Source organism: Mastacembelus armatus, chromosome 16, assembly GCF_900324485.2.
Source record: "Mastacembelus armatus chromosome 16, fMasArm1.2, whole genome shotgun sequence".
NCBI classification, from domain to species: Eukaryota; Metazoa; Chordata; class Actinopteri; order Synbranchiformes; family Mastacembelidae; genus Mastacembelus; species Mastacembelus armatus.
The window spans coordinates 2,566,412-3,620,000 of record NC_046648.1 but is presented as its reverse complement, the minus strand read 5'-3'; the positions used below and the strand labels follow the sequence as shown (position 1 = coordinate 3,620,000).

The 1,053,589-nt window shown below is 39.2% G+C and overlaps 26 protein-coding genes and 2 long non-coding RNA genes across 56 annotated transcripts; 13 read left to right on the top strand and 15 right to left on the bottom strand.

Annotated features, from left to right (window-relative positions):
* Nucleotides 1–25,064: 25,064 nt before the first annotated feature.
* irx4a (iroquois homeobox 4a) lies at nucleotides 25,065–31,521 on the top strand. 2 transcript variants are annotated; one of them, XM_026293935.1, is made up of 5 exons: nucleotides 25,065–25,197; nucleotides 26,057–26,308; nucleotides 27,226–27,332; nucleotides 29,158–29,468; nucleotides 30,435–31,521. In XM_026293935.1, the coding sequence occupies exons 1-5, from the start codon at nucleotides 25,153–25,155 to the stop codon at nucleotides 31,145–31,147; spliced, it is 1,428 nt and encodes a 475-aa protein (XP_026149720.1). In that variant the 5' UTR covers nucleotides 25,065–25,152; the 3' UTR covers nucleotides 31,148–31,521. The 2 variants fall into 2 exon arrangements, with proteins under 2 accessions (XP_026149720.1, XP_026149721.1); XM_026293936.1 differs by lacking the exon at nucleotides 25,065–25,197 and adding an exon at nucleotides 25,776–25,820.
* Nucleotides 31,522–82,089: 50,568 nt separating this feature from the next.
* Nucleotides 82,090–103,452, top strand: LOC113122357 (lysophosphatidylcholine acyltransferase 1). The gene is made up of 14 exons (XM_026293649.1): nucleotides 82,090–82,572; nucleotides 87,948–88,087; nucleotides 88,630–88,844; nucleotides 92,226–92,338; nucleotides 92,700–92,760; nucleotides 92,980–93,038; nucleotides 94,621–94,655; nucleotides 95,291–95,345; nucleotides 95,487–95,569; nucleotides 95,952–96,077; nucleotides 96,943–97,096; nucleotides 97,491–97,589; nucleotides 99,323–99,464; nucleotides 99,695–103,452. The coding sequence occupies exons 1-14, from the start codon at nucleotides 82,450–82,452 to the stop codon at nucleotides 99,925–99,927; spliced, it is 1,638 nt and encodes a 545-aa protein (XP_026149434.1). The 5' UTR covers nucleotides 82,090–82,449; the 3' UTR covers nucleotides 99,928–103,452.
* Nucleotides 103,453–106,729: 3,277 nt separating this feature from the next.
* slc6a3 (solute carrier family 6 member 3) lies at nucleotides 106,730–119,630 on the top strand. The gene is made up of 16 exons (XM_026293525.1): nucleotides 106,730–106,863; nucleotides 107,627–107,728; nucleotides 108,123–108,327; nucleotides 109,842–109,973; nucleotides 112,280–112,496; nucleotides 113,859–113,997; nucleotides 114,270–114,404; nucleotides 115,367–115,470; nucleotides 115,919–116,043; nucleotides 116,398–116,510; nucleotides 116,831–116,959; nucleotides 117,079–117,178; nucleotides 118,468–118,568; nucleotides 119,033–119,200; nucleotides 119,374–119,445; nucleotides 119,607–119,630. The coding sequence occupies exons 2-16, from the start codon at nucleotides 107,642–107,644 to the stop codon at nucleotides 119,628–119,630; spliced, it is 1,851 nt and encodes a 616-aa protein (XP_026149310.1). The 5' UTR covers nucleotides 106,730–106,863; nucleotides 107,627–107,641.
* A 5,294-nt stretch (nucleotides 119,631–124,924) lies between these two features.
* Nucleotides 124,925–144,858, top strand: LOC113122480 (doublecortin domain-containing protein 2). Its single transcript, XM_026293867.1, has 9 exons — nucleotides 124,925–125,629; nucleotides 126,348–126,402; nucleotides 130,767–130,843; nucleotides 131,065–131,199; nucleotides 131,748–131,897; nucleotides 132,547–132,598; nucleotides 132,940–133,111; nucleotides 142,998–143,065; nucleotides 143,549–144,858. Exons 1-9 carry the CDS (start codon nucleotides 125,343–125,345, stop codon nucleotides 143,873–143,875), a joined length of 1,323 nt encoding a protein of 440 aa, XP_026149652.1. The 5' UTR covers nucleotides 124,925–125,342; the 3' UTR covers nucleotides 143,876–144,858.
* Nucleotides 144,859–149,408: 4,550 nt separating this feature from the next.
* Nucleotides 149,409–154,064, bottom strand: nrsn1 (neurensin 1). The gene is made up of 6 exons (XM_026294132.1): nucleotides 153,982–154,064; nucleotides 150,768–150,883; nucleotides 150,486–150,578; nucleotides 150,191–150,309; nucleotides 149,622–149,809; nucleotides 149,409–149,512 (listed from the first exon to the last, which is right to left on the bottom strand). The coding sequence occupies exons 2-6, from the start codon at nucleotides 150,864–150,866 to the stop codon at nucleotides 149,409–149,411; spliced, it is 603 nt and encodes a 200-aa protein (XP_026149917.1). The 5' UTR covers nucleotides 150,867–150,883; nucleotides 153,982–154,064.
* Nucleotides 154,065–226,695: 72,631 nt separating this feature from the next.
* LOC113122505 (uncharacterized) lies at nucleotides 226,696–236,357 on the bottom strand. Of its 7 annotated transcripts, none has more exons than XM_026293904.1 (20): nucleotides 236,254–236,357; nucleotides 235,824–235,909; nucleotides 235,303–235,585; nucleotides 235,011–235,156; nucleotides 234,588–234,870; nucleotides 232,790–232,935; nucleotides 232,353–232,635; nucleotides 231,921–232,066; nucleotides 231,484–231,766; nucleotides 231,126–231,271; nucleotides 230,677–230,959; nucleotides 230,242–230,387; nucleotides 229,795–230,077; nucleotides 229,440–229,585; nucleotides 228,991–229,273; nucleotides 228,649–228,794; nucleotides 228,245–228,527; nucleotides 227,890–228,035; nucleotides 227,440–227,722; nucleotides 226,696–227,124 (listed from the first exon to the last, which is right to left on the bottom strand). In XM_026293904.1, the coding sequence occupies exons 1-20, from the start codon at nucleotides 236,289–236,291 to the stop codon at nucleotides 226,947–226,949; spliced, it is 4,017 nt and encodes a 1,338-aa protein (XP_026149689.1). In that variant the 5' UTR covers nucleotides 236,292–236,357; the 3' UTR covers nucleotides 226,696–226,946. The 7 variants fall into 7 exon arrangements, with proteins under 7 accessions (XP_026149689.1, XP_026149690.1, XP_026149693.1 ...); XM_026293905.1 differs by having other exon boundaries at nucleotides 235,824–235,919; nucleotides 236,254–236,340; XM_026293908.1 differs by lacking the exons at nucleotides 227,440–227,722; nucleotides 227,890–228,035.
* An 8,765-nt stretch (nucleotides 236,358–245,122) lies between these two features.
* Nucleotides 245,123–258,028, bottom strand: LOC113122506 (uncharacterized). Its single transcript, XM_026293911.2, has 6 exons — nucleotides 257,924–258,028; nucleotides 252,694–252,779; nucleotides 249,038–249,320; nucleotides 247,901–248,046; nucleotides 246,029–246,311; nucleotides 245,123–245,713 (listed from the first exon to the last, which is right to left on the bottom strand). Exons 1-6 carry the CDS (start codon nucleotides 257,959–257,961, stop codon nucleotides 245,536–245,538), a joined length of 1,014 nt encoding a protein of 337 aa, XP_026149696.1. The 5' UTR covers nucleotides 257,962–258,028; the 3' UTR covers nucleotides 245,123–245,535.
* Nucleotides 258,029–308,462: 50,434 nt separating this feature from the next.
* Nucleotides 308,463–325,135, top strand: LOC113122728 (uncharacterized). 5 transcript variants are annotated; one of them, XR_004463261.1, is made up of 8 exons: nucleotides 308,463–308,732; nucleotides 319,838–319,988; nucleotides 320,168–320,262; nucleotides 320,556–320,610; nucleotides 320,982–321,072; nucleotides 321,246–321,283; nucleotides 324,035–324,171; nucleotides 324,772–325,135. It is a non-coding gene; the product is annotated as an uncharacterized LOC113122728 (long non-coding RNA). The 5 variants fall into 5 exon arrangements; XR_004463258.1 differs by having other exon boundaries at nucleotides 308,463–308,797; XR_004463260.1 differs by lacking the exon at nucleotides 308,463–308,732 and adding an exon at nucleotides 318,621–319,604.
* A 1,557-nt stretch (nucleotides 325,136–326,692) lies between these two features.
* cdkal1 (CDK5 regulatory subunit associated protein 1-like 1) lies at nucleotides 326,693–684,532 on the bottom strand. 3 transcript variants are annotated; one of them, XR_003294900.2, is made up of 19 exons: nucleotides 684,394–684,532; nucleotides 683,451–683,602; nucleotides 681,966–682,078; nucleotides 653,154–653,238; nucleotides 629,187–629,283; nucleotides 625,481–625,529; nucleotides 620,695–620,815; nucleotides 607,563–607,666; nucleotides 587,171–587,337; nucleotides 577,918–578,063; nucleotides 560,600–560,780; nucleotides 552,876–552,938; nucleotides 524,096–524,179; nucleotides 520,499–520,663; nucleotides 435,495–435,563; nucleotides 434,339–434,454; nucleotides 371,460–371,604; nucleotides 349,391–349,453; nucleotides 326,693–327,040 (listed from the first exon to the last, which is right to left on the bottom strand). XR_003294900.2 is itself a non-coding variant. In XM_026294297.1 (15 exons), the coding sequence occupies exons 2-15, from the start codon at nucleotides 683,594–683,596 to the stop codon at nucleotides 507,741–507,743; spliced, it is 1,680 nt and encodes a 559-aa protein (XP_026150082.1). In that variant the 5' UTR covers nucleotides 683,597–683,602; nucleotides 684,394–684,532; the 3' UTR covers nucleotides 506,536–507,740. The 3 variants fall into 3 exon arrangements, 1 of the variants encoding a protein (XP_026150082.1); XR_003294899.2 differs by having other exon boundaries at nucleotides 371,468–371,604; XM_026294297.1 differs by lacking the exons at nucleotides 326,693–327,040; nucleotides 349,391–349,453; nucleotides 371,460–371,604; nucleotides 434,339–434,454; nucleotides 435,495–435,563 and adding an exon at nucleotides 506,536–507,899.
* On the bottom strand, nucleotides 426,069–428,717 carry sox4b (SRY-box transcription factor 4b). The gene has a single exon (XM_026294298.1). It carries the CDS (start codon nucleotides 428,152–428,154, stop codon nucleotides 426,889–426,891), a length of 1,266 nt encoding a protein of 421 aa, XP_026150083.1. The 5' UTR covers nucleotides 428,155–428,717; the 3' UTR covers nucleotides 426,069–426,888.
* A 2,932-nt stretch (nucleotides 684,533–687,464) lies between the features above and the next one.
* On the bottom strand, nucleotides 687,465–698,496 carry LOC113122320 (transcription factor E2F3). Of its 2 annotated transcripts, none has more exons than XM_026293576.1 (8): nucleotides 697,982–698,496; nucleotides 695,987–696,107; nucleotides 694,626–694,756; nucleotides 694,342–694,430; nucleotides 693,504–693,662; nucleotides 692,350–692,464; nucleotides 691,457–691,595; nucleotides 687,465–691,278 (listed from the first exon to the last, which is right to left on the bottom strand). In XM_026293576.1, the coding sequence occupies exons 1-8, from the start codon at nucleotides 698,261–698,263 to the stop codon at nucleotides 690,986–690,988; spliced, it is 1,329 nt and encodes a 442-aa protein (XP_026149361.1). In that variant the 5' UTR covers nucleotides 698,264–698,496; the 3' UTR covers nucleotides 687,465–690,985. The 2 variants fall into 2 exon arrangements, with proteins under 2 accessions (XP_026149361.1, XP_026149362.1); XM_026293577.1 differs by lacking the exon at nucleotides 697,982–698,496 and adding an exon at nucleotides 697,627–697,787.
* A 1,919-nt stretch (nucleotides 698,497–700,415) lies between these two features.
* Nucleotides 700,416–713,518, top strand: mboat1 (membrane bound O-acyltransferase domain containing 1). Its single transcript, XM_026293575.1, has 13 exons — nucleotides 700,416–700,629; nucleotides 701,028–701,173; nucleotides 701,473–701,550; nucleotides 703,364–703,459; nucleotides 705,784–705,839; nucleotides 706,028–706,082; nucleotides 707,954–708,146; nucleotides 708,616–708,808; nucleotides 708,938–709,041; nucleotides 709,135–709,199; nucleotides 709,291–709,423; nucleotides 709,758–709,909; nucleotides 710,612–713,518. Exons 1-13 carry the CDS (start codon nucleotides 700,540–700,542, stop codon nucleotides 710,796–710,798), a joined length of 1,548 nt encoding a protein of 515 aa, XP_026149360.1. The 5' UTR covers nucleotides 700,416–700,539; the 3' UTR covers nucleotides 710,799–713,518.
* A 4,290-nt stretch (nucleotides 713,519–717,808) lies between these two features.
* LOC113122762 (transmembrane protein 65-like) lies at nucleotides 717,809–745,035 on the bottom strand. 2 transcript variants are annotated; one of them, XR_003294901.1, is made up of 9 exons: nucleotides 744,830–745,035; nucleotides 744,170–744,480; nucleotides 732,355–732,399; nucleotides 730,640–730,707; nucleotides 729,571–729,625; nucleotides 725,632–725,674; nucleotides 721,953–722,058; nucleotides 718,903–721,381; nucleotides 717,809–717,894 (listed from the first exon to the last, which is right to left on the bottom strand). XR_003294901.1 is itself a non-coding variant. In XM_026294306.1 (8 exons), exons 2-8 carry the CDS (start codon nucleotides 744,444–744,446, stop codon nucleotides 721,232–721,234), a joined length of 744 nt encoding a protein of 247 aa, XP_026150091.1. In that variant the 5' UTR covers nucleotides 744,447–744,480; nucleotides 744,830–745,035; the 3' UTR covers nucleotides 718,209–721,231. The 2 variants fall into 2 exon arrangements, 1 of the variants encoding a protein (XP_026150091.1); XM_026294306.1 differs by lacking the exon at nucleotides 717,809–717,894 and having other exon boundaries at nucleotides 718,209–721,381.
* Nucleotides 745,036–747,967: 2,932 nt separating this feature from the next.
* Nucleotides 747,968–793,633, bottom strand: LOC113122566 (protein MTSS 1-like). 5 transcript variants are annotated; one of them, XM_026293994.1, is made up of 17 exons: nucleotides 793,466–793,633; nucleotides 791,718–791,779; nucleotides 787,136–787,209; nucleotides 764,530–764,614; nucleotides 763,584–763,675; nucleotides 763,259–763,333; nucleotides 762,156–762,167; nucleotides 756,547–756,704; nucleotides 756,134–756,241; nucleotides 755,909–756,006; nucleotides 754,127–754,391; nucleotides 752,615–752,728; nucleotides 752,074–752,316; nucleotides 751,636–751,863; nucleotides 750,635–750,794; nucleotides 750,256–750,537; nucleotides 747,968–749,927 (listed from the first exon to the last, which is right to left on the bottom strand). In XM_026293994.1, exons 1-17 carry the CDS (start codon nucleotides 793,535–793,537, stop codon nucleotides 749,386–749,388), a joined length of 2,670 nt encoding a protein of 889 aa, XP_026149779.1. In that variant the 5' UTR covers nucleotides 793,538–793,633; the 3' UTR covers nucleotides 747,968–749,385. The 5 variants fall into 5 exon arrangements, with proteins under 5 accessions (XP_026149779.1, XP_026149782.1, XP_026149781.1 ...); XM_026293997.1 differs by having other exon boundaries at nucleotides 754,127–754,256; XM_026293996.1 differs by lacking the exon at nucleotides 752,615–752,728.
* Nucleotides 793,634–795,576: 1,943 nt separating this feature from the next.
* Nucleotides 795,577–802,291, bottom strand: mal2 (mal, T cell differentiation protein 2). The gene is made up of 5 exons (XM_026293365.1): nucleotides 802,155–802,291; nucleotides 800,481–800,887; nucleotides 799,695–799,865; nucleotides 797,232–797,432; nucleotides 795,577–796,408 (listed from the first exon to the last, which is right to left on the bottom strand). Exons 2-5 carry the CDS (start codon nucleotides 800,601–800,603, stop codon nucleotides 796,337–796,339), a joined length of 567 nt encoding a protein of 188 aa, XP_026149150.1. The 5' UTR covers nucleotides 800,604–800,887; nucleotides 802,155–802,291; the 3' UTR covers nucleotides 795,577–796,336.
* LOC113122213 (tumor necrosis factor receptor superfamily member 11B) lies at nucleotides 801,318–870,962 on the top strand. 2 transcript variants are annotated; one of them, XM_026293362.2, is made up of 8 exons: nucleotides 801,318–801,515; nucleotides 807,865–807,949; nucleotides 808,545–808,634; nucleotides 861,331–861,558; nucleotides 862,249–862,393; nucleotides 867,652–867,867; nucleotides 869,908–870,132; nucleotides 870,220–870,962. In XM_026293362.2, the coding sequence occupies exons 3-8, from the start codon at nucleotides 808,608–808,610 to the stop codon at nucleotides 870,612–870,614; spliced, it is 1,236 nt and encodes a 411-aa protein (XP_026149147.1). In that variant the 5' UTR covers nucleotides 801,318–801,515; nucleotides 807,865–807,949; nucleotides 808,545–808,607; the 3' UTR covers nucleotides 870,615–870,962. The 2 variants fall into 2 exon arrangements, with proteins under 2 accessions (XP_026149147.1, XP_026149146.1); XM_026293361.2 differs by lacking the exons at nucleotides 801,318–801,515; nucleotides 807,865–807,949; nucleotides 808,545–808,634 and adding an exon at nucleotides 853,541–853,678.
* Nucleotides 803,325–815,521, bottom strand: colec10 (collectin sub-family member 10 (C-type lectin)). Its single transcript, XM_026293366.1, has 7 exons — nucleotides 815,278–815,521; nucleotides 813,078–813,149; nucleotides 808,530–808,601; nucleotides 806,906–806,959; nucleotides 805,792–805,887; nucleotides 804,207–804,418; nucleotides 803,325–803,913 (listed from the first exon to the last, which is right to left on the bottom strand). The coding sequence occupies exons 1-7, from the start codon at nucleotides 815,393–815,395 to the stop codon at nucleotides 803,665–803,667; spliced, it is 873 nt and encodes a 290-aa protein (XP_026149151.1). The 5' UTR covers nucleotides 815,396–815,521; the 3' UTR covers nucleotides 803,325–803,664.
* A 1,942-nt stretch (nucleotides 870,963–872,904) lies between the features above and the next one.
* Nucleotides 872,905–875,153, top strand: LOC113122214 (tumor necrosis factor receptor superfamily member 6B-like). Its single transcript, XM_026293364.2, has 5 exons — nucleotides 872,905–873,021; nucleotides 873,315–873,696; nucleotides 874,053–874,232; nucleotides 874,339–874,420; nucleotides 874,524–875,153. Exons 1-5 carry the CDS (start codon nucleotides 873,004–873,006, stop codon nucleotides 874,711–874,713), a joined length of 852 nt encoding a protein of 283 aa, XP_026149149.1. The 5' UTR covers nucleotides 872,905–873,003; the 3' UTR covers nucleotides 874,714–875,153.
* A 290-nt stretch (nucleotides 875,154–875,443) lies between these two features.
* Nucleotides 875,444–928,980, top strand: LOC113122161 (F-actin-uncapping protein LRRC16A-like). The gene is made up of 38 exons (XM_026293246.1): nucleotides 875,444–875,937; nucleotides 879,464–879,561; nucleotides 894,150–894,200; nucleotides 899,952–900,011; nucleotides 900,701–900,822; nucleotides 901,119–901,216; nucleotides 901,310–901,380; nucleotides 901,656–901,729; nucleotides 901,940–902,015; nucleotides 904,640–904,728; nucleotides 905,219–905,313; nucleotides 905,755–905,841; nucleotides 907,322–907,425; nucleotides 907,679–907,756; nucleotides 908,328–908,404; nucleotides 909,568–909,672; nucleotides 909,969–910,038; nucleotides 911,690–911,771; nucleotides 911,914–912,013; nucleotides 912,289–912,343; nucleotides 914,721–914,893; nucleotides 915,120–915,188; nucleotides 916,453–916,546; nucleotides 916,690–916,788; nucleotides 916,887–917,015; nucleotides 917,202–917,333; nucleotides 917,712–917,887; nucleotides 917,994–918,081; nucleotides 918,262–918,402; nucleotides 920,034–920,100; nucleotides 920,283–920,509; nucleotides 920,722–920,831; nucleotides 921,530–921,793; nucleotides 921,894–922,104; nucleotides 922,920–922,956; nucleotides 923,038–923,295; nucleotides 923,501–923,650; nucleotides 925,030–928,980. The coding sequence occupies exons 1-38, from the start codon at nucleotides 875,898–875,900 to the stop codon at nucleotides 925,194–925,196; spliced, it is 4,224 nt and encodes a 1,407-aa protein (XP_026149031.1). The 5' UTR covers nucleotides 875,444–875,897; the 3' UTR covers nucleotides 925,197–928,980.
* Nucleotides 928,981–929,126: 146 nt separating this feature from the next.
* On the top strand, nucleotides 929,127–939,560 carry LOC113122162 (secretagogin-like). Its single transcript, XM_026293247.2, has 11 exons — nucleotides 929,127–929,322; nucleotides 929,682–929,752; nucleotides 932,337–932,429; nucleotides 935,167–935,256; nucleotides 936,121–936,177; nucleotides 936,485–936,562; nucleotides 936,962–937,017; nucleotides 937,162–937,207; nucleotides 937,340–937,399; nucleotides 938,428–938,496; nucleotides 938,984–939,560. Exons 1-11 carry the CDS (start codon nucleotides 929,253–929,255, stop codon nucleotides 939,110–939,112), a joined length of 819 nt encoding a protein of 272 aa, XP_026149032.1. The 5' UTR covers nucleotides 929,127–929,252; the 3' UTR covers nucleotides 939,113–939,560.
* A 10,970-nt stretch (nucleotides 939,561–950,530) lies between these two features.
* Nucleotides 950,531–954,068, top strand: ccn3 (cellular communication network factor 3). Its single transcript, XM_026293895.1, has 5 exons — nucleotides 950,531–950,656; nucleotides 951,234–951,462; nucleotides 951,608–951,862; nucleotides 952,188–952,417; nucleotides 952,566–954,068. Exons 1-5 carry the CDS (start codon nucleotides 950,606–950,608, stop codon nucleotides 952,857–952,859), a joined length of 1,059 nt encoding a protein of 352 aa, XP_026149680.1. The 5' UTR covers nucleotides 950,531–950,605; the 3' UTR covers nucleotides 952,860–954,068.
* An 841-nt stretch (nucleotides 954,069–954,909) lies between these two features.
* LOC113122814 (E3 ubiquitin-protein ligase TRIM39-like) lies at nucleotides 954,910–958,018 on the bottom strand. Its single transcript, XM_026294394.1, has 2 exons — nucleotides 957,921–958,018; nucleotides 954,910–957,626 (listed from the first exon to the last, which is right to left on the bottom strand). The coding sequence occupies exons 1-2, from the start codon at nucleotides 957,991–957,993 to the stop codon at nucleotides 955,828–955,830; spliced, it is 1,872 nt and encodes a 623-aa protein (XP_026150179.1). The 5' UTR covers nucleotides 957,994–958,018; the 3' UTR covers nucleotides 954,910–955,827.
* A 3,465-nt stretch (nucleotides 958,019–961,483) lies between these two features.
* On the top strand, nucleotides 961,484–990,195 carry sntb1 (syntrophin, basic 1). The gene is made up of 8 exons (XM_026293692.1): nucleotides 961,484–962,399; nucleotides 971,676–971,916; nucleotides 978,524–978,641; nucleotides 978,820–978,909; nucleotides 981,105–981,241; nucleotides 981,414–981,610; nucleotides 985,949–986,178; nucleotides 987,938–990,195. The coding sequence occupies exons 1-8, from the start codon at nucleotides 961,871–961,873 to the stop codon at nucleotides 988,028–988,030; spliced, it is 1,635 nt and encodes a 544-aa protein (XP_026149477.1). The 5' UTR covers nucleotides 961,484–961,870; the 3' UTR covers nucleotides 988,031–990,195.
* LOC113122383 (uncharacterized) lies at nucleotides 987,355–990,037 on the bottom strand. The gene is made up of 2 exons (XR_003294855.2): nucleotides 989,713–990,037; nucleotides 987,355–988,036 (listed from the first exon to the last, which is right to left on the bottom strand). It is a non-coding gene; the product is annotated as an uncharacterized LOC113122383 (long non-coding RNA).
* A 6,367-nt stretch (nucleotides 990,196–996,562) lies between the features above and the next one.
* mtbp (MDM2 binding protein) lies at nucleotides 996,563–1,021,057 on the bottom strand. 2 transcript variants are annotated; one of them, XM_026292932.1, is made up of 23 exons: nucleotides 1,020,217–1,021,057; nucleotides 1,020,038–1,020,121; nucleotides 1,019,889–1,019,962; nucleotides 1,019,574–1,019,722; nucleotides 1,019,152–1,019,210; nucleotides 1,018,279–1,018,423; nucleotides 1,017,722–1,017,836; nucleotides 1,014,737–1,014,850; nucleotides 1,010,251–1,010,345; nucleotides 1,009,846–1,009,912; nucleotides 1,009,575–1,009,692; nucleotides 1,008,989–1,009,171; nucleotides 1,006,680–1,006,793; nucleotides 1,005,349–1,005,507; nucleotides 1,003,003–1,003,096; nucleotides 1,002,730–1,002,888; nucleotides 1,002,042–1,002,137; nucleotides 1,001,626–1,001,889; nucleotides 1,001,272–1,001,414; nucleotides 1,000,291–1,000,391; nucleotides 998,612–998,725; nucleotides 997,557–997,622; nucleotides 996,563–997,469 (listed from the first exon to the last, which is right to left on the bottom strand). In XM_026292932.1, the coding sequence occupies exons 1-23, from the start codon at nucleotides 1,020,281–1,020,283 to the stop codon at nucleotides 997,434–997,436; spliced, it is 2,616 nt and encodes an 871-aa protein (XP_026148717.1). In that variant the 5' UTR covers nucleotides 1,020,284–1,021,057; the 3' UTR covers nucleotides 996,563–997,433. The 2 variants fall into 2 exon arrangements, with proteins under 2 accessions (XP_026148717.1, XP_026148715.1); XM_026292930.1 differs by having other exon boundaries at nucleotides 996,564–997,469; nucleotides 1,001,251–1,001,414.
* Nucleotides 1,021,058–1,021,934: 877 nt separating this feature from the next.
* Nucleotides 1,021,935–1,033,032, bottom strand: zfat (zinc finger and AT hook domain containing). Of its 3 annotated transcripts, none has more exons than XM_026294322.1 (24): nucleotides 1,032,769–1,033,032; nucleotides 1,031,820–1,031,987; nucleotides 1,031,253–1,031,393; nucleotides 1,030,891–1,031,019; nucleotides 1,030,549–1,030,662; nucleotides 1,030,197–1,030,319; nucleotides 1,030,024–1,030,088; nucleotides 1,029,559–1,029,647; nucleotides 1,029,309–1,029,392; nucleotides 1,028,887–1,029,035; nucleotides 1,028,472–1,028,563; nucleotides 1,028,121–1,028,269; nucleotides 1,027,096–1,028,035; nucleotides 1,026,242–1,026,368; nucleotides 1,025,891–1,026,123; nucleotides 1,025,471–1,025,552; nucleotides 1,024,955–1,025,074; nucleotides 1,024,125–1,024,298; nucleotides 1,023,949–1,024,037; nucleotides 1,023,493–1,023,631; nucleotides 1,023,083–1,023,189; nucleotides 1,022,785–1,022,875; nucleotides 1,022,547–1,022,644; nucleotides 1,021,935–1,022,466 (listed from the first exon to the last, which is right to left on the bottom strand). In XM_026294322.1, the coding sequence occupies exons 1-24, from the start codon at nucleotides 1,032,785–1,032,787 to the stop codon at nucleotides 1,022,266–1,022,268; spliced, it is 3,723 nt and encodes a 1,240-aa protein (XP_026150107.1). In that variant the 5' UTR covers nucleotides 1,032,788–1,033,032; the 3' UTR covers nucleotides 1,021,935–1,022,265. The 3 variants fall into 3 exon arrangements, with proteins under 3 accessions (XP_026150107.1, XP_026150108.1, XP_026150109.1); XM_026294323.1 differs by having other exon boundaries at nucleotides 1,021,935–1,022,460; XM_026294324.1 differs by having other exon boundaries at nucleotides 1,021,936–1,022,466; nucleotides 1,031,820–1,031,978.
* A 341-nt stretch (nucleotides 1,033,033–1,033,373) lies between these two features.
* Nucleotides 1,033,374–1,042,132, bottom strand: LOC113122596 (protein tyrosine phosphatase type IVA 3). Of its 6 annotated transcripts, XM_026294049.1 has the most exons (8): nucleotides 1,040,495–1,040,892; nucleotides 1,038,007–1,038,263; nucleotides 1,037,702–1,037,743; nucleotides 1,036,630–1,036,767; nucleotides 1,036,348–1,036,440; nucleotides 1,036,119–1,036,249; nucleotides 1,035,890–1,035,964; nucleotides 1,033,374–1,035,345 (listed from the first exon to the last, which is right to left on the bottom strand). In XM_026294049.1, exons 4-8 carry the CDS (start codon nucleotides 1,036,747–1,036,749, stop codon nucleotides 1,035,228–1,035,230), a joined length of 537 nt encoding a protein of 178 aa, XP_026149834.1. In that variant the 5' UTR covers nucleotides 1,036,750–1,036,767; nucleotides 1,037,702–1,037,743; nucleotides 1,038,007–1,038,263; nucleotides 1,040,495–1,040,892; the 3' UTR covers nucleotides 1,033,374–1,035,227. The 6 variants fall into 6 exon arrangements, with proteins under 6 accessions (XP_026149834.1, XP_033181513.1, XP_026149833.1 ...); XM_033325622.1 differs by lacking the exon at nucleotides 1,040,495–1,040,892 and adding an exon at nucleotides 1,041,993–1,042,132 and having other exon boundaries at nucleotides 1,037,702–1,038,263; XM_026294048.1 differs by lacking the exon at nucleotides 1,037,702–1,037,743 and having other exon boundaries at nucleotides 1,040,495–1,040,888.
* Nucleotides 1,042,133–1,047,689: 5,557 nt separating this feature from the next.
* On the top strand, nucleotides 1,047,690–1,051,208 carry LOC113122372 (protein NDRG1-like). Its single transcript, XM_026293670.1, has 12 exons — nucleotides 1,047,690–1,047,740; nucleotides 1,047,986–1,048,091; nucleotides 1,048,476–1,048,596; nucleotides 1,048,744–1,048,806; nucleotides 1,048,918–1,048,978; nucleotides 1,049,468–1,049,554; nucleotides 1,049,780–1,049,836; nucleotides 1,050,074–1,050,240; nucleotides 1,050,366–1,050,465; nucleotides 1,050,592–1,050,627; nucleotides 1,050,730–1,050,781; nucleotides 1,050,976–1,051,208. Exons 1-12 carry the CDS (start codon nucleotides 1,047,690–1,047,692, stop codon nucleotides 1,051,206–1,051,208), a joined length of 1,134 nt encoding a protein of 377 aa, XP_026149455.1.
* The last annotated feature ends 2,381 nt before the right edge of the window (nucleotides 1,051,209–1,053,589 follow it).

The following is a 1,053,589-nucleotide window of genomic DNA, read 5'->3' as shown; positions in this document are numbered from 1 at the left end:
ATGTTAAGGAGGCTTAAAATTCACTGCTCATAATGGTGAATACATAAGAATCAGTCATGTCTTTACAGAGCAATCCAATAGCCAACTTGCCTTCTCTTATGCTATGATGTTGGTTTACACCTCACTGCCTTTCTTTTTGTCTATTATGTTTATTCCAAACCTCCTTTGGGCGGGACTATATGACTGAAAAGTGGATGAATCCTGGAATAATTCTGGTTTCATAATTTCTGCTCTGGAGTACCAAGTCTTTGAGTTTTATACTGAAGGCCTGCTAATAGAAATGTGTCAGAGAGGGTCATCCAATGACTTCACATTAGTTTAACAGAGTAAATACTAGCACCATGACTGATACGTTTTGACCTCCACTTGCATGTGCTGTTCTTGTTGAACTCAAGATTTCCCACAATGTTGGCTACTACAGATACAGAAAGGTAGAGTTATGCCAAGTTGAGACTGGACATTTTTCTGGTACACAGAGACCAAAAGCAGAAAACAATTTCAGAAGAGGGCACTGGGAACAATTTATGGAATTGCTCAAGTAACAAAAGGATTTGACCCAAAGGATTTGAAATAAATATTTATTTATTTGTTACTTAGCTTGTTTTTCTGACTAAACCTGTATAACTTAATAGAGAAATTGAAAATCACTTAACTTAGCTGTTAATTTTGTATTGAATATGCTGAAAACAGCCTTAGCTGCCATTAGCCTTGGTTAAATTTTCAGCCTGTGTTATGTTGTTTTATATAAGACTTATTTCACTTCACTGCCAATTTCTTTGGAAGTGACACTTTTTTTTTTTTTCCGTGACAGCTACTGAGATTGAAAGAATGTGTGTAGTACTGTGGGCCACTTTGGGGATAAGAACAAATGAGGAGATAATGAAAGAAGTGAGCCTGGGGAGAAAATCAAAACAGAGTCAATGAGTTTGTTCTAATTTATCCTTAGCTCAGCAGTTCTTAGCGCGTGAGCTCGACTTGATTCAACATGAGGATAAATGTCAAAATGCGTGGATTTTTACTGTAATAAGCACAAGTACACACAGAGGCGTGCACATGACGAGAAACATGTATTGCACAGGTAAGCTGGACTGCATGCACACACTGATTTTAAGCTCTTAAATCTTAGTTGCTGACATACCGGAGAACGGTATGATGCTTGAGAGTTGACGATTAAGTGTTTTTCAGAAAAAAATACCTCTTGTGGAAACAAACCTTTTATTCCACATTTATTTTAATAATTTCATTTAGTGTAATAATCTGAGTGTATTGTAAAGCACCAGAAGCTCTACATAATAAATTGCATTGCACTGTGGACTGTATTGTGTACCCAGTTGTATTTCATTGTAATGTATCTTGTTTGGCATTAGACCAAAGTGAGATCTCAATCATTCACACAGAGCAGTTTTATTGTTATTGTTGCTGACATCTACATGTTGACACACTGTCAGCAAGAAAAGAGAGAGAGAGAGAAGTTTGGCAGTTTGGTTGGATATGGGAAAAAAAAAAACTGTGGAGTCGGCTCAGCACAAGGAGCTGGCCAATTATTTCTGAAATGGCAGGGGAGTTTTTGAAATGTGAGAATGTTTCCCCAGATATATACCGTAGACAGCAAGTAAATGACATAAACAAGACTTTCAAGTGATGACTTTTTCCCCCTTCATTTTCCCTTCACACAGACACACAAAAGAACAGAATAGTGTTTCTGATATCAAAATTGCTGTCTCAAAAGCTCTGAGCACCGTGAGTGTGTGCTTACATCTCTGCACGTGTTTCAGTGTTTGTTTGTGTGTACGTATGAACTCCATTCACTTGAAGCAGTGATTCAAAGGTTGGCTTGTGTATCATAAACCTGTGCTGTTTGACATTTGATTAAATAGCATTACTGCCAATCAGCAAAGCAAGATGCTGAGCGGCAGGTCACACAGGTTGTGGATTCTTTCTGTTACTGTTGACAGGCTGCAAATTATAAGCCCATATAAAAAATGTTCTCTCTTTGCAGTTTATGTCCACATTCAACTGGTTATACACGATATAATGTCTTATGAACAACACATTTTTCTTATTCTGAAAGAATTGCATACTTTCCCCCACATAAAAATATTTTGGTGTATAAGAGATAGAAACAGCATTTCTTTGGGTGATGTAGTATTTTGATTATTTGCAAACTGAAATCAAGTCAAGGAAGAATTTTCTTCAAAATATACTCCAATAGCCAACATGCCTTCTCTTATGCTATGATGTTGGTTTACACCTCACTGCCTTTCTTTTTGTCTATTATGTTTATTCCAAACCTCCTTTGGGCGGGACTATATGACTGAAGAGTGGATGAATCCTGGAATAATTCAGGTTTCATAATTTCTGCTCTGGAGTACCAAGTCTTTGAGTTTTATACTGAAGGCCTGCTAATAGAAATGTGTCAGACAGGGTCATCCAATGACTTCACATTAATTAAACAGAGTAAATACTATTCAAATACTAAAGAAATGGCTGCTGGTTCTTGTATTTCAAATACATGGGTCAGACGTGGCCATAGAACAGGCACCGTATAGTTCCTAGAGCACCTCCTTTTTTTACATTCTTCATCACAATAAGGATCTGACTAAACCAATATAACTTGATAGACTGCTCTAAATTATTATGATTATTTTTTTACAGCTGCACCAAAAAATGAGTAGATCCCCAAAATGAATACTAGAATAATAAAAAAAAAATGTAGGATTTCCACCTGAATTTAAAACAATTTTCTGTGAATTTGCAACTGAGTTTTGGGATCAGTTTATAATGACTGACCCATCAAAGGTCGGGTTTAAGAAATACATGAACGTGATTTTGCATGCTTTATCCTATGTCGGGGCAGCAGGGTGGCTTAGTGGTTAGCACTGTTGCCTCACAGCAAGAATGACATGGGTAACCTGTCAGGGGCCTTTCTATGTGGAGTCTGCATGTTCTCCCTGTGCCTGTGTGGCTTTTCTCCAGGTACTCTGGTTTCCTCCCACAGTCCAAAAACATGTATGTCAGGTTGATTGGTGACTCTAAATTGCCCATAGGAGTGAGTGTGAGTGTGTGAGGTTGTTTGTCTCTATGTGGCCCTGTGATGGACTGGGGACCTGTCCAGGGTGTACCCCTGCCTTTCACCCAAAGAGAGCTGGGATAGGCTCCAGCAGATCCCTGTGACCCTAAATAGGAATAAGTGCGTATAGATAATGGATGGATGGAAAGGCCATGTAGATTAGCTATTTCGGTCACTGTGCTGTGAAACACATTCCTCATTCATTTTTATGTGGTATAAAATTTCATGCAAAAACAAAAATCACAGAAAAAACAGCATTGTACAATAGAAAACCTGCATATACACAGATACAACTGAATAGATACATATGAAGAGACTTCCTACCCTGAGGCTACACCGTAGGAATTACCCATGTAAAAATAGTCTCTAAGGCAATATTAAGTACACTAAACCACTGTTAAGACTGTCAGAACATATGGACTAAAGTCAAACCCATTCTGTATAAAGGCTTATTTCTATATTTGACAAGCCAAACATTATTACACAGATTTTCAAATTTTCAAATGATAATTCATCTGATATTTATCAAGGGTTTTTGGTCAGCTGTTTCCGAAATTGAAGATCCTACTTTCCTTTAACTATTGACATTTAGATCAAAACACAAGTATCAAGTATCAGACCAAAAGAAAAAAAATACTACCAGTATTTATTTGTTTTTGAGTCAAGCTTCTTCCACATTAAAAGGTTGACCCATGACCCCTTTCTCCATTAATCAATGTAAAGATGAATAAATAAGTGGAATATGTGGCAGCTGGCCTTCCAACAAGCTGTCTACAACTGTCCAAACCACTTCAGAGTCATTTGCCAAGGGGAGGCCTATAGATCAGCCAAATGGAGTTTGAAACCCAAAGAGTGACCAGGGGATTGGAGAGGAGAAGAGGATGATAGCCTGGCAATCTGCTGCTGGTGTGGGAGGTCTCACTTGGAGAGGGAAGACAGGGGGATAGAGGAGAGGACATGGGGGAGTGCGAGGGGAGAAAGACGAAGGGCACTGAAATGCCTCAGAAGGGCGCTGAAGGGTGGGTAGGAGGTTTAGAATGGGAGAGGAGGGGATGTGTAACAAGTAATCAGACAGAGATACTGGATAATCTGTTGCTGTGGGTGGTCTGAGGACTCCAACAGGCAAAAGAGAGAGACAGGGTGACAGAAAGGGCTTTCAGAAAGAAGCAACATGAGGGGAAGGTTGTAATGTTGAACTGCAAGGTGAGGAATTTGTCGAAGTGAGAGGCTTTAAAAGGTGACTTGTAAAGAGAAATAAATAAAAGTGTTTGACTTGGAAATGGGCTTTGAATCAATCATCTGTCAGGAAGTCGTAACAGAATTTACAGCAGAGTTAGAGCAGTCAGGTTTGCCTGGAGAGGTGATGTGTATGTGACATAAACATTGCGGTAAAATAGATGATTATTTGTACATTATGCTGAATGACAGTGGGTGACATTGCAATTGGGTTGGTTAATGGACAAAAGAATGGCACAGTCAGTGGAGAAAAAACAGATGAAGAGGTAAGGGAGCACTCTTCTTCCATTATTGATTATGATCTGAACCCACCAGAGGCACCAGATGTCAACCAGACAGTTTAAGTTTCCACTGGCCTGTTTAAAGCTGCCAGAGCTAAAGTCCCTCCCCTACCCTCTGTAACTTCCCCTCCTCTTTGCTACAAAACCACAACTGCTGTTTTTGTAATAAACATTTTATTTCAGGGATTTTCCTCTGCAGCGCAGACAGCAGAGGTCAAGATAACATGACTTGCAATCCACAGAACAGGTCAACGTTTCTTTCACTAAATAATCATCTGAATTAATTTCTCAGATTTTACAAAGCTCCCTTTATAATAACATTAAGCATCCACTTTAAAAGGCTGAGTAGGACCCTTAAAAGGCAGGTTGTCCTTTTAATGTCTGGTCACCGCTCTTCCTTTATGTGCTTTTTATTTTGATTTTCTTTCTCTCCCTCTCTTTTCCTGATACATGATTATGAACCAGATCATTTAGGGGGAATGACACTTGGCATACAAACACACTCAGCCCATCATTAGCACAGCAACGAAGGAATAGTGTGTGTGTGTGTGTGCGTGTGTGTGCGTGTGTGTGTGTGTGTGTGAATGTGTGTGTTACTGCACACTTGTGTTTGTGAGCTTTTTATGTACTGCCAACAGTAGCGCAGCATGTCTCCTCTCTGTATTTCTCAGGTAGGACACATCAGGAGTGTCCCAGTGACCTGATCCTGAACAAATGAAATAGTAACGCTCTGGGTGGGAAACAAGAGCTGCCACAGTATTCTATCTGAAGAGAAAATCAATTCAACACCAAAACACAGGTCCCCCCATCCACCACAGTATGTCTCCACTATAGCTGAAAATGGAGTCATTGTCCCAGTATGTGTGTGCTTAATATTGTAGGTGCTGTTCCCTCCATTCTGGCTTAAAATATGACCATACCATATTACCTTTTGTGGGTTTGAATATTAAGAGATAAACTAAATAATTCGTGCAGAGTAACTCTGTATAACCTATACTACACAAAAATAATAGTTGGCTGGCTGTATATACTGTATTTGAGTGTAGTGTAGATTACTGTTTAAATGTTACCTGCTGGTATTCACAAAGTTGTACAGAGGCACACAATCAGTTTTTTTTTTTTAAGTAAATAAATAAATAGAAAATAAAAACAGTTTCTTCGCTATTCAGCACCCACCCAAAATGAGTGTGAACAACCTCACGTTAAAGCTGTAAGTCAGCACTTTAACATTGTGACAGTGTTTCATGTCATAGCCACTGTCAGTGGCAAGATTTGGGAGTGTGTGTGTCTAAATGCTTACAGAGATTCACATACAATCAGAGAACAGAGGAAGTGTATTTTTAAACTTCACCTCCGCTCTCTGTCTCTCTCTTTTTCTCATTCTATTGATTTCCTGACAGAGGAATGAGAGTGGAGCATGCGACCTATTAAAGACCAGTGTCTGGTGTCTTAAAGGTTAACTAATCAACAGTAATGGAAAAGAGTAACCTCACCAAGCATGCACAAACACATTTGCATCATACTTACATTTTCATACAATAATGCTGTGCTTCCCATGTGTGTGCGTGTGTGTGTGTGTGTGTGGTAGCTTTACACTCTTCTGCACTAAAATTAAAACACATTTTTCTCGTGCTTTAATTTCACAAAACCACATGTAAGGACAATGGAAGTGAAAGCAATGTGTGTGTGTGTGTTTGTGTGTGTCCATGTGAATTTGTGGTGCTGTTTATACAAGTGTGCTGCATCGGATGCTTAAGTGGTATTAAATCCCAGTCAGTTTTTCATGGTGCATGTGTGATGTTCAGGCCTGTGTTTAAATGTTGTAGCATTGATAAGGTGTGACTGGACTCAGTCAGCTGTTAAGGTTTTGATGTCGTATTATAGAGTGTTTAGTTCTGCGTTAATGGGCTGCTGCACAGGAGAATGTTACATTTACATCAGTCAGTGTAGGATATATAGGAGGTTTTTTTTAATAATCACTGCATGTTTCTCATAATGTATTGTATTTATTATATTAGATAATTCTGAGACAGTTTTGAGAGTTAATACTGATAAAAGGAAATGCATTTTCTGGACAACTTTGAATAATGCACATGCAACATTTAACACTTGATGTTTCTTACTATAATTCACTGTTTACTGTTACTGCAGGTAATAACTCTGATCTTCCTAAACTTGAGCTCCATATTTTTGGTTACTTTATACTTGTTTGTGTTTCTTAGAATACAAGCCCAGCATAAAGGCCTATCCAGTCATTTTATTTCCTGATTGCAATCGACATAGTTGCAATACTTCAAGAAACCAGGAGGTGGCAGCTCTTATACTGTTTCAAGCTCCTCACCTCCACTGCTGAGGAGGATTACACTAACAGCGAAAAAAAAAAAGAAAAATCATAATAAAACCAAAACCAATATAGCCTAAATAGATTTAATAAAAATACTATTTTGTTATTCAAAACTAAATATATACAAAATATTAAATGTGTCAATCTGTTTTTTACTTAGATTTTTAAAAAATATATGATTTCACCATTGCCATTATTTGATGTTTTTATTTGTTATATATTATATTATATTATAATTTCTCTAATCTCAGGTCAAGTTCATATATTGTGATACAATTTTGAAAGTGACTGACCTGACTTTCAGACCTCTGCTCAAACACCGCCGTCATCATATTTTGAAATGACTCACAGACACATAAAAGAACAATCAGCCATTGTCACGTTATTATACCTGTTTTAGTTACATTATAGGAACTGAGAACCTTCCCACGGGGTGTTTTGTGTCCATTTAGTCCCCGTTTTTATTCTCTGAGAGGTCACACACCCTTGTGGCCAGTTTACATTTCCTCTGTCACAAAAGCAATACACTGCAATTTCCCTGCACGAAATACCCCCTCTGGTCACTACCAACAGAATGACCTTTTCTTTCTGTCTTTTTCTCTCCTTCACTTCTTTCTTTCTTCCTCATGTGATTTCAACACTGACAATCCTTCTTCAAATAAATATACACACATAAGTTTTTTTTTTCTTTATTCCCCCTAATCCCTTTTATCCATACAGGAATGGAGGATAATCCTTCTGAAAGAAACATAGATGCTCTTGAAAACAGAAGCAGAAGATTGTGCATCTAGAAAGCAAAACAGCAGGAATTCATTGTTGACCTGCGCCAGCAGCATGGATGAGCAACAGGAGCTATTCCCACCTGACTTTACCCTCTGCTTTCCACACTTCTCCTCTCCTTCCACCTTTTCAACCCCTTTCCTCTGTCTTCCCCAGGGGGCCTCCTTGCCTTTCCATACCGCCCTATACACACACACACACACACACACACACTTTTTCACTCCCATCTCCCTCTTCTTTTTCTCCTTGGCTCTCCTCCTTACTTCGCTTTACTCTTCCTGTCTCTCTTCTCTGTCCCTCTATAGCCCCCTTGTCTTTCCTACAGCTTTTTGTCACTTTTGCTTTCCTTATTTCTTTTCCCTCTTCAGCGTCTAGTGGCCAGTTCTTTCTTTTCCCTTTCTCCCTATCTGGCCTCTCTCTTTCCTCCTCCACCCTCCATTAGACCCCTCCATCCCACCCTACCCCACCCACCAGGACCCGCTCCTCCGCCCACATCACACACATATGCGCACACAGACACACATACACACAGCGCACTCTTCCCTCTCTTGCCTTCTCTCAAACGAACACAGGGTCTTTCCAGTCCACTGCCTCTCCTGTTCAAATGTAACAATGCTCTGCGTGATTTGATGATGGCCTCAGTTCACCAGCCTCTATGTGTGTGTGTGTGTATGTGTCTGTGCTGTATCAAGACCCCAGCCACTACGGAACTTAATGTTTTCTATACAAACACTGTGAATGTATGGTGTTACAGTAACTGTCTTTCCTAATGATATTATTTTTCATGCTGCTAAATTAATTATTTTTTTTCTCATCTTCTTTTATGTTAATCTTTTTTATACATCCATTTCTTTCGGTGCTCTTTTAGTGATCTGTATCATATACTGTCTTTGATTACTAGTCGTGATGATCTGTTGAAAATGTCCTGTTTCTTTCCTTTATAGTTCATTCAGTTCTAGAAGTCATTTTCTTTCTTTATCTTGCACTTTCTTCAATCACCCTCACTTTATTTTTGTCTCTCAGTATGCCTGGTTTATGTTTGTTTCATGTTTCATCACACTATTAATTGACCTCTTTATGATTCATTTATCTTTCTTTTCAACTTTTCTTTCCTCTAAAATATTAAATAAATCAGCTACAACAAACTCTTTACTTAAGTGTAACTTACATCACAGAGCCAGAAAGTAAACTTTGATAACAACATTGTGTGCGCGCGCTTGAAGGTGTTGGCTCTCCTCTCTATGCAAGCGCAGGCATTAAAGCACATCAGGAGGTGGGGGGATATTGACTCGGCTGTGTCTCTCTCACACTCATGTTTGGTCGGCAGGCAATCTACGAACCGTCAATCACACAGAGGCGACCCAAGTTGGGAACCATCAAGCAGCCTGACTTCTGGTGTCAGTGCTGAGGGGGATCTATTTCAGCGTGACACGCCATCAGTGGCAAATCTAAAGAGGGCTGCATTGTCAGAGCAGGAAAACACATAAGGATACACACATTCCTGAATGAATACCTATATGTGCACACACTTCCATGCACTGTGCACCCACCTGTAAGTTTTATTTGTTTGACATATTTTCTAAAATATTTTATTAAATACTTTTTTACGATGTAACACCCTGACATCGTAGCATTAAATGTTTTAATAACGTAAAATGAATACACTACAATTTATTAATATTATCCAAAAACTAGACTAAATCAAACATCTAATTTTCCTTTTATCTGTTCTCTTAGATTGTTTTTAATGAAACGATAATAAAACATCGATACCCTGCAGGGTTTGTGATCATTTCAAATCGATTGATAGAAAATTACTTTTCCACTGGTAATAAAGCATCACACTTTGCTTAACCTTTGAACTCTTGCCCCTGGCTCTTCAACAGCAGTTAATGGTAAAATCCAATATGACATTCAAAAATATTTAGGCTCTCTTATGGTTTGCATATTATTATTATGTTGCTGTCTTTTTTCATGAGAATGACTGACTATTAATAAAAAATGAAAAAATGCATTTTTAGGTGCTACATATTAGTCCATCTTTATGGATTATTATAGTTGTAAGACTATATTTAACCCCACAGTTTGGAAAAGGAACATATTTGTCTGTATAAACTCTTTACATAGTTTTGAGTTATTAACTACCTTTAACACAAAAGTCTTATATAAATTCTTCAGGCATTAACATAGTCAAGCTCCAATACCAAAGTCATCTGGATATTTAAACGCTGCTTCCAAATTAACTAGCAATATGTCTTGTTAGCATAAAGTATTACTTAAAGTATATTGATCCTAATTTAAATGTACAACTATATGCATATTGATTATCTGAAACCCATTAACACAACGATTAAACGTGCTAAGGCATATCTTGTTGTTAATTATTTCTTAGATAGCAGGATGGAATAGACAGCAAAGTGCTTTCACCTACCAATCACACACTGTGAGAAAAAAGAAGAGATAAATGTATGTTGTTTATGATGCATGATGCAGTGTGTTCTTGGAAAGTCCTTGCAGGTAATTAGTCATTTGTGTTTGGTACGGGGCAATAAACAGAGAGGAAGAGTGGGAGAAAAACATTTAAAATCCCCACTTACTGAAACATAAGCTGCTAAAGAACTGTGGACCACTGTAGTTGAAGTGTCTCCAGTGAGGCACAACTGCCACCAACTGCATGTTTCTCTCTCAAAATGTACCTTTCTTCTTTGCCTTTAAGTCTTTTTCTGTCACCAGCATGAAGGATTAAAAACTATACAGAATTAAGATACTGTAAATATATTGTGAAACATTGTAATAATACAAAACAAAAAAAAAAGCAGGAGGCATGCCGGATACCACAGTAAATGAGCGAGCCTCCATCAGGAGTGAATGTTGACAGAATGAGACATTGTACTTTTGAGCCATGAAATTACAGGCTGGTAAGCCCAAGGCAGTCACCAGGTGTGACTGATGCAATCGGGGCCTGTTTGGACAAATGCAGCAGTGTGCACCAAAATTCCTACTTGTCAGTCATCTCATGGATCTCTAGGATATAACTCATTCCAAGTATCAAAGTTAGATGATCACGTTAATTGATGAACTGCTCTCTTCTTAAACTTTTAATAAAATTATTATGGTCTTGATTTCCTATAGGGCCTCAAAGCAAACTGACAAAAGTTGGTTTGGCCACATAAGTCTAGCTTATTGCTGTTCATATTTAAATTCATTGCAGCTGCAACTTTTGAAGATATTTTTATTTTACTCAATTGATTTTTTTTCTTCAGCTACACAGAGACACACCTGGGCACTTCTAATGACAGCAACTGTAATCCTATTGGGTACACACAGGTTTGGCCTGTATGTAGTTTTATGAGCTTTTACAGCTTTTTATGGCCTCTGTGCTACTGTAACAGTTACAGACGGAAGCTTATAAAGTGAGCTAGTGATAAAATAAATAAAAATAGTAATCCATTGTCCTTACTTTACTTGGGATAATAAAATTGTGAGAAGATATGATTTTCACAAATCAGTTTCCTACTAATTGGAGCTTAAATCCATTCAGCAGATTCCAACATGTTTGAACAGAGGGTGGTCTCTGTGGGAAGGTGTTCTGTACTGTACTGTGGCAATTACAGTGAATCAAAGCTACTGTGTGGGGGCCTTTAAACTTCTCCATCCCAGGCTCCCACACCTGTCCTTAGGGCACCAAGATTTATGTCTCTGTCCTGCTGATGAACCACTGTGGCCTTAACTTACAATACTGTTGTCTGTGTCTGTTTGGTGTGTGCCTGTGATTTTGTGTGTTGAGTGATTATACGGGTATATTTATGCTTGCAGCACTACTGGGGGTCCCAAGTCGGGACAGTTAAAGGTTTGAACTGACTAACACTGAACTCTGTGGTCTTAACAATCTACAACCATCCTCTTTTGGGACATTTTACTCTCTGCATCATGGGAAGCATGGGAAAACAACTAACTAAATTAGTTTGTTTCTAGAGTGAATGCACATACAAAAGTTAACAGTGAGAAACTTTCAAGTCAAATGAGAAAGTTATGTGATGACAGAAATATCTGAAAACTCAAACTGAAAATCATTTTTTACCGAAGAAGAGAAAAACTATGTACACTCCTTCTGATGTTATTCAAATTCATGTAACGTAACAATTATATCAATAAAGGTTCATAATGTGGCACAGAAATAATGAAGTGATGATTAAAATCTACAAGATAAAAAAAAACAAAATTATTGAAATTTGGTGTTAAAATAAAATTGACACAAGCAACATTTGTCTTTCCTGTAGCAGCAGAAATATGTGTTTGTTGTGACTTGGCTATAGCTTGGAAGGGAAAACAGTCACCACTACAGCACATTCTCAACATTTAGAGTAATTTCCTCTGTGGTTCTGTGACACTCTCCTGATGGTCATAATATGCCAACCTCATAAATATCGTTGGCTGTTTAAAGACATTTAAAGTATTTTTGATGTGAGTTAAGTGTCATTGAAAAGTTTCTTTAGCTGCCATTTATTTATACAATACATCCATTTATAAAACTGCTTATCTTGTTTCTTTGAATAAGCTGCACAAACTTTCACACACAATCAACTCTGCAAAGCAAACATTGGAAATTATGTGAAAGTGAATGAAGTTACGCTGCTCATCAAAGCAGAAGGAAGGCACTCTCATGGATCGTGGCCTATCGAGGAATGGAGTTGAGAGGGGAACTATCGAGCTTTAAACTGTAGCTTTTAAAAGGTAAATGGAGTCAAAATGCTTCAACCAATAAATTTGCCCCCTGAGAAAAGGGGGAATGTGTAGCAGGCAGAATAATACATCTGGGCAAGTGGGTAATGAATTGGAAGAGATGTCAAATATGTGCAGTGCTGAGCATGGCCCTTTGAAATGGATGGGGTGTTCTGAGAAAATACAGCTCAGAAACCCTTTGAAACATCTTTGTCCAAGAGAGATGACTGACTTCCTGCTGATCCTGATATTATAACTCATTGTGTCCACTTGATAGGTTCATGTTAAATATGTAGACTCATTTATACCATTAAGAAGCAGGACATGTGTTTGAACTGCCAGGAGTAAGAAGAAAGACTCCAAAGGCTTAAACTGCAGTGTTTTAATCTACTATTGTTCATAGTACTGAATTTGGCCTTGTTGTGTGCTTGTGCTTGTTGTGCTCTTTATAAACTGTCCCATTTCCATTTTGCAATTTAAAGAGGAGAGAACCCGTATCATTTGTATCATTTGGAACTGTTCTATTATGCTGACAATGCCAAGCTCCTGTAAGATTGGCTCATACTTTGGCTAGAGGAAAGTATTTTAAAGCATGTGAGTTGGAGTGCTGTCACTTTAAGGCCTGTGTTCAGTCGAATGATACTTTACAGTGTAAAGTGAAGTAAACTAGTAGTTGAAAACGCTATGAATGCTTAGAATAACGTTGATCATGTTTTGGCATTTTCTTGTGTTTCCTAACTGGTTTGTTCAGGTTTGATAGATTTTTTACATGCACACATGGTGCCTTGTCCTCCAACCATTCTGGAACAGGTTCTATTCTGAGGGTCAGGCCTGCCCTTTGAAGCATGCAGAGGATCTCAGGGGCGCTCCCATCCTCATGTGCAGAGAACTTACAATGATGATTGGTAGACTGCCCCCTATCCACTACGTGGCAGGGAGGTGGTGTGGAGTGTTGTTGAATTTGTGGTTTTGTCTAACATCTGTGAGACACAATGCATCTCTGGTCTAGAATATGATCAAAATGGTAGTAACACTAATGAAATGCCATGCTTTCTTATCCGGCATTTTCATTTTTTTGTATAATTTCTCATTTTCTTGATTAGTGCATGGGTCCAGAAATGGACAGGGATTTCAGCGAAGTGTATTTTTATATCACTATAATGAGGAATCAGCACCATCTCTGTCTTAGTTTCTCATTTGCTTGGCTGCTGAGTGAGAATATCCTAAAATTTCAAGACACGTGCAAGTTTGATGAGCATTTGTAGTAGATGGCATTCTCTCTCAAGGCCCTCTGAACTTATCTCTCATTCAAGTGATGAAATATTTAGCATTACAATAGCAGCCTCTTTAAGGGAAAAGGGTGTCACTTACTTGGATCCATTGTTGTGTTCCAGCACTATTATTGTGTTCTGGATGATAATCAGTGATATTTTAAATATTTGTTGTCCCTGTTATTTTGTTGTCATGATCATTTCTTGCTGTCACCACCGGATGGATTTGAGATGGGCAAAAATCAGCCATACTTTAGTATGCCCTTGGGAAATTTCCATGTCGTGACAAAATAAGTAACGCAGTGATAAAGTGTCCGAGAGGCAAAAGATGCACGGACTCAGTTGCAAGATGTGTAACAATCTTACTCTCAGGTGCAAAGACATAAAGGTTGTCATTGTAATTTTATGACAAAAATTTTGTATTTACACCAGGAATTTTCTTGACAGACTACAATCCAAAACTGACTATGGGAATTAAATTCAGCTTTTATTTCTTTTTCCATTGGAAGTGTTGAAAAATAGATGGAACTGGGGACAGTGCAAGGTGTTGTATTCAATATATGGGCTTTCATGTGATAAATTGAATGTTATTCATATATGAGTGCACACTGTTTTTTGGTTATTCTGGAGAGAAGTTGCTTCTTGCTGCCCAGGGACCCTTTTCCTTTTAACTGAGAAGCAGTTTAGGAGAGGGAGGGGGTGGGTTGGTGAGTGGGTGGGGAATCTCTACAGACCTTGATACAATTACTGTGCCTTCCCCTCTCCTTCCATACCACTTCTGGCCACACTCTAGCCTTGCCGCTGGGAATAGAAAGGCCCAGCTATCTGGCAGAAGATTTGGTCAGTCAGGCATCAAATGCTGGGCCCTCTTCTCACACTCTGTGCTGGGGGTGGGCACGCCAGGGGACCTGCATTGTGCATTTTCACACACTTCTCTCAGAGGAGCCACAGGAATCCTCAGCCTTCAGAAGGAAGGAAAAGTGGGCAGAGAGAGAAAGAGAGAGAGATGGGCAGTAAAACACAGATGGAGGGACAGTGATGGGATGAACCAGGGAGAGAAAAGGGGAGAAGGGAGTAAAACAGTTCCAGAGGCTAAACAAAAAGTATCAAAGGTTCACGCAACTCAAGGAGACAAACATCTCCTCAGACAGTGGAAGGGTTCGGTTCTTTCTGTTTTTCCGTCTGTCCACCCCACCCCACCACCTGCTTTCTCTTACAGGTAGTAAAGGTTTTATTCAGGGGCTTTGGAGAGTTGACCGTTTGTGGTTGCTGTTCTTTTCTCTCGTCTCTCTCCACTCACCCCAACCGGTCGAGGCAGATGGCCCCTCAAACTGACCCCGGTTCTGCTGGAGGTTTTTTCTTCCGTTAAAGGGAGTTTTTCCTCTCCACTGTCACCAAGTGCTGCTCATAAGGGATTTGTTGGCTTTTTTTTGTAAAGTGCTTTGAGATGATTTGTACTGTGATTTGGTGCTATACAAATAAATTGAATTGAATTGAATTGGTTGTGGGACAGTAATGGTTGTGGGCTATAAGGCTCAGAGTCATGGAAGCAGGACAATGTATTTCTATTCATAGTTTCAGGGCACTATACTTGGTCAAAGACTAATGTCACACAAGCATTTTTTTTTTATTTGGTAAAAGAAGATGTAAGTGTAAACCCCCAAGCAAGAAATCTCCATCACCGGCCCAGGAGACCCTCTCATTTCCTTCAACTATCTCCACAGAAAATGTGATTGTTTCTCATATCAGCTTAAACTTTTTTGACATGGAAGGTGAAAGGCCAGCACATATTGTCTGTCTGTGGCTACTGGGGCAAAAAAGAACACAGGAGGTGATGGAGTAGTTTGTGAAGCATATAATATTAGGAAAAAAATCCTTATGTCACATCACTGGCATGCCAAATAGGAAATTATGTTCACATTGCTATTCAGATATCATTTAGTTGCCTCAGAAAACTTATTGCTTTATTATCTTGCTACAGTATTTTTTAAAAATACACAATTAATCATTAGCACAAAAAAATCTGGAAAAGAGAATCAAATTGAAAAACTTACTGACTACCCAGAAGTTCTTTATCTGACAGAAGTCACTGTTTACCTAAAGAATGAAACAATGCAAAACTGCAATTCAGATGTCATCCATCCCAGTATTGTTTTGGTAAGCCAACGTGAAGAAGAATGTTCTTTTATCATTTTTGCAAAACATGTTATACCCTAATGAATAGAGTTAATGATAATGGAATGATGTGGCACCTTGTCTAACCTGCTGAGCATGTTTTAAAGTCTGGGCAGTGCAGGATAAGGAGGTGGTCTGTCTCTTTGTAGGTGAATTAATATAAGACAGATATACTGTATGTTTCAATTTTCCAGTTGTCAGTTATCAAGTAATTCAGTGTCATTATAATTGTGTTGTCACTTATTGCAAACATCAAATATTTTGCAAAAGTTTTTTTTTTTTTTTAAATATATGTTGAGAGAACCTTTCCAGGAACTACAAGAAAAAAAAATACAAAAAACACATTGCATCCAAAATTGACATATTGTTGATTTTCCATCACACCAGATAAATGTCCGCTACTAACTTGCACATCTTTAAAGGGATCATGAAGTCAAACGAAAAACTACTCTTCTAGAAGTGGATAGTGTATGAATATTATTATTGTTGTGCGTCGCTGTGAAAAAGGGAGCGACTTCTCAGCAATCTTTATTGCAGTGTTAAGGCCCAGGTAATGCCTCAGAATAATGCATGATAAAGTAAACATAGGCGCTCCTTTCAAAATATTCAAATGTGATCGGTGGAGTGGAAAATAAAGGAACGTGGATGGGTGGAATGACTTCCCTCTTCTCCACACGCCTTCATAATATTCATACCACTGCTCATTTTCTTTTTTACTTTGTTCTTCAAGTGACCCTGTCACTGGGGAACACACAATTGCATGTTTTAAAGGTACTAATGATTTTACCCATTTGGAACCACAAAACCACAACTTTGTTAACTCGCTAGCAGAAGCATGGGTTAATATGAAGCATGCTTAGCTGTTAGTTTTTTTGTTTTATTTTGTTTCGGCGGTTTTTTACCCACTGTTGACTTTTGCGTATGGAGCCACATCTAAAATTCACCTTGCATTCTGTCTGAACACAAGGATAGCATCTAGCATAGCCTGAAAAAGTCCACCTAAATTCATGAAGACCACAGGTACAGCATTGGCTGTCCAGCTTCACTGCTTGATGAAAGTGATGTGTTCACTAATCCATCATTCATTTGGCTTTTCCCAATTTATTTCTATTCCCATAACTCATAGTGAGAATCATTTGTCAAACAAATCGCTGTGCTTTTATATGAACACTGTGTTTAGGAGACTTAAACCCCAATTGTTGCTTCAAACTGAAAATTAGCCAGTTTAAATTTAAGCCCAGGAGCAGTTTGATTATAAGCACTTGTTATTAGCAGTACTTATAACTTCAGAATAACAATGGACATGGAATGGGAATAAACTGAACAAGTACCAGATAATGAAAATCACTAGACCACAACCATTGCGCTGTTTCAAATTTTGGTGTAGAAGCTCTTTAAATCTACAGTTACTATACATTTAACATTACTACTAACCTATTCAGTGTGTTTTAGTGTGACCTTGTCCTGAGTCTTTGCAGGACTTTCAGGAGAATAGAAACATCAGTAGGAATCTACATACTCTTTACGAATTTTCTTTGCAAATTAAGTTCTTAATTGTTTCCTAAGACTAAAATGTTCTTTTTCCTGAAGTGCCCTGAACCAAACTATTACATGTGGCCCAAATCTCTGACATTTTAAAGCACAATGCAGGCAACAGGATAAAGAAGAAATCTGATTTGAACAGCTGAGAGAGAACAGCCCACTCAGTGAGTATGATCTTAGTGCAGCGATTAAAGTCAGGGAATGCTGCAGACGTGCCTGGTTGAAAAACCATGTCATGCCCATAGCTGCCACAGTTATTCCTACATTACCTGCCTGCTTTTTATGCAGAACTGCAAAAATGAGAGGCACAAAAAGCAACTGCATGTTAAATAGGTATTAAAATTGTATAGTTTTAATACCTTCAGGTAGAGGCAAATATTTAAATGCATCCACCCTGTCTTGTTCTGGTTTTGAGTGATTGAAAGAACTTGTGATTGGGTTTCCACATAGTGCTTCCATCTGCACATGCCAGCCCTTATCTGCCTTGATATTAACATGGCTCTTTCATTAGAAACCCAGCCCATTTTCTGGTTTATGGGTAAAATAAGATGCAGAATGAGACAATATAGTGCATTTGTGTTTCAGTGGATGCATTATGAATAAATAATTGTAAGTGCCTGACTAGGCTGCATCGTCTTCAGGAATATAATCACTGCCCATAACACATTCTCTGCCCCTTAACACAGTTACGCTCAATGTACCAGTTCTATTGTGTAGGTGAATATTGAAAAAGAATCATGACTTTATAATATCCATGTACGCCAGGAAGCAGAAACAAATCTGAAGATAGCACCAGAGGATGAAAACAGGTCATTTCTGGTCACTTTTTCTGTGGTTATTTCTAGACAGAGAGAATGGAGGAAAAGATGGAGAGGACAGAAAAAAAGTGAAATTTAATTTTAAAAAAGCAGCTAGAACAGGACAGGACAGAGCTCAGGTTGTAACCTTGTCTTAACAGGAGAACAGATGTTTGCTTATTGCTTATTTTCAAGGCTGTAATTTAAGGTTGTTGTAACCTTCTCAGATACTTATTCATGACACTTGGGCAGATCATAGTAACCCAATAATATGTTAGATAATCAAAAATAACACTTGCTATTGGCATTTTTTAGTTTATGGGTATATGGCTTGAATTAAATTTTTCATACTTGGTCACTGGTGACATATGAGTAGAAACTGCTTGTTTTAAACTATGTAATAAACATCAAAATTGAAATAAAACAGCACCCCAAGTTTGTAGAACAGTATCTATATCAATATAAAACAAAATGTTTTTTGCAAATTCCATGGTAAAAATGTGAAAATGTATTCAGTAACTGGTGACTACACATGGCTGCAGCTGGGCTGGCTGCAATGGTGGTGGTCGCAGGTGTCGTGGGAGTTGAGGGGAGTCACTGGTCTGGCCAGGGGTCTGTCATGACAGAGAGAGCAACCACCTGGCCTCTGCTTCACACTACGATCAGTGTCTTTCCAGTGTTTGACATGATGGGTCTGCCACTGGTAACACATGCAGGCAGGGACACACACAGGAGAGGACACATTCAGGCAGAAAGGTGATTGACAAGACTTATTGTTTGGCCAGCCAGCGTGTTTGCATTTCCCTAAAAAAGGAAAAAGAAACCTATATGGTAATCAGATACAAAATAATAATACTACTACTAATAATAATAATACCATATAGGATAAACAATTACAACCTATCAGAAATATATGCATGTTATCTTGACTAAGTTTAGTTGCACATACAGGTTTTCCTTTTTTTCCTCAAGTGCACATGTAAAGGAATATTTCCTGAGATTCTCAAATATGAGACACTTTGCATTTGATAATGTATCTTGCATTTGACATTTGTTTCATTATAATCATTCAAAAATTACTTACAATATACAGCAGACTGCTAGATTATTTTCGAAAAGGTTGCAATAAAAGACAGCAGCAGCCTCAGCAAATGTTCCCTAAGATTAGCAAAATGAAAACCGTACCTTGCTGAGCTGAGTTGTCCTCAAAGTAAATCCACTTCCCTTTTAAACTGGCTTGAAAGTAGGCAGGAGTCATATATTCAGAACAAAAGCAAGCCTGACTTGTAAATCGCAGTTATTTTATATAAATGTAGTGTTGCGTATCGGGGGACAACATTGTTAAAGTTCCACATAGTTTCTTAATATGTTATGGCTGTAATTAGAGCCAGTGTTTAGAAATCCTTACCAAGTCAAGACTTGTAGCTTTAGCATATTAAAAAGTGTCTTCCACCAAATGTTGTTCTGAGGGAATAAATCAATGATATCAAAATGATTAAATCAGCTATGCAAATTATTTACAAGCTACGTCAATTTACAGTCTGTTCTGATTCAAACAAATCAAATGTAAGCTCATGAAATAGTTGAGCTTAAAGTAAAATATGCATATGGTTCCAGTCAAATCCACATTAAAAATGGCACCCTTGCTGCATGAGAGGACACTGGTGTAAAAAGGAGAATCACAGGATTATCCACAGAGCAGCAGGTGACGTTAAAATATTGTTTTCAACCATATCCTGGATTGTGTGGATTGTGTAAGGGGCAGACATAGTTACTGAGTCCAAGAACATAACCATTGAACAAAAGGCCGACACCAAGTTTTACAAGATACATTGGGTTCATATTTTTAGGGCTTGGGCATCAGTGCTTCAGTGTTTCAGTCCTGACCAATTGCTAAGGGGACACCTGCAGATAACTAGTTAACTAAGTGCAGCAAAGATGCTCCCACCGTGGTGATCAATTATGGATGAGCTGAGAGAACTTTGACATGTTAAACCTCTTAGAGAGGCCAGAGGTGGAGCAGCAAGAGAAATGGGAGTGAGAACTCCAACCTTCTCTTTTTTAGAGAGAAGGACAGATTCATCTCAGACATATTATAATCGTATTGTTAAAATGTAGACTCTTATTGCGGTGCACCCGTTGGGATAATACATGTCGGATAATGGACATGCTGTCATTGAAAGTGCTAATGCTGCATAGTCAGCATAACATATGTTGAAAAAACAAATCATAATATCCCATTATCCACAGTAAAATTAATTTCTAATTAAATTATTGTCATTACAGTAAATGATGTTTGTTCTGTAGCAATAACAACGCTGTGACTCATTTTTACCCAATATCAATCCAGTAATCCAGTACTCCATATTTGTTCAATATGCATATGTTTCGGTTTCCACATAGTATTTAAATATATACATGGTATGTACTTACTTTATGACAAAAAATGTTACTCCATTGTTCGCTAACCTTTTCTTCCCCTGTCTCTGCTGGTATTATTAATATATTTGGTATATACTCAGTAAGTATCAATGCTCCATTTGTAAACTGGTCTACTGAAAAGCAATTTTAAAGCATACCATCTTAAAAGCAACCTCAGCTGGTTAGGACACATATTGTTAACTAGTGTGCACAATTCACCAACGAAGCACATTTATTACCACTTGGAAGCACCTCAGACATTTTCAGCAACAATAGAAGTCACCATATTTATGCAGAATGCCTGAAGGTGCCCAACCTACAACCCAACTCATGCAAAAACCATTAGGGCTTTAGGCCCTAAAAAAAGGAGAAATGCAGAATAACATTGTGTTGTCCAAGAGGAGAACTAAGAAATACATTGAGAAGATCGTTGGAGATCAATATTCCATTTGGTCTCCAAGACTCTACTAGACAGTAGATAGGCTAATGTTTTGCTGGATAAGCAACCTGTGTATGTGTGCGTAAAAATGCTTGGACATTAATTTCTATGACTGCAGAAAGAAAAAGGCCTGGGAGCTGCTCGGGGCTTCATGTCACACAACAAGCCAGCCTGTGCAGCTGTCTTCAACTATTGAGGTCAGGTTGGGTTTCTTCATTGTAAACTCAAAATACAGCACAAGAGAGTGAACCAAAGACATATGAGCACTGGAGCATTTAGGAAGCAAAGAAATACGACCATCCAGGGCAGAGGTGTTATGATTCCATGCTCTCACAGCTAAATATTTGTTTTAATTACTGGGTCAAAAAAATGACAGATAAAAGATACAAAAAATAGGGTTAACAGCACAGTTTGGATAAGTCAGTACACTGAGTTCTTTCACCTGATGCTAACCCACTCGGGGGAGTTTGTGCATAGCAGGTCAACATCAGCATTACCATTGAACCACACTGATTCAAGCAAGTTTCCTGTGTCAGTGTTCACCCAACCCTCAGCATGGTCCAAAACTCAGCACATTGTTCACAGATTTTGTTTTAAGAACATTAATCTATGAAAATAAACTGTTCATTCGGGCAAGAATTAAAACAAAAACATTGAAAGTGAAATTATAAATGACAGGTAAATAAGCAAAGAAAATTATATTAATATTTTTTACTCTGCAATTCGTCCCTATGGCAAAGAAGAGCCAGCCACTTTAGACAAGAACGACTTTACAGTAAACCTTGTCTTTAACCCTTATTATACAGACTGCAACTACCATTCTGATACCAGGATATGCCTAATATTTATGTGCTAACTTAAGTTATGATGGAATATTAAAGTGTTAACAGATAAGTGTTTCTTCCTTCAGTGTCAAAATCCTCATAATAGGTCCAGCTATTAAAAAGATTATATATTTTAAAATATATTCTGAGATTACCTCAGAATACGTCAGGGTTACAGTTAATACATCAAACAATACTCTGTGGCATAACAGTTATGGCCATTGTTAATAACTGCATTAATTCTCAGAGCACCCTATAAAAATGTTTTTCAATAATATTGACAGAAATATCCATAAACATTTAACATCAACTGTCAAATATTGAGCTTAGCGCATCACTGGCACAGGTGACCTTTGTTCTGTAGCCTGTGCTACTCTGAAATGCTGGGAGGATTTCTCCCTATTCCCTTCACCTCTTTCTCTCTCTCTCTCTCTCTGTCTCTGTTTCATACACACACACACACACACACACACACACGCAAACACACACAGAGGCACTTGTGCACTCACCTTCTCCTGGCTCATTAATCAACGACAGATTATCAGGAAAGTGACACCTTCATGATTACAATGTTTCTGGGGAACTTTTTAATATGAGTTTAGTTGGAAAGGAGATGCAAATTAGCATGCACACTTCAAAGTGCAACAGGGTTATGATTGAGATTGCAGTAGATTAAGTCTCATGACATGAAGCCACAATCTGAAACTTGAAGGCACAACTAAATGAACATAAAATCTCAAGAACAATACAGACATGTCGAAGGTCTTTATGGTTCCATTTATGACTCCAGATTTAAATTGTCGTACCTTGATAATAACTGCCTGATTAGTTAATATCATTTATAAAGAGTAGGTTTGTGTTTCCTGTTGTACATGTTGGATGCTCCTACATTACATCACGGCTGATCACTGTTATCTATCCTAAACTTTATGTACAATCACTTTTAAATCATTCAACTTAGAACTTAGAACTGATAATAACTGGTTGTTGCAATAAACACAGCCCCTTTGTCCTGAACTGGAATAGCACCCTTCTCTTGCTCCACTTAAAATGCAGAACATCCCTGCTTCTCCACATCTGCCCAAGAAAAAAAAAAACAGAAGCTTCTCTTTTAATCTTTAAACGCTAAACAAGCATGAACGCCTGCCGTCGCCTTCATTTTCCGTCTAAAAGCATATACTAGTGTTTCTAAATATTTTATTATAGGCACTGGATAACACTGGGTAACACAGTGGATAATGAAAAGGTATACACCGAGGGGAGAAGGGAGCATGTGGGCAGTATAGTTTAGTAAATGTGTCTATCAGATTTTTTTTTACTGACTGCGGCCTAATTCCTTAAGAGTAGAGGTGCATGCAAAGAGCTGAGTAGTGCGTGTGCGTCAGGTGCGCTCAGACCATCCCCAAAATCAACGTCAAAACTTTCTCTGTCTTCCACTGGGCGTGAGGTTGAAAATACATTTAGTCTCGGCCTGTCATGATACACTGAGTGTTAGATGAAGAAAAGTTGATTTTACAAACGAAACGTCTAAATTAATAGGACCAAACAGAGCTGCGCTTAAGTGTGTGTCTGTGTGTGTGTGAGGGAGAGATGTGAGTCAGTGCACGGTTGAATGGTTCCGGCGGGTTGTTAATGTTAAGGTGGCATTAGAGTTAATGCAAATTAAAAAGCGCTGGCTGATCCCTTTTGACCCCAACCCCCCTGTTCACAGCTTTAATACGGCCATTTGCTTGGAGGTACTAACCCCCTATAATTCAATTTGTCAAAATGAATGAAAGAACAGACACTTTATAGAGCCCCCCCACCCCACCCCACCTTACGTCCAAAAATAAAGCAGAAAAAAGCGAGGTAGAAGTTACTTAACCGAAACAGAAGCAACTTCGTCTTTATAGCTCTTTATTACTTCTTTCATCTGTAAATGAAAGCGAGCAATTATTGCAAGGTGCCGGTATCATATTATTATGTTGGCCCCGGTCCCCTAGATAGTCATCAATCACTCTCAATCGACCTGTCACCGGCGGGCAGAGCTCCAGCTGGAGAGGAGAGAAGAGGAGAGGAGGAGGAGGAGGAGGAGGAGGAGTACATCATCATTAATTTGAGGAGTGACCCCCGGGGCTATCCACATGTCTCAACCCGGGATTCTCCAAGCAAAGTAGTGCGCACCGGTGCTTAGTGCTGTGGCGAACCAGTTTTGGAAGCTTCAGGTTACTGCAGTTTTAGGAGCCCACCTGATCAAAACAAGCGTGATAGATAGATAGATAGATAGATAGATAGATAGATAGATAGATAGATAGATAGATAGATATTGAGCACATGTGTCAAGTTCATGTTGAGAGGTGCAAACTTCCTACATATTATTAAACAATTTTGAAGAGCCACTGGGATTTTGAGCACAGCCTGAAACCAAAGGATGATCTATTTTAAGTGGGTGATTGTTAGTTTAAAGCCAAATACGAATATTTTTAAATGCATTTGTATCTAAGTACATTTTCCCTGTAGCCTGGAGGGATTATTTCTCTGCTCAGGATGAAAATATTTTTTTCCTAATTAGTTTATGATCAGTTATTTCCTCATTTGGTTAGCATCAGTGTGGAGGAATGAGAGACGAGTGCATTTAAACTGATACATGCCTTCGCATATTCAAGTCAATGATTGGCTTAATTGATTGATTGGGACTGCGAATTCATCTCTGCCATATCGTTTTTTTTAAATTCATTGTTCTCTTGATTCCTCTGAAAGATTTTCTTGTTGGATTGTTCCTGTGGTTTTGTCGTCATCCTCAGAAAGAAAATGCATATTAAAGTTACAGTCTGGTCATTTTTAGAGTGGGAAACTTCTGACGTCAGAGTCACCGCCGTTTAAAACAACCTGCCTCTGCTGCTGACGTCTTTTATACTACTTTTTTATAAGGCAAAAATATGTATCTGACAACAAAGTGATTATTCTAGTCAACGATAGCTCATGTTGCCTTAATTCATTTGTTTATTCCCAATAGAGTTTTTTAAAAAAGAAAAAAAGAAGAGTTACGATTTTCTTAATTAATTATTTTTTTTGTTTTTTTCTGTTAAAAGGCGGTTGAGTGGGGGGGCATTTTACAGAAATTAAACATGCTACTCTGCTTCGCCCTATAAGCATCCTAGGAGCCTGTGCTTACCAATCAATTGGTACAGTCAAAACAGAGCCGCAGCCTGCGTTAGAGTGGAGACCTTCAGTCTCGCTTTATTTCTGGATATTGGGGGACCTCTCTACCATGTCATATCCACAGTTTGGATATCCCTATTCGTCTGCTCCACAAGTAAGTTCATGTAACTACATTTGTTGAGTTAATAGGTTGTTCTACTTTTGTTATTGCAGCGATTGATTATCCACCTCTTTAAGCTTGATCCTTTTACGCACAAGAGTCGCGGACGCTTTCACTGTTTTCGGCTATCGGAAAGGTGTTGCGTTACAGCCAGTGATACCTGTGCTCCTGCAGCGATAAAAAAAGGGGGTAAGAAGAGTGTAACGTGAAACCAAAGAGACCCCCGACTTCCCGATCACTGATTTCTGCAAGATAATAGCCGCTCTGTATTGTCAACCATATGTTTCCCTGCGCTGGAACACACATGCCAGCTTGTTCTGTACACGCTGTGTGTGTTTTGCGCCATAACGCAGCTGCTGTTTTGTTTTGGCGTTGTGCCATGACAATAATTTGGGCATTACTTTGGGTATTACTAGGCGATGCTAGGAAAACATGTTGTATCGCTTTGTAACGCATGTGTTTCATTTGGATCAAAGTTAACAGACGGGCCATTTTACGCGCACATTACAACAGCAATATGAGGCGTGATTCATCATCAAATACCAGTCTGTACAAGTCATTCGGTGTTGTAATTTAGATGTTCTGAAAAATGTTGAGAACGAGGGTGAACAACTTGGGTTAGTTCGTAATAACCAAAATCGTTTAAAACTTGCAGTCAGAAAAGAAATAGTTTTGATAACGTAGAATATCTGGAGACTGTCGATTTTCTTTGACATTTAAAAAAATATCAAAGTTATAAACTAACTTTAAATCGAGAGTGCTGACTCTTAGCATCGGCTTTGTTTAAATGCAGCACTACATAAAGTATAAAAATCACTTTAAAATGATGAATTCTCTCTCGGTCTCCACCCAGTTCCTCATGACAACCAACTCTCTGACCACTTGCTGCGAGTCAACCGGCAGATCCATAGCCGACTCCGGAGTGGCGGCGTCCGGGCAGACACCAGTCTACTGCCCCGTGTACGAGAGCCGGCTACTGGCCACAGCGAGGCATGAGCTCAGCTCGGCGGCCGCGCTGGGCGTGTACGGGAGCCCATACACCGGCGGTCAAGGCTATGGGAATTACGTTACATACGGCACGGACGCCTCGGCTTTCTACTCTCTGGTAAGCCCTTCATCTGATCCCTCTTGGCATTGATTAATGGATCCGCAGGGTGCTGAGACTTGAGCCAGCAGCACCTCTCCTCTTTTTTACGCCCTTCAGTGCAAAATACTGAAGCTATTTATTGCATTTCTTCTTAAATTCCCTAAAACCAACTTAAGTAAATTAAAAGATCCTGTATTTGATGTAGTCAAGCGATATCTCAGACAAAAATATGAACATATATAAGCCCACATATATTTGATTTTAATTTCATCATTCCACTGTTACTGAAACAACTTGGCTTGACAACGAATTGATTCAAACAGACTTTGAAGACTCAGTATTTGATAAAAATATAACAAATTATAATAAAAATGTATTAAAATGAAATTTCACACATATTCTAAGAAGATTATATGGGCCTGCAAAGTTCAACAATGTTATTTATTCCAGTTGATTTTATGTGTGAATTGTGATGCTAAGGGTAATTAGAATACCTATTTGCATTCACTAAGAGATCATTTGTTCTACAATAATTAAACCTGCGGATACTGTGCTGCATGTCCTCCTAGAACCATCTCATAAACTTACCTGTCCTGAACTCTCCACTGAGCAAGCCTATTAACTCACTGTCCTATTAGTTTCAATTTGAAAACTTCTATTTTGAAAGTTTTGACATTGCATTTGTGATATATAACCTATGATGTATGTGTCACACATATCCTATGTGTTACTTTGCACATATTACTGTTCCATGTTTCACTTAGCACAAGAGTATTTCTGTCATTCTCTGATTTGCACTACAACCCTCATCAACAGCCAACACAAATAAGTGCTGTGCATATGCTCTTTTTAGCAGCAGGTGAGTCATTTAATAACTCAGAGCTGTTGTCCTATGTGTGCCACTCTTAAACACTTGTTTTCATATATGACTGCAGGGTACATTCGATACAAAAGATGGCACAGCTTCTGCGCATGCGGGAATAACCCAGGCGACAGCGTACTACCCTTATGATCCTACTTTGGGACAGTATCAGTATGACAGGTATGTTTCTGTGACAGTTAACTGTGCTTGATATGTTTTTAACAGTAAGAAGCTTGATTATCAATGCAAGCATCCAAGTGAACTTTAATCCAAGTGGATTTTAGTACAGTGATGCAAAATACATGTGAAAGGTGTCCAGGTGGAAACATCAGAACTTCTAATTTACAAAGCTTTACATGTTTATAGTGACTTTTGAGAGCCATGAGAAGAACAAGAGTCAAATTTGGTTAAAAGGTACTGCATGCTACAGCGTAGGGGGAGTTTTCCAGTATTAAATCAGTCATCCCTGACAGGTCAAGCTCATTCTGATCACGTTTGGCAACAATGGGTGATCACCTTCATCCCATGACACATTTCTTTCCTGATGGGGTGAATTGCTTCAGAAGAGCCATGCCCCCCTACAGCAAGACATAAGGCCTCATCAGTTTTGTGAAGAGCATGCCTGCCATATTGAAAGGTCTTCCCAATAATCAGATGACATCCAAATGAAATGTGTCATATGGTGAAAATATTGGGTGTGAATGATAATTCACCTGATTATGTAAATTGTGATTAGTATGCTCTTTGAGTGGAGTCGACAACTTTATAGAAGCGAGCACTAACAGAACTACATCGCAGGGGATGGAACAGAAAGCATTTCTGATTTTACACTGCAGAACAAAGTGTCATATTGATAAGTCTTTATCAAAATTAGAGTTCACGTAACCCAAGAGCTGACCTCTGTCACCATTCAACCTAAATCCAGATTAATACTATAAAGGAAATACTAGTAATACCACATACAGAAAAGGGTTTATATCTAAAACAAAATATAATCAGTAGCATTCAGATAAACATGCAGACCTACAGCATTACCACTCTGTCTGTGCCTGCCTTTAACCTGTGGGCCCATCATTACACTCAATAAAGCAATTTTACAGTCTGTTTTATCTATGAAGGAACAACATAGAGTAAGGACTATTGCAGCGCTCTTCTCCCTTTGATTCCCTTAGCAGCGCTTGACCTGCACTAAGCTATACGACGCAAGAGAGGCCTCATAAAAGCCTCCTTTTTTTACAGCTCACTGCTTATTGAAAATCAACACTGTGCATTTTAAATGTGAGTTTATGGTTGTTTGTGGCAAAGGAGAGGATGCAAAAGGAGTCATATACTGCACTAAGAATGGTTGTAATAGGTAATACATTGAAAGGATGTGGAAAATTAGAGATGCATACGGTTCAAACACATTTGGCAGTATTGCTGCTAAAACATATTATTTTGTGGAATAATTTGCACATTTCCAAGAGCTCCTTAGAGCAGAACTGCTTTGGGCACTATAGCTTATGTGCTTTGGATTTCTTGACTAGTTTCAAGAAAGTCGTGTGTAACAAAATCACCTCTAACTTTAATTTTGTCAGCCTTGTGAAGTATTTTATATGGTAATAGCATGTCCATTCGGTACACACACAATGAGGTGTAATACATAATGTACAGTATTATACATCTAAAGCTGGGTGGTTTACCTTTTACCTCCTCCCCTATCCTCTATTTCTAAATTATGTCTCTAAACTGACATGGATTTACAGTATTTATTTTTAATACACATATATATACATCTTGACACAATTATTATATAACAATTATAACATTATAACTGTTAGGTTTATGTCAGGCAACAAAGCATATTATGCATAATTTCAAGAAGATCCCAAGAAGCAGATGGCTTTGTCATGGTTGTCAGGAGAGAAACTGCTCGGGCAACACATTGGAAATTGCCATGCAACAAGCATCAAGTATTATATTTACCCTCTCATTATCATTGTGGTTGTGTTCTTCTCATTAACAGATATGGTTCCATGGATGGGGGAACAAGGCGGAAGAACGCTACGCGTGAGACAACAAGTACGCTGAAGGCCTGGCTGCAGGAGCACAGGAAGAACCCATACCCAACTAAAGGCGAGAAGATCATGCTGGCCATCATCACAAAGATGACCCTGACACAGGTCTCCACCTGGTTCGCAAACGCCAGGCGGAGGCTCAAGAAGGAGAACAAGATGACCTGGCCGCCCAGAAACAAGGGCTCGGACGAGAAGAGATATGACGAGGATGAGGATGGCTCTCAGGAGGAGCAGATAAAGAGTGAGAACAACGATGATGGTTAGTGTTTCTTGTTGCTCTGCGAAATTAAAGTAAACCTGTAAAGTTTTATGCATAATAGTTTGGTCATATTTAAAAACAGCACATCAATCGCATTTCTGCTTAAAAAACAATTACATTGTGATACAATTAGTGTCAGTAAGCTGCACTTCTTTTTTTAAATGCAGTCACTCCTCACTTATGCTTTAACAGTGGATTAAATCCACACTGCAGAAGGATAATGATGATTGTAATGATAATGATAATTAGACTAATAATAAAAGCAACAAAGAGGAATATAATGATTGTAATACTGATTATACTGTATAAGTTTCACTAAAATTTAAAATCTACATTATTTTTGATTTGCTTGCACTCTGTGGATGAGGGCAAAAATTAGAACAGGCTCAGGTGTGATCATCAAGTCTGTCATTGGATTTTTATGGCTTCCAGTGTAAGAATTAGATTTTCTAAAGTAGTGCTTCCTAATGATGATTAGGACCAAATGACATGCAATTGGTTTTTCTGTAGCTTTTATATTTATATTTAAACAGTGTTATTATGATTATTGAAAGGTGCTGCACCAGCCTGCCATAATAGACTCCAGTGTACAGGCCTCAGTCAGCTCCACACAGGCCACACTGGAAGGTCAAGCCACAAAACTCAGCTTTGACTTTTGTAAACTTCCATAGCTGATGTGAGTTATAGGTTCGGATTGAATGAACTAACTTGATCTTTTTAGAGTAGAATTAGAGAATAAATTTTAGTGCATCAAGTCGATGTACCTACTTTAAAGTTGAATTTATTCCTGTTGAGACTTTTACTTATTTTGATGATGAGCACAGACTTGAGGTCAAAGCTGCAGTTTAAAAGTGTGATTGCAAGTTCAATGTTTGACTCCAGAGTGACTGCCATTATCTGATTCCTTGCCAAGACTCATGACACCATATATTTCGCTGACACGTTTGCCGGTTCTCTTTTTCCCAGAGACGAGGAGTCGGCCTGATAAGGATCTTCAGTTGAGCGACCTGGACGATTTCGACACGCTGGAGTCTGAGAGCTCGGAGTGTGAGCTGAAGCACCGATACCATATGAACACACACATGTCAACGACGGCCGACTGTCCCACCGAGCACCTCATCAAGGACGCGTCTCTAAAAATCGCCATCCCCGTTTCTCTCGGGGGGGAGCAGGACTTGAGCAAAAGTTGTCTGAAAACGACTCCGGATGACTTCCAGCCGGACAGCAGACAGCAGGCAAAGGCGTGCTATAATCAGCAGCCCCAGCAGCAAGGTCACCAGATATTAGACGGCAAACCTCGGATCTGGTCTTTGGCCCAGACCGCGACGTCCCTGAACCAGACTGAGTACCCATCCTGTATGCTGAGGTGCCAGCCGCCGCCCTCCTCCCTAACCCCGTCCCCCGCCGCTACCTCACCCGTGACCGGTCTGGACAACAGGCAGGACTCCCCGGTCACGACCCTGAGAAACTGGGTGGACGGGGTTTTCCACGACCCCTTGTTCAGGCACAGCACTTTGAGCCAGGCACTGACCAACACCACCGTCTCTTGGACCACGAACACCAAAGGCGCCATTCTGGAGGCTGACAGGAGCGCGGCGGCCTTGCAGCAGCACCAAGACTCCTCCAAAGACAGTGCCATGAGTTTCCCAAAAAGCATCAACAAACTTTTCTGCTCCTAACAAAACCAAAATGACGCTTTCATTGCAGAAAGAGAAACTTTTTGTGGCTGAATTGAAAGTCGGATGAAATAATCCTGTTACGCCCCCCATGTTCTCCCCTGTTATATTTGATTCGTTTTTAAAGCAACGGTAACTATATACTGTTACACTGGCGTTACACAAGTGAAATATCCGGATCCGTTTGGCTTATTTGATTCATCGCACGCACAAAACGTATCGAAATGTATGACTTAAAAAGTTTACATCCTGGGGGGAGGAAAGGCCTTTGGTTTACATGATTTTTAGTTTTATTTTCATTTACTATGCGCATGCAAATGTAATTAAATATTATTTAGGTCTGAGCAGTTGAGTATCACTGTTAAAAGAAAAAAAGAAGTCTCACAAATGCACAGCTCTCCTTGGAAGTGGATGAGAGTGTTTCGGCTTTGTTCACTAAATAAAAGCAGTCGGTTTCTGACGAGCGTTTCTGATGTGGCTGAGAGTTGCTGTCCATGGTGCTTAACTCCAGGCCTCGCTGGTCTCCCTGTCTTTTCTTGCATTTGTTCCATTTAAAACACCTTCTAATGCTCAACAACCGGGACACATGGAGCTGCTGTTAAATAAAGCACTTTCCTCATTCCAATTCATTCTTAACCCATTAAAACAGGCGCGATATAACATCTCCCACCCTCTTCTTTTTCAGAAAACACCCCCTTTCATTTAGTGACAGCGAGAAAATGAGCTCAAGCCTCAAGACAGAACAAAATCAGCATCTAAGATCTGCCTCATTAATTCCCTCTAAACAGGCTGTAATTGGGATGTTCGCAGTCATATTTCATGCCAGGCTATTGATTTCCCCTCTGCTCCCTGATAATATTATCGAAACATCTCAACAGCGTCCATGATGCAGCTGTCAGAAGGGTAAGTTATTCGCCATACGTCCATTAAAGGGTTCAAGACGGAGGCCCTGCGAAATAATTTGAAGTGAGGACTTTGCGTTTTGACACTAACCCCTCAATTTCCTAGAGATGGAGAGGCACCGTAGAGAAAACAGCCTGGCTGCTGATTCCCCCTCTGAAAAGTGAAAGGGCTTTGCGGGAGAGGCGCGCACGTCGGCTGAAAGTGAAAAGGGCAAAGGAACTCGAATTAGTTGTTGTTGTAGATAAAAGGGCAAAAAGCAAAGAGTCAAGGGTACTTGACAGTAATGGCGAAAGTGGAGCTCTCGGGGGACTCGGTGTGTCCTGTGAGAGGGGGGCCAGAGAGGGGTGGGGTGGGGGGGCTTTAGTGATGAATTTTAATGGGAAAAGCACAAACGATTCAGACCCCCCACCCCCTTTGGAAGAAAGTGCTGTGGTGGACAAAAGGGATTTTCTATATATCGGAGTCAGGATATATGTTTTTATTTAGCTCGGATAACCTTGCCTCGCAGCACTTTTAAAGCAAAGTTGACATGACCGCCAAATAAAATAGAGGAAAGACATAAATGTCAGGGGATAGATACCTGACAGGTGTACGTGGGGTTTTCACATTTCTCTTGATGTGGGTCTCTTTATTAGCCTGCGAGTAAAAAATAAAAATAAAAAAATGCGCGTTGATACTGATAGGAAGATTAGACTTAGGCTTAAAGTGAAAAGTGACCCCTAATAGGATAAAATAGCCTCGACATTTAATTAATTTAGCATGAAGACAGATTTTATTAGACCCCGAACCAAGTGGCTTTTTATTTTAAAGAGAGAGAGGCAGTGTGCAGAGGCAGAGAGAGAGACGGAGAGAGAGGAGGGGAGTCAGCTATAACTAAATCATTCAGCTGTGGCAAATTCGAACACACAGAGGGAGCGCGATGGTAAATTAACAGGAGCTTTTTACATAGAGACCAAATAAAACTGTAATCAGCGACGCGTTACTTTTCATTAAGCTGGTTTGACAGCAGCATATTCAGCCACTCCGACACAGGAGCAGGGTCCGGGCTGAAATAAACTGCTCTCAAACCGAGAGTCATAAGATAATTCCTTAAGCTCCATTAACAACTCTTAGCCGCAGGAAATGGGCTCCCCCTGAAAACATCTCCAAATCTAAAAGCTTTATCGACCTAGCAAACCTCAGCTGATGGCTTCTTTTTTTCCACACACACACACACACACACACACACACACACACACACCCCTGCTTCTCTCTCTCACCCACCTCCCTTGCCTTTTTTCCTTTTTTTCAACTTAAGGGACAGAAACGTCCAACTGAGGTAATAGACTTTGACACAACACATTAAATGGGAAATGAGAAAAGGGAGAAGAAAGGGCACTCTTAAACGGCTTTTAAACGTTACCAATTAGAGGTTTAAAACTTGAATAAGATGTAGGCCTTTGGTATATGCCTGACTGATGGGACATTTAACTGAATACCTTTTGCTTTTAGTAAAGGTAACACATAACTGAGAGCAGTATGCCGTCCCCCTCCCATGTGAGGCGGCTTAGTCAAGGCAGATTTATCTCACTTTCTGAAAAAAAAAGTGTTCCCTTGTCCTAATTGTCTCCAGATATGTGTTTTCCCCCTCAGTGGTTGAGACAGTACCCTAAAAGTTATGGAACTTCCTGGTGCTCAGCTTTCCTTGAAACGAGCATCCTGTCACACTCACACTCCCTGTTTGTAGTGGACCCACAAAAGCTGAGTGAAACCCAGAACAATCAGCAGCACGGAGATTCCCCAGAGAGAAAGCGAGAGTCTGGGTCAGGTTAATACCACTGTGACCCTGAGCCATAAATATATTTACACATCATTACACATGAACACACAGACACAGAGACTCACACTCATATGTGTTGTTACACACAGGAGCACTCATCAGGCTTAATTGAATATTTAATCCATTCATTGGTTAACATTAATATGGTTAGAATAGCAGTAATGTGATCAAAGCTTAAATGAGAATATGAAGCATGATCACACACAAACACACACACATACACACACTCAAGAAAAAGGCACAGTTCTCTTATGGCCCCTTTTAAGAATCGATGGAATGGCCTTTTATTCCAATTAAAATGAAGCACATTATTATTAGAAAAAATATATAAATGCACGGCTACAATAAACAAAACAGCCTGTAGGTGTGTACTCATATCATTCGAAAAACATTTTTTTCTGAAGATTAAATTATATCTAAATGTCAGTTGGTGTGAATGCTTGGCATGGCTGATCTTAGCAAATGAATATATTGATATCATTTAGAATAATACACAAAGCAGATAAGTAGAGGCGTGTGTAGAGTCAGGTACCATAGAGGGGCAAGTAGCACACACACAAAAAAGTTGAAATTTAGACACTGTGGAGTAACTCCTATTTTGTTCTGTATGACATCAGTTTTTCTTGACATTAAGCTGAGGTGTATAGTATTTCCCCCACTGCTTTCAAAAATTAAGTGCTTCCTCTTACTCTTCCTCAACTACTTGAAGATATGGCCTGTGTGTGTGTGATCCTGTGTGTATTTGTGGCTGTTCTCAGAGCCATGCTGCCAAAAGGACATGTTGATGATGTGCCTTTAGGCTGCAGGGACTGGCGTCTATCGGCCTCTTGCTGCCATCACGTCCCTGCAGTCATTCTGCAGGTCAAGAGGTTTAAGTCTGTGGGGTGTCACTTTTCACCATCTCTTAGTTTGACTGACTGAACAAATTCACGATAACTGATGTTATAGGTAAAAACGTTCTTTTTTTTAATGATACAGTACAGTTCAAACTAATACAATGCATATCAAAGGCTATATTTCTTATAAAAATAAAGTCTTCTTAACAGCATCTAAAAGCACTCATAAAAGCAGCCAGCTAGATTTAATTTTGTGTTTTGTTAAAGTGGTTAAACACTTACAATGTGACTTACTTGGTTACTTTATGTGCACCAATGGTTGTAAGTGCCCAAAAAGTCCAGAATAGTCATCTCACACCCTCTTGATGTCAGAGTGGAGGTCAAGAGGGTCTAATCACAGGGCATCACAACACACTTCAACTCTGTCAGACAACTTAGACCAAGTTAAGTCCACCACCAGATAACTGAGATTCTATTAGCAGGCATTTGACCTTGTGTCTGTCTGAGTATCTTGAAATCTTGACTTCATTAGATATCTAACATTAAAGCAGGAGTACACTCATTTCAGAGAGTAGCCAGTATCGGAGTAATGTGGTCATACCTCGTTGTTCTTGTTAACATTCTTGCTGCAGAACTATTTGCAATGTTTTCAGGACCTGTTGGCTGATGCAGGTAAATAGGCTGTTGGGGTAGTCCAGATGTGAGGATGCAAAGGCATGTAAAATAGTTTCAGGGTCCCTACAAGTCTGATTTTGGCAACATTTCTTAGGTGGTGAAAACAGGATTGAAGGAGCTTTGTGATGTGGTGCTAAAAAGTTAGTTTGGAGTCAAGAAAAGACACCACTGGTTTGACATATTGAAACAACTGTCCAAGCGATGTCATGTTTTAATATGCACACTTAATAATATTGGATAAAGTACCCACTAACAAGTAATTGAAGATCAGAAACACACTGAACAGTTCCTTGGCAAAAAGCTGTCTCCATATGGTTGAAACAGGAATGCTGAGTCAAATTGTAAAGAGCAACATCTGTAAAATTTAACTAAAATCCATTGTTATGCACACCAGCTGTACTTGAGGAAAATGTTGGTATGGTTACACACAGGAAGGAAAAAAAAAAGAAAATGAGACATAGTTTTTTGGGTTTTTTTTTTATCCACAGTACCACTAAAGCCATGTAGAAGTAATTGCTAAAGGTCAAAAGAGACTGTGTTTTACCAACACATTTGTGTTTATGATTCAGGACGGATCAATACAATATTGTTGTTTTAAAGAACAAAAGCCAGGAGAGACTTAACACTGACCTTTGTTTCCATTTTCCATTGTGTACAGGAGGTTCAAGAAAACATACAAATGAGGCCCTTGGGTTTCTCTAGAAACAAAAACATTCTTACTGTGCTGACTGGGTGTTTCACAGTGGATACTTTTTTATACAATAAAATGTAAAATAGATTTGATGCAGACTTTTATACATTATGTTGGCTATTGTTCTGGAGTCTCCCAAAAAGTGAATAAACCTCAATAAGGGACAGAAATTTAAACTAAAATCTAAACCAATCACAAAGTCAGGGAAACAGGAACCTGAGGTTTCATGAACACACACGTGTCACTGTGCATGTGGGCGTCAAGATTTTAACTGGTATCAGTTTGTATCTTTTTTTGCAGCTAAAGCTTGTCATACAATTTGCCAGCACTGTCTCCTAATTACTACGAACTATTAGAGTGAATATTTTGTAAAAATAAAAAAAGCATAAACATAACTGGGAATTTTGAAATGGCAAAATCATTATTTATTATTTCATTGTTGTGCCAAATGAAATGGGTGTTCAGTGTAAATGTAACCTTTTCATAAACTTGTAGCTGATTTGAAAGAAGTCAGTTATCAATAGTCAACATTAATGTCAATTCTGAAAGTGAAAGTGGCTTGTGTAGCCAAGTATGTTGACCCATACTCGGAATTTGTGCTCTGCATTTAACCCATCCCAAAGTGCACACACACAACAGTGAACACACACCGTGAACACACACCTGGAGCAGTGGGCAGCCATCGCTGCGGTGCCCGGGGAGCAACTGGGGGTCCGGTGCCTTGCTCAAGGGTCTCACCTCAGTTGTGGTATTGAAGGTGGGCAGAGCACTGGCTAGTCCCTCCACCCCAGAGAGGATGTGTTTCTCCCACATCCACAGTGTAAATTGGATTAAAAATAGAAACACTAGAAAAAACATAAAACAATGGAAATATAAGTATTATATGTATTTGTATGTAACGATTTGGTTGACATTTCCTTCAATCAGCAGATTAATTAAATAGAATATTTGTAATTCTACTGTGACAGAAACCAACAAACTCCATCAACCTGATTGACAAAAGTCCCCTGAGAAACACCCAGATTAAGCAGAAATCAACAAAAATCAGTAATCTAAGACCAGCTCCTGTGCTGTGTTCAGAAACACTGTAGATTAAAAGGCAACTGGCTATGGAGGCAGAGAAAGGTGGCTGGAAACAGAATATAGAGGGTTTGTCAGTAAGTCAGTTTTTTTCTGTGAATTAGGTATAAAAGGGTGGAGTCTCGGGGGGAGGAAATAATATGGCTGACTGTGTATTTAAGTTTACTGACTGGTTTCTTGAGGAGAGGAAAGTTGTGTGACTGCGGAACAGGTAGGTAAGTTTAAGATTTGTAATATTTGTATATCAGACTGATTTGTAAACTGAAATGTTTGAATTCTGACTGTTGAATTAAGGGAAATCTGATCATGAGAACTGGGTTGTCAAATGTTTGCTGCATGAGGCAGGCTTGAGGCCTATCCATTTTAAAGTTGTGTTATCCTTATGCTATCCTGTGGTTGCATAAAGACGCTAACATGAGGTTACAGAAGAGGTTTCTCTGTTTGGTTGAGAGTGGATATTAATGGTTTACAAACAGCAGCAAATAAATTAGGATGCGTCATTTGAAGTGTTTGGTGGCTAAGTTAGCATGCAGCTAACAAGGTAGCATGCTGCTTACAAGTGGAGGAGTGTGTTAGGGTGTGGGGTCTAGGACACAGGAACACATTATTGATGGATCTTTATGTGGTAGGCCCAATTGAGAGAAACACCATTACTGAGAGGGTGCCCACCTGATGACCCTGTAGGATTACCTGCTCTCTCACATACACATAGAAACTGTATAGGGGTTGCTAATACAGATATTTTATTTAAAGGGATGACTGTTGATATACTTTTCTGAGATTATTATAATTGGTAATATTTGTAGGATAGTGAGGACAGGGGAGAAATCAATTTAGGATGATGTAGTGGTGCATATGAAATTATTGGATGTGCATCTTATAATAGGTTAGGTTGGAGAATTGTGCTGCATGTTGTGGAGGCCCTTAAGACTTATGACAGTGTGGCCTGATACACCCTCATTTAATCTGCATATGGAGGGACCATAGAAATACATTCTCATTCTTTGGGGGCATCCAATTTTGTATTTGTAACAATCCCAACTGCAGCATACTATCCACTTATAGCACAACACAAAAGAACTCACATCAACCATGGCAAGATTTTTTTAAACAAAACCACAGTTTTGCCCTAACTTTGACCAAAGTGCTTTTTTTTTCTCACCCTTGTACACCTACCCTGAGTACCTCCCTATGAGAAGCATTTATTATGTAAATTCAGAGCTACCTACAGTACTAAAAACGTTGCCATGGAACACAAAACAGGCAGTAGATATACATCCCTATGAAATGTAGGAAATAAACCCAAAATCAGCATGACTAAGTTGGGATGGAACTACATGCTGTGATTAGCAAATAGGTTCTAAGTTCACGTCCCACTCAAGCCAGGACAGTTCTGTGTGGAGTTTGCATGTTCTCCCCATGTCTGTGTGGGTTTTCTTCAGGTACTTCAGCTTCCTCCCACAGCCCAAAGACATGCAGTTTGGGGTTAGGCTAATTGGTGCCTCTAAAATGAAAGTGAGTGTTTGCATCAGTCCTTAGATTGGTAATCTGTCCATGGTGTGCCCTGTGTCAGCTGCGTCCAGTCTGCCCTGTGCTTCTGAATAGCAGGATAAGTAATAATGGATGGATGGAACATTACTAAGTTAATTATACAGAACCACCATGTAAAAGATGGTAATAGTGCAATATGAAATCTGTTGCTATTTAGCCATAACAGACTTTTTAATCTGCATGAATGCTGATTTCATATAGGTGCTATTTACATTTGCTATTTACATTGCCTTTAAAACTAATGTTGCTGGTGCTTGTCTAATAACGTGCATTCATGCAATTTGGTTTGCTCATTGGTGGCATCAGTTTTGTTTTATTCAAAATTAAGTTTGTCAAACTTTCATTGTTTTATCCTAAGACAGTTCAGTATCCTGGGTAGTACCAGGGTACTGTACCTGCACTCCACAATTTATATCCAGTTGGTCTTATTTATGTCCAGTGCCATGTGTTCACACCAAATGACATTTAGGCTGTGTAGTAATTTTTACTGATATGGAAGTGCAGAAGTCACAACCTTGTAAAACTGCAGTTTACATTCAGCACTTTTAGGTACCCTAAGCACAGTCTTACTACACAGTAATACTTTCATTGCCATGTGCAGATGTTATAGAAAGTAGCAATTATGCAAAATGTTGACATTATTTGTACATAAAAAAGAAATAACGTCATTGAAGATTTTGCCAAAACATCCACTATTGTTGGATCTTGTCTGGTGATTTGGGTTGCAGCTTAATGTTCATGATGTTTTTTCCCGGAGTATCTGAAAAATTACTTTTCACATTATAATTCTTTTCATGCTTTAATGTCTAACAATGGGGTGTCTTGTAGGACTGTTTGCCAATTAGTATTTCAGTAAATTATCTGTGGTGTTTTATCTCTCTTATTTGCATGTGAAGCTTTCTCCCTTTTAAGTGCTGCAGTGACCTTTAGAGTCTCATTATAGGGAAAAGTTCCTGCATTGGCACTTCCATTATCTGAAAATGTTGTACTGGTGTCATCTAACTCAATGTAATGCACAAGCCATTGTTTTTTCAGGAATGTTAAGAGTCCCAATAAAGCTCTGAAAGCAAAGTCCTTGCCCATGCTGCCATAAGGCTTAGTTATTTAAGGCAATGCTGTTTTTTTGTTTTTTTGTTTTTTTTAATGCAGTAAACATTTCCCATCTGTCTTTTACCAGCTCAAGCTTTGTTGCATATTTGTTGTGAACATCAAATATCGCCATCAACAGCAGATGTGCATAAAAACTAGTTGTGCTTTAATGTTACAAATACAAAGAGCATGCACCGTATCATCGTAGAGTTTGGAGAAAGCTACGGTTTGATTCAAAACTGGATGTAAGTGTCAAATACAGTGAAAGCTGTTCTGTACTATTATCATGTACAGCTTTGTGGTCATGCATGAAAATTAGCTGTTGCTGTTGTTCTGCCTGCTCTGAAAACATTTAAATTTAATTTAAACACAAAAAACATTTAATTTTGTGGTTCAAATTCAACAATTTCCCCTGGACTTCTTTCCACCAGGAATCAGAATTTTATAAAAGATGCTGTACATCTCAAGGTGGTTTGCAGCAGCGAGAATGATGGCAGAGAGGTTCCAAAATAGCACCTCTAACAAGTCCCGCAGAGAGAGGAGGAGACAACTTTGTAGGCCCACAGCTCCTGGGCTACAACATGTAGCGTGACGACTCAGTAACTCTAACAGGTCGACTTTAGACTATTTGGAGAGTTTTGAGAGACAGCCCGGCCAACTGTGAGGATGTGCGCTGACGGACTAGGTTATTCTCCATCTGCCATGTGTCTCAATCAAACCTAATGTCTGCTTCCCGACTGCTCTATCTTCACCCCTCTCCCCCTTCGTTCTCTCGGCTTCTCTTTTTGTTTGATCTCGCCTCTCCTCAGGTGGAAGAAGGGGGATTCGTTTTCCCTCCAAATTGTGATGAGTCAGCCAAGCGATGTTTTCCATCTTTTTTTTTTTTTTTTTTTTTTTTTTTTTTTTTTATAAAAACTGTTAGACTACCTACAAGCTGTACGTTCTATTGACAATCCAGAGGGAGAGGAGAGAGGGGCAGTGTCTTTGTTCACAGGCTTGTAACTGCACTGGACTGGTTGGGACTGAGTTTACAGCATACACAGGCTTGTCAAGCTAACTGGGACCTGACAATGGATAAAGGCTCTTAGTTTGCCTTTCAAAGTAATATTATTGCAGGCATTCCCAATTTCTGTTTTTGTATCCTGTTTGACAAGTGACATATGTCCACCTCAAAAATAAATAATTTTCTCACTTCCACTTTCTGAGAAAACATACTTGGGGCTTTGGCCTGTAAAGATGTCCTGTCAATATTGGTGGCCCGCCTGGTAGAGCTCGCTGTGTGATTTTGTTGTATAGTGGTAGATGTTAATGTTCAAGGGTCTAGAAATTGCTTTCTGGAAATACAATTTGTTTACTTGCAAAAGAAAAAAACAAATAAAACACTCTTTTGTGATTAACATCTTCATACATCAAATGTAAGTAGAATATGTGGATGCATTAGCTTCAGAAATATACATCTGTGTGGAGTGGTCATAACAGTGATTTGATATTTCTTTGTGGACTGTCTCATTTCATGCAATGTTGTGCACCAGGAAAATAGCTGTTGTACTAATAGTTTGATATCTGCACTACCACATCAGATACAAAACTACAATTTAATAAAATGCACATACATTGTTTTAGGCATTCGATTTAAGATCCACTTTATATTAATTTGTAGTGGCAATTGCTGGTTGTTCAAAGGACTCAACAAGTAAGAATGAGGGGGTGTTTTGTTTTTAAATTAATGTGGGCCATTTGATGAACATACATTTCTCTATTGAGCTGGTTTTGCTTGAATTTAAGTTAGAAAACTTTCCCGGCTTCTGGCTAAGCCCAAGGAAAAGGCTGAAGTAAGGAGGGTTCCATATCACAGCCGCACCAGTCAGTTTCTTCCTGAGTGTGCTTTGGGGTGTTGAGGTTCGACCCTGCATAAGCAGTGTGTGGGACTGGTACAGTGGCTGCGGCTGACTGACCTGGCTGCTCATTAAGGCACTAGCGTGCCCATTTGGCCTGCTGCTGTAATGGGAGCCTGTACTGTGTCAGAAACACTTATTTGCTCCACAGCCATCACAGGACATTAACATTCACGACAGCCAGTCACATGAAGGAGGGCGAGGGGGGTCAGGAGGGTGTCTGAGAGGGTTTGCTCACTGCCACGTCCCAGGCATGCGCGTGCATACACACACACTTACGGCCTTGAGGCAGTTCACATACACACACTGGTAGATCTGCTCTTCATGCATGTACATATGCATAAACATACACATTGCACATTATAGTCACCCTACAAACACATATAAAGGCACACAGCTACAGAATATACAAGCATTTGATCAGTGTGTATGATCACTCGCATGCATGTGCACATACATATGCACTTACACATTTTCATTCTTTTTACACACCCTTTTGGAGATCACACACACATTTCAAAACTCTATGTTCTCTCACACACTCAAGGAAACATGCAATCAGCCCTCTAAGTAAAGGTCACATTTGCAATGCAGGTGACTCAAGCAGAAGGCAGCAGGTAATTGGCTGACGGGATGGGGAGCACTAATACCTCGCGTCTGAAAGATAATGTGATGGATGGGAAATGCTTGGCATTGGGGTAATTAGATGTGTTTGGAGGAGACTAGTCCAGGCCAGGGCCTCCACTTATGGAAAGTGGAAGCAAAGAAGGAGGATTGGGGGGGAGGCAGTCTAAGAGAAAGTGGTAAGTATTAAGGGTCGCACAAGGTCTCCACCAAATTTAAGAGAGGAGCAGACAGAAATGGAGAGAAGAAGACCTGGCTTCACATTATGTTTATTATGATATGATATGTATAATAAGATTATATTGTGGTTTTTGTTAAAACGTGTAAGTGAAACTGAAAAGCAACACAGTAGTAGCTTTGTGGTACAGTTAAATATACTGCAGACTAAAGCATAGTAACTATGTGGCTTCTCTGAGCAAGTTGACACCCTATTATTACAGCAGCTGCAAGAAAACAAAACAATGCATCTGTGTAAGAATGAAGCAGAAAGATAATGGGACAAATCACTTGTTATAGTTTTGTTTTTTGTATATCTGTATACATTTTACATTCATAAAGTTTACTTAGAATGCCATAAACTTAGAAGCTTGAGGAAACAAGGAAGGTTGTTTCATATTATGAAATGGATGTATTACTGTAAAACTGAACATGTCCATGTTAAAAGAAAAATTTACTGTAGCTGAAATTTTCCATGAAAATGGTAGAAAAGCACACAAACAGGAATGAGCAAGGAAAGGAGAGAAAGAACACATGAGAAAGGAGAGAAAAGGTAACTGCAAAGCATTCTAATTGAAGTGGGCCAGCTGTGGTGGGGTGAAACCCTTTAAGACACATACATTATTTACATAGTGTGTGTAGCTGTGTAGACTGGGGTGTGTGTGTGTCTATTCTATCACAGAGCAGCCAAGTGGAAACAAAGACTCAGCCGTTCTCCATATAGACTATCTACACAGCTTGAGAGAGGAGGATCTAAATGAAAATACTGTCACCAACTCTGTACAAAACTAGGACTGTGGAGAAAGGATATACAAGAATTCTGATATTGTAAGTGGAAACTACATCAGTATAGATAGAAGTTAGGTGAGGCTGAGTTTAATATTTGAGAGCAAATAACTCACTATCACTATATTACATGAATGTCAGCCCTAATTCAAAAGCATTGAATACATAAGGTTCCTACAGGTTCAAAATGGTTCATGGTATTTCATGATGTTACTTAATGCAGCTAGATTATTTTAGCTTGTGTTAGTAGCAAAGTGTATAATACTGGCAAATTATAATAAGACATTATACTGATTGTTTTTTAGCAGTGTTGTAAAATGGTGAGATTTACAGATATTTATTCCAGCAACAGAGTAAAATGGTAATATGTAAAATATATACAGACATATACAAATTCATTCATTTTTATCATTTACTTTTCCTATTTAGTTATTTCTTCCTCTCCTCTCCCCTCCTGTTCTCTCCTCACCCAGCAGGTTACAACCGCTGTGTGCAAATAAGATTAGCAGGTTGTATTTTCTCAGGTCTCTGCATTGAAACAGTAAGCCTGGCTGTGTATATAATTAGTGAGAGATTATGTCACGGCCACTGCCAACAAACATGGCCAACCAACATTTTGCTGTGTGTGTATGTGAGTGTGAACTGGCTGTGGTTGTTTTGTAGTGGCCCTCGCCATAATCTCTATGTAATTGTGAGCGCGTCTGTGCATGTGTACACGACCAAAGGACCATGGAAACCGAAGTGCTAACTACATGTATGGATGTACAGTGTTACATTTTATGTGAGTTGTAATTTAACACCTAAAAGGAGTTGTAGAATGACTGATATAAATTCACTGAATGGAACAAATTAAAGGCTTATTAGAGGGTTTCCTTTCCATGATAGGAATGTGTTAATTTGCTTGTCAGTGCTTGCCCTTTGTTACTCCAGGCCTCAAACTCAATCACAGTGTAAACATGCACCCCTGTGAACTTGGCAGATGTTTGTAGCCAGTATCTATCCTCCTGATGGCCCGAGTGTTTGACTTTGACACATTGATATCCTGTTTATTCAGTCTGCATAGGAATAATAACTTCAGCAAATGTGTGTGATATTTCGCAGGATTTATAGGTTTGTAGGTCAGCAATGTTGAAGTGGTATTTCAGCTTTCAAACCATAGCAAGGTTTTAAAAATATTGGGAAAACATAAGTGTTATTTTTGTATTAAAAATACAAATGGAAGACCACAAATGTACAAACAAAAATAATGAAAAATTATAAAACAAAACAGTATGCAGCAGTCATGCATTATTTTTATGATTTCCACTTACCTCTTGTCATTTTTGTTTATCTTCCTTTTATTATGCCAGGGTGCAGAAAGTTGAAAAGGTTAACAGAGTTCACAGACTCTTTTCATTCATTTCTATAGTTTCCGCACATTAACTATTTTCTGTAAATTTAATTTGTTGTTAATTTGTCAGATAAACCAGTAGATAGCAACTAGCAAGGTCCAAATGGACAATTTTTTTAAATTATTTTTTTATTATTTTTTTTAAAGGCTTGCAACTTGTATTTCTTTGTAATAAGTTAAAAAGATGTGAAACTTTCCTTTCCTTTTTAATTCACTTTTTCAACAAATAACCATTCTATAACATCAGCAGCTCCGTCACATTGCAGCTCCATCAGACAATGCCTTTGTCTTCCACTTATATTCCACCTACTTCCAAACACTCCATGTTGCCTGAAAGTTACTAAATAATAGAAGAATTATGGGTATTTTATGCAGCCATTTTTCACGCACAGTTTCACACAAATTTGCGCTCAGAGCGCTTTTCTAACTGACTGAAGAATCTTCATAGTGGTTTGCTGTTGCCTCTCCTAATAGACGCCTCACAGCTCCCTGCTCTCCCCTCTCACAATTAGTTTTCATTGAATGCTATTGATTTTTACCCCCTTTCAATTACATACACAAAAGTCAACCTCATAGATGTTTGTAGTCATTAGGAGCTACTCTTTGTGTCTTCTCCAATACTAATTATGTCTGGCTACTAGTGTTTGTTATCCTCCCCGGATGAAAGAAAAAAAAAATAGAATCACTACATGCACCAGTGGAGATCTGTGGTCCTGTCGCATGTGGGCATATGTGTGTGTGTGGTTGTAAGTGAGTGTCTGAGAGCATGGATATCCTGCCACCGTGAAGCCTATGGAGAATACACCTAATAAAATAAATATGACTTGGATAAAGAAAAAAGTAGAAAGTGTTTGTCCCTGGGCACGTCTCTCTCAGAGTGTGTAATGTATTGTGTTTTCTATGTGGCCTGGCATTTCTCCTGCACCTTTAAAAGAATGTTCCCAGAAATGTCTTTGCTGTATTTAATTCTAAGTAAATCCAGACATTAAATAGCAATTTCCTTTCAACCGAATTTGAGGATTTATACTAAAATCTGTTTCAAAACAGACAAGAAAGAAAATTTTGATGCTACAAAATAGTATTTTTCATAAATAATATATATGAATGCATGATTCAAAGATAAGGGTTTTCAGCATTTGATTATGGGTCTTTGATAAACAACATATTATGCATAAATGTTAACTGTCTCCTTGTCCCTTGCCCATGTAGTGAAAATGTTGCAGATTAGAGTAAAATGTTGCGCAGGTCTTTGTGTTTGAACTAACCTCTGGCCTATATTTACTCATGCTCTCAGCAGAAATGCCATGCATATGTACACAACAGATTTGGCTAGCATCTCTGAGTTGAATCATTATGCCCTTTCCTCTGCATGGCAACAATTCAATAATAGCTCTGACCATAACAGGGAATAGAGATGGATTGTTATATGTCACATAGAAATCTTTCATTTATTCAGTTCATTAAAATCCAACCACTGCACATGGACTCACTTTTGTTGCTGAGTAATCTGTTCTGGTTGGTTTGCATTAAGTTCATGTTTGTTGAACTTTGACATGCAAATTTGTGCCCTTGACCAATGACAGGCCATCTTCACAGCACTCACAACTAAAGGAAAACCAGAATAAAACATGAAGGAAGCTCTCACAGCTTACTTCATTTACGTTAGAAACAAACTGTCTTAAGTTAACCATCTGTCAGTATTAACTGTCCCAGAAAAATGAGTAGCTTCCAGACAGTTATGAAAAATGTACTGCCTCTTTAGCAAACAAGCTAACAGCTTAGCTGATTGCAGGCTTCCTGAGTCAAGAGCTTTTTATTCATATTCTGTAAGTTTGAATTGAATTAAATGACATGCAAGTACAAGAACAAAATGTTAGGGGAAAGTAAACAGGATAGTACAAAGGAAAAATGGAGATATCAGTAGTGCTCCCTATGTCATTAATCTGCAACCACAAATGTTGCAGACTAGTAACTTACCTTCATCGTGCCACTTTCAGGTTTGAGCAGGTGACCAAGGCCTCAGGCTTATTAATAGAATAACGTCTTATATCACAGTATTTCTAAGGCTTATGCAACGTAATAAAAACCGATTATTTTTTACAATATGTCCTACGTTAGAAATTAAATTCAAATTCTCTCCATCCATCTTCTCCCACTTATCTGGGACTGGGTCGCAGGGGCTGTAGCCTAAGCAGGGATGACTTCCTTTTCCTTGGACACTTCCTCCAGCTCTTCCAGGGGGACACCGAGGTGTTCTCAGGCCAGCCGAGAAACATAGTCCCTCCAGCTTGTCCTGGGTCTTCCCCAGGACAAGCCCTGTGGGACATGCCCAGAACACCTCCACAGGGAGGCACCCAGGAGGCATCTGGAACAGATGCCCAAGCCACCTCCGCTGCCTCCTCTCAATGTGGAGGAGCAGCGGCTCTACTCTAAGCTCCTCCTGGGTGACTGAGCTCCTCACCCTTTCTCTAAGGGAGCGTCCAGCCACCCTGCAAAGGAAGCTCATTTCATTTGCTTGTATCCGAGACCTTGTCCTTTCGGTCATGACCCAAAGCTCATGACCATAGGTGAGAGTTGGAACGTAGATTGACCGATAAATAATGAGCTTTGCCTTTCAGCTCAGCTCCTTCTTCACCACAACGGACTGGTACATCGACCACATTGCTGCTGCCAATGCACCAATCCATCTGTCAATCTCATGCTCCGTCCTTCCCTCACTTGTGAACCCAAGATACTTAAACTTCTCCACCTGATGCAGGATCTCTGCCCTGACATGGAGATGGCAAGCCACCTTTTTCCGGTTGAGAACCATGGCCTCGGACTTGGAGGTGCTGATTCTCACTCCAGCTGCTTCGCACTCGGTTGCAAACCGCCCCAGTGCACGCTCAAGGTCCTGGCTCGATGAAGCCAACAGGACAACATCATCTGCAAAAAGCAGAGATGAAATCCTGGGTTCCCCAAACTGGACTCCCGTCGGCTCCTGGCTGCACCTAGAAATTCTATCCATAAAAATAGTGAACAGAACTGGTGACAAAGGGCAGCCCTGCCAAAGTCTGACATGCACTTGGGAACAGGTCTGGCTTACTGCTGGCAATACAAACCACGATCCTGCTCTGGTTGTACAGAGACAGGATAGGCCTTAGCAAACTGTACACATACTCCCGGAGCACCTCCCACAGGATGTCACGAGGTGTGGTCGAATGCCTCCAAGTCCACAAAGTACATGTGAACTGCTTGGACGAACTCCCATGATCACTTGAGCACCCTGAAGAGGGTATAGAGCTGGTCCAGTGTTCCACGACCAGGACAAAAACCGCATTGTTCCTCCTGGATCTGAGGGTCTACCATTGGTCAGATTCTCCTCTCCAGCACCCTGGCATAGACTTTCCCAGAGAGGCTGAGGAGTGTGATCCCTCTATAGTTGGAACACACCCTCTAGTCCCCTTTCTTAAAAAGAGGGACCACCACCCCGGTTTGCCAATCCAGGGGAACTGTCCCTGATCATCACACAATGTTGCAGAGGGGTATCAGCAATGACAGCCCAACAACATCCAGAGACTTGAGATACTCGGGACGGATCTCATCCACCCCCGGTGCCTTGCTATGCTGCTGCTAAACTACCTCAGTAACATCACCTTGGGTGATGGGCGGATCAGCCTCCGACTTCTCAGCCTCTGCTTCTTCTATGGAAGACACGTCGGTGGGGTTGGGAAGATCCTCAAAGTATTCCTTCCACCATCTGATACTATCCCCAGTCGAGGTCAGCAGCTCCCTCCACTGTAAACAAGAATTTCCTCAGGGCCGACCCAAAGTCCTTCTCCGTGGCCTCACCCAGCTGTAACCTCTCTTTATCTGTTTTTGTTGGCTCATGCAGATCTGATGTTCTTAGTTAACATAGATCCTTGCAATATCAGAGAAAAATGAAATTGTATTTATGGAGATTGTGGCTCAAGAAAACATAAAAAGATTTACTTTCTTCTTATCCCATTCTCATGGTGAGGCCTTGCTAAATGTAATTTTTGGTGAAAGCAATGTGACAAACTGAAGAATTAACAAATGGTCAGCTTACTTGCCATGCACAAAGCTTTATTTGTATTGTTTTCCACATACTTTGACTTTATCACTTAGTTATCACCAAAGGTTAGCATTTAGGAAGTTTTCCTTTGAGAGCTCATTAGAATAGCATGTTTGACAGGTGCATAGATGTGAATCAGGTATAGGTCTAATATATCAACTTGAAAAAAAGGATTCATGAAGAAACTCTTATCTGCTGCATCAAAGTCAGAGAAATCCTCTAATTATGATGAGGCTCAGACTGGGTGTCTCACTCTCTCTTTTCCTCCTGCTCCCTTGATCTCTCCGTCATTGACTCTGCCATCTATCACAAAGTGTTCCTTTGATAATTACATGCCAAAATGACTTAAAACTCCCCTGCATGGTGTAAGGCATTACAGCTTGAATGGCATGCCAACTCACCTTAAGGACTTTTTAACAAGGTAAGTCAGGAGTACGCCATGCAGTCACTTACTCTTTTCCTCAGTCATTCAGCAACACCTAATTACACTCTTTCATAATTCTCTGACTCCTTATTTAACTAAACAACTTCACAATGAAAACCCCTGTGGCAGCTTGCCATCCCTCTCTTTTTCCTGGCCTCATATGGCTGTGTGTGTGTTTCACAACATGCAGGGAGAAAGTAAGGTAGAGACAGTCTGCCACTCAGTGAAACAGATAATTAACTGATGTACAGCAGAGTAGGGATTTATTTATTTATTTAAACTAATTCAGCAGGCAAGGAGGACCTAGTCTTTGTGTTTGTCAGGTGATGGAAATGAGACTTCAGGAGAAAGGGGCAGAGACGATATAAAATGTTGATGGGCCAAATGCCAAGCAACAAACTCTCTAGTGAGTTCTTCCCTGACACAGTGTGTTTTGTGTTTGTGTGTGTGTATGTGTGCGTGGACGTGGGCGTGCAAACCCCCAGAACAAGCCAGCAGAGCCTGAACGTTTGGCACTTGCAGTTCATGTGTTAAATGTGGGCATGGTTGTCAGCGTGTATAGAGGTGTGTTGAACTTGCTTAGCATGTCCCATGGACACTTGCACACTTTGTATACTTTTACACAGCATGTCTGGTTTATGGAGGCCTCACATCTAAACACATGCTTGTCTGTCTGGTTAGTTCAGTGTGTCTGTGTATATGCCAGTAGACTGGGCTGGAGGTGTGTGTGTGTGTGTGTGTGTGTGTGTGTGTGTGTGTGTGTGTGTGTGTGTGTGTGTGTGAATTAACTCATTTTAATGTGTTTACTTGTTTTGCTGTTGAACAAAGAAAAAAAATCACATGATAGCATTCTACACAAAAGAATGGAAACATTTTTTTTTCTAAAGAATATGAAAACTAATCGTCTTCTAACTAACCATGTTAGAAATTGTGGCAGGTATCTCCACAGAAGAGTCATCTACAACCTATAGCATAAAACAGGAGCTGCTGTCAAGACATGAATTTCAAATTGTTTTGGATCTTCAAATAGACAGATGCTAATTTTCTAATGGATATGTTGAAAGAACTACATGGCTGAGGTCATACTTCAGGATCACTTATTGGTTAACTTTTAGAAAGATAACGTAAGAAAGCTCACCTCTGGAAAGTGACATATCTTAGCTAAATGAAATGGGTTTGAAATGAATTCCAATAAACACCCAGAATACTGGAGGTCATGTTCCAACATAAACTTTATAATTTTGTGCTCAATTTACTCCCAGATCTTTACCCTTCTTCATAGCTCACTACAGTGGTGCAGTGACGATGAGAAATTTTTTGTGTTGGGTTTCACACCAAGTGGGAGGAAATGTTGGAGATTTAGTTGGATGACTGTCAGACAAAATAGCAGATTTAAGAAGAATATTAGCATGAACATACAGTATTAGCCCAAAATTACTATGCTGAACTAAACATTTTTGTGAGAAATGTGCTGCTTTTTGAACAAGCTACTGAAAGGCCTGCTGAGATGAATATGGTGTTGAATATGGTGTTGTGGTGCTGGTAGTTGTGATTTTGTCATAACTGTAGTTGGATCATTAACTTGATATGTTGACATTTTAAATACTTCTGTTTTTTTTTCTTTTTTTTTTACCTGCGAGTATTTATCTTATAAAAACAATGAATTACTTTTATAGGTCAGTTTTTCAGAGTGATTAAATTGTGCCTTTATTATTTTGAATATTCATTATTTACTGCTGAAGCTCTGTGCATTTATGAACATTCAGAGGGAGGTTCAAAGTTTTCAAGGCCTTTTCCACCATTGCTTTAGGGTAGTTTTTATCCCTGAATACTCACTTAAGTGGTTTTGTGGTTTGAAACAGGTGCAGTATTTTGAAAAGGTTTCTATGTCATCTAAAAACTTTAGTTATTTCCTTTGTAGAACATCAAGGGAGGCTTAAGTGCCTGCAAACTATTTGGGGTTAGTTTGAGGTTACAATTTAAGTGGTTAAACCCCCCCACAATTTAGACACTATTTTATATGTACTTGAGCACATATAAAATAGTGTGCACAAATATACCTCTGTGTACAACACAGTGGCAAGTAAAATAGCCTTTTAGATTGTGCTGTAAATGAACAATACACTAAACATTGCCCTTTGAGCACTAGTGCCACAGCTAACCAAACTAATCTTGAGAGAGTATAAAGAAGAAGCATGTTGAAACTATAATATAAATTAATGACAAAGTAAGTTTCAGTTTAAACTGTGGGTAAATCTGTGGGTAAAGATACTTTAAAGAAAAAAAGGACAAAGGCAGTTTTACATTAAGCCAATAATCTATTTTTTCCTAGTATGTGAAGCAACAGTGTCCTCTATGGTTTAAAGCAGGAACTACAAAATTTATACTATGAAGTTGGACTTGGGTTTCTTTTCCTAACAACAGCAAGTAGTAAGAACAGTAGTCAACAGTCAAAGTGCCAAAATCGGCACACTTTTCTTTGAACATTTACTTTGATTAAATGTTGTGAAAGAATTTATCAATAACATTTGGTTACATCCAATTTTGGTATCAATGTAACAGTGAGAAGGACCAGGACAGATATCTTTGTCAAAATCTTTTCATTAAATAGCTAAAATGAAAAATTTAATTTAATTTATTTTATATGTGTGTGTGTGTGTGTGTGTGTGTGTCTAGAGGGAATCTGCATCACTGTCCTTATCCACCAGTATCTCTGCCTACATGGAATGTGTCTCTTTGTCTGTCAGTCTTGTCTGTCCATCTGTCTGTCGATCATTGTGCATGTGTGTGTATGTGACAGAGACAGAATGGGGAAAAAGAGAGAGAGTGAGTCCGACTGTCAGACTGTCTGTCTGTCACCACTGATACTAGCAGTTTGCTGGAGGGGAAACATCCAGATATTTCTGCTTGACCGTACAGCTGCCCAGTCAGAGACTATCTCTTTTCCTGCTTGGCCCCTCTGCGGACTGCTGTGTGTGTGTGTGTGTGTGTGTGTTTGTGTGTGTGTATAAGTCAGTCCAAGCAAGACAATATGTGGCCAGTTGGACAGTGATTTTGGAATCTGTTTCACCCTCAGGTGACTGTCAAACTGTCAGAAAAGCAGGTTTGTTGCAGCTCGAGATGTACCTCACCATGTTTATATTTGCAGTTATTTTCCCCTTTGAGTGCTAACATCTTGTTGACAACACTGTATACAGAGTGGCTGGACAGGTAAATAAGTCACACAACTCTCCTGATCTGCAAGAGAATTTTAAGAAGCAAGTTTAGTAAGAAAGTCAGATAGCATGAGTTTTTTTTTTTTTTTTCTTTGAACTCTTTGGATGATGTCGACTCTTCCTTTGTACTGTGCTTATCGTAACTTGACCCAGTTTTAATCAGCATTTACTTTTTTCAGTATCCAAAAATGAGAAATGCACAGTTTTAAATAAATGTCATTAAATAAAGAAACCCAGAGTTCAAATGCTAAACAAGCTAAAGTATTTATTGTAGTGATTTCAGTTGAAGTCTGTGCTTTAATCTGGTGGAATATGCTCAGACCGAAGCGCACAGCAGCTGTGTAAGCATTATATCTGAAGCATCCATGTGGTTTATCACTCTACGGATAATAATGAGCCTCTTAGTTTATCGTTGTACACAAGGCAATCTACTCTGCTCATTGTCTCCCCTCCCTGGGTGAGTGCACCCTGCTAATCATTTCCCTGATCCCCCCAGCAACAAGGACAAAGTGAGAAAGGGCCCCTTTCTCACAACACCTGATTACCTATTGTGCAGTCATAACTATACACTAGCTTTCAAAACAGGAAATAATGAATGAACACAACATTTTGTCTTTAAAAAAAAAAGCAACATCAGTCCAAAAATGTCCATTTTTATGATCCAGAATTGTAATGAATAAAAGCATGTGAGATTAGTTTGGGGTTTTGTTCAAGCCTGTTATCAAAGGCGAACAACAATGGTGGCAGGCTTGCATGAAAGAGAAACTTTTTGTATTTTGGTTTTCAAAGCTTTCCCTGAAAGTCACAGGGGGAAACAATCGCCCCGACACATGTCCATTGTTTCTGGGCGGGTATAAATACAAGAGGTCTAATGTGTGTGTTGTTCGCAGTTTCTGGCTCTCAGCACTCATCACTTCCCAGAAGATAGGTGATCAAAAATAGAGACAACAGGATGCCGAAGAGATATCACAGAGAATGTGAGGATTTACATCTGCACTCCTCAAAAAAACCACACGCTCTTACAATGAGCCTGATGGGGCCACATGGACTGAGCAGAACTCTGTGTGTGTGTGTGTGTGTGTGTGTGTGTGTGCGCGCGCGCGCGTGTGTGCGCGTGTGCGTGTGCGTGTGTGCGTGTGTGCGTGTGTGTGTGTGTGTGTACAATGGATTTCTTGCCCCAGTCTGCTGTTATTATTTGTCGTGTGAGAAACACCTATGGGAACCTCAACAATTTCACACAAAGGATCGAATAGCAGAATAATGCTTTCAAAAACCTCTGTCTTGGATGGAAACAAATACATGCGCACAGTTCCAAATAAGTACACATACACAAATTTGCATGAACACACAGCCAGACACAAGCACATGCACATATGCAATCACAGAGCACGGAAGGGATAACAATATTTCCCCCCCTCAGCCAGATTAGACAAGATCAAATTATTTCACTTCTCTCGTGCCAAATTTCTGCTGTTTAATGCCAGCTTTTCAAACAACACAAGGTTTATTGTGGCCAGCACATAATGCAGCAGATTTCAAATTCCTGTCAAATACGGTGTGACAGAATACAGTAGCTCCTCTGGTATTCAGCAGGAGGAGGCCCATGCAGGCCACTTACACTGACTGCAACTAAGCTGTTTATGTCCCCCATTCAGCAGTTACACAGGCCAGCGAGTGTAAACACAACAGTATCTTTTTAATTGTGCTGTTTCAAGCCTCGCTTCTCTGTCGAATTAGAGAGCGGACCACTCTCTGTCTCTCCCCGAGTCAGGCAGATTAGGGGCCTCGCTGTAAGGAAATGCCGGGGTGGCTCAGTTTGGGTTGTCACTGAATCAGCTTAAACTTTGCTCAGTGAGCATGGCGAAGAGCGATAACAACCGGACGCTTGTTTGCAGTGTAGAGATGCTGTGGAAGGGGTGGTTGGGTGAAGGCGTGCTGTGCTTGTGTTTGTGCGTGTGTGTACGTGCAGCAGATTTTTCTGCTTGTTGCCCCACTATTTGTTAGAAAGCCGGAGATAAAGACATACAGAGTGAGTGAAAAGGACTAAGATGGGTACTTTGTGTGTGTACTTGTGTATGGGACACTGTGCGCTGTATACAGTACATTTTGCACAGTGTATTAACATCAAATAAGATGGCTGCTAACAAAATGGGAGTAGCTGACTTGATTAACCAGAGGAACCCACTGAACCCACTGCACACATACATTTATATGTTTACACCACCAACTTGTTGAGCATGTGCTTTGCTCAAATCATCATCAGACATCAGATACCCCACTTTTCTGTTTCATGTCCTAATGTTTCACAGATTCACCAGTGTTTTCTTATTTACCATTTTCTTTACTTGTTTACTTTCTTTACTTGGACATTAGGAAAGCGGAGGGGAACACCTCACCAATCACCAGTGACATAGTTTTAATATGGCACACTTGTTGTAGATTGTCGTGTAAGTGAGGCAGCAGCAGCACTGAGCATAAATAAATGCAAGAGTGAAACTTGATTTCTCTTACTGTACATTTTGAGGCAAAAGTAGGTGTCAGAGGGGGAAATAGAGAGGACATGGTAGTGAGCATTACTATAGCTAGCAGGCTTACCAGCAATTCACTAGTTGAAAATTATACCTTGTTTATTCAAACACTTCTTATAAAACAAGGAGAGAACCAACCAGCATTGTTTGAATTAAAAGTCAATCTCACCATTTTGTCACAGTTCCAACCTGTCCCAGGATTTTTCCCCAGACTCTGCCACCTGTCCCTCAGTGCCCCAGTCCTGGATACTAACCCCACTGTCTCTGTTCTTATTTCCCTCATCACATCATGTGTGAGCATACCTGTTTTCGCTTACATGCTGCCAAAACATCATGTTTCCATGCTGCCATTCCAGTTCCTAGTTGCCTTGTGTAACCCGTGTATAGGTATGTTTCATGTTTGGACTTGTGTGTTATTCTCACTGTCTGATCTTGTTTGCCTGGAAGAGTAGGCCTTGTTTTGTTAAGAATAAACTGTTTGTATTTATTTATAATGCAACTACAGGGGGGCACAATCCAGGGTCTTCATGTGCCGGTACCAAGTCCAGGTAAAGATCAGCTAAAGTGATCAGTGAGACAGGTAGGAGGGTACTTGGTGTGTCATCTGGAAAGAGGAAAGCAGATAAGGAGACTTGGTGGTGGAATGAGGAAGTTCAGGAGTGTGTTAAGAGGAAAAGGTTAGCTAAGAAGAAGTGGGACACAGAGAGGACAGAAGAGAACAGACAGGAGTACAGGGAGATGCAGGGTAAGGTGAAGGTAGATGTGGCAAAGGCCAAACAAAGGGAGTATGAGGATTTGTATTAGGTTGGACTCTAAGGAGGGAGAGGTGGATTTGTACAGGTTGGTGAGGCAGAGAGACAGAGATGGGAAGAATGTGCAGCAGGTTAGGGCGATTAAGGACAGGGATGGAAATGTGTTGACAGGTGCCACAAGTGTGATGGAAAGATGGAAGGAAAACTTTGAAGAGGTGATAAATGAGGAAAGTGTTAGAGAGAACAGAGTAGAAGAGGTGACTGTTGTGGAGCAGGAAGTAGCAAAGATCAGTAAGGATGAAGTGAGGAAGGTGTTGAAGAGGATGAAGAGTGGAAAGGCAGTTGATCCTGACGACATACCTGTGGAGGTATGGAAGTGTTTAGGAGAGGTGGCAGTAGAGTTTTAGACTGGGCTACCTAACAAGAGCTTGGAGAGTGAGAGGATGCCTGAGGAATGGAGGAGAAGTGTACTGGTGCCCATCTTTAACAACAAGGGAGACGAGCAGAGTTGTGGAAACTACAGAGGAATAAAGCTGATGAGTCACACAATGAAGTTATGGGAAACAGTGGTTGAGGCTGGCTGAGGTCAGAAGTGAGCAGCAGTATGGTTTCATGCCAAGAAAGAGAACCACAGATGCAATATTTGCTTTGAGAATGCTGATGGAGAAGTACAGAGAAGGCCAAAAGGAGCTGCATTGTGTCTTTGTAGATTTGGAAAAAGCGTATGACCGGGTGCCGAGAGAGGAGCTGTGGTTTTGTATGAGGAAGTCTGGAGTGGCAGAGAAGTATGTTCGAGTGGTGCAGGACATGTATGAGAGCTGTAAGACAGCGCTGAGGTGTGCTGTAGGGGTGACAGAGGAGTTCAAGGTGGAGGTGGGAATGCACCAAGGATCGTCTTTGAGCCCCTTCTTGTTTTGCTGTGGTGATGGAGAGAGAGGAATGAAGGTTAGCTGCAGTAAAACAGTACATGTGTGTAAATGAGAGGGACTCAAGTAGAACAGTGAGGTTACAGGGAGTAGAGGTGAAGAAGGTGGAGGATTTTAAGTACTTAGGGTCAACAGTCCAGAGCAACAGAGAGTGTGGAAAAGTGGAGGTGGAGGAAAGTGTCAGGTGTGATGTGTGACAATAGAGTGTCAGCAAGAATGAAAGGAAAGGTGGACAAGACAGTGGTGAGACCAGCAATGTTGTCTGGTTTAGAGACAGTGGCACTGAGACAAAGACAGGAGGCAGAGCTGGAGGTAACAGAGCTGAAGATGTTGAGGTTCTCTCTGGGAGTGACGAGGATGGATAGGATCAGGAATGAGGACATCAGAGGGACAGCTCATGTTAGATGTTTTGGAGAAAAAGCCAGGGAAGCCAGATTGAGATGGTTTGGACATGTTCAGAGGAGGGACAGTGAATACATTGGTAAAAGGATGCTGAGGTTAGAGCTGCCAGGAAGGAGGCCTAGAGGAAGACCAAAGAGGAGGTTCTTGGATGTAGTGGAGGAGGACATGAGGATAGTTGGTGTGGGTGAGGAGGATACAGAGGATAGGGTTAAATGGAGGAGGGGGATTGTCTGTGGCGACCCCTGAAGGGAGCAGCCCAAAGGAAAAGAAGAAGAAACTGTTTGTATTTATCTGCCATATTACCTACAATTGCTGATTCCTTATAGAATCACAACTTGCCTTGTGACAAGTAAGAGGTCATTACACAAATTTAACCTAATTCAACTATGTGATGCAGATGTGAAGAAATCATTGCACAACTGGCAGCAAAGTGGCATTAGAAATAAATGAGGGATAAAAATCTGATGTGTCTATGGCCATAGCCTATATTATGGTATGATGCATTTGAATTAGCTATAGCTTCATTTAAATTACTTTGAATGAATTACATTGCAGAGATAACTAAGGAATGTTATTTGGCTAAATCTGTTTTTTAAAAAATCCAAGTTTTCTCAGACTCCGTCTTTATTATGAAAATGAGACATTCCCAAGCCATTATAAACTTCTCCAAGATAGGTTGTGATGCATTTTTTATTGCAACCATGTGCTTTTGTAGAATGATCAGCTGAAGTTAAATTGGTTAAGACATGTAGGTTTTAAAATTTTAAGAACTGTCTTTAAAAGTTGGGGGCAGGGATACAACTCTTGTGGATGAAATGAGGTCTGTACATACTGAAGGAATTAACCTTTTCTGCATTTAAGCGCAGTGGAGAAGAGACAGGAAAGTCTCTGACTGTCACTTCTGGCATTCAGGAAAGAAAAGAGAAGACTTTAAAGAGGAAAGGTAATGAGGGAAGGAAAGGGGAACAGAACAAGGGCAGAAAAGGGATGTGAAAGCTCATGAATGTTGGAATACGTTATACCGTTGGTACTTAACAATACAGCCATGCCTTGGTAAGTTCCCTGACATGAGAGTGTCATGATACATCACAAATGCACAGAGCCATATGTGTGTCCCTGTACTTCTTAATTAAAAAACATTGTGATCTTTAAATCTCCAGTGAGAACATTTCTCGATTGCTGAAATTAGAGCTCTAAACATCATAGGCACCAGCAAACACCATTTCTGGTTAAGCACATGCAGTAAATATTCATTACAGAAGTGAAAACTGCCCTACCCAAGAAAGTGTCAGTGCTTGTGTGTTAGATAGAGAATGTAGAAGTAAAGCTATTTTAATTTTATTTGGTGCTTATTTTAAAATGAGACAAGATATTTTTTTAATTTTGAAGGCCTTTGCTATGGAATTTGGTGCAGAATTTCAGGATGCTATGAACATAAATCAAGGTTTCTTTGCTCACTTTTTAAAATTTTCTTAACATGCTGATGTTAGTTCATTTTGCTCAGTAAATGATGCTATAGACGTATTGCACTACACTGTAAGGAAAAATAAGTTGTTTCTGTGATATGCTGTTTTTTAACTAAAGCAATGATAACCATGTTTTATTATACTTGAGCTCAAAACCAGGTTGAAGGTCAATGTCTGGACCTATAATTGGAACAATTTATCAAAAAACAAATCTAAAAATAAAGTTGTACTCAATGATTAACTCTTCTATTAAATACAAATTGATTTAAGAAGAATTTACATGCATCTCATTTTTGTAGATATTGGAAAGTGCCTTTCATTGCCTTGGTTGTTAAATGCTATTGATATGCTGTTGGTCAGGAAAGATGTTTAAAATACATAAATTCAACAGAAAAATGAATGATATTATATTTTGAAAGGAAAAGATAAAATGAGGCCTGAAAAGCACTGAGGTGATGCCTATTAATCCTCCTCTATACGACAGCAGTGTTGGAAAAGGTAGAATTGTGAAATGACAAGCCCCTAAAAAAAGTGAATGAGCACACTTGAATGATTTCAACTACAGCTCCCCTCAACCATGCCTATGGTTTTGAAAAGGAGGCGAATATGGTGAATTCTGTCTGTAGGCTGACGCAAAGCTGAGTGGACAGGCAGGTAATAGGAGGGCGAGGCAGGAAGAGAGACAGGCATGGAGCAATCATGAAAATGAATGCAAATGGAGGCAAGGGCAGCCATGGGAGGTCCAGAAGGATGGAGAAGTGTGTACTTAAAAAAGAACAGTTCAAAGAGCATAAAGGGCCTAACCTTTATTAATGAACTGGTTTAAAATACTGGACAACTCATAGATAAAACATACAACATACTAGCAGCTCTTCGAACTATGGAAAAGTTCCTTGGGTCTGAAAGTGCCTTTTGCTGCTTTTAGACCTGCATGAGCTCACATCAGCATTTCCAATAGTAGAATTTTGAAACAGTCATTTTATGTCAAATGTGAATTTGCTCCACTGATCAGTTGTAATACTATCATGACTATTTTTGAGGGAGTCATGTCACACCACCAGCAAGTTGTGACCAGGTGTCAAACCTTCGTTGCCTCCCCTTTTTTCTAAGCTTATTGCATTGTTTCATCCTTTCCTCTCTGCATTTCCACTCTTTTCCCTAGTTCCCTTTCTCCCCATCATTCCATCCCCATTTTCCCCTGTCCTTTCCCTTATCTGCCTCCTCTGTCCTCCCCCTCCATTCATCTTCAGCACAGAATAGATGCGGGGTAGAAGCTTTTCTGCTCAGTCGTCCCAGACTGACAAGTACCTTAAAAAATCCTGTCAGTTTCAAAACATGACGCTCCATGACCTGCGCAGCATCTCACTCCCATGCTCCATAAATGAATGGAAATATACATCAAAACCAGGCATGTGTGTGTGTATGTGGGTGTGGATGGGTTGGTTTCCACTGGTACAAATGTGAAAAAGTCAATGATCTGAATGAACATAACTAAAATTATTTTACTGTGTATGTCCCAATTAAAATAATGAAATACTTTGTCCTAACCTTTCCAACCTGCATGTGCAATCGAAACACAGACACAAAAGGCAGCTTTGCATGTGGTTGACTACACAGTTTAGTGACTTTCCAAATAACTTTGAAACTAGAGAGGGTAGAGCTCCTGATCAAGTGTTGGCAAACATGCATACCTAATTCCTCTGTATCTGTTCCTCTCACTTATCTGCACAACAGTTGCTGGCTTTCCTATGGCTTTGAACATCTCAGCTTGTGCTTCTAGATTAATAAAATAGGAAATTAATGAATTTTGGATGAAATCTTCTCAGTTGGGGGCAGGTCGTGCCTCATTAAAGCCTGTATTATTGATCAGATTGAAAACCTCCAGTACCTTTGGAACCAAACTGTTATAACCAGACACCGACCTCCCCCTCCTCCATGAAGAATTCTAATTGCACAGAGGTAATGGATTAATAGCTAATTGAGCATATTTTCAGACAAATCATTGTCACAGCTTGACACTAAAATGAATGTCTTTAATATGCATGGGCCTGTTGCACCCAGTTAGCTTCATCATACTGCAGGCAAGATTAGAAAAGGTCTTCCAAAATCAAAAGGTCTTTAAGTCATACTGTAAGACCCATATTCTTTTTAAAGCTGCTGACTGCAGGGGGCACAAACAGTATTTGGCAAATGTAATTCTATGAAATATGAACTATCAAGAGTTATTTGTAAGCATTTGAAAGGTAGTTGTTTTGATTCTTACTTAAATCCATGGCTTTTTTTGTAAAATGAAAGTATTAGTTTTTAGAGCTTAAATCAAACTCTAACTCTTTAGTGCCAATATCTTAACAGGAATTATTATCCTCAGTGCGACAATTGTGCGTAGTTTTATCTTCGGTGGTTCCATTTTGTTGTTTTCCCTTTGATGACTATATTTTTTTTTCCTCCCAAACAGCCTCACATGAAAAATTTAATGGATGCTAAGTGACTAATGCAATTTCTCAGTCATGTGTTGAGACAATAAAAAATTAACAAAAGAAAAACTTAATTTTGATTGGTGCCTACAGTACTGAAAAACCTGTGTTGTGCCCTTATAAGTAATTCATATCTCAGGCAAATTTTACTCTTCACTAACATGCAAAATAATGTGGCTTCCGTGTTATCTAAATTCTGAAAGACTTTAACTTATGTTCCATCATGTTGTGATTACAATCTGCCCCTGTGCACCTCAGTGCGGCTTTAAATTTTATTTGTTTTTATTTTGAAGTTCCACCAAGTCATCTAATATGCATTTAACCAGAGGTAAACATGCTTCCCAAGCAAGATTTCATTTTGTAACTATTAATTCTTACCTTTCTCCCTGGCATGGCTCATTGTCACACCACTGTAAACACCACTCCTTTTGTTTTGCTGCCTGCTTCATAGATTATCACTACCAGCACTGCATGCTTTAGATTTAACTGTCATTTAGCCTAATGTGGCATCCAGTTTTTCTTGTTTACATGATGTTACCCTGACTACTACCACTGTGGTTATGTTGGTGTCTGTTTGCTAAAGTGATCCAACAAATAGATCTGATGTTCCTGGAATACCTACAGCGCAAGTGAGAGTCAGCATATTTACGAAGAATGGAGCTTCTAATTACCTCATCTAGAAGTGAGTTGCTTTGCAATTAAGGTTAACTGAAGGCTGACAGAGTCATTATTTGAGTTATGGATTACACTGATTATGCTATATTTCATTTCTGGGTATAACACTGGATGTTTGTTGCTGTTTGCACAATTCTGATGTGTTATAAGTATCATAACTTCTTGCGGCTAAGTAAAAGGAACATGACAAATATCTATTTCTTCACTTCATTTACTGAATGCATTGTACATTTTCATGTTACACAATGCAGCTCTTTGCAGTGTGTGCCATAATCTAAACAATCTGCATAGTATTCACAGAAGTTCAAATTCAAGCATTTTATTTATTTATTTATTTAACTTTGTTCATACAGGAACACTGAACAAACCACATATAAATACTGAAATGCAGTCAAAGAACACAGTGAAACGTCATAAAAGCACATAAAACACAAAATCATATACGTTTTCCCTCAGTCCTACCTCCTCCCCAACACTTTCAAGTAAAGTTCTCCCAGTAAACACTGGTGAGTACACACACAGTGACAGGCACACCCTGCTCTCTGCCCCTCATGATCCCCTTGTTATCCCCACATGGCATCTTGCTGAATGAGTGAATCCATCCTGACAACAAATGGGATATAAGACAAAGAATATGTTTCTCTTCACTCACTTGTATTACTAATGGATAGACTGTTGGGTTGCATAGCATAAATACTTTAACCACGTCGCCTCCATTTGTAAGTGTGTGCCCCAAACAGATTCAAACAGGAACATATGAAATATAAATTGGCATTTTATAATGGCCCTTTGTGTGCCAGTGTCTGAGTGTGTTGCATTGCAGTGTTGCTCTGCAGGGACTCTCCAGTGCTTGTAGACAAAGTAAAATGAGGAGGAAGATAGACCAAGCTTTTCTGTGGGGATTTGAGCTTTGATGGCAGACAGCTGTAGCAGGGCAGTTCAGGGAAAATATATTTCATCCAGCAACATTTCTGCCCTAATTAACCCCCAAACCCACACCCACATATACAAATCCCAAATAAACACACATGTACTATTTAAAACCAAAGTTAGATGAATTAAAAAAACATCAACAGTAAGTGTGGCAGTTGTAACGTCTTAAACTTGATGCTAAGAGTTCTACATTGTAATGTCTGTAGGTTCTGTGCAGAAATGTTTAGTTTTTGTTGGTATTGTGTTAGAGAGGTGTAGATTTAAAGACTGTGAGGTTTTGGCATTATCACTTTACATTGCTTAATGTTGCCAGATGTCCCTTTATTTTTGTACCAGCCAGATATCCATCATCATTCATATTAATTTAAAAACTACTTATTTTAAATGTTAAACATTAAAATGAAAGTAAATGCAGATAATTAAAAAGGACACGTCAAATAAAACACTTAAGGGAGGTAGGATGCCAGAGAGCAAAGAAAGCCGGCCAGAGTTGGAAAGCGCTGGTTACTTACCACAGGAGGAAGCTTAGTTAGCTGAGCAAATGCACAGAGCATGTAGACCAGAAGCAACATGGTTTCCTAGAGCTTGTACTACACTCATGTTGGACATCATGTCAACCTAGGGCTGATCCATCACACTCTGCAACACACATACACACTCTAGTTGTGCATCTCAGTCTGCAGATCTGTCATTGTAAAGGCTGTAGAACATCTTGTCTGTCTAACATGCACACAACAGCTAAACTGATGTACTACATCTTAAATCACGGGTCCATCATTGTACTGGGTGAAGAACATCTAGTCTGTCTTGTTACAAACCTAAGACTGCAAATTGAAGCAATTATGACTTCATGGATTTTACGCATACAAGCCACATACACATACATACACACTAAAAAATACTTTGGTCTGATTATATTGACCTAATATATCTCACACACCATTACACAGTAACTTAATTACAGGAACACAAATAGCCAAATGAATACATGCATTTGCACCGACTGGGTGTCTCTGGAAGACCTCACTAGCTATATTCTGATATGCATTTGGAAAAGATTAACTGACCAATCCATCACTTGCTCCTCAGAGATATACAAACATACAGAAAGATAAGAATATGCCGTGCTTGCACATTAACACATGCATAAAAGCTCATTTAGAAGCACTCATAAAGAGCCAGTTTAAGTAAAACTTGTAAAAACTGTCGACATCAAAGTTAAACAAGTGGCATATTTTTAGAGACTTTAACCTTTGGGGATGCAAGATACTTCTCAGTTAATGAAACGCATAGTTCCCAATTTATGTCCTATTACTTTTCAAATAGCCAAGATTCCTCTGCAGTCTAAATACTTTCATCCCCTGATAACCTGCTCATTCCATGACTGATTTTCTTGTGAGATTTATACAGTACAGTCCTAATCCTAACTTTACACCAACTCCCAGGTGGAAAGAGCTGGAAGTTGATAGGTTTACAAAGCTCCTCCAGGGTCCACTTAGGGTGAGAAAACTAAACTGCAGCTCTCAAAGAGTCCAGGTGTGTCTGAACAAGGTCAGTGTTGAAAAGACTCAGACCAGAAAGAGCAAAAGACTACAAATAATAAAGTAAGAGGAGACAGGAGGACATCAGCCAGAAGGAAAGAGACAATTAGGCAGAGAAGATGGATTGAAGAGGAGACAGCAGTCTGCAGTAGCACAGTAGATAAAAATACAGACAGAGACAGACAGTGTCTGTCCTTCCTGCCCAGAGAAGTGCCAGTTCAAATAGCACTGGTAACCTTTGATTCTGAGATAATCTCCTTATCCTCTCCTCTGTGATAAGTGGACATTAGATCTATCTGGATTGAGTTACCACTGCTCTCTGTCTGTCCACCTGATTGTCTGATACACACATACGGTACACATTTCTCACAGGGTGTGCTCATGCACATGAAGTTTGGCCATATACAAGAGATGTATATTACGCACATTGAGAAAACATGTCTCATCATTATTCAATCACATGAAGTTTACAGCGTAGATGGACACACACTTTCTATCTCTCTCTCTCGCTCTCTCTCTCTCGCATGTACACACACGCACACACACACACACACAGGCTGAGAGTCTAGAACACTGACGGGATGAATAGCTTCACATTTAAACACTTAACAGATCAGCTGGCTGTTGTAATGTATCTGAGATTCTTCCTGCCCATCCTACAGCTGCTGTGAGAGATAGACACATACAGAAAATGCTACTACTAATGGATCAAAAAACAAATGGGGCTTTAAAACCACAAGTGGTGTGTCCTGAGGAGATAATTATATGACATATTCTGTGGTGATTTTATCACATGCTATTTTTTATTAGCTCTTGTGAAAATGTATTCTTCAACTGCAGTATTGCAATGCATCATATTATATCCCATATTTTCTCTTTGTCTTGAGTTTGTCAAGGGTGGCTGTCATCATGAACTGCTCAGAAAAAGGGCATCAACTTTATATTATGTGCGCATGTTAAGCTACACTAGTGTTTTGCATTGATACATTTGATCACTTAAAAACTTCCTGTAAAAACACAGAGGTCCTTTGTTATTGGTTGATTTTTTTTTTTATATATATATTTCAGGGGACAATGGAGGCAGATTGTTTTGAAAAGCAATGTCTATATTTTCTAATGTCTGTACAGTGAATAGAAAAGCTACAGCCAGCTGCCAGCTAACTAAGCTCACCACAAAGACCAGAAATGGAGGAAACGGCTCTCTTTAAATGAAATGAAGTGTACCTGCCAGGACCTCAGAACCTCACTAATTGAGGTTTTCTATTTTATTTTTATTTTATATATAAAAACAATATGTTGCTGTTTTATGGGGGTTATATTCCAGACTTACTTACGCTAATCACTACTTAGAGTATTTGCTGGTTACTAGGCAAGTGGTAAATTGATGAGTGCTGACAAGGCTAGCTGTTTCCACTGTCTTCAGTCTTTTTGATGAGCTAAGTTTGCTGGCTTTTGGCAATAACTTCATATTTATCATACTAATTAAATGGGTGCATCAATCCTGTCATATAAGTAAATAGGCATTGTTTCCTGAAATATAAAATGTTCCCTTTAAGCTGACTTATTGCTGTGGCTTTTGACTTTGGAATGACTCATATACTGAGATGAACTTCCATTATATTTTGTGGTAATTGTGTAAAGTTTGTTAAACAGAGTGGAGGAAAAAGATGGCAGTTTCTATTTTTTTCCTTTTCAGACAGAAGAAGACGTATTTTAACTTTATATGCATGATCAGAGAACGGAAATGTTGGGTCACTGAAGCAAATACATTCACGCGGAAAACATAACATATAATGTTGTTTCATCCAGAGTACAGCAAGAAAATGGTCAAAGAAGAAGAAGAGGGAGGAACAGGGCATGAGCGAGGAAAAGAATTAAACCATTAGTCAAATGTTATTAATGACTCGTCCATATTCATGTGCTGGACAATTAACCATTCACAGCTGAATGTAACCGATAGGCACCCAGCTTCCTCTACGGCAAATCGAATGAACTTCGATAACATCAATGGCATCCCTCTTTTTTCCTGCACTCATTCATTCTGCTTTTTTATTGTGCTGTCCACAGCATGCTGGTGTCCCTTTGGTTATCAAATTATCACCAAAATTTGCTCACCCATCTATCAAGGCAGAAAGAAGGAAAGAGGGCAGGAGAGGAGGAGAGAGGGAACAGCCTAATTACTTTAGCCTGTTCCACTGTCAGGTCATTAATATAACCTAGTTATCTTCCAGTGACGCCAAGCCAGGAGCCTCCTTTAGCCATATCTTCCCCTTATCTACTATAAAATATTTGGGAATTTTTGGTCTGAAAATAATTCAAGATTTTTGTCTATGTTGGATATGAAGAAAAAAGGAAAAATATAGTGGTCATACCAGAGATATTCATGGCATAATGGAAAAGCACCACTAAGAGTATGCTTGTGTCTGTATGTTTCCATGTGCATGTCCAGATGTGTGTGTGTGTGTGTGTCTGCGTGTTTGTTCCAACTGGATAAATGTGTTAGAATTACACTGGCCTTGGCTTCATAAACATTGATGGATCTGGGTAACCTGCAAATGCAGATAAGGACTGTGGAAAAATCACTGGGACAGCTTTTTACTTCTTGGCCAATGTATATTTAAAAATGAGTATATATGCTATAGGTTACATATGCATTACTTATTCCTTTGCCCACATACATCAATGACAAGCAGGAAAAAATGAATAGTCAATAAAACCGTGGCAGGGCTGTCCCACAGAGTCCAGCCATGCATATTTTACAGCCACCTCTATCAAATAGAAATAGTTACATGATATTGAGTTCATTTCCTTCAGTGTAACCTCTTGGCCTGTGTGCTTGGGATTGTGGTAGATAGAAAACAGAGTGCAGAATTTGTAAATCAGGTTGGGAACATGGGGTGAGACTGTTTTCTACCTGGTACCATCTGTCTCGCTACAAGCTTGGACCTATTTTTACTTTTTTTTTTGGGCCAGCTGTATCAAATCAGGGAAACTGCTCAGTGGACTTGCAAGCGGCCACAATAGTCAAAGTGATTATTCATGGATATAATGCTGAGTTAAATTTTGCAATTTGTCTTTTGATGTATGTTAACAAAGTAAGATTATTCCAGTACAGCTGTCTGACTGGAGTTTCTAAACCCTGTTGCTATTCAGGTACCACAATGCAACACACAAAATGTGTGTGTATGATGTTCCTAAGCTCTCAGATACAACTCATAATACCCATCCATCATCTTCAGCTCCCCCCACCACTGACAGACCATTTCCAGCTGCTTTGAAACAGTAGCACCCTCAGCTCTGTACAGGTCTCTGATCAAACAAGAACTGCATTCAGCTGAAAATTGAGTCACTGGATAACTGGATATGGATTATGAAAGATCCTCATTCACTCAAAATGTCCTATCCAAATAATTCCAGTGCAACTCAATGCAGCAGAGGAGGGAGAAGGAGTGGGGAGTTCAAACAAAGTGCCAGGTGTCTTCTAATGATCTCTAGTCAAATGAATGAAAATATCTATTCATTCTATTTCAAGTCAAGTCTTTATATGTAGTATTTAGATGGAACAGAGAGTTGCTTTTACTTGACAAAAATGTTTTTTTTTAAGAATGTATGTTTAATTAAAGCAGGTAATTATGTCTTATTTTATTTTGTTGTATATGTTATGACTTCTCAGGCAGCAGGGTGGATTAGTGGTTGGCACTGTTGCCTCACAGCAAGAAGGTTCCTGGTTAGAAACCCATCAGGGGCCTTTCTGTGTGGAGTCTGCATGTTCTCCCTGTGCTTGTGTGGGTTTTCTCCAGGTACTCTGGTTTCCTCCCACAGTCCAAAAACATGTATGTCAGGTTGATTGGTGACTCTAAATTGCCCATAGGAGTGAGTGTGAGTGTGTGAGGTTGTTTGTCTCTATGTGGCCCTGTGATGGACTGGGGACCTGTCCAGGGTGGACCCCTGCCTTTCACCCAAAGAGAGCTGGGATAGGCTCCAGCAGATCCCCGTGACCCTGGTTAGGAATAAGGGGGTATAGATGATGGATGGATGGATATTATGACTACTGTGCTGCACATTGTATTGTGCTGGTATACTTGCCTCTCCAGTGGCTGAGTTTTTGGCCACTTTATAACTGGACTTTCTGCATAGTGTCATGAGTAAACATTGTCTTCAGTTTAAGTAGTTTATAAATTTTGAAAGTGGTCTTTCTGCTTGTGTTAGCCTATTATCTACCTCTTGGTCAAAATGCAACATCACTACATGGCACTGGAAGAAGCAAAAGTTGTTATTGATATTGCAAGTGTCATTGCTAACACATGCATTACAAATAATAAACTGGGTAAATTTAAGTAAAATATATCTTGTATGTTTACATTAAATAATCAGAAGAACACAGAAAGTAATTTATGTACTTACAAATACTGCATTCTTAAGGGAAGCAAAGAAATGTATTTAAGCTGAGGTGGTGTAGTTATTTTTACAATATTTAACACAACAGTAAACCTTAATCATTCCAAGACTGCATAAATTGTATGATGAAAGTATTTTAAAGAATTAATGCTGGTTAAGAAAAAAAAAGCGATCTGACTGGTCAAATTCCAGTACAACCTCCAGGCAGAAACTCCTAACAATTCAAAATCTTTGGGTATGTCAGATTTGTTGAGCTAAACATGCAAAAGCATTTCCCAAGCACTGATGTAAAGAGCAGAGTTTTTTTTCAACAAATGTGTACATAAGGTAATTTCATCAAGAACACTATTAAAAGTTGAGTTACCTTAAAGCACACCAACGACACCACACATTCAAACTCCCCTTGCCTTTTCTGTCCGTCAAAAACTTGGAATGTTTCGGGCATGGAGAAAGAACACACTTTCTAAATAAAGACTGCATATGCTCTTTGTTTATCTTGGACGGCCCTGTAGATAAAGTCAACATCACAGCTGGTGTGCTGAGTTTGATTCAATCACACAGCTTTCATCTAATATCGCCTGACACACACACACACACACACACACACACACACACACACACACACACACACATATACGCGTCACCCACCCTCTGTGATTCAGGGTCAGCCATGCCCATCTCCTCTACTCTGCATTTAGGACTCATGAATAAGTAATGACATCTCTCATCACCTCACAGCACTGACAGTCAGGCCAGGAGCTTTCATCTGCTCCAGCCCATGTTCAATGTTAATGTTTTCTTTCCTTTCTGATCATGTGACAGACAAGCAGCTGACCCGAAACCACCATAAACAGTAGCAACCTGTAAGTGCATGACGAGGAGGAAATGGAAATATCTAGCTAGATTATTTGATTTTCATTTTAAAGTCATTACACAGGTGGGGTTGACACCCAGGTTTTCTAGGTTTTCAAACCTCAGTGGTCAAATTAAAGGGTACACCCACCCCACTGAGGTTTGAAAACCTAGAAATAATATACCTTTATTTATACATACATATATATATATATATATATATATATATATATTTCAGAAATATATATATATATATATATATATATATATTTCTGAAATCTTCTGGGAAAAAAAAATTATCCTATTAGGGATTCATCTCTTTTTATGTAAAAGTGACATATATTTTTGGTATCTTAAATGCGGCCTGTATCTGGAAGTAGAATGAAAAGAGAAAATCATATTCTTAAGTGAGGATTCACAAGAATGTGGTTGCTCTTAGCAAATACAGAGTTCATTCCATAAAACCACGAAGGCAACAACCTGATAACTGTGTTCTTTGACCTCATCAGGACAGTGAAGAGTAAGTTTGTTAAGTCCCAAAAATATAACAAAAATATACTGAAATTATCATATCCACTAATCCAGTGAATATCAAACAGGGGCATGGGGTAATACAGTGTGTGTGCTTTGTAATAACCATGATAAGTCAGTGTTACAGTATTGCAGGAAGCATGCAGTAAAAGTTATAACCCACTGATAGACCTTAATAGCCAGTCATAGTCTATTTACAGCTTTACAGACACAAACTATGAAAAACACATCAAGGTATCATCAATAAACCTATGCAGTTTCTAAATTGGATTGCAGAGGTTAATAAGATAGTTTTCAGTGATTCAGGGATATTTAATCAACCTGTCAGTTTAATTCCAGCTGTATTACTGTCCACAAGTGTTTTTTTATTGCTGTAACTTTCTCATAAGTTAATCACAGAAGTGTGCCCCCTTCAGTACAATAATAGACCAAACCTTGGTATGCCATTCAACATTAGTCACATCATCCACTCATCCATCACTGTAGCTCCAATTAATACAGTTTACATATATTTATGACAGTTGTTCTACTTTGTCACTAGCTGCATTGCTACGTTCCCTGGCACATCAGCACTACCTGAAAGTATTAGCATAAGTATGTACAAGTTAAAAACAAAAAAGAAGAAGAACAACCATGGCTCCATAGTGCTACTAGTGGTCTAAATCTCCACTGGCTATAGTACCACCAACATTTAGTTAGTCAGTAGACCTGAACCAGGTACTGAAGTTGTCGTACATACACAGAAGGCACCCTTACAGGTCTGTTGATTCATCTTAAATGATGTTACACTGGTGATGCATTTTCATTGATGTGTGCAACAGTGAATTATGATTGTGGTTTGGCTGCATGCATCTTATTTGTCATTTTGAAATATGGTGAAAAACAAAACATGATGATGGATTTGCCTTTACGATGAGAGTATAGTTTTTGTAGGTAGTAACTAATAATACCCAACCCAATCCCATCTATTATGCCTCTCTCTTTCTTTCTCTTCCCTTTCATTTATTTGTCCGCCTCTTTTGTCATTGTTGAAGAGAGTGGTTGATGCCCCCCACCCCCACCCCTCACTTTTGCATATTCATTTCATGTTAAATTGATGGATTAAGTTATCCCTGGCTTCAAATCAATCGTGGCTTGCTCTTCCTTATTCCTTTACACTGGACAACAATCCCAGAGAGGCAGAAAGAGAGAGAGAAAGAGAGAGAGACTGGGAGGGAGAGAATGCATTGAGACACCGATAAGGCTCAGTCCCATTATATGTCATTTTAAACAAAGAAGCAAAGCAGCCAGTGGAGACTCCCTATCAGCTATTAAACAGAGATGTAGCATGCAGCCTGAGATTAATGATTAGCATTTTCTCTCCTGGTAGAATAAAGATGCTGGCCTGGACCAGAGATAACCGGAGAGAGTAAAAAGAAATGCTTCCCTTTTTCTCCCCTCTTTTCCTTCTTTTTCTCTTAGCATTATTTTTCTCTCTCTATTTTTGAATCCATAAATATCCATGTCCATAAGTAAGTATTTTCTTTTTCACTTTTCTTTTTAATCCCTCACTTGTTCGTTTTTCCCCATCCCATCACCCTCTCTACTCCCTTCCTTCGCTCCCCTCAATCTTTAGTGAGGCAAATAAATGCACAGGCTGTGTTGCTGTCCTTTTGTCTTGCATCCTTGTGTAATCTGTTAGGAGTGGACAACATGGAATCCCTTATGTCACAGCCGGAGACTTGTAAGTCCTGGCCAGATACAAGACAGAATGACACAGAATGAAAGCGGGGTAAAAGAGGGGATTTAAGTAAGAGTTTGATAGGAGCGTGTAGGGCCATTGTTTTCTTTGCTGCAAGACCAATGTCAACCATTGTGGTAGGACAGTGTGAACAGCATGTACAGGCTGCAAGACAGCTGGGTTTTAGATGTAAAGAAAGGATGCTTCTGCTTGATAATCTGTCTGCTGATGACTGTCATTGAAGGAAGCCACAGTGGAAAAATAACATGTATTCTTCAAAACTACAAACTTGAAAACTACTAGTTTCTTCTAACTAGTTACAAGCCAAACGCACACTGACCTTCATCTCTGTACTTGTTATGATGTGGTGGCGTGGTGATGAAGGAGGAGAGGTAGGACCCAGATGCAGAGCAAAATTCCCCCCAATTCCAGACGGCCACAAACATAGTTCAAAAAGCAAGATCCCCGGTGGACAGCGGATCCTAAACAAGGCTCTGACAGGGCAGAGTCCTGTGAACAAAGTTCGGAGCCGTTCAGGAGGATGGTCCCTCAAGCAGGCATAGGTCCGAGGCCATTCAGGAGGACGGCTTCTCAGGCAGACGAAGGTCCGAGGCAGGCAGACGAAGGTCCGAGGCCGATTGGGAGGACGGCCTCTCAGGCAGACGAAGGTCCGAGGACGATCGGGATGGAATCTTAGGCACTCCATCAAATAACCTGTTGAAAACAAATGACGGTCCAAATGGGAACAAACCAGATGAGATGGCATGTTGCTGCAGAATTTTGTGGTAGCCATGCTGGTTAAATTGTCAACAGTGTCACCAGAAAAAAAAAAATCCCCACACCATCAAGTGTCCCTCTCCATGATTTTGGATAGAAAACCATACATGCCAGTAACATTTGTTTACTTTCTCTCCATCTAAGATGTAGCACTTTGAAACAAAAAGCTCAAATTTGGACTCATTTGACCAAAGTGTGGATTCCCAGTGGTCTAAAGTCCATTCCTTGTGTTTCTTGGGTCACACATTTCTCTTCTCATTATTGGTCTTCCTCATTAGTGAGTTATTGGCAACAATTTGACCGCAAAGGACTGATTCATGCAGCCCCCTCCAAACAGCTTATGTTGATATGCATTTCATCTATGACCTCTCGGAAGTACTGATGGGTTGTGTACTGAGCTTACATTAGTTGACCATCATGAATGGTCTCAAATGCATTCAGAGGACATATTTAGCTTCATTTATAAATTTTTGCTGACTGCATGATTCTATATGTGATATTTTGTAGTTTTGATGTTTTTGATGGAGGAGGTATGTCCAAAACTTTGACTGTCAGTGTAAGTTTGGCTGCTTGTTTTGTAGGTTTGTAATGTCCACACAGCATTCTAGTTTTTGGTGCCTGCTTTGTTATGTATTAAGTTTTTTGCATATTAATTTCCATCCATCCATGCATTCGCCATGTTGCTTAGTTTGTTTCAGAATTGGGGTGGGCTGGAGGCAATCCCAGCTGACGTTGGGAAAGAGGCAGGGTACACCCTGGACAGTCCATCACAAAGCTCACACACAGAGAGAGACAAACAATCACACTCATTTTCACACCTATGGGCAATTTAGAGTCACCAATTAGTCTATTCCCAAGCTGCATCTCATTGGACTGTGGGAGGAAACTGGAGTGCCCAGTGAAAACCCATGTAGGCACAGGGAAAACATGCAAACTCCATGCAGAAAGATCCCAGGTTCAAACTGGATTTCAAACCTGAACCTTCTTGCTGTGAAAGTGTTAAATTCTTCACCACTGTGGTGGCCTAGAATTACATCATTAGTTCATAAAAAGAGCACATTTCTTGAACAATTTTTCTCTTTTTTATCTATTTCTGCAAGATGCCATCAAAAAAACACCCACTCCAGCCAAACTTTGCCAGCAATGTTAAAGTCCTTCTGCTTTCTCAAGCAGTACAAACACTTTATAAATGGGGGAAATCACTTTTACTTACTGACCAGTATCGGAATTAATTTTCTTCCTATCTAAAGTTCAAATGCAAACTTCTACAGTATTTTGGTACTGCAGTTCTAAGGGTTGTTGAACTCTACCAGTTGTCTTACTCAAAAGTCAAGCTTGTGATAAATTGTTACCATTCTACAGTCAAAATAGTTTTTCATGTGAGTCTGCAAACTGGCATAAGCAACCAAACTGTAGATTACATTATACATCATGAAGCAGATAGACATTGTTTTCATTCTGACTGGAAGGGCATCATTTTGTTTGTAACCACATTCACAACTTCTTTTTTTCAGTTCATGTAATAGAATTGTAATTATTGCACATAAATAAAATGCACATTCTATATTAAATATAAATATACACAAACTCATAAGCTCACAGTCGAACCTTTACTTCCAAAGACACATAAAAATAATCATATGCAGACACATATATGCATGTTTGGACAGGTGTAAACTCACATGCTGTACATGCAGTGGTGATACAGATATAGTGCACATAGAGTATCAAGGTTTATGTGCCTGTTCACACAAATTTAGATGTTTACACACATTCAAAGGCATCATAGATGTCTTGGCCCTCCCAGTGGTCTTCCCAAGTGGTTAAAAGAACATCACTAGAGCTCCTCCATTTGCTCACAGATAGTACTGCAACAAAGAAAATCCTGCATGATTTGTTCTATTCTATAGCAACTGAAAACATACACATTTAGGTATATGTTTGCATCTTTGAAATATTAAATGATACATATTTTATGTAACCTTTTTGCATTTTTTTTATTATAAGCAGTTAGGCATGGTCATGCCAGGCCAGAAAAAATGGCCTCAAATTCACAACTTCATTGTATTAATCAGTGTAGTAAGCTAAAAGCAGGTGAAACATGACATTTAACATATTTAGAAACACTGCCAAATAGGTATGATGAAATAACATAGAAAGCTATAAGAGATTATTATATTTAAACTCCAAATTGTTCAAAATTCAGTAATAAAATTAGATCAATTTTTCTTGTATCATATATTACCCTGCATTGATTGAATGTTTGCTGTTTTGTATATGCCATGTCTTTAACTAAAAAAAATAGCTCCAAATGTTATTTTCAGATGATGTAAGCTATTAAATCAAGTAAACTTCATGGAAGGGAGCCAAAATACTTCGAAAGACCAATGAAATTGTATGAGCTAATTGCTTAATATTATAGTGAAGTCCAGTTGTGTAACACTTTTAGCTGTTCTACCCCAAGTCTGAGGATTAGCATTGACAACCTTACAATCTCTGAACACCAGGTTGCCACAACCACCATAAAGATTTAACCCAGAAGCCCTAGAGAAGGTGAGGAAATTATGAAGGAACGAGAGAGTGAAATCAGAATCTCATTGTTTTAATACATTTGTCATCGCCATAGATGGTAAATCACACTAAACAGTATCTGTTGTACAGAGCAGGACATGATTACCAGAGACGTGGAGGGAGAGAAAGAGAAAAAAACAGAGAACATTTGTTGCAGTGTCGAAGGGCATTTCCTGAGAAAAAAAATACCAAGAACATCTGACACAAAAATGTGACATAGCCTTTCACCAAACTGCAAATTAATCCTCCCTTGCCCCCTACGCTTCTTTCTTTGCTGCATATCCTAGTACTTGTTCCTATCAAAAGGGAGTAATATTGTTTTTGTCTACATCTTTTCAATTTTCTTGTACAGTTAAAAAGTTTACAACAATCTTGGGGATCACACATATCATGCCAACATTGAAGTAATGTTGCAGCTGCATGATGGCTAAGCCCTCTAGGACAAAGTGATGTCACATTATTTAAATTCCTAAGAAATGAACTAACATTGTAAACACAACTTACATATGTAACCATACGTATCATCCTGTAACCTCGTTAACACTATGTTTGATATTTATCACCTTTCTTGAAGAGAGTTAGGTTGATTTTATTTAAATATAAAATACACATTTAAAAACTGCATTTTAATTATAAAATCCTTCACTCTGTATTACAGCACCCCAGCAGATAGGCTAGGTCTGCTCTACTGTATATTACTTAATCCAAAACACAAGGGCTAACTGCTCTTTGTTGTCAGTTGCAAATAAGAAATCAAAATAAATATCTGGCAAACAGAAAGCAGAACTGGCACACCATGATGTTGGCAGTGTTGTTCTATACTTCAGAAACCAGAATGATGCTTTTCAAAAGCTCTTGTTCTTAAACAGTATATCCTGACAGTCTGGTGAGCAAAGTTGTTCCAAGTATGGTAGCTATATTTAATGTCATTTTTTCTAAAATAAGGTCTAGGGTCTAAAATGCTTACTTTAATTAGAACTGGAGAAATCAATGATCACAGCCTGAAGGCTCAGTTTTCTCTTCTAAAGCAAAGCCATGGGATTTTCTGTGTGTCGCTCTCTTTACACACATATTTCTCTACACACACAGACCCAGTTCCTAGTGCCTTATCATGGTTTTAGCACTGAGGCAGATCAGTGGTTTCTGTCAGCTAACACTCGACCCTTGATGATAGCACAATGGGATACGTGTATCTGTATTGTGCATGTGTGTGTGTGTGTGTGTGGGTGTGGGTGTGGAAGGGCGGCATGCAAGAGTTTATCAGTTTCCTCTTCCTGCTCTCTATCATCTAGTCACATTCCAAAGCCATGACCTCCCCCTTTAATTCCCAAACAAGCTCATGTCTCCATTTATTGTCTCCCCTCAGTGCTTAAGCCTTTCCCTCTAGGTTTCTACATTTTACTTTACTCCACTTTAAGAAGTTTAAGACCACAACTAAAAGCTTACAAGGAGAAGATCAAATCATGTTGAAAACCACAAATCATCATCATCATCTCAGTCATACATTCAATCAGTGGCCACATTGGTCATGGCCCAGCATTCACTCAAGGTCTCAACATTTTTTCATAAGTTTTAAATGTCAGAATCATCTGCTTTTAAAATGGAGAACGATTATTTTCTCCATCAAAAATTTCCCTTCAGAAGCGGGCATTCAGCACCCCTTACTAAATTCTTTGTAGAGTCAACACACACATACAAACACATGCCTGTATAATCCCTCTTTACATATCCTCCTGGTTAGCATGTCTATGTTTTTGCTTGTGTAAAATTACACTTGTACAGGTGTCCAGCCAGCAATGCAATGCTGAGAGACAGGCATGCAAGAGGACAGCCAAGCACTTGTGTTCACCACAAAGATCTTTCTTGTCTTACAACTGGCTGTCCTGCCCAACATGTGGCTTTGGTTACAAAACCCACTCTTCTAGTAGGAACCCCCTTCATCTCCCTGAGGAACACAGAGGACGATGGAAGGTGCTTTCCAAGATGAGTGGCAAAGTGGCTTCCTTTTTCAAAAAGCCGTGGACATCCGTGGCTCATGGGTTCCTGTGTTAGCTGTGAGATAGTGTGGCACCTGGAGAGCCCAGACAGGAAGAAAGGACAGGAGACAAGAGGAGAGAGATGATAAAAACAGAGAGAAGCTGCTTAGATGCGGTGCCAGAGACGGGGCCGGCAACTCTCTCAGATTTCAAATATCCGTTGTGTGAAATTGTGGTTTCAATTGCTAACAATCTGAATGTCTTCCCAACTGTGTAGATTAGCACTCTCACAAAAGCATGCTGCACAAAGATGACTGCCATGAATTCAAATCGCACCTGTACGCTTTTGACAAATTCCCCTATGTGGGATAAAACTTCAGTATTATACCTTTTTGAGCTTTATATGTAATAAAACAAGGGTTTCTTTCTCCTCAAGCCAAATGTAAAACAGAACATTCAGGTGTTTATATTGCATACAAAGACAAATAACACAAAAGGAAATGTCTTTGTTATAGAAGCTTAGGACAGGGCTAAAACAAAGGGCATTTGTTGATTGACACATCCAGAGAGTCCCCTGCCAATCTTGCACACAATCCATTTCCTCAAGCCAAAGTGTTCTCTTTGTGTGTTGAATATGTTTTGGAACATGCCGACCATTGATTGACATGGGCGCAGGGGCTGGTAAAACATTACTGTGGTGTGAAGCAAACAACGGTCCGTCTGTCACTCTGCTTCAGATGTTTGGCCTGAGGGGGTATTATAGTGGTATAAAACTCTGGATACTCTCTTTCTTGTTCTCATTGTTGGGTCACTCCTTCTCTTTCACTCAGTCCAGCCACTGTAAAATGATTTTATTCACATCACATTTGTCTTTAACTCTCAACCTGCTCATCCCTCTGGTTCTGCTCACAATAGTGATCTGTTGTATGGTTTTCTCTTGTGCTCTGCCTTCGTTTATTTCAGCAAGATACATTCTATTTTCATGTTTCCTTCATGGCCAATTTTCATGAACTGATTTGGCCAAGTGCAAGAAGCTGTTTTGACATAGCCATGTAGCCATCTTTCATGTGTCCACTTACAAGTAGAAGTCTACCAAATGCTCCTTCAACCTCCAACCTTTCCTATTTAGAAGGATAAGCAATGTCTTGTCATGTTTAATGATATTCGCCACAGTAACGTTGACACAACCATGTCAATACAATGATAATTGTCGCCATTTTAGATTTTACAGCATATAGCCCATGTAGATTCTGAATAATTACTATGTACAACAATGATAGTGACATATTTATACTTGTTTAGGAGATTGAAACTTCCTTTTTCTCTCCAAACAGTTGGAAGGCATAGTAGTGACACCCAGTGCAAGTCATCACCTTGCACCTTCCTATTTCCAAATGAAAACAACAGAAAAAATGCTGTATATATAAAATGTCCTGATACTTGTGTATTTCCAAAATGTCATATGGATTGATTCAACACTGGCATTACAATTTTAATCAGTGGTGTAGAACCAGGTGTTAAAACGCATGCAGCAGCCCTCCAGGCCATAAGAAATTGGACAAGGTACCAGGAAATTGTGTCTCCTCCAGAAACAAGTGTTTTGTGATTGTTTATCCCATGTCTTTAAATTGCATTTCTTCCTTTTTAATTTAAGCACCTCAGCTATGGGATTGAACCAGGGAATGAGAGAGGGAAGGGGGTGTTGAATGAATGGGGAAAACCTTTTCCACTATTTTTTCCCTTTTTCTATCCCTCCATCCTCTCCAGTATTAACCCTGTCTGATGTGATTCCTGTCAAATGCAAATGTCATGACCTGATATGGTCAGCCCACAGGGCACTTTGACTACATGCTCCACACCCAAATTAAAAAATGTTGAATGTGTGTGTTCGTGCGTCTGTGCCTGTGAAGTGTTCATGCTGCATGGTTGTGCTTGTGTATGTTTGAGTGACTGGTCTTGACATACTTGCAATTACAAAAACTGCAAGCAAAAACATGCTTGCTGTGAGGACACAGAGAAATGAAGTGTGATAAATAAAGTACAGTTTCCAGAATACAGCACCTTTTGTTCACATTATGCTTGAGTATGTACATGAACCTGTAGTTTAATCAATTAGATTTTAAAATCTGCTGTGCATGTAAAGTTCACTTTATAAACAGTACACTAACAAAGTGCAATAAAATAATGATGATGATTTCTCTACAATTGCATCAACTTTTGTGCCCAAACAGATATGACGAGGATGAGATGAACTATAGCGCTCCAGTATAATGAGCACTACCATACAGAGGCAGTGTTGTGTTCAAAACTGACAGCGTTACTGTAAAATATATGCGTCATAATATTCCCTGAGTTTTATTGACTTCATCTAAACACAGAACTTTTATTCACATTTTGTTTAAACTCACCTACTTTTGAACTTTTAGGGTACTGCAAAACATCTCATACTTTTACATATTTCTCCCAAACTAGTTGCCTTTTACACCACTCAGTAAAGCATTAGTTTGATATAACAGGGAGATTAAGTTATTTTTAAGAAAGACAACCTGATAATATAGAACCAGTCTGACATTAATGTTATATTTCAGCACTATAAATTGTTGCTGGAACATGCACAATGCATAGCTGAATGACAACACATAGACACAGCACCATACACCATGGACATGATAAATTTATTTTCACGGCACAATCAACCCATCCAACCCATATGTACTTAATCTCAAAATTTCAGTATTTCAATATATTGTTACTAATTAGTGTTATTCCTTGAGAGTTTCTGTTTTGACTAAATTATTTAAGTTGTGTTGTTCATAATCAAATATCTCTTATATTACCTTCTTGTTGCTAAAGCTGCAAATAGAGAGGCAGCACCTGCTGTGTTTTTGAACTATAATTAAAAGGATGAAAGTGTCCTCTTAAGCGAATTGTATGGCCCATAAGAACTGGATCCGTAAGTCTGGGTTTGTGTTTGTGTGTATGCACACATACACATTTGTGTATGAGCATGTGATTGATTGAGTAATATCCCCAGTGCTGTTAATCCTAGATACAGTAAATGCATGTATTGTGAGGTTTTCACCACTAGAGGGAAGCATAAAATCAGTTATGAACAGCCTTTACATTGATACTAAGCATAATATAGCAGCAAGTGGCAATGAAGGGTCTAAGCACATCCGGTGCCGCAAGCCCTGATATGTCGCCCTCTAATATTGCACTCTCAACATGGGATGTCTACCAGATGTACAGAACTAATGAGAGTGTGCCAAATTTCACAACCTTTAGACACAGGAAGCACTAAGTTCTAGTTTGCCTAGGTGGCCCTATGTCAATCTGTCCTGTTGTTGCAACATATGATCTTAGTCATTCCCAGAAACCACTGAAGTTTGGTGTTTGTCAAGAAATGTATTTTAAATTTATGGCACATTTCCTGCTTATTTAGTCAAATGTGTAAATTCATCATAACGCTATTTTGTCATATTTCAACAAATTTAAAAAAATGCTCGCAATTTGCAATGTTGCAATGTTGCAACGTTGACATCACGTATAGCTACCAAATTCGACACAAATAATAATCCTTACAGAAACAATAGGGCTTCACACCTCCGTTGCTCGGGCCCTAAATACTGAGTAAGAATAATGAGTGATAAGCTAAATGCACAACTTTTGTGTACTTTTTAATTAATTAATATTCCAGAGGTTTACAACAAAAGTAGTCACAGTTCAGTTTTTGATTTTGCTGTGAAACATACTGGCAAATGTCATTCTCTCACATGTAACTTACTTATTTCTCTACTATTAAGTTAGTGGGTTTAGTCATTATTTCATTAATTAAAAATCCAAAGCTGTAACTTCACCACTCCAAGCAATGTGTCAACAGCGCCCTTCTTTTAAAAAATTGGCCCATATCCATTCAGTTAATCAAGTATTTTTATTTTTAATTTCTGATTTTTTAAAAAAAATATGTTAAACATTTGGACAAAATGCATATTATCATTTCTGACTTTTTAAAAACTCACAGGTTAACAACTTGTAGCGTAAGTATAAAATTTCCCATACAATCACACATATATAATCAATCATTCAAGTGGGCACATGAAACAATCTATGATTAGCTTTGTAATGTCACACCATCACATATATGGCTGTTATGATTCATTTCACCAAGCACTCAAAGTATTAACACCCACTCAGTTACATACAGAAGAAAGAGAACAACACAAGTCTTATGGACTATACAGTATGTTTTCACCTAGCCATCCAATTAAAAACACAGACAGATAGATAGATAGACAGTGGTTTAACTAACCCTACACTAAAAAACATTGGTAGTTGGTAGTTGTATGTAATATACACACTGTAAGAATTATGTCCCCACAACATACTTAATTCAAATACCGCACACAACCCACAATCACGTTTATTATAACTCAGACATAAATAGCAGATACGTTACGCTACAAGTTCTTTAATGCAGCAGCATACAATATTAATATGTAGTCTATTTTCCTCCAGTACTCCATCATACTTACACTTCCATTTTAAACTATAATGTCACATATCTTTCTTAACACAACAATGTGGGGAACTCCAGAAGAGAAGAGTCAAAGTATGGTTAAAAAAAAATTAGATTGTATTGTATATGAATTGTAGTCTTTTCAAACCTTTAGATTTAAGTTTATTAACTCAGAAATTCACAAATGTACAATTCAGCATTTGCCAATTGCAGCAATGATGATTATGGTAAACTTAACAAACAGCATAAATATGTGTGTTTTTATTGTATGTTTTTCCTGTTGTGTCTTTTGAAATGTCCTAACTACCATAACACAGCCCAGCACACAAAAAAATATTAACGTAGTCTAGTTAGAGTTAGATATCTAGTGAAACATGAGTGATTAGCTAGCCTAAAAAATATTTCATACATAAGCTTTACAAACGTTTGTTTTGGGACAATTTAGCTTTTAGTTAGTTAGTACTTGTTGCTTGTATTTTACTCCTGCCCTCGAACAGTAGTAGAAAAGTATTGGAAATGTATGATGCAACTTTGAAAAATACGATGTCCTGGGCAGGTTTTAAACGCACCATTACGTCGTGCCAAACATATCTGTGGTCCGGGCCACAATGACATGGATAAGGATGGCTGTGCGCATGCGCTCTGCCAGAGTAGCGGAGCCGTGAATCCGTTAGCATCCAGAGCTAGCGGACTGGTTGGGGGACACCGTGGGGAGGAAGGCCACCCGCGCACTGTAGTCAGAAAGATATCGGCGACTCCAAATATCCCCGGCTAATCCTTGAGCTAACCATTATCCTCAATGCTGCCCGGGAAAGGAAGATAACGTTAATAACCCCGCACTGCCACCGCAATTAGCTAACGATACCGTTACCGTGCGTGACAAATATAAGGGAAGCGGCGTTTTGCGTCAGGAAATCTTCCTTTAAGGTAGACTCAGATTTCTGTCTTGAATATTAAGCGTACGGCTGCAACCTGGAGTAACTTGTTGAGTCGTAAACATGAGGTTACCGAGTAACAGACAATGCGCGGTGGAAGGAGATGGAAAGAAAATGGACCAAGCTCCTCCGGTCAGAAACCCTTTTGTGCACGTCTTGAAATTCACCCCTCTGGAGAAGGCAAAGGTAATTCCAATGTTTTGTTGGCACATCATTTACTTTGGCACGGATACGCTGACGTGGTGTTTTTAATAGTTAACACTTAGTTTAGTGCCACAAGGTGGGAAGGCTGTCAGCATCATTTAACTTGGTTAGTCAGCTGAGCTGCTGTTAGCTCGTCAGCTAGCAGCAGCTACAGACATGTTGCTCTGTCTGTCTTTTTGGCTCGCTGCTTTGCTCTGATGCCGCTGGGAGTCTTTTAAAAGACGACAGCTCTTAGATGCATGTCACACAAACTATAACACGTAAAAATCAACCCGTGAAATCTCAGTCTGCTAACACTCCACTAAAACGACATGCAATGAAGTGAGCATGGCCGCCTGACCATGGTGGGCCTAGACTGATGCTCTTTAACTGGTGTCACAGCTGTTGGAAACATGAGTTCTGGTAACTAATCTTTTACCAAGGTGTGGTGTTTGTACGGGACTGAACTAGCATTTTTATTTTAAAGTCGGTACCGTTTCCTAGCTTTTTTGTCTTTCTTTCTTTCTTTGTTAGTCCACGCTGCGTCCCACTCAACCAGCAGCCAACACGTGTGGATGTGAAGTGAGAATGGGATGGAAAACTGACAGTCATGTTAATTTTTTCTCCCTCATCTATAACTGTATTTTCCCCTCTTAGCAGTCGCCTGATTGGATCGTACACTGTTGCAGCCCAGCTTTCAGTCACTGCTGCTGAGAATCAGATCTAGCTCCCTGGGTTTAGTGAAAAAGACGTTAACTCTGACTGCTTCAAGCTTGTAGCTGTTTTGAGCTTTGTTGCTTAAAAACTATGAAAAAGTGTAATTGCAAACTGCATCACATGGTAATAAATTAAAAGGGTCCCTAATCTGCATTGCACTCATGACAACTAGAATTGTCTTTTACGTGCAAGTATTGCAGTATGTTGCATTATGCACAGATGATGGTAACCTCTACTCAAGTTGTTTACATTTGAGCAGAATTAAATTTGGGGACTGGTGGACACTTTGTAGTTCACTGCATATGATCTCTTAGAATAGCTTAGATAGGTAACACTGCATGAACAGATGCTGTTTCACTGGAGCACATGTCATTAACATAGCCATTTACTTAAACATTTGACTGTGATATACAATTTGACACACAGAGGTCAAATCCTTGACCTAAGGCCAAGCCTTTTTTCATGTCAAGAAAACGCCATTATTCTTACATTTTTAACCCCACTCTCTTTGTTTTTTTGTTTGTTTTTTTTAGTTTTATACTTTTGTTTGCTTTTATTGTTCGTGAAATAGTGTCAACAGAAGTTGTTAAAGTGCTATGGGAATACATTTCATTAGATTGTTGGTGGAGCTTTGAGCACTAGCTAACACTAATATATACAAATAAATTAATGTTATAGCGTTTTGTGAAAGTCAGTTTGCCTTTTTCTTTGTGAACATTCTAAATTTGAAATATGTGGCTGCCATCTTGCAATTGGATTGGATCAGTATATAGTGTAGTGTTGTCAGTAACAATGTTCAGTCTAATGAGAGACAATTACATGAAAGACGCTGCTCTGGCGTAGCAGATACAAGAGTGTCTTGTTGCTAATTTGGGATTTCCATATTTCTTTCCTCTTGGCTCCTTTGACAAAGGTTGAAGGGAAAAATTGTTGTCAGAAAATAACAAGGAACTTAGTAAAAACAAGGAAGTTAACAAAATTAAGGAAGTTAATAATGGAGTAATAGATTTAGCTTATTCATTTCAAAATCTACTAAAACTTGCAGCACTTTTGATTTTTTAAACAGAGCCAAAGATTTTATTTTTTTTTTAATTACACAGACCTCCATAATTTTTACCTACAGTGCTATTTATTTGTCATTTATTTCTTAACTTTAGATTTTTTTTTCAACATCCATACTTTTTTTTTTTTTTTTAATATGCATGTAAGAAGTCATAGATGCTAGATGCTGAAAATGGGTAAAAACTAAGCATGGAACAAAAAGTGGGCCAGGAAATGTTTCCTAGTTCTGATGTAACTGAGAACAATTGTTTTCAGTTTATTGCACTCGTCTTGCTTTCACATCCACATCAACGTGAGGAAGATACAATCTAAACTGAAACACTGAAGACTAGAGCAAGAGAAGTTTGTAAAAATACAGTGCTAAATGACAGACTGTAACTGGCATGTATCTGAATTGTTTCTCCAGTGTCACAATAACTCAAAAACTTTGTATAGAAGTATTTTATTGGTTTGCAATGCTTCACTGCTCAAATTTGCATTTTGATGAATAAATAAATACTTTCTGGCTATATGATTTCTAAAACCCCACTAAGCAGGGTAATGCATTGTAATAGAAACAAATGGTTTTTGTTGGATTAGTGCAGGGCATGAGAGTATTCCTGGTGTCAGACCATAAAGCTCTTTCCTGTAAGTGCAGGCTAAAGTCCTTCAAGCTAATAGGCTGAAGCTGTAATAAAAACTATCTGCTCTGTAATGAGTCAAATTGGAGTCTTGTTCAGTGTAGGAGTCCTTGCAGTACACCATACATTCAGGTGTAAATAGAAGCATTTTACCTCATTGCTAACATGTAACTTTTAGTTTTTTTTTTTTGTGCAAATATGTTGGTATTTTGACTAAAGCCACATTTGCCACATTTGCCCCAAATCTCAGATTAACTGTGGTCTTGCAGATACTCATTAGTAGGCTCTACTCTAATTCAGTAGATTGACCTTTCAATCCACATAAAGATGTTCTTGCAGTGTTGCCCCTTGCTAACCCATTTAATTGATCTTCAGGGTTGAATGGAATGCTTTATGTGGGAATGCATTCTACAGATTTTGTTGCACAGCTGGCTGTTTCAGCAAATATTCTAGTCCTAAGACAGAAAAAAAAGTTAAGGTGTAAAAGAGCATATGTTAAATTTAAGTCCCAGCTTTGCTTTGATAAACCAAATTTACATCTCTGATTTATTGGGGAAACTCAACAAAGACCTAAATCTATTTGATCCTGCTGAAGCAGCAATAAGTCAGTAGCTTATTCCCACAGCATATAGATCAGTTATTGCTTGACACCCCGACCTTAGGGTTTTCAGTGAGTAAAGCTTAAAAGGTGTCATGGGTATATTACTTTTCAGCATGACATGTACCCTTTTTTTTTACACCAGCACAAACGTAGTGCTAGTTCTGAGCTTGTGCTAGAATTAGTTCAGAGCTGATTCAACCTTCAAATCTTCTAAAAACTGTTTTTCTTTTCCACATGCTAAAGAGCCACCACAGACCCATGTAACTGCATCCCATGTTCTGCAACATCTGCATCTTCTAAGTTTAAATAGTGGAGCAACAATTTTGTTAGAATAGTTGTAAATAGTGCTCTTTCTACTACGTGACACCTGTAACAGTGTGCCAATTAATGAATAAAACCTAATCATGGCAAAATCCATACTCTATAGCAGTATGTATGTGTATATATTTTTTTTAAACCAATATTTTCTGACTCTGCTATATCTCCCCTCTCCCTCTCTGCCCACAAATTATGATGGTTCTCTGCAAAAAATACATTAAAATACTGCTGATCACTTTTACTGCACTAATAATTACTTATTAGTTTTGTCCTTATGCCCCAGTACCACACAGAACTATCTTACTAATGAGTTCATGAAAGCACAATAAATGATGTGCTGCAGCTTCTCACAGGTCATAAAGACGGTTCAATGAGGAAATTGTTCAGGCATCGGGATTGTGAGGCATCAGCATTTTGAAAACTAGACACTCTTACAGAGGTCTCTTCTAGTAGTAAAAATGCTCATACAGAGTCAAAGGTTTTATTCCCCCTGGATTAGTGTGAAACACCTACTGACTGAAACAGATGTTTGTTTTCACACAAGGTCCACCCTCCTATCCTTTTCTTGCATATTTATGGTTAAAGATCCAGACTGGTTTTGACCTTGCAATGTCAGGACAGAGATAATAGATGGATTACATGTGGTTCACAATTGACTGTATTTGTTGCTTTTTAATTGTTGCTGATTGTGCAGTTTTAGGCTGTGATTTTAAAAAGCAAAAAGCCCTTCTTCATCTCATACATTATTTACATTCTATTTACAGTGTAGGTGCAGTGTTGCCAGCTACAATTCCCAAGATGCACCCTTCCAATAGATGTTTATTTTGTTTTCCCATTAACTTTTAAAACTGTGCCAAGCATTATGGCATGGATTTAAAGATGTCCTGTAGTCTGGTGGCAGAATTCACTCTAACTCCTAAATTACCTCTCTTTATTTGTACTCTTGCATTTATTTTTAATTTAGGTGATATTCTCATGCTTTAGTTTTTAATAAATCTTTTCACAAATGCATTATACAGAGGCTTGTAGAACTTCCGGGCAAGGCCCCTTTTTATTATAGGAAAAACCTTTCTGCCTTTCTTTTTGTGCATAGTCATGTATGTAATGTAATAAACAGTGTAAATTCTTACCTGTATGCGTGTGGAAAAGAAAAATTGTCTTACTCTAAGATTGATTGCTTTCCGAGTAGTCCACAAAACATTTTGATCATGTCCAGGGTGTACCCCTGCCTTTCACCCAAAGAGAACTGGGATAGGCTCCAGCAGATCCCCGTGACCCTGAGCCAGCAAAAGCGGGTATAGAAAATGGATGGATGGAGGAATAAGCTGGTATAAATTTTATTTTGCAAGCAAGCCCATCTGATTGATTGAAATATACTATACTGTCTAACAATTACTGTCTCTAAATAAGGCAAGAAGTGCAGATAGACTTCATGTTCCCCAGTAGTGGTTGCTATCAGAACAAAGTGCTGCTGTCAGGGAGTCATAAAAAGCTGTAAAGTAAATAGTCACTGTTGGACCCAAACAACAAAGTGCCAGGTTTTGCCAGGGGCCTGATAGCTGATATTTTTGCCTGGTTTTTGATGAAGGGGTGGGGGTTTGACTTTTGGTAGCAGTATTTCCACTCGTGTTTTTTTTTGTTTTTTTGTTGTTTTTTTATTATTTTATTTTATTGGGACATATTTAGCAACTTGTTTTCAAAAGAGTGACTACACTGAGAACATTTTGGACAGACCTTACTTACTTTCTTTAGAGCCCATGAGGAAATGCAGTATTTACAGCTTAGAACGTCATTTGCTTACTACCCGACACCTAATAAATGAACCAGAACAGAGAAGAATGGAGCTTCCCCTGTGGCAGCTATAATTAAGATAAGTGAGAAATGCACTTGTCATGGCCCTAAAAATTACTTTGGCGGGCAATAGCAGCAGTCTTATTGAGGAACTACTGCAATGACTGAAGTCAAACTGAGACTGTAATTGTATCAAAATGGCTAACAAAACATGCATTGAGTTGGATCTGTTTCTGTAACCCTTTTCTTTTTTTCTTAATCTCTTACAGATTGCATTAATGACAGTCACACTTTTTCCAATCCGTCTCCTCATAGCAGCATTCATGATGCTGCTGGCCTGGCCTTTTGCTTTCCTGGCTTCAGTAGGACGATCCGAGACTGCAGTTGAACCCCAGTGCCTCTGGAGGAAGTGGGTACTTTGTATGCATATGTGTGTCTGGCTGTTTGAACGTGATTTTTGTGTTGCAAGAAGCAAGTTATGTTTAGACACTTGTCTTAGAAAAATTAAAACAGAACATTTGGACTTGACTGTTAACTGCACTATATTGTAGAACTACTGTCCAAGAAACTCCCACATCAGCTACAGGTCTTCTGCTCTTGAACACTTGTCTCAGGTGAAAAACTAAAAATACCATTCAAAGGCTAATGAATAAACAGATATATGTCATATTTCTATAGGAGACTTAGATCTAGATAATACTCATAATCGAAATGTGTGCTTTTAATGGTAAGAGGAATCTAGTCTTTTTTGTTTTTTTAAATTTACTTACTATTTTTTTATTTGACAATAAGTGATGGGTGGTTAAATAGGAAAGAATTATCACAAATTAGTCAAGTGCAGGAAAAAGATGTCGGTGATAGCGACCAAGATAGAGATATGAGTTGAAGTGCTCTTGAGTATGTAAAACCACAATCGGTAACTGTCCCCTTCATATGTTATCTTGGTTCCAGACTGGTGGACGTAATACTGAAGATCATTATGCGGGTCATGTGGTTTGCGGGAGGTTTCCATTGGATAACTGTCAAAGGGCGAAGGGCACTGCCGGCAGAAGCACCCATTCTAACCCTGGCACCTCATTCTTCTTATTTTGATGCCATGCCAGTCACGATGACAATGGCTTCAATTGTCATGAAGGCTGAAAGCAAAGACATACCTCTTTGGGGCAGTAAGTACCTTTTCTTCTATGTATATGACCTGTGTTATGAGAGGGGCAGAAGGTGACGTAATAACCCTAATGTAAAAAAAAAATATATGATCAGTCTGATTACATTACAGTTATTACCCAAACACATTTAGTTATGTCAGTTTCATGACAGATTAACTAAATATTTTACGCACAGTTGAGTTATTTTTTACAGGGCAGATCTTAAGTTTGTATGTCTGTTATGTATATTTATATAAATTATATCTGTTTTATATTATATAGATGTTTAAAAATAGATGTTTTTTTTTTTGTTTGTTTTTTTTTTTTCAGGACTTTTTTTTTTTAATATGACATAAAGCAAAATACAGCTTGGCCGGTGTTTAAAACGGGTAAACAAGGAACTGTGTTAACACAAGTTATGAACTACTGTGTTTTTTTCAGCCTTTGGTGCTGCATATTTCTGATATATTGTGAAACTCATTAAACACTCCATAACATGAGGAAGCTGAAATCAGGTGTTCATCTCTGCATCCCACCGAGCTGCAGCACATTGCACAAAGCTGTGTTACTGTCTGTGCACCATCTAGGGCCTCACACAGAGGTCATATAACATTGCTCATTTGCAGTCAGTACCCAGAGTATTGTAATAGCAGATCCTACTAACTTACTTGAAAGTTCACTTACCTTTCTCCTTGTCTATTTACTTATGGCTTAATTCTCCTACCAGTGGGTCATATAGTAAAAGACTATATTCAAGCCTTCTTTTCTGTCAGACAAGTAGGCAAAGCAAATGTCTGACCAGCAGTTTTGTTACATCCAGAAGGAATAAAACTTGCAGTTACTGCAGCGTCACTTTCTTGTGTTGCAAGTGTGAAAGCATTTTGGACATATTTTCTCATTGGCTTTATTGTCACCAACTTGAAGTCAGCTAAGATGACATGTTCGACAACCTCATAGCAGGGTTAATTTAAGGATTCAAAGGTCACATTATTTTGATATATCTGCGTTCTGTCTGTGCTAAAAGTGTTAAAGGCCCCCCACTAATGTGTCTCTTCAACTTTAGTTTAACTAGTCCTGTAGGCCTTGCAGTACAAACCACTGACCAAAGCCTGGCTAAGCAAGTGGAATCTAGAATAAGCATTAAGACCTGATCAGCTACAGTGACGTGTGTGGAGTGTCTCTCAGGGTACTAGCTAGAGCCATAATCTCTTCCAGACAGCTCACAGTTGCAATCAGTTTCTTCTTCTCATAGCCTCATCCTCTTCTTTCCTTCTTTCCTTCCTTCTGTCCGTACCTTCCTGATCATTTACTTATTTTCTATCTGCTTCTCTTTGAGATTGTTCCAGAAACACAGTTTTTTAAATTGTTACATTTGACGATAAAGCTTAAATATAGTGATAATGAAACTTGTGCCACTTCAGTGACAAAACTTGAACGTGGTCATAGGAAAATGGAAGTTACCCTCACACTTGGGTTAGTCACACTAACCCAAAGCCACACTTTTAAAAAAAAAAAAAAGTATTTATTTTTACTCCTCTGACTTGTCCTGCGATTTATACAGCAAAGTGATTTAAGTGTGTATATTTCCAGTAATTTTATGGAGTAGTCACTAGTGTTAGATGGCAATGTTGACTCAATTGAAGGTAAAGTTTTAGATGAAGCAAATTAAAATATGGTATAATGGGCAGTGGACAATTGATTGTTAGTGTTTTAAAAAATTAGAGTAATAAATCAGGAATTCACAATTATTATTTTATTATTATTAATATTACAATAAATGGTGCAATCTGACTTTTTGAGGCCAATATAATTTGGCTTAGGTGTATGTCAAAATCAGTACTAGAAAGTTAGTGTATTTCTGATATATTAATCAGTTACAATATGGAAAATAATATGACTAAAATCATATTGTTAAGATTTCCTGAACAAATAACACCTTTTTCTTTGACATAGTAAACTCAGTTTAGAAAGGATGATGTTGAGTTACACAGGTCTACAAGGAGAAAGCCTTGGAAATGAAAATAGCTAAATTTGAGCAGAATTGGCTCAAGTGTCCTGAGTATTAATTGGGTCCAGTTTCCAAGATACAGCTTCAGGTCAAAATTGCATCAAAATAATTCAAAATTAGGAGGGGCTGGGCTGTTATTCTCCATAACTTTCCTGCAAAATGTGATATAGCAATGAAAATAGTGCCACGCCAATCATTATAAATTTATCTTTTTATTGATATCAATAATGTGACTTTCCATTCATTTATAGGTATTTCATGTAACATTTTCATTCTTTTTTTTTTTTCATGAAAAACTAGGTTGGTGGGTTGGTCCCATTACTGTGTAGCTTCTACCATACTTTGTCATGATCATCAGACATCCCCCTCCCTTACAGGCAAAATAGACTTGCCTTATAAATCTTAATCGTGAAATATCTTGAAAACTTTAGCCAACTAGCACCTTTATCACCTGTTTTCTAATCATCTTAGCACATTTTATCTCGGAGATCAATAATTTCCCAAAATTTATAGACCAGTGTTATCGTCCAGCATCCCTTATATAAGTTTACATAATCACATTAAACTGATATCAGTCTGTGGATTTAGTCTGCTGATCCTTGACCATTTTTGCTCGGAGGGTGACAGTATGAGTCATCCGCAGTTTCAGTTTGCCTCCATTGTAGCTGGAACTACTTTACTGCTATCCTGCAGTCAGACAGGGAAGACAGACCATTGTTTCATTTGTGATCATGTGAGACTCATGAGTAATGCATCCAGCATTAACAAACATGTAAACCTGTGCACATACACAAGAAGCAACATCTAAATAAGGCATTGCTTGTCCCATATATGATGAGGGTAGGCTGGCTGCTTAGTCCTGCTTTGATTCTGTGTGTAGAATATAATGAGGCCCACAAACCCTGTAATACTGATCAGGTGACCTTGCTGGATACTGCTAAACCTTGCCAGTCAAAGTTTCTGGTGTATAAGAGAGTTTTTATGCAACAGAGTTTTACAGTTGTATGAATATCACATCAATGCAGGGGCATGTTTGAGTAAAACCGCATTTCTTCCACTCTTCCTGTTGTTTGATGTAAAGAGCTTAGTTCTCTTGCTTACTGGCTTTTTCTTTCAAATGTACTGAAGTGTTTGTGCTAATGAATGTAACAGCTTGTTATATAGTTATGATAATAATCTTTATTGTAGATATAGTTACTGTTTGAGGCAATACAGAAATGCCATGTGTTACCAACTGAAGTGAAAAGGTCTCTGGGTTCTTGCAAACCAGTTCTATGCAGAAGTCTCAGTTTCCCCTTCTTATTCAGCTGAAGTCCTGTCATGCAGTAGATAGATGATTGAGAGATGTTTTGCTTGTTACTAGTCAGAAGAAACAACATATCTTTTGTTTCTAGCTTTGATTAAGTACATCAGGCCAGTGTTTGTATCACGGTCAGACCAGGACTCCAGAAAGAAGACTGTGGAAGAAATCAAACGTAGAGCCCACGCTGGAGGGGAATGGCCTCAGGTAAAGTTTGCAGTTATCAAATACATTCAAAACAGCTGCAGATTTTTTTTTATATATATATATATATATATATATATATAATTTATGTGCACAGAAATTAAGCAACAAACACATTCACTCAGTGACTTTGTATGGGAGCTACTGACAAATTCCTTGTGTGCATATTTTTTATGTACCAATTAGTTTTTATGAAACTCAAATGCAACCACCTCAGACAGTATTGTACATTTTATCAGTAAACTCAGGCACTGTCAAAACATTGCTGACCAGGTAAATACCTATTAGACTGTCTAACCTGCTACGTACTATGTAGCCATAATTATTTGCCCAATATGGAATACATTTCTTTCTTTACCCACAGATTATGATTTTTCCAGAGGGAACATGCACCAACAGATCCTGCCTAATCACCTTTAAACCAGGTAGCTCCTCTCCTGACATGTTTTTACCTATCAGCTTTCTTTTATTCTTCCACTTTTGAAGTCATTACAAAAGTAGAAGAATAGTGCCAGCTGTTTACCCATAACATGCACTGATTATTTCATAATCTACTATGACCTTTTTTTTTTCACTTATTGTTTATACAAATGTCAAATTCACGTCTTCTGTCGTTTTTTTTTTTTTTTTTCTAACTCTTGCAGGTGCTTTCATCCCAGCTGTACCAGTCCAGCCTGTGGTGATTCGTTACCCTAACAAACTGGTACGATTGTTTAAGGATAAGTTGGTTACACAATGCAATGGCGCGTTTATTCATAGGAAGACTTGTTTTTGTTTCATGCAGTCACTTAAATAACATAGGTTGTATCTTGAAACTTTGTAACACATGGGGAATAGACTAGGAGTGCCTCCTCACCTGCCTACTTATTAAAAAAGCAACAAACCACATGTTGGTCACACAATGATTTCCCTAGAGATTAATCAGTGGCACAACACCTGTCTGCTGATCCCCAACAACAACCTTCTATACTCTGTTACTTTCATGTAACAGACAGTAGCTTTAGATCTGCTCTCCTTAGCCTTTGCCTGCTGGTGAATTGCCATTAATACAAACTAAATATGAGTAATAGGAGAATGAGGCTGATATCCAGACTGTCTCAACATGTGCATATATATATATATGCACAGTATCACCCATGCAAGAGCCTCAGTGAGCTAATCCCTCATATGATCCTTCCTCTGTCGCAACTATGGCTTGACACTACATAACAGACACCTCCCGTATGTTGATAAAAAATTCTGACAAGCAGGCTCTTAATGTGTTGTCAAGTAGTTGTAATAATTACTAGTAACTGATAAAATAGCATTTTGCAAAAATTGTTCAGCATAGGAGAATCCCAGGGTCAAATTTCCTTTCAGTTTCTTTCAGGCATCCAGCAGAACACTCATCAGAGCAGGTATGCATGAACTAGTGCAGTAAAAGGTGTAAAATGGGATAAGTAAATATTAAAAAACTACAAAAAAGTAGTAGTATTCAACCGTGGCATTACAACTGAGGTTTGAGGACTTAAAGGTTGTTGTTCATAGCCTGCATCTGGTCACCTACAACGCTCCACTGCAGATGTAGGTTTATAGTCTGTTTAAAGACTTTCTAATACAGTAGAGGGAGGCCTGTTATGTAAATGCAGCGTGCTGTGGGACATATGGGATTTGAATCTGTGGATCCATTTTCAAGTGTTTTTATTTATGAATAAAACAATTTACATATGTTTATTCAATTAATTATTCAAATGTACTCCCCAGTGTGCTTCAAAAATATCCCATGGCTATAATTATGTAAAGCCTAAATCATTTGGTAAAGCTTTTTTTTTTTAAGAAAGCATAAGTTAAATTTTCTGCAACTTTTTGCTAGCCAGAAGGCTGGAAGTTCTTGGATGCTCAAGTGAGAGAGAGTTTGCCAAAAGAACTCATGTCTGACTGTGTAGCATAAGTTTTTCAGTTCAGTAGACAGCCGTTAGCAGACCTGAGAAGCGAGTTAAAGCAGTTGGAGTGAAGCGTAAAGAGCAGTTATCTGAGGTCAGCTGCACAAATCAAATGTTCTTGAAAAGGTTTACAAAAATGCCTGTTGTAGATTATAGAAGTCAATAGGTTGATTAAATAACTGTTAATAAGTTGGGAAAAAAAAAGGTTGCCATGTCTTCTGTGAACTTCACTGCTCAGTAATCTGGGGTTTTGTGTGCAAAGAAACTTTCCCACTCGTTTATTGCAAAACGTTAAAACTGTTTTTTTTTTTTTTTTTGTTTGTTTGTTTTTGGCTAATATCTGGCTTTATTTGCTTTATGCAGGACACAATCACATGGACATGGCAAGGGCCTGGAGCGTAAGTACACACATTCTTTATTGAATATTTGTTGATATATTTAGTACTTCTTGGTATTATTTGCCATTAAACTACAGTAATCCTGTTAAACAATGTATGTGTTGTGTATGATTACAAAATTACACTTACTGTCATGTATCATAATAAAACCTGTCATTTGAATATAATCTACAACTCCAGCACAGGCTATTATTTTGTAAATGGACATTGGGGTCTGAGCCAAAATCTCCACAATGAGCTCTCAAATACTGGAAGCATTTTGTTTTTGCAGGAGGAGAAAGAATGTGTTACGTCTCTGTAGTGGCCTCAGCACACTGTGTCCTGTTTAAATTTGGCTTCCATCATTATAAGAACCCTCTGGATGTCGTCTGCTGTCTTTTATATGCTAGAGAGCTGTACACTACTGTACTAAATATCTAACAGACACAGTGTCTAACATGCATGCACAAACTGTAGACCATAACTGACATTCCCTTCCTCAAATTACATAACAAATCTAACAGTAATACCACATCTCTATTAGCAGCTCTCTTAATTGAACTTCACTGCCTTGTGTTCTGCAACTGGCCTCATGGACATGGACCCATATCAAGGCCCCTTGTGTTTATTGTTGTTGATGTCCTGTTATTATCCAGGTTTGAAATCCTGTGGCTGACACTCTGCCAGTTGCATAACGAGTTTGTGATTGAGGTAGGCATGGAAGTATCTCTCCATATCTTCTTTGCTTTCTTTACTGAAATGCTGCACGGTTGAATGGCTGTATAATTTTGTAAATACTTTAACATATCCGTCCTCTTTTGAAATAATACCAATTTTCTCTTCTCTGCAAAGTTCCTTCCTATCTACACCCCCTCAGAAGAGGAGAAAAAGAACCCTGCTCTCTTTGCTATCAATGTTAGACGTGTCATGGCAAAGTAAGTTCAATTTATTGATTTAATTGTATATGGCAGTTTATTCTTTGAATGTACAAAAGCATTTACCGTTGAGGATTATTACTTAATACTACATGTAAATTACAAACATGATGTACACTTTTGTTTTTTGTTTTAAAATTTATCTCAGAAGGGACAAACAGCTGCTTACTACCTCTTACACAAGAGTAGAAAACAAGGGAAAACAGATTTATCTGTACATAGTTAGTATTATAAGGTGGTTACTTTTATTCTCTTGTAAGCATGAGTTCATAAAAGTTACCCTGATATCGGTTACTAGCTTGGCCCTTTAAGCCTTAAGCTACGTTCGAATTGATTTGCACACACTAATGTCCGATCATTGTCTCCACTGTGCTATTTTCAGAGCCCTCGGTGTACCCATCACAGACTATTCATTTGAAGACTGCCAGCTGGCCATGGCAGAAGGCCAACTGAGACTACCAGTCGACACCTGTCTGCTGGAGTTTGCCAAGCTCGTCAGGCGGCTGGGGTGAGTCACTCAAACCTTGCATTGCAGACTACTAAGTGATGGGCATGAGGTAAGACAGGTGGAGAACTCAGCGAACACGGCAGGCACCAAGACTCATTTTCTCACAGTGGTAGTAGCTGAGGTGTCAACAGCTGAGAAGCACAGTTCCTTGAATTCCTTGAGTTCCTTGAACTGTGTAAAGTGCAGTTATGAAACTGTGAAACCAAGGTCATATTTTTTTGGCAAATACAGTGACACATCTATGTACACAACGAATAAGAGTAATAAAATCTGCACCACTTAGGATGTCATTATGATTGTTTTAGCATATAAATGCAATGGCATAGAGCTACACATGGACTGTCCCGACATTCACTTTAATGATTAGTTTTGTCACAGACAGGACAAAGGCTGAAAGTCTTCTCACTAATGGTGTATTCATGCATGTGGATTTAGCCTGTGCCAGGGATAGCTGCTGTTTGTTGTGAATGAGTTCAGACTTTGCAGACCAGCGCCCCCCACAGCTCAACAAATTTTAAAACGCACCCAGCTAAAGTGGAAAGTTGGGGAATGCTCAACTTTATGCAAATAATCCTCTAAAGCAATACAAGTAACATCCAGTCATGAGGACTGATTCCAACAGAAACCAAAGCACAGAGCTGTTTAGTGCTCTACTCCACTACACAAAAGGAATTTTAAACAAAACAGGAAAAACTTATTCATGGTCTCCAGCTTCAGACAACACAATAGTAAACAAGGTGTGCAGCAGGGAATGGATTACAGCACAAAAAGAGTGAAGACACAATGTCTCCGCTGTACTGACTGCAGTTTCCGTGTTTGCATTGTGATCAAATCAACGTAAAATTTCTTCCCTCTGGTGTTCCAGGTTAAAACCGCGGAACACTGAGAAGGTTCTGCAGGAGTTTGGGAACAGAGCCAGGAAGCTAGAGGGACAGAAGCTGGTCCTGGATGACTTTGCTCAGTTCCTTGATGTGCCAGTTTCAGACATGCTGCGAGACATGTTTGCCCTTTTTGATGAGGTAAAAACTGACCAGAGAACCCTGGTAGCTCTGTAGTATTCTTCAGTAGCCACAATTAAATTACCTGCTTCACTCTTTTGCTATGTAATACTTCTCACATTGGGCTGTTTACTGCAATGCAATAATACAGTTAAAATACATACAAACAAATGTCTACATATATGTAACAGGTAATATGTGCTCCAGAGCAGGACACAATAGAACTCTAAGTCATGTATGTATTAAATAATGGATACATTTAGAAAACTTATCACAGCACCTTGAATTTATTTAGGATACATTTGCAGTGTAGCATCTTAAAGAAAGCTTTTCACCTGTAGCTATTCTGTGAAATAAAGTAATCTAGCCCACCTTTTCATCTTTAGTAACGCATTGTTTTCTTTCATTTTTTCAGCATGAAGAGAAGTGCATGGATATCAGAGAATATGTGATTGCCTTATCTGTCGTTTGCAGACCTGCCAAGACTCTGGAAACGATGAAATTGGCCTTTAAGGTATGTTCTGTTTAAAGCTTTACGCTTATCTCACCACCAAGCAAAATGGGGTTTTCTGGGCCTGCTTAGGATCAACATGACATTTTCTGCATTAAAATGTCACATACTTTCTATTGTCTTAGGTGTTGCAGACAGAGGAATGAGCTAGTTCTCGTCCTGTCACTGGTTTGTAACGTTTTGACATGCTTACAGTGTTTTTCCTCACTGCTAATGTTCAGATCTACATTGCATAACACATGAACAGATGCATTTGCAGGGGTATCATTGCAGTCAATCTGTTGTTGTGGTTGCATTAAAATCTAATATTTTTATTAACCTCTATGTTGTCATTTGAATTGTTTTCTAAACTGTTAAAAAATTAATCATCACAGTATAACACTAAGTCAGTTAAACCTCAGGGATATCACTCTGTCCAATTAGGAATCACAAGTGATTGTGCATCAGTTTCTCCTGCTTTGGTGGAAATAAAAGTGATTACAGATGCAATGGAGAAGTGAAAGCAACAGACCCCCAAAAGGGAATGGTTTTGCACATGCTCTGACTGACTGTTCTCAAGTTTTGTGTCTTTTCACTACTGGTGCGATGAGGCAGTACCTGCAGTCCAGTCAGCCCGCACAGGCAGTCCAGTTACTCTAAGATGGCACATCTATATGTGCAGTTGCATGAAGGTTTGCTGTGTGTCTCAGCAGTTAACAGTCCAGCACAATGCAGCTCGATTAGCATTCCCCAGAGAACACCAGAACTGACAGGTCCACTACTGGTAAGCTGTTCTCTTCACAAATTAGAGCCAGTTCATATGAAGTTGATTCCACAGGTGTGAAAAGAGTCTGGAGATCTTGTGTTGAATGATAATGCTGGATGTAACATCACTGAGCATGACCGGTTTGGTGGTTGTCTTCACTGATGGGTCTGGTGAGACACATTCTGGGATGGCCACACAGACCTCCATGTCACAGTCAGCTGTACCCTGACTGCTGTGGAGTACCAGGATGAAATCTTCAGAGCAACTGTGCTCAGACTAGTGCAGTGGGCCCTGGGATCCTCTTGGTGCAGGACAATAACTGGCCTGATGTGGCCAGAGTGTGTAGGCAGTTCCTGGATGACAGGTAGAAATGCCATTGACTGGTCCTCACAGTCCCCTGACCTGAATCCTGCTGAGCACCTATAGAACATGACGTCTTAGTGCATCTGACGCCACCAAGTACCACCAGACTGTCCAGGAGCTCACTGGGCACACTCATCAGGAGCATGTCCAAACATTGGCAGTGCAAAAAGGCACACAGGGTCCATACACCCTTCTGAGTCACATTATAAGTTGCTACGATGAAACTGAAGCAACTTGGATGAGCCTCTTTTTAATTTTTGACTTTGATTTTCAGTGTGATTTGAGTACAGTCCTCCATAGATTGATGATTTTGGTTTTCACTGACCGTCATTTTGTTCTTAAATAACTTTTACATTAAGGATTTTCATCTTGAATGGTTCATTTAAGATCCAGTGTGTAATTTAGGTGAGCCCTTAATTTTTTTTTTTAAGCAATTATTGTATTTGGTGAAGTTCTGTGAAGCTTGTGGCTCACAAACACAATGAGTACACATTCATTATATATAACTGCGTGTGTTGTTTCAGAATAAACAGCATCTACTTTAACCTAACCTCATAACCCTCTCAGCGACTTGCAGGCAAAGTCAAAGGAATGACTTCTGCATTTCTTCCAATTTTATCGTCTTCAGATGTTTGAGGCAGAGGAGGATGGTACTATCACAAAGATGGAGCTGGCAGTTATACTGAAGACAGCCCTAGGAGTGACTCATCTTAGTGTGTCGTGTCTGTTTTCTGCCATCGATGCTGAAGGCACAGGGAAAATCACTTTTGGTAAGAGAACACAATACATTGTCTGTAGTCGCTGTTTCACCTGAACACTTCTTAATTAGATCTTTGTTTTGAGCCTTACTTTATTATTACAGTAGTATAGTAGTAAGTGAAAGTCTTTCCTCACTTTTCTCATGAGGAGCAGTAGGTTCAACAACTAGTCCATAGTCTGGTGGCAATTTTACACCTTTGTTTAATGTTGCCTCTGTCGCCCTCTTGTGGTCTCTCCACAGAGAAGTTCAGAAGCTTTGTGGAGCAGCACCCAGACTTTGCTGAGGAGTACCTGTACACAGAAAACACAGGCCTCCACAGCAGCCCCTGCCATAATCCCCAGACAAAGTCCAGCCTGTCTTCCTTGAACCTGCAAGACACTGCCACTGCCAAAACAGCCAACGGTATCTGCCCCGACTTCAGCCCCAGTGACCATGATGGCACAATAGACGGGCTTCTCAAAAAACATAACTAAAAGGCTTTAAAAGGTAGTGGGAGAAGAACTAACACCTCTCCTGGTGAGAGGATGTTGTGTAAGGTGCGGAGGGTAGTTGAGTTACTTGGGTGAACAGTAAGGGACTATAACAACTACAGAAATGAACAGGTTCATAAATATTTTGAGGTTATTTTCAGCTAGGTAAGTTTATTTTGCTATAAATTCCTTTTTTTATTTTTTCATAGTAAGGATCATCTAAATGCCAAACAATGGCTTTTTCAAATACAGTGCTTGAACAATTGAAAGGCAAGCACTCACTAAAATTCCAGGGGTGACAGTACTGACTGTGTATGTTTATAACAGGAGGAGAACAAGTAAGAACCAAGCCCCAAACAGTAAAGTAACACATTTTTAGTGAAGTCAGTGTTTTTCTTTTTTTTTTTTTTTTTTTTTTTAACTTTAGCAACTGTATTTTCTTTTTAATGGTAGCTGCCTTTTGAATGGAAAGTGCAGAAAACGTGGGCTCATGTTATTTTGAGCAGTATTGAGAATTACTTATCTAATGAAGGAAGGCCTGAGGTTACCAGTGACGACTGTGACCACTTGAAGCATTTTTAGCTTCAGTAGGCACATTTGAGGTGAGATCAGGTCTCTGTACGTTGATGGTCAAAATTGCTATGAGCATAAAACACAAAGTGATATAATTGATTTAGCTCAGGGTTCAGTGATAATGAAAAATTTAACTTGTATGATGTCGTCATTTTTGACACTCACTGAGTTATGTGCATGTTTTATTTAGTCAGTACTCTTCCTCCTACACATTACCTTCGCCAGTTTTGTGTTTTCTTTTTCTTTCAGGTTGGGAATTTCAGGTATCTTTCGTTTTTTTTAATAGTTTAAATTACACAGTGTGGACCAAAAATGCACTAGGTGATTTAATGTCACCTCATGTTTGTATTGTCATTCTCAGTCAGTGGTGAAATGGCTTTAAGGGGAAAAAACAATCACATGTGACCACTAAAAGCACATTTCAGTTTGGTGGCTATGTTGGGCAAAGGCAAGGGCATGCTACTTCTCTTTCAGCATTAAACTGGTATAGAGTCTTAATCATTCCTTTCCTTTTCACAGCTTTTTCCCTTAAACTGTCCCCAGGCTGTTTACTGATGATGGTCTAATTGGCACAAAAATACATGTCCAAGATGCAACTTGTGTTCGTAGGCTGGGTGGAGCTATGCTTTTAAAAGTCACTAAATAAAGGAATATTTAAAGTGACACATTTTATTTTAAATCAGCAAACTAGTGGACCTACTAATTAGTATTGTGTTGCCTTTAAATTGTGAATTTATAACACAGGTATCTTGAGTAATACTGGAAAGTTATGTTAAGACCCTCCCAATTAATTATAATTATCCCCCATGACATTTTGTTAAGTAGTTTTTTTTTTTTTTATGTGTACAATCTGAAATTACAATCAAGTAACAGTTTTTAAAATACTAACTTTTTTTGTCTTGTAGAGTCATTTGCAAACAGTTAATGAATTGTTTCATCGGATAATGTTGCAACTTAAAGGGAACTCCTGCACTGAGCAGTATAAATGGAACACATTAGAAACTGTATAGCCAGTAATACTTGACATCTGTGCATTCGTAGTTTAAGTTAACTCTTTTTCTATAAATTCATCATCTCGGTGAGCATCAGATTCTCACCATGTTACATCACATTCATGCCCTTGCATACTGTACATGCATCCCCATTATGGCTTTCAGTGAAGCAATATTTCACATCTCTTAAGCCTTCTCAAAATGTATGCTTTTGAAGAGTTCTGATATGTATTTTGAATATTCCAAATGCAGGACATTTTGTGAATTTTTGATATACGTATATGAATGATGTTTATTTTCACTGCCATGACAAAGATCTGTGATCTTCTCTCCTCTGCAGATTGTATTGATAGTGAAAAATGAGCCACATTTTTTTCCTATGTATAATACTGCAATTGTTTTTTTTTTTCTGTATCTCTCCTACATAGTGTAGAGTTTATAGTTACATTATTATTCCACTGAGTTGACTGCTCACAAACAAAATGCAGATTTCTTATGGAAGCCAATAGCCTTGAATCTATAGAATTTATATGCTACAAAATGAGAATGTATAGACAATCTTGTCACAATGAAATGCTACACAAAGCATTTTTTTCTGGTGGACATTTTCCTAAGGAATTATAGTTTTCAAAGATTTTTGCCCTGTTTAAACGATTTCTCCATTTACTTTTTTTTATGTTAGCGACATGCAGGTTGAACTAAGCAAAGCGTGAGTGTTTAAGTGTGTCAGGCCTTGAGGTGATAGGTGCCACCACATGATGGGCTCTGTGGCACAAACACTCCAGACTGCATGCACATTAAAACCAACATTTGACATTTTAAATCAGTCTTTTTAGTATTGCCCCTTTACTACCTTGTCCATTTAAATTATATGTATTTGTGCTTGCACTTTAGATTATTTTCTTTGTTTTTAAGGAAATGGCACATTGCCGAAAAGCAAAATAAGTTTGTAGGTTACAGTATTGCAGCTCCGTTTTGTTTATATGAATAGTTTTTGCATTCATATATTTACTACGATATTGGGAGCACAGAGGAACTAAGGGATAACAAAAGAAGCTCTCCCTCATTCCACATTTGTTTTTTTTTGTAGTGTAAGAATCAGTTTGATTATTTTAAACATCTAAAAAACTTTTTACATCTACTTTTCTCCTTTGTCTTAGGATTGTTCATATTTTGTAGCTTGAACATGACTTTGTGTGCTTGTACGACTTGACAACACTGTACACATTTGAATGATCAGTTGTCTGCACCGTGGAATGAATAAGTATTAAATGTACTCCAATGTGATGTGATTTTACCCTGTGTATATGAGGGAAACTATGCTATACTCTTACGAATTACAACTGAGTTCATCACCTGACCCAGAAAGAAATGTATTGATTCACAGTAACCAGTCATGCTTTATTTTTGTTTTGTTTTGTTTTGCAAACCAAGTTTTAAAAGGTGATGCTTCATCAAGAAGTCTGATATGTACATTTATATATATTCAACATTTACAGTCAAAAACTTCCATTAGCGTTGTTTGACAATACTGGGTCCACTTCTTTTGACACTTGTTTCACTTCCCTTTATTTGAGATACCTTTATAGAGTTAAATCTCGTTTTCTACTTGTCATCAATCTGAGAAAATGTGTACCTGCAAGAGAGAAACTTGTATATTTATGCTACTGCTGCCTGTTTATCACAGTTTGTCCAGCAGTGAGCCTAAGACGAAAGACATTAGTACTCTGACAGTGCCATGTTGTCTTTCTGATGGCTTATTGTCTGTGGACCAAGAAACTGAACTCTGTAGCTTTACTTCCTGTCTTTTTCTATACTCAACAGGTTTTATTTTATTAATGCATTTTGATGATGGGGAGTCATTACTGCAAGCTACTTTGAATCTTGTCTGTTCAGGACTGATATGATATAACTTGTTGATGTGACTCTTGTATTGAATTAAAAAAGAAACATTAACACAGTTGTCACTGTCACAGTGGTATTAAGTGATCTGTGTTTGGTTGATTGATGTAAAGCATGGGAGGGAGCTATGCAAGTGTGTTTGAATTGTTTTATTATAATGATCAAGACAATTGTCCCATTCTGCTAAAATTAATTTCATTTAAATCATTGTTTCAGAAAGACTACATATCCATTGGATCTCACTGAATTCGCCTATGGGGATTTGCCTTACTTTTACCTTGTCTACAGTATCCAAATTCTCATCTGATGGGTCACTGTATAAATATCTCCCCCTTGAGGTGACACAGGGAGCAAGCAGGCTTTTTAAATCACATAACTGTTGAACATAAAATCAATTATATTTCATTGAAATATTTTCTTATCTGACAGTACTGCAAATACAAATGCGTGAAAGCTTTATTATCAAGACTGTGGGAGCAGGAATCCATGTCATCAATATTAGCAGATGTGGACATGAATACATTTTAAATGAACCGTCTGTCATATAAGAAGTGGCTCTGGTCAAGTTCGGTTCACCATTGTCAAAGCCTTCCTTTGCTAGACTGTTATCAATTCCATATTGATGTCTATGAATTTATTGTGACATTGTGACTGTGATTGACAGGTTTCTACTGGCAGTATAGTGTTTTGTTTTGTATTCTCTAATTTATATTCAGATGGCTATATTTAATGTCTCTGTCTCCCGTCTCTGCAGGTTGGACTGATCTGCAGACTTTATATTAATTTATAATGTTCCAGGCTTTTAATTGAGCTTGCTTTAGCAGCCTGACTTTAGAAATATGAATGTTGATCTACCTCTTTAATCTAGATTAAAATATCTCACCAACTAGTGTCGGGATGATTTGTCATAAAATTTTGCACAGACGTTCATGAGCCCAGAGACTGGATCCTAGTAATGTTGGTGATCTCCCCTGACCTCTCCTTTGGTGAAGCAGCCAGTCAAAGCTGCTCTGAATGCTGTTACAATGCTACACTAGCACAGCTGTAGACTCTTACTGGGTCAATAGAAACTGTTTATTTGGTGCTTTTGGCATTTAGCTCCACACAAAATACAGACTATTATAGTGAGGACTTGATAATGCAATGTTTACTTTTAATCCAAAAGTTGTTCATTCCTGCAGATCCAATTATACAAGACATGTTGTATTACTGATTGAGACTTCAAGAGTCCCTACTGTGCTCAGCTGGTCAGTGGTAATGATCATGACTTAATGCACAAGGAATTTGTCCTCATTATTCTTTTGTTGTAGTTTCTCATCCTGAAGGAGTTAGTGTGTTTCTACTCTGGTTCTCTCTGGACCTCTTTTCTTCCTTTTTTATCCAGATCCAACAGCAGGTGACAGGGGATATGGTGTATGTCTGAAGCTAGTAGGGAAAGCATTATTTGACATTGCTTTAGCACTTTTTAAGTAACTTGCCAATGCTTCTTGTCTTTGTCCTTCACTTTCCTCTTCTTCCTCTGCTTCACCCACTATCTGCTCTTTCCCCTCCTCCTCCTCACCCTTTTCTCCAGGTCTCAGCTGTTGCATTTATGAAAACAAGACACTCGATTATGTTCGCCTCATCTTTGTCTCAGCTTCATCGGAAACCTCGTACATTTAGCACCTAATGATTCTGATATGAGGTCTGAGGCTTGATGGATGGCTGCACTTTAAAGTTGTATGTGTGTCATGTTGTCATTGAGGATTAGTGGTCAATTGATCATTATGATTGGCTTGGAAACAACAAGCTGTCATCCTGGACATGATAATCATAAATCTGTTCGTGGGGACCGGGCTGATTGTGTTATTTGATGCCCTAGTCCACATTCAGTTGGCTCTGAAATGGGAGAGGTCTGGGTGTCGGGGCTGATTGTGTTTAGGCCCAGCAGACAACACAGGTAATGAGATTTCTGACAGTTGACAGGGTATGTGAGTGGGTTATTGAGGTTTATTTGAGGAGTGGAGCAAAGTGAGGGGCAAGTTGATGTCGCTCCCATTAACAAATAGTATTTAGCAATATTTGAATCAGAATCTTGTAAAAGGTTGTTGACTGACACCTGCTGCCAATCAAATCTGAGCAAACCACACTGTAGTCCCGATGAAGCGAATTTTTTTTTCTAGTATAACAAAAAATGCTCCTTTTTGAGTCATAATAGTTGTATACAGGGAAATGTATACAAATTTTTTTCTCAAGATTTAAACTACTATTTTTTTTCATGTGTTTTCTTGCACCAGGCAGTGATTGTACTAGTTAACTGCCAGCTCAGCAACTGTTTACATACATTGGTGAAGTCACTACAATATAAAACTAAGAAAACCATATAGACACTTCAATCTGCATTATCTAGGACATTAGGGCAATTTGTCCCTTGTTTTTAGACAAATCTTTGTTGTTCAGAGTCTTAAAATGTACTTTTAAGATTTGGAATTTGAATTACAATTTCAGAGAAAAGGTATACCAACAACAATAATTTTTTCCTCAGGCTATATAGGAAAGTAATTTCAAAAAAATGTTAATGGAATCTATACAGTACATAAAAAATTATCTAATGTATTTTTACATTATATCACATTGTCAGCACTTACCACTGTTTATAATGTTAGGAGTATGATTTCACCAATGTTCTTCCATTTTAATATAACTTGATGCAGAAATAATCCAATGAAGCTCACCAATGAAGAACAGATAATACTGCAGGTACTGTATTAAAAATGTATTTGAATATCTAAGCATTTGCCACAGCAGCTTTATCCATCAACCAAGACAATGTTCTTCCATTTTAATATAACTTGATGCAGAAATAATAGAAGTAATAATTTAACTGATATAGTAAGATAAGATTTCATTTCATTCTTTGTGTATATATATATATGTGTGTGTGTATGTATATCTATATATATGTATATGTATATATTTATATATAGTGCCAATTGTGTAAAGCAGGTGAGAAAATATGCAGTAATGGATGATGAATCCATGATGATGAATAGATGAAGCCTGGCTGAAGCGTGAGGGGAGGGAGGAGAGTGACGGAGTTGGGTGTGTGTTTGGGGGTGTTGATTGTCTCTCATATTTCAAGAGTGGTCCAGTGAGCAGATCTCCATACCAGACCAAAGGGTCCTCTGGTCTCTGGTTTGTCTCTGGAGTGAGAGGGCTTTCTACAAATCATCACACATCACCAGTTGTCCTCTCATCCTTTTTCCATCTCTGTCTTCATCTTGCTGTGACTCTGTCTCTTACTGCATTTTCTCCTTTCAGTGTTTAGCAACACTGCTGCAGTCTGGGTCTGAGTTTAACTTGTCAAGGACGGTTTGCTTAAATATGGTCAGCATCAGTTTGCAGTGCACCAAAGAAAATCAGCACAACTGGAATTAAATCGTCCAAACTGACAACTGGAGAAGCTTTCATCTGTCTTCATTTTTTCTCAAAGGTGAGTGTTTTATTTCATAGAATTTGTTTCTCCTTTTGTTATATATTTAAGGAACTATTTTATTTGTACTACAGCATTTGGATGTAAGCTTTGAAATTTTATCATGACAGGAAATTTACTAAATACATTGTTGAATTTGTCAACATTTTTAGCAAGTTGATGAAGCAGGCAATATTTAAGAGATGTGATAGTTTGAGATGCAGTTGTTCATTTTATCCTTATAAGGCCAAAAAAAAAAACATTTTCTGTTGTAGAAATTTTAAAAAAATGTAATTTCTGTGATCATTTAATTTTAATTAAAAAAAATATATAAATTCTAAAACTTTCATTTTTATTAAATGAAAGTTTTAGCTTTTATTCTAAACAGAAATCACAACTAAAATGGGTGAACATGTGGTTTTAGAGGATTATAGATGCAGTGCCAGATCTGTATGCAAAATGGCGATCAACAAGTGTGAAATAAAATGAGCACACCGTGATGGCCTTGTAGAGATGAACCCCCACCCCCTCTTGTTACCCTCAGTCCGAATCACTCTGATGCTTTTCACCACTTTCTATTTAATGGAACCAATCTTAAGCTTTATTACATAATTAATAATTTGTACTTTGTGACACCAGTTAACATTTTTGTAAAACCAATTTTGTTATTGCTTGGATGTTTGAGTGCTTTTATATACTATATACATATTTGCAGCCAATTAGTTTTTTTTTTTATGTTTTCCTTTTTTCCTCTTCAACACTTACCGGTATTTCACTCCCATAGGCTGTGCAGCCCTCCATGCTAACGGAGAGTGTCCCTGGCAGCCTGATGTCATCAGTCGTAGCACCCGAAAAACCCACCTCCAACACCATGGGCCCCAAAGAGGTCAGTGCAGATCTGACGAGCACCAGTAAATTAATGGCAGACTTACACAGACTTAAAGGGCAAAAGAACCATCTTACTTATAAAGCAGAGTATTTACCTTTACATTAGGTTACTTGATAGTGCAGTTAATATAATAAGACTTGGCTGGTGCATAAAGTGAAGGTGATATAAAGTGTTATGTGTGGGAAGTGAGAAAATAACAAAATGAGGGTGAGACTGGTTCACCCTGTGCTCAGTGATTAAATTACATAATACAGTGAGGTTTGTACATGTAAATGCGATCTGTGCGATCTATGTCTGTGATTCATCTCAGGATTTCACATAGATGGTGCATAGTAAATATTAACGCACAAGTTAGAATACTGAAAATAAAACTTGTTCTATACCCCTTCAGGTGGAGCTAATCCTTGTGAAGGAGCAGAATGGGGTTCAGTTTACCTCATCCACTTTAGTGGCTCCAGCTCAGACCAACACCAATGGGGAGGAGGAGAGGGAGACCTGGGGAAAGAAAATTGACTTTCTACTGTCTGTGATCGGGTTCGCTGTGGACCTCGCCAATGTGTGGAGATTCCCCTACCTTTGCTACAAGAATGGAGGAGGTAAGATCAATGAAAATAGCTGGGTGGAGGAAGCTCTTTTTGGCTTGATTATGACGTTTCTCCTAGTCTGAAACAGAGAAATATCAAAAAGGGCATAAAGAAGCAAAGTATGTAGATAAGTAATGTGACAATGTAAGCTCATCCTCTCAGAGATTGTGAAGATAAATATCCATGTCTTTTTTAATTACTTTACAAACACAAAGAGTGGAATTTAACAACTAACACTGTTGTAATGTGCTCTCTGTGATCATAAGAGGTCACTAATATGGACATCATAGTGAGGAGTCATCTATAAAGTATATAACGAGTTTATTCACTCTTACACAAATAAAGGCTGTCTTCCATACTGTGCTGAGAGAGTGCAGGTATAGTGGAGAAAACACTACATAGACATATTGTTCACTCTATACAAAGATCTCATCTGAAGCAGGAATGAAGAAAAACAGAGATACAGTGTTTTATAGTATTGAGGCTATGATGAGATAGATGTTAAATAGAGTTCCAGAAAAATCTGGACATCTGAAGTGATGTAAGATGAAACACCGACAGTGATCAAATCTCAAGGCATTTATTCTTAATGGGCACATACGGGCACCACAGCTACAGTAAATACTTGTATCTAACCAATACATGCACAGAGAGATGAAGATGAAGAGAGTGAATAGTTCTGTGCTTATGGAGAATTTAAATTCTTCAATCACATTTTATTTAGTCCAACTCATGCTGCCTTTTCATTTAGCATTACATGCGTATGTACAGTGTGTGTGCGCATATGTGTATTTTTCTATATGTGTCTCAGATCCTTGTATATACTAGTTGCTGTTTGTGATTTTTTTTTGTTATCCCTTCCCAGAGCTTTAAATGCTTTTATCATCTTGCTTTTATGTAAAACACATTGAATTTCCTCTGTGTATGAAATGCGCTATATAAATAAACTTGTCTTGCCTTGCCTTGCCAGAGATCAAAATAGGGGAAAAACCACCGCAGCTGCTGAGAATAGATTAGCTCCAACAATCACTGCCACTAATTATGGCTGTTTAACATAGAGCTCTCATTATGTTTAAGAGCTGTAAATGATACTGTAGCTGTGGTCAAGCTGAGACCCTGCTTTGTGGACATTATATGTCCCCTAATGCTGCCTGTTGTATTTGGGCTAGCACACAGATTTCCCTCTTTTTGTTCTACATTTTGTTTTCACTAAACCAATGGAGATTCCACTTACACCCATAATTAGTAGTAGAAAGGTAATGAAAGAAATAGTTACTCCTTTCAGTCAGTTGTTAAACATAGCACCGTGTGATTTGCATTTGTTGCAACCCTTTTTTTAAAAATTAAATCATATGTTACTGTTTACTTTTTATGCCTATTATTAAGAAAAAAAAGTCCTGCATAAAATACATAAAAATATTCTTCAGGTAATTTACCAAATTGAATAAATACCAATGTATTATAGTTTATATTTATACGTAAACACAGTCTGCATCCTGTCCTTGTGTGTGTATATGTCTGTGTAGGTGCATTCCTGGTGCCATACTTGTTCTTCATGGTGATAGCAGGCATGCCTCTCTTCTACATGGAGCTGGCTGTGGGACAGTACAACAGAGAGGGGGCGGCAGGGGTCTGGAAGATCTGTCCCATATTTAAAGGTGGGGAATGGCAGGTCATAGGACACATATTACACAATACATATGAACAGTCTCATACCCACATACATAATTTGGGAACTGGATGTGCACATGCACATTCTCACAGCAATGCTTGCACTGCCTGTCTGATAATATACTTCATTTAATATCTGCATATCGTCCTGTCTGCTTTTCTGCCCACATGCCTGTCTGTCCATATGCCAGTCTCTTTTGTATGCTTGTCTCTGTTTTGAGCAGCGACAGGCATTGTTTAGCCCCCCCTCCTTGGAACATCAGGTTGTGTTGGCACTCAGATGGAAAGCAAATGAAAATTGGGCTTTTAGACTCTTGTCCAAATTCTTCTGTCAAACAGTGACAGGGAACTCTGGTTGATGCTGACTATCAGGGTACTTTTTAACACATCAATAAACAAAGATCAGGAATATGCCATCCAAACATAACTAAAACAAAAATTAAGACCAACTCTGAGCAAAGTCATTGGGTGAATATCCATCCATCCATTATCTATACTCTGACTCCTAACCAGGTTCCCGTGGATCAGCTGGAGCCTATCCCAGCTCTCTCTGGGTGAAAGGCAGGGGTCCACCCTGGACAGGTCCCCAGTCCATCACAGGGCCACATAGAGACAAACAACCTCACACACTCACACTCACTCCTATGGGCAATTTAGAGTCACCAATCAACCTGACATACATGTTTTTGGACTGTGGGAGGAAACCAGAGTACCTGGAGAAAACCCACACAAGCACAGGGATGTGATACTCCATGTTGTTGATGTGGTTTTTTTTGTTTGTTTGTTTGTAAGCTGTGACTTGCATTTATCCATCTGTCTTTATATACTATATTATATCTTGCTCTGACATTTGTTTTGTATTCCTTTGAATATGTCAAAAAGTTCCAGTTTTCCTTAAATACATATTAAACATCTCACTATAAATTTAGAGGTTGTCAGAAACATGGCATCAAGTACCGTCATTACCAGTGAACTATTTGTTGCTTCATTTTATAAAACTCATAACGCTGTCCTTTTTTTGATCATTTCCTTTTTGATCTGAAGGTGGTCCACGGGGTGTGTTTCTTTGTGTGCGTGTGTGTGTGTGTGTGAGAGCCTGTCCCTGTGCTTGTGCCTGCTGTGTGTGTGAGCATATGCCGTCTGTCAGGGACCACACTGAGCATGTTGACGTTCTAATCACACGCTTCACTCTCTCTCTGTCTCTCAGCAGGGGGATAACAGTAATTATTCAAATACACACATACACATGCCTATATTGACAATAATTATTCTGATCAACAAGCTGGTTTCCTCTCAGGATCAATGCATTTGAAGGGGAGACGGACACAGACGGGGAGATAGCATTGCCGCATGCAGTGCTAATAAAAGGCACTGCTCCGTGCACAAATATCACATCCACATTACAAAGGAATCAGAAAGGCAGAGTTGTGGCCATGCCTCTTAGCAAAGGTTAACAATTAAATCCAGCCTTAGAGGAGTGGACACCGTTTCATACTTAGAGAAAAGGGTAGATGTGTTGATAATTAGAACATGAAGAGGCAGTCTTTGGAAGTTGTGGGCCATTCTGCAAGCCCACAGGCACATACCATACTGTTCATAATGAGCAGTGTTAATATTGGCACCTGGCTTTGATTTAGTTTTAGTTTACATTGTGTCCCAAAAAAAATGGAACTCATATATCCCACGTTAAGTCAACCATCTAAATTTTCTTCTAGATGTTCACTAAAGAACTACTGTCCTAATGCCAACCCACAGTGTAGCTTCACCCACTGAACACTGTGGTCAGGATTTTAGTCACAATATGAATGAAGCTGCAGATTTACTCTTTACTCTTAGAGCAGCATGACACTGCGTATCACATCTGTAACCGTGGTAACTGTACACAACAAAGATGGCGACAACTGGATCCTCAAACCCTTAAATATTAGAAATGCAGGGACAAAATTAGCCTAAAATGCTGTTTAGCTGTTTTCAACTACTTAAAGGTTCCCAGCTCAGATTTTATTAATAATAATTACTAATTGAGGATCATGACATGAAAGAGGAAATTTTTAAAAATTGCTGCTACATATAATTCATTTTTACATTTTTGTCTAATTTCCCTTTTTTAAGATACTGACTTTGTAATTAAACACACCCATCTGTACCTATAATAATTTAACAATTTGGGGAATTTTATCACTCTTATTTTGTAAAAAGATGACAGATATCAAAGAGAGAAGCCACTCCACCTAAAATGTGTGTCCCTTTCTTGACTGACATACTGTATTGATCATTTGTGTCCCCCAAACAGGTGTCGGCTTTACAGTGATCCTCATTTCTCTGTATGTTGGTTTCTACTATAATGTCATCATCTCCTGGGCTTTGTTCTACCTCTTCTCCTCATTCACCGGCGAGTTGCCCTGGGTTCACTGCAACAACTCCTGGAACAGTCCAAACTGCTCTGACTGGGCTGACAACAGCTCAGTCAGTGACATTTATAAAGCCACCCCTGCTCAGGAATACTTTGAGTAAGTGAACGTCAAAGCTGTGATGTTCTTTTCTTTTGGTAAAAATTTTTTGGCCCCCATGCAAGTATAGAAACTTTGAAATCACTGCTGCTATTTTTCCATCTGCTAAAGCCTTAGTGTTGTGCATTGACAGAACTTTGCCTTTAGTGTAGCTGCAGTTTGGTGCAGTGTAGTAGTAGTGTGTGTGTGTATTTATACATATATATATATATATACACACACACACACACATCCATGTTCTGAAATAACCAGCAGATGTGTTTTTGTTGAAATGGATCCAGAGTTTGGCTGCGTTTAGTTGCTGCAGCCTCCCTCACTCACTTCCTGTGCAGCTGACCAGGTGTCTCCTTTTCCACAAAGTGAGGGGTTGTTCTGTTGTGACACTTGAGGCATTTCATCCACGCTAGTTGAAATGGCAGTGTGCTATTTCCACAGAACCACCTGCAGACAAATTGACCACCTCAGCTGAACACAGGCTGATCTTATTTGGTGTCATCTTTTATCTTTTAGGCTGCCTGAAATTACCTGTATCAAGGTGACAACAATGTTCTGAGTTTTGTTTCTTCATTCTTTCCAGTGACATATTCATCTTTATAGAATGTGATATAGACATGCTGTTTTAAATCTGTTGTCACTGCAGTTTTTCCATCATGTCAGGCTATCATCCTTTTAGAACACCTTATAATTAACTAAACTGCAGCATTTGCAGATGCACCAACATTTTATATGGTGTTGTTCTTGAAAGATTCCCTGGGGCCCCTTGTCACTGATGAATACCAGGTACTTTTCCTGTTTCAAGTCCAGGTATTGATTAAGTTAATTTTATGCCAAACCAGATTCAGAATGAAGGATGATTTACTGTAGACTGAGAGACAGATGGGGAGAAGAATCCTTGTTAATGCAACAAGTAATGCTCCTGTCTCTGTTTCAATTAAGAAGGGTTGATGACCGTGTTCAATACATTAACATTTAGAATATATCTAGCTAACCCTCTTCACCACTGCTATTGGAAGCAGACAGATCTAGTTGGCCTGTAGTCTGGTCTACATTTGTGTAACTCTGGACAGAAAACAGAAGGAAGGTTTGATCGCAAAACAAGCTGAGTGCTGTTTCCTGTCACTCATCGTACGTTGTCACTGACTGTGTGAGGCGCTGTCCTACTAAAGGCAACAAGTAGAGGAATTTTACAAAAACAAGTTCACAGACTGGGCTTTGGAAACAGTATATAAAATGTTCACAATATTCTTGAACTACTTTTTTGGGCTTCTGTCACTGACGTCTTGACATTGAGAATATGCTAAATATGAGAGTAGTTGTGACTCAGGATAGGTCATTGTTAACAAGGATACTGTCTTTCTTTAGACGAGCAGTGCTCCACATTCAGGACAGTAATGGTATCGATGACCTGGGGCGCCCACGTTGGCAGCTGACCTCCTGTCTGGCTGTGGTGATTGTTCTGCTTTACTTCAGTCTCTGGAAGGGAGTCAAGACCTCTGGCAAGGTAGGAAATAGGCAGGTTTCCTAATATGGGAACCAGTTTTGTGTCATTTCTACCTAAGAATATTTCATTTAGTGCTAAGACACTTTAAGTTATTGAATTTCTTTAAAAGATATGTGTGATATTGAAAGACTGCATCTTTAAGTTCATTTTAAATCCAGTAAAAAAAGTTTAAGACTGTCTCTGTCTTTGTGTGTGTGTGTGGCCTTCTTTCCTCTGTGTAAATGTGTGGACATTTTGTGTGTGTGCTTGTGTAATATTTGCGATCCTTTCAGGTTGTGTGGATCACAGCCACAATGCCCTATGTGGTCTTGACTGTGCTGCTGCTCCGTGGAGTCACTCTGCCTGGAGCCATCGATGGCATTAAGGCCTACCTCTCTGTGGACTTCCTGAGACTCTGTGACGCCAAGGTGAGTGTCGACAGCAGAGAGCGGGGGACATCAGTAAGGTGAGAGTGGTGGGGGAACAAAAGAGGGAGAAGTAGAAGCACTGGGTGAAAGCAGAGGCTGAAAAGCACCTGCTGACTGTGATGCATCAGTATTTACAGTGGCAGAAGGGGCGTTTTACAGTAAAAAAAAACAATTGTAGCGCTATGAGTTAACTTTTTCATCTTCTCTTGAAATCATTTTAAAATTTCAAGCAACTGCAACAAAAAGAGGCTGAAAACCCAGTCATTGCTTTGATTTGGAGCACTGCGAAAGAAGCACAAGACAATCCTGATATGTTATTTTCAATGTCATCATGCAGTAAGTGTTTTCCAATTACATGCTGAGGGAAAATAGGTGTCCCATATCAGGCACAAAGGTTTACCACTCCAGTTACAGTTACCTGTCTCCTCTGGAAAATTTGACCCTCTTTTATTTTGATCATCAGGGCAAAATGAAAAAACCTGTTACCACTGTCCATCTATCCTGTAGATCTATTTGTGAAAAGTATTTAATATTATATTAGTTTACAGTTTTTAGAGAGGGATTTCCTCAAGGCACGAAAAACATGAGGAATTGTTGGAGTAACTCATTTCTAATATTTTCCTTCCCTATGAAACCTCCTATTATGTCTTATGACAATCTCTTACTTACCGTAATAGCAGGCATTAAGGAGTTGAATAAGTAAGCATGTCAGTTATGGAGAATGAGAGAGAAAGAAAGAAGGATAGTGAGAGACAGAAAGGTGCATGGGAGCGATTGGAGAATTAGATTAGATAGATGCATGGAGCAGTAATTTGCAAAATTACCCCACCGTATTCACAAGCGTCTTTCATCTGCTGCTGTTGAATGAGTTTCCTGCAATTATCCCTAATAATGGCTTTTTTCCTCTCCTGTGCCTTTTGTTTGCCGCTTCATACAAGTGTGCTTGTTTTGTCGCTCCCCAGGTCTGGATTGAGGCAGCGACACAGATCTGTTTCTCTCTAGGAGTGGGGTTTGGTGTGCTAATCGCCTTTTCTAGCTACAACAAATTCAGCAACAACTGTTACAGGTAATGACAAAACAGAAGGAGGCAGGGAGGAGGGGATTCTCAGGGACAGGTGGGGAACTGCTTCGACACACATGCGCAACATAAGCAAGTGAATTACAATAACCTTTGAAGCTCCTTGAAACAACTATATCTTTGACATCATACTGCACAGCTGACCACCATAACACCAATCAAAAGTGTCGCACTCTTTGAAAATCGACATCCCACTGGAGGCTTTTATCTCCTCTTTTAGTATTTATATTGACTAACACATGCCACCATCAACCATGACAAACGGCTCATTTTTTTAGGAGACCAACAAGAAAAGAGAGCATTTCTATAGCTCACTACTTTTCACTCATCTATTTGTTGTTTTCTGCATTTACTCATTACTGATCATTGACTGTGTGACAGCTGATAACTGACTAATGAACTGTTGTTTTCATCTTGATTGATTTTATTGTTCCAGAGATGCTATCATCACCAGCTCCATCAACTCTTTAACCAGCTTCTTTTCTGGCTTTGTGGTCTTCTCCTTCCTTGGCTACATGTCCCACAAACACAACGTGGCCCTGGACAAAGTTGCCAGAGATGGTAAGGTTTTTGTTTATGTGGTTTCTATATGTCAAATACAGAACATACTCCATGTTGCAGGAAAATATCACATTTCTTTAGCACATTTAAGTCCAATTTCATAGCTTTTGCTATTACTCTCCGTGCATACCAGTATATATCAACAAATTAAACCTGTTGCAGAGCTCTTCTTTAATACAATCTTCTGATTTCTCTCTAACAAAAGGTATGTTAAATCCAACCAACCATGTGGTTTGCTTTGTAACGCTCCCTTCTGGTGGCGACTTTTATAGTTGCTGCCACATTTAATGCTCCAAATGCTAATGTTTGTGTGTTTTCTGCTGTTTTTTCTTGCTCGAATTTCTGGCTCGGTAGGTGCTGGTTTGGTGTTTGTTATTTATCCAGAAGCTATTGCAACATTACCTGGGTCATCGGTATGGGCAGTTATATTCTTCATCATGCTGTTGACACTGGGGATTGACAGTGCTGTGCGTACCACCTATCTACACACACACACACACACACACACACACACACACACACACATAAACACCAAGTGATGTGTTTTCTCCGTATTTTTGGCTCACTTTTTGTCACAGCTTATAATTTTAAGTGCTCTATCTATATTGATGTTTGAGGATCTATTCTAGTTTATGTTTGGTAATGCTAAATGAAAAGGCAGCATGAATTGGATGAAACTTTTTTTTTTTTTTTTTACAGCTTCACTGTACCATACAAACTGGATAACTGCATCTACAGTGACTTACCAGCTTGGCTGACTTTGTGTTTTCTGCTCATTCTGCTGTAGATGGGTGGGATGGAGTCTGTGATCACGGGACTGATTGATGAATTCAAATTTCTCCATAAGCACCGAGAACTATTCACTCTCTTCATCGTCGTCTCCACCTTCCTCATATCCCTCTTCTGTGTTACAAATGTAAGTATGCTACTGGCGTGTCGATTTATTCACGTTACTATTTTTACTGTAACTACATAACAAACCTTATATAATAGAAGAAGTATTAGACATTTATTATCATTTTCCTGTCTCTGCAGGGTGGGATGTATGTGTTTACTCTGTTGGACCACTTTGCGGCAGGAACATCGATTCTCTTTGGAGTGCTTATTGAAGCCATCGGCATCGCTTGGTTTTATGGTAAGGCAGAGGAGAGAAATGAGAATGGAAAACAGACAATTCGTCTTTTCATGGCCAAAAAAGCCAAAGCTACATTAGAGGTGTGATGAGAAATCCGCTGGTATAGGTGTTCTGTGCCTTGATACAACATAGTTCTATTACATGTAAGGATGGTCCACTAGTGGTTTTGGCCTCTCCAGTCTCTAGCCAGGTCTCTGTGCATGTATTGGTTATTTGGCCCATTAAGATTAAAAGCCTTGAGATTTGATCACTGTCGGTGTTTCATCTTACATCACTTCAGATGTCCAGATTTTTCTGGAACTCTATTTAACATCTATCTCATCATAGCCTCAATACTATAAAACACTGTATCTCTGTTTTTCTTCATTCCTGCTTCAGATGAGATCTTTGTATAGAGTGAACAATATGTCTATGTAGTGTTTTCTCCACTATACCTGCACTCTCTCAGCACAGTATGGAAGACAGCCTTTATTTGTGTAAGAGTGAATAAACTCGTTATATACTTTATAGATGACTCCTCACTATGATGCCCATATTAGTGACCTCTTATGATCACAGTGAGCACACAAATACATGATGGACATGTATCTTCACATGTATTTTCACATATGGGACAACCAGCTGAAAACAGGAACAACTGATGTTTCAGAGGCTGTAAAAACCTGAGCCCCATTTTGAAACACCAGCATATCTAAGAAAAAAAATCTAAAGATCAGAGAAAATGGTTGACCTGAGTTTCTGGTCTCATGTGTATTGAACCTGACTGTGGGGAGATTCATAAAGGGCTAAATGCTGACCAGGCCCCAGGCAGTGGGGTCAGCATATTACCCCACTTTGGTGGGTCTCGACCTTGGCAAGCCAGATAAATCAAGCCTACGGCTTTGTTGGGCCTTTTCCCCTTCCTCTTAACTGCTGACAGGATCCCTTGACCCCTGGCCATCATGGTCTTTTGTGTTGGTCCACACTGCATTAGTAGTTTGCTGTGCTGATGCCTGGTCGTCAGTCTGAATATATTCCTCTGCAGTGAGAGATGCCTTACGGGCATAGTCTAACAACAAATGTAGAGCCAGTTAAGGGAGAGAAGTAGCATTGTGATATGACAAAAAAATGGTGCAGTAGCTTATTACAATTGGCCCTGTAGAGAGAGACATTCGTTTTTTTAATTGTATTTTAATAGCCTATTGTGTCATGGGTTTCAGCACAAGCAAATTTTGATTTAAACCTTAAAAACAGCTTGTGCACGCTTTTAACTGTCTTGAAGTAATATAGAGGTTTTCCATGTGTTTCAGGAGTGGATCGTTTCAGTGATGACATTGAAGAGATGATTGGCCAGCGACCAGGCAGGTACTGGAGGCTGTGCTGGAAGTTTGTCAGCCCCTGCTTTCTTCTGGTGAGTCCTACCTTTTGACCACTAACAATATAAAGTTAGATGGACTGAATTCATACGACTTTTACTCTCACTCGCTTCTCGACCGTGTCCAAAGTTTACTCATTTTACTTCAAGCCATTTTTCTACTGACAGCATTCAATGGCAGCAAAGTGTTAAAATCTGCTTCTGGTTTATAATATCATATGTTGAAATAGAATAAATATTTTACACCTTTTAAAATAGATCCAGTATAATTCACCCATTAAACAATCCAGTACCTTGGTGCTTATTCATGGTGACTCTGTCACTCAAGATGTCACAATAGATAAGTTCAAGAAATTCTCTTAAAACTTGAATTTGAGTGGAGAAGAGGATCTGAGGTTTGTATCTCATTTACTGCTCCATAGATTTAATGGCCTAATTTGTTTTCCCTTCAAATAGTTTGTTGTTCAAGTCTTTTTTATTCACAACATTTCCTTATGTAGTTTATGGTGGTGGTGAGTTTTGCCACGTTCAACCCTCCAAACTACGGCTCCTACATGTTTCCTCCATGGGCTAACATGCTGGGGTGGTGTCTGGCCATTTCCTCAATGACCATGGTGCCTCTCTATGCCATCTACAAACTCTGCACGTTGCCTGGAAAGTTTTGCGATGTAAGTCTGATCTATGTGTCCTTGGCCAAATTTTAACTGAAATGAAAGGGAATGGATCATACTAACCTTTAGTCTTTAGTTCATTTTGTCATGATGGAGTCCTTTCATTAAAGATTAAATGAAGTGTTAAGGGCAGGAGCTTTCATTGCGCTTCTCCCTGTCTGTTGAGACAGAGACTGGCTTATGCCATCACCCCAGAGACAGAGCATCATTTGGTAGAAAACGGGGAGGTTCGGCAGTTCACGGTAAGACTTCACTCGATTCTGCTTTGCTGTGATTGTGCACATAAATGGCATGTTTCTATTTGTATTTATCTGATTACTATCCCATTATGATTATTGTGATTTATACACCAGGATAGTGCTGTGCTTTATTTCATGGGCATATTTAAACGTTTTTCCCACAGCTGCATCACTGGTTGGTGGTCTGAGAACTACAGAGAGAGGGGGAGTGAAAGAGTGAGAGAGAGAATGAGAGCATGACCGATGGGTGAATGAATGCATGCACAGCAAAGGTCTGAAGAGCTAAGAAGACGAAAGAAATAGCTTTTAAAATTGATAACAGTGGCGGTGGCAGCAATTTAAAAGTGCCAACAAAAAACCCCATAGAAATTGTAGTAGTGTTCTTTAGTTTCAACAGTGAATGTGTGAAGCTGTGCACTGACCCTGTCCACCACTGTGTTGACACTGGTGCATGAATGAGTCAAACAGGTCATGTAGTGTTTCACCTGCTACTTCCATAAAGACAAAAATCACCCTGAAACTACACCATCTAACTTTTAGCCATTTGATCAGCTTCACTTTGCACTTGTGACAGTGTGAGAAACTTTCTTAGGATTTGTTGAAATGAACAGTCACCAGTGATTGGATGCAAAATGGTTTAATTCACGTTGTGTCTAGTGCCAGAAAATAAAACAGTTTAACTCAAAATTCCACATTATTTTCTTTGAAGTAGGACATACATTAGAATTGTGTTATTGTAGATGAGCTGAAGATGTTGAGGTGCTACACACAATAGTGTACGTGTGAAATGCAGGATCTGGTTTGAAATTAGCATTATTTTGTTTTATTTTACTTCATTTTCAAATATCTAATCATTTTTAAAACAGTAGGTGTGTATTTTTTATTATTTAACAGTGAGGTATGTAAGGGATGGGATGCCACAGGTTTTACTAAACCCATCTTCATATTATAGTTATGTAATTATTAATTTACTTGCTTTACTTCTTAGACTGTTAAAATGTTATGACACTGTCACTAATCCTTCCAGACACTTTTGTTTACATAAAAATAATTTTTTGGAAAGAGCAGGTGTTACTTCAATAGAACAATTCCAGTAAACTAAAAGAATCAATTAAGAGTTACCTGAGCATTCTCACTCAGTTGGTTCCAATGTTTTTCCCCTTAAATGCAAAGGATTCATCAGTCGCAAATCAATAGAATTGATTGTCTGAAAATCAAAGTCACTTGCTCTGACTGTGTCCTTGCTTTTAGTTATTTTGGGTGGCTCAACAAAAGCACAGTCTTACAGTCAGTTGTTGGCTTATTGTAACACTCTAAATGGGCGAATAAAAAAAAGAATCAAACTGTAATTTTGCAGTATAACATTTCTGAGGTGCACAAAATCAGATTTAAATCATTTTAAGCAGGTGGCTGAAGCCAACACAAGTGAACAAACACGCTGAACAAACACTATCAGCCACACTTCTAAAGACTAAAGACACAAATTCATATATTGTTTCCTCACAATATTCTACCAAAGGATTTTTTTCCCTTTTAATCAGTATACCACTTGATTGTACCAGACCAATCGCTCCTTCCCAATATGACAAATCAGTAGCAATGCACTTTCTGTTTTCATTTTTATTTCATTGGATATCTGTTGCATGTTGACTGTCACATTTTCTCCAGAAAGCATATAGCTTTAATTTTACCGTTTAATCTTATTCAGTATTTCAAGACTGTTTCAAAAGCTGCTTTTTACTGAACTGCAAGTAATAGTGTGTAATGTATTACATAAGTACTTTAAGTTCTATCTGTGTAAGTAAATGTAATGTAGAGGGGATGTATTGTATCGTACTGTATATGATATTAAATAACAAGACCAATGGATTATTGTCTTGTTAGTGTGAAGTTGATATAGATTAACCTTAAGGATGTTGAGAACTACTTGGAAAATCCGTATGAACTTTCTTCTCACAAACTTTTCCGAAACCATAAACCCCTTTTCAAACAGGCCAGCAGTGACGTGTTCTTACCTCGTGGTACGTGTAACACTGAAGGGTTAATTATGTCCCAAATTGTATGCCTGTGCTGCTGTACTGTGCCTTGTGGTGTTTCTGACTTCGTTTTGTACTGTCAAATGAGGTAGAATTAATTAAATTGTTACATTTGAAATGCCCCTCCTTGTGTTTCCCCTTTTCTGTTTTCTGATTAAATTAAAATTCTCTATGCCACTTTCCATGTCACCCCCTTATTTCGCTTATTGGCATCATTTAGCTGACATGGCAAAATTTTTGATATTAACAATGTAAATGTTTAATTACATGAATCATGTTGCTCTTTATGGTATATGGTCCCTGCTCTGTATACAAGCACACGCCACTTCCCCCTTTTTTAAATTAGATACTGATTGTCAAACTCTTTCTATTCATATTAGGCCACTGTACTTACACTATCTGAACTCAGTTGTAAAATTCACACTACAGCATTTTTACAATGGGAATATATTGTTGCTATATTATGTATTTTTAGCAGCTGTAGACATGCTGTGTATTAATCTGCTATGATTATAAGTAGCATAAATACAGTGCATCAGTGTGACTAAAAATGAATGAGCCCTTAAAATGTTGTGTTTGGTATAACAACAAGAGACATTTGCTTGGGTTGCCTCAAAGCAGCTCATCATGCAAGTGCTCTGTCTCAACAAAATACCTGTAATTGTTTTTAGTGTCAGCATGACCCTGAATCAGCAGCGTTCATTACAGTAACCAGAGTGTCAAAACGCACCTTCTCAGGATCGATCCACACAGACAAAAAAACCTGATATCCATAGTGGAGATCATTTGGTGGATGATTAATGTCTAAAATGCTTTGCTATATGTTCATATCTGTTGGGATCAGCAGTAATGGCCTGAGCATTACTCTTGACTTAGATGTTTTGCCAGGTTTATAGACTATTGACTAATTGCAAATTCAACAATTTAGGGGCAGTCTAGTCTGCCAGAGTACAGGCAGGTGTCAGTCCTGTATTTATAGACTTGTTCGGTAGTTACCTATTATGGTTCAGTTATTGGACACTTATTTGAGCAGAAGACAGATTTTTTTTGTTGATGAAACGTATGTCTCGTCTTTGTCATTTCCCCATTTTTCACCCCTCTCTAAACAATAAATGTTACACTTTTTGTGACACTGAAGAGGGTTCTTGAAAAATCAAAATGTGTGGGTTTGTCAAGCCACCTTCCACTCCATTTGTTAGCAGTGGTAAAAGGCTATGACAGATGTCTGCTTTATGGTTTTCCCAAATGTTGCCAAGCTAGGACAATTGCAAAACAATTTGAGCCATGCAAGGAGAGAGTTTAAAATGTGCCATTATCACATCCCGTAAACCTCAGCAATTATGTATAATTTTAAGTCTTACCAGTGGTGTTGAGACTGAAGGGGTGCACACAAGGAGAGGTGGAAGGACATAGGATTTTCTTATTTAGAGGCACACCACTTTGATTTGCCATCGTGTCAAAAGGGATGAACACAGTCAACAACCAACCGGTCACTTTAACGGAAACATCTCAGCGTCCTAGCGCTGAAACTGAAACAGCAAATGATTGATGCACTGATCAGTAGACACCGCAGGTCATGACAGACATGTCAGTTGGCGACAGAGATGGATCAGCAAGAGAGACAGGAAATGAACTTTGAGCATGATGAAACCACATTTGATCTGAGTAATCCTGCAACAGAGTAACAGAACAGAATACAACACCTGCACAGGGATGACTTGCACAGCTATTGAGCAGTTTCACTAGTCAAGTTTCACAGCTGTGGGCTATAGAATACAGTGCAGCTTCTCACGGCGTGAGTAGCCTGTTGGTCAGTGGAACAGGTTTACACACACCAGTTTGGATGTACATGGCAACTGAAGGAAGCATGCATGACTTTTTACACCTTTCACTCCGAAGTTTAAATGGAACCAAACAAATTTGCAGCTTTTTTCACACTCAACTTATTTCTCAAATGTGATGATCAAGTGTGATGTGTTAGTTGATGGACACTGCTCTCTACTGGTCAAACACATGAACTGCATGTTACTCCATATATTCATCACAACAGTCCAGAAAAAAAGACAGCTCTGTGGCATCAAATCACAGAAGTGACCTGTTAACAAATTCTAACATGCTTCTTTCTGATTTTTTCACTTTCCCAAAAAATAACATTTGTACCTTTATACAATAACTATTAATAATTTGGAAACACTAAAATCCTGTACCTGTATAGTGCCTGCTGTATACAGAAATTAGATCAGGACAGTAAACACCATAACAGAAGGCTAAACTCCATAAAGATGCAATAAATATAATACTTCTGTTTTATCAACAGTATTTTATGGCCTGTCTGTCAAAATCTAGCAACAGAATACATTTCAGCTGGCCTTCTACTCTTAACGTCTTTATTTTATGTCTTTATTGTTGTGCATATCTTGGCCAGGTCTCCCTTGCAAAAAAGGTTTAAACTCAGTGGACCTGCCTGGTCAAATAAAGGTTAAAAGGTGATTGTTTCATGTCTGTACTAATAGTTTAAGGTAACTATCAGTTTACTGTGGTGTAGTTTTCAGAGCATACAAACAACATGTCAGTGTGTTCATTAAAAAAAGACTGGCCTGCAGCTAAATGGCACCTTCCAGTGGTTTGACGAGGGGATAGCATTTGAACAGTTAGTCGCATTTAGTGTTGGCTTCGCTTTTGCAGAATGTTGTTACTGTTCCTGCTGTCAGAGCTGATGTAGGCGAAATAGCTATATCTGCATTATTATTGTGCGTTTGGCACAAGCCCCAACACGCCCCGGTGGAGCAGCAGCTATCGCTGATTGCTGCTGATGAAGGAGCTCATGACGACAATAAAATCGGTTTTGGTGATGATTAGTCTTCTGCCTCCGTACAGCAGCTGACGGAACCTGGCTGTATATTTTCCACAACTACTTATTGCTTGGCTTCATATAGTAGCTACGGAAACATACATTTACATTCAGGACTTTGGGTGAAAATATCTACACCACCAGTACAGTCGATTAGTCTTTAATCCAGATGTTTGCGTTATGAATTCTCCTGGGTTTTAATTTCCGCATGAAGAAACGTGCCACTTGACATTAATGTGTAAAAGGGCAAAGCTGCACCACAATTAAGAGTCCACAGGACAAACATGTTTTTTGTTCTTCCAGGATGACACAGGCAACACGGGTTTCAATTGGTCTCTTGATGCCCAATTAACTTTCTCATTCGGCTGGTAGAGACTTTTTCCAAAGTCTAAAAAGAGTCTTTCTCACAGAGCTGCTCCTGCTTCGTTGGTTCCGTTTTCGTCACACTGAGAATCTGCTCTGCGTTGAATGAAATTTAGTTTCTCAGCAGTTAATGATTGACTAAGTGTTGATTACGGCTGTGTGAGGTCTCTGGTAATCCGGGGGAGAATAGTCGGCGTGTTCCCATAGATACAGCTAAACAGATGAAGTCCCATGACTCAGAAACTACAGAGACCTGTTTGCCATCATCTGCAGCGTAGGGAAAACTCTGCGCCGTTTCTTTTGTAGCGGGTTGAGGTTCTGCAAAATTTATGGATTGCATGCACTTCCAACGCACCGGATCACAGCACTGATTACATGCATCTAGTATCTTTTTTATTCAGCAGCCGCCTCCCTAATCGGTGAGTTGCCTCTTGACCTGGACGCTTTTCTGTCCTAACTCCAGACTCCGGGCCGCGCTCCCCGCTCCCCGCTCCACTGAACCCTGAACATTTGGCTGCGATGGACCAGCTCTAATGTCATTGACATGGCCTTTAGTACGGTCTTGTCTCGCAATTGGGATCAACCTGTTGTAAGTTTATCATAACAAAGATCACTGTTGTTCGCGCGTCAGCCTGCTTTTACGCATAAAAATGAGTTCGGAGAAGCCAAGTTTTCTGTCACAGCCCGTGGTGAAAAACATCTTCATGTACAGAAACGGTGATCCGTACTACGAGGCCCGCCGCATAGTGATAAATCAAAAGAGAGTGTCCACCTTTGAGACGCTGCTGAGAGAAGTGACCGGCGGGATACAAGCTCCATTTGGAGCGGTGAGAAACATCTACACACCGAGAGGAGGCCACAAGGTGGAATGTTTGGAGAGCCTGCAGAGCGGGGAGCAGTACGTGGCAGCTGGAAGGGAGAGATTCAAAAAGCTGGAGTAAGATTTGCTTTCTAATGTTTTTTTTGCTTTTTTTAATTCTGTATAAACCTGAAAAAATAATCTAAATATGTGCAAATACTGAACATATTAAATAGACCACAGAGGCAGGTTTGTGTTGAAGTCTTTTCTGCTGGGGTCAGTTAATGTTAATGTGACTCAAGAGTTTTGTACTTGTGTTGAGTCAGCATGAGGCAGATCAGTAGTGTAGGGAAGTGTGTACAGCCCTGTAGACCTGTACTGCAGATACTAGGATTTCTGCACTTATTCATGTGAGGCAGTGGTGAAGCGGATGAGTGGGAAGATCATCTGGAGCTGTGAAGTCAATGTACCTGTCACACCAAGCGCTTTGACGTGTATTTTTAATTACCATCTAAATACCGTTAAATATCATCTGCTACTGCATAATACACTTCTGCGCTCTCCCTCCCGTTGTCCCATTTTCTACAAATGTGTGAAAGATCATTTTAAAGGGATGAGAATAATCAGGAGCTCCACACTATTCTGTTTCAAAACTTTATAGTATCAGATATTAGTAGTAAAGACAACAAAAGGTGATGAATGTCTCTTACTATAAATAAATGTCAAAACATTCACATTCCCAAATGTTGAAATATAGTGATATTTATTTGAATATCTGTTCAAAGCAAAGTGCTGTATAAAATTAAATTATCTTTACTGATTGTTTATTATTTGCTTACTTCTCTTTTATCTCTAGCTACCAATTGATTGGCTCGAGAAAGAAGAGGACGTCGCAGACTCTTCCCTGGAAAGTAAGGAAAAAGTCGTATAATTCTATAATTAATAAACCTTCCTTCAGGTTTTCACAAACAAATGTCAGTACAGAAAGGTGAGTACTGTTGTGTTCAGTAAAATGTCTGATCTCAACATAGATGTTTTGCCTGTTCTGTATGTGCAGTAGCTGTGGCTGTGTGGTGCAACATGATGGGCAGGGGTATGATCTGTATTACCTGGTCTCAACTTTATACCATGAATACGTTCAGCTCAAGTATAAATCATCATTCACTAATTGCATTGCTGAGCAAACTACAGTCATTAGCTACCTTACTGTTATTAAGGCATGGCTGCTTATAGCGCTGCCTGGAATTCACAGTCATTAGGATCTTTGGTATCATATGAACACATTCTGCAGAGATGGGTTACATAGTGTTGTCAGTCATCCAAAGTATGGTGCATCCACATGTTTTACTTCACCTGAGGAATATTAGTACCCTGATTCAGTGGGAGTGTATTTTTATGACAGAAATGCAAACAAATCTTGGTAAAATGCTGATAAACACACACACACACACACACTATATTGGAATGTATTCAAAACAGATTTGTTCAAATTATTTTTCTTTGCATCATTTTAGATTTAGTTTTGGAGATTAATGAAACTCTTAAGCAGCTGTGTTTTCAGGGAAGGGTTTCAGTTACAATAGCTGTACTTTATCCAGCTCTTCATCATCCAAAACTGCCTCTAAATGCAAGAATCATGAGGATACAGGAGCATCAGCTCGGCATGTCTGGCCCCACCTACACCGTAAAGGTTTTAGAAAGATCATTTAAGCAAGGTGTAATGTTTAGCATTCACCTCTGTTGGTCTCTGTGAAGAATGACTTTATTGTTGTCTCAAAGGCCATGAATTATTAATTTATGGATCATAATCAGCCCTCCTTTCTATGCATCTTTAATCACCAGCTACAGAGTCACAGCCAAAACAAGGGCAACTTAAAGTCAGGCTCATCTGTTTTCAAAGTGATCTGCAGGTCCTCTTTCCAAAAGAGAGTTAATTTTTATGATAAAATTTATTCTGGATTAGGCACAGGGTATATGTACGAGCAACTAATATACCAAACCATAACATCCATCTATCCATCCATCCATTTTCTATACCTGCTTATTCCTATTTAGGGTCCCAGGGATCAGCTGGAGCCTATCCCAGCTCTCTTTGGGTGAAAGGCAGGGGTCCACCCTGGACAGGTCCCCAGTCAAACCGTAACTTTCACAATGCAAAACGTTTTGCTAAATTTTGGCATGCTACTCAATCAATGATAGCACTGGGTCAGGATACTCTGCACTACAGGTATACAGTGCATGTTTTTTCTTTGTCTTTTATGTTGCCCTTGAAGCCAGAGCCTCAGAAGCAGTGGCTTTGCAGGCCTTCCCTCAAACCACAGTAACATGTTTATTGTAAAAGAAAAGGAACTACTCCCGGTGGCCCTGATTTTGTTCTGTCACTATCAAGCAAGAAGCTTTTTCATTACAGATAAACTCAAGGACTTGTTGCTGCTGCTGTGATTACCTGGCGGGCATAAAAAGGGCCAATTGACTTTACAAGGGCCCTGCTTCCCCCTCGCGACCTCACTTAACTTGCACGATTATGTCGATTAATGATGACAACTCTTTGTGGCTGCAGGAGAAGTCTGGGTTTAATAACAGAAATGACATGGAGCAATATTTGTAGGTCCTTTTCCCTATAGCCACAGAAAAATATAATCAGTATAACTATTTCCTAACACAGTACAGAAATGTCTCCTTTCTCTTTCTCACTGTGTGTATCTGATTTTTGTTTTCTTTCCATGTTTCTGTTTTATATCTTTTTGACTTTTACACAGTGGAACCAAATATCATTGGGAAAAAAAAATCCCAAATTCAAGTTATTCAGACTCTATCATATATATTCCACAACTGAGCTATTCATTGCACCAAACGACAAAAAATAAGCATTTTTGATATAATGAAGCCATGAGTAAAACATTGAAACTTCAGATGTGATTGTTTGGTCTCTGTAATGGGGAGCAGTGGCAGAAATGACTAATGCACAATTTTACATGTGGCATCTCGGGATCCACACTATACAGAAATGATTTAGTGTATAGTAGATCTTCTATCCTTACATTTGTGCCTTGCACCCTGAGAAATCAGATTTGACTAAGCTTTAGCACTACCAGCATAAAGTGATGCTGTTTTTCAGTTGGAAGGTGTGCTAGGACACTAAAATGAACTGTGGGGATGTTTTCTCACTGTATGATAGAAGATCCTGGGTGGGTGAAAAAAAACATCGTCAATAGAAAAACAGATCCAGTAGCTGTAATAGCTCACTAGAGAGTAATCCATGCTTTGCTTTGTATGTTTCTGTTTGTAGACTGGTTACTAGCCATGTGGTTTATAGTAGTCTCCTTGGTTTGTAGTACACATAAAAGACTAATGGGTGAAAAAGAAGTAGTTGTATTCTTTAGCAAGCACTGTTTTGGCAGATTTTGATTATTTCAGTGAGCCATGCATTTTAATTCAGCAATAATGTGAATTAAAATGCATTTTATTGTTTTGTGATTTCCGCTATTTCTATGGATTTAACACTAAGTTCAATACTAAGAATCTTTCTATCATAGGCCCATTGTATGTCAGGATAACAGTACGAGTCCTCTCCATATGTCTTGTTACTGCTATACCCCTGAATGCATTAAGCACTTAAGTTATGAGGCATGATTTGAATTCTACTTCGGGGCTTCACACCTCTGTTACCAGGTTGCACTCACAGAACCCAAAAGACTTTTAATATAGTACTGCCTCCTCCCTTATCTCCTTCTCTCACAGGATCCAAATCCCAGTATTAGAATCACAGTGGGTTAGTAGGTGTTATGGGACAGGACCTGCAGTGCTCACTGTTTGCAACCACAATACCTCAAAGGATTACAGAGCTCATTCTTTTGCTGCCAGAGATGAGAAACAGATTCTTTTAGTGTGTAATAGCCCTTTTCTCTTTGGCTTTGGAGGTAAAAGCATGTGATGTTACACAATCTTATTTTTTTGTATTCTCACAGCAAAAAACAAGTATATATATATATATATATATATATATACATATATATTTCTTTACAATAAACGCATCAGTACTACTATATTACCAAATACTGAAATCCTTTACATACTATAAGTAAAAGTATAAATATCACAGTGTAATAATATCCTTTTATAAGTCTGCATTTCACATTTTACTGAAGTAAAAGTACTAATAGCCACATAGATTTAAAGTACCAAAAGTACTCAATAGCACATTGCACATGAATGTATTTTGTATTATTGGATTATCTTTATTGATGGATTATTGTGTTCATCACTTTAATGTTGCAGCTGGTAAAGGCAGAGCTAATGTAACATCAGGAGGATCAATGTTTTATGATAACACTGTATTTCTTTTATTAAATATCAGATTCCAAAAAAGTAACTAGTAACTAAAGTTATAAAATAAATGGAGTGGAGTAAATGTACAGTATTGTCCTGTGAAATGTAGTCAAAATATGAAGTAGCAAAACATGGAAGTACTACAGAAATATCATAATTGTACTTACGTACATTACTTGAATGAATACAATCATTTCTATCACAGACCAGACGTACTGGCTCTGATTAGAGGATCAGCCTACAGTATTTGAATTTAACATCCCAGATGTGCAGGTTCATTTCCATGTTGGAGGTAGCTTAAATGGTGTTCACATCAGAAAAAAATATCAATACTTACTTAGCATTTGTCTGTAAAGTAAACTTCCATAAGATCTGCTGATCTATTCTTCTGAGACTTCACTGGGAAACTGGAAAATAGTGTCCTTAAATCCCAGCTGGACCTGTTGCCTGCCAATAACATTAGCATTTGACTAAATAAGTGCATAAAGCCAACAAAAGTAGAATGTTATTTTTCCCACTGTGTGAATATTACTAACTCTCAAACACAAGCTGTATACGCAGACATATAGAAAATGTAATACATTTACTGAAATTGTCTCAGCTGGGCCTATAAATTTATAAACTTTGGAAGTTAGATTTGGAAGTTGGAAGTAGCTTGTGATGCTGCATTCGCTTCTTCTTAACGTAGTTTGTTACACATTGGTCTAACATCCTTTCTCTTTAAAACATTTCTTTGGTGTTAACTCATTGTAAATCACTAGTTTAAAACTGGCTTGTATTTGCTAAGAACTTGGTAAGGACCATGTTCAAGCCTAGTAAGGGTACAGCAGTGTACTGTACCTGAGCAGCTATATGTATATGATACTGATATACTATGCTGATATACTGTTTGTGTGTATACTTTGTTTTACAGGTATTTCACTCTTTTTCATTGCTTTTGTTACAGAGTAGACCACCGCCACCGAGCCGACTCACTGTGTCAGCTCGATTTCTGAAACCCATCAAAGAGCCATGTACAATATTGTAAGTTCAGCTCTCCCTGTCTAACACCAACCATTTTACACTGCGATGCCACAGTCAGAGCCTGGTCATTTTGCCAGCACGAGTTCATTTATTTTATATAATCATGTAACTGTCAATACAAATTATAAATTATGAAGTTATGAATGAAGAATACCCCAGTCTACATCAGTATTATTTTGAATGTGTGTCCTGTAACCGTATATCATATTTTCTTTATTTAGCGTGGTAGCAAATGGCGATGTCGTGAACCCCGCAATGAGGTTATTGATCCACCAGAGGATGTTGGGCCAGTTTGAAAGGATTCTTGAGATGGTCACGGAGAGGATGGGTTTGAGAGTCCTGGGAGGTGTCCGATGGTACTGTACCCCTCAATAAAAATATTCACTACGCTGTCTCTACTTATAACAAAATACAATACATAGCACAATACAACACATATTCTTCCAGATGACCTCATGTGATTTTCTCACACATTGCTGCATACATTTGCATATAAATGAAAAAATAAATGAAATTTCTTCCAACTACTTAAAGTTAATTTGTGTTAACATAGACCAGTGGTCTCCAACCCTGGTCCTCGAGTGCTACTGTCCTGCTTACCCACTCACTGCTGATTACCTGGATCAAGTGTGTTCAGCCAATCAGGCTCCAGAGGACCAGTGTTGGAGACCACTGATATAGACTTTTTTAGTCACTTTGCACTTATTATGTAATACACATGTATACCAACACTATATTATGCTTGTTAGTGAATTAACTGACTTAGTAGATTACATGATTACTGTGGGAGGTTACAGTGTTTGTGTGTTCAGTAACAGAAATACATCTTCTTTTGACAACCATAAAAGAAAACCAAGACTGCTAGTACTTTGTGTGTGTTTTTTTTGTTTGTTTTTTTTTTTAGTCTCTACACCTATGAAGGCCAACAGGTGATCAATGGCAGTCAGCTCGAATGCGGTCAGCTTTATGTGGCTGTGGGAAGAGAAAAGTTTAAGAAGCTGTCCTACAGTGACATACTCTTCTCCAAACCAAATGGGTCAAGGAGGGTCAATGGGTAAGCAGCACACACCTTTTCACCTTTTTTCCTTACAATAATATAACAATAATAACCTCAGCTGTCCTGTACTGTCAAAACACTTGAATGTATCTTTTATTATATTATTCTAACTTTTGTCCAACACGCACAGAACAAATTAAATTACAAAATTACAACAAATTAACGTAGTGCAAAGTTGTGCCTTTGTAGCATTGGGATAAATACGTGCTCTACAAGACAGTGAGCTGTGAAAACCTTGAAACTGGTAATTGACACGTGCTTTAAGTGTGAAATTTCACAATTACATCTTGGTAATGGTGTGTCGTCACATATACTGAGTTCATAAACAATTACCGGTAAACTAAATCCAGGAAGGTATCTTTATTATTTATTTATTTTTCATTAAACATAAAGCTGACTGACCAATGATACACGTTTTTAGTGAATTGAAACATACACTAATTAACATAAATTATATATACATGCTGTATAGAATTAAGTTATATAATATATGGCAAATTAAATAATTGCTTATTTAATTTAGATTAAATCAGCTTTTCATTTTCACATGAACTTTCATTATATTAGAGTTTACAAAATTACATGGCTAATTTTAGATGCCTGTGTTCATCTGTATTTACAAAACTAATTTTCTTGTTGTCTACAGAATGAAAGCATTTTCTCTGCCGCCTATCTACAGGTCCAAACAAAATGGAAATGTAAGAATTCCATTTGTATTTTACAAACATTTTTTAGATTATTTAGGTTGAATTTTTGTTTTACAAATGAAAAATCCACTATCCTCATAGTTTACAGCTGATTATATAAACCAGCTGGCAAAGATATGATTTGATCAACATTTTTAACAGATACATGAGCAGAAGTGTTAGTGGTAGAATGGTTAGTTGTTTTAAGCTAGGTCGATAAGTGTTGGCTAGATTAACACAGAAACAAAGCATGCAGTCTTCAGATGGTTCTAACGCAAACTAAGATAACAAACAGCCAGAACTGCTTCCATAGTGTATGCGCCTTCGTTATTGGTCATTTTCACTTCTTACAGAGTAAGTCCACGACTCAGTGCAGTGAGAATGGAGATGGAGACTTCAAGGCTTCTCCTCCAGCCCAAAGTGGCAATAACAAGGAGCACCTGGCCTCCATCGTCAGAGAGATTTCTCAGGCCAGACTCATCTCCTTCAGGAAGAGGAGGAGTGGACAAAGCATGACTGATAATGGTAATGCAGTTTCAGAAGGATCTATATGAAAATTAATGCAACTACAAAAACTACAACTAGATGTATGGTAGTCTTAACCATATCATAGGTTACTAGTAGTTGCCATTTAGTATCCACACAAGGCATTTTTATGCCTGTTTAATCCTAGCAACCATTTTTTTGTTGTCTATGTGCACTATAAGTGTGTGTGTGTGTGTGTGTGTGTGCAAGAGAGCTTGTGGATATTTTTGTGTGTTGTTGTTTATAAATCCATGATGAAGGGAACTGATTGCACATGCTTGTGCAATTCAGAAGATGGGTGCCTAACCTGCAATATATTCCTTCTCGTTTTCATATGCTCTTCATGACAGTGTAACAGTAATGCCATAAATAATTATCATAAATCACAGTATAAACAGGACTTATACAGCATGACTTATACAGTTAGGATTACAAGGTACAAAGACATATGATGTAATGCATGGCCTTTGAAATCTTATGTAACCTGCCGCATGCTTAAATGCCCACATAGTGGCACTGTTGTTCTGCAAAAAATATAGGAAGAAATACTGAAAGTAGGTCTAGTATGATGACATTAACCACTATTACAAGAAACACATTACGTCACCTTCTGGGCTTATGATTAGTCTGTTATAATGTCATGCAGCAACTCTGTATCTTCACTTAAAACTTTACTTTTGTGCTTGCTGGCAGCTGGCACTCATTTGAATATTAAGATGTTCTGTTGCTCTGGGACTCCAACAGATGTTTTCCATGAATGGTTATATTGTGTGTAACTATGTGAGAGGGAATTGAAAACACCTTCTCTCTTTTTTTTTTCGAATTTTGCAGTGGATAGGCTTTAGGTTTTCTGCAGACTGCTGCTGACCTTATTCTAACTCCTACTGCGGTATGAACCACATTACGTCATCTTGTGGCTCATGATAGATGTTGCCTTTTTTTTCCCTCAGGCAGGAGAATTGACAGCAGAAGCCCAAAGGAGCATGGAGAATTGTGTCTGTGGTTCAGGGGAGCTGGCATTTTGCAACAAAAGAGAGGAATGAGGAATGGGTGTGTGGTCTTTGTGTGGATGTGTGCATTTGAAATTTGTAATGTCACACTCAAAATCCTCTGTACATCAGATTGTTTCGCATGTCATTTTATAGGCACAGAAAACCATGTTGCATTGTTGGTCCCCTGTTTGTGACACTGGCCAAAATTAAACAGGCAGCTCGGAAAATAAGACCAGACATTAGAGAATGGCTTACGGAGCATATCACATTCTCATGCATCCCTTTAGTGTTTGACCTATAAAGTCTTGCTAAATGCTGCCAAGTTTACAAGAAACACTACTTTTTGTATATTTGCTTGGCTTAGTTACTGGGTGTAGCATAAGTAATGAAATCTGTGTCTGCCTCTGTCCATGGTGCTGAATAGATGTTCCAAAGCAAATTGATGCTAAAATATTATTTGATTTCTCAAAAACAAAATTAAGTTAAAATCATAACTGTCTGTCAGCTTAACAAACATAAATGAGTTATTAACCCATTAGAATTTCCAGGTTTAGTACTGTGGTCATGTTTGTCCAGTTTAGCTTTTCAGTCGGAACGCAGTGTTCATATCACTTTTTTTACTGATTCACTACAGCACAGAGGTGTTTTTGCTGTTATCTTCCCCTTGAGGAAATCCTGGCTGAGTAAAAGGTAAATACATCCCAGTCTTGTGCCAGAAGGAACACAGCCAAAAAGTTGGCTGACTGGCAGAGGCTGTGGAAAGAACGCAGCATGAAACCCACACTCAGATCTCTGGTGTAGTGGAACACTGGAACGAAAACAAAAGATTATTATAAAGGTGTCATGCCGTTATAAATGTATTTCTTAGAGAATAAAGGGGGAGAAGGAGGTAGAGAAACATACATGTACAAAATTAAAAATTTAAAAAATGAGCAACAGTGAGAAGAAAATCCACAAATTGATGCTGTAACATGAGATTCTCCCTGAGTTCTGTGCTGACTGTTGTGACAGGAAGGTTAGTGTGCGTCTGTGTGCTGTGTCACTAGACAGTCCTTATTATTCACTGTCTATCAGCTGCTGGGGATGCAGCTGATAGACAGCAGTTTCTGTCTGTAAAGCGTCTGACTTTTCTGCTTCATTAGAGTGAACACAGTGGTGAGTGACAGCAAAGATGAGGGGGCAGTGCAACAAGTCATGCCGCAAAGGTCATGAAATGAATTTGAACTCACTATAACAAAGACATTTGCCTTAAAGGACTTAACTAAAACATTGCCTGTTGTGCACTTCACCCAGCCTAGTTATACTTTATGCTAGTGGTTTTAAACTATTTAAACAAACGTTAGCCAGTGATAGTTTTTTCTTTCAAAAACTTTGTTCACTTTTTAACCGGTTAGCTGTTATTGCTAAACTCAAAATAGAAAATATCAGTTTCTCTTTCTCCGTGCCTTTCATCATTCTTTCTCATTGATCTTATCCCTGCTCACCTGTCAGAACATCCTTTCCTCTTCTTGCTGTCTATTATTATTCTTCTCCCTTCTCCCATTTTTCTTCCATTTTACTTCTCTCCACTCTTCTCAGGGGAGCCATTAAGTAGACTGGTCACAAAGGCCCTTTAAAGAAGAGGGAATAAAAGGTTGAGATGATGAAGGGATGAGATCATTATGAGGAAGGGGAAGAGGGAAAAAAATAGCACAGGTGGAATCAAAAAGTAAATGTGGTGAATAGCTTGAGATGGTGCAGAATGAGCATTGAGTGGAAAAAATAGTGCAGAGATGTTGAAGGGTAGACGCGTGGGTTGGGTTTGGATAATTGCCTTTCATTTAGATAATCTCTCCATTTAGAGTCATCAAATCAGAATTTTACTTGCCCCTTCCCCTTGCTGAGGCCAAATTGCTGCTCTGAAAATCAGCAAAAGAACCTTGTAGTTGATGTAGGAAGGACTGACAGACACTATGGTATGGACAGGAGGAGAGAGTAAAGCCAACAGGACTTACTCTGGATTTACTGCAAAGGATTAGAACAACAGTCATACTAGGGGCTGCTGATACTGGCGATATGTTGATTGACTTGCATATGAGTCTTTTTTATTTTCTAAAAGTTATTGAAAGTAAACATACCCATCCTGCTTTTTTATTGAGTCACAAAAAACCCAGAAAATTCATTTATCCAGTGAAGTAAAATTTTGGGTAAACAAAATCACCTCATGCTCTTTTTTCATTGCAGGGCAGTCATAGTGTAAAATACACCACGCAGGTGCCATGTGAGCTACGCAGTAGTAATGATGTAGAGTGATGTAAATCAAACTAGCTCACATATATGGCGTACAGCACTAGCAGTCTGAGACACGGCTATAAAATGGTAATAACAACTGCTTCGAAAAAATCTCCAAGCAGCTATTAAATTTTACAACGGAAAATTATTGTCATGAGGTCTTCCTTCCAACACCGACTGAGCAGTTTCATACTGAAAAGTCACCATCTCGCAGTAAGATACTTTTTTAACATCTGTAAGTCTGAAAGTGAAAAAAACAAACTCAGGTAAATCTGTCGGCACTAGCTTTGAAACATCAAGGGCATCTATGTTCTGAACAGCCTGATGCCTCCTTTCATGAGCGAAGCCTCATGTTTGCATGTATTGTAGCAGGAGGTATTTCAACTTATGCAACATAATGGATCAACACCATGTCAATTCTTATTATTTTCCTTGAAGGGACTTTGATTTGATGTCAAGGATGCTTTAAGTTGAAGTATTTAAAAAAAACAACTATTTAAAATATCAAAGTGGAAACATTCTTGGCATCATTTGCAAACTGAATGTGAAAGAAATGAAGATTGCTGCATATGTGAGCATGTCTGTGTCTGTTGATGTGTGCATTTGCACATGTACAAGTCATCCAGCCAGATCAACCTTCTGCTTGTGGTGTCATAAAATTTGATGCTGCCTTGGGGAATTAGCCCTGTTAGCATATGTATCTATAATGCCTGTCAGAGTGACGCAGGGTTCACAGCAGCCTGGGAAGGCAGGAGACGTGTACACAAAGAGGCTGTGTGTCTTAAATCGTGTGCCTGTGTCAAGAAAGAGCCTAAGCAGTCAAGGATGAAAGATGGCAACATTTAAAGGAAGTTTTTTAAAACCCTTGCCAAATTCTTAGAAAGTGTGGTTTGCGAACATCATGTTTAAAATATTTATGTCTGTGTGTCGTATGTGCCTGTTTTTATGTGCATTCATGCACATGCTCCATCCTTCACTATACCTCCTTCATCTTTTCTCTCCTTTCATCCCCCTATTTTCACTCCAGCCAGAAAAAAAGATTATTTGACCCTTTGATACAGGATTACTGGATTAAAGACCAGGGTAACTGTACTAATCGGCTACATTAATCTGTTACAGCTGTGACATACAACAATACTGGCTGTGACATACAAAGTATGGAGTTAGGGTAATGTGAGACACTTTCCGTGACACAAATTTTCTTAATGTCTGTCAGTTCTAATCTGCCCTGCTTTGCGTGCATTTTAGGACCTTTTTGAGGTTGAGCTGGTAGACACACATCTGAAGTAGCTGTGATAGGAACATCAGCATCTGCAGGGTTTGTATCAGCCTGAGACAGCGAAACAGCTTTGACATATGGAGCAACCTTAGTGACAAGAATAAATATTTGACGGTGTTGGAGCTCACATTGTTAAATGTCGTGCATTACTGTCATTTGCCAGTTTTAGCCCAAAATGCTCAAAGACAACATGAAAATCTGTGGATAAAAAGGATGTAAATCACATACATACAATGCATAATTATTGTACAGAGGGCATCAGAAAACCTGAATTATTAGACAAAAGGGTTACAGTCTATCTGGGTTTTAATGATTGAAAACCCAGCCATATTCAGTGTTACTGGAGTTATTGGTTAGGAAGGGTTTAAAAAATTAGGTTAGAAAATAACAGAATTTTTGAGGAAGTAGTCATTTCTGTCTGTTGAAAGGAAAGAAAAAACCACTTCAATATTTGTTCATATTACACAGATTAGAGAGAAGCCCTTTAAAATAAAACCTTCATAAAACGAAGGTACTGGATGGTAATGTTTCAGGCAACGGTGAGCAAAATAAGAGAGAACAAATCTAAGAATTAATAAAATATTTAACTGAAGTCATGACCTTTATAAATCTTACTCTGTCTGACTGCAACATTGTTAAGCAGAGCTTTCCTGTGATTTAATGCCACAGTATACACGGACACACATAACAGATTTTCTACACCACTTTAAAAGTTCCCCCTTAAAATAATGAATATGAATTTACTCGTTGAGTCTAATGCATCTTTGAAACAGACCTTATTGTAAAGGTTGTTATACATGAGAAATGCTATAATAGATTTCATACTACATGTCTAGCACATACAGAATCTACATCTCTATATCACATTTTTGTGCATTCACAGTTTTTAGGTAACTTGATATTTTGCTCCATTTTAGTTTCTAACATGCTCCATAATTGAAAGCATTTAAAGTCCATAAAGTTTGAGGACTAGAATAGATTTAATAAAATAATAGTCTAAATCAAAGCGAGAGAGACTGACATATTGTGAGTTGTAGCCCCTGCAAGTCAAGCTTTAAAACAGCTGGAACCAAACTCTCCCATAATCCAACTCAGCAGGATGTTTTATTGAATAAGCTTTCTCCAGAGCACTTTACAACCTAAGTACTACCGAAAAAAGCTACACCGAGCACCACTTTAACCCTAAATATAATCACTCTTTTAATCCTATAAAATACATGAAAATATATTGTGCATGCATGACAGTGAGAGAGAACACACTTATTCAATGTATCGGTTGATTTTGTGACGCCACTTTAAACTCAGTACCAACAGACTAGACTGCAGTTGCTGAGTGGTAACATTTCATAATCACCATTCAGGATCACTACCCATGTTATTTTACTGTCCACTATAACTCACCCATGTGCTGAGTGGGGTAAGACAACTGGGTGTTTGCCAGCAATATAGTGTATTGTATGATGATACACAGGAGTCTTGTCTGGAACTATTTAGGTACATTAAGTATTGCATTAAGGCTTGAGTGTTTATTTAATGCTGCAGCGCTACTCCACTGCAAGCAGGACTAGCTCATAGATCCACGTCAACGATTTTTCCATGCTTTGGTTCCTAAGTATGAACACACTGTTATAAAATGGTGATTTGTATTTATTTAGAATTGCAGCCTCAGTCATTTAGGTATTGATTTTTCAGAAGTAGCTTTGAAAGAATAAAGATTTTCCTCCTGTGCAGCCAGAAAAAATAGTATATTGACTATGACATTGAAAGGCTTTCCAGGAACATGTCTACTTGCCAGGCAGATGTCAGAGGTTATGCCTGGTGCATATTGGCTACAAAAGGGAAAGTGGAATTATAACAAATGTTGATGCCATTAGGCTATGGTGATATCAGCTTGATTCTGTTCAGCTTTCCTTTCAAGGAATTCATTGGTAAAACAGCCTGCTATGATTAACCTGCTATAGATGTTAGGTGGTCAATACAACTTTATACAGTAAATACTGACTAGTCATATTTTCCTGATGATTTCTCAGGAGCGGTGCTGTAAATGGATCAAATATAAAAGAAGCAAAGATTTGTTTTACAGTATTTGATGAGGGGTTTTTTTTTCTTGAGAGTTCTTCACTTTTTTTTGAGACTTCTTCACTTCGATCTTCACTAATATAGTTTTCTAGTATGACCTCAAAACTAAAAAAACTGGAATAAATGGTTTGTGCATTAAAAACAGCAGGTTTCTCCTGCACAGTGACTTCATAGCTGTTAAAAGCAACATACATCCTCAATAAAAACCTATTTGTGGTTCCATTTGCAGTGAAAAAAATGTATTCATGCCCTGGTGTGCTACAGATTTCCTGTGGACTCAAGAACTTGATTGCACTGTATGGCTTTTACTCAGAAGTGCTTCCTGGAAGAGTTGGAAAGCTTTTAAACATGATATTAGACCCCACAAGTCTCCGCAAGGCGTGCATACTGTCTCCAACTCTGCAGTGGTGGACAGAACGACACTTATGTAATGCTTATCAACATGATGTTATTTACCACTAGAATTACAGTTTTATCATGAAATGAAACAATGATAAAATATGTCTAGCAGAAGAAAGGCCTTCGTCACATGTTGATTCATTTTGTTTCAAGTTCTACGAACAGGGAGGTTGGCAGTAATCCTGCAACTGATGCAGAAGAAATGAGAACATGTGCATGTTTGCTTACACTCTGCTGGGTGTTAAATAAAACAGAACTGTGTTCTGCAGCAGTTCGTTGTCAGTGTAGTTCAGGTCCATCTGAACACACTAAACCACAGGGAGTTGTTTTTATTAATTAAGCTAATTAATGGAATCCATACATACTTCATGAAATAGTAATTACATCATGTTAGTTGGTGTAAATTGCACAGAGGAATTCGCCTGTGGGTTTGGGGTTACTAGAGGCTCCATTCAATAAAATCACAGCTGAAAGAAATGCAGCATATTGTTACTGTATGTAGCTGAGGTTTGGAGACAGTGATCACAAAAGTCCAGTTTCAGGAGACAGTCCCGGAAAACAAAAAGTCTGTGTGTGTGTGCACGCCTGCGTGTGTGTGTGTGCGTGCGTGGGTGTGTAAGTAAGTAAAGACAGAGAGCTGGAGTTTGCTTGTTGAGAAATGAGATTATAGTTTACTATCTACCAATCACTTCATCTTCAGTTGTTTTTTATCACATTTCTCAGGAACAACCATCATTTATAACTTTACTCCTCATGAGAATGGCAAGGAGGGCCATTTATTTGAGTAATTACACACACTTAAAGTTACATCCTTGCTTTACTTCACACTGATGAATGACTTCTAGCATTATGCTTGATATGTGGGTGCGCTCTGCCTGTGTTTCTGTACTAAGAGTGTATAAAAGTGAATGTGTGTGTATGTGTGTGCACGCATGCATGTGTGTGGGTAGATTTTTGCCTCATTATGAGAGAAAAAAACAGTTTGCTCACATACACACACAGTTGTGCACACAAAACTGTCCAACCACTTGCAATGCCAGATAGATTCAATGAAGATCAAATGGTGTGTGGTGGGGGTGTGGTTCTAGATATTGTATTTCATTTGATTTAGCATTTTCATGAGCTTGTGATTCATCCTCAAATCACATTATGATGTTTAGAGTTTTAAAGGCTCATCCACTGCTTGCTGCTTACACTCTCAGTCGTTTGTCCCTCACCGTTAATGAATGCGGATGATTTCCATAAAATATTCTTAAAGAGTTCTGTTATTATTACCATAACGTTTCATCTCCCACCATAGCTAAACTTCAATCAGTTTTGCATTTGAAATGCATTAAATGTCTCCATAAACTCTTCTAATCTCTGGCCGAGTCATTTTTCTTCTTTAACTGGTATGTGTAGAAAGAGAAACTAATATTAAAGAGATTAATTACAGTGCCCCCCCTCCCCACCCCACACTCTTTTGCCATTTATGTCTGATTGGAAATTTCAGTCTCATCCAGTGTTTCAAAACAAGTGTGCAATTATGTTGTTTATCACAGCATATAGTTGCATTTCTTTTATAGTATTTAGGGTTAATTACTCTACAGCTTTTGATGCACATGCTCACATGTAAATTAAAAAAATAAAGCTTTTAATTTTGCACTCCAGCAAACCAGCCTTGCTGAGCTGATTGCATCAATAGATGTGAGCAGAGTATTATGGAGTTATAGTGTGATGTCGTCTCAGATCCACAGAATCACTTTGCAGTTGTTTAGGCACTTAGTGATCACAGGTGTTTCCTTTGGAAACCAGTGGGAAATGTTTTCTCCCAATAGAAGCCAATCTTGTGGTTTTTAAAGCTCATCATTTTTTTTCTTGTAATTTTGTTCTACCATGCAACAAGCTTCAAGTAGAAGACATTGAATTTTGAGTTCCTACCTAACAACATCACTCCTGCAGACCTGAATCAATCGTTTTAATAGGACCAGGCCATGTTCGTGTATGTTCTGAGTATCTGTATTCACAATATTTAAGACACAGTAGAGCAGCATCAACCTTAATATACCTGTGGTTATTAGGGCGATTCCTCCTGTTGTGGTAGTAATAATGATGATGAATATGATCCAACTATGATCTAACATCACATTTATATTCAGAATCTTTTTCTCATGATCTGGAACTTCCCTGCTGTGCCCCCTTCCTGTTAAATGTTTACTGGCTGTCTTTGGCACACATCCATTGTCCATTTGGGAAGTTGTTTACCTCCCTGAAACAGCGATTCCCTTTTACCACCAGGTGTCACTCTTGTGCTGTATTTGAAGCCTCAAAACACAACAGCTAAATAAAGGTTTCTACAAATCACTTAGTGGAATATGAAGAAAACCTCCCTTATTTATCTAGCTTTTATTATTTTCTGAAATGACGTAATATCCTCTAAATGAGGAATTGAAATTTTAGTCTCTTAACAAATGAGTACATAATATTGTACTACTGTAATATTGTGCAGTAATATGGAACCTTAAAGATTACGTCAGAGAAGGCATCAGCAATGCGAGTGATGTTGTTTCTTCTGAATTAGTCAGCGCATAAACTATACTTGGGGTTGTTTTACATTAAAGCCACACACATAAAAAGTTACTTTGTGTATTGTAAGAAAAAATGTCACCAACTGCGTCAAACTGTTTCCTTTCCATTTTTACTATTCAGGATCCAATATCACACACTGGGAAGGAACACATAGATTTCTATATCTAATAACATCACACGGAAATATGCTTTGAATCAGCTTTCTTTCTCACTTTAAACAACCAGGTACTTGTAAAAGCAGCTATTGCTACTTATTTGTTATGCTCAGATAAACTTACGTTTCTCCTCTATTTCCTAGATGACCCAGAATCAAAGGCTGATAATGACACTGACACCAAAACACCTCGGGACCAGCCAGACGAAGAGGTACAAACATATAGCACTGTATATAGCAGCCGACTGCAGGAACCATCTGTGACATCTTTATAAAGAGATACACAGAGTCTTTGCTGTATCCTCTAATTAAGGCACACAGCAGGTACACGGTATGGGTTTGTTTTGAGTCTTGCATGATACCTAAAATATCTCTTCAACAAATTGATGCTAATAAGCTATGTAAAGAATTAATTTGTTTTTAACTATATATTATATAATACTTTCATTAGTTAATCACTCATTTATTACCCAAGGTTTGCTATAACAAAGGGCATTAGGAATGCCTGTTGTTTCTCCATTAGTTGATGCATATTCATTTACACGCCATAATAAATAGTCTTTGACTCCACTTGATTTTCAAGTGCTAATGACTGTCGCTCTCTTTCTGAAAGGTACAGGTAACAATTATACTGGATGCCCGTTAAATGATTCTCAGCTATAAATTTTTTTGTGTGTGTTATTATTGTGTTACAGAAACCTGCAGATGTAGGACAGGAGGAGGAGGTTGCTGCTGAAAACACCACAGAAGAAGACAGTTCTGGTGGCAATGGCGAGAAGGAGGAAAACCAGGAGGAAAACCAGGAGAAAAATGGTGAAAAAGAAGGAGAAGAACAAAAGGAGGAAAATGATGAGGGGGAAGCAACAGAGGGACCTAAAGAGAGGGAGGAGGAGGAGGTCACAAATGAGGGCAAGGAGGAGGATAAGAGTGAGGAGCAGCAAGACAAAAGTGTGGATGAAGAGAAGCAAAATGATGAGAGTGAAAGCAGTAACCAAAATAATGCAGATACAGGGGGGGAATAGACTGAGACAGAAAATGGTGACGACACAGGACCCAAGACTCAATCATATAACAAGCGTATAGACAAGCAGAGAGAGAAGTGAGTAGAGAAGTTGAATATTGAATCAGTGATTGACATGGAGGGCAAAAAGTCAGCCAGTCTTATAGAAGCTGTTGATAGAGAAAAAGGGGCAGATGGTGAATAGTAGAATCCAGATAAAAACAGGAAAATGTCAAAGTTGTTTATTGAGCAGTGCTGAAAATAGGAAACAATACACTACAGATCAACAGTAATAAAGATGGCAGAGCAAATTCATGGAGGGCAGAGCAAGACTTGACGCTGATATTTTATTAGATGGCCTTAAATAAGCTGAAAATAAAATATTTCCCAATGGCAAGCAAATAATAGAAGCTTTGAATACTAAGTGATGTCAGGTACAAAAACGCCATCAAAGGTTTAGATATGCTCTCAGCAGCTATTCATCAAAACAATACTCTCGTCTGAAAATGTCTGATAAAACAAATAAGTGTATGCAACTACTGTAGTGCTTAATGCAGGAAAATTGAATGATAGTTGCCCCTACACTTTAAATATTTAAATCAATAAATATGTTTATTTTTACTGGGTATGAATGCTTTAGCTGCTTGGTTTTAAAGATGTTGGTATTTTTGTCTGTTTCCCAAAGCAAATGATACAAATGGACGTTTGAGTATAATAAGCTACGTGTAATGCTGTATGTGTCTTAGCTAAATCACATGATAATGAAGATAGGTTTGATGTCTTCTTGGTAAAGCTAATCCCTCATTATCCAGTCACTAAATGAATATTTATATCTGTATGTATCTTTTACAAAAAAAAAAAATTCAACTAGTCACCTTTAGAAGATGCTTTAATGAAACTTTTCTGCCTCTCTTGATTGCTGTCACATCAGTACAAAAAAGACTGATGTGACTGATGTGAATTGATGACATAATAAAAATAAAAGTAATACTGTGGCAGTGCAAATGTAATTGAAATTACCTTAGATAGTGTTATTCAAATTGGATATTCAGGTGTAGGCAATATGGATGAAATAGAAACACTTATGTTAAATGCCTTTTGGTATTTTTTTTTTTGTTTGTTTGTTTGTTTTTCTTTTGAGCTTGATTTAGACAAGACTAGTAAGTTCAGGAGTTAAAAATCGAAAGTAAAGTTGGAGACCTGTCATGACAAACATGTTACAGTATATTGTAGTGGAAAAAAATACTTGGATCGCGTATTTTCAAAGTAGCAATATCACAATGTTAAAATACTCTACTGGACATTAAGGTCCTGCACACATACAATGCTTTTACTCAAGGAAAGGTGAGTGTCATCAGCAAAATGTATTAAAAGTGTCAAAATCAACAGTACATTTTTATATTGCACCATTCACATAGAGCTACTTTTACAGATTTTATATTTATGTTTTACTACATACACGTATTATAGGCTGTTTAAAGTATCTAGTAACTATAACTATAACCTATACATGTCTGAAATGGAGAATAGTTTTAGGTAAAATAAAATTGTCCAGCAAAAATTAAGTCACGATACATGAGATTTAGTTTATTTCAATATTAGAGTAAATGAGATTCAACATTTAGTATATGTAGATACTGTGGTTGTTGATATTGACTAGTTAAGAGATTGTTTCATTAAGGAAAGGCTGATGTGAGTCTTCACCCCCTGTAATCAAAGATTAGCTCCACTCACAGCACAAACACCAAAAGCGATGGTGTCTGTTACTTGGCCAAACAATCCTTACAGCTAAAGCCAAGTATAGATGGTGTTTGGAGAAAAGCAGGACAACATGATTAAACCATTGAAGAATGACATAGCAGACAAAATTTAGGATGGCATTTTACTAACACTTTTCTAATAACATAACGTTTCGTGTTCATTCAATCATTTTTGTTTTCCCGTGCATTATGGTTACATAAAGCCACTCTAGACTGCCTCCCACAGGTAGGAAGCTATAGTGTGAACTATGATCTAATACAGTCTTGGCAATGGCCTCCTTGCCCACTCTTCCTTGCAGCTGTTTAAATTGGGATTCATGCAGTCAGTGTGTTTGTGAGTCACAATCCCACAAGAGGGAGGAAAAGCATGGGTGAGAGAGAGAGTGATGCAGAAGGAGACAGCAAAGAGCAAGAGACAGAAAGGTAGAGGACACAGGGGCAGGTGTGTTTGTGCGTGTGTGTGTGTGTGTGAGGGTGTGTGAGTCATACAGCCTGACTGGTGGAGTTGATGAGCTTTAAGGCTCTATTTCTGGAGTTACCATCAATTCTGGCTCTTATCTCCTCCATTGGCCCCTTTAGGTGTGTGTACATGTGTGTGTGTGTGTGGAGGTGGGTGTGTTAATAAGGCCCTGAATAGCACAGACATCCTTTTGCACTTTTACTATCTAAATGACTCTCTTGACTGATTACACTAAGAGCTTCTACACAGTCTAATGAAGGCTTAGTATGTTGGAACATCACTGACAGTTTGGAGTCTTTTATTAATGAAAGCTAAATCCTGTAATAGCTCATCCTTTATCTGCTTTTCTCTATAAAGTGTTGGTGATACACTTTATCTTTAACATTTTTAAAGATAAAATGTGTTTGTTGCTTTGTATTGATTTTATGTTAGAAAATAAGTTGAAATAGAACCGAAGCACAAGAATGAACTAGCATTCTATTCAGTAGTGATATAATGAGGTTATTATACTGAGGATATACACAGTATAATGTGTATATACTTGTTGTGATAGGGGAAATCAATTTTCTGTTTATTTGCTCTTGATTTAGTGTGTATGTTTTAGTGTATAAATGCAATCGAAACACATTTTGAGCTGCAGATATTTCAGTTTTATTATTGTGTTTTTTGAAAAATAGACATACTGTATATAGACACTGATATATATATATGCTCTTTATCCAATCTAGTCTCCAATAAGTACAGAATACTTTTTGTTTTCTGGGAGAATCCACTGTTACATTTGAAGACAGTTAAAATTAGAATCAGAAACAATGAGATCAAAAGTGCTAGGGCATTTTTCTAATTCAGAGTAAACACTCCCTATTGTGGTTTTGGGATTACAATGCAGAAGTCAACTTTGGTCATTTAAAGGAAAAAGAAATAGAATAAAATTCACAATTCACAGCATGGAACTACAAGTCAGCACATTTATTCACTAATGTTCTGACCACACTGGAAGGTTTCTTTATAGCAGCTTATTTAGCAACTTGGATTGAATTGCAGCTTAACAGTAGGTGAGTAAGTTCATTAAAACTCATTTGTCTTATTCATTATGTTGCTCTTCATAGTTATAGATGTTTGTGTTGAGTCTGAGGTCAAATGACACCACAGAAAAGTAGAAAAAGAAAAGCAAGAAAGAGGAGTGAAGGTTGTGAGAGTGATATTCGAAGGTCAACTTACATGGACATAGTCACCATAGAAACTCATTCATTTATACAGTGTCCAGCATTGGTGCTGCATGGGTTTAAAGAGCACACTTTGTTTGGAAGGACCGCAGCACTGATGCACATTAGGAGCTTGATGGCACATGACGGTTGTTTGTGAGAAATTAATTCAAAATATAAACAAAAAGAATAAAAAACTAGAAATATGACAATTTGAAATGGCCTGGTCACAATATTTATAAATGTATTTATGATAAAAAAAATAAAAAAACTTTAACCAGACATGACCAGTAACAGCTTATTGTGCTTGTAGGTGACAATGTGTGAGCCTGGGTTTGTGCCAGGCTTGTCTAATAATAAAATAATATGATCAAATATGCAGATGTCTGTTTAGGGTCCCGTTCTTGAGGTGGTGCAGCGACCAACGCGAGCATCTACACACTTTCGATGACCTTCCCGTCTGTGCGGCGTTTTGGTGCCAAGAGCATAGCAGGAGCTGCCCAGGTGGGAGGAAGGGCACGCACTGATGGGATGTTCGCTCGAAGAGGCAGTGCACGTTGTAGGTATTTTGGTGGAGAATCTGTCCTGGACTTGGCGCTGAGACGTGTCAGAGCCACGGCTGGTTTTGGTGCAACAGCCGCATGAATTAACACGCGTCTGATTTGTTCCGCGTCAGAGAGCAGTGTCACGCACGACTGTCCACTTTGCTGATCTTTATTAGATTACCTGCAGATGACACCAGCAAGGTACATACAACAAAGTTGCGCAGGTGCTCTTAGAAACGCTTATTATTATGTGCACGAGTATAGAGATTTTGTGTGGGAGCGCATTAAGGCCGATGTTGTATCTGAAGCGTCTGTGCATCCATCCATCCATTAACTATACCCTCGTATTCCTGTTTAGGCTCACAGGGATCTGCCGGAGCTCTGTTAGGGTGAATACACCCCGGACAGTTCTGTCTGTGAATCATCAGAGTGAATTCAATAAGCGCTGTCAAACACGATGGAGCTGACGTGATGTCACTGGAGCGCTGAACGTGCTCTCTCTCCGTGCCCGTGTTATGTAACATGGAAGTCACGTTGTTTGAGCCTCTTTGCTGCCTCTTGCTCCATTTTAACTCGCACCAAGAGGTGAGTGGTATGACTGGATGGATAGATGTGTGTCAGTAGTCATCATGCTTGACCTTCTCACATGGAAAGAAAGTGGCAAATAAATGAAGAGTGAGGGTAATGAAGTCTTTCATAAAATGAATTTACAAAGGCAGAGACTGTTCTGTACTGCATGTTTTGTCTTGTTCAATCTAACGTTCCTCAATCTGTCTGCTCTCAGCTCTTCATCCTGTGTGATGATTTAGTGAAGAAGACAAGGTGAGGGGCCTAACTAGACAGAAGAAAATGTCAGTGCTAAATTTACCCTTAAGGTCTTTTCTGTTCTTTTTGTGTCCAGTTTCTTCTGATGATGCGTGGATGTCTACCAAAGCGTTTGTTCAGACCTCTCTTGTGTTTATATAAACTTTGCTTTGAATACGTTTCTAGAAAGTAAAACATGCATTTGTAATGTGAGCAAGTTGTCAGTGTTTGAATAAGCAGCTGAACATAAACATGTACATACAAACACTGATCAATTCTCCGATGTGCAGTTAGACACTAAGCATTTCTGCTCATTTCTTCCAGTGGGGGCCAATCACCAGTATCTTTCAACAACACAACACATAGCACCCGCTTTCACAAAGCAGGAATCCTCTTGACAGATAAAGGCTATGTTTCAACAGCGATGTTGTTCGGCAGCTCTGTTGTATTGATTTGTTTCTGTGGTTTGTACTAAGGATAGGGCTCAAGACCTGTGTGTTTTGTTAGATTTTTATGACTTTCATACACATGATGTTTAAAGAAAACTCTCTGCTAACTCAACTATATTAATTCTGCTTCATATACCACCTTAAAATCAATCTTTAATGTCAAACATGGCAAAGTAAGATGAAGAACCAATACTATGAGCCATGTAAGCTGACCTTTTCAAAATGAAAATGCACACTGGACATTCAGATGCAAGTGCGCACTCACACACGATCTGTACAACAATCAAGTTTCATACACACGTCTTCACTTTATGCCATCATCTGGACTTCTGTCAGGTCTCTGACTTTGTGGTTGCTGGCTGGATGTTCTGGACTTTGGAAAGTGTGACTGGCACTTTTCTCTCTCCTGGGGTTGGTGCTTTCATTATGGGTGTCCCTGTGGGAGAAGCAGCTGTGTTATTATATATAGGATCTTCATACAAAACAACACAAGTACAGTTATTCCATGTTGGACAATAATATGGCAGAACAGAATAAAATCTTACCAACTGTTGCATGCAGGTCTGCTAACTTTTCCTTAAACTTCTGCTGCAGGTACAGTTCTTCCTTGGAGTAGCTTTTGGCAAAGGCAGACAGCAGGAGACCCACAGCCACGGAGGTTCCTCCCACACAGAACAGCACAGCTCCAGTCAGCTTACAAACATCCAGTGCACGGTTGAAACTGACAGCTTGGCTGTTCAAGACATAGATAATTATTTTAAGGGTAAATGAATAAATCTAAAGTGTGTAACATCTGTTGATGTTAGAAGGTTTAAACTACTTAATAGATATCTAGGATCAGAGCTTTAACTTGTGCTATACAATCTGCAAAAAGATTCTGTGTAGTTTAAGAAATAACAGCGTTTATGGAGAGTGTGATCCAAGACTTCTCTTTAACATGCTGCATTAAACCGCTCTGCTCTATCACGATCATGTCTTGGAGATAATGCATGTAAATAAAGTATTAAAATAGAGTATATAGCTGTGGATAAATCTACTTACGTGGTATAGCAAGGTATGAAGATTAACCATTACATCTGTTTTCTAGCATTAATCTGCTGGATTATTCCTATACCTGTCAACAAATAGTAGATCATCCTCGCCAAATGCTTCGATTCTGGCTGGAGTGGCGTAACCCACCAAAACAACAATGAGGCCGGCAAACAAGATCAGGGTGCCAAACGCGAGACAGACCTTCACAGGGGGGGAAAAAAATAACGTAGGATGAAAAACTATGTTTTGTTCAACACTCAAGTCTTGTTCTGAATGCAGATAATCACTGGCAGCTTTTTGTGATCACAATATGATTATGCAAACAACAGCAGGTGAGATGTTTTGTTTTGTTTGAGAAAAGTAAAGGTTACCCTCACCTTCCAGAGTAAAGAGCTCCACCTGCTAGGCGATCTCTGAATCTGAAAATCTTCATCACGTTCCCAGATAGATGCTGTGCACTCCTCATAAAACTGGATAAGCAATCAGAAAGATTTTTTTACAAGTCGAGTATGAAACTGAAACTCACAAGATCAAGATCCAAAGTTTCAAAAAGAAACAGCCAAGGGATTATGATATTATACTCTGAAAATAAAGGGTTTTTGAACAGGAATATCTATTGGAGGATGCCCTATACTTCTCATTGTATGTGTGTGTTCTACCTGGTGTAGGTAGGAGCGGACCCCATACTGCTGGTAGTTCCTGCTGGCTTGAGCTTTTTCACCATACTCCGATCCACAGATCTCTGCACAAGAAGTCATCCTTCACATCTGTCTACCTGGGTGAGGACACACACACACACACACACACACACACGCACACACACACACACACGCGGTCATACATGAATGAATGCATCACTGCTCACTTGCTTTGCAACACCACGCACACAGTTTGTGAACAAACAGACATTTACACACATGCATATATAAAACATTCATACACACAAGCATGTACCCGCACACACAGTGCTAGTACATTATGTAACATTGTACTGAAGGCATGGGAGCTTCAGTACATTGAGATTAATGATGCATGAGCCTTTGTCTGGTCTTATCAAATAACCTGTGAAATATTACTTCAATTCTACTCTTTAGATTCAGTATTCTGTCAAATACACAGAGTACAGACATGAACAAAATTAACCTTCTTTTCATATTGTGTTTTATGCGGAAAGCACAACGAAGTGTATTGTTGAACTGTACATCGCTATTTTTTTTGTCTTTTAGCTGCTCCCGATTAGTTGCGCTACAGCGGATCCACTGATCCACATGATTTGTTTGGCAGAATTTTCACGCCAGATGCCCTTACTGACGCAATCCCCTCCTGTGGGGCAATTTAGAATTGCCAATCAAACTGATACATATTTCTGGACTGTGGGAGGAAACCAGAGTAAACCCACGCAAGCACAGGGAGAACATGCAAACTCCACACAGAAAGGCCCCTGCTGGGTTGCGAACCAGGAACCTTCTTTCTGTGAAGCCAACAGTGCTAACCACCAAACCACCGTGCTGCCCAGCTCTAAGCTTTCATAGAAGACAGATTACAGTCCTGTATAGGTAACATGCTCTTTGACTTTCCAGCACTCTTAGTGTATCAGGTCCGCCATTTACAATCACAGAACAAATATAACAGTAAAAATGACAATTCATTTGAACTCACAGGCTCTGTAAACATAAAAGTTTCAAATCAATCCATGACTTCAGTTGAACCTCATTTACCCAAATTGCTTTTACTGAGCTAAAATAAATTAATTCATTCTATTTAAAATCCAGAGGCATCACACAGCCCAGCACATCTGTACCAACACAAATAACTTTCAAATTTCTGTCAGCTGGCACTAAATCTCAACTGCTGTTGAGACATCAAGGGAATAGAAGTAGGAAAAAACATTAATCCCAGTGTTGCCAAAACATAATAAAAATGCAAGGCATACATTCCAACAACACAATAAATTACAATAACCACCAATAGTCTTTCCAAAGCAATGTTCTCTGCTCTTATGTCACACGTGACAAATGGACAAGGAAACTGCCCTTGAATCAAAACCAGTAGCTTAGTAGGTTTTGTGGATCATCAGGACAAGTAAGTAAATCAGCTAAACTTAGTGGGTGAGATCACGTTAGAGGAAGTGGTAAAACATTGCTTGTATCCAAAAGCATTTTCTGCTAAACAAATCAGAGAATCTGCAGGTGAGACTTACAATGTTAGGGTACAGTCGTAATGCTATATAAAAGTGTTTAGCGTCACATAGACCATCATTTATCTCCAGGCCTCTTTTCTATTAATGACACAGCTGTGTGTTTTTAAATTGTTGCTTTTGAGGCACCTACATTGATTAATCCATCCAGGATCCAGAAAATCACCATGTCTTGCTTATTTTTGCATGTTTTGGCAGCTAATCTTCCACAATCACATGTATCTTTTGATGCCACTGTCAAGTTAAGTCTGGGAAATTTTATTAATATGTCTCAGAAATCACACATTTGCCACCAAAGGCTTTAAAACCCCATCTTTAGACCCCTGCTTTAGGATTGACTTGTGAGCCCCACAAATTGACATAATTTCAGTCAGAGAACATAACAGAAAACAGATGAGTGAAATGTTGCATTAAGATGAGGACACTCTTCCTTGGTACATCCTTTTAATCATATTACTGCTTAATTTACTTCCTGGAGAATGTCATGAACATCTGGCTCAGCCCAAATGTTGTTAAGCTTTGCTATAGCCATATCTGCATAGATTCAAGAAAGAGGCAGCCAGAGTGTAAAATAACTAAAGTATTACAATATATAAAGTGAAAAAGGCTTGAGTTAGATTAGAATGTGTAATGATAATTCTGTCCTACACATTATGTGGACAAGGACAACACTCAAGCATACAGCCAAAATAAATGGTTAAAAATGGACCTAGAGATAAGGTTTTTAGATAGAATATTGAATAACAGCTGGAAGGCTGTGTATAAGCCATGTCTTAATAATAATACAAGGACAGTGAAACCGGTTACAGGCTAACTTCAGATGACAGACTTCAGCTAAAAGGTGCATTGAATATCTGAGGTGTTATCTCACTCTTGGGAGGTCGTTTCCTTCTTGGCCAGGTTTATCTTGTATTTTGACAGTTTTCCTCTTTCAGAACATCTGTAACTGACATAAAACCATAAACCTTCCTAGTCAGCCGGGTGAATAAATCTTGACCCATCTTGACCTAATTCTAAGTAGATTTAAAACCACTGAAGTCAAAATAAACTGATGCAGCTATTACAATCAATATGTGAATGTTTAAATGTGTAATAGACTCCAATATGTCCTGTCAACCGGGAGCTGGCCGTGATGCTGAACGCCATTATTACCATCCAGCCCTCTTCTCAGCAGGATAACACACAGACGTAATATGTGACGCCAGTCTGAAAACAGACCTCAGCCATTCGTCCTCCCAACCCCCATGAGACGCAAATAGACACAACACGCGTTTCATTTGAACTTAGAAAGGAGGATTTAGCGTTAACGCGTTTTTCACCAAATCACGTCGACTGACCGCCTGGAAAGATGTCACCCTTGAAAACAAATGCTGGTACAGTGGATGAAGTTTGATCTAATTAGATCAAGATACCAACCCCTGATAAACGCTTAAAAACGAACATAACAATTATCAAATGTGGCAAAAAGATGAAGAAACAAAGTTTAAAACAAACATTAGCTCGACATTATTCCCTAAGCCACTTCCAGATGTGCAAGAGGATGTCGGATGGTGCACGGATGACACCGCTGGAAGAATCTTTGCAGAAAACACGAAGCTCTGATATGCGATCAACAATCAAACGTGGCTGCCACAGCGTCGGAAACAGCATATACAAGAGTTTAAATCGTCATTTACCTGTCATTACCAGCCCGGAGAGTGATCACTCGCTGCTGTTCCTTCAGCCGGGTCCCATCACTCTACAGTCACCTCTCTCTCTCTCTCTCTCTCTCTCTCTCTCCCTCTCCCTCTCCCTCCCTCTCTTTCTCTCCCTCTCTCCCTTTATCTATCTCTCTCTCCCTCTAGCTATCTGTCTCTTTTTCCATCGATGATGATTCAGATTTTCACGCTGTGCACTGCGCAAGCGTCATATCCATGACAATATATGATTCAATAGTGAATATAAATAACCAGGCAGGAGGGCTGGAAGCACAAGCTGAACAGAAAAGACATTCATTCAAGACCCAACACTCATAGATGGATTAATGGATGAATGAATTTATGGATGAATAAAAGAGCAGAGACAGATAGATGGATGGATGGAGCAGGCCATGTTTCTATAGGAACAGAGGGCAGACACTCAGTGTTCCTCAGGGGAGCTGGTAATAACAATGTTAGTGGAAAATATGTAAATGCACAGGTAGAAGGAAGGAATATAGTTCCATCATCTTTTATAAACCATTTACAAAGTATGGAAGTGCAGAGATGAACCCTTATGTACATAAACACAAAAACAAATTAGTCACCGAGGTTCATGGAAGGTCATGCATCCAAAATCTACAGCAGGTACACAATAACGCAACAGACACACATAACTCACATATCATTTTATATAAGTCCTGTCACATTCCAGCATGGTCTATTTTTAGCACTGTGACGTTCGATGTTGAAGGTAGTGTTAGTCACCGTGTCAGCACTTCTCTTGAGGAAGGTATGATCTAAAGAGGCGAATCGCGTCACGACTCGACTACCAAATCCCTGTTCGATAAACAGTGAGGAGTCTGCTCTTCGGTCCGAGTTAGTTTCAAAGTTAGTTTCATCTTAACATTGTAAGTGGAACAGCATCAGGCTTTAGGAGCAGCATGTGTTAGTTGAAACTGTCAAGTGGTGTAGATTTTCAGTTGAGAGCCTTATTTACAAGAACACGGTGGAGAAAAAAATGAGTACGGTAGGTTGATGTTAGCACTATTGTGAGAATTCACTTCTCTACACACACAATAATTTAGCAAATCAGTTTAAGATTTGTTTCGCTGAGATCTTTAGGGCAATACTGGTGATAAGGGGAGTCTGTGTTGGAAGGCAAATCAGGAAAGGTTAGGATGCTCTAAACATTAGCTGAAATGGAGGCAATAAAAAGGACCAGAAGGAGAAGGCTGGTGCAGCTATCAGCATGAACATGATGAAGTGATGCTCTTATGTCTCAAAGGGGAGATCGTGTTGCTTTGAGCTTCGGATGGCCATTTCCTTTTACTTGCATCATGACAGGTGCAGCACGGGACAGTAGTTTTTCTTAGACATTTAGGGATCTCTAAATTACAATTAAGTGCTTATTTTATGTATTTCAAAGATGAGTATGAGACAGATTGTTAAGACTTTTTTCTTCTTCTTCTTTTGGGGTGAATTTATTGTGCTGCAGTATAGCTAAACAAATCTCTCTGGTGATTTTCACAGAAAGGTCTCAAGTTGGCAGGTGGACATGCTTGAGGTCACTGAAGATGTTTCCCCTCTCATCTGAGAAGTTTCATCTTCTTCCAGTCCCAGGTATTAACCTCTGAGACTATTTCTTCTCACATCCTCTCATATGAACTCAATCTCGCTTTGTCCCAGTTGTCCTGCATATACTGTATCTAAACCAATGGTTCTTGCAAAACAACTCAGGGTTCTGCTCTCTGCTTCCATGTACAGGTCGGCCATGATAAGCGATGGTTGTGAACCATCAGGACAGCGATGCTTCAACTTGTTGAAGGTATAAGTGACACTTCAGTTAAATTCCTAGGACTCCTCAACAGGCAGTCAGAACCTAAGAAGCTTTTCAGATGAGAGATGAAATGTCCTCAAGACCCTTAAGTAAGTTCAGTTGTCTTGTTTGGGTACACCATAACCTGGAGAACTGAGAATCTATACAGAGATAACCACTGGTGGCAGTTCTAGGAATTACCATACTGTGCATATGAGTTTATTTTCAGATTTTAGTGATCCTCCAGATCTATATGATCAAGTACAAAATAATATTAAACAAATGAAATGATTGGCTGAATGTAATGTAATTCTATCTCTTTCATTTTGTAGTGGTGTTAAATCAGAATAAGCCTGATTGCGACGGGTCTTTAACATCTTTTGATGCTGCCATCTGTTGTTGTTCCTTCAGTTGTTTTATAGCGTATTTTAGACAGCGCAGAAAACCTCTCACAGCATCTAGATTACTAACAAATGCAGATACGATCCATGCCTTTCTGTGTTAACAAAAGTAAAAAAAAAAAAACACACATATACACCCTGCCATATATGTAATAATGTTCTGAGGGAATGTGTTTAAATGGCCTAACATTAAGTCCAAACTTTAACCTAAATTACATACAGTAAAGTATAAAACATGGAAGCATTGCATGTCCCATGTTTAATAATAGATGAGGTCATGTCTATTTATTATTGGTTAAGAAAATAATCTGTACTGTCACATCACAAAATGATTTCTGCATGTGCTGTCACATTGCAGCATATTAATGCATGTTTGTTTGGAAGAAAATGTTCTGTTATCTCTTTCACTCTCTCTGATTTTTTGTTACTCTGTGTACAAGCTGAGCATCTCCGAGCAGAGAGAGGCAGTTTCTATGGCGACGTGGAAAGGTCACCTTCAGGAAGTTCTCTGTGAGCGTGTGCAGAATGCCACTTGGATAATCAGGCTTCCTGTAATGACTGATAACAGACCACAGCTCATTAGAGAAAAGGAGAGATGGGGGGGCGAAAGGCGGGGGGAGGGAGGGGAGAGGGATCCGGGGGGTGGTCGACAGAGATTATTAGTCACAATGCAAAAAAAAAATACAATAGAAAGTTCATACTAATGGTGTACCACACTTGCACACTGTGTGTGAATCTGTTGTGTAAATGGGTTTGGCTCACAGGCTGTTCAGATGCTAATCCCCCATGCAATGCAATTAATGTGAAATGCCATTCAGTGTTTTCACATTCACAAGTGATACAAATCTATATAGCTGATGTAGTAAAGCAGCTAGGCAGACATGAAACTGTGCAATTATCTACTAAGTATTCGCTGCTTCAGGTGGAGGACAACACTGTAGATAACCTGGTAGCTAGTAACATAAGAAAAAAATGACAAACATGTCTGTAATACATATGATATGAAGTTCTTTTGTCCACATATCTCACATCTTCTCATGCCCTCAATATATATTTTTAAAAAAGAACAAGTTCATGTCTGTTTAAATCATAACTTAAAAGAAGCATAGTTTCTATATGCTGTACATCTGTTATAGAAATCTTGTCATCACTACTGTGAAGTGGGATCTGAGTGTTGGGCAAGTTTGGAGCCATTAAATTTCTTGTATTGTTTTTCATCGATTATTGTACAGATTAAGCTTTTAAACTGTGATTTTATCTTTTTTCACTCTCATTCTCAATTTAATACTTCTGTAGATTACCATCCATCCATTAGCTACACTGTCTGATCCTGCAGGGGGTGGCCCTAAGATATATTTACAATTTGTAGTTTTATAGTGCACAGAGTAGTTGTGTTCTCCACTTACTGTATAACTTATAAAAAGTACAAATCACATCATACTAACAGGTTTTCTGGCAAGTATCTTTTTATGTCTCCTCTGATAATCGTGCCTGTTTTTTGAATCTCTTAAAAACACATTTATTTTCAACCACTTTTAATTAATTCATTGTGGCTTCTCAGTTTATTTTATTTAAATTGCAATCAAAGTTATTTTATGTTTTTACAGCACTTTGGCAGACATGTTGTTTTAAAAGTGATGTATAAATAAACTTGACATTGACATTGACACTGACATTGACATTGGATTCACTAGGCACAGTATTATGGTGACGGTGTGAGATTAGTTTATAGCTCACTCAAACAGTTCAACACAGCACATTATTTGCTATTTATGTCCCACTATAACACCAGTACTGCCATTAAATTCCTTCTCACAATGCTGACATCTACTGGACATCAGCATTTCTGCATAAACAGTAAGCATGCTGTCTATGTGGAGTGAGTTCAGTCGCATCTGTATTTCATCCTATCTTTAATTTATAGCTATAGCTGTCGAGTGTGTAATCAAGACATTTGACCTGTTCTGTTGTCTCCACTCTTTGTCAGGCTGTTTTACATGAGTGTGGGCTGTTAACTGAAAATTGTTAGTGTAGCTTTCACAACTCATTTCAGTTTGTCAAACGTCCTGTGCAATAAGCATTAATAGAACCAACTAGACACTAACTGTTGCTAAGGATCAAAGTTTGTGAATAGCTTTTAGAAAAACTTTATCATTTATTTCACACAATTTCTTTCCTTTTACATTATAATTAGAATGAAAGACATGAAAACAATGATGGTAAACTGTTATAAAACGCCATGGTAGCATTACAAAGTTACAATATATGCATCTAAAACTAAATCTGTACTTCAGTTTCATGATTTTTTTCCCCCACTCAAACCAGTAATTAATGATGTCTTGCTGTTGAGTTTCTTGAGTAAGACTAGAAGGTTTATCAAGCTTTGTATCAAGTTTTGGCTCTCTTGCATTACTCTCCCCTCCCCAAGCTGTTATAGTATATGATAGATGAGAGATGAGGACAGCAGATTTATCCATCTCAGTACCTTTAGCCTTGGCGTTGTTGTTCATCCTTCATCTCATTGATTCCTCTGTCATTCTGCCATACCAGAGCTGGAAGCTCACACTTTCCACTTAGCCTAGGCTGTATTTCTTAAACCACTGACTGAAAGGACAAAAAAGTGTTGCTCCCGTGGAAGTGGTCTTTCTTAGTGGGACAAAGCTATCAAATTTATAGCTGTACAGAATTTAAACTGTATTAACATTAATATAATCTCCAAGAACAGCGGTACGTGTGAGGAAAAGAGAATGTCTGTTGTCTCATTTAGAAACCTTTAAGCAATTGAAGGGCTTGGTTTTAAGTTACACAAAAAACAAACAAGTAACTGTTATGCAAATGTTATTGCAATGTAGCACATACGCTGCATCATTAATGATATCCACCTAATAAGACTGTAGCCAAAGGCTATGTGTTTTTCTTGGCCTTCAACAAATCTGTTTATGAGAGCACATTTCTTATGTTGCATGTAATCGTGTATTAACAGACTGAGCAGCCTCAGGGGTGTTGCAGAAAATCAGGTTAGGATGGTAAAGCTACAGATGCTGATTTCAGGACAGATCAGTCACATAAATGTTGGAAGGTAAGCAAAGGGCTGAACTGGCAAGATTTACTTTTAAAGTAGATAAAGTTAAAAGCATTGGCCGTTTAGTTTCCAATACAAATTAAATTTACCTTTTTGTCATTATAAAATTGTCTTCATTCAACTTTATAGTAATATTTATGTTTGAAATGATAACAGGAGTCAATGTGAAAGGCACAAATAATTAAGTTAAGAAAATATATACGAAGAATAATATAAATAATAATTATAATTAATTAATAATAATAATTCTGCATGGATTTGATTATAGCGTTCATGTTAGGGGACATACCAAAGTGTAACAGAGTACACATTTATAAGATGTTGTTGTTAATTACAATTGTGTAAAGAGTTTTAGTCTCCTAATTTCAAATGTTAGGTAGACTGCTAGAAACATAATGAAATTATTCAAAATATGTGTTAATCATAATCATACTTCATTCATAAATAATGGCAAGTGATTTGTTTAAGCTTTATGACAACTCTGCCTACAGGTTCCCCTACACACAACTGACCCCATATTTTAATTGTATCATTTCAAACATTCGCGCTGAATAGTCATCAGTCACCAGTCTATGTGGGTTGATGTATGGGTCTGAGCTGTAATATTCTCTGCTTTGCTTTCCAGACACAACATCACTTATGAGAGACACACTTAACAGCAATTAATCATGCTAGATCACACCTGACAATCTGTCTCTCGCTCTTTCTCTCTGTCTCTCTCATACACACACTTTCCTATTGTGTTTTTCAAGCTGTTTAGGTGAATATTGACAAAAAATAAATATCAGCAAAACAATTACTATTTAGGTTAGTACACTTTTGTACTGGTCAGGCCAATCTGAAGAAGAGTTGGCTCAAGAGTAAAAAGCTTGATGTGATTATAGGTTGGAATTTGGAAGGAGTTTTTTAGAGTTATAACCTGGAGACCTGTCCATCTCTGTCTATAACTAAGAAGGCTTTATTTCCAGAGCACTTATTTTTGGTTCATGATTAACAACATGCTTAACCTGTACATACAACCAAGTGCCTTCATTGTGACCGCTGAATTCCAGAAAGTGCGACTACATTGATTGCATTGTAGAAAAATATAGTGTTCCAGCCTTAGCATAAAAATATCTAAAGTAGTTTCTACACTATAGACACTATGTAATTTTTTGGTAGAAGAATGGTAGTTTATTGAGTGAAACTTGAACCTGAGCTGAACTTGCAACATGCCACCTTGCACCTGCCTCACAGTCGAAAGTGTAAGGTTGAGTCCAGCTGGATTTTAACATAACACCATTTGCAGAAGCTCTCGCAGCTTCTGGTGTTTTTGTATTTTGTTAATTCTATCTGCGATTCTGTTAACTCTCCTCCTCAGCCCCCTCTACAGTGGTTCTGTTCCCCTCTTTTTCTCTGTGTTTCTGAAATTGGTCATTTAAATAAAAAAGCCTCAAATTGGAGGATTAGTCTTGCCTGTTTTTCTCTCCCTGTCTTTCTCTCTCTCTGTTTGTGTGTGAAAAAGGGAGACAGTCACATGGCGATATGGCAGACAATCTCCAAGGGATGTCCTTAAGAACAAAAGCATCTGGAAGAGGCCTCCTTTGCACTCCCTGTTACCGTGGTTACAGGCTTGCAGCTTGTGTGTGTTTGTATAGTATGTGAGTGTGTGATTTATGCACTTACTACCTTGTGGGGTTGTAATATCCTGAAAAAAAAGGTTTTAATATTTGTGATTAAAATGTTACTTTTAATTTAGGAAGTGAGTTTAAGAATTGCAGTTTACATGGTGGTAAAGGTAGCAACTGGTCTGATAAAAATCAGGAATGGAAATGTTAGTCAGTGGACGGCACTCAGAAGTTTAAATGTCTGTCCAAGTGTGTAGTAGTGTTCTGTTCACATGAATATGTCTGTGTACATGTGTACAGACAGGCCGGCTGGCAAACAACCGTCACCACGTGGCAACAGCCAACCACGCTTCACTTCTGGCTGCGCCAAGCTCTCCAATTACAGAAGCCAGCTCTGCCAAAAGGCCTTCTTTCCTCTCAATAGATGGGATGACTGGGCTGCATCCTATGACACACACACTCTCTCTCTTTCCCTTCCTCTCCCTCTCTCTCTCCCTTTCTCTGTTCTCGTGGTGCACCTGCCTCCCTGCTCTCCAGGCCAGCTCAGCTCCTATCAAAGGAGTTGAGCCCTTTTCTTCCAGAAAACTAATCCAACACCTGTCTCCAGGCTTTATTCTGGGAATAGACGACTGTCTGCTGTGTGAGTGTGAATGCATGAGTACAGTGTGTATGAGACAGCATGGATGGCATGTGAATGTGTGCTTTGGAGAGAGGGAGACAGTTTTTGTTTCTGTGAGATCAAGAGCAAAAAAGAAATAGTGTGTATGTGTTTTTTTTTTTTTTGTATGGTGATTTGAGAATGGACATATGGAGACTGCAATACAGACTGGATTCTTTTCAGTGGTAATGGAGTATCAAAAGACATTTTATGAATATATGAGTTTTTTTCAGTGGGGTCAGATTAACATTAACACAAAGAGCTTTCACTGTTTTGTTGAATGATTGTTTTTGGCAGTGAAGATTTATAGTATCTCTCCCAGACACATTATGCAACAAATAATGTTATGCACAAGGCATTTAACAAGCATACAGCACTACATATAAAAAGGAAAGACATTAAATCTTATATTCTATCTTAACATCTCTAGTGAAGGATTTCATTTGTCACATGAGGACCATTTCACTTACCATTCAGGTCAGTGTTTTTTCATGGCTTTTTAGCTCTGGGCCCATTTCTGTCTCACCTTGGTTTGAGCCTCTTTGACTCATGTTACTTCTCATGTCATTTAGGAACTCAACAGTAATGGGCTCACAGAGCCCTAGAAAATATGATGTGGAAATGTGACAGATAGTGTGCATACTGCTTTGTGTACAGAACATGGGTAGTGTTCTGGTCTTGTTGCTCTATTTAGAAACATGGGGAGCCATTGAAATATTTTGCCATTTTTTACAGACTTTAATTTAACAGGACAACTCACATCAGGCCCTCTGAAGATTCGCCTCCAGCAGCAGGGGTCTCTCAAATTGGAAATTGGAGGTAAAATAAATCTAAGATTGCTTCCCTCCCTGTAGAGTCCCAAAAATTGCTCCGGGGGAGACATTAGCGAGGGCTGAGAAAGAGAGTTAGATGGATACAAGGCAGCGGCAAGGAGGAAAAGAGGGAGAGGAGGAGAGGAAGAAAGAAAAATCCAAGAAAGGAAATAAACAGGGAAAGTAAGATATAAATGGAGAGAAATGCAGAGAGAAGGAGGGTGAACCTTTATTCACGATAGCCATCAGGGCCTGAAATAGTAATTTTGCCGAATGTTCTGAAACCTTGGTTCTGTATGTGTGTGTTTGCAGATATGTCGTGGAGTTGGTGTCAGATGGGCATATACATGGGTCTATGTTGTTTTATATTCCTCCAATTGTTACGGGAAAGCAATAACTGGATACTGTGGCATGTCATAGAAACATGGTGCTGAAAATGAAACAAGGTTTATCTGAATCAGACTTCTCAATGTGGTAGCAGCTGATCAGTCATGGTACACATGTGCTTACACTGCACTGTTTTTCTCTGCCTTCTTACATGACAAGTACTGTATAGATTATAATCTAAATGTGTTACTAGGTCAAATCTCAGAGACAGAAAGATGCATGTCCAATTGATTGGCTACAAGAGTGAGAGATAAACTTATAGCCATGTCACATGAAATGACTGTCTGTATGTTGTCAGATCTTAAAGCTAGGATACTGTATGTCTGGAACCCTATAAAGCAAATTTGTTACTCTACCTAACTTGCTCCTTATTGCTTTTTGCCCCTCCCATCCCATCCTATCTTCTAGCTACTAAGTGTCATGGAGGGGGTAGTGTAGCTGACAGAGACCACATCCTGTTCCATTTTCATTTCATTTAACAGACAATATGTGTGTTTTCGTTCCAGGGTCCCATCTTTCGAAGGCTGCATTTGAAGGCTGATTCTGTCACAGTGTGAGATTATTAAGGCCCCTTGTTTTTAAACACTTGTATTGTTATTTATTCGGCTGAGTTGAAGCCCTTTACTTACACCTGTATTAAAAAGCGAACTTGGGACAGATCCACAGATTCAGTTTCTGGTTTCTGTCATATGCTCTTTTCATCACCAGCACACAAAGAATGTCGGGTTATGTTGCACTGCCAAGGATACAACAGATGATTCCTTCATGGAAAGAAGGCTGCATTTGTCAGCTGCATTTGAAGGAGTCTTCGAAATGGGACAGCCTTATGACACAATCAGCCTTCAAATACAGCCTTCAACAGACACGGCCCCTGAATTAAAACACAGCCGTTGATTAAAAAAAAAAAAGCAAATATGCCGGTTGACACAAGTACTGAATCTATGGATCTGGCTGAGCCCAAGTTCACTTTTAAGTCTATGTAATTGGTATCAACTTAGTTGAAGAGCTAACGATGTTTAAAAACAAGGGGCCTTAATAACCTCAAGCCAGCTGTCTGCTCCATTATTAGCAGTAAGTTTTACCAGTATTATTGTCCAACTCTGGTCCACCTGCAGCTGGCAAGGTTGCTTGGTGTATTTCAGCCCATAGCTCAGTCTGTGTAATCTACAGCTGCTACAAATGGTTGTGCCTTTGTAGGCGGCATGCAGCCCTGGAGTTGAGACACAATGTGTAAAATCTTAAAGCAGCCTTAACTGCTGTCAGACTGGCATAGAAATATGTTGTGGGAAAACCTACACTTGAAGTCTGTCTGTCTATGGTCATTAGCATATCTCCCATATCCCGATATGCTAATGACCCTCACCTTAACCAGATACAACCTGGTTTTGGTGAATAGACCTATCTATGTTCTTTACATATGTTGAACATTTATCTGACCAGTCATGTAAAAAGACAGAAATAGACAGAGGACATGCTGAAGTGAGTGGATGAATTAAGCAAACCTACAGAAGTATCAATGAGCTGTTTTAAATGAGTAATTATTGTATGTAATGTAATTTTGTGTAATGCAGTATGGTGGGAACCTGTCAAATCCCAGGGAAGGAAAAATGACAACTGCCTTATAAGTGGATCCCATGATGGCATTCTCTCCTGGTTACTGTGTTTAATCCCTGTGGAGGCTGGGATGCTGATTACTGCATCAATCCTGGGACATCTCACATAAAACCATCAATCCAATATCTGTAAGTGTATCAAGTATCTCGTTCTTTGGAAATATCTAATATTTAATGTTTAATTAAATATAAGTGTGTGAGATGATAAACTGTATTAACCCACTGCAAATTTGCTGACACCATTCATACTCCAAAGACTTATAGATTATTCCTCTGTACTGATTATGCATAGTAATAGCATGTTTTCTGCATTTTCAACTTATTTTATGGGGTATAAGAAGTATTATAACAAGTATTTTACTTTACTATATATTTACAGTCCTTTACTATAAGGATTGAAACATGGTGATCTCATTTACCTTCATATGTGGTTCGCATTCACTTCTTTATTCACTTGAGGATGAGGAACTCTCTCATTCTTATGGCAGAAATACATACAGGTATAGGTTTGTTTTACAGAAATACATATTTTTCTGTATTTAAACATGTCATTTCAGTGAACAACCAGAACTGCTGTTATTCTGGTGTATAGATATATTTTTAAATGAGACAAAAACAACGTATTCACTTTATGTATATGTAGGAAAAAATGAAAATAGCATTCAAAATATTAAGTCCAATCTGCATTGGTAAACTTGTTAAATGGATGGTATATAGCATTTTAATCCATAATATCCATGAATTTTAATGTGGATGCCACTGATAACAATCTCAGAAAAACTCAGAAAATATATTTTTTATATGAAACTAGCTAATCCTAATGTGTCACTGTTGCTGAAGCAACATCTTTGCCTTGATAACATAAAAATGTTCTGAAGAATAAATGACCTTGCCCTCCATCTTTAAGTCTGTATATTTTCATTACATATATTCATACGTTTATATGCATATTTGTCTTATTACTGAGCTCTGATGCTCTCATCCCTCTGTCACATATTAACATGCATCCAAACACATTAATCTTTTCCTCTATAAACTGAACACATTTCTACTCTTTTTTACCTCCTTTCACATACACACACACACACTTGTTTACACTTTGCATTAACACACATACACAGCTGCATTTTGCTGAGTGCCTTAGAGGTAATTTATACTCACTTTTCCATTTCAATGAGATTATAACTGTGTCATTCGGTACAGGCTAAGCAGAGCTGGTGTAACTGGAAGCATGATGAAAAAGGACAACTGAGTCTTTTCTCACTCTCAAACTCACACACACACACACACATGCACAACAGCCAGGCTGTTAAACCCATATCAGCAGAGGCTCACTGGATTAGCATATCTGGGTGAGATAAAGAAGCAGACGATGGTTACTTAACTTTGACTTAATGTCCCCCATCTGCCTTTTTCTATCTCCTGCTCCTGCTGTCAGACTCTCTTTGTGAATCCTTCTTCTGTATAACTGAATAGGGTTTTATTCTCGCCTGTGCTCATTCTGTCTCATTTTATGACTAATTGTCTTAGTGTCCGTATTTCTCTTTTTCCTCCTGCACTTCTTTTACTTTCTCGCATTTCCCTCGTGCACTCCCTCACTGCTTTCAGCAGATGATGATATCAAGGAAAGCACTTTCCTAAGACAATTCATTTCTTATCATACTGCATCTACCATGATGTTTGGGATTATCAATTTGTGCAGTAAACTGGTCTGTCTCTCAGTGCACATCATGGCCAAATCAAGGACATCCACCTCAAAAGTACACCGTCCACCTGCTCACAAAGCAATAGCACAACAAAATACATATATGATATCAACATGTATAGATACAGGGAAAAACAAAGTTTATTCTCTGTGCTGAGGGTGTGTGTACATGAGATAGAGTGCTGTGACATTTTATTTCCACTTTCCAAATTTGGGATTATCCAGATAAGGCTGAGATGGAAAAAATGTTGCATGGTGTCTATACCGCATATCATCATGGTTTAAATGATATTCCTTCCTCCCCTAGTCCCCTTGCATGTGTAAAATAGCAAAAGCTTTTCTTGAGGTTGTACATTTTCTTACTGGTTTATTCTATATACAACTGGCCAGGCTAATTTCATTGTTGTAGAACTAGATTTTTTTAAAAATGCCTATTTGCAATGAAAATTAACTGTACACATTGATAACATCATGTGACACCTCAGTCTATTCCTTATATATTGAAAATGCTATCATCTATTTTTTTTTATTTTCAAAAAATAGCTTTTTATCTGTTTGGAGTATTTCATCTTCCTAAAGACAATATTTATTGAATTTAGCAGTAACTCACTAGTGGACACATTAGAAACATAAGAAAGGATCCAAAGGCTATAAACTTTGTGAATCAAAGTGGTTTATTTATAATGGTTAACTTGTGTATCATTTTGAGATTAGCTTAATCAGATTATGTGGCTTGTATCTTTTTAAGACATGGCTATTTGATAATCTAAGTCAGGGTTGAATTAACCTTCCCTGATTGCCTGATTTGAGCAGGCTTTGTTCTGTAGTAGAGATGGACATTAACAATTACAGATGACAATGAAATCAGCCCACATTACATTCTGCAATTTTTACCTCTTGTACAATCTGAATAACAGTGATTCATGAACATGAATGTTCCATTTGAATCAATTGCAGTTCAAAATGGCACAGCCATACATAATCCTCCGATTGGCCAGGAGTAATGGTTAAGGAACCAATCACACTGAAACCTTTGAATCTCCATTTTGGAGTAAGTTAGTGTTTTCATTTGTCAGAACCTAATGGCACCATTAGGCAGCTCAATGGCATTTTCTGCATAGATTCTGAATAGATTCATAATGTGGCTGTTCATCTCCAAAGGGAACACGTGTACAGGAAACTACACAAACATATACACTGACACACGTACAGTCAATTTGGCTGTATTCTGTATGCATAATAGAAATTTATTCAGTTCACGGTCACCTGTCACTGTAATTGAGATTTGCTTGCTGCCCACCCATACTAGGTCCCTGGGGTAAAATAGTGACTTTGAATGCTTCTGGATACAGTAATTCAAATGGATTGCTACTTATTAGAGGTATATACAGGTATGTTGTGTATATGTATACAAGTACGTGTTTGCATGTACACATTAATGACTGTAGATCCCGCAATTATACAATAATTGCATTTGAAAGCTGCAGAATTAAAGATGCATAGGTACAAATATGATTGCATCAACAGAAATGTACATATAGTATCTGTGCATACACACGCCTATGCACCCACACAGAGAAACAGTAATGACTAGTAATCTCATAATTCAGTCCAATAGCGGCACAGTGACTCAAATATAAATACTATTATGCATATGTATTAAAAAAAATACTTTCATTTGCTGTCACATGCACACATACACTATTAACATGGCAACAATGGAGCAATCAAAAATGATTTACAGTAATTTCACCAATGATGTCCTTTCCAGTGGAGTATAGCAAATGAGAAATGAAAAGCACTGCATTAAGGACTCGTTATGGTGGAAATCACTCTTTAAGACAATTTACAATAACGTTTAACACCAAATAAATATGCTTAAAATGTCGCTCCACCTATCTTACCTACAGTCATTATGCAAGTGAATAGTGGAGCAAACCTGTGCCATGTCTTCTTTTGTTTTAAATTCTCTTACTTCCTTTTTTGGCCCTTGTACTCTTACACCAATAGATACCCATATTTCTTGTCTCTTTCTCCTCCCTTTTATTCCTTTTCATCTCAGTCCTTCTCTCGCCCTTCTCTAATTTACCTCAATGACAGATCCCCCACCTGCCTTAGATAATAAGATACTCCCACTGGCCTGCGAGACTCATTCCCCCAGCATCCATCACTCCTAGAGTCACATTACTGCCCTTTACAAGCACCAGGATGTTTTTCTCCTTAATTGTAGCCATACACTTACCACCTCCTCCCCATACCCCCCTCACAGCAATAATAAATGGTCTTGTCCTCCATTATGCCCATTAGGGAACTCACACTGAGAGTAGCATGCCGCCCACAGTGAGGTGGGCTTGTTTGATGTCGGCTGTTGTACTTTAAGGAGTGAAAGAATGTCCCTGGATTCTTGAAATACATGTTAAGGCATCGCTATATTGACTAGAAAGGTATTGTAAAGACGCTCTCTCATGCTCTGTGTCTCTCTTTCTGGATGTTCTAGACAAAACACACGAAGTAAACAGAAACACCAGGTTGGACAGGAGAAACGCCAAGGAAAGAAGTAGTCTCCAGGGAGACTCAGTCTGAGCAACATTGTGAGTCTACAGCCAAATGTCTGAGACAGCGCGCCAATTTCTAACCAACAATATGACACTACCTAATCTGGCCAGAAGATGGCAGTATGTTCCCATCATATTGCATACACCTTGCCTTATATGATGCTTTACAAAATAAATAAACACAAAAACATTCAACATTAGATGCACAGTAGGGCTTGAATGAATAGGTAGAGGTTGAATGACTGCTTATGTGTTTTAATGTTCTGGCATTTATATTGTGTTGGCAGTCTGATATAGCAAACATTTTAAAATGTCAAAACAATTAACTAATTACAGAAAACCTAATGCTGCTGATGCAACATTTCAGTTTGAGACTGAAGGGCTACTGCATGGGTGTAGTTTTTTTTTTTCTTTTCTATCTCTTTGAATAATTTATTTACTTAAAAACATTAAGTCAACAGACAAAATGTTATTAGAAAAGCTGAGGCCACACAGCAGTGTACATTGGCAATTTAATGTTTTTCTTGCTATGGTCTGTGCAGTAATCACATCCCAAGTGTGGGTAGTTTACAGATTTGATATTATTTTGCGTTTTGCTTACTGCAGTGGCTGAATGAAATTTATGAATGAAGCAACTGAGCAGAGTAGTGTCTTCATTCTCCCACTGGAAGCCAATTCTGTTTTTGTCATGTAGACAACTAGTGATGTCATCCTCCCATGTAAAGAGCCAACAGGTGCTGGCTTTGCATATCATAACACTTGACTTAATGCAAACAATAGGCCTATTGTCTTTTTATTTTTTAATTTGCATCCTAAAATCATATTTGTTGGTATAAATTCGGATTACTAAATTTAGTCAGTGTAACTAAAATGCAAAGGCATATTGTTGTTTAATATTTTATCAGCTGATGAAGATCATACCGTAATGTCCCGCTGGTGCTCCATTTTAGGCGAAGAGGGTTACCCCGCCCATGTCACCCCGCAACCAGCGGCAAACCAGTGCGGCTAAATGGAGCGCTACTTGACCGACGGCGAAATATTGTCAGTGATCTCAGGTTGTTGCTACAAAGTTTAAAAACATTACTGCAAAACACCCTCGGAATAAGGTTAGGGATTTGTGTACCATAGTTAAAAACAGTATATAAACAGCGTCCAAACGCTATAGGAGCGTTGGACCTGCAGGCCCGTCATCTGTACAAACGGTGTTTGTGACGGAGCTGCGGTGTTTTGCAGCCGAGGATACAAACTGCATGTCAAACAATATCAACGGTGAAATCCGCCATATTTAGAAAACTTAAAATCCACGTTCCGACCAAGTGAAGACCTGGACAGGTGAGTTGTTAGCTAGCTAGCTAGCTAGCTTGTGCTAGGAAGTGGCATAATGATGTGTGACGTAAAGTTATTAAGGTAACTTATCCTGCAGTTAATGCCATTTAAAATCATTTCCGCATAAGAAAAGTCCCTATGTGTTTTATCTGAATTATCAGTCAGGCTCTGGAGCAGTTAATGTTGCATTTTTAATTCAAAACAGCAACGTTTTGAGGCGTAATCGTTTTATTTTCTGTTAAAAGGAAGAGGAGTTAATGCGAATGCTTTACGCCGGAAATGCAAAAGTAACAAATTACTGCTTTAATCTAATTTTGCAAGTTAAGTACTCTAATCTATAATGCTCATAACTACCCCAACACTGCTAATAAACATCCATCAGTAACCTTGAGAAACATCATATCTATTAGTCAGAAATGTTTAACTTAGATGCTGACTTGTTTATTGTTTTTTTAATGACCATAGAACTACATTATTTATATTGAATTGCACTCATTCATTAAAATATCACCATATTTGGGCTTGTAAATACCATTGGGACAGAATATATGCTATTGGGCAATTCACCTAAACATAATGTTTGGAAAGCCCAATGGCAATAGAAGTAATAAAACAAAGACTATCAGACTAAATTAAATGAGCTAACATTGTGGCACAATGGGATTTACAGAGCATTCAGTGTGTTAATTTAGCAAATATTATGTTGGTTTCCAATTGTATGTACGGTTAGTAACCAATACACTGAAGCTTTTGCAAGTACACTTGACTCTATTTAAGGTCCAATACACTCTTAGTGTTCTGTCCTTGTCCCTTTTTCTCTTCAACAACACACATACTTTTTATAGATCGATTTTCTCTGTCACACTGAAGCATTTCATCTCTTTTTGGGCAATTTTCTGTCATGTCTGTCGGTATATGTGCCTGATGCCAACAGGCCAATTTACAGATGGTGACACGAAAAAAGGACAAGGAAATCATTATGGACAGATTCATAAATATCGGCTGCTCTGTTTCTTTTAATGGTCAGGAGTCAGAAGTTTAAGGTGTGGGAGTCCTGGAGCTAAAAGACTCAAGGATAGATCAATGTCAGTCGTCAGGGGGAATGAAATCTAGTCTGGTGGAAAAAGGGTGTAAGAAGGAATGAGCTTCAGGCACTGAACAGTCATATCATAGAGTCATCAGGGTGGGCTGTGGTGGTTTCAAATCATGAATTCTTTAATGTACTAAGTCCAAATGGTCCCCTGTGCCACTGCAGTACCTTGCCTGGCAGTCTGAAAATACTTGGACTTGAGCTAGAGCAAATGGAGGGGTGAGTAAAGAGAGGCCATGTGTATGAGGGACAGGGAAAAGAGGAAAAGAGAATGAATAAATGACAGAAAGAGAGAGATGGATACTCTCCTCTTTACAAAAATTACCTTACCTCTACACTTATACAGCTCTCTTGTGACTTGGGGGCCATCATTTGTTCAGTCCTCTTGCCCCTGCATCACTCACACTGATGATGAAGCTCTGGTAGAATGTGGAAGGTAATCTAGTGGCATTTCAAGGAATGGACCTCAGAGGAATACTTTTTTCATCTGAGGTCATTAATCGCAACGTCCAATCACCTTTCTCGTAGATCAATAGCACAGTCCCAAGCTAAAAATGAAGGCATGAAAAGTGATGTTGAAGTATAAAACATGTGGTATATGTTCCCCCTCAGCAAGTTTACAGCTGGCCAGGTCAGTGAGTTGGTGCTGTGTGGCCTTTCAGATCATCACGAAGGCGCTGATATAGAGGTTTGGTTGCTTAGGCTGTGATCAAGGGGTCAAAACTGCTTGCATGTGAACTTTTGATAAGCCTAAATTTATGGTTTAATATTTAGTTTGATTTATACGTGCTCTGGAGGATCAGATTTTACAAAAATATATACCTGAGGAATGTAATGTCATTCTTTAATAAAGGAATCTGCTGCATGGCTGCTGTAGTAAACACAGAATTATAAAAATCAAGATTAAAAACATTGCTCTGGGCAGCATTCCTCAATCAGTACTGTTTAGGAACCTTGATAATTGCCTTTCTGGGTTTCCCAGCTCACTGAATACTGGCCACTAGGTCTCTTAGCTGGTTGGGTGTTCATTAGAAATCCTCATTCAGTAGTTAGAAGGGATATGAATTTTCAGCCAGCCCATTAAAGGCCAAATGTCACCAATTTATCTCTGTGGAAGGCTCATAAAAGAAGTCATGCATGCTATTGATGTTCAGTACCTTTCTATTCCTCATAACGAGCTGCCTGCACAGAACTGTAGTGTGCAGAATCTCTGACTTAAAGTGGATGGATAATTAGCATGCATATTTTATTACAGTTGTGTCTGAATTATTTTTTAATTCATTTTAGTTAGTTGTTTTGTCAGGCTAGGTAAGATATTGTAACAGTTGAGCCTTGTCCAAGTTAAATTCTGGATCATCCTCTACATACTGTAATATTCCAATGTTTACTTTGTTTATTAAGGTCAAATCCTAACAAGAGTGAGATCTACGACTGCGCTAGTGGTCCTGTGAGCAGTGCTTTGAGCTAAATCTATGCTAATGCTAAGCTGATGTTCACCATCTTTTACCTGACACAGTGCAGCTGAGGCTTATGGGATGGCCATTACTTTTGCAAATATTTAGTCATAGAAGTGATTATGGCACTAGATAAAAAGTTTAGGGCAGAGGTTTATCAAAGTCTGGGAGCCATGAATAGGCCCAATTTAAGACATTAATTCCAGTTTATCTTGTGTATGTTTCACTGTGTATGTTAAGAAATTTCACTGGATAACTACAATCTTTAAACTAAATTTAAAAAATCCTGGGATCACTGAAGCCAGTAGGATCAAACATCTGGCAACCATGAATATCTTTCCCTAAAGCCTTAGTCTAAAACCATTAAAAAGTAGGATCAAAACATAGCTTTTCTTTTTGTTTTTGTCTTCCAATCTGCTACAGTAGCATCGAGCATACTGCAACAACATCAACCCAAATACACTTCCTCTCGTGTTCAGCATGAGGGGACAAATAACCCACATCATCAGGCCTCTCAACATACCCACAAGGGGAGAAAAAAAGAAAGGGATTGGGTTATTCCAAAGATGAATGTGCCTCACAGCTTTTGGGCACACAACACAAAACCAGCGAAAGGGAACATCGGCATCATTTGATGAGGCATTCCAAATGTCTCAGGGGGGTGGAATTGCCAAGGGCTAAATGACAAATATATGTTGTTGGTGGTAGAGACTGATTCTGCTGGCTGCCCTGAGGTACTCTGTGGCTGCCAGTACTAGCCATTTCCATTTGTCCTTGAAGATGCTGGCTGAAAATGTTGTCATCTGCCAAGATGGTCTTTTGTGCCTAGTTGTGTATGTACAGTACCTAAATCTAAATCTTATGTCTTGCACATGTGAGTCGTACTTCTTTAGTTCTCTATCTCTGTGGCTGTTTCCCCTGCTGTCTTTACTCCTCCCTGTCTTGTGTGTGTAGTGTAGTTATAAAATGCAGTCTGCAAAAATACACGGAAATATATACAAAGACCACACTATAAACTTTGGGAAAGCCTTCAAGTTAAACAGTTCAGCAAAAATTAAATAAGATTCTTTCAGAACCCTTAGTTTCAAGGTTCACACTTACAAAATGCGTGGAAATGAATAATTCTACGTGAGTAGATTTATGTGGGGCTTTTTTTCTACCTATATGCCTCAATTATTGATGTATATCTCAGAAATCCTTCAGCAAAATGTGGATCATTTATACATCTGCCTTAAGACAAAACAACATTGTAAAAATGTCCATCAGAGACTGCAAGCAAAAGAGATGGAGTTCGAATATTTACAGTCAGTTAATGACATTTCCATTCTGTGCGCTTGTCAGAAATAACAAAGCCCTGCATTTACCCTCTGCATCTGCTTAAGTCTCTTTTCCTCCTCCCTCTGCCCCAAGTGGCTCAGAAATCCTACTTTATAGCAGAGAGGTGTCAGAATTTTAAACAGGCACTGTCTTTATCCCCTGCTTCCCCAAGCTCTTTCCCTTTAATTCTTGGAAGACGAGGCCGTGGTCGCCTTTTAACCCTTACCTGCGCCTCTACTAGAATAATGTTAGCTGCTTTTTCTGTTCTGCAGGAGAGGTGGTGGAGAGAGAAAAGGAAGGTATGAGGGAGAAGACAGTGTTCCAGGCAGAAAAGGGAAAGGGTTAAGATGGTGTGTTTGTGTTGAGATGGGGAGTGTCTGCAAGTGATGGCAAGGAAAAAAAAAGAAAAAGAAAAATGGCAAATACTAGCAGAGGTAGAGATATGAGGCATGGACAGACAGCAAAGGCTGGGGTTATATTATTCTCTGGTGGGACGCTGACTAGCCATTTATCACGCCTCACTGTGAAAAGAAAAGGAGGGAGAAGGATGGTGGAGGGGTTTTTTTTTTTTTCCATCTTCTGTCAGACAAACCTGATGACAAAGCACTATCCACACACCAGGTAACTTCCCCATTGTGAATTTGGAACAACTTTATACAAAGCGAAAATGGCCTACATTTTAGGCAAAAGGATGGTTGAATGAGGGAGAGTAGCCACTTAAATGTCAGTCGTTAAATATCTCTATCTGACAGAAAATTAAGGATATTACCACTATAAAGGTAAATATTACTGTTTACATTTTTATAAAATAGACATTTAGACTTGGCTATACCTAGAAACTGCTTGGCACTAAAATGAATAAATCAGCAGATGTTTCCAAATGAATTGTCTATAAATGATATTCTGCTGTATGAGTAATTGCCTACAATTCACTCCCCTTTGAGTCAATCTCATGTGTGAAGTCAACGCTGTTAATTAGACCTGTTTTTATGTGCAGGGAACCAGCTGAGCCTGCCTCTTTCTCTCTCTCTTTTGCTCTTTTTCTCTTTGTAGCATTTGTACTTAATTACTGAGGGACTGCTGTCTGCACCACTGAGGCATAAGAAAGAGATGTAATGCCATTAGCAAACACAGAAAAGAGGAGAAATTTAATCATTTCTCTTATTCTCATGTCTTAAGAGAGTCAAGTGTTTTAGATATTTTGTAACTAGCTGTGAACTAGCCCTTATCACATATGTTATTAGGATTGGTCATTACATTTACTAGAAATTCTTTGTTTTGATATATATTAATAGTGTATAATTGTTAGGAATAAATTCTAAAAACACTATCACATTTGAACAGATTCAGAAAACTGAAAAAAAGACCCAAATATATAGTGTTTGATGGTTGAAAAAGGTCCATTATGGTTAAGAATAGCTGTGCTTTGATATTAAGTATGATTACGATAAGTTGAAGTAACGTTTTTAATTATAATGTAATGTAAATGGAATGTGGAAAGTTGAGAGATTGTCAGAAGGCACACAATGGCACCTACTGGGTGTTGAAAATTGGATTCACACCACAGCGGTTGGTTCCATTTGTTGTTCAAAGAGCAGTGAGCAATAGTGCAGATATTGAGTGGCAAGATTAAGTACACACACACACACCCACACCCTTCGTGCACTCACAGGCTCCACCATACACACCGAGTAAGAGGTAGTTTTACAGATTTTGACACTTTTGATTGCATCTGACACCACAGACGTCCACAGGACATGTAATGTGGAAATTATCCATTGATTACAGGCTCCTGTCACAGGTTTTTATATGTAGTGAATTGAATCAGCTCCAGCTTTGCTAAGCTCTGCAATACCTGAGGTTGGGAAAGAGAGATTCTAATTTAATGCAGCCACAACAGCTTGAACAGCAAAAGCTAAGGCAATCATGTAGTGAAAGTCATATGTTTGGCTCACTCAGTTCCCAGAGGTCCATGGCAGTAGCATGATTTTGTTGATTAAAGTGATTGAATTGATTTGTAAAAGATCATAGTTTTCCTTATTACATCTATGTAGGTCCAATGTGATTTAACACATTTAAGAACAAAAAATCAGATTGGTCATGTCATTATTATACATTACACAATGCAGTTTAAATCCCTGACTGTGATCTTACTACTACTTTTTGACATACTGTATGTACAAATATGTTATGTACCATTAGCTTTGCACCATTATGGCCTTTCTTTTCTGTGTAAAACCTTCTTTAAAAATTCAACAACTTATGATCAGAGGTTTAAATGCTTTTAGTATCTAACATCCGTGTTACCAGTTATGCATTCTTTAGCTGAGCTCACCTCAGGCTTTTAGACTGACTCTGTTGTTCAAGGTATGAGGCAACGAGCAGGTGGTGAGGATACTTTCAAACCCCAGCTGTAGTCTCAGTGTTGGAGTTTGTCCAATATTAGAAGGTCAGCTCAACGCTAATGCATGTTGTGGGGGTCTCAGGAAACACTCCACCTCTGGACTCTGAACAGTAATTCTGCAGTTAGCTTTCACTGCTCGAGTTGTCAACACAAGAGAAGAAAACATTTGGAGGTGAATGACTTGATACTGCACTTGTTTTGAGGCATGATTGTCAATAATGCTTATAAGTAACCCTGAAATGAATTATGGTTGATCTGTTTTAGCTTCCTATTATTTATTTATTAGCTGGTTTGTCTGTTCAAATGGCTGCTAAACAGACAAGATGTTAACATAGGAACTGTGTCCTAAAAAGGTAATGTTTTGGGCTCCACGTCAGGCGAAGCTAATTGTCAGTGGGTGTTGGAGTCTGCCGCTACTTATGCACCTGTTGGGAATCTTCATAAACAGGATTTGAAAACTAGGCAGAATAAGGACTATCCTAATTTGTTCTCTTGGGATTTCGTAGGTGGTATTTGTAGATGACATAGCACTGCCACCTTTATCTTGCTTCCTTTCTGATCTCAAGTGAGCACTGAGACAGGCCTCAGGTTAGCATGCCTCTGTCTCTGAGGCACAGGTGTCAAACTCCAGTCCTTGAGGGCCTATATCCTGCATGTTTTCTAACTATTCCCCCCCTGCCCACTGTTCATTACCTGGCTCAGGTGTGTTCAGCTAATCAGAAGCTGCAAAAACAGGTATAGTTTGTAAACAAGATGGACAGTGGCGTTTAAGGACTGGAAAGCTCGTCAGTAGATCCTTGTAGAAAAAAAGAAATAAGATCTAAGAGTTGATGTACTTTTGAGTCTTCTGGGTGACTGAGAGTAAAACAGTCTTGGATCAGTGGGACAGTTGTTGTCTATTGGCCATTGCTGTGGTGTTAAGCCTGGATGCAGTATTGACCTGCTTTATGTGCCAACCTCTTATCAACAATGGAATCACAAACTTTGTGTAGTGATTCACAGAAATAAGCACACAGTGCATGCAAGTGATCAAAATGCAGGGTGCCTGGGCTCACCTTCCAGGAGACAGTGAGGGTTCATTCTGGCTCAGATATCCAGGAGCTCATGGTGGAGCCACAGCCTTTTCTCACTGAAAGAGACAAGCCGATATGTCAGATCAGGGATTTGATCAGTATACCTCCTTGATATATTTCAAACCTTTCTAACCTCAAGGAAACCCCAGGGCAGAGCCAGAGTACACAGAAGAGATCACATATGCCAGGTAGCCGGGAGAACCCTCAGCATATCTTGTTAGTAGCTGAGGGACGTATGAGGCTTGAAGAAATATAATCTACTATAATTGGATGGTAGAGTTTCATCCCAAACATCTATTTTTGCTATATTCTTACAGCTGAGGGGTTTGACTGAAGGGCTGGTGCCTGGACTTTAATGTGGTGGGAAAACAAATAGGGACATATAATCTAGCGGCATTGGAATCTCTTTCTGTAGATCAAAAAATGATGCAATGTAAGACTTGTTCATATGCCCGGGGATTTCTTTACTCATCAGCAAACTTACACACATGCATGCACATAGACAATAAGATGAAAATATCTCCAGACCTTAATATGTCCAAACCTCTTGATTGATAGCTTGAACTTGAATAAAGCTATTTCATTTTGAAAGGCATCATGCAAACTACACTGAAAGTATGGTTTTCATTGATTTGGCTCAGAAATTGTTTGAAGCAAATTCCATCATTTACCATGCCCCATGCCTGGCTGCACTTTGCACTTTCACATGTGTGGCAGATTTCCATTCATCAAATGCTAAAAATAATACAACCTGCCACAGGCAACATGAGACCTCATGGATCAAAGTGAATACACCTAAGAGAGACTTCAGAGTATGTATGTTTACATGTAGCACATGGATGATTGAATTAATTCCTAAAAATATATCAAATTAAACACAGGTTGAAGAATATTTATAATCAGTTGTTAAAAATAAGTTCTAAAACATCAGAAGGTGATTAAAAACCTTATCACTGTAACATATTATATAAAAACACCTGCTACTTAATGTGTGCAATGTTATCAAAGATCTTAAAAGTCATATATCACTTGTGCCAGAATAAGGTGACTGTCACACATTTAGTTCTAAAAATCAATTTTAAAAACATGTTAAATGTTATGTCATTATGAAAAAGTAGGTGACAGTTTAATTTAACAGTGTTGCACCAAAGTGCCCTATGTTTATATTAATGCACTTTGAAAAAATTGAGAATTTAGAATTTTTGGTCCAGTCTCATGTTTTGTTTTTTTTTTCCCCTGGTAGTCACTACACTGCAATTGGTGAATGTTGAGGCATTCCTTTTCCTGTTTAGATTGAGGCCCTCCCTTCATCATGCTTTGAATGTGATGCAATCAAGCCTGGGGAAAGATAGAATAAACACATGGCGAAAAACACTTTGCCAATTTTCTCAGTAATGGCTCTGATTCTCCATAGTCATTTTACTCTGCCATCAAAATTAAATAGAGAACATTATTGAGGTAAAACATATGGGCTTTAAACCTGTTACATTTTCATTATGTTACTTGCTCCCTGGCTATCTCTTTTAATTGTATTGTAAAGATGTGCCTGAATTCCATTCTGACTATATTGAATAGTATTCCCAGTGTCAACTCGGTGACCTCTGTATCTTTAGTCAGTAACACTCTCCAGGAAAACAAAATTAGTTAACCTTCACTCTACAGTGTCTTTCTCCAGGTAAAATGTGACATGCTCATATGATGAAGTGGACAGTGGTGAGTGCGTAATGCTGGTGGCTGACTGCTGGTGTTTATGACATTAGCATATGTCGAAACACCTCATTTTTCATTCAGTAGGCATTAGTAAGGGTGACCTTTCACTCCAAACTACTAATGGCTGCTTTGGATTGCATGATAAAGTCTGAATAAATGACTCTGTAAGAGTATTAAATCATAGCCACGTACTATGTGCACGGTAATCCATGTATTATTCTCATAATGCCCACGTGGTGTTCTCTTTAATGTATGGGTTGTGACTGTGATTGTGCGTAATGTGCCATGTCACTAAACACAGAATCTGCTGTGTCATTGAGTTTTTTTCCCATTATTTTGGAATCAGGTTAGTTTGTGGGTGTCCAAAAATGAAGCACATAGGTCACTAATTTGTCCTTGAAAATTTCCCTTCTCTGTGTATGAAGCACGGTGTATTTTTTGCAGTTTGCACTCAGGTGCATAACCGACACTAAAGGTGCACTGAACTGCAGGAAACATTGTCCCATTGTTTACTCTAATGATTGTCTGTCTGTGTGTTTGTGTTTCTACACTTTCATGAATGCACCAGTTGTGTAGAATTTACTCAGTTTTTTAAGGCACAATGAATTCATTCAATTGCATTTCATTTAATCATGCAGTCCATAGAGTGTAGTATATTTTCAAACAACTTGCATGTCTCCACTGTTAGTGTTTTTACTATTGTGTAATAGTAAAAACACTATATATTTATAGAACATGATATAATGTGTTGCTGTGCAGAGTTTAGTGGTATAGTCATGAGGAAGAACACAGCTACTTAAAAAAACAAAGAAAAAAAAAAAAACCCAAAACAACACTGTGTTCACTCAGACCAGCCTATGGCTCTGTGAAGAGCCTCTGCATGTAGCATGGGGTGACGGTAAAAGGGATCCTTAGGAGGGTATCTTAAGGTCATCACCATCCCTTGCAGCTCTCTGAAGCCATAAGTTGATAAATTCAGAGGGGCATTTGCCCTTCAAGCTGTACAATTTTCTAGCGGCCCTGCCTTTGTTAGCCCTGCCCTAATCTAATGCCAACTGTCTGCCTGAGAAGAAAAATGGCAAAATTGTTTGTGAAAAATGAGCGTCAAACCCTTTCTTCCACCCCCAGCCCCTAATCACAAATACGGTCAGCAGTATTTAGTGGGCCGGGGAGAATTTCTTATGTTTGGCCCTCTAAGGAGAAGTAAATGCAAGCAATTACAGATGAAGTGATTTAACATGCCAGCATTCCCTTTCTACATAAGTGGTTCATTGTAAAGAAACGAGAACAAACTGAAGACCTGTAACAGTGCTGCACTTGTGACTGTGGCCATAGAAATACTTTTCGACAATGTCTTTAAATGGAATGTGAGAAAGGAATTTTTTTTATTCCATACAAGAAATCTTGGATGGTATGGAAATAGCTAGTGGAGGAAGTGAACATATGAACAGCTCCACTTTGAGCTGAAGAAAAAAGCCTTCGCAACTGCTTACATTTGCCAACAGACTCCATCTGTTCTCATCTGTGTGTGCTTCAAGATTTCTACTTAAAAAATCAAATTAATGCAATATTTAGCCAAAAGAATCAAATTAAAGTTTGCTTGCTGATGTCATTTTTTTTCTACTTAATGCTATTTCATTTTGCTTGATAGGTGAATGCTTATCTTGTGCATCTACTGTAGGAAGGAATATTGATCATTTGCATGCTGTGTTAAAATTATTATGTTTTTATTATTATAATTTTTTTAACCTCAAGAGTGATGTCTCACAGCATGGCAGTGGCTTTGACTCTTGTCAGCTTTGGACATGCTTCACACAAACTTACATGCACATACAGGGCAGTAAACATATACCAGACACACAATTGCAGACAGACCAACATGCTCACACACACACACACACACCCCCACATCACTACACTATAACCTCCCCCATAACACCCCCATAAGCGCCTCTTCTGCATGCCTCTGCCATAACTAACTGGATTAGTCAGCCGCAATCGATTTGGCACATACTATCAAAACCAAACAGCCAATCTCCTCTCCCCCGGTCCATCTCAGCCCCCTGCTCTTCCTTCCCCTCTTTTCTCACCCTTCATATCGTCCTGTCTTTTGCTCCGTGCATGCTTTCCATTCCCTTTCCTCACTCCATCTGTCCTTTCCTCCTCTTCCTCCATCCCTCTTTTCTTCTTTCTTTTGCACTATCTCTCCACATCCCCATCCCTCATTTCCCTCCATGCCATGCCCTGCCCTTCAGTCCTTCCCTGTTTTGTCCCAACAGAAGCTATCAATCCAAGCAGCCTTGCTCTTCTTTTTAATCCCCTGTTTATTTCTCAATCCCTCCTGTCTTTTCATTTCCTTAATACTTCTGTTACTCCTTCTGCCTCCCCCACACCCTTTTGCTCTACCTGTTTTAGTGTTTTCTTACACCCTTGCATTTTTACTTTCTTTGTCCTCTCGCACTTGCCCTGTTCCCTGTTTCCTACTTTTATAAAAACCTTTCCTATCTTTTTCCAGCCCGTCCTTCATGAGTTCTCTTCCTGATTGCCATCCCTTCATGCCAGAGTGCCACCTCTCCTCTCCTCCTCGCCACACATTCATCCATCCTTTCTTTCACTTCACCAGCCAAATCGCTCTCCAACAGATGCCACAGTCATTCAGTCGATCTCCCAAGTGTATGGCTGTGTGTCTGAATGAGTGTCTGTTGTGTCTGCGTAATTATGCATGTGTGTGCAAGGAAACACGTGCGGACATGTGTGCATGTGTGTGTCTCAGTGGAACAGGCCTGGCCAAGGCTAATTGCTGCCTCCTACCTGGTGGTGACAGGCCTCATCAAGGATGATGAGCTCAGTGTTGGTCTCTCTCTCACTTACTCTATCTCTCGCTCTCCCCTCTTCTGGCAGAAAAATAGATAGACAGCCTACAGTCCCCCATTATGGGTTGTTTTTGGAGAGGAGAGGAAGATGGGAGGATGACGGTGAGGCGAGGAGGGGGGCATAGACAAGGCTTTTCATTTCAGCTTTCTCCTCTTAAGGGGCCAGCATGGGAGCAAAAATTGGGCAGAGTGCTTGAGGGGTTGACGTACACAGGTTGCAACACAAAGGGCCTATTCACCTGCTCTCAAAGAGTGAATGGTCCAAAATGATTGGATGAATGAATAAATTTTGTTTTAGGGTGTTTCAGGGACAAGGTGAGGAGATGGGTTGAGAGGGGCTATATATGCATGTGTGTGTGTGTGTACGTGTGAGAGAGAGGGAGGGAGGGAGAGAGGGAGGGAGAGAGGGAGGGAGGGAGGGAGAGAGGGAGAGAGAGAGAGAGGGAGAGAGGGAGAGAGGGAGAGAGAGAGAGAGAGAGAGAGAGAGAGAGAGAGAGAGAGGGAGAGAGAGAGGCAGAGTATGGCTATGCTAACAACTGCCTTCAGTGGTCCAGAACTGCTTGAATCTTGAATAATGGCATTTGGACTCAACACTACCATAACACACGTTTGCGTGTATGTGTTTGTGTGCACGTGCATGTGCGTGTGAATGCAGGTTTGTACGTATGAAAGTGATGGTAAAGCAGCTAACATTGTATATGTGTGAATGATATGAGCCGAAATTAACTCACTTTTTCACTTCAGTACCTTGTTTGACAACAGCAGTTTTCCTAAACAAGCAAGATAATAAAAAAATTGGAGACCAGCATTAAATGGATGTAATAAAATACCCATAACTTCATGTAGTTTTTTGCAATTTGTCGTTAGTATCTCATCCCAAAATCAAAACCTGAAAAAAATCCCATTTTTAAACATATTTTGGGAATAAGATGTTCAGATCTTTTAAAATGATGGCCATCAAAGCCTGTGGTCCTTAAAGAAGTGGAGATCTCCTGGTGCACAGGAGAGTTTCATCATGATGGATTTTTCTGGAAGCTCTGAATATATCTGTTGTGTGTTGTGCTTTCCCACTTTTTTGCTCCCTCTCTGCTGCTTGTCTGTTGATCTCCTTTTTGTTCAATTTTTCTGTCTTTGCTCCTTCCCGTTTTGCTTTTTTTGCTTTTGCTGTTGAACTAACCAATTTCCTCCCTCTACTCTCTTGCTGTCCCTCTTTGTCAAACTATCTTCCATTTTATTACATATCTCTTGCTTTGTGGGGCTTGTAAAGTATAGGCAGAATTCACAGGGATGGCTATCTTCAAGTATAGGCTCTCCTGCATATTGAGTTATTATCTGCCGTCTTTGAATCACAGGTAATGGGAGATTGAATAGATGTCTATCGAGTAATTTGGTGGAAATCTTTAATTTCTATTCCAAGCTATCTCAGATTGAATAACATTGTTAAATCTGCATATATAGGTGGAGTATAAAAAAAAAAGTGAATGCAGTATATAGTGAGAATACATAGAGCCTGTGGAGCTCTACCACAGTCATGTGGTTAATATTATTCAGAATTCCAGTTTTGTCATGTGTCATTCTTTATTTTAATATTATTATACTATTTTTAGCATGTCAATTTTTAATTTTTTTTGTATATTTCTTTTCAGGAGAAAGTTTGCAATTCAGACCTTTCTCTTCAAGGTCTCAATATTTCTTTCATATATGTTCAAATGTTAGAAAATTACCACGCTGTAATTATTTGTGGTCTCTTTCTCGTTGTTGTTCTATATTTTATCACTGTTTTTAATTGTGTGATTAATACTCCACCAATGGAAGTTAATCATTTCAGACCTAGAAGCACAAGGAGGTAATGTTTATGACCTAATCAAATATATAACTGTGGCTGTAATGAAAATCATAATTTCCCCAGTGCATGATATTAGACAGATGTAGACTTGGAATCGTAATTTGTGTTTTGTGTGTGAATAATGTGACTGCAGCTTTGAAGCTGGCCTGTAGATCATCATATAATTTCAAAGAGACCAGACAGGAATAGTCTATAATATGCAAATATACCAATGTGGTAACACTGAAAAATAACTTGCAGTGTTTTTTATTTAAACCATATTAATATTCTACACAATGATCATTAGTGAGTGATGTGACGCCACATTAGTTTTTACACATTTAATGTTATGGTAGTAACTGTTAAGCAAGTTTCACTAATATTTATTATAAACTGTGGCAGAGCCATGTATTTCTTGTATGTCTAAATTCTTGTTTGGATTAGTTTTGCACAGGGGGAAATTGGTCAAGAAGCTGCAGGTGCTTTTGGCAGTTTGGGTAAAGCAAACAGTTATTTTCCATAATGCTAGAATTAACTGAGATGGATGTCTCAAGCATTTGACTAACACTGACAAAGGCAAATAGCATAATGGTAGATATTGGCCCGATCTGATCCTATATTGATATTGGGTCTGATATTAATGTCATTTGATTATCAGTCATTGGACGGGCAGAGCCGATCCACTTACTGATACGTATTCTAGTCTGCAGCTTGCACTGGACCATGAACATGAGATGTGTCACAGCCACTGTTATACCTGAACAATACAACCAAGTCATCACAGTTAGCAGAACAGTTAGAATACAATACTTCAATAAGGAGTAGTGTGTGGTTTACTTTGGCCTCATGATGTAACCGTAAGCACAATGCCATCAACAAAAATGATAAAATTAAATTTGAAAGTGCTTTTGTATCAGAATCTGTATTGGCAGGTGTGGATTCGAATTTGGTCTGAGCTAACAAAAATGTGGGTTGGATCATCTCTGCAAAATAGTTACCTTCTCATATTCTCAGAACAAAGTGTCCTTGATTTTGGTTTAAGATTAAACACTGTCAGGTTTTAAACATTTAACTAGTGAAATTTTCCAACAACCCACAGTTAAACCTTAGGGATGTCAGTGCCGATAATACTGTATGTACAGTGGTTGAGCATGCACATGTCTGCAGAGGACATGATGTGCGATGGGCACATGATGAATTTTTAAGCCTTTAGGGGTCTTTTTGATTGTCCATGACACATGATTTTCCAGCCTAAACTCTGCAGCTTTCATCTAAAATGCAGCGACATTATTAGATGTGGGTATTGTCTTGTCTATTTCCATGGTCAATAGATCTTTTCATTACCATGATTCAGCAGGGAGCAGGGAAAAGTATAGAGTGGTGCTTTGCAGCTCTACTCCCACAGGAAACAAATCTGCTCCTCTTTGGCTAAAGCTGATTTTTCTGCACAATCTCACACACACACACACACTCACACACACACACACACACACAAAAAATCACAAGCGTATCAGAGGGCGAGGACAGGGAAATATAAATTGGCCCAAATAGGGATTTAAAGTGCAGTCTATTTCTATATGTTTTGCAGAGCTATTTTTATTTTTGATGTGTATAAAGTTTATATTTGAAGACACAACAATGAAACACCTTAATTGGGGTACTGGTCCTCCTCAAATACTACATTATGGAACACTGGTGATAATAAAACTTTCCTTTATACTCTCACAGCAATAACAGAATCAAAAGCGTGCTGCACGTTGCAGACCACAGCAGTATCAAATCTATCAAACCTGATTGATTCTACTATGTCTTCATTTCTAAGGAAAAGCATGTTGGGCCAGTGAGAATGATAGAGGGATTGCAGGTTTAGAAAATTTAATCTTGGATCAAGTCCCAGTGCTGTGGAGATGGGGGGCGGGGGGCATTATGTTTATGGTTTGTGTCTTTGTAGTGCATGCCACTGTAGCTTTTCACATATAGACATGAAATAATGGTCTAAAATAGCCTTGCAAAGGTTATCAGAGGCCTCAGAGATGGACTCACCTTTTTTATTTACTGATGAAACGTGTTTGTGTTTGTATGTGTATTACACATGTGCAAACATGTACTACACAGTATGTGTGTATGAATGAATGAATGTGTATGAATGAATGCTAATGCTATGCATATGCAAACACTCTACTATCAAAAACAAGTCGATGCAATAGTACAGGCATGTAGTGTTTGAAAGAGACTAATCCAATGGAGGCAGTAAAAGTGTCTATAGTTTAGGCAGGATCTTTTATTTCAACTGAGAACTTTCAGACTAAATACTGCTTCCCCTTACCCTCCTACCTACATTTCTGTCTGACAGTGACCAGTAAAACCTAAAGTACAGAAAGCTAGTCTTTTTCAACTCAGCATTATACCATAGGAATCCTGCACTTGCTTTCAAGTCCTCTTCCTCTGTCTGCTCTGTGGGCTCAGCCTGTGTATGTAGTGTCCGGCTGGGGGATGTGATAACTCAGCCTAAGCCCAGTCAAACCAGCTTAATTCTCCCTGTGTCAGAGTAAAGCTTTTTTTGTAGTTTAAAAAAGTCAGAATGTTCGTTTGGCTTCCAGCAGAGAGGTGGGGTATCATCTAAAGGAAGAATCTCTCTCGCTCCCTTTGCTAGTTTTCATTATAAATATGCCATGCTACTGGTCTTGTTCTGTGGTTTGGCTTATTTCTTTGCAGAAGTTGTTTTTAACTCTGTGGTTTCAAACGTTCATACTTTTTTCTTTCTCTCTCTCTCCCTGTCTAGTATCAACTTGCAGACATTAAATAAGGAATAAAACTTTGGCTGGTCCTTACTAGCTGCTCCCAGCCTTATGAATCCTGTCTGCCCATCAAATAATAGTAAAATGAATTCCTATGCATTTGATTTAGTCATGTCAAAAGGGCAATGAAATGAACCTCTGTGACTCCAAATCCCTCTGTCTGGAAATTGGAACTAAATGTAGTTAACATTAACAGGAGCTTTTGTATTGCATCCCAATCCTCTTTTTTGTTCACTTTGCAGTAGTCTGCTTTGTAGAATCGGAGGATGTTTTTTTTTTTTTTGATAGGGTTTGAATCTCTACCCTTTTAAAGCTCTGGCTTTAACCTCATCCACCTTATTATGGGGTGGACTCGGGAGGTTCCAGAGCATAGCTAGTATAAAATCAACTTTATGACATACCTGCATTATATCAAACACATCAGGCAGCTTAACACAGTGTAGTGTTGGTGGGTTGTGGGTGAATGTATTCAAAATCAGAGAAATTGAGATCGCAGGCTCATCCAAGTTGCATCAATTTCATCACAACTCATAATGCGACTCAGAATGGTGTACGGTCCCCTTGTGTCTGCATGCACTCCTGACAACATCTGGGCATGCTCTATATAAGATCCTGGGGGATCTTCTCCCAGCATCTGTGAGCTCATGGGCAGTCTGTGGGGGTACTTAGTGGCATCTGGTGCACCAAAACATAATGTCTTATAGGTATTTGGATTGGATTTAGGTCAGGGGAATGTGAGGACCAGTCAGTGGCATTAAGGTCTTTCGTTATCCAGAAACTGCATACGCACTCCTGCGCCAGGACGAACCTGGGACCCACTGCACCAGTGTAAGGTGTGACAGTTGCTCTGAGAATTTCATCCCAGTGCCTCACAGCAGTCAGGATAGTGTTGGCTACCACATGGAGGTCTGTGCGGCCCTCCAAGAATATGTCTCTTCAGACCATCACTGACCCACCACCAAAACTGGCCATGCTGGATGATGTAGCAGTCAGCATAATGTTCACCACAAAATCTCTAGACTCTCACATCGGTCACATGTGTTCATTGTGAACCTGCTCTCATCTGTGAAGGGAATGGGGCACCCGTGGTGGACCTGCTAATTCTGGTGTTCTCTGATGAATACTAATCGAGTTGCATGGTACTGGCTGTGAGCACAGGTTGTACCAGAGGATGTCTAGCTCTTGAAGTCTGTTTCTGACAGTTAGGTCAGAATCATTCACACCACTAGCCTGCTGGAGGTCATTCTGTATGGCTCTCTGTGTTGCTCCTATACTTGCACAAAGGAGCAGATACTGGTCCTGCTGCTGGGTTGTTGCCTTTCGATGGCTTTGTCCAGCTCTCTCTGTGTAAGGGCCAGAATCCTAGTATCTCTTCCAGGCTCTTGAGACTGTGCTGTAGACTTTCTTGTAATTTCATGTAGGGATTTACCATTTTGGAGTAACTGCCATCTGATTGGACTGCAGGTACTACCTCATCCTACAAGTAGTAAAAAGAATCAGTCAGAAGGGATAAGGAAAGAGCATTTGTCTGTGACCACCACATGCAAAGACATTTCCTTTTGGGGGGTTGTCTTGCTTTCACCTCTCCATTGCACCTATTGTCACTTTCATTTGCACCAAGCAGGAGAAACTGTTCATAAGGATTTACATTTCTTGAATGGACAGAATAATATCCTTGAAGTTTAAGTGACTTGATGTTACACTGTGAAGATTGTTCCCTTCATTTTTTTTAACAATATGTCGAAATTGCATTCCAGTGTTCAGTTAAAGCCAGTATCACATTTTAACATTTGAATGACACAAATCAAATGGGGATCTTTAGAAAGTTGCCATCTTTCTACTAAAAATTCCTGTTTCTTTCGCTGCTGTAGTTCAGCAAGAAATGAAAAGTGAGGAGAAAATTTAAATGTCATAAAAATAAAAAGGCTTACTTAGTAACTTTATTCTACATAGAATACAAGCTATGTGTTTATTCAAAGTCACTATCCTCTGAAGTTAAGGCATGTTTGACAACAGGGCATGTTTCTCTAACCTCAGCATTTGCCATAAAATCACATTTACAACAAAGCGAGCATTGAACACAGACCCTGTCAAATACAGAAGTGATTAGAATGAAAATATCAAGCACTTGTTATTGGACCCCATGTTCATTAGTGTCTAGACTGATTGAATTATCCAAGATGGCATTGTTGTTCCATAATTAGCATATTAGCTCAAAAACCACAGCACTGGAAGGCCAAGCAATCAGATGAATAATTAGCCAACAGTGTGGAGAGTGAGATTTTTGGGGCATGTGCTAATGGTAGCTTAAGATAGTGGTCAAGTCATTTCCATTGCAGTCAATTATTTCCTAGCCTAATTTGGTAAAAACAAAAGTAAGCCATTAAGTAATGACGCACTGTGATTAACAATGCCATCTGTTTGTTTATGTTGTAGAGATGGAAGAAAAAGTTTACTTGAACTTAAACAGTTAATATGCAAATAGAAAATGTTTGAAATATGATACATTTCTATGGTATATTTCATGTTTCACTGGTATACTAATGGGTTTGGTGTTCATACAAAATGTATACCAAGATTTTGATTTAGCTTTGATTTAATTTTAAATGAACCTATAGATTAAATGTCTGTCTTGTCTGTCTGGGAATTGCCATCCCAAAGCCTTGTCGATGAGGCAGATCAAAGACATGGTGTGTGTTTTTTTTTTTTTTTTTCTTCTGTCTATGCACTTTTCTTGATGTGTAAAGCAGACTGAAAGCCATCTTCTCCCCACTGTAAGCCCCCAGTCTGATCATAACTGAAATGCCAATTATTTTCTCATTGCTATGAAGCCTCATCATGAACATCTCACCCACATCCACACTCCTAATGAGGTAGAGTCGTTCAGTGTTGGCTTAAGGACCAGTGAAGATTGCATAGATATAATCACATCTCTGAGAGGCTAATTCCTGTGAGCTAGCCAGGTCGGCACTGTTTTTTTTTTTTTTTTTTTGTAGAGTGCAAAAACAATAAATAGACTTGTAATCTCTGTATTACTGAAGCATTACATTGCAAGCATAGGTACACAAAGCAGTGAGATGTGCATAAGAATCACAAGGGCGAGCTTTATCTAAAAACTGCGTAACATTATCAGTGTAACAAAGCTTTGTTCAGTACACCACAATTTTTATGAAGGCATTCTCCGAATTGCAGAATGCAGTTTTCCAGAGTAGGTCATCTTGCAGTTTGCCTATTTATTAAGCTCACATGAGGGTTCATGCAAATGTGTTACGCTCTCAGGTACAACCAGCATGTATCCCAGTCTCCTGATGATTGTGAGGGATGCATGACGACGCGGATTACTGATTTCACAGCCAAGCCATTTACTTTGCCCAGGGTGGATGAAATCAATAGAGAAGCAGATAGCTTTAAGAGAGGAAGCGAAGCAAGTACCTGCATCTTCTTTTAGACATTTCACATGGTTTCCATACATCCATACAAGTGACAGTATCTATCAGATGTGGTAATACTAACACAAAAACTGTTGTATCAAACTCCATCTTCAATTATTTAAAGTTAGGTTTTGCTGGTAGGAGCAGTGCTATTTTTTTTTTCTTTTAGGTTTTGTATGACTAACTGAGGGTGCCTTATTGTTTCATAATTTGTTTTGTTTAGTTGATTTAGAAAAGTATATATAAGTTTTCTAACCTAAATTCAATGTGATTTTGTGACCCTCTTGGTCTGGCTTTTGTGCTAGTCTTGCTAAATAGTATATCCTCTTCTATGCACTTACTACTTCTATCAGTTTGTGAACAGGCGGGCCCACCAGATGTTCTTACCAACAACATCTATCAGCGGCTTATATGAGGGTTTCAAAGAAGGCAGGATTATAAGAGTAACAATAGAGGCACCACTTGAGTAGTGCACACTGGAGATTACCAATCTTTCAAACACCTTAATGCACAAATATGAATAAGCTGCTAAGTTATTAAACAGGCTATTTGTTGATAATTTAAAATGCCTAGAGATTTGAATCACACCAAACCATATTGTGTGGACAGAATAGCATTCAGACTAGAAATGGCAGGGTGAAATGTATTTGCAAGTCCTTGGAGAAAAGGTTGGCCTTTATTCAGTCAGGATGTTCTTCAAAACCCTTCTTCAAGAACACAGACAGAAAAATTCAATCAATGCACCAATCATAAATATAAACAACAGTGTTCTCCTGAGGTCTTAAATACGCTTCACATCTTCACAATATGCACCAGAAATGCACAGGACGTTTTAAATAATCCCTCTCACACATCAGAAATGTGCACAAGCAGCCAATAGCAACGATGAGGGGTGAGTGTGGACACTTTTTAGCGTGATCCTGGGAGCCAGTGGAAGGACTGATTGATTGCTGGGTATAGGATTACCGATTCCTGTGTTTAGCCTCCCACAGTCCAGCTGGGTTCTGCCATGGCTAGATTTGTAGCTTAAGTCTGAATGCATCATGTATCAACAGCTCCAGTGTATTAAGAGCATCCAAATGACACCTCAGAAATAGATGTGAGTGGGTAAGCATAACACATTCAAGGATGCTTGCACACAGCAGAAAATCATAAGACTGCATATTGACGCTATTGGTAGACACTGATGTATGTGCAGACATACAGCCTGTAAGCAGCTTAAGAAGAAGTATATTGACTAAAGATCCTTTTATACAGGTGCACACACACGCAGTAGGCTCTGTGCCATATGATTAGAGATTTTATTTCACAGACAACTACACATGTGAAAGACAACACTGCAAATGTGTATGGTGGCTCTGGCAAGCAACATTTAATGTGGATTTGATTTATTTCTGACACTAGCTGATAGTCAAATCATTATGGTTTGTTTCAAAATATAAAATAATTGTTTTAAAAGTGACATTAGGGGTTAGCATGTTGAAATTAACATTGATATTTACAGTAAACATATTATGCTTTAGTTTCTAAGTTAAAAGGCATCCCTAAAGATTTGCTTGTAATAGTATTACATTTGCAATGCCTCTAATGCTTTTCCTGGCTACTGTTGTACAAACATCATTTTGGTGTCAAAATGTCATTATATATTTGCCCATGAGAAATGTGTTGGACTTTTTTTTTAAGCACAAATAGTTAAAATAACAATTCATAAGTTACTTTAATGTGTGTTGACAAGTCCAAAGAGAAATCAAAGTAGGACAAAAACACAGTAGGACAAAAGCAGTCAAACATCATTCAGCCACTGTAATTTAAACTGTAAATTTTCTCATGCCATAATGAGTTACAAATTTTTTCATAACACAATGAAGCAGCAAAAGAACACTGATATACCCAGGATGTTTGGCCAGGCCATTTGAGCCCTTTGCCAAATTAGCAGCTCTACAGTGTAGGCCACACAAGACAGCAAGACACTAATAAAACATAGTCCTAATTGTTCTGTTACATTAAGTATAGTCTCCCCAATGTACTTTATTGTCCCTTATTAAATGTTAATTTCAGTCCAAGAAGTTTTCAATAATGCATTTCTCATTAGGGCAAAAACAGCCAGAAAAACAAGAGAGAGAAGAGCAATTAACTTAAAAACACCTCCCCTATAGATTTGAGGCCCATACCAAATGGCTTTAATAAGAGAGAAGAGGAAAAGACCCACCCCCTCCCCAATTTATTAAAAAATAGTATGTCCATTAATGGCTCTGAGACTCATTTGCATAATTTAGCATTTTCTTCCTATTAGCAAGTGTTATTTTCCCCAGTATTTCTTTACACCCCTGGGTTTTAACCAGGGCACAGGCTATAAATCTATGATAACTCTGACATCAATTTGCAGAAACTTCTTAGTGAAAGGACATTTAACTTGGCAGCTGAAAGGGTTGTCTGGCTGTTTACTATCTCTGTTCTTGGAGCAGTGTGTCTGACCTAATTGTTTATATCATCCTAATTTGTTTAAAAGTACCTCATTATTTAAAAAATAACTAAACATAACAAAAGGCCAAAGGAGAAGAGGATGGGCATTTGAAAATAGTATTTAAAGAAATCTATGCCATTTGATTGCTCTTTCCACTGGGTTGCCATCCTTGCAAGTAGCCTCTGTGCATAATAAACTGATGGTCTTTGATCCCTTGGCTATAAAGAATCACAGAGACAGTCATCACACATCATCATCATTGTGACATGCAGCTGCAGAACATGGCATTTCAACATTGTTTGCTAAACAACATGTACAACATATACAACATGTTACATTCTGAACAAGTTTAAGTTGAAAGGTGCTACAAACAAGAAAAATGCATTTTTTACTTTAAAGTTTAATTGCGCCGTAATAAACGTAAAGTATTCTAATGTGAATGTGGCTCTGGTGGAGTTTTAAAGAGATGTTACAATTATTTATTATATTTCTAATTGGCATGCACTTTGGAATGAAGCCCTGCCTTGTAATGGCTTAATGTGCTTCATAATTAAATTATGTAGCCGCAGGTCTACATAAAAAATACTTATAATAAAGCTAAAATGAAATAAAAAATGATTCACAGACACAAGGAACATGACAGCGTTTGACCCGTGTGGTCAAGACATCCGTCCCTACACGATACATGTAACTCATTGTGACATGGTTACTGCTAAAATGATTCTCAGGATAATCAGACTTCGTAGAGTAAAAACTGAGCTTGCATGTAATATTTACAGTGAAGTTGACACAGATTCAGTATGTTCTCAGGTAACAACTAGACACCAGAAATGCAAACAGGCTATTGTCAACTCAGAAATTCATTGCATGAAAAAATGTGTTTTAATATAAAAACAGGCTCTTTACTGTCACAGTAGTTTTAAATAAACCTTCACCAAACTTGAAGTCCCAACCCAAACTGAGTTGGAATTTTGCAGCCTTCTTTATGTAGAGTCAAGATACACCTCTGCCTCTTCTGAAGTCTTCTGTCTTCCTTTTCTGGTTTTCTTTTTACTGTACAGTAATTCTCTGATTATAGTGACATGCTGCAGTAAACCCAATAAGGCTGACCATAGTACTGTAACAGACAAATAATTTAATAATAACCTCTGCCCCTACTCATTTGTTATGACATCATGGTGACACTGAGGCCAGACAATGGACTGACTTCATAGCTTTACATGAATGTTATTTGTGTGCCGGCCTGAAGGGGGCAGACAAGACCTTTGGAAACAGGCTTACTATTAAAGAATAATTTCAGCATTTTTATTTTTTGATGCAAGTGGAAGGTTTCAATTATATCACACTTTTCTCTTCTAACTTAAATAAACGCAAATAAAATCACCAAAAAGAACCCATTTTGATCAGTTTATGTTTGGTACAACCAGCATTGACACTGTGCAGCTACTCAGTCATTATTCTTATGTTTCTCTGTTATTTCTGTGTCTTATAGTCTGTTTCCCTATGCTGCTGCTTTATAAATGACATCACAGTCTTGTTAAAGACTTAATTCTTCCATTTTGTTCCATCGCTCTATCTTTCATAAATAACATCCTGTTCTCCCTTTCTTTAAGTTTATCACACATCTGCACATTGTGATTTAATTGTTTTATTATTAGAATATCTCTGTCCTGTTCTAAATATTGGCTTTTCATGTGAGTCAATACACGCTGCAAATGCTGTCAGTAGCAATGTGCCTTCACCATTATTCTCTTTCTATTCAAGTATTCGGAATATTTCTTTCACGTCTTTGGCTGTAAAGCCCCCACCTCCTTCACCTACTCCTCAAACTCACATGTTTTTTTTTTCTACTTCATTATAATTACTGCTCTGTCATCTTCACATCACCTAATGGATCATATTAACCAATCAAATGTCAAAGAACTATGAGGATGTGTCATGTGACTGCCATCAATGGCCAATAGGCACCTATGGTGGTATAATTGTGGTGATTACGCTCCCTGGTGCATCTTTGTAGACCTGTTAACCTTTTGTCAATGAATGACTCAGTCGCTGTGTGAACATTAGCCTGTGAATGTGTGTCGTTGTAAATGGCATTTTTGCTTGAGCACAGTCATGTGCACTTTGCATTTACTGTTGTGTGTGTGTGTGTCTGTCTGTCTGTCTGCCTGCCACAGTGCTGCATAAACAGTATTTATAATGGCTTCTTCTGTGTGTGTGTTTGTGTGCACTCTGGACAATGACTGTGAGCATCTGTGTGTGGCACAGTGGTGTCTACAGAACCCCTGCTTGGTGTTGCAGAACTCCAGTTTTAATTAAAGTTATACAGAACACAACTTGCATAGAGCTCAGCGTGAGAGCAACCTCAAAAAAGTGATGTGTGTATGTGCTGATCAACACAGTATTTTTGAGGTTGATACTGATTCTGGTTTTTTATCATTTTAAAGGGGACATAAGAAGCAAAACCCACTTTTTAATGTTTCCTGTGCCTATTGATCCTCACAGTCAGCAGACCACCCAGGTTGTTGTTGTTGTTCCCTTAGAGCCACAGGCCCCTGCTCTACTCCCAGCCTCCAAATTTTGGCCCTCCCCAAGAGGACGGGAATGAAGCGGGTTTAGTTTGGGATCTAAATGGGAGCAGGTCGGTATCAGTTTGGGAGTGAGGGGCCACCACTAATTACCCCTTCGTTAAGGCCGGAGGCAACCGACGCCATTTATTTCCCGTTCTACTCAGGGCCTGTTGACAAAGAGAGTACCTGCTCCTGTACTTCAACAGCCCTGCTGGCTCTGTGCCATGGCAGCGAGACCCGATTGCACCAGTCCAACCAGTACACACTAAACCTAAACTTGTACTTGCATTTATATGAACTGATTCATCTCAAATGTAATGAATTGTGTACATCACCTACACTTAATATGAGGAATTAATTCCATACCTCCCATGTTAACTTAAACTGTTGTGAGAGATAATTATCAGCAACATCACAATGAGGCTCATTAACATAAGCCCCCTTAATATGTCTTTCCCCAAGGCCCTGGGACTCCAAAGAAGCAAAGGCTTCATGGCTGAACTTTATTTTTAATAGTAAAAAAAAAACTTCTTTGTATTCAAGCCTACATGCCTCAAAATGAGTCATTGTGGATCTCCTGCTGCAGACAGGTTGAGAGGTGGCCTGTGGCGGATGATTTTTGTGAACTTATTTAGAAGGCAGCATTGTCTTCTTCTTCTTCAAGGGCACTTCTGTTAACATTTGTTTTGTGTAGTTTTTTATGAAACGTCACCATTTTATATAATGGAGTTTCAAATAAAAGACGTTTTATTAATATTCAGGATTTATCTCCCGTCTCTTTCTTTTTAATTGTTATGTATTAGCCGTTATAAATGCAGATACAGATTTCCCATAAATAACTCTTTGTATTGGCACATGAGTTTAGTCTCGAGTGCTGCGTGTGTATAAGTTTATAATCTAAATGCTGTGTCAAAGTATTGCAAAGTTCCTGTACTTGTATAATATATCATAAGCAAATATGCAATATCAGCCATTCTCCAAACTGAAGCATAGCCATGAATGTGTGTCCAGACTCTTAAAAACTGCTTAAAAATAGAAATACTTATAAAGATAAGTATATATATATATTATATATTAGAAAATATATAAGTAAATAATTATGTTCATATTTGCATTGCTAAATGGCACCTTGCTTAAATTTGCATGGGATACTTAAGTCCATCCATATTTATACCCTCTGTTCTGTACTTTGAAGAGTAAACATTGCCAATAATAATATGATTTATGTCTTTTTCAGTGCTCGGACTCGCTTTAATCATCTGGATCGGGGCAGTCCCTCCCAGTCACATTGGATGTTCAGCATGTCACCAGTGATCTCTCTTCAGTTTTTCTCACTGTGGTAAGTCCAGGTTTTTCCTTAAGTTTTGCAAACAGTGGTTATGCCGAGTGTGGCTTTGTCCTGAAGTGATTCCAGTGTTGTGCTGTGATTTATTTATTTATTTATTTATTTTGTCTTCCTGAGGTGGTTTGCTGCTTGTAGAACCTTTTGTTTTTAGTTGGTTTTGTTCATAGTTCATTCCATCCTGTTTCCCAGATTTTCATACTGCTCTTATTTTATGCTGCTACTGCCATGCTTCACTGGATAGATGGTTTTAACCAGGTAATTAGCAGATTTTATCACAGCTTGGTGTTCTGGCCAGAGACTTCAGTTTTTGTTTGATCAGTGATTTTGGTCCTTTTTAAGGGTCAGTTTGAAAGTCTGGCCCAGAGGTGCTGTCATATATGTAGTGATTAAGTGCTGTTGCTACTTGCGTGGAGTCTCTAAACTCTGAAGCTTTGTTAAAATGGCTCTTCTGACCATTGTTGCTTTGAGTTATAGTTTGTTGTCATCCGAACAAAACCATTTTTGCACAGTTACTGAGTGTGCACTTGTCAAAATCACATCCTGTCACATAAAATAATTTGTTACATGCAGAATTTCTGTTATCTGTTCTCAAAACACGTAACGCATCGTAGCATCAAGTATCCAGTTAATTTTGACGCCACCAAACACTAGATTAACACAGTTAGTTCATCATAGTAATAAAATGTTCACATATGTTTGTGCTTATAAATTTACATGTCCCTGGCACAATTTGAGAATTGGCCATTTTGTGGAAAATGTAACTGAACGTGCTGGACACCTTTTTAAAATCACAATGACAACTGCAATTACTAACAGTACTTTCTGACCATTTTTCTTATAAAGCAAAGGGTTCTATGTAATTAATTATGCGTTTGTGAACACAAATGCCTTTCAAACTTAATGCTGGTGAAACAATCCAGTTTTAGTATATAAAAAAAAAAAATCCTTTTGTTTTAATGGAACATTATCATTATATCAAGTAATTCATATTCTGACTATTGGCTGCAAAAAAGTCATAGTGAATGGCTTTATCATAAAAGACTCTAGGCAGTCCACTTTGTAACATATTATATAAGGCTCAAGGAGCATTGTCACAGTGCTTGGGGTACATTATCTCTCTACTGCACTTAAGCTGCATATACTGTGGTGGGGTTTGTACCACTACATCCTAGGGTTGAGAAGTGGGGAGATGATGAGAAGAGAATAAGTCAGGAGAAGTGCAGAGAGACAGAGGATCTGCAACAAGGCCAGGCAGGTTGGGAGCTCCCAGGGAGTGGAGTTAAAAAAGCTGGGTTGGGAAGAGCGGAGAATGTAGCAGCTGTGTGTGTTGCACATGCATGTTTGTGTGTGTGTATGTGTGAAGACCAGAATTTGTATGAGCAGCAAAAGCCGACTACATGCATTAGTGTGTCTAAATGTGTGTTACAGTAGTGTAGTTTCTGAGCTGTGCGTGTGTGTGTGTCTGTGTGTGTCTGTGTGTGTCTGTGCGTGTGTGTGTGTGTGCGTGTGTGTGTGTGTGTGTGTGTGTGTGTGTGTGTGTGTGTGTGTGTGTGTGTGTGTGTGTGTGCGTGGGGCAGCATTTTGATATTCCTATGTCTGTGTCTTCCGGCGCTAAATCGGTTGGGGGTTCAAACCAGACTCATGCTGGGTTCCTCCAAGCGCTCACATTGCTGTTCAGCATTCATTTGTTCCTCTCCTGTCCTCTCCTCCTCTCTGTCCAGTTTTTCATCTTTTACTCTTGCTCCCCTTTTTTGCCATGAGTGTCCCTCTGTTTATGCTTTTTCTCTTCATTTTTCCTGGTCCTTTACTCTGTCCTTCTCTGCTCTCTATCACACTGGTTTCACCACATCCTTCCTTTTCACGTGTGGATGGTGGATGCTCATGAATTTATGGATTTCTGCATGGGGGGGCTCTCTACCAAGGGTGTCCAAAAATGATTTCACGGCCCGCTGTGTGGAATATGGGCTCATGGAGAAACAGGGTGGGAGCTCAAAGCACTAGACAACTGTTTTTGCTCTGGTCCATTCTCTGTCACAGGGGGACTGGTTCACCTGAAATAGAGCATAAAGTGTCCTTTCTTATAGCACGTGTGAGCCAACAGCATTGTTTTCTATTATGGTTTTTCTGTTGCATGCACTAATATTTGTTGTATTGGATCATTTGATTTGATTAGATTGTGTCTGCAGCAAATATATTGTTAATATATCAAACTAATAAAACCGATGCATTAAGGTTAAATTACATTTGAGGGTAAATAAAACTGAACGTAACATGAGGGTTATATACCTACTAAAAAAAAACACCTAAATAAATAATGACAGGCCAAGAAAATTCTTACTTAAAGATACATTCATTTAATTTTTGTCCACTTACGGGCGGCTCAACATGCTGTAAACTCAACATTGACATATCACCTTCATTTAATTGAATTAATATAAAATGTCTATAGCAGCAGCTTTAATTATAAATGTAACCAAGGCATCTATATTTCATGTTAGCAGCAACATGAAACAAATACAGATACAACAGATTTCTTTGGATGCTGTTCTATTTGTTTGTGTTTTTGAGAGCACTCACAACCCAAGACAATCAGCATATTTACCAACATACAGACAGAAAATAGACTTAAAGTATAAAAAGACATGTTAAGTTACAGTTATGCATGTAAACCCAGCTTGCTGTTTTTCAGCCAGTTTAGGAAGCTGCATTGATGAAAACTGAATCATAGTGCATCTGATCCTAGAGCTGAAACATGTCCTGTGTTAGGGTTTAGTGGTAATACCCATTAGACATCACTTTACTGGACCCTCCAGCAACACAGTCATAAAATGCAACATCTTCCTTAGATGCACCTCTTGGAGGTGTTTTTAAAGATGACCAAAGATTATTACATGGATATTTTCACAGGAGGTAAAAAATAATTGAAACAAATTGACTCCATGTTTTCACCCAAGAATTTAATGAACAGAGAAACAGGGTGGAAAAGAGCCTCCAGCAAACTTCCTTACTTTTTATTTATTTATTTTTTTTATTCAGCGGTAAAATGATGGAGTCACTAATGTTGCTACAAACTTGCATTATAGGAACAATTACAGCAAGGCCTATAATCTTTGCAGGTATAGCCGTAACTGTGATGTGTGATGTGATTGTCCTTCAAAATCTAATGACATTAACAGCATGGAAGAACAAGTAATTTGATTTGTTTAATTTTCCAAGCAACAGGGAGTGAGGTCTGGAGGGATGGAGAGAAAGGAGGAGGAGTGGTAAGACCAATATGAACACAAAAGCTAGAAAAAAGGAGTGTAAGCATTGGTGACCAAACATACAGAACAGAGCAGTTACATCATTTGGTATTAACATAAATGTAAAGAGAGGTAGAAATGGGCTACTGAATAAGTCAATCAAACATTGGCACACAGTGAAATATTAGGTCGACATATACTGTTCACTTCTTTTATGCCATTAGGCCAAAATGAAATATGTAGTTACATATAGTTACTCTAGTTCAGTGAAGACAGGCACAGCCATGGAAACACTTAATATTAAAGGGGGACTTGCTTCTGGGGGCTATAGGAAAATCAAGAAGGTGCACATACAATTGTTTGGAGATTTGTTTGATTGTGGGTAGTATATTTTTATATATAATTTTCAGTGCACTATAGCTCATTCATATATTACATGGTATTTTTTTTTTTTTAAATGACATGGTATGAATTTGGTGGTACACAATGACACCAAATGCACAAACTTGGTACTTTGAGCAGTTATTGTATTTCTTGCAAATGAATTGAATTCATCATGTTTTGGCTGTAAGCAAATGAAACTTGGTGATAATGTCCAAGTAATAGAACACATTAACAACATTCGGTTGAGTGTGTATGTATTGTATCTTGCAGCTGTGAAGGTGCACACACATACATACATAAATCTGTACCTCTATTCACTCTCTAATCTCCCTCTCTCTCTCTCTCTTACAATCGGTCTGTCTCATCTTTGAAAACAACAGCTTTTAGGCACAAAGCAAGTTCATAAACAGTAATGGAGATCATATGCAGACAAATGCTTTCCTTCTCCTCTACAGTAACACATATGATGTTACAATATATTGTCCTATGACCATATCGAACAGTGTCATGTATCTCTTCCTTGGACACTGAATAAATGTCCTATGTGTTATGGATAAATTTATGTTGCAAGAATAAAAGATACAATGCAAAAATAACACAAAATCATATGAGGCCAAAATTATAAGATAGAGTCCTGTTCAATTTAACCCTGCTTCAACGGGAATCTTAAAAAAATGTATTTGTAATATAGGATTTGTGTAAATTCACAAATCATGCCTCAGCCAACCTTATTAGGTTATTACCAAATGCAGGTGTTTAATTAGAATTTCCGCTGTTCAGGTTCTGTATAGGCCTGTCTCAAAAATTGCTGAAATGGATATATATGCTAGAATTACAAAATGAAGTAAATTCAGCAGGCAGAAGATACCAGTAGAAATTATGAATATGAATATTGAGAAAAAACTTCACCGGCTATTCCCTCTGGAGCTGCCCTGCTTCAAGCTGTTTGAGCTTGAGGTGACAGTGAACAGTCAATCCCTACTTATTCCTTAATATAAATATACTTACACTCTCACCTAAATATAGAAAGGATCATATGTTTGTCTGTAAAGATTGTAAAACATGTTACATAGACAAAGACTTTGTCTTCTTTGTCAGGTTTTGTCTATATATGTATATGTTAATGTGTATGTATATTTGTCTTGTTTTGTGCTGACTCCTGCTTAAATATTCAGTGTAGCCCAAAGCCTTGGAGAATCCAATGTCTTCTTATGTCTTCAAATACATCATACAGGCAAAATTCCCATCTCCCCCGTATTCTTACACACAGATATGTATATATGAGTTGACTTCTAGCCCTGCACTGCTTCATTAATTCAAGTGCCAACCAAACAAAGGGAATGTCAATTTGAATGTCAGATTAGGACAAGTTTTGGACAAACCACAGACTCAGCATTAATAAACAGAGAACTGGACAGATTGGGCTAAAAGTTAAAGTTGTGTGAGGAGGAAATCTGTGGCGCATACGAGCATAGACTACAATCACAAAACAGAAATGTGCAGCCAATATATATCTACATACAAACACATACATTATTGTCCAGAAATAACAGAATTATATTAGGTATGTACGTGTTTTATGAACATGGTTATACACAAGGAGATTTCAATTCCCTCTAGACAGGAGTGCTTAGAGAAAGCTTTGTGATTTTTAAATTTACAGTGGCGGAAAAAGAAGATTATGTTAAGAGTGTTTCAGCATATTATGTCAAACCTGTAGCACAGTGTAACAGAAAATAAATTATTTGGTTAAAGTTCCTGCATCTTATGTTAACTATCTGGATATACTGTCATTAAAATGTTATATTGTATTCATTTTATTTATTATTTCTAGAAGGCATTTTCATGCCTTCATAAAAAAGGTTTGAAATATCTTCTGGTCATAGGTACAGTATAATCCCAGACTAAAGAACATTAGCTATTCCTTTTAAAAAGGCCTTTGTAGTGTCTTTAGAAAATAGTACCATTCAATTTCTAGGGATAAATCTGCTCTGCTCTCAGAAAGCAAGATTTTTTTATTTTTTTTTTTTCTTATAGGGTCAGCTTTTCATTTCCAAATAGTCTATTATGTCAGCAGTGCATGAATATTGAACAAAGTCTACTATCTTAATTCTGACATTCTGGTTTAATGCATTCAAACATTTAAAAGCTGTCCATGCCAGTCAATTCCTCAGCTCTTCTATTATATCAAAGAATGTCAAAAAGTGACTGAGAATGGGAACGGATCAGTTACAGCTGAATAAGTTCCACCCAGATATACTTTTCTTATATAACATTTCACTCTTGTTTGATAGACACAAATCCGTGTAAAGGATAAATTATCCGTATATATCCCGAGGAGTCAAGAAAAGTTTTCTCTTTTTACATAATCCCACTTTCTATCTGTGAGGCACCAAGAGAGGTTTGCTTTAAATATTCTTTGAGGAAAATGAAAGTGCAAACAGGCAAAATACAGCAATTCAGGAAAAGTAATCCTGTACTCCGTGTATTAGAAATATTGTTTTTAACAAACCTTTAAAATTGAAATGACTTGTCAGGACTGATTTTATTTTAAGTATTTTAAAGACCTTTCCTCTGTTTTGTAAGAACAGTATACTCTGTTATGAAGTTTGGACATGATAAAACAGCCTGCTGCTGTTAGTTAAAAGGGTTTTATTAGGGAGTGTTTCTCCAGCTTGGCCTGAAAGGCAGCAGCGTTGCTGCGTGTTGGTCCACCACTTTGATCCAGACTGAAGGGTGCCAGCAGCGACTAATGCATCCCTTGTCACAGCATTGTGTACAGACATACTTGTTGTCAAACATATGGGTTTGACATGACATTTGGTAAAGATGGCCACGGTGTCCGGAAGATACATTTGAATAACTTTAGTTGTTCTGTCTTTTACCCTAGCCCCACATTCCACCATCAAGATGCTATTTATATTTTTGATTCACACTCTCTGCAACTATTTGATGATTTACTACTGGAATTCTGTACAGACACATCCCACACTGTAGATTTATAACCGCTTTGGTGATCATCCTGCACAACCTGAAGGTCAAATTTTGTTTGATACTTTTTTTTTTTTTTTTTTTTGCAAAAATGTTTGTTGTGCTAATTAGCAAATGTCAACATACATACTAAACTAAGAGAGTGACAATGGTACAACATATTTATTGTCACTGTATATGAACATGCTAATGTTAGCACATAGCTAGTTCCACAGATGCAAAGTTGTTTGTTTAGTATTTTTGGGCCCTGCTTAGTCCTGCTCTACTGCGCCCTGGTGAGCTTATACTAATCATTTTAGTTTTAGCTTAAATATACCAAGTGATAATACAAATGCAGGTCTACATAGTGTAAAGGTCTTAAACGTTCATCCTAATTTGTTTAAAGGAAAGCGTATTATCAGGAATCGGTGGAAAACCTACACCATGAACAACTGACACCTTCAAGTTAGGCATGAAAAAGACTAAAGTACAGTATTTTGGATGCAGAGCTAGATCTGTTTAACAAGGTTATTGACAGTTCTGTCGATACTATGCTTACCCCTCAATATGCAAGATAAATCCATCTCTAGTAACAGTCTAAAAATCTGATATTCAGTACTGGCAAAATGTGAGAACATCCAAGAGAGAAGTACACACATACGGGTCTGAGAGAGATTTGAGGATTTGCTCATAATCCTGATGCACCTCATCATGACCTTATTGGTAAATAGGCCTTTCCAGGACCCTGAGCAAACTCAATAAAACTAGCCTCCAACTCCGAACCTACTGCACTCTGCGAGGTCCCCTGAGGAGTGTCGAGATAGAACGAGAGAGAGAGGGAGCTGGAAACAGACACCAAGAAATAAATGGAGTACCAGATGGGGGGAGGAAAAAGATATTGAGATTGAGGGAGACAGGGAAGGGAGAGAATGAGACAGGAAAGAGAGATCAAAGACAAACAGTGAAGTAGCTGAGACAAGGAGAGAAACATTGAACGAGGGAGAGAGGAACCCAGTGGTGGAAAAGTAATTTGGCGCTGCAGGGAGAAGTTGTGTTCCGTTTCTGCTCTTGGCCTCACCAGCTGTAATGAGGCTCAGATTACAACGAGGCCCTGACCCTGACATGTGCAAAAGGCATTATTGCTCGGGCTGGCAACGCTGGAGACTGCACTTAGAGAATCAGCTCATCATTAAAACATATCGCCCTCAGCCAGAATAATTGAAAATAGGATTATATACTGTAGTTTCTGATGAGTGTTTTTCAGAAAGAAAAGAGAAAGCAAAAGACAGAGGCAAATAGATATGGAGTCTATGAAGATTTAGATGTTAACTTTTTTTTTTTTTTGGAGTGTTTGTAATTTATGCAGATCAGTAGAAAAACAAAACACTGGTCAGTGATGCTGAGGGAAATACAAAAAAGCAATAGACTAATCTGCTTTTATAGTGTATATTATGTATTTTGACAATTTGATAAAAAAATGGTAAATGATTAAATCACTACAACAGGTCAGTCAATCAACAGGTTCTCTGACAGGTGGATGACGATGGAAGATATGTGTGGTGTCCAAATACACGACTGGCAGCACTGACCTGAACAGACACGTATGCTTAAAACCATAGTTCCAAATAAATACTGAATAATACATACAAACACTTAGTATATCACATAATTATATATACATATACACACAAAAATGTAGTTGTACTGCATATACACATACACAAATGCAATACTGACATTGATGTTGACTATTTCAACATAGTATATGTGTCGCGCTTAAAATAGCAAACCAAAGTCCCAGACCCTAATCACTGGCCTCTGAAACTGAAAGGTCATACATCGGCACTAAATTGTGAGAATGTGTCAGCAGCAGCAGGTTCCCACCCTACTGGAATCCAGGCTGTCATTTGGCCCTGTGATTTCAGTGTGCAGTGAACCACCCCAATACTATGCCATCACATCACACTTCACCACTAGCGAGGATTTTCTCTCAAATACTAGACAAAACAAGTTGAATTCTCAAAAATGTGAAATGGAGCTAATGCACAAGGGAAATATAACACGGTTTCAACAAGCACTGTAGCAAGACTTATGTGGAGCAGATGGAATACCAAAAGTACAGTCCTCTTTTTTTCTATATGTGAGTCTTCATGCAAGTCAAATGATACTGTACCCTATATACATACTTTCTTGTAAGGCAGTGAGACTTCGCCTGTTAAATGAAGGGCAGCTACATCCTGGATAGCAGCTCTCCTTTCCTTTCCTAGTACACTCTTCTCCAACTGTTCTTAGCCAACCTCTTGTCATTTCATCCATCCACACTGCATTGTGCCACTTCAGTGAACATCAGGGTGCACTGAGTTGTTTAGTCCCTCTTGTAAATTCCCTTTAGTAAGCAGTGTAGAACGTGGGACGGCTGTCCTGTTGTGCAGTTCCATGTCAGTACCACAGATGTGCTAGTGTAGTGTTTAAAGGTAAATTTACATTTTACAAAAGATAAACAGATTAGATAGATGGATATATAGATGCATAGATGGATAGATCAATAGCAGAAAAAGGGGAACAGATAAGGAAGAAAGGGTGTGAGACAGGAGGAGGGATGAAGCCAGATCAGACAGAACTGGTGAGATTCCCTGGGTTATTCCCTAGTTTAATATCAGGTCTGATTCTAATATATATTTATGAAGCGCTCCTCTGCACACTAAAGTCCTTGTTACTCTAGTAGCAGGTGTTCAGTCGACATAGTATACAGCCTCGGTCTCAGACAAACACACACAGAGGAACACTGGGATGAGGCCTACTTCAGGACACACACAAACCGTTCACGCTTGTTCCTGAAGCAAGCATTTCCTGCCGGTAGCTGGTAAGGTCAAAAAGAACTCTGTCTCATTATAGTCTACAGGTGCTCATAAAGTCCCAGTGCTAATGTATGTGTGTATTGTTGTTATGTGCAGTATAATGTTTTTTGTGTATGTGTTTATGTGTGTTTCAATGGAAATGAACCCTCTGAGTATGGCTAAAGGGCTCTCACCCCCCTCTTACAAGATAGATAGGATCTTAACAAGCATGAGAGAAGGGAAGTGTGAGAGTCTTCGTGTTTGTCCTCTGGCTATAACATTTTTCTGATTTTGACTGCATCAAATCACAGAGGCGCATCCCTTGATTTTTGGACTTGTGGCATGGCCGATGGTGTGAAAGAGAAAGCTCTTTGATCGAATATGTACCAGTATCCTAGCTTACTATGCATCATCATTTCTTTTTCTTAGCAAATGTATAGAACTTGAGCATCACACAGAGAGCAAACCTTTAAAGGATAACACTTTAGTCATTTCAGATGTTTTCATTATTAGGCTTAACAACAAATACCACAGGAGATGAACAAAATAAACTAATTTAATTTATCATGAAGGGATTTATCTCAGCAGCAAATATTGTCTGTGTGGTCAAAGCTCGTAGATGGTAGGTCTGTGCAACATTTCAGTACAAAAACAATTCACTGGGTCTATATAATAAAGAGATACAGTGTACCATTTTTATTATAGTTACATTTGTTGGCGGAGCATGTAACACATTTTGCCACCAAACACAGATTAAGCAACGTTTAAAGTTAATGGGTGACTGTGCAGAAGATACTGTATCTATATTAGCCTAGCATCACCTCCATCAGCATGGATATATGGTTAGAGATATAAGATACTAGATTGAGCTTCATACTTCGTATAAGCAACAAAAGGGATTTTTAATAATTATGTGTATGTGAGTTATATAATATACTGCACATGAGACACCAACTTAGACTTCATTTATACCTATTCTAAACACACAGGTAATGATCTGTCAAAGCATTTTATTGACTATAATTTCACATGGAATTATAACAAAGTAATTGTCGGACAGTTTGCATAGGCATTTTATGAATATACATTGAAATAGATATGTGTAGTTTAATGAAACATCATAGTTTGCTCACCCAACTTTCATCTGATTTCTGATACTGATACAAATAAATCTGTCTAGCTATCAGAAGTACCATTACCTTTTAATATAGCAATGATTTTGAGATACAGGGAAACACATTGTTTAGTGTTTGTTTATTGCGGATCACCATTATTCTTTACCGTGATAAGGACTATTCTTCTGGGGGTCCACACACACCAATCAAACATTACATACAAAGATAGACAGAACAGTACATATCCTATACATACACACATAGACATCTCAACAACACACCATACATAAGTGTAAATATATAATGGTAATAAGAACATACTTACATGCCCCTTATAAACCTCTGAATCTTCTTCTTCTCCTTTGGGCTGCTCCCTTCAGGGGTCTCCACAGCGAATCATCTGCCTCCATTTAACCCTATCCTCTGTATCCTCCTCACCCACACCGACTATCCTCATGTCCTCCTTCACTACATCCAAGAACCTCCTCTTTGGTCTTCCTCTAGGCCTCCTTCCTGGCAGCTCTAACCTCAGCATCCTTTTACCAATGTATTCACTGTCCCTCCTCTGAACATGTCCAAACCATCTCAATCTGGCTTCCCTGGCTTTTTCTCCAAACCATCTAACATGAGCTGTCCCTCTGATGTCCTCATTCCTGATCCTATCCATCCTCGTCACTCCCAGAGAGAACCTCAACATCTTCAGCTCTGCTACCTCCAGCTCTGCCTCCTGTCTTTGTCTCAGTGCCACTGTCTCTAAACCAGACAACATTGCTGGTCTCACCACTGTCTTGTCCACCTTTCCTTTCATTCTTGCTGACACTCTTTTGTCACACATCACACCTGACACTTTCCTCCACCCGTTCCAACCTGCTCACACACGTCTCTTCACTTCTTTTAGTGAAAAGTGAATCTAGTAAGTAATTTAGATTTTTATATCACCACTGTTAACAGATTTCTTTAGCTTCTTTTTCAAGCAGGGTTTATTGCCATGTACAATACAGTTCCCTGGTGTAACATGTGAAGCCTGTTGTGTATGTCACTGGTGGGCTCTGTTCTGGATTAGCTGGAGTTCTGCAAGATCCTGTTTTAATGCACTTGACCAAATAATGGAGCAATGGTCAAGATGTGTAAGGACTAGACATTGCAACACCAATTTCTTGTTGTGGCAGTCAAGAATTGTGAACATATATTTAAGATGGCACTACTCATTTTCATAAATACATTTTTAATGTGAGAAGACTAAGATAGTGTGGCATTAATAGTGACTCCCAACAATTTGATTTCATTTATCTGTTCAATGAAGGTGCTATATAAGGAGGGGATCAGATTTCCAAGCAAATTTAGAAACCAAAACCATACATTTTCTTTTTGAGACATTGACTCTTAACTTGTTTTCTATGGCCTATTCCGAATTCACTTTTAGTTCTTGCTGAAGCAAACAATTTAATGTATCACTGTGCTCTGCAGATACAAATAGAGTTGCATCATCTGTACATTTTAACAGACCTTTGAAATATTTACAAATATACTATAGAGGAGAGGCCCAAGGCAACTCCCTTTATGGAATACCACATGAGAGGGTTTCTATATCAGGAAGTGAACCATTGAAGAGGACACATTGTCTATCACAAAAATAACTCTTCATTGAATACTGGTGCAAACAAAAAGGAGGAAAATGTCCATAATGTGACAAATACTTACTAGACTTAGGCCTATAGCAGATGGTGGAATGCAGCAGGGACAGGATGCAGGACATTTTTACTTTTTTTTAAATTATTACCCAGTGTGCTTTTGAGAATAAAACCAGAATTTTTTTATCAACTATAATATAAAAACGCTTCATGAAGTATTTTAATACTTTATCTGCAAAACTAGTCATTTATTTAATGTTTTCATGTTTTACCTGTTCACACTACAGTACACTGACTCATGGTACTTGAAATTACAGTGTCTCTCCACAAAATGCAGAAGATAAATGTTCCAATGAAGGACATCTCACTTTATATGTGTCTTTCACACTCTGACATTTTGTTTCACACCTATCTCTCTAGAGGTTGAATCATGGCACCTGAACTTCTGCTTTTTAGGTCTAAACGTTTCAACGGTTTCAACAATCCGTTTAAGCCTCTCTGAAACACCTGCTACATATGGAATGACTACATTTTTCCTCTGTGGATCTTGAAGCTCAGCTGTGTCTCTTGATTTCCTGCCTGATGTGGATGCTGCCTTGTTGAAAGTCCACTTAGGGTAGCCACAGGTTTTCAGGGCTGTCTTCAAGTGTGTGTCCTTCTTTCTCTTGGCCTCCATGGAGGTAGGGATGTTGTTTGCTCTGTGGCGTAAAGTCCTAATGTCGCCTAGTTTGTGTTGCAGCGGGTCATGGGAGTCAAATAGGAGGTATTGGTGTTGTTAGATTGACAGGATAAGATTGTTGTCTAATCTTATCCTGGTAAAGGGTTGTTTACGTGTGTCTGTAATCTCCTTGTCTAGGAATGAAAAAAAGTAGGTTATTGTAAGATTACCATATTAACAGCATAAAATTATAGTTTAATGTGAAGTGTGTTTCTTATCTTCTCAGAAAACAGCCTTACTTCTTCAGCATTGGTAAACATGACCACAAACATACAAATAATATCTCGGCTATGAATTGCATAACCCCTGAAGCTGGAGTACTTAAAAAGGGAAATATAAAATATTGAGTGGACTGGATGCCTGTAACAGGAAATGCCTTGTTGCAGTTCCTACCTCACCCGTCTCCAGCAGAGAAATGTTTGTTTCCCAGCCCTGGCCTCAAATTATCTCAATCACAACACAAATTAAATGCAATTAACGGAGTGCTAAAATGCTCCAAATGAACTGATATGGAATTATTTGGAGTCACCTCAACCACATCGCTTTCTTCCTTTCACCCTCTCCTTCTCCGTCTCACTTCCTTCATCCGTGGACCCTCACGATGGGTAAACTTCACACTTAATTAATTAATTCATCACCTAAAAGCTGATTATTGATTTTCAGTAATGGCTTTACAAATCTGTTGAGCACCTAGCGGCAGGGATAATTAAAAAGATTGCGTATTTGCAATAAATCATCTTTAAAAGGGTTAAAAGTTTCACAGGTCATGTGGGCGGTAGGGTACAATAAAAACATGTTGTAATATCCCCCAGTCATTAAGGACAGCAAAGGACAACTTTTACGATTGTTATGATTATTATTTATTAATTTTTTGTTGTAGCAACATCAACCAAAGTCAACTTAATTGACATTATGAAATATAGAGAGAAACAGTTAGAAACCTGAAGTGTTGTGTTGTTAGAGGCCAACTGATTAAGTCAGTGCAAAGTATAAATGACTAAAGCGCACACAAAGTATGAACATGGGAAGATTTGCCAGTATTTATGATAAGCCCTTCTTCACTCTGGTTTATTCTACATTTTTTCCATAAGGATTTTCTCTGTTAAGCCTTTTCTGTAAAATTTGATTCTCAGATGCAGTAAGTGATACCAGGACTGTTAATGAAAAATACATACAGTGCAGAAAATGTATATCAGGGTAGATGGACAATGTGCTGTAGAGCTCCTTTATTTCTTCTTGTCAAGTCCCACCAGTGCATACTGGGAGAACAACAGATAATGGCAGTTCTGGAGCCACACACCTGGAGCTGGTTGAGCTTGTTAGCTGTAGCTGATACCCTCAGTGTGCTGGGAAAGGTGTGTGTGATGAGACAGCTTCACAGGTCACAGAATACGACTGACTGACATTATTTTACCCTTTATCCACACAACATTTGGGGAGTACAGCTATATTAGGGTAAAAAAAAAAAAAAAGGTTAAAAAACATTTATTTATGCATAGCCTTTACGTCCTTTTTTTTGTTGATAATTTCATGTCTTACCCACTCATATATGTAGACGTGATTTTAATTTTGACTATGAGAATGATGGTCATATTGTCAAACTGTAGAAAATCAATACAGTGAAATGTCATTAGCAAACTAAAATGACTGGCTCAAGATCCCATGTGGATTCGTAAAGATGTACTAATGGTTTTAAACGAAGAAAAAGATGAAGCAAGTTATGTGTTAATCTACTGTCATTTTGTCAAATAGTCCCTAGTGTTTGGATGCACTCTTGGCACTTTTGATTCAAATGAAGACAATGGTGTACCACTGAAAAACACTTACGTTCACGCTAAGCTATTACTCCTAGTGTAACACAGGTGAAAATGCTGCCCAGAACAAAGAGCTATACTGCAGACGTCAAAGTGCAGGTAATAAAATCTGCAGCTGATACAAAGTTTGGAGTGAGTGCTGGTATTCAGGCAACCCAAGAGAAAAAGTGGATGCACTGATTCACCAACAAGGTGAATTTGTCATTGAAAACATGTAAATGTATTCAGCCAACACCTTATATCATAGTAATCACAGCCTACATCCTTCTGGGACAAGGCCTGTGATTTAAGGCAGGTGACTGTTTCATAACACTCTAAATTTCTCGTCCTCGCTCTGCCTCCCTCCTCTTCCTCCTGCAGCTCTCTGATCTCTTACTTCCAATCCGGCTTCATCCATTCTTGCTTTCTCTTACACAGTCGTAGCATAGGAGAATATAAATCTGACTAGAGTGCCAGACTGGTACAAGGTTACCATAATTACACAACATCAAATGCAAGAATTAGTGCCCTTTTTCTCATTGCCATGCAAGACTTGTAAGTGTCTGCATTTTCTCGATGTAACGATGCTTTACATCTACACATAGATCACATACCCCCCCCCCCCCCCCCCCCCCCCCCCCCCACACACACACACACACACACACACACACACACTAACATTAAGACATGAACAAGCAAGAAATTTGACAAGGCTGAGGACAAAATCCCACTGCAGAAAAATAGAGATTAGAGCATTTACATGCTTGCACACATACGCCATAGACATTGCACTCAGTTGCCTCAGTTGTGAATCTACATGTGCAGCAGTGATTCTGCATCGTCTGTAATGTTTCTGTTGTCATTATTCTACACTCAGTACCACATAATGACAAAGTGAAGACAGAATTTTAATGTTTGTGAATTCATTAAAAATAAAAAACTGAAGAGAAATTCAGAAAGTCTTGTAGTTAAGTGAGTAGTGAGAGTAGTCAGCAGTCATAGTCATCATAGGCGTTGTAGAGCCTGATGGCAGTTGGGATGAAGGAACTCCTGTATTGTTCAGTCCTGCAGCGGTGGTGAGTCGTCCACTGCAGCTTCTTCTCTGGTCGATCAGGATGTTGTGAGGGGGATGGTCGGTGTATTCCAGGATGGCCTCTCCCTTTTTCTATGTGCATCTCTCCACCACACCCTCCAGCATCATTCCAGTGAATTCCCAGCTCCAGAGATCATGTGTGGAAATAGGAGAAAGTTTCAAAGCAACCATCTGCAGCTGATCAGGGCTTTATGGCAGGGTCGCTACATGGAAGCCTCTCCTTAGTGCAAAACACATGAAAGTTATGTCTGGAGGAAACCAGGCACCCCTCATCAGCTGCCCATCAGAATTGGTTAAGGATTTGCAAAGAAGAATGGCAGAAATGGCAATCTAAGTGTGCAAAGCTTATTGTGCCATAAAAGACTCAAGGCTGTAATTGCTGCCAAAGGAACTTCAACTAATTACTCAACTCAACTAAGAGTAAAGGGCCTGAATACTGAATAAATCTGATATTTGTTTAAAAAATTTACTTATTTCTAAAATTCTCTTTTCACTTTGTGAGTGTAGAATGAGGGGAGAAAATGAATTTAAACAATTACAACATAACAAAACTGAAAAAAGTGAAAGGGTTTCTGAATGCACTCTAGGTACTGACTGAAGTGGATACTGTGTCAGCTTTAATTTAGAACTTTCTGTAAGCCTGACCCTGACCCTGACCCTAACCCTGACCCTGACCGTAACCCTTACACTGGGGAGTTAACAGCAGAAATGTGACATAGACTGCAGTAGTTTAACACAAGCTTTAAATTAGATGAGGTTTTTAAGGGGTTTTTATATCATTGTTAGACTGTCAGTAATCCTCTTATGTATTCATCATATATTAAATAATTTTGTGTTATTCATAGGTGGCATCTAAACAAAATGTAATATGGGTTTTTGAAAACTTGTATGATTTCCCACTTTCCCTGTGTCAAGTCCATCTGTTTATCTGGAGCTGAAGTTGTTTATTAACAGATTTTTTTTTTTTTGCCCAAACTTGAATTTTTTACAATGAGAAGAGAAGAAACAGCATATCCCCTCTTAAAAGGTAAATATTTATTTAATGTTATTAAAATTCTTAAGGGGTGGACCATCTGCTCATTTTTTTGCCAGTTTACTAACTATACTCCCTTTGTCTGGATTTAACTGTTAAAGAGAGGACGATGAGACACCACGCTGTGGGATCCCTCTTATTTTAAGCGTACAGTTTTTCATGTTTTTGAATAGTTAATTTGGTAGCCTTTAGGTTTTTATTACTTTGGTTTCCCTTGGGTGCTGTTTCACTAAGAGAGGGACAGGAGAAAAATGTTTTTAGAATATGCAAATATGCAGTGTCAACACGTATGTGAATGTTTTTAATACAATAAAGGGGAAAATGAGAAGTATGCTAGTATAGAGATGTGCATCATTAGAAAACAAAATTCTGGTCATTGTCTTCTGTTTGTTCCCAGTTTTATCAGGCTCAGTGGTTCATTAAGAACTCAGTGATAGCACGTTTATGCATAGAAAAAAATAAATGTTTGCTGTTTTTAAAACTACAAAGTTGCTTTGATTCTTAGTGGCATGAAAAGCATAAAAACAGCAAATCAGAAGCATCGCTGGTGTGAAGACAGGTTCAGTTATAAGGGTTGATTGTGAAAGACAAGTCCCAGAAACCTCTTAATCAGTTGCAGAATTGTCTATAGACTCAACACACTAGTGTTGAACATTTTTGCTTCTGTACCACAGAATAATGGGGAAGTAATACACACAACAACAACAAAAAAAAAAAACACCACCATTTGTGCGACTACACATGCTGTCCTAAACCCACTCTAAATCCTTTGTGTTATTTGAAGTGGCCCAATCAAAGATCCACTATGTACAGTACAGATGCCATGACAGGCAGAGGCAATCCTACATCTGCTCAAATTCCCTGAGCTGAATTGCCTCAATCACAGATCCACTGTGCAGCCTCAGTGACAGGCGTGCAACCCTACACCTGTGACAGTAATAGAAGCCCCCCCTCTCACCTATCATTCCTGTCAATTACCTCGCCACCGATAGATTGAAAACTGCAAATCTCAGCAGTTTAAGAGCCACCTCGACTTGTGCATTTCTTGAGGTTTTGATGGCACAATCATATGAAAAGCTTGAGGTAGTGGCTTTTGAGGATGGTTCCCTGTAGGGTGTAAGGGCATACAAATGGCTGCTTTTAAGTCCTAACTTAACATAACAAGGTATTGGAGTTACGAAAAAAAAAGCCCTGGGAGAGATTGACTAGTTGAGAAAAGGTATATTAGCAGGGAAAAACCTTGAACTGAAAATGAAATTTTGCAAGGGCAATATTTTTCAAATGGAAGGAGCTATTTATTTTAGAAAATTGGTGTGAACGTGGGCTTGCCACAAGGAACTGATGCCACTGTCTCATTCAAATGACTTTCTTTAGTAAAGAAAGTTTTAAAAGATAGAAAACAGAAGAATGTTTAGTGATAGCGAATACTTTTTTCTCTCAGGACCTCATCCCCAGAATGAATCAATTGTACTACAGTTAAAAACACCAAACAGAAATAATACTTAAATCTTAAAATGTAAAAATGAACAGGGATCCATTGGTTTTATTCACAATACAAGTAAAACTATTTTAACTTTATTATCCTCAAATATAATTTCACTATGGTAGTAAATTAAAATTATTGTAGTTCATTAACACACTTTCTTAAATGAGCACTTTGGAACATACATCAAATATCCCTGCAGGCATGGTAAAATACATCAACTTGTGTATTTGCAAACTATGCTGTATGTATAAACACTTCCCACTCCTATAAATGTTGTTCATAATATATTTATTTATGGCATTGTAAATATCCATGACTTTATTGCCTACAATAAATATATTTGTACTCCACCACTGCAGATGAATGTCCAGAAGGCTAACTTAAACTGGGGAGTCATTACCATGTCAATCACTTTGTTATTGTTTGGTTTGTCCCTATTTACATTTAGTGGTGGGTCTGTGTAGTTAAACCTAATTGACATTGATCCCACAGAAAGAGGTTGGAGCGCTGCCCATAACACAGTTGTTTCCTCGCTGCATGACAGTCAATTACAGCTTTATGAATTGACCTGTGTGGATAGCATCTATCAGCAGAACCCTCCATAACCACCATCACCATGAAGTTTGCTGACGGTTTAAAATCTATGGGTACCTTGCGATGTAACGTCCCTTTTTGTCTTAATAACATTTTCAGTTTAGGAGCTTATTTACAAATCATGAGAGTGAGAAATAAAAAAATGTTATGTACAAGTCTGGCTGGTTAGAGTTATAAATATTTAAAGGAATCCCAAATGGCTCCCATTACCCTGCTAGCTCTGTTCCACCTACCAAATCAATCAGAACTTACCTCAGTAAGTAACCCAGAGTATCTGACAACCATGTGTAACTTTTGTTACCTTTTGTTATTTCTTATTTTGTAAGAATAATTCTAACAATAATAATAATAAAAGTAGTGTCTGGCATCAGGTATGTATCTTTGTCTTGGATCTCACTGACCTTATTTTTCCACCAGCGTTTTCAATAAATGCAGCTTTAGTTCAGATGAGTGTTGCCTAATGATGCTTAAATGTCCAAACTTGACTGCAACTTACACCATCTGCATCACAAAGCTCATCCATCACACACAATGGGAAATCCCATTATCTCATTTATTTTTCAGATATGGAATTCCATCTAGAGCCTTTCGAGGCAGAATGGGTCATTGAACAAGAGTAGGGTTGAAATGAACTCTGATGTAAATATGTGTATCACCTCTGAATATCCCTCACCAAGGGGAAGACTGATGACTGTTTTTCTGCCCAAATGCCACAGTGGGTTAAGACAAAGGGGCTTTATGATCCATGGACATCCTCTGTTACTAATTAACCTTCATACCACACTAATTAATTAGATTCTAGCAAGGTCAACCTTTCTAAATGGGACAGTTAAGTGCCTTCCTCATTCAGCATTAAAGAGGCTAACAATGAACCTACTTAGACATCTTCATATACTGTGCAAAGAAAATGGCAAAATATTTGGAACATTTTACTCAATGAGCAACACCTGATGTTATATAAGTCTGAAGGGAATCTGCTAAGTAGACATTTGTTAATCTGTGTTCCAGTGATTTCTTTAAATAAATATGTAGTTGTTTAAAACTATATATTCACAATAAATCGCTAATAGAGACATAATATACTGTAGCTGTAGACTATGTACATCAATTCATAGGGAACTACAAAGTCTGTAACTTGTCTTGCTTTTAGTGCGATTTGCAAATGAATAACTTCTTACTGATCTGTGAAGAGACAGCCAGAACAATATATAAATGTTTAGACATGCTATCATTTTTTAAAAAAATCATAAAAAACATTTTGTTGTATTTTGAATAAGCAGAAGATGTGACAGTGACCAAGGATGGATAGGGTTGAGAAGTTCACGGACAATAAAAAGAAAAACACCGGGGTCTGTACCGACACAAAGACACTGTGTATAGAACCGAAATATTCAAATGAAGCAAGGTAATAATGTGGTGATGTGAGCATGCTATGGGCCTAAGAATGTTTTAACAACACATTAGAGATTTCACTAATGATAGTGGTAGTTGCAAAGCAGTGAACATTAACAGACATTTTCATTTTCTTTGAAATGCCTAACGGATCTATTACAAAAAAGACATTGTGGATGTGAAGATGTTAGAATCAGGAAATTAAGCTTGCATGAGTACACACACACACACACACACACACACACACACACACACACACACACATTTTCGCTAGCAGGAGTAATGGACCAGTTGGACAGGACAGCTTGCTTATGTTCAGGAAAAACTTGTCAAATAATGACAAGCAAATGCAAGTCCTCAAACACATGCACATACGCATGCAGTCCTTTAAGTACGCATATGTGTAAACATATGTGTGTATAGTATGAGTGTCTTACACATTTGCATACAGCGCACAAATGTGAGCATGCAGACACCAGCAGTGGCGTAGGTATCATTTAAAAGACTATCCCCCCTGTACATTTGAGCCCATATCTGACTAACAGTGTGGAACCAGCCAAATGTGGCAGCCAACTGTTCCCCATCCTCAGGCTATCCCTAGACTTGGCCCGGGTACAGCAAATTGTATCATTGTGTTGTGTGCTTCTGTGTGTGTATTTTGTAGTGGGGCTGCACAGGCAGACATACAGTGGTTGGTTTGTGAGATAAAATAACTTGAATATGATATACCTACCCACTTTTTGTCTGGTTCTAACTTGCCAGGATTTGTGGCTTTTTTTTCCCCCTGTTATATATCCTCAAAAATCTGTGGATTACACAATTAGTTGGACAAAGTAACCCCATTTTAGGAGCACCATGAGGGGTTAGACCCCATAACATCACATAAAGCCACATGAAGCTATTTGCTTGTAAAGATAGTTCTTTACATACCACTGGCATACTAGGAAGTTGTTTTGTTTTTCCTTTTTTTCCTTTTAAATCAGGAAAGATATGCAGATGGAAGTAAAAAGTTGTTTCTCATTTCACTGGGGTCACTTTGAGAACCAAATTCCTCCAGATGGTATTTTACAAATTTTTATTTCTGGAGAGCAATGCAGTTAGATAATATGGGAGATGGGAATATATCTGTGATGTGCCCCTGGGACAAATGAAATGCAGTAAAAAGTGTAAGGTTAAAGAGCCTGCTGAACTCACAGTGACAACTGCAGGTGTTAACATAATGCCCTTCTCAGTGTCTTTTACAGGAATTCTCATTCTGGGAAAACACTTGGTGCCTTACTGAGAGTTAGATGAGATCAATATCAATTTCATCTCTGTGTGTTCAGCCGAGAGACTGGTCCAACAACGTATAAATAAGTCAAATTTTGAGGTTGTTGAAAGGTGTGCTTTTGACCGAGTCCAGCTGTTTCACTCTGATTCCAGTCACTGTGTTAGGGTTTAATAATGTTTTACTGAACTTAAATCATGCATCAAATCCACCTATCAAATCTGAATCCTTTCTAATCCCTGACTGAATATAGTTGTGTCGAACTTTCAATGACAAGTACTGTAACTCAAACTTAAAGATCTGTAAGGATCTCTTATTGGCGAGAAGACAAAAACACTAGTGTCTATAGAGACGAGCTGAAAATGCGGCAAACAGTTGTTATACTTTATTATTGTTCTTATTATTCATTTACTTACCTCAAACTGGAGGTTGGTGGATTTATCAACTATTAAGTTGTTAATATTAAAATACTGTGCAAAAAAAATTACTGAGAAGGGCTCTGGAAATAGATGTGAAGCAGTTGGCTGTTTGTGTCTCTAGAGAAGAGTTGTCCTTCTGTTGAATGCACCCAAGAGTTTCATATTTGTGATTACAGAATTAGCAGTAATATAGAGGTGACATAATTTGCTGCCAGGGGTGTTTTCTACATTGGTCTTTGCTAATTAACAAAAGTAAAGCGAGAAGGAAGTTTGATAGAAGGCTTATTAACAGTAATGCTTAGCAAATGTGGGCATTATGCCAACCAATGCCACCTTGATCGCTAATGTAACTAACTGGTATTAGAACCCAACTTTGCCAGTCTTTAATCTTAATTCAGGCAGAGTTATGAATGGGGCATTTCCCAAAATGTCGGATTGTTCCTTCATCCCACGTTTGGTAATTGTAGATAAGTATTGTCCATTGGCATACTGAAATAATTTTCATGGTCAACAGTAATACAGTAATATGAACTGAATGCACTCTACCCTGTTAACACACAAAATACTGTATAAGAAACCCATGTAGTATAGCATGTCAACAGTAAGTTCACCAAACTACACTCATATAGTCAGGGTTTATTATATAAAGTCTGTAATGCATGTGAGAAACTCAAAGACAGAAACCAGGGGTATCTGTGATTGTTAGAGTTGAAGGGGTAATTAGAGAAGACACCAATGTTATACTCAGTCATCCACCTGGGAAGTCCAGTAACACAATACTTAGACAGACAAGACAAAATGCCACATCGTTAGGTGTAATTTATTGGCGAGTGGTGGTTAGATAATATGGATGCCCTGACTCACACAGGAAACAATGTGTTATCCACTTATGCCATACCATTAGACGAAGCTAACACTGCAAAGGTCTTAGATAAATGATGCACCTGTTTAGTCTATATTGAGTACAAGTTAAAAGCCAATGGCTTGCATGCATTAGAGCTTATCAGAGGCCATAGAAGGAGAGGTGGTTAGTGGGAGATTGGAAGAGAGGATAAAAGTAAATAGTAGAAAAAAACACATGCAATGAAAGAGGAAAGGAAATACCTTTGTGAAAAGATGAAAGAAGAAGAAATGAAAGTCAAAATGGGAAGGGAGTGTGATAGAGTGGGAGAAAGTGAATCATTCAGTAGACAAGGGAGTACACCCAAGTACTCCCAGAAAGCACACTTAATTAATCAGATACATGTACATGGATGCCACAATGCATATATTATTATCACATAGACCATTGTGTTGGGTTCACTATAAATTAATGTCCATTAGAGAACAGGGTTCACAATACAGACATTAAAGAAGCAAAACCAAGGGAGACATTTATCACCCATAATAAGGAGGAGACTTCACAGACAATGTCATTAGCACATATGTAAAGTTTGCTTGTTAACTAGTTGTACTGTTTACTGTAAATTAATGTAACAGTTTCAGTAAAATGAAAGTATATTTAAGTATGCTAAGTATACTAAAATTGAATTAGAATAACAGAATATTTATGCGTGTGAAAATAGTAAACATAAGGGCGAAACCTAACACTTCATTTATTTAACCACATTATAATTTATTCTGATAGGAAAAACATTTATTCAGTATCTAATTTACCATGTAGAAACTGACTGAAGTTCAATGAAGAAACAGACCTCCTTCCATACTATTAAAAAATGACTGATAAGGAAGAGTGACAGTGATACAGCCTCTGTGACAACCTGCTACCATTACAGTACCAAATGACCCTTTGGGCTGTGTTACAACCACCCAGTGTCACCAATTACTAAACAAAGATAAGTTGTAATATCACAAATCTACATTTATATTGTGTGTTGTCAAATGTTAATGTTGCATAGAGGTCATCTGGGCACACTTTGAGTCTGTGTCGGGGCTTTTGATGGATGAAAATATAGCAAACTGCACACTAAATGAATGGTGGAGAGGTGCTAAAGCAAGACAAGAAGGATCATTATTATTAGTCATAAAACAGGATTAAGAACCTAAGATACATGCCTTTGTGCCAAACCTGCTGCTACATGAAAAACACTACTTGAGCTCATTGTTTCCTTTTACTCTACAGACTTACAGGATTGTCCACTTACAGAAGTGTACTGTATTTTCCAGACTATAAGTCTCGCTTTTTTTTTAGTTCTCTGGCTTGTCCTGTGACTTATATAGCAAAGCGACTTATATGTGTTAATCTACTGTCATTTTGTCGAATAGGCACTTGTGCTAGATGCCACTCTAGGCACAACTTAATACAACATAGCGCCGCTGAAACCGTAAAAACATTTATGTTCATACTAATCATTAACTCCTAGTGTAACACAAGTGAAAATGCCACTCAAAAGAAAGAGTTTACTGCAGACTTCACCCTGCAGGTTATGAAGTATGTAGCTGAAACAAAGACTGGAGTGAATGTGGCTTTTCAGGCAACCCGAAAAATCATACTTGAAAAATTTATAGTATATATTAGAGTGCTAACATGTTTAAAATGCGTCCAGTTAGTACACTGCCTCATTGGGGCTGCAGGTGAAGATAACACATTGCACAATTCTTTAATGTTGGAATTAGAGCTGGGCGATAAGGAAAAAAAAAATCTTATCACATTAATTTTTCCATATCAGTCTGTTGATATATATCAATGTAAACCAAAGCACTGAACGGTTCCTTTTTACTTCTAAGTGACATGAAAATATATAAGGCTAATTTTGATATATAATAAACTAAAATCTTTATTGTGAACTGTCAAGAGCCTCGAGTGTTACAGGAGAATACACAAAATTTGGTCAACTCCACATAAATAAGACAAATATTTTTCTTATATCTTGCATCTACAACTAAAATCTTAAAGCTTTCATGTTTTACACAACAGAAACAAAGTTCTTTGGTCACTTCCAAATAAATAAACTAGGATTGTTGTGCAGTAATCCTCACTCTTGTTTTGAGGGACCACCAACACTTGGATGGGTCTGGGATCGTAATGTCTTGCATTTTATGTGTTTTAGAGGAAGGCACTGCATTAGACTTGGTGGTGGAATGAGGAAGTTCAGGAGTGTGCTAAGAGGAAAAGGTTAGCTAAGAAGAAGTGGGACACAGAGAGGACAGAAGAGAACTGACAGGAGTACAGGGAGATGCAGGGTAAGGTGAAGGTAGAGGTGGCAAAGGCCAAACAAAGGGCGTATGAGGGATTTGTATGATAGGTTGGACACTAAAGAGGGAGAGGTAGATTTGTACAGGTTGGCAAGGCAGAGAGACAGAGATGGGATGGATGTGCAGCAGGTTAGGGTGATCAAGGACAGGGATGGAAATGTGTTGACAGGTGCCACAAGTGTGATGGAAAGATGGAAGGAAAACTTTGAAGAGGTGATGAATGAGGAAAATGTTAGAGAGAACAGAGTAGAAGAGGTGACTGTTGTGGAGCAGGAAGTAGCAAAGATCAGTAAGGATGAAGTGAGGAAGGTGTTGAAGAGGATGAAGAGCGGAAAGGCAGTTGGTCCTGACGACATACCTGTGGAGGTATGGAAGTGTTTAGGGGAGGTGGCAGTAGAGTTTTTGACTGGGCTACTTAACAAGATCTTGGAGAGTGAGAGGATGCCTGAGGAATGGAGGAGAAGTGTACTGGTGCCCATCTTTAAGAACAAGGGAGACGTGCAGAGTTGTGGAAACTACAGAGGAATAAAGCTGATGAGGGACAGAGGGACAGCTCATGTTAGATGTTTTGGAGAAACAGCCAGGGAAGCCAGATTGAGATGGTTTAGACATGTTCAGAGGAGGGACAGTGAATACATTGGTAAAAGGATGCTGAGGTTAGAGCTGCCAGGAAGGAGGCCTAGAGGAAGACCAAAGAGGAGGTTCTTGGATGTAGTGAAGGAGGACATGAGGATAGTTGGTGTGGGTGAGGAGGATACAGAGGATAGGGTTAAATGGAGGCAGATGATCCGCTGTGGCGACCCGTGAAGGGAGCAGCCCAAAGGAAAAGAAGAAGAGGAAGGCACTGCATTAGGTGGTAAAAATTAGTGTTACCTGTTTTTAATGAAACCTTGCTCTTACTAATACTGTCATCTTTTGAGTCCTGGGCTGTGTCTGGGTGTTTTCAACATTAATGCTTACACACGAGTTGTCGTCAACATTTTCTGTTCAGTTCATCTTCTTAACTGGCCCCACCCCTGATGTACTGGCTTACACACTTACAGAAGCCCTCACTAACATGTGAGCTGTTGCTGGCTGCTCCTCCACGCTCTGTCTTGTGTGCGTCAACCTAACTGACGTGCTCGAACTCTCTTCCAGCCATGTGATTGGTTCAGTGCGGCGCTATTTTCATTATCACTGGTTGTTTGTGCTTTCTGTCAAAACAATGAGTTGTTAAAGCAAAGTTCTAGTGCGTGGTAACCGTAAACACGTGCTAACCTTGTGCCTTGCTGCTCAGTCTTATATTTCTGCTGTGTGACTGGCTGGAAGAAAAATGGCCAACTCTTATCAAGATCAACCTCAATCTTATCATGATGCAACATAAAATTCAATATTTGGCACAGCCCTAGTTGGAATAGAACAATAAATAATCTGAATTGTTTTGAATTGTGGGTTTTGCCTGTAAACATCTCGGATGGAAGTCAATGAATGAATGAACTTATGTCTGAGACCACTCCCCAGCCTCTCTTATGGTCCTGAAATGACAAATATACAGATGGGCTAATCTTTAGAGTGCACTTGCTATTACACACTGCACAAGCCCACAGGGACAGTCTGAGAGTGAGAGAGAGAGAGAAAAGAGTGGATAATGTGCTGATCTGGATATATTCTTCCTCTTCCTCTTTCTTTATGTGCATGCATGTGTCTGTATCTGTGCACGAGTCTACATGTATGTCTGTGTGCATAAATAGGGAGGTGAGTATGTGCATGTGTGCAGCAGAGGGAAAAGTGAGAAAGAGAATAAATGACTGTAATAAATGGAGATGAACATTCTGAAGCCTTTGCTCTCTTCCTGTGTTGTTCTTCCCCCCCCCCCCCCGACAAATATGTATTGATTTCCATGCATATTTATAATCTGCACTGAACCAGTGGGTCTCAAGTGTTTTCAGAGGTGATCGGTCTGCTTCATGGAGCAGGATCAACAGTATTGAACATAGATAGAATCTCCAATTCCCCCTCTGATGGGGGATTCTAGTTTGTCTAGGCATTGTGTGCACTGGAAGGTTTTGATTTTAGGGGTTTAAGTTGTGGTCAAGCTATTTATTCCATTTTTACAGTTTTCTCTAAATCAAATGTAATATGAATATCTGCATTTAACTGTGATGCACTTTGTGCAGTGAATGCTTTACCATAGTATTTATAAAGATATATTTTCTCATTTCCTCTTTCATTTTCCATTTGTCTTCTTTCTTTATGACATCATATGTGATTATATGGTTTGCATTTGCATTACTTAACTCTTTAATCTGGATTATGGCACTTCAAAGAGCTAGCATCCCCCAAAGACACCCGACATGATTAATTTTTCACTAATTCTGTGATTAATTGAAACTTTACACAATTATGATCTACTTTCTTGCTCTACCTTAAGACATATTCCATTCATTTCTCTTTAAATTGACTTCATAGTTTATTCCCTATCAATATGCTCTTAGAGCATAGAACTCTCAAAGGGGAGGAACAGGATAAAGACAAGAGACAGGTCTCCTAAGTGGCTCTTCATCTGCCTGCTGTCAGGCTTGACCTTGCCTTGATGGCCCTGTGTGTGTGTGTGTGTGTGTGTGTGTGTGTGTGTGTGTGTGTGTGTGTGTGTGTGTGTGTGTGTGTGTGTGGTGAGAGTGTGTGAGAGTGTGTGAGAGAAAAAGAGAGAGTGGGCATGTTTCCTCTGTATATTCGGTGTATGGTGAAAATGTGTTTGAGTTGTTAACCTGTGCGCTTAACAGTGAAAATAGTGAAACTGCCTAAAAAGGTATATTTAAAACTAACATTTGTGCGTGTGGTATCTGACTAAAACAGGAGCTTTAAAGATCATCTTCAATGATTTTATGTTTTGCTTTGTCTTTCCAACATGTGTTTCACTCTATGATGGTTTTGCTTTTTCATATATTTGATGTACTACAAAGTGGACACTACTTGTCCAATTCCAGTTTGTGAACACTGTTTTCAGTTGATCATGCAGATTTATTTTATAGGCAAGCACAAATCAGCTGGCACCCAAAAATATGTAAAGAAGTTACCACAAACGAGAAGATTTGTACATATTAATGAATGAATGAATCAATAAATACAAATTCAAACATCCATAAAAACCTTGCACAAACATGTACAGACATACAGAGAACAAAGATGTACTTTCATGGTGAACAGTCTCACAGTGATTAAATGCTAGGTGGAGCATGAAGAACTACTGGTTACATGGAAGATTTCCCCTGGTGCCTCAACCCCTCACTCACTGAATCAAAACAAAAGAGACAAATGATGGAAGGTCACATTAAAAAATACTATGGAATATGACAGGAAACGATGAGGTAATGGACAGACATAAATCAGTTGAATGAATTAAAGAGTAGCTCTACCTTTCACATTCTTTTTTTCAGTGCTGAACAAGTGCTGAATCCATTTTTAGTCACAAGTCTTTAGTCATTAGTCACAAGTCATGAGTTGGACCAGGTGCAGATGAATCAGCCAGCCCTGCAAACTTGTTGCTGGAAAGTGCAAATTGGCTGTTCAGCGAGACACGGGACTGGGTCAGGTGAAGCTGCAGGAGGAGGCCTGGGTTGCTAATTGTGACTGAAGGGGTTAATTGCGACATGGTGCCGAATCTTCTCCACATCTTCAAATGCTGACTGACTTTTACGAGCTCCTGGAAGTGGGGTCCAAACAGACCCTCTTGACTGACAAGGCCATCCTGCACATCCTGACATCAGGCTAAGCTTCCAGCTTGAAGAGAGTTAGCCAGGATTGTAAGGGTTTTAGCCATGGTGGCTGAATGACTCATGGAACCTGTCAGCTAGCAAAGCTGCTAACGTATCTTTTGGGGATGAAGGAGTGGGTCACCTCCCTGCCCTAAGGACACAGGCGAAGAGTGATGCTCAGCTGTGTAGTGGGACTCTGCAGAACCCAACCATAGTCAGGGCCACCACCCAGTGGTGGGTTAAAAGATGGAGACCAACACCTTTATTTTGGCCGCCTCCATTTTTATATCAGCCATGACTTCACCTTCCATTACCAGCGCCTGGCAGAGGTGGAATTGTTTGAATCCAGAAAGGGGAATTCCTCTTCAGTCTGCCAGCAATTCTCAATAGCAGCGGTAAAAGATTCTACTTGTTGACCAAGCCCATCGCTTTCAGAAGGCACAAGTTGCCCTGGGTGCCAGAATGGTATGCTCTGCCCCAAGACATCTCATGCAACCGAGATGCAGATTGTCACTTCTCGAAGCGATGCGAGTAACACTTGCTCTTCAGATGAAAATACTAGCTTCTAGTTCTACCTAAAGAAATGAGACACAAGGTTGACTCCTGAATCACTGCATATATGGGGGAGATGCGGACTGAGGAACTCAATTTTGATGGGCCTACCCCAGGTGTGTGTGGACAATTTTCTTTTCATGAGGCTAGTGTGAGGATAGGAATGGACCTATAGTGATAGCCCAGAGAGATGCACCAATGAGGCAGAAACTATTAATGATGGAAGCTTGGTATCTGTCTGTTATAAATGTTAAATTAAGTCATAGTAGTTTTTTAGAAACATGATCTAGATGGATATTGGACTGTCAGCCCATTTCTTTTATTCCCACTCTAGATAGAGAGAAGCATACAAATGAGAAGTATTGCTGTCTGTGACATTGCCTGATGGGTGCTGTGTCATATCTGATGGTAGAAATGTCTGATGGTAGAATAGGCCTGAAATAGAGATATTGGTACTCTAATACAGTGGTGAACTGGGCACTGTGCAGACAGACAAAAGAGATATAGAGTTGGAAGTACAGTGGCTATCATCTCTAAAACAAAATGTGATTTCCTGTCTAGAGCCAGTGTTTTGTTTGTTCTTCCTGGGCTACTGTGGAAATATGGCAGCCTCCGATAAAGGCAAAGCACTCCCTGTAGTTTTAATAGACCACTAATGACAACATACTGTATTTATGAATGCTATATTCTATTTATACTAATAGGTTGCTGTATAGGCGACACATTAAATCTTTAAATAAATGCAGAGATCAACATTTTTCAATTTAAAAACATTTCAATTGACTGGAGGGTAAAGCCTTTATTTCAATGTGATGCAATAGGTTATAGACATCGGGTTAAATCAAGCCATTTTCAACAAACATTATTGCATATATTGACTTTTAGGTCTGACTACAGAGTTAATTTTAAGTCAGATTAAAGTCTAAAAGTAATACAGGATTTATTATTTTTTAGTGACTTTATCGTCAGTGTCATCCAGGCATGTATTTCAGCCTGAAAAAAAAAATGCAGACAAAATATGTTCTGAATTGCTGTGTATTGTATATCAGCAGAAACTGTCAAACAGACCGTAATGAATTTTGACAGTCTTACCAATTCTAAACATATTGAAAGAAAATAAGCAGAAACAGGGATAAAGCAGGATTTAAAATTATCAAGATATTAGCATATGACTTTGAGCTAATGTTTCACTTAGCCACAAGGCTCGAACTCAGAGGAATCATCTGATTCTGTCCCAGTAACTTCCACCTCACACAGTGTCAGGTATTCTTGTCTTCCAGGAATCACAATGTTTACATATCGTCCTTCCATTCCATTACACTCAAAGGTTTTGGAGGTTCCAGCTGGGATAGATGAGATCACAGCACATCTGAACACAGAGAAACAAAAGCAAATGTTACATTAATACACCTATGCACAGATCGAGAATAGTTGTAACTGGATATTGATGAGGCCATTGTAGGAAAGAATATGAGCTTGTGTGGAAATTATAGATATTTACTGGACTAATTTTCTATAACTGACCAGTGTTAATATGTAGCACAAGACAATATTTTGACATTGATTATTTTCTTTAAATAATTTAAAAAATATCTTTTAAATAAAGATATCCGGTGGACTAATTTCTTATAAATTACATAATTTCTAATAAATTAACACATAGTGTGATTTAAAGTGCTTTTACGTGGGATTAGAGTTGCCATTGTCATCGAGGGACTTTCCAATGTGGATCTCAGCACCATTGAGCCTTTCATGACAACAGTCTTTTCTGTTGGTGATGGTGACAGTGTTAACAGTGTACGTCTTCTGCAGGTCCAGTCTCCACCATGGATTCTGATAATTTTGTGTGTGAGTGCAGGAATTCTCTCCCCAGTTGCTGGCACGATTTCCATCAATGGCTCTTTCAGGAATGCCAGGCCCAAACAGTGAAGACTGAGTCACTGTTCCTCCCCTGGCAATATTAGTTTCTGGACAAAGTTGTTAAATTTGTTATTAAAGATATTTTGCAGAAGGCACATGAATGTTACATGTCATGATGAAACAAAAGAACCAAAAGCAATATTTCTCTCACTATCTGCTCAAAACAGTGTACTGGACACTTTAAATATCAAATCAGCCATGAGACCACTGTTACCTGATGGTTGACCAGTAACTTCCACCTCACACAGTGTCAGGTATTCTTGTCTTCCAGGAATCACAATGTTTACATATCGTCCTTCTATTCCTTTGCACTCAAAGGTTTTGGAGGTTCCAGCTGGGATAGATGAGATCACAGCACATCTGAAGGGAAAGAAATTAAAATATAGCTATGTTACACTTCAGACACTCAGTAGAACTCACAGTTAGTTGAAATTAGAATAATGGTGATGCTATTATGAGGGAAAGTATTGATTCTTTTAGGAAATTAAGATAACCAATGGACTAATTTCCTGTAGTTGACACACCTACTGTCAAATCTAAAAACATTACATGATTTAAAGTGCTTTTACCTGGGATTAGAGTTGCCATCATCAATGCGTGAGTTTCCGATGCGGATCTCAGCACCATTGAGCCTTTCAGGACAACAGTCTTTTCTGTTGGTGATGGTGACAGTATCAATATTATACGTCTTCTGGAGGTCCAGTCTCCACCATGGATTCCGATCATTTTGTGTGTGAGTGCAGGAATTCTCTACCCAGTTGCTGGCACGATTTCCATCAATGGCCCTTTCAGGAACACCAGGTCCAAACAGTGAAGACTGAGTCACTTTTCCTCCCCTGGCAATATTAGTTTCTGGATGAAGTTGTAAAATTTGTTACTGAAGAAATTTTGCAGTGACTGCATAAGCATAACACATCTTAAATGGACAAAACCCAATGAAGAATTTTTTTTATGTGTACTAGGCTACTGTTACCTGAAAGCTGACCAGTAACTTCCACCTCACACAGTGTCAGGTATTCTTGTCTTCCAGGAATCACAATGTTTACATATCGTCCTTCCATTCCATTGCACACAAAGGTTTTGGAGATCCCAGCTGGGATAGATGAGATCACAGCACATCTGAAGACAAAGAAATAGAAATCGAACACTATTACTCTACAGACACTTTGTAGATCATTGTAAGTTGTAGTTAGGTATGGATCATTGCAGTGACAACACTGATTATTGTCTGAAAAATATATCCAGTCGACTAATTTCTTATAAAGGACATTATTTCAAATAAATTAACATATCATATAAAGTAAAGTGCTTTTACCTGGGATTAGAGTTGCCATCATCATTGAGGGAGTTTCCAATGCGGATCTCAGCACCATTGAGCCTTTCAGGACAACAGTCTTTTCTGTTGGTGATGGTGACAGTATCAATATTATACGTCTTCTGCAGGTCCAGTCTCCACCATGGATTCCGATCATTTACTGTGTGAGTGCAGGAATTCTCTACCCAGTTGCTGGCACGATTTCCATCAATGGCCCTTTCAGGAACACCAGGTCCAAACAGTGAAGACTGAGTCACTTTTCCTCCCCTGGCAATATTAGTTTCTGGATGAAGTTAAAACATTTTTTAAGACATATTTGTGAAAGCACATAATCATTTCATATTGTTATTTGCTAAAACTCACTAAAGAAATTCTTCTGTGAATATCTATTTAAAATCATCTACTCGACACCTTAAATGCTCGACATCATGAATTGAGGCTATTGTTACCTGAAAGCTGACCAGTAACTTCCACCTCACACAGTGTCAGGTATTCTTGTCTTCCAGGAATCACAATGTTTACATATCGTCCTTCCATTCCATTGCACTCAACGGTTTTGGAGATCCCAGCTGGGATAGATGAGATCACAGCACATCTGAAAGCCGAGAAATCAAATTATAACAATGTTACACTCCAGACACTCTTTAGAATCCACTGTTTGTTGTAATTGGGTACTGATAATGCTATTATAAGGGAAATTTTTGATTCTTATCGTAAATTGAGATAAGCAGTGGACTAGTTTCCTGTAACTGACATAGGAATCATTAAAGGATAAACACATTACATGATTTAAAGTGCTTTTACCTGGGATTAGAGTTGCCATTGTCATCGAGGGACTTTCCAATGCGGATCTCAGCACCATTGAGCCTTTCAGGACAACAGTCTTTTCTGTTGGTGATGGTGACAGTATTGACCTTATACGTCTTCTGGAGGTCCAGTCTCCACCATGGATTCTGATCATTTTGAGTGTGAGTGCAGGAATTCTCTACCCAGTTGCTGGCACGATTTCCATCAATGGCTCTTTCAGGGACACCAGGTCCAAACAGTGAAGACTGAGTCACTTTTCCTCCTTTGGCAATATTAGTTTCTGGACAAAGTTATAAAATTTGTTACTGAAGAAACTGTAAGATATAGTCGCATAAGCAATAAATGTCTTCGTTGAAGAAATCTCACTGAACAAATTATGTGATAGCTCAAAATTATATACTGGACACCTTAAGTGATAGAAATCACCCGATGTGCTATTGTTACCTGAAAGCTGACCAGTAACTTCCACCTCACACAGTGTCAGGTATTCTTGTCTTCCAGGAATCACAATGTTTACATATCGTCCTTCCATTCCATTACAAATAAAGGTTTTGGAGATCCCAGCTGGGATAGATGAGATCACAGCACATCTGAACACAGAGAAATAGAAATCAAACACTATTAATCTACAGACACTCTGTAGCTAATAGTAAGGTGTAATTTGCTGTGGATGATGCCATTGCTGCTACATTCCAGTGTAACAATGTTACGCTACAGACACTTTTTAGAAATCGCACTTAGCTGTAGATACTGCCGATTATATTGCTGGGGGCTAAAAATGTTAAATATTTGTCTGAAATAAAGCTATCAGGTCAATTAATTTTGTGTAAATGACATAACGTCTGTTAAATGTTAACATATAATGTAAAGTGCTTTTACCTGGGATTAGAGTTGCCATCATCATTGAGGGAGTTTCCAATGCGGATCTCAGCACCATTGAGCCTTTCAGGACAACAGTCTTTTCGATTGGTGATGGTGACAGTGTTAACAGTGTATATTTTCTGGAGGTCCAGTCTCCACCATGGATTCTGATCATTTACTGTGTGAGTGCAGGAATTCTCTACCCAGTTGCTGGCACGATTTCCATCAATGGCTCTTTCAGGAATGCCATCCCCAAACAGCGAAGACTGAGTGACTCTTCCACCCTTGGCAATATTAGTTTCTGCACAAAATGTAAAAAATTTTTCTTGAAGATATTTTGTGTAAGGCACATAAGCATTACATTTTTAATTTTGTTAAGCCTACTAATTTTTTTTTTCCGAGTATATCTTCAAAATCAACTACTGCACTTCCTAAATGCTACAAATTACCAATTGAATTACTGTTACCTAAAGGCTGACCAGTAACTTCCACCTCACACAGTGTCAGGTATTCTTTTCTTCCAGCAATTACAATGTTTACATATCGTCCTTCCATTCCATTACACTCAAAGGTTTGGGAGTTCCCAGCTGTGATAGTGGAGATAACCGCACATCTGAAGACAAAGAAATCAAAATATAACAATGTTATCTTATAGACATTCTGTGGATCTCACAGGCAGTTGTGCAGTTATTAAATAATGGTGATGCTACTGTAGTTAAAAGTATTGATTCATTTTGGAATTGGAAAGTAAGCTATCTAGTGGTCACTTTCCTGTAACTAATTGGAACTGGTGTTAAGACAAAACATGATTTAAAGTGCTTTTACCTGGGATTAGAGTTGCCATCATCATTGAGGGAGTTTCCAATGCGGATCTCAGCACCATTGAGCCTTTCAGGACAACAGTCTTTTCTGTTGGTGATGGTGACGGTATTGACCTTATACGTCTTCTGGAGGTCCAGTCTCCACCATGGATTTTGTTCCTCTTCTGTGTGAGTGCAGGATTTCTCTCCCCAGTTGCTGGCACGATTTCCATCAATGGCTCTTTCAGGGACACCAGGCCCAAACAGTGAAGACTGAGTCACTTTTCCTCCCCTGGCAATATTAGTTTCTGGATGAAGTTGTAAAATTTGTTACTGAACATATTTTCTGGAAGTGGTATAAGCATGATATTCTGACTGGCAAAACCCATGAAAGAAAATTTTGTTTAAAATCATCTACTGTGGATACATTGACCGATACAAATCATCAGTTGAGACTATTACCTGAAAGTTGACCAGTAACTTCCACCTCACACAGTGTCAGGTATTCTTGTCTTCCAGGAATCACAATGTTTACATATCGTCCTTCCATTCCATTACAAATAAAGGTTTTGGAGATCCCAGCTGGGATAGATGAGATCACAGCACATCTGAAGACAAAGAAATAGAAATCAAACACTATTAATCTACAGACACTCTGTAGCTAATAGTAAGTTGTAATTTGCTATGGATGATGCCATTGCTGCTACATTCCAATGTAACAATGTTACGCTACAGACACTTTTTAGAAATCGCATTTAGTTGTGATACTGCTGATTATATTGCTGGGGGCTAAAAATATTAAATATGTCTGAAATAAAGCTATCAGGTCAATTAATTTTGTGTAAATGACATAACGTCTGTTAAATGTTAACATATAATGTAAAGTGCTTTTACCTGGGATTAGAGTTGCCATCATCATTGAGGGAGTTTCCAATGCGGATCTCAGCACCATTGAGCCTTTCAGGACAACAGTCTTTTCGATTGGTGATGGTGACAGTATCAATATTATACGTCTTCTGGAGGTCCAGTCTCCACCATGGATTCTGATCATTTACTGTGTGAGTGCAGGAATTCTCTACCCAGTTGCTGGCACGATTTCCATCAATGGCCCTTTCAGGGACACCAGGTCCAAACAGTGAAGACTGAGTCACTTTTCCTCCCCTGGCAATATTAGTTTCTGGACAGAGTTATAAAATGTATTACTGAAGATCTATTGCTGAAGCCCCCAATATATGTCTCTTTGACAAAACCCACTAAAGAAATCCTTTCTGTGAGTGTGTGCTCAAAATCATCTACTGGACATTACCACTATTACCAGTTGAGACTGTTACCTGAAAGCTGACCAGTAACTTCCACCTCACACAGTGTCAGGTATTCTTGTCTTCCAGGAATCGCAATGTTTACATATCGTCCTTCCATTCCATTGCACTCAAAGGTTTTGGAGGTTCCAGCTGGGATAGATGAGATCACAGCACATCTGAAGGGAAAGAAATTAAAATATAAAAATGTTCCTCTACAGAAACTGGAGCTTTTGTAGAAGTAGAACTCCAAGTTAGTTGTCATTGGATACAGTCATATGGGAAAATATTGATTCTTGTCAGAAATTACCTATAGGGCTATAGGTAACCTATAGTGTTGCACAGTGTGCTCATACTAGAATGGTATCACTATATCCTGCTGTTAAAAATGGCACAATATCTTGTTTTATAAATATTGGTACTTGAACAACAGTTTTAATAAGGGCTGTATATCCAAAGTTAGCTTGACATTAAGCAGAGACCAGTGCTGTTTGTGTGCAGCACTCTGCTTCACTCTAGGCAGCGTGGGCATGTTTTCTATCTCTCCTGCTTCTCTATGTAAGCTGCAGGCAGCTCTCATGGTTAAAAAAAGGCATGGCAGCAACTTTCCAACCATCTATGGTTAGTAAACAAGACACATGAAGTGAAATGAAATATTATTTCACTTATTTAGCCGACAGTCAGGGCATGGACACTGCAAAGCCCGTCGGTAAAAGACCTTTCAAACCTACACAAACCAAGAGAGCCAACATGTCCAACTTTTCAAAGTACTTTTCCAACAGATGTGTCAGCTTGTACAAGCAATTTAAGGAGTGAGAGAGCAGCAGTCAATGGCATCGTTATACATAATCATTCAGGGCTTCAGCCTTGAATATTTTGAGCTCAACCCTGAACATATTCGGTCATACTAACACTAAGTTAACTAGGTTAACTCTTAAGGCCACATGAAACTCTAGTGTGGTAACACCCATCTGGCCTTGGAGATTTTAAGAAAAAAAATGAAGGTAAATGAAAAAGCCAGTACATTAAACTGTATTGAAAACAAAGTTGATGGCCCAAAGTTGAAACTATTACAGACATAACTTCTGGTTGCAACACAAACCAGTGGGAAAATAATTTGCCAAATGCAAGTTGTCCCCTAAGTTACATACACTGCTGAAAGTCTCACCAGTGAAACTGTTTGCCTCCCTTTGCCAATTATTGTGTGTTGAGGGAAGGAATGACAGACAATTATTTCTTAAACAAAAATAATAAAACGTTAAGCACCATGAAGTACAGGATGTTATCGTGATATTTACATTTACAGTAACAACCAGCTGGAGACTAAATGGACTGCGTGTTTGCATGTAATAAGACTTTTTATTACATTACCTGATATATATGTAGGTTAAACGTCCCGTGGTAGTGATTAGTGAATGTGATAGATATCATTTCCTAAGTCAAATGAAATGTTATCTATCACACCATAAGAGTTTGATGAGGAAATTAAGCTCTAATTTAACTTTTTAGCTGTCATTGTGATTAACATAATTCACTCTTATTTTATTGCCTCTTTTCACATTCTCCACTGAAATAGTCAAAATCTTTGTTTGTTTTGTGTTTATTAAGCTTCATGTTCGGTCATCTATTCTTCCGTGAGTTTTCCTGATGGTTTAGTTTTTTTCATGGTATCATTTCAGTAGTGGTATTGAAATGAATAGGCAGGTATTGGTTTCAAAGTCATAATTTTGACATCAACATAACACTAGTAACCAATGGCCTAATTTCGTTTAACCTGTTATGATGTAACAGCTGTTAAATGTTAACACATTACATGTGTTTAAAGACTTACCTGGCATTAGAGTTGCCATAATCAGTCAGGGAATTTCCAATGTGGATCTCAGCACCATTGAGCCTTTCAGGACAACAGTCTTTTCTGTTGGTGATGGTGACAGTATCAATATTATACGTCTTCTGCAGGTCCAGTCTCCACCATGGATTCCGATCATTTTGTGTGTGAGTGCAGGAATTCTCTACCCAGTTGCTGGCACGATTCCCATCAATAGCTCTTTCAGGGACACCAGGTCCAAACAGTGAAGACTGAGTCACTTTTCCTCCCCTGGCAATATTAGTTTCTGGACAAAGTTATAAAATTTGTTATTGAAGAAAAATTTGTTAATTGAAGAAATTTTCAATAACCCATAAAACATTTGTTGCTCAAAATCATCTACTGGCCATTATTAATGCCATATATAATGAATTGGACCACTGTTACCTGATGGTTGACCAGTAACTTCCACCTCACACAGTGTCAGGTATTCTTGTCTTCCAGGAATCACAATGTTTACATATCGTCCTTCTATTCCTTTGCACTCAAAGGTTTGGGAGGTTCCAGCTGGGATAGATGAGATCACAGCACATCTGAAGGGAAAGAAATTAAAATATAACAATGTTACTATATAGACACTCTGCAGAACTCTCAGTTAGTTGTACATTAATAAAAAGTGATGTAACTGACACAGCTACTGTTAAATGTTTGCACATGGCAAGATTTAAAGTGCTTTTACCTGGGATTAGAGTTGCCATCATCAATGAGTGAGTTTCCAATGCGGATCTCAGCACCATTGAGCCTTTCAGGACAACAGTCTTTTCGGTTGGTGATGGTGACAGTGTTGACCTTATACGTCTTCTGCAGGTCCAGTCTCCACCATGGATTCTGATCATTTACTGTGTGAGTGCAGGAATTCTCTACCCAGTTGCTGGCACGATTTCCATCAATGGCTCTTTCAGGGACACCAGGTCCAAACAGTGAAGACTGAGTCACTTTTCCTCCCCTGGCAATATTAGTTTCTGGATGAAGTTGTAAAATTTGGCATTAAAAAAAGTCGTGAGTATTTTGTACCTACCTATTTTGTAACTACCTATCTTTGTACTACTTTGTACTAAGAGTTACCTTTCTTGGTTTTTTAGGTAGAATTTAAACATGTATATCAGCTGTTTCTCATTATTATTTTCTCATCTGTTACATATTTAAATTGATATTTACATTAAAACAGTTTTCTTGAACCAATTACAAGAATAGTCTCACCAACAGAGCATGTCTTTCCTAGAAGAGCCAAACAGAGTAGGACCACAGCTGGAGACATCGTCCTGTGCTGAAAGTTTGTATTCTTTCTGTGGGACACTGATAAAATGTTACTGAAGTTTAATCCAATAACCTATGCGTATACTTATACACACATATTATGCAGACACTGTTTTAAATAATCCCTTCACTCGTTTTGTTGTTTTTTTGTTAATCCACCAAGAATTAATTCATTAATATTGTGGCATTTTCAAATTACATTATTACCCACATATTTGAAATTGTACACAAATAAAAATATTGTTTTATCAGTATATCGCCCATATAAGATTACTACTGTATCTGCTCATTACCAATATGTAGTTTTTGTGTTAAAAAATTCATATGGTAAAAAATAAAACCAATAGCATGCCGATCATTGCATCTGACCTACCTGCACGCTCTCAAGTTGAAGTGGAGGTCTACTTTCATGCAGAGAACAGTTATTATATACTTTTCAGCAGAGCATGACTGACAGCTGTTTAATTAATGAACATCCTGGACAGGTGAAGTGTTGTTTTAGTACATTTACTTAATTTCAATCCACACCCTCTTCAAATATCAATAGCTTATCTTTTCAGGTCACACCCAAAGTCTTCAAATATTATGTTTCCCTGAAGCTGTGATCAAATACAGTTTAATACAGCTCATTTGCAAGATGTATGAGAAGACAACTGCTACTACTGCTCTGTGGTTGTTTCTTGTATCAATATTTGTGTATATACTTAGTGCTCACTTTTTCTTGTGGTTTTTTGAGGGTTAATGTGGTTTTCTGGTTAAGGTTAGAATTTGGTTCAAGTTAGGTTTAGGGTAAGATTTGAGGCTAGGCATTCAGTTGTGATGGTTAAGAGTACTTAAAGGTGCGTTGTAAATGAGTAAGATAGTAGGAGTGTGAGATAGTGTGTATGTGTTTTGCAGTGTTGTTTGTTAGAGCAGTCATATAAAGTAGTTAAAAAGTAGTGTTGTCAATGACTTACCGCAACTAGTCTGGCCAGCCAGACCCACTCCTTTCTTAGCGAAAGAATGTGGGTCTTGACCCCTGCCATAGGGAGTCTTTTGCTCCGGCCTCAAAAAAGCCAGGTCTATCACAGCCATTTATCTGCAACGTGGCGGGCTTTACGCTCCGGTCGTCCAGTCAGATTTAAACAAGCCTTGCACACACACACACTGACTCGTTGCTGTAGTAATGTAATAGTAACTGTGATGTTTCTTTCTTTTTGCCTTTCAGGAATAATGGACTGTCGCACATTTTATGGGCATAGTAGCAGGCACACATTGAGCATTCTGTCTCATTGGTGCGCAGCCCTCTGGGCTATCGCTATGGGTCATATCCCCTCTTCGCGCCTGCGCACTGAAGAGAAATTTATTTACGCCCATCCGGGGTGGGCCCCCCTCGCCCAAACCCGAGTGTCCGCAGCTCCCATATATAAGGCGGAGGTTCATCATAAGGCAGCCGTGGCTGTTTCACGCACATTTCCCACACAGTGCAGCCCTCACGCTGCGGAGCACATACCGTCTAGTCTGAGCGAGCATGCCAATCAGCACACTCCCTTCACACAGCTGTCTCGTTTGGGCCGTCTGTCAGCTAATCTTTGATTTGACCACAAGAGAGTGCCAACGGATAGAAAACCAGACATCCTTGATATTTCAATGTCCCATCATCCCTTTCGGGCAGGGCTCTCCATGGATTACCTCTGGTCTGCTTCTGGGTGCACTGACAGCGCAGAGTCGTACAACGGCTGTCACAGAGAGAGGCAGAGGGGCTCCACATGACAACTTGCCCTCTCTCTGTGATTTTTATCCACAGTGGCGCAGACTTCGCAAGATGGACTGGTGGATGGACGAGCTCATCCACAGTGGGCATACTCTTCAGTTTTCATGGCCCCCTCCACCATTCAGTGGGGGAAAAGACACTTGCCTCGTCAAGTACCTAAAGAGCTGTCGCACATCTCTGTTGCTAACAGATATACAAGTTGTTCCACCGGTGAATATGGCCTGTGGATTTTATTCCCATTATTTCCTGGTTCCCAAGAAATCAGGAGAGATGAGGCCCGTCCTGGATCTGACACGTCTCAACAAATCAATGCAGGTCCGGAGATTTCACGTTAACGACGTCCCAGCTCCTGCGGTGCTTTCACCAAGGCGACTGGTTCACGTTGATAGGTCTGAAGGACGCATATTTCCATGTCTCCATCATTCCCCAACACAGGGAATTCTTCCGTTTCCATGGGACCATCTACCAGTATTTTCACGAAGTGCGTCGAGACAGCACTGGGCCCCTTCGGAGACCTAAACGACCTGGTTCTGCTGGCCCACTCCCAAGAGGAGTCGTGGCAGCAGACGGCGGAACTAGCGGATCATTTGAGCTCTTTAGGTTTCACCATAAACTGGAAAAAGAGCGTTCCTCAGCCCACTCAGTCCATAGTGTATCTGGGGGTGGAACTGAACTCATTACATATGAGGGCCCGACTCGTAGGAGAGGTCGGCAACCCTTTCCTCCCTACTGCCTCACTTTGGTCCATGCAGACGTGTCAGGGCTCGATCGGTGATGTGCCTTCTGGGGATCAAACTGTTTGATATCCGCTTAGAGAGGGCTCGTGGGCCTCCCCATGTTCCTTCGTGCGTTTCTATTTGCGGGATGTTGCGAGCTAATCCCTCTCTCTCGCAGTCCTGGGAGCCTCCCAGTTGTGATTAGGCTGGCAAGGCCGGGAGGCGTGTTTTGTTTCACTGATGCAGGACAGGCATCCGTCTGTTTTCAGTTTTATATGAAACCAGTGCTTACGCATCCCACCTGGTGCTTGCTTCGCTTCGGGTCATGCGGTTACTTGCATTTCATTTGTTTTTCGAACTCTTCTCCTGGGTGGCTGGGCCCAGTGAGGCGGAGAGCATTTCTGGCTATTGCTTTGACCCATAGCGTACGTATCGTATCCCAAGATTCTGTGAATTGGGCACAGGCCTCTGGGCTGTGGGCCCCACTGGTCCCTTGAGCCATCTGAAGAAAAGACCGGTTAGTTTTCTTTGGGAAGAGCTCGCCCAAACCTGCACCTTATATATGGGAGCTGTGTGGATACTTGGTTCGGACGAGGGGGGCCCACCCCGGGGGTGTAAATGAATTTCTCTTCAATGCGCAGACGCGAAGAGGGGATATGACCCATAGTGATAGCCCAGTGGGCTGCACCCAATTCACAGAATCTTGGGTTACAATACATAACCAACGTTGTTGGTTGATATATGATAATATATTGCATTGTTTTTTAAAAAAAAAAGTTTATAAAAAGTAATGAAAAATATTTGTTAAATAATGAATAAAATGCAAGGAATGTTATTTTAAGAAATTCTACACTGTTTTATATGAACCTGCAGGTAGACTTGCACATAATGCCCCAAATTACCATAAACTGGTATTACTCTACACTGACACATTTGCCAATGCCAGTCCCAAGTCGCAAAGCTTTCTACAACTGGCTTTTACTGTTTACTCCATTAAATCCACAGAAATGGAGATAACACCATGTATTCTCATGTTTTTACAACAAAACCACAATAGTCATTAAAGTGTCTCTACTCTACCACAAGCCTGGGTAGCACTGGACCCACTGTCGCTTGTCTCGTGACATATTATTCGTTTCTCTGATTGGTTTATTCTGCGTCCATTAGCTCCCCCCAAGGAATTCAATCTCAACCTAAAATATTCCAGAATAATTCTTTGTCTAGAATAGAAAACAAGTTGGTCTGGCTGGCTAAGCTATGCCACGACTGAAATGCACTCTTCCAGTGTGATTTGGCGAGTATGGATTGTTGATGACTATCTTTGCTAAAATCATCAGAAATGTGCTGCATCCATGCTTGAGGGGAACAACATTTCATCACTGACACATTATGTGCAGACAACTTTGTTTTATCCAACTTTCATCTGGAAGCTTTTTGTAACAAAATTTGTCATTCAGCACAATGACCCATCCACATCCATGTGCCCTTATTACACACAGCCAGGTAGCCATCCATGGTGCAGTTACAGGAAGAGGTTGGAGTCCAACTGGGTCCTGATTAATCTGCATAATACTAATGCCTTAAAATTTCTAGAATAATTGCATGTGTTGACAGCCCTATAAAAAAGCATTTCTAAAAGTGCCATAGCAACACTATAAGCTTATTAAATGCTCTTCTTTGGCCTCAGTTGAACATCCTTCTTTCCTCACCTCCTTACTCTTTGCCATTCTTCTAACATTGTGCTGGTCACTACATATTTTGATGGATATACAGCAGGATCAGCTATTGTTGATGGAAATAAATATGTTAATCTGGAAACATTTCACTGACCTGTTATTGTTCTGTATCATTATATTTGTGATTTATCCCCATTACATTATGTAAAACGCAATCCAGTCACCTTTTCTACAGAATTTAACTGTCACAGAAGTTTTGTATAAACATAATATCTGGTACCCTCACAGCAGTTTGGGCTCTTCTTGTCAAGCTGTTTTACCTAGAACTATTGGCCTTTGTAAATTATTTTTCATGGGACTGTTGGCCTTGTTCTGTTTATTTTTTTAACGACTTTGTCAACAGCTCTACTTTCTTACACTCAGCTTCTCTCCTCTACTTTATTGTGTGTGAAGCATGGAAGATTCATGGTAGCTAACTGTTTGTGTTGCCAACCTAGTTCAATTCAATTTTAGGAGGAAAGGAAGGATTTAAAAAAGGTGTTAAGGAGAAGTCTCAGTAAAAGAACAGACTCTGCATAGGTTCTCTATGGGAGCACTCTGCTCAATCACTTGTTCTCAGGTTCCCTGTAATGACATCTTCAGTACCAGATTGTCTCCCCATGCTAAAGTACTTGTTTCAGTGTATTGTCCCAGTGAGATGTTCCTAACATGGGGTGTTGAGGGTGTGGATATGTGTGTTGGATTTTCTCTAAGCTTTTTGGATACTGTGTATGTTTCCCCTCTTCTGGTTTAACATGCGACAAAGAAAAGAGGGTAAAGAGACACTGCATTTGCCCATCTGTCATCTCCCATCAGGTCTTTGATGGTCCATGACGATCATGTGCAATTGTGCATGTAGATTGTTTTTTGTGTCTGTGTGTTTAAATAATCTTCAAGTTGTTTGTCTTTCTGTTCTCCCTCCCACAGATCTGAATACCAATGTTTTCTGGTTACACTTGTCCAGGTCAGCATTGCCTTGTGTCTCAGCTGGCTAAAATACTTACACTATTGTATGAATGACATAGCTCTTCCAGGTTTTCTGTAATGCCTTAAAGATAACTTTTTTTTTTTAAAGTGTAAAATCTGTGTATCTACCTTCAGGTAAGAAATTTCTCAGGTAAGATTTGTCATTTCTCATGTTTTGCCATTTGTTCCACTTGTTCAGTACTTTTAGAAAAAGTCGGAACGCCAAATAGTGAGAGAGCAGTCCCACTCCTGAGCATACAGTGGGTACGGAAAGTATTCAGACCCCTTTAAATTTTTCACTCTTTGTGTCATTGCAGCCATTTGCCAAAATCAAAAAAGTTCATTTTATTTCTCATTAATGTACACTCAGCACCCCATCTTGACAGAAAAAAAACAGAAATGTAGAAATGTTTGTAAATTTATTGAAAAAGAAAAACTGAAATATCACATGGTCATAAGTATTCAGACCCTTTGCAGTGACACTCATATTTAACTCACATGCTGTCCATTTCTTCTGATCCTCCTTGAGATGGTTCTGCTCCTTCATTGGAGTCCAGCTGTGTTTAATTAAACTGATTGGACTTGATTAGGAAAGGCACACACCTGCCTATATAAGACCTTACAGCTCACACTGCATGTCAGAGCAAATGAGAATCATGAGGTTGAAGGAACTGCCCAAGGAGCTCAGAGACAGAATTGTGGCAAGGCACAGATCTGGCCAAGGTTACAAAAGAATTTCTGCAGCACTCAAGGTTCCTAAGAGCACAGTGGCCTCCATAATCCTCAAATGGAAAAAGTTTGGGACGCCCAGAACTCTTCCTAGACCTGGCTGTCCAGCCAAACTGAGCAATCGTGGGAGAAGAGCCTTGGTGAGAGAGGTAAAGAAGAACCCAAATATCACTGTGGCTGAGCTCCAGAGATGCAGTAGGGAGATGGGAGAAAGTTCCACAAAGTCAACTATCACTGCAGCCCTCCACCAGTCGGAGCTTTATGGCAGAGTGGCCCAATGGAAGCCTCTCCTCAATGCAAGACACGTGAAAGCCCGCATAGAGTTTGCCAAAAAACACATGAAGGACTCCCAGACTATGAGAAATAAGATTCTCTGGTCTGATGAGACCAAGATTGAACTTGGTGTTAATTTTTAAGCGGTATGTGTGGAGAAAACCAGGCACTGCTCATCACCTGCCCAATACAATCCCTACAGTGAAACATGGTGGTGGGAGCATCATGTTGTGGGGGTGTTTTTCAGCTGCAGGGACAGGACGACTGGTCGCAACTGAAGGAAAGATGAATGCGGCCAAGTACAGAGATTTCCTGGAAGAAAACCTCTTCCAGAGTTCTCAGGACCTCAGACTGGGCTGAAGGTTCACCTTTCAACAGGACAATGACCCTAAGTACACAGCTAAAATAACAAAGGAGTGGCTTCGGAACAACTCTGTGACCGTTCTTGACTGGCCCCGCCAGAGCCCTGACCTAAACCCAATTGAGCATCTCTGGAGAGACCTGAAAATGGCTGTCCACCAACGTTCACCATCCAACCTGACAGAACTGGAGAGGATCTGCAAGGAAAAATGGCAGAGGATCCCCAAATCCAGGTGTGAAAAACTTGTTGCATCATTCCCAAGAAGACTCATGGCTGTACTAGCTCAAAAAGCTATTGTCCCATTACCAAAAAGAACCCGTCCCAGTACCCTTAGTGACTAACATCACATGTCATGAAAGTGTTTGAGAGACTGGTCCTGCAACACCTGAGGTCCCAAGTGTTTGAATTTCTGGACCCCCTGCAGTTTGCATATCAGGAACACATCGGAGTGGAAGATGCCATCATCTTCTTAATGCACAGAGCATACTCCCATCTGGAGAGGCGGGGCAACACTGTGGGAGTCATGTTTTTTGACTTTTCAAGTGCTTTCAACACTATTCAGCCCCACCTGCTAAGTGCAAAGATGCAGGATATGGAAGTTCTCGCAGACATGGTGGAGTGGATCAAAGACTACCTCACTGGGCGGCCACAGTTTGTTCGCTTAGATGGCTGCATATCTGATGTGGTGATGAGTAGCACCGGTGCACCTCAAGGAACTGTACTAGCACCATTCCTGTTTACACTGTACACCTCAGACTTCCGCTACAACTCAGGAACCTGTCACCTCCAAAAGTTCTCTGATGACTCTTCAATCATTGGATGCATCAACAATAATAACGAGGAGGAATACAGACACTTGATAAAAAGCTTTGTTGATTGGTGTAACAACAACTGTCTAAAGCTCAACATCAAGAAAACCAGAGAACTGGTGGTGGACTTTAGGAGGAACAGGAAGACCCCAGTCCCTGTCTCCATCCTTGGAGACGAAGTAGAGATTGTGGACTCCAAATACCTTGGAGTCCACATTAACAACAAACTGGACTAGGCAAACAATACAGATGCACTCTTCATGAAAGGACAGAGCAGACTGTTCTTCCTCAGGAGACTCTGTTCTTTTGGTTTGTGCAACAAGCTACTGAAGATGTTCTATCAGTCTGTAGTAGCGACTGCACTGTTCTTTGCAGTTGTGTGCTGGGGAAGTGGCATCAAGGCTGGTGAGGCCAACAGACTAAATAAGTTAATCAGGAAGGCAAAATCTGTTGTTGGACTGGAACTGGACAGTCTGGAGGCTGTGGCAGAGAGGAGGATGGTGGACAAAATAAACTCCATATTGGACAATCCTGCCCACCCACTTCATGAGGAACTGTGGCGAATGGGAAGTTCATTCAGCCACAGACTAATTCCCCCTAAAGCCAAGACTGAAAGATTCAGGAAGTCTTTTGTGTCCACGGCCATAAGACTCTATAATTCCTCAATATAAACAATAACGCACACACGCGCGCGCACACACACACACACATGCATGTAAGCACACATACATACACACACACGCACACACACATGCAGGTACGCACACACACATACACACACATGCATGTACGCACACACACATACACACACACACAAACCCCCCCAAATAAATAGTTAATTACTGTATTACTTTATTAATTACTTTATGAATTACTATTAATCAATATAATTTAAATAATCTCTAATTTAATAACTGCTGTAACAACTGAATTTCCCCTTAGGGGTTAATAAAGTACTTCTTCAAAAGGGTGCTTCTACACAGGGTCTGAATACTTATGACCATGTGATATTTCAGTTTTTCTTTTTTAATAAATTTGCAAAAATTTCTACATTTCTGTTTTTTTCTGTCAAGATGGGGTGCTGAGTGTACATTAATGAGAAAATAAATCAACTTTTTTGATTTTGGCAAATGGCTGCAATGACACAAAGACTGAAAAATTTAAAGGGGTCTGAATACTTTCCGTACCCACTGTATGGGGGAGATGCGGACTGAGGAACTCAATTTTGATGGGCCTACCCCAGGTGTGTGTGGACAATTTTCTTTTCATGAGGCTAGTGTGAGGATAGGAATGGACCTATAGTGATAGCCCAGAGAGATGCACCAATGAGGCAGAAACTATTAATGATGGAAGCTTGGTATCTGTCTGTTATAAATGTTAAATTAAGTCATAGTAGTTTTTTGAAACATGATCTAGATGGATATTGGACTGTCAGCCCATTTCTTTTATTCCCACTCTAGATAGAGAGAAGCATACAAATGAGAAGTATTGCTGTCTGTGACATTGCCTGATGGGTGCTGTGTCATATCTGATGGTAGAAATGTCTGATGGTAGAATAGGCCTGAAATAGAGATATTGGTACTCTAATACAGTGGTGAACTGGGCACTGTGCAGACAGACAAAAGAGATATAGAGTTGGAAGTACAGTGGCTATCATCTCTAAAACAAAATGTGATTTCCTGTCTAGAGCCAGTGTTTTGTTTGTTCTTCCTGGGCTACTGTGGAAATATGGCAGCCTCCGATAAAGGCAAAGCACTCCCTGTAGTTTTAATAGACCACTAATGACAACATACTGTATTTATGAATGCTATATTCTATTCATACTAATAGGTTGCTGTATAGGCGACACATTAAATCTTTAAATAAATGCTTAAATACTAGAAGCAGAGATCAACATTTTTCAATTTAAAAACATTTCAGTTGACTGGAGGGTAAAGCCTTTATTTCAATGTGATGCAATAGGTTATAGACATCGGGTTAAATCAAGCCATTTTCAACAAACATTATTGCATATATTGACTTTTAGGTCTGACTACAGGGTTAATTTTAAATCAGACTGAAATCTAAAAGTAATACAGGATTTATTATTTTTTTAGTGACTTCGGTGACGTCAGTGTCATCCAGGCATATATTTCAGTAGAAAAAAAAATGCAGACAAAATATGTTCTGAATTGCTGTGTATTGTATATCAGCAGAAACTGTCAAACAGACCGTAATGAATTTTGACAGTCTTACCAATTCTAAACATATTGAAAGAAAATAAGCAGAAACAGGGATAAAGCAGGATTAAAATTAACAAGATATTAGCATATGACTTTGAGCTAATGTTTCACTTAGCCACAAGGCTCGAACTCAGAGGAATCATCTGATTCTGTCCCAGTAACTTCCACCTCACACAGTGTCAGGTATTCTTGTCTTCCAGGAATCACAATGTTTACATATCGTCCTTCCATTCCATTACACTCAAAGGTTTTGGAGGTTCCAGCTGGGATAGATGAGATCACAGCACATCTGAACACAGAGAAACAAAAGCAAATGTTACATTAATACACCATGCAGAGATCGAGAATAGTTGTAACTGGATATTGATGAGGCCATTGTAGGAAAGAATATGAGCTTGTGTGGAAATTATAGATATTTACTGGACTAATTTTCTATAACTGACCAGTGTTAAATATGTAGCACAAGACAATATTTTGACATTGATTATTTTCTTTAAATCATTTTTAAAATGTCTTTTAAATAAAGATATCTAATGGACTAATTTCTTATAAATGACATAATTTCTAATAAATTCACACATAATCTGATTTAAAGTGCTTTTACCTGGGATTAGAGTTGCCATTGTCATTGAGGGACTTTCCAATGTGGATCTCAGCACCATTGAGCCTTTCATGACAACAGTCTTTTCTGTTGGTGATGGTGACAGTATTGACCTTATACGTCTTCTGGAGGTCCAGTCTCCACCATGGATCTTGTTCCTTTTCTGTGTGAGTGCAGGATTTCTCTTCCCAGGTGCTGGCACGATTTCCATCAATAGCTCTTTCAGGGACACCAGGCCCAAACAGTGAAGACTGAGTCACTTTTCCTCCCCTGGCAATATTAGTTTCTGGATGAAGTTGTAAAATGTATTACTGAAGATCTATTGCTGAAGCCCCCAATATACAGTGGGTACGGAAAGTATTCAGACCCCTTTAAATTTTTCACTCTTTGTGTCATTGCAGCCATTTGCCAAAATCAAAAAAGTTCATTTTATTTCTCATTAATGTACACTCAGCACCCCATCTTGACAGAAAAAAACAGAAATGTAGAAATTTCTGCAAATTTATTAAAAAAGAAAAACTGAAATATCACATGGTCATAAGTATTCAGACCCTGTGCTCAGTATTGAGTAGAAGCACCCTTTTGAGCTAGTACAGACATGAGTCTTCTTGGGAATGATGCAACAAGTTTTTCACACCTGGATTTGGGGATCCTCTGCCATTCTTCCTTGCAGATCCTCTCCAGTTCTGTCAGGTTGGATGGTGAACGTTGGTGAACAGCCATTTTCAGGTCTCTCCAGAGATGCTCAATTGGGTTTAGGTCAGGGCTCTGGCTGGGCCAGTCAAGAACGGTCACAGAGTTGTTCCGAAGCCACTCCTTTGTTATTTTAGCTGTGTGCTTAGGGTCATTGTCCTGTTGAATGGTGAACCTTCGGCCCAGTCTGAGGTCCTGAGCACTCTGGAAGAGGTTTTCTTCCAGGATATCTCTGTACTTGGCCGCATTCATCTTTCCTTCAATTGCAACCAGTCGTCCTGCCCCTGCAGCTGAAAAACACCCCCACAACATGATGCTCCCACCACCATGTTTCACTGTAGGGATTGTATTGGGCAGGTGATGAGCAGTGCCTGGTTTTCTCCACACATACCGCTTAGAATTAATGCCAAAAAGTTCAATCTTGGTCTCATCAGACCAGAGAATCTTATTTCTCATAGTCTGGGAGTCCTTCATGTGTTTTTTGGCAAACTCTATGCAGGCTTTCATGTGTCTTGCACTGAGTAGAGGCTTCCGTCAGGCCACTCTACCATAAAGCCCCGACTGGTGGAGGGCTGCAGTGATAGTTGACTTTGTGGAACTTTCTCCCATCTCCCTACTGCATCTCTGGAGCTCAGCCACAGTGATCTTTGGGTTCTTGGGCAGTTCCTTCGACCTCATGATTCTCATTTGCTCTGACATGCACTGTGAGCTGTAAGGTCTTATATAGACAGGTGTGTGCCTTTCCTAATCAAGTCCAATCAGTTTAATTAAACACAGCTGGACTCCAATGAAGGAGCAGAACCATCTCAAGGAGGATCAGAAGAAATGGACAGCATGTGAGTTAAATATGAGTGTCACTGCAAAGGGTCTGAATACTTATGACCATGTGATATTTCAGTTTTTCTTTTGTAATAAATTTGCAAAAATTTCTACATTTCTGTTTTTTTCTGTCAAGATGGGGTGCTGAGTGTACATTAATGAGAAATAAAATGAACTTTTTTGATTTTGGCAAATGGCTGCAATGACACAAAGAGTGAAAAATTGAAAGGGGTCTGAATACTTTCTGTACCCACTGTATGTCTTTATTTGACAAAACCCACTAAAGAAACCCTTTCTGTGAGTGTATGTGAAAAATGATGTACTGGACATGCTAAATGCTACCTATTACTAGTTGACTGTTACCTGAAAGCTGACCAGTAACTTCCACCTCACACAGTGTCAGGTATTCTTGTCTTCCAGGAATCACAATGTTTACATATCGTCCTTCCATTCCATTGCACTCAAAGGTTTTGGAGGTTCCAGCTGGGATAGATGAGATCACAGCACATCTGAAGGGAAAGAAATTAAAATATAACAATGTTCCTCTACAGAAACTGGAGCTTTTGTAGAAGTAGAACTCAAAGTTAGTTGTCATTGGATACTGATAACGCTGATATGGGAAAATATTGATTCTTGCCAGAAATTACCTATAGGGCTATAGGTAACCTAGTAAGAAAAAAAATGAAGGTAAATGAAAAAGCCAGTACATTAAACTGCATTGAAAACAAAGTTGATGGCTCAAAGTTGAAACTATTACAGACATAACTTCTGGTTGCAACACAAACCAGTGGGAAAATAATTTGCCAAATGCAAGTTGTCCCCTAAGTTACATACACTGCTGAAAGTCTCACCAGTGAAACTGTTTGCCTCCCTTTGCCGATTATTGTGTGTTGAGGGAAGGAATGACAGACAATTATTTCTTAAACAAAAATAATAAAACATTAAGCACCATGAAGTACAGGATGTTATCGTGATATTTACATTTACAGTAACAACCAGATGGAGACTAAATGGACTGCGTGTTTGCATGTAATAAGACTTTTTATTACATTACCTGATATATATGTAGGTTAAACGTCCCGTGGTAGTGATTAGTGAATGTGATAGATACCATTTCCTAAGTCAAATGAAATGTTATCTATCACACCATAAGAGTTTGATGAGGAAATTAAGCTCTAATTTAACTTTTTAGCTGTCATTGTGATTAACATAATTCACTCTTATTTTATTGCCTCTTTTCACATTCTCCACTGAAATAGTCAAAATCTTTCTTTGTTTGTTTTGTGTTTATTAAGCTTCATGTTCGGTCATCTATTCTTCTGTGAGTTTTCCTGATAGTTTAGTTTTTTTCACGGTATCATTTCAGTAGTGGTATTGAAATGAATAGGCAGGTATTGGTTTCAAAGTCATAATTTTGACATCAACATAACACTAGTAACCAATGGCCTAATTTCGTTTAACCTGTAATGCAACACATTACATGAGTTTAAAGACTTTTACCTGGGATTAGAGTTGCCATCATCATTGAGGGAGTTTCCAATGTGGATCTCAGCACCATTGAGCCTTTCATGACAACAGTCTTTTCTGTTGGTGATGGTGACAGTATTGACCTTATACATCTTCTGCAGGTCCAGTCTCCACCATGGATTTTGTTCCTTTTCTGTGTGAGTGCAGGATTTCTTTTCCCAGGTGTTGGCACGATTTCCATCAATGGCTCTTTCAGGGACACCAGGTCCAAACAGTGAAGACTGAGTCACTTTTCCTCCCCTGGCAATATTAGTTTCTGCATGAAGTTGTAAAATTTGTTACTAAAAAAAAGTTATGTAATGTATGCAAACCAAGCTTTACATTTCTTGATTTGACCAAACCCACTGTGTAACATGCAGTGAATATTTGGTTTAACCCTGTGGTAACTACCTATCTTTGTACTACTTTGTACTAAGAGTTACCTTTCTTGGTTTTTTAGGTAGAATTTAAACATGTATATCAGCTGTTTCTCATTATTATTTTCTCATCTGTTACATATTTAAATTAAAACTGTTTTCTTGAACCAATTACAAGAATAAAAAAAAAAAAAGCATCCCTCATCTTTGACATTATTCTTAAACACAATCTCGACATCCTGTGCTTAACTGAAACCTGGCAGCAGCCCAACGACTTCACTGAACTTAATCAATCTATTCCTCCTGGTTTCACATATCTCACCCATCCACGCCTCTCGGGACGCGGTGGCGGCCTCGCCATACTGTACAACCTTAAATACAAAATATCCATCCACCCCACTATCACCTTCCAGTCCTTTGAAGCTCTCATAGCACATATTCATGGTCACACACCAACCTTCTTGGCCACTATCTACCGCCCACCAAAACCTAACCCGACCTTCCTGGACGAACTGTCTGACCTCTTAGCTGACCTCATCTCTCTGTCAGCCAACATAATTCTTCTTGGTGATTTTAACATCCCCTTCAACAATCCCAACAACACCACAACAAAAGACTTCATTTCCTGTCTGGACAGCTTTGGGCTCCAACAATACATCACCTCCCCAACACATTCTCTAGGCCACACCCTTGACTTAGTCTGCTGCTCTGGCATCACAGCTCAGTCATGTTCTACCCTCGACACCTTCTTCTCCGACCACAAACTAGTCTGCTTTAACTCCAAACTACCTCTCTTCAAAACCCACCTCTCCCGCACCATCACCTTCCGTAACTTAAAGAACATCGACCTCCCCTCCTTCACTGCTGCTCTCAAAAACCTTTCATGTACTAATTACACACCGTCCCTCTCCAACATGTTATCCAATTTCAACCGTGAGCTACGAAATCTATTCAACACCTTCACCCCACTCAAAACTAGATCTGTATCCTTTACGCACTCTGCTCCATGGTACACACCCAAACTCCGCCTCCTCAAAACCCAAGCCCGTCGCCTTGAACGTCTCTTCAAAAAAACCGGTTCATCCACCCACAAGGACTTATACCTAAACCACATACTGAAGTACAAGCAAACCATTACTCAAACAAAATCTGACTTCTATGCCTCTCTTATTGTATCCGCCTCTGGCTCCACGCGTTCCCTCTTCTCCACTGTGAAAAATTTATTGGGCCCTCCCAATACTCCTCTCTTCCCCTCACTCTCCACCACCTTGTGCAATAACTTCCTGGATTTCTTCTCATCAAAAATTGAAAATATACACCAGCAATTTCCCCCCATCTGTGACACTGCGAACTGCCTCCACTGTACCCTTCCCTGTCTATGAGTATCCTCCCTGCTTTCGAGTTTTATCATTCCATCCACCATGGTTATCTCTTCCCTGATCCTCAAATCCAAACCCTCAACCTGCAAACTTGACCCCCTACCAACCAACCTCGTCAAGCTCTGTCTCCCCTCTCTCCTTCCTCATCTTACCCACATTATTCACACTTCCCTCAGTTCTGGCATCGTACCCCCATCACTCAAGACAGCCATCATCACACCAATTCTAAAAAAACCTGGTCTCGATCCTGCCGACCTTAACAACTTCCGCCCTATCTCCAATCTCCCGTTCCTCTCCAAAATTCTGGAAAAAGTTGTTCACCACCAGGTCCATACCCACCTTTCCGCCAATAGCCTATACGAACACTTTCAATCTGGCTTCCGCCAACTTCACAGCACTGAAACTGCCCTGGTCAAAATCACCAACGACCTCCTAGTAGCCGCAGACTCTGGCCTTGTCTCCATCCTCATCCTCCTTGACCTAACTGCAGCTTTTTGACACCATTTCACACAATATTCTCCTCCAGCGCCTTGCTTCCCTCGGCTCGATCCTCTCATGGTTCACCTCCTACCTCTCTGACCGCACCCAGTCCGTCCATCTCCAGAACCTCCACTCCCAGCCCTCTACTGTCAGTTGTGGTGTGCCTCAGGGCTCTGTCCTGGGGCCCCTCCTCTTTATTATTTATTTCCTTCCTCTCGGAAATATCTTTAGGCAACATAACATCAATTTCCACTGTTATGCAGACGACGCCCAGCTCTACCTCTCTGCTGCTCCATCTTCTACACCCCCCCCCCTTACCTGCTTACATAATATCAAATGCTGGTTCACCCATAACTTTTTGAAACTCAACCCTGACAAAACTGAAATTCTCCTCATGGGCACCAGATCCACCCTTTCTAAAACCAGCACCTTCCCCATTCAAATTGACAACAATACTGTCCTCCCCTCCCCCCAAGTTAAAAGCCTGGGTGTCATCCTAGACGGTACTCTCTCCTTCACTCAGCATATCAATACCACTACCCGGTCGGCCTACTCCCATCTCCGTAACATAAACCGCAACCGTTCCTCACTCACCACCGATAGCACGGCCATACTCATTAATTCCTTTGTCACCTCTCGTTTGGATTACTGTAATTCACTCCTCACTGGTCTACCTCTCAAATCACTTCGCAAACTTCAACTTGTCCAGAACTCTGCTGCCCGAATCATCACCAGAACTCCATCCTCACATCATATCACCCCTGTCCTTAAACAACTTCACTGGCTCCCTGTGTCCTTCCGTATAAACTATAAAATCCTCCTCCTCACCTACAAAGCCCTCCACTCTATTGCCCCACCATACATCACTGAACTACTTCATATCTATTCTCCGCCTCGTACTCTCCGCTCCTCCACTTCCACTCTCCTCTGCACCCCTACAGCGCGCCTGGCCACCATGGGTGCTAGATCCTTCAGCCACACTGCGCCCCGCCTTTGGAACATTCTCCCTCATCGCATCCGGTCGTCTCCGGACTTAGCAACTTTTAAATAATCACTCAAAACATATCTGTTCCGTATAGCGTTTTCCACCTAACTCTCTTAACTTCTCAAAGCAGCCCGTGATATTCTACCACCCTCCGCCTATTTCATATTGTCTCATACTGTTTCATATTTGTTGTTCTGTCATCTGGGTTTCTGTATTTCAATTTACTTTTACTGTACTTCGCCCACTTCCTAGATACTCCACACTTTTGCCTTTACATTCTCGCCCTGTTTATGCATTGTTGTTACTGTTGTTTTAATGCACTCTATGTACTTCATGCTGTATGCTTCCTTTTCTCTGTGTAAGGTGACCTTGAGACTTTGAAAGGCGCCATGAAATAAAATGTATTATTATTATTATTAATAGTCTCACCAACAGAGTATGTCTTTCCTAGAAGAGCCAAACAGAGTAGGACCACAGCTGGAGACATCGTCCTGTGCTGAAAGTTTGTCCTCTTTCTGTGGGACACAGTAACAGTAAAATGTTACTGAAATTTAATGTAATAACCTATGCATATACTTATACACACATATTATGCAGACACTGTTTTAAATAATCCCCTTCCCTAGTTTTGTTGTTTTAAAGATTAGATTAGATTGAAGACACAGGAGAACTCTGCACAGTCTTTTATATTCATATATATATATATATATATATATATATATATATACATATATGCATGTTGAAATTTACCAGTTTGTTTGCTTATAATTCACCTCATCATTACACAAATATATACAGTGGGTACGGAAAGTATTCAGACCCCTTTAAATTTTTCACTCTTTGTGTCATTGCAGCCATTTGCCAAAATCAAAAAAGTTCATTTTATTTCTCATTAATGTACACTCAGCACCCCATCTTGACAGAAAAAAACAGAAATGTAGAAATTTTTGCAAATTTATTGAAAAAGAAAAACTGAAATATCACATGGTCATAAGTATTCAGACCCTTTGCAGTGACACTCATATTTAACTCACATGCTGTCCATTTCTTCTGATCCTCCTTGAGATGGTTCTGCTCCTTCATTGGAGTCCAGCTGTGTTTAATTAACCCTCTGGGGTCTGAGGGGGTTTTTGGGGCCTGGACAAATTTTGACATGTCCTGACATTTGTGCTTTTTTCAGTGTTTTTTAAACATATTAATGTCTAAAGTCTAATAACACTGTAATCAGCACAAAATTGGCTACAATAATATGTGAGCTTCAAGTTTATACATTATTGTGTTTTTGAGAAAAAAGTGTTTATGCATGGCTAGTGAAAAACTACAATTTTTTACTCACTGAAATAAGACCATAAAACACAAACAGAACATTGGTTCACAAGACTTTGGAGACCAGCATGTTGTAGGCTAAAGTGTTTACTTCAATGTCATCTTGTTCACACATTCACAGTAAACAATACACTGATTTAAATTTTCTAAGACACTTTTTGTCCAGAAAGGCCATATGCAAGAGGGTGTGTCTGAGGATGAATAGTCATGTGATTTACCTGAGAACACAAAAGACGCACTGAACGACCAGACAAAGGCGCGCATAATGAGCCTTTCAGTCAATGTAGATGGGACGGATTAGTGCTGTACAATACAACACAATGAGGAGCAAACGATCCTCATTTGAGTTAAAATCAGTGTTTTTACTCTGAGGACAAGCTAAACTATTTGTCTCTGTGAGGAATGTAAGGAGCGCCGCTTCACGTGCGTAACGCGCCATCATCCAAACGGGCCGAAAAAGTGAGTAAATTCTATGATGAAGTTTGATATTTTGTGTCATTTCTCGGGGGCGTGCACATATTTACCTGGTTCACCTGAGATTATTTACATGTGAACAGTGGACAGTGTACAAGGCGGGACCGCATTACCTGTAATGAGGTGAGACAGGAAAAAACGGACTTCTCCTTACGTTCATACGGATTAAATAAAAAGTGATGATTTGTTTTTGACTTGAATTGTTTCACTCAAAAGAAAACATTTCAAGCTTTCTAGCCATATAATTCTTATTTTTATGAGCCAAGTATTCGCTGAGATTCTGGTTGTTTTATTTACGCGTCTGTGAAGAGAAATGGCAGAGACAGAAAAGTCCGAGAGCGCACCCTGTCGGCTTTCTTTATTTAAAAAAACCACAACGTTTTGTTGTTATTATGATGGTATACCACTAAAACTAGACCCTTTACAGATTTGAATGATATACTTCTTTTATCTGTACGATCAGAATTGACGGAGTAATTTAAGTTTGTTTCGGCCTTATCAGAAAAAGATGCGTCAAAACGCGCCGGCGCGTGCGTCGACCCCAGAGGGTTAAACTGATTGGACTTGATTAGGAAAGGCACACACCTGTCTATATAAGACCTTACAGCTCACAGTGCATGTCAGAGCAAATGAGAATCACGAGGTCGAAGGAACTGCCCAAGGAGCTCAGAGACAGAGCTGTGGCAAGGCACAGATCTGGCCAAGGTTACAAAAGAATTTCTGCAGCACTCAAGGTTCCTAAGAGCCCAGTGGCCTCCATAATCCTCCAATGGAAAAAGTTTGGGACGACCAGAACTCTTCCTAGACCTGGCCGTCCAGCCAAACTGAGCGATCGTGGGAGGAGAGCCTTGGTGAGAGAGGTAAAGAAGAACCCAAAGATCACTGTGGCTGAGCTCCAGAGATGCAGTAGGGAGACGGGAGAAAGTTCCTCAAAGTCAACTATCACTGCAGCCCTCCACCAGTCGGGGCTTTATGGCAGAGTGGCCCGATGGAAGCCTCTCCTCAGTGCAAGACACATGAAAGCCTGCATTGAGTTTGCCAAAAAACACATGAAGGACTCCCAGACTGTGAGAAATAAGATTCTCTGGTCTGATGAGACCAAGATTGACCTTTTTGACGTTAATTCTAAGCGGTATGTGTGGAGAAAACCAGGCACTGCTCATCGCCTGTACAATACAATCCCTACAGTGAAACATGGTGGTGGGATCATCATGTTGTGGGGGTGTTTTTCAGCTGCAGGGGCAGGACGACTGGTCGCAATTGAAGGAAAGATGAATGCGGCCAAGTACAGAGATATCCTGGAAGAAAACCTCTTCCAGAGTGCTCAGGACCTCAGACTGGGCTGAAGGTTCACCTTTCAACAGGACAATGACCCTAAGTACACAGCTAAAATAACAAAGGAGTAGCTTCGGAACAACTCTGTGACCGTTATTGACTGGCCCAGCCAGAGCCCTGACCTAAACCCAATTGAGCATCTCTGGAGAGACCTGAAAATGGCTGTCCACCAACGTTCACCATCCAACCTGACAGAACTGGAGAGGATCTGCAAGGAAGAATGGCAGAGGATCCCCAAATCCAGGTGTGAAAAACTTGTTGCATCATTCCCAAGAAGACTCATGGCTGTACTAGCTCAAAAGGGTGCTTCTACTCAATACTGAGCACAGGGTCTGAATACTTATGACCATGTGATATTTCAGTTTTTCTTTTTTAATAAATTTGCAAAAATTTCTACATTTCTGTTTTTTTCTGTCAAGATGGGGTGCTGAGTGTACATTAATGAGAAATAAAATGAACTTTTTTGATTTTGGCAAATGGCTGCAATGACACAAAGAGTGAAAAATTTAAAGGGGTCTGAATACTTTCCGTACCCACTGTATTTTAGTCACTGCCAGTCAGTGTTAATTTTGACAGCAGATTTTAATTCAGTTTTCGTCATTGTCTTTTGACTAAAACAAGTTTCATTAAACATATGGAATATGGGCTTTTCATAAAAGTCCAAAAATTACATATGCATTGTTTATAACTTGCATATGACATTCTTCATTCTTTAACGCAAAAGTGCAACTCCAAAATATGTAAAAGAAAAACTGCTCCACGTGGTTTGTCTTGACATCAAATGTGAAACTGACCCATATGTCTTTTCTGTGTTTTCTCCCAGCTGTTGCCATTTCATTATGGTTTAAGTCACACAGACATGTATGCACGATGATGTTGTGTACTTGCGCATCCTGCGTCGCCAGGTGGATCAGTTACTTTTGAAATGTGCGCGTGCATCTTACGCGTCTTACAAGATTAATTCTGATTGGATATTTTCCAAAAACGTCATTTTTTTCTCGTTTTTATTAGTTAACGAAAATGTCAATATATTTTAATTATAGTTTTCGTCATCACATAATCATCACTTAATTTTTTAGTTATCGTCTCATCAATAAATCCGTCAATAAAAACGTGTCGACGGAAATATTTCGTCAACGAAATTAACACTGCTGCCAGTTTAGTCTAATTTACTTGTATGATTTTTATCTTCCAAATATTTTTCTTCTAAGGATTTTAAGGCTACCTCCTTTTCCTCCTTGGTTGTTTAGGTTTACACCACAAGCTCAGTAGAAAAGGCTGTTAATGGACAGCTGGGTTCACTCACATTTTGATTAAAATACTCTTCAGTGGATTTGGATTGAGATTAGAAACCAAAACAGCAAGTAACACAATTATATTTCTTAAGTCCAATTCAATTATTGATGTACCTACTTAATATACCTGTTTTGTCCCAGAAATTATAATGTATATGCTTTTAGTCCCTGTTTGCACTGTACAGACAACAACTACCAGGAATACTTTAAAAAAATATATCTGAACCATATGATAACCTGGTATTTGAAGTTATGTGGAGTGCCTTTTTTAAATTATGATTTGGCCAGGATTTATAAACATCTAAGAAGGAACCACAGTGAAGATTTCTGTGGCACAAATTTTGCTTCAAAAACGGTTTTAATATAATTTCAGTTTGAAATGTCCATTCACTTACACCTGTATCCTGGAACTTCAATAAGTGTCAAGTCAGACTTATTCTTTCTATTCTCCTTCTCAGTTATTTTTACTGAATACTAGTTCCATTTATGCTTGTCTATTTGTTGTTTTCAGGAGTCAGTGGTCACATTGGAGACAATTTAAATAGGCATGTGCTGACTGAATATAGGAATGCACAAAAAATTATGTTGGATTACAGTTGATGATTTTGAAATATATTTGGTTATTACACAAAGAACAGCAGTTGTCTTCTCTATTTTCCCTGTAAAATATTATTCACACCTATAACAGTTTGTGAAAATACATGAAAATGACACATATCACAGACATAAGATCTTGTTACAAAGTCTTCAGTATATCACCGAAGCACATTTAGATCTGTCTTTAACATAGGAAGACTGAAGAGGGGTTGATTAATTAATTCTCTTTAATACTTACTAGGATGGACTAACTATTTGGTGTAAGCCAAATACAGCAATGATTATTGTACCTTATGAACCATATATCTATGCATTAACATAATTAAATCAATACTTTATCATTGCTTCGAATAGTATCTTTTTGAGTTGCCTGTCAAGCTGTTGCTCATCCCTCTTTTAGTCTGAATTATTTTGTTAATCCACCATGAATTAATATTGTGGCATTTTCAAATTACATTATTACCCACATATTTGAAATTGTACACAAATAAAAACATTATTGTTTTATCAGTATATAGCCCATATAAGATTACTACTGTATCTGCTCGTTACCAATATGTAGTTTATGTGTTAAAAAATTCATATGGTAAAAAATAAAACCAATAGCATGCCGATCATTGCATCTGACCTACCTGCACGCTCTCAAGTTGAAGTGGAGGTCTACTTTCATGCAGAGAACAGTTATTATATACTACAGAGCCACAGACTGATATCTGTTTAATTAATGAACACCCTGGACAGGTGAAGTGTTGTTTTAGTACATTTACTTAATTTCAATCCACACCCTCTTCAAATGTCAATAGCTAAGTGTTTATCTTTTCAGGTCACACCCTGTCTCAAATATTATGTTTCCCTGAAGCTGTGATCAAATGCAGTTTAATACAGCTCATTTACAAGATGTATGAGAAGACAACTGCTACTACTGCTCTGTAGTTGTTTCTTGTGTCAGTGTTTGTGTATATACTTAGTGCTCACTTTTGATTGTGTTTTTTTTTAGGGTTAATGTGGTTTTCTGGTTAAGGTTAGAATTTGGTTCAAGTTAGGTTTAGGGTAAGATTTGAGGCTAGGCATTCAGTTGTGATGGTTAAGAGTACTTAAAGGTGCGTTGTAAATGAGTAAGATAGTAGGAGTGTGAGATAGTGTGTATGTGTTTTGCAGTGTTGTTTGTTAGAGCAGTCATATAAAGTAGTTAAAAAGTAGTGTTGTCAATGACTTACCGCAACTAGTCTGGCCAGCCAGACCCACACCTTTCTTAGCGAAAGAATGTGGGTCTTGACCCCTGCCATAGGGAGTCTTTTGCTCCGGCCTCAAAAAAGCCAGGTCTATCACAGCCATTTATCTGCAACGTGGCGGGCTTTACGCTCCGGTCGTCCAGTCAGATTTAAACAAGCCTTGCACACACACACACTGACTCGTTGCTGTAGTAATGTAATAGTAACTGTGATGTTTCTTTCTTTTTGCCTTTCAGGAATAATGGACTGTCGCACATTTTATGGGCATAGTAGCAGGCACACATTGAGCATTCTGTCTCATTGGTGCGCAGCCCTCGGGGCTATCGCTATGGGTCATATCCCCTCTTCGCGCCTGCGCACTGAAGAGAAATTCATTTACGCCCACCCGGGGTGGGCCCCCCTCGCCCGAACCGAGTGTTCACACGTCCTCAGCTCCCATATATAAGGCGGAGGTTCATCATAAGGCAGCCGTGGCTGTTTCACGCACATTTCCCACACAGTGCAGCCCTCACGCTGCCGAGCACATGCCGTCTAGTCTGAGCGAGCATGCCAATCAGCACACTCCCTAGAAGAAAATAGGGAAAATCTAGAAAATCAGACATCCTCGCTATTTGCATGTCCCATCGTCCCTTTCAGGCAAGGTTCCGATGGATTACCGCTGGTCCACTTCCAGGTGCGTTGACAGCGCAGAGAGCCGTACAGTGCCTGTCACAGAGAGCAGCAGAGGGGCTCCACATGACAGCTTGCCCTCTCTCTGATTTTATCCAGAGTGGCGCAGGCATTGCGAGATGGACTGCTGGATGGACAAGCTCATCCACAGTGGGCGTACTCTTCAGTGTGCATGGCTCCCTCCGCCATTCAGTGGGGGAATAGACAGTCACCTCACCTTGTCGGCGCATACGCAGGCGTTGCTAACAGACATACAAGTCCTGTTATCAAAGGGAGATGTTTCTGTTGTTCCACCGGTGGATGTGGCCTGTGGATTTTATTCCCATTATTTCCTGGTTCCCAAGAAATCGGGAGAGATGAGGCCCGTCCTAGATCTGACGCGTCTCAACAAATCAATGCAGGTCAGGAGATTTCACGTTAATGGCGGCCCAGCTCCTGCGGTGCATTCACTGAGGCGACTGGTTCACGTCAATAGATCTGAAGGACGCATATTTCCATGTCCCCATCATTCCCCAACACAGGGAATTCTTCTGTTTCCAGAGGACCAGCTACCAGTACAACCGCCTGCTGTTCGGGTACTTGTTGGCTCCCCGCACTTTCTCAAAGTGCGTCGAGAAAGCACTGGACCCCTTCGGAAACAGGGAATGAGAGTCCTGCTCTACCTCAATGACCTGCTTCTGCTGGCCCACTCCCAAAAGGAGTCGTGGCAGCAGACGGCGGAACTAGCGGATCATTTGAGCTCATTAGGGTTCACCATAAACTGGAAAAAGAGTGTGCCCCAGCCCACTCTGGTCTGGGGGTGGAACTGAACTCATTACATATGAGGGCCCGACTCTCAAAGAAGAGGTCGGCGACGCTCTCCTCCCTACTGCTTCACTTCGCTCTACACAGACGTGTCAGCTCTCGCCTGACGCGCCTTCTGGGGATCAAACTTTCTAATCTCCGCTTAGAGAGTTTGGGGTTTTCCTCCGGCGTCGTCACCACCATACAAGGGGTGCATGCCCAGTCCACTACAGTGTCCTATGGGGCTAAATGGGCCGCGTTTGAGAGATGGTGCACGGAGAACGCTTCGCATCTTCCCTGCCCAGTGCGTGCTCTGGCATGGTACGTAGAATGGAGCACTTGTTTGTTCACTACAGAGTGTTCGCTGGGCTCCCCTCTCTGCAGAACGTTTGTCTCACTAGCCATGTGAGACCATTGCACAGGCTTACTCCGCGTTGGGCAGGGAGGGCCTCCACCTGTTCCTTCATGCGTTTCTATTCATGGGATGCTGCAAGCTCATCTCTCTTTCATGTTGTCCTGGGAGCAGGAAGTTTTGTATAAACATAATATCTGGTGCCCTCACAGCAGTTTGGGCACTTATTGTCAAGCTGTTTTACCTGGAACTATTTGCCTTTGTAAATTATTTTTCATGGGACTGTTGGCTTTGTTCTGTTTATTTTTTTAACGACTTTGTCAACAGCTCTACTTTATTACACTCAGCTTGTCTCCTCTACTTTATTGTGTGTGTGAAGCATGGAAGACTCATGGTAGCTAACTGTTTGTGTTGATCTGAATACCAATGTTTTCTGGTTACACTTGTCCAGGTCAGCATTGCCTTGTGTCTCAGCTGGCTAAAATACTTACACTATTGTATTGACAGTGGATATAAAAAGTCTACACACCCCTGTTCAAATGCCAGGTTTTCGTGATGTAAAAAATGACAGCAAGATAAATAATTTCACAACTTTTCCACCTTTAATGTGACCTATAACCTGTACAATGTAATTGAAAAACAAACTGAAACCTTTAAAGGGGAAAAATATAAAATGAAAAACTTAAAATAACCTGGTTGCATAAATATGCACACCCTTAATCTAATACTTTGTTGCAGCACCTTTGGCTTTTATTACAGCACTCAGTCTTTTTGGGTAGGAGCCTATCAGCGTGACACATCCATGTCCAAAAAGTTCAACCTTGGTTTCATCAGACCATAACACATTTTCCCACATGCGTTTGGGAGAGTTCAGATGTCTTTTTGCAAAATTAAGCTGGGCTTGGATGTTTTTCTTTGTAAGATAAGGCTTCCGTCTTGCCACCCTACCCCATAGCCCAGACATATGAAGAAGACCGGAGATTGTTGTCACATGTACTACATAGCCAGTACCTGTTGCTGTCGGCCTCTTGGCAGTCTCCCTGACTAGTTTTCTTCTCGTCTTATCATCAACTTTGGACGGACGTCCTGTTCTTGGTAATGTCACTGTTGTGCCATATTTTCTCCACTTGATGATGACGGTCTTCACTGTGTTCCTTGGTATGTTTAATTCCTTGGAAATTCTTTTGTAGCCTTCACCTGACCGATACCTTTGAATAATGAGATCCCGTTGATGCTTTGGAGTCTCTCTGCGGACCATGGCTTTTGCTGGAAGACGTGGCTACAAAAATGTCAGAAAAAGCCTACTAGAACAGCTGAACTTTATTTGGGGTTGATCAGAGGCACTTTAATTGATGACAGGTGTGTGCTGACTCCAGTTTAACATGAGTTTGAATGTAATTGGTTAAATCTGGACACAGCCACATCCCCAGTTATAAAAGGGTGTGCGCACTTATGCAACCACATTATCTCAGTTTATTTTTACTTCACCTCCCTAAAAGATTTCTGTTTGTTTTTCAATTGTGTTGTACAGGTTATAGGTCACATGAAAGGTGGAAAAAGTTGTGAAATTATTTATCTTGATATAATTTTATTACATCACGAAAACCTGGCATTTGAACAGGGGTGTGTAGACTTTTTATATCAATTGTAGCTCTTCCAGGTTTTCTGTAAGGCCTAAAGATAACTTTTTTTTTAAAAAAAGTGTAAAATCTGTGTATCTACCTTCAGGTAAGAAATTTCTCAGGTAAAATTTGTCATTTCTCATGTTTTGCAATTTGTTCCACTTGTTCAGCACTTTTAGAAAATGCCAAATAGTGAGAGAGCAGTCCCACTCCTGAGCATAGTTTCTTCTTGCTCCTCTCTAATAAAAGTGCTGCTGCAAAAATGTGGCAAACTGTAGCAGTGCCTGTTATCTTATCATTAACTAGCACTCTGACCTGCTATTCCAGCTGATGTTAATGTACACAAGAAACTCTGACTGTGAGATTTTTCTGTCAGCAATGACTTCTCCAGAATCTATGTGGCAGGTGTATTTTGTTCCTACTGGTGGCATCTTAAATACAAGCAACCACAAAATAAATGGATGGGGGAAGAGGGGAAAAGGAAAATGAGATAAACTGAAATGAGTATTTTCTACTCGTAAATACAGTACATGCTTCCAGAATGAGGATTTAACAGTTTTTATTTTTTAAGTATTTTTTTACTCACTTTTTCCCCCTTATCATTTTCTGTCATGATGGCTTTGTCTTCCTACCTCTCCTGGTTGTTGTTCCACATACACAACAGCAACAATCTGTCGTTCAAATCCATCCACCATTCCTAACCAGGGTCACAGGGATCAGCTGGAGCCTATCCCAGCTCTCTTTGGGTGAAAGGCAGGGGTCCACCCTGGACAGGTCCCCAGTCCATCACAGGGCCACATAGAGACAAACAACCTCACACACTCACACTCACTCCTATGGGCAATTTAGAGTCACCAATCAACCTGACATACATGTTTTTGGACTGTGGGAGGAAACCAGAGTACCTGGAGAAAACCCACACAAGCACAGGGAGAACATGCAAACTCCACACTGGTTTCAAACTCCTGCGTTTTCAAACTAGGAATCTTCTTGCTGTGAGGTAACAGTGCTAACCATTAATCAACCATGCTCATCCAAATCACCAACCTGAATTCCCCTTTTTTCTTGGTACAGTAACAGATGACAATAACAAGATCATTACTTTGTATTAAGGTTTACAAACAAGGTTTATGGCTTAAAATCATCTTTTATTTTTAAAATGTTTAAATGTAATTTTCATCTCAAACATGTTAAGTGAGTTTAATGAAGGGAGAACATTTACAGATCTAAAAATGTCATTAAAAGAAAGGACTCTCTCCCAGAAGATCAATGTCCAATTCCAGTAAAAGTTACCTTAATGTTTTAATGAGCAATATTTTTCTTTTGTTTTTTTTTTTTTTGTTTTGGCTAAAACTTTTATGGTTTTGTAATCATAACTGTGTGCTGATGACTGTTTCCATGACGATGAAGGTCCATTATGCTTGATGGTGGAAAAGTTCTGTGGAGCGTACCATGACTGTTACCATGACAACGATCTGATAAGCGTGCTGCCAAAAGGTTCTGTAGTTGGTATTTTAAGTTAGGGACACGTGACATATAATTTTATTTAGCCTGGAGAACTTGATTTGTTTCATATTTCTGACTGTCAACCTCATAGGTACAGTGCTGCTGTAGATACTACTTTGACCTTTGTTGAGTAGGTACCTTTGACACTGGGGGTGACTGAGGATCAAAATTGCATTCGGTCTCAGTGGTTTTTCAGAATTGGAAGGACCTACCTCAAATTATAAATTGCTGTGTCATTGTCCCAGTTTCATCTTCATACCAGAATGGAGGTGTGAACATGGCCTAAGGCCTCCATCTTCTTTTACAAACAGTAATAAGTCAGTCCATATTTATTCTTTTCTAAAAACACCCTGGGGACTTGCAATTTCCTGCATGAAGTGGAGCTCTGTTTTTAAATGGCAAGTGCAGGTGCCTCTTGATAAAGACTGTCCAAAGTCTAGTAGCCAACAAAACTCTTTGTTTAACCCTTTGGCTTCCACACTAAGAAATATATTTGCAAAAAAATATTTATTAGTAAAATTGTGTAGCTGCTTGCTGCATTTAGCAACCTCTCAGGTTTTGTTTATCAGATTACCCAATGAGCAAGCAGATATGGAAGTCAACCAGCTGGTACAAAATGAGAAATTAGTGACTTGAGCTAGGCTGTTTACACTGACTGGTTATGTCATTTTAGCGCCAACTACTGGATATAATCACGTTAGTGAGGTGAATGAGGATAAACAGCCAAAGAGAGTTTTAAAGAGTTTTTACTACAGCAATATGGCGGCGAATAAAAGGTCAACCACGCGGTTACAAGTCTTAAGGGTTAAGTTAACATGCACTCTAACTGTTCTGAGCAGCCAAGTGTGCCAAATGCCTCACCAAACATTTTACAACAAAACACAATGTGTGTGCAAAAATAATGTAATTAATTAAATAATTAATGTAGCAATACTTTGAGTATTGCTGCCCTTCTCCCTCACATAGTCATAGTCTATCCTTATTTCTTCCTCCAGTAGTTTTGCTCCATCTTCCATCCTCTGTTCTAGCCTCTTGATACTTTTACTCCTTCCAGTCTGCAATTGTCACCCTTCTGCCACCCCGCCCATCCCTACCCCACACCCACCCATGCCCCTCTTGCCTCAGCTCACAGGAGGGTCAAGTGCACAGTCTCAAAACATGTGGAGGGAATTAATTGGCTCCAGCATCTGGCTCTTTCCACCCGACTGCTTCTGTGTGGCTGTCACCTGGCTCTCCCTCCTTCTTCTCTCTCCCTCTCTTTCTTTTACGCTTTCCTCATCTTTCCCGCCTCATCTCTGTGTTTTCTTTTTCATTTCATCCTCTTTTCCCTATCTGCCTTTTGTATGTCATGGCCCCCTTGTAAGATCAAGCCCTTTGCTGCAGCTGAAGGACTCTCATGTGTTTAATGAGAGAGGATAATGTGTGCTGTTGTTTTTGATGGATATATAAGCAGAGAAACACAAGAGCAACAAATGGATAGAAAATACATTAGAAAAATGCAACAAAGGCAAACAGAAATACCTACAAACATTATTTATATACAAAAAAACCTTAAAGGTTTTATCCCCCGAAAAAAAAACAAACCACCCATTATTCCCAAGAAACCATTCACCCTGACCACAGCAGAGATGTACATTGTTTCTCATTTTCCCTCTTTGGATTTAGTCTTTTAAACAAATACTGAATCCCATTGTATCTGAATCGACACATTTCAAATTTCAAGCTATCAAAAGGTCACATTTTGTAAGCTGGATGGATGATAATGCATCATTTCTCTTTCAGTTTGTCTTTTCACTATCCTTGCACCTATCTATTGACCCACCCATCCTTACACTGTCACAACTGTCACTATTCCGAAACAAAAGGCGAAGGACTGTTTTCCAAGGAGCTGAATACTGATTTAAAATCAGCTCATTCCACTTTCATTTTCTTTTTTATCCCTACCCATCAGTCCATCCATTTGCCCGTCCTCTATCCATCCTCATACCACCTCACGTCCTCACACTTCAAAATTCAGATACATTTAAAAAAAAAAAAACAGCTAATTTTATTTCACTTTTTCTTACCCCAATTACCAGCTCACCCTCCCCTCCTGCCCCCCAACCCCACCCTGCACCCCCTCCTAAGAGGGAAGAATAAATCAGACTGCATATTAACAGTATTCAAAGGGGGGGGGGCATGTGCCTGGCGTACTCCTTGTTTCCATGACAACCGGCTTAGGATCCATAAAGATTTCAGGGGCAAATGGGGCTGAGAGGGTGGGGGTCACCCCAAAAGAGGATAAGCGTAATTACAGGGAGAGAGACAGGCAGTCAGGAAATGGTGAGGTCTGTAAGCAAGTGTCCCAGCCACAGAAATATTGTACACAGTCTGCCTAGTATTTACTGGAAGAAACATATTTTATTCCCATTGTTTTTTCATTGTATAGAACTGTATGTTATTTAATATGTAAACCTAAAAATGCTTTTTCTCAGTAAATAGCAATTGTCCTTTATTGTGGCATAAAAAATATCACTGGGTTCCTACCAATAGAAAGACTTTTAGCATTTATATGGTAGGGCATGGTTCTTGTTTAATCTCACATTAAGAGCATCAAATCTGATCTTGAATTTTCAGTAATGCCATGCTGCATGGTCAGTGCTCCTGATCCGTCCATAGATGTAGTGTAATCAGAAGACAACTGCAGAAAAGAGCCAGGAAGTTTTCTGTCTGGATTTAGCTCATATTCATTCATTCATTCATCTTTTATTCCTCATGCAAACAGACACTAAATTAATTAACTAAATCACATTAACTATAAATACTAAGTGTAATAACATGGGTTTTACAGCTTGTTGCCTGCCATGAGCACTCACCTAAGGTAAAATGCATGTTCAAGTATTTTTAAAACTATATTCTCTATTTTCATAAAACAAGGTGCAGTCCAAATGCCAGACTGCGGGGAAGGCATTATGGTCTTTTTGCAATTTTTGTGACCACAGGCATTGGCACAGGGCACAACCAGGCGCGAGGTGAAGTAGAGATTGTCTGAATTATTACCAGTGGGAATGCGTTACCAACAGCTGGAGTTAGGGTGGGCTTGAGTAATCGGCAGTCAAATCAGTTCCTGTCACCCCCTTTAAAAGTAATTGAGGAAACTGCATGGACAGCCGAACAGGCAGCAGTCTGTCCCATCCCAGCCACGCTGCCCAAGGTGTGTTGAAAGGAACCTGTGGTGAAGAAGGCAAGAGATGTTGTCACTTAGCAGGCGGACACAGGGACCCTGTAATTTATAATGCTTCATACCCATCAGACAAATCGATGCTTATGACTAGTAGGATAAATGCGTACCTGGGAAATGTCTTTCAAGGTATGGAGGCACAAGCTAACACCCCTGATCACCAATGCCTCTGGAAGGTGCAGACACAGACATGTCTGACAGTGAAAAACTCTCTCTATGTACTGTATTGCCGGCTTATCCTTACAAATATGTACTCCATTGCTATGATGAGACAATATTTATTTAGTAAATATTTAAATAATTATATGCTGAATAATGTAGTCCACTAATGTGACTGTGTGATGCACAGTGCAGGCTGTGCAATTAGCAGTATTTATACAGTCTAATGTCCACGTGGCTGTGATGCTCTTGTTCACAAACCATGTCAATTATATTCATGTTAATATAAACATATTGTATTTCTAAATTATGGCATTATGTTTTTAAAGAAAAAGAGAACTGCACTGCATCTGAAATAAGAGGGCATCTGAGCAGGTTTTAATGTCATTTTTGTGCAAAATGACCACCCAAACTGCACTGCACCACCTGATCACTATAAACAGGGTCTAAGCTGTGCCTCTTCTCCCACTCTGGGGCAAACAAGCTCATTTGGTGGCAGGAAAATTGTAAATTGTGTAGGAAAAAAAAAAAGCACCCCTTAAAAATTGCATATAACCTGTATTTGGACTAATACCAGCATTACACCTGCAGGAAAATATAGCCCATTTAATAGTAACTCTAAATGGTAATTGATCTGTAGATATAGGTGTTCCTTATGCTGTTTGATTTTAGTGTTTACATAAGAAAGTAATCCAAGTCCATAGAAATCCTAATAGATGCAGTATATACACAGTCTGTGTAAACAAGGCGGGACCTTTACATTATCATGTTAAAGTGGATTATATAATGGAATAACACAGAATATTACACTTTGGTTTTTTTTATGGGGGGTGGGGGAGATTTAAGTATTATCTTTCTGTATTGTTACACACACAGGAAATGAAAATGTGTGTGTTACCCATAAAATCAAAATGTGTTAATTTCTGTTATAATGGCAGTTCTTCCAGTCTCTCTTCTCTCCTTCTAGCTTACCTGATGAACAGAGCTTTTCATCTTTCCTGCGATTCCACACCTGTCCACCAGTCATCACTGTTGAGTTTTCCATCTCAAATATTTTTTCCTCACTCTGCCTTTCTCTATTTTTTGATGCCCAGCCTTTCCAGTCCCCATGTCCAGCAGCCACTGCCGGCAGTGTGACTGTGTGTGTGAATGGACAAATATTGTAAAATGCTTTGAGTGTGAAGAAAAGCGTATAAGGTCATTTGGAACATCTGTTCTGGAGTGTGAATTCTTACCTAAACATAAGAGTGTCTAGTTTTTAATGACAGGAGTTAATAATATTGATTCAAGAATCATATTTAATGTTGACATTCATACATAAGCTGTCTGCTTAATGATACTTCGTTGTAGGTATTGGGAGGGAGCTACTGTCAACCTGGATTTGTTTGTAATCATAACAGGATACCTAATAACAACACCAGCCTTTGGTGGAATGAAATTTAAAAAAATGTTTTCTGAGTTCTATCCCAAATTGTTAAAAATGTTATTAAAGCCAAACATATAAAAATATTCACACTAAGTGTCAGCCGTAGCTGTCTGCCACCTCAAATGGTGATTTAAACAGTGTGAATGTGTTTAAATGCATCACTTTCTTTTTTGACTTACTTCTAAAGTGATTTTGGTGGATTAAGGCCAAAATTATTTCAACAAATGAGACTAAATGCACAATGTGTCAAGAGTGTGTGTCAAAGGTGTCAAATGTCTAAAGTGAAGAAAATGTTTCAGGTTGTGCCGAATATTTTTGGATCTTAAGTTCTAATCCCAAATGATTATTTATGGCCAAGAAAATACAGACTGGAAAAAACAAAATTGTACTTCACATCGTACCTATATACATTTTCATCAAAGAGCATTTTAACTCAAGTCGCTTTTTCTAAACCCAACAATGGTGTTTTTGTGGTTCATTAAACCATGTGATTTTTGAGTATAATACAAGTACAGTATGCGCTTATGCTTATGATAACAGTGGTCTATGACATGACAACAACCTACTAAGCCTCCTAGTTGTGGATTAGCAACAAATAAGTGATACCACGGCATTGAATGGTGGTTTGTGTTCTCCTTTGATCCCCATTAGATGTTATTAAGCTTGCTAAGGAACTAGGACACCTTCTAACAAATGAACCAAATGATACCGTGTAACATTAACATAAGAAGCCAAAGCCAAGCACTCTTGAGTTCTCAAAGTACAACTTAATCACTATGATTACTACATGGCATGCTTGTAAGTTGTCAATATCTTTACCTTTCTCACATCTGCTGTATCACCCTGACCTCCAGGTTGGAGCTGCTGTCTCAAACCCTAATTCAAAACCAAGTTTAATGGTTGGATGAGCAGACAGATGGATGGGGGGATCGATGGACCGATAAACGAATTGTCAGACAGATGGACGGATGAACAAATGGATGGTTGGGTAAGTGGATGGGTGAATGGATGGATGGATAGGCATTTTTACACATGGCTGTCTGCATTCTTGTCATGTCCAAGGCTGATTTTTCACCCAGCATGGATGTGTGTGTGTGCATGTGTGTGTGTGTGTGTGTGTGTGTGTGTGTACATGCATATATATAGGGATCTACATTTGTTTTTGTGTGTGCATGTGTGTATATGTGTCAAGCAGCTGTGTTCAACAGACAGGTTATCTTGAACGGATGTGCCTCAGATGGCATGATGATATTTATTTGGAGGGGCAGATTTGATTTCTGCTTGGACCCTTTCCGAGGCTCTGTGTTTAATCCTGTGAGATTCTGCAAATATGTGAGACAGCATTGGCTTTTGGCCCAGGCCTGATGTGCCTACAGTACTTAAATCTTATAAAGGCATGTGTTGAGAAGAAATTGTGAAAGCTTTTGTAAAATGTAGAAAAGTTGAGGATTTGTATCAGTGTATAAGGTGCACAAATACTGCTTTTACTAATATACCACACATGGGTGCGTAAAAATTTGTTTTGAGTTTGACTATATGTTTTCTTGTATGTTTGTAAAGTTGAATTGCATAGATAAAAACTAATTCCTAAATCCTTCATATTTCCATCATTTAAAGCCAGAGTTGTATGTGTCTGTGCATGTCTTCATCTGCTTAGATATAAGCTATGAATACAAAGCACCACAGATATATTGTAGCTACCATAATGGCTACATATCAGTAGCAATCTAAGCTGTCCCTGGAGCCTTAAACCGCATAAACAACAGATGGTATAATCCTGTTTGCTTTGATGCATCATTTCATAAACTGTTAATTCATTTATGTTATGTATTTATTACAGTGGCTTATTCATTATGTGCAGTTGATAGGTTACTTTTATCAATACTAATTGCTATAACAGGCTTTTAATTGTATGTTACATTTATTATTATATACAGTTTACTATTATTGTTTATCATTATATGTTTAGATGTTTTAATTCCTTTCCAAATGTTTTGCTGATCTTGTAGATCTACTTTGTCTTTGCTCATTTTCCCCTCACAAGGTTTAAGCTGTAAATAGCAATAACCTTACTGGAGGAAAGAACTGGGAATGAGTCATTAATTATGGAACAATGGTTTGGCGAGTGGCCACTGAGTGCAATCTATGAATTAGGAGCTGGCCAACAGTTCCATTTGCATAATACTGGGGTACTAAATTGCGATTCCAGCGATCTATTGAGAAACAGTTGTGGGGCAAAGCTAATGCATCTAAGTCAAAGGAGGCTTGGCGCACATTCATAATAAATTATCCCTCATCTATGCAATCACTTGAAGAAATGATTGTTCTCTTCTCTCTCATTAGTGTTTCCCCTCTATTTCTCTCCTGTGTTTTCTTCTCACTCCTTTTTATTCCTTCCTTACTTCATTCTCTCCCTGTCCTTATTCATATTTGTATGTGACCCAAAGGCACAAATGCACACCATTATCCAAGTGCACTCCATTGTGTAGTTCCTGAGCCTGACTATTCCTACCTGCCATTTAGGTGAATCTCTGCTCCTGTGCATTTAGTGGGGCAATGACAGGTGATGCATGGTAATGGCAGCAATTACTGATAGATTTTTCTTAGAACATCACACACAAGTAAAAACACATCTACAGTTAGTACGATTGTGCCAAGAGGGGCTTTCAGAAACATTGAATGCAAGGGTTCTATTAGTATCGGAGGAATTTAAAGAATCATCCATCCATTTTATGTCTTTGATGTTTCTGTACACTAAGCCAGCCACTTGGTTGTTGCACTCCTGCCTTCTAGCATCTTACATCCTGCTATTATGTGCTGGATTGTCTCAGGAGCCTCTTTGCACAGCCTGCATCTTGGGTCCTGCCTGGTGTGGTAGACCCCAGACTGTGTTGACCTTGTACTTAGAGCTTGTTCTTGTGCTGCCATGATTAGTGCCTCTGTGCCGTCTTTGTCCAGCTTTGTCCAGCAACTGGCAGGATTTTTCAGTATCAGTCACTTCTATCTGCCAATGGTACATACTGTGCAGGGGATATTTCTTTTCATGATGGTTCTTGCTCTTCCTTTTCCATCTCCTTATGTTTCTGCTGCTTGAGGTATTCACTAAGCACATCATCCCTTGGGACTATTGTCCTAATGTACTCATGGGTGTACGCTGTTTCATCCTGGATAGTGGCTCTGATGCTCACTAGTCCTCAGACTTATCCCTTCTGCTTAGTGTACACTCTCAGGATGCTGGATTTGGTTATTATTCGACCACACTTATCCAATCTGAATGACATCCTAACATTGTTGGTGTAGATGATAGTGGTATAGATCAGTGGGTTGATGTCTCATTCACTCCTGGCATACAGCTTGATGTCATCCATCTAGTGGAGGTGGCTGTTCGTTGCTCCACTCCGTAGTCGGTATCCATAATCACTTTTGGTGATGGTCTTACTGCAAAACAGCTGGGACAGTGCATGTTCTTAGTAGAAGTTGGCCTCTATATTTGTTTTCCACATTTCTATTTAGTTCTTGATGAAGGCTGTTGATGTTGTACAGTTTCTAGGTCTTCCTCATCCACGTGTGAGACGATGTGTTTTAGGCTTGCTGGCAGTCAAGGTGGTGCACAAGTTGGGTCTGTCATGTTTTGAAGTCTTAAGCAACTGCTTTGTCTGCCAGTTGCTGGTGATTAGCTTCTCTGGAGTTACTACCAACTCCTTTCTGGGCCCTGTTCATGTATTGATCCATGTACCTACTCATCTTATCTGCTATAATGCCTGACAGGAGCTTTCTTAGACTGAAGAGGCAGGTTCCTGGGAGGTAGTTGGATAGGGCTGTTCCTTTCTGGGGATCCTTTAGGATTAGGAGTGTTTGACATTTAGTTAACCACTCGTCATGGATTCCAGCCACTAGCAGCTGGTTCATTTGTGCAGCCAGGAGTTTGGTGAGTGAGGTTAGCGTCTTAGCCAGTAGGTGTGGATCATGCTATCCAGTTTTTCATACCTTTTACCAGACTTTTTCTTTGATGTCTGCCACTGTGATGGTTACTGGATCCTGTTCAGGGAGGTTGCTGTGGTGTTTTCCTAGGTTCACCAGCCACTGAGCCTTGTTGTTATGTGAAGCTTCCTTCTACCCTATGTTCTTCTGGTATTGTTCAGTCTTTAGCATTACTGAGTCTTCTTTCAGGTTATTACCCTGCCAGTGAGAGTAAACCTGGCTTGGTGGAGAACATCCCATTAATTTTTTTTCTGCTGATTTCTATTTCTCTGGTCTACTTCTTTGGATGGGTAATCATGGCTGTGAGACATTGCTTGGCAGTCTCCAGAGCCTCAATGCTAGTGGTAAATAGTGAAAACAATGTCTTAGATGACTAGTTAGTATAGGGACTTTTGTGTGGGTTCATGACAAGAGAGGGGTCCACTTGCCTTGACCCATGATGCAGTCTTTCACCCCCACTGTCCTGCCGCGTTGCTCTCGATCTCATTTGACATTCAATGTGAAATAATGCTGAAAAGGGGCACATTTCTTTCATCCTCTGACAAATAATTTTAAGTCAACAGTTTTAAACAGTTTACAGGGAAAAAACAGAATAATTCCTTTGGCAGTGATGCTATGATGACACTACATTTCTAATTCTTGTGGTGCCCAATTGATTAACTAGGATGAACCAGGTCTGGTGGAAAGTCTGGGGAATACCCAGCACTGACATGTAATTTCAAGTGAAGTGGGACTTCACTCTCTTTTTGAGCAATGCTGCTGGCTTCCATAGATACAGGCTGTCTGCTATGAGAAACTGAAGAATACTCAACATCTATTTGATCTGACAGCGATTCTGCATACATAAATATCTTTCTATCATATAAGCACAAAATCACATATGCACATATTCCACATATGCACGCAAACACACACAAACTACTCAGTGTAACATTTATTAGATATCTAGGCTTGCACTAGTAGTAGAGAAGATTGCCCTCATGCTGAGCTGCCACAACAGCAAAAACACTTTCTCTCTATTTGCTGTATTTTACTCCCTCTATCTAGATGTGAGTCTGTTTCAGGATTCTAATGTAATAAACTAACAATGTTATCTACTGTATCTACATATCAAATAAGCAGGTTTATTGAGAACAAGAATTATCTGGTTAGATACTATTGTTTTATCACGCTCCTTATTTGCTTATTTAGTTTTTGTGTCCTGCACATGTGGTTTTAGTAAAAAACTTTGAAAAACATTAATCAAAGTGAACGCTGAGAAAATGGCAAAGTGAATGAATGTGCCAGATCCTCCTATTATAATGGCAACAAGTGCAGGTATTACTGCTCCACTTGGACCTTGTCCAACCACCATTCAAACCACACCTACACACACACACACACACACGCACACACACACACACAGAGCAACTGCCCTTGCAGGTGTTTGGCTGGCTAATAAGCATCCTCTTATTATTCATTTAGAGAGCCGATTAGCCACTGGGATCGTAACAATTATCATCACTAATCAGCTGATAAATATCACAGCATCATAATTCAGGAACCCATGAGCTTTGTTTGTCTTGATGGTGTTTTAAGAGTAAAATATTAATTGTTCATGTATTACCTGCTCTCAACTGTGCAATTAGTTTGTGTCTCTGGCTGTTTACATCTGTGTGGGAAGACTTGAGCATTTTTTTAACTTCTGACAACTTTCTAAATGGTTGAACAGAATGTGAGTGGTGGTGTTCCTCAGTGTAACATGGATTTTACATCACAAATTAAAAATTAGACCTAAACATTACATTATTGAACTTCAGCATCTGTGTAGTCCCTTGGGATTTACCTTTGGTATGTTATTATGAACTAAGTAGGTGAGAGGAGATCAATATCTGGAGACAACCAGTCAATCCTGACTCAATGCCAAAACTCCAGTCTTCTTAAAAGGGTGGATCTGCCCACACATATACCATCTCAACAAGGAAGCAGCGTAGTTCACGATGGAGAAAGCTCAATGTAAATTGGACCAAGAAGGAATAAATCGGCTGTCACCATCACTAAATAATTTTAAGTCCAGCTGTCCTGGACTGGAAATGGATTTCTGTCAACTTGTATTGAGAGCATTTACATGTGAGTATGCCTGTGGTGGTTTTTCATGCCTAGGCTCCAAATGAATAAAAATCCTGACACATCAAAAAACTGGCTGAAGCTCCCAGGTCTTAAAAAAAACCCCTCAACATGGAGCGGGTGTGTTGTCACACAGGAAAAAGCAATTTCAGTCTTTCACGGTACTTTAATAAATCAGATGATGCATTTCTGTGTGCATGCAGGAGTTGATTTATCAGGCAATATAGGTGGTGTTACAAAAAAATCCCCCATTAAGCTTAGGTGTTTGTTATCCTTTGTTCCCCCACCTTGAAAAAGTCTGTTCCTCTTTTCTGGACTGTTGAACAAAACTGTTTCATATGTTGCAACATTCTGATATGTCTTTCTTTATAAAATGGGCTTGATGACACAAATATTCTTAGCAAATGCTTTATTATCATCCTCATTACACATATGACTGTATTGTAGTTTTCACAGCCAAAATCCAAGTGGCTCGTTTTTATTCATTCAACAACATAATCAAGTATTGGACATTTGTCCTCTGCCATTGATTATAGCCCATACCTTCATTATTTTATAATTTAACTACTAATTCAAATTGAAATATTGTACATCAGATTATCTAAACATTATCTTCCTAAGATGATACTGACCACCAAAACTCGTGTTTTGGGGAGTTTATTTGGGTAAACGTATATATTCCTACTGATTCATTTTAATTATACTTAACTGCAATTATTAATGCACTAGTTGATTTTTGTAGACATGGGTGACGTTCGATGGAAGCATTTACTGTAGCTCTTTGGTTTGCATCTACTGCAGAACATTGAACTCACTACAAGCAACAAACCATGTCTACTTTGGGCCCATAATGTTAAAAATACATTATACACAGTCAGTAGTCAGTTAAATCTTTTCCCTGTAGGAAGTCTAAAAATCAGTGACCTTGAGAGAACAGTATTGAGAACATTCAACTTCATTCCATGCCTCCCACTGCTGTTTGACAAGTGCAACCCAATCAGACATGTAGGTTCAGGCTCCATTTTCTCACTCTCTAGTGACTGTAGGGGGGTCATCATGTGTCTGTGTTAGAGAGACAAGTGCAGAGACTGAAAGAGAGAGAGAGAGGAATGTGTTTGTATCATCTTGGGTGAGTATTATGCTTATGGGTGACATTCATTTTCATTAATATGTGTGGGGGATTGTTTGAAAGAAATACTGTGGCGTGTGTGTGTCTGAATGAGTATGTGTGTGTTGGGGGCATCTTTTCACAACTGGCAATAGTGGCATGATGACAGACATGCAAAGGCTTTAGGACCAGAGGACACAAAGACCCCTGACACATCTGCCTTCAGGTGTGTGTGTTAAAGGGAGACACCAGCATTTATGTCTGGTTTCTATTTGTGAGTGTGTGTGAGTGTGTGTGAGTGTGTGTGAGTGTGTGTGAGTGTGTGTGAGTGTGTGTGTGTGAGTGTGTGTGAGTGTGGCCTTATGCATATGGTGTAGTGTCAGCAATAGTAACTAGCACCAGAGGGAGACATTGGGCACCTTTTTTGTCAGACTCTCCTGACTTTTCTGTCCTACATTATTATACTGCAAGATAGAAAGAAAGAAAGAACGAACACAGAAGCTTTGGCGCTTGGACCAATTGTCCTCTAAGTACGATTGGCTGGGGGGTAGGTGATGTCAGCCCCTGACAGGTAATTTGGTCTGAGCTGATCTCCCTGGGGCCAACTTTACACACACAGACTCCCGCATGCAAGCAGTTGTACACACTGTCCCAAACTGGTCCCAAATCCCTTTAGCTACTCTATATTTGAGCATTCTCTTCAAAAGGATTTCAATGAGCGATGTGCAGTAGTGCCAAGTGTTCTTATAACAAAGCAAGAGGTCAAATTCCAAAAAAATGATTCATTTAAAGTTCATTTGAACACATCTCAGTCATTAATGATAAGCTGGAAACAACACACTATTGAAGGGATCTTCCTTTAGCCAGCCCAGTATAATTAATTGACATTGTAATATATTTACTGTTTTGCATTGAAAACACAACCTTCATACACAAATGAAATAATGATATAGACATTAATTTTATATTAACGTTATACTCTGCCTGAACTGAATTACATAATGTGCAGACTTTGGCCACTGCTTACTCTCTATTAACAAAAACAGTTACATGTGATAGTATTAGGGCTTTGCAATAAAAAGCTAACGATATATATTGCGATAGACACATAATATCAAATAAAAAAAATATGTTCAGAAACGTCAGAATCGAGTGAGTTTGTTCATGCAACCAACCTTATTTCACCTGTTTTTTATTCTATGGTTTCTTTAAATTTCTTCCTCAATGCAGTTCAATGAAGTTATCAAATGTATCGAACATATTCTTTATTGATATTGATTATGTGTCTATCGCAATATATCGTTTTATCGCCCAGCCCTACTTAATTTGTTGACCAGAGCAGTTGAAAGGAGGTCTAATGCAGGCTAGATGCAGTGATTGATGTTTGATGAAGGTTTTTATATGTTGGCCAATTATTGTATGTCTTCCAATGCAGGCTCTCACCTTGTCTCTCCAAATTGGCCACACACTCCCTGGTGTGCTGTACATTATTAGAAAGTACAGTGATGGCATGTCAGCTGGCAGGTTTGGTCAGCTGCTGAAGTTTTGAGCTAAATAAGGTAACTCATAATGGCTTTCATTAATGCTGTCTACTATATAAAAACATACTGGATAACTGTTTTTGACAAGACCATAAGTAATGTTGTTCTTCTAAGTGTACTGTATCTTTCCTTACTGCAGCAGAAACGTTTTGTGCGCAAGACATGACACAAAGACTTGCTGCCTTGGCAAACCTTTACCTCTTTTAAGTATGATTTAATTTAAAGTTTAGGACTATGGGTTTCTTTTGTCTGCTGTTATTTCCATGACAACAGTGTTAGACAGTTTTCTGTCCAATGTTTGACTTTCTGTGTTTGTGTCATAGTTTTGTTCAGTGTTTTTGTCAGGTTATATTCCTGCCTTCTCATAAAAAAAGACAGCATCGATATTAATGGTTTATTTAACTGAATATGTGGAGTCTGACATGATGTCCTTCCTACGTACATGGATAAAAATGACTATATTGACTTTAAACCAAGCACGTTGCCATGTCTCAAAGGCCTCTACCCCTGTCCCTTGTACCCCTTCTCAGAACAGTTTCACATCTCTGTCTCATAGCAAACACCATACTGTATATCCCCTGGTGTCTTCTGAATGTGAAAACATGTCACCATGCTGGTTGGCTCAGTCAGTGATGCTCTGGCCTCACTGGACTCACTAACTGCTTAGTTTATGTCTTTCTGTCTACTTCTTCGATAAATTTGGCCTGGGTTGACTATGGCCTGTCTGTCTGCTGCCCAATTATTTTCCCTGAGCCAGGACCCCTGAACTCTCTTCTCCTAGGACAGATGTGTAGCTCCCATGTGTGCTGTAGTTGTGTCACTGAAGGCTGGCCTGATCAGTACTGGTTCAATGAGGCAGGGGCTGTCTGTGTGCTTGTGACTGTTCAAAAGATTTGTATTTGAAGCAGCAATGGCCACTAGAAAGAGTATTGTATGCAGCGAGGCCTACCAACTTCTTCTCTTGGGTTCTGTGAATATTAAAGATACTCCTCAAGCTTACATGAAAAAAATTATTATTTGCTATTTATTTGACAGTTCAGGAAGTTCAAAGAATTGATTTCTAGCACAATTTTGTATTTGTTTCGCATCGAGTTGTCTTTGAGTCGGGGATATGGCCCCTGTGAGCCATGGTAAACTGCAGCTGCTTTGGCACTTCTTTGTCTGTCTCCCAATTATCTTCCCAAGGCCAAGACCCCTAGTCCCTCTGGAGACAAGAAATGGAGGAGTGGTCCTGAGGAGGGTCATGGTCTTTGCAAGATATACTAGCACTAACAAAATAAATGTACACAGAGAAACACACACACATAAATAAGGACACACAGCCTGTCATCATTGCTATCTGAAATATTTTTCAGTCACTCAGCAGGCTTATGTCTGTTTATTGAAAGCCATAATTTCACAGTTGCATACAGGCATGCACAAACACAGGCATAATGCACAGGCATTTACAAATGAATTACTTCAGAAGGGGTTCAAACACAGTTTGGGCTTTGTCGTCGACACTTAAATCCCTCCAAAGACAAGAACATGAGAGGAAATGAACAGTTGGCCTTTCTGCTATGTCAGGGTGTAAGCAAACCTTTGCAGAATAAAGTCAAGATAAATCACTGAACTGGCAATGTGTGAAAAATGCTTCAGTTACAGGTATTTATATTTTAAAACAGCAATACTGACTGCACATTAGTGGATCTAATAAATCGTCTTGGTCACTTTGCAAACTGAGCACAGAACAAATCATGTGACAAATAAGAGTATAACGTGGGCCTACAGTGACATTCAAGGGGCCTACAGGCATATTCATTCAACACGTAGAAACTGTTGATTGATAAATGTTAATGCCACATGAAAGCCCATTTTCAAAATGGTGTATTTTACATACTTAGACAGAAACAGCTATAGTTCCTATCTTTGTATTTAGATTAAATGTGGTTCAATATAATCTCTGAGGGTGTGGGATGAAATTTTGTATTTCTCTTAACTAGACAGCAAAGAATTTCAAAATTCATAGACGGAACGTGTGTACTGTCTATTGTGTGTAGCTTCAACATCCTAAACATGGGAAGAGATGTAATTAAATGAAGCTCAAATGAACTGTACTCTAGGCCCTGTGAGAGAAGGCTATTTTTTCAGTTTGTTAGCATGAGTGCACATTGCATGGATGTAGTCCTTCATCTAAACAATATATTGCACTATATTTATACTCTATTCATATTTGAATTTCCTTATGATTGACATGGCATTTTCTTGCGATAGTTTTACATGTGACAGTGGGGACTTTTTGCATTTTAGCATTTCTGGGTAGTTGTGTTGCAATAATGTCATTACAAAGTCTAGACAAGCAGTATTACATTGCATTGCTTAACATACCTTATTATTCAACCCACCAGTGACTCTGCCTCTTTCTCCATCTCACTTTCTTGCTGTTACTTTCCCTCCACTACTCAACACACATCCTCTGTCCTCCAGTTCCCTTGGTTGCAGCCAGAATTGCCAAACTGAAAAGCTTCGTGGAAACAGAAAGGAAAAAAGATGGCAATAGAGAAAGAGAGTGGGGTAGAGAGAGGCAGTGTTAACAAAAGAATAAATAAAGAAAGAAAGAAAAGGATCCTGGCATGAGAGTACATTGTTTTCACTCTTTGCCATGTTTCCTATTCTCACTTTCCTTACTCCCTCCTCCTCCTCCACTTCCTCCCTTCTCCCTCCGTCTGTCTTGATTTTTTTGGTCTGTGGTGCTCCAGGCAGATCAAAATTCAACTCACTGATGTGTGACTAACGTTAGGACACACAATATGCAGCCACAAACTCTTTGATCATAATTCCATTTAACAGTGAAAATGTACATGGCAAATAGATAATGAGAGGAGCGAGAAGGAGGATGGCGAAGAAAAACAGGGAAATTATTGTGCTTGTTACTTTGTCTTCATGCCCCATCAAGCTTGAGATGGTTGGCTAAATGTCAAGAAGTGAAAGACATGTACTGTTTGAAATTAAGAATTGGTTCCTGAAAGTATGTCCATAGAAAAAGGTGCATGGTTTATTTTTATTTATTTATTCATATTTAGTTCATTTTACAATTTGGCTTTTTTTTTTATCAATAATTGTATATTGAAAATAAAATGTTGCTACCATGACTGGAAAAAATATGGAAATGGAAAAAATATCCTTATACTGAATTGTGTGAAATAAACAACCTTAGGTTGCTTAATGACGCTTTGAGTGCTCTCACAGTCCTTTTCTCAAAAACAACTTCACTTAACCCAGACGAATGGGACTCCTGTTTTAATGGATGACAGATGTCATTCTCTGTGGCAGGCCTGAACTATATATAATCATGTTCTCACAGAACATTCACACAACCAAATCTCAAATGTGCCTGATACGTACTTCAGGCTATAACATGCATTTGAGCTGCTTCTGCAGTGAGTGGTTATATAAGATAGTAGGAAATAAATGATCTGTGAGTTTATGTTTAAAACTTTAATAAACGTATTTGCAGGTTGACAACTTGGCCAATTTCAAAGAAGCACTGGTGTTTGCAAGAGACAGAGCATTAGGCATAGTGAATACAACCTAAAAATGATGGAAGCCTGGAGCTATCTCTTCAAGATCAGGATGATGACCGGTGTGTTCAATTTATTCTCAATCTAGAGGATTCCCTCTAGAGGGAAGAACCCCCTGAAAATGCTGAATGTCTTCAATATGTGGTCTGTGTGCAACAAAAGGAGATGATAACATGCTGTGCACCAGTTCATGGAACTTGTGCCGCTGCATCTGCTTCCCTGAGGGTTGATTTATGCAATAACTCCTGTCCTGCCAATATTCTTAAGAAAAACAGAAGCAGTCTGTCTTTCCGCCATCTCAGGGGTATCAGAAGTTGTCAGGACAAGCTCTGGCTCTTGGTTTGAGCAAATGCCCATGTAGGCAACTGTAATGTACAGTTTGTCAAATACAGATAGCGTTGTTGGCGTTTCTTAACGTGGTAAAAAGTGGCACAGCTCAGGGGTGATTGTAGGATCAGACTTTTAGGGGTGCTCAGCCCCCAAGGAGAATGTGCATTTATACAGGGCCTTATGCCCAGTGGTCTATCTACTGACTAAACCCCGCTCTCTCCTCTTCTCTCCATCACTGTCCACCTTCTCTGTGTTGTCAACCAAACAGCAAACTTAACATCCAATCACAGAATCTTATAAATCTTATAAATTGAACATACAGATTTATATTAGTGTAATAGAATCCTGGGTTGTTATGGGTAATGCAGTCAGGTAGTGTCGTTTTGACCTCACTTTCTCACCTGAATCTGGTTGTTTTCTTTTATTGTAAACATAAAACTGAATTTTCTTTTAACTGTTAATGAGGAATAATAATGACAATGCTTTATAATACTGCCCCATGGTTTGGTACTTTATCTCCACTTAAACTAAAATAATGAAATGCATCAGTTATGTTAGCTCATTACTTGGCAAGTGCAGCTAAAGTTATTTGACAGGTTTCACACCATTGAGCTGTAACTTCCAACTTTCCAAGTAACAGTAATAACTCAGTGTTCACAGTCTGAACAGGCAGCAACTGTATTTGCTTTTCAACTTACTGGTAAAATTTAATCTCTACCATGAAATCCACTGCTACCTCCTTCTTCTCCTACATTACTTGTGTGTGGTGGAACAATGTGTTTGCAAAATCTGACCTTAGTTACTAATAGGACCCAGGATTGTTACTGTATTTTTGAGGGATACTGAGATGAAATGTAGGTGCGCTTGAGCACCACTAAAAAGCGTCTAAAATCACTCCTGGTACAGCTACCTACAAAATCCACCTTGACATTCAGATGTACAGTCACAGCTTCAGCATCAGCATGGACTTCTTACTTTCTGGGCTTTAGTTCAGTAAAGAATATACTCTAGAAAATACTTCGCTGAATGTAGCTGAGATTTACATTTTTCAATGTTTTATAAGATAATTAACTTACTTTACTTTTTTTCTGCATGAAAGCACTCTTCATAATATTATACTGAAAATATATTTTCAGTGTGGCATGGTAGTTAAGTGGTTTGTACTGTCGTTTCACAGCAAGAAGGTTCCTGGTTTGAAACCCATCAGGGGCCTTTCTGTGTGGAGTTTGCATGCTCTCCCTGTGCTTGTGTGGGTTTTCTCCAGGTACTCTGGTTTCCTCCCACAGTCCAAAAACATGTATGTCAGGTTGATTGGTGACTCTAAATTGCCCATAGGAGTGAGTGTGAGTGTGTGAGGTTGTTTGTCTCTATGTGGCCCTGTGATGGACTGGGGACCTGTCCAGGGTGGACCCCTGCCTTTCACCCAAAGAGAGCTGGGATAGGCTCCAGCAGATCCCTGGGACCATAAATAGGAATAAGGGGGTATAGATGATGGATAGATGGATGGATTTTCAATATATCTAGTATAGTCAAAAACTGTAGTTTCAAAACTGCCAAATGCTCCTGAGAACGCAGTGGACTGAAATAAGCATCTGAAAAAGAATGAAGCCGTTTGATTTACTCTAAATGTCATGGATTTTGCTTTATGTTGAAAGAAAAGGGAAAACATGGAGGTGGCAGTAATACTGTCTGTCCTGCATAAACATTTATAGAAAATACTTTTCCTTGACAAGGTGGGCTAGAGGTTGCATCATAGATGATTGTGTGTGCGTCAGCGTGCGTGCGAGCGTGCGTGTGTGAGCGTGTGAGCGTGTGTGTGTGCACAAAGCTGTCGACAGCAGCTCTCTCAGCAGGTGGTCTGTAGCACATGTGAATACTCAAAAAGCTGATGCTTGCTGTCACTGATCATGAACAGCAAGATAAGAGAAATGGAGAAAAACGAAGAAAAAAAAAACACGAAATCTTCACCACAACAATGTTCAAAGAATTTCTCAAAACCTCACAAGTTGCACTGCTCAGGAGTTAAACAGTTTGGAAAGCACTGGGTTCAGGTTAAAAAAATGAATTTATTAATACGGTGATATACCCTCACTACAGAACATGCAGTACAGTTGGCTATCCTGCTGTGAGGAGATTTATGATTGCATACACTATAGCAGGAACTTCTGCTAGTACATATGGTGTGTTACTGAAGTGTGTTCATGAGCTTGGAAAGAGAGATGGATGACAAGAGGGCTGGTTGATGAGCGAGATGTATACTGAGAGCAATAAGAACAGCAAATGTATTTCTGTGCACATCAGAGAATGGCACATAGTGGCAAATGTATAAAACATAACCCTAACCAACCACAAGACAACTATTTAAATACACTTACATTACAGTAGATACACTTCACATTAAAGGTGCAGATAAAAGAAGCCAAGCTCAGATCTAGCTCTGTAAAAGAAAGGTTACCCAGAACTGATGATGAATTTTTAATTCAGTTCTAAGACCACAGCATCTCTTGTACTCCAGTGTCCATTAAGGCATCTCAACCTCTCTGAAGGACTCTTATACCTAAGTGCAAGGGCTTCACAATATTCCACCCACATGGTGCACAGCAGCAATTACAGGTTAAGTAGCCATAGAGGATTCAGTTATATGAAGCTCATCCCCAGTGGGTAGACGTCTGTCTTTGTATTGCCCAGTCCAGAGCCTATGGGATCAGAACAATCCATCATGTCACTGCTGGTACATAAGGTAAACTAATGGTGTGTGTGTGTGTGTGTGTGTTAGAATAAGGAGATGTACTGTAAGATTGAGCCATACACATAAAAACTACTGCTGTAAATCCGTAGCAATTAATGTTATCACACCTTCTTTGTAGTATAGCATCCAAGGCCTTATATAGCTAAGTTCATAACGCTGCCACTGCCAAAGCTCCCTAAACACCTAGTAGTATTATCTAGCCCTCCTGTTGTGTTGTGGTCTAATTTGACCAGTTTCCAAATGTTCTGCCTGAAAGATGTATTTTATTCTTATTGGCAAAAGGCTTCATGATGTCCTTTTATATACAGTAGCTTATATGAACACAGAATGAAATGACCAGCCATACGGACACTATAGTTGAGTAAAATGTATAAAGATTTTTTTTTTTTTAAAGAATGCTTAGTTTTGGTAGCACTGATACTGTTTTCAGAACTCTGTTCTTTGATTAGTAAAATTATTACAGTATGTTTGAACACCACAGAAGTTATTTTGTACCACAATTTAAAAATGTAAAAATACTAAATATTTTTAACCAAATAATCTAAAAATAAAATGTATTTATTTCAAAACCACATGTTCAGCTCTGTGAAGGCTGTAAAACTAATTGTTCTTAATAGAAGTGCAGCACCAGGAATATAAGGCTAAATACTAAAGCCCCTGTAAGCTTTTTAAACAGATGTGGACTCATTATCCCCTCTATTTGAGGAACATGGGAATTTCTCTTTGTTCCAGTGGCTTGAAACATTTCCACTACTTCATCCTCTGGCTTGGTGTGAAGTAGTGTGAAAGGTAAACAGACTTTTTGTAAATGCTGCTGACCTGGCATGGACCATAACTTGAGTGAACTACTTCCACCTTTGCAGTGGTCTGTGTTATAAAAACACTGCTAGTATTCAGGAGAAAGACAGGTGTAGCAAATAAAATGGCTGCTACTGCTTCTCTGTTTTGTAAAGAGTCAAAAAAATAATAGTACCAGACTTCAGAAGAATGAAGCGCATGATTGTCTATTTTTTGCCTACATCAAAACAGTCTTGCAGGAATTATGTTGCTCACTTATATTTGACTTTGTCATATTGACCTCTGATAGGTTAATTGGATTAAAATGGCTAATTGTAGCACACATTTCTAGAATCTAAGGATGATAACAGCTTTTTTAGAACCTAAGGATGGCTAGGTTATGTGTCCTGGGGCATATGCTACTTATTGGAGCACAAATTAGTCACAACATGATGCAAATTAAATCCGAAATGACCATGCAAATTCAAATTTGCATGTATGAATACACGCACACACACAGATGCAGATGGAGTGGTTCATAGCTGGGGGGGGGGGTGCAGAATATAAATTCCTAATTCCAGGGTAAGAAGAAGCCCAGTGTAAAATTATTATGTAAAATGGCACAGGAAACAAATATTCATATTTCAATATGAAAGCGTAATGTTTTGCCTTTACATGTACGTTTATGTGATATTAAATAATATAATGTGCATGTGAAAGAGATAAAATAAAACCATGTGGATTTATGACTTTAATCATTTTTCTAAATACACCCTCCATTGTAAATGCAGAATAATAATCATATAATAAAATATCCACATCCTTACATATTGTGAGAGATGAAAGATGTGATTTAGATCATAAGGGGATAAAGAAAATATGCAACAGTGATAATGGTTAGGCATGATTCTGCTTTTTTACTATATGTAATAACATTTTAGTTTCTTGTATTAGGTGCTGGGTGATTTGGCAGTAAAGCGTTTTTTTCGAGATTACATTGTCTTTTAAGTAAGTCAGTGGTTCTGTATTTTATGCCCAGTAATGCAAGATTAGACGAGATAAACTTTGTTAATCCACAAACGGAAATGGGAGTAGTGTCGTAGCTCAAATAATAACTACTAAGGAAAGTATTAAAAGTAGTCAGCAACAGTCCAGTTTGTTGGTTATTTATCTGCCATTGGCTAAGGTGTTGTAGAGCCTGACATCAGTGGGGATGAAGGATCTTCTGTGTTGTCCATTGCAGCTGTTTCTTTGGTCCATCAGGATGCTGTGAAGGGAATGATCAGGACATTCCAGGATGGCCTCTAACTTTAGTTCTATAATCATTATTATGTAATATATTAGTAGTAGTAGTTATTATGTAATAATAACTTTATGATTTCTGATTTCAATAGGCTGATTTGATTTTCTCTACACTGCTTCCACTCTAACAGTTTGATAAATACACAAAGGACGTGATGCAGTGATCTGCATTTTAGTCTATTTCTAACTCAATTCTCTGACACAATTCTGGTACAAATCTGCTCTATAAGATGTGCTGTGCTAAATATGTTTCATGTTCTTCCAGTGTACACTGAACCGCAGCACACCCAAAATGTAAGTCCAGAGATCAATCTGACTCTGTTGCTATGGAGACCAGAGGAAGCCTTTATGCTAACAGAGAGTGTGCTGATAACTGTTAAAACATTTCATTGAATGGCATCACACAGTGCCCTGCCACAACAGACACGTGTTACAGTGTTTATTGTTACTGGTGAAAAAGAGAGGCACAGCCAGAAATTAATTTTTGAGGCACTAAGGTATTTATTTAATAATAAATATAATTTATAATATTTAATGTAAAAACCGGAAACAAAACACACAGATGTGTATTTAGAACGAAATTCTGTGAAATACAATAATTCAAAGAACAAACACAACTGCAATCTGGTATTGTATTGCAATTTGGTGCTGTTTTAAGGCTTTATTATTACATACAACAGATTAAATACTGTTTGACTAAATGTCATATTATTATTAATAGTAAAATGTTGCATTGTGATGTTTATCTGGAAAAATTAATATTGTAGTTTGACTCCAATTTGACATTTGACAAATTCTCTTAAGGAAAGGGACACAACCCACATTTGTGTGCTGTATCCTACATATATTCACACAAATCTTCTTAAGAAGTCATCTGAAAATAAATTTAGCACTAAGGGGAAGGAGAATGATAACATTTGGCGGTAAGTAAACAAAGGATTTTACATTTCAGACGTTTTACCTCTGGTTAAAAAAATAGAAAAGCCCCTCAGTGGGGAAGATTTTCACATTAAAACAAGAAAATCCTGGATTTTAAAACCTGAGCCAGTCCTAACCAGTTATACTGTGTCTGTTTAATGTAGAGGAATCACAAAAACACACACACACACAAATGCAGGTCAGGTGAACTGAAGGCTGTAAATTGCCTCCAGGTGCATGAATATGTTTCCTTCCTTCTGTGTATTGTGGGATAGCCAGCAGTCTTCCTCTGACCCTGAATAAGTGAATATGGAAAATGTATGAATGAAAAATATAATAACTGGATAAAACATATATGGCTATTAAAATCAAATAGATATGCCGCGGCTCTATAAAAATCCCTTAGGTCTTAGTCAGAATAGAATTTTTACATATTTTGTCTTTCTCAGGCCAAACAAATATTTGATGAATTCAGAAAGAGTCCTTCACTTTTAGCATATAGTACTGTGGTGTGCTTTGGACATGAAATAAAATCAACCAATGTAGTGTTAGGAACACTTCTGCAAAAAGTACAACTAGCTAAGTAATTAAAGATACTCTGTTTCTATTAAAAAATACACTGGTAAAGTTTCATTTCAGTATTCACAAAACCATTGATGGAAGGTAATTAAATACTTAATAACTATACTGTCACACTTTTTCCTGCTACATCATACTTTTTATGTCCAAATGTACTTTTACTACACTACATTTATTTACTTTAGTTACTAGATACTTTTAGGAACCAGATATACAGTACAAACTGCAGTATAATCATTTAATCAACTTTGATCCTCAGTATTAAATTCACAAGCCACCCAGCAGTAACATGACACATCAGCATATATGTCAGTTAACATTGTCTCCACCTTCACCAGCTGCAACATTAAATTGAAGAACACAACAATATAAAATACATTTGTGTGAAATGTGTCACTGGGTACTTCACTTTTGGTACTTCAAGTCTATTTTGAATGCAGACCTTTACTTAGAATATCACACTGTGGTATTTGTACTTTTACTTAAGTAAAGGATCTTGGTACTTCTTCTACCACTGCATCAAACTGTCTTTGATATTTGTTTTCTTTTTTCACTCAAGGTATGAAATGAATCAAAATACTGTATTATCATTTGTCTGTACTGTATGTGTGTGCACATCTTCAGGCTCAATATCAGTAGGCTGCCTTTACCTCTTCCTGACATTTCACAGCATCCTCTCCTGCCTGCCTTCTTTTCCACAGTTTCTAAGTTTCCCTGTGTGCAGTTATCTACCCCACACTTGTCTGTCTCATTGCTTATTTAACTGTAAACTGCCCTAAACAGTTTTCTTCATTGTCTTTTTAAGAGTGGTTACACACACACACACACACACACACACACACACACACACACACACACACACACACACACACACATATATATATATATATATATATATATGTATATATTAGATTCACATATACATATACTGTGTATACACTATCTGTCAAAGGTTTTAAAACACCCGTCTTTCCTGTTTATATTGAAATTTAAGCAGTTTAAGTCCAGTGAATACCCTGAAATTGTACAAGGCTATACAGAAAAATGGTGGAAAAAAAGTTTAGGTTACCAAAAACTGAAAAATGATGTACATTTCAGATCTGTACAAAAAAAGGCCCGTCAACAAAGGGAGACACACAGACCATAATAAGGCTTAAAAATGTAGGTCTTTCCTTTAGAGAAATTGCAAACAAAGCCAAGGTGTCAGTGAGTCCAGTTTTCTACACTGTCAAAAAACACTTGGAAGCTGGCAGACCCAAAGCCACAACAGTGTCCAGACTTAAACCTCGCTGAGGTGGTTTGAGATGAACTGGACAGAAGGGTGAAAGTAAAGTAAGAACTCTCTAAGTAGTATTTGATAACCATTATAGAGAGAAAGCCACAAGTGTGTCCACTATTATAAAGCTGTGATCATCAATTTGAATACGTCAGTTCATGCAGAAAACCTTTCTTTAAAGGAAAGTGGTCAGATGGCATCTTTAGTAACTGCAGTTGACATGATTTTAAAAAGGCAGACTCAGGTTCTGCATGTTAGGTTAGATTTTGTGAGAAAAGGCCAAGGCTTGTTCAGGCTGAGACATTAAACTGTGACATTTCGACAAAAACTAGAGAAATGGAGGTGTTTAAAAAAACTTTTTGACTGGGAGTATAAACAGAGACACACCCAGCTTTAAAAAGAGAAGGGATTTGCTTGTGATTTTGTTTAGGCTGATTTTTGTAGGTTTTGGTTTTAACTAGTTTGGGTAGCCAGATCAGTTTAAGACAACCCTCAGTCTCTATACGGGTATTTAAATTTGAAAACTCTTCTTTTCTTACATTATGTAGTCATTTCTCTCATTGCTCTCCTTCTGTCATTCTTTTTCATACTTCTCCCTCCATATATCCTCGTCTTCTCTCTCATTCTCTGTCTTTTTCTCAGTGCCAGTTCCTAGTGGTTGGTGGTTCCCTCTCTCCAGATGGCCTACTCTGATCATTTATTGATGACAGTAGAACAGAGGAAGGCCTTCCCAGCTGCTGCTGCCTGGCACCCCACTCAGTGGGCACACACACACACATACACACAAATAAACAAAGGGGCATATATTCGCACAATGGCTCACATGCATGCGTGCAGATAATGGAATAGACACCCTTTCACACATATAGACTCACACAGACAATTGTGCTCCCCCTTCGTCTCCTTTTTGCAGTGTCACACATCTCTGTACTGCTCTCTTCTACTGTCAACCGTGATTGTGTTGCACTTTTGCACCCTCTCCCTCCCGCCACTTCTCTCTTCCTGCCTCCAGCTCCCCTTCTTTCACCTCCTGCTGTGATGTTACTGACTCTGTCACACAGGAACAGACAGAAAGAGAGACAGAAGGTGGGAGGGGGAGAGAATGTGAGACTGGTGATTTTAGAGCGTGCAAATGTTGTAACAATTAATGCAGTTTACAAGAAAAACGTCTTTGAGGGGAATAAAACTTGTATATAATATAAAATATCTGTTAAGTAAAACTGTAAGTTGATTATTATTATTTTTAATAAGTCTGATCAAAGAGAGAACAGATACTGTACCTGTCTTTTTTCACTCCTGCTGCTGTGAATTGCTTTGGATAGTGTAGGTAACCCTTACACAAGCTGCCACTTTGTATCAAATCCAGTTGTATCTACTGCACATTTGTGTTAGTCACATATGTTTTCTCTTATAGTTTTAATGTATAATATTTAAAGGGATCTATTGGGAGAAATGGAATATAGTACTCATAAATATGTTGTTAGTGTGCAATCCCTGGAAAATACAAACTGCTGCGTTTTCCTAATCCTAGAATGAGCCTTTTAAATCTACAAAGGGATATGATATCACATAGGGAGTGGGTCTCCTTTAATGGAGGCAGCCATGTTGCTCCACCATGTTTCTACAGTAGCCCATAACAGACAAACCAATCACTGGTTCTAGACAGGGAATCATGTTTTGTTTTAAAGGTGACGGCCACTGTACCCTCCCTTCTGCCTTGAAACATGGGGTTGTGGTGTGACACCAGAGATCAGACACCAGAGATCAGACTTTTGAGGTATCCTAAATCCTACATTCGGTTAGGTTTAGGATACTAAAACACTTTAGTTAATCCAGGTTTGATTAAATGTAGGAAAAGTAAACATATTTTGTTTTGTGCATCGACCGTCTATACTAAAACATAGTTGAATAACATGACCATGAACATACACTGACTATGCTTCAATTGCTTGAGCCACTTTTGTGTTGGAAACCATATCCAGCTCCAGTCCAATCGAGTTGTTGCAACCTAATGTACAATATAAGTGTAAATTCAGGGACATTGGGTTGATGAGCAAAAGAGAAAGCATTTTTCTTCTATGTTTAGTGTAGATGTTTAGCATAGATGTTATTTGTTTACAAAGCCATACATCTCAGAACTCTTCTGTCCCGATTCCACCTAAAGGTCTTATATGATCAGAACCGTTCTTTTTTAAATGTTACAGCATCCCCTTATGTCAACATTTTTAAGAAAACATACATGTTCTTATATTTCATTTTCTTTTATCGTTGATTGCTGAGCTCATAGTGTTTTATTTGTTTTCATGTTATTCTGTTTGTTGTACATTTCTTAAGCACTTTGGTCAGTTCATTCTTTAACCTAAATGTCCAGGCCCTCACTCAGCCACTAACCTGAACTGTCTCCATGTTCCTCGTATCTTATCAGAAACAGAAAGCTAAGCTCTTCTTGAAGTTCTCCTCATCACTCTATATGTATCCTGAGGCCACATCTTATGAAGGACTGTTGAGCTTGTTAAAAAAAGAAAAGAAAAAAAGAAATAGTACATGGGAGACTGAAAAAACAACCCAGTGTGACCAATGTAAACAAAACACAAGATGAGGAAACAAGCAGCAGAGGTCCACAACTCTTGTTACTGTCTATAGGGAGAGAAACTATTTCTGTGTTCTTGAGGAAATGTAATCTGTAGAGATGCATCAACCCTTGCTTTAGTTTATTTATGGATTCCTTCTTTTCATTTTCCATCCATATGTTTTCTATCCCGTTGTCTTTGTCCTCTTTTGTTCATCTCATCTTCTCCCAAGTCAAGACAGTCCAAAAGTTTTCAGGCAGAATGGAAAAGCAGAGTTAGAACACAGTGAAGAGAGTCATATTCTCTGTGGCAAGGCAGTTTTCAAAGCAGGGTTGTTTTAGTTTTAACTTGTGTGAAGGACACATGGCATGCGTGTACTGTATGCTTCTGGTTTCCAGGGCCAGAGAAATTTCTCTTCAGTCCTTTTAGATCCAAAAGTCACTGAGAAACTTACTGACATGATATCCCTGAAGGGGGAACATAGACAGTAGGAAGGTGAGCAGTATTTTTAGATATGTCCAGGTTTTGTTACACAAAGCCCAGTATAAACACATGTCTTTCCTGTGACTGTGTCATAAATAGCTTGAACTGAGTATGCTGCAGCTTTGAAGTTACACATGGGAGACTGCTGTGATATACAGCTGGCTTCACCTAGGGTACCCCGAGAGATGCATAAAAACACACACATACACACATATGAATATGTCCTGTCATACAGCGTGCACACACAACAGTAACCTCTCTATTACCCTAGAGATGCTGTTAGTGGTAACACATACTGTTAGACAACAGGAGGGTCATCTCTGGAGCCATTAAAAACAGAGAAGAGGGAAGACGAGGTGTGTGGAGACTCGCTGATTAGATGACAAACTCAGATTAAAAGTTAAATTAGGGCTGACGACAGCCCTCTACTCCAAGACTCATAACATAAGTCATCATGATTTGCCATTACAGGTTTTGGATGTAGTTTCCCTTTTTACACAGTTTTGAGTTTCTCATAGGAATGTTGGATTTTTAAAGTGGGACAACATGGTGGATTAGTGGTTAGATCTGTTGCCTCACAGCAAGAAGATTCCTGGTTTGAAACCCATCAGGGGCCTTTCTGTGTGCAGTCTGCATGCTCTCCCTGTGCTTGTGTGGGTTTTCTCCAGGTACTCTGGTTTCCTCCCACAGTCCAAAAACATGTATGTCAGGTTGATTGATGACTCTAAATTGCCCATAGGAGTGAGTGTGAGTGTGTGAGGTTGTTTGTCTCTATGTGGCCCTGTGATGGACTGGGGACCTGTCCAGGGTGGACCCCTGCCTTTCACCCAAAGAGAGCTGGGATAGGCTCCAGCTGATCCCTGGGACCATAAATAGGAATAAGGGGGTATAGATGATGGATAGATGGATGGATTTTCAATATATCTAGTATAGTCAAAAACTGTAGTTTCAAAACTGCCAAATGCTCCTGAGAACGCAGTGGACTGAAATAAGCATCTGAAAAAGAATGAAGCAGTTTGATTTACTCTAAATGTCAGGGCAGGTATAGATAAGGGATGGATGGATTTTTAATTTAATGTTTAAATCAAGTAGCCTTACATTCCATTATCATCTATTTTGTAGTTTACATCCCATAAAATTACAATTAAAAGCCATTATTGTATTAAGCACTTGTAAATTTTATTAATGCCTCTGTATCCCATAATATAAAGATTTGCCAATATCAGATTATTGTATGGCAACACTGCACAGTAGTCGACATGCTCCAATCTGTGCAGGCTCATTCACCAAGAATGTGCAAATGCACCTCTAGGTGGCACCGTGATCATGTGTGAAACTGTGTGTCTGTGGTGCAGAGTTTCAACAGAATGTGCATCAATTATCCTTCAATCATAATAGAAAATACAGGCAGGAAGAGTCTTTATTTAAAACTAGTTATGACTCAAGGTTCAAATTTTATTTATTTATTTATAGACTTCCATCACCAAACAAGGACTTCACAGAGAAACTAACTCATCAACTTCTACAATGTCACAGAAAAGACAGTAAAATCTAATAGATAGTTCAAATGGGGAATGAGTCATACACCGTAGAGACATACAGACCAGTTATAGAGATAATCCTCAAGCAAATCAGATTTTGATACAGGTTAATTGCATTAAAAGACTTTTTTTTTCTTTCAGGGTATATCTAAACAGTGAACAGGACAGTAACATTCTGACAAGGTACGATTCTTGCATTAGTTCCCAGAGATTTTGGTCTCAGGAAACATCTGCAAGCCTGTGGAAGAGGTTACAGAGGTGGAGGACAATATGACAACCACACTGTATGTATGTGCATGAGTGTGTGCGCGCGCACACACACACACACACGCACTTCTGCACATACACACACACACACTTCTGCATATTAGGGGTTGAGGACAGGTTGACAGCCATGGCCCCCTGCTGTGGTTTAATCCCTTCACAGGTCACACAGGGGCACATGTGTGCACTTGTGAGTATACATGAAAGAAAGGGCTTGTCTGTGTGTAAGCATGCAAACAACCATACACATGAACATACAGCTCACACACTTATTTTCTACACACTACAGAGCTGAGGAGCACAGAGGCCCCACTGTATGTCTAAAGCCAACTGAACATTCCTTTCTGTCCCATTGGAACATCTGTTGCACAAAGCACCACATCTGGATACTGAAACACCCCTAAACTTACCTGGGTCTATGTGTGGCAGGAAGTGTGTGAGAGGAATGATTCTTCAAGTCATGCAAGTCATGGTCTGGTTAGGTTGAACCAGAGGCCCTGCATTACAGTTTTTACACACCCCGATGTTACCACTCTTTCTCATTCTCCCATATTTTTGGTTCACAATGTTACAGACCTATCATTTTACATTTTCCTTGTGAGAGTATTTCTCTAATTAAATATCTTGCATTTGACTTGCTTCCTTACTTATTAAACTTAAATATTCAGTTGTTTAAAGGCGTTTTGAAAATCATCATTCATAAAGCATGAGAACAAGTTTTACTGATGCTCACACAAAATCTGCATTAATACCACTTAGTCTCCTCTATACTGTATGCAGCTTTGAAATTCATCACTGACACTTGAAAAAGCTATATATCGTAGAGGAATTTTGATGAGAGATGCAGTTTGAAATACAGTATAACTAAAATAAGTAGCATAGAATAATGATATTCTTTTCGTGTTTGTCAGGTCAGATAAAGATAAAAGCATCCAAGGAAGATTGAGTGGGTGAGCCGGAGACATGCAGAGAGATCTGTACAACTGAATGAGTTATAGTGGACTGCTGATAGTCTCTGACCCTACTATTTTTTGCTGCAGGCTTCAGGACTCATAAAGAGCCCTGTAGCCCTTAAGACTATGGACATGATGTCCTGCAGTACATTTGATTAATATCTGTTTGTTGGAACCCTTAAATTTTGACCTTAGACAACTGTTTGGTACAGTTTAATGAAAAGTTTGTTTTCTGAGTGATTTAGCTACATGGCAGGACATAAGTTTTGGAAAACTTATTTGAACACTGCAATCAAAGTCCTGATCCTGATCAAGCTTTTGCTTTTTGGCTCCTAGTTTCTTGAAGAAATACACAAATCTGTTTTTGCACATTTGAAATTAATATAGACCTGCTGTTTAAATATAAGCAATTGTGTGATATGTTGTTTTTATTTATTGTTTTTTCCTAATATGACAGCCATTCCCCCTCCCCAGTGCACACACAGAGCAAGGAGCACTTTATAAAGGTATATGGTTCAGTTTAAAAGTGTTTGCACTCATCTGTGAGTGTTTAGATTCCGTAAAGCAGCAGGGACCTAATAAGTCAGCAAGAGAAGATGGGATATATGAGAAACAGTGCCCCTTTTTTCTTTGGGAAAGTGTTTAAAGGAGTGAATGTTTTCCATGGAAACCTTTGTTTTGTTTTCACATAGAAGAAATGCTCTGCATAGAAACCTTCATTGCTCTTTTCATACTGCAGGACATTTAATGCTCAGTTTTCCCGATTTTAAATTGGGAAAATGCAATGAAACCACAAGGATGGTCTTACATTGCTTCACTATGTTTGAAATTACATTCAAGTCAAAGTGAAGTTTAGCATTAAAGTGTTAAAATATGAAATAGCTTTCTGACATTTGTAGTTCAAGCAGCTAAAAGCTCATCTGTGAGTATTTAACATTAACAAAGCAGCAGGTCTAAATGAGACAGTAAAACAGATTGAGCTCCAAACACATGGCTGATTTCAGTGCTTACCACTTGTCTGGGAGGTCCTTGTTTAAAGCTTTCACAAAGATCATAAGGTGTATTGGTGGTATTGGGGAACATCCAATTAGTTTACCAAGCTCAGACAAAGGCCATGTATATTGCACTGAGCAGCATTATGACCTAGATCACAAGCTTTGCTACTTTTCTGTTTTGTTAAACCTCACACTTATTTTCTTTGTGTAGAACTATCATTAGAATGATATTTTAAGGAAAAGATAATATCTTCCCAAAGATATTCATCTCATTATATTCAAGCAATCTTGTGAAATCACTTCCACCCACTGGCGCACACTGACTTTAAACACTATGGCAGAAAATCTGACATCAGTGCCTGCCAGAGCATGTCATGCTGTCTTGCTTTGACTTAATGTTACAACTTCAAAGTTCATATTTCATAATCTCAATAGAAAATCATCAGAGGCCCATGATTCTTTCCATTTTATGGCAGTTTTAATTTATCTTATTGTGTCACTGCCTGACACGTCTCTTCAGGGAAACCAGTGGCAAGCAGGAATAAAGGCTGGGAAATAAGTAAGAGCACATTGTCAACCAATCCAGGGTAGGTTTTAAAAATAGAGTTTTGATCATTTCACCCATTGATTCTCCTTATAATCATGTCATACTGGATAGGAAAGCAATAAGGTTTCGGTTTGGGGTATTGCAGTGAAAAATGAAGTGTAATCCACAATAAAGGTGAACCTTCATCAAGCCTTTACTTCCCTGTTTAAAATATCAGACAATATAGTGTCTTACTGTATTTAGGAAACTGTAAAAATTTTACATGCAAAACTAATCTTGGCTTTATCTGTAGACAGTGCTGAAAACACTAAGTGTTCTCAAACTGCAGCAAATCTGTGTTATCACAGTTAGACCCAGTTTGATGCAATACTGTTTTATCTCAGTGGTGTAGGAGTTACTAGGGAGGTGCTGCTGATTTTGGGGAAGTGGGCAAACTGGTCTCATTATCCTTGGATGACTTTACACAGCACAAAACATCTAATAACAACAAATTCTAGTATTTGTCAAATGCATTTACAACTTATTAAGTTACATTGTACTCCTGTGGCTGTTTACACAGTACAGTCAGCCATTCACCGGCTATTCAGTCATCAGTCAACAGGTGGAGCTATTCCACATGAGATGTACCATAGACTGTTAACCAAGCGTGACCCACTGTGAGGACTTGAGTGCAGGCTGCTAATGTGAGTTTAGAGTCTGGTCACTTGAAAGATATGTGTCTTGTGTTTCATTGCACCCTTAGATATGGCAGAGTTTTCCATACATTTATTTACAGTTGCAGTTCAGAATAGCACAGAGGCTTAGTGCAGGTGGTGGGGAGGTGTATACAAAGCACTTTTCCACTGAACACACAGTTTGGCGGAGCCAGTTGTTGATGAGGAGCAGAACCTCAGTGGCAGCTATGGTGCAAATACAGTATGAATTATGTCAGATGGGAAGATAGAAGCTGTTCTAACAAAAGAATATGTTGTGCTTTCTCCTTTAGTTCCACTACTGTTCAGAATACAGCAGAGGCTGGCAGAGGATAAAGGAGAAGTAGTAAGAGCAATTTTTCTTCACCAGTGAATAGCAGATTTTCCATGTATGGACTTTTGCTAAAGGCCAAAATTGTGAGAACACACAAATTTCCCCCTAATCTTAACTTCTCAATCAAATTAAAAAGAGATGACAACATTTAAGTTTCTACCTAACCTTAAAAAATATTTTTTGGCACTGTGAAATGTGTTCTTTCCAAACGCAGTTTAATTATTTTCACAGATGTTTGAGTTTGGTCTTGGCCCAAGTTGTCTTCATTGACACAGACACATGGGAAAGGTCATGTGTGTATGTCTGTGTGTACCTATGAAAAACCACAACATGTGCGAATCAGCTCATCAGCTCTTATCTTTATGCATATTTTTTTCTCTCTTCCCAGCCGGTCTGTAAACACTTTTTCATCAGTCTTTGAGCAACAAACTCTTTGAAGGACATTGCCTTTAGGTACATCTGCCTTCAAAGCACTGCTTCTCTTTTTTTTTCTTCTGTCTTTACCGCTTTAATGCTAAGCCTACACATGTGTAGCAGTAGAACAAAAGTACTAATTCCCCACTGTTCAAAGCCCTGTGCAGATACAGATGCAGAGTTGTAAGTGTTTCTGTGTGTGTGTGTGTGTGTGTGTGTGTGTGTGTGTCTCTGTCTAAGTCTTTAAGTTATTCATTTTGGCTACAGCAGGACTATTGAGTCTGAACCAAGATCCTATAAAGAAGTTAGAAATCTTGCTTGGCTGTTCTACTCAGCTGCGGTGGGTGCAATCGCACACATACAGTATACCCTCAGAGATGTGGTGGGAATGCTATCAAAGAGTGAGATGCCTGCAAGGCACAGCAGCCTCAAGTCCAAAATTGATTTACAGACTGAGAGAGAGAGAGAGAGAGAGAGAGAGAGAGAGAGAGAGAGAGAGAGAGAGAGAGAGAGAGAGAGAGAGAGAGAGAGAGAGAGAGAGAGAGAGAGAGAAGTAGAAGAGGAGAAAAAAGGACACCTTAGGTTTAGTGTGTGAAAGCCAGAGAGATGCTGTGAGAGCGCAACAGATTTTAGGATAAATGCAAGTATGCCCAGCTAAACTAAAAACTTGTTAAAATAATATGACCTTTCTTAAATCATAGTCTTCCTTCTTGGGGGTTTTAAGGATTTAAGGATTAAGTCTTGTTGCTCTATCCCTCTTGATGTTTCAGTTGTGTTAATTTCAACCTTGAATTCCAAAACTTAATTTCACAGTTAGGCTTCCCTTATTACAGCATAATCCATTCATGTCTTTATTTATTTAGAGGATGTCATTGCCACAAAATAGCACACAGATCCAAATTAACGCTTAATGTAAAAGATAAATTCACATGTAAAGGTAATTTTTTTTTTTTTTTTTTTTTTTCAACTAAAGACCTAAAAGCAAATGTGGGTTTTTGCAGGTAACAGCAGTGATGTGCTGAGCAGCTTGAGCCCTCATGGGAGACAAATACCTTGAACCTGACTTCCAGGATGAGTGAACACATTACTTGTTTGAGTCAGTGCTCAGTGTTCAGAGTGAAGTAACCAGGCTCACTGGGCCTGATTTAGAACTTATATAAGTGCTGCACAGAGGGACCTCACTTTGTGAACACATAGCATTTTGCACAGCTTCCACCTTCTATCATACAGACTTAGACGGAAAATCTATAAGCTACAGGGCTGTGTAGAGGCTTCTCTTCAGTTCTACTATCTGTCGTTGTTTGATCGGTTCGTTAATAGTTTTTATATATAAGGAATGTGATGTTTTATTATAAAATTAGTGTTTAAACGTCTTACCGAGCTTTAGGTAACTACTGCCATGTTCAACTCTCTTTCCATTGCTTCTGTCTTGCTGATGACATGAACAGTAGTCTGTGCTCCGGGGACAAACTAAATGCCAAAGTGTACTCTACAGCTAGTAAATGTTGACAATAGTAATCAGAGCAGGACAGACAGAATCGGAAAAAGTGTTTAGTCTGAAAAGGGGATATAGTTGACTGTGCTGGTGTTTTTGGAGAAGAAATTAGATTAATGAGCAGAGATCCTGCTGCCTCACATTTCCTGACCTCAGTTGTCTCAGCCTGATGCAAAGTTGAGTGGCTAACTAGAGGGCAATGCCTATATGAGATGATGATTCAATGAGAACATCAAGCAATTAAAACATCTATAATTTAGATTTTGTCAAATCTTCAATTTCCCACTGTCTGAAAAAATGAGACAATACTGGCTCATGTAAACAATTCATAACCATAAAAGACTGACTCAGCTGCATCTCCCAGACAGACACAGAGAGAAAGTATGACTTGCCTGCTAACTCAATCACTGTCTTTCTGGTTTGTTTTCCCTCGGCTTCATGCTCCAGAGATTCCAGCAGGAATGAACAAAAAAATCAAGTCTGACAGGAGACAGCTAAGATAGATTCACCTGTACCCTCTCTCCCCTGTTCTGCGTTTTGCTTTCTAACACACACACACACACACACACACACACACAGACACACACACAAACATGCAATTTGCAGAACAGAATTGGGTATAACTCTATCACAGCATTAGAGGTCAACTTTGTAAAAAACAAGAACAGAAGTTCAAAGGTCACCATGGGCGAGTAGCCTCTAGCCAATCTGATGTTAGTGTGTATGTGTGTGTCTGTGTGTGCATGTATGGATACACACTGTGAGGGACCAGTCTTGAGTTTTCTAACATGGAGTGAGGACATTTCAGCTGGTTCTCACAGGGTTAAGAGGTTAGAATTAGTTTTAGCGGTGAGTGAGTTCTTTCTCCAACAAATTGCTCGCATTGTTTAACACTCTTTTTGGCCAAATCTCAAAAGAACAGGGAATAATAATGTGTGTGTACTTTGCTGGTTCTGCTAATTTCAAGTAGAGGTCATACCCAGGCTTCATTCACTGTGGAAACTACATGCTGTACTTGCATGGGCTTTGTATTGTCGACACATCCTCGTATTTTTTCTTACACTTTTTGTTTTGTACAATATTTGATATTGGGTTATGAAATATGTGTGTCTTTACACATGTTTGTTGTGGAGATAATTACCTTAACATCCACTCTGGAATAAATTTTAATATTGCTGTAAAAGAATTTGATCGCTTGAGTTGTATTTTCGTCAGTTTGTATATCCCTGGCTATGACTTTACGCAAAAGCTGCAGGACTGAATTACAGTACAAAGAAGGAGACCTGACCAGAATAAAAAGAGCACTGCCTTGCTTTAATAAAAGTCCTGATGTTTTTTAAATAAACACACTGTGAAACACAGCTGTATCATCTTCCAATAAAAAGATGTACAGATAAGGCAAAACTATAAAAGGAAGAACAAGATGACGATAGTCACATGTGGAAGACAAAATGTTTTGGCCTTCTGGCCTGACACTGTCTCCTTAAAAACACAAAGAATCATTACTATGGTAGCACATAAGCCAATATTTGTTTTGTTTTTTTTTTTCAATTTCTCACTACACTGATTTCAGAACAACCAGTATCTAAAATAATTTATGATTTCATTATGAGGGTCTTTTCGATGTTTTTTAAGCCTTTTATTCCATATTCTATGTAGTGCTCTTGAAAACACAATCTGGGTTTAAAGTACCACTGAAGCAGTTTGATGTGGCAAGCTAATGACATCAAAATGCAGATTGGGAGCTTTGGCTTTGGCACAAAAACACCTCTCACTTCACTGACAACTGTATGCTGTATGACATACACACACATTCTCGCTCTCACACGCACACACAATCACTCACACACAAATACACACATGCGTTTAAGCTCACTCATACAAACACACAGGCACAACTATAGTAGCAGCCACTCCTCCCAAATGCCCCCCCCCCCCACACACACACACACACACAAATACACACATGCATTTAAGCTCACTCATACAAACACACAAGCACAACTATAGTAGCAGCCACTCCTCCCAAATGCCACACACACACACACACACATACACAGTCCTCTACTCACACAGTTTGCACAGTTAAATCAAACTGATTTGCTACCATTGTGGGAAGAAATTAGCATAACAAGGATGGGATCAAATGAGGTAGTTACAGCTTGAATCATAAATTGCAGACTGAGCAAACGTGTGGCTGCAAATGGATTGTAGTTCACATCAGTATTCATGAAAAGAGAAAAGTAAGTTTCAGAATGGATTGTGGTATTTTTCATTCATTGTCAGTTGTCTGTAAAAACCGTGCATCACATTTTTTGTCTTGTTCTCTAAATGACTAGTAATAATTTTTCCAGCATTTATTTTAATTACATTCTATGACCCAAGGACCAAGCAAAATCTTTAGACAGCATTGTAAAACATATGTGGATATTAGCAGGAAATTTTTCCTTTTTTTTTTTTTTGTTGAATATACAAGATTTGATAGGGCAGTGATGTTATATGGCTGGGTCACTCACTCCTTTTTTAATCTGTATGGGAATATTACCATGAATGCATCAAATCAACTTTACCTATAGCTATACAAATATGCATTAAGTACATAGAAATGGTAGAAATTATTACATATAAATAAATAAATACTTAAAAGGTTACAGTATGCAGAGAACACAGGTTATAATCAGCTACGACGACAACATTTTTCTCATTGTGCAAGCAGCATTAACTTGGCCCTCAGTAAACTCAGCAATGCTATGTGTTGCATTGTTCGAATAGTGTAAGTAGTAGTATTTTCTATTCATGAGGAATCTGTATTTATATTCACATATTAGTACATGATTAGATTAGATCTCAGGGCTGTTTTCTTCTGCTAAACACAGAGACTAACCATGGTGTTCATTTTTAATATACTTATGTCTTTGAATTGATGTCAATAAAACACTTATGATTAAGCGAAACACTGGAATATAAATGGCTTGCATGCTTTGCAGAATAATATCTCTTTAGCTTTACAAGTATGATAATCTTTTTAAATGTGGCTGTAGGCCACTTACTTATTAATTATAACACTGAATAAATGATCCATAGTTATTGTTTGAATTTCAAGAGCTGGTGCAGTTTACATAATGATAATTAAAACAGTTTCTGTGTGTCTCTTTTTTTTTACTGCCACACTTTCTATTCTTTTTCTTTTGAGCTTTCAGTTTTTCACATTAACTTATTACTTATTACTCTTATTCATATTTTCTCTATTGTATAGTGAATACCCTAATTCAGATCATATACTTTAATAATGATAAATAATACAATGGTAATAAGGGCCAGATATGTCTCTGTAGGATGTAGGTACTGTAAGTGATTTTGTGTTCCACCCATACTGTCGTACTATATGTGTGTGATCTAAAGTAGATTTTACCAGGAAGCATGTGACACCACGTTTGTAAAGACTCACTTTTAGTGACCAGTTTTCTGGAAAGGCAGTAACTGAGTTTAAGCAGACAGAAGACAAGTGTCCTGTAAGAGAACAGTTGTCTGAATCTCTCAATGGTGAAGCAAGAGGCACAGAATTCTCTCCAGCTGTGTTGTGATTCACCACACATGCCAAAGTGAAATTCTTGCCTTGCTTTAAAGTGATGTCACTGGTAGCAAATCTTATTTGTAAATAGAAAGTTGCACGATAATAAACACTCACCACTAGTAGACTTGAAAAGGGACTCAAAAGTTTGTTGCTCACCATGAGTCCGGGCAAAAAAAACATCTGTAACCATTGTTAAATCATAATGTAACAGATGGATTAAATTAATTAGTGTTCTGTTAAATGTGTTGCTCATGGTGCGACATTTACACACAATGATCACTCTAAAGTCTGCCTGAGTGTCTTTCAGTGTATTGTTTTGTGACCCACACCTCTACTGTTTCCAGCACCTTATTTCCAGCTTTGCCAATGTATGTCAGCATTGTGCTTGGAAATTGCTGGGTAGCCTACAACTGGGTAAAAGGAAAGAAAATGCAGGTTTAGGAGAATAACATGGCCATTAAGGGAGATGTGGTGTTATAGTATTAAATTATGCATTATCCTAAACAGTTTCTGCCTGCTGTCCCTTGAGATTGCTACCATGCAAACCGCTTAAACACAGAACTGAAGGATGTTAACATGAATACTCCAGAAACATCTTTAAATTGTGAATGGGAGTTTGGATGGGATTTATTACTGATAACTGCTCATCTGTCTCCTGTCAGACAAACCCTGTTTAAAATAGAATTACATGGGATTCTTCAAATATCTAGGACTGCTGGCATTGTAACTCAGCAACTTCAACAGACCTACGCACATGCCTCCTGTAACCGTTGCACAACAGCTACACGACATATAATCAAGAAGAATGGTGCATACACTATGTCAGCCTTCATGCAGTATTTATGAAGTACAATTTTGCTCGGGACTGGAGCGCCAATTTATAAGTAAATATTACTGGGCTAAGTGAAGTGGAACCATGTTAGAATTGTTTTTCTGTCGATGTGTGCGTGTTTTGAGAAAAAAGGTGCAATTGATGATGAGACATACTGACCTTCTTCAGGAAAATGCACATACAAACATATGCACATACACATACATATATGCTCCAGAGGCTCCACTTGGAGTAAAAAAGTTCATGTTGATAACTTGTGCTTTAATATCAGAGGTTTAATGTTGTATTCCTATTTGATATTTTTCTTGCTAAATATTAACCATCCTGGATTTGGAGAGCTTAACCTTCTATATGAATATGAGGTTATTGAAAAATACATTCCAGCTTTCCATCATAACTGATATCAGAGAGAATAAAGATATTAACTAATAAAAAATGGAACCCAAAACACAAACTTTAGTCTTAATCAAAAAAGCCTTTGATACTTATTCTGCTCCATGGCTGATAATGACGTTTCCCTGAATGTAATTAAACCTGAGCCTGTAAGGATAAAAAGTAAGCTTGTTAATACGTTCTGGGATTGATGAAAAAAATAAAGACAAAGAATAAAATACACACAAGTACTGTCTCCCATTTATTGCTTTAGAAATTATATTGATCTAATAACCCTGAGCTGTGAGACCACATAGCAGGTGATCATTATACTAAAAAACACATGGAAAATGAGTGATGGCAGAGGAGAGAAGAGGTAGAAGCAGAAATACAGATGGATTAAGAGGTGAGGAGCAAGGGGAGGAAAAGGTGGAGGGAAGAGAAGTCTGTGCATAAATAGGAAGCAGAAATGCTCTGAGATTAGCAGAGACAATGGAAAGAACAGGCAAGAAAATGAAATCAATACACCACAAGACTCCTTCCCTCTATATATTTCACTCAACTAAGAAACCTCAATGAGGACAAATTGCACTAAAGCCTCTTTGACTTAACCACTATGTGTTTATTAACTTGGTATCAATACCGGACATTACTTTACAAAGCAGACTGTGAAGAAGCATTAATGATAATAAAACACAGAGAAGACTGGCTATAATTTGTATAAATAGCTAATAAATTGCACTTTGCTTAATTAATAGCAGAGTAACAAGTATTTGCGTCCACCTACGTTTTTGCTGTTAGAGCATTTCATTACAAGTAATATTTAATGAGAAAATCCAACTGTTCTTTATTTCATCACCAGTTCCATGATTTAGACCACCCACTTGTTTTACTTTGCAGTGAACACAGAAAAAAACAAAACAATTATTCAATTCAATCTACTAGTTCATGACCTCTGTTTCTAGAACTGCCACACATTAACTCTGGGTTCACAGAGTTCATTCAAATGATAATCCTCACTTCAAACAAACAGTCTGACACTTCCTGCTGGTAGCACCCCGTTACCAGCCTCTTACTTTTCCTCCTCACTCTCATAACCACAGCGTGCATTCAGACGCATATACAGGCGCATATCTCTGTGTGAGCACTGCACAATAGTCAATATCAGCATGCACACTGATATAACATGTTTGTACATCTTAAAGCACACGCTTTTCGGATATGCACATAGGAACTTTGCATTTGTTTCTTTGCAACTAGAGAAGGATAAGGCAAAACAGAGGGTGTTGGGGTTGAGGTAGGGGTTGAAGGGTTGGCGAAGCAATCTCTTTACCGGCTCAGTCTTAACAGTGAGTCACGGTGAAGTCGGCTGGAGAGAGATGGAATATCCTACAGAGCATGGATCGTGGTAATTGCCTCTCTGTCTGTATATGGGATAGAAAGAATGAAAGAGAAAAATTATCTGTGTGTGTGTGTGTGTGTTTGTGTGTTTGTGTGTGTTGCCAATACTACCTCCAGGCTGAACTGATGAGCTCATTATTTCTTCTCCCAGAACCCCCTCCAGTCTCTGCAAACAGCAACACACAACGGAGCCCCCTTGTGAGTGTTTGTGTAATTGTGTGCAGGACTTCGGCTTTTCCCTAGGAGTTCTCCCTCTGAACTATTTATTGTAAAAGTGATAGGGATAAAGAGGGGAAGGAAGAGAGCGAGGAAAGTGAACAAGGAGAAAAGAAAGAGACAATCACTTAGAGATTAAAGCTATTAAGCTGTGTGAGTATGATATAACATTTAACACAGAGAAACTAATCAACATGCCATATTCTATACAGCTATGACTTTTTACTAAGATTGTGATAAAGAGGATCATAAGCTTTGAATGTGTCAAAATGTCCAGAGATACACTCTATACCCTGCTTTTCTTCTGCCCAAAGAAAAGAAAATATATGAATCACATTATAATTAAAAAAAAAAACTATAACTTTAAATGACTTAATATTAATTATTTCGCATGTGTGTGTATCTTTTTATATTTCTGAAGGTCTTTTTTTTTGTACATTCATATGGCAACATACAGACACATAAGCAATGTATAAAAATACAGGGATTTGATAAGATCCCTCTTGATCAGTGGACAGATCCCCAAGTTGTCGCTGGTAGAAGCTCCTTGCCTGAGGCTGATATATGGGGTTAATTCCCAGATGACTGCAGAGTCACTGTATAATTAGCAATTCAACCTTCTTGCTTAGCAAAAATTAGGGATGTGTATATGCACACACACACACAGACACACATGAGGGATCAGATCCCTATCATTTTGATAATTAATGCCAATATAATAAAAGACAGGACATCTAAATTGAAGACTTTGGCAAGACAGACATCATATGGTAAAATTAAGCTGCATGATGCAAAACAGACACATACACACACCCAGCTGTGCTTTCATGTGTCATGTGGTTTGAGTTTGGAAATGGTACTTTGTGTGCGTGCGTGCGTGCGTGCGTGCGTGCGTGCGTGCGTGCGTGCGTGCGTATGTGTGTGTGCTGTGTTCAGTTACTTCAGTTGAGCAGAAAAGAAATTTTAAAAAAAATTTATTACATCTTTGTTTATTTGTGCAAATTTTTTTGTTCTATTTCAGGCATTAATTTTACTTTAATTAGTTTGAGTTTGTTTTTTCTTTATCTTAACGAGTTCAGATCAGGTCAAGTCAGCTGGGCTGTTTTATAATTTTCTTTTTTAGTTGTGTGTGCCAAATGTCAGAATGTAATATTAACAGCATGATAAACCGTACCATGTTAAAATGCAATTAACACCACCAGTCATCTCTCATATCTGAAAATCACATAGAGGTGTGAGAAGGCTGGACGTGTGCTTCATCATGTAAACTGAATATTCTCTGTAATCATATTTAGAATGAACCTATTTACATCTGAGCATCTGTCTCATTCAAATCCCCATCTCTCAGTCACCATTGTTATGGGTCTGCTTTTTCAAATCTTTTGCTACCTTCCACAGGCAGGTCAAAGGTCAGCTGTGGAGGTTTTTTTTTTTTTTTACAACACTTCCCACCTGCATTTGCAGTCTACAGTGAGAATAGCACACAGTTGTCACTATCTGGTTTATATATGTAATAATTTGTGAAACAGGTCCTGCTTCCAAGTAAATTTCCACATTATTGTGAGATGTTTTGTTACAAAGGTTTATTTATTACAGAGTACAAGCATCAGGCAGTCAGCTTATGAATACTATGACTCATCATCTTGAGTCTGGTTCCCTATGGGTTTGTCATTACCTTAAATGTGTCCCTGAAATAAAGAAAATGGGAGAAGGGGGGATTTTACCTCCTCCACATGTGCTACAGGGAGCAAATCAGCATTGAACAGAAGCTGCAGATTTTCATGGAACATTAGGAAAAACTTTATCTCCCCATTCAAAATGTCTTGTGACAGGCAACAACCTCATCAGCACTTTAAACAAGCAAATGGTAAAGTCTGACACAATGGACACTGACATGACATCATTGCTAAACTTTTTTTTGCATGCAATATTACAACTACCAGTCCAAAGGCACAATAATAACATGCAATGTTCTGGTAGAATCATTTATTACTTCGAACAGGGTAAATTGTGCCATAGTACATGTATCTTAGCCATAGATCTGTGCCTTAATAATGATGTGGCGACAATGTCCAGTCCTTGTTTTCCTGGCACTCTAACACCAGACGTCTCTGTATGTGTTTGGCTTCATCAGCAGCTGGAGCTGCAAGCCTCATTTACCAGATTTACATCAGTTATGTTGCACCACAGTTTAACTGCTGAAAGTACAGGAAAATAAAGAGAGATAACATCTGAACTCAAAACAAACCCATAAAAATGTCCTCTAGCAGTGGCTATTACCGTGTTGTATAAGGCTTTGAAACAAAGCCAAAGGTATTAAGTACTATTGCCAGGTCAAAAGTTCCTTGCAAAGCAGTTTTTGCTGAGAGCTACCTTTTCATTTAGGTCTCACGTAAAGTAAGACTAGACAACAAGGAGTTGAGGCACACTAGAAATGTAGGTAAGGGCAGGCAGATGGAGGAATGGAAAGTCCAAGGTGCTTAAGCAACATTTGAAGAAATACAGGTGGATCATGTTTTCAGCTGGACTGGTGAAGTGGAATGAGGTCAAAAATAAAATGGATTACACAGACAATTCTGAATGAGAGGGAGCTGAATTTAGTGCATTTGTGTTAGACTCCTGCCTTGTTACACAACAAAAACTAAACCAAGGACTTCCCTTCAGGACAGGGACAAGACAGTAGAGAGGATAAAGTTCCCAGGTCTGTTGCAGCTGTGCATGACAGCATGGGAAAACTGCAAAAAGAGGACATGGAGGGGGAGAAGGTAGAATGATGCAGGATGAGCCGCGTTGTGGGAAAGTGGAGTTGAGCTGGCTGCGAGTCCAGCCGCTGCTAAAATGACATATGTTGGGGAAGTAAATAAGGATCTGCTTCCCATGACAGGGCAGGTTGGCTCTATTTCACTTTCAGTGCTTTTTCTTGTTTCTAGTTTTTATGCAGAAATTAGGGTGGTGTCTTACAATATTCATGTATAAAAGTTAAAATGTCTCAGGACACATATTTTTAATGTACAAAAACACACATTTTGAGTATTTAATTCAGCCTTCGGTGTTACTTTCTTGAAAGCACATGATCCAACACTGTACTGTAATGTAATTTTATGATGCAAGCTTTATTGACTGGATTTGAACAACACTGAGTTACTAAAAAAGCAGCTCAAAGAAAGCAGCATAATACAATGTTACCCTGAGCTGAAAGAGGGTGAAAGGGGCGGGTGTGGGAGGAGGCAAAAGAGGGAGACAGTGAGCCAGCTTCAACCAGTGGCTGATGTCTTTTGTTAGTTACTGGAGAAAGAGGCTTGTGTTCAGTGAAGTGTCACTCATGATTTTACAGCTCATCATTTAGTAGTTTGAATTATGACATCCCACTTCACACCTCATCAGTGGTTTGACCTGTGAAGAAACTAGCTAGACCGGCTTTCTGTTGAGAAAGAAATATAATGAGAAAAGAGGATCGAAGGACAAGAGGGGAGAGAAGAGGAAAGGAGGCAGTGAAGTGTAGGGCAAGGCAAAAAATGGGATTGGCGAATTGGCGAAGACGAAGACATTCATCGAAAGCAAAGTAACCTGGGATTTTTTTTTTTTTCTTTTTCTTTTTGGCAGAAAGCTGCATTTTCCGCTTAGAAGGTGGGACTGACTATGGGCGTGTGCATGTGTGTGTCTGTGTGTGTCTGTGTGTGGTCACGTGACTGACTGGCATGTATGCAGCCAATTAGAAACAAGGATTCAGGTTCATTGCTAAGTTTACTGGGTCAAATCAGATGTGAGAGGAAGGAGGGAGGGAAACAGGGAGTGTACGCTGGCTTGAGCACGGAGCGTCTGCGAGTACCAGTCACAAATTTTCACTCTTCTTGGCTTTCTCTCAGGCGATAATGCTCTGTTTGCACAACATTTTTATCAGTCGCTTTCAGTTTCCTCCCTCTCGTCTTCATCGTCTTCTCTCTGCGTAACTCTGTGCTTTCACACTGGCTGCTTTTAATAGAGTTTTTCATTAATTAAAAAGGTTCTTTAGATCAAATGAACAGATGGTTTTTGTCATATTAGTCACCAGCTGAAAGCTTTGCTGGTTATGAGTTTAGGTCACGAGATGGTTCAAAGTAAAACACAATCTCTAGCAGTATAGTTGTGTGGATTTAGAGGTTATTAAGAACTTGTGTACTGTATTTGTCATGTCCAAGTCAGAGTCATTTTGTCCACCATTTTTACCTGTTTCCCACCTGTTGATTTTCATCTTCTTTACTTTATCTGTAGGATGTGTAATTACTCCTCCACACGTCATTCTGGTGCACTTTCTTATTCTGATTTCTGTCTCTATTCTTGCATCTTATTTTACTCCTGTGTCCTTTCTCTATGCCCTGTCTTTGGTCCATTGCTCTATGATGTTGGACAGCCAGAAGCGTGTAAGCACCTGTCACCCAACTACCAGTATTTGAAAAGACAGGGAGGAGTTAAAACAGATTGAGTAACAATGGAGGATGAGTCATTTTCTTAATTTTCTTCTTTTTCTTTTCTTTTTTTTTTTGTTTTTACATTTTAGAAATAATACTTTTGGAAGGAATGAATGTGTGCAGGACTGATTTGCAGGATGCATTAGCTGAGACCCTGTTATTTTCTTTTTAGCATGGCTTGTGCAAAATGGAGTCAAAATATGCTGCCAAAGTAGAAAAAGAACAGTAGATGTAACAGACATGTACTGCACATGCACAGGAAAGTGAAGAAATCATAGCAAGTGAGATCAAGAGTGAAAAAATAGGTTATGGAGATACAGAGAAACACAACAAGGAAAATAATAATAGGCTGAGGCAGTGGCAAGAAAAGAATGAAATGTGAAATGGAGGCTTGATTGGGATTGAAAATGAGATGACACAAATGAGACAGAGAGGAAGAGAATTGATATGCTGTTCACTGACAACACAAAGGATGCCACACACATTCTTTCATAAACAATTTAACCACATTTTCCATATAACTCATTCCTAAGTTATTCCTAACCATATGCTTGTCCCATTTACTTCTGATTTCACATGCAAGCAGTGCTGTGGCTATAATTTGAGAATAATTTGTTGCTCTTGTTTCATATGCCTGTATCTTATTGCTATCCATATGGCCGAGCGGTGTGGCATTCAGTTTATATATAGTATGCCACTATTTCCTACATCTCCATCAGATAGCATTCAGCACAATCACACTCGATATTGGACTGGCCAATCTTTCTCTCACAGCACAATGTTTTTTTGATTACCAGCAGAGCCAATATGTGGCACTGTAATTCACTTGCAAATGCAGCATGTATAAGGCAGCATTATGCTTTTATTGGCAACTGAAAACATTTCTAATATAAGGACAGACACGGGGAAGAATAAGGAGGCACTGATGGGTACAGCCTTCAATAATACAATTTTGTGCTCAGCAGCAATAGAAGATTCCCTCCTGTGCAGCACATATACTGCACTGGCCTGTCAAACAGGCTTTTATTATGAGAAAGAGAGGAAGAGAGCATCTGAGACAGCAGGAACAATTACAGTATTATTTGGGGTTTGGTTATTTCCTGGCACCCTGTGTGTGTTTATCGGAACATGCAAGCAAGTGTGCATGGTGAGGTTTGTCCTGTGTCTGCCACATATTCTTCTTGATTCACTTAGATAAACAGGAAACGGGTGTGTTTCCCAAAGCCATAATACACAGGTGACATCTGGAATATTAGATGGACAACAGTGATATTGTTTTTCCATATTTATGTTTTTTTCCATGAACGTTTGCCGTGCATTTTACCTAAGGCTATCTACGCTCGGTTTGGTCCATGTATCCCAATCAGACTCTTTGCAAAGAACCCTTTTTTTAATATGTGAGAGGAAATATGAAAAATCAGTTAAAGTCAGCTTTTGTAGCATGCGTACTTCCATGGTATGTCAAATCTAAGCCGATGATCAGCGTCATACTGATTTTCACTCCACCAGTCATTTCAGCACTAATTGTGTGGTATTTATTTTAACAATGAGTAAACCTTTGTTTCAAAACGCATCATAGAGTTCCTTCTACCTTAACAGAAATATCTGAGTGTAATATAATGTTGCACCTGCCATTGTGGCAAAACTTTTGATTCATTAGGTTTGTTTATTTGTTGGACATTTAAACTTTCTGTATTCAGCCACCTGTTGTTTGGCAGACCTTTCAACAGAAATATGAGCCTCCATCGCTCACAGCTATAGACCTCTTTCTTTTACATGTGCTTGATTTAGGCTAATGGATTGTAATGATCCAATGCTGAAATGAAGCCCAGAATTTTTATAACAGCAGCAGCTGTATTCAAGTATATTTTTCAAGTCCTAATTGGCCTTTAACTTAAATTGAGAAGGAAATTCTAGCCAGACTGGCTTTGGCTGTGAATCAACAAGATTTCTGTCAGGTCCAGCTAGTGAATGATTTTTATTTGCTGCCAACAAGGAAATGTTCCAAGAAGCATATTTTACTGAGTTATCTGGTGCTTTAAATCCAGAAAGAGGTCTTTTCACATCTGTTCATGATCCAGATTTGAGGGTGTTTCATGTTTTACTTTGAAAAATCATTGCGATAGCTCAGTAAACCTACTTCTTGGAACAGACCACAAAGGCACTGCTGAGCAACTGCTGGTCTGTTTGTCACATCTAGCATCTGGTGCTGGGATGACTGTCAGAATTGTGCTTTGCAACCACTGCAGTTACTGAAGGCTAGAAGGCACACATATTCCACCACTTGCAAAGTGAATGCAAAATCTTTGATGAGTCCATACTAACAACAACAGTGGGGTTAATATACTGATCCTAGCGTTAGAGGAATATTCTATGTATCCATGCCATACGCCACTGTCCGCCACTTAGAAAAGAAGTGCTAACAGCTGCACCATATTATGCAATTGTAAACAAAATGGAACTCTGTTTCACTATATCATTGTGTTGACTAGGTAGAGTATTAACAGGGTGCCCTCTACTTTGTGTTAAATATCCTGTGCAGCTCAGTTGCTGACACAGAGCGGTGACGTTAGGAAAAGTCAGTAAAAGTAAATAAGTAAAAAAATTTAAAAAGTAAAAATAAGAAAGTAAGTAAGTAAAAATCACAAACCTTTTCAGACAAATATGCATTTCTTCATATCCATTTCGTTTTAGTTCAAAAGTGAAACAAATGATCACTACATGCAAAACCTCATTCAAAATGTATTTCTTAGACAATACTTTAGCATTGTGCATTGAATATCTGTTTTGGAAAACATGTCTAAATTGTATCTGAACATTTTCAAAAGTATGTACAGTTTATTTTTTATTGTCATATGTGACAAAACATGTTTCTATTTTTATGTATTAACATCCCTATCCAGTCAGGAGTGCGATGGTGTGTTCTGCTGCTTACTCCTGTTATTGCTTACAAACACTTCCCTATTTTCAGTAAAGTAAAACAAAATAATATGCAGTTCTTGATGTAATTAAAGAAAAATGTTTAATTTTATGTTGCCTTTTTACAGAAGCTTATAACTATCATCCAAGGTAAAAAAAAAAACCTGGCACACAGAGTTCATTGCCACAGATGTAAGTCAATGGAAAATCATTTTCTATACCCCAGATGGATTGAGGCTGTGACACGTCGTTTGATGTTTTGACTCCCTACTGTTAATACTTTACTGAGTATGAAATGACACAGTAATTATGAGCTAAACGACTGGCAGCTTTAATTAAAGGTTATATTCAGTCATATGGAGTGAACAATTAAATAACTACTGTCATTTCATATCCAGGATAATTAAAACATCAAGCAATGTGTTGCTGTCCAAATACTTAGAACAGAGAGAATGCACCAAAGAATGAGCTGTGACAGCAAACGACTTTTTCCCTGTGAAATTCAAATGTCATTGATATTCTGAGGTGGTGACATGATGCATCCCAGCAACACCAAGTTTAGGACATACAGAGCCTCAGCCTCAATGTAGGTGTAATTTGATTTGTAATCCCATTATTCCAAAACACTTCACAGCTTTCTATAATCCTACATGATATGAGATGACATGACATTACTTAACATCATGCCATACCAGATCTAATGATTAATGTGTAGAAAGCCACAGCTCCTTACCTTGACACAAATTAGAGGAACATTAATAAAAACAATCAATCATTCAAAGGTTTAATTAAACCGCATCCCACTTTCAAGAATGCAGATTTATATTATTACACTATATTGCATATTGCAACAGCTTTATTGTAATAATGGCAATGTTAAAGTATTTTCATGAGAAAATGGAAGATATATTAATGAGTACTAAAATTACCCTTTATAACTATACTGCTACAATATATAAGTGGTGACATACACTGTGCATACAGTACTGTGTGCTCTAGTATTGGCTTCCAGCTTCTTCTCCACTCTTTCCAAAAGCTATCCTGTCATTACTCACTTTTCACTGGTCTATTTATACTACCATGCTCTAGCAGATTGGAAGCATACATATGTAGAGGGCCAAAGAGAGCTGGAGGAAGCCCAGAAAGAAGGTAATTCTGAGCTCTGTAAAATGAAGAACTCCTATGAGGAGGCTGTAGGTCACTTTAAGAGAATGATGAAGGAGAAAAAGAACATGCAGCATTTAATACATCAGGCATGTTCTACTTGAGGTTAGCACATAACTGGAGACGCAAGTGTTGAGGCTGACCAAATATACCAAACAAATCATCAGCATCAGCCTTGCAGGTGAACAGATTCAGTGCAAGTGGTCAAGAAGCAGTAACGACCTTTGTCTGATCATCCAGCAAACTGCATCAAATGTGTTCACTCACCTTCAATAACCCACAAATTGATTAGGTTAGGTTCTGTTATTTGGATAGCATCTCTGTGCATATCACAGGATCTTTATGAACAGATAAGAGAACGGTGTGTTCATTTCTTTTTCCTTAGTGTGATTTCAAGTCTGACTTAAAAATGGCAACACCCAACAAGTCAAATAAGACACAGTGGAGGTTACACTGTAAACTCAACAACTACAAAAGCAGAAATAACTTCAATAACTAATCTTATTTTGAAAATACAACGAACAGCCGTAAATGATCATATTTGAACTGCATGTATGGAATCATCTTCAATGCATCAGATTTATCTGATTTATTTAATTAGGCTGCAATATTTAAAGTTCCTTGACAAAAATACCCGGGAGCATGAGCAGTACAAGATTCTCCGTGTTCAACTTGAACTGAACATGGAGGTCAACAGTGAGGCTGACATGAAGTTGGCAGGGAATGATAAGGAGATGGAACAAATCAAGAGGAATAGCCAAAGGGTGATCAGCTCTATGCAGAGCACACTGAACTCTGTGGTGAGAAGCAGGAATTATTCTGTTAGGATTGAAAAGATATTAGAGGGAGACATGAATGAGATGAAGATTTAACTGAGCCGAGCCAAGTGCCAGGCTGTAGAGTCCCAGAAACAACTCAGAGATGTCCAAGAACAGTTCAATATGGGCTATGGACTAGTGATTCAGTACAGCTGCAGCCTCTAACAATATAGCTACTTGAGATGGCATACCTTTGGCCTCCAGAACTACTGTGAAAAAACCTTGGAGTCAGTTTTGACTAAGATATGTCCTTCACTTCACACATAAAAACAAATCTGTAGAACTGCCTTCTTTCACTTGCACAACTTTGGCAAAATTAAGAACATCCTGTCTCAAAATGATGCAGAAAAACTACTCCATGTATTTGTTACCTCAAGGCTAGATTACTGTAACTCATTACTATCAGCATGTCCCAGTATCTCCATAAAAAGCCTCCAGTTAATCCAGAATGCTGCAGCCAGAGTCCTGACAGGAACTAGCAGGAAAGATCATATATCTCCCATATTAGCTTCTCTTCATTGGCTCCCTGTAAAATCCAGAATAGAATTTAAAATTCTTCTCCTCACATCAAGCTCCTCTCCTGTGGAACCAGCTCCCAGTCTGGGTTCAGGAGGCAGACACTCTCTGTACTTTTAAGGCTAGACTTAAAACTTTCCTTTTTTTGACATACTTATAGTTAGGGCAAGCTCAGGTGACCCTGAACCATCTCTTAGTTCTGCTGCTATAGGCCTGAACTCCCTGAGGACTCTCCATCGGTGCACTGAGCTCCCCTCTCCTCTCCTCCCCCCTCACATGTGTAGGCCACCATTGAATGTCACTAACTTTGTGCCTTCCCTCTCCTGTTGTTTGTGCTCTCTCTCTGATTCACCTTAATATGTTATCAGGCATTTTGCATTTATACTACTATTTATTCAGCTTTTAACTTGGGAGTAATATGCTGATTGGCACTGATCTTCATAGTGACTTCTTGAAATGGCTCCAGTATAATGTGCATCACAGGGCTGATTCATTTGTGCTGGCTGGTGTGGAGATAATGGCATCCTTGGACTGCAGGAAACTCTTCAACGTCGCATATGTAGAGTTCCATCTTGTGATGCAGTCCTGTTTGGGTCATAACTCTGCCATCCTCGTTTCGATCTGAGTGGCCTTCAGTTTTTCTGAACCCAATATGTCCATATGAAATTATTCTACTGCCTCTTTCACTTCATCCAAGATGGGTTTAGGTTTTGAGGACATCTCTGGCACTTAGATTGATGATAAGTGCCAGACATGCAAGGTGGGTGCATTTACTGATGTATAGCTTTCGTTGGGTTAGTAGCATTGGCAGTTCTACAGCAAACCACTTAATCTTCTTTTTTTTTACTTTTTGCAACACTGAGAAGCTTTTGGCCAGATTTTCTGCTGTGTCCTGCATACCATGTTCAACACTGTAGACACCCTGTCCTTCAATAATGCTGCTTCTCTCTGACAAATGTTGGAACCTGTCTGGGATATTGTCTTACTTGATTGAATGGTTGAAAACTTTGCTGTATTGCTTTAATCTTTCATCTCCTACAATTTTGAATGGGTGGAAGGCAGTGGCAGTCACTTTAAGTTCTTCATCTGTCTTTCCCTGTCTCCATGGGTTTATGGCTGGCGCCGCACAACTGTGCAGAGATATCGTTCTTGCTTTAGGTGATGCACTTCTATGAGAGCTTGGGAGCTGACCAGGCAAGTTGTGTAGGCCTAGTGCTGCTTTCAGAGGTAGATTTCTTAGATTCATGGGTGTCAATGTGAGTGACAATGGAGGACAGACCTTTACCTGATGTGGTTGCGGTTTCAGCAAAAGTACTTGCGTCACCGTTCTCTCGATTGTCATTGTAATGCTGTTTTCTCACCTTGGTCAGATGTACTGGTGGGTTCTATTTGTGAAACGTGTTTGTTTACCCTGCCTTAAATGAAATTATTGATTTGTAAATATTGCACTTAGCTTTGTCATTGATTGTATTGCTAAAATGAATCCAAGTGCCAAACACCACTGTGGTGTAATCTCTGTGCTGCTGACATGCATCCAATTTTAGATGTGTGTGTCTGTCTGTTTCGCTGAGGGTGGAGCTAAGTTGCAGACACGTATGCACATGCAGAGCAGACAGGAGGATGAGGTGTGCTTTTTGGCTACATGATCAGGTGCAAATTATCCACTATAGTTTTACCTTTCACCTCCCCAAGACTGATGATTCTGTTTCATTAGGACAAACAGGTGTTGAGTAAAAAGTGAACACCCAGATTAATATTTCAATAGTGCTGTTAAAATTGCCATTTTATTCACTGTTGCAGTTGCTGTGCACAGTGTATAAAGGAAACAGAGAAATGGTTTTTATGCCAATTTTTTGTCACACTGGGTGTGACCATTGGGCGAAAGCAGCACAATATTCTAATAGCTGTGGAGCTTTTCACGTGGCAACAGTGGGAGTTGGGGCACAGCAGTGGCACAAAACTGCACTGGCTGATTATGGGCTTGACTGTGAATTACATGACTTCAGCTAAGTGGAGTGATTTATGGGATCTTAACTCTACATGCCAAAATTTTAACATTATACTCTGAAAGGGCCACAACACGTACCTGCAACAGCACAGAGGTAGTGATGAAAGTTGCCTTCAGGCTGCGCTGTAGGAGTGAACAACAGATGAAGCATCTATTTCTTATGTACATCAGTGTCAGGTACACACACACACACACACACACACGTACAGTATACAAAAATACTGCCAATGATTTGTACACACCTGCGCGCACACACGCACAGCTCAATAGGTGGTCTGACGGTAGTGGTTTATTGTGCATGAATGCTCCTCAAATTTCACTGTGTTGCATCAGCCAGCCAACTGTATTTTTGCTGAATTAGTTTGCCCTTGTTTCCTAGAACGAACTGCGTAAACGGCACTTAGATCTCACAAGTGAATCATAGCTGTGCAAAATTTCTTTACACAGAGTTTCATTCCCTCTCTTTTGTCTTGATAATATGGTGTAACATAGCATATATTAAGGTGTATTGTAATAAGCATAAGACACCTATATTCAAAACATGAGGAATAAACTGTTTTTATAGATTTAAGCATTTCATCCTGTAGGAGTCTACCTGATATGTGGCTTACCACAGGCTGCATGTTTGCTATTGTTGATAAAAACATTTTCTTCAAAATTAAAACAAAGGGTGACATTTTGCATTGATCAGTCTGCACCAATAACCGTGGGGTGGAGTCTTTTTTGGATTCTTTTGTTTGGTTTCTTGACTTGGTATGATCAATATCTCCCAACAGCTCAAAATAAGGTGATGTTAGGTAACCAGAAATCATAATGTATATGTTACATGTGATAGATTTCTATATCCATCCATCTAAAATAAATGTTCTTCATAAAGTATGCAAAATGTAAATCTGATGTGCATGAGAAGACATAAAATGATATGGTAAAGATGGTCAGAAAACATTTTCTGCAAAAGTAGGATTATGCAAATATGGTGATGAGACTTTTGAACATTGTCACTCTGACACTCGCTTGGTTTGTTTAACTAATGAAATGATGAATCATTTCATTAGTTATTCATTTATTTGTTCATCGTTTTACCCATCTCATCAGTCATTCATTGAATCACATAATGTGATACAAAGACTTTACCATCATACATGAATTATATTTGAGTCACAGTTATGACAAATTTTTTATTGTTCAATTATTGTTCTTCATATCTCACCACAGATTAGACTATTTGGCATCTTTTATTTTATTTGTTTTGTTAGATTTGGTAGTTCAGGGGATAGATAGTGCCTGTTGACAAAGTGGGGCATTTATAGATCTGACTTTTTTAGTTAAGCATAAAATAGATGATGTGGCATAGATTATAGGCTCCCATGCCAACCTGCCAGATCATGAGTGAGCTGTTCAAGTATCCAGGTATAGGCCAGGACTGCAGAATAAATGAAAATGTGACTGACAACTGCAGTATTTTTTACTTTCTGGAGCAGTAAAACAGTCATATCAAAAAAACATAAACCTTTTTCTTTTCCAGTCATGTAGAGACCAGAAATTCAGCTGCTTGTGTGCATACTGAGGTAGATGTATACATGTGCGCACACACACACACACACACATACACATCCACACATGTGCACACACTGCTGTCAGGGCTGCTTTCTTGAGTTAAGTTACTGCGTCCCTTTCATCATGGTAAAGATAATGTGTGCAGGGCATAGTGACAGTTTCACACACACATCCACTGAACCAGGCCCTACCCTGCTGGTATTTTTAGACATTAAAAAAATATTTTTTCAAGAATATGTCTGATAGTTTGGGTGTTGGTGCTCTTGTTTTGTCTTTAATCTCCTCTCACACTGTTTGTTGTATTGAATGCTCTTTCTTCTGCACAGCGCACGGCGCTTTGGTCTAGGTTTGTGCTCTGTTCTACTCAGTGTTATTCTATTGCAGCACAATGCCAGAATTCAACCTCCACCCCTTCATGGATATTTATATCTTTTTCCAACAGAACCTGTCTTTGAGAGAGAGCGATGTTAAGAGTTGGGCTGTTTTTATTTTTTATTTTTTTTAGCTTTCTTGTGTCACTCATGTCTTTTCTGCTGAGCTGTATTAGATTTCTGTGTTGTGTGTTCTATTTTAAGCGGCCTTATGTGTTTTGTTTTACATTCCACCCTGCTTCCCTATTACATGCTCTTCTCTTTAGTGTCCCTGCTGTACCACATTCATCTGTTCTCTTCTGGTCTTCCTGTTATTCATGGCATTTTTAGTATCTCAATATCAGGTGCAGTGAGTGACAGTTATTGGTCTGCTGTCAGTGGCTCGGGCTCAGGCGTTAGCTCTCTTTAGGGCTGATCTCATTTCCTGCACACTTCCTCTGCAGGGTTAACGGCTGGCAGGCTCATACACATCCTGGTTGAGGTACATAGGAGGGAGAAAACAACACAGGAGCTATTGCTGTCGTAGTAGCTAACAAGTAGAAAATGAAATGTGTACAGTGACATTTCAGCACTTAACTGCTTCAGAAGTCTAATTAATTACTAAGATAGGTAACACATGTTTATGCAGCTAAGGTGATAAGAATTCTTCTTTAAGTTTCCTTGAAATGTGTAATTTCTCATCCTTGCTTTTCACTTCTGTGTGTGCCTGGGCCCTAACAAAAAAAGCAAAGCAAAAACAGGGTGTTTATCAATTTTTGCTTGTTGAAATTTATAATTTAACCTTACTAACAAGCATTTTACACAGCTGAGGAGGGAAACCTCTGGTGCAGACTGTATTTTTGGGACCTTTTTATTTTGTTTTTCAGCTTTCAATGAAACACATTGGAGACAAGAGGGACAGAAAGGGGGCAGACCTGCTGGACTCAAATCACCAACATCTCACACACACTGTGCACATCTATATTGCCGCCATAACTACCCAGTCCCTGGTGTAGACTCTTTGAAACTAATTTTGAGGTGGGTTATTTGTGGAGCACTAAAATGGATGCCATTAATCAAATTACTTCTTCCAGAAAGTTGAAAAATAAGAACCACAAAGCCATATTTTGTTTGCACTGTCAAATGACTTAAGAGGCCCCAGCCTAACTTTTCAGCCTGTGTCAGATTATCTTATTGTTGTGTATTTTTCTGCACAGTAAAGTGCCTCTACTGCAGCTGAAGGGACGAAAATGGATGGTGAACAGTAGAAAGATGATGTTCCACCAAGAGAGGAAGCCGTGTACTAGTGGAGGTAATGTTATTCATGCTTTATTTTCAAATTTGAAAAATATAGCTGATTTTTAAATTTGCTGTCTTTATCCCTCTTTTAAGTTACATTATTATTATGTACTGTCAGGCACCAAATATCATCATCATTATAATCCAATTTGGTTCCAGTGTGATTTTTACACCCAGGTTCATGTTCATGGTACAGTTTTCATGGCATTAAATATCTCTGCTGTTAATTAACTGGAGAAAAACTGATGTTCATGTTTTGCTTTGTTTTTTTTCTACTTAAACCTGATGTTGCATTTCATGATCCAGATTTCAGCTTGAGGTAATAAAACCACTGGAACGTTGGACAGAAGTGAAAGCAGAGGTGGGTACTGTTTTAGGTTTTATTCTCAATATATAACAGAATGTCTGACAAAAAATGTCCAGTATTTGACTTTGAGATCCATTTATTTAATACTTTTTAAAATAAGATTTAATGCTGTTCATTTCCAAAGAAGTACCATTCACAGACATTCAAGTAAAATCATTTATTTACCATTTAATGTGTACATGATTATTTTGACTCAATTTTAGTGTTGTGTATAATTCAAACATTTATATTCACTTATGAGGGCTGTTAGAGGAAACCTTAGCTCAGACCTCAGACATTTTTAGGATATATATCATCAGCATGCTATATAATGCAATATACCATTTGCACTATAATGGTATGTCTTTGATTTTCCTGTCTCGCAGACTGACTGGGGGCCCAGAGCAGAGGGAAAGGAAGTGTGATAAACTGTCCATGGAAAACACAGGGGGCCCCTGTCTGACCACTTTAGCTTGGGTTAGTAACCATAGACAAAGATAGAAGGAGGCAGATAGGCGGCCTCAAAACTGATCCCTGCATGGGTGTGATAGGGCTCACCCAGCTCTGGTAATTTGAAGGTTTTACACTGGTGGAAAATATGTCTACATTTTTTATGAAGCAAACCTTTCTTCTTCTTTTGTCTAAAATAGGTTCCTTCAGGTGAACTTGGAATTGTGAAAATAAACATGTAAGTAAAATACAAACTACATTACATTTACATTATATTTTAAAACATTGCAGTTATGGTGCATCAAAAGTCTACATCATCATTGCTACAGCACCCTGCCACACTCAACTCTTTAAGGGTTTTTAGAGCATAAATATGGAAGAGACAGTAATTCTGTCCTTCTCTTCAAGTTGCAGAGGACACTACCATTTATACACTGTGTATGTATTTATAGGTTCATATGTTGAATAATCATTCATATTCTTTGTTTCACATTATACAAATTACAGAAAAATAAAACATTTGTAAATAATTTATTCTGCATGATAAAAGCAAAATGCTGTACATATATTGTCACATGAGAGTATTACAGCCAGGGCATCAGAGCTTAACATAAGTGCATGTCCTTAATGTCTTTGTTCCCCATGACCAATGAACAAGAATTGGCTTTTTTTTAAATCTACCATACACACATATACTAAAACACTTAGTGGTCCTAAATATGCAGTTAATGACTATCTCTAGATTGCAAAGCCTATACACAGTCATATTGCTTTAGATATAAGTAAACAAGACATGACATGACCGTATAATGTAACGTGAAATGTGATGACAGAATTTTTAACCTTTTAAAAAAAAGTTTAAAAAGGGTGAGAATAAGAAACTTAATTTCCAGATTTGCAACAATCTCAGATTCTATTCAGTGTTTTGATAGTTTCAAGCAGTTTTTGATTTTTCTATCTTTTTTTTTTTTTGAGAAATTCAAATTTGCTTTTTGCTGGCCCTGTTGGGAAAACAATCTGACACTGTAGAAGAAAAAAATAAAGAGCTGCAAATATTCTCTCAAAACTGAGAAATAGGAAACATTTGAAAGTAAAATTTGAAGGTCTGAAAAAATGGCACTCTGGATTCCCTGTTTTTTTTCAGAGATTCAACACTGCAGGTTTTAAGTCAGCTCTTTCAGGTCACACTAGTATGAATAAATACAACTGCCCAGTGTCTGTCAATATAGCTGGAAATGAGGTGGGAGTACTACAATTTGTAAACTTGAGCTATAAGACAGACTTGAAGGAAGATATCTTTTAACTATATTAAAGCTTGTTAGGCTAACACTGCCCTTAATTAGCACAGTGGTCAGAATAACGTGGTAGTTGTGTGGTACCAGAATATTTTAGGGTGGCAACAGTTACCTAGTGCTTTCTAACAGTAAAACGATTTATTGCTGTTATGTCTTTTACAGCTCAAAAATCATATACATGTACCTGCTATGTTGATAGAGACACTTTCCATGCACCAGCTTTACAATATCCAGTCCCCCCCAGGTGTTTCAGTGTAGATTTTTTTTTTTTTTTTCCCAGGTTCAGATTTTTCAGACATTTTCAAATGCCAAAAGCCTATTCTCAGTTTTAACCCAAACCATGCTCTATGTATTTAATACTTTTTTAAAAATCCTATTTTCAGTATTATAAATTCTGTCATCAATTTCACTTCACAATATAACACATACAGTACAAAATAAGATCAGTGCATATTACAAGCCGTTTCAACATTTAATGACTACACACATATATACATGCAATGCATATTCAGTAATTCAGTCCAACATTTCAGATAACCATAATGATGTTCTTCCTTCAGCAACTGTGATTTCAGAGCCATCATGTCTGTCATGTTGCCAAGGAAAAGTGGGGTCACTTTTGCCATTTATGTGAATTGGGCTTTGAATTTCAGATATCCAGAACATCATTCTTGGCATTCTGAATATCTGCAATAGAATTCTTACATGGGAAAAACTCCCATTTCAGATATCTACAATCTAATTGTTACTAGTTATAATTTTAATTTCAGATATCTGGTACGAAAAACCATTCCAGATATCCAGAATGTAATTTTTAATACCCCAAATACATTGACTAGAAAAAAAAAAGCCAATATGTAATGTATATCCACTAGTATAAATGTAATTTAAGATATCTACAATTAGAATTATGACAAGAAACCATGCAATTGCAGATACAAATGTGCTGTGGATGGACGGCTTTGGATATCGGAAATTCAAGCCCAATACACATAAACCAACCCCGTCTCCTAAAAATTCCTGTACAACTAAACTGCATTTTCCTTTACGTTTTGTTACGAAACGTAACTTGTCTTTGATTACGTGTATTAGCAACGTATTGAATACGTTCACATTTATCATATGTTTGACACTTATTTTCATTCATTGCGCTGTTTTCAATAGTTTTGCCATTTTAATTGAAAAAGGAGGAACAAGAGATGATCACAGGGCATGTGGAGTTTAGTTTAGTTGTTTATCATTTAATTTTCAGACATTTACGCTCCATGTGGCTAATAACTTGATACAGGAATAATGCCTGTGTACCAACCCGGTCTCATATAATTTCATGATAGTTTAATCTGTTGTTTTGTGCACACAGACACGATTTTTGCACTTTTATCGTGACAGCAAGCATGACTTTTAAACGCATGCATTTCGATTACAATTGTTTTCGTGCCTCCTACACGCATTTTTTACCCATGTCAAAGCATGGGGAATAGGACTGGTCAGCCCAAGAACTGTAGTGTTTTGTCATAACGTTTGGTTTTTGAAAATGATATCATCCACCATGTGGTCAGATTTTCTTCAGTACTCATGTTTCTCTAGTTAAGAAATTTAAAAAAAAACACAATTTGTTCATACGAAATAGCAACAGAACCATGCAAATTGTAATCTATTTAATGTTTTATTTATCAAAAGTATATTTCTCGTAGGTTTTAATGGGTCAGATTTAGAAGGAAGTATGTGGACTACACTACCCAGGAGAGTTGTCATCAGTTACCATGGTGATGAAGCCAGCGTCTGCCACAAACCAACAAAGAGGCCTCATTTCCGCCATATGATTTTCCCAGTAAGTTGGTGGCTAACATTAGACTGCTACATGATTAGCTTAAACGTTTTTCTTTATATGAAATGCATTTCTTTGCATTAGCTGCATGGTTTGCTCAATAGGACACTTATAATCGCCATTACCTGCATAGAACATCTGAAATGTGGCTTGTTGGCAGGCCAGCTAATGTTTAGCATAGGCTAACACTAGCTTTTGATTAATGAGCTAACGTTAAAGCGTTGCCATGACTACATCCCAATGACCTCAGCGTCTATCAGAGGTCACACCATTTCACTGTCACTGAGTCAGGAACAACAATATGACTTTAGCTGCTGCACAGGGTTAAAACTGGGGTTGAGCTAACAGCACATTTAGGTAACAGTATCACAGGAAACAGAAAAGTCAGTGTCTTAAATTGATCTTAACTGCATTCATAATATAATGAGGAGTTATTGATCTGCATGGCTCCACTAAAACCTTTACCATAGAAAGCATACACTGCCCAATGCCATTATTTCTCATACTTTTACAGTTCTTCTGGTCTAGTCACCTGTAATCCACTCTCACCTTCATTAAAAGAGTTAATCTTACTGTACACTGTCATTTCTGTGTCATTTTCAGATGCTGATAAAGAAAACAAGGGACTTTGCTGTCAGTCAAGACACAAACTATCAGAAGTGGAAGAAAGGTTGCAAGTGGCCTCCACCACTACAGGACTGCTTTAGGCCCTGAGGCATCTATAGTCTTACATGTGGAAGAAGAGCAGAGTGGCCTTAGCAGTGCAGACTACACTACAGTCAGAGTCTCTTGAAGAAAACATCTTACCATTTTATATATGTCATATATATAATGTAGTAATTCGCATACAATAGTTATCTTCTTTACCTTTTGTCCCATTCCTGTCAGCCAAAGGACTCTCTCCTAAATAATGTACTAAAAGAAAATATCTAATTCACTCCATTCAGTCTCTTGTTTTTCTTTTCAGAAGCACCTCAGAAACATGTTTTTTTAACAGGTTTCATGAAATTTTGTACCATAATATACATTTAAGTGTCATATTTGTTAGTGTGGACTGTTGATACAATCCAGTGTTACAACATTACATTATTCTTATTTGAGATTTAAAAAAAACATTGAGTTGAATGTATTTTCTTGTAAATTAAAATAAATTATTGCCAAAATGATCATTTTCTTTTTGTTTCTTTGTACCATTTCATATATCATGTTGTGGTGCTTTGCTTGCAAGGTTTGGTGCATAATACAAGCCTGGGGCCTGCTAGGCTAGTTTCTGCTTCTAGATTAGTTTGTTTTGCTGCTGGGCAGAATGTCCAAGCTGATATTTGCTGATTTGTATGCTCTGTGAGCTTCTGGTTAGCTTGCTACTAGCCTAGCCCTACTAGGCAGCAATAGTAATATTGGTAGAAATAGTAATATACTGTAGTAATAGTAATATTTCTAGCAAATAAAAGGTTTATGTTGTGCTAACTTTGTTGCTTTTGGGCAAAATGATGGGGGAACAAAGCAGGCCTGAATCTAACTAGGTTAATGTGCTGCTATTAGCTTAGCTTCCCTGCTGCAGAGCGGGCTGTCCAAGCCAGCAGCAGGAAGTGGTTTTGAAAATGACACAGAAATAACAAGTCATATGGTTGTTCCTGACTCAGTGGGGATTATAAGTGTCCTGTTGAGCAAACCATGCAGCTAATGCAAAGAAATGCATTTCATGTAAAGAAAAACGTTTCAGCTAATCATGTAGCAGTCTAATATTAGCCACCAACTTACCAGGAAAGTCGCTTGGCAGAAAATGAAGCCTTGTCGTTGGTTTGCGGCAGACGCTGGCTTCATCACCATGGTAACTGATGACAACTCTCATGGGTAGTGTAGTCCACATACTTCCTGCTAAATTTGACCCGTCAAAACCTAAAATATAAAATTGAAATATAATTTTGAAGAATAAAATATTTAAAATTTGATTCAACGAAATAGCAACAATAACAGTACAAATCGTAATCGAGAAATTAAACAGAGAAACGCGATTACTGGACACGTAGTAAATATAATCAGAAGACCAACCAAATAATAGGCTGTTAGAATAAGGAAATCAAAACAAATATAACATCTCCTGACCAAACGGTGGATGATATAACGTCTGGTTTTTGAAAATGACGAGAAAACACTACAGCTCTTGGGCTGACCACTCCTGTTGCTGATTGACATGAGGAAAAATGGATGTAGAAGCCACGAAAGACAATTGTAATTGTAATCGAAATGCATGAGTTTAAAAGACATCGTGTCTGTGTGCACGAAACAACAGATTAAACTGTCACAAATGATATGAGACCGGGTTGGTACACAGGCAATATTCCTGTGTCAAGTTATTAGCCACATGGAGCATAAATGTCTTTGGAAATTAAATGATAAACAACTAAACTAACCTCCACATGTTCTGTCATCATCTCTTGTTCCTCCTTTTTCAATTAAAATGGCAAAACTATTGGAAACAGCGCAATGAATGAACGTCAAAGATATGTTGAATGTGAACTATTCAGTTCGTTGCTGGTAAATCAATGACAAATCCTGCTTCATAGCAAAACGTAAATGAGAATAAAGTTTAGCTGTACAGGAACGTCATTTTTAGGAGACAGGGCTGATTTAGACTCCAAAGCCGTTAGATGTTGTCAATGTATTGAAAGTGAAATATTGCAGATAGAGCTGAAGGAGTTGCCTTAAAATGGGGATGACAATTAGAAGTGACAAATGTACAATTCATAATTTACTGTTACAAAAATGAAGAAAAGATGAATTTTCTCACTTCCCTGTTGTGCTGATTTTTCTCTCCATGACGGTTAGCCTCTTCATCTTCATTATTTTCCATTTTCATGTAGGTTTTCATCTGTATTACACACAGACAAAATAAATCATGTAAACATAAAATAGAAAAAATACCAATGACTAACAATCACTTTCAATTAAAATATTTTGCCTGCGATGATCAATATGTTCTACATGATCACCATTGATAACTGTAACCAGTATTAAATAAAATTGCCACAGATGTTGTGTTTATATATTTACTGTATATTTACTCTTTCTCCCCAAGAAGCCAAATTAAATGCAGTGAGGGGTGTTCTTGTTATAAGAGGTCCAAATATAAGCCAGCTATGCCCTGTATAAACCCATACGCAGATGCCATATTTGCCTAGGTTTCAGGGGTGCTCAGCTTTAGTTAGCAAGAATTAAGCTGGTTTTGGTGCAGTGTTCAGTATGCACCACATTTATGCCACTGCTGGGCTAGCTCATATTTCTCTAACTCAGACTGTTCCACATTCAAAGGTGCAAAAGAGACATACACAGTGGGTGGCAGAAAAAGAGATAATTGCATAACACAAGCTCAGTGTTAAATTTCATTGCTCAATATCTCAGTTACATTTTACTTGCAGTCAGCATTTGAATATATAAAAATGAAGATGACTTGACAGTGTCTGAGGCACATTAAGGGTTTAGTTAGACCCCAAACCTCTTGTGGCCTCAAGAAGTTTTGTGCTGGTCTCCATCTGAACAACATGGTTTAAACTGACCAAACAAGCAAACAACACTGTACCATCCATTGTGCCCTGCTCTCTTGCTCCTGAGCTAAACATTTTAACCACAAGGCCAAGTTTGCTTGTAAAGGATCTGAAGCTTAGTACATCTATCTGAGTTCCTGCATGCTGCCTTAACTGTATAAACAAAGCTTAGTGCACATTCTTAGCACACTGCACTTGTGTTCAACAAAAGGCTTTGGCCATTATCTGTAGAGAGAAGTGAAAAAAAGATACTGCTGTTCACTGTTGAAGGAAACATGGCATCTTCACCCAGCCTGTTGTAAAGCATATGCTAAAGCCTGTGTCTGATTTGGAGTGTCTATGTGGAAATTATAAATCAGCACTCTTTTGTACTATATCATTAACAGGAACTGACATATAAATCACTAGTAGTCTATATTATCCCCAGGGGGCATGTGTGCTTTGCATTGCGAGGCTGTCTGTCTCCCAACATGTCAGTCTGGCAGACGTCACATCTGGATCACTGTTATTATGCCAATCATAATATTTAAGAGGGTATGATGATTTAGGCACAATTATAGAATATCCAAAATTGTGTATCAGTATCTGGTCAGGGAGGCTGGATGTCTATGTGTAGTGTATGTCTACATATATGTCTGCTCTCACGTCTGTATGTTTTCAGACATGACAGCAATACATCACACATGTGTGTCTGACTTTCAAATTCCATATAAACTAAACTGGAATAACTAATTTAGAGATATAGTTTCTGCTTTGATACATTAGCTTCCTCCTGGTGTAACAAAGTGACATACAAGAATGGCTCTATAACAGCTGAAATAACTTGTATTTGCAAACAGCTGTCTGGTGAGGATGAGGAATAACTATATAAAAACTAAACTAGTAACTGTGGCTCCAACTGTAAAGAGCCCATGACCAAACTTGTCCCTGAAAGACGATATTTTGGAGAAGTCATCAAATTTAAATAGACAAATATTATGGATTTTGCTTAGAACAGCAATTAGACAAAATTACCCACCAGACTGACATATTTCAGACAGCCAGACACTTCTAACTATATCAGTGTGTGTCATCTAACAGTGAAGTTTTCAGTCATGACTCAACATGATAAATGTGACCACACACACACACGCACACACCCGCACACACACACACACACACACACACACAGCTAAAAAGAGCATTTGTTTCCTAAAATCTATGTTGTACAATTATTGTTGTACATTTGTAAAAAATCCAAGTTAATTGTAATTGCCTTATTGTATCCTAAGCTGCTTCACATATGTCAATGTGACACAGCAATACACCACAGAAAATGTTATAGTCCGAAATATGCGCCCTTGGTCATCTCCATACAGTACTTGTCATGATTATGGTCACGCAAGACCGACAATAGCTTTTAGTTTATAATCAAAACATGAACAAATGGTTTCTTACTAACATGAGTCCAAACGAGAAAAATCAAAAGCAGTCACCAATCAAGCCAGCTCATACAAAGAGGGGAAATGTGTGAAAAGAAACAAAACAGGCATGTCACAGGAGAAAAAGAGAAAAATCTAAACAAATCAAATTACGTCCCCATCCTGCCCCTTCCCCTCACTCACTGTCCTTTGCTGCCTTCTGTTTTCCATTCCCTCACTCTTTCCTTTTCAACTAATTTTGCTGCCTCACTTTCTCTTTACCCCTCTCCCCTCTTTTTCATTCTTTCTGTCAGTCTCTGTCTTTCTTTCTATGAGCAGACAGGCAGAGACAGGGAGATTGTTGTTGTGCTTGCAGTCTGACACTATCAGCTCATAAATCCCTGTCAACAGCTTGTATGTCTCCTCTCCTCTCCATCCTCCCTCCCTCCACGGATGAAGTAGTGGAAGAACCCAATGACCCGCTAGCGAAGCTATGACTGGCACAAACACACATTTAGGAAAACACACACACACACACACACACACACACACACACACACAGGCTGTACAGACACAAGCAAGCAAGATAGATAGATAGATAGATAGATAGATTCTTCCTTCCCTCTCTCTTCCTCCCTGTCTTTCTTTCCCTCAGGTGATCTTTACCAGAAGACAGTCGTCACTGACAACCACTTCCTGTGGTTGGGGGTAAACACCTGGGTAATGAGGCCATGGTGCACAACAAAAAAAAAACACTCCACCAAGGTTCACAACCCTCACTCGTGTGCATGAGGATATTCAATATTCTATACATACAATCGGGTCACACCAACACATGATCGTGCATTCACGCAAGTGCACACAATTCCTGCAAAAAAAGCAAGCACAGACATGCTTACATACTGTATGCTGGCTCAGACTGCTAAACAAGCAGTGAACCAGCCCAACCATGTCAGCCAAGATGCAATACCCAGACTGACTGCAGTGTTAAAAAACATGCTGCAGTAAGTTGAGGTGAGGGGGAACGAACCGAAGTCAAGCTTCCTCTGTTCTTTCACCATCTCTAATGGGTTCTCCACCAAACTTAGAAACATATCGCACTCCAAGTGTCAGTGAGAGTCTGAGCAATTTGCAGTCTGTCGAAAATCCTGACTGACTTCAGTGTAAAGTTTTGCTGTGGTGAAGAGTGAGAGCTACTGCCGTGAATTGTGGAGCTGTCAGTCTGACTGCAGCGTCACTAATGTCACTTCAAGGGGGGGAGTGATCGACAAACCTCATAGCCAGTGTTGGGGTAACACATTACATCTGCTTGTAATGCAGTAATGTAATGTATTATTGTTCCTTTCAGTAATCACATTACAGTTACTAATGCAGAAGCTTGCATTATATAACTTACGTGACATAACTTCCAAATGTGCATAATCATGCATGTGCCTGGGCACAAACCGTCTGACCTACTGTACGTCTCCCACATTTTACACATTACTTGTGCATTATTGGTCAAAAATGTAACAGTAAAGTGCAAACTCTGCCCAGGCCAGAATCATCTGTCCATTGCAAACATGATGTAAAACTTCTTCAAGCACATGCAAAGGGAACATGCAAACACAAAGCTAGTAGCCAAAGACCCTTCGATCCAGAGTGAAGCTCGAGTTGATTGTACCCTGATATGTGGGCATATTCAGGTTTAACATTAAACTGTTAAGTGGCAATTTTATAACAAATCCTGTCATGTGATGTTACACAGTAACATGCAAAAGTAATGTAACAACATGCTTTCTACAGGGAGTAATTAAGTAAAGTAATGCATTCCTTTGTGTAATAAATAATAATTACTTTTTTTGAGTAACCAAACCAATACTGCCTTAATGAGAGTTAATGTATGTTATGTTATGTATGAATGATGTATTTAATGTGTCTCTACGTCTTAAGATAATTCATGAACAAAGTTACACAAAACTGTTCAGAGATCAGCTTATGTTGGCAGCTTCACTTCTCTTCATTTGGGAACTGTTTACTCTGACCTTGGTGTCACGTGAGGACTGTGTAAATAAGACAGCCTTGGATTTGCAGGAAAGTGTTTATTTCTACACTTTTGAAAGAGCCAGGCTTACGTTTTGCTCTTGCTTGTCTTTGAGCTATTACAAGCCAAATACATACTGGATCTATCTACGTAGCAGATGCACCAAAACAAAACTTGTATCAATCTCCTTGTCTGACTGTGGATTTGGACTCTCAATTGCTTCTTCCATTGATCTCTTTTTCATCTTTTTCCTTAATTTGTGGAGTAAATGTTAAGATCAACCTGTTCTCAAAGCACAGTCAAGCACCTAGGCCTTTTTGAAGCAAAAAGGAAATGGGTACTTTACCTAACAACTGCAAACGATATATGTTGATGCCACCCTTCTTGTGTAATTCTTGCTTTCTCCTGCTCCACTGCCTCAAAACACTGTGTGCACATAAGAGTCTCAAGAATGTTCCCTGTCAAATGCACTAAAGTGCAAGTGATTCACTCAAGAAGCATCTCATTGTGTTTTCTCTGGACATTATGGCGCAACCTTGCATCTCATGTGTCACAGGAATGACAGGGAAGTCTATGGTAAATTAACAGCCCTGCCAGTATAGTAAAGCTGGTAAAGCCTTTGAGCTTTTTAAGTTTTGCAAAGGTTCTAATGTGCACGGGCCCTCACACAAAGCTAAGTGTTATACGCTGTGTTCTGCATATACACATATGGCAGTGTCTAGCTCAGCATGTGTATGTATGTGGCCCGCACAGGTCTTTGTGTGCAAAGGAAATAGCTGACAGTGAAAAATGTGACCAATTCTAATTTTAATTGCCACTGAAAAAAATGCCTCAATATTTATGGGTTCTGTTCAGACTAACAGAGTAGAAGGGTTTAAGCATGAAAGCATATTCCTTATCACAATTAAAAATTGCTTTCACGTGACTAAAACCCTTTGAAGTTAGATTAGCAGTAATATTGGAGAGATCAGCCCTAGCTTCGAACAATGGAGACTGAATGGGGAAAGGGAAATTATTTAACAGAGCCAAAGGTAATGCTTACTTTTCTCTTGCTCTCCTTTTCCTTGAATAAGCCTCATGCTAGTTTTTGATAGACTTTTCTTGTGTGTAACGACTATTTTTTTTCTTTCTTTTTTTTCAACATGAAATTACTGCTTTATATGAAAAAATATGCTTGGAGTCCAACCTACAGACCTGATTGAAAGGACCAAGAATAAGAAGGAAAAAAAAGTCATTTGACAACACAGTCTGAGATCCAATTTTTAGCATTTGAAGCCTGGAGAGACAGAAAACGTCTCTGTACGTAAGGCACAGTTGCTGACGAACTAATCACAGTCTAATCATAGTGAGACTTGAAGTGTCTTGATTGTAAGGGTCTGAAACTATATAGTAAATTTGTGTACCAGCTATTTACAAATATAAACATACAGAGAAAGAGACACACCCCACACAAATAAATGTGCACTTGAGTCAAAATTCCCATAATTGTGAGAAATAAAATGCCATTCATCTCGTACTTACATAAGGACATACAAACCCATGGGAAGACACAGAGCTGCAACTGAGAGCTCTGTAATTAGAGAGAAAAACAGACTGAAAGGGAGAGCTTAACCCCAGGCACAGAAAGACAGAGAGATGAGAGGTGACATGGATGAGAAAAATCCACCCATGTTAACCTGATGGAGAAATGAGAGATGAACAAGGAGGCCAAAACAGCAAACAGTGAGCAGCTGCTGAGGATTTACATGCTGTAAATTATTCATGTAATCAGCTGTAGGAGCAAGGAGACACAGAGAGATGGATGCACAGACGAGCACAAAAAATTGGGTCTGTGGTGACAACGAAGGAGGGATGCAAACGGAGAGATGTGGCAAAGACAAACAGGTATTGATTAGTGTAATAGACAGTTAAGAAAGAACATAACAAATTCCCCTCTGACTGTCACACTGCCACACCTGGAAGAAACAGTTTCTATGTTTGCATATGCGTGTTATTCTCTGGTTACATACGCAGCTTCAGGTTTCTGCTTTCAGGTTATGAATTCAATTCAATTCAATTCAATTCAATTTTATTTGTATAGCGCCAAATCACAATACAAATCATCTCAAGGCACTTTACAAAAACTAAAACTAAAAACCCAACAATTCCCTTATGAGCAAGCACTTGGCGACAGTGGAGAGGAAAAAACTCCCTTTAACGGAAGAAAAAAACCTCCAGCAGAACCGGGCTCAGTTTGGGCGGCCATCTGCCTCGACCGGTTGGGGTGAGTGGATAGAGCAGAGAGAAAAGAACAGCAACAATAAACAACAAATAGACACTGCAAGTTGGTGGGGCCAGTAACTGCACATCAGCGATAAACAGCTCCAGGACCAGGGACACCTGCAGAAGGTACAGAGAGAGAGAGAGAGAGAGAGAGGGAGGGAGAGAGCACAAACTAGGGGAGAGAGAGAGCACAAGGTTAGTAACATTCAATGGTGGAATATACATGAGGTCGGAGAGAAGGGGGAGGGGGGGGGCGGGTAGGGTAGGGGAGCTCAGTGCACCAATGGTCCTTGGGCAGTCTAGGCCTATAGCAGCATAACTAACTAAGGGATGGTTCAGGGTTGCCTGAAGCCAGCCCTAACTATATGCTTTGTCAAAGAGGAAGGTTTTAAGTCTAGCCTTAAAAGTACAGAGAGTGTCTGCCTCCTGAACCCAGGCTGAGAGCTGGTTCCACAGGAGAGGAGCTTGATAGCTAAAGGCTCTGCCTCCCATTCTGCTTTTGAGAACTCTGGGAACCACAAGTAGGCCTGCACTCTGAGAGCGAAGTGGTCTATTGGGATAATATGGTACTATGAGGTCTTTAAGGTATGAAGGAGCTTGATTATGAAGGGATTTGTATGTGAGAAGAAGGATTTTAAATTCTATTCTATATTTTACAGGGAGCCAATGAAGAGAAGCCAATATAGGAGAAATATGATCTCTCTTGCTAGTTCCTGTCAGGACTCTGGCTGCGGCATTCTGGATTAATTGGAGGCTTTTTATTAAGATATTAGGACATCCAGATAGTAATGAGTTACAGTAATCTAGCCTTGAGGAAACAAACGCATGGACTAGTTTTTCTGCATCATTTTGAGACAGGATGTTCCTAATTTTGGAAATGTTGCGCAGGTGAAAGAATGCAGTTCTAGAAATTTGTTTTATGTGTGAGTTAAAGGACATGTCCTGGTCAAAAATAACTCCAAGGTTTTTTACAGTAGTGCTGGAGGCCAGGGCTATGCCATCTAGAGTAGCTATAATTTTAGAAAAGTTATTTCTGAGATTTTTAGGCCCAAATATAATGACTTCTGTTTTCTCCGAGTTTAAAAGTAAAAAGTTACTGGTCATCCAAGCCTTTATGTCAGTTAGACAGGCTTGAAGTCTGGTTAACTGGTTTGTGTTAACAGGTTTAATAGATTGATATAACTGAGTGTCATCCGCATAGCAGTGGTAATTAATAGAGTGCTTCCTAATGATATATCCTAAAGGAAGCATGTACAGGGTGAACAGAATCGGTCCTAGCACAGAACCTTGTGGAACTCCATAACTAACTTTTGTTCGTGTGGAAGGTTCATCATGGACATGAACAAACTGGAATCTGTCCGATAAATAGGATTGGAACCACTTTAACGCTGTTCCTCTGATACCAATCACATGCTCCAGTCTCTGTAATAAGATGTTGTGGTCAATGGTGTCGAATGCTGCACTAAGGTCTAGGAGGACAAGTATCGAAACAAGTCCATTATCTGAGGCTAAGAGAAGATCGTTGGTAACTTTCAACAGTGCTGTTTCTGTACTATGATGTGCTCTAAATCCTGATTGGAAATCTTCAAATAGTTCATTCCTGTGTAAGTGGTCTAATAGCTGCTTAGCAACAGCTTTTTCTAGGATTTTAGAAATAAATGGCAGGTTGGATATTGGTCTATAATTAGCCAAGACACCTGGATCAAGACTAGGCTTTTTGAGTAAAGGTTTGATTACTGCAGTCTTAAAGGCCTGTGGTACGTAGCCTGATACTAGAGATAAATTTACCAAGTCCAATAAAGATGAGTTCATTAATGGCAGGGTGCCTTTAAGCAGTCTAGTCGGGATGGGGTCCAAGAGACACGTTGATGATTTCGATGAAGCAACTACTGATGTAAATTCAGAGAGATCTATAGGAGAGAAGCAGTCTAAACATAACTGAGGTCCTACAGATGATTCAAGAGCTACTGTAGTAAAAGATTCATTTATTGCAGGTATAGGAAGCATCTGCTGAATTTTATCTCTAATAGTTGTGATTTTATTTGTAAAGAAACTCATAAATTCATCACTGCTGAGAGCTAAGGGAACACTGGGCTCAACGGAGCTGTGACTTTTTGTCAGCCTGGCTACAGTGCTGAAAAGAAACCTGGGATTGTTCTTATTTTCCTCTATTAGTGATGAATAGTATGCAGTTCTGGCTTTACGGAGAGCTTTTTTATATGTTAGTAGACTGTTTTTCCAGGCTAGAAAAATTTCCTCTAAGTTTGTGGAACGCCACTTCCTTTCCAGCCTTCGTGATGCCTGCTTTAAGGTACGAACATGTAAATTATACCATGGGGCTAGTCTTCTCTGAATCACTAACTTCTTTTTCAGAGGGGCTACAGAATCAAGCGTTTCACGCAGTGAGGTTACAGCGCTGTCAACAACATGATCAATTTGGTAGGGAGTAGGATTAAGGCAGCTGCCCTCCACTATGTTTATACTTGGCATAGATGCAAATAAAGATGGAATCATTTTCTTAAATTTATTAACAGCGTTGTCAGATAAACATCTGCTGTAGTGGAATTTTCTTCCAGACGCTGCATGATCCATCATTTTAAATTCGAAAGTTATTAAAGAATGATCTGACAAAACAGGATTTGGGGGGAAAATTATTAGATGTTCAATTTCGATGCCATAGGTCAGAACAAGATCAAGGGTGTGATTAAAACAGTGGGTGGGTTTATTAACGTTTTGAATGAAACCAATTGAATCTAATATAGAATTAAATGCAATGCTGAGGCTGTTATTTTCAACATCTACATGAATGTTAAAATCTCCCACTATAATGACTTTATCTGATCTAAGCACTAAATCAGACAGGAAGTCAGGGAATTCAGTTAAAAACTCTGAGTAAGGAACAGGTGGACGGTACAAAGTGACAAGTAGAACTGGTTTTTGTGTTTTCCAGTTTGTATGTGAGAGACTAAGAGTGAGGCTCTCAAATGAGTTATAACTGTTCTGAGGATGAAAGTTTAATAATAAGTTTGACTGGAAGATTGCAGCTACTCCTCCACCTCGACCTGTGCTTCGAGGAACATGATAATTTTTATGACTGAGGGGGGTTGATTCATTCAGACTGACATATTCATCCTGCTGTAACCAGGTAACCAGGTTATGAATGATACTTGAAATGCAGGATAAGACAATAGCTTAATATTTTCTCAGAACTAGTTGCCTATTAGTTTTAGACATAATGCCAGGACTGTATTAGTATTCTTAACTATTTGGTCAAAAGTCCACTATTTTTTTACTAAAAATAAAAGAAGTCATTAGCTGTGTTTGCATGCACCTTAATTTTCCACTGGTAATCAAAATAGGTCTAGTCAGAAAAAAAAAGGTGTAACATAACCATCATGTTCAGGATCGATTGGCAAGAATTTTTAATTGGAATAAGAGGGGTGGAGTTAAAGGCTTTTTAAATAATCTATGTCAACACGCTCCAGTCATTTCTCTCTTGTTGAAATAAATTATATTCATGCTACATGTCTGCTACACGTGAGGGTAACATTAGCTGGCCCTGGACAAGTTGCATGGCTGACACATAGAGACAAGCACTCACACTCACATTCACACCTACAAGGAATTTAGAGTCACCAATGAGCCTAACCCTAAACTTCATGTTTCATTCCACAGTCATGGACTGTGAACAAACAACAGAAAGGCATTAGGTTCGACAGGATTTGAACCCAGAACCTCCTTGCTGTGACGAGACAGTACTAGCCACTGCCTCGCCAAGCTGCCCAGACGCTGTATCCTAGGAGGAGCAGTGTCCATGAGCAGACTCAGTGACAGCATTGACCTTAAAACCTCCACCTGTTATCATTGAAACGCTTTGGGTTTTGTAATACGATGCTGCTGTTTCTACCTAATGTGTTTCACACTTGTGATCAAACTACAGTAAGAATATAAGTGGATGTGCTGATAAATGGCACAGCTTCCAATGTTGACTTCTATTAAATCAGCTGGTATACTGCAATTACACAAACCAAAGCAACTGAGTGAAAAAGAAACACTAATATGATATTTACATACTGTAACTTCATACGTTGATTGCAAATAATCCCTACAGAAATCATTTTCAGTATTATCATGGGACCTGGCCTGATGCAGAGTGCCAAACTAGCAAGTAATTAAAAGCAATTACATATAACTACAGCTCACAGGGTTTAAATTTATGGGTTTTATTTTTGGTATTTAGGCTGATTAAATGCATGGCATGAAAATGAAGAGCCCTACTATCAGACATGCTGCAGTATGAGTCTTACTCTTTGTGTTATTTACTTTTCTGTTGATGAAAAATGAAACAAACATTAAAAAATAAGTATGCATAAATACAGAATCAGAAAACAGACAAACTAAAAACATCCTTCTACAGTATCATCTAGTTATTTAGCATCATTTTTAAAATTATATCAACACTTGTATTGGTCTCCTTGTTTTCTTACCGCCCTCCACTAAAAACTGACTGAAATGAACTGACTTCAGCACTTAGTTATACACTCTGACACCCAGGAGCTTTTTGAGAAGATGCTGATCCACAAATTCCCATGGGTTTGGTGGAGTGGACTGGAGCCAGTGGAAACTGCAAACAAACACTGGAGCTGCTGTGTCTGATGCAAGCACAAACAACCTCAAAGCCCTCATTCTCACACATCACATCTGCGTGTGCGATTGTGCATGTGTTCGGATGTACGTGATGCAAAGACAGTGAGAAAGAAATTGTGTGTGCATGTGTGTGTTAGTCTGTGTCTGATTGCAAGGCTAGAAGGCGTTTCAAAGGCATTACAGCATTAGATTTATGAGGGCATTTTCAGTAACACTGGTAATAAAACAAAGATCCCAGCTCCTGTCAAAAGTTCATATTAGGTCTTATTGTGGCAAGAGAGTGTGGGAGGGGGAAAGAGAGAGGGAGAGAAAGGATGGAGGGTGAAAGATGAGGTGAGGCTGGGGGACAAAAGAGACACACTGAGGAAAAAGGGAGCAGAGGAAACAAACAGCAAAGAATTTCAAAATGGGGAAAGAGAAACATCTCATGACAGGCCAAAGGCGAGAAAGACCACAACCAACGATTTAAAGAGCAACTGAGAGGAACGGTTACCAGCTCTCCCCTCCTGTCTCTCCACCCCATGGTTTTAGTGGCCAAGTCCACACCACATTATGGGTCCCTAGGTTTTTTATAATAGCTGGGTGTGTTCTGATCCCGCACTAAAGTCATCGGCAGTTAAATCCCATTCCTAATTAGTGGTGGGAACCAGAATGAAAAAAAAAGGGAATAAGCAAATCGGTAGAAGAACAATTAAACATCACTTAAGGGAAAACAATATTTTCAAACAATATTTCACATCATGGGGTGTGATGGTGCCACACTGGGCACATAACACATATTCATGACGCCCTGGATTTTAACTAATGGCTGAGAATATGTCTCCACATTACATTTCACGCCTCTCGCTCTCATGTTTGGTACCAACTTAATACAGCACAGTTAAAGCTAAAAGTTCCAAGGTAAATATCTAAGCTAAATAAAAACAGATCAGGTTCAGTTAAGGTTATTTCCCATTGCTGACATTTTTGGATTTTGGCATTAACTAGATCTTAACTTTTCTTAACAGTGGCTGAGCTTGTTTTCTCCAAAGATGCCTTGAGAAAGCCTAAAGATTATAAATGTGGACAATTAAACTTTGGGATATGTCTGCAGGAATTTCTAATAAGCACTCATATTATTGCTTTGCTAGCTCAAAGAACAGAATGCTGTGGTGTTTGTGACCACTTCAGACTAAACATACCATTCAAAACACATTGTTTAATGACTGGATAAAGACATTCATCTGAATTACTGTAACAACTAGAAATAGACAGTTTTCAGCTAACAGATGTATGTGGTGAGCAACGCTTTGAAGGTCAAAGTCTAAAAATACAATGTGTGGAAAACATGATATATATTGGAATAATTATATGGTAACATGCAGTACATTATGTGCATTCCTTGATGTCAAATATCATCCCTATTATTTAGGTCCTTGCTCAGATCACACTTCTGAAGTAATTCCTAGTCTGTTCTTACAGTAAATGAAACAGAATCGTATGTACTGGTCTCATGTTAAGAATAAGAAAAATTATAAAGGCTCCAGAGTTAATAAACTGCTCAAAAGATAAAGGAACACTTAATCATCACAGTATAACAACAAGTCAGTTAAACCTCAGGGATATCAGTACATTTAGGAAGCACAAGTGTTTGTGAATCAGTTTTACCTGCTTTGGTGCAAGTGACAGGTGTGATGGAGAGGTGACAGCAAGACAACCCTCCAAAGGGGAGTGGCTTTGGATGTGGTGGTCACAGACAAATGCTCTTACCTCATCTGCCCTGACTGACTGTTCTCAAGTTTTGTGTCTTTTCACTACTGGTGTGATGAGGAAGTACCTGCAGTCCAATCAGCCTGTACAGATAGTCCAGTTACTCTAAGGTGGCACATCTATATGTGCAGTTCCATGAAAGTTTGCTGTGTGTCTCAAGAGCATAGTGGAGATAACAGGAGACTGGCTGATGTTACACCAGGAGAGCTGGACAGGGCAGTGGAAGGGCAACAACCCAGCAGGACCAGTATCTGCTCCTTTGTTCAAGGAGGAGCAGGAGGAATGCTGAGAGAGCCATACAAAATGATCTCTAGAAGACTAGTGGGGTGAACGATTCTGACGAGACTGTCAGAAATAGACTTGGTGAGGGAGGCATGAGGGCTAGACCTCCTCTAGTATGACCTGTACCATGCAGCTCGATTGACAATCGCCAGAGAACACCAGAATTGGCAGGTCTGCCAGTGACACCCCTTTCTCTTCACAGATGAGAGCAGGTTTACACTGAGCAGATATGACAGGCGTGAACGGGTCCGAAGTGAATGTTATGCTGCCTGTAACATCATCAAGCATATCTGGTTTGGTGGTAGGTCACTGATGGCCTGGGGAGGTATATTCATAAGAGGGTCACACAGACCTCTGTGTTGTAGCCGACAGTACCCTGTTGGCTGTGGGGTACCAGGATAAAACTCTTAGAGCAACTGTCAGACCTTATGCTGGCCTCATGTGGCCAGAGTGTGTAGGCAGTTTCTGGAGCCTATCCCAGCTCTCTTTGGGTGAAAGGCAGGGGTACACCCTGAACAGGTCACCAGTCCATCACAGGGCCACATAGAGACAAACAACCACACATTCTCACAGTACCCGGAGAATGGTTCTCACATCCCCCTGACCCCCCTGACCTAAATCCAATAGAGCACCAATAGAACATTATGTCTAGGTGCATCTGTGCCATCAAATACCACCACAAACCCTCCAGGAACTCACTGATGCCCTGATTTACACTGGGGAGGAGATCCCCCCCCCCCGGACGCCATCTGCTGACTCATCAGGAGCATGCCCAGATGTTGTTGGGAGTGCATGCAAGCACGAGGGGGCAAAATGATGAAATGAGAACAGCAGTTGCAATAATTTTACCTACTGTATATGGTCTCTAAGAGAGAGCATGAATAAGAAACAGTGAGCATAAGAGTGAAACAGGAACATATACTGTACACGTGCAAACTGTGTTGATTCAGAAATGTAGTTATGCTAAAAAAGGTCGACATATTTTGCCTGTTGCATTTCACACTGTGACCTTCTAGCCCTTGTAGAGGATGACTTCCACAATTTACAGGGAAATCCATTTGACAGTGTGTCTGTGCTGTATCTTTAATACCCCACTTTCTATGAGTGCTGAGAAGCTACTTTAAGATACAACCCAGACTCAGATATTTCTTTGCCAGTTATTTCCTCATGAGTCTCCCTTTCGTTGAAAACTGCCTTCCTAAATTGGATTAGAACTATTATGGTTTACATCAGCTATTACAAATAGGCGCCCTAAACTCACAGTAAAAAGGCTGCATATGTCAACTTTGAAAAATGTTGGACGTTACAGTAATGAGACAAATGAAAGATCTCATCACTGTTGCAAATCACAAATGCAGTGGTTTCTGGATAAGCACTAGATGGATATTTTCATAGAAAAATGTTGAATTATTGTTTCACGATTCAGCCCCATTCTTTAATCTATAGCATGTGTTTGTCAGTAAACATGTGCAACAGCTGCACATGCTGTAAATCTCACATGACATGTATCATAACACTTAAGCTTGTGAAACTGTTAGTTCAAAGACAGGCCCTAAGATTTGCCACAGTGATCTAGTGATCCATCATTAGTCTGCAGCATACAAACTGCAGTAGGGAATTAATGTTTTTCTCTTTTAACTCATCTAAGCTGCAAACATGCTTTCAGGTTTTTAATGAAAGGGAGGTTTCTGGTTATGGATCCTTGTCTTTTATGTAAACGAATCCCATTAATTGAAAAACCTGAGAAATAGACAAATGTCTTTAAATGTTCTATCCTGTCCTTCTATCTGTCTTACTGCTGCCTCTCCATGTAGTGATTTTCTAGTCAACAAGGTGTTTTCTCAGTCTTACGTTAGAATTCGAATGTGACTGTGATGTCAACACACTGGAATAGACCTCCATCTCTGAAAGGGTGGAAAGGCGGGTTTATAATTGATTGACAGGTGTCGAGTCAGGCCACTGAGTGCGGACTGTTTGCTGAAACCAAGAGAGAAAGGTGAAAGAGGGCGAATATGACTGACTGACTGTACCTACTACGGCGCAATTAGAATAAGATTAATTTGTTGGTTGTCACTTCATTGGATTGTTATTAGCCACGGTGCTCCTCTCTGGAAACCACTTAAATGTGAGCTAATTGATGTAATTGTTCTGAAGATGACAGAACTCCTGTGCCATTACAGAACACAATATGCTTTTTCCTCCGTCGCTTAACAATGAATTAAAGTGTAATTGACAAAATGTTATAATTTGGAGACAGGAGGCAGCAACAAGACAAATGATGAAAGACAGCAGACGGAAGAGAGATGACAAGCAACAGGAAGAAACAACATTGATGTTGTTGTTTATGTGTGCGAGTACATGTTTGAGCAGCATGGCGTTGAGGTCATGGAAACTTAACTGCCTGTGTGTTTCGGCCTGTGGACTAGCCTGGACATGCCTCCACTCTGGCCGGAATGCTTCTTTATCACACACACTTACTATTCACAAACTACACACACTCACATGGTCAGGCCTGGAAATTACAGTGGCTGCAATGACCTTGTGAGGCCACTTATATAAAACAGTTAAAAAGCTTAGAGGATATATAAATGATCCATCCAAAGCACTAACACACATCACATCATATATTCTTGCAGCTCAAGCTCATTGTGTATTTATGATCTTACCAACTCATACATTTAAAATGTTGATACTGCTTTTAATATTTAAATATGTGCTAAATATTTGATTATTTCTGTATAATTAATGCCATACTCACTGCATTATTGTCAAAATACTTGTATATATTTTTAAACCTTCCTATTTTGCCTAACTTGCCTAATGGAACATTTATGCTGTGCAACATACATACCAGCGAAGCGGATCAGGAGGAGTCAGCCTCCAAAACAATCTGTCATGAAGATTAGATGCCATCAGCAGCATTTAGGATCTTGCCTGAGTTTGCAATATCGTTCATTAAAAAGACATCAAATTATGTGACAAAGCGATAAGGAACTGTGTGTTTTTCTGAGATATGATATAAACCAATTAAAAAGGGGTCTTTTCTGACATGATCTCTAAGATGATCAGTCTGATAAGCAGAGGAGTAGAAGTTGTATTGACTTTCATCTACTGCTGAAAGAAGATCTTTTGTAACTTCAAGTAAAGCAGCTTCTGTACTGTATTTACTACAAATCAGGCTCTTTCCAGATTCTGATGATCTGAAGCACAGAGAAACACAACAAAAGTGCCTCAGATGAAGTCCTGAGGAAGGCTTTTTTTTTTTTTTTTTAAATCTGCCATACTGACATAATGTGTATTTTATAAGTTTCTTTTATATACATATAAAAAGGTCTTTTAGTTTACCACTATTTTTATTTATTTTCAGCTTTCTATTCAACTCACTTTTTGTGGCACAGATTAGTAATGGAGAGCTTATAAACCTGCAAGGCACGGAGCCAATTTTGGATCCTTGGAGAACAAAGAAAATAAGAAAGCAAGTTCAGTGCAGTAATACTTTAAGCTCAGTGTGACATGTCTAATTACTGATGACTCTATTCATGTATTTCTACATCCATCCATCCAATAGCTATACCCGCTTATCCTTGAGGCTTTATCCAACTAGACATTGGCTGAGCAGCACTCTGGATAGGTCAGCAGTCTATCACAGGCCTAACTCACAGACACAGACAATCATTGGCGCTTGCACTCACACCTACAGGCAATTTAGTTTCACCAATCAACCTAGCCTGCATGGCTTTGTACTGTGGGAGGAAGAGGAACACTTTCGTGTATAATACCTATGCACATTATTTAATTTACATTAATGGAGGATTACTAAATGTAATTCTGTGCATAGATGCTATAGATGTAAGTACCACATCTGCAGTATCATCTGTAAATATTTGTAATTTTTTGCAGCTAGTTTAATTAACATACCTAGATGTTCTTATAGAATGTGTGTAGTATTTTTTAATTACAGTTGTATACAATTTGCACATGTAACAGAAATGAAACAAATGAAAACAATGGTTTAAAGAGACTAAATTAATGAATACATCCTATTTAGCACTGTTCATGCTCCCACATGATACAATCAACCCACCACCTGGAAAGAATTACAATAAGTTACAGTTCGACATGTCTTTCCTGCAGTGAATAGGAACTAGCTTATTTCTACCTAGGAGACCCTTTCCCAGCAAGGGAAGTGGTTTACCACATGAAGCTAGTGTGACCCAATCTGTTTACACACAGCAATTTCCACAGGTGAAAGAGGATTCGCTGCTGGAATGAATAGAGCAGAGCCTTGTTTGGTCCTCACTGCAAAGTTAAGGAGGTCGCAGGGAATTTAAGTAATTTATTTATCCCGAGGTAAAATTTGTTCAGATACGCGAAACATATTCTTCAACAGTTATTTCAGTGTGGGGATGATACTGTAATATTAGCAAAGGACAGCAATTAAACTGTGTAGTTAATTGTGTAGTTAACGCAGTATGCACACACAGCAGTGTAATAGAATCCAACTGGCTAAAAGTGACATTACAATAACAACATTTCAAGCCGCACCTGGCAAACACAGTTAACAGCACTATCACTTTTTGTTCTGCAAATCAATCTGTCGTGTTAGCACTGTGACTCAGTGGTCCCTTCAAAGCAAAAATGTCATGGTTTGAGCCTGACCAGAGTCAGCTGGAGAATTATTTTTTGAAGTTTGCATTTTTTCCATATGTTTGTGCAGCTTTTAACCAGGTGCTCCAATTTTCCGCAGTTCAAAGACATATCAGGTGAATTGGACTGGAAAGGAACTTCCCTATAGCATGCAAGGCTGGGCTCTAAAAATATTTCAAGTGAATAAATCAGAGTCACATTTTAGTGAAAAATAATCCGTTTTGGCATAAAAGATTTGCCTACTGGCCTTAAATGAACCGATTTCAAACTGCTTTTAAACATTTGCGGTGGCCTCATTGCTTTTCTTGTGGACACGTGGTTACTCTAAGTGTGTTCATTGCGTTCCCTTGTTATAATGTGGAGCTGTTGTTGGCAGGGTGGAGACGCACAAAAGTGTCAGTCTGACCCCATCTAATGGGCCTTACAGCAACACAAATAGAAAGGCAAACACAAGTACAGACACACAGAGCCTTGTCAGCACAATGCCATCCCCCATGCACTTCCAAATAATTTCTGTATTTATTTTTAGAGAGCAATTCTTCACAAAAAAAGTTTTGCAATTTACATGGTCGTCACAAAAAGTGGCATTATTGAAAAGCTTATATCAGATCTGTTTGCTTCAATTTCATCATTTTAGTTTCTATCCCATTTAATCTTACTGTATTCATCTTCACTTCTTTTCCATCAGCTGCTTATTCTACTTCTCTGACCTCCATTCACTCTCGCTATTTCCATCATCTTAAGTTTCTGAGGGTTGTTGTCTTGTTACCTTACTTTCATTACCAGCTGTCACTTTCTCATTACCTCCCAGTCCTACTTCAAGGATACTGAATAGGGTTACTTTATGCTGACTTTCTTTTATCTTTTGCATAACAACTTCCCATCCATCCTTCCTCTTGTAGTTCTGCCTGTCATGAGGTTATCCAGACTTTTTACAACTCTCCCTCTCTATCTTCTCTTCCAATCATTCATACATCCGTCATCATCGCTGATCATCCATCACTCATACAGCCATTCCCCCACCTTTATCATCCGTCTTTAGCACAGCTTGTGTATGGCTGCTTGACACTCTGCCATGCTGTTTACTGACTGTCCTTGCTGTTTTGGGCTGTTCTCCTTCAACTCTTTAGTCTGTCCTATTTATTGTAACTCCTTTCATCTGTTCACATCCATTCATCACTTCACAACAGTTTTGAGCTAGCTAGCTATAAAAATCCCCACTTTCTCATTCTTTTGCTCTAGCTCTCTAACCTTTGCCACAAGTTATAGGTCCTCTTTTCCACCACCTCTTTCATCATCACTTTATTACCCTGATTTTTGTCACACTCTTTTCCTTAGAGAAGTTATTTCAAGTTACCGGAGTTTGTTTATCAAACATTTCTCCTCTTACGCTCCTTCATCCCCTACAGGTTCACACCTCTTTCTCAATCCATGTCTCTACTTCTATGGTACAAAAGTTGTTTCATTTTCAGACTGTATGTAACTCCATCTTTCTAAAATCACATACAGACAAACATTGTGGATGATGCGTATTTATCTCCTCAGATGGAAGGCAGAAAAGAAAATCATAAATATCTGACCACAACAAACCAGACCAGGCACCCCACATGATGGGACTGTGTATGTGTGAGAGGCATGAACCATGAAGTTTGAAGGGACACTGAGAATATGCACATCAACACACATAAACTCCTATAAAAACGTCAATCTCGCACTTGATAAATGATTTTTTTTCTGTTTCATTTATGCAGCGATGCCCTTTCAAAGCCAACTCACACCCGTTGATCTGACTGACCAGCTGTACTTTTTTTTTCTCCGCGAAGTGTAGAATTTCATAGACCCATAGCAAAAATGGAAGAATGGGTGAGAGGTAGTCAGAAGAAACACAGCTAAGGTAATAACCTGATTTCACCTCAGTTGGTTTTGATTTAAGAAAGGAAGAGGGTGTCAGAAAAACAGCCGGCTCTATTCTGTCTCGATTCCATGCCAGATTTTTTTTTTTTAAAGGGAGTAGCAAGAGAGGAATAGAGACATGGAATGAAAGGGTAGACAAACTGAACAATGAGAGAGACAGTGATTCACACCCCATGCCAGTAAAATGAACTGACACAAAGAGACAGAGATAGCATTGAGAAAATGATCACACTGCAGACAGACAGGGAGGGAGAGGGGGGGACGGACGAGTGGGAGGGTACTACCAATGAATGAATTTTTAATCGCACTGAGATCAGCCATACCAGGAACTCAAACAGAATTAAATGCCTTGCCTCCATAAATTAAATTTGTTTTTATAAAAATGCAGCAACAACGATTATCTTTTTTCTACCAGGATGATTCTTAATCAGTCATCAAATATGGCAGTGTACCTGACACCAGATAGCAAGGGAGAGACAAAACAGGCAGGGTTGGACAGACTTATGGGTAAATACAGCTTTGCACACACATATAACTGGTTGATTACCCCAGGTGTCTGCATTCACACATGAGGAACGTTTGAATTTTAAACTCTTCCAAAAACAAGTGTCAGCCCTCACCCATCTGTCACCGCCCTAAAAATAACTCAAGCACAGTTAATGTAAAGCTGCGAGAATGTGCCAATTTAACCCCAATTTTCTACTTAGAGCATCAGTTTCCCCTCAAATGTGTATTTTTTTAGCATAATACATGAGGCGTGCCACTCTCCTTGCCAAAAGCATCTCCATATCAGCACGGATGTCCCAATTTGCCAATTCTGAAGCACCTCCCAATTTAGTGCTTAAAACATGTCATTTTTTTGCAGCTATATTCAAATGTACATCTCAGCATGACAAGGGATATTTTATTCCTAAAAGGCATGGTATTTTACCCCTCATGTTACTTTTCTCTTTTATTTATTTATTTTTTTTGCATTTCTGATCTCATTCCAGGAAAGATATTCTAGATTAGTAACAATGTCCAAGTTTATCATGTTTGCAAGGGAATGGCCAGACAGATGTCAAGATAGAAAATTTCAGTCTACGATTTAATTAATTTTTCTTCTATCTCAAGATAACTTGGTCCACTTTTCTATTGAAGTTGCAGTTTAACTCATCTTTTCTGTCGTAGTGTACTGAAATAGAGGATGCAGATGATGTCATTAAAGTTATGTACAATGGGTACAAAATAGAAAACTGTTTTTAATTATGCTATGCATGAGAGTGGGGTCAGGAATGTTAATACACAGCTTATGGCCAAAACAAAAACGACAGGCACCGATCCAAATTTGACTTCCTCCCCTTGGTTTCCTCCAATAGCAGCGCCTCATTAGTACTGACTAACTTTATACATTGTTAATCAAGGGTAAACCAGTCCATATTCTTCCTTTGTAAAGCCTTTTCTCCCTTGTTTTCTATGGTCCCTGTTTATCAATCACTGCTGCCCCGAAATGTGTGGTAATAGTAGCTTGTATAATAATATAAGCACAGCGTGATGAGAACTGCTTATTCAAAAAGAGCAGAATAAAAGCTGTAAATGGTTCTCTGAGGTGATTGTAAGTGCTTTCTGAGAGGCTGGTAGCCATAAAAAAAAACACAAGTATAGACATAATACAAATAAAGCAATGATGAAATAATTAATAGCAGCCATACAAGTCAGGTGGATGTCAAGAAAATTCTAAAACTGTTAATAATAAATTTACTGATTATTCACGTGTCTACGCAGGTTTTGGATGAACTTAGGTATCCAGAGAATAGAAAATTGTATATTGTAATTCAGCAGTGATTATTTATTTGATAAAAATGAGATTGGAGTGGAGCCAGCACAAAAGCCAAATGTTACAGCTGTTGTCAATTTGTGCCATTGGTGGAATTCTCATAATTCTCCAATCTTTGAATTAGAGACAGAGGGGTAAAATGATCAATGTTCAGATTCCTCTCTGTTGTTTGTGACGGCTGCCAAGTATATATTTTATTTTTAATCTAATAGATTGATTAATGCTCCACCCAGGGATTTCAGTTCTGAAGTTGTGGTTTTAAAGTAAAATGATCAGCGAACACTGCGATTCTAGGGTTTGGTTGTTTGTCATATAGATGAAATCACAATGCACAATTGCAATTCATCAAGCTTTCATCACACTGCTGCAAATTTTCTCTGGGCCAGTCTCTGTTATTTTCCCTGTCATTTTAACCTCATCTCTTCCTTTCTGCCTTTCTCTCACTGTTGTGGCACTGTTTGTATGTATGTGACTGTTCTACTGGTAAAGGCACCATCACTAAAGCTAAATCATAAACACATGCTCACACTTATGATTTCAATAGGTTTGGGAAGAAAAACTACTTATAGGTCATCTTAATCTGTTCACCTATATTGCCATCAAAGAGAAGCAGTGGTATTCTTTCCTACATCTATTTTTATTACCAGGGGCTTTTACAATGACTCAAATTAAAACTCGCATTAATCTGACAGTGTAATCCCTTGCATAGCACGGAGCAGTCTTTTCAGCCTGAGTGTGGATTATAGAACACTGAGGCCCAGTGTTGGTGGTCACTAGTGTATAACACTTCTTAAAGATAATATGCAGCGTGAGTGTGTGTGTGTTTCCCACTGCGCTGGTGGTCAGCACAGAAAGCTGGTGTGTGTGTGCGCACAAGGATGTTAGGGGGTATGTGGTACATGTGGATAATGTGCTTCTTTTGTTCCTTTGTGGTTACCTGGTGAAGGGGAAAATCCTTAAGGGGTGGTCTTCTTGCAATGTGGAGTACAGAAGAGAGGGCCTGTAACAGAGGTAACAGTGAATTAATAAAATAAGCCCTCCAAGTGGAACAGTGTTTCTAAGCAGAGGGCTCAATGGCATGGAGGTGTTGGTTAAAGCAAGAAGACACAGATAAGACATTACTTTTCAAATTAGTTAAGCTCATAAACTGTATAGATGGATGTCATGTCAACACTTTCTGCCACTACGTAAACCACTTTCTGTGCAGGACCATATTGGAACCATGATATTAGACCACCAATCAAAGCTATCAATAAATCTGAAATAACACCCTTTTCTTAAACGTAAAACAAACTTGGATGTGGCAGGATTTACTGTATGACCCATACTGCAGTAAGCCACCAGGGGTGATTGACATATGGTGGCGTCACCTTTGGGGAGCTGTTCATCTCTAAGTAGTCTATTAAAGAATACTGAACATTTTTGATATAATCCTTTGGTGAATCAAATCGATTTCAACATGCATAGTTATGGACAACTTACTTAAAATTTTGTCTCTTTCTTCCTCACGCAGTCACATGGTCATTCAGAGGGGTAACTACCCTAAATAAGCCTCTTATCATCTGATCCTTTTCATTCTAAGAAACAAGTCAAAATTAGGCTTTATTCTTTTTAAAGAGACTCTGCGTTCTCCAGCAATACACCATGTTGCTCGCGGTGCACCCTTTATTTTTATGTACAGCACCTCTAAGTATCTATAACATTTAAATTCAAACTTCTACAGCAAAAGAACAAGCACATGCACCGCTTGACCCCATCTCATTCATTGGGATCATTCATTAAAGATAAACTGGAACTGGTGGATGGAAATGCAGAAACTGAAGCGGCAGGTAATAATAATAAACATTTATTACCCTCTGCTGCTATATGGGGAAATCTATATTGTACTGCTTTCATTCAGTTATGAAAAAATATCAGTCAGAGATGCATGGTTCCATTTAAAGCAATGATGCATAGTGGTGTGTGTGTGTGTGTGTGGGTGTGCATCAATAAAAAGATGCACAGTATGTATATATTCATAGCTGACTTTTATAGTCATGAAAATGAGGCCCACTTGCGACTGCATTTGCAAACAAGCAGATATTATTCTACTTTAATGCCATGTCAATTATGTGTGGTCACAACTTAGCACTACTCATACTTATTATTTAGTCTGTAATGGTCTGTCAAGGTGTTTGCTAAAAGATAATAAAAGGACAAAAATATTGTATTCTTCTTTAGTAAGTGCTCTGAGAAAGTTTAAAAATAAAAATCTTGTTAATTTTCACACTGAGTTCACACCTACTGCTACATCAGTTTATTTAGAAGTGCAATTTATTAAACTAACTTCATGTTACAAGACATCTGTTTCGAAAGATTTTTATCTTAGCATTGTAAAAATGAAGTGACTTCTGGAAAAGTAATATTTTGCTTTTATCGACTTCCAGTTGCTTAGTGAGCTGTTGCAGCCTTACAGATGCTTTGCTAGTAGTGTAGCACCAACATCTTCCCATTAGCTCAGCACTACTTCTGATCCTGGTGTCATTTTCTACGGCAGTCATTTATCCATTTTTGCAGACCTACTGGAATGCTTCCCCGTCCTCCAAACCAAACTACTCTAAGAATATTTTGCTGTATTAATGCAGGACAGATCCTGGTCATGCTATAAAGAAACAAGGGTGGGCATGCACATGTCCGACACAATGCAGAACAAAAATCTCCTAATCCCCTAACTCTTTGCTATTCATTATTATTTCACAGGGCAACTATTCCAAATACATAAGGACCCTACCCTGCTCAGCCTAGTCTGCCAAGCTCCAACTCTGGGTTTGATGTTCTTCCAACATCCAACAGGCTATGATTATTTCATTCCTTTTTAACATAACACATCAATTATTCAACCTTTGCTAAATCAGATTAGATTTTTTTTGATTTAACAAAAATGACTGCGTGTGTATGTGTGCATCCACCCATCTAAGGGGAGACTGAATATAAAATGTCCCAAGAAGACAATACCTCATGCCTTAGATGAGTGATGGATGGTAAGAGGGTGGAGGAGAAGAAAAAAAATGAAAGTACTGTGGAACAAATGAGGGCTGCATTAGCACAGGATGGCAAATGCTCCTTTCCCTCTGCTATAATTTGCCTCCCATCCTTAACACAAACTGTCCACACAAGTGAAACTGTGAAACTAAAATCATGTGTGTGTGTGTCCATATTTGCTAGTGATTTTTCTTGTACTAATTCTGCTGAAGTGTAGCACTGTTGTGACAGCAATAAAAAAAAGATTAGAATAGTACACACTGACAAAAACCCATTACCTCAAGGTTTCGCAATGCAATTAAGTATTTTCAAATATCCATGGGGTAGAACTAGTAAACTTTTACTGTATCAATGTGATGAAGTCCTGAAAGTTCTAAATTAGTCCCTAAAGCATTTCATTGTTAAATTAATTATCTCACAATGAAGTATCTCATTAATTTATACCTGTACAAAAATTATTTCTTTATCCTTTGGCCTAATTTCCTCTCTCATTCCTCCTATCCCCCTCTTTCTCTTGCCATTCCTCTCCTCTTTTTACATCTTCATCTCTGCTAATGAACCCACTCAAACATATGCCAAAGCACAAACAGAAAAAGGAGAAGAAATAGGTACAGTGCTCTGTTTCTTAAAGGATTCATCATGTGAGCTGTTTTCAATAAATAATAAATGCAAACGCTGACTTTTGTCTGCAGACAAGACTTCAGGACATGAATTATGCATTGTTATTCCTGGAAAGGACAATATAGGGACAGGCTGGCAGTGTGTATATAATTGTGTGTACATGCAGTAGATATCTGGTACATAGTTTGAAAACAGCTTTTGAGGCTTATATTCAAGGCACTTGTGGACACAACAATTATAATTTTAAGACATCGTTTTTGTGCAATTACATCTCCAGTGCAAATATAAGTCCTATAGCTCATTTGACTGTATTTAATTGAATTCAAAATTATCAAAAGATGCAGCGTTCAACTGTTTGTCTTATTATTATCAATTATTAGTCTCTTCATTTGTCAGACAATGAAAAGAAAGATTTGTTTTCACTCACCTGCCAGCACAATTGTGTTTACAGTATTTTCCCCATTTAGTCTCCCCTCTCTGCCTTCGCTCCTCTTTTCTGTCCTGCTGTTTTCTTCTCTGCAATCATTGGCACTAGCAAGTCTAAAATATAATATGTGTGTGTATGTGTTTTCTGCTTTTTCTAACTCTGCTGTCAACAGGGAAGGTAAGTGAACATTTTGATTGAAAATCAGGAAAAAGGGAATAATAATAAACAGGAGAAAGGCAGCCATCTACCCACAATAGCAATCATCAGTGATCTCTGCTGTCATTTCATTCCACAGTAAATAATTCATCAAAAAAAACAAAAAAAAAACAAAAACAAAATGGAAACAAATATGCAAATAAAGGGCAGTAACATCAGCCTGCTACCACATGGGAAGAATAGTATTATCATGGCAGGTTATGGCTGTGATGAATCTGAATTTCTCTTGCTTCATCTACCTTGACAGTACTGAAGTCACACATACACAGAGAAAAAAAAAAAACTAGAGGGATTTGAGGGTTTGATTGAGGAGGGAAGGAGGGAAGAAGGGATTAAGGACAAGGGAAATGGAAGGATTCAGGGAGGGGGAAGGAAAGGCACGAAAGAGGGGCAGCCGACATCGGAGGGGAGAAGAAAGAGATTTGGGAGGGGATGGGAGGAAAGGCGGGAGGGAAGCTTTTGAGAGCATATTCGACAGCACTGTGAAAGGTAGCCATCAAGGGCTTTGATGAAAAGTGCAGGCCTTCTAAAGCTGAGGAGTGACAGCATATGATTTGGTCAAAGCATGAAGTCTTTCAAAGGTAGACATTCTCACTCCTATTCATCTCTCTCAGGTTGAATGTAACTTCTGGGCTGAGCTCTTGCAAAAGTCCAAATTGGTTTGACAGATTGAATGCATGTGGTATTGTCCCTGCGAGTTACAGACAGTAGGGTGGCTGGAAATGTAGACATGCTGAAATGAAGGGGGATTACATGTAATGTTTCAACAAACTATATTAGCTCAGCAGCTATGCAGAAACCCACGTTTTTCTAGAAGATGTGATATAAAGTGCATAATTGGGTATGTTCAAATAAAACCTCATTTTCTTTGCCCTTGCTCCCTTAACAGGCAGCCATGGAAAAATGCTTACAAAAAGTATAAAAGGTAAACATTAAATAATTGTTAGAGTTGACACAGCAGTCAAAAATCATGTCTGCTAAAACATTCAGCTGCCATGAAAAGTCACCTTGACTTTTTTTTAGCTAAGAAGCACAGTGGAATAATTTAATATTTTTTACTATTATGAAATCAACTTTTTCCATCCTTCAGGCTGCAAACACATCCCTTATGGATGTATTTCCTACAGTTAGCGACCTCTTAACACATGGTCAGTGCTGTGCCATTAGACACATTATTATTATTAGCAGTTTGGCTTGGTTACAGTGAAATGGACAGTTTTTCTGAGCCAACAGTCATTAAACTAGATGGAAGAGGTTTACTGTCAATAGTACAGGTCTATATTAACAGGCAACAAGCCTGTCAGATGATGCTGGTGTGTCATTTTCATACACACATACACAGACACACACAAAGAAATGACGTCCGAAATAGCCTGCAGTTTAACACCTACGCGCGCACACAGACAAACACACTCATGATAATGCTCTTTACATCTAAAAGCATGCATGTGCACAAAACTGAACATCTGTGAGGTTTCTCTCCTATAATGATCTTTTCCTCTCTCTCTCTCTCACACACACACACACACAAAAACACACACACACACACACACACACACACACACACACACGCATAGATAATAGTGTCTAATTTAGGCCCTCATATCTGTAGAGTTCTCCAGAGGACTAGACCTCATCAGGAATATATTGGTGACCTACATACTACGAATACACAGAGAGAGACACACATCAGCATAACTGCACATGCTTCTGCACTACAACACATATATTTACAATCCTTATTTGTGGGCCCCTGCAATTGTCCTAACTCTCTCCCTCCCCTACTGTATACTGTACACGTCTGTGTCCACCTACTCCGCCAAACACAGAGAAACACACTGTACACAGTAACAGATAAACATTTGCTTTGAAACATATTCCGTTTTGAAAATCAAAAAATGAAGGATGAGAGCGTTAGAAACAATATTCACTGGGTGGAATAGAATAGATCGGAGGCACTTTACAGCTCAATTTGTAAACTGAATGGTTTTAGGGGTAAAATCCAAACCGCATTAATCATTTAAGGTTTTGGGCACTGGTTGTTTCATAAATCTACTATAAAAATTAGACTGAAGTCTACTTATTATTAGAAATTAAATAGTAATAAATTACCACTCCTAACATCACTGTACTTAAAGCATTATCCAGAGTTCATTTGATTTAGTTTCAGTTTATTTGAGGACTCTATAATGCTCGTCATTTTGGATTCCAGTTTTGAACTGTTGTTTTCTGTCAATTCCCACTTTAAGTGGTCACACTTTTCTCAAGGGTAGATCTGCCCATGGTATGATACAGTAACTGCACCATGGAAGGACTGGAATCACTGTATCTGTTACATTATGCATTCTGTTGGCACCAGACAGACCTCCAGTCATCATTCATCATTCATGGGCATCGTCTGTCAGCTTCACAGTCTACTAAATGGCCAAGAGGACCTGACTGAGAGAGAGAAAATGTCAACTAAACATACCAGAAGGCCTGACTCATACAGTTATCAGCACCACAAACACACAGGCAGAGTCAGATAAAGAGTCAGAGACACTGACCAAGGCAGAGACAGAAAGTAAGGTGCAAGATGGCATGAAAGGAAGAGAACACGTGTAAAGCAGATAATTACTACTTTGCTTATATAGTTCCTAATATCTTTTAATGACCTAGTGTTAGTGAAAATAGTCCAGCTACATTCAGTGGCGGGTTAAAGAGAGGTTTAATACCTCTGCTGTAAGATATCTGCCAACGGGTTGAGACAGATGCAGACATTTATGGGAGACTGTCTGCTCAGCACAATGTTTATAAATGGCAAAAGGAACCTGACTCATGCACAGTAGTGGTGGGTGCGTTTGAATGGGAAAGAACTGAGGTTGGACCACAACTGATACAGAAATAGGCATTTGAACCAGCATGGAAACACATTAATTTTCACAATTATGGGTGGTGAGAGGGACGGCTGGTGAAGGGGATAAGACTTATACATAGCAGCCGTTAAGCACTGGAGCTTTTGGAGCTGGTGGTGGATCTCGATGGAGTACTGCTTCAATACATTTACAGTCAAGGCAGCTAGATTCATGAGTGTCAAAAAAAAACAAACAAAAAAATCTACAGAAAAAAGTTATGACTGTAACAAAGAAATAATTTTATAACTATGAGCATCAAATCACGAGCTTGTGCCATATACGCAGCTTCTTCCAGAAATGTTTTGCAAAACTCCTCCTGTTTACATGAACTGGAGCTGGAGACGCCCACAGTTGGCTCCTCCTTCATCCTCATAATGTACCTAGAACACAGTCCTAGTCACTGATTGTGTAATTATATGCTGCCTCGATAAATTAGACACTAATTACAGGCAGATTGTGTGCACAAATTAAATGAAATTTGAGCCCAGCTTTTTTTGTGCAGAAATCTGGCCCATAGAGTCAAAAGACTCTGCTGTAGTTTATTTCATTAATGTCAAAGACTGGTTCAAGGCGATAGAGTTGAAAGCTTGAACTCCATAAGATGATTGAGTATATTAATACCTGAATATTGGAAAGACTGACACAAACAGAACTATAAACTGCCCTCAAAGAAGTTTGTCTTCTAACCACAGGAGTATTAGAAAACCTGACCCAGTAGTTTGGAAGTTGTTGTTCTGATGATACAATATATCTCAGGATAGAGAAAGACAACACCTGCTGCACACAGCTTTCCTGTGTGCATTCCAAAAACAATAAAAAATAAAATGAATTAAAAAGTTAATCTAAAGTTCACAACTCTGTCAGAACATATGAAGCTTCCTTTTCTGTTTAGGAAAGTATGGCAGGACAGTTTGTCTCCAGCTGCCTCCAGGCAAGACAGATAGAAGTCAAATCATCTGTGCCCCTGCACTTACTTGTCTTGCTGCTATTCGCAGTATAGATTCATACTACAAGTAGGTATAGAGGATGGAAGCATGGATGGGAACTTTTCAGTCTCAGGCAGCTTACACTTTTGATCCTGCTGAAGGTAATCCAAGCGCTTAAATTTGTCTTAAAGTTCATGAAGGAAGCAACATGTTTTTGATGCTAATAGTACATTGGACGCCAGTCAGTGGTAACACCTTTTTAGTTTTTTAGTGATTGCACAACTTTGGCTGGGCTATGAAACATGCAAATCCTTTCAAGATATACTATTTTTATTAAACAGCGTTTATGCTATATTTTTCCATTTTCTTTACCTTCTATGAATGCTTAGGCAAGAGTGAGAATATGTCATGTCAGCACGATGGTAATGTGTCTTGATTGCCTGATTTCATTTTCATAAAATGAGATGGAAAGTGAGGGACAGGCAAATTTAAAGGGAAACAGATTGTAAAAGAGACTTGACTTACAAAGCTGGGTATGAAGAGTGGAACAGACAGCATTTTGTAATCATACAGTGAGCATGTGCTACCAAAGAGCTGAGCCACTATGTAAACCAGGGAAAACATTCATGTAGAGCATCGGCTCCTCTCAAACCACTGGAACAATGCATGAATGACCCATATGGTTCATTGGCCACTATGTGAAACACAGCAAATCACCAGCAAACAGGAACACTATGAAAGGTTCAGTGTATTAGACAGACATCAAACCCAGAAAGAAAGGCAAATGTGTGAGAAGCCTGAAAAAGGGACAGCATTTATTGACATGAATAGGAAAAAAAAAATTAATGTTGCCAGAACAACTCAAGAGGAATATGGAGAGTGATGTTGGGGGCTGAAGAGAGAAGATGAATGACGGAAACAGGGGTACATAAGTTGGAAGTTAAGAACGAGAAGAGAGACAGGGATTAGGCAATAAAAAGAAAGATGAGATCAAGAGGCAGCTCTGACATGCTCAGACAGCATATGCTTTCTGTGGGCTTGGGAGCCGCTGAGCTAGCCACACACATGCACAAAGATAAACGCACACACACACACAAATGCACAAATGTTGTGATGTGGTTAGTGCTGACTTTGTCCCTGACTGGGTGTATATATGAGATGGTTAGAGAGGGGCTGTACTGAAGGAAGTTGTGCCAGATCCCCAACACCACACCCCACCATCATAAGGAGAAGGAGACTTACTGGGCTTTGGGCTTCTGTTGTGGTTTCTTTAAATCTCTCCCTCTCTTTTTTCTGTCTCTGACTCTCACTCTATCTCTGTCTTTGCTGTCTGCCTGTTTCTTGGTCCAATGCTCTGTTTCCCTTTGGCTGTTTCTCTGTATTTTCATCTCACCATATCCATCGATCTAACCTCTCCTCCCGAATCCATCCATCTCTTACTTTCTTGGAGGCAATATAGATCCATGGATAACATCTGCAGTGATCCTATTGTAACCTATATGAGCTATATGTAACCATTCAATCAGACAGTGTAAATGTCTCAGCAATCTAAACTCTGACAGGGGACTAGGAATAAGACACCAGAACACACCGGAAGTGTCCCACTGGAATTGTGTATTTTAGAAAAAGCCAAATCTGTGCCACAAATGGTTAAGGAACCTGGGGATTTAGGCATGTGTAGGTCTAAGTGTTGCAACATGATCACAGGAGAAGTTTAGATTATGACTGTAATAAGTATAAGATCCTCCTGCCAGATAAACCGCGCCGGTCTCTGATTGTAAGGTGGTGGGCTTTGGTGAGGTTTAGGTCTTCTGTTGTGGTGACTTTGTACTTTAGTGTTTTGTTGTTTTTTTTTCTGGGATTACCATGACATCCACTCAGCATTTATCCATCACTCAAACCCTCTCTCTCTCTCGCACACCAATCTTTTTTTCCTGCTCCTCTAGAGTATGACTTCAATATCCTTTAATAACTTAAATACGATATGTACAATAACCAGAGCTATATATCGTCCTTTGATTTTCTGCTGCATGTCCTCTGACAGCCTTCCTCCTCCCTTCTCTTTCTTCTTATATTAATCTTATTTTGAGGGAAAAGCAGCGACCTTGTTCTAAGTTAAAATCTACCTCAACTTGCCTAATGTGTCATAAAGGCTGGATCAAAACTCTAGAGGTCTGAGTAATCCCATACTAACATGTACTCACACACATGTGTTCTGCACACATGCATGCAACCCCCCACCCAAACACACACACACAGCATGTATACAGACAGTGCCCTGGGTGCACTTTTACACGCACGAAACCAAACTATGAGATTTTGAGTCTATCTGAACACACAGCACACACACATTTGCACCATCCACCCCCCCCCCCCCCCCCCCCCTTTCTTAACCTGTTAAACCTCAAATACCCACATGCTGCTTCTTGATTCAATTAAAGCACAGTCAAGTCTGGATTGTGACATATACCCCATGGAGGAGGATGGGAGATGTGTGTGTCTGTTTTTTTATGGGAATGAGCAAACTTCATGATCTCCTATGCCATGGCCCTTCCTGCTTTCTGCTGTAATAGATGAATGACCTTTGTCCACATAATAGGTTCTGTGCCCACCAATCTCTGCTGTTCCCTGGCTTTCTTTCTCCCCATTTTCTGTTTTTTTTTTTATTCTTTCTCTCCTTTCCTGTCTGTCTCACATTTTCTTCCCTAATGAGATGGGGACTGTTCACCCTGTGAGGAAAGAGGTCAGTGCCCCAACACACATGTATACATGTATATACACACACACACACACACACACACACACACACAAACAAACATACAGATATAGACCCTGGTCATGCATACACATGCAGATAGGACACATGCAGACATGTACACAACCATGCAAATAAAAGGATGAACCCCTACCACCACAGCCACACACACACTACAGATAAAGACATACACTGACTCAGAACTCCCATCTCTGTTATGCAGATCATCAGTTAGCTGATGGTGGAGCTGATTATGCAGCTACCCTCCGGTAGCCCTCAACTCCCTGGTGGATATCTGCCTTTAAAACCTCAATCTCAAATGTCTTTTAGCATATGAATAGAGAATTATATATTCCTGAACAGTAGGGCTTGCATGCATACAGCTTTTCACAACTTCCTTGTCATGTCATGTTTCGAGTCTTTGAAAAAATAGGCAAATACTAAAAGCAGCTAGAGGTAGTATTTAACTGATCTAACAATCACCAAGATTTTCTGTAATTGCTTTTGCGTTTAGCATCATGTATTCTATAGATTATGTATAAACAAGTGCAAATATAATAAAAAAGCTTATCACATTTCAGTGCTTTACCATACACAATGTTCAGTTGTAGAAGTTCAAAAAAGAAAATGTTAAAATGAGAGAGCATTTTAACACAGGTGAGACATCTCAGCAGTCACTGAACCGTTTGATTCCTGGTTGGCTCAAAGTGCTTTAATCAAGAACACTACATGGCAGCAATGGCAAAGTTACAGGATAACCATTTGAATGCATTTTGATTCATTCAGCAACTGCGGTGGAGTTTTTCATTGCTTATTGCACTGAGAAAACATCTGATTTTCTGCCTCAGACTCTCTGTGGTGACTGTAATATGCACTGCCAAATGCAGTTATGACGGCAAATCAGAGGAAAAAATGGTCTGATGTCACATAGATAAGTGGATAGTTTCAGAATCTGACTTCGACTGCTGCATACCGCAGGCATTTTAAATCTGAACTCATCAGTACAATGTGAATGACTCAGCAGCAACACAGTAACTAACTTCAGATCACTCTACCCTTGAGTGGGTCCCAGAGGGCTAGTTTTATAGATTGGGGCAATGCAGGGGTGAGGTGCAGTGACCCCAACAAAGATTGCATGCTCAGCAAATAAGCAAAGTAATCTGGCTGTGTGTGTTTACATACAGTATGTGTTTCCATAGCTGTGCACAAGTGTGTATACATACACCACATGCTCGTGGTGTGCCTGTGCACATCCAAAAATGGTGGATGTGTGTGTTGCTTGCGTGTTGCCTCCTATAAGGACCTGAGAACGTGGACCCTCTTGCAAATTCATTGATAATGCCATGCGTTGCCACTCTGCATGTTTTAGCTTGGTAATTGAAAGGCCATCTGTGGACTACTGGGGAGGTTTAGTAAAGGGTAATCTAAGACCCTCATTATTTTAGAAAAAGGAAGCTCTCAAAGACTAAAACAAATTACTTTGTGTCCAGTTTAACCTTCAGAAAACCCAATTAAGGTATATTCATGTGGAGTATACAAGCACTTTATTCAGGAGTTTGTGCAAACTTGTATACATGTCCTCAAACAGCAGTAACAAGACAAAGTCAGGTTGACCTGAAGTTCTGCGGAGACAAAACCAGGGACACCTTTGTCAAATAGCCAGTTTTAACTTGGCTAAAAGTTTGGCAAACAGAACATGAAAAAAATCTGCCTTAGTATGTCTGATGTGTCCATAAACATGGAAATGACGAGATCTGCATGTCTCAGCAGTTTCCTGTGTGTGTCCCCTTGGTTCTCCTGTCACTCATCAGGCCTTCCACTCTTTTAGTGTGACTCAATGTCTGAGCAGCAGCGTGTCATGTCTGTCTGCCTCTACATGTATGTGTGTGCTGCCATGTGCCTCCTGTCAGCAGTCCTCCCCACACCATTAGGACCTGTTAAGCTCAAAGGTCATTTCTCCAAAAGTCAAAGGTCACTCTTCCTAAAGTGGAAGGTCACCAGGTTCAAGTCTGGTGTAAGCTGACATTGAACAGAACACAACTGCAACCTTGACAACTTACACATTTGGGAACTTAAAGAACATCCCACATGGACAGCATATACTATATTCAATAAAAAGCCATATCACAGGGGAAACTGTATCAAGGAATGAATGATTTCTCAACAAACCAACACATACACTGCACCGCCTTCTTCTATGAAGCAAAACACACGTCATCAGAATATTTTAAAAGGTGCTGCCATATTGTTGCACATAAAGCTGCTTTAATTAGCTCTCAAACATGTTTTGTAATTATGTAGTACTGTAGTTGTTGAATAAGCTACTTACAGAGACATGTTGTAAGAACAATAAACACCTCAGTATGGGAGAACTGCTGAAGAGATGAATCATTTCTTGTGCCAGCCTGTGGCAAAGAAAAGAAACTTTAAAGGGGAGGAAGTCCGTGTTCACCATGGGATTAAGGATAGAGGCTGTTTGGCTTCCATACACAGATATCCGTTAACATCCGTGAAAAAAAAAGATGTTGGGATGATACTGCCATCACAGCTGCCATGTTTATAATAACAAATTAATAATAAATTTCTTGTTCATTCTTAATACATGCAACAAAAGCAGTATCACCAGAAGACTTAAAGTCTGCTGTGTACAACGGTTACAGCAATGCAACCACAATACTTTCAGGAATTACTGCATATATATCATAATGCTACTGTCCAGTATGCATGGACACACACAAAAACAAAATGTCTAGGTAAAGCTCTGGGTGTTACCACAAAGGAGCAAGCAACTTCCCATTGTATGTGGCTCACTTCCTCTTTTCGTACCATTATGTATTACTTTCATACTTTGATTATTGCTTTGCCCCTATTGAACAGTTCGCGTGTTTTATACATCAGCTGCTTAACTAACAGGTGTTAGCACATTTTTCTATACTGACCTGCTGAAGTTAGTGAAAATGTCTAAACCTCTGAATTTGCGCTAAACCCACAAAAACACAAACCTCTTAAACCACAGTTTGTGTGGGTAGGGGGGTTGTGGGTGTGCATATGTTTGAATGTGTGACCATCTTATCCCCAGTTGAACAGGATGTGGTAGGTCAAAGGAGAGGGTCAAAGGTCAAAGCCTGACTAAATACTTACCAGATACTCTTTCCCAGGACACACAAACACACACATGCACACAAAGTGAAACACACAACTTTACAAGTGTATAGGTTATTATTTTGAGACGTCTGGACTGTATCTTCTCTGTGACCTCCTCAGCGTGAGCACACACCTTCACCTATCAACACTTGAGCGTGCTTTCATTCCCTCCCTGTCTGATACACTCACCCACCTCCCCACACACATAATGTCCTAGCCTGAAATCTTGTCCCACTGACAGGGTATCACACTGACAGGCTATCAGTCAGGAAACACGGGGGAGAAAATGAGTCGAGAACAAGGGAGAGAGGTAGGGTGGCTAGATTTAGCCTGTCAGTCACAGAAGGTCAAGGGTTGCACTGAAAGCACACTGACATGTATGCACACACACATACATGCGTGCATTCACACATACATACCACAGTGTTCATCATAACAAGGTCAACAGTGGAGGGCAGGCAGCTGGCTAGGTTTAGCGAGAGAAAAGAGAGCAGAGAGCTGAGTAGTTTTATCAGCATCTGTCGTTTAAATGGAGTCAGGAAGAAAGTTTAAAGAGGGCACAAGTAAATGTTTACAGCAGAGCAAATGATGCAAGCACTTGTTTAAATTGTTCTGAATTAACTTAAGGTTGGTAGCATGCCTTCATGAATTCATAGGCCCACACAAGGAAATTATTTGATTAGCAAAAAGAAAATGCAATTTAATTGCAAAAAGTAAAAGCTCTTTCTTGTTATTTTGCCATGAGCATTGTACAGCTCAGCCCTCTTTTTCTGGCATCTTTTGTAAACTGAACAGAGGAAGGAAACAAAAACACTCCCTGTGCCAAATCTTCTGCTTTTCTATGTGCATGTGGCACTCATTCTCTGGACTGAAAAATAAACCCCTGTCCACACCCTGATAATTTCTGACTTAATGAGAGACCTGGGCATAAATACATGCACATACTTTAAGACAAATGGGTATGTCTGCACACGTAATCACACAATCTGCACATGTTCACAGACACAAACAATGTCATGCATTCAGACAGGTAAGGTTATACAAACTGGACTCTCACTGACCATATGGCCTACTGGTCAGTTATTTGCACTCACAAGCTTTGGCCAAGGCAAATGAAACCTTTATTATCTCTAACTAGTGCAGAATGTGGCTAAGAGGGGAGAGATCACAGAACTGAGAATGAAGGATTTTGCAGTGGTTTCTGATGGCAAAGAAGTTGGTGATTAATTCTCAGAGAAGCATTAACATCATCCTTCTTTGCATTAAAATATCTTAACTCATATTTAACCCTTCATGATTAAAATTTAGAAACTCAACGAGACACGTAATTTTGCACTACCTTATGTTAGTCTGTGTGCAGCACTATTGACACCGTTTACTTTCATTATCAGTTAAGTGTCATGCGAGTCTCTGTAGGTGGTGCTCATTGTCGTATCAGTGAAGGTAGATAACCCTGGTCATGGTTATCTGCTCACACAAAGATGCCAGAAAAGACATTCCTGATGCTTAATGAGTTAAATATAATATTTGATATCACTGATGAAATGACACATTGTATTTGTTTGGTTTTCCAAACAAGTAGGATTTCATTTTATGCAGTACCACTTTTAAATGCAGGGACCGTACTTGGGGCCCCAAACGCAAAGGACAGACAAGCTTGACTAATATGGTTATTCAATGTAATACAAAAAAGCCAGACAGTGGGCAGGTGACATAAAATGAATGGAGTGGCGCATGTGGTCAACACAGCAGGAACCCCAGTGGTCATTTCACCCATGGAAAAACACAGAAACATAACAATTGATAGCATTACTGATAAAGTGAAAGATGCATGGTTAGCCAGACATGGAGACAAACATTGACATGAACAGATAGGGATGCAGGCAAGGTTACAGACACAGTCTCTCACACTCACACACACACACACGCGCACGCACACACACACACACACACACACACAAACCTGGCAGACAGGCTGACTGGCAGAGTTTGTTTTGCTTGTGGAGATGATCAAACCTAAGTTGGCCTCCTTCATGTGGTGCTGCCTGACTCACAGAATCTACTTTACTCATGCAAAAGTAATGTTTTCCCTCATGATTTTATATGACCATCTACTTGACAGCTCACCTTTGCTCACCAGCGTGTGAAGAACAGGAGAGTAACAAGTTTTATTTTGCTTTAAAAAAATTCAAACAATATATATCATCTGTATATTCGATGCAACGCGGATATAGCATCAAAAGGGGATGAATATTTCATTTGCAAGAACATTTTCCTTTTTTTTTTTATAAGACTATGTCAAATATATTACAAAAACCATTCATTTAAGATGTAATTTCATCTCACATTCAGCACAGGAGAAAGGTGGGACTGTTTTCAGTGCCTCACCTACCTGCACGTCAGTATCTATCAAAACTGAACTTTATCCCGCAGCACAAAATAAGACACATATTGTCCGTATGAATCTTTTGAAACTAAGCGTGAAATTACACTTACTCACTATTTTAGAAGATTTAAAAAATACCCTCCATCCATCCATCATCTATACCCGCTTATTCCTTAATCAGGGTCACGGGGATCTGCTGGAGCCTATTTAAAATATACCTTTAAATGCAAATAATAGTACTAATAAACACCATGCATTAACTTAAGCCTTAAAGTTTTGACACAAGACCTGACAAAGCTGTCCACCTTCCACACCAAAAACCTAAGGAGTAGGAATACTAAGAGTCTTCTTGCCAAAAAAGATCTCATCTGTATTTACATCTGTAAATTTCATTACTCTGCTGGTTTTAATCAATAATATGTTTGTCCAGCGTCAAAGAAGAACATCCATCCAGTATCTATTCCCGCATATTCCTATGTAGGGTCACAGGGATCTGCTGGAGCCTACCCCAGCTCTCTTTGGGGAAAATGGCTCAAATAAGAACATTTAACTTAAAATGGCTAACATGTATGACTATATTCATCCACTGTGTGCGGCTACATCTCTGCAATTGCACCCACCACCAATAACTGCTTTTAACATACTTTTTTTGGCTTGTACTTGTATTAAACATCTACAATTTCTACCAGTGGACCTACATGTGTAAGAGTTTATCCTTAAAGGCTTTTTTTTCTGCATATCTGCTTCCACCCACAATCCAGTTAAGAGGTATTTTCCACATTTCACATACTTGCTGCACAGCTGCTGCACCTATTAAAAAATGATATGAAAAGGAACTACAAACAGATAACTGTAGAGCAACAGAACTGTTATCTCTGCATTCATGATCATCTGAACCACACTATAATAGGGCATTATTACAGTGTTATGTGACAGTCCAATCTGATGGCAATACAAACTCCACCCAACCACACTGAGAGTGGAAAGATTGCATGCAAACCCCTTCTCTCTTGCTAAATCAAGCAAAGGGAAATGATGCATTGCACAATGGCTCCGTTGTATTATTAGCCCCTTAGAGGCAGCTACAATTGTTGGACCAGACTCAACGAAAAAAGAAAAAGAATAAAGTAAGTCTGGGAAAATATCAGCTTCCTGTCTATGACTTCAGGGTTTTGCCTGAGTAAGTGTTTGTCTGTGCCTTTCTGCTTTTCTTGCTGCTTCACTCACTTTCTGACCTTCTTTCTCTCTCTCTCTCTCTCTCTCTCTCTCTCTCTCTCGCTCCCCCTTGCACTCACTCCACAGTTATTTGGCTGGATCCTTGTTTACCCAGATCAAACTTGTCAGCAAAAGTCAAGTGAGTTCAAACAAACACATGCACCCATACTCACGCACACACCAATCAAAATTAGCTGTTGTCAAGGCTTCGCAAAGTATCACTGCTGAAACATCAGCTGAAGCAGTATCTGATTCTCATTCAACACCACAGATTATTACATTTATTTATGCTCACATAAATAAATCATTCAAATCTGTCTGTGAGTGTGTGTTCACACATTGGTGCATGGGAAATGAGGTGGTGAGGGAGTGAGTGAGGCTCAGAAGCACTGATAGTGAAATCAGAAGCAGTATTTCATTTATTATTATTTGTTCTAATGGTCAGATCTGGTTTCCCAAGATTTCTTAGCCTCCAATACTCACTGGGAGCTCTCAGAAATGAGAGAGAGAGAATACCAGAATGACTCCTTCCAAGTTAGCTGGTTGCTAGCCTGTCTGTATGTCCCCAAGGCAGCACACACTCACTGACTAGCCTCAGCTGAACTCTACTCAACTGTAACAGTAGTCTCACTGCTGATGATGTGGAGCTGAGTGAGAGGGGTTTGAGGAGAGCTGAAGAGAGCTAAAACAGGCCAGCGGCAGGAGAGACAGAAACTCCCTTTACATGCGTTTGGCAAAGTCTCCCTCTGCATGAAACTGGTGTAAAGGAATGTAAAAGAACTGATCCAGCTTAAAGAGTCAATATTTAGAAATCAATAAAAAAAAAAAACATATGATAATTAATTTGCAGGAATTTTGCAATTTGGCACCACATAAACAAAAAATGCTTCATACAATGTAAATGTGTTATTAAAATCATGGCAGAATCAGATACATTCAAACTTAGTGATGCAGTAATAACCTGGTCATTTAAACATGGTGATATAAACAATTAATGGAATCATTTGGCATTTTGGGAACTTTGGATATTCACTTTCTTGATGAGAAAACTGTCACTATCATGTCTACATAATAACTGAAGTTACACTAGCTTAGTACAAAGATACAAAAAAAAGAGAAAACCACCTCTTTCCAGTGTTTATACCAAGCACTAAAATAACCAGCTTCTAGCTGTAGCTTCATATCAAACATAAAGATAGACTTTTCATCTACCTCTTGTTAACAAGGCAAATAAGCAGATTTCCCAAAAGGCCAAACTATTTTTTCAAATAGAACTGAAATCTCATTTTAAATTTCCTAAAGTATATTGTGATGACTGGTGTTCCAGTCTTAAGTTACTCATTGTCATTGTCCCCATTGTACTGTATTTTTCTCCTTCTATTATTGAACTTATTTGCAAATGACCTACAATCACCACAAGATATGCACCTTCAGTGAAAGATTTTTCCTACCAAAGCCAATGAAGCACGTTTGAAGTCACAAGTGTAATTTAAAAGCGACAGGGAGTCAAAGAAAGAATGAAGGGTGGTAAGGCAACGACAGAGATATGCATGCAGAAAAGAAACTCAGGCAGAGAGAGAGCTGAAATCCACAGTTGCTGCTACGGGCTTGGGGTAGGGAATGAAAAGAGCGAGGGCAGAGTGACAAAAGGGCAAGGAGAGAGGGAGGAAGGAAAAGGAGGATGGACATGAAAGAGAGGGAAAAAAACAGGGATGGAAAATGAGAGTGGGCGTCCACAAGCCAAAGACATAGTGAGGGAAATGATGGAGTTGACACCAGGGAGCAAAGGTAGAGAGGGGGAGTGATGAGTTTGCAGAAAAGGTTCAGTAAAGGCCTTGGATCCAATCAAAAGACTGTTTTTGATTCTGTTTTTCATTTCATTTAAAATAATGTTTCAACAGTCACTTGCTCACAGCGAAACTCCAACCTTGGTCTTTCAATGGTTACTTGTTTGGAGCAAAACACTTCACTGTGGCCCCAGATGCACTGCATCTGTATGGGGACCCAAGCATTGTGATATTAGCTAACTTATTTCACACTGGCAATCCACAAAGAATTATTCAGACTTTTGGAGATGTGGCTTAGAGCAAGACGCCTGATTTCTCAACAATGCTTGAGATATTGGTGCACAAATGTGACTGAGCAGAACCGGTATTGGTTTCATGAATGAGGTTATTTAGTAAGAGAACCCAGTGAGTAAGTCAGTAAGCCCCTTTACTTCGATGATCAGTGTCATGGTTAAATTTAGCATTACATATTGGTTTGTTAAATTAGATTTGCTTTACATGCACAATGAACACTAAACCTTTTGATCTAACAAAATATTTGTAATGTAATATGAAAGTATTATTTTTAGGATAAAATAATTATCACTATACACTACCCATTCTGTATTATGAAGCGATGAAAACAGGGAACAGTATGTTACATTCTTGTATCTTTATAAAATACATATTCAAACTGTATTGTATGTGTACAACTTTTATAAAAAAAGTAATATATTGATTTTAGGACAGAATTGTGTTTTAAAGTAATACTGTGGGACACTAATGCAAAAGACATATAAAGTATTAGCTGTAACCATCATAAATATATGATGGACTACTTCAACAAATTCTGACTCAAACTTTAGTTTGGTACACACAAACTCTCATAAGGAATAAAATATTGAGTATGATCGATATAGAGAGTACATTACAAAAAAAAAAAAAGAAAAACACCTGAGTTTTACAAACTGTGAAATATCAGTGGTAGCTGAAACACAGAGACCAAACCTTCTCAACAGTAGTTTGGTGTGCCCTTTTCCTTTGAACACATAAACATACACATATTTGTCTTCTCCTGACACAAACAAATGCAGCGTGAAGTTTCTGAAAAACACAAACTTGTAAATACACATGACGTCTCTAATAAACGCATAGTAAAACCTGCATGTGTCAAGCCCTTCACAGACTCATACATAGATGCATGAAGGTTCTCACATGGACACACGTGCAGTGCGGCTGTCTGCCTCCCACATGCAGTGTTTGTGACGCATAGGAAAAGTCATTAGAGCCGCACTTCCTCTCCAAACAAAGAGAAGGAAGAAAAGACAGTCTTACATGAAACACACAGGAAATGTGTGGGTGACTGCCTGTATGTGTGTCAGTTTGTCTATTTGCATGTGCACATACATGCATATGTCTCCTGGTCTAAAGTTCTGCCCCAAGGGCTGGTGACCAAAGGCTTGTAATTGCTGCCTTTGATTGCCCTCCATGAGTACAATACAGTTACAATCACAGCCAATTACAACACACACAGCTAAGGCTTGACAAGATCAGGTGCATAACCTGATCTTCTGGGTTCAGCATTTGCCCAAAGCCTCCTAATTTCAAAAACTGGTTTTTACTGAAGAAGATTGGACAGTTTTCATTTCAAAAATGGGGCACAAACATTGTAAAACAGATAAGCCCATATATGGCTTTAAATGTAGATTTTTGGGTTACACAAGTTTCATTTCTCCCTGTACAAAAGTACAAACAGCAAGAGCTTCTGCTTTTTAATGGAACTTATGGGTCTACTTGTGCAACTAATCACTTGACAGATGGGTGTGTGCTTCTCATGTGTCTTCCTATACAGGAGATATAATTTTGCATAACATCTAAACCAGCACTTCCTTGTATTTCTGTTTATGTGTGGGTGTGTGTTTATCAGCATCCTCAGCCGCCATCAACAATCTGTGGTGTGCATGCCTGTACTTGTGTATGCGTATGTCATCCTCCAAGTTGGCCTAACGTCATTTGAAATATACTATGTGATCCACTGTAGGAATGTGAGAAAATAAGACAGACAAGGACAGAAAAAATACAGAAAAGAAATATGAGCTCAAAGACTCCAGAAGAACAGAGAATGGAAGAGAAGACTGAAGGAAGCAGAGCAGGTGAATCTTAGGTTTTGGACATCTGCTAAAGCTTAAGGAAAGTCAATCACGTCATCACTTCACAGCCAAAGGTTGAAATCTCAACCTGTCTGCACCAGCAGGCACACACAGATGCGTGTGCACATGCAAACGCGCGCGCGCGCACACACACACACACACACACACACACACACACACACACACATACACACTCACACTCACACAATGCCGTTAAGACAACACAAGCAGGTGAAGGGTAGTTTTTCTGACTTCTGTGGCCAAAAGCACTCTCCATCACACACACCCGTGGTTTAATTTGGACACCATATCTCATCTCTCTGCCTACCTCTGCCATGAACATCTGTTACCTCAAGAGGATCCAAACCGCTAATAAACATGCAAACACATGCCCACGTGCATACTCACACATCAATATTATTACTCTTTCTCTCCATCCATCGCTGAAACATCTTGTTCAGTCAAAATAGATAACTAAATTTAGCCCAGGCTCATTGTGTTTTATTTTACTTCTTCATCTTCATCTTGTGTATTCCCTTGCTTTTCAACTGATTCGATGGAACACAACTTTCTGCTAACAACAAACAAGCCTGTCAGGTGCTGTTTTATGGAACATAAACAAGAAAGGCGGTCTGCGCGTGCTCGTTTCACCTCAGAGTATTCTACAGAGCTGGAAATCCCCCTTACAGCTAACAGTAAAACATGCAGGTGTTACTAACTGCACTATGGTAAACACTGTACATTACACCGTTTAAAGGGATGCTGGTGTCAATAAGTTACAATATTGATGTGTTTTTTAATGTTACATGCTGAAACTGATATATACCTTTGGTTAGAGAATATAATGTGGTGTGGTATAATTACAAGAATGTTTATGCAAAGTGTAAACCAATACCACCAAAACAGTACAAAGCTAAAGGCAAGATGTCTAAAATTTGTATATGAAAACAAATAACAACAATAAAGTTTTCTCCTCTTTGCTTCCACTGGTCAACCTTCACACAAATGGTGTGCTAGTACTATTTGGACCTTTTTGAGTACTTATGCATCTGAAATGCCAATGTTTACTGCAAAAAAAACTACTCATACTGTAGCTGTATTCAGTTTTCCTACTTACTTCCTCAGGTCAAATTAACCGTTTTATATTTTCCAGTCTTGTGTACACAGCAGTTCTCCACCTTGCTTTTTATATTTGTTTGTTTACTTTACTTGTAATTTCTTATGTTGGGGCTTGGTGAAAAAAAAGGAATAGAAAAACTGCTCACATTAAGTTTAATGGATGTTGCTTATTATCAGGCATTTCTCTAACACACCGCTAAACTACATGGGCTATATATTCATAGTTTTTGTATTTTTTTTTATGCATTTAATATAACTATCTAATTACATCATAAATGCAGGAAACCCCAGTCACTATGATTTAAAAGGTTATTAGTGTATAGTGCCAGTAAAAAAAAATAATAATAATAAAACATATTAACTTACTGGCTTACCTTGGCAATCTAGTTCCCCTGTACAGTTTCATTGTAGAGGTCTGGAGCCAGTGAGGACTCCCCTAGTGTTAATTAAGCTATCTGTCTTGGAGAGAATTAAGGTCATGATCTCCCAGACCTCACCACTTCCACACTCCCTGAGAAGAAAGGAGAGAAGAAAAGAGACTTAATGAAGGAATAAAAGGCAGAAATGACTTAATGAACCACCTAACGAGGCCCGCGGCCGTTTAATAAAGACTTATTAAAGCTTAATTAAAGCAATAATCCCACCTGTTTGGAGTCATTCAGTGTTGACTTGTGGTTAATTGTATTTTTATGGCAACTGGATAAACAAGGAATCATTGTCATTCCACAGGAAGGAAGATAAGTTCAGCAGCTTTTGTTTCTGTGTGTGCTGCTATAAACTGAGATTCCAAAAATGACTGTGTGAGAGCTTCATGTGACTTTATAACCACACTGAGGCCTTTCAGTCAATATTGGGTCATATTCTGAAGTCTGATTTAACGCTGCCATCCAATTGGAACACTCTCCCACCTTCTCCTGAACATCAAAAAAAGTATATCGAAAGTCAATATCAATAAAAACTGTGCCGTAATCACGTTTGCTCTATGGATGTTGATGTAGAGGAATACTAAATAAGAGAATACAAAATTTCTGCTTTTTAGAGGCTATCAGCTAAAGCTTTGTCATGCCCCATGTGTCAGACATGTTACTTACGGTAACCACATGCAGTCAGATAAATCTTTTTCACTTTTTATAGAGAGACTCCCTAATTTCCACACTAATTACATAACTGCGTGACTATACTATAAGACCTGACTGTAAGATCATGCTTTAGGATATGATACATGACCATTGCTTTATGGGCCTTGGCAAATCACTCAGACGGTTTGTATAACCCTAATGATTCAGCTCCTTTCATCATTGATTCACATACAATACACAATGCCTCCTCTATAGATATCAACGTGACTCTTGTGAGTCAGAGACCAAGCTGCATAGCATCACTTTTCAACAAAGTGTAAGGTATGGAGAGTTCTTAAGACTAAAGATTTTCATTATGTAGATGGCGATTCCATCACCCCTTAGAGGACTAAGTCAACCCATGAGCATCCTGTATCCTACCAATGTGTGGATGTCTACTCTCATTACTATGGTTCGCTACTCTAGCTCAAAATGATTCATTTTATATCAGTGATTCAGATTTGTAATACCCATAGGCCCTTACATGGAATTAGCAATATCCACTGGGTCCAAGAAATAAATGAGTTGCTCATCCTACTTCCTGATCATGTGAGATCCTCAGATGACCCTGCTAAACAATACTATATTGTGAGCCATACAGCATGTTTATAAAATATTGATTCAAATTAGCTAAATAATGAATGTGGCTACCCCTGACTGCATGTGTCTGAATTAGACAAAAAGGCAGCTCATGCAGAGAAAAGAATATAGATGGCAAATACTGCGTTGTCTGTCTTAAGTTGCCAGTTCACAGCTATCTTGATTTTATTAACATTAATTGTATTCTGTTGGTGTTCGGCTGGTGTCTACAAAATAACCAAAGAACAATAAATGCCAAAGAGGACATCCTATCAACTGAAACCTGTATGAAGTTCCTCATCTTACCCGTAGATAGAACATCACAAAAGTGAGCACTTTCTCTGACACATCCAGATAAAAGCTTTGATTCGATCTTTGAATCAGTGTTCAATAGGCTGTATGCTACACTGCATATATACCTCAGGAGACATAGAAGTTTTATATTTTCTGATTAAAATTAATTTGTTCAAAAGTGACTGAAGCAATAAGCATGTGTACACATTCCTTACAGACACACACAACAACACATTAACTGGTGCATATTGTAGAACGAGATATAAGCAACGACATCAACAATCCAGTCAGCTGTCTGTGCACACACACACACTTTGCTGCAGCTGTGTGTGTGTGCATGTACAGGAGGAGTGTGTCTCTGGCATTTGTAACGTTGTTTTTTTTGTTTTTTGTTTTTTTTTCCTGTGGCACATCGTTTACAATACCAATAATACACACACACCTTTGTAGCACTGAGGTCATCATTTGCCAACACACTGTCACTTCCACACTGCTAATCCACCAGAGGAGTTTTACACACACGTATTTAAGTCAGCACTTATCCTGCCAAAAGGGTTTAATTCATTCTGCCTGTAGTACTTTTGGTTTTAGTTTAACATAGCTGAGTCATTCCCTCAAGCACTTATTTCACATAAACCGCCTGCTTCCAAGTTTCATCAATTTACTTCCTAAAATCAGAAACACTTGGAGGGCGGTTATGATTTTTCAACTGCTTTAGTCCTTCTAATTTCTTCAATTTTATATCAGCTTCAGGTTTTATACCGTGCCCCCAACGTCTGGGAACTATGTCATTAAGCCCCAGGGCAGACTGAAGTCACACTCCAGAGGGATATTAATCGATTTTAGATGTAGTTACACTTGGAATTTGGTTGTGTGAGAGCATTACAGAAGGAAGACAAGTGGTCCAGCAAGTCAGCCACTCTACTGAAATCACTTCAATCTCCTCCATTTTTTTCCAGAACACCAAACAGTTCACAATTCGTACTGAAGGGCCAGCAATTTCCATTGTTGTCGTATATTTCCTCTCTTCCAGACATATGTCAGTTTTATGTTAGAGGATCAGGAACAGCAGTTATTGTTCTGTAGCATGAGAATGATGTCAACTTTCCTACGGGACTTTTTCTGTGAAATGTAGACAGCGAAGCAGCTGACAGTTCCTGCAAAGATGCCAACACATCACATCATTTACAAACTAGTTCCCTGCTCTTTAGCTCTGTCAGCTGTACACTGGAGAGTTACAGGAGGAGGAAAAAAGAATGATGTCATCTTTCCAGCAGGGCTATAAATCTCAGAGTTATTATGCTGGACCACTGAGCTCTGGGAGATAATGATGGTGGTGGTGTTGGTGAGGTCAGTGGTGGTGATGATGATGGTGCTGGTCAGTGCAGTGGCGCTCATGCTAGTGATGACAGAGATGATGTAACCGTCCCTGAAGCCTTTCCCCTTTTAGTTTAACAACTTGAACAGTTCACTAATAAAGGAAGAACCAATGATCGTACGACTTCAACCGATTCACATTTTTTACTCTAAGAGCTAATGTTGGGTATCTACACCTGATACTCCTGATGTTCTCATGACTGTGCCTATCAATATCAATATCATTAATGTACCATAGAGTAGAGGGGAAATATGGTTGATTTTAGATTAGTCTTGGTCAGTGTCCATAAGAAAATCTAAGGCTGCTCTCAAAGTGAAAACACAAATTACAGAAACAATACTTAAAAGAGTAAAATATTTAGTAAGTTGATCATATGCTGTAATTATCGTCCACGTGACGTACTGTCATAATAGTGATGAGCTTTTATCTGTCTGCATAACCATTTTTCCTGCCTTTATACCTTCATTTTGTTGTAGTATTGTCTGAATTATACTGCACATTACCCTTAACTGGATTACTGCATCTTCAGAAAACATACAGAATAGACCAATTTTAAGAATACTGAAGTATGTCAAGGAAATTTTTGTACTTCACGACAGTTTATATATAGTTGAAATATGTCTCTTTTTATAAGGTCTTAACAACACAGACTGTGATTTATGGCTCTGTTTTCTGCCTTCATGTGATTTATATGGATGATATTAATATATTTTTTATGATGTTATTTATTCACTAAAGCACTTCGTAAGGATATGGTACCAACTCCTTAAACTGTGAGATGATATATTTAAAAAAAGAAAGAACTTCACCTATAATTATTAGGCTGATCTAGTTTCCAGTATAATGTTTATTTTTTCTGGAAGTCTACATTTCCTTGAGAAGTCTAAACTGTAGGGTCCAGTGCTGAAGAGGCAGTTCATTCTCTACTGCCCTTCTCAGCACTGAGACACTGCACTCACTGTTTCTGTGTTTTTGTCTAAAGCAATTATTTCAACATGCTCAAGTTTTTAATGTGATTGAATTATACTATATCATCATTCTGCTGCTCCAGAGAAAAACTGTAGCCATCATTGTTTCCACTGTTTCTTAATCATACATACATTTCACTTATTTCCAAAGATTCCTTGCTATTTTCCAGTTCCACCCTTGTGTGTAGTTCCAAACTGTAAATTATGTCACTCTGCCAACGGCTTCTTGCTCATTATGACTTAACCAATAATACATGCAGAGGAGCTTTAGCTGGTAAAACATTTCAACAGTAAACAGCTGACTATGCCAGAGTTTTTAAAGGGCAAGCGCATGTAAAATCAATTTAAAGCTAAAAATCTATTTATTTATTCATAATAAAACACATCAATACAGGCCAGAATGTCAGCATCACTTTAGATTACTTGTGTTGCAAGCTGGAAAGATTTTAAAGCTCCTACTGGAATTCAAATTTAACACACAGCCTGATTCAGATATTGGAATTACAGTAATGCCCCTGCTTTGGTGTCTAACCAGTCAAACTACTGACTGTGGTGTAATTTTGCAACTTTCTAAATGGTGCACAAAAAAGACAGAGCTGACACATTTCCACATTTTAGAGAGCATTCACGTTTAACTTTGTTTGTTTTCACTGGTTTCAGTTGTTTTCAATAACCTGCCGTTCTTCCTGCAATTTCCCAGTTACACCCCTGTGTGTGAAAACTATATCTACTTTTACACAAGGCATGATGTCATTCTGCCTGTGGGGTTTTCCCACATTTATGGCTCAGCTGATAACACATGTGGTGGAGAGCTATTAAAACACATGGGTGTGTAGCAGTTTTAAACTCCTAACCCATATCAACCTTCTCTGAGACGCAGAGTGAGGATGGGGTTTGGCAAAAATTGTGATTACATTGGATGAACACAGTTACCCAGCCCATGCTGATGTAGGCAGACTACAGCTGCGCCTCACTCCATAAAACCTCCAAACATCATTTCATACTGTAGCCCCTTGGTATGAAATGAGGTAGTTCTCTTTACCTTGCTGGTTTTTAGACCTACAAGCTCCACTGGAATATATGAGCAAAAGGTCAGTCAGAGTGAAGATATTGAATTCCACATCCTGTGGTGTCTCAGAGCTTTGTAGGTTGTTTTGTATAGGTTGTGGTTACACACTTGATCCACACTGCTGTACAAACCAAGGACTACTTCACCAAAAACTAAATGAAAAGTCATATGCTTTCACTTAGTCGATCTGTGCCATGAGTCAGTGTAGCTAAAGTAAACTCTACATGCACACAGGGATGATTTAGGGATAACATCTGATTCACCAAACAGCTCTTTTGAGGTTGTGCATTACACCAGTAGCCTATTCTTATCTTTTGCCATAACATAGAACTACACGGTGTCTGGTGCGGAGTATTGAATATTTTCTCCTGCTGCTGTAGAAAATGAATAAACACTAATACTGAGTTTAGCTGCGAATGGGAGAGGGAAGGACTCCAGTCCCACTGTGGCACTTACAGGATAAGCTTAGCTGATACAAACCCTTGAGAGGAAGTTAGGCTTGTTTATGAAGGAAATGACATCACTGGGCTTGGATCAGACAATGATCTCATGCTGACAAGATAATGGGTGCAAGAGAGAGAGAGGGAGAGACAGTAAGAGCAGTGTTGAGTTGCAGGAGTCACGGGTACAGATGAGAGGTGAATGAGTGCGCTACGGTTATTTTAAGCTTCAAAGTCAAGTGCTTAATAGATTAACCGGCTGTTAAGCAACACTGGCTGCTTTTCATTTAATAATACTAGATTAATAGTCCAGCTTTTAGTTTATTGGTCTTAAACAGATACTCAATGTAAAACTGTAAGCCAACTTTTCTCACGTAGAAGGAATGCAAGGAATTGTTGCACTAGTTGGCTGTGATCCCCAGTTTAGTCATTTCACACACACACACTGACATGGACAGAAAATAAGTAGTTTCCTCAGCAAACCTGCATTTCCACATTGAATAAATAATGGTGCTAATGCTTTATTAGCACTGGGTGTTACTACTTAACCCGACTGTCAGTTTAGCCTCTGATGCTACTTGAACATAAGCAATGAGGAGATGAAACTATAATCAATTCATGTTTTCAGAGTCTGAAAAAGTTCTGCTGAGGAATTGTAATAAATGTCTATGCAGAATACTTAATTTTCTTGGACAACCTTGACTCCTGAGGGATTTGGATAAACAAAATTTTCTAGTAAGCAAAAATTATTAAAAGATAAGTGACCTATTTCTGTGTCTGTATTGTACAAGTCATTTTTCTTAATGTTGCTGTTCCAAACCTATTCACTCACACAAGGGACCATTATAACTTTCCAAAACAACATTCTGTAGCTTTGCACTTTCTATAAACTGTTCTGTGACGACCTCTAATTGTCCTGGGGATTGGGACGGCATGATTGAAAATAAAAATCTTTCACGCCAAAAAAATGACTGGAGGGGGTTTGGATTCACTGTTGGACCTCCCAAGAGCAGAGCTGGACTAAGCCCAAAAACAAGGCTTGCTGCTGGGTTAAGGATCTTAGTATATGCCCTGGATTATGGAGCAGAAAAGACAGAACATGCCCGGGGACAGTGGTGGAAAACTAATACTGATTTTGGCTAAAGAGGGATACTGGGTTGTGTGAGAGACAGTTATTCAGTGTTTTTAGGATAATGACAGTAGTCAGGGGATAAAAATAATGGATTCAACCAGGGGCAGTTTGCTGTTAGCCAACAGTTAGTTTATAGTGCACTGCAGACAGCTGCTTTCCCTGAATTTATTCCTGAGTGGCAGACTAACCTAATTGGAATTGATCAGCACTGATAAAAGAAAAAAAAAAGGTGTGATATTGTCCATGTTCTCATGGAATAGGTCAGACAGTTTGGAAAAAACAAATTAAAATGTGCTGCACATTAACTCGCATAAATTTAGAAAGTTAAAAAAGCAGGATATGAGGATACAAATTCAAATAATGAACAAAAATCTGACTTCAACTTAATTACACTTCTTACACCTAAGCCAACTGATTTCCACAACTCCTTATTAAAAACCTGCAGCACAGTAGTTTAACATGTTAAATGTGAGGTAAAACAAACCACCCTATTGTGCTGACAGTTGACAAAAGAGACAAAAAAAGGTGACCTATAACCTTTGGGAGGGCACACAGAGTACTCAGACTTCTCAGGCTCAAGCAGGATGTTGTTGTGCACGTACTCGTACAAACCTAGCACCTGAGTCAAAAAATGTAAACACTACAGTAAATGCTACATTCTGTTAACATACATGTAAGATACAGCAATGTGTCACCACCAGATGTTTGACTTACAGCACATGCTCATAACATAAATGTAATTGCACATCATATACTGATGTTCAAAGTATGAGCATAGCTGGATTTTTTTTTCCTGAAAGTTCCACATTTGAAAATAAATGTTTCAGCTGATATGTTTGATTCAAATAGAACATGTTTCCAATGAAAACATAGTCAGACATCCTGGCAGAGATTATATTTCCAGGTCTAATGACAAAGAAGTAGAGGGAGTTCATTTACACAAACAGAATGGTCCCATCTGGACTGATTAACATACTACATTGCTAATGCTAACTTTTAATGGTGTGATCATCTAACACACTCATTTTCACTGAATCCTTAATGAAATTAGCATAATAGAACAACATATTGTCTCTCACTACCCCAGGGGCTAGGTGCCATCCGATTGCATTTTTGTCTTAAGATGCAGTTTGAACAGTTTTGCTCGTACAGCCACACTAAAATATGAAAAAATGCAAAAATGCATCCTCAAACAAGAGTGTGATTTGATTTACTGCCTGTTTTTGCAGGAATTTTACTAGAATTTTCAGTCAGTCAAGCTAGTGAGGCACTGAGGTGATGTCCATAATAAACAGCTGTCATCAATGTACATCTCAGTATATTTCATTGCTTCTGAGTTCTGTTATGATATGTATGCTGTACTAGCAGCAAAATCCACTTTTAACAAATTACAGAATGTTTTTAAATCTTCATCAACCTTTCATCATTTTTGCTCGCCCAAGCATTTTTAAATAAGCTAAGCCAGTCCAATTTTTCTTCTTTAAAAGCAGTGAACTTTCCAGGAAAATGCATGATCTGAGATTTGAAACCTAATCATTGAAATGCATACAGCAGAAGCTGCAGTCTTACTGATCCGCCCCTTTACACACCCACCCGCCTCTTTACACACACCAGAACACTGTCCTCTGCAGAATCTGTCATACTAATAAGATACAGCATCTCTACAGGCAGGAAAGAGGAAAGACAAAATAAAAATGCAAATGCTGGCAACAGCCTTTTAATGTTGCTATAAATCAAGAAAGACCATCAAAGGTAGCTGTAGTCGAATAACGGCCTCTGTTAGCATAGACACATCCTCGTGTATGCACACACACACACACACACACACACACACACACACACACACACACACACACACAGTGATTGCCTGATAGGTATATACACACTTATATATAGAAGTACAACATAAAACATGGTACAGAAAAGAGTTTTGATGAGTGTATGTGGCCCTCAGCCACACAGGCACAGAGGCCTCAGACCTCAGCTGATAATAACTCTGGCTATCAAAGCAGGCTTTCTTTGTAACCTGGAGAAAGAGGCATAGAGAGAGAGAGAGAGAGAGAGAGAGAGAGACAGAGAGGAAAAAAGAGAGTAGAAAACAGGTGGGGAGAGGGTGGAGAGAAGAGGGGGTCTACATATTTCACCTCCATTCACCTGCTGACATGGCCTCTCAAAGAAACCTTTCATTAGACCTTGAGAACAGGCAGCTTAGTCTGTCCAATGCCATCAATTTAGCTGTCATATTACACAGGCTCACTTTCTGCTCTTTCATCTAGGGGATTTTTCATCTCATAATTTTCATACAGGAGGATTGGCAAAAGAGGTGTATGTGGGGAAACCCTCAGAAGCTGAATCATCTAATACATCAGTTAGGTGATTTAAGACCTGCATGGTTAACCTGCACACACCTGAATCCAACCCAGCAGGAAAAGGTCTTAAGGAAGTAAGACCTTGAAAGAGTCTTTTTCAGCTACTCATCCCCTCAGAAAACTTGCCTTTGCACTACTTTACTTTTTACCATCAGACACATTTCATTAATATAGTCTCTACTCTTAGCAAAGCATCTTAAAACACCTGCAACCTTACATTTCTACCATGGCTTAAAATGGGCCATGACCTATATTTTATTCAATCTGGTTGACAAAGAGCTAAACAGTCAAGGTTCATTACAGTTTTGAACAGACCCTTTTTTGAGATTTGGGTGGGGTTAAGCTGAATCTTTTTTGGCTAAGCTGAGCATTGCTGCAGCCATGTGTGGTTCGCATATGGGATCTCAATGGGTCCTTTCAGAAGGTGATAATTTAGTCTGCCAACACCTCTTCTAAATCATTAACTTTAGAAAAAATTAGCCAAACCAGCTTATTTTTCACATAGATATGCAGTGAGAGGAAGACTCAAAGCATACGCACACATAGAGAGAGAAAGAGTCGGATAAATACAAACAGAAAGGGAGTCTCCTAAAGCCCTCACCTTAAAATAGGGCACATCAATAACATTCTGATGTTGATGTATGACTTGAGAGGACTGGCTGGTTTCAGTTTCCACAGATCAAGCCCAAACTGCCCTCCTGTTTCTTGCAAAAGTGTTTTAGGCCACCCACAGATCATATAGAAGACTCTATATACTCTACAGCTAAAGAGTGGTGTCAGCAACTTCTCATCCTACCCTGCTGCCTCTCCCTTTCTCCCTTCTCCCTCACATTCAGCCTGTCTGCATACTGACCTTCAGAGATTTTATTATTTCATTACATGTTCACATTACATGGTAAAAAGTACACAGAAATAACATCATGGCAGAAACCAACTGACATGATCTACAACACAATTTAGACACGCTCTCTTTCTGTTCCCTAAGATAACTTCAGCTTTCTAAGAGCTGCCCCCACCTGTGACCAATTTTAACACAGAATTCTTGTACTTGTAAAGCATAAGCAGCATACGATCAAAATGAGAGAAAAGAACGAGGGGACATCGCACACCCACTGTTTGCACACAAGAGATCATGCACACAAAGTCAATTTACTGTTTATATTCAAACTGAGCAGAACTGACAAGCCAGAAACACCATTAAACTTTGCAGCAGTGCTGTGTTACTGAGCTCCACTTTACACAAAATCAAAGTTCTTTACTCCAACAACTGAACAACTATGTTTACAGTAGCCCGGCTGAAACTGGGAAGCACAGTGACTGTCATGTGATACTGAAAATACTGTCAGCAGTGTATTTATCTGCCAAAGACACATAAACTACTTGGCACTGTAAAAGGATGAGCCAGTAGAAAAGTTTTCACATGACAGCAAATAGCATAGTCATGTAATTTATTTCTTTTCAGACAAACGTGAATAAATTGAGACCTATATAGTCAAAACAATCTGGGTCATGATGGGTCACAGTGAGGCCACAAAGCTACACACTTACAGAAATGTATCCACACACACAAACAGACAAACAAAAACTCTCATACAGGCAAGTATACACATGCAGACAGACAGACACACACAACACACACACACACACACACAGACACGCACACATACACAGTGATTGGCCACCCAGGATGAGAGCGAAAGATGGAAACTTTAACTGTGTTTATAACCTAACTCTGGATTATAGGGTAGGCTGAGAGAGCAAGAAGGAGCACGAGAGAGGGGGATTTCAGTTGCTCAGCTGTAAATAATTAAAGTGCACCCCTCCCCTACCATCTCTCTCTCTCTCTCCCTCCTTCCCACACACAGACACATACACACACACACGCTTATCTCTATTATTTTTATTCTAACTTCCCTAATAGTTGACGATTTTACAGAGAACAAGCACAGCAGGCCTAACTTGTTAAAATGCAAAGTGTTTGCGTCTATGTGGTTACAGAGCTAATTCAGGTAGAAAGGAATGTCGCCCATGGCAGGTTCATAGACTGCTAATAAACATACACAAGGTTTCACATACCTTACTCTCTAAGAAAAAGTTGTAGTGTTTTGCAAATCAACAGGTTCTCCAACCTAAATGACTCAATGCTTGCCCCTACCTTAGAAAACAACCCACATGATGCTTTGAGTGAAGCGCTTACTAAACCTTCATTGTCATAGCAACAGTCCTGATCACATGTACCCTAAGACTGGTCCTGTGGCAAACATACAACTCCATTATGTATATGCCCAAAAACAACTTGGGTAAGTTTACACAAAAACACCATTTTGGTGAGGTTTCAAACAAAATTCATGATTTGGGACAAAATAATAGTAACAAAATAATAGTTACAATAACACGTTGTTAAGGTTGTTAAACATTCATGGATTAAAAACACAATGTTTGATGCAGGACTTGAACATTAGCCCATGTTTTCTGACCCATTCATCCACCCAAGCTTCTCCTAACATGTACTACAGGTTTCTTCATCCTCCTTTGCTCATGTCATAATTACATAATAACCATACTATACTATAATTACTGTTACAACTAGTAGTTGTAATAGTTGTAGTTCATATTTCATTGTCTAGCACAGATGAAATATGGACTATGTTTTCGCAGGATTTCTCAGGTCCCTATGAATATTTTATTATTTGTGTTGCATTATCATATCTCAACCGAACAAAATTTTCTTGTTGCATTTTAAAGACTCCTGCTTAAAGTTTTAAAGAAGACTTTTTTTTAAAAAAAGTATTAATTACTTTGCTAAAAAAATCTCAATACAAATTTACCTGCAATGTTAATGTTCTAGAAAAGTGATGCTCCTAAGTCGAAGACAGGGGGAAGGGTGAGTGACACAAGTGCCAAATCAGAGGTTTGTAACCTTACCCCACAAAATCTGTTTTGGCTGCAAGAAAAATCATTTTGAAAAGTTTGAAAGCCACTGTGTAAAAAAGTCAGCTGCAAACCATTTACTGTGGAGACTACAGACTAGCTGCCAAGTCTTAAACAGCATGTCTTATTGGCAGTGGTAACACACAGCTGAAAGTCTTATAGATGAAAGACTTAAACTGTACAAAGCCTAAGGCTCATAAAAGCATTTATAGTGTGAACAAGGCTGGAAAGATTATTTTTGGAATGTAATCTATTACAGATAACAGATTACCTGCTGAACACGCTAATCAGCAAGACATTTCTTTGGAACTACTTAAGGTCTTGGAAGACAAACAGATACTAGTTTTCCAACCTTTGGCACTGCACCCAAAAATGAACCCAATTTTAGACTTAAATGATTCTCCACATGACAAATACTTATGCTCTCCTTATCCTGGCCCCCAGAGCAGGAGTTATGCAGATGTAGTGCAGTGACTACACTTAAAAAGGAAATGCTAATTGCAAACTGCATTTCTCAAAAATGCTATAATTTGAATGGTACAGACTGCAAAGACATACTATATCAGTTTTTATTAGATGCTCAAAAGAGTTCACAGGAGGATCTCTGTACCTTTTACTAAATGACTAAATTAATAAACAGGTTACATCAATGTTGATTTATCTTTTAAAGTTTCGAATGTGGCTCAGCTTAGCCGCTTGTTTTTGAAGACTTTTCAAATATTTTAAGGCAAAAGCATAACTCAAATCAAACTGACACAAACTACACAGACCCAGTAGTTGCACACGTACACACTATTACTGTTTCCTGAATAGCCTGCCAAGTAATGCAGATCCTGAGCCAAGGATTTGCAATGCTAGGAGTTAAGGGTTGAGTGCATGTCAGATGTGTGGTTCACTTCAATATTAAAATACACACACACACACACGCACACACACACACGCACACACACACACACACACACACACACACACACATCAAATCCCACAATGCATGTCCTTATGACCTCAAAACACCCATCAACACCCATCTGTTTTTCCCTCCTACACTGATTTTAATCATTGTCTTTGTATCCTTTTGCCTCCTACTTCCCCCACCTGTTATCCACTGTCCCTTGGTTCTTCAGTCATCCCCTCACCTCTTTGTCTTTAAATCTCAGTCATCCCTTTTCTATCCACCCATTTTTCATCCTCTTCCTTTTTTTTTTTCCATCTTAACTTATGTACGCTAGTGCTTGGACTGGATATAGGTATGGTAGGATAAAGAGACATAAATTGTGGTAGAAGTATTTATACAACAGAATACAAGCTAGAGTCTGTATGTTGTCAAATGTCACCGAGGGGGATATGCCGACTGCTCACGTCTAGACAGCTGTGCTACAGTAAATGAGTACTGTCAATCAGGTCGCCATCTTCATTGTATTCTCAGAGACAAATGTGAGATACATTTACTTTCCAAAACCATCCAAACTTCACTAAACAGTGCAGACATCTTAACAGACAGTACAGGAAAAACACAGATGTAACTAACACAATATGGGCCTGAAATTGACAGACACACCTAAATTTACTGCAGCAATTATTAAAGTTATTTGAAAAGCCTGTTAAGAAAACAGTCCAATAAAAAAATCGAGCACATGTATTATTACACCTCAAATGGTGTACCATCAGGCAACAAGAAAAAAAAAAAAAACAACTCGATATATCTGTAAACAGCTGAGCCTGAGTGCAGGATCCGATCCATACATCATAGCTCCTTGTTGAACCATTGGAACTCCCTATGCTAAACAGCTTCAGATCAGCTTGCAATTCAAGATGTAGATATATGGATTATTCAGTTCAAAGATGTGTCTGAACCACCTGTACTGAATGACACGAAGACCACAACAAAACGGCATAAATAAAAAGAGCTTTGAAACATGGATAAACATTATCAAAACCCACTAGATTTCCCCACCACACAAATAGAGCTGAAGGTTTGGTGTTTGGTGTGTGTGTGTGTGTGTGTGTGTGTGTGTGTGTGTGTGTGTGTGTGTGTGTGTGTGTGTGTGGACCAGGCAGTTCTTTTAATAAAATTCAGTAAAGCATGGTGCAAAAAACTTGTCAGTTATGTTGAAAGAAGTACTTTAAACACATCTCACTAATACAGAACATTTAATAAGGATCCTTCAATTTCAGTACCACATCAAAAGCAGAGGCCCAGCTCCTGTCACAGAGTTTGCTCAGTATACACAGAGAGGACTGTGCAATGGGCACAGAAAAATACTATTTCCACATGTGTTAATCATTCACTCACTCTGCAGCCCACTTGCTGTGCTGCTCATTAAAGCCTTTACAAATGCATGACAGTATTTCCCAGTGTACCATTTATTCCCGTTGTTTTCCTGCAACAGTCACACAGAAGATGAAAGGATGCAGGGCCAGATGACAGGCTAAAAGAGACACACAGAGGAAGAGTGTGGCATCTTTATCTCTCTTTATCTTGAAAAAGGAAGGGGGATGACCCCAGTGATCAGGGTTGGCAGAGGAAACCCAACTGTGTCAAAACAATGACCTTCCTGAAACCTCTCAAGTCAACCTGGCCAGGTTTCTCCTGCTGCCTGCCCGCTCACTACCTCTCTCAAGCTCCAGTTTTCTCTTATTATCCCCCTCCTTCTCTTTAACCTCTTTTTCCTTGCTTACCATCTCTCCATCATTTTTCATTTAGGTTACAGAACAGACGCCATACCCAATTTACTCTCTGTCAGCCACAACAGTAATGATTACAATCTCAATCTCCTGAATGTCCTCATGCAGGAAACATAGTTTCATTTATAACCTTTAATTTTGCTCTCAGTCGCCATAACCTTTCATTGTGTCCACAACAAAAGGATTGTTATGTTCATGTAGGACTGACAAGGATTTATATTAGCCTTTGTCCTCACAAATAATGGAAACACTTTGCTTTGTCCTTTTATTAAATTTCATACCAACTGATAATAATTTGATTAAAGCATTTTTGATAACCAGGTAACTGACAGTAATGTAATGTGGACTACGGGTAGAGCTTCACTTTGTTTTGGGCTACTTTGGTCACAGAATCATCGAGTTTTTCAGTCTACTGTTAATAACAATAGTTAAACAATGCATAATATTAAACATGGTTATAATCTCAATGCAGTTCTCTGAATAGGAACAGTATTAACAGTAGAAGACCAATCATCAGACCCAAGATGTATCTCGGATTTGTTAACGTAATCCACACTAAAATTCATGTTATTTTGCTTAATAGGTTTGGATCTGCAGGGATGTAACATCTAGTCAGAAGGCCACTAGTTCAAGAACCCATATTTGATGTTTTCTTAAAATATTACTAAACACCACGCTCAATCTTGTGTCTAAGTAGCTTAACTGTGACTTGTTCACATCAAATCTAAAATGACAGTTATATTGAAAATGCCAATACTTCAGTTGCAGTTCCTCTTCTTTTGTATCAGAAAGAATCTAATAGAGTCTCTAATAAGGGTGTATCTTCTCAGTAAAAGGTATTTAAAGTGTGACCAAATGAATCATTACAGCTGTCTGTGACACCTCTCACCATGTCTGGCCAAAACAAAATCTCTTTCTGCACACCCCTTATCTCTACTATAGCTATCCTTATCTCACAAATAGGCTTCTTACAGACACACAATCATTATATACATCTATGGCACCGAGGTGGACAAACACACAAAAAGCACACATATCACACACATTAATGGCACTGAACTTGATCTTTTTACCGCTGTCCATTTGCAGTGAAAGACACAACACATTAAAAAAGGGGAGAGAGACCTTTTATTTACTGATAAAGTAAAAAGCTCGTTTTGTGGTGATCTGTCAAAGCAAGCAAAGGTTCAACAGTGGGTCAGACTACCGGGGGATTTTTTCACTGTTCCCTCTCAAATTACACGGTAGAGGAGAAGAATAGAAGAAGGGGGTAATGCTAGACAGCTAAGGCATAGAGTGTAAGATGTATATTTATAAAGAGAGACTAAAAAATGACAAAGAGAGTAAGGTTTCAAAAAGTTCCTATTTATGAATCTCAGTGTGCAGGTTTTGCTGAAAAATGTACTTTGCCTACATCTTGAGACAATTAGATGACAATAGTAAATGAGGCAGAGGGTTGTAAAAGACTAATTAGTTCTGGTCGGACCAGGGTTCATGGTGAACAAGTACAGTGAGATGGAGAGGCTGAAAAAAGTCAGTGAGGAAGAAAGAGATACCAGGTGGATGGGAGGGCAGTACAACAGATCTAACTGTACAATTCAACCTCTTTCACCATTGCACATTTCTCTCTCTCCACTGCTCTGTCATTCCCCTCTGTCATCCTGTTACTCCCTATTGCCTTGTCCTCTTCACTGGATCTTGTTCTGTTTCCTGCTCTTCCATATACACACACACACACACACACAAGCTACAGAGTCAGTTCAATTACCAACTGAAAATGACCGCAGGCACTGAAAAAGAAGAGAAAAGCATTGTGCAAGAGTGTGTGAGTGTGTGTTGGGGTAATGCGAGAGAAATAAAGGTGATGGGGGGATGGCGTGTGTGTGAGACAGACACATAGTAGAGCAAATGAAAAAGGGAGACAGACGCAGAGGGGACTCCATCGTCCAATGAATGTTGGGGTTAAAAAGTCGAAGACATCATAAACGTCAAAGGCAGACTACAGAGGCCATTCTTTCAATCTATTCCGCCTTCTCTTTTCAAGTACAAGGCTATAGTGTTAGAGTGAAACGTGGCTCGTTTCTATACAGTAAAGATGTGTCTTTTGTATGCATTGAGCAGAAGGGAACAAGTCAAAGAGCAACATTTTTTACACTTCTAAAGGAAATCAGAATTTGAAAAATCCTTTTAATATTCCCCTATGTAATTACAGGGCTTCAAATGGATTGATTCTATGAGCTGTAATGTTTGCCCTTTATTCGTTTCAGCAAGACTGAGCAACTACCTCCCGACCTGTGCACATCACTATGGAACAATCACACCGCTTATTTACGGCAGTTTTAACTGACTGGTGTAGGTTTAAAGTGTACAAACACAGTATACATAGAACCACATTAGCTGTGATGTTAAAATGAACATGCCATCCCAAAAGTTACCCCTTGTGTTGCTTAGCAACTACCACTTCTTTAGCCATTGTTCCAGGACTTTTGAGAGAACAACATTTAAATCTTATTTATTAAAAAGAATATGTATTGTACAGTTTTGTGCTTTTTATTGCACCACACGCTGCCAGAATTCTTTCCATGCAATGAGCCAGATATGATTGTGTTTAACATATTTTAGAGCAGCAAGAGATATTGTTATGGCACACCGAGATAACTTAGATCCAATAACAAATAGAATACTTTAGTCAGTTTTGTTCAAATATGAAATCTAAAACACTGTCAGCATGACAGGACATTCAAAGTAATTAAAAACACACCAAAAAATATGTAATCACATATTTAAAACATTACCACAGGGAATACGCAGAGGAAACCGTTTCTGATTCTACCTATCACCTCTCACCATATAACATCTGACCATAAAAAATAATCTAGAGGGAAATAAAAGATAAGTGTGCCAGAGCACCATAAAAATGAATGCATTTCTCACTGCGCTGGTACTCAGGGAAAATGAGTCAGGGTAAGGAAGTGGCACATTTAGGAGTTACAAACAACTCACACAGAGATCACAGAGATGAAACAGACAAAAGCAGAACAGCAGGGCCAAGAAATCACAGAGCACAACTAGGAAGAAAAAAAAAGAGGTGCAGAGGAAAACAAAGTGAGGAAAAACAATGTGATCCAGCTTAGAATCAGACAAGTGGATAAAAGCTGGATAACAAAATCAGCCAGAATGAGAAGATAACACTGACACTTAGATGAGGATATGCAAATGACAGTCACACAGGGGAGAAATGAAGCGAACGAGAGAAACAAAAATGAAGCAGAAGGAGGAAAGTGAAAGGAATTTTGACAAACTGAGAATGGGGAATGTTTGTTTGTGTATATTTCTTTACTATATCTCCAATCTTTCCTGCACTTTTGGAATATCTGCCAACAGTATCTTTGAAAAACTAAAGTTCTGTTTATTACAGTTCCCTAGTTCGTCAATCATTACTTTTTTATTTGAAAAAGTGATTGCATACAAAACATACGGTGCCATATTTGAGAATACTGAAAATTGTCACAAGACAAAAAGATGACGAGACATAACTAAATATATAAATATATATAATCTACATCTGTATGTAACACTAATATACCTCTGGACACAGTGGTCTTAAAACCAACAAAGATGTAACCTACATTAGGAGGGATCTACATTACATAAAATCTACACAAAAGCTGTTATGAATAGAACTGGGTGGCCCTGTGATGGACTGGTGACCTGTCCAGGGTGGACCCCTGTCTTTCACTCAAAGAGAGCTGGGATAGGCTCCAGCTGATCCCTGTGACCCTGAATAAGAATAAGTGGGAACAGATAATGGATGGATGGATGGGACAGGGAAAGGTAGAAACCAAGCAGGGCAGTGGCTCTCAAGAAACATGGTTTGGCCACCCCTGTTTTAGTCTTGCTACCACAAATGTAATGCACTGCTTCCTGTGTATGGGTGGGAGCTATACTCATACCTTAAGCACAACAAATATAAAAGCTTACATGATATAGCTACATCACCACAAACATGTAGAACATTTCTGTTAATTAAAACAAACACTTCCACTGTCACCTACAACAGACACCGCCCTTGGAAAAAATAAGTAAATTCAGGAATGAAAAGAGGTGAGAGAGAATCTCCCTTGTGAGATTGGGAGACTGTTATTTTCACTGTGATTTGTTCTGTTGTGTTTCTCCAACAGGCTGTAGTGCTGTAGCAGGGGGATAGTCACGCTAGAGCTGCTTTGTATGAATAACATTTCACGTGCAATAATCTGTAGCTTTCTTGTCACAAAATTACACACTCACACACAGATGAGCAACAGAATCAACCATGGCCACAATCACACATTCTGTCTTTGTATACATCTCCTCTCTCTCTCTCTATCGCTCACACTCTCACTCACACACACACACACACACACACACACACACACACACACACAGAGACACATATACAACCCTAAAGCTGGATAGAGCCTATCAAGAGAAGCAGACAGACAGAGCAGCAAACAGAGAAAGATAAATACATTGAAGAATGTGAGTTCACCACAGAAGGTTACCAAATTAAAACCCACTCTTCAAATAATAATTTGTGGCAGTCCCCGTAAGTAAATGTCTGTTTTGTTAGACTCTTGCATTCCTTGCTTTCTTTTCTCTATTTCATGCAGTTTCTGTCAGAAACCCTGTTAAAAGTGACACTTGCAACACTCAAAATGTGAGTTTGATCAACTTCTTTAAACTGAGAGAAGCACAACAGTCACAAGAATAAGACAGAAAAACAGAGCAGTGAGCTGTGAGGTGAGAGGGCGACTGGAAACACAGTGGATGTGTGGGCTGTGTTACAACCTGAAACACACTTTTATTCAGTTCACCTCAAATTGCCAACATGACTGCTTCTGTTTCGCTGAAACTGAGTGTGTGTTCACACCTGTTTGCTTTGATCTGAATCAGACGGCTAAAAAATACAAATACACTGTTGCATTTTCTTTTGGGTCGTTTTGTTCACAGGGGAACAGTCCAAACGTATAAACAAATGTCATGCACGAACCAACTGTTCTCTCATTGGTCAGAAATCTTATTCAGAAGGTGGCGGTAACACACCATACGTTGTTTGCCAAGCACCATATAAATAATAATAATAAGAAGAAGAAGAAGTAGAAGCTGTTTACCTGAGAAAAATAAACATGTAGCAACAGCAGCGTGTGAGACTAGTTTGTTTTCTTCTATTTCTTCTTTTGTTTTGGTTGGCAATCGGGAATCCATTACTGCCCCCTGTGTTGGAGTGGGAACCGCAGTTATGAGTCTGAGCGAGATTGTTGTGTTCACATGTGCCCAGACGAACCGATATTTGGGCTTAAACGCTTTCACGTTTCAGAACAGCTGCCCAGGTGTGAATACACCCTGAGATATATACTGAATTGTGAAGCAAACCCCAGGCTATGACTGTACATCTATCTTCCTCTGTTTACCTATAAGCCCTAACTTAATCCTACTGTTTACAGAACACCGAGCAATTTTTACACACTGATTTAGACAGTAATCTAAAATAGAGCCATGTGCCTAACTAAACTCTACAGTGTTTTTATGCTGTGATAGATCATGTTACGACTAGATTAAAGAAAATAATGTGCTAAAAATATATTTATGTCACATTTTCCTGCAGTTCTTCATTTTGGCAGCTCTACTGAACAGTACTTTGCTTCTCAAAGGGTCTTATAGCAATGCTCATGCTTGAAACTGTCATGAAATGTGTCAGTGTCAAATCCTTAATTATAGCTTACGAGTCAGTCCCTCTTTCAAGTTGTAAAAAGTTATTAGGTCATGTCAAATTTTAGTCTTCTTGGCCCTGTGACAAATGTTGGCAACTGCTTTCCTCTTAAATAATGAAAGATGTAAAAATAAAAATGAATTACCATTTTCTACATCCATTTAAAAACTTCTCCACACACATTTAGTGTTACCTCCTGCGTGTCAGCGTGAGCAGTGACATTTCTCACTTGCTGTTTAATGTATTTGCACATTCCTTCAAGAGCAGAGCAGCCTGTCAACGTGTCACTTCCCTTTATCAGGAGTTTACAGTTTGCACAAAGAATAAATTAACAAATAACAAATGAAAAATCATAATACACAAATACAAATAAATGTTACAGTAGAGCTTTAGCTCAATTAAGAATGAGTCCCAGTCTCTCTCGCTCTGTGAGACAGTTCAACTGTGCAAATTAGTTAGTACATGTGTAAGTGTACAGCAATGATTTTCCTATACTCCACTTAATAATCATGATTGGAAAAAGGTAATTACAAAGTGGGAGACTAGAAATCATGCTGAGACACATAATGTAGTCTTACACCTCTGTGCAAATAAAGACACATGCTACCACTAAGTAGTAATACATGAGCACAAGGGCTTGTCAACCCAAAACAAAGTGACATTTAACTGACACAGACACACTGTGATAACATATTGTCATTCAGACTGTGCTTGGATGATAAAAAGAAACGATATTGAAAGGTATTATAGGGTTCAGAGTGACCAGTGGTTCACAGGACAAAGAGAACGCACACACTCAGAAATGAAAGGATGCTAAAGCTGGGAATGCTGGGGAGTACCGTACAGTGAGTATAATACATTTAGGGATAAATGAGTTAAAAAAGGACCAGGCACAGCAAGTAAACAGATGAAAGAGACTGAACAATGTGATTAGCCCAGAGGAAAACCATTCTTTAGGAGAAATATGGAGCAACAGCTGTGATCAATTTAAAAGAAATTAACCGTAGAATCTGAATCTAACTCAGGATGTGCAGTGCTCATTGCACTTTAAGAATTAAGACTGAGATGTACCCAAGAAGCATGATATTCTATTTATCTCCCCCCGCCTTGACCCCAGAGAGAAAAAAATACAGCAAAACGTCCCTCAAAGGTACCCCCGGAGTAGAGCATAGATGATAAAATGCCCTCCTAGGTGCCTGCACAAAGAAGAAGCTATATCAAAGTTCTGTAATGTCTGTCAGAGTTATGGGTAATTCAGTATGAAGTGTCCTATAAAGTGCCTCTACATAAGACAATCTGGATTGAAGTCCCCTCATGGGTGTCCTTTCAGTGGAAGTGATGGTGCCCTATAAAGAACCGCCCCACACAAGTAAGAAAACATAATAAAGTACCCTTTAAATGAAGAAGATGTAACGCAGAGCTCCATGAGTTGTTGCTGTAATGGGCTGAGCTGGAGGTTCTGTATGGGCATCCTTCAAGTAAGGAAGAAAAAAAAGAGAAAAAAGTGCCATTTAGTGTGCTCCCACATCTAACATGAGCCCAACACTGACCACCAACCAAAATAATGTGTATAATAATGTATGTATCATTCTCATACAGTGGGTACGGAAAGTATTCAGACCCCTTTAAATTTTTCACTCTTTGTGTCATTGCAGCCATTTGCCAAAATCAAAAAAGTTCATTTTATTTCTCATTAATGTACACTCAGCACCCCATCTTGACAGAAAAAAACAGAAATGTAGAAATTTTTGCAAATTTATTAAAAAAGAAAAACTGAAATATCACATGGTCATAAGTATTCAGACCCTGTGCTCAGTATTGAGTAGAAGCACCCTTTTGAGCTAGTACAGCCATGAGTCTTCTTGGGAATGATGCAACAAGTTTTTCACACCTGGATTTGGGGATCCTCTGCCATTCTTCCTTGCAGATCCTCTCCAGTTCTGTCAGGTTGGATGGTGAACGTTGGTGGACAGCCATTTTCAGGTCTCTCCAGAGATGCTCAATTGGGTTTAGGTCAGGGCTCTGGCTGGGCCAGTCAAGAACGGTCACAGAGTTGTTCCGAAGCCACTCCTTTGTTATTTTAGCTGTGTGCTTAGGGTCATTGTCCTGTTGAAAGGTGAACCTTCGGCCCAGTCTGAGGTCCTGAACACTCTGGAAGAGGTTTTCTTCCAGGATATCTCTGTACTTGGCCACATTCATCTTTCCTTCAATTGCAACCAGTCGTCCTGTCCCTGCAGCTGAAAAACACCCCCACAACATGATGCTCCCACCACCATGTTTCACTGTAGGGATTGTATTGGGCAGGTGATGAGCAGTGCCTGGTTTTCTCCACACATACCGCTTAGAATTAACGCCAAAAAGTTCAATCTTGGTCTCATCAGACCAGAGAATCTTATTTCTCATAGTCTGGGAGTCCTTCATGTGTTTTTTGGCAAACTATGCGGGCTTGCATGTGTCTTGCACTGAGGAGAGGCTTCCGTCGGGCCACTCTACCATAAAGCCCCGACTGGTGGAGGGCTGCAGTGATAGTTGACTTTGTGGAACTTTCTCCCATCTCCCTACTGCATCTCTGGAGCTCAGCCACAGTGATATTTGGGTTCTTCTTTACCTCTCTCACCAAGGCTCTTCTCCCACGATTGCTCAGATTGGCTGGACGGCCAGGTCTAGGAAGAGTTCTGGTCGTCCCAAACTTTTTCCATTTGAGGATTATGGAGGCCACTGTGCTCTTAGGAACCTTGAGTGCTGCAGAAATTCTTTTGTAACCTTGGCCAGATCTGAGCCTTGCCACAATTCTGTCTCTGAGCTCCTTGGGCAGTTCCTTCGACCTCATGATTCTCATTTGCTCTGACATGCACTGTGAGCTGTAAGGTCTTATATAGACAGGTGTGTGCCTTTCCTAATCAAGTCCAATCAGTTTAATTAAACACAGCTGGACTCCAATGAAGGAGCAGAACCATCTCAAGGAGGATCAGAAGAAATGGGCAGCATGTGAGTTAAATATGAATGTCACTGCAAAGGGTCTGAATACTTATGACCATGTGATATTTCAGTTTTTCTTTTTTAATAAATTTGCAAAAATTTCTACATTTCTGTTTTTTTCTGTCAAGATGGGGTGCTGAGTGTACATTAATGAGAAATAAAATGAACTTTTTTGATTTTGGCAAATGGCTGCAATGACACAAAGAGCGAAAAATTTAAAGGGGTCTGAATACTTTCCGTACCCACTGTATATGTGGGGAAAGAATTCCTGTGTGAATATTAACATTTTTTATGTACTTGCTTAAATTTGTTTTCTATAGTATTTTAAATGTCTGTTCTGTTTTTGGCCTCTCCACGAGGAATGCATTGTCCCACTATGGGACAACCTGACACATCTTCAGCCTGAGTCTGAGGCTACAGAGAGTACCGTCTCTGTCGAAGATACCCTGTGTGGTACCGGTTCCAAAGACTGCACACCTCAGAGGACCTACTGACTAGGATGACTACAATATGGACCTTTGATTCATACACTACATGGAGCCTGATTCAATACCAAAAAGGATACAACTAAATTTGTAACAACAAGATCCAGTGCAATTCATAGTCATTTCAATATAATTCAGGTAATAATCAGTTTTGCTTCTATTTGCAGAACTATATTTTAAAGTGTGTGTATTCAGGCTTGACAATCAGGCTTAACACTGTTGTTTGAGCAGTAAAACACAAATGTATACATGCAACATGATGTCTATTGTTCTCAGTGATGAACTATGGGTATTCCGACACAGTAAACATTGAAGCTGTGTCCATGTGCTGCTTCTTACGTAATAGCTTGCATTTTTTTCACTGATGTCAATCCAGAGTACTTGTACTTGTACTTATCACCCTTATAGTGGGCACAAACGCTGTAACATTTTGCACAAAATAGACTTTAATAGAATTTTTTAAAAGAATTTGGTTTTGACCAAATGCAACCCTATATCTGACTCTTTACAGCCGTAGTTAAGCCTAAAGAATAATGGAACTGATTTTGTGCTTTGTGTGAATCCAGAGTAACTTAAAAAGTAAAAAAGTGGGAAGAATTCACATCATAATCTATGAGTGAAAATGAAGGCATCATCTGATTGGAACATTAAATGGATTGTGAAACACAGTCAAGTGATTTTTGCTTCATAACCAGGACTGGGCACATACATATTTGTCAATACAGATCATCAAACACGTCAATTAAAACATGCCTAGACCACAACCAAAACACACACACGCACACTATGGTGTCCATAATAACACTATCAGTGTTCTACCGATGTTCTGTTTCACACCTTGTGAAAATCTACCCAATTATCAAGTTGTTCAACCTTATAGTCATGTCAGGTTATACAGTTGTGCTGTGACACTCTTGTAACATGAAGTGTGTGTGTGTGTGTGTGTGTGAGATAATGGAGACAAAATCCTGGTCAACTGGTGTCACGTGTGTGTTTTTATGTGTTTGTGTGCAAGCAGGAACAGAATCCTGGAACCAGATCAAGTGGCAACAAGACAAACTGGATAACCTTGGAGCAAGCATACATGTCCAGACTTGTCTGAACTGATGGGGACATGCTAAAGGTTGTTCAGTAACTTCCTGACAAAATGTACATACTTAAGAAACTAAGAAACTAAATCTTCAGCTGAAATAGTTTAAATGTTCCCAGTATCATTCATCACCACAATGACCTTATTTTAGTCTTTTGGAAGTGATGCCAATATTTGTAACTGGGGTACTGATGAGCGATGAGGTGATGAGGACGTCCAGAATGTTTCCCATGAGCCACATAAAGCCATTCATCCACACATATGGAGCTATTTACATGGAACAGGTGGTGTGGCAGTGAAGACGAAGACACACACACACACACACATACACATACACACGTGCAGTTCTCTGAGTTCATGTATGACACATTTCAGAAAATGATATACCTGATACTCCACCACATATAATAAAATAAAAGAATGAAATAGAGAAGACTGAATAACAGCTAACTTGTCATTTACAGTCCTGTCATTAGTGCAGATTGCACAACACAAAAAGACGTGAGGACCTGTATGACAACCAGATGACCTTGATAGTATCGTACAGCACAGGTGCAGCCGTAAAATAAGATGGAAGACAGTTTCTCACAGATGTTGGTTTGTGACTTATAATTTCTGTCATAACCATAACCGTCATTCAACCCACATAGTCTCATTGCTATGCATGTGCTCACCACATTGTCACAGAGCTTCCCTGTTTTGTATTTTGTTTTGTTGATGCTTTCATTTGTTCATTGCCTGGATATCATTTGGTGAGTCATGGTCCTTCTTTGTCCTGTCACTCCTGAAAAGAAATGAGCAGGCAAAATAGAACGAATGGTTCACACATGTATGTATGGATCAGTGCTTGAATGGATCTTCAGCTTTGCCAGTTCTGTCACTTTTAAAGCATAAATATTCACTTTTACTTCAACTGTTTCTTTCTCACCTTCCACCTTTTCATTTCAACACATTTAAAATCAATACAAATCTAACCAAACATAAAAACAACCATGCCACAAAGGCATATTTCAACAATGTCATTTCCTTCTTATTTATGCCACTCTGAAGCTGCCATGGCCACAGGAATGACAGTCCTTGTTGGGATTCTGTCGCATCAAGCAAGCAGATTTGAATGCTAAACCCATTAGCCAAGCATCACTCACAGTCAGAGCTGGCAATGATAAATAACCCAACCAAAGAAATCTGATTAGGGGAGACGGAGGCAGGGGATCTGAGGGAATGAGTAACAGCATCGTCGCCGTTATCAGGCCTCAGTCAGATTGGAAATCACACACCGAGAAAACATAAAATGTTCATCTGCAGCCGATTGTGTCGGCTGTTTTCCTAAAACATGAGTTGGAACCTAAAATTGGGGCTTTGGTGGCTTGCAATTAAATGTAAGCTGAAATTTGTGTGCATGTTGCTAAGCTCTGACACACCAAAGTCACTGATCTGCACAACAAACAGGCTAGTTAACAGGTATACTTTAACCTGCAAGAAGCCGGGACTTTTGGGGTTGTACTGTTGCATTGAGGGTGAGGCTGCGTTAGAGAGAATCATTCACATTCACCTTGCAGTCGGCCAATACAGGCTGACACTCAAATACACTATTTTTGGACTTCAAATCTGGCTCTGCTTCACCTTTTCCTGGGTGTAAAGCAGTACAACTGGCTGATTTTTAAATGCATTTTAGTCACGTCTGTTTTGAAGTATAATGAAAATAAACAAAATGTCTGCAAAATCTGGTGAACACGGACATCTTTCGTCTGTTTAGTCGCTTATTACCAAATTTACTGCTCACAAGACCCACGCATGCAAATGTGAGTACTGACAGAAGCTTATCTGGTCTGTGATCTAACTGTGCTCTTTGTTGTACCTCTTCTGGTTTTCATAGCAGACAGTCATGCTTTGTTGAATTTATGAGGACTGGCGTCAGGTGTGTTTTGTCTCAGTACACTGCCAAACTCTCACCGGGGACAACAGGTTACCAAAACAAGCCACTTGTGACTTTATCATGTGTTTTTTTGTGTTGTTCATCAGGTCACTGAGAGAATACTGGCTGCAGCATTTTACCTCCTATCCAAACTGGCTCTGAAGTGATCCCTTCCTGATGTGATTCTAACATGGGTATCTTTTAATATACTAGGAACAGTATGAAGCAACAATACTACACACACTGCAAAATGTGAAAGAAAAACCTGACACCTGAGAAGAATGGCCTTGTCTGTCAATCTACAGTTTGAATTGACTTCTTGATCAAAATATCACAAAATGATTTTCCATTTTCTTTTGTTTTACTGCTGTCTGCCTGTTTGTGTTGGGTCTTTTTAGAGCCACATTCCACACTAAAAGCACTTCCACTCTAAAAAGGTCAGCCTGGGCTCAGCATGCAACATTTCAATGAGACGATCGATTTAAACTCCCTAACATGGTCACTCAGGTCAGATGTATACAATCATTATAATAACCTTTTTAAGGTCAAGTTGAATTCATTTTGCTGAATCTCAGTACATAGGAATTAAAGCCATGGCTAAAATAATTCTGTGTAAAGTAGGTGTTATTATCTTTTAATCTTACAGCTGAATTTATCATAACAATTTATGGTTCAAACTACTGTTTTTTCACTTAAAATCAAAGTAAGCAAAGTAGAAACAGCAGTGACCGTACAAAGGACAAACATCATGATACATCATGCAGTTGACTGTATACCATCATTAGCAAGACTTTCCCCTGCAGCCCAGGGCACACAAGTGCACCATAACATCAAACCATCAGTCCTGGTTAATTATTAAGAGCAAACCCAATTTACCCACACTACTTCACTAACAAGCCCATATACCTCCTGTATCGAAGCACATATAGGTTTTATAAGCCTTCCCTGTGACAAACAATTAAAGAAACGCACACATACATCGATTGACCTTTCCAGAGAGTGTTATTAATACATGCAGGTCGTTTTAGTAAAGGTTAACGAGAAGTCAGGCCAGCACCACTCACATGGACTACAAACAAGAACAGTGGAAGCCAAAACATGAAGTGAGTTATAGTACCTTTAAAATACTGTATATTTTTATTTATCTATCACAATCACTGCACAGTAACTGTGCAGACAAGACTTGACCATTTTCTATCATATCTTATATTCTCCACCCAGCGAATGGAGCTGGCTAATATATCACCATGTTGATCTACATGTGGAACCTTGCAGAGCCAAAAGTGGATGTACTAGGATGTTGTTAAAGATTAACTTAAACATCAGGCTGTGAAAAAATTTGTCACTTCAAGTTTCAAACCTCTTTCTTAGCCGCCAGCATTACTGACTGCTGTGGTTTGGGTGCGGTCAGACATATACCTGGTTGCTCCTGTAACCATATCCAACACTAAAATTAGATTGTTAGGGGGCGTTACGTTACTCTTAATAAAACAGAAAAACCACTTGGGTGGTTGGATTAACATACACACTGTCTAACTATGGGTAAACTTAACAGATCCTTAACTATACAGATGTCAGACCAAAATACATACATTCATTATATGGGTTATTTTGACAATGGCAATCCACTAGTAGCTGGATCAGGTCAAAAACACATGGCAAATGCTCTGTGGTTTAATATGAGATTTTTTTTTGAGCATGGACAGCATACCTAGACCCCATTGAACTCCAGAGAAAGAGCAGAACATGTTCAATATTTATGTTTTAAAAATAAGATAAGATAATAAAATTGCATTAACTTTCCAAAGGCAATATTTCCTTTTATGTCAAAAAAGACGGCCAGCACAGAACCTGAAAAGTTAACAACTACAATATGCATCAATTTGAAACAGACAGCACATAAGAAAACCATGTGTGGTTCAACAGAAAATATAAAATATACATAATGAATGATTTAAAGCTGTTTTTTCTTTCTACTATGTCCAGAAAAATGTCAAAGTAATCCAGTACATATATCCCAAATGACTTGATATAGATCTCATCCTCCTTCACACACCATAGAGCTCACATGAAGGGCTCAATGCTTTAATAGCCTTGGAAACTACTTAAAAACACATGGAGTCATGAAAATAAATTTAAGTTGCAAATGACTTAGAATTTTTTTTCTCTCTATCTCTCACCCTCTAACTGGGTCAGTGTGATGATGGTGTCACTGTCTGGACTCAGCAGCAGCATATTTGCATCAGTCACCCCAACTAGACCGTGAAGAGAAGGATTTCCCTGCTCAGCTGTGCCAGTGAGTCAGTGAAATATATCCTCATAAAACCCCGCTGGACTGAAAAGAGAATAAATTGGGTCCATTTAATGGGTTGAACTGCAGATACACTGTAAGTGGAAAGTAACATCTCATGAGAACAGTACTTCACATAACAAAGGCTTTTCCAACTATCCGTGTCCTGCCCACTGCTGATTACCTGGATCAGGTGTGTTCAGCCAATCAGAAGCTGAGGTTGGAAGGGGGGGGGGGACAAAATGAATCAGCAAGTTGGAAAACAAGCCGGACAGTGACCCTTGAAGAACGTGGGTTGGACACCCCTGCTCTACAACTATGTTTACAAGTCTTGTCTGAAGGACAGGTGTAAACATCATAGTGAGAAAAATCACTGGTCATGTTACTAAAATCACTGGGGGTTGGAATACATTTAAATCACTGGTCATGTTTAAAAAAAAAAGAAGAAATATATATGTGTAGCCTTGTTTAATTACTGCAGTATTCTTTGTGTATTATGTAAACCTAAACAAGCAATGACTTACAAAGGAAAAATGATTAAACAGTTTTTACGTAAAATAAGACTACATATTGGGTTTCTAATGTTTATTTTAATTTAATCTATTCCTCAGATAAGATTAAAAAAAAAGGTTGCTTTCCTGACAAATGTTCATAGCAGAGCATCAGGAAAAACATCAACTGTGAAAAGCATCAACACATGTGATGGAATACATTTAATTCTGCTGAGACACCAAGACAGCCCTCTGGTGTGTTTAAAGTTTGGATAAAAACTCAGTGGTGCACCCGAAGCTATGCAACCAAATGAAACCTCTATTTAGGCCTGCTTATCCAAAATTATCAGGCTGTGGTAAACATTTCCATGATATAAGCAGCTTCAGTATGTACTTAAACCTGAAATGTTGGCTGTGATGGCAACTCTAGGGCTTAATTAATTGAACAGGCTTGTTGGGCCATAGCAAAATAACTTTGGATACTATTATAAAACTGTGTTGAGGATGAAAGGTAGTAAAATAAAGTCACAGTGAGATCTGTTGCATGCAGGAAGCCATCTTTGTTTCTTGTCTGACCTTTCTGAAACATTTTGGATAAAATTCACGAGTGTTCATTCTTCTAGTTTGCTTAATAGAACTTTTTTGACCAAACATGATGACTTAAATTTTGAGTTGAACAAACCTTTTTTGATTATATATTATCCATGTGTCATTTCTGCTTTTCTGCAAAGTGTTAACACTGACAGGAAAAAAGGATAAGATAAGCAATGGGTACAAACATTAAGGCAAAGATAAAAGTCACTCTGACTCATCAGCTCACCAACACTCCCTTCCCACCCTCCTTTTTTTCACTCCATCCTCTCTTTCTATCTCTCTGAAGTCTTTGACTATAACTGCCCCCACTTTTGTTTTGTTTTTTTTCACCCAAGAACTAGAGTCAGTTGTGAGTCGGCCGTGATCCTAAGCTCACTCAGTTAAACATTTATCTATAAAAGACTCCTATTGCTACTTTCAACTCTTCATCCATTTGGTACTTCTCTTACTCTTCACTGCTGCAAAGTGTTTGTTGATAAATGCACACTGTGTTTCACTAGTCAGAAGCTTTTGCTTCATCGTTTTTATGTGTATTTTGTTTTTGGGTGGGCAGTGGGGGGGATGCACAAATGTCCACATAATGTACCATTCCACTATATCTGACAGCTTACACCTGACAGATACTTTTCATTGCACAAACCTAAACAGCCTTAGACATGTTAAGTTGGCATGATGTGGACGGTGCAACACACATGATAAATGCATGGATAAACAGTTACTGTATGTGCGTAGGTCTTAACCTCTTTAGGTATTCTAGATTATTATCACACACCTTCAGATGTCTGATTGACCCCAGGTTCATTGTGCAGGAAAACAACAATGGTCTGACCCCTACAGAGCCCTGGTCTGGGCAGTGTGGAGTCAGTCTGAGAGCACATAAAGAGACAGAAGACTCTGGGACAACTTTTGCACAGTGCTGTAAAACAAACAGTGGTGATAATGCACAAAATTACCAACAGTGCACTTACTTACTTACTGTCATTATCAGAACAGCCAGCCACTTACATCCTCAAACTCAAAACTTGGTGTATAGAAAAAACTAGAAATTACTGTGTAGGAACTGCAGTGGTCGCAAATGTGCGCACACACACGTGCACACACACACACACACACACACACACACACACACATACAAACACACAAGCACATTTGATAAGTGCTCCCACTAGCTGTGCAAAAAGGACAGTTCTTCTGCCAAGGCAACATGCTGTTGCCAAATGCTGTGAGAGGCTGTCGTAGAGTCTTCTGCTCACTTAGCACTTCACACACAGTCTGTCGAACTCTGTGTTACTCACTCAGCAAAACTGTTTAGAGTGCTTGTTTTGTGTGACGCTACAAAAAAACACAGGCCTGGATAACCTGGAAGCAAAGTAAAAGAACAGAATATTTGAGGACTAGTTTGTTAAAGCCCAGAGTTTCTCAATGAGCTCAGACTAATTCCAGAAGGATAAAAAACAAATCAGCTCAAAAGGATGCTAGATTAGTGCCGAATGACCACCCAAAGGTATTTCAGCTATTTTATTCTGGCTTGTCCAGTGGACAAAATCTTGATGTTAACCACAAGAGGGCAAGTGATAGTGGCTTTTGGTGCCATTATCTTCTCTATACAACACTGTTAGATTAAAAAAAAGACAAGACACGTGCAGAGAAAACACAGGAGCCACCACATATGCTCAGAAATCAGAAATCATTTACTTCCTTTCTTCCCCTCCTTCCATGTTAATTGTGCTGACACAGTTACACCACTCAACAACTGTCACTCTTGCCAATGCAGTCACATCAAACATCAGTTCTCATGGCATGCACACAAAGAGGCACAAATATTCCCCCCTCTCCCATCACTCTCTCAGATGTGCACACATGTCACACAACAGCCACCATCCATATGAGAGAAGCATCTGAGGTTAGCCAGCAAGATTCAGCTGCTGAGAGATGTTAGTTTGGTGCCTGCAGTACAACTGGCATCATGCACTGCCTTTACATGAATGAGAATCTCATAGAGAGTGAATGCACTAAGAGTAATCTTTAACTTAGTCCAACAATCCAGCCTTTCTCTCTCTTTCATTTATACACAGCCCATAAAACCCCTACCCTTTTCCAAAGTGAATGCCAACACACACACACACACACACACACACGCACACACACACACACAATCTCAGAATACACACAGTTTCACTGAAGGCTATGTCATAGCACCTCAGTTTGCTCAGCAATGTTCTGCCAAAGCCACAGTCAGGTATTTTTTCAGTATTAAGCCTGGTGATAACAGTATGTGTTTGTCTGTACAATCACTATTAACACGGTGTTAAGAGTTTTTACACCAGTAATATTTTTTATCAAATCATACTTCTCTGGGATCCTGCTTATGAATGAACACATGCTGTGACAGATTTAGGGACACTGTAATGTAGAGCTCCATTACAACTGTACAGGTTGTGTGTCCCAGATAAGTGCCGTATTCAGCCCGTTGTATTTTTATGCACTCAAAATAATGACGATCGGAATCTGATAAAGGAAGACCGGTGGCTCCTGCGTCGTAGTTTGAAAACACAACAAAAAAATGTCTAATTAAAGCTGTCTAGTCATGTTGTTTATAAATGTTATAAATACAAAGTCACTTTCAACAAACACAATGAGAAGTGACAGAAAATGCAAATCCCCCTGAGGGCAGCTTAGACTGGAGATTAAGTGCTTATGGGCTTTCATGGAAATTTGTGTGCTGAAAAGTCTAAATATTTTCACCAAAGTGAGCTGCTGTTCCAAGTATTGGGCATCAATCTATCTGCTGTCCTGTTCTTCTATCAGTGACCTATGAACTTGTTCATAAAGACTGGTGTCTAGCACACACAGACACACACATGACTTCAAATATTTACAGCTGTTTCATGTCACTGGGCACACACACACACAGTCTACTGTAAAAAAAAAAAAAAAAAAAATCCTCTTTATTGTGATTATCATGTCAACAACCTACTAAAGAATCTGTATCATAATAATACTTGAAATCCCACAAACTACCCGGCAGTATTAAGGTATTTTCATTCATACCATTTATGCAATTTAACATTACCTCCACTTTTACCACCTGCCTCATTAAAGTGATGTACGGTACAAAATACAAAAATAACTATAATATACATTACTGCATCATGTACCATTCTGTATATTAAATATTTACTTTTGGTACTTCATGTATATTTTGATGCTAATATTTCTGTACTTTCGCTTTAATAACTATTTAAACTCAGGACTCAGGACTAAAGGATCTGAGTGTTGGTAACAGATACTGCTATTCCACATGTGACATGTGTTTACAGTACATGTTATCAACACGTGTTAGTGTTTCAGTCTGTGTGCTTAATGTTACAGTGCACAATTGTTTTCATGTTCTGACATGTCATTACTCTTAGCATCATCCATACACTGATAGCATGAGCATGGCTAAAAAGGCTGAATTATTCAGAAGGAAGATAAACACCCAAATTAATTCTAAATGAGACTAATTTTACTTTACACGGTCACATATAAGGAAACAACTGTTCAGACATTCGGGTTACTGTTTTTTCAATTACATTAGTTCCTAAAAACAACCTTTGCTAGTTTAGCTGCTAGCTTAGATGTGATTAATGCTGTGATAGTCACAGTTTACACCTCTGACCTGCACCAAGGCCATAAAGGACTGAAGCTACAGGGCCCTGAGGCAGTGTACATGTTTGTATATGAATGGGTCAATGAGTTAAAGAGGTGTGTGTATGTATGTCACAGAACCTGTTTTGATGTGCGTTTATACATATGCATACTTTCATATATGTGCACACCTGTGTATATGCAAGTGTGTCTGTGTGTGCAGTCATGCCCTGAGGCTGTAACAGACGGGCTCTAAACCATGTTACCCACACACCCCACTGCCCCGCTTAATAGTGCATGAGATAAGAACATTTGGACTTCAAAATGCCCTACACCCCTGCTCCATGGGAAATTGAGTTTTATGGCTCCCCCGTTAGAGACAATGGCTCCAATGGTTTGGACTGGTAAAAGGGAAATTCCATGTCATCGATTTTAGATGTTATGCGTGGGTCGACTAACCTAATATAAACACAGACACACTCAGAGGATCAACAGTACAGTATATGGGTGAAACTGCCCTTTTCTACACACACACACACACACACACACACACACAGAGAGAGAGGAGCACATCGTCTTTGTGGACACACATGACACACAAAAAAACCAGACGTAAATAAACAGGCACAGTGCACAGATGCACAGACAGACACACTGCACACATGGACATGACCACATGAAAACCAAGGGATGGAAATAAACTGGAAACGACACAAGCAAAGAAAAAACAACCTATATCATAATGAATTCATTAAAATTTTCTTTGTGAAAAATATTAGACCTGCTCTTTCCATATCAATTTATCAGATATAATCTGCCTGGAAGCATATGATAATGTCGAGCCAACATTAGACATGTTGTCTACATGATGAACAGTAATTTTATTCTTAACAGTTGGGCAATTTCTTGTGAGTAGAGCCAGGTTAATGTCAGCAATGTCACTTTGAGCCTTTGCAAATGACATGTTTATTCTATGGACTACATAACACGCATAGTACCCTTCACAACTCTGGAATCCTTCTTCTGAATCCCTGATGTAGTTAGAAAGAGTGGTAACCCAAGGAATGAGTAGGGTAATCCAAACCTCACTCAAACAGTAATAAGTCATCGTCTTCCTACAGGAAGTCAGAAGTAATCTGAGTGTGAAACCTTCTGATGCAGCAAACTCTCACAGAGATCAGATGAACATGTGTGTCTGGAAGGCAGTGAGTCAGGGAGAGTCTGGAGCAGTGCACACCTGCAAAAAGAACATTATGGGAATAGAAAATAATAGCGGCGTACAAAAGAAAGTAAAAAGAAACTGGTTAAAGGCATTTTAAAAAATCCATCACTGATATGAGGACACTTGAGCATATTAATGCTGAAATGGAGTAATTCAGACACCGGGGGTGGAGAGTGGGAGGACGATGCAGACAGTCAGACACAGCCAGAAACATACAGAGGGAGAGAAATAGAAACAGACAGGCAGCTAGCCAAAGAGACAGCCAGAGATCAAGAGAAATTTTGAGGAAGAGAGGAAAAAGACAGACAGGCATCCCAACTGTGACAGGCACAGCACATTGGCACAAGGAAATGTAAAGTGCAAATGCTGAAAGACAGCAATGCACAGCAGCAGGAATGAGAGAGAGAGAGAGAGAAACGGAGACAGCTGAGGGGGAGAGAGTCAAAGTGTAACTAGAGGGAAAAGAAAATGAGAAAAAGTGACAGAGGAGGTAACAGAAGCAGGGTGTGTGACTGAGAGCTTGAGATGATGAGAGAGACATACCCACACATTGATAGAGATTGCAGGACTCAGCAGGGATCCTTACATGCTTGTCTAAGGGCACAGTCCAACAGAAAAAAACTACTCAACATGACAAGGACAACTTGTCTTTCCACCACACTCACTTTAGCTTGTGCTCTGAGACTGTGAAACAGGCTGTAAACCAGCCTGTCAGACCATCACATTACAAGCCATGCACACTATAAAAGATGACTGAAGCAAGCCATCAGCTTTGTTGGATTAACAGAGACTTTACAAGGATGTTACAAAGGAACTGTCGTAACTTCTGCTGAGACTGCATGTCCCACGGTGCACAAAATAATGATGCCAGTTAGTGTGTTTTTTTTTTTTTTCTTCATCACTTGAGGTGTTTTGTGCTTTCACAAGGTCTGACAGGATATTTTTAGATTCTTTTAAGCTCCTGGGACAGATGAGTCAGCATAAAGTGACAGTATATTGTCATTCTAACAAAGATATTCAGTTACTCTCAGACAGGATTAATAGAGACCCTTGTCTTAAAGTCTGGAGTTGCCCTTTCAAGTGAATGCAAATTAGTAGGTAAAGTTTTGAAGAGCAATATTATCATTTGTGGTTGGCATCGCTGCTGTCGTCAAATTTGCATTTCTGTCTAGCATCATACTGTTAGTGTGAAGCTGAGTGAACTGCCGGTGAACTGACGAGGAGTTTGGCTTATTGCGTCCTGCTGTCTACTGTGCCACAGCAGCGTCTCACTGGGTGTTTGTGTGACGAAGAAAATCAGAGAAAAATTAAGTCACAGAGAAAAAAAAAAAAGAGCCAGAGAGGAAGCGAAGGGGGATGAAACAAATTAGACAGAGACAAACAAATATCAAGAACAGGAGTAAAGTGGAACTAGAGAACATTGGAGATACAGAGTAAACACTTTTGCAAGCGTCCTTGTGTCAGTGTGTTTTCATACTGACTGTGTGTCTGAATGGCCGCAGTTCACTGTCAGCAGCTCTAATTACCACACTCAGCTGAGGACATTGGAGAGTTTACTAAGTAGCTGCTACTGCACCCTCTATCTCCATACAAACAACTGCACAGAGACTGACACACACACACACACACACACACACACACACACACACACACAGTTAACACAGAATCAGTGTGCACATTAAACACTTGAACAATCACACACATGCATGCTGTCGAGGATGGAAATGGATTATCTAGGCAACCCAAATGAAAAGTACTCTGGTGCACGGGGATTAACTTTATATGTGCAAGTATATATTCAAATGAATCAGAATTTAATTTCATCCAGCACAAGGCCTGTCAGGTTCCTCTAGGTCTGCTTGAGGTGGTGATGCGTATGCAGGTAACATGGAGTAAAAGTAAATGAGTTACATTAATGCACAATTAAGTTGCATGTGAACATTCTTAATTCTCTCTAGGCCAATTAGGGTGTTTACAGGGGACCACTTTCATTTGGACAGAGAGCAAATTAGTCCTGTTAACAAGTTATTAGTCTGAATGTAACATATTTCCACACAGTGAGCTAGAGATGGTTACACAAGGAATGTCCATTTACAGACATAAATTAGTTTAATTAGTTAATTAACACAACAGTACATAAACATTTATTTGGTATAGTTTCCTTTTTGATGGGTCATTCACTATTGCCCAGTTTTCAAACAAGTCTAACAAGTCAAAAGATTAAAGGGGCATTTGTAAGTCTGTCAAAATGTGCACATTAGCGGACTAATGCGTAGCTGAAAACATGACTGATGCTACATAGCTCATGCTCATTTCTCAGTTGAAGATGAAGCACTGATTTTCCCTGCCGTCATTCTGTACTGAGTGGTTAGTCTAAATAAGAACTGTGGCGTTGTCACCACTGCTACAGGATGTACAATACTGTATGTGTGTGTGTGTGTGTGATGATTTCAGTGCCTACACACACATGCAATACACACACACTGAGTCAGAATCTAATTTCATTCAGCAAGGACATTTAAAAGTACCATAATTTTGACCTTTTGAACTAGCACTGGCAATATAGTACAGAATAGCTTACGGCCGATGCATAATGATGAGATGCAGAATAAAAAGAACAGGGTATGACTTGGCCTCATTCATCCACATTCCCACCAGAGGTTACACACTGACCTATGAAAAGACCTGAAAAGAAATATGTCAGCCTTTATTCTCTACTGAATCTTTTACATTGTCTGTAAAAGCCTTATCTTAAAGTTGAAATTTAGATTTTGTTAATCTTATTAAAATGGGACACACTCACATTATAGATAGATAGACACAGACAGACAGACAGACAGACAGACAGGTAGATATTTTAAATTACTTTCAAATTAAATGTAATCTCCTCCTGTAGCTGTTGTGTTTTATAAGAAACTAGGCTTGTATCCACCATACAGGCAGCATCCAACATGTAATGACTACATTAATGGCAGTGGGGCATTTACTTGGTCTTATTCATTCCATTTCCAGGCACTCAGATTATGCCTCTCACTAGACTGGAAAATTGTGTCAGTGCAGATATTCTTACAGGAAGGCTTTCATAGTCTTAGGCATAATCTGCCTCCAGGAAACTCAAGCTTTTGCACTCGCCATCACATAGCTATAAATGGCATACTAATGTTCCCAGAAATTGATGATCTCTTATACACATTACACAAATGTTAGACAATCACTAAATCACTATCATTTTACAGCATGAAGACATATGTATACAAACATATTCTTACAAAAATTGACTATGACTCGAATAATGTACATTAGTCGAGCCCTAGTTAATGTTTTATTGTATCTGTTCAGCCTCTTAAAGAGTTCATTTGAGTTCAACTACGCACAGTATGTTGAGCTTTCATAATTTACCAAAACAAAGCAGCATGAACATGTAGTTTCCCCCTTGGGAAACATGCAGCAACAAGTCAGATGATGCAGAAAACTTCAGTCAACATTGAGATCTTGGTATGAAAAACACCAATGAGAAATCTCTTTGCTGAATGCAGAGTTGTTTCTCTGCATACACAAAAGAAGAATGGGGTTGTTTCATAGCCATAAAGAAAGACACTGTGACACGTTAAAAGTCTAACATCTCAGCCAGTGTTACAAGACTTAATCATAGCAGATCGAGCTAAGCTCTAAGATATCTCCATTGAAACAGACCTGATTCAAAACTACTCAACCACACTGCACAGTTCTGACAAGGTGTTAGCAAAGAAAGATATGACACAAGATAATATTTTGGATTAGGCCCCACCTGCAGCAAGCACATAGCACACAGCATCACATAAACAATCACAAAGAGATTTTTCTAAGTATTCAAGTCAAGTCACAATGCTTCCTGTTTCATACTGATATGTCACCTAGCTCTAATCTGACAGCTATATCAGAATGAGATTACAGCTCCTCGTAATACTGCCATGAAACCATCTCTAAGCTTTACAGTCATATTATTGTGGAATGGCATTACACTAGTAGGACAGTAGCAAAATGAAATGCCCATTTAATATTTGATTTTATTTGTGATGTTTCCAAGTATACAAGCTGTTGGGAGGAAGGAATTTGCTATTTAATTAAACGAGTAAAGAAAAAATATAACAAATTGTATTTTATCACTTACAAAGGTTTTACTAATGTAAAAAAACTCATGACTTTTTGCATGACAGAAAAATTATTTTAACAGAAAATTGTGAAAGTGAGACAAAGACTAGAGATTTGTTTTGAAATACAAAGAGAAGGTAAAGAGCCCAACTCTGGAAAATTGAACAGCAACACTTTGAGTTAGAATGGAAACATTGCCTATAAATTCTGAAGGCCTGGTTGCTATCCTAGTTCTCCCTTTCTGGCACACTTGACATATAGCCATGTGTGCTGAAACATGTTTGTTCCTGGTACAAAAGGGTTGGAGGGTTAAATGTGTAAGGGGAAGAGCAATGACATAGCCAGGTCATGTACTCCCACATAACTCCCAGAACAGAGGACAGTGCACCCACTTTCCAAGTCACTGACAATTTTACTGCCTATAACATAGTGCCAAAAGCTGGCTTCTGTTCACTCGCTGTAGTCTGGCACTGCCATGGCTCAATTAGCTTGAGACAGATGCCATTTCAGTAAGGCTTTACAAATCAGTACATGACTGAGAATTCTCTCCTTCACTCAGAGACAGCATGGACCTTTTCTGCACCTAGCTACAATCACACACTGGGTCATTGCTATTCGCTTCTGATGATCAAACCGGTGACAGAGGAAGATGTTCAGAGAAACATTACAGATTTCCCCAAAGTCATACACTTAAACAAAAACAGAAATAGGCAATGCAACCAGAACGTGATATGCAGTATAACGCTGCAAGACAGGCAAAATGCTGCTACAAGGACTTAAGTGGGTTAATCTAATTGCAGTTTTGGCAAAAGCACTGATGAAAATCTTTTGCACAGAATGATAATAAGGATCCAGAGTCATCGATGAAAAGTGACTGTAACTGAAGCAGGAGGGTATGAAAGAAAATCTGGCAGAGGTGCTTTCTGGCATCATACACAGATGGAACAGTTAGGTACTGTTTAAAAAAAAAACATATTTGCTTACAACTTTATTAAGAGTGAAGGCACACAATTCTGGCAAAGATAGAAATTACGGGAAAGCAAACAAAGAGAAGAATGGCACCTATAGAATATACAAATTCTTTTAACAGTAAAAAGACTGATTGGAAAAGGATAAGAAAAAACACACTATCCTCCAGTGGCAGGGAATGAAAGGGGCTATATTAGATTTATAATACCAAAATAAGAGCATACAATAAAAGCTTTGATGGAACTAACCACAGTAAAGCACAGTGTAAAAACTAACGAGTACTTGTCAGTACTGCGATCACTTTACTGCACTGCACCTTGAGAATGCAGACTAGTGTTCCTCCTCTAATGACGTGAGTGTGTATGTTGGTGTCTATAAAATCACTCCTTTATAGTTATAATCTATAACTAGTTATAATCTATAACTAGCAGACAATAACAGATTTGTCTGTGACAAAATCCTGGTCTTTACATGTGCCTCTCAGTCTATCTTCATATATGTGTGTGTGTAGTTTGTGACTGTGTTCTCATGTGGATGCTCCTAATGCATGCCTGTCCCTCATGCGTTTTGTGTGTATGTTCGTAGGGAGCAGATTTAGCTTTGATAAAATCCCAGTCTTTAGAAGGATTATCAGTCTGCCCCCAGACAGCAGCATGCTGTGCATTTATGAAGGTAGTTAAGTTGACTGGTAACAGACAGTCTGGCTGAAGCTGTTATTGGAGATTGTGTCCCTACATCTATACCTGTGTCTGGGATGAAGGAGGAGTGGAATGAAATATCTTCAGGGGCAGTTAGACCTGCTGCGGATCACACCATGTGAGCTCTCATCCAGTGAATTTTGATTTAGCACGTACCTTAATGTGTCTTCTAACTAATTTGTCGTGCTATTGTCTGCAGTTTGGTTTTGGCTTCACTAAAATCCCAGAGGGCAACGTGCGGCAGTCGGGGAAAAAAGTATAAGCACACAGTGTAGCACAGAACACAATATATTAACATTTAAATACAAATATCGGAACGCAGTAGAAAGTAACATTACTACGTCCTGTCCTCATTTTCCTCCAGAGAAAAGAAATGGCTATTAAAAATTGCCTCTGTATCATTGCTTTTCCACACTAAAAAAAGCAATAACAGTGTGTTTATGTTTGAGATCATTTGCATCACGTTTTGTAACATTACATGCCGGCAGTTTGTCACTGGATGATTTGGACATTTTGTACTAGGACAAAATCCTTCAAAAGGTCATATGAGCACACACGCATGCTGAATGGTTTTCAGGTCAAAGCAATAAAATAAATCTTTACAGGTATTATTTGCCAAAGCAAATATTGTGTTGTTCTTGAGCTTATAGCTTCAAATGATACTTATCTGTAAAGCCTTTCAGTTATTTATCTTATTGGTTGGAGAGAATAAGGCAGTGGAGGTCAGTGTTTTTTGTAAACTCTGTACATCTGAAATAAAATGACTACTCTGCTCTGCCATGATGAGGGAATTACTATAAACTGAAGAGAGGCAGATATAAAAAACCCATAAAGCCTTCTACCTATCTTACTGTTGTCCTTTTCATCTTTTTTGCTTGTCCCCACTTTCCTCTCTGTTTCACCATACCTCCTGCCCTGCTTTCTTTTTTCCTGCCATTTACTCCCATGTCTCCTTCCCTTGCTTCATCTCCCTATGTTCCCACTCTATCTCTCTCTCCTTTCCTTCAAATGCTCTGCCTCATGCGCAGTCATAAAGAAATAATTTATTCCTGTCCCCTAGTGAGGGTACGTATTAGCATGCCAGCAAAGCACGTTAACTTATCTCACTGCTACAGGCACCGAGTGGTAAAACTAAGCTCTGATAGTTTGCAACAGGATGACCACAGAATGCCTGTAGCTTGGAGAATTAGGCCTGTCGTCACGATTAGTAATGGTGGGCCTAATGTTTTACTGCACTGTCATTTACTGTACTGTAACCACGGTGTAATGTCCTTTATGACTCACTGATATGCACAAAGAGAACATCAACCCAAATTCAGCTGGTAGGGAAAATTAAACAAAATTATTATTGCTGCAGCTTTTCACTATTGCTCATCTTCACCAATTTAATCTCTATTTTTTTTCTCAAGGCACATGGTACAGAACACATACCAAATCTGTTCTGAGCAGCTGTTCCACTTTTGAAGATCTAGCTCAAAATTGTCCATCTGTCAGTGCTTGTATCAGAGCATCAAAAATTACATTTCAGAGTGCAAAAAGAATGTAAGTGATATGAATTCCATAAAGCACAATGTAAACATACACAGTATTAGGTCAGTGGTGTGTCATTTGTAAGTACTGCAAAAAACAGGTTGCATTATAAATACAATTTATTGTCTTATTGTAGTTTTATGAACCAGAAAATATCACAAGTGTACACATAAATGTATCACAATGATTTCTATAAGAGACTGCAAGCTGGAATGCCCATCAGCTACATGCAATGAGTGGTAAAACTAAACCTGATAGCTTCCCTGGGGCTGACCACAGGATGTCTAAGAGAATTAGGCTTATGGTAGTGATTACTTATTCTAGGCCTAATGTTGTATTCTAGTCTAATGCCCTTTGCATAACATCAGGCCAGCCCATGGACATGTTGTGCATAACTGTAATATATCTGAATAAGAATAATGCAGATTTAAACACATACATGCCTGTAGGTGTCAATGATCCTAAGGTATATCACTCTGCTCCAGCACAGTAGTATCCATTATGGTCACCATCAGAGATCACCAGAAACAAAATTAAGTACTTCATATTAGTGTAATGGCAAATACAGATGGGTGGGAGATTATGGTGACACAGATTTAGTAGTGCATATGCTGCAAAGAAAGAGATGGTGTGAAACCATTGCCCATTTTAATGAGCATTCCAGCTTAGAGGGATATGAGACTTCATAAGTGGAAGATGTCACAGATTGCTGTGCTAATGTTGTCCCATGTAACTCAGTGGATTAGGTTTAGAAGCTCACGTCCCACTGGGATGTCTATACAACAGAAAAAGTATGCTCTTATAAAGCATCAACCAAATGGCAAATGTTATAAAAAAAAAACTGCCCTGTACATGATAATAGCATTATAGATAAGCAATGTAATTAAGCTACACACAGTGGAGCATACCGTAACCATGTCCATGCAGTGTCTATTAACAGCTCAGTGCTGGGCCTGTCACAGTGATTGGTTATGCTCAACTTGATGTTTTTGTTTCAGTCACAACTTCATTAACTGGGCACTGGATTGAAACGGCACACTTGTACCATGCAGTATCATAGGTAGGCATGATGGCTGTATTATTCCAAATATTACGAGCAGGACTTAATGTGTAAAGTGTCAGATCTACTTACACATTAAATGAAAGAACCAAAGTTGCAAACTGTTATTATTAAATAATCCACCATGCTTGCAAATAAAATGGAGCAAAAAGTTATGAAATTTAAGATTTGCATGCAAATTTTAGGCCTGTGTGTCGGACGGTAAAGACAATGTGCAGTGCACAGGGTGTGTCTCCCTTGCATCCTCTGTCCCGCCTTAGCATAGATGCATGACTCATCAGCACCCATACTGTACAGATGACCCATATCTGTCCCACCTGTGTGTCACAGTGCTGACTGACCCACATTCCCACTGATCCAGTTATTTCCAGGGTGTGACCTGAGTCTCTTCCACAAGAGCAGGAGGAGGCAGATAAACTTCATTTTTACAGTCTTACAGCTCAACCGCTAACAAGCACATGCTAATTCTTGTCAAACTGACATATATACTATCACTTATTCTCACATGGTTTTCACTCAAAATTGGATGTGTTTTTAGCTGAACAAAGAAAATTGTCCAGAAATGCAATATTCATTCCTTTATAGCTAATCATAAACAGAAATGTAATTTGTATTTACTCCTCAAGTTGTTCCTTGCATTTGTTTGTAATAATAAACAAGTTATTTCTCAGCAGACATGGCACAGCCAAGAGCAACATTTATGCATCCCCGCCTCCTGCTGCAGCAGAGAGCACATGGTGAAAATGTGATGCTGCAGGACCATGTGCGTTGCCATACACAAAGAGGCTGGAGAGGTGGAGCGTGGATGCTGACGAGGACCACTGCATGCTGTCATTGGCTCTCAATGACATCATTGATAAGGAGCCGCAATGAGAGTGAAAAAAACACTGTCTAGTTTTCACACTCAGAGAACAGGGAATAGTGTTCAGGTTAAGCAAGCTGTTTGCACCTCTCATTACTTTTTGTTTTTAACTGCCACAGAATACATAAGCGCCTTCTTAATTTTGAGTAGTCCTCTATCAGGTGCTCTCCACTCAGTTCACTAACGGGTTTGAGGAAACATTTAATTAACCGTAGCCCTCAATACAAGCAACATTACCAAAGACGACATGGCAAGTTATGTAACTTCAATACAGTTGCACATCAAACACTAACATCACAGAAGATCTCAAAGCAAAGGTAGCACAGAAGAACTGATTGTGAACTAAAAGCACAAGGCCAATCAGGCCACACTGGGTGACTCAAGTCAAGCCTGCAGAAACAGAGATTTGGCATATAACCCAATAGAACTGCATGCAATACCTGATCTGATCAATCAAGACGTTTTGTCGTTAATTACAAGATGAAAGTTTATCAAGTAGTGGCATACACCAGTATAGCTATCTGCAATAATTAGGCTAGTGCACATGATGTTTACCCATGTTCATGAGGGACTTTATGTACTTTTTTGACCACGTGTATGTCTAACTGTGTATTTAAGTGCATGGCAAGTGTCAAAAGTTAAGTTAAAGTTGAGGTGCCCACTTACAAACCCCAAGCTATGTCAGAGTTTGTGTATTATTACACTATTTTCTCAGCTATTTTCCAACAATTGCCTTCAATTGGGAGCAATAGTGACTGGCCTTCTATGATAAGATAGATTTAACCTTATCAGTGGATTGCTGTCCTCAAACAGCTGCAAGTTAAAAGGAAATAATTTGACACCAGAGCATAATTAATTTTTTTTCATGAGGCTCAAAATATTTTTTTTAATTACATGTTTTTTGCACATGAATTAACTTTGATTCCACACAAGGTTTGGCAAGTGTGTGGTTATATAGTGTTGTACGGACAACACAGCTACTGCCAAAATTCAAATCATATGGGGAAATAAATGGGATGGTGGTGGTGGTGGTGGTGTGTGTGTGTGTGTGTGTGTGTGTGTGTGTGTGTGTGTATGTAGCAGTCTGGACAAAAACAAGTGACTGAACAAGTGCAACATCCTGCTACAAAGTAATATTACCTACCCATGCCAAGGGCCAAGGAGGATCACAAAAGCAATATCCTGCAATCCCAGAGACTTGGGGCTGCAATATGGCTTGTGGCAAGACATACCTCACTACACATTTTTATAATCCTCAAAGTGTCTTCATGAGTTTTAGATTTCCAAGTGTGCCTGTACCTGGCACTGCTGCCACTGAAGCTTAAGTCCTTATGAGACGAGTCTTCACCTTCTCCAAAGGAAAACTGAACAGTCTCTTAATCCTCCTTTTCACCTTAAAAACCACTTGATCGGCGACTCTTTACATCTCCCATGCAATTTCCACAAATTTTTTACTTCCTTAACCACCCGCAGGAGAAAACGCTTTGCTGGTTAATCTGGTGTTTAAATCCACCTAAAGATACATCCTGAAGAAACCAAGAAAAAAAGATTGAAAGCAGAGTTAGTGCAGCTCCCTTGCTGATTGCTTCAAATTGGTCAAACTTTAGAAAGAAAATAAATCAGACATTATATAATAGGCTAAATGAAACTAACACTCCAAGTACTGTTCAAAAGTTGGGACAGGCTGTAGGGAAGTTTGAAATGAGTTAAAAAGGTTGGGAAAACAAACCTATGCAAAACCAAACATTTTCCAACACGCAAAACTTATTTTGCTTCATATAACTTGTATAAATTGTCTGTTTTGCGTAGTGAAAAGTTTGAGGGCAAGTCCATTGTACAATGGAATGCAGCATATTCAAAGTTGTTTGGCCACACCTTCACATAATAAAGAAAGTTCTTTTTTAAATGATATAAACAACATGTGTTATATTTGAAATATCTAATGAAACTCAAGGGAAAAGTTTCTAATAAACCTCAAGTTATTAAATATTTATCTAGAGATCATCCGGCAGAATTTAATATATTTACAAGAAAAGGATAAATAGACGCTTATTCAAAATTTAGAGGTGATACAACTCCACTTAAAATATTTTGTATCACCTAAAAATAATTTGAAGCATTCAAAAAAGTTGTTTCCCTGTGGAATTACGCTCCTTTCAGTTGGCTTTCTTTGTATGGACTGAGAACAAAGGAGCCTTTACTGTAACAAAGAAGCTGCAGCGACTTATACCTGTTGCTCTGTTTCTAATAAACTATTACAAGTTTCTTAGTGGATCTCGAGAAGAAACAATTTCGTATTCATCTCACTGCATCCTGTTCCTCTAAATATTACAACCTATCCGTGCAACAAGTTTAATTCTGTGCCATCGTTTTGTTTCTTGGAGACTTTACACCTGATTGCATTGTTCTGAATTCCCAACAGTGCACTGGCAACTTCGTAAGACCGCGAATACCACTGACATAAAACTGTAGCACGAGGGAAAAACTATTTACAAACTATTTATGAAGTAATATTTGTTACTTTGTCTGTTTCCAGCGTGCGTAAAAGGTCCTTTCTCCGCAAACTTCTGACAGGCAGCTGCTTTGTCTTGTGCGTCGCAACATCCCCAAGAGACAAAAATACGACAGCAATACAAACTCCATCTCCCCTCCATTAAAGCTCACTGACATTTCATTCTAAGAGTCATATGTTGAGTATTGTTCAGCGTTGGGAAGATGCGTGCCTGAGCATCCCCTCAAGTTCTCTCCTCAAAGCGCCCCGCATCAGACAAAGGAAAAGGGGACCGCTCCTCTCGCTCTCTCTCTCCTCGCTGCCCCTGTTTTGCCTATGTCTCTCTCCCTTTCTCTCCCGCTTTGTGCTCAAGTTTGAGCGCTGACGCACCAACTACAGCGGCAACTTTTAACTAGAAATAAATTCGATAATCGCTCCAGGGGTGCATGAAAAGGTGGTACCCTGCTAGGAAATAACTCACCTGGGGGTGGTTTTCTTTGTGCGTGTCGCCGTGCGTCGTTGAAAAAGTTTGAGAGGGCACATCTAGCTTTGTGTTGTGGAGTCCCCCTTTGTCTACACGTGTGATAGATGGATGGGGCTCCTTTTGGCCGCGCCTAGTTCATTTCGCTCTCCAAAGAGTCCCGCCCTCTCAAAGTCAAACAACTATGCACACAACAATGTAGACGGGCCGAGGATACGTCTGATGGGCATGGTGGTTAATTGTTAATTGTGTAGAATTTGACTTATTTATTTATTTACTCAAACTCACAAACTTACTCCCTATAGCCTATTTAGTTTCCATCCTTGGTCAATTTATTGATGAATTTGTCTGTTATCTATCATTAAATATGTATTTATCTTATTTACATTCACATTTATCATTCAATTGTCATTTGTTTGCTCACTCACACCTCTTTCTTTGCCACCCAACAGCATCTTTGAGAAGCATCTCTCTCTCTTCCTCTCTCTCTCTCTAAATTTAATGGTCACTAAACTTACATTTGTCCCATTTCTTGCATCACACACATTTTTTTTCGCCCCTTTTCTTGTCTTCTGGTGTTTGTGTACACAGACCACAGGCTGGCAGACAGAAACTTTCCTAGAGGTAGTGCCTGGAGACTACTATTGTGTCTGGACAGCAGCAGCACAGAACAAAAGAAGAGACAAAGAAGTAGATCTCCTCCTATTGTAAAGCACAGATAAAGTGAATATAGATAATGACAGGGACATTGACAGTGCTGCAAAAAAGTGAATCCTTATTAACTGAAAAGCATCATTTGGAATCAATGCAGGCCTGTGCAGTTTAGGGGAAAAAAGCTGTTTCATTTGTCTTGCGGATTTGCAGTTTGCACGTAATAACATTGTTTGGTAATAAACACTATTGTTATTTAATTACTTAGCTGTGCTCCCCTCACTGGATTATGTACAACCAAGTTGTTTAAATCCATATGCATGAACAAGGTTGGTATATTTTAGACTTGCATTACTACTCAGGTTTAAGTCTCAGTCCAGTTTATTGTTAACTGCTGCACATTATAAACATAAACATGATTATATCCTATAACTTGGTTAAACCTACGACAATAAGTATGGAGTTTTAGGTTTCTGTAAGAAAAAGAGAGAGAAAATACCTGTCAGTTCTTTATCATCAAGTTATTTTCAAATGCACAAGCTTTTAACTGTGAATTCCAGCTATAAAGTAAAGTAAGTAGGGAAAGTAAGTCCAAATGCTTTTGTAGTTGGAGAGGGCAATAGTAATAGCATGTACTGGGAGAAGAGACCAGCAGAAACAGAGAAGGAGTCATACTATAGCTGTGTAGTTCCTCTGACAGTTGTCTATTGTCCTGATTGTAATTTTTCCAAGTCACCGGTAACAAAGACACAGGAAGCACAACTCTCACCTAAAACAACATAGATCATGAAAAAAATAAGCCAAACAAACAGGAACTTCTCTGTGTTTAGGTTTGTATTAAGTTTCTGTTTATGTAAAAGCAGATACACCAGCAGAGCTGGTCAAGTAGAGACTAGAAAATTAATGATAACAAACACCACCATGATTCTGTCCAGCATTTCTATGCCAGACAGATAGAGAGAAATAATGAAAGGAATGAAGGAATGCTATTGCTCATTGGAAAACCTATGTGAACCAAAAAACAGCAATGTGTAGTATTCATAGAAAGAAACTGAAAAAAATGCATAAAACAGAGCAAAAGGAGAAGCAATCAAACTCAACACACCACCACAACTACACTATCCACCCGCTGGATTGAAGACAGAACAGCTACATATGGGGACAGACAGACAGTGATACAGTCATACCTTTCTCACCCCCCTCTGGCAGAGCTTTTATCCCCCCTGCTGTGGTTTTACTGGGGCACTGACTCCAGCAGTCAGCCGTTCTGCGCCACTCGCTCTACCCTGGCTGCTGCCTGAATATCTCCTGCTGAGGAGTCAGCTGAGCCACACATGAGACTGCACAGTGAACAGGCTACATACAGCTTTAGAGGAGTTTCACACACACACACACACACACACACACACACACACACACACACACACACACACACACACACACACACACACACACACACACACACACACACACACACACACTTCCCAACAGTTAAAGCTGTTGATATATTATCTCCTCACAAGATACGTATTTATCATTGGGATGTTAAAAAGTAAAGTGGTATACACTCATTATTACAAAATGCATACAACTATTAAAAAGAGTTACACACAGACAATTACACCGCCTTAAAATGCATACATCTGCACATCATCGTGCTGCTGCAAGGGCTTAGTTAGTTTGCAGCAGCTTCATAAAATCAGCTATGGATTAATGCACTACTGCACACTCACTGGATTACATTTACACCTGCAACACAGCAGCAGTGTACATAATGACTGAATGTTGACCATACTGTGTTGTGTAGTTTTCTGTATGTTTTGTATCTTGCACATTTTGTCTCCCCTACTCTCATTGCATCAATGGGAATAGAGAACTCATTACCCCAACAGTAATTCCTGTACACTATTTCTATTCAATAATTATAATAGCAAGTGCACATAATATGTGAAGACATAAATAAAATCATTAAACTTGAATGCCAATCTGTTTTAAATATTTGAAATACAAACATAGAGGTTTATTAGATTTTTGTTAGAATAAAGATATATCAGAATTGTGCATCATTAGATTTCCTAAAAATATGACTAGGTAGCTAGATGCAAATGAAAAATAATAAGTGCCCCAGAATAGAGCCTTGTGGAACTTCAGACTGTATTGCTACCCTATAATTACCCTTCCCCATAATAGGAAGAGCTTTGCTCCTACTCGTTACATACAGATGATTAAATTAAATTGGTATGCAAAAGAGTACTCATATACATGGTACTGAAGAGGCATTTGGCTCCATAGTCAAGTGCAGAATGTGTGAGAGATACACCAGATAACAGACTGTTTCAAATGGCTTGATAAATATGTTACACTGAAAACATTTTTTTTAAAAAGTGCATAATTCAGTCCTGCCATCTTAAAACAGATTTGCATCCCAATGCAACATTGCATGTGTAGTGCTATGAACTTAAATAACCAGTGGTGTTTATACCACAAATAATGGCTCCACACAAACAATACACTGTGGCACCATCATGGTAATTTCACACAACAAATTAAGCTACTATGCAACAGAATAAAATAAAGTAGTCTGACAGTATTGTTTCAAGAAATTCACACACAGCAAATACATAATGCATGCTGAATATTCATTGAAGGCATCAAGGATGTCTCATTGTAATATCCACTGTTCTTTTATACAACGGAGTCTGACAGAAGACAATGAGAAAACAATTTTAAAAAGATACATTTTTGCTGTAAGAGGTAGACGTGAAGTCTAGTCTTAATCTTATGCATAGAATTTCAACATTTGCAAATCCCCCCCCCCCCCCCCCTCACGCTCATGCACACGTGCACGCACACACACACACACACAAACACATGCTGTAGACAGACATGCTTGTCAGATATGCTGGAGGGCCCTTGGCTGACTGCTGCTAAACCAGCCCTTCCCCCACAAAAAGGGTCTGGGGGAGGGGGGAAGGAAATCATGACTGTCTGAACACCAGACAGCCAGCTTAAGCACTAGAGGCAAGAATAGACTAGACTACATAAGTGTGTATTGCTTTATTACACTTATCCCTTATTTTGTTTTTACAAAATTAAGGTTCCCCTAGAATGTACACTGTTTTAATGAATGATGTTAATAGGCAAAATTTTATTTTTAACATGAATACATTTTTAGGAGATTAGACTAACCCAACTGGCTACTCAAGAAACATACAATATAATCTCTGTTAGTGAAGGGATTGTGGAAAAATTTATTATCTTAATCACTTTATAACATGGGTTCTCGATACTATGTATAAATGTATTGATACTGGCCCCCTGCTGTGAAGCTTCTTCTGGCCAGCTGTAGATGCACTCGTTAGATTTGTTACTGGATTCCTGACAGTAGATGAGTCATTAAGCAGTGGTCTGTAGTGAGTATTGACTCTCCAGGGGGTGATGAAACAAGGTGTGGAGGCAGTGCATAGCTTTCTTATTAGCAAAACATATTTTTAGCAGCAATTGGTTTGGAAAATATCAAAGAGGAAAGCTCTATCTGCCCATGCAGCCATTATTCAACATGAGCTTTTACAAATATTTATATGAAATCAAAAACTAATAATTTGTTGCGATATCTAATAATACATATCTTCAAACTAAAATATAATTTGAAGTTTAGGTTAATTCCTCACTGAAGGATTACAATTTGTGAATTGTGTTTGCTGCAAATGACAAATATTTGTTGTTTTCATGGTGTAACATGATGGTTTTGCATTATGCATAATGCATTTGACTCTTAACCCTTTCAACCACAAATCAATCTTGCATGGCTATTTCTTCCTGCTGCAGTACAGTATAAAGAATCAAATCTACTGTGGCTTTGTAGACCCAGTTATTGTTGACCCAGGTTAAATTATGTGGCCATAAAATCATCAGTATGCAGTATCCAGGTCATATCAACGCTCCCCTGCTAAGATATATTTTGAATGTGTGATGTAAAGTTAAGCCTTACTGGAGTTTAATATATTAGATATGTCTGACTACATGGTTAAATAACCTTATTGATTTGCTCTGAGTCTGTCGTATATAAATCTGTCTATTACGACACTATCCACAGTGGTGTTGTAAGCGTTCTCACAGTATCAAGACCATCAGAAGTCTATTGAGAGAGGAGTCTGCTATCAAACTCCATCAAAGTCAGACATGCCTTTGTACAGCTGGGAATAAATGGGTGCCTTGTCACAGCTCAGTGACGAGCTTCTCAAATACTTAGTAGCTCTGTGGGTCATTTACACTCAGTGTAGAAGAAATTGTGCAGATACAAACTGTATACTGTATATGTGAATCACAGCTCCATCTTATAAGCAAATAGCTGATAAATGTTTTAATGAGTTAATAGTAATTTACTAAACAAAGTAAATATGATTTTCTTTCACTGTTATTTCACATGCAGTCCACACAATCATTCACATAATTACTGTTTGGGCTTCATTGTGTTGCCACACAATTAGAGCAGATTTCCATGGAGTAGCAATTTATCAGTCCATATTTTTTGATTGTTCAGCGTTTACCAATCCATATAGTAAGATTTGCTGTTGTCATTTCCTATATGCAACTAAATCATGTGTTTCCATACAAAATGGAAAATCTGCTGAATAAAAAGCAAGTGCTTGTGCAATCTTGCTTTACTCTTTTTATATATCTTTATATAAGTATAAGTAATATAAGTAATGGCAAAAGATCAATGACATGCCATTCCATGCATAATGATAGTGGATAATGATAATAAGGGCATGATATTAGCTTTTTCTTCCTTAATTACGGAACCTGATATCCTTTTCCAAATAATATCAGACAGATAAAGTTAAAGTAACAAGAAAAGAGTAGTAGAGTTTCAGTTCCAGCTGATATTTATTTCCTTCCTTGAAAAAGTTCTGTACACAAGTTTATATCAACAATCTGACAGGCAGTGAATGGACACAATTTAGCTGGCATGAGTTTCCCCCACTTCCTCTGGGTCTCAAAAAAAGGGTGGATCCTTTGTTTATGGCATGGAGACAATAAATGATAATTCTACACAGCATATTGCACAGGATGGATGAAAAATAAAGTTAATATATTTAAAAATGTTTATATATCTATATATATATAAAAAAAGAGTCCTGAACTGACCACCTTAAATGTAAGTAAAGATGTGTAAAAGCAGTTCTAGACAGTGCCTGTCCTCGGTAGCAACAACGTACATAAACACACAATCTTTTTGCTTTATAATACAGTCAAATATACAAAGGTTGAGTTCACGTTTTTCCTCATTTTTTCATTTTTTCTGAAAAACACAACAGCTAATAACCTGGATCGGAAATACAAATGCTATTCACCATGCCATAAAGATACTAAAACAATTATTAGCTAATAGTTAGCCGACAAGTAGAAAAGATTATATATTCAAATACAATGAGAAACGCAGTACAAGTAGGTGTTGCGGACCTCAAGTCAGAAATTTGAATATGCTTGATGTTATCATCCTTGTTGTTTGCTTGCTATATTGACAGCCGGTTCAATCCAGTGGTTGACTGGCAAATTTGACATCAATCAATGAAAACATCAAGAAATAAGTAAAGTTTAAAGCTACAATCTCCTCATGTGTTGCCATAGACGAGATGTCTTACAGGAAATGCAAAAACAAGTGGCTGCTTGAGATAGTAATGCTGTAAAACCTACATGGTCCACAGGAGTAGCCTCTGGAAATAATGCATTCCTGTGTCTTTAAGGAGCCTGCAGACTGGCACTGTAAACGTAGAAGGGAGGCTGATACAAAGACTGGTGCTGCTTTCAAGTGCTGTCGGACAAACAGTAGTTACGTCCTTATATTTAAGTGGTTATATAGGCCAAACTCATGGAGGAACTAACAATAATGGATATTCAGAAGAGGTGTTGTCAGTATTTGCTGGTAAAAGTCAAAGATTGCCAAATTAGTGAATTAAAACACCAAATACACACACGATTTGCATTATTTCCTTTGCTTATTCAGTTAAGTAAAAAGTAGGCTGGTACCTTCGATAATTAAAAATCAAACAATAGGCACCACAGTGTTATAATGTCCGTTTTGCTGACAGCCCTTACAAATGCATTTGAACAGGCAATGAAAGTCTTAAGTACGAGCTTAACATGAGCACTTGAAGGCAGCATGAAAACCAGTCTGCCGGGGTATTAAAAATTAGGAAATCCAATACAGCTGTATTAGTAGGCTACACACACCGATTGTTTACTCCCCCATCTTCTATATAGATTTGTACAAAAATACACTGAGAAAATAATCAAACTGTTTCCTCTCTTTAAGTGTCCAAAAAAGTGTGTACATTTAAATATAAAAAGAAATCAAAAGTTGTGTGTTTTAAAAACTCTAGCCCTTCGCCTGAGAAGGAAATGTGACACACACAGACATACAGACAAACAACCGTGGAGGAAAACAACAGGACTAGGTTATGTATACAAGAAATAAAAAAATGATCAAGTCAAAAATGCTTGGCCCAGTATATAAATACAACATCCCATATAAAATGGCATCTGAATACATGTACAAAACAAAGCTCAGAGGATGAAAAAATCAGTGAGGCTATCATCTGAAATTAACATTAAAGAAATTTGGTCCTGAATCGCAAGAGAACACGTGTATAAAGTTCAGCACAGATTTGAAGTTGCGTTTGAATCCTGAAGTTTGAGAAATTACAACAGCTGGTGATTATTTCAATGTCCTTAAAAAGAGAGAGAGAGAGAGAGAGAGAGAGAGAGAGAGAGAGGGCCAGAGAGGAACCGAATCGAGCGCCACCTATCCATTTAAATAATCCTAATACTAGTTTTTAAACTGCTCGACAGTCTCACAGAAAATCTCAGCACAAGATAGGAACAAAGTAGGCTATCATGCGTATCATGTTTTTTTTGCTTTTGAGAAAATATTCGACTTTTTAAAAACATCAACCCACCTCGGTTTCATTAAAAATCCCTCTCGGTGAAACACCACAAGTAAAATGTCGCACGACAGTCCTATTTTTGTACCTTTTAGTGGTGAAGTTCACTTGGCGATTGGTAAAAAGTTGTGAAATGTCCCTTTAAAAAAATCAGCAACAACATTGATTAAGTGAACGGCGGACCGCATGACGTGCAAATCAATCACAGTTAAGTTGATCAGTTCAAAACAGTCCTGGACTGTCTGGGTCTCTCCTCTTGTGTTGCACTCCCTCCACTTTCGTGGTTGTACCAAGTCCCACAGTCCACGCAGTCCACGCATCCAAAGCAAAGCACATACACCAAGTTATTCGCTTTCCAAGGATCTACGCCTCTTTCCTACATGGACGAGAAGGGACGGGGTCTAGTTTCAGTGGGATTTTTCTAGTCCTGTGTAACACAAACAATTACTAGACCCCCCTGTTTCTGTTTGTGGTCGTGTTTATGCTCTCAGGACACAACTGTCGCCTTTTGTTTTGCTTTCGTCTGTTTTTTGTTTAGTTTTTTGTTTAGTTTTGCTCTTGGTTCACTCAGTACGTGAACACCAGGTTGGAGATCGTGGACTCCAGCCAGTCCCCGGAGATCATCTCGCTCACTTCGGGCGTACAGTAGTCGGGGAACTCGAAGTGGGAACCCCCGGAACCGGACTCAAAGTTCAAATCCAAGTCCCTGTCCAGTACCGAGGAGCCAAAGCTCCCCAGCGACATGCTGTCGAAGCTGGGACTCGGATTAATGTCGAGCAAGTCGTCCTCAAACTCTTCGTCCTCCGAGGAAGAGGAGGAGGAGGAGGAGGAGTGGGACGAGGCGCAGGAGTGAGAACCGGAGGGAGTGGGTGAGGAAACCCGTCGGCTGCTGTATGTGTGACCGCCGTGGCGCTCCGACCCGCCCAGGCGGCTGCTGCTGCTGCTGCTGCTGCCGGGGGAGTCGGCGACCTCCTCCCTGCCGCTGCCCGCGTCCTCGTACAGGCTGAGCGGATCGCTGGAGTCCGCGGAGCTGCTCAGCGTCGGACTGGCCGGGACTACGACGGAGGACGTGGGGCTGACGCTCAAGCTGGCCCCGCCGCTCCCGCAGACGTAGACCCGCTTGGGCTTCTTGCCATCCGGTATTTGCTTGGCCGCCGAGGACACAGATTTGGACTTGTAGAGCGAGTTGTGGTGGTGGTCTGACGGGGGCTGCTCAGAGGCAAACGGTGATGCTTTGGTGCTACTGCTGCTGCTCCCGAAAAGTGATTTGTGGGGTTTGCTGCTGCTGGGTGATTTGGGTCCATTCTTCCTCGAGGATGAGGATGACTTGGTGCTGGTGTTGCTCGAGCTACTGCTGAGTTTCTCTCCCTTGTCTCCGCTGCCGCCAGCCTTAGAGGCGCTCGATTTTACCTTCTTTCTGGGCCGGTACTTGTAGTCGGGATAGTCCGCCATGTGCTTGAGCCTGAGCCGCTCCGCCTCTCTGATGAAGGGGATCTTGTCGCTGTCTCTGAGCAGCTTCCACCGCTTCCCCAGCCTCTTGGAGATCTCAGCGTTGTGCATGTCTGGCGACTGCTCCATGATCTTTCTTCTCTCTATCTGTGACCACACCATAAATGCGTTCATGGGTCTCTTGATGTGGCCGCTTGGAGTTTTACACCATGCCGGGTTGTCTCCCAGCTTGTCCCCGGCGGTCGAAGAAGAAGTGGAACCCGGGGAGAGAGGCGACGCGGCCGGGTCCATGTCCATGCACGCCCCGGAGTCGGAGCTCGAGTCCCCGGTGAAAAAGGACAGCGCCTCGGCGGTGCTCTCTGTGTGGCTCATTTTCTGCACCATGCTGCCCAGTTACACACAGAGGGAGAGCGGTGTACTTGCTCTGCCTCTCCCTCTCTGCTTGGTCCTCTGCTTCACTTTAAAGCAAGCTCAGCTATTTCCGCCACCTCTTCACAGTTTGAGCTGATTTAAAAAAACACAAGAAATAATTCACTCCTGAGATGAGAACAGTTCAGTCCAGAGGAGCCTTTAAAAGACCAGGTGTGTGGAAAAAAGTTTCATTTCCAGGTTCTCTAGGTGTGAAAACAGCACGGACAGTATTAGCCCACTCTCCACTGTGCACCCTGTTATCAGTCTCTCTCAGTCTCTTCCTTCTGTGTTATAAAATCTATTCAGCCGTGTAGTGACTGAAGAGTCTGTGCAGCTGTAGCGCAGACTGAATGCCTCACTGTGCGCTCTGGCACTTACAAAGCGCTCCCAAGTACAGTGTGTAAAGTACTTGCGTTTCTCTGCATCAGCTCTGTCCCCTATCCTAGAAACAAAAGCCATGCATGCTGGGGAGGAAAAAAAGAAATCTAAAGCGAGTTACACTGTCCGCCTTCCAGCTGCAGACCTGCAGCCGAGTTTCAAGCAGCCCTCCAGGAGCCGGCCCCTTGCTTCCTTTTATCCCCTCCCAGATACAACGGCGATAAAAATCCACCAATGAGGCGCTGTCGCTACCCTGCCTCTGCACGAAACTCACGCCCCTCGGCGCTGATAGGCTAAAAATGGATCTAATAATAATCATCGGGTGCAATGAGGAGCCTCGTGTCTGACCTCATTCCAGAATACAACAAGAAACTTCTTTTTTTAAAGAGACACTGGCTTATGTTATGCCCCCCCCTACCCCTTTCAACTCTTACCACCAGCCCATGTGTGTGCCATTAACATATAGCTATATGGGAAGCTAAGTGGACTCCAAGCCAAGCTGTGTATGCTCCATGCTCAGGACCCCCCCACTCCATTCCCCCGCTCTCTCTAAGGGGTTGAGGCGGGGTTGGGTAGTCTTTTGTCACATAACACACATCGAACCAACCCGTCTCCAGCACACCAGACAGAGGAAAGAGAGAGAGGGTGCAAAGAAGCAGGCGACTGTGTGTGCAAACTGTATCAACACACACCTTCGCACTCATCTAAAATGACATCAAGTGGAGCATATCGTGTAGAGCAACACGGAACAGGCCGAGTGGCAGAGAAACGCATGGTGCTGCGCCTTTGCGCACTAGATAGTACTTTTTACGCACTGAGGAAAGTGCATATTCCCCACAAAAAAAGATGGGCCTTCAGGTTCCCTTCCCCCCAGTTCAATAATGAGCAGTTTATCTCGCCTTTAAATCAGTAAGGAGGGGGTGTCACAAAAAATGAAAAGTGCTACCAAGAGTAATACAAGCAGTAGGTGAGAGTTACAGTGCGCTGTTGGAGTGTCGCTAGATGGCGTCGCGTAGCCGGAGAGAATTCAGCCCGTCTGTGTTTTAGAGAAGTTAACAGGGTAACAGAGATCAGACTAAGCATCCAGAACAGTTACCGGGGTGAATTACATAATGTCTCCGTGTGATAGGGAGGCAGCCAAGCGATGCTGCAATGCTGATGTGCAGTGTGCGTGTTTTAAGTATGCAGGCCATGACTGTGGTGAGTTAGAACAGGCAGTGGAATAAATGACAATTAAAGCACTTTGGAGTTGGTGAAAATCAGCGAAGTTTGAAATCAGGCACCACAGTAATGAGTTCTGCTTCCAAGTGAGCACGTTCCTGCATGAAAATCCCATCAAAATATGAAATGAAAATGAAAGTAGGTCTGTGTGTGTGTATGTACACGTGTATATAATAGACAGAGCGGTGGTCAGATGTTCAGTATATAAGTGAAAGGAGAGTCAGAGGTGACTTGAATCACCACAGGGAAATTAGTGTGAAAGTAAAGTCACCAGCGTTACTGGATGCATTTCACTGGGTACAATTATTTTCAATATGGCCTCATATCTGCCGGGCATCCAAGTAAAGCAATGCGTAATTGGGCTCCAATTTGTGTGCTCATGGAGCAGAACTGCAATGGAAATAAGAATGTCAACTCATAAACTCATACTGCTTCTCAATGCAATTTTAATAAGGAGCCACTGGAAAATGTTTTAGTATGTATGTTCGTTCTATAGAAGTGAGTATGACTTGATGGAGGAGTTTGCCTTCAGCAATGAGGCAGGCCTACCTTAAATACACTCAGGTTTAAACAAGATGCTGTGGGAATATAGCAAAGGCAGTATGAGCTCAGCACTAACGACCATAGACGCAATGTAAATTCTGCCAATTAAAACCACTAAAGTGCAGTACATCTTGCATAGGTTTTTTCTGTCGTCCAACAAACTGTTAGGAACTCTGTAGCTGGAGTGACAGCTGCTGAGCATTTAAAGTTAACACCTTTTTCAGTACCTTGAGCAGGTGTCGTCTATTCTATTCTTTTCTATTCTATTCTATCCAAAGAGAAATAAGACCTTTCACCTAAATCTGGCTTCATAGTTAACTTGAATACGCATCTTTTTCTTGGCTGCCTACACATCTCTGTCTCTTTTCTCTGTCTCTCCCTCCCTCTCTCTCTCTCCGCCTCTCCCACCCTCTCTTTCTTTCTTGGTGTATACATTAGTATGCCACACACACACAGGCACACACACACATGACCTGAAAGGATAAGTAGTACATTCAAACTTTCCTCTTGCTTTCGCTGTCTCTCCCTTTTACTGCCATTGTTCCAGTGAGGTGCAGCTGCCACGCGAGTGTGAGTGGGTCGCGTGCCAACCCTAATCTCAACAGGTGTTCTTTTGGGTGTCTTTCGCTCACTGCCTCACCCCCCACCCTCTCCCATTACTTACTCTTCACTCTCTCTACACATTCCCCTCTCCCCTGTGTACTTCATTTTACTGATTACTTTTCAGTTTGCATGTACTTTATTAGAATGGCCATAAAGTTTATTAGACCAAAGCATGTTTTACAACCTTTACCGTATCTATATCACAATGTAAGGAAATTAAATGAATAAGAAATCAAAAAGAGGAAGCAGATATTTTAAAGAGGGAGGCCTGTACACTTCCATGTGTTTTTCTACTAGTTTACTTTCAGGCAGTAACATGCTGATGTAGTTGCTGCTTCCATGACAATGTTGGCTTGTTTTCTCATGAAAACATGTGTTTCAGTGTGAGAATGTGTCAGACTCTTTCTAATGGGGTTTTATTTTGGTTAAAAAAAAAAACCTGGTCCATCAGTCTTTATGCAGACTGTAGCGTAGCACTAAGTCTTGCCACTGTCCCTGTCTGTTCTTTATCACAATCTCCCCTCTACTGTCTGTATTCTCTTTACTCACCCATCTCTCATTCCCTCCTCTGTCTCTGCTCTCTGCCTCTTCTTTCCATCTCCCAGCTCCCTCTCTGTTCGTTTTTGCTCAGCTTGTTTTATTGGCATGAATGTTAGATGAACAGTGCTGCCAAAGTACCCCCATCGCTTTTTCTTTTCTCTCCATGTCTCCCTCTCAAGATAAATCTGATCTGAGGTCATCTGTTATTCAGAACACTGACACCATATGGTCAGCCTCCCACTCAGAGTGTATCCAATCAGTTTCATGAAAATTTAAAATCTTCCCATATTAAATATTGATGGAGCTGAATATTGACTGGCTGTCACAAACCCTGCTTAGAGTTTAGCCTGTCAGAACTTTGAATAAGTACTAGTCAATCCATTACAAAGTATGTTGATCTGAACAAGGCACTGTATTAAAAGATAATGCTAAAAATAAAGGGTTGACATGAGCAAAGGTGGAAGTTATGTGATGTACTATAAGTCTGCAATAGGAGGTTACAAGGTTACTAGTCACATACACAAACCTACAAGGTTATTTTGCAAAAGCCTAAGGAAGAATCAAGAGAACCCATGGACCTGGTGTGTATAATCAAATCTTAACAATGCAGCATGCCACTCAAATTAGAGCCTGCATACCTGCTTCCTTCAGTGGCAATGGAAAGATTCCATCAAGACCACTATATATCGTATGGTTTAATATGTACGAGATTGTAGTGAATTAGAGATGCTGGCGAGAGGCAAAGGGCCTTACTCCGCCTTCATGTCATCATTGCCATAATTAGAATTGCAAACAGTGGCTTGTGTATATACAATCAAGGATGTCATTATAAAATTGATAAAAGAGGCTGATATGGTTTTGCAATGTGGATGCAAAAGAAAAAAGAGATAAAAAAAGCAAGTGTACTCTGTGTAGTACATTATTGACCCGATGGCACAGTTCACCAAAACTCCAAAACTGGCCTACATGACAACAGGGTCCACAACACGTGACACTTAACCACTGTACATACAAAGAAGCTCTTTGATTTATGATATTTTTACTGTCATTAAAGTCAATGTTCACGACACAGTGTTTTACAGCCCCATAACAGGCAGATGGCTGGTTACTGTATATATGAAATGTATTTATTCAGTCGTATTTCTAAAGCTTTGTTTGAACAGGTGTTTTCAGGCACAGATACAAAGATGCAGACATAAATACACACACACAAAACACACACACCCACCCACAAACACACGCACACACTCAGCAGTCAAAGTCTTATCTTATCCAGAAAGAGCAGCTGCAAAGTATGACCCTAGCTTAGTTGTTAATGATTGGTAGTGCATTTGGGAGAGTGTGTGTATACTTATTTTACCCCACAATCTCGCCCCCTTCTCAACTGACAAGAGCTCATTATTTGAGGCCTAGCTTTGATTTGAGAAGTTCAGCAAAGTGAATAGGAACATCTGTCACATTTCAAGGTTGTTTCTGTAGGGGAAAGCAAATACAGGCAGGGCTGAACTTCCAAGAGAGTGATTAAGTGCAACATACAGCCATACATTCAGAAGGTAAATGTGTGACAGCCTAATATGACTGTGCTCCGATATTTGCACAGTATCGTGAGATAATATCATGTCATTTGAAATGATTTGCCACATTGACAGACTACAACATGTATGTGGAAAGGCAGAACAAAATTTTAAATTACTGTATTTTTATAACAATATTTAACCAAGTTTCAGTATAAGTGGATCTACAGATTGTTACTTGTTTGGTTCACTAGCTAGTTTTGACTTCCTGCAGCATTGCACCAAAATGTACTTGTTGCACAGCAACACTGTCAGCATCAGGTGTGTGCGTCACTTAGATATGATCTTTATTTTTGTCTCTGTATGAAGAGATGGCTCATGGGTGGAATAACAGCATTCAGCATTTAACAGCTGTGTAAAAAAACATGCCCAGAATCTAAATATTTAAGATATTAAAGTAGTCTGCTAATGTTATCTGAACTTACCTTAACTTTCTCAGATATAGAATATAAAATATAACCTTTTACAAGTTTCTATGTTATAGTTGGTTAGACATATTGTCTTGTATCTTATTCTATGAGAATTATTGATATTGTGCCCAACTGTAATTAGATTTTTAATTACAATATTGTAAAATCTAGTGCACGTCCATCCAACCATCCATTATCTATATACACTTATTCTCATTTAGGATCACAGGGATCTGCTGGAGCCTATCCCAGCTCTCTTCAGGCGAAAGGCAGGGGTACACCCTGGACAGGTCACCAGTCCATCACAGATCTAGTACACAAATTTTTATGCATTTTTATCCTAGAAGAGTGACACCTGACTATATTGGACCTGCTTTAGCAGGGTGTAAAAGCTTAGGCTGCTGAAAAAGGAATTATTTTGTTGCTACGTTAAAAGTACTGCACGACTCATGTCACACATGTATATTAAAGTACTTATGACAATTGGCATCTGACCTTCATGTGAGAAAAAGTCCCACAGTATGAACAACCATCTTTGTCATTGGAACAGGTCGGTTGGTGACTGGTCACCACAAAAACCACTTCAATCTGCCATTGCTAGTGTGGCTTAAATCAAAAGTTAACAAAAGTTGTGCGCCTGAATATGCCTGTATGCATTCACCACAGTTCATCTGCACAATCTTGTGTTTGTAAATGTGTGGGTGGGCACGTGCCAAACGTGCATGTTCGTGTGTGTGAGTTCAGTCAGAGGAGACCAGTTGTCATTGCGCTCTGACAGAAACCAGGTATCAGAGAGACATGGTGTCACTGTGTTACCTCCAACCTTTACTCCTGAGACTGTGTGTGTGTGTGTGTGTGTGTGTGTGTGTGTGTGTGTGTGTGTCATACCTCTATTGAGACTACTTCTGCATGGATGACACACATGGAAGGGTCTCCCAGGAGTGAACCTCAGGTGGTGTGGCAGCAGCACGTGTGATTCACATCTCTCGAGCCCTCAGTCACTCCTATGACCAGTAAGAGCAGTTTGGTAGTTCAGTATGATTGCAGAAATTCTGACAGCCATATTTGCATTTTGGTGATATTCTATATACACAGTCAGCAGGATACAAAAAACTCACAATTACAAGTACATTTATTATAATGAGTGTCAGCGTTACATTGCAATAATTACAATAGTTTAGAAAAACCTCCTAAAATAAGAGGCATATCAAAATTAATTTTAACTTTTAAAATTTTAAAAGCATATATTTAAAAACAGGTAATAAGAATCAGATCAGGAAATAAACAAAACAATTCAATGATGGTTTGGGCAACTCTCCATTGGTTGGACACCGCAAAAATGCAATCTCCAGTGCTAAAGAAATATCTCAGCTGTTAGTCAGAGTTAATCCTCCAAAGAAAATGAAAAGTAAAACAAACAAAAGATTGAAATAAATAATATAATACATGAATAATACATTTACATTTCATTTAAAACTACTTCTTTTTGTATAATTTTATCCAGTGTAATTTCTCATCACACTCCCTTGACCTAGGGTGTCTCCAGCTGGAGGGCCAGCAAAGAGTAGGAAGAAACATTTTGGAAATAGACTCTGCCTGATATCATCTATGAATATTATAGAAAACACAAACTATTCCATAAATAATTATTATAGGAAACACTCTTGATGTAGAGCTATTTAAACTGACTTACTAATTCTGCCTAAAGTGTGCACTGCAAATTGCATCATGGGAGAAAAAGATCAATAAAAGTAAATATTGGATCATAAAACATGGTCAGGACATAAGTAAATCTCATATTAATAACTGTGCTCACCAGTATTGTATTGCACTATTGCAACATTATTATAAATGCCATAAAATATTCTAACATAATCAATGACGTCAGAGGTGTCAATGGGCATTTCGCCTATAGGTGCCAAAATGTCCAGAAATGGCCTTGATGAGGATCGATATGATTTCTATTGTCTGTCTTCCATCGTATTAGAAACATATTGGAAGTAATCTATCCTCCCCCCAGCAAAATGACAAAGCACGTTCTCACCAATTACTGACTGCCATCTCCCTCTTCACACCTGGCAGGGAGTGGATGTGGCTGACAACGTGTATGAGTGTGTGTGACAGAGAGAGAGGAAGGAGGGAGGAGAGACACACTGATGGAGAGAGTCAGTCAGAGAGAAGCCTTTTAAAGAGGCTGTCACTTGTGTTTATGTTTTCTGAATCTTCATCAGGTGAATGACATATCTTCATCTTTGTGATATCACACTGCTGTAGTTAATCTGCTATTGCCTTGCTGTTCTGTTGCTTGTTCCCCAAAGGGCATTTTGTTCTAGCGTAGAATCAACAAGATTCGACTTAAAATATTTTTATTTTAGTTCCCACAACCTGTTAAAATATACCATCTCACCCATGGGATGCTTTGGGCTAGAGGGTACAATTTTAGTGTTGCATTCACTGTATACATAACTGTTCAAACTTTAGGAGCATGATTTATTACTATAAACAATGTAGAAGAAGTAATTTTAGTGACATCATCAGCTAGTATAATGCAACTGGTTCATGCTTGAATGTATGACTACAAATGGTTTTCCATGTAAAAGGTATTAACACAGATCTTCTTTAAAAACAAAAAACAGGCAAGGCAATTAAGTTTGGTACCTTTTTTTTTTTTTTTTTTACATTTCTTCCCTATTTCATCCTCTGTATCTTTGGTTCAGCATCTTGTACCCTCATTGTGTATGGATTAACTTTCAAACGAGACCGGGGTTATGACTCTAATCAACAGGAAGAGCAGAAACCTTTTTGTTTTGGATATATTATTTTTGGGCCTGTGTCTTTGGTGCAGATGAGGTAATGTGTTTTGAGTTTTTGAGATTAAACATATATTAGACCAAATACATTAACCTCAGATAGAACAGAGTTATCATAAGTAATGTTTGTAATCATGGCTGAGCAGAGCACAATATTCAGAACTTCACTTGATAATAAATAGACGGGAAAAGACAATATTGCACACGCTGATTATGATCAGTGATCTCTGGTAAATAAAATGGAAAAGCATGATGGCAGTGATTGTTTCACACTCAGCACTTTAGATGTTACCACAACACTAAACAAGCAGCAAAACCCCCATATTGGATATACAAGTTCAATAACCACCAGATGTTTAGACCAGTGAGGCACCATCAGTCTGTCTGCTTATCTTTTTGCTGTGAGAAAACATATAGATATAGATACAGATATATAGATTGTAGATATTACACTGCACATAAATTTAATATGCATATTCTCTCATAAATAATAATATAAATAGAAAAACCCAAGTTTAAAACACAAACAGTGTGTGGGAGCCTATAAGCGACTTTCCAATTCAAAAGACGTTCTTGTCCATATTTCCAGAATGCATTGATTAAAAGAAACATTACTTTACAGAGGCGTTTTATTCATACAGTAACTTTCTGTTTGGTGATGCTCAAAGTAGCGGAAACCATGACAGCTGTCCATCAGATGTGCTCCCCACCTCAGTGGTCCATCTTTTGACCGCAGAGGACAACCTAAGGGTGATACTCTGATGTAGCAGAACAACAACATTACCAGATGAGGTCTAAGCAGATAAGAAAAAAGGAAAACTGGTTAATGAAAATATGAGCTTACAGAGAAACGGCGTATGAATGAGTTGGCCAATGCTCTCTTTGTCAAAGCTAACAAAGAAAGAAAAGCAGATCACTTTGTTATAGGACCGATTCTGCATTTGATGGAGGAAAATTACTAGATCAGTGATGACTGGAAGGATGACAACAATGGGATTCAAGTAGGTCAAGGTAGGACATACCACCAAACTAGAGGAAGTTAATGAAAAGAGACAGAGATCATGCAGGTCACTAGAGCGAGAGAAGCTCAAACAAAGCTGCATTTCCAGACCTTGGCCCTCCTGAGTTTAATGGAGGAAGTGCTGAATTAGTCTGAGAAACATTGAAAAAGCAAATGTGACAGTCCAGAGGAGACTTCAGAAAGGAGCTGGCAGAGAAGAGGAATTGGGAGAGGAGAGCATAATATCTGGGAAAAGACAAGAGCAAGCTTGAGGAGAAGGGGCTCACAGGAAACAGACAGAAAATATATGTGGGGGGTGAGCAAGAAAGATGAAGAGATCAAATTCCTTTGTTTGGACATAAAGACTTGCTGGATTACTTCTGAACTACTCTTTTGACATGAAATAAAAATAGACAGTTTCTCTTCTTTCATGGCCTCATTTTAAAAAAGAAGAAAAGGAAGATGAGGAAGGGCTTCTGGTCTTGGGGCATTCATAGGAACCGACTCCTAAGATGGAAGAAGTTTGTGTTTACGTGTCACTGACTGGACAGATGGAGACAAAGAAGAAATTGGGCTTCTGAAGCTTTGACAGGGAGCAAAAATGTGTGAAAACAATAATAAAGTAGAGGAAGCTGGTTTTTATTTATTTATTTACTTTGGTCGAGGCTGGGCCACAGTAGGTGAGCCTTCCTAACTGACTTCCTGGCCTAGGCTGCATCTTTTGGACGAGTACAATCACACCACATGCACTCTCAGTTTCACTTCCACACAGTAAGGTGCAAACTGCCAACTGCTACTGCTCAGTATTAAGCCTTTATTGCTGTACTACTCTATAAAGATGATATTTTCAGTTTTTGGACTGTTACATTATTTCTGGTACACTCTCATAACCTTCATTATAGCAAACAAATATAGTACAGGGAGGTGAACAACCTTATATTTACCTAATAATTTTTACTGCCAAATGTGTAATTTAATGTAATATCAGTAATATTAAACTAGTTAGGCTAGTTTAATATTACTGATGGCATCTGGGTTGTATTATAACCACTGACCCACAGTGATACAAACTGCACCCAACTGGCACTGAGTCTTGCTCTGTTACAGCCTGTACTATTACTACCACCTGAAGAGCTGAGCCAAAAAAATGTCATCACTCTTTCCTCAGAGGAGTCGAATCATAATGGAGGAAAGAATTGAGAAGAAAATAACAGACTTGTCTCAATAGGAGACGTGTGATTTCATCCTCTTCCTTTCTGTCTTTCTTCCCATGCTGGGCACTTCAGAATCAAGGGTACTGCACTTTCCTGTTATTTCTTACAGACAAACAGGCAGAAATGGTGGTGTTGCTTATGGAGACTCTTTCTGAGACTACGTGTACTTGAAATATTCTGAGATATCGAGTGTTGCCATTATGTGCTTTTTATGAGGTTATTTTAAAACCCATACGTAATACTTAAGCTATGTGAAATATAAATTCTTCATGGCTACTAAGATAATCTAGCACAACATATAAATGGGGTGCTGTCTGGTTTGGATAAGGGTTGCCCAAGAGTGAATGTTGTTTGCAATCAACAGTCACCAGAAGATTTTGGATAGGGTGGATATGGTAGCACTTATGCCTGCTAGTTTAGTTTCTGCTACTAGCTACTCTCTAGAGAGGGGGGGGGGTTATGGGGTGCTGTCAGTTTAGCTCAATGGAATTGCTGTTGGTATTTTTCCTTAGATAGTATGATAGTGAGGAAAGGACAGACAGCAACTTTGGATGTTAATCCATCAATCCATCCATTTTCTATACCTGCTTATTTCTATTTAGGGTCACACGGATCTGCTGGAGCCTATCCCAGCTCTCTTTGGGTGAAAGGCAGGGGTACACCCTACAGGTCACCAGTCCATCACAGAGGTTGTTACATGTATCCAGGTATTCAAGGCACCAGGACAACTAGTGTGGGTGAGCAGTGACAACACTGACAGTTGTAGCCATGGGGTTTGAGCTGTCTTGCTGGCTCGGAGTATAATTGCCTATAGCAGTGGGTCTTAGCCAACAGGATATGCTGCATTTTGGTAACTGCTATATTTTTCTACAAATGTGTAATCTATGGTCCAACTGTGACCTGTTTCAGCTGAAAAAATACATTGCAATGTGCTGTGGTAGAACTTTATCCATACACAGTTTGTGATGTGCAAACACGCCACAACAAATGTTTATATGCAAGAATAATTAAATGCTTATCAGTTAACACGAATAAAGAAGCAGCTGCTGAAATAATGTAACATCTGCTTCTGAGATACTGTTTAAATACTAAAGGTCAAGATGCACAGTACTATGAACACCTGGTCTTTTACATAGAATAAAAATTTACCCTATTGCAGTCATTCATGAATTTCAGTAAGACAGTGGAAGATAATAAAGATAATAAAGATAAAGATAATAAAGGAGCTGTTAAATCCGATTTCAAAAGGAGGTGTTAAAACTGTAACAGAACGACCGTGTGGTTTGCGTCTATATTTTGTATCACTGTGTGTACATATATGTGTGGTGCACATCTGCGTGGTCTAGGAGCTGATTACTGCTGTGTTATTCACCCACTTATGCACCGACTCACCAACCCACAAACAGCTATTTGTTATAACAAAAGACTGTGGTTGACAGTGATTGATAGGTGATTGATGGCCTCAGCTATTTTCTGTACTACAACACTGCAGCCAGCTACACACACACACACACACACACACACACACACACACACACACACACACACACACACACTTTCTGCCAGTCTGCCACCACAGAGTTAGCAACAGACTGCGTTTTTGCCTCCCTCACTTCTCCAAGCCAGTCGCTCTGCACTGCGGCAAGCAGGGGAAGCAGACACACACTCTCATATATACACTCTTCTCTGCTTCAAGTCCCATATTTTTTGAAAGGGATGAGATGAGGATCAAGCAAAAACTAGACAGCATGGCGATTTTTGCTTTTTGCTTTTGCATTTCATTTTTTTATGGAGAGCTGCTGTAAAATCCAGCCAGCATCTCAGGGATTGTTGTTTTCTTGCCGTGTGCTCAAAGTTGTTTTAAAGAGATTCGGGGTATCGTCATTACTAAAGGAATATGCACAACTACATCTGCCAGCCAAAAAAGAGAGACACAAAAAGTGGAAGAAAGAAACGGAAATCTGGACCTATGTGGTGAATTTTGAAAGCATGCGAAGATGCAGTGTTCCAAGGGTCTTTTTTTGGATGAGAGTGAGGAGGCAGGAGCGATGCCAAAGGTTTCGCCCTGTTCTGCTTTGAAAATACTCTTACAGCAGCTGACTCCTTGGGCTCTGTTACTGCTGGTAAAGCGATGGAAATCTCACACTTCATTCCAGGGTATAGATGAAGCCGGGCCTTGTAATTGTGCAGATTCTGTACTCTCCATATGCAATATAAATCATATCCAGTACAGCAGTATCCAGCCAGGCAAAGTGTTCAGCTACCAACACCGAGCCCGGAGAAATTGCAGCCCCAGCGGAGGAGAAGGAAAGGCAGAGAATGGTGGAATGAATGAACGGAAAGAGAAAGAGAGAGAGAGAGAGTGAGAGTGAGAGAGGCTTCCAGACAGGGTGACCTACATTCAATACCGTCTGGAGTCAAAGACAGTAAAGGAGGAGAGAGAAGAGAGAAAATGGGATGGAGACCGCCACCAGAAAAAGAAAGCAAAATGATGAAGCAAGACTGAGATATGCAGAGAGGCAGAAAACCAAATCTGTTTCTGAGATGACATCCTCCATTTCTTACTCTGTCCATCCTTTCTTCTCCCTTAGTCCCTTCAGTCATGCCCCCTTTGCTCCCTTCCTCTTCTCATCTCAGTCTCAGTCTTCCTGCTTTTCTGCTGTTTTATGTCCAGCTCTTACTGTTAATCAGCCATTGTCTGGAAGTGTCTGTGTGAAAGCAGCTGCTTAATGTATAGTCCCAGTCTGTGGCGCACAAACAGGAAACATTCTGCAGTTTTTGTTCATGTACGTTATCATGTACGCTTCTATAAGCTCTGTTTCTCTTCATCCACATTTGCTTTCTCTCTTTGACTTGCCGCTCTTGTGTTCCTTTCACATCATTCTTTAAACCTCTTTCCTCCTTCTCTACCTACCTCCTCACCCCTCCTTTATCTATCTCCTCCTTCTCCCCCTTTTCCTCAGTCAGCATTTATCTATGTCTGGGTAGCGCTAACAGTATTTGTATGGTGGATTACTCTGGCTAACTGCATGCTGTTATATAGTGTTACTGGTGAAACAAATGGCTCAATAGGTCATCTGTGAACGCAGCTTATTACAACCCAACCATGGTTTGTTAGACAGCCTGTAGCAGCTGTAGTAATTATGATGAGCGCACATGAAAAAGTTAGACATCGAGTAGTACAAAGAGCAACAAAGTTTGCATTAGATCAAGGGAAGGTTTGGGTAAATGAACAGGTAGACAAAAACACAGGACTGTCATATGTGAGTCTGCTGTTTTTTCCCCATTTCCAATGAGTATTGTTCCATTTAGAAATCTTAACTGCACAGTCTTAGCTGTGTGTTTATCATCATAGCTAAACAGGCTACATAGCTATGCGACTGCCTTATGGATGGAAAGCTGTCTGTCTGAAGGCCGGTGGCTCACAAGCTGGTTCTCACAGCTTTTTGAAGCTGAATATACAGTTGGTTAGGTGGTGAATTCAAGTGTGACTGCCTGCCTGGCTCAGCATTTGTCCATCTGGCTGTATTGGTTTTATATGGTGTCCCTCTGCAAGATTTCATACTTGTTGTTTTGACGTAGAGATGCCTTATCTTCCTGCCAGCCTTTTCTACAAATCCACTAACAACATGTGTCTATGCACACAGGCTGAAATATTAAGGATATTTTAGCTCGCTGTAACCATTCTTTCTCCTCCACCTTGTCTCTGTACTATTCACGCTACTGTCTCATGATTTCCTTCTCCCTCTATGCATTCTGTCTTCAATCCCTTCACTCCACTTGTATGCCAGTCCTCAGGGAATCAGTGTTAAGGACATGAGTGGCGATTACAACTGAAGGAAAGGAAATGACATGGGTAATGGAAAAGGACACACAGACACCTGTCAGGAAAAATAAAGGGTGTAGAGAGGGAGGAAATGAATTATTCATGAGACGTAATTATGTTGCTTTCACCTTCTTGAATAAGCTTGATCGGATCCTACATTTCTTCAAACTCTTAAAGAAGAGGAATTTTGGTCTTTGTAGCACCCCTTATTTCTGACTTTTTTAACAGCATTCACAGGGAGAAAAAATGTTCTTTCAAACTGAGATGTTTTTGCTGGTTTAACTTCACAATTTTTTACTTTGCACGGCAGAAATGAATAATGAGCAGGTCTATTTCTGCATGTTCTATTGTAAAAACATGATTGGAGTGACATCAAAATGAAACCGACTGTCATGATGAGCTAAGAGCTTATTTGCTCTTTCCTTTTCCTCGTACACATATATTAATGTTTACTTACACTTACTGTAAGTGACAGAAAGCAATGTAAGACAGTTTCCATAACTTGTCTCAAAATCTCTGATGTCACATCTTTATTTAAGAAATGGCATTTTTAACTTTCTCTGTGAATCTACACTAAATGATGCAACCTTGACAGATACACGCTTGCAGTGACAAGATTGTTTAGACCACTGTGCTCCATCAACACAATGAGGTTAACCTTTACGTAAACATGAATCCAATGAACCAGTAACATTCCCAACCTTTCATAATGCCATTTTCCCTCATCATCTAGCTGGCCCATTATTTGTAAATGGCAATTACACAGCACATCCTGTGCTTTAAGCCACTTACAGTGATTCACAATTGCATATATTTATATTTCTTTCTCTGTTCTTTTCACTTTAATCTTATATCCTGCTGAAGGCTGTTTGTGTTTATCTGTTAAACATGGGAAATGTTGCAGAAAGCCTTGATAATTAAAGTTACTTCAGCACAATCAGTAGATGGGCTTGTTCCCATTGTAAAAAGTACATTGCAGATAATGCCAACTGTCAATTACAGTCCGAGCAGTTGGAGATTCTTGCCTGGACTGTGTAGAAGATGACAAATGCACTCACAGCTTTGCTTTCTTAAAGTAAATAGCATCTATTTGTGGAATGGCATGAGTGAGGTGCTTTAGCACTTTCTTCTTTTTCTTTTTTGTATCCCCACCTTATAGCTGTATATGGTTCCTTGCCATGTAATCTTACATGACATTTTCTCAGTAAAGAGTGGTTGTGACGTTTACCTTGTCTTTATAGCCTTTTCAGAATCTGCTCTATAATTTTACAAAATACATGGCTGTCACTCTTAAAGCTTCATTTTTTTGTTTAGTTTTTCCATTTCTGAAAACTGCCATCATTTAAGGTGTTCATTTGGCTGCAGTGCTTTAGTTAAATATCATTTTTGTATGGATGACACTTTATCTATCTATCCATCCATCATCTATAAATGAAAGTGAAAAAATATCACTGCATTTTTATGTGTCAGGGTAATTTGCTACATTTCTGTTGTAACAGAAACTCTGTAATCACTGGAGAGAGTGTAGACTGTAAATTCGCATTTCATGTAAGACGTTTTATTCTTCAATACAAAAGGTTAAACAAACATTCTGAAAGTCCAGAGAGTTGGTCAATTAGTCTTGGTTTTGTCATCAGTGACAAGATTCTTGTCGTTCTTATTCATTATGTTACCTACTGGCACCCTGGGGAGTTAACTTTGGTACACTGATATTCATAAATCAAATCTGTGGTGAATTGACTGTAGAACATCATACTATTAAAGATACAATTTTCTTCTCTTTTATAAATCACGTCTTTCACATTAAGCTGCATTTCCTCCCTCTGTCTGATACAGCTCTGTTGTCAGTAGGTGGTCAAGTGCTGCATTAAATTATCATCACATTTTTTCCATCTCACTCATCTGCTTATAATATACCAAATATCTGCCTAATTAATTCTTCCTACTCAGATCTGTGGGCTGAAATTGTTTTATTATGTGAAATGTTATACAGTCACAAACCTCTTCACAATAAATAAGAGATATTTAGAATGAAGACAAAGTGGGGAAAAGCCTCTTTGTCAGTTGTTAACACATCTCCTGCTGTCTTCTGATTCTTTCCAGTCATATTTGTGAAAGACCTTCATCTGCTGTGTGAAACTGGGGGACTGTTGTATTAAAATGATGGATTATTACTAGGATGTGGTTGCTTTGGTCCTTAGCTATGAAGTGATGTGTGACATTAACAACTTTGGAACAGAACAGATTATTTTAAAATGCAATGAAAACCAAATTAACTATAAATACCAGTGTCTTCACATTTGATTTACCTCTTTTTTCAGTTACTTTAACAGAGCAAAGGACAGAAATCGTTCTTTTTTTTTGGCTGTTTAGACTTCAGTACAATTTGCCTTCAGTTAACAACCAATACATGCAATGAGTGCCAAATTAGAATCTATCAGGTAAATTGTTGTTGCTGAATAGTGGCAACCAAACATATCCAACTGTAATCTTCTCTCTGTCATTTAATTTAAATGTTTTTTGATGAATACATGAGAAGAACTGTACCGTGTATCTGTAAAAAAGGTAATTAATTAAAACCAATTTCACAACATGTCAACAATGTTTTTGTCCTTCTGATGAAGAGAAACAGTACAAAAGCAACCTGGCAAGATTAAAACAACTCTTTAAAACTGTGTGTATGATGAATGACCATAAAAACTCTAATTATAAATATGCTCAAAGCAAATATGTTCCATTATGAAATTGTTTTCACATGCTGATCTACTCTTTTTTTAAGTCATTGCTGCTATTTCAAACCATTTCAAACGAAATATCGAACACACTTTATGTGAGTACGCTACTAATGCAGAAGCAGCTTTGTATATATTTTTTTAATTATACAGATACATCTAAATGTTTACTAAAGCTCCACTTGGCCATGCATAATTAAAACTGCCACTTGAAAGTTTTGATCTCCTACATGCCAATAGCCCATGTAAACCTCTGTCATTGTGACTGCAGCTGTCTTGCTTTTCCAGTACAGGTGAAAAGCAGGTCTCATGTAACGGACAAGTCAAACCAGCTTTAAACCACTGAGTCAACTCAGCGAGTCGCACACATTATGTTGTGTCAACAGATAATGGGATAACACATTGCACTCAAATGGAAAAAATAAAGAGGCAAACATACAGCTAAGGTTTTTAGTGTAGTGTACACAATATGATCTGTGTGAGACACATAATAGATCTGTTCAGTGAAGTTCAGTTTAACTGATCCAACTGCTGCCTTCCTGTCTACCTTACCATCTGAACTGCATTCTGCTTAGAAAGGGAATGTAGTTAGAGCTCCTCTTTTTTGTTTTGATATTGTTTGGTTAGTTATCTATATATATATTAAATATAAAAAAAATTGTAAAAATAAAATAAAGACTACCACTTACTAAAGCCTTTTATGTGCATACAATACACCAATTAAATCCTTTGTAATTGTCTTGGTCAGGTAGCTTAAAGTTCAACCTCACAGTTTCATAATGCTGACCGCAATGAAGCTGTAAGTGGACAGTACTGGTTACAGAATCTATGTTGTCATCCTTTTCATTACACAATGTAGTGCTGAGCAACTGCAAAAACGCGAGTGTATGTTTTTTTGTGTGTGTGTTTGTGATTGCATGTGTATGCAGATCTGTAAGAATGTCAGTAAGTAACAGTTTGAATCTTTTTATTTATTTATTTATTTTCCCAGGTGATGTGTACGAATATGTTTGCCTGCAAATGTGCCAACTCTGTTTTCTTCTAACATTTCTCAGCATTATAAATATAGCTACACAATGGCATGTTGCTTCCTGGAGTCACTGGCAGAAAGTCAGGACACAAACAACATGCACACATTCAGCACAACATGGCTTAATGATATAAAATCTGACTTAAAGACATACGCCCACAGAGATTAAGCATATGTTCAGGTAAGCATACCCATAGGAAATGCTGCATGTTGACAGGTGAGGTCACATTTACAGCTCCGCATGACTGTGAGTACAAACAGATTAAAAACCACACAAACAGCCTGAAAAACAACATGATCATGTACAGAAGTGTTTGGCAGGTTCATTGAGTTTATCCTCTGTGGTAAGTTGCAGCTTAACGGTGGGTTGTTCTTTCTCACACACAGCAGGGTTTCACCTCTCAAACACACATGCACACAATGAGAGCATCAAGACACACAACAGACACAGAAATTTATGGCCACAGACACACCCACACAAGTACACACCTCTCCCAGACAGTCCCATATGGACTCATTAGGGGCCAGTCTATCACCACCTGTGCTCTGAAAGGCCCAACGGACTGGCTGTGACACTGACAACGGACAGGAGCTGAGCATGGAACACACACAGGAGCAGGCGGCCGTACATGCATATGGATACACAAAAGTGTACACAGCTATAAGATAGATATACACCCCCATTCTTGCAGACATGCAAAGACAGTTAATGGACAGACTGTGCACTACAAAGGGAGCTGGAGATAAACAGTAGAGAGTGACTAGACTTCACAGACTTAACTGTGTGTTTGACAAAGGAAAGGCTGAAATTTGTGTATATATCATCCTAGTAGCACGATTAATTAGAGCTAAGAAAGAAGTAATAATTCAGATTTTTACTACATCTAAATTTATAACATGAAAACTGTTTGTCCTATTCACTTATATTTAGAACGCAGGACCTTTAAATTCTTATGTTACCAGCAGAAGTAATTTAGGTCCTGTCCTTTTCATGACTTTTGCATTGACTTCTGTAGTTTGAATCTTTTAGAATATGCAGTTTGCCATTGACAATTTATGCCTTCAGCCTCTTTGACTTCTGTGTTAGATTATCAAAAGGAAACCCAAGTGAACATAAATAGATTATGCTAATGCACATCAGACAAGACCATGAACCTGCTAGCTGTGGAGTGATTTACATAGTCTAGTTTACTATTTACTATAATCTAAAATGATCATATGTGCTGAGCTAAATGATTGTGACTGCACTTACACACAAACAGACTTAAAGCACATTATCAAAAAACACTACCTGTACTTGTGCGACGTTCTCCAGCACAGCTTAAGAAAAAAAAATACCATTCAGTCAATTTTAGTAGTCAGTTTTATGTCTATTGACCTAAATAATAATAATAATAATAAGGAATTAGCCTCGGTGTGTACAGAGGAGCTGATGGGAACAGAAGAAAAAAGAAGAGTCCTCCCTTTTTGGGTTACTGTCATTATTAGAGGAGTATCAGGCAATCACCTGGGTCAGGGAAATCCTGATTTTCTATATCAAACAAGTAGCTGTGACTGTGTTTGTGTGTGTGTGAATACACCCATTGGCACACTAGGTAGTATCGAAAAGGAATTCCCAGGGTTCCTTTTGATCTACCTGCACTAAGGGGTGTGTATGTGTGAGAGAGGGAGATGGGGTCAGGGGAATTAAGGTGGGTGGTTTGAATGTGACTACTCCCATCAACACGCTATCTAACGTCAAAAGGAATTCCCAGGGTGCCTCTTGATCTACCTGTATTGAGGTGTGCATGTGTGTGTTAAAGAGAGAGCTAGAATGATGATGCTGAGGGAATTAAGGTGGGTAATCTGAACGTGTATGCATGCATGTGAGCACTCTCATCGACATGCTATCAAGCATCTGAAGAAAGTCTCTGGGTGCAGCTGAATCGAGCTGCATTAAGGGCTGTGTGTGAGGAGTGAGAGAGATGAGGTCAGGGGAATTAAGGTGGGTGGGATAAAGGGGCGTGTGTGAGTACAGTCTATCAGAGGAGACAAGCCCTCTGTGGAAACAGATGGTCTTGTTACCATGGTGTGTTGTGTATCAGGATGATTGCTGAGTAATGGTTGAGGTTATAGGGAACTTGGCCCTGTATTGGATTTAGAGAGTTTGTCCACTGTAACAACAATACACTAAATTTGGTAATTGTAGAGTTTTTAGCATGTGAGCATTTGCAAGACATTTTAACATGTCTCATCTCTGTCTCATCCAAAAGAGCTGTTCTAGACCTGTTGTTTCTGTAGTTAAAGCCATACATACTGTATCATATCACACAGCTTCAATTCATTTTCAGTTTCGATTCAGTTTATTTGAGTAGTGCCGCACCACAATACAATTATCTCAAGGCACTTTACATAGAAACCCAACAAAACCCTCACAAACAAGCACTTGGGGACAGTGGAGAGAAAATACTCCCTTTAACAGAAGAAACCTCCTGCAGAACCAGGCTCAGTTTGGCAGCCATCTGCCTCGACCGGTTGGGTTGAGTAGATAGAGGAGAGAGAAAAGAACAGCAACAAGAAAGAATTTTCTCCACCACCCAATCTTCCTTTTAGCCCATTCACCTGTTTGCACACAGTCACACTCACTTATACACTTTATGTGCTTAGATTTCAGCGTTGACTAAAGTTGGTTACACACTAGACGACTTTATGGCCAGTGATCGTGGGGGCATGGCCCAATTTCAAGCTTGGCGCAACCGATTATTTGTTTAAACAATCCTCAAGTGTGTCGTGTCAATACCATTATTTTACTGCTCCTGATCAAGTCTCTCAACATGATCTCAACATGTTTGATATTTACGTTTGCTTTTTAGAGAGGCTTCGATGGAATACTCACAACAACCAGTGCGGGAAATGTCACCAACTGGATGTTGTGTACTTTTACAGCTCACAAACATGGCAGTGCATCACAACATAATCCAAGCTTAACACTGTATTGAAAAAGAAGACAAGTTTGTTGAATTATGGAAACAGCATGAGTGTCTTTTTAATGCAAGACATACTAAAATAGGGCTGACAGAAAAGACGTGGGTCATGTAGTCCAGTTTACTCACGTGTCTGTGGAATTGCCAACATTAAATTGTTACTACAAACGACCGGTGTGTCTGCTGGTCTGGTTGAATCTGCTTTACTCTTTAAATGTCTTCTTGTTGATGTAAATGTTTTGTAATAGTAAATTGTTATAGATATGTAATAAACACAATAGATATGTTAGTATATCTACTGTCTGACACACTCCTCAAGCAAAAAGGATTCTGTCTCATTAGTGCGCAGCCCTCTGGGCTGTCGTTATGGGTCATATCCCCTCTTCGTGCCTGCGCACTGAAGAAAAATTCATTTACACCCCCCTCGCCCGGACCGAGTGTCCACACGTCCGTACAAACTGCTCCCTTAATCCTATATCTAACTCAAATTATTGAGACAGTACATTATCAATATATAGCAAAGTCATTTAAAGAATAACCTGACATGCTTTCACTATCACTCATAATGCCAATGCTGTTTTGCTCCTGCCATTACCAAAAAGAGGCCGTCCCAGTACCCTTAGTGACTTCAGACCAGTAGCGCTAACATCACATGTCAGAAAAATGTTTGAGAGACTGGTCCGGCAACACCTGAGGTCTCAAGTGTTTGAATTTCTGGACCCCCTGCAGTTTGCATATCAGGAACAAATCGGAGTGGAAGATGCCATCATTTTCTTAACGCACAGAGCATACTCCCATCTGGAGAGGCAGGGCAACACTGTGGGAGTCATGTTCTTTGACTTTTCAAGGGCTTTCAACACTATTCAGCCCCACCTGCTAAGTGCAAAGATGCAGGATATGGAAGTTCCCGCAGACATGGTGGAGTGGATCACAGACTACTTCACTGGGCGGCCACAGTTTGTTCGCTTAGATGGCTGCATATCTGATGCGGTGATGACTAGCACCGGTGCACCCCAAGGAACTGTACTGGCATCATTCCTGTTTACACTCTACACCTCAGACTTCTGCTACAACTCAGGAACCTGTCACCTCCAGAAGTTCTCTGATGACTCTTCAATCACTGGATGCATCAATAATGATAACGATAATGAATACAGACACTTGATAAAAAGTTTTGTTGATTGGTGTAACAACTGTCTAAAGCTCAATATCAAGAAAACCAGAGAACTGGTGGTGGACTTTAGGAGGAGCAGGAAGATCTCAGTCCCTGTCTCCATCCTTGGAGACGAAGTCAAGATTGTGGACTCCTACAAATACCTTGTAGTCCACATTAACAACAAACTTTGACAATTTTAGAGTTTTCATTTGATAGTTTTTAGGTAAAAAAACTGTTGATAGATGAGCAGCCTGATGGCTTTGGATGGAAAACTGGGTCACAATATGCTTCTGAAAAATTTCTCTTCCCATGAACCTATGTGGCTGACCAATAATACTGATTAAATCCTGCATCGGTTCGTTTTGTCAGTGTGTTTGATTGTTTTGATTGACAGACACAGGTAATTACTCTACTTGTGGAAACATGTTACAGTGAAATCCAAAACATAAATATGGCAGTATAAATAAATTAATTGATAAATGTGTTGCTATACCAATACACTTATCATTTGCATCTACTAACAATATTTAATAGGATTCAAAACTTTCCTAAGTTTCCATACTAATGTAATTTTTTTTTCTTGTTCTTAAAATATTTCAGATCCATCCCTGATCTCTGCAACCTCTGACAAACTTTGAAAGCCAAATAATAATAATAACAAAGCTAATCATCATCATCATCATCTTTACAGAAACAATAGGGCTTTGCACCTCTGCCCTAAAAAGGTTGCATCTGTCAATAAGGTTTGACCTCAACAATACTACACAACTATTATCAGAACAGTGTGAGCCTTCCACCAAGCTGGTGAGAGTGCTATGTTCTTGATATGTTCTTGCTATGTGTTGTTAATGTCCTGTCAAGATCATGTTCTGCTTTGAGCCATTTCTCTTTTTCCACACATTTAAAGAGTAACACCATCCACACTTCACCGCAGCATGTCACAGCCACACTGCTCCCCTTTGTACTGCCCAGAGTTTTCACTTTCTATCCCTGTCAGCTTAAAACCTTTAAGCATTCACATATACATGGTGTGTTCATTCACACACGCTCAAACACACATACAACTTAATGCCTCTATGTCTTTCTTCCTTCCTCTGTCTCCCCTTGCATCACCCAGTCTTCACAAACTGGCCTTTATCTGTGAACTTTGCAGGACCCTCTCTTGCTAATTCTGCCATGTTCTAAGGAAACTGGCATCAAAATGTAGAGTTTTATTAGACCCTGAGAGCAAAAGGCCTAAAGTAATAGAGAGTAAAGGGAATAAGAGATGGCCATTCATAGCGCAGTTAATGTCAGGCTCTGCAGAATGCCCTGAAAGGCTCTGCCATCTTTCATCAACTTGTCATGGTAAAAGAGACCTCACCATTTTCAGCACAATTAAATTGATTTCACTTGTATGAGATTTTGTCTTAAAGCTGTTCTCATTATTTTTTTTTCTTTGATTCGTTGACTCATTACTTTGATCTAGTTGTTACTTTTAGAGGACTCATCTACTCAAATCTTCTCCTCTCCTAGTGTCTCTTTTCTTTCTCAATACAGAGCCATGTAAAATGTATTAAAATAGTATAGTCAAAAGCAAAAACAGCCACATTTAGCACGGTTGGCTACTTGTCTATACTGAGAAATGTTGATCAGGGTGTCGTGGATTTTTGGGTTGCACCTGTACCAATAAAGTCAACTCTAAACTGAGTGAGTGAACTGGAAGCAATGCAGTTCACACAATGTTTGTATTTTCACACATCAAAATCAATTTACATCCAATACCTTCACACTTGGCTAGCTGGTGCATTTTTTAGGTTTTGCAGTAGCTGTTTTAAATAATCAGCAGGGTTCCACTCAAACTTCGATGATTTTGCTGCAGATGTCTTTCCACCTCAGAGGGCAAAAACATGCATAAGGTTATACATTTCAACAGGAAAAAGCTGTGATCTCTCCTCATCCTTACACACTTTATGCCTCCTTCTCACTATTGTTCCCCCTGAGCTGTTCCTTTCATTGGACCCCCACTAAGAGCGTGAGAGGAAGGGAAGGCTGAGATGGGTGAGAAGGGGGACAAAGAGTGAGATAGATATGAAGGAACGCTACAGAGGCAGGGACAAAGAAAGAGGTTCTTTGACACTCTGCTTCTTCCTGCGTTTTGTTAATTCAATTAAACTGTATTGTGAAGACGTCAAAAACTCACTTTAGTTATAAGCTGTCCAAAAAACATTTTTCTTTCAATTTCAAAAGGAAGTTAAGTGGTAAATACAGATCATACATTTCCCGTGTTATTTTAGAGGCTTTTCTACCACATCTATCGGCATGCTACCTTGGACATTTCAATTATATTCATCATAGAAATCAATCATTTAATAATATTTGCTGCATTTAAATGTTTCACAAGGACTGGAAAGTTGGCCTCTACTATTTTTTATTGAGTCAATTTTTATTGCAAGATATGATAACAAAGCACAAGTCAGTCAATAGACAAGAAGTGGAACAAATTAAAGCGAATTCCTCTTTAAAAAACATTTCGTTTTTCTTCGCCACGATGTATCTGATTCAGCATAATTTCACCTTTTGACCTGCAGCATATTTATCTGACAAAAACAGACTCATCTATGTAAAAAGAGACACATTCGTGTGAAAAGCTCTCTTCATTTTTGATTCCATTTTCATCCACTTTGACACACTGTTTGTTTTGCGGTACTTGTATGTAACCCCTAACATCATGTTGCTCTCCTTGAACTCAAAGTCTTCTTTCAATGGATCCAGTTAAAACGTCCCTTCGCAACATCCATCTATCATCTATCGCTTATCCTTCTGGGGGAGTTGGGTGGTCAGAGCCGATCCTAGCCGACATTTGTTGAGAGGTAGGGAACACTCTGGAGAAATCTACAGGCAATTTAGAGTCACCAGTTAGCCTAACCCCAAACTGCATGTCTTTGGAAAACTAGAGTAGCTGGAAAAAACCAACACAGGCGCAGGGAGAATATGTAAAATCGACACAGAAACGCTTCAAGGTGAACACGAAACCTTTTTGCTGAAAGAGGAATGAAATAAATTAACACACAATTAAACCATGTATCTCAAAGAAAGGACCATTTAATTTTGCTGTGTGGTAACATCCATCAAGAAGTCATTATTTTTGATGCACTGTCATTATTAATTATGTTGCATTTCTATTCATATTTAACATTGAAAATTATATTTTGTTTATTAACCCTTTGTAATTTGTATTCATGATTTGAATGTAAGTGTGCTACAGTCAGAAATGTCATGTGGTCATTTTACATTAGTGTCACCTTTGTTTCAAATAAAAAGATGTTATGGGGATGGATTTTCTGTTCCGGTTTTGGACTTTTGTTTTGGTTAGTTTCCTGTTTCCTCCCGTGTTAATCTTGGGTGGCTTTATGTTCATCAGTTGAGATTAGTTTCACCTATGTTAATTAGTTCTCTGTCCTGAAGGTATTTATACCTCCTGGTTTTCTTTGTTCTTTGTTGGAGCATTAACGTGTGTGTTTATGTTTGTCCGAGGAGAGCTTTTTAGTTTTTGTCTTATGCCCGGCCCGCCGAGTGGCGGAGATGTTCGTTGCCTGTGCCTGGTAAATCCAGGCAAAATAAAGAACTTGTCCTGCATTTGGGTCCTCTCCTCCTCCTCCACCACCACATTGTAACAAAAGAGACTAACAGCTCAAAATGCACTTCATTCTGAAAAGTAAGATTTATATAGATTCTCAACAATTTTATTCTACTAATTATAATTTTAGAAGACATCATTAGTGAATATAGCAATCTGTGGAAAGGCCACTTGATTCTTAAGACACAATACAAACCATACTGTGGTTTGTATTGTGTACATTAGTAACAATTGGATGCTACTCTGATATACAAATGTAGAGTTTTTTCATGAATACTTTGTTTGCAACATCATTCATCAAAAGGACTGAGCAGATGAAGAAAAGCTTTGTCATAATACAAAATACATTATAATAAAATTGTTCGCAGAGGTACGTAACCTGCAGCACCTCACCATGTCACAAATCATTGTTTTTCACACATCTTTCAGTGGTTGCTTGTAAAATGATAGAATGTTCCACTAGATGCGAGAAAGTATAAATGTTAGTTCATTGTTAATAAAACTACAATCTGGAAAGCTTTGCAACTGAAATGGTTTTAATTATTGGTACCAAAAAGGTGCTGTGCACCCCTATGAACAGTTGTATGTACTTTACATGTGTGTAATGTCTTGGTTGCACTGCCAGTGACTCAGCCATTAGGGTCCTGCCTACGCAGACATTCACCTCCAGCCAACACCCTAACACACATTGTTACTTACATTTACACATAACATGCAAATATACACACACACAACATCACATTCAATTTCACACATGTCAGGGGAGACTCCCAACCAGGCAGTCATATTAAACCAGCTCATTATTTATGCAAGGGGAGAGATTGCCAGGCCCCAATTCTCCGAGTAAAATGTTAATATATTCATCAGGAAATTGTAGTCTTTTAATCTGGCCCACCAGAAAAAAACACTTTTCTGCCACTGCAGCTCCATGTCATACCATCTTCTCTCTAAATTTCTCTTTGCTTAGACTCATTTTCCTTCATCTCTCTCCTCCTTTCTCACTCCTCCTTTCTCACTCCATTCTTTCATATCCTAGCTCTCTTTTTTGTGTATTGTGTATAATACTGATTAGATTTAGATTTGATTCCCTTTACTGTACTTTGTATGAAGGTAACTGATAAATGAAAAACTATTAAATTTAGATTAAAAGCATCTCCTGTGTATTTTAGAGGTGATTGCAAACATATGTCATGTTTTTAAGCTGCATGCTTGTTGAAAGAAAGTGGAGAATGAAAGTATAAATAAGGTGGTGTGCTATGATTTATTAATATTATACATTTAAAGAGCACATTACTGTACACATCAAAATCTTTAATCCAAAGTTATACACTGTATATAATAATATTGTATTTTGAGTAATTGGGTGTAATATGCAAGTTAAACAGCCTATTCTAGACAATGTCAAGCCAAATATAGTATATTTAATAACATAAACATACTACTGATAAATAATCTACCACAATCTTTAGTTTCTTTTTCCAATTTCTTTCATTTTATGGTTGGTAGACAAAAATATCTCCACTGCCCATATTTTTATTTAAAAAAAAAAAAAAAAAAGAAAAAAATTCTCTCACCTAAAATGAAGCAGTGCTAGCTAGCTGAAAATTACCTCAGTTGCTATGCAACGGCAGCAGCAGCATCAAAGCCTTGTCATTTCCCAAGACAAACTAATATCCCATAATAACCTCAAATAAGCCCTATACTTGTGTGTGTGTGTGTGTGTGTGTGTGTGAGAGTGAGAGAGAGAGAAAAAGTGAAAGAGTGCGAATGGGAAACAGTGTCCATCTGTCTGTCTGTATGAATATTGTGCTTGTGTGTACATTTGCAAAGCTGTCAGTCTGGACTACCATGAGGCAGTCATTCCAACTAAAAATCAAAATGAATGCAAGTGGGAATTTTAAAAAATGGTGTTATTGGAACAACATGCTGCTGAAGTGTTTTAAATTAGTCTACGGATTCCTCAAAGTGTTAACATTGGTGTATTTATATGAAGATGAAAGTTTCATTGTAGTTAGAAGAAAAGTCATTGTTACTGGAAAATGTTTTCAGAGGTTACCTCTGGGATTTGAAAGTCTTCTAATTCATATTGCTTATTGTTAGAACATAACTACATAACCTTTTTTTTTTAATTTCCAAGTTATATGAGTTTTTTAGCTTCAGTGCTCACAGTGAGGAAAAGAGCAATGCGGGACAGGCAAGAACACCTAAAGCAATCACTAACAACAATAACACTCTGACTTTTGTGTCAACTGATCTGGGAAATGCTAATATATCACTGAGCATGAGACATCCTGACACCAGCAGGGGCAGGCCATCACTATCTGCAGTCCAGTCGCCTCGCTGAGATTTATCACAAAATGTTGAATGCAGTGACAAGTTGTTGCATGTGTGCCATTTTCAGGATGATAGCTGGTACTACTGCCTCCCAATCCACCGGGTGGTGTGGTAAAATGAACTCAGGAATGAAGGTTATTTTAAAGTCCCTTGAGATATTAGAAAACCTGAAAGGGAAATGAAACAATGTCGCCTTTACCCACAACACCACTACATCAGTGCCCTTGAACAAGACATTTAATTGTCCTTGTCAAAGTACAACTAGGTGCAGACTAAGACTAAAACTGTGATTGTAAATGGTATCTCCTAAATGTTTAGAAGTGTGCATGACCTTACCCTGCAGCTACCAAATGCACAAATGTGGACACATTTATTGGAACTGTCACATTCTTCTATAAATGTAATTCACATGCTCGATTTTTACTTCAATTCAACCACTGCGGTCTTTTAGGGTAGTCAGTGGAAGCTGGGGATTCAAGAACATTATGCAATCAAACTCATTCCTCTGCACTGAAAATGACTGGACCGCGATGTCCTGCCTGCACCAAATATATGGGTTTTTACGTGTGAAATCACATTTAAACCCATAACCATGATACATAGGCATATAAACCTGCTCCATCTTCCTTGCAAAAGTAAATGGACCGCAAGTGTGGGTCAAAGAAATGTTAGGGCTTTACAAGAAACCTTGATTCCTTCATGGAGCACGTGTAGCATGTGGGTTAATAGTATTTTTTTCTCTGAGCAGATTTGAAACCAACAAGCTATTTCTTCTGTACCATAGTGCTTCTGGTCTAGCTTCGTTCAAACATCACATTTGACCCTACAAATGTTGCATAGAACACCTGAAAGAGAAAATATTTTATGTTTTGCTTTATCTGCTACTGCATGTTATTAAAACATGCATAATGATTTTATACAGGAAGAAATGCGGTGAAAAGACTATTTGACAGAACCACTTTAAAGGTCAGAGGTTCACCCTCCAATGAAGAACAGAAACATAAGGTACAGGCAAGAGAAAAAAATATATTAAAATAATCACTGAAGTGTTTTGACCTTAACTTAGTCATTTCCTTCATCCGTTATATCACAAGTGCCCTCAAGAGCTAATACAACCGCAAAGCTTTTTTCTTATCTTCTCTAAATGCCACAAGAACTTATACTTTTCAGCATTTATCAGAACTTGCAGAAAAAAAATTGTAGGTTTGGAGTAGTATACACTTCCTTAACCTGTTTTGCAGTATTTTACACTGTATATACATATAGGGAGGCACGGAGGTGTGGTGGTTAGCACTTTTGCCTCACAGCAAGAAAGTTCTGGGTTCAAACCTGGGACCTTTTTATGTGCAGCTTGCATATTGTCCCTGTGCCTGTACAGGTTTTCTCCAGGTATTCTGGCTTCCTCTCAGAGTCCAAAGTACGTGTGCCTGTCTTTATGTTTTTGCCCTGTGATGGACTGGTCGTCTGTCCAGGGTGTACCACGCCTCTCGCTTAGTGTCAGCTGGGATTGGCTCCAGACCACCATGACCACGATTGAAAATGGCCTGCACACACACACTGCAGCCTGCTGGAACCTTTCTGGCAATAGGTAGAAATGTATGGCTGTGTATTGTTATCACAAACTAGCTTGTAACATCCATAAGTCAAATGTATTTTACAAAACAAAAATATATATTCTGTTTTGGGTGCTGCTGCATGAGGTCATACTTAGCTTTCACTTTGGAAATCATTGAAAAATGAATGTTCGTAGCCTTTGAATTTTGAACACAAACTATCTGTAGAGGAGAAAAGAATTGCAATAACACAGCAAGTACAGTGCAGGGCCATCTCCACCACTTGGCCTCCACCTGCCACTTTTAATAAAATCAACTATTTTATTTCTCATCAAGCACACAGCAGCTGGGTTTGGCTTCAACCTCATGTGACTCTCTACAGATTAAATGGTATAGATGATGGATGGATGGATTAAATACACAGCGTAAAACAGATTTTACATCTCAGTACTGAAAATTTAGGACACCAATTTAAATCTTTAAATATCATCATCAGATCAAACCATCTTACTTTGACTCATAGCTACAGGTTTGTGTGTTCTTTCCACACCTGTTCACTTTAATCAATGTTTTCTATTGATACACTCCCAACTTGATTCAATTAGTGTATTATATGTAACTTTATATAAATCTGTGTGCAAGTTCATTGGAGGAAATGGTTTGACAAATTTTAGCTGTTCTAAAAATGTCACCTTGCTATTGAATACCTTAGAATATATAACAAAATCATACTGGAAAATGTCAGCTGCTCATTTGCCAATGCTTTTGATCCAAGTGTTTTCAAAGAGGTGACAACAACATCAAGCCAACGAATGAGTGTACTGTACAGGTAAGGGTCTTTTTCTGTAATTCCTGTTTGAATCAAACTATGTAAAACGCACATCAAAATAAACTTATAACACTTTGGCTGTAAACCTCACAGCAATTTAAGTCCAAGTTGCACTTTTAGTACAAACTTCAGTCTAAACTTTCTTCAAAGAAACAACGTTGGCCCTGACAGCATGTTACAGTATGACCTTCTGTACTTTCCAAATATCAAAAGACTCATTTCAACACCCATTCATTCACTTTCACACATTAATATAACACATTCCCTGGTACAATAGGCCAACATACAAACACACGCAGATGGCAGACGCTGGGACCAATCCAGTGTGCATGTGTGTGTTGTATGTACTGTGTGTGTGTGTGTGTGCGATGGTGGCTGTAGGAGCTTGACAGGCAGTGTGTCTGTGACTGTATGTCCAGTCCAATTCTGTCTGCATGTGCCTGTTTTAGGAGGATTAACAGACAAGCAAGTACATAAAAAGTATATATATAGAGAGTGTGGGACTTTGTGGGTCCGAGTCTGTGTATTTAAACAGTTCTGCATATGCAAACGTGTATTTACATGTTTAAGTGTAAGAACGTCTGTGTGCAAAGGCAGCAACAGATAGAGAAACAGGCTTTACTCACATACTCAGTATTTCTGGCACGCTGATAAAGCTCTTGAAGCCATCAGAGTGAATAATATCCAGCAGACCATGAAGGCCTGCTAAGATTCTCCAGCCAGCCCTCTCTGGTTTGATAAGATTGTGTGAGCCACCACCGCGCACTCAGCCTCAGACTTCAAACAGTTACATATTGCCATGGAAATCATTGGGGTGAGCGCATCAGGGAGATAAATTCATTTCTGATCATACATCAAGCTCAATTTATTTATAGTGCCACCAACTACATGGGCAGGAAGAGAGGATGAAGGAGTGTAGGAGGGACAGTGGAGGTGAAATGAGAGAGGTGGAGAGTGAGATGTATGGAGTAGAGGGATGTAGTTTTACTTAAAGCTCTCAACTCCTCCTCTTCTTTCCAATCCCAATTTTCCTCATGGTCAGACACACTCTCAGCACCTTCTTCATCTTAAGTCACAGCTAAGCATCAAGCATACCCAGAATTCATTGTCACACCACCACCTAAAAGAAATTGGCATTTAATGTGTTTTTTATTCTCATCTAATGTATTAAATCCACCTACTAACACATCTGGTTAAAAACCAAACAAACAAATAACATCAGTATAGAATCCGTTACTGTAAAGTTTCCCACTGCTGACTTTTCACTGCTGTCTATGCAGTTTTACTCTTGTAAGATATGCATGTCTTGCAGGTTGATCGTACCGCTCGACACATTTGGCCTCGCTCTGTCAAGCAGGGGCCTTTTATGGGTGTGTTGCCAGCATGTCACACAGCTGTGTCTCTGTGTGTAGGAGTAAGTCACCTCATCAGGTGGTTTCACCCTCGCTGTGGTGTTCTCACAACACTGTGCACTGACAGATCTGCTAACTTCCTGCCTCTTGGTATTTTTATTCTCACTTTCTCACTGTTTCAGCCTTGTACAGCAATTCACATCCATAAACAAAACAACATCGTTTCTACCACTCCAAGCCTGTCAAGTCACTCAGTTACATGGACACTGTCTTTCACAGTTGTGACACGACCAATAAAAAAGTTGTTTTACCGAACGGAAAGATTTGCACTTTATCTTTCTGTCTAAGCAGCAAACATGTAGGGACATTTTTAGGATCATAATTCTTCTATTTCCAGGCTAACTTCAGAGGTAACCACCATGGGGATAGAGATTCCATGTGTTGTGTTGTGTATATTCTGTAAGTGAGAAGAGGGAGATAATGTAACTTTACCCTGAGTTAAATCCCAGCTTGTTGAAGTGTGTGCTGCTTTAAACTTTATAGTCATCGTGTGTATGTGTAGGAAAGATATATTAAACTGGGACTGAGGGAATAAATATGTGAACTGCAGATGTTTTCCTGGACCTCTGAAAAGCAGAAGAATCTGTTTTTTATGTGCAGCTTTCATTTAATGGTGACAACTGTATTTATATATACTGGAATCAAGATTAGACAACTTGTAATACTTGCATTGCTGTAATCCCTTTTGGGAGAATGAAAGAATACTTTTCTTTAGTGTCACAGTTTACAGTGCTAAGATAAGCATAGAAAAACATATGAGATTAAAATATATATAATAATTATACATAATTCTAATTTTATTATAACAAATAACTATTTAAAGGATTATTTTTGAGAAGCACCTGATATCACAACATATAAGCTTAAGTGACTTCCATCAGTAGTTAAGAAAGAGGTGCAAGAGTTTTGAAACGTTATGAAATTATTTGTGCAAACAGTGTCACAGCTCCTGTCAATCAGATTTGTGTCTTTCCATTATTCTTTTTTGCTGCGGCTTTTACAGTAAAACACAACAGAAGCAATACTAAAAAGATGACAGCCTTGGATGCAACTAGTGTGATAAACCACTGTGTCCATCTGCTCTGCAGTTGCAGAGTTACAGTGAGAGAATGAGCAGACTGTGGATCACACCGACTGCTACCAGGACAGGCAGTGACAGTTAAGTCTGTGCATTACAACTGGAAACTCTCACCTCAGAAATGATTGTGCATTGACCTTTTCAACAGTGGATGTTCTCACAGCACTGCAGGTGACAACAGGCAAGCAGCACACTATATATGCCTATTGAAAGGATTAATAAAGGTTTTATTAAGGCAAGCTACAGTACTATAGTGCTGACAGCAAGTGAAAAGGCATGATCACATGCTGTAAGAAGGAAACTTATTTCAAGTTAACTCTATTTACTTTAATGAGGAACTTGTGTAAACTATTAATGGAGGAATGCAGATAACCTGCACAGTATCAGTGTTGGTTTACAGCTGCTGCCCTGTTTCATTTGAAAGAAAGAGCAGAGACGGATAAATGATGAAACCTACTGATTGGTTGTACAGTTAAATAACAGTATAACATTTCACAAGATTGAATTAATAGTCTGCTGTCTAAATTTAAGTAATGCAATTGTATTTATCTAAGAATTGATATTTCAAAGTATTCAAAATACTGCTCAGAAATCTGTTAGTGACACTGGACACTGCACATTAAAGATCAGATCTCTTGTAGCTCTTAAACCATCTGTTCCTGGCTCCTCTGTCCTTACATGACTCTCCCTGTGCATTGGGACCATGACATAAGGGATATCTTCTTGAATAGAAGGACCATTGTCTTAAACACCCCTGGGACTGACTGCGCTGACTGTAAGCTGAACTGCCCACGTTCACACATGATCAGCTGTTTTTATCTGGTTAACTTTTACTACAAGCTACACAGTTTCAAGAAAGACAAGGGGCGGCCTGCTGCGCTCTTTCCCCCAAAACAGTAATGACTTTTCTGTCTCTCATCACTCCCACTTCAGAATCTGTAGAGAAGAAAGCCAGTTTCAACTGAGAAGACACAACCTGCTGAATATCTGCATCAGGTCACTTGGAGAAACTCTTACAGAAAAGGAGCCATTGGGCCATTAGAAAAAGAGTCCACCTGGTATTTTGGCAGAGTTAGCTTACAAATTGTGTGAATTTTTTCATACTAAACATATGCAAAAAGCAGGAAACCGGCATTTTCATATAAAGTTACCGTGTGTCAAGCAAGTAACACAGAACACCCCCCCCACACACACACCCACACACACACACACACACACACAAGTGGTCTAGGAAACTCAAGCAGGCATCCACCTTGTTGTCTTTTGTTCTCCTACACACACACACATCTATGTTCAGTCTCATGAGTCTGCCTTGGTTTGCTTTACTCAAATAGCATTGGCTCTCAAATTACAAGCTAAGATCAAGACTTTAAATGCTTATATCCAGACAGATGGTACACTGAACTAAAAGGCAATCATCATTTTTAGCCTAATGTCCCTTGACATTTGATTATTGATGAAGTTTTAAGAAATCCAGCCACCGAAAACACAGAAAACAACAAAAAAACTTTGAAAAGATTCTTATAGAGGTGATGACAAAATAAAAAAACAACACAAATAATCAAAACTACAACTGACTTCACAGTCAAACCATTAGTCGTGTTGTTTGTCTCCAGCATTAAAGCAACATATGCCATAAATCGCATACACCCATGTCATGAGTTTGACACATATGACCCTTTTCTTCTCTGGTCTTTCCATCCTGTAAATGCTGTCTATTTAAGGGTGATATATCTACAGATGCGCAACTGAATGAATGTATAAATATTAAACAGAGACGGCAGAGCGGGAGGTGGATGTGGTGAGGGAGGCCTGTGGAGGTTGCTAATCAGTCAGTGTCAGTGGGAGATATGGGGTTTGAGAAGCAGGTAATGAGAGCATGTGATGGCTATTGTAAGTGACGGGAGTGTGGATGAACAAAAAGGCAAAACATAAGTATATGACCACTGTCGGTTCATGTTGGGGGGGGGGGTCACACATGTAGTACACACAGTAACAACAGTGTCTCCTGGTTTGGCTTCTTCATCTTCTGAAATTGAAACTGATTTGCATTTCATCTCAGCAATACCCATATATGCTGCCTTCTCTGCAGAATGCTTTAAATGTTATGGTATCAGCACACAAGCTTAAATTAAACAATCCATAAATTTCATCAGTGTCCATTGCATCTCCTCTTCCTGTATTTCCTTGATTATTTAATCCCTTCGCTTCTTACTTTGGCTGCCTGTTTCAGTTTCTCCATCCTATGCTTCCTGTTGCTTTTCCTCCATGCCCACTTCGTCTCTTTTCTTCACTTGGTTCCTACAATGCACCCCATACTATGCACCCCATACTTCATTCCAGTCTGCACTAACCGTTTGCTGCCTCCTGTTCATTACACTCTTTTCTTCATTTAATTCGAAATCGTCTTTGTCAAACAAAACAAGATGAAGTATTTGTTCATTCATTTCTTCCCTCACTTTCAGTCTTCCAAATCCTTTCCTCCTACTTTTTCTTCCTAGACCCATCTCATTCAGGAGAGATTTGATAAATGAGTTACTGTATAAGGGATGTTGTGGATATGAGATACAGCCTTTAATCATACTGATGTTAACAAGGTTATCTACAGAAAGCAGTGTCCATACATTTCTGTGTTATCTCACACTGTCCTACTTAGTATCCTGATACTGCAAGAAAGCATGTGATTAATATGGGATCTGGCATTCATACAGTACACTAGAGAACCTGATGTTGGAACAAACAGATCAATGTTTGTTTGCATGCATACTGCAGGTTATCCTGCAGAATCAGAGTAAAACAAAATGAGGGAGATGTGAGAAAATTGGAGACAGATGGAGAGAAAAGGCAAAGAAAAGATTTGAAAAATAAGTGTTAAGTTCTATTTTGAGACAATAAAACTTGGGTTAAATGTCAGCTCTTTCCTTTTTGTCTAAAAAATGAAATATAAGGACTCATCATCTTAGATGATTAAACAGTGCAAAATAATAGCTTGATAATGATTAGAACATACAGAAGTTTAACCACGTATGGAGTTCCATTCACTTTTGTTTTGTGAATATTTTTCCATGATTATATAAGAAAAAAGTTCCTACATCTTATAAAACATCATGTGCAAGATTGAACCAAAATCAAAGTACAAACACCGGTAAAGTTTCACAGAGAGGAGAGGAGAGGAGAGGAGAGGAGAGAGGGAGAGGGAGAAGAGAAGAGAAGAGAAGAGAGGAGAGGAGAGGAGAGGAGGGAGAGGAGAGGAGAGGGAGGAGAGGAGAGGAGAGGGAGGAGAAGAGGAGAGGAGAGGAGAGGAGAGGAGAGGGAGGAGAGGAGAGGAGAGGAGAGGAGAGGAGAGGAGAGGAGAGAAGAGAAGAGAAGAGAAGAGAAGAGAAGAGAAGAGAAGAGAAGAAATGAGAAGAGAAGAGAAGAGAAGAGAAGAGGAGAAGAGAAGAGAAGAAATGAGAAAAGAGGAGAGGAGAGGAGAGGAGAGGAGAGGAGAATTTGTCCATAATGAACCTTACATTATTAATAAGAGCATCATTATGGCTGCTTAACAGTGCAGCGCCCATAAAATGGCCCGTGTCATTACTGTCTGAACGCTGACTCCCACGAAAGGATTTAGTACATTGTTAATCATCTTACAGTATAGCTCACACTATCACAGATATTTTTTTATTGCCTAGGGCAGCTTGTGTGTAACTGTAGTGTATCTTCTGTTCTGTCCCTAACCCTTCCAGCAACAGAATTTATGTGAATTCATAACAGTGAATACTGAGAAATCATAATCCATATTTATCCCAGAGAGTATCTTTTACTAACATCAATAACAAGATTAAGATGGAGTTAGGGGGGAAAGCAATTTTCTAATTTATAGATTTGCTTTACATGAGCCTGCAGCTGTAACTGCTAATGTCAGTAAAAGACAGTTGTCTTGTATAAGGCATTATGGTGTAAAGGAAAAATACAAAAAGTGCTTCCTTAATCACCCACTCACTTCTCTCTCTCTATCCCCCTCTCTCTTTTCCTGTATGCCTTCAGAGATGCTCTAGTCACTATAATCCACTGAGCGCTGCTTTAATCACATCTTCGTGGGTCTCCACTTTTTAATTAAAGCCCATGTTTCAGCTCATTTCACTGTGCATATTTAGCGAGCCGGTGGGACGCCGAGGCATTCATCAGATAGATAGTCTGACAGAACAGTATCAGGCTGCTCTAGAGCGCAGATTTTAAAGACATTGATTGGGTTTTGAAACAAGGGCAGATGAAGGTGCACACACAGGCACAAAAAGATTATTGCATATAATCATATAAAATTTATTTCCACACATTTTCCACAATTTTTTTTTTTACATACACAATGCAGTGACTGCAGGAGTAAAAGGCACCTCTGACACTTAGTGAAATAAGCCAATTAAACATTCTCTCCAAATCATATCACTCTGGATAACATAACATGCCACACCACTGTGGATACCTTAACTGTTTTTTCGTCCACGATTTTAAATTGTTTGTTAAGTGTGTTCTAAATAAAATGTTATTACTTTAATTACTACCTGCCTCACCGTATACATCGCACATCTAAATTTCAAATTAAATATGGCCCATATGAATCTTTATTACCCACACACAGCATGTAATATTCACTGAGTAAAGGACAGAAAGATTCACACATGGAATTACATGGGCATGCCACTGCAGGCATACACCTGTACAAACATGACCTCAAGCTGGGCAAATGATTCTTTTTCTAGATGTTTCTTTTCCAGTTTTAGTTTTCTTAGTATTCTTAGTTGATTGTGTCCTTCTCTATTCTTAGTCTATTGCACTTTATACATTATCACCAGTTTTTAGTTTTGTTTAAGGCATATATCCTAGATAAAATTAGTAAATATGCTGCTATACTCAATGGAATTTGATCTGGTTAAATAACAGTTCAAATAAATAATTTTCTTTTCCTTACTTACACCACATATTTTCTATTGCTCTCTTTTTTCCCAGTCACACTTTCATTTTAGTCTCTTTATTGCTCTGTCTCACACACTCCACCCATCAGTGATTATCACCCAGTCTTCCATTAGCTTCACAGCAAGTGGTTTTCCATCTCCCTCAGATTGCTCTTGTTTGTCATCCTAAGCTCTGCCTTCAATCATGTTTGCCCACGCCTTTACAGTACATTGCCCATTTAATTGGATTGAGAAAAGGGTTTGAATATGTAAGAGCAGGAGCTGCATAATAATCAGAAATATTCAAATGAAGGACAGTGCTGCTAATTGACATTTCTGGGTGTGTTGGAAAGGGCAGTGTCGTTTTTTTGTGGAGGGTTAACAGTGTTGATGGCTTTGTAAGAGGTTTCTTACAGAGCAATATGTGTGTACAGAATTTATGCATAGTCTTCAATGGAATCTACTGTGGACCTTGTGTAGTCTTATCTGTATCCCTGTATACCATCGAATAATAAACATATGACTAACTGAAAAACTCTTTTCATTTTTTACATTCGTAAGTGAACACAACTCTGACACATTTTGCTCTATCTTTCAGCACCAAACAGGAAATTGGATCTGTTGTGATCCTATTAACAAATCAACACTACAAAATGCAACCTGAGATGGGATCAGACACCACTGATCTCTGTGAGCGAATCAGGGAAGTGCAGCAGAAACAGAGTTTTTGTATAAAAAAACAGGGATGGGAATGGATAATTGAATAAAAACTGAATATAATAAAACAATAAAGCAATAAAAAGGATATGATAAATCACTTCAATAAAGAAACCAAAAAAATTACTATTTTGGAGTACATTGTACAATTAAATACTTCTGGCAATTAAATGGTTCTGGTAATATGAATATGCTGTGCCCTTTGGCTGAACAATATGGATAAGCAAAATATGCAAAAACTTAAATAACATGTGTTTTAAAGCTGTGAAGAAGAAGAAGAAGAAAAAAAAACTATACATCATTTTTGCCCCATTTGCAGATCGGAGCAATTCAAATTGTTCTGTTGAAGGCTAAATCTTGATTATTGACTATTCTATTGAAGGCTAAATACTGACGTGCCTTACATCAGTGCCTTGTTGGAATGGACGGGTTTAAGGTTGGGTCCATGTAGTCAGAGTTCACACCTTAGTCACAAGAAACGACGCTTTACTGAATAATGAAAGAGAACTGTCACTGTAATCACTGGAGAAGAACTAAATTGTTCCCACGAATTGCCCAAAGGGTAATGGGCTGTAGCAAGTAAAATAGTCCCATTATTGGGTGAGATAGATAGATAGAGATAGATAGATAGAGAGAGAGAGAGACAGAGAGATAGAGAGAGAGATAGACAGACAGAGATAAATAATCATAGTTTATGTATAAAAATTTATGCAGTGTTTTTCCACATTCTTTGATATTGCAGTTGACCGACTGTACCAAAGGTGGTACATTTCTCTCAACTCCACCCATTCACAAATAGCTGACGCCTGAAAATTGAAAGGCGCTGCAATGCTTGGATCCTTCCCTCATTACAGCCTGAAGCTATAATCACCAACTTTTAATGGTGATTATAGCTTCAGGCTGTAATAAGACCATGTGTGTAAACCATAAGGAGAGAAATATACATCTGTATGAAGACTATGCCTATCAGTATAATTGGCAACATTAAAAATACACCAAAGAACAATTTGGTGCATTGTCTTATCCACCGAAAAGGCTCGGTGCACTGTACAAAGGACTTTAGTGATGGAGAAGGGAAAAAGTTTGAGGGAGGAAAGTAGAGAAACAGATAAAGGGAAAACTGTAGTGAGCAGCAGAGATGGCACAGCTCAAACAGTGAGAGAATACGGACCGCATAAAGCAGTGACTTATAACAAAGTGACAGAGTTCAAAGCAAGGCCGAGTCCTCTTGTCTCCTCATTGCTTTTGTCATGCACGCACACACACACACACACGCACACACACACGCACACACACACACACACACACACACACACACACACAACAGCTGACAGAGAAAAGGGTGATTCCATTTCTCTCTTAGATGACATAAAGATCAGTGTTCCATGGCGCGCTCACTGTCGACTCTGATACTTCCCAACATCGCTGCCTCAGGGACAAGAAGACCCTGCTTTTACACACACCCAAACACACACACACACACACACACACAACCCCAAAGAACCCCAAAGAGCATGGTACAAAAGAGTAAAGAGAAAAATCAATGTTTTTCCATAAGTACGTCTGCTGTTATCTACCTCTGTGCATGCACCTGTATGTGAGTGTGCACAGTGTGTGTGTGTTTTCTATGCTTGGTTGCATTAGTGTGTATGAAGCTGCCCTTCTGCCTCATTGGCAAATGCCAGCAAAGACCAATGTGTCAGTACTATGTGCACATGCCAGTCCAGATAAGGAAGAAGGCCAATTACTGCTATAGGGCTTTGGCATTAGACATCTAATTGGCTTTTGGGGAAAAAAAACTATAACATACTAAAAGAACTATTCAAGATTTTAATAATCTCATGAACCTCTTAAGTCCAGAAAGTATCACTTAAATAAAAAGTCTTTCCTGATGTGAATTCAAGTACCCTAAATCATTTATCACATTGAGTGCCCTTAAACAGGCCACTGACTCTCTGCCAGTGTCACTGTTCTGTAGATGAGCTTCATATATGAATACCCTGAAAACATTTTTGCACTATTCTCTTAATGTTGCAACCAGAAAATGTGCTCTGACCAAAGACACTGAGCAGTCACTGCACTGAGAGAGACTGGGGGAAGGCTTGTTGGAGCTGTTATTATAAATCTAAATAAAACCTCCTCTCTATTTATATTCAGACTGAAAAGCTCAACAGGTCTTCATTGACTCCAGTCTGCTTCCAATTTAAACCCTACTTTGAAAGAGATTTGCTTTAATTTTCAAATATTTAAGATCAAATTTCCCCAGAGGGAAATGTGACTGGAACAGTGATTTTATCGTACCACAGGGACACCCAAATGAAAATCTGTTTCCAATGGAGGTTTTTTGTTAGGTTTGATCTCGATGTAAAAGGCCAGACGTTCAATCAAGGGTCACTGCTTTTACTCATGAAAGATGTTTATCCTTAACATGTTTCAATTTGTGCATCAGCTTTAGGCCTGTAAAGGGAATTGATATCATTATGTTTGAAAAGGTTTAGGAGATGCTGTGAGTTTTACGTGATAATTGTACACAAACATCTTTAATGTGCATTACATTGCTGATGTATCTAAGTATGTAAAATTAAAATGGTCTCCATGCCTATACATTTATATATGTGTGTTGTTTGTGTACGTATGCATGCCCATAAATGATGGACAGCAAATAGGATTGGGATCAACAGTGTAGTGAGCTTTGCTGTCCCTCCACGGCTACTTGGTGTCCTATCAGTAAAGGACTAAACATGTAAACATGGATACACAGGAAGATGCATACACACACACATTCCCCAACCCCCCCTCCACACACACACACACACAGGTCCCCCTGGAGCAGGGTACATATAGGTGACATGTTGGCACTGATGAGGGCAGACAGCTCGCCCCCTAAACACAGACAGTCCCAGACAGGATGGCATAGTGCCAGCAACAGCTACAAGGTCTATATATGTGTGTGTGTGTGTGTGTGTGTGTGTGTGTGAGATAGCTCACCCTGCCTCAAGTGTCCTGCTGGGAGTTAGGCTCCATTTTATAAACAAACAGGCAAGAGCAAATAGGAGATCAGAAAACTGGAATGAGAGAGAAACTGAGACAGAAAGAAATAAAGGACGTGAGAAACAAATATGTATTACTGCTGTCAATCTACTGATCCATCTAGCTTTCTTTCCACTCTGTTTCTCTGTTCTACAAAAAGAAAAAGAAAAACAGGATAGATTAGAGATAATGAAGGAAAACCTTTTTTTAAGATTCAATGCCAGGTCAAGTCACAAGTCAAGCACCATCTCCCAACCATATGGTATAACATTGGGAAACAGTCCCACACCTCCATAGGTGTAAATGAGACTGAGGCAGCAAGCAGAGGCTTAGTCCTAACTAAGACAGAGCAAATGAAGGGGAAGAATGACAGTCTGTCTCTTCAAGGCTCTTTTCCCTCATGTATACACCTCAAACAGAGTGACACTCACACTCTCTCACACTCACATACACTCACACGCACACACACTTACATACTGTATGCAAACCACACAGACCCCCCGTTATTCACGGCATTAGCTAGTTATGCTAATGTCTCTCCTCACTAACACTGTTAAGGCATGGAAGAAGATTAGCATAAAGTTGATTTCAAAGCATGCACGCACACACAGGCATCTGTGTTATTTGAAATAATCACTCTTCAGACTCTATGACTAATCAGCATATAGTGTCAGGACTAAACATTAAAAGAAAAGCAGTGTCTGCAATCATGGCATTATGAGCCTAACTTGATCTGCATAACACCGATTTTAAACTAATTTGCAGTTTTCCTGAAGTAAAGATCTAAGATGCTAATGTTGGATTAGAACAAAAATCTACGAACTCCCTGAGAATTAGATACAGTCTACCCCCGGGAAGTCGCAGTTCGGAGTTCGCGGCCTCAGTTGTTCTTGGATTTTTCCTTAGAATCTAACTAATTCAAGGAAACCCCCGCAATTTTGCGGAAACCGCAAATATCCTCTGCAATTTTTTATGGCTTTTTTCGCTGCGATATATACTTTTTCATGCATTTTAAAGCTAAATTATTAAGAACAATATAATTTACTAATTTAGGTCACTAAAGCAATGTAGTCGTGGGGGCAGTCATGGCCTAATGGATAGAGTCGGACTTGTAACCCGAAAATTGCAGGTTCGCGTCTCAGGACTGGCAGGAATTGTCGGTGGGGCGGAGTGAACAGCCAGCACCCTCTCCCCCTTCAATACCACGACTGAGGTGAGACCATTGAGCAAGGCACTGAACCCCCATCTGCTCCCCGGGCGCCGCAGAAATGGCTGCCCACTGCTCCGGGTGTGTGTTCACGGTATGTGTGGACTTGGGTGGGTTAAATGAATTAAGTAGTTCTTTTGAGTTTGAAATTAAATGTAAGTGTTTTGGGAGCATATTTAAGGTTTAAACTATAAAAACAGGCATTTACAGACATTTTTTTTACCACATCCAAAATTTGCGTTTTTCGCAATTCATGGGTGCTCTAGGAACATAACCCCCGCGAATTTCAGGGGTTTACTGTACATTATGCAGTACCTATTAAAGGTAACTATAAACTCAATTGTAGGCATCTTCATTACATGTAACAACTCACAGAAAAAAATAATTATCAATATTATTAACACAAAATTTAGATTCTTTATTAGTTTGTTGCTTGATCATGAACTCAACAAACTATAAATGCAAATTTTGATTGGATTACGTTTTACATGGAGATAGGACATAACCTTTAGCAACCAAAAAGTCTAGTGTTGAAGAATAATGCAGCACACATTGCAAGTTAAAAGCTGGAAAAGGTGACATTACAGCTTATCCTGTACCTAACTCCATTCATTGCCAAATAATCAGCCAAAAATGCAGCTTTACACTGTCAAAAACCATGAAAAGAATCTGGACAACTATTGACATCATTATCAGATGAAACCAACCCCAGTAACTAAACTGCAAACAAGAGATTTTAATAAAATAAAAAATAAAAAATAAATTAAAAAAAACTATGTCTTCGACTCAAATCTACTAGAACACTAGTGTTTTAAAGACAAAGCAGCAAAAGACCTCCAGCAAAAAACAACTGAAAAGAATAATTCGTAAAGAATGGCAGAACATTTCTCCACAGATTTGTGGAAAGCTGGTATTATCAGGATCAAAGTTGTCATCAAAAATAAATGTGGACATACAAAATAGATTTTTTTTTAAAGAAGTCTCAGTGGAGAAGGCTGTACAGACATCTGTTGTAGTTATCACTTATAATATGGAGCTTATAGTTTCATTACTCAAAGATAACTTGAGTAAGATAAGAGAAGATGCAGCTTTATTTTTCCCCACATTGGGGGAAATAGCAGCAATACTTTAAAAGGTAATAAGAAGGAATTTACAAGGTATATACAATAAGAATGTACTCTGGTGTAGTAGAATATGCCAAATGCAAATGGTCACACACAAAGTGCCCACACTGCTTCACCACACTATAATGGTTTCATATCATGATTCACTTAGTTTTTTTTTTCCTCACTGTTTTCACTTTTCTAGCATCTATGGGAAATGACAGATGGATAGAGAGGGATGGAGAGGAGAAAAAGAACCAAGTGGGTTTTTATCTTTATCTTTTCTTTCTTTCTTTTTAGAATCTAAATTAAACTGAAACTCTGAGCTTCCATATGCTGACCTGCGGAGAAATGTGCCATATGCTCAGAAATTCATCAAGCAATACCGTAGGCAAACAATGAATGAGACTTAATATGAAGTAAATTCTGAGAGTGCTGCAAGAAACCTTTTTAGAAATGCTGCAACAGGCAGAGGAGAATTAATGAGTGGGATTGAACATGGCCTTGTGTATATCTGTCAAGGTGAATATGATATATAAAAAAGAGCAGGACCTTTAGATCTGCCACTAGATGAGATATATAATTAAACCAGAAACTATTATTTTTCACTGTAGTCTAGTAGCTCAAAGGTAAGATAAGATTTGGGTCCAATATACATATCTGATACTTCCATTTGTAAAAAAAAACCTGATATCCAGCGCTTACTGTGCGTGTGTGTGAACGCGAGGATTGCTATCATTTGGCTGAATCATTTTCAGGTATGGTGCCATATGTGGGACATACTGTATGCATAATACACTGGAAATAAACTGGAATACTGCTTGAGTCAGTCTTCCAAAATGTATTTTCAATGGAAATACATTTATTTGAATCCAAAAAATATATACACTACCAGTCAAAAGTTTGGACACACTTTCCCATTGAATTCAATGGGAAATGTCATGATGATGTCACTGCCCCAAATTATTTTGCATGTAAATACAACTGTACCTAGATAAATTATTTGTACGTAATAATGTAATGTATTTATGTAATAAACATGAGAAGCAATCCGGAAACCAATCTACCATTCCATTGAAATCATTTAAACAATAATAATTGATATATATTTTTAAACCTGCCAGTATTTTTGAGCTATCATTGACGTCTCTTTTTTTTGCTTGAGCCTGCAGCAAAACACTTCACTGAGAAAAACATTTTAAAAAGACACTGTAATATTCAATGATATACTGTATGCCTCCTTCAGACAAATACAAAAGTGAGAGTTTTCAAAGAGTTTCTACATTTGTGTAAACGCAGAAATTTTATGAAATACATATACTTTGAAAAAAATGTGAAATTCATCAGGGGGGTTTTCAAATCAACTGTAGCGAGTAAGGGGATGCCCCAAAGGCCTCGCCTTGATCGAGAGTGGAGGTATATGCACAGAGTTGGAATTTTGATCCTCCCTCACATACACACAAATACACACATATTCAGACAGATATGAGGTTTCTTCCAACAGATGTGATAGAGGGATCATTGGTGTGCATATGGTAAAAGAGCCCCTGTGCCACACACACACACACACACACACACACTGGCACACACACAAACACGCTGCCTGTCTGCCACGGGTGTCAGTACATCTAAAAGGTCTCAACATAAATGGGATTAATGCAGTCTCTCTCCCATCGGCAATCATTAAGCATTCTGTTTAAAGCGCAAACACACTCAAAATAAACGCACTTTCAATCTCCCCTGCTGCATTAAATTATTAAAGGAAAGAGAAAAAGAGAGAGAAACTGAGATGGGGGTGAGCACTGAGGGGAGGAGGTGCACTGGATAGGAGAGACGGATAAATAAGAAAGCAAAGGGAAAAGGGAGAGCATAAAAGAATTGTTTTAAACATGAAAATCCTAAATGCAAGTATCTGTCACAACTGAGTGATGCCCATGTTTTCTCTCACTCCATCACTCCGTCTGTTTTTCCTCCCATTCCCATTTCTCCTTTCTTTGACCCTTGATCTCTCTCATTCTCTCCTGACAAGTTCCTCCCTCATTCTCCAACTTTCTCCTCCCACCTCCCTCCCAGTTTGAAATCCCTGCTTGCTGCTTGCCATACGTTAATAACTGTTTACTTCCCACTGAGAGCAATTAGGCTAAGAGGTTTTTTCCCCCTCCTTTCATATTTTTGAAGTTTTGAAAACTTGGTGTGTGTAGTTTAAAGTGCATGTTTGGAAGACTTAACTACATGCAGTATGGCTCACTGATGCAAATGCAGGATTTGGTAATTGGTCAAGCTGATAGATATATGGACGAAAAAAAAAAGAAAAGTCTTTGTGATATTCTGAATTAGGCTTCTTCCAGAAATAGTCAAAGGGGTTTGTAATGGTAGTTAAAGAAAAAAGGTGTATTAATCAGATGGGAGATTAATTCTGTTAATGTTTCTCCTTTCCTCTTAAACAGTAAATAAAAAATAGAGGGGGGGGGGGTGATGACTTGCCCACAAGGTCATTTGTCTTTAAATATTTATGAAAATGCATTTTACATGCTTGTATGTTGCACTGAGATATTTCTTTGAAACCAAAAACCTTTGGCTTGTAGAAATGCTGCAAAATGTGTCCAGATACTGAAAAAAATCCATTAAATACCTTGACTATTCAAAGCAGAGCACTATTGACTTTCTTCATGAGGAGCATGGACAATATTGCAGCAAGGTCTTTTGATCAGACTTAGTGAATGCATACAGTTAAACATGAAGTGAGGAATGCAACAAAAGTAATACGAATCTGGTGTCAGATGAAAATTTAATGAAAGGAATGCAATATCAAGTTAATTCCTTTACTGCTATTCAAAAATACAACCACAGCATGTCACTGCAAACAGATGTAACAAATAACTCTAAGGCAATAAATCTGTTCCAGTCACAGGCTACACAGCGTGTGAGATTCAGCCAAAGATGAGATTTTGTTTGTGACTTTTGTCAAGCCAAGTACTGTTTGTTTTTCATTAATATACTTTATAAATCCAGATGCAGGGAGATTACATTTGTTGTATGTGAGAAAGGGATTATGTGTGAATACTCAGGCTTTAATAACAGATTGTTTCTCACCTTTAACAAAGTTGCATTCAGAAATAGAAGTTGATTCATGCCTGAATATGTTTTGTCATCTTTGTGCTATACATATTTATAAGTAGTGTATTGTTTTATTCACCTTTATTCTAGGTGTCCTGCTCAGCACAACTTGTTAATCCCTATAAACCTGAGGTTGATTTTGTACGTGGAATTAAATGCTACTACACATTTATTTCACTGTGGTATTAGTCATAATTAGGACTCACTATTATATGGGTACAAATCAAAGTCAGCAACTTGGGAAAAAAAATGCATTTTAGTAATACCACTGGTACTGGGGGTGGAAACTCTTTGGTTTGACTTTCATATTTACCTTTCTTTACTTCAGAAAGGAACTCTGGAGCTTAATGAACATCTTATTGGCATTTTCAGTTCTTTCTCCTCACAGTGTTACTTGGAGCCAGCTGTTATTATTCCATGACAACCTAATTTACTGCAAAGTGCTGCGATCAGTGACTTCTCCCTGCAACAGGAGGAAATATACAAAAGTTTTGGATGCGTGGGAAGATGAAATCTGGCTCTAAATCAATCTGCTCATCAGTATTTTAAACAATGATGAGCCATAATTGCATGCATTGATTATAATGTTCTAGTCTCTGCATAAAACCTGTCAAGCTGAATTTAAAATGGAATTTTAGAAATTACATATAATGCAATCAGTTTGGACTCTTTTGTGAACTACAACAATACCCACAAGCTTTAAGCCTTAGGATTAGATTTGGCTTTCACATATTGTATCAATGGGCAGCATGGTGGATTAGTGGTTAGAACTGTTGCCTCACAGCAAGAAGGTTCCTGGTTTGAAACCCATCAGGGGCCTTTCTGTGTGGAGTTTGCATGTTCTCCCTGTGCTTGTGTGGGTTTTCTCCAGGTACTCTGGTTTCCTCCCACAGTCCAAAAACATGTATGTCAGGTTGATTGGTGATTCTAAATTGCCCATAGGAGTGAGTGTGAGTGTGTGAGGTTGTTTGTCTCTTTGTTTTTATGCTGCAACATCTTGAACCAACCAAATGATTGATCACACCAGTCTGATCGAAGCCTCCTAAGGCTTAATGAGTTTCAACCAATCAGAACGGCCATGTATTCCCTCTTCAAAAATGGGATAGTTAATCAGATATGATGTCACTGGATAAAAAGGCATCAACATGAGTGTAAAATCATTTGCAGTTTATATTCTGTCTATACTTTGTTGTGAATTAATTCACTGTAGGCTGATGCAACACTTTTCTATAATTTTTCTTGTCTTCCAGTCTCCTCTTTTATTTTTATCCCTCCTGTTCCTGCATCTTTTTCCTTTTCCCCCTTATATTTTCATGCTATCTTGTCCATTTATGCCACCCCACTGCTCCCTGTCTATCTTTTTCCCTTCCTCCTTTCATCAAAGAGAATTAACAAGTAGAAAGTCTGATTAACTTCACATGTAATAGGCAGCTATACTGACATGAGACACATAAAAATAATTCCCACTTTTTTCCAATTAGCTATGACTTTGCTGTAGTTAATTACATTTCTCTTAGTTCAAAAGGCAGATAGAACAAGACATCTGAGTGTAGATATGTACTCCACTTATCTATCCAACAGTGATTTATGAAGCCTCAAGATCAAATAAAAGTAATGTTAAGCAATTTGCTGAGCTACGAATACACGATTTTATTCTGATGTTAAACGTACGTATCTTATTAACAAACGTTCCACCACTTGGGAATCCCAACAGGTAAAAGGAAATTTTATGGAAAAAGTACCGTAAAACCTTTACATGTTGTTCATTATATTCCACATTTAGGTCCCTATAAGTCTTGATGCAGCACAAAAATGTTATCATGTGACATGTCCTTTCAATCTCCTGATCAGAAAGCCCATGAAAGTAATAAAAAAGTTTGAAAAAGTGGAATATATTGAATTAAGAAAGCTGTGTGATCCCTGTCTGCAACAACCTCCAGCTGTTTTTTTTTTTTTGATGAATTATAGTTCAAGGGATGAGACTGTAACATTGCTACTTTCTTCATCTCTATCTCTTCTCCACCTTCTTTTCATTCTTGAATAATGGCACACTGTGAGACTCATCAATAACCTACAGAGCTCCTCTGTGAAAGAGCATGCTCATGAATGTTATCATTACCTCCAATGTATAGCACATCATATATCAGTGGTATCTGTGTGCATACATCTGTGCCTGTGTTTGTAAGAGAAAGGCACTAGAGAGAGACAGAGTCAATGAGCCATGTATATTTTACTGTAAATGTATATATTTCCAGGAGTAAGTCTGGTGAATGTGTAGTTTCCTTTGCTAATGAGAGCGGAGAATCCTACTCCCAGAAGCTCTGGGCTTTCTCACCCTCTTGTCCACATATTTATCATTGCGTCAATGTGACATTTTGCTTCTTAGCGTCTAATACTATTAAATCAGATCAGGACATGGACCAAAAAAGTAAACTCATACTGTGGGTTTGGTTCAATTAGCAGGAATTCTTCTTTAACACATGCTGGAAACAGTACTTCCTCTTTTTATTGGATTCAAAAGGTTTAGACAAGTGAGCATCTCTAGTAAAAGCAGAAAAAGTAATAATATACTATATATCAAAGACATTACAAAAAACAAGTATGCTGGGTTGAATGGTTCAGTCTGAAGGAATTGTTTCAATAAAGGCAGCCTCTCCTTTTTCCTTGGTGTTAGCTACATACAATTCACTGCATCTTAACCATGGCGGACCACAGGATAACACAGTGTTTTGGAAAGTCGATGGCTGATTTTGCTATTTGGGTTTTGAGATATCTTTCACAGTAAAAACATTCAGCTCAGAAAATATTTTCACTGACAAACATCAAACATTAGAATTAATGGTTATAGTGGGAAGTAATACAACAGTTGCCATATATTTTGTGAAGTGTTTCACAATGAAGATCACTGTCAGTTCACTAACAGTAAGAAAAAATCGTAACCTCTGATCCTTGTTGATGTGTCCTTCAGCAAGACATTGAATGCCCTGCCTCTGGGAGGGCACCATTAACTAAATTAAATTTTCATCACCCTGTTAAAACATGTACATGAATGCACATGTCAGAAACATACTTAGAATTACATGGTCATTTAGCATGGCCAGTGAGGACTCTAAATCCTTAAAAAAGAAGAAACTTTAAAATAATATCATTTCCCTTTCATCACGTGCTGCCTTTTGTGAATATTAGAGAATAGAAGCTCCCGGGTTTCACATTATCTGTAGTGGTGGTCGGAGGGGGGTTAGAATCAGAGAGAGCACTTTGAACATATTAATTAATAATCCATGGCTGGGTTGTTAGTGTATGAGGCATTTCAGTGTCTATTACTGTAGATGAGCAGAACCAGAGGGCATGATGGGTGAGGATGAAGGTGACACACAACACTTTTAACTCTAAACATACTAAAGCAAAAATGACAGCATATGTTTTAAATTCAGTGAGAAATTATAGACACTATAGTCAAACTTTTTATCTATGGGTTATGCACATTAGGCTTTTGACCTGAGCACCAATCAGTGTCCAGTTCCTCAATACGTGACCTGAACCTAAACTTTGTAGTCTTTCAATCAATTTTAATTGAATCTAAATGTGATTAAATAAAAGTTTCTATCTGGAACTGAAAAATGCCTCAGCCTTGCACTACCCAAGATGATCACATATCTTGGAAGAAATCATCAAATGTAGCCCATTATCCACACATCAAACAGAAAAACACCTTGAAGCCACCAGCCACTATAGCCAATTTAATTTCCATACACTTATGCTAATTACCTGAAATAATCAAGCTAATTTAGAAAGATGCAAATGCATTTGAGGTTGGGTTCATTAGTAAAGGGCCAGTGCATGTGTGTAAGTGCTGTATTCGTATGAGTATACGGTATATGAGTGTGTGCGCATATATGTGTGTGCGTGTGTGTGAGACAGAGAGAGAGAGAGAGAGGGAGAGGGAGAGGGAGAGAGGGAGAGAGAGAGAGAGAGAGAGAGAGAGGTACGCTTCATATTCAGGGCTGTGATTATATGTGGAGAGCAAAGCTCTGTAGTAAAAAGAGAGAAGAATAAGATTTATTGCAGTATAGCCACGGCACATTCAAACACAGATGCATACACACAGATACACAGCCAGTACATATTCTCAAATACACACACATACTGTCCCTGGTCCCTCAAGGTTAGGCTTCGGTGCCACTGAAGGTTGTAGCAATTAAAAACATCATCCCCCAGTTGTCACAAACATGATGACTTTTATTAGCGCAGCAAAGCAGAATTCCTACAACCTGCATTATGTCACTTTTTATACTCTGGTTCTCTGCTTAAATTCTGTTTCATCATCATTACAAAATTAAATCAAATTAAATTTTTATCTCAGTGAGGTTGTTTTCATTTTTTTGTTGACAGAAAAGACATGAGGTTGTGACAGTGCCACAGCCATTAAATAATTAGATTACACAAATACTCTGTTTATACAATTGCAAAGCATATTGTGTCTTGTCTCTGTTGGAAAGGGAGGAAAATTTAGATTTTCCAAACATTCCCTCTTGCAACAGTAGTGACTTTCATTTCAGTGACATGCCAATGAGTGGATTAAAAAAATAGAAGCTATTTTGGAGAAGAGAAGAATATGTAGCTTGTCTTATTATGCAAATAACTAGTGATATATCAAGAAAACACTTGTCATCTCGAACCTGAAGTGGTCAGTTGCTTTAGAATTGTTGTTTTATTGTAGAGAAGGAGAGAGAGAGAGAGAGTGTGGTACACCCTGTGTGAAGTTTCATGCTCAAAATCATTTTTTTGTTTTGTTTTGTACATGAAATCTTTTATTATGAAATCAAAGAACATTTTAGGTCATGTTTCTCTCTAGAATCTTACAGTTAATTGTAATTATTATGGGTGCGTGTAATAATGCAGTGGGTACAGGGCTATACTAATTCATCTTAACATTCTTAGAGCTCTTCAAATCGTCGCATACGGGGCTTATCTCAGCTATTTCAAAATGACTGACATTTAGTGTTTGAAGTAGATGAGTAGCTAAAATGCCTGAAGGCATCTGTGTCTCTTTCCTCCCACTGGTCTCCTATATGGTCACTAGTTTGCTTGCCGGTAAACAGCAGAAGAAAAGAAGAAATTAGCACAATGTAGCTTCAGAGGCTCCATTTCAGTACAGGCTTCTCTAATGACTGGCGTCTTCACACTCACTTTATGTCAGTCTGAGAGCACAGCTTTTGATGTTCAGAGAGTGTAAAGATGTATTTGTGTGAATGTGTGTACTATTCTGTGGAGTGTGACACCACACCATACATGCATACTATTTACAATATATACAAAGCGCCAGCATGTGCTTAAAGCATGTCTGAAGGGAAAACCAATGTGTTGGTGGGTGAGGATGAGTTTACAAGGCATAGAAAAGCAACACAAATAGAGTTTGAAAAGAGAATGTTGACACTTCAACATCCTGCAACTCGTTCACAGTCTCTGTACTGTTTTTACCCAAAGCAATAACTACAAAAACAAAAGTACAGTAGTTGTGTGTACATGCACTGATGTGTATCTACAGCATGGCACTTAAAGGAATCCATCAGTATCAGATCCCTTCAGCGACTGAAACCAAATCAACAGACACATATATAACTGGAAAGTAATACTAGATTACCTGAAAATGTGTGTTTGCATCGGGGTTTGTTTTCATGTCACGTCGACAAAACAGACTGCACAAAACTATCCATCCATCCATCCATCATGTATACCAGCTTATTCCTAACCTAACCAACCCAACTAATAATTAACTAACAGCATTTTTAAAATCATTAATGGTTTTGCTGTTGAGTTTGTCCTTGACAAATCATCAACTAGAAGCAACATTGGACTCACACCGTGACTTTAAGAGAAATTTGTAGGTTGTGGTTGTAATAGTATTATTGGCAGAATATCATCATCAAAGATACTCTTTGTTAAAAGTATTATTACTGCAAAAGTAATGGTGATTCTGAAGTCATCGCCTCAAGTCTGGAAAAAATAATCAGACTAAAAATCATCCCACTAATGCAACCCATCGTTAAACAATCAAAGCTTGTTAAGCCCCTTGTTTGTTAATCAAGCACTTGCTTGTTAACTGGGAGATGAGATAATAGACCTCTAGTGTGTGTGTGTGTAATTTTGGGGGCTGTCTATCTGCCTGATTGTTTATTGCTTTTAAATTTCAGGCTCTGTCATGAAACCATCTCTAATTGGTTTGTTTGCATTTGCCTGCAGCACTGATGAAGTTTGACTCAGTCAGCAGTTGGTTATGGTTTTTTTGTTTTTGTTTTTTTGTGTGTTTTGTTTTTGGTGGTGTTTTTGTGTGTTCTGTTTGTATCCTGAAAGTCTTCTACAAATGTTTTCTGTGGAATCACAGTGCTTGAAAATGAACACGAACCTGCCACAAGGTGTTTACAGGGAGACAACTCCAGTAATGCTCTTTCACACTTTTTGCTTCATCTCTTGTTTATGCTTCCATTGACAGTTACATGCTAATCTGACTCCCTGCATGTTATTGTGTTGTGGCTTTAAACATGAAGTCCAAATTGCATTGATGAGTCTATCACATCATTGGGTACACTGGCCAATCAGCTTTGATTAAAAATAAACAGACAGTCTTGTATTTAGTGAGGGGATTGAGCGTGCTGCATGTGCACACTATTCCCAAAGTAAAACACATAGATTATCAACCTCCACAACACTCACATCAAAGGTTGAGAAAGCTGCCACTTCATGCTTCAGCCTACATAAGCATAAGTCATAGATCCTAAAACAAGGAAGGGATTAGGGGGAGAAGTGTTTTTACCCTATTATGACTGTTAAGTCCCTTAGAGAAAAATCATGCTGACAAATCCTTGTCAATGAATGCTTGTCAATCAGTCTGGACTTGATTAGCATTATCGAATATGCCATTAAACAGAGAAAGAGAGAGAGATGAAGTGAGGATTTCTATAGTCTTGTTTTTTGAAATCATGTCAACATGAGTCTATGGACAAATATGCTGCCTCTGTTAAGATGCTTTGAGGCCTAGAATGACTGTATGGTTGCATGAGAATGATCTGATGTTGCAGCAGGTAATTCATGGCATACTGGCCTAAAGCTGGCCACAGAGCAATGCCAGATGATAAATAACTTGGATTTAGTCAATGATGTCTGTTCTTGTCAGTAAAGCTTTTTATTCTTTCTCAGGATTTTTTTTTTTTCTGAGAAGCTCTTAGGGGGGAATTGTCATGTTTTTTATCTGTTTGTTTTCCAGGGTGCTTTAAGTTGTTTATTGTGCCAGAGGCTTCAGTCTGTATGTGTGTTTGTGTGTGTGTATATATACTGGTGAGTCTGTGAGAGAAACACCTAAGAATGGATGATGCAAGAAGGAGGTAGAAATTCGACATCTAAGCCTTGATATATCACTGTACCAAGTACAGAAGTATCTTCTGCCAAGCACAGCACAAACTTTAGCAGTGGCCTACTTATCTTTGATCATGAAACGCTACGATTGATTCTCAGCCAAATGTTGACATAAAATAAGTCAAACGTGCAGATGACCTTTCTGAGTCTCCCAAAGCAGAGCAGGGGCAAGGTACAAAAGCTGGCAGGGTATGTGGTGGAAATTATTCCTCCTTGACATTTCAGGGACCTCGGCCCACCGGTTTTTAACATTCCAATCCAGGCACCAAAGAGAAAATGTCACCTTTTTTATTTACTTGAGGGAATACACCAATTAAATGTGACTTTAAAGCCAGGCCATGATAGCTCTTCTCTACCACTGCCACGGTTGCTCACGAGCCAACACAAACACACACACTCTAGGAATGTGTCCTCATCGTATTGGTGACATTTTAAATAATGCTGATACATGACCCAGTTGAGGTAACCTTTCTCACACAGGCAATTTAGAATTAGCCTCTGCAGCTTTCTGAACTAACTGCGCTGATCTGTGGAACCAAGGTGGGACCTCTGTATGTTCGAGGTAACGGTCACTCTCCACCTGTAAGTAGGGCTGAGCACAGTTCTTACCCCTCGAACTTAGCCAGGACAGGAAATACTGTTTTCCAGGCATCATCAAAAGTTTGAAAAAGTCTTGTGAGTATTCTCATCATCACTTTAGAGCATTACCTTAAATATACAAACTCACTGTTCCTTACGAACGGCTAAATATCAAGCAGTTCCCCGACTCCCAGCTAAAACTTGAAAATTAGATAAAAAATTGTACATCTAAGGCCACACAGAGCATAGGTTGGCAACGTAGGTATTCTGTGATCGAGCAGCTTGTGGCCACAACTTTATTACACTGGATGTTCAATTGCAGATTTGCAATATTTGTCCAAATATATAAACCATCTTTTCCATGTGCACCATCCCTGTACAGTCACATTAAGCAGTAATGCATTAGACATACTTTTCAAACCACAACACAACACATGCCTGTTCTTTCCATGAAGCACTTTTGTTCATGTTCGCTATTTTAGAAGTCTTCTACAGTCTAAATAAATCAACTCCACCACATTATCAGTAGGAAAAAATGGTAAATTCTTTTGATGTAGAGTCACATATCTATACTATTATTTGTCCACATCTCCTTTGTGCCATGAGGTAGCTTGGCAGCAAAGATTCAATTAGAAGCTGAAGTGCAGTTATTTGTGATCTCAGCAGAGAAAACAAACCAGACTAAGATGGAAGCCACACAGAGGTGGTTTTGTCTGGATAAAATGGTTCCCCATTACAAAATGAGACTTGTGTTTCTTATAGTACACAACTCAGTCTCTTTTCCAAACAAACAAGAAAAGATCAGTTTGGGTCACACAAAATTATTAATTTGTATTTTTTCGGCAGCAAAACACTGCAGTGATTAATTATAATTAGACATTAGCTCACAGAAGCAATAGCATCCACGGTCATTATCTCAGTGACAATTAAGCACTTTCGGAGCATCCTACACAGTTACAACCCTGCCAAGTTTCCTGTTTCACTGTAGTTTACGTGACTTGGACTGGATTCACTCAGCAGACCCTGTGGAATCGTGACTTGATGTAAAAATGTACAATTTTATGCAAGAAACAGTAGATCAAAAATAACTGATGCAATATATTAAATTGGACAGGAAATGTCCCTGAAGCACAGAAGCTCTTCATCTCTTCCCCCTCCTCCCCTCACTTATAACCACCCCTTTCACTTTAATTAGCACTTTTCAGTATTTCCAGCAATGTTTTTATCAACGTGTAGCTTTGCTTGCTTGACTAAGAGAGAGGAAAAGAAGGTCCTCCGTGGCTGCTAATAGTTCTTATCTCTCCCCTGGACTCTCCTTTAATTGCTCTGCTCTGCCTGCAGGGTCACTATTGCTCTGAACAAGTGTGCCTCTGTTTTTCACTGCTTTTCATGATTATCATTTTGCAAAACAACTGCTTTGAAATCTCTCGAGCAGTGGATCAAATTTGATCACCTACCGCTATATAAATGTATGAGCATTCTTGGCATTAGAGGGCCACAGTATCTTTCATATGGAGGGCTTTCAAGTCTTCAACAAATTTGACATCTCAAACACTTTGAAGTATTTATTTATTTTTTGCTCATTTACTTGCTTTAATCAAGTCAAACTGCCTATTAAGATTTTGACAATCAGTGGTCAGAGAGCATCGTTTAGTTGTACAACTAAGCGAGATTGTGGAAGGTTCCAAAATCCTGTATGTATCTTGCTGGAATAATAGACCTCAGTTCCCCTGGTCCTCCTTTCTAATAGCTTTGCTCTGTCTCTTGGGTTATTATTGCGCAGATCAAGTGCAACTATGTTTTTAGAGCTTTCTTGAATGTCATTTAGTACATAGAGTATAATAGCCCTGATTTCCCCAGCATAACAGCATAGTGAAAGAGGGTGAAGGGGAGCTCTCTCTCTCTCTCTCTCTCTCTCTCTCTCTCTCTCACACACACACAGAGTCAGGGTTAAAAGAATACAGTTAAAGCACACAACAATTTTGCCAAATAAAATTAAATCAGATGTGAAAGATCAAGAATTACAAATTGTTAACTTTTATCCTGATTAAAGCTGTTTATTAAAATGAGCTAAAATATGTGGACATGAGGGGAAAAATGCTGAAATGCAGATACAAAGGACATAAACTGACTGACAAAACCAGACCACCTCCAAATTTAGCTCCAGCAGTACATTTGCCTGTAAACCTATAATTCAGTGTTATGTATTTGGACAAGCGTCGCCTATTGTTTGCTTCCATCTGAATAATGTCAAATCTTGACATTTAAGATAATATCAAGCCTTAATACTGTATAGAAAGGTTGTCATGGTTAAGGCAGAGGTGCCATATTTAAAGCACCTAAAGGAATATTATTTGACAGGGGTTTTTTTTCCAAATGTAAATAAAGATCTTTAAATGCACTGAGGAGGGAGCAAAGAAATAGACTAGAATAAATGTGAACTAATAGCAAATGTACCTTGTAGCTATATGTTACATACTGGATATGTTCATTGGAATATATGTGGTACTGGGATAAATCAACCTGAAGTCTTCAATCACTCCTACTATAAAGAACTAGAGAACAAAGCCTTTCATGATGTTTGCCAATCGGTAGTCAATCACACAAACTCTGTGTAGTCCGCAATCTACCATGCAGGAGTTTTCAAATAAACAAGTGGATCTTCAAATATGGAGAGGCTTAACTCTCACTTCCATTCCCTTGATGTTTTCTAATTCAAATGGTCTCATTAGTGTAGTTCTGAATGCAGATTTTAGTGAGTAAATACTAAAACTTCATACCATCTCCAGAACCAAACATCTGCCTGGCCAGCATGTGCCACTGGATTAAGAGTCATCTGATGCACATTATAGCAGATAAACAACGAAAAAAACATTTGGTATGTTAATTTGGTTTCAACAGTTCCACCCATAAACTGCTTCCTTAAAAGGAGTACCAGGTGCAAGGCGATTTTGTTTATGGAATCAGCTCTCTCTACCACATGTCATCTATTGCCTCTGGAGTTTCCTCTGCATAATGTCAACCCAAGCAGACAAAACACAACAATTATTAAAAAAAGGACTTCAAAGTTAGTCCATGGGTTTACACTTTTTCTGCTAAACAATTTGGGGCATAGAGCAAGTATAAGAACATTTCCTGTAATGAACTTCATTATGTGTTTTTTTTTTTTTTTTGTAATATTTCCAAACCTTTTGTTTTATTATTGCAAATTTGGTTGTTTTTAGGTCCTTTTACAGAGCTCCTGCATCTCTTTTGAAACACAACGTAATGTGTTAATCATACAATCAAAACAAACTATGTCCAAGGTGTGACTGCCAGAAATGCAAAGACCAAGCTGCTTCAGTTTTCAAGTGACAGTGTACCCAAAAGCACCTCTATTACTAACTTGGCTGAATAACAAACCCTGTAACAATACTGTCAAATACAGCACGTCTGTTGCCTATGATTCAACTCAGTAATGTGGTTAGATGATCCAAAAGCACTTTCTACATCCAATTTTTCTGGATAGTGCAGACTGGCCACCCGTGGGCCAGGACACTCAAAGCAAAGGATTCTGTAATGGTTGCATAGCCGTTGAAACAATTTGTTAGGCAACCTTTAAAATAAAGAAGAGAAACTCAATGACAATCACCTTTTTACTCATGTAAACATGCAAACAAAACAGTGTTTACATGTAGACACAAGCCTGTATAGCTTATATACAGTACAGTGCATTCAGAAAGTATTCAGACCCTTTACTCAGTACATCAGTTGAAGCACCTTTAGCAGCAGTTACAGCCTCAAGTCTTTTTGGGTATGATGCAACAAGCTTTGCACACCTGGACTGGGGGATTCCTCCTGGTTTCCTCCAGACATAACGTTTAGATCTTTAGTATCACCATCAAAGGTAACATCAAAATTGAAAAATGTGAAGGGGTCTGAATACTTTCTGAGTGCACTGCATCTGCTGTGCAATAGCAACATGAGCATGTGTGTTTTTATCACACATTCGACTATATTTGGTTTATTTGAATTTCATTTAACTTACACTTAATTTGTAACAACCTAATGTGCTTTACCTTATATGCTACTGCATGTGCAATTTACACTCCCTATTAATCTGCAACTTTCTCTTAATGAGACACAAGCTGTAATACCTTCCCTAAACAATAAACATCATCATACACTTGTTATGACATTATATGGCTGTAATTGGCTGATTGAATGTGGATATTCGTGAATATGTCTGTGTTTGTAGGTGGATTAAAAGTTATCTAAAATAGCTATTTCTCCCAGCAACATTTCTAAATCCTGTTAGGATTTTAATTATTAATCAAATGAATCACGCTGTGAGCTGGCCGTGCCTCCTTCCCTCTAATAAATACAGCAAACAAATAGACTGCACAAGGAGCATCACTATGCAGAGGGACGATGGGAAAGATGACATTACTATACATGTTAAAACAAGTTTTACATACATTATATCAGGGTTCATAAGTGGGACTGGTGTCATTTAACAAAAAAAATACCAAAATGTTTTCATTTTCAGCAAATCTGACAACCAAAATATGCATTTGCAACAAGCAGTGGTTTACTTATCTGAATTTATCCAAACACACACACACATGCACATACTACTCTGATAATGTTATACAAGCAGAGGGATCCCAAAGACAGAATGTCAATACATTAAAATTCAAATTGAATCTGCCAATTAGATTACATCCCCCAGGTCACTCTGCCAGTCATATTGGTTTCCAGGAGGTCAAGGTTCATTCAGCAGAATTCTATCTTGTCAATATATCACACTCTTTGCAGTCAGCATCTTGTAACTGTGTGTGCATGTGTGTGTGTAAGTGTGTGTCCCTAGTAAACTTGCCACTGGCCCAGTTTCGACAACAGATCTGGGTACAATCCAACAGGGAAGAAAGTCCATTAATCACAGCGCAGAACACATGAAAGGATCCATAGGAGAAAGAGCAAGAGGAGCAGAGGGGGATAAGAGTATGTATATTTCTGTGTGTGTGTGTGTGTGAGAGAGAGAGAGAGAGGAGCGATCACATTTCATTAATTTTTTATTAAGTAATAATTTTGTTGGGCATTGATTTTCTTTATGCAGGCAGAGGCAGGCCACAATATGAAGTTAAGGAAATTAATATTTTGCCCATTTTTCAAGCTTATTGAATAGTTTTGGATTTTGTTTGTAAAAATCACAATAGCAAATAAATCAGTGTCTGAAAACCTAGTGGAAAAAACATCTTGAGCTGTATTATTATTATTATTGCTGTGATTCGGTTGGCTAAGGCAATTAGAGATGTTTTAATGCCCTGGCAACACATACACACGCACATAGATCCTGAGTTGAGTGACTTGCCAAATCTCTGGGTAGCAACACGGGCCCTGTGCCTAAAAGTCTGTGTATGTGTGTTTCTGTGTGTGTATGTAAGAAAGAGATTGAGGGAGACTGCAGGCATAATACAGCAGATTTGGAAAAGGGCTTCGTGTACCAAAACAACATTTCAATTACCGTTTTGTTACATCAACCACTAAGGTTTCAATCGCTCCCTCCACCAATGCACATGCACATCCACACGCGCACGTGCACACACACACACACACACACACACACACACACACACACACACACACACACACACACACCACCATTGCCGTGCCATTCTTTCTCTGTTTGTGACACAGCACAGAAAAGGAAAATGTTCAGTATTATGTTCGTGGCAAGAGATAAATGGCACACGGAAGGACAGGATGAATAGAAGCAGAAGTGTAGAGAGAACCTTGACTTCATGGACTTGCAGAGAACTGTTACACCCTGAACTTTCCTAATAAAGTTATTATGTCTGCATAGTAGCTCCATTAAGGAAATATTTTACTGTTGTCAGTTACAGTGAAAATATCCCTGATTTAATAAAAACAGTAAAAGCACAGAGGTTTTGTCTCATTTACATGTCAGAAAATGACAAAACACAACAGAGACCAGTGTTTTGCTGCTACGAAGATGGGAGAAAATAAAATTTGTGTCACGTACACCTAGTTCACCCGAGTTATAGAGACAGGTTAGAGTGTAGCCACCAAATCCTTATAATGTGCACATACTGAAGATTAGACTAGTTTATGTTTTATGAACAAGGGTAGAGGGTAGAAACTCTTACAAAAATCAGAACAATACTCATTTTAAAATAATATTTTACATTTTCTTCCAGAGAGCAGCCATAGTGGCTGCAGCACCGATGTTGTCCAGAACAAGATATATGTATTAGCCACATTCCTGTCAACTTTATTTTATTTTATATTTTTTTGTTTTGTTTCTGTCAAACCCTCATCTTCCTTGCCTGCATGGTGATGAGATCTGAATTTGTTTGTCATTAATATGGGTTGAAGTGACTGTATATGATGTTTCACAGCAGTAGAGCATGATATATAACATGCTTCTAGCTCCTAGCACAGCCTGTTTTTGGGCGCTTGTGTCCAGTTTCTAACACATTCATCAGCTACATTATTAGCTGGTCTTTAGCTGACTCCATCTGTTGACTGTCAACTGATGCAATAGGAGGCAACTGCTAAGAATTAGCTCCCCTACTGTCTATATTTACACACAGCCTGGTCTCTCTGCCTTTCTCCCTCTCTTTGAACACACACGCACATACTTACACACACATACACACAGGAAAAAAAAAACGTTTGAGCTCTGAGGGAACAATTTCAAGATTTCCTGAAAGAACCTGCTACAACATTAAAATAACTTTATCTGTGTTCTAAGCCAGCAGCAGGGAGGTATTTTTAAACCTATATCAGGATGCACTGTAAACATGCTTGCATGTATATGAATATATACATATGTGTGAGTCCTTCTGTTTGCCTATCTCCTTGGAGAGTGATTTAACCGTGCTGTACTATTTATGACACAATTTACAGTTTTTAACCTATTTGCAAAACTGGCAGAGACATTCTCCCTCCTGTCAGCTAATTTATTTCCATCCAAATGACACTAGCAGTCGTGGGTACAATATGGCTTAAAACTGGCACATGGCAAGGGCACACTGGGTTGAAACAAGACAAGCACACACACACACACACACACAAAGGGGGAATGGCAGACGGGACAGGGGTAGCGCATCTGCTCTTTAATTAAAATGGTGAGGAGGGGGGCACAGACAAGGCCTGAATCAGAATGGGCCCCATGTACACATACACACACACATACACACATACACACATACACACAGACCACTGTTGTTGGTCCATAAGGCATACAACTGCCCCCTACTGGGAAAGAAGGAAAGGCAGACAAATTTGAAGAACAGCTGAAAAAAAGATCAGCCACAGAAAAATAAGGATATTCAACATAATAGTGTTAAAAACTAAAGAAAAAACAGAGATGGGCACTAAGTAACATAGAAGGAGACCAAGGTTTTGTTGTCAATATTCACAGTCACGTTACAACTGAAGGATTAAGGTTTTTTTATCCTTGGACCTGGTTATTTTAGACAGACATGCTTCAAAGGCATGTACACTACTGTACATCCTCATATGTTAACCATAGACAGACACTAACAACTATGAGCAACTCTAAATTTCATAATATGGCATGATTCAATAATATCAGTGAATGAATAGTTTTTACATTACAACAGGATGTAATGACAGTGGCCATAACATGCAGGATCTCTTCCACTTATTCGGTTTTTTAATCAAATCTCTTGCTTAGTCTCCATCGTTCTCCATCGATTTGACTGTTTTAAACAAGTGTAGTAGCAGAAACATTCTTCACAATATTGTGCATCACAACAGCATTTAAAGAAAGAATCACAGAAAAATATTAAGTTATTAATTAAATGGAAACTAGTATGAAAATATTGAAGCTAAGTTTATGTGAATTGGTTGTGATGCTATAGAAAATAGTAAAAATGTCCAAGGAAATGACTGAAAAACATTGAAATGATTATACTTCAGAGGATTTTCTGGACCATGTGAGAATGTGGTCATGTTGATGGCTACTGAATGTTTCTTTTCATGCATCAAACTCACAGTCAACATGTATATGGACATGTTTAAAAGCAGCATATGCACTGCATGATGTACTGTATAATATATTTTAAATGGAATTTTTTCAGTCGTTCGTAAAAACTTATTCTGATCCAGAGACTGACTGTTTTGACAGTATATCCATGTATTTGTGGAAATGCATGTTTCCCTGCAGGATTGCGTGCATATGTGCTCTGTGAGTGTGCAGCTGAATCCATAAGGTCTCTCTGGGGAATGTCTCACTGGAAGCGAGTCAAACAGAGTGAGTAGGACCCCATATATCTACCGTGACTAACAGGATTAAACCTGACTGGGTAGGAAGACAGATAAAAAAAAATTTAAAAAATGGATGGCAGAAAAGAGGGAGTGGGGGTGAAGAAATCAAGTTCTCCTCATTTATAAAGAGAATTTAAAAAAGAGAAAAGAAAGAGAAGACAAAGTCACTGGTGGCCAAAGAAGAGGGCAAAAACACAAAGATGAACCAAAGAGTATGCTTGACATGTTTGTGTTTACGCTATGTATTTGTACAGTCTGTATGTATGTATACAGACAGACTGCTTTTTAGCATACTCTTATGAATGTTGTTTCCTACATGGAAGAGTGATACTTCTTCCTTTACCCCTGTGGGGTATGTATTCCACATAACCCCTCCCTAGAGCAATTTAAGAGCAATTTATAAACGCTTTCACACTTTAATGCCCTTACCACTACTGAGCATAGACACACACACACACACACACACACACACACACACACACACGCACGCACGCACGCACGCACGCACGCACACACACACACACACACGCATGCACGCACGCACGCACGCACACACAAGTACTGCAATGAGCATAAAAGCAGAAAGTACAGGTCAGCAAGATTGTACTGTTACTAATCGTACAGCATCTAATATACTTACCAATATTACTCGACTATGGGGGAGACAGAGAGAGAGGAATGGAGGGAGCAAGAGAGGAGAAAGATAGTCTGTTTTTTACAGCATCCCACATGGGGTAAAATATATTTTCTATCAGCCTGTCTCTATAAAGGGTGAGCCTTAGTCAGCTAGGTTTCTAATAACTTCTTCCACTGAAGTCTCGATTAATACAACATTTGGAATATCCCTGAGATGTTATAATACACTATCCTTTTGCTCTAAAGGCTACCTTTCCTAAAAGTGGGATTTCTTTCTGTTGCACAAACTGTAGCTCTAAAAACTGCTGCAACGATTAACGATAAATGATCATATTTGTGTACCAGCACATTTTGTAGTAGCTACTGCATTACAGGTCCCGTGGACTGGAAACTGTTATAGCAGATGGTGAAAATCAAAATAAATGATCAGACAGGACGGCATGATTTCCCAAAGTGCTGCTCACTTGTAAACGTACATCAGGACTGTCAGTGAAAGCCTGCAGTGAAGCTAGCACACTGCACTACTACTAGTACTCAACAAGATTTAAGGGCTTATTTAGCACAAGTTGTCATCACCAATTTTCCAAACTTCCAGACACATTCAGTGACTCCCACAGGAGGAGTCTGTGGCAAAGCGGCTTTTGAAAATCTGTATTGTAGCATAACAGGTAGAAGGAGACAGAACGTCCTTCAACAGGCCATCCCTGATGGTCCCTGATCCCTCTCCAGGTTAGAGTAGAGGGCCTGTTTCAAATCAAGAAGAAAGCTCAAAAAATGTGGCCAACAGTGACTGAGTAGAGCCATGTCAGAGGTGTGACCTAGTCAACCTTGCTCAAGCCCTAAGTCAGTGTAAAGTGCAGAGAGTATGTGAGGGTAGAGGAGCGGCAGCAATTTCCACTCCCGGCTCAAGGCATTCTGTAATCACTCAGCTCCCAGCTGCTCTGGGATTTCTATCTGCTGTTCCCCCACTGCCCATGTAGAGGAAAAAAAACCTGTTCACTCTATAGCAGGGCTTGAAACAGGTTCAGTATGTGTTACCACCATAACAGCAACAAAGTGTGAATGCTGCCCTACGGTTGCACTATAGGCTGCTAGAATGTGTTCTCTGCATTCAGATGTAATGTGAAGTGAAATTTAAAGGTGGAATAAATGTATAAAAAGTCAAGTGGAAATGAGGATTCATCTTAGGGAGCAAAGTCACATCAGCCCAAGTTAAAAATGCTTTAAACTGAGCGAAAAATTTGCTGCTATCCCAGGATGCACACCTGGCTCCACTGCCTTAATGCTGAGAGACAAGACCAAAATAGGTGAATCAGTTTGAGTTTCTGGGAAGTCCAATGTCAGACATGCGCAGACACGCAGAGCAGGACACATTGTTACAGCACGACTGCACTGCCGGCTGCAGAACACACTCCTAGGCTGTTTATGGCTATTGATGCGTTTACGACATCACACACTGCACAAACACACCAAGAGTAACATAAATAAACACTGACAAAAATTCATCCTTCTCTACTACCTACTCTTCTATCAAGTATCCAAGTTAAGTCCTGTTCCAGTTGAATATCCAGTTGAAAGACAATCAAATTATCATAAAATCTGATGTAGGTGAAAGCATGACCAACACTGGAGATTTTTACAAGCAACAACATGGGGCATAGCTATGCTAATAAGCTAAAGGTCACATTAATATTAGGATGCATTTACACACACAAACACACAGGGCACAGCCTTCACCTGCTGCAATGGAACAGCCATGTGGACAGCAGGGATATACAATTTGCACGTTTTTCTGCTCAGCCGTGAATGTGAACCAGAGTGTTGCCATAATAAAAGCAAGTGCACTCAGTTGACTTTCCCCAGATGAGTAATGACTGATAGCCTTTAAATGCTGATGACTGATACTGTGGGACAGATTATATAGCAGTTGTGGCCTACACAATATGCCGTAAGGAATCTGAGAAAGGAGCTGAAAGGTTGAGATACTGTTATAATTGGAATAAATCAAGCTACACACATGGGCTTGAAAACCAAACCTAAAGTGGGCCATAAACCTCCAGGGATGAAAGTACTGCACGACCAGAAATTCGATATTTGAACTTGGACATTAGGTAACACTGCTCGAAGATGTTTGTCTGTTTACCTAAGCAAGAACTCTACAAATGGTTACATGGTCCAAGAAAGAGGAAGACAGAGACAGAAAAAGATTTATTATCGAGAGCAAAGGAGTAGGGCAGAAAGACAGACTAATGCAGACAGTAGACAGCATGAGGGAGAAAGAGACGGGGATTAGGGGTACTTTTCTTTTGCAGCCTCATCACAAACAAATAAGCCGATCATCAAGAGCCAGCTAGGCAATTAATATTCAAGGAATTAGTTTCCTTTTTTAAAAAAAAAAAAAAAAAAAAAGTGAGGGGGGGGTTAGATTCTTTCCCGCTGTTTTCCGCATAAGGATCCATTTTGTGAGCTTAGGCTATAAACAGCTTGAAATCACTTTGACAGCCTGCACTATCTCATGCAGTACACACACACACACACACACACACACACTATATACACACATACCACGGGGATTTTAATTTCAACCTGTGAAATTGTAATTGCCTCTCATGTAAGAGGCAAAGGATTGTGGGAAGGCTAAGTGCAAACACTATCAGTAACAGATCATTCAGTCTGATTTTTTTTAACCTTTGTTACCAATCTATTGATTTATCTTCATTTTTTCTGCTTACTTGTCTGCGTCTATCCGCTTCTTTTCTCCTGTCGCACTCTCACACAACTGTGCTCAGGTCTGTTTGTCTCACAGTGATGAGGCAAGCTGGCGGACCTGACATGAAATTAACTGGAGCTGTCAATGACAGAAGGAGGGCAGCCATGAGAGGCAGAGGGAAAGAAAGAGCAGGGGGGAAGAGGGAGAGAATAAAGAGGAAATGACTGAGGAAGCGAGAAGAGCAGGGGAGAGTGATAAAGGAGAGAAAAATAGACCACAGGGTAAAAGCCCTCATGACACTAAAATGTGATTAAACTATCTTAAGGCTATTTGGATGCCGTTATTAGTTTTCTTCTTTTGTTCATTTTTTATTTCTGGCACCTCTTGCTGCGAGCCTGCCCTGTGAAAGACTTCTCAACTCTGTATGTATGATTGTTGTTTTGCAAAGTGCCTGTTGTTTTGGAACATGTTGGAGAGACTGCATGCTGTGCAAAAAAACAAAACAAAACCAAAACCTTCAAAGCAGCAGACAGGCATGTATACAGTAGCTTGTATTTAAGTCTAATTAGATGTGATAGAGTCATTTTTAACTGTAATGCAACCACAGGGGGGGGGGCACAATCCAGTGTTTACATGTGCCGGTCCCAAGTCCGGGTAAATGCAGGGGGTTGTGTCAAGAAGGGCATCCAAAGCTAAGCCAAATCAAACATGAGAATCACAAATATGACTTCCATACCGGATCGGTCGTGGCCCGGGTTAACAACGACTGCCACTGGTGCTGTTGACCTACAGCGTGCCAGTGGAAATTGGACTACTGTTTGGTCAAAGCAGGAGAGGAGGAAGGCGTGTTCGTAGGCAAAGAGAGAAGAGGAAGGGCAGGACTGTAGGACTTAGAGTAGGGACTTTGAATTAGGGACTTTGTCAGGAAAAACTAGTGAGTTGGCTGATATGATGGAGAAAAAAAATGGTGGATATCTTGTGTGTCCAGGAGACCAGGTGGAAAGGTAGTAAGGCCTACAGATTAGAAGCAGGGTTCAAGCTGTTTTATCATGGTGTGGATGGATAGAGGAATGGAGTAGGAGTTATCCTGAAGGAGGAATTTAAGAATGTTCTGGAGGTGAAGAGAGGGTGATGAGTCTGAAGCTGGAAATTGAAGCTGTGATGTTGAATTTTGTCAGTGGTTATGCCCCACAGGTAGGATGTGAGTTAGAAGAGAAGGAGAAATTCTGGAGGGAGATGGATGAGGTGATTCAGGGTCTCCCTAGTGGTGAGAGAGTGGTGATTGGGGCAGACTTCAACGGACATGTTGGTGAGGGAAACAGAGGTGATGAGGAAGTGATGGGTAAGTTTGGTATGCAGGACAGGAATGTAGAAGGACAGATGGTGGTAGACTTCGCAAAAAGGATGGAAATGGCTGTAGTGAACACATTTTTCCAGAAAATGAGGAGCATAGGGCGACATATAAGAATGGAGGCAGGAGCACACAAGTCGATTACATCTTGTGCAGACGTTACAATCTGAAAGACATCAGTGACTGCAAAGCAGTGGTTGGGGAGAGTGTAGCCAGAAAGCATAGGATGGTGGTGTGTAGGATGACTCTGGTGGTGAGGAAGATGAAGAGGACAAGGGCAGAGCAGAGGACCAAGTGGTGGAAGTTGAAAAAGGAGGAGTGTTGTGTGGCTTTCAGGAAAGAGCTGAAACAGGTTCTGGGAGGTCAGGAGGTTCTTCCAGATGACTGGACAGCTACAGCTAAAGTGATCAGGGAGACAGGTAGAAGGGTACTTGGTGTGTCATCTGGAAAGAGGAAAGCAGATAAGGAGACTTGGTGGTGGAATGAGGAAGTTCAGGAGTGTGCTAAGAGGAAAAGGTTAGCTAAGAAGAAGTGGGACACAGAGAGGACAGAAGAGAACTGACAGGAGTACAGGGAGATGCAGGGTAAGGTGAAGGTAGAGGTGGCAAAGGCCAAACAAAGGGCGCATGAGGATTTGTATGACAGGTTGGACACTAAGGAGGGACAGGTGGATTTGTACAGGTTGGCGAGGCAGAGAGACAGAGATGGGAAGGATGTGCATCAGGTTAGGGCGATCAAGGACAGGGATGGAAATGTGTTGACAGGGGCCACAAGTGTGATGGAAAGATGGAAGAAATACTTTGAAGAGGTGATGAACGAGGAAAATGTTAGAGAGCACAGAGTAGAAGAGGTGACTGTTGTGGAGCAGGGAGTAGCAAAGATCAGTAAGGATGAAGTGAGGAAGGTGTTGAAGAGGATGAAGAGCGGAAAGGCAGTTGGTCCTGACGACATACCTGTGGAGGTATGGAAGTGTTTAGGAGAGGTGGCAGTAGAGTTTTTGACTGGGCTACTTAACAAGATCTTGGAGAGTGAGAGGATGCCTGAGGAATGGAGGAGAAGTGTACTGGTGATGTTTGCAGATGACATTGTCATCTGTAGTGAGAGCAGGTAGAGGAAAATCTAGAGAGGTGGAGGTTTGCTCTGGAAAGGAGAGGAATGAAGGTTAGCCGCAGTAAAACAGTACATGTGTGTAAATGAGAGAGACTCAAGTAGAACGGTGAGGTTACAGGGAGTAGAGGTGAAGAAGGTGGAGGATTTTAAGTACCTAGGGTCAACAGTCCAGAGCAACGGAGAGTGTGGAAAAGAAGTGAAGAGACGTGTGCAAGGAGGTTGGAACGGGTGGAGGAAAGTGTCAGGTGTGATGTGTGACAAAAGAGTGTCAGCAAGAATGAAAGGAAAGGTGAACAAGACAGTGGTGAGACCAGCAATGTTGTCTGGTTTAGAGACAGTGGCACTGAGACAAAGACAGGAGGCAGAGCTGGAGGTAGCAGAGCTGAAGATGTTGAGGTTCTCTCTGGGAGTGACGAGGATGGATAGGATCAGGAATGAGGACATCAGAGGGACAGCTCATGTTAGATGTTTTGGAGAAACAGCCAGGGAAGCCAGATTGAGATGGTTTGGACATGTTCAGAGGAGGGACAGTGAATACATTGGTAAAAGGATGCTGAGGTTAGAGCTGCCAGGAAGTAGGCCTAGAGGAAGACCAAAGAGGAGGTTCTTGGATGTAGTGAAGGAGGACATGAGGATGGTTGGTGTGGGTGAGGAGGATACAGAGGATAGGGTTAAATGGAGGCAGATGATTCGCTGTGGTGACCCCTGAAGGGAGCAGCCAAAAGGAAAAGTAGAATCATTTTTGACTGTAACAGCTCAGATCTCTCTCTCAGACAAACGCACTCTGGCCCTATTTTTAAGGCAGAGCAACAACCAGTGCAAGCACCACCTCCACAGTTTGTTTTCCTGATATTAAAATTCGCTTTGCCTGATTTTTGGTGTGCAAGGTTCACAGGTGGGAGGAAAGGTACAAACAACAAATGGTTTATTCAAATGAAGCAGTGCAAAGAAAGTGGTTGGAAAATTTGTGCTGAGCCACATTTGTGTCTGCTGCACTGTCTTCAAAGCCAATCTGGTGATCAACAAGTGCAAACTGAACACTTGCAATGTAATAAGGCTTGAATAAACAATGTACCAATTTATTTCAACATTCTTGAGCCTGTAGGTGCAGATACAGCAGCATCAAAATGAATGAATGTTTGTTTTTTCAGCAGGCATGTCAGTAAACTGATCCACTGTAATCAAGAAATAAATATGAGAGATTCTTTCAGTATCTGTTTTCCAAAGCTACTTCATTCTATGACGTTTCTCCTTTCAGTTCATCCACTCACTGCAGCACTTTGAGAGCAGGATACATACTGGACAGTATGATGACAATCTGTTGTCTCAGATTCGAGAAATATCAGGGCAGAGCACAGCACCATTGCACACAGTGTTCTGTGATGTGCAAATGAAATCAGGCTGCTACGGAATACCCACTCACACCACAACTATGGCTATTCTGTCTGTTTATGTGGGAGACACTGGATTATACCAATCTGTCAGTCCTGTGAGCCGCTACCTCCTTTCCAATATTCATTTTGGCAAAAGTTGCATTTCATGTTTTACTCCTGAAACACATTATGGCTCTAAGGCTGCAGTGTCACATTTTAAAATGTGACGTGAACATTTATGACATGAGAAGCAGTGAAACAAAAACTGTAATAGTATTGGTTTGATGTGGTCGTGTAAAGGCCTTCATCAACAATTTAGTCTTTATTTTTATCATCACAGCACAAAGTAAATGAACGATAAGGAGATGGGTGACGAGGGTAGCTGCTTCTGGACAGCTGCTATACAACATGCTGCACTACCCGCATCCATCCATCCATTATCTATTCCTGCTTTTTCCTATTTAGGGTCCCAGGGATCAGCTGGAGCCTATCCCAGCTCTCTTTGGGTGAAAGGCAGGGGTACACCCTGGACAGGTCACCAGTCCATCACAGGGCCACATAGAGACACACAACAACACATTCGTGCTGTGAGGCAACAGTGCTAACCACCAGGCCACCATGCATTACTCACAATAAATTACAAACGCCTTCAGAGAGTGACTTTATATCATAATGTCATGGTTATTAGAGAAACCTAGTGTGATTTGCACTCCTGACATTCAACTATGCACACAAGGCAAAGGAGGTCACCAGGAATGAGCAGTCATTGTGCCTGATGTTCAGTGGGGCTGGAAAAAAGACTAGAAAAGAAATTTGTGAAGTTGAGATACATGTTTAGTTCATCTGATCAGTCTTTTAATGTGACAGCTCTCTGCTTGCTCAACTGTGGCCATGTAAATAATAGTATTTTGAAAACATGGAGATACCAGTCCTAGCTGGGTCTATAGACTTCTATATTGAATTCGTGCATTATTAAATACAGTATATTTTGTTACATTGCTTGCTGTATTATATTGCATTTATTATTTATTATTTTAGTTTTTAAATATCTTCTTTCAGAATTTCAACATACATTTTGTATCACAGTAAAGTTTATGTATATTTATTTAATGTTAATACGAAAGGTTAGCGCAGGACAATTTCCTATACATCCTTTTATGAAAGTTTAGTGATCATCCATCCATCTATCCATCCATTCTCTATATCGCTTAGGCTAATTCAGTGCCACGGTGGGCTGGAGCCAGACCTAGCTGACATTGGGTGAGAGGGCAGGGTGTACCCTGAACAGACACCCCGTCACAAGACACACGGAGAAAGACAAACGCTCACACCTTCAGGAAATTTAGAGTGACCAATCAGCCATACCCCACATGCTGGAAAAACCCACACAGGCAACGAGGAGAACACGCAAACTCCACATAGTTCTCAGGATTCGAACCTGGAACCTTGTGGCTGTGTGCTAACTTTAGTAATTATGCTAGTTGAAAATAATAGCTTGGCACAACAGCTGAAAAAAAAAAAATCTTTACACTTGGACAGCTTTGAAAAGCCAGTTCACAGTTTCACTCATTATTGTCTGGCAGCATGACAGAGGAATTTGCTTGACACAGACATTATTTCAAGAAGGCTGAACAATAAAGTGACTGACAGCTCTCGTTCGTTTTACTTAAACATCATGACCTTTTCACACATCTGACTGGACAAACATGCTACTCACTGGACTAAAAATGGTCTTATTTATTCTTTTAACCCAGAAATGTGTGGCTGGTGTATTAGACATCTAAAAGTAAAGGTTTTAGAATAAATGTGAAACAGAACTGGTGTTGCAGAATTATTCCAGAGCCTATTCAAGTCTCTGATTACAATGGTTTATAGAGTGTAAGCAGGTGTGTCACGTCATCAATAAGTGCATGAAGTCAGTCTTGCAAGGACAATAATGTGTTCACCCTAAGTGGTGTGAACACAGTTATCCAAAATATTTATAGTAATATTGTCACATGACGCTAAGACATAATGGTCATTTTCAACACTCAACCTATCTTGTCCTAAAAAGGACCAGTCCATAATGTTAAGACTGTGATGTGAATCAAAATGTACCATGTCTTCAGTTACTGCTGGTTGCCATTAGTCCTGACAAAAAACTGCCAATGGTCTCATTTCTTGTGGCTCTTGTTCTACCTATTGAATGGACTTGTATAGGTGTTTCTCATGTAATAATTCCCTTGACCCTCATACACCACCTCTTCTGCTCTTGCCTCCCTATCACTCATTTATAATTAGCAACCAATAGACTAACCATCATTTACAGTAGCTGCTTAACCTGAGTGAGTGCATGTGTTTTCATCAAACACCAGCTGACAGCTTCCTCTTGAAGTCCAAACAGGACTTTCCATTGATTTCTTCCTTCATTAGAAAGATTTTATGGCAAGGTCATATTGCAACATTGGAGGGTGGTGCAATGACTATCAGGCAACTGAGTCAATGAGTGGTGCCTTTAATTACAAGCAGGTTATGTCAAAGTATTACAGCACATTACAATCCTAAATAAATAAATAAATAGTCCACGCTAGCAGCTCTGCGAGGATGTACGTACCTGTTTAGCAGGTATGGTGTTTATCATTTTCTGTACTAAAGTTCATGTGAATCCATTGTCCAGACAGAACAACTGTCATTACATAAAACGTAAGGGAATAACCAATGTCTATAGGATCCATACTTGGCAGGTATGAATGTCTCTGCAAAACTATGTGACAATCCTTTCAGCAGATGTTGAGAGATCTAAATAAAAACTTTGAGTTGCTGGAGACGCATTAAAAGTCAGGGGAGCACCAAAGTTAGTGGATTTCATTGTGGGGGGAACATAAAATTGAAAACTGTTGGGCCGACTGACTGAGCAACATTTCGATAGAGCCCAACAGCTGGTGCAGCTACTGTAAAACGCTGCCTGTGGTAGAGTTTGCCTTAATATTTCCAGTCAGTTTAATGACTGTGTTGATAGATGAGAGCAATACATGCTGGTTTTCTTTTGCTGCAGACATGCAAAATGTCAGATTCAGTCCACACCACAGTACTTAGTAAAATATTATCATCTTACAAGAATACTCATAGAAAACAAGAACCTGGTCGACCCTTAGAAAATACAATAATTAGCAATCTTCTTTGGGTTGACATTAAACATTAACAATGCAGTTGTGTAAGTGAAAAATGTTTCATGCATGGACAATGCCACAAGAACAGTTCACCATGGCAACAAACCAGCACTTAAGAGTCTCCAGCAAGATACAGTTATTTCCATGACAACGTCATTAAAAGTTTTATGGTTGCCGTCTGAAGTGCAGAACTAATCAAACAGCAGCAAGAAGAAAACAGCCGTGAGACCTCAAGGTGACTTGTCTCTTCTTTTGTAATTCTTGTTTAAATAGATGCAGCACCGAGACAGAACAGCTCAGATGCTTAATTAAGTTAAAATATGCTAAATGTCTTACACAGCAGTGACCAAAGTTTCCCTGCACTTACTTTATTTGACCCATCTTAAAAGTGACTTGTTTATCTACCAACATCTACTGTATTTTGAGTGCGCAAACATCTGAAAAGTAATAATGAAGTTTGAGTAGTTAAGAGTTTAATAAAAAGCTTTTCAGCTCATGGATCCATGAAGCCTAGCTGTTCTGGCATAAACCTTTTTTCGTACAGGAACAAACATGCTACTCACTGGACTAACAATGGTCTTATTTTGGAAGAAAAAAAATTTTAAAAGATTTTACAGTAATTCTCATAATTTCAGATTTACAGTATTTAACCAAAGCACTGTATTTATATTCATTCGGGAACATGGATTGTATTGTTTATTTCATTCTCTGTTACACAAAAAATACACAACAGATACAAATGATATTAGTGCCACTGAAGCAAATATTTTAGCTATGTCTTTAAAACAGTTTTCAACCTAGTAACAGCTTTTAACATCAAGTAATACTGCAGTGTTGCCATGTCTCTACGTGCCTATTAAACAGCTTTCAGGAACAATGCTGTGCTGAGCTAAAATACTGACTTTGGCCCAATGTCCCACTGGTGAACACAAACACCCTGAACTGCTCAAAGTCAAAGATGCATGCACACACACACGCACACGCACACGTACACGCACGCACTCAAAACCACAAGCACATCCAGATGCACAAAGACATACATACTAAAACAGAACTGGCAAACCACCAAGACATTCAACAGAGCCAATCTCTCCCTTGCACAGCAGGCTGTGAATTCCCAGTTTGATTTGCAGCGACAATGGGGTGTGTGTGTGTGTGTGTCTCTGTGTTTTTGTGTGTAGATAAAATACAGCAATCACCAAATGCAGGCACAAGGGCCACCAAACTAAATGACAGGATGAAGCTGGCATGAAGACTCTTTTATACACACACACACACGCACACACACACACACACACACACACAGTGCACATGATTAGGAATGGATCTGCTTGCCAAGGCATCTCCCTCTGTTCCAGAACACACTGAGGTGCTCAGCACAGTGAACTGACCTCAGCCTATGGAAATTGAAAGGCAGGGTGAGATGGGAAAAAAAAGAGATGGATGGGAGGTGTAGGCAGACAGCAACAGAGCATGTTGGTCAGAATTACAAAAATTAATTGGTCCCACCCATGTGGACTTCCATTTGTCCCCAACACTTCCTAGTTACAGGAAATTAGGGGTCTTTGTTTTTTTGGTGAACACTCATATGCACGAACTATTTCATAATTTTCCATGCTTTTGCCTCAATTTAGAGCAGGATATTCTGGCATGTGTACCACTGTGAATTCAATAAGAGTTTAAGTCAGTGTAATAAAAGTGAAAAACATTTCCACTGCGATCGCATTATTTGCTACAAAGCAGCAATAAAATAGCATAGTAGCAATAAAAGCAGATATTCTTCTGACAGGGGACTGGACACTAGTTAATAAAAAATAATGGTTTTTAATGGTGCAGGTTGGTCTGAATGGCAAAGATTACAGCTTTAAAGATGAAAAGAAATAAACAGTAAACAGGTGGGAAAAGGGAAACGTGATACAGTGGAGCAGAGATTCATTTACCAAACAAATTCATAATCACAAAGACATTCTTCCATAAGACATGTGTTTGCTGTCCAGAGCTGAGACAGCATGTTGACCACTGTATGTAAACAATACACACGTTCAGTTCAGTTTTCCTATAATAAGCAAAAAAATAAAACAAAAAACACAGGAGAAGAAGAAGATTTTCTGTTCTTGTTTCTCTGTTTCTTCAAAGTAAAGCGGTGTCAAGGTGACAGCTGCAAATTAGGGCAGTAACACACACACACACACACACACACACACACACACACACACACACACACACACACACACACACACACACACACACACACACACACACACACACACACACACACACACACACACACACACACAGAGCCAGATTATTAATAGACTTTGTTTCAGCCAGGTCTCAGTGGTAAAGCAGCATCAGTCCCTGCAGTTATTCTGTATTTGCCCTCACACTTGGTAGACCTCCTCTCTTCCACCCACAGACTGTACACACATGCCACAGATTTTCATGTTTTATATCAGTGGCTGTCATCAACAGCATCCTGTGACAATTAATGTGCTAGACACTGCTAAAATAAATCTGAGCCTTTTGACTCTGTAAATATTTTAATTGCATCTTCTCTGTAATATCATAAGATGCTGCTGCATCTTTGGTTGACAAGTCGATATGAGTGAAATTTTGTGGGGCTGTATTGGGTGGGTGTGGGGGTGGGGTATTTTTAATGGCATAGTTTTGAAGCTGAATGACAGCATGGTAAATTTACTGAGCTAAATTGGACCTAACCTGACAAACATTTGCATTTTACTGATTGCTTTCCTGAAAAAAGTGATACACCCTGATAACAAACCTCAAAGAAAGGCATCAATGGAAGACCAGAAAATACAAACTTGTTTCTTCCAGATTTCAGGCTCTTGCTTCTTCTCTTTCTTCTCTTTTGCACTTTGGGCTTTTATACATCAAAAATACAACAATCCATGATAAAAGACCCTAAATATAGATTAAATGTTGGGGATTGTAGCGTAATTATTCTTCTCTTCCAGTTTTATTTTAAAAAATGTTTTAAAGTCAAATTTTTTAAGAGTTATTTCTCATATTCAAAGTTCCATTTACCCCACACTCAGCTCTTTATTTAAATAAATGATCTATCATTCTACAATATAAAGCAACCCAGAAAAACACAGAGGCTTCAAAATAATCTCAGTGGTAGATGCAGAGGATAGTGAGGAATTTACTTCGCTAGGCATAAATGAAAAGGTCACAGCCTGAGATGGTGGCTAATGAGAAGCTCTGTCAGCTAATAGCTAGTGTCAAGATTCCCTAGTTAAACTCAACCCAGTTGCTGGCCTATATTCAAGGAATAAGTCTTTAGTGTATATTTGGAAGTGTTTATTTGAACTGAACACGTCTTTTGTGAAGCTGAAGTTTAAATTCAGAGTAACTTGTACTTTCCTAAAGAGCAGAGCCTGAAGGGTAACTAGGAAACCAAAAGCGAAGCTGGTTTTTAAAATGGTTTTGGATGTTGTGTAGTTTTCAACCCTGGTCGTGTACTGTACGTACTGTGGGTCCAGGAGGTCAATATTAAATGAGAACATTGATTTTCACAATAAAATGCTGATTTACCAAACATGCCTCATTCACAGTAATGTGGCAGTGCCCACCAACATGTATCTGTGCAAACCAAAGCATAGTCACTTTTAAACAATTGAATCAATGAAATGAAATCACAGGACAGATAAGAGATGGCACAAGCAAGTGCAATAATTTGAAACCTCACTCCTCTTATGTGCAGAGTCGCTCAGTTTCACTATACAGATGTCAATAAGGAAGATTTCAGAAACCCTTACATTTATTAGAAACAGCTGAAGTGAATAATGATTGTGTTAGTGATGATGTCCCAGACATAAAGGGTGTCACTGCATCCATATTTTATTGGAGAACAATGCAGTGTGACTGACATACACGGGGAGGAAATGTGCTTACAAGGCATCAAACAAACTGTCACAGTGTGCATGACTGCAAAATAATACAGGGCACTGCCGGATGGATATAACAAGCTTCATAGCTACATGTGTCATTTGATCACATAACACAAAGCTGCTGTGTGTATCTATGGTTAGGACATGCATCATTTGATAATATAAAGCTTTGGCACTTGTGTGCCAGTTTGCTCGACTTGCATAATTTGCCCATATACTGGCCCACAAAGGTGCAGCATGCTGTGTGTGTGTGTGTGACATGCATAAGCTAGGTGTACCTGTACATATCTGTGTGCCAACAGAATGTGTGATATGAATCATTTACTTAGCTAATACAAACCTTGTGTGTGTGTAAGTTACAACAGTGGTATATCTGACAACAGGACTTTCTGAATGAGAGACTGATGAATCCCTGTCACTCCTGAACCACACATACACACAGATGCACACATACTGGCTTTCTGCTAAATTAAGCACTGGAGGAACCTGGAGACAATACATCAGACAGCGCGGACCTGTACAGACACACACACCTGACACTGAAACAAGCTCACAAACAAGCTGAAAGACACACGTGACAAACAATATATGCAGTGCATTCACACTCACACAACTAAAAATGCAGACAGGCTGACAGAGACACATGCATCTGTGCAATGCGACACAAACTGGGGTATGCATTATTAACTGTCCGAGATTTCAGAGCACATGTTGGAACTGTCACCAGAGACACTTTGTCACAGATAACTGCACCTCAAAACAGAAAGACGGACAAACAAAGGCTGGCTGTGTGCGTCAGAACTACTAAACACCATACAAAGAGATATTTTCCACAGATTTTCCATAGAACATCCTTCACCAGTAAATTATTAAATAAATCAATCACAGTCATTTCACTCATGGCAAATTCTGCCATTGTCCTTTATTAAACAGATGTGGATAGTTGTAGCAAATGCTAATTAAGAAACAATTGTGTGTCTCAGTAATGACTACACACACCGCATGCAGTCCACATAACAACAGAGTATTATTAGACGATGAGTTCACCTGAATTAGAGAAAGAAGAATACCTCTGAATTAGTTCTTGTAATGCTGCAGTAGTAGTTTTACTTATAGCTGCACAAACTTGAGATATCTACTTCTAAGATTTCTGCTGCCACTGCAATACAAGCATTTGTATCTGAATTTCATTTAGTTTTCACTAAATGTTTTACTGGAGTCGTCGTTCCTCTGAAAACAGATGACAGCATGCTCTGTGAATTATCCAGAGTAACAGTGATGTTGCTGGGGAATTGTTTCAGTGATCTACAAATGAAATTCCATTTACTGTCATCACACTGGGGTGGCAGCAGAAATCCCAGAGGCAGATATCAGCTCCACACTGCTACAGGTAAGTGAGAAAATATGAACCTTTTAAGCTGGCACCAGAGCGCATACATATACAACCAGACCTATCACACTGTGTGTGTGTCATTCTGTAGGACACAATCAGGGAGCACCAATAGCAATAGTAATATCCAATAGTAGCAAATAGCAGTATCCAGCATGATCATCCTCAGACGTTCTGATAAAGGTGATCAATAATCTCCAGACGTATCAAATCATTAAGCTGTGAAACAGCTACACAGAACTAAAAATAGTATGTCATTTACCTTTCTACCAGTCTGGATAGTATCAGGATGTAGTTATGAGTAAACAAGCAAAGCATATATGTAACATTATCCTAAATCAGCCTGCACTTCAATAATAAAACATATACATGAAACAGAACCTGCAATTGTAATAGATTCCAATTAAAAACTCAAATAAACTGGATAGAATTTACACCAAAAATGCACTAAAACTATTAACTATTAGCTATTAGCTAAGGTCTGTGAAGCTTGTTGTTGTCACTAAATAGCACAGAACAAATAAACTAACCTTTGACTGTACAGGTATCACTGACTTCCTGTTTCTCTCTTTAGCTTTATTTAAAATTGAAAACTACAGGGAATCTCGGGACAGAGCATTTTTGTTGTTTATTCAGTCTATTCAGGCCCATTGTTAAGGCTCCTATGATGTCACTGTCCTCTACCTTCCTGTTGACACTGGCTCCATCAATACAGTTTCTCCACAATGAAGGCCAAGACAGCTGCTACCAGTGTGAGTCCGATCCCCAGCTTCTTCAGTACTTCCCTGTCCAGAGTGTAAGAGCCAATCGACACAACGGACGAAGAGGGCCTAGAAGCAGCTTGGATGCCATTGGCAATATGTTCCTGTGGGGGTGGGATGGGGTGGGGGGTGTGGGGTGAGGGATAGGGGAAATAGAAAGGTAGAGCTTTTTGATTCATTTTCATCCTAACACTGTGTTAATGATACTTTACTGACTTCTTGTGTATGTTTGTTGCTGATCTGTAGAGAAACAGGTTTCACCTGCACATACTGAGCTCAGAGTAATTCAGCTGCACGTCAGACATTTCCTGATATCAGGGAGTCGGTTTCCTACTTCATTGGGAAAAGATGAATATCTCAAGAAATAAATATTATTAGAGGTGTTTCAAACAATACACAATTATAGTAAGTTATCACTGAAAAAATTTGGGAAGTTAAAAAGGAGCCTTTTCAATGAATATAGCACAGATCCTCTCTGTCATGTTCACTCTACCTGTGGTTCAATCTACTAGTGCTGTTGCATTTTACAGACAATTTTAGTAACAAGTTTTATTGTTTCTTGTGGCATTAAGTAAATTCATGCATGCGCACACACACACACACACACACACAAATCCCTGTCCTGCTCCCCCTTGTACACTTGTGCTCACAGACGTCACTGTAGCTCATAGCAAAAGTCTTGTACTGTACATGATTCATAATTAGGGAATCATCTTTAGACCAAATCTACTGGCTACGGTCACAAATCAAAGAACAAGGCTTGACAGCAGACTGACCAGTGGCCCAGAGCATCAAATGTCTGTAATCAGAGATTTCTGTTTTGTCTAAATGTTTCAGATCATTAAAAAGACATCTACTACTGAAGGCATGTGACAGTGAAGGATGGGAAAGCGCAATACTGAGAACAGTGGAGCAGGAGAGAAAAGGATTAACTGTCAGCAGGGCAGGAGGAGAAAGAGTTTGTGTTTTGTTCTTAAACAAATAGCTGAAGTTTATTTTTCCACATGGATCAGCCAGGTCATAATTTACTCAGTCATCGGATCTTCATAAAATAGGCATTTTATGTGAGGGGGTATATATTAATACCCTTCATGGATCATTGCTGCTGATAATTACGCACATTTAGATCTAATGATGTCACTTGATATTAGGATCCATTGATAGATCATTGGTCCCCTAATTTAGGACAGCAAATGAGAATTACTAGGCACTATCATTCAATCCAATTACCTCTCACCTTGTGTCTCTCTCCATCTGCTTCGACTCTACAATTCAGTTTCATTTGGAAATAACTGACAACCATTAACACAAATTTCAGTGCTTATTTCAATATTTTATAGAAGAAAGTATTTCTAATGAGAGCAAGGCACTATTATGTCTGTGTAAAGCAGTTAAAGGAGCTTTGTAGTGCTCCAATTATTTCAGGGCGCTGTCTATTGAATCAAGCTGATGTTAAGAAGTTGCACTGTGAGAGAGTCTGGGAAGTTTAGCAAAAGTTCAAGTGTGCACCTCCGGTAAAGTCACCAAAAGTGTCACCAAACTCAAAATGAAATCAAGTATGTAAGCACTGAAAGCACGCTGGCATTTTTCTGTTGTTGATGGTGTTAAAGTAATTCAGTTAGTAACAATGAGCAGACAATAAGCAGACTTGCTTCTCCTTGGCCTCCACTCTCCCTCACTGATCATCATTCTGATTGAGTAAACCTATATTGAGTTTTATTTGAATGTCTACGAGCAGAGACCGGAGCTGTGATTTCAAGCAAATCGAACTGGATGGGAGAACCAACTTTTGTCAATATCTCCGTGTAGAAGGGAAATCAATCTGGATGACCTTGTGGTGGTTTCTATACGTGTCCACCTGCATGACACGTGCTAAAATGCCTTATCACCTTAAAGGTAGATCATGTAAGACAATATCGAGCAAATGATCAGCAGCTTTCTAGAATAACCTTTAATCAAGTTCACTAGGGATAACTGTAAGAGGTTTGACTCTTCTCTCTCTCCACCCACCTCTAGTCCTTTTCTCCAAATAAAGGTTCCAATAAAAAAAATCTTCCCACTTGTCTTTCAATCTCCATTTTTTTCCAGGTTGGCTGCTCAGCCAAATCAGGGATATCTGTAAATCATTACCAGTCTTGTCTATTAGTTTGCTGTCTTATATTTTTCAGTTACTAGGAGAAGAAAAAGAAAAAACAAAAGTCAACAAATTTGCCCTTGTGATCAATTTACACCTACACATCTACTGCACTTTTGACCTAGGAAATGAGACTATGACTGTGACGTACACTGCGTAGAACAAACACCTTGTTTTACGAACAGTAAGGATTCATATGTAATTGACAACCAGAGCACGCCTACATGTGTTGCAGGCACATGGCTGCATAGCATCTGTCCTCCTCCTCTTTGTCCTCCACATTACTTCCTCTCCCTGTCCTGTGATGGTTTTCGAATGCTACCTTGCCACCCACTCTCATCACTATTGTCTTTGAATAGTTTCGTCTGTTACCTCATACAATGGAGGATGGATACTATGACTGGCAACGCCTAAGTGACACATCCATAAGTCACTTAAAGTAACTACGTACAATAGGTTAAGAGGAATCAGTAACTCAGGGTGGCTGACACATTCACATTTTCCTAATGTCAGGATCATCATTTGCCTCCCTGTAATGGTGAAACTGATACACTGTTTTGATGCTTGAAAATCAATACAGGTGCTTTAGATGGTAGCCAAGTCAAGTCCCTCAGGTCACACTGCACCAACTGTCACTGAGCCTCTTAAACTTTGTAATGTGGTTCAAATCACTAGTCCAAATTAATATTATGTGCATATTTTTAACAGGTTCAAACTGTTAGCTCAGTCATTGAAAGATGAATTGATTGGCACTGAGAAAAAGAGATGGAAGGTGATTTTTAGCTTTCATAACTTATAATCAGGAATCAGCAAAGTTGGATGTACACATGAAGAAAAAAAGTTTAGCATCTAAACCATTATATTTCTCGACACAGACACCGGCTCCTCTTTTCTGTCTATTTTTCTTTGCAGGTGTCTTTTAACAACAGGGTGCCAAGAAGAAGAAGAATAGTACAGTCTAAAATCTATTACTAGTGGAGAGGATAAGTGAAAATCCAAGTGCCAGTAGATGCTTGTCAGCACAGTGGGGGAGATGGGAGGAAAGGAGCAGAGAGGGCAGCAATGAAAAACAGAAGAAATGAGAAAAGGAAGGCATGGAAGAAGGAGGACAGGAAAAGATGAGCGATGTGACGTTCAATGATAGTTCACCACCTGCAAGCTAACATGCTGAGTTTGTGCATAGGACTACGAGAAATAGAGAGGTGGCATTTGTGAGTAATGTGTGTGTACACGTGTAGGCCTGTGCTGGCTAATGTCTGTGTCCCTGCTCACAGCAGTAGAACAGAACAAAACAATCCTGAAAATCATCTAACCAGGGGTACAGACTGGCTAGCACAGCACAGCGAGATGCCTTTCCCTCAAGGTCTGGCACTCTCAAACGTGTCTCTGGCACCAATGCCACAGATGAGTCTTTGTTAATAAAAAAACAATGTAAAAATCTCCCTATACAGGAGTGTGTTCACGGAAAGATACACACTTTGACACACCAACCACATCACAAGAGCCAGAAAGCACGATGCACAATGGTCACATTTCTCACATGATCCTCACCAGCTGTCAGTGTCACTTTAGACACACAGAGACCATGCATGTCTGCGTGTGCGTGAATCTGTGTGTAAACAGATACTGTAACAAGCTCCTTAGTCACGGGTGATTTAACAAAGCCACAGTCACGATAACAATGGGCTGCAGCTGTATTTACAACTGGACAAATGGATGGAAACAAAATTAAAACAGCGATTTCAAGTAATATTTGGAAAAAATGTCCTCGGTGGATCTGTTACATGTCTGTAACTTAGAGTAAATTCAGTTTTTTTATATCTTTATTGAAAAATATAAGTTTCAGGTAACAACAAAAAAAAAGAGAACAGAAGTTTAGTGGGGAACTTCAGTCATGTTCTCTTCCTGTCTGTCTGTCATGTGACATCACCTGAATGCTCCCACACAACAATTATCACTTTATATAAACCCAAAGATACACAACATCCCAATCTAAACATAATATCATAGATTCATTTCTTCATGCCACACACATGCAAATGGACTCTCACACACACACACATGCACAAATACACACGATTATGTAAACATGCATCACTGAATATCACAGCAAACAATAGATAAGAAAGAGTCCATCCCAATTTTTATTGGTCATTTTAATAAAATGATGATGTGTAGAGAGGATTTTCTCCTACTGTGCATGAAAATGTGCAAAATTACAGCCATGTCGACAATCGCAATGAACACAAACATGCATCCACTGCAGGCTACAGGCCATTTGAATGGAAAATCAAAATCATCATTTCTAGTAGCGATTACAATTAGAAAAAATAAAGTGAAATATCAGACATATGGGCCGACACGGCGGTTAACACTGTCGGCTCACAGATCTGGATCTGTTTTTACACACAAACACAGACCCATCAGGTTTCCATGCAAACAGATTTATAGTTACAATAACTAAATACACAAGACCACTGCATGCATGTACACGGAGGAGTTTGTGTGTGTGTCAAACGCATGACAGGCACTATTACAAACAGGGAGGACAGATGCTTTCACACACTACAAATAAGTACACAAACACACACAGGTACATAATGTAGGAACACTTGGTGGTTAAAAAAAGAGAGGGTCAGGGTGATACTGAATAGAGAAGGCATAAAAGCCTACTGTACAGTGGGCAAACACACACACTTGTATTTCTGTAGTTGTGAGGACACCCAGACATAATGCACTCCCTAGAACCTAAAGCTAACCATAACAACTACCCTGGAACTAACCCTAACCTAAACATAATTCTAACCCTAACACTAAAACATGGTCTTAAACCTCAAACAGGGGTCTGAAAAAAGTGAAGACCAGGAAAATATCCTCACTTTGATAGAAATGCTCAAAATTTGTACTCATAAAGACAATACAAGTACACGTACACACGTACACACGTACACACACACACACCAGGCAGTGCGTACAAGTAAATGTGGCACTGCAGTGTACCAATTACTCTACACACAGAGAAAAGCTGCCTCCTGTTATCTCCATCGTGTTGTATCTTTGCCTGAGAGCAAAGAACGAAAGAGGCCTGAGGTGGCTGTTTAACAACCGAGAACATATTTCAGATTTAATTTGACATTGTACAATACACCATTACATTAAGCAACTTGCTATTTAAAGCACTTCACTAGCAATCTATGCTGTGGGAGTCATTCCAGGTAATGTGTCTCTGGTGACAAAGTAGCAAGATGTTTTCCTGAGCCTGGGATTAAACAAGGTAGATTACATTTCTCAGGTAGATTCAAACACTGAGTCAGGTTTAATTGAGCAAAAGCAGCCCATTGTTGAGGATACCATTAGCAAGATTAAAGACTGGTGAAAATGTTGAAAAACATGTGAAAGTCAAAGCTTACATGTATATGTGGAGGTTACCATCTATACAGGTGCTCTTCCAAACAGCAGAAAGGGCATTTTATCAGTTAACTGTGTTTTCACATTTTGTATCCAACATCATTCTAATAACAAGAATTAGGTGCTGAGACAGACTTTCCATACACTGCAGCTGGAGCAGTGATGAAACAGCATGTTGATCATAAGAGGATGGTGAAACTCAAAATAAGATACAAAGCCATGGGTGACTCAACTTTGCTCTGAGGAGTTTGTTTACTAGGTCCATGCCGGGAAAAGACTACTTTGATAACATGCAAGAAAAAGCCCAAAAACATGTCCTTAAAAAGATTACTCAATAACTAAACATAATTCATTTTATTTTCCAGTTGTTGGCTAAGAGCTTTGTTATTTACATTTTCCATCTGTGGTTCAAAAACGAAGCTCAGAGCAAGGGGCATTTAAAACCTTCTGACATTTGAAATAAACAAAGCAGAATGAGGCCATGTAATTCCATTTGACATGTTAGGTAAGAATACTGAAAATAGATGTGACTAATATTTTGATGGATTAACATTTATTCCTTTGTTACTGTGACTTTGGTTCTTTAAGTACACACAAAGCACAGGCCATGTAATACAATTTGACATGCTAAATGAAATGCTTAAAATAGCCACGCCAGCTGTTTTGAAGGGAAAACAAATTATTTGTTACCAGAGTAAACAAAGTCATGCACAGGCCAAGCAAAACCTTTTGGTAATTTAAATAAAGTTTAAAAATAGACTTGAGAGGATTAGCTGTATCCTGACTAGTAAAGAAAACCTAATCTTTGATTTGGTGTTTTTTTTTTTGTTTTTTTTTTCTGACAATGCAGATAAAAACACGTGCATAACGCAACATCAAAGCAACAACCCATAACAGTTGCAAGTCAACATGAAGCGGAGCCATTGTTTGAGGTGAAATACAGATTTTTGTTGAAATGTGTCTATTTGTGTGTCTGTGTTTGTGTTGGGCATGTGTGCCTTTTGTCTACATATTGATTGTGTGTGTACAGTCAGTCTTTGATATATCCTGGGGCTAGTAGGTGTCTGCCAGGCACAACGGGGGGAACTGTGCATCAGTGTATGTGAGAGAGAGAGCGAGCAAGACAGTGTGTGTGCAAGCTTTGGTGTTTTGTCTTTTATGCATTTAAGAATTATGATGTTCTCTTGCCACCCATTCATATTTAAAAACACACAGGATGGTAAATCTGATTTAAACAACTTAGAGGGCAAAAGAGCAAGAAGTGAGAAAGAAAATTTGTAAGGAAAATGATAAAACATCACAGAAAGAACCAAATACACAATGAAAGAAACAAAATGATATTAAATAAGTAATGATATAAATAAAAATAAAGTTAGAGTTACAGAGGGATAGTAAGACACCCAGCCTTAGAGAAAAGGAAAAGGAAAGGCCAGCAAATACTCCAATAGAGATTTGTGCGTTCACCTTCATTTTTTGTTATTCTGTCTGTTTGTGGTGATGGAGGGACAATGTTCACTACCCATATTCCTCGCTCTCTCCTTTTTCTTTTCTGTCTTTCATACGAACTGTCAATTTGCTGTCTTGTAGAAGGAGCAGAGTTGCTTTTTTCTCTCTCTCCTATTCTGTTGGTCTCCTTGAGAAAGTATGCTCTGAAAAGAGCTGATTATTGGATGGCACTCAAGCTTCTTTTCTGTCTCCTGATCTCTCCGTCTACCCCACTCTCTTGCTTTCATTCTTGCTTCTTCTTTTGGCCTCTCTCTCTCTCACATAGCCCTCCTCTTCTATCATTTAATTTCATCTGAGGATGAGGACTAGTGAAGATAGGTTTTCTTTTTTTTCCACCATGCTGCTGAGTGCCTTCTCTGCTATTGTGTCCCACTAAAAGACTCATTACCGTCGTTCCCCCCTCTGTAGAAAATACTGGTCCAATGAATGAAGGGCCGACAGATGGAGAGAGACAGATAGATAGGAGGTATTTTTTAAAATGTAACTTTTTTTTTTGCTCATATCAATGACAGCATGAAAAAACAAAACAAGACAAACAAACCAAAAAAAAAAACCCAAATCCACAACAGTCCAGAAAACAGATGAGAACTGCTTCCCTCGCTGTTCAGAAAAGACCATTGTTAATTATATTTGGATTTATAATTAAATGTGGTTTGTGCAGTCCTCTCTACATGGACTTCTCAGTACTCTGAGCCAGGTGAGCTCTCCATGGAGTATTTGTTTTTTTTTGTTTTTTTACCATCAATTGCACATTATTTCCTCCAAAACCATTTCATGTATTTTCAGGACAGTTTTTTAAGTAAACTATTCTCAAAAAAATGATCATCATTAAGGTGAACACCTCCGTAGAGCATATAGCTCACACATGTTCTGTCTGTCAGCCCAGATGTTTCCAGTTACTGAGCATGTGGCTGACAAATCTAACTATCTCCACATCTGTGTCTGTGGAACATCCACTGCACAATCAACAGTAACAATAAGGAGATTCTTCCAGTCTACAGTTGCTCAAGTCCATTAACAAAAACTTAAACAATCCCAGACCATCACTGTGACCCAGTATAGTTTAAACTATGGGTCTGTACACAGGGTCTGCAGAACCAGTGAGAAATCTCTAGATGAACTGGAGACAAAAAGCAACACTCCCGCAGGCCATACAATGAGCCCTGGGCCTCCTTCCTCCTTACATAAGAACAACACACTGTGTGAAAGCCATCTCAGAAAAAACTATTACTATTACTGTTTACACTTTTGGCAGCAGATTTGTTGGAGGGTCCATAAATGAAGCCATAACATAGATGATATCAAATTATTGATCTTTTAAATGTGACCATTTTCGGTCCTTCTTCAACTGTTCCCAAAACATTATCTCAGTTACAAATAGAAGATTTACACACCAGGTTATTTGATCCTTACTTTATTCCAAGTTTTGTAATCCATCATCCAGTAATACTTCCTTACGTTTTCCCCCCATGAATTTCTACTGAGGAATTGATGTTGTACCACATTTTCTAATAATAATAATACTTTTATTTATAAGGCACTTTAAAAACAGCAACAACTGACACAAAGTGCCATACGTCATATCCAACACATGAATCAAGTAAACAAAAAAAAAACAAATTAATAAAATTCAATAAGTAAATAATAACAGTAAAATTATAAAGAAGTCAGTCAGTCACGCTGGTGAAAAGGCTAGAGGATAGAGATAAGTTTTGAGTCGCGTTTTAAACATGGGTAGTGTCGGGACTTGTCGTACGTACAGAGGCAAATTGTTCCACAACCTCGGGGCAGCAACAGACAAATATGAGAAATATAAATATAAAGCTGTTTTTGATAAGAACAATTACATCAACCGTATAGGCAGACATTTTCAAAACTTTCAATACAACCAGAGACATTAAGACTAATACTCAACAGGAGCAGCTGTGTAGGCAGAAAGTAAAACTTTCAGATAGGCACAGCTCTGTCTGCCTCCCCTCTGGACTTTAAAGGAAGCACTTAAACCACCACTCTCAATATCTTGGTATAAAACCTTGATCTTACATATGTGACCAGAGCTCAAACCAAAAGCTGACGTCTGACACAGAAACTGATATTGAACACAGTCAAAAACTTTTTCGTGGTCTACAAAAAGAGTGAGAGAAGAAAAGAAGACACATCTTCCCTGTCAGAAAAAGAAAACAATTTCTCTCTCTCTCTCTAAAACCTTGGTCTTCTTTTATAGTATTAGCACCAGCTTTTAATGAACATGTTATACTGCAAAATGGAATGAGGGGAAGGGCAAGAGAAAGAGAGACAGGGGCGGTGAAAGTCAGGTAAAAAAACAAAAACAGCATGCTACTGTTTCAACAGTTCTTTACTGGGTGACCACAAAAACAAACATGTTTATGCATAGCAGCAAATTATTCTTTTTAAATTCATCTGCCCATCATACTGGTACTGAGGTTCACAAAGGCCTAGAGCACCAAAACCCTAATCTAAGTCAAGACATGCAAATAACCATACATAAAGGACGTTCAAATGCAATCCAGTCGTGTGTAAAATTGGCCTGCCGACCCCAGTGCTTCTGCAGGTTTGAGCACTTTTTCGGACATTTGTAGACCACTCTGAATACAATTTAGAACACATTTCACAGTCATGCTGGGAAAAGGTTTGAAAGATACAAATGATATGTTGTGAATGTTGGACTACAAATGTCTGCACCACCCCAGTGTTGAATGTTAGCATAGATCTAGACACTGTCCAGAGATTATGGGTGGTGCAGAAAGGCTTCAGTGATGCTCCAGAGGTTAATATACTGTTCAACACTGATCCATGTTGTTTGATGAAGGATTTAAAAAGCATATTTGTGTGTTTCTAACTTCACATCTCAATTTTTAGCAATTTATTGCACATAGTGCAGCAGGTTTTGAGTTTTGTTTAACACACTTTAACTCTCGGTGTACTGTTCTTGGTTTGTGGATTGTGGGTCGCATGTCATGTGCACTTCCCCATATTAGATCAATGAAAGTAACACAAACAGCCACTTATGGAAGAAACACTATGTTATTTCACACACCACAATGTGCTAGAGTTGTGTACATCTAAGGACGTTTCACAACCATGCAGCCATACCTATAGGTCCACTTTCAGGTCCATCTATTCACAGCTATCCCAACAGGCTTTTACGTGCCACATTTAACTGTCCCACACACATTCAGCTCAGTATGTGGTGGACTCACACAGAGAGGAAAATAAAAAAGATGCTCTTCAGATATGTATAGGCCAGTCATTAGTGTCAAAGATGCTACAAATAGGTAAAGAAACACACATGTACGTTATGTAGGAACACTCAGTGGATAAAAAAGAAAAGATATTTTTAGATATTCTTTTGCACTTTAAAGAAAACTGATTTGATAGTTCTGTATATGTTAGCGTGGTTCTTCAGCCTTAATAATAATAAAAATACAGGAGCAGAGGAAGTATGACACAGAGCTCTCTGGTGGGCGTAGCTTGCAGACACTGCTCTGTTTCCAAGCCATTAGGTCACTTATCTATAAGCCCTGTGTTTTAGAGCCACTTTACTGTAAATAAGAGCCAATGCATGTCATAAGGTCTATAGGCTATAGATCATACGCAGCATCGCTAGATATAAAATGAACATATGATATTTGCTAATATGCTATGGACAGGAGAGAAAAGCATTCATGTCATACGACTATAGATACAACATACACTGATTTACCAGTCAACATTTGGCAAAATGAAGTGCACGTAATAGTATGAAAACTATAATGTGTGTGTAAATCTATGTGCAAAGGGTGCATGTGATGGAAAAAGTCAAGCCTGTGTATGTTGTGTAATAATGAAGATTGCTGAAGGAGTACGAGTGTAGGGAGAAATGTTAGTGTGATAGGACTGATGCAAGTGTATGTGCTGGATGGACTGCTGAATTTATGGAGCAACTAGTTTTCAAGGTCTAGCCCCCACTTCTAAACTTTTCACTGGAGAGGAATGTATTGCTTGGCTTGCTGTGAAACCTCTCTTTCTTATATTTTATCTTATTCTTTGCCATCCATTTCTTTCTCTCTGCATGCCTTCCTCTTCATCAGTGTCACCCTCTCTCTCTCTCTCATGTCTCTGTCTGTATTTGCCCCCCCCCCCCCTCCATCTGGCAGTAAAGGCTGATGGAGTGTGAAATTAGAAAGTGTATCGTATTCGGCTCTGTGGCTCCATGTTCTGAGCTATAAGCTACAGCTAGTCAAAGTGAAAAATAACATGTAGTGAAACAGATACATTAATACAGTGTGTGTGTGTGTGTGTGTGAGAGAGAGAGTGAATTTATGTAGTTGGAACGAAGACAGAGGACAGTTGAGCCAGCCACAGCATATCTTAAATTACTTATCTTATGCATGATACACTGGTGCTTTTTCACAAACTGCAGAGGTGAGCATGGATTAAAAATGTGAACACGCGTGCACGTACACACGCACACACACACGCACGCACGCACGCACACACACACACACACACACACACACACACACCTTAGTCATTTGCTGACTGCACAAAATTTGAATAGTTTGCTGTAAACACAACTTTTGACGTTTTGATAAGGGAAGAACCCAGAGAGAGCTGGGCAAATACAGGGTAAGTCCACTGATAACCTAAAAAAGGTGAGAATAGGCATTTGCTCGAATACAGGTCCATTTTCCAGACAGCACACGTACACACACTACATGAGCAGTCAATTTAAAGTTGACTGCACTGAATTATCAAGACAAAATGAGTTATTAGTGGTATAAGATTCAAACATAAGGCTCAGCTGATTAAAAAAAACTAAACGCTGACATTTGACAATGTCTACTATACCACTTTTACTAAGTGACTGAGCTTTTGTGCTTCATTTTGATTATGCTAACGCAAACTGAAGGCATTAGCATTTATTTACAACAATATGCGAGAACGTGACAGTCGAAAATGCCAAATTGAAAAATGTAACGATATTAGCCTGGGAAACAAAGTAAACAATGAAAAATTAGGTGTCACACAGAAATGTTACTGCTCATGTTAACTATCAGTGTGACAGGATTTTTTGGGGCGTTTTATATTCAATACAAATACAGATAAACACAATATTTATATTATTTAAAACATTCACTCATGTATAAAACAGAATCTGAATTAAATGTTTTTTAATTTGTAGTTGAATCAAACTGCATTGAATATTCTTTAATCCAATGTATTGTATCTTTAGAAAATGTACTGGATCATGAATGATGTATACATTTACATACAGAATAATATTAACTGAGCTCGACTAAATAAATTTGTAGTATAGTATAAAAAAATACACTAAATGTTTTATGTTTGTGCATTTGAATTACTCAGGATCTTTTGTCTTTTCTACTTACCAACACATATTGATACCTATGTGTAACTTTTTGCTGCACTGACATCAAGTTTATCTACCAGGCCTATTTCATTTCTTTTATTCAGTTCTGTATAGTGTATTTTCTATTTTAGGTTTATGCAATATAATATACATTTCATTAGAATTAACATGAGTTCTGTTGCTAATTCTTGTTAGGTTGCATTTATTTGGATTTATGGCCCTGTATTAGTTATTTGGGAACAAAATGTGCATATACTGTGTGTGTTTGTGTGGGCACTTACCTCAATCAGACCAGACACCTCTCCTTTCTGAAGTGGTGCAGCAATGGAGGGAGTGAACGGTTTACTGTCTTCTACTGGTCGGCCTTTCAGAAAGTGTTTTCCTGCCTCGTAGATGTCCACCTCAATCATCATCCCTTTGAACTCAGCCCTCTTAGGTACCAGCACCTGCAAAACCACGAGTCACTGCCAATTTAAAAATCCTCAAAAAGAACCATTATGAACTACTCAAACATTTCAAAGTAAAGCATGGATAATAGTAACACCCACTGAGTGAAAGTTGTGAAGCTGTGCTGTACAAAAAAAAGGCAATGTGTCATTTAAGGATGTGCATTTTAGTGACCACATGAGCTAAATTCAACAGTTTGATTTCATGTACCTATAAAAGGCAGCTCTTTAGGACTGCCATATCACCAAAAAACCAACTCTGCAGGTTTCCCCACATCTGTCAATTTCTATTTTAGTTAGAAAGAGATAAAAATGTTTTTCCCAATGCCCCCACTTACTCCTATTGAGTTGGTCCCAGTATGCTTATATGAAACACAGACCCTCTCAGTTCCATTTATGGACACCCACAAGGTCAAAAACTACGGCAACAGCTGTGAGAAAAACTAGTGGGATTTGCTTGTCCTGTTATTTCACCATGGCAACTATAAATCTTGGCTGATCACAGCAGGAAGGAAGAAAAAACTAAAATTCATAATTAAGGTTTTGTGTGAGATGGAATTTGTTCATAATGAGTTTTCCCTGTAAATAAAGAGCATATGCAAATGCATTTCCTTTCACAACAAGTTTCAAACTAACCACAAAATCGACAATGACGATGTATTTTCTACAGTTATTTATTTGCGATGTTTTTTAAAGCCCTTGCTTTCAGATTCCATCTCTCTGGTAAACACTACAAAAATGACTGGGGTTGTTATGGTTCCTGCAGCTCGAAACTGCAGTTATAAGAGCTTGTGCAAATGAGTCACTAAAATGTGGATTATCTTAGTAAACATCCCATTATTCTATTAACCAAGTCAAAGAAAAAACAGAAGAACCCTCAATAAGAGTATTCACATTAGGATTTAAAAGGTGATGTCATTCTTCCTGAGAAAACAAACATGAACCTGGCTAAACATTAATGGCAAACTATGTGACACTGCACTGATCATCTCTTCGAAAACATTTTTTTTTTTTTTACACACTGCCATCATTGAATAAAAAATGACAAAGTCGATATCTCATTGATCCCAGGTTATAAACTATCATTTGCTTGCTTTGCCACAGGCAGACCAGAGGCTGGAATCAGCAGCAGAGCAGTAACCTTGTACGTGCTGGGGTTCAACATCTTGCTCAAGTACAACAAGCAGGCTATGTGCTGACTCAGATCATCTGGTGGTCCGTCTAACCATTACAAGGCTCTGCAGGGCTGAGCTACTGACTGGGCAGAGAACAGCATGGGGACCGGTGGAGGGGGTGTTACTGATGGTGGGAATATGCCTGGCTCAGTGTTAATCTGTCAGTCTTTATCCAGCTGGTGGAAAATGAGAAGGGGAGCAGGCTAGACAGACACACAGCTAGTGCCACACCTGCCTAATCAACACACCTGCTGCTCAACACTGACCACTGTGAGGGTGTGAGCGTGTGAAGGTGTGTGTGTAAGTGATGGTCATTTGAGGCCCATTACTGGGTGATTAAATGATGAAAGAGCCTGTCTGATTTCACTGGAAACCCCCCTCCTGCTTTCTTACTCCACTAACAGATCCACACACACACACGAGTGGGTTAGGGGTGCCTGTCATGATAGATATCCATCGATGGTGTAAAAATAAAACTCAGCCATTTGTTCACTCACACCTCTCTCTCTCTACCTGATTGCCTACCTCCCTAAACATGTCTGTCCTCCTCTTTGCTCCCACTACTCTTCTCACTTTTTTCCTGACCCTCGACTTTCCCATTTTTTTCTACCTCAACTCATTGAAACCCCCCCACTCCTTTTTTCTATACAACTTTACGATACAACTACAACAATCAAAAAGCCTGGCATGTTCTAAAGGTATTGAAGCTTTTCTCTTCATGTACCATTAGGTTTTACGTGCGTTTTACATGCAGTTGCGTTATCATACCAAAAAAGATAAGGTTAGGTTCTTCCGATATAATTGGGGAGGTAGAGCTAAAAATTAGGAAGAATGACAGGAGATCCTCAGAAGACCCTGTGTAAAGTGCATACAATTGTATATGTATGTACTTTATGTCTCTTTGTGTTCAGCAGGAGTAAACATGCAGCATATATATATATATATATATATATACATAGGATATCAAGCTGTATCTGTCAGGGGAATGGATTCATGTACATTGTGGTACATAAACTTCATGTTCATTCTCAGGTCAGAGTGTAAGTTAAGACTACATACCAAATACATAATGTCCAACAAAAACAAGGAAGGGAAAATATCAATGAAAGCCAATATGCGGCTCTGCTGAGTGCAGTCAACTGACACACGACATACATGCCTACATATGCACATATGCGCTTGAACAACAAACACATGAACCGAGTGACGCTTGTAACTTAAGTTTATAGCCCTGCAGAATGAGGTGCTAAGGAAGAAGAGTGGAGGGGAGGAGAGGAAAGTGGAGGGGAAGAAAAATTATTACCATCCCCTGCCCTCCCTGCTAATAAAAAGCATAACTTCAAACATGTTTCTTATGATGGTTAAAGCAGAAGGAAATTGATTTATTTGAAGATGTTTTAAAGTGAATTTTTCACAGGTTGAGAGAAGGTCTTTGAAGCTATGTGGATGAGTGTGTGTGCATGTGAACAGCTGTTTGTGTGTGCAGGATGGAATGTGCATGTCTTTAGGGCTGACCTTAATGTTAGTAACAGTTAAAAAAATAAAAAAATAAGAACGCAAAAAGTACTGTCGTTATCAGCAGCCAAATGCTCTTGTGACCACCGCGGGGTGTGTGTGTGTTTGTAAGTATGAGTTGTGAGTGTGTGATATTACAGCTAACCTACTTTAGTCACTACAAGCTTAAGCTTCTGACACCTGCTGTGAGTACTCCTGTGACATGCAAAGCAAAGCTTCTGATCTGATTTGTGAAAAGTGTGAAAATGAAGAAGAGTTGGATTAGCTCCACATACGAAGAAATACTCATCAGACGCAAATGAATTTACAGCTTTTTTACTGTTTTGGATGGTGGACAGTTAAACTATTTAACGATTCACCTATAGCATATTTGTCAAGAAACATTCCTGATATATCTCCATACCCATAGCAATAAGTCTGACTTCACTGAAACATCAGCCAAAAAAAAAAAAAAATCACTTAATGAACTACTTTAGCTGGGCAATTAATTCTGTGTTTCATATTTAAAAAGAAATACATCATTTTTTTAGTCTATTCTCTGTACTTCTGTCTGTTGCTTCAACTTTAGGTGTATGCATGATACCAATATACTGTACATTTTAGTAATATTAGATATATTAGTATATATTTACAGTATAGATATTATTACAACAGTTAGAATTGCACTGACAAGAGAAAAACATGTTCTGTGGTGAAGGTGCACACGTGTCCTTCATTCAGGTATTTTTGACCAACGTCTCACCTGTTCGTAGAACTTGTTGTGGGCCACATAGTACTGCGCATCAAACGACTCCTCGGTCACCAACACGTGTTGCCTCTCCCCTATCTACAGAGAAAGAGAGTGGGAGAGATGGAGGGAAAAAAGTAAGAAAGCATATTTGGTCTGACAACAAATACCAGACAACAAACATAACATTTACCCTTTAATTAATCAAACAGCTTATCATGCAGGATTTGTTATCACGCAAATGTGTTTTTATCTGTTAATGGGACCATCTGTGTGAGTGTGCGCATGTCCTCAGCCATATGCTGACCATAACCTAAGCAGAACAGCAGGATTAAGATCTGTGGATCTCCTTATGATCACTTCATTACTTTATATTTCTGCATGTTTTTGTGGTCGGGCCTTTCTGACTGCATTTGTAACATTGATTTTTGGTTTTAATTCAACAAAAGCAAGCTGCTTCTGTCATACAATATGCTTGTATTCATCAAGATCCCCATTCAATCTAAGTTTTGCTCTTTAATATTTTTTTTTTTCATGTGTTTTCTTAGTGCAGTTCACCATTTAATTACAATCTCAAGGTTTCTGAGCCACTTCAGTTGTAGCACTTTGGCTGGATAGTGAACGCTATTAAACTCAGGTCCATACACAAAAAAAGAATGAATAAAAAGAAGAGAAAAAGTACAAGGTTATACAGGATACAATTCAAATGCTTAAAGAAAATAGTCTATTCAGGACATCAGAAAATCAAATACTACAACAAGGCCTCCCAGTCAAGAAATTTAGTAAGGCCATAATAACAAAAAGTTCTTTTTTTGTTGAAGAATGCTATTGACTCAAAAAAAAAGGAGAAAGGGATAAATTTGTTGAAAGTACTGCAGGGGTCAATAAAATCATCTCAGCCATGACTGAGATGGAAAGGAAGATATCTTTTCTCACTTGTTGCCCATGGACAAATATCTTGACAATCCAAAGTGGATTTAACTGTTCTTTATGGTTGGAGCCACACATTTAATTTTTATGTCGTGAATGCAGAATATCAGTGATTCACAGTAAGTGCGCCCTGAAGGGGTCTCCAGAGTTATCCTCAATAATATACAATGCATCTTGGGTGTGTAAATAGCAGAAAATTATGTGTTTTTAGTCAATACAACTTAATCAATTCAGGAAGTACATACATTTCAATTGAAAACATGAAAAAAAAAAAGTTGTTGTCACGTAAGGAACAGCACAGAAAGTTCAGGTGCAATGTGGGAAACAAAGCTGCAGAGCATACAGCACCTGGGTTTTAAACATATAGTTGAGAATATCAAGAGCAGGATGTCCTGTGGGCTCAATGAACAGTATTTGCATTTTAACTCTTTCAGTGATGAGCCCTGTACGGTGAAAACTGTGCTGACTGATCATTTCCTTAGCAGTATGTCAGACCCGTAGAAGTCATGTCTCCGACACATTGCTCAAGGTGTTTCCATTCTTGCAGACACATATCTTTTGTGCTCTTTTCTTCCCTCCTTCCCATCCTTAGCCCTTTGCTTCCATTCCTCTCCCCTATCTCTGGGCATTCTCTTTGTTGTTCATACCTCTCTTCCTTCCACTACAACTCCCTCTCATCCTTCTCTTCCTTCTTTTTACTGTGTCTGATTTTACTGTGCATGTGATCCAACACCTGCAGCATGCTGACAGACCTAAAACCAGACCAAATAAATCACTCTTTCCTGCAAACAGAGCAATTTTCAGAAAAAAAGGGGTGTAGAAAATATCCTTTGAACATTATTAGTGGATGGTGAACATTTGATTTGGGTTTTTTGTTTGTTCCTTTGGACTAAATGCCTTGAGCTAAAAATCCTGAACACATCAAAAGACCTTCACAGTGTTGTCTGTTGTTGCTATGTCAATGAAAATATGAAGAGCCCATCTGGTAACACATCTTTCTGTTACCCATCAACCATTAGTTCGACCTATGTAAGTATGTAGTATTTTCCTAAAGTTCTACTGCAAACACTCAAAAGAACTGCCTCTGTTATAACGATCATGTATGAACACACTCCAGCACAATGACATATGTCAAATGTAGGGAATCTAGTAAAGGATGTGTGATGTGCACACCTCTGTGCGTCACACCATGAGGTCTGTTTGTGGTTGCAATATGTATGTGTTGGTTTTTGATTGTGTAGCTGCAAATCTGTGTATGTAACAAGCTGCACTTAGATAAGTTATTACTCCGTCTGTTGAAAAACGTCAAAGAATACCAAATAATAAGCACGTGCATGTGTGTGTACATCTTTCCACGGTGAGACGTGTATTCACTGCACCATCCAGAGAATAACATCCCATGATAGCCAGAAGAACCACTGCAGATTTCTGAGATCATGAGTTTAATTGATAATTAATCCATATCATAACAAGTGTAATGAGAGAACTGTGGTTTTGGATCGTAATCAACATTTTTCATCTGCATCACAAATAAAGGCGCAATTCATCTAAACACCACAAATTATCTCGCTGCATCTGTGGCCTTTTTCCATGCAACTGGATTATGTTTCTAACCAGACTGAAAAGCAGCCAGGCTGTTGCCAGGGATTCAACGAAACAAACCACCAATAAAGGCTAAGACTGGGCTGATTATGCACCTGCTGCAATCCATCAAGGTTGACAATACTAGCCTCACCTGAGATGAACTTAGCTTGGCATTCTCATATCTTACTATGAAGACGTGATCAAACACACGTATCCTGCGTCATACTTAAATAGCCTAAAAACCAATCAGCTACAATCAATGGCAACACTATAGGCTCCACCTTTTAGAAGTTAAAAAGATGAACAATTCATTATTTAAAATTTGTAAGCAGATATAAGCACATATTTATCTAGGCTTTTATAAATAAGTGTATAAATCTAGTTTCAATGACAAAAAAGTAAACCTTAGTAATAATAATATAAATCTTCACTGGAAAGATGAGTTTGGTGTCTTTATGTCTGGGGACAACAACATTATTCAGTCAGTTGCTAGGAGTAATTTAGAAATAATCAGTCCTCACAAAGAAAATTACACTGTCCCATCAATGAGGCTGAAAAGACATTAACATTGAATTTGTACATGGTATCCTGACAGTTTTTGTGCATATTGCCTTCACCACATTGTGCCCACCACTAATACGAAGTGGCTTCCAGGCATATGTAACACCAAAGCTGAATTCCACTTTTCCTTCTCACTGGACATTTATGTATCACTGTCTCTCTACACTCTCCTTATTTCCCCATAGTCATTTCTCTTTTTCACAGTTTTGCCATAGTATCATAAACTTGCATTCACCAGTAACACGCACGCACACACGCACACGCACACACACACTACACCCAGGCTTTTGTACCCTCTTGTAGAAAGAGATTTTGTTTTGTTGCTAGACAATCATTGCAGGTAGTGATTTAACAGGGTTAAAGAGAGACGCTCTGAACTTTTAGAGGTTCTCTTTGAATAAGCTGCTTGAAAGAGGCAGAAAAACATGCCTGTTGGTTTGAGTATTTAGTTTTAACCTCAAAGTAAAACTCAAAGTAAAAAAAAGAAAAAGAATCAAACTTTTCAGTGTTTACCACAAAGACCCAATGGATTACAGGTGGCTTTGCTTGTGAGGATGGGGACACATTTAAGATCAACACAGATCAAATGTAAAGTGAACCTTTTGGAATATGGCTACTCTCCCAGGACATGTGTACTCAACTTAGATGACTCCAAACACACAACTCTAAATATCATTTTGATAATGAAATATGCCCAGAGTAACAGCTAATGGGGGTCACTGGAGTCTGTTAGACGTGCCTACCCATCATACCCAAATGTTCACGACAGGCTGTTGGTGCTCTGTAAAAAACAAAATGGCATGCCTGAAGTTTGCCAAAGAGCACTTTGAAATTTTACAATGCCACTGGAAAAACATTGTGCAGACTGATGAAACTGTGTTTAGGTAGCTCTTTGCATGGCTCTGTAACATCGTCCCAACAGTGAACTGTGCTGGAGAAGGCGTCATGATTTGGGTCTGGACATCTTGCCATCAACAAGGATCAACAAGGGAAAAATGAATTCCCCAGTTTACCAAGGGTATGTCCTGGGATGATGTTATGGTGGCTTAAACTAAGCTGAAGTTGGGTGAAGCAACAGGACCCTAAACAAAGAAAATCCAGCTTTTGGAGTGGCCCAGTCCTAAACCAAATAGAGATGCTGTGGAATGGCCTTCAGAGAGCTGTTCACACCAGAAGTTTAAGAATATGACTGCACTGTTCTGGGAGGAGAGCTCACATTAGCAGGTCTGATTTGCAGACCTTGTTTGAGGTTACTGCTGGATTTTCCCCTAGTTATCAAATCCAAGGGTTCACTCACCTTTTTACACTAGCATAGTAAATGATTAATGGGTGTATTCAATAAAGACTAAAGTCAGTATAGGTGCTATTGTAGTAAGCTCTGTTGTCATCTATAGTTGTGATTTAGATTAAATCCAGATGACATTTTATAATCAATTAATGCAGAAATCAGCTAAAATATGTCCTTTTTCTTGCCATTGTGCTGTTTGGAACAACATAGCATTAATCATTTACAAATAAATGGACGTGAGAAGCGTTAAAAGAAAAAATAAACTGAGAAGAGGATAAAGAAAGAGAATATTTTGTCAAAAGCAACTCCATAAACTCTTCAAATGTCAAGATTTGCTCTGAGTAGTTGTCAAATCTGTGCCCTCTATAAAGCCGCCACAGTGTGTTCTCACACAAACACATGCTGAGCTCTGTCTTGTCCAAACTTCACCACTAGTAGTAGATAAAAGCACTTTTCAGAGTCAGTAAACTGTTCATGCACTGCATTGAAGCCTGTTATAAATATCTTTCAGCTCAATACTTTGAGCTTTTCAGAAGTGCATTGATATCAGGTTTACATTCGAATGAGAGTGTGTCGATAAGGCCAGAAAAATGGGCTCAATGGTAAACCCAGAAGGCCCAGCAGTGACGGGGGCTGAGGGAACTAGTCCTACGAAAAGCACCTAAAAGAAGAGAAAGCCTTTAGGAGGAGCCCTCCTAAAGTTAAATACAACCAGTAGACTGACTCACTTTTTAATCTGACTGCTCCAAAGAAGCAAAAGCCACATTTATCACAGAGTCTACAATCTAGATAAAACTGGCTCCGGCAACCTGTGATACCAAATTATTAGTAACGCTTGAATTATCGAGGATCACTTTAAAGTTTAAAGTTAAAAAGTGACCATGATTAAGAACTGTTTGTGAAATGTGGTCAATCTTAAGTATCTGAGATGTTGATTAGACAAGCGTCAATTAAAGTATAATGTACTAATCAGATCGAATATTGCAGTTAATGAATTTAACCTTTGAAGAATGAACCCCAGAGAGTAAATGATAAAAAGTTTGTATGTGCTTTGACCAGACATAGACAAACAGTTGTGGCTGAAAGAACAACAAAATTCATTTTCATTCAAACATCTAAGAGAGTGTGAGAGTGTGAGAGTGTGGGTGTGTGTGTGTGTGGGTGTGTGGGTGGGTGTGTGTGGGTTTTGTAGACAGAGAACGAGAAGACCTGAATGCAAATGAAATCCAAAGTATTGAGGTACATCCACTACCAGTCAAAAGTTTGGACACACTTTCCTATTTAATTCAGTGGGAAAGTGTGTCCAAATGTTTGACTGGTGGTGGATGTACATACATGAGGACATATTGGAAATGAGAGAAAAACAAGAATCTCTCCTCCCACCTCAAACCAAACCTTTAAGAACATACAGTGGGTACGGAAAGTATTCAGACCCCTTTACATTTTTCACTCGTTGTGTCATTGCAGCCATTTTCCAAAATCAAAAAAGTTCATTTTATTTCTCATTAATGTACACTCAGCACCCCATCTTGACAGAAAAAACCAGAAATGTAGAAATTTTTGCAAATTTATTAAAAAAGAAAAACTGAAATATCACATGGTCATAAGTATTCAGACCCTGTGCTCAGTATTGAGTAGAAGCACCCTTTTGAGCTAGTACAGCCATGAGTCTTCTTGGGAATGATGCAACAAGTTTTTCACACCTGGATTTGGGGGTCCTCTGCCATTCTTCCTTGCAGATCCTCTCCAGTTCTGTCAGGTTGGATGGTGAACGTTGGTGGACAGCCATTTTCAGGTCTCTCCAGAGATGCTCAATTGGGTTTAGGTCAGGGCTCTGGCTGGGCCAGTCAAGAACGGTCACAGAGTTGTTCCGAAGCCACTCCTTTGTTATTTTAGCTTTGTGCTTAGGTTCACTGTCCTGTTGAAAGGTGAACCTTCGGCCCAGTCTGAGGTCCTGAGCACTCTGGAAGAGGTTTTCTTCCAGGATATCTCTGTACTTGGCCGCATTCATCTTTCCTTCAATTGCAACCAGTCGTCCTGTCCCTGCAGCTGAAAAACACCCCCACAACATGATGCTCCCACCACCATGTTTCACTGTAGGGATTGTATTGGGCAGGTGATGAGCAGTGCCTGGTTTTCTCCACACATACCGCTTAGAATTAACGCCAAAAAGTTCAATCTTGGTCTCATCAGACCAGAGAATCTTATTTCTCATAGTCTGGGAGTCCTTCATGTGTTTTTTGGCAAACTCTATGCAGGCTTTCATGTGTCTTGCACTGAGGAGAGGCTTCCATCGGGCCACTCTGCCATAAAGCCCCGACTGGTGGAGGGCTGCAGTGATAGTTGACTTTGTGGAACTTTCTCCCATCTCCCTACTGCATCTCTGGAGCTCAGCCACAGTGATCTTTGGGTTCTTCTTTACCTCTCTCACCAAGGCTCTTCTCCCACGATTGCTCAGTTTGGCTGGACGGCCAGGTCTAGGAAGAGTTCTGGGCGTCCCAAACTTTTTCCATTTGAGGATTATGGAGGCCACTGTGCTCTTAGGAACCTTGAGTGCTGCAGAAATTCTTTTGTAACCTTGGCCAGATCTGTGCCTTGCCACAATTCTGTCTCTGAGCTCCTTGGGCGGTTCCTTCGACCTCATGATTCTCATTTGCTCTGACATGCACTGTGAGCTGTAAGGTCTTATATAGACAGGTGTGTGCCTTTCCTAATCAAGTCCAATCAGTTTAATTAAACACAGCTGGACTCCAATGAAGGAGCAGAACCATCTCAAGGAGGATCAGAAGAAATGGACAGCATGTGAGTTAAATATGAGTGTCACTGCAAAGGGTCTGACCATGTGATATTTCAGTTTTTCTTTTTTAATAAATTTGCAAAAATTTCTACATTTCTGGTTTTTTCTGTCAAGATGGGGTGCTGAGTGTACATTAATGAGAAATAAAATGAACTTTTTTGATTTTGGCAAATGGCTGCAATGACACAAAGAGTGAAAAATTTAAAAGGGGTCTGAATACTTTCTGTACCCACTGTATACAAGCAGAAGAATTTATCTTCACCAGTAATTTTCAAGGATTCTAACATTTTGGTAATACAAAATTCATACTTCAACTACCACTTTCCACTTAGCGCTAAAGAACTTGACACAGGAGTCAAGATGATTCTTACGTATAAAAGAAAGAAAAAAAAAAAAGACTTTGTGACCTTTTGAAGTATTTTGAATTTAACATATTGTCCAGCACCTAAAAATCACGACTTTTATGTCTTTTTATTTCTCAAACATTTCTTAGCAAGTATGAACCCTGATGGCATGGAGAAACTGCCATATAGTCAAAGTTCAGAAAAACAATTTTCTTACCAGTTTTCTTCTTCATGAAACCTTGAAGCATTCAGTGAGTAACAACAAACCAGTGACCCAGCCTTAAAAAGTGTGAAATATTAAACTCTCATACCTTAACAGCATTAGGAAGTTGGAAACATAGAGCCTAACAAGCATCTTCCACCTACAAGACGGGCTTCCCAAGAATGAAAAATGGTACTATGCCCAAATCAAACAAACCGCTGTGTTTGGCTTTCATCAAGTCAGACTCACTTACACAGTTGAACACGGGCTTTAAAGAAGTTTCACAGCGTGGAAAAAAGAATGGCAAACATGCAAAGGTTAGCAGAAGTCGTACTACAGAAGCAACGGTTACAGCTTTGTTCAATATAACCAATTCTAAAACATTCTCATGGTACGTGCAAATCTGTTGACAAAAACCTTTAAAGGGAAACTTTAAACAAAATGACAGGACCATTAAAGCCCTTGACTTTTCTCCAACATGTCACATCCATCTATTTTGTTCACTCTGATTTATTAAGATATTTTCTATAAGTCTGTCCAATTGCACTTTATTTGAGTTGTGCTGCTCAAAATACCAAGCATTAGCACATACTGAATGACTTCATTGTAATCACCTTCAGAGGATACTGTTTTCTACACAAACTATGTAAACACACACATCCCTGCCCTGACAAATCCCAATGAGCATGGTGTACACTGCTGTTTGCAAATATTTGCAGTGACAATATGTCGCACTCATACAATCAGTTTAACTTTACGTGCAATAGACAGAGGAACAGTGGATAGATCACAGTGCAGCCACGTAGTAAAGTTATACCATTTTGAAATATATATTATATCGTTGATACGTTAAGGCTGCAACTAAAGGTTCAGCAGAATAATCTTAAGTGAAAGAGAGGAGACAGAAAAGCAGAAAAGTTGCACCACCGAATGATGAGTTGTTACATAAAGCTGATTTATGCATTTCCATTTTTGCAACATGGGCCTGAAGATCATAATGTTCTGTGACAACGTATCCTGCGGCTCCTTAACAAAGCACATCTGCTGCATCTGTGCACACAAAGCATACGATCCACTGAAACCGTTACACAGATAACATGCCGAATCACACACATACACAGCTGATTGCCTCATTAAGTTTAGCTAACCAACAGGAAGACAGCCAGGAAAGCCAGATCTAGATCTAGCTTGACAGAAAAGACAGATAGGTGATTCTTGTATACAAGCAGAAGTGCGTCCGCGTGCGCACACACACACACACACACACACGCACACACACACACACACACACACACACACACACACACACACACACACACACACACACACACACACACACACACACACACACACACACACACACACACACACACACACACACACACACACACACACACACACACACACACACTAGCCTGTAAGCTTTTTAGTACCTCAGGTGCTGAAATGAATCACATCAAAGTAGAGACACTGTAGGCAACAAACAATGAAAACCTCAGAAACATCAGTTACTAAAATACATATCACAGAAACACAATCTCACAAATAAACATACTTAGTCATACCCAAATGCCTTAAAGCAAAGATTAAAATGTATAATAGAGTATTTGGACAGAATAAAACCGACCTCCTCAAGGTCTGTAGGTGGACTATTAGTGGAATAGTCACTTTTTAAATTTTAAATTCTGTTTTAATGCCTTTAATATTTTAAGATCTTTTACATTTATTAAAATACATAAAATATTGACAGGACAAAGTAGTAATACTATTTATTCATGGACCATGAGTGTCCTATCATCCCACAGATGATAGGACCTGCCTGAAGTAAACAGTTAAGAATAATAGCAATAAAGCTTTGTGTATTTCTGCCCCTTCATTACTAGAGAAACTGCAGAGAACACCTTCTGACAGCCCATACAATAAATGCCCTTTGGCCCCATCCAGTTCCTACACCAGGTTTCACACTGATAAGCATTAATCTCATAGTCGTTCCCTCTACCAGGATGGTTAGACAGTAATTGACATCATATCTTACACACCTACAGTGACTACAAATCCTAAAAACATGCCATGCTCCATTATTTATTCACCAACAATGATTAGCCCTGAGACTTATGTGACAGAGCGTGTGTGTGTGTCTGTGTCCATGTGTGTGAGACTGAGGTATGTGTGGACAAAAGAGCTTCCATGTGTCTGAAAATGCTTATGTAGTCAACATCAATCAGAGGTCAGCTATGATTGTCAGGCTGATTGTTTATTATGCCCCTGTGGGCCCCGAGTGTTTAATTCATGTGTGTAAGAGAGAGACCAGATAGAGAACGTGCATGTGGAATGCATACATTTACACATCCCCAACTGCTTTGCTGGTATATTTATGATTATCTCTAGAGGCCGCACCTGTAGACACGGCAAATCATCCATGCATAGGAAGACTTATCTAGCAAATGCATCTGATTGCTAGTCAAGGTTATCCCTCCAGTCCTGTTAGAAAGAGAAATGCATATATGCTTTGAATGGTGGGGGGGGGGGGGGGCATAAACTACAAGGCCATCCCAGCAGCTATGTGGAATACAGCAAGAATCATGTATATACTACTAATGTCTGACTGGGCTGCTAAACCCCAGCTTATAGCCTTTAATGAATATTCAATATCTGCCTCCTTCCTTCATTTTGGCTTTGGGCAATTGTTCAAATCCACATTTTAAAGGTGACAAAAGTGATCGGAAACTTGCTTGGAAATCCAATAAGACCAAGTGAACTGTGTGTGTTGCTGAGAGAAATATAAATGCAGACAGTTACTGGGAAGACAGTGTAGAAAACATGAATATGACAAATTATGATATTATTATGTTTGTCTTTATATAAATGAAAACATGAGAGGGAGATTCATTTAAATATCTTTAAAAAAATAAAAGTCAAAATCCTCATCTGTAGAAGCCAGATTGGCCTCAGCAAGATAAGACTTGAATAAGCAAATGGCTCACAAAGGGGGCAATATTAGCACTTCAATGGTGTTGATTGATTTATGGAAGGGGGAATCAGGTTGAAATGACTCAGAGCACACAGACAGACACACACACACACACACTCTGACATAATGAACATTAATCAAAGGGAGCAGGTAGCAATCAGACTGAGCTTTGAGAAGCTAGCCTGCTAGCTCACAGCTGTGCCATTCATAGAAAGCAGGAGACAAGACAGACAAAAAGCACCAACCTTCAGCATTCACCCAGTAAAGCTCACATGTAGCTGAAACACAAAACCAAGCACCCTGCGAGGAACAGACATGTTATCCAGTGCAGCAGCAGGGCTCACTTCTTTTCTCACTGTCTTTTTTTTGGAGATCTACCACACAGACAAATTAATTAAACAAGGTTCTTGATTCACAGAAGAAATTACAGTCAGTATAAGAAATTCATTGTTGATATTAGTCTCTGTGTGGGATTTTTTAAAAGCAAACAAAAAAATGGAAAATAATCCATTATCCCTTAATACTCTGTCACTCCGTTTGGATTAAAAGGAGTATAAAATTGGTAAAATGGCTGGTGTATGTATTCACTAAATCTAATATCCATTTATCTATTTTCTGCTGCTTATCTGGAGTGTTTAGCTTTTCCTGGGGAACCCTGAGGCACTCCCAAGCCAGATGAGAAATACAGTCTCTCCAGCATACTCTGGGTCTATCCCGGGGCCTACTGCATATTGGACATGCTGGGAAAATCTCCAGCAGAAAAACACCCAGGAGACATCCTGATCAGACACCCAAACCACCTATGAAGGAAACTCAGTTCAGCTGCTTGTATTTGAAATCGTATTTTTTCTGTCACTATTCAAATCTCATGACTATAAGTGAGAGCTGGAACGTAGCTCAACTGGTCAATTGTTAGACAACTGAAAACTTCTTCCAGCTCAGCTCCTTTGTCACCACTATGGTCCAGTATCACACACACACACACACACACACACACACACACACACACACACACACACACACACACATCACCACTGATATTACAGCAATTCGCCTGTCAATCTCATGCTCATGCTCCGTCTGAGTTTATAATTTAAATCAATATTCTACAGTATTTTTTACCTTGAGACAAATATGTGAATGTAAAGAAATCAATGAATAAATGTGAATTTCATCCACAAATGCATGATTTACTGTTCCGAATGTGGACCTAGCTGTAGGTGGTGTGTGGTAGTCGATTGTAGGGGGCACGTTGGCAGGCTGAGCCAGCTTGACTGTGGGCTAATGGCTCATATGCAAATAAGAGGACAATCTAAACGGTTTCCACATAATTTGAATATACAGTCTTCTACCTTTTCCTGCACATTATGAGTGTGACTCTGCATGTGTTGATAAATGTGTGCATGCCTGTGCTGCTCGACTTCATGTGCAATGCCACTGATATTGTATCAGCCTCCGTGAAGAGGTCCATTTTGAACGATTGGTTTTGCATGTAGTATGCTCTGATCTGCTGTCTAAGCAAATGGGGATACAGTGACTAATGTGCTGGTTCCAAACCTAGTGTTTAAATACAGCAAAGGATGTTTGCTGTTTCAAAATGCAGTTAAAAAGAGAATTCTTTACAGTGTACGTGTTTTTCTGTGAATGTGTGTAAATGTATTTATATACAACACATTGAAAAAGTGATTACAGCGTGTGTTTTTTGTTATTTTGTACTTGTGCTGCAGCAGATGCCAGGCCCTGGGGTGGCATATGGCTGTGTAGCAGGACTATCAAATGGCCAGTGCTGTGAGTGTGAGACAAGCCACATGGCTGGGGCTTCAGCGGGATTTGAATCTTCATCCAAAATTAGACCCTCTATATTCATTACCTAAGACAAACACACACACACACACACACACCTTTTTGCCAGGGGCTTCACTAATTAGTATACAGAGGAGATGCTCAAAGCTACTGTACTCAACACAAAACCACAGACACACCTACAAAACACAGTTACACTTACATATACATATGGAGGTAGAAACATAGTCTGTGCATTCACATATTAAAGGCTCGTTGTTGCAGGAGTGTCACCAAATTCTCAATTAAATTTGTTTTAGGTCCATTACTGTTTTAAAAGTGTGTGTGCAGAAGGTCTTGAGCAATGCATATATATGCATAGCTTCATTATCATTGCAAAGGCTGAAAGTACATGATAAGACAAGGTAAGGGGACTGACCTATATGATGACTAAACATGAAGTTTGAAAAAAATGTATCATTATATTTAATAAGATACATTAGATATATAAACAACCTGTGTCATCAATAAAGGCCTGAAGCTAGAGCAGCCACTTAATGACTGAAAACAAACAATCCTATACAATAGAACCAACACATCATTATGAGTTTACTTGCAACACACTGAAACACTGGCCATAGTATGTTAAGACTATAATTAGTGTAAAAGTGAAAAATATATATATATAATACAAACAAAAAGACAATGTTTCTAATTCTCATTAAAACAGTAGAATACAAAAAATATTATATTAGTAAACAGCAACTTGTTTACTATTATAGGAATGTAGCAATGTACATACAGTAGATCCTTAAAACTTGGACCTGTGTGTGACTCTGTATAGTGAATAGCCAAGTGCAGCTGTATGGTAACACTACACAGAAGTGAGCAACAGAAGCAGCAACATGGCTGTGTATTTATATAACTTTAAAGAAATAAGATACACATCCTCAAGAAATAAACCTATTATCTTAGAAAAACCTACATTAGTTTATTCACATTTCATATGTGCTACATCGGATTTAATTGAAGCCCTAAAGCACAAGTTTCACCTGCCACAAAGAACATGTTTCATTTACATTATCACATAAGACAACTGACATTTTACCCCACAGTTAACTATCCCATGTAATTACAACATCTCATCAATTTTCATATGACTAGTACCAGTTGTATACATGGGTACTAATCAGATGACCGACTTACTCTTATTGTCTATGCTGTTGATGCCACAGAGGAGAAACATGCACTGGTTATGTCTTAGCTGTACTTGGCTTTAGAACCTAATGTCACTACATGTGTTGTCTTGAAGAAAAAAAAGCACTCCCCAAACAATGTGATTATAATGCGGCCTTGTGGTGATTTGTATGTTCATTGCCTCAAACTTTAGCAGTCAAAATACAGGAAATGCTCATACACGTAAAACGGCCTAGAATAAAAAGAATAAAAAACAAAAAACACGTACAGTGACTCATGCACAAAACCAAAACATAAGAGTGGCGGAAAAGACAGAGGCAAGAACACACAAAACACACAGATACACACATACCAAGAGCTGTAGGGATACTTCTGACTTAATTTGTTTATGCTAGAGTTCCTGGAAAAGATCGTGCTCAAGGCAGCACATCATTTCTGCATGAGAGGAGATGACAGGAAATGGTCGGTCGGTCGCTCTCTATTTCCATCTCTTCCCTTGTTAATTTTTTATCATTTGTCATTCTCTATCGATGACAGTCTTTTACACAGGTCTGCTGCCATCACGAACCCCCTCAACAAATGAGTCATTAGAGCAAGCTATAAATGGGAACTGAGGTCAAATGCCACAAGAATCACCAAAAGATACAGCTGCTGTTACACAAGCTGAGTCACTACAAGGAGCTACTCTTGACACGGGATTGTGGATTTTAGAAAACCTCTTAAAGCAAGACACAATCTACATACTGTGTATACTGTAAGCTGTGTGTGTTGTATGTGTGTCCTAATAAACACTGTTATGCTGCTTGCTTGATGCCTCTTACTCTAAATTCTTTTCTTTATAGAAATAAATATATAACATGAAATGGAAATGCTCGTCTACTTTAGTCTTTGGATGAAGTTAATTGATAAATAAAAAACATATGTATATATATAATTTATATTAAAAGCTTCTACTGTGTATTTTAATGCCTAAAACTTCTGCACAGTACTGCACATTATGGAAAAAAAATCATTGCATTTCATCACTTGGCAAGACTTCAAATAAGAGAACAAGTTTAAGACCAAGGAGACACGCACGCACGCACGCACACACACACACACACACCCTCACACACACACACACACACACACACACACACACACACACACACAGGTGGCCATCAAGCATTTGATCCTCCCTGCTTTCTTTCAACAGAAGAATCATGTCATCAAGTTGTCTGACAAACCCTCAGGGTCTCTTTACTTTGAAACAGTCTTACAGTCTTATATGACCAAACATACATGTGACTGAGGTACAGAGAGACATGAGAGAAATATACAGTAAGTCCAGATCAAATTTGCTTTAAACGGGTGTGTGGGTCTTCTACGGTTCTGAAAGTAAAAAATTATTAGAAGAAAGAAAGTTTGTGAAATGGCTATTGTAATTAATAAAAACAGACTGCAGGAAAAAGCAGTAGTCCTGGTCTGAATGAGGACAAAACAGAACTAAGGATTCACTTTTTTTAAGCTCTTGTGTATGAGTGAAAAGGCCCACCACAATTATGTCCAGTGGTTGAGCCACAGAGCTTCACAGTACGACTTAACTGACAGCCACTTATTTCCAGCACCTTGTTGTGGTGCAAATTACAGTATGGACTTCAGCATTTATTTAGCACTTAGTAGTTTTCTGACATAATATACAGTGAGGTGAGGTAGCAAATCATGGGAGCAGAGAGGAAAGAGATCCAGCAAAAAGGAGTAAATGTGTTGAAACCTTCAGTCCAAACAGATTATAGTGAATAACTAGATTAAAGTAAGAGATTACAGTATTCATATGATTTGCTGACTAATCTCCAGAGCAATGTGTGTTTCAGTTACCTGCAAATATGATGACCTATAAGCAATACTGTATCAATGCCATGTGTCACAACATGTGAGCTTAAACACCACTTAACACAGTTTGTTCCCTCCATAGTTTTAACCTAACCTGTGCATACATGCCACATTTATACACTGAAATCAAATGTCAATAATTAGATAATTGCCTTTCTATGGTTGTATCAGCTCTAGTAGTGTGCATGAGGACCCACCAAATAAGTGGGTGTGAAGCATATGTTTGATCCTCACATGAGCCTATTCACATTTTTATTTGCCTCTTTGCAGGCATGAAAAACAACCGTGGATGAAAAAAAAAAAAAAAAAAGCTGCTGTAGTCAAAAGAAAGAAAATCCCTCCTTTTTTTTCTTTGCTGTTTAATGGGCTTAACGTCCACTTTTTCACTGGCAAGACTTCAAACAACTATAACTTGCTTCAACTAGTCTAGGCTTTAAGTATGGTTAAGAAGAAAGAAGAAAGATTTTTCAAAAAAGTGACGAAAGGGTGAGACAGCAAGAAATCATATAGATGGTATAAGGTTCTTACAGCGGTCTTTTCTTTCAATCACCCAAAACGTGCAGACGTCTGACGGTGAGAAGAGAAGAAATATAAGGAGATGATGGGACGAGAAATACTGCTAAAGAACAAAAAACCCCCACAGATTTATGTGTTTGAAAGCCTATGAAACAACTGAACAAATCACAGTGGTTTGAAATACTCAGACATGAAGTTACAACTGTTTTATCTATGGTCTGATTTTTAGGTAAACACAATAAATAAATACACCATTCATGTTACAAAGCAGTCCACCAGGAATGGTCAAATAGACAATGCAAAGATCAACCATTCAACCACATTTTGCTGTTTCATCACCACCTCTTTCCTTGATGCGTCATAAGAAGAGCTACATATTGTCATGCAGAGTAAAAGTCTGAACAAGGCCTTAAGAGAAATTTAATTCTTGGAAACTTTTGAATTGAAAAATGTGAATGCACTTTAGATTCACATGCCCATTTGCCAGAGCAAACGATGATGCTCACATTCATACCTGTGGGCAATTTAGATTCACCAATCAAACTTGGTTTGTCTTTAAACTGAAGAAGAAGCCAGAGTACCTGGAGAAAACCCACAGAGAGACGAGGAGAACACACCAGCTCAAACCCAAAACCGTGCTGCCCTTAACCAATGCATCCACAAACTGCACCAGTTTTTTGGTCCATGTTTTGAATTGCCCCTCAGGGACAAAGAAAGTATTTGAAATTAAAATTGACACTTTATATATGTATATATATATATATGTATATATAGTATAACCATAATGTTTGTGGTTAGTGGTCTCAATAACACTTCCCTTGCTACCCAATTAATCCAATTGTCCCCATGAATAAAAAAATCCAGGTGAATGCTCCCACATTGTTGTTCATTGTTGTCCTGTAACTGGTTTGCCTTTCCTGCCTCATCTAACGATGCCTGTTAATTACATCTATTTATTAGCCCAAACACCCAATTAACAGGCCTTCACTACAACAAACAAACACACTAATCTATATGCAACACATTGAGACTAGACTTTGCCAAAGATTATTAAGAAAAATGAAAACAAGGACCATAGATGTGAATAGATGTCAATGCTGTTGAAAAGGGTCTTTGTTTTTTTCTTTTGAGTTTCATAAATATTCAGTTCATTTTCTTTTTCCTGACAATTTTTGTTTTTGTTTTTTTTGCCTCACTCTTCTCTACGTGGAAGCTCTGTGTTTTCATTTATCTTCTAGTTATTCTCTCCTTTATTATCCAAATCTGTAGCTACTATAAAACCACTGCATGTAAAGGAAATCAATGAATCAATAATTAATGGGTGTAGAAGCAAGCACTTAACAATGTACTGAAACAGGAAAAAATGGGTTGGAATATATCTTCTTCACAAATTAAAGTACATTTCCCTCTTAAATTCTGACAAATTACATAACTATGAATCTAGAAACTAACGACTGTTTCAAAAATTATTCATGGAAAATTACTTTTTATGACATGTAGCAAATACAGAATAATCACAACCACGATTTATTCGGGTTTTCTGTCAAACAATAGTCACTAAAGAACAAAATGTTTCAGAACAGAAAATGACATGCAACACCACTGAAGAGGTTAGGGGGGTAATCCTTCCATCTGAAAAAAAGCCTTCAGACCACATCCCCTCAAACATCCAGCAAAGGGCTGAACACAATGACGCCAAATACTCAGAATCTAGAGCAAATTCTACTAACCATTGATGGATAAAAATAAATTCTTTAGATATGTTCCTCAAAGATGTCAAGAGTATGACAACTTGGGAATCATCCCTGTCACACAAACAGACACGGAAGTTAACAAGGCTAAGAAGCACAGTAAACACACTTGCTGTCACAGTTTTTTTTTTACTGGCTTCATTTAAACTCTTAAATTCTTTCTTCCTTACATACACACACAGAGACACAGAGAAGCACACACAGACATAGAGACACAAAGACACAGACAGACAGAGACAGAGACACACACACACACACACACACACACACACACAATGCCTGCAGTCAGTTAATGTATCACTTTCCCCCCCTGCTGTGCCCCAGTTTTTGTAAGTCAGCTATAATGAGAGAAACAGCCCTTACAGTAGTGATCCCACATTTGGGGCTATACACACAGCTCATTTTCAGGACCATGTGTTTCTTTTTGTGTGTGTGTGGGTGTGTGTTCTCTTAAAATGTGTGTCCAGAGAACCTCAGATTCTCCAAACCTTGCACTATGTTTACATGCACACAAGAAGCCAGAATGAAGCATGTGACAGCAGGAAATCAAATAATGTGTCTATATAAAATGGTTTTCTTGGTCATTTGGATGCGTTTTATTTTTGTGTATTTAAAAACATCAGGTTATACATACACAGATTAATGGTTAACTAAAAACATATAAACTAGGATATCATTTAGATTTTAGTGGTTCGGATTCAGAACTGACTTTTTGGTGACATTAAAAACGACATCCAGTATCTGGCACATAATATCAGCAATAAAAACAAAAATGTACTAAAAGTGAAAGTCTTTACTCTTAGATTCATGACACAATGAATATTTGGCATAAATAATCATTTGTTTTTGTGAATATACACACACAACACCAATGTAAACACTATAGGTACTCCTTCTGAGCTGTATGTATGTGTGAGTGGGGGTGGTGAGTTGGTGACTGTTGACTTAACAGATTGAAGGCAGATGTGGAGTGAAAAGTCCAATTGATGTTATTAGCCTCTGGTGGTTTCCCACACCGATAGAGAGAGAGGTGGCTCCACCAAACTCTGTAACTAAACTTTGTTATCTTTGGAAAGATAAGGAACGGTTTAATCTGGGAAAATGACACTTTTCAGGAATGGAGGAAAGAAATTATATCCCAGTGATAAACACGAAGGGTTCAGAATGGTACCTGTAACTGGGACTCATTATAAGGCAATTTTTTTCTTTTAAAACATAACATTGACCCTAATAAATGGAACAACAGAAAAATACCATGTAGCATATTGTACTGTTTGTTTTTTAACTTTTCTGAAGTCTTCGGTTCAGGTACTAATTGCAAAAATAATGGAAATGTTCCTTCGGACAAATGGGTAGTAACCTGTAAACATACATTGCTAAAGATAAAAGGTCTGCAACTACCAAGTAAACTCAATAAGTGCAAGGTTTCCATGGTGTTAACATGTAATTTACAGTGGAAGATAAGCTCCCCACTGCTTGCTAAATGAGCAGCTAAGCTAGCTAACCAAAGAACTGGTGTAATTTGCATTTATGTAGGCAAATGTAATTAATGGTACAGAGACTGGCTGAGTTATTTGTCTCCCTTTACCAAGTGTGTCTGACTGGGAATATGTGGTAATGTGACAAGCTGGGATTTGTATGGTAGGGGTGGATGTAATGGCCAATCTTAAAACACACACATTCACATAGTAACTAACTCATTTCTGTACATGAATTGCTTCCTCTTTGTGTTTGCCTGCATGCTAAATAACTCTGCTTTGGTTTGTGGTGCTCAGTTTGGACTGAACATAGAACAAACAAGATGAAGATGAAATCCCTAAACAGAATGTGAGTTTTGGAAGCAGACAGAAAAGCTAGAATGAAAAAGAAAAGTCCATCCTAGGTTTAAGCCTTTAGCCAGGAAGCATGCATCTGAATTTCCATATAGATTGTAGTGAGTTTTCCTGACACAGACTTCTAACATTTCTAATGGCAGGTTATGTTGAGTAATCATGCACAAACAAACAATTACTTGGGGTGATAAACCTGCATTCATGAATACAGAAAGACACAGTGTATTTTAACACTGATGCATGATCACACACAGTGAGGTCCAGTAATAGATGAAACACTGAAACAACTCAGCCAACACATACATGCACAGACCCATGTACGGACTGCACACATGCAGACATTATAATCAGCTGTAATGATGCTAAGCTGTAATGGTGAGGTCAGCCTCCATTCACTACATGCTCTCATTAGGGATGACCTCCTGTTAATGGCTGAACCAATAGGGGACTATCAGAAATTTACTCTAAAGCAATAATCAGTGTTGGCAGGGTTAAACATGTAGACCCAGTTTTACATTCACATGCATGAAAGAGAAATTCATAGAAACCCCTTTGCATCGATTGGGTTATTATTATAAAAGGCTCATTACATACAAAGGCAGGGAAGGTTTTAATAACCGACTCTGCTGCTTTCTACAAATGTAGTCTAACTGGTAATGAAATGAGAAAAAAGCTTACAGCTTACATAAAAACACTTTTCAGCTCGATACAAGCACAGCTTGCACTTCCATTTCTGAAGAAAAAAAAAAATCTAGAGCTAAATCTCTTCTGGTGCCATATACTTTACTGGTATACTACTGGTCCAGTGTTAACCACAACTAAACAGCCTAATGGTTTTTTAAAGCAAATCATATCTAGCCTATGAAGAGAGCAAACGAACACATCTAATCACATATGGTTTATTTATTTTAACAAACAAATCCACTTAGTTAGCCAACCAGCTGCAGCAGAAAGGGGAGAATGCACACATAAACAGAAATACACATCCTTTTCTAAACATAACTGGGTTAAATGGGAGACCTATTGAGTGAATCAGAAAGCATTCAAACGCCCGTCTAGGAAACCATTTAGTAGCACAAGCCCTCATACTCCTCCCTCATTCATTTCTCTGTCCCTTTTTCTCTGCCTCCTCACACACTCCTTCCCATCACCCCTCCATTCAGATGTCAGTCACATATCATGCAGTTAAAAAGAAGGTAGCCGCAAACCTGTGGTTTCCTCGGGCCCACTGTCGAGTATGTGTGTTTAAGTGTGCATATTAGTGTGTGTACCTGTCTGTGTGTGAGTAACACACAGGCCTGGTGCCTTTAACCCAAAAATGGAAGCAATCAACAAGCAATTACAGCACACACTATGTCACTTTCAGAAAGACAGAGTGTGAGTCAGAGAGGGGCAGTAAGCAGCAGAAAGGAAGAAAAGAGAAAAGAGGAACAGAGATGGCACGAAAGAGCAGATGTTATCAAGGGATTCTATTACAAATAGAGAACAAGTACTACAATAAATCAAGCCAGCAGAGCCATTTAGATTTCTGTGAGAAAACACACTTTTCTGTCCATTGTACAATTCAATTCAGTTTTATTAAACTGCTTAGAAAAATGTTTTCTTGAGCTGGCAAAGCAGCTATGAAACAACAATCTCTTCTTTTCCTTTTTGGCTACACAACCTTGGGACTAAGGCATTCAGCTGCCTATGAAAGATTCAGCTGAGTGCTCCTTAATGCTTTCAGCAGCAGCCTTCATTATTGGTACTAGGTTAAATGGCTGTTTTCTTGTCAGTGTAAAATTATGTTCTAGTTTCTGCTAGTTAGAAAACACCACATAATATAACATAGTTGCCTCTGACATTTGTTTGCCTCTAACAAACACAGCAACTGTGCTCAGGTGGGTTTGTTGCTGTTGAAAGTTTGTTGTGTCATTAATGCACCACAAATAAGTAGCTCATTAATTTAGAAGACTTGGCAACTCTAAAAGCTGTTGCTTCCACGTTTGCCTTTAGCCTACAGGTGTAGAGAGGGATACAACTCCAGAATTTTAAAAGACCACATTTGAAACCAGATCTCATCATGGTCCACATTTTAACCAGTCTCACAGCAGACAGCTGGGGAGATCATGCAAAGTTGAAAGTTGTAGCATATTACAGCTATAGTTCAACATTTAAATTATGCATCACATATTGCTTCACGTTCTTGTGCATTACAAAAGTGACATGTGATATTTGCAAGTGTGATATTGTACTCTACAAATAGTAAAACAGATTAGCAACTTTTGAGGATGGACATGATCAGAAAGCACAACTGATAACAGCCCTTAATAGGCCGAACTTGACAAAAGACAGAAAACATCACACTAGTAAAAGTTCCATGTTTGGTAAGTGTTGCAAACTGTTTGTGCATGTGTCTCTGGAATAAATCCAATGTAGGCATAGAGTGGTGTTGCATAAACAAGAAAAATGAATTCACTGAGAATATTTCAAAGAAAAATGTTGCACCAAACTAACTAAAAAATTCTGGAGGCTCATAAATATTAGGCTTTATAGTATATTAGGCATAGTGTACTGGCTACAGTAACTATTGTCAAGTAACAGAAGAAAATCATGTCTGTAGAATATCAGGCATAATATATATATATATATATATATATAATTGTCTGTCTCCAGTTGCATATATATACAGCTCTGGCTATGTTCAAAAACAAAATAGTGTATGTTTGCAGCATGGGAGATGATGTGAGCCTCAATGATGTGAGTCTCAATGATGTGAGTATTGACTGAAAAACATGAACCAGGCAAAACAATGACTTTGCAAAAATGTAAGGCCATACTATACATACTTCAAATATGCCAATAAACAATTTAAATGCACGCTTCCTGCTTATTGTTATCCATTAGCTGATAAAACAACTTCATAGGCCGAATGACCAGCCAGACAACAACCGATCAATAAATCCATTTACTGACATTACAGTACATTAGCCAATAAAGAAAATGAATCATAGCAAGAATCAATCAATACTTCAATTCAAGTTAGGTCTGAGCAGTAATCAATCAATATACAAATATGGGTAAGTCATCATCAGCGATCAATCAGTTTATGTTTTAGGAATGAGCAATGCAATCATGAGCAAGCTAAATCTGTCAAGGATTCAATAGTAATTATTCAAAAATTATAATCTGAATAAAAATGATAAATGTGAAAGATGACACCAGTAATCAATATGCTTATATTGTAACAAAAGAATAAATGCTCTAATCATCTCAAAAACACCCTCTACTAAATAATCAAAATGTCAATCAATGCAATCATAAGGCAATCTCATATATTCAAATTCAACCACTTAAATAGGAAACTGCTGAAATTTCCAAAGTAAAGTCAATTCAGGAGAAATTCAGTGTCACTTAGATTTCCTCTGAAGCAGAATGCAACACACTGCACCATATACAGACTGTAAGTACAAAAGAAAGGCACATGATCCAAAACATACAGTCCCACCATGGTGGTTCTGCTCTGCTGTGAGTGGTGCGAGTGTTTATCTGTCAGCCCAGTGATGGACTGGAAATCTGTGCAGGGTGTACCCACTTTTACCCAATGATTCTTACCCAACCCCCATGATCCTCTACAGGATAAGTGGTATGGATAATGGCTGGAAGGATGCTTCCTCTATCATAATTAAAGTAGAGATGGCACAGTAGTTGCAGTTATAAGCAAGTAAGTAATGGCAACATAATCAATTGTCTTTGAATGGTAGCAACAAAAGAGTTCAGCTAACAGCACTCAGGACTTCCACTACTTTAAAAGCCAAACATTTAAATAATTTATGACATTTTCATAATTTCTGAAGAGCTGTGCAGAACCTGGAGACAGACAAAAAAATTGTCTTTCACAGAAGAGACAGATGGGAGGAAACAAGTTTAAAGAGCATGGCAAGAAAATAAATCACTATAACCAGTATTTTTGCCTTTGTTTTCCTCCTCCCACTCCCTTCTTCTCTCACACTGAATAGTCAGCTAATTAACAGAATAAGAGAGAAAAAAAAGTGTGGCAAGCAAATGTCAAGTTTAACAAAGGTAGAGGTTAGCTTTTCAAAATAATGCAAAACAGCAGCTTAAAAAATCTCATTCTACAAAATAAAATTAAAAATGCCAAAAGAGAAAAAAAAAGCAGACTGCTAATTGTGCAGTTTAATAAGGTGCAGAAAATATGAAAAAAGATCTATTGAGGGGTGGTGTGTGTGTGTGTGTGTGTGTAAGGGGGGGAGGGTGACTAATTAACATATTTTTCTTTTTCTTCAAGTGATAAATAATTATGTCAACTTCCATGAGGCAAACCGGGAGTTCAGAATAACTGAAGGGGGAAAGTTTACTGAGTGTAATTAATTATTTTCTGCAAATGCCTTCTTTCGCATGTTACTCCTTCATTATCAGCCACCTCTATCCCCCACTTCTCTTTTTCAATCTTTCTTTTTTCTGTCTTGGTCCCTCTCCCTGTGTCTTGTGTGGTTGGGCAGGTGCAACGGGCCATGTTGACAGCTTGTCCCTCCTCTCTTGCCGCCGGGAGAACTGTCACCCCTGTCATTCAGGCCTATGAACACAGCGTGGAGAATCTATGTGTGTGTCTCTGTGTGTGTTCTCAGGAGACTATGACAGTGTGGAGTGAGAGGGGAGAGTGGCTTTGTTAGCTCTAGCAGAAACAGCTAAATGCATGGACTCACACACAACGCTGAGTTTGCTAAGAATGACTTAAGTATGATGGGAGTTTCACAACCTTAACCTCGAAGAGCAAACCCTTCAGGGAGCAAAACTTTTATATCAGATGACAGCGCTATGCCGCAAAGGGAGAAGAGTACGTATCCGTGTGCTGTGGTCACACACTTGTAACCACATACATATTTGCACAGGGGAAAAAAATGTGGCTATTCTGGACAAGAGCAAAACAAGCATGCTGGGAGAAAAGTGTATCACCCCTGACTATCTCATTGATGAATAAAACAGGAATAATTACTTGTAAATTGAACACAGAGAACAGGCACATGCCTGTAGGTGAGAAATGCTTAATGTTTAACAATAGATTTCAGGCTGGTTAGATTGACTTACTCCTACTCAGAAACATGTACATGCAGAATGGTAGAAAACTCTCTGACCCTTACACCCAGTCTTAAGGCCAAAAATAGGGTGATGCTCTGTGCATGTAAAGACCAAGCAAAAAACATGCACAAACCTCTATTCCAAAAAAAAAAAACACAAGGCTCCAACATGCCTCAGTGGTTACACAGTCAAGACCTTAGAGAGTCTTTGTGTGTGCAGTGAGTCTGAGTGCGTGTGTCCAGTGTGGGGCATTGGCCCTAGACAAAGTGCTCTGCCAGCTTTCTGCCCAATGGTCTTTTCATTGCTGATGGATGGACCTTGTTCAGCACCATCTGGCTATAGGATACTTCACATTAATCATCTCAAACACACACACACACATCCACACACACTTCTGTTTCTCAAACAAACACACACACACACACACACACACACACACACACACACACACACACACACACACACACACACACACACACACACACACACACACACACACACACACACACACACACCAGACGAATTGGCTACATAAGAAAACATCTAACTCAGACACAGTAGAATCCTAGTAAATATGGAGTGAAAGAAAAGGAGACACAAATGAAGAAAGTAAAGAAAAACTAATATTCATTCTCATTCTGGGCCAATTTTTTTGTTTGCATTTTAGCTAGTCATTTTCTCCATTTGTGATTCGAAGATTAGGAAACAAGCTTAGCACAAAACCAACAATTAGTTCATTTATTATCATTGTTTCATTTAGTCTGAAGCCTGGAGCTACTGGACAATAAAGCATTTCTAACACACACAGACACTTCTTCACTTCAGACTACTTCTATTTTCATGACAGCACATCATGTATTCATTCACTGGCCCCTTATCATGATCTTACCCATCACAACCAAATGCCAGAAATAGAAGTCCAAACCTAAACGTGATTCTAACCTGACCTAAAATCAAGTCTCAATCCTCAAACAAGGGTGACAGGACAGGCCAAAATGTGTTCACAACATAGGATCCTACTCTGAAATAAACTTAATTAATTAATTCAACTTTTGACTCAAAGCAGCCACCTTTTGCAGATACAGTTTTGCTCACAACTTTAAATACCCCTGAAATACTGGCCATTTTTAAAAGCCTTAAATGATCACACAGAAAACTTTTCTTCAAAAGGAAAGTTGTCAGATAGTATTTTTAGTAATCGCAGTTGTCATGATTTTAAAAAGGCCAACACAGGTTCTGCATGTTCATTTATATTTTGTGTAAAATGGTATTTCTCAAATTGTGCCAGGAAGAGGTATTTAAATTTATGAGCACAATTGTATAGTAGCCGACATTCTCTCTGCAATGGATGTTAAATATTATTGGGACAGTTCTTCCCAACACTAGGTTACTTTACTTTCACCCTTCTGTCCAGTTCGTCTCAAACCACCTCAGCGAGGTTTAAGTCTGGACACTGTTGTGGCTTTGGGTCTGCCAGCTTCCAAGTTGACAGTGTAGAAAACTGGACTCACTGACACCTTGGCTTTGTTTGCAATTTCTCTAAAGGAAAGACCTACATTTTTAAGCCTTATTATGGTCTGTGTGTCTCCCTTTGTTGACGGGCCTTTTCTTGCCGTTATGAGAACAATATATTACTTGCTGCAGAACAAGACTGTCCAAATATTGCTTAAGAGGGTGTAGTAACACAGTCTGTTCCAGCACTACCTTTACACAGACAGAGGGTAATCAACAACAGTTGGGACACCTGTAGGAACCGTTGGCATCAACTTTCAAAGCTTAATTTACTTCCATTGCTGCAGAACAGCTGTGAGTTGTTAACCCAATATAAGACAAGCAACATTATAGGAAAATGCATTTTTATCTAACTGGGATAAATGTGCCTAATATAAACTGACTGACCTCAACATTGTGTATGGACATGGGCAAGGACAGAGAGAACCATGACTGATGAGGTATGAAGCATGCTGTACATTGGAATTATCATTAAATCATAAAATCATATCTCATGGTTTGTGATGCAAGGAGATCTACTTGCAACCTGTGGAAAAGGAACATAGCAGTAAGTTGAGCTGCATGAAAGATTTACAAGAAAATTGCTTGACATGGTATTTATGAGACTATATAGCAGGACAAGATGACGTTTGACAACTTGTTCACAAAATATAGCAAAAATGACAAGGTTACCAGTGAGTAAAGTTTGCTCTTCTGGGGATTAAAACATTGTATGTAATACATATTTCAAAATAGCTAACAACGTTTCTTTGTAGAACGGAAAAAAGAAGAAACGTATTCATTACAACACAATAGGTTTCTGCTGTGAGGCTGGCTCAGGGTAAAGTAAAGGGCCTAGGAAGTGGAAAAACAATACAGTGCCATTGAAGTGGCACACAAAATCTTTTTTTTTTTTTTTTACAATGAAACGCTGCTCTGCTGTTTGCTCTGTACAGAATATATAGCTAACAGAAAATACACATACACACAGATGTGTATTACGTTTTCTTTTTGCTGTAGGTGTCATTTGAGAAATTTATGCTATTTGTGTACTAAGAACTTATGAAATTCATGTCTTAGGTGCCTCTAATGAAGTATCTTTCAATGGGGTTGCGAGTTGTTTGTAATGAGCGACATATTGTAAAACATATTGCAAAACTGGGCTTCAACTAAAGAACTGAACTTTCTGGACCATGTGTAGTAGCATCATTTACAATACTGAGAAATCTAAACTTAAAGGAGTTCAGCATATTTACAAATAAACGACGAGCTAATGAGCACAGAAAGGTGTAAAAGAAATATCTGAGATCAACACAGCAGGCTCAGCTCAGTATGGCACACGGTCAAGACAGTTGGTTTCTCAATTCCTCTAGGAATCTTACTTGAGAAGAAAGCATGTTCACAAATACTAAGTATTTAATTTAGATGCAAATGTGTTAATGTATTACAAAGATATTCGCTACTAACTTTGCTCAATTCCCATCCCTATTTGTGTTAGATGTGTGCCTATGCACTCAATATTATTAGTTTGTCTGTAGGTGTGTGTGTGTGTGTCATAGTGTGTGGGAGGCAAAGATCCGTGGCTGCCACAGTGAAAACGTGATGTCTCTCATACCCTTTTAATTAGTGTGTAACATATAACAACTGCAGCACAGGCACAAACGCCTCTCAAGATATTAACTGCAAAAATAGTTGGGTAAGCTAAAATCTTGTCATCGGCTTCAGTCACATGTTTGACATGTTTGAAACGTAGTCTACAAGAGCAGGCTATCGTGTTTGTTCCTTCTACACTTTTTTGCCATGTCTCTCATCTTGACAGGCGAGAAATTGGCACCTCTGTCATCTTTATCAGAGTCTGAGTGACCATCACTATCGGGGGAAAAAAAAAAAAAAGGGAGTGGGGATTTGGCTGGGTGTACACGTACACAGGAACACGGGCAGATGTTAACATGTATGTTAAATGTAAAACATCCTTTTTCATGGCAGCTGTTGTTACTTTCAGAAGGAAATCTTACTATGTAAGACACATACCACACAGACCTTATGTGGACTTCACGCTGACACATTCATTTGCTGGAGACTCGCCTTAACCTTAACCATAAACACTGCCTGCCTTACTCTAACCCCTACCCTAACCTTAATCCAACCATAAGCTCCTCCTAATTTAAAATCAAGGTGTTTCTTTAAAAATTGAGTGATTTACAAGGTGGGGACCTGGATTTGGTGTCATATATAGACAATACACATTCACATGAGATTTATCTCCGACTTCATAACTGAATCTCAAACACACAATTTAATCAGAACACTTGAGCTGTCCTCAACCTCTACATTGCCGACAAAATCATCCACCTGACGGAGTCAACATCATCAGACTCATAAAGAAAATATTAGCTTTGCAGTCCTACAACTACTTTTGATATCCAGTGAAGGATTGTGGTCTTGAGGTGAATGGGGCTGAACAGTCAGAGCATTCTCCCCATTAAGAAACAGGGAGATAAAATAATTCAGTGTGATGCAAAGAAGAAAAGAGGCAGACAGATACAGAGATTTAAACCAAAGCAGCTATCCTGGGACATACAGTGAGGGATGTCTTACCTTGTGGTCATAAGGATTGTAAGAGTGGAAGAGTTGTGACAGCTCTTTTGTTCTCTGCTTCTTCTGTAGAGAGGAAAAAGATAAAAAAAAAAAAAACATATGGTATAAATATGGATAAAATGCAGCTTTACTAATTAACTTATTTAGTCACTAAGACAGGAGAGTAAAAACACAGTACTTCATTAAATCTATAAAATACAGAATGAACAATGTCCACCAGCTGTGGCAGAAACATCAGATTTGGCCTTAACCTGAAGTAATGAGATGCACTAGGCATGAGACATGGCTGTATGATGTGTGGCACTTGTTAATCAGGTACATGGGGCCAGTACAGCTACAAACAGGACTATTTAAATTACTGATAGGGCCATATCTTTTTAAGGGTGAAGAACATATGGAAATGCCACTGTATCTAAAGAGAGTATGCATTTATTGTTCCTCCCTGTAAGAGGGGTGGATTCGGTGTTCTTAGGCCAGATCTGTACATATAGAGCAAACCTAAAAGTTACTCTACCACACAGTGTAAATTAAAGATGTGTCAAGAAAACAGTAAAATCCAGGGAAGGAAGATGAACTCCCCCCCATGTGTGTGGGTTTTCTCCAGGTACTCTGGTTTCCTCCCACAGTCCAAAAACATGTATGTCAGGTTGATTGGTGACTCTAAATTGCCCATAGGAGTGAGTGTGAGTGTGTGAGGTTGTCTGTCTCTATGTGGCCCTGTGATGGACTGGGGACCTGTCCAGGGTGGACCCCTGCCTTTCACCCAGAGAGAGCTGGGACAGGCTCCAGCTGATCCCTGTGACTCTAAATAAGAATAAGTGGGTATAGATGATGGATGGTCAAATAAAAGTATTTTGGTTGAAGTGTTTAAGGGTCCTGACTGTACTCCTTGCCCTCGGCCCTCTTTACTGAGTCCTATCCTTCCATCACAGCACCTCTAATTGCTCCATTCTTCTCTCTGGTCCTTGTATATCTGTATATAGTCTCACTTTTTTGCTTCCCTGTGCTCTATTTCTACCCGTGTCTTACTCATCACTCAGGTCTTTTGTGATTCCTACAATCCTGTAATCATTGGCCCCATCTGTGTATCACTCTCTCGTTCTTGTTTTCGCCCGATTCCCTCTCACTTTCTCTGCCAAAGTGCTCTCTTGAATTCTTCAAATCCGCTTTTCTCTTGTCTTTGCCTTTCCACATATCCCTCCAAGCACCCTCTCTCCCTTGCACCATGTGTTTTTCTTCAGTGAGGGAAAACTCATACTAATCATTCTGTCTCCAGTCTCTCACCTATCCTAGTCCTTACAAGTCTGCCCTTCCACAATCTCTCTCTCTCTCTCTCTCTCTTTGCCTGGAGCACCTTAGGTAAGAGCAATACTCTCATCATTGCTCCTCAACACTATTAGGTTGTCTGGCATCTCTTCATCACTCTCACCATCACGCCCTGTTCAGTGATGCTCATCGGCGTACGTGTATGTGTGAAACTGTAAGAGAGATGTAACCGCAGGTAAGGATTTCTCAACTCCCAATGAGCTCCCAGAAGAATTTATACAGTTCAAGAGTACACGTACATACACATACCCACGTACAAAAACACACACCACAGACACATGTACCCACATGAGCTCGCACACTGACTCACACAACATGCTGTACGCTGCATATGCACAAAGGTGTGAAAACACGCCACACAAGGTAATTTGAAGGCCGACATAAAAACAGAAAAAAGAGACGGAGAAAGAACGAACTAGATTAAAAAAAGGCTAAAGGAACAGAGGACAAGGGATCGATTCCTAATCTCTGACTTTAACAGCAATTGGTGAAGGGGAATCTTCATTTCATTAGCTAACCCTACAGTCTCATAGTTTTAAAAGACATGTTGCCATTTACATAGAGGTTAGGAGACAGACATTTGTGATAACAAGAGCCTCTGTTCAAATCCCTAGACTAATGTTGGAAAAAGCTGGTTGGTGGAGGGTGAATGAGAAATGTTCTCATTATCTCACAACAGCTGCTATCAGGGTGCCCTTGAGCAAAAACTGCACCCTGTGTTGCACCTATGGAACTGATCAGTAGCCACTGGCAGAAGGCCTGCACTTGGGATTTGTGATGTGTAAACTTTACTAATGTAAAACAAGATGAGGTTAAAATTGAAATGTAAGGGCATCAATGCTCAACAAAGGTGCTCTGCCATAAACATGTTAAAACTTACGGATATAACTGATATAAACCAACCATTTAGAAAAGAACTGAAGACTTGTATATAAATTAGTGCCATCAAATGATTATAACATTTAAAATACTAGGATTTACCTGTAAATGTGTTGAAATAAAGAAATGCATGACAAACTAGTTTAAGGAAACGGATCCAAACAGGCGTCGTGTCATCATATTAAGTAGTGTAGCGTTTGCTGTAACTTACCCTTGTTAACGGGTAACATTATTAAATATTAAAAGTTACCCTTGTTAACTTACAATGATAGATATCCCTCCGCGCCGCGATGACGTCAAGAAGTTGGGGTCAAACCTCATCAAACGATTAATTTACATTAAAAAAATATTAAGGTGTTAAAATATTTAGATTAATCACATGCGTTAACGCATTAATGTTGACAGCCCTATTATAAATCATTACTTTGATGCTCCTACATTTCAGTCGTGTACTAGTTTGAGTTTAGAAAACTAAACAACTAATCAATATTCTTATGTTTCAAACGGTAAAAGTGCTTCATGCTGAAAACAGTAATCTATCATCTCTGGCCATAGTATTAAATGTCAGTAGTTTAGGTTCATGCTGCCTCTCAGCCAGTCCACCGTATTTTACTGTATCTTTAAAACAGACACTTATTATTGTAGAAAACCTGCACATAATGTCTCTGTATACAGGTATGTGTATGTGTGTGTGCGGTCGATCAACTAGAAAAGTTAATCTAGCATGCCGTGGAGGTTGTGTTAATGAGCAATGCACAGACACTGTGTGTGTGTGTGTGTTTGTCTGTGGGCCTGTCACTTCAGTGATGATGAACGATGGTTGTTACAATGACGTCCATCTGTTCTTGCCGCCAGAGAGGGATGCTGTGTCTAACGGGAAGTGACATTACATGGATGTATACACTTGTACTCATAGAGACACTCTCCAAACACATACAGCACCAATGTAGACAGGATCACACAGTCTTGCTTACTTGCTTACACACTTTACAAAAACACTGCTGTTCTACACAAAACTATTGTATGTAAAGTAGGAACATCTGGACAGTACTGACATCCAAGACAATCAATTCTGACAAATCCCAGACAAATCTTTTTTTTTTTTTTGAGAGTGAATGACACTACATGAATAAATGCAATATTAAGACAAGCAAATAATTGTCTTAGGAGGGGCGGCCTTTTATTCACCAGAACTTGTCACCCGAAAATATTAAATAATAAATCTAAAACTTAATTTCTAGTCAAAACGTACGTTTAAGCATCTTTCATGAGTATGGTCTAAGTTTCTCATCAACACAGTTTGTTTAATGTTATTTTTAAATTCATAAAGTACTCCAAAGAGTAATGAGGTTCTCAAATGCTACAAGTAAATATCCATTCTGGACATTGTAGATACTACCATATACATTTATGTTGGTTTTAAAACGGTTCTGTAAGTTTTTTTTTTTTGCCTGATTTTGTTAAAATGCAACATGCTACAACTTTCTTTACTAATGAACTAGACCCTCATAATCAGGTGCAGGCCTAGCTGGCCCCAGACACCAACTTAACCATTAACTCACCCTTAAAACCTGTTTGACTGCTTTACGCCAAGTGTTGTTATCCCTGGCACTAGGTGTGAGTGGCTGCATTTGAGACACAAGAAAGGGAAAACATGCATGTGTTTGTGTGTGCATGTCCATGCTTGTGTTTGAGTGCGAGTGTCCGGACCTAGATAAATGATAGTGAAGTGAGAAGATGGAGCTACTAGTGTCTGGCCAGCTGTTTCACTCTGACAGCTGCTGCACTGGTGCCTCATGGATAATAGAGTTCTTAACCAATTACAACCTGGGGAAATTAAAATCACTATCCCACTAGAACAGCTATTCTCCTTCTCTATTTTTTTTTTCATCTTTTTTTTTTCATCATCCTGTAGCTGCGCATTCTCAACTCGTCCTTACACACGGTACCAACAGACATCACAGCGCACACACAGAAACACACTATGCAACTCCATTTATCAGGGCTAAGTTCTAGTCACCTGGGGGTGATTATAGAGATCCAAGCTAATAGCATCCACATCCCTTTATTCTCAGCATGATCCCTTCCCTTTCTCCATCCCTCCATCCCTGTGGTCTCCTATTCTTTCCATCTGCTTCTGGTCTCCCCTCTATCTTGCATTCTCTCATATATCATTGGTTACAGTAGGTAATACGTTTAGACCTACAGATACCACAAATCACCTGGATCTCATCGCAGCTGGATGCCCACCAGCTCCATGTGTTTCCTCCACTTTGCTCACCAACTCACTGAGATAAAGCTGTCTGTGTATTTTCCTAATCAAATATTTGTTTTTGCCTGGGCTGGGAATCTGAACACTAAAACAAAAATATGTCTCGCTCTTGACATCATCACAATAAAAACCAGTAGCAGGTAAAACCAACTATTGCTACTAATGTTGTTTATGTCTCATTTGTACACGTTCTGAATGTGATGTTGCTGCTTCACCAACCAAGTGGATGCTCAAACAAAAAAGTGTAGAGCAAACACTTGGCAACATAAAGTGGTTTACAGAAAATACTTTACTATCACTTTTACACACTGACACACTTTTATCCAACCTTAGTTTTGTATTTTTAGGATTGAGTTGCATTTTTACAACACAGCTTGATAATAGTGCAGGAAAAAAGAAATGTTTGGTGACTTAATCTTTGTTTACAAGAGACCAGTAATACTAAATTTAGTTAAGAATTTGGGTCTGCTTTAGCCTTTTGGGACCCTCAAAAATCTTTGTTATGTTTCTCCAGTGAGAAACAATGCTTAAGTGAGTAGAGAAAAAAAATAGCTAAAGTCACTGTCTTGCAAAATGAGAATACAAAAAAGATAAAGGTTTTACACTTTTACAAGTGTTGAGTGTTGGACACATTTTAAACAATAATTTCCTTTTTTTTTTTTCATGGCAGTCAGTCAAATTTGTAGCCCCTGCAGGATCCACAATGGGTAAGTCCCTATAACTGTTCATGTCGCCTTATTTCCTCCATCTCTTTGTCCTGCCCTTTTAGGTCTCACTATGTCCCTCTTTCCTTACCTTCCTTCTCTCAGACCTCCTTCTGTCTCTGCTTCCTACTCCATCTAGTTCTCCATTCATCCCTCCTGTGGCTATTCAACACAGTTGTGTTCCAGACAAACCATCTGGTGCACTTTATTAATGACTGACCCTACATGGCATAGACGTCGCCTAGCTGCCACCACTTGCTGGGTGTGTCTGCCTCTGTGTGTCTGTGTGTGTCTGTGTGTGTGTGTGTGTGTGTGTGTGTGTGTGTGTGTGTGTGTGTGTGTGTCAGAAGAGGTGCATGCTGACTGATGATGTGATAAGGTGTGCAGCTTTAACCACCAATGCAGGTGTACTGGTTACATGGATCCTAACATATTATTCACATCTTTTACCATTTTCTTTCAAACAGAAAAATATTTAACTTACTTTTTAACATTTAGATGGCCGGTGACCTGCTATCATAAACGTGGGATGACAATGTGAAAAAGGAAATCTTATTATATCACTGTTAAAGCCATCCCCCTTCAATGCCTGTGCATTTCAGATCATTTGAATTGCACATTATAATGCTTAACTGATAACGTAGTCCACATCTCACTGACAAAAAATACATTACACAGTTTTTCCATACGTTACAATACTTTCTGCTATAAAATAGCCTGATACGGCAATAAAGCTTTCTATAGTAAGCAGTAATATGCCAGAATTGGAGAATCAAAGCGCTGCCTGTGGAATGAAGTCCAGGATAGAAGCATGCTGACATCCAACTGCTGACAATAACAGTCTGATGAGACTGATAGAGGGTAGAAAAAGATAAGAAGAGAAGCAGACATGTGGGTGTTAAGGGATTGATCCCCCTAAGACACACTCAGCTTTTCCACAGAGAGTAATGCCAGGAAGGAGGGGAAAGAGAATGACTTATGAAGATGCTCCACTTGAAAGCGATGTGTCAAAGAAGTGAGGGTGCAAATGCAAAGAGATAAAACATATAGTATAGAGTAGAGCAGGTCAACTCAAGAGGGAAAAAAAGCCTGAAGGCAAATATTTTAAGCACAGGCACGAGTAATATGTGTGCCATGGTTAAGGTTCAAATGGATGAAAGTAATGATGTAAAAAAAAAAAACTATGGATGGATCTACATTGAGTAAAGTCATTTTTCTGCTCTTAATTTAATTTAATTTGACCAGAATATGTATGTAACTTTGTTCCAATCCTCGATCAAACTATACAAAATAAAAGTACATATGAGCATAGTGAGCATAAACTGCAATTAGGCTGCAGGGAATGCAGAGTATCAATGTTCATAAGCAACAATGCTGTTAATTTAAGTTTCACAATCATATTATAGACGACTGCCAAACAATGAGGTAGCTGAGAAACCTATGAAACAAAAGGTCAAGGCAATGCTAGAGCTGCTGATAGTTATGTGTTCAATCTGCATTTCTCTCTCACATACTCTGCCTCGTACACACAACTTTGTTAACAATTATGGCTTCATTAGCCACTAATTGTTTCATTTGGCAACACACTGGGGGAGAGAGGAAGAGAGAGAGTGCGTCCAGGAACTGTGTGGTTATATAGACCATTAGATGTGTTAGTGCCTCATGGCGCACTTACTCTAATGACCTTTAGATTCTAATTCTGAGAAACCCCAGACCTGTCTTCAAGTCAAGGGAAAAATACTTTTTTAACAAATTCTAATGATCTTAGTGGGAAAATCTTGGATGTTTGAGGCAATTCTGATAATCATTGTTGACTGAGACTGCAGATGCAGTACGGGGCTGAATTCTAGACTCTGGCTGGATGGAGAAAGGACAGTCCGAGATTTATTCTAAAACCACTCCAGAATGATCTTAGCTGTTCAGCTGAAAGGTCAACTGTTGGCCCAGTTTGACATCACATAATCAGAGCAGGTTTGTACTCTGTATTTAGCTGAATTCATCCTTCTCTCAACTCTGAAGAGTCTTGCTGTCCCTTCTGCTGAGAAGCATCTACAGACTATGTTGCTGCCATCACAAGTACACTTTGCTGTAGGGGTGGTATTAGCCAGCTGATGAGCAGTGGAGTCCTCCAGACAAAGTGCTTGCTGCTAAAATTGTTCAATTTTGTCTCATCAGACCATGTTTGATACAATCTAATGGTAACCTTTTCCTGACCATTAAATGCTTCCATTAGGACCAATCATTTTCTAATCTCTGCACAGGACTTTTGAAGATCTGTAAGATTGCCCATTGAGTTCTAAGTCACCTCACTGATCAAAGCACTTATTTCCATATTATTTAGTTTGACTGGTTTGGCACCTCCAAGAAGGAACCTGGTGGTCTCAAACTGAGTTGCCGGGTGATGGGCAAAAATGAAGATGCAGTGTGGTCACGTGACTTTCACACACAAGCAGCTTAATTTAGCTCAATTCAGACTCATGACTAGTTGTCACAGTCATGAGTCTGTTAGTCTGTTAGTTGTCCGTCTCCTTCTCTGCACTCACCACATGCGCTGGTACTTGTTCCATTTTGGCAGCAGGTGTACCAGGTCTGGGGTAAAACTGGTTGATGAAGAGACTAGGAAATCTGTAGTCTTTCACTAGTTCTACTGTCTCTTGGAAATCAGCATCCGTCTCACCAGGAAAGCCGCAGATTATGTCCGTAGCTATAGTTACACCTGGGACCCTAAGAGAGACAAAAACAAAACCAACAGAAGTTATTTCCAGATTGTAAAATCAAAACATCTGGTGTTAAAGTGGCCTTGAGAAACATACTGAGAGCCTGCCTAACGCCTAGTGTTGCAAGGAAATGATAAACATGATCCTAGATAAAAATTCATATCAATACAACACCATCTGAGAGAAGAGCCATGAGGCCATCCTACAGTATCGCACACCCAGCTCATTTGTTTTTATCAATGGCTTTTGATTTTGATTGTTTCAGTTGGGTATTCAAAATTCAATCAGGGATCATCATGGAGATTCCACCTTCTGTACTCAGGAGTTACATGTTAAGGAAAAATCAACATGCAGTTTTTTTCCATGAATAATGCTCAACTCCATCTATAACATCAGTTATCTCAAATTAGTAATTAGCTTGTAATGCAATGGCATTTTTCAACAATTGATACATGTCACTGAAAAACACTACCTAAGGAGGATAAAGGCTGCCTCCACGGACTCATTCAGCCAATCAAAACCTGATTAGCAACCTTGGCTGCCAATCGTTAGCTACTGGTTATTGAGCCAATGGCCCATTAATTATAAACAGCAGGGCATGAGAATAGATACACTGACTGATGTTCTATGTATTTTGTTTGCACTGATAACATTTAGACTGGCTTGTAAAAGAACCCTGAGGCTACGTCCTTGTGTATTACAAAACCATAATCTCTAGAGACCACATTTGACATTTTCATTGTAATGTGAGCTGTTTTGACATGTTTAACATACAGTTTTAATGATTATGATTCATCCTAAAGGCAGTTAACATCAAATCTCGTGGCTCACGAGGCTGTTAACTCCTTGAAAAAGGCTAAATTAGCAATATGAGAATTCTGCACATAATTTTGAGCAGCAGAGAGTCATACTTATTTGTGTCAAGCTAGCTTTCCAAATTGCCTGCTTTTGAGGAAGCTATTTGCTAGAGAGGCCTTTTGTTCTCCTTAAAGTCAGACTGGAAATGGAATCCAATATGGAAATAATTGGAAATCATTCCCAATACAAGCGAGCCAAGCCATTGATTACAAGCTTTCTATCAAAGCTCTGGATGCAGTGGAACAGGAGGGACACTGAAGCCTCCTAATGCAATGTGTAACATGCTTTATGGCAAGCAGTCTGCTTCATGAAGCCAAAATGTTATTAGTAGCAGATGACAGAACAGATTTCCTTTGAAAAATCTTTGCATAAAATGGAAAAGGAAGATCATAGTAACTGGGTAAACTATCAATCACCAATAATTTGGGCATGGTCTTTCTCTTCACTCTATTTATCGTTGGCTTAGTGTCACTTTCCTCCTTTCTTTCCCTCACTCACTCAAACACATACTTCACCTTAAGTGCTGCGATTCCTTAACTGTATATGTTCCCTGACCTTATAGCTAAGCACATGGCTTTAGGACTGCTTACTCAACACAAATGCAGTAATGGACTACAAAGTAAGAATAGAAAAAATACTTAAGAAACAGAGACATAAACATACACACCAGTCTGACAAGGACAGCTCAACAGAGACATCAACAAAAATGTGGAAGACATTTTCGCTGCAGTCAACAACATGATGCATCTTTAATTACATTTACATCCTGCATCTGCAACAACATGATAAACTTTGACCTATTGATGAGTTCCAATTGGCTGACGGTCATTAATATTAACCAATGGCCTGCAGGCACAGGCATCCTCGACCTCTCAGAGCCACCTACCACATACCCTATGGAAAAGCAAAGCTTAATAAATTAAAAATCTGCACATGAAATAGCTACATGGCTGAATCATAGAATAAGTCTCCATTTTTCATTAAAATTAACAGCTTGGCTGCCCTCAAGCAGTGGTTTTAAACCCCCTGAGTATTAAACACAAAATACATGATTCTAATCTTGTACTTTGTTAGGTAAACAAAGAACTATTTGCAGCCTATAGGCTACCATAATAATGAATCACTTAAAGTGGATAGGTATAGTATTACAGGGAAAACCAAAGGTTTGACTTAAATGATCTATACTGTACTATCTAAAGCTGTATATTAATGACACTTGGAGAGAAGGTTAATAAATTAGTCATGTGAGTGAATGAATGAAATAAGCAGAACGACCATCTTTCGTATCTCCCCAGAGGTTGTATATATAATTTGCTAGGATCCGTTGGTGGTAGAGGTGGTGAGAATGTATATGCTGTAGCAAGCCTGTGTGCCCTTTTCCTTCTTGCAACAGTAGTATGAAAATTTACACTGCTTCTGGGAAAAAAAAGTACAATTCAGGCCAGGAGAGCAAAGTAACACATGGAGATAGAATACTGACAGAAAATTCAAGGAGAGACTGGTGTGAATTGGCTTTTGTGAATTTCCGAAGGTGGAGGCTGAGAGGGGGGGAAAAAAAAAAAAAACATGTGCACGTACACTGTCATTCTGACACCTCTGTCTCTCTAAGATCTAAGGGTGATGGAGGTGTGATGTGTGATACTAATGAACAAGAACCACACTGATACTCTCCTTGTTAAAATGAGAGGGGAGAAATGTATCTTGTTATTGTTCGCCTTTCAAAAACAGTGTGTGAGAAACAGAGAAATAAAGATACAGGCAGAAAGGGAGAAAAACAAGAGAGATGACAGATGAGGTATCAGCTCAACATGCTTTCAATTAAACCACCACAGGAAAAGGACTATTTTTAACAATTCAAAAGTGAAAAACAGGTTTGTTTGTGTAACTTAGAATTAAATTTTGTCTCAAAGTACTGGACATAATTTTAACATAAGATTTATGTTGTATTTTCTTTTTTCAACTGAACGCATCAGATTTGTGTCCATTTAACTTTGTTTGCATCACATTTGTATCAATTGTTCCGGTCCAATGTAAATTAGAGCTCAAGTTTAAATTGCAACTGTTGAGAAAAATATATGCAAATCCTTGAAAATAAAAATGTTCTAACTTTAAGTAGGCAATTGTTGCATTAAACAGACACATCTATGAAAGCAAATGTAATTTTAAAAATACAAGTGAATTATTTACCAAAAAAAACTCTTAAGTAGAGTTGAGGCAAAAACAGAGTAAGATGAGTCTCTGGTGTGTGGGAAAGAGTTAAACAGAGAGCAGGACAGGATCTCTCAAATGTGATATCTTGTACGTCATGGCCCGAGAAAGTGTTAACATTGATTAGCATTGATAACAACATAACATATATAAAGTAAAGTAGATGCCTAGATGCAGAAAAACAAATAGAAATTGAATTACAGTAATTGGCTCCAGCTCTCTACCACCCTGGAGGTTCCAGGATGAGCAGCAGATAATGTATGCATGGATGGAATTAGTGCATATACGTATGTTGGATATTAAAAAAAAGTATAAAAACCACAAAGCATACTTTGAGATATTACTTCATAAGGTATGTATGGAAAAGTGAGGCTCAGGTAGCAGGTAAATTAAGAATATAAATCAAATTCTCTGATGCACATCACCCTTATTGCACATCAAAAGGCCTCTTTAAATGCATTCTAAAGAAGGTACACCTGTTTAATGCAAAGCAAGGGAATACCTAATGAATATGTTACGTGCAAATGACCAGTTTTTAATCAACAACTAGCGGTCGTGCTAACATGATTAATGCTGCACTTCCTGTATCGGCTTCAGAATTCAAAGGAACCGCAGCCCCTGAAGCTGCTAAATCAAAACCGATAACAGAGCAGGAAAATATATCTGTTTGTGTGTGCCTGTGCTCGTTCCTATCATTGCTCCTCCCTGCCCCATGGAAGCAAAGAGACCGCATCCCTCTAGACAGTAGCTTCAACTATGCACAGCATGCTCCCAGTCTGGACTTCAGCAGCATTTATACAGGGTGAATGGGTTCAAAAGAGACAAAAGTCTCAATTAAATCTCAAGATAGGCACACAGTCAGCTCTCCGTCTGCCTAAATAGGCTGAATTAAGCTTCATAAAGCTCAGCATTGTCTGCTGCACAATTATCAGTTCTAACATGGTCATAGTGTGTGTACATGTTTCCATACACGCACAGCCATTCTATTCAGCATATATTCAAAGGTTGTCCATATGTATGCAAGTGTTTGCCAAACATATGTCTGTGAGGGGCTCCATGAAAAGATGAAGGCAAGACTACTGGGACAGAAGAAATCCAGAAAACAACAGCGAGGAAAAAGGAAACAGATTAGTGTGGCATTGAGGTGTGAAGATGAGGCATGGATAGAAGAAAGACAATCTGGGAAGGTAAATATTTACCTACTCATCTTTCAGAAAGAGAACATGCTACCAATCTGTGCTGCAGTGTGTGCGCTAAGTCTTAAATGGTCATGTGTGGCCCCCCGGGGCCGCTTCAGTGTAGGAGTCAGAGGAAGCGATAACACGCGAAGGCAATGTGCTGTAGGGGGACTTCAACTCCTCAACTTAACTGCTAAATAAAATAACATTAGCATGTAATATCATGGCTTTACTATAATGTGTGCGCGTGTGAGAGAGAACGAAACTCAATTTCTGTAATATCAGTAAAAAATGATTAAATAAGCTCAGTTACCTGCCATTCCGTTATTTGTCATATCCCTCTGTGACTTATAAAACAGCACAATCCAATGGTTTCAGTAGATTTCTTCAAAATGATGCCATTGTGTCATCGGTATCAGGTTTCACTAAAATACTTTTTTTTTTTTTAAAATAATGTTGCTTTACAAACAAGAAACCATCTAAATAAATATTTGGCAAAATAATCTTCACCCTTAATAGCATGTAAAATATTCTTAAAACAAATAAATAAAAACATCTATCACTGTGTTGACTTGTTACTTCATAAAATCCATTTGAGCTGTATAGTACAGACAACAGCACAGTTGCTAAACTTATCCGTAACTTCATTTGCTGTGATTTACCGAGATCAAACCTTTTTTGAAGATGTGATCAAACCCTGAGAAATGTACACAGAGAGCCATCACATGTCATATGCCTAACATTTATCATTACTGCCGTCTGAAATACATTTCATTGAAACTGTCAGTGAAGTTCAATAAACACATCATTGGATTTTGTTATCCAGGTCAGTTTGTTATCTTGAGTTATGTTTGCGTTGCTTTTTTTCCCTCTTCAGTTTGTTCAGAGGTGTGGTTTTCTATCCTAACCTTTTTCTTCACTTTTATCATCTTTATTTTGTGTAGCCGTTTCATCTGATTGCACACAGGCGGAGTGTAAAAAATTATGCACACTGTATTATAGATCTACACAAAACAATTCCTGCCAGAAAGGAGACAAAGACAAGGGGAAGGATAAAGACACTTGTGAGGAGTGTAGGTAATCACCCGGACACTTAAGTGTTTGATTTAGCTGTGGCAGCTGGAGGTAATGGCACTGTCATGTAGCAGCTCAATTTACAGGGACAGAGAGAGAGGGACAGAAAGAAGTCTGCTTGGTTATCACTCACTGTCCTCACCCACTTCCACCATCAAGGATGAAGGAGGGGACTGTCAAAACTGGTTGAGTAGGTGCCAGGTGACTGACCAGATAGTAGGAGGATTTTAGACAGCTGAACAGCCAAACGGTGGTTTCCGCTGTGGCTCTATTGCAAACTTCAAGGGCCGTAAAATGACTTTAGATAACTAAGTGACACACAGCGTGATCTAAAAACGTGATTACATGTGACAGAGTTGAATGGAGGTTAAGTTATTGCGGAGGCCTGTTTGCATGCAGGAGGTTGCTCCTGAAAAGTTTAACAAATTTTTACACTCAAGAGGTTTGATCAAACTGTGAAATTAAAGTTGTGAAAATTGATATGTAGAATAAAAGGTTTATACAAACTGTCTAGAAAAAGAACTATTAATTGAGGTATATGCTTTATGAACGGCACTGTGCACAAACAGGCTCTAAATGAGTAACAGGTTGTCGGAACAGGTTTTCACTGTAGCTGGATGACACAAAATACCTAAAAAGCAGCGATTAACAGACTATGTGAGGTAAGCTGGCAATTGCATTCTGGCATTTTGCTGTAAAGTGAGTCAGTGACAGAAGGATGGAAAAAAAAATATGGCCAAACTTTGTGACTGAGAAATTATTAGTTAAGAGACAGAATGAGACAGGTGATGACTTCAGTTGGCCTGAGATGAGTTGTTAAACTGTCAGAAAGCCTTTCTCAACCTGCATCTCTTTGCTTATCCCTGTCAAGTCCTTGCTTTCTGAGTGTGGAATGAGTTTTTTTGTGAAACCCTTACACCGGCATGTATGGGTAAAGACCATCTGAGAATTATTTTCAATTCTTTTTCAGGCAAAGTCTAATTCTCTGCAACAGGTAAAAAGCTGATATTGAATTTAAGTGCAAATGGGGTGTGTAAATGTGCGTACGCTGTCGGTCTACTAAGTGAACACCAAGTAATTTGTCTCAAAACTTGCAGTGTAAAATAACCTCCATCTTTCTATGTAGCAGGTCATTTGTAAAGATCGAGGTGACTGCAGCGGAATAAATGGAGAGCCAAGTAAATAATGATCCCACTGGAGTCATCAGTAAACTTTATCATTTAATGAAACAGCCTGAACACGGCAGAGCAGAAATCCAGTTCAATTTAACACACAGACACACACACGCACACAAACCACTCACGCACGCACCACACACATGCACGCACCACACACATGCACACTTCATTAGCCTTGGAAAAGGGTAATGAGAACACACAAACACATTTCATTAGTCTGAGGGAGGAGTAATAAGTGCACAGAGACATCACAAATCCATCCACTTACTCAAACATGCAGTTATTTTATACACGCACACACGCGCACACACACACACACACACACACACGTATACATGCCTAAAGAGAGCTGCAGTGCAAAGGCATGACACTAGCAACTTTCTAGCAAGTTGTTAAAAATAGTCCCTTTGCACTTTACTTAAATTTAATCCAGTGTGCACTGACGCACTGGCAATGTGTGATTCATCATCCCATCCCACAGTGCTGACCTGACCTGCACAGATATGGATAACATCAAAGCACAGGATAAATGTTGGACATAAAAGAATCAAATGAATGGTAGGCATGCTTTAACTGTAACCTTGTGTGGGCTCTCTCTAACAAGATGTTCACTGACAGCAAGGCTGAAATGTTAATGACATAACTTGCTAAAACAAGTAAATGCTCATCTTATTACACATCTTCTCTTTTTTGTACAGAGGGAGACCTAAGGTCCTGTTCCAAAATGCTAAAAGAGATGAAAGAATAGGAAGCTAAGTTTGCTTCCAGGTTAGTTGGCTTCCAAGTGAAGTAGATGAAGTACAAACGTTTTCATAGTCTTAAATATTAAAGAAATTAAACTTGGAGATGCAGCAGCAGTAAAATAAGGGTGAATACTCGTATATACTCTTACTGTATATAGAAAAGATGTTGATGCTGAAGTTAGATATTTTCTGTTAGATTATTAGCTGACTAATTATTTATTAATTTTATTATTTATCCATCCATCATCTAGACCCCCTTAGTCCTAACCAGGGTCCCAGGGATCTGCTGGAGCCTATCCCAGCTCTTTTTGGGTGAAAGGCAGGGGTCCACCCTGGACAGGTCCCCAGTCCATCACAGGGCCACATAGAGACAAACAACCTCACACACTCACACTCACTCCTATGGGCAATTTAGAGTCACCAATCAACCTGACATACATGTTTTTGGACTGTGGGAGGAAACCAGAGTACCTGGAGAAAACCCACACAAGCACAGGGAGAACATGCAAACTCCACACAGAAAGGCCCCTGATGGGTTTCAAACCAGGAACCTTCTTGCTGTGAGGCAACAATGCTAACCACTTATCCATTTATTATTTACAAATGATTTAACTAATCATTTACAAATCATTAGGTTAGTCAGTCACCAGAGTGAGGAAGAACCTGTCAGGACGATCAATTTGTGTGTCTTTGATGTGTGATTTCTCCATCATCAGAAAGATAAAAATCATTTGCCAATATGGTGAAACTCGGTTTACTTTTTGTCACTTTTTCATAACCCGAAGGACAATGTTGTATTTAAGACACAATTTCTCAGCAACACAACTGCTACATTTCTGCTTAATTTACTAATCATCAAAAACAAGATTTTTGCAAACACAAAAAGTAACAATAATGAAATATTAAGATAAAGGATCATTTAAAGATACAGCCTTTATTATGTCTCCATTCTTTAGGAATTAACAGCCAAACTGCAGTTTATCTTCCTTGAAACCGTATATGTAAGCACAAAATCAAAGAAACCAGTAAGTTTTACTCTCACTGTCTAACTCCTGAGGTTACGCAACTTGTATGTAACTTCTTTGTGACACTTTAACAGCACTTGAACTTAAATTGGTACCATAGGGATAAGACTGCATTCCTCAAGGTTTAATAGCTTGACACTGCTAAACATTACTTAATCTTCAAGTTTGCTATTTTGGGGGGAAATTTCCCTCCCTGTAGTCAACCGGGAACAGGAAGTTAGAAACACAAAAACAAAAACAATGAAACAGCACAGCTTGCTGTCCGGGACGTTACACATGAGGTTTAAATAACTGTTGCACAAAGTTCAACACAGCGTCACTCACTCAAGCTCACATGAACAGTTTTTGGTCTATCACCTGAGAGCGAAACCGTGTTGTTGAAAATAAGCTCTGAAAGGGAGGATGAGTCAAGCACTGAGCAAGAGAAACATAATATGAGAGAGAGAGAGAGAGAGAGAGAGAGAGAGAGAGAGAGAGAGAGAGAGAGAGAGAGAGAGAGAGAGAGAGAGAGAGAGAGAGAGAGAGAGAGAGAAAGGTGAGTCAGCCAGTGAAACAGGACTGTTCCTAGATGTAGCCATTGTGTGTATGAATGTTCATACACTGGGAGAGTGAAAAACACATGGACTTCTTACTTTACTTATTACTTGCATTTCTATTACGTCTAGGATTGCTTACATTTTCTTATTGTACCGCCATTCTACCTCTACCTTACTTCCAGTCATGCATGCATGTAATATGGGTGTCAGTCTAATCTCACCCTGTGTGTGTGTGTGTGTGTGTGTGTGTGTGTGTGTGTGTGTGTGTGTGTGTGGTACTCACTGCGGCTCCTCTAATCAAACTTAAGAGTAATTCTGGCTGCTTTTACATATGTTTTCTTCTGGATGTATTAATAAGACATCAAAATATTAGTAAAATTTGAAGGAACAAGTGGAATGAAAACTTGAAATGAAATCAGAGACAGACCAATCTGAGAGTGAGTGAGCAACATGAGAACAAACAGTCTGTGTCTTCAGGCAAATCTGATTTCATGCAGTTTCAGTTTGTACTTGACACATTTTGTTGTGTGGGAAAAACGACAACGTACTTTACCAGACGAATGTACAAACAAGAAGGAAAAGGGAAAACCAATATGATTATATCTTTTAAGCAAATACAGAAACAGTTTGGGAAAAGTGCAGTAACTCAAACATAACCTTAGTCCTACAGGAACTCAGATAACATTGAGGCTCATGAGTCAAACCCACATGAAAGAATTTTGTTGATAAAGTTAGGTAGGTGTTTGTATAGGACATTATTGACCAACTTGACTGATCAGCTTGCTGACAGTAAATGCAACAGCTGAGTGAAAAAAAAAACAAAAAAACAACCTTTTGACTTTAAACCACTGTAAATAGAATCAAAAGTATTATGTTCATGCAAATAAAGGAAAAATAATTAGTTGTTCTTCTTTCTTTTCGGGCAGGGTGTGTAAATGGCCAAGGCTGTTTTGACACCTGCTCTTTGTGAACACTGGGAGGCACAGAGCTTCAGTGTTGCTCAGACATGTCAGACAGAGACAGACAGACAGACAGAGACGGACAGAGACAGACAGAGACGGACAGACAGACAGAGACGGACACAGACAGACAGAGACACAAACAGAGACAGACAGAGACAGACAGACAGACAGAGACAGAGAGACAGAGATAGAGACAGACAGACAGACGGACAGGGACGGACAGACGGACGGACAGAGACAGCCAGAGAGACAGACAGACAGACGGACAGAGACAGACACACACCACTTACAAAAGTGTCAATATACTGTTCATCTGCGTTTCTCCCTCGTTTATTACCTTGTTATGCTCAAACACTCATGCCCTTGCATGAATGTGTGTGTGTCTGTTCTAATCTGCCTAAAGAGAGGAAGGACAGGTAATGTGGTCTGAGAGGCCTAATAATGAATTAACACTACATAATCAAGGAAAAGCTAACTCCTGTAATTATAGCAAAGCTGTATGTATCCTGTATGGGAGGAGAAGGATATAAGGTATAATCCAGAGGAAGTATCAATAAGACAAGGATGTGTTAGGAACTGCCATGAGTCACTGTTCATAAGCCATTTCTCTCTCTCCACCTCTATTATACACAGATGAGTGCACACTACAGTTTCAATCTTGTTGTTCAGTTAATGCCTTGTTCTTTGCTAGTTTCCTGTTGAAAATGAGTCCATTTACAGAGTTTATCGACACAGCCAGCCAGAAGGCAGGTTGGCTCCCTCCTGCTTTCGCTCCATCACTTCAACTTCAACTCAGCATCTAAATGAATTTTCTTGCATGGATGTGGATTCACAGCTAGCCCATCTACCATCTTGGCTCTTACATCACTAATGACATTGTGTGTTATGCAAAGGCCCTGGGCAGTCACCATGATGAACTCAGGTTTAACAGGTTTGCAGCAGCAGTGAAACAGACAGACTCAAATTTGGCACAATTCCTCATGAGTTTTACTGTGGACATTACCTGAGGAAAACATGCTTGTGAGAACTTGTGTGCGTCAATAGTGCTGCTGACTGATGATCTTACATGTTTGAGAGAGTCCATGTGCCTGTGACGACTAACCCAGGCTGTTTGTTCTACATGTTCTTATCCTACGTGCGTAGTTAAATAAGGGTTCTGAGTTGAAACCTGAGTCAAAACAGACACAGAAACTCTACCTGCTGAATTACCAGCTGGAAGGAAAGGAGAGGAGAAAGGAAGAGCGAAACGTTGAGAAGTCCCGCTATTGTGGCACGTTATCGCGGCAAACCTGTCGTGCTCACTGCTCTTTTCGCGCTTCTCTTGGACTCACTTATTTCCCTCTCTTTTCGCCCTCATTTATCTTTTCTTTTTTCTCTGTTTTGTTCTTTGAATACTTTCAGAGAGCTGCCACCCCTCCCATCTACTATTCTGGTGAAACATTAGCCCTAGTTGACACCTCCAACCTTCAAACGTATAAGAGTGTGTGTGTGTGTGTGTGTGTGTGTGTGTACACTCACAAAGGTATGTCTATAACAACAAACAGAGCGAGAGACTGTTTCCACACTGTGCAGTCACGCTAGTGATGCATGCATCTTGTTGTAAAGCAGGGAGGTCTGATATAACCCTATCACTGCTCGTGACTAATGGGGATGACTAAGACACACACACACACACACACACACACACACCCTCACACACAAAACACACACACACACACACACACACACAAAACACACACACACACACACACACACACACACACCCGTCTTGGAGCCTTTGGTTTGGACAGAAACAGTGGCTATACTAAAACAAACCAAAATAGTTTATTAACACATTATATCAAAAGTCACAGCGTCACTCTGACGACAGAATGGAGATTACAACACACTACTAACACTTAAATGTGTCCTTAATACAAAGGAGCCTAAGCAATCAACTCCTGATATTTCTGGAGATTAGATAGGAACTTTTTCATTATTTTTACTTTTTCACATGAGTCTGTACAAACTAGTTCTGCTCGAACTGGCAAACTGTGTGTGCGAACACTGAACTATGTTAAGGGAAGCGTAGTTAATAGCCTCTTGTCACAACAAAAAGGTAACCTTACATCCCAGGTGAAGATCTTTGAATGTATATATATATTTAGTGCTGCCATCCCTTACGTAAAGTGCAGCCAACTACCACCTTAAACCACACAACTGAGAAATAACACTGACAGCCAAGTGTAATGGGGCAAGTTATTACCGATTCTCTCTCATTTTCTATGTGGGGAAACAAAAGGCACAGTTCACTTGAACAGGCACTTTCTTCAACAATCTTGGTCACATGTTTTTGCCAAGGACACTCTGGGTTTCCATTGAAAGCACATTAAAATATTTTTCCTACTTTAATGGGTAAAACAATCAAACAATAGAATAGCACAGAAAAATGGTAACCAAATGGATACTGATTGTTGAATTGTAGATTTTCAGAGGTCATGTCATAGGTCAAAGAGTCATTGCACATTGTCAATTGCTGAGATCACATAGAATAATCACGATCTATTCAAAACATCACTTCTGTTGATCAGCAACTATCTAAACTAAACTCCTCTGCTGTTGCAGTTGGAGTTGACCTCATTATACAAACTTAAGGACTACAGGATTTTGAATGATAAAGCTCTGCAGTGGTACACGTTTGGGGCTGGTAGTATTATTATTGTTTTCACTATTGTTTTTTTTTTTTCCACTAAATACCAGAAATGATGGAAATTAGAATTTAAAAATGCATAAACAGAACATGAACAGCTGACAGGCATGTGAGTGAGTCGGTCTCCATGGGAGAAGGACCTTTATGGCCTGAGATTAGTTTTCAGAGGTCAGGAACATGTAACCTCCTAGGAAACCAACCTAGCACCCTCAGGGAAACCACATAAGGTCTGATAACTACTCAACACGCAGGCCTCCCCCCATTATCGATCCCTTTCTGTTAACATGATGGTGTCACAGCCCCCCCCCCTTCTGCCCAACCCAACTTACCCTAAAGTTCAACACTAATACTGCCAGATCCTGCTCCTCTGCACACATACACAACCAACCCCCAACGCACAGGCACATAACTATTCTTTTCCAGGCCTTTCATCTTGGTCCCTTGTGGTTCAAACACACTTAAGCCTTGAGAGCAGTTCAGGGAAAATCAGCCCAGATATTACTGCACATTACGAAACAACTGTGCAAAATCCTCTGACCATGTTCGCTCACACTGTAACAGCCTTATTCCACTGTAACAGGATTTTCTCCACACAGACTGTGCTTCATAATATGATTGTACCTGATAAAAGCAGAAAGAAAAGAGTGAAAAAATAAGGTCACTTTTAAATTAACCATTTTAATGAAATAATTATTCGACTGATTGTTGGAATTATGCATGGCTGAAAACAATTCAGTTATAACAACTTGGAGTAATTAGTTATTATGTAATTCAAAGGAAAGTATATTCAATGTGATTTTATTCTGTGGATAGGGACGACTTTAGCAGAAAAGCAATATGTGCCAAAATGTGCAGTGGGCATTAGGTGAAAGATCTGAAGCACAGAACAGCAGAATTATCCATAGTATTAAAATAAGGTCATAAACTTGGTATGGAAGAATATAAACCTACAATGAAAAACTAGAATGGACTAATAAAACACAAGTAGCTGATTAGCCTTCTACAATCAGATCTCAATATACTCAGAGGGTCGGTAATGTTCAACATGGGATGTGCCCTCAGTTGAAATTAATCCATTGTACCGACAGCATTTTGGTCCAATGTGGTCCAGAGTATGGACACAGCAATCTGCAATTCGCAATGACCTCAATCTCAAGAAACACTGAATTGATTTTCTTCCACCGTTTCATCGACATATGTTTAAATAAGGGTTAGAGAAGCCTTTCTTTACCATCACATTTGATCAGCGTACACCGCTGACACGTGGGCATGTAAGAGACTTTTAAATTTCATACCTGTTTTAAATGTGGAACAAATCAGAGTACTCAAACAAGCTGTCAAATGGTCGTCAGAATGAGAAATGCATTTTCTTTTTCTTCCCTAGTGCAGTGTTTGGTTTCTTTCTAGGTAATTTGCAAATATAATTGCACTTTAAATTGTTTTTTCTTTCCACTGCTGGAAACTGATTTTTCACACTGTAATATTATCCAGCTGTTTGCTTGGAACATTTGTAGCATTTGATATTAAAGTACAACCAGTAATAAACTCCCAGAGATCACCTACTGAAGAGCAGCAGGGGCTCCAGTCTGATTGTACTGAAGGCAGAAATTAATGTATATTCTTTGAACTTTAATGTTTGTTGAGAGCCTTTATGTGACCAAGTGAATTACTTGAAGTGAAGAGACTCATGCTGTCTGTTTGCACAGAAACGTAAAACACTAAACAGGAAAAAATAATTACTTTACACCAAATAGTCACGTGTCCTAAAGAGAGACGCAAAAAAAGGAAAAGCTGCCGTCATCAGCTACCTTAAAAAAAAAATAAAAAAAACACGTGAGAAAGTTGAAGCCTGAAGTTTTGTAACAGAGTTCAAGATCCTGAGACATGAGGGAGGTCTGATGTGTGTCTGTGTGCTGGTTTTCCTCTGATAATGAAGGTCAGAGCCGTTTGACCCCTCATGACCTCTGCGGTGTTGGTGGCACTGCACTGTTTGTAAAGACAAATACATTTGTCTCCTGTTATGTGTGTGGTAGCCCTGACCTCAGCTGCACAAGGTCCCCGTCTCTGTCATTGTGTGAAGTGAACTTTATATATACAATTTCTGAGAAACTACATTGATAGTCACCTGTGAGGCTGATGCACTATCCCTCTTTCTCTCACACGCATTCTCTCACACACACACACGCGCACACACGCGCGCACACACGCGCACACAGGATTAAGCTTGGTGGTCTTGATTAAAACAGAAAAATACTCCATTCTAGTAGGACATTAATGGAAATCATTTCTTTCTCGCTTTCCTATGCTCCAACCTCCTGCTTTCTGTTTTAAAAGAATAAATCTGTGATTCACAGCAAAGGCCTTTTACTATGTTTTGGTCTAACTATGATCAGAGTCACATTATTAACTGTGTCTGTGCAGGCAGAGGTAAAATTCAAATAATTATTAGCAACTATGTTACTACTTTGAAATGAAAGTGAAGGGTGAGGGAAGTGAAATTTCAAATGCAGTTTTCTAGACTGATGAGTGAACCTACAATTTGCATTTTCCTCCATCTCCAACATCTCTTTAAAGCTTCTTAAAAAACATCTCATGACTAGGTGCTATAAAAAGGCTTCCCTCAACAAATAACACTGTTTACGTTTCACACACACTCTTGCACACTCATTCTCTCTCTCTCTCTCACAGACACACTTGCACAAAGTGGGTGTGTTTTTTTGGCTCGCCCCAAAGCCCTGGCTTCCCTCCCAGACCCCAAACTGCACCCCAGTTATTACTGCAGCAGCCAATTGGGTCAGACTACTGAATGTGTACTGGTCTTGATTTCACACAAACAACATCACCCGAGTGCGTCTGTCCATGCGTGTTTAAGTAACAGAAGCCAGTAACTGAGTAACCGCCACATATATACAAAGACTTTCACAAAAAGGTAGGCAGACAGTTTACGTAAACAAGATCTTATGATGAGATACCTTACATGTGGTGACCACGACGTGTTAAGATTTCAGCTGGATCAGTGTCAACTGTGTTTGAATACCTATTGGACATTTTAAAAAAATAAAAATAACCAGAGACCTCTAACGCCAGGCTAGAGAATTGCCTAAAAAGCAATACAGTGCATAACCAAACAAACACGCAAAATTCACAGGGTTTCACTCCTCCACTTAATGGCTTGTGTCAGGTCGGTCGGGTTTCTGCACAGAGCCAGAGGGAAAAATAAAGGTTAGGTGGGAAAGAAGAGATGGAAGAAGTGTGTGGAAAGAGGTGATGTGACAGAAAGAGAAACCTACTATGAGTGTGTCAGAGTGATCCAATAACACATTCTGACTCACATAGTGGCTGATGCACAAATGACATACACAGTACTTGAGACTCCATGTCGTGACTGGTCCTGTGAATTCTGTCAATGTATTTAGATGTACAACCCAGCAAAGGTAGATAGCTGTACAGTGACGTGAATATAAGTCCTGTTCATCTGGATTCATTGTATTTTACACTATAATTTAATTTATAGATTAACTGTTCACATATATGAAGAAGTTTAAGAGAGAACAAAGATATTTATATCCAACATCTATACAAGTGAACCAGCGTTCAGTTAACTCTGCTCTCGGCTGAAAATGGCCAACTCTCACGATCATGCATAATGGAAATGCATGCATGTCCAATATGTACTCTCCTATATCGCAATAAATGATTTCAGACAGAAATGTCTTATTTTTATACAAATCTTTGCATAGCATTATCTACATACCAATGGAATGCACTGACATTATTAATCACAGTCACATTCTATGGTAGATTATCTTTCATAGAGCAAAACATTTAATTTGCAGAGATGAAATCCTATAAAACCTTAACATCTCTGACTGTTTTTGTGTATCACTCACAGATTCAAATATTCAAAAAGTGCCGCAGCCAGGTCTCTTTTGACTTCAGTTTTAACCCCAAGTTTGAAATGTTTAACCTTGTAAAGTAATGAATGAGATGGCAGAGACAGAAGGACAGCAGCAAAGAAAAAAAAAAAAAGAGAGAGGTTTAGTCAAGAACGTATCAGTGTTTTCATTCAAAATCTGTTGGAAAAGAGGCTCAGCTGCAGAAAGCTCACATTTGAAATATAAGATCCAAAAACTGAAAAACATCCAAAACTGAAAACTAATACACCTTTGAAAATCTGAGCTGATAGGATTTTCATATTCATTTCACCTAAGGAGCAAATTTTCAAAATTTAAAAAAAAAAAAAACGAATAAATCAAATAATATTAATCATGTTTGCAATTTAGATCCACATTTAGTAGGTTCCAAGATGTCAGAGAAACATCCAACATAACTGTAGTAATATGAGCTACTTAACCACAAACCTATAAAATTGACAGGCCAGATACATAATTTCCATTGACTGGGCCAAAGATTCAACTACATTAGTGCCATTAGGAAAGTGCAACAGAGAAGGTTTTGGTGAAAGTCTCAAAAGGTGTGATGCACATTTTTAACCCACAATTTGCTCGGGGACTCGGATTGAGGCAAAATGTTCAATAAAAACTTGGTCTTGACCACAACTTGCTAACAAACATGATGAGGCAAAGGGTATATTAAAGATAAAGATATTACACATCTTTCACGAGTGACCCTATTCATGCTGCAAAGTCAAAAATGCAACTTAATGAGTCCAAAGGTCCACATCCCGCCTTACCTGTCTCTGAGGAAATCCACCACTCTTTTGAAATCATCAATGCAATACTCTCTCTTCATGTCCATCAGGACGCTGTCTGAGGCCGACTGAACAGGAACATGAAGGAAGGCATAGACGCGCGGATGATTCAGTATCTTAGCCATCTCCTAAAGAGACACAGAAACATAAAGAGAGAGCGATGGATGGATGAGAAAATGGAAATACAGAGTTATAAATCTGTAATATGTATATTACAGATTTCAGTCTAAAGCCAAACCTAAAGCTGCGTGTTTCAAGTGGAGACTTTCTTGCCACAAAACACATCATATAGAAATGCACAGAAACATATTCAAACTTTCTACTGCTATATTTGATGATTATTAATTTTTATTTTCTTTCCTAATGAAACAACTATTAAACTAGTTAAAATAGTAATTTTCTGTTTACTGGCTAAATTAATAACAAACAATCAGTCTACTCTCTATATTGGACAAAAGGACAAACATTCGTAACAGGTAGAGTCCATTAGTCGTGTACCTGAGGACAGAAATGTAAAGTCTGGCTATAAAGTACATCAACTAAAACATACTAAAAGAAGAAGCAAAATTTCAGAGAGCTCTGCTGAATGATAGCTGCTTGCTTTGAATAAAATGAAGGTTCCATTAACATTCCTGATTCTTTCTGCAGTCTTTTCACTCCAAACCTTCTACAATAGATTACCTTTTTCTTACTCTCTATTTCTGTTTTTTTATGTTGAGCAAATAAAAGAAATCTAGCTCAGAGAATTCAACGTGTACCCATAAGATCCACAGTCCAAAGAGTCAAGGCTGCTCCAGTAGGGGCTCTTTGTGTCTGAAAAGTCAAGAGCTTTTACTGAAGCACGCAGGTCCACATCTTAGATCAAATGGTGAAGGGCAAAAAAGAAAAACATGGGACTTCTATAATTAAATGACTAAGAATTTCTGACCACTGGGCGCCTTTCTATTATCAGTAAAAAAGTGAGGCTCGGCTATAGTACTGTATGTGCTAGTTATAATACCTGTGGTTTCTTGACCAGAGAGCACAGGAAAGGAGGTTTTAAGTAATAGTGCTCTGTTGTTAAAAATCTTTAGCTATGAATTCAAAGAGTAATGGTGCCATGAGATACTCAGACTGCGATGACTGAATTTAGGTAGCTCAGTTATCTGTGTTATTATTATTCAGACAGCTTGTACTGGTTCATTATTTCTACTCCCTGTTTAATTTTCACTTTATGAGTCCTAGGTGGTCTTTTAATTTTGTATTGCTGTATGTATTTTGTAGTGTTGAGACTCCTGATGTGAAATACATATTAAACGTAAACTTGAATTTTGAATAAACCCAGGACATGGTTTGTGATGCAGTGAAGGAACAAGTACTCATCAAACGATATTTAAAAGCCAAATTTATTCTATTTTACTGGGTTTACACACGAGGTTGTTTATGTAAAACACAAAGGTCTCATTTAAACACATACAATTCTTCACTTGATTTTAATTAAGTAAGGACCCAAAGCAGAAAAGTCTCCCGACGGCGCTCAAGGTAAAATTCCCAGTATTATGTGTTACATGGCATAAATATAAGAAATATAGATTAGCAGCTTTTAAAATCAGGATCATCATACGTACAAATGTACCTTCTATCAGTTTTATATCATCAGAAATGTACAGCAATTAGTCAAAACATATGTCTCCAGCAGGACAGAAAGGGATGGTGAAAACAGGATTCGTCAGTAGCAGCACAGGACTTTGATTCATGTCTTTTATGTCTCAGCACTCACCCTTTTATCAGAAACTGTAAGAGTGACATTCTGTGTGTTTAATACACCGCGCTAATTAGGTGAGTTCTTTCTGTTATTTTCTTTAATTCTTACTTTAATTTCCTCTGTAAAAGAACTGGAGAGACCACAGATGTCAGATTTTCTGATGGACCTAATCAGGATGGTATCATTACCATACTAATCACCACAAGAACAAGAAAAAGAAAAAAAGAGAAGGGAGGAAGAGATGATTTAATGATTTTCTACAATAATGTGGTGATTGCAGTCCATCTTCTCAATTAAGAGCTATTGTAGAATGTTCCGTACTTCATACACAGACACAAAGGCAGAACTGCACACACATGCACGTGCATGTGCACGTGCACACGCACACACGCGCAGTTGCAGCACCACAGGGGGTTGACCACTGGAAGCTCCAAATTAGAAGGAAATAATTTGGTTTGAAAATGGAGCTTGATTGGTGACAGAAATCAGTCTGCTACAGTACAAGCGTCTGTGTGTGTTTGAGAGCGAGTGAGCAAAAGAAACACATGAAGGAAAAGCATTTAGGTGTGTTTTAAAGGTAACTGGTTCTTACAACTTACAACTGTGATAATTGCTTATAATTGATAATTGCTCTAATTTTCTCAGTGGAGATTTTTTTATTGAGTATACTTTAAAAATCTGGTTTAAAGCCATCCAGGGATCACAACCATTGAATTGCAATACAATGAAGTTGGAAAAAAAAATGAGGAAACATATTCAGAACACACAGGACGGCATGGGGTATGCAAAGCACAACAAGTTTAATGTTTCTACAGTCTCATTAGATTCACGAAGAATAACTCACAACTGACCACATTCTAGCCCACAGATTGTGTGTGTGCGCTGCAGAACACGGCTATGTGCTGCAGGAGTAAATGGCGTCTCAACAGATGTGATGATAGTTCGAGTAGCAGGGCCCCTCTACTAGGAATTAATCTATAAAGTAAGAAGTTTTCATCCATGCAAGCTATTTATCACTGCCGCTTCCGTCTGTGTGACCCGTCCTCCATTGATTATATACTGTTATCAATAACTCGTTACCAATCACTGTGGGGTTGAGACATTTTAAATGTTTGGTGCCTTTTGACAGTTTTGTGGGTGTACAGTGAAAATCACGCTGTGACGAGGAATTTATAATTTAGCTGTGCCAAATGAGGTAAGGTAACACAGGCCAGTGGTGATCATTTTCATTTTACATTATTCTGTCCATAGCTGTAAAAACTGCTAGTATTAGAGACAAAACTCTACTAAAGCAAAGCAGAGCTGGGGTAAACACTGCTGTTACAACAAATAAGTGTCAAAAGTCTTTCCCTGTGACTATGTTTAAAAATGATTTACTGTAAACATCTTAAATGTGCAATTTCCAAATATCATATTTTAGCAACATTTGACAGTAGTAACAGAAGTACTATATCCGTGGCTTGAAAATCCAAATCCAAAATTCTGCAGCAGATAAATGTGCAGAAAAAAAAAAAAGAATACTATAAGGTTTGAAATAAACAGCTGATGATGTGAAAAAAAAGCAGATTAAATCTCTCACCACTTGTTCAACACACACACAAAAAAAACCCTAGCAATACACTAAATATTGACGAGATAACATATGAGCTGTGCCTTGTACTTGATCTAAATGTGTTTTACCAATAATACTATCCATCCATCTTCTATACCCGCTTTTCCTGTTCAGGGTCACGGGGATCCGCTGGAGCCTATCCCAGCTCTCTCTCGGGTGGAAGGAAGGGGTCCACCCTAGACAGGTCACCAGTCTGTCGCAGGGCCACATATAGACACACAAAGACAGACAACCTCACACACTCACACTCACTCCTACGGGCAATTTTAGAGTCACCAATCAACCTGACATACATGTTTTTGGACTGTGGGAGGAAACCGGAGTACCCGGAGTAAACCCACGCAAGCACAGGGAGAACATGCAAACTCCACACAGAAAGGCCGGGATGCGAACCCACGACCTTCTTGCTGTGAGGCAACAGTGCTAACCACTCAGCCCCAATAATACTAATAATAGCTAAATGAAGCATATTAAAAAAAAAAAAAAAAACAACATATCACTGTGGTGATAATTGATACTATCGTTTTTACAACAACACACTTGCTGACAAGCTATTTACAAAGTTATAGTGACAGTTGCCAGGGAATAACATTTTTAATTCTCCAAGTGTATAATGGTTGATAAAACTTTTGAAGACGCAGCTTCCACTTCACCGCATGTTATGCATCAATACCAATTAGCTCAAAATGAAATGAAATGAAATCTCCCACTGCTAACAAGCTGCTGAAGTTGTGCACTGTCCATATAGGTGTATGGTACATACCTTATCCTATATAATTATGTATTGTCCAGAGTGAGGACACATTGGTCACTGCATTGAAACCACACACCAAAAACACAGCTGGATTCAAGAGTTACAGTCCAGCTCAACTGAATGTACTGAAGGAAAATCCAGAATAAGTAGAATAAGTAGCACCTAGCTGCATCCACACATGCTCACAGATACGCAGTACACAGACACCCACAGATAACAGAGTATTAACGGGGTGCCCCCAAGGGAGTCCGTAGAGAAAATGCCGTCTGTAGAGAAAAAGCCGTTCCCAGGACAATAAGTCAGGTCCCCATATGTGCACACTGGCACACACAATCACACAGTTGGTGGAAACTGTGTTCAGCAGCAGACAGAGAGACCGAGCTCCCTATGGCATTAAACATTTCAGACACTTCAGGCTGCACTTGACTTTCCCTAAAGGGTTTACTGAGCCTGCAGCACCTCACACAGTGCAGATGTATTGCACCGTAAAAGGGGTGTCGTGAAATTTAGTGCATGTCTAGCATGTGAATGTCAGTGTAGACCTGAGTGACCATTCTGCAACTTTCTGTCCTCATTATAAGAACAGCTGAAGTGAGACAGCTGAAGAATATATCCAAACCAAAATGCATGAAACCACTACATGTTCTGCGTCTGTGGATTGCATTAACAAACTGCAGCTAACACAGATTTGTCATTGCCATTAGTGCTGCCTTTAGTAGCCATAAAAATATAGTGATGGCAAAAAGCACAACCACCACTGAAAGGTCTTGTTTCAAATGTGAACACAGCGTTTAAATGTCTATTTTTCAAAAATCATAATACACCACGATACCTCACAAAACATAATTCACTGCTATACATCTGAAAGATTTACAGTGAGAGTTCAAGATGTCAGGTCCCTGAAACAATGTTACATCAGTCTTTTGAAGTGAATAGGTTTCCAAGGTGCTGGTGCTGTATGAGGTTGGGTCCAGTATGAAGGGGCTACGTGGTTATGTTTCTGTGTGTGTATTCATGCGTGAACATGTGTCCTACGTATGAAAAATATTAGCTGATACAAAGGACTGAGTTCAGGTTCAGCGGGGGGGCCGGCATCAATAATCAGCAAGCGGGATACCAACATATTGTTCATCATTCCTGCAGATGTTTGATCTGTGGTGCCAACAGTTTGCTGGCATGTCAGGTTTGTGACCAAAGATTAAACAGACGCCACTTTCCAGGACTGTACAATCCTGCTGCGGAGTACGAGAAACCAGCCTTACCTGAAAGACTGTGGTGTTTGTCCATTGTTTAGTTTGCAGTTTTTTTTTTAATTAAACTAAAATTTGATTTGAGCTGTTAATTGTTCTCTCATCTTTTCTGTTTGTTCTATGTGACCCTGTACAGAAACATCATTTTGGATCCCGTATGTACCACAGGTGTGGAAATGACAATAAAGTAACAATAATGAAAGTTAGATATGTGTAAGATCCTGCTCTGGAATAAATTTTTATGCAACAAATTAAAAAGGAGAGATGCTTGCTGAGTCATTCGAGCAGTGCTATGCAGAGCTAACTGTGGAGAGATTGTGAATGGCAGACCTGACATATCTCTAGTCAAAATGAGATGAGCTCCGAGCAGGATGTTTAATGGACAACTGCCATTTCATTCATCTCAGCCTGACTGATTGCTCTGTACAAGGAGGCTACTTTCACACCTCATTTACGAGTCTGCTGGCACGCTAGATTCAATCACACACACATACACGCACTTGTTTTGGTATCTGCATGCACACGCATGACTTATTTAATCAGAGGACCTACCGCTGCACTTTGGATAGAGACGGATGGATGGACAGATGGACAGACAGCTCAAAAATGCCATATAAAGTGCAGCATTGTTAAAGAAGCATTGGCAGAGACATTTTTATGTGCAGCTACTCAAAAAGAAACCACCAAAGACACGATGCAATCAACGAAAATGTCAGAGACAAGTGGCCCATGAGAGGCCATTGGGCTGTTAACTGCTCCAATCGGCAAATGGTGCTGTGAGGCTGTCTATTTTTTTATTTTACCAGGAAGTCCCTTGAGATTGAATCTCTTTTGTGAGGGACACTGTCCACATCTGTCAGGAAAAACAGGCTGCACATAGGAAGCGATTGGATGTTCTTGTCTGACAGAGAGACAGAGCAGAAGCACCGATATGAGAGAGGTTGTGGCGAGCAGGCGAACTTTTAGGGTGGAGAGGTCACTTGGTCTTTTCAGCTTCAATCATAGCCCTTCAGTGGGATGTTGTTACATAAGCAGTGGTGCTCTTTACAAGAAGACACTGGGATGTAATTTGGCCTTTTCTTAAGATAAAGGATAGATCTACTCCAGAGATTTGGCCTTCATCGTCATCAAGTGGTTTTAATGCTGTGATTAACACTATCACCAAAAGAACTGGAGAAAAGTGACAAAAGAGGAGGTGAAGGAAGAGTAATTAGGAGGAGAAAGAGGCTAAAATTAAAGTAACAAAATTTTAAAAATCATGAAAATAAAGCAGTGAAATGGGAAAAGAAGAAGAAAAAAAAATATTGGGCCACTTAAATCAAAGAGAAAGAAACCTTAAGACTCAAGCAAGGTAAGAAGCTTTTTTGGGGGGGTTCACAATCATTGTAAATATATTGAGGATGTATAAGAAGGACGGTAAGATGCAAAGAGGCTGGCAAGGAAGAGTAAGTAAGGCCAAGTGTGGGACAGGAGCAACAAAAGACAATGATAAGTTAAAGAACACTTATCTTTCTTTATGTAGGTTAATTGACTGAGGAATTAAAGCAAAAAAAGATATAATTCAATTCAATGCATGGACGTTAACAATTAAAGGTCCGGTAGCATATGAAATGATTCTTCACACTCACACACACACACACACACACACACACACACACACACACACACACACACACACACACACACACACACACACACACACACACACACACACACACACACAGCTAGTGTTTCGCCCTAGTATATTTCTAATTATAAGTTAATTGTTATTCCCTATCATTAGGAGGGTGGTTTTTTTAATTGTAATGTAGCCAAGCAGAAAGCCTACCTACACATGTGGGGGACAATTAGCCACCTCCATTAACCCCTGGTTAATTACAACCTCCATTGCTGCTTCCCACAGCACTTTTCCCACTGCTTTTTACCCCTCATCTCTATCCCCGGGCCTTCATCCCCATTTTTTTTTTTTGTTATATTCCTGTCCTAATTTCATTCATCTATGAGCGCTAATCTTATTTGACTGGTCGATTCAATAGTATATCTGTTGCAAACTCAATTTTTTTTTTTTCTTACTAAAAAGTTTTCATTTTACTTTTCTAGGTTACCATTAACCTATTTAAGCCCTCTATGTTTCCCCTTGCGCCATTAAATATTTCTCTCCACTATCCTACCAAATTAACTTTCATATTTCCAAATGAAGGCAGGTAGAATTACAGTGAAATGGCTTTAAATGGGTGTTGACACATAAAACCAAACTCAATCCAATTTAACTTTTTCCTCCTTCATTTATTTTCCTCCTTCAGTTATTAGCTCAAATGGACAAAACCCAAACATGACAACATTTATGTATTAGGCCCATTGGCCATGCCATGGGTTTACAGTTTTTCATCTTTTCTAAATTATCACAACATACTGCACATTGTATGTACATTTGATGCATGTCTACTAACAAATGCTGAACCCATCATCAAAAACTCTGTTCTGCAGCAAATTTCAATTTACTCCAATAGTAAACCAGAGAACTGCATAATCTAATTACAGATTAAAGGTTCACTCTGAATATGCACTGTCTCTGCTGTGTCTATCCCCATATATGAAATATATAACACAGGGTTGGGTTACTGCTGTAGAAAACCTCCAGTACACGGAGAAACAAGTTCATTTAATGCAGAGACAATGTAAAATAGATGTTTAAAAAGGTCAGACAGGTTCCCAGCAGGTACATTTCTATCGCCATGAACTTTACTGCCTTTTGTAGCTACTCATCCTACAGCAGTCATCAATTTAACAGTTCATCTGTTAACGGAGTATAAATATTGTTTTTCTTTTTAATTAAAAGAAAGATTTAGGTTCCTGGAATACCACGGGAATAACAATGTGTTTGACTTTGTAGTAAATCTGGTCATTTGTGAGGTTGGTGTGATGTTACTAAACAGCATTTTCTCTTTCTCGTACGCACCAACATCTAATAAATACACTATTTTCACAGTGAGATAAATGAAGTAACTGTATGGAGAAAACCCCTACACTAATTGCATTGTTCTTAAACAAAAGTGGACACAAAGGGTGAAAAAAATTAACATGTTAATGTTTCTTAGACCTAAATTTGAACAGATGCATGTAATTTTATCCACACAACCTTCTTTCATTCAATTTTCCTTTCCTGTCCAATGTCCATGTTAATTTGATAGATAACATATGCCCTGTTATCTACTGATGGTGTAAAATGGTGATAGCTTGATAATATGTGGTTTCTAAAAAAAACTTTCAGAAACAGCAGGTTAAAATATAAATAAATAAAATAAAAGAATCAAGATATTTTGACAAAGACAGGATGGTAAAAATAGAAAGAATTAAATGACAGAATGCATGTGTGAGACATACAAAACTGGAAAGAGAGAGAGAGAGAGAGTTAAAGAAAGATAGAGAGATATAGAGAGGGGGGCATAACAATGTTCATTGTTCCATTAGGGAAGACAATAATGACTGATAAAATGAGGTTGCTAAAGAGGACACAGTGGTCCTTAATTGACTCATTAGGGAAAGAAGAGAATGAACTGCACTAATGAATGGAGTATGACTGCTGCAGATAAACTGCTTGGTAAGCAAAACAGAAAAGCATTTAGTTTATTAAATCTAGGGAAGGGAATATTATTTGTTCATAGAAAGGGATAGCACAAAAGAGCATAGGGCAAAAACAAAACAGAGAAAGGGAAAACATTCGGTTAGTGTTAGTATTATTATTACGTGTTTTAGTTTTATTCATTAATTATATATTAGTATCTTTGATGGTGCTTCTGAGTGTTGTCTGGGTTAGTTTTGTTCAATGTGTGTGTGTGTGTGTGTGTGTGTGTATTTTGTTATGTTGTGCGTACCTCTAAGTGTTCCAGGATATATGGTGGGTTGGTCATACCCAGCCTCAGCATGGCTCCTTCAGGAATTTCTTCCACCAGTTTCCACAGCAGTGTGGGCAGGTCTGTCCCTATGTCTCTACCGTAAGCTCCTGTGTCTTCACTGGTCAACCATATCTCACACACACCCTCTGAAAAAAAGTTATGCATACATTAAAAAAAAAAAAAAAAAAGGAGGGATACCTTTACATTATATTTCATTTGAACATAAACACTTTTACAAACTAATTCCTGTTTTATAAAAACAGTATAAAAAAACGCATTCAAACATTACACATACGTCATAATAAACATAGACTTCTGCTTTTATTAGAACATTCATTAAACACTAAAATAGCATTATCAAATTATATACTATAAATTGACGTAACCTTTATCGTAACATCATTTTTTGCCACATTGCCAAGGTCAATCTAACAAATCTGCGCTACCAACACAGAAGCTTCTGTCGACTAGCATTTTTTCTTTACCTTTAGGAGCTGTCGCCACCTAAATGCTGCAAGGCTTTAGCTGAGCCTTGCTCTTGGCAGTCACTGACAAGTATTTAAAATACTTGTCTTATAAACATGCATCCCAGGAATGTGAAGGTCAAACTCAGCAAGAGGGGATGATCTACTGACTTCATGCTAAATTAGAGCAATGCTCAATGCTAGAGCTTAATGATCTGTCATGTGGCTCACTGTCTGCTCAGGCTTTGGATTAAGACATATTGTTTCATGCAGACACACAAAAATAAAACTTACAATGCAGAAACCTAATACACACACACACACACACACACACACACACACAAAACCATCATTATCATTAGCTGTGCTGAGACAGACAGAAAGATACATGTGGTCATTCAGAGACTAAAATGGTGTTTGGCTAATTGTACAGTTCATGTATGTGGGTGTGTGTGGGTGTGTGTGTGTGTGTGTGTGTGTATGACACACAAAGAGAGAGGGAAAGAGTAAAACTACGATTAAAGCACGTGCATGCACAGGTCGGACAGAGATGATGACAGTATAAATATCCAGAGTGAACGAGAGTCCAAAGCTTCTCATTGTTTTAAGATGCACTACTGATTTAATGTGCACCATCAAAACATCCATCAATCACATATGATCAGATCTATTGGCTAACACACACACTATATAATCATTTATTCAGGACATTTGCTTCAGTATGTAATTAATAAATTATTTTATTCTGATCCAATACTCAATAATGGCCTAAATCCTTAAATGCAAGTGTCTCTGTTTAATATTTTCCTTATAATTTGTCATATTTTTGAGGTTTTGAGCCCGAAGGAGGTGGTGACCGCAAATTCCCAGGGCACCTAATGGAAGCTTTTTTTTTAGTTCAATTAGTCCAGTCCCTCTGCCAAGGTCTAACCCTCGCCTGCATAATCTGCATCCCAGGAGCGGATCTCTCACTACACCCACCACACCAGCAGCAGCACTTTCTATGACAGAGCTCAGCCTTGGAAAAAGTGACCTCTTAATAAAAGGCCCTGCATCAAACTGGCCTAGGATCTAAATCAGACTCTTCCAAAACAACATTCCTGCAATTCCACTTACATACAGCTGCCAAGATAGAAAGCTTGTATATTGTCTGCTATTAAATAGCTCTTGTGATTCCTGTGTTATGATTTGAACAGGGAAACTTCTGGAAAAGTCTCACTTGTTTACTCAAGGTCATAATCACACGCAGATCTCCAGATAAACTCAATAACCTGCCCAGTAATTTGCCCCCTTTGGCCTGCTTATTAGTCCCTTTTGCATTAGGTGTGCCGCTGGTGTTATTGTTGGCCAGGAACAGAGATGGAGGGAAATGTTGAGCGTACTCTCCCTTCTCTGTCTGCTCTGATACAAACTGCACAGGTGCTTCCTGTGGGTTTGGTGTGTGTTCAGTGGAGAGAGAGAGAGATGTTCAGGTGTGAAATGTGTTATTGTGTCAGACATTTGATATTGCTACAAAACACATTAGTATTTTGGAGAGTGAAATCTGTGAAATTAACAATGAAGAAGTAACTACTTGTACTCACAGTACTGCTGTATTTGTAATGATTTGTTAAAATAAGGTCTTCAAAATTATCACAGTACACCAAATATGAAATTGTGTTATTTTAACAGAAACAAAAATTATGCCATTAGGGCTAAAAAAATCTTATTAAATCTGGCCCTGAGTAAGAACAAGTCAAACAGCTGCTGGTGTGTAGCTGAACTCTAAAACTAAAGGAGAATTTCAAGATACAAATACAATAATACAGATCATGATGTGTTATTGTTACTGTTATTGACCTTTCTCCATGTCATTCTGTGATATAATTTGATGTCTGGGGAGTCATAAACAAGGGTGGGACGCAGGACCCTTTTCCTAACAGCCATTAACATTCACTTAACTTCAGCGTACAACAACAGTATAGGGACGAGTGAACAAAACAGCAGAAGAGTAAGATATTAAAGCTGGAAATAAAAAAAACTGAACAGGACCTGTCTTGTTTTGTATTACAGCCCTCAGTGGTGAGACTATAATCAGGTATGAGGAAAGGGAGAGAGAGCACACATAAGGAAAGGAAACAGCTGTGTGTATGTCTAAACCATGTTTGTCTTTGTCCAAGGATAACAAGATCAGCATGCCTGACAAATACCATACACATATCAATCATCACTCCAGCTTTCTGCCAGCGAGCTGTTTGTTGAGTGTGCATGTGGGTCTGTGTATACCTGTATGGCTACGCAGTGTGAGGACCAATTTGAGTTTCGGGGTTTTAAGGCTAAGTCAGTGTAAGGTGTCAATTAGGGTTATGGTAAGGGGATAGAGAAAGCATTATAGCAATGAGTTTTTTTCTTAGTGTGCCCATGCTGAGACCATGTTACCACCCATTGCTCTTAATTATTTTGTGTTTTATTTTTTTATGTTCACAAGTCAATGAGCAAAAGAATGAAAAGCAATCACAGACTCTAAAGCAAAGACAAATTTGTTTAGTGAGAAAGAAAGAAACAGGTGGATTTGGCTTTTATTTACGCTGTTTGTCAGCATTTGGTATTAAAAGAAAAAGAAAAGCAAAAAGTGACCCTTTCTAGTTTTGTCTCTGAGACAGCTAAAGTCAAACCCCTTTAAATGTAACATTGTCGGTAGTGTGAGTTGCAATCCTATGTTAACCTACAGTCTAAGCCCACCTACAAGGAGCAGCATGTAAAGTCATACTAGCACAAAGTCTAGCAGATCATTAGATGGATAGATAGTTATGTTGGCATTAACCAACACACACACGCACACACACACGCACACACACACACACACACAAGCTAACATTAACAAATAGCAGCATGTCCGGTATGAGACCTTCATCAAAGGCTCGTACCATTTTCTCGGTTTATATTTGACAGCTCTCACTGAAATTCTTACATTTGACTAAACTTTTTAATTACAGGCGTGCAGAAACATTTCCACACATACAGTTACCGACATATCAACATACATTCACACACAAGCTCTCCTTCAATCCTTGTCACACACATATTCTCACACATTTACACACTATAATTCATGCACAAACACACACACACCGACTTTAAGTGCAGTAATTAAGAAGCTTAATTTCAAGCAACAACCCTTGATGAGGTACGTGGGCGTCTTGGCAGGTATCATCATCATGAATTAATCCAACACACACACTTGCATATGCAAATATTATACCTCTAACATATTTACACTACATGCATGCATGTTTGTATACACATATTTCCCATGCATGTATATCTGTGCATGCATATGCATGGCATCAGTGCACACCCACACAAACCTTTAAAAAGCAGTTGTCAGTTTTAATCTATTTTAACATTGTTTTTGAAATGCATGCATCATCTATATACAAATGTGTTTGAGATACAATGTATTGATAAACTAAAATTTCTGTCTCCTTCCAATAACATGCAATGTATTTGGTACTGTCTGTTTATACTGAAACCATTGTGAGGGCATTTTAGTTGGTCCTCACAACTTCAAAGTAAGGGTCATATGTTTAGTTGTGATTGTTGAGATTAGGGTAAGGGGCTAAGGAATGCATTATGTGGTTAGAGTGTTAGTCCAGAGCTACAGGTAGTAGAGGTTAACTCCATGTGCTCTAAAAACCCAAGATATGTTAACCCTGTGACCTCTCCCATCCTGAACTGGACATACACATCTATAAATTGGATGGATTGATAAACGGCTAGTCAAAGTTATTTAGACTAAAATGTATGAACAGGAGGTAACTGTATTCACTGTTAGGTACTAAGTTCGCCTTATTTCCCTATGAACACTTGTAACAGAACAACATCTGAAAAAATTTAAAAAAAAGGAAGCAGAACAGATAATGACCAACAAATGAGAAATAATAAATGTCAGAGATGAGATGTATTTAAAATGGATTTTTTTTTTTTTAAAACAAATGAGACTAATTCTGTTTGCAGTGCAGTGTGTCACTTAACAAGCAATGAACGCAATTAAACAGGAGAGTGAAGTAAAAGATGCAGTTGTCACAATAGGTCAAATTCATCTGTCGATAAATCGTATGTTAATGTAATCCAAAGACATCTGTCACAGAGTTGAAAGAAAACATCCAAGCAAATCATCACATTTGAAAGGGTGTCACCTGCAAATGTTTGACATTTTGATGTGATAAATTATTTACAAGTTGAACTGACTATCAAACTTTTCACCTGCCAATCTGCCAATGAGGCAATTGAAAAGTCTGAAAAAATATGTTATCATAAATTATATCGCCATGTGAAGCAGGAGTGTCTATCAAACAGATTATCCATATTCACGCAAAAGTTGTCCCAATCTGTCTCTATCAAGATAATAAACTTGGTACTGTATGTAGTTAAAAAATAATAGACATAAAATCAATATTTCCAATGTACATATGGAACTACATCTCAAAGAAACGCCCAGCCAGTACAACACCCACAAAAATGTGAAAGAACATAAGACATAAAATAAAAAAATGCTTGAGCACATATATTCTTATAGACACTTAGAATTCACTCACTCAGTGGTGTTATTGATTAGACATAATAAGGTTTATGTCTTTTTTTAATTCAAGGCTGTTGACCTCATTTCTTTACTCCTGTGCATACGTGTGTGTGTGTGTGTGTGTGTGTGTGTGTGTGTGTGTGTGTCTGATATTACTCACACTGTGGGAACCAAAACCTGTTTACATACTGTGGGGACTCCTCATGTGATTATTTGGTTTAAACTAGGGGCTAAGTTAAGGTTTGAGAAAGGATTAGGGTTAAGTAAGTAGTGGTTATGGTTAAGGTTATAGCAGGTCTCCAGGAAATGAACGTAAGTAAATGTCCCCACAATGAATGAAAACATACTTCTCAATGAAATGACTGTAGGTCAATGAAACGCCCCTTCGAGGACTGAAAACAAATTGTTTTTGTGTGCGCGTGCTCGGCTGTGTGCTGGTGCAGGCACTAATTTGATAAATAATAATACGGCCGGTCAGTATTTATGCTAATGTATTCATGACCTACCAGCAGGCATCATGTTTGTGTTTAATTCAGCCACTGTGTGTGTGTGTGTGTGTGTGTGTGTGTGTGTGTGGCTGAGGAACATTTACTGTAACATGCCAAGACAAATTTTAAATATACCCTGCATGTTTCTGTTAATTAAGTTGGGGACTAAAATATATTGTGTGTTTGTGTGTGTTAATTTAGGCAGTGGATCTGTAAACATCATCTTAATATGTAAATATTACAGTTTTTATGTAAACATATGGGTTTTGCATATTAAAGCTTTAGACTAATGACTGTGGTTTGTTTACTAATTTAACAGAGGGACAGATAGGCCATATGCAGGGCCAATCTATTTATTAAAAGATGGGAATACATTTTATGGACTCGCTACCATACCAGTACATATATATATATATATATATATATATATATATATATATAGTTAACATTATATAGCCTTGACACTAATATGCACACAGAGACAAGAGAGATGCACAAAGATCTTCCACACCATCAACCTCTCACAGACACGTGACCTGAGGTGGACATGAAGATAACAAAAATGTGTGTTGATATACAAATCGTTTCTGTGAGTGAGGAAAAAGAACATCCTCTCTCTCCAAGCTGAATGGATGAAGTGGCTTTTTGGACTGTCTGAATGAAGGTATACACATAAACAGTCTTAACCTATTTGACAAAACATGTAAAACACTACACACAGTAAAGATAAGAAAGATGGATTTCTCACGACAGTACAGGCTACTACTGCAGAAATCTGAAAGCTGAAGATCTAAGCAATGCACACACTATGCCAGCTACTGGCAAGGCACTTTACAGCAACACACACACACAGACACACACACACAGGCAGACAGACATGCAATAGGGGTCAGAGGGAATCAGGCATAGGGTTTTCTGCAGTGACAGATGTGGTGGCAGGCCATGCAGTCAGGCAGAAACACTCAATGGCTTCTTTAGCTGAAGACCAGTACTGACATACAGTGTGACTAAAAAGAAATGTGTCAGGACAGTCGCACACAGCCTCCCTCTCTCTTTCTCACACACACACAAACACAAACACGCGCGCACACACACACACCGGCATCATCATTAGCTGTGCCAAGAGAGAGAAAGATGCAAGTGGTCATTTCAGAGAGAGTAAGTACATTGTCTTACATTAATTTTCCTGGAAGGCTGCTCTAGCCTTAACCATAACCCCTTCCTGCCTGACCCTAACCCTGACCTTAACCTTTCCCCAACCTTACCCCTTTTTTGTTTTTTGGTTTTTTTTATTTTTAGCTGTGCCTATGCAAATTCAACTTATGAATTCGTGGTACTACTTCAGTTTATATATAACAAACACATGGCACTTTAACAGTGTAAATTTGCAGCCTCTTTTCCAACATGTATGGACATATATATTGTCCAAATCAAATATTATATTTTCAATTCATCATAATAATCTATTTCCTGCTGCATGTTGACACTGCTCTGTGTCATTCACACAAAATCTGAGATTTTTAACTCCCAAACTGAAAATGAAAAGTGCTTCACATTCAGTTTCGATCATGTAAAAAAATGTTCTCTTCTCCATCATAAAAAACCAAATCTAGGCTGTGGAGTAGCACATGTAGTAACCCTACACCTGCTTAGTTTAGCTGGTACCATTTCCCCACCTACTTGCTTGATTTGCATATGCTGCTTATCAACATGCCATCTGATAACACCACAGACAAAATACACACAATGCAAAAGCATGAACTCATTATTTGAATTGCGTATTGGATGAAGATATTATTGTAATAAAATATTCAAATACCCCAGGACATAAGAAACGAACTAAAACCTTTGTACTATCTTCTAATGCAAAAAAAAACAAACAAAAAAAACAAAAACAAAAAAAAAACAAAAAACTATTAACCACTAACCTACTAACCACAGAACATCATTTTTGGTAATTGTATGGTGGGGTGGCCTTTAAGTTGATGTTTTTGATGGTAAAATAACACAGCACATTATATTCCTGAACTGTTTCTGAAGGACACAAATATTCTAATAAAGTGTCAGCATGGTGTCCAGTTTAGTTGTAGACCCTTTCAAATTGGACAATTTCCCAACAATACATCTTCAATAAAATATGCATTTCAAAATACAAGTGTGTGTGTGTGTGTGTGTGTGTGTGTGTGTGTGTGTGTGTGTGTGTGCGCGCGCGTGCGCAGTTTCTACACGAGTGTGTGTGTGTGTGTGTGTGTGTGTGTGTGTGTGTGTGTGTGTGTGTGTGTGTGTGTGTGTGTGTGTGTGTGTGTGTGTGTGTGCATTAGCCATCTCCCTGTAGCCCCTGCATGTCACCCAACACCGGGGGCTGGTGGCTGTGGCGACGGGTGGTCCACTATGTGAGAACTGGTTCCTGCAGGGGGTGTGAAGAGACTCCCTGATGGTATCAAAATATATAGGGGAGGACAAACACACAGACAAGAACCTTCGCACAAATATTATAATGAGCAGCAGGTTGTTCTCAGAGGATGTGGGGTCTTTTTCTAGATTTAGCATATTATTCTCTGCGTATAAAACAAGAATCGATAGGATGCTTTGAACAGGACAGATACACAATTATAAAGGAATCCATATGGGCGGGAATATATTTTGCTGTATTCTGCTTCAATGTGTAACAAACTGTTCACGCATGTTTTTAGTCTATTGAACTGCAATTCAATAGTGAACTGACAGCCATCCTAACAGGTCTAGATGAAGGTCAAATCCTGAGAAAAGCTTGAAAATAGCCAGATTATAACAGTAATTTGTGAACAAGTTTAAGAAGAGAAGGGCCATAAGACTCTATAATGCCACAATATAAACAATAACACACACACACCACATACACACGCATGCACAAACCCCCAAAATTAATTACTTTATTAATTACTATTAATTAACATAACTGAAACAATATTACATTTAATAACTTTAAATTAGAATAACTGCTGTAACAATTGAATTTCCCCTTGGGGATTAATAAAGTTCTTCTTCTTCTAATTGTTATGCCTATGGCATCTCTCCACTATAGTGCTATTTTACAAGGAAATCCCACTGTCATTCACACATTAGTCTTTGGGTGATACTGAGCACAGTCAAAATAAAAAGCAAATTATTAAGTTGCTAAATCGAAAATATCTCCAAACGATTGCCTTCAATGAAGTTGACCTCTAGATAGTGCACACTGTACACTGTCAAGAGTGCTTGGAATCAGCTGGAATCCTCCAGCCCCAATGAATTTACACAGGAAAAAAAGATTAAATGAAAAGTAGGCCCTGCAGTATAATGTCAGTCCTCTGTTGCAACACATGAGGGGAGATGCACCGAAAGTCAAAGCAGCATTTTAGTACCAGGCCCTGAACCTAAAGAGAAACCTATATACCGTATACTCTAAAGGTGTTTCAGAAATCTTCATGATTCAAGGTTCGCAGCCCCCTGGTCATCATCCATGGCTTCTCTGAACAAATGTGGAGGATGTGTGCAACTTTGGCAACAATTTACCAACTAAAAAGCAATAAAGTGGAAAAGGTCAAAGGAAACGCTATGAGAGAGTTACAGTATATTGACCACTATCATTAATGTGCAGCAACCAAACCAAATTAGTCAATAATAACTGGTTGTGTAAACATCGTTACTACTGAACCACATGGCCAAAGCCGTGGTAAGATGAGTGTCGTGTCCCCAACTTGGCTTTAAAACTATTTGCTTTGTTTTTGACTAGTCCCACAGGCCAGTCTAAGTAATTAGGCAAATGAAATAAATTAATGTGTTAGTGTTTGTTTGTGTATTTTAGTGCCTAAAGCATCCAACAGTGAGGATAAAATATGAGTGAGTATAAAAGCACTACCCCAGCTAAAATCATGGTTAATAAATTATTTCCATATCATAAAACAAATTCATTATAATATGGATTATTTAAAAATAATTACAAATTAGAAATAAGTAAATACAAATGTAAATAACTGTAGGGCAAACATTTTAATGCTGGGTTTCCCCATTTATTCATACAAATGGGAGACAGATGAGCTGCTGATGGTATGTGCCTTAAGGAATGAAGCAAAGTTTAGTATTTTCATAAACGATGTCTTTATTTATCTGTCTGAATTCAGATAAACCAATAGTGACACAGTAGCAGACAGCAAACAGAGGGGCAGGGGAAAACGTAAATGGTGGAGAAGGAACAGTGTAGCTACACAAAGCTTGCAGGAAAGGGACGTGAAATCACATTAGAAATGTTATTAAAAACCCCAAATCAGATTGATGAAACAAAAAAAAAAATAAGTTAGTGAGACGTACACAGAAGAAGGGGCTATGAAAACACAAAGAGTGATGAGAATGTGAGGGAGATGGAATTGATTGAAAATGAGGGAAGATCAAAGAAGGGAAGGACGTAATGACAGAGAAAGAGAGAGCAGACCGAGGAAAGAAGAGACAGGAGGGCAGAGGCGTCATGGGGAGTGAAGTGGGAGTGAAGTGATGAAATGGATTCAGACAGGAAAACAGATAAACACCAGAGCTAAAGTAGGGCAGTTGCATAATGTTTTAGATTGAAAATCAGACTTTTCCTTTCTGTCTTCAACTCTTCTCAAGAGCCTATGCTCATGCAACGTATGTGATGAATGTCACTAGAACTAAAAAAGACTAAAAAAAAAACAAAACACTTCTGGACATAAAGAAATATTTTAACAATGTACAACTGTGGTTTCTTTCTCATTCTGTTCCAATTTTTAGGCTCACTGCTCAGGTTCTGATTAGTCTCCCTCTTTTGAATCCTCTCTCTTGTACAGGTAATGAGTTGTGTTGATCGCAACATTGATGTGAGGTTCAAGTTAATTACAGGTAGAATAACCAACTAATGATGTGTGGGTGTGTGTGTGAGAGATAATGGAAGAGCCAGTACCATTGGAAACTGAGAACAGAGAAAATGAGTTCATCTTTTGCTTGAATGTCAGACCAACTATAAGTCTATATGTACATGTGTTAATAAATGTGTTAAATGTGTTTTGTGTTAACAGTCCATGGTGGGAACATTTCACAGTGACCTAGACTTAGGCCATGAACTAGAAAAGTGGAAAGGGGGTGATTCTGCATGAAGGTTCTGGAAAAACATGTTTGAAAACACATGCTATTGTTTAGCATCTACAATTTCAGTCTACACTAAAAACTTGGCAGTGCAACCTTTAACCCAAACAACAGCAAATTTTAAATTGTTCAGATGACTATCAGTAGGTATGGTGAGCTTCAAACTTCTCTGATTAATATTTTTATATAGTAGAAACTCGAGGTACATCAGCATCCTTCACTTCACTTTTTAATTCAATCGCACTACTTTAATCAGCACCGTTTCCAGATGCAGCAACCAACTGTTAACAACAAGCTCTGCACACCACCAGCACCAGCAATTAACAGCTAACAGAAAAAGTTAGGGACTTGATGGTGAACATATTAGAGCGTTCAGCAGCTGAAGAGTCAAATATTTCCCTAGGGAGTTGGTGGAGACCAAATCTAGAGCTAAAAGGAGAGTAAATATTAAGCTCTGATTCATCAGTGGCTACACAGACACTCCATGTGAATGATAATATTGATTTCATGTGTACTGGGTGTAAAAAAACAAAACAGAAAAAAAACAACTGTACTTGCATATCCCACAAAAAGGATAGTTTTCAATAAATATGTAAATGCTGGCAGTTGGCTTGCAGGGAATGTGGGCAGAAAGGCAGCGCTCACTTGAAAAATGTGTAATTACACACAATACATATAAACTATCTGTAGAGAGGTGCTACAACTACCCTTAGTGATATGTTTATTGCAATGACAAACACACTCAATAAACCATTACACTGTACTGCTGAGCAGCACTTAATTCCCAACAGCTTTTTATCATCTCCCCTTCGCTGATCTAAAGCGGTCTTTCCCACTCAGAAATCCACCACTGGAATATGCCACATGGCAGAAACTTTAATTCCTGCAGGTATCTAAAAGGGTTTTGTTTTGTGGCACTGCCAAAAACCTGAAAGGGTTTAAAGAAGGGACTGTGTAGATTAAACAGCTCAATTAATCTCTCCTTCAGCCTCACAAGCTCTGAGTCTAGACTTCAAAGCAGACACAAACTTGATGACTTGAGCCACTTGTAGTTTTTTTTATTTCTTTTTCTTTACACTAGTGTGTGCGTACACCATGACTCACTGGGGCTTATGAAAACAACCTTCTAGTGAGTACTGCGTTATCTTCACAAAAATATTGGCTGTTTACAAACCAGCAAAGGCTTTCTTATGAAGCACATGAAAAAAAAAACCAAACAAAGATACTGTATTTTCTTTATGTTTGTCACATGCACAGTTAAATTTCACTTAAAAATCACTGAAACTAAATAAGGCCTGGATTAAGGAGTCATTCATTAAGCATGTCAATATCCTTTGTTTTGTGAAGAAGATACAGGGTACCAAACTTTGAAATGTGACAAAGAAGCAGAACTGAACCATAGAAGAGTAAAGGAAATGGAGAAAGAGACAAGAAGAGCTAAAGATAATAACTTTACTAACTCATACTTCATACTTTTTTTTTTTTTAACTGGGCTTGGCCACAAACAGGGTCATGGTGGATTAAAATTGGATTCCCAGTATAAATTTGAAAACTGTATGTTTGAGAGCACAAATTACTTTTAATATTCACCATGTCCACAGACTTCCAAGGAGGAAGTTAGTATGTACTGTAAACAATAAAGCAGTAGTGTGTGTAACGGCTTGTGAAAGGGCTCACAAACACATTCGCAGTGGAGTTTGGGAGGAAGAACTACAAGTCAAATGTGAGTCAGAGGAATTGCAGCAGTTAAACATTTTAACAGACACAAACCTTCTCCTCTGTGTGTGTGTGTCTGTCTGTGTGTAGGACACTGTGTCATACAGACAATAACAAGGCCAATGAGCCAAGCACATGGTCTGGATCTTAATGAGTCTTAATCTAAGTGTCTTACTGCCACCTATTGACTGGTTGTGGAACTGTGACAGGGGAAAAAAAGCTTGGGGGGCACAAACTGAAGAAAACAAATCACAAAGGAAAAGAGAAGTGAAAAAAGGGAAGAAAGATGTTGAAAGGAACAAAATGAAGACTTCATTCACTAAATCTGTCATACACCTTCGTCTGTTGCTTAGAGGACTATTTTGCTGGTCATATGCCTTCATGACATTACCTTCTCCAAATCCATCTGCTGAATTTACTGATTGCATGTATGTGTTGCATTTATTACATACAAACTAGCTACCCTAGGTAAAGAATCACTTCATACAATATTATTAAGATATATATTAAATAACTCTGCTATTACAGATAGAAGTATTATACAGTATAGAATAGTTATAACTGTAAATATACTATCTTGAACAGCATTCAAACTAAATTACATCTTTACACTACAAATCCCTTACATGCTCCTTTCATTGCTTATCTAACATTTTCCATTCTTCTAAGCTTTTTGCATATTTCTAATTATGCAACCTTCTGATGCTCCGTCATAAAAATTAATAGTTCAGTTCCAAGATATTCCCAGTTTTTCAAACAATTCAGCTGAGCTTTAGCTAAATAGCAGCCAACAATGCAGCTTTTTCCACAGCCTGTAATCCCCCCACAATGTCTTCAGAAATTACAGCCTATAGTTACAGTATATATTTAAAGCACATTAGTACTTTAGTATGAACTAGTATTAGTATAAATTCTGCATTTATCACAGGTTTTAAGGTGCTTTGATATCATGGAGGGAGAGAGCATAGATGTGACAAGTTCACAGAGGACAGAGCAGATGGTGTCTGCTGGACTTATACAATAATACACACACACAAACACACTGGTGACATAATAGCAGCATGCCAGGTGTGCAGTTGGTGGCCTGCAGTCTGGCATTGACTGTGAGTTGTGTGTGTGTGCGCTTGTGTGTATCCTGTGCTCTCATTGTGTGAAAAGGGGCCACCTATTCACTAGTTTGTGCTGCCAGCTTGGCACTCAATCACAGGACAAGACGGCACACACACACACACACACACACACACACACACACCAGCACACACACGCACACGCACACACAGGCCACCCTCTGTTGTCTTTTTGTCCAGTCTATGCAGAAAACAAAGATGTAAAACAAGAAGACAGAGGCAGAGAAGCAGATGAAGAGTAACAGTGATTTAGTACAACTTTCAGATTCAAAGAAAAGGTATTTAACACGTTTCAGGAATGGAGACAAAAGTGTCTCAGTGGCTCTTGCCCCCAACAGAGCCAACAGTGAGCTGACACAGACTGAGAAGAAACACACAGACACAATCAAACACACACAATCAGTATCATGGCCACGCATAATGAGTAGTGGTGGAGGTGAGGCTGCAGCTGAGTTGTCAAATCCTAGCCTGGAGACACTGTGTATAGAAAATACTGAGAGTGTGTGAGAGTGTGTGTGTCCATGGTGTTTCTTACAGTGTGGGGGACTCTGCCTCTGCCATTACCTCAAGTAATGGTTATGGACAAAGTTACGGTAACTCTCCAGGAAATTATTGTAAGACAAAGTAAGTCAAACACTGTGTGTGTGTGTGTGTGTGTGTGTGTGTGTACCTGGTATTACTCACATTCTGGGAATCGAAACCTGCTTACACGGTCACATTACAGGGACTTGGCCATGTAAATCAATTACTTTTATGCTGATGATGGTTCACCTGTGCAAAAGCACAACAGTGACCCAAAGCAAAGAGTCAAGGCAATGCAGGGACAAATTCAGAACAAGTCTCTGACTGTCATTAAGCAGCCAGACCTACACCCCAATACAACATCCCCACTGTTCCCATTCAGTTCGATGGAGTTTGAGAGGATCTGTCAGGAAGAATGGGATAAAGTGTCCCAGTCCAGATGTGAAAGAGCATGCAAAGACCCACCAATGAAGCTGCCAAAGGGGATTCTGCAAAGTATGAAATTAATGATATGGAATACATTTGATTACTGACTGTAGACTGAAGGACAAAAAAGACATTTCATAAAAATCAAATCTACAGCATAATAAAGAGCAAAAAGTGAAATGGTATGATCCCTTTCTGAAGCCACCATATGTTTGAACTTTGATGTGTGTACTGTGTATTCCTTACTGAAGTCTGTTCTGAGTTTACAGTCAGTTTATGAAAAACTAATGCTGGAGCCTAAATCATTTCTCAGTGTAGAAAACACATGGAGAAACTTCTGTCTGTGTGAAAAATATCAGCAAGTTATCAGCCTGGAAGAGAGTCAGAAAATCCATTTTTAGCATCTCCATGAGAGCTTTCCCAGAAGATAATAATTCTGCCTCCGTACACACAGGAAATCTGTGTTGCGTGCTCAGCAGTTTTCCACATGGTCTTTCCAATAGAAAGCACTTTGATGATAGTGACTCAACTATGATCAATGTGCTCCTATCAATACTTCAGTGTCTCTGGTCCTCTGCCTATATTGCCATCTCTTAGTAAAAGACACAAATTAAAGGGCACTATTGACATCTGTGACTGCCAAAAGTGCAATTTACACTGGCACAAATGCATCTAGATCAGTATCTATGTGATATTCAATCTGCAGAGCAAATACATGATAATATTAACAGCTACTAAACAGACACACACTCTCATCTGCTGTTTTTGTTGCCTGCATTGCCCTACTCTCAGTAGTACACAGCCTCTCTGCTGTGCTCTGCTGCTGTGATGTCCGATTGCTCCCCAGAGGTTTCATTTACCTTCCTTGTAATCTAATCTAAGGTGTAATTCAAATGTATCTACTAAACGTTAACTTGAACACCCAACCTGGTGGAACCACTGACCCACAGGCTCACTCCTGGCAAACTTTGGCAGCCTCAGCTGTCTATGCGTCCCATTGCTGCAGCAGCAGAGGTAAACAGGAGTTGACACCTGTCACAAACGTTGGTGTCTGCCATCAACCTAGCCCCCATATCTGTCTATCAATAGCTGTCATATGTCATCCAGCTTTAGTCACAAAAACCAAGCAGTGTCATTTCTGCTAATATCCATGTTTCAACAAAAATTCCATCGGTCAAGGAGAAATTTGAGAAAAAAAAGCAGTATATATATAATATAATATAATATATATTAGGTTTATCTGCATTCAACATATGTTATTAAAAAACAGACGTGATATAAAAATTAAAAGTGCATTAAATATTTTACAAGTTGTCTGATAAATGAAGTGAAAACTTCTGATTGTATTTGGAAATACCTCTAGCTTTATGACACATCAGTGGTACTGAGCATCTTCTTGAATTGGCAAATTCACTCCTTTAGCCAGCTAATGCAAACTTGGGAGGGAGGGGCATAGAGAGGTAAGGAGCAGTTGTGGTGTAAGTTTGTTTTAAATCTTACAATGAGATAATGCTAAGTATTTAAACGCAGCTGATGTTTTATGTTGACACTGAAACGTTACATTGCAATTCCAGTGATTTTACTTGAAATATACCTTAACTCATTTTACATAAGGATGAAAAACACCAGCTGTCAGTTCTAGGAAAAAGTGAAGCTGGTTTCACAAGGTTTGTGTGTAAACAGTCACTAAAGCCCAAAAATTTCAGATGAGTTGTGATTGCTAAGACGCACGTAGCACACTAATGTGTGTCATGTGAGAGTGATAGCAGTGTGTCTGTATCTATGAAGCCTCATGTCTCGTCTTTGACAGGACCATTTCAAAAATACCTTACTGAGAGTTTACAATGTCAGGGCGACAGCCACAGATGTGGGTTTGAAGACCACATGACAAAAATAGGGTTATCCCCTTTGTGCACAACCCTGGTAACCTCAGTCTGTCTCACTCACCCCATGTCTCCTTTCACATTTCTCAGGACCAGCCACCCTGTGTACCGGACAGGGTTTTTGTACCGGAAGCCTTTTTAAAAAAGATTTCAAAGCTGCCCTAAATGTGACGAGAGAAAGCAGTCAATTTCTAATATATGGGCAGTTCACAAAATAATTAAACTGTTTTGTGATTTTTTTTTTTTTTTTTTTTTTTTTTAAATTATACTACATGACCCGTCTCCTGTTATGAGGATTTTTACCCAAAAATGTGCGGGGCCCTTTGTTGCTCTAAATGTTACCAACCCGCCCATTGCTATAGGGCGACACCATTGATGGGTAGAGGCCTCACATCACAGAGTAAAGTCCAGCAATTGTACTGACAAGGGGAATGATTTAGTAATGAAGTTCTATGAAGAAAATTTAAAAGAACTCTTGTTTAAGAAGTTTTTATACACAGTTTATGTACAGTCCAAAAAAAAGCTTTGGCTCCTGATCATCATTACTGATTATCTCCTAGACAGAAAAGCAAGAGTAGGAACTGAGAAATGCAAGGAAGAGAAAGTAGGAAGGAAGGAAGGAAGGAGACATGGACTAGAGAAAAGTAAGGAGGAGGAGAACCATGACTGGTTTTCTGGCAGACTGCTGGTACACTGCACTCACATCATATGTACTGCAATCTCCAAAACTGCTCAGCCAGAGGAATATAATTAAATATTTCTCTACTTCTGGTGTTTCACACATTCTATACTTAAGAAAATACACTTATGTGCCCACGCACAGACCAGTCTACACTCAATCAATGTTTCTCAGTATGTCACACACAAAATGGTGCCTATGAACCCAGCCTCCCCTCCATATACACACGCCCACACTAGATGTCATTTCCTATGACATCCCCAGCCTCCATTACCTGAATACATTAAACTTCTCTGATGTTAAAAATTATACATTCATACATTTGAATAATTCAGATTATTTTAAAAGCTTTGCACTCACTCATTCTCTCCTTTTTCCAGATGGAAAGAGAGCCATTTACCTCAAATCGCATTTGAATAAATCCCATAAATCCTTTCAAAGTTCCCTGATATAAACCAATCACATACCCCAATGTAGGCTGACTCCGCAATCAAAATTAGCATTCATATTTGTAGCCTTTTTTTTATTCAAAACACATCAAATAGCAAATCGAACTGCAGGGCCTATTTGTGAGGCTCATTTTGTTAGCGATAAGAAAAAGGTGAGTAATTGAGTGGGGGAGAGAAAAAGGGGCACTGCCATAACGTAATTCCAAACCTAACAAAATATTTGATGGCGTAAACAGCATGCCGCTAGTTCATAAATGTGGTAGATGGTTCTAGCAAAGGGTGTAGACACCCAATTATTTCTGAGATGAAATCAGCTTATCACACTCGCCAGTGGTGGGAGAGAGAGAGAAAGAGAGAGAGAGAAGATGGTTCAAAATTCAGGAAACTAGGTTGGAAAATAGTGTCTTTTCCAATGGGCACTAGGAATTTATGTCTTCGTGTGTGGGAGATAAAGATGGGGAAACAAAGTGTTGTGCACTTGAATGGAGCTAATAAAGAGCAAAAACTGAAGAGAGAGAACAAAATACTCACTAACACAATAGTGTCCACAATATTTCTAACAGTGGACGGAAAATGAAAACAAGTTTTCCATCTGTCTTATTACCCACCTCTGTGTTATTCTGTCTGAACATGATGACAGGCAGTAACCTCCGGCTTCCTCTTTCTCTGTTTTGAAAACAACAACTAACCGCCTGTGACTCTCATGTTTCCTACCTTTTAACAGATTACACACACACACACACACACACACACACACACACACACACACACGCACACGCACACGCACACGCACACACACGAAGCAGCACATTTAAACCATGTGCTGCTTTGTAACAATATTACAAGTTTGACTGAACTTGCTTAAGTACATGTTTTTGCAAATGGGACAGTGTTTTAAAAATGGCTACATTCATGTTATACTACAGTAATACAGGTACAGTAGACTCTTCCTATACTCTGCACTGTTAAAGTTTCACAAAACAAGTGTAAAGGGCAGGTGTATCTTCAACCTGCACGCATGCACATAGACAGACAGACAGACACACCATGGTTCAAGCAGCTGGTGAGTTTGCCCTTGACTGCCCACCCCTGGGCACTGAAGTGGTATGGATGCAGCTGTTTTAAAGAGTTCTGGATGGGACTTTGTAAGCCATGTCCTTGTCAAGGGTATATTTTTGCGTTCCATTACCCCCATATAAACTTAAGCTGTGATCACACCTACAAAAACACTGCTTCAGAAATTCCAGACTCCTTATTCATGCCAGAAACGTGGGTGAATTCAAAATCCTGCTCCAAAATAATTGAAACTGCTGTGCATGTATCTGTTAAGCATGAACACTAGATCTGAGTTAATATTTCAGTTTCCTACTGGTACCAATATCAATACAGTCACATTGCCCCTTGTATGTATTGGACACGGTGCTGAACATGGCTTGAGGGGACCACCATAGTGACAACAAGTCACACAATTCATGACTTTTAGAAGTTTAAAATAATAATAACTGTGTCAGTGCGTTTAAGTGCCAGTGTTAACTCTTTGGATGATGGGAGTCCCCACTGGTTCAAAGGTTTTCTCACAAAACCAAACTTGGAAAAAGAAAAAAAGAGTGAATTTGTTTTCGGCAGCTTCTCACATTGACAAGTCTGAGGTTCAGATGACTGTCAAGTTGTTTAAGTCAGCCATGCATAATCACAGCCCAATTGTTTGTGACAAATAAGGACGATGTAGCTTATTTATCAAATAGCTAATATCAAGAAATGTTATAAAAAAATGAATTTATGTATGTAGCCAAAAGCTTAGCAGCACCACCAAGACCAAGACCTTGGGCAAAATGAGAATGTCCTTGTTATGTAAGTAGCATATTTGTTTCCTTTAGGTTTTATCATTTTAGCATGTAGTAAGATCGTTGAAGCTATAAAATATTATATAAAACTCACATAAAAGAATTTTTTAAACGTTCATGCCTTTGATAACTCTCAGGAATGAGGTCGTTGTACACAAGCTGCGAATGAATCAACTCTTCTATAACGTACATGGTCAGTTTCTCAGGTTGAACCACATTTAAACCATGTGCATGAGCAATGAAATGTTAATAGCATGAGACAATTGATTTTAGGTTGTTACACTCAGAGTATAAAAACTCTGAACACAACATCTGGCATGAATTAGGCTAGGAGGTAACAGTGTGAGGGATAATCTATACTGAGGAAATGATGTCAGGGAATTGCAAAGAAAATGAAAGTGGCTCTATGTATTATTTTCACTCCCTTTACACACAGATATTATTTTAAACAGTAAAAACAACTTTCAAAAATCCAACAGGCTAAATCTTTTTTAGATTTGTGCTATCAGTTTGTTGTCTTGTCCTTGACTGACCCGCCTGGGGCTCTACTTGTGGCATGGCCTGCTGTGCATTGGGGATTCAGGGAGTCTACTCTTAAGGAACAGATGCCAAAGCACAACAGCTGTTCAATCTGGCATCAAACTATAGTCAAATGGCTGGACACGCTATCCAAGAACAAAAACATTTGTTAGTAAAACCTCCCCCAACAGTACATATGCATACCGTACACAAATGTAATCCACTGAAGCCATTCACAGGAACACACTCAAACACAATGATTTGCAAGTGACAAAAGACTTGCAAACGTTACCAACAACAGCAGCAAGAGCCGAAACTCAAGTATTTGCATGTTCAATTTTGCAATAGCAGCACTAACAATTCCACAGCATATAAATCAAGCATAATAAGCACATCAATACAGTATAGTCAGTACGTCTGATGGACATTTAATGACCCTTATTGGCATCTAAGTACCTTTTTTTTTTTGTTGTTTTTTTTGTTTCACTTTGTTGTGCTGGAAACAGCAATCGGCAGCATGGAAAGACAATTATTCCATTAAATAGTGTGAGTTTGAGTGAGAGAGACAATATACTCACCCTGGAAAGACTGTCTGGCTCTCTCCACAAGCTCCTCAATAGGATAGCTGGCCAGGTCTCCTCTGGCATGCTTAGTCTTACAGTAAGTACAGGCATTCAGACACCTACAAAAACAGAAACAGCCATTAAGTCAACTTATTTCTACTCTTAAAAACAAGGATGTAAGCAGTATGCAAACAGCATCATAGCGCTCTGGGGCTGAGATGTCACAGATGAACATTTAAATTGTATTAATAGCCGCGGACACTGAAAATGTTTAGTATTGTATTACATGTTGACACAAAGCAATATGGGCTAAATGTGGAGCAATACACACAATGCTATGGAAAGAAACAATCAAGCCCTGCACACACACTCATTAACTGGGAAAGCTGGGAATCATCTGTCCTGAAAAAGTTTTCCATCTATCTTCAAACTACCTGTGGAGACTGTATCTCAGACATAAGATGAGGAGTGTAAAAGATTAACTAGGGTAGGTTAATTCAAACTACCAGTGAAAGGGAGGAAGTCAGACTATGAAGCTGAACAGTTGAAGTAAGAAACAAAATGCACAGGAAAAGAAACTGCTTGAGGCCCAGATGTACAGTGTGGTATAAATTCTAGTCTTTGTTTAGGTTGAAAGGGCATTTTCTTTAAAAGGTGCCTGTAAAACATTATTGAAGAGAAGGAAGTCCATTATTAAAATCAATGTTTGCATTTACTGCATTAGGGTTTCATTTCTGAGCTCCATTTTGACATAATAGGGTTTAAAAATACGCTCCGTTGTTACCCACTGTTTCTTTTTACTCGTTATTTCAGTTTTGGCTTGAATTTCTGGCAACAGCTCTACTTAAATGCTGTTGTTGTTGGAACTTGCTGCTGGGTGAACACAAGTTAAGCACGGTAATTAATTAAATGTGTATGTTTGTAGGGATCATATTATTGGGAAAGAAAAAAAAAGAAAAAAAAGACCAAGCCATTTTCTCATGGAATAAAATGAATTTTTTCCGCTTTTCAATGTGCGTTCCTCATATCGCACAAAAGAGTGAACTTGGCACTTTTACTTTTAACAACTGGGGACTTTCTGTATAAATCACTTGAGGGTGACTCTAACATCACCACATTAAGAGTTCACTTCCAAATGCATTAACACATGAACTGAGCTGTGACTAACAGAAGACCACAGTCCAGTTACTCATCAAGAAAACAACATAGCCTTCTATTAACACAGCACTACTGATGCTTTTGATACAGAATGAAGATCAAAAGTTAGTTTCTCTTTATTAAATGTGTCAATGAGTTAAAATTGGTTTGCTGTGGAATTTATGCACTCCAGTGCATGGAAAAACATCTTACTAATCATTAACAACCATCAAATGCTGTGATGTGAGTCAGCTTGTATAAAAGTAGAAATCAGACGGTTGTAGATAACAAGCATAAACCCTGTATCTGTGCATGACAGATTCATGGAGGAATAACATGGAGAAATTCCCCTGAAGCTGAAACAGGCCAACAGCACAGACAACAATTGTTGTCGCTGCCAAATTGCAACAATATTTTCCAATGACTACTCCAAGTACAATGTCGATAACAGTGATGGGGCTTGGCTGGGGTCACAAAGTAGTAGAGCAATGTCAGCGAATCCACTACCCACTAAGTGTCAAATTCAGACACTGCAACACATTCATACTATAGCGTAGCAAGGTTTTACCACAGTGCACTGTTGGCTACTGTGCAGATTCATTAGCTCAAGGCTGACGATGGACAGGAGAACGTAGGAAACCTATAGATTGTATCCTGTTTTGTTTTTGTTTGTTTTTTGCTGCATTTATTGGCTATTTATAGTATTAAGTATTTACTGCTCCTGTGTTTTTGTAAGTATCCACACCCTCAATATCTTCATAAAAATTCAGGAACACAACAGAAACATCAAGATTATGAAATAACAGAAAATATAACTATTTATCCATCCATCTCACCCTTGGAGGGTATTGCTTATCCTAGTTGAGTGCTCTAAAGATGGCAGCTAGGTCACAGGACCTAGCTGTGGAGAAAACACAGACAGATGGGGCCCTGCATGCATGCGTACACACATACATACACACACACACACACACACACACCATCACCACCACCACCACCAGGGGGTCCATCCATCTTAATGTGATCAGGCCCAGCTGAGTGGATCACACCAACATTAATCTCAAGAGACAGTCAGTGGCCTGCTTGGGTGCGTGTGTTTCTATTGTACAGTATGTGTGCATCAATTACAGCATGTGTATGTGTGTTCATGTGCCTGAGTCTGAGTGGGCTGCAGCTGAACATTTGTCCAGTATCACAACAACAAATTAGCAGTTTCGACCTCTCCATCAGCTTAAACAGTCTGTGACAACTAGACAGCAGCCTTAGACTAACGGTGACTGAAGAAGAGGAGCAGTGTCACTTTCTCTGACACATGTTCGCTGTGTAATGAAGTTACTATCTGTAGAAGACTTTACATACATACATATACATACATATACACACACACACACACACACACACACACACACACACACACACACACACAATATATAAATATATATTCCACACAGCTAAATGGAAAAAGTAGTAGCGGAAATAACTAAGCTGTTAATGACAAAAACAGCAGCAACAGTCTAGTGATGTAAAGGACAAATACTTTTAGAATTAAAACCAAATATTTTTGCTTCTTATCAGTCCTGCATCCTTTCCCTCCTTTGTTTCTGTCCTCTCTCCCTTCTGTTTCCCCGCAGTTAATTAAACCACAGAGGTAGCTGTTGTATCTGACAACGGTGTAGTTCATCAATGTGCTACAATGGGAGAGGCTACTTCCCTTTAGAGTGTGTGTGTGTGTGTGTGTGTGTGAATGTAAAAGAGAGAGAGGGTATTTGTGGTTGCAGCTTTGAAAAAGTAACAAAGAAAGGAAAGCCCTGAGGTTCCTCTATATATTTGTAAACCTCCCTCAACACACACACACACACACACACACACACACACACACCCACACACACACACACACACACACACACACACACACACACACACACACACACACACACACACACACACACACACACACACACACACACACACACACACACACACACACACACACACACACACACACACAAATACAGAATAGGTCCCCCTGGAGATGCTCCCTTGTGCAGCATCTTAAAGACACAAACTGGGAAGGAGCTCAGCAGAAAAAGGTTTTTCAAATGACAAGCATTTAGGATTTACACATTAATTAAAAAGTTGCATGTGCGTAAGTGGGGGTTTGTATTATGGCAGCTTAAAGTCGCAATTATGAAAACAAAGCCAAAACTACAGAAGAAAGTCTGAGTGTTTTGCAAACTGTGAAGCTTAAAGATTATTCAATGCACTTATTGTTGCAACTGAGAGAAGGGTGGAGCGTGTATATAAGGGGGAGAAAAAGAAAAAAAAAAAAATCAGTCAACAAGGCCTCAAGCCTGTAAATTTACTGTTGTTACTGTTGGTGTCATCTCAAAGTCAAAATGGAGGTTAATGCTTAATGTGGAGAGAGGAACAAAGAATGTGGACACAATGGAGAAAAGACCTATTACAGGATGACTAATTTTTTTTTTTTTTTTTATAGGATGGTTAGCAGCTAAACCAAATTTAGTCTTTCTCATTTTTTAAGCAAAACAATTGCGTGTTCATTCAATACAAACATAAGAAAAGTAAATGAATATCTATTACTGTGTAAGAAACCACAGTAAAATGTTTCTTCTTCTTAATCACATGAAAATGTCAACGGTTATATCAAAATTCTACGCAAGCATGTCAGTGTGACTTACACACAAATTATCTCTCATAACAGTGTTTGTGCATTAGATGTGTGTGTGTGTGTGTGCACACGTCTCCCCTTAATCTGTGAGCAAACCAGGGTGTGTACAAGTGTGTTCGAATGCAGCTGGGGTCCATTCAATTCAGCCTTTGTGCCTGCCCTTCTTGAATTCTGGGAGTCTCGTGCTCCCAGTGCTGCGCAGTGAAACAGCTCTTGTGTTTTTGTGTGAATGTGTTTTAGAAAATATGTCACATGCTGACCTTCAATTTCTGTAACAACTACAGCAGCCTTGCTTGTTGTTTTGACTGGTGAAAGACAGCACGTGGACGTGTGTGAGAGGATGTGCGTGTGTAAAGCCACAACCTTGCATCTCCATAGGAATTGTGAATGTTTTCTCAACTTCTTGTTTTGTCTGTAGATAGACCTCGAGACAGTGTTTGTACTAGATCAGTCAGCCTATTGTTTAATGACAAGCATGGTATGATTTTTGTTTGTTACTGAATCAAGAGACGTACTGATAAAGCCAATCAAACCTGATGTGAAGTTGGGCCTGCAAACATGCCAGTTCACAACTTTGCCAACTGATTATCTCAAGTGTTTTTCTGCCTGCCTTCATGACCACGTTCACGTGCAAGAGACTAATGAAATCACTTTTGGTTTGCCAACTTGTCTGAGCAAAACTAAAAAACTGACAGGAATTTGACAACGCTGGCTAAGTATGACATTTAAGCATCAAACTCACCCAAGGAAGGACTTACATAACATTCACTCTTTCACCACATAGATAACCCCTGAGTATCACGCTCCTGCAGCTGATGATGTGGCCTAGTCAACGAACTGGAGGGTACAGTGAAGACGGCTTCGGTACCAGCTTTGCAAAGCATTGCCACAGAACATACAAATAGGTTTGCTGATCTTTGTAAGTAATTAAGCATTATAGCATTAAGATCATATTATTATTATTATTCTAAGTTAATTTATTTTCCTTACAACTGGAAGAGTATTTATAAAGATGGTTACAATTCTGACACGATTCATTAGAGTCAATGTAAAAAGTAAGCACCACTCCATTAGAGGCTCTGAGTGTTTGTTAAATTTCAATGTGATGGTGTCAACACAACAAAAATGTGTCTGTCCATATGCACACACGTCCAGCACACACACAAAAAAAAAAAAACACATTTCTGTCATGACATCTTCAGACAATAGTCTGTAAAATTATCCGTTGTGTGCGTGTGTGTGTGTGTGTGTGTGTGTGTGTTTGTGCGTGTGTGTGTGTAAACTGTGTTTGCCTGTGACACACTAGGGCTAATTCAGTTACTCAGGGGTTCTGTACTATAATGCCTTGTAATGACACACAATCTCATTTTGTCCAAGGAGACACATCAATCTTTTGGATTTACTGTGGGGAGCACAGTCACTCCTGGTGAGTGAGTGGGGAGTGTGTGTGTGTGTGTGTGTGTGTGTGTGTGTGTGTGTGTGTGTGTGTGTGTGTGTGTCTGAGAGAAAGAGTGAGTTTTGGGCATGTATTTGTGTGTTAAGCAGTGGGAAAGAGGGAAATGGAGTAATATGTTCAGATCAGTGGAGCTGAAAACTACCCATACATTGGTTTGACAAACAGCAGGAAAGGCCACCCTGGTACATAGCTAGAAAAGGTGTGGGTGAGTGAGTAAGAGCGTGTCTGCATAAGGTTGTGTATGTGGTTGGAATGAAATAGAAAATTAGAGTAGGAATTCCATTGTGGCAGTGTGTTTTCGTATGTGTGCTTAACTGCAAAATATTATAAACTATTGTGTATATTGTGCATCCATGCATTCCTGTAATCTTGTGCACATATGTACGTGACCAGAAAACCTTGTGTAAACACCATTCACTGCTCTGTAACTCTACATTTCGGAATTTCAGCACATTTTCCCTCTTTTGTTGCTGCTTCACGAGGCATTTTCACTTCTGCTCCTCAGGGACGACAACACAGGAAAAAAAAAAAGATTAGATCATTGACCAATGATCAAATAAATAAAAACATAGTCATGTAGAGCAGTGTAACATAGCGTGAGTGTTTGCTTTTAAGGTGACGGAGGGATATGGAGAAATTATCTGCAGTGAATATTGCGTGAACCCCCACATTCAGCGGTGACTATTATAGTCCGAACAGGAGTCTGAAGCTGGAGCAGATACGCCTGCTTTAATTGTTAGTGTGCATGAGCGTATGAAAAGACATGACTCTTCGTGTGCTCCTCTCTCTGGAATCTCATACCTAAACTGGCTCCTGATTCTCTTGTTTCTTATTCATTTCCACACTGTAATTCCCAGAGAAATGCAAATTACAAAAGAGCAAACAGGCCTGATTAAATTTGACTTCAACGCAGCTAATGGCTTTCCAACCTTCCCCCTTTTCTCTCTATACTGCAGTCTTTTACTATTACAAGCAGACTATTATCAGAAAAAAATTATCCCTCTATTCTTATAGTGATTGAACATTCTGGAGTGAAATTCTTTAATATAACATGTGTCATCAATGAGCTTTGCTGGTTGTGATGTGCTACTACCATGCACTGAATACGGTCACTCGTGTGCTGAAAAGCATAAAAAAAGTGTCTGTATGATAACGGTCCATGTAGGACATGTGAGTACCAGTTCATGAAATGGAAAGTTACAGCATTTTAACTCTTGCACACTTTGTAGCTCCATAAGCAAAGATTTAAATGCTTTGGTCTCATTATGAGTTGCATAGTATATGTGTGGGTTAAAAAAAGCAAATTAATTGTTTTGCTTAATATTTCGATGACTAATCACGTGTATACATGTGTGTACAAAATAGAAAACCACTGCGCTGTCACTCTCAACCCCCCGTCTCCATTTCAAAGGTTCAGCAAAAGTGGAAAAACATGGTCAGAAAACATGCTGCATGTTCATCACCTCTCCCATTAACCTGTGTGAGCGGGGCACATATTTTCAGCTATCAAAAAGCAAGCAGCTCACTATTCCAGCACTTTCTACAGCAATTTATAATACATCTATAAAATACCTTCTGGACCTGCCATATTACACAGAACAACAAGTAATACAATTGAAATAATAAAATACTATTGTTTCAACCTCTTTTTTTTTTTTTTTTAAGGTAATACGTCTACCCCTGACATGCAGTTTTGAAGCTTATTGCCTTCTCTGTGCGACTGGACGACTGTGACCAAAAACGTTTTTCTTTCACAGCTGGCTAAAGCCATGAATGTTACAATTTGCTCACAATGGTAAACACAAATCTATGTAAAGGTCAGCAGGCAATTGATAAGACCCATTATTCCACTGTGTCTGCCTTCAGAGTGGATGGAGAAGTTGGCAGCCAGTTGCAAATCACAGGAAGCAAGCAGTTATCACACTAGGAACCTGTCAGCTAACACAAACATATTCACAACACACAGCAAACACATGAGCATGTGGCCACTTTTACACTGTTTTGTTAGCTTTGTTGTCATAGTGTGTGTGTATTTTACTATGGTGATTATTAGTGATTGTAGAAATCAAGGGTTTGGCAAAGATAAAGGTCTATGAAAATTAGCCAATAGTGTGTTAAAATAACAGAATAAAAGAGAATATAAGAAAAAGATTATTCTAGCTTGAGTAAACCATTAAAAAAAAAAAAAAAAGAATCTTTAATGGCATTAAGAATCTTTTCAAAAGCCTAGCAATGGCATTATGTGACATTCAACATGGTATAATGTTGAGACTAAATTAGCTTGCCATTAAGAACAAAAATGTTAGTATTAATGTCAAAAAGTAGAAAAAGAGGGAACTCAAATGAAGCAGTGTAGGATAAGATACAGTATGTGCTCCAAGGTTATCTTTTATATACCACGTGTAAGTGAGGCCAATAATTCAAAGTAAAAAAAAAAAAAAGAATTATTAAAAATGATTAAATGTATTAAATCCTATGTTTGCATCTATTCAAGAGATTTCAGCATCTGTATATGTTGCCCTATCATAAGAATAACTCTGTAAGCATATGACCAATGATGTAAAGAAGATGGCTAAGAAATGCATCATCTATAAAGAAGCACAATATTTTCACAGTATCGTATCATGGCTAATAGAAAAATAATCATTTAAATGATATAGATTAAAGAACGATAAATCTAAAACATTTGACCCTAGCATGACCATAGGCGGAAACATAGCTTTCATTAGGGGGTAATATTTACACAGCTTTTTAAAAGTGGTGCAGGACTCCATATTAGAATTAATTTTGCTTCTATTTGTTGCAAGGTATGACCTGCCAGGGTGGCAATCGCAAATCAGGGCAGCAGTCAGCCTGACAGCAATTCTTCACTCGTGTGTGTGTGTGTGTGTGTGTGTATACCTGCCTGGAGGATACGAATGATGAAGCTGGTTATTGGTTTGCGGTTCGAGCAAAGGATCATTAACACCTGACTTTAGCACATCGCAATAACAATGGCAGAGATTATGACTGCCAAAAATGTGATTAAAAAGAGAACCGGGAAGAGACGGATAATGAAATGAAATGAGCTGTAACTGTGGAACAAAGGGCTTTTCTAAAATGCCTGGAATCTAATGGCAAAGGTTGATACAAACAGACACAGCAACAATACTCACACAGGTTTAATGACCCATTCTGACTGAGTGGCTGTAAATTCCTTGTTTATGATGCTGAAGCATCATGATTCAACTTGCTCACAAAAAGCCCTTTTACTGTTGCTGATAATACACACACACACACACAAACACATACATATATATATATATATATATATATATATACACACACACAGAACAAGAAGGGACTGTTAGTGCAGCCTGAAGGCAAAGTGAACACAAAGACACGCACCCGCTTCCCTAATAGTATCAAGCACGCTAAAGCTGGGACACAAAACAGAGCACTAGATAGACATAGTGAAGCCTTTATTCAGTCTGAGGCAGTATGAAAAATGAACTCTGCCCCCAGGCTTCTCTGTTTGCATAAAGACACTATGGAAACAATAATGTAAGAAACAATCCAAAACTAAATGCTGGGAACTGGATCATAAGGCAATTACAGAGCACACACCCAACATCAGCTACTGTAGTTAACATCAAAAGCAAGACTAGCGTGCAGTTCAAAGCTACCATGTCTGATTCAGTCCAATGCTGAAAAACACCAGTGCTGCACATATTACATTGCTCTTTCTTCTTCTCATTCATCAAATCGTCTCCCCTTCACTGCTTTAGCCCTTACACTTCCATTCAATATGTACATAACAATCAGTGAAAAAGCTTTTTATTGTACTGTTGCAAGTGCACTTCACCGAACAGTTTAGAGGTTTAGTAAAGGTACTTCAAAAAAAATGGATAACTTCATAAAAACGATGGCTCTGTTTTTGTCTCACTTTGTCTTAAAGGATAAGGCAGAAGATTAGAAACTAAAAACAACAATGAATTTTGCGTATTCTCTAAAATGTCTGTGAATCCAGAACCTGGTGTAGCTTATTTGTCTCTGCCACAGATGTCCATTGTTGTCCACAAACTTTTAAAAACACACCCACGTGCCCCGCTGCACTGGGTGACATGGTTCCTCTCCGCACACAGAATCACAGTCTTTTTTTTTTTCCCCCAAAAGCAAGATCCAACATTAGTTTTTACAGTCTCTAAAGTAAGAGAGCATCAACTGCACAATCTTTCTTCTGTTTACACTACTCCGCTGGCTTTTCCATAAATATCATTCAGAAGTTGAAGAATGGTGTTATACTTGTATAGCGCTTTTCTACACTCAAGTGCACTCAAAACGCTTTCACACTATTTTCTCTATTCACTCACACATTCATTCACACTCACACGCAGATGAAACTGCCACTGAGGGCAACTTGGGGTTCAGTGTCTTGCCCAAGGACACTTCGACATGTGAATTAGAGAAGCCAGGGATGAAACCCCAAGCCTTTAAGTTCACAGCCGACCTGCCTTATCTCCCGAGTCACAGATATCTTTCACGTATATGTCACAGCGTCTTCAAGTCAACGAATCAAAACTGTAAAGCCAAAAAAACAAAACAATGGTACAGTGAAACTAAACTGTTGACAACTGGTGTTAGAAATAACATTGGTGGAATATTCTGTTTGGAAATTAACCATCACGGAAATAATCAGGGCTGTATCTCATTAAGGTGTTAAGTAAAGATGACTCAGAATAGCTGTGCTAATAGCCCAGGAGAAACCTGATAACATTCCTTTAATACAAAGCCAGAGGGCATGTGAGGACTAGCTGGACTATGCTGAATTTATTTTCTGATGGGGATAAAATTACTTAGTGGAAAAAAGCCAATTAAGTTAATTTCAATTTAATAGGTGCAAATTAGATTAATATGCAACTTAATGAAACTAATATTGTGAATCAATTTGAATGCAGAATTAAATTTTCATAGGTAATCCCAGGTGAAACACTATGCCAGGCTGTTGTGAGGATTCGCACTAATAAGGTAAAGGGGGTGGTGGAGGAGGTAAAAATCACCCTGTGCAGAACAATTTGAAATGAGTAAATGGGTTTTAAGTATGTTAATGCTATGGATAACAATGGTTTACAGAAGTCAGAGTGAGGGTTTTTATGCAGTCAGATGCACCTCTGCGTTTTGATGATAATTTTATCAGAAGGAAAAAAATGGATATGTGTTTTCACCAGTGCCCCAAACTGCACAACTGAAAGTATTATTATTATTATTGGCAGCCTCCCCATGCATTAACACTGCTTATTGTGTTACATACAGAATTCAGCAAAGCCAACCTCTGCTAACACAGTGGTAGGCAAGTGATTTCACCTCTGACAATTCAAAAAAGACGAGAAGAATAACAATAAGAAGAAGAATAAAATTATCCTCAGTCGATACCTAGTCCAATTTCTTCAGAGGATCCTGCGCTGATGGGCAGGTTGTCTTCAGTGAGAGGGTAGCTGCAGTTTTCTGCCTTACAGAGTGAACTGAATACACTGAATGTCAACAAGAACAGCATTGATAATACCCCAAAATGAACATATGGTAGGAAATGCTATCTATAAAAAGTATTAAGATATGTTAATGTGCCTATAAGATGCTGAGACTGAAGACTCTTAAAGGACCTACAGATAACCTGTGGAAGCACTCCACCCTGTAGCATGACATCAACTTGACATCTGGCATCCAAATGCAGGGAAGGAGCGAGAGCATGCTTAAATTAATGCAATCCACATGTTCACACACAATCTGACAACAAGCTGGAGACATTAAAGGTCTCTCTCACACTCACACTCACACACACACGCACACACACAAGAAAATAAAAGATTCAAATGTTCTCTTCTGATGGAGAATCAGTTTGGAGAACAACTGCAACTGACTGTGCTGTGACAAAGATCTCTCTGTTTCATCAGCTGACAAGTGTCAGCAATGATGTCACCATCACCTCACAGGCGTATTATATATAACAGGCACATAAAGGACATATTATCTACTAATTACTCACACACACTGACACACACACGCCACATACACGTGCATGCACTCACACACACACACAAACCACATACACGTGCATACACACACACACACACACACACACACACGTGCATGCACTCACACACTCTCACACACACACACACACACAGACACACACACTAGGAGAACTATGTCAAATTATTAACACTAATGACCAAGTCACACAAACGCAAACATTAAGTTGGATTTTCCATAATATCACTTCATAGTTAGGAGAGATATGTCAACATTCACCACACCCAATCAAACATATTTGTGTAATTCCAGAGTCTCTTAAAAGAGTACCAGTTTAAAGACATGGTATTTATTTAAGCCAGTCTGAACTGACAGGACCAGGACTGACATCTGTACACGCATATCACAGTGCAAAAAACACTCAGATGCAAAAAAAAAAACCTGGCACATGCAAAGGCTACAAGGCTCACAAAAGCACAATGACAGTCCAGCACACAGGCACAAAAGCAAATTTGGTGTCCACCAAAACTAACAGTTTACCAAAAAATCTGAACCAGTTGTTATTAAATTAGTAATGAAGTGTACAGTAGTGTAAGAAGCTTTAGTCTGGACCACTGAGCTCTGCAGACACAGTACAATACTACACAACATTTAGGACACAGTCAACTCTTTAGGAAAACTTTCTTTCAATTGATGCTGGGGATGACTTCAGTTTGAAACAATCATGTTAGACTGCAGGAGCTATGATGGCCTCTATGATTGTTTGATATTTATGTTTTTAAAGGGAAACAGGCAATAACTGTTGCAGTTAGCTCCGAAGATTTGACACAGAAATTCGAATGAAATTTGAAAATGTCCTCAGCTTCTAGCAATGGCTTAAGCTTGTTTTATTGGCCGCTATTTACTAAGCTGAAGGACTCAAAGAAATAAAGAATTATTTATTTCAAACCAATCAAGCCCTTTGTCTTAGGGAACAGTAGTGCTTTGTCTACAAGTTGCTACTTATGCGCTTTGTGTGCAAAGCCATTAATATATAGGCCTTGAAGATGCACCAGAGGATGATTGATCGATTATCATCAGTGGAGACCTAACATTGCAGAATTAGTCTGCCATAATCGTTTTTAACTAGCCCACTGAGAATACATCTCAGGGGTTAGTAAAGATACGCAGATCTATAAACAACATAAAATTAGCCCATAAAAAAAACATGGGTGTATATGTGTAAATGGTCAATCGGATCTACCTTGTCATCTATCCATCCAGAGTACAATACTTATCTACATTTCACTATAGTATCAATTAGCTTTACTGTTAAAATACAACTCAAGTCACACACAACAAAAATTTTCTTAAAATGACCAGTGACTTGACTTAGGCAAAACAAAACAAGTGAAACAGGATATAAAAAAAAAGGCGACAAAGGAAGGAGGTCTGTCTTTGTGTGTCTGTCTGTTTTTCCCCTGCACTCTTGACGGAAGCCAAATGGAAGCTGAGACAATAGTCTAGGAACCAGTTGGGTTTCTATTACATTTATATTTAAAGACCAAATACAACTACAACTGCATGTAAACACACACAAAAAAGACCCACTACACACAGATCTCAAGCAAAGCATGTTAAAGTGATAAAATTAGAAGCACACAGTGGCTCCGTTTAAGTGCTTGTGCAAAGAAAGAGAGAGGGAGAGGTTGGGCACACACACACACACACACACACACACACACACACACACACACACACACACACACACACACACACACACACACACACGCCACAAACTGGAGGAGTGAAATTGAATTCACAGTGAAAGCTGAATATTTTATGAGTTGTGTTGTGTTTGTGCATCTGTGTCCTACCCAGTGTTAATGGAGATGATTTCAATCAGAGGGTTCTTCCTGATCTTGGGCAGGTCCAGTCTAGCTCCTCCGAGCCTCCGGCCTCCATCTTTCTTTTGACCCAACAGACGAACTGAGTGGCCTGAAAAACAATGAACACAAATTCACAATGTACTCGTTTTCAAACTAAAACAGTAGGAGACCTATGTGTGGGTGGATGCACAGATGCAGTATAAGAATGTCCACGTTAAAAAGGAATGTATTAAAGTTAAATATATCAGTTGTTCTACTTAAATTACAAAAAAAAAAAAAAAAAGAATCATCTTCTCAGAATGAGAATATTCCTGATGTTTGTGAGCATACAAATAAAAAAATACAGATAATCAGAATACTGCTTGGATGGTTTGATTCTACAGCAACACTGACTCAAATGCACAATAAATACACACTTTCATGTATATATGTGTGTGTGTGTGTGTGTGTGTATATATATATATATATATATATATACACACACACACACACACACACACACACATATATGGTAGATTTACATGCAACCATTCACCCAAAAAAAACAAAAACAAAAACAATAGAAAATAGAAAACTAGGTTTCAATTCTGCAATATCCACCTACAGACAACCTAATAAAAGCCTTCATTTAACTTCGCTCATTCAATAAATATGTGATCAGGGCAGATGAAATGGCAGCAGAGCATATCATAGCAGACTATGTGGCAAAGAGATGGTCAAAGGAAGGAGAAATTAACATGCCTACAGTATCAATGCAGGCAATGGCATTATAGGCCATGCTCTGACATCAGGTGCACCTAAAGTTTATTATGGACTTAAGTGAATAAGCAGAATGGGAAGTAGGGAAATAAGATATTACAAGATACTCCGTGTAGAAATAAATGATGGGTAAAAAACTCCAAAATAAAAAGGTCTATTTCAGTCAGATCTTTTACCAAATGTACACTGCAACAACTCAAAGTATGACTCAGTGGCCATCAAACTATGTTACCGAAGCAAATGAAAATTCATAGCTGAGTCTAATAGCTAATAGCTAGTGATGTCCAGTCTTTGGTGTGTGGAAATGGGATGCAACGTTTTTTTCCTCTCAAGTGTCTAATAGGCTACCGGCTAGAGGTGGTTGAGATGGAGGCGCTGAGGGATGGAATTGTCTTCCTGTTTTCATCCGCTTTACATGGGCCTCTTGGGATGGTGGGCTCAGGGCGGGAAGCACGGTTATCAATTGGTAGATAAAAATGACAATCTGCCCCAAAGGAGGACAAAAAGCCAATCGGTGAGGCGTGACTGGTTTTAATATCCCAGTACATGCAAGGAAATGAGAAAACTTCCCTCGTGGAAAACAGCTGAGACTTGGAGCACATTTGGCAATCCTTTTTTTCTAGCTAGCTTTCCATGTGTCAGCCACCGCTCATGAAAGAAGTAACGTAGTGACGCCTGTTAGGAAATTTCATATTGTTGACACTGTTCATTTGTTTCTGGTGAGTTCAGCTGGTGGGAAACAGCTACCAATACTTAATGGCATTACACAGACTTGAAAAGTAATTACCAGTAAGGTACTGGACTTCCAGATGTTTTCCAAATTCAGAGGTTGTCCATGCTCATAAAACTTGAAAGGTGCCATTTCATGTATGTTATTTTTTTCCTCTAAACCTACATAGGACCTATGTCAAATGTGAATGGCACCAAGAAATAATCTCACTACCAGCATGGAATCACTCCAGGACTGTACCCAAAGTCAAATTCAATTTCAGGGTCTTGGGGACAATAAATGAAAAACAAGAGATAAAATAGCTACCTTGAGTTGCTGAAAAAAGAAAATGTTGCTGCCCTATTTGTCATCTCAATTGGAGTTTAGATAAGCCAACTGCTGTGATGGGCAACCCAACAGGCACAGAAACACAAATAACCCTATACAACATTTTCTTTCTTGTTACTGACTTGTCCTCCTTCTCTCCGTCTTGTGTGTTTTTTTTTCCCAATCTCTCTTCTCTTTGTTCTTTCCTCTCCTCCATAAATACAAACTAGTATAAATCCTTCCATCCAGTCGTAACAACCCTATTAAAACATGCTGTAGAAAAAGGGAAAAAGGAGAGAGTGAAGGCAAGGATAGATGGATGGATGGTTGGATAACGATAAAAATAAATACATCACGGATGAAAGATGTATAGGACAGCGAGATAGATTGTTGGTTTAGAGAGGTATGGAGCTAAAGGATGACCTGTTGACCTGTGTCTGATGTCTCATAAGTGGTCGGGGTTGTCGTGCTCCCTGCTCTGATTGTAAAGCAGCAGGGCAGGATCGAGGGGGACTGCGGTATATTGGAAGAATGGCAGCCCAATAGGTAGGACAGGAGTAGTGTAATGTTATGTATCCTGAAGATAAAACATGGTAATTAGCGATGTTCAACTGTCTCTAAAAAATATCAGTTCCTTCTCTGCCAAATGTTAGTCGAATAAATTTTGAAGGCAATTCAACACTGTGCCCTAAAGTAAACATTTCAAAAAGTATTTCCTTTAAAAGGGAGCCTTTGTGCTACACAAACACTAGCGCCTCCAGAATTAGCTTTCCTCACTTCCAGATGGAAGGTCAATGAACATTAAAAGACTATGTTTAGAAAACCTGCAGATGACTTAAAATATGTAATTCACTTGTCTGTTGTTACTCTCTTCCTTTCCTCTTCTTTCTGTCTCTTCCTATTGAGCCACACATTAAAACACCGTTTTAACACAGTTTGTTTAAACTGGTGAAATAAGGATCATGAGGTTATAAGAATGCCTTATAGCCTCTCTTCTGTAGCTAAGCAGATACATTAGCCTGTCTAACCTTGTCTGCCCCTCATTTCTATGCCCCGCCCCCTCCCTCACATACACTAAATCTAAACTGTATCTAAAAGCTGAAATGGTCCCATCCATGGCTATCCTCACAGTGAGAAAAGATCAATACTGGAAGGCCAATAAAGAGACAAAGACATCTGAACAGTCCTATGAAAAACATTAATCGGGTATTTATTAATGGTGCATAGATCAGACTTCAGTGGACGTCTGTATTCCAAAAGACTAAAAAACATGAATGATAGATAGATATATATATATATATATATATATATATATATATATATATATATATGTATACTAGCCTGTGTGTGTGCTTCTGCACACACTTTTAATTCCAAATTGTGAACTCCATTGTTTCTGTATTTCAAAAACCCATTTGTTAATTGTTGCATCACTAAATTAAACACACCCTTGAAAATATGTGTATATCATTAAGGAATTTTTATGGATCTGTCAGTTGGCTTGCAAAAGTAGAGCTGTGTTGTTACTTGACCGCAGCAACAGCACTAGCCACAGTATCAGTTATGCTGCACAGTGGCAAGCCACACAAGACTGGGCATTAGCTGTGTTGTGCATAGCTGTATAAATGTTAAAGACTGTCTGCATGCTCAGCAACCCCATCTGAGATAACTATGTGCTAAAACCATGCTCTGGTATTTACAAGAGGTAGTAACTTGAGTTTTATGTTAGATAGGTGCATTATGATTAAAAGCAGTTTTACAGTAGCCAGATATCCTTAATGGAGGAAGAGCTGTCAAGTCCTTTTTGGGCCGAAATCCAAACTGAATACAGTCTAACACCTCAAGAACAGAGCTCATAAAAACATACCAGTACTCTTGTCATGTGGAAAACAGACCTGCAAGTAATTTAGGTGCAGCAAAGAACTGCGTCTATTAGCAGTTCATTGAAGTAAGTATTTTAGTAGCCATTACAAAAGGCAAATCTCCCAGCTTTAAGGTTTATGCCCAGGCCTCCAAGCTGAAATAACAGCTCTCAGTTTATACGAGGTCATAAAGAACTGTAATGATACTGGGGAAATTAGTTTCTATGGAAGGGAGGAGGTGGGAGGAAAATGGGAGGGGAGGAGGGCAGAAGGGATGGAACAGGGCAGTGAAGAGGAGGAAGGAGGAAAAAAGAAGGAAAAAGGATCAAAAGATTCAGAGGAATGAAAAGAAGGAGAAAACGAGAAAAAAATAAAGAAATTAGACATATCATATCATGTGAGTGTGTGTGTGTGTGTGTGTTTGTAGTCGGATGATTTAGGGTGATTTAGCCTCAGTTCAGTTATCCTTCATTAGAGTAAAGCCTGCAGTACAAACCATCCACTCACACACACATGCGCACGCACAGTGTAAACTCAATCTGTTTTTTATTAGAGAACAGCTGGGGGTGTATGACTGCTTGACTGGACACTCTCACACTAAACTCTCTCTGACCTTCATTAAACAGTTAAGTGCAGTGGTTCCCTAACAGTTTAAATGGATGACCTAACCACTGCCATGTGAGTCCGTCTCACTGTCAGTAAGCCTCTCAGACAGAGAAGACGATTTAACAAGCTACTCAGACAGCTAGACAAATAAGACCCGAAAGCAGCACTGATGGCTTGCCGTTTAAAGATGCAACATCAATCTACACCATTAATCTTAGTGAGCGATGTGGTCAAAAACATGTTTTTTGTGCATTTCCTTTAAACCATGAAAAGCAGTAAATTAAGTTGCTCTGCTATTAAATATCTCATTTACCACAAAGAACATACTGTTGTACATCATGCACTTTTCTACAGGTAAATTGAAGATTCCTACTCTGATAGCCAAGCCATCCTTGTCCTTGTATTCTTGTCAAATTGTGCACAAATACAGTATTTCAGTGAAAATCATCCATACAAGCAGCTGATGGTCAAAAATCAGTGTTTGGGTGCATATGTCTGTTTGTTAAAATACCTTTAACAGCTTCATCCACTACCTCCACCACTCGATCAATCTGCTGGACCTGAAATACAAACATACACACAAGTTTATTGATGCTGACAAACCAAGCCCCCACAGTGAAATAACAGCCTGATATAGACGGCTCACAGACATACAAATACCAATCCAAATTTCAACAAGGTGGGCATGTAAATAATAAGGTGTAAGAACATGGACTAGAATAAATATAAGTTTTCTCCAGCCAGGATTAGGTGATACAAATCTCCTACATTTCACTGCAGTACCACATATATTGCAGTGGCTGAATTATATAGATGAGAACCGAGTGGCAGAAATAGCGTTGTAGAGGGAGTGCAGACAGATAAACATACAACAAAACAACAATGGCAGAACCTTACGCTATGTGAAAATAAAATCATGTTCAAAAATCATGAAGCATTAGCTCTTATTCTCATTGCCCGGTAAAGAGAACATCCTGCAGCTCTGCCAAAAGGAAATCAAAACATCACCAGTTCACACAGAAACAATATGCAAGACACCTCTGGCCACAGTTCAATAAGAGCCAAGTTATTAGGAGATAGGCTAGATAATAAATGAGCCTGAATGTTCTACTGAGAACAGCAATGGTTTTACTAATCTGCCATGCTGTACTAAATCTGGAAAAAAGAAGGAGGGAAAGAATGAGAGGAGACAGAAGGATGGAGACAGCGTCCCTTTCACCTGTAGTTCTCTCACTTGTTTGATGCTTAGAAGTATATCCTTTTAATATGTCAAGGCTCATTACCCAGAGTAACCTTTGCTAAGGAAAGTTTCCTTCCAAACATACTTCACACTGTGCTATGCAGCTTACAGTTATATGCATGCTACAAACTGAAAATGAAACCATTTTCTTTGAATGGTCAGACATTCTGGGCTGATTTAGAGCAGTAGCAGGTGTCCTTATTCATATTAAGGGTCAGATATGATTTAACTTTACTTTTCAGTTCTTACAAAATTCACACACACACACTTTCATCAGACCTAGGTTTCCACAGAAAGGCATTTTTCAAAAATGATGACACTATTTTTTTAAAATTCCTTTTGGTTTTATTATATTATAACAACAACAAATAACTAATTTTGCTATTCACATGGGAAATGTTGCCAAAAGGTGCAATTATGTAAGTGCTGTACAGTACATGAATAAGCTACCTGGGAGAAATTGCTCTCCCATGGAAAGAAGCTATTATAAAAGTCAGAGCAAAAAGTCAAGAAGTGCAGCACCCAGTAAGGTGGAGTTAACTGTATATAATTGCAGAGTAATTGGACTATAACATTAACGGAGGCATACATACACTCACACTGTGCCGAGAAGACGAATGTGGGTGTTTCTCCTGTTTAACACATTGCTTACCCACTGTAACCCTCTGATTACCGAGCCAGCAATGCTCCGACGTGTGATGTGTCTCAGATACAGGATATGACATGTCTAGTTCAGACACACAAAACAATGTGAGCTTGCGTGACTGTGTGTTCCTGACATATAATACACTGTTATTTGTATCACAGCAACATCAGACAGACAAAGACAACAGAGATACACATAAAAGCTGACACACACAGGTCGATTAAACTGAATGAATTCAACAGGAAGCACTCTGCCCCTTATCCAGCCGTTAGTGCAACTACTATATACAAATTCACAACTGCTTATTTGCATCTAATTTGCATAACCCACCAACTGTCACTGTCATCATGTTTGTAACTATGAGCACACAATGGCAGTGTGTAGAGTCATGCGTGTTTTTACGTACATGTTTGTGACAGACACTTACTGACATACATAATGCATTCACTAGCCTCTTAGCTCAACAAACCCTGCTAAATGCCAACCCTGACACTAAACTAAACCCACCTCTAACCTCATCTCCTAAAACAACCAGGTTTACCCTCAAACAGCTCTTGAAAGGTGTGTTGGATGGTGCCAGCCAGAAAAAATCATTTTCCCAAAATGTCCCCACTCCTAAAGCCTAATACTCAAACCCTCACAAAGATAGCCATCTAACAAAAACACACACATATGCATGAACAAGCACACACAGTGCGAGCGAGCGAGCGAGCGAGCGAGAGAGAGAGAAAATGCATAATCAACTCTTCTCATGACAATGAAAGGATCTGCAGTGGTAAACTTCCCAGCTGTTTCTGCCTCACCTTGAAGGCTATTACATACAAAAGGCTTGTTTGTCTGAATCCAATTATATTTTAAATACATGCCACCTGATTTGAATGTAATTATGTTACACTGTAACATGCCCACCCAAAGGCAATTACATTATTAACGGTTAAAAGATATTTAATGTACAAATTTGAGTCAGCACCCATAACAAATCTTTTTTTGTAAATTACACTTATAAAACTGCACCACTTTATTAGAAATTGAGGAATTATTTCTCTCTCCTAAACAACGAAAATGTTTCTTAATTTTTGTTAGTCATACAAACATGCCTGCATTCTGCACTACTCAAGGAATTTTTAATTTATTTTAGCCCGATATTTTATTTAGATGATGTTTGTGGATAACCATGAAAAACGAAAAAGAATTTTTCTAAACTAAAGTATTAGACTGAATACGATGCTGCAAGGCCCAGGAGGGAACAGTAGATAGAAAAACACACTAATGAGAAACATTTTTACAAATTTAATAAAAGAACACTCATTTAGATGTTAATTTTGACTAATGGTATTAGCTTCTTTGTGATAACTGAGCTGAAACAGTTTGTCCTTCACTGTACCCACATCTGCAACATGAGGTTTTTAGCGTAGAGTGCGCAATTCAAAATAACCCAAAGCCAAAACACTTTTCTGTGGTACAATAGACAACAGGCCAAAGACCTGAACTTAAAAGGGATTTTTGTTATATCTGTTCATTTCTGTGACTCCCTTGGGATTAGGTGACTTTTCATTTTTGTTGCAAGATCTTTTGTGTTGTCTGCTGGCTCTCTATGTTTTCTCCAACCCTCTCCTCTCTTTTTCACTGTATGAAAACTCCCCCATGTCATCTTTAGAGAAAGGGGAACAGAAAGACCAGTTTGTGCACAGGCCACAGAGGCATGAGGTCTTCACATTCACTTCATCCACACGTCAGCTAGCACAGAGGTCTGATCCGTTAGTACTGAGGTCCAATCTTTCTATGCTGTTGGGAAAACTATTACATGATAAAAAAACATGACGACACAGCTAATTTGATGCCAGTAAACAAGAATGATGATCAACAAGTCACATTCAAGTGCAACAGAATTCAAGGGGACTGAAATTTCTGTCGATGTCATTTGTTTTCCACAAATTTTCTTACCTTATTTTGTTTGGCCTGAGGCTCTGCCTTTTCAACAATGTCAGCTCCCTGTCTCATATTTTTCTTTCTACTTCAATCACATATTCTTGTTTCTTTTCTACTTCCCACTCTGTTCATCTTAGTAGTCTAGGGTTTGTCTCGCAGGGAGGTCTATTGATCCATCAAGCAGCAGGGAGGCCATTATAAAACAGACACAGCAGGCTTGCAGGCAGGTGAATGACAGGTCAAACTGTCTGTATTTCTGTGTACTGTATATATGTGTGGCAGGGTAAGCAAAGGAACACATGCAGATATACAGAATATTCTGTTGCTGTATGAGCACATCCATACACAACTCAGATTATCTCTCTTACAAGTCACAGTAACCACATGCATATGTATTCATACCCCAATGATGCTGAGTCCTTTGAGGTAGTCCATCCGTGGCTGGGCCTGGGGAACACAACCTGCTACTACCACCTTCTTTTGCTGTTCCTGGGCTTTTCTGTACAGGCAAATACAAGAGATTGAGATTGGTAAATAGATACTGTATGCTTTTTCTTGCACCACTGGTTACAAAATCCTAGACAAAAGTGTTTGATTTACCCAAGTGATTAAAATTATGATACAAAACACTATAGGCTGCACAGCACAAGGCTGTTTCAAAGCTTTAGGTCAACCTTAAATTCTAATGAGTCTGAGGAGACAATTCAATTAAGCTACAGTACCTATACCAAAAAAAAAAAAAAAAAAAAGTTTATTTATATATTGATTAATGATTTTAAGGGGAAAAATTCACCTTCGTGAAAGACGCTAAAGTTAAAAATTATACAACACAGGACCAAATTTACTTCAGACATTTTTAAAATGTCAAAATCTAAAAGTATACAAACAGACATTTCTTTGCACTGAGGCAACTACACTGTCTACAGTAATGTATAGGCTGACTGCAAACTAGATCTGAAAGCGAAAAGCGGCTTTCAACCAAAAGTGTGAGAGCTGTCAGAGTGATGCAGACTGAGCTGAGTTCCAGCAGGGCCCCATTAGGATGTCAGGAGGTGGAGGGCCATTTAACCCCTATCTAACGCTGACATATTCAAAACACTATGTTCTGCAACACTAAAGAAAAAAGCCTTCAAAATCAAACTTGCTAGTTTTTGGAGGCCATGACTTCAGTTATACAGCTGTACAATTGTTTAGCTAGCAAATTCCTTTTTCTAAAAACTGAAACCACAAAAATACATACAAAAAGTAAGGAGAGGTTCACTGATAGCACTGATAGAATTTGCTACTATCAGTATTTTTTAAAAAATGAGACAGAAACATTCTGAGTGACGCAGCAGATACGCTGTTATGGTATGACACATGACAAAGGAAAATTATTTGTGAAAGTTTCTTACTACAAGGTGTTGCTATCTCCAGTACATGCTCACATAATGTCCATGAAGAGAATAAAATAATTTTTATTCAAGGTAAATCCCACGACACAAAACTCAGTATGTGTGACTAAGTTAAAAGTTAAGCTTGTTATGTCCTATTTACACAAAGGTATGACAGATTCTTTTCTCAGGCCAGATGCCCATGTTAGCAAAGCATTACCTTATGTGACTCCCTGCTGCATACTACATTACTGTACATGAACCCATGCATGTGCATTTGGAAGTAAAGCATATTGATGAACACATCAAATTAGATTCATAACTGTTTTCCCAACCTCTAATGACCAAAAACACCAAAGCCCAAACTGAAAATGTCTAACACTATGGTGACAAATGGTCAAATATTTATTCATGAACTCTCAAGTACAGCATGAAGTAGTTCACTGGCAGGAGCGTAAGCAGTGGTAAGGTGTTTTACAGTGACTATAGGATTTACTAAGAATTTCATTTTCTAAAAGATTTAAATTAAAAAAGGGCTGTGCAGATGGTAGAAAAGCATAACAAATCACAAGGAGTAAGTGTATGTGTGTGGCTTAGTGTGTATGTAAAACTATGTGAATGTGTATGTCACCTCCAGTTAGTGGCAGTGAGATTTGAGACACTCGGTCTGTCTGACAAAAGCTTTGGAAGAGCTGCCCAGACTCGGCCATGAATCTTTAATGATGAAGCCTCCTGACAGCTGGAGCGAGGAGGGGGGTGGGAGGCATGTAAGTGAGGGAAGAATCGTGGGAGGAGGACAGAGGAGGAGCAAAGAAACTGGATGCAAACTGTCAGTTGTGTTTTAATTCAGACTGTTTGCATTCTTAAGCAAAACAAAGAGAGATGTGATGGAGGTGGAGGGGGTGTGTGAGACAGCAGAGCGAGCAGGGAGAGAGAAAGGTGAAGGTAGAAAAACAATTCAATTCAAAGCCAGCTTACACTGTCACAGGAATGAGGAACGGAGGGAAAGATGAAAGTTACTGACAGCTGAGTGGAGGGATGAAGGCAACACAGATGAAAGCAGATACTGAAATGTTTTTATGACTATTTTAATTACTCTGACTTATTTGTATTATTCAAGATTATTTAAACCCTTACATTATTTTATCTTATATATACATATATATATATCTCATGACCCCATGACATACAAAGCAAGAAGAATGCCTGCTGGATATGATGATATAGATATTGTGATGCCAGTAAATACTTAAAAGGTAGATAGGAGCAAACTTTGAAGACTTGGAAGATCAGACACAGCTGAAGCCAAAAAAAAAAAAAAAAAAAAAAAAAAACAGAAAATTTAGCTGCTTAGAGTAGCTTGTTCTTCTCACACACACACACACACACACACACACACACACACACACACACACACACACACACACACACACACACACAAGGGGTGCGTCTGCATTATTCACACCGTCTCCTGCCAAGATGCACCAAACGTTCCTTTAATGCACTACTTGCTCCCCGCCCACAGACTCCGAGCCATAGCTGACACAGCGAGTAAGCAGACACTGCCTGAGCTGTCGCCCCAGAGCCCCAGAGGGAACAGTCCAATCACATCGCACGCACTTCCAGGATGGGATGAGATGGAATGGGATTATGCGATACAGTTGCCGTGGTGATACTTTTGAGCGCGACTGAGCGCTTGCTGCTAGTGACCCAGACAAGAGCAGATGTCCCCTGAGATCAGAAGATGAGAGGTGTGTGTGCAGGTGTGTCCTCTGGTATTACTCACATTGTGAGGACCAAAACATGTTTACACTCTTTTATTGTGGGGACCTGATGCTGGTCCTCACTATGTAAATCATTAGATTTTAAAATGTTGGCTTATTTTACGGTTAAAGTGAGATTAGGTTTAGGTCGTGCTTAGGGCGAATTTCGGGGATATTTATGTAAATCAATGGTTTCCTAAAAAAAAAAAATAAAAAAAAAAAAAGAGTGCTAGCGTCTCTATGGTTGCATGTACATTTTCTTAGCTTCTTTGGCACCTCGCCTAGCTCCTTGTCAACTTTGCGCTCTCTATCGCCTCAGGACAACACACACGCACCCACACACACAGCCAAAACACCCACATGCCCTGTACATACCGCATTGCTTCCCCTATTGGCACCACTGCTGAAGAAATGTCACATGGTTCATTACTATTCACAGAGAAATAACTACCGCAACCTGAGCTTCCTACACTGTGCACAATCACTAGCTGTCAGACCCGATGCACAGAGCCCAGATTCAGGGCTGTAAATTAACTAACCTCCCTATTTTGGAGAAAGGCTTTAGGCAGACATTAGGCCTGTTAATGCACTAAAACTGGGCTTCCTCACTTTTTCTATAAAGTCTAGAACTGCTTGTTTTGGAACAATGCATCCCTACATCAGGATCACAGTATCCTTTTAACATGAGATGACCATCAATCCACAACCCAAGTATACTATGTGGGACTTCATCATGTGGCTGAAGCAGTAGATAGACTGTAAACAGGCAGAGTGAATCAATAGGTCTAATGAAAAAGCACTAAATAGGTAGGTAGGCTTTCAAGTGGGTCTAACCTTATTTTTACATAGTGTTGCTAAAAAAAAAAAAAAAAAATGCTGATCAGGAGCTACAGTGGGATACACAAAAAAAAAAAATTAAAAAAAATGATGGTACTGTAGTATTGGAGTGGCAATTACTTCAGGTCCATTTTCCAATCTTTCTCATTATCATTAAGTTTTTATTTGCTGACAAAAATTGTAATACATTTCGTCATAGCTCTTGTTTTCAAAGGTTAATTTCATCACAGTTAACAAATTTAACATTGATACTAATGGTCACGCACAGTGATGGTAACAGCATCCAGTAAGTCTATGCATAAATGTATGCCCTCTGCGGGATATATGTATGCTAGGGAGGGCTGTGCTGTACATAAAGGTTGTTAACGGCTGAGTGGACACAGTGAATCAGTCAAATTAGACCAGACTAAACGTCCAACTGAATTGATCAGGTTGATTTCCAGTCGCCCCTTGCTGTAAATATGACATTAAAATAACTCTAGGCACTAAAGTGGACCACAGTGCATGACCTATATAAGGGCTTTTTCACAAAAACCTGAAGTGAAATAGGTTCTCTCTTGTTCCCTTTACATGACTGCAACCAAAAGCCAGTGACATCATAATATGAATGTGCCCAAAATGCTGCGGATGTCAGAAATGTCTATGCTAACATTTATCATATAGCCATTGTATGTGATTTGCTCTTTTCAATGTTTTACTATAGAGAGTGAGCGGTGTTTTATATAAATAATTTGATTTCTTTTTATCCATGTTAATGGAGCCAAGTTAGTCATATAAATGTAACACATATTGATGAAATGGACTTCAATCACAAAGACTAAGCATCAGCTCCAGTAAAAACACCTCATTTGTCCTTTTAAAGTGTCGATACCCGACAAACAGTGGAAGCACAAAGACCTGGATCCTAATGTGGAATCTAATGAAACACATTTTAATGGAGAAACAGCCCAACAGGCTAAGAGCTGTGAACTGCATGTTTGTGTATATATGTGTCCTCTCAATGACTCTTCCTGCTGCTAAACGCCCTCAGCCCTATACAGATTACGACAGGGGAGGGAAGAGGATGAGCTCATTACACACACAGAGCTAGCCATATGCTCCTTACAAACAAGTTGCTTAAAGAATGACATCATAATGGCAAGAGTAGTGCGAAAAGGTTGTGTAACTGAGATGCATACGTACAGTACAATGATCTGTGTCCTGTTTAACACGACCCATGACCCATTCTGTTAGGAAAACGTGGTAAAATACCCCCCGTCTAAACAGAACGTGTAAATATGGACATCTAGATGTTTCTCAGTTCAATTCAATGGAACTTTCTGAGAGTGAGTAAACCACCGATCGATTTTTACTTTCTGTTCTTCTCTTCCCTACCCTCTTGTTTCTTTTCTACGTATTTCCCCTGTCCTTGCTCTTAAGTCTCCTCTCCTCCCTCATCCTCTCGTCTGCACTCCGACAGCTGTTTCTGGCTGAGTTGACAGCGAGCCAGCCAATCAACACATCCTGACCTCTCTGTATTAGCATAAGCAGCAAGGAGCAAGGTTAAGTACCCATCACGTGTCTGTAATTAAGATGTGAGCTGGTGTGTGCATAAGTGTTTGTGTGTTTGTGTGTGAGTGAGTGAGAGAGAGAGAGAGAGAGAGATAGATAGACTAAATGTATTTAATCTTCCACTTCACATATTTTCCTCTCCCACAAACTTCTACTGACAAACTCTGCAGTGCTGGGCTTGGTCACTGTCCCAGTTTCAATTCTGCAATGGCTACTACATTACTCACTTCTGATCTACTGAGGTGACTATAATACATGTTTATTTATTTAATGTTTTATTCATTTTCTGTATTTATTTCCTCGTGTGTCTCTTTCTAACAGTGGCAGCAGAAAATACATCTGCATCTCTGACTGACAGCCCAGCCTGTGGAGAAAACACACATTGTTACTCCAATGGAGAATACAGCCTCTCCTCTGTGAATAAATGTACAGGCAAAGTATACTTAAACAACTGTCAATAAACAGTATGAATAAAACAGCAACTAACTCAGGGCCTATGGGATCTTGCTACCAACAGACGAAGCTGAATGAAAGTTGTTCATGTACTAGACCAGTAGCCTCTAGGACATGGAGGCAGAAATGTCTACAAGTGACTGACAGGAACTGTCAAAACAATATCTTTACAAACAGGGTAAAATTAGAAGGAAAAGAGCAAGTAAGTCATGAGTCTAAAACAGAAAATAGCTGATGCTAGAGGAAATAAGGAAGAAAACATGACAGATGAAGTAAAGGTAAAGGGAGAGTTGGTAAAGGCCTCTATGCCCAGTAAGTCCACTGTAAATTAACCACCATTAACCAAATTTAAGCCCTTTCTAATTTAACTGGTTCTCATTATAACATCCCATCTGTGATGTATGTTACTAATAACTGTCATTTTCATACACCGACAATTGTTTGTTTTCCAGGTGGATGATCAATCTGACTGATGAGAAAAAAATCTAGCTGGAAAACTGTTGTGAAGAGAGTAACAAATTCACAAATTCTGTCCTCAGATTATATTGTTCTTTAAGTTGTTCATGTGTAAGAGACAGAACTAAATAGTCGACATGGATGTTTGGAATACATTCATGTAATTGTTTCCCATTAATATGTATTAATGTACCACAGATGGTTTAAAAGCTAATTTGCATATGAAGAACAACCCAACCTAAGATCTATATATAAGAACATGCAGGAAAAAAAAGCATGCGTCATTCAAAATTTAAACAGGAGGAGGAGTGGAAGATGTCACGAGGTGGGAGAAACAAGGAAGCAAGAACTAGCAATGAATTAAAAGATTAAAACAAAACTGTCAAGAGTACGTTTTCTTCACCAAGTGGGGAAAGGGAGAGAGAGGTTGACAACATGACTCAAAAAGAATTAAAGGGGAGGACAAGAGCATGCAGGCTTTGAAGGAGGATTGTGATTGAGGGATAAGACTGAGATTTGAAAGGTAAAGCTACAGAATCCTCTGGCACACACACTCAACACACACTCAACACACAATCAAGTGCTGTTGTGTTTCAGAGTGAATGAGAGAAAAACTGAAACTGAAGAACAAAAACAAGTGAAAGCCAAAGGGATGTCTAATTCAATCAATACAAGATAACGACATTAAAGAGGTCCATAAAAGTGAGTTGTGGTGAGCGACGTTAAGGACCATATAGATTTGGGCTGCAAGTTACAAAAGCTTGATTATCTTTCTTGAAACCTTGTTTTCAATCTACATTTTAGAAAAGATAACGGCAGAAAGATCACGAATGATCTGGGTCACCACAATTGTATCCATGCCCCCAACCTACACAAAAACACATAATAGCAAAATAATTTCAATTGTTTGCAGTTTTCCACATTTATCACCCATTGTGGTTAATTCAGGCATGCATGTAGCTGCATTTTACAGGATACTGGCAATCTGTTGACCAATCAATACACCTATAACATGGCTAGTTTATGGCTAACTCACGTGACCTTCAACTGTATCAGAGATGCAGCACAACTGTCGACCGGAGCCTAGTAAAGGATAGACAGGAAATGCACCGCTTTTTGATTACAGCCCTAAAAACTGCATCACACACCTGCCTAGTGTTGCGAAATGGACGACATCTCTCTTGTAAAAATGACTTTAATGTGAGATAAATATTGCATCACGGTAAATGAGCTATATTCACTGCTTGAATGGTTGATAATAGAGAAAATGCTAATAAAATGCAGAAGCAATGGCAGAGGCCCACACAAACATTCAAGTACACATGAATTCAGAAGTGCAATAGGGATGAGCACTTGACTGAACCACAGTGAGGGGAACCTTGAAGCTGAATCCTGGTAAGAGTCCCATGAGTCCCATTTCTAATGCAAAGTCCGTCTCCCTATAGAAGAGGCAGCCATTATGGGACAAGGATATGGAAAGCAAGTCCTAAGCTTGAGGGTGTTGCAGAGTCAATTGCTGAGGTAAAATTTTAGGAAGGGAAAACAAACACACACACACACACACACACACATATACATACACACATACAGGGCACTAAATGTTCACTAGCTCCTTTAAGAGGGTTAGTGTTTTTAAAGAACCAATTATTTCCCTAAACAAAATAATCAGAACATGCTTATTAGAAAAAAATTCCAGCAATAAGTCATCTCAAACAAACAAACCACCTAAAGGTGGACATTTGAGTGTTGTCGTTTATGTAATGTAAAACACGGAGACATGTTTAAAACATAAAGGTTCTCTACCTGAAGCAGTGGTAGCTTTGGGTTAGTGTGGCAGCTTTAGTCTCAGAGGTCAGGCCATAGGGCACACACAAACATTTATCATTCAGAGCCACAGTCACTCCCAGTGAGGCCTTTCACCTCTGTGTAAATCAATCTGAAAACACATTTTTCTTCTTGTGCGTATACATGCATGCATTTGTACAGGTGTATGTGTGTATGTTTGTGTGTTCCTGTGTAATTATTTTAATCTAGAAGTGGAAACAGGAGAGCAATCCTGGCTGGGATGACAGGGGGTGAAAGGACATTTGTGGTTGAATGAATCCACAGAACATTAGTCCAAGCATAAACAATCATGATTGGTTTTAAGGTCATAAATTATTACAACCAAGGGGTTCGGAAAGTGGAACAGCACATGCTCAGTGACCTGGAATGCATCAACATTTTTTGCAAATCACCCTTTTTTATTTCCAGATATTTTTGTTTAATGTTTAGCCAAGAGAAAAACAAATTAGACTTCTAACAAGTAGGTACTAACCATGTTTTAGTAACCTCTGATTATTGTTCACACTCACATTGTGAAGGAAAATAAAATGAAAATAGCAATTGGTAGGATTAAGACTACTAGTACATCAGGTTTTCCTTTCTTATTGTAAGATTTCATTGGCATGAACATTAGACACAGATATTTAGTGCTGTGTAAATTAAGCCTTGCAGGAATATGTACAGTTTATTTATCCTTGAATCTAAAGAAAGGAACTGTAGCTCAGGACAAGAGAGGACAAGAATAGAGTCTGGACCGGATGTATTTCACAACTGCACTGTACATAAACCCCCACAGATCCATGCTTTAGCTGCGGTGTAGTGTGGATGGCAGCATTCGTTCTGGTGTGCACTCCCAGCAGGAAACATCAGCACTGACCTGCGATATCATGGCTCAGGCCCAGAGCAGCACCAAATGACAGCAGACCACATTCTTAACTGAGCTGTGCTTTTTTTGTTTGTACGGTTAATTCACTTGCCTCATATATATATATATATATATATACTGTATATATATATATAAATAAAAGAGTTGCTCCACTATGAGCTATTTATGATATGTGGGCATGCATATGAAAGCAGATATGTCAGTACATGTAGTATACATGTATTTGGGAACTAGTCAGATTATAGAAGACTCATTTTAGAGCCACAAAGTGTAAGCATCTATTCAGTCTGTTAATTTCACTGGCTGATGTCTTCTCCCCTGGGCAGCCTGAAGTGGTTCCACGGTGCCTCATCAGTCCCTCTAAAAGGCCTCCTCATTTAACCACAGTGCCTTATTTATTCTAAATAACATTCATTTAAAAGCCCAGGATGCCGCATGCACAAACTGTCTGATTAAATTGCTATCCAGGACCCTCTTTCTCTGTAAAAATTAATTTATGGAATGTTTAAAAAAGGATTTTTTTCCACCACATGCACTCTTCCCGTCTGAGTCGACACCAATTAAAAGGAAGGTTCAAGGCAGGTTCATTACATTAGGAAAGAGAGGAGAAGTGTGTGGGGGGAATTGTTGGAAGAAAAAAAGGCTTTACAGAATGAGTAGGTGATTTTTAAAATACATTTGGCTTGATAGCAGAATGGTGAATATTTTTTCTAGTTGCGGTTGAATAAAGCTGCCTCAGTCTCTTTTGTTGAACCACATTTGTTGCATCTCTCTCCGTCTTTGCTTTTTACACTTTGAATTTCTAAAGATTGTGTTCAATAAAGATCCAGGTTCTGTGTCCTACAACACACACAAAATGTTTTATTGCATCGGCGTACTAAAGTCAGATTAATAGTGCATTTAAATGTGTATCTAAATTGACTACTTACATTTTTTTCAATACAAAAGTGAAGAGCCAAGACCATTTTAAAAGATTTTAAATAGGCTATCTCATCTCAGAAAAATACTTCATACAAGGCAACTGAAGGTTTATATTTAAACTAAAAATCATTCTAAATGTCAAAACCAATTCAACAGTGTATAGCACTAAAAATCAACTTCTCAGCTTCTGAACTGTTGAAAAGCAATTTAAAAAACATTAGCACATTATTGTATCTGTTAATTACATGTTTTAGAGCTATAAGCACAATGGGTTTTATAAACATGGGAGTCAGGGAAGTTGCCATCAGGAAGCTCTGAAGCTTCATAGTGACTTTAAATATTAAAGAAAATCTAAACTAACGCTTGTAACTCATGCCTACATAGCACAGAGAGGCTCTAGTGCGGTACCTTATCTGATGTGAGCACAAAGCCTGGGATATATACAACAATATAACCACAAGTCACTGCTAAACCACATTATTCAGGCAGCCAGTAGCACATATGATCCCCTACAGCAATGTTCCCTCCTTCCATATCTGGCTGTCTGTCTGTTTACAGCACCTCAGAGGTTAAGAACTGCCCCAGGTATACTAAAGTAACCCTTGCCCGCCCCATGCCTTGAAGAGCTTGGTATCTTGTTGTGTATGTTGCTGTGCATCCACCATTTGTACATATAAACCTTCTGTATGGCCATGTTATAAGCCCTGAGCTCATGTCACTAACAATACTTTTCAGTGAAATTGCTTCTTGGCTAATATGCAGAACCCTGTCCATCTGCTGGTTAAGACAAATTATTAATAGGCCCTGGTAAATGAGGTTCAAGATGTTTTAATGACCTAATCTACCAGGCAACATATTATTTTCATATTCATATAGGTCCTTGTTTGGATGTAAGGTGAACCGTCTGCCTCAGTCTCAGATCACACTCTCAAGCCAGTTTTCTTTAATGACCTCTGTATTTGACTGCATTCAATTCTGACCAGTCTCTCTGTCAGAGAGAGAGAAGCCACAACCATGCTTCACTGTAGGGACGGTACCAGCCAGGTGAAGAGCAGTGTCCAGTGTTCACCAGACACGGTGCTAACCGTTCTGCCCAAAAACATTCACTTTCATCAGACAAGCAAATCTTTTTCCTCAAGCTCTGAGTCCTGTAAATGGCATCTGTGCACTGTCATATGTATTTCCACCTGTCCTTCTAGCAGGTACTCACATTTTTGCCAGGGCTATCTTAAACTCGGTTAAAGGAAGCTGCTGGATTCTTGGTCACCTCCCTAATCAAGGTCCTCCTAGATAGATAACTTTAGGAAGAGGTGGTTCCAGACTTTCACCATTTCCTTGCTTCAGAAATTGTTTCATACCTTTGACTATGACACACCATAAATTCATTGCTTTGTGGCTTGGTTTTTGTCCTAATGTGCTGTGTGAACTATGCGACCTTATATGTGCAGCTGTGTGCCTTTCTGAACTATGTTACAGTTTAAAATTAAATGCCCACAGCAAAGTCTGCAAAAAATGAAACGTCTTAATACTTGGTGGAGGCTCAATATAGCAAGCCTGTCTTGTAACACAATCTGAATGTGACATCCATTAAAAGAGACTTGTCACCCTGAAGGAGCATGGAGGATGAGCACTCATTCAGAGGGAGAGAATGTCATCTTTTATAACACTGAACCAGCATAAAGTATCTCAGTAGCTCAGTAATTTCCAGGTCACTGCTTGTTTAGTTGACACCAGCTGAAAAAGCCTCTGGGATTGTTGTCTCAAAAAACAAGACAGCTCAATAGGGAAAATGCTAAAAGCTTACAGGTGCTGTTTTGGAAAACACACACACCTCTTGCTCTCTCCTCTCTTACAGTTCCAGTATTATCAATAAATGATTAAGCATGCAAAAACAGCTTGCTGAGCAGACACTAAAGTCTCTCTCACTCTGTACAGGTCACACCGCATGTGTCTGAGCACCTGGTCAATATGCATAAATGTAATTTGTGAGTTTGTCCAAGTTAGTTGTGTCCATAGTGAATTTGCCTGTTGGTGAAGAGATCCATGACGATCATGTTTCAGTGCCACAGAGTTTGGTTCAGTGTCAAAACCTGTGTGTTCAGCTAAAGATACTTTATGAACACATGGAACATGGCAGCTGGTACGCTAGCCGTCACACACACACACACACACACACACACACGCACACACCTGGCACCTGAGTCATTCACCTCTGAGGCAAACACACACAGAATCAACTTGCATTATGTCCTCCCTTAATCCAAAGAAAAAGTCAAACTAATGCAAAGATGCAGGGAAAGTATCTCTGAAAACATTATTACGGTCAGAGAAAATGAGACACTACAATATTATGGTTTTTGTCTTTCATGCCACTGAGGCAGTTTGATTGAAATGGAGGTGGAGGGACTGGTGGAGCAGCAGGTGTTGGGTGTGTATGTGTGTTAGTCAGTACAGGTGAACAGAGAGGTAAGAGAGCTACTCTCCACATGCCACCTGTCAGATCAGATACATCTCATGCTGACATTTTCATGTACTCAGTAACAATGTCAAACTCAATCCAGTGCATTCACCAGTACAACTAAATATGTTAACTATTATTGTCTAATACACCAAAATATAGTGTTTACTCCACAAGTTTTCTTTATTTCTGTCTTTAAAACAATATAAGAGATAAATTAATCTACCTATTCAAGAAATTAAAGAACTGGAAACTTGAAAATAGCACAAAGCAACAAGTTCTATATAACTCAACTCTGGAAATGTGGCCCTTTTGCATCATAGCTTAAACAAATGATTTATCAGTCATCAAATTTCAGCAGCTCGTAGACTCAGAGCATGTTATTCCAGAGGAGACAGGCTGACACTGCATCCATACAACAATATATTGTTGGCCCAGGGACCTGAACTGTGAAACCAAACACAGAAGAGCAAACAAGAAGACATGGCCTAAGGTGGAAAATTAAGGTGAAAGACGAGACAAAACTAGAGGCAACTGAGTATGTGACTGCAAAAGTGGAGAGAAGATGAGTGAAGGAGAGGATGATAGACAGAGAGAGGTAATGGTGTGACCTTGTGAAAACCTGCCATCACCTGCCGGGAGAAGAATTAACAGCAGGAGATAGCCAGAGCACCTGAAAACACATCAACATTCACCTCCCCTCTCCCCTCAAGCTCCTTCCCTACCTCCTTAACTACTCCCAAATGAGGAATGTGTTACTTGCTCAAAATAACTAAACTCAATTAAAATCGAATAGAAATGACTCTGGTGGGTCTTCGTCTCTCATTAATTGTGAGCAAAACAACCTTACTCGTGTTCCCCCACAATTTATCCATCTTTTTATCTCTGCTTTCTCACTTCTTCCTTTCAGTTGTCCATTGTAATTTATCTTCATTTGTCTCACATTATCCCCTTAACTGTAAATTCAATTTAATGTGCTTCATTATCGCAAAATTTCCGAAGAGTGTTGCCAAGACATCAAGGTTATTGGTTTTGCATTAAATTTATATCACTTTAAGGGTGAATGAAACACAGGGTGTCAAATTTAACAAGATCATCTCAAGAGCAAGTTATGTGTGTCTGTGTAATTGTAAATGGGCAAGAGTATGAAGCATACTTATTTCTGTTTCAGTAGCCTTTAGTAATCAAGGAGGTGTGATGTCAAGTGATGGTTCTGCTTTTGGAACTTTAAAAAAGTTTTTTAAGTTCCTAGGCATTTTATTCTACTGTTTAACACTTCCACAGTGGAGTTATTTTAAATTATAAATGTACCATCTGTTTAGAGTATGATAAAAAGTATTAAAGCAGTACATTTGCTCTTAGACATTTTTAACAACTCGTGCATTTTAACTTCCCTTCGACCTTTCTATACTATTAATAACCTTAACCTCGTAATCATTGCAGTTCTGATCCACATACTGTATCTTACAGTTACATTAGGTGATAATTTTAGGGTTACCCAAAAAATGTTAGTACGCAGAAAAAAAAAAAAAAAAAGAACTACCACTATTTGGGTCAGCAACTGGTTTAACCTGTCACCCTGGGTCCAACACCCACACATGCAGGCATGTTGAAGGTACACAAAGTGAGGTACTGAAAGAAAAAATGTAAATGGTACAAAACTGATCTAACAGTGAGTGAAAGCAGAGACTGAAGCCTCCCTTCAGGATCCAGCTGCTGCTTTACATAACTGCTCTGTGACATGGTGATAGCAATAAGGTGGGGTTTATTTTTAATTTAATTAAACATTTGCTTGTGTGTGTGTGTGTGTATGTATGTGTGTGTATCCATCATTTACTGCCTGTTACAATAAGGGTAAGAGATGAGTTCTGGGCAGCAAGACTGATGACCCTCACCGACAGACCTGCAGTGGCTTATCGTGGGAATTCTTCATATTAAATGAAGCTTTTCATATATTTAACCAGGAGCACCTAAAACCACTACGAACCTAAAACCCACTGATCTTTAAAATATGGCTTAGAAGCATCCAAACACCTCCAAAACACACAAGGTACAAACATACCTGAAATACTACATACAGGAAATGCTAGTTGGCATATGGTCGGCAAAACATATAACATGATAAAAAAAAACAAAAAAACAAAGCACCTCTATACCACTACCAGCAGCTATAGTACACACAACATATCATCTCTGTATACACAGTTGAACCCAGCAAAGACAAAACCCAACCTAAACACATTCTGTATGACTATTAACACAAATGATGACAAATGTACTATACACCAAGTCAATGATCAATGAATCACTGGTCTACACATACACACGTCCAAAGTCATGAACGGAGCCAAGGGATTCATCACTAGCCGAGGAGGAGCATGACCTCCAAATCTCTGACCTCTTCAACATGACCTTTCCAAAGGGTCAGCACAGATTTATCAAACAACGTAATGAGCATTTCACCTATGTTCAGTGTTTTTTTGAGGAAAAACAATCTAATGGCAAAAAAAAAAAAAAAAAAAAAAAAAAGACAGCAGATTGTCAGAGCTTCCTTTGCAGAGCTGCCATAGACATTACACCATATTCCTATGTCAGTGTCTTGCAGTCTTCCACAACTGCTTCACTCTATCCTTAAAAGGTGGCATTTTAACAGCGATGCTGCTTATTAACATTACATAAATCATGGTATTTATTTCATGGAGCATTGCATTACTGTTTAGCGAAGTGTTTTTAAGGAAATCAATAGCAAACAAATAAGCCATGCATCAATTTCACAGAGAAGAGAGAAGTTTCCTATGTTTTGGATTTTTACAAATATATGGAAATAGACACCATTAATGATTGCTCATTAGGCAGAAAAACTCAAACTCCAATCATTAAAAAAAAAAAAAAAAGCCAAACACACAGAAATATATGTTTCTGATGTGCACTGCTTTAACCTTTTTTACTTTCATTGTTCCTCCCCCTAGTTATAAACAGTTGGCCCCCTTTCCAGGTTCATTTTTTTCCATTTCAAGCCCTTATTTAAATCTGCTGAATGAGAATAAGAGATAAGATGGTAGAAAACATATGGACAGACAATTTGGCTCCTTTTTTAATCTGATTGACGGAATTGTGGCATGAGATTTAGGACATCTTTTCACACTTAAAATGACTACAACCTGACATTCCTACTTTTCCTACACATACATTACTTCCTGCTTTTTACTCTTATCTTAGTCACATTTCTGTAAAAGTTGAAATGGCCAACATGATCACCAAGTCCTTCAACATGGATGAGATTATTTAGCCCCTCAACCAATTCAAACGCAATCCCATTACAAAATGCAGAATATAACTTGAGATTCGACTACAGAAACCCAGTTACATGCAACACAGCAGGGTGAAAGGTTCCCCCTTTATCTGCAGTCCAATATTAACTTGGCCTCTTACGGCTTAAATCCACAATCAGGGATCAGCGAAAAGGCTGGAGCCCAGTAGGGTGCCTTAAGAACTCAGCCGCCTGAACGGATGAAAGACAGGAATTGTTTGTGATTGCTGTTAAGAGAGACCTTATAAAGACAGCAACAATGTGACAGCCTGTGATTATGCTGCCATTTATTTAAGGGATCATTCATGCACATACATCCCTAGAGTAACACAGGAAAATAAGGACAGTGGAAAAACATCAATTTGTCTTCCTGTAGGCTTAAGCTTTCTCAGTTTGGTAAGAAAGCTTTAGCTGCTTTGGCGTGCATTTACCAGCTTTAAATGTTAAATAGACTACATTCATTCAACTAAACCTTTGTTGCACATAAAAATATATTATGCAGGATTATGCTAACCTCAGTTATGAATTATCTAGAGTTATGTTAAAACAAATCTTGGGGGAAACATTTTTTGTTTATTTTTCAACTAGATTTATAGGTGGTTAGTCTTATTTGTGAGGAAAAGACAGTAGTAGTGATACAGATGTACAGAAAACAGAAATAACAAGGCAGAAGAGTAAAGGTATGCTTAATCAGTTAATTGTATGTAGCTAATGACTTTAGCTACATACAATTGGGCACACACAAATCCACACACCCTATTTGCTTAGCTGATGTGACAAGTTGCTTGCGAATGAAATTTAGCAGCATGCAGAATACTGTGTATGGAAACATCAAAATGCACATACAAATGCATTATAGGATTGAATGCATCACTAAATATTATAAACCAAAGAAACCTCAAGATGCTCAGCCATTGGTTCAAACCCACAACCTGTCTGAAACAATCACAGCTTCAGATTTTGTATCAGTCCAAAGGTCTGCTGCTCCTCTCATTATCTCCATCAGTGGTTTCCCCTGAGTCCATCTAAAAGCAATTCATGCAATCCCTCAAGGCATATTTAAAAACAGTGGAGTTGGTCAAGCATACCTAATAACATTGACAGAGTCTCTAACTTAGTACTGTTGGATCTGAGTGCTGCTTTTTGACAGTGGGGTCCATGTGATCCTGTTGCAAAGAGGTTAGAGGACTGGACAGGCATATCTGGTACTGTCCTTAAATGGTTTAAGTCCTACCTTGAAGACAGGAAGCACTTTGTTGAAATTGACAACTGTCTCAGAACAAATAGCCTTGACACGTGGGGACCCCAGAGGTCCATCTTGGGACCCCTTCTGTTCAATCTTTACATGTTTCCTTTGGGCCAATTAATACGCAGCAATAATGTGTCCTACCATAATTACGCAGATGACACTCAGATTTACATTTGACTGACAGCAGATGAACATGGACCAGTCAATTCATTGTGTCACTGAACTGAACAGATCACTGTGTGGATGCAAAACAACTATGTCCAAATAAACAGAGACACAGTTGAAGTAATCATCTTTGGGCCACAGAAACAAAGAGAAAGTGTCAGCAGTCACCTCAAGTTGCTTTCTCTAAAATCTAAAAATCAGGTTAGAAATCTATGGGCAATCATGGACTCAGACCTGAATTTCAACAGCCGTATTAAATAAATTACATCATCAGCATTTTACCACCTCAAAAACATCACCAGAGTCAAAGGGATCATGTCTAAACCAGACTTGCAGAGACTCATCCATGCATTTACCTCCAGCAGGTTAGATTACTGTAACAGGCTGTTCACAGGTCTCTCAAAACAAGCTGTAAGGCATCCGCAGTATATTCAGAACACTGCTGCACCACAGTACATATCCAGCATGTTCGTGCCATACGAACCATCTCGATCAATCAGGGGACAGGCCTTCTGCTTGTGCCCAGAATCAGGACTAAACAGGGAGAAGCATCGTTTCAGTTTTATGCAGCTAAAATCTAGAATAGTCTTCCTGATCTGACAATGTTTAGGTCCAAGCTAAAAACGTTTCTTTTCAACTTTGCATATGACAACTGAAAGTGTTTTATCTGCACTCATTCTCCTTAAATTTTAGGTGATTTTTTTTTTTCTATATAAAATCTGTAACTGTTTTTTTATTTAAATTTTTGCCTAGGTACTTTTAACTTGTCTTTTATTTCTGTAAAGCACTTTGAATTACACTGTGTATGAATAGTGTTATACAAATAAACTTGCCTTGCATTTCTATCATTTTCAAATTATTGCCAAAGTTTCAATGGCATGTCCGGACAGAAATGTTACCCAATAACACCGTCTATATTTATGTTCTGCAACTTCTGCCTCAGTGCTGACCAAACCATGTATTTTACTGACTGTGTAGATGAGAGGACATAATACCCGTTTGTTTTAAAGCCAACAGAAACTGATAAAAGTCAAGTCTGTTAAGAACAAGGATTTAGACATTAGCCTTTCATCACATTACATTCATCCCTTCTGATATCTGCTTTGCCAATCACCTTCTCTGATAAACAAGCTTAAAAAAGGTAATACTGTTACCTCACTATCAGCATTCCTCACACAAAATTAGGTCTGACTGTTGTTAGAGTTGACTGTCTTAGGGCTTAAGCTGAGACAGAAGTACCCAAATCTAGCCTGACAGCAAGTAAGTGATTTTAAAAGGGATAAGTTTGTGGGGGCTGGAATATGGGATGCTGACCTGATTATTATATAAATCCTGTAAAAAGGTTTATGTGAGTTAGATCAAGGCTGGAGCTTCCAGTCAGGATCAAACACAGCTCAGCACCGTGGTGAGTCAAGGTAAGTCACCTCAGGCATCTGCATCTTCATCTTCATTAGATGCACCTGAAGCATCTAATGAATCTAACACCTTCAGATACTGTTAAGGGAAAATTATGCAAAACAAGCATTGTTTACTACACTGTTTGAAGGGACTGTAGTTACACACAGTACCTATACAGGTATGCAAGCCCTGTATAGGTCATACACATACTGGCCCAGATGTCACCTTAGGGCATCTCATCTTAGCATCACCAAAACAGAATTAAACAAAATGCTGCTTAATATACACAGAAGTGAAGTTGCTTATCCAGCTCAACTGCTAAACAGACAACTATTTGTGGCAAAGCTAAATAAAACTGTTGGTATATGTATTATAGAATAAAAGAAAACAGCAAATCAAATTCGACCAAAGAAAACCCCCCAAAAAAAAAATCAGAAAGACAAAACGCAGAGTAGAGTACACTCTTAACTACAGTATGTAGAGGAAGACATGTTAATAGCAAGGTCATGTATAGGCCAGCCCTGGCCTTGGTGTGGTTCTCACACAGCCCTGGGCTCACTGAGGTCAACACATCAGGATGCCTGAACTCTATCACTGCCCCTCTTCTCCTCCACTGCCTTTTATCCCTCTGTCTGTCAGTCTGTCTCTATCTTTCCCTGACCAATTTGGTGTCTGTCTGTTCCCCCCAAAATGTAGGCTAATGCCCTGCAGAACTGACAGATTAAATGCCAATCTCTGGGTTGTACCAAAACCAGCCCTAGGCACCAATCTGTGTGTGTGTGTGTGTGTGTGTGTGTGTGTGTGTGTGTGTGTGTGTGTGTGTGTGTGTGAGTCTAGTGAGTTACAAATCCATGCCTGTGTGTATCTGCTGGGCTGGGCGAACAGAGACATAAAACAACTGCCTTTAGTAAACAACTCTAAAGGTCACTGCAGATTTCAAATTGTGTATACCTCACTGTCATGTCCTGACAAAAAGGAAACAATTCTGGCATTAATGTCAGTCACTTCAGTTGCGTCTGTTCTTTTAAAACAACTTGCTGTGAGGGCCAAATAAACAGCTGCATTCAGCTACATTATAAGCACCATAAAAAGAAAATTTCTCACCCTTACATCTCTGAACTCTAGGTTTTAAAATGAGTTTTAATGCTCTTTAACACAGGTTCAAACATGAATGTTGGAGAATAGCTTGTATTGTGTTGTAACAAATGTAGCTGCATCAATTATGATCAAATCATGGACCCTGCATTGAGATGCAGGTCAAATTGTGTGACCTGGAGAGAGACAAACTCCTGATATATGCTTATACATATTTGTTGCCCATATACAACACTGAGCCAACAGTAGACTCTATTGTAGCCTAGGGCCATATTATATATCCTGTGATAAATACACATTATACCCACAGCACACACACTTTGGACTTTTTTGAACAAGAGTTCACATAACTGTGTGTTATGTTTCCCTTTTCAATTAACATCAACGCCTTTTCATTTTTATTGCTGGTTCATGAATATTAAAAAAATACTCAAATTAATGCAAATATATTGTGGGAACTGCTCAACAGAACTCCAAGTTGGGTTCTAATTCATCAAGCACATATTCCCTAGATCATACAAATTATTACAAACAGCCAAGTGCAAACACACACACAATCACAAAAACACTAACACACATACCAAACACACCCACAAACATGGAGCAGTTTAATTAAATGCTGTTGAGCAACTGTTTCTTAAACGTGTTCCATGTTCATTGATTTGAGAGGTCTCTGACACTGAATTACACTATAGATTTCAGCATTTCAAAAACACATGCAAATACCCACCCTAATTGACTGTTTAGCATTTAGAAGCTGCTCTATTAGCAGTTTAGGCAATTCGAGATTTACAAATCTTGCTGACGGAGTGAACAGCAAAACAGAGTATCGCATCAATTTAAAAAAAGCTGGAAGGAATCCCATCTCCCATACATCAACCCACCCTTGCCTGCTGAACCAAATGATACAAAACAGCTTCATTTCAGGATGCAGATGGCAACAGAGAAGTGGTGCAACCACAACACAGAAGAGAATTAAGTTAAAAAATGACTGGCCTTTGACATCATGTAAGTATTTATACATTACATCAGCATAAAACCAATCTTGAATCTGGCCTAGGCGTCCTTGATAAAGGCAAATGTCTAGACTCACTGCAGATTTTACCTAAAGTGATGCAAACCTCCTGTACTTATGCTCACGTAAACAGAATCAGCACAGCACTGGCTTCATAAGGAGTTATGTGCGTGTGTGTGTGTGTGTGTTTTTAGCTGCAGGCCCAGTCTTGTGGTCTTTCAACAACATAACATATATCCTCCATATGCATATCCGTTGGCATTCTCTCACACAGTAATTCCTCCTCCCACCTCTACAAACAGACACACACAGACACAACTCTCTATCCCACACACTTGGCATGGATGCAAACTAAGCCCCAGCTCTCCAGAAGTAATAAACTGTCTTTTCACTGCCTTACCTCAAAACCATGATAGGAGACCGTTGAAAGCTCCTGTGCTTCCATTCTAAACCCCTCAACTCATTTACTAGGACACTGATTGTTACTTCTGTGACCACTGCTTTGTGTGTGTTGTTCATAAGTAATGTCCCACATGCCACAGCCATGGGAACAATTCATTTTACACACTAATGTACAAGTACACAAACACCCTCACTAGTGATATGGGGCAGGATGACAATACAGGCGACAAAATGCTTTCAACAAACACAGGAGCTAAGTGCTGCTAGATTAAATTTTTTAAAAAAGGAGAATGTATAAAACATGCACAGATGTAGAGTTAGAAAACAGATTTTTCCTTTTACAGGAAGTTATGAAAGAGTTCTTGATGTTCCCCCCCTCCCTTACTGGGATCATTTAAAAAAAACGTCCAGCATAAAGGGTGGCCTGGTCAGTCTCCTTTAACATCACCTTTGTGTTTTGACAAAGTGCAGTAGCATGACTACAGAAAAAAAAGTATTCCGAACAACACAGCACAACAGCACATACAGTGCAAGGGTCTCCAACTATCACTCCAAACAAAGGAGTTGAGACACACAAATGTACACATTAGCAGATGAAGGCCATTAGCTGGCACATTAATACCAGCTATTCTTACAGTTTGCATTGTCCAGAAGCATCTCTGCATAGATAAAGCTGCTTTATAGAGGCAGCTGGATCTCACTGTTATTGTGAGCAGAACACTTAAGTAATCTGAAACAGTTACATCTTTCCCAGCTTTCCACAGTTACCAGCAAATTATGGTCTATAACAAGTATAGATACAATGCATCGCATACATTTATCTGTCTTTTTAGCTGGGGGGGGGTTTCACATCAGCCGTTGCATGTCCAACTTGCTCATCAGCCTTATAGTAACTTTTACTATATTGCAAACAAGCAACCTAACCTCAACAATTTTGATTTAAATTTAGTTATTTAAGACAAGTGCTCAAAAATAAACACAACAAAATAAAATGAGACATTTTTAGGACCACCAGACACATGATGCCTCAGAATGTGCAAATGTGTGAGAGAATTATAAGTGCGTGTGTGTGTGGTACCAGGAGATGGTGGCATAACGGCCAGCGTGTGACTGAACACGAGGCAGCTCTTGTGCCTGCCTCCTGTGTTGTTTTTTCCCCTCCGTCGATCACATGAAGAAAAGTCAAAGAAAAACATGAGGGGAAAAAAGAGACTTAAGTGGGCATTTGGATTTTCTCTGATCCTGTACCCCTTCACTTTTGCGTCACCCTCATTCAAATGGTAAAAGGACAAAAAAAAAAAAAAAAAAAACTTTATTCCTCTTGTGTGTGTATCCTTTGCAGTGAATAGAGCATTAATTGCATTAGCATTACAGCCGGATGATTTCCAGTCAAAGAGTAACTCTGGCATCAACAAGCAAGGCATTTTCAAAGTCTTGAAGTGTCTTATTGTTTTGTGCATTACAACTGAAAAATTCTTTGCACAAAATGTGATGTGACAGAGTGAAAGAGAAAGCAGGCGTGGAGTGAAGGCTGAAACAAAAAGACAGGAAGATTGCACAGATCAAGTTGGCCAAGTGAAATTGCTCACCCTTCAAAGTGTAATATTGCCTTATAATAAATGGGCTGCATTCTGGTGATACAGACATCCAAAATGTAAAATGTGACAGATGATAAATTGCATTTAGCCAAAAATGCAAATCACCATCCAACAGTCTACCAACTAAAAAGCCTACAATTTGTCCATTCAAATACGGATATACTTAAACTAGTCCACCTGAGGCAGTATCTCTCCCCTGGGCAAAGCGCCCCAGTGCACGCTGTAGGTCCTGGCTCCATGGAGACAACAGGACAACAACATCTGCAAAAAGCAGAGATGAAATCCTGTGGCCCACAACCTGGACTCCCTCCGGCCCCTGGCTGCGCCTAGAAATTCTGTCCATAAAAATAATGAACAGAACAGGTGACAAAAGGCAGCCCTGCTGGAGTTTGACATGTAGTGGGACCATGTAAGTGGGTTGTACAGAGACCAGACAGACCTTAGCAAAGGTCCCTGGACCACATACTCCTAGAGCACCTCCCACAGGATGTCACAAGGGATGCGGTCGAATGCCTTCCCCAAGTTCACAAAGCACATGTGAACTGTTTGGCCAAACTCCCATGAACCCTCGAGCACCCTGAAGATGGTATAGAGCCAGTCCAGTGTTCTACAACCGGGACAAAAACCGCATTGTTCCTCCTGGATCCAAGGTTCTACCATCGGCTGAGTATGTACAGGTTCCCCATGCAAGCCATGCAATAATTTTTAAATTTGTCAGAGGTCATTTGGGGTATAATGTCATATTGCAATGAAAATCTGAATTTGTGATTACATTCAATATGCAAGCCATTTATATTTGATAAGCAGCGGTAGCCAGTGTAGAGGTCTATTAAATCTATGCAGTTCTCCCAGTGTCCCCTAGAGACAGGCTTAAATGGATTAGCTGGATTTTACACAACAAACAAATATTATTTAAAATTTTACATGAACTGAATTATTTTCCACCTCACATTAGGGTGAAAAATTTTATCTGCTAACAGTTAATGTATCACGTGTCAATATGTTTACATAATCCTCATTAAAGTTGGGATTAATGCTGTTGTCAATGACAAAATCCTGATTTTACAAAAGATAATCACCTGGTGACTTTATCGCTCATATTCCTTCTCACTACCACAAAAGCATACACCTGCCAGGTGTATGTGCCCCTGATGGTGGGAAATTAATCAAAATGCTAAACAGTTTCTAGCTTAATTTCTCTGTTTATGCAAATTTGTGTGTGTTTCTCTGCGAGTGATCAGTGGAACAGCGAGTAGGTGTGCATGCACACACACATTTCTAAATAGAAAAAAGCACTTTTTTGAATATGTCCACAAAGTTTTGAAACAACTGAAGCTATTCCAGGACCTGAGTCACTTAATTCTGTTTACCTCACATTTTAAATCTTTATCTGTCATTGGGTTTGAAAAATGTAATTACTCTGTCAGACTATTTGATGACAACGTTTTTAAAAAGACAACTTTTATATTCTGATTGAATCCATTCACCTCATACAAACAGACATGGAACCTACTCATGAACTTGGCTATTCACGTGATCATGTTCTAGTCTTTTCTAATGGCCACATAATATAATAAAAATGGAGGTAAAATGTGTATTAAGTGTTTTTCAGTACTTGATTGAGTTTCTGAAGTGGTCCTCTGCAGGGCTTTTCACAGTGCAGCTGTTCAGCAACCACAGGTCTGCTTGTGTTGGGTCATCTATTGAAACAGAAACAGAAGTTTATTTTTTCAACAGGCATAATCATAAGAGATGACTGCATAAAGAAAGAAAACCTAGAACTCACGATCAACACACACCACAAAACAAGACATATGGTTCATGATTCAAGAAAGTTAACCTTAAAAAAAAAAAAAAGAAAGAAAGAAATAATCTGACATGCTGATCTGTGGTTTCTTTGTCTGAAACAACTGCATCTACTCAACGTCTCTAAATTGTGAAAAGCATTTGAGTCCTTGAGTGAAACATTTAATATTAACATTCAGTTGTTTTCATTTACTTGAAAAAATAAATAGATAAAATAGAAAATGATACGGCAGTAGAGTAGAGATGCCACCTGTTTATGATATGCTTTTTAAATGAAGCTGTACAGACACCTTAAAATTTATTTATACTGCCTGATGGGAGAGAAACGTAAATGCCATAACGTGTCCTGTCATTTTGCTGTTAGCGTCACTGACAAGGTCAAACAGAGGAATTATATTTTGGGAATAAAAGTTCATCTTTGAACCTGGGAACAGACTCAACTTACTCATTTTTTTGAAGACATCATCTGAGTTGTGTACCATCTTGCATTTATGATTGCCCATTGCAGGCTCTTTCCCTACCTGGATTTTGAATACTGAAAACTATTCAACTCACTGTTATGAGCTAAAGAAGCTTTCTAAGTGTCTCCTTTGCCATCCAGAAATTGGCAGCCATAATAGCTCTGTTGTTCAGATACTCAAACATGAGTAACTTAAACTTTAAAGGTCAATTAAACACATTTAATAACATGCACATGAGCTCACACAGACACACACCGGTGTATTGTATTGCTCCCTTGTAATGGCAGTGTCAGGAAAGCTGACAAACACCAAGACACACGTATTTCATTCAGAATCCACTTCCCAGCTGCAGTCACACACACACACACACACACACACACAGAGTCCTGAATTAGTTAATTTGATAAACACTTAGAGCAGCTTTCACACAGCAGATCCCAGGATGTGGAAAAGAGGGAGATTACAAGCTGTACCACACCCTGCCTTAGGTAAACAGTCCTTCTCAAGCCCTCACTCCCAACAAAACAAAATCACTCCATCTTTGTGAAGACACTCATTAACATAATATAAACTTATTTCACAGACCCTTCTACTAACCTCAACTGTCACAACCTAATCCCAATACTTTACCATAACTTAGCCCTAAAACCAGGTCTTAATCATGAAAAAGACCTTTGAAGTTGTGAGCACAAGTCAAAATTACCTCTCAAAGGTTATATTGGTATTGTGCACATCCAGCTTCTAGACCAAGGACAAACTATAAACATACAACACCATTTATCAAATTAGTCACAAATAAAGTGAGGTCTATTCACTCTCCTCCATATTTTCACTGAACAATCGATATCTTGGGTGCACATTCAGACCTACATGAGAATAGAAAACAAAGACAAAAGATGCATTAGCTTATTGTATCAGACAGTAAAGCTTGATGATGTTTCAACCTCAAAACAGAAGTGCAGCTGCCCGTCTTATAAAAGCACTGAAAATAACATGACTCATACTGGTAAGATGTGAATCATGAGCTCAGTCTGTTTGGGCCTTTGTGTGTTGTAGGGAATTGGAACTGTCCTTTGGGAGAAGATTATAAATGGAAAGGCCAAAAACACAAACACAAACTGAATGTGTGCGTGTGTGTGTGTGTGTGTGTGTGTGTGTATCTGGGAAAGGCAAAAACAGAGAGAGAGAGACAGAATAAGTTCAACTGAGAAAGTGTAGCCATTATGCCTACCTTTATTTGTTTGCCAATGCACACACACGCGCACACACATAGACGCACATATGCTTCTTGTGGGTACAATTTCCTGGAGACTTGCCCTAACTTAACCTTTATCCTTATCCTAAGCCTTACCTCACTATGACCAGAAACCAAATCGTCTCTTAGAAACTGCGTTTTACATAGTGGGGAGCTGAGTCCCCACATGTCACTGTGTAAACCCCACAGTTTAGCAAAAAAAAAAAAAAAAAATACTCACACACACATGCAAAGACACACACAGACACAGAGGACTAGTGGGAGTGGTCTCAGCTGTGTGGTTATTGTCCCAAGGGAGACTTTTCAGACCAACAATAAGCTTTTCATCAATTTAACACACACAGTACAAACATGTCCAATACAGTCCCATCTACAGTGACCACAACGTACCAGTGCATGTTAATTTTATACCTGCCCCTAACCCTAACCCATGACAGAGGCCAAATAGCTCCAGTTCACATGACTTTCAAATCCTTGTTTTTATATTGTTGAAGCAAGGCGGCCATGGATTCTGTCCAAATGCCCACTGTAATGACTAATTTTCTGGTATTTGCAGCTTAAAATCTCTAAGGCCCTTTCAGTCTGGGAAGTGACAACAGCAGCAGCTGTTTTTGATCCTGTATTGGTCTCAGCAGAAACACACTGCAGCAAGAACAACAATCCATCCCTGTCCAGTGGCAAAAGTTGACTCAGACAAAAATAAGAGGATCTGTGCCAGCCTCACATTGGTAGCAACCACATGGTCTTGTTCATTGCTGCTTCTGCTGCAAGCGAGCCAAGGGTCAAAGCCACCACCAGGCTTGGAAATTAACTGTGGAAGCAGCTGCTTCTCAGTTATAAAGGGCTGTTAGAGGCGTAGCCTCATGGGAAAACAGCAGAGCAAATGACAAAGTCAGATGCACAAGCCACTGTGAACAACTCGGAACACTTCAACCTTGGTTTAGGTATGAGAAACGTGGCTTTAATAAGTCTATGTCATCTCAGTTACTGTCATTTCTTTCACTTTAAAACAACATTTTTTTTAGACAGCGGTTCATGACGTTTAGGGTTATATGTACAATATTGAGCTACAGCTGTGACAAGTCCATCTCTGGAGGACTGTGTTTGTTTAAAAAGTCTACAAGTGGTGGGATTGAAGAAAATGAGAGAAATCTGACGCCACAATGGGTCTGAGTATGATGTTTTAGGAACCCTTGACAAAAGACAACACTGACTACATAAGCTATATAAAATGTTCGGGCAAATGGAGTAGAGATCATAAATATTTGAACAGTTACACGTTTCTTTGCTCTTTAGGCTGTGTGTTTAAGTCCAATGTGTTTCAGCACATTGGATTTAAAGCAACACTATGTAACTTTTGCTCACGGTTTCCCTCATCGGGTTGAGAAGCTCAATTACCAAATTAAATTTAAATACTTTCAATTAAATACTGTCGCTGTTAAAGCTTCCCTGTGGGCAGCACAATACTAACCCTCTTTGGTTTCTGCCATGACGTTGGTTTTGAGAATCCTGTGTAAGATGGTTTCGTCTCTATAGTTAGCTGTTGGCTAACTCCACCCAGGCTACGAGTAAAACGTGACGTATGCCATAAAGCAGGTCTCACTCTTCCACTGGCAGCAGATGGGCGGGGCTCAGTGATCCTACCTGAACATGAAAATTGCATAATGCTGTTGTAGCCGATGTGCGGCCGCTCAGGCTGAACCAGTGGTAGATTTCATCCAGTTGTTCTACCACCGAAATAATTCTAGAGACATTATTTTAAAGGTCTACAAAAAGCTACGTAGTGCTGCTTTAAAGAAAAAATAACTGATGCAGCATTAAATCCACATCTTAGCTTTAATTGGAATAAGTTCAGCTTGATAGGGACAGAACTGTGAGAGAATTTTGACACATTATGCCAAGATTTTTTAGAAACAATTGGACACTTAGTAACTAAATGCTTTTTGGCCAGTGTGTTGTTGCATCTTGATTCAGAAATGATTGAGAGTCGTCTTTCAAATTTTGTTGCCATAATGACTGAAATTCAGTCGACTTGCAGGAAAATCATGTAAAATTTAGTTACAAGTAAACCGGTACATTGGACTGCAGATGCTGTATTAGAATAGCCTGGGAAAACATGAAATTTCAGCTTGTTACATTTAACTGTGGTTAACTGCACATATAAGAAAGTTGAGTTGGAAACTTGACTTTGCTGTTTGATTACTCAGTGTATCATTGAGTGAGTAATCAGTTAAACTCTGTAACTGGTCAGAGGAAAACATTAACACAACATCAGAACCTCTATTTTCCTGTGGTTACGATTTTTTTTTTTATCATTCATCACATCTTGCCTTTCTGTGTCCAACTGTAGTCTGGCCCTGAGCAGTTCTGAGCATGTATTTATGGGTGAGGTCGGGTCAGGTTGGGTACAGAATTGATTTAGAAGTAACTGCAGGTAACAGATTTGTTTTCCTACAGCAGGTGAATACAATTTTGTTCTGCTCCAGAGTTTAAAATAAAAGAAAAAAATCTAACATATGTTACGTGTCCACATCATATAAGATTAATAATTGTGTGGTGTTATTGATTAGACAAATGTGCTTCTTTGCACATCAACAACACCATGTTCTTATATGTCTTTTCCACATAGCATAAAAATATTTAGCTTAATTTTTATGTTTAAAAAAAAAAATGTCATAAAAGATTTAAAGGAGCTTTCTCTGGATGATTGCAGCATGTGTCCTTCCTGTTAGATACTGAGTGGTCAAAAAGTGTTGCAAAGAGAGGGAGGATGGACTTGTTATATTGGAACCGAGCGTTGGTTTTCGATTTTAAAGAGGTTTGTGTGTTTCAAATAAAGTCAAAACCTGCACTAGAAAGAAGTGGTCTGAGTAGGTTTTAATACAAATTCAACTTCAGTCCAAAATGAGTACCTGCATTGTGCCACCTAATCATCAGTAACACACTCTAGCCTAGCCTCTTCTCCGCCATAAACCAATATCATCTAAATTGCCACAGAAAATACATTTGCACCTAAGGAAAACTGCATAAAAATGTATTTTGCATAGTGCCTGTAGGAAAACAGATCACTGTACGTTGCATGGAGTGGACTTACTTTTAGTGAATAGGTAACATATGCATTTAGTCGGTTATTCAGTGTGGAAAAGTAGCCCGAGGAAAACCTCAATGACTCAACATTTAAGTGCCCATAAATTTCTATGGCAGAAAAAAAAAAAAAAAAACTCTGCTGTTGGTAAATCTTTGAAAAGTCAAGTTCTCATAAGATTTGCATATGCATAGACGCTCAGCCAATGGCAAAGGAGTGATTTGGTTATTTTTGGGTATCATAGCCATAAGGCAATTGTGATAAGTTGTTAAAACAGAATGTGCACAAAAACTGTTGACTTATCTTTTATCTGATAAAGAAAAAGCCCAAAGGACAAGCAGCCTGTTTTGAGTGTGAACGTAAGGGTGAATATCCAGACATGTCTATGTGAGAGTAAGTGTGTGTGTGTGTGTGTGTGTGTGTGTGTGTGTGTGTGTGTGTGTGTGTGTTAGCCCTATATTAAACTTGCAAACAGTCTGAAGTTCAGGTATGAAGAGTGTGTAAAGAGATGGGTGAGGACACTCCTACATTGAGATCAGAAAACAAAATTAAAATGTTATAATTAAACAAGAAACCACAAAGAACAGTTCCTGAAACACGTATGACACTATCTGAGCCCTGGAATAATTTAATAAGGCTTGCTTTTATTAGATTATTTTTTTTCATTTCTATTTTATTTTATTTTAGTAGTTGCTGGGGAGTATTGAGGGTACCTTTACAGCTACAAATCTCTCTCTGTCACACACATACACACACACACACCAGTACAATAATGACAATTTCACTCAGTCTGCAGGCCATAGATGAAAAGTCTATTTTATATATTATCCAATATCAGAAATATTTTCTAGTTGACCACAGCAGCTGACACCTAAAATAAATTGTTTTAGTGTGTGTGTGTGTTTCTCTGATAAGGAATATAAGGAATTCCACCAATCTCATACAGATGGCCACACTGCACACAAAAACACACAATGAAACCAGCTTCTGCATTTGTGTGTGTGTGTGTGTGTATGAATCCATTTGTATGTGTGTGTGTGCCTTAGCTCATTTTTTTAAAAAAACATCCCCATTGACTGACCCAAATGACTAAATCTAATCCATGCATCCCTGTGTGTGCTTCTGTGCAGGTGTGAGACTGATTATCACACAAATACACAAAATTCACCCCACAACCAAATCATATAGAAGAAGCTGGGATGTTGGAAAGGCAGCACCTGGGGTCAGTGTGTATGCGTATACACATATACAACACATTTCAATCCCAGACTCCCTATGGAAATGAGGAGAAAGGGTTATGGAAGCAGGTGTGTGTACTATAAGTATGGACAGAAAGATGGCCAAAAGCAGAGGAGAGAGAACTGCTGCTGGTGTATATAATACAAAAGAAAGCAAAAGGAATTTCAAAAAAAAAAAAAAAAAAGACAGCTATGGAAAAGGGTCATTGTGTGAGAGAAATAAAAGAAGCAGAGCGTGAAGTGGAGGCAGGTGATAGTCAACACCCAAACAGGGTTTAGGGATGACCACCAATGTGAGCAAAAATGAGTAATAAGTAACAAAGCCAGACCAACAAAATGTGACATTTGATGAAAGAAAAATAAAAGTAGAAAACAGTGAATAGACATGGAGAAGGTGGAAGGACTGGGGGAAAAGAACCTGCAAAGTGAAGTCTCAGTAAGAACCACACTAATCTGAAAACAAACCACTTGTTTCATTAATGTAATCCAGAAAAACATACATTTAATGACTAATATGTTTTTGTACATTTGTCATGTTTGTGTACGTATGTTGGTCTTTAAAATTATATCAATATTTTGTTTAGGAAACACTATCAAAAAATGTATTCCACTCTATTCGCACATTTTCTATGTTGTCAATTTTTACCCACAGGTGTGTGTGTGTGTGTGTGTGTGTGTGTGTGTGTGTGTGTGTGCGTGTGCGTGTGCAGTACCCCACAGAGAAACAGAAATTAGGCTCAGCTGGAGGGTCAGAAAGCAGAGGAACAAACAATAAAAGCAAGAATGGAAATAAGATAATTTCCCCAAACTCCCATGTAGCCACTGTATGCAGATGTGCCAATTCACAAATGAAAACAGTAAACTGTAAATTCAATTCAGCTGTTCACTGTAAACAAACAAACAGCTGCCATTCGTACTTGTGTGAGAAAGACTGAATTTGTCCATTTTCCTAAATGTAGCTGGTTATAACTCTCACATTTCCTCAATGGTTGCAAGTTACTATTGTGCCACATAAAAAAGCCACAGTATAATGCAGTTAAAATATCTACAAGAACCAAATGTGCATAAGAAAACATGATGTAAAGGTCATAAAAGCAACTTAGAGTGCTATTCTTTGCATGTTAACTTCTTTACTACATAATTCCTAACTCTGTAAAGTCAATACTCCAGTAAAATCTTGGTAGTAAGTTTTTAATTTCTTCATAATATCTTTATAATGTTGGGAAGATGTGTGTGAAAACATTTGTAGAAAGGGTTGCAGTCTTGACTCCACACTTATTAAGAAGTGGTATCAGGTGAATATAGCCAAGGACAGGTAATGTACACTGGATTGCCTTTATACCTCGAACAACTGAATTTCTCCTTGTCCATGGTGACCATAGAAGATCAAGTGCTATCGCTTAACAAGAGAAAGTCAAGGTGTAGTAGCTTATATGGACTAAGCCAATGACAGTGGAATGAGGAAACAAAGAAAGGTGGCAAGCAAATCACCACAGCTGGCTGCAAGCAACACAGAATTAGAAGTGACTATTAAATCTGTGGACAAAAATACTGCTTTAATAATAAAAACTCTGTTTAGTTGTAGAGATGCAGCTCAAAAATGAATAAATAAACAAATAAGGAACCTAATTATTTTTATTCCTGGGTCTTACCAGCTCTGGACATTTTCCAGCAACTGCAATATTGGCTGTATATGGCCAGGTTCTCTAAATACCACAGGTAAAAAAAATGCCAGTGGTGAATTCACAGGGTCAGCTGAGGACAGAATGACATTTTCTGGAAGTGAATGAAATAAATTTTCAGAAATGTAACCTGAAAGCAGTAAAACATGGCTTTCAGGGCTGCTTCAAATAACTATATTTTACTGCAGTGTGTGTGTGTGTGAAAATACAAACCATGGGCACAGTGGGAGGTAAGAAGAGATAGGTGTAATTCACAGTGCTGTTAAGCTTCCATCAACACGCACATACCTGATATTTTACCACAACATCCTAAAACCACCATTGCTCTTTTACTCTACTTCCAACCTTTTTCTTCTCTTCTCCTTTTCATTTTCCCCACATTACCTAAACTGTATATTTCCACTCTCCTCCTAACTCATTTTCTACCATATATTACATCGACTCACTTTCTTCTTTCCTCACTCTTTCTTATTTCAGTTGCAATCCCCTTGTCACCACTTTCTATTCTTTCCAATGTTCTCTTTATTTCTAGTCTTCTCCTTTTCCCATTTTTTGCCTTTATCCATTTCTACTGCACCTTGCAAACCCAATATTAACCTGAGACCTTTCCCTCTCTTCATTCTCTCTACTCCATCATAAGATTGCAGCGTTCGCAGCTGATTACAAAGACAATTTTGTCAAGTCTTTTATTTCTACTTAATCTGAAAAGGGACATAGTGCAAATATTGTTCAACAGCTCGCAGGCAAATTTTCTGTAGATGGAGAACACATGGAAGTCAAGGTTTGATTTGAAATCTAACTTCTGAAAGCTGCATACATTTTGAGATGAAGGTGAAAAGTCATTACAAAAGCCCCTTAATTCATTTATTCATTTGTAAGACAGACTGTGGATAATTAATGATTCAACAAGCATTTCCACAATAAACACATATTTCATACAAGTATGATTTTTCTACACTTTCACTTCTTTACTGGAATAAAAAAAAAACAACAGTAAAAATAAGCAACAGGTTAATTTACAAAGCCTTAGAGTAACATTTTCTGTAATTGACACTGTGATCCAAATAATTAAAGACTTGAATGAAATGGTAATCTTGCTTTACATCTCTATGGCGCTCCCATGATGATTACTCTGCAAACAGATTTGTTTTAAATACTTTTTATTTTCGTTCTCACTAATTATAAAGCATCCAGCTTGGGCTTTTCAGGCAGTTCAGGGAAGTTCATTGCAGTCAGATCCTGTATATTTATGGAGCGAAAAAGAGCTCAGGAGGACTCAGGAGATTTCCAAGCTCCATAAACCTTTCATGCAGGCTCCTGAAATTCTCCCTCTGTCTCCATAATAGATATATATCATATATAACCCCATGTTCACTGCTATCAGGGTGGCTAAAGTATCATACTTTCCATTTCAAACGAACCTACTTAACAAGTTTCCAGACTTTCTCTGACATTCCCTCACCAGCGGTGCACACATTGCATAACTTGCCCTCAAAAGAAATACATTTATCTCTCTTTTTTTTATATCTTTGTTCTTTATCAAGAGCAAAGCAAGAAGACGCAATGGTTGTTTGTACTTGCCGTCTTTGCGGTGCATTGGTTCTCACTCGATTTTGGATCAGATTTTCCATACACGTCAACTCTACTCTCTCTGAGTCCATTCAGTGTTTTAAATGTGTGGATTTAACAGACCAAAGAAACAGATCTATGGCGTCTGTGATTCTGGTCTGGCCTTCAGCTATAGCGGATGATATATGAGGGTACTGACAGAGACGTCTGGATGTGTATGTGTACAGTACTTGTAAGTGTGTGTGTAAGAGACAGTGTAGAGGCAGACAGCAGCCCTTGGGGTCAATATGATGCTCCTGGTGCTACACACAGAGTCCACAACATGACCCATTTTCCAGTCCATCCCACACACACACACAAACCCATAAACTCTCACATGCACACATATATACAAACTCACACTCACACACACCTCTCTCATTATTTGTCTTCTCCCCTTTGTTCATTACACCCTCAACCTCAAACACATCATCCTTCCTCCTCTGCTGCCCCATCTCTCACTTTACACACACAAAGAAACACACAGGACATGCTGACCTTGGGATACAGAGCAGTGGTGGTTTGTCGGAGTAAGCATACCGGGGCAAAGGGGTAGCTTTGGGGTGAATGGGTACACTTGACTGAGCTAACAAGCCCTGCCCTTACGGGCTGATTGGCTGACCAGACAGCTGCATGCCAGCCTGAAACATAATGTGGAGGACGAGGTGTTTAATCGCCGGCCTCTGAGCCAGTCACATTACTTGTCTCATATGTTTAAATCACATTAGTGCTAAAGGAAAATAGTTCACCAAAACAGTTGCTTCAAGCAGGTAAATATTATTATCATTAGAAAGTGTAAAATGTTAAATGATTAGCATTAAACTTTTCAATTTAAAGGCCAGATTAAATTTAGTGCAATAAAATAATAAAAAACACTTTGTCTAAGCCATTTCTAACTGTGTTAATCCAACGCTATTACAGTCTTAATGTGTCACATTATACAGTACAGAATAACATCAGGCAAAATGATCAAAAACCAAAAATAGAAAAGATCAGATCTCACTGAAACAGAGCTCAATGTTGAATTACTTTCACAGGAAGAAACAAGAAGAAAAATGTCAACTTTGAAATGTTTTAAGTTAAGTTGTCACATCACAAAATGTATTTCTTCAGTCAATATGTATCGGTGTGAAGGACTGATCCATCCCAGGAAACACACCAATATATGAATAGAAGAACTGACAGCATTTAATGTAAGGAATAAAAATGTGCAATTTCTCTTTTAGAGTTTATTACATCTAACAAAGCCGATATTATGATGGGCACTGATAAACTGGCCCAAATGTAACATCTACAACTACTTGGGGAAAAACATATTCCCAAAGCATGTGAGTGAGAATGTGTGTGGGTAGTGACAAGCTGGGCATGTCTGATTGGGACAACAAGACAGATTCCCAGCTGACATTTCTGTCTAAAAGGTTCCCCCTCCACAGGGAGTGTGTGTCTGTGTGACAGTTTATCTGTACATTTGTGCATATCTGTGTGTAGCTGCACGTTTGCTTCGCTGACGTGGCAAAGAGTGAATGGGCCTTAGAGGACTTACGAGTTTCACCTCCAATCACATTTTACAAGAAACCACTCACACAGGCAAAGAGTCAAATACTAAAAAAGACACAGACACAGACAGACACACACACACACACACACACACACAGACACACACACACACACACACACACACACACAGAGGGACCTTGGGGTTTTGGCGGTTGGTCTATCCGTCTTGCTGTGTGAGCAACCACTCAACCATGGATGATAATGCAATCAACTGTCATTAAGGGGACGCTGACTGTGGCTCCACATGCATGCACATTCACACGCACCCACACCCACAAACACACACACAGTCAGTACAGCTACTCATGCTAAGTGTGGCTAGACATGCACACATACTCAGATTACACTAGCACCTGTCAGTCACAAGAATAAAAACTGCACAGCAAACTATTCATGTTTAGACCTTACGATGTGAGAATCACAAAAAATAAAATTTAATCGGAGCTGATAGTTAACAGCAAAAAAAGGAAACCGTTTTGATGATCGATTTGTTATTAAAGTTAGGGCTGCAACAACTAATCAATGAAAATCTATTAAATAGTTGGCAGTTAATGTATTTATCGATTAGTTTAATATAGTTATGTAGCTTCAGCAGGACACAGTGAGCAGCTGCGGAGACCAAAATCGCAGAAGCTGAGAGTGAAAGTCACATTTTCCATATTTAAACAATTTTTACAATGTTATGTGGATAGTGGTGGTGCCTTGTTCACGTTTTTCGATTATGTGGTCAAAATTACCCCTTAGAAGTGGTTAAATACTACAAAGTTGATTGTAGTGATAGTTGAGATTGTTTTAATGGTGAAAAAGAACAGCTTCAAAACTGACATAAGATGGCCTCCAGTGTCAAGTCACACTATACCTCAGACACCAGAAAACCCCCATGTTAGAGAAACATAAAAAAATTAAAAATAAAAAAAGAGACTAGAATTTGCAAAAATGCATGTTTAAAAGCCAACGTGTTTCTGGGAGGAAGCTCTTTGGACAGATTAAATACTAAGAGATTTCTGTTTACAGCTTCATGTTCACAGAAGAAAATATTAAACTTTCAAAGATCATCAAAAGAACACCATCCCCAGCGTTAAACATAAAGGAGGCTCTGTTATGTTGTGGGGTTGCTTTGCTGTATCTGGTACAGGATGCTTTGACTCTATGCACTGAACAATGAAATCGGAAGATTTTCATGGGATTCTGGAGCAAAACATATTGTCCAGAGTCAGAGAGCTCTGTCCAAATCACAGGCTATGACAGCTCAAAGGACAATAATCCAAAACGCACAGATAAAAGACTAGATGAGAAGAAAACACTGAATCATTCCTGCAGTGACCTGCTTTGAGTCCTGATCTTAATCCAATTGAACTTCTATGGAAACAAATGAAACTCACAGCTGAGAGAAGGCACCGATCAAACCTGAGAGAAACAGAGGTTTGCTTCCACACACTTTGCAGCCAATATGTAGAAGTTTCATCAAGATCTTCAAAAAAAAAAGTGTGATTGCTGTGATAGAAGAGTCTGGTATACATTAGGTTAAGGAAGAATATTGCTGTGCAGGCAACTTTCATTTCTTGTCTTATTTAAAATATGATTGATCATAACACCTAAAGTAACATGACAGAGAATTGTGGATGCCAATTAGTGTTAGTTCTGCACCATTGTAGAGAATATTTCATTTTTTAGGTGGAGTACCAACACTTTTAACCACGTCTGGATCAGCTTAGTTAAGTGGCAAAAATTCACAGGAATGTTTTTTTGTAGAATGTGCATAATAATAATAATCTGAGACAGATATGGCTCTGTGCGTGTGTGTGCGTGTGTGTGCGTGTGTGTGCGTGTGTGTGCGTGTGTGTGCGTGTGTGTGCGTGTGTGTGTGCGTGTGTGTGTGCGTGTGGCGCGTCGCTGTCTGTCAGTGTGCACTAAGGAGCGGGAAGTGAATGCCAAGTTAGGCACAGCAGGGGTCCACCACAGCACTCAAGCTAACAGTTTGACAACATCTTAGAAACATCTATTCCCTCTGGATTTCTGTGCTGTTCTTAACTACTCTGAGTCCATTACTGTTGGAGAGGGAGTCAGGCTGACAGATAGAGGCACAGAGACAGAAAGGAGAAGGATGGAGGACAGAGAGGGATGGAAGGATTCAAGAGAAAGACATACAGAGAGATGGAGGTTGAGCGACAGAAAAGAAAAAAAAAGCAAAGTACTGCAAAGCTGAAGAGAACATAAAGAGATAGAGAGTTGGAGACAGAGGTTGGGTTTGAGGAAATAAAATGAAAGTAGTATCGCAGAAAGAAAATGATAAAAACACAGAGGAAAAGACAAAAAGAACAAAATAATGAGGGTGCACAAAGGAGAGACCTAGCATTAGAAGATTAAGTGAGGGTATCTAAGTGAAAAATAGCAGGAGAGCTCAGCTGAAAGTGGAGCAGGAATGATGAATGCTGTGAGACAAGCCACTTGCTAATTTGGATGGCACAAGTTTGCTTCTACAGGGCAAAAGCCTGGAGACAATCTGTCTCTCTTAGATCTGATCACACAGACACAGTGTGGTGCACCTGAGTCCAGACTAAGACCCTTCTCGAAGACTAAAAATAGTAGAAACAACAACTACTACTGCGCTTTTCCACTGGACCAGTATTTATAACCTGCTAGAAGAAGTCATTATATTGAGTTTTCTGTGTGTGTCTGGGGATGGATTAGGGGGTTGACTGGATAAATAAATACATTTGCACATTAAGTTTGACAGCAATCACAGCTAAAGATGATAAGAGGGCTTACAGTGCACACCTGGGCTGCATATGTAAAAAAAAAAAAGAAAAAAAAATGGAAGAAGAATATTACATCTGGCAGAGGACTTCCTGTGATTTCCTGCGAACGTGTGATTTGGCGAGCTGCGTACATGCAGTGGATGGAAACCAGGCCTAAATAGATTTTTGCCATTACATATCTCACCTTGCATAGACAGGATGATTTGAAGCCTCAGGTTCATTCAGTAATTGGGGCCAATCACTAGTCTGCAGCTCAGACAGAAAACCATTATGATCATCAGCACAGGCATGAAAAGATATTTCACACAGCGAGAGAGGATTATTAGAGTCAAGGGCACAAAAGTCAGTGTGTCTGGGAAAAACAAGGGCCTGGAATGTTACTGACTGACAGAGTAATATACCAGTGGCTTCACTTTCACCACACACACCTCACAGTGAAACATGGCATACGCTTTCATTTTCTAGATGGAGGCTGGTATAATTGGCTTCTCATTATTAACATGATTTGAATTCTGAATTCTGCCTTTAGTCTGTTTGACGACAGAGTAAAGTCAGAACAGACAAACTAAAAGTCACACAGACAGTAACAGACCCTCTGTAAAGTCCATCACTAAGTATAGTTCTTCAGCTATAAAGCAGGAGTATTTTAGCCTGCTACTTGCTCATGTGCCAAGGACTAAATAGAGGAAGCTGACTAACTGTATACAGAGCAGAAGTGTTCAGTAGTGTTAAAAAGCATAATGCTCTGATAATGCCAATCCTGTCATCTCTGTCCCTCATTCAATACTATTTGATGGCATTTTGACAATGATACAACATACTGCAGTTTAAGTGAAGAGTAATACATGACTGCCTAAAAAGAGCATTTGCACAGAAAAAAAAAATATTCCTATGCAATATGAATAATTCAACCCAATAGCCAATAGCTCTGTATTAAATCCTACGTGAGGCCTGAAATGTACAGTATAGCTCTGTCTTGAAGGTGCAGCTCTAACTCTCAAAATTTTACTTTGAATTTGCACTCCTATTTAATTTCTTTATTTTAAACTGCATGTACAAATGAATTGCAGCAGAAGGCATCACAGACAGGACCAGTAACTGATTTACTAGTAAATATGAATAATGTAAAGCGGGTTAAGCAAAATAAGTTATTTGCTCTAAATGCTTTTTTAAAAAAATATATTTTGCACTTATCCAAACAGTATCTGGATTGAAGCTGTCCTGTCCAGTGTTACTGGCAAACAAAACTTTCATCTAAAGTCATCCATATTTACTTATGAGAAAATACTTTATTAATGGGCTTTCCAGACTTAATAATGAGAAAAGAAATTAGCTTATTTTTACGATAAAAAGGATGACAAATCTGGTGTAAATATATTTTTGGGCCCAATTTATTCCTAGAAACTCTCCCAGTGCATGGATAATCACATATGATATTTAAATTATGATGAGTGGTTACTAAAAGTTATTCTTCTTTACTTAAATAAAATCATCCAAGTAATGAAAATGAAAGTGTGATTTTGCAAACTGCGTTCTCATATTCCGTGAGTGTGTGTGTGTGTGTGTGTGTGTGTGTGTGAGTGTCTTTCCACCAACTGTCAAAATCATGCACACCATGGTAACCACAGTCAGTTCCCTATTTCACAACAATAACAGACTAGACAAATATTGACGCACTATTTTCTGGCATTACAAATGTGATTATATTTGCTGTTTGCCCTAGGAGATGGCAGTTTATATTCAATGAGGTGTCTGCCCCTCATTGTGTGATGTGGTGTGTGTGTGTGTGTGTCTACATGTTGAATTTTAAGTTTAAAATAGGCCATGGGAAGAACACACGTCAATTTGCTATGTACACAAAAGAAAGTTTTAGCAGACTGTGGGGGATCCAGAAACGTGTGTCAGTGTGTTTTCTTTCTCCCGCCTGTCACCTGGAAGAGAGACAAAGAAGGAGAGAGAGAAAGGTAAAGAAAAAAGTAAGAGCCACCTGTATGTAGAAGCTCACCTGTCCTCGGGAAGATAAATAAATAAATAACACAATTGAATGTGAGATGAGGCAGATGGAGCTTAAGCTTCAATAAAAGTGGAGGTGGGAGCTGAGAGCGGTTTTGGTCATTGAAGAGGAAAAAGAAAGGCAAGTTCTATTAGTTGTTCTTGCTGCTCAGAGAACTAGTCTAAAGTTCTCATGTTTCCTCCAGCAAACCTGTTCCCATACAGGGGTCAATTATAAAGCTAAACATTTGATAAATTTCTAAACAAACTAGTCTATACCGCAAATGATTATCACGTCAGTTGCTGTGCATAACATGTGTAATGCTCCCCATCATGTGAAAAGCCCCTCTTAAGCTTCTCTGCATTCACTGTGAAAATCCAACTCATTATGTTTATCAGCTGAAGAAAAGACTAGTTTCTGTGTAGTGGTGAGCATTTACCTACGTGACAAGTGTTTGACGGGGAGATAAGGATGTAACGTTAACATCTATGGCATGTGTGAAAGGTACCTGCAGACCACAGACAGTATAAATGAAAAACAAGAAATCAAAAATATCCAATCAAAACACTGAACTTATGAGATTAAGTAACTTATGAGATCACTGTTGTATGCTACAGTCTGTCTATGCAACACTATATGAATTGCAGTACAATGCTAATTAGCCTCAATGATTAATTAGGTCTGTAAAGTCGAAACTCATCTCGTTGAGGAGGCTCTACGTAGAGTGGTTGTCTGCCCTGAAATAGGGAACCTAAAAAACAAAAGGAAGCTTCTCATCAATACTATTGGGAAAGGAAAGATGTGAAATGGGAGGTCTAGACATCTAGGCACACCCTCATGAAACATGCGCACAAACACACACACACACACACACACACACACACACGATTTTATTATCTCTGTGCTGAAGCAGTTGTATTAAGAGCAGGCTGACTCTGATTGCTAGTGCAGCTAATAAGATTTTGCATATTTACGATTCACATGTAAAGCATCCTAATTCGATTAATAGTAATAATTAGACATGCCTCTGCTTTTTTATTTCTGGGTGGAATTGAAACAATTTAGGTCATCTGGCCCCTTATTCCCAGAACCACGCAGAGGGACATGCAAATCAGATGCAAATGCCACAAAAAAGTGAAATCTAGTTATGGTCCCGGGTAATAAATACTGAATTTAGCCTCTTGGCATTCCAAAATCAGCCAGCTGGGGTTCATATGCAAATTGTATGCAAATAGCCCAGACGTAAAGAGCTTTTATTTTTCTGATATAGAGAGCATTTGGGGGGAGGATCCTGGTGGCACAAAACATGTTCTTATGATGTTGAGAGCTTGAAACCATCTCATGTTTCCATCCCCTGACTCTCATACTTTTATATTCCGTCTCCAACTATCACACATACAGAGAGGAATAAAGAGAGGTAAGGAATAAGGGAGAAAAGATGTTGGGAAAACAAACGTTCACCAAGACAGATGGAGAGAGAGAGAGACACAGAAACAGACAAGAAACAGAGAAACACTAAGATTACAAAAAGAAACCAGTAGGACATATGTACTGTGAAAACAGGGAACACACACTTATAATATGCAGCGCTGGCGTGTTTATAATAATGAGGGGGAGAAGCAAGATGCAATAAATTAATGTGTAGGAAAAACACTGTGCACATACAACACATGATAAGATTAGTGGAGCACCTTGTTCAATTGAGGAATGTCTCCTCAAATTATAAGCATCACGGGCAAACACACACTTATACATACATTATGTTATGTCTCCACCTGTCATTCCTGTATATTAGAAATAATCACTGTAATGCTCTTAATTGAAACCCATCGTTGCCCTGAACATATCAGCCGATCTCTCTACCTGCACTGGTACCACATTGAATGAATATTGCAAAGCTTTTAATCACAGCCTCTACCCTCCAGCGCACAGGTTTGTCGCTCATGTGTTTAGACCTGAGCAGCGAAGGAATGTGGACGTTGGTGGGGAGACTGGTAATTACAGAGGATGTTCTAAGAGCCTCCGAGTGCATTTACATATATTTGTTTATCCTAACTCCAATAACCTTGTGTGAGTGGAAGAGCTCTGATTGAAGCACCTGTTACAAATAAAGCAGACACACAGTTATAAGAATATACCACACAGGGACACACTAAACGTTAAAAACATGTACAAGGAATAGAAGTAACTAAAGAAGCAAACACAAAAACTCATATTAATATAAATATTGTGTTAAATATTTGTTGAAGTGCAAAGGTTATTCATACCGTATCACTCCTTCTTCTACTCTAAGAGTAGGATAATATTTCTACCACTTTGAAACTAAACCAAGTCTTGTTAAAAATGCATGTTGTCATTTTTACTGTTGCCAGATTTGAACAAAAAACCAATATTTATTCATCAATCTGCTTTATCGGAAGTTATAACATGCACCTTACTGCATAACCCTAGGAGACGTTAGAAGTAATAAGGCCGTTGAAAAGCTGCATATAGCATCAATTATTGGTGTGTCCATTTTTGCACATGTAAAAGTATCTAAGCACGGGTGGGTGGAGGCCCATCTAATAAATTACTATAAAATAGAACAACTCAAAGTGTTTTCCACTGTAAATAAGTCGTACCTTTATTCATATTTTTTAATAACAGATCTGCCTTTCCCTGGGAAATAAAAAGAAACTGCAAAAACAGAATAAATAAATAATTGGACAAATGTCAGAACAGTTTGCAGTACAAATAACATGCCTAAGAAAGTAGCAAAGACAATGACAGAGAACAGGGTTAGGGGACTTGCACATGCACAAATCACAAATACATTCCCTCTCCCTCTAACAGATTCCACTGAATACACAAGACATCAGAATTATCTTATGTCCTGTCAGTGTCTTTTTATATGCTAATCCAGCTGCTACTCATATCTGAGCCTCTTTAATCAGATATCAGGTCAGAGAAGCTTAATCAATCTGAGACAGTTGTGCTGCTCACGTATTCCATCACAACAGGTAGTAAGACAGCAATTCATTAACATACTTCACACTAAGAGTCTGGCATTGTGTGCATTAATGTAAACTGTAGGACTGAAACTGGAGAAAAGGGTCACTCGGTCACATCGTGACAACATTTCTTTGCATAATACGTAGCCTAATTATTTCCTACTGCTTGCCAGCAGTCAATTCAAACAGTACTGTCACAACAGAGTCCATCTGTTTCTGTTCTGCTCTGTTCATTTGTTACATTAAGCTAATATTAACACTTAAAGCTACAGTTGACTACGCTTCATAGCACATGTCAATCAACCTTTATTTGTATAGCACCATACAACAACCTAAGTTGACCTAAGTGCTTCACAGCATAAAAAACAACTGACTAAAAAAAAAAAATGCATATATACAAGAACAAAAAAAGTAAAATACACCAAATACACAGAAAAGTGGCAGAGTTATGCTATGAGCCAAAAGCAATTCTGAATAAGAATGAGTCTTAAGTTTAAAGTGAAGGCAGAGACACTTTAAACCACCTCAAACTAATGTTACCAGAACCTGATGTGCTGAAGCTGATCTGAAAGTAGAGTTCTCAGTATTTTTAGATTAAACTTTCCAAGTTTTATGACTTATATAACAAAGTATTAAAAAAAGTAAGCAGATAAGAAAAAGAAATACTTTGCAGGTAATATACACTAGTCCCTTTTGATTTGAGTTTGTATTAGTCCGTAATTCACTGTTTATGCACCTTTTATTTATCTATTATATTACTATTATACTATTACTATTATCAAGTGTAACCATTTAGAGGCAAGTAGCTTAGAGTGATACCAACTGATTGTGTATATGTGTGTGTGTGTGTGTGATTTCATGATCCTACAAAGTGACCCACATGTAAGCAGCACCCAGTCACAATTCAAAGGCAATAGGATTAGGGACCCTAACTATTCCTGCCTTAAAATTCCTGTGAGGGAAATATGTATAGTAGAGATGAAGGAAAATGGGACAGATCACAGCTCAGTTTCACCTAATGATTACTCTTGAGGAAAGGAATCACAATCAGACTTGAGAACAAATACCACAATGGGAAACTGTCATGGGAATTGAACATCCTTGATGTTTTTTTCCATATTATTTAGACTAACAGCCAAGTTACTAATTTATAATTGAGTTATAAATAAATGGGTAAACACAAACAATATAACCTGTGCCGGATGTCTAAATACCTATCACCAGATGTGCGGTAGTTAGAGGATAAAAGGTCATTCTTCACTGGCACTTGAGGGATAGAAAGAGCTTCTTCATCGATAGTAGCACTTCATCAGAAAATATAGAGACCACGGCTTGTTCCTCAGAGAAAGAACAAACTGACTTCCCAAAGGATGGTCATATCTCACCATTGTTTACAAACCAACAAGAACCTGAAAAGACAGAACACCAAAAAGAATGGAACCGAGAACAACCATTAGTCTTTCTCCTGTCTCTTCATTTGTTTACTTGCAGTTTCACAACTGATAAAAAAAAAAAAAAAGATAAATGACTGGAGAAGCTGGAAAGGAGCATTATTTGCTGCTTCCCTGTAGAATAAGGATATCTATTGCCTATTCCCTGCAGGAGCCAACAGCCAGCCAGCCCTGTAATCCCAAGAATACTACCCACATTCCACAGGGATTGGGAATACCCGGAAGGGTTATAATGGGAATATCATGGAGAGGATGTGAGTAATGGGGATAAGGAAGGAGTCAGGGAAAAAGGCATGGTGTAAAAGGGGTTGAAGAGATGGAAAGGGACTGAGGAACACTGAGGATAGGAGGTTGTCTAGAGCCAGATTTTTCTCACATCCAAAGTGCAAAGTCAAGCTCATCAAGCAACAAAAGATGGGTGCATCAAGTGAAAACTAGGAAATGGAGAAGAGGGAATGAACAAGAATGAACAAAAAGCAGAACATGAAAAAAATAGGCAACCGGAGCAGAACTGCACACAGAAAATGTTAGTGTGCATCTAATAAATGCTACAGTCTCCCCTGTGATTCCTTACTATGGTCTGGAGGCTGAACAGGAAAAGGAGAACAATAATCAAATTGCACATGCTAAACACACAAACACAATTTTGTGGCATTGAAAAGAATATATATATATATATATATACATATACACACACACACAGTTTACTTCTCATCTCCATATAGTACAAAATTTAATGGCATTGTTTCTTTCACACATTAAAGCTTAATATATCTTATTATTCTGTGCTATAAAAACTTTGAAAAAAATGTTTTTTTAAAATCACACCAATAAGCTGCACACCCATCGTCCACCGACACTCATGCTTGACTAGAGTTCTTCTCAGGACTGTGTGGGTGTTCACAAACGCAGCGTCTACTCAATATCAGCTTCACCAGAGATCTAGTCAGCTTCCTGTTTGTGCTGTGCCTGTAAAGATATATCTTTATATATCTGTGTCAGTATAAATAACCAGGCTCTGATCCACAGGCACAGAGTTGACATATGAGTCAAAATCTACCTAAGAGACACGATGCATTGATGCATTGTTGAATTAGCTCTTTTCACAAAAAAAAAAAAAAAAAAAGACAAGACGAAACCGAATATCATCACACTTAACCATGCTGCTTTTGTTGCACATATGACTTTTGTTTGTTTTTTTTTTAAATTTCCCACACTTCAACTTGTTATTTAACCCAGAAATGTAGTTGCAATGACAGATATGAGGCAAAGCAAACAACGTGCTAACTAGGGTCACAACAAGATAAACTGAGATCTACTCACATGATTTGGCAGCACAAACTGTCCTAATTTCAAAATGTCAGTGTTATACAATTACGTGATTTGTTCAATGGTGCAGTGTCAAGGACTCACTTAGCTTTTCCTCTCATGAAGGACAAAAACTGCAGTATGATGCCTGCTTGTTTGACAGTGGAGCAAAAAGGACCAAAGTAAGATAATCTGTATTCTTTGACATTTGAAAACTCATTGTCACTTCCTTTGTTCTGGAATAATTAGCTTTTCTGTTGTTTTACATGCTGAAAGAGACTTTTTAGTCTTTTTCATTTCTAATTTGCCCTCTCTTCATTTTCCCTGTCAACTTGACTCAACAAGGAAAACAAATGTGATTTCCCTCTTGAGCAGGAACAGAAAACTTTAAAGAAATTAGTAATTAACATGGCATGCCAGGCTGTTGGTGTGGGTGGAGAACGTGTGTGGGTGACATATAAAAACAAAGCAAAAGTAATACATTCAAGGACATGTAGTAACTGACTTTTCAAGGCCTATTTGAAGTTTTTCTTCACGCCTCTCCTCCCTTGGCATTTTTTGTATTGTATTGTAAGATAAACCCTGGTTTCTGTCCGAGTGTCCGTTGTTCACCCATCACTGCCATTACTCGTTGACCACCCGCTGAAATGGAAAGCAGGGGTGACCTGTACCGTGTGTGGATGTTCATGCGAGACCACCTGCTGAAATCAAAGAACTTACAACCTGTGGGTGACGAGAGAAAACGTGTACGAGTTATTGTGTGTTGTGTAAATTCTTTTGTTTTGTGAGGATCAGTTAAAAATTTGGAGAGAAAAAGAGAATACTTGAGTAGGTTAAAAAATATTTAGACATCCTCATGAGTATTTTAATACAAGACTGTGTGTGTGTACTCCTGTCTTTTGTAATAAATTAATTCTACATGTGTCTCTGTCTGATCTCTCCTTTCATACATATAAATGAACCTGCTAGGTGCTAGATTTCCATGTGAGAGCACATATTAGGCAGAGTGGATTTAAAAGCTGCTGATCATTTGAGCAGTCAGTTTCATTTGAATCATCATTTGACACAGTAACCTTGGTCATCAAGCAGAAAAGTCAACTTGACCAGAAGCATCGGCAGGAACCTGCTTGACCACAGAGAAATTATGAATGAGTAGAGGTAACTGTGTGTTGGTCAACCAACTGTTACAGGCCTAATAGCTTTTCCCCAAAAAGGCATGGTGTAGACAAATTCAGCTGGAATTTGTTTGAAGAATTTCTTAACCAATATGACTTCACTTTTTGTGATTTTTATTGTGATACTATTATTTCCCTTTTGCTCTACTCTGAAATCTATTTTTACCTTTTAAGACAGATGTTTTGTTATTTTAGCAACATAGAAATATAAAGGATGACTGTTTAAAGCATATACAGGTAATGTTTAGCCAGTAAAGAGCTCAATGCTTGTCTATTGATTAAACATTAAGTGTGACCACAAGTCATTTTCTGGCTGTTTGTGTTGGAAGATGTGTTGTGCTGGTGTGTGTGGGTGTGGGTGTGTGTGTGTGTGTGTGTGTGTGTGTGTGTGTGCGCCCCAGTATTTGGACAAAACAATGCTTTCTTACACTCTTTCAAGTTCCTGCTTAGAACAATGGCAGACTACCACAAATAAGCTTTAAAAACTTTAAGGTCAAAGAGAAAGTGTTATTCATTTTTAGTATTTTTTTTTCTGTGCTGTTTCTCTCACATTTACATTCCTTAATCCATGGATCAAACACACACGCACACATAAACATGCACATGAAAATGTGTAGTTTATTGATAATCTGGGGTTTTCCACATGGCAGACAGATGGCTCTTCTAATCTTCCAGACATTGCCTTTTGATATCAGATATGATCTGATGATTACTGTGTGTGTGTGTGGTTTCCAAGGATGAATTCAATAAATCCAACCACAGAAGGCCCCTGGTGAATCCTGAATCTATAATTGGATGTGTGCGTGCGTGTTGCTGGCCAGCCTTCATAGCCGTTTTAAGGTTAAGACTTGAGTTTAGGGTTGAGGTTAGACTTGAGTTTAGATTAGGGTTAGGGACAGGCTTTAGTTATGATGGTTAAGGTTAGGACAAGAGGTTAGGGAATGCATTACATTGGACATACAGAAAGACAAATGTAAAATGTCTTTTGAAAAAGGAAAAGGCTAATCCAAAGCTAAGTTTTTACTGGCAGTCTACCTATTCATAGCTGCCCTTAGGGTATTATATTTAATGCAATGATATTATTGTTATTTCTATAAATATATGCATTTTATTTTAGCTGTATATGTATATTTAGATCAGTTAATTTTCTATTTCCATTGCTGACTACCGTTTCCTACTGGCTTTACCTCCTTTAGCATGATTTGTTTCTTTCCTTCCATATTTCCCATCATCTCTTGTTCTTCAAACCTCTCCCACCTCATCTCCGCTTTGTTATTTCTGCATCTATCCATTTATCTACTGCACTTTCCTGCAGATTACTGGGTGTCTGGCTTGTTTTTCCTCATTCACCTTCCTTTTACCAACAAACGCTGCAGCTGATTTAAGCTTCAGGTACATCTGCCTCCGTCAGCTGTATCCTTCATCCGAGCATCCATCTCCCTTCCCCGCTGACTCTTCCTCTCATTTTCCCTCACCATGCCTTTCCCTTCACTTTTCCCCCTTTCGCTCTCTAAGTAATGTGCGACTGACACAGTTGTGAGACAGTGAAAAGACAGAACAAGTACGCAGCGAGTCCCTCTCACATGCATACACACACCGTGCGATACGTCTACTCTTGCAGAATGACGACTGTCGAAAACTGAACTCTCTCTCGCACACTTTCCCCGTAAAAACATCAATTCCCACCATGTCTGCAACGGTGTGTGAATGTGTGTATCTTTAAGTTGGCTGTGCACAATGAATGTGTGTATACACTTGAGGTGGAGTCAGAGAGAACATTGTAAGTTTTCATTGGCCACAATATTGCGGTGTGTAATGTTACGTAGCACACGGTCAGCCAATCAGAAGATCCTCACACACTCCGTTTTATGAATGAGCCAACCAATATGTATGTGAGGTACACACACACACACAGACAGACACACACAGAGTGAGAATACTCTATGGTGATGTAATACAACCACACAAGAGCAGCAAAGCGCTTCAAACACGAACACAGCTTGAGCTGAATTACAACAGTTTAAGTTTAAATATATAAATTGTGTAGTTGGAAATAATGAGGGACCTCTGAATGCAAATGACATAAATTTCATGCCGGTAAAATGACAATAAAGCTAAAATTAAATGTATAAATGTCTTTATTTCTGACTGCAATTTAATATTCATGCAAAATAGAATAATTTACATCAAAATATATTATAGTAGTTAAGTGACAGTCTAAAACCTAAATCCATCTCGCTTTTTTCAAAGCCAGCAATTCATTTAACACCAGTCATAACTTCGTAGCAGTTCATTACCTAAGGCACACTGAAATACACTATGTGACGCCTCCAGCATTTTCTATTTACAGCAATACCTTTAATAACTGCTGATCAGTTAAGTCCTTGTATCATTTTATCAAAACAGCTCACACCCTCTCTCTGGAACACATATCCTCCAACTGTCTGCGTCCAAACCAGGAACTGAGATGCCTGATTTGGCTGACATTGTATACCATGGGGGTAATTTTGCCTAACCGGTATGTAAAGTCATAACTGAAGTGCTGTGTTTGCGGCAGGCTGACAGGGAGGACATGGGTGGGGGGGGCAGCCAAAAACAATCAAAATATCCTGGTGTGACTTTCCATGAAATGTGTGTGTGTGTGTGTGTGTGTGTGTGTGTGTGTGTGTGTGTGTGTGTGTGTGTGTGTGTGTGTGTGTACACTCATATGTGCCTTTCTATGAAGTCAGTATTTGGCACATTTTTCTGCTGCTCAAATGTACTATCATGGGTAAACGGTGCCCTCTTTGGTTGCACATTGGAACAGCAACTCATTACAAGTGCTACAGGCAGTAAAAACCAGTGTTAGAGAAGTGACCAAGCTTAATAATGAGAAATTGTCCTTCTCATCCAAAGTCACCAGTCTTTTCAGCCTAATACCACTTTATTTTCAACCTTAGCATTGGAGCTATTTGATGTCAATACTAGTGTTTACTATGGCTTCAAATTGTTACTATTAATGATCACATAAGGTCGCACGTAGCTTTCAAGAACATAAAGTTACAGTTTTTAAAACTATGAATGAGAATAGAGAACATGTTTTTCAGAAGGATGATGTCATCCTTATATTTCAGAAATGAATTCATTCTTTCACAAAAAGCTGCCCCCAATGAGCCAAGGCTGCCACCTACAGGCCAACGTAAGAACTGCTACTACATCTCACACCAGGTGATGTCATAGCCTAAGAAAGAAAGAAAGAGTTAGAGACAAGGATGAAAAAAGACAGAGGAGGGCAGGGGGTGTGAAAGAGGGAAAACAGGCAGGAAAAAAAAAAGAGCAGGAGGGAGAGAAGGTGATGTCATGTTTTCAGATCACACTGTCAGGCAGTCGAAGCTCTGTCTTTGTCCAAACTCTTTCTTCAGAGTGTGTGCGCGGAATAACACTGCAGATTCGAGTGACAGACACTACAGAGGTATTAAGTCTGACCTGCATATGAAATCAGCATTTTAAACAGTTTTTGTTTCTTTGTTTAGGAGGATGACATAACATTCAGACTCATAAATAATAATTCACGAACCTACTGAAAGTCTTCGTATTCAGTCTGGCCAATACACTAGACACTACATCCTTCAAGAATCCATTTTAGTCCTTGTCATTCCAGACTATTCGACTCTCTCCAGTGCGCTCCCAACAATTTCATGCCATTCTAGACAACTGCCTGCATTCCAGACTATACCATTCAAAACAATCACTGCCCGAGAGGAGTGTAATCTCCCCTGATTCTGGCCATGACAGGCAATTTCTCCTTCCAACAATCTCACAGTAAAAAACAATGAGCAAAAGATACTCAAAGAAGGAGGACAGACACAGAAGGAACAAATACATTTGTACAAAGCAGCGCTGAATGACAAAGAAAGCAAGCTTAAGCTAATTATTTAGCTTACACCATAAAACAATGACCTTTAAAGCACTATTTTGAGATCGAGGTGTGAGAAAGAAAAAGACAAGGCTGAAAAAAAAAATAAAAAATTCTGAAGCTTCAGCTGCACTGCATAGTGCATGGGGTAAAAACATTAAATGAAATGGTAAGACACACACACACATACAAACACAAATGAATACACCAGGTAGAAATAACAATGTCCCTTAAAAAAAAAAACAAAATAAAAAAAAACACACACCCATTTGCAAATGCATGTAGACATGCAAATTATGACTGGCCCATTTTCTTATAAGCCTCATATCTATGTCACCTGTTATTCTGCTTTAGCGTCTTTCTTGCAGGCATACACACACTGTGTTAAATCCTAAAAACTGATAGTCAAAAATGTCCACACATTACACTACTGTGTCATACCGAATCATATTTCTGTCTGTAATGTAAAGTAGGAGTGAGAGCACTGAAGTCTTTCACGCACAGAAAATTCATATCACTAATCAGTGGTTGCTCCACTGAACTGAATTCAGTATCTGTATTTGTATTTTCTGAAGACTTTTGGGAACCTGTGTGGTCAGTATATGAACATCCTTGGAGAAGGGAAAGAAAGGAAAGGAACGCAGAAACAAATAGAAACCAAAGACTAGAAAAATCCAATATCCATTAAAGCATGTTTTAACCCTATTACCTGAGAATATCATCATATCATGTCTAGACGTGCTTTGTCTGTCAGGTCCTGAATGACACAGGACCTTTAGGCACCTATATGAAGAGCTATGTACGGTAATCAGCATGTGAGTGACACACACAACCTGAACAGAACTCAAAGTGGGAACAGAACATAACCTCATCACTATTAACTGGTCCATGCAACACTGACTGAAAGACAGCAGCCACCATTTCATTGAATGAGAAGTCTAAATAGATTCACTGTTAGACAATTAGCACTGCAGAAATCATGTCGTAGTAAAAATATCAAAGTGTAGTTGTACAGGACCTATTATTGAGTCAACAGGGTGAGAGGGAGAGAGGTTATATCTGAAAGGAGTTTAAGGAACAGGAAAAAAAATTATAAAAACAAACAAGGGTGGGAAAGAAAGAGATCAAGGTTGTGTAAACCATTGAAAACCATTGTGTTAATAAGTAAAATGTGCCTAGTGCTGTGTGTGTGTGTGTGTGTGTGTGAGAGAGAGAGGGTACATCTGCATTTTTGAAGTGTGTGATTAATGTCCTAAGGAAGTGGAGACCCCATGGAGAGAGAAGCGCCTGAGGGGTTAATATTAACTCCTTTTGTTTCCCTCCTCAAACACGCATGAACACATGCGCACACACACACACACAGAAAGATCCAGTACAGACACATTGTACAATACAAATACTTAAGCTGCCTATATGTATGTACTATAGCTAAAATCACACATGATCTGGCACAAAAGCTCCTTTTTCCTAATGACCGAGAAGAATCTCACACACACACACACACACACACACACACACACACACACACTGAACTTCTGATAAAAGACCACTGGTAATCTAGTTCATAATATGTCTGGCCTCCATGCAAAACAGATTCAAATCTAAAGATGAAGATAGTCAAATGTTTTTTTTGAAAAATCTGCAATCTGACACTCACCACCTCTCGGCTCTATTACAGCCCAAGGGTGCATCATATTTGTTTCAACAAATGCTGTAACATTGTTACTCCTGCTACTACAGCAACTACTACTAATATGCCTCAATCTATTTACCTATTTAAAATCAGATTCTACTACTTACTTAATTGTACTAAATGTCTACTTGGAGTTCATTTGAGGACTTTTTTCTTAACACACGGACAAACTCCACCCAGTTCATAATTGACTCCAAATGTAGTCCAACAAATCCTCACATTAATCAGATGCTAGATAACTTTGCATGTTTGAGTTTGCTGATGGCAATAAACAGCCTGGGAAGCTCAATTCAAGGCAAAATAAAGTCACCGACTTACTGGTACAGCAAGACTGCCCCCTTGTGTTTAATAATAATAATAATGACAGGTGTATGGGGACTTTATATACTGTATATATAAAAAACATTACACAATTTTACCATTTCAGTCAACAGTCTTAATAGAGACTAAAACAAATCAATGGCCTCTTACCAGTCATCTTGTATCCACTGGCAGCCAACTGTCCAGCCATGTACTCTCCGTCTGAGTTGTTATGACTGCAGCCCCATGTTTTCATCCAGATCTTTTGAGTGCCAGGGATCAAACTAAAATGAAAAAGAATGAAATATATATTTTTAAAAAAACACTATTTCATGTTTGCCATTAAACCTGATCAAAAGATTAACTAAGAATTTCCCAACTTTGACCTCCATGCTCACCACCAACTCTCGTATAACTGTGCTGTGAAAGAAAAAGACAAAAAAGGGGGATTTTTTTTTTTTTTTTTACAGTAGGTTTGATGTAAAATGGGGACCATACTGAATATATATGAGGGTGCCAAGTCATTAGAGGTGTGCTGAGGTTCAATCTGACATAGCATGTAGTTAGACATTGCTCAAAAAAAAGAGCTGAAACCTGTCTCAGCATCATTATTTATGGCTAATGAGGCCCAGTGTAGGCTGTCTGAACATACACTGTTGCCAAAAAACTCAAAAATGGTGCAAAGCACAATTATAAAAATCCAGTTCTGTAGTATTTACTTTAACTAGGTGGATTAAATTGATCTTCTTAGATCTCTCTTACACATGACCATCTTACTTTTATCTACCCAATATATTCTCACATTTTATTCAGCGTTATAATCAATATCAGTCAGAAGAAGTCAGAAGACAGAAGAAGTCTTGTGAAATATTATAGTCTATATCTCTTTTACAAGTATGCTAACCCCTGTGAACAACTGACTAAAAAATACTGACAAAAATGAATTAAAACAATCAAGTATTGTTGAAAGTGTTGTACTGTAAAATTTTTAAATCAAAGGAATGGAGTGTTTAAGCTGCAGCTCAATCGAATAATAAGATGCTGAAAAAAAGCAGAGAGTTTATAAGAGGAACTTTAAAAGACTGCCTTTCTTTTAATCTGGTGTCATGCTTATGAGTACTAAACACAAATAAGAAAGTTTTTACCACTGACTTTTTTCATATAATTCCACGGTGAGTATGAGTGCTAACTTGTGTGATATATCAAATTGCACTGTGGTTTATACTGTGCAGTGATTTCAAAGTACACTCAGCAGCAGGAACATAGGGAATGTTTTCATAATCAAATATAAAGAGTAAAGTGGTTTGAATAATGTTTTTTCTGCTTTCAAGGGAGAAACAGGTTCAGTTTTGGTATAAAAATGTTGGTTGAGATTTTAATTTCTGAACAAGATATTCAATATGACAACATACTATCAAGCCAAATTCCTAAAAAATTGTAATATTCCTAAGTGTTTGTAAAGTGTCTCAATCGTTCTTAGCAGCTGAAATGTTTAAAATTAGCCAGCAGTAATCTGAACTCAACTATTACTAGTTCTCCAAATTCTAAATGACTTACTGGGAATTTGGAATTTACTTACCCGTCACTGACATAAAACAATGTGTGCAAAAGCAATATCACATTCAACTCAACCTCAATATGAAGCTTGTGGCTCACCTGTCAGTGTGGAGTTCCTCATTGCTCAGAAGCTCTTTTTTCTTCCTGGATCTCGGTATGATACTCTTTCTCGCAGACTGTCTCTCATGAAGAGTGGGGTCATCAAAAGACACCATATCCTCAATGTCTTCAATTGCAGATGGCATGATGGTCTAAAAGTCAGACAGAATGCATCATTATTCTTTTTTATTATTTAGTTGAGACCTGTGACTATTACCACTTTCCTTTGCATCAAAACTTTGGGCAGGACCAGTGATTTTCTGAAGGCAACCATGGATGTTGACAAGTTTGGCTAAAAGCTAACAAGATAACAAGCTAACAAATGACACATAATAGAGCCAAAATGAAACCTTTAGTTTCCAAATGCACCTGAATAAAAAATATCTACTTATACCATATATAATTCCGTGTTTGGACAACCAAATCCTTTTGGTAAGGCATGTTAGAGTTGAGCCATTATGTTTTTAAAACGTAAAACTGCAGAAAATACATTATCTTCAGGCTCATTATCACGACTATAGCACCTGTCTAACACCTGGAGTGAGGCTACAGGTAAGTATCAGTTAAAAAAAAAAGGTGGACAGCCAAGTTTAGTAGGTCATGCATCCTGTCTTTATTGTTACACCCTAACTGTTTACAAATAGCACCAAACAAGTGTAAACTGACATTAGCTGTCTTAGCTATGTTTTCATAATATTCAGACGGCGTCAGATCACACTGACAGTCTAAACCCAAACACAGGCCAGGTGACTAAATGATAAACACGTATAGACAACCTAAAGTGTTTATATGTGTATATTTAGCGAGCTACACTTCAATTAATGTTGTTGGCTTACAGAGCCAAACTAACCAGTAGCTTAGCTAACCTCATTAGCTAGCTACTACCCACGTGTCCCTTATTTCGGACAGACAGACCGCTGAAGATACTGTGTATGTGCCTTACCTGGGTCGAAAAACGAGTTTAGTTCAGAGAAATATCAGTTCCAAGTGAAGTAGTTTAGAAACAGGTACGCAACATGTCAGTTACACCATGAAAACACAGTTGTCACAACTCTGCCTGCCATACTAGTGAGAAGCTACGGTAGCTGAAGAGGGACAAACAAGACACGTGTGTCTGTATATAGCCTCGGGGTGGGGGGGGCCAGGGGAATCTTCGTCCAAAACACACGTTCTCTTGTAATATATTTCTAAAATATTTATTATACTCGATAACTATTGAAAAAAGTAGCTGCTTTAATAGAATTTAATAGATTATTTGGGAGATAATGATATATGAGAAAAATATTTAGGCAACAGCAAATACTAAACATCCAACACGTTTTGGGCAGGCTATCTAATTATTTTTTAATTACATTTCAGGTAAAACAAAAATAATTCACTTAATATGATATTTCACTAATAAACCAATCTTAATTGACTCAGACCTGCATCTATATAGAAACACATTGCCAGTGACACTTACTTTGCAAAGATGGCCTGGAAATATAAAAACCTAAAGGGATCACTGTTTTCATTTAACATGCTGTTAGTTCAGTCATGCCACAGTCTTCTAATGACAACTGCAGGCAACTCAGCAGTCACATGGCTCAGCCTCCTGCCTCCTCAGTGCTAATGTTCATGCCTGGCTTTTCTACCGAGAACCTACATACAAAAGAAAGTCCATCATAAAAACACAAACATTAAGGCATGTGAGCAAGTAGGAAATCATGTTAAACACTAAAGCTCTTTAACACATAGACTCATATAGTCACAAGCTGATTGATAGATATAGTGTACAGCATGTTACATCTGCTTTCATATAAGAATAGAAAGCATATTAATTCATAATAGCTTAACATTGTATCAACAATCACTATCTGTTAGCATAAGAGAATGAGTAACTCACTGAAATAAATCAAAGTCAACATGCTTGTAACAGTAATTAATATAACATCTTATGAATGTACAGTGGGTACGGAAAGTATTCAGACCCCTTTAAATTTTTCACTCTTTGTGTCATTGCAGCCATTTGCCAAAATCAAAAAAGTTCATTTTATTTCTCATTAATGTACACTCAGCACCCCATCTTGACAGAAAAAAACAGAAATGTAGAAATTTTTGCAAATTTATTAAAAAAGAAAAACTGAAATATCACATGGTCATAAGTATTCAGACCCTTTGCAGTGACACTCATATTTAACTCACATGCTGTCCATTTCTTCTGATCCTCCTTGAGATGGTTCTGCTCCTTCATTGGAGTCCAGCTGTGTTTAATTAAACTGATTGGACTTGATTAGGAAAGGCACACACCTGTCTATATAAGACCTTACAGCTCACAGTGCATGTCAGAGCAAATGAGAATCATGAGGTCGAAGGAACTGCCCAAGGAGCTCAGAGACAGAATTGTGGCAAGGCACAGATCTGGCCAAGGTTACAAAAGAATTTCTGCAGCACTCAAGGTTCCTAAGAGCACAGTGGCCTCCATAATCCTCAAATGGAAAAAGTTTGGGACGACCAGAACTCTTCCTAGACCTGGCCGTCCAGCCAAACTGAGCAATCGTGGGAGAAGAGCCTTGGTGAGAGAGGTAAAGAAGAACCCAAAGATCACTGTGGCTGAGCTCCAGAGATGCAGTAGGGAGATGGGAGAAAGTTCCACAAAGTCAACTATCACTGCAGCCCTCCACCAGTCGGGGCTTTATGGCAGAGTGGCCCGACGGAAGCCTCTCCTCAGTGCAAGACACATGAAAGCCCGCATAGAGTTTGCCAAAAAACACATGAAGGACTCCCAGACTATGAGAAATAAGATTCTCTGGTCTGATGACACCAAGATTGAACTTTTTGGCATTAATTCTAAGTGGTATGTGTGGAGAAAACCAGGCACTGCTCATCACCTGCCCAATACAATCCCTACAGTGAAACATGGTGGTGGGAGCATCATGTTGTGGGGGTGTTTTTCAGCTGCAGGGACAGGACGACTGGTTGCAATTGAAGGAAAGATGAATGCGGTCAAGTACAGAGATATCCTGGAAGAAAACCTCTTCCAGAGTGCTCAGGACCTCAGACTGGGCCGAAGGTTCACCTTTCAACAGGACAATGACCCTAAGCACACAGCTAAAATAACAAAGGAGTGGCTTCGGAACAACTCTGTGACCGTTCTTGACTGGCCCAGCCAGAGCCCTGACCTAAACCCAATTGAGCTTCTCTGGAGAGACCTGAAAATGGCTGTCCACCAACGTTCACCATCCAACCTGACAGAACTGGAGAGGATCTGCAAGGAAGAATGGCAGAGGATCCCCAAATCCAAGTGTGAAAAACTTGTTGCATCATTCCCAAGAAGACTCATGGCTGTCCTGGCTCAAAAGGGTGCTTCTACTCAATACTGAGCACAGGGTCTGAATACTTATGACCATGTGATATTTCAGTTTTTCTTTTTTAATAAATTTGCAAAAATTTCTACATTTCTGGTTTTTTCTGTCAAGATGGGGTGCTGAGTGTACATTAATGAGAAATAAAATGAACTTTTTTGATTTTGGCAAATGGCTGCAATGACACAAAGAGTGAAAAATTTAAAGGGGTCTGAATACTTTCCGTACCCACTGTAACTCCCTGTTGCTTCTTTGTGGCTTTTTTTTTTTTTTTTGGTTAAAACATCCAAAAAGCAACAGAAAAAACTGTAGTGGAAACCTGGTCTTTACTATTTAGAGTCAGGAACTTCACAAACAAATCAAAACATAAGCATGTTTATTAACATTCGCGCCACCTTTACCAGCTGCAATTGATGACCACAATAACACGTCGATAAATCTGATCCAGTAATAAAAAAGACATTAACATGAGTTATGACAAACGCTTTTACTTTTCGGCTGCTCATGTGTTTGTACTTTCACTTCAAATGAAATTTCGAATGCACTTTTACTTGTAATTGGAGTAGTATCAGACTGTGGTATTTAAACTTTTGATTAAGTAATGCAAGTTCTTCTTTCTATATAAGACGTAATTAAACAGCAATATACAAATAATTCAAAATGCTTTTTTTAAGGATATTGCCTTTATTCAAAGTTTCAATTACAAATATCCAGAGTACAAAAAAAACAAATCCATTTATCCGTCCCAGCAAACAAATAACTGAAATTCCTCATTTAACAAATGTTAAAGAAACATTTATATACTAACAAACATCAAAAACAAATTAGTTTATCTTAAACATTCAACACACCCATACTTTCACCATGTGTTCAAATGGCAAAAAAGGTGATGTGATATTACAGCTTTTTCTGTAAATACACAGGCATCAATATCATAATTTTACAGTCTATTACTTATCAAACAGTTACCTTTCCACCTAACATTACAGAATATTTATGGATCATATTGTATTTGGTAACAGCTTAAGAACAAACCATAGGAAAATAGTAGGACAACCAGAGCGGTTTGAATCTTGGCTATTAACATCACATTTAGCCTAATTACTTTCTGCAAAATCTAATTACACATCAGAATCACACATTAGAAATGAAGGAGTAATAATTTTAGGTCACCACCAAACCAATTTTCAGATTCACTGGCATTAAAATATTCAGCATTGTATTAGAAACCCATGGAAAGGTACAATCTTTCAAAATTTCACATTTCCATCACATAAAAGTGGATAAAATATTCTGACCAGATTCTAGTCGCTTGAAATAGATGGAAGAAAATGCAAATATTTATGTATATGGTCTTCAACTATATTTAGAGAACCAAATAAAAAAAAAAACAAAAAAAAAAAAAAACTTTGCATTTCCATAAATATATTTAAAACACACTTCAGTAAAAGGACAATCAGGTCACTGATCCTGGTTCAGTGGTGAATACAGACAAGTAATGTCTTCTAATAACCAGCAAAGGCCAGAAAACTGAATCAATGCCTGCACGCTGATACTCAAAATTTACGAAATATGTATTACTTCTTGGGTCTAAGAGGTGCTCAGCATTATACACAAAAAGTACTAAATAACTTATGGGAAAGATCCAAAAAGTGAAAAAAAAAAAATATATATATATATATATATATATATATATATATTGCAACACATTTGTCCACTATGAATGTGTACCCCCAAAATTCAGATTTCAGATGCAATAACACGAGAATGGTTTAAGAGCAATAACATACTCGTTATTATATCGGGGTATGAGTGGAATCTCGCACACATAACAAAAGTGCGATGTAATATCCATTATCACATCTAAATAATACAAGCGTAATGTCTATGACAAAAGGGAATTCATGACTCATACACTCTATGGCATTTACCTCTATACCTTATTACTATTGTCAAACATTAAGTGAGAGGTAGCCTACAGTACCTTGTGCACTGAAAAGTTTAGAAAACTGTACATCAATTTACACATGGCAGGCTTACTCTTTAGCAAGCTTGATCTTTGACATGAACTCACACATGCTGCACACACGATTACTCAAGCACACATCAATCCCTTCAGGGAAGAGTTAATAACAGCAGCAACATTACCTGTAGCCACAGGTTTCATTAGTTTAAAAGCTTGGGTTTCAGACAAGATGTTTGCTTTCCATTACTATGAGGGATGAAATTAACAAGAAGCTATTAGAAATGAAAAGCAATAATATGATATATGACAAAAAACAAAAATAACATCCCATCAGTTTTTAGTTCCTCAAGCTTTTCTTGATTAACCACAGAAGATTCAGAGGCCCTAGAGAGCACAACACTAAGGTTTGGTTGCACTGAATTGGCTTAAATAACAGGTCTATCTTTTTTTCAGTATCCTGTTATGGCAGAGAATAAGCCCTTCATTACTGACCTAAGAAACAGCGTACCTGTTACTTAGGTGACTATGATATCATTAGTTATTTCTACAGTATCAAAATCCATTAAAAGTTAACACAACAAACTTAAAATGACCAATACATATCTATCCAGTCAACTACACTGCTTTTAGTAGACTCAAATCAAATTATAATGTTCACAGCACACAATACAACTGGGGAGGCACTGAGGGAAGTTTGGTTATGGAAGCTTCTGCCAATGAAGGTGGAAGAGTCGAGCAGCAAAAAAAGAAAAGCAACAGGAAAGAGAGTTTCAGTCCTAAAATTATCAAGAATCAGTGAGTGCAGAAGTTAAGAGATAATTTTCTAGTTTACACACATGGCCTAACAGGGTAGATGTATACAGTCTCATTTCGCTAAAGCCTACATTAACCAAGAATGATGACTTTTTGGGGCTGTGTCACCAACAATAACAAAATGTCCTGGGTTATGTAAGATCAGACATACCCCCCCCCCCCCAATGCTGAGCATCGTTTTAAACTATAATTGCACTGTAAATATGTACCATGGCTGTAAGAGGTTGCCTACCACTTGATAACAGACTGAAAATGACAGTTAAAAAGGCAGATTTCCTGTTTTCAGTACACACTCCTATTCTCCATTGGCATTGTAGATTAAATTAACTCGTAAGCAATCTCTCATGCAACTCTCAATACATCTATATAGTGCTTAAATGTACAAAATACTCTTTAATGAGTCCAAATAGTGCCAGCGAGAAGACCGGTAACTGCACCCTAGACACCCTAACCTAATTGCAAATTTTTTTAACATTGATGCTATGCACCAAAATTGCCCCATTTTCTTCGTATGTTAATTTCTAAAATCTTATACACTTTAACACAGAAATCACTACTTAGTTAGCAGAGCCTTGAATGACATATCACTGCTGTAATATAATGCAATCTTTAGGAATTCTGGAGACTCTCCTATGCCTCACAACACTTGGCATCAACATATTTTAAACTCAAGGATATGTCTATGGATGGGTTACCTGGACAACTGAAAAGAAAATGCATCTGTGGGAACAAACAGATCAACCGTATCCTTGCTTACTAAAACATTTAAAAACAGGCCTGTCAAATATTTATACTTGCAGCATCCTTTGGGATTTAACAGTAAACAGTTTCCTCTTCCTTGCTCTTCAGCATGCTACTGATAGCATTGGGTGAGTATATCTGTGCAGCTCAGGTGCACAAATTTGAATTCTATACTAAAACCCAATTACTCAGGATGTGTGTTAGTGCCTGGTGGTGGGGGGTGTTTTCCTTCAAGTTTTTTTTTTTGTTTTCTTTTTTGTATATATATATTTTTTTTGGTCTGTGTACAGTGATGTGAGCTTTGCATTATACAGAAATGGATAGCCTTCACCTCCCCATTTATATTTTACTAGACAGCATAGGCTTTCAGATAACCCCCAGTATATTCAGCTACACTGGAGGGCTTACATAGTCTGAGAAAAGGACCAATGGGTAGGTCTTTACACTGACCACCTCTGCCATGTTTGTATGAAATCATTCAAGGCTATTTATCCCTCATATCATTACAGAGCATGGCATTTAGTCCAACTGGGACTGAAAAGGCCTTCAATGTTTCCACTCCATCTATTTTAAACTGACATCTACTAACTACAGTCAGTCGCATGCATCAAAATCCTCACCAATCCTCCATCTCTCCCATGCTTTAAATCTGATTTCTGCATCAGCTAATGCTAGCTGCACAGAAGGTCATCCAGGCAAGATGGCATTTTATCAAAGTCATAGGTGTCAAACAAGTCGCTGATTCCCTGGTCATCCCCCAAACCTAAAAGGTAGTCATCCTGGTCGAGAAGAGGAGGACCGAGGTTTAAGAAAGGCCCAAAGGATGAAGATATCTGGTCTTCTGTCTGCTGGAGAAGGCTGGTGTAAGGTGATGAGATGGGGGAGAGAGTAGTAACAGAGACAGCTGAGGATGAAGAAGGTGGAGCCAGGGATGGGCTGGGAGAAGTGGTTGTGCTGCTGGGATCTGTGAAAGAAAATAGCATAGACTAGTTATCTGTTCAAAGGCAAGAGGCCTGTGTAAACTAAACGAATGGCCATATGTTATATGGTGTTGCACTAAAGACTTTACTTCAAGCCTGATCAGAAACACCTTTCAAAGAAACATTTACATGTGAAACACCTGCGTCTGGTTTGAAACAAACCTTGGAGGACTTTGAGGAAAGGTGAGTTCCCATTGATGTCTGTGTTGTTTTTTACTGGAGTCCTAGGGTCATTCTCTTCATCTGGGCACAGCAGCACGTCTATCGGACCCTTGGTGCTGGACAGATGAATAGACAAACTCTGGAGACCAAAAAAATAAAGAAATAAATCAGTTCAAATCAAAACACTGACAGAACTTGTCTTGCTGAAGTTCTCCCAAGATGTATACTGAAAATGTAGTAGCACCACTACATGTAAAAACCGGTGCAACTGATGCAAAACATCTTGCCAACGAGGCCAAATGGAACCTTTGGACACTGAGCTGTCATCCCAAAATGTCTGGTAAAACACCAGCTCTAGAAACTAACTTCCATGGTGGTGTCTTAGTTCTCTGATGTCAGAAGAAGTGCTGTTCCAGTTTTAACAGATGGCCAGACAGATAGGCAGCAATACTGCAGCACATCACTGAGTCTTTTTTTTTTTTTTTTACATTTTTAAGTTTACACATTGAAAAACTTATGGTGCTGTCATATGTTTTTAATTTAGATGCCAAAATGCTGGCAACATTTAGGGAAATACAATTATTAGCATTTTGCTAGCTTCTCTGCTTAGTAAAAAGCCTGGATGCAGGCTATTGCCTCAATTTATTACAAATCTCATTCATATTCATTCATACATATTCAACACCAACATACCCAAGACAGATAACTAAACTTGAAATGCACAGTGATACTGTCGGTGTAAGAAACAGCGGATATGAATTTCCCCAAATCTCCACCCGTTTATTTATAGGAAAGATGAGCACAGGTTGGGTGACAAGAAAGCAAGTAGCAGAAGTTTCATCAAGGCAGTGGTGACAAATCTGGTCGATGCGTCTTCGTTCATGTACACATACCTCATCAGGGTCTGGAACCTCTAGTTTGGTGTCGGTGGGAGCTTTGACAACGATGACGGTCTGATCTCTGAGATTTCCCAGCTGTTTGATGTCTTGGTATGTTACATAGGCATATGTGAAGAAACACTGGGTTAAAGAAATAACACTACAATGTCATTACAAGTTATTGCTAAGCATTCATGTACAGGGGTTGGACAATGAAACTGAAACGCCTGGTTTTAGACCACAATAATTCATTAGTATGGCCATGGATATTGACCCTGTGGAGCTCCTGACGAACAGTTTTGGTGGAAACAGGAGAGTTGAGGTGCACATTTAATTCTGCAGTGAGTAGGGCAGCTGTGGTTTTATGTTTTTTGGATACAATCCGGGTTAGCACCCGGACATCCCTTTCAGACAGCTTCCTCTTGCCTCCACAGTTACTCCTGTTGGATGTGGTTCGTCCTTCTTGGTGGTATGCTGACATTACCCTGGATACATCACAGAGACTTGCTGTCTTGGTCACAGTTGCGCCAGCGAGACGCGCACCAACAATTTGTCCTCTTTTGAACTCTATGTCACCCATAATGTTGTGTGCGTTGCAATATTTCAAGCAAAACTGTGCTATTACTCTGCTAATTAAACCTTCACACTCTGCTCTTACTGGTGGAATGTGCAATCAATGAAGATTGGCCACCAGGCTGGTCAAATTTAGCCATGAAACCTCAAACACTAAATTGGCCAGTGTTGCAGTTTCATTGTCCAACCCGTGTATATGTGAGCCTGAAACATCCAACCCACTGAAGTGACTGCAGTACCATGAATCTGGGCACACACAGGTGTTGTAAATCAGATGAGCTTTTAAATAATTTTAAAAAAAAGACCAGGTGTTCTCCAAAGATGAGGTTGAAAGAGTAAGGATCTAGTATATTTCTACACCAAGATTGATATTTCTCTGTTCTGGAGCTCACTGTTGAGTCATTACAATCTCTTTGGAGTGAGATGGGAATTACCCTGAGCCTGCAAACAAACAAACACTGGCAATGTTTAACAGGAATTATGAGGACATATCCTAAAAACAGGTGTTTTACATCTCCTAATAACAGAACTTTTAACACTCAAGTAGGACATAAGTTTTAACTTGTGCGTTGACAACATGTCTAACAAAAGGATATTTCTGGTTGGTTGGCAGCTCGCTCATGTGTCTCATATCCAGGCTGCATCTCTGGATTAGTTGCTCAAGCCTCTGCTCCTCTTCTCCCAGCGCAGAAACTTCTGCTGTCAGCCTTTGTCTCTGACTCAGTGCTCCCTCTACCTCCAGCAGACTACAGCCCCTGAAAGTGAATAGAATAAATTAAACCTGATTTTCTGGCTCAGGCTCTTTGCATGCTCCAGTGTTACTATCTCTAACTCATGGTTTCAGATAGTTGGCACAATGGTTTAAAAAGTTTAAAAAAAAAAAAAAAGTCTATGTGTCTAATCTTATATGTACCTTAACTGGTGATGTTTATATATTTACATTTCAATGCTCAGGGGATAGATATCATGTGAGCAATACAGCACAAAGTAAGTAGGCTTAAGGTGTAGGGCGTCCTAGTTTAACAGGTTATGGCCTATTCCTGAAGTATATGTGCTGTCAGTAATTAATGAACAAATGAGGATGCAACTAAATTCGGAGTGTAGCGCAGTCAGGTATCTTTATACTTTGATGTGGCAACAGCTTACATGCAACCACCTGCCTTCCTGTGCTCTACAGGCCAAGGAACACTCTGAACTTATTTAACAGCCAGAACTACTCAACATTTTTGCAACACCAAAGCAAGATTAACCCACATACATTTTTTTGAGATTTTAGAAAGATGCAAACTGCAAAAATACACATGCAGCTAATTTTTTGTGACAGAAATTATGCTACATGTATAGCACTTTGACAAATTTTGCTTCTAGAAATAAAACTGAAAAATATCAAAAAGAGAAAATAAGACGACAGACTCAGAAAGTGAGACCACTTACATCCACTGAATGTTGTTCTTTGATTTCTTCTTGATTAGATGAATGCCTTCTAGTACATTGGTGATGTCATACAACCTCCTTTTTTGTACCTAAAAGTAGAGAAAGCAGGTCGAGTCAGTGGCAGATTTATCCGTGTAAATGTCCACTATACCAGCCGGGGGAAAGAAAAAAAATAATAAATCAATCAATCCTTGGCAACGGTCTTAATGCTCTGAACAGGTACAGTTGTTTAGGATGCCCCCTGTAACTCTTCTTGGCTATTTTCAGTTTGGACGTAAAATTACCTGTAAGGTTTCAGCAGCGAGGTTGAGGTCCAAAACGCCATCTGAAGATTGAGCAAGTAGGTCCACAAACTTCTTTGTTAACAGGCCCAGGGAGGTGTCGTACCGTGTTTTCTCTGGTGGTGATTTGGGTGCTGTGGTGGAGGAGGAAAAACAGCAGGAACGGAGAAAGCAGGATTACACTTCATACCTAATTTTGGCAATCATTGAAATTGAAAGACTTAAAAAGCTTCTGAAACTGCTTTACTTGAGAGCAGGACCACCAAATGAAATGTGGCTTCATCATTAAGGTGGAAGGCTCAACGGGATCACAGGACGCCATGTCGGCACATATTACGCACTACATAGCACAGTCTTAACATATTTATCACAACCACCATGCGATTAATACAACTTGAATTATGTCTATAATATTCAAGTTTGTGCTTTGCCACAAAAATGTTGGACTAAGCTGAATCATTTCACAATGCTGGAAAAAAAAACAGGATCTTTTTCGGTCCGGAAATTATCAGGGGCAAATGACTCAGTCAGTCATAATAAGCTGGGGATGTTTAATTTACATAAAGGGGAACACAAGCTACACTTGAACTTTAGTAATAACCAGCTGGAAACATTTTAAGTAAAGCATCAAGTTAGATATTTACCAGCTGGATTCCAATATCAATAGCTCTTTGTTGATAGCATCGGTTCCTTTCATCAGAGGGTTAGAGTATTTTAGAGAGGAGCACAGGTCACAGCAGTTCCCTGTCTCACCCTGCAAAACATCCTGTGGCTGTAATCATTAATATACCACACTGTTGCAGTGTACTGGCTGGTCACGTACCACGAACACAACTGACTTTGTTTCCTTTTCAATTTCCATTCATTTCCCAATAATGTAATTTGATTAGTGATGGTAGCAATTAGTGTTCTATATTGTGGAAAAATGCTGTTTCTGTAAGAACAAATGTACTTTTTAGAACATGCGTGTCTTCATTGTCTCAGCTGCACAAAACCAATTTCCCAGTCAACGTGCTCTTCGGTGAAATTCATAGTAAGTAGTGGTACACCTGCTGGGAAAAAAGTCCCCAGTGCTAAGGCATAAAGATGAATCTAGATTCATATGAAAAGAAACATTTTTTAATTATTTATTTTTGACACAAACTGTGAAATGAAATGTAGGGCTGGATCACACAGAGTGAGTGTCTCTTTAACCCTTGAGTGTTTACAGCACATCACCTTCCAACTGGGTCAGTTTAATGCGAACTAATTTCTTTGCTAGTAACTGCATGAATCAGCAGCATCTGTTCAACATCGGCTGACCCCGAGTCATTGTGCTATACAACTGTTGAAGGTGAGGTTCATTATCGCCCCCTGTGTCTTACTTCTAGGTGTCTTTAGCCGTGCCCCATTGGCGGGCGCAGCTGCTCCTCTGCCTCTTGGAGTCCTGGCTGGTTCTGACTGGTACTGGTGGTCTGAATCATCGAGCGCCAACCGTCTTTTTGCCTATGAAGAAGAACAACAGAAAACGTGTAACAGCAGATACGGTTGTTCTGGTGTCAGTCATCTTTGAAGCCATCTCAAATGCACTGAAGCGTGACGCTACAAAGAGTGACACTGCAGTGTCTCTAGAAATATGAGTACAACAAATAAGACAATTCGGTGAGTTCAATGGAAAACTGGTTGGAAAAAAAAAAGACAGCACACTTGCTGAGTACACCAGTTGTGGTATTGTTAGGTTCCATTTGAACATCAACGTTGAGAGGGCACCGTTCACACGTTTCCACTTCAGTCTCGACAAATAAAGCAGGTTTTCCGCCCTGAGCACACTGTTATAAAAATCTTTCTAATGTAAAACGTTTTTGTAAAACTTCCAACGTACCAACAAGAAAATTGTTTAATGCAGGTAAGCAGCCATTTGTGAGCTTACTGCATGTTTTATATCCATCGTCCATGCTCACCTTCAGTGTTGCACACTGCCAAATGACAAAGTTCATGTACGTTAATTACTTTTGACTTTGGCCGAAGAGCACGCTTTACTCTGTCTGGCCTCTTAGCTGAAGTATTTAACACCCTGTTTAGGCCCATTTGGCAACGTGCTGAACATCACTGACCCTTTAACACTGCAAATGTTGAACTGCCTAACATAACCTTTTCTGACTGGCATTCTAATCATCATCACCGATATCCATCAGGGTCTCTTCAACCAGGGAACCCCTAAATTTCTGTGTGGATGAGAACCCACCCTGTTTAAGCAACACCTCAGTATCAGAACGCTGGTGTTACTGCGCTTCCCTCTACACCTGTGGTAGGAAACACATCAGGAGGTAAAAAAAAATTAATTTGAATGATAGTTAACCCATCTACAGTGTTTATTCTATCCCATGTCTGTGAAAGAATATGCCCTCTGTTGACAGTCAAAATGTCAGCCATTTTATATCACCAAGCAGCTCCCCTCACCCCATGCCTGGTCATGGCTCCAGCCTGAGATAGAGAGACTGGTTTAGTTCATAAAAGATGAATAGCCAGGAACAAACCAACACCCTTGAATGCCCCTGACCCTATTCTGTGTGGTTTGTGCATGTTGAGAATACAGGAAACGTGCAATCAGCACTAAAGCAGCAAACTCCAGTTTCACTTTGATTGTCATGAAAGGCACAGCAACGTTGCTTTTTATTTACAGAGACAGCGACTTGAAACACTTGTGCAAAATTAATGTCTCGGCCGATGACGACTCATGTTGTCCTGTTAACCAATACAGCTACTAGCCTTGAAAGCTAACACATTGTCAAGCTTCACCCAAGTTGGCTTGCATCTTCAGAGACGCCTGGGAGAAATATCTATTGAGCAGTTTCAAAACTGAAGCGAAGCTTTAGCTGTGCACTTCGCAAGTTTAGCCACTCCTGTCTTATTAGAAAAGGAGAAATAAGACGAGACCGAAGCAGTCCGACAATCACCCCAACCCCCAAATTATAAGACACAGATGGCAGCCACTAGGCCACCGCTAACGTTACTTATCTCTCACCAATATTTCCATCTGGCTGCAAGGTTGAAGCGGACTCAAAAGCACCACGAAGTTAGCATAGCACGATATTAGGTGACATGTCTGCGTTTAAGTGAACGCGAAACTAACTTAAACTCCGTGTTTGCGTCCCTGCAGTCAAACCACTTAACCAACCCAACTGGGTAACCCAGCTAGCGGTAGTTAGTTAGCTAGCCACCTCGCTAGGTTGAGTCGTGGGAATGCCCAGGCTAAGGAGCTAACATTAGCTGCCCGAACAACAAGCTCGGCTAGCCTGTTAGCCAAGCTAACACTTGGTCGTGTTTGTGCCTACTTGCACCGAGACAAACATCCTCAAACGGGCTGTGTGTGTTATTACCGGCGGTCTTCCCAGCGCGGGCCGTTGTCCTACTCCGTTTGCTGCAGCTTGTTGTGGAGTTGTGTAAATGTTGTTTATCTGAGGCTCGGATAAACACACATTTGATGTCTGTGCAACGCTGCAAGGCGGCGGGGTCGTTATTATTTGGATATACGTCGCGTTTGATTGTCCGGGGTTTAAACGATCCGTAAGAGTTGTTAAAATGATGTTATTGTCCAGAGAAGAGCGCCCAACCCCCGCTAAAATCACTTTGTCCGGAGCCGAGGAGATCCCTCTTCTCATCTTGCGTACTCGGGGTAACCCCTTTCTTGTTTCTGTACTTTCAAGCCCGTGTGGCTGCTAATCCTCCGCAATAGTAACAAAAATAATCAGACCGAAGTAAAGATGAGAGTCTAATGCATCGACCTCTGTAAAGTATTTTTTCTTAGGAAAGTGCATTTAGGCAGATGCAACGGATTAAAAAGTAGCGCAACTCTCGTTTCCCCCGTCTAGAAATGGCTTCAGGAAACGGCCTGATGAATGAAGGGATACGGTTTACGCGCTCAAGAGCCCTCCCGCGAAACTCAGATTTCCCGGGAAATTTTCAAACGAAATTTACATGCCAGCAGCTATTGGTCCGTCTGAGACGAGTTTCCACCCATTTTACAACATTATTGACCAATGGCAGCTTAGGGTTTTGTCCGCCACGTGTTCATTGGCAGGTGTAAACAGGCGACGTCATCCGTCACGCCTCGCGTGTTCCCTGACAGGACGCTAAGTGGCGCGAGTGACCTATGGTGCTGAAGAGAGTGAGAAACTGTGCTGTACCCTTCATCTAAAATCCCCTCGACATGTATTTTACACTAGTTTGATGTTATTTGACATATTTATTATTTGAATTCCTCTATAATGAATCAATGCCAAAAAGGTTTGGTCTGTTTTAAAATTCACAAGTGCAGACAGGAATTTTCAGGCACTGACCTAATATTTAGGCCCCTTTTTGTCAGGTTTTACCCTTAATTAACCTTCATATGTCAGAATGACAGGATCATGTTTGTCCTCCAGGTCAATAAGACGACTGCAGGTCAGTGTTGTAACAGCTGGTCAAACCAGGGGATTAGTGGATTTGTTTCTTTTGAGTTTCTTGTGAATGCTTCAAATTTTCAGTATTGATCAACTACATTGCTGGGCATGTGAGCATCAGCAGGATCTTGACAACAAGCATGAACAAACAAGGACAACTCAGCCCTGATGGTCATTGTGTCTAATATAAATTATTATCGCTTTCCAGGACTCGGCCTGAAGTAAGTAACATAGGACAGGGTAACATAGGACCGGCTTGATCATGAAATACAAAAACATCTGTGGGAAGCTGAAAATTAGCCAAAATCATTATATTTACTTTCATAGGTCACTAGTTTTACACTAATTTACATATCGTCATGTATTTGGAGAGAGCTTCATCAGCAAACTGACATGTTTAATTCGTATAGTTTAAATGTCAATGCATCTATCAATCAAGTCTTCTATTCAGTAGCGACAAGTAAGTACTATACTGGAATATTACTATTTTCACATTATACTCCTACTGTTTTATACAGCTACTCAAATAAGAGTTTATAGGGGGAATTTTTTGCATACTCCATTAAATTTATTTGACATGATTTCATCAATTAACAGCACAAATAATAAATAATCTATACTCTCACCAACTGCAACATTGAAATATTGTTTACATATGAATATTCCATATTAACAATACAACATAAACTAACATATACAGTAATGTAATGCTCTAGAAGTGACTATTCTGCATAATGAGTGGTCTACTCTTAACTTTTTATGTAAATTATTGCTTTTTTTAAGTAACATTTTCAACCACTGTGTTTTACACTGTGGCCTTTTACTTTCACTAAACTAAAGGGTTTAAATACTTGTGACATTTTTCTCAGAACTAATAATACTTCTGTTGCAGGCCACATGGTAAAAATCTCAGCATACAGACTGTTAATTATAGTGGTATTATAATATAGACACCTCTGCAGCATCAATTGCCTCTATAACACCGGAAGCAACGTCAAACGCTTTCATACGTCTTTTAAATATTACAATAACATTATGCATTCAAATTAAATACAAAAATATAAAATATAGCGTTCTCTCAGATTACAGGTTACTCGTTTTTTAAAAAATAAAGGCACAATGAACAGTATCACATTTGAAAAAGGTGGATAAAAAATAAAAAGATATTTAAGAAGTATTTGAAACATCTCAAAGCTTTACAAGTCACTGTCCTGACTCCGGCTCTTATTTTGGAAGCGATGACCGGAGAAGTGCTTTATTTTCTTTCTGCCACGGTCCGACTTGACTGATACTGGAGCGGAGCAGCGGGAGGAGGGAAAGCTGGGAGTGTTGTGCCTGATCTATCAAACTCTGGACTGGTTTGACTTGTCACCGGGCCTTTCGGACAAAAAATGTGTTGCAGTCAGTGAGAGCAGTAGGTAGTTGGCTAAAAAAGAAGTAACAAGACCGGAAACACTCAGAAACATTGTGGAGTCGCGATAGAACAACTACGCAGGATGGGCGAGCGGGCTGTCCCGGGTTTTAAAACCACTGGATCCAAGTGGCTGCTGCCTGTCAGTGACTTCATGGGTTTACCTCTGGATCAGGTAGGAACTCTTTCTTTTTTCCGGTGATCAGAACCAAGTCCGTAGGAACTAAGGAGCATCTTCTCTTCTGAGACTCTGTCATGAATAAATGACCTGACAATTAATGTGTGACTTGTTAGAGAACGAAAGAAGAGACACCTATATTGTAGTTTATAATGGTAAAGGTGTACACTAGAGGTTTTGTGTGTGTGTGTGTGTGTGTTAGGTTTAAAAGCTGGATTTTTCCTTAAGGAGTTAATACCAGTGAGGATGATCAGATCATCAAGTGAGGAAAATTCATTCTAACTTCACTATGATTTCACAATAAATCCCTATAGGTGTATTACTAGTTGTTTTTGACATTTAACAAAAAATGAGTAGTGTAAAGTCCTGCTCTAATCCAGCTTTGTCCCACACAGGTGAATTTTTTGGCATGCCAGCTGTTTGCACTGGGAGCTGCATTCTGGTTTCGTCTCTACCTCAGTCCTAATCACACCAGTCCCCTCGTCAGGCATGCTGTGGCCACTCTCGTTGGCTTTTTCTTTCTCATCTTCTGCTTTGGATGGTACTACAGAACTCCATTCATTTTTATTTCTCATAAAACACTACACCCACTCTGCACTGAGCCAAGTACTAATTATCTGTGTTGGGTGAAAATGCATGATAGTAACCAATTAGACCAGCAGATCTCTACTGTCTTTTCAGAGAAATACACATAATTGATGTCCAGTGTGACAGTGCGATCAGCTGCATCACAGACTCATATCAAGACAACAGGGATGCAGGCAGTAAAACCACACAGAAAGGAGGGATAACAGTAACGATGCACATTTTCTGAAAGTGTTTGTCTTTTTTTTTTTACAGGTACTCAGCCCATATCCTGACAGTGGTGGCTGCAAACTACTTGATCATCATCAAAGCGAACATCAACAATGTTCACCAGTAAGTCTTTTTTTATTTCACACCTCAAAGGGTGATCCACAGACCATAGATGTTATACAGATAAAATACTGAATTATAAAATAATGTAGTGTCTAATAGAAATGGAACATGTGATATTTAAGTATACGAAATGTCGATCAGTTTACTTTAGCGCTTATCCGGGTATGTCCAGGTACACCCTGGACAGTTCACCAGGGCTAATGCACACAGAGACAAACACTTATGGGGCAATTTAGAGCCACAGAGTAACCTCAAACTGCATATTTATGGACTGTTGGAGAAAACCAGACCATCCGGCAAAAAGCCACACACTGTGTAAATCTTTGCAGTGTTGTTCTGCCATGTGTATATGTTTAGTACTGTGGATGGTTTGGTATATACAAAAAAAAGTTTTCACATGCATTATTTCCAGACCACATTGACCTGACTGAGTGTCCTCATGGTGACTGGTGGATGGCAAACCAGCTACAACAGCAGCCTATTTATTGGGGCAATTCTACCTTGTGTTGTCTTGTAAAACTTGTCAGACAAGATCAGCCCAGAAACCACTTAGTGTTACACCACAGGTCTGTGTGTGTGTGTGTGTGTGTGTGTGGTGGAGTGGGCAGATGGCTTAGACTACACGCTGACAATGCTAATCACATTTTATTTGCCAGAATATATTTTACACCTCACCCGTTTTGACTTTGTCACTCATCCACCGCACTGTGGCCTGAGCTACAATACTGAAAGCATGAAATTAACATGAAGTATGTCAGGTACTGTAAAAGGAAGCCAGACATGCCAGTCGGGCGAGCCTGTTAGCTAATTAGCACAGCGTTTGTTGTGTGTGTGTGTGTCTGTTGCCTTATATGATAGTGAACAACTTGGTTCAGGTGTGTTATGAATGGATCAACACAAATGAGGTTTAGTTAAGTTGCTATAGAATGATTGTGTAGAAGCTATAACCTGCCAGAGTGAAAGATAATACCACTATTGTTCTGTACATGTGGATGCAAAACACAGTTAAACATACAGGTTAAACATCTATTTGTCAGTGCCACAGGGTGAGACTGGTTAAATGAATTAATTGAGACAGTCTCAGGACTCTGCAGTGCAAACCTACAAATATGAGTAATTATTCTGTAATGTTGTAATGTCAAGACGTATGGCCTCTAAGAATTAGGACTTCTCTGTTTGTCTAACACAGGCCAATCTGAGAGTCTGTATCTCCCTTGTGCTTTATTTACACCAGGCTTTATTTTGACCACAGATGGGTCAGTTAATGTGGTAGGCAACGTCTCGCATGGTGTTTTTTTTTTTTTTTTACCTAACATGACCTAATAGACTCAAGCAGCTGTCCTAAAGGACTAGTTTTCAAACACATAATTTACATGGTAAGAAAACAGAAATCTGTATGGTATTGAGCTAAGCCAAAACTGAGCTAAGCCAAACTCATCTGCATGCACATATGCCAGGAAGGCATTCATGTATTTCTCCCACTCTGAGTGAGTAGGAGAAACAGTCAGATTTCCTTCAAATGAAACTAGGCTTTCAGTCATTCTGGAAGTATGAACAGTGCAGAGTGCTATAAATTCTATAATGCAAATCCATCTGTGAATATCAAAGCCAGAGATGTGACTATAATTTCTACTACTGTAACATAACAGTTGAATCATCATACAAAACATACAGCGTAACAGAAAAAACGTCAGAGTCTAGCTAGACCTTAACAAGTGACCAAGCACTCACGGCCCCATGTGGTTGTATTTGCGGCTAATAGTATGTCTCACCCTTCTGTCTGATCTAGTTTTGTTTACTTCTCCACATACAGATATTCAATGCTGACAGCTATGGGCTATCTGACAGTGTGCCACGTGAGCCGAGCCTTCATCTTTAACTATGGAATACTGTCCACTGACTTCTCTGGGTAAGGAAAAACTGGATCAGGGGGTTGCCTCATCTCTCTTTCTCTCTTGTTGCCACACCTTCTTTTTGACAACTCACTGTATTAGTCATTTCAGTTCTGGTAGGCGGTTTTCATGTTATCAGTTAACATTTCCAAAGTGTGTGGTGCCTGTTTACACTGTGCCCCACGCCATAGCCTTGTGTAAATACATCACCACAGATTAAAATACAGTATCTGGGTTTGTTCGTAGTTGACATTGTCCACCCCAGGTAGGACCAAGCCACCCATTGCCTCCTGGCAACTGTAACTTTGTTGTGTTCAAAACACAAGACTGGACTAAAGGTAAAAAAGGGTGGACTAAAGACTAAAGGAGGAGGTACTACTTTTTACTGTCTTTGCTGAAACATTACATTATTTTCTTTCAGGCTCTTGGGCAGATTAGAAAGTAGTTCTCAAAAAAGAATTTAGGAGAGTAGAAGGGGTTTGCTATAGCAGACAATGGGCAGTGACTCATTGCTTCCTCAAAACTGACACTGATCTGAAGTCAAAACATACAGACATTGCAGCTGCATTCCATAGGTGCTTTCACACTGATGACACAGCTTTCCTTTGATAAAGAGGGTTGTAATTTTGACAGGGCGCTACCAGTACATGTGCTTTTTCTAAGATAATGCCTGAGATCGTACCAGAACTTTTAGTTGAAATGTTTATGCTAAAAAAAAAATAATGTTGTGTGTGTAGCTGTAATTTTAACAGTGACAGTTGATTTGACTGGCTTCTGTATTCAGCAACTTCTTTGCCCAGTTCTTGTGTCACTGAATTATTTGCTGGCAGCCTCACTTGTGCTCCACATGACTTTGGTGTCGAGCAGCCAGGCCTGTGAGTCAGCCTTTGGTTGCATCACATTGAATTTAAGATCCTGTGTCTTTAAGTTCCCAGACTGGACAGATAAATGGCTGAGAATCACAGACATGCGTACTGGAAAATGTGATGAAATAATCAGGTCAAGCAAATGTTGTTTTATTCATTGGTTCCAGGCATAACAACACTTTGTTATGTTATCAGATTTTCTGGTTTTCCACTGTTTTGGTTGTTACCCTGGTTTCTTGTGTTGGGTCCCCTATTCTCTCATTTGACTATGAGCATTTCCATTAGTTTTATATTCTGAGCCAACTCTACAATCTACATCGAGCCTACATCTATAGGCTACAGTAGTGCTGCACATCCTGGCTGCCACACTGAAAATGTCTCTCTAAAGCCGACTGCCAACTCTCATTGAGCTGGCACTGCCAGCCGCACGGCCAGCCCCTATTTGTCTCTGCTTTCCATGCTGTGGACACAATGCAGTCCACTCACACACAGAAACCAGTGTGTGTGAGTGTGATTGTGTGTATGTGTGCGTGTGTGTGTGTGTGTGTGTGTGTGTGACAGAGAGAGAGAGAGAGAGAGAGAGAGAGGGAGAGAGAGGGGAGAGAAATTAAGTTTATGTGTGTTTGTGCACCCTTGTGCGCACACACATTCAGATTTGTGGGACAGAGAGGTCTCTATCTGTGAATGAAACTGGCAGAAGGAGTGAGAAAGTGGTTTGGTTCTGTACAGGACCTTAACACGCTCCACTGACACCTCACTTCTGGGTGTTTGGTGTCCTTAAATGTTTAACTTGAAAGATTAACGGTGTAGCTTAATGTAAACATAGCACTAATGCCGTATTGCATAATTGCACATACTGCTTACATTGTTCTGCTGTATATTGTTCTACTGGATACCAATGTCTGAAACATGTTTTGTTTATTGCAGTGTAAATATGTGTGAAACACCTACAGAACTGTAATAAACTTTAGTGCATACTTGGTACTAGTTTCGAACAGGTGGTAATGAAGTGAACATTTAGGGGAATTTCATTGAAATGATAAATGACCTGATTTGACACTGCTGGAATATAATTAAATGATTCACAGAGGAAAAAAATCTGGAGCCTCACATAGAGAGGTGGGCGTTGGCTGGGGTGTTCTTTGTTGCTGTAAAATAACTGAATAAAAAGTGTCACTTTTCCTCACCAGACATGTTGATTTCTGAGCCAGTATCTCTCCACTTTTGGCCTATTAAAAACGTGGTCACTATACTATAAACTTTACCAAGACTACTTACTACTACTTTGTCAAGGCTAAAAACACCAGGCTGCAGTTGGCTGCTAAAAGATCACCACATCTCATTTTCTTGATTCCTATTAGTTGTTTTATGTCTGAGTGGTGAAATCTAATATATGCTAAAGTATTATGTGAGTTAAATATCAGTGTTGCAGTTAAATTAAACAATAAAAGGATTTCTCTGCCTTTTCTGGTCAGGCCTTTGATGATAGTAACTCAGAAGATCACCACACTGGCTTTCCAGCTCCATGATGGTAAGAAAGAGAGGATGCAGATGCACGCAAACAGCCACACATACACACTGATTTTGTCAAGATGCTTGTAGCAGAGGCCACATGCTCTTGTAAATACTTAACATTAAACATATATCTTTTACACTGCAGACTGTGAAAAGCACAGGTGGCTCTCAGATTTAGTAATGGCTCTATTCCATGTTTTTTAGGTATGTGTAAGAAATCTGGACAGCTGACCCCGGAGCAGAAGTGTCTGGCCATAAAGTAAGTTTTTACATATACATACATATATTAACAGCTCTTCATATGTTAGAGTGGGAGGAGGATTTTGGAGACCAGGCAGGACACTGTGCTCTGTGAATAATGAGAAAGTGGTGGTTTCTGGTGTGATTCTTGTTCTTTTTCTATGCTGATGTCAATTTTCCTTTAAACCTGACGTTTCAGGTGCATATGGTTTAGTCTGTAGCAGGGGTGCCCAGTCCTGGTCCTCAAGGGACACTGCCCTGTTTGTTTTCCAACTATCCCTGCCCCTACCCCTCAGTCACTCGGAAGCTGGAAGATGCCAATTCGCTATGTCTTCCCCTACTCAAACCCTCACCTGAGATGATATCTTCCAGCTTCTGATTGGCTGAACACACCTGATCCAGATAATCAGCGGTGGGTAGTTGAAGTATAGAAGTATATAAGGTAGTTAACGTCAGATACCCAGCAGTATATAAAGTACTTCAAATTAGAAGTATATAAGGTAGTTAATGTCAGCTACCCAGCAGTATATAAAGTACTTCAAATTAGAAGTATATAAGTTAGTTAACGTCAGATACCCAGCAGTATGGAAAGTACTTCAAATTAGAAGTATATAAGGTAGTTAACGTCAGCTACCCAGCAGTATATAAAGTACTTCAAATTAGAAGTATATAAGGTAGTTAACGTCAGATACCCAGCGGTATATAAAGCACTTCAAATTAGAAGTATATAAGGTAGTTAACGTCAGATACCCAGCGGTATATAAAGTACTTCAAATTAGAAGTATATAAGGTAGTTAACGTCAGATACCCAGCAGTATGGAAAGTACTTCAAATTAGAAGTATATAAGTTAGTTAACGTCAGATACCCAGCAGTATGGAAAGTACTTCAAATTAGAAGTACTGACCGGGACGGTGGCCCTCTGGGAACATGGGTTGGGGACGACTGATCTATAGGATTAATGTATGTTTGGGCTCACTGTCATTATTATACACGTGCAGAAGATTGCATCCAGATTAGGACCTTATTTAAAGAATAAATAACTGTTTCTTTTCCTTTAGCCACGAAGGACAATGACAAGGAGATGCAATCATGGTGAATAGCTTGTTCCTGTAAAAAGCATGTCGTAGAACTTGGAAAAGAGGAAATCAGTTTGCATGGAATATCTGACGTATTTATGCATGTGAATCAATAGAACCACATTCATCAGTGTACCATGCATGCCAAAAATGTGTCAAACAAACAAAAGCAAAAAATTTAAATTAGTGTTGTCCTCGTGTTACAACCCCACAGCTGTAGATTTGGTGATTGTCTCATGTTTGTCACCTTCAAGATTTCTGTGCTCCCTCTAGGGTTGGGTACCAGTTACATTTTATTGATACAGACTCCAGTTTTGCTTATCAATTGTGGCTGTATTGTCAACGTGATGTACAAGCTCTGATACATGCGTAACCAGCAATGGAGACAGATACCCAGCATGTATGAACTATTCAGAATTTAATAATCCTATTGAAAACAGATTTCTTTGATTTCCTCTTGTTTAATTATTTGGAACTGGCCACAAGTCAAAAGGTAAAAGCTGTGGTAAGTGTTATAACTGGATGGCCGGAGAAAACGAAAGATGATTTACAGTGTTTAAATTGTTGAAAATTGAAGTCACCGTTTGTCATTCACAGTATGTTTTATTTAACTTCTCATCTGCCAGGGAAACATTTTTACTCCTTTTATTGTTCATTTTTATTTTTAAAAAATTGCATGCTTTTCTCACACTTCCACCTAACTTAGATGAAAACATATAGTACCACAGTTGCATTTCACCTGAATTGATGTGTTATGCTGAAAATGAAGTGATTTCCTGTTTTCACTGTTTTCTCCTATTGTTCTTTCTGCAGGGTGAGGCCTTCTCTCATCGAGTACCTGAGTTACAATCTGAACTTCCTGAGTGTCTTAGTGGGACCATGCAGTAATTATAAGGACTACATAGACTTCATAGAGGGCAGACACATCAGCACGAGGCTCAGGCAGCACTCCGGCACTTGTAATGGGCAGAATGGCTATGGTAAAACACCAGAGCCGTCACCATTGGTAAGTTCACAAACAAGTATCTGGCTGTTGCTCCCTCTTCTGATTTCACCTAATGACACTGCACAACATGGGACTATAGGAGTCTGCCTTTCTCTTTTTGACCACTTCTCTATTAATTTTCTCTGGATTTCATTCTTGTATTAACACATTAAGATGAGCATTGCTAGAGTAAATTTACATAATGAATGGGTTCAGTAGGGCACAGTAACAAACCAATTGGTTTCTGTATTCCATTACACATTTTTTACTTGTCTAAAGCCAAACAATGGCACAGAATTAAACAGTTAATGTAATGGATTAAATGAGAGACACAGACATAACAGGCCACTTTTGGTGCATGTTAGAACATTGTAGTGTCCAGTATCCATCTAGTCCCACCGCTGTCATTGGTTATAAATATACTGTAATAAAGTTGGACAGCTTAGTAGTTATAATGTCATTTTGTAATGTATGTATCTGTTCTCTGCAGAAAGCTGTCTGTCAAAAGCTGCTGATCTGCTGTGGCTGCATGCTTTTCTTCCTAATCGTGACTCGATCCTTGCCAATAACGTACAACGTAGACCCCCTATTTGTGAGCGAGGCCCCCTTCATCACCAGGCTCACCTACGCTTTCTTGTCCATACAAGCTGCAAGGCCCAAATTCTACTTTGCTTGGACATTAGGTGAGCACTGTGTGTGTGTAGCTAACTGCTGTTTCGGCTAATTGTCAGCTACTAATACGAAGGAGACGTGAGTATGTTTTTACTGCCATGGAAGTCGTGATTTTTCTTGTCCTGTGTGTGTCCTGTTAGCTGATGCAGTCAACAACGCTGCAGGCTATGGTTTCTTGGGGATGGATGAAAATGGAAAGCCATCTTGGGATCTCATCTGCAACCTCAACATCTTGGGGATTGAGGTACCCTCAGTGTTTTATTAACTTAAGGATCAGAGCACTGTTTATTTTTTTCATTTTGTGGTTATTGTTGACAGATTATTAATGGTTTTTCAGGCTGCAACCAGCTTCAAGACATTCATCGACAACTGGAATATTCAAACAGGAATTTGGCTCAAAACGTCAGTGCTGCAAATATGACTTCACTACAGTCAGTAAATACTTGGCTTTGCATTTCACACATTGAATGCATTGATTCCTCTCACCTCTTAGGGTGTGTTATGACCGAGCCCCCAATCACAAGTTGGCGTTGACCTTTATGCTGTCTGCACTGTGGCATGGTGTTTATCCAGGGTACTATTTCACCTTCATCACTGCCATCCCCATCACCATAGCAGCACGAGCTGTGAGTACTCTGCCTCTTCTATAAATTAAAATAGTCTATTAGCTAAAGGAACAGTCATTGTGATCAGATTATTCAGTTTTGGTTGGTTGAGCCACACTGTGAGGAAAAAGCATCTTGTACTCCGATCAGACCTGTCGATCGAAACAAATGTAACACTACAGAAAAATAGGATAAGATGCACTAACTCTTAGTGTTAGTACCAGCTGCCTAAATTCATACAATTTGAGAAAAAGCAAAACAATCTTGTCATGTAACATCATTAAACAGCATAGCTTTAATACACTCATTCTTTCATTGGCGTGATTAAAATCTATCATCTCGCTCTCTCCGTCAGATACGAAAATCTGTTCGTCACTGCTTCCTGGGTTCCAGAGGCCTGAAGCTTGGTTACGACGTCTTAACTTGGGCAGCCACACATCTGACCATCTGCTACACTGTCATGCCTTTTCTTCTTCTTGCAGTAGAACCTACATTGGTTTATTACAGGTATGTCTTAACTGGCTTTAATTATCTTAGCTTCTTAAACCCAATTTATGCTTGATGGATTTGTGTGGAACCTCTTCTGGATAAGAGGTATAATGAATGGATGGATGGTATTTGTGTAGCCACAAAGGTCGGAGTGGACCCTTGTGTGGATATCTGCAGGCCATCCAAATGATGTGACCATGCAGACGTTTCAAACTACAACAAACTTCTCCTTGTTGATGCACTTTTTCTCTTGTGTCAGTGTTCTGTATTTCCCAGTCGCAGGTCTTACTCTCATCAAGCAAACAACTTTTTGCTTTTTTGACTTTTTTTCTTGATTTTGACTAAAATACTGTAAACAAAGAGGCTCTTCTTAAGGTTGTAAGGTCATCATCTTGTTGTTTGCACATACTTAATAGTTATATTGCTGCAGAGTTCAAATCTGAATGATTATAAATACTATTAAAATATTTTTCAAGCTTTCAGTGTATATGGACTATGTAACTGTGACATCTGTTGTGGTTGAAAAGTGGAGCACAGTCCTTGAATTTCCAGTATGACACAATTAAAACATATTCTAGGTTTTGATTTTTAACATTATATTCTGTGTTGTGCCTTATTTTGTCATGTTACACTTTCCTACTAATCAGCATTTCTGCTTGTAGTATGTTACTGATGAAGTTACAGAAGTTTCACTCTGTTTATCTCTTCTTACTTTCTTAGGTCTATGTACTTCCATGTGCACATCATCAGCATTCTGGCTGCGATCGCCCTGCATCAGAAACACAAACCCAGGGAACCGTCTGCCACCACTAAAACGTTTTCCTCCGCCTCCTCCTCCTCCATCTCGTCTTCGTGCTCAGCCCAGTGCCAACCTGCTCACTCCAACAACAATGACAAAGTACACTGAAAATCCCCTCTTCGTGTCCTTTTACCAGGCCCCAGCCCACAGTGTTCTCTCAAAGACAGGTTAATATCCCTAGAGGCCATTTAGCCAACTTAAAATGAGAAACCATTGTGTGATTTTTTTCAGACAGTAATAAGATATGGAAATAAAAACCTGGATGGTACTACATGATGGAGGATTTGAACCCATGGCACTGGCTGCACATGGCTTATGTTTGTAAGATTAAGACAATACATCAGATATAAACTCAGCTTCCAGACTATAAAGCGAAACATTAGCTGAGGGGAAGGTCTCTGGTACCAAAAACCACCAGAACGCTGTCCTCCCTCTACTTTCCCTGTCTCCACCTCCAACAACAGCCAGCCTGCTCCAAAAGCAATGCAAATGTGTGAAGAGAGAAAGAAGACTCACTTTCTTTTCTGTCCTCTTTCGGTGATGTCCTGCCTTATGGTGGGATCCAAGCCAGCCCCGTGGGGCACAGCTCATAAACATGGGAAACACACAAACTCATGCATAAACAGACTGTAGGAAACACATGTGCACACACACGTACTTGGTCACACTCTAATGCCATATAAAAGCCACCATTGTTTGGCCACGACAAAAGAGCATGCCAATGGGAGAGAGAGCCCGTGTACCCACAGCACCCACTGCCTCCACCGTGCCCACTGGGTGTTTTGTGTGTGTGTGTGTGTGTGTGATCATTTACCCACTGTTACATCTCACCACCCAGTGAAACCAATACTAGTGAATGTTTTTAAGGTCGGGTGGCAGCTTCTCCAGGTGAGGAGACTTGACTATTCTCTACAACAAGTAAACACTTTGTTATAGTGTCTGTGGATAATCCTGGGCTTTAGCTTATGCCCGTGTAAACGCAAAATGAAAAGCTAACATATGTAAAGAACAATTTAAAGATCAACAGTCTGTCAACAAGCTTTTGCTCATGTTAGTTTGCATTGCACATTGTAACAAATGATAAAGCTGCAGTTTGAGCAAACATTTAAATTTACAACTAAGATTCCTAAAAAATGTAATAGTTCTACCTTCCCCAAGAACACTTTTGTTTCTTGGGAAGGATTTAGTAGTGACAGTTGTTAATGTATTAGTAGAACTTATGTGAAAGGTGCTGGATACCTGTTATAGTAAATTAATTTAACTAAAAGCTGTGGTGAAACTGAAAGGAAATACATTGGAAGTTTCTCTTTTTGGGAGGCAACCATTGCACACTCAAAGAACGGACAACATGAGCAAAAATAGTAATTCATTGATCCAATGTATTTCTAGTCAGTGGGAGCATGGTGCTGTGTTCATTCTGTGGTTCTTTTAAAACTGTGGATTTAGCAGAGCAAGTCAGCAGCTGCAGGTTGAATTAACAGAGACACCTGCTGGTGGGTTGTGTAGTCTTAGCTCTTCTGAATTAAATAATAAGGGTAACCCATGTGGGACTGACTGAAACTGCCATGCTGCAGCATCTAATGCACCTTCAAACTCAATGGATCTTCAATGTCTTTTTTTTTTTAACTACTACTACTATAAAAACTATATTATTATTATTATTATTATTAACAAAACCCAGAATCCCTTGTTTACGTTTGCACAATCAAAGTAAATGAATCTAAAGTTGATGTTTGTGATTAGAGCTGAAGACAGCATGGGCAAACCTTCACCTGTTTTAATTAGTGATTATCGGTCTGTTGCTTTTGATTATAAAAATGGATCACCCATGGGATGTTCGGGAGCACAGCGAGTTTAAAAGTGGCACAGTGGCTTGGTTATTAATGGTGCTGTCTGTTGGAGTCTTGTTAGCGTTCAGCGGTTGGTTATAATAAGGTTTACTAACAATGCTAACGTTGCAGTGCAGGACTTTGTTTTTGGTGGTGTAGCAATGTCTGATGAAGAAAAATGATATTACACTTGAAAATGTCAGGTTGTCCCTTTAAATGCATTGTGGTTGTTGCCTAATGAAAATGTTATTTATTCCTATGGGTGTAGCATGTTAACAACATGTTGCTCTGTTTAATTAGTTGAAAATTGATCCCTACATTAGAACTACAGGAAAAATGTGGATTTGGGACTCACCTCTTTTGAATCAGTTTACTGACAGAGACCTTTAATTCTTCAAGATTTGAGAGGAAAAGAGTAAAAATATGTCAGAATTCTGTCAGATTTTTTACAGCTTGGGTTATTTTAAGTAACGATGGCAATATATAATTTTTGTTGATTATTTTAATGTCGAATTGTGCATTTGTACCTCTTTTGGAGTTAATGAGGTATAGAAACTGCTCGGGGGGCGTGTATGTATGTAGCCATTTCTATATACCAGGTTGTTTTCCTGTAATTATTGCCATTTATATCTAGAAAAATATGAAAATACTGATGGTCATACATTTAGTCCACTGACTGACTGTGTCTAAACTCCTCAAGAATTGTGTGTGTGCAAAAAACACTTCACGTACATGTATGGCTGTGCTATTACATGAAATTCAGTTGTGAAACAGAGTCTTTATTTACAGGTACGGAACTAGTCATAATCATTAACTGTTGTTACTAATAACAAATGTTATTGTATGTTTGCATGTGTTTTTAGCACAGGGAAACAAGCGATGCATGGCATATATACAGTATGAATGCATTGTCCTATTTCGCAGCTATTTGCATGACTTTGTCCTGATATTTTTGCAGACGTGTGTGTGTGTGTGGGTGGGTGTGATTAAATCTACTGACTGAGTGGGTGCGTGTGTATGTGATTGTGTGTTATTTTCTTATTACTCCATTTTATTGTTTGTATGGAAGACGAGTTGTTTTAAAAGTTTAACAAATAAAGCTTCAGTAAAACAAATGTTTCAGTTTTTTTTGGCAAATTTTTAAATCCATCCATCCATCCATCCATCCATTTTCTACCGCTTATCCGGAGCCGGGTCGCGGGGGCAGTAGCCGAATCAGGGATACCCAGACTTCCTTCTCCCTGGACACTTCCTCCAGCTCTTCCGGGGGGACACCGAGGCGTTCCCAGGCCAGCCGGGAGACATAGTCCCTCCAGCGTGTCCTGGGTCTTCCCCGGGGCCTCCTCCCGGTGGGACATGCCCGGAACACCTCCCCAGGAAGGCGCCCAGGAGGCATCCGAAACAGATGCCCGAGCCACCTCAACTGACTCCTCTCGATGTGGAGGAGCAGCGGCTCTACTCCGAGCTCCTCCCGGGTGACCGAGCTCCTCACCCTATCTCTAAGGGAGCGCCCGGCCACCCTGCGGAGGAAGCTCATTTCAGCCGCTTGTATCCGCGATCTCGTTCTTTCGGTCATGACCCAGAGCTCATGACCATAGGTGAGAGTGGGAACGTAGATTGACCGGTAAATCGAGAGCTTCGCCTTCTGGCTCAGCTCCTTCTTCACCACAACGGACCGGTACACCGACCGCATTACTGCTGCCGATGCCCCGATCCGTCTGTCAATCTCACGTTCCGTCCTTCCCTCACTCGTGAACAAGACCCCGAGATACTTAAACTCCTCCACTTGAGGCAGGATCTCTCCCCTGGCCTGGAGATGGCAAACCACCTTTTTCCGGTTGAGCACCATGGCCTCGGACTTGGAGGTGCTGATTCTCATCCCAGCCGCTTCACACTCGGTTGCAAACCGCCCCAGTGAACGCTGGAGATCCTGGCTCGATGGAGCCAACAGGACAACATCATCTGCAAAAAGCAGAGATGAAATCCTGTGGTCCCCGAACTGGACTCCCTCCGGCCCCTGGCTGCGCCTAGAAATTCTGTCCATAAAAGTAATGAACAGAACCGGTGACAAAGGGCAGCCCTGCCGGAGTCCAACGTGCACTGGGAACAGGTCTGACTTACTGCCGGCAATGCGAACCAAGCTCCTGCTCCGTTTGTACAGAGACCGGATAGCCCCCAGCAAAGAGCCCCGGACCCCATACTCCTGGAGCACCTCCCACAGGATGTCACGAGGGACCCGGTCGAATGCCTTCTCCAAGTCCACAAAACACATGTGGACTGGTTGGGCAAACTCCCATGAACCCTCGAGCACCCTCGAGAGTGTGTAGAGCTGGTCCAGTGTTCCACGCCCAGGACGGAAACCGCATTGTTCCTCCTGAATCCGAGGTTCGACCACCGGCCGGATCCTCCTCTCCAGCACCCTGGCATAGACCTTCCCCGGGAGGCTGAGGAGTGTGATCCCTCTGTAGTTGGAACACACCCTCCGGTCCCCCTTCTTAAAAAGAGGAACCACCACCCCGGTCTGCCAATCCAGGGGTACTGTCCCCGAACGCCACGCGATGTTGCACAGGCGTGTCAGCCATGACAGCCCAACAACATCCAGAGACTTGAGGTACTCGGGACGGATCTCATCCACCCCCGGTGCTTTGCCACCGAGGAGCTGCCGAACTACCTCAGTGACTTCGGCTTGGGTGATGGATGGATCAGCCTCCGAATCCCCAGCCCCTGCTTCCCTTATGGAAGACGTGTTGACAGGATTGAGGAGATCCTCGAAGTATTCCTTCCACCGTCCGACAATATCCCCAGTCGAGGTCAGCAGCTCACCACTTCCACTGTAAACAGCATTGGTAGAGCACTGCTTCCCCCTCCTGAGGCGCCGGACGGTTTGCCAGAATTTCTTCGGGGCCGACAGGTAGTCCTTCTCCATGGCCTCACCGAACTCCTCCCATACCCGAGTTTTTGCCTCCATCACCGCCTGGGCTGCAGCACGCTTAGCCCTGCGGTACCTGTCAGCTGCTTCGGAAGTCCCACAAGCCAACCAAGCTCGGTAGGACTCCTTCTTCAGCTTGACGGCATCCCTTACCTCCGGTGTCCACCACCGGGTTCGGGGATTGCCGCCACGACAGGCACCCGAAACCTTACGGCCACAGCTCCTAGCCGCCGCGTCGACAATGGAGGTGGAAAACATGGTCCATTCGGACTCAATGTCCCCAGCCTCCCCCGGGATCTGGTAGAAGCTCTCTCGGAGGTGTGAGTTAAAGACCCCTCTGACAGTGGGTTCGGCCAAACATTCCCAACAGACCCTCACAGTACGTTTGGGCCTGCCAAGTCTGTCCCGCTTCCTCCTCCGCCAGCGGATCCAACTCACCACCAGGTGGTGATCAGTTGACAGCTCTGCCCCTCTCTTCACCCGAGTGTCCAAGACATACGGCCAAATGTCAGATGACACGACTACAAAGTCGATCATTGACCTCCGGCCTAGGGTGTCCTGGTGCCATGTGCACTGATGGACACCCTTATGCTTGAACATGGTGTTCGTTATGGACAAACTGTGACTAGCACAGAAGTCCAACAACAAAACACCACTCGGGTTCGTATCGGGGAGGCCGTTCCTCCCAATCACGCCCCTCCAGGTTTCACTGTCGCTGCCCACGTGAGCGTTGAAGTCCCCCAACAGAATTATGGAGTCCCCGGTAGGAGCACCTTTCAGCACCCCCCCGAGAGACTCCAAAAAGGCCGGGTACTCAGCACTGTTGTTCGGCCCATAAGCCGAAACAACAGTGAGAGACCTATCCCCGACCCGAAGGCGCAGGGAAACGACCCTTTCACTCTGGGGGGAAAACTCCAACACGTTGCGGCTGAGCTGGGGAGCTATGAGCAAGCCCACACCAGCTCGCCGCCGCTCACCGCGAGCAACTCCAGAGTAGAAGAGAGTCCAGCCCCTCTCAAGGAGCTGGGTTCCAGAGCCCAGGCTGTGCGTGGAGGTGAGCCCGACTATCTCTAGTCGGTACCGCTCAACCTCCCTCACAAGCTCAGGCTCCTTCCCCCCCAGTGAGGTGACATTCCATGTCCCTAGAGCCAGTTTCAGCCCCCAGGGATCGGGTCGCCGAGGTCCCCGTCCTCGACCACTGCCCGATCCACTGTGCACCGGCCCCTTATGGATCCTCCTGCGGGTGGTGGGTCCACAGAAGGACGGCCCCACGTCACTCTTTCGGGCTTTGCCCGGCTGGGCCCCATGGGGGGAGACCCAGCCACCAGGCGCTCGCCTACGAGCCCGAACCCCAGGCCTGGCTCCAGGGTGGGGCCCCGGCTTCGCCATGCCGGGCGACGTCACGGTCTTCAATTGTCGCTCCATAAGGGGTCACTGAACCGCTCTTAGTCTGGTCCGTCACCTAGGACCTGTTTGCCTTGGGAGACCCTGCCAGGGGCATATAGCCCCAGACAACATAGCTCCTAGGATCATACGGGCACTCAAACCCCTCCACCACGATAAGGTGGCGGTTCGAGGAGGGGGCAAATTTTTAAATGTCTGGTTAAATTGAACTTAAAATATTCATAATGAGGTTAAGTTTTGTTTCCTGATTTAAATGCTATCAAGTCTCACAAATAAAGCCTCTATTAGCTTGTTATATATTAATGTTAATATTCCCCTCAGCATCAACTCAAACTCTCTCTATGCCGTGTCTGTTCCACGTTGTTTAATCTCCGATGGTAATCTTAAAGTGTTGCTTCACGTGTTGTTTTGATCCAACCTGCACTCACAGACTAATGAATAATAACCAGGGGAACGAAAATGGAACAAAGCCAACAACAAACAACAAAATATACTTAAATCACTGTAATGCAAGAGTATGTATGCTTCTGTATGCTTCTGTGGGTTTTTTCCTGAATGCTCTGATTTCCTTCAATATTTACATGCAGTTTGGGGTTAGGTGACTCTAAATTGGCAGTAGGTATGAATGTGCACGTAGTGTTTATCTTTCTTGATGTGTCAGCCCTGTGATAGACTGGTGATCTGTCCAGGGTGTGTCCAGCCTCTCTACCAATGTCAGCTGGGTTTGGCTTCAACCTCCAAGGCCCTGAAGTGGACTAAGTGGTATAGAGGATGGTGGATGGATGGACTTTCCCCCATTTGACACATTAATGAATGAAAATACATGTGCATGTGATCAAACACCCTCACCACTGTATCATTATATCCACTGGAGAATAATTTTGATAACAACTCTGTGAACTTGGTTTTAAATAAATTAAAACTTAATTAGTGGTTTCTTTAAAAGCCACTACTCACCCACAGTCGCTGTCCACTGGTGTTTTCATTTCCACTTGATCAGACCTCCTCTCAGGGGCGTGTTAGACAACACAGACTGAATCTCCTGTTAAGGAGAAACAACTTGTTCTTTTAACCTTTTGGTATTTTGGTTTAGTCATCTCACATGATTCATAGGGACATAAGAGAAACAAATGCATAATCACACATACTTGCTAAAAGGAGACGAATTACGTTTAGAATTTATCTCTGTCAAGCAGAAAATAGACCCAAATATACATGCATGTGTTGACGTTGAGGATAATTCGTATATAATCTTTTGATTTTTGTGACTTAGCAACAATAGCAGCCGTTCGCTGTGGAATAAATCAACAAAGTTCATTCTGATCAATATAGATGATGCTCACACCACACTAAAGGGAAGGTGATTGAGGAAAGGGCCTCAAAAATGTTATTTTATTACATCTTCTGAGGACCAGAAAAGCCTGATGGCATGAAGTGAAAAACCTACAGTTTCAACCCTAGAACCACAGCTAAAGATGCTCCATGAGCTATAGACTGTTTTTAAAGATTTTAGCATGCAACTCCAAAACTAAAAATAAATGCACAAGTGATGAATAAGATCTAAAAAACATAAATACATGACCATGGTCTAAAACACATGGCACAGTATTATCTACATACACTAAAATGCCAAATAACTTCTGCCTTTACAAGCCTCCAAATCTTCTTAAAAACATCTTGCTCCATACAAACATTGAAAACAAGGGCTTCATAGAACTTAACAAAATGTAGACAGCCAGCTTAAAGTCAGCAAAAATACCACTAGATATAAAATACAATATGCATCTACAGTGTTTTACACAGCAGGGAGGAAACTCTTCAAGAATACCTTAATGTGCTTTTCAGTCACTTTCACAAGTAAAAAAAAAACTGTTTTCCAAACACATTACATCAATTCAAGATGTTGTCAGTTCTATTCGTCTTTGAGATAAGATCTTTTTTGTTCTTCTTCAATAACCCAGACACAGTGCAAAGCGAAATAAATAAAAAACCCATAAAGATAACAGTCCCCAAATTATAGTATTTTAACACTGAGATTAGATTTTCTTACCATGAGTCACTCCACACTAAAAACAGTCTTAAAGCAGGGAGACAAGTAATTTAATGATGAAGTGCAAAGGAAGTCAATTGCTACTTTTACTGGAAACTGTTATTATCATCACATTTGGCTTATCAGCAGTTGTTTTTCTCCTAACCGTCTGCTTCCCGTTGTATCTACCCCACACACCATCCAAATCCTCCCTTTTGCCAGTTGTCAGTTCCCAGCAGAGGGCTCTGTCAGCAAAATGCAAAACCTCTGCAAGCTTACAGAAAAACAGACAACCTAGTTTTAAACTATCAGTTGTATAAACGAGGGGAAGATTTCATGTGCTTTCAACTTTTTTAGGCAAGAGTCAACAATCTGCTAACCTGCATTGTATTACCTTCAGTGATTTATATCTGACAGTAATGCATAATTTTATTACATACTTAAGTTTTTATTATTATTATTATTAATAAACATGTACAGTATGATTATTTAACAGTGCATGCAAGGTTGAAATCAAGCAATCAAATCAAAACTCCTAACTACATAATGCATTGTTCAATTCTTTGTGTATTTTCTTCATTTTCATTCCTCTTTAGGTTTTACTGTAACCCACATGATAAATTACTAGAACAACTGAATACAGGGGAGGTCTCCTGTGTAAGTGTGTCAAGTTTTGAGGTTAGTTTTTGACCATAACATATATCAGCTGCAAAGTGCTTCCAGTCAGAGAATACAGTTGAAAATATCCTCAATATATCAATCATGTCCTGTATTTTGTGCTGGAAAACATGTTCTGGTTTAACACTTTCCATTGAGATAAGAAAAAAATACAGTGAGAACATCCATTAATATAGGTCTGAGTATTATAACAAAAATAAATACATTTTCTAAGAAAAACATCCATTTAGTGACACTTAGCCACTTCCAGTCACTTCAACCTTCCGAACAGATTCAATGTTATAAACAAGTCGATTCTGCTGCTGCAAAAAGTAAATTAGGTAAATCAATAATTGCATATTGGGACTTGAATGGATAATAGTGTCTTATCATTTCTACAGCCACAGTTTTATGGCTGGCAGATGCTGGAGATGATCTAGTTTGCACTTCAAAATAAAAACAATGATTAAGATTTAAAGTGATAGACTAAATTCTAGCTAGAGAGACCTAGTACATACAAGAGTTTGAATATTAAATACAGAAAGCAAATAGGTAACTAATTCTAACTGGGACAGCACTAGCAGATCTAAAGTGAAAGATAATAACCTTTTTTAGTTTTCAACCAGGGGAGGGCAGTAGAACAGAGATATTCAGCTGCAGCTTGGTGATGGTGCAGGAGATATATCATAGTTTTAGAGCCAGAAGGTTAGTGCAAATGGAACAGGCCATTTTTTCTCATCTTTCCGCCACAGCTACACTGGGTCTTGTCCTCCCTTCTCTTCTCTGTATTTCACGTCTTTAAGCTCAAAGTAGCTGTTTTTAAGACTGCAACCAACCTGGTTACATGGAGTAGACCTGTGGATGTTAAGTCTTTGGATGATTATCATAAATCATGCAAGAAGGTAACATACAGTAAAAAAATAAAAATCCAAAGAATCAGCTAACAAGGATATTTAGCAGCCTGCAGCCTCACTATAAGTGTGTGACTGGTTGTCAGTGGATAGAGTGTGGATGAGGCAGGCCAGCAGCACATTTGGATGGCTTTTAAAACCGACGAGTAATGTACTTGATGTAGAAGGGTGCGTCTTAATATGCAAAGGTGATCCTCTTCCCTTGACTCGTCTGTATCCCTTGGCCTTTCAAAAACTGATTAGGAAACACAAACGGTCTACAAATCACAATTTTTAACATCGCTGAATCAAAGCGTGGCATTGCTTTTTATTCAGTATTCCTCCTCAAGTGACAGAAAATGAGGAAATGTCAGATACTTTGCAGATTTTTTTCTAAATGAGACTTGTTTTGTTCCCTTGAGATATTTTAAAGATCTTTCAATGACCCTTCTCGCCAAATAATCATCACGTCAGAGGTTAAAATTCCATCCGATAGACTTGGCGCAGGGGAAGAAAGGGGTCACTGTAGTGTGTGTTAGTCAAACAAGTTGTGTCTCAGTCGAAACAAGGGGAGGTTATGGTGCAATAGTTGAAGTAGCAGCAGTCCAGTGACTCATTTCTTCAATAGACAGATCTCTGTGCTTACGTTCAAAGTGTACAATCAAATAATATCTAAAATCCTCTTCTGAATACCCTTAAAAGTTTGACTGGGCTTTACAAAGTAAAGTACCTGGTGATTACACTGTATGGGGCACTCCATACACTCCAGTCCACCTGTCAAAGCCAAACACTGTTTGACAGTTTCAGTTTTTGCTGCTGTCTGTCGCAGCAGATGGTGACTGTGTCTTTTCCTTCACCTCCTTCTGGCCTTCCTTCTTCTCATCATCGTCCTTGAAGAACAGAAGAGGAAACATGCCGAGGATACAGCCGATCCCGACGCCAATGGCTTTACCCTGCACACGAGAGAATTCACACAATTCACACACACAAGAGAAAAATTTCAATCTTACACCCAATGAAAAAGCAACTTTGACACCAAACTGTCATTCCTCCTTTTGACTTTTTGTTTGTATTGTTGTTTTGGTGTGTCTGAGTTTTAACACCACTTTAGGGTAAATGCAGCAAGCACAACTTACTAAATCCTTTCATGCAGCATATACCGCGCTTCAACACAAACACACTAAATATTAATTTCCAATTATACTTTCACATGTTTTCTGTGTTTGTTTGTAGGAAAACAAAACATGCATTTTCCCAGAGTGATCAAAAGGGCAGATCACAGAAACCTGTGTTGGTGTTGTCACTGTACAAAAACCTGTCTGGATCTAAAGTTAATGCATTACACAGCAAAAAAGAAGCCATTAAAACGCTCTCCACAGCAGACTCATTAATATCCACCTTGGCAGTGTTTATGTTGAGTGGCTTTCTGTTTAAAAGGCTTTTGTCTATCAATTTATGACCTGATATGCAGTGATTGAAAGCGAACAGAGCTTGTGGGGTTTAGTGCCAAATGATGCTACTAACCGTGTGAGAGCTGACTCTGGTCTGCCACATGTCAGCCTGTTTTGGGCTCAGGTCCGGGATCTGCATCCCCAGCCGAGATGCTAAGGCCTCCACATAACCTGCCAGCCTGAAGGGAGGAGGGGGGTAAGCATAATGACAGATTAAACCACCTGTGCAATAACACTTCCACACAAAACTGTCAAGTAAATAACTGAACTAATTGATAATAATAACAAACAAAATACATCAGCAGGCTAATGTCTGCTCCTTGTTGCTGCCATCTATCACAATCCCAGCAGGATTTCAAATATCAGCTCTAATGGGAGTGTGAGGAAGTAAAATCAGATGACAGATAGTTCACTGAGTAGCAGAGTAACATACTCATTAACTATCCAACCTTTTTGTTGTCCATCTTGGTTGTGAAGTGGAAAGTTTTGTCTGATGCAGAGAAATAGATAAATAATATTGTATGTAGATGAACAGGTGAGAGTTTTGTCAAAAAAATCACTTACATCCAAATTATTTCATGCACCTTACAAACATAAAACATTATTGTCGATGTGAAAACAGGCAGTGTGGGCCCAAAGGAAAGAAATAATAAAATGAAATAAAAACAATATTATATTATTAGAACTCTCTTCAAAGGTACTATCCGTTATTTCAGCCCAGAGTCTAGAGACCCACCTGACAGGAGCATTCGTTCTATATTGAGTGGAGGAGATGGGGCTAATATTCATGTCAAAGCAGCTGCAGTATTATAGCATGTGTCCAATCATAAATATTATACAGGTCAGTCACCAGTTTGAGAGAAGAAATTCACATCAGTATTTTGTCCCAGGTCTGGTGCACTCACTTGCACTAATGGATCCCCAGTTCGCTGCCTACACAAATAACCTGCACCTGGAGCTGTCGAGTCAGTTTCATATTTGAGAAAAACATATAAGATAAGATAAGACAGAGCAAGTGTGTGTGTGTGTGTGTGTGTGTGTGTGTGTGTGTGTGTCTGATGACCAGAGCCTTTTATCACAGTAGAGCAGGAACAGACACTTTGGAGGAAAAAAATATTATGCTTTCATCAATACAGATGAGTAATTATTAGGTTAATAAATACTAAATGATCATGTGGACACAAATTATATGATCAATCATTTTTAGATCCTCTGCACTGATTTCCCTGCTGTGGCCAATAAATGATATCACTGTTTGCTGCTACCTGTATGCTGGAAACAGGGGGCAAAATTGAGTCTCTAGGGCACAAGGGTGTGTTCTATATGTGCTCTGCTTCTATTCTGTCAGTTTGAGGTAAATGAGGCATAACATGATATATATGAAAGTCAGCAAGCTACATTGGTTATTTTGTTTTGTTTTCCATGAAATGCAAACCCATTCCAATCCACATCCTGTCTGCTGCATCCACACAAAACATTTGGATTTGTCAGGTACACCAACACAAACACTCCTACCTTCAGCTTCAGAAAAGAAAGTACTGCAGATTTCACAATATTGAAATGATGAAACATACTGAAAGCAGAATAAAATATTGTCCCCACTAATAATATCCTTTGTCTAAGGCAGTAATTTATTCCTCAGTGTCATTCTGCCCCAGAAAGCCACTGATGCATTTTGTCCATAAGAAACACAAAGAGTAGCTGAGACTAAGCCTGGGCACAGGCACAGTAACACCTGTGGGCTTCAGCACCACTCGACTGGTTTCCCACATCCAAGGGGGACCCTCTGCACATAGAAAACATAGACACGTATATGTGGCTATGGTCACACAGCTTGCTCTCTGCAGACACACTAAACATGCATACGGGAAATTTTATACAAGAGCAGAAATGGCAGAGCAGTACAACCAGGTCACCGTCTCACGCGTTGATTGGAGGCAATAGCTGCAATGTAACTATGGCTTTGATCAAACAGACCCTAGGGGACTATGCTGTAGTGACAGCTATTTGTGCTGCTCAATTACAGAAAACAACATTTGGCAGAGAAACAAGAGTCTCTGACTTTCACTGGGAGTTATTCTCTTCTTCTTGTCATCCCTGCTCCCGCATCTACATTTCCTGCTTCCCTTAATCTTTATAAGATAACTGAAATGTGAACCAGTACAGACAATAGATAAATAAATGTTGAGGATATCAAAGAGTTCTAAAGCTACGGTACAATAATTTGTTCAAAAAACACTTTTAATTTTCTGGTTTTATTACTTTTAATTAGAGTCAGAAATGTATTCTTTAAAAAATAAAGTTGTCATACTTTAAAAACTACTCAATGGGCTCTGATAAAGTGATAATATTATTCATTAGTGAAAATTATAGATTATTGTCACCAACTATCTAAAACATGTTTGCAGTAAAGAGGCATCACGAGTGTCTTTTGAGCCTCCTCCTCAATGCTCAGCTACCACTAAAGTGCCACTGACTCCCAGAGCAATTTAAAACACAGGGTTTATTTGTGTGGCCATTAGCCTTGCCTCTTTGAAATGAAAATGAACATAAGCTGTAATGGAAATGTTCGAGTGAAGATAACCTGCACCTCTGAGCTCCACTGAGACAGCGTGTCACAGACAAACAGACTTCACACTCAGTAGATTTATCAATAAGAAAATAAAAACTCTCTTGCCTGGTGTAGTTGAGTTTCACCTTGACAAACTGGCCACTCAGGCACCACCTTTCAATTATGATGGAGTGGAAAATATAGTTGCACATACAAAAGCAAATTGTGTCTACTGACACTTTTATAGAGGCCCAGACAACTTGGCTAATCCATCACATTGACTTCCACATCTGTCTGGTTACCATTTGTACAGCTGTCTTTGTATCTACCTGTCTCGTTATGACCTTGGCTGTTATTCTGACTGGCTCTGCATTTAAACAAGTAACAATCTGTTATGTTGTGAACAGTCACTGAAATAGCAGACTGCTGGCGTGGCTGGGAGGGCCTCTGCTGTTGCTATAGGTGTTGTTGCTGACCATTAGGAAGCTTATTATGGGCAAGTAGGATTCTTTAAAGTGGATAACAGTCATGAACTGGCTGATTGAAACTTAATAATTATAGAAACATTAATTATAGAAACATTATTCTGCTTTTGTTGATGAAACCTGATCAAATGCAGATATGATAAGTCCTGGCAGCCATTGTTTTTATTCACGTTTACATTATAACTTTGGAGAATGAAACAAAAAAGAAAAGACCAAAACCGTCTATTATATCAGTACATGCTTATAATAATATTATATGAATTATTAGAACTTAAAACATGCAGTGTGCCTTGTACATAGTGAGGCACAAAAACATAAAGTGTTTTAAAAGGGGCAGCATGATAGTGTTCTCTACATATGCCTACATCTAGGGGTTTGTTTATGGCTGTAAACTTTCCTGAGCCAATGAAAAATGTCTGGTTTCCTTATTAACATGTTGTTCAGACTTAAACATTTTTGTTCTGACTGGTTTTGTCCTTTGTACAGTACCAGTCTTCTTCCTCTGGGAAACAAACCTCTGGTGGCTGTATTTCATTTTCTCCCTTGCTGCTCATGTTTATCTTCCTCTGGGCTAAATTCAATAATTACTGATTAATCCTAAACTATTTAATGACTTAACCTTCATTAACCGCAGTAAAACTGGATAGTAAACGTCTTCTTTTATGATGCTTATGTGTGTATGAGTGTGTAGGTGTATAATGTGTTAAAAGTCTTACCCCAGTCCTGCCAGATCAGACACCAGGTTGCCGAGGGCAGCGGCTGTAAAAAATGTGAGAACACAGGGAGACGTGATTATAAAACAAGTTAGGAAACTGAGGTTTGAGCTGAGGGCAATCAAAAAGCACAAGACACAAAATGTGTTGGTCGAGAAAGGTAATTTTTCATCATGTCGAAGAAAAAAATGACACATTCTGTCGAGAACTCAGAGGCATGTGTCTGGAGCAGGAAGCAGCTTGTACAGACAAATAGACCATAATGCCTAGAAATGATTTCTCAAACAAAACAAAAAAAAAGAAACACAGAACAAATAGAAGTCTATAATTTATTTTCTACAGTAATAAAATACTGATATGTTTAGGTTCATTCTGCATTCCTGGCTCGTTAATGAGGCAGATGCACCGTTGAAGCCCATATCGCTCCATCTGCCCAATATCTTCACATGACTAATCACAGCAGTAGAGCAGCACTTCACAAAGTGCTCATGTAGAAATAACTAACGAAACTGAAGCTAAAGGCAGATTTGGATGCCAATGCTGGTCTCCGTCACTAGGTGGAGCAGTGCTGGGGAGCAGAAGACCAGGAGCTGTTGTGTAAAGGAATCTTGTTCTGCTGCATGTATGTTACTGTAGGAGATGCTTCCTGTGTTCTGTGGGTTCTCTTTGTCTGTGACTCTGAGTTCAGCTGCCGCCGCGGCACAGGTGCCCTCAGGGGAACAGAAACAAAGCAGCAGTGCCATCATCAAGACACAATCTCCCTGTCAATCTCTGGAAGGAGGTCTTCAGTGCCCTGATCTGATCTTTGAGCTAAGGCTGAAAACAATATTGTGCTGAAAGAGTCATCTGCCTACTGACAGTCTGTAGTCGTACATCTGAACGAGTCATTCGCAGGACCTGCACCCACATGAACTAGCACATAGAAATTCAGATAAGGCACTAACTCCAACAGTCACAGTCTAATTAGTGAAAACTGTGTGTGCTGTGATCTCAGAAAGTGTTGTTTACTTTGTATCTGCAGGCCTATGACCTATGAGCTTGTTAGAGAGGGAGCCTTGCTTCCCTGCTGGAGCAACACATTAATGTTAATAGGTTGCTGCTTTATTTGTATTTGGCTCTAATTAAAGATGTGTGAGTGTTGCTCTGTGAGAAGCTCTTTGAATGACTTCAGAAAAGAGTCAGGGTGACGGGAAGGGAAGGCTCAAATTTTTCATCAGTCAGCGCCAAGACACACTGTGGATTTCTGCTAAATGAGAACATTGTGATATTTTCACCAGACAGGAATGTTTGCCTGGGCAGGATCCCATGCTGAATATAACTCAGTGAACAAGGTGTTTTCACTGAAGAGAACACACATTAGTCAATGTGTGATAAACATTAGGTCCATTTCATGTTTTGTTCAACATATGATGACTCCAGATCTACACACATATATTATTAGAACGTCTTCTGGGTAAACTCTTGTGCAGACAGGAAACAGAAGGTAAAGATTTTTGTTTACAAAGGGACAATATATGCAATGTTATGTTTAACTGGTTAGATTTAACTGTTCGGTTAGTTAATACTTGTTAGCCTTCAGGTTTAGATAACAGGACTGATGAAGTAGTAATGAAACCTGCTGTTATTATACATCACACCTAGGTGCCCTGGGGAGGCAGATGACATAGAGGGTGCACTAGGCTTGACTCTGGTCAAGATGGTCAAATGAAATTACAAGCCAGGGCCAGCTGTCTGCCTTCAACTCTCTGCTTCTCACTGTCCTGCAGCAGATTCAGTCCACCTCCACAGGCTGGTGAGAAGTGCAGTCACACTCACACATACATGTGACTCTGAAGCAGTTCTAGTATTGGAGATGATTACCTAACACACACTTTTATATCACTCACTTTGCAATAAAATCTGTACAATTCCTTGTCTCACTCTCACTAAATAGGTAAAATGATGAGAGCATATTAGAGAAAAAATACTTGATTTGGGACAAAAATAAAGTCTTATTAAACCATTTAAACACAAAATAACGTTTTAGATTTTCTTTCCTGTTTCTATAATTGCGCATTATAGAAAGGCGTCAAGTATGGAAGACTGGATCTGGTCTCAATCTGGTCTCATTAGAGGGATATTGTAAACTGACCTGGAAGCACTTTTTCAGTCACATCTGTAAAGTGCGACTGCTCTGAAAAATCATCTAATGTAATGAACCAATGAGGATCTATTGAAATACTGCATTGTTAATAAACAGAGCTGTAATTTTTGCTACGATATTAATTTTATTTGGAAGTTTCCACACCATTGCTTCTGTTTTAATTAAGTAATTCGCGCAGCAGGGCGGTGCACTGTGTTGCACTTTCCAACTTTAATCGAGCCAGCTGAGACACAGTTGCCTCCAAGACACTGTGTGATTGGTGGACTTGACTACAGACTTGACACTAGTGCTAATTCACTCTGGACTAAGTTAGATAACTGCAGCCTCTTGATTTGCAGACCCTGAACGTCCCCAGTGAGTACCAGCAGAACAGCTGTGAAAATAGCGTGTGAGAGATAGAAACTAGTTTAAGGATGTGCTTGACGAAAGACAAGAAGCTCCTTCTAACTTTCTTCAATATAATTCTCTATATATTTGGCTAGGTATATATATCTTTTCAATCACTAATTTAGGGGACTTTCTGCAGCGAGAGCTCACTGTCGCTAGACTGGAAATTCTCACCACACAGTGATAACATGCTCTGCCTGTCGAACTGGTGGCAGCCTGTCTGAAAACCAACTGCACAGATTCTGCTGCAAATTTGTAACTTGATAAACCCACTGGTCTGTAAAAATACCCAGACCTGAAATTGCTCTTTGGCTTACTCACAGTCCATAATCAATTCAATTTAAAAGTGCAGAGAGAAACTGAACACATTCATACCTTTAAAGTGAAAATCATTATTATTATTAATTCCTCCTCTCTGGAGCAATTTCAGGTTATTTGCATCCCTCCAGTTCCCCTTGAAAAACAATATAAAAAACTTCTGACTCTGTTACAGCTTCAGCTGTGACTCATCTAAACCTTTCCGACAGGTTAGTTTACCCAGTCTGCTGGATGTTTTTGGGTTTGAACTACAATGAAATTACACTGCTATCACCAGGAGCAGCAGAAACAGAATGGAAAGACCTGCAAAGTAGAAGTGGGAATGTAGGTTCCCCTGAAATTCATCTCTTCGACCCGACAGTAAAGTGAGTGAGATGGAAGAGTAAGAAATGAATTTGGATTTTGTTAATATTAGTTTCATAATATCAGTTACATTATAATAATTTATTCCAGTGTTGACTGATTATATGATTTGTCACACAATACAAACATGTAAACAGGGACAGGCTTCACGCCTCAGCCTGCACCAGAGATGAACATCAGTGTGTGCTGCTGTCCCAAGCGCCTGTCTGCATTCACAGTCAGTATAATATAACACAATAACCACAACATCTCTAACAGATGATATTACAATGCAAAAGTCTCTTTGAGCTCAGTGGTACATCTATTTAATCTGCTGGTGAGCAACATTATCACATTTATAAAACTACCAATATCTCATTGAGCTAGTGTCTCTGCTTTTTCTAATGTTCTCTCACATTGTTTTGTGGATTTACTGATCACTAGAACATCATAATAACACAGCGTATTCTGCCAACGCTGAAACTGGAAACGCTTCCATTGTTTTAAATCTCCACTATGATTTAGATACCGTCACTCTGAATAGGAGGGAGAGCGTGTCTGGGCCGGCATAATGTTTTCATGACTCATAATGCTTATACATACATCTGGACAGAAAGCAAGGAAACACTTAGTAAGCATGTTTAAAGATTTACTGAACTTTGTTTTCAGAAAACATGAATGTTTCTCTAGTTAAGCATCATGACTACAAATGACATCAAACAAGATCCACTAAGATCATGTGATTGTCCTACCTGCCATAGTTGAAATGCCAAGGATCACCCCGATGGATAACTCGATCTGCGTGCCCTGGGAGGTGACACACACAACACAAACACACAGATTACAGACATTTTTGAGAGAGGAAAGCTCAGTCCTCTTAACTCCCCTCTGTCTATAAAGCAAACTGTGATTGGTTCATATTATATTCAGTTAGAAATACAGAAACTACTACTACTGAGGCATTCTTTGCATTTTTCAGGTTCTGGGAGTCAGACTATTTTTGTCACTTATTTTAAAATGTATAAATTTAAAAATGCACAAAACTTTCACAAAATAGCTGAATCTGGCCCAAATGTGTGATTACCTATTGATTTCAGTTTTCAGAATCCATTTTGCAATGTGCCAAACAGCAGCATGGTCTAAATGTGTGCTATAATATCCAATGCAGTACTTCTTGGTATAACACAATGGCTTTTGGGTTAAGCTAATGCATTTCATTATGTTTTATTCACATTGTTATATACAGTGGGTACGGAAAGTATTCAGACCCCTTTAAATTTTTCACTCTTTGTGTCATTGCAGCCATTTGCCAAAATCAAAAAAGACCATGACCACGACCATGTGATATTTCAGTTTTTCTTTTTCAATAAATTTGCAAAAATTTCTACATTTCTGTTTTTTTCTGTCAAGATGGGGTGCTGAGTGTACATTAATGAGAAATAAAATGAACTTTTTTGATTTTGGCAAATGGCTGCAATGACACAAAGAGTGAAAAATTTAAAGGGGTCTGAATACTTTCCGTACCCACTGTATGTTGTTCTCTCCATTTGTCTTTTCTCTCTTCCAGTAGAGGCCCCATGAGAGTTCATTATCCATGTGTTTAATAACCCTGTACTTTCTACCACGTCAGAAAAAATATAATACTCATCATTCAGGCTACAAAATGCTAAAAGACAAAAGATGATGAAATACAGACTGCAAAGCAGTGACTGAGAGATGACCATGAGTACATATTCTTTATACACAGATGTCCTCTGTTGAGATTAAATTTACACCCCTGAGCTACAGGGGACTGCAGCACTGCATGTAGCTCTTACTTACAGCAACAATCATGATGCAGTTGTCCAGGAATCCAAATCCGACAAAAGGTATTGCATTGTGCAGCAGAACTGTAAAACAAACAAACAGTAAATCCCCAACAGACAAAATACATATATGTGCATATGTGTGTTGGAAGAAAATGACAACCTATTAGAAATTATTGCACCTTGCCGAGCAGAAATGCAACAAACACAGAAAACATTATTTCTTTAGACACAAAAGGCTTCACTGACGTCTCTGAAATCTCAGTGTTTACTATCATTAAATAGTATATATGTTCAGATAACTGTTCATATTTCTTTAAGCTTTTTAAACCTCATTTTATTTAATTTGTGCAAATGTTTTACTTTGCTAAAAAGGCCATAAGAAGAGTCATACTTGCATTTCTGAATGCATAAGTGGTTAAAGAGTAATACTAAGCACAGACTAGAAGTACCACAAGTAAAGGTTGTCATGTCTTATCTCTCTAGCACAGTCGAGGACAAGGACATCGATGAAATTTGGATGAAACATAAATAATGTGGAGCATAATAAAGTGAAGTTCTGAGTAGAGGTTCAACACCGACCTTGTGTGTTAATAGACTAAATATAATCATAAATAAATCAAGTGTCATAAATATCAAGTAGCTCCCTTTTCAGACCAAAGAAGCTATCAGAATGTAAATATGTATTCAACCTCATACATGGATATTCTGTATAGCTATGATGTGTGTGTGTGTGTGTGTGTGGAAGAGACATACACTGATATACTGCAGTCAGTCCTGTAAAAGTGAATTTTAAATGTCACCCACACTGCACGGCAGGCTGCCAACATCGACTCTTAGTACTGAGATTGATCGGTCAACACTGGTGTATCTCACAATCATATTTAAGTCATGGGGTTATGAGCCAAGTGTTCAATAGATCCATTTTTACAGTAATGAAAAAGCATGACCTATATTCCATATTTTCCAAGTCCCAGTAAGAGAAACACGAGGCAACAATACACCCACCACAAAGACTGAGGCTGAGGCCAGGTTTCCTTTAAAGTTTGACTGAACTGTGTCTTTATTGAGGAGCTCAGGCAGGAAAACGGGCATTTCAGCACTGAACACTTAGAGGATCTACTGTATCTTTCACATGATGTCTCTGCCTTTGCTTATAGCGACAAGATGATAAAAAAGAGAAAACAAACACAAGATGATATGAACTATGTTGATTAACCAGTGGACTTTCCAACCCCTCAGCAGTCTGGAGTCATGTCAGTAGCTGAGTGACGTATGCCTATGTATGTGTGGGTGGATTACATAGCTCGGAAAGATACCACAATATAATAAGCCTGTTGAGAATCAACAGCTGTTACCAGCTCAGGTCAAATAAATAGCATTTACAAAAAGCTTGGAATGTAGTTCAACATAAACTTTATGCTAATGCTCTTCTTTTAAACCTTTTGGTGTTTTTTTTTTTATTCAGCGCTTTCTGTTCCCTGTGTTTAACGTTTTGCTTATATTAGTTAATGTTCTACAGTTTGCCTACTATCATTTATGAGTATTTATGGACCGTAGTAGAGGATAATGAGGCATTTACAAACCATAAACAGTCACTGGACCCATATGTGTGTGAGAACAGATCTTGGTGTCAGTTACTTTTAGGTTTATGTTCTTATTCAAACCATCCTCCATACTACTAACTAAACATTCAAGCACTTAAAGCTTCATAAAAATCCAACTTCTTACCGTATCTTAGCTGTGCTGCAGTAGGTGGTGCAATTTCCAGCTGTCCTGAAGAAAGAAAAAAAGAAATGATAAAGCATTTACCTGCTTTTTCTACACAGCAGAGACGTCACCATAAATATCAGACATTTCTTAAATGGTGAAGCTTATCAGCCAAGACCTTTGGGACATGGAGAGAACAGACAGGAAAAAACAAGAGAAAGAGAGAGAGGCAGAGTAATTAGGGGGAAAATTTGCAATTTGTCCGAGGAGATGAAATGGACTGAGAGACAAACTGGAAAAAGAGCTCGTCCCTTGGCGCCACTTCCTTTGAGCGAGACACAGATGAGGACAATGACGACATCAGAAAAGAATAATTTCACTGCCAATCAGGCCTCACAGGGCGCCAGCCAGCACAATGACTATAGCTGGACTGTGTGTGTGTGTGTGTGTGTGTGTGTGGTGACAAACAGAAAGAGGGACAGTGAAAAGGTGGAGGAGACAGAAAGAATGAAAGGCCATTGTATTCTGTCTTCATATTAACATATTTGAAATCACAACATCAGCGACATAGTATGGATGGAAATTATTACAATTCTAATGTTTCTGAATTCTGATCCTTCAGTTAAAACCACGAAGTTGTGGATAAGAGGGTACAGAATAAAATAAGTGTCAGACTGGATTTAGACAAGATCATTTCCTCTGCAGGTTTTGTGAGATTGAATTTATGCAGTGATGCCCGTCCACATAACGAAGTCTGTTCCATTACTTGCAGGCGTTATTGCACTACTGCAGGCTAAACCTGGCTGAGGCACAAATGCTCCCACACACACAAGCATGCATTTGCACAACATCAACACACACACACTCACTCCCTGCAGTCCCACTGTGCCTGGTACAGAGCGAATGAGAGTGAATGTCCAATGTCCAATTTCAAATTCGGGATAAAACCATATTAGTATCAAAGATTGACTCCAGGATGTGACCAGCTGTTTAAACTCATGTTTTTTTATTTTGAATATATTTTGTACTTTGCTGTTACATAATAAATCAGTTTATACAGAAAGGTGTCAAAACTGACAACTTCATAATACTCAAATCTGGACTGTAATGTCAAAAAAAAAAGTAATCTGCCATCTTTCCTCTGCCTTCTGTTTTCTCATCACCATCCCTTGCTGATTGTGTCACATTATAAATGTCGCTCCAGGATTCAGTCCTACCTCGGCCTCATGTTGCTGACACAACACCGGACTCTTACGAACCTCAGACATGTGCCTTTCATTAGCACTGTAAAAATAGTGCTGACATATTCAGTACTTACAGTTAGTTCATTAAAATACTCGCACACTGTCAAAGGCACGTCTGCCACTGCCTTCATCTGCAACACCCTGAGCCGTAATGAAATTCTCTCTAATTTCCCACTGAGCATTGTTGACGCCATTATCTCCTTTCACAGGTTTCAAGTACAAAAGCATAAACAATCAGACCACAAAGCAGTAAGGGACTAGCTAGAAGTCAAGATGTAATCCAAAGAAGATGGATGGGTGTTGCAATTACTCACCAGAAGCCATTTGTTTTCATTTATCTCTCATTCAGGGGTAGTTTCAGGGTTTAATTAAAGGCCTCCAATGAGCCTCATGTGTTCATCTATGAGCCAGTGCATCTCACTGAAGAACTGCTGCCTTCCTCCCTGAAGCGTCACTCAGTTGTCACATAACCATAAGCCTCTGCAAATAAAATACAGTATCGACTGTTCCAACCATTACAGAGGTACACTTTTTTTTGGCAGCTTGGACAGAATTATTATTATTATTTTTATCATTTTGTTTATCCTGCCTCTCATTTTTGCATTCACGCATTGTTGACTTTCGTTGTCAACTCGAGTAACAAGTGCACAGTCAGTAACGTTTGACTGCACAACCAACCAGAGGGTGTATCAAGGGGGAGGAATCCAAGAACAAATTGTAAGACGCTCACTTTTTCTCCATGTTCCCAATGAACTTCAACACTTCAAATGAATCTCAAGCCACGTGCTGTTAAAAGACCAGGGCATGTACTTTAGCTTCCTCGTGCCGTGTGTGCTGCATTTTCTGCAACGTCTAACCAACTCATTGTCTCAAAGTGTAAAAGCACCTGTTTACTTCAAGAAAAACACAAAAACATTTTAACCCTTAATAGCATGTTAGTAGGAATCAAAGGTGAGGGGCAGAATTCGAGGTAGAAACTTTAGAAACCTGGTGTATAAACAACATATTTTTCTAGTTCTCAAAACCTACAAATTGGTTCAAAACTAACTGTTTATTTTCCATTTAGTTGGATCCACGTTTAAGTTTCTAAAGGTCTTGGTGTTCACACAATTGAAATGGCTGACTTTTTATCATGTGTTTCTAGCTCCCCAATAAATGCCAAACAACAGCTTGAGATGAAAGAAACGATACAATAGATCAAAGAATAGGGTCAAATGAAAATGCACCTGAGTTATCGTCTCATCACTACTCACACGAGAAAACCCATTAACGACAAACAGAATCCCTTGAAACCTTTTCTCTCCTGATCGACTCGACTTCATCGAGCCATTTATTAGAACTGTGACAGCTGACATTGCTGTCTATTGCCCCCAGAGTCTTCTGACGCAAAGTATGGATTGCACGGAGTCCCAAATCCCCCAGAGCTGCTGTCTCCAGAGAATTCAATTTCAACAGACAGGAGTATTGAAAACATTCAGTGGGCTGCTCACTATAAGCTGGATTAATGAGCAGAACAGCCATGTTTCACGCTTCTCTTATCTTGTGCCATCTCACTGTAGAATCAGCCATTTGTCACACATCTAGCACCTGACACAGTGTTTAGAGACTAACATTAAAACATGTCACCATTTAAGGGCCCAGATCAAGTTCAGTCATTTCCTCAGACCCTCAGATTTCTTTTCATGTTGTTTTATGCTTCTTCAGCAAAGTTTCCTTTGCTGATACTGTTTAAAGTAAAGAAAGTCCCAGTTTTTTTTTTTTTTTTTGCCTGAACAAATGTTTCTTTCCAGACTTTGTCTCTTTGTGCCGGAACAGTAACATGGTTTTTGGAAATTGAATACAAGTCTATGAAGGAACCCAAAAGTAAAACTCACTTATGATCAATAAAATGTCTGTCAGTCCAATCAGAGTTACATTCACCTCAATAAAACCGCAGAGGCAACTCAGGAGTTGATGTACGTGTTTCATTGTGAGTCTGCGTATAGAGGCGCAATGCGGTTTGTGTGTGTGTGTGTATGAAACTACCACAGTTAGTGGTTGCGTGTCGTGGGCTTTATCTAGTAAATACTGTCTAAAAAACACGTTTGTCTTCCTTAAGGATTTAGATCAGACCTCTCCCCCTCCTCCCTGCACAGAGAGGGGCTTCTCATTATCTGAGTGCGGTTTGATAATAGTGTGAAAGCAAATGGTGTTCCAGTGTGTGAGCATGTGTTTGTTTGTATGACTCTATATAATATTATCTGCATTTTGTGTGTATGTGTGTCTTTATATGAAATCAATAGACCAATAGGAACAAAGGAGGCTACGTCCATTCATCAGCCCCACATCACCACTGCTGCTTTCCTGTGATTTATGAGGCAGAGAAGAGGACATGACACAGCACAGAGCATGTGGCCCAAGACCTTAACATGGGAACACAGTTTCTGCAAGTTCTGCAAAACTGAAGTTGAAATGAATTTCTCCTACAGTGGCTGATCACATTATGTACAAGAACCTGCACAAAATACTTGAGGAAGTACACGTGAAAAGCTCGATGGAATATCTTCTGTGGCTAATTTTCTTAGCTCTACCTTGAGGTCTAGTTTGATTTGCATATAAAGGTTTATTTGAAGGAAAGCCTAATTATTTCATTTTTAGACTTTCTGTTATTCTACCTGCTGCCAGTTACCAAGCCCTCGCATGTTTACTGAAAGACTTCTGAATGTCACATCGCAAATTAAAACACACTTGGTCTGCTGAGAGAAAATAATGAGTATCCACAAGCAAATGCAGAAACACCGAGTCAGTGTTCACCGGTGAGAGAAAAAGACAAAGCATGGGAGCACACCAGTGGACAAACTCAAGTCTAACAATGTAGCTCAATTTCAGCGAAGAACTACTTTTTCCTTAGAGTTCAGTGAACTGTATGACAGGTAGAGCAATAAATAAACTATAAATAATACCAGTGCCAATTACAGCTGCGGTGCAGGGCCTGAAACCAGACAGGAACAGGCAAAAGCCAACCACAAAATCCTTGAAAATATCCTCATGACAAATGGAAAACCACAAGTGTCTGGAAGGAAAGAGGGAAGTTGCCTGGTTTCTGTCTGTCTTATTGCCAACACTCAGCCAACATGATTACAGGAGACAAAGGGAAATGTTTTACCTAAAACACTGAATAAAAGTCAAGCATTTCTATTCGACCAAGTTAATTGCATCTCAAAAAGTGTATGCGTCCACTCTCCCAAGTGTCAATTAGCCAGTGAACATGAAGCCCCTGCTCACCGGTGGTGCACACAGAGACCCAGTGCAGGTGTTTTCACTTATTTTTGGCTTATAAGAACCTCTGTGTAGAAATGCACAGGAAAGTTTCCTGAATCTTGGATTGGCTAAATCTGAAATGTTAAATGTTCTGCTGTTTCCAGTGACTCTACACCTTCATGATTTGCTTTGCTCCATTTGGCCAATCGCTTAAACACTGTGACTCTGGATGTGATAAACAGCAGTAGTTAGTGTGGCAGGGGCTTTGAGAAAGCTGCTGGTTGAGGACGAGCTGTACACACGTTAGCTTCATCTTCTTTATGCACAACTGTCCTAGAAGTCAGTACAATAACATTTGCAGTTGCTTTCAGGTGGAAGATGGTTACCAGGCTCTATTGTGTAACATGTGGTTGGTTGGTTAGCATGTTCTGGTTTGCCAAATCTGAATATTGGAAACTACTGTGGTACAGCAGAAACCAAGATTTAATCAAAACACACACATACATATACACACACACACACACACAGCCAGCAGGTGCTGAATCCTGGGACCTTGTTATGAAATGACCGTTTTAAAAGTTATATTTACATTTGCTTAATAGTGAACAGCTTAAAGTTGCAGGATCAATATTTTAATATTAACAAAGGATTAAAGGTTCATGTGTGAACACAACTGCTCAGAGTGACAACTTTCAGTTTTGTCCCTGAACGTTACTGTTTTGGTTCAGTCCTTCTATCCCCATATCAGCACTGTTGCTTGGTGGAGAAACTTTAAGAACCGACTTTACGCTACCTGTCAACCACCACAGAGCAAGGTTAGCAGGGTTTAGCAGCTAAAGAGGCAGATAGTTCTCTCAGGAGTTGATTAAAGAGAGTGAAAAGTGGACTTTTATTGAAGTGATAACCCAGAACAAAGCAGTAAATACAGGCCTGGAGAGAAACATTAATGTTAACACTTATGAAAATGAGTTTAGTTTTATGGAGCTGCAGTGAAATCAGCAGCCACGGTGATTGTGTAGTACTTTTGTGGTACTTTACAAAAAGGGCATGTCATCACATGTCAAAGCTCATTAACCCATTCATTCTTTCTCTATTGTTATTTCACAGCCTGACTCTTCCACCCGCCCTTCTGTAACAACAGCGCTTCACACCTTTCCAGTCACCTGCTTCTTCTCCACCCACCAGCTCACGTGTTCTTCCCTCTCCAGAGCGTTCTGGTTTATATACCAGTCCACTTTCACTAAACGAGAGAGGGACCAGTGATAGGAAAGAGAGAGTGAGGAGCTAAAAGAGCAACTGAAAGAGGTGACAAAATGTGAGTTGATGTTTAGAGGAAGAAAAAAGATCAACCTGTCTCTTACGCTATGGAGCTGATGACCTCATGAGCGAATAGACAGGCTGATACCAAAACACACATCACCTTGAATATCAAAACACATCCTGCTCTGCATAATAATACTACTTGGCTTGCTGCGGTGCCTTTGTAATTTAATTCATGTCTTGGTCCATCTGTCTGCGTTTCACTAAAAGTAGGAACCATATGCAGCGATTTTCCTCCTCATTTTGTATATTCTGAATTATAAAAGTTTAGTTGGTGCCAGATTTCCAACTGGAAGACCTACAAACTTCCCTTATAAAGGACTTTTTTCCATTACACGTGAAGGGTGACGTTTCTCTTAGAGACCAAAAACTAGGAAAAGTAACTTTATTGTTTGTCTTATGAAAACACTGTTTGAAAAATATGAACAACAAAGCAAAAATCTAACCCCTGTCTTGCTAAGAATATAAAGAATATGAAGTCATCTTTTCACATAAGATCACATAAGACCAGGACTAACTACTGCTGCTTTGCAATAAAAGAACAGTGTTCTTCATTTCTTCTACATGGATGAGGTGAGGATTATGACTTTTTACCTGCCACCTGTTGTCACAGAATCTGCTTTTTCAATAAAGTCTGTCAGTGACATATGACACAGCACTGATGGTCACTATCTAGAAGTAGGAACCCTGTTTTTAATCCACCTGTGTCTGTCAAGGACAAATGATTTTAAAATGACTGAGGATATGGAGTGATAAACTTGTCGCTGCTGTAAATCCATTGGACGCCATGTTAGACTGGAGACCTTGACATGCACTATGACATCATTTAATTATTGGTAAGTTACACACACACACACACACACACACACACACACACGTGCTTTTTGTAGACACATGACTAAACAAATGTCACAGCGACAGCGGCGTCCGTAGGACACCCATAGAACTGAACTGCTGCATGATGGCAGCACCATAACAATGACTTAGAGCTGTTCAATACCTATGATGCCTCTACTTTCACTATGAGGGGGTGTCACTTGTGTTGGTGCATGGCTCACAGCAGGTTAAATGTCACCACTGAGTGCCATTCTGCAGATGTTTGTGTGAATGTGCAAGATAATAATCCTGACTGAGCTGAGGCAGAATGGAGGAATGAAAAGGTGCAGTCCTTTGTCTGCTATTTCAGACAGGAGGGTTATAATCGGAGAGGCGGTGAGAGGATATGGTTTGTTTCTTTCAGTGTAGATGATGGAGTCAAATATCAGCATGCACAATAGAGGCATTATACTGTGTAGAGGAGCAGCAATTTAAAATCCAGAAACAAGAAGGAAAGCTTTGGTCCTGGATTTATTGCACCTACTGAATCTGCACTGATCATGGAAGCTGGGTCATTTCAAACAAACTGAAAAGAAGAGGAAAGATGATTTGTTGTCCCCCAAGATTCAGCCCTGCAGTCTCAAGAGTCAACACCTCTTCCCTTCCCTTCTGCTCTCTCCTCTTTTGCATCTCCAGTTTACTCTACGATACGTCTCCTTCCTCTGAGCCATGAACAGACCCTGCCTGCATCTCTTCTCATGTTTCACTTTTCACTACCAGGCTTGCGGGAAACCCACGCCAGTATAATGGATGTCACTGAGCCATTCAGTAAGTGAACGCTGATGATCACATAGATCCAGATGGAACAGAAGGACCTCTAATCATTTATTCGTTCATCTTCACATTATGTTGCTTTCTTTATCTAAATCTTTACATTCACACAGCCCCTGAAGTTTTAGTGAGGTTCAGAAAAATGTAATGAGATTTAAATAATCACTTCAGGCTTTTGCTAATTCTTAATTTAATATGAAAACCACAGACCGAGGTATTTCAATTAATATTTTGTCCAAGCCAACCGATTCTTAGAAAGGGTTGTATCAAAATCTTTAAATTGAAGTCTTTACTCTGGTAAAGTTTAATTAGTATCAGATCAACAAAGGGAACTTCTCGAGATCCACACATCAGCTGTGCTAAATAGCGAAAATGCAATAAAGGGTCCAGGCTCCGCTCATGCTCCCAGATGGGTTTCATCTAAAATGTCATAAAGGCTGTCAGCTGCATTTCATTGATGGGTATTGATCCCTGGTCACGGTCATTCTGGCTTGAATCGTATCAAAAACACTGGCTCAACTGTCCAACATTGTTAAACTTGGTGTTGCATATTCTTGTTAAAACAGTCTGAGTCACCTTGTACCAGTCCTGTTTATTACAGTCCAACTCCCTCGCTGTTTTCACCTCACTCCTCCTTATTCTTTCTCTTGCTGTTTGTTTATTCAAATATCTCTACCTGCTTCTACTCAGTGTCTCTGATCCCACTCACCTCTGTCTTTTTACCTGCTTGATTTCTTCAATCTTTACCTTTTCCCCAGATATGGCTCTAATAACAGTATGTTTCTACCAGTTCAATGTGGTTGAACCTCTGAAACTGACCCTTCGTTCCTCCTGGTCCCCAGGAGCCCTGTGTCTTTGAAAAGTTTAAAGAATAAAAGTTAAATGTTTTAAAACTTTTAAAATGGTGAAACGTTTCCTGGACAACTAAACTGGCAACCCATACATACATTTGCCTGAGATTGCACTGATTTAAGATGGCAGCAACTAGTTTAGATATCACTGCACTGTAGACTGCATTATAACTGTGACTCGAAATCAAAATGACATTACATGGACAAAATAAATAGTCTGAGCTACAACAAAAGGACAAATAAAGACATGACTAGAAACACCAGGTCAACATTAAATAATGAATTAACACTTCCAAGGAATGTTGAATGAAAAGGCCTTATATTAAAAAGTCTTATCCTGATGCACAAACAGTTTTACATCCTAAAAGTCAAAATTTTTATATTACCAACAGATCAGATAACCAGATATAATCAGATATATCAGATAATGTAATATATGAAAGCGGTCATTTGTAGTGACAAGCCCACAGACAATTATCACCCAACACATTGGCAATGATTTCTTGCCACAGCACACTGCCATTATCAGCAGAAATGCTCGTAAAAGTGCCACATTACAGTACCAGTCCAGCATTAAACAGCAGATAGACGAAGTTAGCAGGTAGCCGGTGAACACAAGGAGCTTTTAGCTGCTAAAGAGTCAGATATTCCCCTCAGGAGTTGGTAGAAACCACAACAGAGCCAAAGGAAAAGTGACTATTAGACGTGACCAGAAACACAACCAGAAATAAGTGCTAATGTTGCTTTGTGCCTGCAGGATGTGTAAATAGACAAGTGTTAACCAGTTGATATTCGAATTGTAATATAATATAGAACTTCACAATTTAACTATGAAGGTGAATGTGACGAGTACACGAGGGCCGGTACAAGATGGTGTCTCAGTGAGACTCTGCAGGTAGACAGCCAGCTTCCTCGCTACTCAGCAATCCTGCATATAAATGTCAAGAAAATAATGGTTTGTCCTGCAGAAACTGGGTGGAACGATGATGGATGCTGATAATCTTAGAAAAAAAAAATAAATAAATAAAAAATCACCCTCTCAGCCAGTGAGCCATGATAAGAGTGAATTAACCAGTCCAGCAATCACTGATTCAGCTAGTCTGCAGCCTGTATATGGAGAAGGTAAAAGAATCCCTGAGGGTTTTTATAGCGTGAAGGTGAGGACGTCAGGAAGCCCCAGCCAGGCAGGGCCCCTAGGTGAGAGGACAGTGACTGTCCTGTGCGTGTAGTCACCTTGGTACATTTGCTCATGTTATTCTCAGATTAAATATTTTTAAATTTTAATGACAGATGATATTCCCTGATATTCTGCAGCTGTCACATTTGTGAAGATGGTGATATATATATGCGCTTTAGCGCTAATTGCCCAAGACTAATATTGTAGAGCAGTTGTGTCCCACCCAGCAAGTGTGGTCAGGATGCAATCAGCCACATTCGACAGGAAAATGATGCTGCACTAGGAAGGATGTACTACTGGGACTGGTGAGCATTAAAGAGTGAAACGCCTTGTAATGATAGTCAGCTGCTCTGTGCACCTTTTTCACTGACCCGTCATTGAGCATACATGCAGAGGTGACTGACTGCTGTGACTGAATCAATCAATACAGTGAAAAAATCAATACCAGCCCACACAGCAGACAACAGCTTGCTTCCCTCCCTGATTTAAATTTATGTTTATGATGTAGGATTGTGGCCCTGTGATGGACTGGTGACCTGTCCAGGGTGTACCCCTGCCTGTCACCCAGAGAGAGCTGGGATAGGCTCCAGCAGGTCCCTGGGACCCTGAATAGGAAAAAGCAGGTATAGATAATGTATGGATGGATGTATAGGCTGCATTATAATACCGGCAAACAGAAAAATTATGAAATATGTTTGTGTTTCCTTTGACAAGGTAAAAACATATGAGACATATAAGAATAATATATACACACACACACACACACACAGAAATCTCTTCAATAAATGATGGTGAGAAATTTAGATATTTTAGAGATTATTAAGATTTTAAGACAGTAAAAGCTTCAGAGCCAAGAGACGTATTCAGGTTGTCCCACAACACTGGAGTCATTTGTCCAGCAGGAGACTCAACAAAGCTGCTAACAAACGCTACTTTCCCACAGAGCTGCAGGGATAAAGTGATATAGTATTTTATCTTCGTCCGCCTCAGAGCAATAATCAGATACGTATATCAGCATTTTCACTGACAAACCAAAGAGCATTGATTAACTTTCCCAATATATTCTATGTTCTCAATGGCTTTAGAGCTGCATCGTTCATTTAAATCTAATTTCTAACGATGTGATGAAACACGGAGTCTTTGGGTAAAATTATGATAATCTATTTTAAAATACAGCTTTGCAATTCACACATAGACAGAGATATAGAGGGTGACAGGAGCTCAGAGTGGCATTCTGCTGCCTCAGATCCCGTAAAGCCTGATCATCATCGCTCATGTCATTTCTCTCCTTCTACTTTCTCTACGTATTGATCGACCCACTTCCTTCCACTCCTCCTATACTGTCCTGCCTTCAGTTCGCTCTTGTGTTACACTGGATCCAAATAATGCCTTAAACTGCTGCGCTTGAACACTGACTGTAACAGCGTCTGCACAGTACGTCAACATGCAGTACTACTAACAGGCATCCTATGTATATATATATATATATATATATATATATATATATATATATATATATGTGTGTATATAAACTGTAGATACTGCAACTATTTCAACCTTTGCCTTTTTTTTTTTTTTAACAGTTTGAGTAAAGTTTGTCTTGTTTCATCCTGCAGAAATGACAAGTCCACTACCACATACACTATTTACACCCACAGTATAGCTGCCACACGTCAGAGGGTGTGAACCTGTGGTAAACAGATGGTCCTAACTACTAATTTAACGCCCCGATGCTTCAGATATACACACCAGGGCGTATGTATCAGAGTCTACTGTATCGTTCTTTACGCCCCGGTCTCCATCCTGCATGTATGTATGGAGACTGTACCTGATCACTGTCAGAGAAAGAGCTCACCAGCCTGTACCCAACATGTTTCAGCACAAATGTCTCTTTAGGGCTGTCATTGCACATTTACTAATCCCTGATTATGAATTATTAGCATAATTATTATGGATGTGGAAATAAGAATTACTTTAATGGCAACACATTTTACTGATCCATCCCAACACATTATTTCTAGGTCAGAGGACTGACAGATATCAAGCTCTTTCTTCATCCTATGATGTATTGAAAAGTCAGGAACAGCCTCTTACATCAGTGAATGAAAGATGATGGATGAATATTCTGACAGATTTGTTTTTCATTACATATTCTAGCAAATACCCAGTCACACTGGACATTAAACCAATTAAAACTATGAAATCAAACAATTTAAATGGCATTTTCTAATGAAGCCTGTCAATAGAGATGATCTCCTAAAAGACTCAAGCCAAAATCCCTCCTGCCCTTATGTAGGACTATGCACCTCAATAGATTTAATACTGCAACTGCCTTGTTACTGTAACGCATCACCTACCTTGAGCTATTGCTATGGACTCGAACCTATGCAGTTCTCGCAGCAGACAGGTGCGCTCAGACGGATGGAGGCTGTAAATAAACTCCTTGGCACCCTGGGGTGAGTTGAGCGGCTCCATGGGCTCCTTCAGCGGGTGTGTGCCCAGGTTACTCCGCTGCACCAGCACGGAGAGCGGGGGCTCCGGGGCAAACCGAGCCATTGCGGGTGTTTGGTGATGGCCGAGTCCGGCTCTCAGAGCGAGGACTGGCCGCAGGACTCTCCGCAGGCAGGGCAGCATCTCGTGGAAGTGGGTCGAGCAATGCGCCGGGAACCTGATGGGGAAGAGTGGAGGACAATACAACAGGCCCACTTATCGCCATTTACAACACGCGCTCAGCACAAAAAACACACAAAACAAACAAAAATAAATAAACAAACAGGTGAAATAAGTCGATTCGTTGACATCTAAGAATTTGGATTTTATTTCAACCAGCCGCTGCCGAGATCGGATCAAAACAGGAGGCATCCTCAGCCTGGGGGTTTCAGGGCCTGACAAAGCTCCACGCCGTCTAGGCACATACTGACTCAGGATCAGCGCACAGACCGTTCCGGGAGCATAAAGTAGGAAAGGATGCGACAGCGGTGTAAAATACAAACTGTAACTTGTCTTATCGGACGCACCTCAGTCGTCGCTCCGCTGTCCCGTCCAGCAGCCTCCACAAGAAACCCTGAAGAAGCCGCGTCTGCCCCTGCGCATACGTCTGCTGTGAGATCTGGAACAGCCAGACAAGAACCTCGATCTCCTTTACCGGCTGTAGTGTTTGTACAAAATCACATTTTTGCGGGAGTGATCCCGGGCAGCTGTAACCTCTGGCTGACAGGATGGTGTCAGGCGGATGGGAGGGCGCTTCATCGGCACCGAAAATACTTTCCAATAGCAGCGCTGCGTTCGTCTGTGCGTAAGTCTGACGGCACCGAGACGCGCACTGGCACGTAATCCCGCTACATACGGATACTGGACAATAATGCTGGTCCTGCATATTCAAACGAAACTGCAGTGTTCCTTACGTTTTACTGGGAGGATCAGTCGCTTAATTTACCCCAACCCAAAGCTTTTGAACCCAGTTTGGAACATGGAAGATTACAGATGAACTCTCTAACCAACCGAGGGCATTTTTACTGCAAGTGCATTTAACTTTCTATAATCAAAATGTGAATATTAACCCAATGCCAAAGAGAGATGCTACCTGTGCCCATTCACTAAGACAAGGGCGAGTAACCACATGTTAAAGTTTTCACTGTGATATCGATTTATCGAGAGCAGAATAATAGTTTAGTCGCTTTTCCGGGGTAAAAGTTGTGTATTTGTCTTTTAGGTGTGTGCCTGTCTCCTCACAATAGACTGGATGAACAGCCCAGACAGACTAGACTCCACACCCCAAGCAATTGTGAGAACAAGGCGTTTGATTTACTCGAGGACATTTTTGTGTTAGATTGATTCACTAATTCATTGTGGGTTTGCTTGTAGTTTCATTGATTACACGAGTCTTCATGGCTCTCAGGGTGGGAGGAGTGATGCATTATGGAGACATTAACAATAAATCAGGGTCGGGGTTTAAAAGAAACTTAGATAAGAGCGACCTCTGGTGGCGAAAAGCATGAACATCACCGGTTTATATTTCCCACCCACCAGCCCACATTTTGGCATGTTGTGGAAACTGAACACACCAGATGAATCAGCCAAAAAGAAAATAAAGCTGCGTTTCTAAGGTCAATAATGAGCTGTTTTCTAGGAATCATGGAAGAGTTTGAACAACCGAGTCAAAGCAACCAGGGGCTGTACACAGTGTCTGAAGCCAGACCTTTTTGTCAACCAGTTACCTTTAAGTTCCACAGTGAATATGAGATGAAGGTTCGTGGCTTAAAGATGTTTTAGGCCTGAAAAAAACAAAGAATTCATCTCTGCATTACAGAAGTGGCCTCATCTAGTAATTGGTACTTTTAACATACATAAAAGTGCAAGTGCAAGAAGTGAGCCAAAGTGAGTGAGTCAAAGCAAAACGTATACTTTTATTATACTGCTTAAGCTGTCATTACAACAAAAACAACAACCGCTTATGTCCTGAAACGAACTGCATTATAATCTGTTGAACTTTATAGGGACGGAGAGGTCAACTCTCCTCAGGGGTAGAAATATGCTCAAAACTAAACTAAAACCATTTGTAACTGTACTTTTTCACAAATGATATATGTCTTTAACATCTGGAGACTCTAATATAATATATATTTATGCTAACTATTTAAATATGGAACTTAAAGACTGACAAGGTGAGCTTTAGACAGGTGGGTGGCCAAAAAAAACAAACATAAAACTAAAATATTTAACATTAACAATATTAACAACCGAACTTTGTTTGCCAAAACATATAATCAGTTTCATTATCTTTGCAGACTTTGATGTTAGACACTGGGGTATTTTATAAATGGCTTTTGGTGCATTCCCCTGTTCACAGGATGTGTTTAAATTATAGACTGGATGTAAAACTAATTAGTCTCTGAGGAACTGTGGGTCTTATGAGTCTAAAAATGCCAGACATTGGAGGCAGCGCACCATTTGTTCAAATCTAACAGGATAAGATTCTTCACAGAGAAACATTTATCTAATATCTTTCAAATTTTGTACGTAACCATCTCTTCCACCAAACGTCATAGCATGGTTGCTGACAGCCCACTGTCATTCTATCTGCCCAAATACACGCAGAAATTATTATAAACAAAAATCTTACAAACAGTAAACAGACAAAAAGACAGAGGAAATTAGAAATGACTGAAGTGGATGCAGCTCTGCATCATCTCAAAATCGGCACTCATAACACTGATCTGAGTCACTTCATTACAAAACCTATTTCTTTTTAATTTGTGCTTCTGTTGGTGCCTGGAGCTGAGTAAAAACATTATTTCTCCACAGCTGCTATTGACTTTTACAAACAGACAGAATGATGTGATTAGTAAAATGCAGCTTATGCATTTACGTGTAAAATAAGGGTCTTACATGAATCATAGTAGGACAGTCATGGGCATTTCAATGATACTAAAATCTGACAAAAAAGACATCAGATTGTGTTTATATGGATAGAAGAAACAACTCTATTACTCTGACATTTTATATATGTATAAAAATAGAGATAGGTCGAGAAACAAAAGAAGAAAATGTGAAAGAAAATAAATTAAAAATGTGTGAGCTCTTGGACTAACTCGTACAGCAAAATAATATTTACACTTTCTTACAGTGTCTCACAGTGCTTGAACTGAAATGAAACTTAAAACAGACTATAACTCAGTGACAATAATTGTTTCTAGCCTGTAGTGTTACAATACTGAAGTCTGCAGAAAAGCCTCATATCTCCAAAACATCCTATTGTCCAAATAAAGTATAATCATATTTTAAATGTACCTATACTGAATTATTTCTTTAAATTACACAGTGGATTTGGATGTGACTCCTAGTTTTTTAGTATTTAGACTGGACTTGTTATCTTTGATGACACGTGATGGAGATGACACGTGCACAAACCTAATTAATCAAAGGGATGCATGAGCGCTACAGGTGTTTCAAAAAAGACAACAGAATTCAGTATATGAGCAACCTGACAGAACAATGAAAACACTATGGCATTAACAATTACAATTTTTAACTCATAACTTTCAAAACATTAAAACATTCTGCTTCATTAACTTTGAGAAAATATTTAATAATATATATATATATATATATATATATATATATATATATATATATATATATATATATGTGTGTGTGTGTTGGGTTTTGACATGGCACATTTGTACTTTGACATTTATTAGTATTGTTAAGAGCAATCAATGTGCAGCAAGTTGCGGTGTGGCTATATATATGCTCTAAAAACAAAGGGGATCATATATAATCACAAGCCACTATAAAGCTCAACATGTAGATATTGCTGGCTGAATGAGATTCATATGGGAGAAAATTATGAATAGTAAAACTAACCTGTGCCCCCAAAGACAATGGTGTACGATGGCCAATTAAATAAAACGAATAAACATCCTGTTTAAAGAAGTTAAACTGAGTGATTGTGGCACTGTGAAGGAGCAGGAGCAAATACAGCAAAGATGCAGAGGCACCAGCACACTCCTTAGCAACAGAGTGAGCAAAATCAGGTAAACACTAAACCAACTAAAACAGGATGTAACTCATTGTGCCTCCTAATATTACAGCATCAACTATATGATGCTTTAGTCACGCTGCAGTCACCAGAACGTTTCGCAGAACACTGTCAGTTCCTTTGCTTTTGGAGGAGCTCCTCGTATTTTTTGTGGATAGCTTTTGTATTTATACTGTGAGTGGAAGACAGCTTTGACAGCGGAGAGCATTAGCCATCAGGACATCCCTCCATGGAAACAGTCAGAGCATCTCAGGACTTGCAGAGTGGAGCCATTACTTTGCAGTGAACCAGAACATTGCCCTTGACGCTGTGTATGCACTGGTTATTGTGCTCAGTCTGCCAAGTCATTATGCAGTATGCTTATCTGTCCCATGATGGTACGATGCAGTCTGAAAACAATGGGTGTTTACACATATAATGCACAGTGTCTTCTACACTGAGAAAAGGCAGCACACATTGTCCTTATCCAACCTTCTGCTTCACAGAGAAAACTGGATCTTTACTGTCTTTTCAAAGAAATGAATACACTTCATTGTAATAGTGTTTACATTGTCATTACACAGCTCTGGGCTCGGACTGCCGAAACATTTTAGTGCTTAGGCTGGAATTCTTTATTTGAGGATCTACTGTATATAAGAAAAATGTACTTGTACAGGCTCATAGAACTAACTGGACTCACACCAGGATCTAACACAACTAGACCTGTGAGCCAAGTCCAAACCAATATTTCACCAAACCTAGCTTTACATCATTTCTGCTGCACCAAAAGCGAAATTAGGAAATGTGCACTTGAACAACAGCATATCTACATATTTGTCACATGTAAAAATGTACAGAATGAGAAATGCAGATCAGTTATTAACTGATTTCTCATACCGGCATTAAGAAGCTTTTTGATTCTGTACATCGCATTTCTATCAGCAACATTTCTAAAGCTCTTGAACCCATTTACAAATACAATGAAAGGGGCACTTCATTTCTATGACATGAGATCATGTTTCATGTAACCCTCGCTTGTACACTGTGAAGCTATCACGCAATGCGTGGTGCAGAACGGTCATTTGTGAGCGTTCTCTTGAGTTTCACCCCCTTGCGGATGGCCGTCAGCATGTTGCCATCTCCCCCTTCTCCTGCCTCCTCTCCTCCTCCTTCCTGTCTGAGCTCGCTATGAAAATGTTGCTGGGTCAGCTGGTGGAGCAGGGGGACAGTGGGAGGATTGGTTGTGGCCTGACCACTCCAGGACACCATCGGTAGCGTGCCAGCATCCTCCCCTCCTGCAAATGTTGGAAAATCTTGGCTTTCTTCTCCTCCTATTCCCCCTATCTCCTCTGAATTCCTGCTCCCATTAACTGCTCCTGACATATCGGGCACTGTAGGGATTTTTACTGGGATGACAGGTGTACGAATAGGGATGGGGCCTGTGCCCCCAACTGAGCCTGAACGCCGGGCAGTAGGTTTTGAAGAGGGAGTGCGGCGGATTGTGGCAACCCCAGGGGTGACGATAACGGGACCATGGCCTGTAGAATAGGAGCCAAAGGCATTATGGGAGCTGGATCCAGAATAAAATCCGTGACCTGAACATGCAATGACAAATAACTAGTTTAGCCATTAACAACACAATTCAGTACAATTCACTATATTACACAGTAGCTTTTGCTAATCATTAATAAGATGATGAAGACCATAAAGAAAAAGAAGGAAAATACAGAACGTAAACTATTCTGCTGATCAGATATTACATTTACATGACATTTATTAAGTATGTATTAACTGACAGCTATTAATTAATTGATGTTGTTAATTAAACCAAGATGATATCTTACAAATGCACAACATCAACAAGGTAAAAGTTAGAAGATTTAAGTGTGCATAAGCATTTGTTACACCGTCAGTGCAGTCTACCTGTAGGAGTAGGGGGATAAGCCCCTGCAGGGGTAGATGGATAAGCTCCTGTGTGGATAGGTGTGGAGGGATAGGGCCCTGCTGGGTAGGCGCACTGTCCAGGGTAAGGAACCTGTGTGCTGGGCAGGCCAGCTGTGGAAGCTGGGCGTTTGGTCTGGAACATACGTCTGTAGGACTGGCTGATATCACTGTTTCTGGGGATGGTGGAGGACTTGTCAAAATCGGACTGCTGCTGCTCAGGTTCCTGGTCTCCAGCCATTGAGAAATAGTCATAGTCTGATACTACAAAGACAGAAAAAGAGCTCAGCACAACACTGTCAATATTATGACACCAAAAGTCAAAGAGACTAGAGAAGAAACTATAGAAAAAGTGTGTTACCTTGTGAGGGTATAGTGTCCTCTGAGCAGCAGGGTGTGTTGGTCTGTGTGCTGTAGCCACTGGAGCACTGGATAGAGTCTCTAGTGGACCTCTGGGTGTCCAGCTCCAGACCTCTGGATAAGGCCAGAGCTAGTTCTTCATGAGCCTCAATATCACCAGCCTGTAGCAATAATCCCCCCCCCCCCAGAAAAACAGTACTGAGTCTGAAAGTCTGATTGTCTGGATACAGCCAGATACAATTCATTAAAGTCATTAAGATCATTAGGTATGACTCATTAAAGTCATTACATGGAACATTAGTGGCGGGAGGCTCACTCATGTTTTCAAAATGCTGTGACTGCAAAAACATTGGGCAGTTGAAAGCCGAATGTGCTGCTGTCTGAAATTTAAGTATGACAGATGGCAGTAGATGTTAACCACTGTATGTTCATGTCCTTCATCAAATATTGGCAGAAAAAAAAGAAGTAATTCAATCACTGTGAAATTACTGTGGGATAAATGCTCCTTTAGAAGGTCCGTCCCCCTAAATTCACAGACAGGCACTGCAAACAAAGCAACACTAAGAATACAGACTTAAAACTAATGTTACCTTCCTGTCAAGCAGAAACAAATCAACCTCTGTCTCGTTTTTCATGCCTTTCAACTCTCCACTGTTGAAACACCTGGTTTTAATGTGGCTTTTGCCCTTGCCTCTTCAGAACTTCACCTCCTTCTCTCTCCACACCTTCCCCTTTCCCCTGTCATGTGGAATCGTGTGGTGTGGTCTTTACCGAGCCCAGGCTGTGCATAAACACTAGATGTTTTTTAGCCTTCGAGCAGACAGCTAACAGACTGTGAGGACATGTTTGCTTTGTTTGATAAAAAGTGTATATGATTTGAATTGCTTACTGTCTTTTAGTATAAATAATAAATGAACTGATTTATTAAAAGTAGATGAAAATAATGAAAAATAATACCAAAATTAACATGTGAGCCTGTAGGAAATGGAGACTATCACTGACCTTGAGAGGTGAAGCCACAGTCCTGTTCTTCTCCTCCACTGATGGGTTTGATGTTTGCAGTGCAGTCAGAGCTGGTGCTGAGGTTGAGATCAAGGCCGGGCCTGAGAGAGGGCTGCTATCACTGTTCATATAACCATTGCTGTCCACTACAGCTGGGGTCTCCTTGTCTTTCTTCTTCCTTAGTGTATTGACCATGGGCTGATCATATGGTCCTGGCTTTGCCCAGTCCTATGAAGACAGAAATGTCAGTTTTTAGCTCTAAAATAATTTCACTTTTTTTTTTTTTTTTTATCTTAAAGTCTGGAAATTTTACCTACATATAAAATAAGCAAACTGATACATCGTAATGGATATATTAAACAACAGCAAAACCTGAACCTGCTTCAGAAACAGTGGATGAGAATAAGTTGTTCATCAAAACCAAGGTGATGAACAAACCTTCCAGCTGGGGACTCGTGATGAAGGCATCATGGGGGAACCCAGCATGCAGTAGTGAGGGTGGTCTGGCAGCAAGGCTGAGGTGGGTCGTGACCATGAACGAGTGGGGCAGGAGGAGGAGGTGGAGGATGAAGTGGAAGCAGGGAAGAAAGGGAAGGCAGTGCCTGACACTGAGCCCAAACTTCCCCCATTGCTGTGCAGGTAGGGGGAGTTGGCCGGACTGGAGTCAAAACCATTGGACAACTGGATGTGTGTGCATTGGTGGGAGAAGGAATGATAACAGGCACATACAAAACAGAAACAAACACACAATGGGATAAATTATTGAAATTACAAATGGAAAATAAAAAACAAAAGAGACCACAACACTGCGGAAAAAAAATCGAGAAACACAAAAAATAATGGCGATTCTTAAACTAAAAAGTAAAGTCACTGCCAAGTTTGAAGTTCAGCATAAGGATTCTGTGATACATGTAGTGCTGACACAACAGCCATTTATGCAAAAGAGGTGTAGGGTTCATGAAGGTTGAGTGTATTTCACCTTGTCAGTACTGTGCCGAGGTGCAGTAGCAGCAGCTAGAGAAGAGGGGGAACTGCAGTCACTGTGAAGCTGCCCAGTCTCTGACCCCTCAGAGGAGCTGGAACTGGGACAATGCTGGGACAGCAAGGACAGCAGCAGGAGCAAGAGGGCAGTGTGAGGAGGAGGGGGTGGGGAATGCAGACAGACCAACATGTGCAGATGGGAGGAATTGCAAAGAGAGATGTCAGGTAGACAGGGGGAAGCAGAGAGAAATAGGGTGTTAGAAAGCTGAGGCAACTCATCCACAGTTCTCAGCAGTTAGTGAGGGTTAGACCCAGGTGACTTTAGAGGCCTTTAAGAAGCTGCAGTGGAAATCATACCAGCTTTAACTGCATGGACACCAGCAAGTTCTTAGGGTGTAGAATGTTTCCTTACAAATTCATTGTCTTTATATGCATCAATTAGCAATTAAAGCATTGTTTGTTGTATCAAAATAATGTGATTCTAAATTCATGCCTATAGGGGAATAATGCTGGTATGATTCCATCCAGTAGGAGTTGGGGGTCGCAGTCAGCTACGCCCTGCACTGACATGGCTACTGAAAATGGACAGAAATGAAAGAGATCCACATTAAGTGTAAACTATGGTCTGGTCATATTGGCCCTGGATTAAGGAGTAAGCCCCAGTAAGCCCTGTTTATCCATCACACTGTTCTTTCAAAAATATGCTACTATAGCTACACCAAGTATGAGGTAATGAAAGGGCTAATTCCCAGAGGCATACTGTAAATGGTTCAGATATGGACATGCCAAACCACCATCACTGAATCATAAAACGTTGGAGTCCAAGTATAACAATGTGTTCTGGACAGGGGAACTCTGGTTGCTGGCATGCTAATGTCAGTGCAGCTGCTCTCATGGCTGATCTCAAACCACAAACCCCATGCAGACAGTTATCAGTGAACCAGTCAGTGGGCTGTCTGAAACCCTGTGTCAGATGGTTAGATGGTTAGATGAAAGTCACAGAGTGAGGCCTACTGATAGAGACATAGTGTCTACAGTGACAGTGTCTATAAAACATTCTGTTGACACTGTAACATGTCATTTTACAGTGAAAGATTTAATGTAAATCCAACACAAAATATGCTCAAGCCTCTGCAAGTTTAACCAAACCACAGTCTGTCACAGCAATAGGCGCGTTAATTGCAGGATGGGGCTGACCTGTTTTGCCCTGGGCCAGAATAAAAGCAGACTAATTTCCTGGGCATTTATGCTATAATAATAATGAAATGACCTAACCAAGATCACATACATTCACTGTTTGCCAGCTAACTGCCTCTCATGCTGGCTAGACAGATGTGAGAAAATATTTATACGTATTGCTAATACGGGGTTTTCTCTCTGCCTGTGACTACAATGACTTGTAAATCATAGAGCATATGTGGTTTTATGGTCTTGTCTTAACCATATGCACATACTTGAATAAAAAGCTATGGTTAATTTTTTAGCAGATAGCAGATGTTTTTTTCCTTACCTTCGTTTCAGCTGGCATAGGCGAGGATGATTTGGACGACACATATTGGTCTTGTGATGAAGAAATGAAGCCCGAGTCGTGGGAGGAGATGCTAGAGAGCCGAGCTGGGGCCAGCTGGGGTAGTGTGGAGCTACGGTACCGATGGCAGGGGTGATGGTGGTGGAAAAGGTGGTGTGAGGAAGAAGAGGAAGAAGAGGAGGAAGGAGAATGAGAGTGAGAGCCACTGGATCCCCTGGAGTCACTACTGTTAACGCTGTTCAGACTACTGTGAAAGGGGATTGAGTCAGAGAGGAGAGGAGGACCAGAGGAAGAAGTTTTGCAGTGACAGGTGAGGCAAAGAGAATAAAGTACACCCAGAGACATGGATTGAAGAAAGAAATTTATGTAAAGAAAAGTTAACAATAAAAATAAAAAGGAATAATAAAAGAGGAATGAAGGCAGGGGATTGGGGGGAATGTGGAGGAGACAGGGTGGGAAACAATTAACACAGCACACCAAGATGCAGCAAGCAGTGACTGAGGCCAATCCATTCAAAACAACAAAACAAACCAACAAAAGAGGCATAAAATCATAATGACAATAATTACAGGCAAGATATCGTAGGATTTCATGCCTGTGAGACAGCTGTTTGACCGTAACAAGAGACATTCACGAAAAGCATAAACACTGTGTCTGATTACTGTGTGAATTGAGATTTCAAAGTCACAAAGTTCACAGTCTATTTTATAAATCATGAACAAACTAGACACGAACTAAAAGTATACTTGGGTTAAGGTGCTAACGCCACACCATAGTGTCAATAGACACATAAATGGGTGGGCTTTTCCAAATCACAAAATGGGTCAAATTTTTGCATTGCAAAGAAGCAAAACTCTAAAAGCAACAGATTATGAATTTCAAAACCAAAAGATTTGAAAAATAAAAAACACTCATAAAAGGATCACAACACGTAAGCTTAAAGTGTTGTTCTAGCGCAGGTTTAAAATCTTTTCACAGCCTGGAAGGCCTTTAACTGTTCCCATAATCAGCAATTTAAAGTTCTGATTGACCACAAAAGACGCACGACACCAAAAATCAATCTTGCACATTTTGATTTCAACGGGATAAAAGCAAAGCAATACAAAACCCAAGCATAAAAAGTCTTTCTTTAAACCAGCAGTTGAGGAAATATCTTTGAGAGACAAAGAAGCAGGGACAACAGAATGAAGATGGCCTGAACAGCTTCTAATCAAAAAGGGCTCTTTTGCAGTCAGTTCTTTAAACATCTCTAATCTTTACTTTTTCAATAAACATACCAGCAATATATCTAAAAACATCACTGTGTGCCTTTGCTTCAGTACTATGGGTCCAATATTTCTATTCATAACAAAGGGGAGACCAAGTAAACACCAAATAAACAGAAATGAATCTGCAGATATTGCAGCTCATTCTGACCACTGGGTGGCAGAAATAGATTGGACAGCGCAATTCCAATTTTCCTCAAATCCTTGTTCTCCACCTCTTCACACAGATATGAACTATCTTCAAACAAGAATCATACCCACCGATGTGGTCCATAGGACATAAATCCATACATCCTGTATGTATATGTAACATGGCAGACTAAATCTACACCCAGTATGCTGTTTTGTCTCCTCATTCTTAGAAGTGTGTAACTAACATAATCATTTTTAAGCACACTGGATTACAAAAAGGTTTTCCAAGTACAGTAGGTAAATGTGTACCTGAAAGTCTCTCTGTTTTTGTGGTTATGAGTCTTGTGATTGGCTGTAGAAAGCCTACCTGCACATGCTAGACTTCCTGGATCTAGTGGTGCTTGGGGATGAGGGTGGTGTTTGATACGACCAACCATAGTCTGAGCCCTTCAGGTCCAAGATCACCTGCCAGGTAGGAAAATATTAGACATATGTCATACCTGTGAAGAGAACTGGCACTGAACAAAGATAAATTTAATATTGAAGAGTGTAACCTAAAAAGATTGTTTTTGTTTTGGTTGTTTTTCCCCACCTGTTCACTAGCAGGAGGAAGCTTGTGCGGGTCAGACGTCAGGGCTTTGAGGTCATCTGAGATGGCCTGAAGATGGGTGACCTCTCCCAACATAGAAATCTCTTCGTCCTTACATGAAAAGGACATAGAGATATTTAGATGGGTCATGTTATGTTCTCATTCAAGAGTTTACACAATAGTGACAAAATGTAAATACCACATGTAGTGTAAAAAAGCTTATTAATTATTGGCCATAGAAAAAAATACACATATTTTAGCATAGTGACTTAGTAACAGATCAGAGACAGCACAAAAAAAGCTGGGGGATGAAAACAAAATGACAAGACAGAATGTGATTGCTTTAAAACCAGACCCTCTTTTTTTTTCCTTTTTACTCAAGTGTCATTTTTGTCTTTGTCGCCTGCTGTACTCACCACTATCGGCTGCAGCATGGCCACAAAATAACAGAACCTCTGTCTCTCCTCTATAAGAGCCTTCCTCAGAGCCTGTTTCTCTGTCTCTTCCAGCAGAATGTATTTGTCACTGACATCCTGCATCGCACTGTCCAGCTGGGGCTGGATATCACCTCGACCTTGAAAACAAAATGGGCATGGGCACACGCGTACACACACACACACACACACACGCACACACACAAAGAATACATACAGGTATAATAAAATTATTAACACATGACTGGTTCCATACTTTATCTCCCTTCCAAACCCAAAAGCATAGAGTTGTGCAGATGAAACATACTGGAATGATCACAGACAATATGATCATGATGAAGAACATTTGAATGTTCAAATGTTCCTACCATAGTGAACATTTGATGAAGAACACTTTTACTTTCTTCTCTCTGGTTTTGACTTGGACTGTCACTATTTTATCATGTTATCTTTTACTCTGGTTATTACTATCTTGTGCAATTTCAATGTCTCCCCAACTCAGCTCAGCATGAATGGCCACTACTGTCACTGTCTATTGTTTAGGGGTGGCAAAAAGGTTATCTCCTTTACACTGAACTACTGCTTATCTTGGAAAGTGAGAACCCTTTTTGAGTATCTCACCATTGCTCTGTGTTAAACATTTAAATTCCAGGGTGCTTCTGGACAACGTCTAGTGAGACTGTGTGTGTATGCTTTCATAAATGAGATGTGCACAAAGCATCTACACGAGCATCTGGTCTTTGCACTATGTATATGCTTTATTGATGTATAAACATTTGACATTTGATGTGAGGCTGTATATCATGCAACTGAGACAGAGTTAGGCAAATCATCTTCACCTCAAATATAAAATATATGGACATGGGTCTTGAGGATAAACTCAACAGTTTTGTCTATTATGTGTCAACGCAGTCCATACATGAGTCAGTAAAATGTAAAGTGAATGCTTATATTATATGTTGTGCTAGCTTCTGTTTTTCAGGTCAATAAAATACTTTTATGATGGTGTTTGTACACAGAATAAAGAGAATTTGCAATTACACTGACATAGGCAACGTATCTGTTCCAGTAATATTATATTTTACATAATTCTGTTATGTCAGATTTATAAAGGCTTACAATAAGCAGTATAACTACAAGTCTTTTGAGTACACCAGCTTACAAAATAAAATAACATGGTGTAGTATGACTCTTGTGGAGGCAGTTCTTAGAAATTAATGGTTGTTGACAAAATATATAGGAAACTTGAGCTTCCATACAAAGGAAATCCATTTACCAAGCTTGTTTGGTGTCTGTAACACTGACCACAGAGGAATGGGGATGTGTTTATGGCAGTTCCTACCATAGTGAATTTAGGAAACCATGATGGAAGAGGAGGAACTGTAGAAGCCAGACTGTCCAAATTGCAGTTTATATTTTCAGTCTCGTATACAGTGGGTACGGAAAGTATTCAGACCCCTTTAAATTTTTCACTCTTTGTGTCATTGCAGCCATTTGCCAAAATCAAAAAAGTTCATTTTATTTCTCATTAATGTACACTCAGCACCCCATCTTGACAGAAAAAAACAGAAATGTAGAAATTTTTGCAAATTTATTAAAAAAGAAAAACTGAAATATCACATGGTCATAAGTATTCAGACCCTTTGCAGTGACACTCATATTTAACTCACATGCTGTCCATTTCTTCTGATCCTCCTTGAGATGGTTCTGCTCCTTCATTGGAGTCCAGCTATGTTTAATTAAACTGATTGGACTTGATTAGGAAAGGCACACACCTGTCTATATAAGACCTTACAGCTCACAGTGCATGTCAGAGCAAATGAGAATCATGAGGTTGAAGGAACTGCCCAAGGAGCTCAGAGACAGAACTGTGGCAAGGCACAGATCTGGCCAAGGTTACAAAAGAATTTCTGCAGCACTCAAGGTTCCTAAGAGCACAGTGGCCTCCATAATCCTCAAATGGAAAAAGTTTGGGACGACCAGAACTCTTCCTGGACCTGGCTGTCCAGCCAAACTGAGCAATAGTGTGAGAAGAGCCTTGGTGAGAGAGGTAAAGAAGAACCCAAAGATCACTGTGGCTGAGCTCCAGAGATGCAGTAGGGAGATGGGAGAAAGTTCCACAAAGTCAACTATCACTGCAGCCCTCCACCAGTCGGGGCTTTATGGCAGAGTGGCCCGATGGGAGCCTCTCCTCAGTGCAAGACACATGAAAGCCTGCATTGAGTTTGCCAAAAAACACATGAAGGACTCCCAGACTATGAGAAATAAGATTCTCTGGTCTGATGAGACCAAGATTGAACTTTTTGGCATTAATTCTAAGCGGTATGTGTGGAGAAAACCAGGCACTGCTCATCACCTGCCCAATACAATCCCTACAGTGAAACATGGTGGTGGGAGCATCATGTTGTGGGGGTGTTTTTCAGCTGCAGGGACAGGACGACTGGTTGCAATTGAAGGAAAGATGAATGTGGCCAAGTACAGAGATATCCTGGAAGAAAACCTCTTCCAGAGTGCTCAGGACCTCAGACTGGGCCGAAGGTTCACCTTTCAACAGGACAATGACCCTAAGCACACAGCTAAAATAACAAAGGAGTGGCTTCGGAACAACTCTGTGACCGTTCTTGACTGGCCCAGCCAGAGCCCTGACCTAAACCCAATTGAGCATCTCTGGAGAGACCTGAAAATGGCTGTCCACCAACGTTCACCATCCAACCTGACAGAACTGGAGAGGATCTGCAAGGAAGAATGGCAGAGGATCCCCAAATCCAGGTGTGAAAAACTTGTTGCATCATTCCCAAGAAGACTCATGGCTGTACTAGCTCAAAAGGGTGCTTCTACTCAATACTGAGCACAGGGTCTGAATACTTATGACCATGTGATATTTCAGTTTTTTTTTTTTTATAAATTTGCAAAAATTTCTACATTTCTGTTTTTTTCTGTCAAGAAGGGGTGCTGAGTGTACATTAATGAGAAATAAAATGAACTTTTTTGATTTTGGCAAATGGCTGCAATGACACAAAGAGTGAAAAATTTAAAGGGGTCTGAATACTTTCCGTACCCACTGTAGATCTAACAGCAACATTCAGAAGAGACCAGTGTACAATTATAATGTAGAGAGTGTGATTGAGCATCAAAAAGGGCTAGACAGGCTTTGCTCATTAGTCTGGTTTCCACTGAAGGACCAACCTCATTATTATTCATTTCCCTGCAGGCAAAAATAGTCTTTTTTTTTTTTTTGCCTGAAGGGAAATTATTTATAATCTGGGTTGATATTTTAAATAATCTTGTAATCATCAGTTATAAACAGATGGTCAATACTTATTGAATGATAATAAAGTGAATATATCAAGAAGATCTATAAAGTGAAAGTTGAATCTTAAATAATGACAAAATGCTCAACTCCTCGCAGTTGCAACTAATGAATGACATACAGTAAACATAGCTTCTGTTGTAATACAATAAGAAAATGTTTTTGAAATTTCAGGACTGTCCTCAGTGTAGACAAGCATTGGACAGCTCTGATTTCTTGGGGAGCAGTAAAATGGCCGCTTTTGGCAGCTCATATTCTCAACATAGTTGGTTTTGGAAAGACACAACTATAAGGTCAGGTACTTTACAACAGATGAACGCTAAATATTTCCTTAGCAGTTTTAGTAGTACCCAATATCACAATTCATATCACGTTATGTCAACATCTGCTTCTTTTAATGGTTCATTTATCTAGAAGCACCTTATCCTTTCACTCCTTTAATACCATGAGAATGTTTGTTTCTACAAATGCAAGTAAAATGATTTTCTTAGGGCCTATTTAGTGATATTTGAGTTAAGCCTATTAAAAGTGAATTATCAGGTCATTCTAAACATTTGTTCACTCAGGATACACATCATGTGGAAAACTGACCATGACGGCTAAATGTTATACTACTCTCAATTAAACCCACAGTGACTTTTTTAATATTCAACTAAATGCCATATCCATTACTGAATGACGCTGAGGCAGACATACTTTAAGTGTTGACATAAAAGATGTAATTGCAGGGATGGAGAGCATTGCGCAGACACAGTAACACGTGTGAGCTGAGACAATGCAGGCACATTTTAGCATGAGACATGGTAGGGAGGCACATAGTGCCAAAATTAAGTGTCTGTTATAGCTTTGTCTCTGCTATGGGTTGTTCCTTGGTTTGTCCACATTCCCTACTGCTGCATCTGTGCTTGTGTAACATGAAAGACAAGGTCCTGGTTGCTATTTCCTCTTTTTCTTTAACAACAGGTGGTTCCTGTCTGCACTGTGAACACTTACAGCATTTTACAACCATTTGCACTGTTCAATTAAGGACAATTAGTGCTCGTGACTCTTATTCATAATTCATGTATTGCTGTCTTGATGCTGTACACCTTCAGGATAACTAAGAAATGAATGATACACTGTACATGTCCCCTCAGTGTATTTCTATCCATTTGCACTTACATACAAGTCTCCATAATATAGCAACAGCATAGCATAGAATGTACACCCTGCCATCCTATAATTCACTTTACAAATCAATTGGTTATTTGGTCAATTTTTAGATTGGCCTTAGGTTAATGTAACTACTTAATGTAATCCATACTCCATATACAGGAGAATTTCTAATATGGTTGGTTCCTTACATTAAATTTGTGGCTGAACCAAAATGAATATGGTGCAGGTTGAAATAGCCCAGAATCTACACACATGTAGATGCCTGTGCATAAATGAGATTAACTGATCCAGCTTTTCCCATAACCAATAGTGGGTTACAGTCACAGGCTGTTTCTTAGCAAGGCCGGGGTCTCAAGTTTGAAAAACATCTTAACAAGTCACATATAAAATGCTGCATATAAAATCACCAAGACAAGCAAAGAGGTGCTATGTTATTCTGTGCGTAAAATGAGTGCTTGTCTTTTAAGAAGTAAGGCTGTAGCTAAGTAATACCATATTTCTAATTTTTATTTTAAATAGGTTTTATGAGCCAACTGCTTTTACTGTGTTTTCACTGACATATCTAGAGTGGGCAGGTTTGTAATAAAAAAATCTAAAAGCGTTTAAAGCATTATGAATTATTAAAGATTTAGGAAGCTCCAGTTTTGTTGTGGCAACTCTGCTTTAATTGATTTTGTGTTAGATGTCTCAAGGAGGAAAAGAAATATGTTTGTGTGCCACACTACAGAACTGCACCATTAAAACAGCCACAAAGTGAATCAGTGAGGAGTGTATCTCAAGTCTATTTAGGTCTCCACTTCACTTCCCCTCCTTCTCTCTCTTTATTCTTCAGACCACAGTATATTTTTAACAACACTGTGCCACTGATTCTATGATGAAATTCTCTTTCCGACTTCAGACCTTAACTGGAACAGAGACAAGGCTCAGTCACAGAGCTGAACCCCAGTTTGTTATGCAGTTTCCTTTTCCTTTTCAACACTTCATTACTTCAGTTGGTTTATATATATATATATATGTAGAATAAAATTTGAGCATGCCAATATTCAGCATGTACCAAGATGCTTGCTTAAACATTGTAGTGTAAGCAAAAACCTGGGCACTGTTTCTATTCCACAAACTGACTTACCCAGATTATCAGCTGCAGTGCAGCATAAGATGGGGGATGGTATCAGAACCACATAGAGACAGGGAGAAGAAAAAGATTTCAGTAAGAAGAACCATTTTTTTTTCTTGTGTTGATTAAGTTTCTTTTGCCTTTTTTCTTGCACCTTTTCCTGAACATCTGAGTTTAGGACTGTAAGATATCCAGTGATTCAAACCTGAAACTATCAACATCACAAAATATGCTGGAAACATTCATCTAAACTCTTTCTTTCTCTAGGTAGGTGAATGTGTATGTAAAACCTGAGCCAAGAAAACCAAAGAGGGAAACAACCCCTGTACTCACTGAGTGTTACCAAGTAAGGTAATGTTTAGCCTTCCAAGATCTGCATGTCTAATCAGCAAGGACAAACTTCATCTATATAGATCACTGCTGTCTAATAATATCACCACATATACATTTTGGACAGATTCCCATTTTACTGTTTTAAATAAAAGATTTGTTTTTTACTCGACATGGTGTTTTCTATGACTGAACCCTTCTGAGGACATGCTTTATGACTTCACCTCCTGAATGTTGATTTCTAGAAGTCTTTAATCCCATATTGCATAAATCAAACAAACTAAAGTACTACCAAAGATTAGGTAAACACTGTTCACAGCAAAAAATTAGATATTTCTACTATAAAATGGATGATTTCAAGATTGACACAGATAGCAGTTCTTAGTGGTGCCAAAGATAGACTGAAAGGTGACTAAATTTCAAGATGCTACTTTTAGCATGAGGGGGGCAAAAGACACAAGTTTCATGCTTTCTCTTTAAGCTGCAAACACATTTTACTTGTTGAATTTACTATGAACTCTCTGACAAATACTTCAGATGGGTATTTTTCACTGACTTGGCAGGCAATGCTGCAAGTTGTTAAAACGTGTGAGCCTCATACTATGCTAGCAGTTACGCCTGCACAAGAACCTTCCTCTGGTTTTCATTCTCCGTGGTCAAAACTTTATTAGTTTGTGGGTACAAGATAGTTAGTACCAGATTTGTCTCCACCAATAATGGCTTAACTGCACTTAGCAGTGTTATTTTTGCTATCTCACCCAAGCTTTATTTATTTATTTATTTACCTTTCTTTGCTTTCTTCTGAAGTTTCAGCGTGTCAGAGGACTTCTTCTTAATCTCCTGCCGAGCTTTTTTATACTCTGGTTCGGACAGAAGGAGAATAAAAGTCAACTGACTAAGAACTTGTGTCAAGGTACAGTTTCTCTTATAGTACTTTGTGGGTCAAAATATGGCATGACAACTTGAAAGTCTACTTATATTTAAAGTCATAACGCCATACTAAATAGGGCTGATGAAATAAAACTTCACCTTTAAGTATTTTAAAAATAATTAAGATGAATCTTGATGTGAAACTAATTTCTGTATTTATGTTATTGTGTGATTATATACCTTTAGCATGGTCCTTGTCCAAAGTATTTACTCCTCTCTTCCACTCCTCCATCTGTTCTTGTAGGGGAGTGATCAGGCCCTCCAGGAAACCCCTGTGAAAACAATTGGTTACTCAGTTCTCGTATAAGGTCAGTCTGTTTAGTTTAGTTAGTCTAGTTAAGGTGACTGCTTAGGTTTACTCTTCTCATAAGTGATGTGCTTTGCTAAAATATGTTTTATTGACCATCTGTCATTCAGAGACATATCAAAACGTGTAAGTTAATAAAGTAGCAGACAGGCTGTCTATATAGTGTGTTTTTTTTTTCTGTCAATAATTAACAGGCGGAACGAAAGGGAGAAAAACAGACACTGGGAAAAATAAAAGTCTGCTTATGTGTTACAGGGGGAACTAAAAAGCTTGGCCAGTCATGTCTGTCAATCATTATCCAAGTCTTCCAACGTGTATTTGTGTGTTTAAGAGGCTGTGAGTGTGAGGGGTGGGCAGCTGCAGGCTGAACGTATGAAACTAAAATTAGAATTCTCCCTCTTGCCGACATTTTTCCAAAGAGCGTCTGTTTGTGTCGCTGGTAGTGGAATCTCAGCTGAAAAGCCACACAGAATTAGAAAGCCCCCTGTCTGTGCAGTGTGTGTGAGGGAAAGAGAGAATGCGGGGTGTGTACATTTACTGGGACATTAGAGATGCTTGTGCGACCAGACGAACTGCCTCTTTTCCAGCATTCCATGAAAAAGGGCATTTTCACCCACGCACACAAAATGTCACACATGGAGGATATGGTGAGACAACAGTTCAAATACAGACCATTTTACTGCTACACTTTTACACAGTTGTACACTATGAGTTGCTAACATAGGAAACACTTTGAGAGGGTGATGGGACTTATTGATATGGTAACCCCAAACAAACTGTGCAGTAAAATCACAACACACAACATGAAATGCTCCTTACATTGAAAACTGTTTGAGCTTAGCCTCTATGCTGCGATGTCGCATACACATCCTGGTCAAAGCTGATCCAATGTCTCTGGTCCCACCTGAAATATGAAGAAGAAAAAGATACAGAAAGTAAATGAATATCTGTAGCCACACACTGGTTGAAGCTAGAAAAGCTTGGGGACAAAATTTGCACAATTTGATAGAACATTTTGAACATTATCCTGATACTAATCTCCATGAGAAAGCAAATTAAATTAAGAAATTGTAACGTATCACTTTTTCCTTATCCACAAGTCTGTTTTAGTTATTGATTATTTGAGTTACATCAAAAAGTGACATTTGCAACACACTGTTGCAATTTGAGTCTAATTACCATTAATATGGGAGAACAACGACAATATTTCAGAGGACTAATTATAAAGGCAACTGGAGAGAGTTAAAAAGAGACTGATAAGTTTTTGATAAATATTTTTGAAACTTATCAGGTCATGGTCTATCAAATTAACATCATACTAAACTGAAACATCATTAACAAGCACTGACCCAACTCTCTCCTGTGTACCTGAAAACGAATTGCACACATATTCATTAGGAGATGAGTAATTGGAACTGGAGTCTAAAATGTGCTTGAGGCATGTGTCAGATTCCTTCACGCAGGCTAACTAACTGTCCACTGAAAGGGTGCAGGCTGGACAGCTAAGCAGGGACTTGACACTGATTGACAGAACTATTGTTCGATTGCCCAGTATGACTGGTGGGTCTTTCTGTGGGACTGAAGCACCACTGTGTGTGTGTGTGTGTGTGTGTGTGTGTGTGTGTGTGTGCATGTGTTGTTGAGTACATGAGAGAAAGAAGGTGGGGACAGAGAGATCCTGTATGAAAATGTGAGGAGTTTGTGTGACATTCTGTTCATGTAACACATACACAGAGTGCAAGTGTGTGTGTGTGTCTGTGTGTGTGTGTGTGTGTGTGTGATGATCTGATGTGAAGTGTGAATGCCCTCCTACAGAGCAAACCATTCTACTGTCAGCACAGTCCTTGCTGCATGCAGAGACGCACACAGAGCTGTCACTCACTCACATAACATTCACACTCAGAACAGCACGTACACACACAGCCTCTGCATGAGGTTGGATAAGAAAAATGGAAACGGCTGCTGACTTTTCTGACTCCACTCATGAATGAGGTACTACAAAAAAGTAGAAAACGCTCACAGAATGTATGAGGGATTAGTAATTTACAGAGAGAAAATTTACAGTGAAATTGTGCCTTCAAGCAAAAAGCAATTAAAAACAACTGATTTGTGAGAATGTGTGCATGAATACAGTTTCCCATTTTCAACTGTATCTCAGACTCTTCATCTGACCAGAGTTAGCTCACTGCGGTTTTGACAACTCCAGGCAAAACAAAGACAATCTGTAACACGGTAAGAAAAATTAAAGATGACAAATTCCAACTTTCCTCTATCTTTCAACAATATATAATTTAATGTCAGTCGTACTGATGACCTCAAAGTTTTCACTCTATCCGTTCATACGTATCTCTTTTAATGTGTTAGAATTGCAGAGGGTGTGCCTACTACATGCCTTTAAAAAAAGAAAACATACCATAATGCTCATTCATTCCTGCGTTAACTTGTTTAGTCATCTTATCCATCCATCCGCCCACCTCTGCCTTACTATGACTGCTTGTTATTCTGGAGGGTGTGGCTGACAGTTGTTACAGTGCCACAAAGAGGCCACACATTCGAGTTAGTTTTTCATTAGAAAGTTAAGAGTTCAGAGTTAGAGTTCACGCTGTCAGGGGAAGAGTTTGGTTTCAACTCTTTTTTCATTTGCCACAGCCCCACACACACACACACACACACACACACACACACACACACACACACACCTGGATTTGATATGAGGCACAGAAGAAAACTAAAATCTGCTCTTGGCTTGGCAGGTGTGCCATTACGGGTGTGTTAGAATGACTACGCTCTAGCTCCAACTCACGTCAGACTTTATTATTATTTATCATTGCAATTCCACTCATTTCCATTTGAATACTGTTCCACTGAATGGCTTTCCTTTCAATATTTGAAAAAAAACTAACTACTAACAAACATATGAGAGACATGCACACATTTGCAGAGGCAAAAATCTGTCTGCAGATGTTACCATTGCATAAGATGGATATGGGAAAAGAACATGTCCCATGCCGACAGCATGAATGGGTAAGGATTCAAGAAAGCTAAGCCTTGCAAATAAAACATTTCACAGCATAGCCACATAATGATCATAATGCTAAATAATTCACCGATTCCAGATATTTAACGTATGAAAGAGACTTCTCTCCCCCGTTTGTCCCTCTCACACCATGAGCTACTTAATGCGGCCTTTGCCATGACTGCCAGTTACCGTGGAAACTGTATATGCATGTGTGTGTATTGTGTGTGCCTGCTAAAATCTGACTCACACTCCAGTAGTGTTACTGAGTTGGACCCTTTTGTTTTCTGCCATGTGTGAAGTGACTGACATGTCACACTCTTGGGAAAGCAAATGACACCCAGAGTCCAGTATGATGCAGAGCACAGCACAGCAGCATGAGGTAGAACTGGGAGGCAATTCAATATTTTTGTTACCAACTGCAGTGAAGTTGGACTGTGAGTTTCACAGATTTGTCCGATGTAATGTTTTGTGATTATTCTATACTTGTAAAAAATTATATTTATATATACATCTGCATGGTATTGACTTCAAACATGTCAGCCAGCACATACAGTCAGCAGTGTTAAAGGTACGGCATCAGTATCAGTCTGTCTTTTTACTATAAAGCCGTTTTGGGGGATTCAAAATAAAATGGCCGCCAACACACCTTGTCTACTCATTTAAGGGCCGAGTGACCCCTGGATTTCTAGAAATAGCAGCACTGGCAAGTCTGACTGTCTGTGACACACAAAGGCAATCTTCAATTGTCTCGGTGCCATGCCAGACTGCTGCTACTGTGTGTAATGGCATAGCTGGCTGTCAGTAGAAATAGCTACTGTGTGGCATGGTTGTTTTGAAGCTTGTAATTATCTCTGCACCACCAACACTTAACCAGCCGAAAAACACACATTCAAACACTTCAAGCTTTACTCTTTGGTTCATCTGTGTACAAATGAATGAAATTATGCTGAACTCAAGTCACTTCTTTCAAACTTTGCAAGCAAAGAAAGGAGCCCTAAAACCCCTGAGAAGAAAAGTGAAGACAAGGTTTTCCATAATATTCTGTGAGACTTGGTTAGCACTGTAAAAGCACTAACAGCTCCATGGCCTGGTCAATCAACCGTGTCCCACCATAGCACAGTAGAGTAAACAATGTACAATGTTAATTCTCTCAGCACCTTTAAACAGTTTCTATCAAGTGACTGATAAGAATTGTATGTACAAAATCTATAATAATACTAAGAAGCTACGACTTTGCAGATTTCCTTAACAAAGCTTCATATGTTTATCTTATTTCAGCTCTCTGTGGGAATTAGTATATCCTTAGACTGTAGTGACATTTGTGACAGAGGTGATACTTTACTGTTAGTGTTTGTTTATGTGTGTATATGAGAGTGAGAAAGCTAGGATGGCAGACTGTCCCTGGAATGTCCCACTATGCTGACACAGAGATGTGTGTGCTGATGCATTTAGTAAGAGCACATTAGAAAGAAGGGACAGTTGACGTGTCAGTGTATAAAGTATTTCATTTTAATCAATAGCTCTTATGATGTGTGGTCGTAGTTGTAGTGCCTGACCAAAAGATCCTCTGGGGGGTACCTCTCTATTTTTGTCTAATGCAGCAATAAACTCACTTGCTAATTAAGCTTGCAAGACAATTTCTCAAAGGCAGCAGGCTGTAAACCCATACTCTTTGTAGGATTAAATAAAAGGTGTAAGGATAAAGGCTTTTGTCTGCAATCATACAAGAAGATTTATGTTGTCATGAGAAGGTGACACAATTTGATGTAATCTGAAACCATTAATCCTGGCATCAATACAGCAGGAAGCAATTACCTACCAGCAATGTAACCCTGTATGATCCTCTCCTAGAAGCCTGCAACTCAGTCAACCCGCAGTAAAATGTCAATGGACCAGTAATTTATTCACACAATAATGACACATAGTTGGACCTAGGTAACCCATACACCAAACAGTGATATAAACAGCTCAAAGTCAGTATTCTATTGTATATTAATGTTTCAACTGACATAATTATTATTTCAATGTTCAGAATCTTTAAGGCAATATGTTTATCTTACAAACTCTAAAAAAACCCACAATGCGTCAAAATACATCAGTACTTTTGTGTTCACAGGACCCCATGTCATTTTAGTAGATAAATTATTTAAGAACCCATATTATGTACCGCCAAGCCATTCAACTCAAAAATAATAATTACCGCGGTATGTTATTAGCAGATCTGGAGGTTTATAAACTTAATGATATTACATGGAAGTAATCTGGGTGGAAACAAATTTTAGCAGATTGAACTCCCCCTTTTCATGTGAGCCAAACTCACAAAAATTCAAAAGGTAGAAGCAGCCAGGTTGCATCTTTACCCACATCTCAGCTTGTCATTAGCGGACTGAAGAAAAGCTGATATGAAGAGAAAAGAATAAGTAATTTAGGTAAGAAGAAAAAGAAAGTAAGGATTGGGATGGTAAATGTTAAAAAAGACCTCGCAACACATACATATTATAGAAAGAAGTAAAAGAAAGGAGGAATTATGATAAACACAGAGGGGAAGGGAGGAAAAGAAAGTGATTTGTCCTGGGTAGTTAAGATCAGATCAGGCAGACTGGCTAGTAAAACTCCACTCTTTGTATGGGCACCAGATGGTCGTTGTTAACCACAGGCCAGTGGTTACACTGATAAGAGACTGGAGACCATACAGCTGGATATACACACACATGCACACACACTCTCCAAGCTGGACAGGGGTAAGGCAAGCTGTTCACTAGCTAATTAGAGAGTGAGGGAAAACTCACTAACTATCTAAATTTAAAACTCATCTTTTCAGTTTGTTGGCATTTCAGTCAAACAAATCTAGAGTTTTCAGTTCAGGATGATTATTTACATCTCCACACCTGCTTGCTGTGCAGCAGTAATGTTGGGAAGGTAACTTTCTGTTGCCTCTAGCTAAAGGTTGATTACACAATAATGTTCTCAGTAACCAGTGTTTATGCTTATCTGGTCAGACTACTTTGTAAGCATTAACTACTGATCATATTTCCAGTTTTATGTTAAAAGTGTGGGAATTACAGTTTCCATAAGGGGAATCTACCTGTAGTCGTATCACTGTTTGGTGTCTAACACAAATATAAAATCAGACTGAACAATCAATCTAAGTCTTTGAAACACATACAATGGCATTTTTAAAATAGAAAGAAAATTCGAATCATTTAGATTAGGTTAGGATGTAGGTCATATAGTCATTTACGGACTGATTCCAACACCACAGACAGAGTAACACACAGGCACAGACAGACAGTTTTAGCAGAGCAGTTGGCATGCCCAGATGGAGCCACCCACATAGCACAGATACATTTCATTCATTGATTTATTCATCTGCTCTGTCAATGTGTTTGCCTACTGTAAGTAATAAGCAGAAAATCTTAATAAACAATAAAATAAATGACTGATTGTGATGGGTTTTAAAGAATTTTAGACATGGAGTGACATGGAAAATGAATCTAAGAATGAAGGAGTCAAATGATCAATCTAAACATTATCTCAATAACTGCACCATGTATAGGAAGTATGAGGTTAAGTAAAGGGGACGATGTGTGGATCGCTAGGTCTCCAAGGCCAAGGGCCTATGATGGCGTGTTCTAATAACTGACTTGGCTTCCCCACTCATCAATAGCTGCTGACAGAAAGTCAGCATGCCTGTCTTACCCTATCTAATCACACACACAGACACACCTGACAGTCAGCAAGTTTAGCCTTATTCGATGCCAACACATGCAAATGTGTGGGCGAGCAAAAACACACACACACCTGCTGCAATGTGGCAGTGCTGACACACAAAAACTCAGGACTGTCTGACTACAGCTCGCAACAGCTGTCATCCAAGTAGTGAAAGGGAGAGCAGTGGTAAGTAAGGAAAGATGTGGAGAGAAGAGTTAAAAAAAACACAGTTTCATTAAAAAAAAAGCTGAAGGCTTATTAAAGATACTAGAAGATGTGTAACCGTTACCATATTGGTGCTATATAAGCTTATTTAGTTGTGTTGCCTTCAGGTGTTTTCTCAGAATCTAAGACATTTATGGCAAAGATCTCAATATACTTTAAGATACCCATGTTGCAGTCATCACTTGAGTATCATGTCTTATTTTGTAATGTAGACACTGTAAATACTGCTGTTAGGCAAAAACCTAAAACATTCACAATAAAATGTGTCGACATAAACAAATAATGGTATAAAAAGAGCCAGTACTAACTTTGCAATGTGAGCAGAGGTATTTTCCATACTCATCCCTAAAGCTGCAGTCATTATAACAGAACATTTTAGTAATAAGGACTACAGGCTACAGTATAAATTTTAAATAACCCTTCCCATTATTACGTATTGTAAACACTTGTAAACACTGACAGGATAGATAAATAAAACACAGTAGGGAAGACATCCATCAGAGAGCATGACTCATGATGATGACGTTTGTTTGGCTTGGGTCATAGTCAAAAAAACCTCTACTGGCTGAGTAAATGAGTGCCTTTATGCAGCTGTATGTGCAGGTTAGTGACAACACACATTAAAAAAGGCAATGAGCCTGTAGTTCACTGTACCACCAACTGCAAATCTACAAAGATATTCACAACCTGCATTTATTGAGAGGAAGCAGAACCAGATAGTTAATGTAAACTGTAGTTCTGAATGTGTGTCAGTGTGCCACTGCAATGCAGTGAAATGCATCCTGAATAGTAATGCATGAGACTCTACTTTACATTGCTCTCTTCTACTGAGGGCTATGTTTCCTCTCCTCCTCTTGTCTTCAAACTTTCTGCACTGCTCTTCTTTATTTTTACTGTTCTTTCTCTCCCTAATTCTTCTGCTTTTCTCACTCCAGTCCTTCCTTCCTCCAGTTCTCCACTCACTCCTTTTTCTCCCTCTATGCTATCTTCCCTCACTACCTGTCTTAAGTCACCTCACCACTGATATGGAAACTAAGAGCAGCAGAAATATTCAACACAGAAACAAATGAGTGCAGAGGTGTGTGTGTGTGTGTGGAGAACAAATATTGGTGTACTGCTTAGAGTTTTAAATTGACGTGGACTAAACAGAGTCAGGGCTGGTGTCAATGAGTGTTAGTGTGCCACGTAATGCTGCAGCCTGAATACTAATAAAGGCAGTGTAAATAACAAGCAAACTTTCCACAGCTGTCATACTGTAGTACCTGGAAACTGTGTCATACACAGTAGAAAAAGAAGGCTAAAGAGAAGACAGGAAAAGGGACATATCTTGAGCAAGGACTCGATGTAAAGAGGAGAGCAAGGCATATATGAGAGGAGAGAGTACAGATGACAAAGATGAGTAATTTGAGAGTCCCGGTATGCCACCTCTCTGTGGTTCTGCAGTGTGAATGCTAACGAGGTCTTGAGGTCTCAGATAAACAAGAAAAGATTGTTGACAAATTCACCTCCTGAGCTGCTGTGTCTCTGTAATTTTCTTGCCATTTGTCTCATGGCACTGTCGCATGAATGGATGCTACAGCAATGGATGGAAACCAATTAAGATAACAAGACTGCATTGCTCTTGACTACAAAATGCCACCATCCATTTTGCTGTCACACTTTGGTGTGCCATGTGAGTGATTTCTCATCATGCACATTCCTGCAAATCCAGTCGTTATTTACAGAGAAAAATGCTTCCCATGTGCCTCATACATCATCATTAAACTATTAAAGTTCTAGACTTGATATATATCATTGGAACAATATTATAGGACATACCACAGGGGGGGCCTGTATCCAAATACTATCAACTGCTCGCTTCTGAATGTGTCTTTAAGATGTTTGCATGTCTGCTGCCATTTATTTGGACCCCACTACATAAATTATATTCAGAGACGCCTAATGTTCTAGTCAAAAACATGTTTGGTCATGATTTACAAAATACATTTGTGAGTTAAAGTATGTTTAATAATGACTTAAAACATTGTTCATTATCGGTACATTGCATTTACAATATATTTCAGTTTTAAGAGTTATGTATAAGACTTTAGAAGCGTTTTCAAGGTAATCTCCCACTTTAAATTGCAAAACTGCAAAACAATCATCCTAAAAATACAGCTAACATAAACAAGGGGATATTGGAATTAAGCAGCGTGGCACTGGCTGACAGACTAATTTACGCTAACTGGCTGGCTGCACTCTTACATTGCTACTGTATGTCATAATTGTACATGCTGGCTTCTGCTGTATGTTGCAATGCAAATGTAGGTCACAGTGGAATTCCATCCCCCTTTCCCTTAAGTCTTCTGTATTCCTTTGATTTAGTCTTTTCAGCTGTTCTCTCTCTGATCTATTTCACTATCACAGACTTCAATCTTTCTGTCTTCAGTTTGGTTTTCTCTCTGCACTAGTTCTGCTGCCTGCTTCCACCCCTGCTCTCTGAGGTCCCTGTGAATGTAGCACCATAATGTTAACATGGTGCCTAACTTAATCCAGTTGGTAAGCAACTGGCCAGTTCAATGAATGGTCAAACTCAAGACAAAAATAAACACTCATAGAGAAGTGGGGAATGTCCCACGGGAAAGTCCATGTTGGAAAAAACAAAAAAAATCTGCATTTAGATGCATCTTTTAAATGCTACTGTCTGAATAGTAAGAAATGTTTCACAGTGTTGTCTCAAAACCAAATAATTTTAACAGTTTTGGAAAAAGAGCAACACATCTTAAGAACTGCAGCAAGCTTCAAAAACTACCAGAAAAACCAGATTTCTCTTATGTATGGGTCATCATACGTATACTACCAATGACAAAAAAAAACAAAACATCATTCATCATACAATCACTGATGATTGATGTCTACATATTGCTCTACAAGTCAAGACCTGCTGCACCTAATCTCACCAATTAAAACCACAGAAGAAGTGGATTGATGCACATCATAAGACGACAAAAGACAGAGAGAGACATAAAGAAGGAGAGACAGACAGACAGAGAATGGGAGGGAGACCAGATTACCCTAGAGCTCACGTTTGCTCTTTTCTGGGATCTGGTGCCCCACTTTTTTGGGTAATCTTCCTTTCTGGCCTGACACACATTCTGCAGACAGACAGAAAGGATTTACAAGGACCTCTACCACTGAACTAAATTTATAGCTTCTGTATTTGACTACTGCCATCCTGATTTGTGGTTCACAAAACTGATAATCAGTGACAATAATAATTCCAAACACTCAAACCAAGTAACCCAATCAGCATATGTGCAATATTAAAGCATTCTTGTCAAATTCAATAGACAAATGAGAAAGCACCAGACCAGCATCAGGTCAGCATATGCTCAGAATGTGCAGAAACTCCACAGTTAATCATTTACAGGGAGTCGGACAGAGGTTCACATTTCCACTGCCATAACTGAACACAACAACAACTGAATAAACTAAGGCCTGAAGTAAGTTTGTCTTGTGTGTCTGACTAAGGTTACAGCTTAACAATTCTGTAATTCTGTACTGTATGAACATGGCAAAGATAGTCAAGGGGCTTTTTTAGGTGAAAGTAACACATACAATAAAATAATCTTTTAAAAAGCTGTTGAAAAAGCTCTGAAGAACTTTAATGTTTAATACTATCAATACCTCAAGTGCTTTAGATAAGCCCAAGCCCAATGTGCCAAATGTTTCACTTAAAAAGAAATATACCTGACATTTATTCAGTTGAATATATTTCACCTACTTTTCTAAACTAGACAGAAAAAAAAATCAATACTATAACACTTAGTAGCTGTAATACCAAACACTGTCTGGTAACAAAATCTGCAACTTGCAGCAGAAGCTAAATAAAGCACAGGCCACATTCAAGTTCACTTATACTATTGCAAAAATACAATCAATTTGATAATCAATATTAAGTAGTGTCCTGTCTGCCAAGTCCAGATCAAACAGAGAAAGGACATCTTTTACTGAGCCAAGATAAATCCTTCAGTGGTCCTCATAATGCATGTTAGAGCATGTTCATCATCCTTTAGCTTTTATTTCTGTACATAACACAAGATAGAAAGTAAAGAGGAAAAAACATCTATACTAATGCTTACAGCTATGACAGTGTCAACAGGTAACCAATAATGCAAGATCAACATTCAAACAATCAATACTTAGGATTTGACCTTAAACAACAGGTAGACGATCCTGGCTGGATCTGAATTTCAAAAGTGTAAAAAATGATGAAATTTTGGTTCTAAGGGAAATTCCGTCCAAAAAAATGTACACATGCTATCTTTGTTATTTATTCAGATCAACAGGTTTTCCCCTGACAAAGTAAGAAACAAGACAGTGGTTTTCCATGGTTACCTTTCGACCTACTTGAAACCAAACAGTGCATCACAAATATCAGCATTTAGCAATGTTTGCCATTTCACCTTCTGCATTAGAGTGTGTTTGTGACCTTCCATTTCTCCAGTGGGAGAGACTGAGAGGCCTCTTGTCTGGGAGATATTGGTGATAATTTAAACCAGAGGCACAGAAAAGAGACTCGACTGTTTGTCAGTACAACACAACACCGCCTTGTTTGCAGTAATGACCACCAGATTACATCTACATGTGTGTCTGAGCCACTGCAGTCATATATACTGTATAACACATATGTGTGTAAGTGTACTTGTAAAAGGCCCATATACTGTCAAAGAGTTAGTGAGGGGACATTCTCCAACCCAATATCACCCCACATTCATCCAACCACCCACATAAAGGCACGTACACACACTTTATACAAACACATCATTCATTCTGAGTGTTTTATGAAGTGTCTATGGGACAACAGGGAACAATCCAGTCACTGAAAGTTCAATCTGCTGACTGAGTTACTTGAATAGACGGAACTTAATTATTTATTCATCTATCACCCAGTACAGTTGGTGTATTATCTTAAACAGTCAATCATAAACTCATCTATTTAGAAAACGCTGTGTGATACTTGCTTGTACAGCAGAAATTACAACACATTCACAAAAAACATTTTTCTAAGTTTCAGAAAAAACTAGCTCAAAATAATTACATGTAGCTAGTATATGAGACAATTAATATACAGTATAAGGTCATTTTATTTTCCACTTACATATCTCTTTGTAACACCTTTTTAGTGACAGCTTAGGACTTAATGAGGTAGTTCTTCAAGTTCACCTTTTATGTTGATGTTGCAGCAGATGGCTTAGCCCAGTTACACAGCAACAAGGTATTGACGGTAACCCACTGTGCAGTGTTGCTATATTTGTGTGTTTATGCAAATGTGTGGCTGTTGTAACACACCTTTCGTTTCTCCTACATCCCATTAAAATCTTGATCTTACTTTCCTCTATCTCTATCACCCTTTTTCTTCCTTCTGTCCTTGAGGGGGGTTTTAACTGTGCACAGAGTTTGTGACGATAAACACAGAATGGCTTTGTGGCGTGCTGTCACAGACAGGCTGTTTATACACCTGGCTTCAACAGCTAGGACACAGACAGTAGGTGAGGGTGGTGAGGGTGAGGGTATAGGTGCAAAGGAGAGAACATGTAGAAAAGAGGAAATGAAGGAGACAATAATAAAAAAAAAATGTAATAGTATGAAAAGCATACACAGGATGAATGCATGGGAAGATAATCCACTACTTGGAAATGGAAAAATGTATTAATTAACACTTTTACCTTTTGCTGCCTTGGCCTGTGTTAGCATATCACCATATCACATATATAAAGTCCTTGTCAAAATAAAAATCACTGTATTTAAACAAAGTTTTCCTGGGGGCAGATTAATATTTCACAAGTCATATTTTGTCTCAATAAGGCCTTAGAGGCCAGCACTCTGAGTACAAGCTTGACCATATGCATGAAATCCACTATGCTTTGGTAAGTGTGTGTATAGCAGGATGGAACAAAAGCAACTGTGCTGGGTAAGAGCCTGGCTGTGAGGATGTGGTCTTTGGTTAAAGTCTTCCATGTTAACTATAAGGGGAGGGGAACCTAAAATTAGCACAGACACAGACACAAACTTGTGAGCAAGACACAAGGTACACACAGACCAGTGCACAGGAAGGTAAACAAATCAATATAGACACGTACACAGCAGACAGATGACATTACACACACACACACACTTGCAAGTGTGTTAGGAGGAAACCTGTGTCCCAATAGAGCAGATTAACTTGTTTCCCATTGGTTGCTCAGGAACACACACATTCTATTAATATTATATTATATTAAATTGTGAAAATCCCATCAACTGAGAATTTATTATACAAAAAAAATATATGAATGATTCTTTAGATTTGTGACAATGACAAAAAACTGAAACACTTTCCAGTAGATTGTTACTAAATGCACACAGGGCAACAGGAAGCCAACCTGATTCCCTGAGATTAACTTTTAGGTTGAAGGTTTGGAGTATATTTGCCAGTTTATAGTATATTTGTTAAAACAGTGGACGTGCCATCATTTAATTGATGTCCTTATTTTAAAAACTATGTTTAGGATGTACAAGTCTGTAATATTTAATATTTTAATCAGTAGTTTTGTGGACAGCTCAATAAGAAGTTTTTGTCACTTTGGCCAAGATCGACAGAAAAAAAACAACAACTGTAAACGTGAATGTTCTCTGCTCTCTCTGTGCACCTCAGCGGGCTGTTCTGAGCAATAACAGATCTGAAACAAACAGGTTTCTTTTAGTATCCACTCACATTTACTGAAGTTCATTTGCCAGAGAAATGTGTGTTTTGAATTTGACTTTGCATGTATGTCAGATGCTCTAAATCCAAAGCTCACTGGTCTAACCGGGTTTATGTTTAAACAAAACCAGAGAGCAAACAGCACTAACACCCACAAACACTAGTGCGGACACACATTGCATGCACGCACAGTGAAGTGCACAGAGGATTTAGTGTTTCCCTGGCTCAAAAAACACTTAAAGGTGTTACTTACACTCCTGTGTCTCAAAAAACACCTATTCTCACTCTCAGACAGAAAGTTTGTCCTGTTTTCTTCACCTGCACAGCGTTGTCTCTTACCTCTATGACAAGGGCATTTTGGAGGCAAACTTTGAATCTGTAATGTCAATAGGCAGATGTTCATATTAAAGCAGATGGTTGCGGTTCTTTCACAGAAACCTCCTTGTAGCATTGTCTGTTAATGCACCTCATAGTGCAAACTAAGGCAAAGGAGTCTACCATGACACAAGACAAAGGATTCGTATTTCATAAATCCTCAAAAAAAGTACCAACACTAAATCAGCTTGAGGAATCTATTGTTTGTAATGGTCAAAGAGGCAGAGATCATTTTTGTGCATTTTACTCAGTAAGTGTATGTGCTCATGATGATGTGCAGGCTTAAATTAGTCTGATTTTATGCGTGAGACTGTGCATTTGACCTGTTTACTGATTTAAGTGCCGGTTCCATTGATTTGTAAGATTCCCAGGGTAACGTTAGGATGAACAGAAGAAAACAGTGGCTGGTTTCAGAGGCACTGAATGGAAATGGGATCTAGATCTGGACTGGACAGAGGTCAGGATATGTACATAGCCAGGCTGGTCTTGGACTGAAACTGGAAAAGAAGACAGAGTCCTTTCAGAGAGGGCATTGACACAGTGGGTTTGTTCTGGGTCTAAGGCTGCTCTGTAACAGAGGCCAAGACATGATCTGAGAGGGGCAAAGAGGAAAGGGCCTGAGGTTTTTTCTTTGGTGAACAGTATGGAGGTTTGAGTACACACAGCATGCTTAGAGAAATGAGCAAAATACAAAGATGTTGAGTCAAGGCTTCTGTAAAAAAGAGTGCATGAGAATTTTACAGAAAAATGTCACTTTTTTCTTTTAGGCTATCAAGTGAAAAGTTTAACTGTTCAGGTAACGCTGGATTACAGAGAGTTACTGTGAAAAGCTCAAAAGCTAAAGGGGCACAACAAAAACTTGAGTCTGTATTTATGTCAAACTTTGCAACTGGATCACTCTTTAATTTAAATCAGCTGGATGTGGTAGTTCACAGTAATTATATGGCACAGCCTCACTAAGTAAAAAAGATGAGAGAGCGAAGAGAGACCCCATTGAGAAACATACCAGGCCATACATATGTACACACTCATGCACACAAATATATATATATGTAGCATGTGCTTGCTTGTTTTTGTACACATCTACCAATAATCTCAAATCCCAATGGGTATGTATGACAATCAACGAACACCTGATTTCTCTTACAATCTCTCTCCCTCTCTCTCATTAGTCAAGTCATCTTCATGTACATGTCAGCTAAGCTGTAACTGAGCTTTTCTTCACTGATAAAGTAACTAAACAGACTAAAACGATTATGTGTTACCTATGTCTGTAATAGTGACAGGACCAGATAAAAGGTAACAGCTGCCCTGTATTAACAGACCCAGTGAGTGTATTACCAGATGACTGGAAATAGTAGAATGTAAATCTTTAGAGACATCTGGGGTTTCCAGCTCCACTTACCTTGACTATCTGCTAAGCAAAGCAACATTACATGAAAAACTGTTCATTCTGCTGTTTGTTTGGGTTTGTCTACTGACATTTTTCTTTTTCAGCAACATTTTAGATACTTTTTAAATATATTCAGTGGAAGAACATACTGACCTCTAGACTGGAGGTTATTTTTGGGTGTTGAACTGATTATAGGCACACAAGGGGCTCAGTGGAACTAAACTATTCCATAAGGAGGGGTAGCATTGATGTTAATGGGAGAGGCTATCCAATGAGCTGAAGCCAGGGAGTGTATTAAGGTCATTAAGATGTAGCACAGCCACGTTGTCACGAGGGTATCTCAACCAGTATAACAGCAATGGTTAAATCAGTTACTTTTATTAAACACCTAAAACTTCAGTATAAATTACAATATTTTAGGTATACACTTATGCACAGATGATAAGAAAATTATGGCTTATTCCACAGCATAGATTTGGTTCTGGCCTTAACCAGTACATTAAGCGGACACACCAAATTTTTTATAAAGGCTGGCACTTACTCAGAAATACTTGGGTGCTTATAGTCAACACACTAGTGTTTATTTGTAGTTGGTGTTTTAGTTCTCTCTTACTGGTTCTAGTGAAACACTTGGCTGCCACTGCATTTCTGGATTTATTTTGTTATACAGGCAGGTAGGTTTAAGTAAGACAGACAGGCATGGCTGAATAACAGCAAGTATTTGCTATAATGACACCAGGTGTAAAATGCATATTAGCTGACATCATACAGACAGGATGTGTGTAAGAGTTTGTTTACTACGTTAGATTGACTTGGTGCTATTACACCAACATGAATAGAATGACTATGACTGGATAAGTGACTGGAGGATTCAAGTAATTATCAATTCAAAAAAACATGTTGGTACAAATTTATCATCTTTTTAGGTCGAAATGGATTTAACAAGCCTCCACATGCAGACTTTGTGGCAGGTGTCCATTTCATCTCCAAATAATCAGACATGTCTAAACAGACTCAACATTACAGCTGCAGACAGAACAACTGGGATTAATACACACACGTGTAGACATGTACTGTGTATGTGCACATACATAAACTCAGAGCCCTGACAGCTGCCAACCCAGATGTTTTAGACCTGTGAACAAACTGTTATGCTATGGTTGATGGGAAAATCTGTGTTGCATGTCTCTGTAAGCGAGTGCATTTTTGAACATGTAATAAGCAACAAAGTGACAGAGATGTATAATTTACCAATCTTCATATTGTCCCATATACTATGCTACACGTTCCAAAGCTCACTCATGTTCACTATGTACTGCATCACAATTCACAGCACAAGCCCACACAAGCTAATACCCATTTTTTTCATAGAACAGTGATTTTTAATGTCAGAGCAGATGGTCAGTGAGGGGCTCTAAAACCTCCTCTCTTTGAACCATGTGAAGTGTTCTCCATCAAAGTTAACAAGCTTTGACAAAATAACTTCCTTGTTTGTTTTTCAGTCAAATAATACACAGATCCTGTAAAGGGTCAAGACTGTGCTGCTGTTATTTTTAACTTTTGCTCTGCTTGTCTGGCCTTTTGTACGAAATGACCTCATCTCTTTATGCGGCATGGTTGCCATCAGCTGTTTCACCATGTCTGACTCACAGCTCACCCACTTCATCACTCTCACTTGGTGAATGGAATAGTACACAGAGGTAGTATTGGTATACATGAACACTGAAACACCCACACACACGCGCTACAGATGGAGACAGACCAAAAGCACACAGAAACAGATACAGACCCATACACAAGCCCATTGTGTGAAGAAGGAAACTATGATGAAACTATAATTTCACACCAAACAAAGGGGATCTACATGAAAAAAGAACTGACGCCTGACGAAACAAGAGAAAGGATTATTCTCCAGAGTAGTTGTTCTTTTGCCTTGTCTGTTCTCGTGCCCATGTTCTCTCAATATCTCTCATTATCTGCATGGATTCAATAGAGCTTTGTCTCATTCTTCATGAAGGACCAGTGCAGCTTGGAGTTTTCAGAGGGCGGGACAACGGTTCAGATTGCCTTGTTTTCTCTCAGCCAAAAGCCGAAGAAAGATCACAAAATACCAAATACTATTTCAAAGCTGCTGGTCTGACTTTATGCAATTATTGAACAAAGGTCTGTTTGCTCATAACAGTAATTCTGTAAGTTCCCTTGCACAGGTTCTTAATAATATTTGAGTATTTAACAAAAACAACAGGTAAATAAACATAAGGGGGCAGCTTGCATTCCTCGTAGGTTATGTGGGCAGAATTCAGAGGAGAAATGATGCACTTTTAATGAGCTCTGGATTTTGGTACATTTTGTTACAAGACACTTGCACAGAAAACAAAAGCACTTTAGAAAAAGTGTTATGAACTATACTATTGACTTCTATATTCAATCTTCTATATTGTACCTCAATTTTGGATATACCAGGTCCATGTTTTCTGTTCAGGTGGGCAACATAACTGGCTTACTAGATGCTTTATGGCAAGTGAGCACTGATGCAAAAAAACTACTTAATTGGAATTCAAAGGACTCTCCACGGGCGACTACTTTTATGAACAGCAGTGAAGCCACTATTTAGAAGAGGTGATAATGAAGTAATGAGATTATTGCCAGAAAGTGATGAGAATCAATCATTCTGATGTAACCCATTTGGTTTAAGTGATTCTCCTTACTCTCTCTATTGCTGAAGGCTTAACACTGTACATCATGAAGCAAAATTATTGTTAAAGATATTCTCAAAATCTGCTTAGAAAACATGAAACGTTGAGATATATTAATTTGTGTCCAGGGTGACTGCAAGCTTCTAAAGCATCAATAGTTTTGTAATTATATTATAGCACCTTAGACTGAAAACGAATCAAATTGTGAGATAACTAAAAAATACCCTGCCAACAATATCATATTATTATTTCAAACTAAATCACAGACACTTCTTGGTTTCAGTTTGTTTTTCATTCTCCCTACATTGTTCCACGTGACCTGATGTCTGAGTACTTTTATCAAGTCAGTCCCAAAACATGTTTTTAAGGTTTAATCACATGAGTTTAAATCAAATAGAATCATTGGCTCTATCAGAGTAAACACTGTCACACTGCTTCGAGGCAGAGGCAGCACTGTATGTGCATGATGTGTGTGCTTTGGTGTGTGACTATTCCAGGAGTACATGCATACAGATATACTGTATGTCTGTATGTAATGTTTTCACCACTGGGAGCAGATTCAAGGGAAATAGAGAGAAAGTATATGGTGTTAATGTGAAATGGCAAAGTCAATAAGATTTAATCGAGCACAGAGAAGAGGATGGTTGTCACACACTGAATTCATCCACAGCCTCACGGTGTCCACTCTTACAACAGTGGTTTCAAAATGTCCCTCTCGCGGCAGCAAAAACATTCTGTTGTGACCTGCATGGTTTGGCATGGGTTACAACACCAGCACCAGCTACCATCTATTCATTCCAGCTCTGATGATCCAATGATATAGCTGCAGTGTCCTCTGTCTTGCCCTCTGTCCAGGTCTTTGCTCACCTTAGCACCTCTTGTCAGAATTGTCATCATCATCTTGTCTATCTGACCCTTTCTTTTCAATGCGTCATTTCTTTCCAGAGTTATTTCTTTGCCAACTGCTGTTTGTTTATTCATTAGTATGCAGACTTTCCAGCTCTGATTATCTACTGAGAGGGCACACCTTACTTCAATGATGAGGAATGGTGTGTTTAAACGCTGCTGTATAGCTAACACTTTTTGCCACTACAACCTAACTTTTACAACATTTCATTCAACATCCTGTCAAAGTTCTAACATGTTTTTATGACACTCGCGCCTGATAAGTATTTGTACATCCAGGTGAGTTTCCTAACATTATAATTTCTAAATGCAATATTATGCACTAGATGAACAGAGCGGCTCTGTCATCTGTGAAATGCCTTTCAGTAATGTAACTTTTAATTACACAGGACTGACTCGAATGATTGTGCAAAACCACTGTAATTGTCCTTTTATACACCCCTGCAGATATGGCTCAATCTTCTGTCAACAGATTTGCTAGTCAGCATTGAAGACGTTATTAGATCTAAAAAGTCAACAAGCACCAGTCAGATAAGCAAAAAAACAAACAAAAAAAAAAAAGAAATATCTTTGTGTTTATAATGATAGTCCAAGTTGTATTGTATTGTTTTTTCAACTTGACATCATAAGCATGATTTAGTAGCTTAAAGTGCATCTAGTAAACTTTCTTAACTGATTAACTAATATCAAAAGTGTGATCAAGTCACCTTTAGAGAAACTCATTGCTGACGGAAAAGCCAACCAACCTGTGCTTTAGACCATGCTGAAATAAACATGTGCATTTTAAAAACGCATGGGGTAGCCAAAGCCAAACTGTCCATGCTCAAAATAAATAATGCAGCAAAAACCAAAAAGAGAAAGGGAGAAAACGAACAATGAAAAATGTCCACCAGGATATGACTAAGATGATCAGGAAAAAGGAAGTTTCATTTCAAAATCAGAGTACTTAACAATAAACTGACATTCTAAGAATGAGCCTGAAAATGTATTTTGCAGGCAACATACAAGAATAAACACTATGAAGGCACAAGTGCAAAACACAGCTGAAAAAATAAGCAGAGATGAGAAACAATGGGTGAAACCAAAACACAATCGAATGTACTTTACCAGACTAAGACAACAAAGCAAACTGAGCCCTTCTGCATTGCAAAGGTTGAAATCTGAACAGAACACAGAAAAGCACAGCAAAACAGCCTTTGTTGGGAAACTTAAGTCCGTCTTTGTTTTATTCAAACTTTCTGCACCTGGTATACTCGAGATTTTATTTCAATCAACTGTAAACTAATAAACTGAAACTTACCAATACAATTGGTGACAATAAAAACAAGCACATGTTTATTTTGGTAATATACTGTACATCATTTCTTGCACCTTGATCGTTGTAATAAAAACACTGCACCAGCATCCCAAGTATGCATATTTTTCTCTTTTGTTGAAGGCTTCTTCTAACCTTTCATAAAATCAGGTAAATCACTTAATTTAATACAGAAACAAAAGCAGCATGCTATGGCTGAGCTACAGATTTTGGCTGGACCACATTCAAAACTCAGTTGAATGTTTTTACTACGCCACAATGAAGAGCTCATGCAATCAGTATTTACTAATGTTAACACTAGAAGACTGTTTCTCAACCTCAGGGTGTTTTGCATGAAACTATTATAGCTATGTTGCTGACACAAGTTTTCAATATATCTCATGACATATTTTAACCAAAAACCACTAGCAATAATGTTATAATTAGAGCATGTTGCACAATATATTAGGTTGAATCTTGCCTACATTAGCTCTGCCTGAATTAATGAATGATATACACAATATGAAGGATGTAACAAGGATACAAGAACGTTGACCAGGACTGAGAGAGCTAGTCCAATAGCCTGTTAAGCATAATGACGCTGTGTGAGCTACATTCTAATCTGATAACAGACAATAGTAACTAATTTATCCTGCCAGGAATATTTCAAAAATATATCATCAGATACACTGGGAAATATTGGCAAAAGCCAAGCTAGCTTCTGTGAACAAAGGGTTTTAGTTATATTACTTCTGCAAACGATTGTTTAGGCAGGTTTTATTTATACTGGGAACCAAGGGGACTGAAAATAGACTGGTCCTTAAATGGGAGTGCTATTTAAAAACTCCTTTATGATCAAGCTAGTTCAGTGATGACACTGATAAAAGAGTAACTTCTCTAAACACCTATAAACATAACTGCAGTCAAATATCAAAGTCTTCTGAGTCTGTATTTAAAACATTAAATCTTTATGAGGTACCATCATTGCCAATATGGTCTGCAACATAACCACTTACAAAGGCAGCCTTAATCTATAGTGTGATGGTAGGAAAAAGAAGGGCTGCTTTTTTTTTTTACTTGAGACGCTCAACACACACCACACACACTCTGCAAAAATTTCCATGCCGTTACCATGGTGATGGCTATAGGAAGCAGGTTTGGACTTGGAGACACACAGGAGGACAAGAAGATGGAGGGAGAAAGAGTGAAGGAAAGAAATCACTGTATGTATAATGTGGCTTCAGCAGCCTCTGGCAAATTATGACAAGAAAACCAAAGATGGTGTCTGTCACTATGTACTTTACCTGATCTAACACAGAATCATTTAGATCCTTGTTAACCTCCAAGCTACTGCAGCGAGTTAAACTTTGGTCTTTTCTATTGAAGAGGAAAAGTACAGTAAAGTGATATCTTCACCAAGTCAAGACAACTAGCCCAGGCACTCCTAGAGGTCCATTACATGCATATAGGAACTGTTTTGTAGATACAGTAGATTCCAACATAGCAATAAAGTGACAAATGAGCCCCAAGAGAATTATATTTGAGTTGAGAGATGAACTTTTTACAAAGACTTCTCTTTCCTAAAAAGATATTATAGGCTTCTGTTGGGGGATGACCTAAAAATCTATCCAATTTCTCATGCCTATGTGCTATTAGAAACCATAGCCACCACAAACCCATATTGCAAGTACTGTATTTTTAAAATAAGTCAACATAATAAGAAGACAAACTTTCATACTCACTATTCTGCCTTGTAGCTGCAATGGCAGAATGGCAATGGCACATGTTGGTCATTACAGCTGCTATCAGAGCTTAATTCAAAAACTCTTTAATCACTACAGAAAACTCAAATAACCTTGCAGAGACACAGTCACTGGGTAGACCAAGTTAGTCCACAGATTTTCTTTAGATCTAGTTTCCATTAAAACAGAATTTGTTAGAGTTACTTCTGAACAAATCAAGCTGAAGAGTATTATCAGCATCAAACTAAGAACATTTTAATTATTTTTCATTCGTTTTAATTAAGGTAGAGATTTACATATTAAAAGCTATTTGCTACAATAGCTTGTCAAAGCATTCGTCAGCCCATGAATAGTATTAGTAAAATAAAGGGCTTGCAGGCATAAGTGGAAAAAATGTTGCGTCCTTACAAGTCGGACTTATCTACCAGGGTCATAGGCTTTATTAAAACCTTTTAGTAAAATATATAACTATAAAACTGGACAGATGGTCATGTGGACCGGCTATCTACCTGTGATACCGATGTGTCAGGCAGCAGTGCATTATGGGTCATTATGCATGTTTGGGTCTATGCTGGAGGCCTCGGCTGTACAGTGAAACCTGAGCAACGGAGCCAAAGATGCAATATGTATATAGAGTGGGGGGGGAATAATGAAAGAGCGAATGAAAAATGATGCAATACTCTTCAGCTGACTAAATCTGACTCCTTCCCAGCAAGCATTTATATTGTGTGTCATGCACAGAGAGTGTGGAGAAGAGACAGACACAGAGAGTGATGACTCCCTGTACTCTCACATCTCTCTCTCTAGCGTCATTCCTCCTAAAAAAATTTTTCTGCAGTGAGTGAGGTGATGAATGTGTGTGTCTCACTTCCTATTAATAGTATGGAGCAGGGCTGGAGGTCTCAAAGCTAGGGAGAATGAAATATCTCACTCTCATATATATACAGTGTTAAAGCAGCCTCTACCAAAAAGTCCAGATGTTGCAGAGTGGGAGAAGGCAGGAGGCAGAAAGCAGAGGGAAGGGGGTAGAGGTTAAAGACGAAGCCTGCAGCAGAGCTTCAAACAACATATTGACGGATTTACTACCCATGCGATAAAGCAAACAACCCACAGAACTTCTGAACAGAGTGAGCTGAAGGACTGGACGATACAGCTAAAACACTGACACGTCGTTTCCCAGACAGATATACTATTGAACTGTTTTAACCCCTTCAAGACTGTGCTACCCCGGGGTTTTATGATCGCTGAATCCAGACTCTTTTGAGAGATGGAAATCAAGTTTGCCAGAGGAGGCCACTCATTACACTCTGAGTCCTCTATGCTTGTGTGCATATTCCTACCTCGCGAGTTGGTAGCTAGGTCGGCCACTTTCTGAAAGGCATCCAGGAACGCAGCCACAGCAACCACTGTCGCCCTGGGACAAAAGAGGAAGACAGAAGATTAATAATAATAATAATAATAAAAAAACACTTTTGATATGAAACAATAAAAACCTATACCACATTTTACAGAAATAAAACCTGCACAAAAAGTACAAACTCTCAACGAAAGTAAAGGCTGGTCAGTAGATGCAATTACATACAGGTGTTGGCAGACAGAGACAAACTCATATGCATTTACATACGAGCATGCATGTGTGCTTCATTTTTGATTATCGTGCTAACATCAACCCTGATAATTTGGAAATCAATCTAAGTGCAACAGTGGTATGTGTATACTGCATTAGGGTGTGAATGTGTGTAAGTTAAAACTTAAATGTGCCCTGCTGTGTGAGGAATGTCTGTGTGATTACTTAGAGACCACTGGAATCTGTCCTGCTCAGCAGAGCTGCTTTTGAGTTGAGTTTGCAAGACTTACAGGTCATTTCAAGGATCAATTTGGGTTTAATGCTGTTCAGCTATAAAATGAAAAAGGGGCCTGTGGCAATTTCACAATGTATACCTGCCTCTCTGTCATATCTTGTATGGTTTATCAAGTATGTACAAAAAAATTCTAATTATATTGCATTATATAATTGCACATAATACAATGAAAGGGCAAAATCCAGTCTCCTCATAAAAAAATGGAGGAAACGTTATTGTAAGATCACTGTTGTACTCAGTACAGACACCACCTTACTAGCAGCCTAGCAGACTGGCTGTTTTTCTGAGTAACCAGTTACTCTGCAACAGGCTGCCTCTATTTTGGACCAGCCGACTGGTGAACTGGCCTAGTACCAAGCCAACAGACGTCTCATGATTAAGATCATAGGTATGGAGATAAAAGGTTCCTCGTGTGTGCATGTGCACTTATGTGACATCTGATCTCCTCAAAACTGCACGGCTACCTATCAGTCATCCAAGCTACACAAAGAAACACAACTGTCCAGAAATTTTCCAAGACACGTTCAGGCACAAAAGCTTTCTTGTTCTAACCCTCCATACCTAAATTCGTAAACACTTGCTATCGTCTATGAGCCTAAAAAAACAAAAAACAAAAACACTGTGACATATACCTTCCCCAGCTGGGCAAAATGATAACTGAATACAGGATAGTGCTGACTTGCATGTGTAACAAAGGTATTTTAATTCTTTATATTACAGTCTGGCCATTGCATATTTAACATATACTGAGCATATCAGCATCACCTTAAGCAACACTGGTTGGTCGTCAAAAATGTACCTGTTCAAAAATAAAGTGTTAGGTGCTCAAGACCACAGCGACTGGCTCTTCATCTCTACTACCAATTTAAGGCTACATTCAAGTGGCAGACAATTCTCAGCATTCAGTCAATAAAGGAACAACCATTTCCTTTATCAGTCAGTTGTTATGTAAAACTGACTAATGAGTGCTGTGCTGTCGCAGATCGAACCAGAAGATCCAAGGGTGTGTCCTACAAATGGAAAAAGAAACATACGTGCAGACACACACAGATTCCTTTCTATTTAAAACCTGGTGTGGGCACCAGAGCAACCTCCAACTGATATCTGCCTCCACTAATTTATAACGTACACAACACTACTCTATGGATCATATTATATCTGCACTTGCAGCAATGTCTTGTTCAAACACGTTTAACTTAATAGTCTTAACAGGTTTGAGTGGTTTTAAGTGGCACCAGTGCATAGTTTGCTATGACTAGTAATAATCACTGACTGTAATCTGTTCCATGGTTTTACCAGATAAATGCTTAATCTATTCACTACAATTTTAACTCCATCATCACTGTTAAATCATCTGCATTAAAGGAGGAAAATTATTGCTTTAGAGGCAGGACTGGCACTGAAACAAATTCTGACATGTTAAATGCTTTCAGGCTCAATTGATAGTGATATTGAGTAACTTCCAAAGAAATAAATATTAAGTTGCAAAAGCAGAATAATCAGGTTGTAATTTCAGTTCTGACAATCGGCCAAAAAGCCTCAAGACTTCTGGGCCTGTAAGAATAAAAAAAACAAAAAAACAAAAAACACTGCTGCTACAAGCTTTCAGCTCTGCACCATCCTACAATATAACAATGACCTGACTACTACCATTGGATTTAAAATCTGCATACACCCCTGTCCCAGTCAAGACAAACGATTTTAACATATCTATTCTGCAAAGGCCTTGGCCAAGCCAATCTAAGCTCCCCACAGACCCTGGTGTAGTAGAGCAGAGTGCTTTTTCTGACAATGATACATTCAGCGCTGCTGCCCTCCATCTATTCTTAGTTCAACAAACTGGAGTATAACTGTAGTAAATCTGAATCATAGCAAATGTGTATTTACCTGCACTTGTTTCAGACATTCAGACCAGTAAACATAACATAAGTAGTTTGAGTGTATTTTCTATATGTACGTACTGTTTTTATTTGTCTGTTGAACTGTGCAGCCATGTATCCATTTATCAATCTGCTTGTCCATCTACTGACTAAAGGAATTAGAGCATCTTCCTGAGGCCAAGTATGTTTTACAACCCCACGGTCTTTAAGTTGAATTTAAGGTGGTCTGCTCCCTTAGCAAATTAAAATTCAACAAGATGGAAGGAGGTCTCTGTGTAAACCTTGCTCTGACACAGCTGCATCAACCATGACCCACCAAACAAACCAAGCACTGGGAAGTTAAAAGAGGACAGTGATTAGAAAACAGCCAGCCTATATTCCACCCTGCCCTCTTTCTTCAAAGCTCTCTTCTGTGCACATGCATGTATATGTGTGTGTGTGATGACCACTTAAAATGAGAACCAACAAAAAAAGACCACCATATTTGGACCAAAAAAAAAAAATGACAGAAGAGGCCAAACAGTGTAATTGGTTGATTTTCATGTTGCTCTGAGGGGAGGGGAGCAGAGGGGCTAAATTACAGAGTAGTCTGCCTTGGGACATCATTATACACACAGACATATGCCGCTACCACTGCTGGCTAGTCACTTATTCAGGCCAAGGAGGGAAGGTGGGTGTGTTTGTATTTTACATGATATACGTGTGTGTGTGTGTGTGTGTGTGTGTGTGTGTGTGTGTGTGTGTGTGTGTGTGTGTGTGTGTGTGTGATTACAGAGTTCCCTGGTTGGGGGTTAAGCTGTATTGAAAAGGGTTAGACTAGCCAAATGTGTAATGGATGGAGATGGGCTTTAAAGCAGACAGAAAAAGCTTTCTTTGTAGGTCACCGCAAGCAAGCCCAGATAGCTCACTCTTATTAGTGCTCCAGCAGCAAAAGCAATGTTACAGCCAACCTTACCCCACAACCACTGCAGCCTGGAGCAGGGCGTAGGCCAAGCTTAAATTGGAAAACATCTAGACTAAAATACAGAAACAACACTTGTGTTTATATGAAATACATTCAACTCATCCTCTTAAGGAGAACGTTTATATTTTCTAGGAATATCCACTGACTAATGCTGTAAAATAAACAGGTCAAAGCATGGAAAAATGATGCATACATTGCAACATGTCCTAGACAGAAGACCAATCTTTACAAAGATTACTGACCTACTATGATTGGACAAAAGAGCTCACTGACATGCTGTAGGTTCAACTAATCTTTTCACAGGAGAAATAGCTGATAAAGTTGTTCTTTTATTACTCCAGTGTTCAGACTCCCAGTCATCCTACTGCCTAACAGCAAGTCATTAGCAACAAGGCCACAAATACACCCATGGGCTTTAGCATGGCAGGGTCACATATTTGACCCCTGAATTATGGAGACACTAAAATAACATATCATTAATCAGCCTTAATACTGAGAAAATTGAAGAATGGGACACTGAGTGGCCCCTGGAAAGCATTAAGTTCCTGAGCCCCTTTACTACTGTCAGCACTAGTCTGTGTGAGGACACAGGGACACCTAAATAGCTAGAGAACTGCCATTCATAGTTAATCAAAGAATAATTCACACCACAAGATATCCATATTTACAGGACCTGCTGGACAATAAGCTTTAATTTCACCTGTCCTGAGCTGTTTGTCTGCTGCCACATGGGCACTGAAAGCAAACTAGGACAGTTGTAAAAGACTAGCATCCATGTTCCAATTTCATTTCAGGAGGTGTGTAAATAAGAACATTTCAATTCAATTAGGCTTAAAGATTACTAAATCAGGAGAAGGACACATACAGTAATAACCCATAGAGACTACTGTCCAGATTAGGAGAGATTAGTCTTCTAACTAAACTGTCTGTTTGCAAGTAAAAGCAACATGTTGCCAATTTAACGTTTCTTGGAAAAGGACACAGAATAGAATGTAATGGCAAGATAAAAAACAAAATGCTGATAGCATGAGATTGGTACATAAGGGGTCAATGTGGGATATCAGAGAAGTTATGCAACATTCCTGGTGATAATTCCATGTCCAGAAAATGGGAGTAAAAACAGATGTAACTAAATGAAAAAGATGAAACTAAATAATTAATGGTGGAAAAATGCTGATTTCTGATGTGTTGTACATGCACACAAGCACGTTCTTACCGGAGCTGCGACTGAAGTTTGCCGGCCTTGGTGACAAAGTCTTCCCAAATTGGGTAGCTGCTCTGTGGGGAAAAAAAAAAAAGATACAGAAACCTGAATGAGACAATCATCAGAACAAATTTCACCATTCCCACAGTTATGTAACAGTTCAACCAACTGGAGGGTATAGTGAAGCCTCACCTCACCTGTAGGGCTAAACAGAGCTAACCTAAGCATATGTTTTCCCATACATGTCACTTAATTACGTCAACCTGAAAATATGTTCTGGCTTATTGCTGCCAGTAGACCTTAGGGCACCAGAATCTAGGCTCTTGATGAAAACACTCAAACAACTGGGTTTGATTTTGCTCCAATTTTGATTCACTATCTATTAATGGGAAAACAGATATTACCATCATGCCCTGCATATGTTAGGCTGCAAAATGGGTCAGGGCCTTTTTATGGAAAAATCCCCACACAACAAGAGCAATAATACAATGGTATAATGAGCCTGGTTCCCAATGGGACTCTAAATTTACTTAAATCAGGTCCTGGACTGAAAATAGTTGAAGAGCCTTTTATCCAAACTAACAGAGAACAAGTAGCCTAATGCACTGAAAAGAGGAAGCTAAGCATGACAGCGAAGCTGCACAAGATAAAATGATGATGACTGTGGCATGAGCACATGTTTGTCACTGATGTGCTACTCCTGTCAGGGGCATGAGGAATGTCATGTTATGCTGTCAACATTACACCCAACAACCACCTCCACTCTCTCTACCTACAGTACCTCTCTCTTCCTCTCTCCCAGTCCCCCCTTACATCATTTCTGTTCCTTTCCATCTCTGCCCCCTCTCTCTGTCTCTGATCACTCGGTCTACCTTTCTCTCCCTGAAGAGACCACCACTATCAGAGCAGCATCACAGCTTTCTCTGCCTTCATCCCATCATTTCTCACTCATCTCGCCCACACGTTAGGCTGTCAAAGTAAGCTGTGTTTTTTTATGCATCTGTTAGACAACAAAAGAAAATAATCAGACATTTTAATGTAGTCTATAAAGTCAAAACCAACACACCATGCATTTGTGTATTTTGGGCCTGTCTACCTGACAGTTAAGAGATGGGAAGACCATAAACTACTTAGCCAAGTGAATCTCAGGATACTGAGAAGTGCTAAATGTCTGAGCAGTATTCATAATAAACCTTCTGACTCCGTGTCTGGACATTTGACCTACACATGTCAAAGCCTTCAAAGCCCCTGAGCAAGTTTCTATCCTGACAGCTAAATTCCCAGCATTCCTTCAGGCAAGAACGGCAGCTGGGAAATCTCCAATTGTCTCATCAGCCAAGCTCTGTCAAAGACACCATCGACTCATACCCCTAGTTTGGTTACTGATGATGTCTGTTAGGCCTTTACCCAGAATTTGCTGCAACACCCACCTCAAACTGGGGCAAATTAAGCCCCGATGAATAACAATGCAGTTGCTATAATAATATATATATAATAATTATTTCAATTACAACAACATAGAGATAACTACCACAAAGCATAAATTAAAATTGATTAATATATAAGATCTTATTCCATTTAGTTTAGCCACTTCTGTACACAATAAAAAGGTCAAATATTTCTTGTTTATCTACTGAAGACTGGTCTAAACGCAGCTACAGCTACTGGCTGGTGTCTGGCGAGGTGAAGCAGCTGGCACAGGCAGTTTTTGGTTGAATATCGTGACGTTAAGTTGTGTGGTAAAGTTCATCGTGTCTTACTTTCATGTCTCCGATAACAGTCTGGAAGAGTCCCCCGAGCGCGCCGCATTCCTTCTCGATAACAGCCTCCATTTTCAGGACCAACTCCAGCGGTCAGTCCGGACTCGGTGAGCCGCTTTCAGTTCGCCACCTTCCGCTCTCCAGGAAAACCAAACAAACAAACAAACAAAAAAAAAAAAACTAAAAAAAAAAAACACTAAACAAAACAAACAAAAATTTAAAAAAGAAACCAGTGTGTTTGGGTTTCTGTTGTTTTGAAAACGTCGAATAACAAACGCGGCTCGGGTTTTCTCGCCTGCACCGTTTACTACGAATCAAAAGAAGCAGTTGGGACGAAAAAGAGAAATTTAAATCCCCCTCTCCCCACTACCCCGCCCCGCTCATACCCATGGCCGGGCCGTGAAGACAAGCTTTTACAGTTTTCTACTTGAAACTACAAATAATCCACAATATTCCGTAGCGTTACTTCGTATGTTGACAGGTAAACACCGACACCGAAACCTGCACCGCCCGCCTTCTCACCGCTGACTGAGGAAAACCAGACACGAGTAACAAGCGTCAAACGCGCCCGAGTAACGGAATAAAGCATTTCCGGTTGATTAATATGCAGCACATTTCCACACCTGCTTATTGCAGGATTAAAAGTAATCCAATACAGAATGAGCTATTCCTTTATTTCAAATATTCCCATATTACAAAAACACCGCAATTATATCACAATGCACAAATCGATTTACAAACATAAATGATGTTCGTAGAACGGGGAATTTTATTGTGAAAGAAAACCCGAGTAGCTTCCGGTATGATTGCGTTTATCTTGACTGCGATGAGGGGGGGGATGCAGGTGAGCAGTTTGTGGACGAGCACTTTGGGTGAGTTTCTCTGCTGTTTTTCGTTTGGTAGCATTTTACTGTTCACAGAACAAAGCTAACAAAGCTAACGAAGCTAAAACGCTACAAGCATTTTAATTGAAATGTCAGCGTTTTGCTATTTATGACTAAATATACGATAAATATGAAAAAAATACAGAGTTAGATAACGGGAGACATCCAGTGGCAGAAATAAAAAATGACAACATAAAATCATCACAGGGAGTTTGAATTGAATGTTTACAATCTGGGGATGTTAAAATAATCCATAGTGACAATTGCAGACGCAAGTAAGTTGTTGTTTGTTTGTTGTTAGCATTTACCTTTCTGTCAGGGCTGTCAGACCAACATAAACAGCAAATCTCTGATGTAATGGAAATGTATTACTAATATACTCCCCACAATTCTCAAAACATTATAAGACATTATGCTGCACTGATTTGATTAAATATAGACACATTACATTGCATTGGATTCTTTTTTTCTACTTAGAAATAAATTGAAAACTGGCCTGGATAAATACAACATACAATGACCTATGAAAAAGCCTTAAAATTTGACTATATGTAAGTATAAGTACTGGGTAGTTAGTGGGGGAAGTGAATCGCACAACTTCATTTTTTCTTCCGAACCTTTATTTGTTTAGTTCTAAAATGCATTCAAAATGTCAAAAATAGCAGGTGTCAAAAATCATCATCTAAAAATATTTTAAATTAATACTAACATTTTAATAGCCCAATGCAAACAAAAGTATAAAATAAATACAACAAATAGATCATATTTCAAGTCAGATAAGTATTGATTTGGACATTTTAATTCAGTTAAATATGAATCAAACACTAACAGATACTACTTTAACATGTACACTAACAATCTACTGATCACGGTTTGAAACAAAGTAGATGACTAAAGCATTTTTAATTGACGGGCAGATTAAATATTTATTTTATAGTACAGCTCACAAGAATGACAAGTTTATTTAAGCCACCCCTTGGTCAAGTTATATTTATCAGCAGATCACTGGAGTTAGATACACATGACATCTCTCAAAAACCCTCCACAGTAGGTATTATTTTTACAGTATATATGACCAGGACAGTTTTTAGGGACTGATAATATTATGTGATAAATATGAACTGAGAAAATACAGTAATTATAATATTATGAAAAAACAGTTATGCTGGAAAACAGAAAATGTAACAAAAAGTGGTCTTTAAGAAATTAAAATTTTTGAAATTCAACTATTAGATCAACTCACATATCAAATAGTGGCCACATAAAAATGTTAATGATAGTCATGTTAAATCTAAAGAGAGTTTATAGCCTTTTAGCACCAAGGTAACTGAAGAATAGTAAAAACAGCCATGTTGCCATTCAGGGACTGTCCAGTAAACTGCACCATCCACCTTAATTTTCTGCTGTGCATAACCTATTAGTACCATACACAGACTTGTTTGTTGTGGTATTGGTATCGTGGCAAATGTTTTCCTCCAATGACAATGTGAGTCAGGGGATGAAGCAGTATGATTTTAAAAAATTGGTGGTAGGTGTCACTTACATCTTGCCAAATGACCACATTACCCTGTATATCCTCAAAAATAACCAAATTTCCTCAACGTCCCACATAAATATTTGCTGGAGATTTTAACCAAAACAATAAAACAATAGTATCTTTGCTTTGCAGCAAGGGACTCAAACTCATATGGTGCTAACTGAACAACCGCTATTCTTTATTCCTGTTCCTGAATTACCAGAATCGCATTTTCTTGCCAAGTATGTTGGACACACAAGGAATTTGACTCTGGTCTGTCTGAAGATGAACTGCTGTAGAACTATTATTGTCCAGAAACCTTGGCAGGTGTTTTAAGCGAGTCAGAAACTGAATCACTGACATGTTTCTAATGTATATTTCTCTCAGTGGATGTCCAGATGATGGTGTGATGTTTTAATCCATTCTGAAGTATCAAAGCATTTGTAAAATTAGTTTATGTTGGTTTCTCCTTTACATCCGCCACCTTTTAAAGCCCATGATCATACTGCAGCAGTAGCAAACTGTCACAATAAATGCAAATATCTGCAAGAAAAAAAGCAAATAACAGTCAACCAGTTGGTGAGGAAAAAGGAGCATTTTTAAAACTTTAAAATACTTTAAATACTTGGTGTGTTTTACTAAATAATTAGCTGAAAACACAATTAGAATCTGAAGTTGACAATTGGAGTCAAAAATGGAAATTAATTAAAACAGAAATTATACAATAGTAGTTAAAAGGTGTAGCTAAAAAAGATGAATGTGCTATGACCTTTTTATTGTATGTAGGTTTCATATTTCAAAAGTAAACAAGGACAATGCAAAGATAGGGAGGTACGTGCATGACTGTTTCCCTTACACAGTACATTTCATTATCTATGACCATGAGAGGGGAAATTTCTGCAGCGGCATACAGATGTTCATCAATTCAAAGTATTTTTCTGCAAGTACAGAAATGCACCCCTTATAATCAGATTAACATAATCTATGTTTTAACTGTCAAAGATTTGTTTTCAGATTGTTTTATGGCCTCAAGGGTACGAACTGATAGCATGACACCACAGGCTTACATAATATTCTCTTTCCTTATGATGACACAGGGGTTGGTGGTGACATTGACATAATATCAACAGGTACATGCAAAAGTGAAAAAGTGTTATCCAGTTTAGGTTTCCTTTATGAGAACTGACCTTTTGAAACACAATGTGCACTATTGCTTTGAATGTGAATTCTATTGCAACTCAAAGTTTAGTTTTTTTCCCTTTCCCTGCTTCAACAACTGACCCTAAATCAGTATTCTGGCATTAGGCTGTAGTCATTCAGACAGACGCAGTAACTATGCATGCACTGTATGCAACATTACACTCACCGTGGCTGCCACATTAATACTGTATTGCTTGTCATTTAGGACTGTGAATATGTTGCCCCGAGGATAAGTTATACACAAGACGGTTTCAGTGCTGTTAGCTAGTGGCTTGATGTAGGCTCCTCCATTCGCTGCTGTAGTTGCTGCCTCCAACACGAAGGCAGCAAAGTAGAAAAGCAAAGCTACGAAATGGTACACCACATCCTGAGTAAAAAAGACAGAAGGCATTACAAGAGTTTTAGGTTTCAAGCATAAATAATTACAGTTGGCTTTTTAGAAAACTTGCTGATTATAAGTTAAATTCCTTTACCCACAACAAAGTGTGAAAAAAATCTCTGGGAACAAAGAATGGCCAACATCTGAGTTTCATCCCAATTATCAGATAATAGTTGAACTGTTTACCAGCTACCTATTATTTTGGCCAGGCCAACTAATATAGAATAAACCTTAAAATGAATTGTAAAGCATAGCATGGAAGATACAAACAACAAACACATGTAAGAACAAGAGAAAATAAAAATACAAGTCATTTTAAATCAACATGTTAAGAAAGAAAATCAAAAGACTGAGAAACAGATTAAAGACAGGAAGGGACAGGAAAAGACAGAGGGTGTGACAGAGTTAATGAGAGTTTGTGTTGTCAACTCTGTGAGCCTGGTTGGACTACAGGCAGGCCTTTGTTGTGTTTTAGTGTGAGCTCATCATCTCTGTCACTCATTGTTCGGCCGAAAACAAACAACCCCACACGCCTGGCTACTCCTGGGAGCAGGACCTGGAGCCTGGGGCGAGGCTGGCTCTGCCTGAAGGCCCACACTTAACACAGAGCCCTCTACAGTGACATACCACAGGAACACGGCACAGGTTCTCACTTCCTTCTCATGTCAGACACAGTATATGTATCACAGGTACAGCATGATTTAAAAGTGCTCTGCAAAGCAATACTAAAACTGTCATGTAATGCTGCTTTCATACTACTTGCACTGTTTTTATACAGTTCCTTTTTGGGAAAAAATGACCAAACATTTCTTCAGCAGACTGATCTTTAGTTTAGGCTTATTATTAATCTGATTTTTAGACTAGGAAACCACCCAAAATGTGTTACCCTGCAGTGACACAGACTAACACAGACTCTGCTGCATTCAAGGCATCTTCTTTCATTTCTCAGGGCTGAGTGTATGACTACTAGAAGCATGGATTCCTATTTTCCATGATAAATCCTGACCTCACTCTGACCTGAGCTGTCTCTCACTTACGTTGAAGAAGAAATGACTATCATTGTGTGGGCTTTTGTGGGCTTTGTAACAATGCTGAGGTTCTCTTCATGAATCACTTCTAGCAGGTCTGCAAAGTCCTTCAAGCCGCCTGATTTTTGTGTACTAAAGCTGTCAGACCCATCACGTAACAACCTGGCTGTGGTCTACACTGTCACCTAACCAGAATGGTAATAAAAGTTGCTAGCAAACATTACTAGTCAAAAACTAGGTTCTTTAAAAATGAGAATATATGGCTGCTTATCTTCAAACGAGGCACATAAAACTTTGTATGTATGAGCTAATAAATCAATAAGCTGCCTCACTCAATAGTTCAGTGGCATAAATTAGCAAATATTTGTAAATATGTATACATATACATAGTATAGTACTTATCTGATGAGACGAGGTAAACTTTATTAAAACCCAAGGGGAAATTCAGGCATCTGAAACTCTTTATAAGCTATGTTTAGCTTCCTGTTGAATTAAAGCATGCTTTTGTCTCTTGTTTCTTGTGTCCAACATAAATATCCAATAAATTGATTCTGAAATTAAGCTTAGTAACCTAAACAATTAGTTAGCACCTGTTTTACATAACTGTCGTAACTGTAAAAACGACAAGGGGCCTGTCACTCAGAGTCAGTGACACTCTTGTTTTTTGACACTGACCAATTTTCCTACACTTAAAGAAAACATGCACCATAGATATGGACAATCACAAAGGCAAAACCAGTTATATTAGTGTATATTAGACTACTACAGTATTACACTAATGTACATTCATGTACTTTGGTACAAATAAGCAGACATTTAACTATTACGGAGCAGTCACTGTTTGATATGCAGACAGTTATAACATGAAATCCTGCAACTACAGTACAATAGGATTAACATTCAGTTTTGTCTTTGAACCAGATTTTCATGCACCAAACAACAGCTGCTGCCATGACTACACTATCAGACACTGACAGTCATATTAGATTTCAGTGACAGCAATCTTGCATGTAATTGCTGTTTTAAGTCACTCAGTTGTTTCATGGTGCCATATGACTTGTGAAAGTACTACTTTTCAGAAATCTGAAAATTCATTTTGATATTGTTCTAATCAAGAAGGGACCTCAAGATAGATAGATAGATAGATAGATAGATAGATAGATAGATAGATAGATAGATAGATAGATAGATAGATAGATGAGCTCATTAGTCTATATCTTACCAAGAAGTTCCAGTCAGTGTTGATGCGATCAGCCAGGCCAGTGATGAGAAGTGTGAGGTAGGTGGAGGAGAGGAAGAAGGTCATGACGGAGACAAACATCACCCAGCCCTGCAGCAGAGGCACGGGCACATTGGAGGAAGCCACCAGGATCCATACTAAACCACCAAACAGCTGAGGACATCCACAGAAACTCACATGAACTTTACAGGAGGCTTGTTACTGCAGTTAAAGACATGCTTTGACATCAGATACAACCCAGCATTTAAATGACTGCTCACAGCTGAAGGACTGTGTGGCAGAGAGATAGTCAAATAGTCATAAGCTTGGAGCAGGTGAAGGCGCTGCAGAAATCGCCCTGGACGGTATAAGGTCAGGAAAATAAAGCTGACTCTCACACCAGAGCTCATTAAAATCATTCTGAATATCATCAATAGTGACTCTGCTAATGATACATTTGTCCTACACTGGTACATGAGAGACAGGTGTTTTTTCTGGACACATTTGCCTTCACTTTTGCTGTCAAACATGAGCAATAACCACTAACCTGCCTGAGGCAGTCACAGTGAGCAGCTGACAAACCACAGAGGAAGAACCGTGTTATTAGGCAAGAACTTAAAGTCTAACTGGACTTGAATAACAAAAATCTATGAATTATTAATAACCAGACGCTGTATAAAGGTTATGTTGGCTTCCATAACACCACTAGGATCCCTGACGCACACAGTATATAGACGATGACCTACAGCTGGAAACGTCTAATAAAAATAAAAGTGATAAGTTACTTACAATTTCTAAACAGACGAGGAATCCGGAGTAAGTCCTCAATACTTCCAGTCCCAAAGGTAGAGAAATAGTTGGCGCTGGGAAAGAAGTGGCAGCGGGATTAACGTTAGTGGCTGGTTCCGACATCTCTATGGGTCCCTGTCTGGTCTCTGTGTCCCCCCTCTCCTCTGCCTCCCACTACAACGACTCCGTTAAACAAAGAACGGGAACAGCGGGGGAAATTCCTCCGGAGTCATGTGTCCCCCAAACAGGTCGGACAGGTGCAGGGGCCACTCCCTGGTAACCGGTGCTGCATTCACGGACCTTATGGAAGCTCCCACATCCCAGCATCCATGTTGTAAACCTCATATGTCCTCATTGGAGCCAGATTGGAGCTAATTAAATTGAATTCGGTTGGTTGAGGTTTTATTCTGAAAGAAATGTAACAATGCAGTAAATATAATTAACCCACAATTTAAAAATATGTATAAGTCGATTAACTGAGCTATTAATTAATAAATAGGTAGAAGCCTGCAATAAAACAAGATGGCAAGTAATGGCAGCTGTGACAGCACAGTGCAACTATTATCTTCTACTGATATAACAAGTTGTTAAAGGTTATGGCATGTTAATAAATGTTCTTTTATGGCTCCTCTCTGTTTCTTTGCTATTGGTAAGACAGTCATAAAAGGGGTGTGAGGGTGTGCAGCACACATTGGCCACTCTTGTTCTCTGAATTTTATGCAATCCACACCCAAACTGTAAATTCTTAGTTAGGCTGCACAGTCATTTATACTGAATGGGTTAGTGCTCGTCTGGTACTTTGGTTATACCCACAGCGCCTAAAGGCAACACTCTTAATCCCACTGAATCAGTCTGCTGGGACACTTGATGCCCTCTGTGAACAGCCACCATCAGACACCACAGCTCAGGAACACTAATGAGAAAATCAAATAGTTGGAGTGATAACCAGAGCCCACAGCTTTTTCTGTTAGAAAAGAAACGAGGACGTGTGTGCACTGATTACCTTCACAGTGCAGGGACATAGAAGCTCGAAAGGTAAATATTAGTTTAAGGTTTAGACTAACAGCTATGGAGAGAACTGATTTACAAATGGACTCACCAATATTTTACCGTATTTCCACTAAAACATGGAACTGAAACATCAAGTGTGAAAAAGTAAGTGTTGAGGAGGTTTTTCTTTTACAAATGAAAAATACAATTCCATTAAATCAGTTGGTATGGAGCTGTTTCTTAATGTCAGCCACAGTTAATGTGTAACTGTGGTTTGGGTTATGTGAGCCAATGTTGACATAACCTGTGTGAGGACACTGGGCTGTTAGACTTTAGAACCCACTAGGATTTCTGCACTGCCACAATTAGCTGAGCCCTGACAGTTTTGCCGTGTATTTATTACTATTCTTATTGTATTTAGTCCGAGCCTCCACACCTGAGATTGTAGTAAGGACACAAAGATAAACTGCAGCAGCTCCACTAAACCAGGCCACACCATAGGCCACACCATAGGCCAAAACATGCAGAACTGTCATTTCGCTCAGTGGTTTAATCAGAAATACTTTTGTCAGTCCTGTATTTCAGCACACACATCAAAGCCTTTGACAATAACTGCAACCACCATTTCAGTCACACTACAATGTTATAGTGTATATTTGCAGGAATGTGCATGTGTATTCTTACCTGAACTTTGACATAACCATCCATATTATGATCTACTGTCAGCAGCCATCAGATTTGAACTATTTCATCCAACCTCTGCTAACTTGGTGTTTATCACTGACATCTATGTTTCCAAGTGTTTCCAAGTGTTGCATCAATCGGGTTTTATTAAGGTTCAGTGACTTGCTGACACAGCACAAACAAACCTGTTGGGAAAACATGTTATGTTTGGAAACACTACAGCCTGCAGTGGGAGGCTTTATTAAAGTAGCCTTCTGGGATTGTTTTTCAAATTAGGTGTGAGTTGTAGTTTTTCTGTGAAACATTTAATATTTTGGATTTTATTTATCTATTAGGATTACTTTGCAAAGTTTGGAGACCTATTTACTTTTAACAGGTATATTTTACCACCAACGCAAGAAGCTATTTAGCAATGCCAGCCAAAGTCAACTCATTTACGCTGAACCTACATTACATCCACAGACAGCCCTGTTGTTGAGTTAGCACATCACACTGTTAACGGTTAACTTGATTTGGAAAACAAGTCAAAATCTTGTTTACAAGCCCAGTTAGTTTTTTCTCCCATTTTCTAGTTTAACATGTTGGACGTGTTTCTCTGGTATTAATACACATGATTTGGCAGTTTTTGCTAATTTTCTTTGTTTATCATTATTTCATACATTGGAGGTGCATGTGCAGGGTATAGTATTCATATTGTTCACCTGTTCTGTTTAAAGGTTGACTATTTCATCTGTGTGATGTTACAGTCTGAGTGAGTTGTTCTGTCTTCTGTGACCCATTTGAAAAGAGCATTATCTCTAAAAGTTTACATCATTTAAAAAAATGTCACCTAATTTTCATAAAACAAACGTTGTTATTAATGTATATCATTATTTCAGACATGGCTTTGTTTGTTTGTTTGTTTGACCCACATTTGTACCTCTTTAACATTCTCAAAACTGCATTTCTCTTGACTGGTGGGCTTCTCCATCTTTATGGAAAAGTCATCCTTTTCCATCCAGAACTCTGTCGTTCTCATCATGTGCTTTGGAGAAAAGTAGATATATTTTATTTTTAGAATAACCCTTTTTGAAACTGGTCAGCAAAAAGCATTATATCCTTCAAAAACTAATTCAAATGAGAATTCATGAGCAGTATTCCTGGATGGGTCAAAAATTACATATAAATGTAAAAATGAAAAACAAAAACACACAGTTACAATTGGATTGTGATTAATCTAAATCTTTCAGTTTCTAAACAGTCTCATGAGGTCTGGTAAATGCTTAATCCCTCCCCCCCAAAACTGCTCTGAAGTTCTCATCTCAGTTTTAAACTCTAAAAATGACAAATGTTGTATTTTCTGGAGTTAGGATAACTGGATTCTTGTTTCTTTTTGTCAAGTAAGAGCTCATCTGCCCCACTGTCCACTACTGACAATAAAGAACAATATATAACTTATTTCTAAGTGAGCCATGTGTAAAATTATTGCACGTACACAAAGCATGGACTTTTGCATGCATGTCTTGTTGACTCATGATGATGCAGGCTCAGATCTTCCTTGTCTTTCTGCTCCTCCTCTTCTCTTGATCTTTGGGAACTCACAGATAAAAAACATGGTAGCGTCACACTCCACATGAGCCCATGTTCCAGTGCTGAGCAGCTCCACGCAGCTGGAGTTTGTGGTGGGAGATAATCTGAAATGTAGCTCCTCCACTTGACTCCATGCTGCAAACCCCTGCAGAGGGCTAGAGTCTGCATAAACATAACTGCTTGCTCCATCCTGATGGCAAGAGCACAGGAGAGAAGTAATTATAATTTGCCCTTCATACTCATGCTCCTTCTGATAATAGTGACAAACTGGACAAGTTTTCCCCACTAGTCTAACTCCTATAAAATGATATATCACTGTAGTGGCATCATGCATAGTAAACCCACAAGTTAATTGGCTAATTAGCTACAAACTTGATTCATCTCATCTAGTAACTATATTCTTATGCATGCTTGTGGACGTTTAACCGTCTTAATGTGTTCCTACCTTAAGGCAACACATATGTTCTTATGGAGACCACTTACTTTGTCTGTGTTTTGAGCCTGCACTCCTATATAAACTCTGGTCAGTCCTGCCTGGCTGACATAGTCTGCCATGAGCTGGTTGGTGTTGCTGGTTTTTGGCATGGCCAGGGTCCCTCCTCTTAGTTTGCAGTTCACTGAAGCCTCTCTGAACTTCTTAGGCTCCTTCACTAGCAGGTAGTACCTCTCTTCTGTTTCCTTCAGCCCCAAGATGACTAAGCAGGACAGGGTTAAGGTTTAAAATATAACTGGGTGATGGGTTATGTACATTTCCTATTGTAATTAGGGATCCAAGCACCAGTGGTGTTGAAACTATTTTGCTTCTGGTTGCGTTTTCATTATCATCTATGGTGCCCCCTAGGGAGAAAAGCAAATGCAGAACTAAAAATCAGTAGGTTCTAGCGTTTGTGCATTTCCTTTAGGAAATACAAACTAGTCTATTTTGAGTTCATTTGGTTGGTTGCCAAAACTTGTCATTTAAATTATAATTGTTTTCTGTTTATAAAGGGAAAATGTTTTATTTTATGCTGTCAGGGTTTACCTCAGCACTGTAATTAAAAACCAATTTCTTTTGGGTATTTCCAAAGTTTTCTCACTAGAGGGCACTCCACACCTGCGTAATGGTTCGTGCTAAGACGATGTTGATGTTCTACAGAGAACAATGTTAAGACAAGCCATTTTATGAGTAGTAGTTAAAATGTAGTTCGTTTACTAGTTTACTAAAATGTAGTAAAATGAGTAGTTCATTTACTTTGGATGTTGTTTTTGTGGTCTGAGGATTTCTAAAGTATATACTGATATAGAACCATAGCAAAAATGTATTTTTTCATAGAGCACACAGTGGTGTAATATCTTAAGGCAAATGTGATGACAAGTCATTTATACCTGTAGTTAAATGATTATGAATGGATCTATTTGTATCTGTATTTATTGAGGCAGCAAAATCATTTATATTTTGTATTGTAATAGAAATCGAAATAGCTGCTTGAATGTTGAATGTTTGTTAATACTGATAAATTAACAGAATGAACCAGAATGGAGCCAACTAGATCTTGCTGTGTGCAAAAAAAAAAAACAAAAACCCTGCAAACATTATAGGCTAATGTGAAGTTATATGAAGAAACAACAGATGAAATCTAATATTAGCCTAATTCCTTCTCCCAGTCAAACAAGCTCTGCAGCATCTTCTAATATCGAGTTATTAGAACAGTTATTTTCTCAAAATAGTTAGAAATATCTTTCTGTTTCTCCAGTACTGCCATGTGACCTACGATTTGTGCTTTGCCTACTACGGAACTTTAAGTACTGTAGTAGGATTTGGCTCCACCCCTAAGCACAGCGATGCCCTTCAGCTTGAATAGACTGTGTATATATAAATATACCTGGGTGCTGGGACCCTATTAAAACTTGCTTGCAGGTCTAGTTGATTGTGTTTTTCTTTACAGAGGTAAACAAAGTAGAATTCGGAGGACCCTAGTATGGTAACTCTACTATCTTTGACAGATGTGAAGTAACTGGAAGTAACCAAGAATTGGGATAAAAATAGTTTTGTAGTTGCGCAGGCTAAGCACAGGAGTGGAAATCTCACCATTTTTTACAAACTTGACTGCATTCCTCAGCTTGACTGTATTGACATCCAACTGTCCAACCACCTTCCTGTACCTGCCACAGTCACATGTAGAGCCTGCAAGGATAAGCACAGGATTTCAGTATGTACATAATCCACTCCCTGGAATGGAGATAACACTAAACCGCAATATATTTAACTATCAGACTGTGTAGTAGAGCACCACTTTGCTCTCTGTGCAAAATGGATTGAGAGCCTGTTCAAAGGCCTACAGCACCACGTCTACAGTCCCTCTATGCAGATGTGTCCTTTACTGCCCTACCCTTGATTATTCAAACTTGGCTTATTTGCAAGGCATTCTTTGATGTTTCATTACGTGTGCAGCAGAGCAATATGCATTAAGGTAGTGACACGTTTTTCTTATGGTGGTTCTGTATTCTGTACATTGGATTTGAAATAAAACAATTACGAGGCAAAATTACTGACTGTCATATTTTATTAGGTGGTTTTTACATTCATATTAAATGAACACTGTAGAAAATGTAAATTTAATTTCTCAGTTTTAGGGGGCATAAAGTAATTGAACAAATACATGCTCTGCCAGGCATGTACAGCTCCCATTGTCTCTGGGCTTTCTGCCTTATGTCTGTTATTCAACAAGGAAAGTACATATGTGGACTTGGCCAGTGAAACATTCCAGTGTTTGACCATAGAAAAAATCACTGCTTGCTTTATCTGCATCTTTAAACTCATTAGTTCTGCTGCATTTTATAAAAAGAAATACAAACCTCCTCTGTTTAGCCAATATAATAAAACACACTTAAAGATAAAAGTCAGCACTTAAATACCAGCGTCATCATGGCAGTTCAAGTCTGATGTGCCAGATTGTATATGCAAACAATGATTGTTTTATTGTGTCATTCAGATTGCAGTGTATTTAATACTAGGCTGTAGCTTTGCAGCAGTAGGGAACATTATAGTGAGTGTCTAGTGGTGCTCTTTAGGTCTGAAAAATATGTTTGTTTTATTTATGGCAGTGAAGGTAAAATTGCTGTAACATCATCATGTTGATCTGTGGGGAGCAGAATAGGGTTATAATCTCACAGTGCAACCACAAGCAAGAACTTGGACTCACCTGGTTTGCCTTTTAGACCAGAGGGCCCATCCAAACCTGTGTCGCCTTTGTCACCTATACAGAATAGATACATATAGATCTCATGATTTAAACAGCAATGATAATTATTATTTTTGCTTAATATTTTTATAAAAGTACTATCAGTGACTATTAATACAAATATTTGACTACTACTTCTATTAATATTGTGCTGTAGTTACAACAGATTACCACTAGATGGCTGTATCTCACATAAAACATTTAAAATAATTCACAGGTTAGACATTAACATGATTTTTATATTATATATATTTTTAAATATAGAGAAATGTGGGGAAATCGTATCCTCCATTTGTAAATGTAACACATTTTTTTCTCAAAATATATATATATATGCACTTATAGTTAGGCTTTACTGCCAAAATGAACCCCCTTTTGGCAGTTGCAGATTTTGGGGAAGTGGGCTGCAGAACAAACATGTTGTATGAGGAAGAACCACAACAGTGATGTACTTTGTAAAATCTGTTGAGCCTCGTTTGTTTTACTCATTTGATACATTTTAAACAACCTTATGAAAAGACATTTATAAATATGTCAAAAGCAAACATTTATGGCATAAAATCACCTCCTAGTATTGTAGCTCCATAGGTCTTTAAATAGAATACTGTTAGATAAGCTATGGTATCCTGCTTATGTGGCAGTGTCAGGGAACACGCAGTCTGATGCCACAAGCAGTCCTGCTCTGCATGAAGTCGTAAATCGCACAGTTTTATTGTTTATAGCTTCATAGTTGTTTTGCCTAAGTACCATGTAGGTTCTCTACATACTACAGACTGTGTATGCAGCAAGAAGAAAGGAAACCAGTTTCAAAATAATCTAACTTATACAGTATCTTGGATGAATTTGATCATGTAGACATGCTTTATCGTGTGTGATTCTGCTAAAGCCAACATTGCCCACAAAAGACTTTTTTTTTTTAGGTGGTATCTGTGCTGCAGACAAGGAAAACCCAAACCTGTGACCTAATTCCTTCACCTCAACAGCTGATGCAGAGCCACATTTTGTGTAAGTATATTAAACAAAATGAACGCTGAGTGAACTGTATGTCCTAAAGGCAGGGGAAAAGGACATAAAAGTAAAGAGAAATTGTTTCAGCCACTCTGGGCAAGGCAACTGGTTGACATCATAGTGTAGGATTATGCATTCTTATACGTTTGGATATGATAACTTAAAACATGAGGGAGAATAGACTTTACAACAAAACCACAATTGGCTCAAAACATTTTTTCCATTAGTCTTAAGACTAATTAAGTTTATTGATTTGTGTGGAAATGTCCATTCTACTAATTTGAATGTTTTGAATCTATGGTGATGGAGCAATGTCCCAGCTGAGGAGAAGTTCAGGAATTTCTTCTTACAGGCGGTTTCAAAGTCACTGGGCTCCACAGGAGACACAGATACATACAGTTTTTGGCATTTCTGTAGCCTGTTGTTGACAATTACAGGCTCATTTCTTGGAACAGAGGCAAATGTATACACCGGATATGAGTCACTTCACTCTTGATGTGCTCTCTCACAAGTTTATTGTACACCTTCCTGTATGCAATAATAATATGAATTTGAAAGTGACTTTTCTTTGTTATACCTTTATCTCCAATAGGCCCCATTTTTCCTGTCTGGCCGATCTCTCCAGGAAGGCCTATTTTTCCTGGCTCCCCTGTGGATGAAGAGAAGAAAAGACAGGATGAGGGTAAGAAGACAGAATAGACAGAGGAGATTGGAGGTATTTAAGACACACTGTGCATAGAAACTTCACATTTTCTCTGAAGAATTTTACTGTAAAATTATGTAAAGGGTCAAAATCATCATAAATTAGAGCGTATCTTTGTTTTTTTGTTTGATTTTTTTTTTTGCATACATTCATTCATGTTTGCCACATTCTTACAGTCATTGCATCGTTTTCCTTTTGATTTTTGGGAATTTTAGTTTTGTTGAAGATAGAGAATAAAGTCCATTGTTACATTGTTTCATGATCTGGGTTAGACAAAGTGAAAGTCCTCTGGAAATACCATAAACATAGTAAATGCATAGATTCATTATTTGATCATATAAAGTCATTCTTTACAGTGACTCTTTGATTTTTATGCAGAGGGTAAGATCAACAGTGGCCTGGCACACTAAGCACAATTCAGAGTTCATTTAAAGCATTTGTGGTTATTATTTATTATTACCATCAGGTTTTTAGTCTAATCGTTTTGTCATTGGTCTGTAGTTTAATGACGGTTACAGATTACAGGTTATTGTCATTATTGTCTTTTGTTGGGTTTGGCTGCCTTGATATTACAAGAACTACTACAAGATAACAAGAAGGCTCATTATCTTAGATGAAAGTGTAGGATGGAGAATGTATATCTGAGTGAATGAGAGAGGTATTGTGTGCATGTTTGTGCGTGTACTAGCATGGCCAACTGTGTGAGGACCCCTTTGAGTTGTGTAGCATGGGTGGGAGGACATTTTCAGAAATGACATTTTGACCCGTCCTGACACACCTGCAAAGGTCTGTTTGAGGGTTAAGGCTAGAATTAGGGTGAGAGTTTAGATTCAGCTTTTAGTTGTAATGCTCAAGGTTTGGGTAAGGAACTAGGATATGCATTATGGGTCCTCACAAAGATATCTACGCAAATGTGTGTGTGCACGCGTGTGTGTGGGAAAACTGCACACTGAGGCGTTCTGCCAGAACTTGAATGAGTATTTCCTCAGGAAACCATTCAACTGGAAATTGATGACATTTGAAATATTAAGTGACGCATCAAGGAGGCCCCATTCCTGCTAGAGAGATTTGCCATACACACACAACAAGCTATTCACTACTATTTCCCACTTTCTCATGTTGAGTTTCTGCTCGATGTGTGAGACGTGTTGGCAGAAGGTGTTAGGTCTCATGGGTTGTGTAAAGACTGGTACGCACTGTAACATGCTGATCTTTGGGAAATTCCACTATTTCACTCTAATCTGTATGCAATTTTTGCATAGTTTTGTGTGAATGTTGGCGAAGCACAGTTACCAAGTAAATATTTTGCCAACATCCACCTGAGAACTGATTGCGAACTGTGATTATGCTGTAGATGCTTGTTGCCTCTCATATCAAGAAATGTAATCTGTTGGTCTCGTTCTTCCTTCTGTGTCTATAAACGTTGATTAATGTTGTTTTCTCAGTGCTTGTGCTCGCCAGTTAAACTGTCCAGATAACAGTCCTTCCTACCACTGCAGTCACTCTTTATAATGGCAAACCCCTCCAACTGGTTTAACGTCTGGACTCTCCAGCTGCTGGAGGATAAAGGGGATCAAGGCCATATTTGTCATTGTAACAATGAAGTCCAAGCCACATTTTAAACAGCCTTTATGCTTTGACTTTGGCTTTAACAAACCAGCTGTTTTCAAGCTTCAGTAATGCAAAAGATTCAAATGCTTGTCAGATTTTATTGTTTGCAATAAATACCAATATTTCTGCTATTTAGAACAGGGTGAAAAATTAGCTGGGTCACATGAAATAAAGGGCTTGAACCACATTTTCCACTTGTTGTACATGTACTGCATTGGTAGCTGCCCCAACAGGTCCTCACAAGAAGCATGAATGTTACAAAACAAACTGTACTCGCCATAGCACTGTAATTCTCACCTCATTACCAGCTCAGTAAAGTATAATTTAAAAAAAAACAAACAAACAAAAAAAAAACACACAGCTCAAGTTGTTTGACAAAGCCTGGAACAACAAATTGTTTTTTGTTGCTCACCAGAACATAGACAGTCATGTATTCCTTATAAAGATTCCAAAATTAAGCAAAAGTTTCCTGTAAAACAGCTTGAATTATTGCAGGGAATACATGCGTCATCTCTTCAGCTGTTACAAAGTATTCATGGGAATATGTATTCATGCCTGCAGTACAGTAAGCATGCACACAGTAAATCACAACAGCTAAGGCAAGGCAAGGCAAGTTTATTTATATAGCACAATTCATACACAGAGTAATTCAAAGTGCTTTACAGAAATAAAAGACAAGTTAAAAATACATAAGCAAGAATCAAAATGAGGAAACTGAGTGCAGATAAATCAGTTTGGATAAATCACTGTCAGTTGTCATATGTCATATGCCACATTAAAAAGAAAAGTCTTTAGCTTGGACTTAAACATTGCCAGAGATGAGGCCTGTCTAACATCATCAGGAAGACTATTCCAGGTTTTAGCTGCATAGAACTGAAATGCCGCTTCTCCCTGTTTAGTCCTGAGTCTGGGCACGAGTAGAAGGCCTGTCCCTGATGGTCTCAGAGTCTGAGATGGTTCATAAGGCACCAATATGTCAGAGATGTAATGTGGTGCTGAGCCATGAAGAGACTTACACACAGCAGTGCTGTTTTAAAGTCTATTCTCTGAGCGACAGGAAGCCAGTGCAGAGAGAACAGGAGTAATGTGGTTGTACTTCCAGGTTCTAGTCAGGACCCGAGCAGCAGCGTTCTGAATGTACTGCAGCTGCCTTACAGCTCGTTTTGAGAGCCCCGTGAACAGGCCGTTACACTAATCTAACCTGCTGGAGATAAATGCATGGACGAGTCTTTCCAAGTCTGGTTTAGACCTGATCCCTTTGATTCTGGCAATGTAGTTAAAGCTACATGTTGCTCATCTGCATATTCAAAACTATTCAAAAAGTTGAAAAAGGTTCACATATACATGCATTCCTACATTTGGAAATGAGTCAGTCCTGCTGTTTGTGTCTCACAAAGTCTGATGAGACAAGTGTGTGTCTATGGTGTGTGTGTGTGTATGTGTCCTCTGTGTGAAGTCTTTAGATAAAGCAAACGTCTGAAGAGAATAAGAAGACGTGTCTAGTTATTATGCTGCACTGTGTAGATCTGCTTCCTTCTGTCTATATGCTTGTGTTCGTGCATCCATACAGCACATTGTATGTTTGCCAGCTAGTTCACAGTTGGAATACGTTATGTGAAATGGGACAGCGCTGCTTTCCTCATCAACAATTGCCATGTCTGTCTGTCCATCACAGAGCAGGACAGACCTCTAAAAACACTTGGCTTGTTCTTCATTTCAAGTTCAGTTAAAACACAGAGATAGGACTTTTCTTAATCAACACAAATGAACAAATTTTCCAGATTAGAAGCCTTACTTCTTGATAATTGTGCTCTGTCATGTTCAGTTACTTAAATTCTTCAGCTCAAGGAAATTGTGCTTGAAGGGTGTGAATTGTTTCACTGCACTGGCAAACTTCTTCCCCCATTTTAAGAAAAGTAAGGCCTGATGGAGCCACGGCCATGCGTCAGGCTTACAGGCCTCCAAATCAAAATAAAATTTGGAAAAACAGTAAGCTCATGTCCAAAAAAGAAGGAATGCATGTAGCTCCAGTTGCCTCAGCGTGTACATGTTACCAAGCAATACACAGTCACCTATAAGTGGTCTATGTCATTAGTTGTGGACTGCATATTTTCGTTTCCATGTTTATTCTGTTTAAACAATTTTCTAGTTGCCTGATTCTACCGTGACTCACAAAGTTATCCAGCTAGTGTGGGTGCCATTATAACAGACTTGGAGTCACTGTGATTCTGCTGTTATTTGTCCATTGTTCCATCTTCAACCGCCATCTGATAACAGACCAAATTAGATTTTATTTGGACCATAATGAGGGGAACTCCTGATCAAAGTCTGTTTACAGTCTTGGGAACCCGTTTGGGTCTGAACAGTACACATTTGGACAAAAAAAATGAGAGTGTGGCCTTAGAAGAAAGAGAGCTTAATGAATGTAAGTAGCCCACTCCTCATTTCTGCTTGTGGTTGGTGGCATGGGCTACTTAAGCGACTACTAACGTAACATAACGTAGCACAACATACCTTAATCTACTGCTGAACCACTGGTGATTGAGTTGTGTTTGCAGTGTTGAAGGCACAAGGTTTTGATGAGGAAGAAGAATGTACTGAATGGAAAAAATATCACTGGGTTTGCTATATTGAATTTATGCTTTTTTAAACTGTCCGTTATAATTCATGTTAGAGGACTGCAATGCTAAATTGGTTGGGTATTGTTTTGGTCTCCAGTCCTATTTTACATTAACCATTTAGAACTAAAAGAATAGCCTGGAGAACCTCATTTCCACCCTACAATATAATAGCTGGCTGGATGCTAGATACCTGGAAGTCCTGGTGGTCCACTCTTGCCCAGTTTCCCCTGATCTCCTTCCTCTCCAACCTCACCTTGATCCCCTAGAGTAAAAAGGAAGGACAGTAAGGATGTTTATGAAAGGGGATTGATGTTTCCCATTATGTTTTTGTGCACAGTTCTGTTTATACTGGTCCTGTCCTGAGCCACGCTGCTCACTGAGCGTATGCAGCTGTGTGTCACTTTTACAGTGTAACTGGGGATAAATCTGCATATTGGAAAAATAAAGCTATCATGGGATGATTTTACATTATCAAAACAAAAGTCAGTTGGCTAAGAGCTATATATTTTGCGCCTCTTGAGTGGGTAAGTTTGTGTGTTCCAGTGCGAATCCAGTTGCGGGTGTGGGTCATAGCGTCATGTTGAGATTGAATCAAAATTGGATGCTTTGAAACGTAACTTTCTTCAAATTCCATTTCAATATATGTTCAATACATCCAATGTCATTTTAAAAACACCAGCTACATAAAAGTAAATAATGCCACAGTGTACTCTTCAGAGTTGAAAAGAGCTGAAAAGTGTTTTCAGAGAAGCATTCCTGGGTCTAAAGAGCTCTGAGCTCTTGGCAAAAAATTATTAGAGGTTTCTGAGTGTCTGTAATTTTGCCCTAGTTGCTGATGCCAAAAGCACTTTATATCTTAAATGCTGTGCTTTGAACAGAAGGATTTTACTCCTCTCTCTTAGCCTGCAGGAGTACTTAGGAACCGTCTCACTTGATTATTAAATTCTGCAGGCTCTGTAAACATTTCAACTAACTTAAATTACTGCACTTTCAAGTGATTCTGCATAAAATTTCTTTCCTTTGTGGACTGCTGGAGTGAAACTACTGTTCATTCAGTGGATCTGCTATCGTGATGCCTCACTAGTGTTTTCAACTTGTCAGATCACATATTTTAAATATGTTTTCTGGAAATGATTTAATTTGAACATGTTAGTATGCGGCATGATGAATTTATGTGAAGAAAGCTCGTTCAAAATTTACCGGCATCAAATATTTCTATTAAATTGAACTAAAGTGTTTTGACCCACACTGTTTCACATTCACTAAAAAAAGTTTAAATGCCAGGAAACCTCTTTAAAAATGCTGAAGTCAAAGTACCAGGAAATGCAATAAAAGTATGTTTGTTTAAAAAGTTATGCGGACATCTTTTTTTAGTGTGTGAAACAGCGAAAAATGCATATCCGACACACACTCGGACACAGAGACGTGACAATACACATACTCAAAGAGTGACTGTGCAGTCAGTAGTATCTCGGATGAGTCTTGTACAAATAATCATTTCAGTTTAGTGGCAGCTGTTTAAATATACACTGTCACAATGGAACATTGTTTCTTACTTTTACAGAAAATTCACTGGAAAACTGACAAAATGTCCCAATGGTTCATTCCCTCACTCACTTCCTAGTGGGTGACTATGATGCTAGTGTTGACATTTCCCACTTCCTACCAACACTACATCTGCTCTTTATAGTTCAATAACTACTACTGTAAACTATTTACCCAGGAGAGTCAAACTTACGTCTTTCTACATTCACAAACTGTAAAAAATTCCTGTCAAAGAACATTTCTGTACACAGAAGAAATTTTGTTTGTTGACGGTGTTAAAATGTTAGTTCCTGAAGTAACATCTCTCGAAATTTCTTTTAACTCAAAGCCGTGTTTTTCAGTAGTGTGAATGGAGCTTAGCTTCACTGTGTGTTTTATTGGGTCTGTGTGTCTGAATCAGCAGGGAAATAAGCTACTGGATGTTGTAAAATGGAAAGCACACATGGGGTGGCATTCCCTCAAACGACTAGGGGGTAGAAAACAGCTAACTAATAACATACAGGACATTACATGCTTGCTACCTAACCAGCTCTATAAACCATGAAGCATTAGAGGTGTTTCCTCACAGTTTTACACTCAAACATTTTTGACTCATGACATTTTTTAGCACTCCTATAGATTAACAGGATAGTTATTAACTTAAATTGCCTTACCTACAACAACATAAACAGACAATGGTAAAGAAAATAGTAAATCAGTTTTACAGTTTTAAATTCTGTGTAGATTTGATTTAATGTTATTAATTAACTGAGCAATATGTTTTGTAAGTACATTTTAGTAATCCTACCAGTTTATTATAAGCAGTAATGCGCACACACAGGCTTATCTATGGGGATATGAGTTACCTTTAGGTCCAGGCAGCAGGGAATTGGTGCAGACCTCCGGAGAGGCAGAGACGTAGCTGAGCACAGCCGCCAACACACAGGGCACCAAAATTCTTGTCGTCCATCTTCTCGCCATCATCTGCCAGTCACCACCAAACTATAGGTTTGGTTTAGCAGGTAGTTGTTAGCACCAGCACACTGGCTGTGTGAAGTGTCTCATGTGCTAGTATGCAAGTACTGAAGGTATTTCTCCTTTAGAGGATCAGCGCTGCACTAATGAGCAAACATACTGCAGAGAGGGGCAAAGAAACACACTTGTTTATAGAGTCTTATCAGTCACTTGTCATAATTTCAAACAACACTTAACAGAGTCCTGCATTCCTCTACACGTTTTTTAACTAGAAGGTTAGATGTGGAGTTCATAACATAATGGAGATATGTAAAATACGAAGCAAAAATAGCAGTAGGGAACAAAAACAATCTAATGTTCTTATTATTATTTATTATGTTTAATCGCTTTCAAATAAAGCAGCATTTTCAGTAAAAAGAGAAAAAAGTTGTTTCTACAGCATGATAACTTTATAAAATGGCACAACGTGATGCTTTGTGCCTGATAGATGTTTAAAGTGAATGTTAAAGTGATGTCAAGTTTAAATGTTGATCATATCTGAAAAGCTACTGACTGAAGAGACACAGCCAGAGACCAAGACAGTCAATTAAACAGACATTTAAAGAGGATGCCATTTAAAAAACATTAAATGTTCGTTTCATTCCTCTACTTTTTACGTTTACTACAGATGTTTTTAAAAAGCAGTTTTATTGGACCGTAATGGCTGGAAGCATTTGGTTTTGGTTTGCTGGCCTGACAGTTTGTTAAGTTGGTACATGATCTGTAGCCATTAGTGGAAATTTGTACTTTACAAAATTGGTGGAAGTGACACCATAAATCCTCTGCACATTACTTGGCATAACTGATCTGATCTTATAAGATCATGCATTTTATAATAATTCAAAGTTCATGCGTTTACCCAGAGCCCTGGCAATAGTAAATTGGAAATAGGTAAACAATTGTAGTGGAACAGATTATTTGTGCAAATACAACTAAACACCCTTTAAGTTACAATACAATGCAATAGGATTGCATAATAATGCAATGCAATATGTTATAATGTAATTAAACAACCTAGTGTAAATTATCTGTGATATACTGGAAATGAATGTGAGAAGAATTAAGAGAAAAATAACTCAGATATTTAGGGTAAATGGTGAGTGCACAGTGCGTGACATTAAACATGCATGCAACATGTCATAAGCAACTGGGGGCTTTTTTCATCAAGGGAATAGCACCTCTAGGACCGCAAATGTTTTCCCCTGTTCTCGTCCTTCTCCTCCTCCTCTTCTTGTTTACTCTTCTTCCCAGACCACAAGTAATTTAGACAGAGAGGTTTGCACACACACACACACACACACACACACACACAAACGTACATTATCTACGTACACAAAACAACATGCCCACAAAGACAGAATTCAGAGCAGTTTGTACGCACAAGAACAGAAGTGCTGCGTGCATACAGATTCTTGCATAATTGCGTCTTCTGGTTTGTCACTGTGTGATGAAAAATACATGGATTAGAGAGACTGCAGACGCAGCGAGAAAGAATGGAAGGCTGGCGTCAAAAAAGTGGAAAAGGGACAGAAAGAGATAATGAGAAATAAGTAAAGAAGACACAGAAAACCCAGTGACAGAGCAAGGAACAAAGGAGGATAGGAAGTTAGGGAGAAAGTGTGGTCAGAGCCACATGTTTTTGCCACAGAGGGATTTCCTTATTTAAGAGTCATACTTCCTGAGACTTCTTTGGCTGTCCATTAGTAAGATAAGTCTTCAGGGCGCTTAGTGTGCTCTGCTCTTCGAAGAACAGGGAGAGGCTCATGTTATCGAGAGACTATAACTTGGAAAAAAAAACAGGAAGATTCATCTTAATCAGACACGGACTGTTGCTCACTCTGGGACTGAGTTGGCCAGTCATCAATCTGAAAAGCAGCCATTTTGACCGCAGGAATTAAGTGCTTTGTTGTTTTTATTTTATTTGGCCTGTTATAATATTATTTATATTTACAGACAAATCAAATACACCCAGTATTGGATGGGAATTTACAGCACATTTTTCTGCTTAAAGACAAATTGCAGCATATTTCAGACGTTGCAAACGCTGTGCGTTTCAAACGACACAAAACAGGCCTGTCACACAGTTGGACAAGTCATGGTGTAGTTAATCAGTTGGTGCTGGTTGGGATGTTTGTTTCTTTTGGGTTATCTTCAAAAAAACATTTTAAACCACAAACAAACGGGCTTGGATACGTTTCAGGCCTCACACACTCAATATCAGTGACGGAGTGTAACAAACTTTTTTTTGGCTTCTACCTCTGTGTGCTCCAGGCTTCAAAGTCCATGTTGTTCCTGCTAAAGGAGTTTGTTGATGCCTAGAGCTGTCTGTTCTGGTACAGAGCTCTTTTATGGCTCGGGCTTTTGTGGATTGCTAGCAGAAAACTACTAGTTGGCTCAGTGACAGTTTAAAAGAACCAGGCTGCATTAGTTATTATCATCATTAATGCATTTAAGAGGATATTTATTGTTTGACTTATCACTATGTACGAAAATAACTAAATAAATAAAATAAGGGGGAGAAATGCTGTATTCTGATGGACCTTGATACATACATAGAAAGATGGATGGATGGATGATGGATGGTTGATGGATGGATAGCAACATACAGAAATACAACATTATCACAACGCAGTACTCTTATGCTATACTATAAGCAATAGACATTGTAGTGAAGACTGTTTAAACCCAGTGCTACAGAGTACCATTGTCTGTAAGGCACAGCAATCCCTGTGAGTAGGTGGTCAGGACACAAGCAGGTTTTGTGCTTGTATCACTGGGGTGAAAAATGCAGTAAAAAGTGCAGTAACAGCAAGTTAAGACAGATGAAGATAAGCAGTCGCTCCTCTCTCTGTGTATTTCCTCCCTGCATTACCAGAGAACTGTTGTTCAGTCTAAAGGTCAGGGGGACAAAACTGTTCTTCAGTCCTGTGGTGGGGCAGGACAGAAAACTCCTCTGCCTGGTGAATGTGCTGTGCGGAGGGTGGTGGCCGATGTCCAGGATGGAGAGCAGTCTGTCCAGGGTCCTTCTCTCTGCTATGTCACCAGTCAGTCCAGCTCTATTCTGGACTCTGTTCTTCTTCGTTCTTAACCAAAAACAGCTGCTAAAGATGCTAAATGATGCTAAAAACACTAGAGTCTTTATATTTCTGGGAGTGTTTAAATTTCTATTTAAAGCCTAATGTCAGATTGTGGTTAGACTGAAAATATCAGTGCACTGTGTACCATCGGCTTTTGGTCTGGAAAACAGAAAATTCCGACTTCTTCATTGGAACAACCCTGCAACCCCGAAGGCTAATTGTTTACATGTGGTTTTGATTATGTTCTCCAATTAAAAACGTGATTCACACTCCTGGATTGAGGGTTGACTCCATAGTGGTGACCGCACCACAAATCAACTCTGTTTTATCTGCTGCATTAAAAGCGCATTTACAGCACTGGATGTACCATTTGTATTATAAAACAGCAGAAGAAGCAGAAACTGCCTACGTGTGTCAATGACAAATCCATAAACAGCAACTTGAGTGAACAAAACATTTACCTAATGTCTGTTCTGAACCACATTCATTTACTGTAGAGCATGAGTGTCACAATTGGCCCAGTAACTGTTGAAGTGGCTGTGCTGCGTGTGTTTCCTGGTATTTACTGGGGATTTGGGCGCAGGCGAAGCCATTTCTTGGGAAAGCAGTGAGGCACACAACAACAGCGGTGACAACTGGAGTCGTACGCTGTGAGATGTGTCTCTAAGCTTTCATGATTTCACTTTTCTGTAAAAGTGAGTCAGATGATTTTCACCATCACTGAATGATTCTCAGCAGGAATCAGTACTTAACCTGCTGACAACATAATCAGTCACAAGCACAGGTGGTTGCGCTGATCAGTAGTTGAATAACTGTTATTCAACATTTTTAACTGACAGGCATATGCTAGCATAGTACTGACACATGAACTGTAGTTACTTAACGCCAGTCATAGCGTTTTTCATGACTCATCATGATGCTAATTTGTTACTAGGGGCCTGCCACATGCAACAAGCTGCTGCTTGACTTGGATGTTAAAAAAGGAAAGAAAGCTTTTAGAGAAAATTGTGTTTAGGATCGACTAATTGATGGTTTTAAAGTATTTACTGACGCAATGTAAGAAATGTTCTTCTATAAAATAGATTTATCGGGCATTATTATATTGTGAGGCAAAAACTGCCACGTCTGCTTCCAAACATCTGAATAAATTGCATTCCAAGCCGATACAGGACCCAAACTCTAGTGAAACCTTAAACACAAGGGTAAAAGTCTTCTAAGATCCCGTATATAGGCCTTGGGCCAACCTAACATGCTGCCCTGCTCTAACAAACAGTGGTGGAAAGACCCTTTCAGTGTGGTGAACAACACATTTACTGCACATCTTTCATCACAGACTGAAAACTCATCTCTTTGTCTTTTCCCATGAAACACTCCTCCCACAGGATGATTTCCCCTTTTTACTCACTGTGATTTAAAACAAAAAAAAAAACAAAGAAAAGGCTTCTCTTTCACAAAAGATTGGTAAAATAAGCAAATGCACAGATTATTTGTTGTTGCCGATACCAGTGGAACAACAACATCTGGGCCAAGTGTGAACCACTTCACTGGGCACATATGTCCAAACCAAATCTTGATTCCTTCTCTATAGTCAGGCATTTTTGTAGCCCATAATACAACAGGCTACCACTTATAAATATACAACCGACTTCCTTGGTATAGGCTTACTAGAACAGACCAGGACAGAGGACAAAATACATATAACACACAGAAATAAGCCAGGCTATTGACAGATGCATGTTGTAATGCCCTTGTTCTATTCAGCGTCATGTGGCATAGGCAGATGGATCCTATATACAGTAGCACACAATGGACGAGAGAAGGAGTACACCATAGACTTGTTGGCAGTCTGCTACATGGCCAGAAGAAAAGATGAAAGAGCTTTCTGGGTTATAAAAAAAAACCATGTTTGTGCCTTTTAAACTTAAAGCACATGTCCCAAACTTGGATGATATCATTGTAATTATACATCGTTAAAAACACTCTTTAGAAATGCAAGAAAGCAGAGTGGAAAGCATGCCTTCCATGTGTCGAATACCTAAATTACACAATGTGTGAAACCGCAGAATATCTGCCATTCTTTGTGTCTTCCTGAGCTGCTGTTTAACATCAAGCCTCATGAACACGAGAACGAAACACGGTGAAAACACGTCACCTCTTTGGAGACAAATAACACATGATACCTACAGGACTAGGAAGTACTGTTCAGACTTACTACACCAGCCCACTCTTCAACCCTGTGCAAAATGAAAGGTCACATGAAGGGGAATGGTATACTACCCACATGGCGTCATTATGTTTAAGCTGCCAGTATGCTTCATTAAGATTACCTGTCTGATGGTGAAACACCTTTGAACTTCTCTCTAGCTTTTTATTTTCATTCACACCAAATACTTGATTTCCAACATTGCTCGGATGTTATGATCCATCCAAAAATATAATGGACAGTAGAAATTATGTCAGAAATCTAAAAATGAGGCAGAAAGCTACTGCCAAGTAGTTAAGCAGTTTTTAGTTGCCAGTTTCTTGTTTAGCTGACAGCAAAACCTGACTTCATCTCATTTCACGGTTTTCAAACCCACAGTTGATCTGTAGATGGAGTTAAAAGAGATAAGGTTTGTAATCGTGGCCTTATTGAAATAAGTGGAGACGCGGAGCTACTGCCAAAATAAGCTATGGCTGTAGATCTTTGACCACTTCACGATGCAGGTTGTGTGATTTTGAGAAGAGTTAGACAAACAAAAGTCTTGCCATGTGACCAAGTTCAACAATTTCAGCGAAGAGTGATATCAAAAACAGATCTACATTAGGTTTTGATTACACTAAGATATACAGCACAGGTAACAACCTTGGACCACAGATCGCTGAAATTTCCATCTGACACTACATTGACACAGGTTTTGAACTACACTATGTTTGTCCAGGGTTTTGTATCATCTATTCAATACAATACATCTGGCACTCTGAAAGTTAAGGAAATCATCTTTTAAAAAGCAAATATATGGTACCTGCATGAAAACTGAAGGTGCATATCTCATCCCATGAACAAAATCAACAAAATCAGCCATTTGTTTGATATGGAAACAGTGCGATGAAAAGTGATGGTATTGTGGTTGGGGTGATGGATGGGTGTGTACATCTGCATTTGACCTGCTCACTGTTGTTCAATAACCGGTCTTTCCAGGAAGTATTGCACTGAGAGATGTTTTCATTTTTAGGGAAAGGTTTGTTTTATTTAACCATGAGCAGCCCAATCTAAATGTACAGTTTTATTGTCAAGCCTCAACGTTTTATTGCTTTAAACTTGTCCCAGCTTTAGTCAAAGTTGTTTTAAGACGTTACAGTACCATTGTTTCACCCGTTTATCCCCTTTAAACAGAAGGCAGCACCCGTGATCCCATTGGCATATCTATTTTTAAATGCCTGTAGAATTGCAACCAAATAAGATCGAGCAATAATTCTTTTTGCATATAAAAGCGGAGGAGTTACACTTTCCTATCATGCGTTCAACATGTCCTAGAGGGCTGTTTCCTACCACAAATGAGTTTGTACAATTCTTGTAAAAATGCACACACAACAAAACAACTATAATGCAAACCGCGGCTTTGATGTAGATCAGGGTTATTATAGTGTAAGTGTAAATTAAGTCAAAATGTAGTAGTTCAAAGTTTATAATTTCTGTTTTAGTTTGTGCTTATGCAATAAAATCGAATAAGACTGTTTCAAACAAGCTGACTTTAGAAACTCAAATGTCAGTTTTGTTCTCATAGTTGTAAAATGTTAACAAGCTATTCAAATAAAGGAAGAGAAAAATGGCAGAAGCTGTCTGCCCTTGTTATGAAATTTAAAAAATAAAGCACTCACACCAGACTATATAAACTGCTGAAACACTTTACTGGATGTAGATTATTTTCCAATTTTTAAGATATCGACTTTCTTCCAACAACTCGTCCAGCTATTTAAAGAAAATCTGTCAAAGCCACAAAACAAACTTTGTTTGTTTAACGTTTATATCCACTTTACTGTCTGTATTTCTCATCAGTATTTGTCTCCGTGGCATTTGATCAAACCAAGTTTCTGGATAGTTTTACCCTCTGGACAAAACATTTACACTCGAGGAAAATTATAAACAGCAGCAGCAGCAGAAATAGAAGTATACTCGTGCATGGCCATGTCTAGAGAAAATAAGTGTTATGCAATTATATTTGCAGGCCATTGCATATGCTACTACTGCCATCTTTACTAAACACTGTAATACACAAATTCTAAAGGTACAAGTGTTAGATTTTCTCACTTCTATTACGTTTCCATGAGGGTTTGATGCTTTATATCGTTTGGTTGCTTATTTAAGACGTGAAGCTGATGTCGCTGTGTGCCCAAAAACAGTAAATATGTGCCTGTGTGTGTGGTTGTGTGTGTGTGTGTGTGTGTGTGTGTGTTGAATGTATGAGGCTGATCATTTTGGCAAGCTGGTAAGATGTGAGGCCTGATTTGCTGTCATTTGCATCGTTCAAGCCGCAGCTTCCTGGAGAAAGTCCCCAGGGAAAGTTTGAGCTTCCCTTAATACTATAAATGGACACAAAGAAAATTTCTTTTCAGTTTAAAAACGCCATAGATTTTTAGAAAGTAGTGTGTGAGGAGCCAGTGTCACACAATTTTATTGTGGTTATCAGATTAATGCACGTTTGTGGCAGACAGACACGCACCGGAAAGCAAGCAGACATTCAGGTAGACAGACAGATAAATATACTGGAGACAGACATTCAGAGCAGAAGATAACCACTGTCTAGAAGTGAAAGAGCACGTGTGGCGATGAATGATAAAGTAAACTGCCTTCATTATTATCTTGGAGCTACTAGACTTGGCACTGAAATCACTGGCTTTGTTTTCACCGGTCTTAGCATAACTGACTTAAAATCAGTATTTCAGGAAATGTTTTGACAAATACAGTCCATGGTGAGCTAGTCTAGCTAAAATTAGTTGTATAATACAACAAAATCCTCAATTATATTGAGGAAAATCAATTTTGGAAGTGCTGCCAAGATGAGAACCTATTCCAGTAAGAAATCAAACACATCAGACAATCCTTAATATCCTCCTTGACAATAAACAGTGTGGCAATGCCATGTAATACCATAAACACACTCAGACACTGCTACATTTATCCTCATAAGAAATTTTGAAATCTTTTAATTGATTTCTGATCTCCCTGATATTTCCAACCCTTCATAATATAGCCCCTTAGGATTTAAGACACTGTTTCCATTGAAGAGCCCTTGCGCAAACATCTTTATCTCACTCTCAGTGAAACACTGGCTTAGATATGGAGCTGTAAGCCACAAATTGTCGTGTGCAAGTAGCTGGTGATATTAAATAATATGAGTCAGATGGGTGTTGAGAAAACCACCTCTACAGCCCTCATCATTTCTCACGACTCCACCTTGCAGCTTTGGATGTCACCACTGTTTTTATAGTATACCTCATCCAGACCTGTGGTCGCACTCTAATATTAAAAAGACTTCCAGTTACCAAGAATGGACTTAACCCTGTGTGTGTGTGTGTGTGTGTGTGTGTGTGTGTGTGTGTGTGTGTGTCTGAAATACCATAGTATTCAACAAATGCAGACAAAAGTACCCCATTAAAAATGTTTCTATTACAAGCAGGTTTACAAACTGTATTGTGTTTTCAAACTAATGTCTGGAGACGAGCACCAAACGATTTCTTAGCTGTCCATTAGCCACATTATTACTTTGGAAAACAGCAGTTTCTGCAGTGTGACTTACTAAATTCTCCATTTTCATTTAAGATTTATGAACATGACTGTAGATGCAGTCTCACTTGTAGGTTTAGTTGAAGTTTTGTACTTCTAGTAGCCTACGAGACAGAACAGGCTGCCTGAGACACAGACAGATTTAGGTGCTAAGCACCTCGTCGGTTGTCGGACAAGGTGCTTAAAAGAATAAACTTTGTCTTGTCTTTCTGCCTGGGGTTAGATTGTCTTGTGTAGGCATGTATGTTTATGCATACATACATGCCTATATACAAATCTACATACATAAATACATCCATACTGTATGCTGTATACTGTTTAGCACATGGAATCTATTCATTATACTGATTCTTTTGGTTATTTGATGCAGCCAATTAGTCATTTTGGTCATTTTAACAGTTTATTAAACACAGCCTACAAACAGTTTGATGGGATCAACAGAAAACAACATGATGGAAAACCTTTAATCGTTTTTTAATGTCACTGTGGACGAATCACTGTTTTGCAGAATTCCCCTCGCTCTCTTGAACACTTTGTGAAAGTGGTTTGGTTGCAGTTTAAAAGCTTCTCGGCCTTCTGCATCAGTGTCTTGGCAGGGTAGGCTGTTTGTCTCACGCTGAGTTTTGGAGGGTGACTGAATGGCTGATTTCAACATGAGTGTCTCACACACACACAGAAATACACACACATACACTTGAACACGCACATAAAATGTTAAACGCACAAAGTTACTAGAAGATGACCTTAGATCGCCTCTGAGCTTACATCTAAGATCTGTTTTATCAAAGAATTAAAAGATAAGAGATTTTGAAGCTATAGCAGTGAATCAGTGAATTTTTCAGTAATTACACTTTATGGTAATACTCACAATCAACCTACAAAGTTCAGATGCAAAAAGCACCTGCTTTATGACTAACGTTTAAAATTGTTTGCAGCAGAAAGTATCCTGCCCCCTATAATGTCCATCCATCCATCATCTGTACCCCCTTAGTCCTAACCAGGGTCCCAGGGATCTGCTGGAGCCTATCCCAGCTCTCTCTGGGTGAAAGGCAGGGGTCCACCCTGGACAGGTCCCCAGTCCATCACAGGGCCACATAGAGACACACAACCTCACACACTCACACTCACTCCTATGGGCAATTTAGAGTCACCAATCAACCTGACATACATGTTTTTGGACTGTGGGAGGAAACCAGAGGACCTGGAGAAAACCCACACAAGCACAGGGAGAACATGCAGACTCCACACAGAAAGGTCCCTGATGGGTTTCAAACCAGGAACCTTCTTGCTGTAAGGCAACAGTGCTAACCACTCATCCACCATGCTGCCCCCCCTGTAATGTAATAACTAAATTTAAATGCTACTGTTTGGAAATGCTGCCTTGAAAAATAGCTTAATGCAGAATTACTACAGCTTCTTTCTGGATTTTAATGTTATTGATGACTGCCCTTATTGGACTCAGCTATAAAGCATATTTCATAAATGACATAAATTGAAATAAAGTAACAAACAAATAACAAAAACCCAGGCTGTAAACAGACTTTTCATTTAAATTGCCTTTTCTCCTAAAATACAAATGTTGATCGACAGAATGCTACTAATCCAACTCTGGATGTTCAGCAATGATAATTTCTTAGAAAAAAAAAAAGTTAAGAAGACTAGAGACTAGTAGAATGCTTGGGCTGAGACAGAGATCTTTATTTTTATGCCTTTTTCTTCACAGTATAAATCACTGACACAGAAAATTTAATTTGTGGTGAATGACTTATGGAATGACAACAGAAGGCTGGGGCGGCTTTTGAAGACTGAGGTTGGAGCCACTAGTGTTGCTTTAGGCACAGCTTGTCCTCTGTGTGTGTGTGTGTGTGTGTGTGTGTGTGTGTGTGTGTGTGTGTGTGTGTGTGTGTGTGTGTGTGTGTGTGTCTTCAGCATGGATTTGATATTCTCTGGATTCAGAGTTACAAGAGCAGCCAAAGTCAGTCATTGCATTTACACAGCACAGATTTGTTCACCTCAGTGCTGTGTGATTAGAGGAATTTAACAAACATGTACTGACAGCATCAAAATAAACTGCAGTATATCTTCACTGGCAGCAGGCTGCATTATCATTTGTACCATGATGCGTAGGCTGAGATCATGACATGTGGGTTGAAACCGTGATGTGTGTTTTGAAAGACTGCTTGAAATATGGGTCCATGTTGGCAACGGTTTTCTAGAGAGACGTATTCTGCTCTTTGCTCTCCCATTCACCCTATAAATCTTATCAATAGTTGATTGTTAGGCTGTGACAAGAGGGTGGAGAGGCAGCATTTTGATGGTTTGTAGCTAAAACAAATTGATTGCTGTTGAGATTTTTCTTTTGTGAAGAAACTGACGGTGTTATTCAGAGGCCATGTTACTGACTCGATGTTAACACTGGTGAGTCAACGTTTCTGTAGAGGGCTGCAAATTACAGTTTTGTGTTCTTGCTTTGTGTCACTAAAATGGGTCAATTTCTGATTTCAAGCTTTGATTTTCACAAATTCTTTGATTTCACAATGTATGAGGAATATATATGGGATTGGTTTTATATGATCGTATTTCCTAAAAGCAACATTTTTTACAGTATGTCAATCTCATGTCACTTTCATTGTCACTTGATTCCTCCTCTTCCTTTTTAAACCTCATCTGCCAGAACCACTTGAGTTACAACTAAATTCTTTCTTGACTGAAAGTTTTGCCAAAAAGAAAACCAAAGCCATTTTAATGGAAGAAACGCCTTTAATGAAGTGTGATTTTTGCTGTATGTGTTTGCATTTGTTTCATGACTATAATTTAAATGGTCTGAGACTTTTCATCGATAGAGCAAAAATACTATTTGTCACAAACTACATGTAACATCTGCATTACTTACTACAGACCCATTGTGAATTTGACAAGTCAAAATGCCATTTGAATAATTTGAATAATTCAGGCATCACCTCATAAAAGTGCATTTCTCTAGAAGATGAAGAATTTGTCTAAAATTCACCTGTTGAAAACGAACTTCCGTTTTCTTTTGGTTTGGGAGATTTCCTCTCTGTTAAATTTGACACTCACTTGAATCTGTGTCCACATCTGACAGCAGATAGCTATTACAAAATCTTCACATAACACTAATCTTTATTTACTTATGGCACTATTTTTCTGGGGTGGGAAAACTTTCTCTTGACTACTGTGGAGAAAATGGCATAAATCAGCATTAAGCTGTCCCATGTGTCAGAAAGAAAAAAAAAATCCAGGCTCACATGCAAAAACAAATCTATGTGTGGAGGAAACAGGAAGACTCTTGTTTACTTTATACATATTTTGAATTATGCTGAATTGATTATACAGCTTGAAATGCATTCACATTTGTGAGATATGAAAACTTCTCTAAAAAATATTTAAATGCCTGTCAAAACTTTCTTTCTTTGAAAGAGAGTTGGTCATTTTTGACTACATCAATTAAAGCTGAGGCAATCTGCAGGCATCACGTGATAAACATCCACTAACTCATCATAGTTTTCTCATCTTTCTTCGTCTCCTACTCGACCTTATCCTGTAACTTTCCTAATACTGGTCTCCTGCAATTTCATGTAATAATCCTAATGATGAAATATTTATACGTAAGCTGTTTTCACATGAAGTGAAAAAAAGCATTGCAGACATTTGAGGATTATATGAAGCGAGCACAACCAGAAACAGCTGTAGTCCTGATGCAAACGTATAAGCATGTGCGTACAAACTGATCTTCAGCTCTCTTAGAGCAGTCTTTTTACTGGGAATAAATGTTTATGTTTTAGTTGAAGTGTTCATTTAATCGTGATACAAATCTTCCCAACCCTCCAAGAAATTTGTTTTACCTTTGTTGAAAATAGTTTATAGTTTTTCAGCACAAAAATCTTTCATGATGTTTGCGGGGTTGTCACCATTGCTGTCTGTTACAGATGGAACTACAGACGGTCTCCATGCAACCATGAGCTCCCTTCCCTGCTGCTGGTGCCTGGTTGTAGTTCCCATTCAGGCTCATGATCATGACTGTGAATTAACTTTCCTCCAGAGATATAGTGGGCTTGGTAGGTCATGACAGGCGGCTCGGGTAATTATTGGGATGTGCTCATCTCGCCTGTGCTCTTTGCTGTCTTTTCTTCATCGTCCTGCTGGCTTTGATTTTCTCCTCATGGATTTGCTTGAGCTCATTTTTGCCTATAGTGTTGTCAAAATGTGTGACCGCAACACTGCAAAGCCCAACTCTTTCCAGAGACCACAGCACCCTCCTACCAGTACCTAAAACCACCAGGAATAATTCAACTTGCAGAAATGAATTTTGTCCAAAAAAACCGATTTCCAATTAAAGAAAGTGTGTAACAAGTAGTAACTCAATTGCAAATTTAAAGAAAAATTCAACCTTAAATTGACCTTCCCACAAAGACCTCACTGTATTTCTGCCTCTGCTCTGCATCTAAAATGAGGTGGCACCTCAGACTACATTTCATTTCATTTTCACTGACTCTCCATCTTTCTGTCACTTTGATTCCCCACTTCTACCTCCACCCAAACAGCAATGACAGCATGTCACTTGCAGATGAAAGTTTGCGTATATTCTCTCTCCCCAGAGCATATGGTGGAACATATGATACAGCAAATAACAGGAAGGGAGGGGTAAAGCAGGAAAGACGAAAAGTGGATAGAGATGGATGATTGATTTTATGGAACATTGGACCCGCCATGTAACTGTTCATTCATGCTGTCAGCTCTGGGTGTTGGATTATACTGCTGTCTATTATGATCCTGGATTCATTTCTCACCCCTAGAATACGCGCTCTTCCTCATAAAAACCATTAAAAACAGCATCGTGGTCACCAGTTCGCCTTATTTTTCTGGGCACTCTTTCATGTACAAGTCAAGACTTAGTTGGAAGAATCAGAAACTGCTCTTGAAATGTGTTTTATTGTGACTATTGAGTATTTTTTTATTAACAAAACTATAAATATATCTGCAGAGGATAAAACTGTTACACTTTTATAGGAATTTCATATCCTCTAAAGGATGTCTCATATTTTACACACAGGCGTGTGATGCTTGACACAGAAATGTCTTGAGGTGTTGTGGTAATGTGATTTTTTGTTAATATAAATCTTTGTCAACTATATGTTGTGATGAAGGTTCTTACCACCTGACTGGTCCAGTTTGAAAAGCTTAAAGCTTCTTTGAAAGATGTTCCCAAAGATTGTTTGTTGAGATTAAGGTTGCCATCAGGTGATTTTATTGTGATTTGGGACTATACAAATAAACTGAAAGATTCAAACCAGGGCTTTGAGATTCCTTGAGAAACTAAGGCTTTAACACATTTCATATATTCTTGTCTTATGCACTGCTGTCTTTTTTCTGTCATCTGTTTTCCACTAGAATTAATTTTCATCTTTATTTGTTTAGACTCTGACTGGGATACACTGACATCAGCACTAACAAAACACACTCAGTGGTTGTTCAGCCCATTAGCAATGACAAAAAAAACATTTAGATTCTCTGAACGTGGACAAATTAGAGCCACAGGAGCTACAATAACTTTCTTTTTCTCTTCCACTTGTTATGTCTTTTGCTATAGTTTTACCATCTCCCCACTTTCTTCCTGTAGCACATGTGCACTTCTTTTCATTTTTCCTGCCAGCCCGTCTCTCCTTCTCTTCTTGTCAGATGGGCTAAATATGTCACCGTCCTCCCCGAGAAATAAACAGAGCGGTGAAGTAAAAACAAGAGGACTGAGAGTGACTGTGCTCTGGTCTCGCTGGTTCTGATGAGAGGAGCAGGCAGAGCTCTGGCAGCAGTGCAGCGAGGTTGTCTGGGAGAAAGGGACAGTTAGGAAGAAAACATTACGTTGTCAAAGCAGACTAGAAAGGTCCGTCCAGATGCACCCAGGATGCTCGCAGAAAAATACAGCCTTGCTCTGATGAAAGGAAAAAAAATAAAAGATTTTTGAGAGATGAACTCAAGAAACTAGTGAAAGAATTTGTCCATTTAAGAAAAGCTTAAGGTTTTAAGTTCTCCCTATACAATGAGGGTAATATAAACTATGATGCAATTGTATTTTTTAATAAGCTAAACCTCAGTTTCCATAGCATGTTGCTACAAACTCTCATATACCTGACCCCCTAACCCCAACATCTTTTTTAACTATTTATCATACATGTGTTATGTACTGTTAACACTTGGGAGAACCCATCATATGGTTGTTATCTACCAGCTAAGTAGAACTTAATGAGATAGTTACTGGTTCTAAGATTAGGAAGCTTGGCTAGACTAGCTTTTGAACGTTAGCACCGATTCCATGGTAGCATTTGCTAAAAATAAATCCCTATCAATTAATTATTAAATCAATTATTAAAAATATAGAAGACTGTCTGGTGAAAACTTTGATTTGTTAAACTACAGTTGATGAATAGGCTCTGACCACACTACAGAAACCACTAAAGTGCCGAATGTGTTGGGTCTGCTCATTAGAGACCAGATCAAAGCCTTTCGTCGCAAAGATTCTTCCTTTAGACAAGGACCATCTCTTTAGGGCAGAAATCACAGTGGTAATATTTAGCCCCAGGACATCATATTTGACTGGGGTTTAAGGGTTTCTGCCTGTCTTAGCCTGGTAATCTGGGTAGCCACAGTAGCTTGGAACCCTGTTGGTATTTAGTCATAGTCGCGTGTCTGGAGGCTGAGCAGATTACCACTTCTCTGTGGGCGTGAGTCACCAAATGGACCGGTGGTTAATGATGTTCTGGGTCAGAAATGATCCATGGCATGCCAAGAGTAGGAACGTCTGGCAGGTGAAATAACAAGTTCTGGTGAGTCACACGGTTCACATAAAATGAGTGTGGATATTGTTCTAGTGTGACTTTCCGCAGAGAGCATATTGTGTATGTGTGTTTGCATGTCTGTCAATGTGTGTTTGTTGGAGTGTGCAGTGATGAGAGAAAGTATCAGTATTTGAGGGACAGAATACTTTGCATTGATGAGAAAATGAGTGTGCAAATGTTATAGCTGACCACACATCCACACAGCTATGGACACACAGTGACCCATTCATCAGGGTCTGCGGAGTCTGGAAACTCCCTTGTCACAGCCAAACACATTCAGAGAGACACACACAGTATACGCTGAACCACTGTGAGAAACACATAAACAGTTGGACTGCTGAATCAATTTGTCACATTTCATTTATTTGAAGGCATTTGCAGTTCGATAAATATGTTTCATGTCCTACACGCAAAGCTTCATATAATGTTATAGGTCTGTATTCACAGCATCTAAATCACTGAGGCCTAGGATCACTTTGACTAATTATCATGTTGTATGTTTTTGTAATTTTTGGCTGAATTTGATTTATTCATGGGTGTGGTGGGTTTTCACACTTTGCAAAAACTTTGTAAGAGAATGCTACTTTCTATCCTAAAAAGGCCTAATTCATAAGCCAGCATGGGAAATATAAAATTATAATTCAACCATCAGTAAAAGACTACAAAAGGTATTGTTTTTGTTGTTATAACATAAATTACTCCTGGAATTTAGTGCTCAAAAGTGTTTACATAACTGTGTCTCAGGAAATGTTCATTTGTATTAATCCTCAAATGTCTCATATGGCTGAAAAATGGAATTTAATGTTGGCCTTTAAAAGTGCTTCTACAGTTTCAGTGTTGGGATGTTGGAAGGAAGACAGCAGTGCCACTGAGAACATCCAGCCTCTATGCTTGTTTCCATTTATCCCTTATTATGAAATAGTTCTTTGACTTAATATCTGCTCAATCTGCTGTCCAAAGTAGCAAGAATAGCATAAATTAAAGATAATATATCGAGGAAACCAAAAGAAATCATAATAAATTTCATCCCCATCAGTTGAGGATTGGCTCTTTTACTGTGCTTCCAGCAGTTTTGTTTTACAAAACCACAGAATTAAGAAGGAAATATGGACAGATCATCATCTCGCAGTGTCATCCTATCATTATCATCATCATGGGAAATCAAGCTCTCGAATATTCATCTCTTGTCAGTGATTCTTCCCCCCAATTTTCTTTCTTTTATTATAAATAATAATAATAATGATAAAATAAATAATATATAATCGAGACAAGGGCCACTATTGTACTGATGAGCAATTTTGTAGCCAGTAACTGGCAAACACACACACACCTATATATATATATCTTCATAGTTCTGTCTGTGCATGAGGGCCAGTCTTACTAGAACTTATATTTACTAGAAATTTCCCGTAACTGTCTTAAGAAAAACAACTATGGTGCTTTTCCATTTGACTCTATGAAACCGGACCAGTTTTATGATTAGAGATTTGACTTTGGACGTCTAATTTGGTGGCTCTGTGATGTGATGGCAGAATGAAGACGGCAATGGAGAGGAGATGAAAGTAGAGGAGGACTTAAAGTGAAGAGGATGAAATTGGAACATTGTGTGACCACACAAAAATCGTAGATGGTTTTAATATGCCCCACTAGAAAGAAGGGGAAAGCCAGGAAAACAAAAGGGGGTTTCGGCAGTGCCTCTTTCGCAAGCAACCTGGCCAGCTGCTCAGGCAGGGTGCAGGGTGGGTGGGGTGTATCACACACATGGAGGCTGCAGGAATGTGATTTCCTGCCCGCTTTCCGCTTTCCTCTTCTCCATCCACTTTCTCTGTCCAACATTGTGGATCTATTTCTCCTGTTATCTAATCCTGAGAGCCTCTTTCTGGTAATTAAAGAATGACTCTTGCATTTTTAAAACAGTTTCTATAAGACTTTTTTTTACTACCAAACAGAATGTTAAGGCTTCAGTATTGCACAATATTGAGGGAAAATGTTCAGCCGTAATAAGGTGGTAGCAATAATGCGGTGACTGCTTAATGTACCCAATTTGTCACAAAACTACTCCAGTCCACTTACTACAATGGCATTTTAAAAGGAACAGGCACAACTATGACAAGTAATTACCATGATGGATCAGAAAGCCACATCATGTATTAACTTCCCAGAATAAAAAATATTTCTGACTTTTCTGTAGCTATTTCAATCATATTACACTGCCTCAGTGGAATATAGTGAATTACTTAAACAGAAACTTGGAAAGAAATTACCCAGTGGCAGGAATCGGGGACATTTAAACCACATTTTAAGGAGGGATAGGGATCTACTGCAAAGCAGATACAAAAACACACAGAAGCCTACAGTATGGTACACGCACAGAAACACACATGGAGACCATAACGTTTGCAAAAACCCCCCCAAAAACACACATGGTGCTCACATGACATGAACATGGCAACTTGATATACACATATAGTATGTGCACACACAGGCGCTGCCATAGCATGTTCCACGATGTGTGTGTCCCACATTTACCAGAAACAGTATTAACAATAAAACACACTAACGAGATGATTATATGATTATTACTGTCTCGAACACAGAGAGAGGGAGTTAAAAGCAAAGAAAGGGCAGCGGCGGTCAGGAGGAAAATGACATGAAAGACTCAGGGAGGAGTTCTGGATGACCTTGACAGGCTTTTAAATTTTTCTTTAAATTTCAAGAATCTTTGATCTTTAAAGACAGGCCTGAAATGAAATATACACACAGAGACCAGTATCTCTCAGACCTTACTGGTAACGTTCCCGCCATAAAACCAGGGTTGTTCTTCTTGTTCAATGGTAATACTGTGTGTTTTCAGTGACCTAGGTTCAAATTCAGCTCGCAAGTTTCAGCACACACAGTCAATGCCTTCATGGCTGCCAACCAAGCGACAATACCACTTCAAACTGGTGCTGACTGAATGGCTTATAGGTGTGAAATGATGATTTTATCACATCCCCTAGGTCATCATGTTTGTCTTTGTCTCATTCCAACATTTGCTCTCACAGTAATCTTAGAAACACAGATTAAAGCCAGTTGTGTTACTGGTTCCATATTTCACTGCCACAGAGCACAAGAATTTATAGAAGCTTTTAGAGCATCACTGACCATTTGAACCTACATCCACATGCAAAGCCACTTTCCAGATGTTCATTGATAAACTATGGACTCGATTTGACCGATCCACTCATGCTGGACCACAATACTCCGTCATCTGAATGGGAGCAATACGGAACAGCCTTCTCCCCAAACCTCACCACTGCTTTGAACCTCCAGAAGGTTTAGAGAAAGACTTAGGAGCTCAGCTCATAATATGGTTACTGGTTAGCCACTAGTGACCACAATCTGCTCTCTGATGTTGCCTTCAGAGGCCCAGTGCAGCTGGCTGATGGTCGAGGGTTGACGGAGCAAAACTCTTTGTAGTGTGGCAGGTTGCAAAAAAGCAGGGAATGTCCCTTCACTGGATTTCTACCCCCCAAAGCTTAGTTCTTATCAAGAGATGGAAACGATCGCAACTTTAAACAAAGGACCTGCGGCAGCAACAGTTGTACTGTTTTCTCAGAACAAAGAAACAACATGTTTCTGTAATGTAAAATGCCCATTAAAGGCAGATTTTTGTATAAACCAATCTGAGCTAGCCTATATGTGGCTATATATTTCTGGGCTGTAAGAATAAGAGATTTGTCCACTGTCACTGGGCTTTGTAAAAAAGACGTTCCTGCCTACAGGTACAACTACAACTAGATAATGTCATGAACTTCAGCTGCGTATTCACAGATTGTAGGTTTGCTGATTCATGGAGTCATGGACTCACAGATGAGACCACCTAGACTATTTCATACGCAACACTTTCACATTCACACTGTGACGACTGGCTAAAAATTGTATGTGTGTATTTCTTCTTTAAAGCCTGTGACCAATTTCACTCTGGTGTATTGAGACTTGCTACCCTCCATGTGGACATCTTGTAGGGGTGACAGAAACATTACAACTGGGAAGCTGTTTGTGGTATTTTCTTGCTTATTGTCTAAAATATTATCATAGAGTTCTCTGAAAGAAAGCAAAGTATATTTCCCAAGTCCTCAGAAAACATGGGAAATTCAACAAGACCAGGGATCTATTAACATCACAGCGTGAAAATGCTCAGCCACAGAGAAACCCATGATTCACATAATAAATATGTGGTGTCTTAGTCCAGTCATACACCAGGACATCCTGCCTGGTTTAGTTTATACACAAAATAGATGGGACACTTTCACATTAGTGTGTTTGTGTCAGTGAATCATGCCACTGGATTAGTTTGTGGTTTCACACCCTGACAGAACCACACCCTCACACACATATTGTGAGCTGTACTACACTATATTAATCTGACCATTTTGGTTTCTGTAGGAACACTTACCACTCCCTTTCACTTCATAACCTTCATTAAATATTTCATTTGTGACTTGTATGTTTGTTACAGCAGTGATTGTTGATGAATGTTATTGTGCTTGGCGAGCTATAAATACATTTACTGGAGCTTTCACATGCTGATGCTTCATTTTAGGCTACAGAGAAGTGAGAGCTATAACACCTCAGATAAAACAAACCATTGAAACTCACTCTGTCGGTCTTTGGCTCTATACCAGATGCAGTTGCTTTGAAATTTAACTTGTCATGTTCAAGTGCAACGTAGACCAGAGGTTCAATTGCCACAATTCAGCAAATATAGACCAAATGAAGAGGTTCACAGGTGCTGTTTTAGTGTGAAAGTAACGAATTAACGAAGTAACAAACATTACTGTAATTAAGTAGGTTTTTGTGTACTTGTACTTTTCAAGGTGGTTTTTAAAATCTATAATTTACTTTTACTTACGTGTATATATTTTTAAATACTGTACTTCGGAAGTGTTCAAATCACATCCGTTACTAAGTAAAAAAGAAATTTTAAAAAATGCCGAACCGGAAACTACTGTAGTGTTTCCGGAGCGTGTGTAACAGTGGCGCTAAATTCACACAGAGATGGAGTCCATCAACACTGACCCTCGTCCTGATGGACCGTTTGAAGGGGAGATTGGACCTAATGCAGCACTGGCCGTATTTAAAAGATTATTTTACTTTTAAGTTAAAAAAAGCTGATTCTAACACAGTTATCATGCAGTGTAATCTGTGTTTGCCCAAAGCGACCAGACTCTCCTCTTAACGTTACAACACCTCCGCATCAAACCTGCTCAAACATGTGAGGTAAGTTGAATTATATCCCACTTGTTCTGTTGCACTGGCAGTTTAAAAGACGTTTACTAAGAGGCTTTACTCAAATTAGTCACAAATTGTTGGTTGGCACATTTTGCGGGTCGCTAACTAACAAATAGGCTAACGCTGTTAACATTAACTAGCACATTAACTAGCTACCTGACGTGATAGCATAATATAACGCTGGCTACACGAACACACATGCGTTTAAACGTCTGAGTCAAATCCATGAGTTGAATATAGTTAACTAAATGGAGATTTATCGAAGGTAAACAGAAATGTTCACCTAGCTAGTGTTTGACAAGCAAACTTGGTATATCAAATTGTATGTATGGGTATGTTGGCCAGTTATGTCCAGTAACGAGTTAGCATATGGTCGGTGTAAATGTCACTGCAAATTGATTTGTTTTAGGCTCGTTATCTCTGAAAAGTACTGTAGTTTTTGAACTTTACTGCGGCAATACTGACTTCTGGCTCATGTTTAGTCGAAAACTGAAATCCAGTGTTGTCAAATGATGCATTTTTGACAATGTCACAGATGAAGTTATCAAATCAAAGTTGCGTCCTCTGCCTCCAGTTTGCAGTAGATATATATGCAATATTGTCCTTTTGATCCTGTTAGGAAAGTAAGTATTTATGTGGACATCGCACAGGTGCCAGGCTTATTCAAATATCTTCAGTAAAGGAGAAAAATAATGCCTGCACACTAACTCCAAGGCCCACATTTTATTAAATATGACAATGTTTTGATCTGATCAGGTCGTAGTCTTATCTATTGTGACCTAACGCTAAGTTTTTTTTCTATTTTGATTTAGTTTCCAAATTTTTGAGCAGGTTCTGAGAATTCAGGGACACATTGTAAACCTTTATTATTTATTACAATTAACAAGATTCACAAGGAGAAAATGCTCCTCGAATTGCCCTAATAATTTGGAAACATTTGAGACTTGAGCCTTAAATTGACATTTTACCTCAGAGACTTCGGACTTGAATCTTTGGATGTCAAGTCAGGAAGTAAAATCACAAGTCCTGTTTTTTTTTTTAATGAGTAAAATGTGATTAAATTCTCCAGACTCAAATTTACAACTTTGCAGCTGAGTGTTTACGGTCTCTGAATTCAGTAACTGATTGTGCGTAAGGGTTCTGTTGGCTCACAATGGGACAGTTCAACCTACATGTATGTACCATAGAATCAGATTTTTTTTTTTTGTTTTTAATTTAACTTTTTAAAAGCCTAAGGTCTTAAACCCAAACTAACCCCACTGGTAAAATGCTCCACCACAATAGCAAATGTTGCATCATTTGTACATTATTTTTCATGCAGTGCTGTTGTGAGTCAGGCTTCCCTCATCCGGGTTGATGTCCTGGAATTACCATTATAAACACACATTGCTTGTTAAAATTAGAAAAATCCACTTAAGGCATGTTTATTACAGAAAAGTGTGGGGGAAACACAGATTCAAAGTGTTTTTCTAACCCAGAGTCTTAAAAACATACACAAACAATAATTATGACAAACATGACAGTAACCTAAACAGTGTAAAAAGAACTGCAGTGACTCAGAAAAGGTTTGGTTAAAGGTGTTTCAACATGAGAGGTACTGTAAAGTTACTGCAGAGACACATTGCTCAATTCAATTTTATACACTCATCATTTATAGAATATGGCATAACAGCAAAATCTTCCAAGATAAAGTGTTAATTATTGGCTAATTAAAGTATTAGGGGGTGGATGCAGTATCCAGCATTGTTGCGAGAATATGGATTTGTGTTGTACGATCTCAGAGTCATCCAGAAACTCAGCTCACTATTCAACATACTTCCAAAGTATATCTTTTGAGTAATTAAGATGGGAAAGTAGTAGAACTTAAAACAAGTACTTAGTGCGTTTTATCTTTGTTAAGGACATATTGCATGATAAAGGCAAGAAACTCTGAAGGTTTCATCATTTGTACTGTTGTCACTTTTTATCACATTCAGCAGTTCAGACACTGCCAGTATTAACTTATCCCAATATTTCATTCAGCCCTCTATTTAACCTTTGCTAAATATACACACCATTTCTCAGGATTGTATTGCTTTGCAGTTCGCGTACGACTGTTGATTCATGCTGGAGGCTTAGGCGTCATGGTCAAGCACAGTTTGATATTGTACCAAAGTCTGACACTGCTCATCAGGGAGCTGAGACCCTTGTAAATTTATCTTTCCCACCCCGCTTTTCAACCTTGCACTGAGATTACATCTGTGAACAGTCACCGCCCTGTTAGCTGTGCCAAACACTGTCTTCATCGGGTGCATCTGTCCATCATGACTTTAATCTTGCGACCAAATCAAACGTAGCAGAAGCTTGGAGAATGTCTTGAGAAAACAGGACTTTTGAAATCTTCAGCAGCAACTGAGCTGAATGAGCTAAAACGGTCTTTCCTAGAAAACAACACCTCAGCTAATCCTCTGTTGGGGTACAAACTAGTGCTCTGTGCATTTAATTTGTAATACAGTATAACACACACAGTATCCATTATAGGATCCAGGCCACACAGCTCTGCCAGCTTTGTTTAATCACCTAATGCTGCTACTGTAATTGTAAGTCATGAGCTTTATGCCAGCTTGTGTCCACACAGTACTTTATGGGGACCACTCTGAACTACTTATTATTATTTTCACATAAGATAAACTTTATTAATCTCTGAAGGGAAATTCAGGTGTATGTTATTTAAACATTGTTCAGCCACTTAGTCCAGTATGAGCATGCTAATTAATACTAAACACAAGGTAGGCTACAACTGAGGATGGTGAGGATGTTACAAGTATTTTGTTATAAATCTAAAAAGTTAAAGTATTTAAAAGTAAAAATCTAAACTGATGGATGACATCAATTATTTTGAGTAATTTTGATCCTTTAGTGTGGACCATAATGGTGGACCGACAAACCAACCAACAGATAGAGAAGATGCACTTAGGAATACAGCACCGATAAAAACTGAGCAAATGTTTTCAATAAAAGAAATATTATGTAACCATAATCTTTTTCTCATTAGGTACTGCAGGTTGCTATACCTGTAAACAGATGTGGATATTTTCTACTCTGGCCAAATGTACACACTGCTCTGCTACCAGTGATGAATTAATAGCTATGGCACTCACTGCAGTTATTCCCTTCTAATTCTAGCTTACGTGTGATGCATTACAGCTAATAAAGGTGATTCTAACTGCGAGGACCTCTGCCAGCCATTACAGCAGCAGACCTCACTGCTTATTCACCCCTGTTCTCCACTACACTGCCACCCATTGTTTAGCATTACCAGCAGAGGCATACTGGCTGGCCCACACACCAATTCATGACCGGTTTGTTCTCCTGGCTGGTCCACACTGCCTTCCCAGCACCGAGCCACTGTGTGATTCCACTGGGGCACCTTCATTTATGTTTCCTAGTGCCTCTGAATGTGAAAATAGTTTCCATCTAGATGTGGTTGCTAAATGTTTAGAGGCATCAACAGACCACTGCTGATTGCATTTATACAGGTGCAAAAAAAATCCAGTTTTGTACAGTTTATACACAAACTCTTGTGCAGCACAGACACGTTATTTGTTGCCTCAATATAATGAAACTGATGGAAACTTATTTCTTGTCTTTTTTTTTTAAATCAATCCTGTTTGATCATCATTTATCGATAAAGAGGAAAAAACAGGTTCATTATAAATCCATCCATAAACTTTAAATCATACAGTAAATTCATAAGAAATGCAAAGATTGATTTTTATAAGTAGATCATGTTACACTTACACATAGTTGAATGTATTTGTTGAATGTATTAGCATCATTTATATTCTGTTTGTGGTTGAGTGACTGTCAATGGTGTGATGCAAGAAGCTGACAGGATAGATGGTAAAACAATAAGATTACACAGATGTACTGCAGTGCAGTGCCCTGGCCCCTGAATACTATCAAACTGCTCTTGGACTCCATTAAATGAAGTGTCTACGACCTACTGGACAGTATGTTGAGAATGGATGGAGTCAAACTGGTCATGTTCAGTAAGAACTGAGAGGCCAATGCAGGGAAATACCAAATGACTGTAATCCAAGGCCTTTAAGATGATCCAGACCTAGACAGAAAAGAACAGCTGTTTGACTGGCATGTTTATACAAATCAGAGAAAATGTCTTTTGCAGTAGACTGCCTTCTTCAAGACGCCCGACAGCTCAGAGTTAAATTTCATGTTATTCAAAAATCCTAGTGCCAGTCACAGCCAATGCATGGTGGAATTATTTGGAGCAATAGAAACAGATGATATATTAATTTGCTCTTTTAGGGCAGTTGAAATTTAAACATGAAAGTGTCTTCAGTGTATGGAGGCATTCACAACCAAGGTCACAGAGAAACTTACAGGAAAAGAGATGAGCCAAGCATACACACCCTTTGAACACATGTGATGTAATTCAAAACATAAAAATCTGGTTATCCTGAAATGTCAGCAGCCTAAATGTTTGACAGTGAAACCTTTAAGTTTATAGATGCACTCCACAATTTCGCTTGTCAAAGAACCTAAGATGCAAATTTTGACTCACTATGGAGCAGTGCTCAGTTGGCACATGGTTTTGATTCTTTGTTGTTTTTTTTTGGTTGTTTTCTTTGACAAAAATATGGTTTTAATTATTATAATTATTATTGGTCACATTCTAGACGTATCATTATGTCAGTAATGTTTCGGTCAACAAAAATTGAAGACGGCGTAGTTTTACTAAATGAAGTTTGTTCTCATGTTGTACTTCCTAAGAAAAGTAAAATCTGCAGTAATCTTTTCATCCAGCACCTCTGTGGTATTAGTTCTGCCTAATGTTTTCTCGACTGACGTTTAAAAATGATCACGCTTTTAATGCACATTTTGACTTGCTGTAGGGAAAACACAGGTGTTACCAATACAAATGATGATGCTGCTATATTCAAGTGTTTTGGTAAGACACTGAAGTCTCAGTAATCCAGCATGAACAAGAACCCTGAAACTGTACGTAGCCTGATGTGTTCAAAGTTAAATAAGTGGCACATTATGAAATCACCCTTTTTTTCCTTTTTTTTTTTTTAATTCCAGCAGTTTTGATTTCAAAATGTTTTTCCAATGTTTTTTTTTTTTTTTTTTAAATTTCACAATGCTTTTGTCCCTAGTGCCCTGTTTATTTTGAGCAGAATGTCTTTGTCAATCAAGGGCACAGGGTGGAAAAGAAGCATAATGAAATATTTCATCATAATTAGCAAATTCTGCCACCTCTATAATGTAATGAAAAAATAATGAGCTGAACTGCAAAGGTGTGTTGCATTATTTTAGAACTTACTTATTGTGTCTATTTATTCAAATAATTAGTTATTTCAGAATGTTCTATTTATTTATTTAGTTTTAAAAACCTTGGGGCTCCGTAAAACTGAACTAGCTACGTTGAATTCTGTCTCAGTAAATGTATTCCTTACACTTGTGTGCTTTCCAGATGTTTCAAAATATCTACTGTGCAGAGTTTCCATAGACTTGTATATATGGAAATATTAGCACACTGACATTAAGTCAAATGACGAAAGTACTGACAGAACGAATCGACAAGACGGAAAACAAGCGGGATAGTGGCCCTTGAGGAACATGGGCTTGAACACCTGTGTTTTATAGTCTCAACCTTTAGCTGCTATCTGTCCTTCACTGTGTATTCTTGACCGTCACATTTCTCCATGTTTTGTCCTGTGAGGAAAAGCGCTGCTCCTGTCTAATATCGCCTTGAAATAAAAAGGCACCTCATTATTTCAGATGTACAGACAAAACTAGTCTAAAGTGAAACAACATACAATTCAAAACCTAATGGAACACATTACGTCAGCTACATAGACATGTGAATGTGACCCAGAGTCTGTCATAATTGTGTGACACATTAAAATGTAGATATACTGCCCTGTTTTGTTTTCCACTGTTTTCCACTATGCTTTATGAAGACAGTGGTTCTTGCATTGGTCTCACTTCTTGACTTTGGATATGAAATCATATTTTCAGTATAATGTGGTAGAAATGGTCAACCTGCTTTTGTTTGCTTTATTCTTAAAGATTAGTGTGAGTCACTTCTTTGTTCCTCTGATCCACATGAAAACAGGTGGAGTCCACATCTGAAGACCATTACACTGGTTAGCAACAGCATTCAAAACAATTAAAACAGACAAAGAGCCAACAGTCCAGATACGATGTGTGTATCCTCTCTTGTTGTTTTGCACATGAATACAGAGTGAGGCGACTACCCCTGTCAGGCACCTGTTCTGGGGATCAGATCGTCCCACGTCTTTCCGCTGGCGTACGAGGTAATTTGCCCATGCAGGTTTTGTATATTTGCATGCCTGCCTGCCCTGCACACATGCTCACAGGTCCCCCTCTTATTTTCAACAAAACAATATGGTATTCCCTCTTTCTCTTCATGTGGTTGTGATGCAGCCCGAGAGCTCTTGCAGCCCGAGAGTTTAGCCACAGTGTGACCGTCAGCAGACCACTGCTGTGGTCAGAGAGGGAGACCTTGTGTTTTCAACAAAACCTGCATAGGACAAAACTTAAAAAAAAATGCTCCTCCTTACAACCTCTGTTTAACAAATGCAGTATGGTGTGGTGAAAGTCTAAAGGAAGGAATTCATTTATATTTATATATTCCCTGTCTTTGCCAATCTCTATTTCCTTATTTGTCATCGTTGAGTTGAGAATTCCATATCAGATAAACGTCCTGTATTTATTTTCCTCCTCCAGTTTCTTTGCCGTCTCCCTTCTCTTTCCTCTCCCACTCATTTTTGTGGCATTTTTCCATCAGTGCACCTATCAATTTCTCTCTCCTGAAGGATTCAACGGTTTCCTCTGTGCCATTTCCAGTCAGTCGGACAAATATAGTTTTCAATGTCCTTTTACTGGCAATGAACCCATCAGTGGATTTAGCTCACACTCCTTGCTGGATGGTAATTTAATGTAAAAAATTGAAAGCATGTGTCTGTGCATTTCACTGCAATCTAGTAAGCTTATTATCACCATAAAATTAGCCTGAGCGTAGTCACGTCTCGTTAGAAAAGCAAACAAGCATAACTGGTTGTATATGTGGGAGAGAACTTGACTGGAAGTCCTGTGCCAGCCCCTACGGCTTCTACTGTAAATGTAAATATATAAATATATAAATATATATATATATATATATATATATATATATATATATATATATATATATATATATATATAATATTATATATATATATATATAAACCACATGATTTAAATTTTTTTTTTTTTTTTAGCAGCCTGGGTTTTATTTGCCTAGAGGTTTTCGCAATGGTTTATTCACCAAGATAATGGCTGAGATTTGGGGAAGGTGACGGCATCGCTAGAACAATCTAACGACGCCAGCAGCACAAGCAGTCAGACACTCAAACTGGCTGTAAACAACCACCCAGTGTTGCTTACAGTGGAGAGAAAACAAAGTCAGTTTATTACTCTAAGTGCCTATTACAAATGCCCATTAGGTTTTACAGAGCAATCTCCTGGCTCTAATTGGTTCTGTTACCCTTACCGTACTAGTCTCATGGCACAGGTCTTACTGGAGAAATGACTTGTTGGTCTTTCTATGTTAACAATTTAAAAAGGTATAAGACTAATTCATTATTGCAAATTGCTGTGTTTCTAGATGTTCATGAATACAATGAATTATGTCCAATACTGTGAAAATAAGAAAAATATGGCCTCTCTAAAATTAACTGCATATGAAAGAATGCTGCTGCCAGTTGTTTTGTTTTCTCTTATTCTTAATATCTGAATAATAATGTGGATATTTGGATAATCTGGATTTCTCCGGTCACTATATAGACTGACTTTTCCTATATCTAACATCTGTATTATTAACAGTAGAAAAGTGCAGCGTGTATTGTATCCCATGCATTTGGAATAACACAGGACTTGAGTGAGTCAGGTGATTTGGAAAGGTCAAGAGGATTACTTAAAGGTCATTACATTTTCCAGACGTTTTCTTTTTACTAGGTTTATGACTTGTTTAAAAGAAACTGCATTTGCTAAGGTTGGTATTCCTGTTGCAATATCTGACACCTGATCTTTCCATCAAATGTTTCATGTTGTTACCTGAGAAAAGTCTGACTATGGTGTCAAGTGACTTCCAAGCATTTTGAATAGCATCTGCAGTGGAAGTTTCTTACATTTATGCTTTTAATCTTAGTAGAGTAAAATCAACACATTTTTTCCAAACACATTGTTTTTGGTGCCTTTCTTGTGGCTTCTGGCAGAAAAGAACCAAATATGCCAACATAAAATTTAAGTATAATTACGGTCTAACTATCTCCAACCCACTTCATAAACATAGTGATTATAGGAATATTAAGCCTGAGATTGCTTTGAAGTGAATTCACATGCTGTAAAGTTTAATCTTTATGTCAAAGAATACACGAAAATGGAGTTCCTTCACTCAGTGATACAGACCTGTATGTCAAATTTTTAAACGTGACAAAGTGTACAGCGAAAATTTCGGGCAAAGGACAAAACATCTGCAACAATAGCTTGTTCCTAACCCACACACAGTTTTACCTCCACACATCAATTTCTGTAGGAACTGCTGTTATCGCCCCTTACCCACTGGCTGCATGCACAGCACATACTGTACGCCCACCCACACACTCTGGGACACACACTTGCATGCAGACAGGCAGGCAGTCCATTCCTTTGAACAGAGCTAAGTCCTCGGTGCTGGGAAAGCCTTTTGGCCTGCATGCCAGTAGCATCCTGGTGAGAGAGCAGGAAAACATGCTGCTGTTTCAGAGGCTGCTGGCCTGTTTGTCATCTTTTCCAAGGTAACTAAAGACTGCAGGAGATTAGCCCAGTGGAAAATACTCACAGGCATAATGATGGAAAAAGACACACAAAAAAAGTACAACTCTAGTGAAAACCACATTGTCAAATCTTATGTCATTTTTGAATATGCGTACTTCACATTAAACAGATCATATTGGAATGACAGTAGGAATGAAACAGAGCTAAACAGCAAAAGGAAAAACATAGAAACTCAGGTATTTTTAAATCTGTACTGTAGATTTGCCAGTTAAAAAAAAAAACAAAAAAAGGGACACAAATTTGGACTTTTGGGAAATTAAATGCACCAAAGCTTTGGAATAGCTTGTCAGAAGATTTTGGCTAGCTGATTGTGAATCCGCTTTTAAAAACCTGCTTTTGTTGTATAAAAAATATTAATGTAACATTTATATCTTGTATATTTTGTGTCATCATTTGGTCAAAGTTTTTCCAGTAATTTAGTTTACGACCTACACAATTAGTGGTTCCTATGACCCTGAGCTGTATTGCATGTGTGTTTGGTGCTAAAATGTTCAACAGTTCATCTGCTAAAAATCAGTGTAGTATAGTGATGTTAGCATTTTGTTCAAAGTACCATTAAACAGACTTGTTTTATGGATTCTTACACCAAACTTACATACAGTGGGTACGGAAAGTATTCAGACCCCTTTAAATTTTTCACTCGTTGTGTCATTGCAGCCATTTGCCAAAATCAAAAAAGTTCATTTTATTTCTCATTAATGTACACTCAGCACCCCATCTTGACAGAAAAGAACAGAAATGTAGAAATTTTTGCTAATTTATTAAAAAAGAAAAACTGAAATATCACATGGTCATAAGTATTCAGACCCTGTGCTCAGTATTGAGTAGAAGCACCCTTTTGAGCTAGTACAGCCATGAGTCTTCTTGGGAATGATGCAACAAGTTTTTCACACCTGGATTTGGGGATCCTCTGCCATTCTTCCTTGCAGATCCTCTCCAGTTCTGTCAGGTTGGATGGTGAACGTTGGTGGACAGCCATTTTCAGGTCTCTCCAGAGATGCTCAATTGGGTTTAGGTCAGGGCTCTGGCTGGGCCAGTCAAGAACGGTCACAGAGTTGTTCCGAAGCCACTCCTTTGTTATTTTAGCTGTGTGCTTAGGGTCATTGTCCTGTTGAAAGGTGAACCTTCGGCCCAGTCTGAGGTCCTGAGCACTCTGGAAGAGGTTTTCTTCCAGGATATCTCTGTACTTGGCCGCATTCATCTTTCCTTCAATTGCAACCAGTCGTCCTGTCCCTGCAGCTGAAAAACACCCCCACAACATGATGCTCCCACCACCATGTTTCACTGTAGGGATTGTATTGGGCAGGTGATGAGCAGTGCCTGGTTTTCTCCACACATACCGCTTAGAATTAACGCCAAAAAGTTCAATCTTGGTCTCATCAGACCAGAGAATCTTATTTCTCATAGTCTGGGAGTCCTTCATGTGTTTTTTGGCAAACTCTATGCAGGCTTTCATGTGTCTTGCACTGAGGAGATGCTTCCGTCGGGCCAGTCTGCCATAAAGCCCCGACTGGTGGAGGGCTGCAGTGATAGTTGACTTTGTGGAACTTTCTCCCATCTCCCTACTGCATCTCTGGAGCTCAGCCACAGTGATCTTTGGGTTCTTCTTTACCTCTCTCACCAAGACTCTTCTCCCACGATTGCTCAGTTTGGCTGGACGGCCAGGTCTAGGAAGAGTTCTGGTCGTCCCAAACTTTTTCCATTTGAGGATTATGGAGGCCACTGTGCTCTTAGGAACCTTGAGTGCTGCAGAAATTATTTTGTAACCTTGGCCAGATCTGTGCCTTGCCACAGTTCTGTCTCTGAGCTCCTTGGGCAGTTCCTTCGACCTCATGATTCTCATTTGCTCTGACATGCACTGTGAGCTGTAAGGTCTTATATAGACAGGTGTGTGCCTTTCCTAATCAAGTCCAATCAGTTTAATTAAACATAGCTGGACTCTAATGAAGGAGCAAACCATCTCAAGGAGGATCAGAAGAAATGGACAGCATGTGAGTTAAATATGAGTGTCACTGCAAAGGGTCTGAATACTTATGACCATGTGATATTTCAGTTTTTCTTTTTTAATAAATTTGCAAAAATTTCTACATTTCTGTTTTTTTCTGTCAAGATGGGGTGCTGAGTGTACATTAATGAGAAATAAAATGAACTTTTTTGATTTTGGCAGATGGCTGCAATGACACAAAGAGTGAAAAATTTAAAGGGGTCTGAATACTTTCCGTACCCACTGTACATACTTACATACTTTGTTTAATGTTTTATGTTTCAATGCCTGTCGCTTTCACTTATTCAGCATCTTTTAACCCTTGTTACAAAATGCACTGTATGGTTTTGTCACCCACTGCCTGTTTAGTAATGATGTTCTGTTTATTATAGCAAAAAGGGCTCCAGACATCCCAGCATTTTCCTGCCCTAGAGATTTTCTGGTTTGGCCATGTGCATTATTAAATATTTCTTAATGAAATGTGAATATTCCAAAAGTATGTGTGAGATTAAAGGCTTGCAGCCAAAATCTACTTCCTCTTTCTTTATAGTAGGTGTGTTATTTATACTCTGGTTATTTTGTGGAGGTGAGACAGGGGTGAGGCCTTGTAGTGTACAGTGCAACTACAGTCGCTGCACAGTAAGGCCGTCTTTATTTTGGGTCTGCGCCACTGTAGATTGTGGCTGGTGAGTAAGAACCTCTTTGCCACGTGCTCATTTTGGACAGTAAACATTAGGCACAAATGCACACATTCAGCGCTCCTCACATGAAACAATTTAGACAAACATACAAGCAGGCTGCTGGCTCTCTGTTGACTTAACCTGTCACTTTTCCTCTGCTGGCAGCAAAATAATTAAAACCCTGAAATATGTTTCTGTAATTCAGTCATGACTTTATTTATGATTTAACATACAGTTTGTGGCAATTTACCAGGAAATAGCTGTCTTTATAATAATCTGTTCAATCTTAATAATTAAACTGTTGCGCTGTCTCACTCCTTCCTGAAATTTGTAATGCAGCAGTGCACCTGACTTTACAGACCTTCTAAATATCATTGTTTTTCAGTCAAATCTAAAGTCCTATTGGTGCATAGTCCATGATCTAGTTCACAGCAGTTTATAATGGCCAGAAGTCAATATCACATTTCCCATTTAAAACAAAGCATGTGTTGTTCCACCATCATCATCTTCAATCTCCTTCAGCTGTGCAATCTCGTTCTCCATTCGTATCAGTAGTCTTGACCCTCAAACAGACTACTGGCACTCTAAATGTCTAATATATTGGGCTGCCAGACAGTCCTCATTAGCTTGTCAGGAGAGTAAATGTAAAATATGTCATATTTGGTACATTACTTCAGTAACAGTACCCAATGCCAGGGAATTTCAAGGTCAGTGGGAAAGAGGAGAAACACTAAACTGAAGTCTGTTCATTTGAATGTACGGTACACATGTAGCATTTAGTGGGAAGCCACTGCCAAAGAGTAGGCGTGTTTTAAACAAGAAAATAAAACATAATATTTTTTTGCCCTGTATCATGTGGGAGTTTTCCTGGTAGCAGTTATGTCACACAGTGATGCAAAATTACCCTATAGAAACGGTCTCTACAATTGGTCATGAAAACATGTGCATTGTCCTAAAGTTGTAATTTGCAAATCAGGTGATGATCATCCCATGCCAAGGCCTTTACCTGCTGTAAATAGGTCACAGTATATCTCTGATATACCTGAGTTCTATGTGGAATGTATAATTATTGTGTTAATCATAATGTGGCAGTCAATACATAAATCCTGCTTGTGATTGTTACACGGCAAAGAAATGATGGGGCCAACTTCCTGTTAAACTGCAAGGCTAACAGTATACAGCCCTGCAGGTGACTCCGTGTGAGGCTGCTGCAGTTTTAAGGTAAATGCTAACAGACAATAACAGCACTACCATGCTAATGCTTAGCAGATATCAAGTTTACCAACTTAGGTTAATGTGCATTAGTTTTGAAGTATTGAGTCATTGTATTGAAAAAAAGGCAAGTTTTTGCTTCAATATGGTGCTGGACGAAAGGTTAAGGGCTCACCAATGTTAGTAGGTTACAATTTCTGGGAATAATTAATGTCTGTACCAGTTTACACAAGTCAATTTGCAATATATTTCAGAGCATAAGGGAAAACTTTAATCCAATGTTGGTAACGAGGTCTGTCTGGTAGAAAATTTTATTTTTAGTCCATCCAGTAATTGGGATAGTTCAATCTTGACATTTAGTGAAGGTGTTATCAAAATCTGAATGTTCTCAACCTTTTACCCTTATTGGGTTAAAGTGATCTCGAAAGTGTGCCGAAAACTTCTCCATCAGACAGGCATGCAAACATCTCCTGAGAATGAGCCTTGCTGCATGCGTCACTCTCAACACCACGCAGTTCATAAGCTCAAAAGAGTTTCCCCTAAATCATTTTCAGAAACCTCACCAGGGAAAACAAGGTGACCACATCAGCTGCCGTGGAAGTCCAGGGATCCCTCTGCTGTTATTTCTTCTCTCAAGGTCACAAATGACTCACTGCTTTGATTGGCAAGACTTCCATTGCTGGGCACAAGGTCTGCTAGAGCCCTCATCCTTCTTTTCATGCCTGTTTCACTATTTGTTTCTTCTGCTGCTTCCCCTTCGTTTTCTTCACGTTGTCCCTGTTTGTTACAGACAGAACTTCATTGCATGCATCTCTAGGAATCTTTGCCCCACATTGATCGTTTCAGTATTCTTCTGAGGTTTTTTTCATCTGTTAGTAAAGTACATGAAGTGCATAAAGACATGTCTACTTTGATTTTCATCTAAGGGGCCCGGGCAGTGAAAAATACCCTGAAACAAGAACTTTGAGGTGGACCGCAGGAAGGCGGAGAGGAGAATATGAGAAGGTCAAGAACCTTAACAAGGCAACATGCTTCTTCTCTGTCTGTACAACAACACAGTTTAAAGTGGTGTGGCCTGGCTTTTCTGAAAGCCCTGTGCACTAAGGTCACCTGACCCCACTGACTTACAGTGGAACTAAACTGAGCTTAACAAAAGCCAACACATCAGAAGATACCTAAACATTACTCTTTTATACTTGCCACAAAAATATGATCCAAGCCAACTTACCAATTAAACAGTCCAAATTCAAATTGGCCCAACAGGCACTTCAAAAAAATTAATCATTTGATTCTGCTTAACTGTTACTGGGAAATTATTTCATCATGTAGTCTGTGTGATTATATGTGGAAGTACAGAGATAAATCAGGTATTAATTCACTGCAGAGATTTGAAACGGTGAGGAAGTGTCAGGGCATAATGTCCGCAGTGTACATCTAATTGAGGATAGGCCTAAAATATAGTTTTGTTGTTAGTCAACCTAAAATGTAAAATTGACTTCAAATTGTTAGTGTGGAGATGCAAATTGTTTTCACACAAAAATAGTGTTTTATATTTTGCTTAATGTAACTCAAAGGGGGCAAAAATAGGAAAGACACCCCCTATTCTTAAACTCTTAATGTAAGAAGGACAAGCTGCAAACAGTAGAGTGCAAGCAAACACTGTACAACACTTTAATAAAACAATGCAAATGGAGCATGATATCTTCTCAAAAAATACAAATTCCATTGTTTTCATTGGCCTGTCATGTGGACCTTTTGACTCTCTTGTCTATGAATGAAAACAGGCCTTTGTTGTAGAAGTTAAAGAAGTTATCTCTGTTTTTGTTACCTTTCACTGTGCAAGGTCACTATCATGACAATCAGTTCCCTTTTTCATCCATTCGTTTATGAGATCTGTTATGGAAATGAGTTGGACTGGGATGGATACTGTATGTTAATCCACAAACGTATCCACAAGAGGTAATACAGTGCATGCACAGTCTTGGCTATCACTCAACCAAACAACCTTATACACATGTACTCAGAAGTCATGGATCTGAACAAAAGCTGGCTATAATATTTGCTTATAGTATGCAAACAAAGCACTACAAAGATATGTCATTATCATTGCAGCAGAATGTAAATGAGGATTTATTTATCACATGGATATGTTTGTCTTTGGAGTCACTCTACTATGACTAGTCCAAATCCAGCAACGCTCTGTTGTGTTTAGACCAAAAGGACAAAACTTAAATACATTTTGACAGGATGCTCAAAATAAAACAGAAATTGTTGACGGGCCAAAACCAGCCAACAAGTCAGAAAGTTGACTTGTTCACTTTGATTTAAATGCTATCCTGTGCGTAGTGAAAGGTCATACAGAAGCAGCGTTTGGTTCACCTCATGACGCCCACGTTTCCCCTGCTTGTATGCTACAAACCTGACCACCGACTACCGACCACCGTCAGCAAGGATTGTCTTGTGTATTTCTTAATATATGTGTAGCATTTTGTTTTTACGTGACTGTGTAAGGGGGTAGATGTCTAGCTTCTGTCCCACTATTACTGTGGTATGCCTTGACCTCGCTGCAGAAAAGTGTGTCTTTTTGTGTGTGTGTATTCTTCCATGCTTGTGTATTCGTGTAGTGATTCGTCAGTCATCTTGTGGTGAGCTGTGACCTCACCAGTAAGGCTTCCCTCGCATGTCTCCCAGACTCGTAGGTGGGGTGAGATTGTATTTTCTCTGATTACATTGAGATCGTGTTCTACGTCAGTGGGTTCTGATATTTTGTCATGCCTATGGGCTGGACAGTGAAAAGCAAATTTGTTTTTAGGGCCTTTGACATCAGAGGTCTTGTATCGACATCATATAGTCACATCACAGTGTGGGAGAGCCACTCTGGGCTATGTGAGTTGTTCAGCAGCCATTATTTATTTTGACTTCTATGTGGGTGCTGTCATTTTGACAGAAACACTGATGATGTTATTTAAAGCTACTGTCCTGTATATTGCTTATGTCTCAATGTTCTTGAGACGCTTAATTAGAAGACTGGAGAGAGAGAGATTCAAAATGTCAGGGATTTCCTTATACATATTACACATAGTCACGTTTACTTCTTGAGTCCAGGGCAAAACGCAGCAGTAGCAGCCTAACAGCATAAGAAAGAGGCTTTTGAATCCTGGAATGACAGGATCCTGTTAATGTTGGTTCGGGAAAAGTGAGCACCTCCCAGGTGAAAATGACTGTAACTGTGTGTTGGTGTGATCAGGATGTTCCTGCAGAAAATAACAAGGTTGTCAGTAAATGTCACTGAATAAATAAACATTCAATTTAAATAGCTGGGGAAATCAATTTATGGCTATGTTAAAATAAAACACATAATAAAAATTATGGTGAAATAATGTAAAAACCCTCTGGAGTCTATAGACCAGATAGCTGGACGAAAAATGGACTTATGGAAAGTGCTCAAATATGTTGTCTACACAGCTTTAGCTCTAGACCTGAGCTTCTATAAAAATCTCTCTACTTTGTGGGCACCATACAAAAGCTGGGATGGCTCACGGCTTTAGGAAAAACAATATTTTGGTCTCAAGGCTCAGGTTCCTAATTCAGCTCTTCTCTGCACATGTACAGTGTTGTCCATCTGCACTGAAGCAGCATTCCCCGGTTCCCTCAGTGGATTTTCAAATAAGCATGACCCATCTTACCAAATGGCCCAAATAAACAGCTGTCAATCACTGTATTTATATGCAGTCTAAGCAGGAGTCAAAACATTTACCCTGGAAAATGTTTCTTTCTTCACACATATTAAAGCTATTTCTCTGACCTTAACACATGGGATATGACACTGATCGTTAAACACATTACAGAATTTCTATTATGGAGATTGGAGTTTTACTTTCATCGACGTATTATTCTACCAAAGTATTTAAACAGTCAGGAAAATGTCAAGCAAATAAATTGTTAGGTTTCTTTCCTCTTTAAGGAGAACTCAGATTTCCACAAAAAAAAAAAAAACCAAAGCAACAAAAACCTTTTGCTGTGATTTCACTTACTTGAGATTTGTCCTCCCTCACTGTGGGGCCATATAGTTGCATAACCTATTAGCCTAACATGTGCCATATTTATTGGGGATTTCTTAGGGAGTATTTATATATCTTAAAAAGTTGAGTCTGTCTGCTTGAATTCATGAATGAGTCCACATCATCTGCTAATCACTGGTTGCAGCTTTCCAGTCCCCGCTTCGTTTCTTCTGATGTCGCCTCCACCATTCACTACTTTGCGTAATCGCAACGCATCTCGTGAGGATACAAGAATTTATTTTTAGGATCGAGGGCAGAGAGGGAAACACAGAGAAGGCTGTGCACGGCGCGGTGGGTGGGCACATGCTCCCTCTCTCTCTCCCCCCCTCGCTCTCCCTCTCCCTCTGCACTATAAAAGTACAGATGTGTGATGGAGACCCCATCGCAACGCAGTTCACTTTTACGCAGTGGACATGAGCGCACGGATAGCGAAATCCAACCCGGCCATGAAACTGTTAGTGGTGAGTAAGCAGAGTTTCTGACGCGCTTCTCCTTGACAGCCTCATCTTATCAGCTGGCGCGCAGGGGTCCCTCTGGCTGGAGGAATAACCTTTGGGTTATTTCTTTCGGCGGGACTACCGCAAAACGAGGAAATTTATCGATGCGCTACCCGCGTTTTCAGATACATGCGATTCATTTGAGTACAGGGGTCTCTCTTCTTAGTCCAGACTGGATCACAACAAAAACAACACAGAAGTAGCTCAGGTTTCGCTCGTTGTGTTTCCTCTATAGAGCATGGGTCTGTGCAGGTACCAGGGGCCAGTAGCCAGCCTGAGCACTACAGTCCCGGTGTCCTCTGAAGGGCAGCTCGGTATTTGAGAGTTGAGGTTTTGGTGGCCGCTGATATCCAGGTCGGTCTTTACTGCATCACTGGGTTTGAGGATATTGAGGATAGAAATAAGCCGTAAGAAGTTTAGAGGTGTCGCACAGTGCCTTGTGAGCTTCAGTATGATCGTTTTACCTGTGGACCATGACAGCGACACGTGTGACGCATTTCAAAGTGTATATGGTCAAATAACAACAGTGTGTTAGTTTACAGCATTTGTCTTGTGTGTGTACATTATATTTTCATTAGGTAAAGAGCTTTGTGACTCACTGGGATAGATTTGCCTTGTTAAATATCAGGGGAACTACACCTAGACTCAGCCCACTTTGTCAAGGCTGTCATGAATAATTATCATGTATAGGGCCACAAAATAATATAATGCCATATTATATAACAGACTTGCAACGTGAACTTGAACAGAAAACGTTCCCTTTATGTTGCGGCTGTTTCAGAACAGACTAAGTAGCAGATGTTTAATGTTTGGTTCCACTTCTGTAGGTTTATTCTGTAGGTTTAATTAATTTCTCATTAATGAATAATTGAATGGAAGGTTAAATAAACTGCAGTCTCTGGGCACAAAAAGCACTTTGTTTATACTGGTTGTTTGCCTTTGATGATGAATGGATCTTTCCCCACCTTTTTTGTTCAGTGTTTTTGTTCTGCTCATTATCACCAAAATGGACCAGCATACAAAATATATGACTTCAATCAATGAATGAAAGTTTACGTTGGGTCATGTTTTATTGCTTTTAGCATAGTGTGTTTTAAATGAAAGAAACTTAACACACTCAAATAGAGTCACATAGTGTGCAGGCCAGCAGATGGTGTGTGCTGTGCTCAACGTTTGACGTGCACTAATTTGTTCTACAAAAGCGTCTTAGGGAAGTTTTAAACATACGGCTTCAGGCTGAGATCAGTTATTTCCATTGGTGTATTTTGCATGCTGTGCTGTGTTGGGACCTTTGCAAGCTTTGCATATGTTCAGATACAGATGTGTATCAGGGCAGAGACAGAAAATATATAAATATCTGCAAAACACTAGACCCACTATTGATCCTCATGTGTTGCGTGTGTGTGTGTGTGTGTGTGTGTGTGTGTGTGTGTGTGTGTGTGTGTGTGTGTGTGTGTGTGTGTGTGTGTGTGTTCGTTCCCGTGCGTGTTCCCGTGCGTGTGCCAGACAGGGAGAGAGTTAAGTCATTATTTTTGTAACATGCTGCATCAAGCCAGTACATACAAATGACTGTATGTGCATGTGGACTTTAGGGTCACATTAATGAGATTTCATCCTTGCAGAGTATTTGATTAGTCTCAGCGGAGTCTGCACACTACAATTTACCTAAAATAACCAAATAGCAAAAGTTCTGACGTAGTGTTCTTGTCTTTATCAGTCATTCAGTTAGTCAGCCAGTCGTTTGGATAGTACTTCTGCCAGACAAATAACTATTTAGCCAACTGAGTCAGTTGTTCAACCATTCAGTCAAGCTCGACTAATTGTCAAAATCAAGCCAATAAGTCAGTCTGCACCACTTTGATCCTCCATACGTTTCTGCCTGTTCATCCACTTGATGAAGGCCCAGATACTTTGTAAATAATTTTTTGTTAAAGAAAAATTATGAGATTTTTTTACATGGAAAACATTGTTTTGATTTAGAAGTCCAGCAGTAAAATGCGCATCCTACATTCACGCGCTCCTAACACGTGTGATTGACTTCTGTCTCCTGAAAACACACACTTTTTGTTTGGGTCCATGCCCAAGATGATGTCTGTGGAACAACTATCCAAACTTGAGTAAATGTTGTATGTCTTGTTACTTTTGTGATGACGTTTCACATGATTTTTGCCTGAGAAGTGAGTTTCTGGGGAGCTTATGTTCTCTCCGTTTCTACTTGTTTTGCTAAGCAATCAAACTCTTGGTCTGCCTTTCATTCATGCATCTTACTGTATAATATAGCCTCTAATCCCTACATGGGCTCTTTTTGAATAGCATCTATTATTATCTATTATCTAGGGTGTCTTTATCTTTACACCTCCTCTCTTTCCCTCCCTGCTATGGCCGTTGGCGTTAGCCACCAACTTCCCTAAACCGAGCAGCAGGTTCACACGCAGACAGGAGAGACAAGGCCACTTGGCCAAACAGACTCACAGATTTCTTTTTTTTTTTTTTTTTTTTTTTTTTTTTTTTTTTTTTTAGACAAACACTGGATAAAGGGTGAGGAAGTAAATGTGAGATGGGGAGGGAGACATACAATGGGCGTGTAAAAATGCAGGATCGCCATGTTTTAAATAAATAAACAAGTACCAACGTTACTCAGAAAGCGATTACCTCTGAAAGTTGCTTCCACACATCGAACTTCCCGTTTTTCCTTCAACAGTAGTACTGGTAGCAGAAGTGTGCTTTGGGAGTGTATGTGTGCAGCACAGTTGTGATGATTCAGTGTGTGTGTAGGGCTGAGTGAGTGAGAGACACAAAGAGCAAAAAGACTATAGGCAAAAGAAATGTCATGGTCACACTCAGATTTTCATCTTTGTTTTATCTGGGTCATATTAAAAACAGCATGAGCCAACAACAGTCAGAACATGTAATTCACTAGTTCTCATATATATTTAAATGTACGAGGTCTACAAATACAACAATAAATTCATACACATAATTGGTTTCAGTCCGAGTTATTATGCTGTTCACAGAGGTATAGTAGTACTTTAAATGAAACTTTCTAAGAGGTTTAAAAACAGACCTCTCTGATCAGGAGTCTCAATGAAATACTGGGTTTTTGTAAGGGAGTATAAGAAAACAGGTTGGAAACTGCTGGTTTTATTTTTTGCAACGTATTGTATTTTATAAGCTTATATAATGTTAATTATTTCAAATCCTAATCTGTAAAGCGACTAGTCAAATAAATGTATTGGAGTGGAAACTGAACTGTAAGGGAATAGAAGTATAAAGCAGCATACAGTAGTTAGACAATCCTTGTCACTAGTGGCTGTAGTTATGTGACACTGGATGAGTTTTATCTATTTGTTTCAAAATAGGCATTGGTCTGACACCCTGGACTAAGTGAACAGGATGCTTTTAACCATCAACATTTAGAGGTGCAGTTTTTCAAATTATTGATTAATCTCAATTAAGTTTTATGAAATGTCAGAAAATAGTAAAAATAAAATTCCATTTAGTTTATCCCAAACCCCAAATTGACACAATCAAAACCAGCAAATGCCACATTTGAGAAGATGCAACCAATGAAATTTTGTCATTCTCGCTTAAAAGACATAATGAGTCAGTTAAAAATTAGATGAGTAATTTCTAAACCTCTGTGTTGAGGTAAGATGTCTTGAGGCATGGCAGCATGTCCTGCAGTCTCCCACATGAACTAACACGGACACGTACAAACACTTCCAAGAGCTGGAATCCCCCCTCAGACCACCTGCGCTCTACAGTTAACTGAAGCCATGTGCCTGTTGGATAAGCTGATGCCGTGTGGGTTGGTCCTTGTGTGACATGGCTCTTCTCCTCATGCCATGCATTCAAAACTACCCTCAGACTGACACCACATTCTTTTTTGCATTTGAATGTGTTCCTAAGTCGAAACAACCCTAAGCATTAACCCTGGTAGTTGGATCCTAGTTAAATACGTCTGGATAATTTAGCAGATTATTTATTATATTTATTCATTTATTAATGAGTTGATAAGTTTTTACCCAAACAAGACTATTGCTGCATATCTCTAGCTGGTGCAAGCTCCTTTGGAAAGCATATGTAATCATTTAAAGGCTGTTTCCGTCAGATAGGCTTGTGCTGCTACATCCCATCTGTTATGTAGTTCTCTAATGCAGGTGATCCTTTCACACTAAGCATTCTAGCATCAATACACGTCACTGTGGATGTTATTCTGACAACAGATATGTCCTGGAAGATACCCAAACCCTGTCTAGCCTATGCACTAGCATTATTTACTAGAATTACATCATTAAATTAGCAATAATAAATGTGAGGGTAGTTAAAGTGTCTAAAATATCTACCTGATATGCACACACTGTTGGAGCACAGCAGAAAAGAGACGAGAATAACATCTCAGCTCAGTTAACATCTGACTGGATTTGCTACCGTGTCTCTCTTGGGTTTTCTGCTTGTCTTGTTCTGCTCTGAGTATCACCACACTTACAGACTGCTGTACACTTGTGCTTTTGTTTGTGTTATTCATGAGGATAACATCTGTTAATACCACATGTCTTCTGTTCCAGAATTGGTAACGATCACTTCTGGTCCACAAAAATTGGAGTGTTTTCTCTCAGCTTGGTTCAAATAGGATTTACGGGCAGAGATTATATAAACAAAGATGAAGTCAATATAACCAGTACAAATACGTAGTGTTTTTATTTTATCCGTTATTTATCCAGGAGAAGGCCAATTAGTGAGCATGTTTTTTCCAACAAGCAGCTTTACACAGCAGCCTTGCTAAAAGCTGTCCTCACAGATGTTGCATGTGGAAGATAGAAAATTATCTTCAAACCTTCATCCAACCTTTTCACTCAGTTGGCTGAGAATTGCTGTGATGGTTCTGAATGTATAATTATAGCTGTCAATTCCCCCTGGCTGCTGTGTAATTTGGGTCTCCAGCGGTTGTCCATGATGTCATCAGATTACAGATAATACGTGACAAGGAGGGTGAAAAGTTCAATATCTCTTTTAGTTGCTGACGAATGGACTCACACACATGCCACAGGACATCTTCACAAGAAGTTAAATCTTAACAAGTTTGTCTTTTCTCCACTAGCAGAAAGCCACTGTACTGGCTTGTCTGGAGAAATGTGGTTCTGCAGGACGTGTGACATGACCAGATAAAAGAATGTTCTACTTAAGACATTTAATATTGTCTGTTCAACATCCTTGTCTAGGCATAAAGCATGGAGGCCAGACTACAGTGGTATATGCTTTAGTGTGAGCTCAGTTTTTATTTGATTTTATTACTTTGCTACTTTATTAATTTGCTTAATTAATGGAGTAGAAGCACATTAAATTGGGAAAGATAATAGAATGAGCAGCAAAGCTTGTGCACTGGACACACTGTATAATGCATACTGTGTGAGGGTGTGTTAAATCAGTGTGTCGTTATGTGACATAGTCTTAGGATGCTTTCTCTTGTTAAATTACATCGCTCTTTTTCTTGCTCGCTTGGCTGCATAAAGAACAGTTGGGATCCAGCCAAACTACTGTGCTGTATTAAAGATTTGAAAACAACATGGACCCGACCACTTCCACGTGTACTCAGACATTGGCTCTGATGCTAGACGGTCTACTTCTGCCAGTAAACTCATTCTGTTCACTAAAGTTGAGGCGACAAGTGTAACCATACCCACATTTGCAATAACCCAGGTGACCTTCTGTCCGCCCCTCAATACACTCCACCCATATGATGTTTCTAAATTGATTGGCTGTAGTCTTTCGGCTTAATGGTGTCTACACACACTTCTTAATTTCAAAAGCTAGACTGTGATTATGGGTTTGATTCTCACTGGGGCCACCCATGCTACAAACAAACACATGCAGTCATGGTACTTTCAGCAAGTTACTGTGTATGAATGCCTTCCATCAAATGTTGTGTTCAGAGGTCGATAGGTTTTGCTGGAAAAACCGCTGCCCTCCCCAGGCCGTTTGAAGCTTTGGTTTCTATTATGATGTGTAAAACCATTTCATCTATTTTACTTTTCAATGCCCTCATTGCAAAAAGAAACAGAACTAGAAGAACATTAAAGAGATGTACACATTTTTTCATTCTATGTAGTGCATCATTACATGGTGAACAATGTTTAAAATGAGAATATATTTGTATTTTAACAAGTTATTCATAAAAAACACGTACAGTTTGATAAAAAATATGGCCAAATATGTCTCGAATGAAATATGCACAACCTCACATATTCAAAGATTTTGCTTTTGTTTCACCCAATCACACACATACTGTAGTAGATAGGGTTTTGTGGTTGAAAGTTATGCACTGTAAAGTAAATAGGATACGCACAAATACAAGCAGAAGAAAGATCAATGGTGCGCAGCGGGTAAACTGCAGGACAGAGCGACTGAGTGTTTTGTATTCTGGTGGTGAATAGGGAAAGCCCAGCAAACTCTACCAGTTCTCTTTTTAAACAGCAGCCAGGAGAAGAGACCGCAGAGCACACAGTCCAACACTGAGGGAGATGTTAATTGGATATGAACGCCACCAAATACACATGCACATACATTCGATGAAACACTTATTCCTGCCTGCATGCAGAACGGCACAAATGTTTTGTAGTTGTTTCTTGTCTACATTCATTCAGTTTTTGATGCACACAAAAACATGGTGGAAAGCAGAAAACCAGACAGAATCATACATACACACACACACACACACGCACGCAACGCAAAGATGGCCTATTGTTAGTTTGTTAAAGTGGTGAGGATGTATCCTGCCCAACGGGAAAGTCCACAGAGCCAATGGCTGACAGCGTTTGGGATGGAAGTAGTCTGTTGTGTGACATCTGGTCTGCAAGTGGCTGCAACCAGCTGCAAACATGGTCACCAACTGATAACTTACACTTCATGTCTGGTCAAAGCTTTTCAGTTCTTGCACAGGCGATGATACATGGGCTTGTTTTTGAGGCAATAGCTTCATACATGTCCAACTCAGAGGCGTGCTGGCAGACACACACTTTTTAGAGGGGAGAAGATATATGGGTGTGGTGTGCTCTTGCTCCACTGCGTTATTAAGGAGCCGTAGATCACCCCTGAATCCTGCAGTACTACAATACTAACTACAGTGTGACCTATGTTACAGAGGTGACATTAGCAGGGGATGTCAAAAGTACAATAAAATAAATGTGGACCCCTAATTAAGACTAAAATAATGAGGATAAAATGATTCTCACCACATTTACCAATACAATCAGCATGATTTTAGACAATATAGGAAGAAACTGTCTCCTGCAAACATACAAAGATTTAAAATATGCCATTGTTGTTGTTTAAAAGGTTGGCCCTGTGCAATAATATATGACATTTTTCCTCCCTGAACAGTACTTTATAAACCTAGAGGAAATCACTTTAGGGCTGCATGTCCACTCTGAGCTTTAACTTTACAGCTCTGACCTTTTTTTCAACTCTTACTTACTGGAAGCTTTGGCTTGGCAAGTACTCCTAAATATAAAAATACTTCAATCTTTAGCCAAAGAGGAGTTGTGCAGGAGATGGGATTCATTAGACAATGTCACCACTGTTGACTAAAAACTAACCCTAGTTTCCTTCTCTTACAGCTCTTCACAGCTTCTCTTTCCTGGGCCTTCCAGCAGCAGGTTGTACCACCAAAGTACCAGTACCGCGACCCTGTGACAGCTGACCTCCTACTGTGTGACCAGTGCCCTCCTGGCACAGCCATGAAACGACACTGCACCGCTGACACGCCCACAGAGTGCCACCCCTGTCCTGAGAGGCATTTTGCTGAGAACTGGCACTGGGAGGATACTTGCCAATACTGCACATCGGTATGTATGAGGGCAAAAGACATCGTTATTAAATGTACTTCCATTTGGGTTACCTTCTTAATTGACCCCGACGCTGCTTTTGGCAGACGTTTCTCTTTGTGCATTGTGACTGGCTGTGCTTTTCATGAGAAATATCAGTTTTTCTATTTGCAGTAAGATGAATCTCTTTTGTACGTCGACCAAATATATCTTGGTTCTGCTAAAGTTCAATATCCATTTAATGTTTTTATCCGACGGCTCGTCTCTTGTGCTAGTCATTTGTGTTTTTCCTGATGTCTTTTCCATAAGTGCATGCTCATATTGTTTGTTTACATTTTGGCACAGCACCTGTCATTTTTGAAACCAGTGTTTCCACTTCAGTTGTTGTTACTAAAAATGAAAGCCTGAATCTTCTTGCTGTGGTAGAATGATCTTCCTTCAGATGTTTTCCTCCTTGTCACTCTGGAGAATTTACATGTATGTAATATAAAGACTGTCTCTGTCTATTGTTATGTGGTCCCTAAGTTGTTTTCATATTGTTTGATTATGTCCCTAATATAATTTAAGAAACTATATGTTGAAGAAAACCTCATTCTATACGTACATATGAACTATCCCCTGGTATATGTTATGTTTACTGTGGGACACGTGCAGCAGCAGCCTTCACCCTTCCAGTGTATGACAATGCTTTTCTGTGCTTGTTGTGTTTAGGTGTGTAAGGAGAGACAGCTAGTGAAGCAGCAGTGTAACAGCACTCATGACCAGCTGTGTGAGTGTGCTCCAGGTTTCCACCTAGAGGTGGAGTTCTGCATCACACACAGTACCTGTCCATCTGGCTATGGAGTGTCAGCTTTAGGTAAGACTCAGATTAACATTAAGATTCTTTTATCAGATAAAGTATCTTGTGCCAGCAGACTGCTTTTGTTTTACATGTGATAACACACTCATTTATTTTGTTAGTTTTCTATTTAGGATATATGTCAGATTTAAATCTGAAACACTGGTGAATAGCAGGAGGTTCTCATGCTACAGAAATGTAGTAATTCAGTCATCATACAGCCTGGAAGGAAGCGCTGGTTATCTCTTAAATGAGAAAAGTGTGGTGTGTTTATGGGGATGTGGATATGTGTGTGTGAGTGTTTGTTACTGTGTATACACCTGTATGATCTGCGTGACTCTGCTATTGTCTCAAAATCAATTAAATTCCAAATATATTACTAGTATACTAGTAGTGGCTTGTCAAGAAGGTACAGACAAACATTTTCACATTAAGTTGCTCTGTCCTTCCATCATGTCTCTTCCATCTTCCCCTCGTTCTGTAAGGTATATCTGTTCTAGATGCAGACAAATCTTTTTTCAGAAACACCTTTTTAAACAGACTCTAGCATTTTCTCAGAAAGGTTCTTTATTTGGCTGTTTACTTCTGTCACACGCAGAAACTAACACAAGCATGGTGTGGTATTTAAAAGAAATATAAAATAACCAATACTGTAATTCTTAATTCTTTCTGGTGAAGTGTTGTGTGCATGCACATGACAAACAGAGGCCCAGAGAGATGCATGAATGTTAGACAGACATGTATGAATTTCTCTGTTGCATTTCCACACCTGGCTTTTGCTGCTGTGGGGCAGTGTTGCTTTAAACATCTGATTGTGACATTCATTTGGTTTGCTACTAGACGAGTACATTAAAGGTACAGTACACCCAGTATACCCAGTCCAATTATAGCTATAGGTAGTCTGCTGACAGATATTTCTCTCTTTTGTGATTTCCAATTAGGTGAACAAGTGCTGCAACATTACTGACAAAAGCATGTCTTATTAACAAATTAAAGTACAGTAGATGATTAAGTGAGGGATGACTTGGTTGTCAATAAGTTTTGGCCCATAAAGGTTTAATAAACAAAGGGGTCAATGATTAATGCTGATGTCTAAAGGATGAATTGAAATGGAGAACCTTAACCTTTAGGTTTGGGGAAATTCAAAGCCATCCTCACATTGCCATGGAAAACCAAGTAGATATTTTCCATGAACTCCATTACTTGTAGTAAGTAATCATAATTGTATTTATGAGAATTTTAGTTCATCTTCAAATACATATTAATAATGTGGGTGACATTCACATTTCTTATCTGACATGAATGTTCTGCCCAGTGTCGTATTATAATAAACCATAAAATGCATGTTCTAAATTATTGTGTCCAGTCATCTCTAGCTGTTCAACAATTTACCACTCGTTCCGCTTCAGACAGCAATGTAATTACTTTACAGCATGACTAAAGATGAAACCAATAAACTAGCATGACCTTTCCCCTGCATTCCTAACACCATGGTTCCTCTGTTTCTTAAATCCCTACTTGAATATACGTTTTACCATGAAGAATGTTTTTGTTAAAATTGCAATTTAATCATTGTGAGAGTTAAGATTAGTAGCTGTCAGTCATGTTGTGATCTGAGCTGTAGTCACAAGTATAGGCTCACACAACATGGTAAACATGATAATCCACCAACTTTATTAACACACTCATCGAACATACACAGTGCTGATGGAAAAAGTAAGTGAACCCTTGGATTTGATAACTTGCTGAACCAGCTTTGGTAGCAGTTGCCTCAAACAAGCACTTCTCACCTGCACAATGTTCAAGAGGAATCCTGGATTATTCTTACTTACAAAGCTGCTTTAGTTTTGCCGTATTCCTGCAGACATCTGGTGGGTCTGGCTCTCTCTGAGGTCACACCACGATGCCTTGGACAGATTCACTCAAAAATAGATAATAAATAATAAATAGATTTTCTTTTTGCTTATTTTGACCTTTGGGCTCGTTGTCCCACTGCGTCATCCGGCTTCTTCTGAGCTTCAGATGGCGAACAGCCATTGCAACGTGATCCTGTAAGATAAATGAATGAACTTGGAGAGATCTTTCTTTTTTTTTTCCTCAATGAATGTAGCAAAACATCACAAAATCATGAAGCTCTCTGTACTGTACTTCAATGAAATATATATATATATATTTTTTGCCTTATTGAGATTCTGAATTGCATCATCTAGGTTTCCCAAGTAGGGGAGTAGCCACAGCACAGACTTGTCTCCATTTATAGTTTGTCTTACAGTGAAGTTATGATTCCTAAACTCTTTGAAATACCTAGTAACCCTTTCCAGCTTTATGCAAATCATCACTTCTTGAATGTAATTCCAATATTTGAGTGTTTTTTTTTTTCTACATGTAGAACAGCTCTATACTACAACCTGATCTGGTTTTATTGATTTATTGGATTTTGCTAACTCCTGACTGCGGTTCATTTTTGTTGATGCCATAAATCAAGAGGTTCACACACCTTTTCCAACCTGCACCGTGAATGTTGTATCTGTGTAGGCATCATTTACTTTTTCTTAACAGCACCAAATGCAGTACTGGATGTTACTGAAATTCCAGATCCAACCGAGCATATCATTTTCGCAAAAAACATCTGACCTGATGTTTCTTGCAGATTCTCTCCTTAGTGCGTCACTAGTGTCTGTGGGTAACATAAAGAGAGCCCGGTGGTGAATTTCACCATTCCAGTGAACAGATTCTTATATTTCAAGTGGAACCACAGCATAAAGTGGCACTACACTTCTCATGACTTCATCTGAGACCTGAGACGAGAGGGCATAGATGAAACAACATTTTCCAGAGATCCTGGTTATTATCTGACCCATGTAGCACTGACATGGTTCAAAGATGAGACAACAATTTCCAGAAGTTCTGCTAACAAAGATCTACAATCTGACTTGAAAGCCTGGAGACATGAGACAGCAGTTCATGGGATTCCCCTCCTTGAGGCTGACGGACTTATTATGTAATGCCTTGAGTTGTGGTTTAGACCTTTCAACCACAGGATGTTAGAAAGCCCATTGTTCACTCTCCCAGCAACACATGCGTTCTATGACCCTTTTCCCTTTATCTCCTGATTTTTAGTGTCATTTCTTTATGAATGGAGGGATTTAAAGCATTTTTGTCTGGTCTATCTGTGTTTTTGGAAAACTCACCATTACCTACGAAAATGAAAGAAAATTAAAATGCAATGTTAAAATCCAAAAAAAGCAGGAAAATGGTAAAAAATGTATGAAATATATTTTCGGTTCAAAGCCTGCTTTGCAAGGGAACTCAAGGCATAAAAAGTTGCAGACAGAACTATACACCTCAGCTAAGGCTAAAATCAGATAATAAATACTAAAATGGAGAGACTAATCTTTAATTCCCAATGCATTTCAGTTCTTCTGCATGTTTGTTAAATGCATCTAGAGCTAATGTAGTTAGTTATCTTCCTTATAAGGTACAAAGTAGAGCTACGGTAGCACCCGTGCTTTTAGTGACATTTGCAGCTGTTCCTAGTGAAGCACTAACATGCTGATGCTGAAAATGTTAAAGCCAGTGTATAATAATGTTACAGATCAGCTGACAGATTCTCATTCGGTAACATTAGCTCATTGCTGCACATCAGATAGTGGTTTCACACTTTAATGCCTAATTGCTGCTGTTTTCAAGAAAGAACATTCTGTACCACGACATCCGGAAACTAAAGGTTAAATCTAATATATGCACAGCTTGTCCTCCTACATACTTTCACTTCTACGCTTTAGAGACAAAAATAAAATGAGGATGTGGTCACAAACTTGTTCCACAACATTGGTTGTCATGTGTATTTGTAGGTCATTTGTCAGAAGGTGATTTACTGTAATGATATCATGGTAACAGCATGGTACAATGTATTATACTATCACTGTAAATAGTTAAAAAATATTGTAGGAAGTGATATTTTACTAGGTTCAGTACATGGGTACCTTGTCTAGTGACGACCAAATAATCACACAAACAGTTAGACCAGTTGGTATACCGCTTAGTCCAGTTCAGGGTCGAGGTGGGCTGGACTCAATCCCAGCTGACACTAGGAAATAGGTGGGGCATGCACTGGACAGATCACCAGTCTATCACAGGGCTTTCACATAGAGAGAGAAATTCACTCGCACTCACATTCACCTACAGGCAGTTTAGAGTCACCAGTTAACCTAATCCCAAAATGCATGTCTTCGGACAGTGGGAGGAAGCTGGAGCACCTGGAGAAAACTCACAGAAAATATTCAGATCTGTCCACTTTCTACACACTTGATTGTGCTATAGATTTAAATTTAAATATAGACTTAACACCTAATGACAAAGTAAAGTTATGTTAATAAAGATCAAAATCTGTCAGAATCTCTCGTTTCCAAAAGGATTCAGACACACTGCAGTGAAACTGACAGTAATGGCATTTGACAGCTTGTTCACCAGACAACCTTTAAAGGATTCTCTGGTCTGATGAGACACAAGGTTGGTTCTGTTTCTCCGGGGATAAGTAGTGTAGATAATAGAGGGACGGATGTATGCTGTTGTAAAGGAGATATTTCAGTTTTTGATGTTTCAAACATGTTTTAGCAAACATCTTCAAAAATATGTTTTCTTTCTTCTTAAATCTGTAACATGTTACAATCTGCACAAAATGAAAGGGTTAGTTTAGATAAGATTCCAGCAAAGCAGGTGTGAGATGTTTCACTTATATTTTACTGTACAACATTTAATTTTAGATAAAAAAAAAAACAACGTGTTGAAGACATCTGAGTTTTTTAACTTCGAGTATCAGTTTTCCTGTGAGCCAGTCTGAAAAATCTGCTGACCAATCATCATCAGTGATAAATCATCATTAGGTAAAGTCTTACCAGCACTGTAAGATGTTTTCATGCTTTACACTATGTGGTTTGATGACAAGTGATAGAAACTACGGAGAGGCCGCAGTGAGTACAATTGATGTGAGTCATTCTCAGAATTACAGTCATCTCTCGCCCTGATGGATCATCACATGTCGCTGTGGTTTCAGTTCTTGGAACCACATCGTCTTGTCTAATTAGTTAAATGGTCCAGGTCATGTTCCCACACTGAAAATGCAGACATGTAAGATGAAAATTGTGATAATGATGATGATGATGATGGTTGGGTTTTTTCTGGTTTAAAAGCTGATTTTTATGCTGTAGACATCTGTCACAAATATCTGTTTTCATTCATTTCATTCACGACTATCCTGTGTGAATCTCTTCCAGGTACACCAGTGAGTGACACCATGTGTGAGCGATGTCCTGCTGGTCATTTCTCCACCAGTAGCTCCTCCACCGAACCATGTCAGCCCCACACAAACTGCTCAGATTTGGGCCTGAAGACACTGACATGGGGAACGTCCACTTCAGACAGCCTCTGTGACACTCAGGACAAGACGGCAACAGTGGGGTGCTCTCAGCATCAAACTTTGTGCCGCACTGGTGAGAACATACTCTGCGCTGTTCAAGTTCTGCTGCAGTGGGAATCGTACAAACGTTTTTAGCATGGTAGAGATTTATTTGTTCAGTGTATAAACAGCACACACACACACACACACACACACACACACACACATGTGATAATGTTTTTGAGTAAACCTCAATTGTCAACAAGTTAAAATCAGTCAGATCCGAATTATTTCAGACATGTGGTCATTTTCATTCCTGAAGGCAGGGGATTTCCTCGGTCAGGTTCTTTTTCCAGATTTCATTCTTTTCCAAATTCTTGCATGCCTGAAAACCAACACAAGAGACAAAAGCCAGAATAAAAGGCTGAGTGGGATGTTTATAACACTACTCTCATAATGACCCATGATGGATCAATTACTTCTTGAACTGTTACATCCTCGAACTGCAATAACAGAGGAAACTGAGTCAAACTGAAATAAGAGAAGAAACGAGCTAGTTAGTCTTTGTTAGTCAGATTTTAACTGTGACAGATGCTGACAGTTAATTTTAGAGGAGAAACCTCAGATATGACACTGAATTCCCAGAGCCCGAGAAACCACAGTCACTGAAGAACACACACATAAAGATGTACAGACCGTGGCACGCTCATGCACACTGTTTACCACACTTAGAAAGAAATCGCAAAAAGCTGTTGTCCTTCAGGCTGGGTGATACTCTCCTCAAGTATTCATTCACAAATTGTCTTCCTGCATACTACATAACCACAGGCTGTCGGCAGCAAACCCTGGAACTGTTTAGCAATTTTTTAACAGAAATGTGAAATTGAAAGCAGTTGGGATTCCCAAAGTTTCTACGTGATGTGGAAAAACCACCAGGATGTCAGCGTCGATTATACAGCAAGCCACGCTTACATTATCCAGACATCAGAGAAACAAATCTAATATCCTCTTCACTTTAAATCAACCATACTGCACTTATATTGGTTTTACTAAGTGATTTTTTTTTCTTTCGTATTTATGTGGTTTTACATCAGAAAACATTATCCAGCATAGATACATGAATGTAGAAATGCTTTGTCACTGTATAGCAGTTGCAATTTGAACTTTTCACATCACCCTTAGCTTTGACTGTCTTGGGTATACAGCTGCTTCCGGGTAACGTTGCTGGTAATGAGAGCAGGTACATCTAAGCTTTCCCAGATTTGTAAGACAAGAAAAGCAAACCCTGTTCTTCGCTAAAATATTTTTGCCCTAAAAGGAAGGCTCAGGAGATTTTGGCTTGCAAAAATGTATGACGTAATGATGAAATACTGTAGACGGGAATGTGGTGCAGTGAACTTCGCAGAAAAGAGCAGCACGTTTTAGCATAGCTTAGCTCAGCTAATGTGGAGAAACAGAGACACACCCAGTTTGGTTTGGCTACTGAAACTGATGTCTACAGTGGTTAAATGGGGAACTGAAACAGAGGAAATCCTTGTTTCTACTTTGGTCACATTACAGGGAAACATGGCATGCATGACAATGTGCATGTATGTGCAAAGGGCTTGTGCCAGTACCAGTATATGCGTGCAGTTCAGTTTTTGCCTCCACAGCTTCTCAAACAAAACACTCCAAACACACAGAAAACATTTGTAAACACTTCCACACCTGTAGCAGATTGATGGAATTGCTTAAAGATCAAATTATGTAACCTGGATTACTTCACCCAAATCTAGTCTAAACATCAGCTGTGTCCCATTATTTAAACACAGTGCAGCATTTAGCATTTTTGTAGCATTAGCTGCATAATGTGTATTCTGCTATGGAGATACAGGACCATCCACTAAGATTCAGATTAAACTGATTGAACATATGGTTAAAAACCACCAACGATGCTGAATTAACCAAGGTTTTGTTTTAACGCTTTGAATTCAGCTTTATGTTCCGAAGACATAAAATATGTCGTTTGCTCTCATATGTCAAGCAACTGCACATTTTAATGGAAGATTTGTATTAATTTGTACTGTCATATTTTCATTCTGTGAAAAGACTAATCGAAGTGATTTTCTTGGCTTTTTCCTGTTCGTTTTTGAAGATGTGGCCCTCTGTGAGGAGGCTGCCTTTCAGTCTCTAGTGTTGCTGAGACTGTCCTCGTTGCCCCTTGAGCGACTGGTGGAAAGTCTTCCAGGGCGGAGGGTGGATCGCAAGTTCATGGACACGCTGAAGAAGGCATGCTCCCCTCAGCAACAAGTCCTCCAGCTGCTGAGACTGTGGCGGGATCAGAACAAGGACCAGGACAAGCTGTCTGGCATTATTCAAGGTACAAACAACATGCATGTTTTAATTTGAGCCCGTTCTTATTCAGGATCTTAATTTGTGTACTAATATTCGCACCCTGTCCTGCCAGCTGTGAACCACTGTGAGAGGAAGGTCTCCCGATTCAACAGCGTGAAGAAGCTGTCGCTAGATGACCTCCTGAAGGTCAGCAACAGCCTGCCAGGGGTCAGAGTTCGGCAGGAGGATGTCCAGGCTGTGGTGTCTACCTGCCTGCCCAGGCAGAACATCCTGCAGCTTCTTCACCTCTGGAAGACAACTAACTACGACCTGGATCTAGCCAAGGGTCTGTCTCACAGTCTGAGGGTGTTGCGCAGCCAGGGGGCACCACGCTATCTGTTGAAAGTCCAGAAGAAGATCAGCCGCATTATAGGAACCACATCTGCACACAAGATGTATGAGAAAATGTTTATTACTATGCTTCGGGAAGAGCCATGTTTTAAGGCTCATAAGCCACTAAATGAATAAGAAAATGGGAGGTCCAAACAGGAATATATGCAACCAAGAGCATGAACAGACACTGACATGATCATCACTGTCAGATGATGAACGATTAAGTGTGAAAGTGTAACAGACAAGGGTCATATGATAATGTCATGCCAATAAGATATCACTAAATGATGTGAGGCTATGCACATAGTGTCTAGAGGTCAGATGGGAAGGTAAATTGTCCTTTCTCTCTGAGATTTTCTGTCAAAGCCCGGTGCCAAAATAAGGTTTTGATTAAAAGAGGTAGTAATGGATGCTAATAACTTCACCCTGATTGTACAGTATCGATCGGCAGCTTTCAATCTAATAGGTCTTAAAAGGTTAAAACAAAAAAAACAAAAAAATCTGTGTGCTCCAAGCAGACCAAAATAAAAAGAGAAAATGTTTTCTGGAAACGTTTTGACCAGAGTCTGTGAAAAAAAGAAAATCTATTTAAGTTGTAAATAGCGCACTATTTTATGAAAATAGCCTGGCAGATGTTGTGTTTTTATTATTATTGCTTTCTCAGTGTTTGAGAGGAAGGATTTGGTTTCATAATGAAATACATGGATTTTCTACTTTTCCTGTTTGTTGGTTTGTGTTGTACTGCTGACAAATAAAGCTCATCTCATTTAAAAAAAAAAAAAAAAAAGTCAGCTTTATGAATGTACAAAGGAGTGCAATTGTTTTCTATTTAAAAAAAAAAATTTTACTTTCTAAATATGTAAAGGCTTGTGTTTATTACTTTATCAGAAATGCTGGATTCTAAATGCTGCAAGTTAATGAAGTGATATTTGTTTTATATTTTGTTCCATCACTTTTGTATTTTTAAATGTACGATCTCTGTTGTATATATGCCTGACTGGTCCTCTTTAAGCTTATGTAACTTGTGAACACTAATGTCAAATGATATGATTAAAATCAGTTTGTAAAAATGCATTTCATAAGTAAGTAACAAACTCTTTATTTACTTTGATCTTTCATGCTGCCCATCCTGAAACCTCAGAAAAAGGTTATATTTCCCTGCTTTTGCCTTTTGATTTACTGTAGGTTAAGCTAATAGTTAATAGGACTCACACGTGAGCAGACACAGACAACGATTGGGTCATGACTGGGCCTGTCAATGTAGAAATCTGACTTTCATCAAGTGTTTATGTTGACTAGAAACTGCCAGAGAAATTGGACTTTGAGCTCAAATATACTCAGTAACTTGTAAATTGTAATTTATTCAGGTGAAGGTCTTGAACAGTTTGACACTAATACATTTGAGAAGTTTGTCTTGTTTTTTTGTGAAATGGGTTTATGTAGGAAATTGTGAAATACCAAAGTTTCGCCCCCGTGAATCATCAAGAAACCCTGATATAGTTTTATTATGTTCTCGTGTTCTAAGAAAACCAGAGGAAATCAGTGATAACACTCTTATAACTCAGGATTCAGACATTCGTTTCATTTTACCTAATCAGCACGATGTCATATTGTACACACAATTCAGTCACTGTGACTCACTGACACTTTTCAAATGTAACTTACTGAAGAATTTTAGCTCATTTCAACAACCACAAAGGGGAAACTCTTCAAAAACCATATTTTCGGCTTTTGTCAAATATCACGTATGATGTCACATACCCATAAAATAACAGGAATGAGAGGGTCAATGGAAATTTTAAAGCTTTGTCAAGTTGTTGTTTTGTCAGTGTTGTGCAGAAAAAAAGGTTTTTACCTAAACTAAGTAGAAACCTCTTAGACATCAGCATGTCAGCTACAGCTAGAACAAATATGGATTAATATAAATTTCATGCAGCTAAATTACTGTACATGAATTTTACATTTTTTAAGTTGTGTGTGCTTCATTCATTCATTCATTCATTTGGTCTCATAGTTTTTAAAAATCCTTTGTGAAGGCAGGACTAAATATGTCAGGAAATATAAGTAAATATCTGATCAGGACAGAAAGCAAGAGGATGGCATGTGATGCAGCTATACCCCCACCCCCAGGACACTCCAGTTTCAAATCTGAAGAAATCACCAAATAAAATTCCAGTAAATCAGAAACTGTTTGTGTGGAGTGGAAATATCAGTTTCTTCCACAGAAAGGAGACGACAACCAGTGATTCAGTGTCACTGAATATTCAATAGATCTGCTTGATATCTTACTGTACCGCTTAGTTACAGGTAGTCCTCCTCCTAGTACTTCCTAAAAGCTTTGAGGTACTTCATTTTGCTGCCATGGCCAAAGTTTTGCTTGTGTACACAAGAAGTCGGAAGTTGTTTGACCTTTTTGGAAATGGGCCTAAGGCACTATTCCACCCACACAATGAGCAGTTCCTTTCTGAATTCTATAAAATGAACACACTCACACTGGCAAGTCCTCTTCAACATCAGTGAGGACATGCAAACCATCAGGCTGGTGAGTGAACAACATTATCCTGTTTAAGATGACAAAATCCAGCAGAGACAATGATTGGTGATGCTGTAGATGCTGTTTGATTAAAAAAAACAAACGAATTAATCAAACAATGAAGTAATAATGTTGTTTATTTTATTATTATTATTCCTTATTGCTGTGAAATTGCTCAAGAGAAAAAGCTGACTGGTTAAATAAAGCTATATACGTAGAAGTTATGTAGAATATCATACTTGGTAATATTATTAGTAGTACTAGTAGTAATTATTGTAGTAACAGTAAACTTACGTCCTCAGCCCGTCTTGCCGTTGCTGGTCCTGCTCCTCTGCGACGCCTGGGAGGTGGAATGCGATCCCACCTATGTGCACCTCAACCACCGCACCGGGGAGGTCCTCATCTGCGCCCAGTGTCCGCCAGGCACGCACATGACCGCGCACTGCACCGCCACCACGCCCACCATGTGCTCACCCTGCAAACGTGAACACTTCACCGAGCTGTGGAATTACCTGCCCAGGTGTCTGTACTGCAACACCTTGTGCACCGAGAACCAGGAGGTGGCGACAGAGTGCTCACCGGTCAGCAACAGGGTCTGTCGGTGTAAAGAGGGTTTTTACTGGAGCGATGAGTTCTGCATCGAACACTCCGAGTGCGGGCCCGGATACGGTGTTCAAAGCAAAGGTACCCCGTCCGAAGAAAGTTATATGAAGTGTGTATTGTAGCTGTTTCTCCTCGTTTAAAAACATGGTCTATATTTTGATTTTGTATGATAAATATTGCTCAAGTCCACATTTCCGAAGTACATGAACATGCTTGGCAGATCAATGAATAAAACATTGTTGTGTCATTATTTCCAAATAAGCCTGTTAGAACCAAAGAAATACAATAACATGGTAAAGAGTATATCAAACATTTAACATTTCCCGGTAATACCAGCCTGAAAAATCTGCTTTTAGTATTAAAGTAGAAAACACCTGGGCTCCCTGCAGCGGCAGCTTTAAACACTGTGGTGACCCAAATACATTGTCTTATCTCAGGCACGTCGCAAAGGGACACGGTTTGTGCAAAGTGCCCTAGGGGCTACTTCTCCAACTCATCTTCTGCGCTGGAACCGTGCGTAAAACACCGACAATGCGCAAGCGACCAGATCGTCCTGCTCCCTGGCTCACTTTACCAGGACAGAATGTGTGCCTCCTGCGAGGACCTTGCAAATTCAGGTATGTATCTTTTTTCGCTGCTCTGTCAGTTATAACGCACAGGAACTCAAGCACATACGAAAAAAAAGAACAGTTTAACCTCGTGTGGTACAACTTTGTTCCTCAGATGAGACGATCAGGACTTTGCTCGCAGGACTTTTTAAAATGAACAGGGTCCAGGTGTCAAAGTTGAGGAAATTTGTGAACAGGTGAGCCTACACTTTGATTCCCACTTTCCATTTCTTCTTGCCTCTCTTTAACTACTCCCTGCAGCACAGATAAACCCAACTCCATCTCATCTCGATCCAACAGGAACCTTCATAAGCCAGTCCCCAGAAAGAGGGATCTTATCCTGAGACATCTCCAAGTTAGTCTGGCCCAGATTCCAGTGGAGCAGCTGAGAAGAATGCCAGAGAGGCTGAAGAATGCACAGCTCAGCTCCATGGCAAAAAGACTAGAGAGGACACACAAGCGGATTTTGCAGCAGTGTCAGAAACAGTGAATATTGTGCAGCGGGCCCATGATAAACCAACACAACATCCCTGTTGTTCTGGATTTCCATATGACACAACAGCAACATTTGGGCATTTTTGCCCATTTGGAAAAAAGTACTTTGACATATTTTTCATTTGGCTGATTACTGAGAACATGTGCACTGTTTCTGTTTACCAACAGATTTTTTTTTATTAGCTACTGCTAAAAAAACTGACACTCTGTATTGTCTTCAATATTGTTTGTGCATCTTGGACTAAGTTTGGATTTTAATTTTAATTTGAGTTTTAAAGGAGAAAACAGAGGCCAAACTGGGGATGAGCTTCACAATTAGATGTGAACAAGTCAAATATCTTGTACATCAAACTGTGACATTACTCACATTTTTACATGATAGTTCGAAACTATGTTTGAAGTGATGACTGAAATAAGCCTTTTTATGAAGATGGACAGTTCTGTGAACTTTCAAATGTGGAGCAATGAAAAACCAGAGTCTGCCTGTAATCTCAAAAACTGACCACAAGGTGACGCTGTCGTCCCTCTGTAATGATGTTTATACTAGACCAAATATATACTTATATAAAGATGTACTCATTATTATTATTGTTGTTGTTATTATTATTATTACATAATGTCTCTTCATGATGTGCTTTACGCACAGGACTGCTTAGGACACCGTTGGACCTCTGTAAGGGCCGCTAGAGGTCCCTGGTGCCCAGTTTAAGAACCGCTAGGTGTAACCTTCCCATTAATATCGTGTTGACACCACCGCCCCCTCCTGCCACGCCGCCGCAGCTTCGGATCTGCTCCCTGGCTGTCGCATCACCGAGCGGGGAGGGGCCCCGTTTCCCACCATTGGTTGGCACTGTATTACCGACAGCTTTACGGCGGGGCCACGGCCGACGCGCGGAGGCTGCTGGGTGCCAACATGGTTTATGTAGGATCACCATATCAGGGTTTTCTGTGCCTCGCGTTGTTTTGAGCGAATAGAGATGCGCGCAGATAAACGTGGATCCATTGTGCGGACGCCGCGACGGGAGCAGGAGGAGAGGAGCATGTAACCAGGAGAAAAGCACCGGCGGCGGCAGCGTCACCACCTGACACTTGTCTCTCTCGCTCGTTTCCTCGGTGTTTGAGCTTTTTCGATGTGTTGACTGGACCGCTCGCGTTGTTTTGGGCGTTATCTTCAGCAAAATGAGCGAGGAAATGTCAGAGGTCCCCAAAGAGCTTCTGGGTAAGAAAAGACCATATATCCAAACTGGAACAATCACTGACCCTGCCTCATATTCCTCACAGGAACCCGCAGTGTGCATGTGCTCCTCTAAGTTTTCATGGACCTTAATCTACCCAGAGCGGATCTGTACTAGTGTTATTGTCTTACTGATATTCCAGCCATTATCCCTGTGCACACACTTTAATTTAAATCATCACTTTCTTTAAAACGCACATTTAACGCCCAGCTGTGTATGACTTTTCCTGCCACCCTCGAGTGACTGTAAACGCCTCAGCTGTTGGTAATCAAGGTGCAGTGATTGCTGTGGACACTGCAGCAGCCTGTGAGAGGAAGGAAAGCTAAATAGTTTAGATGTGAGTGTTCAGCCTGTCATGGCTGTGCACATAACTTCCAGGGTTGTGTCTCCCCACAGTAACTCTGACCCACTTTAACAAGTCCCCTATGGCTTTAAAGGCCGTCACGTCTCTCTGGACCTGTTTGTGGAGGGACCTCGCAGTCCTGCAGGCTGTTTGGCTGAAGCTTAGACTCTTTGTTTGGCAACATAGCTCACACTTCAGTGTGATGTTTGACAAACACAAGCTCCATCTCTTTCTTCATCTACCTCACACAGGCCTGTGTGTCCTTCAGGCTCCGATTCTTATAAGAGACACGACATGTTGACATATATACTGTAGATGGGATTGTTGCTCACTGGTCATGCATGTGTTTACTCATGGAGTTGCAGGAAATTTCCTCTACAGTTGTGTAATTTACTCTATTGTTTATATCCTTGGACCCTCATGTATGTTGCTTTGTATGTTTCAGGCCTGTTGTTGAGGCTTTTACCACAGTTAGAGACAAACGAGGTACAGAAGTATCAGAATCTTAGCCCCTGGTAAAATGTACTGAAGGTATCGTCTGTCACCTAAATTAAGGCCATGTTTTTCCACTATATCTGTATGTTTCCAGCTCTTCATTGAAGCTAACACAATGTTTACACCCAAACATATGCTGGATATGTTGGGGGGGTCATTTTCAACACATTTCCCTAAAATTCAGACAAACATTTTTCTCATTTTGGGATCTGGACAAGAATTGACAATGACTGACCCACTGGTGTTTGAGTGTGATTTCAGAGATTATAGTGGTAAAAGCCGCCTGTTTTTCATGTGAGTGTTTTGCATGTGCACATCTTTTTTTTTTTTTTTTTTTTTTTTTTTTTTTAGCTTCGAGGCTCAGGGAGATCAATACAGTAAATGTACCTGCTGACACTGTGTTTAAATAGGACACATTGTGTTTTTCTGGTTCTGGACAGGTCGGGGTGTTTTTTCCTGGAGCACAAGTAGAGATATCTTATGGTTCAGCATATTTTCGGGTGTAAAGTGAGCAAGTCCTCTGCCCTCGTCCACTCTCTTAGCATTTCTCTACTCCAGCTGAGTGATCAGCGCAACGCTGCACTTAGCGTAAGGAATTAGCTTTGGCATGTTCCTGGTCCTATTGTCATGTGATGTTGTCTGGATCAGTATATAAACAGCCGTTGTTTGGAACATTCACTTGTGCCGGTGATTCACCATCATGCAACATATGAGCAATTTTAGCATGTTCCTGCAGCTGGAACAGTCACAGACCAGCTCTGACTTTCACAGCTAATGTTGCGTTAATGCTTCTCCTGGTACTGTAGACAGTTAATTTTGACATGTCTTGTTTCTGTCTTTGATGAAATGAGCTGCACAGGATCAGCTCAGGAAAAAAAAAAAACTAAAACCTTCACATAAGCTCTTGTGAGAAGTAAGAGCCCCAGGGTGCACACATTCAGAAACTGTGCTAAAAATACATTCGACTGAAATGTACTGGAGAACTGTATAAAGGGAGAAGACAAAGAAGACGAAATAGACGAAAAATGTTTCATATGATGTCTGGGAAACATTTCTTTTAGGTGGCAAAGCAAAGACTCCCCCTCAGACTTCACTACATCAGGCCAAGTGGCTTCTTTGAGCAGTTGCGGGTGTCATGCTGTGTCAAAACAGGGGCATCATCTTGCAGTGCATTGTGTTAAGGATGTGTGTCACCTGGGACTGTGTATGTAGAGTACGTGGACTTATTTTATGTCCATGTGAGAGAGATGTGTTAAGACCTTTGAGGGGAAGGGGGGCAGAAAATGTTTTTCTATGAAAGTTTTAAAACTGACCCTTGATTTCTTTGCATGAACATGGAGAGATATTCACTGATGATGCTGAACACAAATCACAGGACCAAACCCTGCCCAGCTCATTAAAATATACTAGGTCTCAATTTTGCGTGGAGACCCTCTGGAGAGAGCTCCGTGACTAACTGGATATTCTCAAGTGTGGGTTCAGAAATGCTGCAGTAGAAAATTGTGCCAATTTCTAGTGGAGAAGACTCAGCAAGCTCTTTGCTGGCAGCAGCATTTTGCCTAATTATTAGTTTCACTTTGATCTGATGATGGTTTGAGGAAGCCTGTAGGCGAGGATACATGCATGCCAGCACAGATGTACACACATAGAATCGCTCTCTGTCTCAGACACATGTGCACACAGACTATATCAGCTGCTGTGTGGGTGAATGAGGAGCGTGGAGAGGGGGCTGTGACCCAGTTCTCCCCTCTAAACCAGTTCACGTTTACTGTGTGTGAACAGCAGAACACACACTCGGTGTAAATCTTTGTGTGTATTTATATTTATAGTTTCTTGATTAAAAAGTGCTCACTAAATAAATTGTAAGAAAATACTGAACAAGACAAAGTCTGCAGCTTTTCTTGCAGCGCTGTGGTTCTGCACCGTGGTGTTTTGAGTTATATATAAAGAGTCATGCTAAGATGTTAAGCAGGTGTAATGTTTACCTTGTTCATAGTCTTGGTTTGATCTTTAACAGGGTGCAACCAGCAAATGTTGAACATCAGCAACTTCAATGATTAATCAGTGATTGTTGGTGACTAATTTAGTTTCGACCTAATACTGTCAGCACTGTAGACAAGTATCAATGTAGACAAGTATCAATGCAAGGACACATACAGATTTTTCCACTTTGTTAGTTTTATTGTCAGACTTCCCATTTTCCCACAGATAAGGAAAGATAAGAGAAAATTAGCTCTTGGAGGAGTTTGATGCACAAATGAAATCCAAAAGAGAGATGGTTTCTCCTGTGGTGTACTAAAATTGGATGTGATTAAAGTTTCATTAAATATATGTGTGTTATCAGCAGAAATGGGGAATTATTCTCCTTGTGGCAGGAGTGTGTTGATTTGTGCTCCGCTGAGGAAGTTAAGATGTTGTAATTCTGACTCAACTTGAGCTTTTAGATCAAGACATTGTGAGAAAGAGCCTAAAAAGTAGAGATTTTTCCTAATGCAGGATGAAGCACGTCCAAGCATTTTCACTTTTCTTCTCTATGATTATGATTTCTGTTTACTTTTTATTTAAACCACTGTCAAAATACATTGTACTTTATTGCACAGATATGCCAAATGTTCCACATTTGAGACCGACTCCCTCCTCATTTTCCCTCCTTTCTTCTTATCTCCGTGTAGAGAGTGTGAGGGACGCAGTGGGGAGGAAGGTGAAGCTGTCGCTGAGAAAGAGAGTCAAGCTGGAGATCAAAGGAGACAAGACAGAGAACAGAGTCTTGGTGAGTCAACTCCTACGGCTTTTCAAGCTACTTTTTCATTAAGTGGAGTAAAAGATTTCTCATTATTTCTGACCCCCTTTTTTTTTTTTTTTTTGGTTTTGAAATGTGCATTTTCCACTTAAACCATCAAATCTCTCCCATGTTTTTAACTTCACAACTTGCTGTAACAATAAAAGCAGTAGCAGCAGGTAAAGTTAAACTCAGGAAATCAATTCATCAATTCACACCTGACTGTGCATTTGCACCCGTCACCAGTGTGTCAGTTGGCAGAAAAAGCAGCTCAGGCCATTAACTTTTTGGCTAAGGAGCAGGAAAAGCTAAATAATTAATACCTGGTTGATTATTTAAAATGCATATTAGCTCTTCCTGGGCAACAGCAAAGATCTTGGAGGTAGTTAAGAGAGAGCAGTGTCTGAGTGCGGTCCATAACGTTTTCATTCAGTGTGAATGTTTAATGTGTGTGGGTGGAAATGGCAGAAGCCTTTTAGTTGTGCGGCTCTTGTTGGAACAGGAAGCTCTAAGTTGTAGAGCTCTGTGTGCAAAAGACAAAGAAGTTAGGACGAAGATGACATTTCAGCCAGGCCCTCTACATATGATGACTTATATTATCTTTTAACTTTAATATCCAGACATTTGTTAATATACATTGTTTGCCAACGATGTCTTTTTGTGTGCGAATCTGAAAACTACTGTATCATTAACCTAGTACAGTCAAGTGCTTGGTCTCTGACATGGCTATGACAACAATGTCAGTGTGTGGGAGCTGGACGCAGATAGTAGTGCACACACAAACACATGCGCACAAACCAGTGTAAAGAAGTGGGAGTCAGTGCTGGGAAGTGAGGAATTCCAGTGGACTGGTATTTCATCTAGAAGCAGAGTATGAGAACGACTCGGTGAGTTTGCATCAACGCCCTACGTGACTGACTGAACAAATAAACCACTGTTTGGTGTTCTGCAGAACAAAACTGAGCTGGAATGAGCGATTATAGAGGAAGTGGCTCAGAGAGAAAACAAACATGTCGTGGAGTTTTCATAGTATCAAATGTTAGATGTGATTTACAGAAAGTTTCGAGATCAGAGCTCAGTGTTTGTGAAGAAATGGGTAAGTGATGTAGAAAGATGTTATATGGTCATTCTGGGATCTAAATCTGAAAGGAAAACTTAGTTAAACCTTAGTTTATTTTAGCTGAATTTATCATCCTAAGAAACAAGAATTAACATCATATACAAAAACCATGTGACCTTAGAATGAGGAAAAGTGGATTGGACAACAGATTTCCAATGAAAACAGAATAAGCAATGGCAGAAAAACAAAAAGATCCTTAAAATGACAGCGGAAATGAAAATGAAATGATCATTTTTACTGTGCAGGAAAGGAAATTGTATAAGTGTGTGTGTGTGTGTTTGAGATGAGAAAAAGACAAGAAGGAAGCTCCGCTGTCAAAACTTTATTAAAAAATGAAGATGCAGCTTAAAGCTGCTAAAGCATCATCTGCAGCTACTGCTGTCAGACAGTAATCGCCTTTGGGGTGTCTGCGTGACTAATAGGAACATAACTGGTTAATTATGCTGCCAGTCTACCTGTGGGTGTGACATGGAACCACTAAGCCTCAGACAGGATGTCTGTTTTAAACACAATCGTCCTCCTGCATGTTGGATGCTGAATAATCATCAGTTCAGTCAGATACATAACCAGACAGACACACGTAGGCTTTTGTAAGTGACTGCTAAATGTGCTATGGTATTTCTAAACATAACATCAAATCTCAAACACACCTGCTCAGTTTTGATGCTTGTTTAATTATTCATTTATTTAGCATCATGCTACAACTGCACACATTGCAGACCTTGGTTCACCTGAAATAATGAAGGACGTCTTTCTACAGCTGAGACAAAGATAATGAGACAAAGATGATGAAGTGTTGATTGCGGTTATATCCTCTGTCAGTTTGCTTGTCTGTGGTGCACACACAAGGCTTTTCCCGCCAAGCTTGCTCGGGCTGGGAGCGGCACACCACAGAGCCCGAGGCTGCTCTTAAGTACACTAAAGCTTAACACGTAGTCATCTCCCACCTTTGAAGATGGTGGGATGAAGGAGGTAGTGATAATAACATGAGTGCATCAAGCGCACCCAGGGGAGGAGGAGAGGGGAGGTGGGCAGTGAGGCATACTGTATAACTGGATATATTATCAGCAACAAAGTGTGAAACTGGAAGTACTGAGTCATATTATTATCATTTTAATTTTAAAAGGATACTTTTTTTTGCCCATCAATCTACACTTAACCCATAATCACTTTGGAAGCATGTTTTTAGTCTGAAATCTGTCTTTGCAGAAGTTTTCAGACCCCTAATTCAATACACTATGTTAGCCCCTTTAGATAGAAAAATTAAAGCAACAGAATGGACATAGCCACAATTTGTAATTTCACACCAGTGTTTTTTATTCGATGTAAAGACAATGATCATCATCGTCCAGACGAGCATTTTTAACTCGGAGGGTAAACTGATTAAAAGGACTAACTTCTTATGGCCTAAAAGATTGAACCAGTTTGTTTTTTGCAGAGAATCTGATAAAGGGCCAAGTATGAAGGTGTACTTGCCCTCACCAAAGACTGGCAGCAAGAGTTACCTGCTTTATTGCATCTCATTGTTTGCTCTGTATGTGGGAGTGGCATTACACAGCACAGATGGCACACTGTGGAAACAAAGCTGCTACACATCAGCACAATTAAATGTGGAGTAACACAGATCCTGGTCTTATTTTACGATGTCATGACGCAGCAGCTACACTCACAAGATACTCGGGAACATGTTTACAGAATCGTGGGGATTCATTGTTTCTCAAACCAGAATGAGTCACGGTTCCTAAAACGAGCGTCACAGTTCTACGTAGCTCTGTGTTTCTATTTCGTAATTAAAAAAACTTTAATTTTCAAGCCTCAGGGAATTAGTCCTGTTTGCTAATTTTATTGTCACATCAAACACACTGACAGGAGTCTACAGAGAAACTAGCAAAAATTTAGATATTAATATATCTAAATCTTTTACTGTTTTACTGTGACTGGTGGCCTCAGTGACACTAAACATAATCAGAACCATTTTGGGAAATGTTTAAGTCGTTTTTTAAAATGCTTATTATTGTAGGGCTCAAAGCCTTTAAGTCTAAATCGTTTGTCCTGCCATCCTTCACTGCTTCTTTTTAACCTCAAGGTCTGTCATGAGGGACAGTGGGGAAAATGGAAGCGACTCAATTTTATTTTTCACAGATGATCACCTGCTTAGTTACCTCATGGGACCTGAAGTCCTCCATTATCTTGTACGTGATCCTAAAATGTCTTGCTCTAAATGCTTCGAGCAAACGTCCTTCACATTTTATATTCTCTTTTAAAATAGTCCATTGTATCCTGTCTTTGCTGTTTTATACTTTAGTGCGTCAACTTTCAGGAAGGTTTTTAAATGGTTGTAAATACACACCTACGTTTATGCTTTAGATATTTTTACCTTGGATTGGTTGTTTGCTGTAATCTATACTTGTTCTATTATGTTAAATTATAGCAGTTTGAATAGAGTCATCTTTTAAATATCAGGCAACTTCATGCTTCATGATTCACAGACACTGTTTTGTTCTACCAGTTATTCAGTGTTTGTGGTCAAAGCAAAGTGACCTGATGGGTTTTTTCCCTGCCTGTGTACAGTGTGTGTTTGAAACCTGTAGTCACGTGGATATTAACACAAACATATTGTCCGTTGTCCTTTAACCATGACACATAAGTGTTGTCTGTTGAATGGTAACTCTGCTTGAAGGTGCCTCCTGTGTTTCTATCGTAATGCTGTGGTGATTTACATAATTAAAATGAAGTTCAGTGCAGACCAGGCAGAACGACATGTGTCAGAGGTCACAGTTTCCCTACTGAATATCCTGCAGTCACTGTATTGTTCACTATAGCCTCTAGTGACTTGTGTTTGGTGTAATAAACTAGATTAGACGTGTCCAAATATATTTAAGAAAACATTTTAGGTGATAATACATCATGTGATACTGAAAAGGGTTAAAGAGAAAAATGAATAAATGAAAGAATTTTTTCTTTCAATTTCATTTTTCAATCAAAACAGGAGACAGAACAGTCCATACAACAGTGTAGTTTGGCCCTTTATGTCCCAATGCATTTAAATAGGATGAAAGAACCTAAAACCAGCATCACAGCCACTACACTTAGCTTGAAGCTGACGTGCTGTGTCATACTGTGACCAGTCCGACCACTCGTCTTTCAGAGTAGGCTAAATGCAGATGCTAGTTTAGGTTAGTCATGGAGTCTAATTTTAGCACACTCGCACACATCCACACCAGACTCGGACAGTTTTGTTTCAGCTTCTTTCTGAGCGGTTTAGTTTCCAGGAAGTGCTAGAACAGACTCAGCTGGTCAATTAGGAGGAATTCTGCATGGGATTGGTTTTGTGTGCGTGTGTGTGTTTGTCGGTGTCATATAGTGGACATGAACCACACTTCCCACAGCTGTTTTTCCATAATTTATTGCAAGACATGGCAACACATAACATCCTTGCAGTTGTAGAGAAACAAAGCTTTCAGTGGGTTTCTTCTTCAGCTCTGTCTCCCAGAGTCCAAAACAAAAAGAAAAGACAACGTGCACTAATAGAATTCTCAAAAAAATGGCTACCCCGAATTCTTTTTAAAATTATTACATAGAAATAACTAAGCATAACTTCGTCACATTGAGCAACATGGTAGTTTTGCTCAAAAGTGCAACTTTATCTCCTACATAAAAATATTTTATATACAGTATGTTTAAAATAACTTTACATATATAATGAAAACACCAAAGGTGCAACTCTTCAGAGTTTAGAGCAAACAGAAGAAAGTAAAACTAGTTGGAGTGAAACATACAGGTCAGCTTCTATAATAAATAAGTACTAAACCTTGTACACAGAAAACTAAGAACGTATAAATTTTACATAACATATTTATTCCCATGACAATATATTTAAAACCCTTAAGAAAAAAACTGCATGTTTTAAAATCAGATTTTACGCCTGTTTACAACAGATTGCAGTTTAATTTCTTTCAAACATGTTAAAATGCCCGTAGAGCTTACAGCTGTGTGAATCCACGAGAGGATTTCTCTTCTCTCCTGTTTCCCGTGTGTAGCCATTGTCAGAGTAGGTGGAAAGGATGAACGGTCTCATTAAACCTGTAGTCTGTTCATTCGCTGTCACATTTTATTGGCTCAGTATCTGTCACTCTCTGTGTTGTATTACAACCCCCCCCCCCCCAAGCTGAGTAGGGATTTTGTTATAGCATGTTTCCATCTCACTATGCCCTGCAAATAAAACGCTTGAGATATTCACCAGCCACACAGTCTGTCTCCATTCCAGTCCTGCCCACAGTGATTCATCTTAATCATCTCAGAGGTGAGGGTCATTGTCACGCTGAAAGTCTTGGTAATCTAATTGACCCTACCTCAGGTCAGCGGCTTGAAAGGTTTGGTTGTTTATAATCTCGCCCTATTGATTTCCAATGTATCTGATTTTAATTTTCAAATGTGGTGGTGTGGAGCCCTTTGGGGATAAAAATGAATGTCCTGTTTCTCACTTTTGTTTGGTCCATTTTTGCTACAACATGCTGAACTGGTTTTACTAGTCCTGTCCATGGAGCCCTGCTGGGTCCTACTGTGGGAAGTGTTGTTATAATGGAACGCGGCCTGGTTGGTACGTGTCGGTGTGCTCTCGTTGGGTGTAATTGAATTGGGTTTGTAGGTCACAGCAACAGTCAGCATTGATTAGAAGATAATGACATTTGTGCACCATGTCATAGTAAACAGCCACAAAACTATCAGGTCCAATTAGTCTGATCCTTTCTGTCAAAGCACTGAAGCTTCGCTGAAACAGCAGAACAGAGTATGAAGTCGGCCAGTCTTTCACCCGTATTTCAGTGTTGAGTTTGAAAGCACCAACACAGATCAGAGCTGACTGGGAGCATGTGTGTGATATTGGCCAGTTTGCTCTCTCTGCCTTTAAGGGAGATATTTGCTGGCACACATGAAGCTATTTCTCAGCAAAATGTGCTGCACCGACTTCCCAGCCATCACTGTCACATGGTTTTGTCGCATCAGTGGTTTCTGTGGTGACCTTGCAGTTGATGTTGCGTTAGGGTTTTTATTGTTGCTTTCTGCAAACTACTAAATATCGCCCTGCTTTGTTTTGGTTTATGTCATTCTATTGTGCAGTGCTGATAGTGGGTTCAAATCCCATATAGCAGACATTATATAGGTAATATTTAAACCCTCCCTGGCTGGTTCTGTGGAGTCATGCGTGTCCCTCTTTCCGTATGTGGGTGTGCTCGCCATGAATGTGGGTTTTAACAGATCAGCAATATGTCGTACTGGATATTGATGTTTTGTTCTATAGAATATAAATCAGTGTTTCAATGAAATTGGTAAAACTTGGTCAAAAGCAGTGTCATTCTCTCTATTTTCCAACATTTCAAAACTTGCTAAGCTATTTAGTGACATCCCTTTTCTTAAAGTCATAGTAACACGCTCACATCCTTCCCACTCTAATACCATAGTCAGCTGTTTGGCTTATTTTAGCACAAATACACCAAATTGAGGGGAAACAGCTGCTGTATATTTGCTTTGTTCAATTATAACAAAATCCACTTCGTCATTTATTAACAGGAGTTTTCGAATTAGTTTTTTCTGTTGTCTTTATCCTCCGAGTTGCATAATCTGCTGTTAGTGTCCTTGCATTAGTCGTATCTACATCTTCTTTTGATGATTTTTACTTTGATAACAGAACCCTAATCTTGAAAGAACCTTTACTTAATTGCAGCTAATATAGTTCACGATCTAAGCTGCAGTATGTTTTTATCATTCAAAACAGTGTTCTGCACTGTGTGTTTTTAGTGCCAGCTGATGTTATCTACCAGTCCAGAGGGAAAATAAGGGTAATGCCAACAGCAGCCCAGAATAAAACCCCCCAGTCCTACGCCCTCCTCCCCTCCTCTCCTCGTTCTGCCTTTGTCTCTAGCAGTCCTTTCTTCTCTCTCGCTTTCTCTCCGTCATACCTGTCTCATACACTGTCTGTCTCATTGAGAGAGCACTGTACTTAGGGTTTCCATTTTTGGCTTTCTTTGTTACTTCAGTTATAAGTAATAACAGCCTCTCCACCTGTGCTCTCTGTTTGTTTCTTTCTGGATTTCTCAGGCTCGCTCTTTCATCCCTGTGGTCTGCAGCGATATCCTATTTACTAGAAACCTTGGCTTACCATCACATAGCTGCACGCACACACATGCACACACATACATGCACGACCCTCCTCCCCATTGTGTCTGGCTGGCATGTTGATGAATGAATGAGCCCTAGTGATTATTCCTTATCGCTATAACCTAAAAACATACAGGGTTCTTAGAGGATCCCCTACGGGCTCACACTATCCTAAGAGTAACCCACTATATGACTCCCTCCAGAGTCCAGTTTCTAAAAACCTTGATATTTACACAGGGAATATACATGTGCTATAATCCTAATCTGAAAGGAAAATCATTTAATCCCTCTGCCCTGGCCCCATGAACATTGGACAGCCTCAGCTGTGTTGTGCAAGATGTTTGGGAGCTTGTTAGTGAGGCAGTGATACACAGGCACCATGCAGAGATAACATGTATGACAACATGTATTAAATTAATGTTGTGTCTTTTAGTCAATGCAGTAAAAAAAAAAACAACCATTTCTTTTTTTTAGGTCAAAGACGGTTTGTCAGCCACCACACAGAACTGTTATTGCCTCCAGCTTGTATTTGTTGTTATTATTCACATCACATCGTACACGTTCACATTCGCATGTTGGATTCAGACTGGAAACAGGAGCAATAAAAAAAAAAAAAAAGATCTAATCCATGAAATATAACTTAATCAGACACCACATTTATTCATGCCTCAGTTTGCTGCAGCTGTGGTCTGATGTGAGCAGCCAATCACATCTGTTCAGGAAGTACCACTGTCAGCTGCCTTTGTTCCTCACCGCGCTCATCTCCTCAGCAGTAAAACATATAATGATGAACAGAGCAGTGATAAAAGAAAATTGATGTCTCTCTCTTAATGCTCTCCTTGGCGGCTGCTGCTGCTGCTGCTGTGTTTGGCGCATATGCACCCCAGTAAATGATTGGATCCATAATTTGAAAAAATTGAATTTATCCTGACTAAGTGATTTATAGGTTGGATGTCCGAGATCTCATTTCTAACCAGGTGGTATTTCTTTTGGTGTCATTTTATTTTTATAGTTTGTATTTTAATTGAAATGCTAATATAAATCCCTTGATTGATAATCCTCTAAATATTTAAGGGTGAGTTGATGAATGGTCTCAAGTATGTGTCTGATTTATCTTATTTTGAGTCGTGTGATTCTGTATAAGAGTCTAGGTCAGTGGTTCCCAAAGTTGGGGGCGTGACTCCGGGGCTGGGTGGACACAAGGCATCCTTAAGTGTTGATAGTATATAATAGGAGGTGCTTCTGGAGGAACCTTTTTCTATCTCTTAGTACCTTAGAAGAAAGTTCCCACTTTTTGTGTAGGAACCATAGGAAACGAGTAGTATAATAATTCTTAGTGTTGTTGAATGTCGTGCAAAAATGACCAAGCATCAATCGGCTTATGTTACTTTGACTTTACTACTGGTGGTGTGAATAGACAAGTTTATAAAAGACTAACATTTGGGATCATGATCATGTCACATTTTTTATTCTGTTTGCAGAGCAGCCTGTACAAGTGTTAGCTGTTCTGTGCTGTTCTGAGCTGTGCTGTTCTGAGCTGTACTGTAAAGCAGTACTACATGTTCAGATTGTGCTGTGGTTCTGGCGCATTGTGGCTGCAGACATTACAGGACTAGACCTCTGCTGCACTGTCAGCAGCTTGGCTTGGCACTAGATAATCAATGTGTTGTAAAACAACTGATTTCTCTAATAGAGTGTAGACCTGTGTGGGGGGGCTCTTCAGGAACCTGATTAAGTTCAGGTTGGCCTGTAGAGAAGATCCCTCTGTAGTGAACTATCCTGTGTCAGTCTGACTGTGGTTCTTTCTCAGTCTCCTCACTCTTTCAGCACAGACAAGTGCTCATATTTGGCTTCACTGCCCTTTCTGGGCCAGAGGTTAGTTCAATATCCTGTCATTAGGTTTAAACAAGCTGGTGGCTGGAGATACATGAAAAGAAGACCACTGACTTGCATACAGTACTACTATATGCAGTACTACTATATGCAGTACTGCATGCACCTTCAGTGGCTCAATAAATGGCTGCTCCAATGGTAACTAGTTTGATCTCTGCTTTGCTGTAGAGGTCTTGGTGGGTATGAACCCAAATGCTGTCCATCCCAGTTTGACTCTGCCCAAAGGTTCAGGTCAATTTAATAAACTGTAAAGCACAGGGAACATCTGTAGCAGATAGTCAGAGTTGATACTGAGTCTGCTTCAGTCCATTTGGATCCACTGGGTTTTAGACATATTGAGACCCAAGACCAATGGAAATAAAATAGGATCCTGCACAGCCTGATTAGTGTAAGTTGGACCAGGAACATGGCAAGATCCCTGCCTTGCACATTATACTGTAAAACCTGGGGAGTCTTGCTCCTCTATTGCACCAAGTTGCACCATCTGTGATTGCTCAAAGATAAGAACATGGCGTGTGCGTGGTCTTTTCTCTGTTAACTCTGGGTACACATGCCTTCTCGTTTGAATCCAGTCGCCCACACACTGCACCGTCTTGCATATTCATATGTACTGTATAGACGCGAAAGTCGTGCACTGAAAAAGAAATGAACAAAAAACAATTTCAGGTTCCACTTGTATGTAGTATGTTGTGTGATGCCTGTGTTCGATGTGCGGTAAACAGTCCTTCATGCTGCAGTCAGAAAGAGAGAAGAGAGACTGCAAAAATACTTGGGACAAAAATTTGTCTTTCATATAAGATTTTTCAGTGCAGTGATACAGTTTTACAGGTTATAAATTAGACGTTGTTGTTAGGAAGCTTCTGTTATCAGGCTGTCTTAGTATGGTTTTAAGTTTTTTTTAACAAAACAGAGATTGGGACTGCAAAGGAAGAGGATGTTACGAGGTTAACGAACAAAAGAGGGATGGAACAGCAAAGACGTGCACGATAGAGAGAGAGAGAGGTCTTTGCATTGGAGTCGAGGAGAGCCGATTCATTTCACTGGTCATTCCAGCAACATGGGTTTTGACAGAGATGAAACGGCTTTTAAACACTTCCCTCCATTAAATCTTCCCCTCTGATTGAATTTAAATCTTGGCTCCTTATCAGCGACACAGCACTTAGAATCTATTAAGTCATTTCACTTGCTTTGCCCTTCTGCCTCTGCTCTGTCTCGCTCTCTAACTTTCTGTCTCACCTTCTGTCTCTCTGGTGGCCACTTTGCTTCTTTCAGCAGCCGATCTGCCTCTTTCTGTTTTCTGTCTGCATAGCTCTAAAAATATCTAATTTCCACTGTGCTGCGCTGACGGTTTGAGTTTGTGGCCAGCACATCATGACTCATTAATGTTATTTACAGACGCACATGCACGCTGACATTAGTTATGATAAATTCATACAATTACAAGAATTTACAGATGAAACAACTTTGATTCCTTTCTTTAATTAGGGACAGCTTGATAATGATAATGGATTATAATTGTTTTGAAATTAGAAATGTGATTATTTTGTTGGTACTAACTTCTCAAAAGTGAAATATCGTCTTTATCTTACTTGACAACAAACTCAGTCATTGGGTATGGAATATTTGAGAGACACGATTGCCAAATTTTAGCATCAACTTTACTGAGAAATGAATCTACAGATTAATACAGAATGAAAATAGCTTTAAGTAGCACTCCATAAAACTAAAATGTGTCAGTTTTGTCTTATTAAACCATTATTTTAGACACGCACTGGCTGCACTGACACACATGAGAGCGGCATCAGTATTGTCATCTACATATTCGGGAAAAGTGTATTTTCCATAATCTCGAGCTGTTTCTTCAAGGACGTCTAAAAAGGCATGAAGAGCATCGTAAATGTCTGAGACATCAGAATTATGCCTGATTTCTCTGGCAAGGAACTTGTTTTGTAAATGGTTCCATTGCCCTGTAGTGGTCAAGCATTTGTAATAAGCATCTTTGAATATGTTTTCATTATATCTTTTTTAATTTATTGGTTCCATCACTTTTCAAAGACAAACGCTGTCCCCCGGACACAATCTAATAGATATAATAGACTGTGGGTGCACCCCGTGACATGACGGATGAATAAAAGCATATTTGGTGGGGGTAGGTTTCCTGTGTCTGAGTGCTGCCACAGCTGAATGACTACAGATGAAACATTGCTTTGTGTTGCTCTGGTTCCTACAGAGATTCAGTCAAACTGTGGATGTTGTCTAAGGGGGTGAAAACTCATTGACATTCTCAAGCAAGGCCTGGCACTGCCACGCGCTGCTTTCATCTGTGAGTGAGTGTCTATCACTGTTTGTGCATTCACAAATGTGTGTCTGCACTTTGGGGTAGCCGTCGCCATGGTAACACCATGTGTGTCTGAGTGTACACGTGTGGGGTGGGTAAATGGTAGAGGGGGTAGATGGGGCTGACACTTTGACAGAAAAAAAGATAATCTGGGAATGGTCTACACATCTCTCTCTCTCTCACACTAACACACACACACACACTCAAATATACACCATGAAAGAAGTTAAGAAGGGCTTGAATCCCATTAAAGGGTCAGCTATGCACATATCAGTGAAGTGTACATTTGTGTGTGTGTGTGTGTATGTGTGTGGCATGTGTTGCAGGCCAAGGAAACAAATGGTGCTTTAGAGCCTGTGGCAGTTATCTTGTGGGACACCAGTTTGTGTGTGTGTGTGTGTGTGTGTGTGTGTGTGTGTAATAGAGAGAGAGAGTAATGGCAGATGCTCTCTTTGGTCTTGTAGACATGCTTCAATGCTGCTGCCATCTGGTTGGCTGAGTAGAGCTGAAGGCGGGATGGTGATCGCTGTGAAATCATCGACTGATGGGGAGGCTCAATGCCTTAAGTTCACTTAAGACAGGGGAGAGGAGGGGGCAGCTACAGAGACAAGGGGGGTCATGGTTTGTCCAAAGGGCAGATGGACAGAGCTGCACTGGGGAAGCAGAGTGGTAGTTACACATTTAGAGGAGGAGGATGGGCAGATTTAAAAAGAAAAGGAAAATCTGAGACTGTTGAAACATATTTGAACAGAAGTGTCCATGTCTGTTTTAAAGTATCTGGCTACTGTTGACTGTATGCTTTAATGCCATTCATCCATCCATCCATCCATCCATCCATCCATCCATCTTCCGCTTATCTGGAGCTGGGTCACAGGGGCAGTGGTCTAAGCAGGGATCAGACTTCCTTAGACTTCCTTTTCCCTGGACACTTCCTCCAACTCTTCTGGGTGGGCCACTGAAATGTTCCCAGGCCAGCCAAGAGACATAGTCCCTACAGCTTGTCCTGGGTCTTCCCTGGGGCCTCCTCCCAGTGGGACATGCCCAGAACACCTCCCCATGGAGGCGCCCAGGAGGCATCTGGAACAGATGACCGAGCCACCTCAGCAGGCTCCTCTCGATGTGGAGGAGCAGCGGCTCTACTCCGAGCTCCTCACCCTACCTCTAAGGGAGCGCCCAGCCACCCAGAGCTCATGACCACAGGTCTGAGATCGACAGATGGATCAGTGCATCAGCAGCAGCAATGTGGCTGATGGTTGTGGTTGATCTCACCTATGGTCATGAGCTTTGCTTTAATGCTTTTATTGGTGATCTAGGTACTGAATTATTTACTGCCCTCTCCAGACTGGAAAGAAAGTCTAAATCCTCAGTGGTGAGTTGGTACCACCAGTCAGTCTGCAGGTTCTTGAGCATCACTGTGTGATGCAGCTGTGGCTCCTGGAAAAACCCAGTGAAGTATTTTTTTTATTTTTGAAACCTGGTGTCTTTTAACTCACTAGATTGAAATCGTGACTCAGACCCACACACTCAGACACCAGCGGTGTCAAATCTTTACATTTTTCCCAATCTTAAGATTATAGACTGCAGAACTCCAATCTTTTTTTCCATGCTTATTGATAGTGAGCACTGCAGACATTTTGAGCATGCTTGCTTTCAGTTACACCTCCTATTAAAGTGCCAATGGACCAGAATTATCTTTCAATAACAAACACTCACATTATCTAATATGTAAAAGTACCTTTCAAAGTGAAGCTGGGACACTTCACTGCTTGTGCACCTGCACTTTGACATATTTGAGCTGTATATTTAAACAGAATAGGTGAAGGTGAGAGTTGAGCATAGCAGTGATGACTGATGCTCTTTAGAAGAGGTTATTTCTAGTCGCACAGACCCGCCTGTCCGACTCTGTCACATCAAACCACACAGGCCCTGCCTGTGGAGATGAGCCACAGAAGGCTGGAAGATACTGTCACGTTTCTGTCATCTATCTATTTCATTTTTTCACATCTTTCAAAAACACTGTGACAGTTCATGGACTTTATTTTCCTGTGTTCTCTGTTCACCTCCTTTATTTCCCTCCTTGCCCTTCATGCCAGTCATTCTTTGTTAGTATGCTGTTCTCTCTCTCGCTTTCCCACTTCTCTCCTTTGTTTTTTCTGCTCTTCTGTTTTCCCCAGTTTTACCTCACCTTCCTCTTGTCTTCCTGCTGTCAGTTTCTAATTTACTTTCTTGTCCTTACATGCTTTTTATCTACTCTAAAGCCGGCATGTTTTCTTTCTTTATTAAATCCCTGCGTTCCCTTTTTCTTCCCCTGGAATCTTCCTTTGTGGATGTAACTTTTCATTTTAATCTTGTATCGTTCAAAACCAACAGACTGAAGTCACATATCGTTGTAATTGTATGATGCTATGAAGACATTTGTGACATTATAATTTTTATTATAGCATGAGGAGCATTTTAGCTGTGATGATGGAGGCACATATTATCTGCCTTTGTTTTTGTCAAGAAGTAGGAAGCACTGCCCCTTTAATTGTTTTAAAGGTCAGCTGTTGTTGTGTTATGATATTTTTTGACAGGAGAAAATACAGTGTCATGGCACATGAAGGTAAAGTTGTTGTTACAGCTAAAATGAAAGCCTTGGCTAGTTGTCCTGGACATTATTTCAATTTTTCAAGATCAATTTGCATAAGATTTTGTTGATGTTGTTTTAGTTATAAAAATCAAACTTTTCATTGACTGTAGTTTATTTTTTTAATTATAATTCACAGTCCTTCACAGAAATTGTCACAATTGAAATGTACCAGTATATTGTTTTGCGAACTGACAGTGTAATATAGAGACTATTGGGTTGTTCAGCATATGCAGCACTGGACTCTTTACTAGGATCACATTAGTTAACACATTGTCACTTACATGAGCTTATTGTGTGGACAGAGAGATTTAATTTTTTTTTCACCTTAACAGAAGAGATCTTTGTGTTTTTTGTCATTTTATTGTTTCCATTTAGATTTGTAGCTACATTATATAGATTTGTAGCTCCATATTCATTATTCTCTCTGTTCTCTCTCTTTTCAGGCTCTGGGGCCTCACCGAGCCTACCTCTTGACAGCACGCATACCCACCAAGGTAAGAGCCACAGTTCAAAGCAATTAAACATTTTTTCAAGAATCTACAATTAAATCAGCTTATCACAGAAATAGATCATTCGTTTAGCAAATATTAGTCTTTGTCTTTACATGCTTTCAGTCTAAATGTCTAAATGTAAGTTGTTCAGTGTCACATACTCTGAAGACTTTGGCCAAACCAGGTTTGGCTGTTGCCATGAAACGTGCTCAGTTACTTTACGTGTCTTCAGTTTTTCTAAAACTTAGGTTTGTTCTTCAAATGAAATATTCATCAAATATACTCACAAACATGTGGAACCACTCTTAGAACATGGCTGAACATGTTATTGATCAGCAACAATATGCAATATGCACAATATGCATCCCAGCTACTTCTCACCTTTACTGTTCCTCTGAGTTGGTGTGTATTTTCGGCTTTGTGTGTGTGTGTGCACAGTTACACTGATCTGTGTGGGTTTTGGTTTGGTTATTAAAACATGGAACAGCGGTTCCATAATGCAGTACAAATGGCGACTGTTTGCGCTAGCAATCAAACATGTGTCATCATCTTTACCAGCATTATTGTCCCCACTATTACATAAAAACCAGCAAGAATTTTTTTTTCACTTAAACCTGAAGCAGCTCCAAGCGCACACCTGTTGCTATCTGTACTTCACATCAGACCTAACACTACTGGATTGGCCATGACTGGCCTGCTAGCTCTGGAAAATGAGCCTTCAGCAAACATGCATCCAGACACTTCTGTTACCGAATGGACAAAAAAAAAAGAGAGAGTTAAACATAAAGGAAGCTCATAAAGAAAACCTGTTCATAGGTTTAAAATTAGTTTTTTAGAACTTAAGTCTGTTCTTGTCTTTGAAACAGCAGCTAATTTAGTGGTTGTTCCAGAGCGGTCAGTTTGCACCCTTCACCACACACTGACTCATGCACAAATGCCAGCGCTGCCATTGTGCTGTGTCTCTGGGGATCAGTGTTTTGCCCAAGGACACTTGGTCATGTGTACTAGGGAAGCTGGGGAATCGAACCATCGACCCTTTGGTTCATGGCCAACCTGCTCCTCCTACTGAGGAGGTGGGGTTTAAATCAACACTGGGGAGAAGTCTTTAAAATGCAAAACTGGAACATCTTCGATTCCTGAGCAAACTCGACTGCTGATCAATGATATGATTAAAAGCTTGAGAACAGCTGCTAGATGAACTGTGAGGTTCGAGCATTATTTCCACTTAGCTGTATCGTGTCCACTGTCTATGTGCCTGCAGCATCTGGTGTTTTAAATATGCAAAGGAGTCAAATCATTGGTAACTGTTCAAATTTGAATTGCATCTCTGCGATATTTCTGGAAAATGATAATAGGATATAGCTGCACTTTGTAAACCCACTTTAGATATGAATTCTAAATAACACTGAGGCTTTAGTCAGGCCTTTCAGTGCTGTGATTGTAAATCAGTGTTTTATCTACAGTATCTGGCTGCTCATGGGAACAAGGAGCACTTAACCGGATTTTCCTTGAGTCAAGAGTTCACACAACTTGTCTTGTACCAGGTCCAGGAAACACTTAATAACGGTTACCCTTTAAGTAGATGCTTTCCAGTCAGTGCGATGCTTCCAGGGACAGTTTAGGTGATTGGCTGCTTGAAAACTGATATATTGATTTGCTTGGGAAGCTGACCCTGGTTCACATGAGGTTATACTGTATGATTCCAGTGTGATGAGCTGCAAGTTCAGGCTTTGTTTTGGGTTTTTTTTTTTTTTTTTTTGCCTGGGTCTGCATCTGTTTTATATCTGTATGCTCTCTTCTGACCTGGAGGGATTAGACACCTGCTGTATGAAAAACAAACCTTTTTCCACTGATCTTTCCTTGAGCTTTTTTCCTCTACCTCTCTATTGTACTTTCTCTTCTCTACTTGAATGTTACTGTTGTTATTGGACTGCACTCTTGGTTCAAGCTAATCAAGCTCAGGTACCCTGAGAGGTCTTGAACTTCTTGTTATGGATTTATTTTGTGAAGACCACTGGGTTTTGTAGCCAATGTTATTTTAGACATGAGGTAATGAGACTTGTAGTATGTCTGTCTGTCCTGGCTTTGTCCATAGTCCCTCCTCTTTTGGCAGTCGGGTCTTTCTATTGCAGCACATTTCTATTCGCTTCTCCCCTGGCTCTGTTGGGCCGGATTACAACCACAAATCACCCTTGCTCTCCTCTGCTGACTTCCTGTGCCATGTGTTCAGCTTTTTTACTCTCATCTTCCCCTTCTTTTTCAAAAGTCAAGATTAGTTTCCTCTTAATCTCTTCACCTTCATTCCTTTGTCATCTCATCCCTATCTATCCCTCTCTCTCTTTCCTCCCCCACTCACTACTGTGCCAAAGGTCAGCGGGGATAACCTCCATCCTAAAGCCGGTTGAATCTGATGGTTTGTGCCTAAAAATATGGCGTCCCTCCAGGAACGCTCTAAAACTTAAGTATTTGTTAAGCATTCAGTCAGTACATTGTGAGAAAATGATAATAAAAAAGTACCCATCATTACTTTTGCTAGGTTAACAGATAATTCAACTGAAATGTAATTAACACTAATAAAATAAGGAGAAAGTGTCAAATCTTCACAGTTGAGAAGTTGGAACCAGCATTGTATCTTTAACTGGTTGTTCCAGTTGTTAGTTTAATAACCAACTGACTGATCATTTGTGCAGCAGGCAAAATGTTTCCCATCAGTCCAACCAAAGCTTATTATTGATTGTCATTGTGGGAATGAACATTGAGTAGTTAATTTAATTGATTATTGCCCATTTAATGAAACTCCTCATTGGAACTCGTCTCTTTTGCAGCTGGTTCCAGGAGCTGAAATATCAGCCGAGTTATTGCTGGGAGCTGTCATTGTTTACAGCTGACGCCTGACGCCAACATCCACAAAAACCTAAATTTCTGTACAAAGAGAACGCTGTTAAATGTTAAGTGACATTTATATTACAGAGTAGTTGAGCCAAGTGATAATGCAGATTAGTGTCCACGTACTGTTCCAGTGTTTGAACCACTGACTGATTGAATTTTCCAGTTTTTTGCTGAAATCTTTTTCTTTTTTACTGACTTGAAGCTCATATTGCTGTATTTATGATTATGGTTATCTGAATGCATTGTAGATCATTTAATATAAATATTTGATCTGTATGTCTGTGTGTGATGGACTAGTGACCTGTCCAGGGTGTATCCCTGCCTTTCACCCAAAGGACCCAAGGGTCCCTGGGACCCTAAAATAAGCGAGTATAGATGATGGATGGATGGATGGATGGATCTGTATGCCTGTGGAAGGGGAACTCCAAAAATTGCATCTAAAACACCCTAAAAAAAAAAAGATAAGTAAGATCATTAGTTTGGGTTTTTGTCAATAATATAGAGTTTTTTCCCAAGTGGTGCCCAAAGCCCTGATATTGAAGTATTGTGTTGGAGTAGCAGCAAATTCTTTCTCTTCTGTCAGCAGTAGTTAAAATCTCCCTCTAGCTGTCATAGGGTTTGTTTGTGTGTGTCTCCAGTTGATGGTGTGGCTTCTCTCTAGAAGCTGCAGGGCTTTACAGTCTGTCTACTTCCAAACATCACGTGCGCTCTATCACTCTCACATACTGTACGTTCCATTAATCGCTTTCTCTCTTTTTCTCTTGTTTACCTGTGTAGCCTGTTGTACCTGTATATTCTGTTGCTTTAAGTTTATGTGACGAATATTACACTGATATATCTTTGATAACATAAATACCAAAACATGCAACACATCTCAAATAGAAACCTGCACGTAAACACATCTAACTTCCTGAGTTGTCTCAGTAAGACAAATGTTTCTAAAATCCTGTTAATCCAGAGATTTTTGAGTTTAATCCTAGAACTCATTGAAAGACGGTTCCATCCGCTTTCACAATGAAAACTGTCTGTGCGGTGCAGATGTGGTCTGTGTTTATGACCACATTAGAAGCTGAGTGTTTCATGAAAGTACAACAAAAAAGAGGATCAGGATGAACTGACAGATGGAAAGTGAACAAATCAGTGAGTGATGCAATTATTCAGGCATTTGGTTTCTCCCCACACATCTCAGCATGATGCTTTGGCTGGAGCTCAAATTTATCACTGGCTAGTGTTTAGTACAGTGTATGTATGTTGTGATGCCATTTTGTGGCTGTATGAACTGAACTGTTTGAGCCCTTTAAGACTGAATTGGGGACTGTTCAGCACACACTGCAGCATATAAACAATAGGAGGTCAGTGTGTAATGAACTACATTATATTTAGTAGCCCCTAGTTCTGTAAAAATGAAAAACTGCTGTTTAATATAATTTACAAACTGTGAGAAAAAAGCCACTTCCCTGATTTCACTTAAAACAAAAACAATTGGTAACAATTCATTTATATTTAAGTCTAATATTTTACAAAATTCTTTTCCCCAAATAAGGTTCTTTTAAGGAACCTGTTGTTAAGCTGCATCCAGGACGATCTTCTAGAGTTTGAGGTGCAGTGATAAAGGAGCAAAGTGCTGCTGGTCATACGTAGCCTGTTAAACTTTCCTCAACAGCAGCCAAAATCGGAAAATAATGCTCAGTGCTAGAAGGTAGTGCAGCAACAGCACAAGTAGTCATAAGTCAGTGCAGTTGTATAAAATGGAAATGATGGAGTGTATATGCTGCACCACAAATTTAAGTTGGACTTGTTTTAGTTTATATTTCTGTGGGATTAACTTCTAACTTGTAGACTGAACATGAGAGAATAAGCACAGGCAGCACTGGAAAACAGACACACAGACTCTAAGACTCACTGCATACCGTCGTCAGACAGCAGACAGACAGTCTGCTTATCCCCCCCCCTCATCTCTGAGCCAAGCCTCAGGAACACAGCGCCCACCTGGAATACTCTGGCCTCGCTCGCTGGCCTGCCCTCAGGCTTTCAACTCTGTGTTTCTGTGTGTGTGAGAGAGACGAAGAGACGGTGCAGGAGAACTGTGTGCTCTGTATATAGTAGCAGGAATTTGTATTCAAGGTTCCCCCCCTCACATAAAAGAATGTCTTTCTGTCCTTTTTCGTGTATGAAAAGACAGGCTGCTGCTTTTTTTTTGTTTTCTTTGTCCTGAAATGCTTTCTTGAAACAGAAATAGAAAATGAAGATGTAAGATGTCTGCTTGTCTTTATCCTTACTGGCTTTAGAAAGGGATGTTTTTTTGGATATGATTAGAGAAATGATAATGAGGCCTTCTTTAAATGTATTATTCATTTCCTGTCAAGGATTTATGGAAGTTTCCTTTGGTGTCTTACCTCTGTGTAATTCAACAAATTCTTTCTTGCAAATGACCATTGTATCCTAGAGTGGTTGCATGTAATGAATTCAGGCGGTGGAGATGAAATACTGGAATAAAGGAGCTGATCGGATTCAAAAATTAAGCAACTGTGTTTGCTGCTTTGTTGAGCTGTGAAACATGTAAAATTGTGAATGAGTGGCGTAACAGACAACACTGGGGCTGAGAAAAAAAACAAAAAAATTACTGCAGCCTCACACACTTAAATATAACCTCTGATGATAATAACATAAAAGGTTTTTTGAATAAAATGTGATGTCATTTATTTAAATGTTTATAATCTTTTGGGTAGTTTATCAATAGGCTAGGAAGAGTAATTTTTATACTTTGTGCTGTAATATACAGTAAAGTAGTGATTTAATATAATATATTATTTTAACTGTGATTTTGGTGTTGTTTTTTTTTTTGTTTGTTTTGTTTTTTTGTAGGTGGAACACTCCTTTAATTATCTGGAGATCCAGGGGATTGTTTGTAACAAACCTACACAGGTACAGATCACTGGAACTAACTTTCTTACAGATTTTCACAGTATAAAATATAATAGAGTTTGATGTTTGTTGATATGTGTACTCAAGCCCAGGTCCACAAGTTTAAGTACAGCTCTAGTACTGACAAGATACTTTAGTGAGGGGAAAATCGCAGGAAAAATATATTGAATGTTGGTTAAAAACCTGAAAAACCCATTAACATATGAGACACCAAAATCAAGTCTAAGGCCCAGAAATAATAGATCTGGATTGGATGTTTCCATCTGAGAGAGAGAGAGAGAGAGAGCTTCTGTTTGGCTATTTGACCAGAGCTGACAAGCTGCTGTCACTCCTCAGGATCTACCTATAAAATATGATAATCCGTCACTAACCTCATGCTGCTGCAGCTGAACCTCCCTCACACTCCTCTCAAGAGATGTCAGTCGTCTTAAAGTTTTTTTTTTTTTTTTTTTTTTTTTTTGGCTGACTTGGGAACCAGCCAGGATTATGTAAATATTGGCCTATAGAGGAGCAGTTGCAAATTTGTGGTGAAGCTGAATATTTAGCCTGGCTAGTCTTGGTAAATGAAAAGAAGCCTGATAGAAACACACATATGTAGACACACAATGCATTTATGTTCAGTTTGTGTACTGTCAGTATCTTCTCACACATGCTAATAGTGATCGCTAATCAATGATGTGTCCTTGTAGCTATTGATGGAGTATGAGCGTGGCTCCTTCTCTCTGAAGCTGCTCTCCACAGAGGAAGTTAATGAGGTGGTGACTCACATAGGAAACTGTTTGCTGAGGATATGTCCTGGTCTGCCACCTGGGTGAGTTTAACCATTCGAGGTTTAGAAGTTTTTGTTTTTTTTCATTGATTTATTATACAGTTAATCTCTCATCATGTTTTATGTATCGTGATCTTGGGGAAAGAACTGGGGGAAAAGCTACAGTATATTTTATATCTAAAAACTAATATACATTCATGTTTACTATGTGGATGTAAATCTCATATGTTTTATTGAAAGAAAAAAATGTTGTTTAATTGAGTAAATGAGTGCAACAATAGCTTTAGCGTAGAAATTAGCGTGACTAAATTATGTTTTTATTTATCTTCTTGTCTTAGTAAAGTGATGAAGAAGCTGTGCATGGAGCCTCCAGACAGGCTGACCTCTCTGCAAACCCTGTGGGAGAACAGCAAACCTGCTGAGCCTGGACCCTGTGGTAGGAACCTGTGACAGTTCTTTGGTAGGATGGACAATCTCAGCCAAAGCTTTTCTATAACTTACACTTTCTCTCTCTCTCTTTCTCTCACAGGTGGGTTTTCTCATATGTACAGATGTGTTTGTGACTGGTTGGGGCTGCCTTACAGAGAAGAAGTACAGTGGGTTGGTATTACTGACATTTTTGTGCAGTTGCACTGCATTGACACATTCTAACCCAACTATAAAAGTAGTGCGTTAAAAATCCAAAAGAGCATAGCAGCATTATATAACAATAGCACCCCTTACCTCATATCATTATTCCATGCTTTGTTTGGCTTTGTTTACATCTTATCTGCTCTGTGCAGTTCTTGTTTCTGTATGGCTCATCAGGTACTAGCAGATGCTTTTTTTTCAGTAACAACATTAGCACCGGCTTTAAAAACCTGTCTCCCTTCCAGGATGTAGACACCATCTATTTGACACAAGACACCAGAGACCTCAACCTGCAGGACTTCAGCCATCTGGAGAACAGGTGGGTGTTGGCCCAGTTACAATATTACTGTACCACAGTGTAATGTAAACTTTCATACTGAGCACAGATGAACGCCATGTGGCACAAAACAAAAGAGAGATGCTGCAGATGTGATGAGTTTAGTGTCGTACGGCAAAAATGCTGAAGTCACTACATAGTGTAAGGCAGTAAATATTTAACTACAGCTCTGATCATTTCTCTCCTCTTCAGAGACCTGGTGGCCATAATAGCAGTTCTGGAGTTTAACCAGTGGTTCACGAAGCTCTCCACCAAGGACTACAAACTGGTCAGCTCCCACATGCAACGTCCTCTAATCATAGTTTTCATAACCCCCCCATCCCCTTTACATCATTCCCTGCTCGTCTCCTCTGTTCACTGTCTAAACTCAACACACTGACTTTATCATATAAATAAAAGGGTTTAATGTCTAACAGACAAAGACATGTTTTATTTGTTTAGGTCAGTCTTATATTTCTGTATATTTTTTTGATCTGTTTATACTGTTGTCTTCTCAGCGTCTGTGTCTTAACTGACTCTCCCTCCTCTCTGCCTTTGCCTACCTACTGTATGTGTATGTGTTTGCCTGTACAGAGTATTTCTCCCCTTTGTTTCCTCCATCTCTCCTCCTGTCTGTGGATCAGTCCAATGTTCTCATGCGATAAGACTCTTAATCCTAATGAGACAAAGGGGCTCAGTGTCTCAGGCTGTTACCCCCCTGCATCACTCCATTTCTAACTCTCCATCTCAAAGCTTCGCTCAGTCTCACCAATTACCACATGCAGCTTTCTCAGCTTCCTCACCCAAACAATTGTCTCACACCTCTTTCACAGACTGTTCCTTTTGTGTTGAATCCTGTCCTTCACCATGCCACTTGCATATTTAGGTATAAACACCGACATAAGCACATGTGTATCTTGTATATTGTGGCATTTAGAAGTGTGCATCATAATAAACCCCAAGGCTTTAGTATTAGTGAGATTTTAATTAATCCAATGCTTTAGAGTGTGTTTGCGTGAGTTTCTTTTGGTGATGTTAGCCATAGATACGTGTTTCCAACAGTGGTTATGTTTTTTTGTTATTGAAGGGAGGCATTTTGTGTCTGTCTAACCACAGACAGACAAAAGACAGTGTAGCGTTCAGCTGACTGAGTGAAAGGGAGAGATGGCAGATGAATGAGGAAATGAATCAGAAGGTATCAGGAAAGAGACATCAGATTTGAAAAAGGGAAGCCAGAGCGAGAGATAGACTGAAGAGGAACTAGACATGTACACCGTGGGAAGCTAATCGTGACTTTCCACAGCGAGCTGTAAACCAGTTGGTGTTACTGCCAAATCTATTGACATGCAAAGTTCAACTCAGGTGTAGCACCAGGATGTACTTTTGTACCTGTGCTGCTAAATCATGTGGATTTATTAGAATATCAAAAAATAAATATCTGTGGATCAGAAGTCAGAAAAGAAAACATGGGTCAGCGTTAGATGTGAAGCATTAAATGCACATGCCTCAGGCTTTAATTACAGGCTCTACAAATTTATTGGAATATCTCAATGCTCAGTGGACTCTATAAGACTCAAACACACAGCTGTGTGTCACAGCAAGGGATTATGTTGCTCATCCTCAGTTCAATCAGGCTGTTTGTCTTGGGGTCTAATCAAGATGCTGAGCTGAAAATGAGAAAGGAGGAGAGAACGGCAGTGGTTCAGAGGTGTGTGTGTGTGTCTGTGTGTGTAATATTTCAGCATTGCGTAGGGTCAGAACAGCACAGCATGACAAAGCTCTTATTTAATGGGTTAATGGTGCAGTACACACACTGACATTGTCACTGTCGTCATCAGTTTTGTTGTGATTCTTGAGGAAAATACAGGCCTCTTTGTGTGCTCTCAGTGACTACTCTCTCTTTTTCTGCATTTTATCCCTCACAACCCTTATACCGTCTCCGTTGTATCATCCTTCGCTGCCCTCCATCAGCCTTATCACTCTTGTGTAATACTTACAATTCCACAGAGTAAACTTATGAACAGCTGCTTTCTTCCATCTTTCCCTCTTTCTCGCTCCATTATCCCTGTCTCCTCTTCTGCCCTCTTTCTCTCCCTCTTGCTGTACATAACAGTCTGGGACAATGTCGCCAGTGTTGTGGCCACAGCGAAAGCTGCAAGCTGAGAGAAACGGTCCCTTGTAGCAGAGTAGAATACCAATAACACACTGGTCTAGTAAAGATTTGTTATGTTCAAAAATATTTCTCAATCAGTGCAGATAATTTAAATATTTACTGCAAATCGACGTAAGTGCAAACTGAAAATGTTTGGCTCTGTTTGATGGTACACGGTGATCTGGGTCAGTGAACATCAAGGTAGAGCATGGAGAGGCAACTGTTGAATTTTTCATTTGATCCAAATTTGAGAGCTTTTGCTACGCTGTCTCCTGTGGTGTTGAACCCGCACAAGCGAGATACCTTTCTCCCTCTTAAGTGAGCAACATCTCCCTAGTCTCTCCTCGCCACGCATAAATGGTCTTTTAAGTAGAAGATACAGAATTCGCTCATATTCTTTTTTTTTTTTTTTTTTTTTTTTTTATACGGTCTACGCTGCAGCTTTAATTAGCATAAACAAGTGGTTTCACCACATTTCACACAAGATGAACACCCACTGGAATCATGTGCCCCAAAAGTACATTTCTGTGTTATTCCCATGACCTTGAATGTTTCAGTACAAGCTCTGTACTTTGTAGCATTTTAGGCCTTGGAGCTGATTCGGTTAATTAGTATGTTTTTTTTCTTCCGATACAATGTGAGGCTCATAATAGGCAACATATCTCTTTCTCACAGTGTTTTGTGGGACACAAACATAAGAACTGTGGTAAGTTTAGAGAAGGTGTTACTATAATACTGTGCATGTGTGTTTGTGTTTTTAGTCTGCTGATGTTTGTGAGCAGATCCTTCGGGTGGTGTCTCGATCCAGTCGACTAGAGGAGCTGGTTCTGGATAACGCAGGACTCAAAACGTAAGATTAACTACTAAAGAGGCTCTCTGACAATTTTACACGTCAAATTCAGTTAACTCATGACAATGACTTCACTTTAACAATCTGAATGTGAACCTAGAAAATTCCCATTTTTTAGAAGATGCTGTTACAAACTAAGGGTGTGCAGTCAGGTCAGAAGATGCTGCATTGCATTATGGGAGGCGTACAGTTGCAGCTTTTTGGAATATGACCCTTACTAGCAGCTAAAACGTGCACCAGTTTTTTGTCCGTCGAGCAGACACATTATCACAAACTGGACATGCATTCAGTGCCGTTTTCAAAGCAGCCTGGACTGCATGTAGAAGATGGTTTCAGCCATAACTTGACTTGGACAGAGCATCTCTCACTTATGTTATGGCTGGATTAGGACATTTATGTCTGCAAAGCATTTTGAGCAGTTACACCTAAAGAGGTACAGTACATTAGTCATCCCAATCCACATAATGGATACATCTTTTCCACCCTGCAGTGATTTTGCCCAGAAGCTAGCCGCTGCCCTGGCCCACAACCCCAGCTCAGGACTCGCCACCATTAATCTTGCCAACAACCCATTGGAGGACAGAGGTATCATTTCTGCTCTAATCTAATGTACTGATGTCTGCCCTGATAATTTATTGTAAACAGCTGTTTATTCTTTTACTCTTTTTAATATCACTGTTGTGCTTTTAGAGCTTTACTATAGGTACAGTGCTGTAATTATTCTCCAGAAGTGAGAAGCAGGGTTTGTCAATGCTGAATCTTCTCTATATTGTTTGTAAAATCATAGTTTATATTCTGTCTGCTGCCTCTTTTTATTGAAGTAGAAAAATAAATTCTACTATAAGGCAAAACAGTTATGCAAAGACACAACACTATGAACAAATAAAGAGGTTTTATATTGAGTGGTGAATAGTAGCTATTGTCATGTAAGCTGTGAATGAAGAAGCTACAGCAGCCCCATTTAAAAAAAAAGAACTGACAAGACAAAAACCATCGTCTGCCTCTGTCTTCTCTCTCTTGCTGCAGGTATCTCCTCCCTCGGTGCTCAGTTTGCCAAACTTAATATGGGGCTTAAACACTTAAATTTCTCCAAAACCTCACTATCACCCAAAGGTATGTGCTTTATTCGCCATTGATTGCACCTACTGACAGGATGTGATTGAGAGACAGAGACAAAGGGGAAGATGTGTTTGTAATGCACAAGTGTGCAAAGACTTTGTTTAAATGCCTGTGTCCATTTGCTTAAATGCTGCTCTCCACACCACTCTTCTTCAGACATGCTGTAATTTCTTGGCATTGATGGAAAAATCTGTAAATAATAATGGCCTTTAATGAAATGCCATGAAAAGGCTGATTGTGCAGATACGTTTCTCTTAAAAAAAAAAAAAAAAAGGAAAGAAAAGGGAGGATTTATGTTATTCTTGTAATAAATTTGTAGTTATTCTTGTCTCGATTAAATGTGACTGTAAACAGCAATTGCTTGCAGGTAAAATTTCTTCTTGGTTCTCATCCAAAGTATATGCTCTAGTACTGTCTCTAGGGACCCACTGTAAACATGCTCTGCTCTCAGGCAATCAATAAAGAGCTATCATATTCCACAGTGTAAGGTTAGAGAGAGGGCTGTGCTGCTTAAACCCAGCCCTAGCTACAAGCCATATCCATAATCCAAACCCCACAAGCCTCCAACACTCAGAGCTTTCTTTCACTTTCTTTTAAAAAAAAAAAAAAAACACAGATTTTATCAATGTAGCTTGAAATTGAAAAGATCAATTTATTGAGCTGTTGAATTTTCTGTTTACTTCACTTTTCATCTCTTTCATCTCATCTTTCTAGCTTTCTTACTCACTTGACAGTCCTGTCTTGATTAGTGGCAGTCGGTCAGGATTTTAGAAATGTGCCTTGGTGTGTTAATCATGTGATGCACACAGGTCAGTGGATGTATAGTTAGTACACAGACATCGTGCAATGGAAATTCAGACATAAAGTACTGTGCAGAGGTTTTAGACATACAGAACCCACTAGAGTTCATGAAGAACTATTTTCAGAGGCAAAAAGAACCAGGAGCCCTGCAGCAGATGGTCTGCCCAGATCAGGGCTGTGTGGGGGTCAGACCATTAACAGTCTGGGATCACATGAAGAGACAGAAACACTGGGACAGCCTGAATCTACAGTAACAGCTTCTCCAAGGTTCTGCAAAGTACCAGGAGAAAACCAGAGAGAACTGCTGCTGGTTTAAGGGCAAAGGGGAAATGCTGCAGATACTTTTGCACAGTACTGTCTACATTATTGTACATTTTCTTGTATACGTTAAAATTCAAAGCATTGCAGCACCTTATGAGATTGATTCATGCTCTGATAGAAAATGATTAGTCTTCTTTTACAACATAAAAAGGAAAATATCTTATTCAATATAGTGTTACAGTAATAAAGACTTTTTAAATACACATATACAAACCCATGTGAGGGCCTAGTCTTTGCACTTTCTATTCTTTTCATTTCTGTTATTTCATTTCTTCATGCTTTTGAAAACAGAGATTTGGGGTCTCAGATAATGCTGACACTGAGTCTCTGTGTATGTTTGTGTGTGTTTCAGGGGTGAACAGCCTTTGCCAGTCACTGAGTGCCAACCCATCTATCCCCAGCAGCCTGGTCCATCTGGACCTCTCAGGGAATTTCCTCCGAGGAGACGACATGCAGGCACATAGACACAAGCACACACTGTTTCCAGTGCATATTAGAACTAGTATCTCTAACTCGTGTTGTGCAGGAAAGCACTGACATCGGTGGACAGATACAGACAAATGGGAGAGAATTATGTGCAAGGCTACACAACCAGAATCCAGTCAAACAGACACACTCATCACAGTGATTTGCTTTATTTGTAACTGGTGTTGCATGTGAATGTTTAGATCCTTTGTAACAGAGTGTGCTGTGTTTTGTTTCCTCCTAGCATTTCTACAACTTCCTCAGTCAACCCAACAGCCTGGCAACCCTTGACCTCTCCAACACCGACTGCTCATTAGACCAGGTGAGTCAGGAGGCACAATTATAAACTATCCTGCCTGGTCCTCTTAGCCAAATATATCCACACTAAAAGCTATAAGTTTAGGATGATGAATGAATAAGGCATTTTAACAAAGCAGGCCTTATAAAGTCAGAGAATCACTATTCTGTTAACAAACATACAAAAAAGTGCCCATTTATATACAATATGTGTTGCAGGAAATGTAATGGTTTTATACACCCACTCAGTCTGTACTCCTGTCCACTGCTCGTGCTATGGTTTGAACTATATGTGATGTATTGATGTGGGACTGAGAGCCAAATACAGTTTATTGATTGGTCTGTGATTTAGCCAGCTGTCAGCCTGTCACTGAGGGTATTGATTAGCTTCTAAATCATCTTCTGTCTCTCTCGCATACAGCCACAAATACAGTAAATACATCTAACACACAACAGGTTTGGACAGTGCAAAGTGTTCCATAATCAAAATCATCGATATTTTAAGGCCTTTTCAAGTTAAAGTTTCAAAATGTAATGCAAGCTAGCAAATGAACCAGTAATTCAGACATTATGCTGACACACTGTGTGTATTCTAGGTTTGCTCTGCTCTGCTGCGAGGCTCAGTCCAACACCTTTCTGTTCTTAATGTGTCCAAGAGTGTCTTCCCCCACAGGTAAGACCCCTGGTTTCCAAAGTATTTTTGGAGACACAGTAGGAGGATAAACAATAAGAAAAAATCCAAAAGATTTGTTAGATCTTCACAGCATTCAAAAGCATGTTCATCACACAGAAGGACTCATCTACCTCTAAACCTTATTGAAAAATAACCTGGTTGGCACATTGATCCACTTTACTCCTTAAACCAAGGTTGACATTACAAAACACACACACATTAATAGTTATGGAACTTTATTTAAACCTAAAACAAAATGTGAATCTCTATTTTATTTTTAAAGCTACAAACCTTAAAAAATAGGGCACAATCCATAGTTACCACTTCTTGCCGCATGTATCATCTTGTGAATTGGTGTCTAAATGCAGTATCTATAAGTAGCTTCCACCAAGGTTGTTGTAATATAAAAATAGGTCTATACCAACTAAGGCTTATCTGTACAGTCCTCCCCAGCATAATGTAGTCACATCTGACCTGAAAAGGACCATAGTTTCTTGTAAATTCAGACTGTATCTGTGTCTGTGACACCTGCTGGTGAACAAGTGCCATTACAGATCAGATGAAACGTGTGTTTGGTTAAGTTTGTAGATGTGACCATTTCAAGTCTTTAAATCTGAGTGCCTGTGCATGTGAGTGTGCACCTGCTTGTGTGTGTGTGTGTATGCACAGATCTCGTGTGTGACAGATGGGTGAGGGGAGGAATTTTTTCTTTCCATTATCTCTCTTTCCAGTATGTCTCTAGGGAGCTGAGGGACTTCATCAAGGGCTGAGGGAGTAGAGGGGGTAGAGGGGGTATGAGGGGTAAGATGAGCTGGGGATGTGAGGGTGTGGGTGTAAAAGAAGGAAGGAAAGGGAATCGAGGCCAGTGGACAGATGAGGTGCACAAATGAGTAAGCACACAGTTGCATTTGTGGGACTTCAGGTCACTGTACTGTGGGATCTTTAAACCTTTGTTTTATAGGTTATTAAACAGTAGATAAAGCCTGAAGTGAGTCAGTGAGGCGAAAATACTGAAAACCTACTAGAACAACGTTGTGTTTTATGCAGTTGGATTAAAAAAAACAATTAAAATTGCCTGGGAAGTTGCTGAGGTGTTATATTTGAACTCACTGGTGTAAATATCTGGCAGTATTTTATTTACTTGCCTATTTCTGTTTCTGTAGGAAAGGAAAGGAAGTGGCTCCATCATTCAAGCACTTCTTCAGCAGCGCCATGTCTCTCAGCTCTATCAACATTTCAGGAACCAAACTGCCACCAGAGGCCCTCAAGTGAGAGAACCATTCATTCACATTTAATGTGTCTGAGGAAAAGATGCTTCTGTCCTACATTTTCTGTGGTTGTTCACTTTGTCCTTGTTCTTTTGCTTCTTTTTTTAACCTATATATTCATTTAAAGCTGTGCATTTTTAGACTGTCAGTGCACAGTAACTAACATTTAGTTATAAGACGCAGTGTTTAAAAATCATAATCATATCTTCCCAAATTATTTAATTCTTTGAATCGATTCAATTGTTTTTAGTTTGTTTTTTTTTTTTTTTTAACTGCATGTGATGATGATGTTTCAGAGCACTCCTTCTTGGCTTGGCCAGTAACCCCAGTCTGAAGGATGTGTCTGTAGACCTCAGCTCCTGTGAGGTAAGACCCACAGAGATACACTTCATATTTTTTAATGAAGTTTTTCTTATGTGTTGCTTTCATTGCGGCTGCACTAATTATTAGTTATAACTGGTCACTCAAAATACTGATCAGTTATGAAATGCTGTGATTCCTGTGTATAGGGCAACGATCAATCTGGGGCTTTCTTCACAGTATGTCAGAGAAGTTCACTAAGTCATGTGAACATTTACTAATAAAAATTAAAATACATCTTGGTGTGACAAGTGTATCATTAAAGCCCCAGTTTATCTCCAAATGCTTGCTCCAAATGTTTTTCTCCCAAGCAACTGAAGAGAATACTGCACCTATAGGTCCTGCTGCTATATTTAGATTAAAATAAACTATCATAATAATCGTGCACATAAAACTGTGTATTATCTAGAATAGGAAGCCGAATTTAGGCACAGTGCTGAAAGAATATAGGAAAAGGCTGCCCTGAGAAGAATGTGTTGTACAGGGACATTGGCTTTATTTCCTTTCCCTTATTCATCCTGTTTCATGTATTAGTGGTGTTAGTGGTATTTGCGTAAGTGTCCTTGTCAGCCAAAGTTTGATGAGTGCGGTTTGTAATAGTTTGAAGGTAATACTCATCTAATGCAATCAGCTTTTTAGGATCCACTCCAAACCATTTTTATAGGCCAGTGACAATGTTAAGAGGCTGTATAATGGAATACTTTGCAGAAAGCAGGGGGCAGATGAAGGGAGGGAGCAAAGAGGGGGAGGGTTTGGGGTGGGGGGGGGTTCAGTTTGCCTCTCTAATTGTTTCATCACAGCTCTCTCACACACACACACACACTCCAGCTCCTCGCATTCAGCTCCTCTCTCGCTGGAATAGATAAAGGCAGCTTGCAGATTCAATGGGATTGCTAAAGATAACACATGAATATAAACTGCACAGGGAATCTAATTCCAGATTCCTATAGAAATCTTAACAAACTGAAGCTGTGCTGGGAAGTGACTCACTCCATCCTTTTTCAGAGCTTTAATGAACCGTGTGGTGGAGGCAGCCTGAAACTGTGTGGAGTGGGCTGACAGCCTGCACGTGACTCCCTGTTGAGTGTGTGTGTGTGTGTGTGTGTGTGTGTGTGTGTGTGTGTGTGTGTGTGTGTGTGTGTGTGTGTGTGTGTGTGTGTGTGTGTGTGTGTGTGTGTGTGTGTGTGTGTGTGTGTGTGTGTGTGTGTGTGTGTGTGTGTGTGTGTGTGTGTGTGTGTGTGAGTTTGAATAGAAGTGTGATCATTAAGCGTCTGTGTGTTTTGTTGTTGGTAATTGTTGGTTTGACTCTGACATGCTCTTCTCTTCCCTCTAATGCTACCATAAGCTTGGCCATTGTGTAAGTAACAATGGGCTCACTCCTAATAATTAACATTTCATTGCTCCTCATTTTCATTTCACATCTGTTTCAGCAGATGCTTTATTTTCTGCTCATACTGTTGTTGAGGTCCAGTAAAAAGATCCCAGCTAGAAGCAAAATCTGGCTGTGATTATTTTTGGGTGATTTGTGTTGTTTTCTTTAATTATGAGTCATTTCTTCATGACCGCATATAACCACAATGTCTTTTTCATATTTGGTCTGCCCTATGTGATTGCATTCATAGTTACATTTATAAAATGTGTTCCACTGTCCTTGCAGCTGCGTTCTGGAGGTTCTCAGATCCTTGAAAGTTGTATTGCAGAGATCCCCAACATCTCCAGTCTAGACATCTCAGACAATGGTGAGGTGGCTGCTTCCGTCTTTCTTTTTAATTAGCTTTTTAAGCTTAACACACATCAATTAAAAGCCACAGAAACCAAAGTCAGTAAAGATCAGCCGGTTGTTATATCATTTATATTATAACTTGTTTTCACTCTCCTCAGGCCTGGACTCAGATCTCTCTACTCTGCTGGTTTGGTTAGCCAAGAACCGGTCTATCAGACACCTGTCTCTGGGCAAGAACTTTAACAACATCAAGTCCAAGTAAGAACAGTAGTATGAAGCAAAACAGAAATATCTTTCTTTATTTCATTTTTACACTTTTAGTACCTACAAATCAATAGTGAGGCAGTATAAAGCCAGAGATATACAAAAAAGTTATATTTCTGATAATTGTCTAGAAACTGTATAAATAATAGATTTTTCTATATTTGAGTATTTAACAACATGCACTAGAGTTTTATTCTTATCCCCATATGTCCTTTATTTGTATCATATATTTACTTCAGTGTCCCCTCCTGTCTTTCCTGCCAATTTAGAAACCTTGCTCCAGTGTTGGACAGCTTGGTCCATATGATTCAGGAAGAGGAGTCGGTGAGTTTTTCATTTCCTTTTCTGTCCGGCGTTTTGTTAGGGACAGCAGACTCTAAGTGAAATCAAATATCTTCCAGACAGATACCTCAGGTTCAAATCCTTTATCAGTAGGCATCCAGCCAGCTGAACCACTGACTATCCACCAGCTACTCTGCAGCTACCCTCTGACCCCTGCAGTGCAGCGGGGTGTGAGCATAATTTCCCTACATGGATCAGTCAGATTAAAGAGAAGCCATGTGGGTTATTAGAGCTCTGCTCATATGTTCGTGGTGTATATCACAGACATAAATGGTCAATGGCACAAAGAATCTCTGCACCCAGTTCTAGCTTTTTGTCAATTCTAATTTAGATTTTTATTAGTTTTTAAATCAGCTATCATGCTATAAAACCATGTTATTTAAATCAACTAGTCATTAGTATATAGTGTGTATTTATCAATAACTAATCGGAAATTATATAAATATTAAAATGACAAGCTTTAATTTTCCCTCCTTTCCAGTCCTCCAGTCCATCTCACGCATTTTTGTTCCAGTGCCTGCACTCATCTCTCTCTCAGTGCTGAAAGTGCTAGACTGATGATCCTAACGAGGTGCTCTGTGCTAGATTGGTCCCTCGCTACTTGTAGTGGATATCCATGTTTGTGTGTCGTCATGTGTATGAGCAGGTTGTATGTGAGCTGGTTATCTGGCTGTGCAGCTGGATGCTGGGATACAAAAGCATGAGAAACGTTGATGTATGGCTACTGAAAAACAGATAGGAATTAAGGGGTTAAAGGTGGTAGGTCAAAGGGTGTATAGATGGCAGATCGCAGGGACGTGATAAATGAAGGGAGGTGAAAGGAAATGCAGTTAATTGTAATATTCGTTGGATATTTGAGCTGGTTTAATTTTTATTTTAGAAAAAGCTGCTTTGTTAGAGCAGGAGCTTTGGGGGGATATCTGAGAGGGAGCAAATTTCAGATTTTATTCAGCTTTACATCTTATTTTTTACTATATGCAGCCTATAAAATATAAACTGAAATACATTTTAGTCCTTGATTTTATTTTCCAGCTATTAGAAACAGCCTGAGAGCTCACTGGTGCAAATGTGTTTCCTTATAGGTGAGAGAATTAAGTGATTCACTACCTTTTTAAATTTGCATGTGTAATGTTGGCCCACTACCCCCATGACACCATGCAGGCAGTAAATCATTTTCTCTGCATCCTCAAAAAACACAAAAAAGTAATTTTCAGCCTTTATAACCCTGTTGATGCTATATTTTGAAAGTCACTACCACAAAGTCACAACTATAAAAAAAAAAAAAATACACGTAAAAATCAACCTATAAAATACATTTCACTTTATTACTCCTCTTCAAAGACAAAAGCTTTTCTAGAGATTCTTCAGCACATAAATTCTGAGGTAACAGACTTTACTGTCTTTTGTATCTGTGTCACTGTCAACAAGATTTTTGTGACTAGAATTAATACATGTACTAAACATGTGGTTGTGTTTTCTCATAGGTGATTTTGTTATTATTTGCAATTAGCTGCACTTTTACAAACAACTGAATCATTGAAAGAACTCTTCCAGAAACATAGCAATAATTTGGATAAGTAATGTTTGGGAAAGAGGCAGTCGCATTTTTTAAATTTATTTCACTTGTCACCTTTTTTGTTTTGTGCCGTTTCCATGGTTACAGACTTTGCGACACTGCACCTGAACTCATTCACATTTTGACAAAAATCCTGTCCAGGTGCACGGAAGCCAGCAGACACTAAAATGAATGGCCTGCTGAAGGCGGATCACAGTCTCCAGATGTGTAAATGGCATGCATCAATGAGCGAGCTGCTCACATCTGGTGAACATCAGCATCATGCTGGGGATTTGTAAACCTTCATATCAGGGACAAATCCACTTGATCCAGTGCTGAATGTTTCATGCTGCCCCATGGATTGCTGAAGCTAAACATCCCTGTGCAGTGAAAAAAATGTACCATAAGCACATTTAGGCAGTAAAACAAGATGCCACTGCCCAAAGGAACCGTAATGCTCCCAGCGATATAAATTACACTAACCTTTGTTAAAGCTGACAGTGATGTACAACAAGGGCCAAGGAGGATTTCTGAATGCTTGCTGGTTGTGCTGAAGCTGAAAAGCACACACAACTGGAAGGCGGCTCATCAGTTGTGGCTGTACTGAATAGTGTGCAGGTGGTAGATATAGTCCAAGACTGACCTGCTGTCCTGTAACACTGTCACATACACCATGTAGACCAGCCTGTAAAAAAATGGTCGTATTTCACTCATTGTTCTCATAATATAAACCCAAACCACGGCTTTTCTCTTCTTCTCCCCCTGCATGGCCACTTTGCCCTCCCTCATTCCTTCCCTTCCCAGCCCCTCACCTCTCTGTCTCTAGCAGACTCCAGACTAAAGAGTGATCTGACCATCGTTCTCAATGCGCTCGGCAGCAACTCCTCGCTCACCAGGCTCGACATCAGCGGGAACGCAATGGGTGACATGGGGGCCAAGATGCTAGCCAAGGCACTACAGATCAACTCGAAACTGAGGTAAGTACGCATTATCTGCAAATGCAATATGACACCACTGCTAACAAGACTTGGTACTTTAAGTCCTGCTAGTCAGCTTAATATGGCATGTTGTGGACTGGGTCTTAAATAAAGAGAAAGACGTTTTGACCTTGCGTGCACTTAAACCCAAACACTCGGTCACTGTACAGGGGAGCATTAGAAAAAAATGAAATAATGCTATGTTGACTTGTGTATTTTTGTGCAGGACTGTGATCTGGGATAAGAACAACACCAGTCCTCAGGGTCTTCAGGATGTAGCAGCTGCTTTGGAGAAGTAAGTGCATTTCTTTGTGTGTGTGTGTGTGTTGATGGTGCTAATAAAATGTAAAAATCCTGCAAAATGCTCAGCCTTGACAGTTACTCTGGTGTATTAAACACTGAAGGGATAGATGTGTGAGAGCTGTTAACACGCCCAGACGTCTTTCTCATTTTGTGCTGAGCAGGAGGAAACCTTGAGGTGTTTAGTCAGGAAGAGAAGGGGAATGGATGAAAGGAAGGAGAGTGACGAACGCAGGGAATACCACAACAAAGAGACACCAGAAAAAGAAAAGATGTTAAGGGGAAGAAGACAGTAGAACAGATCACGAGAGACAAAAAATGAGTTCATTGATAAATCAGATATTTTCCTACTATAATTTATGTCTGTGGATATGCACATTCAGTTTTCTATGAGTGTAAAATGATGTGTGTCTACTTAAATCTACTCCTGGGACATCTGTACATCCCCCTTCTCCTGTTGTTTTTCATATTCACCCCACAGCACATCGTCTCTTTTCCTGTCTGACTCTATTTTTTCTGCTCCCAATCTCCATTCTGTTCAGCAGTACAATAGTGTGTACTCTGTGTGTGTGTGTGTGTGTGTGTGTGTGTGTGTGTGTGTGTGTGTGTGTGTGTGTGTGTGTGTGTGTGTGTGTGTGTGTGTGTGTGTGTGTGTGTGTGTGTGTGTGTGTGTGTGTGTGTGTGTGAGAATTTCCTCATCCATAATACTTAAAATGACTCTTTTTAAAGACTTTTCTGATGTTTAATGCTGCAAAACAATGTGCAGTCACCCACATTAAAAACTGTTATTTGACCTGTTGACCTGTATTTGACCTTGAGACTGTAGTTAATATAAAATGCCAGACACATTATTGTGGTGTGGTGGTTGTAAGAGGAAAGGAATAATGTTTAGGGAGGAGATAGAGGTGGCATTTTGTAGGAATCTGAAGGACTCGGGCACATTCACAGCAGATCTGTCAGGTCATCATGATGTGAATATTAATACAGTGCAGTGACTTCAATTCCAGGATCAGTAACCTCTCTAAATGGTGTCAGTTCATTGCTCTGTAATAGACCAGTGTGAAAGCAGCGAGAGGTCGATATAATACTGACTTAGCTTTGTTACCACACACACACACACACACAGATAAACCCACACAGCGATCAGTATGCATAATGGCAAATAATCCTTTTTAATGGCTTAGATTAATACTACGTGTTTTGCTACCTCTATCATGTATCAACTGTGTAATAATGTCCTCTGGCTGTGTCTCCATTAGGAACTTCACCATTCGTTTCATGCCCATCCCCATCATTGACGCCTCCCAGGCTCTCAAGGCCAGTCCTGAGAAAACAGAGGATGCTTTGCTAAAGGTATGTTAGCAGTCTTTGCTGGTTCCTCCAGTATGTTACTGTGCTTTATAAAGCAAGAGATTAATGGCATTGAAACAGCAAACTGAAAGAATACGGTTACTGTCATCAGACTGGTTTATTATAGGCTTTGTGTGTTCCCCCAGATTGAAAACTATTTGTACAGGAACCATGAGACCAGAAAATACCTGCAGGAACAGGCCTATCGGCTTCAGCAGGGCATCGTGACCACAACCACACAACAGGTGTGTGCACAAAAAGAGACAAACATGCACACAAATCATTTAACTTATTAAACCTATGAAAACCACACAGGTTTTAATGTGTTGGTTTTGTCTTCCAGATGATTGACAGGATTTGTGTGAAGGTGCAGGACCACCTGAACTCTCTGAAGAACTCTGAGACAGATGCTATTTTAGAGGACATCAGGTCAGCAGAGAACCTCATCAAAGACGCCAGCAACTCTAAAAAGGTGAGGTCACACACGTCATACCTGGGATTTGTTTATGTAAATGAAGACATTTTATCTCCAGCCTAATTTGTACAGTAGTATCCTGACTGTTGTAGTACAACAATGACTCCTGTATTTTTAATTTACTTACCAAATACAGTGACACATCTCTGACACATTGTCTTCCTCTTTGTGTCCCACCCCCAGCTGCTCCCTAACCTTTACCACCTTGGATCAGCTTCCAGAGAGGAGGTGAACAGCTCATCAGTGGGACCCATCCAGGAGAAACTGGAATCTATGGCTGGAGAGGTGACTACTGTTGTGGAGCAGCAACTACAGGTCAGTGTTAACTTCTCCATGGGGAAAAAATCTAAACTCAGATACTATGAGAGGGTCAGAGTCCAGACTGCAGATTTACCATTTACAATATTTGGTGTTTGGCCAGTAAAAACTGGGCAATGGGCGCCACCTACAGACACTGTAGGTTAAAAGGAAATTAAAGGGAAAAATTTTACATAAATGTGGCAAAACTTTAATAAGCTTTTTATTTTTTTTTTTTTTGTAGCAAAAAACATCACAGAAAATATCACTTGCATTCAAGTGGATTGTCAGAACAAGCTAATGATTTTACCAACAGTTTGTTCAATCAAAGAACCATTAATTACACTCACTGGCACACACACGTATACAAACCTGTCTTCTCCTCTCACCTTTCAGACGCTGTTGGAGTCTATGATGGATACAGCAGAGTCCCTGTGCCCCCATGTGATGAAGAGCAGTAATCTTCGTCCAGAGCTAATGAAGGCCAGCTCAACCAAGATGGTTGTACCCAAGAGCTTTGTTACTAAAACTCTCCTGGAGCAGTCTGGGGTGGATATTATCAACAAAATCAGGTGTGTGTGTATTGTGTGCACATGATGAGCATTGACGTCTGTTGCTGTTTTGCATTTCCTCTCACAGCTTTGTCCACTGACCATCGTTCCCTTTTCTCCTTGTCAGTGAGGTGAAGTTGAGTCTAGCGTCCTTCCTGTCTGATCGCATTGTTGATGAGATTTTGGAGGCTCTTTCCACTTCGCAACAAACACTGGTATGATTTCAATCAACCGCACTCTCGACCACATATGCACGAACATTATTATTAAAAAGGGGTTCATAATAACTCTTGAGTTTTGCCAGCTTGCCACTATTGTTTCAATTCTCAACAATTAGCCCGGGAAAGCCTTGATTTTTGTAGAGATTTGGATTTTTCATCCTTTTTCTTTTTCAGGCAGACCATCTGGTATGTCGAGGTCGCCCTTTGGTCCAGCAGGAGTCGGTGGATCTTGACATCCCGGAGGAGAAGATCCCTAAACGGGCATCCACAGAGATCCTGGAGGGTGAGAGGCTTGACGATCTGGAGACATGCATGGTAGGTCTGGTAACAGATGTGTGTTGATGTGTGTGTAAGCACATGCAATATACGTGGACTCCTATGATTTCAACTTAATTTAACTTAACACAATTTTATTCATGAGGAATCAATATAACTTAAATTATCAAGGCAGTAACTCAATGTTAGTTTGAAGAAAGTTTCTGTTTTATGGTTCATAAACTTGGATTCTTGCCTTTTTAATTTGACTGATGAACTAAAATGCAACAACCAAAGTTAAAAGCCAAATTACTCAAATCCAGTAAGCACAGACTGACTTAATATTGTAGACTAACTGGTACCAAAGACAGGATTGATGAAGATTGATTTAGACCAATAATTAAACCAATGCTGCTTATAAAAAGGGTTGTTCAGGTTGGTTTAGATGTTATCTATGACAGTAGACGGCGTGACAAATGCCAGTAAAACAGGATTAATGTTTTCTTTCCAAAAAATGTCTTAGATTTATTTGGGATTTTGTGATAAAAGAATGACAGATGCAAGTCATTTATTGGTAACAAAGGTAGGATACATCTCTCTCTCCTGGACTATGGGAGAGTCGACCTGAGCAGCATTATTAATGCAGGTTGCAGTCAATAGCAAGCCACATGCTGATCTGTGTCCCTGTCTGGTCTCTCTCACTTAATACACCTGGTGTTCCCTCTATTCATCTTTTATGCCTCTGTTTTATCTGCCTCTTTCTTCCTGTAAAATGGCTACAGCTCTCAATTTCCTTTCCTTTTGTTTTCAGTCTTACTGTGTCTTTCTTTCTCTCCAATCTTTTCCTCTTTTCCCTCTTCTTTTTCTACCTCTGCCTCATGGAGACTCTGTGCTGCACCAGTGTAAGTATTTCTGGACTGTCCCTGTATACTTTCCTTTCCTTTCCACTTTTCTTTTTTTGTTTTTGCCTCACTCTCTTCTTTCACTGTGCTGTCCTCTGTGCTGAAGCTTTTCTATAGTGCAGAGAACCTCCTGCATTTGGTCATTTGAGCCCTATGATTTATTTTATAGATCACAGGGGGAAAAAAATGCAGAATGGACACATTTCCACACTTCCTCATCCTTCAGATTGTATTTTTGCACCGTTGTAAAAATTAGATTTTTAGACTTTTCTAATGAACACATTGCACAGCTCCTCTCCATCACCTTGTAAATGTGATGCTATTGTGGTTTCTGTCACAAATGTTCAAAGGCCACGGTGTGTGTGTGTCCCCTCATGGCCTAACAGTTGTTTTTATTCTGTAGTTATACAATTTAATATACTGTCCTGTGACTTTAGAAAGTATTCAGACCTTCTTTTTTTTTTTTTTTTTTTTTTACACACTTTATGGAGATTTATTTTTAAGGTGATAAAATTGCCATGTCTGCCATCAGTCCACATTCAGTAACCCACATGTATAATCCCCTCCTGCTAATCCAAGATACAGCAACTGTAGATTTAAATGTGTTGCTTATTATAGACGCATAACTTTTTTTGTTGGCTCCATGCATTTTATTGTTATTTCACATAGGTACACACAGATAATAAATCTCTTAAAGCTCATCCACCCTTCACTGCTATAATATAATATAATGACACTTTCAGCATTTGAACAGTTGTCTGATAATCTGATAATCTATACTCTCTTCAGATGACTCCTAAATCGAAGAGGAAGAGCATTCACAGCAGAATGCTTCGACCAGTATCTCGTGCCTTTGGTAAGCAGATAATGTTTCTTGCATTCGATTTAGTATAACGTATAATTTTGTGTTATCTTTCTGATTCAGACTGTAAAATGCATTTGGTCTTTAAAATAATTCCGCAACATGGATGCATCTGAGACTGGATTAGAGTACAGTGTAGGTGAATATTCAACATGCATCTAATTGCAAACCTGCAGAGATGGAGTTTGACCTGGACAAGGCCCTGGAGGATGTTCCTGTCCACATGGATGACACTTCAACTTCATCTCAAACTCCACCTACTCCGTCTCAGGTCCTGCCCAAACTGGAGCAACGTCCACCAGGAGTGATAGTGGAGCTGCCGTCTGAGGAAGAAAAAAAGCTGCAGCATTTCACCAAACTACGACCCCGGAGGAACAAGAAAACACACTCCAGCAAAGTCTCTGTAAGTACAGATTAGTGGGAAAGAAAGTAATTACAAGACAAAAAGAATGAATGAAAATGAATTAATTCCATTATAGCTGAACTACCTTTTCAAAGAATGGTACTTGCACTGGGCTAGTTGCATATTAAATGAAACCTACACTTACTGTAGACAAACAGCTGATCTGTCAGGTGATCCAAACATGTGTCAGATTCTTCAAGTTTTTCTTTCAGCAAATCAACAGTGCTGCATCTCAGGATGGGGAACAGAATGGCCTCATGGGAAGGGTGGACGAGGGTGTAGATGAGTTCTTCTCTAAAAAAGTCACCAAGATGGATTCAAAGTAAGTGTTTTATATTTCTCTCATTAAATGTGTAATATGTGAAAGATTTAGCCGTATCTAGATGAGATTGCAGAATGCAACTTTCTTAGCACCTCACACCAAAGCCCCATTTCCAGGCACAATGGAGAGTACGGTGCTTGTCACCTTTAAAACAAACAAAGCATGTTTCCTGTGTAGATCCAGGGAACTTTTTGGGGATATTTGTGTATATATGTGCTTTTAGTACAATTCAACATTATTAATATATCCTGCTAATCTTTTACATTTCATATATTGCATTGTATATTCTGGACTATAAGTCACACCAGAATATTAGTTTGCATTTCTAATTATTATAGTCTCAGTCGGCCTGTGAAGAAGGTAGGCTAGGCATCACAACCAGCAGGAGTGGAGGGGAAATTAAACAGCGTGTCCTCCTCCTCTCTCAGGTCGTCTGAATGCCGACACTCACTCCAAACTTTGTTTTGGGCGACATTTTCACTGGAGATACACTGGGAGTTAGAGTTTAGAGTGAACATAAATGTTTTTACTTTTTTGGCAATATATTTTCAGTTGGATCAAAAGTTCCATCTAACGCTGGTGACTACTCGACAAAATGACTGTAAATATACACATATAAGTTGGACTACAAGACAGAGGAGTATAAAAGTGTGACTTATAGGGCGGAAAATACGGTAAACATTTCCTCTTCCTTCCAGGCGTTCCTCGAAGAGTTCCGAATCTCAGGATGGAGAGAAGAAGAAGAGTAAAGGAGGATTCCTCAACCTGATCAAACGGTCCTCAAAATCCGACAAATCTGATAAATCTGACAAATCAGATAAGTCAGAGAAAAACCAGGGAGCCCCTCCATCCTCAGTTACGTCTTCAGCCTCTGTAGGTACAGCACCAGCTTCCACCATCCCTGAGGAGCCATCCTCACCAAAGGTGGCAGTGAAGAGCCCAGCACCTGAGCCAAAGTCCAGGTATGTAGCGAAGAAAACATATTCGTTTTGATTACCCAGTAAATCAGTCCAAATGTATCAGTCTACCCCATTTCAAAAACACTTTCTGGCACCACTGCAGAGACACCTCCAGTCGATCGCAACCCACAGACTACAGCAGCAGCTCAGACCGGTCAGAGGAGCTAAGGACCCCGGACTCCATAGACGAGCCCTGGGAGGGTTCAGATGGCAGGGGCAGTCCACAGGGAGGCAGGCGGTACCCGGGAGTGCAGATGATGGGCAGTGGGCTTTTGGCAGAGATGAAGGCCAAGCAGGAAAGGAGAGCACACAAGGTGAGATGAAATGAAAAAACAAAAAATACAGAGGATTAACAAGCAAGAAGTGAGTAATGTAAAATAAGTAATAGAAACAAATGTTTTATCCTTAGCCATTTCAGTAAATGAATGTCAAAATTCTTCCAAATAAGATTTAAGGTTTAATGAGAGTAGTGTGACTGTACTGAGAGCAGCAGTGAGATATACTGTAGTGACACATTAGCCTTGTTTTGGTGTTGATGTGTTGATCTCAGCTCTTACTGTAACTTCCAGCTGGGAGAATATGAAAAAGCATATACAGACAGGAGTGATGTGATTCACAGCAAGACACATAGTCTGAAGATGTGGCCTAATTTAAATTCAGTTTAAATGAACTAAGATGACAAATGTTTCTACATTGCCTTTGCTCTTTTTGCCAACTGTATACAAAAATAAATTAATTTGACATAAATCCTAGTGAGTCAACAGAATTAGAGAGAAATTAGTGTGCATTTGTACATCTAAGGTACCACTGGCTCATAATGGTGTATTCACTATGTGGACAGTATAATGACTCTCTTACGAGTCACTGGAGTGTGTTTGTGTGATAGAGATAGAGAGAGAGCACAGTAGGAGATTTATGGAGCAGTGTGTTGTTTTTTTTTTTTTCTGACCTTGCATCAGTGGCACTAAAGCTTTTCCTGCCATCTGTTTGTCCTGGCTTGTTTCCAGGTGTGTGTGTGTGTGTGTGTGTGTGTTGTGTATGCAGGTAAAACAAAGAAAAGCCTTTTGAGAGCCATGTCATTGTGTGAGCTCTGTAGTGATCCAGTACTTTGTCCTTGTGTTTCTTCTAGTCATCCAGCCCAGACAGACCGGACAGCAATGCAACAGGTGAGCTGTTTACATGGATCTATTTTCAAAGTTTGCACATCAACTCTATATTCATAAAAATGACTTTTTGTGTTTCACTAGCCAAGCCCACAGCCTCAGAAAGCCAGCCACCCAGTGGTTCAATTAGTAAACAAGACCCTGGCTCACCAGAGAAGACTCCAACACGTGTTGAGACCAAGCCTGAGCCAGCCCGTCGTCTCAGAGCCACATCCTCCTCAAGTTCACCTGGGGGACCTGCAGGTCCCAAACCACCAGTGCCGCAGGGGGCAAAGCCCGCCCTGGCCGCCCGACCCACCATTCCACAGAAGCCGAGAACCGCCAGCAGCAGCAGAAGCATAGGTACTGACAAAGCCCTGGATATGAACAGGTTACCACACTAAGGAGGTTATTGCTGCAATGATTTTTTTATCTTCATGAGCCATAATCTTAGTGTAAAAGAACAGTGTGAAATAGTTTTCTGCAGCAAACTGACTGAGCCATATGTTGTCTTGTTGTACAACAGCCAACAGAAAGTTAATTCTCCTGGTCACCTTTGTTTTGATAGATGAGAGCCCAGAGTCTCCCACTAGCGGCAGTGTCTCTCCAAAGCCGACCGTCCTCCCTCCGACACTGAGGAGAGCCCTGTCAGAGAAAGACAAAGAGGGCCAGGCCAGGCTGCAGTTAGGAAGCTCAGCCAACAAAACCACTCAGGAAGGTAGGCCACAAAATCGTTCTACTTAGCCTGTTCATGCCATAATGCTAATAAATAGTTTTCAGTTGTTTTGAAAGTGCATTGAAGTGAGCAGTAGCAGAACCCCCCACCCCCCATTTTTCCCTAGACAGACTGGTAGATGTGGCAGATGTTTGATGTTGCTGACAGTGTGAGTTTTCCCTGTGATCTCTCTATTTGAATTAGTACAGAGGCTCACTTGTCTGTCTACATGTCAAACATGACAGACGTCAGCTCGAGAGATTCAGGTCACAGCTGTCACTCAGTTCAGCTGCGTTTCATCTATTATGTAACAGACAGCCCGGCAGCCTGCTGATTTTTATTTGTTGTCTGACTTCGCTTACTTTCCTGTTCTCATATCAAATGTCCTCTAGAAGTTCATGTCTGCTCAGTACAGCCACTGTACCTTCGCCAGCTCTGTGCCAGAGTACATCAAGAGCCATTAGGTGGCAGTATGTGCAACAGAATCTTCAACTGCAACATACTGAAGATGTCTAAGGAGATTCTCAGTCACATAGGTCCAAATATATTCAAAGTGCTGAAAGGAGACAGCTGGATTTGCTTGAGGTTCTTCAAGCTGATTGACCTCTCATCAAAGATGCTTCAATATGACTGTTTCTATTTCATTATGCTACTTATTTTATCTCTTTTTAAGTTATTTTTTAGGCAGTTTTTGACTTTATTTGACAGGACAGTGGAGAGTGACAGGAGATGTAGGGAGGGAGCAAGGGGAGTCATGCGGAGCACACAACAGCCGGTCCGGGGGTCGAGCCGGCGTCTCCGCAGTCATGGGTGGGTGTGCTAACCACTACACCACCAGCGGCCCCTTAGCTCTGTATGTCCCATACAAATAGAGGATTTGATAAAAAAAAATCTTTGATTACTGAGCAAGTCCAGCTCCCTACTTTTAGCATTTTAGCAAGCGGATGTTGTTTAAGCACAGCCTCCCTTCATAGTCGTTACTCTGAACTTACCATCTACACTGGCATTCAATTGACAGAGAGCAGGGATCTGTTCTGTACAGGCCACCACAGCACAAAAAAATGATTTCTCTTGAAACTCATAACTTTGTGCAATGCAGTCTCCAAATTTCACCAAATATACTTTGGTGTATAAAAGAAGAATATGTTGAGTTTACAGTGGATATAAACTATTGTTTGCACACTAAGCAAGTTGACTATTGACACTGACACTGGAACATTAGTCTGTCTATTCAAGCAGGATACTCAAATGAAGAATTATGAATTTAAATATTATTTTCAAATGATTTAGTCTCCTCTGTTCCCTCTCCTCCTTCCCTCATTTTCACCCTGTAGCTCAAATCATTGCCAACACTTACTGTCATTCTCACCTCATGTTTTCAGTGAGGGCACCTTCAGACTCTGTTCAGCGACCCAAGCCTCTCCGCACCAACTCTGAGGATCATGACTCGTTTAAGACCAGGAATCAATCTCCAAACCCAGACAAGGCAGCAGGCAAGAAGTCATCAGACTCTGGAGAAGAGGCAGACAAAGACTTTATATTAACATGAGCCTCACATGTTCTCCTTTAGAAACGTCCCAGTTATGTTAGAAAACCTGTTGGTCCTGTCTAACCACAAAATATAAATCATGTTTGGTTTAATATTGTATCATAAAAGACAGTAATGCACCATTTCCCTTTGAATTATCTATGATGAAATTGATGAGAGACAACACTGGGGAATACCCTCAAAATTCCAATCAGTGTTTCCTGTTAAACCAAACTCTGCTAAATCTGCTCAACGCTTCCATCTCACAAACAGCCTTTTTCTAGTTCTGCTGTCAACCCTCTCCCTGCTGCACATGAAAATCTCATGTCTCTGAAAGAATCAGGATTCAAAAGTGGTTCGTGGGGCAATCAAACCAAATAAGCCGATGAGCAAATAAACCACGATAAAGAGAAATGATACCTTCAGAAAACAACAGACTTCCTGTGCAGAAGGCAGTGACAGCATAAAATCACTTTAACTAATAATCTAGTGTGTGGTTTCCATTTTTTCAGTAGCTTTGTCTCGCAGGGACCAAACATGTAACACTACCACTGCACTGTACTGTACTTGAACTGAAACACACAACCAGACAATGACCCAATGGCATTTCTTCCTTTGCTACACTTCTATACATTTTTCTAGATGCTATATTCAGTAGGTGCAAGTTACTTTTCTCTGGACTTCTTCTGGACAACAATATGCAATTCCTCATTTTGTACAGGAAGATACAGGTTCAGCTGAGAATCTCAGCACAAAGTAATTCAGAAATACACATTTGATGTAGCTTTTCTAACAAACTAACTCAGACGGGGCTAAATGGACTTCACTGAAGGATGGTAGTGGATTGCTGGACTCAAGTTTGTCTCGCTGTATGGGAGAGTTGGAGTGACCCTATAAAGTGTGTGTGCGCTTTGAGAGGACTGTGGTACTTTAACTTCAATAACCAATTGATAAGACTTTAGCACTGTTAACACTAAAACACTGTGCAAGACATTCATTGTATTTTTACCTTTAACTGCTAAAGGTCTTTTTTTTTTTTTTTTTTTTTAACAGAGGTAATGGGGAAAATATTATGTATCTGCCATTAAAGTACAATACAGAGTGCAATTGTAGCTCATATGTCTAGTCTTATTTGGTCAAATTAATATTTAAACCAAATTTTAGATTTTTTTTCCCACAACAACTGAAACGATTAAACACTAAACCAAACAAAGTTATGCCACTGTTACAGGGACTCTGGATTGTTCTTAAAGACAGACAGGTCCTCGCCTCTGACAGCACACTAATGTATTACATTTACCAATATTCCCCCGATGTGCTGATGGCCCAATGAACACACACGAACACACGCGCACACACACACGTAGTCTTTGTGTAAAGCAAAACTCTGAGGAAGCTGCAGCCTTAAAACATTTCTTCATAACTTTCACACTTCATAAAATCTCACACCATGTAATCAAATTGCCTCTTAAGTCACTGAAAATGCAGTGAGTGAACTGAGGGAAGCTGCATTTTGACCATATCAACCTCTGGACATACCATTTTCAGGACAAGGGGGTTATAACTTCATACATCACTAAACAGATCCAAGCTCAAATGAGTAATGCTGGATGTTCTACTGTTGGCTAAGGCTGTCCACCTGAGGTGTGGATTAGAAAAGCTGGATTCAATCATCTGAAATAAGTGACCCAGTAGAGCAGTTAGTGGTATACAAGAGTGACAGGGTTGTAATTTATGATGTTGCCATAAATGCATGTCCACTGCTTTGATATAACAATATAATTTGTATAAGCTCTACTAAATTAGTATATAGTAATCCTGTGCACAGCTGTATGCACATGCATCAAATCCAGTGCACAAAAGACCTGTCTACATTTCTAAAAGATTAGTCACGACTAAAAGATTAATGCGTCGGGCACATTAGAACTCCTATCACTTAATCCCTCCATTACATTAAAAGCAAGTACAACCACAACAGGAACTTGGTAACAAGTAAAAGCACAAGAATATTCTACAAACTAACAGTTGTTTCAGAGCATAAATAATCCCTCCTGACTTTAATGATACCATTCAATTACAAATTTATCAAGCTGCCCAATGGGTCCTATTGATCCTGCAATACTATTTTCTACACACATTATCATCTGTCCAATGTCAACGGGTTAGTCGTGTAAAAAAAACTGCATCTATAGCTAAATGGGCCTGTTCTCTTGTTTACATTGAATAAACCTGAGAACAAGCCTGCTCCAGTTGTAGGTTTGAGATTATTGACAAATTACCAGGACAAGAAGACTCTGAAAGAACCAACAGACCTAGGATCATGTGAGAGAGTCAACAAAATTATCCAGCTAACATGTTTATCCACATATGAAGTATACACCCCTGAATGTTTCACAGCACCACAGATCTCAGGATGGTTCCTGATTTTTCACTTAATAGCAAGAAAATGCACTTTTCACACTAGTTCAGAACACATTCTGCCAGCCATTGTAATAACACGCGTCTTGGTAACTCACTCATCTACAACCTGTAGCCTTTTCAACGTAGAATCAGGCGGTTTTCATATTGCATATATGATTTGATGCAGAGTATACACACATACTCTACACATCTCCACATGAAACTTTTAAACTCTAGTATATTCATTTGACCACTGTTCTTCTAGTACTTATGCTTTTTGACTGCTTGTTGTGTGCCGAGTTGCATAAGCATCAATGGCAGATGTGCAACCCACCAACTGCAGCTGACCTCAGTTCTTTACATGCAATCACTGTGTAAGGGACTTGTATTTTATTATACTGTATATAGGTCAAATTCAAGTCGAGGCCAAAGGTCTTCCTGGTTCACCTTTTGCTATGATATCTATCAGTGTCTTTTGTAGGGTTATGATTAGATTTTGCCTCTTTGTCACTAATCATGGCTAGGAAATAAAGTTCCTGTTGTATATAATTAAACTGTTCCTGACATTAAAGACTGTTTCTGTTTACCAGGACACTGGGAATATACCATCACTTTACAATAAGCTTAAAGCAAACAGACATGCCTGTGTGCCGTATCCTACTAGCATTTTTAACAACTGTCCTACCACCTTGAAATGCTCCGCACACCTCCCACTCTGCTTTTGCTTTCTAGCTGTGTGAAAGACTGACAACGATTTGCTGTTCAATCCTGAAAATAAGTATCCACTTCATGTTTGTTGGTGCACTGAGTTGATAAAGTAAAACAATTAGTAACACACTCCTGAGTCTACATGTATGTGTGACTGCATGATGTGGCTGTGAGTCTAACTGTATGTGTATATATGTGCTTTCATAAATGTAGGTGTATGTGTGTGCAGTATATACCCACTGTGGTATATTCACACACACACACACACACCTATGTAGACACAGCAAATCCTACCCAGTTTTCGTACCAAGTACACTACTACACTACGGGTTTGTTGGTAACTTATTTGTTTACAAAAGTGGCTGGTGAAGTCTTGATCTTGCATTTCCTCTCACTTGTAATATTGTGTTCATAATTGTGGAAATTAATTCTTTTGTGTGTATTAATTTGGTTTTCCAAGTAATAAATTTAGTGTCAATTTCATTCACATTCATGATTCATAAAAGAAATGATGTAAAACAATGTCTTTTTTCTTGAGCTAGGAAAAATTACAAATGACATGTTCGCTCCCTGATATCAGTCTTGATACATTATTTGTTCCATTTTGTCCATCTGTTTCACTAAATTTCATTCTGCTGGCATTGGACATTTCTTTATGTGAATATTAATACTGATTAAAATAATTTTACAATTTTAATCTCTGCATAATCTCCTTTTTTTTGTAACTTCTTGTCGAAACTGCACTTTCACAATGCAGCCACCAGATGGCAAATACACTGTGCGCTCTCTCCCTCACTCACAATCACACACACCCAGACACCCACACAGAGGAGGTGTGGTTTTTACTAAGTGAGAAGGAGCATATGTCAACTAAGCAGGCTACTGAACAGGGCAGCACACTTTGTCACTTCAGTCTTCATTGCTTTTATGTGTAAAAGTTGACAGCTTGCTTTGCTTTTCCTTATTAAAATGGACAATGCATTTGAAAACCTGGATGCAGCTGGCTTCCTTGAAATCTGGCAACGCTTCGATGCAGATGGTAAGGACAGTTAATGGCACATTCATATTTATCTCCTTAAATGTGTCTAAGATATATCTAAGGTTGTTTGGTAGTTTATATCTTCTATATAACGGAAAAACAGATGATCATAATTTGTAAGTTTTCCTTATAAGGAAGTGATTTTAGTTCTTAGTGTCATGGTAAATATTTCTGTCACTGCAAAACTAAACCCTTGAAAACCTGTGTTGGCTATGTCTTTGTCTTAAAACAGCAAAGATTTATGTACAACTTAAAAGGATTTAATTTACTTCTTAGGACCTTGTAAGTTTTTACTTACTATGTGAATTTTATTAAAAGGCCAATCTGACTTGTGCGTGGATTGTTTTTCATTTGGACAGATAATGGCTACATAGAGGGCAAAGAACTTGATGACTTTTTTCGTCACATGATGAAGAAACTGGGTCCGAAAGTAAGTCAGTTTTAGATAAATTCATTCATAACGAGTGATGAAAACACTGACAATACTTCAGTGCACTGTATTGCATGTCAAGGGCAGCTCAGAAGGATGAAAGCTACTGATTGCAACATCATTTCCATCTGATAATGGCAAATATGTGTTCCATCATTACAGCAATCAAACTAATACGCCGGTTTCCAAAATAAGATTATGTAAATTAAGACATGCAGTTACTATAGTCCAAAGCATATGTTTTCAAACTGCTACACATGTTCTGTTCATCAGGCTCTGGTTGTTCAGCACATTCACTTTGAAATAAAATAAAAGCCTCAGCTTTAACTTGAGTGGTTTACATCAAAATATTATTCAAATGTACCCAACCGTATATTGTGGAAAACCATCTAGCTTTGATATTTCTCTGACTGGTTGCTTTTTTTAAAAGGCTATTATAATTTTCACTTGCATGTTCTGATGTTGAAACAGGACACTGCTCAAGTACTCAAAGTAAAGCTTAGGGGAGAGTTGGTACTTTAATGAATAATATGCAATATTTTATTTTAAATTCAAAGTAACAAAAGCCCTGAGTGTGAGGAACAAAAAATGTGTAGCCTGTCCAGTATTAAAGTCTGGACAGTTTCATAGCTCACTTTATGTTATCTATCCTATGGACATGTTCTACAGGCAAGTATTATTTTGAAATTTGCCACTAAAATGTTTGGTAATTGGTAATTAAATTAGATGTTTAGACAGATGTTTGTTAATGATGTTAATGGAAGACACAATTTGTCAAAATTAAAGCTTTGAGTCAGCTTTTAGGAAATACAGATGGCTTTGGACCTGCTGTGTGGGCAGCTGAAGCACTATGCAGTTATCTGGATGGGTGGGGTGACTATAAATTGAAGAGCTCTGGTCATTGTCAAAGGAAAAGCCCTCGACTTGGTTACAAATTGATCTTAGCTACAAAAAGGATTTGTGTGTATTTTTGTGTGTGCGCACCAATGACACATGATGTTTACTGGGTCACGTTAAATGCTGTTAAGCTACATAAAGCATCATTAAGCCCTCACTTAAAACCAGTCATAATGGAAAACCAAATGGGTGAAAGCTAGTAATGCACGTTGTAGTGTGTCTCTGTATGTGTGTGGCAGATTTTGACCTTCCTTGGATACAAATGGGGTTGTACTAAAACAAAATCTATGAGCCACATGTCGCCTCTCAGATGTTTGCTTCCTATGATTATTGCATTGTTGTATTTCTGGTGTGTTTCTCTCGAGCTACAGAAAACACTGTATTCATTCTGCCATATTCTGCTCAGCTCATCAAACACTGGATAATGTTAACCATAACCATACCTTTCTATCCTTTTGTTCCTTTATTTACTGTAGTGCATTAAAGTTTATTCATACATTTTCAATTACAATTGACTGAAAATGGATTGGTTTGAATGCAAATTTAGTATAGCAAAAAAAAAAAAAAATATATATATATATATATATATATATATATATATATATATAGACAAGGTTGTCATTATAGTGATGAAGCATATCTTGAATTCAATTATGTACATGAGGTCAGATTTGATTGTATATGATTTAAAAACCTCTGCTTGCTGGCACCAAACCTGATAGAAAACTGATGCTGAAGACAAATACTTGTCTTTCTGTAATGAGCAAAGCCCTGGCACCTCATAGTCTGCAGACTGTTTGCTCTGCAGTGCATGAAACGATGATTCAGATCTCAGCAGCACAGATCAACAGGTTTCTATAGTTACAGCACAATGATCAAGGGCTTTGCAAAAAGTCACTGGAAGATCAGCTGCAAAATATATTTTTAAATAACTTAACTTGCTCATGCTTGCCTGAGCTCTGTCTGGGAAGGAACTGGGTCTACACAGGAACTGAAAATGTGATTCTAACTCAGATAAACATGCAAACAGTTATAATCTGCTAGAATATGTTTTGTGCTTCCTGAAAATCATCATGTTAGTAAAAAACAGCTCTTGATTCTATTTTCTGGTTCACAAAGAATAAGCAATTTTCACAACAGGGGCATTTGCAGTAAACTGCCTGTTGCAGGTAAGTAAGTCATAGACTACTACAGAGAATGGGGTTACTATATTAGATATTTCACCACTTTTCCTGGATGACGATGGAGGCCAACGTTTGAGGCATACATCATGCTTTCTTTCCTGTGTCTTAGAAAGACTGAGTAGGCTAAGGACATACAGTACCTGTGAGCTACACAGACACTTAATGAACATTTAGCATCGGGGTCAGTTCTTGAGAGAGGAAAATGAGAGATCAAACAAGTATCCATGGTGACATTGCCTCAAAATAACAGCAGCTCAGCCAGTGACGTATTTTTCCTTCAGTGCCAGTTTCAAATTTTGTATATGCTTGATTTAAAAGAATCAACGTGACACAACTAAGTGGTTTTATTACACTTAATTATATATCCCATGCCATCATGCCTCATCATTTATTCTATCGTATCTGTCCCCAGTCAAAAATAATGGAAACTTGGTGGAGTTGTAATGCTGACTGGGGGCTAAGAAAGTGCCAATGCTGCATTTAAAATGATTGTGTGTTTACAGGAGAAAGTGACCGAAGAGAGAGTTCAGAGAATGAAGCAGAGGTTTATGTCCGCCTATGATGTCACTGCTGACGGGAAGCTACAGATTCAGGAGGTACAACACAATTTCTGTGTCCTTCATTCACTTGATCATTATTGCCTTCATACTAAGGTAGCTTACTTGTTATAGCTTTTGTCCTCTTATAGGTATGTTGGTATCTAAATATATAAATACGTATCCTAGAAAAACAGAAACCACCACACTGATCCTCTCATCTACCTTTAATTAGAAAGTGCAGGATTTTGTTCTATGCATCCTGCTTCAAATTTACGGTCCATGGAAAAATACCTAAATTCTCTTACTACACTATCCCTCGTTCTTTCGGTTCCTCTCCACACTATATAGACAACTAACTTATGCTTCACTGTTGATCCCTCTCTCTTACCTATCTATCCCACTCACCCTTGTCTTTTTATCTACTATACACGCGCTGCCTTCTCCTCATAATCATTTACCTGTGCATTAAATAATGATCTAAACTGAACTGGTCAAACTGTGATCTTTTTGCAAACTGCTCCTAATTGATGAAGGTTCATTGGCAAATTAATTTTTCCATTTAGACCATTAATTTAATTAACTCAAACCCAACTGTCAAACTTAACAGGCTGTGGCTGTTCCTCAGAAATTTAAAGCCCTAGTTTGACAACACTGCTTTTTCAGTCTCCACTCAGTGTAATTGAGCAGCAGTGCTTCTGAGCAGTGAGGAGCATTTTGTTCTGTTTTTTTCTGATTCATTAGGCCAATCCCTTAATACATAACAGAACTCAAAAGCTATGGCTTTTACTCAAAGCTGAAAAAAAAAACAAAACAAAACAAAAAAAAACAAAACAATCCATCCATTACTGCAATAAGTGGCCTGTTGAAGATACTGATGCAGACACACGCGGCCAAAGATCCTTGTACCTTCATTTGAAGCCAATTATTGGATGCACCGTGCTACTGTCTCTCCTCCATCTTTATCTATATTTAATATCTGCCTTGGAACTCAGTGGGGACATTTATGTAAAATAACAGGAGGCCAGGTTTTGCTGTGCGGTCTAATTATTTAGCTGGCTGTTGTTACTGAATGAATTTTGCCGATAGCATAAACATGAAATTTTAAGAGAGCAACTGGGTGATGTCACGTTTGGTTAGTATCCCATTCACTTAAGGACAGTATCAGTACCACTACTGTTCCAGCAAACTGTTGTGCATCATTACTGTGTCTCCTGCCCAGTTTTTTGTGCAACGTTTTCTGTTTCCTCATACTGTTGCCCCTGCACTACAAATGAGATTAAGGAAGTTAGTAAGCATATCTCACAGCCACAGTATCCTGTGTGATGCTGCCATGAGAAGCTGTACCACATGATTGCCAAATACAGTGTTCACTTACTGTCAGACAAAAAAAAAAAAAAAAGGGGGTAACCTCACCACTGTATCAGTGTCATGCACGTTCTTATGTTCTTAACAACACAGCAGTCCTTGTTCTTGCAAGGGCCCAAGATCACTTCAGTGGGTGGTTGCTTGATGAAATGAGGGCATTAACTTGTCAATCATGTTTTGTTTGCCATCACATGTATTCTATACTATTCAGTCTGAACACTTACAATATGCTGGCATACATTATGAGGTGACACTGTTATAAGCCACTTTGTGTTTTGGACTGAAAAAAACTGCGGATATTAAAGTCTAGAAATTACAATGGAAGAAATCTTTACTGATGTTCTGCATTTTGTAGACCATACAATTACTTAAATGAAATATTCCAGTAGATAGTTAGATTTCAAATTAGCCCTACGTCTTAGTGCTACAACTAAGACTACAACATATTTTTAAACACCCAGTAGCGGCAGGACGTCTATGTGTGTGTAGAGTGCGACATCCCTGAAATGTCTAGCTCTTCTATTGTTGGCATTGCCGTTGGTGCATTTTGCTTGCTCAGCACTCTCATCTTGTCTTTTAGTTAAAATGATGACCAGGGCCAGTTCAATCTGCTAATGGAGAGCTGATATAGTGGAAGAAGGACGGCCAAGAGGTGGCCCACATGAACTGGAGAGGAGCCAAGAGCAGCTGGTGTAGAAATATTTTACGCAGATGACAATAATACATGACTTCTCCATTATCCCTGCAAGTGTCTAGTCCTGCAGACTGTTTCAGTTTGCAGAGGTTTTGTAATATAGTCTACACCTTAAGTATCTTGAAGGCACAGCATTTTTTGGTCCTTCAGACTCTAAACTTGAGCACGTTCAATTTTAGAATAATGGACACTAAAGTGCCAAGTCTCAGCTTTAAATCCGATATGTCAACACAGAAAGAACTTGCTCTTATGGCAAATATCAAACATGTTGCCATGGTTTTCTCTGTCACAATCACGGGTATGTCTGAATCGAGCCCCTGTGTCTGAACAACAGAAAGCCATCGCTTTAACAAACTGGTAAACGCCTGCAGTTTTATATATTTGATGCCTGAAGGGGACTTATAAAAAAATAAAGAAGTGACCATGGAAGTGAAGAAGAAAATAATGAAGCTATGTAGTTGGTTTGGACACAGTTAGGCTGTGTCCTAAGTCTAGATTTATTTTATGAACGTAAAACCTAACAGCAAAGTCTATTAATGGTTACAATGTGTTGATTGGCCACACTGTTGAGAGCTTCATCTGATCCATTTCTAAAACTGACCTGTGATCTGATCTGCAAGGCCAGACCAGATAAGACTGAACAGTTCTGGTCTCTGGGCACTGGAAATGTGGTGTTACTCCACTGTTCTCCAAAACCAATATCCACTCTGTACTCTCCCCTCTGTCCTGTCCTAGTTGGCCAATATGATCCTTCCTGAAGATGAAAACTTCCTGTTAATTTTCCGCAGAGAAGCTCCTCTGGACAACAGTGTTGACTTCATGCAGGTAAGATCTCAGGTCACAATGTGTCAATGAACGATAAGCACCAAACAATTTTCTGTAGGATGGACCCAAACTTTACATGATGAGCTAAAAACAGATACAAATTTTAGACAGGAACCAACTGTTATAACATTTTATGTCTAAGGCTGGCCACACACTAGACAATTGTATGTATGTAATTTAGAGCCTGATTTGTCACAAGTGATTAGATGCCTGAACAATCCTCAGCTTTGTGCTGTCAGTGCGATTATTTACTGCTCCTGAGCAGGTCAGAGCCTCAAACATGTTTCATATTCATGATTCCTGGTGTGGGAGCCTCAGACAGAACACTCACAATAACCAACAAGAGCAAGTGGCCTGGGAAACGTCACCATTTGTGCACGTCCACAGCATCACAACACAACCTGAGCCAAATGGAGCATTGAAAAAGAAGAAAAGCTTGTTGAATTATGGCGACAACACAAAAGAAGACCAACAATTAAAAAAAAACTGTGGGTCACGAAGTCAAGTTTGATTATGCGAGTTTCTGTGAAATCTCCTGTCTTTAGAATCTGCAACCTGAAATCAAACGGAAGGTGCATGGTTTCATTTTGTACAATTGTCTAGTATGTGTGGCTCATAATAAATATATAAAAGATCATAATGTTAAAAACCAGCTGAAACTGTCCTCATGTCTACCTCCAACGTTTTAAACTCATGGAACATTTGAAAAGTGTGTGGCCAGCCGTATCAAGTGTGATGTTGCATCTGTAAACGTATCGCTTATTGTAAATGTCAGTATAACGACACCAGCGGACGGAGTTAGGTTAGCTGTATTCCAACTCACTCAAAGAACCATCTATAAGCTTGTCCTCTCTGCCACTACAGATATGGAGGAAGTACGATGTCGACTGCAGTGGCTACATATCAGCTCAGGAGCTCAAGGTGAGGTTGTCAAGACAAACAAAATGCACACATTCTCACAACACACAACCACCTACACATCTCCTTGAGTCATGGCACAGGCAGTGAATGAAAAACTCTTAAACAGTAATTTCTGACAAGACTATTGGTAGTTCCTTGGACATATCTAATAAAGCATAATGTTTGTGCTACTAGCAGAAGATATTCCTTTATAGATGCACTTATAGTATATTTTTTCTGGTAGAGTTTGTAAAACATGTAACAACCTATCACACACTGGATCTGACGGTTTTGCCATTTGATGATGCGATAAATTTCTGTCTTCTAGGCTTTCCTGAAAGACCTGTTCCAGCAGCACCACAAGGAAGTGCCATCTGACAAACTGGAGGAGTACACTGACACAATGGTGATAACACAGATCACTCGTACACACACAAACACACATTACACAGCAAAACTAATTAGGTAAACACATGATCAGGCATAAATGTCTGTGGTGTTTGTCTGTTGGTGTGAAAATACATGCACAGCTACTTTGTCTGAGGCAATGTTTAATCTCATTGTACGTTATTTGAAATGGAAAAATGTCTGCCCTCATTGTTTGTGACATATTTATGGTCACTAACTAAATTTGCAGGAGACCAACAGGATTTAATTAGCTATTCTACCCAAACAACAGCTAAATGCAACAAGAAGAAATTGTTTGAAGCGAATTTAAAGACAGAGACAGAGACAGAGAGAGACAGAGATCCATAAAGACTGAAGTTAATTTAATGTTTCTCTGTGGATTCTCTTTTTCTGGCAGATGAAAATCTTTGACAAAAACAAGGACGGCCGTTTGGATTTGAACGACTTGGCCAGGTATTTTTTTTTAATGAGCAGGGTCAACAGTCATTCTTAGAAGAAAGAAAAAAATTCCCCGTAATTGTGTCTGATGTCCTGACATACAAGAGCTACTTGATCAAAATTTGATAAAATTTCATTTTTCAAATCTTTCATAATTAGGATCTTAGCCTTAGAAGAGAATTTCCTGCTCCAGTTCCAGATCAACGTGAGTATATTGTTCATCTTATTTGTCAAATGAAAACAAGAGCATAGATGTTAAAACTATTTAATAGTTTTTTTATATCTATTTTCCCTTCTATCATTTTGACTTTAACAGCTCTCCTCTTGTTTCCCTAAGGCATGCAGTAAAGAGGAGAGGAAGAGAGACTTTCAGAAGATCTTTGACCATTATGATGTTGTAAGTACACCAACACATCGCGAGACAGATAAAGAGTGTTGCTTCATAATTTCATCAAATCTAAGTTAATTACATGTCCTACAGGAAAATGTGACAAGACTCAACCTCTAAAATCTGATCATCATGTTTGGATTCCTAGAATCTGCTACTCTTGAAAAATATATCATGGGACTTATTCAGTGACACAGTTGATGAAAGTCATTTTAAGCGAGCCTGTGACCAAGAGGCTGCAGGTTTGAATCCTCACTAACTCTTCTATGTTAATGAGGGTAAAAACTGACAATCACCCTGAAATTACTCATTTAAAACTTCCATGGACAAAGGTCCTCTGGTCCCAACAACACTACTCAGGTGTAGTACAAGCAATATCACCCGTGGTCGTAAAGGACAATTTCCATGCGTCGAAGTTTTGCTTCCATAGACTCAGTTTGTTTAACTGCATGCTTCCACACAACAAATTTTTTTACTGTAGAGTGTAAAAAAATATGCAACAGCTCCATGTAGTATATTGGTGTGTTCTGCTTCAAAGTTCAGATCATACCGTGTCTAACCTACAGGAGGATATCTCAAATAAATGCAAGTAAATTCTTTACATTACTGATATAAATCTATACCACAAAGTAACTTTACAGTGTACTGTATATTACTGTACACAATCCTGATCTGGCAAGTAATATACAAACATTTGAAAAGACACCTCCCAAATAGACAAACTCTCTTTTCCTAATATGGATTTATGGATTTGTTTCAGTTATTTTCCTCTGCATATATTTTATCTCTTAGTATATTTTATCTCTTTGTAAATATAAACAATAAATCAAACCAGCTTAGAACTAATATGCATTTACTGTACCCTGTCCCAAATGCAGGTTAGTCTGTGTTTCACCCTAAGGAACACACAGAGGACAGAAACGCTAATAAATAACTGTCTGAATAATAGGTGGGGTGTAAATTAACGAGTGCTCTGTTTTTGGCTTTCTATTTTTTTGGTCTTCCCTTTGTTTCTTTCTTCCTTTCTTCTTGATTAGAGTAAGACAGGGGCCCTGGAGGGTCCTGAGGTAGATGGCTTTGTCAAAGACATGATGGAGCTGGTCAGGGTAAGAGTCTATGATGATGTCCTTTTATCCAAGTTATGTTTTGTAATGAACGTCTTTATTTCTATGACAGTGTTATTTAGCTAAACATGTTATGTATATAAATATTGCTATCAACTGGGACAATAGTGATGCTATTTGTGCTACTTTACTTCTCTCAACAACAAGGTCTCAGTATCAAAGCACAATATTTTTTTTGGTCCTGATCAAACGTGTTCATAGAATCAGTTATCATCAGCATCATGAGTTGACTTGGCTGATTATTTCACAACAGTCTAGAGCTTGTTGCACAAAAATTAACCAGTGAATCTGGTATGAACATCTGTAGCTTGACTGTGTGCTACATCACTTCTCTTAGCTATTCTCCTCTGTAAGCTCGATCTGCTGCCTGGAGATGGTTATTGGAGTGTAATGAGTCTGGATCCATATTAATGCTGGCACAAGTGGCAAATTCATTAAAGGATAAAAACCTTTGTTCTCTTGTTCCCAGCCCAATATCACAGGTTCTGAGCTGGACAAGCTGCGAGCCGTTCTGCTGCGCCACTGTGATGTCAACAAGGACGGGAAGATCCAGAGAAATGAGCTAGCTCTGTGTCTGGGAGTCAAGGCTAAACCTTAGAGATTTCTATTATGACGCTAAAGTGTTCTGTGTTTGTTGCATAGAACATTAATGTCTGGTTAAGGTCAATACTCATAAAGCATTATTTAATCCTGAATATGGAAAACACAATTAATGCCGTGATGGAAAAAAAAAGACTACATCTTCTACCACTTCAAATGACAGTGTCTCTTGTGCATGTCTAAGGGCCAAGAAATGTGAATGTTTTTTGGCTAAAGTCTGTCAGACTTATATATTAAGTAGTGTGGTGGTTGGTGAACATGTTTGTGCAGCTGAATGTTTCTCAAGTTATATAAAGTTCTGCTCTCTTAGTTTGGAGCTGGAGAACTTCGGTCATTGATGTTTGACCACCTGCATGTTTCTCTGCCAAAAACAGCCGAAATATGTTATTGTAATTTTAATATAACCAACTGTTGAGAAAATAAAGCAATGAGAAGTAACAAGCATATTTAGTTTTCATTTTGTTTTTACTATTGAAATGTAATATATTTATCAACCTTTCTAAGTCAATTATTCATTTAAATGAGCATTATTCAGATAACCCTTTTATGTCATAAGGGACATAACATTATTATCTAATGCTGGAAATATTTTCAAAACATAAGTTAATATTGCTCGCACTCCTAATTTAAAAAAAAAAAAAATCCAATCATTAAGGGATGTATAATTTAAAAATCTAGATAATGAACATTTGCAAGTGTTGTTGCATTAGCAGGAATCATCCACAGCAGAAAAGCATAATAACTCAAAACTCAAAATCTATGTACTATTGATTAATGAGTAACTTGAAGCTTTATCGGGTGTTTTGTTAAACATTTCTTCATAATTTCAAACCAACATACAGGATATTTGGTTGAATTCAAGTAATGGATTATAATAATAAGACTCACATTCTTCATGAAATTAGATATTCTCTTCAAACACATTAAGCAGAAAAAAATAAGTCAACATTTAACATTCATATGGAAACCACTACAGATTTATTTACAGATGTATGGATTACTTTAGGCTTAAAAATATGAACAGTACAGCTCCATCTTTACCAATATACAGTAGGTCACTGTGACTCGTCTGTGAGAAGAGGCATGTCATGTCAGGCATGTCTTTGTTTGTCAAGTAGAGAATGAAAACCAGCGTGGCTAAGTAGATGGAAACCCCTTCCGGCCCCTAAAAGCCAGCTAATGGTGTGGACCTAAAAGCTTTACTCCACCTCAGACCACCCGATTGCCCTTCGAGTCCCTGCAAAGCTGTGGTCAGTGGTTAGATATTGGCCGTCAGTCTATGTATGTGCTCATTAAACAGAGAGGCACTACTACAAACACTGAAAAAAGAGACTTTGCATAATGTGTTTATAGACAGTAAATTAGATACACTTGTGAGCTTTTGTCTGTGTATACAGTGCTGGTCATTTAAGAGCTTATGTGTGTTTGTGTGGGCAGAGCAGCTGCCACACAGCTGCTGCAAAACAAACAGTTTCCCATTTACGCTGAAAGCTTTGCTCTCTCCACTGTGTCTCAGGCCTCATTTACGCCTGAGGTTCAACAGTTACTGTGGCACAGTAGAAGGGAATTTCAATAACATAGTATCTGATCATTCTTACTGTTAATTGTTAATATATAAAACTATAAGAAATGCAGAATAGATTGTTTTTTTTCCCCAATCACAAATCTTTCTCTCTTTGGTTTCCAGGTTTTCTGAGGAAGAAAATACTAATTTAGTTTCCATATTGCTACAATAATATTATTTTTCCTGTTGAATTAATATCAGTTTTACATGAATAACAATGCTGCAGACTGAATCTTGACTGCTACTTTAACTTGCTTTCTTGGGTTTCTAGGGTTTTCTAGTCCTATACGTCTTTATGTGTGTACAAAATTGTTTCCATTTATTCAGCAGTGATTTGACCCTATTTGAACTCTGGCCTCATAGCAAAACAACCCTGATCCAGTATTGCCCTGAGCTCCTAAACAGGTTAACAAGCAGTTAGATGGGACTTAATTCTTAGAGTAATGACAATGTTAGATGCATTTATTTAGTGGTGTGTCCCACTGCTGTCACATTAACCAGTGCTTCACCTGGGGCTTTATAGCTCTAGTGTGTGACCTGTTGTAGATGGAGTAGGAGCACAGCACAAATGATGCAAAACCAAATAAAGCTAAAGGGGAAGGAAGCTGAGAATAACGTCCCCTTTAACAGCCCCAAAACAAAAGAGCACAAATTGATCTTTTGTAAAAGGCTAAAATGAACATATCAATAACCAACACCTGACTTGAGGGGACAGGCTACACCTGCTGAGCTAATACTGTGTCTGTAGGTGTGAAAGAAAAACCCTTCTACACACTGCATCATTTAGGATTACACTGTGTAACGGCACCCTCTAGTGGTCAGGCTGAACTGCCAATGTGCTTAATTAATCATTTGATTTAAATGACTCATACTTTAAATACAAGGAGAGTAATGAAAACACATGCTTCTTTTCACACTCGGCTCTTTTGAATTTAAAGCCCTTTTGTTTTGCCTGCTGCTGAAGTATTATTTTACGGTGGCCGACAAGGGCAAACAACGAAAACACCTGCAAGAGAGAAAACAACGGAAGTGTGCCAGGCCGATAGGGGGACCCCGAACTGAGGGATGCTATGAACAAAGCTTGGCTAACTTTTACAGAGGCAACATAAAAAAAAAAAGGTCAGTTTTCCATTTATTTCTTTTTAAACACTTGGCCGTCATGTTTTGCAGTATTATAAATGTATAGTATTGTAAAAGATGGTGGCCAAGTGTTAAAAAAAAAATTAGACGTGACTTATATCACTACATCTGTAAAAGTTAGCCAGGCTTTGTTCATAGCATCCCTCAGTTCGGGGTCCCCCTATCGGCCTGGCGCACTTCCGTTGTGTTTACTCTCTTGCAGGTGTTTTCGTTGTTGCAGCGTTTCTCTTTTGCAGGTGTTTTGGCCGTTGCGGCGCGTTTGCCCTTGTCGGCCACCGTATTATTTAGATAAATAGGAGATAAAAAGGAGAAACCGACCGCGTTAACAGAATTGTCAGAGTATTATCTTGTGCTAAGACATAAGGTTGAAATATTGCTACACTACACTGGCCTTAATACTTGTGAGTTGGTTCCCTTTGATCCCCAGAAGGTGGTACTGTAGTGCTATACTTTCACCAAGCTGATTAAAACATCTGAGAGCACAATACTCTTTTTCTGATGTTCTTCCTTACAAATATAATTCATTTACAATACACTATGATGTAATATGTATTTTTACAGTATAAGATGTAAATAAGTTAATTGTGGCTATAAGAAAACAAAACATCCATTAATACAAAGCGGTGAATAGTCAGCCACAAAGTGTAACGGGTATTTTTCTACTCATCCCAAAACAGGAAACCTGCCTGTTACCACATTTCATTTGGACTGACCAGTCACAGCCATTACCTTGAGTTAACAGCTGCAGACATTATGAAAGAATATCTGGCCGTTCTCAGGAACCTGTATGTGCTTTGCCAAGAACAACGTGGAGCTAAATTTACCTTACGAAGGCCATGGTACCATGATCTTCACAGGGACAGACTACTGACCCCTGATTTCTTTTTCATGTCTTTTCTCCTTTTCTTTTTTGCCTTTAAGAAGTTGCTGACTAAGTAAACAACAAATAAAAGCTGCTGTAAATTGTAACCCCTAAAAGTCTCTCTCTGCCCTTCTTTAAGGCTGCGTTTCTGTCCCTCTCCTAGGTGAAGCCTAACATTCCCATTTACAAAATGCCAGAGCTAAACACAGGTCACAGGACCTATAAGCTGAACTGTAAACATAATTCACAATGTATGTATCTGCCAGGTCAATGGCTGCCATGGTTTCAGCTGAGCACCTCAATGCACATTGTAACAGAAGGTCAGCCAAAGAGAAAATATGTTTCGGTGCCACAATTAACTTAGAGGTGTCCAAGCAATTTTAATGATCATTTATCCAAAGTGGAATAAAACTGACACACAATATACTGTAGAGACAATGTTGACTTCATCTACAGACAACAACTGCGTTTCCTTAATATAAAAATGTTTTGAAATTTCACAGTAAGAAATCCTTCATGGTTTTTAAACTTCCCTGGACAACTAGGCAAGTACTATTTCAAACAAGTATAAGGTGTATTTGAAACAAGCAATAAGAAACCAACCTTTAAAGACCATATTTAATTCTATTCATTTGAATTAATTAGTGAAACAGGCCAAATACAATCCAGTAATACTCAGGCTATAAATAGACACAGTCCAAATTGTACGACCAGGATGTGACTTGTTCCTTCCCTCCAGAACAAAAATGAGTTTCCTCTCTGTAGTCAGACCTCCCGGGGTTTGTTCTGTGTTCATTACTCTCCGTGCAGAGCTAAAAATAACACCTGTACAAATGTGTCCATAAATTTGAATATTTTTGTTTGTTTTCATAAGCGATCTGCCCCAAGTGGCCACCATGTGTTCAGTTCTTCAACCTAGAAGTTAAAACAAACATCACCATGGCAAAGAAACAGTCTGTGACTGCAAACTGAACGCTTTGCCAGAAAGACAAAGAGTGGTGATAAATAGGAAACTGTATGTCATTTGTTAGAGGAATACTTCTCTATAGTTGAATTTAGATGTTTGCATGGAGAGCACAGTACTTTGTCCTGATTAAACTACATAATTAAAGGAAGAGCTTTGATATTGATTTTGTCATCTCATACACACTGACACTGGGAGAACAGGCTCCAAAGCAAGAGATGGCTTTCACCAAGGTCTACTGGAAGCTTTGCATTGGTGTAGTATTTTTCAAAAGGCTCTGGAACATAACATTGTAGTCCAGAAGTAATCTGACAGAGATTACCATATGACACCACCTGAACAAAACAGCAGGAACAATCCACAAGACTCAATTTCAGTTCAGACCGCAGTGCAATTTTTCTCACATGGCGACAATTCTGCCATATTTGCATTACCAGGTCGATCTTCACTAAGGTGTGTTAATCGATGACAAGACGACGTTACATTATGCGATGAGCTGTACACAGGTCGACTGAATCATAAACAAATCTATAGTCTAATAGTCTAATCTAATAGTCATAATAAACTGAGTCAGGCTCAAAAAGAGCCATCCAGTCCATCCAGGTGAAGATGAAACAAATACTTCGAACCATATTAGGTACATGAACAGTTACACTCTAAAGATCACATTGTTACTTTTGACAGATTGTGAAGAAACATGTCAAGCATAAATAATACAGAGAACATTTCACTGGTTAAGAGTCGGAAGAGAGAACTGTGAATCTGTTTTAGCTAGAATCATGCAGCCCTAATATCTGCAAACATTATATGTTCAAAAACCTACTTTTTAAATCCTGATCAATATTCTTGCACCACACATGCAAATATATTTACACAGATCAAAATTCTGCACATTCTGCACTAACAATTTCATGATATTCTGAGTTTTGTAATAATACAATCCATCTGTGATCTGTTTCAATAGTAACTACTGTACGACACCACAAACTACAGTCAACTTCTCTCCGACTGAAGCTTCTCCATCTTCTGCTCTAATGCTGCATGTTCTATTAGTGCAAGCACCATATTGTGTCCATCCGCTGCCAGCCAGCATAAGACACATCTGCCTCTGTCCCAGCGTCTTTGCTCACATACAGTAGCGCACGGCAAATAAACCCTCAGTGAGAGATTTGTGGTGGCCTCCCAAGCTGATAAACCCACTGCCTGCCATATGGCGAACAAATTGAAATTATAAAAAGCACTCTACTTCAGTGGAAGAAATAATATAAACTGAGAACATGTGCATGGCAGAGAACAGGGAAAGTTAAGAATAAAACCAGGAAGAAGAAGTGAATGACAGGGACTGTAATACAGTCTGTAAATCCCAGCACCTCTAGTATGTGGTCCTGAGCAAATCCTGCAATTTTGGACACCACCAGCCAGACACTTTCTTCTAGGGTTGTGCAATTAATGGAATATTAATTTTGATTTCAATTTCACAACCAAATGATCACAAACACAATGTATTTGAGAAAAACAAAAACAATTTTGCCACGTTTGATTTTTCTTATTTTCCCTTGTGTTCTGAACAACACGCACTTTCACTCTTCTTGAAGCCTAAACTCACTGAGCCTATACTGTCAGCACAGCAAGTAGTGTGTGTATTATCTGGGGTATTTAAAAATCAGAAGCAGAGCAACAGCGCTTGCTCAGCAAAACAAGGTAGAGCCAATTCCATTTTCTGGAATGGATCAAAAACATATTATGCACAAGATTTCAATAAATGGAACAAGTTTCTAGTAACAACAGATAAACAAAAGAGAGATGTCAAGTCTAAAAAACTATTTTGGACAAAAGAAAGGTTATGTTAGCCATGACAAATGATTTGTCTAGGTTTCCTTTGGAAGATCACTGATCAAACAGCTGCTGCTTAAACACTTAGTACGCACAAATACACATAGGAACGACATATCGACTCTTAGGTTCCTACAGACACTTGAGTCACCATGAAACTTACAAACCAGGGCTAGAATAAGCCTTTCCATACATAAATAGGACAGATTTACGGCAGATTTATGGTCTTTTATGGACCAATTTATGGCAGATTTACAGGAAATAGAGTAGGAAAAAAATCACAGTAAAATAATGGTCATTTAACTACTTTGTGAAACAGAAAATCTTATACACTGAATACTACAAAACACCAAGGCAAGACAAGCTTCTATGGAAAATTTAAAAAAAAAAAAAAATCAACCAGTCGATTCACTGTGTCACTGCATTGAACAGATCATTGTGTGGATGCAAAAGAATGATGTCCAAATAAACAGAGACAAGACTGAAATAATCATCTTTCTAAAAACTTTTCTTTTTAGCATCTTTCTTTATAACATACAATAACTGAGTGTTTTATCCAAAGTGATTTATCTGCACTCAGTCTCCTTTAATTTTATTTCAAGTTCATCTTCCACTATTTGCTGTTTCTGATTTTTATTCTTGCCTATGTATCTTTAACTTGTCTTTTATTTCTGTAAAGCACTCTGAATTACTCTGTGTATGAATTGTGCTATATAAATAAACTTGCCTTGCCTCTGATGTTATTCGATGTCAAAGCTATTTCAGTGAGGGTGATCATTTTTGTTTTGATTGTTGATTTGAGGAACTGATCAAAAGCAGCATTGATAAAATAATCTACGTACCTGAGCTTGGAAAATCTGTTTAATTACTATTATGCCTAGTATTAGGCCTAATGTTGCTAACTTGCATCATAGCTAAATTCATATCTATTGTATATTCAAATTAATGTCAATTTAATTTCGCATCTGCTTGAGAGCAAAAAACATTTTTTAAAATATAATTGTAAATAAATACCAGCTACAGGTAACATGTAACAAAACCCTTCAACTCCAATGAGAATTACAGATATTAATAATACTGAACTGGATTCATCAGGAAAATTAATATGGGGTCTTAAAGTATAACTGAGAAAAAAAATAATCATAATTGAAAAACACACTAATATGGTCAGATATGATGGTATATAACAAAACATATGCAATGCAGTGTTTTCCCTTAAGTTCCTAAACTGTGACAAAGAAAATGCTGAATCCTCCACCTACTGCGCCACACAGACTGTACAACATAAATGTTACTGTGTGATGCTGGACTGTCTGTGTAAACTGCTGAGGCCACATCGACTGTGTGGCCTGACCATTTGGCAAAAAGGCCCAAAGCCCTACAGCAGAGTCCAGTACCAGCAGCTAGGGACCCGACAGACCAACTTAAGTTTAATGTTTTTACTGTGGGATTTGTCTTCAAACCTCAATTTGAAGTGGTACTGAAAGATCTCCTAATACTAGAGGATGCAGTGCATTTTAGGGAGTAAATAAAAGATGTCATGGTAACAGTATAAAATGTCAACAATTACAGGTGCTACCACAGACCCCCACACACAGAAAACAACATCCACGTCAGCTGCCGTGCTTCTTCCATCTACATTTCTGTCCTTGGCTTCTTTCATGTGTTCCTCTTTAAAAACGAGTGGAAATATTTCACAGATACCATAAATGTGCGTACGTAGACTTCCCACCTCATTCCTGGGACGTAGCCTGTATATCTCAAGCCTACATTCTCAGGCTTCTCACTAATGTGCACAATTTAATCATTACTAACTTTGACAGCAACAGTCCAACATGCTATTCTGTGAGAAAAACAGAGAACCAGTCTGTGTTTCAGAGCGAGGAGTGGGAGCTGATCTGACAGAGATCCAGTGGAGCACTGGTTACTGGAATATTATGGACTGTATCTAAAGTCAAATCTATCAGGGGAATAATACCAATATAGGAAAAAAAGGAGAAAATATGAAGGCATGGCACAGTTATTGTGTTTTTACAAATTAAACATCACTTGCAGGGAAATGATTCCCAGGGCTAATCACTCCTGTATTCGGTCACTTTGCTTCATATCAGCTATAAAATCCAACTCATTTATGATCCTGTCCAGAGACAGATTCTACTTAAAAAGACTGAAGAAGAAGAAGCAGCAGAAATCCACACAGAGCTGGAAAACCCAGCCATCCTATGAAGTTTGCCATTCTTCAACTTCCACTGTTTGAAAAGCAATGAATCAAGATTTTGGCAGCACCATCCACCACACGAGTCATTTAGACAGCTGCTCTTAACCTCGTCTTCTTTCTCTCTTGCACTGATTGTGGGCAGGAAGCCCAGATCAGCAATGAGATATTTCACTAATGAATAAAGAAATTTAGAGGGAATTTAAGTTGTAACCTGAATAGAGAGAATAATTCAAATAGCTGGCTTGATGTGGTAGCTGTTAACAAGTTCTAGGTCACATACTTCATATATTTCACTTTGCAGAGAGCCAGATGTTGCTACAACAACACACAGCAAATACTGTCATAAATCAAACTGGTGGCAGCAGGTGAAACCAAACTGAGCATGACAAGTATCAAAAATAGAAAACGTTGAACACTGAACTCCAACAACACACAGGCTGAATAACAACAGGGAAACCCGTATAAACCTTTTTACACAGCTTTCTCTGAACAGATGTCAGTTCAAATTTAAAATCAAAAGCTCTAGATCTCTAACAACGCTAAATAATAATGTCAGATTATTACACATTGTCGCTGCACCCAGACATGCATCTGTCCTCAGGACTTAGGGGAGACCATGTGAAGCCAAGCTGTAGCTCTAATTAGCCTGAAGTCAAACACCTGCGTGAAAGGGGCCTCACCTGAATGAGCACCACAAAACACTGTTCCACTGGTACACCACTGCCCTGAAAGCTTACATATGTACAGGAGCAGCAATAAGATCACTCATGACATTTGGCATAACCTGGTGACGGGTCTGGCTTCACAGGCTGAAGTTAAATATAATAATTAAACTCAGTCCGTCCTTTGAACAAACACTGATCAGTCCTGATAAATATGATGCAGCTGTCAGAAAGTCAGCTCACACGGTCTTTTCCTCAGCAAAACATCCACCGCACAGGCAGACAAACAACAAACAACACACAATAAACAGAAAGCACAGTATGAAAACAAGCCAGCTTACCTTCAGCTCTCTCCTCTGCACAGACAAACACCACGACTCATCCCGGCAGCTGCTTCATCTTTTAGGCCTCACGTCCAAACGTAAAACTTGAAAAAGGTCCGCTGGTCCTTTTGTTGGGTGATGGTCTTATGTTCACTGTGGCTTCACAACATCTTCTCCACACTATCCCCCAGGGCTGCCTGGTGTTTTTTCCTCAGTTAGTTTGTAGTCACCTTAGACGCGTCTGTCTTGTCGCCCATCAACACCAGCTGGGGCCGAACGCTTGGTCCAAATGCCACATTGTGCTCAGGTGTGCGGCCACCGGAAGTCACAGTATTAGTATGTAAAACTTATACTTGAGCTGTTGTATGTGTATGTGCCTGGACATTCTTCCGTTAGCACATGAACATTTGATGGTTCAGCTCCTTGTTTTGGAGGAAAAACAAACAACCCGCCTGCATGAAAAGTTTGTGGCGTCGTATTTTTCAGCACAACCGCTAGAGGGCGACATAAACATACAAACGTTCGCTCAATAGCAAAGGGGCTTATTTTATTATAGACACGCTTGAGTATTGTTTCCCAGAATAATAATAATAATAATAAGTAATATTTGTTTTATAAATTAAAGATTGTGATTTATAGAAAGAAACCTCTGGCATTCAAACCCTCATAGCATGACCCTGACATGAATAAAGCTTTATGACATTTAATTTCATTCATTTGTTCACAATTTCTTACTAAATTTTAAAAAAGCAAAGTTATGCCTTCTTGTTGTAATGCAAGGTAACAAAATATCACAAGCAGCACATATTTATTGGTTCCTAATAGCTATTCCTACAGATTATTAAACAGTTTTGCATGATAAACATGATTAAAAATATAACTACTAGGACATGGTTTAGAACACGTTTAGAGCTCAAGAGTTGAACTTTGAAGTAGAAGATATCCATTCTTTGGTTTCTATACACACGTTTCATTAGATTAGATTAGATTAGATTAGATTAGATAAACCTTATTGGTCCATATACATATATATATATATATATATATATATATATATATACTCAGGGGATGTATAAGGCAGTCTTGAAGCTACGCTTATTCAAAAATCTAAAATGAAACTCATCGCTCATTAAGATTTCTTTCCATTCAGGATCCAGTCAGTTTCACACCTAACCCATCCACATAGCTCCTCTGCTTCAAAGAAAGTTTAACACGCCTCTGACCAGATGTGTTGAATGGAGTGTCCTCCCCGTCCACTGATCCATGATGGATCAAACTTTCCACTGAGTTTCTATTTTAGGAAGCAGCAATGATTCTACAGGGAATAACGTTTTTTTTTTTAGTTTTTTTTTTTTTTACTGTGACCGCCCACGTAGTGTTTGGTTGAAGAGGTCAAAGAGTCACCATCCACTGCCAAGGGGACTATAGTGAGGGAATCTCCAGGTCTCATGCAATCCTGAATTTCCCCTTGGGGATTACTAAAGTTAATCTGATCTTATAATATGAACATTCAGGTCTGCAAAGGGAATAAGAAAACTGAAGCTAATTGCTGACTGACTAATGAATGTACAGGTATATAATTTACAATGAATAATTATAAACTGGATATTATGGAAATGTTTTTTTGCAGGAAGTCACATTGTAAAGTCTGACAGCTCTCCGTGTGTTTGTCACACCGTCTTTCACAGGAGCTCATATTTCCTCCATCTCTGGTCAATCTCTCCTACATTCCTTTGAGTTTGTTGTCATAGTGCCAGCAGGACAGCCCCATTATATAAGGTCCTCCTCTCACAGCCAGAGAGACAAGGAGACTTCAACCTTCTGCACTCAAATTAACTCCTGTCAGCTGAACAGAAAGCAACAAAAAAAATTTTGACTGCAGATTTTATTATTCTGTTTTTGATTCTGCTTTAATTAGTAGGAAGATGACCAATCTGTCAGGGAGAACTCTATTTATCTTCTTCTTTACAGCACAGGTAGGTGTTCCACTGTTAACTGAGTCTCATCACATAACCTATGTTGTGGTTTCATTTAGACACTGATTTGCATTTCATAATCAAGCTTAGGATAGTGGCAGTGTTTTACGCTAATTATTTTAATATTAGAAGACATGACGATACCACTTTTGCAGATGAAACTTACTTTAATTACGAAGCATTAAACAATATTAATGTATTTAAGCATTTTTTTAGCCATGTTACACTATTATTAAAGTTCCCATTTAAAGTTTTACCTTTTTCAGAAGACTTGTAATTGGACTACTCCAGAAAAGCTTTGCCAGTTTTCTTGTCCTGTGTATTTAAGATGGAAATTGTTTTTGCTAGTTTTTGGAGGTAACATTGAGTATTAGTTGTCAATAATTTACCATATTTGTTGATTTAAATAAGGTGAGATTTGCCAAAATGTGCAGTGCTTGCTCATGAGAGATTTGTTGGCTTTTGTTTTTTATAAAGTGCCTTAAGATGATTATACTGTCATGTGACACTATACAAATAAAATTCATTTCAATTCAGTTGAATTAAATCATAAAAATTAATTTTCTTTCTTGTATAGGTGTTTACATTAGTCTGGTCCCAGGTGTGTCCTCGCAGATGCCAGTGCCCCAAGGAGCCCCCCATATGTCACCCTGGGGTGCCCCTGATCCTTGATGATTGTGCCTGCTGCCTGGTGTGTGCTCGTCAGACGGGACAGGTTTGCTCTGAAATGAGCCCTTGTGACACACGTAAAGGGCTGCGGTGCGATTATGCAGCTAATATCCACAAGAGAACTGGTATTTGCACTGGTGAGTGGGGATTTTTCTGGTGACAGCCTATCCGCTAACGCTCTATATCGCTTCTCCTCTATGTGATTTTTAAGTATAGTGGCCTATTTTGACATGAATCCTTATTTTTAAAAACTATTCTCTCTACTTTCTCTCTTTGCTCAAGCTCACAAAGGACAAGTGTGTATTTTGGATGGTTCTGTCTACCAGAATGGTCAGACCTTCTTCCCCAGCTGTAAGTACCAGTGTATGTGCCGTGATGGACAAATCGTCTGTGTGCCGCGTTGCAACGTAGATGTAATGCTGCCTGGGCCAGACTGCCCCATGCCACGGAGGGTCCAGGTGCCTGGAGAGTGCTGTGAGAAGTGGGTGTGTGAGCCCCAGGCCGATGCCAGTGCACTGGGAGGCTTTGCCATGGCAGGTGAGTAGGCAGGAAATAGGATGAGATGGAATGAGTTAGACCATATATGCAGACCGGACATACAGCTATACAGCTACAGTCAGCTATTCCTCTTTAAACCTGGTGTCACGCCAGTGTGAGACACAAAGTTCAAAGGTTATGTACATTTCTCTGACCTTTTTGAGGTCAGAGAGCAGGGAAAGTGGAGTAAGAGATGAGAAAAGAGGAGGAAACATGGGAAAGAGACGGTGCTTTCGCTTCAGTCTGGAATGTGAAACAGTAATGTGATAAATCACTCTGCAGTCAGATAAATCCAAACATGATGCCTCTCTGTGTTTTCCTTCAGCCTATCGTCTGGAGGAAACAGCGAGCTTTGATAGTTGGGATCCCAGCCTGAACTGCATTGAGCAGACCACAGAGTGGGGGGCCTGCTCTCAAACCTGTGGCATGGGAGTGTCCACCAGGGTCACAAACAAGAATCGTCAGTGTGAGATGGTGAAGCAGAGTCGACTGTGTGTGATCAGACCCTGTGAACACCTGCAAGCCCAGGCGCAGCTCACACAGCTGGCACCAATGGTATCAATGAATGAATGAATCTCTGCTCTTACTTTAAATTAATCACATGTTGTTTATGACCAGTTGGATTTTGTTCAAGAAAATCTGAAGCACGACCCTCTTTTCTAGCCTCACATTCATTCAGTGGATGGCTCTTTATCTCCCACAGAGAGGCAGTACGTGCCAGAGGGTTGTGAGGAGTGACAAAGCCATCTACCTCTCCTATAAGAACTGCACCAGTGTCCAGGCTTACAAGACTCGCTACTGCGGCTCTTGCACAGATGGCCGCTGCTGTACGCCCCACAGAACCAAGACCGCCCTCGTGGAGTTCCAGTGTGCCAATGGTAGACCTATCAGGAGGCCAGTCATGGTGATATTGACCTGTGCCTGCCACAGTCACTGCCCCCGAGACAACACCATGTGGCCACCATCAGAGCTGGGATACAGCAGCATGAGGTTATAGGTCAAGATAGTAGGGAGGTTATAATGAACAGTAAATTCAGACTGGAACTGAGTATTTCATATACGTCTATAACTTGAGACATCCATAGTCATGCTTCTCTTTTGAGGTTGACATCATAGAGCTCCCTCTCCTGTAGAGGGATTTGATTGTGTAACGTCCTGTGGACAAGTTAGTGCCACCTTCAGTATAGCAAAGCAAAGCACTTAAACCTTGTTACATGTTCATTCCCTCCAATTTTGGAGATCAGGTGGAGTATAGTACTAGACATTCACAACAAACTATGTTCAGATAGACTGTAGTTCTTACATACATGGAGGACATAGCCAGTTAGCCAAAAGAGTCCAGGATGTAAGAATAAGAAAAACATTTTGCCACCTACTGACATGTTGACACCACATATCTAAAAAATGTAATGATACTGTAACCTTATTGTTTTCACATTGATAGAAAAGAACATCAAGAAAGCAAAAGGAAACTGGGAATTTTGAGAATTGTCAATCTTTATTGCAACCACCATGAAAAATTTCCAACAATGAAGCACATTTTTGAAATAACTGGACTGTGTACTTTGACCTGGTCCAAATCAAGGGCTCAACCTATGAAAGAGAGGTCACTGTGGTGACTTAGTGTCGTTTCTAACATCTGCCTGAAATCCTACTACTGTTGCAAAGTGTATGATGCCTAATTTCTCATCAGTGAATATAATGTTTTTATTTAGGTCTTTAGGTTTAGGTTGTACATATACAACTCTTTTTATAATGACAAAGGTCAATACTTGCTGTAGAGGTTGTTTGAGTGTGTATTAAATACACAACATAGATTGGTAACAATGAACACATTTTTCTTACAGTGTATATTAAATATTTCCCACTTTAAATGAATTACTGTTTCTGTTTTCTACATTTCAGCTTTGACCAATGAAACATGCTTCCTAGAAAATGTAACTCTGTGTAATAAATCAAATATTATTTATTTATCAATGTGGATCTGTTGGATTCTTGTTATTTACAGATGATGGAGTGATGTGGAGGAGTTAGAGTTTATGAGCAGAAAAATACAAACGTGATAGGGAGTGGTCACTAGAAAAGGGGTTTAAACTCTTAGTGTGAAAGCCAAATGTAGTTTGCTTTATAAGAAAAGTTGAATACCTATTTCACCTAATGGTATATAGAGAAACATTAGAAAATGTAGATTGTTTTATCATTTGGGAATTTGAACTTACTTTTGAAAAACGATACAAAATACAGCATAATCATAAAACCTACCCAGCAGTATGTAAATTACTCCCAATACAAGCACGTAAATTATAAATTACTTGACCTTAGCGCCAACTTTACCAGAGACAGCAATAAACTGATAAACACAATAGTGTGTCGATAATAATGATGGAGTAATACAGAATATATGAGTGTAAGATGTGACATTGAGTACAGGTACATTTTGCTGAAAAGCACTGCACACTATTATGTTATACAGCATAACAACTTTCCATAGAAATAAAGGCACATACTGAAAGTGCCTACATTTGGGGTACAGATGTGTTTCCCCACTTCCTGAGAGATTCTCTTTAAACAGTCCAGGATGTTAAGGTAAACACATGAGATGCAGCAGTTAGCAAACCTCCACATCCCCACTGACCTTTGACCTCTCTCCCTGAACCCTAGATGTGAGTTCACAGCTAGGGTTGTTATGTTATCCCCTGTAAGCTTACTATAATAGCCGTAGCTTGAGTCAGTGGGGGACCTACACGTATGGCGTGCACATCTGGTTACAGGTATGTAGTGGTCTCGGCTGATCACAGGTGTATGGGACTGTTATGTGTTGGTTATATTTGTAGATGTAGGGTTTTAAGCTTGTTTTTGTGCTGCAGTCAAAGTAAATATGTAAAAATAAAGAGTCAGCTAGTATGCAGGATTCATTCACTAGTGTTTTCATAACTAGCTTTCTCTGACACCTTCCTGTCTAAATGCAGCTAAAATACTGCCAGGTCTCCTCAGTGCTAGATGATGTTACGTTTAGGCTATAGATGAAAAGTCAGAAAAACATGTAAATTATTATGAAAAATCTTTACTTAAACATATTAGTTTATAATAACGTTCATGGCAATCTATCCAAGATGCCTTTCCCTTGTACTTAAAAAGGGGGGCTAACGTAACTGTTGTGTACTGAAAGGTGAATAAATTGCTCCCTCTGGTGGTTTGTTTGAATAAAGCTTCTATCACCATGTTCAAGCCATTGATCTTTAATATGTAGCATGAATGTAAAATCTCACTGGTGGCTGAGATTACTGTATATGATCTAAAAGGTTATTTCAGAAATGCCATTAGCATTGCATGTCATTAACAATGAAACTGGAAATCAATGTGAGGCAATTATATTTGTATCGTACATTGTCAAACACCAAGGAAATACAAAATGCTTCACATAATGCAAGAAACCATCATAAAAAGAAAAACATAAAAATATATATATTTTGAAAGAATAAATTCAAAATTAAAAATAAGAACATATTTCCTTAATAAAATGCAAATTATGTACTAAAGCACTCAAAGGCATAATTACAGCTTCTGAAATATTTTGTATATTACATATTGTATATACATATTGTATATTCATTTATATTTTGGTTAAGTCACATGTTTATTGGAAAGAGTTTCTGTTTCTGCACGTACATCCCATCCACCACAGTAGCAAGCTTTTAAAGCTGCTGGAAAGAGGCCACATATGTTTTCCTGCGACCTTCACAATCACATTTGCACATTATCAATCCCAAACTGGCCACTGAGCAACTCTACTGAACGGCACAGCTTTTCATGTCTGTCCTGTTTTTCTAAAACTGAGCTTAAACTTAGTCTGAGCCAAGTTTGTAAAAACCTAAAATATCTGTGAACTGGATTTATCATGATCAGATTTTATTTTTCAGCCTTGTCCTTGTAAAAGATGATCATGAAGCTGTCATTTTGTAAATTCATTCATTTTGTAAAATTAAAACCAGGGCAATGACGGTAAAAATTAGCACTAAGAAGTCTTTTAATTGTTTCCACACAGTTGACTCTGTTGCAGGTGAGAGAAGAAGAGGGGCACCATTTACGCCCTCCTCAGAGGGGCCAGGGCTGAAGAAGGGGTAGATTCTCTCATTAAACAGGCAGTCAGTAAAAGAGTAGATCAGAGTTGCAGCATCCACATCATAGAAGGAAACTAATCCCTTCTCATAATCTACAAACACCCCAATTCTCACAGGTTTCTTTGTGAAGGCAAGTTTGACAGGGGTATTATTCAAAGCCTTGAGTTCTGTGTTGTTTCTCAACCTAATGATCCAGGCTCCACTCCTGGGATTTGGTGTGAGTGTCTTGCTTCCACGTATCGACTCTCTTACGACTCCCAGATCCCAGCCAGTCTTCCTTGCGGCCTGAACCTCGTAGTAGAATCTCCCTTCAGAAAAGCCCTTTTTTCCCAGGACATAGGCGTATCTGTTGAATCTGTGCATGCCTTCATTTTCAAACCACCAAAGGTGAGAGGTTCTCACCGATTTTGAATCTGCTGAAAATAGGAGCAGGTCGTTTGCAGTGTGTGGGTCAAATGTCATGTCCACTGTATATTGCTGCCGGATTGTGTCCAACTTGACACCTTCAGGCAGGGTCTCTAGATCTGTGACTGGCTGTGCCTTCTTTTGAATTGTTTCTTCAGCGATGATTTTACTACAGCACACCCTGAATTCTTGACTTGCTCGCTCAGTTTCTTTGGTGAGTGTCTCCTCCAGCTCAACCACAGCTCTCCTCAGGTCCTCGACATACAGCTGACCACTGATACTGATATCAGACCAGTTCTTGGTCTGTGGAGAGGACGAGGAGCAGGACAGGAAGCTTTTGATGAACTGGAGGTGGTCTTCAATGTGTGAATTGCACTCCAGTTTATGGACTCTCCTCTGGAGTGCACTGATCTCTTTTTCCAGCTCTATGACCAGCACCTCAGCCTGTCTTTCAGCTGCTTTCTGTTTCTCTTCAATCACATTCAGCAGCTTGGCCAGTTGACTTTGAGTCGAGATAACCAAATTATTGAAGACTAGAAGACTGTTTTCTACAGCTTCATCTTTGTCTTTCCTCTTGAACTGCATTATTTCATTTATCTCCTGAACCTTTTTCTGACGCTCTTGTATCATTTTCTGTGCTTCCAGCTTTTTCTTCTCTAGCTGCACCTTCTTCTCCTCATACTCCTCCTCTAAAGGGACTGTGTGGTGAGTGCGATGCTCCGTACACAGGATGCAAACACGGGTACAGTCATTCCTGCAGTAGAGCTCCAGCATCCTGTTGTGTTTCTTGCATATCTTCTTCTCCAGATTCAGCACAGGATCAATAAGTTTGTGTTCTTTTAAGGTGGCAACTTGCCGATGAGGCTCTAGATGTATTTCACAATAAGAGGTCAAACACACCAAACAGGTTTTAGAGGCTTTGAACTTGGTGCCAAGGCAGTGGTCACATGGGACCTGCCCTGGTTTGACTAGCAAATCATTTTTAGCTACAACACGAAGTTTCTTGAAATTCTCCACAACATCTCTGAAAGTGGTGTTGACACAAAGTTTGGGTTTTTTGTTAAACTTCTCATTGCACAGTGGACACTGACACTCCTCTTTGTCTTGCCAGTGCCTGCTGATACAGGCCTTGCAGAAGTTGTGCCCACATGGTATAGAAACAGGTTTACTGAAAACATCCAGACAGATGGAGCACAGGAACTGATCTTCAGACAGAAGACTGCTGGCTGAAGCCATATCTAGAGGAGGAGACAGGTTTTAAAAGTAGTAAATAACAAGGATTACGCTTTGTGACTCCTATGAGAAGAGAGAATAAGACATTCAACAAAACAACAATAACAACAAAAACAACATGTTATATCAGATGCTTTATGGGGGCAAAAGGATCATAAAATGACTAGTATTACTCTTAGGATGCTACAAACTGATTTCTTTCTACAAAAATGCCTAAATAAATAATTAATTAATTAAATAATTAATTACCAGAAACCAGTCACATTAACATATGGAGCAACAAGGAACCTGAACTTTACCAGCTTGGATGCTCAGCTCTGCTCTGATGTCTCTTCTTGTCTGCGAATGGAGAAACTGAACCGTATGTACCATGAAGGTTTGATGCAGCTCCACAATGTTGTTTCGTTTCTAAATAAATGACGCAATGTGGCTCCTCCTCTTTCTATTACTCCTCCTATCTGCTCTTAGTAAACAACATTAACCCTTCAACATCAGAGCTGTGTCAGACTCAATGATTTAGACCAATAAAGATTAATTCTTTATTACTTCCTCTGACACGTTAGTTATTTTTCTGTCAGTCACCAGTTGAGAATCAAAATTTCACTTGATTAATAAGCGATACTTATGAAATGTAAACTGATGAAACTGAAGCTATGCATTATAAACACTTTGTGCTGTAATGCTGTGAGCATGACCCTGATTTCATGCCATGTTAAGGTCAGTGTCAAATACCTTATATCTTATAACTGCACTTGCCACATACCACATTATTTATAGTAACCTGTCTGTTTATTGGTTGGTTAACATGCCAGAGTCTTTATTCCCTTTTGTCAGTCTGTCATTCAATAACTCGCCCTACTATTTCCATTATTTCAAACAGGGCTATTCCCTCTCTGTCGGGCACTCCTCAGAGTTTCTATCAGTGAGGAAACACCTCACGCTGTTTTTGAGCAGCAGCTCCTAAAGCCCACAATCAACTTCTATTTCTACTTCTTCCTGCCCTTTTAGTCTTCTTGCCGACCTTTCTCATCTCGCTTTTTTTGTTTGGCCGTTTTAATTTGAACCATCAGCATAGTAAACATTTTACCTCAATATCTTTAAGTTAAGCATATTTGAGATTATATCGGCTCTAATTTGCAGTTTGCTGTGTGAAGACTAGCAATTTGTTTGGTGAATAGTTTCTAATTTGGTCAGAGTCGGGGGGTTATTCTTGATGTGACTAGATAGATTAACAAAGATTAGTTAAAGGAAAAGAAACATGGAGAGCTGAGATAAAGATACACATGGACTGTTTCATTTTCAGGTTGGGTTTTTCTTCTCGCTCAGCTCTGTCTCTCAGAAAATAAGTTTTGCTCTGAAAATCAGATTTTAATTAGATGAAGCCAAGGTAAAAACAAAAAAACTGTCATATTCAACGCCACCTAACACCTTGAGTGTGTCTGGATCTGCTCCAAAAATGTTTGCAGCCTGTGAAGTTTGCTCACCTGTGCTAACATAAGCTCTTTGAGAGTAACTCCCTAACTGTGATTGCTGATATAATTTCTAATTTGTTGCCTCCCTATATTCCAAACGATTTCAAACTTGTAATTATTGCATATATAAAACACATTTCTGGAGTCGTTGTTGTTGTTATTGTGTGTCCAAAAAGAGGCTGGTTCATTTGTTCCTGTTTTTCACACCATCACATACAGATGAAATGTTGAAACTACTCTTTAATTTGGCTCAAAGATTCTGAATCTACAAACAAATCTTTATTTCTGTGGCAGACTTACTGATGATTACATACTGGTGATATTCCTTATCAGCACAATACTATTTTACAGAAGGTTTGTTTTGTTTTCTTATTAGTAGCTGGAGCCATTTTGGCCATCTCACAACTTTACTGTTAAAGGTACCCAGGTGATTTTTCCCCTCCAACAGTGCTATGGCAAATTGTTTTTATGTGTGGATTCACATTTGTGTTTGTGCCTGTGCTGTATACAAACAATACAGACTTCTAAAATATTCAAAAAAGGTTGATTTATGTTGAAATATTTTATGCAGAAGGAAACACATTCAGCATATCAACCCGAACAATGACTGTAAACAGAACTTACTCCACAAGGCGTCTTTAAAGTCTGACAAACTGGCTGCGTGTAAATGTGTCTAATCAGCAACAAACATGCGATATTTGTCTTAGTGTGCTTAATGCCAGTGAAGAGTAATACTGTGTATGAGACGTGTAGCCTACATCAGTTACAGGGCAAATGAAGAGAGCAAGGCAGCACTGATGAAGAAACAGGAACAGAATTGCTAAAATAGCCAGGAAAAGAACGAAGGGGAAGTTATGTTAAAAACATGAGTAAATGTGAGGGAGAAACCTGAGCCTGCTGCACCAACCCACCATTGAGCAGGACACATATCTCTTTTATGTACTTCAGAAAGCCTGTTCATATAGTCCGGCAATACAAAGACTGTGCATGATTGTGTATTTGTGTGTAATCATACTTTTGTCTGCAGGTGCTCCTGTTGTGATGAGCACTGTATAATCACATTATAGTCTTTAAATACCAGCACCTTTAATAGGACTGCATTCTCTGTTTACTATTTGGTTTTGAAGGTCATTCCCAAAACAAAAACATACGATTCATCTTGCAGCTCATTTCCATATAAAAGTAAAAATCAACAGTAACTCCTGTGTCTCATTAAACCAAAAATGCTCCAAGTATTTTTTACTCTGTCTCAAAATAAATAGACTGATCTCGTTTTAGGTGCAGCTGAGCAGCAATGCACTTTAGAGGGAGGGTATGTGAAGAGGCTTAACCTGTACTACATAAAAATAAAAAAACAAAAAAAATCACTCAGTATTTTTTTGTATTTTTAATTTCTATTTATCTCACATCTTTGCTACTTCTGGTACTCTGCTGTGTACTTGTACTTTGCTGTTGCAACAAGGCAATTTCCCCATTGTGGAACAAATAAAGGTTTTCTTATCTTATATGTCTATGATTATGCCAAATATAGACACCGAGAATCTTTATTGAAGAAGTGCAGCTATCTCTATGAGACTAATAAACAATATATAGTAATACAACACAATGAAAACGACACATTATATAATTGAAAACGTTTTTATTATTGTATTCCCTTAGCAGAGAAGTCAAGCCCCAAAGAGGGGTAATTTAAAGTGACACCAGCAGGTGGCGCAGCTACATTTCTAATAGATCAGAGTGTAAAGTGGTTTTTCATTATTTATTAATTATGCAGGAAAGAAAAAGAGCTAAGTGGAGTCCAAAATGTTGAAAGTGCTTGGTACATAAAGGCCGCTTTAAAGTGTCAACAGCTGTTCAGTGTGAGTGTCCTGATTTCATCCTGTCTCTGTCTTCTCTCTACCTCCCTGTCTGCACTCTCACAGGGTTTGGAGCCCGGGTCAGCCCTGTGCAGCACGATCCGTCTCACCCCGGGGACACCCAGCGGCTCCGAGTATTGTAGTGGTGACACTGGCTGCGTCTGAGGTGATTGAGCTGAACTCTGAAGTTCAGGGTTGACAGAGGATGAGGATGATGTCTGGAATAATACCAGCAGAGATGAAGCCCCGGGGAGGGTGTGTGTGTGTGGTGGGGGGGGGGGGGGGAGCTCTGTCCCCTCTGTCTTCAAAACCCCAAACCGACACAGGCGCATTCCTGTGAGCGCGTATTCCAAGTCACATTGGACATTTGAAGACTGTAAACTTCAGTCCCAGTCACGTGTTAGTCTGTGTTAGATTTAAAAACATGTTTCAAAGCGTCTGCGTCTATAACCAACATGAACAGGTTTGTTTTCTGATGCTTGTGGCTGGAGAAGCAGATCACATCCATAAACACCATATTTAATGTCACAGTGCGTGTTGGCGATATGCCGTGCACCACCTGATGGCAAATATCACCAGAGCAATAGGACTAACGTGACGGGTTTTTTGCAGCATTAGTTCTGCGTCTCAAACGTCGTGCGCAAATGATGAACATATTTTGAGCTTGTAGGATCTGAAGATGTTTCGGCGGACGGCGGGGGGAGTAAACTCCACCCAGCAGACGGGATCTCCAGCAGGCGGAGCGCAGGACAGCTTTTGCCATCAGGGCTCGGGCTGGTTGGTCGGGACGCTCGACAAGTCCCGCACAAAACTTTCGAGGAGCAAAGTCCACCCTGAGCGTGAGGGAAACCGGGTGGAAGTTAATGTGTGAGACTGTGCCTGACACAAAATCACATGGCATTTTAAAGAAATGCTCCAAAGATGGCGGTGGTAATAGCGACGGGAGTTTCGGGCGCCTCGGGAGTGCAGAAAAGTGGATTTGTAGAGGTTTTGGTGCGGGAGCGGTGGCACAAAGTTTTGGTGAACTTGAACGAGGAAACGCTCACGTTAAGCTGCGAGGAGAGCGGAGACAACCTGAACTCTAACGGCGTTACAAATGGATCTTACCTGGACAACAATAACACTAACTCCAACAACGGCCCCCAAACTGTGCGCACCGCCTTCACGGACCTCCCGGAGCGAGTGCCCGAGGCGATCGCCAACAGAAAGCGGTGCGTCAAGGTGACCAAGCAGGAGATCGGGGGGCTCGGGATTAGCATCAAAGGGGGGAAGGAGAATAAGATGCCTATCCTCATCAGTAAGATATTCAAAGGGCTCGCAGCGGACCAGACCCAGGCTCTGTACGTCGGGGACGCCATCCTGTCCGTGAACGGTACGAACCTGCGGGACGCGACCCACGACGAGGCTGTACAGGCGCTGAAACGGGCCGGGAAAGAGGTGACTCTGGAAGGTAAGGCAGGCCGCTCACACGGTGTGTAGAGGATCACGGAGACCAGTGTAATCCCAAACTTTTTCCATTCCACGTGTATGCACTTTCTCATCTAACAAACTCCTACAAGATCAGGTCTCATTTTATAAGGCCCCCCGTGTGAGCGTTACTGCGGGTGTATGCATGACAGGACTGGGTCTCAGTTTGACCAAGGTCACTCTGTGATTGGAATTGGAAATATTTGGAAGCATTTTTATGGAGACGTGCAGAGATAGAAGCTCATATATGCATGAGCCTCCTGTCCCTGAGGGAAGAAAACACCTAGAATGATGGGATGAGAGTATTTCATCCCACGCCTGCCTATTTCCTAGACTGGTGTTGGACTGTTTTATGCATATCCTGCTGTAGCTCAGTTACTCTCGTTGTGGTCCTCAGGACACGAAGTAGAGCAAGTTTTATATTGTACCTGCATGATTGCATTCATTTACTGGGCCAGGTATAAATCACTCCCTGATTAGATGAACAGAATGAGCAGCAGGGCTCTGAGTGCTGCAGCCTGCGGTAGGATGTGATTTATTTTCCATTAGTGAGGAGAGGTAATTATAAGAGCTGGGAAGGAAAATTATGCATTTTTGGGCCACCCTAAACTATTAATATCTCATTTCATTACAATTATTTTCTTATTGATTCACAAAATTAGAGTGGGTTGTCCCATATCTGGCTCTTATCTCCTGTGTCCTGTCTGGTTTGTGTTGGGAAGGTTGGATCACAGCTGAATTTCTAGTAATTTATATATGGCAAGCAGCTGTTTTGTTGTTTGTAATCATACCTCCAAAACCTGTTTTGGTCTTCAGTCAAGGGATATTTATGGGATGACTGCAGAAATGAGATCTGTCACCTACAGAACACGCACAATACAATATCTGAGATAACTGACTGGGTGGATTTAATAAATTATATTACTCTTTTCAAAACCCATCAGGGGCCTTTCTGTGTGGAGTCTGCATGTTCTCCCTGTGCTTGTGTGGGTTTTCTCCAGGTACTCTGGTTTCCTCCCACAGTCCAAAAACATGTATGTCAGGTTGATTGGTGACTCTAAATTGCCCATAGGAGTGAGTGTGAGTGTGTGAGGTTGTTTGTCTCTATGTGGCCCTGTGATGGACTGGTGACCTGTCCAGGGTGGACCCCTGCCTTTCACCCAAAGAGAGCTGGGATAGGCTCCAGCAGATCCCTGGGACCCTGGTTAGGACTAAGGGGGTCTAGATGATGGGTGGATATTACTCTTTTCTCTCCCCCTACCCCCCCACAGTCTCTCTGAGAACCCAATTGAAAAGAAGCACTTATGATATGATGCATCATATCCACAGCAAAAGGGGGAATGATACAGTTTTTAAAAAGTATATATAACTGCACCTTTACCATCAGGACCCACTTGTTTTATACCATAGTTTGGAAAACTAGCTACCTTTTGAACGAAAAAACAATTCAGATTTCTAAGGAAAGTTATGCAACCACAGGCGCCATGGGAGAACCATGCAAGATCAAACTCATATAGTCGCTCTTCACTTCATACTCCTTTCAAAGCAAGGCCACTCAAACAAATCCACCTCTGTATTTCCTCAAGCCGCTCTCTTTTGTAGTTGTTTTTTTTCCAGAAGTGAAGAGGAAAATTAGGCTGATGGCAGACAGATTCCACTGTGATGAACATCAATTTGCCCCCGTAACACACATGTACACACACACACACACACACACACACACACACACACACACACACACACACACAGGAAAATGTTGCACACATGTGCCCCCTTCTGTTTTTTTTTTTTTTTTCTAGTTCCTCTGAGGACTTTTGGACCCAAGATAGTGCGAACAAAGTTTCTCTCTCTCTCTCTCTTACACACACACACACACGCACACACACGCACACACAGGCACACTCCATCATATACTCACACACACGCAAACATGGTGATGATCCTTCCCAGGGGGGCACAGGGGCTTTGCTGCAGAGGGAGAAGTAGGTCTCAGCTGAAAACTTACCAAGATAAGAAAGAGAGAGGGAATGGAGCGGGAAGGGAGGAAGGAAGAAATGGGAGAGGGGGAATAGGCGGAATGTGAATTTAGGAGGGAAAGTGCTAAGAGGGAGAGAGATACATTCATTAGAAAGAGGCTGAAACAGAGGGAGTGCTAACAAGAGGGGCTGAGAGGCTGATAGAAGGATGACAGTGAGGGTTAACTCAGGGGTAATGGGGACACAACTACAACTGCACTCAGCTTTATTTGGGAAAGTAATAAAAGTGATGTTTGAGGACATGAACGTTGCTTGACACATAATTAAATAAGATGTGAGCAGTGATATGTAAAGCCTACAGGTTTGTGATATTCCATTTTTTATTACTGGGTATAAGCTTCCTACAGAAGACTGCTGTATGATACAAGAGATGGAAAGGAAGCGTTATTCAAGTGGAACGAGAAAAGGTAGACCTCTTATGGGAGAGGGGTGTGCATCTATGTGCACCCTGCATTGTCTGCAAGAGAGCATTTATATGCATGTTTGCAACCTTTGTAATTTACTGTAGCATAGTCGTGTCTTCTTGGAAACATGATTAGGAAGATAGAGGGCAGATTGAAATGTGCAGCAGCTGCTTGCATCCACCTGATGCGAGCTGGAAGAGGACAGGAAGTTGCCTTAGTGGTTAAGAAACCGCTCTCCAAGCAGAGGAGCAGGGTTTAAACCCCCATGTCTGAGATCATCCGCTTTGTTAAAGTGCCCCCTGGGCGACTCTCTGCTGGCTCAGTGAGCAGCCTGACAAGCCAAAAAAAAAAAGAATCTCACTATGGGGAACAATCAAGACTCTGCAGCTATGTCACAAAGCTCGTAGTAACCACAGCCAGGGACATTATGGTGGTCCAGTGATGGACTGGTTATGCATAAATATTACAGTATGTATAGTGTATCGTGGTGGAAAGTACTGGAATTTGTCCTAAGTTTGTATTTGGACTGAGTTTTGCCACTTAAGTTCACATAGTAGGTCACTAGGGAGATCATTAGGTGAGGTGACAAGTTGCACGTGGAGCACAAGAATCACTGACGACGTTAAAGGTCGCTCTGTTCTATATGTTCTATAGACCTGTTTCACAGCACACATTTTGACTTGTCATAGCAGGAAAAGCACAAGTGAAAGAAATTTCATTAACAGTTGTTCTATCAAGTGGCCCAGTGAGCCATGACAGTGAGCCGTCACGCACCACACCACCTCGCTGCAGCGAGATCACCTAAACAGACTGTAAATGTTTTTAATGCTTTCAGTGCTTTTCCTGCAATGACACGCCAAAAATACCTGCTGTTTATTCAAGTTTCCCAATAAGTCATGACCGTGTGACAGTGAGCCAGCGTCCACGGCCTTAAGGCTGAAGCTCCTAAATAGAACTGAGCCGAAAAGGCTGCCAGGCGGCAAAGTAGGCAGTTTTTAAACTCCTCTCTTAATCTGTATTCTCTGTTTTGTTTTTTGTACATTCAGTCGCTTGTAACAACATCATGAGCGCAACGCCCCAAGTGCCTCTGAGGATGTGGTAATTCTCAGGCAAATTCTAAAGCATATATTTGATTTCTAAGCCGATTTGTGGACATCAGCGATAATGATATCCTTGGGAACTGTTAGTCAGACACACTGAATGGCATCAATATACATATGTGTGTTTTGACTTTGTCTGACTTTTGACTCATATCCAACTTGCGCAGTATCTTTGCCTTCCTTTCAGCCCTCCCACGCCTCCCCGGGGGAGGCTTTTGTCTTCCTCTTTCAGATTCGTCCTGCTGGATGTTCATGTCTGTTACAGACCATATCATGTCATTTTGCAAATTTCCTAATCCTGTAACAGTGAGTTTCAATGTTGTTGTCAGTTCATTTGTTTCAAGTACACCTAACCTTTCTAAACATTGTCGAAGGATCCTGGTCTACAAGTCTCCTAAAATCAAGGCCACAAATAGAATCTGTCAGGAGACGTGACCTCTTTTCTCAACAACAATAAAACTCTACAGGTGTCGGTCGGGCTGAAAGGAGCATTTCACATGGATAAATGCTCCCAATAGAGGAATCCAAAGCTTATCAGGCCTGGCATTATGGCTTCTAAGCTGTGATAGGACGATATTAGTGTCAACTGCAGGATATTATATTGAGGTAATATAGATAATATAGTCCAGTATTTCTACTGAATAGTTCAATAGAAATACTTGAGTAATCGACACCTTGTGGCAGCTCGAGGCAAAGAATTTTTTTTTTAATCGAATTCCCCGATTTCCTCGAGGATTCATTGCAGCCCTAGTCCGAATGGATTAATGTGACGTGAAAGTGATGATAGAAAACAGTCCGGGTTGAAACTGGCAGTACTGTAGTTGGACTCCATGGGTAAATATTACACCAGGTTTATTTTAATATATGCACACATAATCAAACAGTACTCTCTGGAAGCACTGAGACAAGTCCAAGTAACATACATAAGGAAGTGGAGGAAAATAAGAATAAAAAGTCTGAATACAACAAGTACATCTGCTGCAAACTTCAGCAGACAGAAAGTGAGTCAGTGTCCTGTAAACTCTCCAGCGAACCCTTAACATGCCTCACCTGTCAGTCCGTGACACAGACTGTCTGTGTGTGTCTGTGAGCTTGTGACTACTTGTGTGTATTGATGTATCAGCAGCGTAGTCTAGACTGATGCCACAGTCAATTTGCGGTTTTGTGTGTGTGTGAGTGTGTGTGAGTGTGTGAGAGTGTGAGTGTGAGTGTGTGTGTGTGTGTGTGTGTGAGAGAGAGGAGAAGAGTTTACCAGCTGTTTAAGTCATTAGGGAAGCTATCATCCCCCGTGCTACTGTGTGTGGAATCTGACTCAGAGCGGATGATGGTGATGATAACAACAACAACGGTGCTGTTGTGGTGAAGATAATACATTGAATCATTCATTCTCGGCTCTGTGAATATTATATACACTTGTTTGTCTTTCCTGTCGGCTTTGTTTGAAGAGGAAGGAAAAAAAAAACCTTCCCCCTCCAGGTGTATTTGTTTGTGCATGGTGTTTGTTTTGCTCTCGTTTTCTTCTGATGGTCATTATAAAACACAGCTCATCCACGCTGGAGAACATTTAACATTTAAATTAGGAATTTCAAAAACATGCAACAGTGATAACACAAATGACCCAGAATAAGGAGCCTGTGAGACTGTTATACTGCTTCACTGACTTCTGTTGAGTCCGTGACACTGCAGATGAGTCAACAGCACACTGTAAAAACTACCATCTGCTCACACTTTCTGTGGATGTGGTTTTGAAGCATAGTGGTTTATTTAGCAATTTATGGAAATAGTGGAAAATAAAAACCCCCAGTCTCTGGTCTAATGTCTGATTACTTTTTTCCACATTTTTTGATATGAGCGAGTAACTTTATGAAAAACATTGAGAAATGTCTTCAAGTTCTTTTAAAATATGACATTTTATCAAACATCTTCATTGATCAGTGTTTTCTTTATGCAAACACAGATTTCTGGCCTTTTTTTTTAGTCATGTTCTTACAGAGTTGGTAACAGTTTGACATGACGTGTAACGTTCACTGTCAGTGAGTCATTTTACCAACTCACAATTGAGAATTGTTTGTTTCCATCCAGCCTAGTTACTGTTCATTGTTCAGTTAAGGTGATGTTTCAATTCTTTGACATATTGGTCTGAATCTTACAGAAATATGTCCTGATGGGGGACTTGTAAAAATGTTTGGTGCTTTTTGTGTCCAGATACCTGAACAGGACTAAAAGCCTTTATTTTGCAACCAGAGGAATCTTTTTTATTCTTGCTGCCTCTTTGCCCTGATCTACTCTCTTCCCATCTATTCTCTCCCACAGCCTTACATTTTTTCATGTAATAAAAAAATCCCCATTTGAGCATGAGGCAGAAAGTCCAATGACTTCAGACCTCATTAAAGATTGTTATGGTCAGTTAAGTGAAACAGGCACAATGAGACAGATACAGTAATTACACCTGATGTTATGGAGTGAAGAGTGTGTGTGGGTCAAGGGGGTTTGGTGCTGCGTCACAAATGCTTGAGGAATGCAACTACACGTGTGTGTGTGTGTGTGTGTGTGTGTGTGTGTGTGCGTGTGTGTGAATTTTTGTGGTTTACACAGTTGAAATCCTTTGATTGTTGGCACCATTGTCAACAAACAAGCTCCAATACTTCTGAAATTAATTTCTCACATTTGTAAAAAGTGTAAAAAGTGAGTACATTTTTAAAATAACCGAATGGCCTTTAAGTGTCATAAATGCAAGTCAATGGGACACTCAGTGGAGAACTGAACAGCTTGTCTTTGACAGTACGCTGCCATTAATACACCTGCGTCAACACCACGGCAACAGCAAACTATTGTTTTCTAAATCAAACTGATTGGTGTGTTTCTATATGTCTGCTCTCTCTTTGTTCCAAGCATGAACCAGAAAAAAATAAGAAGAATGAGAAAAATGTTTGGCTCCTTTAGTTTGACTTATATAACAGCAAACCAGATTGTAGCCTGTTTTCAGTGGAGGATCAAGTAGTAATGGTCTTATCCTCGCCAAGTTCTTATCATGCTATTGAGGTTATTGTGCAGAGTTGGCTGTTTTGATTCAGTGATGGAACAGAAACATGACCCAGGGGAATGCACACACGCATTTACACACTTCTAGTGTAATGATCATGGATGTGGACTCCACCCCGTTTATTTTCCCCTCTGCTGGAAACATTTGCACTCTGTCTCTTTTAACGGTGCGTTTACATTTCCTCTTTCCAGGCTGTCTTTGTAAATGTTACCAGACAACAATTTACCCACTAAACATCATATTTTTTTACCACGCATGGGGAAGATACAGGAAGCACCATTTTAATGGAAGGGAAACACTGGCCGGTTGAAGGCAGAACAGATTTTGACTTGCCCGTTCATCAGACAGGCATTGTAGAGTCCTGGGTATGACCAGCTACTCCTGGGTTTTGGAATCTAATGCCAGGCAGCATAACTCCCCAACACATAACTATAAATGATAATGATAAACAAATCATTACATTCAATGAGGCTACTTTTTTTTTTAAAGCTGCAGAATATGGTTGACTGAGCATGTTTGCAGTTATCATGAAGTGAAATGATGCATTTGTTAACGCGAGTCCAGTAAATTGGCAGAAAAACAAAACTTTGTAGGTCTTAGATATTTTCTATTTCAGGTTCACCATGCTCTGCAGCACAGAAGATGAGGCAGACAACGTGTGTTAGTGTGTGTTTTTTGTACTCACACATCAGTTATGAAAAATGTGCCGTCTTTTCTCCCCCTACATTTAAATCCTACATGGTATCTAACACACAAAGGAAGGCAAGGTTGGCATCAGCTGACTGCAGCAGTCTTTTTAGTCCAGTGGATTCCCTTGTATTGTATCTTGCTAACAAGCATTTAACAAATAGATCGGCTCTTTTTCAGTTCTTTAATCTGATCTGACTGCGTGGGTTCTTCTGCTGTGCAGTTGTCTCTGTGGGTCCATTGAGGACACGCTAACATCACTCCCTTCCCCTCCTCTGTGTGTCAGCTTGTCTCTTTCCTCTACAGGTTGGTGGTTAGGCTTGTTACACAGTCTCGTAAGGGGCTATAGTGCTTCTCCCTAGAATAGTTCACATGCTGGATTACAAATGCCACCAGCCATATGCCAATTATGTGTGGCTTGTACAGTGGGATATGCCAATTAGACATCCAGGGCATTCAAAGTGTTGAGAACATTCAGGACAAAGAGGGAGTGCTGAGCACCCACTTTATCCCTGCCTCTATTTCTGTCTTTCACTGAAACGTGTGTCCTGTCTCTGTGTTCTCGCCTTCTCAAACCTAAAAGCATGTGGAATTTAAAATAGTTATCAAGCCCCCAGTGATTTGGAGATTGACTTTTACAAGGATGTGTTCTGTTTTTACTGCTCAGAAAGTTTATCCAGCAGCATCACTTGTGACCATACTATCAGAAAACGGTGGTAGGTAGGGGTAGGTTTAGTGTTTTTGATGCCATAACTCTCTTGATACTGCCTGTCTGTAGCAGCTAAGGCAAGGTGTGAATCATCAGTGCAGAATAAATGCTTCGATTTTTAAGAGATGTGAGGATGCCACTCAAATCTCTTTGGCTAACTGTCGTTTGACATTTGTTGCTACCATTAATTTGGCAAAAGAGAGAGCCAACTGTGCCAGAACAGAACAAGTAATCATCAGATCAACTGAGCTTCCTGCTGTCTGTGCAGAAAACATCTTAATTTAGTGGGAAAATAACATCCATCCATTTTCTATACCTGCTTATTCTTATTTAGGGTCACGGGATCTGCTGGAGCCTATCCCAGCTCTCTATGGGTGGAGGGCAGGGGTACACCCTGGACAAATAACAAGGTTTACATAGATTAAACATTAATTTTAATAAGTAACTTATAGACTTACACTAGGTCTCCTTTAAAGAAATTCCATTTAACCTTTTTATGCAAATATGAACCAGTGTACATGAGGTGATCTTGTTATCCGATAGTCACGAGTTGTACTATTAAAGAAGGAAATGACATGTTGGCAACTTTCCATAGACTACCCACACACATTCTGCTAGGCCTTTGCACCGGAATACAAACATCCTTAATGCACAGAGTTGTTGTTAAGAATAATTTTTCTCAGTCTGCTGCCCCATGTCACTCTGGTACACATCAAAAGACTCAGCCGTGCCATAATTAAACAGTTTCTGTTTCTGCTTTGTATCTGATCATCTGTGGTGTCTCCACATCCTTCCTCTGGTCTGTAACAACAAACTAATACAAACAATGGGAACAATAAGTTATTGTTTGCTTTTTACAGTTGATAAGGCAGATGGGGTTTAAATCACAAAATGGCAGGTAAAACATAAATTCAACAGTTTTAATTGGCCCTTGTCTTAAATGCTGTTAAAACGATGCCTGTGTGCAGTTTAGTGCTAATTTAAATTCTGTCTGGCTGAATTTCAATTCATTTCCATGTATTCACTTTACAAGTTTACACTGTGGTGGTTCGAACTGTTTACCAATTTTTATAAACACTGTGACATTAGTACTAGTAGTAGGGTACTAGTAATCTTTGTACTTTTTTTGTGTCTGTTATGTGAAAGATTACTACAATACTTGGATTCTTTGCTGTATATCTTTAAATTTTGCCAAATAAGGTGTTTAAACCAAAAAATGTTTTTTCTAATGCTCCAATTATCCAAACTGACTGTAAACGTTTTCATACTTTCCCGTCCAGTCAAGTACATGCGTGAGGCCACGCCATACGTCAAAAAGGGTTCCCCCGTGTCAGAGATCGGCTGGGAAACCCCCCCTCCTGAGTCTCCCCGCCTCGGCAGCCCTCCCATCACCTCCTTCTCATCGGACCCTCCGAGTCCTTCCATGCAGCCCTCTCTGTCTCTGCAGGGCGACAGGAGGTGCATACCGCTGAAGATGTGTTATGTGACCCGAGCTATGACCACACCAGACCCTGAGAACAGGTAGGTGAGGCACACGCACATGAGCACACTATAAAACATGCCTGTGTCCTCATTCTTGAGCAGAAGACAATTGTCTTCTCTGTCTGCTCCTCTTGGGCTTATTGGATTTCATTTACAAACTAATGACGAGTTCATATATTCATTCACATAGTTCAGTCAGCCAATTTACATATAATCATTTTTTATAGATTTCCGTTTTTTGTAGGAACTATGATTTAGGCCTGTGTCTGTGTTTTGCCCGTTCTGTCTGATTGCTTCAGATAAGGCTTAGGAAGTTCAGAAGTATTTATTGTTAATTCAGTGAAGTCATAAAGTGTTTAGGGACAATAAAAAAAGAGAAAAACAGAAGTTCAAATGAACCTTCATTTTTACTAAGGAATCTGTATAAACAGTATATAGCCTGTCCTTGATGTTTTTCCTGGCATGGACTCATTTGGTCTGAATGTTAGTTCTTAGAAAAAATAAATTTTTTGGCTCCATCTGACAATTTAATTAGTTAGTTATAATATTTGTGACATATCACTGTGTTACAGCTGCACAGGCCGTTATCCAGCTGGATGCTGATGTTATTTAGAGCCGTGAGAGATATGAGCTCTGCTGATGTTACTCTGTGACCCTGCACATTAGTCTGCGACATAGTTGGAAATTTCACGGTGACGTTCGCGGTGCTGACTACTCTTTACTGTGAGTTTTGACAGTCTGATTATTTACTGACGTCACAGCTGGAAAAACATTATGAACTTTTGAAGGCTGCTGAGCAAACAGGCAAAGATGTGTCGGGCATACGTCGAGTGTTCACTGCCACAAGTAACGTGCAGGCTTTGCTTCAGTATTGTTACTGGCCCATGGTTGAGAAGGTCAACCTTGAAACAGCCAGAAAATGGTTACCTTAATTAACCAAAGGCTAAGAAACTCTGCTGCCATTTAACTCAGCAGTGTCAGAAAGAGAACAGACATGTTTCCTGGGTCGTGTGATATCCTGAAGGGATTACTGGAGCGTCATCTCAGACTTTTTAGGCCATTTTCACTTTGTTAAAGAAAGATATTTGAAATATCAGCAGGGGGTGGTCTGATAGGAGGTTCTGTCAAGTTAATTGGTTGGTAATATGACAATGGCCCAATCAAGCAGCATGTGGGCAGAAAGCAATTTACTCAGTTTTTGGTGCTTTCTGTCCCAGCAAACTCTCCCCCCGTTTCTGTCCTATCATGTAGTTTCCCTTCTCACTCATCATGTTTTCTCTAGCAATGGTTTCACCTGTCTCGTGTTTGTTCTCCAGTCTTTGTCTACTTGCTGTTCCCCTTCATGTGTCTTCTCTGTTCCCAGCTTTCCCTCTAACCTGTTTCTGTTTCTGAACTTCGCCTTTTGTCTCTCTTCTCTTCCCGTCATCACCCCTCTCTTAATTATCTCTTCTTCTCACTGCAGTTTCCAGTGTCTCTCTATCCTGCTGTCTCTTCGTCTGTGCATGTGCCGCTCTGCATACACTATGTATGATTTTTAGACATGTGACATCGATGAACCTCACTAAACTTAAAAGCTTCTGACAGTGGAAGCGACATCAAAGTCACGTAGCGACAGTGAGGTTTTCTTCGTCTCTATGGATATTATTATATATTCATGTAATTGTAAAACACAAATGAAAACACACAATAAGATAAATTAATAAGAGCATCTAACATGAAGAGTAGATAGATGTGAGTTGGCTTGTTACTGTAGGATAACATTTAATTTCTGTTTAAAAACAAAAACAAATGCAGTTATGAGGTTTTTTTTTTTTTTTTCTGGGAATAAATATTCTTTGCAGAGCAGGTTATTAACAGAGAGTGTGCCCATTTAGCTATTCTCTGCACTTTGCCTTTGGCAGCATGAGCACCATTAGGGCTCTTGTGGTTTGTGATTTGGGCTTGAGATCAGTTCACATGCTGACCAGGATCTGAGGCCATGTTCTCACTATGTGAGCATTTTTGAAAAAGCATCTTTTTTGCCAGATTCTAGTAGAATATAAAGGTGTGATCACACAAATTTGTACTCCTGCGAGGTTGTCAGCTTCAAAAACGTGTTGCAACTTCACATTTTGCGGCCAAAAATAATGGCCTAATAATCTTCTCAGGGAGCCCGGGGTAAAGTAGTCTTCTGCTGGGTCACAGGATGACCCCCAGCTTTGCTGAGAGTTAGATGAGAAGGCCTCTACCAGTCCCAAGTGAGTGGATTAACTATGTAGGCACTGTCAGTGCGTGTCACCATCTCTGTATAGAGGTGCTGAACAGAACCAGGCTCTTAGCTCTAGTTTTGTATTTGACTGGTCTCGTCTGACTGTCAGAGAAAATGCAAATAAGAGTATTTCCTTAGATGTGATAGATATGAAATATTTATAGATTCTACGTGTTCAAGCTTAAACCAGTGGTTGCACTGCCCAGATGTTCTTAGATACAGTATGTGTTTGTGTAAATAGCAGAGCTTAAAATATTTAGCCTGAAGGTCAAAATGCTAGCTCCCAACTGCTTGGTCAAACTCTGAGCTGAACATTCACAAATCTTGGTCGAAGCATTAAACCATTTAAGAGCACAATAGGTTCGAACATTCACTTCGTTGCTCATAACTTTGACTTTATTGGTCGGATACTTAGACAAGGAGTTGGGGTCAATATCTCATCGTGTGATAAGGTGAGTTTTTGCTCCACACAGATAAGACTGTGTTTTGTGGTTTTATGAAGCTGGAATGCTGATTCACAGACACAGATAAAGTCCTCTATCAAGTTCACCTTGACTAGCTTGTTTTTTTTTTTTTAAATTCCTTTCTTATCCGTGAAGCAGGTCAAATTCCACTTTGCCTCACCAGTAAATATTTAGTAAATGTTTAAATGGGAGTGAATGTTGTCTGTTATGTTTAAGCCATGTCCATGGAACTTAAAATGGGAAGTCACAGTAAACCTATGACAGACAAAACTAAGCCTACCATGTGTTAATTACTTTATTTTAGTTCATATTTATTTAACCTGGTAAAATTCCACCAAGGTTAGAAACTTCTTTTTCTTTTTGAGACCTGGTCAGGACTGCAGAGTTTCAGGTTAGACGATAGAGCCTCTAAACAAATGTAAAAACCAAGTCGACAATGTATGAAGGATCGAACAGGGTAAGAATAGACACCGATTCAAAAACAACTGTTAAAAAATGATTTCCCACGAGGCTGAAGCAGAAAACATGAAAGTTTTCTTCCTATCTCCATCCCAACAGACAGTAAACACTTGTCTTTGTGATCTACAGTTATGATTAGAAGATTAAACACGTTGACAAGGATTTAAAGGAAGTTTGTTTAGAATACTTTATACACCAGCGACTTCATTAGAGATGGATGGCCACCCAGCTCTGAAATACCGAGCACAAAGGTGAGTTTGAGGACAAGTGACAGAGCTTGATGCACTGTGATCAGAAAACAGTCCAAAATTCATGTCCTGTATAACACGTCAGTTATGAGCTGGTGAGAAAGTGGCAGCAACCAGCCTTTTCTTGTCATCCAGAGAAAAACAAGATTTGTCATTTCAGTCTTATTTTCTTAAGAAAATGTCAAAAAGTTGTCGAAAAGAAAACTCATCAAGCCAAACAGCAAGATGTTCATAACAACTGACAACATCTATTTTCTTCCCCTGAGCTATCACAATATATGACACCTGTGCCTGGAAATTTCAGCTCTTGCATTACTAAGTAACATTCACTCGGTTTGGCCTGTTTCACTACAAGTGGAGTTCAATGAGCTGCTGCTAAAATATTGAAGAAGAGTGTGTGAAGTGCTTTTGTGACAGAGTGGGCACAGCTTTATGAAACCACATCACCTTTATAACAACAGGTTCGGTATAAGTTCCATCTGCTTCTGTGTCTAAATTATTTATATTAGTGGGGGATACAAGTGGGCTGAGCACAGAACATTGGAGCTAAATAAAAGCAGGTCTATAATCATGAGTTGGACTGAGACATTTACCAGGAATGCAGGTAATGAACCAACACAAGCCTCAGTGGAGTCAAAATGATCAAACTTTCCACCCTGCCAGACGGTCAATAAACAGAATCAAATTAGAATAAGCATTTTTCCTACGAAGAATAAGTCATGAAATGTGACTGTGATGTAGATTCTATATTGTGTTAACCTTTAAATTCACCAGCCAGTGGACAACTGCATGTTACAGCCAGTGGTTACACTCAAGACTTCCCCGTGTTCAGAAAGACACAAGCAGCAGTTGCAGAGGCAGCTGCATGTCTGCCTGCATGCCTGTTATAGAATAGCAAAGAAAGTAGAGACAGGTCAAAGTTCTGACCTGCAGCAGGTCTGGATCTCTGTTCATATTGCAGGACTACATAAGACTAAAAGCACAGCACACAGGCCACTGCAGCAGTAAAAAGCTGAATGGGCAATCATAAAATGTATGTGGAGTGGGACCCGTCCATAATCCAACAGGTGGTGGAATTTAAATTGCAGCAAGCAGTGAGTTAGAAACAGTCGTCATAAATTAAAATTCATTGTACACACCCACCTGCACCAAAACGGATTCTGCAGCAAAACGTCCAGTAAACGTATTTAAAAAATGTAAATAACAGCACAAAGACAAAGGATGTACTGCCATCTTGGTCTTCATGGGTAGTGTCCTGGAATGTAAATGAGTTTCAGATCTGACGTGGTTTAAGATGCATCGTGTTAAGTACCAGGAAATCCTGCTTATCTTTTTTTTCCTGCAGACGGTGCAGTGTCCCATCCATCTGAGAGTGCTTCTCTTCATCTCAGCAGATGTTGTTTTAACTGTGTTTAAACCTAAGAGAACTGAAGGATATGAGGAAAGGCGCTGCTGCACGTAGAGTGATCAGAAGAGACGATAAAAAGGAAGGAAAGAGGAGTAAGGGACTATAAAAGAGAGACCCATCATTTTTTTTAGTTTGGGATGAAGAGAGACTGGCTTTATTTTAACTGTTGAATATGCTGAGGACATTTTCCTCACCACAACAAACATTGCATACAAGACTTAAAAACCCTTTTACAACAGGGAAAAGTTGCTGTAATGCTGGAATAGCCTGTTAAGTGTAGAGTTTTGATCTGGTGAAATCCCAGAACAGTACTGTGCATAAAATAAATAATACAGCAACACACAGACCTCACATGGCCGTACAGCTTGAATATTTAATTATTAGGCCTTTGCTCTGAAAGGACTCAGCTGCCTAAAAATGCTGTTGAGCAGCTTGTTTTTCTTGAGACTTGTCTTGAGTCTTGTTTTGACATGACTTGAAGTTCGATTTCTCCTGAAAGACTTTACAACCAGCCGGGTTTGGCACCTGCATGTTGAGTCGTCATATGGATTTTGGCAGCGGTGAGTTGGGATGAAATGATGAGATGAAATTGACCTGTGTCATGAACACAAGAGATGAGTTTAGCTTTAGTTTTATTTGCTGCTAAAACCAACACTACCCTTAAAAAGCTCATTTACCAAACACACATCTGGCTCTGGAGACTCCCCCTTCCTCCGCTCCTCTCTCTCCTGGTTTGTCCTTAATCAACTTGGCTTTTAGAGGCACCACTTCTATTTTTAACCCAGAGTAACACCTGGAGCTGGTGTAAATGGTCTCCCCCAGCTTCTTCAAGGGGTTTGATGGAAAAGCAGATTTATCACATTCACTGGGGCTTTTCCAGGTCCCCAGTGTGCGTGAATAAAGCAAGCTGCAGAGAAAGCATGTTTGCGGAGCTGAAACGGCCCTGGGTGTGGGCTGGTTTCTATTTTAGACCACTGGGAGCACCTGGACAGTGAGAGATGTTAGATTGTTTCAGGACTGGTGGTAGACTAATCACATCAACAATGCCTGTACATGTTCCTATACATGTACAAATTGCTCTGGTTGTTTCACTTTACTGACTGTTACTTTCACTTTACAGCAGCCTCTTCTAGAAGTTTAACATCTTACATTTCTGTTTTCTTTCTTGTTCCAAATATTGATTAAACAGCATGAATTAAATAAGCAATATAAATGACATCTTAGCTTGAGTTTGATTCCACTTTGTCTTCATAAAGACTTAATTCGCAGAATATTTGGGGACCTCTCACTCCTTAAAACCCTTGGGACAAGCTCTCTAAAGTTAATATTGGTCAATCGTGGCCTAGTCTCAGCATGAAGTGCACACTGAGGAGTCCTTCACTACGCCTGAATTAACCAGAATTAATAGATCGTGTGTCCGCACTCTGCATCCTCATCCTGGTAGTAACATTTAGCATTTAGACTATTAGCTTTAGAGTATCTGTTCAGAATAATTTTGCTGATGCCTTTACAGAAGTGAACACTAATTGTTCTGATGCTACAATATAAATCGAGCAGAAGTAGATTAGTTAGTGTGTCGTCTGGCCCATAGAGGATGCATAGCAATGCCTGTTTCAGGTTTTGAATTGACTTTAATAAAACCTCTTAAACATGCCCAAGCTGGCGAGACAAACAAACAAGTGTCTGCTGGAGCTGAAACATCAGTGAATATTATTTGGTTTCTGAAACTAAATTGAGTCGCTAGTGATACATTTTCAGTATCAAGAAAGGATAACAGAGCTATTGAAGTGGTTTTAACTTTTCTTGTCATCTCTTCCAGACAACTAGAGGTACACTCCCCTGATGCCAGACACACTGTTGTGCTGCGATGCCCAGACCAGCCATCTGCCCTGTCCTGGTTCTCTGCCATGCACTCTGTCACGTCCACATTGGCACAGGTCTGTCTTTGAGTTTGTTGATTTTACAGGTAACTGCCATCATCAACGTGACTGCTGTAATTAAAATCTTTCAATATTTCAATGGCCATGGTTCAACTCCTGCAGAGCTGCTTTGTGTCTAATGTGCCCTGAATGACCATCAATCCTAAAATCTTGTCACCCCCCCCCCCCCACACAGCGGGCGCTGGCAGAGGTCATCCAGAACACAGCCAGGACGGGGGTTGCTGGAAGCAAAGAGATACGACACCTGGGATGGCTGGCAGGGAAGGTAGAAGTTGGTGTCTGTGTGCTAGAGAGAGACAGGGAGTGTAAAATGCTTTATGATACCCAGCTGTACGATCATATTCATAAGTGTGTGTATATGTGCACATTTTAGTATGGTATCATCTTTCTTATTACCGGTTTGGGTCTGTGGAGTGTAGATGTATAGTGGAGATGTGTGCTCTTGCTCTTGGTCCACTATGAGTTTTACACCTTAAAAGTGTGAACATTAAGTCTTGATTATAGGAGGGTTTTAGTGTCCATAACTTTGGAACATAGGAATGGCGCATAATATTTGCTTCTTTGCTAAGAAACAGGCTGTAATTTTGACACCAGCCTTTAGATTTTGTTGCTTATTCACTTCTGTTTTTAGTTGCGTCTAAAATTGGCTTTTAACTTTTATTTGTTTAGTTTTTTATTATGTTTACTAGACACGCCTTTGAATTACACGGATGTTGAGACAGACTCTGTGTACAATCAAATCTAAAAAAGTCAGAGTGACTGAGAGCAAGGAAACCAACTGGTCATATAAATGCAGGGATGATATCATCATCACAGGGTCCATCCGTCTGTATCTACGATTAGTGACACAGGTCACTGAGTAAAGAAAAACAAGATGTTGCTGCACCACATGTGAGCATGAACATCAGATTGTTTCAAAAACAGACAGTAACTGTGAGTTGTTCAAGTATCTGACAGGCACTGACTGATACTGTCAGTGTTGCTGCTCTCGCGGTATTTCTTTCATATGCTGTCAGCCGTGACCAGTCTGATTTGCGTCTCTGTGCACTGGTGACTAGTTTATGCTCTGGTGATTCAAGTTACTGTGTCTAATAGCAGTAGCTGGTGTTTAGTCTAAGTTTTGGGGGTGTGGCATGTAGTTATGACAAGCTCAGGAAAAACATTATGGCAATCATGAGTATGAAATTGTGTGTGTGTGTGTGTGTGCGTGCGCGCACATTTATGTGTGTACATGCATAATTCATGCACACATTTTTGATATTGACATAAGCACACGCACACAGCTAAAGCCTCACTCTCTTTCATACACAGGCACACCTGTGCAAACACAGCCACACACACACACACACACACACACATCAGACCTGTCTAATTTAGTCCTCATGAATTTGCCAAGATTTGACCCTTCAAATGTGGTAATGCTGTTACTTAGCAACATATTCTCATTATGTTAAAAACTGACCCCTGACCCTCTAAATCCCACGACATGATTGGCTGAGGCAGAACTTCAAAGATCAGCTTAGGATTCCATAGCTGGGCTGCAGATAAGCTCTCATAATGAGAACAATTATGGAGCATTGTAAAATGAAATGCAGGCCTGTGAGTGTGTGTATGAGTGTGTGTCTGTGTGCTCTAAGTTAAGACATTGCCAGTGTGTGTTCTGAGGGGAAAGTGAGGGCCTCGCTTGTCAGAGATGATGGGTGGGCGAGGGGGCGCAGCAAAACAAATAAAACTGAACCTGCACAACAGCCTCCTTTATTTTTAGCTAATACCCCCCCGAATACTGGATCTGGTGAATCTACAGGTTTTGAGTGTAGGACCAGAGCAATTACACTGGTTACTTCATTAATTCGTCCCTTAGTTCCTTCAACAACAGAGGAAGAAGTAATGTTTGTATACCCAGTCATGCTGTAGACTGAATTACACCCAGTGCTGAGTACACACTCTTCTACATATTAAACAAACGCACTATTCCTCACTCTGACACAACATTAGTCCCAGTGACACACAACTATCGATATCGCCGATAAAATACCGGCCTTTTTCTAAAACCTGCAGACAGTTTTAGTATTTGTGATAAATCTAAATCCTGCAGTGTCAGTTTATTTGCAGTTATGCTTAATTATAATTAAGTTATCATGAGGAATAACTTAAGTAATATTAGCATTTTAAACAGTTTTTCAATTCATTTAAGGACTAAATACAAACCTGTACATGTTCCTGAAAATCTGTTGGTGTTATTATATTTAGTACACTTTTAATAATAATCTTTTTCTGTGCTGCTGGGCAGATTCAGATTCTGCTGGTGTACGCACCTATGAAAACAGTACAATAATCTGTTTCAGAAAGCCAGCTTTAAGTTTTCTTTTTCATTTGAGTCTCCCATGGCACTGCACCTATGTATAGCAAATGGACAGTAGGTACAGCGGCCCACATGTCATTATTTTGCTTGTGCTGCAGACAGAGAGCGAGAAGCAGAGCTGGAAGCCGGTGCTGGTGGGAGTGACGGAGAAAGACCTGCTGCTGTACGACAGTTTACCTCTGGGCAAGGAGGCCTGGCAGAGCCCTGCACACATTTACCCACTTTTAGCAACACGGTAGGTCCACTTTCACACTGTATATACAGACATCAGCACACACAGTAGCTGTACAATGAAATATTAAAGAAATCCATTTGAAATAAATAAAGTTCATAGAGACGACTGTTGTCAGCAATGAAAAGGATTTTTATTTTAAAACTAGTCTTAAATGTATATGTCTAAAATACAGTCTGGTCCACTCGGGCCCTGACCGAGGGTCCCCCCACTCTGGCACGGAACTGTACTTTGCCACTCGGACTGGCACGCGGCTCGGCATTGAGACCCACCTGTTCCGGGTCGAGACCACTAAGGATCTGTCCCTGTGGACCAGACACATAGTCAATGGATGTCACGCCTCGGCTGAGATGATCAAAGAAGTCACTACGAGTGAGTGTCAATCCATAACACGACGACATTCACGTTCAGTAACACTGGCACCTTTAAACTGGGGGGACACACAAACATAGCTGTGGATTGAGGAAGTGAGCTGTGCAGGACACTGTGCTGCTTCCTGTGATGCTTAGTCAGTCATGTTCAGGCGTGCTGCAGCAAAACATACCCAGAGAGATTTAAAAGGCTGCAAGGGGAGGAAGTGCTGCCTCGAGGCTACAGTAAAGTCTAAGTCCAATGCATCAGGAAGCATTAATACATGCACACATGTAGACTTCTTTGTGCACTGAGCTAGAAGTAGGTTTGTGATTTAAGTTAACAGGCATATGGAAGATGTTGACAAAGCACTTGCTATTTATATATTTATAGAAAGGAATGCTCTTCTAGTTTGTGTGTGATTTTTGGCATCGACTATTAGTCGTCCAGGGAGTTCCAGCAGAATATCCCCCTCTCTCGCTCCCACTTCACCTCCTTCCCTCTGGAAGTACAAAATGTCCTGGGAACTGAACTTCTCCCCTGGGTCCCCCTCCTCTCTTCATCTATGATAACACAGTGCCAAATTAAGATTAATTTCAACCTCCGCTCATATATGAAACAGCGTGCGTTTGGCACCACATCCTCATTGCCAGTGTTGTTTCCACATTGTTTATCACCATCAAGGTCTTGTTAAAACTCCCCTAAATCATCTCTGCACCCGCTGGTGGTTTAAATATTGCACTGGTATTAGCCTAGCAAGGCTTCATTTACGCCTTCAGAGCTCAGTTTCAATTTAACACTACAAGGTGTGTGATAGCAAGGAGATTTTATATGTCCTTATGCTGCAGTTAGCTGGGAAATGTGAATGTTAGACACTAACCCAGGATACGGGTCAGCGGCACGGGCCAAAAGATTTTAAAAAAAGAGATGGTTTTAATTATTAATTTGAATCAGTGTCTGAAATGAATCCCACAGCTTTTGTGAAACAGACTGATGTTTCCTTGGTTTCCTGTAACAGGAGTAGAGAAGTAATTTACACTTCCCTGAGAAGAGTGATTTTGCATACAAAGTGCATTAAGTCATTTTTCAGGAGTTGCCACTTGAGGAATCATTGACCTTGTCAGCTTTTCGTCTGTGTAACATTCTAATAAATCACAGAGATGGTTTATTCACTGCCGAGGCTTGTGATAAAGATTTGCTCTGAAGATAGATGAACGCTCAATCACACAGTGGGCAGCAGGCCATTCTTAGAGGGATTTTAAAGAGGAAAGTAATTTGTTCAGCTCTAAAATCAAATTTCACCGGCACTTGGCCTGCTGTCATTTCTGTTATAATTATGTCCAAGGTGACTTAAACTTTTAAATGTTATATTGACATTTTGCGCAATTAGCAGGATAAGGTTTCACACCATCGGGGCTTGTACCCTGCATCTACTGCATATCTGCTCAGCCTGGCTGCTACTGCTTGTCTCACATCTCTCTAGTCTGTCAAGGAATTAAAAATCTGACAGTCCTGTACACAGTTTCTAAAAGCAGAATGGAAATAAGTGGCTCTTTTAAAATATTAAAAACACTGGCTAAGAAAACTGTCTTACCACAGGGCTCATTAGTGGCTGTTCTGGGACTTTTGATCATATCACAGGATCTCCATCAGCAGATGGCGTATGCCCAGTTGTCTTGGTGTTGCAGATGTTCATACTTCACACGTTTTTGTGCGCTCCTGTCTCTTGCTGCTATTTTCAGCATTGTCATTCCAGCCACTTTAAATGGGGGGAAACCTGAGCCTTCAAGCATCTCTACATCCCACTGCTTACTGTGATTTGACTCATTCACGCAACAATAAAGAGTAAAAACAACAAGTTGAATTTTTTTTTTTTTTTTTGGTTCTGTTTTCTTTTGCAGTGTTACCTTTGGGCAGAGCCAGGCTGGCTGTACCCGCGGTACTAGTTTAATATGCTAAGGTCAGCCAACAGCTGCTTGAAAACAGAACAGCTGCTGAAACTTGTGGAGCTGTTTCCTCAACTATTATTTCCAAAGTCAAGAACAGATTCTGAAAAAATGCTATTTTTAAAAAACTGGTTTCAGATTTATCTTTTCAAAATCACTAATCGTTCACTCTGCATGTTGGTATCAGAAGTGACAGCTTGTTAAATTGTCTTAGAGGGTGACAGAGGCCCCTATGAACAAATAAACAGCTTAATGACTTAGAGCACTTTAAAAAGGCAATCTTGTTTCAGCACTTGTGAAAATTAACCTTTTAACCTGCTGTGACACTTAATGTCGAGCACAGTGTGATACACTTTCAAAATGTTAAGCATTTTACTGGCTGCTAATGTAAATTATAAGTTTAAAACAAACGACTGAGTTTCTGTCCCATAATAACCTTTTTAGCCTTTACGCTGGTTGTCATAGTAACAGTCAATGTCTTCCTCCACTCCCACAGTCTCTCCGTCCCTCATTCATTCTGGCCGACTCTCTGTGTCGATGTTATTACTCTCTGCCCCTCTTTCCCTCCTCCTGTCTTTCCCACTCACCGTCAGGCAGAAAGAAGGGCTTTTGTTGCAGCCTGAAAAGCCTCTTTCTCTCTGTGCATGTTTGTGTGTGTGTTATGTGGGAAACTCCGCTCGTCCCACAGATCAAGGCTCTCAGGTAGAAAGGTAGAGTTTCAGGTCTAATTTCCACTCCAGAGCACCACAAAGACCCCACACTCTTTGCCCCATTTACAACTGTTACTCAATTAATGAGATGTTTGTCCTGCCCCATTGTTTATACGTCATTAGAATAGCATTGCACGTTATGAGACCCATTTTCATCATGAATGGGCTGACTTCAGGGTTCTGCAGTTATTACGTATATCTGACTGTGTGTGTGTGCCTCTGTTAGATTCAGAGCTTCCTTCTGATCAGCACTGCTTCCTTAACTTCTAATCACCACAAGCCTGTCAGGTACAGCTCATGCATCTGCTACTCTTTGCTTAAACTCACAAGAACTATTTGAAAACTGTGCTTGACTGTAGTCTGACGTGTGCGAGCACGTTTGGCATTCGTCAGGTAAAGAGCCAAACGTGAACAGATTTAGATGTATGGAGGACAATTGGTTTCACTGACATCGTGGTTAGGCAGATGGGGAACCAGCTCATTGATGAAAAGAGTGAAGAAGTCCACGAGGAGGGGTCTGAGCTGTCAGTGCTCTAAAAATAGGACTAGAATGCAGATGGGTCACGCTGTGTGGGGATAAGGCAGGTTTGTCATTATAATGATGTGTAAATTAGGAGAGTAGATAAAATTAGTAGACTTGCCTTTCAGCATGACACTGCTGTAAAGAGAGTGGGAAAGCAAGTAATGAGAAAAGCTATGAAACACTTTATGCTCTGTAAGAGTTTGTCATTGAAATGTGGTCAGATGTTTTATCTAAGCCAGTAACACATGAGGCCCAACAGAGATAAGGCGCCTTTGATAAAGTCCTAATGTATTAACAGAGGTTCAACAGCAGCAGTAAACACACTGACTCACGACTCGACTCTGAATGTCTGGTACAGGTAGACACACCTATGACCTGTCCAGGGTGTCCTCCACCTGTTGTCCAGTGTCAGCTGGAGTAAAAGGAAATGGCTGGATGAAGGTTAAAACAGCAGGTTTTTATAAGGAAAATATACGCTGTTATGCTTTCCTAGTTTTATTAGGTGCACCTAGCTATAGCTGGTATTCTCTGAGAGGTGTTTCTAATATTCAGTGTACCTTAATTTGCATGAATCTTAAGAAAAGTTGAAGGCGTTAGTTTTAGCTGGGTATACCTAATGAAATGGCAACTGAAAGAGTGAATGTCTTAACAGTACAAGTAACAGTAAGTTGATGTTTTTAATATTCCAACCATAATGAAGTGAGATCTGCTGAGTTAGTTGGACGAGGACTGGTGTTCACTATAGATTAGTTTGTCTGATATGTGATTTTGCGTTCTTCTCCAACCACATGATCACCTCCATCGTTTGAAAAAGAAGCTGTGTCAGCAACTTTCTATTTCCTTACGTTGAAAATGAAATCAGTGCACCACAAAGATCCAACCTAATAACATCACACATTCATTATTCTGAATGGCCCTGCACCTTCCAGCTCAGGTGCATTTCTTAACAGAGTGAAATACATTCGTGAAGCCCACAACATATATTTCAAACTCCAATGTGATTTACATAGATACCTGTGATTTAGAGTCCAACCCACCTCTCACTGTATTTACCTTCAGTTTGTACCAATACAGTGAGACTTACTGTATGTCTGCATTATCAAGGCATGGAAATATGGATCACAAAACAAACACTTGAACAATGAACAATGAAAAATGTCCATCGTTGTCTATCTTGCAGGTTGTCTGTATCGGGGTCAGGAGTGCCGGCTGGTGATTCACTATGAACAGGGCTTCTCTGTGCTGGCTGATCCCAAACTGGCAGACGAGGACAATGGGGGGGAGAGAGGAGCTCATACACCCACCAACCCCAGAGTGCTCCTGTCCTACCCCTACGAAAAACTAAAGATGTCTTCAGATGATGGAGTTCGCATGCTGTTCCTAGACTTTGGAGGGAAGGAGGGGGAGATTGTGAGTGAATCATTTTGTAAACATTATGTTTTCATGCAGAAAACGTGTGACTAAACTGCTCTAACAGGAGCTCAGTTTCCCCGTATTCGTGCTCCACTGAAGCAAATGGGACTTCTGCTAAAATCTAAAATCTATATTTATTATTTTAAAAAATAGACAAAATATGAACAAGTTCTTCACAACATTATATTTTTGTGATTACTGAGTTGCAGTGTTGCAGCGAGGGGTAAAAATGACCCTCTGGCGGTTCTTGTGTTAAAGTATTAGAATTGGTTCATGTTTATACCTGAAACTAACAAAGCAGAAGTATTCCCACTTCTCTGATGTGAATATTGATGTGGGTGTCAGCAGGTTGAGTTTTTATTAGCTTCCCATGGCTCTAACACACAGTTTTCACACACAAAAACAATATTGGTGTTTCATCATTCATAAAGCCGTAGCACTGTGATTTACTGTATGTTGAAAATAAAGTGGGCTTAGGAGATTTAGACACTGGAAGCTGAGATGTTTTATATTGGTGCCTCGATGTGTGTGTGGAACATGCAGCTCCATATAAAGCATCTGTCAGATACATTTACGTTTGAACGCTCTTTTTTTTTTGCTGAAGGCAAATAAGCAAAGCACTTTGAACTTTGATTCAAAAACCCTCTGCTGGCTGCTGGAGCAGCACAGATTTTGCTGTTTGTAGCATTTCTGAATCCCACCATAGTGATAGACAAGGTTTTATTAAAAAAACAAACAAACAAAACAAAGCAGTTGTGGATACGCTCATTAGCTCGACATTTAAATTTGGAGTTAGGTTTTACACTGCTTTGAATACCACTTGAAATATGCAGCCTACGTCTAATTTAGTCAGCAATTGCCAGTCTGTTCCGCCCATACAGAAAATGTATTATGGAGCTAGTATCAACCAAAAACAATTGATTATAGGATAGAACACAAACATTATGTACACACATCTGCTCTCATTTATCATGGAGGCAAAGAGACAATGTGAGCTAAATATTAGCACTGGCATGCTAACATATTAGCACTGGCATGCTAACATATTCAAAAGGAAAACACTGACATGTTAATGTTAAGCAAGTAAAATGTCTCACTTCTACACCATGTTACTACAGTTCATCCTGAGGGAGACGTAAATGTGTCAGAGTTCATGACACTCCATCAAAGTTATGAAGTTATTTACCTTTATTAGTCAGGAAATTGTATTACCCACCCAAAGTACACACGTACACACACACACACCCCGAGCAGTGGGCAGCCAGTGTAGTTGGGGGTTTGGTGCCTTGCTCAAGGGTCTCACCTCAGTCGTGGTATTGAAGGTGGAGAGGGCGCTGGCTATTCACTCCACCCCACCAACAATTCCTGCCGGTCCTGAAACTTGAACCTGCAACTTTCGGGTTACAAGTCCAACACTTTATCCATTAAGCCATGACCGCCCCATTTAAAATTTTTTTTTTTTAATTATTATTTTTTGGGATCGGTGTGTGTATGGTGCTTAGCTTTAGCTACAACTGTCTAATCCTTGTCATTGCAAACTGTGGAATTGGTTTTGAATATTTTTTATGGTTGTATGAGCCTTACAAACCCTCTTTCTTTCCTCCTGCACACCCCTGCCTTCTACCCTGTCTGTCATTCCTTCTGCTTTAATGAATCTTCACATTTTTTTAATCACATTTTCTCCTCTTAATATCTGTTTCGCATTATGACGTGTTATTCAAGTTTATAATTCTGCTGTTTTCTGCTCTTCCTCCAGCAACTGGATCTGCATTCGTGTCCAAAGCCGATTGTCTTCATCCTCCACTCCTTCCTCTCTGCTAAGATCTCCCGCCTGGGTCTGGTGGCCTGACACCCTCTGTAAACAGACATTTCACCTGCTTTGAAAACAGAAATCCACCTTGTTTCTCCACCTCCCTGCAGCCTGCATGCAGTACACCACGTTAAGTCGAGGACCGAAGCCGAGTGGACATAAACTGGAGGAAGCATTTCAGACTGGTTTTGCTTTGAGTGGCAGATGCTCTTTACAGACAGAGTTTTCTAGGATAAACCCTGCATTTGAGGGCTGCATGGACTAAAGTACTGAATGGAAAAGGTGGCCTAGACTTGATCTAGAGATGGTGTATCCAACCAGAGGAAAGCACTGCAAGGAGCAGATTGGGCATCACTGTCACGTCTGGGATTGGAAGGACTGAACACGTGCAGCAGGGAATGAGATAAATACATTTTTAATTTTGTTAAAGTGTAATGACAAACTGGCTCCCATCTCCATTTATATGGTTTATTTATCATTAACTTGGAGAGTTTTCTTCCACCAACACTTGACACGCTGTGGAAGAACTTTACGCATTTGTCTTTGTTAGCATCTCCTGAGATGTCTCGTTAGTGGCGTCAGCATTCGTCAGTGAAACTGGGAGGCACAATCAGCCATACGGTCTCCCATAATGTGACCGCTCACTCAAATTCAAAATGTCAGGTTGCACAAATGGTCAGGGCAGGTTTGAAAATCTGATGGTCAGAGTATTTCAGTTTGATCAGTTCTAATGTCATCACACTTCTTTTCTGTTTTGACATTGCTCGAAAATAGAAAAATAAACCTGTTTCATAGCCTACCAGCCTGTTTTGTTCTCAACACTGAGGAAATAGTGGCTTTTGGTAGTGGTGGTTTCTGAAATATGCAGCTTCAGTTTCCACAGTAATATTAGTATTCTACATAGTTTGAATGCAAGTTTATCAGACGCTATAAAGATTTCTATTTGATATTACCCTGACTAAATCATGTTTTGTTTTCTTGACACAGAGTAAATTGTCTGTTACCCATGAAGCTATAACCTGGAGCTGGTTAACTTAGCAAAGCTAAACAGCAAGTCCAACAGTGCAGACCAGATAAACCTCACCTACAGCCCCTCTAAACCTCGTTAACACATTATGTCTTGTTGTTTCATCCGTACCGGTTTATTAGGCCGTTAACCTGCAAGCGAATTATTCTGAAACTAATAATAAAATATTCTGATTCACTCTGTTATTTTTAATCTTGGAAACATAAGCAGAGACAACAAAGACCTTTTCTACAGACTCTGAGCAGACAGTTAGCCCTGCTTAGCATGAGGCTGAATCAGGATACAGCTTTTCCCCCTTGTTTTGACTTTTGAAGCTAAAAAATAACCAGCCCCTGGTTACTGCCTGACATTTAAACAGACAGACAGCTGTATCAGTCATCCCAAAAGCTATACCAGAAAGCAAATAAATGTATTTTCCCTTCATGGTGAAAAAGTCTGAACCAACACGATGACACTGTTTACTCCTTCTTCATCTCACGCTGGACTGTTTCTGATTGTGAGCCTGATTTAGAAGATTTTAAAATCTTTATAGATATTCTTTGTTGTTGCTGGTTAACTGATAAAAACAGCCACGATCTGCCCCATCAAACTGAAACTCCCTCTGTCAAGTATTAGTTCTAGTTCATTCTGCTGCAGACAGTGCAGGTCCTTATTGTTTGGCTGTTATGAAGCAGATCAAACCTGAATGACTCACCTGCTCCTGCTTGCTGCCAGGTCCCTCCATGTGCCTTCAGACGAATGAGAAGATACACATTTGAATTTTGAAATACGTTAATCACAAGAGGACCATGGAGCAGAAATAGCTGCTTTACTTCCGGTGAAGAAAGCAGAACTTTGTGTTTTTCTTTTCCCCTTTTGTTATAACACATATCTCCAATGACAAACATTTACATACAAGCTGTGACAAAATATTTCACATGTTGTAATCAAACACACTGTAGATGTAACAGTCTGTTTTGTTGATACAAAAATAGTGGACGCACTGTAACACAAGAAGAATCCAGCACTTACTGATAACCTCAAATAGAGAAAGGCTCTTTGAGTAAAGGCGTCTTTGATATGTAGAGTCCTCTGATGCCTTCGCCAGCTACTCGACTATACAGAAAGACCGTCAGGCTGGTAAAGCTTAGTTTTTAACTCAAATGATGCACATAAATCATGTATTTAACAAAAGTGACACGATGAGTCTGTCTGTTCATTGTCTCTGCTTGTGATTTAGTAATTTCTCATCAACAGAAAATGCAAATCAACATGAAGCAGCTTCATATTAAAATGTAAATGCCAACTTCAGTTTCTTTTCTGATGGTAGTGGTTCTTTATTTTTAAGATATTATTAGTAGGATGTTAGACATTTCCCTTCTTCTACTCTCAGTTTGGAAATGACTCAACCCTGCTGTACACACACACACACACACACACACACACGCACACATTTTTGCAGTGAAACAAAAACAGGCAATATTGTGTCAGGGACAGCTAAGATTAAAAGTGGTGTACTAATTTACAGCTTACCAGTGACAGTCCAGCCTGGTTTGGGAAGTGTTTTATTGTCCAGCTCAGCAGAAAGAATTCATGTGTCTTTAGTTTAAGAGCGTGAGAGTATTGAGTTGCAGGCAGCACTTAACACAACTGTAACTCTTGACATTGTTTACTGGGATCCTAGGCAGTGAGCGACCATCCTTTCTCACTCTCTTTTGTTTTCTACAGATACAAACAGATCCATGGATGCAGGAACATTCATGTTATTGAGAGTGAGGAGTTTAGGGCCCAAATCTTAATCAACTTGCATGTCATGCCTAAAAAAGCGTCACACTGGGCTGTTTTTCTACGCTGCATGATGCTTAAGTCACATAGCTTGGACTCTTTCAGGGCATAACAATGAGCATTAAACATGAAGTGTCTCACTATGTGATTGGTTAAGCACCTGGAGCAATTGTACACAGCAATTTTTTTGCTTGATTAGCAGCCTTTAAAAAAATGTTTAAAACATTCCATTAGCTGCAAACGCAACATGTGAGACAAGTTAATATGACAAACATCTACAAAACTATTACTTGTTTACATGTCCAGACATAGAACAACATCACCGTTTATCTGAAGTCATGGTTTGAGTCATGGTTCCATTATCTGTACCCGCTTATTCCTACACTGTGACACCAACACTAAAACTTACACGTAGCTCCATCACACAACAGTAACACAACAAGGTGTTTAAATACAACCTGAACAAATCCCCCATGAGCACGCACTTGGCAACAGTGAGGAGGAAAAACTACATGCTTGTAGTGATGGAGAGTAATGTTCCCACTGATCAGTGCTGACTGATTGGTTTTAAGATAAGCTGTAGTAAAACCGTTGTGATCCAGAGAAAACAGTATTCTTGGGCTAAAGATAACAGAATAATTACTTCATTATCCTGGGAAAATAACCCATGACTTTCTGGAGATAAAGAGAAATTAAATTATTTGATGGTATTAAGGCTTATGCATAATTTGATCAACTCCACTCTCATGTCAGTATCAAAAAACTAAAACGGTAATAAAACCTAGTTGAGCTAGTTTTAGTGTATACTAAGTTATTAGTAGGTGACTGACACAACATCTGGACATCAGGCTAATACTGAACACAGGTTAGTGGTAATTTGACGACCCCGTGATTGATGAAGTGACGGCACCAAGCACAGGTGATAGTCTATAGACAAAAACATACGTCTATACTGTAAATCTGAAGTTGACTACTCTGATCTGTTGTTTCATCTGTTGGACAAAACAAACCCACACACATCATGACACTGTTTTTCACCTTGCTGTTTTTGTAGATGTGTGGCAGCACTGGTATAAATTGATGTTCACAGTACTGCTCTTTGGAGACTTAGTTAATGCTTATAAAGTGAAGAAAAAAACAAATTCATTGGCTTAGACACATTGTGAGTATGCACTTCTTAAATTAAAGAAATACGTGCTGTTTTGTTTCACTTTACTTTCCCTAATAGGGCTTCAGGAAGTATGTTTGGTAGTTTTCAAACTGTCTAATGGGTCTATGGCCCACACTCTGTCAAATGTGATATTCGAGCTGATGAATTAAACAGAACTAGTTTTTTGTGTGTTATGGAGCTGGATGAGAACGTTCACAATGAATCTGTGAGACAACGGCAGGTTCTGCAAAAAAAAAAAGACACTCCTGTTATTGGGAGTGAGTGTCTCTCTCACTGTCTGTTAATCTGCAAGAAGACGAGGACCAGCATAAACCCTGTGGGCACACGCACACACACACACACACACACACACACACACACACACACACACAGGAAGACACATTGTCTTACAGCATCAGAGGACAGACAGGCTTGTTTGTGAGGTGATGTCACTGCTGTGACCCTCTCACTTAACAAGGGCTGTACTTCAAGCTCTGTTACTCTCAGAATCGCCCGCCTACGCGTAACCTGTGCACATTACCAGTCTCAAATCATGCAATTATGTCCTCCCACTGACTGTACACAAACTACCCTTTCACTGTCTTTGGCAGTGGAGGAGAAATGCTGTCTCCCGCTTCGCTCTCTCTCCCTAATGCACAAAAATACAAAGTACCAGTTTCTGCTAACTTGATGATAAAAGAAATGTGGTGTGAGCAAGGAGTGTGTTTGTGTGTGAGACAAAGGAATTTTGCAGGATACCACTGCCAAGTCCCAACAGAACCCTGAATGCACCCATCTCTCTTTCGCTTTCACACACACACACACACAGACATGCTTTGCGATCTGCTGTGTCCTGTAAACCTGTGCACAGAGGGATAGATAAATGTGTAAGAAATGTGTGTGTCCTCTTTGTTCCTTGCACATGTGAATGGATCCCACGGGCAGAGCGTGCTGTCAACAGGAGTTTAAATATCACGGGAACACTGTGTCATTACAAGATTATTTGATCAGCAAAGGACCTGCGTGCTTGTCACAGAACACCAGCTTGAAAAACGGGGACCGGGATCATATGCAGGGTTCATGTAAAGTACACCAGGAGCAAATGTTCTGCTCTGTTTTACTTTTTCATCATCAGTATCACACAGTTGACAGTTGTACACTAATGACAAACGGGAGCAGCACAGATGTCACAAACCCCAAAGACCTAAGAGACTATGTCTGATTTGACACAAAGGTAGGGCTCACATGCACATGCAGGAGGAACACGATGATATTACAAAGCAAACCATCACATTCTTACTCTCACAAGGTTAGGATACACTGCCATATGCTTCAAAAAGAGTTTGGGGAATTAAAGGTTACAGAAAACTGATCATTTATATAGAAGAATATATATATAAGTAAAAATAATTAGTGTAGTTATTTATTTGAAGACAGGATATAAAGATTATAAAGTCACCGTAGAAAACAGTGACTACTTTAAATGACTAAACTCATCTTAAACATGCAGATTTCCCTCGTCGTGTTAAAAGTTAGAGAATTCCTGGATACAGGAAATATTACTGCATCAAAAAGAATGAAAGAAGAACTTACCTGTTATCTACAGCTCAATATTAAACTGCACTTTCTGTGATGAGTTCCCTGACTCCCGGGTTTGATTTGTTGCTCCTGTTCACAAAGAACATAGACACTTTATCAATAAAATGCTTCCACTTTCATAGAACTGGAGAAAAAGTCTAACATTGAGGGATCTGAGTCGCACTGGGTGAGAACAACATGCACAAAAGGTCCTACACCAGCTCCATGTTATGTTTAACAACCAGACTACTCATTCAATTACTGATCATAAGCATCATTAATTATTGAATTATTAACAACTGAACTCAGGCGATGCTGGTTTGTAGGAAGAATAGGCTACATGTTATTTCTGACATGAATTATCATTACTTTTTTTTTTATTCGGTATTTTTACAAGTAAAAAGTCCCATCATTGCTGGAGTGAACAAGAAAATATTGAAGCCACAGTGGGGGCCTGGCTGTTCTGTACATGCCTCAAGGCCTAAATGCTCAGGCAGCTCCACAACCAGGTTCTCTTTGTCATATGACCATTAATAAACCTGCAAGAAGTAAGTGCAAAAGGTTGGGGGCATTCATATTAATTATTATTATTAATATAATAATAATAATATAAATACACAAAATAAATAGTCATCTTTTACATAAAAAGAAATTTTACTTTTGCATTTCTTCTTGTGTACAGGCCAAAAATGACACAGGTCACAGTAGCATAACTGCAGAACCATAAAATGTTGTTTTTTACACTTTTTGTAAAGAAAGTGAGACACAATTATCCTTTGAATTGGTGAGCTTTAGAAGTGCTAATAAATGGTTTATATTGCCTTTGGACAGAAGCAGCATATTCATCAAAATGTCAAAATATCCCTTTTCTTTACAATCAAAACGAATAACGAGCACCTTTCATCTGTGTGCTGGAGGCTGGTGACATGCTGCCTGGTCACACTCAGGCTGGTCCAGTGTCATATCTCAGAATAACATTTTGGCACAGATGGTGTCTGGATACACAGCATGGATGGCAATCACGACTGTAATTTCAACATAATGGCTCCTCATTTTTATCAAGTCTCATAGAAGGTCTGTCAGTGTGTATTTTTGCATTGCAAGTTTTGTCACCAGAATGGGCACTGCCACACACGCTGCTGACACAAAACTAAACACACACACACACTGTGGCTTCCTACAGTCTATTCAGCACCAATTACTGCCTTATAAAAACCAATGGAGATGTCGTCTTCATCCTGTTTCTCATGGGACTTAAACTTATTTTAACTTTGAGCCCAGTTCTGTTCTGTCTGCCTATAAACTACAGCAGTTTTATGTAATTATAATGTAGGAAGACTATAATGTCAGTCCACGTCTCTTAACATTACTCAGTCTAAGCGCTTGATAACACAAAAACATCCAAAAGGTTGCAGGGAGGCAGCTGAGGGCAACAAGGTCATGTCCTCTGTAATATTTCTGAGAATTTAGTAAGATTCAAATTGAGATCTGAGAACCAGTTGTTGAATAATTTAAAATGGCAAATCTAAATTATAATAAAATACCTAAAACAGATTCTATACCAGAACTACACTTCAGCGGATGAGTTGAAAAGACCTCATTATAAGTGGGCTGGTTTTATCACTTGTTGAAGTTCACATTATGTTGAGATCGCTGTCATTATTTGATGGCATTACAAGAGGATAGACATTTATCACAGGACATTCTTAGAGGGCAGAACCAGGGGGACGCAAAGATTTTATTGCTGATTTCATGGTTGAGAAGATGCACTGTAATAGAGTTACATTATCATTATCAGGAAACTACTCTGCTGACAGGTGGGTTTACTGAGCTGGTCAACAATATAATACTGTATGAATTCAGACTAATATATAATACTGATCCAAGCCTTTTACACCTGTTGTCAAGAAGACTGATGCTGAAAGCAGTTTGCACCTTGGATTTTTATGATGAACCAATTTAGAGATATTATATTAGGCTTCTCTTCCCTCTTTAGTTGTATAAATCTGCTTCAGTCCATGTTTCCTGTCTTCCTACTATCATTTCGTCATTTCTCTGAGTCAAAACACAATTCCCTGGAACAGGAACCTCCGATAACAGCATTTATTTTACATGTTGCAACAAGCAGCAGCCGCAGCAGATGGCCAACTCATTTAATCTCTGCTGTCTTCATTTAATGGGCCCACAGAATATATCTGTAAATCATTTATGGTCCTGAGATTGAAACCAAGAAAGCAGGTCTGGTACAGCTGCACATCAGACCCTGTATAGAAATGTCTGAGCTCCGTCTTTGTGTTTTGTCTTCCTTTGTAATTATTATGTATCTCTTGCAGTACAGTAACACAGCAGCCACATTTTAAAGTGCTGAAGTCTCCATCCTCGGTACAACAAGCCACAAAATATTTTCCTTTTCTGGTCATTATTTTGGTCAAGGATAAGTACGTGACACAGACGTATGAGGTACAATGTAAACTCTATTATCTCTTTTGTTGGTGCACTGCGATAAAACCAACACATACAGATAATATGCCTTTATTATCTCACCCTAACGCTCAGTGGTGCTCCCACACAGACGGGTACGTGTCCAGTCCATTTCCACAGATACACACTGAAAATGTCAGGTTATTCTTGTTCCATGACCCTGTAATACATTTATCAGAAAATCTCAGCTATGAAAAACACAGATATGCCATATTTGGACAGTCTAATGTTGACTCTCCACTATCAGCTGAAAGTAGCAGTAAATGCTGTGTGACTTCACAGGCATTCTTCTGTCCACATTAGTAAACTAATACGTAAGTGCTGACCTTGACACTCCAGACCAGTTTTCACTGTACTAAGAAACGTAAGACTCTTCATATGACAGTAATCTAAATGTAAGTTGAGTACAATTGGAATATGCCACGAATTCTAGCACAAACAGTTTAGTAGGTACTGTACTCTTGCAGTTGTTTTCCTGTTTTACTTACAGTACAATTAGTCAAATCACAAAGTTCTTTCCAGGAAACCTCCTAATAAAATATTCAGAAATTAGGACAGTACTGACCTGTAAAATAAAGTATTATTATACATTATAATCCAAATTAAATACTAAAAACACACGTTTATGGAACGTCCATATAACACATTGTGTTGTGTTAACTTGGCTGGTGTCTACAGGTTTCTGGGCAGCTCTCCCCTCTTGGAGAAAAGCCAACATGATGTTAGTAGTAAAATTACATGTTGTGGCCGATCGTTGGGATGGACAATTCTTTCCAGTGTCGCTGATCAGTGATAATCAGTGCTGCATAACGCGGTGCACCATCCAGTCTGGGCCGTCAGCCGTCAGTGCTGATAAGGCAAAAAATATTTCTTAAGACAACACACTCATATCAAACACACATACAAATGTGCTTTCCCATAGAAATCTGCTTTAGTCGAGTTACACTGTAACTCACAAATAAGTTTAATCATATTTATTGTGTTACAAATGATTAAATATGAAACACAAACATACAATTATAAAGCCATGAAACTATTATTGTATTTAGTAACAAAAGAAAGTAGCAAAGGATTTAAAATCGAGTTGGAAAACAGCTACAAAGAAAAGACAACTGCAACGTGAAGCCAATCTCTAAGCCCTGGTGGCCTGTCGGCGACTGCAGCCAGAGCAGAGTGTCCTGTGCCAAACTGTTTTTCTGTTACAGGGCTCTGGAGAAGTGTATCAGGGAGAATGAACACACAATCAACACAAACCAAAAGCTCAAAAATCTGAATACACTAGAAAGAAAAATACATAAACAAAATAAATATCTCACTTAATGTATTATTTTAGAAAAGTTAAAAAACCGGAACATGTGAAGATGTGTGCTCAGAGCACTTCGGGACAAACTTTTTTTTTATGACTAAATGTTGAAGTTTTCACTTATTCTTTAAAAGGTTCTTCACTTTGAGGCTTTCTCCAGCACCCAGTCAATGACCTACGCACAAGAGGAAAATACATCTTAGAAGGTTTGGATTAAACACCACTAAGCCAAGATTTGTGTCATTATGTTTGGTGTCGTTACCTGTTTGACATTGCTGCTGGCGGCCTTCCTCATTTCGTCATGCAGACCCCGAGACGTCGTCAGATCCTGGGATCAAACAACAGAAGAGGAGGATCGCTCACACTGACACAGCAGCAAACAGTCCCATGGGCTTTACATCATGAAACTGAACATTTTAGGTCACAGCTGAACTCATCTCAACAGGGGAGAAGATTTAGTTGGAACAGAGTAGAGAAAAGTGTACGGTCTGTAAGATGCTTTAGCCAGTCAGTGAATCATTTACCTGGCAGCTGCAGTTACTAGTTAGTTTCTCAGATTAATATTTTAAAAACGAATATTGCAGTAAGTTTATATAATATGATGTGCAGTACTGTAATAGTTTACAAAACATGTTCCTGCAGAGACTGAAGTATTTGTCCAGAATCAAAATCTTACAAACTTGAAAGCAACAGGCCGTGGATCCACCAATCGGAATGAAGTATGTGTCCAGGTGAAAGAAGTTTATACCTGTCACATTCTTACAAAACTAAGCAATGATCTTGTAAAAGTAAAGAGAAGAAGCACTCGAGACAAATGATTCATTGTTAAAATTTGCTCCATTTCCACCTACTACATCTAGTTTAACATGCACTGATACTAATCATCAAATAAGAAAGGATGGTTTACAATAAGACTTTTACACTTTGACCTTTTTAATAGATTTTGTTTATAAGAAATGTATGTTTTTTATGCTCATCATGACTGTCACTTATAGCAGAACACTTTGACATTGGTACTTTTACTTCATTACAAGAGTACTTCTTCTCTGCTGGAAAGTTATAGCAGTTTTACCTCTGTCTTTATAAAAACACCAGATTACAGGGAGGCAAAAAAACGTGGATTTGGTAAATACAGCAAAAACTAAAAAACCGAGCTGCTGCTGTCTGTGCCTGTTATCTTGGTAGTTTGTTGTGAGGATCTACAGCAAAACTCAACATATGGTCAAAATTCATGGATGCATAGAGGCATATAAAACAAGAAACTGTAAAGTAAAAAAAGGACAGTGTTGACTGTGTGTGGGCAGTAAAGAAACTAACCTTGAGATAGAATTTCGAGATATCAAACAGTCTTTTGCTGCAGGCCTCAAAGCGCTCATGCTCAGCAGTTATTCCGTGGTGTTTGAGTGTTTTAGTTACTACCTCCTGCAACATCTGAGAAAACAGCAGACAGACACACATATACATAGATTTGTATTAGCATAATTGTGAAAACATTTAATCAAGTTCTGTTTTTCCCTAACTACCATACTCTAACATGGTTCAGAGAGTCTAATTTTAGCATGGCTCCCTATAAAAGGGAAAGAGTGTCAAAATGTCTTGACTTTGGGGGACGTCCTTGCACAGCACAGCACGCCTTCATATTCACAGTTTGAGCTCACAGGTACAAACAGACAAATATGTCACTGGTATCATCACCAGGGAAAACACATTGCTGAAATAAATATATCTGCTTTTAATCTTGTCACAGTGACTGTTGTGAAGAAACACCATAAATTATTGTGAGGAATTATCGGTGCCATTCAGCCTCATGAGGTGTAGAAAGGCAGCTTTTAATCTCTGCCCTAAATAAACTTCTAATGTTATTTCTGAACAGAGCCAACTGTTCTTTCCGATACTTGGATGATAAGCCTGTTTGCACACTAATCAGAAATCTCAACAAGTCAAGGTCTGGATGCAGATTGGGAGCTGGGGGACAGAGGAATGAGTGTTAAAGTGTGTGTGTGTGTGTGTGTGTGTGTGTCTGGCCGTGCATGCATCAGTATATGTGTTTCTATGTGCACACACAGCACACATCTATAACAAATGTTTGTGTGTGTGTCTGTGGATGGAGGCAGCAGGTGATACGATAATATTATCTTGCCACCCACTAATTTACAGTCATTACATGCAAACCATTTATATTTGCTCGATCTGTTGCTCAGTTCTTATCTGCAATAGGAAGACTGGGTGTTTGATTGTGTCTCTGTAACTGCGATGGGTTGGTCGTGAATGCGACCATTACGTTGTTTTCAGGTTTTATGAGAAGCAGTAAACAAATCTTTTTAATGCATTGCTAAACAGATGACTACGACATGAACAATATGGTTTATAACGACTTGGCTTTTATGTCTGACGGTTATTCTAGCATTGTACTCCTGAAAATAATTGCTAAGATATGAAACGAGCTCAGAGAAATCATTAAAAATTTGCCAAAAATGGCTCAGATGAGGTGAGAAAAAAAAAAAAAGTAAAACCTCATTATGAGTCAAAGCGGTTTGTGTCTTCATTAGCAGCTTTCTTTTGATCAGACACTAAGAAGTAACTTCAACCAGTCAAAAGGAGACAGTGTGACCAGAGCAGGCCAGGAATCCTGAGCAACCAAGAACTGTTATACAGCAAATCAATATATCATGCAAAAAGTAAAGGAGTCTGAATACTTTCTGAAATCTCTATATGAAATGACCAGACAACAAAAGTATATCACGTTTCCTTTAAGTACATTTAGCTCAGAAAGGCAAGAGAACATAATTAATAAAACAACAACTAAGCTCTGGGCTTTTAATTCTTCCTAAAACTCGAAATACAAATGAGTTGCACATACTGTGATGACAACTTGTTTTTATGGTTATAATGAAGTTATTTATATTTTATCTTCACCATATTTAAAGCTACATTTTATTTCTAATTACTATATGCTAAGTACATTAAGTTAAAAAAAAAAAAAAAGAGAGACTCACCCTGTTGTGTTTCTGGGACCGTGACTCTTTGGAAGGTTTGTCTTTTTCTTTTTGTTCATGTTGGGGCTTAGGTTTGTCAGCAGAGGGATGTGTCACCAAACCTGTGGAGTAAAGTCAGAAAAACTAACACTGACGCTGGACAGTCATGACAATATCATGACAATAAAAAAATAGCATGATTAAAACAAATGATACTGTAGTCAGGCTGTACTAATAGTTAGTCAGACACGTCAACCCATGCAGGTGTTTTCAATAAAGTTGCCTAATGAGACATCCACTCATGAATGACTGTACAGACGTTTCCTTGACTCTACATCCATCACCTTTATAATTTGAATGGTACGTGGTGTCTGGTAACCTCATGTAATCAGCAGCCCCTTAAGTCTTAACTAATACAGCTCAACAACTCATAAATGTCAGGGTCTTGAGATAAAACTGGAATAGTGTCCCAGGAAGCTTGACCAGTGTGACAAAAAGCCTGCATGCACAATACCAGGACACTGAAACTGAAGCTCCTGAACAGACCACAGCCATCTTTAATTTTATTATTTACAAAGGGGCTTTCACTAGTGTGACTACACAGTATTTTATTATCACTTGACTGTACTAGTAAAATCAATTCTAACAAATTAGAATGTATTATTGTGCATTTTGTTCTAAAGAATCAAGGTTTGAAATAATGTGTGTAATGTGTGTGAAATCCTTTCTAATATGATAACTAGACTTAATTCACAGCTGTGTGATGTTATAATGACATTTCAGAAAAGACACACAGGATAAACTAGTTCTGGTTTAAACATTTTTCCGCCTAAGGGTGCAATTACCTGATGCTAATTTTGTAGTTCCCTTAATTTGAAGGTTTGGCATTACTCCCCTAAATGTCATTTATAACAGTATTATGTAAAAAAAAATGAAAGAAGAAATTCTGGTCCCTTCCATATGACATTGTTTTTGTTTTACCAGATGATGTCCGTCTTTCACCTGAAGACGAAGAAGAGCTAATGCAGGAGGAGGTGGACTGGGACCTGCTCGGCTGTTGCCTCAGAGCCCTAACGGTGCGGTGTGTCCCGGTGCTGCCACTGCTCTGAGAACAGAGGGAGTCATTGCTCTCTGACTTCACCAGCCTGGGTCACATGGATGAAGAGAAACACAGTAAACATCACCAACACTTTCATTTAAACCACAAAGCCAAGACCCAATAATCAATCAAGCATCCATGGACCTTCTTGCTGCTAAGAAGGAGAAAGGATTTTGAGGATTTTTCTAATCTTTAAAAGCCCTTATTAATCACATCACGTTAGATAAACGCCAAAAACCAAAACATCTTAATCGTACTTTTTACGAGGATACCCTCCAATAACATCTGTGTCCAAGGATCTGCGCTTGAGTCGTGCTACGTCAGCATTCTGCAGAGTCTCTCCGTCAGGCACACTCCCAGGTTCTGACATCACAGCAGGAGAGGGAGCAGGGCTGAGGGCAAAGGGGAGAGCACAGGGCTCTTTGGTGCAAGTGCTTTGGGTCTCGTGCCGAATCAGACGGGACTGAAGCCGCACAAAGGCTTGGTCCCGGTCCAAGGACCGCTGACTGTCCAGGCAAAATCTAAATTAAAGTAATTAAAAATTGTGATAATTTAAAAAAGAAGTATTAAAGATGGTGTGATGTGGCTTTTATTGTGTCTGTACACAATAAAATATTCAGCCAGTATTGTCAAATCTAGTTAGTGTAGCTCAAGACTCTTTATAGAAACTTACTCAATGCCGTGGTAATACGAGGCTGATGCCTTGGTGAATGGCATCTGACTCACTCTACCTGGAGAGAGGTCTGCTGACAACTGGAACACATTATTACTGAAGAGAAGCACAGTGTGGGAAGACAGACAAACAAATGACTAATAAATAGCTTGTTTATTCTCTTCATTAAAATCACAGAAACTAATTTTATTAATTAAAATACAAACAATTTAGTCTGATAGATTTATTGGTATTCATTGCACAACTCAGTAATTTACCTTAAATGGCTTTAACCTTGGTGTTAAAGGCCAGCGATCATAATCAAATCCTCACTATGGCCTCACTGTGCTATTCAGAACTGTGTTGAGAGCCAACTCATAAAATCCCCAGATATTGTTTACCTGACTGGAAATGTAGTAAATATCTGTCTACAGTGTCATTTGTCTTGTTTCATGTTTGTTTATAAAAATGGCTGCTACTCTCAGCTCTCGTCTATCAATCACGATGTCTCTCGATAATCCTGTGTACCTGTGCATGTTGCTGCCTCTTGTCTATACAGTATATTTCTTTATTTATGCCTGTCTGAGTAAAGGCCTAGTTACATAAATATGTATATGAAAACAATTCGACTCCTGCAGCCAGCTGATGTCCTAAATCTAAAGTCAATTTGCTACTCAGCATGGAGCCAGAAAATAATGACTGAACCTACCTTCTATTGATAGCCAGTGGTTGTAGCTCAGCACTAGGGAAACCATCAGATGTGAAATATTTCAGAAGTTCTTTGGCGTCTAGTAAAGTAGAGGAGCCCTTCTGGCTGTCTTTGGGACCCAGGAGGCTGTCGCTGGACCCTGGACCTAACAGACTAAACCTAACACACACAAAATGTAATGATTGATCAGTTATATATTAACAATTTAGACTCCACTCAGGAAACAACTGACCAAATAAATAATTAAAAATACAATGAGCAAAGCCCATTTACTTTCTCTTCTGCCGTCTCTTCTGCAGTCTCTCAATGTTGTGGAGGACGCTCCTCTCAGGCCAGTCAGATGGCTGGTGGGAAACAGCCTGAAAACCTACAATGACAAAACAACAAGATTAATTCTGACAGAACTGGATAAGAAGCAGGTACAGTATGGTTTACAATGCTTCAATTGGAAATTCCCCTCAACAAGAGTATGTGTTATAAGTGATTCTACTAGCATGGAACATTTATCTGTGTGTGTAATGAAGTCATTGAAAAATAACATGCTGTCCCCCAACCATTTTTAAAACCAAAATTAATTACTTTCCAAACAAAATAGCAGTCACATGGTGCATTACATTAGAAATCAGCTACGAACATAAAAGTAACCTGAAAGTCTGTTGGGAAAGATTCCAAGCTGTGCTTTTAGGGCTTTAGCACGATATGGACCTACAGTCAATTTCACAAAAGAGAAGAGGTGTGGGTTATAGATCACTGGATGGGCATTTACACCTTAAATGAAATAAAGCTTGGCACCGCTGGCATAACTTATTATAGATGCTTTTATATTTTCGAACATTAGAGAAAACTACCAAGCACATTTTAAATATGTTCTAACAGCAACAGCAGATATGTGGCACATGCATATATAAATAAACTCACATTGCTCTTTTTATCAGTATACCCAATAATGTAGGCGCCATATGCTGCATGATTGATTGCAGTAGTAGTACAAACCTTAACCTAAGCCAGGTTAAAACACTGAACAGATGGTACCTTTACTAGATGAAATGTCGGCACCCAAAAAAATAAAAAAAATAAAAACTACAAAAATCAGCAACTCTGTGTGTTTGTGTTTGGGCAGGAAGATTGGATGTTATCCCCTGGAGAAATGTGATATATCTATATACTGTGGGTTCACTGATGATGTGAGGGTGTTTCATGCACAGCAATGGCCTGAGGACGTACGTATGTCATATGAGGAGACTGAAGCTCTCTGCCAGCGGTTTGACAGCCCACACTAAGTCATGCACACCTTTAGATGATGCACAAATGTAAAAAAATATCCCTTATGGATATTGCAAAAGTTGTTTATTGATGTAAATTACATTCCCATCTCCAGAGCTGAAGGTGGGCACAGATTGCACCTTAGAATGTATGTCTCTACATGTTTACACCTATCAGTGTTTTTGCTTTTCAGGCCTGCTGACTCAACTCTGAGGAATCCAGTATGTCGTCTGTATGAGATCCTGCACAGCTAATACATATAAATGATACAGAACATGATATAAGAAGTATACACAATGACCATGACTTGGACCGCTTTGGAGATAAAAGGCAGTTTTTTTTTCTCGAAAAGACGCTCATCCTATTTCTAATATTATTACACTCGTTGGAATAATGCCTGAATCTAGTTGCAGAGATAATTACACAATAAACATTATGCCAGTCAATGTTGTGCAGAAGCAGAAAAATAATTGCCTGTCACAGCAATTACGACATAAACTCTGCCGGTGTATTAGCCCACAGCTATATTTAAAAGCACTGTTGCTTTGTGCACATGCATGGACCTGTTTTACTGCTCACAATTCATCACTAGTTGACACCGTTTCCTAAAACTGGCATCCTTGGAATGTGCATGTAGTGACTACCAATGCACTGCTGTGTAACAAATCATGGGTATGTCAGATAAGTGTGTTGGTACATGACATCAGCTTCCATAATATCATGTGGGGATTTATGAACATGGCACTCTAAGACTTCTATAGCACTGTTCAATCAATGTATATATTTTCATTGGTCTGATAATCTGCACCAAACCTTTGTAAATCCCATAATTTGAGCACATAATAACCTTTATATATGCATGTATGTATGATGCATAATATTCTAATGTCACACCATGCATCATACAGGATTGTTTAGTTAACTAAGCCTACAATAAGTGACCATAGTGTTATAGCATTTTTGAATCTTCAACATGATCATTTGATTTACCCATGCGCATTATCCAGCAACCAGAAAAACACATTAATATCAGGCTTCTGGTTATCACCCTGAGCCCACACCCAATCACTTAACAAAACCATTCCAAATATGTAACATAGGCAAAAGTTGCTCAGATGACTATTTAAATGCTGTGGCAACAAGGCTGGAAACCAGGGTAACCCTCTGGGGTAAAATTGGAAGAATGGAGGATGGAATTGGATGATGTAGGAAAAGGCAGTCAGTGTGGTGGTAATTTATTTTGGCTATGTGACAATGACTGACCAACCTTGTGAAAGATTTGCACCATGTTTGCATCTCGCGTTGCTGTAAATGAATGTGAAAATGCATTTGGCTTTTATTTTTTTCTCTCTATACCTGAGTTCATGGAGGTTTCCTGCTCGTCCTCCAGACACGTGGCAGCAGGGGGCAGAGCGGAGTCGATCATCTTCAGATATTGCTCCCTGGCCAGGTTCAGAATTGCCTTCAAGTCACTGATGGGTATTGAGGTTGAGGCCGATGCTTCTTCTTTCTGTCCTGGACACACAGAGAGATGCTGGTTTTCATTTGAACATTTTAGCTTATAGCTCACTGGCAAAAAATAGTGGAAGATTTTGGCATCAGCGTTATTGTTACATAATAAGTGTGCTGATGATTGATTCTCCCCCAAAGCAGGAGTGTATTATTTTAATTAGCTTTAGTTTTATTTCAAAGCTGCACTGGGTACTTACACACATATATATCCACACATAACAGAAGCGCATAGGGCTGTGCTTGACATCACACAGGGGAAAAGTGGGTGGATGAAATAAAAAGTGGGCATTTTTTATAGGTTCTCTCTATAAAGTAACTGAGGCAGTTTTATGTAAAAGAATTTCGGTAAATGGAAACTTCATTACAGTCAGACCAAATGTTTAACTGCCTCACTGTCTAACTGCATTTCAGAGAAAAAAAAAAAAAAAAAAAAATCGTTTTTAATTTTTAAGAGACACAAAGCCAGAACCAAGACCACGCACATACACGCATATTTCCAACAGTACTTCTCACTTTTGCAACTTGTTCGTCTCCCAGACACAAATCTATTGCCACTCTTCATTATTCTGCTCATGACCTTTTCAAAGAACAGTCGTATTTCTTTTCTTCAAGTCTGAGGAATTTCACTCCACTTTCTTTAATCCTGCTACACTCCACTGATGCTTCACTATCTATGTGGGCCATGGGGACATTATGCGTCTGTAAAATAATTATATTTCATCAGTCTTTCTATACACCAGCCTGTGCTGAGGGCGGGAGAGAACTGAGAGTTCAAACTGACGACGGATCAGGAAACTCAGTGTGCCCTAGACAGTGACAGATACAGCTCTTCTGCACATTAAGCTAAGTCTCAGCTCTAGACGTATCTAAATGAGGGACATTTGATATTGGCTGAGCTTATGGTAAAATTTCTTTACAACTGCTGAACTAAATGAAGTTCACTTTTTCTAATCTTTTAACTGTTCTCTACCAGCACACAGCTCAGTAGCTAACAGTTTCTCATGTGTCCAAAAAGTACAGACTAAATACCTGTAAGTAAAAAATATTGTTTATTGTTTAAATTGTCACCATAATGCTCAAAGCCATACCTATCACATCGTCTCTTTTTCCCCCAAACTACAGTATATTCTACGAATTCTTTGCCATTTCAGAAGCTCTTTAAATGTAGTACTTACTGAGATATTCTTTGAGGACCAGTGTCTGAACCTGGGTCACCTTCCTTTCTCTGTTCAGCAGTCTGTCTCCATGAAGACAGGGCAGAGGGCGGAGGGTGTTGCCTGTAGCTCTTCCTGAACAGAGAGACATAGTGAATTAAATTTAAAAAGAAGGATTACATAATTTGCAAACCACAGTTTTGTATTGTTTGGAGAGGAACTTCAACCTTTTGATATTTCTCTTGTGGAGTTAGGGGCAAGTTTAAAGGGCATTCCACCAATTTTGCAAGAAGGTCATTTTAGTTCAGATGTTTGAGTAAAATTCAGATTTAAAACCTCAGGGCATCAAAGTCTAGGAGACAAAGGGATTTAAGAGGCAGGAGAGCTAATGAAAAATCTCTACTGAGTTGCAGTATGAGGTTTGAAAGATCCAGTAATTTTGGAGCTTGACCTAATAGTTGAGACTTAAAGTCTGGATATCTTGGCTGCCTCTATTGCTTCAATGTTGACCGTTCTTTTTCTAAATTTGTTCCCAAACTTTGTAATAGTGCACTACATTGCTGGATTAGCAACAGGAACATTTGAAATAGCAGTAGGATGCTAAAAAAAAAAAAAGAAAAGATCCCACACATCACAGTGAAACTAATAGAATAACAAGCTTGAAGCTGAATCTTCACTTGGTGCATGAAGTTTCCTACTCCTACTATTTCTAAAACTCATTCAATATACTTCTGCTACACATAATAATACATGTTTTAGATAATTACTCAAAATGACTCAATAACATGTGTCATGTAAGAAAAGGTTGCATGTAGCTAATGCTTAAGTTTAAACAAGCACTAAATGATAAATTACTGCTTGCTGCTCCAATACAGAAGCATAGGTGAATTTATAACTTCATGAATATAAAACCTCTTTACTAATAGCTAAAAAAGACTGGAAACTCAATTACAAACCTTGTGCTAATATAAGATAGAACGGTGTATTGATAATGTTTTGTTCAGGTGCAACAACAACAAACCTGAGCTGTACATTTTAGGACTTTAGTTTTTAATGAAAACTCTGCTGTGTCACTGCAGCAGTTTACAGTCTTGCTCTGTTTTTCAAAAATGTCTCCTGGAGGTTGCATAAAACGTTAACAACAGCAGAAACTCTCAGGAGAAAACAGTTGTCTTGAATATCTCATGAAACCAAAGAATACCCAACGACTTTTATTATAAAGAAGCTTTTAATTTAAGAAACAAACCAAATGTGAGACTTCTGTTTTAGCCACCTATAAACAGGTGATGACCTCCAAACACAGTTTCCCCTCATCACCTGTCCAACTTCCTTTTCTCTCTGTCAATCAATGTGCACTTTCCTCACTCCTTTCTTCTTTACTTGATTGTTCTTAATTTTGTGACAGAAGAGTCATAATGCTTCCGTGCTATGAGAGAGGCAGTGGTAAGAGAGGACAAACAGAGAAGAAGGAAGAGGGAGCTACAGAGAGCGACAAATGAAGAATAAAATCTTAAGTCAGATTGGCCTATAGCATTGAAGACTAGCATTGAAGGCCTATAGCATTCTGTAACACAAGCTTATGAACAATGACAGCCCCACCACCTTCGTAAATGAAGCCAGAAGAACTTCCAGTCCAATCAGGCTGAGGAGCTGCTTTAAGAGAACAGGCTGTTTAAAGGGCTTTTCTTTACAATGTGACCGAGAACAAATTAGTGCTAGATGTTCCCAAACCCCCAAATGCTGATAAAACACTAGACAGCTCTTTAAATTTGATTACAGTACAGACTGTGAGGCACGAGAAGAGTGAAATGAGGCAAAGCTACTGCAGTGAAGTGAAAGAGACAAGCGCATGACACTGGCTGAAAAACAACAGGAGGTTAGTTATTGTAGTCTGCTAATTTGGCCTGCTCACCAACACAGTCAGCAGTTGGAGCTGCAGAGGGTGTGACAAACAGCTTATGGAGGCAATAAAACCTGTAGCATCAAAATTTGTACTTCTTTAAGTCATAAAATAAAATCTGAAATTTTAAGATTCCGAGGGCCCACTGCTTATAAAAGTCCAATCACTCAGCTAGAAAAAAGTATTTTCTAAGGATCATCCTGTTTTGACATTTTCTTTAGCATCAAGGTAACTGATGTGTGTACATCCATGGCCGCACTGCCAACAGGGAGTGCTTGTAACTAATTCAGGACACTTGACTGGTGCCACTTTGTCAGAATGTAAACAAACATAGCGAAAAATATGGGGAAAGTTCTCTCCATTCAGTTTGGGACACCAACACATTTAAAGTGACAGAACCACACACTACAAACAAGACAAGATAATATACCTGGCAATGACTGCGAGGACTTTTCTCTTAGCAATCCAGAGACGGTTGCCATGGCAGCCGCACCATTAATTTGATTGTCTGAGTACAACATCCTAACCCTGCAGGATCCACACCCAACATCGTCCGAGCCCTGGACCAGCAGGAAGTAGTGGGCACTTTCACCTTTCACCTCAACATCAGCCACTACATAGAAAACAGAGAAGCAGAGAGATTACGTCCAGAGTTAATTTCAAATATTGTGATGATATAACAACAGTATCTGCTGTAATCATCTTATGTTTTCCTTGTCTTTCTATATAATATATATATTCCTCTGTAAAAGGTTTTTTAAGTGTAATGTACATCAAACCTACGCTGTCTAATTCTTATTTTGGAGCAATGATTCAGTTTCTTTGTGGTATGGTTATTTCAGCTATACTGTATTATTTCTTTCCTGGTTTTCCCAGCAAAAATTCTCAAACTGATTCAGTCCCACCTCCAAGTCTGTTGTCCCACTCAAAGGCAATATTACCCATAACAGTGCAGTCCTAATAACCAAGCTCTTGTTGCCAAATGGTGATGAAAAAGGTTTGAAAAAAAGTCTTACTGGGCAAAGACTTTGGCCTCCTGGCTATAGACTCTCTCCAGCGCTGGGAGCTGAGCTGGCTGGCTGCGGGCTGGGCAATCGGGGTGATTGTACAGGAGAGGCTGAACAACGCTCCAACCTGGAGATAGAAAACAGTGGATAAACATAGATGTAAACACACAAAACATCAGTTCCACAAAATGCAATTTATTCAGTTATTAGCATGATTGGAAATGAGAACTTTTTACAGCAGACCTTAGCAGATAAAAGAAAACAGCTTCGAAGACGGTACCTTTCCACGAAGTGACTTCAGCTGGTCTAACAGCAGTTTAGCTTTAAGTGATTTCCCTGACAGGCCCCTGTTTGTTGGTTGTGAAGGAAAATCACAGTATTAAGGAACAGGAGCTCCATACATCTTTTTGAACAGGAAAATGCCTAGAGCCCAGAAGTAATAGGAACAACTTATAAAAGCAACTCATAAAGCATACATTAACAGATTGGGTTAGGTTCGTTTTATTTTATTATTACAATTCAGCTGCAAATTATACTACAAGATATGAATATACTAACATTTCAACATAAAATTTATGTATTTCAGACAAGTAGGTTAATTTAAAAGTGGTTGGATGTAGAATAGATGTGACTGTAATCCTCTTTGTTACAATGGACACACACACACACTTCAAAATGAGGATACAGTTCAAACTGGGTGCTGGATATCAGAAAACTGGGCAGGTCTGACAGATCAAGCAGCTGAACCAAGTCTAGAACTGGTGCGTAGTAATGAAAGACCTGCAAACACAGGACAGGCAGATAAAGGGTGGAGGGAGAGATGATGGGGAAGAAAATAACAGGGTTAAAAGGACATTTTAAATCAATCACAGGGCGCTCTGAGGGAGCAAGTTCAGGGTTTGAAAAACATCCATTAGGTCAAGGATTAAGATACACATAATGCGTCTTTGAACAGCATATTGAATGTTAACCTGTTCATGGGGCTGTTATGTAACTGAGCTTGAAAACTGATCCTTTGGTCCAAATCTGAATTTGGACTTTTAGTGGCACCATCAGCACGAAAAGCAAAAACAATATTTTGACCCAACCAGACATGTCCAGTTACATACACACTACCTAACACACTGCACATTTAGAAATAGTTACATTTCAAAGTCTGCAGCTGCCCTACTGTTCAAAAGAGCTCATTATATTATGAGGAAATCAATAATATATAAATTATTTTGTCACATGGACAAAGTAATTTGCATACACAGAAAATACCTATGACAGCCATAATTTACTGGACTGGAACTGCCGACGTCTGGCACATTCCTATAAATTAACATCAGATAAAGATTTTAATGATTGAGGGTCAAATTTCCAGTTTTGTAAGAAAGTTGGGAAACCCAGTGAGGTGTGAGCAATGCAGAGACTTGAGAGGACCAGCCAATTACTGCAAAAGTGACTATTTTGATTTCTGGAGTGTTTTTTCTTTACAGGAGCATTACACATTATTTTTATCCACTTCTTACATGTGCTCCTCCTGTGAATAATGGAGTGGTGTGGATCAATAATTGCTGCTCATTAGTTCACCGTTGTTCTTACATTGTATAGAAGTTTTCCAAATATAATAGACTATATAGTGAAAGCACAAACTGCACAAATTAAATAAAAAACACACATCTTCATTCAGTCATTATGTTATTGAACAAAGACTGAAAATCAAAAACAAAATAAAGTGTGCAAAATGAAAAGGGGGGTCTAAGTATATAAGTGACCACAGTTCATGATTGTTTTTTTTTTTGTTTTTTTTAAAGGCAGGGGTAAGGATAAAACAACAAACCATATAATGGCTAACCTCCAGTGCATTAGCCATTAACAAGGAGCTGTTGAGATGTTGCTAACAAAAACATTGAGTAAATTTCAGGCAGTGAGCGTTTGATGCATGATTTTCACAGAAGACACAGTCAAGAGGGCTGACTACAGAAGATAAAGCTCTCTCCCTCCCTTGGCAAACAGTGTTGAAGCGTTTTTTCAATAAAAGACACTCCAAGAGACTAAATGTCACCATTTATGCTGCAGGGATGATGGATCTATGTGAAAGAAGAAAAATGTCTCTAAAACTCCTTGGAGAATGAACTAGAAGAAAAAAATGAGTGACTTGGGAAAAGTGTGGAATGGATGTATAATTACCTATTTAGCAACATTTCCTTTTATGTCCACATTTCCTTTTTCACATGAAGATTAAAAGAAAATGATTTTTCAGCCTTGCAACTGTTCACTGTTAAATAAACACCCATATCTCTACCTAGTCCCCTAATGTATCTGGATCAAAGGTATAAAGTACCCTGATTTTATTCCCACACACATATAATACACATCTGGGTGTGTTGTCTAGAAATAGCATCTTTATTTTCAATTTACTATATCATCATGTATATTGATACCACAATTTCTAATTAAAACCCTTTGTTATTGAACACTTTATGCACATAAGCACAGTGTGGTCTTCCTGCCCTCAGCACTTAATCCAGACAGTGAGGAAACCTTAGACTATATGTGTGTGAGTCATTGTGCCACCTTAATGGAGATGTGATAGTTGTGTTCTGAGTTTTTCTTTTGTGTGTGTGTGTGTGTGTGTGTGTGTGTGTGCCAAGACAATCATCGCCACCTGCTTCTCTGTACGGAATCTGATGAGATCACACACATGCACAACACCTATACATGAGCTGTCTCACTCTTTGTAAGTATGTAACTGAGTCACACACACACACACACACACACACACCCTAACTATGGATGTCTGCTGTGTTAACTGAGTAATGAGCACACACAGCAGCACAAACACACACTGTTGCCAGACACAAACTGACAAAGCAGGCAATGGTAAAGATCTAAACAAGATTCAGTTTGAAACGACTAAGAGCCACTCTGCATCATGACTCTTAAAAGAAGAGCTTGCTACTATTTCTTCAATGTGTAGCACAGGCACCTTTCACTCATGTGTCTTTAACGCTCATCTAATTAAAGCCAATAAAGTCTGCCTGTGTGTGGGTGTGTGCGCGTGCATGTGTGATAAAGATCCCGCATCAGGTCATAACTTTTTGGGAACAGCTCCTATGTGGTTTTATTGTTATGGATATTAATCTACAAAAGACAACTCATTAGAGAAGATTACTACACCAACTGTTATAAAAGACCTGGTCTCACACAGAGCACACTCACTCACAGCTTTAACAATACAGACAACAGAGCTAAGCTGGGAATGAGATGGCCCGCAGACCAGGTGTTCCTCCCTGGACAAGTCCCACAAGGGCCCCGAGGTCAAAACTAAGACAAGTGATGATTCTGCTGGTTCTCTTTTGTTACCATCTTAAAATTATTATAAATTCTAGAAGCAGTTTCTCGCTGAAATTAATTCTGACTTTAATTTTGAAACGAATGGCTCCACTACACACAGTCTGATACTGCTTCTCTCATATTCATGCATGCTAAAGAAATAAAGCAGGTGGTCTGGTTAGCGAAGATGCACAACACCATGTACCATGTAAAATGAGAAAAGGTTGATGCTAAATGCACCGTCCAATGTATGGCCTTCTATATATTTTTTCATTGAAGCTGACACACTGAAAAATAGAAGAACCCGTCACATAAATTGAAGATGTGGACATCTATGCAGCTGCTAGCAAAACTATAAAACAAGCAGAACCAGCCTGTGAAATTAATATTTCTCTTATTTTTCTTAACGTTCTTCAGCATCTGCATGTGTTTGGCCACTGGTCCTCTATAAAACACTGTCTATATCTAAGTCAGAGTGTATCTTATGTCGATCGAGTCTCTTCATTTCCAGCATTTCCAATATCAGGATTTGCTGTTTTTTTTTCTCTCTCTATATTCAGCATGAACTGAATATATTTAGGGTTTGGACTGTCATTCAGACTAGTCTCTGCATTTTAATTATGAAATGAACTGCTAGATGGAGATTTGTAATATTATAAGATTTGTATCTGACCAGGTATATCTATCTGGTCTGTGACCTCTTTTAAATCACTTTGTGTTCACTATGAGTCACTTTGTTGGACTTTAATCATTTGAAATAAAGAGAACTGAAACTAAGTGTTAAAAAAATATATACACTGTACTGCAAATGTCATAATTTTGAATGAATGCCAGACTTGAGACTATGAGTCACTTTTGGTCAAATATTGCTGGTATGTGAAGATAAACTGAGGCTCCACACTGTGTGGAAGAAGATCTCACAGTGAGCAGACAAACGTATATAAACTGAAGAAAGAAGAGTCTAAATTCGATGGAAATATCATTTGACTACAGTCTAATGATTTGTCTCAGCTGAACCCTTGAACTGTGGCCTTCTGTGATGAGATGTTAAATTTATATTCTAAAAGTGTTTTCTTGCTATTAAGTCATAAGAAGTACCAGAGGTCAACATTCATCTAGCAGGAAAAAAAAAAATCATTTTATTTATGTGACTGATGGTCCTTCACAGGTTCCTCCATGTGATTAAAGGGCAGCCACAAAGACTCCTTTTTAACTCATCACCTACCAGACATCATTAGAAGACTGGACTGTGTGCAGCTCTGCTTAGCCAGGAGAATAAAGGAACGGTCCACTAAAGGAAACTTCCATCATTAACTACTCAGACAAATGTACAAACAAGGACATACGTTTCCATTTCAGTCTTCTTTAAAGCTGCGGAAATCAACAACCACAAACATCACATTTCTCTAAACACATTTTCTTGACTGAAAATGTTTGGATCAAGTGCAAGCCCTACAGCACTCTGGCAGAATATTTGGCCTTGCTATTGTGGAGCAGCTTCTGGCATATTGGACAATCTTTGTCAGAGAGAGAGAGAAACAAGAAATAATGAGGCAAATAATTGGACTTTTGAAAAAACTGCAATTGGTTGGTAATAAAGAAACACACAAAAGAAACACATTTAGTTGCCCGAGGTGTTTGGAGAAGTTAAATGAGACATGGCTATGACATAATCTAGCTTCGGACAAAAACAAAATAACACTCTTCCTCCAAAAAGCACACACAACACACAAACATGGGGTGTGAAACAAAATGGCAATTCAGCCTGATTATCAAATCGGCTTTGATATACAGGAACATTTAAGGCTTAGAGTTAAAGAGGTAAAAGGCAGTGAACGAACAGGACTCACCTCAGACTGTCTGTGGTCTGTAGTTGTGTGGGGAGCCTGCAAGAGACCGGCTCCTGATATGTGATGCGCTGGAGAGCGCAGAGAAAAGCCATCGAAATGGAGCTCAGACACGTGCTGAAGCAAATACACAGAGGAGAAAAACGTTCACACAAATCAAACACACCAGCTGAAAATTAGCAGCACTATATATCACTGATATCACTGGTCATGAAATGCGACCAAATATCAATAAACACAATATTCGTTCATGTCTTAATTCAACACAACATTCAAAGTTACAGTGGAAAAATAATGGAAACAGTGTTTTAAAAACTGGTTGAACCACCTTCGGCAACAATAACCTCAAGCAAGCGCTTCCTGGAGCTGCAAACTGCAGCTGTATTAGTTGTTATGCTATGTACAGTATCGCACGGCTGCAAAGCAAGGCTGGTTGTTCTTAGGCTTCTTTTTTCCTTCGGGAATCATCCTTTGTTCCACTATTTTCCAGCTGTGAAGCTTTTACCGACTGCAGAGCCCACTCACTTCTGAAAGCAGCAACTTAGAAAAGGTCACGTTAGTGAAGGAGAAGGTGCATGCTTGCCTCAGCACACTCAGCAAAGAAACTTTTGTCAAGCTTGCAATAGCACAGTCACTCAACCGGCATATGAATTCAGCTGTGGAGATTATAGTGTGACCGATACAAGATTAACTATCAGTTCAATTAAATGAACTTAAACTAGTTTGTGACCACATTCACAACTACGAGAAATTTTGAGTGACCATTCAACCTGAACTGCATGACTTTAGCTTGCACTGCCTTAGAGTGGAAAAACTATATATATATATATTATAATTATTGAAGTGACAGCTTCACATCTCCAATTTTGTCATCTCAGGCCTAAAACAATTTGGTTTGGGTTAAATATGCATTGTCCCCAGGGAAAAAAAAAGTTGAAACGTTGATGTTGATGTCAATGCCTGATTTGACATGAACACAGGATACGTTGTTTTTTAGTCACAAAGATGTCATTTAGCTGTATATTTTTTTAAAATAAGAGCAGATCAGTGTTTAAAATTATGTTAAATACCAAATGGAAATTCCAGCCAGTTTAAAAAACATCTACAGTCTGAGACATTAAAGGAATCTCCACAGCAAAACAGATTGCTGATTCTCCTTTGGGGACCACAGAAGAAAAGCACAAATATTGGCTAATTCTGTCCAGAGACAGAAAACTACTGCACCTGCCAGAGTTTTACCCATAATGAGAAAGAAATACAAGGGCTGTGAAGTAATCTCCAGAGTAGCGCAAAAAATGCTGTCAACTCATCAGAGCCTCAGCAAAACACAACTACTAGCAGGAAAGTGGAAAATAAAATACAATACATGGCCAAAATATGCAGCATTACACCCATATGTGATTGTTAAAATCTCTCATTCTAATATTATGGGTATTGATCTGCTGCTGTAACAGCCTCCACTTTTCTAGAGAAGGCTTTTAACAAGATGTTAGAGCCTGGCCTTAGGGATTTGTTCCCATTCAACCATAGGAACAGTAATCTAAAAGGTGCTGGATGTGGATGAGACCAGGGCTCTGTGCAGACCCGTCAATTCCTTTCACACCAAACTGGTAGAAAACATTTCCTTTATAGAAGCTGCTTGGTGAATTGGGGCACAATCATGTTGAAAAAGGAGATGGCATTCCCCAAACTGTTGCCTGCTACTGCCTATCTGTATCCTACTGCAATAAGACTCCCTTAAAAGTAAGTGGCTTAGCCCAAACCACCAGAAGGCCCCAGATCAAACATACACAAAAATGTTTTGAGATAGGTCTACATGTCTTTTCCATGTGTAGATCACATCCTACATCCTTTCTTTTGTTTTCTTTACAACAGTGAAGTTAATACTGTAATGAAAGCCATTATTTTCATCTGAATGTACTTTGACACTTTAGCTTCCTATAAAAGTAAACACCACTGCACCTGCATGTCAATAACACCAGCATTGTTAAATACAGACACAACTGCCTGGAGGCATTCTCTAACACTGGTCCTTTATTTAGATCTTGACCAATAATCAATTGCAGCCGACTCCTGGGAGAGAAAGGTTGGATCACAGTGGGGCCGGGCCAGGTCATCTCTGCCAGGGCAACGCCAGCAAGGCGGCGCTTTCCCAAGACCCCATTTATCACCCCCCCCCCCCCGAGTCAAAAATTCACCTAACTTAAAGGAAAAGATTGGGAAAATTTACCCTCTGGCCTTGAGTGTGCTGCATGAGTAATTATGTGTGAAAAGATGTAGGACCAAATACAGATGTATGAATCAGGTCTGTGAACCATGATTAGCCCCAGAACAAGAGGTTCTTAAGGAAAACACTGTTTTCTCTGTGCCTTCTCGCACTGAGCCCAGCTAGCTGTGTGCACCAGTCTGCAGAGAATACTGTTCATAATAAAAAAGCCCTGGGCAAGCAAGCTGGTAAGTTCAAAAGGACAGCTTTTTCTCATGCTCTCTACAGTACTTGTCCAGAATACACACACAGGGACACAGACACACACATACAGCCACAAAGTTGATAGCACAAAAGAAGGTCTTTCTTTGACTTTCTTTGCTGCTTTCAAATGATCAATGACATGTAGGGCTTCAAAAATACAGCTCTGTCTTACCTTTCTTGTAATTGACAGGTTCATCGTACTAATCAGGTATGCACGCTCCATACACACACAGACACAACCTTCGTGAAAATCGTTAGTCTTGCTCTCTCTAATAAGCAGGCCTCTTTTGACCGCTGCGCAGAGACCAGTGCAGAAACGCCCTCTCTGCTGTGCATCAATTACATTTTTTTTTTTAACAGAAAACTAATACAGTTGGTCTGTTCTCATGATATTTATTGTACGGGTCCAAGTGAGGTTTCTTATTTTCAAGTAAGAAAGAAAAATGTGAACTAAATTAAGGGAAAAGTGCTGAATTCTAAATGTCTCTTTCACACACACACACTTTTGAGACGCTTACCTTCTTCTCTCTGACGACCAGGCTGCCCCTCCAAAGTTCATTACTGTCGATAGAGCAGTTCAGGTCAACAGGCTGCAACAGAGCAGCGCTCAGGTGAGATGCTGCTTTCTGCCACCTGGGTTAAGAAAAAAACGGATCAGTAAATGACCAGCACAGAATAACTTTGTCACTTAGACATGAAATCCTAATAGATATTAAATCTGGTATTTAGAAAAATACAGCAGTAATACTTTGCTCAGGGTGTAAATTTAAGATTTTGCACTTAATTCAAAAGTGTTCCTGTCATATTGAACATATTCACTCATCTACCTCCCCCTAGTGGTGAATGGAAAATAAGTAAATGTTTCATCATCCACTCATGTGGCTCACCACAATGAACTAACTGATATATACATATATACATATATTGAAGTGCTAACTTAAAACTGTTAATTTGGGGATTGTAACAAGGATCTTGTGTTTTTGTATTTGCAGATTGCAGATAGATTAGTTATCGTTTTTGTTGTATGGCTCCAATAAGGGAGATTGTAATGCATGTGAATTTTTCATCTCCTCACCCAGTTGTATGCGGAGTGACTACAGAGATCTTAGCAGCATGCCAGCAGGACATGTGTTTGAGGGCTCCCAGCAGAGGCAGCAAGTCTCTGACAGGAGGGGACTGCTCAGCAGAGCCCAGCACCAGCACATCCAACAAGGCTTTGCCTGAGGGGAGAAAATACAACAAACCGAAAAGGAATTCACTAGATATTTTCTTACTTTCTAAAAGATTTCAAGAACTGTAAGTGACTGGCATAGCTGCTCCATTGACACCATGTTTTTTACAAATATCGAGATCAATGAAAGGAAAGTAGGAAGACAGCAGTGACTCCAGCTTGTCAGGGCAGAAAACATTGCACGGTGACTGTTCTTGCTGTGGAGGTTATGTGTGCTGTGTTATTTAAAAAGTGAATTATGACTTCAATAGGCATAAGAAGTCAGAGCAAAAGGATCCTATCACCCAGTGCAGTCACTGTATATATATGAAGGACAGTAGGCCAGCTCCTAGTAGGCTGCAGGAGTCAGATTTCCAAAGGCTAATTGCTTAAAATTGGAAAGGATTCTTGTTGCACAGCTGCTCTGCAGTTGGTTTTAATTCCCACTTGAGACATTGTGTTTGCATCAGTAAACTGACTCCTTGCTCTGTTGCCCTAACGGCAGATTAGCCTATTGCTGTTATCTGCATTAACGCAAAATGGAGGAACCAGTGAGATATGCTACACAGATGACCTTAAAAGTGTCTGAATTCATTTGAATAAATTTTATGATAGTATTCTTGAATGTGACATCCCTACAGAGTAAACAGTTAACATTAGGATGAATGAGATACAATATGATATCATTAAAGTTAGTGTTTTTAAAGAGTGTGAGTGATATGAATTGGTTCACTCTACCTGGAGGGGGTAGCTGGTCTGACAATTGATGCAGTCCTTCTGCAGCTTCCTCCAACAACCTGTTTAATAAAGACAATCAGATCAGCTCAGAAGGATTTGCAGACCAAAATGTAACATTTGAACATTTAGTCTTTAGGGCACAAGATCTTTACAACCATCTGCATGTTCCTATTATCTCTATATCAGTAAATTTTCTCAGATATACAAGTATTTAAAACAGGTTTCTATCCAGTAATCCATCCATGTGATCGATTTGAAGATCAAAGGCAGTGCTATCTATAATGAAGTCTATAACTACAGCCCACACAAATGTAATCTGGCACAATCTCTTTAACACCAAACAGCAAAAAAACAAACAAAAACAAAACAAGTTCAAGTTCATTTATTTCCATAAAGTGCACAAAATCTCATCTGTCACTCACTCTGTCAGTGCTGGCTGGTCAGCCTTTTGGTCTGACGCCCCCTGATTACTCAGAGAACTGAGACAAGACTCCAGAGCAGTAGGCTTCTCCTCCTCCCCGTCAGTTTTCAGATGGCCTGTCCCCAACTCCTCCCAGTCTGAGCTGCAGAACTACCAAAGAGCAGATCCAGAGTTAGGCCTGAATCTAAAGTCAGAGATAATTGCACCTCCTTTACATTAACCTTATGGGAAATGATTTTAATGCTGTAAGCCAGTAACAAGCTCTGTCACAATACTGTCTATGGAAAAATAACCATCAGTCCTCCAGATGTCTTACTTGTGTTTCTCCGTGACAAGCCTGAAGAGCAAAGTACCACCTCTGAACTGATGGGCTGCCAGTCAGAGAACAGGCTAAAAACAAAACATGAAAAAAGTTAAAGAAGTAATTATGAATAAAAAATCCCCACAGTGTCTATGTTTCCGTACCTGGAAACACAGAAGTCCCTCTAGTCGATGCCTGAGTTGAAATGTCCACAAGTCTGTCATACATCTGCTTCACGGGCTCCAGACCTGTGAACAGAGACACGGGTTGCCAGGTTAGCGTTTAAGCTAACCCACTAAACTTAGCTGAGGATGTTTTGTTTCTGAGGAGAAAGAAAACTTACATTTACTGCCCTCAGCCAGGCCGTCATCAGTGTGGCTAACAGATATAACTAACACGTACCGGTCCATGTCGTGTGAATATCAATAAATGTGAAGGTAATGAGTATTTGGAGTCAAAATAAATATCGGTTGTTGTGAAAAGTCGATCCTGTTCTGTCAAATTTCCCACCAGTTCTTCTTCTTCTGTTGAAGTTGTCGGAGGTTGCGGCGGAACTACAGGCCGCGACACCGCCACCTACCGGGCTGAGAGTGAACTACAGGACAGACCTGCTGCTAATGGTACACATAAAATATTTTTATTAATCGCGTCTTATAAACTGTATTACTATCTGGCGTTTTTCAACCCGTACAATTCACAGTGGGTTAATGTATTCTCTAGGCTATATCAGAAAGGGTTACACTTAGACCATGGTTTATAATTTAAATTTGCACTTTTTGATATTTCTGCATGAACGCTTGTTTTTCTGCCTTTGCACACCTTAAGTCATCTCTCTGAGCTGTCATAACAAGTGAATTTCCCCGCTGCTGGGATTAACAAAGCTCATCTTATCTTATCTTGAAAATCATCTCCATCTCAATTTTTTGCTTTGTACCAATTTGTTTTGTTGTGATAATGGACACAGATCCCCTTGTACAGACTTTCTGTAGACCATTAATGAGTGTAGAGTGTGCTTTGTGAGCTGAAATCTGTCTTGATGTGATGTTCATTTCCAGGATACAAACAGCAGAAATTATGACAATACCCCTTGACATTTACTTTTAGGACAAAAACAAGACAACTTTCTATGTTGTGCTTTGGAATTACATTGAAAACTGTCTGTGTTATCTCATATTATCTGTGTCATTATTTGAAATCTGCTGAAGACATTTGTAATAAAAGTTGACAAATTAGGGTAATGGCAATTCTGATCATTTCATGTCTTTCATTTAGATATCAACTGTGTCGCTATCAAAGGGAAATCATATACTCTGTGTCAGTAGTGAGCCTTCTAAATCCTCCAGATGTTCAGCGTCATCCACCATGTAGCTTCTCCTACTAAACACCATGGACCCAGTTTTAGTCAACATGTAAATTAATCCAGCTGCAGTGTGTCACAACATCTGTAACCATGGTAACTGTACACAACAAATATGGTGACAACAGCAGCTTTAGACTCTTTATATATTAATAGTGCAGGAAAATTTTGAATGTCACAAACCCAAACTAGACTGAAATATCTAAAATAATCTTAAATTTCTTATAGTAAAACTGGACCAATTTTTACTAAAACTCACAGTTTTAAGAATAAAAACTGAATTAATATAAGGTGCCAAAAATAACACTGAGCATCGGTTATGTGTGCTAAAATGTGTTTAAGCGTGAATCGGTCTAAATGTTCTATTTATACTGTATGCTGTTTTGCTGAGAAACAGACTGGGGCGAGGCATCTGGCTGCATGTCTGCCAATGGTGATAAATTAGCCAGTATCAGAGTCATTCCTAAATGCACGGGCATTGGAGCTCTTATTTGAAAAACCTAGGAAGATTAAGTGCTGTGACACACAGCATCATCTTTGTATTCACCACAGACTGTCTAACTCTAATTCTTCACTTGGGAGGGTTGGAGCACTGGATCTCGGAAATATATTATGTGAACCTACTAGAAATCTGCAATAAATCAATGCATTATGTTAAAGGTCACATGTATCTGTCATATGTAGCAGGTTACTTTTTTCCCAGCAGGTAATACTGACCGGTTCCACCACCCATCATCACAGATATAGTTTAGTCCAGTGGGAAACACTTTTCAGGACAGGTATTTATTTAAATATACTTTGTAAGTACAAAACATGTCACATAATTACATGACCTCTGTACTTTTTGTTTGCATAATTACCCCATGAATAAAAAATAAATGTGGTCAATGAAATTCTTAATGTTGTTAAAGTAACTTTCATGTAAATCCTGATTTTATTGCTTATTGGTAGAGTTTAAGCTGCTATACTTTATAAACTAATCCAATGAGTGCTGATGGATCAATAGTCCTATTGTATGTTGAAATGTTAGCATCACTAGTTGATTTCTACTGTGTGTTCCTGGACGTAGACAATATAGTGGTCAGCGTTTTCCCCCTGAGTAAGGAGTGTCAGAGCCTCCAGGCCATGCGCATCTTCCACCACCATCACCTGGTCACCGGCTAGACCGCCCTCTGCGTTCACCACCATCACCTGGTTGCTGCAGTTACCAACTTCCTGTTCGTTGGCCACCTGCAACTTCAGCCAAAGCTAAACATCAATATTTTGCTGTAGTCACTCATGATTTCCTGGGTGAAAGACGTGATGTTGTTGTTTACCTGTTGCACGACAGTAACGGTGCCTGGAGCCATAGCAACCATGGAAGTGATGGCGTCGTGAGTCTCTGAACTGAATTCAGTGATCTGTTGGACATTAACTAAACACAAAATACATACATTTAGTAGTACATGCAGTATGCCTAAGCATAACAAATATTTAAGAACAGACAATCAGTAATACAGCACACCCCTCAGTTGTATGTGTATATTTATGTTTATCAGCTTTTCCTGTTGTTACCTGTTGTATCATGCAGAGTTGCTGCAGGAGCTTCTGTCAGCTGCCCTTCATCCTCTACAGACACATACTGGGCCTCTATTGCCTCCCCCACCTGGAAATTTATACATATGGCAGACAGTGTATTACCTAAATATATTGGTACCACCAAATAAAAATGTAAGACTCCATTTTATTCTGGCTTATTTCAAAATTTTCCCCCCCAAAAATGACAGATTTGGGTAAAAGCTAAAACACAACGCCTCACTTCCTCACTGTGCCTCATATACCTCACTATATCTCGTCTGTATACACTGTTTACCTCCCAGACGCCTTCCACTACTTTCAGACTGTGTTTGCTCTTCAGGTGGCGGTTCAGCTCCCATTTGGTGCCATAAACAAATTCACATTCAGGACACTTCAAACCACCTAAACACACACACACAAAGCAGTGTTATGCTGAGCACACTTTTTGCTCTGTGTGATTAATGGCAGTAATTTTATACTAACTGCACTTAGTATATTTCAATGAATGCTGCTATTACAGCCTGTCACATGCAGGCCAAAAGTATTATTAAAATATCTTTCCTCTAGTATCAACATGAGTCCCACTCCTCAGAGTGTTCAACATAATGACAACTATAATTTAATAATATTTTACAGAAATACACATGCCCTACTGCAGTAAATTCCTAGATGACAGGTCATGAACACGACAGTGGCAGATCAGACCTTGCTGTTTCAGGGCATCAGCATTAGGCAGTCCAGGTCCGGCATTCTCATATTTCTGATCTGGGTGTTTCATGTTGTAGTGACGCTTCAGAGGACCAGCAATGTTACAAGAGTAGTGGCAGTGAGCACAACGAAATGGCTACAGGGCAAACACACACACACACACAATGCAAATGAAATGTCTGTAAGAGAAGACTGAATATGAACCAGCACTGGATTTTGAGTGGTAATATAATGGGAGTTACAGCTGTTGTTTTTTCAATTGCTCAATTGTTGAAGTAGAATAAGTTATGTGAAAATAATGTGGAAAACCAAAATACTAGTATGGGCTTAAATCCGTAAGGGGCTCACTTCCTTTTTATATTGTGTTGCTCCACTGACGCAGTAGAGGTGATATGACTGCAGCAAATATTGAGGTTGTATGCTGAGTGTGTGTGTGTATGTGTGTTTTCTGACCTTAAATTCAGCGTGCTGCTCCATGTGTCTGAGCAAGGATGGTTTGGAGACTGAGGTGAAGTCACATTCTGAACACTGAAAACGTTTACCTTGAAAAAACACAAAATGATTTCCTTTTTAACATCACTCTCCTTTACATTGCACTTGTATAGGAGAGACTTACACATATACAGTACCTTCATTGGTGTGGCTAAGTCCATGGCTTTTCAGCGTGACTTTGGATTTAAATTTTTTACCACACAGATCACAGAGATGACGTCTCTCTGTGTTGTGTCGGTTCATATGAGTCTTCAGGTTACTCCTACTGCGGCCTGCATAGTCACACACACTGCAGACGTATGGCCGCAAACCTACGAACACAGACGCACATTCAGAAACACACACTTAAAGACCAGTAGCAGCCCAATGGCATAAACACAAAATAATCTTTTTTAGAGTATAAAGAATATAAGAGGATCAAAAAAATAGATGGTATACAATTGTTATTTAATGGCTGTATTGTCCACAATCAGAGGCCAGACCTTTTGATAATATTTTGTTTGCAATCCAAATGACAAAAAATAGGGTTCACATCCCACATCAAGGAGATATTTCTCTGTTTGGTTCAAAATGTCGCTCATGAGCACAGTGGGGAAAATGTGTTAAACTATCTTCAGCTTTTAATCACATTGTAATCAAATTATGTAGCTTTACAAAATAACTTCTCTGTAACTTCCACTAGTCTTCATTGCTGCATCTTTGAGACAAAACAGCAGCATTCACATCAATGTTTTGATTTATGTCTTCAGAAGTAACTTGACCAACTTGGTTCTGCAATGTCTGCAGTGTATCTGTATTTCATCCACGTGGAACGCACCCAGGAGGAAGAGCGATGGATTGGAGCTCAGATCACATAGTAATCAAACAGTGAATCTATGCATGGACACAGATGGGCCCAGAATCCAGATGGCTCCAGAATCATGTTTTGTGTGTGTTTGGATGTATTAAAGCTGAAGGAATATCACACCTTGATGGGCCCAGATGTGCTGTTGAAAATCACTGCTGTTCTTTAGGAAGCAGGAGTCACAGTAAGGGCACTTCTCTGCACGCTGCACCATCAGCCCTTTACCCTGTGCGGGTAGTGTATCTGTCCAACACACACATACATACAAACATACATATATATATATACATATACACAAGAGGAAATCATAACACTGCAAAACGTTCTGGGTTCCTAAATGTGCAGAAATGCCAAAGCAGTATCCTCTATCACAGCAATGAGTTGCCTAATCATATGAAATTAGCAGGTATCTGCCAACGACAGAGCAAGTAAAAATAGCAAAGACATCATTTTCTGGCACTGCACAAAGGTTTCACCCGAGAGCTTGGACTTGGCCAACAGTGAAGGACGGACAAATGTTAATACACTGATTTAAAGGACGGGGCTGACATTGTTTAAAGGTGATATAAGTTACCAGTTCAGTGTGTGTGTTGTTTTTTGTCTATGTCTATAAATATAGTACATGTATGCATTATTTACCAGGGTGGGATGTTCTGATATGGTGTTTTAACCTGTGCTCTGGATAACTGTGTTGGCAGACAGGACAGGTCACACTGTTCCCCTGTAAAACAACAGCAAGACATAAGTGTAATAAGTGAAACTGTAAAACTGCTTTGCCTTAATTCAGGCTCGGATACATTGCGTTTCATTGAATCTAGTTTAAAATGTTAATCAAACATTTTTAAAGTTACACCAGCCAAAAACATGAATAGACATCTATTAAGAGTTCGTCCTCTGAGGTAGTTAATGTAGGATCTGACTGTATCACATTAAATTAAAATATTACTATGAACAGGGGCGTGCTTTCCACAAATGTTAACTTGCAAGTGTTTTAGTAATCTATCAGAGATGCAATTTTCATAATTGTCTAAGTACTGAGAAAGTCCTCAAGCTGGTTACCTTTCCCTGGTGCGTCCTCAGGTGGGCTTGGAGTTTGTATTTGTCAGGAGTGGTGTATTTACAGCCAGGATTAGAGCAAGGTAGCAGCAAGTCGCTGTGCTTCTGGATCTGATGTCGCTTTAAAGAGCTTTTGGTGATGGATGAGTAGTTACACTTTGAGCAGTAATGCGAGTGCTCCTTGGTGTGTGTGCGTATGTGAACATTATAGTGGACTTTGTACCAAAATAGTTTACCTGTGCAGCAGGAAAATAAAGACATTTCAGGAGCAGTAGGCAGATAGGGGATGAGTTAAGCAATACATAATCATTTGTGATATAAAGTTAAATTAAAAGTAAAATAATAAAATCTCACCACAGTATTGACATTCCAGGTCTCCATAAATTTTCCTGAGCCGTTGGAAAGTCTCCATATTAAGCCGAGTCTTCTGAAGAGAAGAAAACACCTGCTGGAAAGCACTCTGATGGAAAACCTCTGACTCCTATCAGCAGGAAACAAAGATGATGATTAAAAATAGACTAAAATGACTTATTTATTCTCGCACATAATTGAATTAATGACTACGTGCTAAATAAGTGAGTGACAGCTCCTCGGTGGCAAGGCACCGGGGGTGGATGAGATCCAGCCGGGGTAATCACTGAAAGGACAAGATCACGGGTACAAGCGGCTAAAATGAGCTTCCTTTGCAGGGTGGCTGGGAGCTCCCCTAAAGTTAGTGTGAGGAACTTGGTCAGATGGGAGGAGCTCGGAGTAGAGCCGCTGCTCCTCCACATCAAGAGGAGCCAGCTGAGGTGGCTCAGGCATCCCTGGGTGACAGGAATTACTGCATTCCCAATAGGATCAAGAACTCCTCGGTGTAAAATAGCACCTAAGTAACATCATTCCTGTCATAGCTAGCAGCCTATGACAGGAATGATTTAAAACCTTCATACATGACAATGAGCAAATGGAATTATCAATAAGAGAGCTAATCTTCCCACTAATAGAAGGAAATAAGTGCTCCCACATCCACTATCAGTACAATTAACTGAGAAATCTGAACGCTCACCTAATTTCCCTGTGTACACTGCATTTTGTAATAATAGCGTGTTATCGCTGTTCATATTTACACACTGATGACAGATTGAGAAATAAAAAAAAAGCTGCAGCCATGGCTGACATTATTGTTCATACACAGAATCAGCAGCAAATACCTGTAATTAATTTACCTTCTCTGAACGTGGGGTTGGGCCCCCTTCTTCCCCTGAAGGTGCTGACGGCAAAGGTGTCTGCACGTTAAACTCAGACAAGTCTGGATTTCCACTTAATGAATGTGTGTTTTTGGCTTCATCAGGTGGGTGTGTGTTTTCTTGAGTCCCATCTGCTGACAAAGAGGTGTGTGTGTTCTCTTCCTGCCTGCATATATTTTCAGTGTGTGAGTCCGGTGTGTTGTCCCGTGACTTCTCTTCAGCTGTTGCTTCATCCTGTCTCTCAGAGGAAGTGATGATTTCTGTAGAAATCATTTCTTGGAGTGCTTCCTTGGAACCTTTCTGTGTACCTTCATTTTCAAATTCTCTTTTTTTTCCTGTGGCACCCTCTCTCACCTGTGCTTCTTCTGAGCTCCCACCCAGAGATTTAGAGTCTTCCCGCTGTTGCTCTTGTGCTGCTACTTGCAAAAGCTCATCTATTTCACCATCTCGCCACCCCTCCCCTCCAACACCGTTTCTTCTACCCTTCTCTTGTCTCTCATTTTCACTCTCCTGCTCTATCCTGTGCTCTCTGTTCATTCGCTTCTCCATGTCCGCCTTCTCCTCATCCCCCCACATGTCTCCTCCGGGCTGTATCAGATGGTAGCTGTTGTTGATACAGCTGGTGAAGGCCTGTTCCTGGTCCAGCTCAGGGTGTGACTGTTTCAGGTGGCTCTTCAGTTTCTGAGAGCTGACAAACTTCCCGTCACACACACAGCACATGTATACAAAGAGATGTTTCCTGACATGATCAGTGAGGGTGGCCATCTTGGTTGCAGCGTGGTCACAGAGGAAGCAGGCAAAGGGACGCTGGGGCCCATGGACCAACAGGTGGCGCTCCCTCTCGAGCTGGTTCTTGAAGCGTCGGTTACAGGTGGGACAATGGTAGAGGAGCTGCCTGAGGCCCTGACGAGTCTTTAGCCTAGATAAGACAGACAAGGTGGATAGTTTAACAGGACAAGTGTGTTGCTGGGATAAACAGCTAGAGAAGAAAAAGCAGCTCAAACCTCAGTTGCTGGAAGCTCTGATAGACAGCAGGGTCCTTCATGTTGTGCCGTTTTTCCATGTGCTTCAGCAGGTTCTTCACATCGGAGTACTTTTTGTCACAGAAGCTGCAGTGCTGCTTCACCTTCAAATGGACTCGCTCTGTGTGGACCTACATTGCCAGAAAACCAGAAAAATCTAGATATAGAAACCAGAATCAAAACAAAACAAAAAAGAAAAAAAGAAATCTGCTGACAGTTATAATGGGATTTAGAACTTAAAAAGAAGATTCCATTGTGTCTTGAACTTTCCATGATAACACTAAAGATATACAACTAATAATATGAATAACATTAATACAGTAATAACAACACCTTGAGATGTCCTGGGCTGAGGCAGTTGAAAGGACAGTACTGACAGTTGAACTTCTCTCCTGTGTGCTTCCTCAAATGAACATTCAGGTTGGCTTTAAACAGAAAAACTCAGGTAAACAATAAAGTCACTTTTACAAGAAATTGAAAATTAGGTTGTGACTATAGGTTTTACTATTATGTAATGTAAAGGTTGCAGAAGTTACCCTGGTTTCCTATCTGTGCACATTGCTTGTTTGTGACTTCTGATATTTCCAAATTCCCTCATAAGAATTACTGACTTATGTAGACTTATATATACTTACTGATTCTAATTTTGTATGATCCTTCAAATAATTTTAAATTTTAACTCTGTCTCACAAAACTGGAATTGTTGTTGGAATTAGTTTCTGCTATGTGTCAGTGAGTCTGGATTTACCTTTGATGGCTGATGCGTAGTCACATTGTGGACACTGGAACGGTTTCTCCTGGGTGTGTATCCGAAGGTGAGCGATCAGCGAGTGCCTGAACTTAAAGATTTTATTGCAGAACTCACAGGCAAAGATCTTCAGCTGGCTCTGAAGTAATCTGGGAGATGGAGAATAACAAAATTACTTTTACCAACATGCAGGCCAACATTATCATTATTACTAGATCTTCAACCAGGCTGCCCAAAAAGCAATATGCCAATAAGTGAACAAACCCATTTTTCCTGTTAAATTGGAACCACATTTATTCACAGTACTTTTGGCTTGTAGTGTACAAAGGTGCATGCAGCTACAATTAACCTCCATCCAAGACCATAACTACAAAAATAAATAAATGTTAATGCATTTTATATAAAAAATATTTATACAGTACTTGGCAGCATCTTGCTTGATAGAATATTCCTGGAAGCCTCTGCTGGCTGTTGCTGCTGCTGTTGTTGTGGACGTCGGGTTACAGCTAGAAGTAAACAACAAAGGGCTCAAATCTGTAGGTAACACTGGCTCTGCAACACTCTTCATGCATGTAGTCTGGTAAGTTAACTCTCAACTTTGTGTCGGTGTTTACTTATTTTGCATCATGAATAGTGAGATAATGTGCTATATCACATTTTCTGTGATATTACCTGAGCTCCTGGTCTGTTTTAGTGTTACCTTCACAGGAAGTAGCATCACTTGCAAGGTCATGGGACTGACTCTGGAAGACTGCAGATGGCTGACAGCCCAGAGAGGGTAAATAAAACCGTAGATTATAATAATAATGACAATAATAAATCCATGTGGTCTTTATAGAGGCTTTGTCTTTGATAGAAAGCACCTAATGCAATAAATCTAAATTCTTCAATGATACGCTGAAAGGTGCACTGAAAAAAGATTCTGCTACAAAACTTTTAAATGTAATTTTTCACTTCGTGATTATCTGAAATGAAATTCTGTGGACCATTACTGTATTATGGCAGAGGCAAAAATCTCAGCGTTATACTGGCAAAATTGTCTGCACAGCTACATAGACACAATTATTGCCACTAGCACTACTCCTATGTAAGAACATGTTTTGAAATGAAGGTGAACTAAGCCTTTACGGTTCTTACCTGAGGTAGTGGTACAGACTCTGTTTCTGTGGAACTGTCCTCTACTGGAACCATTTTAGAAACACCTGTTAAATGAAATTTTAACACGTTACTTATAAATCTGTTTTCTGTAGCAGCTGAGTCAATAGTTGCCACAATTAATAAACTTTATAAAGATTGACAATAGGACTAACCTGGAAGTGCTTCATCTTCCATCAGAACAACACTAATCACTGATTTTTTGTTTTCTGCTGCTGGGCCTCCGTCTTTGGAGATGCGACTTCGGTTGATTCTTGGGAACTTAAAGCTGCTAGAGTCTAAAAATAGAGAACAATCAATCACACTGCTAGAACTACAAAGCAACACTTGAACCCTACATGTAGTTAAACAATTCTCCCTCACCATAGACACACTATAGACAGTAAACCTTTTTTACTGCCTTCAAATGCTGTACAGTTAATACCCACAGCACATGTCTGTAATTAAACACACAAATATGAATTAATTTGAAAAAAAGAAAAAAAAACGTGCTGATCTTAAACTTACCTTTGTCTCTGAAAAGCCCTCGCCTTCCTGAGTTTTGGTGCGTGCGATTTGAGTCTGTTCCACCATGGTCCAAATCCTCAGAGCCCTCCACTCCTGCTCTACCGCAGATGCTTCCTGAAAACGATCAGGTCTGTTAATTAAAATCACCTCAATCTCCACATACAGTAAAATCATAAAACTAGGATTTTTACCTTTTCCCCAACATCCATAGATAACACACTTAATAAGCTATAATTATAATAACTTCCAACATGCTTCTTCAGTCACTCAAGCATCTAGGGCACTTAACATTTTTTCAGGTACTTATTTCACATGTCTGCCTTTTTTATTTTCACTCCTCACCATTGTCTTCTTCGTCCTCCTCTTCGTCCTTTTCTCTCAGGCAGATGTGTTTGAGGATCTGTCGTCTGTTGCTGAATGAGCGATGACAGCTTCTACATTCCAACCCTGCTGTCCTCTCATTGCTTTCACCTTGCAACAAGGAAAGAGAAAACCACCAAGAGCAGGAAACATATTAGCATATTATGGTCATTTACAACACAACATTTTAGATCTGCTTAATATATAACACTGATTTGAATTTCTACACAGAAAAAATCAAAGCCAGGTTATCAACAAGGCAAGAGTCAGTGGATCCAAAACATTGGCAATAGTGTGTTTGAAAAAGAAATGGTAACAGATAGTACCACCTCTCAGTGATCTACCTTGTAAATCCACCACATCCTTATTCTCCTCTTCTCTTTGAACTTTGCCCTCTGGAGAAGGGGTCGAGTCAGCCTTGCCCTCTCTCAAATTCAAATGTGTCTTCTTCGTAGAGCCTTTTGGCCGCCCTCGTTTTCGTTTAACTGGGGTGCAAACAAAACAGCAGAACTGTGAGCTTTGTCATATTTAAGTTTTTTTATCAAGCAATCCGATGCAAGACCACAATCAACCATGAGGTTATTCTAATCACTATTACTTTCTGTGTAGTTGAAACCTGATATACTGTAGTTCATGCCTTCTGTAGCACAGTGTAAATTTGATCTTATCTCCATTCGTTGTTCACTTTTGGATTTGCTTTGCATTTTATTTATCTTGCAAAGTATTTTAGGCAAAAAGAATCTAACGAGCAATCTAACGAACGAGCACTTGTGTACAGTAGAGAAGGTCTGATAATCACGTCATCATCCAACTCCGTCCCAAATGAGTGTATGGACTATTAATTAATTATCTAACACTTTTATGACCTTGATTCTGTGATGGTGATCTTGGTGTGGGCGCACTCCTCTGACCTGCTAGTGTCTCCACAGGCTCTGCTACCAGAGGCTTCAGGGTGGTGATGATGTCATCAGGAGGCTCCTGCTCTGGGTGCAACTGGGAGCAGTGGGTCAGCAGCTGAGAGCGACTGGGAGAGAAGAGGTTACACAGCCGACACATAAACACAGACCCAGCTGGGAAGACTGGGAGGAGCGGAGGTGTCAGGTGGAAGACAGAGGGAAACAGGAGAGAGAGAGAGAGAGAGAGAGAGAGAGGGAGAGGGAGAGGGAGAGGGTGAGTAATTTGATAAAGTTACTGTTCACAAGTTCATCCAACAAGATGTATAGACTGACACAGGTGAATAATGAACAGAATGAAAACTGATTTGGTGTTTTCTGCACAATCTCAAGTATTAAAAGTTACAACACGTGAGACAAGCCTCAAAACCCAAAACCCACTTTCATCCCTTGGTCGTCCACTTTTGGGTTTTAGGTTATTTTTCTTATTACTTTTATTTACTGTCGATTGGTTTTATTGTTTGTTTCTTTTTAGCTAGATTCATTGTATAAATTTAACGTTACGTTCAGCCCTTTGGTCAACCTAGTTGTTTTAAATGTGCTCTAGAAACAAAGAGGATTCACTATTTTACTTGTCGATCACATATTTTTTATTGTTTGTCTGTGATTGTTTCCATGAGCTGGAGGTTTAGACTCTGTGAAAACGTTTATTATGATCCCGAGGGACAACAGCTGAGAGTTTCAGGAACAAACACGTCCAAACAGCGACTATAACTCTGGAGCCCATTTGTAGCTTCGATACAGAAGGAAAAAAAAAAACACGAGTTAAACACAAAACAAAAGACTCCTAAAATGACAGATGGCACATGTTTTAAACTAAACGCCCATGTGTGTTTATTTTGGTCTGGCCCAAGCAACATGAAGACCCGACGAACATATTCGAGTTGAAGCGAGTCTGAGTCCTCACCTGTAACCTGCCCGTCCATGTCTCCAGCCTCGAAGCAGCAAAACGATTCTAATAAATCGATGGAGCTCAACCATCATACAACTATAAATAATCGATAAATTTGGATTTATTGTCCAGTTTTACATTATGTGCAGGGAAATTTCTGTCGAATCTGCGACACAAAAGTCTTTCCAACTAGCGGAAGCAGACAGGACCTGGTGCTACGATGGGAGACGGCGCCCCCTGTGGCCGGAGGACTGTACTGCGGCTGGCAAGGAAACTACAACTACAGTAATTTGTTGTCTATTTCCTGAATAGGTCCCAGACTTCTTGTAGACTTTTTTTTAAAACTTTGGGTGGAATAAAATGCATCTCAAAAGACTAATATTTTCCTAACATAAACAAAAATAAAAAATACCTAAATACGTAAATAAAAATAAAAATCAAATACTGTAATGAAAAATTACTGTTTATAGGCAACTGGCTAAAATGTCTAATACCTGAGAAAAGTTATAAAAAGTTAAGTTAAATTATATGGTCAAAAATTTGGATGTGCTGCTAAGTATTTTTGCTGAGATGAGATTAATTTTATGGTCAAAGTATGAATATTTGTAGTATAGACAACATACAGGGGCAATGACACAACCTTTATTAAAGAATGCCAGAATTTACAGACATTTACAGCTTTTGTTTTTACATTAAAAAAGTGTTAGCTCAGGCCAGTCCAGTGATCAACAATAGCTAAACGCTAGCAAACACACACACACACACACACATTGAAATAAACACACGCACACGCATCATATAAACAAGTAGACCAAACTGTAAATGTTACTTGTTATGATTGAAGTTATGATTTCATGTTAAATAATAATCCCATGCTCTTTTCCAAAGCTCTACTGTCTTCACTTTTACACCCTATGCTCTTTTCTATCTCAGTCCAGGATGAAGAGATTCATCCTGAACATGGATGATGAAGGGACTGCACTGAGCTACCTACTATAGTGCATACTCGATCATTAACAAAAATATTACGCATTTTCAAAAAAATGAAAGACATGTCAAAAGTATTTGTTTTACATGTATCATTCAAATTCAGTATAAATGAAAACTCCAGCCCCCACAAAAACACAGCAGATCCTGTAGCCTACAAGATGTCATGATGCACAATAGACCCTATTTGTGACAGAAAGAGAACAATATCTCAGTTTATCAACATATCAGGCCAAAAGTGGACTGGGATAAATACTGAAAGATTGGGAGTCAGTGTCATCAACTGATGGCAATCCTCTCTGAACATATGATTAGAAAAAATATTTGCAATAAAAGTAATGATTTTATGTCTTTTGTGCATTTGTGAGTCAGTGCTTCACCCTGTCTTAAAGAAGGAAGTGATCAATAAAAGCCCTAATTTCATTTTATTTACATCTCTTGGTTATTGTTTAATGTAATTCATTTAATTTATTTTTTTTTTATTTTTTAATTCATCCTGCTTGAAATCAGCTTCTGTTAATCAGTTTCCTTCTGTGTGTGTCAGTAAACAGTATAATATGCACATAGGCAAACACATTATTTGAACACAATCTATGAAAATTAAACCAGTGATTGTGCCACAAACAAATTAAACCTCAGCGTTTACCAAAATGATTCAGGAAGCAATGTAGATGCTGATGTTTTTGTAAATGGTTGCAGACAAAATGTGGATTGAAAAAGAACACTTGTATCGCCAAGTTCACAGAGAACGACAGCAACAGCAATAATGTAAAAGTCAATTTAGAGTGCTTACACTAACAATAAAAACAGCGAGCTACTAAAATAATCTTATTCCTGTGTTTCAGAGTGCTATGATTTAGTTTGTGGGGGGTTTTCATGCCATTAAACAATCTCAAAAAACATGTACAGAAATACAGCATAAAAATCTATATCTTTATTATGGCTATGTTTAAATATATATAACAAATTTATACAGAATAATGATAATTCAAATGTGGTATTCCACAAAATATCTATGATGTAAGAGGTCTTGAAGGCCAATACATCAGTTTATCCTACACCAAATAGGTTTAGGTGCATCACAAAATTGATTTGTTGAAATTTAGAATGTGATTGGTAAGCCTACTGTCCTTGGTTCATTTTTGTGTGTTCTCCAGAACTATAATATTGCAGATATGTTTCAGCAGTTATCTACAAAACTTCATTTTTTATGTGATTTTCTGTCCCTCATCCATCTTTCACATTTTTCTTGTCTATAAACTATGAAACAAACATGCAAATAAAATATGCTTCAAGACAAGAAATCATTACAAACATGAAAACAAAGATGACATTGTTGTAAAAAGATTAAAAAAATTCCCAGGGTACACATGGGCTAATGATGCTGGTATATTTTTTTAATGTTTGTGACAATGACATAAGGCTTTTATGGTTGGATTCCTGAGAGCATTTGCTGAGGGGTGTAAGATGTTCGAGTTGGTGTGTGTTCACATCATGCAACACTTGTTCTTGTGTGTGTGAGAATCTTTGAAGCGGAGTCTGTGCTTGGATCGATATTTCTCCAGGTACGTTAGCTGTTTACTGTTGATGGCCCCACGACGCTTCCTAAAATGTACAAACACATAAACCTTATTTGGTTGAAGTGTTACATTTTAAAATGCTGCAAATAACAGCTTCTGTATACACAATACAATACAAGTTAATAGATTTATCATAAGAAATGTTAATCTCTTACTAATACATTAAAAATAAATTTTCAGTATCAACACAGTGTGTTTACATAGTAGTCTGACAGCTAACTAAACATCCTCATCAGTGTTTTTTTTTGTTCCTGTGTATATATAAACAGATTCAAAGGTCTTAGACAGAATATCTAATATTAACATCTAGAATAAACAAGCGAAAGATTGAGAAGAATTACAGAAAGGACATTTGTATTTTTATGACGTGTGTAAATTGTTTGTGCTATATAATCCTTAATGTTATGCTGTCTTTACATATTACACAATGTTTCTTATTGCTAAAATATCAATTTGAAATGCTTCATGCTAAATATATGTATTTATTGCACAAATTATTTTACTTACTGGTATATTGTTGTATCTGCATGATAACAAATACACAGGATGAAGTATAGAAATGTACTTACTGCCTGATAAGTTGAATAGCATCTTCATACTTCATCCCACTCTCTATTAGAGCCAGTGCAACCAGGACAGGAGCCCTGAATCAATGCACAAACACACAAACACACTCATATCCAAGCCTGAGAAAAAGAAAATATTTAGAGTGTGTGTATCTGCGTGTGTGTGTGTGTGTTTTGGGTCACTTCATACAATGGTGTGTGCATATGTTTTTTGCCCTGTGTCCTACAGCACCTTCCTAGTCCAGCCACACAGTGAACAGCCACGCAGCATCCTGGATCCTCCTGAAACTTCCTCTTCAGGAGACTCAGCCAATCATCAACAAGCTTACTGGGGGGTGGGGCTCCATCATCAAAGGGCCAATCCTGAAGGGGGGGAGAACACCTCTCACACTATAATTTGTCACAGCATGATTGATTTAGAGTGTAAATTGTGTGTGTGTGTGTGTTTGTAGTATCCTCACCACCACAGTAATGCCATCTTTCTCAAGCGGAGTTTTGTCGTAAGTAATGTCACAAACCCGAACCACAGTGGTGGCACCATATCGCTTCAGGTCCTGGGCGGGACAGCAGTGGTAGAGGAAAAACACAGAATCAGTGACATTTATGACTATTAGTTGTTTAGGTTTACAAGCCATCATCAGGGTAAACAATGCGTATAGTCTTTATATCAGCCGTGTTTATATGTGAACATGTATTTTATCTTCATGAAGTTCTTTGAGTGCACTAACACACACGTTCCTTACCTCTATGAAGGAGCTGAGCGTGCTGTCTGTGGGGTTGTGTGTGATGAGGAATCTCATATTCTTGTGGCACAGTTCGACCGGAGCTGGACGGTTCATGGTGGCCGGTCTGACCTTTGGCATTCCAGGATGACCTCTAACCTTTATGTGTTAGCAGTTAGTTGTTAGTCGTAAACCCAGTGTCAGGGAGAAATAAGTAATAAGTAATGTTTACAACTTCAGTTAGCATGATTTCAAACATGAGCTACATTAAATGCACATTTATGAGCCTCTGAAAATGACTTTCCAAAACAACTATCCATACAAAGTTGATAAAAAAATCAGTAAGCTCTAACTACATGCAACAAAGTGACAAACATTAAAATATTAAATATGTTTTACACAACATGCAAATTTCTCTATATTTGTCTTGATTGTTGCCTATAAAGTATCATCATTTTGTGCATGTTTGTTGCCTTATCAGCACCTGTTTTAACAGAATCGCTGCGTCAATCCCTTATTTACATAAGTTGAAGAAAAACAATTCATCTATTTTATTATTGACATGAAAAATCACGAAATGTGCATGTTGATGTATTTCTAACCTAAAATAAACTGCCACATGTTCCTATGTCCAGTGATGTATGGAACACCATAACACATGCTTCACTATATTTAGTGAAGATCTGGTGACCAGTCACCCCTCACCTTTAGCTCCAGTAGCAGTGTTAGGATCAAAAGTCTAAATTGTTTATCATAGAATTTATTCACTGCTATAAGTAAATGTACATGTGATCTTGTTGAGACATTGAACTTTTGACTGCTTTGAATGTTGACAGCTCAACACATGTCAGTTGTGCATATGTTGTAAGAATGTATGCGTTTAGGAAGTGAAACAGACCCGCTCTGGGGGCAAGGAACTTGTGACACCAAGTGTCCCCTGTTTGAACTTCATGAATCTATAAGGACAAAAGCCAGTTTCCTTGTTTCTAAGGCGAACGAAGTATATGTTAAAGGTCTTCTGTGTAACTATTGTGTAACCTTGTTTGCTATAAATAAAGAAGTCTGTGTGAGGCTCGGGGCTGCAGCCACAAACCCAAGAAGAGACGTCTTCTTGCAGCCACGAGCTGATCCCAGCCTGAAAAGATGCAACGTGTCTCTTGTTAAATGTTTGAGTAGAACCAACAAGCAGTTTAGCTGTTTTGTATTCACTTTCACTTTATATCAGTTCTCCAGGATATTCTGGACTTCCTTTCTGTTGCGCAACCTCCTCGTTATAGCTCTTTAAATTTTTTCCCAAATCTGAGGTCCTGTTGTCTTGAATGTCTTACCCCATCAGTTCGGTGTGTGTTATAGTCCAGGAGGCTACACTGTGTCCCTTTGTATCATCTCTGTTTTTACCTCTCTGATTTTCCAGTCCTTCTCTTTCTCTTCTCTCAGTAGCTCTCGCGTTCTTTCTTTCTCTCCCGTTAGCTTTCAGTGTCAAGACGTCACTTGTTACCCCATGAGCTGGCTGGTTCAGAGGGCAAAGGCTGATGGTCTTTTAGGGTTCAGAGACCCAAGTCTGCATAGTGCAGCTTCATCGCAGATATGCTCTAAATGTGTTGGGCATGGCAGTAGTCACCACTCCGCCGCACAAACTCCATCAACCAGAGGGTCTAAAGTTATAAACATACAGAATAGAATAAATCGGTTAAGCATTTTGTACAAAGAACAATTCAGCATTTATTTCAGGGGTCCAGAAACTACATCAGCTAATTTGACCATATTAAATTAACAAATATACCCATTATCATCTGTTTCCTAAAGGTCAGCTGGAGGTCACCGATTAGATAATGTACGCACACATGAACATCTACACATCTACAGATTTTAAATGCTTCTACTGAAGTCACTGTGTAGGATACATACATGCTTTCCCCTATATATTGATGATGAGACACATTCTGTCTCATCATCACTTACACTTCACACAGAGAGTAGACGACACCACGAATACTGTTTTCAGCAAACCTCTGATTCTATTTTGTCTGAGCAGACTGATAGTAGGTAAGAAATTACTTGAATGAACATGTACAAAATTGTCTCTAATACATGGGTAAGAAAGCAGGACAACAGGTGACAGATCAGCTAGAAAATGTAATATACGATATAGTGGAGCTGAGCTGAGAAAATATGAAAAATGATATTGCATTAGTCTGTGCACTATCAACAAAATTAAATTTGGTCTGAGAAAAAAAAACTACAACAAAATCTAAAAAGCAATAGTCTATTTCACCTTCTTACTATTTGTCTGAATTTGCCTTTTATTAAGCCACCTGATCTCCAATTGCATGACCTACTGGATCAAAATATTTTTTGAAAATTGACATTTGCTCCATTTAGTACATACAAAGTTCTGATCAACTGAGAGATGGCAGTGCTGTGAAAATGACTGTGTCATTTCCTCAAAAGTGAGTACGATAGCATGTAACCCTCTACCCACTCATGCGCCCAAACATTCACACAAACAACCAGGGAAAGCCCAGAGGCAGTCTGGGTAATCCGTGGTCACCTCTTCACCTCAGCTCTAACAATACACAGACACAAGCACATACGCTTCATAATCACTGGCTTACCCACTCTTCCAGAAGAGTGTAGTCTATTCCAGGTGGTTGACTATCTATAATTAGCAGTTTATCCTGTGTTACTCTGAATCAGGAATGAGATGAATTAATTTCCACCTAGAGTTTTTTGAGACTTCATTTCTGTTTTTAAAGCCTTGTGTGACCCGAACACAACAAAAATACAAAGAGGATAAAAACTAATTTCTAAAGCAAAAGACCCTGTCACAGACAAGGAAAAGCACTGAAACTGAGAAATCAGGTATAATAACGAATCAAATACAATCCCCTCCGAAGCACTGCAGTCACTTCAGGCTCACATAAAAAGCAGACTGACTATAATCAACATACAAAAGTATAAAGGAGCATGAGGGAAATGGCTACACCAAAACTGTAATTCCAGTTAAAAGTGTACAGCTGATTTTCCCTGTTACCTTGAGGCACAGTTTGTTTTGTGAAAACAGGTTCTTCCCTAGTTGGTCGTCTGGCTGCCTGGCTGTTTCCCTGTCACGGTCTGAGTCGGGACTCAAAGAAGTTAAATATGGATCTCAATATTATTTCAGAGTTGTGTTGCTTTGCCAAACTTTTCCACAGTATCTGCATTGCCAGGGTCGATAAAACATAGTCAGCTTTTAGTAGAAAAGTGCTGGGAAGGTCAGGAGTAGTGTCAAATCACTTTAAATCTGTTACGGTACTTTCACCCCTTTACACGGTTATCCAATACACACACACCTACAGGAGATTTTCCCTTACAGCTCCAATCAAAAGTCACTCTGGAAAAGAATGTGGGCTGTTTGCCTAAATCAGAAATATTTCTGTAAGACTATATAGCCTCTCTCTTACCTCAGTGGAAAACTTGGCTACAGCTGAGAAACTGACTGACTGACAGCCCTGCAGAAGCAGCAGCAGCAAATGTACAACACTTTGAGAGCAACCAGCTGACTGCCGGTTATAGTAAACCCATGTAGACACTGAATACCTGCAGCTGTATTTATAGCTGTATCTATACTAGCAACTGATTCTATGACACATCGCATTTTTGTGCTAACAACAGTCTGTATTGCACGTACACCTCGTCCTCTTCTTCTGGTCTGTGATAATCTAGAATATCTCGAGCAGCAGACATGAATTTCTGGAATGTGGAAATTCTCTTTAATTGTGTCTACAATCATTTTCTGTCACTTCCAGTTACTGCTCTTAAAAGTTCTGAAACCTGTTGTAACAGCAACAAGAACCGTGAACAAAAGCAAATGTAGGTATCTACAGTAATAAATGAGTGTCCTTACCGCTTAGCTCTCCAATGTCATCTCCAAACAGAGACTTCACATCAGCTCTTCTGACTCTGTCCCACAGTGAAGTCTGCTTATTATCAGGCTTCCTCTGCTACTGCAAAGCTGGAGCAGCTGGTTGTGAGCAGCAGAAAGTGATGTCTTTCTGTGACAACCTGTTTTGGCCCACTGATCTGTCCACGTCACCCCGTCCCTCCTTGCCTGCCGCTGCGGTGCACTGTCTGTGCCAGTTTATAGCTCTACCTGTCTGTTGCAGCTCAGTGTGCTGGACCGAGGAGCTCCTGTGAGCTGGTCTAATCAGGCTGAGCAGCCATCTGACCCTGACAGCCCTGTCACCACCAGAACACTCCAGAGTTAATGCTCTTAAGAGAGAGAGAGGAGAAGAGCTGTACCCCCCCTCCTCTTCCTCTTCATCAACTCCTGTTTCCCTCCCCTCTTCCAGTAGACACTTGGTGGGTAAAGAAGAGGTGCTGTTCCCTCCTCTCCCCTCTGTTCCTATATGCAGATGATTAGACAGTTCGGTCATAAAAGTCTCATGTTCTCACGCATGACAAGTGAAATAAATGCAGATCCATATTTAACGAATTTGTGTAACTGTTAGTCTCCTGAACTTTTCTTGCTGTGACATGTATATCTGGACCTTATCTTCCCCCCCCCCCACTTCCCCTCCCTGAGCCTACTAAAAATAGATGGTCTTTGAGCAACCACACACACTGGACAAGTTAAACCTTTGGAATTAACTTTCTCAAGACCTGACAATAGCGCTGTGTTGTTTGTTTTACTGCAACTCAAATACTGTGCGAAGTGACTGTTTTGCTGCCAGAGCCCGAGTCCAAGTGTTTGTCCAAATATGAGACGGAGTTAAAACAGGACATCTTCTAAGGTACCAAGCGTGGAGGCAGACTCTAGCATGTTGTGGTTTTCAGCTTCCTGTTTAAGCTGTGTGTATGTGAGTCCAGCGTCACAAGGCAGTCACAGGCACAGACTGTTTAAAGCAGAACATACGGGGGCCCCACCTCACCATCAATCACTTTGAGTCAAGGTGAACGTGACTGTTTACCCGCACACACGCATAAATCACATCTTACCCCCTAAAATTAGTTTTCACTTCATCACATTATAACTTGGATATTCGTGATAATGGCTGCAGTTTATAGCCATGAAGTAGTTTACTGTGTTGTATGCCTTGTAGTTTGGCTGCTGTGTCATTATCTATGTGCTGGTGTTTTCCCATCCTATTTTCACTATGGTGACAAGTTGCCTTTTTTATTCTGATAACAAGCATAAATATAAGCACAGGTGGTGATTAGCAGGCTCCAAGCACAGAGTGACAGACAGATAAAGGTCTTCAGACAGAAGAAAAGAAAAAGAAATCAGGATCTAACCAAATCAGTATCAAAACTACAAACAGAACTTTGGTCCAGACTTCTTATGTGAGACATTCGGGATTTGAACTATATTAAATATTGTGTTATCAATAAAATATACAGAGCACCTGAAATCTTGGCACCTCCACCTATTTTTTTCCAGCTCCGCATTCTCTTCCTCTCAGTGTTTCCTCAATCTGATCCTCCTGTGGAACAGTCAGCTACAGTGTGACCATCTGTTTTGATGCAGCACAAGCCTAAACATGGTTGCTGCAATGGTTTCTGGAAATGTGAGCTGACGCCTTGTAGGTCAACCCTCAGCTGGCAGTCATGCGCTTTTTGAGAAGCCTAAAGGACACTTTGGATGCCGACTGTGGCCTTTCTCCCAGTTTTATGAAAGCAAAAAGGTGACCTGCAAAGACTTCAGCACTGAATCCATTTATCACAGCTACAACTAAATGTCAAGGAAGTTTTCAAGCCTTATATTTATGAAGCGAGCGCTGCTGAAGGCCATGATCATGGTAATTGCGAATCTTTATGCATTGACTGCTTGTCAGAGTCGAACAAAAATGTGACTATTCACAGAGATATTGTATTGCCTTGTTTTCTCATAAACAGCCTTTCAGCATTACAGCTCTTCATTGAATTAGTGATAGCACGGCTAAATAATATTATCATGTAGCTTTATGTCACGTCATCCTCAGTCAAGCCAAACATATCCTTCATTTCATATCTTGTCAGTGTGTGTGTATCTGCAGTGGAAGAGTTTTTCAGTTTAACATTTACGTATTGTGTTGTGTTTGAACTCTTTAATAAAAGGAGATTCATTCATCGCTCCCCTGTCAAGAAAGAGAACGTACTAAAACATAAGCCATTCTGTTATGAATAAATATCACTGTCTCTAAGGCTAAAAACATGAGAAGTAACAGATGCTGGAGCCAGTGTTTGAGTCGGTCATCACACACACACCAGTCATTATTACTGAACTAAATTCTGCTGTTCCAAGCAGTTCATGCAATATTGCAGTAGATGATGCTGTATAAACCATCCACAAGCTCTAAGCTACCTCATTAGCTTCTTGTCTCACTCTGTTTTATTTGTGTTTCACGAATACAGTCTACAGTACATAAGGGGTGACCTAGGGTTAGTATAATCAGAAGATATATAACACAAATATGCATTTAAGAGTAATTATAACTGTTATTACTCCACTATAATGCCTTCCACTGCCAATATTACTGCTACAATGTCTTTTGAACTGCTGGCTACAACTTCTATTAATATAAATTCTACTTAGTTCTTATATTGCAGAGGAATTAAATCTGGTAATGATTATTTTTAGCCCATGTTTATCTGAAGATTACTCCAAAATGAGGTCAATCTTTCATAAATCCACACTTACTGACATCTTTAAAGGTTTGGTTCTGGGACACTCATTCCCAGTGAATGGCTGAAGTGGGAGGATAGGCAATTTGCCATTTGTCATGTTGATATATACTATTACAAAGTACGTCCCCTCCCCTGGAGCGGTTTGTAATTCTGTCCCTCAGGCACACTACTCATACAGCAGTGTGAAATACTATGAAATTCCCTGAGTAACTAGAAAGAAACTGGAGATGAAAGGGAAGCAAAGTCATTTCCAACAGTTTTCTTTTATAATGTAAACTGTCATTCTCCATTTGACACAGGAAGAGTAAATATAACAAATTAAATTGCACATAATTGCACACTGTCAGATTTCAGTTTTATGCCTATGTTTCAGGCGCATCACTATTCTGGGAAACTGAGCTTCTTATTAGCCAGAATTGGTGGAGAAGCAGCAGTAAGCTCTGCAGTAGATCAGGCAAACTTTCAGGGACTTCCCTTTTTGAACTGTGCTGATATTCAAGTATGACTAAATAACTTGGATCAAATAATGATCAAATGTGCCAAAGCACTGCATATGGCATATCAGTTATAGTTTCTGTTGGCTGCAGTCCTGATGGAGGCATTAATGTGTTGCAAAGAGCTTTAATCTTTATAGGTATGACATAAAATAATATGATTCAACAAATATAATACAAATGTTTGTTACTTACTACAGTGGTTCCAAACCTGGGGCTCAGTGGGGATCAAAACACAAATCTCAAGAATTTCAAGAGGATTTCAAGGATATTAAATATTATCAAACAGTCCTTAATCTTTTTTTCACTTGTGAATAACTGGATACTTTTCCTTTTTGTGCCTATAAAAATAAGAAAAAGTAAGAAAAAATATCACTGTTGTTGTCCTCATGATAATCCATGGATAATGAATATAGAAAGAATTACAGTGGGTTACAAGTATACACTGGATCTTTACTTTTTTGCTTTTAAAAAATAATAAAACTTTTAAGCCTGCACTTTGTTTAATTCCAGTGCCACTACAAACCCCTTCACATATTTTAGCCTGAATGCTCAGAAACACTCTTGCAGGACAACTCTCACACATGCACGTATTCACAGAATGAGGTTTCTATTCAGGGAACCCCCCCCCATCTCACACACACATACAAACAATAAAAACCAACACACACCCACACACAAACACACACACACACTCACAGTCCAGCGTGTGGCAGGCAGCAGCAGCTGTTGTGTGTATAATTAGCATGTTGTGAAAGCTGAGAGTCAGCAAGACCTCCACCTGCAGACCAAGTGGTTACCATGGCAACCACTTATTTGCATGACAATACAGGTTTATTGTCTACATCGTTTTATGTATGTACCGTATATGTTAGTCTGACCCACGATACGAAATGTCCACAACACACGTGACGGTGGTTAAACTCACTTTCTATAGCTTCTGTTTTGGAACAGCTACACCTACATGGGATCTTATTCTGAAAATGCTTCCAATGACTTCCTTTATAACAAGAGAACTTTTTTTTTTTTTTACACTCAGCAACAATAATGTCAAACACTGTTAGGTGAAAAACAAAAGTAGTGTGATGAAATTCTTCATGCAGACAGCTCACAGTTTTTCCACAGAATTGGCTTTAAACTCCACCTAGTGGACTCTTCAGCACTTTCTGCCACCGGCTTGGCAGCCATTGAACATCTACTCCAAGCCAGAGTAAAGGATTTTTTTTCCAGGTTTTAAAACATTTACTTCCTGTAGAAATATATTGATTTTATTATAACTAATGGTTATAATACATTTGCAGAATGTCTTCATTATAATATACAGGTGTAGGTAGGTGTAATTTCATTTTTATCTGTTTTACAAGCTTTATGACTAACAAAATCATGGGTGTGTTCTGAACTGACAGAAATTCCAGCTGTAGGTTTAATAAAAATGGGCAGTAATATTTAGGGTGTTTAATAACAATAATGACAATCAAGAAACAGACATATTGCATGCAGGATGTCAGCACTGTCAAATGTATTAGTTGTACTCTTGTGTGTCTCTTCAATTGGCTTGCGTTTCTTTATCTGTGTACTTTGAAGGTGCTATACAAAGAAAACTTGACCTTATAATAGTTTACTATTATCTATTAAATGAAAAGATCTCAATCACAACATACAGGATACAGGTCAGTTTGTGATATAGGCTATGAGGCTAGCTTAGTCAAGGTTAGTATGATGTTATAAATGACTTCATGCTGACGTGAAGCTGAACAAGACCCATCTGCTGACCTCAGCTCTTCAGCTGCTGAATGGATTAAACCTGCTGTACACACAACTCTCTTCTGGCTGTATACGTGCAGGACAGTGGTAGTCACAGTACAGCCTGCAGTGTTTACCCTCTGCCAACTGTTCCTGTCTGCCCCGCAGGCAACCTGTTGTCTAGTCACTATAAGCATGTTCAGATTTATCAATGTAAAGAATGTCCTGCAGGTCATTCACAAATTGAATTCCCTTGGAAAATGATATGCAATTACATGAAATAATCTTTTCCCACCACACATTATATAACACTAATGCATAATAACAAAAAACATTCAATCTAAATTAGAATCTGTTAATATTTGGCCTTTCCCCTTACATTATTTTATTTGTAGAAACAACAGCTGTTGATCGCAAGTAGTTTTTAGGATCGAAAGGTAAAAGTATTGGACTACAAAACCATCTGATCTACAGCCTCCATCAGATGCTCTGCACCTGCAATTTTTTTGAAAAATTGCATTGAGTGTCCAGTTTACAACAATTACTGGATTTCCCAAAATGTTTTATCAAAAACCTCTTTAACTGTTCATCTATTCATATCACCATTTGGCAGTAAAATACAGTGATAATAAGGAAATAAAACTTTGTTTCTTCCAAGGACAGGAAATTGATTAAGACAGTCCAATCAATAGTTTAAAAAATAAATTGACATTCACACTGGTTAGCTTCTCATATTCAATTCTCAATGATTTTGTAAAAAATACAATATTTTTTCCAAAAACAAATGCAGAGATATCCAAGTAAGTGTGGGCTGATCTATGTAGCTTTTTATTGAGGTCTATGTAGACTAACCTGTTAAACATTTTGCAGGGTGTATATACATACATACATACCGAATGTATGTATATATATTCAGACATACATACATTCATCAGCAAACAAGAGTAGGTTTTTAAGAAGAGAGTAAAAACACTCAGCTGAGTTTGTCTCTCTACCCTCCACAAAAAGACTATTCATTAAACTCGGAGCCACAACAGAAAAGCTCGATAATCACAAGTCTTACATTTTGAACGTGACACAACCAGAAGTCCTTGATCTTGATGCTTTCAGAGGATCTGTAGGATTTAGATTTAGGAGTTCACTAATATATGGCAGATCCAAACTGCATAGAGCCTTAAAAGTTTTTAGGAGGATTTTAAAAATCAATTCTAACCCAGTATAAAGTATAACAGGGACCCAGTGTAATGAAGCCAGTAACCGAGTGATGTGGAGTGCACTGGAGTTCATATAGGAGTTCAGTTTAGTCGTAGTGCTGCCACATATGCTAACTATGCATAGTGCTAACTATGTGGCATGAAGCAAGTTCAAAGACATTATCCAAATTAAGGTAATATCCTACTTTAGCCGGAAGGCCAAGGGTACTGAAGTACAGGGAGCAGACTGTTTTGCTGTGAGGAACAGATGGCACACTGAGATTAGGCAGCTGACCTCATGGCTTGGCTGGAGATGCTGTGATTCCCCTGATGCATCTTACAGTGAAAAAAAAAATAACTTCATAAGCTTTACTTGTGATTTTTTACCGAAGTTCCCAAGTATCAAGCTTGTTACGAAAAGCATTTAGTCAGACGAATTTACCGACATAACAAGAACTTGGTTCATATATGCATATGCATATGAAATAATACATTATTTAAAGTCAATTATAAGAAAAAGTCTAATAAAGTTCTAGATTTCATGGTCACAACTTCAGCAATCGTGAAGACTTGGCAAATGTATAGACCTCCCGTAGCATCTTAAGATGCATGAGAAGTCCACAGTGAAATGACATGTTTGAAGTGTAGATGTTCTGGTTAACAAATGCAGCCTCTGTGGAAACACAACAGCATGAGGTCAGATTAAGACAGAAGGAAGCCAGTTGGCCACGTGTGACCCAGGTTGGAGTTAGGGCTTAGAGACAGATCAGTGTCAGACCATATATAAACAGGCTCAAACAAATAGTCACGTACATACATACAGCACCGTTGCTCTCATATGGATCTCTGACTGAAGGAGTCCGTAAATACAAATTTGGAGAAATATTAATTTGCTTAAAAAAAAAACAGGAAGTTAAGAAATTAAGATTTACAGTGCACACAGGACGTCTACTTAGCCTTGACTGAAGTCGTTATTTCTGTCCTGGTCTACTCTGCATCAGCAGCCATGGTTCTGGAGGAGAATGAGTGTGATTCTGTGTTTGAGCCACACGTCACTGTAAGTACCAAAGAGAGATGAAGTTAACCTTGAGGTTAGATCCTGATACAAATTAAGACATTTCTCATGATGAATTGTTGATTTTATGTGATACTGATAATTTAATGCCTTCTACAGTATTTTACTTGGGCTATTTGTGCCACACAATTCACTCAAAGTGCAGATATAAAATAAGGCCAATGGGGACACTGAGTATGAGCAGGTCTAGATAAGCTGGTTATGACTGGATCTGTGTTTTTGTTCAGGAGGAGCATGTAGAGACTCAGTATGGGACCGTCCACTGCATCTTGACAGGAACTGCGAGGGAAAACCGCCCTGCCATCCTGACATTTCATGATGTTGGACTGAACCGTAAGTTACAGATATGTTACAATATGCCCATATACACATAGAAAAACATTCAAAGAAGCAGAATACAAAATGTAAAGCCCTTCATGAAAGCAGATCTCAGATAAATACATTCCCATCCAAGCAAATAATCACAGATAATTGATTTATTATAATGATATGATTTGGAGTATAGTTCCAAACACTTACACGCCACCTACATTTTTTAACAGTGTATATTCTACACTTGCTATATCTTTGGAAGACAGATCTGGATTGTTTTTTTTAACCTTTACGTTAATCTATTTATCTGTTTAAACAAATCCGTGCCCCTGCAAATGAGCCCTAATACTACTAACAATACAGTTAATAGTTCAGTAATGTCATGTTTGTTTTCCATGCCTGTAGACAAATCCTGTTTTGAGACTTTGTTCAACCATGAGGACATGCAAGAAATCATCAGACATTTACCTGTTTGTCATGTCGAAGCACCAGGACAACATGAAGGAGCAAAGACTCTGCCTACTGAGTCAGTACACTGTCTCTATTGCTCTGTCTTTAGTTCTACAGCCCTTTTATTCTTGTTGTATTCAATGCTGTTATTATGCAAACTTAACAGTAACATGTGACAAGATCCCTCACCTGCTGATGGTTTCGTTAACCTTTAACCTGTCAGGTATGCCTACCCATCCATGGACCAGCTGTCTGAGGCCCTACCTGCTGTCCTCAAACACTTTCGGTATGACATATCTGAACCTCCTCAGGTCTACTCCTGAAGGGGTTCTCTATTAAAGTAACTTGGGACGTTTTACTGATTATCCTTCTGACCTCTTGACCATGTGCATTGCAGGTTGCGTAGTGTGATTGGCCTGGGAGTTGGAGCAGGAGCCTACATCCTGGCAAAATTCGCTGTGAGTTTATAGCCCTTCACTAAATCACATTTGAACTTGAGACTGTGAGAGAACATAATCCAGCACTTAGCCTGCAAAATATGAAGTTTTTAATGGTCCCTCCTTTCAGCACAGATGTCTTTTTATGGCATTTTATATGCAACATTACACAGATCTAAGTAGATGTGTCTTGTACCAGAGGTTGGGTCTGCAGTTTCAAGCAGCAGTCATGTTATTAAAAAAATCTCTAAATATGATTTTTTGTTTTATTAATACACTGTAAAACCTTCAGACTTAAGATGTTGTCAGTGGTGAAAATTTATTAAAACCTATGACTGTAAAAATCAAGGCTATGACCTGTTAGCTGCACTGTGTCGTAAACTCATATTGTGAACTCATTATTGATTAAACTGCCAAAGCTGTGAATAAACTAATTAAACTGTTGACGTCATATAATCCATTCTCTCTCTCTCTCTCTCTCTCTCTCTCTCTCTCTCTCTGTATCAACAGCTGAATCACCCTGATATGGTGGATGGATTAGCGCTGATTAACATCAACCCCAACGCTGAAGGACTAATGGATACTGTTGCAAACAAGGTACCCATAATGTGTGTGCTTAAAACCTACCTTGTATGTTCAATGACAGCATGTATTCTGTGAGATATTGAAACTTCAGCTGCTGTGGAGGACTTTAGTAATTCCTGCCTTTGTCCCAGTTTTTACTACGAAAAGAGAAAACAGTGTTTTCCCTCGTGATTGTTCTCCATTGGGTGTTTATTAACATTTATTTATAACTGAGTTGATGCTTTGTGTGTGTAACAGCTCACAGAGTGGACCCACACTCTCCCAGACACCATCATCACACATTTGTTTGGAAAAGTAAGTTATCACATTTTCTTCACAATGACTGATGAGATAAAATGAACTTCATTAATCCCTGAATGGAAATTCAGATATTGGTTGATTGATTGATTAATTAATTGATTGGTTGGCTTCAGCTACCATGACAACACTGGAATTGTGCATCTGAACTGGTTGAATCACTATATAATTTTAAAAAATTTGGAACGGGATGAAAAGTACAGAATATCTGTCTTTCACATTGATTTTTTTCAGGATGAGATCCAGACAAACCATGACCTCATAGCAACATACCGTCACCACATCACTGCAACGATGAACCAGTCCAACGTGAGTCAGTTCTTACATTCCTACAACCACCGCAGTGCTCTGGAGGTGGAGAGGCCTGTTCCAGGAGGAAACATCAATGTCAGGACACTGAAGTTAGTATGGACATAGTGACAACCTGTAGCTACTCTATTAGTTAGAGTGCTGGTGTCTTTGCAGGCTGTGTCAGATCTGTCTTAGTTTCTCTGCCAATTCTCTCTGTTTGTCTGTTGGTTCATAGGTGCTCCACTCTGCTGCTTGTAGGAGACAGCTCTCCAGCTGTGGAGGCCGTAGTTGACTGCAATTCCAAACTCAACCCCAACAAAACCACACTGCTCAAGGTAAGCGGGCGATAGACTGATTAAAAAATTAAGAAAACAACCAAAGTGTTCCAAAAAAAAAAAAAATCGTGTGTAGTTTTTGACAGCAGACTGAAGCCTACACCTGTTTATGATTTGCTCTTCTAGATGGCAGACTGTGGAGGCCTTCCTCAGGTGGATCAGGTATGCTGATGCATTTTATTAGCTCCTCTGTTGCTCCTCTGGTGAGAAATGCATTTTATATTTCATATGTTATATATTATATCTTTGTCTTTCTCTCCACAGCCAGCCAAAGTGATTGAAGCCTTGAAATATTTTATCCAAGGCATGGGATACTGTAAGTCCCTATTTTAAACTATGTTAATCTTAAATTAGAACAATTACTTCTGAAGAGATTTTAGTCTCTGTAGGTGAAACACCTTTTTCATTACATAGGTCCAGTTTTTTTAGCTTTTGATTTCAAACATTTAAGCTTTAAGCTTTTTAACATCATTAAATGTTTAATAAAAAGTAGCTTTCTTCTGTTCCCAGTGTCCAGTGCCAGCATGACAAGGCTTCGCTCACGGACAACCTCCGGCTCCAGTATCTCGTCCTTTGATGGCTCCCGGAGCCGTGCACACACCAATGAGCTGCAACGTGGCCGAGCACACTCGCACACCTCAGAGGAGAAGCATGGGCGTTTGCACACTGAAGTCTCCATGAAGAATACTTCGAACAGTAACGCGGACCAGAGCATCTCAAAGTCCACTGAAGTGGCATGCTGAAGCGTGCTCAATCCTAAATCAAATCATACCTCATTATACTGTATCTTTAATCTGTCATGCCCTTTCATATGCACTGTATCTAGCAGAAAAGATGCAGCCTAGCACGTCCATGTGACCTTGTTACATACCTCTCTTTGCCCTCTCCGTCCCACTGCGTCTGTATTTATTCATTCATTAATTTAACTAGCTTTTTTCACATCACTACCTTGGCACTCTTCCTCTACTCTCAGCCTCATCCTTTCTGCAGACTATCCTACCTTGAACTGTTTACTGCATATCTCTACCTCTGTATCTTTCTTCACCGTTTCACTGTTCACTGTTTTCCTTTCTTATCCCTTTCTCCCTTCTGCCACCGATCTATAGTCTTTATATACGCTGCATGTGGATAACATTAAAGCTTAAATGTAATCTCTGACAATAGAAACATTAAGATATTGTGGATATGTGGTCTAATGCATAATGAGTATAATCAATATGTAAAGGTAACAGTTATTATAAGTGTGAAAACTGGATGTTCATGACTGTAGGAATGTGTATTGATTATATGCAATGGTGACAGCTGTGTATTATTCATTGCAGGAATGTGTATGAACATAATGTGGGAATTCTGTGTATAACCAAACTGTATTATTACTGCAAAGACATGTTACATTCAGTCTAGTCATTAAAACATTCATGTAAGTCTCAGTTATTAAACAATGTCATTTCACTGTATGTTTGTGGTTGGCTCTCATTTTATTTCAGCTGTAGATGAAAATCAGAACCTTTTGACCTCTTTGACTTTCAATGTTATTACAGAGACCTCCAATGTTGGTTTAATTTGAAAAGATCTCTTAAGTTTTTTAATTTTTACAGTGATACCGCACTAAGGAACTTGCCACTTACTGTTGCTATAGATAGATAGATAGATAGATAGATAGATAGATAGATAGATAGATAGATAGATAGATAGATAGATAGATAGATAGATAGATAGATAGATAGATAGATAGATAGATAGATAGATGTTCTTCCACTAGATGGAGCTCTATAACCTTCTTATTGTCTTTTTCTCTAGCAGTCATGCTTGACCAGTCATCCACAGCTCAATGAGGTTATGTAGTCAGATAATATTCAAACTATACTCTCCTTATTGCTAACTGATTGAACTGTGCATTCAAATCACATAGAAATCCAACCATTGTATTTTTTTAATGTCTTTGGGTTCAAACAGTATTTAGCCTCATATTTTGTAACAGAACTGGGTTGAAGTGCATTGTGTAATAGTTCACTGTAAAAGTCTGTTTTTTCCATCACTGCTCAAGGACAGTTACATACCATGTGAGAGGAATTTCTTTGTTTGCTTATTCATATCCACCTAATCATTTAAAATATCAGGTCAAGGTGGAGAAATGGACAAATATCAATATTCAAACGGTCAGTTTCCCCTGCAAAATCATTTCTTTCACCATGATATTTTAAAAATATTCACCTCTGAATCTATTACACAGAGCTGCAGCCCACTGTTCCTCACCATTTCAGTAGTGGAAACATACCAGCCTCTCTACCCAACAGAGTATATAGTGTGGGTTTACCACATACAGCATAAAGTATAGGGGGGCTTATTATCTGCTTATGGCTCAATGTTGGTTTGGCCTTACGTCCCTTTATCTCCCAATATAAATCGGATTTGTTTTACAGTAAACATAATATGTATGTTTGCCAAGCTGTGTGACTGCCAAATGTGTAATTGTGGTGTACACTGGTGGTCCAGCAAACACCACACAAGCATGACATCATGAGTTTTAATCCACCTCAGTGTAACCCACCCTCACGCAATCATTTGCATCACTCTTCTGTGTGTCAAAAAATAATCTTTGAATTGAGCATGTGTCAAAAAATAATCTTTGAATTGAGCATGTGTCTGTATGCATTTGTGTGTGTATATGGATGTTAGCTGCATGAAAGCACTGTGTGTGTAGGTGTGAGTGTAGGCCCATCAGTAGATGGTTTGTTTGGCGCAGTGATTTTTAGACAGAGGGACACACAGCGCCAAGACAGCATAATGACAGTCAGCATCAAAGTCACGATAATTTGGCTTGTTTGTGTGTATGTGGTGTGTGGGGGGTGCATCTTTATTTCAAAGCCTCTTTTGTTTGGCTTACATTATAATATTATGATGAATAATGTATGACAGAAATCTCTTAAGATTTCATTTAAACATGAGACATCAGCTCCAGCTTCACTGTGGGCTCTTTCATGTATCTAGTTTCCTATTATTTCCCAGTTCTTTGGTGCACTGGGCTGCACTATAAAAACACTAAATCTTGCAAATTTCCACCTGCATTGGTAGAAATTCTGGGAGGCTGCTGCCCTGCCAGCACAGTCATTACTAACCCAAA

What these genes read in the sequence shown, in the direction of transcription:
- cdkal1 (XM_026294297.1), bottom strand. Translation starts at nt 683,596, where the DNA reads ATGCCATCTGCAATTGAAGACATTGAGGATATGGTGTCTTTTGATGAC. An exon ending in AACAAGTACCAGCGCATGTG is followed by an intron (nt 552,939 to 560,599) that starts GTGAGTGCAGAG and finishes TCCTCTCTACAG; the next exon opens with AAGAAGCAGAGAACAAAAGA. An exon ending in ACAATCCTTATGACCACAAG is followed by an intron (nt 524,180 to 552,875) that starts GTAAGACATCCC and finishes CTTTCTCTGTAG; the next exon opens with ATAGGGGAGAGGCAACACGT.
- mtbp (XM_026292930.1), bottom strand. Translation starts at nt 1,020,283, where the DNA reads ATGGACCGGTACGTGTTAGTTATATCTGTTAGCCACACTGATGACGGC. An exon ending in TCCAGCACCCAGTTTGAACT is followed by an intron (nt 1,009,913 to 1,010,250) that starts GTATCCTCATTT and finishes ACCAACAAACAG; the next exon opens with GGGCCTGTCAGGGAAATCAC. An exon ending in GGAAACCTCCATGAACTCAG is followed by an intron (nt 1,003,097 to 1,005,348) that starts GTATAGAGAGAA and finishes TTGTCATTGTAG; the next exon opens with GTTTTCAGGCTGTTTCCCAC.
- slc6a3 (XM_026293525.1), top strand. Translation starts at nt 107,642, where the DNA reads ATGCTAACGGAGAGTGTCCCTGGCAGCCTGATGTCATCAGTCGTAGCA. An exon ending in CGGCATCGCTTGGTTTTATG is followed by an intron (nt 117,179 to 118,467) that starts GTAAGGCAGAGG and finishes CATGTGTTTCAG; the next exon opens with GAGTGGATCGTTTCAGTGAT. An exon ending in TCAGCCCCTGCTTTCTTCTG is followed by an intron (nt 118,569 to 119,032) that starts GTGAGTCCTACC and finishes TTCCTTATGTAG; the next exon opens with TTTATGGTGGTGGTGAGTTT.
- LOC113122213 (XM_026293361.2), top strand. Translation starts at nt 853,631, where the DNA reads ATGAGCGCACGGATAGCGAAATCCAACCCGGCCATGAAACTGTTAGTG. An exon ending in CTATGGAGTGTCAGCTTTAG is followed by an intron (nt 862,394 to 867,651) that starts GTAAGACTCAGA and finishes AATCTCTTCCAG; the next exon opens with GTACACCAGTGAGTGACACC. An exon ending in TCAAACTTTGTGCCGCACTG is followed by an intron (nt 867,868 to 869,907) that starts GTGAGAACATAC and finishes TCGTTTTTGAAG; the next exon opens with ATGTGGCCCTCTGTGAGGAG.
- LOC113122320 (XM_026293576.1), bottom strand. Translation starts at nt 698,263, where the DNA reads ATGAGAAGAGGGATCTCCTCGGCTCCGGACAAAGTGATTTTAGCGGGG. An exon ending in GAGCTGCCAACCAACCAGAA is followed by an intron (nt 692,465 to 693,503) that starts ATATCCTTTTGT and finishes GTGTTTCTTCAC; the next exon opens with ATATGCCTATGTAACATACC. An exon ending in TTTCCTCAAAGTCCTCCAAG is followed by an intron (nt 691,279 to 691,456) that starts GTTTGTTTCAAA and finishes TTTCTTTCACAG; the next exon opens with ATCCCAGCAGCACAACCACT.
- mal2 (XM_026293365.1), bottom strand. Translation starts at nt 800,603, where the DNA reads ATGTCGGAACCAGCCACTAACGTTAATCCCGCTGCCACTTCTTTCCCA. An exon ending in ACACTGACTGGAACTTCTTG is followed by an intron (nt 797,433 to 799,694) that starts GTAAGATATAGA and finishes TTTTTTACTCAG; the next exon opens with GATGTGGTGTACCATTTCGT. An exon ending in GTATTAATGTGGCAGCCACG is followed by an intron (nt 796,409 to 797,231) that starts GTGAGTGTAATG and finishes TTTTTCTTGCAG; the next exon opens with ATATTTGCATTTATTGTGAC.
- LOC113122480 (XM_026293867.1), top strand. Translation starts at nt 125,343, where the DNA reads ATGAGTTCGGAGAAGCCAAGTTTTCTGTCACAGCCCGTGGTGAAAAAC. An exon ending in AAAGAGCCATGTACAATATT is followed by an intron (nt 130,844 to 131,064) that starts GTAAGTTCAGCT and finishes TTCTTTATTTAG; the next exon opens with CGTGGTAGCAAATGGCGATG. An exon ending in ACAAAGCATGACTGATAATG is followed by an intron (nt 133,112 to 142,997) that starts GTAATGCAGTTT and finishes TCTATTTCCTAG; the next exon opens with ATGACCCAGAATCAAAGGCT.
- LOC113122506 (XM_026293911.2), bottom strand. Translation starts at nt 257,961, where the DNA reads ATGAAAGTAGACCTCCACTTCAACTTGAGAGCGTGCAG. An exon ending in AGGAAAGACATACTCTGTTG is followed by an intron (nt 249,321 to 252,693) that starts GTGAGACTATTA and finishes AACTTCATGCAG; the next exon opens with AAACTAATATTGCCAGGGGA. An exon ending in AGTTACTGGTCAGCTTTCAG is followed by an intron (nt 246,312 to 247,900) that starts GTAACAGTCAAC and finishes AACTTCATCCAG; the next exon opens with AAACTAATATTGCCAGGGGA.
- zfat (XM_026294322.1), bottom strand. An exon ending in AGTCTGTACCACTACCTCAG is followed by an intron (nt 1,029,648 to 1,030,023) that starts GTAAGAACCGTA and finishes CTGGGCTGTCAG; the next exon opens with CCATCTGCAGTCTTCCAGAG. An exon ending in TGATGCCCTGAAACAGCAAG is followed by an intron (nt 1,023,190 to 1,023,492) that starts GTCTGATCTGCC and finishes GTGTGTGTTTAG; the next exon opens with GTGGTTTGAAGTGTCCTGAA.
- LOC113122814 (XM_026294394.1), bottom strand. Translation starts at nt 957,993, where the DNA reads ATGGTACATACGGTTCAGTTTCTCCATTCGCAGACAAGAAGAGACATC. An exon ending in AGAGCTGAGCATCCAAGCTG is followed by an intron (nt 957,627 to 957,920) that starts GTAAAGTTCAGG and finishes CTCCTCCTCTAG; the next exon opens with ATATGGCTTCAGCCAGCAGT.
- sntb1 (XM_026293692.1), top strand. Translation starts at nt 961,871, where the DNA reads ATGGCGGTGGTAATAGCGACGGGAGTTTCGGGCGCCTCGGGAGTGCAG. An exon ending in TCACGTCCACATTGGCACAG is followed by an intron (nt 978,642 to 978,819) that starts GTCTGTCTTTGA and finishes CCCCCCACACAG; the next exon opens with CGGGCGCTGGCAGAGGTCAT. An exon ending in TGGGATGGCTGGCAGGGAAG is followed by an intron (nt 978,910 to 981,104) that starts GTAGAAGTTGGT and finishes CTTGTGCTGCAG; the next exon opens with ACAGAGAGCGAGAAGCAGAG.
- sox4b (XM_026294298.1), bottom strand. Translation starts at nt 428,154, where the DNA reads ATGGTGCAGAAAATGAGCCACACAGAGAGCACCGCCGAGGCGCTGTCC.
- LOC113122596 (XM_026294047.2), bottom strand. Translation starts at nt 1,037,560, where the DNA reads ATGAAGTTCAAACAGGGGACACTTGGTGTCACAAGTTCCTTGCCCCCA. An exon ending in CGCTCAGCTCCTTCATAGAG is followed by an intron (nt 1,036,441 to 1,036,629) that starts GTAAGGAACGTG and finishes TGTCCCGCCCAG; the next exon opens with GACCTGAAGCGATATGGTGC. An exon ending in GCTATTCAACTTATCAGGCA is followed by an intron (nt 1,035,346 to 1,035,889) that starts GTAAGTACATTT and finishes TGTACATTTTAG; the next exon opens with GAAGCGTCGTGGGGCCATCA.
- ccn3 (XM_026293895.1), top strand. Translation starts at nt 950,606, where the DNA reads ATGACCAATCTGTCAGGGAGAACTCTATTTATCTTCTTCTTTACAGCA. An exon ending in GGGAGGCTTTGCCATGGCAG is followed by an intron (nt 951,863 to 952,187) that starts GTGAGTAGGCAG and finishes GTTTTCCTTCAG; the next exon opens with CCTATCGTCTGGAGGAAACA. An exon ending in TCACACAGCTGGCACCAATG is followed by an intron (nt 952,418 to 952,565) that starts GTATCAATGAAT and finishes TATCTCCCACAG; the next exon opens with AGAGGCAGTACGTGCCAGAG.
- LOC113122161 (XM_026293246.1), top strand. Translation starts at nt 875,898, where the DNA reads ATGAGCGAGGAAATGTCAGAGGTCCCCAAAGAGCTTCTGG. An exon ending in TTTGTAACAAACCTACACAG is followed by an intron (nt 900,012 to 900,700) that starts GTACAGATCACT and finishes GTGTCCTTGTAG; the next exon opens with CTATTGATGGAGTATGAGCG. An exon ending in GATATTATCAACAAAATCAG is followed by an intron (nt 917,888 to 917,993) that starts GTGTGTGTGTAT and finishes TCTCCTTGTCAG; the next exon opens with TGAGGTGAAGTTGAGTCTAG.
- LOC113122505 (XM_026293904.1), bottom strand. Translation starts at nt 236,291, where the DNA reads ATGAAAGTAGACCTCCACTTCAACTTGAGAGCGTGCAG. An exon ending in GATGGCAACTCTAATCCCAG is followed by an intron (nt 228,036 to 228,244) that starts GTAAAAGCACTT and finishes CTTTCCCTTCAG; the next exon opens with ATGTGCTGTGATCTCATCTA. An exon ending in AGTTACTGGTCAACCATCAG is followed by an intron (nt 227,723 to 227,889) that starts GTAACAGTGGTC and finishes AACTTTGTCCAG; the next exon opens with AAACTAATATTGCCAGGGGA.
- mboat1 (XM_026293575.1), top strand. Translation starts at nt 700,540, where the DNA reads ATGGGCGAGCGGGCTGTCCCGGGTTTTAAAACCACTGGATCCAAGTGG. An exon ending in CTACTTTGCTTGGACATTAG is followed by an intron (nt 708,809 to 708,937) that starts GTGAGCACTGTG and finishes GTGTCCTGTTAG; the next exon opens with CTGATGCAGTCAACAACGCT. An exon ending in CCTACATTGGTTTATTACAG is followed by an intron (nt 709,910 to 710,611) that starts GTATGTCTTAAC and finishes TTACTTTCTTAG; the next exon opens with GTCTATGTACTTCCATGTGC.
- irx4a (XM_026293935.1), top strand. Translation starts at nt 25,153, where the DNA reads ATGTCATATCCACAGTTTGGATATCCCTATTCGTCTGCTCCACAA. An exon ending in CCTATTCGTCTGCTCCACAA is followed by an intron (nt 25,198 to 26,056) that starts GTAAGTTCATGT and finishes GTCTCCACCCAG; the next exon opens with TTCCTCATGACAACCAACTC. An exon ending in GAGTGAGAACAACGATGATG is followed by an intron (nt 29,469 to 30,434) that starts GTTAGTGTTTCT and finishes TCTTTTTCCCAG; the next exon opens with AGACGAGGAGTCGGCCTGAT.
- nrsn1 (XM_026294132.1), bottom strand. Translation starts at nt 150,866, where the DNA reads ATGACTTCTTGTGCAGAGATCTGTGGATCGGAGTATGGTGAAAAAGCT. An exon ending in TCCGCTCCTACCTACACCAG is followed by an intron (nt 150,579 to 150,767) that starts GTAGAACACACA and finishes TTGCTTATCCAG; the next exon opens with TTTTATGAGGAGTGCACAGC. An exon ending in GATCTACTATTTGTTGACAG is followed by an intron (nt 149,810 to 150,190) that starts GTATAGGAATAA and finishes TGTCTTGAACAG; the next exon opens with CCAAGCTGTCAGTTTCAACC.
- LOC113122372 (XM_026293670.1), top strand. Translation starts at nt 1,047,690, where the DNA reads ATGGTTCTGGAGGAGAATGAGTGTGATTCTGTGTTTGAGCCACACGTC. An exon ending in TCATGATGTTGGACTGAACC is followed by an intron (nt 1,048,092 to 1,048,475) that starts GTAAGTTACAGA and finishes CCATGCCTGTAG; the next exon opens with ACAAATCCTGTTTTGAGACT. An exon ending in TGGATACTGTTGCAAACAAG is followed by an intron (nt 1,049,555 to 1,049,779) that starts GTACCCATAATG and finishes TGTGTGTAACAG; the next exon opens with CTCACAGAGTGGACCCACAC.
- LOC113122566 (XM_026293994.1), bottom strand. Translation starts at nt 793,537, where the DNA reads ATGGAGGCTGTTATCGAGAAGGAATGCGGCGCGCTCGGGGGACTCTTC. An exon ending in AAACTTCAGTCGCAGCTCCG is followed by an intron (nt 787,210 to 791,717) that starts GTAAGAACGTGC and finishes CTTTTGTCCCAG; the next exon opens with GGCGACAGTGGTTGCTGTGG. An exon ending in CTCGGCACAGTACTGACAAG is followed by an intron (nt 752,317 to 752,614) that starts GTGAAATACACT and finishes ACACACATCCAG; the next exon opens with TTGTCCAATGGTTTTGACTC.
- colec10 (XM_026293366.1), bottom strand. Translation starts at nt 815,395, where the DNA reads ATGATGGCGAGAAGATGGACGACAAGAATTTTGGTGCCCTGTGTGTTG. An exon ending in CCTGCTGCCTGGACCTAAAG is followed by an intron (nt 813,150 to 815,277) that starts GTAACTCATATC and finishes TTTTTACTCTAG; the next exon opens with GGGATCAAGGTGAGGTTGGA. An exon ending in GGGGCCTATTGGAGATAAAG is followed by an intron (nt 806,960 to 808,529) that starts GTATAACAAAGA and finishes TATTCTGTATAG; the next exon opens with GTGACAAAGGCGACACAGGT.
- LOC113122162 (XM_026293247.2), top strand. Translation starts at nt 929,253, where the DNA reads ATGGACAATGCATTTGAAAACCTGGATGCAGCTGGCTTCCTTGAAATC. An exon ending in GCAACGCTTCGATGCAGATG is followed by an intron (nt 929,323 to 929,681) that starts GTAAGGACAGTT and finishes TCATTTGGACAG; the next exon opens with ATAATGGCTACATAGAGGGC. An exon ending in TGAAGAAACTGGGTCCGAAA is followed by an intron (nt 929,753 to 932,336) that starts GTAAGTCAGTTT and finishes GTGTGTTTACAG; the next exon opens with GAGAAAGTGACCGAAGAGAG.
- LOC113122214 (XM_026293364.2), top strand. An exon ending in ATACGGTGTTCAAAGCAAAG is followed by an intron (nt 873,697 to 874,052) that starts GTACCCCGTCCG and finishes GTCTTATCTCAG; the next exon opens with GCACGTCGCAAAGGGACACG. An exon ending in CGAGGACCTTGCAAATTCAG is followed by an intron (nt 874,233 to 874,338) that starts GTATGTATCTTT and finishes TTTGTTCCTCAG; the next exon opens with ATGAGACGATCAGGACTTTG.
- LOC113122762 (XM_026294306.1), bottom strand. Translation starts at nt 744,446, where the DNA reads ATGCTGCCCTGCCTGCGGAGAGTCCTGCGGCCAGTCCTCGCTCTGAGA. An exon ending in TCTGATCTGGCAGGACTGGG is followed by an intron (nt 722,059 to 725,631) that starts GTAAGACTTTTA and finishes TCCTCCCTTCAG; the next exon opens with GCTGGCAGGTTATGTGGAGG. An exon ending in CCAGAGTCAGCTCTCACACG is followed by an intron (nt 721,382 to 721,952) that starts GTTAGTAGCATC and finishes TCTCGTGTGCAG; the next exon opens with GGTAAAGCCATTGGCGTCGG.
- LOC113122357 (XM_026293649.1), top strand. Translation starts at nt 82,450, where the DNA reads ATGAGGTTACCGAGTAACAGACAATGCGCGGTGGAAGGAGATGGAAAG. An exon ending in ACATGGCAAGGGCCTGGAGC is followed by an intron (nt 94,656 to 95,290) that starts GTAAGTACACAC and finishes GTTATTATCCAG; the next exon opens with GTTTGAAATCCTGTGGCTGA. An exon ending in AAGCTCGTCAGGCGGCTGGG is followed by an intron (nt 96,078 to 96,942) that starts GTGAGTCACTCA and finishes CTGGTGTTCCAG; the next exon opens with GTTAAAACCGCGGAACACTG.